The sequence below is a fragment of the Pseudopipra pipra genome, chromosome 11 (assembly GCF_036250125.1).
Source record: "Pseudopipra pipra isolate bDixPip1 chromosome 11, bDixPip1.hap1, whole genome shotgun sequence".
NCBI classification, from domain to species: domain Eukaryota; kingdom Metazoa; phylum Chordata; class Aves; order Passeriformes; family Pipridae; genus Pseudopipra; species Pseudopipra pipra.
In genome coordinates, this window is record NC_087559.1 from 12,691,108 (window position 1) to 13,826,725 (window position 1,135,618).

The 1,135,618-nt window shown below is 38.2% G+C and overlaps 14 protein-coding genes and 3 long non-coding RNA genes across 110 annotated transcripts; 11 read left to right on the plus strand and 6 right to left on the minus strand.

Annotated features, from left to right (window-relative positions):
• Nucleotides 1-17,017: 17,017 nt before the first annotated feature.
• On the minus strand, nt 17,018-108,474 carry SLMAP (sarcolemma associated protein). 45 transcript variants are annotated; one of them, XM_064667572.1, is made up of 25 exons: nt 108,390-108,466; nt 106,895-108,268; nt 75,629-75,782; nt 69,707-69,779; nt 68,463-68,499; nt 67,859-67,921; nt 66,371-66,466; nt 66,009-66,080; nt 65,211-65,351; nt 63,413-63,550; nt 62,198-62,366; nt 62,062-62,112; nt 61,470-61,520; nt 57,818-57,880; nt 51,930-51,986; nt 48,516-48,599; nt 48,190-48,249; nt 42,690-42,812; nt 41,820-41,894; nt 38,345-38,665; nt 37,669-37,786; nt 35,995-36,166; nt 34,434-34,568; nt 30,830-30,919; nt 17,018-17,817 (listed from the first exon to the last, which is right to left on the minus strand). In XM_064667572.1, exons 2-24 carry the CDS (start codon nt 107,090-107,092, stop codon nt 30,836-30,838), a joined length of 2,535 nt encoding a protein of 844 aa, XP_064523642.1. In that variant the 5' UTR covers nt 107,093-108,268; nt 108,390-108,466; the 3' UTR covers nt 17,018-17,817; nt 30,830-30,835. The 45 variants fall into 45 exon arrangements, with proteins under 45 accessions (XP_064523642.1, XP_064523644.1, XP_064523645.1 ...); XM_064667575.1 differs by lacking the exon at nt 17,018-17,817 and adding an exon at nt 27,873-29,802 and having other exon boundaries at nt 75,635-75,782; XM_064667571.1 differs by lacking the exon at nt 17,018-17,817 and adding an exon at nt 27,873-29,802.
• A 6,991-nt stretch (nt 108,475-115,465) lies between these two features.
• DENND6A (DENN domain containing 6A) lies at nt 115,466-138,341 on the plus strand. The gene is made up of 20 exons (XM_064667625.1): nt 115,466-115,786; nt 118,419-118,457; nt 118,552-118,594; nt 122,001-122,113; nt 123,117-123,197; nt 123,575-123,680; nt 124,798-124,877; nt 126,322-126,384; nt 127,038-127,093; nt 127,437-127,559; nt 127,734-127,829; nt 129,892-129,986; nt 131,632-131,697; nt 131,788-131,852; nt 132,483-132,572; nt 133,802-133,855; nt 133,940-134,049; nt 134,344-134,446; nt 135,920-135,994; nt 136,468-138,341. The coding sequence occupies exons 1-20, from the start codon at nt 115,481-115,483 to the stop codon at nt 136,597-136,599; spliced, it is 1,896 nt and encodes a 631-aa protein (XP_064523695.1). The 5' UTR covers nt 115,466-115,480; the 3' UTR covers nt 136,600-138,341.
• Nucleotides 138,342-141,107: 2,766 nt separating this feature from the next.
• Nucleotides 141,108-151,544, plus strand: ARF4 (ADP ribosylation factor 4). Its single transcript, XM_064667634.1, has 6 exons — nt 141,108-141,397; nt 147,316-147,396; nt 147,883-147,992; nt 149,226-149,297; nt 149,789-149,914; nt 150,590-151,544. The coding sequence occupies exons 1-6, from the start codon at nt 141,331-141,333 to the stop codon at nt 150,674-150,676; spliced, it is 543 nt and encodes a 180-aa protein (XP_064523704.1). The 5' UTR covers nt 141,108-141,330; the 3' UTR covers nt 150,677-151,544.
• Nucleotides 151,545-156,001: 4,457 nt separating this feature from the next.
• On the minus strand, nt 156,002-160,873 carry PDE12 (phosphodiesterase 12). Its single transcript, XM_064667624.1, has 3 exons — nt 159,365-160,873; nt 158,314-158,392; nt 156,002-157,623 (listed from the first exon to the last, which is right to left on the minus strand). The coding sequence occupies exons 1-3, from the start codon at nt 160,856-160,858 to the stop codon at nt 157,181-157,183; spliced, it is 2,016 nt and encodes a 671-aa protein (XP_064523694.1). The 5' UTR covers nt 160,859-160,873; the 3' UTR covers nt 156,002-157,180.
• Nucleotides 160,874-161,217: 344 nt separating this feature from the next.
• On the plus strand, nt 161,218-219,099 carry DNAH12 (dynein axonemal heavy chain 12). 6 transcript variants are annotated; one of them, XM_064667557.1, is made up of 74 exons: nt 161,218-161,474; nt 162,570-162,733; nt 162,948-163,038; nt 163,317-163,343; nt 164,284-164,473; nt 165,759-165,834; nt 166,578-166,736; nt 167,417-167,612; nt 168,019-168,207; nt 169,033-169,183; nt 169,279-169,370; nt 169,638-169,816; nt 171,072-171,207; nt 171,981-172,106; nt 172,341-172,475; nt 173,186-173,379; nt 174,381-174,615; nt 175,200-175,385; nt 175,777-175,977; nt 177,018-177,212; nt 177,428-177,549; nt 177,681-177,963; nt 178,542-178,661; nt 179,064-179,220; nt 179,445-179,617; nt 180,195-180,347; nt 180,755-180,994; nt 181,976-182,221; nt 182,502-182,621; nt 183,335-183,444; nt 184,236-184,419; nt 185,163-185,303; nt 186,244-186,327; nt 186,410-186,598; nt 187,205-187,324; nt 188,082-188,270; nt 188,958-189,109; nt 189,816-189,954; nt 190,042-190,208; nt 191,311-191,566; nt 192,234-192,533; nt 193,139-193,317; nt 194,971-195,163; nt 195,255-195,416; nt 196,762-196,956; nt 197,742-197,875; nt 198,123-198,285; nt 198,718-198,798; nt 199,039-199,215; nt 199,962-200,093; nt 200,488-200,577; nt 201,571-201,711; nt 201,846-202,087; nt 202,429-202,576; nt 203,423-203,568; nt 204,770-204,984; nt 205,920-206,112; nt 206,886-207,078; nt 207,919-208,091; nt 208,574-208,714; nt 209,197-209,355; nt 210,359-210,503; nt 210,737-210,887; nt 211,164-211,417; nt 211,928-212,068; nt 212,358-212,495; nt 213,320-213,553; nt 213,969-214,154; nt 214,674-214,777; nt 215,920-216,124; nt 216,319-216,456; nt 217,004-217,095; nt 217,333-217,400; nt 218,524-219,099. In XM_064667557.1, the coding sequence occupies exons 2-74, from the start codon at nt 162,570-162,572 to the stop codon at nt 218,712-218,714; spliced, it is 11,871 nt and encodes a 3,956-aa protein (XP_064523627.1). In that variant the 5' UTR covers nt 161,218-161,474; the 3' UTR covers nt 218,715-219,099. The 6 variants fall into 6 exon arrangements, 5 of the variants coding, with proteins under 5 accessions (XP_064523627.1, XP_064523630.1, XP_064523632.1 ...); XM_064667558.1 differs by lacking the exon at nt 161,218-161,474 and adding an exon at nt 161,809-161,904; XR_010433466.1 differs by lacking the exon at nt 215,920-216,124 and having other exon boundaries at nt 218,524-218,635.
• A 142-nt stretch (nt 219,100-219,241) lies between these two features.
• ASB14 (ankyrin repeat and SOCS box containing 14) lies at nt 219,242-236,505 on the plus strand. 3 transcript variants are annotated; one of them, XM_064667627.1, is made up of 12 exons: nt 219,242-219,836; nt 220,015-220,129; nt 220,241-220,299; nt 221,316-221,527; nt 222,045-222,096; nt 222,767-222,902; nt 223,000-223,158; nt 224,406-224,651; nt 225,911-226,082; nt 227,023-227,566; nt 228,429-228,582; nt 228,676-236,505. In XM_064667627.1, exons 4-12 carry the CDS (start codon nt 221,400-221,402, stop codon nt 228,867-228,869), a joined length of 1,785 nt encoding a protein of 594 aa, XP_064523697.1. In that variant the 5' UTR covers nt 219,242-219,836; nt 220,015-220,129; nt 220,241-220,299; nt 221,316-221,399; the 3' UTR covers nt 228,870-236,505. The 3 variants fall into 3 exon arrangements, with proteins under 3 accessions (XP_064523697.1, XP_064523698.1, XP_064523699.1); XM_064667628.1 differs by lacking the exons at nt 220,015-220,129; nt 220,241-220,299; XM_064667629.1 differs by lacking the exons at nt 219,242-219,836; nt 220,015-220,129; nt 220,241-220,299; ... (2 more) ...; nt 222,767-222,902; nt 223,000-223,158 and having other exon boundaries at nt 224,517-224,651; nt 225,911-225,987.
• On the minus strand, nt 229,773-256,365 carry APPL1 (adaptor protein, phosphotyrosine interacting with PH domain and leucine zipper 1). The gene is made up of 22 exons (XM_064667623.1): nt 256,216-256,365; nt 252,079-252,177; nt 251,512-251,571; nt 250,758-250,829; nt 249,862-249,949; nt 248,245-248,286; nt 247,692-247,750; nt 247,080-247,226; nt 245,949-246,031; nt 245,686-245,844; nt 244,713-244,901; nt 244,230-244,272; nt 243,598-243,654; nt 242,196-242,287; nt 241,491-241,673; nt 239,399-239,448; nt 238,845-239,019; nt 238,704-238,740; nt 237,104-237,250; nt 236,814-236,864; nt 236,376-236,465; nt 229,773-235,348 (listed from the first exon to the last, which is right to left on the minus strand). Exons 1-22 carry the CDS (start codon nt 256,267-256,269, stop codon nt 235,199-235,201), a joined length of 2,127 nt encoding a protein of 708 aa, XP_064523693.1. The 5' UTR covers nt 256,270-256,365; the 3' UTR covers nt 229,773-235,198.
• Nucleotides 250,753-255,799, plus strand: LOC135420322 (uncharacterized). Its single transcript, XR_010433468.1, has 2 exons — nt 250,753-250,839; nt 252,390-255,799. It is a non-coding gene; the product is annotated as an uncharacterized LOC135420322 (long non-coding RNA).
• Nucleotides 256,366-258,965: 2,600 nt separating the features above from the next.
• HESX1 (HESX homeobox 1) lies at nt 258,966-265,188 on the plus strand. Of its 3 annotated transcripts, none has more exons than XM_064667633.1 (6): nt 258,968-259,067; nt 261,668-261,803; nt 263,037-263,299; nt 263,406-263,611; nt 263,925-264,026; nt 264,940-265,188. In XM_064667633.1, the coding sequence occupies exons 3-6, from the start codon at nt 263,083-263,085 to the stop codon at nt 265,036-265,038; spliced, it is 624 nt and encodes a 207-aa protein (XP_064523703.1). In that variant the 5' UTR covers nt 258,968-259,067; nt 261,668-261,803; nt 263,037-263,082; the 3' UTR covers nt 265,039-265,188. The 3 variants fall into 3 exon arrangements, with proteins under 3 accessions (XP_064523702.1, XP_064523703.1, XP_064523701.1); XM_064667631.1 differs by having other exon boundaries at nt 258,988-259,067; nt 261,389-261,803; XM_064667632.1 differs by lacking the exon at nt 261,668-261,803 and having other exon boundaries at nt 258,966-259,067; nt 263,041-263,299.
• IL17RD (interleukin 17 receptor D) lies at nt 258,970-317,411 on the plus strand. 4 transcript variants are annotated; one of them, XM_064667621.1, is made up of 13 exons: nt 258,970-259,067; nt 298,410-298,467; nt 301,714-301,839; nt 302,772-302,890; nt 303,549-303,669; nt 304,158-304,202; nt 304,298-304,449; nt 305,217-305,282; nt 305,735-305,789; nt 306,734-306,844; nt 308,353-308,537; nt 310,901-311,834; nt 314,126-317,411. In XM_064667621.1, the coding sequence occupies exons 3-13, from the start codon at nt 301,812-301,814 to the stop codon at nt 314,239-314,241; spliced, it is 1,932 nt and encodes a 643-aa protein (XP_064523691.1). In that variant the 5' UTR covers nt 258,970-259,067; nt 298,410-298,467; nt 301,714-301,811; the 3' UTR covers nt 314,242-317,411. The 4 variants fall into 4 exon arrangements, with proteins under 4 accessions (XP_064523691.1, XP_064523692.1, XP_064523690.1 ...); XM_064667622.1 differs by lacking the exon at nt 258,970-259,067 and adding an exon at nt 271,216-271,324; XM_064667620.1 differs by lacking the exon at nt 258,970-259,067 and adding an exon at nt 275,314-275,598 and having other exon boundaries at nt 302,772-302,894; nt 303,553-303,669.
• A 4,210-nt stretch (nt 317,412-321,621) lies between these two features.
• Nucleotides 321,622-432,810, plus strand: ARHGEF3 (Rho guanine nucleotide exchange factor 3). 7 transcript variants are annotated; one of them, XR_010433486.1, is made up of 14 exons: nt 321,622-321,766; nt 333,567-333,662; nt 354,441-354,507; nt 376,315-376,377; nt 417,160-417,267; nt 423,667-423,837; nt 424,811-424,873; nt 425,243-425,339; nt 425,439-425,515; nt 426,414-426,671; nt 428,102-428,272; nt 429,465-429,651; nt 430,573-431,158; nt 432,559-432,810. XR_010433486.1 is itself a non-coding variant. In XM_064667652.1 (13 exons), exons 1-13 carry the CDS (start codon nt 321,732-321,734, stop codon nt 430,917-430,919), a joined length of 1,740 nt encoding a protein of 579 aa, XP_064523722.1. In that variant the 5' UTR covers nt 321,622-321,731; the 3' UTR covers nt 430,920-432,810. The 7 variants fall into 7 exon arrangements, 5 of the variants coding, with proteins under 5 accessions (XP_064523722.1, XP_064523723.1, XP_064523724.1 ...); XR_010433487.1 differs by having other exon boundaries at nt 432,593-432,810; XM_064667652.1 differs by having other exon boundaries at nt 430,573-432,810.
• Nucleotides 432,811-438,394: 5,584 nt separating this feature from the next.
• Nucleotides 438,395-485,389, plus strand: TASOR (transcription activation suppressor). 16 transcript variants are annotated; one of them, XR_010433471.1, is made up of 27 exons: nt 438,462-439,098; nt 445,592-445,737; nt 446,877-446,969; nt 447,730-447,802; nt 448,780-448,871; nt 449,214-449,372; nt 450,422-450,549; nt 451,158-451,240; nt 451,910-452,015; nt 452,411-452,514; nt 452,624-452,727; nt 452,963-453,035; nt 453,180-453,254; nt 454,202-454,918; nt 456,644-457,077; nt 458,001-458,139; nt 458,999-459,927; nt 460,638-460,760; nt 461,335-461,494; nt 462,063-462,171; nt 462,333-462,511; nt 462,595-462,753; nt 464,942-468,653; nt 469,890-475,035; nt 478,573-478,712; nt 479,309-479,363; nt 485,107-485,389. XR_010433471.1 is itself a non-coding variant. In XM_064667644.1 (23 exons), exons 1-23 carry the CDS (start codon nt 438,714-438,716, stop codon nt 463,179-463,181), a joined length of 4,503 nt encoding a protein of 1,500 aa, XP_064523714.1. In that variant the 5' UTR covers nt 438,462-438,713; the 3' UTR covers nt 463,182-463,389. The 16 variants fall into 16 exon arrangements, 12 of the variants coding, with proteins under 12 accessions (XP_064523715.1, XP_064523714.1, XP_064523712.1 ...); XR_010433470.1 differs by having other exon boundaries at nt 469,890-473,477; nt 474,816-478,712; XR_010433472.1 differs by having other exon boundaries at nt 464,942-465,889; nt 468,569-468,653; nt 469,890-478,712.
• On the minus strand, nt 464,246-488,485 carry CCDC66 (coiled-coil domain containing 66). Its single transcript, XM_064667649.1, has 20 exons — nt 488,396-488,485; nt 487,298-487,362; nt 485,096-485,118; nt 484,107-484,527; nt 483,128-483,263; nt 482,859-482,962; nt 481,797-481,912; nt 480,816-480,992; nt 479,890-480,021; nt 477,037-477,293; nt 476,587-476,671; nt 475,634-475,795; nt 474,104-474,251; nt 473,661-473,783; nt 471,902-472,380; nt 470,935-470,972; nt 470,393-470,679; nt 469,831-469,952; nt 465,785-465,868; nt 464,246-465,131 (listed from the first exon to the last, which is right to left on the minus strand). Exons 1-19 carry the CDS (start codon nt 488,404-488,406, stop codon nt 465,788-465,790), a joined length of 2,967 nt encoding a protein of 988 aa, XP_064523719.1. The 5' UTR covers nt 488,407-488,485; the 3' UTR covers nt 464,246-465,131; nt 465,785-465,787.
• Nucleotides 488,486-512,608: 24,123 nt separating this feature from the next.
• ERC2 (ELKS/RAB6-interacting/CAST family member 2) lies at nt 512,609-941,167 on the plus strand. Of its 14 annotated transcripts, XR_010433473.1 has the most exons (22): nt 512,610-512,916; nt 525,753-526,554; nt 567,815-567,838; nt 568,454-568,870; nt 602,407-602,481; nt 609,833-609,988; nt 612,979-613,146; nt 641,601-641,768; nt 665,612-665,749; nt 671,040-671,180; nt 671,732-671,872; nt 675,278-675,313; nt 680,285-680,314; nt 681,189-681,382; nt 686,415-686,426; nt 697,725-697,860; nt 733,018-733,178; nt 800,054-800,201; nt 815,688-815,822; nt 830,927-830,992; nt 882,480-882,670; nt 938,181-941,167. XR_010433473.1 is itself a non-coding variant. In XM_064667650.1 (21 exons), the coding sequence occupies exons 2-20, from the start codon at nt 525,898-525,900 to the stop codon at nt 830,951-830,953; spliced, it is 2,964 nt and encodes a 987-aa protein (XP_064523720.1). In that variant the 5' UTR covers nt 512,610-512,916; nt 525,753-525,897; the 3' UTR covers nt 830,954-830,992; nt 938,181-941,167. The 14 variants fall into 14 exon arrangements, 1 of the variants encoding a protein (XP_064523720.1); XR_010433483.1 differs by lacking the exon at nt 671,732-671,872 and having other exon boundaries at nt 512,609-512,916; XR_010433476.1 differs by lacking the exon at nt 680,285-680,314.
• On the minus strand, nt 679,549-680,456 carry LOC135420327 (uncharacterized). The gene is made up of 3 exons (XR_010433488.1): nt 680,272-680,456; nt 680,013-680,108; nt 679,549-679,791 (listed from the first exon to the last, which is right to left on the minus strand). It is a non-coding gene; the product is annotated as an uncharacterized LOC135420327 (long non-coding RNA).
• Nucleotides 941,168-955,905: 14,738 nt separating the features above from the next.
• On the plus strand, nt 955,906-970,530 carry WNT5A (Wnt family member 5A). Of its 3 annotated transcripts, none has more exons than XM_064667658.1 (5): nt 955,906-956,191; nt 959,407-959,540; nt 960,690-960,955; nt 965,705-965,997; nt 967,577-970,530. In XM_064667658.1, exons 1-5 carry the CDS (start codon nt 956,186-956,188, stop codon nt 968,033-968,035), a joined length of 1,158 nt encoding a protein of 385 aa, XP_064523728.1. In that variant the 5' UTR covers nt 955,906-956,185; the 3' UTR covers nt 968,036-970,530. The 3 variants fall into 3 exon arrangements, with proteins under 3 accessions (XP_064523728.1, XP_064523730.1, XP_064523729.1); XM_064667660.1 differs by lacking the exon at nt 955,906-956,191 and adding an exon at nt 958,575-958,884; XM_064667659.1 differs by lacking the exon at nt 955,906-956,191 and adding an exon at nt 958,914-959,018.
• A 56,414-nt stretch (nt 970,531-1,026,944) lies between these two features.
• Nucleotides 1,026,945-1,041,422, minus strand: LOC135420042 (uncharacterized). 2 transcript variants are annotated; one of them, XR_010433308.1, is made up of 5 exons: nt 1,041,183-1,041,422; nt 1,035,759-1,035,853; nt 1,035,501-1,035,587; nt 1,028,284-1,028,380; nt 1,026,945-1,027,106 (listed from the first exon to the last, which is right to left on the minus strand). It is a non-coding gene; the product is annotated as an uncharacterized LOC135420042 (long non-coding RNA). The 2 variants fall into 2 exon arrangements; XR_010433309.1 differs by lacking the exons at nt 1,026,945-1,027,106; nt 1,028,284-1,028,380 and adding an exon at nt 1,030,390-1,030,681.
• Between the last annotated feature and the right edge of the window lie 94,196 nt (nt 1,041,423-1,135,618).

The following is a 1,135,618-nucleotide window of genomic DNA, read 5'->3' on the forward strand; positions in this document are numbered from 1 at the left end:
TCTCCCCACTGATGGATGGGGCCTGGAAGGTGTCCCCATCTTGTGTCCACACACAGCCGCACTCGAGGCAGCAGTGACGAGCATCCCTTATTTAATAAACGGGTGATACCCAAACACAAAGTGAGACTAAGTCTGTGATATCTGGAGAGCCCTGGATGTGGTCTCTTCTAAAAATAAAGTGCAAGTTCCTCTGTCAGAAGAATATTGGACTTTGTCAGTGGGATGAATAATCTCATTCCATGGAAACACACTGGAAAAGTGCATCCTCATGTGGTATGTGCCACTCAGAAAGGACAGTGAGAAAAGGGAGACCAGCAAGGAGGATGATGGCTATGACACAGGAAACCCACCTTGTAGCGAAGGGCTTCAGGAGCCTGATCTGCTGCTGAGAAGTGGTCACGAGCTGCAGCACCTGCATGGAGAGAGCAATGTCAGAGGTGAGGGTTTCCCACTTCCTGGGGGAAAAGGACTCATGGCAGAAAGCTGCAGCTAAGCAGCCATGCAATAGAGAAATACATATTCAAATAGCAGCAACTTGACCTTGTGAACAACTAACTGTACCCTTAGCCATCTCTTAATGGTAGATCCTCCACCTCTCATATGGAAGAATCAGTGTCAGATGTTTCTCTAAAACACATGTAATTTAAATAAGAGCAGTTTAAGGTGGTTGCACCACCTTTTATATTGTACCTCATCCATTCATCCTATGAACAGTGATTCCAAGTTCTACTCCTAGTTTCTAATTCCTAGAAAGAATTAACATTTTAGTATCACTTCCATTTTTACAGCAACTAGAACTATCCGTATGTGACCACAGCAAAATATTTTAGACACAACAAATACAATATCTCTGTGTTTATCTGAAGAAAGGAAATCCTTTCTGTGGACTCCCCTTTGCTCCCTTGCTGAAATGACGACTCAGAAGTCTGCAGAATGCTGCAGCAGCGCACGAGGGTGTTTCTCTGGGGTGTGAAGCTGACCCTCCTCTATTACAGATAACAGCTTTATGGCACAGGCATTGTTCTGCTCTACCAGTGCCTGTTTTCACAAGGTTTTCAATGAATAGGATTTCAACTGCAAAAATACAGGCTGACATCAAGAAGGCAAATGACCTTTGTTCATGTAGTTACGCTTATTTTCCTCGTTAACATATAGGAATCCCTTTTTTTTGTTATCATGCTTTATTTAATTTTAATAGGCTTTTTTATTGTATTTAAAAATGTAGAGGAAAACAGAAAAAAAAAAATCCCATTGTTCTCTCTCATGTTTGTTTTCACTACAACTACTAAGAGGAAAAGCCCTTTACAAAAACAGGATACAGCAGACTCCTCTGCGCTGTGCACCCCCCGCACACTCGCACACTCCGGGCACGGCTGCAGTGCTAATCCAGAGTCCATGGAAAGTCATAAGTAAATGAAAAACATCAATGGGAGTTTTATTACCCACTTGAATGGGAGTAGCATTAAGGCCCTACTGAATAAACCCCACCTGCCTGGGCAGGTTCTGCTCCCCTCGGACAAACCGCCATATATGTACGGATATTTTTCTCTGTGACATCATTTACGGACAATAAGGGGCAGACAGGGATGTCTGCAGGGCAAACCCCACCACTGCAGGAAGGTGTTAAGCCAATGAGCCTCATGCCAAAAGCCACAGCATCCAGCATCCCTTCCCAGCAGTCCTAAGAAACAAATCACCAGGGCCCCATCTGTTGTCACCTACAACAGATGCTGCCTGGCCAGAGGAGGTGTCCCCAGATTCCCCACGGATCTCGCTGAGCAGCCACAGGCTGTCTCTAGGGTGCTCTCAGGAGTGGGGCTTCCCACTGCATTTCTACTAATGACTTTTCAGAGCTCCTCTCTTAACATCCCACAACCTCCTTTCCTCCCACTTGGATTATTGCTTCCCCTGCTGGGCTTTTGGCCAATCGGTGGAAGGGTCTCTGGCTGTGCCGGCAGCCCCCAGGAAAGGTGCTGGAGCAGAAGGACTCACAGGCTGCACTCACTGCAGAGCACACTCTCATGGGCTGTTGTTAAGAAGATAATAAAAACTGCTGTTTTCTTTCTCCCTACATGTTAGCATTTGGAAGTGTTCATGCTTCCAAAGAATAACACTGACTTGTTCTCTGTGATACGGAAGAATAAATCAACTGCAATTACTGGGAAATCTGCATTTCTGCAATCAAGAGCCTCATCTCTGGCCAGAAAGTACCTTGGGGGAATCGAGTTCTAGCGACTGGGAGGCCAGTAAAGAGCAATTTGAGCTGTTCTGACTCTGTAATATGGTGACTGCAGTTCCATTTGCCTGGTTAGAAACTACTGCTTAGCAGCCATCCACCTGGCAACCTCCTTCAGACACCACCTCAAGAGCATTTCAGTTAAAAAAAAAAAAAAGTCTCAAATTTTAGGGAAATATGTTTTCTGCTTTCTTTCTAAGGGAAAACATACAGCGCCGTAAGGGTTGAGTATATTCTTGCGGCGCGGGGAATGATACACTACTTTAGTTTTAATTTTAAAGCGTTGTGGTTCTACTTGGTTTTCTTTTAAGTAAGCGTAAGCCTTGTTTCTACACCAGAAATTATCATGACTTTTGATTCAGCTATGATTTCTGAACAAGAAGAATTGTTTCTATGACACAAAATGATTACATTTGATAACGTAAATATGATAAATGTTTATGCAAATCTTTAGGTAAGACTATACCACTTTATTACTGCAAAATAAACATTCTGATGCTGACACTGACAATATGCTGACACTGTGTCTTTGAACCAGAGAGTCTCTGCTATTGCTCAATAAAATGAAGAGCCAGGGAGACAACATAGACTTAACAGGCTATACCTGACACTACTTAGAATCAGATCACAGTGTTTTCAGTTCAAGGGAAAAAACCACACAATTTCCATTTATATCAAAATCTTTCATTGTTTAGAAACTCTACAACAATTTTTTCATTTATTGGTAAATAGCTGATCACACAGGAGGACAGGATTAAATAATGTGGCCATCATTCCTTCCTCATCAGGGAGAAATAAACCCACAGTATCCTCCCTTGCTGCATGCAAGCAGTTCAGTTACAAAACTATGCTGTTCCAAAACCCTCGGTTATCAGCCGACTGGATGTCCCAAAAGGCAAGAAATCACAGTTCCCCTGGCAGTGTCAGGACAAGCTCACTTTGAGCAATCCCTTTTCTGAAAGCGGATCGGGGACAGCCCTCCCGGTGCTCCCTCCATCCCACGGACCCTCACACCCTGCCATCGCCCTCCAGTCCCAGCCCCGGGGGTCCCGCCGGAGCCGAGGGCAGGTCCCACATGGTGCCCAACCACGCAGCCCCTCGCACCCACCTACCGTCCGCTGCTCCCCGCGGCCCCACCAAGCTGGTGGATGGATGGAACTGCCGGGCTTGGCTGAGAGCTGCTGCTGTCCCAGCAGCGGGAGGTCACCAGGCTGCTGGTCTGATCTTCAGTTCGCTTTCCATCTGAAAAGTTTAACTCCTTCACGCCCTGGAAGGCAAAATATCAGGAAATACTGTGGCGCTGTGCTTGTCCCTTGACAGGGACCCTGAGCACACCCTTGCCCCAGGCTGCTGAGAACAAGGACACCCACGTGAGGCAAACCAGGATGTGGGGGGTCGGCATGGACAGTTTTGCTCTGAGACTTCGGGGTGAGTGAGATGCAGAGAAGCCCTTGGTGAGATTTGCCTCTTAACGACTTACACCCATTAAGCCTCATCCTGAAGTCTCCCATATTCCCACACATTCCTGTGGCTGCCAAATCCCTGCCAGGGACCCCAGGGGCTTACACTTTGGAAGGGAAGGGGAAAACCTTTGACAGCACTTTTTTCCCTTTCTCACCAAGCCCCTGGGAAATTGAAGGGAGTGGAAATCAGTTCTGGCAGAGGAGAAACCCAGATCTGCAAGGGCGCACTGGGGAGCGGCCCTAAAACATCCCAGCCCCAGGCCTGCTGCCAGGAAGCCCCAGACAACCCTAGTCTGGCCATGCCCATGCCTGGGCACCCACCTACCTCCCTGCTTTGATCAGAGAAGGGTTCCTGGAGTTGGGATTTTGTGGTTCAGCTGCCAAGATGCCTGCGCAGGAGCAGAGGGAAGAAGATGCCCCTGTTTTGCCCTCGCAACCCACTGGGTTTCCAGCTCCCTGTGCATCAACCCTGGCCCCTGCACGTGGTACTACCATAATGCATAGGGCCAGCCACCAGGGACTCAAAATACTGCTATTTCCAGAAAGATGCATAAAATGCTTACATGATGATGTCAGTCCTGACCTCCATGTTCCTCCAGCGCTCCTCTGCTGCACCGACTGTTGAGCAATGGAAACACTTCCTGCATTTCAAGTGGCTGTGTTCTGTCCCCCCATCCCCAGCTGCAGGCTCACTCTCACCTTCAGCCACCACACTGTCCCCTGCAGCCTGTTCAGTGCTGGCAGATGGGAATTTTTAAGCTCCTGCCCCCCAGGAAACTAAGCTAAGTCTGGCTCTCTGCAAGGGTTCTTCAAACACCACTTGTTAGGTGTGAAATCATGACTCAAAACAAAACCCTGCTCTCGGAGCTGCTGCCACACGTGGGCTGCCCTCTCGCCCAGCTCTGGGAACAGGGCAGGTGTGAACACTTACCAGCCTCCTCTGAAGGAGGATGCGCCAGGTGGGGAGGCTGCAGGGACTCACCAGGAAGGCCCCACACGGCAGGGACAGGAGCATTTCATTTCAGGCAGCAGGGCCAAGCTGCACTGGAGGTTTTCTAATGGCCCTAATGCACCCAAGGGTTCTGCAGTGCCCTGTGGGCACAGTGCACGCTGTCTCGGGGACACTGGCACCCACTGTGCTGAGCCCACCTGCTGCCCACCCCTGCTCAGCCTCCACGTCCTCTCCAGTGCACCAGCCCGTGCATCCACAGGAATCCATACGGGTCCTCGCCACTGGTGACAAAGTGCTCAGAGCAAACAAACACTCCTGTAACTCATGGCTCTGACGCCAGCACGTCCCACCCTGCCCCCAGCATCTGGGCTCCACTTGTGAGCTCCCCAGGCACGAGCTTTGCTGAGACCCCTGAGTCAATCCAATGCATTTTAGCCTCATACAAATCAGATGACCCTCAGCCAGCCCCTCCAGAGTGGGTGCCCCATCAGAGCCTCTTCCTGTCCAGGTGATTCTCCAAGGACCACTGGTGCATGCCACAGCCAGCCCCCACCACGAGTTACACAAAAGGTGACTTTTCTCCCAAATAATAGGAGCCTGAGTGAGGGAGAGGGAGGGGAGAGGTGCCCCTCTGCCCCTTTTCCCCAGAGCAGGAGGCTCTGACTGCAGCATTGTAATTCCAGGTGAGGCACAGCATCCCTGGGGCTCCACCATCGACGGCGCATGAGATGGTGGCTGACACATAATCCCTGTGCAGACACCCTTACTGATAGGCTGCAGCAGCTTTTCATTCATCCCTGAGATCAGCAAAACCAGCATTTAAGATAATTTTCCAAACCTTGCTCTGGAGGGAGAGCAGCTTTGGGGCTTTTGATTTCAAGTATGAAAAGTGTAATTATGGATAATGATGCCTCTTGCTGCAGTGCAAGCAAGAAACCTTTCTGTGTTTCATGGCTGGTCCCTGTGCCCTAAAGTAAAAAAGGGTTTCTGCTTTCATTACAAAACATATTTGTATTTCAGCCTGAAAGACCTTCTCATCTGGGAGCTCTCTAGTGGCCAGCAGTCTCTCCTGCATCTGGTGTTACTTAGCCAGCAATTTTTCTTCTGCATTGCCTGGGGGCCAAAAGTACTCCCCAAAAGGCGAAACAAGGGTTAAAATTGTTTAGAGAACAAAACTCTGTTAGAACGTTTTATTGGAGTCCAGGGAAATTACTTTTAAAATACATACACATAATACTAGCAGCAATAATAGACTTTTCAAAAGTCCACTGTAAAAGTAATGGTATTTCAGACCGGAGCCAGTGTTTCAAACCCCTCTGTATGGAGATGACATCAGACACATGGCTTATGTTTCCACTTTCTGCAGTGTGAAAGAAAATACGCTGCTACGTACTTACCTTCAGCTGGTGGGTTTGCTAAACTTGGACAGTTTGGTTGGGTAACTGCTTGAACTCAGAAAGTTTCACTGTCAGGGAAAGCAAAAACTATTTGTTTGGGTTTTTTTAATTTATAGGCTTCTCAGCTTGTATCAAACCACTCTTCTCAGTCCTCACTGGGTTCTGCCACTATGATGCTTAAAGCCACTATTATCTTTAATTTATTATAAGGTGACAAATTAATATAGGACGTGTATGGTGAATGCAAGACCTGTCCCAGCAGGTGTCTCACATTGCAAAATTTTAGGCTCACCTGGTTGGCACCAACCTTCCACCTTCCCCTCTGGGTCTCTGAAGGATGGCAGTGCCAGGGCTGGGATGGGCAGTGTGAAGCACAGGGCAGCTCCAGCACTCAGACCAGCCTGGCCATAGCCCTTCCTGATGTCAGTTAAGCAGTTGCATTAAAGGTGACTTCTCAGCTGAAAACAGAGTGGTTGGGTTACCCCACGTGCATCTCCTGCGAGCAGAAGCCAGGGCTCCTGTTTTTCACCTGTCCATGAGCCGGAGCCTGGTGGTCTGTGGATATTTGTGGGGGCAGTTCAAGGAGGTGCACTCCCTGCTGATTTGGACCCCGCCCAGGATACAATGGGTCCAAGCACATTATACATCCCTTTTACTTAAGGATACTTGCTGTTGAAGGCATTTTCTGGCGGGAATGGGAACTCCTGAGGGCTGTTCCCTGTACAGAGACAGGCGGTGAGGAGGGGATCTGCTGGCATTCAGACTCTAAAGGTAGTCTGAGATTTCCACATCATCTTAAAAAAAGGGTAAAAAATATAAATGATAAGAACTATATCTGAGCAAACAGCCTTAATAGATGTTTCCTAATTCCTTAAGCTGCCTCCTATGTTTATAAACGAAAGAGAAACATCCAGAGGTTCCAAGTATGAGGTTTCATTTCTTTGTTAATCAGAAATGCCCTAAATACTTCTCAGTCTCTGTTTTCAGATGTTGCCTTCTCACAGAAATGACCATCTAAGGCATTAATCTTTTTTATTAAAAATACATCCTTTCATTTAAAAAAATACATTTGGTTTTCATTCTTATCACAGTCCTATGTTTTTCTTTTTTTGATATGGGTATAAGCATTTTTCTAAACTTAAAGAAACCCTTCTCAGAAGGGGGTGGAGATTTGAAATATTTTTAAGATGTAGTTCTCTTTGATTTCCAAAGAATCTGATTCAAGTGTTAGAAAGCTGCAGAAAATAATCCCAGTGAGAGGAATAACCAAGAGCCAGGTTATTCTTAAGCCTTCGAGACCCTTTCAAGTTGGTCTGAAAACCTCATTGTTAATCAAAATAATTGCGTGAGAACCAATCAGGAAATCCTGAAACACTCAGAACGAAAACTTGTCGTTACAAATTCACCATCATGGCTAAAAAACAGATTATCTCTGTCAAAAGCTGTGGGAAAGTTTGCTTTGTAGCAGTAGGGGCAGAAATAAATATTTGCCCAGTCTGTTTTGTTTATCCTAAAAACATATATACATGTGCAGAGTTTCAATTAAACACTATTTTCTTTTCCCCCCATGTGCACATCATTTGAACTGCCCATGTGAGGAGCTTTTAAAGCATCTCTCCCAGGAGTCAGGGAGGTGGCTCCAGGCCAGCACGTTACTCAGACCATTACACCATGGCAGGGCAGGTCGGATTGCTTTGAATTTTAAGCCTCATTTCTTTGGTCTCACCTCTGAGTCCATTTAAACACAGCTGACCTCTTGCTATAATTTAAAGCAGATGCACAAAGTGCCACTGAAAACATACCTGCAGATGTGTTGGTTTTGCTGGTAAACGCCGTGGCTTCCCAAGGCTGGGGCTCGCTGGGGAGCAGGTGCAGGGAGAAGGGGTTCATGTGTGGACAGGGTCCGTTTCACCAAGACAATTCCCCAAGTTACTGTACTTAAACCCTTTAAGAAATTGCATATTTTTTCAAGGAAGAGTGTTGCTGGGCATTTCTGAGCTGGTGGAAGAGCCTGACCCCACAAAGGGACAATAAGCAGAGACCTCCTCTGCAACTGGTGGCAGGGAACATCTCTGGCATTCAGTTATGCCAAGATATCCATTCCGTGTTGTCCCTCAAAACCCCAACTACTGCCCAGTGCTGTCAGTTCTTCTACCACGGATCCTATTCCCTGCTAAGAGGGTCCCTGGCCTCCAAGGGGGTCCTCCCCAGGGGTTCAGCATTTTCACCAATTCCAAGTCAAGTGACTGCTCAAGTTAGGGCCCAGCTTGCCTGGGGACATTGGGATAAAACAACAGTTCAAAGCACAGCTGTTTACTGCCCCACAGAGTCATGAGCCCCTCCAGTACTTAGCCCAGGAACCCTCTGTGCTCACACCACTTTTGCAGGGACACAGTCAGAGATACAGATGCAAAAGGTCTCTGGTCTGGGCTCTTTTGCAACAGCTGTTTGCAAAGTTAGTGGTGCACTTTGTTTTGAAAACTAGGTCCATACTTATAAACATGTCATTTAAAAATGCAGTTGTTAAAAAAAAAAGAAAACAAAAAGAAAAAAAAATCCAGCCCAGTGGTCGAACCCTCCTGATCCATTCCCCTGTGGCAACAGTGTTCAAACAGGTGAAAAGGGGAGAAAAACAAGGGCTGGGAAAAGAACGAATGGTCACCACACTTAAAAACACCTGCTGGAAGTGACTGCAAGAGAAAATACTTCGGAACATTCTGGAAAATACCTGAATGATGCCCATAACCCACTGCTGCTCCTGAGGGGGCTGGGGACCCCTGGGCACTTCACTCTGGGACCCCACCAGAGCGTCCACTGATCCCACTGGCATCACATGAAAGTGAAACAATCCTTTGTGACGCAGTAAGACTCTTTCAAAGTCTCTTCTTGCCTGAAACAACTCACAGCTAAACAAAAGTACAGCTTATTTTGTCCAGATTTAGCAAGTCTTAGATCTTCATCATCTCAGGAGATCAGGGTCTTGATGCTTCTCCCACTTGAGTCATTGGGAATGCTGCCACAGGCACCAGACGGCAACCAGATCCTATCCTACACGCTGCTCTGTCCAACTGACACCTTCTCATTTCCTAGCACCTATCACAGCAACAGATTTACCAGAGCTGAGACTGTTCCAAGCAGAGCAGTGGGAAAGACAACAGCCTTCTACAGCCGCACAAGCAGGTGATGATGCTCAGTCTCGATGGCTGCAGGTCCCTCCGAGCTCAACCCCCAATCTGCTGCTAAACAAACCCTGTGCCAGGACCCTGCAGTCGAGGATGAGCTGGAGGGGCCCCCTGGCCGGCTGGGGTCACCTGTCCCCAGGCCTCCAGCCCTGGACCTGAGGTTGGAGCTTCTCTTCCCTGGCCATGGGGCAGCAATGCAGGTGAGAGCTGTGTTTCAGGAATGAAAAATTCCGGCATTTTGCCCCAGCTCTGCTTCTCTCCCTCCAGGCCTTTGCAGTGCACTGAGGGGCTGGCTCTCCCCAAAGTGCTGTGTCTGGGACTGCACCTGAGTTTGCACATACTTCATGTGAAAAGATGACTGGTTTGACACGATGCTCTGTTTCAGAGTAACATCATGGAACACACATCATGTGTGCATCCCCTTGCAGGACCATCACTTCTAGTGTCTCGAGGTTGCCCTGTGCAGGGCCAGGAGTTGGACTCAATGATCCTTGTGGGCCCCTTCCAGCATGGGATATTCCTTGATTCTATGACTAGGAGCACTTCCAGACACCCACCCCGTTGTGCTGCAGCACCTCACTGCCATCTCAAGCCACTGCTGCAGCTGGTGACCTATCAAAGCCAAAGGACAGCTCCAACTGGCTATTTATGCCTCCACATACTCAGATAGGGGTCTGCCCCAGCAGAATGGGCAGAGTGGGCACCTTCAGCTTCCCAGCCCTTGGAAGACATGGAAAGGAAGTCAAAGACACTTTAAGAGAGGAAAAGAAAACAATGGGCAGCTATGCTGGGAGGGAAAGAGGCCAAGCAGCAGGATTATAGATGAATAACATGTGCAGTGTAATTAATCTAGATTAGTTTTCATTTTATAGCATTAGCAGCCCGCAGTCGCAGCATGCGGCGATCTGGTCCCACGAGTTCCCAGCCTTTGCAGGGCTGGGCCGGATCGCTCGGCTCTGGGAGAGCTCCAGGCACAGCATCAGCGTGCAGGAAGCAGCGCTGGTGACTCACCGGCTGCATGTTTGCTTGGAGACTAATGAACTAATACCCGGCACTCTGGCCCTTTCCACGGCCCCTTCCATTAATCTTCGGGTTAAAAAGTGCAGCAGTTGCTCAAGAGGGAAATTCCCACAGAGCAGAAGGATTTGTGCTGGGAGCCCCCTGTGCTGACCTCCTTGGCAGCCCTCACAGAGCCAAAAGTCCGACTCCTCCGCCCCGTCAGCCGTGCTCAGGAGCCGCTGGGATTTATGGCTCTTCCTCCCGCCTGCGCTGGGAGGGTGGCTGTCCCACAGCACATGATGGGGGTTCGGGCTGCAACTCCCGTCTCGGGGATGACATGCAGAAGCAGGGTCTGTCCCTGGTGCCAGGCAGCTCACAACGACATCTTTTTTCCCATAAAATACTCACCTTGGCATTTTTGGTCAGATTCCACTTTTTCAACAGCAAGTTGCCCATGAGAAGTGCTCTCAGCCCTCCTCACCGCCCTCCCAGCCTCCCTCCATCCAAACTCTGGAGATTCAGGGTTTCGCTTTCCCTAGATAACAAATTGCCACGTGCTGTCCCATTACAGGTACTACCCCTAAAGGGCCCTCGTAGCAGTTGTGCCTGGAGATGTAATGCAGCTTTTCCAGCCTCAAAAAACTGAAGCACAGTTGAAAATTGTTTCTGAAAATCCCTGAGACACAAGAGTCGCTCAGTGCCACAAACAGCAGGGGAGCCTGGGATCGTGGAGACAGGCTCTGGTGGTGAGTGATGTGCGACAGAACTTGATCTGTGCTTCCCTTTTCATCCGGGACAGTCTGTATTTAACATCGTATCGTCATGTGGAAAACTCCTAAATCATTCCAGGGATGGCAGAGACCTGCAACCACAGTCCTGGGGAATGGGACAAACAGTGCAATTGGGGACTGGGGGTCCAGTTACCACACAGCTACTTTACTCCATCCTTTGACTTTATTTTATATTTGTATTTCTTCAATGTAATAGAATACAACTTATTTTACATAATGTATACAAACTATATCACAGTGCTTTACAGAGCAAAGCATGAATTACATCGTGAAAACTGGGAGAAAAATGAAGAGGTCTTTTGCACTGCCAAAACCCCCTCTTTTCTCTCTATTCCAGGGGACCTCCCAGGACATCCTCAATTCTAGTGGGAAACTCCCACCTGGCTAATTACTGGCTCCAAGGTGAACATGACCCATCACCAATGCTCTCCCCGCTCTCCAGAGCAGGGGCAGGGCTGGTGTCTCACTGCCCCCACCCTTGTCTGCCTGAAGATTTGTCACATTTAACCCCCCTTGTTTTTATCTCCGTTTTCTCACAAACCAAGCAGCAGCTCTCTTTCATTTGAGCAACATAATTACTCCCAAAATAATTACTGCAAACTCAGGGAAACCCCCCATTATTCTTTTCTCCAAGGATGAGCTATCTTTTGCAGAGCACAAGGGTGGCCTCAGATAAACCACTGGGTTTGGCAATGCCATCTGCTGCATTTATGGGAGCAGTAAGCCCATCACAGCTCCACAGTAACAGAGCCGGGTGGGATGCAGACCTGTCTCCTCCAGTAGTCTCTTTGTAGCTGCTTTATGGACACAGCAAGGAAAAGCACTCACAGCCACCACTCAGGATGTTATAGGATGCTTTAAGTGACATTACATGGATGGCTGCCAGGTCTCCAAGACCTAGGAATGGGAGTACCAACATGGGGAAAAGGAAGGCTTTGGAGGCTGGAAGGGAGTGGGATGGTGGACAGCAGGAGCTGGGGGTCACACACGCAACAGGGACAAGGCAAGGACAGACAGAGGGAGACTGCCCTTACTGCCAAAATAAGAGTTTTCAGATGGATCCCCAAAGAGATCCTTGTAGGAATCCTGAACACAACACACACCTGTGAGGATACACGACCACACACAACAAAAGCAAGGTAGGTACTGGCCACGGCTCCCCCAGCGCCTGCACCACTGCAGATCATCCCAGAGTGAACAGGGCACTGCTGGAACAAAGGCTTTTAATGAGTAATAAGACTAACAAACCACCCATTTTCCATTCTCTAACCTAATGGACTAAATGTATAAATTCCCAGCATCTGTACAACAACATCATGTCCAGAAACTTCTCCAAATGTGGAAAGATCAGGATCCCTTTCTGCAAGAGTAAAATGGAACACACCCATGGCAGAACTGATGACAATGGGCAGAGAAAGAGCAAAGGCAGACGTGTAGGAGTAAGTTTCCCTACAACACTTAAAATAGAAACACAGGTCAAATATACATTTGATGAGTAGGAAAAAAGTGCTTAGTGGACAAGAAACCAGCTTTTCTAACTTCAGAGTCTACTTCCTCTCATAATCCCTTTCATTCCAGATCCACATCAATGAATCAGACTTTGACTTAAAAACTTTGCAGCAGGAGAATTAGCCAAATGCTTGAATTAAATATTGCTTTACAAAAACCTATTTCCTTTTCTTAACAGCAAATTTTCCAACTGGGAAAAGAGCTTGAGGCCCACATGCTTTCTCAGTTCAGAGAACTACAAGTTTTCCTCTTTTACATCCCATCCCTTATAATTTGGAAAAGATACAGACTTACACATCGAACTATTTTCCAGGAGAAACTCAGCAGGACATTTGCTTAACCAGGAGGAATTCTCTACATCTAAACCATCCTTGAATGGTCTCTTCATTTCTGACCACGCATCCTGCAGTCCTTGAAACCACTTCAAGTGTGACGGGTCTCTGCTGGCCCTGGTGGCTGTTGTTTGGTGTTCCAGGACTTCCTCCTGACCAGGACCTGGTGCATCTGCTGTGGCTCTCCCGGGCCCAGCAGCCAAGGCACAGACCTACCTTGGCTTGACTGCAAAGTCAAGTGCTACTGTGAGGTCATTCCAGCAGCAAATATTAAATATGTCAGACCCTGCCCCATAACTGCACTTATCAAGAAAGTCCCAAAACAACCCGACCAAAAAACCCCCACATCCCTCTCAATTTTATAACATATTGATATTATACAGTTACAACCTCTGGAGCACAGCAGCTGTGGCTTGTTGAGTACACATGAATCAAGCCTGAGCAATGGCCTCACTAACAAAATAAAGGCATTGCCAGATCACATGGGCCACACGGGCAGAGACAGGGGAAACCACAACTTACAATGCTTTCAAAAAGTGACTAAGACTTAGGGGATAGGATCAGGCCCTGCCTGAATAATTTTACCTTTAATCAATGGAGGTAAACGAGCTTTTATCTCTACCGATAAAGTCTGGACGCAATGCACGACTGAGAACAATGGGAACTGTAATCTCAAACACTAAAACAACAGAGTGTTTATTAAATTAATACTGGCTGGTCCACGTGAAGCTTCTCTTCCAGAGAAGGATATAACTATGATCAAAAAGCTTTTAAAGTCTGAATAGGGCTTAGGTGACTAGGTTTAGGTACCATTTTCTTAGTCCTCAGTCATCACACTTGGCTCAGCTTTGAGCTGCAACCATTTCTCAGGCCATGGAAAGGAGGTTGTATCTTCCCCACAAGCAAGCAGGAGACCATCATGTTTAACTAACAATGGAAGCTTTGCCTGTGGAAAATATCCTAATTTAAGTTTCCATATTGGTGGCATAACTGGAATATCTAAGTAATCGCGTGAGTGTTTTCTTGGACTAGTTTTAAGATTACTGCATAAAAGGAAACACTTTGAAGTTCTGGTAAAAATGAGAACTGGTAACTGGTGGCTTTATATCCTGCTGGGCCTTTCAGGGGCCATAGGCATATATTTAGAGCAGCAATTAAGTCAAGCTTTCCTGTTGTTCCCAAGAAAAGCATTTCTTGAGAATCCTTCCTTAACAAGAGAGAAAAAGGAGGCAGCTCTCCCTATTTTGCTCCTGACTTGTAGAAGGATGCTCTGCAAGTGCACAGGGAGTACATGTGGCCCAGGGCCCACTCCCACAAAGACACAGATGCCAACAAACCTGGAAGCACTGTGGACTTGCAGTGAGCCCACTGCTGTGGGCTGCAGACAAAAAGACATCTTCGTGCCTTCTCCACCACACTGGCACGCTCCTGCCTTGGGGAGATGTCCTGCACACCTCCTCCAGCGAGTTTCTCTGAACCTCTGCCTGGGGCTTTATGTTCTTGCAGGAACACAGGGCCATGGTAAAAGGCAAGATCACAACACAGACCCTCCTAAACTCCCCTGATGTTGAGGGCACTCTATCAACCAGCTTTTCCTGCACACAGGATCCATTCCTACCTGCCAGATGCTGCTGCCTCCATAAAGCAGTTAAGATGCATAAAGCAAACTTCATAGACAAGTTATTTTGGTGGGTAAACAAGTGCTAGTGGGCAAGACACCAAAAAAAGGGAAAAAAATCAAGAGTCTAGCATGGTGCCAGTTAGCTTAGATTATTCTTTTTGCTTTACCCCCCTCGCTTTAACTGGATCAGTACTTTTTAAAGCAATCTTGAGCACATCTTACTAATGAAAACATTATTTAATTCTACTGCAGCAAAATAGATTGCATGGCAAAGCTTAATTTCCTAGGATCCCACGCTCGTGGCACGCTCAAGTCACGCTGATTCCTGCTCTAGGTGTGCAATTGGAGATGTGTCAAGCTTTAAAGGACACTGAAGATCCTACTAAACAGCCCTTCTTCAGAAAGTGCTATACATAGATATAAGGAGCACTGAAATAGTCTGGAAAAAAACAGACTGTATCCTAAGGCAGTGATGCTTCAAACATGTGCTGAAGCCCATAAAAATAAGTTAAAGGCTGTGTTGACAGACAGGATGAAGGAAAAATCTGTTTCTGGGATTAGTAGCTACAAAAGGTCTTCCAGATTCTGGAGTAATCACAGGATGAAATTTCCAGATGGTTCACCAGGATCTTAGTAAGACCAGGAGGAAACACACATCCCTGAAGTTACCAGGCACAGCAAATCCTCTAGATAAATGGTATCTCAAGGGTACTCCTGAGAATCATCACATGAAGGTGGCACCCAAATCTTCTCAAAAAGAACCAGCCTCTCTAAATCTTCTCACCTTCCTGGAAGCGGGAGTAGTAAAAAATGCTTCTTTGTCAGCCAGAACAGCAGCCCTTAGCCCTGGGCAGACCCAGACCAATGGAGGGGCACACTGAGGATCTGTTTGGGGCACAGCTGTAACCCTGGACCCAGTGAGGAGCTGGTGTATGTTTGTGAGATGCCCCAAACCATCTCACAGACTTCCACTCTCACATCAGCTGGGCTCATCTGCTTTTATAAAGCTGCTGTTTTGAGATGAGGTGAAGACACTCGATAAGCTCCAAACAAAGCATGAAGGGCCATCAGGGAGCTGCAAAGACAGAACACCTTCAGATGTGGTCCTTCTCAGGTTTTAGTGTGAAACTCAGGCATTAGAGCAATGAAACCTGGCAGGAGCTATAAAAAGCAAGCTGGTGACCTCCTCCAAACCACCTTGGCAGCCCTGGAGCCCTTCACAAGGCCAGACCCTGGGCTGATGGGCTGGTCCAGGAATGCTCCCCCACTCTGGCTGATAGCCTGGCAGGGCTGTGAACAGCAATGGGAAAAGGCAACAACCAGATGAGAGAAATCAGGAATCTGACCCAAAAGTTTGCTGAGCCAGCCCTGGCTTAAAGCCAAGGAGAAGTGGCAACAGCCACTTCACAAGGAAGGTTTGGGAAATGTTGTTCTGCCCCTGGAATAATGCAACATTTGTCTTCATTTAAAGAGGAAGCAATTCAGAGAGGACAGAAGGTAGACAGGCTGGAGGACACTGGGACATGGCACCCCCCATTGTCCAGCAGTGCTGTAACACCAGCCTTTCCCATGGCACGAGGTCAGGTTTGAAACAAACTCACTGAAAACAACCACTAATGCTTGCTAAACACTTGTCCCTTTTTTTTAAGCAAACAAACCAACCCAAACAACTTTCAGTCTCTGTTCCTGCCTGACAGCACAGACGAGGTTGCTTCCTGACAGCGAGGAGAGGCACAGAGACATCCCTGCACCAAGGCAGGTGCTATGAAATGGGAAGTGTACATCTACTTTCCTCATGGCAATTCACAGCAGGAGCAACTTTTTTCAGTAAATATGGCACACAAAATCCAGGTGAGGAGAAAACAGGGTTTTCTCTCTCCAGCAGGCAGGTCGGTGTGTTGCTGCCAAGGTGCAGCTGGCAAAGAGGTGGGGCCTGCCAGTTCGTGATTTCCCATTCAGGTACCAAAGAGATGCAAGAACCCAGCCAGGCCAGTGCTCTTGGCTGCTCACAGGATGTCTTTAAAGGCTGAATGACAAGCTGTAGAGCAGATGTTCACCCTTGGCAGCAACTCAGCCATTCTGCAGTGCAGCATTTTGCTTTCTCAGCTCTGGCCAGAAAGGCTGCACAATCCCTCCATGCTGTGTGATGGAGAAGAGACTGAACCTGACTGGGGGGATACTTTCTAACAGACATCAGCAAACTCCTCTGGTAGGAAGCCGAGCGCTTTACTGGCAGTTCATCAGTGCCCTGAACATCCCCACTCTGGGTGACTAACACTGAGTCCCAGAAACCGTTACCGTCACCACACGGGTCAGGCATCATTTACAAAAGGCTTTTGGAGGAGTGCAAAAGCAGATTTCTGGAGGAAGCTGGAAGAGGACAAAAGAGCTGCCTGTGCTGCTCCTCGCATTCCCCAGCAGGCTGCAAGCACCAATTTTCACACAGTTCAAAAGAAAAAGAAAAAAAAAAAGTGAATAATTTTTGCTAATAAATTACAGTTTGAAATGGAGTAAAGATCACAGAGCTGACGTGCCTCAGGATATAGCGTCTCTCTTAAATATACACTTGAAGATGAAACACAAATGTCTCATAGGGACACTTCCTAAAATTTGCTCTCCCATAACTGTTTAAGGTTCCCGTTCTGCCATAAAAGATGATGTCACTGTTTATATAAATAAAGGCAATGGTGCTCAGCTCAAATCTGGGAAACCAGTCCCTTTCCTCTAAAAGTTGAGTAACCACATTAACTTTCTTACTAGGCTGGGGAGTGTAAGAACTGGCCAGGGTATAAATAGAAACACAGACAAAAAAAAGGTGCAAAACTGACCCAAAACACATACTTGACACAGATTTCTTTTGTTCTCGGAAGACTTGCTAAATTAAAAGTGATACAGCTCTCATTGTTCTCACTCTGTCCATATTAGGGAGATTAAACTCCTGCACAGGAGAGCTGCAACTGAAAAATACTGCCATTACACTGAGCACAAATAGCTTTTTCTTGAACACCGAGCATGCATGTGGCCTCCCCTCTCCCCCCAGCTTACATTTTATGAGATTTTGGACAGTCAGAGAAAACTCTCCTTCCATATGTTCAGGATGTTAAGATTTCAACCTCCTTGCAGCAGGAAAATAAAGTCATCTTCTTTGTAAAGCCACAGCACTGAGCACACACACAGCACCGAAACAGTAACGCATGAACTGAGCTCTGCCATGGCGGAAAACTGCAGGGATCCCGGAGCAGGTCTTGTTCCTGTCATGTCTGCAGATGCTCTGTTAAGGACTCCAGGGACAGAGAGCAATTACTAGAGTTTGTTTCTGCTTTCCAGGAGCAGTTCTGTTTAGGAGAGAATAGAAAGGGATTATTTTTACCTTGTAGTTTGGACTCAAAGGGTGTGAACTGAATGTTTCTTCCCACAGAGAGACACCGTGTAACAAGTACTGCAATGCTCTGTAACGGGCAGGGTTCATTCTCATCAGTGTCTGAAACCCCAAGGGCTAAGGAGGGTGACAGGCAGGGCCCAATTAGCAGCACAGGAGTAGGGATGGCTGCTTTTAGGCCACACACTGAGTCCAAAGGTTTTTTCCCTTTTGTTTTGGGGGGGCTTTGTTGGTTCGTGGGTTTTTTTGCTTTGAGTCTAGAAAGTTGACATCTGCTTCTGGTAAAATTAACAATTTATTTAACAGTAAATGTAGATTAAAACAGTACTGTGAACTGCATTGTCTGGATCTGCGGGACTGTAGGAAGTATTGATGAGGCATTTTCCACTGGCATGTGTTTAGAGAACAAAACATTTAAGTGAAGATAATTTTTTCCATATATATTATGTACATTATTATATACAAGTGAGAATTAGACAAAACAAAACTAGAACAAAGATTCTTTTAAGTTTTAAAAGGATCTTTGTCTCTCGTAGCCACAGGGATGGCCTAAGCCAATCTCCACGGATGAGGCAATGAATGAGGCGACAGATGCACCAAAGGCATCTCACTCGTAAGACACAGTTTAGCCAAGGCAATACTCAGACCCCGGAGGACGTGCTGGCACCAATGTCATTCCTGCTACAGCAGACAAGGTCCCCAGATCTTACCTTCTCCTGGTGCAGTCAGGGACAGCTCCACCCTCCACTGTGCCCTACAACAAGTCCTGGCCCCGGGACCAGCAGGGCTGCTGCCAGCACGGCTGTGCCCACCCTGCAGGGGCACTGTGCCTTCACAGCAGCACGTGCAGCTGCATTCTGCAAGGTGATGTCCACCAAACCTCGTCCCACAATGTTTCCTGCAGCCATGACTGCCAAGACCAAAGACTTTGCTTCCTGGAGACCTCAGTGACTAGAAGGGTGTCTCCAGTTAAAACCCTCTGGGCATGACTGGCAGCTACTTTACTGTTCACCTGCCCAAGGCTGCAAGCACAGCTCCAAGTCACCTCCCCTTTGTGAAAAGCAGGAGAAATCTTCTGCACTCAGGGATAGGGAAGTCCATGGACCTGGCTCTCATGTGGCAGTGGAAAATGCTGGCCCCACAAAGGTGAGAGGAAGCCTCTGGTCACAGCAGACCCACAGGTCAATGCCAGGAAGGGGATAAGAATGGAGCAGGCTTCCCATGAGGTTCAGGCATAGGGAAGGAAGGCAGATACTGTCTCTGAGGCCCTTCCCTTGCACAGTGTGTTAAACATTAAACAGCACCTTCCATCTCGCTGCACTCCAGGTCAGGCAGGGCAGCTCAGGAGCTGGGGACTCTCCACCACCACGCTGGCTCAGGGAGGCAGGCAGCAGACAGGAACAGAGGATGGGGATGATCCCTCAAGGCAGGAAAAGTACTTTTCTCCTCTGAGGTAAAACCCAGGAACGCCCCCATCCTTCCCAAACCTACTTTGCCCTTCCCTTTCTGATGCCCCCCCACCCTGTTCTTCTCCTTTGCATTGTGTGGGAACTTTCCCCAAAACATGCTGTTTTCCCCTCATTTCCTTCCTCTCAAGACACCTGGAACTTCCTCCTGCAGGCTCCTGCCACCCCTCACAGTGACACAGGCCAGGTCATGCTTCCCAGGCCACCAGCTCATTGTCCATGAAACCAAACCAAACAAACATGCAGCACGGGGCTGCTGGAGCAACACACTCAGAGCCAGTGCAGCTACAAGGGCTTTTAGGTACTGAAGATGACAAGTAATTTACTTCAGCAAAAACATATTTGAGGAAAAACAGAAGCAGCAACTACCAGCAAGGACTCCCTCCTGAAGGCTGTAGGGGAAGTATTTTGCATCACAAAATATATTTTGATATGTATTTGAAATCTGTGATTTGACATCTCAAGCTGTTAGTAAAAGCTCCTTGCTTAAAAGAGTAACTTTTGCATGCATTAAGCAATGCAGCATAGAAACAAAAGAAAAAACCCTTTCTGGCTTAAATGCCAATTTAAAAGTTATTGGGAGGCAGCTAGTACATTTGGGGAAGGTTTTTGAACACTCTTTAGCAAACTAAGATGCCTCAGCAGAGATCTGTGCACACAGCACATGCCACATCTCAACTCCAACTTTATCCTTCTAACACACTGGACTTTAAAAGCTTGAAATAGCTTTATCTGAACCTCTATGCCATTAAAACTGTATTCAGAAGCACAAAGCTTCATCCTGCTATAACAGAATGTAGAGATAAGTGGAGTTTCATGCAAAGCTCTGCTCCACTCGCTTGTTTCTGCTATAGTGTTCACCTGACTCCAGAAGCCACAGGAACACAGCTTCACTCACTGAGTGTGTGCTGGTAAAACAGAAGTTGCATAAATACACTTGATCACAGAATCATTGAACAGTTTGGGTTGGATGGGACCTTAAAGATCATCTCATTTCAACCCTCCTGCCACGGGCAGGGACACTTCCATTAGACCAGGTTGCTCAGAGCCCCCATCCAGGCTGGCCTCGAACACTTCCAGGGATGGGGCAGCCACAGCTTCCCTGGGCAACCTGTGCCAGTACCTTCACAGTGAAGAATTTCTTCCCAATATCCAATCTAACCCCACCCATTAGCATAAATGCTGGACTCCAGCTGAAAGCAAAGAAGGCAGGCCACAGTACACTGAGATGCAGGAGCCAGAGGCTGCTTTTCACTGATGGGTGTTCACAGCCCCCCCTCGTGGGTACTGCCAACTACCGGGCTCAGCTCTCCCACTCCGGACACTGGAGCAGGTATAACCACAAATCAACCCTACAACCCACTTCTCCAAACGCACCAGGATCCTTATCACAGCAAATATCTCGGCCTATGACTGCAGAGAAAACCACAGGAGTGTCAGCTGGAGGGAAGCAAGGCCATTGCATGTGTGTGCCTGGGTCTGCAGCCAGCGGCCTCTCAACCACGGGGCAGCAACAGCCACCAGCAGAGGAAAGAGGTCCACTTGACTCCAGCACCTGCAGTGCTGAGCTTGAGCTGCTTTTGAGCAGGTAAGCTACACCTACATTTGGACAGCCACAGACTTCTGAAGGACTGGCTTTCCCTTTCTCACATTTCAAGGATTTTTTTTTTTTATGGCTTTTCAGCTCCCATTCATCAGAAGCAGGAAGAGTGAGCTGGTGGTGTCCCTAACCAGCATTAACAGGATGTGACTCTGCCCTGAGTCATCATCCTCTTTCTCCTCAATTGGAGATGTCTGCTCACACCTGGATCACAGACACCTATTAACAGACTGCTTCCCCAGCTTGCTCTTCAGAGGCTGCAGGAAGCAATCTTCGTATCACACAGTTACAACTCTGTATTTTCAGACTATCTTCACAACCAGAAGGACCAAAGGACTCCATTACGTGCTCAAAATCTAAAGAATAATACAGCAGTTTCCTGATGAAGTATCTGAGCCAGCAGAATCTCAGCGAGGCCCTACTTACAGTCCAAGAAATTAAAATGTTAACCCACACAACTGCAGGATATTACCGAATACCCAATTACTGTTCTTTATTTTAGAATAAAAAAAACTTACCATGTTTTAATAATCTCCAGTGAAATGTATTTTATGGGAACTGGAAACAATTCACATTAAATGAACCGAATGAACACACCACTGTTACATGAGTCCACGTGCACAGGAGCAGAACTGAGGTACCTGAGCTGAGAATGATCTCTGCCAGTGCAGAGGTCTCATCTTCCATCTTGATAAACTTTACATCAAAGGCTTCCCTGATACATTTCCCTGCCCATCTAAGGACAGACATTCAGTAGCAGGGACATCCTGCAGACCCACATTCCAAGCAGATGCAACATCCTACACATCTGATAAAGCAATTCAGTTCTCACCAAAGAAACATCCCAGAAGTGCTCATTCTGATGGCATTATTCCAGTATTTGTTTTTTAATTACCAGGAGAAACATTAGCTTGGGGCAAATAATTTTTTACCACTCTCTCTAGATTTGAAATGAGAAACACCATGTAACACATTAAAGATTTTTTTGCTGTTTATCTACTAAGTCTCCTCCTGAACAGGGGTGTGGATGTGCTAAGGAACACCCTCACTCGCTGCAAAAGCAGCCTTCATGTGAAGTAATAATAAGAGAGACTGTTAATAATTTATTATTGGCTGGGACACAATTAGGGAATATATAAACATGGTACTACCCTGCAGGTGCACCATGGCAGCAACCTTAAATTTACTGATTAAAAAAATGGTGAGAGTCCTTTAAATCTCAAAGGACTGAAAACTAAGGAAGAATTACAGTTCAGAGAAGTCTGCAGGGGAAGGGCATACTATTGCTGCAACATGTAGCACAGACGCACCAACACCTGGCTAGCCCGAGGGTGTAAGTGCAATCAAAAATGACTGAAGTTGCTGCAGGCTACATCTTCAGTGACGTGCCATTGCAATAATTACGAAGTGGAAAAAAAAGTGCAATAAATGTGTCTCACAATGCCCAGCTACAGCTGGATTACAGCCAGGTTCTGCAACAGAAAAGCTGCCACTCAGCTGTGGCTGCTACACATACAACAAAAACACCACCTCGAGTATCACACCTAATGAGCCTGTAATCCTCATACTGAACCTTTACAAAGGCACAAACCTTATCACCCTTCTTCACCTTTAGGCTACTCAGATATAAACTCACTCAGTGTCTAAGGAAGAGCACTCTGCACTGCTATTTGGAAGACCAGAAGTCAAGGCAAAGTTACTGACATGTAAGGTGTTACCAACAGCACCCCGTGAAGAGCAGCACACGTATTTAACATTTTTTTTAGGCTGTTTCCCCCCCCTTCAAAACTCCCAAACATCTGCTGCATCTGGGAGAATGTTTTCATGTTAACTCCGACTTAAACTTTTAAACAGAGAAATCGCAGAGACAAGTTACGTGGGGTCTTACAGCAGGACTTACCACAGTCTGGAGTGCAACCATGTGCACTTAAACTGCACCCTGAGGTGGATCCAAACCACAGAGCAAACAGGGAGGAGGCTTCCCTTCCTCAAACTCGCTGAAAACTATGTAAGTGACTCAGTGAATGTCCTTCTGAGTCAGCACTGACACAGAGCCCCAGAATTCCATCTGGTTTACAGTACAGATAAAAGACCGTAGGATTGTTGGTTTTCTTAAAGGATGATCCCTGAATGATACTCTGAGGGTGTCTGGTCACTAAACCCCACTTAACTCTTGCACAAACCAAGGCTGAACTCCTGCCCCCTGATCCAGCCCTCCTCTTCCTGGGTTCACACCCACACCTGTCGCAGCCCGGCTTTACCACGTCACACAGAGCAGGGAAGGTCATGGGGCTGCAAATCCCATTCGTACAAAAAAAGCAGATAAATAGATTCCAATTTTAAAATAAGTTTTAATCAGTTCATTAATTAGTAACTTGTCTTCTACCGCAATAAAGCAGAGTGTAGCAGGTTCAGAAGTTGTGGAGTGCTGAAATTTGGAGTTAGGCTGAATGAAAGACTATGTACAATACACATCAGCTTTCTGTTGTGTTGTAAATTTATTCTCATATTTTTTACCATTTATTCATCCCAAAAAGACATATTGCATATTTGGAACATTTTTAAAGTAAGAGCCACTGTATTATTCAAGACAAGAAGTAGTTTTGTCACATCAAAACTGATGACATACTCAATAAAATTATTTTCCAGAGCAAGAACTCCTTACAAGAAATATAAATAGAATATAAACTTCATAAATGATCTAGCATGAAAAGATTAAAATAGTAAATCCATTTCATACTGAAGGCAGTACCTTACCACTCATAGTGTGTGTGTGGTGTTTCCAAAAAAAAAAACCAAACCATCATTTCCCAACAGAGGGTACTGAAACAAATATGGGCAAGTTTTGGTTAAGTTTATTCCAACAGAACAGAATGAATTGACCTCTTCAACCTTTAGTCTGAAGTTACTGAACTAATAGGATCAGGTAATAAAAAGTTACTTTTAGTTTAACCCAGGCTTTGGATTTGTTCATCGGACATGATGAAGAGATGACATGCTTGGAAGCACATTTGCATTTTCAATGTGTCACCTGACACAGTACAAGAATTCCACCTCCCTACCAACACCTCCCTCCGACAGCTGAGAATTATTTCACCCAGAATCTCGATCCCATCCCCACTCCCACGGCTGCCAAACGCCGGCGCTCACGATCCGTTCTGCCGCATGCAAGCGCAACCCCAGAACAGCCACGTCCACACATGCACATCCCTCGGAGCGTCACTGCCAACAGCCAGCACTGGGAATGAGGCTGAGCCAGGCCAGGCACACCGACAAATTCAGGGAACGATTTCGGATTTGCGATGCCTTGCAGAGGGAAGTGGCACTAACGGGCAAACAACACAATGGGGCTGAGGGGAGAGAGCAAAATATCCGATCTTGGGAAAAGGGCTGGCTTTGCTCCACCCTAAGATCTAAGCAAATCAGAGCAACCCATGGGAAGCAGTCAGCACAAAATTCAAGAATGTAGAATAATTCGGGCCTGTCGAAGCATTTCAAAAATAAAATTCCACTTTTCTAAGTTTACTAAAAGAAATGAGTTTATTGGTGTTGTTAAAGCAAGGCTTCTGTAAATCATGACATTCCAATAAAAGTGGTCACTACACTACCATCACTGTAACTAATAATGCAGATTACAGAACAGTTGACAGATTGCAAAAACTAAGTGAAGGAATTATTCTATGAATGTTTTCCCTACTGTGCTTCAGGGACCTGGTTTTGGCTCACTACTGTTCAACAGTGTATGATCAATAGTCTAAAAGAGCTTCAGTAATCATCCCTGTAAAAACCTGAAGGGAAAAAAAACCCTCTCAAGTGCTGAACAGTCATGGGAACACGCTGCTGCCTTGGAATGCTGCCTACAGTGATTTTTACCAAACAATATTGCAAGAAATACACTGATTTGATTCACAAGATGAAAATCCAGATGCTAGAAGTCTGTGAACCCCAAAATAAGCTCTGGTAGACACTCAACAGGGAATACCAGAACAGGATATAAAGCTTATTGTCTATTTATATGATGTCAGTAAGGTAATTACTGTAAGGACATTTCTGTTCTGGTATCTAGTCTTCAAAAACAGAACATTCAGAAAATTACATATTGTTTAAAAAGCTGACAACAAAAACTAGAGGGACGAAGAAATAAAAATTAAGAAATTCAATCCATTCATATAAAGTAAGATTGGAAGGTATGATCATGGCATGTCAAATCCCTAGATCAGGATGACATTTGCAGCAGAATATCCTCCAAAGAATATCCTCAGAGATATACTGAAGTCCAATTTTGGGGATACAAAGCAAGATGAACCCAAACACAAGGTTGGGTTTTGTTTTAGGGGTTTTTTGAGGGGACAGTAGCTGCTCACATAACTTACCTACAGAGGAGAGTGATCCTTTTTCTTAAGTCCTTAAAGCAAGAATTCTTTTTTTCTAACATATGCTTAACTTCTTGACACTCTGCTGCTGATGTTGAAAGCAGTGAAGTTTTATGATTGCAACATCCAGAAAAGTGATGAGTTCCCTTACCTTTCCAAATGGGAACTTGAGCCTCTAATGGCCCTTAACACCAACACCTGGGTTTCAATGGCTGATTCACCTCCTCCTGCTGGGAGCCTTTAGTCAGATACTGGTAGCAACCAGTTTTTAAAACAGTAGTGGGTGCAACCCTCTCTTCCAAGCAGAAGAACTTGGCTCTGTGGGCAAACCTCTGCTCACTTTCAGTAAATAGATACAAACTAAAATCCCAGGAAGGCCAAAAATCCCCATACTGCAGCCCAATTCCCCATCAGAGGAGAAAGAAGAATTCTGTGTCCATAAGCATGTGCAAAGAGGGATTGGGATAAGGAAATCAGCTGGATCTGGGGAACTCGATGCAGCTGTTTGCTGGAAGCAATCCCCCTTCAAACAGAGGCATACGCAAGAGAGAAGGAAAGAATATGGCTTGTAATTCTTTTATATGATCCATTGCTATTAAAAATGGAGACTCAAAGTCTTGAGACAGTTGCTAATGAAACACTAATGGTGGATGAACAGCCTGAGGGGAGGTGAAACCCAGCCAGCCCCAGTTGCAGAGCCAGTGCAAAAGACAGTGGCTTCCTAAAAGCCGTTGTGGTGACCTGGTGTTTTAAAGCACTCAGATGCTGCTGGTGGAATGAATTCGGCAGTGGTTTTGTCATGGAGAAGATTCAAGCTGAAGAAATTATTCTTGCAAGTGGTAGAACCCTATGGATTAAGGCAGGAGACATTCAAAATCTTATGTAAAGCACACTGAAATTCTGGAACAGGTAATATACTTCAGAAAAATAACTTAGGAATATACTCCAAAAATACATGCACAGGTGATTACCTTTGCTTCAACCATCAGTCATTTGATACTAAGTCTCGCTGTTTTATGAGAACACTTGGCAATATACTGTGCAGGCTCCCAATTCTCCATTTAGCACCAAAAAATCCAGAGATTCTGCAAGAAGGATGAGGCTAAGACTCTGGAAGAATGCGTTTAATTCAGCTACAAGGAACAGGAAAAACCACACTATATTTTTTTTTTTACATACTATATATTTTTAAATAAAAGGCCTGCTATTGTAGTCCCTGTGTAGGTAAAATTCTTTTAGAATTTAAAAAAGGTGCCTCAGTCAGGACACCAGGACAAACCTGAAGAAGTGTTCAGATATTCTATTACAGTAAATCTTCCAAATTGAACTAGCAACTGATAAAACAACTCTCTAACTTTTCTAGTATGAGGAACCTTTTTAAAACCTCAAACTTCAGTGCAAGCTCAGAGCACTTGTTTTACAAGTAGAGCATCTTACACCTGTGAAAAGCTGCTCGTTACAGTAACTCCAGGGCTTAGCTAATCAAGCCTCACAGAAGAAAGAACCTAAATTTGAATGTGAAAGAACACACATATCTACCATTTAAAAAAAGCAACGAAAAACCAGAAAGAATTGTGCAAGGAGTGCTTGCAAAATAACTCCACTTGCTGTTTTAGTATCAAAGCACTGAAGAAGAGCAGCTTCCCAGTTACCCAACCCTCCTCCAGGGATTTTCACAACGTAAGAGTGAACTGTGCATTTTAGCTCATTCCTCATCATTCTGAACATGCAATTGTCAAGAACTCCTGGGAAAGGCACTGTATTAGGGAACCACAGGTATACTTGTAAGCATAAACCCCCATGCAATGTGTACTATGTGTATATAAATATGCACACATGCACAGAATGAGATTAGAAATATTTCTGCCTTAATACAACCACGCTGGGTCTCAAGCTGCAGCTCTCTGATGCTCTAAAGATTTCTGAAAACTCAACATTAGTCTTCAATACATGAACAAACTTGTGTCCCAGGCAGCATTGCTGCAGTTCAGGTCCCTCCCAGCTGTTCCCAGGGAACTTGGCACCTTCCCTGCTGCCAGGCAGGAGGGACCCCTGCTCCACCAGGCTCCACTCCACCTCCTCACACCATGTCTACATGCAGGGTGGAGAGAAGAGAATCCACTGAAAAAGAAACAGTAGCTGAAAGAGGGACAAACAGAGTTTGAGATGCTGAATGAGTGAGGAGGCAGCATCAGGTCCCTTCCCCCAGCAGGGCTTTTTTCCTCTATTGCCCAGGACCTGCAGCCACTGCTCCTCCCATCTCACCACCCTGCCACAGGCACAGCCACCCTTCAGCTCTGAACACCTTTTTCCTCCCCCATGGAAATATGCTCCTAAGCCTTCCACGGCTCTCTCCTACCCCATTTCTTTCTGATAATCACAAACAGGAGAGGGATCAGCCAGACAAAAACTTAAAACCAGTGCAAATGTGAAATACAAAGTAAAAAAAAAAAGTCTTTTGCTTCTACTGGACATGCTGCACACATTGTGCCTATAACTGTGGCAGTATCTAGTGCAAAAGAAACTTAGCATGAATCTCTTGTTTTCAAATGACATTCAACTCAAACATGCATAGGGAGAGTAAAGTTATTTTATTAAATCATGCACATCACGTGTGTTAGTGCAAATAGTTTAATCTGTACTCCAGAAATTCTATTGTATTTTTATATCTTTACAAAATAGATTTAAAACAATTATTTACTTTAAAAAATGTAATTCTGAAGTTAAGCATTTCAGAACAATATTTGCAATAACCTATATACAAGAGGTACTAAGTACCACTGGCATACGAGTGTTCTGTGGTTGGGTGGCTTCCTGCAACTGAAAAGGATGAAATGAATGAACTAAATGACAATATTTATTTTCTACAAGTCACCTGTGGACTAATTTTTTCCAACTAATAATCCTCCCATTAGCAAATCCCATGTAACTTAAGATAGAACCTTTAATTAAAGGACAATGACCCTTAAAACCTCACAAAGTAAATTATATGCTAAATTTCTATTTAATTATTTAAACTATCTGTCGATTGCCATAACATCCTTTAAAGCCAATTGAATTGCTGAGATTACCTCCCTATTTTGAAGTTTCCTTTTACTTTACCATTCTTTAGCATATTATTTAAGTCTTTAATAAACTTTTTTGACAGAACTGTTGAGCTGAACAAGACAACTACAGTCTACATTTAATTCAGCACTAACTACAGTGATTCCCACCAAAAGTCAGCAAATAGCAATAGTTATAGTACTTAGATAAGGAAAATCAACTTTGTAATGGGGACCACTGCATCATACTTACAGCCATGTGATGAGGATGCACAAAATTTTACTACCAAATTAAAATCATCTTCACCTGACAATACTTCAGCAGGCATATGATTCCAATTTCGTAGTATTTTATGTATCTTAGATGTTTTCAGCTAATCACAGACATACTGTAGCAGTTCTCTTAATAAAGTTACGTCAACAAAAGCTTATCTAAAGAGCTTCTCCAGCTCAAGTCAGAGAGTATCAAACGACTGAAAAAATAAACTGATACATGTGATATGTGAGAAGGTATTCATACTTTTAAAGAACGTATCTCTTTAAATATATGAAATTTAATAAATTACATTCAAACTAAAGTTAACGTAAGTTGAATCACTGCACTATGTCCATCAAATGACCAAGTACTTGCTCCCAGAAACACCTCAGTTCACTCAAGAACACACACATGCTACACTCGCACTCGCGCACACTAAATACTTTAGGCTGGTCTTCACCATCAGTATCTCTATCTCTTTAAGGCTGGACATGAATTGTGTTTATTCCCCAAACCCATTAATAAAGCAATCCTTATCAAAGAAAAATATGCTTCCTTCGAAAGGCGTGGTAAGAGAAGTTTTCTTAAAGTCTTGTTCCCAACAGCTCAGTGACTAACAGCAAGGAAATGATATACTAGTTAAAAAAAAAAAAAGATCATACTGAAAGGCACTGAGCACACTGCATCTGTTTCCCAAGTATCTGCAAAGTTACTTGGCTTGGATGTCCAAATCAGAAATGTATTTTCCTCTTATTTCTGGCAATCAGATTCTAAAGTCAGTGTCCACAACCCTAGCCATTATAAATAATTTGGTACCAAGAAGCCTACTTTAGGCCACCATTATAGTATTCAGAACCCCAACATACTAATTTAAAACTTGCATGAAGTTGTAAGCAAAAATATTGCTCACAGTATGATGAATCACAATTTTATTCCCTCTTTATAGACAGATACATTTTATACAGTTTAAAGCAAATGACCCTACTGCTGTTCTCACGCAGAGCTGTGCTGTATTAAGAGGTAAAAAGGAAGAGAATTAATCTGTTTTCCCTCAGTATATGAATGTTGCCAGCTTCTAAAGGGAGGACGGTGTATGGATTCAACAACAGTTCTCATGGAGAAGCTCTGGTTAGGCCTGGGTACAGCACCACGGCTGTTACAGCAACCAAAGCTGCCATCACAGGCATCCAAGGCCATTGTCTCTGTGTGGAGAGAAAAAAGAAATCAATATCATATCTGTTCTAGTTCATACTGATCAGTTTACCTCGTGGTTCCTGAAAGTCTCGAGTACCTGTCGATAGGCATCACTACAATGTTACCCACGAGCCCTGCTGCAGGCTAGTCCTGACTTGGAGCATCACAGCAAACCGTGTTCTCTAGCACAGGGAACTCCACAGCTCTTCAGGACTGAGGATCAGCAGGAGAACGTTTGGCAGCTCCGAATTCCCAGGTTCCTTAGTGTAGGCACCTCAGAAATCTGCTCTTAAACATGCGAGGGCTTGAGGTGTTTGAAACATGGTTTGTGCCAAGTCATCACTAGACACAGGTTTATTCAGTACTGCATCTTTAACTTTGGCATGTTCAAATCCAGATCTGTGACGTTAGTTTGGAGCAGATCCTAACAACATCATTTTTAAACGGACTGTCACAACATTGCATGACAACAATGGCATTTCAAGAGGAGGACACACTGAGAGACATTAGAGAAAATGCAAGCTGAGAGTTCAGAATACAAACCAACCACCTATTTCTCATCTTTTTTTCCATCTTTCCATCAGCAATAGTGAGAGAAATTAAAGTGTTTAGAGCCAGAGTGGAATTTCTTAGTCCATAGATAGGAACCAAAGCTTGTTGACTTTTATTATTAGAGGCAAACTCTTCATTTTCCATAGTTAATCAAGCAATTAAGTTTTCTTACAAGCCCTAGCATCACAGCATTGTGCAAAAGGCAGCCCATTTGCTAAAGACAAACTGAGACCGAGTTAGAAGAGGCACATTCAGAACCAGTTAGGATGAAATTAATTGTTAGAATTAAAGAAATCACATAGATGTTAAATGATTAGTTGATCGCTCAGCTCATCGGTATCAACAGAATGGCATATTAAATGAAGGGTTTGCTTCAGGTAAAGAAATACCTGTGAGCATTTGAACCATGCAGAATTTCATACAGAAATGGCACAAACAGGTGAGAGGGACAAACATACATTGACTGAACAGTAGTGCTTGTACCTTTCGCTACCACAATGGGCCGTAACACCAATACAGGAAAGCCAGGATTAGGCCGATGAATACGGCTGGGACGGGTTGTAATATGGAAGGCTAAAGAAGGGAAGGGATATTAAAAATCACTTTGTGCTATAAAATCAATCAGGTAAAGATGATTTAGAGGGGGGGGGGAATAAGTCAGTAAGTTTTGTTTTAATTGAAATGTATTAAAGACATCTAACACATTACAGCATTATCTAATCTGGTATACAAAGTTAGTACACCATTCTACTCAAATGAACAGGGATGTTTAAAAATAAAGGGAAGTAAGCAGAAAATGTTCCAAGAAACCTCTTGTCACAACTTGGAATTTAGTACTTGAAAACAATACAAATCTTAAACTGATTTGCCTGTATCTTATTTATAGTTGGTTTTAGTTTTTCTAAGTGAGAGGAAATCCCAACTGGATTTCTTGAGGTAGATAGACTCACACCAGATTTTGAATTTTTCAGGTATTTCTTCATTCCTTGCTAGTTAGCCTTTCCCATTTTCCATCACCAGCCTCCAGGAAAAACAATCTTTTTCCTCCATTAGTGAGTCAATTAACTATGTCCACAGGCAAACCCAGTCGTTCAGACATTTCCGTGAGATTGTAACATGACTGTACAATCAACACTCAGTTACTATAAAGCAGAGAAGCACATTTCCATCAGAGATACCACAAAGCTCAGCATCTCTGCCAGGTCAGCAGCCTTGTGACCAAATGCAATTCTGAAAATGGATCAAATGCTGCAGCTGGGCCAAACTCCAGCTGACCAGCCTGCAGGGTTCCTTCAGCTTATGGCCTCCTTAGAACCAGCCACACGTTTTCTCAGCTATGTTCAATTAGCTGTAAACTACTGCACGGTCTGGATGGACAGCCTCTATCCATGATACGATAAATTAAAAGCAAAAATGGACCTAAACTTTTTTTAAGCTGTCCTTGGAAGACATCTGCTTTTTCTGTATCCTAGCCTACGTATTTGTGCACACACAAAGACATACAGGGGTAAGTTCAAACCATGCCAAATATTTTTAAAACTTTTTTTTGTGCTGAAGCTACCTTGGTTTTTGTTCAGTCAAATAAATAAACAAATAATAAGTTCATGATTGAATTTTCTAAAACATTGTGATTCATAACTCAAATCTCATCCTGTTATGAATTTGCAGAAGTCACTTAATCATAGAACCTCCAATATGGTTCAAAATACAGGAATATTAGAAGGCATTCTAGTCTCTGCCATTCAATCACTTTTTTTTTCAATCAAGGCAAATATTTAACAGAAAAATTATGTGTAACTATTGAAGTAATTTTCATGCAGGATTATTTTTGTGTCACTGGTGCCACAAATCACAGTGCCACCTTCCCACAGAAAGCATGTTGGCAGAAATAATCACAGCAGTGTTCACAAAAGTGCCAGAAGTTTAAATCAACCAGAGCAGCTGATGTTCTCAAACCATTAACATCATTAAATCCGTTGTATGAAGCGCATCAGGAAATAACCAGTGACCATAAGCATGCAAGCATAAGTAGTACACCACACTGCTAAGCGTGTCAAGAACACAACACTGCAAGTTTCTTAAAAGTAAAACTGAAGTATAAAAACTTTAAATTTAAATGATATCCCAAATGGAGTACAGAAGCTTTGTCTTTTCTAACATTTGTTAGTTCACTGAACAAGTCTATGGATTTATTTTTTTGGTAAATTAAACACATTTGTGGCTGCGGCATCTTGGCAAATGAAACCGGTGATAAATATCCACTGCATCCAATGGAATTGTCTCCAAATGATTAAATTTTTCCCCTCAAAAACTTATCAATATATAACAATTCTTCTTATTGTCAAGGAGCACTTAACTAGGTGCTTTAAAAAAATGTGCATCTTGTATTAGAATATGAAGATATGCAAACTCAGACACAGATGGGCTGCAAAAAGGAACAAATCCCACAGTGGGAATCCACTTTCTGTTCCTTGGAAATGAAGTAGCAGATAATGATTCCAGCAAAAGGGGACAATGGTACTTCAAAAATTTGACCTTGGAACTCAGCCCAGTATCCACAATGTTTGAAATAATCCCCAAGATGGACATGTTTTACATTACTGACGGGGAGCAATGTTTGCTCAACAGCGAGTTTGTCCTGCAAGCCCTTATATGGCTGGATGCTCTTCATCATACCCTGACCTCCAGGTTTCAACTGTCATAACTAATTTCTCCTCTGGAAGCAGATTTTGGCAACTGCTGTGATTCCTGATTTCATTTACTTACCTTTAATTCTTCCTAAAATTTCCTTTACCTTACAAGCATTTCCAATGTCATCAGGTGCAACAACTCCCTTCACAGTATGTCTTCCCTCTACTATCACCCTTTTCCACTGATCATTTTAATTCTGAGGTTAATGTTTTTAACAGAGCAGAAAATCTCACATTCAGTGTGTTCTCTTCTACTAAAATGGGGTGGGGTTTTTTGCTGGCTGTTTTTGACTTCTGCCTACTTAAGTAACTCAGTATTATCCGAGCACTGCAGAAGAGTTCTGAGCAAGAATCAGGTTCCAAGAGAATTATAACATTATAAAATCACATTTCTGAAAATATGGCTGAAAGAAGTGAGAAGGGCTTTGAATTCTTTACATCTTTGACAGCTCTGCGATGTTAGAGGTTTATATTGAGGAATTGATTATGGCAAAGGTATTCATACAAACTTTTGGGCATCTAGGAGTCAGCTGATTTTAGAGGATAGGGTACTGTAAAATTTCTTTGTAGTGAGAAAACCAGTTTTCTAAAAGGCTATTACAGAGCATTCATTATTCTCCTGTTTTGTACTGTCCACTATAGGAGTTATGGTGACCACAGAGGCAGCAAAGGAAGACAAGAAACCAGCCCTCCCAGGGTACCTAAAGATAACCCCCCTTATAGAGTGTCTGCCACACCCCTAACGTTTGGAGGATTTCAGAATCCCAGCATAAAAAAACCCAGTTGTCTCTAGCTGTAAACTCAGTTCTAATGACACAACCTCTCAAATTAATTGCAATAGAAAACAGTATTTTCATTAGTGAATAGAAAGGACAGTTCTACTGTACTGCTTAAAGCATGAGCCCATCAGGAATAACCAGTTAAGAAGAATGAGCAAGAGTAAGGAGGGAACACCCATCGTAATAAACACTAAGAAAACAAAAAGCATCTTGGAAAAGGTTGCTTAATTCATTTGGATACAGGTTTCTAAGCTTTTACCCCTGTATCATTTTTTGAAGTCAAAGAGTTTTCCTTAGTTCTGGTTCACTAGCATTTAAGTCATATGTTTTCAAGAGAGCAGATATCTCTAAGGACAATACCTAAACCTGTCACACGACTGTAAATTGAATTTTCAAGTGTAACTGTAACAGTGTAATGACCTGCAAATTTGCACAGTTAGGACCAGAATGGAATTTTGCATATATATATATATATATATGCATATATATATAAAATAGAGTACACAGCCTTTTTTTTTTAAAGTCCATCCTTTTCTATTTGACTCTTCCATATTCCTTCAATCAACAGGACTGTCAGTGCCATAATCTGACTTCCCCACACATTTTGTACAGACTTACGTTGTTTCCTTTTTCTTGTAGCAGCTTCAGGTTCTCTTTACACTGTTTGAGCTCTTCTGTGAGTGACTGCTTCTCCTGCTCAGCCACCTCATACTTTGCCTTCAGCTCTGAGAGCACAGTCTGTGTTCTTTCATACTAAAGACAAAGAGAGAACAGTCTGTGGACCCCTGGACACCCAACACATGCTGACATTTGCTCAGTGCACAGCTTCCTTTTCTGTCATCTGCCTGGAATAACTTGCCTTGCATCAGTACACTCTTTTTTCACAGAAGCAGTGTAGAGTTTAGATTTCCTTTTTTTTTCCTAAAAGAAGATTTTTGCCTGACTTGAAGGGCTAGGATTAGTAAAACCAAGGAAATACAAAGTAAATGCAAGGCCTTAATTCATGTCTTATACCAATTATTCATTATCATATTGGAAAGGACTGTAAAAACTAGGAAGATAAAACAAAAAACAGGGGAACAAGGAGTCCTTCACGTTTGAATAGTTGTCTTACATTTAGGCTGCAGCTGAAATCCCTACACCCAGCAAACAGGTGCAAAAATCAGCATTCTGTATGAAGGAAATCAAAACCTCTTCCCACAATGCAAACTCAAACATAAGGCAGGCATTAAAAATTATTATGCCTTGTACTGTCGTGCCATAACCCTCAGTGTGGGTCAATTACAAACAGTACTGGGTGAATGTGACACATGTACCTACAGGATGGACAGACTTTCCTTTTTCAAACCCACACTCCATTTTTTCTAGAGATCACAAACTTTCTAGTAGTCCTCCTGACAGGGACAGAATCAATGACTTTCAGTACTGGCATTTACCACAAATTTAGAAGATTAGGTATCTTTACAAATACATCTGATTACAAAAACACAGACTAACAGGACTGGGTTTTTGAAATTCTGAAAATTGTAAGGAATGTGACACGGATGAATTATCAAAGAAAAGTACTGTAAAAGAAACTAAGAGCAGTGATTGGAGAAACACTCAAAATGCTTCTAAGAGGAAGCAAGTGTTGGAAAATATGTCCTTCTTCCAGACAATCCTTAGATGCCAGGCAGATGAAATACATGCTCAAAATGCTGACCCTTATGCACTTGCAAGTCATCTTCAGCAGGCCAATGATCCAGGAAGATGAAAGGAGATCTTTGTAAAGAATGTATAGTTCCACTCATATAACTAGAAAGATCAGACTGACTCAAAAAGAATCAATTTTGACTCATAACAGCTAATAAAACTCTAGACCATGATGTTCAGAAGACTCTGAACAAGAATTTACCCATCTGAACACCTTAAAAGTAAATTCACTAGGGTAATGCATCAAAGTAAAGCTTAGGAAGGTCCCAATGAACACAGAAGTAATTTTACCTGAAATCTTCCTTTTTAAATCTAACTGCCAGTTTATATTTTCTTAGCTACCATTAAGTGCTTGCAATAAAATTATGAAAAAATTTCATTACTAGAAATCTTTTTTAGTACTAGAAAACCTTTGCTTTTCTTTTAGCTGAAAAGTCAGTCATTGGGCATTACATTCCCTCAAAATGGAAACAGTATTTTGTGTTACCTCTTTCTGAACATCTTTTGCTTGACTCTCAGCTTCACTGAGCTGAGTTTTCAGACTAGCTGCATCCCGTTGATGTTTTTCTCTCAAAGATCCCATCTGATTCTCAAGTTCCTTTCGAGACATTTCAAGAACACTTATATCGCTGGTCAGTGCTAAACTCTGTTTCTGAGAGCTGCAAAACAAAATCATATTGATTCCTTATGCATCTTAAACAAGCACTTTTCATCCTCAAAAGCTTCACACATTATTTTTGATGTGTAAATATCAGCTTAGAGCAGTAACAGAAGTACAGATCTTTGTCTCTTTGTACACAGTACTGACACAAAAGGCTGGCCACGATCTTGCTTTAAAATATATGTCCACAGTTTAGTGTGTATAACTAACCATAATTTATAATTTAAATAAGTTATAACTAATTTTATTTTCTTATTCTACATTTCATTACTCAAAGTATTTGCTATTATATACTCCAAAGTATTTTGAAACAAATTTGTAATAAGAAGTCTGTTCAAGGTTGTTCAAAGCATTTCACTTGTTTGCACATGTGCTTCTGCTTACTCCCCTTGCATAAGCTAATAGCTAGTATGTTCAACTGCTTAGTGCAATTGGGTAATAATCAGAGAGCTCAAAATTAGGCCATTAAACATCAGTGTAATAGCCAAGTAGTGTTAATTCATGCCTGTGCAAGAAAAAAAATAAGGAAGAGATCCTGCATATCTCCATTATGCAAATCCTGTCATTTCTCATCTGACCTTGTGTATGCAAAAAACAGAAATGAGGGCATAATGAACCAAAAAAGAAAGGTTTGAATACTGAAAAATAATACATTACTTCTTGAATGTTTACTGTGAAACATTTTCAATTTTCAATTAGATCTTACAACACTGAGGAAGCCACAAGGGAAAAGAGACCACACATATATCTAAGCATGATGGTAAAATTCAGATCCACAATAAAACAAAGTTGTTGTCCCATATTTAGTCTGTGAATTATATTCCAGTATCTAAAACTGAAAAAAAAAACCACCAAAAAAGGCAGATGAAGGGATAAGAGGGGAAGTTGTTTCCAAGCAGAAGATTTAGATGGCCTTGTGCAATGTCATGTTCTCAAACAGCAAAAGAAATACAGAACAATACAAATTCTCCTGCACTCTAAAACTCCTCCCAAAGGATATGATGCCACCTGTGATAAAAAAAGATTTATATTTTTCTCTTAAGGAAAAGGTGATCTAGAAGATGGTTTCTGCCCACCATTACTATTTATACTGTGACAGGCTATCACGAGACACCCAGCTGTTTGGAATCATTTTCCACCCTGAACACTAAGAAAATTTGAGGTTGGGAAATCCATGTAGTTTATTATCTTGTAAGTGGAAGGATAACTGTTAAGTCTAAATTCTTCCACAATGCATGCTTCCAAGCCCTTATTAAAAGCAGCAAAGTTGGGTTACCTTATGATGATAAAACATGACAAAAGCATTTGTAAAACAGAAAAACATAACTTGGGATAACAACTGACATGGAAGTGTTCAGCCCAATACTCTGATATAAATAAAATCTCAATGCATTTATTGAAACACCCTCAGACATGTAGTACCTCTCTTGTGAGGAAAGAACACCAACAAAACTCTTCAGTTACTATGGTACCTCCTAGACAAACCCACGGGGCCCTTACCTAGAGAGCTCCTTCTCTTGTCGCTGAAGTTCAGATGTAAGCAAAGTATTTTCCTTCCTTAGTTTAACACATTCAGCTTCCAGAGCAAGCCACTCTGCCTTCAGCTTTTCAAGTTCACCTGCAATAAATAAAACTTAATTCAATTGAATAAAATTATTTCATGACTGCATTGAGTAGCACAAGCTAATAAATTTTAAATTTAACATTTTTTATGTTAAAAATGAGATGGTATCAACAGTTTCATTAAGCCATAAAATACAGTTAATTGTCTTGAGTAAAGCTTTGCCAGAATTAAAAAGTCTGAAGCTCTCCCTTTATGGGCTTAAATTACAGAAGTTACACAAATCCTCTTGGAAATCTGCAGCAGTATGAGTCCCTCAACTGTAGAAGTTTTCCATCTTTTCAAAGTGGAATTATAGTTGGTCCTGATATCAAAGTACATGAGCTAATTTAGACAATTACTATTTAATGAAGCATGCAAAACAGCTTTTGTAACACTATAAGCCTTGGCACACATACATAAATATACATATTTGTGTATAAATATATATATATATATAGACAGAGTAAATGACTGCAAAGGGACAGACCAACAGTGATTTGAGTAACTGCCTTTCCCCAGAGTGAGAAGGCTGCTGTGTTAGCACTGGTCTGTGACATCCCTTCAAAGGAGTACCTTTTAAGCGAGTGGCCTCTTCCTTCTGCTGATCCTCACACTGCTGGCACCTGAGCTGAAAACTGGCTTGCAGGTCGACAATTTCTTTTTCATAATCCGAGGCATCTTTCCGCCACCGCTCGAGCTCCGCTCGCACCGTCTGCAGCTCTGCTTGCAAAGTGGAAATATCTGTGTCCCGTTCTGATGCTGCCTTTTCTGCTACTTGCTGAAGTGACAGGATCTCATTTTGAGCACTGACTAGTTCGTTTCGAGTGCTTGAAATCTCGTTCTCCTTCTCCTTACGAAGATTCTCAATTTCTTCTTGTAACCTTCGCAACTGGGCTGGAAAGCGACATTAACATTTGTATTTTTTAAAACTGTATTTAGAGAAAACCTAAAAAACATAACTCCCTTTCTCAGCTTGTGGATATTTAACAGGACTAAAGAAGCCCAATGCAATTGAAAAAATATATTGATCTTGTCAAATACTGTACTGACAGAGATATGTACGTGGGCCATGTAGCACAGAGCCAAAAGAAACAAAAATGATGTCTGAACAAAGCTTTCTTAGATAAAGCTGTGTTGTGTGTGTGATACTAAAGCAACTCTCCAAAATCTGAAGCAAGATTTAGATCCAACTTCATTGTAAGCAAAACAAGGATTATAGAACGAGGACATTGGGGCTTTCAGGAACAAGAGGAAAAGGAAGAAGGCTTCTCTGACAAGACAAACAGTTGCAAAGCTACACTGGAAATGTTTGCCTGTTCAGCAGTTAACTTGTGATGTCTATAAAAATTTGAGGCACAGGGTCTAAATTTTGACTCCATGCTTAACATGTACCAGAGGAAGTAAACATTATTTCTTTGCAAAAAGCCTTTTTCAAAGCACAAGATGAATTCTGAATGAAAGGGACAGCTGCTCCAAATATACTGAGTTGGAAAGTCCTTTAGCATTTACAGCTACTGTAAATGTGCAGCAGGCACGTACACAGTAGGCTATGTGACATTTCTGCATGAAGAAAACCTTATAGGTTATTCCCACCCAAAACTGTTTCATTACCAAAGACATCTCTGAGCACAACGATTTTTCATAAACACACATGCAAACAGAATCCAGTGCAAACAGTCGGACAAAAAAGTACAGAGGAAAAACTACAGTTAAAACCCTGACTGATAGGAGCAGAGTGTTTAATTTGCTGTGGTTTTGTTTTACTTTTTAAAGAACACGTATCAGAGTTCACATGTATTTCATTGATTTTAACATGCAAAAAAGCAATTATTAAATTAATAAAGAATTACTCTGAGAAGAAAAGGTAAAATTCTTCACAGGACCTGAAAACCTAATGTAAGATACTGTGGAGGGTCAGGATCATACATTTAAAGTTACATGTTTCAGAAGCAAAGGGCCAAATGAGGATAGTGGAAACTGTTATCCACTACAGGGTGGATAACAAGACTGAGTAACCCTCCTAGATTACTTGTATTTATTTCTGTCCTCTCAATCCATTACAGAAGATGACAGGGAGAATGTGAGTTTAGCTGTAAACTGATACAGCATCAAAGCTACTCAAGAGACACCTGCACCTTCATGACAATTATACTTGATATTTTTCAGTAGCTACATAGTAATATAGAAAGAATTCATATACCAGTACAATCTAGAAACTTTGCTGTTAGCTGATGTACAGCAAAGAAGAAAAACTCAGGTTTTTTTGCTTTCCTCTAAACTGAAGCAAGACATTTAGCTCATTAGAGAAACTAAAGCACCCATGAATTACCCAATTCCCCACTTTGGAGAAAAAGACAGCATGGGAAAAATATGATAGCTATTGTACTTTGCAATACATAAGAGCTGCTATAGACAAGAGTAAGTTAGATTCCACAGCAATTCTGTATGAGATGAAACAGTCCACCTCTTCCATAACACTTGCAGCATGATGGATTTTTAAATATATGTGTGCAACATGAGGCTTACTACCACCTCGTCTGTTTGAAAATAGTTTCTACAGGCTTGTACTGTAACAGAATAGCAAACAAAGTAGTGGATGATAACAACCTGACAGTAACACAACATCTGGTGTACCAACAGTTGCCTTTCCAAGTAGCCTTGGAAGCCCTGAGCCTACCTAAGTAATACCCTCTAAAACACAAAGAACTACGACTTGCTAATAAAGCAGGTTCCTGAGCAAAGGAATGCAAATTATATCTTCTTGATACTATTTTCTTTATCAAGCCAAGCTAAACTGCTTCTTGGTATTGGCAGCATTTCAAAGAAATGTGTTCTTTTCTTCCATCTGTGTTGCTGATGAATAACTGTCCCTTTAAATGTTCAGGCGTAAAAACAAGCGAAGTATGATGGAAAATCCAAAGATGCACAAGAATTTCTAAAGCTTGGTGGAGTTGTAGAAATAACTTACACATGAAAATTACTACTAAGAATCTTGGAATGGTTTCTGAAGCACTGGGTATAATTTGAAAGGACAATTAGAAGGAAAACTTCCATTACATCTCTCATTTATATAAGCCATTACCTCATCTAAATTGAATGTTTCACTTCTTTTATTTTTTTAAGTAAGGCATAACAAGTTACTTGAATTTCCTTGCTCTACCTATCTGTTCATATAACGAACTTCACATGTAGAGACACAATCTCAGTTGTTTCTGTGGCCCTTTCTCTTCTCCACGACAAACATAAAAAAGCCATGGCTGGGCTAGAACACTGATTCCATGAAAATACTTCAAGAAATGTTACTGCATGAAGCTGCCAGGTTTTTTTTTCCCCTCCCTACAGTTCACAGCAGTTGCCAAGGAAGAATCCTGACAACTTTTTCGAAATTGCGAGATGTGTCACACCCTAAATGTTTGGGAAGCAGCAAGGACACAATGAACATCAGAACAGTCTGAACTACAATGGAGAGAGGAGGAAACATTAGCAAGACCTCACTTGAGAAGGATCAGAGAACAAAAAAGTACTGAACCAACAAGAGGCATCTTGCAGTTAAGTTTGGCTCTGTCAAGGTCCTATCTCTGATTCTCTTTTTTGAGAGGAAAAAAAAGATTTATTTTTTCTGCATCAAAATAACTATCAAATTCTATTTTCTAACTTTTGTTACAGTATTTGTTACTTGGAGAGTTTTCATTACTAGCAGAATAATATTCAAAATTAAATTGCTCCTCTCATTCTGAAGACTAAACCTCCTCAGTGCTCTGAAGGTCATCACAGTAAGAAGCCCTACATAATTCAGAACTGAGGAAGATTGAAGAGAAATGAAGATGTATCTATTACAGATTACATCTTCTGCATTTTCTAAGTTACTATTAGAACCATAGGAACTGATAGGAAACATTTCACAATAAAATTCAAAGATACAGTGAAATAAATCAGATTTAAAACATACACTCAATTAACATTTTCCTTTATTAGTAATTATGATGCCACAGAAAGTCAAAGCTATATATTTCCCTAAAGGGTGGGGGGAGAAAAAATAAATTCCTACCTTGCAGAGCATTTATTTGCTTGTTAGACTCTTCGACTTGCACTCGATATGCTTTTCTCTCTTCTTCCAAGAGTGCTATAAACAAAAGTGAAAATGTGCCCCAGAGGTTTTGTTAGTAGCATGTATTTCAGCTGCGTAATTCATTTTAGTCACAACTTCCTCTTAAATGAAAAGATTAAACAAACATATTATTTCAGGAAGTTATCAAAGCTAGTAACTGTGTGAGTAGTTTAATAAAAGTTAATGTTAAGAAATCATTCCATTATTGTGGTAGTATTACAATTAATTGGAAATTAATGTAATCTGTTGCCTGCTCCGAAAACTCCGTGTGTGCTAAATGCAAACTGGTGTGGGAGGAGAAAAAAGAAAAAGCTGTAAATACATCCCATAAAGAACATTGAATAATATGCAACTCAACTGGACTATACTATTTCCTGTAAAAAACAACCCACAACTTTACTGAGGGTAATGATACAGCTACATAGCTGGGAGGATGATCTAAACACATCCCATTATGTGCATTATCTGACTGAAAAGCAGATTAATCGGTATCTGGCAATAAATATATTCCATAAGGATAAAATATACAGAGTTCAAGTATGTATTTGATACTATGAAAACATGTTGGTTTATCTTGAACTAAAAAAAATCAGAGCTGAATTGAACTGCATAGAGTTCAAAAAAACAAGCAAAAGAAAAAAGTTTGGGAAAAAAAGTGTAAAAGTTTCTGACATTCTGTGCAAGAGATGTGAATGCTATGAACCAGATTTATCTAACAGACAGTCAGCAAAACTGGACCCCCATTTAAGACTACCTGATAAATACAATTTTAATGAATACCCTACGCAACCAAGTTGATCTGGGTCTCACCTTGAAGTTCAAAGCATTTTTGTTTACTTGTCCTAGCTAGCTCTTGGGCTTCAATCAGCTCCTTGTGCAGTTGCTGAATTTCTTGCTTAGCCTCAGTCTCTGATTGTGCACCCTGCAATTCATCTGATAAAAGAACATTTTCTTTAAATCATAAATTTGAACAACAGTTTAATTTGCACTGCCACGTGGTGACTGGCAACTTTTTACTCAAATCTTCCAAAGTTAGTTAAAGTAAACTCAAAACTGGATTAGGTAAATATTAGCCAAAATATTAATATACTTAGAAAAGGAATAAAACATATGCGAACTTTGACACATTCATTACATATAACATGCAGTATAAAACCAAATGTAACAAACAAGAACTAGAGAGTTTTTGAAAACACTGTATAGCTTGGCAAGGATTTCTGGATTGACAAAACCGAGGGACAACAAGCACATGTTTACAACTTGTCTCCTTTTGAAGGAAGCCACTCTAAGCCTGTTCCTGAGCAATGACCCTGCATTCCCCCTTTCCCAAACACCCCCAGCCCAGCCTCCTGCTGAGGCTGCTAATGCCCATCAGCTGCAGGGATCAGGCAAAGAGCTGCTCTTAGAGGGTTTGCTGCTGCCACCCTCCCTCTGGGGACCAACGAGGAAAGGAAAAAATTAGGGAAGTTTTCTAAAACAAAGTTAAGAAAAAGAGGAGAAGTCCAGCCTCCTTATTTCGTTCTTAGTGAATACTAAAATAAATTTTGCCTTTACATTTATTTTCACTGTCTTAATTAGGTATATCTTTATTATGATCAGATATCTATGCATGTTATTTAAATAAAAACATTTGCTCTTCCCCTAAGTTTTGTATTAGCTAAAATGCACATTAAATGCCTCTTGCGTTTATAAGACATGACTTGCAGTCACAGACAAAGTAAATACCTTTATAGCTGAAGTTTTGGAGGAATTTAAAAGAGGAAAAATAAGTTACTTGTAACCAATAGCAGTGCCCTCTAAGGGACACACACTAGAAACTAAATGCAGGAACACTCCAGTCTGCAGGCATTTGCAGTGCCAGGAACTGCATCCAGGAAACCCTCATTCACTAGATTTTCCCTAAGCAGTGTCTGTGCAGAAACTGATCTTTCAACAGGCTCAAATAGCATTAATAAACTTTTTAGGTAAAGGGCTAAAACTTGATACAAAGCTTGTTTGGTGAGAAAGGTAAAGAAAGGTAATTGGTGAAAGAAGTCCAGCTGCATCTCATGGGAGAGGGAGGGAAAAAAAAGGTACAGGAGTTGCACAGCTACTTGGTTAATAAACATCTGCAACTAGAGACCATATGGATCTAAGATAAAGGCTTTGAATAAAATATTACTTTCATTGTCTGGACCCTTCACTAATAAGAAAAAAAATAAAAAGAAGCTACAGTTTAGTTCATCATTATACTTTTGACATTGACGTTTGACTATATATGCTACCAATAAAGGAACTATACATTTTTTCTTGTTCTCTTAATTAAAACACTTGTTTGTCAAATCATGCTTAAGTATTCATACTGCATCCCTCTAAATAAGGGGCTGTTTTTTTCTGTTCTCACAGTAATGAACTGGTGGGATTGAGTAGAGCTGAGGACACAAGTGTGCTTTTAGACTTTTTCAGAACAAAATTATGAGAGCAGAAAGAACAGAGAGCACCCCATATTTCATCCAAATACCTTGGTTTATAGTTTATTATTTCCAAATCCAAGTTTCTTTTTACTGAACATGTTTTGTTCTTAGCTTTTCATGGATAAAGACATGGGGCAATTAGACTTCCAACACTCCTTAATGAGACTTTTCAGAAGAAATGGATGAGGAAGCTGACAAATTATGCTCCAATCCCTCCTGATAAAGAAGCAGTGTCCCAAATCCAATAAAAGACACCCTAAATGAACTTGCTGGTGGACAGGATTTTCTAGTCATTGAAAGCACACATCATAAAAGACAGTACTGCTTCAAAGGAGACGAGAGGCTCAGTTTAAGGGACAACATTATCATTTGAGCAAAGGAACAACCAAGGTAAAAACTCTTTCCTACTCTAACCCAAAAGGGGAATTTTCATGTGCCTGACATGCTTCTAAATCAAAAGGTAATTTTAGTTTTGAAAAATAATTGTTAAGTGAGTAGGATTGCTCTATTTATAAATAACAAAACTACTAAATATCATCATGCTTAGAATCAGTTCCCTTAAGAAGCAAATTCACACCACAAAAACCTGGTTTGAGAGTGAGTGTAAAAGGCTGCAACTGAAAAGTATTTGATCAATTTTCAGAAGTGTTCAGCTTTGGACTAACCATTCTCAGAGAAGGTTAAAGAAGTTGTCATTAATTACAACGAGGTGCCAGAAAGAAATTAAATTTAAAAAAAAAAAAAGGTCAAATACAACAGTTTGAAAACCCTCATTCATTTATGTCAATACTAAAAATTTAGTATTTACAAACATGAAGATGTTAACCAAGCTCTGTTTCTGTTTGCCTTTACACTTTTGTTTTGATAACAGAGATGACACAGAACCACACATAGGCTGTGGTCTTAACTGATCCCCTATCTGTATGTGCCTGGCCTGTGGAAGCAACTTTATTAGCAGGCTGGTATTTCTCCAAGTCTGACAGTAGTTCACTTCCAGAATTTTGCAGGATTTCTCAGGTTATTCAGAAGACAATACTCGGGGTACTCCAGTGAAATCACACAAACCATTAAAACCCTGAGTTTTCTTTAGTTTTGTAAGATCCACATGGAGGAAACTATCATATATTTAAAGTAAAGTACCTGGCTACTGTAACACAAAACAACAGTTCCCAAACTTTCTGCATCAACAGACCACTGATGATTTTAAAAATTTCTTAGGTAAACTACCACTATTCAGCAAACCTTCAACTGAAAACACTTTCTACTAAGACTCCATGGATCAGTCTTGTAGTTACTATGAAAACACAGGGGCGTTGACAGGAACAAGACCAGCAACCTTCCAATGACATTTATTGCTTCTTTCCACCTGCTTAACATTCACCTGTCTTTAACTTTGCAATAAGTAGTCACAAACAGCCTGTTTAAAGAGAAGTGTCCAGGGAACTGTTATGAATGGCTCTTAAAGTCATTTACCTTGTGAGGAGAGAGGAAAGGGGAGAAGAAAAACCAACTAATCTGTGACAGCTTTCCCCCCTCCCCTCTTTGCCCGATTCTGACTTGTAGAAAGTTGAAACTAATCCTGAATGCACTCAAAATTTTTGATAGAAGACGTTTGGATTAAACTAGAGCAATTAGAAGTCTCATAATTTTCTTGTTCCATTGTTTTGTAAATTCCAACAAGACCGCTGCCTTTTCCAGCAGCTGTTTCCACGTCCCAAACAGCTGCCAGATCAGAAATGTTCTCACTCTTCCTTAATTATATGACAGCACAACAAGGCCACTTGAAAGCCTTTCTGTGGCAAGTAAGATCCTTTTTAGGGCAAAGTCAGGCACATGAAGTAGCTCTCTGAAAGAAACCTCAACGCTGTGGGGGTTTATAGGCTCTTCATAAAAATTAAAAAGGGCAAATGATTCATTGTACAGATATTTTGTAATGGTTTCATGAGAGCAAAATAGGAATGTCCATAAATAGCTTAAAGAGGGAACGAGTTATTCCAATTATTTCAGTTAATTCAATAGCAAAGCTCTCTATGCAAATAGGTATTTTTCTACTTATTCACTTAAAAATTCAGTAACAGTTATGGTTTAAATCTTCAACTGAGTAAAGACAGATAAAGCAATGAAAACATCTACATTAGCAAAAGACTGCTTCTATATTACTATAGAAAACTTGATTTTAGTCCTCTAAGTGTTCAATTAACCCTCCTTGCCAGTTTAGCACACCCTGGACAGAGCAAGTGTAACTACACCTGCCCTTGCTGTGACACGGGACTGTTGCAATGCAGGAAGCAGCAGGGTCACAGCTGCCTGATCCTGGTCTTGGGCTGTTCAATGAACCTTTCTGGCAGAACTTAACACTTGCCTTGCATAAAAGGAGAATTCAGGAATCCATGGGGTTTCAGCCTAAGGGGTCCACAAACTCCCTTTAATTTGTTTGCAGAAGATAACTAAGACAACGAGCCAGTTGGGACTAGTCTTCAGTTGCCATCTTAAAACTAAACCAATTGGAATTAAAATAAAACTTTGACATGAGCTGAATTCAGTTTCTCTACCATACAGTTTACACATGAAGGGTTGTTCCAGCTGTGAATTCAGTGCATGTGCCAATGCTTACAGAAAACCAATTCCTTAATATGTCTCCCATTCTGGACTTAAAGTTCTGATACTTAATGAATCTTCAACTGAATTTTCAACTACATTTTTTTTTCAAATAGAAGTTGCTGCCAACCTCAAATTTATAACTGAAAATAAGACTGTCAATCACTACAAACAACATTATCCAATTCTACCTTCTAGCATAGGAAGTCACAGAATATACTTGTTATTAATTGCAAGTATTAGAGCAAACCCCAAATGGAACACACTCAGTATCTCAAATACTCCTTTCTAAACTGCTTTGCTGAACTGATGCCTACTGGGAAAGATCAAACTCCATTTTATATCGCTGCCAAAAGCAAAAGTAATTTGTGCAATATTTGGAAGCCTTTCTGTTGTAAAATTAGGGAGTGTAAACAATTGCAGAAAAAAGCTCTTTTACAGGTCTCCCAAGTTCTGTTATGGTTTCCTGTCTTTTCGAATCACAAAGAACTGTGACATTCTTTTTACTTGTGATCACAACATGAGCATAATTTTACAAATCTTATCAAATATCTACCTGCACAAAAAGCATGGAATTAATTTTCAGTAGGCTAAATGTAACAACTAATTTATATGCCACATTTTCCAGCTCATGAATATGTAAATTTACCTTGTTAATTAAGTTTTAATCACAGGTCCTTAGTGCAAAGAAAAGTAAAAAAATTTAATTTTATAGCTATAAAGCTCAAAGCTACAGCTCAGCAATCATTCTAAATACAGCTACAATAGGAAATTCAATTCTTGATTGTGTCAAAAAGAAAAACCAAAGTCTTGTTTTGGTTAACCTGTCAGCTACAAACTAACAGCAGCATTTCTGACAGTGATGGAAGCTATGCAAGTAAAATTAGACAATGCTTAAAGCATATCAGTGATGGAAGAATCCCTCCTCCCCACAGCTATCAGCCCTAACTTAAGTGTATGCTGACTAATTCTCAACTCTACTTGAAGTCACGACATGTAAATTCCTAAAACAGTGTTGGTGAGTGCAGAGACTACCTTTATACACAGATTATTTCTATACTAACACTCAGAAGTGTGCTTTTATATTATATCACCCAAAGGAGTCATTATTGATACTTAAATTTAACTCTTCCATACTACATGATTAAAACCTTTGAATTTCAGCACTCTATTCAATGCACTTTTGATAAAAAACAGGTAGATAAAAAGATGACATATACAGATTATGCACCTAAAGTTACAAAAATAAGTTTGTTTACCTTTTAGAAGAGCTACTTTAGCAATAGGTTCATTTAGATCTTGGTCATCCATTTGAGCATCTAAAAAAAAAACCAACAAACAAACCCCAACCTTTCAGAGAGCAGGCAGACTGCAGACAGGTTTCATTCTTAACATGGAGAGAAGCTTTTATGTTCTTCTCAATTTACAAGAGTTAATTATGAAGCTGCAGAGTAGACAATACTGCTTTAAGCTTGTATCTGACTCTGCATAATACACCCCATTCTTGTAAGAAGATATTCATGATTAATTAAGTGATTTAATTCAAACTAATTATCTGTTACAGAAACCTCAGTTAAACTCTCACCTGTAGTGTCGTCGCTGCTTTTCTCCTTGCTGGGGCTGAGAGTGTCCGACAAATCGTTGGATTCTTTGACTCGTGCTTGATTCTCTGCAAGAGACAAGGAAAAGCAACTACAGTCAGTAAATGCTTTGTTCATAACTTCTCCTGTACACCCAAGTACAGCTAAATGTCAACAGAAAACCACCCAGTTCAAGAAACAGTTAAAAACCTGGTGGTAGCTAATTTCTTTGCAAGTCTGAGCTAAAATGGATTCCACATCCCTGGATCCTTAATCCACCCTCGCCTCTAATAGGGGATGCAACTGCCTCGTGCACAGCTTGAACTTGGGTTAACGCTGTGTTCCTGCCAGCTGGAACTGTGCAAAAGCTGATTCAACCAGAGAACAAATAAGAGAAGGAAATTAAAACAATGCAGACACTGTAGCAAGTCAGAAAGAAAGTGCTGTTAAGAATAAAACTGTGCTTCAGTATTTAGGACAAATAAAATAATAGCAACAAGTCTTGTACATACTGTACTGTTAAAAAGAAGTGTGGTGTGAACCATTAAAGAACCACAGAGATATAAAATAACACAGGAATTTCTAGAAAGAATTTTCAGCTCAAATTGTATTAAGAGAAAGCATGTCCTTTCCAATAAAAAAATAACTTCATGAAGTATCTGTTCACACATAATTCACCACATTATTACATGCAGCTTAGTGAAGCCACACAGTTATTTTTGGGTTTGTTTGCTGTTCCTTTTTTTACTTTCCCAGTTCTAGGTTTTCAAGGAGACATTTTCAAAAGATGAGAGGACTTAATCATACCAGTGCATCCTTTTCCCACACAGAACCATCCCTGACTCAAAATTTTTCTTAAATGATAATTCTGGTTTGGTTCTGATGGGTCCATTAAAGAATGACACACCAGCTCTGGTGTGGGCTAACCCAGAAGGTCTCTCAGTGAGGAACCAACATGCAGGTGAGGTTACACATAATGAAATCTTTCTAGGCTGACTGTTCAGAGCCTTGGTTTGACAGAATTGCTCCCCACTTGCAGATTAGAAGTAGTTTCCTCTGAGTCTCAAGTTCCAGGCAGAGATACATATTAAAAGGGGTCAGTGCAACATTCCCAGTACACAGACCCTACTTCTACCATACATGCAGAAAAGCATGGTGAACAAAAATCATTTCATCACATTTAGATAATGTACATGCAACAAAGAAGTACCAGGACACAGGAAGAAAGAAGGACATCAAGAAATAAATCAAGTGTGTTATACCAACAGAGTTAGTATATGAAAATAAATAAAAAACAAAGGAGACATAAGAAAGCTTTTTCAAATAACAAGAGAACAGAACTAAACTCCCCCCAAATGAAATAAGTTAAGTTGAAACTGAAGACAACCAATGTACCTACATGGGAAAATCAGCAAGATGACAAAACACAGATAGGTTAACAGGAAAAAAAAAGTTTTCTTCATCTAACATGAAAAATTCTCTATCTCTGTGTGCCAGAATAACATCCCCTTGTACACGAAACAGAAGGCAGCAAGTACAAACAAAGCAGCTGATGAAGAGCCAGACTCTTCTCATGCTAATGCAAACAAAATAACTGGAGAGGAGGAAGGGGAAAACACCTGTACAGTTAAAGCACATTAGGGGTTCAGACCTGGCAGCTATTCCAAACAACTCCCATGACTTTAACAGCCTTCAGAGTTCATAATGATTGGAGTAGTTAAAAACTTGTTGTTTTAGCAAATAATCACCCCCAAACATAAAGGATACTTCCCTATTTTTAGGAATAAGGTTTTTAACTAATATCTAAAGATGCTACAAATCAAGCATTTTACATGTATCACACAGAACCAAGCTCACAGCATTGTCACTAATAATTACTAAATCATTACTAAAAGTAATACATCCTTTTTAAAATATTAAGCAAAGGATAACCTAAAAGCCTCACCCATGTCAGTGATATGAGCAGCCACTCCAGAAGCGCTAAGCTGAACAAGATCTGTATCCAACTAACTTTACCATATCTGGGCATCCATGGAAACACAGCTTTCCTGCTCTGTGCAAAATGGGAGGAACTCTGCGAGCTCCAACCACGGAATTAATGCTCTCCCCCCACCTCCCCCTCATAATTCCCTCCCACCCACCCTCGGGTACACCGGTTTCTTCCTCCTCCCGCCCTCCTCCCTCTGGAACAAGGCACAGAAGATCAGGCACCAGAGGAAAGATGCATCTACATGTGAAACAGCAGAAGTCAAAAAGAGAAATGATTTAGAAACCTCCTTCCTATTCTGGAACCAGAGTCATAAGCACAAAACACCTTCCTGTACTATATTACTTCACAGCAGTTGTTCCTATTTCCCATAATAAAACTGAGCTGAATAAATATAGCAAAAGTGATGAAGTATATTAAAATGTGTTGACATCATACTTACTTGATGAGTTAGAATATATTACCCACTAAAAATAGCTCCCAGCTTTGCAATAAGTGGCATGCAAGTGTTACATTACAGTTATTGTATGCATTCTTTGCCAAATATGGCACCCTTTCTATAGCTTGCTCACGTACAGAAAGAAGTTAAAGGTGCAATTCCATGCACTAAAGGAAGATAAGAAATTAAAATGTCTCTAGAATACTGGAACTTCTAACATGCTCACACTTATTCAACAAAACAACACTTTGCAGAAGGACAGAGGGTAAAGAAATGAGTTAGTATGTCTAGACACCAATAAAATGCTACAAAAGAAGGAGCCAGCCTACAAGTCCAAACAATCTCATGTTATTGGACACATGGGAAATATTGACCTCCACACTTTGTAGCATTCCTGACTGGCACTGCAAGGTCAGGATGACTGTTCCTTGACAAGTCTTTTCTAATTAGCTCCTTTAATTTAACTTGCTTTATACATTAGAGAAGAGAGTTAGAGATGCACAGATATGTTTTACTTGGAAAAGGCACATTTAGGAGGTTAATGCTTATTTTACAGTTATGAGGGTCTAAGTTAGAAAATAGTCAAATTAAAATACAATTTTATTTAAAACTTAAAATGAGACCAAACATTATTTCTATTTAGCCCTGTAACAAAATCAAGATCCTGTTTGAAATTTATGCAAACATTAAAGTTTGAATTCAATTTACAAAAATTATTGTATTTTAATTTTTTTAAAAATGCATATTAAGGTCAGAACTCAGTCAATACTGAGATCAGCATTTCATGCACTCAATCTTCCAAAATTGTTTCAATCTTTTTACCCTGCAATAGTATTTGGAGCAGAGTTCAGCAAACAATTCACCTCCCTTTTATTGAATTTCTTCTCAAATGTGTATTTAATCAAAACTCAAACTGCTGGCTTAACACAGAACATGCACTGAGTGACATAAAAAGCATGCTTCAAAAACAGTGAAACAATCCAGAAGTCTAACCTTTCAAAAGCTTTGTTTCTTCCACTTTGGTTAGATGTCCTTCATCTATGATCTTGTCTGCCAAACAAAATAAGCGTTACTTTCCAAGCTCAAATTTAACAAGCTTTTCCCTGTACACATCTACGTAGAGCACATTCCATGACCAAATTAAAAGCTGATAATATTACTTCCTACTCAGGCTTGAACAAAAACTTGATTCTGGCACAGAAGAACGGAACAGAGCACACAAGCCTACCGGAACTTTGTGATACAGTGCATAATTACTTCTCCTTATTAACTTACATAATCCTTCAGTTCACTAATGAGAATTTAGGAAAATTAATTTTACGTACTTTTTAAAAACCTAAACCAAAAGTAATAGAATATGAATACGTTTCTCAGGTTCTAGTTATCATAAAAAGAATTCTAAGAGCTGGTTCCCTGAAATAGGTGTCCACCCAACACAGCAAAAATCTAGAAATACAGCACAGTAAAACAGCAATAGAGAAGGCCCCCCCCATTGACATCACAACTGCTTTAACACTGCCTGTGAAAGGTACACAGAAACAGCCTTTCTTAGATTAAATCTTTCAAGAGAGCTGCATAAACTTTCAAAAACTAGGAATGCATCACATTCAAGTTCACAAAAATTGAGTTTTTATATAAAATCTACTTTTGGAAACCCTATTCGTGTATGTCAGGTGCACAAAAACCTAAAAAGTTCAATTTGAGATTATATTGCTAACTTCATCCTAACTCCAGCTAGGACATGAAGGCAAACAGGAGGATCAAGGGAAGAACAGGTTTGAATTAATCAAAGACACTAAAAGAACTATTGTATCATTACTTAATTTCTTTTTTCAGATGAGATTTCATTATTGCAAATGACTTAAGAAGCAACTAGAAATGCCAACATACAAAATTATCGAGGGTCACATCTTGCAGATCACATTCTCAGTTTCTATGCAGTAGATCTTTCTATTTAGATCCTGTTGAAAGCTGTTAACACCCCCTGAGACATCAGGCTTGAAGCTGCTTCTGTCTTCCCTCTGTGCTTTCCCTGCCAGATCCCTGATAACCAGGCAGGGAACTGAGTTTGCTGCTTACTCCGTGTGCTGTTAACAGGTAACTGAGACATGGAGAAGACTGGATGAACAGCACATATAGGAGAGTTCAGATTCAGGAAGCTGGATGACAGTAAATCCTTTTCAAAATTTTAATTTAAAAAAAAAATAAACAAAATAGTGAGCTTTAGTCAGCATCTCCAGCTTCAAGCAGCTCTGAAGATTAGCCTGTCCCTGTACTCCTCCGATGGCATGCTGCTGTAACCATGACAATCTAAGGACAGATGCAGGACAGGATTTGTGAGGAGGCACTTTTTTCAACCCTAGATGGTAGACGAGCTTTCAGACAAAAAAAAAACAACACCTGAGATTTGAAGAAGGGTTTGCATGGCCAAAAGATTGCCCTATCTTCTTTCCTCCCCCATTGCCAGGTAAACCAGTCTAAAAGAGATGTTCCCTCCAACTACTTTTATCCACAAATATTGTCCGGCATTCCTGTAACATTTTACTAATACTGCTTCAGAAATACACTGAACAGCACACTGGATTTTTAGAATTGGCTTCAGGTCTCAAGCAACTGTAGGTGATAACTCATCATCCAAGTTCAGGACAGCCTCAAGTTCCTCAGAGCTGGAGAGAATGACTGTCCCCAGACCGAGGAAGGCACCATGGAGGGAATCAAGTTACTGCAGCCACAAGTCAGGAGTTTGAGTGATATCAGGAGCCCTCTTCCATTTCAAAATAAAATAAATCTAATCAAAAGTCTTCATATATGATTAGTCCAGGACTCATCTGAGGCTGAAAGTGTTGTGGAGAGGAAGGCAGCAAGAAAACAGCCGGGAATTCTGCCTATAGATCTGAAGAAAACAGCTGAATGCAAAATCCAAGTAGTGATCAACTGTTTGATCTGAAGGAGTAACATCTCATCTATGCTAGACTGCCAGCTTAAAATAGGCTTCTATAATCAGTTTACAGAGCAAAACTTAGCTTTATGAAGTGATGGATCTTGTAGTTTTCTGAATGTGGTAACTGCTAAATCCAGAATAGTTACAGCACAAAACAACAAAATGAATCTTTTCGAGGCAAATGTTTTCCAAACTGAAACTTTTGCAGCAGCTCTTTACACTCAGTTCCCATGGCTAAAAGAAACTATATTTTTTTTTCATTTCCACCATGGCTGTTTTCTAGTGTCCATTATAGATTTCACCATTTGTACACACAGTTTCTCCTTGACACTATTTCTTCAGCCAAGACCTTCAGCAGCAGCACCAGAGTCCCTTGCCCAGCATGCCCAGCATAGCCAGTACTTTTCACTTGGGGACTGACACCTCTCCTAACTTACAGAACACTGTGTTTAAAGAATGTTACCATCAGGGTGTTTTGAAGCCAACAAAAAATAGTTTATTTCAGTGTGCTGGCATGTATTTACATAATACACAGAAAATTAGATGCTGGTATCGCTGAACTACACAGAATCTTATTTTCCACTCTGCTACCATCCCAGTCACTAAAAACAGCAGAAGACAGACAACAATCAGAAAGTAAAAGATACAGACATGTCTTCTTTAAAACACCTCTTTCAAATCTCTGCATCTTTTCACATTGCTATTTCAGAAAACTTCACAAATGTGATTTATTTTTAAATGTTTTCCCTGAATCAAGACATGCAGTTTTGGCTACCAAAATATAAATTTGGGTGAGGATCCTATCCTTAATTTCTGGCACAAAAGAATTTTATCTGTCATGCTATCCAGTCACTACTTAACAAAGTCACAGAAAGTAGCAGAGAGATATATATAATAAATAAATGCTTTTACTGAAACAATCTGCTGTGAAATTAAGCTTTCAGTTCATCTTTCATGTTCCTTTTTGCTGATGAATGCAGTTCATAGGTAGCTTCCCCTTAGGTTTTTAGCCATTTCCTATCTTTTCAAATTAAGAACTCCCTTTTAGATTTGGGTTGCCTATCACTGCGTGCAATATAATAGCTAAGATCTGTTAACATTAAAATTACCACTTAAGTAACATGTTCCCAACACATTTAATGGTTTTGTACCAAAATAGTCTTCGAAGGAGGCCAGTTTTGAAAATCAAAATAAAAGTAAACTTGACCCTCAACACACAAATTTCCAATCATCTGAAAAAAGTGATACTAAAGAGCTTAAACTTTACTTGCCACATGCAGGTCAAATGGAAAAGTTAAAAATAACCATTCAATCCATCCAAAAACTAATAACAGCTTCTTAAACATCAGTTTGGTAAAAAGTAAAAACATTGACTTGCATTTCAAACCATAAATGCAAAAAATCACAAAATAAGGGGAAAAAAATAAGGACACAAGGAAGGGTTAGATTGGAGCAAAAGACAGGAAGCTAGCAGGGCAAATCTCACTTTTGTCTATACATCATCACCATTTTTGGTAATAATTCATATTATGAACTAATCAAAAAGAAGCACCATGACTTTTGCTGTCGGTATCGCTGATTTTCACCAGTGGTTATTGAAACAAGAAAAGCTATGGAATGAGCAACAAGTGAACTGGATGTAATGATCAGAAAGTAACACACTTCCCAGATCATTCAGAGCCAGATCTCATAATACTGTGCAGATGTTGCAAATCAGGACACGTTACTGAATGAAATTGTGAGCGTACTGCGCTTAAAAAAAAAAAATCAAAATAATTTAAAAATACCTTTAAAAACCTACAAAGCTGGATTTCACAAACAATACTACCAAAATCAAGCATTCAAGCTGCACTGCAACTAAGACTTCAGCGTCCTGTTATTTCTGCCCCATCAAAAATATTCCAGCTTTAGTACTTCAAGAGGTTTTAATTGCTCTGAACTGATGAGCACTTTCAACTGCCTTATACCTCCACAGCCACTGTTTGTATAGAATACCAGACTGCTTAAACAGCTCAGTTTTCTTCTTGTGCTGTCCTCCATACTCCAATTCCTCTGCTCAAGCGGGTTTTCCTCATTTCTCTGCTTGTGCTTTCCCCATGTAAGTGCTTTTCCCCCAGAACTATGGAGATGCACACTTTCCACGCAGTACAAGCACACCAACTCAGAACCTTCCCTTCTTGACCAACTGGATGGTTGTCTCAATTCTCCTTTTGTTTTTAGATTTCTCTTATGGTTTGCAGATCCTACAATTTCAGTTCCTCTGCTTCTATTACAAAACAGTAAGTCCTATATAACACAACTTTAATGAGTGACTCCTGTTTCTGGGATTTTTATTGTACTATTGTGTTTTAAGTAATAAACCTGCTCCTCTCTCTATACTTAATCCTTGGGGCAAAACTCCTACGTAGTACCACATGATGAACTATATATTCTTTCTTTATATTGCCAATTCTACACTTCAGTATTTGCTGCATACCTTAAAATTCAAGTTCCTGAAGATCTCTGGAACTATAAATTTTCTCGCCAGAAGTTCCTAACCCTCAATGCTACACAGAGCAAAGAACAGGAGTAAGACTGAAAGGCAGCATTTACATACAAAAGGAAAATAATAGATCCTGCAGTTTGCAGTTTTTAACCTCGTGATATTGTGAGGTCTGATAAAACATATTTGAATTTGGAAAAGGCAAACTTTCAACCCAAGTATGAATTGCTGATTTGGAATCTTTTTTTTTTCCTCTCAATGGGAAATTAAAAGCTTAGACTGTTGTAAAAAATGCAAAATCCTGAACCCTTTGAACTCATTCTTTTCAAAGTGAGGTGATGGAGGCCCTAAAGTGTTTTCACCCTGTAGCTTTCCATCTCTCAAGAACAGGTAGGGCATAAACACATGGAACTTTATTTTACTCTTATTACTGATTCAATCACATCCTAGAATCTTTTGATCCTGAGAATTACTTTTCCTTCTCAACAGTTACAAGATTGGTCATATTTAGTTTGCAGAAGTGATACTAATCCAAGTTCTGCTAAAATAGGTTAAGCTAACATCCAAACAATGAAAACAGGCAACCAATCTGTATTTGAACATCATTCAGTGTGCTCTTCATGTTCAGTCTAGACAAAAATAAAGATTACTTGAACATTTAACTTCATTTTTATGTACTGAATAAAGATGATTCATGTGTGATCTTCGCAGAATTTAGAATTATTTTAAACAGCAGCCTGACATAAGATAGCTACCAGCCGTTTTTAAAAATAAACAGTTTTCAAATAAAGTTTTAATTTTCTTAGACAAACACTGGCAGTATCACATCATTCAGTTTTTACCACTGCAACCCTTATCACCAGCAGTAAAGTCACACAAGTCTGCTTCACTTCCTCATCGAAATTTAAAAGGGAAGAGTCCCACAGACAATGTCAGAAAAAAGATACTCTCTTGTTTCTGCTTCTAAATGCTTCTCTCTGCTCAACTTTAGGTACATAATTTCTACAAACTCTTAAATAAAAAAATAATTCTTTATGCTACAAACCAGTTTTATTTGAAGTGTAACAGCACTTTTCTCTCTTTTTATTGATATGTGAAAAGGCATCATTGCCTTATCTCTGTCCTACAAGCTTGTGATGTATGTTTAAGCTGACAGAGTTAGGCTTTCAACTTAATTTGTACCAGGTGAAAAATTACACTCAGTCTTAAACACTGTGTTGCAACATCACCACCCTTTTGTTGGTCAGGGCACAATAATGGATTAACTGCTACAAAGAGATGATGTGACGATGGCTTTGCAAGAGCAAAGATACCCTCACTGCTCCTACAGACCCTGCTTGATATCACAGTGCCACAATTCTACAGAAAAATTAAATAGCAGTGACAATTCTGGTTTTCATCCACCTTTTCTGGGTTTTCTGTTGTTTTTAAAGCAAATGTGAACACTCTTGTACTCACTCTGACATTCTATGAACTGATGAATAAAAGTGCAGTCCCCTCCACTCTTTGAAAGAAAGTGCTCTAGTAGAGAAAGAAACACTTAAGTTTACACCTTCTTATCATTTTCAAATTGATGCAACAAAAAATTTGAAAGGCATATTAACAATATTTGTAATTGTGTATTCACAGTGAACTTTTGAAATCTGAGTTAATATGCAAGCAGACAAGACATGAAATTGAAATGGTGTCTGAGTGATACTAGGAAATAAGATTACTCTTTTGAACTGATCAGAAGGAAGTACTTCAATTGCCTTTTCAAAAGAAATGTGTATTTAACCTATATTCTTCAGCATTTTTATTAGCTTTAAAAGGGTATTTAAGTTTTTCATTAGTCTTCATGTTGATTCTTCATCTCTATTACCCACTTGAAATGAAAAATATTTATTTTAAAAGTGTTGTTGAATATCTTCCTTTACTTTTTAAACGATTTCACTGCACAATTTTTGAAAGGACTGTTCTACAGTAGAGATCCTAAAACTGGGCTCAATTTCCAGTTTACTCAAGTTGCTCCATGTGATTTTGTTCAGCTCCCAGCTCCATCATGTTCCTGCATCTCTTCAAGTGAAAAGTTGCCAACACTTCCTTCCTGGAGGATCTCAAAAACCATTTGACCAAGAGTCCAGCAGTCTGAAAATGCTGCTTTTAGTATAAACCTGCAGAATGTGGGCCATTCTAACCAAACTGTTCAATCACTAGCTCTGACATCAGCAGCTCAGCTGCAATACTGAGCTTTACTATACTTCAAAGTTATTCTAAAAAGTATTTATTTTCCATATTCAAACTTTTTTTCCCTTTATACACAATCCTCTAAGTGACTGTATACAAATTTCTCATACCTTTCTTATGTAATACATGGCTCACAAAATTTAAAGATGAAAGCCAGGTGTGGTGCAACTCACTGAGAAAAATACAACTCAGTTCTACACAACTGCTTTGAAACAACTCAGTTCTGCACAACTGTTATCAGGGGCTTGATTTATAAGCAAGTTCCTCTCTTCTGCACCAGCTTTTCCACATGTGCAGTGAGAGAAAACGAATGCCCAACCACCATCATCTGAGTACAGTTGGTTATAAAAAGTCTCTGCAAAGGCTATAACATAAGCTTCTAGTTCCTCTAGTCTGAATAGAGCTCTTGAATGCTGCTACAAAAAAAGTAGTGCAAACCCCTTGTTCTTGCCATGGCCAGGGAGTGTGTCTGTACACACACTCTGAGGCCTTGATCTGAAGTTTTGAGGGAGACAAAAGGAATCTTAAATAAAACATACTGATTTTACACGGTTTTACAATTTTTCTCTTTTGTTGTCAAAGTTGCTCAATCTGCATTATAATTTCAAAATTCTTAGCTCTTCTAAAAAAATGCAAGACTACTCAGCAAAAAAAAAAAAAAAACAACAAAAACAAAAAAACCCCAACCAACAGTAACTGTCTCCTGCTGCTTTTTAGAGAACAAAATCCAAAATCTGGCAGAGCAAATGACTGCCCATCTGTCATACAAGGGGGACGGGACCGGAAGATCCAGAAAGGCACAGACTGTCATGAAGAGAACACAGGGCAGAAAGCTGTAAAATGCCAGAGAAATGTGGAAGGACCAAGTATGGCAGAGATGCAGAAGAATGTGGTACAACTGGCAGAATAATGGAAGACTGTGCTAAAATATAGAATAACAAAATAGCATGGTATGTGCAGGACAAAAAAGGTGATAGACTGTATAAACACAGAAAGACAACTTGAATGAGCAGTTACATGTTGTCTGTATTAATAAAGACAAATAAATTGGCAAACAGCTTCCTAAAACTTCCAGGTTTAAGCACAAGTTCCACTGTTACTCATAGGACAGAGGAATCCATTTTGTCATCCATCCATGACATTGACTCTTATGCAATCCAATGTAAGTCAAAAAGGGATTGCTTCTTCAACTTTGACAAAAAAGTATCAGTAATACAAAAGATACTTGTTATAATCACATCATGATTTTTAAACGGGTAATTTTTAAATCTGAACTGGTAAGAAGTATCAGTATTAAAAAAACTAAGAGGACATTCCTACAAACTATTTTAAACCAAACACAAAGTGTTTCTTTAAAAAAATTATATCTAATATGATGTTATAAATTATTTCTCTATAAAATTATCTGTATTTGAGCTCAACAGTTTTTACTAAATGTTTCAAATTAGTTCTAGGCTACTGTTTTTCACAGTATTGCCTGTTTTTCTAATAACCTCCAACAACTTCACTTTCAACATCTTTTTATGGTTTACATGATTAGAATGAAGAATCCCAATCTTTATATTCCTCAGTTTTGCTTTGTAAAGATGTTAACTTTTGTGGGGTGGAAAGTTTTAAAAAAAATGAAAAAACAAAGGTAGATTTATTTCTTAACTAGTCTCACAACCATTAGAAGTATTAACAACCTAAAATTATGCATCAGCAAGATAGATCAATCCATATAAAAATCAAATCTCATGGCAGTCCAGAGAACTGGGAGCAGACGTTGAGTTAACTGCTTGCACTGTGTGCACCACAGCTAAGTGATCAAAATCCTGAGGCACTGAGGGATAACCAGTACTCTTACATTAAGAGGAGGTTTAGATAGAGCTCCTGTGGATGTTTAACAGACCTTTCCTCCTGCTCCAAATAACAACCATACAGTTATGTCATGATTAAACTTTTTATTTTGCTACTGGTGTCCCTAGTTAAAAACCTCTTAGTTTACAGATATGCATAGAGAGCTTTAAAACTGTGTTTCAAAAATACACACAGTAATCCTTCAACACTGTGAATATTAGTTAAAACTATGAGCTCTCTATATAGGTGCCTCAGCCTTTCAACTAACACTACCACCATTCCTCAGACTGTAAAAGAAAGTCACGTCAAGGAAAAAATAAAAATTGACACAGGAGGACAGATATATATCAGCCAATCAAACAATTTAGTGAATTTGGAATCAAACTGGAATACTCTTTACATGATATAGGCCATATTCTTACTGGATAACTTCATTCAAGAAAAGTTCAAGTGTACGTTAAGACACATGAGCTAAAATAGTTGGGTCTAACTGGTCTGTAAGAAACCCTGTCATTTAGTTCAATCTGTATTAATTCCTGTTTCACATAAAAACAATCTTGAGCATTAAAAAATTAGTTTCTACTATGTATTTTATATACTCACATTTTTCAAGTCAGTTATAAAAAAATAGGTTTAGCTGACTTTACTTACCATATCAAATTTACTAGAAAAATGGTGTATTGTCTGTGTGTTGCAAGAGAAAATAAATTCATGAGGAAAAGCAGTCAGTGAGTTTCCCACTTTCTTGTGTCACAAGCCTGATATGATTCAGTAAACTCCTACTGATTCCAGTGACAGCCCATCAAAAAAAAAAAAAAAGAAAAAGAAAAAGACGACTTCCAAGTTGTTTTGTTACATTTTATAGAACCTTCTAAAAACATCCAGACTGAAAGTCTAAGCAAAAAAATGCTGGTCAGTGGAGTGGACAAATTCAATTTAAGTTTTAAAGAAAATATTATTCAAAGCAAAACTTTCAAGAACATTTTGAATTTGTTCAACTTCAAACATCAACCATAAGACAAAAGGTAGCCTTAAGATACACTACCTTTCTCTGTGCTCCCATTAATTTTAGGTATGAAGTCGTCAACTTGTATGCCTAGGATCAAGAAAGGGTATTATTTTTGGAACCAAGCAAGATTTTGTTTTGGGTTTTGTTTCTTTATAAATACAGCATTGTGAAATGTATCTGGCTTTTCATGCTACCTCCTCCTTCTAAGTACCTAATCAAACAAAGCAGGCAAAGTGTGATGGCTTTTTCTGCACTACAGACCACATTCCTGATTGTTCAAACATATGAAAGGTTACTAACATCCAAAGAATGACTGCTTATTACATATATACATATATATATCCTTTTATATATATATACATATAAAAGGATTTAAAAATGTATAAGGATGTAAAACCCCTCCAAGCCCGATCTCGGCATGGGGCCCTGGGCAGGCATTGAACACCCGCAGCACCAGCGCCCTCTGCCGACCCCTGTCCCCTCTCCATGCCCGGGAGAACTCCCTACTGGGACAGCGGGGAAACACAACTCCTCTGCCAGACAGCGGCAATACGAGACTGTCATAGCAAAAGTTCATGAACAGAAAATCCGGAAACCAGCTTGAAACAAGAAACTTGATCACACCTACCTAAGCTGTTGTGTTCTTTAAGAGTTTTCTCCTGAAGGTGTTCTAACCGTACTGTAAACAGAAGTCCAAGAGAAAGATATTTCACAGATTAAAAGAAAAACAAATAACCAAAGTTTCTCCCCCGCTAGTGACTAACCTTGCAAAGCTGTCAGGCGCTCGTTGGTGAAGTCATTGTCGGCCTGCAAAGCTTCTATTTTTGCTTGAAGCTCTTGCTCCCTTTCTTCCATTTCATCTATTTTATGCTGCAATTCCTTTTTCTCAGCCAGTCCTTTCTGCTGGATTTCTTCTTGTCTTCCTTCTGCTACCTGCTCAAAAAAGGTGAAAAAAATCCCCAAACAAATCAAACTTAACACGTGAAAGAATATGTCTCCAAGAACTAAGAAACACCTGAAGTCTCCCAGCATCTCAAATCAATCACAACTCAAGAGGCCTTTTGAACTGAATGCACACTGACTGCACAGACCAACTTGATTGAAGCCACATCTTTTTCCTTGCTGGATCTCATGGTAAGTTTCAAAGACTCTTCTCCCTCAAAGCTGAGCAATAAGTTTCAGTTTTGACCCTTCAGCATCATCTTTAACTCATAACTGCTCTAAGACCGGCAACTGAACCTTTTAATTTGGAAAGAAAAATCTTCTGTCTGAGATGCTGAATTAGGACTCAAAGAACCCAAGAGTATTTATCCCAGACAAATGCAACAAGTATCTCATCTCTCCACAGACAGCACCACTACCTTCCTCCTCCACAGCTTCTACTTATCTAGATTGGAAACTCTTGAGGAACAGGATTTATCATGAAGTGTTTATTCTGTTCTCCAGCATAAAGGACCTTTAATTATATACATAGACATGTGGTTTAATTACAAACCTAACAGCATGTTCCTACCCCCTGGCAGCTGAGCCATATTATTACTACGTGGTGGGCTAGTTATGTTTGGAACTGCACAAAGAGGCAACACAAATTGCAAATTTATTTCTAATTCTAGTTTCCAATTCCACTATCCGTAAGATGTTTAAGTTGAAAGTTATTTGTCTATACAAAAGCAGCTGAATGTGAAGTTTTACACCTTACATAATTTTATCTTAAAATATATTTTGGCTTCAAAAATTTGGTAACTTTCAAAATGAACAGAAAGAAATCTTTTTAGCAAGTGACTTAACTTATGACAGCTTCAAATACATTAAAATCAAACAAAAAGAATATGTAAAAGATGATATGCATCTTTCTATCATTAACCTGTTGTTTAAAAAGCTTCTCAACCTTTTTTGATTACTACATTAGAAATGAAATTGTATTTCTTTGTTGCATTCATCACAGTTTCATCATATATCAGATTAAGTTCTGTCGTTACCTTTAGCTTGTCAGAAAGATCCTTAATTTCATTTACAGCTCCATTGTATTTATTAGCTAATTCCCTTAATTCTTCCTGAGTCCGCTCATTCATTTCTTTCAGGTGTGTACATTCATCTTCTGTATTACTTAAACTCCGCTGTAACACAGAATTATCATGCAATAAATAATGAAAAAGACACAATAAACTACCAAACACTAAAAATTATCTACTTTTTCCAAACAGTATATGTAACTAATCATGTTTAGCTGCTTCGTTCCTAGTCATTAAGGCTAAACAAACAGATCAGGTCTTGGCAAAAACATGATCTATACAAAACTAATGCTCTACTTAAAGAACAGATTATGAGAAAAACAAATTGGTTTGTGCATGTGGGAAAAAAACACCCAAACCAAATACCCCATAGTGGGCTATATAATTTTGAATAAAGAACTGAAAAGTGTGATCCCTCTCCACCATTCTCTTCCCTTTCATGATAAACTGAAAGTTCTATAACATTTTTTAATTCAATGTAATCAAGAGATCTCATCATACCTTTCACCCAGCAAAAGATGATTTAAGACATTATAACAGCCAAATGGCTCCAAGGAAGCATTCTAAATCTTTTTTGTACTTCATAATGTGGAAAAGCATCTAAACTAAGGTCCCCTTGCTCAAGAGGCAGCTGGGTCTCCAGGAGGCAAGGAATGCTCCTGAAGTTCAGTGACAGCAGCACAACTAAATGGTGTAGAGAGTTGCCTCCTCACAGCTCAAGGTTTGTTTCTTTGATCATCAACTCATTTTTGGTCTTTGGTGAGGGGGATTCATTTTGGGTTTAGGGTTTTTTGGAGAGTTAACAAGCTCTGACCTAGTTCTCCTTCACAACCAAAAGACCTTTAAACAAAAGTGCATTAAATACTACATTACATAATAATTATTAAAGAAAAACTCTCAACCAGGAGCCAATGACTTTCCTGTGTGGAGAGATAAGTATGTGGCAGGAAGCACTCAAGCAAACCTCTTACTCAAGTTAAATTATTATTTCTCCCTCATAAGTCAAAGTAAAGAGGAACAAGTAGAATAAATGTCAACACATTCTTCTCTTAGGATAGGATAGGAAAGGAAAGGAGAAGAAAGCTAAAAGTAAACATAAACTCCAGTCATTAACAAACCTGCCAAGAACTATTACAACATAAGAAGGTGTATTTAAGTAAAATCTCCTAAGGTTATTTACTACAGCATTGCATTCTCTAAAAACCATGAAGAGAATAGAGACTTTGTGCACTTAAGTCCTATGAGACTTCTTGATCTAAGGGAACATAGCAAATAATGATAAAGGAAAAAGAAAATAAAGGAAAAGATAGTGATGAAAGATATACAGGGGCAGAAATCTTATTTGAAGAAAGTGTCCATCACTTTGAATCATAAAAGCTCATTCTTAAGTGTACTTTGTACAAGTAGTTAAGTGTATGTTTCCATAAATTTTACAGTTTAAACAAGGTCTTACAGCATTTTTTTAAAGCATGTATGTTGTTTTCCCCTCACTTGTCTCCCACACATACTAACTTCTGTAAGACAGCTTCACGAATTTTGAAACCTGGCAGAAAAGGGAGGAGCTGCAATAATAGCTTCTCTAAATGTTTTAACAATTTTAGTATTGTCCAACAGGAGAAATAAACAGTACTACTTAATACCCTGCAAGTGTCAGGGTACAATAGATTCTGGCATACTACACATTAGGCAACAAAACAGGCATTTAAGTAGCAGCAGTTACAACTATTTCAGCATTTCCAAAAGACTGGAAATGAAACTTCCATACCTCCACTTCAGACAATTTTCTGACCACTTCGATTTTCTCCTGAAGGACCCGCCTCAGGGACTCTTTGGCTGTTGTCTCATAGTTGTGTTTGTCTTCCTGTAATGCTATAAGCTCTTTTCGTATACTGTCTTCTGTTTGATTCTGGAAATGTAAAATAATTCAAAGATAGAATGTAAATTAGTATTTTGCTGATTAAATATAACAGAGACCATGGTAAAGCTTGGTGTATTAAAAGTAGGTAGCAATTTCTGATAGATGGGAATATGCTGTCTACAATCAGTGATCAAAGATGCTTGACATAACTGGGTGTAAACCTTTTTTTTTAAGTGTATGTATAGCAGCACACATTCAATGGTCAGATTTAAATACAGGAAAATGATAGGGCTTTTATTGGACACTATCATGACAATGTCAAACATAGGAGGCCTACGAGATCCCACACAAAATACCTCAAATGAGACCTGCAGAAAAATTTCTTATAACGTAGGTAGTTGAGAGGAAATAGAAACAAAATAAAAATTAAAATTCAAGGCAGGCATAAGTGGCTTAAACAACAATCAAGGCAGTGCATATTTGTTTCTCTGAATATCAGACAGTACATGGACAATGAAAACAATAGCCACTGATTGAGATTCCATGAAATACAGAACAGAGCTACTCAGATTACCAAAACTGCACAGGTTCATTTTAGAAAGTTTATGTTCCAATTGCTTTCCTACAACCAACTAATTTCAAAAAACACGCCAAAAGAGGTATCTTTCAGAATTACTAACATTTAACTTTAGGTGAACTACTTACCTTTGAACAAGCCTGTAACTGATTTCCCATAACCTCTAGTCTTGATAGCAGCCTGTCTTCATCTATTAAAGCCTAGCAGAAAAGAAGCATCACCTTGGTATTAATATGTGCTTTATGTAGTGCCAGTAGAGTTCTGCTTTAAAGACCTGAATTCTGTTGGAGTATTCACTACTAATAGCTATTTCAAACTGGCACATAATCACTAAATTTATTAAACATTATCTTTTTCACAGTTTTAGAGAACCACCATAAAGTTTTTATTATTTCTCCTGCTTTCCCACCCCATTGTTTGTAAATTGGTAGCTAAAAATTTATATGTTACTGCATAATTCAGTCCATAGGAAAAGGATGCCTGCAGATACCTGCCAACTAGTATCTGAAGCCTCTTGTGTGACAGCAAGTAATCGCTGAAGGGTTGCCAGCTTCTGTTCCAACATTTGTTCCCGATGTAAGGCTTCCTGGGAAGAGAGCAGGGCACCAGTCAGTTCAGCTAGAACAACTCAGAAAATCAGAAGCAACAGAAGAGATCACAAAATACAAGAAAAAAAAAAGGAAATGTGACAAGCACTATCATATACTCAAAACCATAATAACCCCATTCCATTTTATCCATCCACACATTTATTTGGATAGTCTAATTAGAAAATGATATCCTGTAACCTCAGGTTCCTGAAAACCTTGATTTTTCATGCATCTGGTGCACATGCTGAGGACACACGGTTGTTCCTTCCAAGACTTGAAAACACTTTGTCTTTTGTCAATAATTTGAGTAACAAAACTGCAGACACCAAAAGGCAGCTTGGCAGCTCCCGTGGAATGAGCTGCTCATCCTCAAATCAGGTCGCAAAAGAAAAATGCCAAGCAAGAACTACTATTTCTGTTTGATTTTTGGTTTATGTCAGTGAGATAGAAGAGCATCTTCGTTAACAATTCCAGGATATGGAGAGTGAACAGACTGGGGAGTTGAGTATGTATTTGGCTTCCCAAGAAAGAGCATCTGCCTGAGCTGCTTCCTGCTATGTCAGCAAATACATATAAAGACAGTATCTATCTCAAAAGCCTCAGCATTTATGTGAACAAATAAAAATTGCCATTATCTAACAAAAACAGGCAAAATAAATCAGTAGAACTACATATAAATTAAACCTAGACAGAATTTACCAGTAAAAATGGTTTCTTATCTTTTGCAGAAAGCTGATTTTGTGATCCTTTCTAAATCGTGTACTTATATCTATTAGCACACCCTTTAATGTGTTGCCAGTTTGCAGTCTAACCCTTTTGTGACATGACATCTTTTGGGGAAAAAACACACCTACTAAAACTGACACAGAAGCAGGCACAGAAAGGCTGGTGATGCCAACGAGGAAGAAGAGCTGCCAGCACTGTTTCCAATGGACACGGGGTCAGAAATATTCACACTGAGTTTACATTCCCAGAAACAAACTAGTTCTTGACACATGAAATGACCTCTTGTGTTGCCTTTCTTGTGTTACTATGACTTTCCTACACATCCACAGCAATGGATGATAACAAAAATATCATGAGCAAAGGAAAATTGGGGACAGCAGGGTAGGAGAGAAGAAAGGCCAGGAAAAGCAAGTACGCAGCATTCATGAAGTTTCTATATAGGAAACTTCCATGTTTCCTCTAAAAAAGACATAGTTTATACTGCTCACGCAAAACCCTGAAAGTTTACACAAAACTACACCATGTGCAATTACATTGTTTTACATTGTTTCACTACAGAAAAGGTTTATGGTGTTCTTGTTTACAAAACACAGGCCCAAAGATAAAGCATAAGGTTTGTCTTGAACAACAATTAAACGAAATGCCTTTAAAAGAAAACCTACTTGTAGATACTGTGAAAGCTGAAACAATTCCTGAGAATACATACTGGGAGTGTTAGCAGCAACCTGAAAAAGAAGGTAAGTAAGAATCAGAATGCGTTTGGATTTCTCATTAAAGTCAAATAATGCAAAATTAATTTAAATCTAGCCATGAAGGCAAACTTACAATTATCTATTAATAGCATTTTCATTCATTTATTGTCCCATTACTATTTATGCTTTGTTTTATCATAGAACTTCCCAACTCTGGACTGAGGCCCCACCGTGTTTATGTCTTCACAAGTTCTTGAACCACCAACACACCAGTGAGTTTAAGGCTATTGTTACAATTGAGATTCAACTGACAAAAAAACCCGAGGGGCACAGAAGTGAAGCCATTCAACCCAAGGACAAACACAAACTGTGGGCTTCCAATTCAATGTCATCGCACACACGTGACAATCACACATCTCCTGTTGAGCTACCCCTTTATCATCCCCCTTTATAAGTATCTAAAAAAACATATCTAACTGTAACTGGACAGACTCCACCACTTCTTCATCTTTATAACAAGTCTGAAAACAGCATGTGGCTGAATAAGGCATAAACCAGTAAATTACTGAATTACCTTGTCAACAGGACTTGGTAATGGAGCATGGATAACACTAAAAAAAGATAAAGAAAGTGAACACAAAGTGCAGAATAGCAGTTCAAAAATCCAGGAGATCACTAGTTCTGTGCATTTAATCAAGATGCTTTGTATTTTTAAGTTCACTCTTCAGATAAAGTTGAAGAGTTAATACACAAACATGTAAAACCAGTTAATACTGTGCTGTGAGGCTTTTTCAAAGTTACAGAACTACATCAAATTATAAATACAGGAGCTATTCTAAAAGCTCTCTTTACCAACTTTTATTTCAGTATTCACATAAATTGATTCTTTAAAAATTAGTTTATTAGGATTTAAACCAATTTACACAAAACAATAAATATTAAGGGAGTGGATATACTATTCTCGTTTACAAATTCAACAAACTGAGTAAAATAATATTTGGTAAATTAACAGAATTTTGTACATTTTCACTAGAGTAAATGTTATACTTGCACATTTTCAGAAGAACTAAAAGTTTAACACTCTACATTTCTACTATTACTTATTAGGACATGAAATTATATGGAAATTTTCCCATAACAATTTATTTTTACTTATCTTCCCAGAAGACAAGACACCCTAAAGCTTCATGCAAGTGTTTCTGGATAGTAATGATAAAAGAATATTTAAATAAGCAATATAAAACATACAACTGTTGATAACGAAAGATGATTAAAATTATGTCATTTGTAATTGGCACTCAGAGCAAACAAAAAGTTTAAGGTTTTGGTTTCTACTACTCTGTGCAAATTTCTTCGAAGTGTGTTCACATGCACAGAAAACCCTGTCAATATTCAGCTGAGTTTCCATGAACTTCACTTTAGTAGAGTTTATGTGCATTTAAAGGAGCAAAAATAATAATCCCAACTAAAGAAAGAGGGAAGGAGAATTTTCTCACTTGCTTTCTTTTTTCCTATATTTTTCTCTTTCTAATACCCATTTCAGTAGACCAAACCACAAACAGTCAGAAAAGCTCAACTTCATAAGAAATTGTTCCTTCTTTTAGAAAACCTTTTTATTCTTCATAGTTAATTTCTAAAAGCTACAAGCATATGAGATTTCTTTTTCACAATGCCTGTAAAAGAACCATGCTCTCCTTGCACTTTCTTTGCACAGTCACGGGAAAATAAACTGTTCCTACACTGATTTTAAACATAATATCAATCAAATCCTCATTATACAGTAGTTGAGTTTTGCTATACATGAATATTTATTCTTACTCTGATCGCAATCGAGCTTCCATTCCATCTGGAAGGAACAGTTTGATTGTGGAGACTATACATCCATGGGTAACTGGAAAGAAACAAATACTAAGTCATCATGATTCACTACTATTGAATTGTAAATTCAATGGTTAATGTTATAGTAACAATCAAACCATGTTAAGAAACCCTGAGACAGGCAAAGGAGAAGAGGCACGAACACCTTCAAGCCCCAGTGCCTGGGTTTGCCTTCCTGAGTCTCCTCTGGAGACAGGAAACTCCAGCGTTACGAACTCCAAGGGGCTCTGCTGTGTGCTTAGTCCTGGCTGTGGAGCAGTTCCAATTCTTCCACGTGCAGAAGAAATACCTGAAACCTGTCTTTTCTATAGTAATTTTAAAAGTTAATGGTGTGTTTTGAACCTAAAACGAGGAAGGAGGAATGCATCTTACCTGAGCTAGGCAATGGGAATGCAGAGGTATAAACAAAATAATGAGCCACCTTTTTGACAAGGTTCCTACAAGCACATCCAGGGACAAAAGGCAACACACTCAACTTGTGTCACTGACACTCACTTCAACATCTGGAACTTGCCAAGTAGTTGTTATTTACAAACAAGGATCAAAAAGGAAATGCAGAGGAAGTGTGTAGGAACCACTGAGAAGTACATCCTCTCTAACACCATAAGCAGCATTATTCAAGACAAAACATCTCTATTTTGGGATACTTGTGCACATCTAATGCACAGCCCTAGATGGCCTCTCATTTCAGAAGAGGAAAACTTGTTTCTCAAGGACTAAATTCAAGATTCTTTGAACTCCAGAGAGATTCTAAGGAATAAGAGGAGGAAATGCAATATTTGATTTCTACATCAAGCTTTCTTCACAATGTTTCCCGAATATGTTACTGATACCAGTTTCAACGTCTTTGCAAACAGTTAAATTATGTCTGAGTTTTAGTTGGTTTTTTCCTTGTATGGTTCTATGAATTGGGAAGTAAAAATTATTTCTGGATACATGGAAAGATACATTGTACCCAAAATACCACCACAAGAGAGATACAAATGAGTATGTTGTCACCTATCATATACCACTATACCTCAAGCACCCATCAAGGTACAAAATAGCTGTTCTACTTTCACAGTTATTAATATCAGCAAAACAGTTAATCTAGCTTTGAAAAAAAGGGCAATGGGCATTTTAGGACATCGGTAATACTCTGGGGAAATGAGACAAGTCTTTGAGGAAGCTACCTCAATAGAATCTAAAAATACAGGAGAAATGATCCAACTAAGCCGAGTTGTTTTTAACCTTTATCCATAGCTAAAAGCTAATGCTTTGGAGACACATCCTCCTGGCTACAGCACCTTGTTTTTCCAAGCTGATCTGGTAAAGTATTACACTTATATGCCAGGGCAAAATAGATTAATCTGCAAGGTTTGGGCTCTTTATTTATAATGGAACAAATCCATTCTTGCAAAAACATTTAAAAATTACATTATACAAAGTAATATTAGCTGTAGCTAATATTACATGTTACAGGCTGTAGCCTGTAATACATAGCTTTCATAATGAAGAATCTTCAAGAGGAAATTAGTGATTTCAATAAGAAAACATTAGGGTATCTGAAATTAAATACCAACAGACACCTTTACCTTTGGGTCACATATCAGGTAGGTCTAATGTGAGATTACATAATTGTGAAGTTTTTCTGTCAACACCCAGACAGGGAAAAAAAAAAATCCCCTAAAAGCTGCAGGAGCTTTATTTGTGTAAAATATTACGATATAAAGAGCATTTAGCAAAAGACACTGACTGGGAGAAGGTACCAAGCATTTTGATAAGTTTATAAAATAAAAACAATAAGAAAGAAAAAAACGACCCAAACCCCGCAGTCTGACCTTTAGCTATCAGTTAATTGTAATTGCAAAAATAATGAGAAAGCCTAAGGGAAAGGGAAAGCGACACAGAAAACATGACTACAGCGCTGACTGCACAGGACAGCAGCAACCGTTTAAATTGAGGTCTATGCCAAGCCAAGGCAGCGAAGCAAGCTCTGGTTTCCCCACGGGACTGCGCCATCCCCGCTCCCCGCTCCCGGCTCCCGATCCCGCTCACCTCGGGGCTCCGCGGGGCCGCCGCTCCCGCCCGGCACAGCGCCCGCGCCGCCGCCAGGGGGCGCCACAGCGCCGGACACGCGGGGCCCGGCGGCGCCTCCCCGAGAACCGCCCAGGGCGGGAACCCCGGAACACAGGGACACCCCGGGACACAGGGACACCCCCCGGAACACAGGGACACCCCCCGGAACACAGGGACACCCCCCGGAACACAGGGACACCCATGGAACACAGGGACACCCCGGGACACAGGGACACCCCCGGGACACAGGGACACCCCCGGGACACAGGGACACCCCCGGGACACAGGGACACCCCGGAACACAGGGACACCCCCGGGACACAGGGACACCCCGGGACACAGGGACACCTCCCGGAACACAGGGACACCCCGGGACACAGGGACACCCCGGGACACAGGGACACCCCCGGGACACAGGGACACCCCCGGGACACAGGGACACCCCCGGAACACAGGGACACCCCGGGACACCCCCCGGGACACAGGGACACCCATGGAACACAGGGACACCCCCGGGACACAGGGACACCCCGGGACACAGGAACACCCCCGGGACACAGGAACACCCCCGGGACACAGGAACACCCCCGGGACACAGGAACACCCCCGGGACACAGGGACACCCATGGAACACAGGGACACCCCGGAACACAGGGACACCCCCGGGACACAGGGACACCCCCGGGACACAGGGACACCCCCCGGGACACAGGGACACCCCCCGGGACACAGGGACACCCCGGGACACAGGGACACCCCAGCACACAGGGACACCCCCGGAACACGGGGACACCCCCGGAACACGGGGACACCCCCGGAACACGGGGACACCCCCCGGACACAGGGACACCCCCCGGACACAGGGACACCCCCGGGACACAGGGACACCCCGGGACACAGGGACACCCCGGGACACAGGGACACCCCCGGGACACAGGGACACCCCCGGGACACAGGGACACCCCGGGACACAGGGACACCCCGGGACACAGGGACACCCCCCGGGACACAGGGACACCCCGGGACACAGGGACACCCCGGGACACAGGGACACCCCAGCACACGGGGACACCCCCGGCACACGGGGACACCCCCGGCACACGGGGACACCCCCGGCACACGGGGACACCCCGGCACACGGGGACACCTCGGCACACGGGGACACCCCGGCACACGGGGACACCCCTGGCACACGGGGACACCCCCGGCACACGGGGACACCCCCGGCCCACAGCCATGGAGGGACCCCCATCCTATAGCCATGGAGTGACCCGCAGCCCACAGTGACACCACCGCCCCATAGCCATGGAGTGACCCCCGGCCCACAGCCATGGAGTGAGTGACTTATGGCCATGGAGCGACCCCTGGCCCACAGCCATGGAGTGACCCCCATCCCACAGCCATGGAGTGACCCCCATCCCACAGCCATGGAGTGACCACCATTCCACAGCTATGGAGTGACCCCCATCCCACAGCCATGGAGTGACCCTCAGCCATGGAGTGACCGCCAGCCCACAGCCATGGAGTGACATCCCACTCCCCACGGAGTGAAACACCTGCCCCACATCCACAGCTCCCACCATGGAGTGACACCCTGCCCCACTCCCACCACGGACTTAAACCCTGCTCTTGCTCAATTTGCTGTACCACACTCCAGTCATGAGCTCTGCACCCCTCCGAAACATGGTGCTGTTCACCTCACCACTCCAAACCCTTCCAAGAGCTGCCTTGAACCCCAATGGATTATGCTGCACAGGGAGCACAGTGGGAACATAGAAAACATTTCTGTTTGTCTCAATTTTTGCTTCCTAGAGAAAGAATTCACAAGTGACGGGCTGGGTTTACTCTTCCCTCATTAGTGATGATAACAGCAGCCTTGGTAGCCACTATCGAGCCCCGAGGAGCCCCTCACACCCCTGAGGGTCTGTGCACCACCCCACAGAACACACTGGGCTCCTCACTGCACAGGCTCCCTCAAACACCCCATGATAGAAGAGATGTTCGAAAGAGTCCAAACCTGACTAGAAAAAAGTACATAAACTGTATTTGAACTAAATCATCTGGTATTATTTGACCCTGCTTTACAAGGCTGCTCCTCCTTTCCAGGCAGGGAAATACCACCAGTTAACTCTTGGAGTGCTCTGGTGCTGACTGGAAAAATTAACAAGTGCTAAAAGAGTATAAACCACACTAACACAGAGAAAAGTGCAGCAAGATGTTAATAGCTAAGTGCTGTTTTAAGGAGAGGGAAATGGCCAGGCCTCTGTGCTTGTCAGTAATACAACAAGTGGACAAATAAGGAAGCAGGAGGCATGGAAACACTTCTCCAGGGCCCACTATTGACTTTGGCTGCACAGCAGGAAGCTGAGGAATCAGTGCTCATACCTGATAACCTGAAAAATCACATACTGAACATGCCACTACTTTAATGAACCAAATCCAGATCACATTTGCAAGGAAATTATTTACTAAGATAGAGCCTGAGCAATAAAATAAATGTATTCTAGCAATATTGACACAATTCAGAATTTACATAGACAAGTACACTCTGCCTATCCTGTCATTACCTTATAATTACACCCAGCAGAATGCTGAAATGTCTTGTGCAAGTAAGGCATTATGTAAATAACAAAATGCAAAGTGGTTTTAAAGGGAATCACTAATTTAAAAACTACTTTCGTGTCTGTTTCATGACTAGATTAGATTAACAGGAACATCTAAGACTCCTGAAATGAACTGGTGAAAAAACTGTGTCTATATGCATTCCAGTGGCATTCATGGGTAAACACCCAAACTGTGATGCAGCTGTTTTGTGCCTCAGCATGATGATATGATCTCCCTTCACTGCTTGGGGGAGCACAGAGAGCGAGGAAAGCAAACCTGTATGCTCTTCCTCATTAGCAAGCTCAACACATTCATCAGTAACATGAGACAGCTCCCATGTTCAAAGCTTGAGAAAAGGACAAGGAAGGCTGCACAATCTGATCACTCATTACACAAATGACAGGTCACTGGGATGGTGTTTTGTAAAACCACTGGAAAGAACTACTACTGGCAAGAATTCATGGCAAGGATTTTGCTTACCATGAACTTTCCACAAACTTTCCCATAAACTAACTGCAAATAATTGCTGATAAAAACAAGTAAAATCTAATTTTTCTTCCAACTAAATCGTATAATTAAAATTGTTTTAGTCTAAATACACTTGAACAAATTCAGCTTCTCTGAGTGAGGGCAGCATCTCATCAAATTAACAGTTCCAGGTTCATCAGATGCAATGTATTCCTTTGATTTCTTCCATGTGTACTGCTAGTATTCATAAATATTTGCAATCACTTCTCATGGAAACATTTTAAGTAACTCTCAGACAATTTCAACTTGACGTCCTGGAGTTGAATCTTTGCAACATCATCTTTGAGAAAAGTGAAACAACGTGATGAGACCTTCACTACAATGAATCACTCAAAAATACTACAGCTCCAGAAGCTCTCCATGACAAAACATTTCACCATGACCATTGCTTAACAATGTTTTCTTTAACCTTCGTTAACCTTCCTCTGATACTTCAGAGTTGAGAACTATAACCTACTTGGCTAAAGACAAAATCATGAGTAACAGATGGAGCAGGCACTGTCTTCTTGTTTTGTTCACTTAATGCCCTTAAAAAAATTCTACTGTTGTAGTATGGATTGGTTTGTTGGGCTTTGGAGGGGTTACAATGGGAATACTATTTACTTTTAAACATTGAATTGCAATAAGATGTTCTAAATAAACACACTTGAAAAAACAGAAAATGATCCATACCCTTACCTTTCCGCGTGTTCTCCGTCACATCTACACCAAACTGGATGATGTCACCTGACATTATTTCACATGGTGGGCTTTCCTCAGATCCTCTACTCAGTCTCTGACTATTAATAAAGGTACCATTACTACTTTTAGTGTCTTGAAGATAGAACTGTAAAAACAAACAAAAAGAATAGTAAAATATCTGTGAAAATAAGACAACTATGATGAAATATAAGCTCAAGTAGAATTTTATTTGCTAGAAAATATAACCTGATCTCCCAGTATAGAAGAGAATAAATGTGTCAAACTCAAAACACCCTCCTCAGGATGCAACACCTTCCCATTATCAAGAAATATTTGTATTTGATTTCTAGCTGTTTAATATACGATTGAATTCTAGTAAATACATTATGGAAATAATTGCTACAAACTCTACTTGAACAACTGCCTGCACAGACAGGAACAGACACCATTAGCAACAATACCTTTTGTCACATATATGTAAGAATTTATATTTATGTTGGTCAACACACAAAAATTCTAACTGCTCATACATTTAAGGTAACAGTGTTCCACAACAAACTTGTTGTAGGGAAGATTAGCACTGAGGACATAAGGAAAAGCTTTATCAGAAGACAGAATTCAGGAATCATAAGACCATGGTGAAACTAAGGGAAAACAACAGGCTGCTTTTACCTCTCAGCCAACACTAGTTCATGCCACTAAGTTAATCTCAAGATTGCTGCATCAAGTGCCTTTGCAAATATCCATGTGTAGAGTTAATTAAATGTTAATAGCAACTTATTGAATCTGAAACTGCTTATGACACAAGACTTGCAGTCAAAACTGCTGCATCTCAGAACAGGCTACAAATGAGTCACCTGGCAGGAGACTGGAGTCTCTGGCTAAGACCTCATGAGCAGAGGGCATCAAAGAGGGGACTGGGATGTTACGAACTAGCCAGGTGGAACTACTGAAATGAGTCAGTCACAGCAGTTCAAGCTGACAACAGTTACTGCAGAAACTTGGTGGGATGGTAGAAATCCCTGGCTTCCTGCACTCATAAAGGATCTCATCAAGTCCCAAAGCAGGCATAAGGTTGGGGGAAGATATTGCCTTCAAAGAAATGAATGTATTCCCATGTTTTGCTTACAGAAGCAATTGACTCCTTTTTTTTTTTCAGGATTCCATGCAGAATGTGACATGCTTTTATTTGCCCCTATTATTGCACTCCTCAAAAAAAGTGATACATAACTCAAAACCATAGTGTCAAGGGAAAAGGTGGGTTTAGAATGCAGTGAGAGCCCAGCACCAGGGCTCTTCAGATCTTATACTGGAAAATGACACCAAGTATGTGAGACATCTTATATGCTTACCCCAAGTAGCATAAAGCAGCAGCCCTAACTGGAGAGCTTGAATTGCATTCTGTCCAGGACATGGGACTCAGTGCAGTAATCAAGGGGAATGCCAGCACAGGAAAGCTCAGATAGGTGTATGAAGTGACAGAATGAAAAGCAGTATGTGAAAGACTTTTTTTTTTTACCTCAACAGATATGCTTTAGATTTTAAATTGAAGGAAGAGAAAATAAAGATGAAGGTAAACGCAAATTAAGGATAACAAATTATGACTGCATTCACTGCATTAATAATCAGACCCACCCTACTCTAAGTAATACTCTCCATATTATGAAATACTATCTATTAATATAATAGTATATAATATAGCTTTTATAATAGTTATACATTTAAAAGCCAATCAAATTAATTAGCTTGTTAATTTAATAGTCTGAAAGGACTGAACCCTCTCATGATTCAGTGCACAGATAATTATTTTTTGCTTCCTGTTTGTTTTCAATTAGCCTTCTGCTTCATTTGAAAATTCTTCTGTTATGAAAAAGTGAGTCACAGGCAAGGAGAAACAAATACTGTGCTTATTTACTTTTCCCACCCTTTTCTTCCCTATGCATAATATCTGCCTTTTATCCCTCCCAACTTTTTGATTAACCACTGCCCCTTGCAAACACACTTCTGCAGAATCTGCAAACAGGGCACAGGCGAGACAGCACAAGGAAATAGGGGAGAGGGACCACAGGAAAAGAAGCGAAACACAGCATCTGCCACACAAAATTCACAAAATAGGAGCAGACACAAAATTCAAACTGCAAAATGAAATTCATAAACAAATGGCCACGGAAAATACAAATTACATGTCATATTATATAACTGGTGTCCAGTAAGTGCATACTACTGAACTGCATTATGTACATTTTAGGAAAGTGATAATCTTCAAGTCTTTTCATTCTGTTTGTAAATACTCTTCTTCCTGCATCTAGTAAAGAAATAAGTAATAGCAGCCACATGTTAATAGCTGATGTCTAAGGAAGGGGAAATGCACTGACTTCGAGTCTGGCATAAAAGATTCAATTCTCTTTAATGGAGCCACTGCTCAGCAACCCTCTGAGCTGGTCCCTTCCACACAGCGAATTCAAATGTTACTTCCATACCAGTTTTCACCAGTTCAAGTGATCTTTCTCAAAGGTCAGTCCCTCCATCACTTTTGCATAATTACCAAAGTTATCTTTAGGAAACAAAATCAAGTGCGAGCCCTAAACCAAACGTGTCCATACATGAACTGGCACGCTGGCCGTACACCGGTATGTGATGCACTGCTAATTATGCAGTACCCTCGGCGGGCTCTCCAACCCCCGACCCAACGCCTTTGCCGCAGCAGCTGTGTCACACAGCGCCGGCTGCGAAACCAGCACCATTTGTCCTTCCTGCTTCTCAGCGCAGCCCAGGCTCGGGCAGCAGTGCCAGCTCTCGGAGCAGGGATGAATCCTTCCCTTCCCAGCGCTCGCTGCCGAGCTGCTCCACCACCTCTTCACTTGGAGCGGCTCAGGCGTTTGTTTAGTCACCGCAAAGCAGTTTCGAGAGCTGACGCAAGTTACACGAGGAGGTGCTTCAGCCGGTACTGCTGGAAAAAAGGGCAGCGTGTACTGGCCTAATTATACCGGCTGTCATAAATCACACCTCGCTTCAGAGGAAAGTCCCAGCCTTTTTGTTCCTCATATTAACAACGAGTTCGACGCAGAGCAGAGAAGGTGGCTCACACACATTCAAAACAACTCAGCTTTTGAGGACTCTTAAAGGATTATCACATCCTTAATTCACACAGTAACTATATGTATCACTTGAGTGGGGGTTCCCAAAGTATTCAAGAAACTTACTCTCCGTTATCATAACACCTCAGACAAAAAGAGATATCCTAGCCGATACTTCCTCTTTAATAATTTATTCTTTACATCCCCTCTCACTTATACACCATTAATAAGCTCAGTTAATTGCGGACACCTTACCATGCTGCTTCTACAAAATTTCTGAAAACTTTATTCTAAAATAAAACTTGTAGTTCATCAGTACACTCAAACTTCTCCAGTACAGTCCATCCTTAGAAACTACACTGAGGAAGTTTCCTACTGATTTTTGTTTCCCTGCTTTGCAAGGAATTGTGTACTTATTTCACACATTTCATATTTATAACATTTCAAGGTACCATTCAGTTTTGCAAACTGAACAAAAAAGTACCTCCTCTGCTCTGACCTGTGGTGTATAAAATCACATTCCATTGCTTTCTAGGTCAATGACTCAGAGGAGTATCAACAACCTGCTAAATCACAGTCCACGTGTTATTTTCATGCAGTTAGATACCACTACATTTTCTCCCTGTAACAAATTCCTAATATTTCCTGATTAGTGAAATAAAAATTCTTCTGCAGGGGTCACAGACTACAAGGCATTAAAGTTAAGCTCATAAAATATATCAATTTTAAATGACATCAGGAAGCTGCCAATTGCTCCAGGAGGACAGATTTTAACCTTACTTATGAAATGTAGGTAAACTGTTTTCTTCAAAGAAATAAAAACAAATAACAACAACAAAGCCGATTCTGTTTCATGATTACTACTGTAACACCTTTGAGAGGGAGGCTGAAAAGAACTCCTTACTTAGCCTGACAAGTGAGAATCTCATGAGGTGTTCTGGTTCCCAAACCATATGCAGGCCTGATATAGGGTGAGACACTTCTGAAGGATCTCAGAGAAGACAAAAAACAGGCTCAGAGATGCACAGAAAATCTTGCAAAGAAAGTAGCACACTTTTTCAGTGATTTAATTACCTGGATTTAATTACAGTACAACAACAAGAACAAACAACTGACCAACTGTTTAATATTTGTAATATTTGTATCACTGTGTACAGCCATCCTTTGCCATTCTAAGGGCACGTTACTGCTACTCCATCTAACTCAGCTTGAAACTGCAGTTCAGGACATTCAGGGCAATTATGCTGAGAGTTACACTGAGGAGAATTACTGGAGAACTGAGTTTGTCTACAGAGATTTGAGATTCAGTATGTGAAGAGGAACCACTTCTACATCAAAAAATGCAGACACAAACCACAGCATACAGTCAAAGCTATTTCAGCCTTATTCCATAGCTGAATTAATAATTAATAAGTACCAAAATGTAGGCTATTGCCTTTTACAGAAAGTCAAACATTATTGTATTTTATTTATTGCATATATTTTCACTGCCTAGACAACTAATGCAGAAAGAGAATCCCAATTTCAGAACATCCTAGTTTACCATTCTTCTCCTCATCCCTTATTTCCTGTGTGAAAGTAGTAAACACAACTCCCATGTGCTTCAGGGTCCCATTAAACCTTTGAGGCTTTAGGGCATTGGCTTAAACCAGAAAGATTTAAATTAATTTGTCAAATTCTGAACTACAGCCACTAATAGATGGCAGCTTCACTTCTGCCATGGTTACTGCCACCAAGGGGCAGCAAGGCTGTCAGCCACAGCAGTTAGGCCATAAAATGCTGCAGTTAACGATGACAGATTCTTCCCCTGCTCACACTACATCATCACTGAACAATTAATGCAGGCATTATAAATGCACCCCCAGTATTAAAGCTAATACTCAAAAGCAGCAAGTAAACAGGGATCTAGAAACTGGAATACTTGCCCTGGAGTAATGCTTGAGCTCAGAATTTGACTAAGCAATAGCACAACTGTGTTCAATTACTCGTTTAATGCTGAGAACTCAACTAGGAAGAGAAGTACATTGAGCACAAGTCAGGCTGTGCAAAGCCAAAGACTTTAAAACAATACATACCAGGGTCAAACTAACATGGCCAACATCTGTCACACTTGCAGCTAGAAAGCTTTTCTCCCATACTGCTAAAAGATTATTTTATCTTCCTTGAAGTATTAACATGGAGTATTTTCTCAATTGGGGGGCAGCACTTCTGCTAACAGAGTACACTGTGCAAACCATACTGAATTCCAGGTCAGCCCTTTGGCTGTAAGATAGAGAAGTTCAAATGCTAAATTATCTCCAGATCCAATTGATTGAGTTCTTCATTCTGGTCTGCTTAGACAGATCCTGAATTCCATTCCTCTCACTTGCCCAACTCCACCCGCCTGTCAAGGAAGTAGAAGAATTTGTCTCCATAAGCAAGCATAATTCACAGGGTGGGGTACAGCAAGCAAAATTGCTTTTCTATTTAGTTTTCTGGTTCTTAAACACACAGATCTAATAGCTTTTCGCTTACTAAACTCCAGATCCTTCAACTTAGAAACAAAATGAGTTTATTAAGTTTAGAGATATTTTTAAAATTATTTAAGCTACCCGAGGCAGGCACACGCTATGAAACTAAAAGCAACCAGCTGTGAAGAAAGGGATTTTCCAGTCAGATTGAACGGAGTGAAGGAGTGGCAGTTGGCTATTCAGGGACCATAAGTATTAAATATCTCCAGAGTGAAGCAAAACTTGCTAGTAGTTTTCAGTAACATCTTTGAAAAAAATAAACTTAATCACTCTTTCTGTGCAGTAATGAAAAAGAGAAAAAAGTAACCTTCTTTGATATAGCACTGGACAAAAAAAAGTCACTCCAAGTTTTCAACTCAAAGTGTAAGCCTAATGTAAATCCAGCTACTCTGATGAAAAAAAGGTTAAAATCCTCAGCTACCCCCAGGAATTCAGTGCTATCCTTCCAAACCTGCCAGTAGCTCCAAGGGGCAGGAAGGAAAGGACAGCAGGGAATATGCTCTTCTGCTGACCAAGTTGTTCCGTGTCTGTTTACACCTTGAAGTTTTGTTGACTGCACTGCCAGGACAACCCTGCTGGTTGCTCATACCTGTTGTCAAGCAAAATAAACGGTGGCAGTAAAAGCAGTTTTGTGCCAGCATAACCAAGTCTGGGTATAAACACAGTTCGGCCTTTCCAGATGTATTTGAAGTGCTGTAAAATATTAATCCCTCTGCTGCTTGCCATGTCCTGGTCATTTAAGTGCTCTGAAGTTCACTACAGGCCCTGCCACTCAGCTTAACTTTTGTGTGAGCAGAGTCTGCAGACTTTGCCTGAAAAGGACACAGGGGCTACAACAGGGAAGATGGATGGATTTTTGGGGAGGAGGAGGAGGAAGAAGCACCTTAGGTAGGCAGGCAATGCCCAGCATGGAGAGGAAGCAACAGCTTCCTCAACTCCAACCCATAGTTCCTCACACCTTTCACAACCATTATACTATTCCAGACTGAGGTCTTCAATTTACCTGTGGTACTGGACAAAAGAAATGAGGCAGCTGAACCCACCACCATCCTGGTTATCTGCCTCTTACCCATCAGAGAGAGCAGCAAAGTTGGCTCAATGGTAGGGACAGCTGAACAACCCAGTGTGGTTTCAGAATTCCTATCATTTTCAGTTTGCCTAATTTGGTTGGTACATAACAATGACCCAGGCTAAAAATGAGCCTACTTCAGAAGCTGGTTCCTAAGCCATGTACTCCCACCTCCACAGCAGCAGCAGCAGTCAAGAAGAGAATGGCAGAGAGCAGGCTGTATTTACAATGTCAACCACCTGATTTCTGTCAACTGTTCTGTGTCAGAATCAGTACCTAAAGTACATAAGTACTTAAAATACAGTTCATAACCAGAACTTGAAGTTCTCTGCATTAGGAGACAGCTGTCAGAAACCATGATGATCTGCATCATCTTTGCTTTTATGAAATATATGCTTTTTCATAAATACATAGTTCTGGGCTCCTCAGTACTAGAGACAAGGAGCTCCTGGAATGAGCCTAGGGGAGGGCAACAAAGATGATTAAGGGACTGGAGCATCTCTCTTATGAGAAAAGGTTGAGGCAGCTGGTCCTGTCAAGCCTCAAGAAGAGACAAATGAGAGGAGATCTCATCAATGTCTGTCAGTGTCTGCAGGGAGGTGTCACAGAAGGGACCAGGCTCTGCTTGGGGCTGCCGAGCAATAGGACAAGAGGAAAGGGGCAGAAACCTCAACATGAGGAAGAACTTCTTTCCTGTGCAGTGACTGAGCACTGGAACAGATTGGCCAGAAAGGCTGTGGAGTCTCCCTCACTGAAGATATTCCAGAACCATCTGGACACAGTCCTGTGCCATGTGCTCCTGCTTGAGCAGGGAGATCGGACCAAATGCCCCACTGTGGTCCCTCCCAACCTGCCCCATTCTGGGATTCTGTAAAAATATAAGTAAACAAACTGCATTACAATTCCTGACTCCCCCAACAACCCCACGGACAGCACAGACCTGCATGAACATCACTAACCCACCTTCAGATTGCTTTTATTTACTTCAGCTCTAAAAGGAACTATCAACACTCCAAACATCTAAAACAAGAAAACTGGAAAAAATATAGTAGTATTATGATGATGGTAGTTTATATGGGAAAAAATCCTTCCTATGAGATAATCATATACCTTTATTAAAGTAATAGATCATACTGAAAACAACGTTTCTCCTCCAACTCATCCAAAACTTTGCACAACCAACATGAACAGAAACATTATCAAAAGGATGGTTGCCTTTCCTCACCTATTTGCCTTCACCCTCCTCTTGCAGAACTGGTGGCATTCAAATAACCTCACAAAGTATTTCCTAGAAACAAGACTTTCTGACTTAACTTGACAGTTGTGCAGTTAACACCTCCCAATAATCACATTCCACAATGGCAAAATGCAGTCAAAGACCCAATCACAGAAGAACAAGTCCTGGCCACCCCCTACTATGCAGTAAAGCCTCCTTCCTCAGCACTCTGTAGTAAGCACATTCATGTAGAAGGTTCATGCTGAAGGATGTGAGCTGAAGGAATCGCAGGCTTGATACATAATATTAATTCCTCTTCTACATAAAATTTTCTGCAGGAAGCACAAGGTGCAGAATGAAGAAGTTGAGAAAGGTACAAGTTGCTCACGAGTGCTGATCTATCCACAGGTTGCTCAAATAATCCAGAAAGGCATTCACTGTCAAAAGGAGCAGAATGACAAGATACTCGCCAAAAACCTCAAGATAAAATGTTTTACCACAAAATGTGACAACACCATACAAAAATAGATCCCTCTCTACACATCAATGTCACTACTTTTGATGCAAAAAGCTATTTTTAAAAAGAAGAGATGTAGAGGAAGAGTTCTAATTTACAAGTAATTTGGTTTATATATAGCTGACTGACTTGCTACAGTGAGACATCTGTCACCATAGTTACTAATTACTACTCTTTAGAATGACTCTTTTACTTGACTTTTGTCCTCACAGTTCGCAAGAATTTCTGAATATCAGCCTTCTGCTAGAAATTCTGGATGGTTTTGGGACAACTAGAAGAATTTTAAATTTATTCTCTTCACAGACGAATGAAAGTCTGTCCCTTCACATATGCCAGGCTTTAAAACTTCCTCTTGTACAGAAAACACAGAATAGATTAAGGACATTAACAGCCTCAGAAAAGGAAATGCAACTCCATTCTGAATATAGACAATGCAGAAAAGTTTCTTACAAAAAAAATCCCTCAACTCAGTACTAATTATATACTATTTTCTTGAGGAAAACAAAGGATATTTAATTTTCAGCCTACATGAAAATTCTCAAGTACTATTTTGATTCCATGTGAAATTCTCATCCTGAAAATGCTGAGATTTGATAAACTGCAATCAAGAAAAAGATTCCCAAGAAATGATTACTCACACATCACTCCAAGATGCTCAAACTGACTCAACAGAATACTAAAGCAATATAAAAAGTGACTTATTTTGTCTTGCTGCTGTCACAGATGACAATGTCTTACACAACACACAGACGTTGAAAAAAAACTTTCCTGCTCCATATTAAAAAGCTGACTCGTGCAATGGACTCATAAAACCAGTAAAAAGTAGATGAAGAACAGGTTTCTAGAAGGAAATTGAATCTTCTTGCAAAGTTTTGTGCTTTATTTCATTAAGGAAGCTCAGCCTCTCGTTACACCAGACATTTCTACAAGCCCTGTATCACATATCACTGTGACACCAGTGATCACTTTGTATCATTTACACCAACTTCTGTGTCCACATCAAACACTGACCCTGGGGAAAACACAGGGCCAAGGTGACTCTCTGAGGTTTCATTGAATGCTGCCGTGTTCTCTGTGTTAATCAACTACGGAAATACATTGCAACTTAATATGGCTTTAAAATAAAGAAACAAAACACCTTAATAGCCCATTATCCAGAAACTCAGGCTTCCTCAGGAGAATCACTTCTGAGTGTAAAGTATTGGTGAAATACTCATCAATCCCGTTGCCATTACAGGAATACTTGCCTACAAAACTAGACTGAGAGCTAAACACAGTTATTTACTGTCATAAATGTAATGAGAGTTTGGCAAAATGACACAGTCAAACTTTGCAATAAGGAAAGTAAACATGCTCTTGAAGTGTACAAAGTCCCAGAGACTGTGTTTGTAGGACACATGAGTCCAGAAAAAATAAATAAGCTGTGCAAAGAGCAGGTTCCCATATATAACCGTAATTTCTTTTCAAATACGTTTCTAAAGGTTTGAAATGTATCATTGCAATTTACTCTTGCCTTCAGGAGGCAAAAGCCCCCATAAATACCTGCACTAGGGAAAAATGCTAAGGCTATTCAGAAAACTAAAATTTTTATTCTTAAATTCACAATCAAAAAATAGTTAAACTTGATAGTTAACATTCTTTGGCCAACTTAATGAAGTGCAAGACCAAAATAAACTGTGGGTTTGTCTCTGACTATTGCAATGAAAATTATGGCATAAAAAGGAAGATTTGTCATGTCTGGAAAGAACTGTGCCCTAATTTAAAAGCACAAAGGTAAGGCAAAAATCTTTCCTGGTCTTTAAATTTTGACTGACCTTATGAAAACCTTGTATAAATAAAAACTAAAATCAAATATCTTCAACACCTACTAAAGAAACCCACTAAATTGTTTTTGTGGGAGAACACTGAAGAATAGGCAAAAATTGCACAAAAAGTAGAAGATAAAGGGAAAAAAATGTTTTAAAAATAAGAGGAAATCTTGAAATACTATCGGCATCTGTCCGTAAATACTCAGAAAGAAAAATGCAACACTAATATTATCCATTGTTTCTGCTTCCTCGAAAATCTTGAGCTGAGAAGATACCCAAGTGACTAACAGAAAATTAACTGAAATGGAAATTTTCCTAAAGAAAAATCGGGCTACTAAACTTCTATCAGCAAACAATTACATTTTTCATTTGCAAGCAAATTGAAGAGAAACCACAACGGAAGCCGAAATTACCAGATACTCCGCCAGGAGAGAAGATCTACTTCTATGAAAGCACAAGGAATGAGGCAGCTCGTTAGTTTGTCAGGAAACTCCAACTCCCAACATAACCCCAGACATCTCAAGGCAGGTGCAGAACTGCAAAAGCTGCTTAACTGTCTTGCTGCTCGCTGCTAAGTTTCTAAATTAGTTAATCATTACATCAAAGCTCCTCTGCTCCTGCCAAAGGAGAATCTCCTCTCATGTGTTGACTTTTCAACTGCTTAGAGAATAAAGGGAGAAGTTGTTTTCAAACTTTTCTCATTTCTACTCCTTTTACACCAGGCACTGTGTGTACCTACTGTCATTAATTCCATACTGCTGCTGGTTTACAGCAGACAAAACTCCCAGTGATCAGATAAAGTCAGATAAAGAAAAAAACCACATCAGATTTCACAGACACATCCAACTGCAATGCAACAGTGGTTTGGTATTGCCACAATAACACTACATAAAAACCCTAAAAATATCAAGAAGAAGTTGTCTCCCTTCCTTTTAACAAGGGACATTCTATCTGAAAGGACTTGTCTATTCTGACTACAGTATTTTTACTTTTTTTAAACAAAGATCTGCAGCAGGCCTAGTTAATTCAGCTCTCCTTTGCAAAAAGCAAAAATTTCTTGCTCTCTGACATCATCTGCTCCTGAACTATTTATTAACAGCTGACAGGTGTCACAAGGAAAATAATGTTCAGCACATTCCTAAATTACAGTTGAAGTGACCATACTGAGCTTAATGCTATGGTGATAAAAATTCAAGGCAGCCAATAAAGATGCAGAAGTACAAGTCCTGACTGAAAGGAACTGCCTAAGTACACATGACACTGCACTAATTTTAATCATGTCAAACTAGATATTTTTGTAACAGGTCCAAACCACAAATATTACCCAAATAGAGTGTAGTGAGAGTTCACTACACAGTTCCTCATATTGAAAACAAGGGGTCACCAGAGCAATATGCTCCTCCCTTGCTTTTCTGAAGACTTCTCTGTATCAAGTAAGGACCAAAACTTTTTTTTTTTTTTAAATACTAAATTTAATTTATTTTCATTCTGTGTTTTGAACTCCAGCATTCCACACAGAGAGCAAATGCAATTAACTGGAAACCAAACACCGAAAGAGAAGGGTGCGGCTCCATCCAAAGACGGAAAATTCATTTTCCAGCACAGAGGAGAAATTTGACAATTGGGAGTTTAATATTTGTACTCAAGGCACTGCCAAGCCATACCTCCAACAAAGTGAGAGCGAAAATAGGCTGGGAGGAGGCTGTATTTATTTGCAATGCATTCCTGGGTCAAGATTTTCAACGCAAGTAGTAATTAAATGCTGGTATTTATGAACAAAGGCTGATTTATTCTGGTGCTCATTTGAGATCCACAATTTTACAATTAAAAAAAGATGGATTTTTTAAGCTTAAGTTAAGAAATTCACATATGGAAATAGGTCTGCCAGCAACATGAGCTGGTTGTATGGGCTGGTTTTTGATAGGTAATCTTAAAGAATATTAATCAGCCATTTCTTTAGCTGTGTCCTACTGGCTTAAAAAAAAACAAAAACAGGGGCAGGTGCTGCAGCCTTCTCACAGGTTCCCAACGTCAGAAGAACCTTCTCAGAGGTTCCCAACACCAGAACAACCCCAGCAGAGAGGAATGGGCAGAGGGCAGGTGGGGCGTTCAAGGCTATGGTAATTACGGTTTCAAACAGTGACTCACGGCTCACGCTCATCTCAGTCCTGGGCAAAACTCCCATCCGTGGTATGTTGGACTCACAGATTAAAAGGGTTGCTAACACGGCAAAACTTGCCAAGGTAATTATTCCAGTAAAGCTTTCTACACAGACTATCCTACCTATTTTCCATCATATCCACAGAGTCATCAGGGATGTTACACTGCTAACACCTGTGCCCATCAATGGTTTTCTTCAGCCAAGCTAAAAAAACCCAAAAAACCAACAAATACATACAAATAAACAACAAATAATCCAAATCTCTTAAGATCTCTTTGTCAATAAAAAAGTACCCAGAACACATCAGTGCCCATGACCAATCTGCCAGTGAGCACGAGGAGCAGAGGTAAGGGAATCGCAAAGTCCTGCTGGTATCTCACACCCTCTCAGCTGAAAAGCCTGAGGGAGCAGTCGTCCACATCTCTGAAAGATATTATCAAACCTTGCTATTTTTTGGACTAAGTGTGCCATATTTCCCTCTAAAACACAGAAAACATTTTTAAAGTACAAAAACAACCTCTTTCCACCATCAGTATTCTCGATTGGCAGTTTAAGAAGAAACAGCCTTCACTAATGTTTTAATCCTTTAACTGCCATAAGGAAATTTTCCAAATGGCAGATCCTTTCAGGTATAAAAATCAGAGACAACTCCATCTATATGCAGATTTCGGGTCACAATGTCCAACTGACAAAACACAAGATAACATTTTTCTTCCCAAGTCAATATACATTTATAATGGCTAGAAACACACACTGAAATTTTTCACAGTTCACCTACCAGAGCAGAGTTATTAAGCTGCTGACACTGTGTACACTGAATCACTTGGTTGTTCTTTGTACTTCAGTATCATCACCATTCCCCTCTCTTTTTTTTTTTTTTTAACCAAGCAGTTAGGATAAGCTTGATAGCTTTTTATTCCAAATTTAAGTGGCTTCAATCCTGAAAAGCATATGCAAAATTACAGAAAGATGAGTAGTCCCACCTGACTAACAAACTCCTTGAGTGGAGGGTCATCAGGTGATTTTTCTCATAACTCACTTATAATGCTTTGAATTAGACAGAAAAGTGACAACTGTAGATAAAATATGATAAAAATATTCTACCTACCAAGAACCACAAAAGAGCAAATTAATCAAAGTGGTCTGAAGGACATGAATACTTTTTTTTTTTAAAACATCCACTCACTTAGAATTCAAGTCCGAACCCCACCAAAAGGTTACAAGTACCACTATCCCATAAAGAGGCCAAAGGCACATCTCAACCAGCACCAATGACAATCTCATAACATCATAAAAACGTTATACAATTAATCCATGGGGATTTTTTTATTTCCACATTAATATTTAAGGGTGGTAGTCCCTGCTATGGACTTATACAATCACGTTATGTTTTCTTTGTACAGCCCTGGTGTTATTCAGTTGTCACGGAACAAGTGATGCCATTCCACAGACCAGGGAACACACTGATACTGTAAAAAACACAACACAGCTAATCATTTGCAAGGAAGAATCCTTGAATGCCTTCCCTAAGCACGGCAATGCCTTTTCCTTTCGCTGAAAGCCGAGCTGCAGCCGGCAGAGGGCAATGCCACGATGCACACACTGCACACACTGCCCGGGCCGGGCACTGCAAAGCAACGCCACGAACAGCAGAGCACCAACTGCAGCTGAAGACTGTTTATATTATGAAGGAGTTTTTCTAACACCGAAATTTCCATTAATTATAGAACTAAACCCAAGTATTCTGTGGGTTGCCTAAACTATTAATTCCATCTTTACCGTCTGGGGCCTCCAACACAAGCTACTTCTGTGCTACAACATCCACATTAACAATTCTCCTACTTCTCAGATTTTAAAATTAGGTTTCTCAGCTGCAATGTTCCTGCTACTGTAATTATGCAAGTTACTGAAATACTACCCAGAATAACAAGCATATGTAAAAATCAGAATGCTGTCAAAGGCTTTTCCCATCTAATACAGAAACTGAACTTTCTAAACAATGGTAAAAAATATGTAGCTAGAAACTGGCCATACACTGCAAAAGAACTGGAATTAATATGTAAATCTTTTCCACGTCTAATCAGCATTTAAAATAAACTGCTGTTCTGAAAACAGTTAGGCTTTTTCTTAACAAAGATAGCCCTTTGTTGAAATGTATTCTTGACATTTAACATATTACATTCTGCTATAATTTATTATCTATGCTCTTAGAAGAACAAAAAACAAAGTCCAGAAACTAAAGCAACTCAGGAGAATGAGTCATTTACTAAAACAAAAAAAAACCAAGTACCAACAGAAGCACACACACTGGCAACTCAAAGCAAAAACGTTTAAAGAATTATTTCAAAATCTACAGTCCAAACAGAACATGGAAGAAAGCTCAGCAAGCTTGTCATTAAAAATGATGACATTTAATAATAGTGGCAATGCACTGGCACTGTGCATCAAATCAGTCCCATCTACACTGGTCCATCTACTCCACAGAAAAAGAGAATCTGTACTGTACATCACCAAAACAGATGAGCCCTCAAATTAAGTCCACATAAGATTCAAACTGCACTCCCAGTAAAAACACAGCCTTCCCACAAAAAACATGTTTGCTATTAAGTAATAAGCTTTGACATACCAAGAGGTTTGTCATACAAGCTTAAATTTAATACAGCTGTAGACAAGATTACACTTTGATTAAAGAAAAATCAGTGAGACTTTTACACTACCTATAATTACTCTACTATTACTATGAAGTTTTAATAAACTTTAATTAGGATTAGATGCTATCCATAGCTTGTTTCAAAGGGAAATAAGTTGGGCCACTGGGAATTGGCAGCATTAAGAGCAACATGGTTAAATACAAATTCAAAAGAAACATGTGTGTCCCCCATTGCTTCTTTCTTCTAAACTTCTCTGGAAAGAAGTTTTCTTCTGCAGACAAGTAGTATGCTCAGTTCCTAAGCAAATACCAGGCATATCAAACCCAGTAAATGATGCAGGTTGGCAGAATGTTTCATTGGATTATTAGAGCTTTGCACTATTTCAACCCTGTCATTAAAAAAAATAGAAAAAATCTTACACTTTCACTAGAAGAATTTTCAAGTGTGCACCAAAAAAAATGCTTCAAAAGTTTGTCCAGCCAGTCTTAAAACAATTGAGATGTTTTTGTTATAAGAAAAACAGAATACGAAATTTGTATATAGATCAGTAACAGCTCTCCTGATTGTTCATAAACAAACTCATGGGAATATCCACTGAAGCTACAAAATGCACCAGATACAGGAAGCAAGCAAAGGGCAAGGCCCCCTCCCAGGAAAGCACCTTTCCACACTGCTCCAGTGAGGAGGCAGGAATTAGTCTGTCTACCACGGACGTGGAGAGAAGTAAGCTAGTCCTTCTGCTACTTGATCTTAAAATTACCTCCTGCCTCTGTTGTCTGACAGTAGCTCCTTGGGGCTGAGGAAGAGGTTGTATTTTAGACATTGTTAAATGACAGACTGCAGCAGCTCTTGGAAGGTAACGCACACACAACCTCAGCTTTACAGCCCTCGGCTTTCCTGCACAGCACATTCCCTGACCACGCTACTCAGTATCTCCCATGTAGGTTGTCAGGGAAGTGTCAGGAGTCAGCTCCCTGCTTTCTCCTCTCTGCACTTTAACTGGTTTTCATCCCAACAAGTTCCCTCTTTTGCCCCAGGTCGGTGCTGGAGCAGTGACGTTTCACAGCACATCCAGCTGTGCAGGACACAGCTGTTCTGCTCTCCCTCACAGCTGCTCAAGAGTTGCACCACAGGACATCTCCAGCTTCCTCCCTGTTTATATGTTCTGGTTTCTTTTGGAATAGGAAAAAACCACACAGACACAGGGAGGAACTGAGTGTGGCCCGGTCCCCTCCCTGCACGCAACTGCAACACACGCAAAGCACACAAGTGACTGGAAGCAAATCAGAATATCCTGTATCAACACTTCAGCATTCAGCAAGGTACCTTAAAAACAATGGGGTGCTGCATTTCTGAACTTATATATAATTTCATTATTTAATTCTTAGTAAGTTCTCATGGGACAAAGTGTATTTTTTACTACGCTTTCTGATTTCAGGGCTTGATTCTCTGTCTCTTAAAATTAGATCAAGTCAGATAAAACAAACACGTTCTCTTAAAGACCAAGGTCCCTCATTTACCTTGTTACATTACACTTTTTACACTTAATTCAGAATTGACAACTTGAGCAGCTTATCCACCTACTGACTGCACAAACTGGATGGACTGACAACTTCCAGACTCAGCAGCTGAATGTCTCCAGACTTCCAATACCATCAACTCAGTGCCAAGGAGAATTAATTCAAAGCATGACACACTGTCATCAGCCACCACCCAGCAGCTTCTGCCACGTTTCTCAACCTCAGTGTTTCTTAACAGGCACATCAGGAACGTTGATGTTTTCTTCACTTCCCTTTGAAAGGTTTAACTTGAGAATTGAAGTACCAGAAACAGTAAACTAGTAAACAAAATTGTGTAAACCACATCAAAAGTTCAGAGTAACAAAACAGAGAAGAAAAATCCCAAGGCAATTCACACAGCTATTATTCTGAAAGAAAAAAACAACTGAATTTAAACCTTTATTCCTAACTACTCTATCAACACCTGTATATTTTGTATAAAATAATTTACAAAGAAATTCTTAAAATTTCAGAAAGTCCTTCTGGATTTTATCAGTCACTCATATATAGAATAACCAATGTGCAAATTATTAATCCAGTTTTCACTTACTACCTTACAAGAAACCTAATAATCATTTACACAAAGCAAGTCACTCATTATAGCCCATATAACTTACCTATAATATTCCATAAGTTACAATAGAAGTATTCTTGCACTGGGCCTTATGATAGACTGCAACGTATTTATTTCTTAGTCAGTTAGACAATACCAATTACAAAATTTCACTCAAGAACAGCTATCTTTTCATTTTTTCATTCCCCTCTTACTAAAGGTTTACCAAGTGTGTGTGATTTACAAACATTCCTCACTAGAAGCAGTATTATACAAAGTTTTATATAAAAGAGATGAAACTATTTTTCCTAAAATCTTTCACAGAAGATGACCTATCTTCCAACTGTAAGAGTAGTTCAATTAAAAAAAAAAAGTCTGCTCTAGAAATACCTACTTCACTACAAATGAAGCTCCTTCCAATGACCATTCTTGCATTGCTCATAACGATGGCTCTTCCAAACATGTTGAGACTATTTTGATAAAACTTAAACAAAGCTGGAAGAAGTAAGCATTTTTTAAAAACTAAATACTCAAACAGCAGAACACAGGAAATCAATAAAAAGCTTTGTTACCTTAAGTGATAACTTTAGCATTTACAATCATTTTTCAACAGCGGAGAACTGCTCTTCAGGCACCTGAGCTTAGTGGCACAATTCAGAAAGGAGAAGTAGTAGCAAGTAGTAGCAATACATGTTTCCTGTTTTTCTTTTTTTTTTCTTTTAAAAAAAGGGCAACTTGCAGTCTGAAGTGTGTAATCATGGTTTCAACTGTTCTTCAGTTTCAATATTCCCCTTGGCATTGCTTGATCCACTTGCAACACTGATCCCCTCGTCTCTACCTCATAGAATTCCCAGAGTAAACTCCAGTACCTTCACTGCTCATTGCTCTTCTCACCCGACCCTTTATCCCCAGTTCTGCACAGTGCTTTGTGCCTCAGTGCTGACAAGCAGCTCACCTTGACAGTTCTCCCACCAGACCATACAGATGTGCCTCCTGCCCCCCACAGCACCTGAGCACCTGCAGAGCCCCTTTCCACATGGCCACCAGGCTCAAATCAGAGCAACCGACCTCAACAACCGGCTCCTTGTTTTTAAAAGGAATGAGACACAGAAAAAAGTTTCTTCCAGCCTTTCATCACACTTCCCTTTCACCTAATTTTCCTCTCTCCGGTCCCTAAAACCACTTATGTCTGGGTGCTCCATCACCACGTGACACTTACTTCAAAGTCACATGGACAAAAGATAGGAGGAATGCAAGGTGCACTAAGAGGGAATGCTCCCACATGCTGTTCTTGCCTTGCAGAAAGGGACAGCAGCAAGGGGAAGGTGGCAGCTGGGATTACAGTGACTTCCAGCCTTACAGACTCGAGTGGGGAAGGGCTGTGCAAAAACAGTCAGGCAACTCTTCATAAAAACTTGGAATTCTTTTCCTCCCAAAGAGTGGAAGGAAGACAGCACCAACATTATAGAGCATAAGGGAGCTGAAGTCTAAAGTCTAGCCTAGCTTCAAGAGTGGCCCAAGTGTGAGAGTCAACGTGCGAAGGACAGGATAGATGAAGGACCAGTTATGCACAAGGGCTCACCTGACATGTGACAACTGGTTCAGAAATATTCTGTGCACACACAACCTTTTCTGCCACAGATTTCTTCTTATTTCTTCAGCTTTGTCAAACACCTTGCTTAGAATCGGTAATTTGCAGAACATTTTTTCGCCTTCTCAATAGGAAAAATAAAGGAAAACTGAATTCCACATTCTGAAGGATCGTATTTTCTAATGGTAATATATGAACATTACAAATGAAATGCAATGTTTATATTACATTTCCACGATCCACAAAGAAACACAATACACAGAGGCACTCGCTGCTACATAGGATTTAGGTCCCAGGAGGATCAGATAAATCAAACAAGGAACACCCCACTCTGATGCTGGGATTCATTGTGCTTTTTTGCTGCCTACTCCATTTCACTCTTCAATTAGCCTTCAATTAGTTCAATTAGATTACCTCTCTAATGCTGGTGAGAGCATCTTGCTCCAAAGTGTTATGTCCCACATTTTCAGAAACCCGTCATATATTTTGGATTTTGGACATTGGACTGGACATTGCAGAACAAGCTGACAAGATTTTGTTCCACGCTATTTGCTTCAGCAGTTTTGTCAAGAGAACCAGAAAGCACAAAGGAACACAGAAATTGGTGGTGAAAAAAGTACCTTTTGAATTGGAACAAACATCTGTCAAAGAATAGAACTGAAACCGAAAAGCATGATTTCTCTCTGAATTGCAGTTCTGAGTTTTGCAGAAAATAGCAAAGATTCCACATTCCAGCACAGTTTTCATAATGCAATTGCTCATTAGCACTGTGGGAAGACGCAAGACGTGCAGCCTGCTTGCTACAGGACATCTTTAACAATTCTTCCCAAACATAATATCAACATATCTGAAAAAAAAACCTGTTAACAGTATTTTATAAAGAAGAGTCATCCATGTCTATTCTCCAGAATTTGAAGCTCTAATACTTGAAAAAAACCAAACGACCCAAGTATTTAAATTATAATGTTCTCAAAACTTGTAAGTTTGGCCTCATACACTATTAGCATGTTAAACAAATATGTTAGTTATCATAATTCCGACATTTAAATGATAATACCCTTACTATGCCTAAAGTGTAGACAGGTATCTAAGTGTTTTACACTTGAAACAAGCTGCATTTAACTGAATTTACCACTTGTGATTATATAAAATAAATATACAAGACATTCCTCCCATCATAATTTTTCCTCAAGCAAGGTCATAGAGCTCTTTCTCAAGGCTTGTTTATCAAAGCAGATAAACTTTCTCCTTCTTAAGATGCCAGCAAACAACACTCATACTTCAAAGGCTGCATTAAAAAGGCAAGCTCTAGTACAGCTCATACTCTTTCAAATGCTCAGAAATACAATGCATCAGGGAAATAAGGAGCTCATCTGCACCAGCCTAAGCTCACACAGCATGTGCATAAACCAAAAAAAACCCTTGCTAAGATGTCAAAAAGGCCCTCAGACCTGCTCACAGACATCACTGAAAAATGTGCACTCCTGGCCAGCTGTATGTACAAATGCAGTGCATCTGACACCCATCTGATTTTGGGGTAATTTATCACTGGTGTTCTTCTCTTTCACTGAAATGAGACATTTCATCAAGAATTATTAAAAGTACTGACAGAAATTCTATTGCTTTAGAATAATTAATAAATAATACTAATAACAACTAATTTAGTACTGAACGAGTGCAATGAAGTTAAAAAAAAGACCATGAAAGGAACAATGATGGGGGGGGGGAGAAAAACAAAACAAACAACAACTGGAAGATGCTCCATCCCTGGAAGTGTTCAAGGCCAGGCTGGATGGGGCTCTGAGCAACCTGGAAGGTGTCCCTGCCCATGGCAGGGGGTTGGAAGGAAATAATCTTTAAGGTCCCTTTCAACTCAGGCCATTCTACGATTCTGTGATCAGCAGCAGGTTGGTCCTGTCCATTCACTGCATCATCTCCAGCTTTATGGAAAGGAAACCCCAGAGCAGGAATTATATGGGTCAAAAAATCATAACAGCAAAGAATGTCCACAAGTATAAGCAAGCACTTACTATTTCTTAAATCTTTCTATTGTGTGAAAAGTTTTGTTCTGGATAAGAAAGAAAAGTCTCCACTCAGCTTTGCTCACCTGTATAAAAACTGTCTGAGGCAATACTTAAAGCAGAACTGTATAACATACTTGCTAGACTTAATTTGAGGCACAACATCAGCAAGCAGATCCAGTCACTCAAATAATGTTACAAGATTACAGGTACCCTAATATTAGACTCAAAACTACATCTACATAAGAGGTTTTAAAGGATCTTACAAAGCAATTATTTTTGTAAATCTTTTGGAAATACAAAACAGCAATTATAAAAGGAGATGCGTACAACTATGAAACACACCAAAGAGAGGACAAGTTACAGATCTCAAAATAAAGAGCAGTCATCAAGATCCTTTAATATTAGTTTATAAAACTTAGATTGTCATCTAAAATTTATCCAGCAACACTTATCCTGGGAACGCTCAACATAAAGCTGTGTGGGAAAGCAACAAAGGAAAATGAGCACACTTGCATTTGATAACTAGACCAAAAAAACCCTCTTACCTGCACATCTGCATCCAAAATTGTTCAACTGCAGGCACATTTACACTGACCTGTGAAGCAGGCAAAATCCCAGAACAGGGTGACCTGAAGAGCCCCCAGGAATGCAATCTGGATGTCCCAGAGTGGCTCAGAGAAAGTAGGACAGCTGTGCTGGTGCACTGTTTTGCCAAACTAACCCTTCCCAAGCCCACTGTTGGAACATGGGGTCACAGAATGTCAACCTGCAGCTAAAATGTAGATCTGCATGGAATTTACCAGGAGGCAACATCCTGCAAAGGGATGGCTGTGCAATCCCTGCTGCTCTGGGGCGGTGAGGCAGCACGTGTACACAGATCCCAAAACAAACCAGGAGTTTGGAAAGAAAGGCTGTCCTTGTGTGCCCGTGCAATGCACTTGTTCAAGTACAAAAACCTCCAAAACCTCCCTTCTGTTTACATGGAAGTTAAAAGTTAGCCAAACACAGCATACGTACTTTCAACTTCCAAATGAACAGTCAGGTTCATAAACATAACTAAGGATCAGGATGACACTGTGGGCAAAGAGCATCAACAGACTGAGAACATTCACATGCCTTTCTATGGTATAGGTAACGTATTATTAGTATAAATAGCAGTTCTCCCTTTAATCACATAGCAAGCCCTCTGTTCATAGACCAAATCACTGGCCTTCACTGTCACAAACAGTACTTATATACCTACCAAAGCTCTGCTTAAACAGCACAACCAGGAACTTTACCTAATCTCAACCAGCTACAGGGATTCCAAAAACAAATATGCCCCCTCTATGACAATCTGTATTCCTGGCTTTCTCTAACAAGTGTTGGAATATGCAGTCTAGGAAAAGTCCTCAAAGAGGAAGACAGAAAAAAAAATTTCCCCTTTGAGTTCTTAAAAAGGAAGTAGTGGTTGACAGCTACAAGTGAAAGTGTTGTATTATTTCCACCCTTATGGAATTAGGGGTGGAACTAGGAACATTATTATGTCTTTCATTTAGTGCTTCTTTTCCTCCAGAAATTCTTTTAACATTTAGCTGACACATTTTGATGTAACTTTAAGTTACACTATAAAAGAAATACTCCAGATATTTCATAATACTCACTTCTATCTATACATACACACACTGAAACTTAGAACATAATTTAAGACGAACAACACAGGTTAACCCACCTAGGAAATATCTCTGACAGTGACCTCAGAAGCTTATTTGCTGGTAGGGGTTCATTTGCACCCAAAATCCTATCCCAAGTCCAAAAGTAACCTGAGCTGCTTAGACCTGCTGTAGAACTGCAGACTGGACTGGATGACCTCCTGAGGTTCACACCAACTTTAGTTCTTCCAACAGTTCATCCATATCATAGAATGTGCTTTTCTTGTTCACAGTATTGTAACTTCCCTCAAAGTAGATACCACCCTAACTACTCAACGACTCAGAATTCTAGAATCCACAGAAACAAAAGAAATTTCATTAAACTTATTCCTTGTCCTTTAAAAATATATGTTAATATTGACATAACCTTAAAAATCCTCTGGTATACAGCAAGAGGAATCCCTGTAATGATTGCAAGAAAACAACAAGGAGTTGCAATTACCTACAGAGACCAAAGACCTCCAAAAAATAACTTGGCTGCAGAAGGGATTCTTTCACAATCAGATATAAAAAGCAAAGCTTTTTTTTAATAAGAAAGTTAAAAACGTGAAGAATTACAAACAATTCATTATGCCTCCTGAAAGCTTTCATATCCTTCAAGCACTTGGAAACAGCACGTGTAAATGCAAACATCAGCAACACGAGAATAAAATCACAAGTAATACTACAGAAACTGATTTGCAATTCTATTGCCCATAAGTTCAGGCAACTATTACAGCTAACAACAACAACACCAAAATAAAAACGAGAGGATGACAGTTAATTGTACTGGGAGTTACTGGGAAAGGTCATCAGAAATTTAAAAGGCAAAAAGGTAGGCAGGTTAAAAGCCCAGCTTTGCAAAACCAAGAGATCTGACTTCTGGCTTCTAACCTACACAATTAAGCATTACACTTCAAGAAAAGCAATTAAAAACCCAGAAGGCAAGGCATAATGATCAAACTCGGTTGGGGTGCGGTTAAACCTCTTACAGAACATTAACAATATTGCATCAAACACTAAGTTTTAGAAAAACTTACGTTTAAACTTAATCTTGCTCAACTTCCAGAAAAGGAACAACTTTGGAAAAGTGCCAGGTAAGAGCAAAAACTGCCTATCAGATAAGGCTAATGGCATATACAAATAGCAGCAGCCAGTACCAAATGTCTTCAAAAGAACTTGCTGTACAAATATCTGGCCCATAACAGAGCTTTACATCTCGGATTTGAAACATAAGCATTTCTATTCCTTTCTATTTCTTCCTTTAAAAAGGTTATTACTCAATGCAGTTAACAAGCACCCACAGCTTTTGCATCTTAAGCCCTTGCATTAATTTTATTTTTATGGAAGAAATATTTCAACTGCAATTACGAAAATATACAGCACTAATAACTTTGTTCTTAGTTTTCTATTCAATAGCCTCTTAACACAAGAACAGAAGGTCACTTGTCTGCTCTTATATGGTTTATATATTATCTGATACCTTGCATGGTTCCTATATTGAACTTCCTGTCAACAATATTTCCAGCATATTTGAATTATTATGTGAAGACTAAAACTGAACAAGATGTTCCTATTGGGGACAAACTTGCTTAAATAGTAGCACAATACTGTCAATATTTTTGTATTTAGTTACAAGTTCTCACTATTTTACACTATTAGGACGTTTGCAATTGAGTCCATCTCACTGCCAATTCTTCACTCTCTCCCATGGTTGGTTAATGTTATTTTATAAACTAAAAGGTCTACCAATAGCAGCTATTTCCCTCCACTACACACCACAGTTCAACTATCAATACTGAAATGTTCCTTAGTTCTGCAAAGATACTATAAATTCCTCATGCCCTAAACTACCCTTGACTAATCCCAGTATTTTTTATGTTTATTTCTTATGTTAACTTTTTACAAAAGAAAAAAAGGTCAAACTACTGCTAGCAATTTCTGTGTTTTTCCACTCAACTACAGTGTTACTATAGGATTTTGGACTTTCTATTATAAGCCTGCTGGAAGTTCATCATTTATTTATACTTTCTCAGGACTGAAATAAACTAAGACATTGCTCAATCATACAAGTCTGGTACAATACAACACAGAAATTGTATCCAATTAATTGTCTGGCTCCACCACAGTGATTTTCCTTCTCATAAAGGAAACTCTTCTGGGCTGCTGGCAGACAGATATGTCTTCTTGCAGGGGATTAAGATGGTACAGTCCAATTTATCTCTCTGCCTGATGTTCCCACTCCTAAAGCAGACTGAAAAAACACTTGTCTATATTCAACCAAAATGTGACAATGCTGCAAAGCTTTCTTCCAACAATTCTGCCACAAGCAGAAACATTTCTGGAAAGCAACATTGGGAACGTTAATGCATTGACACAGCAAGATCTAACAAAACTCAGAGCCCTTGGATAATCCAAATTCTCTCGGCAAGTGAGCAACGTTAACAGGAAGCAAGTATTGATGTGAGTCAAAAGAAAATCCAGAGACAACAAACAATTGTATAATTTAGCAGCAATAGGCTGTAAAATTGGTGGCTATAGAGATGGAGACAGCATTCTTCCTTCCTATTCACTGGCCAGGTTCCACGAACAATAATCATTTTCACTTTACATTATCTATTAAAAGAAATTACAAAACCCAAAATGCAACAAAACAGCTGAGTCTTTAGCAGCACATTTTGCTGAATTCTAGCTAGATCAGATTCAAATCAACCCAACCAAAGCAGCCCACTGACACAGACACTCCTCACCCACATGGCCTTTACAGCATACATAAATTCAATTACTTTAATTAGATAAATAAGCAACAGAAACTGTTCAAATCCAGCAAGAAAAATGAGAAGGCAAAGCCAAATCAAAGTATTCCTCCAACGCAACGTAAATCCACCTGCAAATGACCAATGGATTGCTGCAACTAGCACAGGAAAAAGTAAATGTCAAGAACAACTTTGATTATATAAAATAGGAAAGCAAGGTTTTACATTTATAAGCCTGGGACAAGGACCATCCTATTAGAGATCTAAGGAAAACACATTTACTGGCCTTCATGCCTACTAAGTAACCTGATTCATTTGAGGTTTGTAAAAATTCATTGCAAATACAAAAGGGATTTTTATTTGTTTTTAAAACCTAATCAATGTGTTGGTGTTCCTGGCTCAGGATAGATGCATCATGACTGCAATGGATCAGCTCCAAGAATTACAGTATTAGCTCTGCAGCAGTGGCTCTAGATGGTATCTCTGCAGGGAAATCCTTGTCAGCACTGACTTACCTCTACTATAAATGGCCGCCCGCACTCCTACACCAGCTTCTAAAAGTATGGTGCTGAAGTTTGTCAAAAGTGAGACTCTCTACCCCATAACATTCTTATGATCACATCAGCATAAAATTAGATAGTTCACTCAGGGTGAAAAGCACTTACATAAAAATATTAACAGGTGTATGTAAGGGCTGCCTGACATCACCCTCTTACCAAAAGCATCCACACACTGGAGTTTCACCTCTGTGCCTTAGAGCAGATCCCAGGGTAGTCCCCCAGGGCACTTGGAACAAACATTCAATGTTTGGAAGATAAAGTGTCTCCACTGCAGACTGTAAGGACACAGCAACATCAAGAGTACTGAAAAATAAAACATCTGTTCATCTCTCAAAGGACAACAATCCTAACAGAAAGCTGAAAAGATGCAGTAGAGGAAAAAATAAATAACGGACATGGTATTTACCAAAATAAATGCTACTGATACATGAGAAATTAAACACCCCTTGCACAAACCAACACTAAATAGGCCCGAGTATCATAAAGAAATCTCCACTGGAAGCAGCGGGAAAAAAAAATCTCCCACAAAAATCCTGCAACTCTAAATACCATTTTTCATACCCCACTTAATTTTTAAGACAGATTTATTAAAATACTTCTGAACAAATAGGATATCCAGAGATGTTCTATAATTCTGGGCTATTGCCAAATTCTTGATATCCACAAAACATTCTATGTAATGTTAAGTGAAAAACATATTTCTTTTTTACACATTCTTTCTTCTTCCTTTCATGATCAATATACTTTTATCCTTAGTACAACACACCACAAAGAGATCATCCAGCGTTTCAACTCCTGTTTATTAATGTATTTCTTGCACTGGTGGTCCAGAATGAGATGCAGTATCCTAGATAGGGTCTAATAAGCTGGAAGGGGTTCTTCCTTTCCACATGCAGACTTCACATTTGTCCTTGTTCAGGCTCCTCTCTGCCCATTCCTCCAGCAAGGTCAGGTCCCTCTGGAGGGCAGCTGTGCCCTTGAGCATATCAACTCACTCCCCATCACACCAACAGATATGGTGTCACCTTCAAACACAACTAAACTTCACTGTGTCCCCCAGGTCATTGATAATAACATTGAACAGGACAGCTCATAGCACTGACCCTGTGGCATCCTGCTCGTCCCCAACACCCCATCCCATCCCCACCGTGGAGCCCCATCCCAAACCAGTTCTGTTTCACTCCTCAAGTTGCTCGTACACCCAGACTGCAGTGTCCAAACTCAGACAGGCCACTGTGGGGAAGAGCCAAGAGCCCTGCTAAAGGCAAGGTACAGTGTGCCCTGCTCTGTCCTGCCCACAAAATGAGTCATTTTATCACACAGTGCAATTGGACTCAGCAGGCCATGATTTACCCCTGTCAACTCTACACTGACTACTACCAGACCATCTTATTCATGTGCCCAGAAAAGTGTTCCACAACTTGTTCCATGATTTTCTCAGGGACTCAAAGCAAATTAGCCAGTCTGTAATTCCCTGGCTGTACCTTTGGGGTGATTGCTTTGAGGTGTTGGGTTTTGGGTTGGTTAGTTGTGTTTGGTTTGTTGAGGTTTGGGATTTTTTGGTTGGTTATCTTGTGTTGTTTGGAAGTTTTTTGTTTGGTGGAGGTTTTTTAGGGGGTGGGGAGGGTTGTTTGTGTTTGTTTTCTTTAAAGAGGGTGCTACCTGCAGGAAGTATTCTGTAACATTTTTATCTCACATATTGTAAGTCTAGAAGCCATAAAGCACAGCCTTCATAAATCTCCTTTACTATTATGTGGACTATGGCTTCCAATATACTAGTTAGTGTGTCTGTCACGAAGATACTATGAATGTGCTCAATTCAACTCATATCCACTTTGAATTAAACAAAAGCAGTAGTATTGGATACCATTAACAGAGAAACTTGTGACTATACATATTTTTTTTAAGTTATTAAAAACGACCAGTTACTTGGAGTCCTTTTGATCTAAGAAAATATTTTTCACACAGTTTCACAGAGCCTTTGGTAAACTGCAGCAATGAATTCCCTATAAAAGGTACTTATAATAGCAAGTCACAAGAACACTTTTCTGGGCACTGAATAATTCCAATTTTTGAAAGCCTGGATATCTGTTGGAAGCTTCACGTTTCTTCTAAAAGCTTCTACCACATCTGTCAGAAGCATTTCAGCCTGGGAGAAGTCACATACAAATTCTCCAGGGTTTTCCACTTGCTTATTTTTAAAAATGGAAACAAAACCGAAAAAAACCCAACAACTTTAAGACTATTTCAGTTTAGGAATTTGAAAGAGTTTCTTCCTATATGCAGTGATATAAGCTGAGCAAACAGATTTACATTTTCTGAACTATAGCCCACTTTTCCTTTTGCTTTGATTCACACTTTTGGGAACACTCCATGCTCAGCACAACATCTACTTCCTACATATCTAGTGACTCACTTTTTCAGGCATCTCTACAAACCCCAGATTGATTAACTTGTAATTACTAAAAAAAAATGAAATAAAAATTAATTCTAAGCATAATCTTCTAATGTTATCACTGTATGAAAAATTTACAAGAGGTTATTGTGCTCTACCTACAAACAAAAGCAAAAAGAGGCATTTCACTGGTTGTCTATAGAAGTATTACTAAGCACAGAAAAAGTCCAAGTACAGATAATCCCACCACCAACTCCTCCCACCTTCATCTTACACACATTTAAGCTCAGATATTATGTTAAAAACACTTTAAAAAGCAAATCCAAATTTAAATATCTGCTTTTAATTGCTATTTACTGGTGATCCTGAAAACCCATCCTACTTTCATCCTTAATAATGCTGGTGTTACATAGACATTATCTCCTTGGGCACATAACTTTTTCCATGCATAATTGAAGTGCCTTTATACAAAGTAAACATTGACATCTTTCAACTGTAAGTAAAATGTCATCTTCAACTTGGTCTACTTATGTGACACACTTCAAATTATGCCTACCTCTGCCTCAGAAAAAACAGTGTAGTTTCCTTACCACTGTTTACTTTGGGTTCTACCCCTCTTTACAGATTATGCCGATAAAATTGTTTACAGACCACGTAATAAACAGGATCACTCACATGATTCACTAAAATAAACTCCAAATCCTCAGAGAAAAAAAAAGACTATTGGAGTATAACTGAAAGGCAGCTCAAGAGGCAGCACAGACTGGACCGAGTGACTGGGAATGCCAGAAACTGGTATGGCCAAAGTCCACAACTAATGAAACTGCAGTTCCAGATCATTCACCAACCATTTTGAATTATTCTCTCTGCTACTAAATTAACATTTCAATGTCTTTTATCTTTCAAAAAACCCAGAATTGATAAAAGTCCTATATATAAGCTTCTAAAAAATGTTTACAAATACCGTGACAATTTGTGCAAGTTTAAATTTAGGTCATTGATAGGATAATGACAGTTTCCTAAATGAGATGTGCCTATTAGCAGTTCTGTAAACAATGATAAGGTATGTTCCTGCATGTAAATGTTCTGGCATAGTTTTATGGTTTTGTTTGTATTTTGAAAACACCACAGAATTCTTTAAAGTGGTTCTTGTGATTCAGGATCAAGCCTGTATTTATCAATATCTTCCACCTGGCTTTTCATAACAGCATTTGATATCCATTATCTCTAACAATGCATTTACCCCTCTCCTCCAGCTATCTCACAATTTATCATTCAGATACTCTACCAGATGAAAAACCAGACCATATTGCCAAGAAACATAGACAGAATCTGAAGTTCTCCACACTGCTGTACCAATGCTTTAAAAAACCTTTTACAGCACCACCACATCTAACATGCAACACTCACAGGATTGGATCCCTATCCATGATCCCAAACTCACTCTTCAGCTGACCACTATGGCTACAGATCTCCACCTGGGCAATTTTAGCAGACTCCCATCACATCTTCACATGGAATCTCAAGAACTATCACATATCATCCTCTTACTTCCTACTGCCAAGCTGCTACTTTAAAACAGACAGATAAAATGAATAAGCATATAAATGTTTGACCTATATTAGAAAAGCCAAAGCTAACTGAAATTTAAAAACAAACCAAAAAACCCACAGCTGATAGTCCTTGAAGCTTGTCTCTAAGTCAGCAGACACTCAGTGCTTTGCCAAGTTAACCATCTTAAATATGGCTGGACTATTTGTAAACATAATAGAGCTCGGAGGGGGGTGTCTTAAAATCTTTCTTAGTCATGAGAAATGTTAATAAAAAGCTATATGCACAACATTTCTAATTTAAAGACAGCACAATAAATTGGAGCATTTTACTTTGTTGAGTCAAAGGAAATGTTAAAAACTAAGCTTAAACTGAAAGTATTTCAAGCACCTAAGCTTTCAAGAGTCCAAGAATGCACATGACACACACAGCAGAGCCAAAGCAATATGCTTAATGAAACACTTCATACAGATAGCAGTTTGCACAATTACCTGCAGGTAACTTGAAAGCCATGCCATAACCCAGCCTTAAGAAATTAAATGCTTGTCTTGTCCCATCATGCCCAAGGATTGCATAACACGGGATAGTTAACAATGGAAGGTTTACGAACTTTGACTGCCTTGTACTGCTCCTCATGCTGTGTCATATTACTACAAAACCTGAATTACAGACCACATTATTCTTAAAATCCAGAGCTATACTGACTGCATTTCATAGAAGGGCATAGTGTGAAGTTAACAATCAGCTGATTTAGAGCACATAAAGTTCTAGGGTGTAACATGAATATATTCGGAAAAAAATACAGCGCTGAGGAACTGAAGTCTGCACTTTGTTCTTTTCTTGCTGGATATTTAAAATTAACTTGACAGTTATTAAGTAAAACAACTTTACTTGTCCCAGTTCAATCCCTAGTGGACAAAACACGCACTACAGAACCCCTCAATTTCACTTAACAAGATCGCCAGCCTTGGGAGAGGAACAGTGAAGGCAACACAGGATATATTTTAAAACCATTTTCACTATCAACGAGAAAATACACCTTGTATGCCACTTGTTACACTCCTGCTGCCAGCAACAAAAACTTCTAGCAGACCCAAACAAAATACTCTATAAAATTTCAATAGGACAAGTAGGAACAGTGAGCGTGCCAAACACAATGGGTTTTTTTAAATCCATTTTTTGACACTCCTCACAATGAGATTTATTTACACGCTCAAATAAAACGGTAATTTCTCAGCATTTGAACAAATGGTATTACACCATTATATTGATACAAGCCTGTGCCTTCACATTTCTATGACTCACCCGAAAATCACCTACTTCCAGCAATGAATAATACACCTGCAAGTTTTTCAGTACTTATCACCATTTTCAACTGTTAGTTTTACACACTTTTAATAATATTTAAAGTTTCTGCTTAGTCAGAAATCACCAACTTACCTGAAAAGTAATCATTTTAACACAAACCTTACTCCTTCCACGTGCAGCCGTATTTATCACCGCAAAACCAGGGTGATCCGCAGCCTAGAGGGACTTGCTGAAGCCAACGTGCAGCTCAGTACATTTTTAAAGAAAGAAAAACATCTTACCTTGCCTGTCTTGTGATCAAACCAGACAAGAGCATGGTTCCTGGAGAGCACCTTGCAGTCAAACGTGGCGTTGTTCTGGGCTGGCCGGCAGCGAGCCACGGAGCGGCCGATCTTGACGGGCTCGTCCAGGTAGACATGACGCTCCTGAAACGGATGAGAGTTCGGGCGGCAAGTGAAGATGGCCAAGGCTGAAGGCATCGAGGACAGATTGCTGGTTGCCACACCAACCAGAGACGAAGAGAGCCTCCTCTGATGCAGACTGTCCTCCACGATTTTTAACGCACCTCCGCAGCAACTTTATATTAAAGCAGGACAAATATTATCGTATGAGAGGCCTAACAACTCATTGTTTCAGTGTGTAAACTAATTCTGGCAATAATCCAGTGAAAAAGCCCCATTATGTCTTTAATAATATCAGCAGTGGCCCAAGAAAAGTCTAAAATGGACAACTTTCAATCCATCCTCCTCTGGAAGAATAGGAACAAGCATCTGATTCCTTCAGAGAGAAGCAAAGGCCCCTTGAAAGAAGGATATAATGTCTTAAATCCAAGTAGATGAGTCATACAAGTACTTTTGTTTGTAACCTCAACTGCCTTCTTTCCCCTCCCCTTCCGTAAACAACACTGACCAAAAGTCTGACCAATGCAACATGGAAGCAAGGAAAGGTTTAGGGAAGGGGTTGAAGGAGAAGAATTAGTGTCCTCTCTCACAGAGCACAGATCGGGAGCTGGAAGGTGAATACGAAGCCCTCAGTCCACAACAGGGATCTAGCTGCTTCACACGGCAATCCGCATTTCACCATCTTCGTGAATTAAACCACGGCAGAATAGGTGGTCCTCGATTTGGGATGGGGTGCGAGAGATACACTGTTTTCCTCCCCTGCACCAGATAAAGCCGAACTGGTCTACAGCGTCTGGCAGCCGCTCAGATAAGGAACTTGATAAGGCACGGAGAGGGCTCCCAACTCTCCTTCTCCCGGGGACAAACCAGCGCGTGGGAAGGGTCCTCGGGGCCGGCCTGCGAGGTGCGCTGACAGGTCGCTCCCCGGCGGTGGCTCTGGCGGCGGCAGGGCCGGCGTCCGTCCGTCCGTCCGTCCGTCCCTCGGCGGCGGCGGCGGTGCCGGGGCGGGCGGGCAGGGGCTGCCCCGGGCAGTGCCCGCCAGGAGCCCCCGGCGCGGCGGCGGCGGCTCCGCTCAGCCCCTCCGCAGGTGGCTGCGCATGAGGCGGGCCCGCTGCGCACCCCCGCGCTCTCCGCCCGCCCAGCGCCGCTCCGCTGCCCCGGTGGCGGGAGAGGCCTGGCGGCCGGGCCCGGGCGCTCCCGCTCGGTCGCTCCTGCCGCTCAGGCGGCCGCCGACCGCGGGAACTTTCCTCCGACCTGTGGGGCCGAAAACAAACCGGGTTAAGCGCGTCCCGCTCGGCGCGGCCCCGCGCGTCCCCCCAGCCCCGCTTGGCGCGGCCCCGCGGGCGGCTCGGGGCGCGCCCGCTCCCCCCCTTACCTTGCGCGCAGCCGCCGCCATAGCGCCTGGAGCCCTTCCCGGTGTGGCCGCGGCGCCGGGGCCGGGCGGGGCGGGGCCGGGGGCGGGCGGCGTGCGCACCGGCGCGCCCCGCGCATGCGCGCTGGGAGCGGTGAGGCTGCGGCACGCGCGGGCCCCGCCCCGCTCCGGGCACTGGGATCGGGAGTGGGGGGGGGAGCACGGGGGAAACGGTGGGATGAGCCGGGAAAGGGGAGCGGGAAAAGGGGAGAGGGGCTATTGCTGAAAGGGCACGGCTGGGACGTGTTAGCACGGGGGCAGGAGCTGAGGTGAGTGAGCCCCTCGGCCCCGTGCGGTCGCTTTCCCCTCGCCGTTCTCCTCGGCTGTGCCCTGGCCGGGAGGGAGGGAGCGAGCGGGGCCCGTCAGACCTTGTTTATAAGGGGGAGGGAATGGCCTGGAGTTGTGTCAGAGGAGGCTTATGTTGGATATCAGGGAAAGATTCTTCACCCAGAGTGTGGTTGGGCACTGAACAGGCTCCACTGGGAAGTGGTCACGGCCCTAAAGCTGCCAGAGCTCAAGGAGTGTTTGGACAACGCTCTCGGGCACGTGGTGGGATTTTTGGGGTGTCCTGTGCAGGGCTGAGGGTTGGACTCGATGATCCTTGTGGGCCCCTCCCAACTCAGGCTGTTCTGTGATTCTGTGAAATAAGGGAGCTCTGAGGAGACCCTGGGGTGACACGTTCTCAGCAGAGCTCGCATGAGAGGCTGCAGGAGTCTCCTGGACATCCTCCTGCTTTCCCCTTGTTCTTCTGCTCGTTTTATGATCCCGAGTTGAAATCCCTGGAAGCCGCAGTGTGGTTTGCCGTGTCCCGGGGCGGGAGGAACGCTGGCCGTGTTTGCCTTCTCTAGTTGCAGGTTGGTAGCTGGACCAGGGGGAGCTTTGGAGCGGTGGCTGCAGGAACAGGGACAGGACTGGGGTGGGGTCACTGGTGCAGTGTCTTCCCTCAGTAAGTCACGGAGCATCATCTATAATCATATTTATCCCCGTTTTCTAGAAGCCAAGGAAAGATGACTTTGTCAAGGTCGTTGGTGCTGAACGGGCCTCTCTGGTCCGAATTCATTTTTAATTCCGTCATTCCCTGTTGAGCAAACAAGTGGAAATTGTTGGATATAAGATAGATGTTGGGGTCGTGCCAGCGCTATAATTACCCTGTGACAAGGTGTTAGGATTAGGGACATGGGAGGGTTCTCTGATGGTAGAAAGAGCAGACGTGGAGGAGAGAAGTGGAGCAGGGCCAGGCAGCTCAGGGACGAGGGGGAAAGCAGCAGTCGAGGTAAGGCAGTGCTGTGTGTGACACAAGGCACAATGACTGTGGGTTTAGTTGTAGCACAGTAAAATCTCAGGGCTGTCTTAATTTTTCTCCCTTTCTTTTTGACTGCACTTTGATTTGGGGAAGGGAGATGTGATTTGTTACAGCCTCGTTTTCTTCTAGCAATCCAATGAGAAAAAGACAGCACAACCAGACTGGAGTGTCTGTGTTTGAAGCAAAAAAATGAAATCCGAAATCAAAGACAAGTCTGATTTTTGAACACACAAAAAAAAAGTCTGATGGGTGGAAGTTTTAGGACTGTTTATCCATAGTCTTAATTTTCCTGACAGGAGAGAACAAAAAAAATATCTGACACACCACTTCACAGCTTGCATCAGCTTGTTTACAAGATTATACTATTGTGATAAATATAATCCTAATTTACTAATTTTTTAAATAAATTAAAATTCAGTATGGCTGTTGCTTACAGCACACAAGCTTCCATAAGTAATCAAAGGGGAGAAGGAAAAGGATACAAAAAGAAAACGGAGAAAGAGAGAATAAATTAAAGTCCATTAGGAGTTATATTTGAGGGAGAGAGTTGCGAAAGTAAAAGTAATTGAGAGCACTTTGGAATTGCAAAGGTGTAAAAAGTGGGAACAAGGGGTACTACAGGTGTTATGAAGTGGTTATACAGGTGGTTATACAGGTGGAATGAAAAGAATGTTTATGAGATGTGTGTGCTTAATGGGGAAAGGAGTTTGAAAGTAAAATTAGAGATTAAGATCCATTACCATCTATAGGGCCTAAGAGAATAGAGTAAAAATAATTAACTGAGCACTGGATATCTTTTTCTGATGTTCTAAGTATTTGTAATTTTTAGATATTGTTATTGGGATTCAAATTCCATACTGTATTGTCTGTACAGTGTCTTTCCCAAGCCTTGCTGTGACCAGTAGAACAAACTAATACTCTGAGCATCTGTGTCCTTTAAACTGTAAGCCACTGGCATAGTTGGTATCCTGAACCCTTCTTCATGCCCTGGAGAAATCCCATTTTGACAGTCTCAAGGGGAAAGCAATGGTATGTGCCAGCTGCCTTTCTAGATCTTTTTGGAGCTGCCAAATGCCTCGTGTAACAACCGAGTTACTTTTCATCGAGGCCATTAATCTGAGCCCTCCTCTGCGTGAGTGCCAGCTCTCAGAGGAGCTGGATGGCTGTAGTTATCCCTCACACTTTTTAACTCCTATTTCAAATTGCCTAATGAGTTCAGAATTTGTCAAGGGCTGAGTCATAGACTAAGCTGAAAATACAGAGAGCGGCTGCATCCTGAAACGAGGGTACAAATTGCTGTATGAGTGTTTTATGAGGTGTTTGATGCTTACCAGAAAGTGTCCCTCTTAGAACTGTGGGAAGCAACAGGTGGACGAAGAGTTTGGTGTGAAGTGCTCTGCTGTGCTGTGCTCGGGGGAGGAGGAGGAGGATGTGTCAGCTCCTGCTTCGCTTCTGCAAACCACTGTCACAACCGAAGCAGGCAGAGCACCTCGCAGCCATGTTGGGTAAGGGCAGCAGGATCCCACGGAGGTGTCTGTCCTTTTTCTGGGCAGGAAGTCCATAAAAATGTTATGATAGCCATCATAGCTGAGGGCAGAAACAGCCCTCTCCATAGCCATCTTGGATAAGGGAAGGGGAAGGGAGGGGAGTGGCACATTCGTCCCCTAAAGAGCTGGTGTCTGGGTCAGGAGGACGGAACGCAGCAGAGGGAGTTTATGTGCATACCTGAAAAACATCTGGATTTTGGCTTGAGAGTGTTGAATCTTAATGACTCGATGAAAAATGAGATCTTTTGCTGCAGGAAGCCTGTGGTGAATTCTAAGCTGACTGTAACTGACTGAAAAAGAGAAACACTGAGCACAGTTATAGGGAACTCAGTGCCAGATTTCTGAGTACTGTGCAGTGATGGTATAACAGGCTACCAAAATAATTAATATATATCAGATTAAATTTTCAGAGGAGAGGTGTTGTGAACCAGTTGCTTAGTGGGAGATCCTGCCTCGAGGGATTGTTACATGTGGAATGACTGATGCATGCTGTGTAGCAAAAGTTCGGTTTCTAGTATAAAAATTAAGATGCAAAATGATAGTGTTTGTTAGACAGGTAAGGAGAAAGATGGAAATGCACAGGTTTCTGCTGAGTTCTCATCCCTGAAACTCATTCATAAGCAATTGACCAAATCAATTTTGTATTGGTTTTCAGAAATATAACAAATTCTATGTATTACTGCACTCTTTTAAGCCATACCACATTTTAAAATTACAATCTATGGAGGCATTTACTGCCACACGTGGAAATGTATATCAAAGTTTGAACTGTTATTTACATATTACTGTATCTTCTGCAAAACAAACTTGCCTGAGAAGTAGCTTCTGAAACATTCTGAATCAAGCTGAACTTGTCAAAAAGTAAGAAACTGTTTCAGAGAAGTTTTCTCCTGTGATTAAAAATTTTATTCTAACTGTCACCCCAGGTTTACTGAAGTGGTTACACTATTTTATTTTAGTTCTATTATCGGTCTTTAGTTTCAGACTTATTTTCTGTTCCTTATCTTTTAACTCTGACTGATTATGTAAAGAAGAATTACATTATCTTTCAGCATTAATTTTGAAAGTTTAATCCTCTCTTGTCAGGTAGATTTTCCATTTATCTCATTTTCTTTCAAATCCTTCCCTGCTCCTATCTCTAGTCTTGGTTAAGCTTATTAAAAGACACTTGTACCCATTATATAAATGAGTGTCTTACCAACATTACATTATGTTACATTAATGGAATATATGTAGTAAGCGTATACTGAATATACTATTCAATTTACATTATGCAATAAATATATTAATATGTTATGCAATTATATAAAATGTTTATTATACTATATATATCCTCTCTATTTGCATATACAATATATGTTTTATACTATGTTAATAATACATGTATTTGGAGTATATATATAAGTATAATGTAATATGTGTGCCATTAATACATTATTATGCTAACGTATAACTGATGTTACATACAATGTTTCTGAATTTCTGATGAAATTAGCTAAGTTGATATATCTGGCATTTTCACTGCTTTACTATTTGAGCAGAAAAGAGTCATCATGTAACCAGCCTTAATTGCTTTTCTATTAATATATCAAATAAAAAGTCAATATTAAAATTGACTTTTTGAAAAGTTTGATGTTTTCTGTGCCTGTTTGAAAAATAGAAAAGATGCTTTAAAAATAATTATGACAATTTTGGTGAGTGTTTATTTGTTTCAAATGAACCAGAGCTAATTTTCAAATACAAATGAAGTACCACTTTAAACTGAAATGTGGAGGCGGGTGGCGGAGGAGGGAAGGTGAGGTGAGCAGATGATGTTTATCCAGATCTTTGGTGGATGTGAGCAGTCTGCACAGTCACTCCCTGCTGATGGAAACAGGCCAGCCAGCAGCCAACACAACATTTGCTGCCACCTGATAGAAAGCATCCCACTGAGGGAGGCGGGATACAGCTCTGGAGATGGCAGCTGTAGGTGCAAGATAGAGGGTGGAAGAAAGCAAGACAGGCTCAAACACTGAAGCGTTTTGGCTCTTTGGAATCCAGCTGTCCCACCCAGGCCTATTTTCATTTTTATTCCAGCAACGGACATCACAGAGGATGCTTTCTCTAGAAGACTTTCTTTTCCAAACTGTGCCGAATATTTACATGAACAGATCACTGTATTTCTGCAAAACAAGGCAGAGTTCATGGAGATTTCTAAGGGCACATTCCATATGCAGAGCCCTGCTATTTCATGAGTCAGTATTGCAAGTTGTAGCTAAGCATTCTCATTTTGTAGATTCTGAGCTTTGAAGTCTATTTTATCCTCCACTGATACACTTCTTGCAGGAGAAAGCAGTCTCAGTTGTTTCTATGTTACAATACTTGAAATAAATGCAGAAATATTTTTATTCTATTTCTTAAACAACAGACATTCTTTCTCAACTGAGGAAGATAATCACATTTAATGAAAACTAAAATGGATTTGAAATGCCTAGGTGAAAATCTTCCTGAACTAGTGTTTCCCTGTTAATTGGGAATATCTCCAGTAGATGAGAATCCTCTTTTTTTCGGTGATTTTTTTATCAAAGACTGTGTCTCTATTCTCTTAACTTTATCCTGCCAAAAGATTATTTGTTAAACATCAAGTGGAATTAATTTACTTGTTCTTGTTTAATAAAATGAGCAGAGCATATAACTCTTACTAAGTTCTTATTATTTTACTTATATACATTTGTACTTTTTATTCACGTGAAAACTTACAAAGAGAGGCCAGCAAAAACTAAAAGGGCAGGCATGATAATAACAGCTAAAATTTTATTTTGGCCATGACAGCAAGAATGTAAACAAGGAAAAGTATAAAAATATAAACAAGGGAAGGCTTGTAAGAAGCAGAGAGATGGTATCTTTCCTTAAACTAAGTGATAAAGCTCTTGGCCGGGCCCTATTTCAGCTCTTAAATGGAAATAGTGAACGAAACACCACTGCAGAATCATTGTGCTGAATTTAACTTGATGAAGCTCAGTCTTAGTCATGTCTTTTTTTGAATAGTGACCTTTTACAGAACCCAGGAGTTAACTACTTGAAAAATGTGTGAGTCTCGTGTGGCATCATGATAAAATACCTGAAGCAGCTACAGACAGCGAGAGCCTTCCTGTACAGCCCTGCCCAGGCTGCACTGCAGAACCCCATTCCTATCTTACTATCTGACATCCACTTTGCCACTAATGGCTTCTGATAACTGAAGGCCGCTATATCTTAAATTATTACCACAATAATTTCGTGTATCATAATTTTGTCTGAGTTAAATGTTTGTTCCTCCTTTGTCTAGAAAATTACTCTAACGATCAAAGTGTACTTTAATTTCTAGCAGTTTGGTTTTGATAGATAAACAAATGATGTTAATGGGTCTTAAGGAAACAGTGCATCTAAAGAGTCATAAATTTTAAGTGTGTATAGATGTGGTATCTCAGTTTTAATATTTGCAACTCCTATCTGGAAGAAAACCTGGCCTGTAGTGATTCAGGCAAGGAGCACATCTGCATCTACTGCTGCCAAGACTGTGCTAGTAGCAGTCAACCAGAAGTCTGGTGTGAGTAACTAAATAATAACAGGTACGGTCAGGAGGAGGGGAGTGTTTTTGTCTAATAAAGTAGCTACTTAGCACTTTAAACTCTACAAAATGTTTCCTAATTAAATATAAATGGGAGATGGACAGTGCTAAAGGAGTATTTGAAAGCTCTTACATTATTAAATAAAGAGCTTGGATTTTGGCTAAGGCGCTAAGAGAGGTTTTAAGAGATTTGGATGCTTTTTTTATTTATCCCAATTTCCTGTGAGGGCGATGTCGTTCAGGCATCAGCCTGTGGGGTATTTCCACCTGACTCCTGAATGGTGTTCAGCGTTGTGTAGGATATGATGTAGCTATGCCTGTTAATTCCTTAGCGACCACCTCGTCCCCAGCCGGAGGCTGCCACTGACCTGCCGAGGAGGAATAGAAAACTGGGATCGTGCCCCTGCCTGCAGAGCTGCTCCCACAGCATAAAGTAGCAATGAAGTAGCTACTTTATTAAGCAAAACCATACTGTAATATGGGCTCTCGGGGGCGGGGTTGCTGTGTCTCAAGCCCCCCTGAAGCTGCACGGCCCTCCCGGGGCCCGTTCGGAGCTGCCGGGCCGGGCCGCTGGGGGGCGCTCCGCCCCTACCGCCCCCCCCCGCTCCCCGCAGGAATGGTTCGGCCGCCCCTCGGTGCCCGCTTGGCCCCGCCCACTCCGGGCGGCTCCGGGGGGGCGGGGCGGGGCGGTCACGTGGCTCCGCGCGGCGGGGCCGGGGTCGGGGCCATGTCGCGGCGGGAGCGGGGCCCGGACACCGACCCGGGTTCGGGCGGCGCCGGGGCGGCCGCGGAGGATGCGGCGCTGGCGGAGCCGGAGGGTCCCGAGCAGTGCCTGTCGCTGCTGCCCTGGGACCGCTTCTCGGCCTGGCTGCACTGCGTGTGTGTGGTGGGCTTCGACCTGGAGCTGGGCCAGGCCGTGGAGGTACGTGCGGGGCTCCGCGGCGGGCGGCGGCGGCGGGGCCCCGCCGGAATCGGGCGCTTCCTCTGGCCCCGGCGTTGCACAGGAGCAGGAAAAGCTTGATGGAAACGTGATTGTGCAGAGCCTCAGAGCGGGAAGCACCCTGGGGAACCGGCCCCGCTGTCCCGGGTGAGGCGGGTTGTGCTCGGACAGCAATTCCCACGGTGCCAGTTGTCCTGCCGGCGGGCCCTCGGGAATGGTTCTCATCGCGTGCCAAGATTTGTGTTAAGTACATCATCGGCTTTCTTTACATGCCACGAACGCTGATTTCCATGGCGTGTAGTTGTTAAAGATGTTTAAAGAGTGTGATGGTAACGGGGATGCGAGTGGTCTCCACAATTACCAGCGTTCACCGGCTCGTTGGCTGCGCGAACAGGTTCCCTACACGTTTGAATCGTTTTCCAGGAGCTCGAGCTGGATCCGGCCCGTGGCAATGACTCCCAGCTGTGCCCTCTGTGCAACAGGCAGAGACAGCTGGGACACTGCTTCGGGAATACACGGGGAGCACAGGCAGCTGGGATGCTGCTTCGGGAATACACAGGGAGCACAGGCAGCTGGGATGCTGCTTTGGGAATACACAGGGAGCACAGGGGGCACAGACAGCTGCGGCACTGCTTTGGGAATGCACAGGGGGCACAGACAGCTGCGGCACTGCTTTGGGAATGCTCAGGGAGCCCTCAGCGCTGGAAAATAAACAGCAGAGAAGAGTTATATTTCAGCTTGGTTTCACATCCTGTTTCACCCTGTTCACCATGTGACTTACTAGCAAGCTCTTGGTGCGCAGGGAAAGTGTCCTTTTCTTTCCTTCAGTCTTCTTAAAGGGGTGTTGGCATAAACGCATGGCACAGTGGCCTAAAATTCAGCCAAGCCAGCTATTGTAATATGTAAAATACATAACTGATACACATTGTTGGCTGCACGAGAAATGCAAATAAAACCCCAGCATACTGTGCTGATTATCTGAGCTCTCTTCCCTTGCTGTTATAAGGTGGTGTAGGCAACAAAGACAAGGGTTTCTGTATAACCCCTGACTTGGACAGATGATGTGCTTGGTGGCTGAGGGAAGCACAGCCTCTGGCCTGGCTGCAGACACTTCTGTTAACAGTCCCCTTAATTTAATTGACTGCATGCATAAAATGAAATTTAAAGTGTCTGCATAACTGAGGCCTGATTTATTTTTTTTTTTTCAGTATATAGCTGCAGGAAGAAGAATTAGCTTTCAGTTTAAGTTGAAATTCTGGGAAGATACACGGGCTAGTGAGGAAAAGGAGTATGAATTCAAGTCTGGTCTGTATGCCAGTCTTCTGACTAGACTGATGATTTCAGCATCATTCAGCTGCTGAAGGAGTTACATTTGGTGTACTGCTTAGCATAAGATAGCAAAGGAAAATATTAAGAGGTGGAAAGAAGATGGTGATAAGTTTGCTACATGCAGAATGCAGGTGTTCCACTTGTATGTCTAGCTTTCAGCTTTAGTTGCATGAACAATGTTTTGTGGCTGGACTTCGTTGGATAGGAGAGGCTGAGGGGAAAAGAAATGCATTGGAGGCTTTATGACCAGGGGACATAAACCTGCTTAGTCAGAGATCAGCCAGAGGGTCTATTTGTTGTTTTCTGTGGAGCAGGATAGTGTTATATTATCAGGAGATAAATTTACTTACATTTTGTAGAACAAGAGCTAACTGGATGTTAGTGGTATGGTAATATGAGGACTCTCAATGCAGCTACCATTGCTGCATTGAACTGCTCTTGGACTAGTTCCCACCTCTGGAAGCCCTGAAACCTGCTTTGAAATATAATCTTTGAATTTATGTTACATTTCATTTGCTTACAAGCTAGCCACCCATTTCAGTAGTTTTGGGGTGGTTTGGTTTTTTTTTGAGGAACTTCTTAGCTGAAATTTAAGTGTCTCAGGTTTGTCCTCTTTCCTGTATGTTCTTTTCTCACTTACTTGCATAATCACTGATTTTGTACATCCCTTTTTTTTTTTAGTGGTGGTGCTTCCGTTTCTTTCATTGTGTTGCATCATTTTTGATTTCTGTGTTGTAAAAACTTGTTACATGATTTATTTCCATAACTACTAAAGCTGTGACTTCGAGTGTAGTCCTTGACCTTGCACAGTTCCCAGCTGTTATTTGGGGCCAATGACATCCTCCAAGAGTTACTGTTAGTATAGAAGGTGTTTTGTGATTGAATTTTGATTACTCCAACCTAACTTTCCCATTACAACAGATTTCAGACAATAATATGTGTTGGCTTTCTATGGAATCATCTACTTCATTTTGCATGTACAACTTAAATCTAAAAGATGTCATCTTGCTCTCCTCTGAGACCTTTTGCACCAAAAATCTCAAGTACTCTGAATTTTTAAATGTATGTGTGTGGTCTTTAACTGGCGTTCAAAATACTTTGTAAAGATGGGTGATCAATTAACTTAAAAGCATATAAAATTAAGAATAGAGGCATGATATTAATAGCTTACAATTGAAAGTATTCTAAGGCAGGTATTTGAGTGTTGAATTGTAAAAATATTTAGTAGAAGCTTACTGCTTATACCCAGTTGATTTTCAAATAAAATAAATCTTTCTTCCTGTAGGTAATATATCCTCCACATTCCAAACTCACAGATAAAGAGGTAAGTCATGGTTGCTGTATAAGTATATAATTTGGTTTGAGTTTAGTAATTTCAGGAAATATAACAGCTCTCTTTTCTTTTCCCCACCCTTTAGAAAACCAATATTTGCTATTTGTCTTTTCCAGATTCTAATTCGGGTAAGTGCTTCCTTCACACTGTAGTCATCTCTTGTTGGACTAAGCTGTGTTAAAAAAGATAAAATTTGACAGTATGTATTCTGGGCTTTAGATCAAATCCTGATTTATATATCTTAATATTACAATACAGAAATGTTGCAGCTAAGGTTAAATATAAAGCTGTGACTGCATTGCAGTAAGGTCTGAGGATTCTTCTGCATTTTATGTAAGTGAAATATCGAGAATGTCAATGTGTAAGACCTTCTGGATGACACACTTGCAGATGGTTCAGAATACCTGGCAAGTAAAGAATGAACACCTTAATATCACTTTTTAAACAAAATAACAGTGTTGTCACTGTAGGGAGGAGAGTAGGCATGGAATTTGAAGGATTTAATAAAGCAGTTGGAAGGATACGGAACCCTCTTCTCATAAAGGACTAAGTGTGTATTTTCTAAGTTTACAACAGAGAAACTGACTTTTAAATTCAAAAGCAGGTAGAAAGAACAGTCGTGAAGGGAAAACCTGGGCTATCTTGTATCTTCTCCATTCTTGCTGCTTCTGCTGCTGTGTGTGGTCCTGCTTGCTAAATTATTATTTAATTTTCTGCATCTGCTGCCAAAGAGAAACTGGGGGCATGTGGCTGATGGGTTGGACCACCTGCAAAAAGATACTGCAGAAAGACAGACACTTCCTTTCCTGTTTATTTCTGGACAAAGTTAAAACCTGCAGTAACAGCCTTGAGCCTGTAACTGCTCTCACTCTGTGCCTGTGGATGCTCTGCAGCAGAACAGCTCTGGTGTCACATGGGGTGGTGCAGATGTGTGCTTGTAATGTGTGTGAGCTCTCTCCTATGTAATTTTACAAAATATCTTGGCTAATTTTTCTCCATTGTCTTAATGTCATTAAAGTTATTTTTTCTGTTCTTGCTATACTGTATGTAAATAGAGGAGGAGCTGCTTCTGCTATTGAAAGAGAAGATGAGTTAACTGTATCTTCTTATTACTCCCATTGTTAGCAGTCATAAATGCCTCTAACCTTCAAAAGATACATTGAAGGTACAAAATCATGTGTTAGGAATGAAGGTTAATTTTTTTTATTTTTAACTTTTTTTGTGTATTTTTTTTAAAATAAGAGTGTAGTAAAGTTGTTTTAGGCAGAATATTTGTAAGGAAGGTTTACTTTCAGCAGGAAAAAATCCCACGTTTTTACTTTTTTTAATGTTCCTATTAAGAACTATGGGTTCTTGATCATTCTTGATGGACTGAAGTTTCAAATGATGTAGAGGGATTACCTGAATGAAACCTGCCTTCCACAAATGAGCTGGAAGTGTATCCACCTGTTAGGATTTATTTTTTCATTGTAGGCCTTAACATAAAAGGAAAAACTTTATGTAATATAGCAGTAAAGGAAGTTATTAGCTTGCAGCTAAATTTGAGGTCAGCCTTCCTTAAATTTTCATAGCTCAAAAGATTAATTAAACTTTTTTCTTTTACAGCTACAAAGAGATAGTATTCCAGTACTTATGGCTATGAACTCAGGGGTGGAAATTGATTTAATCAGTTACTAGATCATAATACTTTTTGTGGTTTTGAGCTAAGTTTCCTAGTACAGTTATCTTTTACTTTCTCTGCATGGATAGTTGAAGAAAGAACAGACATTTGCCAGTCTTTTCTGGAAGAGCTTGTTAAATAGGAAGACATCCTATCCTGAATGATATTTCAATATATTAATGATTAAGGGTAATTAACTTTTAGGTCTTCTGTGTATAGGTTTTTATAATAGTTTGGGGTTTTTTTCTTTGCTATGGATGAGGGGAACTAGCTTTGAAAACCTGAAGCAAATATTTGGTGCTGTGTTACTGGCACGTGCTGTGCTTTTTCTTGTTATCATTGAATCCATATTGCTGAGCACTTGCTTTCATTACCTGTTTGAATTGGATGGTTGTCCCAGCACACCGTGTTTTGCTACTTTTGGTTTGTCTTGGCCCACTGAGAGTTTCCCACTGTGGCTTCAGGAGGTTCTGAGCCTCAGCCCTGGGCTCTCTGAGCGTGTCAGTGTTAAACCTGCCCAGCCGGTGCCTGCCCGAGGGTTGGAGTGTCTGTGAGGGCTCTCACACAACCTATGAGACTCAAGGAGAAGATGAAATCGAGCTTCTGTGTCTGATAAACAGTCCCCTGGAGAATGGGGCTCTGCCTTTCCTGTTCAGTCAGTTTGCACTGGCTGGGGTAAGACAGGACGGCTGAGAGGAGCTCAGATCATCAGTGGTGAGGTCATGATTTTTTTCCTGGAGGTCTTTGCAAATTATGTCCCAAACTTGTAAGAGCAGAGCAACCAAAGAAGTTATATTCAACATGGAGAAACAAATGTCTTTTGCCAGGAAGAAACTAGAAATTTACTACTATTAAAAGGAGCTATAAGTTTAGTAATATATTGATTCTTTTGTAGTGATTTACATGAACACTTATATTGTTACAGTGAAGATGGTCTGCCTGCCACAGGCTGGCCTTTCAGTTGACTGTGTTCATGTTAATACCACTGTGTTGCAGAGACACTTTTTACAGTCCCTTGCTAGCAAGAGTAATACACCTGTGTGTCCTTTAGGTTTTGACAGTCCCCTTATCACTATTCCTGTGAGCATTTTCTTCAGCTTACATAGCTTCTACCTGAACTAAAGATTTTTTGGAGCTTCTCCATTTGCAATGGAGAGAACACAACCACCAGAGTATCAGTGATACAAGTTCTGATTGTGCAGTTCCTATGCCACACCTGGAAAAAGCTTCTTTGATAAGTGATACAGACTTATTTTATTTTTATTTTCAGACTGCAAATAATCAATGTACTTTGGTACTTTCTTTAACAAATTAATTTTGGTAGAAATTAAGGGAAACTTCACTCCTTGGGGGTATTACTGGGAAGTCACACTCGGTTTCACTTGGTTTTCAGCAATTAGCTTTGCAACTTCCAAAATGATGAGTCCTAGACCTGCACATGAATTTGTAGGAGATCAGCATAATGCACTCTTATGGTGTGACTAATGTATGAATTGTTTGGTATCAAAAAAAAGTCAAAGCACAGCCATTCAACAGAGAAATGACATGTGCTTAAGATAATTGAAACTCTACAGGTAGACTAAGGAAATGGGTGATTACCAGTAGGAGAACAGCCTTTAGTTGAGCTGTTTAAGGACATGACAGTCCCTGTGAGGTAGAGTGACTTTTTTTGTCCTTGTTGCAGACAGAATATTTATTGTTGCCAAATATGCCAACTTGTTCACTTATGAAAGTATAAATATATAAATGGTCACAATAGCAGTGCAAGACAGATGAAGAGAAACTCTGATACCTCATTGACTGTAAACAAGTTCTCATGTTAAAGAAGGCTCAGACTCAGAATAGTGTTTGTTGTTTATCTCTTCCCCATGTAGGTTGTCTTGGGGACACACAGTTTTGTTTTAGATTTCGACGGTCTCCTGGAAGGAAAGTCTCATTTTGTTGTTTTCTGGACCAATTGGATAGAGATCTACCAGTTTACTTAAAGGTTGGAAATAAGAAAAAATGGAGTTAATTTCTTTTGGGTAATGTTAATTTGTGGGTCATTACCTTTAATGCTCGAAAAGCAAAATCTCTAAACTGGAAGTCCTGAAAGTCAAAGCTCAGAAAATATTTGCTGTAGGATATTAGTATAATTATCATAATAATAATAATAATATTAAGTTTCACTAGTTCTTTAAGTTTTATTAGTATGAATTTTGGACTGCAAGGAGAGTTAAACTGAAGACCGGACTTGTTTCATTATTGATTAGAAACCTGTAGATCAAACTGTAAAAACCATTATTGTTGTGGAAATCTGAAGTGCTTTGTAACTTAATTTAAAAAAAAATCCAACAAACTTGAGCTGTCTCTCTGTTTCCACACTTAATTTTTGGAAGGTTGGAGCAGTTACCTAAAAGAGACAGTGGCCAAAAAGTTGTTCTCCTCATATTCATAAGGAATATTGAGGCCTTTAGCTATGTTAGTGGGAGTCTGATTCTCAAACTCATCTGTTTATGAGTCAAATACTTTAATTCCTGTTTGTAGGAAGGATGAAGCTGGTGTTTTATCTTTGAAGTGTGAATGTACTTCCTTGATACTTCAAGAATCTTTAATAAAACTAATACATTGAAAGACTAGGTTATATCTTTTCAAGTCGGGGCTTTAAGGTTTTTAACTGCTAAAATCTTTTTAGTGCTGCTTTGAAGAATTATAAATGTTGATTTATTCCTCAGGAAGTTATTTCTATTTTTGTTTCATGGTGTGTCAGGAGAATGTAGATATAAAAATAGTAAAGCCAGAAAGCACAGCTGTTTTCACACACTGGTGTTTTCTCTTTGAAGTACTTACTAAAAAAATAATGCCAATAAACAGAGTAAGCGTTCTAGTTTATTGTATCTAATCAACTTTGGAGCTTGCAGGGAAATATGCTTTTGAACTGTATATTGAATGGCTTCAGAAAGGAGGAGAGTATCAGGTGGTTGTATTGTATTCTTTCCTTTCTTTTGCAGAAGGATTCAGCATATTACTATGGCTATGTGTATTTCAGACAAGTTCGTGACAAGTCATTAAAAAGGGGCTATTTCCAGAAGGTAATTCCAATTCTTTCAGGAAAACATTTATTTGGAAATTAATTATTTTTTGGTGATCTCAGAGGAACAGGAAAGGTATCTTGCTTTCTAAGTTAATTGTTGGTTTATAGTAAATTGGTCTAATTTCACAACGGCTATGCTACGTTCCAGCTCCACTGTCAGAACAGATGGTTTTCTCTGTGTGTTTAAAAACAAGAAGTTGGTAACTGTAGAGAGTTGTTTGTTTACAGTTGCCTGTAGTCAAAATTGTGGTTGGCTTGCATGTGTGGGAAAAGTCACACTTGATGTCCTCTGAGGGTAACCAGCAAAGCTGCCGTAGAACTGAGGGAAAACATTAACTTGAAATCCTATTCTTGTTTTGTTCCTCTTTATTCCAGTCTCTGGTCCTCATCAGCAAGCTGCCTTATGTCCATCTCTTCCGCACCATGCTTAAGCAAATAGCACCAGAGTATTTTGAAAAAAGTGAAGCTTTCCTGGAAGCAGGTAGTGGTCCTGTGATGTTCTAGAGGAACTCTTACACTGTCACATACTTTTTCTGGAGAAATAACAGGCAACACTATCATGTTCTAGTTTGTGGCTTTGTCTTCTTGCAGGGTAGAGGATTAAAATTTTAACAAACTTGCTTGATTTCTAGATCATTGAACAGAGCTAATCTAATTTTGCATCCTCTGTGGGAGAATTGAAGGTCCCTCCAAAAACACATCTAGGGTTGTGTGTGTATCAGGACCAGCTGTTGAGCACAAGTAGCTGATGCCAATCCTCAGTTTGTTCTTTTCACAAACTGAGTCCTTTCGGGCAGTCTGACAACTTTTGCTAAACAACTGTACAAATGTCATCTTGCTTGAGGCTTTTTTTTTTGTGTGTGTGATTTGTTTGTTTTGTTTTTTGACCAAATGGAAAAAGCAACAGAGCAGCACTGATAGCAGGTGCCTCAGCCTTACTGCAGAGCTGTAAGAGCCAGAGAGGGCCAAATGGAAAAGTTATTTGCTCTTTGCCTGGGAGTGCTGTGTTCTTTGTACAATGTTCATGTCTTTGTGCTTTCACTGGGCAGCAATTTGTGGAAACCATGAAGGAATTGTATTTTTTTAATCTTCTATTTTCTTGACAGGTTATATTATGAGCAAAATAAGCTCTGCAGAAAACTAGATTTAGGAGTAATACTCAGAATGGTTTGCAAGTTAATGCTGAAAAACTCTCTATCCAAGTTGTAAACTAGCTTTTCCCTTAAGTGCTTGTGTTCATCTATTCTGCAATAGCTAATGTACATAAAGGGGTGTGTTCTTTTTTAAGTTTCCCAATATGTACTTTCACGGTTTCTCATGTAAATTTCTTCAACCAATTGCAAGTCTCATTGCTACAAAAAAATGAAAGACCAGAGGATACTGTTTTCTTGAAATGACAAACTTTGTAGTTCTAATGGAATAATACATAAAGAACGTCTCAAAGGCTGTAGAACTTGTTTAGTGTGATCAAGAGACAAGTAGAACTGATGTGGACTATTAGCACTAATTTAAAATTGCAGTGTGCACAAAGGTGACTTTGTGATCATGGGTTATACATGATATCAACTGTTATAAAAGATACTTGTTTTTCCTTTCAGTTTGTAGCGATGTTGATCGTTGGCCACCACCAGTTCCAGGGAAAGTTCTGCAGTTGCCTATTATGGGTGTTATAATGAAGGTAAGTACTCCTGCACTTGTGCTTCTCTGAGGGTGTTTTCCCCACCTTTTACTGTCCAGGTCCTATTGTACTGTGCTTTGCTTTCAGTGTCTCAAGCTTCCAAACAGGAATAGATGTTTACTACACTCAGAGTGAAGGTCTGGGAGATCTTGATTAGGTGCTTTGACTGGGGAGAGGAGGGGAGGATCTTTTATCGTGCTTAGGTTAATATTTAATTTCTGTAGATATTAAAAAGCAGTATTTCAATACAACTACTAATTGTAGTGTGTATATTATCCCACTGGAATTTGCATTCTAGGAAACTGTAGTGCTAATTATATTTGTCAAATCAACCATAAAGTAACACTTGAAAATACTGAGAATTAAATTCCAGTCAAGCAAATTAAATATATTGATGAAAATCATTCTTCTTCTTGAAGGTTCACAAGTAAAAATCTTTTTTGGCCCACACACCAGCAATTAATTTCTTGTGCTGTTGATAATTTTCAATGAAAGTGTAATATGTCTGAAGGAAGCTATTAAAGGAGTTGTATCTAGTGCAGAGGGAAGAATGGTAGTGTTTAAATGGTGGCTAAGGAGTAGGCCTCTGGGAGCCATAGTGTCTTCATATGAAATGGAGTTAAATGGATTTGATGGAACTGGAGTTTACAACCAGAAGCACGTTCTGAGCAGATACTCTCAAGTTTATGGCAAGATGTGTGTGCATCACTGGGGAGAGGAAGGAGAAGTTTCTGAGGCTGTTCTGAAAACACAGGTCTAATAAAGCAGTGTTCTTGGGTGCTGGATGATGATGAGTGTCAGATATGTCTTGTTTGGGTATTGCCTGCATTTATGTCATCAGTAAATCTTACCTATGAGAGCTGACATTGCATTCCTAAACTGAATAAAGTCATAATTACTGTCCAGTGATACATCCCTCTTTTATTATGCTGCTTGGACAGTTTTAATTTTTCTGTATAAATTACATCCATATGTGCACATCAGCTTCCAGTATGATGAAATCTGTAGTTCTCGAGACTTACAGATGCAAACTAAAGTCGGAAAAATATACTTATGTTCAGACTATTTGGATTCTGCCTCACTCCCAACAAGATGTCTGATGTTTTAGGAGAAGATTTTTCTCTAAAAATAATTCTGTGCCATCTTAAAACCTCATGACCTTAGTCCAGACCATTCTTTTCAACATTTAAAAGTATTTTTATTGAAATTACAGTAATAGTTGTGACTAATGTTACCAAGAGTTTTTTCTTAACTGGAGTGTTATTTGCATATTCTGTTACTCAGTTTTCAATTGGAAATTCTGTAGGTGGAAGTTCTGTGGAGTAAATAAGCATCATACTGTAGTATATCCTCTTTAAATGTTACAACTTGTCTCTAAGTCAGCATTTGAAGTGTCTGCTGAATCTGATACAAGGGAAAATAAATCTTTCTTTTTCTTTCCAAGTTGCGGATCCCAACATATCGTGACAAGCCCGGAACAACACCGATAGTACAGAATATGCATCAGGTAGAGATTAGATACTGATATTGTACATAACCCCAGACAAAGCTAAAGATCTGCTTTCATTCTTTTACTTTAAACTTGCTCATAGAGATTGGTAGCAAGTCATCATATATTTGATAATATTGAAATCCACAATCTTTGAAACTTTGGAGGAGTCAAGAGTTGGATTCTTCATAGAAAAGATATTCTAAGCCAGTTACCCCAAGTAGGGAAGGAGGTCCAGGTCCTGGAAGAGGGTAGTTGGCTGATAAAATTACTGATTTGATCATCCTGTTAATGTTTGGGGGGGGGAATTGAGGATGAAAACAGAATTAAGAGTCTTTAGTCATAGAAGATGGTTATAAAACAAGTCCATCTGTGCCTTCATGTGCTGTGTAACTGGTGTTTGAAACAGCTTCAATATTTTATATCTTTTCTGGACTGAAAGTTACATGCCTATAAGTGGGTTTTGTGTGTGTCTTAGGCAAAATCCTGCTTTTAGCACACAAAAATAGTTACTTGTGGAGATAACATAGTATATACTGACTGCAATAGTAGAGTAGTGTAAATAATCAGGATATATACCATGTGCTGTCTGTAAGCATTTAAGGGAAACCATTTCATTTAATACCTAGGTATTCTGATGACTAAAAAACAAGCATTGCGATGTCTTTTAGGCAGATGCTCAGATCTCCATGGCTTTGCCGACTGTTCATGAAGTGGATCTTTTCAGGTAGGAGCTTGAACTGATTGATTCCTAGCTGTGAATTCCCACAAGTCAAAGTTTTTTGATGGTACTTTGACACATGTCTCACGGTTTGCAAGCCAACATTAGTCAGTATTGGTTTTAATATTCTTTTTCTGTAAAGTTAGCTAAAACACAGTTTGGACAGTATGCAGGCTGAAACTGCAGTAAATAAGCAAGTTCATTGAATGTTCCATTTTACAGAAGTATTTTATGTTTTTTAAATTACTATTAAGTGCTACTGCAAACTTCATTTTTATTCAGTTCTTAACTGGAAGAAATAGGTCTTTTATTATGTCAAGTGAATTAAAACACCTCCATCTGGTTTTAGGTGTTTCTGCCCGGTGTTCTTTCACATTCAGATGCTCTGGGAGCTGGTGCTGCTGGGAGAACCACTTGTTGTGATGGCACCATCACCATCAGAATCTTCAGAAACCGTGTTGGCCCTTGTTAGGTAAATTCAGTGGAGCTTCCAACTAATGACTAAGTGAGTCATGTAAGATTCCAGCCGAGTGGACCTTCATTTGATCAGTGTAATAAAGCATTGCAAATTTGAGATTTGCTTTTGTCTTTCATGAAATTTTGCACTGAATATATACAGACAGCTTATCCTCTTTCTGCCTTGCAGCTGCATTTCCCCCCTGAAGTACTGCAGTGATTTCAGGCCATACTTCACCATACACGACAGTGAATTCAAAGAGTACACGACTCGCACACAAGCTCCGTAAGTGAATCGAAGTCTGTTGTGAAGATGTTGCTCAAAGCCACTTGTAACCATAAATTTTGTGTTCAAATACTCCTTAACTATTCTTAACTTCTGTCATTATGTTTAGACTCCCTTTCTTAATAAGATTTATCTTGCAGAGTGCAGTTATTACCTGATTTAAGTTTTGACTCCAGTTAGATAGGACAAAGAAGTTATGAAACAATGCCATAATTAAACTACTCTTGAGCTTCATGAGATATTTGTCTACAGAATAAGTAAAACGGCAAATATGAAAACAATAAAAGTTTTTGCCTTTCTGCAAGAGTTTTTCTGTATAACACCAGCTCCAGACTATCTCTTTGGGAGATTTGGGTAATAGTTTTCATCTTTAATCAACTGCTAATCAAAGTGACTAATTCAACATCCATATGGCTGCTTTGTAGAGTTAATTCAGTGGTGTCCTAGTTGAGACAACTTAAAAATTAAATATCTCTTCACTGAATTTGTTAGAATAATACTGTAAATAATTCAGATATTAAGATTATTTTTAAGAGTGTGAACGTCCAAACCCACTGATGTTTAAAACTGCTTTAAGAACACATTTTCCTCTTTATTTTTTTTAAATTCTGCTCTTATTGTGAGAGCGTACACCTCCAATATTTCTTATTATATGTTATTTAAATGTAGCTTGATTAGATTCACTGATCTTTTTGTAAATAAATTTCTTCTAATGTCAGAACAGGCAGAGGTTGTTGGTTTGGATTTTTTGTTTTGTTTTTCTTACTGTATTTTTCCTCTAAACGGATGTATTGCCAGAGAGAGAGCAGTGGAAAAACACATAAACACAGGCAATATGTTTCAGATGGTGTTCCATGGGAATGGTTATGCAGTATGTAATTTAGTTTCTAAAAATAATTCCAAGAAGAATTTGGTTAAACTTCAGTTACCTATGTTTCAAAATTGCATCCTCTCCTCTGTAGCAAAATAGAAAGGTTGGTCAGTCTGTATGTTAGTATTTGAAACAGAGCTGGAATTGCTCTGGCTTTCTTATGGAAAACAAAAATTTGGAAAGGTAGGAAATAGGTTTTTTTAAGCAGTGGCTCTAAGAAGGGGAAGAATCCAGATGATGCAGATTCTGTGTATTTTATTACCTTTAGTGAGAGGTGAGCACGGGTCTGTTTTTCATCTCGATGTTTTGATTTTTTGTGTCTTTTCAGAAATTACTTTACAATCAGAATTGGTTCTGGTAAATATGACAAATTAAGGCTCCTAAAAGTGACCCAAGTAGCTTACCACGTCTCACTATTTTATTACCAGTAGTACTGAAAAAAGATTCCTCCTGATTTGCTACTAGTTTATGTTGGCCTGGAGAGTTATTATTTTAGTGTGTGTGTAAATGAAGGCCTTACTTGAACTCCTGATCTTTCAGCTTCCAGTTAGTAAAAGAACTTCTATTTGTGTGCATTGGTCCAAACTAATTCTGTGTGAAACTTGCATTTTGGTTCCCACAAAATAGGCATGAGAACATTTAATATTTCAGTTGGGCTAGACTTGACCCCTTAGTAGGGAGAAAGGAATGCCTATTTTTTGGGTTCTTTTATTCCTCATTTTCTTAGTGTTGATTCTTGTGACATGGCAATGAGAAAAACATAAGATAAAACATCATAAATTGATTTTTCAGACTAAAACAAAAGAATGTGTGAAATCTTTATATGAACACTGATCTTTATTGTTTTGGAAGAGAGATTGTAAATCACCTATGATGACCCGAGAAAATAATGAACATTTGCAAGTCGAAATGAATTTAAATACATCAAACAAGTTTAAGGGGATTATAGAGACAGCAAAAAACCAAAGTCAATTCAAATGAGTGGGGAAAACTATGAGTGGGGATTAAAATGTTTTGAGCTGAACATACTTGGACAAAAGGACTCAAAAGAAGTGATTTTTCTGGGCAAGGTGGAGTCAGTGACAAGCAAGAAAAGAAACTGATACAATTTGGTGCTTCTGTTGACCTTTTGTATTCATTAAGACAGAAGCTCTTGCTATCATATTTTAAACACTGTCCTTACTTTTCTAGGCCCTCTGTCATTCTAGGGGTGACAAATCCCTTTTTTGCTAAAACACTTCAGCACTGGCCTCACATTATCCGAATTGGAGATATTAAACTTCCAGGTAAAGTATAAATATCTTGTACAATCCTGTGCAATAGGATCTAACTGTGGGCTTATTTATTTACAAACATGTAAATTAGTCCCATTAATTTAGCTTAATCCTAACTAAATTGTCATAGGTGTAAATCTGTCACGTGAAATTAGACTCTTGAGTGCTCTATGTCTTGTCTTGTCAAATCTCATATATTAAATGCAAAAGGTGGTGATGGTCATTAGTAATAATGTTTTACCTTTCACACAGTCCTGATTTTGTCTCTCTGCCAATAAGGTATTAAAATGAGAGACATATTGCTGATGTTAATTTTAGTATGAGTAGAATGTAATAAATCAGTCACAGCCAGCACAGAATGTAAGACCCATGTGAAAACTAAGTTTGAATGTTACAATAACATAAAAAATTGTTTGTTGACAGTGTTTTGATAATATATTTCTAATCTGGCAGCATTCCAGTAATTATTAATTGTTCAAGTTGAATGATTTCCTTACATGATTGAGTAGAATTTTCATGTACTCTTTGGATAACCTGTCAGTCGCCAGCCTGTAGTAAAATACCACACTATTCTATTTATTGTATGAAATTCCTGGGAGTATCTGTCTGATGTGACAGCTTCACTCTTCTGTTCTGACAGTGGCAATGCATAAATATGCAGTTAAGATAAAACATCATAAAATTAATTTTTGTAAAATAACTTAAGTTGATTTCTGAATACAACAAATTATGTCTTCAATATAATTAGGCAAAGTTTTGCTTTACTTTAAAATATCGTGCCTGTCCACGGTCAGAATACCTGTAGGGGCTTGTCAGGGGTCTCAGGAGGAGTTACTTAGCTGCTGTGTAGTTCAAGTTTGGAAAATAGAATCTTAATTAAAAAATTAAACTCTGCAAAGCCATATACAGAGATTGCCTTCAAATTTGATATACAGTTTCAAGTATGAAATTCTAAAGTTTTGGTGCAGCTATGGGAAATGCTTAGTCAGAAACTTTTAGAGGTGCATCTGTCTGATCTGACTTTAAAAATTTATATTCTATTTCTTTAGGGACAAAGAGAGGGTTTCTGATTATTTTTTTGTTCTTTTTTTTTCCTTTTCCCCCCACTCTACAGTTTCAATAGCAATTTATACTGTTATCTCCTCTGAAGTCGAGCATCCAAACAGATTTAAGAGAAGGTTCTGCTGAGGCTGCAGGACTGTTAACAGGGTTTAGGGTCTTCTGGCTGGAGAAGGATAAATTGGAAAAACACAACAAAAGCCTTTACTTTGGCCCATAGTAAAGGAGACATAAACTGATTTAATTTCTTATGTACAATTTTTTTTTGATCAAGGTGCAAAAGGTTTGTTCCCAAAAGCATTTGCGTTAAGGGGAACAAAGGAAGATGGAATAAAAATATGAAATTAATGAAATGATAATTCACTACTGTATATCAGTAAGTTTATTTGGCTTCTGGGTTTAGAAGGTCATGCTTTTGGGGTTTTTTTTGTTTAGTTGATTTTTGGGTAGGTTTTTTTGTTGTTGTTATTTTCAACAAGGAAAAGTCTATGTGCTCCTGTTCATGTGTTTGCCAGACATTTCTGGATATATACTTGGATTCTTGTCAATGTTTCTAATGTTTCTTACAATATTAGATTGTCTTTATATGTTTTGGCAGGTGAAGTTCCAAAGCAGGTGAAAGTGAAGAAACTGAAGAACCTAAAAACTTTGGACTCCAAACCTGGTAATAACTTCAGAGTTAAATTACCAGTATTTTAATTTTAAAAAGCATACCCCGTTTCTCCTTTGGCTATAGGCTGCTTTTTTTCCTCAGGTGTTTATACCTCCTACAAGCCATACTTGAACAAAGATGAAGAAATCGTTAAACAGTTGCAAAAGGTAATACTGTAAATGTCTTCTTAAGGGTAACTGGGTTGTGTATTTTGTGTACTGTTGTACAGTGTTTTCATTTAAGGAAGCACTTTGTGTAACTGAAATGAAACTGGATTCCAGTTCCTTTGCCCCAGTTCGTAGCAGTATAGCTGGATATACACCCTCATTGTAGAAGGGCTGCTGGCTTGTTAGCAGCTTCCATAACAATATGTTAGGACTCAAAAAGTTAGCTTAATAATTTAGAGGATTGAAGGGATTATCAGTTCATCTGCTTTGGGTTTTCCACCCTCTGCCAGCCCCCTCCACCTCTAATCTCTTTGGTCTAGAAATCTCATGCATGAGGTTTGTAAGAATCAGAGCTTCCAAGTTTTAACTGCTTTGCAAATACTTGTTTATAGAAACTTTGCTTTCCTTGAATTTCTTTACATGAAAATAAAAAATCAACAATTGAAAAGATGAGTACAAAAGGACTTGAAGCTATTAATTTCCTTTCCTGGTTCAGGGTGGGAGGTGCCGTGTGTGGGATTATAGCAAATGAATACAGAAACACTGGAATAAGTATTGATAAAAAAGAAACCCACCACAACTACCTACAGGTTTTGGAGTAACAGACTGTGATTTTTCTTTTTTTTTAAGGGAGTACAACAGAAACGTCCAACAGAAGCACAGAGTGTGATTCTTCGGCGCTACTTTTTGGAATTGACAGAAAGTTTCATTATTCCATTAGTGAGTTCTTAGACTTATGGGGTTTTTACATAGGTAATATAGAATAGCTTTTTTGGTGTTACCCTGACTGACTAAGTCCAGTAACTATCCAGTAACTAGCAGTGTATCCCTGGGGTCAACACTGGGTCCAGTACTGCTCAACATCCTTCATTAGTGAGCTGGACAGTGGGGCACTGTGTACCCTCAGAACATGTTTTGTGAATGACCTGAGTGTTTCATCATTTTACAGCAGGCATGATCAGATCCAGTTTCTGTTTGGAAGAACTGGAATATCTCTAGAGACTTGTTTGTCCTTGGGTGTTCAAGATTAGAGGAGCTTTTCTTTAAAATTCATCTTTCTCTCCTGTTCTTTTGAGACCGAATGGACACATAGTGTGAATCTAAAACCTTTCCCTGGCTTCCTCCCTGCACCTTGTCACTTCAAGCGAGGAACCTAAAGCATGTTCTGTCATAAGTCTTAGTTTACAGGGTGAGATCACCCTTCACATTCTCTGCAACAGGAAAAGTATGTGGGGAGCTGACCTTTGTTTCTTCAAAAGATAGAACTAGACTTGTCATAATGTTATCGAAACTAATTATGTTCACAGATCAAAATGTATGGCCAAGTGCTTACAAACACTTGGAAATGTGTATCAGTTTGTGCAGATCTGCCTGTGTGAGCTGGTGAGGCAGAGCTGCCTCCTGTTGTTACACCTGATGCTTCAGCAGTGGCCCCTCTCCCTGTGGGTTGGACACGTTGGGGCTCTGGCCATGCCTGTGCCAAGCCTTGCTACAGCAGAGATGCCCACAGCATCTGTGGGTTAGTTCTAGAGCTAATGCTTGTATGAGAGACCCTGAAAATCACTTCCAAACACTTGATACAAACTGGGATTACACTTTGGAATAACCCATGATATGAAGGTACCTAGGGACTGTCACCAAAGAAAAGAGAGATTGTTTACTTGTGGTTGAAGTTCAGGATATAGATATTCCATGTACATGTTTGCTTCCTGTCCTCCTTTGCCCCGTGTCCTTCTTGAATCTTGCTGACATGAAGCTGGAGTTGGGAAATGCAATCAGTATTAGATAAGTTCCTCTTGTCTTCTTATGTGGTGAATATGCACAACCCCGCCCTGTACCAATACTCAGCAGAGAAAATGCTGTGGTCACAAGCAATAAGTAAACACACACGTGGTCTGTGTATCTTTAATACTGGTTATGCAAACAACCTTTCCTTTTCCTTTCCCCAGGAACGTTATGTGGCAAGCCTAATGCCTCTGCAGAAATGCATATCACCATGGAAGGTAAGGAAATATCATTTGAATGAGCTGGAAATTGGTGATTAGAGAAAAGTTATGGTATGCTAATTATTTTTTTCCTTTCCATAGAGTCCACCACAGCTGAGGCAGTTTAGCCAAGAAGACTTCATGAAGACACTGGAAAAAGCAGGACCACAGCTCACCTCAGGTTTAAAAGGAGACTGGATAGGACTTTACAGGTCATTTCTTTCAGCAGCATAAAAAATTATATAAATGAAAATAGATCAGTAATATGAATGCTCTTTTCCTGATCAAACTTATGATTAGTATTGATTTTAATAAGGCTTTCTTTTAGAATGTATGCTTTGATAGGAATTGATAGTGCTTAATGTACTTTACTCACTTAAATGTGTTTCTCTGTAACCTGTTAATGGTTTCCTAAATATAATTACTTCAAATTTGATGATGTCAAAAACAGTGTTACCAATTTGTACTTAAAATCTAAATTGTATTTTGCTTTGGTGTTTTACCAGGCATTTTTTGAAATCACCAAACTTCGATGGTTGGTTTAGGAGCCGGCAGAAAGAAATGACACAGAAGTTGGAGGCCCTTCATTTAGAAGCACTCTGTAATGAGGTTAGAAAAATGTGTGCTTATGATTATGTTTATCATCTTTTAATAAAAATATATTCTCTCACAAGTCAGTTTTACTCGTGTTTTCATAGGTTGAACATGAAAATGTTGACAGTTTAGTCTAGCAGAACATGATCTTGTTCACCAAGGACAAGGTAGAACTAACACAGCAAGAGAGAACAATACAAAATGCAGTTCACTTGTTACAACAACTGTCATCATTTGTAAAAACATATCTTTAGTACTTTTTTGTTTTGTTATGTATTTTAAAATTGAATACACACACACACACCCAAAAAAATAAAAAGCTTTTTCCTCTTATTTGATAATATTATTTCATTCAGCTTCTGTCTTTGGCATCTCACTTGACACTTTCAGTTGTGATATAGTTTGTAGCTTTGAAGGTATAAAACCAGTGAATACCACAGAAAGTTGGTGACTAATTAGATATGGTTAGTAAATAAGCCTAAAACTGATCCATAGTAATTGGAAGCTGAGAAGTGAAATCTTTTTGTTGATTTATAACAAAATGCCAAACAAATGTTCCTATGTTGTAAGATCCATTCTTTAATGAAGAACCTTCAAATTATATCAGTATAATTTGAGTTGGAACAGCTGCTAAAGAAATGAATTGCAAGAGGAGAAGACGTTGTACAGCTAGAGAGGGAATAGGAAGAACAAAAAAAAAGTAAGGCTATGCCACAGCTTGTAAACAAACAAAAAAATTGCTCTGATTATTTTTGAAAAGCCATTTGTTTTTATCCCTTGCCCTGTCAATTCCCAAACAGTACCTTGTAGCAAACCCAAACAGATTGTTCAAATAGAGCAGCCCAAATAATTTGCAGGGCAATAGCTAGGTCACTTATATAACTTAGATTCTATCCAATTATACTTGACATTAACTTAATCAAAGAAAAGGAAATGTGTCACAAATTTATTACTGATTCTGCTCCTCATTGCTTTTTCTTTTGATCCAAGTGTTAACATCTTTCTCTGTATGAGCAAATATCTTTGTTAGGTGAATAGTAAAGGGATAAGGGAACAGAACTTCCATAAGAAAACTCACTGATTGTAGATTGTATCTTACTGGCTGTGATCTCCTTTAATGCCCTGCCTTACACTACTTTTAATATTTCATTGTGCTGGCAGATCTGATTTGGTAATCATTCACTGCTATTTTACATTGTAGGTGCTCTTTTTCAAACTAAGCCTGTTGGGCAAGTTTTTTTTTTTTCCTGTAATTTATTTGTATTGTGTTCATGTGCAAGTTTGTTCTTAGGCCAAGTACTGGGCAAACATGCAAATAAAGCAGATTTTGTGAGTCACAGTAAAGACAGGACATAAGTAAAATGAGTTTAGCAAATGGCATGGGAATGAGAAAGAGACTTATTCTGAACAGTAGGTGTAAATTAATACTACTTTTGAAATTACATATGTTGCCATAAATATTTCAATGCTTAATTTTTCTTATTTTAGAACTTGGTTTTTTGGAGTCAGAAGCACACTGAAGTAGAAACGGTGGATCTTGTCTTGAAGTTAAAAAATAAACTGGTAAGTAACTGAATTGAACATGACTTAAATACCTAGAAGCACTATGTAGTTGTTTTTGCAAGGACTTAAATGAAAATATTCATCATGATCTAGGTAGCTTAAGGAATCAGACATTCAGGTTTTTAAAAGAAAAACAGTTAATTTGAGCCATGCCCGAAAAGTTAGTTGGCTCCCCGACATCATCCGGCCATGTTGGAAGCAATGTATTGCTGGTAATTAAAACTCATGGGAACTCTGTGACTGATCTGAATCCTCAGGGAGGAAGAAGTCCAAAAAACAAAAAAAAATTTGTTTTTTTTTCTTGAAAGCCAAAATCAGTGTTGCTCATGCTGTCGTGTGGTTGTTGAGGAAACCTGCTGTTGTCCAAAGCAAATGAGGAATCCATTTGCCAGATTTTCTAATATATCACTTTGATGTGTCTTAAGATGAAGTTGCACTTACAGTAGAAATCATGTTTTCTGGTACCTTTGCAGCTGCAGGCTAACAGAGAACATCTTCCTGTGAAAACCGACACCCTGAAGAAGCTGCAGACACACATCAATGACATCATATTAGCACTTCCAGATGACTTGCAGGACATCTTGCTCAAAACTGGCACAACATGATCTCTGCTGGGCTTTTTTGGTGCAGAAAACCAAAAGGCAAGTAGTCTCACAGAAGACAGTGGCTTACCAGGTTTGGACCACAGCTGTAAGCAGTACATTAACACTACAATGGACTGTACTAATAGTATAGCCCATTTTACTATTTTCACTGTTTTTTCCACTTAAATACCAATGCAACTAAAGGGATTCCTGTGTCTAATAATGTTTGAAATAAGTGCTCTTAAAGAATAATCTGTGGGCATATGAAGCTGTACCACAGTATAGGACCACAGTGCAGTGCTGGCATTGCAGAATGTTTTTCCATTGGTGCTGCTATACCCAATCCTGTTAACTCAGGGGTGAGCAATATTGATCCTGTACTGTCCTGTTGATGTAGTATCTGGTTATTCTTTCTTTCTTTTTTTCTTTTAGTTTTTATCTAGTGATAACTCCAACTGACATGTGTTTGGCCAGAATGCCTTATAGTTGAGGTATTTTCCTGGTAAATCATTGCTTTCAAAACTCTTTCAGGAACAACTGAAATAATCAGATCGCTTCTTAACTGTTTTCCTTTCTCCTTCTTACCATCTTTCCAAAATGATATTAATTTAGCATCTTGAAAGAAGAGAAGGCAGCTGAAAAAAATTTCCTGAAGGGAAGTCTCTTCTATTTAATTTCTGTTAATTAGGGTGCTCTTACATGCCTTAAATAAAGTAATTGTGTACTAATTCACGGTTTGAAACTGCTGACATCGAGGATTTCAAGTGGATCACTCGTGTAAATGTAAGCATGCAGTGTTCATCACAGGAATTCAACACAGTGGAGTTCTAATGAGAATTTTAAAATGAGTGGCTTCAGTAGAGTTGGCTGATACACAATCTGATTGAGTGGAGATCATAGGAGTTCAGCTCATTTTATAACTTTTAACTTCATTGGTTTTGGCTTACACCAGTCGGGTGTTTGAGGAGGTGGAGGGGCTGGAGGGAGAAGATGCTGCTTCAGCTGAGAAAAGCCTCTGGACAGGTCAGACTGTGGCAAGAAGCGACTGTAGCATGAAATTATTCTCAGTATATGCATATAGCAGACGTGCATAAAGAGTAATTTCCTCTTGCATATTAAGCAACAAGAATGTGATGTTTATCTTCTTGAACAAGTTTCAGTGGTATATAAGAACTCAGCTGCTCCACATGCAGTGTTGTACTTTGACCAGTTTCAAATAGAATAAACATAATATTATAGTGTACACACAGCATATACTTTTATATGACAAATGGATCACAGTTGTAAAAAAAAAACCACTCTGCTTTTAAGTGCTTGGATAGAATTTTTAAAAACTTATGACATAATCCTGCTATAAGAATGTGCTTTTCTATAACAAATATTTCATATCATCTTTCTAAAAATGTCTTATTTAGATATTAAGTGTCACAACGGTATTTTTATGAAAATAATGTATTTTAATACTGTTATGTTTTGTATACAATTAATCATGACCAAAAGTTTAATGTATCTATTATGCTACTTAAAATATACCACTTCAGCATTAATTGCTAACTTGCAAATTTTTTTTGCACACCCTGATGAACAGCATTTCTAATTCAGAAATTATGAAGTGGCCATTCATACCCTAAATTATCTTAAATATTTAACCTGGAGCACTGTGTACTTTCTTGGAACCATGTAAACTGGTAACAACTATGATAACTATCACATGACTGCAAATACGTATTTTTTTAAAGGAAAATAAAAGAGTTTGATTTTTATTTTTTTTTTCTTTGAAAGTTATGTGACTTAGATGGTGGGTGTGTTTGGGTTGGTTGGTTTTTCTCTTCTCCTAAGCAAAACTGTTCAGCTTGCAGAGACTGCTGTTTGATGAAGCTGTACCACTGAGGTGCCCAGAAATATGCAGTGTGATGGAGTGGTGTTGTGGTTTGATTCTGCATCAGGGTTGTAACGTGACAGAGCTGCAGCATCCTCAAGAAAGCACATGCAGGCATGGGCTTCCATGCAAAATTTATCCTCTCTTCAATTTGTGTCCTGTACACATCTGAGAGGCCCTTGAGAGACATGGTATGGGAAGTAGGCTGCAAGCAAAGCTCAGTTCAGGTTTCTTTACTGAAGTTGGTATTAGTTTCAATCCCTGAATAACTAGATGCTTACACAGAATTAGTGTCTTGTTCAAAAGAAAGGCAAAAAGAAAAGTTGTACTGGGTTGTTTGCTGTCTTCATCAGTGACTTGCAATGCTTTTAGTAATGGTGGTTCAAAAGGACTTTACCCTGCAAGTCAAGGCCAACAGGAACAGCCTTTCCTCATTGCAGGGGTCTGCTCTTGTCCTGGCTCCCTGCAGCCCTTGCACACTGACCATGCATGTTTTGACTAGGGATGCTTCAGCCATTCAGAGTGTTGCAGCAGGGAAATTCCATCAGCTGCAGAAAGCAGAACCAGCTTGGTGACTGGAATTTTCCCATCCCCATGTTTTGGTTTGGTTTTGTTTTTAACTCAGCGTGCTTAAAATCTAAGGAAAGGGCTTGTACTTACTCTAATTCATCTGACTCTTGACAGCTAAAGGACAGTGCACAAAACTACTCAGTTCGGTAATTTTGCCTCACTCTTCACCTGGTTACCTGGTTTTAAAAAAAAACTGCAAAAAAAAAAATATATATGTGTACATACAGAATACCTGGATGATTAGAAAGGGTCCCAGAAAAGAGGTAGCAGCTGTTCAGTAAAGAAATGCTAAAGATCAACATCCCAGCTAGGTCACAGAAAGAAGCTGGACTGCCTCAGTCAGTGTAACAGGAGAATAAACTGGGTGTGCATAATAAGCTTTGGGACTTCTCAAATTTCTTCTAAACAACATAAAAAGAACGCCAAGCACTAAAACATGAGGTAAAGTGCAGTCAAATACAGTAGAAGTGCAGCCAGACCTTTAACAATATTAACATCCATGGTCTGAATAGAGAACAATGAACGAACTAAAGTAATTGTAAATAATAATTCTGTTGTAAATAATAATTCTGTATGACTATATAGAGCAGCCACTTAATGTTAATGTTGAAATGCTGGTTATCACAATCACTTCTAAAGCAAGTGTTAGATTGTTCTCAAACAACTGAAATAATGAAAGGGATCTGTTAACAACTCAGATACAGTAAGAATAGGCCAAATTGAAGGTCTAGAAAGTAACTATTCTCAGCCAAGTTCAGTGAAGCTTAACTTTCCTAGCCAAAAAAAGTGTAAATACTGAGTGCTCTCACTGGACTCCTTCGATTCCCATTTCCCGATAGTTTTAATAGTTCATCGGTATCATCTTAGCATGTTAGGCACTAACGAGATTAAGGTATGATTTATTTGCAACTTGAATCTTAATTTACACCAGATTTTTGGTCCGGAAGAACATAATTTAGAACTTGCATAAGACTTTCAAAATGATACATAAGAAAAGCTGGGGGTGCTCCAAGGCCACGGTGGATGGGGCTTTGAGTGACCTGGTCTAGTGGAAGGTCATCCTGCCTATGGCAGGTGGGTTGGAATTAGATCATCTTTAAGGTCCCTTCCAACCCAAACCATTTTATGATTCTACAAAAAGAGCAGCCTAAGTTGGCTCACTCAGTAGCCTACTGTTAGGATCTGGTTCAGGATTGTCTTGATAAGGACAACTAAAGATATTTTTCTTTAAGGGCAGGTAAGTAAATGCCTTCTGTTCAAAAAATGTTGACTCTTATGTACCTAACATAGTTTCTAATTAACAGAGGTAGGCTGTAGCTCCCTTGAAAATTTTTATGGAATCGAACCAATCCTTCCTTGGGAGAGTCACTTAGGCATTAAAGGCAGCTCATCTAATGTTGCCCCAAATCAGTTACCACCATACTATGGGCTTTTTACAGTAGCTGAGAGAAGGTCTTACAGCTGGTTATGAAATAAAGAGCTTTCACCAAAGAGCACGTTTCGAATAGATGAGGGCTTGGGCAGGGCCTGGGCAGCCTGTGAGGACAAGGCCCCCTGTAGTGACCACGGTGTTAATCACAGCCATAGCATAGGCGTAGATATATATAATACAATAATAAACAGTAATAGTATAGTGGTGGATAACAATCTGTCTGTCACAGAGCTGCCTTTTCTTGGTTTGTTCCAGCTTGGTTTTTTTTACTGACGTGTCTCTGGGGTGCATTTGGGGGCTCTGTGAGGATAAGTTTTGCCCCGGCAGCCCCTCTGCTGTCTCCCCCCGGGCCGGCAGCGGAGCCCGTTGCCGTCCCTCCCTCAGCGCCGCGGGTCGTTGCCGGGGCCGGGGGTGCCCCCTCTCCCCGCGGGCGGGGCGGGGCCGGCACCCGCCCGGCGTGCCCAGCGTGCCCCGCGTGTCCCGGAAGTCGCGCGGAACGAGCGCGCTCGCCTACATCCCCCGGCGTGCCCCGCGGCGGCGGCCAACGCATGGCGGGGCAGTGGGCGGCGCGGAGCCTATCGGGAACTGTAGTCCGCGCCCCGCCCGGGCCGTGTGGCGGAGGGCGGTGCCGCGGCCGGGGGATGTGGCGAGCGTGACGTGATCGTGTCCGCGTTGGAGCCGGGGCGGCCGCGCCGAACGTGACGTGGCAGAGACCGAGCGAGGTCCCCGGTCACAGAGCACTCGCCGCCGCCGCCGGGCTCCCCGCGCGCGGAGGGATCCGTGCGCGCACACCGCCCGGGCCGCGCTCCCGCCCGCCCGCTCTCCTTCCCTCAGCGCTCCCCCGCCGCCGCCCAGCGCCGCCGGAGCCGCCATGGGCCTCACCATCTCCTCGCTCTTCTCCCGCCTCTTCGGCAAGAAGCAGATGCGCATCCTCATGGGTGAGGGGCTCCGCGGAGCCCGGCCCGGCCTCACCGGGCCCGCACGGCCGCGTCCCGCTGGCTGCGGGAGGGGAGGCCGCGGGTCAGGGTGGGGGGATCGCCTCGTCCCGGGCTGCGGGGCGGACACCGCGCTGTGCCCGTCCCGGGGACTCGGGGGTGGTGGGAGAGCAGCGGGGACGGGAGGGGGTGCGAATCGGGCTGTGTTTGCCGTTCTTTTCCCCGCAGTATTCCCATGTCCCCCCCCCGGCCCAGCCCCGCTCCTGCACCTGCGCTGGGCCGCGCGGAACAAAGATGGACCCGCGGCCGGGCAGGGCCGGTATCCTCGGGCCGGGGCCGAGCGAGCCCCGGCCGTGCCCTCCTGCCCCGGCACTGCGGCTCCTGAGCAGGATGTGACAAAGCCTGGGGTGTGCGACGCCGGGGGCGTAAGAACGGCCGCATAATGGCCGATTTTCGGCAGCTGTAGGGAGCTGTAGTGTCTGTATCCTGGCTCTTGGGAAAGGGCGTTTCAGTGTAGCATCTGTGCACGTTAATTCTCCCGTACCTCGTGTACAAACCCATAGAACCCTCTAGGTTGATCTTGCAGCGCTTGCTTATTTTTACTGTCTCCTCGTAGTTTTTTATTTGGCATATCCGTTTACTTTTTCCGTTCCCTTGACACGTACTGTGTAATAATTGGAGCCAGTGGCTCTCGGAGATTCTCACTTTCAGATTATGGTTCAAAAGGTCAAAGCCAACACATACTGCATTGGCATTTCCTCCTCCGCTTCGGCTCTTCCCTGCCCTCTTCCACCCACCTACCCACCCCTGCAAGCTTTATGTACAAACAGTTCTTAACCCCCAAATTTTTATCAAATTCTGTTACCAAACTGAATGGAATTTGGTTCATGGCCGTTGACTGAAGGAGCTTGTCCTAAGGAACTATATAAAGTGCTCCTTTGGATAAAGCCAGCTATGGGACTGGATTCTAACTGTGAAACTTCCTGGCACACACCCATCCTCAGTGCTGCCTGGGTATGCAGAGAGACACAGTAATGCAGGTTTTTTTAATTACAATTTTTCATGTTCTCCATCCATTTTGTGATGACAGAGTTCTTTACTGCATACACAGTATTTTTTATTGTATGTTATTTCATTGAAATTAGAGGCTCTCATCCATTGCAAAATAGCCTGCATAATTTCTGTCTTCGAGACAACTCAGTACATCTCTTGGTTTCAAGGAGGTGATTTGGCTGTCTTTGAGCAGCCAGACTCTTCATGTGACTCTTAATGAATGGAGCAAAGTCTCCAAATGAGCTTGACTGTAGGACGAGGCAGTTTCCGTGGTGTTTGTAGTTCTGTTGCGTTCTTCAAAACACTGAAGACAGGAAAGCAGTGTCACACAGATCAAAACAGCTTGCAAGGCTGTAGTTTCTTCACCGGTAGGTAATCAGGTCAAATTTGGGTTAGAGATGAGTTTGGGAGGTGCACTTTCTAGCAGTTGATTCAAATGAATCTTTTTTGTTTGTTTGTTTTAAGAATTTTGATTTTAAGGCATTATATTAAAATACAGAATTGGAGCATGGGACAGAACCGTATTTCTTAGGTAGCATAAGAGACTGAAACTTGTGGTATGTTGTGGTGTGTCATAGGACATAGACTGGGTGTTTAGAAGCAGAATATTTTACTGGATATGACATAATTTGTGTATATCTGTAACATGAAAAGCTCTTGATAGCATTCTGTGTCATATATCAGCACTTTGAGGAGAGATGTCTGAATGAATACTGGGACTGAGTTAAACTTTTCCTCCAGGTGAGTTTTCAGTGTATAGTTTGAAAATGAGCTGTGCAAGGCCAGTCATTTAAGTTTTCACATGTAAAATACCAATGAAGAAGTAACTTTATGGGGTGAGGTACTTAGGGGAAAAATATTATGAGTGAGTTGATAACCAACAGATGATTAATTTATAATTCTAACTTCCTTTTCACAGCTTTCTTCCGTTTCTGCAGAATCAAAGATAAATTAGAATTAGTTTAGCTCTTCAAACTGACTTTGTGTTACTGAGTTCTGCAGAACTTCAGTATTTCTCATCAGGGACCATTGCCACCAACAAACACTTTTTTTTTTGTTCTCCAACTACATCGATGATAGAAGGTGGACATTTAATGTTATACTGTTACTGAAACTTTGTTTTTTAAAAAAATGCACATGTGTAATTAAGTATTTTTCAAAATGGGAAGAAAAAATCAGGCATTTGGAGTGTAATGGGAGTAACACGAGGGAAAAGAAAGAGCTGCAGGATAGGATTGAATGACTGAAAGTCAGATTAGGCAACCAGGGCATTAAGAGTCCTAATCCTACACATACCTGGCTGTGAAACATTTCATTCATGGTTTCTTGTGCTTAAAAAAAAAAAAAGTTATTGATTCATTGTGCACTTTTCAGTATCATAATTTAGTGTTCTGTGTCTTGGTGTGGTTGTGCAAGTGTTCACTGACATAATACCTCCTCAGGAGCTTCAAGTGCAAAGGTAATTATTAAATCCATCAGAGGAAAAATGTCTGATTCTTTGGGAATTGTGTCACTGTACAGATCATAACCATTTAATTGTTTTTTTATTGGGGGGGGGTGTGTTTATTTCTCTGTTGGTTTGCCTGCTGTTGGCTTTCTGTAGTTGATATGAAGTTCTGTGCTGCGATAACAGAGGCAGCTTCATGCTCAGCCACCAGTGATCAAAGTTGGAAGTTGGAATATGATGTGGCTGGGAGGATGTTCCCCAGGACAAGCAAACTGGAAGCTTGAGATTTAGAAACACAACTGACAGGCTGTAAATAAAACACAGAGCAGTGAGGGGCTCAGAACCACAGTGATTTCAACAGCACCTGAAAGCATTATAGGTACTTTTTCTCCAGCTAGAGGAAAAGGATGTTTGACTCAGTTTAAAGATAAATGGTTGCAAGTACAAGTCTTTGCTTCCCATTTGTACTTTATTGTAATCTTTGCAGTATAACTGCTGGACATTGCACCCTGCATCGAACTTCTTACACCTTGACAGTGGTCAGGCAGTAGAATCAGTGAAAATGTAGAATAGGAAGTTTACTTTATCTGGGGATTTAAGATGTAGGTTTTAACCTTGATGAAGTTTATGGTGTGGAAGTAGCTCATAGATTTACATTTACTGTTCCAGTGCAAATGTAAACATGTTCATTCTTGGACTACTAAAAGCAGTAGTTACATTTCCTACCAGCTCAAAAGATTAAATGTGATTTAATGCTCTGAAATGTCTTGTTCTAAAAATGATGGTAAATTTCAAATTGGAGTAAGAAATATGAATGGAGACTGCTTCTTATGACTTGCTTGTTTAGACTTTATAGCATTTGTAGTTTGGCCAAAAGAGGCAGTTTTTGCAAATAGGGTCACAGTGACTTGCAGAAGTTTCCTTCCCTCAGTTCAGCTGCTGTCTCAAGTGTCAGAAGAAGAAAACACTTATCCACAACCCCGTAACTCAGCCTGGCTCAGTGCAAAGTCCAACAGCTTAATCAGGGCTGTGAGTAAGAGTGGATTTAAGCAAAGTCTCTGGGCTTTGTGCTTACATAGGTAGTGTAGCCTTCTGCCAGCACCACTGAAGTGTTGCTGCGTCCTGGCACAAGAGTAGAGTGGGTAACTGGGACAATATTTTTTTAATTGAGCAAGTAGTTTAAAATTCCTGACTAGTTTCTAATTTCTTAGCTCTGAATCATATCTCTAAACGGTTCTTGTTACCCTGTGTACATTCTTTGAAATGAGATTAGCTTTTTTCTTTATCTGTATAGTTAGTATAAACCCCAAATACACTCAAACCCTTTGTGTAGACAATGCCATCTTTCTTGCATTGCTGCTTTTAACAAATCTTGTCAGTGTTTGTTCTACTGGTAACTGGGGTTTTTCTTTGGTGGGTGGGAGCAATGAAAGAAGAGTTTTGAGTGGGTGTAACTTTAATTTGGTAGTTCATTAAACAGTCTTAATTTACTGGAAAATGATCACATGTTATGTACAGGCATTATGTTTTCTTATCAAGATCCAGGCATCCTACGAAGGCTTCCTTGAGGCCGTGCTGTGTAAAAATAGTGTTGGGCTTCAAGCCTCGTGCTATTAAAAACACTGGTTTGCAGCAGAGATGGAGTATCTGAGGGTTCCAGGGTTGGCTTAGAGGGTTTTCTAAGATGACCTGACACTTCACTGGTGTGGGGGAAGTGCTGGCATTTACAAGTTTCATGACTTGAAAGCTCTTGTGAAACCTCTGCTGCACCGTATCTTTTTTTGTTCATGGTTGTGTGTGGTTCTAAAAGAGACCAGCACTTAGACAATAGCAAACTTAAAACCATTAAATTTTAATCTGAACATTTGGGGAGTTTATTACCCCTCAAGGAGCTTTGGTTTTGGTGGTAGATTTCCCCCCCCCGCCCCTTTCCTTTCATGCTCTCATGACATTAACAATTAGAACAACTTTTTTTATTTTTTTAACATGCAGTGACATTGCCAAAGAAACTGCATTGGCATGTTTAATCCTCTGCACACTATCAGAATATAGGACAATTATAGATAGGTTTTTTTAATTAATTTGCTGTAACAGCAGTTTGTGTCTTGAGAAGGATGAGGCTTTTCAAAAGTTTGGTTTCATTCTGAATAAGTAGGTAATTTTGAATTCCATTTTTTTGCGATGCTAAGGAAACAGTTGTATTATTAATAGTCAAGTCATCAAACCACTTAAAGCTTAATATATTGCAGTTGCTAAGTAGGAAATTAACTCAGAACACTTAAGAATGTCTGTTATCCGTATCAAACAAGGATAAAATTTGGTTTCTTGTGAAAGTATTATTTAATTAATTCTTTGGTGGGGGCATGTTTTGGTTTGGGCAAAGTTTTACTGAATGCTTTAAGTTTCACAAACAGGCATTTTATTCAAACTGTTGCTGTGGTGTTTACTATGTGCTGTTTGTGTAGGTGCTTATGTGCTAGGTATTGCATTCTAATGTAAGGAATTGTATTTTGAGTTGCACTTAAGTGTTCTGAAATGCATAACAATAAGCCATTGGACAAACAGTTTTAGGGAACTACGGTGTATATGTTTGCAGTGTTGGTGATATGTCTCCAAAAATGTCTTTGAGGCTTCATTTTATTTTATTTTTTCAAGGGTGACAGATTTACCACATGGCTTACATTGAAAAGCAGCAAACATAAGTTTTGTTGTAGAAACAGAAAAGCAAATATAAGTGCAGAAGTTCTTTTGTAAAGATCAACAGTGGAGACTCCTAATGGAAGCATCCTGGAATAGAAGTGATATCTTGAAAAAGAGTTACAGCCCTTGGGGTACGGGCAGAGGGATGATGAGTTTCCTGGTGTATGTGGTTCTGTCAGTGCTAAAGAAATGTTTTAGCAAAGGGATGAGAGACTGGAATGAGGGACACAGAGGAGTCTTCCATGGACAGTGCCAGCTCCAATCGCTCCAGGTGCCTGTGGAACTGGCCTGAGCTGAAGATGGAGTAAGTGAGGCCTTCCCCAACTTGTGTGTGAAGTAGCAAATGTGTGATCAGTTAGACACGATGTGCTGCTTGTAGATGGTTGCTAGGCTTTTAAATTCTTCCTTATTTACACAGAAGAAACTTTTTAAGTGAATGATAAAGCTTAATTAAGTAACACAAATACTTAGGAAGGTGCCCAGAAACTCGTGAGCCTATGGGTTGTGAATGGAAGTGTTTTATTGAGCTTGTTCTGTCACTCAGTGCTGGGTAGAGGAGATGGGGAAAAACATAAAGTATTTTATCAACAAAGAGTTAAGAGTGTTTGAAAAGTTATTCTCAGAAAAAAACCCTAATACTGTGCATGTAAAATGGCATATTTTGAACTTAGCAGGTTGTAGGTAATACTGTGAACTAAATCAGTTTTTCTGTTCCTTCTAGTTGGTTTGGATGCTGCTGGTAAGACAACCATTCTTTATAAACTGAAACTAGGAGAAATTGTCACCACAATTCCCACTATCGGTAAGATCACCAATTCTTCTGTCTTCATTGTTGTTATTCTAAATTTATGTTGTAGAGGAAGGTTTCTGAAGAGTGTAGGGATTTGCTGTCTTTGCTGGAATGAAGAGAAACGTGGGCTGTCTGGCACTGCCATAAACGTAACATAACGTAACTGTCACACCAAAGATGCACGTAGACCAGAATCCTGTGCCTGACAGTGGCCAGCAGCAGATGCTCAGCAGTACAGGAATCAGTACTTCCCCTAAACACCCCAAACCTCACAGTTTGTGGCTGAAAGATTTGCTGAACCACCTGGATTTAAGTGATCTGAGTTTCTTTTCCCCCTTCAGTCAGTTTTCTTGTTATCTACCAATTCAGTTCTGTTAAGCTGTTTTATACATAATTGGGAGAAGTGTAACTTAGGAAGTGTCTATCTTTAACATGGTTAGAATTATATTTTAACACTAGCATTAACTATTTCTAACTACTTAACTCCTTCATTTTTAGGTTTTAATGTGGAGACGGTAGAATATAAAAACATTTGTTTCACAGTTTGGGATGTCGGTGGTCAAGATAAAATTAGACCTCTTTGGAGGCATTATTTCCAAAACACACAGGTAAGAGTTCTCAGATGACAATAGTTAAAGAGCTGTTTTGTGAAGCCTCATTGTCTTCTGTAGAATATATATGGAAAGTTGTTTTCTTTCTTTCAGAAAGGCTCTGCACTACCTCCTGCAAGTTCTGAGGGTACCCAGATTCTATTTCAGTTGAAGCTAGTTTGTTACCCTGAAGGCTTCAGGCCTAGTTGTGAGTGTAGCTGGCAAGGATCAAGTGCTTTAGGCTCTCCCAGTGTTCTGTAATGTGCCAGAGCAACTGGTTTGTTGTGAGGAACTCTTCAACTTTGCTGTATCCGTGCTTTGATTTGTTTGAACAGGCATTGGTTATGCATAAAACATATTACTGTTTAAAAACCCTTCTACATCCTCTTTTTTCGTAACCAGCCTTAAAATACACAGCTTTTACTGTACTAAATCAGTGTATTTAGTAAGCTGAATGTCTAAAATATGGTAAAAGATCTTGTTATCAGTTGATTAACAAATGTCATCTTCACATGGATGTGGTGACTGCTGTCAGTTTTGGTGACATAAATGTGATTTTTCCTTTGGTTCACAAGTGGTAAGGTAAGTTGCTTGTTAGTATCAGAAAACTTTTGGAGTGGGTTTGTTTTGGGGTTTTTTGTGTTGAATATAGAATTGTTTCCATGTAACTTGTGTGCAGCGTGATGCACGTAATTGGTGCAGAAAAACAGAGAGGTCTGGATTGACAAAAGGGACCTACCACTATACTGTTGTGAATAACTGTCCTATTACTAAATACTTCTTTTAAAAGATAATTCTCTTTCCTTGAAGAGAATGATAAAAGTAAGGTTTTCAGACTGAAATGTTAAGAGTAAATAGTGTGCATAAGGAGGACACTTGAATAACAGAGATGCCATTAGAAATACTGTTTGGTACAAACTTTTTTAAACAAATTCAGGCATTACTTTAAGGGTGTGGGATTTTTCAGTGAAATATGAGCTGGTGAAGCACTTGTGATTCTCAATACAATGAGTGACAAGGGAGGGGGGGAGCTGACTTATGAAATTTTGCTGTTTTTTTTTTTCCTAGCTTTATTTTGAAGTTGACTCTTTGGTAGTTGTCCTGACACACATCTTGTGTTGCTTAAACAGAAATTTCTGTCAAATTTTCTTACCTAAGAGAGGAGACAATCACAATATTCAACATGAGTATTTTGGGGGGTTTAAAATAGTACTGCACATTGGTTTTTCAAACCTTCTTAACTTCCTACAGGGCCTCATCTTTGTGGTAGACAGCAATGACAGAGAGAGAATCCAGGAAGCGGCAGAAGAGCTGCAGAAAATGGTAAATGTTGATATCTTCTGAAGTACCTTTGTTAGACTTACTTTGTCATATTTTTGGATGTTTGTCAGCTTCCCTAAAAGCTTTAGGATTTTAAAATTTTAGGGAGTTTATGTGGTGCATATTGTATTCACCTGGTAATTCTGGGTCACATAGTGCACTGAGTTGGAACTTCAGCTCTGTTCAGAACTACTAATGTGACAGAACCTTTCTTGCCTTCATAAAACCTAAATAAAAATGGAAAACCAGATTGGTGCTAGAGAATTTCAGAAGAAAGGTGTCCATAAATTTAAACTATTGAAAGATTTTTTCGTTAATCATAGAAGTTCTGTTGGGTGCTAGTTAAATTTCACTCCATACTTACTGGTGACTTCAGGAGCAAGAATGAAAATGTTTATAACCCTTAAATCAGTATTTAGATTTCTTTAGTGTTTGTCAAAGTAACCGAAGGACTGAGCTGAGGTAATTTAGTAACATGACTGTCTCTCTGTTAGCTTCAGGAGGATGAGCTGCGAGATGCAGTGCTGCTTCTGTTTGCAAACAAACAGGATCTGCCAAATGCCATGGCAATCAGTGAAATGACAGATAAACTAGGTCTTCAGTCTCTGCGTAACAGAACTGTAAGTGCTGAACTCTTTTCTTCCTCTATTATATATCATAAACACAAAGTTCAAGTTTTCACCTCTTTCTGTAGAAAGATGCAGCCATTAAACTTCATAGTGCATAGTTTAAGTCCTTGTTCTAAATAAGTGATTCAGAAGTATAATGCAGTGTGCACAGCTGTCACAGGTGTTTCATTTCTCACCTTTTTTCTGAAAACACACAAATACTCCAGTCTGTCACTGAAATACAGCTGTCCAACGTTTGACAAAGTATATGGTGGGCTTTCTCAGTATTTAGTATTCTGGGGGAGCAAATGCATTCTGCAGTCTCACCTCTGCAAAGATAGAAGGAAGTTAGGTATCTTCTGAGCTAGTTTTCAGCATATAAATCAAATGCATGTTCTGTGTTTGTTTTTTGATGCCTTAAAATGTGTTGTAGCATTTGGTAGGCAAACCCTTGAGATTCTGGGTAATGTCTGAACCCCATCTACTCTATATGTAATTTTCAAAACTTAAAAATACCATCTGTTCAATATTATGGCACAAAACAGTGTTTAAAAGAACACTATTTTAGTGCTAGCAGTATTATAAGAACACTAAAGAGGATGTATCTGAGTGTCACATACTGTCATAACTTTGCTTGCATTCTGTCAGTATTTACCTTGAACTGTTGTTTGTGTTCTGCATTAACAGTGGTATGTCCAGGCTACCTGTGCTACACAAGGAACTGGTCTGTATGAGGGACTTGACTGGCTGTCAAATGAACTCTCAAAACGCTAACTCCGACTGGATGACTCTTTCACCAGGGACATGTTTGATATAAGTGGTCTAGGCTTGTTACAACAAAATTAGTTTGCATCTTGGTTATTACAGTATCTGGAACTGATATTTGGGCAGGATATTACAGCGTTTCAACTTATTTTGTTGCCAATTATTGTTTACCGAGCTACATGTTGCAAAGGTAGCAATATGCTTGGGTAAAAATCTCCTTAACTTGGAAAAAGTGTATCTTCTGATTTTATTCCCCTTGTTAGCCTAAATGCCTGAATATAGTTATTGTGACATCTTTAAGATCTGTTTTGAATACTCTTTTTGAGCCCCAATAAATTAATGTTTTAATTTTTTTTCTCCCTGCTACTCTTAGTTTACTGATGCCCTGTTTCATTCCTCAGACAGTCTGCTGATTTAAAAATGTAGCATTCCGTATGTATTTATTTCTCTCCCTTGCCAAAAAGATTTCCTAATATTGCTTGTCCCAAGCCAAGGAAATGCTCTAAAACACTATACAAATCTACTGCACTGAGGAACATTTATTAATCCTTGGGTTCTGTCAGCCCAACTTGCCTTTGTGTGAATTGGATTTGATGGGTAGAATAGTTCTGTGCTGGTTGCGAAGAGCTCATGTTGAGGTTGTTTTTAATATTCAGCAGATTGTCTTCCTTTATATTGTATCTTTTTTTTTATGTTGCATGTTGCTTTTTGGTATCAGCCTGACTATTTTTGCCCAGTGTATAATAGTTCTGCTGAAGTTTTACTGTTTGTTGGTGAACATATCTTCATAAGGAAATTTTGGAAAATTCATCAAACTCAATGGATTAGTTTCTTCATAACCCACTTGGAATTATTCCTAATAAAATGATAAAATGTATAGTTCTGTGTATGCTCTTCTTGATTCCTGAAATAGTTAAATGCAAATTATCACTTATTCTTTTTCCATATACTGAGCTTTCCTGCAGATTGCATATGAACATCAGTCTCAGACTTTCACTTGTTTGGAGCTGTGTTTGGAGCAGGACATGGAAGGGGGGCAACCAAGTTGTATACAGTGCAGTAGAGTAGCTGTCATCGGGACTTACATAATTCTGTAAGTGTCTTTTGAAGTTGTAAATCTAAAATTTCTTTCAAGATGTCCAGATATGAAAATACTAACAGTTAAAAAATTGTAATAAAACAAATCCGAACTGCCTGAAAAGCACACACGTCTGTTTCGTGGTTGTATCCACATGTCAAAACCAGCGTGGGTTTAGCAGGAGAATCGCAGCTTGGGGGGTTCTGGCAGGAGAACCACAGCTTGGTGGCTGGCTGGGAAGGTAACTTGAGTGCTTTTACAGGGATTTACTTAATATTAATGCTGAGAATCTCCTCAGAAGATTATCTCTATGCAACTGCTACTGTCTGTTTTCCTATTTCTGCCCCCTTGTACCTATGTAGTTCAAAAGACTTCATATGTGTTTTGAGGCTGCTACTAATGGGTAGTTTAAAACCTATTTTTCTGTTGCCTGTCTGCTGTATGGAGACAGATACTGCTCAATCCTCTGACTGAAATGTGCTGTTCTATTGACTGGATGCCTTTAGGAACCCAGAGCATGATTCCGCTGCAGTTTCAGGCTTAGCACCTCTCAGTTTCCACCCAAGTCTTGTTACCCTTGCTACAAGAAATCCCAGTGACAAAGTCTGGTAAACACAGACTGGTTTAGGTTCAGAGCACCTTCCAGGGCAGCTTCTGCCTGGAAGTGAGGTTTGAGTTCCTAGGAAGTGTTTTTACTGTGAACACAACCAGGGAAAATTCCAGAGTTTTTGAATATGGTCATTAGCTGCCTTCAATGGATAACAGAAACTCGGGAGACAGTGTAAGGTGAGAAGGGTTCTGCCTGCATCTTTAATGAATTGGTGATTATTTATTAACCAAAGCTGATAGACCCATGCATTGGATCAGTAGCTGTTAATGTGCATATTTCTAGCAATGCAGCTCCTCGAATTAAAAGGAACACTTTGTTCAGAAGAGACAGCTTCTCCCTGATGCAGGTTGGTATTTGTGGTCCTGGTAGGTTACATGAAATAATGCTTGTTACAAAGTTAGAGGTAGACTTTAAATGAAGCAGAAGATACTTTAAAACAAATTAAGCATTTTACTGTGAAGGAAACACTCTTGCTTGGTAGAGATTTAATTACTTTTGTGAGTAAAGACGTTTAGGTGAGCTCAGTTGAGCCGCTGAAACTTTGCACATCACCTTGTCCAAATGTTTCTTTCCCATCCTTGAGAAGAATAGTATTGACAGGGGACTTGAGTAAGAAATTACATTCTTCATGCTGCTGTTGAACTTATGAATAAAGCTGAGCTGCCAAAACTGAAATGTTTCAGCCCTTTCCTCTTACTGGGTGGGAGTGAAAAGACTTGGAACAATTTTTTGGTATGCCAAGAATATGAGAAACAAGACAACTGCACGATTAATTTGAGGTGTTGAAAGACTCGATGCCTTAGCACATTGGGTATTTTTCCCCTTCTTTGTTTTGTACCATTTTTCTCCTCCCTTTTCCTTTTCTTCTTCCTTCTCTCAGTTGTACTTGGCATCATTGTTTGCTTTTCATGATACATAAAGGCATTTTACTGAAAGCTTGAGTTATATCCTTCAAAAACAGCAGTGATACAAGAGGTACTGATGTGTAAGAATTCAAGTACTAATTGTTACAGGTGCCTAAGAGCCTCTTTGTCTGAAATAATATGAGTTCCAAGTTGCCAGATCAGTCTGAAGGATCTGGCAGAACTCGGTTGATCCTGTAGGTATCAAATACACAGGTGTTATTTCACAATAACCAGAGCCTAAGAACTAGCCAAGCCTCTGTTACCTCCAGAAGATCAGTCTTTCAGTGCCCTTAGTTCTGTAATTTTCTTGTGAGTGACAAGTTTGTCCACTGCAGGAGCCAATGGGAAAGAAGAAACTCCTCCGTCCTGAGACAACAGCCAGGGAGGAGCAGCACCTTCAGTTGAATGCATCAGAGATGGGAAAGTTGAGTAGATTTTCCTTTTTCCTTAATGGATGGTCTGGGAAAGTAGAGTAACAAAAAACAACAAAACCAGAAACAAAAAACCCACACACAAATTTACAAAGATGTGAGAAGAATCCTACCCAGTTTTTTGATGTGAAGGATGAGGAGCATTCCAATTGCTGAATGAGGAACAAATACAAGTGGGTTTAGGTTTATGGAATAAAATTGAGAAAAGCTTGAATAGGGTTTCTGCAAATCTGGGTTCTGGATGGGATTTTGAGAGGAATAATTAATTGCTGGGCAAGGTCCAGATGTGTAGGGGGAGCTAAGATGGGAGTTAAAGTCACCATATGTGCAGTAGGAAGCACCATATGTTACCTTACACAGATGTAAACACAGATGGGAGCGTGGGGGCTCTGGGCCCAAGGTGTACCTAAGGGTTGCTTTCACCCCAAAAACTCACAGTTCTTTGGAATTGTGACTTTCCTAACCTAGACCCTAGTGCTGCCTTCTTATTCCAGAAAAGTCTGACTGGTTCCTGACATGTTGCTGCTGTTGGCAGTGAGACTGCTGCTGTATTTTACTAATCAAACAGGGAATAAGGGGACTGGAGAGTCTGCAGGACCAGCTCACAGGGCTGGGTTTTCTCCTGAACACAGTCAAAGAATATCTGCCATGTTCAAGAGCCATCGAATTTTCCAGGCCCATACATGTTTGTCCCTCACCACTTGCTTCCTGCAGATTCCAGCTTCCCTGTGCACCCTCTCCGTGCTCTGCAGGGAGACAGAGGCAGCAGCCCAAGTACCAGCACAGGGAGCAGGAGGGACTTGTCTTTCTCGGAAGGGAGGTAGAGAACCAGGCAAGTCTGTTCTCTGAGCAGCTCCATCTTCTGGTTCCAGGGACAAGCTACAGATTTTTAGTGGTTTGGCTTTGGAAAAGACAAAGTAACCCAGTTGTAAGGGATAGGTACTGAAAAAGGAGGAAAATCATGTTCTTTCAAGTTATAAGGGGTGCTCAGTTAAGCCATATAAGTAATATGATTTCATTTCCAAACTTCACAATTGCAACTTTACTATTCTAAGTGACTAAGACATTTCACTTGCCAGCCTACAAGCCTGCATTACTCAGTAGTTTGTTATTTTCCCCCTTTTTTTTTTCAGAGCTGGTAATTTGTAAAAGGCCTCTGACTCAGCTGTAGTACAGTCATTTTCAGTGTTTTCCCTGGTGTTGATACTGAATTTTTTTCTTGAACAGACCTTCCAATTAATTTTTCTGCCCTTTAAGATGCCATATGCTTGCAAATGTTACATCTTCAGGTGTAAGCTTTCCCTCATTTACTAAATTAGTAAAAATTCTTTGCCCAGGTTTACAGCCTCCATTCTGTTTGCTAGATTTTCTCCTCAATTCTGTGTCTTAAAGTTTAATTACGAATCACCAATACTTTTATTATCAGCTTTGTGGTTTAGAAGAGTACAGACAGTACCTTCAACTCATATGCAAGACTGAATTACACTTTTTAAGAACAGAAACTAATCAAGGACCCACCCAAAGTATTTAGGATCCAATTTTACAGGGTGAGTACTGTCTGCCACTCTTGCAATGATCTAACATCCTTCATTGCCACATTCCATTTTGCTTCCTTTTTTATCCAAAGGCTTTTAGCTACCATTTGGCTTAACTAGAACTCTGGCTTAGCAAAAATTGGAATCTGAGGGTTTACATATAAGTCTGGCAAAGCTGTTTGAATAAATGAGCTCCCTTTCATCGAGGTCTTGAGTTATGTTTTGTACCGGATCTGCTTAAGCAGGTGAAAGTCTTGATTCAAGCCTTGATGACCTATTCCCACCTCCAAACCTGTATCTTGTTCTTTGGGCACAAAAGGCTTTATGGTGAATCAGCTCAGGATATAACACCCCACTGAAATGATAATACAAGAGAATTAAAGCCCTGTATTTTTAGCTGGATCACTTCCCTTTTTCAGTTTGGTGTGGCATGAGTGAGAAGCCAGAATTCACAGGAGGTAGAGCAGGGTCAGTTAAGAGTTTGGGATGAGAGGAGGAGGGAAGGTTAACAGATGTTAACAAGCTTCTGCAAAGCACACCCTTCACAGCATAGCCAGTACTGTGGCAGGAGGCAGCACTAAGAACCCTCAGCAATGTGCTACTTGAAAGGGACTGCCTGATTTTAGTAGTCTATGAACAGCTGGGGGAATCCCAGTTACAACCTGCAGTCAACCAGAATGCAGTGGAGGTGACCAGTTGTGAAAGTAGAGGGTACACAGCTTTTATCAACCCAGACGAGCTTTTGACATAAAAAAAGTAGGAAAAAAAAAACCAGTGAGAGACAATCGACACAGGGAGCTTTATTAGGTGAAAGAGGAAGATCTAGTGAAATGGTTTCCAAATGCCCTTTGTTTCTTATGTACTAATGATGCAAAGCAAGAAGCTTGGTAAATGATTCAACCCTCTCCAACAAATTCAATGAAGGTATGGATAAATACATTTCCTCACATCCAAATTATCTCCTACAAAATAAGGAAAACTAGGCTATTTCTAGAAGGAAAAAATGCAGGTAATAACACTTAAAAATTCAGGCTGTCTTTGTATGCAAGAGAGGAGCAAAATAGAACCATTGTGTTAAAGGTTTGCAAGTCACTTTTGTTTCTTTTTCAAGATTTAGGCACAGACAGCTAGTGCACCACACTAACTCCTCTGGAAACAGATGATAGTGATGAAAAGCTCCCTCCCATCCAAAGCTGGTTGTCCTAAACTCTAGTATTTCTTTTCTTGCCAATGACTCAAAACAACAGAAGGAAGAGATGTTCCAAGTAGATGCCACCTCTACATGTAGTCCAGTTTCACTGGGTGCTAATTTTACCCTCAGTACCCACGTTACATGGGCAAGCAAAATGCTTCCATATCAATTATAAACTTGAATTTAACATGGTTGATTTGTTGTCAGAAAGTCTATTCACTGAAAATTAAGAACACATTTTCAGAAGGTATTAGGTACAAGTACATTTGTTCATGCCATTTACTAAAAAGTTGGGATACAGTAATGGTAAGTGAACGAGACAATTTCTGAACTTATTTTTTAAAAATTACAGTGAGGTTGAATCAACTAAATCCATTTGGGTTTGGGTTCTGTGTGTGGTTCTGAATTAAATAGGGTTCAATTGGTACACTGTATTACAAATCAGATTAAATTTCTATGTTTTTAATAAAATAATTCTTAATCCTTTAGAAACACCAATAAAAAGGTATGTGATAATCCAATTTTCAAAACCGTGTCTTAAATATATTTTTCCCATTAGCATATAAAAAAAGGGGAAACTTATCATGCAAATATTCTGAATGGTGTGATAATATTCAGTAGAACCATTAAACACATGAACTTTTCAGTAATAGTTTTGGCTTTCCTTTTAGTAGCATACAAGTCAGGGTGTAACCTCAGTTCCCCAGCAATACACTAAATTTCTGGTTTGAAAACCCTCAAAAGCACCGTGCCAGAGCTTTTTTATTTCCACTTTAAGTCACATATTAGTGCTATATGATCAGAAGGATGTGAAACACTTGGCAAAGCCTGGTGGGTTGTTACTTCTTCATGAGTTGGCAATGGAATGACTTGTTCAACCTCTAGAGCGTTTTTGTCAATGAAAATGTAGTCCAGGCATCCGTGAAAGCCACCAACATAGTTTGTATAAGCAGGTTCTCCACAAGCACTCAGCAGTTTGAAAGGGTGGCTCAGAGCCATACTGCACCTTTCTTCTTCCCCATTGGAGACCCAGTCCTCGTGATCTTCTGCAATGACACCGCTGCTGATAAAGCTGTAAGTTCCTGATGATGGTGTGCTATTAAAATCTCCACAGAATAGGACTGGGATACTGGGATACAGGTCACGTGTGACGTGCTTGATGTGGGACAAGGCTACAGCAATTTGGATGAGCCGGATGTTCCCACCTAAGAATAGAAAAAAGTATGATTTCAAATGCTGCACAACAGCATTGCAGCAATTTCCCAAGTTGCTCATTGAAGCATATATCAGTTATAGCTCTGAAACAGCAATTTTACATTTTAGAATAGTTTCCACAAATAAAGAAGCCTTTGAAGTTTGTGACTATGAAAGTTTTTGAGAGGCAGACAATGCTTTAATTTAAACTCAGATACAAAAGGACTCTGAACCTTAAACATCCATATTACAGCAGCTTTCCATTGCACAGCAACCATCCTAATAATGTTCCCAAAAGAAAACTTAAAGGAGGAGAATGTCTTCTAAAAGCTTCTGTAGCCCAACCTGGTTGCCCTCCTGGCAGTACCCCAGCAGAGCCCCTTCAGGTATAACAGGACTGGGAAGCCACGAGCACACACAAAGCCATCTCTGGTTTATGATCTGCTCTTTGGGTGAATTGTGTGTAACATGGCTTGCCTTTCTTTCAGCTGTATTCTGTTGACTCCCAGGCAGATCAGGAAAATACACAAACAGACCTAGGAGCCTGGCTTGATTCATCTAAAGAAGTAAGGCAGGAAACCCTCAGTTCCAGAAGAAAAGGTTATAGCTGCAAAAGAACGGTGGGAAATCTATCCTCCCAAGGAAGGGCAAAAACTCTTAAAAACCCAGTTATCCTACATGTGGGAACATGCCAAAATTACCTTTGGGGTGCCAGTATAGGTGGGTATTTGCTACACAAAGCTTCCGGGAAGGATCAGTTGTAGACTGAAGAACCGAAACCTTTGAGAGAAAAAGCAGTCTTTGGTGAGTCTTAAACTGAGAGGTTATATTTTAAAAAACAGCTTATGCCTTTATGACAATCCAGTTACTCATAACAAATAAACGTTAGGAGTTGTACTTTTCATTAAACTTCTATATAAAGTCTCAGTATCAATCAAAATATTACCACTACATCCAGGTATTTGATGAATATGCTTTTGACTGTGTCTGGTTTGGCCATATTTTTTCATAAGATGTTGTTAATGCTGTACCATTCTTAACTACTTATAAGTTCTATTCACCAATTCTCTCTGCAACAGAACTGGACCTAAACCTCTGGTTTTAGCAAGCAAACTGTAGCATTGCATAGTTGTTAAATTGAATTTAAATTTAGAGGTGATTTCAGTTATCACAGAAATCCTGTTAGTCCTACTCAGTCCATGAGTACAAAACTTTTACCACTGCATGCTTCTGAAGTTCCTGACACAGACCTGTATCTTACACATTTGTACTTGCACAATGGTTCTGCTGGAAGAGCCACTGGCATCAGGAAGCTCACAAACACATCCAACCTTAATTCTCTCCCTACTGTCAGTTTTTAAAGTGGCAATTAACTTATTTAAAATTGGTTTATAATAAAGTCTTGAAAAATATGTATTCTGACATATGAGAGTAAGTAGTGAAAAACTTGACAGCCAATACCACCAATCAGGAATCACTACCTGGCCCAGAATCTCAACAGCTGTCTTCACTTTCAAAGAAAATAATACCACCTTTTTTTTTACCAAATTTTGGTAATTCCATATATCCAGATCAGCAAAGGCTCAATGTTTTGCTCTCATTTCCTCTATGCATTACCCCAGAGAACACACCATAGTTCCAATGTTTCAGATTGTTAATCCCTAACCTCCCTTCTCCTTTGGTTTGAGTCTTAACAAACCTGGACAGAGGAGAAAGAGGAAAGAAAGGAAGAAGGCCTGTCAAAGGTGGTACCTGCAGCACAGACGACCTCTGCAGCACCTTCTCCTGCACCAGGGGGTACTTGGCCAGCTGATCGCACAGCTCCTTGTGCAGCGGCTCCGAGAGCAGGGCTTCGCTGAACGCAATGTCGTGCTGGCTGAGGAGGCTGAACTTGTCCCTGCGATAGAAGGTGGCCAGGCCTTCGTGCTGCTTCTCCTTAATCTTGAACAGCCCTTCGAGTCCAAAAGCATCCAGGGCCGGGGCCAAGCTGTCCACGAAGACAGACTTATCCACCTCTTGCAGGCAGATGATGTCGGCGCTGTATCCCGCCAGCTCCTTCTTGAGCAGGTTCTGGCGGTAGTCGATCTCCAGGGCGTAGGGAGCGCAGTAGGGGTAGAGCACGGTGCGGGAGAACTCCGTCTGGGCGTAGGTGTCGGCCAGGATGTTGTAGGACACGGCGCGGACCGAGCCCTGCCCGCAGACCTTCTTGGTGTAGAGGTGCCGGTTGTCGAAAGTGCAGGCGCCAGGCCCGGCCTCCACGGGGCCGCTGCTCTCCACCTCCCGTGCGGGCCCGTAGCGCTGCTCCCCGTCCCCGGGCGTGCAGCGCAGCTTCAGCCGCAGCCCCACCAGCGCGTTGGACGGCGTGAACACGCGCTCGCCCTCCGCCGCCTCCACCCAGGCCTCGCCCGGCGCGTCCCCGCCGCCCGCGGGGCGCTGCTCGCGGTACCAGCGGAACAGGCAGTGCTGCGGGGCCGCGAACTCGGCGCTCACCTTGGGGCACACGGGGAAGCCGGCGAGCAGCGAGCGCGGCAGGCGCAGCTCGGTGAGCGCGGGCGGGTTGCGCTCCACGCGGTACCGCGCGGCGCCGATGTGCAGCACGGCCCCGTCCTGCCAGGCGGCCGCGTTCGGCACCTCCTCGGCCACCGCCGCGCCGTCGCGGGAGAACAACCGCACGGCCGGCGCCGCCGCCGCCTCCCCGCCCTCCGCGCCCTCCTCCGCCCGCGCCTTCTTGCTCTTCTTGCCCGCCTTGCCGTGGCCCTTGGCGGCGTTGGTGGCGATCCGCGCCAGCGCCCGCCCCAGCGGCTCCCCTTGGTCGCGCTGCATGTGCCGGGCGCTGCCGTCGGGCAGCACGAACCGCAGGCTCAGTTTGGGCTCGGACGGCACGCAGCGCACCACGGCGCGCTCCATGGCGGCGGCGGCTCCACCACCGCCGCCGCCGGGCGGGGGCACGGCGGGGGAGCCGCGGAGGCTCCGGAGGGCGGAGCGGAGCCGGCGCCACATGGACCCGGCGGCGCTGCGGCTTCCGCGGGGCGCGGCCGGAACCGCCGCGAGGGGGCGGGGCCTACCGTCACGGCGCGCGCAGCGGGGCGGGGCCGGGCGGGAGGCGGGGGCCGTGAGGGCGGTGCTCGTGAGGGCGGTGCTGCCTCCCGGCGCCCCAGCCCGGTGCCCGCCCAGCGGTGTCCGGCCGGGAGTGTCCGCCCAACGATGCCCGCTCGCTCCGGGGCCCCGCGCCGCCCTGCCCGCCATTAACCCACCCGCACGGTGTGAGGGAGGCCGCCCGCAGAACCGCCGGGTTCCGCTCCCTCAGCAGCGAAGTCCCCTTCCCTTCACGGCCAACAGGTGTCCGAGACGGGGGCCGCTCTCCCTCGTAACGCCCCGGTGCAAACTTGTAAATCCTTTAACATCGAGGGTTTTGGTTTGTTCCCTGTTTGCGAGGAAACACTTCGTGTCTAGTTCGACGCCTCAAGCTGAACAGTCCCGGGTTGGGAAAGCCCGTGCCGGGAGGGTGCCCGGAACTTTGGAAAACGGACCTCACGTTCCCTCCCGCTGCTCCTCCAGTCGCTGCGCGCGGGGCTCTGCCCACACGGGCGCAAAATTAGGGTTTTAAAGACTCTTTGTCAAATACGGGCAAGTGGGTAGAAAATCTCTGGGATTTGTTCACATTTCCATTTATAGTTGTACAAAAAGCAGGAGCTTAGCAACAGCCACCTGATGCCTGAGGGTATTAATACTTTTACTTTCCCAGGCATTCGTGCTGTGATCTGGAACGCAGAGGGTTTTATCTGCGTGGTGCAGGCAGGGACCGGAGCACAGGGACTCGCCGACTCGCTCGGGCTGTGTCCGGCAGACCGGGACAGCCAAGGTAAGGCTTTTCCAAGTCTCTGCTTCTATTTATTTTTATTTTTTTTTTAATCACGAGAGGGATTGATCTCCTCGGCCAGGGAGAGCCCCGCCCGGCCTGGCCCTGCCGCCCGCCCTCGGCTCCGGGGTAACCGCGCTGCTGTCCCGAGCCGGGGCCCAGGGAGGGCTGAGGGCGGCGGGGACCCTCCGTGGGGCAGGGACAGCTTTGTGTCTTTTGGTGCGTCCACCACCGCCCGTTTTAGTGCGTTTCGAGGACATACTGCTGATTTAGGAGGTAGCTTTGGCTTTCTGCTCCTCTGTTAAACTGCGGTTCTGAGTTTGTGCATCCTGTTTCCAGGGGAACCGGACTGTCGGTCTTTTGGGATAGCCATACTTAAGCCGCTGTAGAAGGGTGGTCTTTTAGTTGAACCTGAGTCCAGTGGCACAACAAGGTTTGCTTTTTAATCTTTATTTCCTTTTTTTTTTTTTTATTTTATACAAGGTGATTATCAAGCTTTGGTTTCCAAGTACCTTTAACTGTGTAAACCCAATTAGCTGCTTCACACCTTCACCCCACCCCCAGACTAGGATTCTTATTTCAAACCTACACCTGTCTCCACTTTCCTGTTGCACAGCCCAGCTACCCACTGGTGTTAACCAAATTTCCCACCTTCTTAACTTGACTCCTATATCCACCCTCAGAACAGAAAATGTGCCTACATCAGGCAGGACCAGCCTGGGGCAGTCTGATGGGGGTTTAACCGGCCCCTTTCCTGGTGTCTTCTGTGTGCTGTACAGCTGATAAATAAGTACTGTCAGAGATTTGTACTAGAACTTTTCAATTTTATGCAATGTACTAATCTGAAGTTAATAAAACTGTAACATGTTTTTTTAGTACCTCAGGCTTTGTATGTGTGCACTTGTGTTGAACTTTGCCATCTGAGACTATACACCACTTGTCTGTTTTCCGAGAGCTAAACCATCATACCTTGACTGTGGAAATCCCTGAGTTGATGTAATTTTATATCTCATGTCCATTCAGCTTAATATAGGTGTCTGTTAAACTGCTTTCTGGACAGGACTGTATTGTAGAATCTTGGTTGTGTTATGGTTTTAGATGGAGCACTCAGATGAAGAACCTCCCAAGAAACGGACTTTGAGAACTTGGTTTTATCCTGCTGTTGTACCTTCCTCAGTCACAACTGATCTGTCACCATTACAGAAAAAACTGTTGACATACCGAAGGAGCCATGAGCAGCAAGAGATGATTGATCAGATACTGTGAGTTTCGTGTAATTCAAGATATTGAAATTCAAATGACTCATTGCACATTTGACACCTGACAAATAATAATGGTGTTTGTTTAATATAATTATAGCGAGATTTAGTGATCAAAGATCATCAAAACCCAGGTTGCATTGATTAAAATATTAAGATTATTTCTAATATGTTATTCATAGTTTTTCTGCACTTCTGATTCTATGTTTTACTTTAGAATTGATCGAGCTCTTAAAGTCTGTGACCAAACCATGGAAGAAACATCTCACAGAGATCCTGCACCTCCTATTCCAGAACTGCCTTCCACTGTGAGAAAGTATTTCTTTAATATTTTAAGTGTCACCTATTTAGTTCTTTGTTATTGGGGCACTTATTTTACTTCTCAGAATTTATGTAAAGATACTTATCTCAATCCTTAGTAGTTCATAAACATATTTATATACTCAGGTAGTCCCATTGAAATGACACTTACATACCTACAGAATAAAGTCTCTGTTTAGGAATAATATTTGTTATATTTTATATTTCTGATGTTTTTGTTTATATGTTCTGAATACATAACAATTTTCTGTTGCTTTTTATACAGGTGAACAATGAGGAAGACCAACAAAGAGTGAGTTAAATTCTTTTGTCTGCTTTTTTTGGAGTAGGAGAGTGAATGATCTCTGTTCAGAGGAGTTGAGCATGTTATATGGAATCAATGGTGGTTAAACAGGAAAAGGAATCGTGGTGGGGAAAAGAGGAATGGGAGCAAAATGGCAGTCTTATCTTGTGGTCCAGTAGAAGAAAAGTATTCTTCTGTTACAGAAAGCATGTCTATCAGTAATTAATTTAGCCTTAGTTGAAGGACATTACTTAAGAAAAAAATCTAACAGGCTACAGGATTATTCCAGTTGAGGTCATAGGTTGTACCTTAGCCTGTACAAAAACTAGTCTTTGACATCGTTCCCCTGATTTGAGGAACAGGCACTAATCCTGAAATTTGTGCATAGCTTTTAAAGTAAGATTTAGTCTCTGAGAGCAACTGGAAACCCAAATCAGTATTGAAATATTTATATTAAGTAGCTTAAGGTAACACCAATTTTTCCTAGCTTATGTTAGATAAACTCAATCTGTAGATGTAGAGATTCAGATCCCTTTTTTTTATAACAAAGCTGTCAGTCAAAAGCATAAATACCTTTTTCTTTGGCCAAGACCCACTCCCCTTGGGGGCGATGTTTGTCCACACTTTTTTGCCAGATAAATTTTTGTCCAAAGGACAATAACCTTAATCTTGAACTGCTTTATTGTCAGCCATAAACTTCAGCAGAGAACCGAGGAAAATGCCAGACTAACAAGTACATTATTTTGTATTTAAACATTGAGGCAGAGAGACCATTTTACCAGCCACAGGGTAGATTTCAGTGCATTAGTCAGTGAATACTGAGAAGATCAGATTAAGTCACCCGCCCTTATGGATAAAAAGCTGTGAATAAAAAGAGACTTTTGTCAAGCCTAACACAAAAATATTTACATAGCCAATTATTAGAGCTCTGACAATGTTGTCCTTTCAGGCAGATTACCTCTTCATGAAGCAACGTGTGCAGAGCAATCCCATGGTTCCCATCCAGCAGCAGTGGCTCAGGTCCATGCTCGCCTTGGTGCCACGGTCGCTTATGGAGGGCAAAGACAGAGAGCTGCTCACTCAAGAGCTTTTAGGGGAGATAGTAAGGGATTATGAAAAGAGCATGAAAAGATGTGTGTGTAAGTACCACAAATTACTCAGTACTTATATTAATGTTAGTATATGTAATACAAACTGTTCCACATTCTCTCACTGAAAATATTTTTTCTAGTTTGTTCTTTCAACCAGGCATGATCTTTGTAATTAACTACTGATTCATCTTTCTCTGCCTCATCAACTGTGTGTTGGCTGTAATGTTTAAGGCAGAGCTTGCTTATTTTATTCAGATCAGGAAAAAGTTAACCAGCTGAAGGTACAGTTCAGGCAGCTGTAGACTTCATGTCAGAAAGGTTGAGTGTCAATGACATTATTTCATTAAGTCTTTAACCTGTTTAGTTAATTTGCTGCAAGAATGTATCGCTGTTTGCTGCTAAAGTAGAAACTTTTTATGTACTAGTGATTCTTTCTCCCTCTTAAGGAACAGAAGCTTTTCTTAAGCTGTTCATTCACAAACACATCTGTGAGTTTTCTGATGGTAGTTTTGATGCATGAGGAAGCTTGCAATAAAAATCTGCAAAGATAATTACTCTTTTCAGATATCACTCATACAACTTACTTCAGTTTTAAAACCTTTTAAAAAGGTTAATGAACTGGAATTTTAAAAGTGTTTTCCCTTGAAATCATGTATTAATTTCTTTTTTTTTATTTACATTTATAGTATCCAAAGTCTGAAATTCAGCCAAATTTTGTCAATATTTTAGTGGATAGTGATATTTTTAAAAATACAGATTAAAAAATACATAATTTATCATGGGACTAACTTCTTTGTAATGTCGTCAGTTATAGTATATAGCTGTAATTTTGTTAAAAAAAGTTGCCATAAATTCTTGCAGTCATGGAATATCTCAGTTTGGAAGGGGCCCATAAGAATCAGAGTCGAACTCTGTGCTCCTTGCAGGACTACCTCAAACTAAACCAAACAACTAAGAGCACTGTTCAGATGCTCCTTGAACATCGTGGTGCCATGACCACTTCCCTGGGGAACCTGATCCCCTACTGACCATCCCTCAGCAAAGAAATTGCTAAAGAAAGTATTTAATTATTTAAACACGAATCTCTCTGAAAACCTTCATGAACAGGAGACAGAGTTGGAGTTATGCCACCTGAATCTGTACAGATATTTAGCAGAAGGAATGATTTTGAGTTACCTTAGGGAGAATGTTTTTTGAAGACTAGGGTGACACAGTTACCTCTTCATCCTCCTGTGTACTTGGCTCAACCTGGAGAAAGACCAAGGAAGTGCAGTGCCTGTTGAATATGGCATCATTTTCTTCTAAGGTTCATGTATTTATTTTTTTTTCTTAGTGCGAAGAGCTCTTATTAAACCAGATGTAGAAGGACTTGAAAAGGAAGAGGAGGCACCTTTGCCTTTGTTACCTCTGTGAGTGGACTAAGCTAGCAAATAACCTACTGGCAAAACACACTGAGTTGCATGAGTGAAATTCTTGTTGAGCTGCATGGACAGTTATGGCACAATATTAATTCTAGAGTCCCTTAATGTGGCAAATTTTCTATCTGAAGAGGATCCTGTGCTTCAGCATCTCTTATCTGAGATGCAGATTGCAGCTGCCTCTGGAATGGTGTGTGTGTGTACAGGGCAGTTCTGTGGCAGCCAGCAGCGTTGTACTGTACTCTGACATGCTGAAACTGCATGTGATGCCAAGGGCTCATGTGACTTTGGTGTTATGATATAAAACCTTGAGACCGAAGGCAAACCTATTATGCTCTCCCAAAACAGAAGAGGAATTCAGGTAGGCAGAGTATAAATACCTGAATTGTACAATTTTTCTGGAGCATCAGAATGTGTGCTCTCAAAGTATTGATGATAAAGGCTTCCTGATTGCAGGTGGTGAAGTCAGGAGTTTACATCTACAGAACTTTTGGAAGAGCAGGTGATCTGAAAATACCATGAGGATAAAACACGTTTGATCAGACAGTATCTTTATAACTTCCACCATGTCATAGTGAGGATGTGTGTGTGGCATTTAAGTAACTATTCAAGTTAGGGAATAAGCTTTTTAATACTACTTTTTATATATAAGAATATTTTATTCAAGTATTGCTTGAGCTCTTAATTTTTGTTTGTTCATTTGTTTTGGTTGGGTTTTGGTGGGTTTTTTTCAGAGGCCTGGATTTTTCTAGTTCGTGGCATAAGAGCTTTATCAAAGCAAGAAATCAAATCCTTTCCACCTTGCACACTGTCCACCCCACAATGAAAACTCTCCTGGATTTTGGTTATGCAGCATTCTCTTCCTTCCTTGTAGTGGATTTCTCTAGTTCCAGGTAAAGTCTGTTCTGCTGAATTATTAATCCACATAGGTTTTCGAAACTGGCAAAGATGACTTTGTTCAATTCTGTTATTTATCACAGGGGGGTTTATATAACAAATTTCTTTGTGTCATTTAATGTACTTTGAGTAAGTTACTTTATGTTATGACACGTGAATTTTCTCCTTTCTGTTACATGTTTTATTGGTGCTTAAGTTGCTGGTAGTATCAGCCCTTTAGATTTATATTTTGCCTTTGATTCTGTAAAGGTCTCCTCATTATTTACTTATTCCTAATGCTGTGATCCCCAGAGAAGTTACAGCATTTAAAAAAATCAACTTCTCATAGTAGTATTATCATGTGTAGGGAATTCTGTGTTAACTCTGAATATCAGATTTCTTCCTGGTTTTCATCAGTTGGATTTTATGTTTAGTCTTGGAACTTCAAATTTGCACTGTTTTCAAAAAGATAATTTTCACTATATTTTCCTCATTATTTTTTCTGGTAGCTCTTCTGTATGTCCTGGAGTTTGGGATATTTTTTTTACTTCCCATAGTTTACTAAAGGGATGCTTAGGTTCCCACTGTGCTTTCTGCTAAAAAAAGAATGGGTTTTTAATACAATATTGTTACTTTACTCCATGTTTATTTTTTTTTAAATTTTGTTTATAAAGTTGCCTGTAACTTTCTTTTCTAGATTGAAAGGACCAACTGACTATAGATCTTTTAGAACTGATGCATCTCTAAGCTGTTCTAAAGCAGAAGAGGACATAATGAGTACATGGTATCAAAGAGTTGTCGAACTCTTTTCTCAAAAGGAGGCCTTGGATGGTGTAAAGCTGGATCAGGTTGACTCTTTCTATAACTGTGTGTCTATACTTATGTCTAATCAGGTAAATAACTTTCCTTTCCATTGTAAACTTAATGGAATTAAACCACTAGTAACTTTGTAGAAAAATAATGGAACAATAGTCTAATCAAATCCTTGTCATTTAAAAAAAAGTCAGAGGAAAATGCTTTCCAGATATTTCATTTCTACTTAAAGCATGTCTTAGTAATAGACTTAATGTTGCAGCAATGCCTGGGCTTTACTGAAACGTTTACTTGTTCATTGGTTTACATCCTTCAAGGGCTGGGATAATACCCACTGGAGTTATTAGAACAAGTCACACTGTTTCAGTTATCCGTGAATCAGACCAGAAGTACTAAAATTAATGGAAATCCTGTCTTACTGCATGAATGGAACGTGGGATGGGCCTTTTTTCTGTCAACTAACAGGTGATCTATGTTATTACCTAGCTGAAAGAATTACTGGGAAGAACCACTGAAGCTTTTGTGAAACTTTTTGATCCTGAAGACAGAAGTCGTCTGCCTTTATTTAAGATGGACTTGACTCTTGAAGAAAATAATATTGAGTTTTATCCAAGCTTTAAAGACTTAGAAGAATCAATTTTGTTTGTAGTAGATTCTATAGGAGAGACTCTCCAGGTGTGCTTTTATCTTTATTTAAATATGTAATTGTTAAGTTGCTCAATATGTGAAAATATTAGTGATTTAAGAGTCTGACTACCATGGCAATGGGAGCAGAATGCAACTTGTGGTATTTATTTTCCACGAGCATTCTACAGGTCACATCATGAATCTTGATGCCCAGCAGCATTCCAGACTCTGAAACTCATTTTGTAATTCCTTGTTCATAAAAAATTGGTGCACGTCCCACTGATTGGTTTAGCCTGCTGTTTGGATCTGCAGTGATAATAACCTTAAGTATATGTGTGATGATTTACAGTCAATTAGCATTAATGTTAAAAATCCCCAGAGAAAGATAAGGAAAATTAGTGTTGATATTCCTTTTCTTTCTAAGAAAAAGAAAATCTTCAAATCTCTAAAAGCTAATACATACAATATTGATAGATTGATGTCTTGAGAACCTGTCTGTGACTCCAGAGAAGAGAGCCTTTCTGGGGGCTTTGGATGTATTCCTGGGAACTGAGTATTGTTCTTCAGTCATACATGATGGTACTTTCAGAGAAGTGTTTTGGGTTTGACTTTGTGTATTTGCAAATGTGATATAATTTAATTGTATGTAAGGTTGGATAGTTTATTTTTTTTCCCTTTTACACATTTCCTGTTCATCTTTTTTCATCAGGAAGAGTCATTCTACATGTGTAAGAAGCACCTTGGTCATGATTAGGGTCTCATACTTTTCTGGTAGTGTCTTCTGCAGATTGCAACTTACTTTTAATATATATATATATATATCCTTGCATTGCTTTTTGAAATGTAAGTAATCCAAACTTGCCCTTCCATTAGAACGTCCGAACGATCCGTTCTTGGCTGACAGGGGTCACTGCCACTGTGGATGCTGAGCTTCCTCATCACGTCGTGCAATGGGCCACATCCACCCTGAAAAAATCCATCAGAGACAACTTAGAAGGCCCAAAGGAACATTTTGAAAGCTACGGTGAGTGATAGAGGAGTGTGCAGGTAACTGTGTCACTTCTTTGTAATAACTTGCTGTCCTTTTAATAATATTGATACCTTGTAATTGAATTGTAGTTGAAAGGTATGGCTGGCTTGTAGATGGAACTGCAGAGGCACAAATAGAAAGATTTGAAGCAGAACAACACAGTTTTGATGAATATACTGCTGTAAGTTCTAATTCTACATTTTATATATATTTTTTGCTGTACATACAGCAATCATAAAAAGGGGAACAGAGAATAACAGGTGCTTAGCCTTTATCTAAAAGTAATGTGGACTGCCTACAAATGTACACTGTAAGTGATTTTTCCCCAAAAAAATCTGTGGTAAATAGAAGAAAATATTATTTATTTTCTTCAATGTCTAATACTTACTCATGTAGCCAAGTACTTAAACAACAGCTCTGAAGTGTAAAGCCTAATGTTTTTCTGAAGTTCATAGATGAATTCTTCACCCTCAAGAAGGAAATCATGAGTTTGCCAGAGACGTTTTATTTCCCTATGATCTATTTGAGTTGTGAGGATTTAAAGCAAGGTTTGGCTAATCGTGCAAACAGCTTTGGAAAAATGCTTCTGGACAAATTAGTTGCAAATTATAGAGAGGAAAATGAAAAGTAAGTAGAAATTTTCTACCTGTGGATGCTGTATGTTTTAAATACATAGTAGAAACATGTAGAAGAAATGTGAAGATACCATACTTCTGTTTAATGAAGACTCTTGGCTAAATAATGATCTCATGCCAGTTGCACCACCTGTTGGAATTTTCTAATGTTTTAGTCTCAAAAATGGGTAGGAGAACATACTAATAGACTTGGATCATGGAGGAGCTAAAAGATCAAAGGACTTCACTACTGTTCTGGATTTTTTAGTGTGAACTACAGTACTACTGCACTGTCAAAGGAAAGACTAGTTAGACTCTCTTATTTTGTGATAGATACTTCTGCAGGGCTGCTCTCAAGCCACACCTCCCCATTTATTACTCCATCCTCAGTGCAGAATCTGCCATTTCAACTTGTTGTATTTCACCCCACTGATCATAGTTAAATGCATCAATCTTTCTAGATCCCCTCTGCAGTGACTCTCATCCTTCTAGAGAGCCAGCAGCACCTTGCAGTTGTATGAGCAGCAAACTTGCTAATGGTCTATTCAACTCCTGCATCCAAATCATTGGTAAATATATTGGACTTCACTGGCCCCAAAAGTGTGCCCTGAGGAGCACTGCTGGTAACAGTTGCCAGCCATTTGTAGCCCCATTTACCACAACCCTTTGAGCTCTGCACTTTAGTCAGTTCTTCATCCAGCACACCATGAACCCACTCACCCCACAGCTGGATAACTTGTCTAGAAGGATTCTGTGAGGGACAGTATCAAAAGCCTTACTGAAATCAAGAAAAATTATATCCCCTGCCTTCCCTTCATCCTCTACAGGGGTGAACTTATCATAGGCTGTCAGTTAAGGGGGTTAATTTGCAGGTATGGGTTAAGTAAGGAGTAAACTCTTATGAAATTTTTTGGTCAAGTTTTATAGTGATTCCACATTACCAAAATCACAAAATATTTACTAGGAAAGTGTTTGTGTGTACACTAACGATACTTTTCTAAAGTTCATTTCCTAGTAACAGGAAACCAAAGCATTTATTGCAGAAGGATACCCCAAAACCCAAACAAAGCAATTATTGCAATTCAGTAGATAGTATTTTTCTAGACTGACTTGGTCATATTCCCTTTTAAGTTTCACAAATAAAGGAGTTTGTGTGTGGATAATACTTACAGAAGTAAATTGAACTTCTAATTCCATTAAAGCTGAACTTGAACCCAGTCAAACTAAAATCTTAAAATGTTGGTACTTTCTGTAAAACAAATCTACAGGATATGCAGTGAATTTGAAACAATTAAGGAACGTGCATTAAAAGTTCCTGAGACAACAGAAGAAATGGTGGAAACAATAGATTACACAAAGCAGGTCAAAACCAAAGACATTCCAGACCTGGTGCTAAGGGGCAAGGTAAGTGGCTATCCTTTTATTTTTAATCTTTTGTCAGACACGCTGACCTATACAAACAGAGAATTCATTCTGGAGTGCAGACATACAGTCATGCTGCATGTATGAATAATCTCAGTTTTATTTCAGACAGAAGTGAGAAGTCCAACTCATTCTTTGCCATATGCCTTTGCTTCTTATTCCTATTCCCATATGTTCTGCATGTCAGGGAGGAAATGTAGCTTTTAATAAATCATGGCAGATTGTAAAACACACAGTTTATTGTTTGTACCTGGAGACTTCAGGGCTGCTTAAAAATCTATTTGTGAAAATGTAACAGACAAGAATAAAGAGCATTTTATGTGTAAAAACAGTCATGATTTTGAAGCCATAAACCCCAATTTATTCTTTGAGCAGACTATAGGTGATGTTACAGTAGCAGCAGTTTGTGTATGTGAATATGTATCAGATTTTCTGTTATGCTAATGGGTCTATAAATATAACACGTTATGTTTATATCTGCAAAAATTATATTTTTTCTATTTTTAATAATTGGGATTTTTGCATGTAGACTTACAGACTACAGGAGTCATATTTAGAGAAACAAGCTCATGACAAGGCAGTGATTTGAATCATATCGTACATATATTTTGAATGTTAATATTGCTGAAGTAGCTCCAAATTCTGAAAGTTCATGAAATCTTGGTTTCTATTTTATCTTTGTAGGTAATATTGGCCTACTCTATATTTTAAACAGACCTATGATACCTAAAGCTTTATGAAATCTCTTTTAATAGGAGTGCTGTCGGCAAATGAGTTACTTCTTAGATGTTTTTTTGTTTGCTCCTGAAGACCTTGAACTAATTACAGAAGCTATATTATGGCCAAAGAAGATGAACCTCATTTTTAAAGAGCATGATGATGTAAGAACATTTTCTTAGTTGGTGGTATATTTTGACTTTTTAGACTTCTCACTCTACTTTAGCTATTTGTTTCCTCAGCAGACTAAATGTATATACACATATAACATACTAACTTAGACATGCATAAATAACATATTTCCAGATTTTTCTAACAAAGGAGGACTTTTTGTGGATAAAATTTAAACACCTTTGCAATGCTTTTTTTTCATTTAAAAAAAATCAATTGTTTTGTAGCTGATTGAACAATCTAAAAGTGTCAGAGAGCAAGAAGTACTGCAGAAGTGTGATAACCTGCGGGAGGAATTAGACAAACTGGCAGATTCTGTGGCAGAATTAGAAGAATATTCAGAGCTGGATTGCATGCAACAGGTTTGATTAGCAGTTTAAGAAGGGTAGAAATGTTTTGTGTGTTTAATACACTTTTGTATAAAGCATGGAATTCTAGCCATAGTGATATTATTTGCAAATAACTTGAGTGGAATTAGAATTTCCTTTCCTATTTTTGGTATATCAAGGAACTGAAGGAAAAAAATAGCAGTTCAGAAAGAGTGTTTGATAGCAGTTTTGTATCTTTTTTCTGTGAACCTCGAAACTTTTTTGTTCTGCTAATGAAGAGCAGACCACTGGCTCCAAAACTTTCTGAATTTCTATCAGTATTTTGTAGTTGCCAGAGCATGTCTTGCACTTTAATTGGATTATACTGCATTTGTGCTTAGTAAGCAATTTTGTTTCTTAAAAACAAAACACTTCAAAGCACAAAACAGAAATCCTCAGCTAATAAATCCCAGTTGCCCTTATGATATGTGAGGCCATAAAAAAGTGTGTGCCTACCTCCCAGAACAGTGAGTTTTAAAGCTCAAATATTTTGAAAATACTGTAAAATCGAATAATGAGAAAACCAACTTCACTTTTCATCATGTTCATCTGGATTCTTCATGGTTTATCTACTCAAGTATAAGTAGAAAAGTTTTTAACTTACATTTTCTAAAATTTTAATATGAAGGCTTATTATATTTTGATATCTTCTGTTCAGAGCATAGTTCAGTTCTCTCTCAAGTCATCCCATTATTTGATTTCAGTATGTGGCTGATGTGAAGACATTACAGAAAACCATACAGGACACTGAGGAAACAGTAGCTCTTATTAACAACGAAGAGGTTCTGCTCGGATGGAAGCCGAGTGACTTCCCAGTCCTCAACAATGTAAAAGCTGAGATAGAACCATATCAGAAACTCTTTAATCTTATACTGAAATGGCAGCGAACAGAAAAAAGGTAATTCAACTATAATGACAGAGAGTGAGGAAAAAAAAATACTCATGCTGGTCCTATTCATGTCCAACATAGAATATGGATTCATTTTCTTGCCAACGCATGTTTTTAGGAAGCCAAATATAATAGCAAGCTAACATACATAGCAGGTTTGTTGGTTTTAATTCAGCTAGAAAAAACATCAGGGTTTTTTTTTATTATTTTTTTTAAATGTAATCATGGAATCATAGAATCATAGGATGTTCTGAGTTGGAAGGGACTCACAAGAATCATGGAGTCCAGCTCCTGGCCCTGCACAGGATACCCCCAAGAATCACACCATGTGCCTGGTAGCAAAGGAGCATATCTCAGACTGGGTTCTAACTGTATTAGTTATTTTAGTGAAGCCTATAATAAGACATTTATTAGGAAGAAATTTATTAGGAAGAAAAATTTTAATGAGTTATGAGACGTTTTGTGTACCAGAAAAGGAAGAAGTTCAATTAGAAAGCTTATAAACTGTATGTAATGAAAACTGAGTTTAACATAACAGCTGCCCAAAATACTGTGTAGGAGGGCTCGAATGCATTGCTGTCTGGTGGCTACATCCTACCACAAAAACTGTATTCTGTATCTAAATTATGTGAGATTGTTTATCATTTCCTGCTCTCTTCAGAAGTTATAATGTGCTATAGCTAGAAAGTATGGGGGTTTTGAAAATACAAGACCCAGTGTGATTTTAAATGTCATATGTTGATCTCTATGCAGAGGTTAATTTAAATATTTCTCAGTTCTCAGTTTCAGTATGTGACTGACTTGAGAGAATTGCACAAATACACAGAAGAGTGTGATTGAGCCACCTTTAGTTGTGCATTAGAATTTTGCATAGAATGACAATAATTGGAAAGAAGATCTTTGCTTTAAATAACTATTACTGTACACCTTGTTTGTGTTGCAAAACCAAGTGTTAAATATTTGTGGGATGCATTTGTTATTCTATCTTCTAACCTTGTGTTTTTTCTCAGATGGATGGATGGTACCTTTTTGGAACTAAATGGGGAAAGCATGGAGGCTGAGCTTGATGAGTTTTATAGAGAGCTATATAAAGTGACAAAACTCTTCCAACAAAGGAAGAAAATGCCACAGGACAGGAAAAAGACACCACGACCCAAAGAAGAAGCGAAGACAGTAAAAGCAATAAAGGCTAATACAACTCTTACAATGTGTTCTTCAGTTCTGGAGCAGGTTAAAGAGTTTAAGGTAAGAAAAAGTGAGGGATGTTAATATCTGATGCTGAGGGACAAATGCTAAATTCAGTGCTCAGTACAGGTAGATGATGCAGTGTCAGAGACTATTATTAGAGAGAGAGAGAGAACACACACTGAATCACCATTTCCAGATTGTACTGTCCCATTCATTTTAATAAAATTGATTTGGTTTTTTTATGGTTTTAGGAATGTGAATTGTTAATGAGTGAACACATACAGGAGAAAAGTAATTTTGGGGTGCAAAGAAACATTTGAGGATGCAGTTGGAAATTTTGAAATGGGACTCTATGTTAATGCACATGCAAACAAAATTTACCATTATATAGCTGAAAAATTGTTCATTTTCTCTTTTCTTCTAAGGCTGTGCTTAAGAGTTGTATATTTCCTCTTCAGTAACTAATATAATTATTTAGAAATGGAATGGATAACTGAATGGAGCCATCTACACTTTTCAGAAAAAATTTTCATGTCATCAAGTACTACAGCAGAATTTTAAATGCACATCAGAGATTATTAAAAAGTTAAGAAATTATTCATATGACAGTTTTTACCTTATCGATGTCTTTTCTGAATTAGGAGAATATTCCCACTGTGACTGTCTTTTGTAACCCTGGCATGAGAGATCGTCACTGGGAGCGGATGTCAAATATAGTAGGATATGATTTAACCCCAGATGCTGGAACTACCCTGAGAAAAATTTTAAAGCAGAATCTAGGCCCTCATTTGGAAGAGTTTACAGCTATAAGTGTGGGTGCAAGCAAGGTAAGCACAGAGGTTTAATCATGACAAATATGATGTCTGGTCTCTTGGTGAATACTTTATGACTTACTAGAATTTTTTGTCTTTGCCCTTAGGCAGCAAAAGAGATTTGGTGAGACTTAAATGATTAGATAATCCATTAGATGATAAGATGTTAATGATGATTAGATGATAATGTGCAAGTAAACATTTGTATCTCGTGTTACATTGTTAGTATTTCCCAAGTGTCCTGCTTTCTGTGTGCTAGAAAATGATATACTGAGGAAAAGCAATAACAATTCACTTGTGCTGTTAGAGCAAAAGAGCTTATTCAGCTAGATAAACTTATATATTGAATTAATGAGTTGTAAAAACCAATTCAGTGACTACACCAAGCTATTTTCTTTTTAAATAGGAATTTTCCTTGGAGAAAGCAATGCATACCATGATGGAAGTCTGGGATTCAATTTCCTTCAATACAAATTTGTATCGTGAGACTGGTATTCACATTCTGTCTTCAGTGGATGAAATTCAGGCTCTTCTTGATGACCAGATTATGAAAACTCAGACAATGAGAGGATCACCTTTCATTAAACCATTTGACAAAGAAATCAGGGTACAATCAGTATTTTTTCAACCATTTTTATTTGTAGGATAACTACTGTGCAAGAGTGTACTATTTGTATTACAACTTTATTGTTTGAGTTGTGAATTAAATGCTGTCATTGATTTTCCAGCAAGAATACTGTGAATTTATGTGAGTCATACTTACCTTATTTCTGTTTTGGTATTCCTTTTTCCAGTCAGATCCAAGTGCAACCCAAAGAATGTGATTATTTTTTCACATCTTTTGCGAAATCACCATTTCCATTGGTGTCTTTAACCCTGCTTCTTAATAACTGGAAATTATGTTTCTCTTATTGTTAATAAGAACATTTAGTAATTTAGTTTTGGACTCAGTTTTTCCCTGAGCAAGGAAACTTCTTAATGGCTGGGAGAAGGTTTTTTAATCAGGCCTCAGAAAAATGATGGGAGCACTTTACATCTGGGTAAAGTCTTTGTGGTGCTAACACCATGACTAGTGACAGGAGAGAAGCTGCTGGGATTGCTTTGCAGATCTTTTTGGTTTATGTAGGAAATCTTCAGGCTCAAGCAGGTTCAGTGTACAAATGCAGTATTTACCCTTACAGATAGCAGGTACAAGGGTATCTGTTATTGTCCACTTTAGGGAAAGGATACTGGACTGGCTGAATCTCTCCTGTGATTTAATGTGGCCTTTCTGGTATTCTGGTGTCCCTGCTGTAATGCAGCTGCAAGAGCTCCTTGCTGTGAGGAGATGAAACAGAATTTGTCACTGGTAGCCTCCTGAGTATTGCTTGACCTTTGAGTTGCTAAAAGTTGATAGCACCAAAGTGATAACTGCATTTTAGAAAATTTGTTTCCAAGTAGGTGAAAGTGCTGAGTTCCTTTGGCTTTTGTATATGTGAAAGAACCTAAATACTCATAAATATTTTTCTTTTATTTAGTTTATTGTTAGATGATTATTTTTTCTCTTTGGGAGATAGAATACCCCAGTGTCTACCTTTCTTGAATTTATTGTCTCTAACATTATTTGCTTGGAAATATCAAGATAACATTCTTTAAATATTTCTTAAGGAATGGGAAAGTCGCTTAATTCAAATTCAGGAGAATATTGATGATTGGCTGAAGGTACAAGCACAGTGGCTTTATTTGGAACCCATTTTTTCCTCTGAGGATATTATGCAACAGATGCCAGAAGAGGGGCGACATTTCCAGACTGTGGATAGATTCTGGAGAGAGATTATGAAATTTTGTGCTGAAGACCCAAAGGTAAGGGAAATTCCCATTACTAACAGGAAACAGGAGCTTCTCTCACTTTTTCTTTTGGGTGGGGATGCTTTGTTTTCAGAATATATACAATGAACTACATTGTATATATTGCCTGTATATATTTCTAGGAACAAAGTCACATTGTTCTTTATTTGATTAACTTCTACTGTTTGAAGTATTTTATTGAACTGACAGTTTGCACGTGTTCGTTCCAGGTTCTTGTTGCTACTTCCTTGCCAGGGTTAACAGAGAAGCTTCAGACCAGTAATGAGCTTCTAGACAAAATCATGAAAGGGCTTAATGCTTACCTTGAGAAAAAACGTCTCTTCTTCCCCCGGTAGGATGAGTTTTGGCTGTTTAAAAAATACAAATACTGAATGTTTATTTTGTTGTGAATAAGGTCAGTCTGAGAAGTAGCTTGATGATACAGTTGTCTTTTTTCTTTTTTTTTTTTCTAATTTTTTTTAGCTTCTTTTTCTTGTCTAATGATGAAATGTTGGAGATCCTGTCAGAGACTAAGGATCCTCTCAGAGTTCAGCCTCACTTGAAGAAGTGTTTTGAAGGCATTGCTAAGCTGGATTTCCTTCGCAATTTGGATATTAAAGGAATGTGCAGTTCCGAAGGCGAGCGCGTCCAACTGATTTCAAACATTTCCACTTCTGAAGCTCGAGGTGCAGTGGAGAAGTGGTTAATTCAAGTAGAAGACATTATGCTGAAGACTATACGTGATGTTATTGACAAATCAAGAATGGTATGGGGTTTGTGACAATTAAATAACTGTAGCACCTCTCTTTATTTTATGACTGTCTCTTGGCTTTCTAAAATTCTTCCTCAGCACAGGAGTTAATGCAGTTACAGGGCCAGGACCGTGTTAATGTGACTTGTATTTATAGGCTGGTGACATGAGAAAGAGTTTAGTTTGAGTAAGAATCAACAGGATACAAATTCTTTTAAAAGTTTGACAGTAACACTGTTTATGGGATATATCCTGATGTAAATAATTTGGGTTTCTTTAGTTACAATTTACACTTGTAAGTGCTTTCTCCCTCCTAAAAGAAAATCACTAGACAGAATATGTTTCTTTGTATGAAGTTGACAAGTTGCAAATATTTATGTAATATGGAAAGATACTTGCAAGATTCTTTAAAATTACTGAATAACAAATTGCAAATCTAAGGGAGAAAAAGCATTTAAAAGTCTATTTGGATGCTGCAAATAGAAAAATAATATTTTTTTGGCAAAGAATATTAATAGGATCACCTTATATACTTCTGTATTACAATATATATTCACATATATATGTTTGTATACTGTATTTAACTCTTTCAGGCGTATCTGGAGACTGAGAGAAAACGGTGGGTTCTGGAGTGGCCTGGACAAGTAGTGTTGTGTGTGTCTCAGATGTACTGGACAAGTGAGGTACATGAAGTTCTTCGCAGTGGACCTGAGGTACTGTGTAATGCATACATTTTTTTAAATCTTGCTTAATGTTTCATTTTAGCTGATGTATTTTGCTTAATCAAGTATTTTTCTACAATCAAAATAAAATTTGAAAAATTACAAGTACATGAGTTTGACATATATGAATTTATGTACAGTGATTTATACCTTTCATTCAAGTACTTGCATCCTTCGTTCAAGTATTCTTGTTTAGAGCAAGCATAGATTAAAATGTAGCTTTGCAACATAAATGCATAACTGGGAATGAGAGAGAAGTTGATGCAAAAACATGACAATTGAAAAGAATAGATTAATAAGCAACCACTGTTAAAATATTTAGTCAACATGAAGAAATCTGGAACACTTGAAACTGTGGTGTAAACAGTTTCAAAATTACTTTTTCTCTCCTAGGGTTTAAAGGGTTATTATGATACACTTCAGCTTCAACTTAATGATATTGTAGAGCTGGTAAGAGGAAAACTGTCAAAGCAAACAAGGACTACACTGGGTGCCTTGGTTACTATTGATGTTCATGCTAGAGATGTCATCAAGGAAATGATTGAAAATGGTAATTATCTTTTAAAACACTTTTCTTCACATGTCTTTACACATAGTTAGTGAAAAATAGCTAACCAATCAGATTTTACTGCCTAAAACAGTACAGTATTAAGATGGGTTTTGGATATGAGCACCAACATTAATAATCTCAAAGCAGTTTTAAATTTAGCTGTAATAGAAGATCCAGTTATCTAAAATGTCTTTTATGACTGCTTTCAACTCTGTGTTCATCAGGTGTGCAGAGTGAGACAGACTTTCAGTGGCTTGCACAGCTCCGCTATTATTGGCAATCTGAGAACGTCCGTGTTTGCATCATCAACTGCAACGTCAAATACGCCTACGAGTACCTGGGGAACTCCCCCCGCCTCGTCATCACCCCCCTCACAGACCGGTGTTACCGCACCCTGGTAGGGCCTTCCAGCAGTGCCACTGAGACTGCTTTTATGTGCTGGAGTGTTCCTTCCACTGTTCATTACAGCCATGCTTTTAGGGCTGACAGCTGCTGTCAGACTCTGCTATTGCTGCTGAAATGAGGTTTTCAAAGATTTTCCTTCCTGTAGAATATTGGACGTGAAACTCACTCGTAACAACACATCTGGGCAGCCCACCAACCTGGCTGAAATATTTGTGGATTGTTCTGTTGTGAATGTGGTTTTCTTAAAATGCAAATAGAAAAAACACCCAGTATTCTATTGCTGTATGGATTATGAGAACACAGAGTACTTTTCTGATGTTCTGCTAGGTTGCTAACCTAAGTGAAGAAGGAACCGCTTGTGATGATATTGTTCCTAAGAGTAGTACAAGTTTGGTAACTTTTTAGTACCCTGACTCTAGGCAGAGGTGTTTATTATTGTATTGGTTTATCCTCAGCTAATCTGACAACTGAAAGTTACCAAAGTCATCTCAGATACAGCTTTTCTCACTATCATTTACTGCAGTTTCTTTGCTGGAGTATAATTTCCATAAACTCTTTCTGTGGTTTAGATTGGAGCCTTTTATTTAAACCTCGGTGGTGCGCCAGAGGGTCCAGCAGGGACAGGTAAAACAGAGACCACCAAAGATTTGGCTAAAGCCCTTGCTGTTCAGTGTGTTGTCTTCAACTGCTCTGATGGCCTTGATTACCTGGCAATGGGAAAGGTAAATAGAAAATAAATATAATTTGCATTTTATTTTTAGGATGAAAATTGTAGGGTCCCTACTTTGCAGAGACACTTAAATAAATGTGGCACCTGTGTCTGCCACCCTGGATGCTACATACTGGTCTCTACATTTTTTGTGCTTTATGAAATCCTGTTAAATTGCTAATTAAAACTTGAAAGAAACAAGAGTTCATAGGATTGGGATCTTCTGATTTAGCTTTCTTTAGAACCAAGAAAAAACTCTGTTCTTCAGTATATCACAGACCTATGATCTAAACAGGCTGAGATATTATCAAAATTGTTTGTTTTATGTGTGTAATTAAACTTACAACATGACACTCTTAGTTTCTTTTGAATCTTCTAAGGCTCTGTACCAATATTATTGCTCTCTTTCTTTCTTTGCAGTTTTTCAAGGGTTTGGCTTCATCAGGTGCCTGGGCATGTTTTGATGAATTCAATCGCATCGAACTGGAAGTGCTGTCTGTGGTGGCCCAGCAGATCCTGTGCATCCAGAGAGCCATCCAGACAAAACAAGAAACGTTTCTCTTTGAAGGAACTGAGCTGAAGCTTAACCCCAACTGTTTCATAGCTATTACTATGAATCCAGGTTATGCAGGACGTTCTGAACTTCCAGATAATCTGAAGGTAAAATAATAAAATGGATGCTTCTGCTTAAGAATGAACTTTCCAAAAAAATTGAGGGAACCTGTGTATTGCTGGTACTAATCCAGACTTGACCACCTGGAATATAAACATACACCTGTTATAAGATTTACACATACTGAGCCTGGGGTTTTTTCTTTCCTCCTGAGTACTTTGTTCTTTTTTAAGGATTTCAAAATATATTTAATTTTCTCATGTTTATTAGTGTTTTTCTTATTATTTTTCCAGGCCAAAGACAAGTGGCAGGCCGTGGATAGATTATAATGTTTGGGTACTAACTTTGTAAGATGGACAGGTATTTTGGGAAAAATGCTTTATGAAAATCTTATTTAAAAGGGGTGTTAGTGAGTGACACTTAATAGATGGAATGAATTTGCTTGGATTACCCGATGAAATAAGACCTTTGAGGTGATTGTTTTGACTCTAAGAGCTGTTTCACTGAGGAGGCTTGGCTGACTGAAAGCAGAGATAATGCAGCATGAGTACACCAACTGCAGTTTGCTTAAGGAAAGGAAGTGTATCCTCTCACCTGCCATGGACCATGTTTTCCTTCCTTACTGCTGTGCTGGGTGTATCCATGCAAGGGGCAAACTGCATTCTTGAGACACTGATGAGGGAAAAAACTGGGAGAGGCAGTGTCTTTTCTGGACTGGATTGTACATTGAGATGGATGTTGATGACAGATTAACTTTCTAGGGAGTCACAAGCTGCAAATATTGATAATTCTTCTATTTCATTGGTTCCCAAATGTTCTGCAGGCCACTGCTTTTTAATGTAACTATTTTGAATTATCTACAGTTTACTTCATCATACTAAGCATTACTTTGTTGAACATGCTGTTACTGTTTTCAGTTAGAAATGCTGTGATGGGGTTACTACTAATCCAACACCTGTAAAAGTTCTCAATTACTTCCCATTTCTCAATTACTTATTTTAAGATATTTCTTTGGGTATATATTTCAGGTTCTTTTCCGAACAGTAGCCATGATGGTTCCTAACTATGCTCTGATAGCAGAGATTTCACTCTATTCATATGGATTTTTGAATGCTAAGTCCTTGTCAGTGAAGATAGTCATGACCTACAGGCTCTGTTCAGAGCAGCTTTCCTCCCAGTACCACTATGACTATGGCATGAGAGCAGTCAAGGCTGTGTTGGTGGCTGCTGGGAATCTGAAGCTGAAATTTCCCACAGAAGATGAAGATATATTGGTGAGTTCCTGAGGGAATAATTCTTTAAGGAATTTTATAGATGCCCACAGCTGTGAGTTCTGAAGGCAGTTCCACCACGTCTTGCCCCATTGCTGATCCATGTTTCTTAATTTGTGAAATGAAGATAATAAAAGACACAAATGGCACAGTTGGGCTTAACTGCTTATCAAAGGCACCACTTAATGAATTAATCTGTTACATATTAGATTATTTTAATTGCTGAACAGTTTATTCTGTGTCTGTTAACAGGAACGGTAAAATGTATATTTGTTTCTTCTAGCTTCTTAGATCCATTAAAGATGTGAATGAGCCTAAATTTTTGTCCCATGATATACCTCTGTTCATGGGTATAACCAGTGATTTATTTCCTGGAATTAAGCTTCCTGAGGCAGACTACAATGTAAGTACTCTTGTAATTTTTCCTTGGTCATAATCATTGTTGGTTGGTTTTTGGTGATTTGGTTTTTAACCAAGTACAATTAATTTAGTGAGTTATTGCAAGATGAGAAAAATTGCTGAATATTTGCAATGAAACTCAGTACCAAAGAAAATTCTTTTATCTTTGCTGAATTTAATCCACATCTGAGTTCCCTTACATTCAGAGGGATTGTGTCCTACAGATTGGAAGCTGACCTGCAGATTTTCCAAATTTTAGGCTCTGACTGATTTCTTTCCTAATTTTTGGACATAATTTAATGAGATTAAACTTTCTGTTTGTATTTTATTTATAGCAATACTTAAAGCACAGCTCCTTTGTAGGAGGATTGTTGGGAAGAAGATGAGTATGTTGGAAAAGACAAAATGGATTAACTTTTAAGTTTCAAATAAATACTACAATCTTGATAAAAGTGTATTGTTCCAAAGCATACAACTGGTTTCCTGATGGTGATATGCCTTCAGCTCAAGATAAAAATTGTAGTTAAATCCTGTTCTAGCACATAAAGTACAGAAGTTACTTTTTTTCTCCAGGAAGTTTGCTATATTCTGACTAGTAGTATTGCAGTTATTAATTAATTTGAAACCCTTATTGATGAGCATAGACTGTTTTACTGTAGTCCAAGACAGTAATTTAAATTGTAGCAATGATAAGATTATGATCTGTTTTGATTTCAGGATTTTCTGGAATGTGCCAACGAATGTTGCATTCAACATAATGTCCAACCTGTAACAACTTTTATGGAGAAAATGATACAGACATATGAAATGATGATTGTTAGACATGGGTAAGTTCTCATCACTGTTTCACAAGCAGTATCTTTTGTAATTTTGACTTAGACTGTAGCAGTGTTTTATATGAAGTTATAAGAGGTTTTAAGGGTGGCAAAATGTTCCTGTTTGTATCGGAACAGTTGATCACTGATACTACTTTTAATGTCCCAAAATTCTTGTGCCTGTTTGTCTGGGGAATTGTACTCTTCTTGATATCAGAAGTAGCCTCACATGTGTAGTGATTTTAGGTATTGATATCAGTATGGACTTAGGATTGTAAATGTTTGTCTATATTAAAATATTAGTTATCAGATCTGTGCCATTTTATTCCAAGCTTTTATTACAGAATAACAACTGTGTGGAGAAAATATATACAATGTTACATTAGCCATATAGTGGTTAAAATTCAGCTCATTAATTAATCTTCTCTCTGAGACCTTCTTATAGTCACATCCCTCTGCTGGATGACTGCAGAAGTTTTCTGTTTGTGTTCTTCCAGTGTTAAAAACTCTGCCTACCTTGAAGTGAAACTCCAAAGTAATCTCATTCAGCAAATAATTGAACTAGTGTGGTCAAAAAATCTAGGTTTTAGAGGATAACATGCATACAGTGCATGTGCAGATAAACTGGTTTTGCTGAAATGATGTTTTGTATATACAAAGCAAATTTACTTGCTCTGATTTTTGAAAATTAGGTGAAAATTAGCTTTAAGCATATGTTTGATACCGTTGGCCTTCATGTGATCTGTAAAATTCTAAATCGGAAGACAAATTTATTAATAGCAGGGTTTTTTTCCATCTAACAGCTTCATGCTGGTAGGGGAACCTTTTTCTGGGAAGACCAAAGTTCTCCATGTGTTGGCAAATACACTGTCTCTTATGAAAAAGCGTGGTTATGGTGAAGAAGAAAAAGTGATTTATAGAACTATGAATCCAAAATCGATCACTATGGGTCAGCTTTTTGGGCAGTTTGATCCAATATCCCATGAGGTAATGTATGTTTAAAAGATAGTGTTTCCTGCATATGTCAGACCTCCATTATTCTGGATAGTAAACTGTTGAATTCGTGATTTCATGATTTTAAACACAGATGAGAACACAATTGTAAATTTTATTTTAACTAATACTTTTATGGCTTGTTTTTAATTAGTATATAGAAATGCTGTGCCAAGCATGTATGCAGTTATATAAGTTGAAATATGAAAAAAGAAAAGAACAGTGCCATTTCGAAGGTCATCATCCTAACATTGTTACATCCGTGCTAGGAAATCATATCAAACTTAGCTGTATTAATTTCTCTGTCTATTCTTAATCTGTATAATCAAAGTAATGCAAAAACTATGTAGAAAAATTTATGAACTCATGTGTGAAATTTAGGTTTGGAGAAGGAACAATATGGATAAGTGAATGTGAAATAGTAAAAATTAGGGTGACTGGGGAGAAACAGATGCAAGGCAGAGCAGAAGCACTTCTAAGTTTCAGTAAATTGAATTGCTGGTCTTTTTTGTTACAATATTTTTTTTCAAGTGGAAAAGACTCTCTTTTAAAATCTGCTGCTGTCGCAAGACCCCCAGAGAAACTGTTAAGTCGTGCGCTGCTCTCCGCAGAACAGGAGAGAAGAATGAAAAGGGAGGGCTGATGGAAAGCAAAGGGAAGGGGGTCTGTGACTGGAGGCTCAGGTTGGACTCTCTGTTCTCTGTCTCCCTTGCCATTCCCACGTCCACCCCCACCAGTGGACAGATGGTGTCGTCGCTACAACCTTCAGGGAGTTCGCCTTGTCCGAGACCCCCGATCGCAAGTGGGTGATCTTTGATGGCCCCATCGACACTCTGTGGATAGAAAGCATGAACACGGTGCTGGATGACAACAAAAAGGTATCAGCCAGTGCAAATCAAGGCCTAAATAAAACAATGTGACATTTTGAAAATATTCTTCTCCATGTAAAATTCCAAATAAAAAGTAAAGTGCGTGGCATTTGGAAAGAGCAAGGGCAAGGTGGCATTGGTGACAAGTTGTAAGCTTGGTGACAGGTCGTAAGCTTCTTTTTTTGGTGGTTTTTTGGTTGGGGTTTTATTTGTTTGTTTTGTTTTACTTTATTGGAACCATAGTCACAGAATCAGCTCATTGCTGAAAGGCATTGAACATATAGTATTTCCATAATGTCATATTGTGATTTTGTAACATAAATAATTAAAATTTAATTTTCAAAAATTACGATTACTTATATTCGGTGTAAATCCCGTAGTTTCTAAACCTGCACAAACTTAGACATACTTCAAGACAATCCCAACACACAAAGGGTTGTAATTTCAAAGTAATGGCTTCTGAAGTCAAAGTTGTAACCTTACAGCACTTTTATAAATGTGCCCTAGGAATCTCAAAGTGAATATAAAAATTGGAGAAAACGTTTTATCTTTAAGTTCTGGATGATAATGTGTCAAAATTCTCAAACTGGACTTTTATTTTAATTAGTAGGAGTAGTGGGTTTCCAGCTGGAATGCTCCAGTATTAGCAATAATAGCAGCAGATATCCTTTCTGCTTTATGCTTCCTGCCTTTTCTTTATCCTGTCATACACAAGATGGATTGTAATGAACCTCACTAGTAGGTTACTGTGAAGTACTGTGATTTAAGTAAAGAATTTAGCTGAAACTTTATTAAAATCTATTGCTACAAGTGAGATAACATTTTATGTGATTGATCTTACCCTTGGTTATACTTGGTTTCTCTGATTTTCATATAGAACTGTGATAGGGAACGTAATTTACAACTAGTTGTGTTTTTTTTATTTGCATGTGATTTTTTTTCTTTCAAGCTTTGTTTGATGAGTGGGGAAGTCATCCAAATGTCCCCTCAGATGACTCTTATTTTTGAAACAATGGATCTTTCCCAGGCATCAGTAAGTTTATTTTTAATGAAACTAATGAACAAAGTTCAGTATGTTAAATGTACAATAAAATGGCTGTACCATTTTCCCTTAGCCTGCTACAGTCAGTCGTTGTGGCATGATTTATTTGGAACCTTCTCAGCTGGGTTGGGAGCCTCTTGTTACCTCTTGGTTGAGTAAACTGCCTGAACCTCTGAACTCAAAGGACCATCAAGATCTTCTGCAGGGACTTTTTGGCTGGTTGATACCACCAGCATTAAAAGTCCGTCAGAAAAAGTGCAAGGTATTTTTTGCCATTTTTTCCTGCAGTAGCTGCTGACCATTCCCAGTTTGTTACCCTTGGTGGGGAGCGACTGCTCTCTCATGACAAGCACGGTCAGAATGAATAGCCAGCTCTTGGGACCAGTCTGGAAAGCTAAAATGAGAATGTCAGCTAAGACTTGTAACTTGATAGTGCTTTCAAAAGTAAAGTAAGTAATTAAAGCACTGAATAAAAAGTCTTCCCGAGAGAATTTTGTACATTCTTTTTCTTTAAAGATGTCATGTTGAATAGGGAAGTACTTTTTTAAGTGTTAGGGTAAATGTGTAGTTCCCTGTGAACTCAGTGTGACAGAGTGCTCATGTGTTGCTCTAGTTACTTCTCTGGGGTTTGTGTTGGTTTAAGATGTATGATTGTAGTTGTCACATGGACGTGGTTAATAAACTAAAGGTCTTGACATTTCAGGAATATTGGAGGGTAAATGATCTTTTGAGTAAAAGCCAGTGTATATCTTGCCTTCTAATATTTGTCCAGAAATAGCTAATGATCTAATTCTTTTAGTATTTTAGCTCCAAAAGATAAATTACCTGAGCATGTCAAGTCTAACACCCAGCCCTTTGAATCTCTTAGGAACTGGTACCTACAAGCAACACTAATGTTGTAGTAGCTCTCACACGGCTTTTTGAAATGTTGATTTGTCCAGCTGTGCAAGAAGATCCCACCAACAAAAACATCCGTGCCTGGATCATGGTTGGTTTTTTTAATCTAAAGAAAAATGTATATTTATTTCTGCAGGTGCCGGTTTTCAAAACAATTGTACTAATCAAAACCACTTTAATTTGGGAATAGGAAACTTGTGAAACAATTTCACTACCTCCTTGCTCTCTCTCCCCATACTCTGGAGGTGCCCAGATTAGACAGAAGTCTTACAAGTAACAAATATGATCCAAAATGTTACTATTTTTCCAATTAACTGGGATAGTGTTTCTGTTAAATGTGCTTTTTAACTAACCAAAGAATTAGCTAAAGCAAAGTGTCTTCTGTCCCTTAAGGGAAATAAAAGTTCATGTAACAATGATTGGTTTGGCTGTTTGAGCAAAATTTCCTTGGGAAGATTGTTTTTCTGACTGTTAAAATAGTTGGATCCTCTGTCTGACTCTGTATGATTGTTCTTAGAAAAAACTGAAGAAAACAGAATGTAAAGTAGTTATTTAAAATTGAATTAGAAAATTCCTAGATCTTGATTTTTGATTAGAACTCTTCTCAGGCTTTGTAATGTGACATAATGGCCTTTATTTTTTGTTGTATACATATCCTTGAATAAGACTTTTGTGTGCTCTGCCTTTATTCAGACTTCTAAATCTCTTTAGACCAAGGCTGTTCAAGGGCAATTTGTAACACCTCTCTGCTCAACAGTATTTTTCAGAATTAGATTTGTTAATCAGACTGTACAAGATTCATGCAATGTCAATTTTTTAGACAATTGGTAATCTTTTCACCCTTGCAGGGTTGCTTTGCTTTTGCCACAGTCTGGTCCATTGGTGGGACTTGTGATGGTGACAGCAGGATAATTTTTGATAATTTCTTGAGGGACACTTTGTCTGAGGAATCTACAACAGATACTGTACCAACCAGTGTGGGAAAATGGGAGTGTCCCTTTGAAGAGAAAGGCTTGGTCTATGACTACGTGTATGAGGTAGGATTGGCTGCTTCTGCATTTGCTAAAAAGATCCTTGCAGTGGGAATGGAAGGAAAATACAGCTTAGGTGGGTATTTTAACTTTACAAAGCTTCTTGGGTATTTTTTAGTGTGTTGGTGTTGGATTAAATCCCACGGTGCATTTTTCATTCCTTTCTCTCTTTCAAATATTAGTGTGCTGACCAATTTTTTTAAGGAAATAACAAGATGTGCATTTCAGTTATATTTGTAAAAGTGCCACATTATAGTTATTCTGTAGCTAAAGCAAAGTTGACAGCCTCAAATCTGCTTTCATATAGAAGGAATAATGGGGACTGTCCAGAGGGAAAGCAGGATATTAAGCCTGTAGGTAGTTTGCTTATGTTACAATTTTGTGTATAGTATCTATTAGAAATGTTCTTCTCTTGGTTTTTGTTGTAGTTTTCTGTGTGGGGTTGATTGTTTGGTTGGTTTTGCTGAATAAAACTTTTAAGAAAAGAAACGAGTCTTAAGTCTAGGTATGTACTTTAACACCTAAAAGTATTCTTTTGCTGAGGTAAAGCAAACTAGATGTATGAACTTCCAAAACACTGAACATTCACTAATCTATTAAAATTCATTATTTTAATTTTTCAAAAGTCAAGTAGTAGAGAAAACCCTTCATATATATAACACCAATCTATTTTACACCTGTGTTTCTTCCTAGCTGAAAGGCAAAGGAAGTTGGGTTCATTGGAATGCATTTATTGAACAAATTAGTCACAGTGATAAAAATGTGAAGATTCAAGATATTATAGTCCCAACTATGGACACAGTTCGATATACCTATTTGTTAGAGCTCTTCATTACCCATGGAAAGTGAGTTGCTTCAATACAAATTTCTGAAGTATTGGTCATGGGTAGAAATATCTCTTATTCTTTCCCTTGAATTGTTGTTTTTATCAAACTCTCGAAGTTTATTTGGCCTTTTAAAAATAGAAATTACTACAAACAATACAATTTGCCTTAAAGTCTGGTTTTGGTATTTTTATGAAACCTTATTATTTCATTTTAGTCTTCTCATTCTGATGATGTTGTTAGGACAGCCCAGAGAGGTTTTGTACCCTCTTTCTTCTTTGGTAAATAAATACATATTTTAATTTTTTTCCTTTGATTAATCATATAAAAATCAGTTATATTAGCCATGGTCAGGTCATGTAAGAGAGTGAAATAAAAAACAACCTCATGTTAAATTCAAAAGCTGAAAGCTTTATAAGTTTGGTCTAATGCAGAACCTATCAGGAGAAATTTAACTCCCATGTATGTTCATGTACTCCACCACCAGTAGAATGAGGGAATGAGAAAGGTTTCTTTCTCTTCTCATTTTCTTAATGGTGGAAGCAAATTAAAATTATGAAAAGGTTTAATGGATATGTTAAAACACTTCAGTTTCTTCTTTAGGCATGTCATGCTTGTAGAGTTAGAACAAAAAGAGCAAGTTAGTAAAACCTTTGACTTCTAATTACACTTAGTTTGCAATGTTAGGTTTCTGCAGTTCCTGTGCCTTCTTTCTCTCTCTGTGCAGACCACTGCTCCTAGTGGGACCAACAGGCACTGGGAAGTCTGTGTATGTCAAGGACAAGTTAATGAACAACTTGGAAAGGGAGCTCTACTTTCCCTTCTTCATTAACTTCTCAGCTCGAACCAGTGCCAACCAGACCCAGGTCAGTAGAACAGATAATTTAAGTTTCAAAAAGATTAAGTATGTGAATATTTAATCTATGGTTTTGATATTCCTGTCTGCATTCTAGAACATTATCATGGCCAGGCTGGACAAGAGGCGCAAAGGGGTCTTTGGCCCTCCAATGGGAAAAAAGTGCATTATTTTTGTAGATGACATGAACATGCCTGCTTTGGAGAAGTATGGGGCACAGCCTCCTATAGAACTTTTAAGACAGTTCTCTGACCATGGATTTTGGTAATTATTTGAAATACAATTGAAATTTTGTTGCTGCATTTGCTGTTATAATTATTTATTCTCTTGAATTTTATTTTCAAAACTTTTTTGTAGTGGTTTGTAAATGTTAGGATAGATTTAGTTTATATAAAAATACATTATTTAAAGTTGAAGCAACTTGTATATCCTGTCTAAGGACTTCTCATTTTAGGAAATTGATCGTGAATTTTGTTTTGAGTTTTTTAGAATGTTTTACTGCTGGCTTTCAGCAGCATTAGGATATATTAAATAAATTTTTCATTTACACCTTGTTTTTATTTTTTTCATGTCTGTGTTTTTAGTTGTTTTTATTTTTCCATTACAGTTTCTTGTTCTTTTCCTTTCTCTTGCTCCTTAGAGTGAGTTAGCAGTTTCCTATACATATATATAAGTGCAGTTTATATAAAATTTTTGATTTTAATCCTTACATTGGTTTTTCCTATCATCCATGATTCTATTAGTCATCAACTTTTTTTTTTCCACAAGATCTCAAAATATTTTTTTAAATTAAGAGTGAAATCAACTCTGGTAATAGGCATGAAATAAAATAAGCTGAAGGTCTTCCTTGCTCTTGAGGTTTTTGGCTTTTCTTAGATTGGAAAATTGGAGCAGGTGGTCTCCTGAGGTTCCTTCCAGTCTGGATTATTCTATCATTCCAGGCACTTCTCCGTTACTCTTGCAATTCCAGGCACTGCTCAGATATCTGTTACTCTCAAATAGAGATATTCTCTCTTGCCACATTACAGTTTTAATATTCATGTCAAAATTTCATATCAGGTTTTGTGTAACGCAGTTTAAACAAATAATCTTTCAGGCCAGCATTTGATATGTTGAGATTAACTGGCACACAGTTAAAGGGCTAGTTGTTCTTTGGTTTCTTGGTGAGGGAGGATTTTTTTTTTTAAATACAAAATATCTACAAATATCTGTAATATTACATAGTCCATGCTCTATTTTTAAAATATTTTTAATTACCTCTGTTATGCCTGCAGAGAGTGCTTCTGTAATATTGATGCATCTGAGCTGTGCCAAAGGTGTTATATCTGTACCTAAATGTCACATTGCATTGCATTTCATTTTGAAGGTATGATTTAAAGGACACCTCCAAAATCACCCTTGTGGACATCCAGTTACTGGCTGCCATGGGCCCTCCAGGTGGGGGCAGGAATCCCATCACTCCTCGGTTTTTGCGGCACTTCAACGTTTGCACCATTAATTCTTTCAGTGATGAAACAATGATCCGCATCTTCTCCACCGTGGTAGCTCTTTACCTAAAGACCAATGACTTCCCTTCTGACTTCTCCACAATTGGGAATCAAATTGTCACTGCCACTTTAGAGGTAAGAGGCAAATACAGTATAGGAAATTTCCTTCAATTTGTTCATTACAGTTCCTTTGGCTCTATAATAATTTAGTTGGCGAAGCAGAGATTTGAAGTATTTTGTTCATTATTCTTTTTAACACAGAACCTCATCTACCTTGACAAAGTTGTCTTAGTATTTATTATCGTAGTAACCTTCTGATTCTAGAATATGGTCTGAATTTGTGTTAAAGTGGGTTCTGTGATACTTGCACCACATAATGTCATGCAGGTTAGACTGGAATCTCTCTGAGGCCCCACAGGCACTGGAAGCTGTCACATGCAAAGTCAAAATGAAAGTATCAGTTGCAACCCTTCCAAAATTCCTTCTCAGAGAGACCAAGAATGAAGAAAACACCCTCTCCACTTTCCTGCTTCCTCTCTCAGTTTTTACATTAATGGTGGGCACCTCACAGCAGGCTGAGGAAGTCAGCATGAACATGCAGATTTTTTGGGTCTGACTCCAGTGTGCCAGAATGTCACAGAAGTGTTGTGAAATGGAGATCATCAGATTTCATTCAGATTTAAGTATGAAATGTATGTATTGGAGAGATAAAATTTTAGAAGACATTTAAGAACTATTATAATAACATAGTTGCTGTTCCTGTTTTGTTGATTTTGTTATTCTTTGTTGTTATTATCTGAAGGTGTACAAGAAAGCCATCAAAAATCTTTTGCCCACACCGGCCAAATCTCATTATACATTCAACCTGCGTGACTTTTCCCGTGTTATCCATGGCTGTTTGCTCATTAAGAAAAATTCCGTGGAAAACAAACGTGTCATGATTCGGCTGTTTGTCCACGAGGTGTTCCGCGTCTTCTATGACCGCCTGGTGGAAGATGAGGATAGAGCCTGGTTGTTCAATCTCGTGACAAATATTGTGAAAGAACACTTCAAAGAAACATTTGATTCAGTTTTTGCACACCTGAAGCAAGGAAAGGCACCTGTGAGTATCACATTTAACCTGTGGCAAAATGATTCCTTTTCTTACAAATTTAGGACTAGAAAGTTCCTCAATCACAGGTGAAATTTTGGATCGAATGTGCTTGGAAGTTTGATTCTCTTGGTACTCTTAAATGGACTTAAAGAGACCTGATTTACAGCAGAAAGAGACATTCTCTCTTTAAATTTAGCTTGTGACTGAGTTACTGTGTGGCAAACAGCATTCTGTGATTATGTCATATAATCATGTTATATTTTATGCCTTGTCTTCCTTTTTTCTCTTCTTCATTTTTTTTCTTCCCATTATTTCATTGGTATATAGAAGAAATGACTTTGTGGTCTTAGTTGCCCATTTCATAATATACATCTGTATAAATCTGATGTACTCTGAAGCTCATGATTATGAGATTGTTAGTGGCTATTTGAACCAATTGTTTCCCAAGAACAAATTAAGAATTTTGAGGTGGGTGTTTTCAATGAGTCAAAATATTCTGGAGTGCTTTTTCTTGTGTCTGGAGTGTTTGTCTAAATTCTCCTTTGTTTTCTAAAATTTCGATGAGGAATTAAATATTTAACTTCACTTCATAATTTGCTGCATATTTACCATAGGTAACAGAAGAAAACATGAGAAGTTTGTGTTTTGGTGACTACATGGTTCCAGAACTTGAGGGAGATGAAAGACTTTATATTGAGGTTCCAAGCATTGAGGAGTTTGGTGAAGTTGTGGAGCAGTGTCTGGATGAATATAATCAAACCCAGAAAACAAGAATGAACCTTGTTGTTTTCAGGTGTGTGTGGTCTGTATTATTAAGAGCTTTAAGGAGTAGTTGATTATTCAGTATATTCAATTTTGTGGACTGTGGTTTTTGGTACGTCTCCTCCCCTTAATGCATCCATAAAACTGTTTATGGTGTTACACCTTTTTGGATGAAAGTAAACTGATTTTTCTACCTGAAAAAAAAATAATTAGATAATTTTCTCCTAAGGAGGGGATTTGAATATTTTCTTTAGTTGTTACAGAAACATTGTGCACCGAATCAGGTGGGTGCTGCACTTCTGCTAGGCCTTTGTTACCAGTGAAGATGGATGTCAGCTTTGCTTGCAGCCACTGGCCTTTCATTTCCCAGAGACAAGGATTCCAGGAGCGGGATGTGGCACAGTCATGGCTGGCTGGCTGCTCTGTTGTTCTGCAGCACAGCCCTGCCCCACGTTTGGCATGTACCCAACTGGTGCTGCAGCTAATCCTGGGGAATTCTAGACTCTGCAGGCCCCTGTTGTCACCTTAACTTGTGATCAGGCAGAGCTACAACCAAGACAGATCAGGAGGTCACAAATCCTTTCTCCTCCCCATTGCTGGAGATTGCTGCCTCTTCCTGTTTGCCAGCGTGACTTGACATGCAGAGATACTTCATGAATGTGATTAGGATTAATTTAAACTCTTCTAATAGCAGCTTATTTTAGTCTAGGTCATTTTGTCAAGCTGGATTTTTAAGTACCTGTATATCCAGCTAGGCTGGGAGTTTGAAGAGCTGGCAGCCTCTGATCAGAGCCCAGTTCCTGAGTGTAGAAGCAATGTCCCAGTGACCTCACTGAATAGCAGCCAGGAGAACATGTTTGACTGTAGCCTTAGAGTTCAATCTCATGAATAACATCTGGATTTGATTCTTTATTTTTCTAACCAGTAAAAATAAACAAGAATTTATCTTTCTTGAAATGCTTGCAAGTGTTTTTCAAACCATTTTTAACTTCTGCTCAGTTTGCTTTAATTCCCCCATACCCTGTGCTTCAGCAGGTGATGTCCTGTAGACCTTCCTGCACATTCCCTGGTAACCTGTGCTTGTATTTCCACAAGGACTCTCAGTATGTGCAGGTCCTGCTTTCTGAAGTTGTTGTTCACATATAAGTTATAAACATATAACATATAACACATTTAAGTTATAAACATATAACATATAACACATATAACTTATATTCACATATAAGTTATAAACCACTGTCAGAGGGAGAGGGAAGGGAGATGTTTGTTGATGTAACCCATTTTCCCCCAGTGGTTACTTTAAAAAGATCTTTAAACTGTTATATTTCAAGAAAGTTAAAACTGGCAATACTGCTATGATTTTGAAGTAGAGAATTACTGATTTTTGTTTCCGTTGTTGCATTTATCCGTATGGTGTTCCTGTTCTTACCACTGCCTATTCCATTCAGTAATTTGTAGTAATTTAGCTAAGGACTGATATTTGTATAATAGAAAAATTGTTGGTTTTATTTTATTTTGTGGTGCTTAACCACTCTCTTTCTTCTTCTTCCTCTCTGCTTCCCCCCACCCCACATTAAGAAATTTCTTTTGGAGATGCTACTTCTTTATTTGTTTCACAGCTTTGTAGGTGCATAAATGTCAATGTGTTTGTGCCATTCTAGTAACAGGCACATTTCAAATGTAGGTACATGTTGGAACACCTGTCTCGGATAAGCCGTGTCCTGAAGCAGCCGGGGGGCAATGCCTTGTTGGTTGGAATGGGAGGGAGTGGCCGGCAGTCCTTGACTCGTCTGGCAGCATTCATGGCAAGAATGTGGGTTTTTCAACCGGAGATTTCTAAGACCTATGGTACAAATGAGTGGAGAGAAGATCTGAAAGTGAGTATTAATAACCTGTCTACATTTTCCCCTCAATTTTGGGGAAGGATGTTTTGGAGTGTACAATGTTTTACCTGTTGTGTGTTTTCAGAGACTTCTGAAGAGTGCAGGTGTAAAAGGCTTGAAAACTGTATTTCTGATCACAGATGCACAAATTAAAGAGGAAAGCTTTTTAGAAGATGTTGACAGTGTCCTCAACACTGGGGAGGTACCCAATCTTTTTGCAGCAGATGAAAAACAAGAAATTACAGAGGTATCTTTAGAAACTCTTTATTTCACCTCCCTTTTCAGCTGTTTTGTCAGTTTAGGGTGAAGCATGACTTTGGGATATTTGCACTTAATTCTGACTTCTTTTTGAGACCTTGGATAAATCGAGCAGTTGTTAGTAATCTTATGGAGTAGTTTATGCCAACCAATAACTTTAGTCTGCCCCGACATTCCGTTCACAAACCCATTAAGTTGTGCTTTTAGAGAACTTGGATTGTTCACTAATACCCTGTGGCCATACTTATTTTTGTAGTGTATTGTGCAGGAGAAAAATGTACATAATGTTTTCATTAGACAGTTAAGGGCAAAGACATTTTTATAAGAAAACATGGCCTGCCTTTGTCAGTGGACTCTTTGCTGATTAGGGCAGCAGGGCTCTCTTAGAATTTCATAGTCTTGACACTTCAACTCAGAGAGAAGTTGGGCAAAGGTGCTTCATGAAGTTAGGCTCAGAAGTAAAGATGCAATGTACTCAGGCAAATTTTTTTTAAAAATAGTTTTTATTAACATATTCAATGGATGTATTTAGAACTTGGTAGCTACCCATAACATGCCAGCAGTAGCAAAGCTGGTTTTTACTCATTTAAATCTGCTCCATCAAAATAATTCCACTTTAACTCTATTGTTATTAAACTAATTTTTGTCATTTATTTTAATCTTATGTAAAGTATACATGCCTCTGTGGAAGAGTAATTTGAGTTTTAGGGCTTTATATTCAGTGCTTCGAGGATTGTTAATTAATTGAGGATAATACTTCTATGAAGTAGATTTTAATTTCAAATATTCAGGTTTCTTCTTGTTTTGAGAGATTATTGTTTGTGGTAAATGAATTAACAGAGTATGTTTTGATGTTTAAACTTAAATCTTCCTCTCCAGTTAGGTAATTACAGATTATTTTAATATAATATTAAAGCTAAAAACATTATTTATCATTGAGAGCTTTGGGCTTTTATTTCATCAGGGAGCTAATTATGCATTTTGATTTTTCAGAATGTGTCTTAAACCTCAGTCTCATCTTAACCTGTCTTATCCATCTGAAACTCATCCTAGGATGGATTTTTTGGTTTTGCTCTGACCTATTCTCAGTTGCTCAAAGGCAGCAGATATGATCATTTCTAGAGTGAGTTGTCAGGGTCACAGATAAATAGCACAATCTATTCTCAAGGAGTATTTACTACTTGTTCTGGTTTTCTATTTTATTTTGCCTGTTTCATTTATAATAAAAGATTTCATTTCATGGTGATGCTGTCACTAACAGGATTGCTATAGGACTTCAGATGGCCTTAATGAGAAATGATAGAACATTTTTTGTGCTCTGCATTATCCCTAAGGGTGTTCGTGCAGTAGTTCAGACTGACAGTAAAGGTGAAGACTTCAGTCCCTTGGCCTTGTTTGCATATTTTGTGAACTTCTGCAAAGAAAACCTCCACATTGTGGTGGCGTTCAGCCCCATCGGAGACGCCTTCCGCAACCGGCTGAGGCAGTTCCCATCACTCATCAATTGCTGTACCATTGATTGGTTCCAGGTATGGGAAAATATTTGTATTGTTTCCTCAAAAAGCTGCTTCCACTTTCTAACACTCTGTATTTTTATGCCCATTAGACTTTCTTTTGTCTTCTTTGTAGAAGTGCTCCTTGTTTTTCAGAACTTTAAAATCGTAGGCATTTCCTGTAGTTTTTAGGGAGCTCCTTGATGTGTGATCTCAATGTTTCTGCAACTAAATAAACTTAGATTTTACTACTACAAATTTCTGAAGTAGTGAATAGTTGTAGTTTCATGATGGTAATTTGTCATTTTACTACATATTGTGTATGTTTTAAAGGGCTGGTGGAACCAGGGTGACTGTAAAATGATCTGAATTGCTGCTGCCTGTTAAGCAGATCATTCATTGTAGGAATGAGTAACAAATACAAATCCTACTCTTTATTTGTAGATCTATTATAGCAGAATAAAACTTGGAGAGTTCCTGTAGTTAGAGATCCTTACTGCAAGTAGTATTGCTCTCACTAAAGCACAGTCAGATCTAGAGCTTTGCTTAGTGCTGATGTCAATTGATTTTACAGAAATGATTGGATAGAATGACATTGTGTAGCTTTGAACTAGAACATCAGCCTGGAGATGCCAGAAAATATTGCATGGGTGGTGACCTTTTTGCCTGAGCTAACTCTTGTATCAGTTCATTATTCTTCAGACACAGCTGGGACTAGTGTGTCTCATTCTGGTGTTTTGAATGGTAAAAATTGATTTTTAAGTATGAAGACTGCCAACAGTTGAATTCTAAAAATTCTTTTCTCCTTACTTCTCCCTCAGCCATGGCCTGAAGATGCCCTTGAGCGTGTGGCCAGTAAGTTCTTAGAAACACTCGAGCTCACAGACACTGAGCGTCAGGGAGTTGTGCCCATCTGTAAATACTTTCACACTTCAGTTTTGGCACTGTCTGAAAGGTCAGTCTATTTCTTTTGAAAACAACCATTAATCAATAAAATAGTGGATAATTGAGTTTAATTACCACTCATTTCTAAATTAAAAGTTAACATAACTATCTGCCTGCATAAAGACATCATATAAAATTGTTGAAATTGTTTATTCTTGTTATTCAACAAACAGTTGTAACTGTAACTTTGCCAACAATAAACTAAAAAAGTAAATCAAAACTTAAAGTTACTCTTAGCTTTTTATTTTTTTTAATAGGTTCTTGCGAAGTCTGGGACGCCACAATTATGTTACTCCTACTTCTTATCTTGAGCTTATTGCTGCATTTCAGAGACTTCTTACTGAGAAACGAGACAGTGTGATGAAAGCCAAGAAAAAATATGTGAATGGACTAGAAAAACTAGCTTTTGCTGAGTTACAGGTGAGGTAGGACAAATATGGAACTGAAAATAGAAAATGTTTGTCAAGTGCAGGTCTTTTCCTGGGGGAGTCAGTCAAAAGATTTGGTTTAACTTCAGATTTTGTTTAACTCAATTTTCAACAGTGAAACTGTAAGAAATGTATTTTGCCTTTTCTTTCCTTGTGCTAGAAGCCATACATCTCTAAGCATATATTGCTAAGCAGTAAATGAACAGAGCTTCTCTTTCCTAGATGGTTAACAGGTGAACATAGTTCTTAGGATCAGATGTCGTAAGTATGAGGTAAAAATAAGTCTCAGAAATGTTTTGATTTGAAACTGTTACATTCTTCTGTCAGTAAATTAGACATTAGGTAAAATCTAGGTCTTACAGAAATTCCTGGAAATGGTACTTGACTTTTCTGAATCCTACCTGATTCTTTTGCATATGCATAGGTTGCTGAGATGAGACAAGAACTAGTTCAGCTGCAGCCCAAACTGGAAGAGGCTAAAGTGGAAAACGCAAAAATGATGAAGGTAGAGTTATACAAATAGAACTTTGTGGCTTTTAATGTAAGTATGTGTGTACTGATGTCACTGATATGTGACTTTCAGGAAGTAAAAGTTGAGGCTTTTAAGCTCAGTTCTTGTTTAAAAGAGTTTGCAGTATTGTGAAACTTGCCATTATTTATGCTTATATGCTTGGAACCAAAAGAAAATTATGTTCTTACTCTAAGATACAACATAAAGCCTACTCATATGGGTTTTTTTCCTCAGATAATAGAAGTAGAATCTGCAGAAGTAGAAGAAAAAAGAAAAGTTGTGAAAGTAGATGAAGAAATTGCTACAGAAAAAGCTGAAGAAGCTCAGGCATTGAAAAATGAATGTGAGAGTGACCTGGCACAGGCACTACCTGTCCTGGAGGCTGCAATTGGTGCTCTTGACACTTTGAAGGCAAGCTGACCTAAACTTCAGCATTTGAAAGTGTTATTTAACTCTTCCATTTATTTGGGAATGATTGCACTAAAATGAAAATAATTAAAGGGTTACATTTCCTCAATTTTGGCAAAGGGAAGGCCTTGTAGAGTCGTTGTTCAGCCCATTTCCTGTTATGTACTCAGACTATTGAACATTTAAAAAACTGTTTATTTGAAGAAAAGCCTGCTTTTGGGAAAAGTAACCAAAACCTGAGATGACCAACAGTGGTATCTGCTGAATTTCCTCTTTCAGCTGAGTTAGTGTTGACCACCAGTGTCACAACATTTGTTTGTGACTAAGAATTCTCTGGATCTTTGGTTTAAAGGTTTTGCCCTTGTCATGACTTACATAAGATCAGAAAGCTGTATTGTTGAGAAAGTCCTGCAGAAATTTAGTAAAGTAAGAGATATTTTAGTAGTAGTTTAGAAGAATACAAGATGTCTTAGATGGCACAGAAGTGTATCAAAAATATTCTGACATGGATGTTTTAAAACATAACTTTATGTAATCATAGGATAGGATGCATTGATGCATAGTGTACATTGATGGATATTGTTAATTTTATGCTAACACTGTCTCATCCTTTCTAAGAGTCCTCTATTACCAGTTACATTCATTGGTAATGGTGTTATAATTCCTCTTTTTTTCTCTCAGTTCATTTATTGAGTGGCGAGAAAGACATAATATTTGTTATAATTTTCTACATGTATTTTTTATTTTAGCCTTCTGATATAGCAGTTGTCAAAACAATGAAAAATCCTCCATCTGGTGTCAAACTTGTCATGGCTGCTGTCTGTGTCATAATGGGAAAAAAACCTGAGAAAATTCCAAATCCTTCAGGGGCTGGAGGCAAGGTAAAATGGCAGTTGGAAATAAAAATGTAATTCATGTTCTTCTCAACACTTGTCCAATAGACAGGATCCCCCAGGGTCCATTAAAGTAAAACTTTCAGAATTCCCTGTTTTCCAAATTTTGTAATGTGCCAAGAGAACACATTTAATTTGCTTAACTCTTGTATTGATAATAGATAACACATAACTTTCCAGAGACCCTGTTTACTTTTTGGCTTTAAGTATGATTTGAAGGAAATGTTTGAGCTGGGGGACTTTCTGCTTTATTATTTATTTCAAGCAGATACAAGGTCATCAGTATTAGATATCCATGAGTTTGAAATAAAAAAGGTTTGTAATTTTTTATTTGTGTGTATGTTTTAAAGCCTGAAAAGGTATTTCCTACTGTGTTCTGTAGATTTTGGATTACTGGACTGTGAGCCAGAAAATGCTTGGCAACATCAATTTCTTAAGGGAGCTGAAAAACTGTTCCGAGAGCCCTCTTCCGGTAAGGCTTTTCCAGGGATTTTTACTGTGTAAACACCTTCTTGCAGGGAAAAAAAAATTAGAAACTTCTATATTAGAGACCTCATTTGTCCAATCTAGTCAGCTTCTGTTGTCACCAGGGATCATTACAATGTGATAGGGTATCTCTGTAGGGTGGGTGTGGTCATGGCAAGTGAGCCAAACTTCCTCAGGGTGAGCCTTGTATGTGACATCTCAGAAGGCTCCCCAGGGTAGTGGGCACAGCACCAAGGCTGCCAGAGTTCAGGAGACACTGGGACAACGCTCTCAGGCACACGGTGGGATTTTTCATGTTGTCCTGTGCAGAGCCAAGAGATGGAATTAATGATCCTTGTGGGTCCCTTCCCATATTCTATGACTCTGTGAGTGGGAACAGTATATATGATAATTTCTCAAAATATTCTTCCAGCCTCTGGCACTTTAAATGAAGGACTTCCAAAGCTAGATGCAGTTTCTGTGTGTTTAGTAGCTTTCAGTGGATCTCTCTTGTGTAATTTCTCTAATCCTCTTAAGCTCATGTAAACTTTATGGACTACAAGATCTTTTTACAAAGCATTCCAGAAGTCTACTGGAAGTGGCATGGAAAGCTGTCTCCTTCTGTTTCTTCTGAACCTGCAAACAGTTGTGTCTTGAGAAAAAGATAGCAAATAATGAAATTAATGTATTTTATATGAGGGAGAGCATAAAATAAGGCTTCTATGTGACTGTAATGCTCTTAGCACTTAGGGAGCTGCCATATTGAAGATGTAGTAAAACCACAGTTATAAAGGCTAAGGACAGGATTAGGATGAAAACAGGAAAAAAACACAAATAGCAACAGGAAGACCAAAAGAAACGAATTAGCAGTGGTTTCTCCAACAGTTAATACTGAAAGATTCTTTCCTATTTCACTGTGTAGAGAAATGACCATCAGTCAGTTTGATTTCCAAGTGTCAGCCCCGAGGTTTTGCTGAGCTCTGCTGCTTTCCTCACCCAGGAAGCCGTCATGCAGAAGATTCGGTCGGAATACTTGACTAATCCCGAGTTTGATCCACAAGTGGTGGCCAAAGCTTCCTCGGCAGCGGAGGGTTTATGCAAATGGATTAAGGGAATGGAAGTGTATCACAGGGTGTCAAAGGTGTGTTTTTGATCCCAGTCCCTCTGTGCTGTGGAAGCCTCCTTTTGCTCGGTATGTTCACCCTAAGCATTGTATTTGATATTAAGTTACAAAAACATGCTCCAAGCATTTGTGTCTTTGTTGTAACTGAGTAGGAGATTGAACCCAAGAAGGAGCGTTTGAGAGTGGCCGAGGAGTCCTTGGCAGAGACAATGACACTCCTGAATCAGAAGAGGGCAGAACTTGCAGAAGTTGAAGGTCGTTTGGCTGCTTTGGAACAAACCTTCGCTGAGAAGACTGAAGAAAAGGCTCGTTTAGAATTCCAGGTTGATCTGTGTGCCAAAAAACTGGAACGAGCGGAGAAGTTGATTGGAGGCCTTGGTGGAGAGAAAACAAGGTCAGGTTAAAGTTCAAATGTCAGATTTAACAACCACTGTAGGAATAGAATTTGAATTTCCATTCTCTGAGCCTTTAATGCTGTATATCTGTCTGAGGACTGTAGTGCTTAAGAATGCTTGTGATCTTGAAATATTCCTAATTGTTTGTAATGTAAAAATATGGGCAGCAGCATCAGGAGAATTGTAGAAGAATTCCTCAACAGGAGAATAAAATACATAAATGAGGTTTTCATATTTTTACCTGAAGTTGAAGAATAACAACAAACAGTTGTTTTAACATCAATGTCATTAATGTGGAGGTTTCAGCACCATTTTTTTCTTTATATTCTGCTTATCATAGATGGGATAAAGCTGCAAAAGATCTTCAAGAGGAATATGATAATCTGACAGGTGATGTTCTGGTATCAGCTGGAGTAATAGCATATCTGGGAGCTTTTACTGCTGCATTTCGACAAGAATGTACCAAAGATTGGAGCAAACTGTGCCAGGTTAGAAGGTTATCTTAGATTTAAATAAGTGCTTGCTTTATTGCAGACTGCTGCAAAAGGCTTCAAAAATGCCTTGCCATTTATTTAACTTTAGCCTAGTAAACCTCATTAAGACCAATGGGATCAACTCTGCTGATCCAATATTGTTTGGATTTGAATTTAATTAAATCAGTGCATTTACACTTACAGTAGCATGTCAGAAGTCAGAGCACATCATGGACTTTGTAAGGCTTGATTCTTGCTTAAGTAAAATCTCAGTGTTTTCTGTATTTTGCTTTTAAATGAAAGAATTACATTTAAAGTGCAGTTATGTATAATGTAAAAGAATTTCTGTAACTTACACCATCACTTATTTGTGTGTTAATTAAATGGCTGATTATTCTGTTTACAAAGGGACAGTTCCAAACTAGTTATACAAATGCCATAATTCATAAATCAAGTGATTTGGAGTCACTTATTGTGACTTTAAACAGTAACAAATCAGCACAGGATTGCTGTAGTGATTTAATGAAAGATGCATTGAGATGATTTCCAGCTCTGTATGAATTTCTTAAGATAATACATTGTCAAAACTTTGCATAACAAAACACCCACATGTAAAATGTACCAAAAATTGGACAAATCAAGAGAGAGTAAATATTCAGTGGGGAAATGTAGTTAGTTATTGAAAACATGGTTTTATTTTTCCCAGGATTTTTGCTTATACATGACCTACTTTGGACTCATAAAAGGAAATGCACATTGTCACTTTGGACTGAAGTGGCATGTAATAAAAGATGTAAAGAAACACAGAATAAAGAGAAATAGGGTTTTCTCTTTTTTTTTCTTTTTTTTTCTCTTTTACAGGAGAAAAATATCCCTTGTTCTGAGGATTTCTCTTTGAGTCAGAATCTTGGTGACCCAATAAAAATCAGAGCCTGGAATATTGCTGGTTTGCCAACTGATGCCTTTTCTGTAGACAATGGGGTCATTGTTGAAAATTCAAGACGTTGGTAGGTGACAAAAAGGTTTCATTTTCAAATCCAAACAAGTTTCCCCTTTTTTAGAAAAAGAAAACTAAATATCTGGAGACAATCTGGCTTCCACAGAGCAATGCAATTGAAAACAGGAGTGAAATCTTTATGTCCCTCTCCTGTGAAATGTAAGAGGGATAACACTTGAGAGATTTGTGTATGTAGTTGAAAGCTTTCCTCTCACCAAATTTCTCATTCTTTACATGTTTAATGATAGGATTCAGGTTATGTACATAACCTGAAGGGTCCAGATCCCACAGTCATGTCAGGTTCTTACAGTTACAAGGTTATCAGATGAGAATTTTATCTTTTATAGGCATTTTTTTGGTGGGAAACTCACATCTATGTAGAAAGAATTCTTTTAGGACCTTTAACAACTTTTTTTTTTAATTCCTATTGAAATATTATTTCAAAGATGATATGTATTGCATTATATGAAAATTTGTGTTATCTGTCTGCAAATAATCTGCACTCAGTGAAAATATAAGAATATAGAATTTTCTGGTAATGTTCTTGTGATCTATGTTCACTTAAGAATTAGTCTTCATGACAGATTCAGATTGACAATGTGTAATTCCATATTTAGAATATTGCTTAGTTCTCTGAAGGTGCAGTTAGAGGAAGTGTTTGATATCTTTTATGCCTGACTAATTAAAATACATACATATAGATGAAAGCAGCAAATGCACATGTTGAACAAATTTACAAAATTTACAAATTCTACAAAATTAAATATTATCACCTTTCCCCACCCTGCTTACATTTCTAGTCTTACCAACATCTCAGGTTAAATTCCAAATAATTGTTCATTTTTATTTTTTTAAAGTGAAAAAACATATAGGAAGAAAATCAAAATCTGTTAAAATTAATAGATTCTAAATACTGAGAATTCCAGAGGAGAGGCAGAACAAGATTTTACAAGAATTCTGCATTATGTGTATTATATGTGTATTTTACAAAAAATGCTATAAATATTTTTTGCAACTTTTGAAACTATTTCTGCTATTACTTTTCAAATGATGATAAAACACCTGCACATCCATTTTACACCGATCTTTTAAAACAACATAATCAAAATTGTATCACTTCTTCCTCGACAGCCTGACACAGAAACGTGTGAAAGAGTTTGAAATTTTGAAAAACTCCTGCAAGCACTGAGAAACTTTCTCGTGTGTTCTAGGCCATTAATGATTGATCCTCAAGGGCAAGCAAATAAATGGGTCAAGAATTTTGAGAAGGAAAACCGTCTGAATGTTATCAAGATCAGCGACACGGATTATATGAGAACTGTGGAGAACTGCATCCAGTTTGGGACTCCACTGCTGATGGAAAACGTTGGAGAGGAACTAGACCCATCTCTTGAGCCTCTGCTGCTCAAACAGACCTTCAAACAAGGTAGAGCAACATTAATTTGGAACCCTGAAGTGTATTACATTCCTGTCCAGCTCGTAGTCTCTGGTACTGTCTGATGGTTTCCATGGTGCTCTCTGACTTAGCACTGCCTGTGGCAAGACAAGGGGAATTTCACAGCAGCCACAAGTTTTATTTTTTATTAGTTGTCATTCTCCTCTACCACAATAGTACTTTTATGTGAAAACCTCCACCTTGTCACTATAGGAGACTAAGTAAATTCTGCAAATGGAACATTGTCAATGAAATTGTTTTGCTTGTTCATTTTCATGTGCTTTAGGCTTATAGTAATATTTGCTAAATGCTGTACAAATCAAGAAAAACTGTCAAGGCCTTTTGCTTAAGGCACAATTCTCTTCTCTCTGACACTTGCTAAGTAGCTATGAATTTGATTTTCAACTGTTATTTTCCTCCTGTAAAATGACAGAAAAATGCAGATAAAAACAAATATGTTTTCCTTCCTTCTTATATAGTTTATCTTTACTGGTTTTCATGTTCATAATTTAAAAAAAAAGGAAAGTAAAGCTCAAACATTTTTTTCTCTTTTTTTTTTTTTTTTTTTGGTAGTTTCCTCTCCTTTTTTCAGGAAGGTAACCCAAGGAAAGAGTAGTCTGTAAGAATATAATATATGACAATAATTCCACAATTCTCTGTTACCATCCTAGTTTTATTTTGTATATGCAAATTGAAAGTACAGTAGTCATTGGATTGACTTGGTTTCACCTGCTAAGAGTAAAATGTGGCCCCATTGAATTTGCTGAGAATTTTTCAAATTATCAGATTTGTTTATTAATTTTTACCTTTCAGAAAATTTGTCACTGATAAGAAGTTTGCTTTTATTTAATGAAAAAAGTTGGAAGGGTTTTCTGTAAATAATTGGAGTAAAGCTTTTTATTTAGCATTTCTCCTCTTAATTTTAGGAGGCATGGAATGTATCAGGCTTGGTGAGTCCATTATTGAATATTCCAGTGATTTCAAGTTTTTTATTACCACAAAACTAAGAAATCCACATTATATGCCTGAACTTGCTACGAAAGTTTTATTACTGAATTTTATGATAACACCAGAGGGACTTGAAGACCAGTTGCTGGGTATTGTCGTGGCAGAGGAGAGGTAAGTCTCTCTGTATGGCAAGTGACTATTAAATTTTTTTATGTCATAATTCCAAGGATATGAGAGATTAATTTATTACATAGCAAAAGGAATGTTATGTGGTGTAAATGTTGCTCAGTAATAGCTTTAAAAAAACCCAGATTCTCATGTTTACTGTGGGGTAGGTAAATATAGCAGATGTGAAATCATTGGTTTTTCATGGCAATTGTCTCCTGAAATACTCCTTGAATATTAGAAAACTATGCAAACATTATTTGAAGTTCAAATCATTATTGTTGTTTTTGCAAAGCTGCCAGACAAGGATGCAGAGTTATGAATATTTCATTTTAAATTTGTATGAAATAAATGCAGAGTACCTCTGAAAGTGTTTATGGGTCACATTGGAACCCTCACAGAGATCCAGAGTAGTAGTATGGTGTTGTACAGACATGTCTGTGCAATTGGGCTAAATTCTGTTTGCTAAAAAATGTGTAAACTGGTTCTGGATATTCTATGGTGTTTTTTCAGGCAGCAGAGATATGATAAAGGAAAAGTAGGAGGGATTGTTGTTTGCAAAATGCTGGGACATTAAAGATTAGACATTGTTTCCAAAGACTGAATGGAAGTAAATCTTTATTCACAATCATAAATAGATGTTGAAGAGCAAAGTTTTATTTAAACTGAAGAGAATATTCACAATTACTTATTGCAGGAAGAGGGAGTAATTTTCATGGACTTCTTTTGCAGGAAGTGGAAGATGAGCATTGACTGATTTTGTGGTTTTTCTTCATTAGGCCAGATTTAGAAGAGGAAAGAAATGCTCTCATAGTTCAGTCTGCAGCCAATAAAAAGAGTCTAAAAGAAATTGAGAAGAAAATTTTAGAAACTTTACATTCATCTGAAGGGGATATTCTGGAAGATGAAACTGCCATCCAGGTCTTGGATTCTGCTAAAGTAATGTCTAATGAGATCACAAAAAAACAGCAGGTAAGGAGAGTGTATGTGTGCTTCCCTTAACTATACTTAGAAATTAAATGTTATATTTACAGCCGACAGAAGGATTCTGAGTTAGATGCACAGCACAAGGAGCAATTCTGTACTTGTGAAATGTGAAGAGCAATAAAATTGGATCTATTCTAGAATCTTCACTGGTCATTAATTTGAAATGTTTTAAAGCATCTGTGTCTGTCTGTAAGAACTGAGTGAAAAATATTAAATTCTGAAGTTAAGGTAACATATTAAGATAAAGGAACTAATTTTTAAAAGAAAAAAGTATTAAAGAAGACATTAGTAATCAGTAATTAGACTAATATAGCTATGCAAGATTCTTTTGTTATTCTTAATACATAAAATACCAGCTGAAGTCAGTGAGAGCTAAATAATATTGATGAGAGAAAACAGATTTTTTTCTGATAGCCAAATTTTGAAATACCTTTTTATATTCAAAGTATTTTTGCATAAAGCTGATTTATAGTAGAATAAGTACAATTTAAATACCTATTAAATGTATTTAAATACAGTGTTTAAATACAATCGGTCATATTTTTGAATATTGCAGATAGATTGATACTTTTGATGCATGGCAACTGTTATGCCTCCTTTGTTTTCATTATTGCCCCCTGTAGAACAGGTAAATGGATCAGGCAGTGGTGGGGCCAACCCAGCATGGGCATCACCTATTGACGGCGCCTTCTGCAACATGGAAGTTACCTTACTCTGGTGTTACAAAGTGCTACATAGAACTCTTTTAGTAATGTTATTAGGTAGTGATATCCCTGTACAAACAATATTAAAAGCTGTTCTCTGTCCCCTACTGTTGACATTTAGGTTGCAGAGAAGACCGAGCAGAAGATCGCCGAGTCGCGGGAGGCCTATCGGCCCGTGGCACAGCACTCGGCCGTGCTCTTCTTCACCATCGCAGACCTGGCCAACATCGACCCCATGTACCAGTACTCCCTGAGCTGGTTTGTCAACCTCTTCATCCACTCCATTCATGACAGGTAAAGAGAGTCTTCCTGGTGGAAAACGAAGTGTTTTCATTCTCATCTCTCCATTTGGAAACCATTTACCTCCGTAAACACAGGCTTTTGAGGCAAAATATGATTTGTTAATGAAGTAATTGCTGGTTTTAGTTACTGTTTAAGTGAATCATGGATGGTAAGCGTGTGCTGTATTTTTAAGAAGATGTATTTAACTATTTTTAAGGATGTACTCTGGCTCTGAACTAGTCTCCATTATGAACACTGAGTGCCACTACTTAACTGTGGCAAATTGATTTCAGCTCTTTATTTTGCTTGGGACTTTTAAAAGTGCTATCAGACATGAACTGTAGTTGAAATTTTGGGGAAACTGGCATCCAAATCCCTTGTGGAGCATGTGGATGTAAAATATATCCTGCACAGCCCTAAACAGATTGAGATTTCTTAACTCATTGCCCCTTTTTCAATCTGAAGTCTCAGTTTCTCCCTTCTTTTCTTTTTAGTAATAAATCCAAAATGTTGAAGAAGCGACTTCAGTACCTGAATGACCACTTCACGTACAATCTGTACTGCCAAGTGTGTCGCTCCCTGTTTGAGACTGACAAGCTGCTCTTCTCGTTTCTGCTCTGCTGCAACCTGCTCATGTAAGATCACTTTGGGATAGTCTCTTAGTAACAGAAACTAATGATGTATCATGGAAATGGTTAATTACATTAACCATTAATTACAGTGTGTATTGTCTGTACATGGACCGTTCTTCCTGGCCCAGTTTGTAAAGATACTCTATTCCCAGAACCCATTATTTTCTATAAAGCCTTTAAAAATGAGGAATAATTACACTCTTAAAAAACAAATAAGCAGATATTTGGAAAAATGCTTCACCAAAAGGGTTGTCAAGCCCTAGAATGGACTGCCCAGGGCAGTGGTGGAATCACCATCCCTGGAGGGATTTAAAAGCCATGTAGATGTGGCACTTGGGGACATGGGTTAGTGGTGGCTCGGCAGTGATGGAGTAGAAGCATTACTAAGTGGCAGTGAAGTGCAATTAATTTTAAACACCAGTTTATATTATTTAAAATTGTATCTCTATTACTGAATATATTTTTCTCCTTTTTTTTTAATATAGGGCTAATAATGAAATAGAACGTCAAGAGTTTATGTTCTTACTAACTGGGGGTGTGGGTCTCAAGAATGAGTATCCAAATCCAGCTCCATCCTGGCTGTCAGACAAGAGCTGGGATGAATTATGTCGTGCAAGTGAAATGCCAGCTATGAAAAGACTGAGGTATAGTAAAATATTGATGTGAATTGGCCTTAATTGGTTGTGACCAACACATATGTAACATGCTGAAAGAAATGTTTGCTATACATTTTTTCCAAATCAGTGCCAGAATCCCAACAGGGTAAAACCAGCCCCTTTTTTCACCATTATGTTTTCTTCACTTATTTCAGTCAGTCAGATCATTAATTATAATATTATTTCATTAAACTATTTTTCTAAACTGTTTGAGGCATTGCCTAAAGAAACTTTTCCTTTAAAATGTCTCTGTGGTAGAGAAACTGTTTTAAGGGATCAGTGAATGCCAGAGCAGAATTCCAGTGTAGTTCTGGGGAAGGAGTTTTTCTGGTAAAATCTGATCTTCTGAAATAAGTAGAATTTCACCCTGGGTTTAAATAGAATTTAACACTAAATTCTGGAGCCAACATGGTTGTACGAGTCTTGCATATAAATAGCTGAGTGCGAATATTTGGTGCATTTGGATCTGAGTGCAGAAACACTGCTCTGTTAAAAGAAATTATTTGAGGTGTTTGGTGTTTCAGTCCCTTTGGAGTTTAGTAACAATGTGTATAATGATCCAGCCTTTAAATAGTCTGAGAGTTGTCCATTGCAGAGGAGTTCTCTGCATGTGGTGTGAAGGAAAATACATTTGTTTCCTGATTGAATTTCCTGGTAATTTTCTTCAGTTAAAGTGTGGTGTTTTCCTGAAATCCTGGAGGCAGACAATTCACCCAGACCTATGAAGGTCCAAGCAGTGCTGTCCAGAGGAAGGGACAGAACTTATTGTCAACTTGGAACTTCTCATGTGGAGTCTGTTGGGAGCAGCATGGGGGGATTGGTGGGAAGAGCTTGTTTCACCATTCACCATGGAGCAGCTCAACTGTGGGATTATTTTTTGATGTAGATATGAAGTGGCATATATGACAATGCAACGTGATTGGCCTTTGATAAACATTTAAAAAAAAAAAATCCAGATTTTTACAGTAACTGTGGGTGGTTTTCTCTCTAGGAGTCATGTCTGTGAAAATATAGGTGAATGGCAAAAAATGTATGACAGCAAAGAGCCCCAAAGCTTTCCATTACCAGAAGAATTGAATAATACATTAACTGAATTACAAAAGATTATAGTTCTTCGGTGCTTAAGACCAGACAAGGTAAAATGATGTGTTATGGAGTGTTTGCAGACTGTTCCATGCTTTGTAGCATAGTTTGCAGTGGCTGTTACAATAATAAATCTGCTTTTCCTCATATTTTACTAAGAAAATCAATGCTATTCTTGTTTTTCAAGTGAGTAATACAAACACCACAAGCATCACCTGAGAATTTTTGTCTGACATTATTTTATCTGTGTTTATGTTAATGATTTGCATTTGCTTTTTTTTACTAGATTAGTCCAGCTATAACAACGTTTGTTACAGACAAACTGGGAAAGAAATTTGTAGAGCCACCACCTTTTGATCTATCAAAAAGTTACTTAGATTCAAATTCTACAATCCCCTTAATATTTGTGCTATCTCCAGGAGCAGATCCTATGTCTAGTAAGTATACACAGAAAGGGAAAACAGTAGTGTAGAACAGCTTTTCAGTTTGGAGACCTGAAATTCCCCTTCAATACCCAAGGAGATTTGCATACTTACTTTCTGCAAGTAGATTTGAATGTATCATGTCACACTAGTAAAATTCTGTGCTCCCTAAGCATGGGAATTTGTAAGTACCTGTAAACAAAATAGTAATAGAAGTTTTTAAATATATTATTTTCTACCATAACTTCTTTTTCATGAAGAAATGCTGAAATCTTGTGCTTCCTGTTCAAGGCCTCCTGAAGTTGGCAAATGACAGAGAGATGGTGGGAGACAAGTTTCAGTCCATCTCATTAGGCCAAGGCCAAGGACCTATAGCTACAAAAATGATTGAAACAGCAATGGAAGAAGGAACCTGGGTTTGTTTACAAAATTGTCATTTAGCTGTCTCCTGGATGCCAATGCTGGAGAAAATATGTGAGGAGCTTAACAGTGAAAAATGTCATCCAGACTTCAGACTTTGGCTTACAAGTTACCCTTCACCAAAGGTATGTGCATTGCCCAGGATTCTGTACTTGGGGAAAGGAAAAGTTGATGGCATTTTGAGGGAATATTTATATACCTGAATGAGCTGATGATAATGCAGAACTTCTCTGAAATACAATGAGGCTTTGAAGAAATAATTTAATCAATAAAGGACATTTAAAAATAATTATAAACATAATAATCTCAAATTTCCTTTATGATATTTTGATACCGTAATGTGTGATATTTTGTGTATTTTTGCTATCACCAAGTTTTTGGTTCACATAAATTTGAATATTTAATCTTGCATTTTATTTGTGATGTAATGAATACCTAGAAAACATTTTAAACTACAGGTTTGTTACTTACAGTAAGGCTTCTCTTAATACATTAAAGACAACAAGCTGTTGTTCTTTAAAATGTAATGTCTTGCAGATAATTGCTTATATAACAAACCCAGAGTAATAATATATTTTTAATATAACATCTATTCCACACTTTCTGAATGCAGTTTTGCTGGGTTTTACTTCTAGTTCCCAGTAACCATTCTGCAGAATGGAGTGAAGATGACAAATGAACCTCCGACTGGTCTCCGATTAAACCTGCTTCAGTCATTTCTCTCTGATCCTATTTCTGATCCTGTGTTCTTCTCTGGATGCCCTGGAAAGGAGCTGGTAATGTGCACATCTTTTGAAGTTTTTGGATTTGTTTTGTTTGTTTTTTTTTTTATTCACAGATATATTGATTTCTGTCCAGTGAATATTATAAGCTAAATTTTTTACTATGGTTGTCAGTTTAGGTTTTGCAATTATGAAGATGATTAGTTAAGAATTCCCTCTGCCAGGTAATTTCACGTGGCAGTATTTCAAATGTGGTGTTCTCTGTCCAGGTTATACACCAGCAGGAGCTACAGACTAGTTAATAACTGCTCAATAATGCTTTGTTCTTTTGCTTTTCTCAAAGGTATGGGAGAAACTGCTCTTTGGAGTTTGTTTTTTCCACGCTCTTGTTCAGGAGAGGAGGAAGTTTGGGCCTCTTGGTTGGAATATACCCTATGGATTTAATGAATCAGACTTGAGGATCAGTATCAGGCAGCTCCAGGTAAAATCATGGATTGCTCCCTGTAACTCTGACCTTGGGAAGCCCAGCTGGTGGTCAAAAGAAGCAATACAACAGAAGTTACATCAAATGTTCATAGATATTAATGACTTCAGCAAGGAATGTTAATCATATTATAAATATATTCAAAACTACAAATTAAATAAGAGATTTGTTCTTTGTGAGATTTATATTCCTATAGACATAAGGAATAATAAGTGTATATGAGTTTTATCAAAGTTAAAATGTCATATATAAGAGCTCACTGTGCTTTAGGTAGTACATGTCACCTGTTATGGTGCTTTGTAGGAAGAAATTTTCTTTTGTTAGTTAACAGAACCTCAGACTATTCTCCTTCTCCCAGATGAAATGGTGAACACTACTTGACCTTGAATCTTCTGTAGGCACTGTGTAGTAAAGTCAGGAGAGTTACAACTGAATTACAGAAGTTAATGAAAGAGATCAGAGGGTACTGAAGACTGGGAGAAAAATTAAGTGAAATCCACCTTTGTTTATGACACAGAAAAGTGTCCATCTAGTTTAGACTGGCAAAACCATCCACTTGTAAATAATTCAAGAATGACTTGGATGACTGAGTAATTTTGATATTCATAAGAGGCTTTTACTATTAACGCCTCTTTATTTTAAATAGTAATTTTTACCTGAAAAAAAAAAATTCACAATTTGAATTTCCAACACTTACAGAGAAAACTCCATAAAGTGCAGCTTTGCACTTGCTGTAGCTGCCAACCTTCTGGTCTATTAGGTCACACTGTTGTTCTGCAGATCTGGCAAGTCTCTAGAATCACCCATGTCTTGTGTTTCAGCTGTTCATCAATGAGTACAGCCACGTTCCTTTTGAGGCTGTCTCTTACCTGACTGGGGAGTGTAACTATGGAGGCCGAGTGACAGATGACTGGGACAGGCGTTTGCTGCTGACGATGCTGGATGACTTCTACAACCCAGACATCATTGAAAATCCTCGGTACACTTTCTCTCCCAGTGGCAACTATTATGCTCCACCAAAAGGCACATATGAGGAATACATTGAGTTTATTAAGGTAAAAAGTAGCAACAAGCTTTTGAAGTGTTCCAGTGATGAAACACTACGAAAGAAATACTTAAATGTTTCTCTGCCTTAGAAAGGTGGTTTTGCAGAACATTAAATGGTGTGCTCAGCTTCTTGCCTAACACCCCTGTATGATCCTTGCCATGATCCAGAATGTTTCTGAGAGGGAGTCAGTAAGTAGGCAGGAAGACCTATAGCATAGATAATCGAGAATTCCTTGGAAATGTCTTTTTGTATGAGAGGTGATGGCTCTATCACCAGCAACTGCCTGCAAATACCTGCTGCTAAGGTCCTTATCCACCTGCAGTTAAGTCAGTGGTAGTTTTTCACTCGACTTCTAAAGAAACCTTGGATCTGATTCCTAGTGTGCTGCTTTATCCATGCAGATGTTTATTATTTTGTCCTAGAGTCTTCCCTTTACTCAGCAACCAGAGATATTTGGCTTGCATGACAACGTGGATATTGCAAAAGATCTTCAGGAAACTAAGACCCTCTTTGAATCTCTGCTTTTAACACAAGGAGGAGGCACTCAGGGAACTTCTGGGGGAGGTGACAGCACCCTTTATGCAATTGCAGATGATATTCTCAGCAAGGTATTGTATTATACAAATGACTTTCATTTATCTTTTTTCAAAGCAGAAATTCCTTAACTACAATCTTAAATGTCCTGTTGGAAGAAAAACCTTCTGGGAAGAATTTAGTGCAATGTGCAAGTAAGAACTGGTGTGGCTGTAACAGACCCCAGCCATATTTCAGTTAAAAGAAGTTTTATTAAATAGGTAGAATACAGGAGAAAGAGAGAGAAAATAGAACAAAGTGAACTTGAAGAACAGTTGAGTCATTCATATGAACAGGTTTAAAATTAATAAATTGAATGGGATTCATAACTTTTCATGATAGTAAAAATTCTAAGTGGTTTTTAAAAGATGAAGATGAAAAAACCCTCTAATTTTTATTTGGATTGAATTACTGAATACTGTATTGATAGGATACTACTCAGAAAGTTTAGTGGTATTATTACTCTGCAAATATTTGCATTTGCGTGCCTTGAATGATGAAAACCATTGCATAATGATATGTGCAATGATTTTCAAATATGTTGTCATTTACAGCTTCCAAATGATTTTGACATTGAAAATTGCCTACTTAAATATCCTGTGAGATATGAAGAAAGTATGAACACTGTGCTGGTGCAAGAAATGGAAAGATTTAACCAGTAAGAATGTTCTATTTTATTATAATTCTATTTGCAGGAAAAATTTCCTGTGAATCATACACTGTAGGCTCTGTTGTGTGAAATATTTCATTTATTTTGTTCCCTTCTAATTGTCTGCAGTGCTATCTGCAGTCCAAGCACCATTGCTCCTTGTGGAAGGTCAGAGTGTAGGATGGCTGTCAGGAAAAATGATCTAGGGCAAAATGAACTGAAAGAGAAAAAATATATGATAGAAGAAGGGAGTGTGAGGAAACTCTGGGAAGAGAGAATGCAAACAATATTTTTATGTTCTTTTTTTTTTTAACTTCCCTTTCACCATCTTTATCTTCAATTATATTTTATTTTCCTCATGTTTCTGACCTGTAGGGTAAAGGGTTTAGAAACTGTAATACATGCACAGTTATAGTTTATGAAACCTTTTCCTTGATAGATGGAAATATTTCTGTATATTTCTTTATTGTCTCATATACTTCTGTTTGTGAAATTTCCTTTTCCCTCCCCTTTTTTTCTGATGCCTTTTTTCCCTAGACCTTATTTCCTCAATTACTCTCCTAGGACTACAAACCTAAAATCACTTTCGTTTTTCTGTTTGGTTCCCTGATCTCTTTTTTGACTTTGTTTCCTAATTTTCTTTCTTATCTTAGCCTGCCTCTCCATTCCTTCTTTCTGGTTTTTCTTTGTCCTCCTCCTTTTCTATTTGTCTCTTTTTTTTTCCTGCTCCATTTTCTCCCTAATTCTCTCTGGCCTTCAGTCTCCAAGTTATCCTTGTTGTAGACCCTACCTACCTCTTCTTTTGGAATCTAAACCTTTTTCCTTCATCTAGTATATGATGGATACATTTGGAGTTCCAAATTTATCCTCTTACCTAACAACACAGAGTATATCAGATATAACAAAGGAAGTTATTACTGTTCCTAGTCTTAAATAAATCTGCACAAATCCATGACTTGACAAATGTGGCTAATTGTGTATACGTGTGTGTATATATGTATGTATGTATGTGGTATGTGTATGTATGTATTAGGTGTACAAGTTCTAGAGATGATTCCATAGTCAATTTTTTTAAATTTCTTTCCATTGCCACTGTCATGTTTTACAAATTGTGCAAAACGTGTGACAAATGTTTTATTTTCTAATTGCAGTTTAATCCGAACTATCCGTATTACACTAATTAACCTGAAGAAAGCCATTAAAGGACTGGTTGTTATGGATGCTGAGCTGGAGGCTCTGTCTGGCAGTCTCCTTGTTGGAAAAGTTCCTGAGAAGTGGGCACAACATTCCTACCCAAGTCTAAAGCCATTAGGGAGCTACATTGTAGATTTGTTAGCAAGGCTGAAGTTCCTACAGGTGATGTACAAGAGGCAGGGCTGCCAATTAGTTAATCTGCTTTTTCATATCATTTGTCCTTTACATTAAAGGATTATTGGGAAAGGAGGGATAGGCTTTGTTTAGATTTTTCTGAGTACAGTTATGGAGAAAATTGTCAAAGAGTGTGGGATTTCTATTTCTGATTATTGAAAGTGTCACTTTTCTCCTTCCAGGATTGGTATGAATTAGGGAAGCCCCCTGTTTTTTGGCTTTCAGGATTCTATTTTACTCAAGCTTTCCTAACTGGAGCAATGCAAAACTATGCTAGGAAACACAGAATCCCTATTGACCTTCTGGGATATGAATTTCAGGTATGGAAAAGTTATAACTTAATATTTTATTAATCTCAGTCCTGATATTGTGGTGAGATGTAGTAAAGAAATCCTGACTGGAAGGTTCATTTTGCAACTAACTCACTGCAGTCTGAAGACATACATGTATTTCTTTGGTAAGGTTGGCATACCATATATATATATGTGTGTGTGTGTGTGTGTGTGTATATATATGATCAAATATACTATGTATATAATATATATTCATAATATAATATATAATATAACATCTGTAGAAGAGGTATATTCAAAGTAATGAAAAGTAATTCTGTCATTGGACCTGGACCTCCACTCAAGAAAACAGCCTATATGGTTCATATTTGTCTGTGTGATTCAAGCCTCATTTTATAACCTCAGTAAAGACAATTAACAAACCCACAGAAATCTGCTCTCTATGGTTTTGAATAAAAGTAGCACTGAAAGGAATTCTCAATTTGGATTGATCTGAAAATTGGCTGATGGCATAATACCTCAAAAAGCAAAGAGCAGGGGAAGTTTAATGACATGGAAAATTTACTTCTTGTAGGTTATTCCTCAGGATACTGCTGAGACTGCCCCAGAAGACGGTGTTTATATCAATGGATTATTTTTAGACGGAGCTCGCTGGGACAGGACAAAGTCAGTAGCCAAGTTTTTTCCTGTGGTTCTGGAAAGCTTTCTTAGATGCTCAAACAAGATTGGCTGAAATATTTGGAGTGATACTTTTCACGTTACTGAAATAACACGCCAAATTAAATACTCTCTCATTCATGGAATATGGGGAAGAAAAAGCCAACAACCTATCAAGCAACAACCAAAAAACACCCACCAAACCCCTCAAGCCACAAATAACTACTTGTTGCTTTCTCTCCCCAGGGGAATGTTGACTGAGCAGTATCCCAAAGTGCTCTTTGACGCCATGCCAATCATTTGGATAAAGCCAAGTGAGTATAATTTCTCTGATATGAGCTATTCAACAAGAAATTACAACAGTGGTTTCCTTTTTTACTGAAGATCAGTGTCCTCACCCAAATACCCAAATGTGCACAGAATTCACGTTCATCTGACCTGGGACTTTCCTGTCAAAAGTGGGGCCTGCTCCCTGGAGTTGGTCCCACCCTGTCTGAGCCCTGGGCCTGTCCCACTCCCCAGAGATATTTAGAATTATGAATTAGATGAAAAGACTAGTTAAATGAATTTTTTGTAAATATGTTCAGTTGCTCCCAATCTATTTTTCAACAAAAAGTTAATTTGGATAGGAAAGCACATGGTACTTGGATTCCTGGCTCTACTCAAGTTGAGGGGAACTTTCAACTGACTCACAGAGACTCAGTATTTTACCTCATGTGATTTAGCAAGGTTTGCTCAGGTTATTTTTAGCTGCTATGCCGACTGCCTCTCATGCTAGTAAGTAGTTTTTCACAACTCTTGTCTTCTTTGATCAGGAGTAAATCCCTGTTTTACTTACTCACATAATCACAACTTTCTACTGCAACTGTTAAAACTTAGATGTTGTCAGCAAATAGGCAGTCTTAAAAATTCCCACTTTTTCTGCCTGTGCTTTCTCTTGAGGTTGGATGAATCTGCTCAGACCTGCATGATTTTAGGCTTTGCACAAGTTCCATGTAAGCAGTCTGGGCATACAAAGAGTTCCTGCAGAGTTCTGTCCTTGGATCTCAGGTGACTTGAATTGCAGTTAGTTCTGTGGCAACTGGACCAGAATTCTTGTAGAGCTGTTAAAAGCTCATGTATAATCTATGGTTAAACTAGGTAACTATGCAGATTTTAATGTTTCTTTGAGTATTACAAAGCTGGTAGAATCACAGGAAGGCACTGAATCCTGAAAACAAATTGTGGATAAATTAGTTGCATTTAAAAACAAAAGAAACCACACAAGAGAATACAAAAAAAAGAAGTGGGATAATTTTATTCTGTTGCTACAAAACAATTTTGCATTTTTATTTAGCTTTAAAGATGTTACTGAAAATACTTAATATTTGCATGTAGATTATATTTGTATGAATAGATCTGCTGAATGTAATGGATTACTTTGGGGTTCTTTTGAAGCTCCAAAATCGGACATAAAGGAATCCAATGCCTATGTTTGCCCACTCTACAAGACAAGTGAGCGCAAAGGAGTCCTGTCTACCACTGGGCATTCCACCAACTTCGTCATTGCCTTGAGGCTCAACACAGACAAACCTGTCCAGCACTGGATCAAGAGAGGGGTTGCACTGCTCTGCCAGCTGGATGACTGACTCTGGGCACTCCAGATCCACACTCCACAGGATCCTGTTCTTTTTGTTGGCTTATACAGGAAGTGGAACACAGTGTGTAAAAGAAACACCTGGAGTTTTTTATATTAAGAGGGTTACAAATACTTTCTGATCCTCAATATTTTGTCTTAGTTAAATATGTGTTGTTATTATTAGTGTCTTTACAATCTATAAACAAACAACTAGGATTTTAGCCCTTGGTAATTTTATTATTGTGTGAACATCAGTTTTATGCCTTAGTTAAATATCACAAAATGGATCTTAATGGAATATGAAAGTAGTCTGCACTTTCTGAGAGAAACATTACAGGCAATAAAGTTGATTCTGCACATTTGTTTTCTTGAAAAATAAAAAAAAAATTACTCAAGCATTCTTTCTAGATTTCCTCCAGCAAGGAACTCTTTCCACCTTGCATTCAGATACATCATCATTTCTTTGTATGGATCCCTCTGTAAAATACAGTGGGAATAACTCCATCCTGCCATCACTATTACAACTGGGCATCTTATTCCCTCATTTCCCTTTGTTGGGTGTTACACCAGTGTAAGTCTGTCTTTCTGAAACTCCTTTTTCTTTTAAAAACTCTGTTTATTTCTCGTTTGCTTTTCTATTTATATTATTGTGAATTGTGACTAAGCAATCAGAAACATAATAATTTTAATAGCGTTTTGGCTTGATTTTATTTGCTCGTTTGTGTTTACTTTTACTGGTTTTGGTTTTTATGCTGTTTTACCCTTTTAAGTAAGCTCCTAACACTGTCTTCAGTTTTCTCTTTTAGAACAGCACTGAAGAATTTTCTTTTCATAATGTAACAGTTACTGCTATAGTTCTCAAATTCTCATTCCAAAAACATGAGAGTTTTTACGAGGAAACTGGACTTTTAAGTCCTTCTTTTGTTGATACCATTTGTCAGGTCAGATTATTAAACATTACTGGCCTGTGTGAAAGAAACATGGACAAAGTCCCAGCCTGTCTCATGATCGGGTATTTTTAGGGAGCTATTAATGGACATGGGCTCTACAGAGATCATTTGCAATCCTGAAAATATCACTTTCAACTTAATAATTACTTCTTCAAAGTGTGAGGTCTTCCCTCTTTCAGAAGGTGAGGAAAAACAGTATATTTTCTCAATTCAAAGGAAAATTAGTAGTCAATTTGTGAAAAAGAAGTAGTCTAGACTTAAAATGTTTCTGTCCTCACTGTGCCGTAGTATAATCCATTACTAACAGTCTGTATATGTTGCTAATAATATTTCTCTTCTTTGCTACATGTGCTGTTACAGAGCAAGGCCTTGCAATCACACATTAGGTGGATCAGGTAACAAATTAAATGCTGCAGGTTTGCTGTGAATTACTGCTGCCCAACTTTAGGATGTTTCTAGAATTACTCCAAACTTTGTAAGTGACATGTTGACAACTTCTTTAATTTTGCTGTGCTCATTCATTTTGCCAATTTGTTTATTTGCTTTCAGTTTTACTTATTTATTTTATTTTATTTTTTCCCTGTAGTTTTGAGGGTTTCTTTCAGCCCAGCTGTCTTGGAAGACAGAGGTGGATGTTTTGATAAGGTAAAACAGATGAGAGGTTTGAGCCTAACAGACCATCTGTGATTTTAACCTATAATAGCATGTAGCTGAATATACAGAAGGAGAGTGGGACTGCTTAACAGAGTACATCTACATCCATTATGCTATTTAGTGATCAGTTTGATCGTTAATGATTTTTTATTATTTCTTCTTAAATTTTAACATTTAGACTTAATATAGTTTTTGGGTTTTTTTTTTAAATAATGCTATTCTTAAGCTTTTGTGTGTTATTAACTCAATTGTGGTTACACCAGTGTGTTATTTCTGCTTGTATTTGGATATATACTGTTGCAGTACTTTGGATATGTCCCTTAAAAGTATCAGAGGCAAACAGGCATGCATGGATGGAGGCAGAATTGTGAGTTTTCTGTTGTAAAAGGCAATAGATTTGGTACATAAGGTGGTGAAGTTGGTGTTTTTCCAAGCATGTTTGATGTTGTTTCAGTTGGATGGCTGATGCACATAATAGCACAAATCTACAATACTTTCCTGACTACCAGATATTGCCCTAACAATGTCTTTGTTGAAACAGTTTGAACAAGAGCTATTATTAAAAAATTTCATGTCCTTCACTTGCCCTTCCCTTCCAGGCCTGCTGTGAACAAACAGGAAAAACATCCTGTGTTTTATTGCACATTTGTTTTCCCACTAAGGAAACATCAGAGCTTGATTGTGATGATATTTGAGTGTCTAAATGCCTTAAGAGGGAATGGCTGTTTATCTAAAAAGCAAAGTTTTGCCTATATTTGTTGCTTTCTAGGAAGCAACGCCAGAACAAGTAGCTATTCTGTATGTTCAGTCTGTGGAACAGAGAAAAAAGCTGGGACATGCTACAGGAGTAGAAAACCTTTACTCTGTTCTAAATAGAATAATTCTGCAGTGCAAACCTAAACCCTTGGGAAAAGGCTGAAGCTTGAGATGGAAGTTCCAATTTGTTTATTTTAAACTGTGTTCATTTCTCTTGATACTGTAACAGTGACTGCTGTTTGTTACTTCAGATTCAACCTGAAGATTTAACATCTGCTTCCAATTAAAAAGCAGTGTTTCCCTACACAAAGTGATCCAAGTTGTGCTGGTTTGCCATGTATAATTCTATGTATATGTTTGATGACAATTCTGATGAAGAAATCCCTACCCAACAAGCTATTCAGGAAAGCTTACAAGAGAGGCATAAAATTGAAACAAGTGGCTGTGCAACAGAGGCTGAAAGGTAATAAGTTATTGCTTCTATTTTGGGGTTTGGCATTATTGTAAGCATGTGGTAACCTTTCTTTCCTTTGTGACTCCCTACGTTGGGTTGCTCTGACCTTGTCTCATGGGTAGTGGAAACCATTGGTAGCTCACTTGGTCTGAGTTCTCCATGAAAAAGTATACCTGTTTCCTTGAAAATATGGGAATGTATGAACCTTTCAGATGATGTGTTACATCAATATCTAAAGGAGTACAAGGCTTTATAAAGAAGATAAGTAGGTGATGTAAAATTAGATTAATATGGTAGCTTCCCCTCATCTTAGTATTTAATTTTTTATGTGAAAAATTCAATATTTATGGTGTCAGGGGAAGACCAGCAAAAAACTGTTTTAATGTGATAAACCCTGACAAAATTCATGTAACTTAGAGAAATCTAACATGTAGTCTAGACTTGAGTATTTAAATTAAGGTATAATTATATCCTGAACTTCACATTAATTTTTACTTCTCACTCTGTTCTTGTTCTGTTTGTGCAGTTTCCAGTCTACTGCAAGTGAAGAACATGGAAAGATAATTGCAGCAATTCAGACAGTTAAGTACAAATACTCCACACTAAGCCTGTACTCCTGGGAATTGCTGAGCAATGCCTACATTTGAGGTGTTTGATCACCTGATTTAAGTGCAGTTTTTCCTTATATAGTCTTGGGAAGAATAAGACAACTAAAACCAGGACATCCAAACTAACTTACTAGATAGGATCATGCTAATGGGATGGGTTCAAGTGTCACCCTTTTCAGAAATTCCAGTGCTTCATCTCCTGAAATTAGGGGAAAATTCCAGGCCTTTCTTTTAAAATAAGCAGTTTTGAAGTATAAATTTATTAGTCAATTAATACTTGGTAACATTTTTCACTTTGCAAGATACCCAGATTAAAAAGCTTTCTCTACCTGAAGTGTTCCAATACTGTTCCTTAACTGCAAAACTTTAGTGTATTCCAATATGAGATGCAATATTGCTCGAGAGGATTGTACTTGACATATTTTAGTAATGTTATTGTAAGTTTTTTTCCATGATTAATTCAAAATGCTTTGTGAGTCAATGTTAATCATTGATTGTTGCATTCTTGTAAACTTTCCTCTGAGAAAAAATTGCTCTGACAAAACAGGTTGTTGAGATGAGATAAATGGCACTCAGTGTATTAATTGCCTGAATTTTGTCTTATGGTTAGTAATGGGATATGTGTCTGTCTTAAAACACCACAGGCCAAGAAGAGGCCTTGAAGAAGTTGGTGAAGCACAGTTCTGCCTTTGAAGAAGCAGATGAGCAAGGCTGGCTTCCTGTGCACGAAGCTGCAGCACAGCTAAATAAGAACATCCTTGAAATAACTATGAAAGGTACAGAGTCCTCCTGGTTTTCCACCAAAAAGATTTTACAAAAGTGAGTTTAATCAATCACCCATATTCAAATGTGTTCTGCTGTTCTGCATTTCAGCCTCCGATGCCGGTACGTGGGAACAGACCACTCTAAAAGGGGAAACACCTCTGCTGGTGGCAGTAAGGAACTGCTTTGTGGACAACGTCTGCTTGCTCCTGATCAATGGCTGCAATCCCAACGTTAAGAATGAAGAGGGAGATTCTCCTTTACTTATAGGTGAATACCTTATTTAGGGGTGGAGAGGTGAGGGAATTAGGTGAGATCATACTTACACATTTTAGGGTTTAATTTACTTATTATTAAAATATTTTGCTATAAGAAGGAAAAATTTTAATCTCAGCATTGAATGTGTCTGCCCTTGTCTGTTTTTCTTAGATGATATCAGGGCTTCAAATAAGTTGTCTGTTCCAAGTTAGGGTCTGTCACCACAGAGTTCTTTGCATTATTTATTAATTTAAGTTTTCCCATAAACATGGAAGTGGGAGAAGTAAAATATCTTTCCATGAAGTCTGATCCAATGTAGAGAGCTCCAGATGCCTACTGTCTTTCATTCCTCAGTTGCAAAGAGTTTGAAGTTCAGGTTGAACATACATTTTTTCCCCCAATGAATCAATTAGCTTTCTCCATGAAGTGCAGAGGGTCATCCTCTGCTTTCCTAGCCTACCAACCATCTATAGGACCCCCAGTTTATCCCTGTGAAATGGCTGAAGCTTCTAGTCAGGGGCACCTGCTTACAAAAGATGTAGAGAATTCCTAGACATTTTTGAAGTGCATCATCCCATAAGATGGGGATGTATGGGATTTATCTAAAGCTGCTGTGTAGGTTCCAGATAATGGCACATCACAGCTCATATCACAGGATGGTGTCAGGGTATTTCAAGCAGCTGTGGCATATGAAGCTTCTCAGCCTAATCTATCTTGATGAAGGACACTTGCTACCCTGCACAGCCTGGAAGATCAAAGAGAGAAGGAGGGAAAGGTGTTGCTTATTCATTCCATTCCCTGGAGCCAATGCAAATTTCTCTTTTAAGATCCTTACGGACTCAACAGTTCAGGCTTATTAAGCTAAGAAGGTATATGACACAATGATTTTAAACTTTGTTTCATATTGTAGTAACTGCTTATGAAGTTTAAATGGAGCTCTGCTGACAGCTCCTGGCTCCACCAAGGCCCTGGATGTGGCCTCCATCTAGTGGTAAGGAAAGCTGTGTTCTGTTCCATCACCAAACAGAGGATTACAGAGAGAGATTACCATAGCATGGTTTATTTTTATGGTTAGTGCTGTCCTGGAAGCAAAGAACAGACTTGTTGATAAATTAAACCTTTCAGTGTAGGGTGACGTTTCTCAGTGTATAAAGAGCACTGCAGGAACAGCTTTCCTGGGCTGCCACATTGCAGAAGCCACAGTGTGTGGAATAGCATTGAATAACATTCTGTCTGATGCTTTGCTTGTTGTGCTACAGCAATTAAACAGGATTCCTATGAGATTGCCTCCTTGTTGATAAGATCTGGTGCCAAAGTGGATTTGCAGTGTGTCCACAAGAGAACTGCTCTACACGAGGCAGCCAGACTGGGCAGGAAGGATCTGGTAGAGCTTCTCCTTCATTCCGGAGCGGATCCTGACCCTCGCAGTGGATATGGGCTCACACCTCTAGCACTGGCTGCACAGATGGGACACACAGAAATTATGGAGCTCTTACTGCAAAAAGGTAAGACTTTATAATATAGGATCTTACAGGGAGAGAAGGCTCAGGGTGTGGGTCTGTCATCAGGGTTATAAATGATGGAATGGAATAAAGAATGCGGAGCCAGATTCTCCTCAGTGATGCCCAATAACAGGACAAGAGGCAATGGGCACCAACTGAAACCTGGCAAATTCTGTCTTGGGAGGGTGGCTGAACACTGGGATAGATCACATGGATTTGTGGAATCTCCTTCCTTGGAGACACTAAACCCCTGACTGGATGCTGTCCTGGGCAGCCTGCTTGAGCACAGGGCTGGACTAGACATTCTCCAGAGATCCTTTCCAACCTCAACTACTCTGTGGTTCTGTTTTTAGTAACATGTAGCTTCAGTGATGGTGTTCTTCAAGTGAACAGAATTTGGGAGCCACACGTGCAGTACTGAAATGTTTAAAGCCCAAAGCGAGTCCTCGTCCCAGCAGAGGAAAGTATTCCTGAATGCAGAGGCAAAAAATTGTTCTTATCTCAGTACCCATATACATAGGCTAAAGTATTTAGTCTATTTACATACATTTTTATTAGTCTTCTGCAAGTTCTGTGATTGGATTAAAACTGATTATTGTAAGATATGCCTTTAGAAACAGCAGCAGAAATAACTCGCCTTACTAAAGAATATTAAGTGCTATCTGCACCAAGAGGGTTGTTGTGATGTAGTTAAGTAAAGGCCTGATAAAAATCACATTTTATAAGGTTAAAATAATATATTAATATTTTATTTCACAAATATTTTATATTTTTAATTGTTTTTAAATGCTCTATTGTTTTCTCATGTGGACAGGTCACCTTAGGGAAGGCCTGACAACATTTATTGTGGGGAATTTTACATGATGGTTCAGCAGCACTGGATTGCATGAACTTTTTGATTCTGAGTTATCTCATATTTACAGTTCTATCTGTCTTGTCTTTGTAAAGTAAAAGATTTGAAGAGCATTCTATGTAAGCCAAAAAGTAATTGTTTGGATGAATAAGAACCAAACCACTTGCTGGCCCAGTTCTAGCAGCAATTCTTACCATGTAATTGTATTCAAAGCACTTTGGACCATCTTGTTCCCAGGATTACATAAGCACATCTAAAATCAAGGATCCAGCATGAAGGTTTGTGCCCATATGGGTTCTATTAGGTGAAGAATAAAATTCCCAATACCCATCACTGGAGGGTTGGAGACATTCATTATGGCTGGGTGTGTACAGTGACTCCTCTGAAAATCCTCACTGCTTCTTTCCAGGTGCAGATGTTCTTTCACAGGCAATGGATTGTGCTTCTGTATTATTTGAAGCAGCAGGAGGAGGAAATCCAGATTCTGTGAGTCTTTTACTAGAATATGGGGCTGATGCCAATGTACCAAAGCACTCGGGTCATTTGCCAATCCACAGAGCTGCATATAGAGGACACTTTCTGTGAGTTAATATACTTAAAAATCAAGTAATAATGATACCAGAAATATTAATTTTGCTAATTCTATCTCATTCAAAGCAGGCAGCAAATCTGAAGTTTTGTACAAGGAATTGTTTTTGACTGTGTAAATATACCATTCTATGTCTGAATGTAAGAGACCAGTCAGTGTAAAATCACTTTATCCTAAACATTTTAATCCCTGTAGTATTTCCCTACTTGTCACAAGTAATAACACTGTCCAGGCTGATGTTGAGGTTCTTGGGATGTCCTCACTCTCTTTTGGTCTGTGTCTCATTTCCATCCTATCACAGCAAGGTGAATATACCAAATAGGCAAATAGAGTTAGGGAATAAGAGTTATCCTTATTTAAAAAAACCAGTAAGGTTACTGGAAGATATTTTAGCTAAAATCACAACCAGTAAGTGAGAAACAAGAATCTGAGGATTCTTAATTCCTATGGTAATATTTTAAATGTATTAAGTTACATTTAAACTTAAATGTATATATTACATTTTAGATTATATCTATTCATGTTAAAATATAGTATATTCTATTAATTACCCAATTCCTACAGGTTAAGCAATAATATTGTGCTCTTGACATTTAGGAAAAGCTTCTATTGAAAAGGAAACCTCTAGCAAGGAATGGGGTTGTTAATGAAATAAATATATATATATAAATGGAATATAGATTAATATTTTTATTCTATTATAGTATAATAGAATAATATTTTATGTATAGCAGGTGTTAAGTCAGTATCCATTGAAATTTAATTGTTAGCAATTCAAGTCAATACTTGTCAAGGTACTGATTTAGTAGATTAAGATGATTTTTACAGTCATGATGAATTCTGAAGTCCAGCAACACAGAGAAATTCCAAGATGAATTAAGTGAAGCAATATGTTTAAGAACCTGAGATTCTTCTTTTTTAAAATTTTTCAGAGCCCTAAAATATTTAGTTCCAGTTACTGATTTTGCTGCCATTAAAGAAAGTGGGATAAGTCCAGTTCACTCAGCAGCAGCAGGAGCACATCCACAGTGCCTCGAGTTTCTCCTCAAGTCTGGGTTTGATGCCAATTTTATGCTGGATCAGCGAGTTCGCAAAGGCTACGATGACCACCGCAAATCAGCCCTGTATTTCGCTGTGTCCAACGGGGATCTCTGTTCCACACGGCTGCTGCTGAACGCCGGAGCCCTGACAAACCAGGATCCCATCAACTGTCTGCAAATCGCCCTGAGGATGGGCAATTACGAGTTAATGAACCTGCTGCTCCGCCACGGGGCCAACGTGAATTACTTCTGCAGAGTGAACACCACGCACTTCCCCTCGGCGCTGCAGTACGCCCTGAAGGACGAGGTCATGCTGAGGATGCTGCTCAACTACGGGTACAACGTGCAGCGCTGCTTCGACTGCCCCGGGGGAAACCACTGCCACTCGCAGTATGTCACTGACGGCTGGACCTCCACTGTCATCAAAGACACGATGGTGAGTGCAGCACACGGCTCCGTGTGCTGTGCTGCTACCAGTGTCCCTCCTAAAACTGAATGAAAAGGGACGTAGTGCAGCGTCAGAAAAGGAAGCTTTGAAACTGTAAGGCAGTTTATACATAAAGATAGGAATAGACAGGGCTTTAAAATCAAATAGATGTTGCCATGAGGCCTGCTTCATGGCAGCAAATGATTGCAAACTGTATTTCTGATTTGTGAAAAAATAGCTTATGATATCTAATGATCACTATGGCATTGGTTTTCCAGAGCAGTCTTGTCCATGCTGTGAGAGCAGGGACTTGCAGGCTGGCTCCCTGCCTTGTCCTGTATGGTAACACCAACACTGGAAGGCTGTTCTAAACACCCTGGAGCTGGCAGGATAAGCACTGAGCAGCAGTTAACAAGCCTGGACCAACCTAAAGAGGCTCCTGGAGACACCCATCAGTGTCATTGAGTAGCAGTTTGTAAAGTCCATTTGAAACTAATAAACCCTTCTTTAACCTAAAGATAAAGGGCTGAGGGGTGCACTGGGCTGGTGGATCCCCCTGTTCAGCATGCTACGACAGGAGTCTAAATTCCCCTTAGGTATTTGTAGCACTTTTTTTTAAGCATTTAGGTACCAAATATACAGTTGCTTAAGTTTATTTTTGGATCTAGTACAAAATAACCATCTCAGATTTTCAGATTCTACTGGTGAGGCTTAACGCAAGCTGTGACAGCCTCTGAAGCCCCTTGAGTGACAGAACACTCGTTCTGCCTTGGCTTCTCCTCAAGTTATTCAGTTGCTCTTGTCCTGCATAGACAGAAATCATTTGCAGCAGTATTGAATAGTATCCCATTAAACATTCTCTTTCTCTCAGTTCTGTGAAGTGATAACCTTGTCCTGGCTGAAGCACGTGTCTGGGAAGGTAGTGCGAGTGATGTTAGACTACGTTGATCACGTCAAGATCTGCTGGAAGCTTGAAGCAGTTCTCAAAGAACAGAAACTCTGGCCAGACATCCATTTCATTTTAAGTAAGTATCTGTTTACATTTGAAATGAAAATAAGCTGTTTGGGGACTGGGGCCTTTTTGCTGGTAGTATTTTAATTTGCATTCTCATTTCTAGCAAATCCTCGCTCTCTGAAGCATCTCTGTCGTCTGAAGATCCGGGAATGCATGGGCCGGCTGCGGCTCCGCTGTCCTGTCTTCATGACCTTCCTTCCACTGCCAAACTGCCTGAAAGACTACATACTGTACAAGGAATATGACCTTTATGGACAGGAAAACTTCACAGGAATCTACAACCTCAGCTGTACATAAGTATTAGCTCTATATTTTGAAGGGAATGTTATCATGGATAAGACTGTTCTGCAGCTGCTTTTTTCTTTGGGGATTTTATCTCCTATGTGTATTAAGGAATGCCAGCATTCCCCTCTCACTCCCTGAAGAAACTGGGGAGAACCCCAAAATGTAAGTATTGGTGATCCCATTCTGTGTATCTCCTGGAATATGACCTACCTGAGAGTTGTGGCAACAGTATTTTAAATGCCTACTGTGACATGTTGAGGAAATGTAAAATGCAGGGCTGCAATCCTTGTGTTACTGCTCAGTTAAACCCTGTTGTATCAGATAACCCTACCCCCACTGCAGGGTTAAACCCAGGGTTTAGTAAAAGGTCAGGGATTTAACTAAAACCAGGAAGGGACGTAGTTCTTTTTTCTCTTGTACTTCCTCTTCTTTTGACAAGAAGTAGTTTTTATTTGTGAGGTTCTACAATGACCTTCTGCAGAGCAGCTCAAGTAGATTTTTTTTTTTTTGGTCACCCTATCAAGCAATCCCACATTCTAGGCAATGTAATGGGATTAAGCTACAGAAACCTCTGCTTATCCCAGCAGCTCGTGTGACATACCAGTGTTTCAACAGGGCAGCACTGCTGAAAGCTGTTAGTTCTGCAGCTCATGCTCAGGGGCTGGTACGTCTCATCCACCATGGACTTTGATTACTCTCTTTCTAGAACTAGGCTTTCCTTTTACCGTGCTGGCCAAAGCCACGCTTGCAATTTTTGGAGTTTCTCTCCATAGAGTTGCAGCTTAAGCTTTCGGAGCACTGTTATTTTAGGAAGTGTGACAGAAGTATTAGGAATACCTATAGCACGCCTGTTCTTTCTAGCAGTACTGCAAATGTCAGTTCATATTTTAGAAAAAAAAGAAGTTCATCAACACATTTGGCATTAGTAGTATTTATTCCTTCATTATCAAGTAAGCATATATTTTTTTTTTCTAGTTATACATGCATCTTTATCACGGAAGTTACAGAATTCAAAAGTCTGCTTTTCCCCAGAAAAATCTACAAACCTTATAAAATACAAATTTAACCATAATGTAGTTATGACCCATGGCTTTTTACATGGTGCTTATCATATAGTAACCTACTGAAGCCTGTGAAGGTGAGTCCAGTACCCAGGTTGGTGCTGTGCTGTTCCCATAACACCAGCTCTGCAGGGCCTGTCACTGTCCTGTGTGACAGCCCCCCCACAGGCACTGCACAGCCCCTGCCACAGCCCCACCACAGGCACTGCACAGCCCCTGCCACAGCCCCACCACAGGCACTGCACAGCCCCTGCCGCAGCCCCACCACAGGCACTGCACAGCCCCTGCCGCAGCCCCACCACAGGCACTGCACAGCCCCTGCCATGGCTCCTCCTCAGCTTCAGTCTTGGATTGTTGCAAAAATAAGTTATCAGCATTCCCGAGTATAACAACTTCCTCTGAGGTTATCTGGCAATATGTATGGAAATGGAGAGAACTGAGCTACACTTGATGACAGAGGGAGATAACTGCATGTTAGAGCTTTGTTTAATGGAAGGGAACATGTCCTGTCACCAGTAATGGTACTTCCTGAAAGTCAGTATTGTGAGAAATGCAGGAGGCTTTTGCATCAGTACAAGTCCCACCCAGAAAGTTATGAGAGTTAAGCTTTTATTTAATCTACAAAATGCTGACTGGAGCCCTGGCACAATAGGGTTACTGTCCACGTTTCCAAGATTAAGACACAACAATCAGAGTTGACATAAATATGCCACTGGTGGTTTTTAATACAGCTATTCAGGGAAAATGTGCAAGTCAGTCTCAAACATTGCAAAAATCACTTACACTTCACCAGAACAGGACCAATCCAGAACATCATTGTAAGAATTTGACCACTCCACTCTATTATAAAAATGACCAGAAAGATTGTACAAAGTCCTTGTCTTGCAATACAAAGTTCATTAGGAATACAAGTGAATTCACAATGACGCACTGACTTATTCTTGTCATGACAACTTAGATACCACTGTGGCAAAGGAAAAAAGAAAAGCAACTTAGTGCTTGATTAAAAAGAAAAGCCTTGGAGACTAATTACCTTGCAAGAATTTTTGTAATATAGATCAAGAGAAATAATAAAAAATATCAGCTTTTGCTGTCAGACTAGACAATATCTCTATTAAATTCACTAAGCAGTGGCAGGTTTTCTTTCTCTAGGTGACTTATTTCTGAAATAACAAGAGACTATATCGTTAACATAGTTCTCTCCATTGGCTCTTCCCAAATTCTGTGCAACTACTTAATCAGAATTTACCTTAAAACATAAACACAGTCACATTTACCTCTTTATATCAATGTACATAAATTATAGCTTCATAAATCACTTCAGCTGTTTCAGGATTTTCAGCTCTGAGTTTACATCCATATAAAGAGAAAATCTGACAACTTTATAAGGGGAAATGTTCCTTAACCCTGAAATATTACTTTACTGTTAGATAGTAAATTGTCTTGATACAATTTCAAACCTAAACAGATTAAGGAAGCAAGACTATGATATTCAAATGACTTTACATTACTTGCTTGTAACCACTTATATATGGTTAAGTTGTACATGACTTTGCCCTTGTGCTCTGCTTTAGACTTGGCCACATCTACCAGAGCCCACAGAGGAGTGCCAGGGATTATCTATAATGCAATAAAATGCACACCCACAAGCACACTTGATATGTTTTATATACATGCCATTACATACATAAAGAATGTATGTAGCTTGAAACAGCTGACAGCAAGACTTGCTTGTTCTGCAGCATGAAAACCTACAGAGTTACAAGGTTAACATCCCCTCACCTAAAGGCTAAAATTGTGGCAGGAACTATGAGGCTGCAATTAGCAACATAACAAGTTAATCCTGAACACCTCTGCCAATCAGTACCTGCACAAAGTCACTTCAAAGTCATGGACTTGAAAGAATGTTTTCAGGAGTAACTAAAATAATAGTAGATGCACATGAAGCAAACTACAGCTTCAGGTGGAAGTACTTGTAAGGTCAGCCTTTGAGTAAAAGGCAATAGGAAATAATAAACAGGAGAAATAAATTACAGGAGAGGAAATCAACCAGTAATTTAGTCACAATAATAAAATGCTCAGGTGGTGAAATCCTACCACAGCAGTTCCCAGCAGAACACAAGGTGTTCCCACTAAAAGTCATGTTCTCAAGGAAAATACTAAGCATTCTGATTTCTTTTTTTAATTAACAAAACTGTTTTCTAATGAAGTAATTCTAGACCTCATAGGAAGAAAAGGTACCAAATAGTTTTTTATTTTGGGAAGGAGACCATGGATAATAACTCAGCAACTATTTTTGCCTTGAGATAATTCTAATTACAGAGCTGTGTGATCCTTCCCTTGGGCAAAGCTCTCACCCCCCTGATAACTCAATGCACCATTCCCATCTGACTTCCTCCCCTCTGCTGACCTTCTTGCTCATTTTATACCAGTGAAACTCCCCTAAATAAGCAAAAAAACCAACCCCCTCATTTCATTCATGAAGATCAATCTGTTTTCTTTAACTACTCTCTTCAATCATGTCCCCTTCTAGTGGTTAAGATGAAAATCATCCAACACAAGTGCAATCACCTCACTCCTATGCTGTCTGTTTTAGAAAACTACATTTAACGGCAATGGGAAACTACATTTCAGGCAATGGAAAGCCTGAAAATCAAATGGAATAATTCCAATCATGTATTGCTGAATCTGAAAAATCCCATACGGTGGTGAATTCACCTGCCATTTTATTTGCCTTTCTTCCTCATCTTTGCAGATTTAGATCTAAAATTGTAATAGTAGGTTTCAAGAAAAAATACAGTAATTCCATTTTCTGACATTTCTTCAATAAGGCTAATGCAGAACAGGCTACACATCAGAAATGCTTTGTCATGAGACTGCTCATCTATTACCTGTCCTCCCTCTGGAGCCTGGGCTACTGCAGCTCAAGTGCTTAACACAATCCTTCCCTGACCAGATGAGGACTGGGTTCTAGACACTGGAGATCACTGATTTCATAGTCTTCCTGTGCTGTTTCTAAACTACTTCATCTTCAGCATGTACTTGAGAAAGATACACGTCATAGCAGCAATCTTGAGCTGCCCTGTGATATTATTTGATAGAAAACAGAAATATCAGTAAATAAAAACAAACAAAAACCCCAAACTAATGAAACATGAACCGGAATAATTTGGAGAGACAAACTGGCTGCACTGCACTCTCTCTAAGCCTTGATTTAGGCCCAAAATGGGAAAAATTTGGATTTGCAGCCTCTGTACATTTTTGTAGGAAAGAATTAATATAGTCTCTTAAGGATACTAGATATGAAATAAAAATGCCACTCTCTTAAAAGAAGCCTCAGACTGGTGTGGTCCATGTGACTGTGTGGTAGCCAAAGCTGGTCACAGGGCAATACCATTTGGCCTCACTGGGCAACAGCCAAAGCAGGTATTTCTGCAAGTGTCTGGCTGCTCTGGGGCTGAAAAATGCACTGGAACAGGGCCTGGGAATTAACTTGGGAGGGGAACCTGGAGGCTCTTTGCTGCTCAGCTTCCCCCTCAAGCCAGGGGTGCTGTGACCCCTGTACTGTCACAGGTACTGTGATACCTTCGGTGACTGCTCCAGCCCCTCCCTGGGCTGTGGTGCCACCAACATCTGCTGGGAGTGCTCCAACTCCTGCTTGTCTGCTCGTCCTGCTGCAAGGACAGGCACTGCTGCCCTTCTCTCCTGCCTCAGGAGTGATCAGTGAACTCCTGCACACACAGTCACAGCTCCAGCACCAAGAGCAGGAGGAGCTGCCTTAGCCAGTGCAGGGCACTCCAGTGTGCAAGGAGAGCCCTCTGTGCACCTACAGATGTGACCTGAGATTCCTCACTGACTCCATCAGCACTGAGCAGCTCCAGCTATGAAGGGCTGGGCCATCACCAGCTGCTGGGGAGATACTCTGAAAATTGCTTCCATTCCTGAACACCAGAAATGCCCTGCAATGAACTGTAAACCACTCATAACTGTTATATTATAACTTGGACTATAAGTATATTCTTCTCTCTCTACATATCCTGTTATCTTCATGCCACTATTAGAGAGCTATCTATCTTCTGTTCCACTGGATTTTAATATTTATAGTAATTAGTGCAAAAATAAATATTTCTCTTCAAACAACTTTTCTCTTCTGGATCAAAAGGTGAATGCACATCTAATACTATACAAAATAAATATTACACAGGGTATGGAATATGGAGTGCAGATTGCAAGCTGTAAACAGACACTGCTTTGAAAAATGCTTTCCAGGATTGACTCTGGGATGTAGGATTAGCATCATCTCTTACTCCAGAAATGGCAAATTCTGTTTGCAAAATTACTTTTTATAGAAAGACTTACAGAGCCTTAACTCCTTTGCAGTAGATGTAGTGTACTGGCATCAATGCATTTACACAGGCCGAAGATTTTTCAAATGATGGAATTCCAAATGTTCTTGCAACTCTAAGCATGTTTTATAAAAGTGAACTCAAAGGCTTACAGCTCTTTATTCCAAGTACTGGGGAAAAACCAAGAACATGGCACTTGTGCTACAAGGCTATATACATTACTTCTATAATTTGATGAGGAATGCTTTTCCTCATGCAGCAAAGTTCAACTGCATCTCATCAGCTCTTATCTAGGTCTGACAGTATCTTTTTCTCCTGTTGAAAGAAGTCTTTCAGCATTATATTCACTCCAAAGAGACCCCAATGCAATATCATACAGTGCAAAATGAAACAAAAACGATCCTTCTGTCTAGAACTATTGCACATCTCACTGATGTTAATAAGGATTTTTCTTTCTAAATCTAAGAACAGTTATGTGCAACAAATTGGGTAAAGCTTAGCACTGTCTTATATTCATTTCTGTTTCCAGCAAGGTGTTCTCCATAGTGCAGTGTATAGAATGAGTTTCATGTACTGCTGAAGCCCAAGGGGAGTTTTAAGTTTTGCTTCAAAAGCAGTTAATTGCACAGAGAAGTAAGTGGGAAAAAAACCCACATTTTTTTTCCATACTGCAGAGAAGCCTTGAGAAAACATAAATTTGTAATAAACATGGCAGCATCACCATGCTTCATCTGGCATACGGAAGAGAAATTATACTGATAGGAAAATGGAAATCACTTAACTGAGAAATAAAAATCAAGGCATAATAGGGTCTATATATTGAGAAGTCTTTTCTATAATACAACAGACCCACCACCTACATTTCACTTCTTGTAGAACTTGTGCCTTTTCACCAGATATATCCATGATTCCAATTTTAATGAAGTGGGCAGCCTTAGGCTTCGGATTCTCTCTTCTTCTTTCCATCTTCTCCTAAATCACTGTCTTCAGACTGGCTACTGCTCAGGACTACAAACTGTCCTTCTCCACTGCTCTGGTTGGATCTGCTGGAAGCAGCTATCAGCCGGCTCTGCTCCTCCAAGTCCTAATGTGAGGAGAGGGGTTGGGAAATCAGAACAAGAATATTACCCTTAAAGCCATCTGGAATTGACAGAAGGTACCATTATTATGATTTCTAAACTATCAATACTATCAGTGGACAGCTCTGTACAGAAGGAATGAAAAGACTGAATAGGAAACCAAAACATTCACCTTTCAGTAGCTGCAGTATTAGAACAGCTCCCAGGTTAACACAGCTGCACCTACAGCCCACAGGGCACAGCAGGCCAGAACAACCATCCTCAGCTACACTGAGAAAGGCAATGGAGCTGGGAAGGGGCTGCAGCACAAGTCTGGTGAGAAACACCTGAGGGAATTGGGGTTACTTAGCCTGGAGAAAAGGAGGCTCGGGTGGGACCTTCTCACTCTCTACAACTGCCTGAAAGGAGGGTGTAGCCAGGTGGAGACCAGTCTCTTCTCCCAAGTAACAAGCAATACAATAAGAGGAAATGGCCTTAAGTTGCACCAGGGGAGATTTAAATTGGATATTAGAGGAAATTTCTTCACCAAAAGCACTATCAAGCACTGGAACGAGCTGTCCAGGGCCATGCTGGAATCACCATCCCTGGAGGAGTTTAAAAGCCATGTAGATGTGGCACTGAGGTACATGGGTTAGTGGTGGCTTGGCAGTGCTGGGTTAATGGTTGGCCTTGGTGATCTTAAAGATCTTTTCCAACCTTAGTGATTCTGTGATTCTTGAGCCCATTTCCTCCCTGTGTGACTGAACCCTCGTCAGCAAATGAAACTATTTTGTGTCTGTGATAGGTGTTCCTTCAAGCACTGCTCTTAAGTATTCTCATAAAGATGTTTTGTCATGCATATCCTCAAGGAGCTCTTTTTAAAAACTACTATACAAAAATATACAAAATCTGCATAGGAAACACTTATGATAATTAACTTAATAATGCTCTATGAACCTGTACTGAAGAGTATGATAGTGGAGCATGGAGTAAAAACTGCAAAAGAAAGGAAATAGAAAAAACCTAATGTTAAGAAATAATGATGAAACTTGCCTTTTCAATTTGCTTTTGTTTATTCAGTTCTTTTTGTTGTTTCTCTTTGACTCTCTCTATTTCTTTCTGCTTTTCTGTTGCTTTTCGATCCTGAAGGGCAAAAATGTAAATAAAGTAAGTAACAACCTGAGACATTTGATACAGTACTGATTGCTATGAGCTTGCTCAAGACTGTGACATCACTGTTTCGATTATTCTTCTTTTAAAGGACTGGTATGGCTGCTAAAGGTAGCAAGCTAAATCCTATACTGAATATTGTCCCACAGTAGACATTGGTTAGTCTTTTTATTTGAGTTTAAATCCTAGAAACAAATCCCTTGCACTACACAATGGTATTAGTGCATCTGTAAGTATCTTGCAGAATGTGTTCTATTACACATATTAAATATGCCCTCTTCCTTCCATTCACAAGTATACAGAAGAGGAAAAGATTCTTACCAGTTCTGCATGAAAAGCTATCTGTTTGGCCAGTCCAACAGAGTCACAAATCTAAACACAAAACACATAGGAAATAATAAAAAAAGGCTAATCAAAATGCCTCTACAATTAAGCCAGCATCCCCAGTTAGATATAACAACACATTAAAGCACTTCCAGGTAGTTAAACTGAGAGGTTTAACTGTTTTTCAGTAAATTAACAAACAAGCCCTTAGACAGCTTGAATGTATCTAACATCTTGGAATCCATGTCAGATTCAAAACTGATACAAGTTATAACCATCAGCAATACCTTTTCCCCTTCATTATTTGATTCAAATATATAGCAGATGGAAGTCTGGCGGCTCTCAGCTCTCCCTCCTGAGGTTCTAAGCACAAATCCAAACAGGCGTTTATTCTCCTGGTGTGTAGCATAGAGAACTACACTGGGCAAAGGGAACTGCCAAGAGGATCAAATGTGGAGAGATTAAAACTGGGTCCAAATATTTTCCAGATGAGGTTTCACGTTAATTATCTTCAATATCATAAATGCACAATCACAGCACAAGAAGTTACAACCTGACCAAACATGTAACTACAGAACACAAACAGGAGATGAGACAGCAAAGGATTAAATTACTCAAAAGACAGGCAAACTTCTAAAAACATACTCCATGTAAGAAATGGGGACCACATTTGCAATGCAAGTCAGTCATCTTCCTAAATGTGGTACATTCCTTTTTTTATTTTCTTTTAATCATTCATACTAGTTACATTTGGGACTAAGCTTCCAATATTTAGTGCCAGGTAAAGGCACTACTTCCCCAAAACCTGCCAACAGCTCAGCTCTCCTGAACTATGCTGAATTAAACAAAACAAAACAAAAACAAAAACAACAACAACAACAAAAAAAAAAAAAAAAGGAATGAAAAACCCCAAACCAAACAAACCACATCCCCTCGTTACTTTGTTACATGAAAACTATTTTGCATTCCTATTCCTAAAAGAGAATGGACTTCAAATGTATCTTTTTAAGACTTACCAAAGGATAAATTTTAGAATTCTGAAAGCCCCTACTCCAGCTGTTATAAACTGATAGGATGAGTTTTTCCTAACCTTAGATGTTTGCATTTAGCACAGGGGATGTACCCTCAGTCGATGTATCTCACCTGTTAAAGATTACAGCTTTGGGGCACTTTTGAACTTAAAGTCACAAAGGTAAAGAAAGAAAAAAGTCCTACTTGAAACATCAAGATATTTTCGTGTCCTTAAAATTTCCTTTCATGGAAATTAAAGTAATTCAGAGCCTCCAAAAAAATGGAATGTTTTCAAAAATGTGAAGAAATTAAATGACAGACCATAAATTGTGCATAAAGAGGGGGAGGGGGAACAGTTTTGAAATATGAAAAATAAAGACTGCTATTACTGAAGAATTAAGCTGGCCTTATTTGATACCCTGACAAGAACTCCACTTATTCCTTTCAAGTGCATTTTTATAATGCATTAGAAAAAACAGAGAGCAAACCAGAAACCATTCAACACCCTCAGTGTAGTTATGCATTACAACCAAAAACCCCAAACAAAACAAAACAAAACAAAACACCAGACAAACCCTTTTGGGCTTCAGAACTAATGTGACTCCAACCTTTATGTTCTCTCTTTACTATTTTACCCTCTCAGATCACGGGGGGAAGGGGTTTCAAAAGCCAAATTAACCTACTGAAATCACTCTCCTTAAATCTGATTAGCAAGTGTTTTTCTCTCTATTTTTACATGTCTGCATTAGTCTCCTAATTTCAGTGGAAATTTGGCTGGAAATCTCATGCTATCAGTGATTTTTGCTATCATGTAATATTTTTAAAGTAGAAGAATTACATTGCTGGGTATTAATCTTAAAATGTAAAGTTACTTACTCGTAGTCTTGTAACTTGTGTCTGTGGATCAATTAACCTAAAAATTTGGTTTTAAAGACAAACCAGAAAGTAAATTTTACCAAAGTGAAAGAAGATCATTCTGTAAATAAACATGAGTAGAAGTCAGGAAGCAAAACTTACTTTAAACAGTCACAGGTGACTAACAAATGTGATTCTGTCATCCTGAAAACGTTATGGATGGCACGAGCTGCAAGGATTTGACGCATTGTTTCATAAACAACATCTGGGCTTTCATCAGACTTCACTTCCATGGAGCCAAGAAATCTTACAATAAATAACTGATGAAGAATTGAATCTAAGGAAAAAGAAAAGTATTGAAAAAAGCAAACTCCATTTTGGGTTTTCCCTTCAAAACCCAAGCTGGACTGCAGTCAGGGAAACTCCAAACTTCTAAAAAGAGGAGTGCTCATACTCAGCAATTAGAGGTACAGTAACCAAACAGCACACCACACATCTTCTCATTTGGTTTAATGAATACAAAAGATGCAATGAATTATTTTTACAACAGATTTTCAGACAGTATAATGATTTCGCTCGACTGGTCAAATACATTGCAATGTAACTAAGCATTCTAAAATTGGTGTTAAATTAGAAGAGAGAAACTAGAGATGAAAACAGAAAATTAATTTGAAATTCTATTTTTATTTTGCATTGAAATGAAACTGTTGTTTTACCTTCTGTTTCAGATTTTGAGCCTCCAGATTCACCAAAAGGATTTGTGCGTCTATTAAAAAATGAAAACATTAAACCAGGAGTCAGATTACAGGAACCACTCATGGATAATGTAGTAGTCTTATGCTGTGTCAAATACCAACATGTAATCATTTCAGAAACTTGTAATCTGGAGGAATATGAATCTGGAGTATGGTGAATCACCAGAACAGGCAATTTAATCAGGAGTGAGCCATAAACTGCTGTATTTGAGGGCCCACATTATGGAACAAATATCAGATATTGTTGTCCTGTTGCTGCCATAGAAAGTTTTGCTCACATGGTATTTTTTTTTTATATTTGAATTAAGCCCAAATCAAAACCTTGTTAATATTTGGAAAGGTGTAGGTTTAGGGGATGAAATTTCACAGAACAGCTTGAGGAAGCACAACCAAAAGCTGTGTCCTTTCAGAACTCTGTAGGAGCACCCACTTCTCATCACTGTCTCAAGGTGTTGAATTTCTTACTGAAGAGAAGTCACTGGGTTTGTTTCAAATGCAGCTTTCTGAAAACATCACTGGGGTTTTACTCCTAGAGGGTCAAGAGAAATGTGGCTATTTCTGGCTCTCAAAGACAGAATTGCCATCGGTTACAAAGAAAAGTGAAAATACTCTAGGCTTCCAAGTTTCATTTTTCAAAAGCACTAAAGTAATGCTGAAAAGAGCACAGGAAATGGGGACATTTTATTTATTGTAAAGAGGATATCATCCTTTTTCTTTGCCTAACTGATAGCTCAAAACCTATTGGCAAGGGTTCAATAAACTTCAAATTAGGTTTTATCTGGGAGTAATGAAGGTGTTACCTGTCAATAGTGTTCTAACCATAAATTCCAGAACTAAGAGAAAAAAACTGTTCTAAATAGAACTCTGAAGTCAACCTGGTGTTGCTACAATGTTTAGATAACATGGATTCAATCAAGAACCTTCCCATTAAATTAACTTGGGTAAATACACTAAAGGCAAAATCTTTCTATAAGGATCTTCTACCACTCAGACTTTTCTTGTCATTTAAGATTAAACTGCAATAGTAAAAGCAAAATCTCACAGGATCTCTCAAAAGGCAAAAATAAAATGTGAATACCTGTCATCAGTATTAGAAATGAAGGAAAGTATTTTTATTTTTTTAATAATTAATATTTCTAAAGTAGCATGTTGCCTATCTGTACCAACACTGCAGTGTTTCATTGAAAGTGGTGATTAATTGAAAATGCTGAGTACAACTCTATCATTTCTGCTATGAAAAACATGGTTTTCTAGAAAGAATTGTAACTGATGACATGAACATATAATTTTAACTCATGTCATTCAAGTTTCAAGTATTTTTCTAGGGGGCAGGGAATATAACACATTATAGTGACTAGAATCTCATTTCAGCTCTTTGGCTTTTTTTTGTTGTTGTTGTTAAGAGCAGCTGGATCTGCAAATACATTTTCTTAATATCTGAATTTTGTAGATATAGTTCCAGAAATGTAGTGCAGATTTACAGGTCTTAGGTTTGTAATAAATCTCCCACTCAAAAATAATTACAAGTGGAGAAACTGCATTTATGTTTTGGGATGAATTCTTAGATAATTTTAACTTGTCTGTCTATGAAATCACTCCAGAAGCCTAGATCATTTTCACTCACCTTTCAGGTTAAGAAGAGTGTCATCGTATGCCATCATCACCTGGAGGCAGGGCTACCAAATTTCTCTTGAGTTTCCAAGAGGAAATAACCCAAGCTGCTGGGTGAGCAAGCAATAGGAAAGGAAAATACTTTGTAAAACCGAAAGATTAAAATAAATCAATAAATAAAAGCATTGGCTGTTAAAGCAAGAAAAGCTGCTGCAAACCAGAAAACTACACCTTGACTCTAGTGCATGTAATTAAGCCTTTTTTAACAATTCCATTTAACAATTAAATGAATTGTTTTGCTTCACTGGCCACTGGACATTTTGTGACTTGAGTCAGGGAGAAGGTAATGTGTGTTTGGGAGCTGCAGTTTAAACATGGGTTTCTTGTTTTGAATTAGTAACATTAACTTCAGGAATTTTTTCCTTCTCTCTCCATTTCCTACCTGCTCGATTGCCCTGAAGACTTTGCTTGGCCAGGCAGATCTTCACTAACTGGAGATATTATGTCAAACTGTATAGGAGTGTCAGGGGCAACAAGTGAATCCAAGGAAAGTGCTGATAAAGCTGCTGAGTCAGATCCCAGTGACCCTGTGCTGCTGGTACGAGCTGCAGGAGGACGAGATTGTCTACAACAAAACCAAAACCATCAAAATGAGGGACAGTTAACCCACAGAGGAGATCGATGCAGTATTCTAGAACTTAGATGTAAAACAAAACAAAAACTAAAAACCTGAAGATCAGGGTACAGTAAACAAAAACAGAGTCTATGTTCCTATCAAATGTAAGTAAGTTAAAGTTACTACCTGCATTAATAATTGCATCAGATTGTTTTAACATTAATATATAATCAATACAATCTGAGGTCTGCTTCCAGGAGTCGAAAACTCTCCTTCTGAAACAAACCAGACATATGATATGATGCAACCACCAAAGCTGTCAGCCAGTGGCATGAGGACTGCTTGGACCAATGGATACTGAACAATGTTAGGAAGGTGAGTGTGGGAAATCCTCCTCGAGCCTATCAAAGATTTAGTTCTGAACACAGAAACTTCTGTGGGTTTGTTTGGGTATCTTTTTCCCCCTGGAACTTTATCCAGGCTTCTCTTTATAGATGTGCTCTTCCAATGACCCCTAGTTCATGAACTTACACAGCTGGCCTCATGCTCTCGTGCCTCTGCTGAAAGGAGGGAGATGGAGTGACAGCCTCCAGGGCTGACTGATTGACACGAGCAGCCATTTCCTGCAGGGCAGAGACAGGAAAAAATAACTGAAAACAGTTGTCTCAAAATAAGCTTTCAGATTTTAGTTTTATTTATATGCTGTTGACAGAAGTTATAAACTCAACCCTTTGCAAGAATCTTGCATTCCTAAATTTTCACTACACAGCTGCAGTACTTTTTTTCTAGCTTTTCTTGTAACACATATCCTGTTCTTAACTTCCTCAATTTAAGTGAATGCTCTTGCTTTACAATACTGTCACTGTTAATAAAAGCAATAGCAAAAATAGAGGGATAATAGAGAAAATGAGAGAAAACTCCCAATAATAAGCCTGGAAAAATAAGCAAATGTAGCCAGGGAAAAAAAAGAAAAATATCATTTGAGAAATGCAGCCCTCAACTGCAAACTAAACCCCATGAAGATTAAAAACTATCAATTAGGAACTACATAACAGTTATTTCAGCAAATGATGGACCATTTACAGTTGAATTCCATTTCAATCTTTCATTGAAATCACTAATTCTGATCAATATTTAATGCTGATGCCTTCACTTCCTGGGGTAGAGCCAGTAGAGAAAGTCCTTGAGGAAAGGATTTTTGGAGAGACAAAGTGCAGGAGACAACAACAAAGCAATATTTTGGGGAGTGTGTGACTCAGAAAATGAGAATGGCTATGAAGACATTGGGAAGTGAGGAGAAGGTGTGAACACACACACCCCTTCACTGATATGAGGGGACTGAACCCTTTATGCCAGGACTAAACAGAACCTCAGCTCTACCTTCAACAGAAATGTGCTCTACCTTCATCAGAAATGAGCTCTGAACTCCAACTGTACAGTACAGCTGTACAACTGTACAACTTCCCATCTGTACAGTGAACTTAGACAGCCAGGTACTTGTATTATCTAAAAAGTTATATTTAGTTTCGAAATCAAAACCTGGAGTGACACACTCCATTTCAGCCTGGAATATCAGGGGTTTTTTCTACAAAATTGTTATGCTTATAAGATTCATATTCATAAAATTGTCACTTCCCTCTAGTAGAAATTAAATGTATCCATTTGAACATTTGTGATACTATTTTTTTAAAGAGTGTCATATACAAATACAGGATCTTGAAGATGTCAAAAGGCTACACCAAATATAAAGGTCATGTATTTTTAATGCTTTCCATATAAGCATTTAGATGAAGGAGACAATGGACTCCATGCATTAATACCATGAAAAGCTTCACATTACACATGTAAGAAGTACTTGGCTTAATTCTATGCTATTAATTTTACATAATTACTTCTTAACATATTACTGATAACTATAAGTTTTAATAGTTACCTCAGGGTTTTCACTTAGATATATCTGTTTAGATATGTTGTTTATGGTGCATATCCACTGAAAAAGAGGGAGAAAAAAGAAAATAAATGAATTTGTCATGTTTTTTTAACAAACTTGATTAAATCCCTGAGTTGGCTAGTTACAGCACTTTTTCTACTTTCTTTGTAATCTCAGGGAGCCAAATATTCTGCACATCCAGCTTGCCATTAAATTAACTACCATCTGCATACTGCACCTTACCTTACACCTTTCTTACCTGAAAAAATTATTTCAGTCACCTTAAAGATCAAAACTAAAGAAAGCCTAACTCACAACTCTAAGTAATTAAAAAAAAAAAATCAGGATTCTCTGTACTTCATTATTCTGTTCTGCAGATGACATTGTTTCCTCAAGACATTACAAAGATTCAATCTGACTTTTGAGGAACTTGCCCATTTCTTGCATCTGCAAGCTACAATCTGTTTTCTCCCTCTGCTCTGGAAAACCACTGGCTCCTGTTTCTGGCTTTTCAACTTTTCCCTGAAGGAGAACACTAACTGGAATATATGCAGTGTTCAGCTGTGGTTTACAAATGCATTCCTTCTGCACACCAGAAACTCACTGGGCTGCATGTGAACCTCCTATGAGCTTACCTCTTCATAATCCTTTTTACTTTCTGCCTGTAAGATTGAAGACCTGAAAGAGGAGAATGGAAAAGATAATTCTGTCTATTTAAAATGCCTCATAAGTACATTCAGCAAGGAAACTACAATTTCATCTTTGTACACTGAAGAAGTTACAAAAAGCTGAAGATTCTGTGCTGAGTGGAGTCAGCATCTAATTGGGGAAGGGAGGGACCTATGCTTTCATTTAATTGAAAACAGAAAAAAACCAAAATGCAATAATACATGATTGTAAATTGATTATCATAATCTTATTCTGAAATACTACTCAGCTACATTATAGAACTTACAAACAAAAATCCAGACTTCATGAAGTTAAAACATCTCAGATTTTGCTTCTAAATATCCACAAAATATATCAAGCTATAATCTGGCCAGAGGCAGACCATCTTTCTTTTCTTAATTGGTGAGTCCAGCATTACTCACAGGTAGCAGCAGTGTCAGACCACTCACTTTTTGCCATCAAAAGATGTTATCTGGAAGCAGTACCGTCTGTCCTCACAGTCCACAGCCATCACAGAGCAGTTGTCTATGTCCATGACAAGTCCCCCAGCCACGTCCCCTCTGGCCTGGCTCATCAGATTTCCACCTTGGGTGAAGTAAAACTGTCTCTCCCAACTAGAAGATACCAGCCCTGTCTTACTAAAAGATAAAAAGAGGTCCAGTTAGAGGATTAGGAGCTCAGCTGAGCTGGAAGTCACTTGGAATAAACCATTCCCCATTTCATGTTTTAGGTCAGTGTTACAGCTAAATTAAGCTCTCTCCAACTGGTTGTTTTTTCATGCTAAACCTATTGCTGGGCAAAGAACATATAAAATAATAAGAATTGCTTTCTTAAATTACATGAAACAAATTATAATAAAAAGGCATAAGTACTTCAGTTTTGATGATCAGCTTTCACAGCACTGCTTTACACAATATGCATATTCAAATTCTATGCATTACCAACAGGACCTCTGAACTCTGCACTTACATTGCTAAGACTAAGTTTTGAAGAACTTTGTGTTAAGAACCAGTTTAGTCATTTAAGATACCTCCATTTTCCAAGTATTTTGTACCATTCAACAAGATTTCCAAAATTTTGCTTAGAGTTGAGAGATGGAATCTTGTTACTTTCCCATTAAAATGCAGGGAAATTATATTCTCATAAACTTAAGTTTTGATGTGAAAATTCAGGCAAGATTAGACTAAAATGGGAATAACTATGCTTTGTATCCAAATGACACTATGTCAGTGTAACAATGAATTTAATACTAATTAGGTGAAGAAGTCCAAAGAAAGAAACAGAGTAGCTCCTATGGGACTTAATTAACTAAGTATGTAAAATCAGCATAGCTAACATCAACAAAAAATTTCTTCAGCTTTTTTAGCTTTCCTTTCCCAAAATCAAATATTCTGGAATTTTTAATTGACAAGTTAGTCTTACTTTCTTGCATTGAGATAGCCAGCTTTCCGTGTCAGATTTCTATGAACAGGAAATTTTGTAGGATCAGGATCAGGCAAATACAGTGGATCACTCGCCACTTCCAAGTCCTCTATGGTTTGTTGCATGTTTTCTACTTCACAGTCCATTTCCCTGCGAACACTAAGATAAATAATGTGTTATTAACAAGGATAATTTATTAATAAGTAGAAACAGAAAAAATAATTGTCTTGGTGACAGTTCAAAATTCAACAAAAACAACTTACTTTTGTACACTTGTGCCAATATTGGTCAAAAATTCTTCCAGTTGCTCAGTAAGATTTTCTGAACCCATTTTAAAAAAGCTTATCTTTAAAAAAAAAGAGAATTTAGTAATTAATAAAACTACATTAACAATTGATGAAGTCATAGGAGCTTAAAGCTTCTCAGAGAAATGTATTTTCATCTCTCATTCCCAACAAAGTTAAATTGAGTTTAGCCATAAGAAATCTCAGAACAGGAAGCCACAGAGGATGGCCCTGCCCTTCCCATTCTTAGATCCAGCAAAAAGCTGCACCTGAACAATAGGTTGCACCACCTACTTTGTTGCACAAAACATGCAGAGCTTGGTTCTTAAATACAAGCTGCAAAGTCTGAAAAAGAAGCAACAGTCCTTGCCTTTGGAAAGCTTTCAGACAGGGTGAGAAGTTAATTTCTGCTCAGGTCACTGTGGCAGTGCCAGATGCTGGGAAGTTTGACTTCTAAAAAAACCCCCATATTTGATGACACACTTCTGAAAATACAAATTAAGTCTCTCCAAAGAACTTTATCATGGTTGTATTTTCTGTTGCACCTGTCCCCAAATAATAATGAACTTATTTATATAAAGCAAAAACAAGCCAGAATGCTTTTTAGCATTCCAGTTCTTCCACACCCTTGATTGAAAACGGCAGTGAGGTGACTTTTGATGATTAAGTCATTTTAGAATAGCTGCCATGGGAATGAGTTTAACTGAGGAGGTTCACTTCCATGGGGACTCTCCTGCATGAAAGCTCTAATCAGCTCTTCCCATTAGGAGAATCAAGTACACAGCAATGAAATTTAGGCAGTGTATCAAACTCAGCCATCTGGGGTTTGGGGTAGAATTAACCTTTATATTTGTTACCCAGACTTTCCTAAAAGATTCTCTGATGGGAGTGAGGGCATATCATGATGGGATTCATGATTAGTGCTGGCTGAAGACACTGTTCCTGGCAGCAGCTGTGGCACCTACAAGGAAGTGGATGGGGTAGGTCTTTTTCTCCATTTTCTTCCTTGGAGGACAGTACAAAATCTTGCAATGGATTTCAGTACATCAACCTTCATGAAGTACTTTTACATCTTCTTTGGGACTTACAGGTTTCAGAATCTGAAATTACCTGAGCTTGCATGTATCCTAGCAAGGGTTCCAGCAGAGAAATTTTCTTTTTGTACTGGAGAGTATTTAATGCACAGAAATAATGCATCATAGTCTGATGCTGTTTTTTCCTGGAAGTATATACATCTTCTGTAACTTCAGCCTTGATCTGAAGAGCCACAGACAGGGGAGGGGAAAAAAGTAATGTTTGAGACTTGGCATTGATCACATGCCTTCTGAACAGCTTTACAGACAGCACGGAAAAACAACAGTCATGTTCTACCCTCTATCACCAGCAACTGCATGTTTTACTCTGCAATTCTGCTTCTCTAATTTATAGATGAGATACATGAAAAACAAATACAGCATTCTTTTCTCCATGAAAAGTATGGTTATTTCTTTTCAAAAACAATTTGAATATGGCATCACAATTTTAGTCCTAAAGCATTATCAGTTTTACAAGACAGGTATGTGTTGGGGAAACCTGCTTTTCTGTCTAGGCTGCTAAAACATAAACTATCAAATGTCAGGTGGAATCTGCCATACACTGTCTTGCATCACAAATACATATAAGATTAAAATTATTTCTTATCTCCTCTAAAAATCTTTATATTAAGTATTTTCTTTTACAAACCTTTTCATTTTCCCTTCTTTTTGACAACCGACTGTATCTGGTAATGGCAGCATCGTGGTCTGCAATCAGGAGAGAATTTATGATCATTTTGATAAACTAATGACTTATGAAACAGAGCAGAAATCTTTTTATATCACTGTGTAAGACAGACAGATGATTGCAAACTTCTGTCATGTTAACACCTTCAGGAACTGTTCTTCCAAACCACTACAGGAGGTAAAGTTTGTTTATTTATCCAGTCCTGACTTTAGTAAGTGAGCTAGCACTTTACTATATTTAGTAATTTTGGTAGCATAACCCTACATTATTTAATAATCATATATACAGTTTAAGTATTGTAAAAAACACTGTCAATTTGCCTTAATGCTTCAGTGCACGAAGCAGGGATTTACAAGTGAACCAAGGACAGCTGAGTGCCTAAGTATCACTGAAACAAATTACACCTTAATTAGTCACCTTAAGCCTACAGGCTTAACTCCACTAGTTTTCTGAATAAGCAATCTACAATACTGTTGTCTAGTAATATCTATAAGATTAAGTATTTTACACTTACCATTGCTTGCAATTTGGAAAACTTCTTTCAGAGTTAATATCTCTACAAAACAACATACCACGATTTAAATGAGTTGTTATTAACATAACAGTCATATATTAAGGTTTCTCATGTAATGTTTAAGTACTGAGCAGTTGTAGTTAACACCTTGCACCACACTGAGTTACCAGCACAGGCACTATGGGACCAGGAAAGTCTGCTCCTACTCGGGGCCTGGGTGTCATTTCTGTGGCTGGCTGGCTCAAAAAAAATTCTGTAATAATGTAAAGAGGAGCTTCTTTTCAAAAGTCTGTGAAAGATGTTATCAACACAAATGAGTCACCAGTCTAAGTTCTGGTTTGAGCTGGGGAAGTGAAGCACAGGATATGAGAAGTATCCAACCCCAGAACACATTGTGATTCCTCCTCCCTAAAATGAACCATGTTCTAGCTGATTATTTAGTCTCCCCGTGTCAGGGAACTGAAAGCAGCACAGTATCTTACACCTGTTCTGATCCTGACTGTGGTTTGTGTCATATTACAACATAAACAAGCAGAAAGCTGTGTTCAACTTTATGGGAAAGCAAATACAAAAAAAAAGCATGGAAAAGCTGTACAGGAAATGCCTTTGAAGTCCAGAAGGAAGTATGGTGTCATTACACACTACACCAGCTGGTGGCAGAAAACTTCCAGTGGGAAAATCTATTCTGTGATTATTGCCTCAGGGATCCTGCTCAGTGAGGACTAACAGGGGATTTTTCCAGGTTCTGAGAAGCAATATTAGCCTTGGGATATTCATGATCCCTTGCTCAAAAAGCATAATCTGTTTAATCTATAATTTTGCAGCAAACTACTGCCAAAGAAGTATTTTCCAAGAGTCATAAATAGTTAGAAGACTTATGGAAATCTTGAAATTTTTATTTCGATTTAGACCTAAAACATTCATATGTCAGGTGTACCCTCTCTAGAATGTTCACAACAGGGATATTGAAGTTATTCTGGTTTTAACTCTTATAATTTGCATTTAAAGTCCCTTTGCCATACAATCTATTCACTTCATCATCTTGAGTAAAATCTATCATAATCACACACATACATTATTTTAAACCAGGCAGAATAAGACACGACTGTTGCAAAAATCAGAAGCTGGAAGTACCTTATGCCTGCACACAAGAAGTCACCTGTATTACCAGCAGGGTTGAAGAACCATGTCACTAATTCTTAATATAGTAAGTACTACAACCTTGGCACTTTGCCCTTTGAGTTTAGTCCAGCAATTACAGTGATGTCATGGTATTAAAATATACACAAGTATTTCCTGAAAATGCAAATTATCTGAAAATTATTCTTTCCTAATGTTTTCCAGTAGCTGCAAAATGGTCATCTTGGACAGAAGATAAGTGCTCCCATAATGTAAGTAATACTTTTATTGAAATAATAATAGTGTTAAGTTCTTCAACTGTAATACTCTCATGAATAGAAATAACTTACTTTTTTTTTAAATGGGGAGATGGATACTTTGAGAGCTGAAAAAATAAGTGGCGTATTCTATTTAGTGAAACAAGAGCTATGGAGATTAAATGCTACATTTTATTGTTGCTGCTGTAGATAAAAAGCAATATTTGGTCAAGTGCTCTACCTTTTAGATCCCTTTCTTTAAACTGGGTAATAGGAAACATCATTGCATCTGCAAGCTGAGTTGAAAGTACTGCATGGCAAGAGCTGAGCTGAAAAAGACAAGAAAAGAATGAAATCTTAGGAAAACAATGCTCAGACCAAATCCAATCATGCCAAAAATGACATGTACTTAAACTACATAACTTAAACATCATTTTGCACATTCCTTTTTTGCAGCTAATTTTTTTTAGTTTCCAGATCTCACCACTAGTTATCTACAGAAGACTAAACTTTAGAGTTTAGTTTTTATCCAAACTTTTCAAACCTTATTCCAAGTTACTGGATCATGTCTAAAGATGGCCTCACACATTCAGTTTATTTCTCCAGTTTCTCTCCAGCCACCTCACAGCCTGTCTTTCACAGTTTACAGAGGTAAAACAAAATATGTTCCTCCTCCCAAAATGCTGTTTAAGTAGGGTTAAAAGTGAGGAGCTGGATCACAGCAAACATCCTGATTCAGCTCTTAATGGTGCTCAGTTGTCTGTCCTAAGAGTCAGCCTTTAATACAGACACCAGGAGGCTCCTGCTGTCTGTACCTAAAATCAGTCAGGTACCAAAATCAGGCAATACAAATACCCTCATGAAAACAGTCACCAGCTGCCACTCTGCAATATTTTTGGCTGTATTTACAGTAAGCTGAACTCCATTCTTTCCCAACAAGGTATCCTCTTTTTGCTGAATTAATTCTTTATCTTCAGGTTACATAACTTTAAATAGATGCTGCAATATACAATTAAGTGTTACCTTGTTGACAAATGAATGCCATTTCTGTACCTACTGTCTTAAAAAAGGCTGGAAAAATGAAGCAAATTAAAGTCTATACATGACAACATCAGCAAAACAGATGGAAACACTTGCCTCATCAATCACTTTTGCAAATTGCTGCAGAGTGGAAGTCATGACTTCATCATCTCCCCCCAGTGGGAAACGCTGAGAAAAGGTAAAAAAAGTTATGTTGTTGGCAGTGTTTCCTGCCATTCACAAAACCATTAATCATGTGTATGAATATATTAGGTATTCCATTATCTTAAAACATTATACAGTTAAAATACACTGAAGTTGTTCACCTCATTAGGTGCAGAAGGAGGATAGGGAGCAGCAGCCTCCTAAAAGAAGTAAATTTCTTGGTTTTAATGAGCATCTCAGAAAAGGGGGTCCATCAGCAAAGCCACAAATAGGGAACCCTTCAAAAGTACAGGCTCCCAAGGAAAAAAGTAATGGATTCCATAGTCTTTGCTTTCAGAGATGGAATTATTCTCCCAGAGTAAATTACGGTTGTTAACTGGAAGTTGCTATGCAATCTCTTTGTGACTACTAAAATTAAAGCACCTAACAGTAAACAGGTTTATAAAATAAAATCAAAGCAAAACCACCCTAAGCAACCCCCAAAACACTGATTCAAAAGTAAAATATTTTAGAACTTATTAATATTCTTCATGTAAAAGGAATTAATTCCAGTAGATTCTTTTGGCAAAGGTTTGAACCACCAACCACAGCAATTCATTTTGTATGGACCAAACCTAAACACATTCTACATTGTGCTCTGGGAGATAAAAGACTACAAAAATACACAGTCCTGACCACATAAAGACAACAATGATTTACAAAGTACCTGTTTCTCATATTCCTTCAGAAGCTTTGAAGTCAGATGAGTTGCTGCACTTAATTCATTCTGATGAAGAAAAGGCAAAAAAGTAAAATCAGTACAAAAGTCAAGCAATTCAAGTATATACAAATTAAAAATACAGCCATAAACTCAATTGTTCAGAAACCCACACAGATTCTGTCTGGCATAAAAGTGCAGTTATTTATAGACAATGAATGAAACATGAACATAATGTGGGAAAAAAAATCTCCCACTTGGTACATACGATTACATACACCAAGATCATTTAGTGTGTATAACATTTTAGAAACACCTGGGAAATACAACAGAACTACTTGACCAGAAAACCTTTTTGTCATAAGAAATTCTGTTGCAAAAGAAAGCACAAGAATTTAGTCTTTACCACACCCTTATAGAAAAACAATCATTAATCCTTACTTTGTTTCGCTTCTACATTTAAAGAATGGGGAAGTTAAAAAAACCGTATTGCTTATAGTCATTTCAAAAAAAGAAAGAGACTTGAAATGTGGTTCAAAAGCTTTATAATGCATTCAAGAATTTCATGAACTCTACCTGTGCATCATATATTCTGTGCATGGCTTGAAATAACTGATTGATGTAATTGGATATTGCAGCAGCATCTTCTTCAAATACTCCCAGCAAAGAGCGGGTCTGTAACAATCAAACAGCCAAAATACCAACACAGCAAGTTAGAAAAGTAGCGTTTAAATGTAATGGAATTTCAGAATTAAGTAGCATTGCTTCAGGTTTCATTAATGAAAAGTTTATAAACCCTCCAACACTGTTTACAGGAATGATACCTGTTGCATGCCAAAGAATCTTATCCAAGCTCAGCCTCACTCCTACTGTCGGCCTCTCTCCAGGTTAATGCATTTTCAGAAAGGAAAGGACAAAGGGAGATGAACAACTGTGTTAAAAAGTTGAAACTGTGGGCAACTACTGGAACCACTATGGTACATCCCTAAGGAAAAGGGTAAAGATGAGTGGTATTAAACAGCATGCCAGGAATACAGGTTCCTTCTGCAGTGAGATCCAAATAAAGGCTGTGGTTTTCCCATATTGTCCAACCTGCACAAAGACAGTTGCTGGCTGTGCTTGGACCTGTAATTCACCTGTGCAATAACCACCAATTCTGTGACCAAAAGGTTGAGGAACTAAACCCCCACCAAACCAAACAATACAACCTACATCTGGTTGTCCTCAAGACAAGTGTTTTCACCACTGAAAGGGAGTGAAAAGATCTGTCCTTTTGTCCTTATCTCAGCTTGTCAGTCTGTTTGTTCCTTAGCTGGTGTCAGGCACAAGCCTGATGACTCTGTGTTCTACTGCACTGCCCACATCACTGAGGAAGGTGCTTAACAGCATCCACCTCAAAAATCAACCTCACTGTCCACCTATTAGACTTCAAAACACTGATCTCTATCTGTGAGCCCACCTATTCAGTTTTTCCACTCAGGTCAGTCCAAACCTCGCCCTTTGGCCAGAAGTAACCAGAGAGCGTGTCACAGTCCTTGCGCAAGCCAAGTGACACCCCTGCTCTCCCTGAGCTGGAATGACTGACTTGGGATGAGCAGGCAATCAGGTCACTCAGGTATAATTTGCCCTTTCAGCTTAAATGAGATGCTGACTCGGTGTCCTTGCATCCTTTTTGCACTTGGAAGCAAAGTTAGTCCTCACTACAAGGATATTGAATGGCTTCCTTCCACCAAGACAGAAAGCCCAGAGGGGGAAGAGCAGAAGATGTTCCTGTAACTCTGCACAGGCTCCACTGGCTTTTCCTATTCTAAAACATTGGTTGGGATGCTTGGATGTAGAAATAGGAGTATTGCTTGCAAGAGCCACAACAGAAACACTTTAGTAATGTTTTAGCAAAAAGACTGTGCTTTGGTTTTAGGTTTACATTAAAATTAATGCCCAGACAGAAGATTGAAAGAATCTTAAGTACGTAATTGGGGGTTTTCCCAAATTATGATTGTTAAACACTTGAAATTGGAAATTCTCTTAGTCTTCCCTAGGCTGAATAACTGTGGTTTCCTCAAAGAGGAGGGGAAGGAACTAATGGGGCCTGGGAAAAGAATAAAAGACTGGCAGACTTTAATGCTGGTTCTAGCTTATAAAACAAGTGGAAAAGGGAGATAGAGGAGGAAAGAGGTGGAGAAGAACTCAAATCTTTGCCAGGTGTGGCAATATGTGTCATCCTAACAGCCATGACTCTCCCATTAAAGGAGACAGACACGAAAGAATGCAAAAGAAAAAATTACATGGTACTGTAACCACTGAATTATATACTCATGACCTTTAAGCCTGACCACAAATAAACCTGAACTTGTAATTTAAGGGAATATCATGTAAGGTTTCGGGATTACACTTACTCTTTAAAACCAAACACTGAAGAAAAATGGTATTCTATGTTTTTTATGTTAAAAAACTGGCATTGTATGAAACTGATAGAAAGAAATTAACCCGAAACTATAAACAAATTATGGCAGACTATTGCTTAGCAGAAAATTAGAGGAATTGTTCACTCATGTTTTTAGTAAAACTTTGCCTCATTTTGCATGTTCTTTAGGATGCTTTCAAACTGTGTATATGAGCAGGGAAACAGAAAAGCACCAGCGAGAAGCTGCACAAAGAAACCACTTGGTTAGAAGTCAGTGAACTGTGAAGGCTTCTATGCCATGCAATGTACTACTCACAGGTGATACTGCAAGAGCCTGTGCTATCCAATCTCTTGGCTTTTTTGTTGTGCAATGCTTTGGGAATGCAAATCAGTCTGAGCAGAAACTCTCCCTAAATATACACTGAGTGTGTAATATATGTCCTGAGTTCTGACTTAAATTGCTCTGCTTTGCATAGCAAAAGACTATGTAAACTTGGCATTTGGTTTAGGCCTGACAACACAGTGGTTAGATTTTTATCCTGTGACAACAGGAAGTGAAAGGGGTTTGAAATTTTAGAAAAGGCCTTCCTTCCCTCAGACACAGAATAAGTTTGATGTTTATATACCTACAGTTGGTGTCTGGAATCTGTCTAAGCTCCGGGCCATAGTTCAGCACTAAACAATGACCTGGGCTGATGAGCTTTTTCATTATCACAGTAGGAATGCATCAGTCATGGCAACTCCTCAAGAGGAGAGTTCTGCTTTCTTCAAGCAACATTTGTTGTCATTTCCATTGCACTGATTTCAAAGTAAGAGAAATTAAGTAATGTAACAGAAATGGACTAATGTAACAGAAAGCTACAGAATCCTTGCTATGTTCTTCTAAGACATGGTTGCCAGAATTCACCTAAACCAGAAAATTATATTGGCAAATCCAATTGTTTAAGCACAACAAACTCATTGGGTTGAATTAGACTTTGCTAGTCTGTGTCACAAATAACCTCAAACTACTCTAGAATTTACAATTATGTTCCAATAAGAAACCTTTTTTGCACATGCTTCCCGAACGTCCTCAGATGATCCTAAGTTTATTTTACATTTGGCATTTCCTATAAATATGAATAGTTCTGACTTCCTTATACTAAGATTATCAAGAGATAATTATTTTTTTTTAATCACTATTGTTGTAACACTTTCAAAAATTTTTCCTCCTCATGAGATGACACCACGTTTAGCCAGAGGCCCCATGACAGGCCAGATCTCATCTCACATGTAGTATCTGAGCTATTTGGGGCACTGCTGTTCAGAAAGCAATGACTCCCTTTCTGCATGGCCTTCTAGTGCCTTCTCTAAGTCGTTCCTCCCCTTGGTTTAGAATTGTTAAAGTGACTGTCATTTTAGAGAGTTAAAATTCCCTATTAAGCAAGTGAAAGTTTTTCTTCCGATGGCCAAGGAATCAAAGCTACAGCACAGATGCTGTTACAATACAGGACGTCTTGCTCACTACGTAAACTGTGCATCAGAGCAAGGATCTTAATTTAAAAGGCTGCAATAAAGGAAAACACACTGTAAACTTTTTTTCCCCCACATCTAAGAAGAGCACTACAAGTACCTGCTGTTGTTGCTGCCAGCGAGAGAAACCCGTGCAATGGAATAAAGCCTTTCCTGCTTTAGAGAGCAATGCCACCGCACTACGGGGCATCTCTGACAAAGGTCAGGCACAGCAATGGCACGGAAGGATCGGGGCAATTAAAGGCCTTTGGGCTCCATGTGCTTCCCCCCTACTGTCAGCACAAACCACCGCCGCGACCCAACACCTCCTTTTCGCATGGATCTATTAAACCTTAACGCGGTTTTAGCGAAAGATAAAGATAACACAAATCGCCTTGAGAAGCGAAGACGGGATTTTGTCATCACGAGGTGTCCAAAATCACTGCCGAGCGCGAAGGCGGGGGCGGGGAGGTCCGGGGGCCGGCGCGGGCTGTGCCCTGCCCGCGATGCTGAAGCCCACGCAGTGCCCGGCCCATCACCGGCCCATCGCCCCCCGGCCCCCGGCCACCAGCGGGGACGGCCGGGACGGGCAGGACGAGCCCAGACCGCGGTCGCAGCCCCTGCGCGGGGCGGGAGCACAGGGAGGCACCGGCCGTGCGGGAGCGCTCCTGCCGCGCCGCCGGGAGCGTCCCCCGCGCCCGTCCGTCCGTCCGTGCGCCCGTCCGGGGCTCGCCGGGGGCCGGCAGCGCCGGGGGAGCAGCGCTGGGCCCGGGGCGCAGGGGCCGGGCCCGATCCGGCCCCCGCCGCGACCGTCTCACCTGCGGGCTGTCCTCCAGCGTCTCCTCGATGGGCAGTTTGTCGATGCCGGGCATGGCGACGGCCGGGCCGGGCTGAGGCTCCGCTCCCGCAGCAGCTCCGCTCCCCCCGCGGGCCCGCCCGGACCCGCCACGGCACCGCCACCCCCGCCCCGCGCGCCGGACGTCCCGCCCCCTGCCCTTCCCATTGGTCCTTCCGCCCGGCCTGCCCGCTTCTTATTGGCCGGCGAGGCCGTCTGTCTGTCCGCCCTCGCGCGGGGCCGTCCCGCAGCTCCCGCCCTCGCGCTCGGCTCCTCAGGGCTGAGGGACCGGGGGGTCCCGGGAGCGGCTCCAGGGGAGCGGAGGGAAGCGGAGCGGGGGTACCGGGGACGTGTCCCAGCTGAGGTGACAGCCCAGCCGTGCGGGTCAGGGCGCCAAGCGACTTGTGTGCAGTCCGGAGGCTGCTGCTCTCTCCTCACGGACGACCGCCTCGGGGGCCAACCCACAGCGCGGTGACGCCGTTGTGCCCCTGCCGTGATGGAGCAGCTTTGGCACTCTTTCACGGCACCTTTGGGAAGTCTCCGCTTATCCCTGCCGTGTGGGTGGGTCCCAGGTGCGGGCCGGTCTCTCGTACCGTGCCTGCGGTGAGAGGACCAGAGGAAAGGGCATTAAACTGAGACGAGGGAGATTCAGATTAGATACTAGAAAAAAAATTTCACTGTAGCGGTGCTGGGCTGGCTGTTGGACTGGATGATCTTAAAGGTCTCTTCAAACCTTGGTGATTTGATGATTCTGTATATCTCTCCACCCCTTGAAGAAGTATTTCTATCCCTATCAAGCTAGTTTTTTGTTACAAAGTGCTGAGGTTCCTGGTGTTGACCACCAAATTTTCCCCTTCAGAAGCCAGAGTTCAGTTCTGGCGGGCTCCCTGCTCTCTTAGACTGGATAAGTTTGGTGCTATAGGTTGGAGGCCAATTTTAAATGCTTAAAAACTATTGTGAGGGCTCGCTGGAGTTGAACCAGATCATTGGTTGAACTCACAAACTGGTTCAACTCTGAAATTACTTAGAATCATAGAATTGTAGAATTGCTAAGGTTGGGAAAGACTTCTAAGACAAAGTCCAACTATGAACCAGCACCTTTGTGTTCACCACCAAACCACGGCCCCAGTTGCCACATCCACACACCTTTTGAACACTTCCAGGGATGGTGATTCCACCACTTCCCTGGGCAGCCTGTGCCACTGCCTGACCGCCTTTTCCAAGAAGAAATTTTTCCCAGTATCCAACCTAAACTTCCCCTGCAAAGCTTGAGGCCGTTTCCTCTTGGCCTATTGCTTGTTACCTGGGAGAAGAGCCCAGCTCCCACCCGGCTACAACCCCCTTTCAGGTAGTTAGAGGGCAAGACTCGATAGACTTGATGATAATTTTTAGATATATTTATTATTACAGCTAGAAAAAAAAAGAGAGAAAAGAGGCTGTTTCCTTGATACTTTTGCCTTTTTGGGACCAGGTGAACTTAGTATAAAGCCAGATTAGAAAGTGCATGAAGTGCTTTCAACAGAGCAAATGATTAACAATTGTTTAGTTCTGCTATGGAGACGTTTCTTTATGTTGTACCAGATTGTGGTTTACCTTTAAAAGCAGATAAAGTCTGGTGTTAAATTACAAACAACTAAAGATTTTTGAGGTAAGTTTTTTGTTTGTTTGATAGTTTGGGTTTTTTTTGTGTGGGGTGTTTTGGTTTGGGGTTTGTTTGTTTGTTTGTTTTCCTGTAGGGAGTGGTGAAGAAATTTCCAAGTTAGTACCTTGTTCAGTCAATTCATTTACCAGCTCAGCTGTGACTCACCTGACCGAAGCAAGTCACGCTACTTCTCTCTTTCCTTGTCATATGAGGATAATAATTCAGAGTTATCTTACAAGGTATTATGAAAACAAAGTCTTGTATCTGTAATTATGTGACAGAGCATTGGCTCATGACCTGCTTTCTGGTGTTGAGATCAGTTAACTTGTGCCTAAGTTTTACAGCAGTCTCCTGTAAGAAATGCCTCTGTTTTGTGCTGTAAGATGCATTTCCCCAGCAGAATTCAGGAAGGTAATAACTTTAAATGGAATTGAGTTTAGTTAGCTTTGTATATTTGCAGCTGTAAGTGGCAGAGAAAAAAAAAAACAACATTTCTTAGCTGCTATCAGTAGAGAACAGCTCCTTGAGAATTAAATGTTTTGTGGAAGAGAAAACAATATCCTAACAAACATGCCCTTTAAATGCAGAAATGTGCTTTATTATCCCTGCTGGCATGTAGCATAGAAATGTGTCTTGTTTCTGTTGATCTTAGTAATTCAGTTTAATGATTTGGTTTAGTGGGTGGCCCTTCTAATAATTCTGAAGTGTACCAGGGCTTCTCAGCTTTTTTAATATGTCCTTTATGCTGACACATTCTGTGTGTTACTTGTTACTTTTCTTGTTCTTACCTTTTGTGCATGTTTTTCCAAATGATACAAGGTATCCAAAAGTTTTATTTGAGCTATGAATTTGACACCAACAGGTGAGATTTGATAGTAAGGAATTGAAGAATCCCTCTGAACCCTTTAATAAGTACATTTTTAGTGTTACACTGCTTTCAGCATTTTAGGCTTTTTCTTATCATGTGATTTATTTTTTGATTTGGGTTTTCTGATTTGTGGGACTGACGGGGGTTTTTTGTCCTTTCTGCAAAATATTTACTAAGAGGCCTTAAAAATGAGAGGAACTAACACTTGGCACTATATAAACAGGAAGAAAAGCAGCCAACAGCTCTTTAGAGTATTCCAGATGTGTGCCCTAATGGAGAGAACATTTTGCCTCTGCTGGAGGGTGAAAGGAGCTGTGTGGATAAGGTGGGCTTTAATTGCATGTTTCTCGCTGTTTAACACACTGTTTCTCAGACTTTTGCTCGTGGCACCCTTGGATTTACCTTGAATTTATCTGTCTTCACTTAATCTCCTTGGGTCAAAATAGCTTTTTGGCTTCAGCCAAAAAAATAGCTACTACTTTTTGGTCATGTTTTGTTAAAATTGGTGTTGCCATTTTTGCTTAAAAAAAGCCTTTGACTTATGAAGCTGATGTAGAATGTAGTGTGTGTTCATCATGTTCAAAACATATCTGAAAGGGAGCTTTGTACAGAACAACTTCTGAGGTGGTAAAACATTCATGCAGTGGGTTAAAGAAGCTGTGGGAAAGGTGAGATGAAAGGCAAATGTTTGGAGTGTGATAAGTAATCAAGAAAGATTATATATACTGTTTATACCTTTTCATAAAGCTGAAAATGTTGTCCAGTGAAAGGTGACCCGGCAGCTGAGTAGCAGTGGGGGGGAAGAGCAAAAGGCAGCAAGAGCAAGGGTTGGGGTTTCAGCCCAAAGCCCCCAAGAGCTCTCAGTGTGGTCTCTTGAGCTGCTGTAAACAGCCCTTAGAGGCTTCACATCGCTAAAGAACAAGAGCTTCATCTACTAAATGGATGAACTCCACTGTCCCTGGGCAAAAAAACCAGTGGTGCAAAGTCTGAAAGGGAGATTAGTTTGCTGCCTCATCAAGAATGTGATGCTGTAAGAGGATTGGATTTGCATATCCAAGGAGCAGTGAGTTCTCCTATAATTGATTAGTTAGGATTCTCAACTTAATGTTTGTTGTGTTGCTCTAATTGCCACTACAGAGGTATTTAGCTAAAGGTCTATAGGTAATTTCACATAGGTTGCAAGGCAAGTATTGATGAGCCAAAATAACAAAATGCAGTTTTGAAGTGAAGGCTCAAGGTCCATTTACAGTTACAGCAGGAATTCCTAGAAATTTAATCTGTAATACCAGGTATTCCTGAATCTAAAACTTGAAGTATTCTGTCCTGTGGAAAGTGTATCTTCATCCTAATTTCTTACAGAAAATTCTGTTGACTGTTTATCTTGATGACAAATAGTTTTACTCTATAGCTCAGCAAACTTCTCTTCAAAGAAACCCAGCAACTTTTGAATGAGAGACCTGCAGCCAGACTTTCCAGTCTGTCATCTCTACATATATGTTGTTTAAGAATCATAGAATGGGTGGGGTTGGGAGGGCCCTTTAGGGATCATCCAGTTCCAGTGCCCCTTTGGGACTTTTTTCACTCGATAAGGTCACTCGAAGCCCCATCTTGGGGGCTCATCTTGGACACTTGAAGGGATATAATGGAATTTTGGTATAATGCAGACTTCTTATCTCTAGAATAATTTGTCTTTTCATGTGACTTTTTGATAAACTTCTGCTCCTATATGCACTTGCAATCGTGAACTCTGTTTAAAAACAGGAGTGTTGAGATGTTTGTGACTGCATTGTGGTCTCCAGCTCTGATTCAATTCAACATTGAGCAATGAATATAATATGATTAATTTAGAGATAACATGGTTTCTTACTCCTATGACATTGCTGAAGGAATTTAACAGCTGAGAAGCCCAAACACTGGATGGCAGTGTTGGGTGATGTCCTGGCCTGTGCCAAGTGAATGAGTTAACTGGCTTTGACCTATTTTATGGAAATTCATTTTGAGAGCTACTAAGATCTCTTTTCCTTGAAAATTCATTAAAAAGCTCTGAAAGAATGTTTCCAACTGGGAGTTAAAAGCAGACTATCCTGAAGGATGGGGTTTTTTCCATCTTCCACAATCACAGAGAGACCAGAAATAGCTTATAAATACTGAGTTAACTTCATGGTTAGCTTTGGGAAGGTGTGTGGAAGATATGAGCTTCTCATAAATGTCTCTCTGACCACCACACATCCTTGTCTTTATTGATAGCTCTTGGTAGCTTCCTGAAGGGAACACCTGTGGGGGTATTTATGTCTTTGGGACGTGAAGGTGTGTTAATCTGAGTCTCAGCTGGGTGGCTCACTTTGATTTCATTCATATTTATCCAGGAGAAATCAATATTTTTTACATGTGTTTTGTGTCACTGTGTTGGTTTTTTAAGTTGTTTAAGAAAACTAGTGGGCTGTGTTTGAAAACTAGCTTTTTGTATTATAATCATTCAGAGGGTTTTTTTGTATTATTATTACCCACTGGTTTCTGGATTGAAGAGTGTCTCTCTATTGGTGATCATGCTTGTTACCTCTTTGGGACAGAGAAACCTGTAAGTAGCTCCAAGTTCAATACAGAAGGAGATGTATTGTTTTCTTTTTGACTTTATGTGTTTTGTAGGATTTAAAAAAGAAAATTAAAAGCTGGTGTTCCACTTAGAGACTGTAGAGGCAGAAAACTGATCTACCTATCCCTGCTATACAGGAGGCTTTGCATGGTCTCCTCAGGAACTCCTGGGCCTGATGTACAGGCTGAACACTCTGAACTGCTTTGTTGAGGCCAGAGTTGTTGGGCACAGCTGTACTGAGACATAAAGGGCTGTAAAGCCCTTGCTTAACTCTGCTTCCCAGTGACCTCTAGTTCACCAACTCCTCCAGCAAGCTGTGCTTTCATACCCAGGTCCTTCTGGCTTTTCTGTAAATCTCCCCTTGTGGTTGCTGGGCTGTCAAATGGTGGCTGGAGCTCAGCTTGCAGGTGGTCACTGCAGGTGGATTGGTGCCTCTTCAAGATCCAGTGACGTGTGCTGAGAAGTGCCCTCGGAAAGAGCACTCCTGGAATTGTCACTTTTGAAGAGTTTGGTTTGACAACAATCTTATTGCACAACACAAAATCAGGCCAGTAAGAAGGGGAAACTTTTGCATCCTGAAAGGAAAATATTGTTTTCATTTTTGCGTGTTATAAAGTAAAGCTTTGCCCAAAATAAAAAAAGGAGGAATTTCTGTAGAGAAGTTGTCCTGAACCAAAACCTGGTTTTGAGCATGTGACATGTAAATTGTGTGGCTGATGGCTGAGGCTGAATATAAAAATGTTATAGTCGTAGTTTCTCTACAATGGATGAGATCAGAATTCTGTTTGCAGACTTTGAGCCTTGTTAAAAAGCCTTTATCTCCTTTCTCCTCACTACTCATATATTTTTTTGTAATTTTAAGTGTTTGCTCTGTAGGATTTAAATATACTTCTACTGGATATAAACCTACAGGAAGGGAGGGACCTCTACCAGAGAAAGGGAATTTTTAAACCAGTAAATTTGAGTGTACTGCTTCCTTTACTTTAAGTTTTGCTTTTACGTTGCAAAGAATTATCAGGAACTGTCACATCTGGTATGTTTCAGAGAAGCTGCAACAAAGTTATTTTAATAAGAAAAATGAATGCATGAATTATTTAAAATAGTTGGTGCAACTGTTCCTATTAACTAATCCAGGCACTTGGAAGGCAATTACACTGAGCTTTGACAACATTGCCAACCCACTGCACAGTGCCTTATGCCAAAAGCTATTGTTGTTTCATTGACCACGTTCGCCATTACATATGCATATGAAAAAACAGAGGCATTTTCATCGGGATTACCCTAATAGCATTAAGAGATTATTTTTAAAATTTCCTTGGAAGGAAATTCACTTAAATGAGATTACTTATTACTTGACTGGTTTCCTATCATGCTGCTATGTTTAGGTAAGTGGAGTCCATTAGAGTATAAAGTTTTTTAAAAAACTGATTTTATACATTAATGATTTCAAATAAAAGAGAAGTACTATATTTGTGCACAGCTTCTTTTGAGAAAGTTAAGTCGATGCTCTGGTTAGGAGAGATAACACTTTTTGTCCCCCTTGGTGGCCCCCCTAGTGTCACCATTAGTTGCTAATTACTTGCAAACAAATAAACAATTAACTCCTCGTGCCTCTTGGTGGGAGAGTTTTCATTGACATGCTAAAACTTTCTAATAAAAGATTTTAATTAATGACGTTGCAAATCCAACCCCCTTGTCAACACAGCTATAAGGACTTGTGGAGAAATGCAAGTGCAGTGTCCCTGCTATGCTGGCTGAGGGGGAGAGCATGGCCGGGCCATCGCTGTGTGCTGCCAGTGCAGCAGCAGCGCCTCAGAACCTTCACAAAGTGTCTGGCTTTGTAGAAAATAAAAGCACACAGTGCTCGTTTTCAATCGAAAGTATTTTGGGACTGGAGCAGAAAAAAGATGCCATTCCAGCTGTGAAACCTCACAGACCCTGGGTGGATGCATGCACCAGCTTGGGTAAGTCAGTCTGGTTTGTAGTCTGTCAGGATCTTACTCTAAAAATATTTGCATGTTTATATTGGAAACCAGTAAATTGAAGCTCTCCTTTGCTTTCTTTTTCTAGTTTTAGGTGATGACAGTAATCCCCACCTGCAAATCCCTGTTGTTTGCTATGAAAATCCATTATTTCTTGCTAACAGTGATCCAGCGCAAGAGGAAAAAGTTTTGAAATGTGAAAAATATTTTTCAGTCACTGAAAGGCTGTCTTTCAAACGGGAATTGAGCTGGTACAGGGGTAGAAGACCCAGAACTGCATTCACTAGAAACCAGGTAGGGCTTTTCTCAGTATTTAACAAGTGAGTAACAATGGAGTTCAGTGAAATGTTGGTAGAAGCCTGAAACAGCTGCCTAATGCAGTGTGAGGTTCTTCTGCAGAGAGAAATGCAATCAGGAACTAGTGCCAATTAACAGGAGTGTTGCTAATTTCAGCAGAGCTGTGTTTATGCATGGAATCAGAGTTGTGCAAACCCTGCTTGGAAGTCTCCTGTTGAACAAACTAAACCTGTTTTTCTGTATTTCTTTTCTGTATTACTGCTATGAAAGTAGTGACAACTATTCAACAAGTGTGTTTTAAACTCCTCAGATTGAAGTCTTGGAAAATGTTTTTAAAATGAACTCCTACCCCGGCATTGACATTAGAGAAGAGCTAGCTCGCAAATTAGACTTAGATGAAGACAGGATCCAGGTAATTAAAAATGTATTTGAACTTTTCTGTAATTGCATTTATACGTACCCTCTGGTTATATAAATAAGTAGTTTGACAGCAGTAGCAATAATATTAATAATCTCAATATGAATCAATGTACTTATATGTAATATGCCCTCCATGATTTGTGAAATAGAAGCCATTTAATTCCTTCTGAAAGCTAAAACCTTATTCCATAGCATTGGTGAGGCAATAATCACTATAATACTTCCATGATATCTGCTCTGTTAATCTCTAGTTATCATGTATGTAACTTGATCATTTACTTCCATGTTTTAAAATCATGTTTATATGATGTTTATCACCATATTTGAAAAACAAATATGGAACAGATATTGAAATAATTTGTATAACTGTCTGAGACTGTCAGTAGAGCATAGATTTGTTAAGTCAGTGTTTGAACCTCTGTCTTCATCTGATCAAAACCAAGGTCTGCTCAGGAATATTGACTATTGATTTCCACATAGTCCAATATTATAAAAATATTGTAGACATTAGAAATTGGGCTTCACCTTGATGTTTATCGAGCTTTTGATGCAACTATTATATTGGGGTTGATGGGAAACTTGATGTCGCAAATGAAGACAGAATTCCAGATGTTTGAGATCCTCCAGGGTCTGACTATCACTGAAATTAATGCTAGTTTTTATATTAATTGCAGTGAAGCTGATCTTCACTTTGCAGTGAAGCTGGGGATGTTACTTTCTTTGTCTGTGCTCTTAGAATTCCAGCGAGTAGCTGCATGCCATCATCTGCAGATTTTAAATTTGCATTGAACTTTCAAAGAGCTGTCATCACACAAAATATTGTAATGCTGTGTGAATATATTTGTTTCAAACATTATTCTGCTTTCAGTGCTTTCTGAAAAGCCTGCCTTCTCTTTTCATTTTAGATCTGGTTCCAGAACCGTCGTGCAAAGCTGAAAAGATCACACAGAGAATCTCAGTTTCTAATGGTGAAAAATACTTTCACCTCCAGCCTGCTAGAGTAGAAAGAAGGATGGTTTGGTGTTACAGTACTACAACAGAGCACGGAGAATTATTAATAGCCTGTATTAAGTAATGGTATAGTAATTATGATTTTATGCCCAGATTTGAAAGTTTATTATAATTTTCATTCAAATAAACTGTAAATACTTGAAGTATTATTACAATCTACTTTTTGTGGAAAAAGTGAACTTTTCCTATATCTTTGAATAAGTATTTTCAGAGAAGTTGAGATATTTTTGCAGCTTAAAAAATACAAACCCTAGGTTGCACAAGATTTTCAGCTACTGTGAATTACTACAGCTTAACTGAAGATGATTTGACAAAGCTTCAAGGTTGTAGAAAAAGTCTGTTTAAAGGCTGAAATACACAATATGCAAAATAGATTTTGCTACCCAAAACAGACTATGTGTTACATAGGAGTTTAAATAGCTTATTTATAAAGAATATGATACCTTTTTCCAAAAATTATGTTCTTTATGAAAACTATCTCAAATGGAAGGGGTGATATTCAGCTGACTGTTCAGTTCGAACAATTGCCCACTTAAAAGAAGCTGAAAATTATAATCTTTTTATATAATTTCAATTAATTTAGGGTATTTGCCTATTTAATACTTCAACTTGGATATCTCCTCTCTTGTCAGTATAAGCATTCCAGTTATGGAAGTTGCCCTATTATCTTTTAATGACAGAATGTAGCATTTCACAGGATCAAATCAGTTGGGACCAGACCAGATATCCAGATCATTGCCATTAATTTTAGGGTGTGGGATTCATTTTTATCAAACATTACATGAAAGTTAATTATCCTCATATTTGATATTCAGCCTGAAGTCAAGGAGAGCCTTATACAAAACAACCCCCAACTCTTCATGGCCACAATGTAGGAAAACATTGTAAGTCCAGGTTTCTGCTGTTCTTTGTTCAGCAGAGCCCTGGGAACTTCCCTGAAGTGCTGAGGCCTTCAATGAGACTTCAGCCTGTATTTCTTACTAGACACAAATCCTACATTCTGTCATGAACAGACACAGTGTTGCTCTTCCTTTCTGCATGCTTTTATCCCTGATATCTGCTGTCCTGTGGAATGAAAGGTAAGTTTGAGAAAATGGGACAATAGAACAAATATCATTTTAGGTAATCTCATACAAGGAAAAGCTAAAGGGAAAAATGATCTGCCTTCAGTCCTTACTTAGTATTTTGGTTCATAGGTTGAACTATGGGAGTTCAGATAAAAACATTCCTATATTTTATGAAAAATATTGCTGAAAGGCTGCATTACTTTAGAACAGGTGGTGGCCATTTTATGTCTTTAACTTCACTGGCTCATTGCCTTCATTTTATATAGAATCCTTAAAATCTTGAATTGTTTGAATTCTCTGGGAAGTCTTAATATAAAAATAACAAACTTTTATCCAGTATTGAAATGTTAATTTTCTGTGCTTTGTGTTCCTAACTGAACTTCTGTTGTATCCTGCATTCCAAAATATTTGAGAGAACATTCACAAATAAAGCAATTCAAATTGAGCCAAACCCATTAGGAATAGTTCTTAGAGAAACTGAAATCTCAGTTCAGATACCTACCTCATCTGGTAAAGCCAATATTGGGAAGGCATTCTTCTGTTTTGTTTTTCTTCACACCTCAAAACATATACTGCCCATAGCTTAACCTTATTGCAGGTAATCTGAAACTATTGTCTACTTTACTGCTGGAAACAAGGTTTCCAGCAGCAACAGATTAGACTAATCTGTACAGATTGATGCCTAAGAACCTCAGTCTATTATCTGGCAAACAGCTCAATACATTTCATGTCTCCAATAATGGAACTGCTCTCAAGTGACGGAAGTCTGACAAAGCAATTCAAGAGAAGGAGTAGAATTGTAGCAGAATAATTATAGCAGCAGCCCTGGTATCCAGCTCTCAATCAGCAAATGTTACCAGCAGGGTGACTGGTTGGTGTGAGGTACTAAAGGTGTCCCACATAGTGCTGAGGGACAAAAAGTTTAAAAGCATCGCTGCATTATTTACTTCATCTTGGCTTAGCTTGTTCTTCCCAAGGTAAAGGCATTGGCAGATCAAAGGAGAACTTTTAACTTTACATTTCTACTTAAAAAGTAGAAATGATCGTTGTGTGAGGGGGAGCTGGGGCTGCTCAGCCTCTTCAGGGGTGTCAGGATCCCACCTGATTGCATTGCAAAAGGAGTTCATGTGGTCAAACAGGATTGTTGGTGAGGGAGGGGAATCCAGGGCTGCTGAAGAGCCTTCGGTTCGAGATTCCTTTGTGGGGAAACAGTGCCTTGACTTGTGTGACACGAGGGGAAAGAATTAGACAGAAAATGTGGAAGACTGGTCTTTCTATTTTGGGCACCCAAAGCTTATACTGGTGGGGCCAGCAGTATTTTCAGGAGAATCCCAGGAAGTGTGAAGTGCTGTGTTAGCATTGCACTGCAGCTTCTCTTTCTTAGATTGATTAGCAAACTGGAACACTATTCATGTGTGTGTTGAGTTTAGAAGAAGAAATAAATGGGATTTCTTCTAACATCTGTTTTTTTGCAGGATGCTGTTTATTAAGCAATGAGGTAAGAACATGATCAAAAATGATTATGATCAAAATGATTATGATCAAAATGATAACTTATGATCAAAAATGCTCAGGGATCCACAGCTTTGGTGTAGCTGTGGTGTAATTGCCAGTGACTTTCATATCCCTAAGTGTGTTTTACATTTGATCATATGGATGTGCTGTGGGGATGGTATTAGAGTGACAGAGTATGTAATGCATTGCCTGTGCCTTAATAAGAAAAAAACAAAAAGATAAAAAAGGAACAAAAAAGCAATGAAAGACTAGATTTTGCAAGTGTGTTTTGATCCACACTGTGAATTGGTGGGTGTGAAGTCCAGTGCCTTGAGCAAACAGAACGTCTGTGGATTCACACAGGCACCAGGAATGCTTTTCATATCAATTTTCTGGCTGGGAATGTTGGAAGGATCTGTATATGTGCCTGGTAAAACTAATACAATACCTAGATTCCAAGGGAAATGAATATTCCTTCTTTTTGGATTTATGTTCCAATGTTTTTTCCTTTCCTAGTTCCTAAACCAGTTTTCCTCTGCCACTGTGATGGCTTGAGAAGCCAATGAGTATAGTCTGTCACTCTTTTCCTTAATCTCGTGCAATTTGGAGCAAAAAGGACAAAAGTTAGCAGGTGGTATGAGATAGTCCTCTTCATTAAAAATTATCTATGTTATTAGTCTTGTTATTAATCTCTATAATATTTTGTGAATTTGCCATTTTTAAATTGCATATGTTTCAAACTCATTATCTCATTGTGACCTTTAAAAAAATAACCTCCATAACCTTGCACCAACTCAATTATTGTAACTTTTTTTCTCTAATCCTTTCTTGCTTTTTTAGCACCAAATTTTTATTTTACCAGTCCATGTCATTCATTTAACTCCTCCTATGGTTTTAAATGTCTGTCCACAATTTCTAGATTCTGTGGCAGTCTTTTGTCTGTGTATAACAAAATTAAGTTTTATATATTAAATGAATATATATCTTTTAATGATAGATTTCACACTTTTAATCTTTGGAATTGTATTGCATGGATCATAGTAATACTCCAAAATACTTTGGGATTCAGTTTCTATAAATGATGCCATATTAAGGAAATTAAGAAGATATCAGATGAGGTATTCTGCAGTAAAGATTGTTGGCTATTTATTTTGCTTTTTCATATTAAATCAGACTTTAAAGTCATAAATTTTGAAACAGTCTGTATTTAAACTGAAAGTGCTGGGCTGCTTCTGCCCTCTGGTGGTTGGAGTTAATAATTACAGTTCTACACGTTCATGGGATTTAATCCGGCATTCCCGAGCTGGGCTGTGGGCACAACAGGACCCTCCCACGGGGAATCACTGCCCCTTTGAACTGTACAGACTTTGTGTCTGAATTTAGATTCCAAGTGCATACACGTGCTTGATGTCAGGCCTGATTTGCAAAAGCTCCAAGTGTTCAGTAATGAACAGAACACAATGAAAATCAGTGGGTGCTTAATATTTTTGATGGTCTGAACATCCAGTCTTTTAAAATCTTGCCTCCAATATTTCTACATTTGAGAAAGGAGTTCTCAGGAAGAATTTATTCACAGAAAGGGCTGTTAGCCATTGGAATGGGCTGCCCAGGGAGGAAAAGTCACCATCCCTGGATGTGTTCAAGAAACAACTGGACGTGGAACTTCATGCCATGGTCTGGTTGACAAGGTGATATTCTGCTTGGCAAAATGGACTCAATCTTAGAGGTCTTTACAACCAAAATAATTCTGTGAAAGCATTTGGCAAAGTAGCCAGTAATTCTAAAAAAACACCCCTCATTATGGTGTAAAACTTAGAATGGCTTCTAGTATTACATCTACTGATATAACTGTTCTGAGATAATAAATACAGTGTTGTCAATGCAAATGTTTGCCAGGCAGAAACACTTATTGCCACCAGGATTTTCATTTATCATTGTTTTGTCATATTAGAAGGATAAGAAATCACTTTGTGCTCTTTAAATACTATGCATTTCTTAACGGTTTCTCTTGCATTTCAAAGCATTCAGTCCGACTAAAATGCTAAAAAATATTATAGTGGCCACCTTAATTTCCATCATGATTCAAATATTTGTAAGTTCCCAGGTAGATGTTTGGATTGAGACATACAGTGCAATGCAGTTCTCTCACTTCAGAGATGCATCTTATTCTGTGCTACAGGATGTGGTTATCTGACTATTTCTGCAAATTGCTCTAATTGGTTTTGGCAGAGAAAGGAAGTTACAGGGAAGCATTCTCAGGAGGCACCAGCTGAGGCTGGAGACTTTAAGACATAAGTTGGCTACATGTAAATTCCAGTTTAGGAGTGGCGTTTTCAGTGGTTGCTACTATTATAATCTAATTAGAAACAATAATTATCTCTTGTAACTTACCATATTAACAGGCTTTAACTCTCCATGGAAGTATTAACAAACCTTGTTCATTCCGGTCTTTTATTATCTGCATATTCATCTTATTCTTTCCAAAAATAAGCAGCTAACTCAATCCTGATATCCAACTGCTTCAAATTTGTGTTTTAAAATAATGTGCCAGACTCTAGATAAACAGAACCTTGAGTTTGTTTGTTTGAGAGGCAGGGCTGCCAGCAGCAATTGTCATTCCTAGCAGGGCCCTTCCTCTGGTGTTTTTTAAACCCAGTCTTGTAGAATTGCTGTGCGTTCTTTTGTAAATCTGTTATAAAATGTTTTAAAATTACGCCAGAATATTTTGGGGAATATCTCTCATAGAAACAAAAATTGCAATTCCCGTATGGCTCTAGCCTTGGTATTTTCTTTTGTGTGTGTATTTCCCTTGGTGGGAGTAGAATGAGGTGCTATTGACAAAGGGCTTTCCAATCTTCTTCCACAGTGCTTGCACAATACTAAGATTTTTTTTTTAAATTCTTCCAGCCATGTTCCTTTTGTTCTGCAACAGTATCTGTTACTAGTGTCTCCATACATTTTAATTGCAAAAATTTTCAAAGCATTTCCTTCAGCTTTAATTACCCTTAGCTTTTGGCCTCAAATAACAAATGATGTCATCATGAGGTGCTTGAGCAAATAGCTCTCCCTCAGTTAAATGGGAAAGGGTTTAAGGCAGGTTATGCTCAGCGAGGGGTCCCTTAGTGTGCTAGGATTAATTTTGCAGACATTGCCACAGTATGCTGCTGAATTGCAGAATAGACTGTTAAATCAGGTTTGGGTTGTTCCTCCACTCCTTCCCTCCCCCGTATTTTCCTGCAGAAGGAAAATGACAAGCTGGCTGGATGGAAAGAATTGTGCTGCAATAAGAAAGGGCTGAGGAGAACTAAAACTGAGAAACTTTTGTAAAGATGTTATTTTACTAGCATTTCTTGCATTTATTCAAACTGCACTGGGAGGTCTTGGTTTGCATTTTTCATAGCTGTTCAAGATGAAATCTCTATATTGCTGAAATGTATTATTTTAAAATTGAACATTAAAAGTTATTCAATTGTTGTTAGATAATAAAACATACATAACTTTAGGGATGCAGTTGTTGGTTCGGAATATTTCTAATTCAACAGAATTTTTATGGTAAAATGACTTATCCATGCAATTTTTAATTTTCTTTGTGTCATAAATCTACTTTTCTCTACAAGTGCAGTTTCACATTACACATAATCTGGGGTAACAGAAGGCTGCTGCTGAAAGATGCAGTCCTGACCTGCTCCATTTCTCAGAGGCGACTTGTGGCCACAGGGTGAGTCAATCCAATGTGCTTTTGGAGCAGGGAGGAGTGGGTGAGTTGAATAATCTCAGAGAACTTTCTGTTCCTTTATTATATTCATATGAATAAACATGCAAAACTAAACAGAAACACAGAAACTTGACATTTGACTGCAAAAATTCTCTGCCAGTAGAAGGCCTGTATACAATATAGGGAACTGTGTGGTCTGGGGAGTGGTAATATTATATGAACATTTGCATCCGTGCATCACTGATAAATTGTTAATTTGATGGTGATCAGAGGTAATTTTCATATAATGACTGTTTGGCCTATTTCAGTCATTTCCTTTTTGCCTTAACTTACTCCTACATCTGATGCTAACTTGAGACTTTAGGAATATAGGACTGAAACTTCTCTGGTCATTAAGTGCAATTTCCTGTAGAAGAGATTAAGTCATCCAGAAAGGTCACAAGACCACTCACTCTCTACTCTCTGAACTCTGCAAGCCTCAAAACATATCCAAATACCTGAAGACAGACTTGAGATTTTTAAGAAAGAAAGCTCAAACATGACAGTGTGACAAAAAGAAGTGAGCAGGAGAGAAACATTACTACCAGTACAGTAGAAGGGTTTCTGCAAGGTCTGGCTTAGTCAGCATTAAGGACTGGATACTCAGTTTAAGGACTTGTGGCAAAGCATCTGGATATAGAAGTGGTGGCTGCCAATGTCAAAGCAGAATTCGTGCATCTAATTTCACTTTCAAGTCCCATCTGGACACAGCAGCAGCTACTCCAGAAGTGCCAATAAATGTGTGGACACCACAGGGGGCAGTGGGCTGCCAGGACAGCTTGCTGTGTGCTCTTTGCCTTTCACCAGGGAGGAGCAGCCAGTGGGGTGGAATTGTTCTGGAGGCTGGCACCCACTGGTACTGCCTGCATGACCTTAGGAAGTAGAGTGTGTGTCTACAGAAAGCAGCAAATTAAATCCAAAGAATGCTACATGTAGGGGTCTCTTCCTGTCTTACTAAGGGGCAGAGTCTTTCCTGACCCCAAATCTAATTATTGGTTTAGCCCTGAGCATATGTGCAAGACATAAAAGCAGGCATCTTTGTGACTCAGTGCTTAAGTTTCCTTATCTATAAAATGGAACTGGTAATACAGATTTTGCTCTCAGAACTTTCTGTTTCGTGAATTTTTGCCACATTTCTCAAGGCCTAGTGATTTAATGGTTGCCTTGAACAAGATAATTATTTATAACAATTGATAGAGTTGATGCAAATTTCAATTCAGTTTTATGGCCTGGGATTGCTGTCTTATCAGCTGATAACCTTTCACTTGAGCCTAGCCAGATCATTTGAAACTATGGCATGATAAAATACAGGGGATTCCATCAGAACAGAATTTTGTGACCCCTGGCACCAGTGGGAATGTTCATGCCCTTGCTCAAAGTGTCCACATCCATTCCACACTTTCTACTTCCGTTCCTAAGGTTTGACACCAGAAGCTTTCTTGCTGTATCTTATGCTGGATGCTCATCTGGTAGATAAACCACCTCCACTGAAGTGAGACAACTTTGAATAACTGGGTGCTTTCAAAAGATCTGGTTTTCTGCCTTCAAGTATCTGTCAGATGAAGTTCCAGAAGACCCTCCCATTGAGGGTTTCTCTTCTGGGATCTCTTTTAGCACGCTGTTTGCTTGGCTCCCCATAGCTCATCCTCATTTCCCAACAGTGGGCGATGTCTGTCTGTAACAGGAGTGGGACATTGCAATAGCTGACTGTCTGACTTAGCTGAATATCCTCCAAGCCTGATGCATGCTTTCTGGCCCAAAAGTGAGCTGTTTTCATAATTTCTTCTGCAGTCAAGGTCAATCTCCCTTGCAGAGAGTTCAGTGCTAGAAATATGAACTGTGGATGGAGACACAACTTCCAAGTCTAAGAGGGAATTTTTGCGAAGCGATAGAAAGATTCGGCAGTGAATTTTTAACCATGTTATCAGAAGGTTTTTATTACATGAGTTTTTGGGTTTTTATAGGAGTTGCTGAGTTCTCACTTTCTCCTCCATTTCAGAACAGCTGCTCAGAAAAGGGAAGGGGAAAAAAAAGGTCTTTGGCTTTAAGCAAGAAGGGAGAGTAGCAACCAAAACCAGCTGTAGAATGCAGGATATTGATACCCATGACTTCTGGATATTATGCATTCTCTACTACTTGGAAAAAAGAGACTGTTGTGAAAAGGACAAAAGAGCCCACAGACAAGCAGAGTCCCCACAGCCACTTTTGCCCTTACATTAGCTCACAGCAGTTTGGAGAATCTAGCTAAAAACATGAACTCTGGTCGTTTGATTCCTGCCTCTCTGCTACTGTTTTCCACAAAAGATTTCGCTGGAAATTATTCTAAATGCATATGAAGCAATGAAATACTTCTGTATTCAGTCAGTTCCTTCACAGGACTAAGTTGGACGTGGCGGTATAGAGGAATTTTTTTTCAGATGTGTAATTTTGTTATTAGCACAAGCTGAACTATTGGGAAGGGGGCTCAATGCTGATTTTTTTCAGTCATCTTTGCTTTGTGCTATAACCATGCTGAAGTCACAAACCTGTTTTCAAAGGTAACTGTGGTTGAAAGAACTGTGATCCATCAACTTAACCAAGCAGTTTAAGAGAGTTTTGTTGTATAATTTTCACCAATAGTCACAAAGAATGAAAATCCTGTGATAAGTGTAAAACCAGTGCTAGTTAAAAATTACCAGCTGGTCATGTTTCCTTTCAACTGATTGGCTTAGTGGTGGTTTTACACACTATTTTAATCCAAACTGTAATGTCTTGTATAATACTGATGGGTGTGTCTGTTCCATTAAGATTATGGCTTTAATCACAGGATTAATCATAGCAATAGAATGTACTAAAATCAAAGTTTTAGAAAATAATTGGAGTTAAGTGATGTGTAAGAAGTGATGTATGATGAGGCCCTGGGCTACCTCATCTAAAACTGAAGTTAGGGCTACTTTGAGCAGACAGTTAGGCCTAGTGACCTCCTGAGGTCCCTTCCAAGCTGAACATCCTGTGGTTCTGTGCTTTGGAGGAGCCTTGGACTGCTCTGCCTCTTACGTGACTTTGAGAATTTCAGGCAGGGTGGTTATAATTGATGTGATTCATGGATATCTTGGAGGAGCTTGCATTTGAAATTTATTAGAAATGTGATTATTTTATTTTAAAGATAAGTGTTTTGGTCAAAACATATCAAAATTAACTCCAGTTAAAAAGCTGAAATCTTTATCACTACGTGTGACTTCCATTGCATTTTCTGCAATGATAGTATATTATTTCTCCAGCTTGTCTTCCTTAATTAAAGAGTAATTAAAGAGTGGCTGAAGGAGCTGGGGTTGTTTAGTCTGGAGAAGAGGGGGCTTAGCTGTGACCTTATCCCTCTCTACAACTACCTGAAAAGAGGTTGTAGCCAGGTGGGGGGCGGCCTCTTCTCACAGGTAATAAGTGACAGGGGGAGAGAATATAACCTTAAACTGTGCCAGGCGAGGTTTAGGTTGGACATTAGGAGGAATTACTTCACAGAAGTTGACATAGTGGTGTTGGGTCATAGGTTACACTTAATAATGTCAGGAGTGTTTTCCAATCTGATTGATTCTGTGATCCTGTAAAGCATGAAATATTGTTGAAGATCTGTGATTGGTCTTTGGCTTGTTGCCCTGGCCTTGTGAAGCACCTGGACTGTTCCCCTGTGGGTTTGTATCACTAAGCGACACCTCTCTTCCTTGCGGTGTAGCAAATGGATCAGCAATGCGGTTCCGCACCGCGGAACGAGGATGGGGAGCCGGGCAGGTACTGGCCGGACCCCGCTGTGTGCAGGAGGGTGGCTGCAGCGCGCCGCTGTCCCGGGGAGCCCCCGCGCCCCGAGGGCTCCCCGGGAAGAGCAGGAAAGGGAGGGGAAAAGTGCACAGGCGGGGAAAGCGGCCGGAGGGGGTCCCGCTCCCTCCCATTGTTGCCGTTTGCCGAGGCTGGAGCGGGGCGGGGGCGGCGGGGCCGGGGCTCGGGCGGACCCCCCGCCCCCGGCCGGGCGCGCATGCACAGACACTCGGGCACAGACACACACACGGACACGGCACGGACACACGGACGCGGGGCAGCACCGCCGCCCCCGCCCCGCCGGGCTCACTGGGACCATGGCACCGGGGCTGCCCCTCGGCTCCGTCCTCCTCGCCCTCGCTGCCTGGCTCGGGGGTCCCCGGCTCGCCGCGGCCACCGGAGCAGCGAGCGGCAGGAGGGGCCCGGCGGCCGATGCGTGCGGAGGGAGGGTGAGTAGAGCGAAGCGGAGCTGCTGCCGGTGCGGGGAAGGGGCTCTGCAAATTGCGGGGAGAAGCGGAGGTTCCGCGGCTCGGGCGCTGTCCCGGGCCGGGAGAGCCGCGGTGCGCCGGGGGAGGGAGGGAGCGAGCGGGCTGTGAGGGGACACTTCTGCAACTCATAACGCTGCCCGGGGCTCCGCATCTGGGAGTTAATTGCGGCCGGGAGAGAGGGTGGCATTGCCCGGGAAGGGATATTTATTGGTTTGTCGCCTGGGGCAGGGAGGCAGCTCGGAGCCGGCGAGTGTGAAGAAGTCACTCAACAGGTCCTTTACCACCAGCGCGCTCCCCTTCCCCGAGCCGACCTGCGCGGCGAGGAGGATAAAAGCGATCGCTGGGGCTTTGTTATTTTAATGATTCGAGGCCGGCTTGGGGTCTTAGCTCCGGGCCTGATCATTATACAGAGGATGTAGGAAATTTACGGGAGGGGGAAGGGGGAGGAAGGTGATAAACGTTTTGTTACTGGGCTTTGCCTTTTGTTCCTGTTTCTGGTGTGTTTTGCTGTCAGATTTTCCTCGATTGCTTTTTTTCCCCTTAAGTATCTTTTAATAACTTTTGAGTTGAGTGTTTTGGTTTGTTTCTTTTCTTTCTCCTGATATTACAGATTTAGTTGAAGCGTGGTGATCCGGGAACATTGGAGGGAACACAACTGACTTTCATTGCTTTTCCTTATTGTTAGACTGTCACTAAGGATTTTCTTGGTTTCAGATCAGGTCCTTTGAGAGCGTTGCTGCAACACACAGTTCAGAAGTTTGTAGGGCATAGTTTAGAAAGGAGAAAGCACCGGGAAATGTGTAAAAGAACGGTGTGGAAAAACAGAGTTCAGACCCTGATAAAGCTTAAGACCTAAATCTTTATGTTGGATGGAACTGTTAAAGGTTTAGACTCCCCTATTAGGCCTCTTTAACTGAGAATTGGGAATAAAATGTTTTGGCTCAGTATGTCTATTGTATGTTCCATCAGACGTGGGCAGGATGCTACACAGGCTTATAACGACCACTCTATATTTGTGTAGAGTTTTGCATCAGTTATTAAGTAAATTATCACTATTAAAAGTCATAGCACTTGATTAGTGTATTTTGACGTTTATAGAAATGTGCAGATGCAGTTTATTCTGGATTTATTTTTGCTTACATAATTGATGTAATTGTATGTATTAAACAGGAATGTGCCACAATATAGTTATTTTAATATAGTGATTTTGACTGGCTTTTAGATGAGTAAAACTTAACTCTTTCCAATTAGCATAACCCCCTTCTTTGTCTTTATTGCTCACAACAAATGTACCGTCTTAGCTTATAAAATATTTGTACTAGTTTCTGGTTTTATGGTATTTTCAGCTTCAAGTTCAGGCTTTCCTAGCCAATTAGTGAGATACCTTGTGTAATTGTGTAGCTGTAATTTCTTGGTCTGATTTTGTAACACCGCTCTTGTGAGTGATTGCCTCCATAACCCAGGCAGGGCAGCATTTATTAGAGTAATGATTGCAGGATGGTACCCATTGTCTCAGTTATGTGGTATTTATCTTGGGCTGCATGTAAGTTTTGAGTAGACTTGACATACTATTAAATGACTGATGGCCCCTCTAACACATTGTCTGCTCTGGAGCAGGGTTGCCTTTGAAGTAGTACCCTGTAGGAAGTAAAGAGACTATTTGCTCTATTAAAATTCCTTGGTATTTCCTCTGTTTAACCACAGGCCACTTCCCCTCTGCCACTCTAAACACTGCAGGGACACTGACTGATTGAAAAGACACAAACCCTAAGTAATTGTATCCTATTCAAATAGATATTCTTATTGCAGGTTATTTATAAGTAGTGTCTAATTAATGTATGCTAAGGGCAAGAATAAATGAAGTGGTTGAATTGAGGTAATTCTCAATGGCATAAACAATCTAAAAAAATATAATTTAACTTTTAATCGTTGTTTAAGGAGAAATAAAATGTAGGTAGCTGAGTGGTTGTATGTGCATTTAGATACACACACATTGGATATTTTCCTCTGTTAATTTTAAATGTGTGATGCACTTCCCCCTGATGAATCTTTTTTATAATATGTGTTGTTTTTGAAAATCTACATTCCGTTTTGCTGCATTTATACAATTAATGCTCATCTTCCTTTTACTCTTCAAAATACAGTTTTAAGTATCCTCAATATTTTGTGGCAGTAAAGGACTGACTGGATGAGAGCATATTACTGGACTACAGTTAAAAGAATGTGATGAGGAAATGTTTGTTCAGTTTATTCACAGCTCCTGAAATTGGTCCTAATAGATAACGTTTTCAAAGACTAAACTTTTAGATTTTTTTTTTTCTTTTACAACTTCTATTGTAAAATACATACCTGTATTAATGACCTTCTCTAGTAATACACCAGCACTGGAAGCTCAATGTGTGTCTGCAGCAGGAAAGCAATTAATACCTGGACAAGTAACTTAACATCACCATTACCAACAATTATCAGATTTCAGTGGGTCCAGGATCTTAGAATTTGCATTGACTTTGGTAAGGCTAGGATTTCTTTCATTGATGTTTAACAGCAATTTTGATGTATTCCAACACTTAAGGTTATTTCAGATTGAGGTAGAACATTTGCTTAAAGCAGAATAGCGTTGCAAAGTAGCTTTCCATATGGATGATCTTAGGACGTCATATGCATACCTTTATCCAGAAAAAATAAATCAGGGAAGGGCCTCTTTTAATCTAGAGTAAGTATGTCCACATGGGGAGCTATTCTGGAAAAGCAGTCTCTGAATTTTTCTCATCCTATAAACAAGCCATGAGGTGCACAGGGAAGACAGACGTGGGATCTGAGGATGATTTGAATATATTTCAGATTCATTTATTCAGCGTTAAACACATGAGCAACTTTACTCTCAAGTTGTTTTGTAGATTCTAATGGGACTACACACGAGTAATTTTTTTCATATGTTTAATTCCTCTGAAGTTCCTGGCACTGAACCGTGTTCAGTATAAAGCTTAAATTTAATGAGACTGTATGATGAGAAAGAATAAATAATACAGCATTTTGGGAAACCTTCCCCCCTCGTTAGCAGGGAGTTGTACCTTCATTTGCCTTTTTAAGCACAGCTGCTCAGACATACTGGGGGTCCCTGTTCCCATGCATTCTCCCCTGAAACTCTCCCTGTGTCACCTTCTGTGCTCTTTATTTAAGGAGCTTTCCACTTCCTTTTCTCTTTCATGGCAGAGCCTCTGTAGAGCCCCATTTCCTACCGTTCCACCATCAGGAGCTCTGTCTGGCTCATTATTCTTTAGGCTCATGCTGCTGTGTCCCTACATTTGTCTCCTCAAGCATCCCAAAGCAGACTCGTGCTCCTCTACAGCTGCTCTTTGCTAAGCACAGAGCTAGGTCTTACTCAAGTGCTTTTCCCAGTTAAATGCATGTTTTGGCAACTTTATTTAGGAGGAAGAATACCCTGTAACACAGTAAGAAATAATTTACCAAAGTTTAAATTCCTCCCTTTTATTTCTTATTATATTCCAACAGTTAAAAAAAATCAGATTTTCTCTTGCAGAATACTTAAAAATTTTAAGAGGCATTAAGCAGAACACAGACCTTAGATGGTGCATGGTGGAAGGTGTTAATGTTTGCCATAAGGGAGTTCTTTAATCTGTGGACAGTTCCAGAGTTGGTTGAAAGCTCTGCAGACCAGATGCCAGCAGTTCTGTATCTGCCATATTTTTGGGATTTTTAGAATCAATAGGTTTCTCTCCCCAGCATATAGAACAATGTAATAGCGTTTCAGAATTGATGAGATGTGTCACTTAAAGCTTAGTGCATTTCTCTGATTAAATATAAAGCAGCATGTTGAGTGCCAGGCTTTGCAAGCATGGTCAGCCATGCAGGTAGGCATCTGTATCACTTTTGTTTAGCTTAGAATTTGGCTTCAGGATCCTTCCAGGGTTTGTTGTTGAGTTTTTTTGAATTTCATTTATCAAGTAAGGTAGCAGAGAATGTGACCCTTTTTTTTACTCTGGTGTCAAAAAGCATTGATGGCCAATCTGCCTATTTAAGGGAATTTTAAAAAGCACAGAATAGCCTAAATATGTTGGTGTTAAATTAGCAGATGAATGTTTCTTTGGGAACTGTGAGGCTGTGCAGTTTAATGCTGTGTTCTCAGGATGAGCATTCAAAAAACTAGGGAAAAAAATTACTCAAAAACATGTGCCTGTTTTTGTAATTGAAACTAACTCTCAATATTAACAACAAAATTGTTGTTCCTTATGTGTTTGTATGAAACTGGAGATTTGAATACAGTGCTAATTCATCAGCTGTTCATGTGCAGTTGAAGTTTCTTAAGACTGTTACAGATTCGATGAATTTTGTCTCTAGAACGTGTTCCTTACTTTAGATGTTTAACTTCACTCCCTGTGTTACTTCCCCTAAGTAGAAGTGTAGTAACTGCTGTACTGAACTTGTTAATTTAAAATCTTGAGAGGCTTGTTTAAGAAAAGGTTCTGCCTTAACACATTAGTACTTTATAGTCCACTGGTGAAAGGATGTTAAGCAGTCGTGATTAGATAATACTGGCTTTTCTTTAGGTAATTATTTGGAAATGTTAATGTAATATGGATGTTACTTAATTAAAACTGCAACATTTAAAGGGTGTTTAATAAGGACCAGCTGTCTTTTCCAACAGATCAGTCTGAAGATGATGAAACAAAGCTTTGATGTGAACTTGCCTGCTTAATTCTGCTCAAAGGCTGAATTTTACCCATAAATTTAGCATGTGTTTTTAGAAGCAAACAAGATAAGAGGAGTGTGAAGTATTACTGCAAAGCTGTTAAGCCTGAATGCCATTTTTAGTTTTTAAAAGTCAAAAGTATTTTTCAAGTATTTTGCTTTGTTTTTCCATATACTGCTACCAGTATAATGAAGTGTATTTCAAATATATTTTTTTCTGAAAGATTTGGTTAATGCTGATGTTCCTATAGCATGTGTTGATTTTAGATTTAAAAATTAACATTATGCATTAGTATGTTACACCTAGAAAAAAAACAATAAAAGTTGTATCAGATACATAAATGCTTATTTGTTATATCCTTATCCCTATAGTAATTATGAAAAATCATTGTATACCAGTGCAAGTTACAGTAACTTGGTTAGATCAGTACATTAATGTGAGACTTTATTTAAGGGTCAAAATTTAGGTGCAGTCTTGAAAGAGGGTTTATCCTTTCATGTATAGAGTATTTTATAATTGTGGCACTGTCCAGCTGTTTGTCTTTCCCAGCTCTCCTCAACAGGAGTGGCACATCTTGACACTCAATATTTCTAGGTGATTTTTTTCATAAAGACTTGAACCAGATATATACTTACTAAAGTAGTGAATACAGGCTTATGCCTGCAATGGATAGACTCACTGCAGTATTCACACAACAGAAATACAGGTATTACCACTTTGGTTATCCAAACTTCTGCCAGCCAAGCCAGGGTATAAATGTGTATTTTAATATGCTTCCACCTGGTTTACTTAGTAAATTTTACTTTCAGCATCATATCTAAGACATCATTTCTGGATTTTAAAAAAAATTGGTGACCTCTATGGATGGCATATGATGACTCTTATCAAATGGGAGTACCTTATCAAATGGTATAAAAGTTTTGGTAGTGAGACAATAAATAAAAAGGAACAGCGAAAAGCACAGTTAAGAATTATTTCTTAAAGTTAAGTGGCTGTCCAGTTTTCTCTGAATCTATGTATATTGTGCTCTATCTTACCAGAAGACCATCAATAACCTCATTTCTAATCAGTACATACATTCTTACTGCCATATTTTCTTAAGTTCATAAATATTTTATAACTACAGGTTCTTAACTGTTTTGGGTTTTGCTTATCAGCAGTGTTTTACATCTGGCTGAAAAACAGTTTGAGCACAGACTTTTTTGTTTGACCATGTGTGTAGTAGATAAGGACCTGAGTTTTGGTTTTGGAAAGAGCTTGGAGTAACCAACTTGACAGTGAAGATGCATCTGATGACTCTGTTGTCAGTGTTTGAGGTTTTGCCAAGTCTTGTCGTAGCACCAATTTTCAGTGGGTTTCTGCTTGCCAAGCTTTCAGTCTCACAAATTGCTTCCTTTGCCACCAGCACTCAGAAAACAAGCTCTGTTCATGGTTCTCTTTGGTAGTTTGGGTCATCATACCTGTAGTAAGGGATAGCAAAAGGAAGTATCTGTATCCTAATTTGATATTGTGTTTAACGGTCACTCACACTTTTCCTCATCTCGGGGCTGTTGATCAGGATATGGAACATATGGAAAAATGTGATAGCAATCTGTCAAATACATGTTATGATCTTAGTTCATATTACCTCCTAAGTTAAAAGCTATAGGTGTGTGAGCATCCTTTACTGTTCTTATGGTTATGGATTTGGGCTTGGGCTGTTATTCATCAGGACAGTAAATTTGGGTTTGAGGGCACATCACTTGTGCTGCTCATTCCAATGTACCCAAATAAATGTGAGAGGTAGCTTTGTCCTAGGAGATTTCATGCTAGATCAGGTGTCACACCTCTTCTTGCAGGCCTGGAAGCATAACCTCTCAGATGTGTGTTCTGGTTAGTTCAAGAAGAACTCTAGAGTTGTGTGTCCATCTGATCTGAATCAAATTTGTTCTGCCTGGTGATCTGACAGTGTTACAGAGGTGCCTGTGAAGTGATGATCTCTGGGTTGACTGGAGCACCTTTTGTTGGCAGTGTGGGGCCTGCAGTCTTTGAGTCTCTACCTGGCCTTTTCCTGTTCCTTTACAATGTACAGAGCAGAGGGTGTGGCAGGAATGCCGAGGTCAGTGTAGTGTCTAAAAGGCCAATGCTGTTGAAATGTGTTCTTCTGTTTTCTGTAGCCTTTGTATTCTGATAATCTCACATTAAAAGTGTGAGCTCCTTTTGTGCTCAACCCTGGGTTGGCAGAACCAATAAGGGACAAATGAGGAGCGTGTGGAGTTCAAAGGGCTCCAACTAAATATGTGTATCAGGACATAAGTTGCTGTGAATGGTGGGTATTACACAACAACTGGACAACATCAATCTAAGTCTTGGGGCTGCTGTCTGAAGGAGATGACAGATCTGCAGTTCTACTTGGAGCTGCTCATTTTGGGCTTTCAGGTTTCCAAATCATTGATTTGTAATGATTGATCTATGTGATCCTTTACCTCAAAATTGTGTGTAGTAACATTTCCATACCCAGTGTAATACGGCACTGCTGGGTTTTCCTCATGGTTGGTGGGCACACTTGGATTTTAATTTCTGACCTTCCTTATGTTCTTCACTCTTATATCAGTGGGAGGGACTAGATATTTCTGATCTTACTTCTGACTACATTCAAATCCAACCAAGCAATCAATGACTTCCCTGACTTTTTTTGTGTACGGCTGTGGGAAAATTCCTGGTTGGCTGGCTATGAATTAATGAAAATCCTTAGAATGCCTCACTAATGATAGCTCCTGTGGCTTTAAAAATGCTATTCCCTTTTTTAATTTGAGGGAGGTCACAGAGGTTTACAGAAACTAAGAAAAGAAAACTTAACATCTGGTCGTGCTCTGCTGATGACTGCTTTTGTGTGAAGAAAAGTTATGGCGTCACCTCAGCATCAAACACATTCAAGGTGATCCTTTCTAAGAAGTCTTTGCAAGAACCTTCTTCACTCAAACTGTGTTTTCTAATTAACTTTGCTTTGTATTTTCAAATGGAGGATTTTAGTTCTCCATGGGAATCCCAAACTCACAATGTTGTTACTTAAAATACACTCTATCTTTATAAAATAAACTTATTTTCTTGATTTTTTATATATATACACCATGAAATGTTTCTATATGTTTACTGATATTTTCCTTTAAGAGTTATTGAACTCCAAGATTAAAACAAGCTACTGGGTTGGATTCTGGGGTTCATAAAAGGAAATTTGTTTTGTGTTTGCATATCCATAGTGAAGTTCAGTTTCATCTATTTGCATATAAAATTCCAAAGAGTAATCTAATTTGTGAAAGTCCTCATTTTCAAGTTTTAATTTTACAGGCTAAAAGAGAATGTTTGGCTTTTTTCCTCCCAAATAATGCAGGTTACAATTATGTGTGAAGTTAGTTTAGCTCATAGAAAGGCATAGTATGAGAATGCAAACAGTAAATCTTACAAGTTGTTAAATCTAGAAGTTATCAGCTGCTCAGTTAAACATATGTATTCCAGGTGTGACTGGCCTGGAATCTGAAAGCATTGAAGAATACAACTTTAGAGACTTTTAATAGTCACATTATCTTTTTATATTATGAAATGATGATTTAAACAAACTCTATGCAGGCCTCTGTTTGTCATCTGCTTGTGGAAAAAACACCCCAATCTGTTTTCCTTAAACTTGGAATACTAAGGGATTTGTTGAGTGGTTTTGTTTCTGGTTTTGCTGTGTTGTTCTGTCTGAAGAGCTAAAATCCTACCTGTTAAAATCAGTGGCAGCACTTTGACTTCCATTTTGATGGGATTTTCTTCCATACTCCAAGGGGTTTGATGCTTAGTGGTTGCCCAGCGCTGAACTGCTGTGACTGACTTCATGCAAAAGCTGGCACAAGCCTCTAATCTGGTGTTTCTGTGTGTATATGGGAATGTTGCTGCCTGCTAAACTAGAACAGGAGCTCACAGCACAGATCACTTCCCCAGTGCATCCCTTGTGGAGAGGATTTGGGTGCATCTTCTCAGCTCAGGGCAGTGCTCAGCCAGCCAGGCTGACTGGGAGCAGGACAGGTGGGCCCATGGGACATGGTCCTGGTGTTCCCAGCTCAGCCAGAGCAGAGCACTTGGCTGCCACGGCAGTTTCTCATCCTTAGGCTTTGCTGATAATTGCTGTCTTCAATCTCAGTGTTGCATAGATGTGTCCTGGAACAGCCCATGTAGGGTGTTCTCAGAGTAGGGAGTGCACTGTGAAGTTGCATCTTAATTTATCCCATAGGAATGACTTCCTTTACTAACAGGCCATTAGGGATAGATTTCCCCCCCTGCCCCCTCAAGTGTACAGTGTACCTTTGGATACAGCTGGCAAGCCAATGAAGAATTCCATCATTTTCCTCTGTCTGAGCTGTTAAGGTGCCAGTCTATATCTCATCTCAAAGCCCTTATAAATCCTGCCTGCACTGCTTCCTATTCCTCCTGTTCCTACAGGAATCAATGTTACCTTCCTGTCCAGGCTTGCCCCTAATTGTAGGCAGTAGTAACAAAATGAGGATGGAAGTTGGAACTGGTAAATTGTGCAATTTAGGCTGAGCATAAAGAGTGCTCTGTCTGGATGAACTTCAGATATGGTGTGGGAATGGGGCGTTGCTGAATTGGAAATCTTTTTAGCAAAGTTTTCAAGCTTGTGCTGGGCTTCCCCTCGAAGTCTGAGAGATATGGGGTATAAATGAGTGATTTAAGCTTCACCTTATGAGTGTGAGCAAAGCCTTAGAAGCTTGGAGTGGGATTCTGAAAATGAATGGAGTGCCCTAACTCCTATTAACTTTCAATGGGATTTGTTCTCTTTTGTGGCTCAGGGGTGTAGTTACTCAGTATTGACTCAGCAGTGAAGCTGGTTAGTGAAATTTTCACTCCCATCTGCTTTTCCTCCCACTTTGGTGTTGCTGTTTGCTCTTCCCTCCCCACCTGCTTTAATGCACCTATTTGTGAGCTGCATTGTAATTCACATTGTTAAAGCAGTTTGAATTGAAAGTATCCTGACTTTTCTTTTTCTTTTCACAACTGAGGTAACTTCAATGACATGGACAAAATGAGGTGCCCATGCAGTTATGTTAAGTATATGTTCAGAATTGGTGAATGACAGCATGGAGGAAGAGCCAGGGACTGCACAGGGGAATCAGGAAATCCCAAAGCTAATTTTGTGATTAGGTCAATGTTCCGTGTAACTATTCAGATGCTTTTAAAATTCCCACCCTTGAGGTGTGTTAATTTAGATACCTTTAAAAAAGTATGTCATCAAAAGAATTTGAGGTTGGTATACTGAGCATACATGAAACTTTAAGTTATTCAAGATTTTTCATGTGAACATTTTTTACAGTGAAATTTTCACAAGCAAGAAGATGATAATGTTTCAGAAATCACTTCAGTGTCTGTTGAAATGCAGCCAACTCTGTGGTGGAATACAGAGCTCAGGGTAACGTTATACAACCCTTCCTGCCAGGAAATGAAGAGTAGTGTATTCATTTGTAACCCAAGGGGGAACTTCACTGTACAGCCTATAGTTTGTGAAAGGAATTTGGACTGATTACCACTAAAATTACAGAATGACCCACTAGGTCTTATTAGCTCTGTTTCTTACCTTGCTCTGAAGACAGCATCTCCTGTTAGTACAGTGTCCAGGAGCAAATCTGTGTAGTTATTCAGTACAGTTAAGGATGTTTCCCCATTATAAAGAGCTTTGATTTTATTTACTCTGTCAGAATTTTATCTGAGGCCTCCTGATACTGCTTCACAAGCCACGTGGTAACAGCCCCAAAAGAAGAAAGGGCCAGACATTTAGCCTGATGCTTGAGTTATGAAAGAATATCTAAGGTTTTGCTTTTTCTGTTGTTATGAAATATTTAGCTAAGATACTTTTCAAAGAATCAGTAAATTATCTTTTTCATAGTTACAGCTTTGCTTTATTGTTTAATTTTATTTTTTTTTAGCAAATTGTGTTGTTGGTGTTTAATAATTATCTTTACCTTAGTTTACCTTCTGACAGGAGTAATAGCTTAACTACAAAAAGAGTTAAAATAAGAATCAAAAAGACAAAACAAACACCTAACTCAGCCTGGCCCTAACAGGTGAAAACTTATTTTTTCCATGCTTCTTCAGAACATCAATGGAAACAAAACCTTTATCTTTTATTCATTAGTTAGGAATAATGCAAGTTGGGATAGCTTAGGTTTCTCCATATAGTTGCATTTGCAGGAGTAATTCCCTAATCATGCCATTCGCTTTTGGGGTTCTCTTTCAATAAGGGCCACTGGCCGTGAAATGTCATGCAGAGTTTGAAAATGGGACATTCAGCTCACTAAAGAATGAGTTGCAAGGACAGAAGTTTCTTTTTATTACATTCTGGCAGTAGATGTAGGAATCAAAGGCACAATATGAGTGATGGAATAACAGCCCATACTGTCTAACAGTGCTGAGAGAGGTGGGTGAGGAGTGCTCAGTGTAACCACATCACCTTTGTTACATGTTTTAGTTATTGTTTATTGTATTCCACTCAATCCCAGAAGTTCCAGTGTGTAAACTCCAGTAGTTTATTTGCTCGTATGTGAGGAGCTGACCTGAGTTCCAGGTGTGATTCCCACTCTTCTCCCACCGTGGTCAGGTTTCCTTGCAACAGAGGAAATATTTGTTTCCATATTTATATTTTAGCATCACATCCAACTAATATTCCTGTTTTAAGTTATCATTTATATTGGAAGTGAAACTTGATGATCTTTGGATCTACTTCTCAATTTACTACAATAATATAATATTTTATATTTTCCTGTTCAGTGATTTAGGATTAGCTATTTATATGTTCAGCTTAATGTTGATTAAAAGAAGTCAAGTAGAAGTTTGTTAGAAACACAGATTCAGTTTAACTTTTTAATCTGTGCACTTAAATGCCATCTTAAAACTTTCATTGCATTCTGTTTTCTTAAATAAGGTGACTGCTAGAAGAAAACTTGTTCATTGTATTGACTTCCTGCATAGAGACACTTTTGTTCAAAGTGATTGCTTCCTGCAGAAAAGGATCAGTTAGTGTGTGTGTATCTTTAAAAATAAGAGGCTAAAAAATAGTATAAATGCTTTTTTGAGTATTTTGAAATTCAAAAGAAATTTTGTCATAATTTGATCAAAGTCACATAACCTGTGGCTCTGTTTTTGTTACACATGCTGATGGTCTGTGGATAACATTACATTTTTCCAGCATGAAACTGAACACTTCAAATCCCTAAAGCAGGCTCAAATTTATGGTTAATAAAAGAATTTATTGTACTGGATGTCATCTGTTATATCACTCTGGGAACAGAAACTGGCAGTGAGCAGACAGGAAATATTTCCATTTCAAATCGCTTCAGTCCATGGTCTGGGGCAAAGTGTCTGATTTCAGAGAAATCACCGTGGATATCGATGTAAAAGGAATATTAAGAAGAGCATAAGCCTTTTCAAAGATATTTTTTTGCTTCGTGGTGTTTTATGTAAAAATGCTGCTTGTTGGTGTCACATACTTTATTCCAGCATTGATCCCTTAACCTTTTCAAGGCAGAAGGAAGAGTGAGAATGTACTTTCAGGTGAGTATCTGTACATACCAGGTGAACAGCAGTTTGATGGGTTGCTGTACAGTGGCCAAACTACTTCAGAGTCTCAGACCTTTGTAATTGTAATTGCTTGGGTTTTTAAGAGTACCAGTTCCTATGTGTTGGTTGGGTTCTTCCAGCTTAATGGATTTCTTCAGGTTGTCTCCTCTTCAAATGTATCAGAAGGTGTGAGATCCATGGATTGTAACTTTACTAATGGAAACTTCAAGCAGTCAGATTGAAATATTGATATGTTTTTCATGTGTTAAGTAGTGCTTAAACAGCTCTACATGTTAAAGTATTTAAAGTGTTTAAAATAATCGTACATTTTAAATGGATATGTTTTTCTAGGGGACATTAAAACCAGTGGGAAAAAAACGTTTTAAATTTTTATCTTCATCATGTATTAACAGCCTAAAATACTCAATTTTTCATTTTCATATTGTGCATTGTTATAAAAGTTTGGAACCAATTGTGTATTTCCTTCTTTAAAAGATGTGTGGCACAAGCAAAAGTATTCCTTTTTTTACAGATGCTGCATGAGACTGATTAAAAAAAAATCAAGAGAAAAGTTAATATAAAAAACCTAAAATCACATTATATGATTAATTCACCTGATTAGACACCCTGTTTCTGAGAGATTCAGTATCTTGAACATCACTTTGTGGAAAGCTCAACGTTTTGCTGCTGTAAATGTACCTTTGTTCCTCCTTCAGTGTTTTCCATATTAGGTTTGAAAGGCTTTTTTCCCCCCTAAACATCAGTAGATTATAATTTAGGTTTCAAATGGTTCTTGTCAAATTTCTATCAGCACTTCTTACCAGTTACCCTGATTATACTATTAAAATAACTTAACCTCACACCTTATTACTAATCAAAACAACTCAAGCAAATAATCCACAAATTATAATGTGGAAAAGTGCATCTATTTTCTTTCATAGTCAAGCCTTAACTTCTGTGTATCAGCTCTGCACCAAGTAAGTTATTTAGCTGTATGGGATTTTTTCAGCTTTGCAGGAATAAAAATAGAAAACAAGCCTTAATAGGGCAAGATTTATTACTTAACTTGGGCAGTTTGGAAAAGTTTTATTATCTGAGGTGTAGGCTAAAAAATTCATTAATTAAATCTGTATGTAAAAATAAAGCACTCCCCTTTTAAAGGCAGGAAAAGTTTAAACTATGGAGTCGTAAAACTGATTAGTTACTCTGAGTATCACTGAAGGGCACGAACCAAAATCTGCATCTCGTTATGCTGTGTGGTGTGTTCCCTTGAACAGCTCATGTGTTTGATGCAGGATTCTAAAATGATTTGTTTTATTTCCATATTTTTATATTTTTATTGAGATGAGTGAGGTTTAGGATTTTAGGATCCTTTCAGGTTCCTCTCACGTGGAATGGGTCTGGATGTCATTGGTGCTGCCTGTGTGGAGAGCAGAGGGATTTCTTTAGAGCAGCACAGCAGTGGTATTTTTCCTGAGGCTAAATGCACTTTGTACCATTCCTGCATTTGTCAGAGAAGGCCATGACAGAACAGACCCATATGCCAAGCCTGCATTTGTACTTCAGGCATTTGATTTTAGGGTTCCTGTCATTTTTCCCACAGTATGATTTCCTATTATTATTTATTAGTGAGTATTGAAATTTTTCACTTCAAAGGAAGCTGATTGGACTGAAAATTTAAACCTTCTGAAGATGTAGATTTTCTTTGCATGGGTTGGTGGTTTTTTGATGTGAGTGTGTTGGTTTGTTTTTTTTTTAATTGGATAATCTAATTTTAACCAATAACACAGGAACAAAAAGTGCTCCAAGGTTCTAAGAACTTAAGAAATGGGTAAGGGCAATCCTTCATGAAAAAGATTTAGAATGAAAATATTGCAAGGGCTTAAATAGTAGTTAAGCAAATGGCACCAACGAAGTAATTTAAAGCCCAAGCAGGTTGTGGTACAGGTTGTGTCAGTGTTTTAACAGATATCACATTTCATGTCAAGTAGTGTATTAATTAGTATGAAAAGAGCAGTTATGAACTGGCTCTGTATGGTACAGATAGAATGTGTAACCTTTGCTTTGGCCAACTTTCAAAAGCACTTAACATGAAATCCTTAGGAAAAATGCATCTATTAAACTGTTTCACTTGTTCAAGTGTATTACAAAGTGTGATATCCATAGGGTGTGAGTTTTATTAGTGGAAACTGAGTGCAGTCAGGCTGGAGTTCCAGTACCATTTCAAACTTTAAATATCTCCTTTAAATATTGTATCTAGGTACCCTTTTTTAGTAGTTAAAGACCTCATGGGACTTGATAGCACATAATGCCTAAAGAGTTTGCCAGTACAGATATGCTTAAAACACACAAATTTCCCTGATTTTTTTTCCAATATTAAGGTTTAGCAATACTTAATGCTTTTTGAATCCAAGTACTGAGGAGACATGAGCACACAGGAAAATTTGAATGTATTCTGTCTTCTCTTAATCCTTTTTTTCACTGTGAAAAGCCTCGACAATCCTGATGGCAGAAACTCTTCTGTGTAAAGAGATGGTTGAATCCTGAGGTAAACTTTATTCAAGTCTGGCAGTTCTCAGAAACATTCTCAGGAATGTTTCCTCAGAAAACTGTCTTTTGGATGGTTTTATTTTGTTGTGTTCAAATTCCTGGTGTTGATCATCGTTTGATGGAGCTTTTCCTACTTGTCTGTAAGTGGGGAAGCTCCAGTTTGCTTACAGAGGGGGGCTGGTGTGGTTGGAATATTTTACTACTGTTTCTTCCAAGTATCTTCTGGGTGGACAAGAAGTGTTTGTGCAGCTTTGTGTATATTTCTGACACTTCCAAATGGAGTTTTTTGGCTGCAAATATGATGGCTGTACTCCATAGAGAGTACCCAGGAGTGTATAAATTCCCTGGCAACCAAAGCTTTAAATCTGCAGCCACCAAATGAATCTGCCTGTGTCTCTGAAGTTCAACCATGTGGATCATCAGCACAAGTAAGCACTGGACCTTCTAATCCTCACTGTTGAATGTGTTACTGCTTAAGCTGTGGAGTAATTTTTGTCTTCTCTGTGGACCTGGACTAGACAGAGACTCTAAGGAGGAGTTATTTCCTAAAAGTGTGTAGTTCAGCAGCAAGAATCTCTCTTTGCAGAGATTTTGAGGAGCTGGGAGTAACAATGCACAGCAGTGAAGGAACCAAAGCCCACCTTTAACACAGCCTTGTGTCTGCAGGAAGCAGCTTCTGCAGTTTGTCCACTGACTTAGGGAAGGGAGAAAGGGAGGAATACTTGATTGCTTCCTGGAGGGATTTGTGGGGAAAAGTAATTGATTTTATTTCCATAGTTGATGTGCAAGAACTTTTACTTCTAACCAGAAAGTATTTTCCATCGTTGTGTTTGACATAATGGCCTCTTCATTTTTCTGTTTGGTTGGTTGGTTTTTTTCCCATGGACTTTAAAAAAGTCTGGAACAGTTGTCGTGCTGGTGTGTTCTCACACTGCAGCAATCTGCCCCTCGCCTGTGAGGAGGGGGTTGTATAACATGGCTGTGTATGGAATAAATGTGGTTATTCCTCTTCTGTCCCTCCTGATAATGAACTTAATGCCAAAGGTACCTTCACGTTGCTACTGAGTAGCCCATCACCTTTGAAGGCCTTGCTTCTCGTTGCCCAAGGCTCTTTAAGTTCTGTAGCTCACAAGGATGGGAACTTTGGGAGGAGATGCTTGTGTTACTTTAAAGAAAGTTGGGTTTCTTTGCTTCATCTCCTGTAAAAGCACCTTCACATGAGGTATTAAAAATACTGTTGGGGGAATCGTGAAAGGTTCTTTAGAGCTAGAACATGGGGGTTTGGCAAGTAAATAATTGGTTATTCCTGGAATAGAACCATACAGCTTACAAATTCTCAGTCCTAAAAGCTCACAGATGAGTACAATTGTGCATTTCTAACTCCCTTAGAATAGGTTTTTACGTCCAAAATAATTGTGTTACTTCAGAGGGAGGGATTAAGATGGAAAAATCCCAAATTCTATCTACTTTAAAAGTTTTATAAGTTCTGTGGCGCTTTAATCAGTGGAGTTATTGCTAAATTAACCTGCCACCAGATCCTCCAGAACCAAAACTTTGGTCTACTTTTATGGATGTCCTACAAAACCGACGTATATTGGTATTCTTTACAGTCCTGATCTCCTGTGGATATGTAATACTTTCTGTAGTTGTGCCTGGATGTTTCATTTGTGTAAATGAGAATTAAAATTAGATTTCTAAGAATACTAATTTCTTATTTTCTGACTGCAAACTCTTAAAGAATTTCAGTGACTTCATCTCAAATAATACAGGAGAAGGATTAGGAAGGGGAGGGAAACATTGTGTGAATACACCAAAACAAAATAGATATGCTATGTCAAATTTTTCACATTCCAGCCTTTATGAGATGTTCTGCTTTAAAGATTTCCTTGCAAGCAGCTGTTCCTATCACTTTCAGAAGTTACAAATTGAATAAAGTCACCCTGTACTGCAAACAGAGTATCTCCAGTCTGCTTGTTCTAGGGCTGTTTACAGTGAAAATCTCCAACACTGCAGTAAATTTCAGATTAAATTTTTGTAGGTCTAACAGTTATGAATAAAACAGTTAATCCACATTTGGTGACAGCTTCCCTCAGAATTATTAGAGGTGGTTTTGTGTGTGCACTTTGGCATTCTATTGAGAAGTGAAGAGTAAAAAACACCCTTAAATAGTCAGAACTGTGAATTGTGTTCTGTCTGAAGCTTCAAACTGAGCCTGTGAAGTCAGTGCTAGTTAGTTTTACCGATTCTCTGTTTCTTTGGATGAAACCTGAAATCAAACAAAGAGCTCATGCTAGGAGTTTCCAGTTTGAAAGGTAGGAATCTGGCAGTAGAACGTTATTAGGGAACCATCTATGACTTTGGAAATAAGTTCCTTTAGTTGTTTTCCAGGTGCCATTGCATTTGCTCAGCTTTAAAGGCAAAGACTTTCTTTTTGGATTTGCCTGGCTTGGAATTACTGAGTCATTTAGGAGAAGCAACAAACTTTTATGTGCGTAAAATCTTGAAAGGTAAGATTTGTAACTCTGAAGTATTTTTCTCCTTTGCTTTCCTTTTCTCCTGGTGCTCTGTCCTCTGAAAGCTACATAATTTCTTAATATGGTAAGCAAAATGGATGAATGAACATATCCATACCTTTTATATACATATTAATATAAATAATACATATCCATTGTTCTCTCGTGCTTCAGTCACCTCCTGAAACCTTTTCTTGATTGTCTTTTAAATGTGTTTGAAGATTTTTGTGAGACAAAGACTGTGCCTTTCAGCTTATGACTCTGTGTGCACAGTCAATAAAATGAATGAAAATATATTGTTTAATTGTTTCATGGACAGGTTAGTTTAGAAGTGCTTGAGTATAAGTTAAAATTCAGTGCTTATGCAATTGTTGCTTTAAGTGTGAGGGACCCTGTAGGCTGACTGAGATTGTGGATAACTTCGCACCATAAAAAGAAATATATTCTTTAATTTGAGTTAAATAGTGAGCTTGTTGATTTTATGGTGTGCTGTGCACTATGTTAAGCAGTTAACATGCAGAAGAGTTTTAACTTCTCTTCCTGCATTATTTCAGATATATGTTATTCTGTTTGTTGTTTACAGCACAAGTCAGTCTTTCTCAAACTAGTTTGTCTTGGGTCCCTCTGCAAGAAACTTTGACATTTGCAGCCCCCTTCCTTCCCAGTCACAATCACCATTCCTGCACCTGTCTTGGCATTGCTTTTGCTCCCCCTCCCTTCCCAAACACCTCGTCTTTTCTTCCAACTCCCCTGCCAGGGGTCATATCCCACAGTTAAGAGAGCACTACTTTAACTAGAGACTTTTGGCTTTGGTCCAAATATCCTTAGACTAGCACATTTCCTAGTGCTTGTGGGAAGTGGGCTTTGTTTGAAAATATTTCTTCTGGTAACTTTGGGGGGCTTTTTCTTTGTTTTTAGAAGGCTTGTAATTTACCAAACATTATTTGCACAAGAAAGTTGGAAAGAACTAACTGTGACAATGCAAACAATGGAAAACTTCTCAGGCAAACTTGCAAACTGCAGAAGGGAAATTGGAGCTGGTGCTGCCCCTTCTTTGCCAGGCTTTGCTGCATTGAATTCCTGAGTTAGACCCAGAGATTTAAGATTTTCACGGTAGGCAGCAAACAGTATGGATTAAACTTGCTTCCATTGTTGTTAAGTTGTGCCTCTAAGAACTGTCTGTTCCTTAAAGTAACCCAGGTCCCACAGTTTCACTGAGCAGCTGCCTGGAGTCCTGTTGCATCTGAGGAGTTGTGCTGGAAATGCTCCTTGTAGTATTTCTCCTTACAGTGATTTCTTACTTCTCTGTCAGATGGACTAATTTAAATAGAAACTAAAATAGCCAGGAAGGGGGCGTAATAAAAAGGCATTTCTACTGGTTTGCTTTTGGGTTGGGTTGTGGGGTTTTTTTTGTTCAGATGGGATAGACTGCAGTTCGTGATCTTCACCTCAGAAATCCCAAAAGACCCCCCTGAAACTGGTATACAGGCACCCCTTTCAGGACCACCTCCTCCTCTGGTGGGATTTAAGGCAGCAGCTGTTCCATTCAATATCCTTTCATGATGGGAGGAACTCGAGAAAACCCTGTCTGGTTGAAATGGCAGAAGAATTGTTCAGACAAAATGTAATTACTGATGTGGGAAGTCAACCATTAAAAACATGAATAATGTCATCATTTTGTGAAAAATGAGATATTTAATGATCATAAAAGGTCAGGACAACTCTTATAGAAGTGGAATTTGTGCATGCAATGCAGGAACATATATATCTATATCTATATCTATCTTTCTACATTTATTTATATGAAAGGCAAATCTGAACAAAATTCATGGTTATACTAATCAATGACACCAAGAATATATTAATAACAGTACAAACCCACTCACTCAGGGTTTAGAATTCATTCTGCAGTCCATGGAGTACATACAAGTTGTGTAGCAAACATCAACATGGATAATGTATTTTGTTATATTCTCTTGGAAAAAATTTAAAATGCAGGCATATAAATAATACAGATAATTAATCTTTTTACTGATGGCTCTAGAAATGTAGAATATTTTAACTTGGTTGAAAGCATCAATAAAGCTGTAAAACAAAAAGAGCAGATGTCAAATATAAAGCTTTTGGTTTAATGAGCAATGAGTATGATAAACATTGATTATTCATCTTGATGTTAGAGTTCAAAAACAATTGTCCCTTCAGTTTGCCTCATGGGAGTGTGAAATTAGGACCATGTGTGTGTTGATTAGCAACATATGAAAGATGAATCATGATTACTGTTTTGCTCTGGTGCACAAGGCTGTGCTTGAGGGGGAGTGATTTCCTACCTCCTCTACCAGATCTCTGTAATTAGTGCATCTCTCTCTGTTCCTGGGAGTGATGTTCAAGTGGTTGCCTGACAGTGCCTCTTCACACACATAAATTGCCTTTCTTGAATGAAAGAGTGTTTGCTCAACAGAATTTGAATGTTGGAAGATATTTCAGTATTATTTGTGGAAACAGTAATTCATAGAACAATTGTGAAATCACCCATCCATTTCTATCACCAGTGCTGTCTCTGGCAGGAATTGTGAGGTATAAAAAGTGTGTGTTCTAGGTTAAAAGGAAGAGGGGAAACTGCAGTAAAAATCAAGCAGATTTATTATTTCATTCCATTGTATTTAATTTATGGCTTTGATGGCAGACATTAGTTAAATTTAACTTTTCTTGGAGGCACAATTAGTTCCTGTGGTTAAAAATTTGCTTTAAGTTCTATTTCTGGAAATGTAATCTTAACTTTGTTCCTCTCTGGCCTAGTGATGGGGAGAAAGAGTTGTCATAAGTGCTTTTCATTAGTGAGCTGTTACCGTAAGTGAGGGCTGGGTATTAGAAAAATATAAACAAACAAAATTAGAGGTTGACTTCATGTAATAGTCTTTGCCTTTTATTAATACTTGTGCTCTTTCATGTTGAAAGATGGATGTTTAAATAAAATGCAATGCCTGCACATGTCTTGAACGTCTAAATGAGTTACTCATTCTTCAGGAGATGATGTGTTTTAGTGTTACTCGGATCTGTGCTGATTTAAGATATCTTGGGATCTTAACCTTAACTATTCAGGCTGTGGATGTGGGTGGAGGAGCAGATCCAACACTGATCTCTGTGATTTGAGGTGTGTGATATGTGATGGAAATTCTTGCTGGCTTGCTTGCCCAACATAGATACAGGATTTGGATCTTAGCTTATTGTGTTTTCTGTGGAGTTCTGTGCTTTGAGCTCACATAATGTGAGATTTAATGTGGATAATGCTTTTCCCCCATCCCCCCCACTTTTTGACAAATAAGGTTATTTGTAATTTAATCTGTGTGCATTTTAACGTTGATTATCTGTTTAAAGATCAGTGGACTGTAGCTCTTCCTAGAAGATGTTTTGACTGTTTCCTTTCCTATGTATTCCTTCTCTGTCCATGTGTGTAGAAGTATGTGGACCACAGGGATTTTGTAGACAAAGCTGCAGGCAATGGAGACCTGCTTTCCAGTAAAGTTCAGAGTAAATTAAAAGCTTCATGTAAATTCAACAAATGTTAGTGGTTAATTAATGATAGAATCATAGAATGGTTTGGATTGGAAGGAACCTTCAAGATAATCTCCTTCCAACCCCCTTGTCATGGGCAGGGACAATTAACTGAGAATGTAGAGCCCTGAGGCCATAACGTTGTGTTTATGGATTTAAAGTAAGAAGCTCTAAACAAGTTCTCTTAGCTATAAGCCATTTAAAACAAGGGAATGCTTCCTGGAAGAATGTATTTTTTTAAAGTCACAGCAGTAAGTACTTGGAGGATTAATACTAAAGTTTAGCATGGTGAAATTGTCTGGTAGTTTACATGTTTTAACTTATAACTGCTATGACAACTGTCTGGTTCAACACTTTAAGGCAACCCTAATTCTCTCACTTCTTACTGCAGCCTTTCTGTGCCTTTTATACACCTGGGAGCCACTTTTTACAACCAATAAGTCTGATGTGCTCCTTAAGTTCAGCAGAGTTTGGCTTATGTTATATCTGCTTTTTGCATTACATTATTAATGACTGTGCTGTATTGATTTATACTTCTACTGTTGTGTAGTTTGTGATGTCACCATAATCCCAGTAGAAATGTAATTAAAGGTGTGGTGAAAAGTGTTGCCTTTTTTTTAACAGAGGATTTAAAAAACCCCATCTAATGAATTGAAATACTTATGCCATTTTTTCTGTGGGGTTTGGTAAAATTTATGTCTCTCAAAACTTCAGCTGTAGGACAAAAGGGGGACAAGTAAAAATGTGGTGGTTTATCTGCCTTTATTAATATGAAAGTTACTTTTTTGTAATTTTTTAATGAAATAGTCATGTCTTTGTTTTGATGTAGTAGTGAGTTAAATGACATCTCATAAAGTTTAGAGAAACAGAAAATGAGTCAGAATAGAACAGGTATTAATAAAAAAATTAAAAAAAAAAAAGACGCCTTCCTGTTTCAGGAAGCCTTTTTGTACAACAGCTGGTTCAGTGCCAAACTAAATCAGAGTTAAACAGATGAAAAGCCACCTAAGAAGAAAGTGAGATTACAAATTTAACTTCTAACAATACTATCAAGATCCGAGTTGTTTTCATTCTTTAGGTATTGTTTTACTTTTTTTCTTTCAGGGTAACACCTCATACCTTGTTTTTCTTAGTACCTCCCTGTTTCTGACTGTGAAGTGACACCCAGGGGGTGCTTGGGCATGATCCTGACAACATCTAGTTACTGCTGCAGTCCTTCTAGACTGTTGATTTTTGCTGTTCACATTGTAACAGTGAACCCAGATACAATTCCATGTAAATGGCTGGTATTTTTTTAAAGCTAATGGTAGATACGGTGTGATTTGCCTTTCATGGAATGATGCTCCTTCACAGGAATCAGCATTCCAGTTTTCAACTTTGTGTCTGGTTTGGGTTGAGAGTGATGCTACATTTTGTGTTTCAAAAACAATTCCAGTGCTTTTTTGAAGGGTAAGGTATTGCATCTCTGAAGTCCAAAGTCCTTTTGGAAAGGATGGAAGAGGCAGCAGACTCATCAGGCTGTGGATGTGTCTGGATTCTTCCCTGGCAGAGCAGTTCTCCAGTTGGTCTTCAGTTTGTGACACTCAGCGAGGATGGCAGGATCTGCTTTAATAGTATTTGATAATAGAAAAGGGTGTCTGAGGTAGCATAATGGATTTCTACAATGTGCACTCCTACTGGAAAAGTTCTGGAATATAATTATCTGAATTATTGCAGTTACAAATCCACTGTTTCATTTATTCTTATTTAACATTAAAAATTTATGAAGTTCTATCATCCTCCTGCTTGCAAAATAAAAATCTACGTAAGTTCTAGGTAGCTTGCTTTATTCATATTATTTTCTTGGTGTTTCTCTACAGGGCCTGTCATCAGTGACAAAGAACAATGGACTACTCAATATCACCTTTAAATATGACAGTAAGTTGAAAATCTGCACTGTATTCACAAAAATCAAGGACTCCTTCACAGCTGTCAATATATAGCAACATGTCTTTTAGAAATGGCTCTAAGAATAGCATAAGCTCTTCAGTATTGAAGAGCTTTAACATCTAGGTCTGTGTCTGCCAGGTCTGATAGATCTTCTCCTTCTTGTGTTTCACTGGTAATAAAGCTGTCTAAGAATTTGTAATAGTTCCACTTTCAGGTTGGCCTACGTCATCTGCTCAGTATTTGACTGGAAAATTATAGAAAATTATTTTATTCTGTGAAAGAATGTAGTCACTGAAAGGTTTAGTACACACAAACTCATAAGAAAGGATTATTTTGAGCTTTGTACATCTTTTCTCTGGTATGTAATTTTAGGTGAAAATGGAATGACGTGTGTCTTGAGGTAGAAAATGTGTAGATTTTATTTGCATACAGGTAACATAAAATACAAAAATGTGTCTTTGCAAGGGTTAATATTGAATATGAATATTGAAGGATGTTGAATGGCATCTCTCCATCCAGTCGAAGCCGTTGGAACTTTCCTTTAGCTACAATCTTAAAGGAGCAGGCCAGTGGAAAACTGCTGTGGGTGTTTTTAGTGGAGACAGATGGGTTTAGAGCTGTAGCAGATGTGCTCTGTTTTGCAGCTAAACTAAGAACAAAGTAATCTCTGGCATAATGACAGTGATAAGCAGGTTGCAGCAATAATACTTCAGACCTCTTCCAACATCTGCTGAATGACTGTATCTTATTGTTGAGGTTTTTTTCAAAGGTTTTTGTCATCTTTGTTGTCTTTGTCTAAGTAGGGACTATTGACTGCGTTAGGAATTTATCCTTATTTGGGCAGTTAATGGCCATCATCAATATTAACTCAATATACATTCAAGGTCTAAATTTACAGCAGTAATGTTTGTTTTAATGCCAGTACAAGTCACAGTTTGTTTTTTCTACTTACCCAAAGAAATTGCTTCAGATGCTGAGTGTAGGTGAAATTTCATCATTAAGAACATACATCAGGTAACCGAACAATAGGGATTTGTTTCGTTCTGATCATCCTTTTGTTCCTCTATTTTTATGTCCATTTCTGAGTTTGCAATCCTTCCCTGTGAATTATTTTTTAATCTAATTTGATCTTAGTATTTAAAATGAGCAACTGTGCCAGATTGTACAAGGGTTAGGTGGTCACTACAAAAGAGGTGGTGTGTTTTTTTTTTTTAATTGTGTAAAGAAAACCAGGAAATAATACCAGTCAGAACAGAGATCCCCACATTTAGTTAACACAATGAGTCTGTTTAATTCCCAGTATGGGTTGTGTTTTTTCCATTAATTCTGGCACCAGAAACTGTGTTTAACCAAAGAGAAGTATTAACTGAAAACTCTCCTGGCACTGAATGCTTCCTGGACAAAGAAGTTACTTGAGTTCTGCAGTACTAGGAAAAGAGTTTGCAGATATGAAGACTAAAGAGCTAACATGATATGGAAATACATACTTACTGTGAATAAGCCAGGCCAGCACAAAAGAGAATTTGGCTTGCTGGCTGTGATTTTTAAAGGCTTTTATTTTGCCACACTGCAACTCTAGCAAAGTGTGGTTTATGTTTTTAAAGTGATTGGTTAGACTGTTTATTCAGGTGAAACACAAATGTTTGTATTTTTTAGTATGTCACTTGTATTCAAGTAAAAGAAGTGGGTTCCTGGAAAGTGTGATTTTTTCCATGCTGTTTTCTTCCTAAATCTGCTGTTCTTTAAAAATGGGAATCAGTGACTTGCAGTTAAACTTCAGACATTTGTGCTATATTCCATTTTGGCAAATTGTCATTTGACCATAAAATTCTAGTAACCAGGATCCAAAATCTTGGGCTTGCTATTAATTAGATCCAGACATAGAAAAACCCAGTTACTTCAAACTTTCCATTGAAAGAGATCCTCTCTCCTCCTAACAGGAAGTTCATGCTGTCACTGAGTTCACTCATAGCAACAGAATTCTACAAACAGCAGTGGAAGTACCAACTGCCCAGCTTTTGTCAAAGGCAGTGTTGTGCAAACTGTTCTATTCTTGTGTCTGGGACAGTTATATAAAAGACCCCTTGCTGTGGTTATTCATAGTAAAAAGCCATTTTCTAAGTCTCCTTTACAGTTAATAATTTTTCTTTCCTTGCCTTTAAGATCACACCTCTGAATTAAATTCAAATTTCCTGTACTGGCATATCATAGCACTTGATTTTTCATGTTTCTTTTCTACAAGCTCTGCACAGACAAAACATAGCATATAGATTATCTCAGGTTTTTTAGAATTAATCATCAGTCAGTAACGTATATAGTCAACTTCTTCTGGATTTTGTTGGCTTCACTTGTTCAGAAGCAGAAAGTCCGTTTGTGCACACACACCTTCGTGTGTAGTGCGCTCCAGAACTATTGAATTCCCTGACTGCTACTTCTCTTCCTGCCACAAAATATGAGCCTGAGTATTGTAAGGCTTTAAAAGTAATAAAATTTGGGGTTATTTGTTTTCTTGTCAAGTTCAACAACAAAGTCGGGAATGTTTTTCTTATGTTTTGTTTCCTTAATGAAGGCTGAAGTTTTCTACAATCACATGTTTGTGGAGCTGTAACTTTAGGGAATACACTGTATTTTGTGATGATAACAAGACAAAAGCAGTCCTGACTGGATCCAGTGGCAGTAAAATGGTCTACAGGGGTGTGGCTACTGAATGGACGGCGGAGAGGAGATGGATTTAGGCTGCAGGTTCTCTGTGGTCAGGATCAGGCAATATCTTGGTTGAAAAGCACTTCTTGAGCACCAGTTCTCAAGCTTTATGTGGTCTGTTGTTCTCATATGTGCCTGATCATTGAACAGTATTCTCTTGCTCTGAGCACTGTACATGCACAAAATAATGTCAGTATTCTTTTGAACAATTATGAGAAAAAGCTGCTCTCTTTTGGGAGTCCCAACATGTGTCATGTGGTATGGGCTATACTGGGGGTGTAAACTGGGGATTTCCTTGGGAATCCTGTGAACTAGAGCTTTGCAACTGGTGAAAGTGGCTGTGCTCAAGGGTTCATAAAGTTTTGTGGGTTTTTGTATCTTGAGACACAAACTTCATCTAGATTCAGTATAAAGTACTTATATTTTAGAGAAAACAGTGCACTTGCACTTTGCTCAGTAGTGAAGAAATATTAGGAAATTTATGTCAGCTAGAATGTTTTTCTTAAAGTGTTTATTCCCCCATATTTTTAGACTGTACACCTTACCTGAACTCAGTGGGCAGACACGTGATCGGGGACGTGCAGAACATCACTATCAGTCAGTATGCCTGCCAGGAACAGGTTGCTGTGATGATACTTTGGACAGCAAATGCCATTGGTAAGTAGTAGAGGGAAAGGGGATTTTATTTTTTTGTTTGAAAGCATAGCATAAACTGAAATTAATTCATTTTTTATTTCTGTAGCATTTAGCTTACAAAAGCTGTGTGTGTGTCTTTGATAAATCTTTGTTCTGCCATATGTAATGCTGTTGAAAAGATGTAATTAGATGGAATAGTTAAGTCTTGAAGAGCAATGCAATGCCTTTGATACCTGAGCCACAAAACTGTCCCAGGGTAACACTGGCATTATCCTGGGACACTCACATCACTGTGACTGAGTTTAATCATGTAATGAAGTAATTCTGTGATGAGAAAATTGTAAAGACACTGTGCTGAGATGAGTTGTGTTCGAGTAACTTGAACAAAATGGGTGTAGTTCTGGCATCAGTTACAAATAACTGGAAGTATACACACACTGGAATAAATTCCATTCCATTTAGGTCAAGTTTTCTATTATCCCATACTGTACTAGAACTAAAGAAGTTGTAACAATCACTATCACTTTAATCTAGTAGTTTCAGAAATTATTGGAAAATGTTATAAAGGAATATTTCCATAATTTGCCAGGAAAAGGTTGTATTTCTTTGCTAACAATGGAAATGTGAAGTTACTATAAAGTATTCCTGAGGGTGAAGAAGGTAATGATAAGTTAAATTGCAGTGATAATTTGGAAGCCCCAGCTGAGCTGTGGGCCCCTCTGCTCTAAGCATTGCACAAGTATGTAGTAATTGCAGCCTTTGCCAAAGACTGAATTCTGGATAGGCAAGATAGAATATGCAGGAAGAAGTGACATATAACAATGGATATTAAATACAAGCAGTTCATATGACTGGTAAGTTTTATTTTTAAAGACAAATGAAATATACTCAATAAAATACCACATTATGCATTCTGAAATATTGATCTTCTTTAAATGCCCTGCTGTTTGTAGGGATTGAATACCTGAAAGGATTTCGAGTAATACTTGAGGAGTTAAAATCAGAGGGAAGACAATGCCAGCAGATGGTTTTAAAAGATCCAAAGCAGCTCAACCCCGGTTTTAAGCGAACAGTAAGTGCTTTGTTTCAAGAAAAATTTCATTGTTATTTGGTTGTGTGAGTAGTCTCGGAAGTGTTTATCATCATAGAATGGTTTGGGTTGGGAGGGACCTTAAAGCTCATCTCGTTCCAACCCCCTTGCTGTGGGTAGGGAACCTTCCACTATCCCAGGTTGCTCAGAGCCCCATCCAGCCTGGCCTTCAACACTTCCAGGGATGGGGCAGCCACGACTTCTCTGGGCAGTCTGTGCCAGGGCCTCATCACCATTGCAGTGAAGAATTTTTCCTAATATCCAATCTAAACCTACTCTCTTTCAGTTTGAAGCCATTCCCCCTTGTCCTGTCACTCCAGGCCCTTGTAAATAATCTCTCCCTCTCTCTCATTGGCTCCCTTCAGGTACTGGAAGGCTGCAATTAGGTCACCCCAAAGCCTTCCCTTCTCCAGGCTGAACACTCCCAGTTCTCTCAGCCTTTTCCTTGTAGCAAAGGTGCCCACATCCAACTCTGTATTGAGATTCCTTATGTCAAAGTGGAATGGAGGGGTAGATAAAGAATTCTTAGTGTATTAATTTCTGCTTTTGATTGCAAAACTCTTGGCTTGTTTAAAAAAAAAAACACTTTCAGTTATGATAGTTGATTTTGAAATATGTTGCAATCTTGTCTTTTTTGTAGGAAGTGGAATCCCAGCCCTTTGTAAATTTGAAGTTTGAAACAGATTACTTTGTAAAGATTGTTCCTTTTCCTTCCATTAAAAATGAAAGTAATTATCACCCATTTTTCTTCCGAACCAGATGTAAGTATTGCACGTGACTCAGTACTGCCCTTTGGGGTGAAATGTTGATATTTGTCCCGCTTAGGTTTGGTTTTTTCCCTTATAAGACTTTCTTAAGTATTTTCAAGTCTGTTTATTGATGCAGACCACAGTAACATTTGTAATAGTGCTCAGTGTACATATTTATTCTGAATAAATGTATTTAAGGCTAATTTCAACTTCCTTTCCTGATGTGCTGTGCCTAGTGTTATCCCTTTTGTCTCACTAAGGAATGCTACTTTCAAATTAGTGGAGCTGTGTTTCTCATATAAAGATGAGAAGGGACTTGAATTTGTAACAAAGAAGTTAAGTTTGCAAAATATATTTAGTCCAGGCATATAAGAGTCTGGGGGAAAAGTGGAGGTATTCAAACTGATGAACTCCTTAGTTTTGCCCATGTTTTTTTGTTTAAATAGCATAGCATAGCATATTGATACTGTATAATTAATAATTTTTCTGTATATTTGTAGCATGTGAATTGTTGCTACAGCCAGAAAACCTTGTCTGCAAACCTTGTAAGTAAAATGTAACACTTCTTGTATTCTCATCTTACAAAAAGTTACTGTACCTGAAGAGTCATTTTTCAATTCATGAATATCTCCTCTGACAGACTGGAAGCCAAGGAATGTGAATGTTACCCAGCAGGGTTTTAACATGCAAGTGTCCTTTGATCATGCACCTCACAGCTTCGGGTTTAGATATTACTTTCTTCACTACAAACTCAAGCATGAAGGGCCATTTAAGCAAAAGACCTGCAAACAGGTACGTGGCCAGCTCTTAAAAGCACCAAATCTATTAACAGATGTTCTTATAGAAGCATTATCAACTAAATATAAAATAGTATCAGTTTTAAAATTTTTAAACTATTTGGTATTATTTATGTAAATAATAATTGTTCTGTGATAGAACTCACCAATCAAAACCAATCCATATGGACCTGGATAATATAAGCAAATGGGGAGACACTGTTCTCTCTCTTGAAAACCCTACAACTTATTAGTACTTCAAATTGTTTTATTATTTTTTTATATGTATTATTTCCTACTTTTTAATTTCACCTTTGCACCAGATTTGACCACTTAGTAGATTACCCACCTAGAGCTGGTATCATGGGGCAGCTCTTGGGTTAGGCTGTGTGTGGAATTTCGGCTCTCTGTGGTTTGTGCAGCCCTGTGTCTGAGTCTTGTTATAGGAATTGCAACTTGCTGTGTTGTCTTCCTTAACTTTGGTTATTATCCAATGGCAAGTTTGTTCTCACTGGCCAACCTTTCATCCTGAATGTCTGAAAGCTGTGGAGCTTCAGGGCATAATGTAGAGTTCATGTATAAGGGTGGGTTTTTTTTAATAATTAATCATATTTTAGTCCCACGGGCAGAGATTGTACAGTTGAATGGAGAGACTTAGTTTTACTGGTTTAAGGTGTGTTAATACAAGGGGGCATTGCATATTTGTAGATCAATGTGAATGTATTGTTTGTTAGGCTTTAAAACTATGTGAATGGCTTGCAAAGTATTCTTTCTTTGATGTAGGAGCAAAACACAGACACTACAAGTTGTGTTCTCCAAAATGTATCTCCGGGGGATTATATAATTGAGGTAATATTTATAAATTGTCTTTTGTGCAACAGCTAAATGAGAATGATAATGGAAAAATCAACTAAAATTAAAGTATTCAAATCACATTCATAAAATTGGACTTCAGGCATCCCTACTGAAGTACCTTGGGCAAATAAATTTTTTAGACGGTTCTTGAACTTTCCATAACTTCACTTCCCTGAGTGTGTAGCAGTTTCATCTGTGCCTTAAATTGAAGTGTGGACCTGCATAATTCCTGGACTTTGATTTTTATAGTTTTTTAATTGTAATTTTGTGGTTTGGTCAGTTTTTATTATACCAGTTTGTGCTGGTCTTTAGTTTTAACTTGCTGAATAAGTTTCTTCACACTTGGTCATGAAAGCTTTTTTAGTTATTTGTATAGTTAGATATAGTTATAGTTTATAGAGTTATATTGCAGAAAATAAATAAAATTCCTCTTTTGCTTTTCCAAGCTGGTTGATGACACCAATACAACAAGGAAAACAATGCACTATGCGCTTAAACCAGGTATGAGTTCTGTCTTTTAAACAAGATATTATATTTAGCTTTATTAATTTAGACTCAGTTCTAATTATGTTGGAAATGTCTCTATTTGTTCTTTGTTTGCCATAATCAAGACTATTGAGGCAATTGTGCTGGGATTTTTTGACCTAATCAAAAGAGAGTGGCCATGCACACTTGTACATACACATGTGCATCTCTGCACGTTTGTATTTAGTGGAGTTTAGATCAGTACATCACTGGAAATCCTTGTGGGAAGGTGGCTTATGTTGTATATGTGGATATGAAGAATCATATCCTTAATTGCATACAATTGATATTGTATGCAGCATAACAGTGTGGAAATAATGTAAAGGAACTGTGAGAACAGCTCAAACACATCACCTGGCTGTGTCCTTCAACTCTGAAATCAAACCAAGCCATCTGGAAAACCTGTCAGGTGAATGCTCTGCATGCCAATGGATCAGACCTGTGTTTGAGAAGCTAAACAGGGATTTCAAGATGTAGCTGCAGATACAAAAAAGCCACAGATGGAAGCAATGGGCAAAATGGACTGAATCCTAGTGGGCATTGCTTAAGGTCATATCTGCAGGAAGACTGTTCTTTCCAAGTGGCTGGTTCAGCACCCTGGAACAAAACCCTGTCGGGTCCAAATGACCACTGCGTGTCTTATCAAAACTACACCTGATGTAAAGTTGTTCTGGGGAGGTGTGAGTTGATGAGCAGCTCTTGGTACTTGGGTTGGCCACACTAATGCTGTGGTGGGGGGGGCAACCAGCATAAAACCTATTTAAACTGGAGCAGAACATGGTGTTTGATCCTCCTGTATATTTGAGAATTACCTGATAATAGTGTACTGCAGCAGTTTTGCATTCCCAGTGTGAAGATTTGATTAGATAATTGTAATACAGCTAATTTGCATAGGAATAATTGTGCTTTATTTTCCCCAGTGCATTCTCCGTGGGCGGGACCGATCAGAGCCATTGCCATCACCGTCCCTTTAGTTGTTATTTCAGCATTTGCAACCCTTTTCACAGTGATGTGCCGCAAGAAACAGCAAGGTAGGAGGGGTTATTCAGTACAGGGTTTCATTTAAAGATACACTTTTGCAACCAAAATAGTCTTAATTGGTAGGCTAATTCTAGAAATACCTTTTTCTGAAGAGCTTTCTTTTCTTTTTCTCTGTCCTTCCTCCCCACAGCTTTTTTGTGTGTTGAAACCTGTAGCAAATTCTTAATCAGTGCTTGCTGGTAATTTGTTTTAAACATTCCAATTCATTCTCTTATTTCACTCAGAAATGTCTAATATTTATTTATTTTAAATCAGAAGGGAAGTAAAACCGTGTGATGCCAATACAGTTCAGAGTGCTGTCTGGAATATTACATATATCTATTATTCCAGATTCGCTCACTTTACTGGAAGTTGCCTTTACATTTCATCCTAAGCCATCTTCCTAAATTTACTCTTTCTAAGATTTGCCTGCAGATGTTTTTCTAACTTAGATTCCAGCCCTCCTTGCTGACTTCCCTCTCCTCTGTATCCAGGAGCTGGCAAGCAGCACTTGATACATTGAGATGTTAAAAATCCATCAGCATTATAGAATTTAGAGAATCATGTGGTTTCATGAATATGGAAAAAGAGATTACTTCTCCAAGCCTCACATATCTGTGTTATCCACCTGAATTTTGGCACTGAGATACAGTGCAAGTGCTATATGCCAGCTGGGTTAAATCCTTTTACCTTCTGCTCTTCTGTAGCTATCCCTTTGCTCACAGCTAGCACAGTTCCAACAAAAACCCCAGACAAATCACTGAGGATTTGTCTACAGAGAGAGTTGTTCCAGAATACTTATTCCTGATGAATTGTTCTAAATTAAATCCCTAGATGGATATTTGTATTTTGAAATTCTCATGCTTTATTCCAAATTAGCTTAATCAGCTGTAGAACTAGATTGAATTAGTCTGGCATAAGGCCAGACTTTTATGCTCCAGCATAAAAGCATCTATGCAAGGAAAGAAACACTAATAGCTGTTTTGATTTAAATTAATCATATCTTAATTCAAATTAATGTCAAATTAATGTCCAAACACATTGTATGTATGTATACACTAGAGAGATCCTGGATGATATTCTGAAGTGATCTGTGTTCCTGGAGTTTAATTTTCTTACCTGGCTTGTGTTGTGGTTTAGTTTTTTTTTTAAAACAAGAGACTTTGTTAGACAGGAAACTCTTGATGATACATCTTTATGGCTTATAATATTTGAACAGAGACGTGAAGACTGTTGAAGCTGGATAGAGGTGAAATAACCTCATTGTATTTGTAAAATCTTTCTTGAGTTTTTTGAGTGCTACAGAAATAACTTCACATTTCACTTTGAAAGTGTGTCCCACATGTACCAACTCATAAGCTGGATAAATAGACTGTGTGCAACTTTTCTTTCCCAGGATGGAAAGACAGATCTTCAGAAAAAAAGTCCTTACTGTATGCATTAGTAAAGAGCCTACAAAAGTTCTAAAAAGCCAAAACAAAACTTTATAGTGTGAACTCTCTTCTCTCTTCCAATTTAGAAAATATATATTCCCATCTAGATGAGGAGAGCTCAGAATCTTCAGCATATGCTGCAGGTCTCCATGTGGAAAGACTTCATCCCCGGCCAAAAGTGTTCATCTGCTATTCCAGTAAAGATTGCCAGAAACACATTAATGTCATCCAGTGCTTTGCTTATTTTCTTCAGGACTTTTGTGGCTGTGAGGTAAATTCAGCATTGCTTCTCTAAACAACTTTTCCTTAATTGAAACAGCATTCCCAAAACTGTGTGCTTGGAAATGAGGTATTTCGATCTCTCCTTTTCACAGAGATAACTTTTGTTATTTTGCTAAATATTGTCTGTATAAATTTTCTTTAATTGGGGAAATGAACAGATCATATACAGTGTAACAAAAAAAAAGGCAACAGAACGGTGGAAAATTAGGAAATGAGGATTCCAGGACCTTCGTTCAACCGTGTTTAGCTTGTTTTGTATTAAGTACTTTTTCTGTTTAGTAAGTCTTGCATCTTTATAGCCAGCAGCCACAGAGGTATTGCTGTCTACCTTATATACTTAAGTTTTCCTAAAATATGTAATTTAAAAGTAGTTGAATATGTAAAAACTCCTACTCATAGAGCAAAAACTGTAATTAGGATAAATTGTGGACATTATATATTCATTTTAATTGATTTTTATTTTTTTACTTCTATTAATGCTGTAAAATCAGTAACTCTTTTTCTTGGTTTTGATTGAAAGCTGTGAGAGATTCAAATTGTTACTTTGACTGACTAGGCTTAGGATCTCATACCAGTTTCTAAAATATAATCACCATGTGGCCGGTCTTTCACTTTTCAAATGGAAAAAGGCAGGGCAATCGTTAGTCTCTTTTGGCTGCATTTTTTCCTCCCCCACTGGGCTGTAAAGGGGATGAGCTGCAGCTGGGTTTCGTTGCAGCAAGTCTGCTCTCTGGTGCCCAAACACAGTAACACAACGGAGGCCTCACGTTTTTAGTGGGGTCACAATTTGTTCATCAGTTTAAAATAGTTCAAGTAAGGTGCTTTATGAATAACTTGCTTGAATCCCCCTTTAAGAGATGTACTTTAGCCCTGCCACACTGTGCCTCTTTGGACTAATGTTAAGGTGAGCTGTTACTGCTGTAACTATGAACCATGGAATAATTGGTCTCAGGCATAATTTAAAATTTATATAACAAAATATTGATGCCATCTACAAACAGAAATAATACATGTTGTTATTAAAGCTGTGGAGTTTAATATAAAAAGTGATACTCAATGCATAATGGAACAGTTACACAAGTATTTTTCAGATGGAATAGGAGTGTTTTCTCATAAAGGACAAAACCAGTGGCATTTAATAGCCATTTAAAATAATAACATGACCATAATAAAAATCCTTTCTCACAGGCAGCAGATCAGACCAGATTTTGAAGAATAAAAACAAAAACATACACAAAACTACCTGCATTGTACCTTTCTCAGAGTACCTCCCAAGAGCAGTAAAACGACTTCTCTCCCCCATGGATAGAACGGAATTGTCCAGTTGGAAGGAACCCACGATGACCATCCAGTCAGAAAATCTGTCAAAGTACAAAATAAAATGACTCTTAGGATAAAATTTGCAGAACTTATCAGATAAAGCTGCTGCTTTGTTGCTTCCTAAGTGGGAGGACTTGATAGTATAGGCACTAATTATGTTTCTATCTAGATATGAAAATTCTTGGCATCAGATTACATTAACATGCAAAAGGTGATAGATGAATGTGGCACTTAGGGGCATGGTTTAGTGGTAGACTTCACAGTGCTGGGTTAATTCTTGGACTTGATCTTAATGGTCTTTTTCAATCTAAACAATTCTGTCTGTTGTTTCCATTACATTCAGCACATTTTGGACCCAGATATACAATGGTTTCAGTTGTTTGAGGCAAGCACAATTGTTTATTGTGGATTGATAAAATCTAATTTGATCACATAAGTAAATTGTAATTTAGTGGATCTAGCCCTATTTTCTATGTTCTTTTTATTCCTCAAGAGAGATTGCTGTGTATCAAGTCCATAGTGCTTTTATATTTTAAGGTTTTGGTTTACTTTCAGCTACTTGGCTTTGCAGTTACATGTTGGTTCCATAAATTTGTATGTAACACTGGTATAATTAGGTATGTTTTTCTTTAAGTAATAAATGAGCAGCAAAATGGTTACATACAGTAACTAGCATTCTTTCTTTTTTTTTTTTTAATAAATAAAAGTTTTCCCACTTCCTGAGCCCAGGGAAATTTTCAGCCCACAAGCAAAGTTTAGGATGAGTGTGAGGCTGTGCTTATGTTGGTAAAGAGCTACTGACATTATTTATTTGACTGATTCCAGCTTGTCCACTGTCAATGTTGTGTTAATTATTACTTATTTTTCTTGTAAACCAGCATCAAGGACATCAAGTAGTTAAACTTACCAGTAATTCTCAATTGTCAGATTGAGAGGCTGACTCAGTGTAACTCATTTAAGTTTTATTAGCAAATATATGTAATAATCTAAAAATTAATATGAACCAAAAGGCCTTTTTTTTTCTTTTCCTAGGTGGCTCTAGATTTGTGGGAAGATCTAAAAAATTGTAAAGAAGATCAGAAGGAGTGGCTTGTTAAAAAAATAAATGAGTCCCAGTTTATCATCATTGTATGTTCCAAAGGAATGAAATACTTTGTTGAAAAAAAGACCTGGAAGCACAGAGGGGTAACCAAAGATGCAGGGAAGGGAGAACTCTTTCTGTTTGCTGTGTTGACTGTTGCAGAGAAGCTTCGTCAAGCAAAGCAGAATTCAGCTGACCTGTGCAAGTTCATTGCAGTCTACTTTGATTACTCCTGTGAAGGAGACATCCCTGCTATTCTGGATCTGAGCACAAAATACAAACTCATGGACAATCTGCCTCAGCTGTATTCACATTTACACTCCAGAGATCTCAGTGTACAGGACTCAGAGGTGTTTCCCGTTAACATTAGCAAAAGGAATTACTTCAGGAGCAAATCTGGGAGGTCCCTCTATGTTGCTATTTGCAACATGCATCAGTTCATTGATCAGGAACCAGATTGGTTTGAGAAACAATTTATTCCCTTCCCTCCACCTTCTTTACATTACTCGGAGCCTGTCATGGAAAAATTTGATTCAGGCTTGGTTTTAAATGACTTAGTGAATAAACAGGTGATGGATGGCGATTTTTACCTGAAAACAGATGTAAATATTATTTCAGCAGGGAATTCAGACTCTCACTGTATAATTCAGCACTTAAACCTTGGAGAAGATATAGAAACTCAGGACATTCAAGGTGGTGGCAGCTCTGTTCTTCAGCCACTGTTACACGTTGTTAAAGCTTCAAAAGACATGCCTCGAGATTCTGGAATCTACGATTCGTCTGTTCCTTCATCTGAATTATCTTTACCTTTAATGGAAGGACTATTGACAGACCAAATGGAAACATCTTCCATTACAGGAAGTGTTTCTTCATCGTCAGGTTTAGGTAAGATAGAGCAGTTTCAAAAATTATATTCAGTTACTGTGAGCATATTTCTACCATCTCAAAATAGGTAAGATAATATGTGAGGAGCAATATAGGAGGCTGCAGAGGAAGGTAAGCATTGTATAAAGATGGTAAAACAGCTTTTGGTAACGTTAGAAACATGAATCTTTTTCTTAACTTATAGTGTGTGGGGGAGTCTTAGCAAGGTAAGATTTCACTAAATTTCTATTAATAAATCACTTCTCATTAATTGACCTATTCTTGGAGAGAATTCTTTCTTCCAAGGACTCCTTGGCAGCTGGGATTCCAGCTGACAGCTGTGTGGTTTAATCAAGAGGGTGATATGGTGAAGCATTCTCACAGACAGCCATAAATCTAAACCTGACACCCTATTTTGCTCCAGCACATACTGAAACCTTGAGGGATATCATCTGTACTGTGATTAACTCAGGTTTCAGAATGACATCAGGCTTCTCATCAGATACAGGGCTGGGGGAATGGACAAATGGGTTTCACTGGAGGAATTTAGATGCTTGGAAGACGCTCTCCAAAATAGATACCCAGCTTAGAAGCCTCCAGTTAGAAGGTGTAAATTTTGCCTCAGGCTATATAAAAGCTGATCTGGCTTTACTTAGTTACAGCATATTGAACTGGCATCACAACTACATCAGTGTGGAATGTTCCAGCAATTGTGTTCGTATGATAAAAGTGCTCTTTGCTGAGATTTTCTTTAAGTGGCTACCACAGGTGAATATTCCATTTGGATGGTGGGATACTGTTCTGCTTTCTACAGTGAGTCTTGACAGTGAGCTAATTTATTAGACTTTTCTCTTGGCTAAATTAATTTTTTATTATTAATAAGGTAATTCATAACTAATGTTTGATGCCAGAATTATCTTGGAGGAAGAGAATGTAGATCTCAATCTACAGATGTAGTGTGTATATTTATAAGATAGATAGTCTGTAGGACAAAGTAGTTAAAACCGGAAAAAATTTTCAAGGGAAAAAAAATGAACAGATTTACTGATCTAATCACTTAAAACACAAATAGCCTTGTTTTCAAAACCCATACTGTATTCTTTAATTTCCTACAGTCTTCTAACTTAGCCTTCTCTGACATTTGTGGGATGGTGATCTCTGCAACGGTTCTAGTGTTGGATGACAGTAGGATGCTGGTTTAGAATGTATGGCCTCTCTGTAAGAATGCTTTGCCAGTGTTCCCCTCCTGATTCAATCACTGAACTGTCAGCTGGGTATCCCAGCTGCAAGGGGGCACTGGAAGAAAGAGCCAGTCTTTGCAGTAATTAATTCTCCAGTCACATACCTACTTGTTAACATGCTTCAGCTGTAGAGGTTAAACATTATAGCTCTGGCTGGGAGAGTTGGATCTTAACACTGATGTTCCAATGTCTTAATAAACCACAATAATTTCTTCCCTTTTCCCATTTACTGTCCCTATCCAAAAGCACCTCCTTGACTGACTCTCCCTCAAACCTCCCCTCTCCCAAATCAGATCCTAATTGGGTACAGGATGCAAAGGAGAGACAGTATCTAGAACTGAACATCATCTGCCTACTAGAGTGCAACCCATTAAATCTCTTTACTGTCCCAGACATAAAAAACATATATAGCCCTAATATTGATATGCCTGATAGTGGGAGGAATAAATAGAATTTTTTAGCTTTTGTTGTAAGAGATGGACATGGCCAAGTTATTACTCTGAATTCACACTACCATTTCTCTCCTGGCTACCTATTTTTTACCCATTGCTTTGTCAGAACAGACATCAATAGCTCTGTCATTGAGCATCTCAAAGTAGATCTTTCTTCTTTAAAGGACAGTTTTATTTAATCTTTGAAATTAAAATCATAAGTCACATTATTTTTAATGCTATTTACATAGTCACATAATTAGTAATACTTCCTGTCTTTCAGTGTAGGTCCTGTGCAGATTACTGATCTGCAGAGAAAAGATTCTCAAAGAGATCATCATATTGGGCATCCTCAACTGAAATTCAAACCAGTTTAATTTTGAGGAAGCACCAACAACCAAGGCTTTACCAGGTCCATTCACTAGTAAGGCCTTCCCTAAGATGTCCTGCCTGGGGAGAAAATGAGTATTGTTTCTTTAGATAAGGTGTTGCTGAGTGTGGTAGTTCAGCCTCTGGGATGTATGGCAGGATGGTCCAGAGGGTTTGCATAAGTTTTCTTTGCATTGTTTCTAAAATGTTGACCAAGTCCAAAATCAGTGTTTCAATTAACAAATCTCACTTCTTTTTTTTCCTTTTGTAGGGGAAGAAGAACCTCCTGTAATCACTGCTCCAAAGTTCTTAGTGCCTGGAATATGTAAGGCAGAACTTCATTGCCACATCCATACTGATGAACTGCAGGCAATTGCTCCTTTGTAATCCATTACCACGTTGTTATGCATTGCCACTTTATCAACAGCTCTGTTTGGGATTTAACTACCACACTGTCTCAGCACTAAACCTACTTGAAGGAAAAAATAGTTCCCTGAAGAAGATCTGTTATTCCATTTTTTGTGGCCAGTAAACTTTAATCTGTTGGTCTTTTTATAACAAGTCTTTCATGATTTGAAAAATGCAGCATGGAAAAATAGAAGTGAATACATTTCAAAATTATTCCTGTTATAATTTAAATGTCATGATATCACACTGTTTACAGATGCCATAATCATACTATTTTTTGCTAGAAATAATTTTGCAGCTGGACATAAAATAGCTTGGAACATTAAGTCTTAGTAAATTTTGTAGTCCAGCCTCTAGTTTTAAGTGCTGATGTACTTGGTGGCAGGAGTGTTGTAGTGAATGAAAGCAGGATTTTTTTCAGAAGTAAGATAAAATGCCAAAGGTGAGATCAAGAAATTCTCCATAGGAAGAAATTTTCTTTTAGAAATGTATGTGCTCCTTTCCTCAGTCTCCTCTTTCTCCCAGATGTTAATGTGTCTCAGTATTTAATTTCAGATGAATGCATGTCTTCCTATTCTGCATTAAGTTCCTGTCTCCCCTCCCCAGTCTGGCTGTGATGACTCACAAATAGCACCATTCTGAGGCTGAAGTATCATTTTTATAACAGAGAAAAATATAAGTCCTCCATATGCTGAGTGATACCATGGAAACAAAGTTTTCTATTTTCTTCCTGGAAAGGCTAATGGAAAGAATACTTTGAAGAGCAGATTTTATATGGAAGATATCATTCTGGATTTGCTCAGCCATGAGATGAGGATGCTTTATGGGGGGGTTCGTTTTATCCTTCAAGGACATGATGCTACAAAATCACCTGGGATAAAACAAGCCAAGACAAGCAGTTAACAGGCAGAAATACTTTGTTTTGAGCCAACCAGTAAACAGAAGCCTGTGAGTTACTTTGCAGTTCACAATACTTATCATTACTTAATGATTAAGACAGTGAAGTGTTGCTGGTGTTATATTAAGAAAAAAAGCAAAAACTACAATGGACATGTTTATTTACAGGCACAGAGCATGCATGTCCTGTTTTCTGCAGTGACCAGGTGGTTGTATCTTCATCCAAAATGTCCCTCCTGTTTCCCAAGAGCAACTTTTCCTAAGTAAAACACACCTATGTAACTGCAGTTCTAGGCACTATTATAATAAGCATGATAACAGCAAATAGGAAAGGACACCTCACCTCACCTCCTAATTTTGCTTATGGAGGCAGATTCTGTGTCATTTAACCCATATTCACATTCCACTAGCAGGAGGCTACTTTAGGGAGAACTAAGGGAGAATTCCAATACCTCAAATATTCTCTCAGTTTTGATAGAAGAGAATTAGACATTGCTAACTGTTACATTGTATTATCCATTTTAATAGTGTGAGCTAGAACTATTAAACAAGTGATGATTTTGGCTGAGTAGCTTTAAAGCTCCTGGGTTGTTTTCATGGGTTGTTTTTGTTTTTATTTGGTTGGGGTTTTTTTTGCATCAGTTTATATTTAATCATTTGAATTTCCAAATAAAAGCCTCTTGAGACTGTTGTCACAGGTGGAGTAAGAAAGTGCTGCATCAGTTATTTGAACATAACCATCGATGTCAGAACTTGGACGTGCTTTGCAATTGTAATATGGAATTCTGTGATCAATTAGATGTGTGTGTTGGATCTGGAGGGCCTTGTCCATTAATGTCATGTTCCTTACTCCTCCTGCTTTCTGAATGTCAGAGAACACAAACTGGAAAACCTCAAAACTTGCAATATCTAAGTAAGTTTAGGTAGCTTTACGTACACAGTGAACCATCTGCACCTTCAATGATGTTTTTTTTTTTAATGCTGTGCCTTGGGCTGTATGAAAGGCAACATTCTCTGTGTTTTCCCATTCTTTGAAGTTGAAAAATTCCTGGGTCAAACCAGGTAGAATCATTTAGAGGTAAATGCTCCTCCACTAAATCCAGCTATGAAGGATCTTGTTTTGGTGCAGTTCTTGTTGTTTTAGTAGAGGGAGAGTTTGGCTTGGTAAGCCAAGGCAGAAAGGTGCCACAGTTTGTGTGCTGAAGATCTGCTGTGCATTGAAATGCCAAAACTGCCATTTCTTTGTTAGCTGGTGAAGGTAATGCTGCTTTCAGCCATGGGAAGTCCCAGCTCACCTAGTGTTATTTTATGCTAAACTAAAGATTGGGGAGATTTCCATGTTCCATTAAATTCAGTAGCAGAATTGGTATTATGAAATGAAATGAAGTTTTCATTTTGAGCTCTTAAGAAAGCTGAGTTTTGAAAAGGGGCGAAGGCAGTTGCACAAAGAATAACTTGTCACTGATGTTTTTATTTTTATTTCTTCAGAATTTGCTGTACAATCCTTCAAATCTCATTTGTTCATTATAAAAGGTCTATGCAGATGACAGTCAAATGTGTTAGAGAAGGGGGGCCAGAAAAATTCCTTAATTCCTTCTTAGCTTAAGGTGGAAATGGTATATTGTATGTACTAAGAAGAAATAATTAATTGAAAATATAGATTAGGACAGCCCACACTTAAAATGTACAAAAGTGAGAGAAGTAATACTTAATCTGATCTAGTATAGTTTTTTTACAAAGCCACAGTTCTTAAAACAATTAGAAAAATATTTTGTATATTGAGATACTGGAAGGACATAGTACTGAATTGGCAAGAATTCTTTATTTTTCCTGTAATGAGAATAACAGCAAAAATCCTTGTAGAAGTTACTTTTTAAAAGACAAATATGTTAACACACATATTAAAGGTTAGCTTACTAGTATTTTCAAGCATTAGTAAACTCTAAACAGAATGTTTGTAGTGAAGGGATCCCCTTAATTTCTGCTAGACTGAAGTGTGTGGATATTGTTTGGATGTTTTATAATGTATTTTCTGGGAGGGTGGAAAAAACATTGGAAAACTGAAGGCTCAAGATATGGTGGTGTGTTCAGCATTTTGAATGATGAGTATTGTTGTTGCCATGATTTGTACCTGTAGATGAACACATCAACTGTTGAAAATAGGATGCAGCTGACCTTTGCAGAAATAAATTTTTTATTATACTATAATTTAGAAGTTAAATATAAAAATAAAATATTTTTGTTCAGTTTCATCCCTTGGACGTTTCTTAATAGTATAAGAAGAAATGGCTTAAAAGTGCAGTAGTTTAGTTCTGCACACTTTGAGTGCAGTTACACACAGCACACAGCCAACCAGACTTGCTAACTGCTGTTCATGCCCTACAGCTGGAAGGGAAACAGCTGTTTTGGGGGGTGTTTATTATAGCTAAGCAAGTGTAAAAAATTTTCTAAAACTTCTGTATTGGACAGACTGGATCTGATTTGATTTTATTTTTTAATAAAACTGCCTTAATGTGATTTTATGTAATTATTTTTCCTATGTCCTCTTAGAGTTCATTTCCAGCCTCAACAATTCTGTGATTCTAAGCATGTGAGTAGTGTTATTAATTCAAAGGAGGACTTGGTAAGTTATTTCTCTGTGTCTGAACTGGACTTCTTTGACATGCATTATCCATATGTATATTCTGCAGTCCTAATCTGTGTATCCTCTGCCTTGGAGCCCTGTACATGAACTCTGAGAGCTGTTGGCCAAAATTCTTACACCTTGAGGATGGGGAAGGATATGCTTTGAAATGAGGATGTGCATATGGATAATACATCTCAAAAGAGTTAAGGGAGGAAGCTCTCCTTTTGCTTTTTTTAATCTGGCATTTAAATATTATGGTGACTTGATGCTGAAATGATACACCCCTAAATAAAAAGAAAAACAAACCCACAAACCACACAACAACCAACACTTTGAGTTATAGTGAAAACTGTGTACTGCACACAATATCTGCATTCAAACTGTAACTGGTCAGCCCCAGATTATTTCTTAAAGGCTGTACTATAGATCACCTGAAGGAATTTTTCACTCTGTCAGCTCTAAATTATTTTACTTTACTTGCTGTCATCTGTTGCTGCTTCTCAGACTCGCAAAAACCAGAACAGTGACCAATTTATATATTTTATTACGAGATACAGTTTTGTTCTTTACTCTCTTAGAACTGATTTAATAAAGTGTGATTTACCTCAGATGTTATGGGCAGCTGCACTGTGGACAATGTTTTAAAATTTGTAGCAGTCTGTGGAAAAAGGGGAGATTGGTCATATTGTCCTGTTCATAAAGAGCAGAGGAAAAGGAAATATTCTTTTCTCGCTGTCAGATGTCACCTGGATGACAAGAATTGGTGCTTGCCCAAACCTACCTCAGCACTAAAAGCTCAGTTAGAGATTTTTGTGTTTTATTTGGACACAGGTACTGTGGGAGGCTGGAAGTTTGAAAATGTGAAGATATTAAAGATTTTGGGGAGGGAGGAAATTTTAGTTATATATAGTTAAATGTAATAACTTGGAATAGACATAATAGTTGTGATAGTAAAAATCCGTGGAAGAAGAAATCAATATCTGGAGAATTTTCTTCATCACTTAATAAAAGGACCTTATTTTTAATGTACAGGGAGCTGTAAAAATCAAACTTTTTTCCAGACTCTCCTGGGAAGGTCACAGGCCTTGACAATACATGGAAGACTGAACTAGTATGAGTGAGTGTATGGAATGCTGTCCTCTTGGGCTGCTGATTTAGTTGGAATTCTAACTATTTAGTCGCTACTGGTGTGCAAAAAGATCTACTTGAAGAGAGGCTTGTTGGTTATATGAGTCAGGTAAGTTTATTTCAGAATAGCCCATCAATTTGGCATTTTGTGTCCACGAGGGGAGTTGTGCATCTGTGGTTTCACATAATTCTAAACTGTAACACATCTGCTCCCTGAGCAAATTCTGTATTAACTCTTTGACTGTAAATCAACATCAAATTTTTCACAAAACTTGCTCTGAATTTCTATAATAGCCAGTCAGGTTTATGATGAGATTTTATTCAGAAATACTTGGCTATTTATAATCATAATCTAATTTTGCTAGGGAACACAGCATTTCTTACTAATAGACATGGAACCTGAGATTACACAAAGGGCCTGGGAGACTGTTATAATATTTTTTTTTCTATTTCAGAGTAAATAAACCTTTGGAGGCTTCACTCTTCCCTTTATTGGAATCTTGACTATTCCCAACAACTGCAAACCAACTGTAAACTTCATTACTTTTGACAGTACAGTAAAAATACAGATCAAAACTAAAAGTGGAAGTCAGCTTTTTCATGGCTGAGAAATTTTTATTTCTAGCCCAGTTACAGAGGATTAAACTTGTCAAAAGATTGGATGCCTTGCATAGCAAAAGGGAGAATGAAACACTTGGGGAACAGACTTGTTTTATTTATTTTTTACATAATTACTAAACTGTGCTTTAAAGAAAAAAAAGTTCCCAGAAGGATTTTTACATCAAGAAAACTAGTGCCAGGAGTATTTTCAGGGCAGGTAGCTACTACCCTATAAAAATAACCTATAGTGCAAGTTGTGGAACTATAGTCATGATTTAAAAGTTCTTTTTGGCAACATTTTCTAAGCCTTTTCAGAATGCTGTGGCCACACCCTTTTTAGTAATGCTTTATTTCTCAGGTGATTCAACCAATGTCAGTGGGTCTGGTTATGAAATCAGATACTAATAATGGGAGTGGGACACACATCAGAGCAGTTGTTTAGTGCGTCACAAGTCAGAATTTTTTTCCTCACAAGTGCACAACAGGTCATATAAAGGCCATAAGCAAGTGTTTTTGTCTTTGTGTTACATGAGAAATGGGAAGGAACTAGATAAGAAATAGGAAATGGATCCACTTCAGAACAGAGATGGGGCTGGTGGGAGCTGAAGGCAGAACACAGAGTTTCATGTCTTGAGCCATAATGGTGCTTCTTTCAGGGAATTTGGTTAGAGACATTATTACTGCAGCTTTTGCCATTTTGCAATAACTTATGTGATAGACCAGCAGGACACTGATTGATGTCCCAGAGTTCTGTGGCACCACTGCAGCAAGTCATCCACTGATGGAGCTGGGTGGGAAACAGAGGGTGGCACAGCAAGAACTGCAAGAGAAGGAAGAGGTAGGTTTGGGGCAGACATTAAACAATGTGTTTTATTTCCTCTCCAACACCCCCCAGGGACCTCTAAAGTGTGAGTTACCTTGGGGCAGACTCTGCAGGGGCCTGTTTCAGCCCCTTAGCACTCCTTGGTACTACTCCTCTGGAAGTGCATTGCTTGATGGGAACCTGGTTTGCAAGAATGACTCCTTTATAATTTTGATGAAAATCAGGAGTGATTTCATTGCTGTCAGTTACATCATACTTATTTCAAAATAATTAAAAGTGAGAATAGAATTAGACCTACTTGTCTTTAGCAATGTCTAATACAGGGGATGTACCCATAAAGGTCATGAGTCATCAACAGAAAGGAAACTGTCTGCTCTTTATTGTAGCTTTTGCAAACATGCCAAGGTGTGTTTAGGTGTTAGGAAGGAAATCACCATCTCTTTGCAGAACAGTTGGACAATGCTCAGCTACTGAGGGTGGAGTGGGAATAACAGTGACAGTGAATCAGGAAAGCAGGGCAGGATTTGTATTTCTAAACTTTACCCTCTACTACTTTACCCTGCTACTACTGCAAGAGATCTACCACCTACAATTTCATTTGACTTTGCATATGTTTAAAATTATGTCATTGTTAGTATTTATTATTGCACTGATCTAGTACATATAGGCTTTGGTCACGGAAAATAAGATTATTAGAGACAGTACAAATGCATACTAGATAGTCCCTGATATAAAGTGCTCATGATGTACTTGCTTCCACCTTCACATTGCTATTTTTTTTCCCTGATCAGTAGGACTTTTGAGTCTTATTTCCATACTATTTCTTTCGTCCAAAACACATGGTAACATGCTGTTACCCCCGTCCAGTATTTGTCACTACTTTCTCTAGGTCTTTGACCTAGTGGAACCCGCTCCTGGTCGCTTGCTGTTAATCTCGTTTGAGGTACTTCGCGTGTAGCTGATGCACTTGGCCATTTTTCGGTCGCTCTGACTTCTGAACTGTTCTGAACACCAACGAGGCTTCCAACACCTTCTCCAGGTAGGACACGAGGGATCCGAGGGAGGCCAGAGTGGCCAAGCCCGGAGCCCGGGTGGGCATTTTAGAAGGGACGCGGAGCGAAGGGGAAGGACAGGGCGCCCATCGGAAGAGTAGCCGGGAGCCGGGAATGAGGAGCCGGAGCGGGAGGGGAGGGGAGCTGGGCGGGGCTGGCGGCGCGGGGCGGGCGAACACTCCCACTCACACACACACACACGCACACACATCCCTCCCTCCGCCCGCCCTGACAGCGCCGGGAGCCCTGGAACCCCCGCGTCCTGCCCACCCTCCGCCGCCCTTTCTTGCCCTCGCCGGCGGCTCTGCCGGGTCCGGGCCGGGGCGGCAGCTCCGGGAGCCGCATGCCGGGGGCCGAGCAGGAGCAGGAGGGCGCAAGGTGAGTGCTGCCCCTCGGGGCTGGGCAGGTGGGCGCTGCCCGGCGAACCTGGAGCGGCTCGGCTGCTCCGGGATTAGCCGGGGGCGGCCGTGGCGGAGCTGACCTGGGGGACCGGCCGCGCCTTGCGGGACCCCGTACGGAGCGGGGGCGGTTCGGGAAGGGACTCCCGCCAGCTCCTGGTGCGGGGAACGGGACGCGCCCTCCTCCATCTCCTCTCGCCCTCGCCCCGCTCCGGCGATGCCTCGTGGAGGGGGAGGCACAGGGGGACCGCACCGCCCGAGCTTTGCCCCACCGGGGGCGGTCTGGGGAGGCGGGACCCGCGGGCTCCGCTCGGGACCCGCAGCCCTGCGAGGGGCCCCGGTGAGGCGGCACCGGGCGCTCGACCCGCTCCCTCTCGGGGCTCAACGGGCGATGTGCCTTTATTTGTTTGCGTTTTTGAAGAACTTTAAATGTTTGTTTAGTAGCAGATCTTAACACTAGTGCGGGTTTAGGAGGAAGGGCCGCGGTGCCGGGAGCTGCCGCCGCCTCTGAACCCCGCGGTGTTATCACGGACCAGCGCTGCCCCCGGTGCTTTTTGCCTCGGCGGGGCCCGGGGCCGCTCTCGGCCCTTCCCTCCTCCTCGGGGGAGGACGTGGGGGGGAGGTTCGAGCCGAAAGGAAAGTGGAAAAAAACAAACCCGGAGCGTAATGACTTACACTTGTGAAGCGCGGCACGGCAGCCTGTGAAGGGGCTGTAATGAGAGACAGCGCTGATTAGCGAGGCACGGACCGGCGAGCGCCCGGTTCGAGTAGTTGGTGCAGGTGAACTCGCGATGCCGGGTCAGTGTGTTACAGCTCATCCTGCGCTGTGCTTGGCACAAATCCTTGATTTACTGGGGAACCATTTACATTAATGCAGGAGCTCCAACTTTGGTAATGAATATCTCTGTTTTTCTTCATAGTTCTTCCATCTTGTGCATGTATAGATCTTCACGTATACCTTTTCCCTGTATGACTACACTCATTGATATAATTTCTAGTTAAATGTTATCCTTTAGTGCATTTTCAGTGAAAGGTCAGAGAAAATTTGTTCATCCTGAAACACTTGTCATAGTGTTAATTTGGTTGCATACTTGGTTCTTTAGCACATATAGAGGTCTATGAAGTGCAGCAAGTTAGGAGATGGATGTTGTATCTGTACAGAGTTGAACAGAAAGTTCAGAATAGAAGAAGACATAGGATTTGGAAACAAATGGAGTTAAAATATTTACTGCAGAACAAAAGGGTTTGCAGAATGTAGGTAGCAAAAAAAACCTGAGCTGCCCTGGGGCAAATGAAGTAAGGGAATGCACAGGAATAGCTTTGGCTTGTCCTTAGCTGGATTTAGCCCTTCTATTTAAAATTCTTCTATGTGTGACATGATGCCTGTTTTCAGTAAATATTTGTTACGCAGTTTCAGTAAACAAGAAACCATATTGTTTTGATCAGAAATCCTGTTCAATTCCCCATCGGAGTCGTGCGTATCAGTTCTCAGTGTGACGAGGCCTCGTGACCCGTGCAGACACTGTAACGTTCAGTATCATTCCCTGCACATTCTCCCAGACCTCCGCTCTGTTTTGAATAGCTCACTTCTTCTCAGGACTGCTTTTGTGTAGACAGTTGTTCTGGCGTCAGTCCAAGTTGTGGGAGTCGTATGTGCGCATGATTTGGAGGTGTATTATGTGGAGTTGCTTCCAGCAAGTGGCCAGCAAGGCCACATGGCCCTAAACAAAACTGTTTTGTTTTGCTGCTCATGAATTGCAGGGGGCAGTACCTGCTTCTGCTCGGGAGTTTATGTGTAATATCTTCATATTAACTCAGGAGCTAGTTTTTCCTCATGTTAAATCTTTTGCTTTAGGTGTTAAAGAAAATTAACCTGACCTCTTAAATTTTGTTGGTGTTAGAGTTTTATTTGTGTGTTTTCAGTGATTTAGGTTTTTGAACAATCTCTTTTGATGATATGTGTTTTCTGAATGTTTTTTGGGGAACCGTCTGCCCACTGCTACAAATGTTGTAATGAATGCAGTTAGAATCCTTTTGGAGTGCTTTATGTGTATGTATTGTACTGCAGATACCTATTACTCAGTGTATAAGTGTGAGGTGCATTAGGAGAAGTAATTTGTTAAGAGTTGCCACTTTCTTCCTGTGTAATATGTAGGGAAACTGGGAAATGATACGTTTGTGGAAGACTAAAAGGCCTAGGGTTCTATAAACCACACGTTGATTTGTTTTGTTTAACTGAAGTAGTCTCTATGTAAGTCCCTTTGGTTTTTTACCAAATTGTGCCTCTTAATTTGTGAGGGTGTGTTGTGGATTCCAGTTGTCCGGTTCATATGAAATCTGGAATTAAAAAATGGCTGCAGTCTTGCCCAAGTCTTTAGGAGACTATAGAATTACTGTTCTGTAGTAGGTAAAAAAATTGGAAAAGAAAGGACTTGGTGAATGTGCTCCAGTAACCTGTGATTAACACACACCTGTGCTTTGCTTTTGACTATAAGAGCTACAAAGTAGCTGTACTGAAATGAATGGTTCTGTAGCATGTGACTGTGGTGGTCTCCACCCCCAAATGTAACAGAAAGGATGTGCAAACAAACCAAATGTGTTCTCCCACCCAGTGTCTGCCAGGGTTGGACGTGCAGTGACTGCTGTCAAGTACTGAAATGTGGGCAATGATTAACTTGCAGGTGCTCAGCACAGCACAGGATCCAGCTGAAGGGGTTTGCTGGTGAATGGACCAGGCTGTTAATACCTAAACACAAGGGCATATGTACCTGTACATTTATTTACTTCCTAGTCACATGCTGTGAGTAGCTTGAGGATTTCAGATATGAGAAGGTGTTTGAAGTAACGTGTATCTCATACAGACCACTGTTGAGGGGCAGTACTTGAGGGCATGGCCAGGAGTGAAATCCAGCAATTCCCTCCAAAAAATTGTTTAAACTGGACAAGAAGCAGAAGTTTTATGTTCTTGACAATAAAATAAAGGGAATTTTTGCCTTTCATGTTAAATCTTTATGTATACAATCAGAAATGTAACTGGAAAGGTGCCCTATACTGTTGTTTTTATTTTTTCCCTTTCTGTATAGAGTTAATTACACCCATAGTCCTCCTAACACTGCAGTTGTAATCAATGTGTGGTACAACTTGTATTCAGAAAGGTTTACTGGCTTTTATACCACTGAAGCTTATATAAACTTGGAAAGTTGGCAGGAATTATCTGGACCTGTGTGGTTTCTGTAGAACAAGAACAGCTGCTGTGCTGGTATCATCTCTCAGACATTTTAGTTGTTAAATAGAAGTACAGCTTTCATTAGTTTATTTTAAACATTTCACCATTTTCCCCAAATAAATTTTTGGGTTTATAACTGGGAGAAGAATATGTCCATTACACTGTCTGTACTGTATCAGGAATCCTACTGATTTTATGTTAGATATAACAGTAGTGTTCCCTCAGAAAGTTTTGTCTGGACCATCACCTGAAGACCACAAGGAACTATTTGCTCAGCCTGTATTTTGGGGGTGACTGACTGCTTCTGCCTGTGTGTGGCCCTAACTGATGCATGCCCAGAGCAGGTGGCTGGGAGAGGTGAGAGATGTAGGGATGGCAGCACCACCACGTTTGCATTGACATGTGCTTATGATGGGGTACCCCAAGCCTGGTGTTCCCCTGGAGATAGTGAGGTTCTTATGTCAGTGTGAGCCCTAAAAAAACCTGACCTACAGAAATAGGTGCTGTCAAAAATAGCATTTGTTGATGCCCCACAGATAAGGAATTAATATCCTAGAAAAAACTCTCTCAAGTGAGTTGATTGCTGTGTGGAGGGGTGATCTTGCAAACTTTCCCATGTAAGTTTGGATTTTGACTGCACTTAGCAATTGCAGGTGAAAAACTGGAAAGGCTGAAAAGAAGATAATTTTAGGACAATAGATCTTTTTGTCTACCATTGAATGTATTAAATAACCAAGAAAATAAATGCCAAACCAACTTGAAACACTTCAATCATGTATTAAATTGTGCAGCACTCCTGAATGAAATAATCATGATTATTAAGACAGTGGGCTGAAAGGATCATCATTTTAATATTAAGGAGGAAATGTGACACCATTCCAGGCAGATACAATCTTGAACCTGCTGCTGTTCCCTGGCAGTGATTCTGAGAAAGGGGGAAATGGGTTGTGTTTGTCTCAACTGGGGTGGTATTTCTCTTGTGTTTCATTTGTTCTTAACGTATGGGGTTTTTCTGAGGATAAACTTCTTTATTCTGAGGGAGGCAGGAATATGTTGAAAGGATGAGAAGATATGAAGAAGTTGGGCAGTGGTTGCATTAATTTTACACTGGGTATGCATGCTGGATCTCGTTTTTCTTTTCTTTTTCTGAGTCTGCCATTACCTGAAAAAGACTTAATATCAGTGCTAGTTTCAGAAAACACATCTTTTTTATTTAGTAAATTATCCATTAAATTTGCTTAGCTTTGTATAGCCCTTTTAATATTCTTTACAGAAACAGCACAAATATTTATGGAAATAGTTTTCCTCTAGATAAAATCTAGATTTTAAAAAATCATGGAAAAATTCTTTGTGTTTATTGTTACAACTCTTGAATAACAACTTATTGTTGTTATTCAAATTCAGAAGTTTGAAGAGGATAGAGTTAAATGAATCTCAAATTGCTGGCTGTATGAGTCACTAAATTGGGAACATAAATACTCATATTCTTTGGAAAGAACCTCTCAACATTGTTTTCCTGCATAGTGTCAACTGCAAAACACAATACAGTATGTTTAGCTTACAAGTAGTTGTATTTGCATTTGAAATTGTAGTTTATGATAAAAGTCAGATAACTTTTTGCCCTTTTTTGCTTGTCCAACTGACTAAAGGCTAGCACTAAGTCTCTAGAAGAAGCTCCATTATGATACTCTTGTGTTTTGTGTGCTTGCTTTGTTGAAAAGAAATAAAAACTTGGAGAGAGAGAAAAGGGTAGAGAAAGGGCCAGTGCTGGAGAGCTCTCCTTGCACACTGATAAAAGGGATAGGTTGTTTTGTTTGCTGTCTGGTGCTGAAGCCAGATACTGGAAATAGGAACATCTGGATCTTTTAGTCCCGAGAGAAGCAGATTTGTCTCAGAATGACATATGTAATTTCAACATCACTGACGAAAAAATCCTTCATATCTGTTTCTTAAATGGAATATAGTACTTAGTGTTCTCTGTATTCTGCCTAAACAGTATATTCTCTTTAAAATGTTCTGTTCAAGTCTTTGGAAGTGTTTCATAATTTCAGGCTTTTTTCCCTAATCAGATAAGGGAGGTTTGTTTAGTTGTGTGTTGTTAAGACACAGAGTACTGAGGCATTAAATTTTTTTTTTTGCCTGATAAGTCAATCAACTTTCATCCCTAAGAGTGACATGTAAGCTCACAAACATTCCATACTGGGCCCTACACTGCTCAAGTTTGAGTTGAAACCATTAAAAGACCAAAAGCTTCTGGTAACTTTATAGATTGGTGAATTTGAGAATGGTGTCTCATAGCAGGCTGTATTTCTCCAGCATGGAGGATTGTTCCATGTCAGTGCTCTGGCTTCAGCCTGGAATGAACTGGTACTTATTTATTTATTTAACTGTTGTTTTTACCTTTTAACATCCTCTGTGCTGAGAATAAATACAACATTCATGCTATTTCAAAAATAAACATTGCCTTTTTTATATGGCTGGTTAGGCTGTCTCGCTGTCTATAGCAAGTGTGTGTGTGTGTGTGGGAGAGGGAGCTGAACTTGCCACTTGCTGTGAGACAGGATCATTACATTATTTTAAAGCTTCTTCTCTGTCATCTTGGAAAGTTCTGACAGACTCACCAAAATGTGCAACGTCTCTGAACTATTTCCTACAAATATTTTTGTATATGCACTCGTGTACAGTACCTATATAAAACTGAACTGCACTTCTGAAGAGGAGGCAAGGTGGCTGTTTCTAATAAGACGCCTTCAGAACAGGAATAAAAGCTCTCAAAAATATGTGTTTGAAAAGGTCCTCCAAACCCTCGTTCCTTAGTGCATCAGGTGCATTTTTAGAGAGGGTGAGTAATGATATGCCACGTGTTCATGGAGGTCAAAACTTACTTGAAATAACCATGGTGTGTGTGAAATGAAGTTTATGGTATGCTGGGCTTGGGTTGAAGTGGTTCTACAATGTGGAATTCTCAGCACTGGCTGCTGCTTTGAGTTGTAGTCAGGGGAAATATTCTTGAAGAGCTTCTTGAGTTCTCTCTGATTTCCCTGAAGTGTGCTGCAGGCAGTTGCAAAACAATTTGAAGGAAAGTTTGCTTTTAGAATTTATTGTTATGCAGTTAAATAATGAGGTTTTGTTTAAAGTTTAAATCTGCCCTTCAACAGCTGTTTGCCCAAGGCGGGAGCTGGTCTGGAGCTGAGTGCTATCAAGATGGGAGATACTGTGTGCTTGCTGACTTTGTGTGAGGAAATGTGACCTTTCAGAAAGAAATACAAGAGTAAATATGTTCATTCACTAGAAATTACAGATTTTTGTACAGCTAGTAAGGAAATGGGAAAGTGGCTCTTTAAGGATGTCACAATACATGTTTACTAATTGGTAATCTGTGTTCGGGTTTTGTGAGGATAAAGACATTTGTTTGAGAGAATGATGGCGTGTAACACTCAGTTTTTTCTTTGTAGCAGATGCACATTGCTCTAGTGATGCTATTGCCTTCTTTTTCATTAAAAGGAATAATGATTTCTGCATTGAAGGGTCTTAGGGTTCAGTAAACCTTTTTTCTGCAATTCTCTTATCAACTAAGTATAACAAGAGACTATTTCAACAATGCAAAGCATTTTAGTGAAGGTGAGGAGCTGTGGGAACATGTTTCATCAGAAGATATTAGTTATTTTTGCTTTAACTGTAGTGAAGCGAACAGCTGTTGAATGATACATTATTTTTTAACAACCACTACTGTGAATATCTTACTTGTCTAGAGATACGAATAGGGAGTGGAGGGAAAGGCAAAAAATATTTTTAGCCTGAGGATCAAAGTGTATCTACACTTTGTAACACAAGGGGAAGGGGGGAAAAAAAAAGGGAGGAGAAAATGGGCTTTCAGTAGGGAATCAGTTTTAACAAGATTGTTAGATATAAGTTACAGGCTGGTTTGAGCCCGTGAGCTGTTGTGAATTCAATACTTTTCTTGAACCTTCTCATTTTTTCTGTTCAAATGATCCTGCAGTGCTGTTCTCTGTAGGTTTTCAGAGTGCTGTGCTATACTAGATTCTTTACCCCCTGCTTTATTTTTGTCCATTTAAGGGCAATTGCAGAACTCCCAGAATTAAATAGCCATGAATAAAATACACTAAAATATAACCCACTTTTCAGTTGTTGAGCTAATGGCTTACCACTGCTAGACTTTTCTCTACCATTATGTGGTGTAAGAATCTACTCTATGGCAGATGAACTGATAATGCTTCAGATAATCAAAGTTACTGTTTTTAATGGAAGCATAAAAATGTATTTCTTTGTGGAGATAATAAGAGAATTTTGGGGTGCCTGCTTATTTCTGGGGACTCTAGTGTTGAATAAGCTGTACTTGGTCAGAGAAGATGAAGTGTGCTGTATTTGAGATGTCTCCTCAAAAGCAGCAAGAATGTTTCTCCCAGGCTGTTTCCTCAGTAAGATAGTGACAGTAGTGTTAATCATAGTTGCTATAAATAAGTCTTTGACATTGTTTTCCTATGTTTTTGTTCTGGAATTGCCTTTTGCCCACTTCCTGCTATTAGAGCACAGCACGATCTCTAGGACAGCACCTAATCCAAGTGCATGTCCCTTATCTGGAACAGGCTCAGTGTGCAGAGGCTGAGGAACATCTGAGGCAGAGCCTCTTAAATTAATATTCATTGACTTGTCTTGGCATCTGGCTTCAAGTTGTTAAGAGGGAAGCTGATAGATTTATTTTCCTCTTTCAGGTTTCATCATGTATCTTGCCTATGCCTTAAAGTTCAAGTCCAAACAAGAGCTGGATGGTGATATAGAAAGAGGCACCTGTGAACAGCATATTTTTTTTTTTTCTGAACCTTGTTCCTTTGCCTCTGAAATTGCATTTTATTTTCTAAGATGTTGTTATTTTATTACTGGAGGGTAATTTCTGAGGATAGTGGTAGCAGTCTGATTGTGTATAGAGATATATATATTTAAATATATGCAAAATTTTCCTTTGCTAATTTTAGCTTTAATTTTTGTGGTTTGCTTTGAATATAAGCAATATTTTTCAGAGAGTATAAGCCTTACAATACATTTTCTTTCCACAGCAGAACAATTCAGTTTTATTTTAGACCTACAGAAAACCTTTTTGTTCACTAGAAAATGTCCATAAAAATATTTTTGATGCTTGAAAAAATATATCCCCCGTGTACATCTTAAAATAGAAAAGTTTTTATTTAAAAAAAATTATTTATTCTTAAGCAAGGGTCTTAAGAGTCCCTGGCACACGAGTCAGGAGATAATCTACAGGCTGAGAATTTTTCATTGAGATTGCTTTCAAGGCAGGGAAATAGTGGTAATATTTCGTATCCATGGCTTTGGAGAGTGTTGACAGATACTGATTTTTCCGTTTGTCATTTGGAAACTAAAAAACTCGTGGTATTTTGACAAGGCCATAAAACTTGTCCATTGTGTGGGGATCAGCTGTTTAATTACCTGCTGCTCCTGGTAGAGAGTGAAGTAGGACCTGTGCAGACCTGCTGGCAGGAAGAGGATGACAGAAGAGTATCCCTGCAGCTCGTCTGACTCATTGCTGTCCAACCTTCGGAGTGGGAATGAGGATTGCTGCTGGATGGCGACCCCGAATGGACACCCGATCCCAGAGCCTTGAGATGCTGAGCTTCTCAATGGACAAGAAGGAAGGAGAAGGAGGGTTTGAAAGAAACTGGCTGATGTGGACAAAAGCCACCCAAGGTGCCAGGAGTTTATGCCCCAGCAGACAGCAATTCCGTGGTGGGTGTTGCTGGAGCATCGTTCGTTTATGGGTGTGGGAGGGAAGTTAGAGGGATGCTCCAATCGATCCCAAGGGAGTGTGCCCTTGGCTGCTGCCCTGTGGGGGACAGGAGAGGCGCTGTGGGGTTTGTCACTCCCAGCTCTTGGTGGTGGCTGAGGGCAGGGATCCTGTCCCACCTCTCCCACAGCCTGTCCCACCTCTCCTGCACACGGGTAAGGGAGGAGTGTGTTCAGGTCGTGGGTGTCTGGGCAGATCTCTCCCATCACTGGAAATGGAGCAGTGGAGGCTGCAAGAGCCGGTGTGTCTTGAAAGAATATGACTCCTGGTATCCAAAAGACCTGCTGGAGCTGAGGTTGTCGAGGAGAAGGAGTACAGTATGTTACTGACATTTTCAGATAGCAGGCTGGGAATGTGAGGGAGTTGATAAATTTGATAAGATGTATTCCTCTTTGTATTACATGATTTTGTTTTGCAGAACATCTGAGAACGTAAATTGGATTAATGCCATATTTAATCTATTTTCTGTTAAATCCATGTCAACCTTTATTTATTGTTCATAGAAAAGTTCATAACACAGTAACTTTTATCACTTCTGTCCCCTGCTTTTGCTCCAGTTTGAGTGTGGAAGTCTCAATGCAGAGATATGTATGGAGTGTTGGCTTAGATGTTTCCAAGGGTGGGGAGGGGAGTGCCAAAAACAGGTTTGTTTTTTTTAAAGTAATACCTTGCACAGTTGTACTGCTGTGGTACTGGCTCACAAGGGAACAGGGTAAGCTGTACCTTTTTTTTTTCTGGAATGGCAACCTTGTCATTTTGTAATTTGAATCTTTCAGCTTTCAACTCTGAGAATTAATGGGCGACTTTTAACCTTTCCCCTGAACCTTTGATCTTACTGGTACAGGTGACTGCAAGAGGAGGTAAAACTCTTGTTGCTATAACTTGTGTGATCATTGAAGCATCTGGGCTTTCCCCATGTTAGGAAATTGCTTCCTGCAAAAGGGGAACTTTGCCGAAGATGTTTAAGTATGGGCTCTTGCAATGTTGCTTCAAAATATATTTAAGAACAACTCCCCTCTTCCTGTGCTATTATAGACCAGAGAGGCAAATAATAATTTAGTTTTCAACACCTGCTGCTGCTTCTAGAATTACTAGGCTTTTGTGTAGATTTCTTGGGGGGGGGGCGGGTTGGTTTTGTTGTTTATTTGGTTTGGGCTTTTGTTTTGTGTTTGTTTGGTTTTAGTTTTTATTGTTGTTTTTTGTTACTGGCCCTTTTTTTCAACATGATCCAAACTGAGAATCAGGAGTAAATTTGAGGTCAGGCACTGATCCAAAAAGAAGTCAGATGGCTGAGTCTGTGTTCCTGCCCTCACAGAGGTGAGGCTTTTGTTGTTCTCCCATTCAGAATAGTTTTTTGGATCTTTAAAACAGGATTTCAAAAGCAAATTTGCTCAGAAATAAACTGTTCTATTATGAGGGATGTTAAAAAAGTGCAAGATTAAGAACCTGTCCTCGTAAATCCCTTCTGTTTCTTCTGAAGTGGCAGTTTCACATGCTCTGGTCACACAAACAAGATGTAAGGACCAAATTTTGTTTGCTGATTTTTGAGACTTCTGTCCAGTAGACATGCTTGCCAGGGATGTTTATCTACTCTTGCATGGACAGAATTTTGAAACCAAGATGGGCATTCTCTTCAGAGCACTTATTTTGTGAAGATTGGCCTTGTCTGCCTGCCACTGATGGGGCACGTGCCTTGTGCTCAGCCTTTCATGCTGTCCCTGAAATCTGTCAAGTTTGATTTTTGACCCAGGTTTCACACAGGTTAAACCAGCTTTTTAATGGTTCTTTGTACCTTCTTGAAAAAAAGCAAGAGATTATTATCTTGACAAGCACAGCCTCTTTTCTGGTTATGTTCTAGCAGGTATTAATTAATATACAGTTGAACCTGTTTTCTGTTAATCAATTAGGTCTTTGTGCTGATCATAATAGAAACCAGGTGTCAAATCAAGTTGAATAATATGACTTTGATGGCTAAAAATATTTTCCCCCCCCCTCTTTTAAATGAAAAGGGGAAAATAAAGCTGTAGGGCTAAGAAGTTTCATGTTAACATCGTGGATCCTGTTACAAAAAAATAATAGTGTTTCATGGTGGAATTAATTTGCTGTATGTAGAGTCTTCATTTGTTCTTGCCATGCAAGTCGTTTACTGGAAACATCTTTGACCATATAGACCTTTTGGAAGTGTTGGAACTTGGGAATTGCTATGGCCAGCATTGGAATATCTCTGTGCTGTTGTGAGAATGACTTCAACCATGAATGAATTGTTGTTTTCTGCAAAGCAGCAAAGTATGATCTCAAGTTATTAAAATATGCTGAAAAGCTTCTGTAAATCTTTACGTATCAGAAAGTGAAATTTTCTCCCCCATGTTATGTGGATCTTTCCATGGCAGTGCTGGCTGTGACTGCTGGTCTGAATTAACAGAACTGACACGATGCACAGCCTTGGATTCAGGCTTGCTGACATCAACTCTCTTGGCATTTATTCAAAAAAGTAAACAAAAGACAATCAGTGTTGAGTTTGGCATAACTAGCAAGTCCATAAAACTGCCAAAATCCTTCTCAGTGTATTCATCCAATTAATCCCATTGATGTAGGGCATTTACTTCAGGGAGTAAAACATACTGTGTTTGGTCTTAAAAGTTATTGTCTTAAAGTTTTGGTTTTCTAGTTAATTAGTAACCACAATCTTCACTTATATAGCATTTTTCTTGTTTTTTTGATGTTGTTCTTTTGTAGAAGAAACATGAATTCTGAAAGCTCAGCACTTACCATGAGTAGCCCTGCTGTAATAAACCAATGTACCAGAGGAGGAATGGAACAAGAAAAAGTTTGGTAAGCTTTACTTCTAATTTTCTAAGAGGTTAGTAGAGAGCAATATTGGGAAATGTAGTTGGAAAATTAAGTAAAATAATGATGCATTAGTTCTGCAGTATTTAACAACAGAGAAGGAAAAGGGGAAGTATTTTTTCATTGTGGTTTTGAGTTTTTAGCAGATGAGGTGGTACAGGGTGTCATGGGGGATGGGCAGTGGAAAAACTCCTGTTCACTTCAGCAGTGCACCAGTTGTACTCGTGGAATCTTTCACATATGGCAAATGTCTTAATCTCCCCATGCTGTTATGTGCAATGCTGGTACCAGTACCCTTCAGTGCTGTGCAGGCTCCTGAGATTTGTGCCCTGGGAGACATTAAAAAGCCAATAGTTCCCACTTTGTATACAAAAAAAACTTGCTCTCTACTGGAGGTAAAACCAGTTACACTGTTCAGTGGCAGATGTGGACAAATGCTTACACTTTATGACAATATTTTTGTGACAATTGCCACTGACCATGTGATTTTCAGCACCTAATTTGGTGTTTTCATGAAGGAAACAGGGTGTTGAGAAAGCTTTGAGACTGTTTCAGCCAGGTTAACAGGAGCCTTTTACTGAGAGCCTGCTGATTTTTACTTGCTGTTGTTCACTTGGTGTTTTTTATGTTATTTATTTACCACATAGAAAACAACCAAATAAAATGACAGGAAGCATGACACCCATATGGGAAAAGCTAACTTACATTGATTTTGTAGTATGAGAAATACTCTTGAAAAGCTAAATAATTAAAGAAATAGTAGCAAATGAGTATTTCCTGCTGGATGCTTGTCAGGAAATAATATAAAATCTTTTTTTTTTTTTTTTCTCCTGCTTTTATATAGGATTAAATTAACAGCATCATAGTACTGGAAAATAGTTTCTTTTAAACATCTCCCACTGTTCTACTACTATTTATGGAATGTCCTCTGTCCTCAACAAAATCTTTGCATGAAGGGGCAGGATGAGGAAGATTTGTGGGCTTCCCTCCTGACTCAGATATAATGAGGGATGGGGAATTTACACAAACTGTTTTTTTGATATCTTTTACTGGGTTTTTTATCCTGCTTGTGGTATTGAGCTGGGACCAGTTCTGTTTAATATTTTTATCACTGAATGTTTCTGTGATTTGATGAATATGATTTCATTTTTTTCATGGCATTTCTTTGGAATGCTTCATGGCAGTTCTCGGAATGTTAACTACAATAGTGCAACAGTACAGTTTGTGCTATGAAGTATTAGGGTACCATGAGTGGATGGTGTGATTTGGTACAAATGTGTAATTATTCTTAGGGAAAGTAGTGCAAAATAGCAGAATTTACTTGTTTGCTAATCTTTGATTTCCTTCAGCCATGTCTGTCCTGCTCCATTCCCCCACCCCAATTCTAGTCTATATTGTGTACACTAATCTCAGATTTCTTTGGCATACATCCAGTCATACCTGCTAACATTTTTAATCATTCCCTTCCTGTAGTTTTTCATTAAATTAGTCAGATGTTAGATTCCTTTTTCGGGAATTAAATTAATCTTTTTATTTAATATCCTGTGATGCTTAGGAGTTCTAATTATGAGATAAAACAGATTCCTCTTTTAAGACATTGTAAAATTACATTGGGATTTAAGGTTAAATAAATATTCACAATTCCAAATGCTCATCTGCAGGAGCAGACACCGTCTCCAAGTTTCTCCCTTTATCTGTCAGTGGTAGGCCAAGTTATTCAATGTGTCACTGAGATGCAGAGAATTGTTTCACACTGTAGGGTTAGTTTAATGCAATTTACTTGGAAATGAAGACTTCTAGAACCACTAGAGTACTTGCACTGACTGCTTGTATAGTCACCACTCTATGTTTGGATGTATGCTTGATAAATATTTTCAGTCAGTAAGAAAAATTTGAAATTAAAATTTTAAATTAGAGTCTTGCCTTGTAATGTGTGAGAGCTCATGGGAGTGCTAATCGGGGGCAGGAGAAACTTGGGCTGACTTGTCTTGACACTGAAGTGTTTATTACTGAAAGAGAAGTTGTTTGGTTTAAGGATATATTGAAATTTAACTCTTCTGCAGGCAGAGAGTAATATCACAGGTTTTGTGATATGCTTTTATATTTAAGTACTATGTATTAGGCTATAGCAGTGGTATAAAGAGACAGGTTATTACTTGGTGTAAATGGTGGGGCTTGTGCTGAATTGCATGGAGGTAAAAATATTTAAGCCAACTTTGGTGTGCTTTTGTACTTCCATGAATGTGTTTAAACCCCAAAAATATAACTTTCACTTTTGCTAATTCCTCTGCTTTGCAACCCAAAATCTTGTTTGTTCAAAAAGAGCATCATGTTTGCAGTCAGTGGTGTTTCAGTCGGGTTTTTTGAATTGAGAAGCTCAGTAGCAGTGTGATGCATGGCTGGTATCATGAATGCAAGATGGGCCTGACCTCTCAATTCTTTACTATCTCTGACTCAGATATTAGTTGGTGGGTGCAGTAAATACAATGGTAAAAATTTTATTTAGATTTATGTAAAATATATTTGAAGATTTCTAAAATATTGGGTTTTATTTGGTATTCTGGGGTTCTGGAGCTGAATGAACATTATTTTTCTCAGCCTAATAAAGTGCAAGGTTGCATTGTCTTATTGCATCATGTGTTTATTACTGCTTATTCATTGTCTGATTCTTGGAACGTTCTGATGGTTCTCAGTTTATTTTCATGAAAACGTGACTATTGGTAAGGACTGATGTTAGTCAGAGCAAGATTAGGAGTGTATACTATTAACAGTATGCAGTAACAGTGTAAAATATTTAATCAAGTCAAAAGCCTCCACAGAGAAAAGCCCTGAGCAAGACCTTATCAAGCATTTAAACATCACTTATGATGCATGTAAAAGCTTTGATGTTGTATAAGGCCCCCTAGAAACAGAGGGGAGAGTAAATAATTGACAGATTCCCAGTTACCCTGTTATAGCCATTTACCAAGTCTGCTACTCTGGTCCATCAGTGTTTTGTATCTGCATAGTTTGGTGCCCCTACCAGATAAAAAAAAAAAATCCCTGAATTCTCAAACTTGCAATGGTTCACTTTCTTCTGTTGCTTCCCCCCCCCCCTCCCCAACACACAAAATCAAGATTACAGCAGCAAAAAAATGCTGGCATCCTCACCAATGTGACTGCTGTAATTGTCTGATAACTGAGGGTAGCACTGCAGTTCATGTGGGAATCAAATTCAGCTGTTCTCCATGAGCAGGAACACTGAGGAATTCAGCTGATATTATGGATGTGGTGACCACTCACTGTCTGACCTGGTGTGGAATAGCACTGAACAAATAGAGGCTTGAGAGACTGGAAATTCTAGAAGCTCCTGATTTGGCAGATTCTCACTTTCTTAATGTTGAAAAGTGCAAGAAAGGAGCTGAAGATAAGGGAGCAAGTGGGAACTCTGTCAATTCATCCACATTTACTAGGAAAGGAGCTGGCTGGCACTTTGTTTTTCAAAACAAATGAGCAGAATTGGAAATTTTCCACATTTTGTTACTGTGTGGGGATTTATAACATGCTTCCTCTAGGCTGGATGAAATCTTGCTAGTCACTCCATTATGTTACTTAGGATTAAATACTTCCTAACTTAATCCTTTTAAAACTAATAATTGAAATTTGGGGGTCTGGGTGTCTCTCATGACAGAATATGTGGTGCCTTGGCTTTTCATTTCTGTCTCCAAATACTCTACCCTGTTGCTTGTGGAGTCCTCCTGTTCCTATGACAAAGTTGCCATCACTTTTAGACCAAATTTCTCTGAAAACCTCCATGTAATGAATAAATAAGTCTATAGATCTTTAAGTAAACAAGCATTGTTATATGTGAATTCCAGTGAATTCTGAATTTGTATTTATTACTTAAGCTGAGTTTGAGGACAAACTTCTTTAAATCTTTTTTGTTTGTTTTTGTCTTGTGCTGTAACAGAGAGTTGCTTTTTGTTTCAGCTTTCCTTTCCAGTCTGAGGTGGAAGTGCTTTTTTCATCTATAAAGGCACTAATCTTGACTGAGAGCAGTGGTGTGCAAATAACAACATGAAATATTTTACATGCTGTCTCTCCCATTTTGAAAGAGTTATTATCTCTTTCATTGGGAGTATGACTTACAGTCAAGTTTTTTGCACTATGCTTTAATAGAAGAATAACTTGCTTTTTGATAAATTTACTCGAGAGAAATTGGCAACTTGTCACTTATTTTTGGTGACTTTCTATTGAAGCTCCAGTGGGTACAGCAAGAAGGAAGACAAGCTTAGATACTGAACTTAGATATTACAAAAACTAATTGTAAAACAAGCTCCATAATTGCGTACATTGAAAGACAAAAGCTTACTGTCGTAGTGTGCACGTGTCTGGGGTGCCCATATATGGGTTATGTGAAAATTTTGGAAACTCTCTAGTACAGGAAAAGTAGTTATTTTGGGGTATTGTGCAACCTGTATTTGAAGCTTTTTTTTTTTTTAATTAATCTGTCTAAAAAACAAATAGAAACAACAGGGTCAACTGAGATACTTGAACCAACATGCCCGTGACTCCGAGTAAAAGCAAGATAGGAAAGCAGAGGTGAGCAGCTGAAAATCTGCATCTTCCTGGTGAGGTGCTGTGTAGATCTCACAAAGACACTTCTCTTAATGCCTGTGGTGTAATCACACAACCCTTCTTCCTTCATGAGGATCAGAACAGGGCAGCTAAATTGCTGCATGCTGTAGCTCAAGGACAGACAAGAGCTCAAGCTGCCTCCTAACTTGTGTGGGAAGTAAGGTTTCATGCCATAAATCACCATAATTCTGGGGCAGCTTTTGCCAGCTGCTGGTTGATGAAGGAAGAATTATGCGTCTGGAATTACTGTAAGAAGAGAAACGAGTTGCACAACTTTCCCTGTTTCTCTGTATCCTTGTTTAATCAGTAGAAATGAGTCATCCTGAAGAGCTGAATTAAACTGGTGCTTGTCAAGTGCAGTTTAACTGCAGATGTTTGTGATTACAAAAGGCAGATACATGTTTGGGGAATACAGGGTTACAGTGTGTGCAAAAAGGAAGGCCCATAAATTACAAATTAACACTTTAGATAGCTGGGTAAAATTAATCTTATTTGCAAGAGGCCTGAAATTAGTTGTTTTCTAGTAATATCTTATTACAAAGACAGAAAGTACTTTTCCTGGAAAGCTGAAGAATATTCAGTATAGTTAGCGTAACATAACAATTATGACTGACTAGTTTTAATAAAGCACACAAATATTTACAATGTAGATATATATATATAGAATATATGTTACCTAACTTTCCTGGTTTATTAATGTACTTATGCCCATAAAAGGAGTAGTAGAACTGAAAATTGTTACGAGGGAATCCCTTGCACTGGGACTTGCAGCCCGAGAACCAGTCCCTTAAAGGAAGTGGATAAAGATTCAGGAGAGCAATGCAGGACATGGAGAGGGTGACTCATCTCAGGTCCTGCAGCACACCCACGAACTGCCAGAGATGAGAATGTGCTGAAATGGTTAAAGCAAGCACAGTCACCAGTCGCTGACTTGCCTCATGCACTCATGAAATGGGCTTTGTAACTGAAGAAAATACGCCCCGGAGGCAAGTACAAGTTTAAACATATGTTTAATCATCATGTCTTACAAAACTAAGTATGCATTGCATTTCCTCATCCTGCATGGGATCAAAAAAACTCTTGAAGGCTGCCTTGAGAAAGAGGAAGCCGAGCGTTCAGGTTGCCCGCTGGCCGGAGCCCCACGAGGTGGCAGCGTTGGTCCGAGCGTGAGGCTGTTCCTGGGGTTCAGCTCGCTGGGGTCCCTCTCTCTGGTGTCAGGTTGTTCTCCTTCCCCCTTCCCACCTTGCCCTTTTTCTGGGCCCACATAAAGCAGTAGAAGCAGAGGTGAGAGTTACTGATTGTTGTTTCTAAAGCCATCTCACCAGGCTGAGGCTGCTGCTTGTGGGTAATATTTGGTGGGGATTTGCACAGAGTTTATTTCTTCTTTTCTTTTTGGTGAGGGATCATCACTCACCAGATTTCCTGGATAAAGCTGTCATCTCCGTTTTGTACATGTGATTACATTGTCTCTAGGTCATACTTAAAATAATTTCTGTTGATGTTAGGTCTCTCAAAACATTTGCTACATACTGATACATTTGCTATGTGTGACTCTGTTGTGCTCTACCTGCTTTTTTATTGTTACATGACTCTTTGTTACAGCTGTTAGCCTAGGGAGGGAGTTACAACAAATATTGCCAGAACAACTACTTGGTTCCAATTCGATGTCAAGAAATTTTTATCCAAGGAAAAGGTAATCCCATCTTTAGGCTGCCCTCAGTGGTATTTTGTTTATAAATGTGTGTTAATGAACAGACTGGTGATGTGGCTTTTATACTCTGATGTACCAGTAAATGGAATGTTCACAGGGAGTGTGTACATTTATTAAAGGATGAAGAATGTTTAAAAACTATAACTTTTAGTTACTTTGATGTAGGAAAGAAGTATAAAAATCTGTCAGTCCACCTGTCTTCAGAAGTATCTTCTTCCATTCTTCTGGATGGGCTGTATTGGTGAATCTAGAAAAGAAAAGTTATTAAAAAATTTCACTTTGGACTGTGGCAAGTCACTCTTTTGTCTGGAACAGGAATCACTGGAACTGAGAAGCTGAATCTGTATAGCTTTATTTAAAGAACCAGGCTTTCACATTTTGGTGTGTTAACATTTTTTAAAATTTATTTCTATTTTTCCCCTCTGTGAATGAGAGAAGTGCATCCTGTCAGGGTGATAAATAACACTGGTCATTAGGCTTGGATCACCAATGTTAATAACTAATACACTAGGGAAGGAGGACCCAGCATCCCTAACTCACGTTTTGATTGTTTGCAAGTTGAAGTTATATTATAGCAGATGAAAATGTCTCCTTCAGTGCAATCTTGCAAACATCAAATAAATGAGTTTGCATAGTTTAGAACAAGGACGAAATTTGTAATCTTAGTTTTTATTTGTTCTATAAAGCCTTATCTTCTCATTCAGATATGCAGCATCCAGCTGTATTTTCTTTTCCTTTTCTATTACCTTATGAAAAACCTACAATAATTGCAGAAAAAAATAAACATTTCTATTTGAAAAACACAAACAAGCAAAGTAAAGGAAAACAGTGCCTTTCACCCTTCATAGTTGTTGTGGCTTAACCCCTAACAAATAGTAATGATAATAGTAATTGTAATGGAAAGGACAGGGAGAAACAAGGGATGCACACTGCAGTTGCTCACCAGACACTGCAGTGATCAGCCCCCTCCAGCAAACTTTTATCCTACGTTATGGAATATCCCTGTGGCCAGTTCAGGGCACCTGCCCTGGCCATTTCCATCCCAGTTTCTCGTGCAGCTCCTCACTAGCAGAGCACGTGACACTGAGAAGTCCTTGGCTCAGGGTGAGCTCTCCTGAGCAACAACCAAAACATCTGTGTGTTATCAGCATCATTCCTGTACTGAATCCAAAACACAGCACTGTTCCAGCTACTCAAAGGAAAACTAATTCTGTCTCAGCTTCTCTCTTTGGGTCTCCCCAGTCCCAGTCTGTACAGAACAGTAAGATAAATGTGGCTCTATTTTGAAAGCTGTATAATGTGTTTCTATTCCACAGCTTAAAATGCAAATTGTATGTGACTAGATAGATGAAAAAAAAAAAATAGCTGCACTCAAGTTTTTTAAAACTGAGGTCTCTTTGCAATTTCGTTCACATTCAGAACCTATAGTTTATTATTTATTACTACAGCAGAACTAGAAGATCTGGTGAACTGTAGCTGGGTATGCTTAGGCATGTTTCCCTCTCTCTCATATCTGTTTTTTCTCTAACAACTTAATGCAGTGAGTGAGTCATGGTAAGTTAACTACAGATCAGTGAGAGATTTGTATTAAAGTGCAGACAGGGAAAGTGATGCTATGCTTTTATTGTATGTACCCTGATATATAGCACCTTTTCTGTCCCATTCATCAGATTTCTTAAGGTTTGGGGTTTTTTTTCTTCCCCTTGATTATCCTCTCATTTTTCTGAACTAGCAGCTGACCCAAGGAACTCTTTCATCTTTCTCCTCTGTGCTGTGTTGACATGGGGACACTCCATAGCAAAACAGAAAATAGGGGGAAATATCCACCAATCTCCATACTAATGAAAAAGAAACCGGGGAGAAAAAATAGGATTTAGAAGATTAAATTACTTTATCATTAAGCATTGAAATTTATTTGATAATCTGCTTGTTTATTATGACCGAAATAACAGAATAATAATAAACTCTTCCCACTTTTGCCTTTCACTCATAGAAAGTGATCTGGTGAAGTTTCTATGATGGTCCAGTTAATTCCCATTCAATTTTTGTAGGAAATAAAGCTATCTCAAATCCATTGTGCATCATATGGTTAATCCAGAGGTTAAATTATGGCTCCTTTAATGGTCTTAATATTCTGTTTCTTATTTAATCTACAACTCAGCTGGCACAAGGCAACGTTTGCCTGGTCACATCTTCTGTCACAGGGTACTGAATTGGTTCTTTTGCGTTTCATTTCAACAGAGATTTGAAATTAATCATGAAAAGTTCTCTTCATTCTGATTTGTGTTTCGTTATATTTGGAGGATGTTTTAAATTTATGTATAATATATATGTATATATATATATATATATCACCATTTACAGCATGATTGTAAAATAAAATAAAACTACTGGATGCAGGGAGAGGGGAATTTAAAGGGAAGGTTCCCATAGGTGTTACGTTGGATAGGCTGCTGAACATGTGTTCCTTCAGAATCTTTTCGTTCTGCGTTTACTGGAGTGGGAGAGTTGTGAGGAAACTGAGCTTCAGTTATCGCTTGCCATCAGGGTTTTGTATGTAAATGGGAGAGCACAGGATAATTCCCAGCGGGATCCCAGAGCGCGGGCAGGTGAGGGCAGTGCGGGGCTGTGCTTTGCCCAGCGGAGGGCGATGTTTGCCGCCGGTGACTGCACAGGGCTTTGCTGTAATAAATGCTTTAATTTGCTTTTAATTCCATTAAGCCTCAGCCAAGCTTCTCCCACTTGCTGGTGTTTGTCTCTTATTTTGTAGGACTTAATATTGCAATACTTAGTTTCTTGATAGTTTTTCAGTATCTAAATAATTTCTTTTCCTCTTTGAGGGTTGTGTCTGTCTGGTTTTGCTCGTAGTGTGTATGTGTGCCGTGCAGGTGTGACTGGAATTTCTGCCCAGCAGTGTCCTTCAGGTCTGTATGAGAGCTCTGCAGTTTCCTCCTGTCAGGCTGAGGAGGTTTTTCTCTTACAGCTCCCAAATAGCCTCTTTACAAGAAGACTGTGCAATGTCCCCTTGCTCTGCGCACTGTGTTTGCAAACACTGTATGTGGTAACTTTGTAGTCATAAACACAATAGTGATTCCTTCCATTCCTCTACCGATGTGCAGCTTCATGCCACTGAAGCAGCTGTCCCTGCCTCCCTGAGGAACACAGTTCATGATGTTGAGTCTCTTTGTTTTCTCACAAACAGTACAGGCAGGACGTGAGCATGTTTTTCTCTTACCATGCCCCTGCCTCAGGCCTTTCAGCAGCTGACTCCTACCTACAGAAACACCGAGTTGTCACAAAGGGCAGGTAGGAAGGTTGGCCGAGAGCTCTAGAACTGAGAAAAACTTGTTTTGGATTCTAGATCTCTGGTATCCTTATTTAAAGGAAATGGTTTTGTGTTAAGTTCCTGAGTATTATTTCCTTGTTCTTTTCAAATCAAGCTGTTTTAATCCGTGATTAAAATAATTTTTTTTTCCCCAGTGAGGAATCTGTGACTCTTTTGCCAAAGTATTGGTAGTCCCAGGAACTATCTAATCTATCCTAAAATCGCTGTTCAGTTAGGATTTTGTATCTGCTGGGTGAATAGATGGCGATAATTAGTAGTCTGGCGAAACAACAAGCTGTGTTTCCCCTGAGGAAACTGCTAAACTGTTTTCTCAGCCTAACCAAGAGGCTTAGGAATTGCTCAGGTAAACACAACTGTAGTGCTGCAGAGCAAGATTTGGGACCAGAATGGATGCCTGTTGTTTTTCTTTGTTACAGACTTAACGAAGTGGAAATTTTAACAAAGCACATTAATTTCTTTTGTTTACAGTGCTAACTTGCGTAGGAAGTTTTCCTTGTAGGAAAACAATTTCAGTTATACAAGTGCCTGTATTTATTTGAAAGTCAAATATCTAAAATCTCAGATTCTTCACACAGTACTTAGTAGATGTTTTTAGATTTCTGTAAGAATAGAAAAGGTTTTGTGTGAAGCTGTTGTAAAAGTGTAGTAACACCCCATTTTTATTATGTGCTAATGTTTATAGGTGTTGTAATTGGTGTGCAAAGAAAGGCACTCATTATATCAGAGCTTGCTCACAGTAAATGTCTTCTATGGTAATTTAATGCCTTAATATCCTTTTAGCAGTCAGTTACATCTCAAATGCACCATAGGGCAATCTTTTGTTTGCTAAGGCTTTTGCTTTCAATGAACTCCATTACAACTGTACTGCAACTGTTTATATTTTACTAAAGCAAAGATGTAACTGTTTTGATCAGGTTCCCACTTAAAGATAACTTCAAAATACTGTGATGCTTCTTTGCTGCACTTTTTCACAGTGCAGTTGAGTTTAGAGTGATCATCTTAAAGCTCTTTGTTTACATATCAGAAATTAATGTTTATTTCCTTGTGGGTAAGGTTTAACATTCAATATTTTTCACTTGCTAGTAATTTAAAATTTTTCTCTCTTGAGAAGAGCCACTTGATTTTATGAACCTTGAGGGAAAAAAAATTGCAATTTTCCCCTGAGTAGGGTTGTTGACTCTTTATGACAATGTAAAGAACAGACTTTTTTCCCCATTCCATAAATTTACTCAAAGAAAAAAAATTATGAGATGTTTTGAGTTTAAAACCCCAGCCAAATACCCTCTGCCCAACTTCTGTCTTTCTCAGTAGGACATCAAGGGCGTTTGCTGTGGTTTTCAAGGTACCCAGACAAATTTTTGCAGAAAGGTGTGTGTGTGTGTGTGGTTTGAAGAAAGCCTGGTTTCCTCAGGAAATGACATATGCCTGTGCTGTCGGTCTCTTACCAGTAACTTTTCAACTCATTGCCTAGTTTAATCTCTTCAAAAATTAAAAAAAAAAAAATCAGAGCAAATAAACTCCAGTTTTAACATAATTGGGTACGGGTTGAGATGAGAGCCCCGCTTAGTACCAGCATGGCGAGGAAGGCTCCCAGGGAGTGAAACCATTCACCTTCTCTGGGCAGGAGCCCAGCAGCAGAAGTGTTGCTCTGAACTGCCCACAGCCCTCCTGACAGAAGGATCACAGGGTGAGGGAGAGCTGGGGTGTGGGACTGAACTGCCCACGGCCCTCCTGACAGGGGGATCACAGGATGAGGAGAGCTGAGGCTGGGGCAGAGCTCAGGGGCTGCAGCCACAGGAAATGATCTTTAGCAGCGCTGCCCCCGGCGGGGGCTGCTCCGGAGGCGTGTGCGGGCAGAGGTGATGCCTCTGCTGTCACCGTGTGCACTCCAGAGTCAAATCCCTGTTCTTTACGTTCCGATGGCAATCATGAGGTCACATGCCGTGCCGGGTGTGAGTGCTGCTTCACCTAATTCTGGTACCACCCTGGTCTCTTGGGAATGAGAAAGCACCTTTTGTCATCAAGTCTTTACCTTGAACAAAGATCCCGTGCTGGATCATCAGACTTGCAAACTTGGTCTTCATTGCTGTGCCACTCCTCCCAAGGGACTTCCTATCACTGCATGTGCATTCTATCTCAGTTTAAGTTTGTCAAGGTTGGGAGATCTGCCTGTAGGGCTGTTAGATAACATTGTCAGGGAATCTTGCAGCATCCTGAAATCCTTGATGTGTTTAATGCAAAAGACCCCACTTTAGTTGGAGGTGGGGAGAGTATCAGATGAAGTGAACTCTTTTCATATCAACTGTTCATAGAATCACAGAACAGTGATAGAATAGTTTAATTTATGTTCCTATCACTGATGGCTCCAAACGGTAGTTCTGGTATCAATGACCATAGAGGAAACCATAAATACTTTTGCAGCATCATTAATCAAATCAACATCTGTTTGATTTCTTGCCTGGTGGTTTGACCCTCTTACTTCAGCTGCTGCAGTGACAAGGAATAGTGTCCTTGTGTTCTGGTGCTTTCTGTATTCAGACTGAAAAGGTCTGTTGTCTTGGTTTTGTGATTAGGGAGCTTTTAGTTTTTATCATGAAATATTGCAATGTATGTCTCTAATTAATACACCTCTTTGAAACCCACATATATTAACTAACATCAGCGAGAGTAAGAACAGAGGTAGGTGTGCCTAATTTAAAGGCATAGCATTAAAAAAATGTTTCGGAGGAAACATAATAGTGGAGAATGTCTAGAAAAAAACCAAAAACCTGGTGAAAATAAAGGAAAAATCTCTCTAGTTCTCCAAGTGCTCAATTCCTCCATTGGTGGCTCAACCCATCACCGGTGTGTTTTACAGCAAACTCACATTTTCTGTCTGATCCACTGGTCTCACTTCATATGTTAATGCCTGGTTTTGCAGGAATTGTAGTAATTAGGAAGGAAAGAAAAAGCATGTGTGTGTGTATGTGTGCATACATCCATTGAAATACACTTTATTTTTTATATATACATATATATGCATTTTGGAAAAAACTGGCTCCAGATCTCTCCTACCAATAAATGCACTTTTTAAGGAATGTGCTTTGACCTGGGACAAACAAAAAATATACACTCTTTCAGAGCCATCACTGTTATTTTTTAATTATAGGATTCTGTACTTGTAAAAGAATTATTTTAACAAAATTTCATGTATGGTCTTGTAAAATGGTTTTGGGCAGAAATTACTGTAGTTGGTGTATTTATATTGAAGAGCAACATTACTTGTTGCTGGCAGAAGAAGAGCTAAGTGAACATTTTCTGTTCTGAGTTGATATTTTGAATGGAGCTTTAATGGCACGATGGTTTCAACAGGTTTTACTCCATTGCATTCAGGGGTTTCTATAGTAATTACTATGGCAACAGTGATGCAGAAAATGTTCCCACGGGAACCCAGCTGTGAATAATAACTAACTGAAAACATTTTGCTTTTGCATCTCAGGTTAAATATCCCTTCAGTGAACGTGTGAGGGTTTTGCTTACTTAATAGGAAGTCATTCTCCTACATAAAACAGACATGTTGAAAGGAGTGTCTGGTTTCAGAATAGAAACACCTTTTAAATGTATTGCTGAAGTATCATCCCCAAGACCAATGAAGTGTTTTAAACATGAGGTGTAAAATTTGGCACCAGCTTCAAACGTTTCATGTTGTAAAGAAACTTCCAAAGCCAAATTTGTAGTACAAAATCTTCTGCTCAGGAATTATAACTTATTTTTTATTAACAGCATTATTCATTAGGTTTACATAACTCGTGGAGATAAAACTATCCTGATAACCTTCTGACCTCTCTGTGCAACAAAGGTCAGGATCACAAAAGTCACATGGTGGAGGTCAGTGTTTGTTGACTTCAGTGTCTATTTATAAATTGCCTTCAAAAACTCTTCTGATTTTTGCAGAAATATATTTGTCAGTGTTTGTATTAAATATCCTGATATCAGAGGGTACAATATTCGTTGAGGCTATTTGTTGTTAAATCTAGCTCTCCTTGTATGTGTAAACTGGCCTTTGTGCATATAGTTGCCTTGTTTGTATTTATTTCACTTTCATTCAGAACAAAGGGGAAACCAGTCCAGTGTTTATGATATGAATAAACTTTTAAACTTGAAAGCATTTTAGGGCTTGATTTGGTAGCTTTACTGTCATGGAATAAAAGAAAATGCTTATGGAGCCCAGGAGATTTGTGGCTACAAGGAAAACACCCAATGCGCCACATAAAAAAAGGGGAAACTAAAGCAATAAATATTAAAAAGACTCTGCTAATTCTTTTCAAGATCTAAAAAATTATGTTAAAGCTGAATAAGAAAATTGTGAAGAGCACTTTGTTAAATATGAGGAGAAAATACTTTTCTAAGCCCAGGGGTCTGGCAATTCTCTCAGTTATTTATTCAACTTAATAGGAATTACTGTGCAGATGGAAATGTGATGAAATGGAGGTGAAATCACTATTTGTTTCATTTGGGTGCCTGTGGTGTGCAACCTGCTGGTAAAGCAGGTAGAAGTCTTACAAGTGAAAATGTCTTTGTAAAAAGTTGTGTGATCTTCATGACTTGTTTGTATGTATCACATACTATTTTAAATTGTGATTCAGGGCCTCTTGTAGTTCATTTTGGTGCACATAACTTTAAAAAAAAATATACTGGCAGCTTACTAGATGTGGTAGAGGGCAGAACTAGTGTAGACACAAAACTGTGGTATAATTTGACTTTACTGGAGGGGTAGTCACAGCACACTGAAGTTAAGTCATGGGAATGACTGTGTACACTTGGAGAAGTTTAGTTTATTAGCTCTGGTGGTGACAGGCCTGTTACAATCCCATGATAAGATGTTCTGGAATGTCTACATAGAAATTGCAGGAGTGGTTCTTGTCACTCAGTATAAAACCCTTCATGCAAGAATAATCTTGCTCAGTGGAACAGCATTCTGAGTGTTACAGTGCTCTACAACCGATCATATTTAATAAAAGCAGATTTCCTTCCTTGACTGACTGGCTCAGTGCCAGATCCTTAAGAGTGAGGTGTGAAAGTATCACACAGCTCTCTTGTAAAGGTGTGCAGGAGTTTTATATTTTTCAACAAAGAGAAGCCTCTGAATTGACTACAGGCTTAATGGTATAATGATCCTGTATGACATCTTTGTTAGAAACCTACATTTTGGGCCTTTTCAGTTGAAATACAAACTATAGGGCAGAAAAATATGAAGTTGCAACCAAAGCATCAGGAACTAGCAGTATGGGAATTTAAAAATAGCACGTTGAATTGACTTGCCCCTAAGTCAATGTTACTTTTTTAAAATAGCGTTGCCTCATTATTCAGTGCTGATCTCCCTGAATGCCTGTTAGTGAACCACAGCTTCACAGGAGTTCATGTTTACCTTCAGAAAGAGCCAGATGAGGTGGATCCAAACAAAAAGGGTTTTCAGAAGCCACCCATTTCCTTTATCAAGAACATGATGTAATGGCACTTGGATGGATTTTGAGGGTTAGGAGGTTCTCTCCAGGCTAGCTGAAAATGCAGTTTGGTTGGATTTCACCAACAGCTATGAAATGCCTTGTCTGCTTTCTCTGGGTGAAGGTGCTTGTTACTGTCTAACCAGTGAGGGTCCAGTCTTGCTAAGCTCAGTGGATTTCCCAGCTTTTTGTTTGAAAACAAAATAGACTTGTTGTCTTTCCTTGAGTATTGTGCGGTTTTTGCCCCAGGCTTGCTTTTTCTCACCTCCTGATGGGGGCATTTAAGCCTTTACATCAGATCTTATTTTTCCCGTGGTCCAGAGGATCTTACCTGGCTGTGTCTGACCGTGGGGTGTAGATGAGCCATTTCTTTTGAATGACCAGTTCTCTCTGTAAAGAATTCAGTTTCTGTGATACAGAAGTGGGCGTGAGGTAATGACTAAGAATTAACAAACCTTATTGCTCTTTCTTCTTCCCAATATAACTGAAATGATAACAGTAATAATTTTATGCTGCATGGTCAAAGTAAGCCAGTGAACAATCTTTATAATCTCAGTTTTTACAATACTCATGAAATGGTGATATTTTGTTATAGAAACATAATACAGGAGGCTCTTCTCATCCTTCCCAGCAATCATGCAGCTGTACCTTTGTCAAACAGCAGACAAGTCTGGGTCCTCCTGTTGGCCAGTAGCCAGGAATTTCTCTTTCAGATGTGACCAGGGTTCATTGTGTCAAGAGGGGATGCTTTTATAGTGGTGTATATTGATGGAAGTTATTGCATTAGCCTGCAGTAACAGATGAAGAAATAAACGATTTTTTTTTTCATCTTTCACAAAACTAGTTTTAATTTTTACAGGAAAGCAATCAAATACAGAAATGAAAAAAATGCATTTTGTAGCTTCTTTGGGTTTTATTGGTGGTGGGATATTTGACAGTAGGTTGCACTGGTTCAGCAGTATAACTACACATGTTGTGAAGAAAGCATGGGAAAAGAGTAGGTGTGGGACAGCTCCCTGCTACATGTACCTGCTCAGCAATGCCTTTGTGTGTGCAGCCAGTCACGGGGCTGTTTTTCTTTCTTAATGTGTTTATGCCAGTTCATGATAGTAGGACAATAAAAGATTGTTAACACTCAGGAAATCAGCACAACAGCTAAAAATCAGTCATCTGGGTTTTTTTCTCGGTTGATATTTTAGTTTCTCTCAAGATACTGAGTGCTCAGTCATCAAGTGGCCTCCCCACCCCCAGTTATCTCGCAGTGAGAGCTTGAAGAGCTCCTGTCTGCAGGCCGGGGCCTTGGCAAACCAAACGTGCTCACAGTCTTTGAGTTACTTTGCCTTTAGCAAGAAAAGTGTATCAAGTAAGCTCTCTGTGTGAACCTAAATAGTTTCTGAGCCAAATTCTGTTGTGTTAGATTTGTTTTACGCTTCTGGAAAATAAATGAAATTTCCCACAATCTCCTTTTAGTGCCAAATCGCACAGGCCTAGTATAAAAGAGAAATAATATTTGGGATTTCAAGTGGACGAGTCAGTGCTTTTTATTAAATAAGTCAAAGCATGGGCTTTTTTTCTTCTTTTAAAATCAGTACCAAAGGTACATTAATTTATTATTATCTGTAATTTAAACTATCTAAGAGAATCAGTATTCAAAGCTATTGTTCAAAGCTAAAATTCTCTTATGTCTCAGGCTTCACCAGATAAATTACTTTGACATTTTCTTATATGTAATTTAGTTTTCTTGTAATGTAGTTTTCTTGTGTATAATTTGGTATCACAACTATCCCAGTGTATTAAAATAAATGTGCTTTTGTGAACTGTATCTTAGTGTACAATTTTGATAGGTTAGGCAGACGACATTACAAAGAACAGTTCTGAACAGTAAGTACTATTTATTATTTAACAGTATCTTTGTAAACTATTCACAGCTGTAGTAACAACCTTTATTTTTGCAGATTGAGAAAGATTTTTACTTAGCACAGTTTGTCTCTAAGTGGTCTGAGCTTTCCTTTTTTTATCTGAGTGAGTATTCATGTAGATTTGTGAAATGTGCTTTTATCTGAAAACGGATGTAGCAGCTGAGTATTTTAAACAAAACATGCACAGCTTGGATATGCATATCTAAAAAAATCCTCTTGTAGTCAGTGATTCTGTGTGCAGATAGACTGGAGGATCAAATGAAGATGTAAAAGTTACTTGAGTTTAATATAAACTGCCATAAATTGTTCATTTATCTCATCATCATGCTTCAAGGCAGATAATACACTTTTGTTAGTAAATGTAATAGAAGCTTTAAAACATTCAGCTCATGTTGTTGTTTTTAGATTCCTTTATACACTTACTGATTGTCATTATATAATTGACCTACAGCACAGTAGATGTTGCACAAAAAATCTCCATTAATTTATTCTAGAAGGCATGTTCATCTGGTGTCTAACAATTGTGTCTAAAGAAAGATTTCAATAAGGATATATTTGTCCAACAGATACTTTTATTATATATCCACAGTATGTGTGCGAGAGAACCTAAACAGAAAACCCTACACATGTTAAGGACAGAAGCATTTTACTCCCCGGGGTACAAAAGAGTAGTAGAAGCACCTTGATCAAAGCCAGTGCCACAGCTCAAAGGATATCACCAGTGTCAAAGTTCCTGCAGTAATCGAAGTTTTGTTCAGTAAAATTCTAAATTGCTCTTATCGAACAGCAGGATTACAGTAGGAAAGTAGCAGGTGAGCAAGTCGATATAGTTTGGTCATTCCCTGTAAACGTTTCAAGGGATCTAAGGAACATCGGAGCTACTGAGGCATGAAGATGCCATTTCCAGGGTTTGTGTTGCCAAGGCTGGAGCTTGAAGATCAAATGGAAGATAAACAGTTAAAACATCTGCTAATGAGGAGAAGGAGGAATTTCACACCCGGGCTGAATGTTGAGGATCGCCACGGGCCGCCTTTCCAAGGGACAGGTCTCTGCTTGCACTTCTCTCACACTGGAGGGACTTGGTTTCAGGCTTCTGTTTCCAAGGGAAACTTTCCATAGCGATCCCCAAACCAAGCTCAGCTGGCAGGTGTGGTGACCCCCTCCCTCCCACAGTGTTAAGAGTTCCTTTATAGCCCCACCTTCTAGTCTTTCATTCTTAAAACCGCGGTACTGAGGAGAAAATGTTTTGGAGTCTTTTAGCTGAAAGAGATCCATGCTAGGAAAAGTCAAGTGTTACAGATTACAGCTTTCAGACTATTGTTACAATAATTGTAGGGAGGAACTCCTCCTTTACCTCACACATTATTACGACCTTCCTTTTCTCAGCCGCGATCCAGCCTATGATAATGTATTTGGTGCATTTCACAAATGTTAATCACAGTGCTTGCAGTTAGAGGGACCATCCCTGTCTTGTACTTGACATTTGAAAAAGCCTTACTGTAGTACCTGAGTAATTTATCTTAGACGTAAGTGCCTCTAAAAGTCAGGTCTGCTCATCACTGTTAATGCCTATTAATCTGAGTCCTCTTTTTTTCTTTGTTTGAAAAATTCTACTTTACTCTATTTCTTTTTCAGTACAGTTCTCACTGATGTTGACAGATGGGAAGACCAAGAGATCAAAATAAGATAGTGAAGGACCAAATTGAAAATGGTAAATGAGGTCTTGCTTTTGGAAGAACTATGTTTTATTACTTGAGGTGCAGGGCCAGGAGTTGGACTTGATGATCCTTGTGGGTCCCTTCCATCTCAGCATATTCTGTGATTCCATGAAATTTATTGCTTATTCAACAAATTTATTGCTTATTACGGAGTTCTTAGTTCTCATTACAGAATGATTGTGGGGAGATAATTTTTAATGTAGTCTTCATTTCCCTTGAAACATTGTCTAAAATATCATAACACCTGCTATATTGAAGTTGAAATATCTGTTGTTCCCCCTATATTCAGCTTAACTAGTATAAAACTAGTGCAGTTCTTAATCAAATGCTAAAATAAATACCAGAACAACATTAAAATAGAAGATAAAAGTGCTGAAACATAAGTTTAAACAAACTTTTTGAGAAGGAGTACAACTTTCTGTAAAGCTCAGAGTATGTTTTTTGAAAATCTAATTGGTTCCAGTGTGAGATCGCCTGTGACTAAAAAACTGCAAAACACCATTGGGACAATTATCTGTGTAACTTTTGTTAATCACATTTTTCTCTTTTCATAATGCAGTTACTGTTCCAGTGAGGCTTTTATGTTAGAAATTCAGTTTCATAATATTTTAACTTGGAAAGCTGTATTAGGAGGATTTATTAGTGGGACAGTCTTTGATGTTAAAGTCTGTCATGTGTAGTGACTTCTGCTTTTTAATGACTTTATCAATACATTTCAATATTGATATTCTTTCTGGTTGGCAGGCTGATAGAGTGAAAAACTGAGAAGATTTACATCTCAACCTTTGATGTTACAAAAATTACTTAATTATTATGATTATAATTTTATCTTTTGCATTATGCTGGGATCAAAAAACATCTCCTCTGATCACAGCTCTACGATGTGTTTTAATGAACATAATAAGAAAAACGTCCATACAGCAAATATTTGACACGAAAATAGAGAAGACAGTAAGAAAACCAGTGAAAACTATTGCCATCCTGACTCTACAGAAAAGAAACTGGGGCATGGTATATTGGAGTCCTTCAAGAACTATAAGCAGCAGGAACGACTCGTGTTAGTTCAGTGCTTTAACTGCAAAATATCCGTCCTGTTATTGTTGGATGGTGAGGTTTGAAAAGCAGCCATTTAATTTGCGGGTTTTAACCAAGTTTTTGTGTCCCTGTTATTATTTGTGGTAGCTTCTGTAAGGTGTATAATTGCATGGTTGGGGTTGCAGTGTGCTCAGCACTTGGGTCCTGCTGCCAAACTCTTTGTTGGTTTGGTGAGCTCCAGCAGGTCAGTCGAGCTTTGATCTGACTTCATGTGTAAAATCTCAGCAATGTTTGCCTACCTTTGTGAAGTAATTTAAGATCCTACTGCTGAAAAGCAGTCATTAAGAGTGAAGTGGACAATGTTATGGTTCCTTTTCAGAAATAATTGTACAGTGATAATTACAGAGTAGGAGAAAGATTTTATTTTATTTTTTTTCTTTTTTTTGGAAGGAGTAAAAACAGAAGTTGGCTTCTAGTTTTTAGCGTCACACCAGAGTGTGGCTGATGTGCTTTGCAGTGGTGCTTTGCGTGGCTTCAGTGGCAGGATTAAAGGCTCTTTGTGTCCTCATCCAGTGCAGCTGCAGCCTGCACCATCCTGCATCACATGGCATAATTGCATCTTCACAGCTTGTTTGGGTCAGGGTTGTCTCTCCTTGTGGAAAATCAGTGGGAGTAATAAGTTGTTGACAGTCATCAAGTCAGTGCTCTCTGAAGGCCTGTAAGGCTGCCATGTCCCTTAGCTCTCAATCTGAATTAAAACCTGTAACTACACTGAAGACAGAAACCTGTCAGAGGTACAGCCAAGGAAATCTGAGGTGTCTTGCTGCTTGAAGCATGTTTGTATTTTTCTTTTCTCCCTCTATTGTCATTCTGCTGCTGATATAGAAAACAGGGCAGCTGAAAAGGTAAACACTTGTCTTTTCTCATCTTGCAGGCCAAAACAACAGCAACAGAACAATTTTTCCTTGTTTCCTTCCACCAAGGGCTGGAATTTCAGAGGGGTAAGTTTAGTATTGTTTTGTTCACACTATAACATTTTGTTGCAGTGTAACTTTGTAGTTAAAGCATGATCTGCAAGGACTAAAATCACGACTGAACAATTAGACTCGAACTTTTCATTTTGTGCCCTCCTAAAAGGCTTTCTAAAAAATACCAGCTTTTTTTTTTTTTAATGTGATTGGCTGTATTGTTATGAGGGGTGTGGGAGATAGTTTAAAGTACGTTAACCTACAGTACCACTTTTAAAAAAAAAAGGGTGTATCTGAAAATAAATAATGAAAACTGAACTGATACATATAGTTTCAATGCTGTTTTAGTGTAGTATATATATTTGTAAAGTTATCTTGTTGAAAGTTTGTATATGTGAAATACAGTTGGAGAATCATAACAAAAATTACATGAGTCCCTTCTACAAGGCAGAAGGGAATAGGTTTTATTTCTGTTTGGTTGGCTGAACAAGGAAATACAGAAGCATGTGGGTTCCCACAGTAACTGACTGAAAAGATACATCAAAAAGCAAAGCAAGTGACACTTAGAACCTTAATATTTGCTGGTGGTATCAGGAGCTTTTAGTCTTTTCTGCTTCAGGTTTCAGAGATCTGCTTCTTACATAGGTTAGATTGTTCAGAGAGGCATGTTGTCCCCTCTCTGTTCCCTATGACCTCTGAAACCTTGTACACCATTTGTTGGAAACCTTGGAAGTGGTGGTGTTCATTGGCAATGGTGTGTTTGCCACGTGTGTAAGTGCTGTAGCCTGGGATATAGTCTAGGAGAAGTTGTCACTGCATGTTGTATCTAAGTCATAGTAATCTTTTGGTTAAAGGAAAGGCTTTTCTGCCTTGCAAACTTCTTTTGGTATAATAAATAGTATATTACCATTACCTGTAATTTGGACTCAGGAGAGCATATAAATTTTCTCTGAGCTTCTTCCAACAAAGCATTTAAGTAGCCAGACATAAATGCTTTGCTGAAAGGGTAAATGGCATTGACAGGCTTACTGGTCTGTGCTGCTCAAAATATTTTTTACAGTATCTGGTAGTGACTCTTGCATTCTAATTCAGTGTTTTAAATAGAGCACACTATCATTTACTGTGATGGAAGAACCTGTATCAGTTTTTCACTTGGTCTGTTTGGATGCTGAAACCAACATAGGTGAGCACTGGAAAAGATGTCTCACTGTCTGTTGATGTTTGCAGTGTCTGAGCATTAACTCTATTCTGATGGATGGAAAAATTGTGTTATGAAAAGCCCAGTGAGCAGACTTAAAGTAACAAAGGTTTTCATAGAGGTGGTGAATGATAAAAGGTTAGCTTTGATGTCTTTGCTCCAACAAGACTAAAACCTTATTGGGTAAAAGAACTAAGTTAACGTTGACACTGGAGCAGAGCCACACTTGAGTATAACAAACACAACTCTAGAGCTGACTTACTCATAGCTATGTTCTTTTCAACTTCTATGCTATTTCTATAGTACATAATATAGAACGTCAGGAGACTATAATACAGGGTCATTTTAACAGTCACAAAAAATAAAAAGTAATCAAGTGATTAAGCACCAAATTGCAACACTGTGTTCATCTGCCTGTCCTCACTTTGCAGCTAGTTCACTGATTTTGAAGGTCTCTGCATCACGTTGATAAGGGCTCATGTTAAAGCATCTTTGAACATACACCAACGTAAACCTCAAAGGAAGATAAGGAAGGCCCAGATGCTACACATTTACCAAAGAAACTCCTCTGCACTTCTTTTCCTCTCCTTACTTAAATTTATCAGAAGCAGCTTATTTCCATCCTGAGCAGCTCTCTCAAGCCCCATGGTTAGAGATCATGTTGAATTCTCTCAATGGGGATTTTCAGTTAAGATGCTATCATGTGTTTCTACCAATGCTGTCATTTTTAGATAGTGGTAGCAGTTACTTCCAGAACTTTGAACAGTATTTAGGTATCACTGGGGAGAAGGGAGTTTCTTTTCTTTCTTTCTTTTTATTTTTATTTTTAAACTAAACAAATCAAATCTGGTTGAGATTGAATTAAGACTTACCAAGCAGTGCAGTCTTTCCACTATATGCTCTTCCTGTGCATACACAAGGCATCAGGTTAATTTGGGCTTTGAAGAGGTTTTACAGTCAGGTGTCCAGCAAATCAACTATTATGGAGGGATTTATAGGGGTATTTATAGTGAGGACTGTCATTTCAGAGGATCAAACAGAAAACCTGTGGAGGTAAGAATACCCCTCACTGGAGGGACAGTGCAATGGGAAGACCAAAACATAGGAAATCAGGTGTTGGGTGTGGTACTTAGAGTAGAAAAGGAATAAAGCAAAGGAAGATGGGTATAGGATGGGAGAAGGAAAGAGGAGGAATCTGCAAGTTGGAAAGAAGGGGTGGAGAAAGCAGAGAGCCATGGAAGATGAGTGAGAGAAAGAGAGTGGAAATGGATAAAATATACAAATGGAAGAAAGCTGGTGGAAATATGCAGAGGAGTCAGAAATTTTCTATAAAGCACTGCAGGTTTATCAGCTCAGCCTTTACAAGCATTGACCTGGGGTGATGAGGTGACATGTGGGTGGGGGAGCAATCTCTGGCCGGGGCTTGGTAAGGAGAAGAAACAAATACCTGGTGGGATGGGGCAATTCAGAGGCAGGTCAATAATGAATGTAAAGAAGGCAACACCACAGATCTTGGCACAGAGATCAGTATTAATCCCATTTTTGCTTTATCTTCTGGTTGCCATTAACTTTCACTCTTCTTCTCATTTCCATGCCACCCTTCCCTTAAAACCTTGGTACAGGTAAGTGGCTTTCCTCAGCACCACTGTCTGGTGCCTGTGCATGATTGGTGAATATGCTGCTCTTAGTGTCTGTGGAAATAGTGTGTGATGTTGCCATGTAGGGTGGCAAACAGTTTTAGTAATAAAGCATTCCATCAAACGAGGGTCACATTGGTACAGTCACCCACGCACAGTTAGAAGATGTCAGAATTAAAGTTTCTGTGGAGTTTTGCTAGGTATGATCCAGTCTTGAGTTACACACTTGGGTGCTATTTTTTTCCATAGTAAGAGCAGTCAGTCTTACAAATAAGGAAGTTCTGAATTCAAGAAGACTATGAAACTCTCAAGTGTTTAAGACTTCAGCTTCTTTATCCATCTCCCTTCCTGCTCCCTTAAAATGACCCACTTTCTGTTTTTGCCAGCAGGATAAACTTCTGGATTTAGATATGTGACTGGAAGTCTTTAAATGTTTGTTTTTCTATTGAAGCATTCAGATATGTTTGCAGAAGTAGTGGTGGTACATGTTGGTCCCAGTGTTGATATGCTGACACTGGAGATGACTATGAAGAAACTGCCAGACAATCAAAAGAAAAGCAGTTACCTGATTAGTGAAGATTATTGGGGCTGTAGGCAGAGCTGAAGAGGATGCTGGTTTTGTCTGTGCTTATCTCTGATATGTCTCTCCACTGTTCCACCAAGAGAGCATCATTTCCTGCATGCTTTAAACAAACATCTGAACCATTAAGATTATTTCTCTATTCCCCCCCTCCAACAAATTTGGCTGAAGAACTTCAGTGCTAAAAATAAATAGTGAAATCTAAACCAACATTTTAGATGATTTAAATAGTTTGAGGCATGTGTTTAGTGTGCAGTTGCCTGAAGATTGAAGATAATTTATTGCAACTAGGCTTCTTCCTATTTCCTCCTTTTTTGTTTTCTTTTTAGTTTTGCAAAAGCATTTAACTAACCAAGCTGCAGATGTGGTCACTTGTAGGAAAGGCTGATCTAATTTATGAGAAATCTGACATTAAAAAGTGTTAAACATGCTGAAGGTCGGTTTTAGATGTGTAAGTGGTTTCTTTGCTAGTTTTATTGCATGTGTGCTTGTGGCACAAAAGGTGTCTTTCATGCCAAATGGGAAGAATTCCACGCTTTTCACACAGTATTTACAAAGCAGAATATTTATTTTTGTGCAGACTGGTAGACTTCAGTTATTGCCTTCAGGGTGCAGGAATCTCAACAAGATAAAAATTGCTAAAAGAAAAGTTCTTTCCTAGCTTTAACTTGATGATTAATTACATAAATTACATAATCATGTGCTACTATAGAAAGCACTTCTGTACCTATCCTGGATTCTGACTGGATCTGTATCCACTGATACTCATTTGCTTAAGCAAAGATGTTACCTGTAACAAAAACTTATTAGAAGTAGTATCGACAGGCCTTTATTCATATTGTTGAAACCAAGTTATGCACTGCTGTCTCTAGATCAAATGTGCTTAAATACCATACATACTTAGTCTATCCAGTATGATTTTAGAACAAAAGTTATCATATACATTAAAAAGCACTTGTGGTTTTCTGTTATTTTAATATACTTTTATGCACAATTTAAATAGCTTCCTCACAGGAGGATGGTGACTGTGTCACTGACAACATATTTTTCTACACTTTGTGTAATCACAGCATAGCTGTGAGTGGAATAATTATACCTGTTATGACAACAGTCAGAAACTGGTTCCTTCCCATGCCATGGGCAGGGGGAGTCTGCTGCCCTCCCACAGCTGCTCTGCTGCTGCTGCTCCTCCCTTTACATCTGCAGAGTCCCTCTCTTTCTTCTAACCTCCTGCAGCAGGTTAAGGAGATACCAGGTGGATGCTTGACCTGTCTCATCCCTCTTTCTCTTTGAAAAGAAAAATTCCATGTTCCCTTTCTTACTTTCTAAGAGATGATGTATTACTGGGCATTGCTCGCTCCTTTTAGATCTCGTCCTCTGTCTCCTTTCAGTGGGTTCCAGCTCTTCTGTTCCAGAGTTCAGTTGCCTCAGCCCTTCCCTTTCACTGCCTGTCTGTGCTCAGCCTTGCTCTTAGTCAGCCTTTGGGGAGGTGCTGTTGTGCCGCTGTCCAGCATTGGCCTGTCTTGAACCAGAATGTTTCTATCCCTGATACTAAAAATAGTAAGAAGCGATTCTATAAGTCTGTTCTTGCAGTTCTTTCTCTGCAGCATTCCTGGAGCAGGGAAACTTTACTTCACTCTGTGATAGCAGCAATGTAAGGGGCAACAGGAGTGCTACAAATTTCCTTCAGTGATCCACAGTTCTGACTAGGGCTTATAAACTGGAGCAAGTAGACACTCTGGACACTGATTCTTGTTTGTAAAAGAGTCGGGTTTGATGTCTCTCTGCTTATTCTGTGGGCGGAGTTTTAAAAGGTTTAGCTTGTTATTGGTTTTGTTTTTGAACAAACCATTGGAACTGTTGTTGATTAGTCACAAGACTAATTTCTCTTGGAACAGCAAGGTTTATGTTGGCAAACAATAGAGATGCTATCAGAAATTCATTGTGTGGCATTTGCGTAACTGGATAGCAGTCAATTCCATCTGCAGTTCCAAAACACTTATCAGAATTGTTTATTCTTAATGTATACACTGAATTTAAAAAGCAGTGCAGAGTAACATTGCCTGTGAGATGATTTTGAAGAATTCCAATTTGTATTATTCCAAACTCATGTGTGACTCAGCGGGGTTTAATTACCATGGCTTCTGTCCACAGTGTGGGATGTCAGGTTAGTCTTGTCACGCCGGAATGTTTTATCTGAAATTCCAACAAAACACAGTTTGTTGATACGTTAGTTCTTAGGTCTGTAACAAATGTCCATATGTTTTTGTAGGATAAAGGAGTAGTGTAAATTGCAAGGTCCTTTGCATACAGTAGTACAGCAAAAATCATGAACATGTGCTGGAGAGACATCCGTGAGTTGTTTAGAGGTGAGTTACGAAGGAGAGTGATGCAGGCTGGCCTAAAGACTCCAATAGGGTTTTAATGGTTTGGGACATTTTGTGCATGTTTTATGAGCTGTTGTTGCTCATGCTATCTAGAGAGGGCTGTAATAGGAGTTTGCAGTGACTTCACTAACTCAGTTCAGTAGCTGTTTTATTAAACTTTCACTGCCTGTACACCTGAAGTCATCTGTGAGTTAAGTAACACGGCCATGATACCTGTCTACCTAGTTCACAGAGGTGCTTTCAAGTTAATTTAGTGCTAGTTATAGAAAAGACACTTTAGATTCTGTTTCTTGGGGCAAGAATTTCAAGTTGTGCTTTTACAGCAGCTAACACATTCTTGAAGAGACCTTCATAGATTTTTACACCTGCAAGATTCATGGTTTGTGTTGTAAAGGGTAGGTATTCTGCTTATTACAGCTCAATTATTCAGTTAATATTTTGAGTTTTTCTGATGATGAAAATAGTCAGATATCTCCCATTTGGAAGGATTTCTTATCATTTCATTTTATCTTTTCACAGAATTGATGTGTTTTTTTTTTTTTAAATACTTCATAGGGTCATTCTGTTAACGTTGTAGGGTTTTATTTTATGGATCTTTGTAAGTGCTTTGTAACAAGTTTATTTTTGTTCCGGGCGTGGTTTGTTATTTATAGTAGAAATATTCTGTATATGCTGTTAACCTGTCATGCCAGCTCTTTTGCACATACAAACAATACTGAGCTAGAGGCAGCATGTGATGAAGCAGATAGGTCCAATTGTCATTCTCTTAGGCTGAGTTGGATGTTCTGTTATATAGCAGATTTCCTGTCTTTAATCATAGACTGGGTGTTACCTTGTACTCCTGCTGTCATTTACTGTTCTTTTCTTTGTTCAGCAGCAGATGAACTTGACCCCAGTTCAATTTAACTCAAACCCAACTCTGCCCATTTCTTTGTATTTGTTTTCCCCCACCCCACCAGTGGCTGCTCTTCGAGAACACATGATGTGAATTTACTGTTTCCTATGACTTTGTTTCAGAAGCTTGTAGTAGTTAAGAGGGTGATGCTGTTGTCCAGCTGAATTTAATGCCACTCAGTCTGAGAAACCAGCATTGTAGAAGCAATTTTTAACTATATATTGGTGTTTTATTGATGCTATACTGTTTCAGATTCAGATGATCCACACTGCACACATGGACTTGAATTGCTGTTTTGTTTGCTTTTCTTCTTGAAAGCTAATGTTGTGGTTAGAATGTACACAGCAATTAAAAATTATGGCTATCTTTTAAACTCTGCCACAAATGCATAATAAGAATGATATGATGGTGTCCTCTATTTATTGCAGCCTGGAAACAAATTTTCTTATTACAGTAGCAGCCAGCAAAAGAGGTCTCCATTTTGCTAGATGTCATGTAAACATAATAATAAACTATTCTTTCTAGAAAGAATTTACAAACTAAACATATGTAAGAACATACTGTAACATTTGTTAAATAATGCTAAATTAAATTTTTTATAGTAGATTCAGATCTGTTGCAGCTCTTATATTTCATTCATGGTGACAGATTTTTGTAATTCCTGAGTTCTTGTACATGTTTTGAAATGGGCTATCCCATTCTGATTGAGGATGTATGGAGCACTGCACACAATATGATCCTAACATGATTTGGGGTAATGTTCTAAAGATCTGTAAAATGCACATTTAAAAATACTTATTACATTGGGTTTGGTGCAAAAATTGTACACTGGTGCTGTTTCTTTCTGGATTGTGGTTAGTTGTAAAGCTTTTCAGAGAGAGTTATATTTAGTGTTCTTAAAACACTCATAATGCACAATGAGAAAGCAGTTTTAATCTATGTGCCAGCAGACACTGCCAGTCCAAATCAGTCCAGTAGCCTTGTGAGAAGGTCGTGAAATGAGGGCAGTTATAGCAATCCTAAGAAGATTAGATTGCATGTCCTGACTGGAAGGATACTGGGAGGACATGAGAGGGGAACTGCAGCACTTCCTGAGGGTGCTCAGTTGGGCAGTGACTGCTGCAGTTTGGGGAGGCACTTGCTTCTGGACTACTACAATCCTAGAAGTAAAAATTAAAATTATTCTCAGTGTCTTCACAAAACCATGACAAACTTTTCCACATTCTAGGAAGCATTATCTTAGAATTCTCCATGTCATTATCTCTGGGATTATATGTGAGAAACCACAAGCCTATCAGTATAATAACACTTGAAATAATTGCACTCCTATATTTAATGCTGGCTGAGGTATTGACAAATTCTGGTAGCAGAGGATTAGGGTTTCCTGTAGGGGGTGAAAGATGGTTTAAGAAATAACTTAGATCTACTGACAAGTTGATAAAGAGAAAGTAAAGAATCCTTGAAAAAAAAATTGCAGGCTTATATATAGAATTTATATGTATTTCCTTTGAAAAATAGACTGTGTTCTGCTGGAAAAATCTGAAAAGAAGGTGGCTAGATTGGGGTTTAGCTCATCTTTAGGTAGGGAAGACAGGCCAACAGCATTTACATTACCCCAAAATGGAAATGCTTGAGTAATTTTTTTAAGTCTTGCCCTAAAATGTCTGCTTTCTGAAGGGTCTTTCAGTTAGCATTTTCTGTCTGCAGAGATGTCACAGCTCCTCTTCTCAAGGGAATTGGTGCCTCACTAGTATCAGTTTCACCTTTTATCTTCTTCCTCCGAGCTCAGCAGAAACGTTTTGCTCTGAAGAAAGATTGCACCACCTCACTAAGGGCTTGTTTTCTTTAAAAATGAAGTTTGAATTGCTGTGATCTTCCTACCCAAATTTACATTTGTCTTGACATTCTTGCCCACTGGAAGTAGGCAGCTGGCAAAAACAGCTCTGTGTTTGTAGATCTGAGCAAGTCACAAAAGATTGAACAAGATAGGGACAGATCAGGAGTGAAGTGTAAGGATGTGAATTAATTATCTGTGTGTGTATAGATATATACAGTTAAAATAATTTACAGGATATAAGATATTTAATAAAAAGTGGAATATTATTGCCAAATAATTTAATTAAAGGAGAAAGAAGATAGCTGTTTTTAAAATGAATTTTATTGTTTGCTCAGGCATAATATCTTAAATCTTCATATTTATTCACTCAACTTCTTAGTGCATTTCACACTGTTTTTCCTAATTTTTAAACTACGTTTTTAGACTGAATTAATCTTATGCTTTAACAGACTCTTCAGACACCTATAAATAATTTACAAGGTTTGAAGCCCTTCTTTTGGGGTGGAATTCAGCCTAAGTGACATGTGCAGATGAAGCTCTATTGGTTTAGAAGTGAAATGACTCAGCTGCATCCGCTCAAGAGCTGAACTAAGTGAAAATCCCAGATTGCCCTCATACCTTTTTCAGTGCTTAAACTCTTATCAAACAATACTCACGCTCCCTGCACCTGAAAGGTCTAATTCTGGTTTAACATAGAGAATGCAGTAAAAAGAGTTTGCAGGCTTTGCTAAATATATGGCTTGAACTTTGTATCTGTTAATGTAGAAAATATGACAAAAATGTGTTCATTGTACCGGGATGTTAAAATGAAACTGTTGACATTCAGCTGTTTTTCTTTGTCCAGTGTGGATACTTGCCTGAACTCCTCACACAATTATTACTTAAGTCCTAAACAAACACAGAAGTCTCTTTGCAATAGTAGTGGGAACATATTCAGTCATCTAATATGACTAATCAAGAAGTTTTCCCAAACCAAGAATGCAGGATCTTACACATGCATAGAAACTATTTTAGAAGGTAGAGCACTCAGGAAACTTTTCACTGTGTATTTACAGTGTGTGTACAAAGCATTAGAAAAGTTCCAGGATCTTACTTCTCCCTGTATTTGCACTTGTTCTTTACATTAGAGTCCACATATGCTTTAAAAAAGAACCAAATCTCATCTTTCTCTCAGTAGTTTCTTTTTGCTGGTTTCTGAGGATGGCTTGTATAAAAGCTGTCCAAAGCCTGAGTTTCAACCACTTGAGATGATTATGGATTCCATTTTTTGGGGTCAAGAAAATTAACTGAGTATATATCAAAGGGAAACGTACTAGAAAACACTGGTGACCCAGCTGGCAGTTTGAGAGACCCCACTGAAGACTCATTATTAGCAAGTCAGTCTCACTCAGTATTTCTTGTCTGCAGAATGATTTGTCATGCAAATATAAGAACTCTCAAGGAACTATTATATTTTGCAGTTTGGATTATGAATCTGGAACCTAATCCTGTCAGTTTATTGACCTCAAGTTCTCAGTCACACTGATGATCACACACCAGTGTGTGTGTCCCCCTTGCAGGAGGAGATCCGCAGGTTTGAAAACCCAAGTGAGCTGGGAAATTTTATGTCATTAAGGTAGGAACGGTCTTATTTCATATTTCTGAGGGAGCAATAACTTTAGGTTGAATGCTTTCTTGATGCTTAAGATACATAGCTTTCAAAACTCCAGTGAAACAAAGATTCACCAGGTTTCATAGGATGCAGCTGCTAAAGGCTTCCTTATCCAGATTGAGGAGAATCAACAAAAAGGGAGTTTCTCTCGTCAGTTATACTGAACTACCAGGGATAAAATCAAAGTCTGCACTTCCTTGACATCTTCTCACATCCAACTTTGGGTGCTCTGTCAAGCTCATCTCTGGTTCTTTATTCTGGGATGATTCCAAAACACTCTTTGCTGAATTCTTGCTATTACACTTTCTGTTAATTTAAGAATCCCTGCTTAGCAGATCCCCTAACTTTTCAAATACTAAAAGTTTTTTGTAAAATAAATATTTAAAAGCTCTATCCAGTATCTACCAGCTGTTTAGTTTGCTGAGACATCTACACTTGGAGATAGTTGTCTGCCCTTGAGTTTAAAGCCCATTGCTGCTGTTAAAGACTGAGAATTGCACAGGTAGGAGATGGACTGTGTTTCAGTTACTGAGTCTCAAAGTCCCCAAACACCAACCTTTTATTTTAAAAGCATATTAATGATATCTTTACCTTTAACTGGTGCCATTCCTCTGTTGGCAATTTGTAAACCTCTTTTGTCTGTTTAAAATATTATTGGGAGAAGTCTGTGGGAGCAAACCACAGCAGAGAGAGACAGGACAATACGGATCCCTCGGCTTCTGACACTTGTAGTCCGCTGCATGACAGGAAGCGAGAGCAAACTGTGTGGCTGCATGGGGAGGAGTTCCTGCCCAAAACTGAAGGAGAGACATAGGGACTCCTTTGTAACAAAGACTTTTCATAGTTACGTTGAATGTTAAGAAACCTCCTAAAATCTGAGTACAATCCAAAGTACCTCATGGTGTGGTGCTGCTTTTTTGTGCATTACCAGGTAAGCGTGAATCTGGGGTCGTGGAACTCTTTGTTGTTTGTGTGTGTTTAAGTTGAAATTGCACAGATGTTGCTTCCAAGCATGCCAGGATTTAAAACAGGGTATTGATTAAACCAAAATTTTGCTTAGCCAAGATTGTTTCCTTCTGTAAGGAAAGAAATTGGTCTAGGTAATACACTCGGATATTCCCAATGGGATGGAGGACGGTTTATTTTTCTCTCTGTGTTGGCAGTTTGTTGCTGCAGGATGGTGGGTTTAGGTGTTTTGGTTTTGTTTTTTTTTATCGTACATGTGTAATAATCATCTCTGCCTCTGTCTGCTAGCATAAAAATGAGGATTTTGGCTGATGCTAGGGGAGCACTTATAGCAATATGCATTAGTGTATCCATTGTCAAAGTGAAAGCTGCAACAGATCCTATTTCCAGTGTATTTACAGTGCAGAATGATTCTGCTCTGCAGCATGTGGGTGTGGTAACACCTGGAAAACTGGGTGCTGTTACAGACTCTGCACTTTGGAAAAATGTGCATAGAAAAGTATCAAAACTGATAACTGTAGAAAATACAGCCTTTGAAGGAAGTTTAAAAGATTTAGTGCATCTTGTGTATACAAAACCAAGACGTGATATGAGGTGTGAGTACATGTTTGTCTCTGAGTGTGTGGGAGCAGTTATAAAGTGGGCTGTTGTTCTCTGTATTTGCCAAGGGTAGCACAGGAATAAGGAGGCTTATTTCACAGCAAGGGAGATTCAGGTTAAATATTTTTGGGATAAATGCTTCCTGATTGTAATGTTAATTAAGCAGTAGAATGAAGTATAGAATTAAAATCTGTAATTTCAAACTTTGTGGCGTAAAAACTTTTCAGACCTGTTTTACATGTTGTAATGGTTAGCATATAGTTGTTCTTAATGATTTGTGTGGGTTTTGATTTCGGGCTGTTAATATGTGAATAAGAGTAGCACATTAGGACACAAGTGAACAGATCTCTAACTTTGCAGCCCCAGTCCCAGTTTATAGCATCCTTTCACTTGCTGGAGCACTAGAGAGCTTCCTCTCATTTAAGAAGCAAATCTGTGTCAAAATATTTGTGTCTACATTGACTGAAACTGCACTTTGAAGTTCTTAAAAACATGTGGTAAAGGTGGAGGCCTGAAGTGTGAGGCAAGTCAGGGATATGGAGACCTTAGGGCTCTCTGCACCTGCCTGAAAGGAGGTTGTTGCTGGGTGGGGGTTGGTCTCTTCTCCCAGGTAACAAGTGATAGGACAGGAGTAAACGGCCTCAAGTTGCACCAGGGCAGGTTTAGATTGGATATTAGGGAAAATTTCTTCACAGAATGGTTTGTCAAGCACTGGAAGGGGCTGCCAAGGGACTGGTGGAGTCACCATCCCTGGCGGGATTTAAAAGTCATGTAGATGTGGCACTGAGGGACATGGGGAACTGGTGGCCTTGGCAGTGCAGGGTTAATGGTTGGACTTGGTGATCTTAGAGGGTTTTTCCAACCAAAATTCTGTGACTGTGTTCAGAGGCCTGTATGCTCTTGGATTTGCTGTGGAGAATGAGGCTTAAGTATGCTGAACCTTAAGACTGGATTGTTAATGGGGATTATATACGTGTGTGTGTGTGTGTGTGTGTGTGAGGGTTTTTATGTTCCCTGTGGCAATTTTCAGTAGTGAAAGAGATGATCTGTGATAGGTTTATTGCACAGAATATTTTTAAGATGTTACCTGGTGTACTTTATGCAGTTCTGACTTAAATCATGTTTAAGAAAGGTATCAAAATTTCAGCAGGCTTGGAAAATTTATTAAGACTGTCAGATGAATGAAGAGCTAGTCAATGAATAAAATTAGTTTAATAGACATAATAAAATAGAATTCTCAAGTTTTATTAAATAACTTAAGACTGGGACTGGCTATTTTTAATTGCAACACTATTAAATTGGTGTGGTCTTTTTGGATGTAATTAATATGCATATTTGCTATGTGTATGTATTTTAGATAAATTTTCACTTGAAAATTTATAGCAGAAGAAAAATAGATGCCAGTTTCCATGGAACACATGGCAAATGCATGGTTGAAGTAAAATCACACAGATTGTTTAGCCTCTACTAATATTGCTGTGCTCACTTTGAAATCTTTCAAGTTGGGTGCAAAGTCCATCTCCTGTTGTATATGCTTTGTCCAAAATAGATATAGCAACATGCAGTTTCACTAAGAGTGGTATTGTTTTTACCTGCAGAAAAATGCATTTTGGGTGCAGCCATTTTCTCTGTTCTGTGTGATGCTGAAGAGCAGCACTTGAGGCACTTAGATCAAAAGCCACATGCAGGAACCTGTCTGTGGTTTAAAGGTACAGCAGCACAGTGGTGCTGAGGGCAGGAGACTGGGGGAAGGCAGAGCAGCAGTAGAGAATTAGAAAAGGTTGGAGTGACTGCAGTTTATGCACATGAGCCAGTTGAATGACACATGAAGACCTAGTTTATGGAGATTATTTCATTCTGCTGTATGTGGTTCTGGTGCTGTGCACAGCATCAGTGATCCAACCTCCCTTTTACAATGAGAAGCTTACTTGGATTTTTAAAAACAAACAATGAAAGCCACAAGCCTAAAAAAAAAAAAGAAATCGTGTCATTTGAATGAATCTGCTTTTCAAGTGAGAAAATTTCATTGTGGTTTTTGTTCCAAGAAAAAAGTCTTCCCTCTTACATACACAGATGCAGCAGTTTGGGCCTAGAACTGGTTGTTGACAGCTGTGATTAAATGATCAGCAGCAGCAAGTACAGGTTGTGTCTGTCCAGGTAGAAGAAGTCACCATGTGCAAGTGCACAAAACCTTTGAGGACAGAGTTAGAGCACTAAAACACCCCAACTTTGATTATTCTTGGTTTTGCAACTAGACCTGTAATAAACTCCCTCCACACCAACATACAAGGCTTGGAGCTGCAACTTCATCACTTCAGATGAAGTTGCCAAAGGCAAAGGAATCCAGGGATTATTTGCATGCTGACTGATTATGTTATCTGGGGGCATAAAGAACTGGATCTGACAGAACCCAGCTGAAAAGCTTTTGTGAGAAGAACAGAGGATGAATCCAAATAGTGTGTGGACTCTTTTGAATTGCATCTTAGTTTTTATTTATATCCTAGATGAATTTAGTATCGTTAGATATTGATTGTGTTAAATAAAAGCATAATTTACATAGCAGTCTTCAAGTTCTGAGAAAGGGTTGTATAACAGAGGTTGCTGTTCACTCATGTAACAAAAAACTCCAATGAAGTGAGAAATAAATGTAACTTATTTAGCTGTATTTGATTTGGACTTTATAGTAAACTGTGAGGAAGTTTCAGTGTATTTAACTCTGCTAGATTCCCATTACTGATCCTCTCCCCTGTCTTCCAAAAAGGGGAAGGAAGAAGGTTAAATAAAGACAGAATAAATACCAGTCCTCAAACAAAGCTCTGCTACTCCTTGTCCTTACAGCATCCCGTACATGCACACCCATTTCCTGTTGTTAATGTTAAACACATTGAATATAACTTTCATTTCATTGTTCATTTTCTATTACATTGACCGGAAAATCTCAAATCCATCACAATAAGCACTGCAGAACTCAGGCTTGCCGTGGTGAGAGGAGGGTGAGGAGGAGCTGCCATTTTGGCTGGCAGGGATGGGAAGGGTTCCTCAGAAGGGCTTAAACAGTTTCAGTGGCAAGATTTTAAGCACCACAGACGACCTCACCTCCCTTTCAGCTTTCTGCTGTGCTGTAACAGACTTAGAGCAGAGTCTGTTTTTTCATTTGTTTGTTTTCCTTGCAACATGAGGAACAAGCAAGTTCTGTTCCTAACACCAGTATCCAGGGCTCCTGCCAGCTGAACATGTGCCGGGTGGGAAGTCAGACCTTCCAAGCTGTGTCTCAGGCTCGGTGCAGACTCTGCTGTGGGGTCACCTCTGGCTGTTTCTCCCTTAAAAACAATAGAGTTAATGTTTAGATTTTTGTGTTGCTCTTGAGAAAACGAAACCTGGAATATCTCTGGTGTTCTGAACAGTAGAGGGCAGCGGAAAAATACACGGAAAACAGTTTTATTATAAAACTAAGGAATTTGTGATTGCAAGTTCCTTTTGCCAGTGTGACATAAAGAACTGTGATACTGAAATGCAGGGTAGCAGGTTCTGTTCTTTTAAAAACATTTAATGTTAGAATACAGTATTCTGAAATTAGGGTCCCAAAAAGTATAATAAGGCATCGTTCAGCTAAAACAAAAAGCATCATGCTTGGGAAAACTCTCTTTCAGATGGTTTTGTCTTCCCATGGAACTGTCAGTGGTACAGCCATGGAAGTGAAAGATGGAACAGGGAGACAACACTGCTTCTGGCATGAAGGTAAAGTGAAAGAGGGCTTTAAAAGATGATGGAAGATCCACCTCTCTCTGAAAGAGCTTAAACTCTAGGAAATGAATTATCACTCGTTTGTGCAATTGTAATTGGTTAGCTCAGAACCAAGGACCACACTGAACAGGAAATGAGGGGATTTCTTGCTGGGGATTGCAGAGATGTTTGTGTGATTAATATGATACCTTTCCCTGCTCTGTGGATTTCTTTCTAGAACTGTGCATTGTTTCTTTCATTCTACCTCACTTCTTTCATACCTTTTAATATCTGTTTTGTAATGTTTGTGCCTCATCACTGGACTCTGTCCTGACTTCAAGTCCTTCATACTCTCTGATATAACTGACTGGGAGCTTGATAACTTTGAGGACATTTGAATGTGATTTGAAATGGAAAACAGTGAAAACTTGAAACATATAACACAGAAGCAACAGCAGATGGAATTTTTAGAGTCACTAAAGGAATAAAGGTACTTTTCAAGAGGTACTGGCAAGAGGTACTTTTCAAGACTTTTTAAGAGAGAGATCAACATGTTAGTTGGATGGGTGTGGACACACTGACAAACTACGAAGTAAAAAAAGATGAGAATTCTAGTGTCTGAATATTCTTTTGAAATATTCTGTTGAACTTAGCAGCTTCTGTACAGGTTAGGGATTTAAGAATTAGAAGGGTGCACAGAAGTGCTCGTGCATATTTGTATGTACACATGTGGATGTTGCTGATAAAAAAGAGAATTTATAAACCAACTGGATTTTTTCTGTTTTAAAGGAATCTTGTATAAAACCAGTGTGAGTAGAAATTCAAATGGAAATCTGGATTATTGTTGTGATTTGGTGTCTTTCTATAAAGAAAATGATAGTGTGCTCCTGCCTTATTCACAGCTGCTTCAACACAGACTGTGATTCCTAGGGCCATCAACAGGCTTTTGATGTGAAGGTTCCTTGTAGATTTAAAGTGCTCTCAGCTGGCTAAGGAGATACTGATTGCTTTTTAAAATTAAAAGAAAAAAAATAATGTAATAGAGCTGCTTTTCATACAGACATAATCCACCCTTTGGATGGTGACTTGCACCTTTTCTGGCCTGTGATATTTGACTTTTTATTAAATATTTGGTCAGTTTTCTCTCCTCCTTCCACATTAATCCCTTTTGGATTTTATTTTTTACTCTACTTGATTTCTTCAATTTTTTTTTCTTTGATTGGTTTTGGTTTTTAACAGTCTGATAAAGACATTGTCCCTGATAAAAGTGTACCATAAGCCGGAGAGGAGCATAAAGCCCAGAACAGTGAATCCCTTCTTGCCTTTTCCTCAACAGTAAAAATGATTCAAAACTTTGTTAGCTGTGGTTTTCCCTTTTCTGTGTTATTGCAAATTACATGTGTGTGTGTGTATACTTATATATGCACGTGTATATATTTTTATATATTAGTGTATATATATGCACTTCTACCTATTTCCATTCATTCAGATCTTATAAGTCCATTATTTACAAAATTATTTTCTTCCAAGTAGCTATGCTGAAGTGTGTTCAGAGGTATGTTCTGAAAAGACTGTTTTTTAAATATTTTCATATGAAAGCAATCTGAAATACAAACTAATTGAATGGTTTCCAATTTTTCTGGGTTTTGAACTTTTTGTTTTGGGGGGTGGGGAAAATCTATTTCAGTAGATTGAATGGATCCTCATTTGTTAAATGGATTTCTGTACCATAAAAAAATCTGAAAAAGTAAGTAGTTTTGTGTTTGATTTTGAAATGAGTCTGTCTGTGACTTAGAAGGTCTAAGGGTATGATGTGCCTATGCAAATACATTGTCCTGAACTGTTATTTATTTTTATACCAGTCTGTGTGCAGACATATTTCTAAGCATGTAGAATGGATAATTTAACAAAAGTCAGCAATTCTTCTGAAAAGTGTTTCCTTCCCTGTCACAGGATGGGTTTTGTCCGGCTATTTTTGTGCATCTTTGCATTTCGTTTCCCAGTTGGTAAAATATAAATCTGTGGATTGATAAGTAAAACCCTGTGACGAAGAGGATGTTAATCCAGCCTTCCTATAACAATGTCTTATTGCTTTAATTCCTTTAATTAAATCACTGCTTTAATGTGTAATTGAATATTTTACCTTCTCATCTCCTGTGAGATAATTATGGAAAGCAACTCTTTCCTGCTATGTTAAGACCAGGAAGTCTCCTGTCTCTGTAACTATGGATGTAGCCACAGCCTTTCAGGCAACAGTATCACAAATTTTAGGATTCAAACTTGTGATAAGAGAAGTTTTCTCAGAGGTACCCGTTCAGATGCATGTAATGCACCTGTGTGGTCCCTCAGAAAACACAGACACATTTCTAATCAGAACATATACTTGCTACTTTTTTTCCTGCAGATGTGTCCCCCTTTCTTAAGATCTCTAACTACTGTGCAAAAAAGGGGAGTTATCAAAGTGTTTCAAACTTTCCTTTTTCCCCAGCAAGTCAAACAGCTTCATAATGTTTTTCAGTTTATTTGATTCGTGTATGTACAAATTCTGATAAAGCAATACTCTGCAGGTGGCATTTGTCCCTTGCTCATAGCCTGGTGGGAGCAATCCCAGATTTTGTGGTCAGTGTGCCCACGCAGTGCTGCAGGTTGGCATTCTCATGGAAGACACGAGCTCTGGAGGTGGTGAGTGAATGTGGCTGGGCTAAGGACACTGCACTGCCTTTTCCTGGGGGGTGTGACACACACAGGGCTCCATCACCCGCCTCTGCCTCTGGATTTGTCCTGGAGCTGTTCCACTGTGCTCAGGGGGCTTGGGAAAGGAATACACATGAAAGTGGTGAGATCACAGTGCAGGGAAGTTTGTATTGCTCCATGTGCCGTGTGATTTAAAACATCAAATGGAGAGCAACATTTAAGGGGTGATTTCCTGGAACGTGGGAGATTCAGAGGTCAGCTGCATTGTGCTATGGCAACTGAGACAGGACTTCTCCCTTTGGGGAAAAGCTCCTCTCAAAGAGCAGGGATTAATTTAATGAGCACCTCATGCTCCCTGCACAATATCTACTGCAGTCTTTGCCTCTAATCCACTTATTATGGGCAAAGAAATTTATCTCGTAGCTCAATTATTGGATTTTTTTTTTTTTTTGCCATGGTGTTCCCCCTCCCCCTTATACGATGGTAATAGCCCTTGAAACTCTCAGAGAATTTAAAACATTGATCTTGCCTGCAGTGGTTAATATTTAACAATTTCTGTATGAAATGACATATCTAATGTCTAATCACTGAGACAAACTTACAGAGAAGTTAAGAAGTGTAATATTGCAAGCTTAGAATAGTACAGTACATGTGTTTTTTGGTAGATTATTTGTGTGTGTGTGTGTATAACTTTTCAATAAATAGAAGATTTGAAATACAGTGAGGAGTGATCCTTTGATTAGCACAATGAAGTAAGAGGTAGAGCAGGAGATCCACTTTGTGCAGGCTGTCCCACACTTAATATGTAATTGCTTTTCTTAGACTTTCCCTGTCTTTTCATTGCTTTTGGTCTGTACATCACAGGTGATACTGATTTGTTCCTTGTGACTGTTTGGATATTTAGTTATATAACCACAGAGGTGGTCTCTAAATAAGATATGAGCATGTTAATTACTCCTAATTACATTTTGTGCAGAATAGCCTTGCCGTGGATGCTTGTCCTCATGGACACTGCTTTGTCCATGATACCTCTGTGTTTTGGACACGTTTGAATGTAGCAATTAGAAGCCCAGACATAGTGGTTGTGTAACTTGCCCTCTCCAGTAAAAGGGTTGTCCTGCCTCATTCAAGTTCACTTTAATCCTAATTGCCCAGTGAGCTTCTATTTCATATTATGTAATTTATAGTCTCAATCTGCTCTCATTAGAGTTGGCCTGTGTTGGAAATGCCGCCTTCTGTGTTAATCTGTAGCCATGTGACTGCAATAAGAGTCTTTTAATCAGTTATTTAACAAAAGAGCTGCCTATTTGTTGTGTGTGTGGTCATTTGTTACACTCCATTAGCAATGAAATTGAGTCTATTCCATTGTAGAAAGCATTTGTTATAGTTTCAAAATGCATAGGATTTATTTTAGGCAGAGAATTTTTTTTTTTTTCTAATTTGACCTGCCTGTAGAGTATTGGGAGCATATACTCTAATCAAGCACCAAACTTACCTTTTTCTCTCTCTTTTTTTAATTAATTACTATACCGATTTTGGAATTAACTTCTATTTTTTTTCCAATATTTTGTAGACTGAGGCTTAGGTCAGAACCATTTTTATACTTCTATCACTAAAGATATCAGACTAAAAGCAACACCAACTCAAGCTGTGAATGCAGTTTCATCCTGTCCATCTGTATACTAGCAGTATATCAGTTAGTATAGACTCAGGTCCACCAGATCCATGCACCATTTTAATTTATCCTTCTCTTGTAGAAATCTGTATTCCAAATCTAAACACTCTTCATTTTTATTTAACTTGTGACCACTGTGTGGGAGGGCTGGTACATTTTAGTTTAATAATTTCTTTTTTATGAAATAAAAACTCAGGGTAGACTTCAGTAGAATCAATATATATATTTATTTTTTTTTTTGAGTAAAACTAAAGGATGCACACATTTGTGTTCACAGAAGTCTAATTAGGTTTGAAAAATAGTCTGCAACACTTCACTGGGATCTTAGGAAATGCTACCCTTTGGGCAACGGACTGACCTGATAGATTTCATCCTTGTTTTGTGTTTTTCACAATGAATTCACACTGGCAAACCCTTGAATACTAATTCACATTAGTTTATTGTGTGGGGAAAAAACCCCAACCTTATAAGAGACTGATACAGGGTAAGCAAATATACTCAATATTATTTCAGATATTTCTGTTTGTTGTTCAGTGTGGTCTGGTCCAGAAATTTCTGTGTTCTAGTCAGTCCTTTAACTTATTGCTAAAAATCTGAACTGTAATGGTAAAAGGGATTTGATTGCAGTTAGTCCTAGGGTGAAGAATTACTTTTCATTAAACATTTCTCACTGGGTAATGTGGTGACAGAACTCATGGTCCAGTTTCTGGATAATAACGATGTTAAAACCCAGCTGTCACTGACTTTGAAATTATTGTCAAAAAAAACTGTGAGAAGTTACTTCCTGCATTTAAATATGATTACACAAGTCAAAGATCCGCTGAAGACCAGTGAGTAAATATAAATGGTTTCAACACCTACAGTTTAATTTAAAAAAACCATGAAATCAAAACATCTGGATTTTGTGATAAATATTCCTTATCCATGTTCATAAGAGAAACAGTTCTCAGAAACCTTATGCTTGACCCAGAAGATTCAGTAGGTGTTTCACTGGCTTGATGGAATAAAACCTCCAGGCTTCACAAGAGCTGGGAACATGGGTACTGTGGAGGGGAGACACAGTTTTTTTCTCTCTCTATTTTTTTAATAATTAAAAAATACCTGCATCGTGTGCAACTTGTGCCTGGTAGCTGAGCTTGCATCATCTCATAGTCTGGGAGCTCTGTATGGATCTGTGGGGGGGTTTTTTGCACTCTAAATTGCTCATCTTTGACTCCTGTAGACTGGAAACTGTGATGTGTGAATGCTTATCTCTGGCTGGCAGTGGAAGACAACACAGCTGGATAAATAAGAATCCTGTATTCTGTCACTTCTCTTGTTTCCTGAATCTTCTAGACCTGGTGGAAAATGCAGAGGTCTGCTAAATGGAATGTCATACTTATTGGAAGGGCATGAATATGAATCTTGTGGTGAAGCTGTGAAATGACACAAGGGAGGGTGTGCCATTTGCAAAACCAAAACCTGAATATAGAGCAGAAATGCAATCACTGACATGGATAGTGAAACCCAAATACATGCTAATGTAATTCCTGCAGTACATTTCACCTTTTATTCTCACTATATTGATTGTTTGGGAATAGTACTTGATTGCTGAATATGTTTTGAAAATCTTAAGGTTAACCTTTCAACACAAAATTCGAGTTTCTCCTCCTGACAGTCTCATTAGTTACAGAAGTTCCTATCAAGTGCTGAAGTACAATTTAAAACATGGAATAATTACTTATGCTTTTAATTTGAACTAAGTTTCTTAACTGAAGAAACTGAGCAGAAAAAGGAACAGCATTTAATTTACTAATGTGCTAGTAGGTAGCTTTTCAGCTTGTGAAAATAGAGTTTATACTCACATCCATGATAATTATAATAATGATGAGAGAAAATAATTAATTATATATACACACTTGTATTTATGTGTATGACTTCATTATGTGTACTTGTTTCAGGATCAAGCTAATGGTAGTTGGCATTATCAAAACTGAGCTTTTCATTTTGTTTTATAGAAAAAAAGAAAACAGAGTACTCAAGATGAAGATACAATCAGTATCTGCAGCCTGGATACAAGTGTGAGTAATTTCATTTTCTTTTTTGCCTTTCCTTCCCAACCCCTTAAACTAAAATATGGTTATTAGGGGTACTCTGAAATAAACCCATTTATCTTCTCAGCTGTATTGTTTTCATACATAGCATGAATAAGTTGTTCTGTTTATTATGAAAAAATTGAATTTGCTATATTACTGCTCTCATTTTCTGTGATAATACTTTTAAAAGAAAAACGAAAAGTTATAATGACAGTTTATTGTAAAGCAGCAAATCTCTTATTAGTAAATAATTATCAGGATAAAAGGGAATTTTGAATGCAGGACTTAAATCCAAACCTTTTATGCATTTGCATGGGTGTATGAGAAATTTTATCTCAGTTGCCAGTGGTGGTTAATGCTGCTGTTGTGAAACTGTGTCGTGTGATGATAAGATTGTAAGAGCTCTGTGTGTCACTGCTGAAGGGATGTGCACATCACATCCAGCTCTGCCACCCTATCACCCGCTTCAGATGCGAAGGCAACACCAGAAAACACGTTTTATAAAAGCCACACAATTTATAATGTGTATACTTTTCAGTACAAATATTCTGACTTGTGAATTTTTTAGTTGTTTCTGTAAGTAAAGGTGAAATATGGACTTGTTTTGTAACTTAAAAGAATGACTACAGTGACACTATAGTCATTTTTACCTTCTTTTTAAAAGTAAGCTATAAGGACGAAACTCTTCCTGTTGATTATAGTGGATGTTGAATCCAAGTTTTAATGAGGGTAATTATGCAGTAAACTGCAATGTGTGTTGTTTTTCATGTAAAGTTATACATAAAGGTACACTAGCAGTTATTTAAAATCCATGGAACTAAAATAGAGGTAGGAAAATGTACCATTCCTTCTGTTCAGTGTTTTCATCAGTATTTTCAGTGCTTTGTTTACAGTCAGCTGTTGAACCAGTTTTCCCTCTCTGTAGCCTCTCATGTAGTACAGACAGAAAAAGTTAAGTTTTAAAAAGCAGAGAATAAACACTGCTTGTTTTAACAGTTTTATTTATTAGCAGGTGTCAAAGCTAGTGCTGTGGTTTCTTTAGTGGTCAAATTTTCATTTTGGTTTGAAGTAGATGTGTTCTTTGAAGAAGCAATTACATTGAAGGGCTCACCTGCCTGGATGGCTGCAGACAAATGCAAGCTCTTGCAGGCACTTCAAGTGAGCTGGGTAGAATCCAGCACTGTTCTGGAAATCATAAACCCACAGTAGCCTGACCTCGTCTGTGAGCTAATACTTTAATGTTAGTTAATCCCATTAGACCTTACATTGGGCCCAACTTCAAAGGAATTGTGTTTCCTTTAAAGGAGTTTTAAAGGAATTGTTATTCTTCAGGGAAAATTCAAAATTGTTGACTATTTTTTATTATTATTATGGACTAATTGATAGCTTGTTAGATGCATTACTCTGATCTGGGATGGAAAATGCTGGGTTTAACAATTTTTATGAGAGTGTGTATTTTACTCTTCTTTAATTAAGACAGTTATGTCAAACTCTCTTGTGCAGAATCTGTTACCCTGCTGTAAAATTACTCGGATGAATATAGTTCTGTTTTGACCAGTAGCTAAAGATGTAAATACTGTTTGAAAGGTACAATTTCTGTTAATATAAGAAGAGGGTGATTTACCTCTGAATTTGGCCCACAGAAATACAGGCAGAAAGCACTGAGCAAAGTGAGGCTCATGAGTTACTGATAAGCAATAGATATGGCAATAACAATAATAATAATAATGTCCTTCATTTCCAGTTATAAAATACTACTTAAAATTTATAAAATGTTATTTCCTTGATACTGCTTTTCTGCATAACCATTATTATTGGCAAGGCAAGTGAACAGAAACATGAATCAGAGAAAAGATAAAACTATGAACTGAATGTTTCTGAACTGATCTCTGAGACAATGACATAAAACTACTGAATTTGGATTTTCATTACAAGATTTGTAAATCCTACTAAAGAGGGATCTTGTCAAACAGAGGTGTGGAGGGCTGGTAAGAAAACTGTTCCCACTGTCTTCAATGCAGAACTTCACTACTTAAATTTAAATGCATTTATTCTTAGAAAACAGTGGGGAGAGAAGGGGCGAGAAAGGAAACAGTGAAGTTTGAATCTTTCCTTATGGGGCTTCAGAATCACTCAGGTCAACAGGGTGGGGAATATCCCATGAAGATATAATGGGTATGCAGTGTATCTTGAAGAATGATCAGTTTATTTAAATGTACAATTTATATAAATACTAGTTGGTTTATGTTTTTTGCTTGAGGTGTCACCCCTTTTTTCTGATACCAGGCAGTGCTGATTATCTTATGGTGTATGGCCACAGACTGTACTGGCTCTTGTGTCTTTGGAACTTACTTTGCCCTGAACTCTTCCACATTATAATACTACAGTTTCTTGTTTAGCATGTGATAGATGCTGGCCCTCATCACTGACAAGAACTGCTGTTAAGGCTGCTTTGCCTCTGGCTGTGACAGAAGGCTTGAACTGTCATGGTGACTTGGAGAGGGAAGGTGCCTTTGGCTTGGAAAATGAGCCTGGCATGTGACTTGAGAACAACACCCTCAGGTTTTTTAGCTCTAGGTGATAGGTCAAGTGTGCCCATCAAAACTTGGTGCTGTTGACATTAAAACAAGTTGGGCAGGAAGAATAACCCATTTTCTCATGACTTGTGTTCCTGCCAATTAGATTATAATCTCCCTGGTAAAGGAGGACTATCACCTTCGTGAGCCTCCTGGACATGGCAAATAAACATTTGTTTTTCCTTTCACATCATATTTTGCTGATGGATAATGATAAAGGCAGTGCTGAGCATGCATCTAGATTAAATACTGATTGCCTCGTGTCATTAGAAAATACTGGAGGGTCTTTTAGCTACACTGTGGAATGTTGTAGCACAAAAGGGACTGTGGGAATCCAGCAGTCCATGGCTGAATACTCACCTGTAGAGGCATTTTATTCTCTACTTGTGCTTAAATGCTGTTTATACTGGGGAGAGATGTGTCTCTTGTTGACTTGGGTTTTGATTTTAGAGAGCCATAGTTGACATTCTAAGCAATTAGAGATTTTGTTACAGGGCAGAGATTTGGTTGTCTTTTGTTCTCATGTTTGTGAAGGCAAATTTCAAAAAAGAATCGGTTCATACTCACAGAAACCAACTGTGGTGGTGTTATGCAAATCTGCCTCTCCCTTCTGCCTTGCTCTCCATTCTTCATATACCAAATAACTTATGCCCAGGAACAGGGGTGGGGAGTGGGGCTGGTTTAAGGAAGAGGGGGATGTTGATGAGAAGTATCTAAAATAATCAAAAGTTTGGAACAGTTTCCATATAGAAAACAATCAAATATACTGAAACTTATATAAACTGAAATCAAATATACTGGGAAAAAAAATGGTGGGTGATTAGTTCTATATATCAATGTAAGGTTATTTATCCTCTTGTGATTAAGGGCACAAAATAAAACTGTTTGTAGGTTCCAACCAACCAAACAAACTAAAAGGGATGTCTCTTCACCTAGCATGTGGTGGCACAATTCTGGCACAGGGTGTTCTGGATACCAGAGGTTTTGCAGGAGTTCAAAAAGCAAATTGGGCAAAATCATGGAAGAAAAACCCGTCAAGATCTATTAGAGTGAGTGAAGGCATCCATCTGGAGAAACCCTTGAACTTGCATTCTTCTGAGTCTGGGAGAGGGAAGTACATGTGTATCACTAGGTGTTTACTCTGCTTTCACACCCTGCTCTGGACAGCTCTCTTTTATTATTGCTGAGAAATGGTGCTGGCCTGAGACCCATCCTTAGCCTGTCATGGCCATTCTAAGAAGACTTGCATTAGCCCAATACACACCTCCTTTTCTTCCAAGCAGTCTTGAAATGACTTAATGAGGGCTCTAGGCTTAATTGGAGCATGATGTAAATAACTAAGTGTTCAGGTTCCTTTGTCTAGTAACTCTCTTAAGTCCTTGAAAAGATGTGCCAAATTGTTTATATGCATATCTTCAGTGAAAGCATTTATTTTCCAGAGCAGTGGCTAAGAATATAAAAATTTGAATGCATGTGTTCCCTATTACAAATTTAGATTCTAACTGGGATAATTATATATCATTAAATTTTTACAGACAATAAATCTCTCAGGCTGTGCAATAAAATCGGTTGTTTTTTATTTAATAGCATATGTATGTAACAAATAAGTGTGTCAGGCTTTTGTGTGCAACACTCTGTCTAGTTTCCATGATTAGGTGAATGATGCTGGTTGGTTCTTCCAGCTCCTTTAGCTGCTGATGTAAAAAGCATGTGCTGCAGTCACTGGTGCACTGCTTCCCAGGCATCACCTCGGGGCTATGCCTCTTTTTTGTACTTGGCAATGGAAAGATCAAGCTGTCTTACTGTCTGAAGTTTCCAATTTGTGTAAATGTATCTGTTGGCCACCTTTGTCCAGGAGAGGGTGAGGGATAGCAAAGGAAGAGGGTATTAACTATTTAATGACTGGATTACTTCATAGCTTGGAAAGCAACATACATATGGGTCTCCTGCCAATTTACATCATCATGTATCTACAATCTTTTTATAAAAATGGGGTTTAAATTTTTTTCTCTGACAGACCATTGCTAGGCACACCTGTCTTTTCCATGGGAATCAGTCATACAGACAGAATTTCCTTTCACAGGAAATGCTGGTTGGAGCTTTGCTGACTCAGGACAAGGACTGGTAGCCTAAGCATGTTAAATGATCTTTGTATTTGTTTAGTGATCTGGACTGTTTTGATGCTTCAGGAGTTGATAAACTGGCTTATTAAACTGACTGGTTGCTCTTGGCTCATTTTATTGCCAGCTTAAAGAAGTGGATTTGCAAATCCCCTCAATGTCAAATAGTTTGTGATAACTTGTGGCAGATGTGACCAGCAGACTGTGAGGGCTGAGTGCGAGAACATACAAGGCCACTGCAGTCAGAAGCTTGTATTTAGAGGGAAAATGTGCATATTTTCTGATATGGCTTTGTTCATGTTGCCCTCATTTTGCATTAATTCAGTTAAGAGACTTCAGTCTATACAATTAAACTCAGCCAGTGGCGTGTTTCATGCTTGTGCTCTTAAAATGACATGTGCTAAGTTTCCATATGCATATTGATTTACAGATATTATATAATTAACATGGCTTAGACACACTTGAGATTTTATAGATATCCCTGTAAAGCTTGGGGAACTGGGACAGAGAAACTGAGACAGCTTGAAAGATCACAGAGGGCTAAGTACTTTCTTTGTACTTAAAACACCCTCCATGAGCTCTACTCTGTTTCTCGTTGCAGACACTGTCTCTCCTTAGTTAAATTCTGAGCAGCTTCTGGATTATTTCTGTCTGTGCTTTTGCTCCCTGTTGCTGCTATGAGTTTTGTTCTTTCCTCATACCCAGGCTTTGAAATGTGGGTCTTCAATCTGTGTAACCTTCATGTGAGCCTGGTGTGGTGCTCCTCAGTCAGGGACAGGGAGCCAGTTCTATAGATATATTCCATAACTATTAAATATAGTTAATCTATCACACTGAGCAAAGTGGTGATGGACACTGGGATATGGAGATTAGGCCATAGAGCTGTCAGCAGGTAGTTAAATTTTTAGTGGCTATTGCAAAAGGGGTAACTGCAAAATAGTTGAAATCTTGTAATGGTGATGATACCATGTGCTTCATAAGTCTGAACCTTATAAAATCATAAGTAACTCCAGAGGTATTCAGAGAAAATGCTGGTAAAAGCTAATACAAAACTTGGACTTTTCAGAATAAAATTATACTTACTTGAGCAAAATTCTGTTCAGAAAAAGAATCAGGGCTATGGTGTGCAGTTCTCCTCTGCAGTTGGTTGTATGCAAATTTGTTGTAAACCCATGGAAGTTGCTATTATTTTCATGTTATATTGAGGAGAAGGAACATACAACAAATACATGATGAACTAGACATATAAAACACTTCCATAAAGAAGATAAAATTTCAGAAGACTTATTTATTTTGGTTATGTAGAACAGTTATCTTTAATGAAAATAAAGCTCTTCCAAATGGTCACTTATTAATGAGTGAACTGGAGAAGTCCTACGGCTCATCTGTCAACTTGCAAGTTAATAAAGTACATCCCAGTATAAAATACAAACAAACAGTTACCTAGACTTAAACTACATTTGCATACACTAGATCAGAGTTCATTAATTTTGATTGCTTTTAGGGTGAAGTGATCGTTTCTTATGTATTTGAGAGTCAATATAACTGAAACATTATTTGACCTAATTAAACTTAATTATAAACTTAATAATATTTGTTTGCTAAGGTAGGGCGAGCTAGCTTTATAAGCTTAGAGAGGATTACTTCTACATCAGCTTATCAGAGTTGAGATAATTAAAATATATATTGTATCTGGGTCCTTTTATTTCTATAAACTGTAGTCTGTTGTGTGTTCATAGTATAAAAGGCCTTCAGCTTGCTCAGTAAGATGTATACAATATATCTGAATTATTCATGACTTCTAATATCACTGTATTGCATGGGTGGTCAGTGCTCCATCTGGACTCAGACTTCATTATGCAGTTCTTAATCCATTATTAATCCATCATATGATTGTCACAGACTAGGCACTGTCTGCTGTTGGTATTATTTGGAGTAATGTCATGTATCTGTTTTGTTATCATGCTCTGTTTTGTTATTCTCTTGCTATTTCTCATTAAACAAGGCCTACAAGTGCTCTATTGGAAAAATGTATAAAGTGCTGGTCATGCTGGACTGTTTTTTTACAGTTTAGCTCAGAGTATAACAATATCTTACTGTGACTCACCGGCATCTATTTATCTGCTCCTTTTTAAACTCGTGTCCAAGACATAATTTGATACAACATCCTTTCCTACAGTGCAGAGAATCCACTGACCTCAGGGAAATTGTTCCCTTTTATTACTTTCTTCTTTTCAGAAATCAGACATGGAAGAAAACATACTTTGACTAATCAACAAATATGACAAGTTCAGTTCAACTCTGCCCGTTTGCAAGACTATTAAGTGATCCTGTGTGTGTTAGGGTTCCAAAAGTGGGTTTTTTTCTTCCTGTACAGTGTTCAGATTGTCTTAGTAGTTCTAATGTGCTATGTATTTCATATAAAACAAGGTCTGTTTACAAACAAAAAAGAAAGAATATCTGAGAATACCTGTTATTTAAGTCAGATCTGTAACTGAAAAAGGACTGAAAAATTGGAGTCAGAGAAGGATAATGTGGTTTAGGAAGACAGGCTACAGTCATCTTGTCTTTGGTAAACTAATAAAGCTTTAGGAAAACAAATATTGTTGCCAGTGAGTCTCTGAAGTTATGTTTTATAGAAAAATAATGGTGTACATGAATAAGCAATGTTTATAATAATAATAATGTACATATATATTTACAAACTTAATATTCATTTATGCCAGCATGTTAAAAAAATTATCAACTAATTGAAAAAGAAAAATACTGGTCCTTCTGAATACCATGTTAAAGAAATTATATATTCTTTGTAATGAAATAAAAGCATGACCAGAATGAGCCCTGTGTTCTGGCAGAATTTCTGAAGCTGTTGCTGTTTCAGCAGTAGGTTTAACATAGGCAAAGTATCTTCAGACAAAATGAAGGGAGAGAGGGGCAGAGAGGCTTTCAGACATATGTATAGGGAGTTTATATAGAAGGTATAAATCACATCTGCAAATTGGGAAACAGGAGTTGCTTATGTCTGCACTAACACACAGAGATCTATCAGTGTTTGTACTTGGTTGGTGCTTTGGTGGCAGGATCCATAGCTCTGAGCTAGTTATCTGGATTTCCTGTATACTTCCGAGATTTAGATCTTGTTTTAGCAAGAACATGTAAAGGAGATCAGCTTGCCCTGTATCTTGCCTTGATACTCCTATGAAATGTGTTTTGCAGCAAAGGGAAGATACTACATAAGAGTCTGAAAGAAAAATACAGGTGCAGGTAGTTGGGACACATGTGCCTTGTGCAGAACGCATGGACTGGTCTGCTTCTGAGCTCCTGGTACAGCTGCAGGACTTCTTGAACCCTTTCCTAGCACTCTCTTGTCTAGTTCTTTTTCTCCTCTCCTTCAGCTTCTTGGCATGGATATCCTTTTGATTGGAGCAGATGAGACTATTTCAGTTGGAAGGGACTACAACGACCATCTCGTCCCACTGCCTGACCACTTCAGGACTGACCAAAAGTTAGCGCATGTTAAGGGCATTGTCCAAACACCTCTTGACAGGGTTGGGCATTGACCACCTCTCTAGGAAGCCTGTTCTCTTGTTTGACCACCCTCTCCATAAAGAAATGCTTCTTAATGTCCAGTCTAAATCACCCCTGGCACAGCTTTGAGCTATTCCCAAGCATCCTGTCCCTGAACCTCAAAGAAAAAGTGATCAGCACCTCCCTCCCTGCTTCCCCTCCTCAGGAAACTGTAGAGAGCAATGAGGTTGCCTCTAAGCCTCATCTTCTCCAAACTAGACAAGCCTAAAATCCTCAGCTGCTTCTCACGGGACATTCTTTTCACCCCTTTCATCAGCTTTTGACACATTCAAGCACCTGAACATCCTTCTTAAACTGTGGGGCCCGGAACCGCTCACAGTATCCAGGTGAGGCTGCACCAGTGCTGAATACAGCAGGATAATCACCTCTGTGGATGATAATTACCTCTGTGGATGATAATCACCTCCCACCTCTGTGTGAGGCTGTTTGATGCACTCCAGGATGGGGTTTGCCCTCCTCTGCCGGCTCCTGCTGTGCTGTTGCTGCTTTGTGCAGCTTTGTGCTGCTCTCCAGCCACTCCTCTCCCAGTCCTGCAGTGTCTGTGGTTCCAGTGCCGCTGGGCACAGCCAGGAATGGCAGAACTGATCCAGCTGAACCTTTGCCTGGTCCTGCTCCACAGGAGGTCAATGCACAATGGGGAGAGCTACTGAAACCACGTAGGGTATAAGGGAAGACCTTAAGGGGTTTCCTTCACCAAATTATGTAAACCTCTTGGTTTGGCTGACTTTGAAGTGGTCTAATAGTCTCGTTGAAATAACTGCTGGAAGTCAGAGGAACTATTTAAGTACTTGATGTTAGATAAGCCTGTTCAAGTGTACTGCACTGCAGTAGGAGCTGTAGACTTTAAATTCCATGCATTTTGTAAAATCTTTAAAGATTAGAAGATGCATTATTAAGAGATGTATCTCGTCTTCTCTGGAAAAGGAAGCACATCCACTTGCTATTTATGATCTTGACTAAAAATGGCAGAGTTGGACTAAACTAGTTATTGTACTGGTAAGACATGTAACATGTCTTAAGACACAGAGAGGAAAAAGCAGAAGCACAAATTCCAGAGCTAAGGATGACTGATATGTGTATAAAGATATAACAAGCAGTAAAAATGAAATAGAAATGCCTGAGTGAAAAAAACCCAACAGATAAATTCAATGTATTGTATAACCCCTTTCCTCTGCTTTGAGATTCTTTATTCGTGCAATTCTTGGCACTCTGCAGTCTCTGAGGGGGACGTAAAGCATGATTTTGTGGGGAACTTGTTGGTTCCTAAAAAGTGATTTTTCTTCTATTTTTTTTTCTGATGAGGCATATTCAGTGTTACTGTTCCAAAACTGAACATAACTGTGGAGCAAGAAAGATGTGATAAAACTCCTTCCAGAAATCGAGAGGCTTTTCAGATACTGCAAAGCTATCATTTGTACTTTTGCCTTTGGGTTTAGTTGTTGATCAAATCTTAAATTGTGACAAATTCTTGGGAGCTGTGGGAGACTTGTGGTACAAATCTGGAAACAGATTATTCCAGTTCCTGGTGGAGTTTGGTAAGGTGCCAATTTTTTCTTCCCTTGACTGTGAAAAGAGAAGAAAATGAACTAAGGTTTTGCCTCCAAATCAGAAATGTTTCACTGAAAAGATCTACTCACTTTGTATGTAGAGTGAAAAATATATGAGACAAAAGAGAACTTCAAGAAATACGAAGGTATTGTTATTTTTATGACATTCGCGCATAACGCTGGTAATGTCTCTGATTCAGTCAGAAGTAGATGTAAGTCTGTGTTGGATTTCAGAGCAATGGTTTGGCTAGTGCTGGGTTCAGTTCAGCCTGGCTGCTGGCTTAGTAACTGAGGGCCCTGGGAGGCCTTGCAGCTTGTACTGAGCTCTGAAGCAGGATATTGGACTGCTTGTGGCAGGTCCTTGTAAGCCCTCTTGGCCACCTCTGCACGAACTGCAGTCCAGCATGTCTTAAACTGCACTAGTTTTGTGCATGGTATATTAAAAATTATTTGTTAAAGTAATTTTCTTTAATATATTTTCAATCTTAGAACAGTCTTTATAGGCAGATGATGATTAGGAGGGCAGTATTGTCCATTTACTGTTTGTATCATGCTGCTGTGTAGCAATTTGATCAACTGAATGTAATTTTCTTGGCTGATGCTGTTTTTCTTTATGAAACTCCACCATAACAGAAAATGGCAATTGAAGTTTGAATGCAGTTTAAGTTACTTTTGGGTTACAGAAGCAGACTTGATGTTTGCTTATTTTCAGCATGGCAAACTTGGAGCATTTGTGAACTCAAGTGAGCCAGATGTTATTGACAGCTATGAGGCTGGATAGCCATTAAGCACTGTGTGTGCTGATTGGTTTGATGAAGATTTGCAGAGGAGATTTTCATAATTAAATTGAGTCAAGTAATGAGTTACTGTAATTTGGTTTATTTAGAGGTCAAAATAAAAACTGGTATTAGTTCTGTAGTGATGAATATTGTATAAGCCAATAAATTTTCTAAAATTGAGTTTTATACATCATTATTGGTAACTGTATTTTATACTGAGTCTATAATATGGACTGTGCAGACATAACTTCTAAGAAAAATGAAGGCTCCATGAAGCAGTGTGCTGAGTGTGGCCTTGACTCACAGAGTTGAGTTTTTCCAAGTTATGTTAAACTTTTGGTTGAAACCGTTTACTTACCTTTATTCCATTAAAGAGGGAAAGGATTCATTCTCAAACAATAACTGCTGGGAGGGTTGGACATAGTCCAGTGCTTACTGAAATCTCAAGTGGAAGTCAAGTCAGGATTTCATTGAATTAGCATGGCTGTATATTCAAGTCCATAAATTTCTACAATGCCAGCTACATTTTGGCTATACCTCTAGAAGTGACCAGCCATAACAGGAAATCAGGTTTGTATGTAGAGGCACCAGGATGCCTCTGTACATCAGAGCATTAAGATAGGCCTTGTGAGGGCCTTGTCCCATCCATCTCTCTCAGTGGTTGAATTAAATGATAACGAAGTTATCCATTACAGGTAGTTTTGCAAGGTTTTTTTAGAAGCTTCTGCTGTTTCTGCAAGCAATCCAGTCTGTGTCTATTGGTAGCAAGCTTTTCTAGTCACAAACCAGTTTAGGACATTGCCTTAGTCCATACATGAGCATTCAGATCAATGTAAGACCATAAAATCCACTGGACAGGTATGGGAAGGGGATTCTGTACTACACTTTTCACTGTAGCCAGAACTATTGATAACCACTTATTGCAGGTGATGCCTTTTGCTTAGGTAGATCAGAGGAGCTACTATTTGTTTCAGCAAATGCAAAGTTAAAGTAATTTTATCAGCATGTTGATCTGATTTTCATTAAATAACAGATATCTTCTGAAGAAACCTCTTATACCAGACTTTGTATTTTTTAAAACAAGCCACATCTTTGTAGGAAAATTATTATTGAATAACTTCTTGAGCAAGAAATTAGGAACAAGAAAAACAAAGGTAAGCTTGCTGTTAAAAATTTTTAGTGGGTACTTTCTAATTCTAGCCAGTGAAAGTAGTTTAAAAAAAGAGATAAGGAGTTTCACTCAGATATCTGTAGTGACATGGTCTACTTGGCTTGTATTTATTCCATCTTGAGCCTTAAGTTTTCTGTGTAACCTTCAGTGAACCATCAGACTTCTGTCCCGATCAGATTCTTGTCTGAAAAATGCAAGTAATGATGCGTGTTTGTTTTCCTAAGCTGCTGTGTGACCAAAATGCCGAAATTCCTGGGGCAGTGTTCTGCTCTGCCACTGCCCATGGCTGCAGCTGGAAGGGGGACATCCCAAGGCCACTCCCTGCAGAGCAGTGCAGGAAGGCATAAGCAGGTGAAGTGTTACACAGAGAAGTGTAACACGATTTTACAGAAAAGTTTCACTAGTTTTCTCTGGGCTAATGTTACAATGCCATGATAATCTTAGAAAATTATCTCTGCATAGCAGCGATTTCTCAATTGATTTGGTAGCTCTTAGGTCCTCTTATCTCTTAGGGAAGTGTTTTTATTATTATTTCTACCATTCCATCACCACTGTAGCTCTGTAATCAGGACATCTGAAGGGGATCTGCTCACAGCTGCTGACTCACTGCCTTGTTCCCTATGCCATGGTGGGAAAAGCAGCAAGGAGGGGAAAGCAAATAGAAGCTCAGCATGTGTTTGGAAGTGCTCTAAGAGCATTTTTTGAAAGAAAAAAAAAATTGTTATTTTTTACAAGTGTGTGAACATGTTTCTCAACAGGATATTAGTGTGTCAGCTCTACTGATGAACGAAAATGCAGAAAAAAGAGAATTAAAACTTGCAGAGCAGTAAGTTTGGTGGTTAAGCTATACCCACTAACATACAGGAGGCTGAGCAAGACTATTTTGTCACTTTAGACTTACAGGCAATGGGCCTATAATGCACCTGACATTACAGGATCCCACAGGTCTGCCTTACAAAAATTAGATTTTAGGGTTAGACTGAGAATTTTCAAGTTTATTTTGAGGACTGGACTATTTTTTACCACTGTTCTTAAGGAAACCACTACTGGAAGGCTTTGACTTTCTCTTAAGAAATGTTCAGACTTTCATCTGCTATTTTTGTATGTAGAATATATTATTTAAGCTGCATGTATTTGCTTTGCACTGGTGTTAGAGGTTGCCCTTTGAATTTTGTTTGCCCCTAAGAGCTTAATCCCTTCATGGAGGAGGGATTCTCTTGATTTATCTCAGTAATCTGGCTTCTTTAGTGAAGACTTGATAGAATTGGAAACTGAACTGCAATCTGGTTAAAGCTCTCCCTCCTGGAATGCCAGCAGTTCAGCTGCACTACTTAGGATTGTAGGCCTGCTTTTCCTAAAGGTGCTTAGGTAGTGATGGATGCATAAATCTGCACAGAACTATCAAAGTTGCTGAGGCATTTAATTTCCAAACAACTGTAGGTAACTTAATACATTTAAATATCTGTTGCTGTGTGCTGAATGGTTCTACTCGATTTTTTACCTCACTGTGAGAATGTAATTGACTTTTGATTTGATTTTCTAACAATGTAATTCAGAAGATGGCAATAGGCCACTAGTCTGGTTTTTCTTTAGCATATTGATTAAAAATACTTTATGAATTTTTGTGTGTTTCCTCTGAAAACTGTTATAATTTGAGATTTTTCCCTTCCAAATTACATTACTATACTGAATTATGTTTGTAAAGAAATGTAAATTTGTCATCCTTCTGTTTAGAACAAACTTGGTTTTAGTATGAACCTGATGTGGCACAGTACAACAGCATAAGTGACCTACCCACTTGAAAAAGTAGAATAAGGCATTATGGTGGTGTTGTGAATGTTAAGTTTATTCTGTACCAACTGCATATTACTGAAATAAATTTCCAATTTATAATGGTTTAGTTTTACAATTACATGGATAAATAACTGATTATTAAAGCTTTTAAGAATTCATATTACATAAAACAAGAAGGTGTTCCTGCTGATGTGCTGCAGGCTAAGTGGGTGCCCTGATAATTACAGAGTATCCAGAGCTCTACTGGAATAACAATTTAACTGTTAAAGCCCAAAGTTCTATTTCTGTGATTTTGCTTTTCTGTGTTATTTGTTAGTTCTTTAGCGAAATGTTAAAAACTTGCTTTGTGTTATTTGACCTTTTTTGAATACTCCATATTTCAAGAGATCTCGTGGACCTGACTGTAGTTTTGCATTACATGTAGGATAGTTGAGGCTTAAATATACAGCCTTGGTAAAGAAGTTTGTTGTTCTTTTCATAGCTGCTACTCTTCTGTGAACATTTGTGAAGAGCTCTGAAGGCAACTGAAACTAATTGCACACTTCCAGAACCCAACAATGGACAAAACAAATACAAACCCTTAGCTGGAGGGGGATAAGCTGGCAGTAAATTTCTACTTCCTGTGAAGTTAATGAAATTTCTTCCAGAAAATGCTGATTTCAGGAATGGTTATGAACCCCCTAACCCTTCCTGTTAATAATAACAGGAACCCTGATTGTGTGAAAATATTAACAAAGACAAGTTGCAAGTTTTAATAGGCATATATTCTTATTTATTACTTGTAGATGTCTTTGTATCAGATTTGTCAGCATCTAAATCAGATATTTTTCTCTAATATGTATCTGTTGTTGGATCTAAAGGTGGTCAGTGATGTGCACATGATGGGATGTAAACAGGATGAGACTTCACAAGGGATAAACTCTGTGACTGGATTTCTCATGAGAGCAGAAGCTTCTTTAGAAGTTTGCATTAGTGTTTGTTGTACTATTTACTAATTAATAACTAATTAAAGTTTTGAAAGTATTTATAGGTAGTACAGAGTAGTTGGATGAAGTTTTTGTTACCTCTTTTATGAAAGCTCCATAGTTGCTTCCTAATTAAGCCAAATGAGTCAACTTTGAGGCATAAAGAGGAGAGTTGTCAGAGCATTGTTGTATTAGAATAAGTTGTTTACATTATGTCATTTATTGCATGCATTGTGTTATTTCTGGGAGGTTTGTTGTTTCATATTCTGGTGTTTCTTGCTTACAGCTGAAGCATTTGAGTTGTGCTTCTTTTGTGACTTTTTTTTCTTTTGTACCATCACTTCTTAGAATAGCACAGTGACTTCCTGTGCACTGTGTGAAATCTGCTCTGAATTCAAGGAGCTCGTGTATTTTCATGTTTGAAGACATTTATGTTTTTAAACTAGAACCTCTTGCCAGAATAAGCAGCTTTTTATGCCCTTTTCTGCTCACATGAAATTTGTAACAGTTTATAGATAATGAGCTTGCTGTCCATGTCTGTGTGGAACTGGCCAAAGGAGTGATGTGGAGACTGAGTTTGGGGCTGCCTGAATTTACAAGACTATTTGTGGTTATGGCACATATTTCTCATGAACTTCATGTATCACCCACTCTGTGGCTTGTTTTCACTGCTTGTAAAATGCTGATGAGCTTATTTTTCCTTAGTGATACTAAGAAAATTTATTCATCAAATGTAAAGGAAGAGGGGAAATGTTATTGAAATGGAAACTACTATTCTGGTATTTATTAAGTAATTGGAATTGAGCTTGCTCTGGTTGCAGAGTTTCAGGACCTGCTGTGGTTGAGACAGTCTTTTGATGTAGGATATGTAGCTGTGAAAGAAGTTCCAAATACACTAATTGGTCAGAGACCTTTGGTCCCCATTTGTTGCCATTGTCATTCATCATTCCTCTAACCTTGGTTTTTTAATTCAGTGATTTTTTTTTTAAACTGTATCTTGGGTCATGGATTAGATGCATAACTGGCAGCTTTTACTTAACTCCTCAGGAAGTTAAGATGGTTTGCCTCAGGAAAAATAATTTTCTCTGTGGCATCCTGGCTGGGAGACTTTTTTTTACCTGTGTCTGGGGATAGGAAGAATGAACGTTCCTTTCCATTCAATATTGTTTCTGAAAGAATTTCTTTAGTAGCAATAATACAGCTATACTGTGATTTTTTTACTGTTGTCATCTGTCTTTTAATCATCTTTATTTACATTATGAGAAAACATAAATAATATCAACATATTAATAATTTTTCACCTATTAGTTAAGCAATGATGTATCTCTTGCAGGATATATTTTCTCACATTTGTCACTTCTTAGTGCTCTTTAAAAATAACTTCCTCTTTGCGGTGTTCACTGCTTTAAGTGTGCTAAAAAACCCTCTACAAATGAGAGATAGGGAGTAGGACATCTTAAAAAGCAGTTCTTAACATTAAACAGATCACAAAGTTTTAAATATACAAGTACTGGATGGATTTACTGGTAAAGCTTTCATCTTCTAGTTTCCTCTGAGAAGCAAAGAATTGGTGCATTCAGAAGCAGTTAGGGTTTTTTTTCTTTTAACTTGATGTGTGAGGTCATTCCAAAATGCAAACCTCTATACAAGTGAGAGAGGAAGGATTGATAAAACCTGTATAAAACAATTGCTGTGGTGTATATGTAGGTACAGCTACACTGCTAACGAAGCTTGAAGCTAGGATAAATTTTATTCTGCCTTGCATCAGTTCCTACTGCTTAAAAGTAACTCAAAAAAAGTGAGTTTAAATTTCCCATTGGGTAAAGAAATAGGAAATGGAAGTAGGAACAAGTCATTAATGGCAACATTAACAGCTTTTGTCTGTTAAAGGATTGGCAGAAAAGCTAAAGTGTTATAGCTCTTCCATGTGGAAGCTGCTATATGGAAAAAGTAGGTCTTTTCCTTGGGGATTAGCAGAGCTAATGAAGGAACCCTTTATTGTTCTCAGGTTACTGTCATTTCCTGATATGGAAACTGTTGGAGCCAGCCAAGTTTGCACTTGTGATTTTGGAGTGGCATCACCTGAAAACTACTTCAATGGTTTCTTTCTCCTTAATAGAATTATTATTGATAAGTATTTGAATTGACACTTATATATAGCAGAACTGACTCTGCATCTGTAGCCAAACTGATCAACAGCAACTCTGTGAAGCTGCAAAGAGGTGCAAGTTCCACTGTGAGCAGCAGTCACTGGCACTCTTAGGTTCTGGGAGCTATTTATGTGATAGAGCTGTAAATTTACAAAAGTAATTTGTGCTGATTTGTTAATATATATCACGTTTGTAGGAATCAGTTTCTGCTTTGCAAATACTCTGTCAGGGCAGAGAACCCAATGCTAGAAATATTCTTCTAAGATCTGCTGTTACTTCACAATAAAATAAATGGAAGGAAATGCTCCAAAAATAGCTGGGTATTTTTTTAGTCTATACTTCTCCAAAGATTGCTCTTTAAAATACAGAAGATAAATATCTGGCCTCATCTATGGGAAGGTGGCTTGTGCTGAGCACTAAGAGCTGATCAAGAAGAAAGGTTACAGAAATGACATTCCTGTCATGAGTCGATGAATCCAGAGAGTTGATGCATTCCTGACCTTGGCTTTCCAGCTGAATTAGTGGTTGAAATGCTGATTCAGTGTACTGAGAGGTTCCAGCTGAGACTGCTTGTAACAGCCGCAGGAATCATATGGCTTTAGATAAAATATTTAAAATAATTCTAAGACTGAAAACACTAAAAATGACAAAGGCTGTTGCTTATTAGCTGGTAACTGCTCTTACTGTAGCTGTTTGTTCAGGTAATGGCTTGGCATCGGACTGAGGGACCAGATGGCAACAGTGACTGCTGGAGGCACCCGCATGTCTTTGCTAGTTGGCAAATTCGGCTTTACTGTTTTACCTCTCCACATTTTGTAGCAATAAAAGAGTATTAAAGAAAGCAGCAGTGTTTTTGGATACTGCTTGCCATGCCTAATTGTGTGCTGCATTCAAGTGTGTGCTGGCTCCACTTCATTAATTAATTCCAGGCTGCCAATTACAGGAGGCAGCTGAAATATGAACCTTTTCTCTGTGTTGACACCTCCCCTCCCCCCATCAGGTGTGACAGCTAAAGCCGTGCGTGACTCAGTTGAACAGGAAGAAGTAACACTTTGAGATTTAATTAAGACAAGGTGTCTTTAAAGCTTTTTCCCCCATCCCCCTCATCCCCCAGTTATTTCCTGATACATTTTCGGGGCCAACTTTAGCAAGTTTAGGAAGGAACAGGTTTGAAAAACAGATGCATGCTTCCTGAAAAGGATCATTAAAAACTTCCACCCCGTCTCACAAACAAGACATAATCCTCACCCTATAAGAACTGAATACAGTAGAAAAGAAACTGTGGTCTTAGCTATTGGAATTTATTCACATATGGAAAAATATTTAACAAAATGATCATATAACAATCTTAAAAACTGTAAGCAAATTGTTACCTCTTTGGAGTGTTTCTTTACTATTCTTGTCATTTTTTTTCACTGGTGAATACTACAGGGGATATTGACTGTTATTTGATTTTGTTATTTTATTGTTATTTTCTTTAGTGTTATGTGAACTGTCCACTTACTTTGCAAGTGTTGGTCTCCTCACAAACACAGCTGTCACTAGTTACTAAAGAGGTCTAAAACAGTGGTCCTGAGACTATGGATGGCAAACAGCACTGTCTCTGAGATCACCTTAATGCTTCTTGTGGCCACACGAAATTTAGAAAACATTCCTAATTACAAGCCTGAAGTTATTGGTAAGCACAGCACTTGCTTAATATTGTTGTCCATAATCCCTAAAGTTTGGGGATTAGCAGTGTAAATCTGTGTAATTTTTCTTTGCAAAGAATGTCCAACTCTTGAGCCCCCTTACCAGTAAAATGGGCTTACAGAGATAACTGTTCATGGGTATGTTGTGGTCAGAAGGCAAAACTGGATTTGTGCTGTATGCTTCTCTAAGATTAGACAGAGGATGAGAAGCACTGGACAGTATTTCTGAGGTAATTCCTCTGCATGGTGTTTGGTGACATTTTCCTACTGAGTTAGGTTTGAAGTCCTAATGAAAGCTGCTCATCTCTAAATACCAGAGATGGAATCAGGACAGATTCATTAGGGTTAAAGATTTCCCTCTTTCTCTTTTCTCTTTTTGCAAGGAATATGTCCCTTTGTAGTAATTTGTTAATTGGATTTATTTCTGTTAACGTTATTTTTGAAAATTGGCAATATTCCACTCACAACTGCCTTTTCATAGTCTGGATAGAGAAGTAAAAATGGGCTGATGGGATTTTTTGATTTCATTGCACCTTACAAAGGCTGAGGGGATATTGCAGTTCTGACAGAAATGTTGGGTCAGAAGCTGATTAATTTAGAGGTTTTTTGCAGCTCAAATGTTGCAGATATTGAGATGTGACGGCAAGCAATGATTAAAAAAACCCAAACCTGAACAGTACAAACCAACCAACCTTCCCTCCCTGAGCTGTTGTATCTTGGGGAAATATCTCAGTCATAATTCCATTGCAGATACACTGTGGGTATCTAAATTTATAAGTCAGAACACATGAGAGTGCTAGCAGGGTAGGAGCAATTGTAAAATAAGTGTAAAACAAGTGTAGTGCAAGGCACAAGACTCTGCCTTACATAGGATCTATTGCCTGGTTATTGCATCTTTCCCATATGTGCAAGTAATATCAGTCTGGTGATTGAGTTTCATTGAGATCAGGGAGGCTGCTCATGTTCAAAAAGGTCTTTGTAGCTTCTTATTTCAGCTGTTTGGCTCATTCCTGTGCTGTGGTTAATACATCCTGCGCCACCATGTTTCAGTGCACATCTGCTGGCAGACAGCACGTACTGAAACAAATGGCACTTCCTGAGCTAACAAATAGATGGATTCTTGTGGTGAAACTGCAATCATTTGGGGAGGATAGATAGCCTTTATTTTAATAAAAATACCAGATCTAGAGGAAGCAATTATGAGCAGAAGCAGGTAGTCTCTAAATGTTTGTACAAAAACAAACCCACCGAATTCCAGAGGACAGTATGTAATAACATACCTGAGTTTCTGTCATAGCTGAGTTTCAGATATGAGGTGCATTCCAAACTTTATTGTACAGCTATGCTTTTATGAAGCTGTCCGTTCAGCCTTCCAGTTTTGATTCATCAGTCCAATGGCTGGACATTTCATAGGACTTATCATTTGTCTTTGTGGATTATCATTGCAACTCCCTTAGGTCGTCTTGAATATCCAGTCTGTGCTCTCTTCCCGTGTTCTGTTTTGTTTCAGGGAGGAATGGAGTCGGGAATTCAAGGAGAGCTGGCAGCACACTGAGCACACCTGTACCAGACAATGTGCTTCAAGTACGACATAAGGATTAACATTTTTCCTTCTGTTTTACTGCAACATATTCACATGCTCGCCCTCTGTTTGCTTTTTCTCCCACTTGTTTCACACTTGGCTTGTATTTTTCATTATTTAATTATACAGAATAAGACAAGTATATGGACACTGAAATGTTCCTAATTGATAATTATTAGTGGAAATCAAAATGAAGGCCCTGTATCTTGCAGCCTGGAAAACAAGGTTTTTTTTACTCCTGTTGCACCTTTTCCTCTTTCAGCTTTTATAGGTGACAGAATATTTTTGCTTCCAAAACCAAAGTCAGCAATTCTGAATGGCTGCAAGTTTGTTTTCTGTTTCTTTGCTTTTTCTTTCAGAAAATGGTTCTTTGTTAAAGTGCTTGAAAGCCCATTACCTATAGCTAATTTAGTTAGAAGAAGTGTTAATGTGATCTTGTTCTCTTCTATCCTGTAGTTGCCTAGAACTCATACACACACTCGTGATTTGAGAGCTGAAGAGTGAAATAAGATTCCTTGGGAGGAATTTTTTTTAATTCAAGATCATTTGCATCTCTGCCTAAACTGCTGCTTGTGATGTATTGCCACACATAAAATTCAGACACAAGAATTCATTGAATCTGACAATGCCATCTCTTCTAAAATTCTTTGGCTGTGTTCTTGAATGGCATCAAACTCACCTGAGAAGTAGGGACTTTTATATACCCTGTGTCTAATTTTGTATATTATTTGCATGTCATCATTAGTTTATGGGGGTTTTTTTCTATTTACAAAACTAAAACTCTCCTTCAGGATCCTGCCTACTATTGCATTTTGATTGTTGCAATGTATGCAGCCAAATGTTATTGCAAAAGCCATTTTCGTGGGTGATCACTTTGATCGTTCTATGCTGCTCTTTGCATTGCTCTAATGACTTCTATTTTGCATCAAACAGAAGCTACAAAGGCTTTTGAAAGGACAGATAAATTATTTATCCCAATCCCATGAATCATTCTGCCATTCAACCTGTTCACTCCTGTTCCTGTCTGGTCTAGAATAACAGCCTTCATTCTTAACTTGATTTTTTTTTTTTTTAAATCAGTGTGCTTTTCTCCCCCTCTACAGCCCCATTTTTTTAGAGGAATCCTTCCTGAAAGTTACATGTTGGTCAGAACAAACTTGACAGTTGTTAATCGTCTTGGGCTCTGAAAGCAATGCCTGCTTTTAGAAGTATATGGCTTTTCTATCCCACCCTGCTCCAGCTACACTTTGTTTAACATGCATCCTGAGAACAAAATCACTTTATGGCTGTGGGTTGATATTTAAGTCTCCTCATGTTGTTCTATAATCCCTTGTGTTAACACTTCACTATTTACTAGGGTCTTGAGAGTTCATGTTTTTGCAGGGATTTGAAGATACAATATTTGATATCCATGTAATTTAAGACCAATCTCCATTATATAATCAAATCAGAATGCTTGCTAAAACATCTTGGTTTTCTGTTCAGACAATTACTATGTTTTCAAGACTAATAGACACAGAAAGTATGTTCTGATGCAATTTTGAGTTGTTTCTTAGCTTTTAAAATAATAACCAATATTTTCTCTGTGATGGTTGGAATTACTTTCTGAACTATTGACTCTCCCTTCTATTTTGGGAACTAAGTTAACTGTGGTCATTAGGGACCTGTCCAAAATTCATAGTTCTTGGGAAATGGAACAGTTGTGGTGGATTGTGGTTGCAGATTTGATAATGGAGATCACATAAAAGCAGGATAAACTCCATCAGTGCCAGATACCAGTTTGTGGGTAACAACTTGACCAGGAGACAGCCTTCAGAAATTATAGCTGGCTTTCTTAAATCAGAAAAGTATTCAAGAAAAGTTTCTTATTTATATTTTTGTGTCAGTTAAAGCTTGTTATAGTAACTTTTGTACATATGGGCTTACATCATTATATTTACACTTGGGAAGATAGTTATTTTGTAACTGTGAATAAAAACTTTTTGTAACCCTAAGCAAAATATTCCTGGCAATGGCTTTTCAATTCCCTAATTCTTGATAAAGGGATATGAACAAAGCAGTTCTGTCCAATTGTAAACTGTTGCTGTCTGTTTGAAGATGTCACATCCCATTTCAACTGTCTTTTAAGGATTAGTCACATTGTTGCTTAATGCCACATCATCTTTAAGGTCATACATCTGCAATACAGTTGTAATGGGAGTAGGTCGGTTCTATCATTTGTTGATGCATTACCAATTTTTGCAAGGACACTTCTTTTTGAAGTTATACCATGGTTTTCCTCCCCTCTGTTAGTGGGAGGATGTGGGTAACAGAAAGATGATTTAGTTTTTTTGTGTGCATTTTTGTCTGATGTTTTTGTTCAGTGGGTCATAGGATATGGGAATTGAACAGCATTTCTAAGGATATTAACGGACCATGACAGTGGAATATTGTAATTTGGATAATCACTGTGATTATTTGGATTGTAAGGCATTGTGTGATCCCAAAATCTCTATTCAGGACCAAATGCAGAGGGTTCTGTGCCGGGTTCTCAGTCAGTATTGCAGTGTGAAAGAAGGCATCTCAGCTTGCTTTACTGTAGTTGAGATATTAGACTCTTGGTTTTGTTCATAAAGCACTTCATAGTCTTACTATTTTGCTTGACTTTCATCAGTCTTTCCCATGGATGTCTTCTAACCTGTGTCAAACAGTTTTTAGTTGCTCAGCTTGGAGTCTAGAAACACTCATGGCATCTCCTTGGCTGTGGTCTAGAAAAGGGTACATCCATGGTAATTTTCATGCTTCTTATTTCATTTTCCATAATTATTAGACTTTCATGAGATACACTATCTCTAAACTACTAGTGTTGCACAGAAATTTAATTTTATGTGATCTTAATTTGCAGATTTTGTATTTTAATACCTTTTGCAGTTAATGTATTGACTTATGTTGTGGTGGACAGTGCTGAGATAATAGCTGGATGTGATGATCTTGAAGGTCTTTTCCAAACTAAACAATTCTATGATTCTATGCTCAGGAGAACATGAAATCAGTCTCAAGGTTTGTGTTCTAAATATTTATTGAAGAAGCACAGATGTTCTCTTAATTGCAAGATATTCAGATTGGCAAAAATAACTGACTAGACAATGAGTTACAGTTGTTATGGAATTCAATAGGTGGGTTTGTTTTTAAAAATAAATAAATAAAGCTTCTGATCCAGAACGTTCATCCAAAAAAATGAAATGATGACAGTATTCTTTGGGTATGAGTTCATGAAACTAACTGAGCTAACAGTTTAGAGCTATTAGGAGGAGAAAAATCAGCCTTTTCCCTGTCCTGTCCTTATTTGTACCCCTGTACTTTTCCACCATTTATTTTCAGTGAGTTCTGGTGCTTTTCTCATGGCACAGTAACTTGTTCAGTTCACAAAAAGAGCAGACAAGAAACCTGGCAGAAGAAAGTGTTTTTGTGTTTTCGGGCTGCTGACTTATCTGTGTGATGAGTACTTGAGTTGGCATAAGGTGGAAGGGAAGGACTACACAGAGAGAGGAGGGTACAGTGCCAGTGAAAGAGCAGGAAAAGAGGGAAGAGGAGAAATTTGTGTAGAGAGGGAAATGAGTTTCATACTTTTACAAGTGGCAGACTGTCAATTCACATCAGCCATACTGTAAATTCCTATTCTTTGTTAGCACTTGGAGACTTTATTTGTATCTTGAGTACAGCACTTCCCAAAGTAGAATATGAATGAAGGGCAGAATGTGATTAACTTGGATAATTTCTCAGGACTGGGGAGAATCATAAAAACAGATAAATGTAGTAAACTGGGTCAAACTGAACACAAATGTATAACAAGGTTTGAAGTTTGTACAACTGGGTAAAGAGATGGTTAGGAAAACAAAACTCAAAAGGCCCAAGTATTTATGTTTTTTTTTGCTGGTTTTATTTCTTACCTGAAGAAGGACCTGTGTACCCGAAAGCTCTTCTTTTGTTGTTTGTTTCTTCTGGTTGTTTTGGGGGTTTTGTTTGCTTATTTGTGTTTATTGGGTTTGGTTTGATTGTTTTGATTTTTTTTTTCTTCCCCAGTTATATAATTTGGTCTAATAAACCATATTAACCCCAAAGTTTGCTTTACATGTTGCAGTTGGAAGGGATAGTTGAAAGAGCAAATAAGTGGCATTTGGCCTGTATTATGTGTGAGACCAGTTATAGAGCCAGTGGAAATTCCTGTTACTTTTGCATATAATAGAATCTTCTTCTTGCTTATATCTAAGCATACAGGAAAAAAATTACAAAATACTATCCACTCTGAGGATAAATATTGTGGAGTTGCTCATGTAATACAAATGTTATTATAATAAGATTTAATCAAAACAAAAAATAGACCACTACCGTGATGTCTTGGTAAACATTTTGCATTAGGGACAATGATTTCTCATAAAGAAATTTGTTACTTAATTTTCCAGTCAGCAGGAGTGCTCTGGAGAGAAACTCCTGCTCCCACACTGCCTGTAACTTAAACAAAATTATTTTAATTACATTTACTCTCATTTAAACATCATACAAGTGGTTCCAGTAATTGCCTCTCCCTAGAATGCTTTTCAATGAAAAGTTTAGGAAAGATCACTTTGGGTGATCATTTCACCCTCCAGAGAATTTAGGCAGCTGTTTAAAATCCACATTGATAGATCAGTCCAATCCTTTCCACCCCCTCTTTTCTGCTCTCCCCAGGGCTGTGGACTCGGAAAACCTCAACCAACTTCTAAGTGTGACTGCTGGAGGGTCATTTTAGCCAACCTCACCCCACCCAGTGCACTCCCTCAGCAGGGACCACCCTGTTGATAATTGGTGAGCACTGCTGGGTGTGCGAGAGAGGTGGAGGAGTGGGAATCCTTCCCGATTTCTCTAGGCCAGCCAGCAAACCAGTCACCAGAACAATTTTTATCTAGGAATCCGAGGCAGCTTGAAATGGCAGCTCTGCCATGGGCAGGGACACCTGCCACGAGACGAGTTTGCTCCAAGCCCTGCCAGCCTGGCACTGAACACTTCCAGGGATGGGGCAGCCACACCTTCTCTGGACAACCTGTGCCAGTGCTTCACCATCCTCACAGTAAAGAATTTCTTCCCAATGTCAAATCTTTTTCCAGTTTAAATAAGAGAATGGGTGCATATATATGAAAAATACTCCATAATGTGCGAACTACTCAGGAGTTTTTTTCCCCGTTGAAATGTGTGTGCAATATTTCTACTTAAGGCTTTTATTGTGCTTAAAATTTTCAGAAACTTCATATGCCAAGTACTCTTGGCACACTTAGGCGAAATTTTGTAGGAGATTCTGGTCCTCTGCAGCACACTTTGCATTAAATCTTTTACTCCCTCCATAAGCCTGGAGTAACTTAGCCAGACAGCAGAGCTAGTCCACTTAGGATGGCTCACAGACTACTGGATAACTTGATATCCTTACAGCAGTTCATCTGATCTGAAAACAGAGCAATGGACTCTTTATTGTTCTGAATGTAATTTTCTTAAAATCAGCTGGGAATATAACATATCTGAAGACTATAGTGATAGCACAGTTGGTTTGGTTGGGTTGGTTGGGGTTTTTGAAGCACTACACCTTTCCTTAAATTCTTGTCTAGTTGCTGGAAACTTGTCACACAGGCATATATTTCACCAGGAAAGTATCTATATGCAGAAGTGTGTCTTTCTATGTCATCAGAATGGACAGATCAAAAGGAAAAGCTCCCATAAATATGAATCACAGGAGAAATACAGTTAGTGCTTTTCTTTGGGCTTTGCTAGTTGTAATTAAGAAAATAAATAATTAGACTGAATTGTTCCAGCTAAGGCTTGGTTGCTTCTTAGGCATCAGTGTCAAACACAGACCACAAGAAGCCAAGGTCTGTTTGATATTGGGTGAGGGAGGAAAAGCAAAGACAAGTAGACAAACATTTGGAGTCTCTTACGTCTTGGTGTACCAGTATTTTACAAAAATATTTATTGTATTTATCAGATTGTATTTTTTTAACAGCTTGGCAAAACAGATTTTGACTTTTAAAAGGGAAAGCAGTCACAGTAGCATATCAGGAACAAGAAGGTAGTCAAGATCCAGGTGTAGACATCTCAAATATCACAGATTCTGCATTTCTGCCCAAGGCAGTTCAAAACTGTTGGCAAAAACTGTAACAAAACTAAAAAAACACCAACTCAAATCCTAAAAGCATCTATTTGTGAGTTTTCTTCTTTAGGTAGAGTTCAGCTTTAATTGATAATTTTCTGTTCCACTGAACTCCTTAAAGCCCTTGACTTCGATTGCTGAAGTTTCTTCGCTCCATTGGGCTTTTCCTAATTTTAATGTTTAGATTAAATGTTTCAGTTCCTTTTACTCTTGCTTAGTGTAATGGCTTCTTAACTGTTCTTTAAAAGGAAACAAGGTTTTTTTAGTTGTTTTTTATTCTTTTGCCATAGTATTCTGCATTTTAATTTTAAATTTACTCTGATCAAAGCTGTACGAATCTCAGAGATTAACATAAGATGAAGAAGAATTCTGGGCACGTATGAAGATGTTTTATAGGTTTGAGCCTGAGTATGTCAAAGGGCTTTGCTGTGCAGATGCTTTTGCAAGAGCTCCTTCCGTGTCAGGTTTTGAGTCTGGGAGGAAATGAACTGAAGGCATTGGTGTGAACACCATGACCACAGAGCAGCTCTGTCAGGGAACTTCAGTGCTGAACCAGGGCAGTGCTGGTACCTTTGATGAGCAGGGCTTTCCAGAGTTACCAAATAGTTTGCTTACTTCTCCATGACAGATGTCTGACTAAATGCTGCTGTTGGTCTGTGTAAATGAACACACACCCCCAAACTAAACCCACAAAAAAACTGTTCCAGAAATGGCAAAACTGATGCACTGGCCTGCTCTGCAGTCCAGTCACTAGCATTGTCTTATCTTAAATACTAGTTTATTTCTTGAAAGTAGCTTACAATTCAGATCTAATCTTTATAGTGTTAGTGTAGACTTGTAGTCTAACTAAAAGTTTTGGCAAGAGTTGGACTCACTGGCTCCACACTTACAAGATTCCTTAGTGGAATCACTGAAACCTTTGTTTCTCCAACTGTATAACTGGAGTTCTCTAGGGAGTCTTTCAGGCACAAGTTTATGAAGTGCCATTTGGCTCTGCTGGGTGTGTGTGCACGTGCACAATGCAGGGACTATTGACTATACTAAATTAAAGTAGAAATGAAATGTAAATGTAAATCAGTAGTGAGTCTATAAGATCTTTCAGAATGGACTCCAAGTGTTGTGTTTGATATGCAGTACAGAAGGGACTCAATACCATGGCTAAACTGTAATCATAATTCATTGTTTATAAATAACATAGCATTTTACAGACAAACTCAGTTCTCTGAAAGAGAGAATTGTTTGAAATTGTACCATTTGTTATTCCATCGGATAATTTGGACTCTGGGTCCAAATTTCAGTTCTAAAATTTTTATTAATACTCTGAGATGAAATGAACAAACATCCACAGAGTCCAGTGAATCCTGGTTTAGATGTCATTGAAGTCTATCTTAGGGGGCAAGATGCTCTGAAACTTACTGACATGGAAATCCTACCTATTAAGAATCATATTCCTTTTAGGACTAATTTTTCTCTTGTTTCTCAAGAACGCTTAGTCAAGCGTCAATTTCTCTCTTGGCATGTTTTTGTTTGGTTTGGTTTGGGGTTTTTTTTAATGTGTATAAACCAAAGTTCATTATTTCAGTGTCCAAACCAGTACACTCTTGTCCTGAGTGAAGTGCTGTTTATGCCATGAAGCATGTTACAGGATTAGATTGCTTTGAGGACAAGCCCTGAAGACATTTTGTCTGAATGATTTAAGTGAAGCTGACTTTTGAAATGGTGTTAGCATACACCTTCCTAAACAAACATACACAGATGGTGTTTGAAATCAAGGCTTCTTGGTCTTAAATGCAGCAGCTGCAGCATTCTTGGGGAGGTTCTTGACCATTTTATACAACCTGTGTGTAGAGGAGTTTTGATGTGCTTGAAATGGGAGAAGAGACTGTCCGACATAATCAGGTTGTGCTCAGAGGTATGTCATCTGAACAGCACACTGAAGAAGACCTGCAGAAATGAATGTATCTTCATGTCACTGAAGTAACTGTTCATACTTTCAGAAATCCTCAGGTAAGACAATTAGTCTCCAAATAAAATGCTACATTCTTTTCATATTTTTTGAAATATGGAAAGGAAGGGGCTGCTGCAAGAATTGATCTAACCTAACACCAGATCTCCACTGGTGGCCAGCAGGAGCTGCTTAGAGGAGAGTCCAGAAGAGAAATAGCCTGTCATGATGCTTCCCAAAATACTGTCCCAGTAGTCAAGAACTTGTGTCTGAGAACCTTTCTTAGTGGCAGCATCTTGTGACAGGTACTTCTACTATGTATAACACAAAAAATGTACATACTTTCCTTTGCTCTGAATCTGTCACCATCTGGTTTAATCTGATGAACCATTTTACCCCTCTTATTGAATACAGTGAAAAATCATTCCCTGTTTCCTTCCTCTGTCACTCGTGGTTTGTAGGTTTTGGAAGCCTGCACTAAACTCACTCTTTTCTGATATGTCTTGTCTGTTTAACTGTTTCTACATGAAAGCTGTTCAGTGCCTCTTGTCAACACTTTCAGTGTCAGTGAACCTTGTCCTGTCCTCCTGTGATGGGGATGAGGAGTGTGGTACTGCACACAACTCTCCAAATGTTCAAATGCCACGTTTTCTTCTAGAATCATTGAACATCTAGAAGAACTGGTAACTTCGTTCCAGTGATTTTGCTGGAATTGTTGGGTTGGGAAACTAGTGGGGTTTTATTTTATAGGCAGGCTACCACAGAATAGAAAGGTGTGGCAGGCAGCAGGATAGCATCCCTGGCTGTACTGCAGGTGCTCCTGAAAAGACATAGGAGGGTAAATGTGAGAGCTGTCATGTGCTTGGGATACTGGTGAAGTGAAAGGACAGTGTCCAAATGAGGATTATGTTTGCCATTTGACTAATCTCACTCTAAAGTCATTGTTATCTGATTAACAGCCTGTAGGAAAATAGCTGCTTGTAAAGCCCACATCCATCATAGGATCTGCCTTTAAAACCAGTTTATTTTTTCAAGCTCTATGAAGTTATTCTTGGTTGTGCTGTTTCCCTTTGGCTGAAAATATCCTTCCCTCCTCCCCCATCCAGCTTCCTACTCAGTTTCCTTTTCCTTGTCTCCCATATAGTGTCTGTCAGATTGATCCTGTGTTGCCGACAGGGCCCTTAACGCTTCCTCTCTCTTTTCAGGAAATTTTCACTACCTTTGTTCTAAGGTAGCCATCAAACAGAATTTGCCTGGCTGCACAGACACTGAAATGCCCTAGGAGACACTCGAGGCAAAGGTGTTTTTCCACTTTCTCAGCTCGTTACAATGAGGGGTGCGAGCAGGGGAGCTCTTTGGTGGAACAATGGCAACAAAAGTGTGGAACTTAAAAAACACAAGAAACAAACTCCAGCTTGCCAAACAGGAAATAAACAACAATATGGGTGAATGAAAAAAAAATGGGAAAAAATAATAATAGGGGAAAAAAAAAGGCGGAGGGAGGGGGAGGGAGGATGAAAGCAGAGACATTGTGGCACCACGACACGATGCAGGTTCCCTCTCTGATCAGCAGGAGCAGAGCCACCGCAGTCCAGTCTGTATTTGAGACAGGACCGCTCATTTGGGAGCGCTGTGCCCTTTGGGACCGCTGCCAGTCAGTCTGCGCTCCTGTCGGACCCTCGGCTGCCCGAAGAGCCGGGCAGTTCTGCAGCGGCCCTGCGAGGAGCGGGCAGGGAGGTCACAGCACCCTGTCCGTGGGTGTGCCCGCCGTCAGTGGCCGGGCAGCGGTGCCCGTTCCGCCGCAGCAGCTCCGCGGCCACTCCCGGGGGTGCGGGGGCTGCCCCGCCCCGGCCCGGCCCCCGCTCCGCCCCCGCTGCCGGCGCTGCCGCTGCCGCAGTCGCGCCCCGGAGCCGGAGCGGGTGATGCGCCCCGAGCCTCGGGCCGGGGCACCGCGGAGCCACAGCGCTGCCGGGGGCCGGGCAGGGCCGGCGCGGCCGCGGCTGCACCCCCTGTGCTCGCACAGAGCCGGCGGTGAGCCCCGAAAGCGCCCCTCCCGCCGCCACCATGGTGGCCAAGGATTATCCTTTCTACCTGTCCGTCAAGAGGGCGAATTGTGCCTTGGAAGTGCAGACCGTGCCCAGCCCAGCTAAAGAGACCGAGGTACTTGATCTACTGGTTACACAGTTGCAGCTTTATTTTTCTTTATATTGCTCCGAGGAAAAGTAATGTGCTTTGAGAACGGGCTGCGATGTGTATATTCGGTCAGGCGTCTTTTACCGCCTTCTCTAGGTATTGAATTTCTTTTTGGAATAAAGCAAGAAACGGAATTTAGGTTTTTGTCACCTATTACTTGAAGAAATTAAAATTAGTCTTTAAAGTAGCTAATTGCGAAATACCTGTTTTAATAAATGATTTATTTTTATTTTATTCATGAACTAACTATTACTTACAAAGTGTTAAGCTTATGCAGGAACTGGGAGGGAACCTGAAAAATGGTGTCTTAAAACATTAAGTGTCTTTTCCTCATCAGCAGTAAACAGGAAACTAATCCGATGCACAATTAGCTGAAAACTCTGCCATACCAGCAGGTTGACTACTCTGGTTCTTAAAAATCATGAAAACCTTTCAAGTGACATTAAAAATCTTATTCATTAACCCAGATGACATACTCATTTGCAAAATTCTCAGAAATGCTGAAATGTTTCGGGAGCAAATGTTTGTGAAAGGCTTAAATATTGGATACCTTAGCTTAATATTGCTTTGTGTTTGGGTGGACAGTGACCTTAAGGATTCTGAGTGCTCTTGAGGAAGGATAACATTTCTGTCTGGAAGATTTTATCACTTAAATATATAGCTTCTTTATTAGTCTTGTTTGCTGAGTAACTTGAAGACAGCTTACTAAATTGGGTGCATTTAATACATCTCCATCAAAGATTAATTACCTCCAGCAGTTGAATAGACCTAAGGTAAAAGTAACATAAGCCCGGTGACCTTATATTTAATCGTGATGCTTAAGCTAAGCTAAGAACTAACTAGATGATGCTGCACTTTTGTTTTTCAGTGTACCTTTACATAGAGAGATTTAATTATTGTAGTTAAGCAAAGTGGAATTTTTTTCAACTGTGTGTTTTTGAAAAGTAACACCCTCTGTGTGTGTGTACGGGTGAATCTACCTAAAACACAAGCTGTTAAGTACCAAATGTCTCTCTTAAGGGTACTCATTTTACTAATCGTAATACTAAAGAAACATATTTTTAGCCTTTACTGCATGAAGGGGTTTTTTTGTGAATGAATGGAATTATCAAATCTGAAGAGTTGGAGTGTCGCTCTGTTACTGTTGGAAAAGCAGCTTGATTATAGTCAAATTTCAAAGACTCTGTGAAAGCTGAGAGCATGAGGAAGTATTGAATAACAGATGTGATCAATCAACATTACAATGTGCAAACAGCTTGTGTTTTATACGAGTAAGAAAATGCACCCTGTGCTTTCAGGCTATTTTCCGAGAGGAAGATGGACTTCCAGCATTCTGAAAAATAAACTTTAAAACATTCTATTTGTTTTAGGAGGGTAGGACCACCCACCACTCCAAAAATTTGGTTAAGGAAGCAGAAATAAAAGCTACTAATTGGAAAAGGCATTATAAGGACCTGTTTCTTTGAAATCTGTCAATATGCGGGAGAAAAATCCACGTTTCTTAAGCTCTAACATTAAGCTGTTCTTCCAGCCTCTCGTATTTACAAGGCCATTAAAGCTGTTGGGCGCCTTCTACCACAGTTCCCTGTTACTACACCAGAACGCTTGCTGTGTGCGGTTTAGGGACTTCTGCCTTTGAAAATCGAGTTTCATCCTAATTATTAACATGTGAAGTTGGTCGATTTATTGAATAACCCAACTTGTGTGTAACTGTTGATATTTTTGGAGTAGAACAGATTTTCTGCTGTATAGATGTTTTGAGGAACAGCTTAGTGGCAGAAAAGAGAACCGAGGTTTTCTACTTCAGTTCTTTCTTTAAGCCACACCAGCTCCCTTGGCATAAACTCTGTAGAAGTAGCACAGTCACAAAACAATGATAAGAAATTTCTGAACACTAAAAATCTGTATTCTGATAAAATGCTAATGTTCCAGTCAAAGTACAGTTAATTTATTATAGTTCTAAGTGCAGTTTAAGGGCAACAAACACTGCAGTACCTCAGCAAAGACTATAAGAATACACAATGATGTATGTAAACAGTGATGTTTACATACATCATTGTATGTTCTACACAAAATCCTGTAGTACAATTCTAGGTGTAAATAATACAGAGCTGTTGGGCTCTTTCAGCTTTTCCATAATTCAGAAATAGAGACAGTTAATGAACCTTAAAATTTGCTTGCTCTAAATTTTAAGAAGCCCCACACCTTTCCTGCTAATAAACACTATTTGCTATTTCACTGGTTAAAGTAGCTCCCTTCTCACCCTTTCTAAAGCAAACCCTCAGCTGGTGGATGGGCAGCAGGTGAGAAAGAGCATTCACAGTCACAGACTGAGGTTTAAAGGCCTCAGTGTGAAGTCATGGAAGTAACTCTTGAATTCCTCAGAGTAAGGATGTCCTGTTGTGCTGTACAAGCACCAACACAGTGCCTGGGTTTAGGCTCCAAAAACCACAACGGTGGCACAGAATTGCTTTGCATCTCCGCTATGTTGCATATCTGCTTACAGCTCTTATACTGCAGAAATCTTAGACCTAGGAATCAGGGCTGTTTGCAGTTTGTCTTTTGGTGTCTCCTGATACCCTCACAGCACTGAGGTGCAAGAGGTCCGAACTGCCTGCTGCTCAGGACGGGGTTTGATTCCACATAGGGAGTGAGGGAAGGCTGATGCGAAGGGGAACCCATGGGCCCCTAGGCCATGGCACATCATTAACAGGAAAACCAGGCATGGAGCCAGACGAGAGGGGCCAAAAGATTATGAGATAAACTCCAAGTCATGAATTTTCTTTGATCTTCATAAATGTATGTATTTCACTGTAATGAAATATTAGCAAGTTGCAGTTTTGGCATATTTCAGGTAAGTTCATGTGTAGTGTAATTGGAAACATGTCAAACCTCTCCACTTGGAATTGCTGATCTGTTCTGCTTAATGGCAGCGTGAAACAAACAGCTTGCCTTTATTTTTTCATTCAGTAACTCGCCATATGATGTCTGTGGGTTAATTGGCAGTCCAGGTTAATATCCAGTTTGTTCCAGAATGGAAAAGGTCTTTCTTATACTGCCTGTACAAGCAGCTTCTAATGAGAGGAAATGCAGAATTTAATCAACCCTACATTAGTTGTCTGGGTTTTTCAGGGTTTGTGTTGCTTGTGTTAATTCACCTCAGTGTGAGGTTTTTCTGTTAATTGGCCTTCATTTCCTAACTTCTGATAGATATATTGATTTCTAGGTATTGCAAATCAGTGATCAGTCAAGATAGCTGGATGCAACTTGTTCTTGTGCTACTGACACTGCAGTGGTTCTGTCCTGCACGAGGCAAATAAAATCGATGGTGACTAATGAGAGCATCCAGTGTGCGGGAGGAGTCAGTCCTTGAGGAGCACATGATGGGATAACATGCTGCAGACTTCAGCTTTTGTCTTTGACTGGGAATACTTCACCACTTCCCTAAATGGCTTTTCATTGTACCCCAACTATCATTTTCAGGTTCTCTTCTTTGATGTGCTGTGATTAAAACAAAGTGTCCCTGGATTTTGCTTTATTTGCTTGGTGGTTTTGTGGAGACTGACAGAGGAGGAATAACAAACCTCCTCCTGCTCCCATCAGGGAACTTTAGGTGGTGGATGGAACCTAATGGATTTGAAGGAAAGTGGAATCACTGACACTCACAATTTATTAGATGATTAAGTTGCCTTTATGTATCAATTTACTTAAATTTCTTGATAAATTGTCCTTGAGATGCTGGCAGTTTTACTGGTGGGATGCCTCTCCCAGGTTTTAGGATGGACCTGTGCATATGATTGTAGTTACCTTTGTGCAACACTGAACTTACTGAGAACTGCTTTAGAGTCACTTACTTTGTTTTTCTTGACCATAGGCCTCAGTTCTAGAAGAGTCAATGTTCTAGAATTTGCCAATCAGAATATTTCTAAGATGCTATGAAGCAAAGGAAAATTCTCTGCTGTTTCAAGTATAAAAAAGGTGTCTTTTTAGTGCCAAAATCAATTGAGAATGTTTTAGACTTGTTTGACTCTGAAGGTACCAAAGCCTTGAGATGCCTGGCTTAATTTATTTTTAGGTTAAATGCTGTGTTAAAAACTCTGTTGTAACATAGGTTGTTTTTTCTATTTTAACCTTTTTTGTTTGGTTTGTTTTTTTTATCCTGCTGAAGGTTAAATACTGATAATATCCTGTGGAACAAAGCTTGAATGTGGGGTTTTTTTTATTAAACTCCGAGTTTTGGGGGCATTTATTAGAACTGTTTAATCTGAGGCCAATTTAACTAGTAGCAGACTAATAAAAATAATATTGTTGGGCTTCCTGCCATGACAAATGTTGACTTACCCTTATAAAGTTGACTAAAAACTAATAACATTTAAAGTATAGGCATATGGAAATATAGCCAGTTACATGAAGTCTGAAACAGAGTGGTTCTGTTTGCGTTTGTTGGCACTGCTTGTGAATTGGGTTTTAAAACAAAGGTTACTGTACTGCTTCAATTTATAATGTCCTCCATTTATTACACTGTTAACGCTTTTGAGACTAATTTAAAACATTTTGCCCTAATGAATGCTTCCATAACACAGAATGAATGCTCTGGGTATCTGTTTGTCGTGATTCATATCAAAAAAAGGAAAAAAAAAAAAACCAACCCGGCATATTTTTTATAAAATGTGAAGCAAGTTAGAAACCCCAAATCCGGAATTACTGCTGTAAATAGTTGTCTCAGCACTGAACTCCGGTAAAGGAGGATGTTTTTAAGAGGCATTGCTGATTTCAGCTTTGTATGTGTGTTGAGACAAGGTTAGTTTGAAGGTAAATCCTTTGAAGGGATAAATTCTAATATTCTAAAACGCCAGGTTCCTGTACCAGTTTTCACACAGCACTGATCTTCTGCATTGCCTTAAAAACCTCTGTAAATTCCTTTTTTCTGAGTTTGGTTTTAAATACAACCAGAAAAATGAACACAATATAGTCACAGTAGTGCTGCAGACACAAGTGTAATGACTCCTCGGGGAAATATTTTCCCTTGTTTGTCAGATTCAGCACCAGTTCTCTGACATGGAGACTGTTGTTGAAGTTGCTGATAAGAGGTGGGAGAGTCAGCTGGAAAAATAATCATACCAGCAGTGACCATCCATTTGCTGTTCACTGGGAGGAAACCAGTGGCTGAGTCAGGGGCAGAGAGTGAACGAATTTTGAAGTGAGGTACTGGAGCAAGTGAAGATCTTTTAAACGGCACCTCAACTACTATTCAGTGTGTGTTATCCAGGTCATTGGTTCTGATGTTCTTAGGGCAATATGAAGGGAATCTGGCCTCATTCTTTTTGTTTGCTTTTGTTCGTTTTGATAGAAAATGAAAACCAGTCTTTTGCTAGAGCAATTTAGCCATCAAAGTGGGATAATTAAGCTGTGGGTGGCCTTGTTGAATGATAATGTATCAAAAACTGATTGATATCATTAAATGGATTTAACTCTGACACTCTGCTTTGAACTTTGGGAAAATTCCATTCTTTACACATACAACTAAAAGAGAGTGTTTTTTTTTTTTTTTTCATTTTGCAGATGAAGAGCACCAAAGCATTAGTTTCTTCCCCTAAATAGGCTACTAGAAGCTTTCCTATCTGTGTAGTGTGTTATTGGATAAATATATCCAATTATTAGGTGCCAGTTTTGCTAAAGGAGGAATAAAAATAACATCAACTTAGCTGTCAGTACACTGCAACTAATCTAAGTGCCTGATTCTTCAGAGGATCTTCTGCTTTATCATGCTTCTGTGGCTGTTGAATGCTCAGCTTGCCCCAGGAGTGGGTGCTGTGTGCTAAGATTCAGGCTTTCATCTGGTAATTCTCGTGTACCAGAGCCAAAAATAATGATACAAAAGTTACCTTTTTGCCAAGATGCTGTCATTTTGGAATGACCGTATCACAGTTTAGAAAGCAACACGTCACTCAGTTATGCAAGGCAAAAAGACATTTTACTGAAAAGGGAGTTGGCAGATCTTACCTGGGCTCCTTGTAGTGCTGTAGTTGCAGCTCATTGCTGTATGAGTTTTCCAGCTGTCCCACAGCAGAAGACTAATTTTTTGGGTTCTACATTAAAAGATAGAGCTTTCCTTGCTTACTCAGTAGTCTAAACCATTGGGTTAGAGTTTAATATATAGAAGATACTACAATTGTGTGTGTGTGTGTGTGTGTGTGTGTGTGTGTGTGTGTGTATAAAATCCACAGAGTAAATTACAATAAAGAAGCAATCTTCATACCCAATTAGAGAAATGGTGAGGCATGGCATCTTTGAAACTTATCTGATAGCTTCCCATCTTAAATTGGGATTATGCCATTGCGATTAGTCTTTCTTCCTACTAATTTTTCAGAAAAGTATATTATAAAAACATACTCTCTCCAAAGGACACAGTAGTTGTTTGAAATGTCCACTCTGGTTTTCAGAACCATCCATATTTTGGACACAGATTTGCTGCTCTAATCAGTTTGTTCACAGTTTCAAGTTCTTTCTGAAGCTCATATATACATGGTATTTCCCGCTTAAATTTTTTCCTCTCTGAATTCAAATGTTACCGAAGTCATCTTGAGTTCAAATATACAGCTCCCTCCAAAAGCCATCTGCTCTTTGTTCTAGCCTAGTCAGGTATTAATTTGATTTCACTTGACTGTTCAGCCTTTGAAGTTTGTGCACTCATGTTTCCCTCAGCTTTATTTAGCCTTATATCAAATTTAAAGCCTTGTCAGATTAACGTTACTTGTTCACATATACCGGCTCCACATTTTGGAAACTCTGCCAAACTGTAGTCTGGATTTTTTTTTTTTTTTAAACTTCCCATACTGTTTTGGCAAGCCTTCATGAGTTTGAAAATGCAGTCAAACATGCAATAATTTCAAAACTTTGAAATAAGATTTTTTTTTAATACCAATAATGACGACTTTAAAAAGTCAGGCAAAATATTAGAACTCCTGAATTTTTTGTGTCATAACCACTTCCCAGTCTGGACAGGTGATGGTGTTGCAACTGGATGGAGCCACTAAATCCTCTCTCTCAATCCCCTCTGCTTCTAACTTTCCCTGAAGGGGCAGGAGAGAGCAAGAGGGAATGGGGAGTGATGACTTTTGGTAGCTCTGCACTCAGAGATGTGTGCCTGGAATGTGATGTTCATTCTGCCTGTGCAGTATGTCCTTACTGGAGCCTCCTCATGCGAGGCAGACACAATTCTGCATTTCCACATGCTGAGATTCATACCCCAAAGGATTGTGGGACTACTGATTAACTGGAACATCAGAGATTTTTCAGAGACAAATTAGTAAAGTAATGAATACATTCATGAGGAATTCCTAGGTGCAAAGGCAGTTTATTATTTTTAAGATAAATTAATAAAATTGAAGAGGCTTGGGAAGCAGCATCTGGAGAGCAGCTCCCTGATCTTATGGGACTGATGTGCAAGTGCAGATTCTATTCAGTGTCTCTGGGTAAAGCAGAACAGTTCACGCAGTCTTCTCTTTCTATTTGATCTGCTGACTGTGAAGAACAGAGTCCTTGGTGAGAAAAACAGCCCCCTGTTTAAAACTTGCACTTGACTGAGGAATTTTCCCCTGTCCAGATAGTTGGCCTCAGTAGCTTGTTCAGCTTCTCTGTGGTGCTGGTTTGGAGACGTGACGCAGCTTGAGGGTGAGGGTGTTGATGGAAGGGGAGGTGGAGACAGAATGATTTTAGACCATACAGCAGAAATCCTATGACTGTCTTACAGTTTCACTATTACTATCTAATGGTTTTAGAATTGCTCCAGTAGTGCTACATTTTCATTGCACAGGCAAAGCCTTACTTGTACAAACTTCATTTTTCCATGGTAGAAGAGGTGACTCAGTGCTGATGATCTTTGTTGTTAGACTTCTCTGAAGGAGATGACATCTGGAACACTTAAGATTTGATGAGTTTCCACTTCCAGCTCGGTATCTTAACCTATCAGACAGTTTCTAATATAAGGTGAAAATCATGTTAGAAATATTCAAAAAAAGCTTTTTTCATACTTAACAACTTATGATTAACAAGATTTACTTTAAGAGCTCCTTGGTAAAAAGTCACAGGCTTCTGAAATTATCCTAAATAATGCTGTTTAAGAGAATCCTGTGGTAATGCTATTTTCTTTCCGTAAAATTGAATTCTTAATTTCAACTATGTATTTAGCTGTTTGGAATTCTGGTCAGAATTTTCAGTGTGAAATCAGAACACCATATGTTGCATGAGAAGCTCAAGATGGAGTGCTGACACAGGAGGGGTAGGACTGCAGTTACCTAACTTGGCTTTGCCTACTGGGAGCAGAGCTGGCCTCTGGAGGCTCTAAAAGAGCTTAATGTTTTCTGATGGTGGCTGAAACTGGAGTTTGTTGTCTTAAACATCAGTTTCTGTTTTCAGTGAGGTTTTGCAGCATGAATGTTAGTAAAACTATACTGCCTTGGCATTTTTCTCCTTGAAATGGATGGGAGATGGACTCCCCAGCCTGTATAGATACTGGAGCTTGCCCTGACCCAGGTGCAGCACCTTGCACTTGATCCTGTTAAGCCTCAATTTTTTTTCATGAGTTTTGTCTTTATTCCTAGAACACACACACATTGCAGCAAAGCTGTGAGATACCAGAAAGGACACGGCAGTGAAGGAGGAGTAATCTTTTCTATTAATCCTAATCCTTCTCTCTCTTTCTTCTGAAAGTCCATACAACCTTGATTGCCAGGTTTTGCTTTCGAGCTGGGCTGTTGATGCCTAAGTACCCTTTGCTGCTCAGGTAGAGCTGCTGGCACAGGCACAGGCTGTGCTGCTGGCATGGCACTGCCCAGCTCTGGCTGGGGCGTCGTGTCCTTCCACTGCAGTGCAGCACAGTCCCGAACGAGCAGCTCTGCCATGGGATATTATCTGTGCACCAGCACTAGCATTCTGAATTATCATAAAAAACAAACAGCTGATGATGTGCCACCAGTTAGAGAAGAATTACAGTGGAATCTCATGCTGCTGGTGCTGCTGTAGATAAGTATGCTGGTGGTGCTGCAATGACGTAAAAAATACTCTTTCTAAAACCTGTCTCAAAGACGTGGTTGCTGAAAAGGAAGGGTTATGAATAACAGTGCAACGGTGAAGATAAGAATTTAACGTGATTTAGGCTGCTACAGTTCTTTAATGCCAGGTTTCATGTGTGATGGAATACATTATTTTTGCTAGAGGGTTAAACACTTTGTCGCTTATCTCAGCTGGCTTTTATGGATTTCCAGGTCTGCCTGCTGAGAAGTAAATTAAATGTGTAGCTGCTTCTCACCTTTCCTCTGTTGCTGCACTAATAGAAGAGAATTTTTCTTGCCAGTAATACAGATGGTGATCTTCGCTCCTGAGACTTATTTTTTGGTATTAGAAAGGTTGACAAATCTGCATTATTTCCGGAAGGATTTATATTTCTGAAGAAAAGGATAATAGGCATGCTTCATTTTCTTAAAGCTATGCCTAGGCAATTGGAGGCATAGCAAGCCTACACAAACCTTATAAGCATGGCTGAAAAAGAAAGATGAACTACTTTAGGATGTCCTTGAAATATGGTGTTGGATAGGTTTTTTAACTTCACTTGGAAGGTTTGGCTCTTTTTCTGTCAAAAGTTGCCTTTTGCATGTGCTGTTCAGAATCTTTTAAATGTCAGATGGAGGTTAGGAAGCCAAGGGTAACTGTTCTATTTTTATGTATTTATAACCACCTTTTTCTTGTGTTACGATTTCTGTTGATTTTTTTTTAAAATATATATCTGCAGGACAATTAGCATATTATTTTGAAGTAGTTATATATTACTTTAAGTGCTGTTGTGCTGTTGAAAGTATACATGAAAAGAAAAATATTTAATTAAATGCTATATGGTAGATTTTTGTTTCATTTTCATTTATATTTTATGCAAAAAATAAATATATATAAACATGCTACTTATGTGTTTGCTTGTATATGTATTTCTATAGGAATATGAATTCAAAGACAATGAGACTTAGAGATTTTTGTCTGAATTATATTTTCTGGAATAAAATACATTTAAATGAATAGAGTCACATGCTGACAGTGTCAGAGGCACAGAAATAAACAGACTTGTTTTTATTTGAAAGTATTCCTTTCAATGAGATTATCACGATGTGCATTAGCTGCAGAGCACTGCTGAAATTTTTTCTTTGAAGAATGAGTTAATATAATGAAATTATTTAATCTTTCTTTACCTTCCTCTCTCCCTCTGCTCCCAGCCATGCCAAGTCTCCATCATGACATTTTCCAGCTGTTTTAGGACCTCTATGTACCAGCCAAGAGCAATCTATCACTGTCAGTGCTTAAAGCTGCTGTTGTTTATTTACTGCCCTAATTATGGGCCAGGTTTGCAAACTGGCTTGTTAGAAATGCTTTCTTAGGAAAATCAGTAAAAGCTCAGCAATCTTTGTTTAATTTTACTCACACTCTCCCCATTTTTTTCCTTCCCTCTCTCTCCCCCTGCTACAGGAGCCCAGTAACAAACGGGTCAAGCCGCTTTCCAGAGTCACATCCCTGGCCAATCTCATTCCTCCTGTCCGTGCCACTCCACTGAAGCGCTTCAGCCAGACACTGCAGGTAATGGCAGCAGGTCCAACTCTGCTGAAAGGGGTATGTGGACACAGCCACAGTTTTTTTGGGTCCCTGGGAATGGGTGATGCACATACGCACACACCCCACTGTGATGTGCCAAACAAGTTCAGGGAGCTTGTGAATATCAAGTCACTCAGCTTCAAACTCACAACTCTCACCTCAGAAAACCACTTTTCTGTCCAGATGATTAATGCTTTTCAATTCCCAGTAAGAAAACTATTGCACCTGTAGCATATAAAAATGGTTTACTAAACGATTACAATTGCTTTTAAAATTTGATGAAGATAATGTTCCATGACACTTTTCTATTAATTTTGGTTGGTTTCTTTGAAAGTGTTATTTTTGGTATAGTTGGTCATGTAGGACTGCTAAATTTCCTTCTGTGTAGTGAACTTTGACCTTGCCTAAACAAAAGAGTTAGTTAACAACTGGAAATTTCCAAGTCGTTTTCCAAAGCTGCTGCTGAAAACTAGTAAAGGGTAAGCAAATTTTAAATGCAGTTTCTGTGTTACAGATTAGGTGCATAGTATTTACCATACTTAGAGAGTAATGGAACTTTAGTTTATAAAGCATTTGTGCCTTCAGACCTAGAGACTGCGAAATATTTGGGTGCTCAACTCCTAATGGCTCTGCCGAGTGCCAGCTGGGAGCTGCAGCACTGCTGTGGGTCTGGCCTAGAAAGCCAGACTGTTTCCTCTTTAAAACAGTTTATGTAAGTAAGCACGTATAAGATCTGAAGAACATTATTTAACAACCTTAATTTCTTTGAGAGGAAATTTAAAAATAACTTGAATGTATTAAAAATGTTCTAATCAAAATCAGCTAAACTAGAGCATTACTGAAGCTACCTGTTAAAGGAGGAAAGGAAAGAAATAAAACTTCAGAGCAGGGAGTCTTATGACAAATAAAAAGTCATGGGAAAGGACCCTATTTTTCTGTGGTGGTAATTATCTAGAAAACAGATATTACAAGGTTTTTCTAACATTGGTTTTCTTGTCTTCGGTTCCTCCGGTGTGTGAAGTGCAGACATTGGACAGAAAAGCCGCGTGTGCAGGGCTGGAGGAACAGCAGAATGTCTGCACAGCCCTCGGCCTGGGCTTGGGCCAGGTGGAGTCTGGCGTGACTCGAGCAGAGATGCCTGTATTCCCTGGGGTGTATAAATCTCCTCCATAGTCTACCTCCAGGAAAAATTGGCCCTGCTCTGAAAGGGCTGCATTAGTTCCAGTGGCGAGGAGTGTGGAAAGTGAATTAATTTTTGGCTAAACTGCAGCTGAGTGAGGCGCTTCCCTTTTCCCAGCCTTACACAGCTGTTGGCCTCATTGAGGTACCTGTGCTATTGTTCTGCAGTGAATGCCTCTGCCACTGTACACAGTTTCCAGTACAGTATTGTCTTTAATAAAGTCCTTTTAGACTATCCAAAACAACTGTCCTTTCATGTGTGTAGTAGCAGCTTCTTGAGATGAGAGCTGCATAAATGTGTTTCAGGGCAAATTTTGTCAAAAATAGGAGAGAAAATAGTGGCTTTGCAAGTCCTGCTGTTGCAAGCATTTCTGTCTTGCTCTGTTCATAATGACTATAAGAATATATTTTAATTAACTATCTGCTTCATTAAGCATATTAAACAGTGATGTTATTCATACCAACCCCTATAACTATGTGCTTGAAGGAGCTGTGTTGAGAAATCAGCTTGTGTATTCTCTAAATCCTGGGTCTGAATCCATTTCCAAGTGATGAATGCTGGTGATGTCCCTCAAGACTGCCTTCATAGCTGGCTGTAAATTGACTTCTTATCTGATTTTGTCAGTAACTATAGAACAGGGACAAAAAAGACTGACCTTGTGCTCAGGTATCCCACTTGGAATTATTTAGAAACATTCTGGGAAGCACATATAGCTATTTCACTTTATTATGTATTGACATAGCTGTCATTGTGTCTTATGAACAGTTTAGAGCAGGATTTCTTTTCATGGTGTAATTTCCTGTAAAAAAACGTAAAAAGTTGATTTTTCTTACTGGGTGAACTTTAATGTATCTTCACTATTATTTCAGTCAAAACCAGCGTCTCCTCTTGCATTGCTGCTTAGATCTTCCATGTCAGTAAAATGAAGTACTATCATCACCACAACAGGCCAAATAAATGACTTCTTCCCCTGGAAGAAAACAAAACAAAGCCAACAGAACATCTATCTAAAAAGATTATTCCAACAGCATCAGTAAAAGGAATTAGAAAGTTCTGAGATTCCTTTATGGCATTTCAAACAAACCTTCTTACACATTCTTCTGAATGGAAGATACATGTAAGAGGAAAACAGTTTATTATGGATAATTTTCCTTACCTCTGTAAATGTATCTTCCATTTTATATTAATGGACTTTCAGCATGCAGGTTGAAGACAAACATCTCTGTGTCTGGGATTCGTGTAGTATCTTTTAAGATATGTTCTTAGCAGCTTTTCATGTTTTGCATATTTTATTGATTATAGCAGTATCTGATTATTTTTGGGTATACTCAACTTTATTACAATTGTCCACTTATTTTCAATACTTTTTCCATAAGGATTCCAAGTAACAAACACATAAAGTTGTTTTGGTTTTCTTTCTGGACTTTTTTTTTTTGACTCTTTGTAGTTTTTTTGTTTCTGTCACATAGAGCACTGTCGAGTAGGTGACTAATACAGTGCTGTCAGCTTCATCTCTGACAGCCTGTCTGTGTATCTGCAGGGTGCCTCATACTAAGCAGGTATTCTTATTTGTTCATCCACCTGGGAAACCAGTTTATTTTATAGCTATATATTCAGTCTCTATCAAGACAGACTAATGATTGTGATGATCTGCTTGGTCTTATTCACAGCTGTGCTGTTCAGCTTAAAAGCTGAAAATAGGATCAGAAAAAGAACTCCAGCTGATGCTGAAGAGAGAAATGGAAGTCTGGCTGGCTTCCTCTGCAGCTTCAGTCTTCATCAGTGTGTCTTGAATTTAAGTAGGGAGTCCAAATTATTTTTATCTGTCTTAGGACACCGGAAATTTCTAACAATCCCAAAGAAGAAAACTCTTTTTAACATCAGTCCTGAATGCCGGGGCTTTGATCAGTAGTGCCCTTTTCACGGCACATGAAGCTCTTTGCTTTACTGCAGCTGAAATTAAGGTTTGCTAATTGCATCAATTAACATCAGGAACACATAGACCCTTCATAGCAACAGTCTTGTAACAGCCAGGGAAAGCTGTTGCCATCAGAGAAATACAGTAAACAAAATGAGGGGTTGTGTCTGGATTCTTCCCTGGCTCCTTTAGTTTTGGAGTTTTTGGAGTTCTATGAAAATTTTAATCACCACAGATGGCCATAATTTTTAAAGAGTGTCTGGGACATGTTTTTTAAGGAAGCCAGAAACTAGGAAAATATTTTTAAAAGACTGTAGATGTAGAAGGGCTGTTCTGACATTCCTGCAGTTCCTTCATGGGATTCTATCACATGACTGATTTTTCTTTTCTTTTTTTTCTTTTCCCTTCTTGGCAATTACCAACCAAAGACGCCATCAGAGTACTTGTTTTTAAAACTTTTTGGTGGAACTTCACTTTAGGGCTCTGTTCCATTAAATAAATACCCTCAGTCCTGTGCCCCTTACATTACTTTTCTCAAAGCACTGTGTGATATGAGTTTGCTGTTATGGCTGTGTGCCATTTTATAACATGATGCAAGACATTGTTAAAAGGTTTCAAAATCGAGGCATTTACTTTAAAAATCCATCTCTCTGGTGCTGTTCATTACAAGTGCTTTCTTCATTCAACATAAAAAAGGAGCTATCTCCTGGATGGGAATGCATGGAAAGGGGCATTCCACCTTGGGGCATGGAATGTTCTGCTTAGTTGCATTCTCCTGGTGATTTATGGATGCAATGCACCTGCCTCTTTTCCCTAATCTTCTTGTTTGCCTGTGAATATAACAGGTTCCATGATTCCTTGTTATAACAAGTGTAAATTAAGCATACAATTTCACAGGTGTTTTTGTATCTTCTTAACTCTTGAAGGAAGACTAGCACCTGACTTGCAGAGGTTTGGAAGGTTTGTGTGTGTGTGTTTATTTTTGAGGGGTTTGTCAATTCCAAGTGGGACACAGAATGGCTTCTTTTAAAAGGCATGGGTTTTATTTATATAATATGTCTTCTGCTATTGTAAAAACATACTGTTTTTATAGGCATTGTTTGCATTTTATGGGCTGTTATCTTTAGAGGAGTATTTTAAGTCTTATGCTTTGTATGTGGTGCTTTCAACCTGGAAATGAGGAGAATTTATTTTGTTTTAAATATTCTTACCCAAGGCAGTTGAAAGATGATTCTGTTATGTAAGGCACATTTTAAATAACAACAAAAGTGTAGAGTATTTCAACTATGTGAAATAGTTAAGGCATTTCAGAGGTAGGACCTCAAAAAGAAGCCTCTAATTTTAATGAAGGAAGAAAGAAATCTTTTCAAAATAGCAGAGTAAGAGCATGAAGTATCCATCCTTAGCCTGAACTCTTAAAAAGAGTCTACAGGCAAACAGAACTCTCAAGTCTCCCTTAAAATTGGCTTTATTGAATTTTAGGATCAGACCACATAGTAAATACAGAGATGCTGGTACCCATTGGTGGAGTTTAGAGGCTCCAGAAGTACTAATAAAGATTCCACAGTAGTAGAACCAATAGTGATTATTTCAGTTTGCTATCTGCTAGCACTGATTGTTAATATAGTTCTTCAGCTGCTGAGAAGTAAAGCAGGAGCAAATGGTGTGAAAAGAACCTGGCTTGTTCCTTGTCATAAACATTAATATCTGAATATTGACATAACTTTAAGGAACAGTTTGTTCTTCTCATTTCAGTCAGCTACCTATTTCACACCTTTCTATGTGGATTAGTTTCCTGATCCATACATCTGAAGAGGCAGGATGTAACCAGTTGAAAAGGTTTCTCCATGTATCAAAACCAGTTTGGTCAGTTAGAGCATTATGGCACTAATTATTTAATCCTCTTATGGACATATCTGTAGTGATGATACCTATCAAATCCGTGATGATTGACAGTTAAAAACCAAAAGTGATGCTTTCAGGTATTAAGACACTTATTAAGGTAAAAGAAAAGGTTTTGAAGGGGAATCTCCTTTATGAACCCTCTTTCTGCCCAATTGAGAAAAGTTTTTTTTTCTTAAACCTGTAATATGTCTTTGATATAATGCACACTTTCATCTGATATCCTCGAGGTGTAGGACCTATTGCTTTTCAGTAGACATCTTTGAACACTCCCACCCCTCAAAATAAGTTAAACCCAACAATTCTGTTGACTTTCAGTTGATGCACAAGACAAGTTTATCTGCCAGATTTTGCTGTCTTAGCTTTCCAGAGGTTCTATGTAACAATTCTTTCTTTCAAAATTAACCAAAAAAGTATTCATAGAGTTTACTCTCTAAAATTTGCATTGATTCTAAATTTTTAAGTATCAGGGATCTAATGAGGCAGATATGTGTAATGCATGAATAATTTCTGTTTACTGAATTGAAACTCTGATCAGTTATGTTAATTTAGTGTGTTGGACCATTCTGTTGCCCGTAACCAAAAAAAACCACAAACCAACAGAGTGCCGGTTTATGCGGTGCTTTATTCAGGGCCCGGGAACCTGCGGACTAACGTCCCAAGTCAGGATTCCGAAGACCCTCATTCTCAGTTCAGCTTTTATACACAAACAAGTTTACGTGCAGTTTCCACAGCAAAACAGTTACAGTTTCCACAGCAAACCAGGTACAGTTACAAACAAGCTCATACTTCATACTGATAACAATTAATAATCATCTACTCTAATCATAAATCTACTTAAGTTGTCTTACTCCTAGAAACTGTTTAACAGACCCTTACCACATCCAAGGTAACAAATCATTATATACATGCTTGACTAAATCCTTTGATTATTGTTTCCACTTCTTCAGCACAACACTCCATGCTCACAAACAAGGTTGCTAACTTACTACTTTGGAGTGTTGCTTTCTAGGCCTACTCTCTTATTAAGCCTTAGCCATTCTACGACCAATTGCTAAACTTCAGTTATTTTGCAACAATTCTGCATTGTCCCTGTAGTTCAGTCTTGTTGCATGGTATATGAATGCATTGCATAGGTTTTGAACATGTTGAGGGCAGGACATGGACATAGTTCACTGCAGGAATTGGAGGTACTGGCCTTCCATGAAGATGTATTAAAATAATTTTTCTTACATTCCCAGTACTAAAACTTCTGTGAAGTTCAAAGTAAAAACTAATATTAGATAATATATTTATTGCACTGAACTGTGTATATAAATTCCTTAGAAAACAAGAAAAGTGCAGCTGTTCTAACCATAAACCCAATCCCTCCCCGTATCCGCAGCGTTCCATCAGTTTCCGCAGTGACAGTCGCCCGGATCTGTTCAGTCCCCGGCCCTGGGCTCGGAATGTGCCCTCTGCCAGCACCAAACGGAGGGACAGCAAACTGTGGAGTGAGACCTTCGATGTGTGTGTCAATCACATGCTCACAGCCAAGGAAATCAAGCGGCAAGAGGTCTGTGTTGTTTTGTAACCGTAAGTTGCGTGTTCGAAAGTTGCCTGTAAAGTATGGAGTTGGGAATTCTAGTAGGTGTTGGGATGGCACTTGAAGCTTTCCTGCAATTAAATGGAATATCACCACTCCACTAGAAGAATTCCATCCCTAGTCTTTAGGACTCAACCTATATTAGATTAATATATTCTTCAAAAAAATCAGCTCATCATATTTCCTTCATAAATGTGAAGTGACTGAGATCTGTTGTCCTGTCAGGGGCTGCATGTGTGTCCCTGTTCTGTGTGACACTTTCTGTGGTCCTGGTTGATATTTTGGTGTTTCATGTTATCCAGCAGTGCTAGAGGAGCAGGAACAGGTATTCAGCAAGCAATGCATACACACAGAAATGCACCATCATTTCCCCTGTTGGAAAAGACTGTCTTTGAGGAAGTTTCCAGTGCTAGAAAGATGACATACTGATCAAAAGATGTCTTCCAAAACAAAAAGAGTATGTCAGTGGTTTTAATGTGTAGTACATGACAAAGTCTAAATAGTTCATATTGCAATCAACACAGAGCTCCTACAGAAGCAAGCTTTTTTTATTTTCAAAAGAAATTTTGGGTAGTATCAACAAAGCTTATAACAATCTCTGAGAATACTTCAGGCACTGAGTCATAAATCAAACAAAAGTAGTGCCAAGCATTTCTTGTGCAGATTTTAACAATGTACAAGAATTCATAGGAAATAACTTCTGTAATTGAGAACTTCAAAGGCAGCTTATTGAAAAATAAACTGTAGAAACTGTTTGCACAGTGTAGCAGTCATTGCTGTCTTGGGGCAGAAGCCAGGACTCTTGATACAGCCCAAATAAGTGAGCTGTATTCCAGGAACCAGCTACGTGGTATTAAGACATCTGGTCAAAATATAACATCAATTCAGTAAGTGGAGTATAGATTAAACAAAGATATTTAGAATACTTGTGTCTGTTTTACAGGCAATCTTTGAACTTTCCAAAGGAGAAGAAGACCTGATAGAAGATCTGAAGTTGGCAAAAAAGGTATGTTTATTAAAAAAACCCCAAACAACCCAAAACCACAAAACACAACAAACAGTATTAATTGGTTCATAACACTTTAAAAATAATTTTTGATTTTTATAATTGCTAAGACAGTAAGGGAGGGAAGAAACCCAAAGCTTATTTCTATCTTCCCATTCTTTCTGAAACACTTAAATGTGCTGCTTTCCCCACCCTCCTAAATATGAAATCGATAATTTTAATATATGGTTATGAAACTTCAAAATATTCTTAGCAGTTGGTCTGTATTCTTAGCACTTGGTCTGGTTTTACTTACAGGGAACTTGAAATACTAATTTTTCAACTACCAGTGATATATTAATTACAGAACTCCCTTTTTTTTCTTTTCAGGCTTATCATGACCCAATGCTTAAGCTTTCCATAATGACAGAGCAAGAGTTGAACCAAATTTTTGGAACACTGGACTCCCTAATTCCTCTACATGAAGGTAAAACTCAAACAGTCTTCGTCTGCATTGCTACTACACGTAGATTTAAAGTCACCTGGTTTATTAAGTGAGGTTTCTCTTCTTTTTTCTAATGATCAGATCTTCTTAGGCGACTTCAAGAAATCAGGAAACCTGATGGATCAACAGAACACGTTGGCCACATCCTTGTGGGTTGGGTAAGGCAGAGTTCATAATCAGTTTTGGGGCTTTAGCTTGGAGCTGTAACATAGTTTTTATCAGACAAATTCCTTTTCATATCTAGCATAACATGTCAAAAATATATTCTCAGAATTTTTTTAAAAGGTAGGGCAACTATTTAGAGATATAATGGAATATTTTCTGTTTTCAGGGATTTTCCATGAGAAGATTTAGACTAGGACGTTGTTTTTAAAGCTTTTGCTCTTCAGGAGACAAGCCATATTTAATATACTTTAAACAAAAATGGAGAGGCAGATTAGAGTTTGTCTTATGTAGGTCATTTTAGAATCTGCCCCCATTTGTATTCTGGTTTTCTTGAAAAGTCACATTGTATAAGGGCACCCTACAGTTACTTTTGAATGCCATTCTGTTCCAGTTGTCAAAGTTGTTTTGTATTTTTTTTTTCAGATTTAAGGCACAGTTTTGTTGTCTTAGTTTGGTTAAGGTTCTTGAGGGCAATATAGAAGTTTGACTGTAGAATTTTGCATATCTAAAAAAGGCCAGATTTGGGAGTACTCATTCCTAGGCTTTTATTCCCATTCACAATTAACATCAGGCCTCTGTATTCAACTATTGCCTGCATTAAGTAGTTCTCAGTCTTAAGCCCTTGATATTTTTAATGCTTTGAAATAGTATTGGAGATCTTTAGGCACTGAGAGATGAGGAAGTGCTTCTAAATTACTGAAATTTTGAACAAGGTCTGAGGACTCTTGTAAAACTTATATATGTTGGAAATGCTATCATCAATAAATTGTGGATAAATCTCCAGCTACAAGAGTCTCGCTGTGAATTTCTGAGATCCTGAATCACTTGAAACTTTCAGTAGAGCAAACTGGGCTTTGCTTCAGCTGCAGAATAATTTCTTCCTTTCCTCAGCTTCCATGCCTGAACTCCTATGACAGCTACTGCAGCAATCAAGTAGCAGCCAAAGCTTTACTGGATCACAAGAAGCAGGATCACAGAGTGCAAGATTTCCTGCAGCGCTGCTTGGAGTCTCCTTTCAGCCGCAAACTGGACCTTTGGAATTTCCTGGACATCCCAAGAAGCCGTTTGGTTAAATACCCATTACTGCTCCGAGAAATTCTGAGACACACACCAAATGATCATCCAGATCAGCAGCACCTTGAAGAAGCTGTGAGTTACTGTTGGGTTTGGGTTTTTTAGGAGATAAAGCACTTTTAGGTTATTAATGAATGCTACATAAAATACAAAAATGCAAATACTTAATATGTACACCTGAAAATAATACATGAAATATCTAGCACCACTCCCCCAGGTAAAACCTATTTCAATAGCAAAGTGATACTAAAAAACAGTGACAGGATGGAAGGTGTTTTACACAGGTCTTGTCTGATCCTTGTCCATTTTGTATTTACCCTTCAGTGTTGTTTTCCAGTCTAATCTAAGTGAAGTGAAGTGGAGATTTCTTTTCAGGTTTTAGATCACTCAGATAAGTTTTACTCCCTGGCTTGAGATCTCTGAATCTTTGAAGCAATTTGTGTCATAAATTGTGTATCTGCCAAGTTAAATTGGGAAACAAAAATGACTGTATGTGGTTGGCTCTTAACACTGTCCAAGGCTTATGAAGTATGTTTGTCTTCCTGGCTGGCCATCTGCTTTAAGCACCTTGGGCCAAGTTGATCCCTGATAAATCTGGGATCAGCAGATTTTTGAACTACCTCTTTGGGCCTGTGTGTCCCGACCCACCCCCCTGCTCCACCTCCAGTTATTTAATTGAATTTGATCCATCTGAGCAGCCTCTGATCACTGTTGGAGTTGAATAAAATCACCAGAACTCCACATCCATGTACCCAGTTAAGGAGCTGTATTTTAAGTTTCAAAAAAATTGATATCAAAGTCCTGAAGGACTGCACAGTATAAGGATGTTCAAGATAAGGAGAATATTTTTATAGAAAAGGCAAAGCTTTCCTTTTAACTTTTTTAAAGTAAAAAGGCAAGAAAATTATTACTTCAATAATAGAATTGTAGATATATGCACATAGTGGAATTGTAAAATACAATTAATTTACTGTGTTTCCAGAGGATAACTAATAATGAATAACAGCTGAGATTTTAGTGGTTTGGGCTAGTTGCATGTTTTGCAGGACAGGGATCTTGATAGTTCTGTTTCTTGTTCTCTGATGTGATGCAGCAGTTTTCAGAGAATTATTATCTATTTTAAGTAAACATTTTTAAGGTAGGTTGTTTGTCCTGTGTCATTTATTGGCACATTTCAGCTGGCAAAAATACATCTCTGATTATATTTCTTATATCTGTTTATCTTAATTCTGCCTATTTTGTTTTGTTATAAAGAGATAAATGCCAGATTTTTAAGTCATAGTGAGAAGCAATAATAAAGCCAAACTGAAGTGTCTTTGTACACTGTAGTCTGCTTAGTTCTGTTGTTACTATTAATACTTTTATAGACTGCTCTGCAAAAGGTAATGAAAAATATACTGAAAATTACAATGTATTTTCTTGTAGCTACCATTCAAATTATTAGGAGATAGCTGAGTATTGGACTGTCTAATTAAAGGTCCTGTGTTTGTATTGTCTTTCTGTAGATAAATATAATTCAGGGCATAGTGGCTGAAATCAACATAAAGACTGGGGAATCTGAATGCCAGTATTACAAAGAGAGACTTATTTATCTTGAAGAAGGCCAGAGGGATTCCTTGATTGATAATTCACGTGCTCTGTGTTGTCACGGTGAACTGAAGAACAACAGGGGAGTGGTAAGGAATAAAAATTTTATCATAAATAGCTTTTAAAGGTATCTTCATTTTGAATGACAGCTAAAAAAGCTGTGAGCATACACAGAGAAACTTCATGCTCTAATATCTAGGAAGTTGGTAAATATTAACTGTTAAATATAACGCTGATCATTAGTAGTTAAATATCTGTATAGTGTGATAATAAGCTTATATGTATCTCTGTCTCTTGTGGGGCCTAACAATATCCTGGATAAATAGTAAATCCGATAAAATTGGAATACTTGCAGGATTATGTGTCCTATAAAGAGATGCACAAGTTGTAAAAAAATTGGACTATTCATGGATATAAAATGAGGCATCTGTTGTGAAGATATAGAATGAAGATGGGCATTTTCAATATCAAAAGACTGCCAAGGCATGGGGAAATATTTCTGCTGTAATTACTATATAATTACATGAGCTGCTGGAAGATAGGACAGTGAGCTAAATGGATCTGAAGCTCTGTCTCTCTTAAACTTGCAAGCAGTGTGTTTATTTAGATTTTAGAAGCAAAGAACTTGTGGTTGGGAAGCAAATTTTGGCAATGAAAAACAAATTATTTCAGTGCCTGATATCAAGTGAAATGAATTTAAAATTTCAGCTTGTTTATTATTGGAAGCCACTGAAGATTGCAAAGTGTCAGGAGAAACATAATGTAAAGATGGTAACAGGTGACTTGTAACACCTAGGAGCAAAAGTAATTTTCTGAGCTTCAAAGAGTGAATATTTCCGGTGGTGAAGCTGGTTGTCAGCAGCATGTGAATTGTAAGAAGATCACTTTTAATTGTTCATTAAAAATATCTGGATGAGTAAGATTGCTTCTTTCTTATTAACAGAGGCAGTAGAGAAAAGTTAAAGTAAGTGTCAGAAAGAAGAATGTGTATAAGCATGCTGCTGCTGTAGAGACAGCTTTGAAATGCTGTGCACGATTCAAGGCCTCAGCTTGGAAAGGATTATGACATGAGAAACTGAGGACAGGAAAAATAATTCTAGAATTTTTTAAGTTGTTGTATGTACATACTTGTATGCTGTTGTGCCATGTAGTGGGAAGAATGGGATATTTATTTTAACTGTTGAAAGCTGAAGGTTATAACATGCTCGAGGCTAAATAAATCTGGTTTATTGACTTTCTAAAAAAAGGAATAATGCTTTATAATTTATTACTGTTTAACAGAAACTGCATGTCTTCCTCTTTGAAGAAGTGCTGGTGATTACACGAGCTATCACCCACAACGAGCAGCTCTGCTACCAGCTGTACCGGCAGCCAATTCCCATCAGGGAGCTCGTGCTGGAAGATTTGCAGGATGGAGAGGTTCGGTTGGGTGGATCCATCCGTGGTGCATTCAGCAACAATGAGAGAAGTATGACCACACCTTTTTTTATTGACTTATGTAGGATCATTATAACCTTAAGATACCTGCCAATGAGACATCAGAATGTTTTCTCTAAAATTCACATTATCCAGCATCTTGATTTTTGTTTCAAACTGGTTTATTATGTTGTGACTCATTTCTTTTAGATTCTTTCTTAAAGCTCACTGTATTGATAATTTCTCCACATACCTTCTTCTGTACTGAATGGAGAAGGGGAGAATATGCAGGCTGTAGTGACAAAACTGCAAAATTATAAGCAAGTGTATTTTGAAATCTTAAGCTTTAGCTATCATGCCTTTCCTTGTATTATGGAGGCATTGATTGCTATTCCAGCTGAAAGCTGGCAGATACTGTAGCACTCAGTGTCAAGACTGCAGCTATTCATGTTAATGTCCTTCTAATTAAGTTCATTATAAAGATGCTTGTTTTATTACAAGGGTCCTCTTGAACAAATTCACTTGGTATCATGGATCTCACTTACCTGATCAAGACTTCGAGGGATTTGTGTACATATCTGCTGTATTAGTGAAGTGAATGGAAAAGATGAGGCAGTCTCTGGCTGGTACAAGGAAATCTGCTTTGCAGAGAAGTAGAAAGAGAGGCTTGGAAGTGTGGGAAAAGCCTTGATCCTGCTGATTCCAATCGAGCTTTATGGATAGCTCGTGCATGGCAGAACCAAAATCATTTAATCCAGCAATATGAAATTATTAGATGAGCGTGTGGTGTTCTGGGATCTTGACCCACAAAACAAGGAGATACCCAGACTCTTCTCTTTGGTCTGACGTGGTATTGGCAGGAAAACACATTAAGGCAAATATTTTGCAGATTCTGTTACTTAAATATACGCTTTGATTATAAAATCCATTCAACCAAAGCATTCAAGGTTTTGACGTGTATTGTTTCTTTCAGTCAAAAACTTCTTTAGAGTCAGCTTCAAAAGCGGATCTCAAAGCCAGACTCACTCTCTCCAAGCCAATGACTCCTTCAACAAGCAGCAGTGGCTGAACTGTATCCGCCAGGCCAAGGAGAAGGCAGCGTGTGCGGGCAAGGCTGGCGGGCTGAACTCGGAAGCACATTTTGTGTTGTCACCAAACGGACGCAGAGTTGCCCCGGGAGAATCCAGCCTGGAGCAGATGGACCAGTCGGACTGTGAGTCAGACTGCAGCATGGACACCAGCGAGGTCAGCGGCGACTGCGAGCGCATGGAACAGACGAACTCTTGCGAACACGAGAAGCAAATAGAAACCAATGTTTGACAAAAACTTACAGTTCATGGAAGAAAATCTGTCTCTTACCTGTACAGTATTTGCATTCCATATATGGAACCGTTTGGAGAAGCACTTTTAGAATATTTTTTGTGACGATGTCAATGCAGTCCTTCTTGTATTCGTACCTGTGAGTGTAGTACTGTGACTGCCCATCTGTATAAGCTGGAATCTCTTGCAGCTCATGTCCTGTGATTATATTCCATAAACACCTAAGGTGGATGAAAGAGGTACTTGACCAGTTATTCTCAATGTCCTGCTGTAAACAGAATCTCTAAGCTACTGTTTATATATGCATTGCATAAATAACTTTTCCTGATTTTAAGTACTTTATTTGCCCCTTAGTGGGGCAGCTAAAGATGTGGACATAATATGGAGTTTCAGGATGGGGGGTTAAGATAATAAGTTTTCTTAAAGGCATGGAAGGAAAAAATAGTTTCTTGGAAAAAAAGAAAACTATCTTGCAGTAACCTGTCTGAACTCTTGTGATATTAAATCAACAAGAACTGTAAACAGCAGGCCATGGAACCAGGGACTCTTTAGGGATTAAGTTTTCAAAATGAAGCGCTGTCCTAAAATCCAGCAACCAGACTTACTAAAATCTGGACACTTCAGGTGGTCAGCACAGTGATGTGGTTTATTTGTCAAAGCATGTAATGCTAAAAGTAATCAACTGATAAAAAAATCCAACCAAACCTCTACAGCTAGCACTGAATTAAATGAAATGCTGAGAATACTGGGTATTTGTAAATAAACTGGTAGTTTGCTTTCAGTGCCATAAATATATTATCCCAAACAGGATAAGAATGGAAAAGAGCTTTTGCTTGTGAATAGGCCCTCTTCAGCATTTTGCACTCCACTGACCTCCACTGTTGGTTTTAAACACCACTAAACTAATGTTAAAACAATTAATTTTCTGTAAATGTCTGTTTACAATTACATGTAGTTGGTTTTTAAAACTAAGTGATGATTTTATATAAATGGTGCTCTACAAATACCCCATGGGATTATGTAGAGAAAGTTTAAACAAAAAGGGAATTGTTTTTCCTTTAGGATGTATTACATCCTTTTTCTTTTCCTCAAGTTCTGTTTTAAAAGTTTTTATTGCATTTAATCTCATGCTGTAATTGGAAATATTACTGTGTTTTCTGGTGGCTGATTTAATCTACTCATTGTAATGAGAAGCAGGTGAGTCACTTAAATGCAGTCTAAAACAGTTAAACATCCTGTTACTTTCAGGAATCCCTGGGTGATATTTTATTTCTTATTATAAGAAATAATGCCAGTGCTGTGTGGCAAGCTATGAAAATGATATATTAATAAATTTAAATGATTCTTGATATCACACAAGATAACCTGTGCAAAGTACTCGTCAAAACAAAAGTAGAAAAACTTAAGTTATTGCCAAAAATATTTTTCTTGTGTTCTACAAGTTTACAGAAAATGTATTATGTCAAGTATCTTACATATATATATGCTGATATGCATTACAGAAATCTGTGTGACAAGATGATAAACAATATAAACCAAGGTATTTTTATTTTTTAAAAAAATGGCATTTTTACCCTATAGAACATATTTCTGTATTTATAGTTTTTCAAAAAAAAATCAAATTTCTTTTCTGTTTCAGGCTTTGTAATTTATTTCAACTGCTTCATTTTTAGAACTGAATGAGTATGCCAGGGAAGACGGGAGAAAGAAAAATCTGCAAAAAAAAAAGGAATAGGAAAGCTGTTCAGGAAAATGTTGAAAAAGAGAAAAAAGCATGTAAAGTGTTCAGATAGAGAAGAAAGAATGAATGTGTGTATTGCCTTTTTTTTTTTTTTTAATAATGGCCTTAAACTTTTCTGGAAGCATTTCAAATAAATTACATTAAACCATTTTTTTATTTGGTTTGGTTGGTTGTGCAAGAAGACTGCAGAAAGATTTAAGTGGTACAGGCAGTGAGGCTTAATGTAAGTGACCAAGGCTTATCTTTTGGTTGCTATGGAAGTGTTTATATTTGGAAATAATTTGCCTGATACAAAGTAGTAACAAAAAAATGAGTTACTGTACTCAGTTCACTGCATTCCCCAAAGTTTTGTGTTAAATAATTAATTTAGTAAGTAGGTGGAACAAAGAACTAACATCTTGTCATCAGTTTCTCTCTCATAATTCCTTGGGGATCACATCTCTACTAAATAATTCCAAAATACTGAGTTGATTAATTCTGGGGTATGTAAAAAGCCACCAAGCAGCCAGTGAATCTCAGAAGATTAATTTACATTTGTTTACTATCATTTAGCCACCCACTTAACCTCATGTTCAGCATTCTGGAGTGCAAGTGATTTGTTCTGCTTTGTAGTTTACATGCACTTAGCTACTGATTGATCTAAGCTTAGTAATGTTGGGTTTTTCTCTTCGAATCATCTGAAGGATTAAGCTTTCCAACACTAATATAATTCTGGATTTGGTTAGCTTGTTTTAGTTCTAGCACTTTTTAAATGTTGCTGCTTTTGAAAGAATGACTTTTGATTGTGGCAGGAGGGGCTTGGGGTGGTGGAGGGGTAGGGTGGGCTTGGACAATAAAACGTACCAAAACAGGTGGGTAAAACATAAAATGATGAATGTGTAGTAAAGAGGAAAAGTAATGTACATAAATATGTCCAAGTGATCATCACAGTCAGTAATCCTGGTGTTGGCAGAGTCTGAGGGGTTGCAGCAGTGAAAAGACTGAGGTGTCAAGTGCTTCCAGGATCATCACCATGTGGGGATGGCAAAATGAGGAGAGGGATGCAGGTGATCCTCTAAATCTGAGCTATGAGCACTCTGGATCTCACATTCTGGGAGAAGAGTGAGTGCTAAGGTGTCCTGCTCTCAAGAGCAGGAAGTCAGTGGGAGATTTGTCCCTTTTTGACAAATCTTAGCAACTGTTTGCTCTTCTGTTCCTGATGAGGACAATCAATGTAGTCTTAGCTTATGGAAAGACCTGATGAACCAGAAGGTAAAAGCAGAGACTGTCTTGACTGAGAAAGAAAGGTAAGCAAAGAAGGCCTTGGAAGTCTTTGAACTGTATAGGTCCTCTGATAAAAAAAAATTTTACTGTCCGTGGCCTTTGTTTCCCTAGATTTGCTCTGCAGCACTGAATGAACAACACAAGGATGAGGACTTATCTCCTGGAACACAAAGGTCTGTTATGAGACACCAGCAGCAGTAAGTTTAAGGTCTCTCAAGCTCAGTCCCAGAGAATCAGTTGCCAGAATCTGGGTAAAGGATAGGCCAGCAATTGAACTCAAGGCAGAGAACGTATTTCTCCTATTTCAGCATGAGCCACCTGAACCAGGGACACTGCCTTAGGAGTGCCTCTGCAGGACTGGAGACCAGGTTTCTTGAGGTCTCACAAAATTTTTAGAATTTGAAAGCTACATCAGAACTTAAAGGTACCACTTTAATGGATTGCAGTTTTTGAAAAAGTTGATGTTTTATGGTGACGCTGCCTGGCACTTCAGGGACAAAGCTTGGTTGCCAGGATCTAACAGAGTCTGAAGCTGAGTTTCACATATATGGAAGATTTTTTTCCTTTGAAAAAGGGGTTCCAGATCCAGAATGGACAGTTCTTCTGTATTTAATGCTTACTCATGAATACTGATTTTAAAATACTGTAATCTGTTCTACAGGTTGATGGTGCCATCTAATGGAAATTATGATGTATTTTTAGAACTGATTTGATTACATTAAAATTAAAGTATTTTAAGATATTTAATGTATTAATCATGATAAAATGAATGTATTTTAAAAATACAAGTAGGTATTTTCAAACTTTCACCTGAGGATCACAAATTTGTTAAAGAAAAATGCACCAGGTAAATTTCTGCTACTAATCCCTGCTCTTACAGAGACAAGTCAATCCTACTGCCCCATTTTGTCTCACCTTTTAATATCATAGGCATATTTTCTCCATGGCTGGTAAATGATACTAAAGCTCTTTCCAAGTGTGTAAATTAGGTTTTGTTTCTGAATTTTCCAAAGGTGCCTCTCTTTGCATGGTCTTTGAAGAAAGATTAATGATACAGTTCTCCTATCTTTGATCTCCTGGCACCTGAAATTTAGTCAGCACAAAATTAGCATTTAAACATTTGAAGGAATGAGGTGTGTTTTGCATCACTAGAGCAATTTCTGGAAAGTAAAATAGTAATTTCTAGTTTTTTACATTAAACTGTAAGAATATGCTCAGATTGAGTAATTTTGCATTTCTAAATTTACTTTCATAAAGGAATACCGAGGTAATGTCTGGAGCAAGAACCCATGTTTGCTCCTTGAGCAAGGAGCCTTACACAAGCCTTCCTTAAAAATGTCCCATTTTGTGGCTGTTAATCTGATCTAAATCTGTAATACTAATGTGCTACATATGATCTGATTGCAGAATCAAAGGGGTCTGCAGCTGCTTAGTACTTGGGTGGGAAACCACTTGGTGCAAGCCAGGGAGTCGTGGTTGAATGCCTGGCAAGGATTAGAAACCACAGAAACCAGAAGCTTAGAGAGACAATAAGGTGGCAGATTTTATAACCTTTTTTACTTCAGAGTATTCAAGTAATCTCTTCCTATGATGTTTTTTCACTGTACCTTTGTTTTGTGAACTGGGATTCTTAGTACCTGTTTTATATCTATCAAGATTTAAAATGCATAGTGGTACAGTGATCTGGTATTGTTAAGTAATTTATCAAGTAATACTTAGTAGTTTTTGTGACATAAAGACTTATGTTAATTAATACAGAAAAAGAATTCTGTACAACTACAAAGACATAGGTTTTTAAAGCAAGTGGTAAATGAGCAAAACTTCGTGTGTTGCTTTGTCAATAAGCAAGACTTGCTACTTTCTTTGGTCCAAACACCAGCTGAACTAGTTGTATACTGAAGACATGCACAGCCCAGAAGTGATTTTAGCAGCTTTGCCAATTCAAACTTAATAAAGCAGGTTGACATATTTGGAAGTGTATAATGGATTAACACAGCTTTAAGTAGCACTAGATTGGTATTTTCATTTTTTTTCTTGTATATGGAAATTTTATTTGAACAAAGTAAAGCACAGCAAAATTATTCCAATAATATATCAACTCATCTGTAATATCCTCTTTACCACCACTGAACCCTCACAGAGGCAGGACATCACATTCTCAGGGAGACAGTCTTGATTTATCCATAGGATGAACACTGCATTTGTGGGGTTTATTACCTCTGGATAATAGAACACCATGTTTCTGCAGTCAGAGAAATATTTGGTGTTATGTTTCTGTAATTTATGTAAATTATGGTTACAGATACTAATTACCCTATTTAAAATTGCTGGCTCACCAAAGACTTCTAAGAACTAATAATTATTATCTTTTAACACCCTGGAAGCTACCACTAGCACTAGGGCATGTGTGAGCTAGTACGTTACTTATATTTTTTGACTTACAGGTAATCTAAAAAGAGATCAATTAAATAAAATGGCCAGGTTAAAATATATGGTTAAAATATATGTTCCTTGCATACCTTGCAAGCATGCAAACTTCACATTTTTAAGGTCAGTAGCTGCTTTTGAGGTGACAGTATAAATAGCTACAGTTACGAGGATTGAAGGTAATCGGTATAAGTAGGTAATTAATATATGCATTTGTTCAACAAGCACAGCACTAGTATACTTTTAGTAAAGAAAACTAACATTTTGTTACTTACTTGTAAAACTAAACATCTGGTATTCGTATTTCTTAGGCACTGCAAGAATGGGTTATTTTCAGCAGGCACTGTTCAATCCCGGTGCATTCCTCAGAGCTGCCAAAAAAACGTCTGTGCTTTGGCTGTCACATATTCACACCCCTCTTTTACCAGTGAGCCTTGCAGTGGCGGTGGCAGAGGGGAATAAATGTTAACCCTCTGATACGATACTCTCCTCCAGTACAAGTTAGCTGGTTATGAGACTATTGAAAAATCCTACTAAAGCATATTAAGAATTTTTTTGCCTGCCTTTCACTGTTAATGATGTATTTTTATTCATCAAAGGGGAAATTTTGTCATTTTCTCCAATGCCTTGGAAAGGAAACTTTAAACTTTAGAGGAAGAAGTGCGACCTGGCGCTGTGTGCAGTGTACTTTTTGTTCAGGGGGTGAGTTTGTCGAGGTATCTGTGCAAGGCCTGGGCTGCCTTTTGGGGCCAGGGAGCTGTGCTGAGCTCCAGTGAGCCCCTGAATGGGTCCTGGACCTAAAACTCTGTTATAGGTAAATAAACCAAATCAAAATTTAGCAGCAAAATTTATTGTAAGATTTATATAAAGTGCAGATAAGCAAATCAGCGTGCTGGGTGGCCTGGAGAGACCCCTGCTCTCCACCGGCCCACAAGCCCAATAAAAACAAACAGCAACTTTTATACTTTTCACTAACAAGTGACTATAGTCATAGTCACTTGTTAGCTCTTGATTGGGCTTGGGTTTGCGGGCTTTGTTCTGGTTGGTTCTGTTGCAGGCCCGTTCCAAGTGCCAGGGACTTTCCATTCAATAGTTTTAATTAGCCCAATGTCCTTGGAGCTGAATATGGGAAGGTATCCAGATGATCCAGATGTTCTCCTTGGCTCTTCTTTATCATCTCCATCCTTGACCCTCTGATCCTTGTTCTTTTCTTCCTTTTCTAATGAGTAACTTAGACAATATTTTTAGAAAAGCAGGATATCGTATACGTGCTCAGTAAAGCAGAATACTTTATCTTTGCCAACTTGGGAACTGCCAGTTGCAGGACAGTCAACTTATAATAATAACACAGCAGTTAACTATTCCGCAGCTTACAACTTCCTAGTCCCAACCAAGCATTAGCTATAATATACAGAAAATACAATATATATATTTTGACGAGTAAATTTTACCATTGCTTACTTATTACACCACTACCACGGGATCGGTTTGCTCTGGGGAGCCCGTTCCCTCCAGGGGATTATATCAGAGTTTCGAGATGCAACAAGAAGTAATAGTTAGTGCAGCAGAATGTAATATAGAAACTACCTATAGCTGAGCCAAGGGATTGAAAAGAACCAACAGAGTGAAGAAAATGAAGATGGGAACTGAGGCAGCCAGCCAAGAAACACCAAGTTATTCTATAACCAGGTGTATTGTCTTAAAGAAGCTCATAGGGCTTCTTGTGAGTGACTCATAAGTCACTTAGAACTTTATGGGCTCCAGAGAGGACCACTAAAGACCCCTCAGTGAAGCCCCTCAGAGACCCTGTATGGATTGTATATATGCTAATAAGTGTTGGGACATGTCATGAATATGTACCAGGTACCGGGCGGGGCTGGGCGGTGGGTGACAAGCGGTGCGAGAGCGCAGCGAGTACCGCGCGGGGCCGGTGAGCGGGAGGGCAGCTAGCACGGGAGGGCGGCCGGCGGGGAGCGGTGTGGGGGGTTAGAGGGCGGCCGGCGGGGAGCGGTGTGGGGGGTTAGAGGGCGGCCGGCGGGGAGCGGTGTGGGGGGCGTTAGAGGGCGGTGGGGGCGCGGAGCGGAGCCGGTGCCGCCCCATCCCAGAGATAGCAGCGCTTTCCGCACCCCTTTTTATAACGTGTGACGCGAGCGGATTGGCTGAGCCGGGCCGGCCGCGGCCCCGCCCCCGGTGCCTGTGCCGCCGCCATGTTGTGCGCCGGGGCGGGGGCGGCTCAGGGGCCGCCGTGAGGCGGGAGGGGGGAGAGCAGGGGCGGCGGGCGGTGCTGGTGCTGGCGCTGGGCAGGGGCGCTGTGCTGGGCAGAAGAGAAGGCGCGGGCTGCCGGGCTCGCTTCTCCGGAGGGAATGACGGATGCCGTGATCCCCAGTGGCGGCGAGATGGAGCGGGAGCAGCATCAGCGGACGGAGAAGACCAGCGCGGGCGTCCTCGGAGTGGGGAGTAACAGAGCGGGAGCCGCTGAGGACACCACACAAAATGGCGGACGCTCTGAGAGCAGTAGCGCTGGGGAGGCGCTGCTGGTGGCTTCTGCTGCTGCAGAGGACAAGGTCCCCACAAACCTCAGCATCACTGGCAGCAGCCAGCGCAGGAGCAGCATCTCGACGGCACATGAACAGAAGCAGCCGCCCAGCGGTGTGCTCGGGGGGCCGCCCCCTCTCCCTAAGCCCCCAGAAGACCACCAGCCTGTTAGGAGGAACTTTCAGATCCCCAGGAAGAAGAGAGAAAAGAAAGGTTGTTCCTTCCCTCCCCTTCCCTTCTCTCCCTCGCTCCCCTCCATCCGATCCATCAGGCAGGCTCCCAGGCACCTCACACGGCTGCATGCAAACCCTGCGGGTGTGGAGGAGGCTCTGCTGGCTCGCACTCGCGAGGCTGCTGCAGAGACGATTTTAATGTCAGGCTTTTACGTTCTTTCCCTACCCCTCCCTCTTTTCTTTCTGCCTTTCATTTTGTCACAAGAAGGAGGAAAAAAAATCAAACCCAAAACTCGGCTTGAATTTCAGACCGTTGCTTTAAAAGGAGGAGAAGCTCGATGCACTCAGGGTGGGCTGTGAGTTGATCACGACTCCGCTTCTGGAGGTGCAGTCCCATGCGGAGAAGATGGTTCTCTGGGACACGGACGTCGGAGAAGATGGTTCGCTTTTATCTTCCTTCTGACCTCCTCCCTGCAGGAGAGGAGTGTAATCCTGTGTAGGATAGAGTAACAAACAATGAGCAGAATTGTCCTTCATTGATGATACACAGAAGACTGTTCTTATCTGGTGAAAGTTCTTTGCAGGGGAGAAGGGAGCATCCCACGTTCTTGTGCTTCGCCTTGGAAGCATTCTGCTTCCAAGTGTCCAGGGGCGTTTTTTTGTTTGTTTGTTTCTGAGTAACTCTTCCTCTAAAAGCCAGTGGTAGATCTTGCTTTTCACAAGATTTCTGCTTAACTTTAATTTTGGTAAGTGAAGTTGAAGACACATCTAATTTCCTCACAAAAACTGATCTAATTTCTTTCCCTTTTGCAATGTGGGGTAGGTAACTTAGTCCATATCACAAAAATACTTGTTCGCATAGGCTTCTAGTTCTTCAGAGAAGAGTCTAACATCTTAACTTCTTGAAATGCTTTCTTCTGTAAGGAAGAGATGAAGGTAGGTTTATTTCATTATCCAGTCTTTCCTTCCATTATGTTCCCATTTTCTTTCGTTTCTTTTCCATTGCAACCCCGCTTGGGGTGGTACAAGGCTGGCAGAGATTCATTGTAGAAAGGACTGGGTTGATTGGAGGAAAAAGGTCCCTTATAAGTCATCTGACAGAAAAATATCTGAATATAACATGGTGCCTCGTGCACTTCTATGTGTCACACCCAAGTGTGGTTACATGTGAATACCTTTAAATATATCTCAAAAATGTTAAGTACTTAACTACTGACATTTGAAGTTCCAGTATGTAGGAAAACCTGCAAGATACCTTTTCAGTCATCTAATTCATTATTCGCTTATGCAGAGCCATCTCCTGCAGTGTGCAAAAGGTTGTAGGTATGTACTTCAGTCCTTGCACTTATGTGACTTCTAGTGTAGAAGAGGAAGACGTTCTCTGCCTTCAAAAACTGACTTGCTAATGTCAAGGTCATTTGAACCATTCTTAAGGCCTTACTCTTTGGTGCAATTGTCTTTTTTTCCCTTTCACCCTCCAGAAAAGTTCTTGGGCATTGTAATGGTTCTGATGACTTGAGGTTTTGGAAGTTCTCCCAGCAGACCTTTCTCCATTCAGTCCATGGTGCTTGTGGGCTTAGGGCTGCTGAGTGTTGGTCTCTCAGCGTGTGATCAGTAAGGTGCTGTGACAGCACCGTTGGTAGGCAGTGTCATAAATTGGGACCACAATGGATCAAAGTACCAATTAAAATTTATTAATTGCCCAGATCTAGCAAGCAGAATATGAGGAAATGCTGCGCTGGGCGACAGGGGAGTCACCGCTCCACCAACTGCCGCGCTAACATGCTAAGACAGTCTCTTTTTATATTCCTCCAGTTCCGTTTTCCGTGATGTGGCATTAGTACTCGGCGCATGCCCGGGCTGTTGCTAGGGGGTCTTTTCTGCCTCCTGGTGGGCGTCGAGGCTGAAGTAAGACGTCTTCCTCGGGTGTCCTCTTTCTGCCCTTTAGCTCTAGCAGCAATCGTCTTCCTTATATGGGCTGTTCTTTTAGTTCTTAGAGCATTTGGCAATCTTAAGGTATACCTTGCATAAGCATTTGCATAATTCTTTGCGGTTTAGCATTTGTCTTAGCTTAGCGGTTAAAGCAGAACATCCTGTTTGATAAAAAATATCATTCATCGTAGTCTATCACAGGCAGCACTAGCCGGAGTGGACTGCCAGCGTGGTCTTTGAGGACAACCAGGTTGCTATTGGGATTTGTGCTGTCATTTGAGAAATGGTGCAATTCAGTCAGTTCTGGAACTGAACTAGAAGCTCAGCAGTGCGTTGATCATCTGACACTGTAGGATATATGCTTTGTGCCAGTGTTCAAATATGTCTTCTTACATTGCAAAATAATCAGAAAATCATCAGTCCGTCTCAAAAGGTCTCTCTTGGCTGGATTCTGAAGTCCAGCATGAAACAATAGCTTCCTCCATACTTCCTTGCTGTGGAATTGTACTTATTTTGCTTTTTAAACTGCCACTTCTTTCTTGGGCATACCATCCTGAGAGATACCTTGATTATGAAAGCTTAGTTGTAATGTACAAAGTATACACAGGATGACTTTGTCATAGGTGTCTGGTTTTTTTTTGGTTTTGTTTTGTTTCTTTTTTTTCCTTATTTTTCTTACTTTTTTAAGAACCAAAATGTGTTTCAGGGACAATTTTTGATTGTGAAGCAAAGAAAAATTGAATCTGTAATGCAAAAAACCATAATTTTGAGATTCAGCTGCTTATTTAGCCTTTCTGAAGGGTCTCTCCTCTGGAGATTTAAGTAGGGACTGAAAGTCAATAGAAAGCCTTGCAATGTGGAGAAATGAATCTGGAGGAAACACAGTATTTAAAAAAAGCAACTGTAGTTACTTGTCACTGAGAATATTTTTCTGATTTCCTCATTCTGTTTCCCAGTGTAAGAATTCAGGAAACAAAACTGAAAGGTTGGCTGTGAGGTGACTTGTTAAAGATGTACCTTCATTTGTTTTCCTCCTTAGAACTGTCTTGAAGGTTTGTTTTCTTGGTACATGTGCCTCTCTTGAGTAGCTTATTTCTTTTGTTCATCTTCCTGCTTAGCTTGTTGTCCTGGCATCTTCAGAGGTTTTCAAGTCTGTTTGAAACTTCAGAGATTTTTAATAGGACTGGGAAAGCAAATTTTAAGGATAAAGCACAAGAAGAGCACTTTTAAGTGGCTGAACTCTGAGTTACAGTACCAGAAATCCTGCTGATGAGGCAACCAGTGACTTAAAGGGGGTTGCTTGTTGATTAAAGCTGGACATTTGTTTACACAGTCTGCCAGGATAACTGGCTGTTTCTCAGGCTGAGAAACAGGGGGGAAAACAGGTCTTGCTTTTATCCCTGAAAATCTCAGCAATACTTGCTTGGAGGTCCAGGTTGTCCCTTTTTCTACTTAATCATTTTGCCTTTTCTAATTTTCCATATCTTTGGTAGACAACATGTGTCTGCTGTTCGCTGCATGGGGACTTCAGTGAGTCCATGAACTTGATAACTATTTAGGTCTTTTGAGAGCAAAAGACATTTTGGGCTGAAAAAGTCATGAAGTTTATGGTCCATTTACACCACATAATTTTGGTCTTAGTCTTAAAAAATGAGCAAAAAAAAGAAGACTTAAAATGGTGCTTCTCAGTGGAGTTTGTGCAGCAAGAGCACTTGTATGTGAAGAATGCTAGCATTCTGCCAGCTTAGCTGATAAGAACATCAGTACTTCAGAACTTCAGAAGTACTTCACTTAAAAGTTGGTTCAGGATTTCTTAAGGAGGATGTCTCTGTCTTGTTCTGACTTAAAAGAAAACAACAAACTCATTAGCTCCAATCTCAGCTTTCTGAAGTTGAAGCATCAGACAGCTGTGAAGGAGAATCATAGCATGACATGCATCCAGACATCAGGTCCAGTACCTGTCCCTGGCTAGTTGGTACTCATTAACTCAGTTTCCACCAAAAAATACTTAACACAAGTTCCAATGCCCTGGGTAGAAGCTGAACAAACACGGTATTTACTTATTTTTACTTATGGAAAGCAAGCCAGCAAAACCCACAATAATTGACTTGTGTTGTAAGGATGCTGCAGGTTAGTCCTTACTTTATTGCTGTTTAATTAACACAGGTCAGTAAAGGTGCAGCACATCCCCCTCGGGTTTGTACAGCAAGCCTGCAAGATGCATATGTACACACTGCTGGTCTTTGATGTAGGACTGGAAATAAGCTCAGTGATTTCATCATTTGCCTGGTAGCAACAGGCTTTGGCGATGCTGAGAAGGTCTAGTTTAGTACTTTTCCTTTTTTACTTTTATTTTTGTCTTGCTTCTGAACTCCTTCCTTCAATAGCGGTACAGGCTGTGCTGTGGTGACATGAAGGTTTTAGAACATCGCTGCCCTTGAACACCACTGCTTAGGTGACAAACTAAAGAGCAGCGCCTTCCTACACCTCAGTGTTCCACGTTTTTATTAAGAACCTGATGTCTGCAGTGCCTCAAATTCTGGAAGAAAAAAACTGCAACAGTCTTTAAAAAACCTCTTTAATTTTCTGTATTCCATAATTTCAGGAATAGGTGGAGCCCTTCCATAAATCTGTTGAGAGCTAATTGGATAGTAGTTTATGTAGGTTCTTCCTAGCAGGAGAACGAGGACTTACTGCTTTGGGGCAAGTTTGAGCTCACTTGTCAGAGCTTTCCACAAAGCAGGAAATGTTTAAACACAAATGGGAACACAGTTGACAATTCTTGCACATATGACAGGATCTTAATTGGTGTAATACTGTGGCTCTTCCTAGATTTGGATCTGGGAAGAAGGTAAGACGTGTATGCTTTGCCGTTGCTCTTTCTTGCTGATCCTGTAGGGCTTTCTATTGCTGGGGCTCCACATGGAGGGCAGAGGCTGGTTTTCACTGAGCAAGTAACTCGGGGAAGGGCCTGGAAGGGAAATGCTGTTAAGAAAACAGGAGATTTGGACAAGCAGCTGGCAGAGATAACCTTCTGCCTTAAATGGTCCTTTTGAGGAGCTGACAGCGTGTGAAACTCAGATCTTTTTGACAGGGAGTTACTAAACCCTGGTGGTGTAGTGCCCAAGAGCTATTTGGGGATGGGTGGAACAGGAGGTGCTTTTCCAGCACGTGTACACACATAGTAGGCTTGTTTTCTGTTTTATTAGTAAGTATTTCTCTCTTCAGTACAAGTGCATTCAGCCTTAGTAATGCTAAGTTGAAAATTCCATACACTCTCAGTTTTCTTTCCCCCATACTGCTGTCAGCCTTTCAAGAATGAAGGTGGTGTTATTAAAAGGGATATTATAAAAGCATGATTTCCTAATCTCAGAACTTAGGCTCTTAAAAAATCACTCACTGTGCTGGTGTTGTTGGAATCATTGCTTGACTTTAGTTTGCCCATGTGGTATTACATCCTAAAGTGTGTGTATAAATGCAGCTTTACTAGATAACACGAAACAGTTTTCATTAGGAACATTTGTTTTATATAGAGGCTCATGCAGTAAATATTTCCTGCAAATGAGGAAAAGATTGCTATCTAAACTGCCCTATTATTTAATGAAATTGGAGAATATACTCTGAACATGTAACTAAATTTAATTTGCTGTTACAGTAATGGTAGATGGTCTTTTGTGAGATTAGTGCTATCGTAGTTCTTCCTAATGGAGCTATAGTAAAAATTCTGCACTTCTGGTGCGTGGTTTGCAGGTTACTCTGAGGAGAAAAAACACTTTTTTTGTGTTGTACTGGTTCAGATCCCCCAGAGATGTTATTTTCCCAACCACTGCTCTTAAAATCTGCGCTCATGTTCTCTGCTGGCCCACTCTGGGATTGTTCTTCTGATCAGTTTGTCACTTTGATACCCAAATATAGATAAAGGAACTTGGGGACATGAAAGATTCCCTGAGGGAATTCAGGCAAAGGTTTGCCCAGAAGGAGAATTTTTACAACAGCAGATAAAGGAAGGGCTTTCCTTTTGAAGCCATTATCATAAGGAATGAGATCATAAAGCATGAACACAGGCAGTGGGATTTTTAAATAATGGGAACTTACTTGTCTTCTTGAAGCAGTATTGAATTTATTCATATGTAGCTTCAGTTGCCATAAGCAAGCAAACACAAAACCCCATAATGGTTCTGAAGCGAGGCCAAGCTATGAAGCTCTCGTTGAGGTTTTTATTAGAACAATTTGTTCCTGCTTCTTAATTAAAAGAGCTAATTAGTTTAATTACAGTTCTTAAAGTTTAATTACAGTGTTTTGCAATACGTATTAGATGTTTTTCAAAGGGTAAATTCAGACTTGAGGTGCTTCCCTTATAAACTTCTGACAACTAGCAGCTGCTCCAGAGTAATGTTAAAAAAGCGTGAAGAAATGTGATTTTTTTTTTAAGATGCTATAATTCTAGGCAACTTAAAGATAAATTTTTCTAAAGTCCATCTTTTCCAATTGAATCACGAACCATTTGTCTTCATGCATAAACTGTCAATGAACTGGAGAATTTTGGATTTTTTTCCCACAGATATATTGGTGCTTATTATTTTATTTCTTCTCTTTTATAGCACTCTTTCAGCCAGTAGCTTCAGGTTCTCGAGAATTTGAAGATATTTTGAAGATTCTGCATTCATCTTACTTGGATGCAAGTTCAGTGTCCAATTTCCATTACGAGAGAGCCAGCTTAGTTCATAGTGAACTGTTGGAAAACGAAGTGAGTATACTTGTGGCTTCTCCTTAAGGTACCAGTCAAATGACAATATTTTTTCTGAATCTAGAGGCAAAGACCTGGAGATTATTTTCTACTTGTGTGCTTAATACTTAATTACAATTAATTATGAACTCACATCCCCACAAATATAAGCAGCTATTTTTCAGTCAAGTTTATTACTGCATAGATGTAAACTCTCGCCTGCCAGATACAGTTTTTCTTTTAGTCTTTTTTGAGTATTTGGCACCACTTCTCTCTATGTATTTTTAATTTTCAAAAATTTTCTTAAACTTTTATGTCTTTTTAATAACCTAGAAAGATGTCTTTTTTGCAAGGCTTGATGTTTCCTGTGAAACTTAAGATTAAAATATATGCCTGACACACTAAATTTTCATAGTCTCTGTAGTTTTGTTGTTTTCCAAGAAGTACTTTAACAAGTTGACTACTTGAAGTAGTAAGTGGAGCATCTTGGGTGAAGCACTTCTGTATCTTATCTGGTGTCTCTTAAATCCAGCCTTGGCTTGTTTTCATCACTCTGAAATCAGTTTTCATTCCCAGTGCCAAAAAGCTTCACAGATGAAGTAACTGAATATATAATTTATTTACTGTAATTACTATCTTGGAGCTTTAAAGTAAACTGAAGTATTTTTTGCTACTATAACATTAAATATTCATGGTTACAGCTAAAGAGTATTGCAGCTGGTAAAAACCACCTCAGTAGCATACGGGAGGTGCATCTGCAGAAGTACATGCACAGTGTAAGAGATAATCTGTCTCCTAAAAAAGAAGAAGTTGTATTTCCTGCAGTTTCAAAATATGATGTGGAAGGCATTGAGCTGGATGGTTCTAGCTAGTTCTGCTAACAAAGATAAAACAAAAATGTCACTGCACAGGTTTATTTGAAGAGTGTCTCTTTCTTAAAAAAAACAAAGAAATACTTGGGCAGATAAAGCCAATTATATTTCCCACAGATACAACGATTTTGAAATTTAATTTTAGCGTACTAGAGTGTCATTTGGATCATCTTACGATTATTTTTTGTACCCTCGGATCTGCTAACATAGATAGGGTCTTAAAACACTGAGCCTTGAGTGTGAAGGAGTGATCTGTCTTCCCGTGTTAAGAACTTTCTGTAATACCAGTTCAAAGAAAAACGCAGGGAGCTGAAATGTGATGGTCGCCTGGAAAAGGAGCTCTCTGAGAGCTACGCCTTCCTCTTGGTGAAGCCGTGGAAGGTAAGGATGAAATGCTTTCTCCTTTAGCAGTGAAGAGGTTTGGGGTTTTTTTAGTAGCTTTAATTTTTTAATTCCAGCCCTGGAAGGTGTAGAGAAATGGGAAAGGGATATAATATTTGAGGTAGCTGTAAAGTATCTTCTCTGGTTTAGGCTCTGTTTTATAAATAAAAGGATAGATTTTCTGGATGGCACGTGGATGTTTATTGGTTCTGTGTTTGGGGGTTTTTTTATAGAAGGAGGAATATTTTGTGTTTTCATTGTAGTTGGGTTTTGGTGGTTGCTTGGGGTTTTTTTCATCAACGAGGTAACCTGTAATATTAGAAAATGTGTGTTGTCTTCTGTGTCTCCTCTTTGATCATGTATTTTTAATCAGTGATTGAAAGGGCATTTCTCTGCTTTTTCTGCTGTTATAGAGCCAGGATTTCTTAAGCATTCACTCATTTGGCAGGTTTACTTCTGTTTTAAATATTAAAATTTTCTGTATTACAAGCAAGTAACTTTCATAAACAGTCTTTAAGGTATAGGGAGACTGTTGTTTTTCAAGATACAGGTGAGGCTGTGTAACTGCTTCATGCTCAGTGTTCGACTTGAACAGTTTGACAGTTTTATAAAGCAATTCAGACTAATCTTGCCTCTGTAAGGGTTGGAGTTATTTTTTAATATCAATCTAAATTCTGTAATTGTCATTTCTCACTGTTTGTTCTGTTCATATCCTGGCTTTCCTGATAGAGTTGCTTAAAAAAATGTCTGTTCTCTTTAGATCCAAAGCATATGTGAAAAGGGGCTGGAGGTTGGCAACTCCGAAATATCAATCCTCGGCAGCCCTTCCATGGGTAATTATCTTCTGCTTACAAGTGCTGATGTTGCTCAGTATCAGTTGGCAGATAATGTGAGACAGTTGTGTCAACTTTCAGTCCTTTTTGTGTCACTTACTGCAGGAATATCCCAGCCAGGTATTTTTAGCAAAGTAGACAGACATCAGAACATTATTTCATAACTCTGTTTTTGACTAGTTCGCTTAAATTCCCTTCCCAAAGGGAAGAACTAATTCTCATTTTGGCTTAAGTCAAGCCAATATACCACATCTTTCCAGTAAAACTGGGAGGCCAGAGAGCTAATGCAGTGTGTGTGGTTGTGTGCCTCTGTGTTTGTACATACACACCTGTGCATTCAGAAATACCCTGTGCACACAGTGGCTCAGTATTGATATAGATAGAACTGAAATTCTTGATTCCACAAATCCAACTGGAGCATAGATAGATTGGAGACTTCAAAGAGTTGTGAGGTGTTAAGAGTTTTAAAAGAGCAAGGCAGTAAGGTCCTTTCACAAAGCTTTTCACACAGAAAATTAGGAAATAATTGTCATCCTCTGTAAGAGTAACGTGATACAGAGACAACATGAATATTGAAGGCAGAACAGAGGCGAGGTGGAGGAGAACAAAGGGGTATGAGCGTATAATTTTTTGCTGGTGTAGCTGGTAAAGGTTCTGGAGCCAATTTACCAAAGCTGTTAAATACAGACTTGGAATGAGAGGAACCAAAGCAAAGAGTTCCTGAGTTCAGTTGTAGTTCTTTGATCTGAGGTAGTCAGCCAGACCAACAAAGGACAGTGTTTGAAGCCTTAAAATCTATGTAATAATTAAGTGTTGAAAAGCAAAAAATTATTTTACTTTTGCACTTGAGTGTCAGTTTTGTCTTTATTATTTGATGTACCTTGATTTTTAATCCCATGTAATGGTTTTTAAACCTCTAATATGTTTTAACATTCAGCATAATGTATTCTGTTGGGTCTTTTTTATACCTCTCTCAGGTGTATATATCTCCAAGTATGCTGATTTATTGCAGTCTAATCCTCTACAAGAAGGAGCAGCTGGAGATGTGATTGTTTTTAAAATAATAAAGGTAATTTTATCTTGCTCTTCTTGAAGGATTGTATTGCTTACTGATAACACACAGGTGGTTTTAACCCTAATTTTAATTTGCAAAATTATCTGCTTATAGAGAAACTAGAATCCTACCAGGCTTAAAATCCAGTGTTGACATTGGGTTTACATAATGCATAATAAATTTTTTGTAGAAGGAAAAAATGTATTTTCTTTGTAAGTATGAAAATAATATACTTCTATAATTTACTTTTTTAATGGCCTATTTTATTTTCCCTGCTCTTACTTCCTTTGATACTTCAAGCAATTTGCCAATTTTCAGGAAAAAGCTTCTGCTTACAGTTCTTCTGCTTTATTACAGGGAAAAATGAAAAGCATCTATGACCACATTGATATGAAAGCAATGGAATCAACTGTAAAGAGTGTGTTAGATCCAACCCCAAATCACGAGTGTCACATTTCAAAGAATGCACATAAAATAACCTCCTTGCTGTCTTATCGAGCCTATGACCGAACTCAGGTAAAGTTGAGCATGTGGTAGCTGCTTATATAGAAACTTCACAGAGAAAACTTCTGAAATGATCAAATCACTGCAAATACAACACTGAGCATGTCCTGTAGAGCTCCAGTGGGTGTGTGGAGAGGCCCACGGGTGCCTGTGTTAGAAAATCCAGAACAAGATGTCAGCCTCTCCTGTTTCCCTTGTGTGTACCTGAACCTGATGGAGAAGATCTCCTTCAGATTAGAGTGTAGGTGGAATGGGAAATAGCTAGGGAATGTACCTGGGAGCTGGAATGTAGGCTGGGGAAGAGAGGAGATAATATGTAGAGTTTGAAGTGTAAAAGTATAATTGGCTTGTGGTCATTAAGTGAGTCTCATAAAAGGGAAAATGTTGACTAGGAAAGAATAGTATTTTTTTTTCTTTCTTTCTTTCTTTCTTTTGTTTCTCTTATCAGATTCTCAGGTTTGGAGATGGTGAGGGAGGAGAGAATGGAATCAGTTCCAAGCATTTCTGTTCCTCCAGGTGTTCAGTCTCTATTACTGCAGTAATCTGGTGCAGTCAGATTATTCCACCATCTGTACATGCAGGATCCGTACTTGAAAGCATTCTCTTCAGTATTAACTTCTTTTGTCTTCTGTAAATGAGAGCTGGGCTAAAAAACGAATACATTTTTTCATTTCTCATTACAAACTTGCCTTAATTAACATTTAACATTAGAATTTTGTGACTGAACTAAGGATAGACTCCAAAACTCACTGCAAGGCTCACTTTCCTCAGTGAATTTTTTTTTTGTTTTTGTTAGTTGTCCCTTAGCTCATCAAGAATATACTTTCAAATAAATGGTGCAAAATCAGTTTTTCATTCTTGATTAGCTCCTGAAGTAGTGTTCATCTGTCAGTGGTTGATAAAGGAGGGAGAAGGTAAAAAAACTACCTTAATCGATTGTATTATAAAGTACAAAAAAGAACAGCATTTAAAAGCTTCCTTATTTTAGATACCAGCTTTTAAAGAAATTGACTGTTGGTCCAGCCTTCTAATTTAACATTGTGCTTGCTTTTTTTTCCTAGTACTATTTTTATGAATATGGCTTTGGTGAGATAAGGCGAAGACCAAGACATGTTTGTCCTCATGCTGTTGTTTCATTTACTTATAAAGGTGGCATGGCGCAAGGACCAAAATTCTCGTCCTCATCAAGGTAAGCCAGGAAATGAGTTTTGGAGCTGCATGCGACATGAAGAATTCATAGCTTTTGGCAGTAGCTTAGAAATGATTTTAATGAACAGTGCTGAAATGAATGGACATGTCACAGGGGCTTAGCATAATAAATACTTCTAATGCAAAGCAAGAAGTGGCAGAATTGGTTTTATGCAGCAGACTGTCCTGTGGGAAGCACTTCCGCTGGTTTTTTTCCACCTACTTGGCTTCTGCCAAGGTGGAATGCATGTATAGTGGGGGGTTTTTACCTAACTGAGGAAATTCATGGACATAAAAATGTTCACAACGTTATCTTGCTTGGTATTCTAAAATAATATTCTGTATATTTTGTCACTGAACTCTTCATTGGTATCTTACTGCTGGTGGAGAGAATATCTAAGTGGGCAGTTGATCACAGGTAGCATGTGATACCTGTGCTGATAGGAAGGCATGCAGATGTGGGAGCTCAACTGTGGGGTGCTGAAACCCATTATCAAGATACCTAAAATAGCACAGGATGCTGCAGTGTTGATTGCTTGAGGTTACAGAGTCAGTTACCAGTGGTACTGTTTCATTAGACTGATAAAGTATCCTTATTGTAAAATGGAGTGGCCAGAATTTTCTGTTACAACCCAGTCCTTCTGTCTGTCTTTTGCTTAGACCAAACACCTTCAACACAGATAGAAGAACAGGTAAGAATGAACTGCATTTTTTTGTTTTTATGATACAGACATGGAAAGTTTTGGATGTTTTTCCCCATGTGATTTTATGTTCAACCAACTTAGTTATGCTGACTGTGTACCTGAGTGTTATCCTGTACCATGCTGATTGCAGGCATCTCTTCCTGATACTGGATGGTGGAACAAACACCTTAATATGTATCTTCTTTTATCAGAACAAACCAGAAGTGAACAAAATCAAAATCTTTTTTCCCTCCTTTTCTACTTATAGTGTAGTAAGAACTGTTCTTCAGTTCCTGAATCTCCTGTTCAGTGGCATTTCAAATAATACAGTCCTCTGTCCTGCTTTTTTTTGAACCTCATTCAAGCCAAACTAATATGTATGAAAGTGGTTGGCAGTTAAGGTAAGGAAAGAGGATATCATTTCTCAGATGTTGGGATCAACGGGATATAGACAGGTGTAGGTAACATCCATCCTCTGGATGAACTGCTTAAGCAGTTCAAAACATGATAGGATTGAAATCACCCTGTTACCTTTTAACATTGTTGTCTGGTCTGGTATTAGTATAAAATTTTCCCTAAACTGGTTTTGGAAATTCAGCAGCCTCTTTGCTGCCATTTTCTTTCAGTCCCACTTAGCAAGTGGTTTCACTTAGTCTTTCTTTTTCCATCTTAATTTAGAGAAATCTGCTGTTACAGTATGGAGGGGACAGCTTTGGAATAAGGGCAAACTTGTGTGCCATGTTTCCTTAAAATCAGCAACATGTTCCTTCCCTCCATGCAAGCTGTGAGTATTGCCATTTAAACATTAAGTCTAAAATACTGTTGTGTTAAAACTCTTTCTACTGGATTTGGGATATATTCAGATGAAAATCTAAAATACTAAGTGCTTTATATATGTCAGACTAGACTGGAGTCATACATGTCCAGAGCTTCCTGGAGTTCAGGCACACAACTGTTAACATCTCTTTGCTGTTCAGTGTTTTGTTGTGATTTTTTCTTTTTCCATTGAAGTGACACACACTCCTTTGCAAGAGTAAACACCACTGGCATGAGATAGTCCAAAGAAATTATTTTTAAGAGCATGTGTTTAATAGTTTCAGGTCACTGAGGGTAGAACTATGGGAGGTAAAAAAAGAGGCCCTTATTTTTTTTCTCCCTCCCCCCACCCTTTTTCTCCAGCCCTGAGAAGCTTGAGGTTGAAAAGGTTGCCAGCATTGATGAGCTGAAGAAAAAAATTTCACCAGCTTTGTTCTTTAAAGAAACTTACCAAGTAGGAAAAGAAGGTAAATAGTTCTACCTTCATTTTTTTAAATTCAGAATTTTCAATTTTTCTGAACTACAGATTTGTTTCTTTTTTTCCTGCCTTCTCTTTTTCCCCTTGTGCTGTGTCAGTGTTGAAGGACGGCCTGTACTGTAGCCTGTATGAAGCTGTGGAGAAGTCCCGTTCTGGGAGTCACTTGGAGGGTTTACTTCAAAAACTAGAGAAAGAGAAACTTGTGAGTGCGACAGATTTGACTATTCCTGTTTTTAAAAATCATTTTACTAACTAGTAATTTGAGGCATACTAAAAGATCCATGATCTCACTGGAATTCCTTAGCTGGCATATCCTAAAATATTGTAGAAGGGCTTTTCTCTGCTCATGACAGAATTTATCTTACAGTCAGTAAGAGTATTTGTAGCGAGCAGACATCTCTGATGGAAGCAGTTTACTCTTTTTTGCCTGAAAACAGGTTCTTGTGAAACCACTTCTGGACAGAGGATTTCTTTTTCTCCTTTCTCCTTGGCAAATGATGTCCCCTTATGGTAAGCATACTCTGTGTTTTTTGGGTTTGAGTTGGTTTTGTTGTTTTGGTTTTTTTAGGGGGAGTGGGTTTATGAGTACTAGACTGTCTTTTGGTGCATAGTGGTGCTCTCCTTTGTAACTGTTTTTGGTTTGTTGTGTTCTAGACCAACAGGTTGGATGGTCCCGTGTGTTTCATGCATTATTTCTGTTTCCAGAGCCTAGAGGTGTAATTAGCTCAGGTAAGTTTGTTCACTGTTGAGAGTGTTCTGTACAGACTTATTTAAACATAGATTATATTCTTTTGAAGACCTTGTACTGGTTACAGGCAGTCACTGTAAACTAGGAGTAACAGTTTGTATTGATTATGGTCGTAGTGATGGTTTTCAAAAACATTTATTTCTTCACAAAAGGAAAAAGTTACAAGTGATATTGTCAAAACATCACTCTTTTCAGGCATTTAACTTTTACAAGGAAGTTCTTGTCCCAAGTCTTGGCAGCTTCCCAGAGTCTTAGCTTTGTATTTCTTATTTTAAAAAAAAACAACTTTACATTTTTCTTATTTAAGTAACAATTGTGAAAATTCCAGCAGTTACAGATTGGGTAAGGAGAGATAAGCTGACATTTAAAGTGTGTGCATGCCAGGTACTTAAAAATACTCTGTTCTTGGTGCAGTGACATCTCAAAGACTTGTGAGCTCCAGTTTCTGTCAAACACAAGGTTAATCACTGGTTTTAGTCTTCAGGGTGCTTAAATGATTGAATGGAGAAAAGTTTCAGTTTGTCATTGGAAGGGGGGAAGAGTGTGAATAAATAATTAAAAAAAGGGTACAACTTACAGCTTCCTTGAGGATGTGGTAAAAGGATCTAACTTCTTCTCAGGACGGGGGAATCCTGTTCAGTAGAGCAGTTTAATTTGGAAGTGATGACTGTATGTATCTAGGACACAGGTTACCACCAAATTCTGAAAATAAGCGGTTCATCATGACTGTGAGTGTGAGTAGGTTGACTTCTAAGTAGACTTTAAAGCTGGTTATGGCACAAAAGGACCCAAACTTCTCTGGCTTCTGAATCATTTCTCCACAGTCATTCCAAACTCTGTTTCACCCAATATGTATTAATAGAGAATATTGCTAACTAGTCATCAGTTATTGATAGCTTCATGATTTGATTTTAATTTTCTCCTACAGCAGCACGAAGAAGTGTTCCATTTGGAAATTCAGCTCCCATGGTTTCACATGAAAAAAAGGGAATCATTCCAGAATTCACAAGGTTTATTTCATCTCTACATTTTGCTTTAATCCAGGCTCGTAAAGAGATTAGTCCACCCTTCGATCTTGTTGTTGTTGTTGAAAAGTATATAAATGAGTATTTGAAAAAGCTCTTTCGTGGCACTCTAAAGGGTAGAGAATTTAAATTACGTGAGTATTCGACGCGGTTGGATGACAAAAGATATGTTTATCCTGCTCCAAGGTATAAAGCTCATATTGATGAATACTTGCAAAACTATATCTTTCGTTTTGGGACGTATCAGCTGCCTCTTTCTAGAGCTAAAGAACTGATTGAGAGGAATTTGAGACCTCAGCAGTTCAGTCCCATCTCAGACTATGAAGCCACAGAAGACTACTCAGATATTGCCAAGGCAAAATGCAGGAAAAGAATCCATGCAAAATATGAAGCCACTGCTGCCAAGCAAAAGCTGCTTCCTTCTGGAGATTATGATACTGAAAGACTCAAAGAACTTATTAACTTAATCCAGTGTAGGAAAAAAACTGCAGGTGGAGATTCTGACTCTGAAGACCCCAAAATTAGAAGTGGTCTGAAAAGAAAGCTGGAAAAAGAGTCTGAAAGTTTGCACAAATACTTAAAAAGGAGTGAATCTTCAGAGAATATTTGTCAGTATGACGGTAAGAAAGTCTTTGTTTAGAGTTCTTCTTTAAACATTGTAATTCAAAGCATATTTAATCTTCATAGATTGAATATTTTTTGCATGCTGTAGATATTTAATGCATGGTGGTTCATTTGAACATTGGCCTGAGATTTACCAATAGAGAGTAAGTTTATTTTTATGTAGTTTGCCTCTTTCTAGGAGACAACAGGAATTGTCATGCTTTTGTTCTGCCTCTTTGGGAAGAAGGCAGACTTCCCAAGAGTTTGCTTAGCTGTGGAACTGTCCCAAGACTTTCTAATACAGAGTGCTCAGCAGATTTGATATCATAATGTCTTTTGCAGAGTTTGACTTTAGGCTTTGCTGTAATTCCTTATGGCTCCAATACCCTATATAATACCTCAGAAGTTTGGATTGAAGGGAAGAAGCATAGTTAAGTTTTGAAATAGCCAGTAATGTGTGCAGTGGGACAAAGGAAACAATAGTATTAAGATTGAACTATGCTATACATTATCTACAGTCTAAACCTCAGATAATTATCACAGATATCATCTGACATAAGATCTGCCAGAAAAAAAAAAACCCTTTGATTTCTGTTTCCCTGACCCTTTTCCGAAGGCAATGATAGAAGCCTCCTGCAGAAGGGGGAAAACTGAGGAGGAGCGTTGCACAAAGAAGAGGAGTTTTACACCAAGCACCAGTCACTCTCATGTACATGACTCACTTTGGAAGATGAAGTGACTGATCTTAGAAATAAATTGCCCTCTTGAGAGGGACAAAAGATACGGGCATGTAGGGATGGAGGAGACAAAGGCTAGGCTTTATGCTTGGGATTCTTGCTTGGAATTCTGTGAACCTTAAGGATATTTTGACATTGATTATTCGTGTAAAATATGTGATTGCATTTCTGCCTGGTCATCAGAACAGCATCTGTTCATAAGTAAATTTTGACTTACCTCCCTCAAAGGTACCAAGCCAGCAACATCTGTCTATAGCTTGAATTCCATGGTTTTATATAACCCTGGAAGTCCATTTGTTTGTCTTGCAAAAAATCTTACCTAGATTTTGTGAGCTTCAGTATCTCAGCATGATTAGATTTTTATTAGTCAAACAGCACTTCACAATTCCATGTTTCCATATATGACAAGTGAATTAGAGATTATTCAGATATTTAAGTAGTTGCTTAGCCTGTTTTGTCCTGAGAAGAATAAATAGCTATGGTATTTACTCATCCAAGGGGATGAGTGCAAGAGTAATAAACCTGTTCTAAAGTTTTTTTCAGTATAAAGAGACACGGTACATTTTAGATCTATCCCTAATGTAATATAACTTAAGCATTAATTTACTCATCAGCTTCTGGAGCAACAGGGATAGGATGGGGAGAAGTAAATATTGTGCTCAAATGAATCTTTTTCTTTCAACAAGTGATGTGAATGTTATAAGGTTTCCATAAAATACCTAGATCACAGTATGTGACTTCTACTAAAACATAACATAGTGTGGTATTGAGTGACCTAGACAAAGGTAATTATTTAACTGGGAGAGTACAAGCTTTAGAAACTGCTCTTTTGTCAACATGTACCTGTTTAAGAGATTTTGTTAAAATAATGTATTTGTACAGTATAAATTGATGCTAAAGAGTGAGACTGGGGGTATGTGGCAGATGTTTTGGAGGGGTGTCTGGTTTTGGTTTAATTTTAAGACTTGGTAATGGATTACTTTTCCCTCCTTACCCTATTCCAAGGGGGCAGAACCTCGGATTCACTACACTCTGTTTTCTCAACTAATTCTGGTCTGGGTGGACACGGTGCTGACTTCAGGCAGCAAGATGGATCCAATTCTGCTGCTGCTGACCCACATAGCCTCATTAAAATACTTTTGGAAACACTAGCTCCTGGAGGACGCTTGGATTCCTCATTGGCACAGTCTATAAATCAAGATTTAGCATTAAGCACTGATGAAATGGAAGAGGATATGAGACAAAATTATGAATATGAATCCATTCCAGCTCAGGATCATGAGCTTCCTAATACTGCTCAGGCTGACAGTGTTAACTTCAAGGACCCTGAAAGCCTAGTGATTCTGGAACCTGATGTGCCATGTCTGCCCTACCCTGTCAGTGGTGATCTACGGCTTCCAGATAACGAAGTAGGCTTTGAAGACACACTACAGTTACAAGTAAGTGAAACTGCCAAGGTGCTGATAACAAATGTACTATTTTCATAAATAGTATGAGACTGAATGGAAAAAACATATTTTTTTACACAGGTAAACATAGATAAGTACTGACTTCTCTGTGAAGAAGCTTTCCTGTTTGGTAGGAACATATATGGAAATTTTCTTCACTCTTAAGTGTGTGTTCTGTTTCCTTATATCTGCTCTTTCTGCAATAAAATGGGAGCAGAGTTGAAGAATTTTGAGCACTTACCTGCATGCCCAGCTCCCTTTGTGTGCCTTCTTGGTGCAGTGGTGTACACGAGTTCCAGGCAGACTTCTGACAGCACACAACTGGCAGAACACCCTTTGCAGAAGACCCTTTTGCTCAGGGATCACAGGGCCCCAACTGCTTGCTCCAGCACATTACCCTACAGGAGTGTTCTGTGACCTCTGGTACTGGTATTTACACACATGGCTCAGTTTCTAAGTCATAGAGCAGGAAAGAGTTTGTCCTACCTGTAATCTCTGTGCTGTTGTGCTTCTAACCACCTGGAATGTGAGATGAAATAGGATTGTCTAAGGGCGCAGTACGAGTTGCAGGCAGTGCCTCAGCAATGCCAACATCTCGTGGCTTTAGTCAGGTATCAAGACAACAGCCTGAAAAGGGCTGGGGAGCAACCAGTTTTCCCCTTCTTTCCTCTTTGCCCCACCCGGCTTCTGTACTGTAAGGCACATGCTCAGGACTGCCTTAGTTTACTTCATGGTAGACCAGGAAAGTACCTCATGTAAACATTTCTGAGTTTGACTTTACTGATGGCAGAAGTGCCAATGTGCTGGTGAACTCAGGTGCATTCTTACTGGCAGCTGTTCAGAATGTAAAAAGCTTAATGGCTGGCAAAACCAAAAGAAATGGTTTTGAGCTGAGCATTTTGATTGTTTTTTAGGAAGCAAGTATTGGAAGCCTAAGTACCTTTGAAGACTGTAGTCCTAGTGCACCTATAGAACATGTGCATGGCAGTCAACATCCCAGCTCAGATAATACAGGAGAAGTTGGAATGCACTGGAAACTTATTCCAATTACAGGTAAGATGGGTTTAACTCCTCTATTCATACAAATAGTGAATGAAAACATATTCTAAAGGTTTGTATCCTTCATGGATCCCACTTTTGGGTCACACTGGTACACAAGCACTGCCTGTACAGTTGTTTCTGGTATTTGATTAATACAGAAATCTGCTGGAGGAAAACAAATACTGGTGGAGAATATTGGTTTGCCTACATAATGACATAATTTAGAAGTGCAAATGCTTTAAAAACAAGCAAAACTGTAGTTTTGAATGTGGATGGTGAAGAAACTGAGTGCTGCAGAAAGGATCTGAGGTTTGCGTTATGAGAGGCTTTCAGCACTCCTTGCAGCATCAGTGAAGCTGTGTCAGTAAGCACCATCAGGCTGATATCCTCCCTTTTTAAGCTAAAAAAAACTCGACTTCACAATTGTGAGATCAGCCTTGCAGCTTGCAGTCCAACTCCCCAAGGTCACATGTGGCTAAAATAAGCTTTTTGAAAGCGAGGATTATAACCTAGTAGCAAATGAAAATATTTCAATAATTTGTCACCCTGCATGATTTCTAATTTGATTTTTAATTTGTAATTGAGGCAGTTCCTGTTATGCTTAATCATGTTATCGCTAGGAAAATTCCTTGTATTCTGCTTTTTCAGCAAACTTTGACTGTATTGTTCCACTGTCTCAGGAGCTGTTAAATGTCCTGTGCTTCTGTACCTCAGCAGACTGTAACACTTGAGTCTTTGGATTTAAGTTGGTTGGTGTGGGAGACACAACAGTAATGCTGTTTTCAAGCTGTTTGGGAGGTTTTAGTGTATCAGTTGTGTGTGAGTTTCAAACATGAGGTGATGATGATGATGATGAACTCTTCCTATCTAGGTCTGAAATCACCAGAAGAGCCACTGGTGTGTTTGCCACCAACGGATGCCCTTCCTAATGACCCCCGGGTAATAAATAGACAGAGAAGTTCTGATGACCAGTTTCCGTACTCTCCATTTTCAGACACACAAAAGGGGACAGCAGAAGATGGACATAATACAGGACAAGTGGAGAAACCTGAAGATGAGTATGGGCTAGCGGACCAGCCTTTTTCAGCTAAGCATTCCATTAGTGCAGTAATAGAAACGACCCTGTTAGAAGAATATAATCTCTTTGCACGAAAGATTCAAGAAATTTTGCAGCAGAAGAACATTGCTTATGTTAGTGGGATGCCCACACCGGTCTTCTCTGCCCGAGAGAGGATGATGAGACTTTCTGAATACATATGTTTAAAGGCATCAGAGGTGTCTGTCCAAGAATATATAGAGACACTGAATGAAAAGTTGCACAGTGTCATTTTGGCTTCTTCCTGCTATAAGCACCCTCAACCCATTTATTCTAGTCCTGAACCCTCCGAAGTTGGGAGCAACACTGCAGCAAACCCTGTGCCCGACACACTGTCTGTGTGCAGGGATGCTGACACAGCGCTGTTACCAGAGCCACTGGGCAATAACCTGCTGGAAGACCTGCACTCCAGTGAGCAGCCTTCATCAAGCTTGCCCCTAGTGAAGGAGAAAATGGATCATGTGAACACTAAACCAGAGGATCAGACCTCTTCTAGTGGGGATCTGATGGAGCCACCAGAGAAGACACAGAAATCCCCCGAGAACCTAAGCATTTCAACTCAACCAGCTTTTTCTAATATTATAAGCCAGATAAAACCTGAAGTATTTACCAGCTTGGTCAAAATTATGAAAGATGTACGGAAAAATACTGTCAAATTTTATATTCATGAAGAGGAAGAAAGCGTTCTTTGCAGAGAAATCAAGGTAAATCTGTTTCAGTTCAGCCTCTCTATAGTGTCAGAATAGAGAGCCTTTCAAATTCAAATGTATGAAATTGGACTTACAAACATAAAGTAGTCTGACATTATTTCAGAAAAGGTTGAATTGTGAAAGTGAATTGTGAAAGTAGGCTGTCCTGTCCCATTTCTTGTTTGACCTTTTGAGGTAGTCTTGCTTATATTTAGCTTTTACATAAGTCTTTTTCTTGCAGTTGGAAAGCAGAACAGGCTGTAGGTTGGTTCTTTCTGAACATCCTGCCAGGGGGTGGCCTTACAGAGAAAAGATAATAAGGGAAAAAATGTGATAGCTTACCATTTTAGAAAGAATGTATGAAGAGTCACTGTGTGTGCCTTTGGGAGTTTTTCCCCTTCTCCTCTAGTTAATAGTACTGATAACTTTGGGAGATCACTGTTCTTCTGTAGTAAAATGGGTAAGTTGAAAGTGAAATAATAAAAACTTCTGGCTTTACGTGAAAGCTCAGGCTGTTTGGTAGACTGTCAGTTGGCCACGACTGACTTGGTGAAACAGCCAGTCTATGTGTTGCTGCATCCTTCTGGTTAATGTATGGGAGAGACAAGGAAGCCACTCCCTCTGAGATGCATCTGAGTGGAAAACTTACTTGCCATGGTCATCATCTGAGGATTGTTTTGACCAAACTATTCACTTTTTTCCCATCTTTTCTTTCTTGGTGGTAGGATTATCTTATAAAGTTGGGTAATACAGAGTGCCATCCAGAGCAGTTCCTTAAGAGAAGAGCTGATTTAGATAAACTCTTGATCATCATCCAAAATGAAGACATCGCCAACCTCATCCATAAGGTATGTCACACACAGGTAAATGTGTGCTATAAAAAGCTGTTGTTACTGGTGGGATGAGGTCACTTTGAGCCAGGCTGCTTTCTCTTGACAACACAGCATTTAAATAGTGCCTCGTGTTTAGTTGCTGTTTGAAGAAACAAAATGGTTGTGGTAAAAATGGTCTTGTTCATCATGTACTCACAGCTTCTTCCACCCCCACACACGTGCTAATGTGTATTTATTCTTAGTAGTTGTAAAGCTGTAGAGAGGCCTGAGTAGTTCTGCATCTAGTTCTGTGATGCTCTAATGACAGGTGAAGGCAGCTCTCAGATGACCTTTATATATTCCTGACAGCTGGGGCTTATGAACCAGTGTTGGACAGAAAGTGAAATTATTCCAAATGCTCAGCTTCCATTTGTCTAATTCCTGTTATGTTCCTGAGAGAGCACCTCCCCAGGCAAGAGAAAAATCAGTAATTCCTTGAAAATGTGTTTTGAAATTTGGTGTTTGGCATTAGTAAATCAGAAAGTTCTGTAGTTGGTTTTTTTGTATGACCTTTAGTATACATCTCTGATTTTCTAATGTTTTTAAACAGATCCCATGCCTAGTAACTTTGAAGAGGCTCTCCTGTGTCAGCTTTGCGGGAGTTGATAGTTTGGATGATGTGAAAAATTACACTTACAATGAACTGTTTGTGTCTGGTGGTTTTGTTGTGTCGGATGAATCTGTCCTTAATCCAGAGTCCATCACTACAGGTGGGTGTGATGCTTCCTGAAGCTTTAAAGCAGACTAAAAGCCTGACATTTCAGACCCTGAGAGGTGCTGTACTCACTGCAGTGAAGGTTCTGTGATGTTTTTTGAGAACTTCAGCTAATTCAGTATCTTTCTCACCTCAGTGGCCTTACTGAAGGACATTTGAACAGGGAGATTTTGTCTTAAGTTTGTATTACATTGTGTAGTTATGTACATGGAACCTTTTATTCCTTACTACTCAATCCACAAATATGGTAGGAAAAAATATTGAAAACCTAAATTTTTTCACTTTTTCTTTATTTGAAATTGAATAGTTAATGGAGTTACCATTTTTGGTAACACTATGTATGACTGAGATCAGCTTTTAAATACCACTGTTGGGCACCTGACCTACAGAAAAGCAGCTCAGTTTTGTGATACTGTTGTTGGCCAGTCTGCTCAGAAGAAAACCTGAATAGTTGTGTGACTGTGCTGTGATGGAAACAGAAAGCAGCTTTATGTATATACTGAAGCAGTATTTTCAGTTTGCATACCACAAAATTTAACTTCTATTAAATATTTCCATAACAGATAAACTAAAGCAATTCTTAGAGTTTCTGGAGGCTCTCAATACCCCAGATGGGAAATGGCAGTGGAAAGTCCACTGCAAAATACAAAAAAAACTGAAAGAGCTGGCGAGGTAAGTAATGTTCTTCAGTGCCACCTGTTAAAATGCTTCAACTTTTTCATTATGCTCTCCAAATCCCACCTCAGTACAACTTACTCTCATGTTTGTCTTCTAATATTTAGACTGACCTTAAATCGAGTATTTCTAACATTGAGCTTTTCCCCCCACTGTAGGATGAATGCCAATGCTCTGAGTCTGCTCACACTTCTGAATACCTATCAAAAGAAGCACTTGGTTGAGATTCTGTCTTACCATAACTGTGATTCTCAAACTCGAATTGCTCCAGACCTAGACTGTCTCATCAGGCTTCAGGCTCAAAACATACAACAGAGACATGTTGTCTTCTTAACAGGTAAAGCCCAAAGTTGTGAATACCTCTTTCCCTTTTTTGATAATAGGTGCTAAACATTAATACAAAATCTTTTATGTGTTTAGAAAAGAACCTCAAAACATTCTCGAGTTATGTTGATAATGGCATAGTGGTTGCTGCTGTCGATGACTTTATGGAGAATTTTAAAAGCCTCGTTGGGTATCACAACTCGGTTACGGAGCAGAGCTGCCTTCCTGCCTCCGGAGCTCACCAAAGACAATCAGGTAACGTTAAACTCACTTAAACTTCCATTGCCAAACTAGATGTGTGGGGTGGGAGGTCCTTTAGACAGTGTGCCTTGACTCTTGTCAATGAACACTGCAGCTGGCAAGGAAAACCCAACTCTCCAGCTACTCTTTTTCTGTTTTAAATGATGGGGGAAAGGCAGTTGGGATGGAGCCCCAGAGGAGATCTAAAATACAGAAGGTACAGGCTAACATGGTACTCGAGGCGCTAGACAGAGTAGTGTAACCATCTCTTCAGGAAAAGGATAAACTTTACTACCTACCTTTATCTACTTTTAGTAGATAAACTGTACTGAGATGTCAGTTTTTGTACTCCTTTTAATTGAATACTTACCTGCTGTGTAACTTTAGATGCTGTTTTGACATTGCCCCCTTTGGAGCTGGGAGTTGGGATTTCCCAACACTAAATATGAACACAATGTGCAGAATTGGAGTAACTGGACACTCCCCCAGAGGGTTAAGTGTGTGTGTTGAGTAAGTGAACACGAGTGGCAGAAGACCAAGACTTAAGTGCTATTGGACTTGCTGACCTGAAGTGTAACTTGCTGTGAGTAGTGTATGGCCTTTCTAACCCAAGTTTGTATTTCAATAGAATAGGACTTTCTCTCTTTTTTAATGTAGTTCTTGTAGAAAAGGATGAGAAGGATGAGGAGGACATGTCTCTGGATTCAGGGGATGAAATATCACAAATAGAAATCTGCAGTGATGCCTCTAAGTATGATACTCATGTGGAAGCTTTGCAGACAGAGGCCAAGGGCCCACATGGAGTAGATGCTAAAGAAAGCTGCTTATCAGTTACAGAGTTATCTCCCGAAGCACAAACTGGCCTGGTGGAAAAGACTCCTAAAAGTGACTTGGAAGAGAAACAGCCACTTACTCCAGGTTCTACAACATGCTCTGCTGAGGGAGAAAAACACAATTCAGTTGAACAAACTCCTTTCAGTAACTTCCCGGTTTATAGCAGACAATTAAACATGTCCCATCAATTCAGCCACTTAAATGTACTCACTCATCAGACTTTTCTGGGAACAACATATCCAATTTCTTCTGCAAATCAAAACCAAGAAGGGAGCAATTATTTTCTCTCTGCCTACAGTCAGAGCATGGATACAGAAAAGTCCTCATCACCTGGTGGCTGGGACAGCAGCTGTGATTCTTCCAGGCCATATTCAGAACAGAAATAAACACTTAAGTCTCTTTTTCTAAGTTGCTGTGGACTTCTCAGTTTCTAAAATGTTGGATTAACAATTTCTATTTTATTCTGGAGCAGAATGTTTCTTGTTCTTGTTATCTCAAATGTTTTCTTGTTCTATTTAAATTCCTGATGGCTTGTCCCTCTTGGAACCATCTGAAAGTTTAAATAAATATATATTTTTTAACGTTTACTGTACTTGAATTATCTTGTTTGTTGGCACTTTTAAGTTTCTACATTTGTATTTGACCTGTTACCTGGGCTTCAGTTTGAGGTCTGTTTTCACGTAAAATTGAATGTTTGCCTAAAATATGTGAAAGAGCCAGTTTTTTCTTTTTTTAACTGTAAGAGTATCCAAGTCACTTTTCTTTACATAAATATTAATGTATTTATTTGACATTGACAAAATTTTTGTATAATGTTTTTACATAGCTCTAAGGCAATGTAGTTATTTTCATGACTATATACTGGATTTTGGCTAAATACCTCAATTAGAGTAACCAATGGTGCAGTTCCATTACAAAAATTGAATAAACTCTTAATGCACAAGGGACTTGCTAACACCTTGCATTGTCTGTGGTATTTTTGTTGTTTGCAAAGTATGGGAGAAACACCCAAACTTGGCTTCATGCACAGAATTGTCAGTGTTATTGGGCACCATCAGTGTCCTTACAGCTTTTATCTGGCCATTGTAATTACTGTAATGAGAGGAGGACAAACCTGCCTTTAATGACTGTGGGAGTTCAATCTGCATTAGAAAACCTCGATCCTCTCCCACTTCAGCTTAATGATTCCTGGGGCTTTGAGGGGTGTTTTGGGTTTTGTTATTTGTTTTGTGAACAAGCATTGGCATAATTTGTTTCTTAATCCAGTCTTTTTTAATTTCACATCCGGTGAGTTGTAAACTCCCCCCTGTCCCCCCCCCCCCCCCCCCCCCTCTTAATTGCCTCATTTTGTGCATCATCTCTGACTCAGGTTTCTGGAAGGCAGCAGCTGTGGAGTCTCCAGACGACCCTTTTCGGACCCTTTGGAGTCGACCCTTTTACTGTACTGCTGGTTTTACAGAGACCCTTGTGTCTCTATTGCTTGTCTTCAGGTTGTCCAAAGTCCTGTGGGGGCTTTTCCTGGTTTGTAATTTGATTTCAGTGCTTTTGTGCAGAATGTCCTGTTTGGTACTAGAAGATAGTGTTTAAACTACATTTTTCTAAACTCACAAAATTAGTTGGGATAAAGATTATTGGTTAAAAAAGGGCAGCTTTTAAAAAATGAACAAACAAAAGCCATAGACTTTTCCCTAAACTTGAATCTTTCCCTCTGTTAAGACGTGACTGACTTACTTGTTCAAATTAAGAACAAACCAGTACCAGACTATAGTTGTTACCCTCCCCCAAAAGATGGCAAATAAATAACCATTTTAGAAAAAAGAACTCCCTTGTATTCACTGTATCAGCCTAAAAGGTGGCTGAATATTTAAGTACAGGCAGTATTTTACAGTTAAAAATACTAACAAAGACCACCCAAGCCATTCATACATCTTAATCTTTTTATTTATCAAAATACACACACTTGAGTTCTACAAAACCCCATGTAACAGTTTTCTTCTGTGTTTTGGTGGTTTATATTCACATCTTGAAGACCATTCTGAACAGACACACCACCATTAGTTTAATGTACCTTCAATATAAAAATGTGACCCTGTAATCTATCAAAATTCTCATAATTTAAATTTCATAAAAAAAGCTAGAGATGGTTCATAATTATTACAGTAGCAAAGTGCTGTGCATTTACATTTTAAGAACTCAGGACATTCACATGTACCTCTCAAAATGGCGGAATGAAGTTCTCTTGAGCTACAGTGGGAATCAGAGTGTTCTCCAACTCCTTCTGCTTCTGCAGGAGGCCCTGGAATACATCAAATACAAGGTGAGTGTTCTGTCCTCCTCACACAGCCTGAACTAATGATGTGTCACTGTTTCATACCTGAAAACAGTTTACCTGTTGAGGCTCAATACTTTTTAAGTACTCAACTTCAGAAAAAGCAGTACAAACTCTCTGTGCAGAGGGAACTTTGCAAAAGACTTGGAAGTGTGACTGGAGTGGAAGCCAGTCCAGTGAGTTTCCAGGGATGACCATGCAGAGGGAAAAAGGACTTCACTGTATATAACTGAAGCTCACTCCTTTGTGTACTGTCTCTGCATTCACATGTTCTACTGTATTCTTGTATGAAGCTGAACCCCAAACCTTGATGGGTATCAGCTTTTAGTCTCAACATAAGTGATACTTAAGATCAAGGGCAGCATTGCCATTTGTACCAGAGCAGTGTCAGACATTTCAGGATACATACATATATTTACTGTCAAAAGGTTCAGGGGTCCTGCTTTGCTAATGGCTCTTCTAAGTACTGAGGAAGGAAAAAATCCATAATAAAAAAACCTCCTGGAAGTGTACCCTTGTCTTTTAAGTACCACATGATACAGGTATGGCAAGTATGTTCATAAATTTAAAATGTCTTTTTACTGTCATTAACAAGATCATATATATTGATACATCTGGCATCTTGGTCTCCCTCTATTTTAGACCTGTCAGAAATAATTTGGTAGTAACGAACTTAAAAAAAATACTATTTTTCTCAGAGTTACAAGAGCTTTCTCAAAGATAAGGGTTACAGGCTGCTGGCACAGCTCAGCACAGACCTGATGCAAGGCAGTGGGTACTACAAGAATTTAGACATGTATTCCTGTGGCATGGAAGCAGAGCAGCCTGTTAGACTTAACTTGGGATCCTTGAAAGGCAGCAGGTGCCTACTTTCAATCCCTTGATGAATTGCTTCCTAATTAATCAACAGTATGTGCTATTATTGTTAATGGGTCAGTGCAGCTTTCGGTCCCTGTGTCAATAATTACTTCTAATAATTAGTTTCTTGCATTTAGTAGCACGTTACAAAAACAACTCATAAAATGAACTGCCCTAAATAAAGCAAGAGCTGAGAAACAAGTAACACTGAAAGCTGACAGTTCAATGTTTATCACTTGGTCTGCAGAGGTCATAGAAGGACCTGGAGCAGCACAGTAATGTGCAATATTTACGGAGGGATGAGCAGTGAGCTCTGTCCTCTCACAGCCCAGTGCTGGCCTTCGTGGGCTACAGGCTGCTGAAGTGCCTTTATTGCCTTAGGAACATTAAGGTGCTCTGGGATGTACTGACCTGGTGTGGGGGGTGTTCTCCTTTTTCTTAAACTTTGGCCCTTCTTTTTCACAAATAGTTCACTTTGCTGGGCTTATCCACCGATTTTCGATTTCAGTGAGGAAAATTAAGGCTGTTGCTTTTTCCTATTACTGCTGTCACCTGACATAGGCAGAGACTTGCTGTCTTGTAATGAATGCAGCAAGACACCCTCCCTTTGGCAGGGGAAGGCCTCCTGTTTTCCCTGGTGTCTTCAGTTCCTCTGGGCTGTTACTGCAACAGCCCAACTGTAATTATCCATCACTTGGGCTGGGTGTGGAGTGCAAGGGCTAAAGACTGGTCAAATATTCTGTGAATTTTCCCAGAAAAAGAATGCTAAAGAATGGTCAAATATGTTGTGAATATATATATATATATATATATATATACACATATGTATATATTCTGAAACTATCAATCCACTATATATATGTATATATAAATACAAAACTCAAGTCTAATCATCTTCTGAAACAAAACTCTGCTCGTTGTCTAAATTGTATTTCAGACAAAATACTGCCCTACTCATTCTATCTCAGTGAAATAAATGATGCAAAACAGGTGTCATCTGCAGGAGTACACAATACTTAGATATACAAATACACTGAAGTTCAACAGTTCATGTCCTAAATGCATTCTGCAGCTGGCAGGGTATTTAAAAAAGAACTCCACATGTTTTAAATTAACTCTCTTGCAGAACCAAGATCCACTGAAAGACTAACCTTACCATTACTTTTTAGCCACTGTTAAGACTTGAATATTTACTATGCATCAAAAATGTAAACCTCTTTAAATATCCGCACCTTTTGTTCACCTCAGCAAGCAGAAGGATCAAATTGTGCTTTGAATCTGGCTTCATCTTAATCAAAATGCCACTGGCAAATGAAGCCTGAATACAAAATACTTAACGACTGTAGGTATTTAACAAAAATGTTAATGAGCATTGGGGAAGACCAGATCCAGTCCAACCCATCTGAGAGCTGTTGGAAACAGGCAGCTTTTCACTGCTCTTGGGTCACAACTTTTCTTCCTCAGCTGGGGCATGTTATGACCCTTCCTTTGCACAAGGAATTTACCTGCAGCTGATACACCACCTGTGCGTGGCAGTGCTTCTGTCTTGCTAAAGCACAACAGGTAAGCCAGGTAATCAATAACTACTGTAATTTTGGTGTACTTCAGTCTGTCAGATTTTCTTTCCTTTAATTATTTATGAAATTTTCCTCCCTCAAGGAAGAGGAAAATAAATACTGCTGCTAGCAAGAAAGTACTTTTAGAATGGAGCCATTCAAAAAGCAAGGGAAGGGACTGACAGATGTTTATCTTCAGTGTTCTTCAAGAACCAAACCAGATCTAAAGTAAATGTGTTTTTTTGTCTTGCAGCCCTGTCAGACCATTTAGAAGCACAAAAGAGAACAGCTCCTGTTCGTGTCCAGACCTGCTGTGGGCCACACCTTGTTGCCAACAGGTGGAGTATCAAATTCACTGGTGTTTTAGTAACTCGATACCATTACCAGTAACTTACTACAAAGAGAACAGATACAAACACACACACAGGCTTTTGGCTCAGGAGTTCGTGTGTCTGTAGTATTAAACTAATTTTATTTTCAGAAAATCTGGCTGATTGACAAATCCTGAATTTTCTTTTTACATGCTAACAAATAGCTGTCTTGGAAGGATTTTATAAGTGTTTACACTTCCACTTTGCAAATATACAGGATTTTTCCAGGACTGACAACCCTTCTGCACCAGCCCCACTGCTCTGTTGAGCCTCACTCACACAGGAACTACAGAAGGGAAACTTCATTGACAAGGTTCTAGTGCTGTGTTAAAACCCTTTCTTTTGAAATTCATACACTCTTACTACAGACAACACTAACTATTGAAACAAAGCCATTTCTTTTGATTTCAGGTTTTCTCAGGCACTCCACTGTTTCATAGCTAATCTAAGAACTAAGGAGCCCATGGTGTGACTGTAAGGACTGTCCAAAAGTGGAAGGCAACATGAGAAAAGTAAACTTATTAAGAGGCAACAAAAGTAGAGGACAGGATCCAAAACATAAATTATATGATGGAAAATGAATTAAAGATTGTGATAAATAATTGAGATTCGTGAAACAAATGGGTGATTACATCAAAATAAAACAAACGGATTGTAAAACTTAATTACCCCCATAAAGAAATAAAACAGACCCTTACAAGGTCAAGGAGCCCTAAAACCTCCCTACTATCCTAAGAATAAAATATGGTAGAACTTTAAATCTTTAGGCGCCTGTTCGTCCAAGAATGCATGAATTATGACCGGTTGTAGAGATAACCATTTAGCTTTAGCTGTAAGAAAACTCATATATTAAATGCTTAGCAAAAACCTGTAAAATGTATATGTATATGATATAATTAATATGCATGAAGTAGCTAAGATAAATCCCAAATGTACACTGTAGTGTGTGTGCAGATTTGGGAAATTTGTCCCCATTTCTGTCACCCAGCCGGCTGCTTGCTTTTACCATATAATAAACTCTTATTCAAAAACTTATAGAAACTCGAGACTTTGTTTATCACAAAGATTATGATATATAATAGTTTTGCTATATTCATTTTTACTTAAGTATATATGCATGTTTATCCACTAAGTTGTTGCTTACCTGGCGTAATTTTGACAATCCTTTGAGAATTGCTTGTTGTCTCTCTCTAACTACATCAGGATTTAGAAGAGGATCTCTAACGTGATCTGAGCTAAAAATCTGTCGTGGCATTTGGTAAGAATCTAGAAGTAAATGTACATCAAATCAGTTAACAATACCCTTTATTAATTTTAATTTTGAAGCAGTAAGTTTTCACAGTTTGTGAAAATCAGGTTTTGGTTGCTATCAAGATTATAATCACCGTTTTTAAGTTAAACAACGCTTAGATTCCTAAAGCCCAATCTATATACAATAATGCCAGAAAAGTGCAATCATGCTTCATTAAAGGTAAACAGCCAAAAAAGAGAGATAAAATATTTTTTTGGTTGCTTTTTTGATTTTTTTTTTAAAACATTTGTTGTGGTTGCTTTGTTGGGTTAATAGAGAGTATCCTTTGGTTGCACAGCCTTTGTGTGCAGGGCTGTGACCCACGTGGATTACTACAAAATTCTGTAAAAACAGACATAAAATTGGATAAAACTGTAGCACTGTAACATCTCCTCTACACAAATCATTTCAGTACCATGGAACTGTCGATACTGTGGGTCATGTGTTGAAGGTCTGGTCACTGGTGCCTCTGGATCGAGATAATACACTTCGTTAGTTCGGACGTACGGGATAAACTGGGCCGAGGGAGGCCTTCCAGCCTCGGGCACTGGAGGGGGGGAGCTCCTCTGCTCAGCATCTGCCTTGGTGCTTTTCTCTCTTCTGCTACTGTTGTTATGCACCAGGAAATTAGAAGCATGGATCTGTCTCTGTTGTACTTGGAGTAATCTGTTCTTAACTGCCGGAACAGGCGGTGATTCGGATCTGTTTGAAACAACTGCAGTTGAGAAAAGCCCAAACAATACTTAAATGTAATTAAATTTTCTCAACTAGCAGAGGCAAGGAATCCTCAGAGGACAGGACTTTTTGTTCATTTACTATGCTTTTATAATTGCAGTCTGTCTGGTCATGTGTATTTTTAATAGTAGACAATTAGATACATCTAAAAAGTCAGGAAAGAAAAGCAAATGTATTTCACTATTAATGTATTAATTTTATTAATGCGGAATATTGACGTACCTTTCTTCATTCAAGTGATTCTTATAAAATTGTTCTTCCTAGGAGAAAGCAAAGTCAAAAGTAAAACCAAAAATCTCCATGTTTTTACATTAAAAGCTTTGATTTTTCAAAATGAGTTTGTTTAGAAATTCCAAAAGGACTATTTGACCTGGGTTCAGCAGAAAGGTATTTATCAAAGATTTGCATTAAAGAGACTTGTAGTGTCTATGAACTAAATTAAGCAGATTATAGGAAGATTTTCTTCCATTTTCTATGTCTTTGGCAGCTCTAAGCACTATCAAAAATACTATATAAATATTTCTATGTCCTTGGAAAGCTGCATTTATAAACTGAAAGGTTCAACGCAAGGCAATGATTATTAAAGGAGAGGTCCAGGTTTTTTCTGTTTGAAGGTGTTAGAAACTGAGGTGTTTATGCATACAGAGAGTGAGCAAGGGGGAGAGAGACAGAAGGCATGATAGTATTTGATAGTATTTTCTTTAAACAATTTTTTTTCCAGCCACAAGCTCTACTGATACATGCTTATTGCAAATGGAAAATGATTCCACTAAGAAGGATGCATTTCTGTGACAAGAGAGTACATCCTCAGTAATCCATATTCTCTGCAGAAGTAAACACTGTTTTCTGGAGCAGGTACTCCTATACCTCACCCACCACCACAACATAATGACTGCACACAAAAGAGCAGGTCAGTGCTGGCCTGCACTCTGCTTGCAATCAAGCTCCCTATTCACATAATGGATCAGTGGTAGTGAATAAGGAATCAACACTTTGGAGGACTGAAATAACAGTAAAATCTAATTCACAAAATTCAAATATATTCTGCTCATGATGAACAAAATAGGGTTTTTAACACAAAGGACAGCAGCAGGCAGATTTCAATGCTTCAGTTACAGAACTGAACTCCCACCAGGTAAAACTGTGGAACAAGAGTCTCACTGTTGTTAAAGCCCAAGCAGTTACCCACCTTCCTGACTCTGTGCCCCTTATTCCTCACAGCTGTTTCTTCCCGAGGTGAGGGAGACCTGTCCACACACCCCCCCTTCCTTGCCCAGAGGTGCCCGGGGGTGTTTCTTTCCATCAGCTGAAGCAGCTCCATTTGTCGCCTCACTTTGTTTTCTTCCCTTTGTTTTTGCAGTTGTTTAGGGTATCTTTCTGATGCTGGAATGTATCTTTTCCCAGGCTTGTTTATGTTCCAGTCAGGTCTTTTGCCGTATTTTTCTGAAGATTTAATTTGTCTTTCTTTTCTGGCATATTGGTCATATAGGTCACTGTAATTGCCACCAGTCTCTTTTCCTGATATTTTATTTTTATCTATATACTGCATTTCCTTCTGGTATTTTTTGCTGTTAGAGGTTTCTTTATATTCTATAGAAATATCAGGTGATTCGCAGTGCACAGTTCTTTCCTCAGCTGGCTCAGTGTATGCTGAAGTATTAAAGTAATCTAAAAAAAAAAAATAAATTGTATTGTAACTCTAAGCTATTCAAATTACTTGATTGACTTTTGTATGCATATCAATCTACGGTTATGATTTTATTCAAAAATGACTGTTACAGTTTTTTATAAAGCTTTTTTATTCTTTTTTTATGTGGAAGACAGATAGCACCATAGAAGCAAACCTAGTAAGGAAGGGGAAAACCCCAAAAGATTGGAGAACAAAATCAAGTCACTGTAAAAGAAAATGTATGTAAAATGAAACAACATTCTTTTAAAATGCAGAATTCTACTTCTGTCATGGTACCCAAAAGTAAAGAGCAAAACACAGCTTCTGTATAGTTTTCCAGCATGCCCATGGTTTGGTCATACTCACAGCACTACTGGGAATAATTAACTTTCCTAATCCTTGTTGTCCAATGGAAATGATTTGTTCTATTTTTAAATTATTAACAATCCAGCTTTTTTCTTTACTAAGAGGCATTCACAAAAACATTATTTAATTTGTAAACTGTCCAAATTCACAGTAAAATTTCTACCAGCACTGTCAAAACCAAAAATATTATGTTGGTGCTTTGGCAAGCAGGAATAAAATAAAGCTTGCACTTCCCAAGTGACAAGCTAATACAGTTCTACATACAAGGCATACATAAAATGACTGGAAGTTTCCACTGAATTTGCTCATTCACACCTCATCTAGAACATTTAAAAAATGCAGACTAAGTTTGAGCTGGGTTTTTTAACAATGTGATACAAAACCAAGAAGATGAAGACTGGAATATGTTCTGTCTAGATGGACCTACAATTCTCTCTGGGTATTTAGCAAGAATGTAAACATTTTCTAAACATTTGAATGTAAGCTCTCATTTTCTAATGAGTTTTCTAGTTCCAGAATTATTGACAATGAATCCGCCAATATATTCAAGGACACATTAGGAAAACCTCATCCCTGCTTGATACCAAACCATATTACATAAACCTGGGAACATTCACACTGAAGAATACTACAAATACATGTTTAAATGCCTTAATAAATTTGGGCCTACGTGGCTTGTGACTCTAAGTCAACCCTGTATTCCAGACTGCGTGATTTGAATCTGTAACCGGTAAGTACCAACTATACAAATATATAATTTCTTTCGAAGAATAAAGTGATACACTCTAATATACCAACATGCCTATGTCTGTGCAAGTATTTCCTTCTAGTTTTATTCCATTCTGGCTCACAGTGATGTCACAAATCTGCTGCCCCTGCCTTTGCTGAGGTACCTCAGAGCCATCGGTCGTACCTGTCTGTACAGCGGTGTCCTTCCGAGGAGAGACCTGCTGCTCACTGTGGCTCTGGACATCATCACAAAAATTGTTACTTTGATGTGAAATGCCAGAATGACAATTTTCACACTGTGTATCACCTAAAAAGTTGTAAGTAAAATTGTTCCATTTAGTGACATATGTTCAATTTAAACCATGCTGTTGAGTTACCCGACGATGGTGGTGTTTCTTTATGTAATACAGCACCTGACACTTACTCAAATACAATATTCACCACAGTAGTCTACATTTGTATTTGTCTGGAAGGTAAATAAATTGTACTGAAACTTGATTTGTGAAGGAGCCATTTCTGACCCAAATGCAGACAGAGAAACAAACCCAAAAAAACCCCAACCCAGAAACAACTTGCTTTCAAACCCCAAAGAACAGGCAAACTGAGTAGGAGAAGGCTTGTACTTGCCACCACCAGGATTGTTCTGAACTTTGGAAATGTCATGTGCCTTCTGAGCCACGTCTGGAATGTGCTGTTCTTGTTTTAATCTCTGGGCTGATTCCTGAGCTTTCTCCATTGTCTGATAGAGCTCTTTGGTTTTAAGAATTGCAAGTTCCTTAAAAAAAAAAAAAGGCAAATATGTGATCGTTTATTTTGAGAATAAAATTAATAGGATTATTTAATCCCCATGTAATCCTTGAGGTTTACATATATTGTTATTTTGGGAAAATATTTTTTTTTTCCCCAAAACTAAAAGTAGTTGAGTAAATGCAATATGTAACATATAATTTCTACGATTATTAAGGATAAATTCAGAACCTCTGCTGTACTATTGAAGGTTGTTCAATCCTAGCATAGAAAAGTGAGCATTTAGATCCTAAAAGTTATTTGGATAATTATTTCCTTTCTAATAAATTAATCTTTTTCTAGAAGCCATCTGATGTCAGCCGTTTGTGGCTTTCTGTATCATGTGGTTTAATGAAATGAAAGAAGCCTAAATAAAAGTAATAAACTCACCTTCCTCCTACTTCCACAGGAGACAGTAAAAACTCCCTAACAAATATGAGGGGGTTACAGTTTCCAGACTCAGTGGGTTCAACTGCAGGAGACAAGGCCAGGGAAAAATCTCATTTCCAAACTGTTATTCCCATCTTATCCCCACTTCCTACTGCATTTGCAGGTGGAAAGAAGAACAACTGGTGGTGTAACATGTTTTGAAGGAGCTGAGCAGTTACAGGCAAGGATGACTTTCCCTGTGTTTTACCAGTCCCTGGAATCAGGGATCCACATGTCTGCAGGTTTTGGAGCTGTTCCAAACAGGAAGCTAACTGTAATAGCTGCTACTGTGGCAAAAGGAAGAATGCTTTTCCAAAAGACGAAGCTTTTAACCTTCTACAGAGGTAAGAACATATACAAATGCAAAATTTGTACTTGCCAAAGGTCAGAAGGTACTTTTGGTTTAACTTTTATATGAGAGCAGTATGTAAAGTTCAGCAATAGCTACAGAGGGGAAAGCTGTAGAACATGAATGACTTTTAAAATTACTTTTCCTGACTATATTCTAAAAAGTCTTTAATTCAGACTGAAAGCACATTCAGTCAGATGAACTTCATGGTATTGAAGTACCTTAAAAGCATCGAGTTACCAATAACAATAATTGCATCACATACTCTATGATATTTTTTAATTTAAAATTTGCATTTTACAGTGGATGTTTCTGCATTATTTAGAACTACATTTCCCTTTTTGCTAGTTCTTATAATTTCTCTTCCTGAAAAGGCCCTTGTTCAGAAAAAGTAAGTTGCCTTATGCTTGTATGGTGTCATAAGTTTATCAGTTGAGGAAACAGATTTTGATTTCAAATGTCTAAATTTCAGAGAGTTTTCATTTTCAAAATGATGAAGTGACACAATTTTGAAGGTGAGGAACAAGAACCATTTTCCTCAAAGCTCAGTCATACTATGGACTATCTGCACTAAAGATAATGCAAAACCCCACCTCCTTTTGTTTTTGTTTCAGCATTTCTTCTTCAAACTGTTTCTGCAGTTGTTCTTTTTCTCGTGCCAGGCGCAGTTCTTCCTGTTGTTCCTCCCATTTTCTCTTCTCTTCCTCCAGTTGTTTCTTCTTCCGTTTTTCTTCCACCTGGGCCATTATTGCTTTCTAGCAGCACCAGAAAAAAAAGGAAAAATACCATGTTGAGGCATTATAAGCTATTTATTCATATACTTTCATATATGTGATAATAATTGGATTTGGACAAATGACAAAAATAAAAATCAAGACGATTTATTTCAAACACTTTTGGCTTTGTTTTTGGAAAACCACCAGCCCCACTGAGCATTTTGCAATACTGAGATACAAAAAGGAGCTTTTAATGTTTTAGAGAACACTTTTATTTTTCTTGTAGAGTAATGAAGGTCTGATTTTTACCTTATGTATGTACTGTCAGCCAGGAGTTTGATCTAGCAGAGTAACAGTTTGACCAGAACAGTCTTCTTAAATTTTTAACTGAGACTTCTTTACATGGTGCTAGAGACACCACCATGGAGATATACATTCAGTTAGAGAGCCACAGAGGTTATGTAAATGTCAGTAAAGTGCATAAAAAGCTAAAGCTTCATGGAGTGGGAATCTGTAAATATTAGTCTTCCCCACAACAGTGGAGACCAGGAAAATGCACACAAACCTACTGGAGCTCTAAAGACTGAACTGTACATTTTTGGAGGCAAGAATTCAGTTATAGAAAGGCAATCATCTCTTACAAATATTGAAAGGAGAATGTAGAGTCTGACTGAATGAAATACTGCAAACAACTGTACATGCAATCTAAAGCATAAAAGTCAAGTGCCTGCCTGGATTCTGGTATTAAATCTCATGCTTTATTCACGAGACATTACCTTTTATCCTTCCTTCTTATTAAAATAGTGTTAGACTTTAAAACAAAAGTCTACCTGATGTTCTAACTGTTTCTGCCGCCTCCTGTCTCTCTCTTCAATCTGTGCAGGGTCCAGGAGAGCCGTCATTGAACGGAGGAAACTAAGAACAAAGGAGCATGTAAATGTTTTTAATCATTGGAAAATAACCCTAAAGCCTTTCTTTGTTAGAATCAGTTAGATTTCATTTTCATATTGAGGTTATCCCATTGTATTAATTTATAATTATGGAATTAATTTTACTAAGGAACAAAGTAAGGTTGTTTGCAGTAAATGTTATTAATGAACAACGGAAGCACTTGAGTCTTTCACAAGTGAAACAACAGGTATTTCTGAAGAAAGCAAAAGCCAAATGAGTAAGATCCAAAGATCAGATTTAAAGAATTTTGGTTTTGTTTTTTAAATTTCTGAGGTGGTATCAGAAATGTACTGGCTGGGAAGATGATTATCCTTACACAGCTCACTCACCTGACTTTCTGACTCTGTTCCAAAGCACCATTTTTAGCAGCTTTTTCTGCATTTCCCACCTTTAAGGGCATGAGATTATTGCCTAAAGCTGCAGGTGAAAAAGGGTGAATAAAAGCAGTCAGCTCCTTAGGGTCAGGTGACAGGCAAAGACTTTCAGGCTGCTTTTTGTGCATTCCATTTAGGGGGTGTTGTGCATTAGCATTAAGGTGGTTCTTAAAAGAATCAAAATGCATTGCCCATCTGTCATGCTCTTCTGCCTAAATAAATATCAAGCAACAAAAAAAAGGAAAAGCACTCAATCACACTGTTTCTGTAAAGTGTGCTTCACAAAACAGACAATACACATTTTGTACAACAGGAACATTAGAAAAGCTCTGTTAGGGAGCTACAATACAGACAGCAGTTAATTCCTTAAATGGGAAAACAAGTCTGTCTGTTGCTTAAAATGCAAGTCTGATCAGGAATTATCCTGCTGATCCATATTTGGTCAGCAAAAACATCACTACTACATTTTCAGAAAAAAACAAACATCAAGATTTATAGAGTGAAAAAGTGTTGAAAAATAAAAAAGTAAAATAACATAAGGTCAGGCTTTTTGGTAGTGTTTTTTCAATTTACAGTACTATTCTGTCCCATGATTTTTCTAACAGGACTGGGCACTGCTTGTTAGAGAAGTCAGTACTGGCCCTGCCTTGCTCTCCTCCTGTTGTGTCATTATTCCTTCTCTACTAACAAGAGCGAGTGGCTTCTTTTAAACTGTCCTACATTTACACCCTCCATTTTAATTCTGGACAGTAGCAGAATCAATGTGCTTTGGGCAGAGATATTAATCTCCAGCTTCCAATTTTCAGCTAAACATGCCTATTATAAAATAAGCCTTCCTTCAAAAACCTCTTCCACCCCCAGCAGCCACTAGTGCCATCCCAGCAAAGTACCTGAAACTTCTGAAGAGGTGACACACTGGGTGTAAATCTCTCTTCTGTACTACCCAGGCTTATCTTTTTGGCTCAGTGTTGGCAATTGGGACATTCCAATATATCAGTAATAAAAGATTTTTACCCAAGGGGCTGTTGTTTTGCTACTGAGAAGGTTTTCACTTCTGACTGTAAGAACTGTTTCCCTGGAGGGACTGGAGAATGACTACCTAAAACTTGCATTCTGCAACAAAATACCTAAAATTATGTAATCTGATATAGTTTCTGGGAGTCCTTTCTTGAAACAAAAATTCCCTTGTGTCAGCTAAGTTTAACACCTATTTTAAAAGAAGCATGAAAATCATAGTCCAAATAATAAAGATCCAAGTTACTCTTCCTCCTGTCCCTCTGTGATATAGAAGCAGATCAGACAGTTGAAAAATCGACTTTATTCTTTTGAGGGTCTGTGCTGCAATATGCAAAAGAGTTCAGAGTATAAGACAGCACCTGAAAAAACAGGTGTTGAAGCAAAGGAGGTTAAGTGCCCATTAACCTCCTTTCAGACAGAGGCTGGGAGTGAAAGTACTGGGGAGTTACTGGTAACTGCACCCTCCTCCCACAGCACAGCTATCCATTAAAAACAAAGCACTAATGAAGGAACCTTCACAGCTGTGTTCCCTTCACAGCTGCAAAACTCAGTTTACAAAGGAAACCTGATCCCTTCAACAACTAAGAGGACGACAAGACTCGTGTTGCCTGTAGGTAGGTACACAACCCACCTGGGCACCAAGGGGTTCTTCGGGAGGGTGGGTAGGAAACTTCTATTCTAGTATTACAAGCTGTGGCATTAAAATGATGAATTGCTGTTTAGGAATGGTATAACTGCTGTAAAATGCTTCAGTTGGGAGTAAAAACTGTAGCCTTGTAATCCAGAAGGCCACAGGCTATGAAAATTCACATCCATCAAGTTTTGGTAACCAGGCTTCTTGTTCAGTGATAATACAAAACATCTCATGATGCGAAGACAGCTCATGTCTGGTGAAAGATAAAATCCTGGAGTTAAAGCTGTGGACAGTCATTTGGGATTCTAGCAGCAGTACAGTCTCACTGCATGTTTTTTTATTTCAAAAAACAACGTTTCTGGAAAAGTGTGTCAGTATGGGGCTGTATAAGAATGCAGAGCATTCCGCTGATCTTAAAAAAATCCATAAAGATAGTAACAGATAAAGGAAAGAAGTCAGCTTCCATATAAAGAAACTCCAGGGGTATTGACCCCATTGGCCAATATGGACAGTATTAAAAGTCTCTTCAGGTATTCCACCTGCAAAGCAATTACCTTGCCCACACTTTCCTTCTAGATCCAGTATTGGAGACCTACATTCAACAGCCTGGAAAAACCAAAGTGTAAACAAGGTAAGGCTATTTTCTTCAATACTTTCTGGAGAAATGTTTTTTAACTTTTTTAAGGTTTCATGAGAGTGTATATGTATTAAAATAATATTTCTAGAAACAGGATTTAAACAGCTGTGTGACACACTGCACTTGTCTATAACTTTCCTCCTGTTTTCTCACCTCTTGTAACCTATACAAAATTTCTTTTTATATAGGCATTGTCTCTACACCACCTTCCAAACTCTAGTGCTTTTGCATATGGTGGGAAAGAAAAAAAGAAAGCAAGCAATATCCCTGTCTTAATCTCTGCAGCAAACACTGTAACACCCCACCAGACACAGTCTGTTCTCTGCCACCGAAATACTGGAACAGCTACAGGCTGAATGTTCAGTAAGTCCATCCTTACAGTGAAAACATGGACAGGCTGCAGATAATGATGCCTTTGTTGCCACTTCACTAGGTCTGTGATTTCATCTTTTATTTCATAGAACAAACATGTAGAGAAAAACCTCTCTTATTCAAAAAAGTCCCTCTAAACCACAGATACCTTTGATAAATTAAGTTTTTCTTCTATTTTTCGTAGTTTAGCTTCTTCCTTCTGTTTGTCCAACTCTTCAAGCCACTTCTTCTGTTGCTCATGCTTCAAAGCACTGAAAGGTCGTTCCTGTGGCACAGCTTCCTGAAATCAGATAAGTGCTAGTCCCTTGTACAAAAAATTCAGTACCTTGTCTAGCCGTGTAATAAAGACTTGGCTTTCAGTTAGTAAGCTAAGTGGGCTTTTTTCTAGCACAGAAAAAGTAAGTTTGTAACTGCAGAAAGTATCTGACTGCTGTTAGAAAGATGCTAAATAAGCCAAACTTTGAACATTACTCTAACTTGAACCATCAGCTTGTCACTCTAGAAAACCTTACTTATATGTATTGTGAATAAAAATCCCTTCCTTCTTCCTATGGTTCACTGCTCAGTCTGTGTTCCAGGTAGTTTCAGCATCACAATCTAATTAGCAGTAATCTGTTTCAAGTAAATTACTTATCATCTTCATTCTTCTGCTTCTGCTTCTTAAGATGTCTGTATTATTTAACAAACTCCACTGGCACTGAGAAATTCCAGTGCCATCTGAAAAAAAACACTTTCAATCACTGCTTACTAGCCACAACCCAAAACCTACTTTTTGAACCTTCTGCCATTGATATTTTTTATTTTTGATAGGTTCCCACTTCTCTATTTTTTCAACACATACTTAAAAAGTAACTAATACTTCATGTCACACCTCTAGTACTGTTCTCCACATCAGCCTTGAAAATGCTCAGCCTTCAAAACATCAATATTTTGATAAACGTTCATTTAGACACAATTATTTAGAGAGAGCAGAAAGATCTAATGAATTCTTCTGGTTTAAAAGAACTACTGGAGACAAACATTTGTTGTCCATAAATAAGTAAAAAAAACCCTGCACGCAATTTAAGATCTTACCCTGAAAACAAATGCTGTGCAACTGCCAGCTGGAAAGTCAGAAGAACTGAAATCAGAAGACTGCCCAGCTGGAGCTCTTGAAACATTCAGTGGAACTTCATCAGCCTCTGTGGCTAAAGCAGCTGTACAGGCACAGTTTTCCTCAGTGGCATTGACTGAGTCAGCTGGAAACACTGTCTACAAAGAACATGATCATTTTTAAGACTTTAGTTAGCTTACCTGTTTGGTTTATATTAAATAGCCTTTAACATACAATAGACAAGTAAATTATACTCCTAGAAGCTGCTATTCATTAAAACTTCAGCCAAAACTTGTAACTAAGCCTCTCATATCCAGTACTTCTTAATTAATTTCTTAATGTTGATTGAAACTAATTCTTATGTGGCAGTTGTAACTTTGCTAAGAATGCTGAATATGCCACAAAAAAAAGGGCAATTTGCTTTTGCTGTAATAACTGACAGCAGATACAGCCCTAACTTCTGTTTAACAGCAATCAGTTTTACTGGAGAAGTTTCATCTGAGTATATTATATTTATCTAACACTGTTTTCAGAGTGACAGCTGACTTTTTAAAAGGCAGAAGAAAAGTCCTATTGCTGTGCTCATTATTATGTAAACAATCAAACTTACGTGAGAGCTCAAATGAACAATGTAAATAATTATGTAGCCAGGGATTACATTTGAGACTATTCCTCAAAACAGAACTAGAAAACATTTATATTTTTAGTCAGGAATCAAAACAGAAGGACGGGAACGAGTTGTTCATGCTACAAATATCTTAAGTTGCAAAGCTACAAACTGGAGCTACAGGTAAGTATGGAACAGGGAGCTGCAGCTTTTTATGCCAGGAAAGAGCTTAAAGTCACCACTGATATTGGATTCTACTGGATTTGTACAGAAAAGAAAACCTTGTATGAATTAGAAGTTAAATTGTTCTGCAGCAATGGAAACTGTGCTCTTCTGTGTTTATGGACAGCCTTACCTGACCTGGGTCAGCTGTTTCCACTTTTTCTTTATGGGTTTTATTATTGCCAGGTTCTGCCCAGAAATATTCTCCCTCTATTTCTTTCAGTTTCTTCTTCAGTGCTACCTGTTCATCTTAGAAAAAACCCAAAACCTCCAATAAGAGTTCCTAATACAAACATTTAGCAGTTAAAAAAAAAAAGGCATCAATGCATGTCTACCCTGCTATTTTGACTGTAAAATGGACTACAAGAGTTGTCACCATTGTCTGACCAACCAGTCCCAAACATGACTTTGCTCTTAAGAGAGTGGCAGCTGAGACTGCCCAGAGATGCAGATGTGACTGGGGAGTCCCTCTAGAAGAAGAAAACACCAAAGGCTTAACTATTTCCCAGCAAAAGAGGGAAAACTAACCAAGCATATAAATTCTCTCAATTTTATTCTATCAGTCTTGGACTACTAAAACATTATTAAAACCAGTGGAGCTATACATGGAAGCTACTGACAAATGCATAATTAAACCCTGAAACCAAATGGCCTAAATCCCAGCTGAAAACAAAACACAGCTTTTTATGTGAATCATAAAAAGTTTAGTTTTAAACATGTTAAGCATATTTAGTTTTCTACAGAGATTCTCCTTGCCTGCTGAGGGGGCAGGAGTGCAAACTGTTTCAAATTCAAATTGCACTTTGATACATTCAGTCCTGCTTGTACATTAGGCTGACACTTGTCCCATTAAAATCCAAGTGAATGTGTTGATGATAATGGCTATCAACTGCTGTCAGAATGTGACAAAACCATGGGGAAATAGCTCCTAAAATATGAAGTATAACAATGCATTTGTTTGAGATAATGTTTAATTGGTAAAGATGCATTTTTGCCAGAATTTATTGATAATCTTTGCATAAAATTTGGAAATTCAAGACTCTTAATCTGTCTTGGAGACTAATGAAATTATGTACTTTTCAATTTGTAGCAAATGCACTGATTATAAGTAAATTTAAAAGAGCATTAGGATTACCATTGGCATCCTGAGTGTAATAAAAACTGATCAAAAATATATTCTATATATCATAAATACCTAATTCCTTCTTCCACTGGATCTTTTTAAATTCCAGTAAGGCTTTCTCCCCTTCTCTTTCACCCAAGGTACTAAATATGTCAGCAGGTTTCCACGAATCCTTTCTAGAAAAAAGGAGGGAGAAATAAAAGCATTTTACCTAAAAAGCTAATCTGTTAATTTTAAAGGTAACTTTTAAATTTACAAACAATCTTAATGTTATTAAGAATCTTAATACAAGTCTTTACTGGGGACACAATTTTTGTAGACAGTAACACACATCTACCTACATAACTTTCTGTCCTGGCTGTGGATGTGCTTCTTGTTTCCTGCTCAAATCACAGTTCCCTTCATCTGGAACTGATGAAACTTCACAATCTTTCTGGAGTGATGCTACAATGTTTTCCTCTGATGCCTCATTAGTAGCTGTGGACAACATAAATATATAAAAAAATAAATATACTTATGACCACTAAACTTTCTTCAGCACTGAGAAAATACTTCAAGAACAGGAGAAAATTGCAAACTCCACTCTATTTAACAATAGTGTTTTCAGCCCTGCTCATATAGTTAAGACACATAAGTTAGAACTTCACAGGGTATTTTTAGAATGCCAGACTTTCAGTAAATGCTTATTCTTGGCTAAAGGCTCAGACTTTGGGACTCTACTTAATTGCAGTGTCTTATTCTTGGTGGCAAAGAGCTGACCCTCTCCACAGACCCACCAACAGGAGTAAGGGTGCAATGCAGGAAGAAACACAACAGTTCTTATGCTTCTGAGTAGAAGAACTGGGGAGGAAAAAAACCAACTACTCAGCTGTAATATTTGCAGTTAAGCAAAAAGATACATGTACATCTTTGGGCCAGAGGAAAATGGCAGCACTGCTCTTGAGACATACTGCAAGACCTGAACTCTTCACAAACCAGAAGGGCCTGTCTCTGAGGCAGTGATACAGTGCAATTCTTCGTTTTCTACCCCAATGTAAAATTTGCATGAAATATTGCCAAAACTGCTTGCTGGTTTGCTTTATGAGGTACTGGAATACTATCAAACAATCCCTAGTTTTTACTGTTAAAATTATCAAATGCTTGGTTCCCAACAGTAACAGAAAATTTCACATCCATAACAGCAAACAGTATTTTGTCCAAGACTATTAAATATAAGAGTAACATCTCTACAGCATGCAAATAAATTATCAACTCTGAGTTAAGCTTTTGCATTTTGCTCTGTTTCCATGAAATGAACTTATTCAACAGCTGGTATCTTACCCATTTCCTCTTGCTTTTCATTATGAGTCTCAGAGATGCTTCTAGTTCCTTCTTTAACAATCATCAAAATCTGTTGGAGCTGTTCTTGTGTTAAACACACCAAACTTGTCAAGTCTTCACCTGATACAGATGGGGTTTGAGGTTTCTGTTTAGCTTTTTTAACAACACTAGGATCCTCTGAATCAGGATATCTGTTTGTGCCATCTCTTTGGAAAATCAAAGAGGGACCTTTAGTTGTGGCTTCCTGTGACGAGTGTTTAGCAACTTGCAGTTTTTCACCTTTTGTCATTGATAAGCTTGATTCACTCCTTGGTTTTGCTACATTTTCCTGCTTGATACAAGCATTTTGTGTTGGCCTCAGGACATGCCCAGCGTGCCTTGTTCTCAATGCCTGTTTAGGTGCTCTGGCTTTATTCCCCATCTGTTAAAGCAAAAAGATTTCCCCATATATTAAATAAAGAAATAAAATTGTATTTATAACAAATGAAAACAAGATCGAAGCAACAAGTACAATAAGTGTCATTTTTCTTCCTTGGTGACACTTGTAATTATTTCCTATGTATTAGGGCCTTTTTCTGCTTTCTGCCCTTCCCTAATCCACTGCACTCCAGTTTACTCAGAGACAACCTATATGACCAAACTGGAACTTAAACACACTTCTGATCCCTATTTTATCAGAATTCCTTTAAGGTCTCTGAAAGTTCTGATTTATATGATTCCCTGTGCTGCTTTAACTTCTTGACCAAGTAAAATAAAGCATTTTTCAAAGGTAAAAATAGTCACAGAACTTTGAATTCATCCTTTTTAACTGCTATTGTGAACCTGAGAAATCACAGAATATCTCAAGTTATAAGGGACCCATAAGTACAAATTTCTCTTTCATAAATATAATTGATTACATGTATTTAGGTAGTTGAAATGAATTCTCAAATTTCTCTGTTAATGAACTAAATAGTTAATCTACGTATTCTAATAATTTTTCCACTTACCTTCATTGCAGGCTTTGATTTGTCTTTTGGGAAACAAACACAAACATATGAAAGAAGTATTTAATGACAACTTCTTCCTGAAAAACAAGCTTGAGAAATCAGTAAACTGGTATATTCATCTGGGTTTTGTAGGTCAGGGGAAAATACTTTGCCTGTAACATCTGCCCTGATTATTTTACTTTTTTTACTTGTTTCAGTATACACACTTTAAAAGCATGTTGGAAAAAAAAATCAGATATATTCCAGTAACTATTTCCAGTTTTATACAGATCTAATAAAATTATTGTGCCAGTCTGGCCCTCCCCTGTTATTCATTATTCCTCAGAGCCCTGTGGTAATGGCTTTATCTCTGGTAACATGATGTTATGTCTCCACTGCTGAGATGCCATCCATTATTGCTCCCCACATCTATGCCCTGAAACACTCTTAAGTCTTTTAACTCAAATCCTAGAGGATGTATAGAGGTATAGTGGTCTCAAAAATAATAGTAAGTACCATGTTCAGTATAATACTTAGGAATAAAGAATATCATAATAGAGGGAAAGTGGTACTTGAGAAATCCAGCACATATAGCTAATGCAAAGGGAGAGAAAGTAGTAGAGATACTATTTTACTGGGACACATCTATTGGAAATAAGGCTTCTTCAGCAGCATAATGCAGTTACTGCTCTGGCAGTGGCTGCTGAGCATTTCGCACTGGTAGCACCTGTACCTTTTTTTGGCATTAACAACTGAAGACACTGGAGAACTGTTGTTAAAGTCTCCAAAACAGCACTATTAATGGCTTCCAAGCTACATGACCATTTTAAAACTTGGGAGTATGCTGAACTGTTGTCCTGCAGGAACAGGCACTTAATCCTGAACCACCTTGGTAACGTTTCAGTAGTAGAGGTGTTCTGTGGCCGTTTTCATCTCTGGGTTCTCAAGCATTCAGCCCTCATCTGAGTAGGTAAAAGTCACTGTTTGACTTCTTTCTGACTATTAAGATATTAAATTGTGATTCTGTGTGGTATTCAAACCCAACTTCTCTGTAAAAAGGAGAAACACAAATAAGGTCTTTTCCCATCACAGTGGGGAGATGCATAATGTGGAACTCCAAAGTCCTGCTTATGTGTTATTTTCTTTGATTTTTTTTTTTCTGTGTAAGAGAGAAGCATCTGTCTCCAGCAGCAGCTTAAGCTACTGCAGAATAATCCTGCTTTAGTCCCTAAGACTGTGAGCAGTGTCTGTCAGTGCAGAAAACCGAAATTCAGAACTAATACAATCTGACGCAATTTTTGACATCATTCTGCTCAAGCAAGTGCTGTTGATATCAGTGCATAACCAAGTTAATTTGTGGAGAAGAGTGCTTGTTCAAGGCTAGTTCACAGTCCAAGGTAATGCTTTATCTTGGAGCACTCTGGAACATGCAGTGGCCCTATGCAGCCAATGCTGCTGCTGATGGTTGTAAAGAGCAAAAGCCGTAGCATTGCTGTTTCAGAGGTATTGCAGGGTTTATTACCAGTACACTGATGTTCCTTCCTGACTCAAAACACCACATAAAGCCTCATTAAACAGCTGTCTGGTAAATGCAGAAAATGAAATATAATTTAAAGGGCATTAAATGGAGAATTTCTGTATCCTGACGATGTAGAACAGCTACAGAAAGTAGCTGTAAAGCATCAAATGTATGTCTGACAAATCACAAAAATAGAATTTATTAACATTTAATCATGAACATATACTGGAAAAGTCTATTTCAGGTAGTAGTAATAAGATTTGGCCTAAATAAACTGCTTATTGAAAATTAAAAATGTCAGCTGCCAAATACTGAAGCTGGTTTCAAGTAAAAGATGACTGTAATGATGTAATTCTGTGTAAATTAAGCAGAGAGTTATTAGGCCTCTTTTTTCCCTGGTAAGTAATGTGATATAAAGTTAAAAAAATTATCCAATTATGCCAGTTGATACACAATAGCACTTTTATGAATAGAAGCAAGCCTACTGGCCACCTGTTCACAATGGACAAACTATTCAGAACTTCACTATCAACCTACTGTTCAGAATCAAAGTCCTGAGTAAAAAGACTTGTAAATAATAATGCACAAACATTCTTCCTGATCTGAAAAATATTTCAATAAAGCTGTGCTTTGTGTTGCTTGGATCTTAGGTTTAACTTCAAGAAGCTTTAAAGATTACTTGAGATAAATGATTAAAAAAATACCAGAAGCAGCTAAAATTAGCCTAGGCTTTCCATCCAGTACTTCAGTTTCAAGCTTCAGTCCATCACTGCAAAATGAAAGAGAGAATGGAATCTGAAATATTAAATAATCTGATAATGTAAGATCATTAACATTAATAACAAGGACAATTGGACTTCATTACAAGCCAGTATTTACTGCTGGTCCAGATGGTCTTTCACACCCCAAGCTTTGAATGTTTTGAGAAGTTACTTAATACAAAGAAATCAACGTGTCTTGAAGAGAGTATATTTTTACTGAAAAAACTGGATTTGGTGTTGCAAAGGTTGATGCTGAAGGTGCCACTCACATATATATATATAAATATATATAAATATAAATATAGTTATACAGAGCAATACGCCTGCCTCAAGAATTTCGTCATCCTACAACATGAACTGTGTGCTACAAAGACTCAACAAGTCTCCCACAACGCCAGCACCGACCACAAAGAGGGGCTGTGTTCTGGTAACAGCCCTTCATTGTGCTTCCATGCACAACAATCCACCTTTCCAAATGGAACAACCTTTATTAGAAGGGTTTATTAAAAGACAAAAGCGTGGCAGTGCTTAGGCAAAGTACACAAACACTCATTTTTCTTCCGTGCGTTGAGAAACCCTACTACGAAGATCAGTGTTCAAAATAACACTTATCTTCAAGCTTTCATTAAAAAAAAAAAAAATAAATAAAAAATAAACAATCCAGCGAGCACGGAACTTTCTCGGGAGCCCGGAGGGGTGTGACCGGAGCCGCTCCCCCGCAGCCGCGCCCGTCCCCATCTGTGCCGCACCCGGCGGGAGCGGAGGGTGCGCGCCCCCCTCGCACCGCCGAGCCGCGGTGTCCCCAGTGTCCCGTCCCCGATGTCCCGTCCCCCTCCACCGCTTCCCAGACCCCTTCCCGAGGCCCTCCCGTGGGACGGGCCGTCAGTCCCGGCTCTGTCCCGCTCCCGGTGCCCCGGCCACGCGGCACCGCCGCGCTGCGCTCCGCGGGGGCGGCCGGGCGAGCGGCGCTGGGGCCGTCCCTGCCCGGGCACCGGGAGCGCCTCCCGCCGCCAGCCCAGCCCAGCCCCGCTCCCTCCTTACCCCAGGTTCATGGCTGTGCCCGGCGGCCGCGGAGCCGCGCGGAGCTCCGCGCATCGCCCGCCCCGTCCCCGTCTCCGTCTCCGTGATCCGCGGCCGCGGCCCCGCTGAAGGAGCCGGGCGGCGATTGGGCTTCCCGAGGGCGGGATTTGCCAATGGGCTCCTGGAGCACTGCGGGGCGGTCGGGCCGGGAGCGCTGGGGGATGGAGTCCCGCACCCCTCCCGCGACTGGGAGCGCCCCGGGAATGGAGCTCCGCGCCCTCCTCCCGGGGGATGGAGTCCAGCACATCCCTCGCGGCCGGGAATCCCGGGGGATGGAGCTCCGCACATCCCCCGCCGGGGGTCCCGAGGGATGACGTCCCGCACACCCTCCGGCCCCGCCGGGGGTGCGCAGCAATCGCCGGGCGATTATCCCCGGGCTCGGGCCTGAGCTGCCTCCGGAGCGTGGGAGGGCGGCGGCTGCTCGCTCGCCTTTTAGTGCGTTTATTTATTTATTTCCTGGTGTGGCTTTGGCAAAGCGGACGAGGCAGGAGAGGGGGGCGACGCTGAAGGTGGGGGACGGAACGGCGTCTGGAGCCGGCGAGGGCTTCACCCGCCCGCCCGGTGTCCTGGAGCTGCGGGGGGAGCGGATCCCGTCAGGAGAGGAGGGAGAGCCGGGACTGAGGAGGGAAGGGTCGGCCGGGACAGCTGCCCGGTGTCCGGGCTGGCGCGGTGGGAGCGGAGGGCGGGGAGTCCCGCGTAGGACGCTTCCCATGCCTCCCTCCCTCCTGCCATTCCAGCGGGCGGTGGATCGGTGGATCGTGTCCCGCTCTCCGGGACTTGCTTTACTCTGGGCTGCCGGAGTGGTTTCTGCATCACGGTCCTGCTGAACTTTTGAGATCCGGCCCTTCGCCATCGCCACTGGTTTGATGGGTTTCCCAGACCGCGCTCCAGGTGCTGGTGGGTGTTCCTGGACCGATTCGATGCTCTTGAGCAGCGCTGTAGGAGCGGAATATTGAGCACTGTTGTTGTGTAGGTACAACTTCTGGAATAATGGAACGTGTAAACGTGCAAATGAAATGAATCTACATGTTGCCTCATTTTCAGGATAAAAATATCGAACTTATTTCAGGAGGATTTGCTTATGTTCAAGAGTATAGTCAGATTCCATAAAATGCTTCAGAGACCGTTTAGATATTTTACTATTCAAGATGGCATTTAAGCTTATGCTTAAAGCCAAATGCTTACTGAAATCCTTGATTTCAAAGGAGGTTAAGACCTTAAGGCTTGTCTCGAATAGTGTTGCTTCTAGACGTGGTTAATTTTGTCTGGACAAAGGTACTACAGATACAGGGGCAGATCCTCTGCGTGTTCTCCAGCTGTGCTTACTCCAGCTGACGGTGATAGAAGTGTTGCCCTTTGGAGATTACAAAGAAAACAAATAAACAATAATAAAAAAATAGACGGCGAGGCTGAGTTTAATGTGTACACAGAACCTCTGAACTGCTTTGTTTGTTCTATGAAATTAACGTGTCAGTCATCAGACAAAATTATATTTTCTGGGGGATTTTTTTACAAATATGGCTTCACAGCTTTTTGTTTGGTATTTATGGATTGATAGATGAGTTTAAAAGTCTTTGAAACATTAATTTAGGGACTAGAACAAGAGAGGAAAAGAAAGCCAGGAGTTTTCTCAGTAATGCACTGCATATGAAATCCTGTGAAGCACAGAACATACAAGATAGATTGTTGATAGCTGTTGCCATTTTTGGCTGCCTTATATCAGTGTCTCTAAGTCTCCCTGGGATGTCATCAGCAATAACCTCTGAAGATTACTTTGTCTATCTGATATAGTCTAGGTTCATCATTAATCCCAGGAATTAAAATTTGTTAACAGTGATTTAAACCAAAAGAACTCATGCTTATCAAAGTGTTGAACAGTGCTTTCCCAAACCAATATTGAAATCTGAATCTTAATCATTAGGAAGGACATTGTCTAATTTTTTTAAATGTTTTTGTGTCTGAAACAATCAGCTCTTCACTGTCATGGATCTCATATACCTGATTTCACCCCAGCTCTATGTATCTGGTCACAAGGTAATAAGACCTGTGAGATTTCATCCCCAGCTTCACAATGGATTTCCTAAATAAATAGATTTTCATTATACTTGCTGACTTTTAAATAATATACCAAACAGACCTGGCTTCTAATTTTTATCTGAGACAGCAGGTGGCAATGTACTTTCAAGCATCTCTTCCACACTTTGTCATAGGGAAAATCACCTTGTAAGGACTATAAAAGAAGTTTTACAGTCCATTTAGATTTCTTTTGATTTTAATATTTTCTAAATCATCAGTGCTTTGCTAGGCAAGAGATAAGTTCTTTCAAAAAACTGACAGTAGTTGATCAGTGGTTTCAGAACTTAGGGAAAAAACAGTGCTGCTGTGTTCTTTGTATGTGAGTTAGGACCATCTGGAAAACCTCCTCTACGAATATGGAACTGGATGCTTCAAAACTGGCAAGTCTTTCAGGCATTTGATAAAGTACTACACAAAGTAAAATTATTTGGGCAAATAAGCAGATTGTAACTTGTGTAAAAGGATTTCCTACACTGTAGAAAAATTATTAATTCCATTAATGCACACTTGGCTTTATGTTATCGTGAAGGCCAGATAACTTCTTTTTTACTTTCAAACTACCTTGGAAATATCATGTGTCATTCCCACGTTAAGAGGCAGAATTCTAAAAATATCCAAAGTCCCTTAACTGAGCTGCAGTTTCACAGGGAGCCCCTATGCAATATTTACATATTGTGAGAAGGACTGTAGCAAAGTATTTTTTTTTCAAAGCTGGAAAGGAGAATTATTCTCTCCCACAGCAGGCCAGTTACCCATCTCACACTGAGAGGACATCGTGCACTAATGCTGATAGTACAAATTTTAAGGCAGCCTAAAAATTGACATATTTTGTTAAATGAGCATGGAAATGTTACCTAGTGTACGTGCTGTAATTTAAAATGTTTTTTGAAAACCAGAAAAGGAGTCTCTGAAGACAAATCCTGTTCTGATACACTTATAAAAAATGCTTCTGTTTTTTTCACCCTTCAATATTTATTACTATTTTAAATCACGGGAACCTTTCCCCTTCAAGACAATTATTCTGTTTTATTTAAAGAGTTTTAACATAGGTTGTGTCAGGTAGTAAAACTGCAGCCTTAACTTGTGGTTTTATCTTCCCTGTATAATTTCATTGGCTATGAAATTAATTGCCTTTAACTGACATATGTCTTCGAAATACGTGACTATAGAATTTACATATTATCATTAGGTATTTGGGTATTTTGGACTTGAGGCTTTAGCCATGCATTCCAAACTCTATGTGGATAATAGATCTATTCATGTCAGTAGGCCTGATTTTATGGACTATATTCTAACTTGCCATGCTTCCATATTGTAATTAACTTTAATTGTTTTATTTATTGATTCTTCTCTGCAGAATTTGATGGGAATATTAGAATCCAACATAATGGGCATGATAGAAGTTGAAGTGAAATATATGAAGAAATCTAAAGATTATGTTTCCTGTTACTGCTTGTCCAAAAATACTATTTAAACTGCTTATGCCTTTAGAAAGGAGTAGAGAGGAGATAATACTTGTTTCTATAATGCAAGGACTGTTGGAGTGCCTACAAGAAAAGCATTACCAGGCTCTATTTCATTTCCTGATAATCACCAGCATTCCTATGTCCTTGATTTATCATCCTAGAGGACTGAATGAAAATGCTTTCAGGCTACATGCATCTCTCATAAGGATCATGAAACACTATCAAGCACTTCAATCACTCATTAATTAAAGTTTTTAACAATATAAGCAAGGTAAGAGGATGAGATTTCAGTGGGAGGTAGGTGTTGTGAAGCCCCCATCAGGTGTTTGTCTTGATCTCCAGACACATAAATGCCATTAATATCTAGTCATAAGTGACTTAAGAGAACAAGTCCTATTGATTTTTCAATCACTTACACACTTGTGAAAACCCCACTCAGAATTGTTAGACTTGTTTTCCAGGGGAATAAATGGATTGGCACAATGATTAAATTCAGCATTGCTGCTGATACTTTCTGAAAGCTGGAACAATGGGGGTTTGGCTTGGGTTTGTAAATGCATTTACACTACAAATGCAGCTGAGAGGGTCCCCCAAGAATACATTTCTTTGGAGCATGCATATGGAATATATCCAGGTTTGAGTCTGGCATTGTTGCTGCATGGGTGAGTGTCTTTTAAATAGCTGGATATACTGCTAGTATGGTTTGAGTCCATTAATTTCTAGTTTGTTAACTTAATTTTGGAGGAAGGGGTTCCCAAACCTTTTTGGAATAACATGGCTTTCCTAGAAAGTGTATCCTTTTACCCTACAGTGACAGACAGAATTCATTATCTGTCTACTTAATACCTGTATGTAGTTTCTCTGGCATCCCCAGCCATTGCAGATATAGTAAAGTAAATCAGGAATGTCCATAAGGTGTGTTTAATTTTTCTTAATGAAATTTAGTAGTTTGAGCTATAGAGAAACTGTGTGCACAGCTGAGCAAACAGCAAATGCCTGCCAAGTGCTCTACAGGTGAAGTGGAGATTACTGCTGAAGAAGAGTAGCTCCCAAATCTTGAAGATGTCTTACCTGCTACCACACAAGTTCAGACTCATACTTAGTTTTCAGGTCTTCTGAAGTTAAATGGGAAACCTAAACAGTTTTGGCCTTGCTTCCAAAACATTTTAGGTAACATAAATGGAAGTTTTTGGACTTGTTTTCTTGATTGCTCCCTGCAAAAGCAACATGATGAAAAGTAACTATCAACTGAATGCAATCAAATGCCAGCATGAGATGGTGTTAATCTTTCTCTGGCACACTTGACGATTAATGAAATGAACGTATGATCTGTGTGCCAAATAAACTCAGGGCTGAAATCAAACAAAACCTTTCTTTCAAGAAAATAATTTGCTTTTCGGTACTCCAACTGACACAGGAACAGCATGTTCTGATTTTCTATTATTCCAAACAGGAGCTTACGTGATGTCCATAAATTAGAGTCTATATCTGATGTCACAGATTCCTTCCTACTGAGAAGTTTTTAAACACTAGAATATTTCTAAAATATATTCCTCTGTGGCAGGGGAATTCAGTTCCTGAAACCTGCCTTTGTGGCCCAGAAATGTGTAGCCCATACATGCCATCTTTTGTTCTGAGTGTGGGGTATTGCACATTTCCTCCCTCCTTACTGATGGATTTAAAGGATAGTTATGCTTGAGGCTGAGTGCATAGGCATTGTCTTTGTAAAACCTCTTATGAGGAAGATTGATACTTTTATATTCTGGTATATACCCAGTGTAGACCACCAAGAAGCACATGAAGAATGTAAAGAAAGTATGTTCTTACTGCACGTGTGCTAGTGAACAGCATTGAATTGGGAAGAGAAACTCAGGAGTAAATAACCCAAATTTATGCCAATTGAAGCCTACAACAGCAGTCTTTTCCTTTTTTAACCTTCAGCTCCATCAGTTTGATTGGGCTACAGTGAGATCCATGGGTGGCAAAAATGGCTGTTGCTCCAGTGGGGTTACACTGTATCAGAATAGCAATAAATCTACTTTCCAAATGAAATAAACTCTTCCATTAGCTTCTTGGGCTTTACAGCATTTGCCAAAAGTATTTCTGAAGTATTTTCTATATTCAGGCATCTCATGCACACCTATGGATGGTGCATGCTCCATCATTTGTAGGAGTTTTCAGAGATTACATACTTAACTGGATTCTTCTTAAAGAGGCTACTGAAATAACAATTTTTTGAAGTGAGCCTTACTTCAAAAAGACAAGTGTACTTGCTGTGTATTTTTTGTCTGTACGTGGCACTCCCAAATTGCACAGAACTAGAGATGGTTCTGGTCACAGTCAGTTCCTGTCCTCTTTCCTCACGTGGCAGCCTTAGCTGAAAAAAATATCAAATCCATCACAAAACTTATTTCAGAGTTTGTGTGACTAAAAAGGGTTTATAAGTAGTGTTATGATAGAAGTGGCACAAAGTGTAGAAATAAACCTCATTGCATGGTAAGGCAAAAGGTTATCAAGCAAAGAATGGATTGTGATCTAAGTGAAGGACCTGATGGCTGCAGATTTTTACCAAGTTTTCTTTCTTCATTGTTACAAGCAAAGAAACAAAACCTCATGGTCTAATACTGTAATGCACAGTGACTGTCAAAACACAAAGGACTTGAATCATATTCCTTACAAATATATTCCCCATCAAATGTTGGGGAAGAATAAAGTTTGCATTAAAATAAAGGTATTTTCTGATAACGAGATCAGAATGTTAATTATGTAATGCTAATGTGTAGTGTCAAGTTTGGATTTTTAAGAAAAGTTAAATTACTAATTATCAGCTTATTAAGTGAGGATGGACCAGTGTTCCTTCTGAATGATTTATTGTGATTTTTTTTTTTCCCCTAAAAATATATTTTGATATAGTTTATATTAAAACACTATAAAAGCAAAGATTACCACTTAACATTTCATTTTTGTCAGGAAAGAATCTCCTGCAAAATACTTACAAATGAGTCTCTTCTGCAGTCTTGACTGAAATGCATTATGCAGAAATCTGACAACTGTTCAGTACAATTTGCAAGCTGCAGAAAATTCAAAATAGTCTTTGATGTCTAGGCAGAAATTCACTGTACAGCAGGGAGTTTAGGTTGGTTCTCTGCATTTTATCAGCCCATGTTGTGTTTAATTAAGACATGGCAAGCATCTCAGGATTAGCCTTTGACAGCTGAGAGTTTTTGCTTCAGGTTAATAAGCCTGCTTTTTTTTTCTCCTCTCCCATTTTCCCCCTTCATAAAATTCCAGTAGGTTGTCAAATCTTCTAATACTTTTCTTGAAGGAGCCTTCTTTTGGATAGAGATATCATATTGGCACTGGTGTGTTCCTCAGCTTCATGCCGAGTAACTGTCCCATGTGAACTGACTGGATTTTACTACATAGCAGAAGCATTTAATGTAATAAAATTCATATCTGACAGCAGGTATAAAATAAATGTTGGATGTGAGGACTGCAGAAACTGTCCTCACAAGAAATCAGTCAATATGGATTGGAACATACACTAATGAAAACTAAATGAAAAACAACAAAAACCTTAGCAAGAACAGCAGAAAATAATAACCAAAACAATTGAAAGAGTAATGATGTTTATTTGCACTTGTTATCAAATATTGATGATTATTATAAACCAAGAAGAAACTGTAGTTAAGCAAACACTAATAAAGTGAAATAATATTATACTTTAATGATTAAAAGTGTCATCTTAAAGAAACAAAAAGTGTGGAGAGAAGAGGGAGGAAATGAAGTCCTGGGCATACCAAAAATGGATCAAGAGAGTGATTTTTTCTGAGAGAAGGCACTGAAACAATCAAACCAGCTGCAGAAATAAAAAAAAGAAAATTATAGCTTTAGCAAATGAATGTGAGTAATTATATTTCCATCACTTTGTATTATATTGTTTGTCTTCTTGGGGTAAGATTTAACTTATTCAAAGTCTGAACTCTTCTGACTGCTAGAACTTGGACGAAGGGACTAGTCAGAAGAACCCCTGAGGGAAAGGAAAAGCTTGTGTTCACATTGTAATGGATCATATCTGAAAAGTGAAAGGTATGTACTGAGCTCCTGGGGCTTCTCGTCCTCAGTTTTTAAACCCAAATTTTCAGGGATTTTAGAGCACTGAGTTGCATAGCTCCCTCAACTTGGGAAATGAGGAAAGGTAGGAAGATGGTTATTTTTTTGCAGAAAGTAAATGGAGACCTGTAGCATCAGAAACATAATACAACAGTAATAAACAAACATCCTGAATAGCAGCATTAGCTAGAAATTGTTGGAGAAATAAGCTATGAGTTGATTTGTCCCTTCAAATAAGACGTAAAAAAACAGGAGAGAGGATGATTGTCATTTATCTTGCTTTAAGATAACTATATTAATTTATATCAATGGATATCCTATATGTCCATTTATTGTAACCTGGGAAGTGTTACAGGAGACTGAATGTTTTGTGTACTTTTCTAATGGTTTCTGATTGAGGGGAAACTGTAGAAATGCTACACATTAAAATAATCAGCAAGGGCATAGTAAATACAAATATTACACTATATTTTAACATGACTTAGGAAAACAATTAATATACCATTGTGGTATTAAGGGAATATGCGATCATTTTGGGCATTTAGAAGTTTTGTTAAGGTGAACAATCTAGATCACAGCACTTCTGTGTGATAAGGGAAGAGAAGCACATCCACGGGCCAGAGGCTAACACAAACAAGCAGACATCTCTAGAACTGTTTTCAAGATGCTTTTGTATTTTTGCTACTCTGATTAGCAGAAATCTTGAGTATCAGCAGACTGAATATAAAGGTGTTCGTGCTGAAGGATAAATAGTAGCATTTTCTACCAAATTCCCTAATCTCCTCTTTTCTGCACTGTAAACTATCATTTTCATAGGCATTTCCGTATTTCTTGTCCTTCCCCTTATCAGTATCTGGTTTCTTCCCAAAATTTCACATTCTCTTTTCCTTCACCCCTGAACTGTACATTTAATTGGATTCATGCTTATGTTTGGTGGGGGTGGAGGGAGCGATAAATTGTTGCAAACATCACCCTCTGCATTATCTGGAGTAAGAAGAATATGAGGGAAGAGGTCACATGTCTAGTTAGCACAATTTTCTCTTTCCTCCCATGGGTTTTTGTTTGGCTGATTACTTATTTCTTTATAGTTGTTGCTGAGAGTATTTAACCCAAAATGTAAAAGTAAAACAAAATATGATTGTCCTTTTCCTTACTCTTTTTGTTAGTTCCAGTAATTGTATTAAGAATTGTGTTTGGCAAGTAGAATTTTATAGGCATATGTGATGGTGAACTCAGTTAGTACAATATCATAAATGCTCCTAAATGGAAAGTTTTATTACAGTTTTGTCTTCTCTCCTTCAGAATGTCACAATTGTACTTATGGTTGGCAGTAGGTGAAACTTCATAGACTTCTGTAGATTTATAAACTGTGCCCTAAGAGTCCAATTTCCAGAAATTCCTAGAATTTCTTTCATATTTTGTGCAGTACTTTGTAAATCTTTGACTAACTAAATGATGAAGAAAAAAAGTCAACCAAAGCAGTAATTGCAGGTTCAGTGCTGAGTAAAAGAAATAATTGCAGATATTGATTTGACTTAAAAAACATCAACTACACTGAATCCCCTCTGCTAAATGTAACAATAAAAAGACTGTTAGAATTGGAAATGTTTTGCTTTTATCCTTATGCTTTGTTTTTAACCTGTCCAAGCCATTGCTGAAGCAGAAAATGCAGCATAATGGATGGAGATTTAACAAAAAAGAAAAGGATGACCTATGCTGATGTAATGTTTTCTGTCATCTTTTGTGTGAGTCTCCCATTTTGTCAAGTTTTCTAAACAAAACTCTTTAATTGTAATGTGTTTCTTAAACGAAGTTGGGCTTGAACATGGATATATTTCAAAATAATTTCACTAATTCTCAACAAATGTTACTTGCTGAGTATTATCATTTTCATTTGTGCTTTAGAATTTCTGAAGATGTAAATTAATTTAGATGTAGTCCTTATCAGTCTTTGAAGAGAATGTTAATTATATCTGGCAATAATTGTTTTGCAGAAAACTGGGAAATCAGCCTGGATCTCTTGAATGGTTTATGATTCAATCCCACTTCATGAGTAAGCTTTGCCAACTGTTTTGTTTTTACCATGAAAGCTTTATATATGTGGGGGTGTGTGTATACACACACACATATTAAATATATATGTATGGAGTTCTTGTAAGTCTGCTTACACAAAAATGTAAGTATACACTGTATTTCTTTTCTGATAGTACTGTTGAATTAGATAAGGTTGAATAGAAACAGATTGGGACACTGGTAATTCAGGATATGCTTTTTGAATAGGCAAAGGAGCTTTTTTAAGAAAAGGAGATTAAAATGTTGTGCCATAGCTTTCAAAAATGTTCTGTGCTTCAAAGAAAAATACACTTATCTAGCTGCTACAAGATGAGACTGAACTTGGTGATGACAAGTGTGACAACAAATCATCCTGTTGCTCACTGGAGCTCCAGTCAGTCTCGTGTTCCCTCTGCAGTGGTTTTTTTGTCCTGCTGCAGTGCCACTGTACATCTGATAGTGCTGCTGTATTGTACTCTGGCACAAATGAAATCTGCCAGCTATTATTGCAGTAGCTACAAGTAATTGCTTCATACTTGCACAAATCTTTACAGGTTATAAAAAATTAGCAATTTCTGAAAGGGTGTTGTGTAATGTTACGTCGTACCTAGTTTTTTTTAATTACAACATAGGTAATTCAGAAGCATACATTACTGGATCATAATCATAAGAATGAGCCAGTTTCTGTCACTTTTATGTACACTAAGTAGAAAATAACTTGGGTTTAAAGGGATTATTGCCACACTAATGAAAGTTTCAGGAAAGGAATGTGTATCAGGAAAGCTGCAAGTGAAGAGGCTGCAACACTGACAGTGATGACTATTTATGTTTCTAACAGTGATTAAAAATATTTCCCCTGAAATTCTGTGTAGTTATTCTTAGCCAGTTGTATGTTTGTGAGTGCTTTTTGACTTATATTTTGGGAGTTAAAATACAGAGCTAGATACTATGTCTAGCAGAGCTATATGATATGCTACCACTATCCTGTGAGAAATGCCCAAATGGAATTTCCAAAGATAGCCTGTGAAGCAGCCCCGTGGCCAGGAGCTGAAACACATTGATTGCTACTCCTGAATAATCAGGGTGTAACCTTTCCCCTCCCTACTTCACTTTTTCATTTGCAAAATTGAGCAGTATTAATAAACTATTTGAGTGGGTTTTTCTCCAAATATGTTAGATTATGCTCTAAGTGGCATCTCCCTTGCATAGCCTGTACACTGCTCCTGTTTCCAGTAACACAGAAAAATGCAGTTTCATCTCATCTCTATGGCTACGTGGCGTTATGCAACATGACTTTTGAAAAATTGTAAGAGATGGGCTTCTTTTTTCTTTAAATTTTTTTTTTCAAGGTAAATAAATTCGTTCAGTCTCAGGGAGAAGCAAAATACTGAAAATAACAGTATTAGAAAGGCCAAAGGGTTCTTTGTGTGTATGATATATAATATTTCAGAAATTATTTAACTAATTGGCAAATTGAAGGACCGAAGCTTTGCACAAAAGCTACTTTGAAAGGGATTCCTTACTGAGGCCTTGTTGTATATACTTCACCCTTACAGTATAGAAGGGGTTGTTGTCTGTATGATCTCTATATATACATAGAAATATATATAGAGAAAATATATAGAAGGGACCTGTTGTCTGTATGTCTTTTTTCACTTCCATTTCTTTCCTAAAAAAGGAGTTACTGTGTTTTCTTCTTTCATGGTAAGGAAATGAACAACAGCATAGAACACTTAAGATCTTCCTGAATGACCTTTGTATACTTTGAAGTTTGAATAAGCCAAATAACACCACCATGCAATTGAACTAAACTTTTAAGGCCACTCAAAATGTCATGGAGATCATAAGATGCCTACACATTTGATTCTTGGTTTGGTGAATGAAAAGAAGATGATGACTGTGACACTCAGAACTATTTTTCATGGGAGCAAAATTTAAAAAAAAAGGGAGAAAAATAGGGGCAGTGGGACTGCTGACTGCCTAAAGGGCAGAAGTTGCTGAGTAATTAATTAGCAACTGATTCCAAGCTTAAAATCCATTTCATGGGTGTTTTAGAAATGGAGCTATTTTTTTCTTTGTAATAAGTATGATATGGATTGTGGCAATGAAGAGTTTCTATTCCCTCCTTCCATCTGTGTTCTACATCCATCTGTCATACTTTATCCCTGTTTAGATTGAAAATGTGCTGGATTCGTGCAGTGTTTGTATTTACAAACTAAACAACCCATAGGCTGCATGGGACAGAAGGTGTGAGAGCTGCTGGTGTCACCACTTGGCAGTAGGACCTCGGTGACAAGAAAGAGGCCATTTCTGTTTCTGGAGTTGTTAAATCCTGGCATCCAGTGCTTATCACAAAATAACTAAGGAAACAAAGCACATTTGCACTCTACTGTCCTAAGGACACAGCACTCCTGAATAATAACAGATCATCCAAAGGACAGCTGGAAACAACTGGCATCTGAGTGACCAGAATGATAACACTTCCTTAAATACAACACTCAGGCTCATCAATAAATAGATTTTTTTTTTCCTCAGATAACAAAGCCAAATATCTGCTACTGTATATACATGTTCTGTAGTCTTTGCTGAATCTTTCATTTGATCCAAACTGGATTTTTTACTAAAATTACACGAGCATTTATTTTAGATTTAAAAGCGCTATTCCAGTCTGCTGTAAATTTATCCAGTTAACTGTATGACAGCACTTTGGAGATAAGAACTGTTCCTTTTTCCTTGAGAGATATGTATTTCATATAAACAGTAATTTACATATATACTTACTCAAATTATGACTAACAGGCAGGTTGAAACTGCAGATGAATAAATTGGGAAATTTAAAATTAGCTCAGAAGTATCCTTACTGTATTCCTATAAAGTATGATTGTATCAGTAGAGCAGCAGAGGGCAACATGGCCATGACATGAATCTGCACTCTGAAATGGCACTTTTCTTGGTTTTGATTTTTTTGAGTTTTGGTTTTCAGTATCTGAACTTTTCAACTAGAAGTACTGTAGCCTGATATTATTAGACATTGAAACATAGAATCATTTAGGTTAGAAAAGACCTTTTAAATCATTGAGTCCGACCATTAACCCATCACAGCCAAGCCCACCAGTAACCCACATTCCTCAGTGCCACATCCACATGGCTTTTAAATCCCTCCAGGGGTGGCAACTCCACCCCTTCCTTGTGTAGAAGGGCTTGACAGCCCTTTCAGTGAAGAAAATTTCCCCTGATATCCAATCTAAACCTCCCCTGGTGCAACTTGTGGCTGTGTCCTCTTATCCTGTCACTTGTTACCTGGGAGAAGAGACCGACCCCCACCATCCATGGGTGGCTCAGGGGTGTGAGGGTGGCTCTCTCACACAACAAAACCAGCTTTTTTTTTTTTCACCATGGTAAAGTGAAGAGGCTCTTTGGCTATGTTAAAGGATTCAGTGGAGACTTTTCCCCTTCGTTCACTGCTATTCTTTTCTGTGTGCCAGTACAAATGATTTATGCTGTGACACGTGGAGCTGGACTAAGAACTGATCTGACTTAAAATTTTGTCTAGTGGAAAAAACAGGGAGAAGAAATGGGAGAGTGTGTGTGTGTAATTTTCAGTGGATCACCTTCTTCATTTTCACTGTGTAACCAGGCAAATAGCTGTGTTGTCATCATGGTGCAGCACCATATATGAATCAGTAGGTCACTGAGTAGATGGATAGCAAAGAATGCTAAACTGTCAATGCTCCTAAAGTCATAATACATATCAGAAATATCAGATTATGTCCTCATTTCTGTCTTTGTAGTAGAGATTCTTTTTCCTAGTAACAGTGATACTCTGGAAATGTCCCATAAAGCAGGCAGAGCAAAGAGCAGCTTATGTGAGTGCTGGCAGATTAGGGCCTGCACCAAAACTTGATCTGCAGCATTACTGCACCTTATATGAAGAAGCAGTTCCTCAAAAGAAGTAGCAACTTCCATGCAGATTCTGTTGTCAGATGACAAAAGGCTATGGTATGGATGTTTGAAAAAAAAAAAAAGAAATTCAACTGGAAAAGATACTTTGACTTCAGGAAAAAGCTACATACTTATAATCTATTTATTTAGGAATAAATTAAATTGTTCCTGTTCACTGGCATGATGAAACTTATTATTTTCTTAAGAGAGTTCCCCTTATAAAATAATATGCAATTTTTTTGTGTAGTAAATGAAGTCTCAGTGTGTTTCGCACTTCATTTGAGCCATCATAAACTGTCACGTTAATTCCAGAGCACAATATTTTTATTTACTTATTTTAAAATTTGTATTACTTTTATCATGACAAAATAAGCAATCTCCAGCCATGCTATTCATCTAATCAGAATAGCATGTGAAGTTAATTTCCAGTGGGCTCTTTGTGAAGCACGTTTATTCCCCCCTAACGACCTGCATTCAGCACAGAACTTCCACCACCATCACTTCCACCAAAAGTACCACCTTATGACAAATAAATGTTTGAGATTTGCTTAGTCTATTTTTTTATAAGAGAAAATGTACCACAGCATATAAAAATGGAAATTATGTTTCAGAAAATTTAAAATTTTTGGATAGCTTCCCTTCAAAATCAGAGCATGAGAAGAATGTGTCTTATGAAAAGGGGAGACAAAATGTTGAGAGATTGAGTATTTTAAATGAATGAATCCTCAGTTTATGTTTCTGTAATCTAGAATAGCACTGATAGTGCTAGAATAGCTAGGATACAGTTAATCTAGTTTTTGAGCATAGGAACTGTGCAACCTTGGGGATACTGATCCACCTTGAGTTCTACTATAAGAAGAAAAGAGCAATCTTAGGGATAATACTGTACCCTATTCCATAAAAACTGACTGCCAGAGGTGATTGGTATAGGGATCATCCCTGTACTTAAAGTGCTGACCATTGCCAGAACTGGACTAATAAAAAGTATTTTATCAGCAACTCAGTAGCTTTCACTTGTTCATCCAGTATCTAGTCCATAACCACAACCATAATTCAATTGCAATATGGAGTTCTTTTATTCTACAAATAAAAATTCTGATTATTGCAGTACTTTATTCTGATCTTTCCCTCACTTCTCTCATTCATTTCTCCCTTAGTTGATTTTGTTCTACTTGCTTGGGTCTTAGTCATTTCCACGCCTCTGAAAGTGTTCTACTTTCCAAGCTGATGTGCAAAAACCATCTCTAAGAAGCACGCTAATTATATGGATGGGTTTGGTGACCACAGCTTAAATTTCAAATAGCAATATGCAGCTCTTGAATATTTCTGTTCTATATAAGAGCTACATGATTTTGGAACCTCTCAATTCGAGTTTCAGTAGCATACAGGATTTGTCTTTTAATAACTTAGTGTAGGAGAACTGCAGTACCCCAACCGTCTGCTTTATGCTGAACTCTCTGAAGCAGCCAATTTTGTCTTTCAGAACGTGGCTGCTGCACATGCTGGGTGCTGATTACAAGTATTATCTTAAGAGAATCACTTCTCAATATTTAAGAAAATTACTCTTCTTTTAAAGGCATGCTTTTGTGCTTTTATACTCCTGCTGGCTCATCTCACCAGGAGGGAACTGAAAAATACTCTCATTCAGTTCCATGGCTGTCTTTGCTGCTGCTTTGTGTTTAGCAAACAAACTGGGAGGAAAAAGAGGACTACAAATAATCAACAACCTGCAGCTTCTCAAGAAGCAAAGAAAGTAGCTTGGCAACAAAAAGAAAACCTGTGCTATAGTGCAACCAGAGTGGTTTGTCCGTGTAACAAGACGGGAGCAGTGTCTGAGAAGGGCCTGAAACAGATTCAAAGGTTCAGAGCCTTTGGGCACCTGATCTGCTTTACACAGAGCTCATGAAAATCAAATGCAAGTAGGAGCCCCGCAAGAAAGAGTGTAACCAGAATACTTGCTGTCAGGTAGTCTTCCTTCCCTACTCACCTTTTGTGTCAGTAGGTGTGACACAAAAGTTCAATGAGTGTGTGCAAGAGCCAGTATTAGAGGTCTGGAAGATCGAGTGGGTTTGTGCGCACACAACCTGAGCTCACCTTACACTCCTGAGTGCCTGCTGCTGTACCAAACTAAATCCTTTTTAAGCCTGATCTTCTTTCTTCACTTCTGTTCCTTATAATACATTGTGAATCACCATAATCTCTGCTCTGCAACGATACCACAGAAGTGAAGTGCTATTTCCCTCAGCTAATATAATTGTAAACTACTATAAATCAAATAACTGTCAACTCCCAAAATACTTCATTTTCCCTAGTTATGCTCCCATGTTCCCATCTTTTTTTCTCATTAAATACCACAAAGTAGTTTTGCTCAGATTACCTGTTATTTCTAAATTAACCCTTCTATCTGTCAAGCACAGGCCATATGGCATTTTAGGATCCTAAAATTGCAGCTGTACCTTAACACCAAACCCATGAATCCAATTAGCTGCATGAAAGAAGCAGACAAAATATTTCCAGAGAGATAAGGCTTGTGCAGGGAGGCAATATGTTTTCTTAGACCAATTGCTGTAGCTGCAAAATATTTCTACTAATTTTCATATGTCCTCCACGGCTGCCTGGTCAAGGCATTAAAAAAATTAATGCAGGAAATAAAAATATATTTTTGAAAATCCAAAGTGCATCTAAATAAGGAGCAGAGAAATGTAGGTACAAATAAGATACAGAGAAATGTTATTTAAAATACTGCTGCTGTTACTGCTGCCTCCTGTTTTATCCCAATATCTCTCTGGTTCCTCATTCATATTAAAGATGGTCATATACAGCTCTCATACAACAGTAGTAGCACAGTCTGCTCAAGGATCAGGAAATCATGCGCTCTATTGTACTCTGATATTTCATGGTTTATAAAAATCTTTTTAATTGAGCTATACTCAAGTGATTAATGCACTTATCCTCCCCTTCACAGTGGCTGCTGCTGCTGTAACATATGGTTTGGTGTCTGCCTTGTGCTGTACATATTTGCTTTCCAACTGCCCTGAAGATTTCAGAATAAATTCAGTACTGCGTGGCAAAATACTCCTTTACTCAACATGAAAGATCTCGTGGCTCAGAGTCTGTAGTTCACTGGTATATAGGTGTTTTATATCCTGAACGAGCAAAAAATGGAAGTTAGGTTTTCCATTTTTTTTTTTCTCTTACCTTCTCTGGGGCTGATAAATTTATATTGCTATTTCTTCCTCCAGCTAGTAATGTAACTAAAGAATTTTATCAATACTTCTATTTGTTTCTATTGCCTGATTTTTTCTGGGAGTTCTGAATCTGCTTCTCGACATTTCTATATGACTTCAGAATACATAATGGTTTTCTTCTGCTTTTTTCACATCTGCCACAAGAATACTCAATACTAATGGATTGACAGGAACATACATGTTTCTTCATCCTTAAAGGTGAGTGAAGGGTAAAGCAAAAACTGTTTATAGGCTTCATTTTTTTTCCTCTGTTTTCTGGTTTGTAATTTTTCAGCTGCTTCAAATAAGTTTTCTTCCCAAGATTATGTCTAAATGATAAAGAAGAAAAAGTATGTGGAAAATAAAGTTACTAAGGTATATTTAATCCATAATCACAACTGATTGGAAACAAAATTGTTATTTATTTCTACCAGGCTGAAAGTCCTTTTTTTTTTTTTTTTTTTAATTTGACTCTTCCAATAAAGTCAAGTAAACAATGAGAAAGTTCACAAAAACAGATAAAGGAAATTAGTAATAGTCACACGTATGGATTTTTTTTTTCACTGTAGACAATACTTTATCAAGTATTTAGAAGTGATAACAGGAAAAAAATCCTTGAATTTGCAAGGCCTATATTATCAGAGCCACCTTCTCCCTCATTGCACAGTCACACCTCAGGCATAGTCATGCTCCCAAACTGCATATGCTGAGTTTTGCAGTCCACTAGAAATAGAAGTGCCAGACTGGCAAGGAGGAATTCCTGTACATTTCCAGCCATTTTGTACCTCTTTGCAGGGAAATGTTACATAATGTCCAGTCAAAAATTAAAAATATTTTTCTCTCTCTATTTTAACTTTTGAGCCTTCTCATTTTTAATTTTTTTTTCTATATAATTAATAAATTCAAAGTAATCAGTTGAATTTAATGTAGACCTCCATTACTGCTATATACATAAATTCTTCTGTTACAATATGGGGTTGTGTTTCTATCACTGAAGTCAAAGATTGATCTTAGTCAGAAAGATAATCAACGGATTGGAATAGGATGGAAAAGTGGGATTGGAGCAATGAAGGAAGTAGAAACTCTTGGGGGAAGAATGCAAGAAAGGCAATACCAAGTTGATTCCTGGATCTAAAGGCCCCGAAATGCCCACTTCTTCTGCAATCATCAATGCTAAAGGGGGCTTTTATTTAAGGCACATTTCAGGTTCTGAGGGGAACTTTTTCATTAGATGCTTCTGGAGTCAGAGAACCAACCAGATGGAGAGAATTTCACCTACAGTTACGTTCATGCCAGTGAGTTAAACAGGTTCAAGAAGCACTTCTTGGCACGGGAATTTAACTGTTCAATTGTTAGAACAGCACCTACCATGTTTTGGAATAGATGACTCCCTCTCTCCCAGTTCTCAGAAGCTGGCATAAGTTTGCTCGTGTTCCCAATAGGAAATCTACCTGGGAATAGCCTAATTTGGCAGCTGAGAGAGCCCAGAGGCATGAACCAAGATGATGCTAAGCCACTTCTCCTTTAGAGGAGAGAGCTGTTCTTTAAAAATTTAATGACCTGCTAACATTCATCTAGTTTACAGGGCTGGTTCTAAAGGATAAAAATAAATGCAAAAAAGACCATTACCTCTTTTTAGTTCTAAAGTTGGTAAGATAAGGGGACATAACCTTCTGAAGTCAGATCCTCAAATGGTTACCAAGTTTTGCTCAAATGTGGGAGAAATCCTGATATTTGGTGAAGTCAGGGTAGTAGATAATTGTCACAGAAATACTGATAAAGGGATATTTTCAAACCTATATTTAACCTTTCTTCAATTTTAAAGACCAGCCCATAAATGAAATATTCAGAATGGCTTGTGCCATTAGTTATTCTGTGTCACAGCACTGGCAAGAATCTCTATTACAAAATGGAAATCCAGTGGTTATGAGACCTTTTTGTAAGTAATCCCTACAAAATGGGTCAACAAAAGTCTACTTCAGTGAAGATTCTAGAGTATATTACAACTGTCTGGTTACTGAAATGTAGGATTCCTTAATATTTAGCCTCAGGTTGTATATCAAGCAAAAACTACATTGGTAAAGATAGAAATCTAACCTTCTTGTGTTCTCTAGATGGTTTTTTTTACATAGTATAACTACAAACATGAACCACAAAAGCAGGAAAAGTGTTTTTTTCTTAAAGGGAAAGTTCTTTTTTATTTTTTTTCTGGGACTTTGTAGTGAAGAATATTTCAAGACTGTGATAATCTGAGCCATTGTATCATAGATTTTTTTTTACTGGGGAGCTTGTGGAGTTTTTTTCATATTTTCGTGCAAAAATACCAAGGAGGAGTACAAGTATATGTGTAAAAATACCTATAAACCCACCTGCTAAATTATCTAAAGCAAGTTATAAAATAAATCCAATTTAATTCCCCAGAAATGCATACTTTGTGTCATCCTATGAAGTGGACATAAAGTGCTACCCTCTCAAAACAGTAGTTCTATAAATTATCTTCAGTGTGTCTACGTAGAGTAACAGATGGAAGATTATCAAGTCTTCTTATTATAAGCATAACAGTTGTGGGAACCTCACACCTTCCATGTAATGTCAGTTATTAGCTAATTAACAGTATTGTGAGCTGGATTGGCCATCCATGGTCAGGTGTATTTTACTTCTTGCTATTCTATTGAACACTCAGTTCTTCAACAGAATCCACGAGCACAAAAGCAGGGAAGCATCTGCAGGTTCACTGTCAGTTTTGAAGCAGTCATACAGGGTTACTGGTTTTAATTATTTTCACACTGTTCCTTAATTTATTTGATCTAGTGTGGAGCTATTCATTGTAGAAATTTGATTCCATTTTGGGACTGTTCCAGTGGATCGAGTTTCTAGCTCCACCAATCTTAGGTACTTTGGGTCCTCCCCAAGTCCTTCAGGTGTGACTGTGATTAAGGCAGGAACTCAGGCTTCAGTACTCAGCTGTTTAAAATTAGAGGAGACTATGTGGCCAATAAAAGGCTCCCTTACTAAGCAACTGCTCTTTAGCTCTGCTGAGAAAAGGTACTGCAGTAGGGGTGAACAGTCCTACAACCCTAATTTTGTTTGTAGCTACCAACTTCACTGTAGAGGTTGAGATTGTGAGTAGGGAAGGAGATCCCAGTTTCCTGCAACTGCAGAATTGAGAGGAGAACCTGAGTTGCCTTCAGATGAAGTGCCTCATGTTGATGCTTGTAAGTAAAAGTTTTAGTACCTAGATTTAATTTTCAGGAATAAGGTAGGCATTGGAAAGCTTAATCCTTACTGAAAAGTCAGTTGGACTTTAGCTCTGACATGTCTAAACTCATTTAGATGCTGGTTAATTTTTTTTAAGGGTTTAGTAGTCAGTGCTCATTTATCAGCAGCTCCAGTCATTTATCAGTCAGTGAGTATATTCACATGTGCAATAGAGGTAGCAATAATGCTTTGTTTTCAGAAAGCAGATTCAACCAGGAAAATAAAGGACTGCTAATAAAATTTTAGGTCTTAAAATATTAAACCTAATTGAAGATGCTTAAGCTTTAGTTTTTTTCTTTCCAGCCGTTATCAGCTGGGAAGAACTTGCACTATGAAAGTAACTTTCTGGTTTGATCCTTTATGGGAATCAAGTATTAATAAAGAGCACCAACATCTATCATGACTTTCTTTTCCAAAGAATAAACACATTCACTAAACCATTTATTTGATGATTATTTATAGAATTCTATCTGGGCAATAGCTTGTAATAGTAAGTTCTGCTGGGCAATTATAATGAACTTTAAAAGTGCTTGTGAATGCAATAAACAGCTAAATTTTACCAAGGGCATTACTGTTGCATCTGTTTGCTTTGTGCTGCAACATAGTGTAAAAGGAATTACTAATTCTGTTTCTTGATAAGAATCTAATCTAACCTAACATTATCTTACATATTTCTGGGTTTAACCATCAAAACAGAGGGAGTGACCTGCATGATCCTGTCTTATTTCTGTTTCAGAAGCTCCCATATTTCTAGTAATATTCATGTCTTTGTGTTGTTTCTATTCTTGCTGTATATTTGTGAGTAATTCAGGTTTCCATACAGTTGTATAATACCAGAATTGTCACAATTTTTTAGCATTTAGGTTTAGTTAGAAAGTAGACTGTTACATTGTGTTCTTGACTTGGCTTTTGTGATAGAAAAAGAAAGCTGAAGGCAACTCTGCCACTAGGGAAGCACAGAGAAATACATCAGAACAGGTTCAATGAATAAAGATAAAATGCATTTTCCTGGGTTTTTAAACACACACCTGCAGTTGCTTGCTAGCAATTATGCAGCAGTGACTGAGCTCCATTTCTATTTGTATTCATATTTTTTAAAAAAGTTAAGCACTAAACAGCACACATCTTCTCTGCTGCTGCTTAAGTGTTACTACCAAAGGTAAGAAGAGAAGAAAGAGTTGGGAAGGATAAAGGGAGGCACAGGGGCTGAAGACAATAAGTAACATTATATGCCATTTTCAATTATTTATACTTAGAGTAACTAAACAGAGAAGTTATTATAAGTACGTTTTATACTTTTCTGTTTCCAAAATCACTATAGTATAAACCAAGGAAAATAACAGACTTGAAAATATATATTTCATATATACTTTACTTGTTTAGGGCCTAATTTAGGCTCATTGAAATAAAAAAGAATTTAGTCATTAATTCCAGTGGGGTTTTCACAGCTCCTGATGTGAAAGGAGAAAGAAGTATGAATATACTGCATTTTTAAGGTGGAAAACATACAAGAAAGCTTTTCAGAAAACAAATAAACCAAAGTATGCTAGCCAAAAATCTATTTGAAGATAAAAACTGTTGAAAAGTGTAAATCTTAGATATAGCATCAAGTGGCACTTTATAATATAAATACTGGTTTAAGTTTTACAACAGCCTGCTTTCCTCTAACAGTTGGCTGAAAGATATGTTTAGTAGTTAATAAGAACCTCTTACAAAAAAAAAAACCAAACCAGGAACAAAGTGGTAGTTTGCTCATGTGATCTGACTCTTTGTGCTTAGTGGCTCCCACCTGCATCATGGCACCAAGGACAACACAGATGGTCCTGTGATTAGACTGAAATGAGAACTTTCATCAGCTACAGAGAAGTCAGCCTTAAATACCTACTGTTGTTATCATCCTACCCTTTGGATTCCAGCATTCTCTTGAATGTAAAGAATGAGTATTTTTGAAGGGTTTGGACTATGTGACCCTGAGGTTCTTTGCATGGATGTTGTTTCTTCTAATACAATAAGTAGATAAGCTGTAAAATTCTGATCACTTTTTTCCTCTTCACTTGAGCTGCACATTTTCCTCACAACTCTTTTTGAGTACAATTCAGCAAAATATTTCTTCCCCACAAAGCTCTGCACCAAATGGTCTTGTCCATAGTGGGTATATTCTGTTCTTTGGCACTAGTAACACTGACAGTCCCCCTGCAGATGGTCTGCTGCTCCAAGATGGTCCATGATTAATTCTGCTATAAAGTTTATTGAATGATAGCAAGCTTAATTCATTGCAATATTATTGCGGCCTTATGGTAACTCTCTGCTGTCTTCCCACAGTGATTATTTCTTGGAAAGAGGATTCTTAGGCTACTGGTCTTCTGTCAGAGTGCTCCTGGCTTTTGCCAGCTCTCACAAGGCCCTTAATCTTTGCCAGTGAATGAGTCACAAAACAGAAAAAGCAGAACCTGATGTTCCTTGTCTTTTCACATAGACAGGGATGGTGTGACATGTTTTTTAGAAAAGTGTCAGCAACTGACACCACTTAGAACAAAAGTCCTGTCATCATTAACAGTACTGAGATAGAATTGGATGTAGCAATGTTGAGACAGGTCTGTAAGATATTCTCATTGCACACTAAATCCAAATTAAGCACCAAACTTCTAAAAATGGACACTTCTTGTGCTTTGAAGCATTCAGTGTAGTGACCCATATTTTATAGTGTTTATCCATTTCATTAAGATGCAGTCTTGCTAGCTCTTCAAGAATACTCTTGTATTTGCTTTTCAGATCAAGTGAAATTATTTGTACACAAAACCATTCCCTTCTTGTCAATTTCTCCAGGAACAGATTTTCTCTGTCCGTATTTTTCATGGTTTTGTAACTATTTTAACAGAAATGTCTTCAAGTAAATATGCAGATTTAAAAGCAACTGAAGTTTGCTTTTTAATCATGGTTTATCCCATTACTTTGGACTTGGAAAATAAGTGTTTGCCCTCTATTGCAATTATAGCTGAGGTAGATACTGTAAGAGTGTGTCCCTTTCTTGGGGAAATACAAACTTGCTATACTTCTGCTTCGAATGGCATTCTAGCATCTCTGAATATATATTCATGACAGCCAACTCTTTCAACTGGCTTTGGATAATTCAAATACAGCAATGAAGGGATTATGTTAATTTTAACTGTGATTGGTTGAAATCAATTTGATTTTACATAGGTTTTAGTAGTAATTCTGTGAAAGTTGTTCTTATCAATAATATTTAATAGTGGCATTTATAGGTGCATATGTGGGTAAGATGGAAATAAAATACAGATTACAGCGAAACAACTACAGATCTCAAGTGCTTCCTGAAATTATTATTATGGCAATGAGAGTAAGAAGAGGTAGATAAAATAGATTTTTGAAATTCTGTGTAGGGGAAGGTGTGAAGGTGCATTGAAGCTAAGGACTGTGATCACTTATAATCGTATACAGAGAAATTAAATTTAAAAAATGAGGGGAAAAATAGAATAGGAACAAAACCTCAGTTCTTAGGATGAGAAGCCTGTGATGTTTTATAGAATCTTCTCTTGCTCCCCTTAATACAAAAGAAATAAAATCTCAGGAACAATTGTTAAGGCAGTTTTCTGATGGAAAAGGCTCTCCAGCTTTGCATGGCTTTTTATTCCCCCCCCGCATACTGTTTTTTAAAAAATACGAATGAATATGTATGTCATTTTCATTTCTTTTACACTTAAGTCAAAACAGAGATTTAGCTTTCTTTTTTTCTTCTGTGTATTCATGTACATACGGTAATGGATTTTTAGGCATCATGTTCCTAAGCACCTGACTTCGAACATTTCTGGCCTTCAGGGAACGGGGACAAGAAAGCAAATTTGCCTCTGCAGTTTTGCGCAGACATAGGTGTATTTTTAGGCTATTTCACAATGAGTAACACACTTCCAGACGTTTGCTGGGTGGGGACTGGAACCCACGGGTTCGCAATGAATGGACAGAGACAAATGCTCTGAGAAATCACGGGCTGGCAGTGTGTGTGCTGCTGCTGCTGCTGCCCCCGGCGGCAGGACGAGCCGGTGGAGCCCCAGCTCCTCGGGAATGCTGGGAATGTTGAGTCAGGGACTGGCAACCCAGACAGCCAGGATCGCAGCTGACTGAGGGAGACTCGCTGAGGGACAGAAAGACGAGGGACAGGAGCACACAAGCCTCCCCCGACTGCAGCAGGTTCCCCCTTTTCCTCCCCTCGGAGGTGCTCGGTGGCTCCGGCTCTCCCTGCTGCCTCCTTCCTCCGCGCAGTGGGATGTCAGCTAAACGTGATGTTGTAAAATCCATGTGAGGACGAAAGACAGATGCAATGATTTGAAAGGTGAGAAGCTTAAGCAAGAATATGGCTGTAATACATGACTGTAAATTATTTGTGATTAAGGAAATTGCTGTGTATTGCTTTTTACAACTACCTGGTAGCTGAATCTGGAAATGAATTTGCAGAAAAGGCTTTTTATATTGCTTTAGAAATACATTGTAATAAATGGGACCAAGTGCACATCTTATTCTGGTAACAGAGTGCCTCTCCCTACAGAATCGTCAACCAGAAATCTCTCTTGCAATTTCTATTAAAAGCAGCCATAGGAGTCTCTTTTTTTTATTTTTTTTATTTTTTGGTGCCCAGTGTTTAAAAATATTATTGTTGTTGTTAAAGTTTTCTAGAATAGAACCGATGAGCTTTGTAAATTTTTAGCTTTATACCTAAATACTGGATAATGTTTGGTGTTTTAAAAACCATGTCAGGAAAAAGGTGAGAGATTTCTGTTCCCTTCTAGTGGCTGGCAAATGGAAAGAGAAACTAACAGAATATTATTTTTCAGTTATATAATTAGTGAATACTTACCAAGGTCCCTCATTTATGGTGCTGTGTTGTTTAATTTTTTTTTAAAAAAAGATCATTTTAGGCTGGACAAGAGTGGTGGATATGATGCATATGATAAAATCCACGCATATATTCATCAAGGATAAATACATATTTTTTCTGGGAGCACTAGAGTAGTAACGTGATGGAGAAGGATTTTTTTTTTTTATTAGTGTATGATTGATTTCTAGGCGGCTACCTGCTAAGCCTTGTGATGGATGGATGGGAATGTACTCCCTTAGCGGCGAATTGCTGTTTCCCTGTTGATGGACACGCCAGCCGACCACTGGCATTGGCAGATACGTGCTCGTTGCACATAAGCACGGCCAATAAGTGCAGCCAAGAGGAGGGCAAATCCTACTTGCCAGGGTTAGTTTTCTGGTTGGCTTTTTAAACCAGCGGTTTCACTTGACTATTTGTTTGTTTGGCATTTGTTTTTATGTCCGATTCCCGTGCCCGCATCCTCCGGGTGCGTCTCCAGGGCGGCCGCTCCGTACGCGGCCCCTTCCCGGAGCCGCACCGGGCGCAGGCCCTGCTCGGCTCCCCCTCCTCCGGAGGGCGGGGAAGGGAGGGAGGTCCCCCCTCCATCCAGTCGCTTCTCCCCTGGCACTCCCTTTCCCTGTGGCCAAGTGGAGGACGGAGCAGATCCCCCGTCTCGCCCTGCCCTGAGGGGAGATGCTAAGGAGATGCGCTACCGCCCTCCTCCCGGCTCAGGGAATCGCGGAGCTCCACGGCGTGGATTCAGGGCCCTTTTCCAGCCGCGGGGGCATTGGGGACCTGGGACCCTCCTCCCATCCTCGCTGCTCGCCAGCGAGAGGGGAGAAAGCCCGACCACCTTCCCGGCCCAGCTCCCCCGCAGGCGGCTGTGTCACCGCAGCGCGTCCCTACAGGGAGCTCTAAAGCAATTCCGCTGCCAGGGGGACTTCCTTGGATCCTCCCCACTGCTGGCTCCAGCTCCGCCGGTGCCGACCCTCGCCGCCCCGCCCTGCCCTGCCCTGCCCCGCTCCCTTGGCCACGGGCGGGCGGGGATGGCGAGCGCTCCTGCAGCGCAGGGGAGGAAAACACCAGCGATAGAAACTGCCGGCAAAGCAAGCCGGGGCTCTCGCAGCCCCAGTCCTACCACAGGCTCATCTGCTTGAGCAGGGTGTCTTCCCGTTTCTTCCTTTCCCTGAATACGAGGAGGAAAAGGTCCCTTTTTAGGGTCTGTCTTTACACACGGAGTGTGTGTAATGGTAAATTATTCCAGTTCCCTTAAGGAATATGTTTCTGAGGGAAAAGCTCTGTTACAGTTTCTCGATGGAAGAAACTTAGAGAAACTTGGTTTTGTGAGTGATGTGTTAAGGGCCGTGTGTGAAAGGAACTCCAGATTTCAGTGGTTTAAAGGAAAATAATTCCATTACTGTTACTTTTGTTTGAAAGTTCTGTATAAATACAGCTTTCAAAGGCATCGAGGTGAGTTAGCATTTTCACTTTTCCTACAGAAATCTAGGGGAAGGAGAGGCTTTCTGTCCTGTGAGTGAAGGGAACATAATTTCTCCCTCCAAAGAATCTTGGTCCCTCCGATTTATGGCTGCCCAGCTCAGGTTGAAACGAGATGTTTAAACTATGGAGGAACCTTGTGCATAGGTCTTACAAGCACACCTAGGGCGGGGTAGACCTTGCAGTTAAGAACTGAGAAATATCTTATTTTGTGTTTGAGTGACTTACTGTACTCATTATCCTTTTTCTTGTGGTCTGGCTGCATTTGGAAGAGACCCATCTTGTCACCTCTCTTATTCCTCTATTAAACTCCGCCGACCCACTGGTAGTCAAATTCTGATGGATGATAGTGTAAGGTAGAATTGCCTTTGCCAGGTCCCCCTCCTGTTCCTTGACTGCTCTGAAGGCTGTAGCAAGGTGTGGGCCATATTCTTAGCAGCCAAATATGAAGTGAACACATTCAACCATCTTAGAGTGTCAAATATGTGTGATATTTAGAGAGTTAGCTATTCAGCATGCGTGTTTTTGTGAAAAAATGCTCAAGGTGATTTTTTTATTTTTTTGCCTTGGAAAGATGATTCCTGCAGACCTTTGAAGGATGACTAACAAAAAAGAGTGGGTTTTTCACCCCTCAAAGAGAGTGAGGCAATCAGCCTGTGTATCACTTCCAAAGACAACATATGCTCTCCCACCTGTATCTCTTATGGTGCTTATTATATTTTTATCTGCTATGATGCACTTGTTACCCTCTCTGTTTAATTTAGTTTGTAATGTCTAAGAGATAGATTGTTAGTCAGATCCACCCAGAAATATTACTGTGATACTAATTTTAATTTTTTTTTTAATTTTTATAATATGACTGCTCTTTTATCTGTGAGATTGTTCAGTTTAGGATTGCTTTAAAATATTTTTGTGATTTAAATTTCACTTTTTGAGTGATCATATGCACTCAGCAATGATGAGTTTGCCTCAACTTATTTTGCAACACTACTGCTAGTTTATATTTTCTATAAAGTCTTGGAAAAAGGGTAAGAGTTACTTTTAAAGCAGAATGAATTTACAATTTCTTTTTAAGGGTCATAGTTGGTCAGGGGAAAATAGCGCTGCTTCTTCTGAGTGATACTTTCACATTATGAAAATGCAAAGTCATTAGCAAAAGCATCAGTTAAATATTTTTTCTGGAGCATTTTGTTTTTAATTAGTCACTTTTTAAAAATGTAATGCATTTTATAAAGAAACAGTCTTTGCAGTCTTTTGAAATCAAGTGAGATGGATTTTATGTTGGTTTGTTATTGCTTGTATGCCAGATGTGGAAAAAACCCAACTACTTCCTTATTTCTTTTGAAAATGGCTGTGGACTACTTCTGGAGGTCCAAGAAAGTTTATAAGCGTGGATGTCCAGTGAATGTTTGCATAAGAAAATGTAAATGTCTGATTAATTAACATTGCTGGTGTAGTATTTGTGTTGTTGCTTTCTTGGTTGTTGATCTCAGAGAGTTTTATGACTCATTAGTGATAGAGGTTTCTCCATGCCCGACTTAAGAATGTCTGAAATACACAGGTTTTGTTTTGGAGAAATTGCAACAATTAGGAACACCAACCTCATCTCCTTTCAGAGACAGCTTGTCAGGTGCTGAGCTCTGTCAAAAGAGAGAACAGTAGCAAAGATGTTTTAACATTTCTCTGGATAAGGCTCTATTACTGTCACACCTTTTTTATTCACAGAAATGTGGATTTCTAATTCCTGCATGGTATTAGAAATGTAGACTTTGCCATGGACAGTTTACACGTTTGGAAAGTTGTGTATCACTACAATCCCTTTACTTTGTAATGAGAATGAGGGAGAATGGTAGTGTCAGAATTTCTGTGCTTTTAGGAAAGCAGAAGGAATGTGTCTAAGGATTTGAGGTATACATCAGAGTTTCAAGTTGTGATTGGATGTGTGGGAGTCTTTGACATTTGGGATGTTTAGCAAAGCCGAAGGTTTTCTGTGAAGTTTTAAGATTAGGTTCCTGAAAGGGGTTACCTGCTCTCTAGGCTGTCTTTTCTAGGCTGTCTTTTCTAGACTATCTTAGAAACTCATTCTAAGACAATCTTGCAGATTGGAAATGCTTTGGGCTAGTTAACGTGTGGCTTCTTTCATGACCAATGTACTTTTTGTTTAGTTCAAATGCCCCATTTTCAGCAGATACTCTTGGGGGTTTTTTTAAGTGTCTCACTGCCTGTCCTGCTCATTATCCTGTCCCCCTGACTGAAGCCACAGTAGAGATGTAGAATCTAGCAGCCAAATTCTGCTAGCCAAATGTTGAGTTATATTTTAGAATTAAATCACTTAAATAATATCTTAATTTTTTTGGGAAATGCCATGGGACAATGAAAGGAGTAAAAAGGTTGGTGAGATTGGTATATATACATATATACCAATATGTATATACATATATATATATGTATATGTGAATACATATTGTATAGGTATGTGTGAAAATGATGTGCTGTAATTTCTGGGATAACTGCAGAGCTGAGATGGGAAGTCACAAAAGAAAGCATTGTCTATAATGATTGCTTAGCTGGATTTAATGTGCAATTTGTTTTGAAGGAAGTGAAAGAGATGTAACAAAATTCTCTGCCATTTCTGAATTTAGTCCAACAGATCATGTTGCACAGAGCATTGGTAATATGTGGGACAGTTTCCCTCCAAGTAAATAGCTTGGATCACTTGGGATGAATGCTGACTTATTCCCATTCTTAATGGAGGTTTACTGTGTCCATACTTTTGGTTACCCCATTTGGCATCCACTTGGGTTGTCCCATTGCAAAACATAACAAATTGAATGGACTTGGAGACCACAGTGCTTGAATTCTCAGGAACTGATATTTCTTTATTGAATATGAGTTGAATCCTGTTGGATATTGTGCTGATGCTTCTTCAGTTTTCACTATTGTTATCTAAGCACTTTTCATGGTCAGTAAAATTAATTTGCTGGTAATCTGCTATGATATATATTTCATTATCTCTGGTATGTGCAATGTCTGAATCATTTAATTACTTTATAAAAAGGCACAGGCCTGTTATTTCTGTGACAGTGTGGACTTTGACTTAAGCAGTTTTCTGTAGTGTACTCGTTTCCTCAGAATATATTGTCATTTAAATACAGTTCTTACGGTTTTGGTCTTCGTACAATTCTGATTAGTGGACAAATACGACATGGTAAAACACAGTTCTTTTTGTTGATCTCTGTCAAATAATAGAGCAAGAAATGGGTACTCTCAGGGGCTTCTCTGGAAGACACTTTGCTGTGTAAAGCATGTTTATTTTTGATGGCTAAATATTGGCAGTCATGATGTGCTTCGGTTTTCATTTATAGACCTCATTTGAAATCTGCTCAGACAATTTGTTTTTCCTTAAGGAAAGTAGTTACAATAACATCTGTCATCAACATCAAATGTTCACGTCAGATGCCTGTGAGGACTTATAAATTGCACTTGTGCACTGTTGTGGTTGTGCTTTGCTAAGATGGGTTCAGTGTCAGCACAAAGCTGGAGGGTTGGGCTGTTATGAAGTTGTTAATAGCCAACAACCGAGCGGTTGGGGAACTCTTCAAGATTTTGTGTGAATAAATAAATAAATAAATAAAAAGGTAATTCCTGAAGTGCAGTGCCTTCTAATGGTTCCAGGGTGCTGATAATATGATGAATTGAGGGCTAATCTGCTAAATCACTTGGATCAGTTACAGAGCCTGTAAGTTCCTTGGAGAACTTTGATCTAATGTGGCTGAAGCACAGCCAGATTCTTTCTCTGGCGTGATACTGAAGCATGTGCATACTCTTATCCTAGTGAAGGCTTCAAAGCATGCTGGATGCACAAATATATACTTTTTGTTTTACAGTTTGAGTATGCATATTAATACCCTTGAATGAAATAAATGTAGGATGCATAGTGGATGTTTATGCTTGCTGAATATCCCAATGTAAAGTATTCTAAGAAACTGCTGGGGGCTATACAGGTAGTCTTAATGCTGGATTCTATTACTATCGTGTTGCTTTCTTGTAAGAATGGAAGCTTTGTAGAGAAAAAGAAAAAATATTGCTTTATCCTGCAAATATGTAAGCCTGTGTTTAATAACATTCATGTGAGTAGCCTTAGTGAGTTCAATTGAAAATACTCCACTGTGTGGGAGTATGGCTGATCATTTCCAAGATAGGCTTAAGAGCTTTAAATGCATCTTAAAATGAAAAGTATGACATTAATGTAGAAGGTAGAATATTTTTAAACGTGCTTAATGTGAAAACAGCCAAATTTACAGGGCTAAGTATAAAGTCAGTCAATTTCCTTTCACGTTATTTTCAGTTCTGAAGTTTTTTTCGGAAACAAATAATTGCAGTCTTTAATGTGCATTTGTTTAGGTCTGTGTTATCAGGTGAACAGTTTTGTGTTTCGAAGACTGTTGGTAGAAATGCTGTCAATGTAGATTAACAATGGAAAGAACAAGACTGGGCTTGCAGTTTTTTCTAGAAGACTTTTAGGTTTTCTTAACTTATGCTTATTTTTAAGCTCTAATGTCTCAAAGATAATTCAGTCTATAAAAAAGACAGTGTTTCTGTAAACTGTTAAATAGTCATTCAAGTTAGGTAAATGTTGGCAAAACAAAGCATAATGGTGCTACTCGTTAGGTATAATTTTAAGTAATCCTGAAGAGTGTTGTATACTTTTACATTTTAGTATTTTTTTCTCAAAGGAGACTATTTTAGTAAAAATTTAAGACGTGGGGTTTTTTGTTTGTTTGTTTGTTTTTGTTGTTGTTCTTCAGTAGTCATTAAACGGGAAGTACTGTTTGTCTGGCTAGCTATGTGCCTTAGAATAATCCTCCACGAAATACAGGAGTTTGTAAATGCAGGCTTGCATTGATAAATGAGATTTCTTATCGAGGAAGAAATAAAGAGGAAAGTGATTAACAACTGCGGGATGGAAGGCACAATGAGTACTGACTAGGAGACAGAATTTAGCACACGAAAGACACCTGCATGCTTGCAAGAACTAAAATGTTAGGAAGCCTTTCTCTGGGAAAACAAAAGCTTGCCAAGACTTTAGCAATATCTGTGTACCCTGAGAAGGTCATTACGGTGCAGGGAAGTTGAGAAAACTAATAAAACTGAAGAGGTGCAAGCAGTGGTTTGGAATGTACGTGTTTCTGTCCCTTATTGCTTGTGATTCACACCATCCGCTCTCCCACCCACCAATAAAAAATAGGATCTCGAAGTTGCAGAGAGCAGATGGCCAACAAAACAATGACACAGTGAGCGTGGGACTGGGAACTTTGGTCACGTAAAACTAAGGGGTTTTACCCTGCAGCTCTGAAACGGGATACCACTGCTAATGCCGGTGTTTAAGACTTGAAAGAAAGGATGCTGATAAACATCCCTTCTTCTGTTGAGTGACCATTAAACCAGAATGAACTCTGAGAGTGAGATACGCTCTGCACTGGAAGGCAATTTGTTGTGCAGGCTGTACTTGATTGTATTTGCCCAGATTTGGCAGATAGGATACCCTATAGCTTTTTCCTAAACGGTGTGTTCTCTGTTCAATTAAAATTAGATGTGATGATTCTGCCATTACTTGGCTATAGAAGCCTTTTTTTCTTAAGGTTCTATTTTCAGGTCTTTAATATTTTACACAACATGAGAAAAATAAAATGAAACGAGTCTGAAATTTATCACCTCCCTTAAGCATCTTAGAAACCCCAGAGAGACTTTCTTTTGTCATATGCAGGAGTGCAGGAAAAATTTCTTTTAATGGAAGTGTTAGGGATAAAATATTAAGAATTAGAGTTTGAACATCAAAGAGAGACCTAACTTAGAAGTTACAAAATAATGGAGGTGTCAGTTGGTGGAGTTTAAATATTACTAATATATTTAAAGCTCATTTCTAATTATTATCATGTTTTAAAAAAGTTTTAAGACAATTACAATGTCTCCAACATTGTAATAAAAAGAGAAAAAGAATTAAAAGAAAGGTCCCTCTTTTGCACATTAGCCTTATTTTAAACCCGTGAAACTTGTATAAAAGAGTTAAAAAGGTATTTTTGAATCTTCACTTAAGTACGTTCGGAAGTAACATAATTGACAATCCCGATAATTTTGTCACAACTGCTTGCTTTTCAAGATTTTTAATACTGCATTTTGAGCAAATATTTCAATTGCTGGAGTTTTCTGATTGCATGACAAGTATTAATTGCTGTCACTGCACCTGACAATACTAGAATGCCTGACAACTTTATTTTCCATATATGTCATTAGATGCATATTGAGCAGCCATTCCCGTTTATTCCTTCATATGCAATTTCTTCTGTATGAAACAGAAACGAAAGGCAGGCAGGTCTGATGAACTGTTTCTATGAGGTGATAAATGCCAGTTCTTTCATTTAGCATTGATGGGAGTTCAGGGACATGACCAGCTTGCATGATCAAAACCAAGTTTATTTGCAGCTACATATGTACTATTTTTATATGAAACTACAAGAGAAAGGAGATAAATGAATGCCTGTTGACTAGTAAAAATAAAGTTATTGTGCAGACTGTAGTAAAACATTTACATTAGCAATGCAGATTCAGGGCAGTCTAAGGAACCTAAATGAAAATGTTGTTGCTTTTAAAGTTCTCATGTGTATTTTGTTTTTCAAACTTCTGAGAAATAGTAGAGTAGTAGGAAGAAATGGGTGATTTTTCTTCTTAGGATTAAAAAAAGGAGGGGGATAAGTAATTTGGTCAGTCTGATATGTCTGGTAAGTAGGAGAAGAGAGTACTTTGCCCTTTTAATAAAAACAATGCTGGTCTTGTACTACCCCCATATGAACCAGCATTTTGTTTGTCATCTCTTTGTTACTTTTTAAAAGAAGAGATGCTGTGCTGCTCAGATTAATGGAGATAGGAAGGATACTCTACAATAGATTTCAGTTCTCTGTATCTAGTTTGCATCAGCTTGCTGGGTTTTTTTGTTTGTGTGTTTGTTTTTCTTTTACATCAGCACAGATAACAGAAAACATGCATATAAAAGAATATGCAACAAATCCTCCTCTGAGGATTTGTTGAGCCACTGTTAAAGCAGTTGAAAGCCCAGGTGTGTTAGAAATATAGTAGTGACTCTTGGTCACTACTTTTAATACCCACGTCCCTGGACTTTGTTGTACAGAAATGTTTTTTGTTGTGATAAAAGTATTTAAATGATTCCTTTATTTTAATATCATCTTTATTGTTTGCTAGCACATATGTTTATGGAACAGATCTTTTTCTGTGAGTCTCCTTTTCATGGTGTCTCAAAACACAGTCCTGGTGGAGACATACGATCATTATCTTCCACATCATCTTTTATTTCTTCTATTTTGTTGCTTTTGGTTTATATCTGGGGAGTTGTGTAGTACTAAACAGTTTTAGACAGTTTGGAATCAGATTGATAATTGCTGCACTTAGCTGTCACTGCATATTATTTGGGGAGGTTAGCTGGAAAGAAGGGGTTCCCTTAAAGCTTTTGGTACTATTACTAATGTTTGAGCTCTTGACTGAATGTTAATATTGGCAAGTAGTTGTGGAAAGCTGTTAAGGATTTGGCTAATATCCAAACTCCCTGCTGACTAGGTGATTCAGGCTGGAGGAGGACGCACTAAAAGTCCAACTCATCCCTGAGCATGTAAGAGTGTGTAAACAGTGAAAACCAGGACTTAGGGGGTTCTGTGTAGACAGTATTTCAAGGGAACCTGTAATTATGTAAAATGTAGAAGCAATGATTTGGAAAGTAAATTAAGTGAGACAGACTTTCTATTAGCATCATATTAGAATCCTGTGGTTTAAGTCTCTATAAAAATAGGTAGTTAAAAATCAAACAAAATGCATTGTCAGAGACTTAAGCGATGTGGGTAATGTGAAGCCATGATATTACTGTCTGCACAGTGCAGAGATTTTGAAACTCAAAAGAACCTTTTATAGGAAAATGCATGTAGTGGGGCTGTAGTCTGTCCCTACTGGACTGAACGAATATGGGTGACTTTTTATCTGAGAAGTTTTTTAGGGGATGTGATCTTTGAGTTGTATTGGAGCTCTTTAGTGCTGGCTACTGCAACATCTGCAGCTTCCAGGCTTCTATCGAGGGTTGATCTCCTTAATTGTGGGCATACTGTTCTTGTCTGGGGTGAAAAATTATTGCTTGAGAGTATTCTTCCCCCTCCCTCAAATTAAAATAGCAATATAAAATCGATTTAGTTGTCAAGATTGAGTGGGCAGGTGAGATACAGATGATTCTAAGTTCAACTAGAATGGCTCTGTTGGGTGGTTCTACGGGAAGATGAGAGAAGGGATCTCCTCTCTCCTGTTCTGTAGGCAGTAGATGATGATCTGTGTGGCAATTGTTGAGGCCCTGAGGCTGATATTGCTTCTTCATGTCTCCAGTTCCTGATGTGTTGAGACACACAGTAAATCCTCCTGAAGCAAGGAAGGCTCTGTGTATAAGCATTAAAGAGTAGAAAATGATGTAGGTGCCTTTCCCCCCTCTTGCAGACAGCAATGGTATATGGCTTCTACTGTGTCTGAGATTTTCACAGCCATAAAGGAAATCTCAAGGTTTATCCATAAGATGTATATGCTTTGAAAAAGCCTACTTTCATGAGCTTGCCTTTTTCTGAGATGTTTGCACGAAAGCCAGTCTGTGAGCCATCCTGAGTAGGTCATTAAGTAAGAAAACCAAGCATACTGTCATTGTGTTTGCCCTTTCTACATAGAGGTCTCTGTTTTGATTATAATATTTCTAAGGGAAAAATAAAAGCAATAATTGGAAATGGTGTGGAAGTAATAACATTTCTTTGGTGGAGTTTTGCTTCTCTGTTTCTGTTGCTTTCAGAATTTTCACAAGCTTATGAAAGTTACTATGTTAAATTAGTATTTGAATGTTACTATTAAAGAAATTCAGGGAGAAGTTAGCCTGCCTTTGGATAAGGAACAATGATTTTCTTCTTTTGTAGGGCTCAATGGTAAGCATTGGAGGGCTAAGCAAGATGAAATTGTTCTCTGATTTGAGATGAGAACTTCTGAAACTTCACATAAGTAGAGAAAAGAAAGACCACAATGAATAAGTTCTAAAAGGCAAAACAAGTACCTAAAAATACATATCAGAGACAAACAGAAGGCTAAGTAGGTTATTAAGTAACTCTAAGCAAGAAACATAAATTACTTATCAGACTGTGGCAATGACAAGGAAAACCACTATGGGTATGATGTAAGGATATCCTGTACCTCTGTTTCAGATGCATGCTGGTAATTCAAATGAAACAAAAACGCTTAAGACTGTGCTGGCTCTTAAACTTGATGAAAACACAACATATACTAAGCAATTCTTAGAGCTCATGTAAGTCCTGGGATAATGAGGGGTCAGTGGAGAACTCGACATGCTTCTTGTTTGCTGACATCATTAGAGTCCGTAGTGTTTTATACTCATATTATTGGTGAGGATTTAATAGACTAGAGCTTCTTAATAAATATGACAATTAATTATCCTACTGCCTGCCCCTGCATCAACACTTCTCACAGCAGATGTAGAACAGATGTTTTAAAACACTGGGAATAATGTATCTATCATAATGAGAATGCCTTGAGGGAATGGTTAAAAATTACTGGATTTGACTGAATTCCAACTTCTGTTTTTTTCTGAAGACACCTTTGAAATAAATGGTGCTAGATCTGGTTGATGACCACCAATTTAATACCACAAATTTATTGAAATAGTTGTATTTATCAAAAAAAAAAAATCAAGATGCCTGCCTAATCCCAAAGTCCTATTGTATGCTTATTTTTATCCTTCAGAAAGTTAATAAACTTACTCAAAACTTGCTAAATGTATAATAATGTATTATGTATAATAATATAATATTGAAGAATTTTAAAATTGGTCCACAGCATTGGTCCACATCTATGTGTTGTTTGGTTAAATAAATTACAAGGCTAGTTCTATCAAGGTAATGGAAAAAAAAAGAAAGCAAATTGTATTTCACAAGAACTCCTTTTCTAAATGAAAACCTAGATTATTGTCATAGAGGCTTTTCCTGAGAAGCTTATTAACAACAAATACTGGCATGTTAGTACTTCATTAAACAAATGATACTGTGTCATAATACATTCTAATTGTTTGTAAGGAAATATTCTCTCAAATTAACGCAGTTTTATTGTTAATTTTTCTTACTAAAATATGTTTTTACTGGTTACAGCTGAACTATTAGAAACAGTTTCCTTCATCTTTTTTCCTATCCTAAAGCCTCTTTGTTAATCCAAACAGAAATTAAAATCTCTGTTTATTTCCTTGTTCTGTCTAATATTATGAGAGAATGCACAAAACTGCTGAATTTCTGCTTTTATGCTGTCTTTTGAAAATGTAATATCTTAATTCTTTGGGTAGTTTTTTATGTCAACAGTACCTATCTTTTTTTCCTTCGTATAAACTTCACATGGTCAGTCATTTAAGTCCATTAATATATCAGCTAAGGCATGTTTTTGGGCCCATGTTGTTCATGGCAACATAGAGTAACTCAAAATTCTGTTAAACTAACTCAAAATTTTCTAGCAAGAAAGAAACGAAGGGTTTTCTTCCGATTGAAATTAGTTTGAAAATGCATTTTTAACTAGTCACCTTAAATACTAAAGGTATAGTAGATTTTATTTTTGAAGTTATTACTCTAGGGAGTGAGTTACCTTATTGTATGACATGTGACGATTACTTGCAAACTTATTTTCTGAGATGAAAGCTTAATTTTATAATTTATTTTTTTTTTTTAAATCCCCAGGTCTGTCTTTGGAGGACAAAAGAGATTTTTGCCTACTGGAAGAATGCAGTGAAACTGCCAATATTTCTAGCTGGAATTATAAGTTTAATATTCAACTTTAGTGTTACTAATTTCTTACTAAACAGTACCTCAAAGTAGAAGAAAAATGTATGGAAGTGCAAGAACAATCAGCAACTTGGAAGGAAGTCCCTCCAGGTCTCCCCGTTTGCCCAGGTCCCCCCGCCTGGGTCACAGGAGAACAAGCAGCGGGGGAGGAGGAGGAGCAGGGAAGACGTTGTCGATGGAGAACATCCAGTCCCTTAATGCAGCCTATGCAACATCTGGACCAATGTACCTGAGTGACCACGAAGGTGTAGCTTCTACTACTTTCCCAAAGGGCACAATGACTCTTGGAAGGGCTACAAATCGAGCTGTGTACGGGGGTCGAGTCACAGCGATGGGGAGCAGCCCCAACATTGCGTCGGCTGGACTTTCGCACACGGACGTCCTTTCTTACACGGATCAGCACGGGGGGCTGACCACATCTTCACACCACCACCACCATCAGGTTCCTTCTATGCTGAGACAGGTTAGAGATAGCACCGTGTTAGACCTGCAGGCTCAGCTTAAGGATCTGCAGAGGGAGAATGACCTTCTCAGAAAAGAACTGGACATTAAGGACAGCAAGCTGGGGTCCTCTATGAATAGCATCAAAACTTTCTGGAGTCCTGAGCTGAAGAAAGAAAGAGTGTTGAGGAAAGAAGAAGCAGCCAGAATGTCAGTTCTTAAAGAACAAATGAGAGTTTCCCATGAAGAAAATCAGGTAAGTAATTAGGAAGGTTTCTTTCTGTTGGTTTACAACTAAGCACTTGATGTTTTGCTTATGGTTCTTTATCCTGTGCTGGAACAAGTTTGACGTTTGCCATAAGAATTGTATGTCTTGATCTGGCTGCTTCTGGCTGCTAAACAGTAGGACAGCACACTAATAAGAATCCAAATGCAGATTATAATTTCCCCATGCAGCATTCTTTTACATTTTAGCTGAAGAGAATGACCTCTCTCTTATTTTTGACACTTTCTCTGTGCTTTTTTTCCTTTTTTTGCAACAACAGCCTAAATATACTTGGCAACCTTTTTCTGAAGAGGTAAATGAGCCACCTTTGCAAAAGTATAAATAAGCATCTAGAGGCATATTTTGTATGAGCTACACAGGGATTTAACAGTTTTAAAGTTAAAAGAAGGTAAATACCCATATGCAACTTTCTGTATTTCTGCATTACAGAATGAAGTTGAAGTTGTGTTTTCAGTAACACTTCAGAGACCTGTGTCTTATTTACAAGATGCTCCTTTTCTATGTATTTAAATTATTTCTGTTCACAACATAACATTATATTTCTGAAGTTAAGTATTTTAATCTGGATGGATCAACCTATAAAGCTAAGCTTTGAGAATCTATGCTATATCACAAAGCAATACCAACCAGTGGCACATAATAGATAAAAAAAATTCTCATATTCCTGTCTCCACACACTTTTTGGCTGCTGGTCTCATTTTAAAGCTGCTCCTTTTGAGACCATCTGTTAACTTTCTCCAGACAAAAACACAATCCTGTGTTTCTCTCACTTCCAGATTCCAAATCTAAACTTCTTTGCTGGCAGGCAGCAACAAGTGAAATTTTGAATTTACTTCCAAGTTTGTGATCATTAGTGCTTCTCAGCAAACTTTCCACCTTTTAGGCATGTCATGAACCCAAATCTCGACAGAACTAACAACTGTTACCAGTTACATCAGTGGGAGACTGGGTCACAGTCAGAATTCAGTACAGTGAATTAACTTACTACTTTCTTCTATAACTTCTGTATCTGGACTGACAGTAATAGTTACTGAGTATTTATTTATAGTAGGTGCACAAGGATGCTGCTAGAACCAAGATTATCAAAAAGGTGTTTGATGGAGATTTTGCTATTCAAAAGCATTATTGGCTAGATATTATAATTGTGATAGTGTCACCTCAGTAGGAGGAATATTCTAATACACTCTGTTCTGGTAACCTTTCTTAAAGAAATGTCACATTAATATCTTATATTGACATTTGGAATCTGAAGCTGGTATTTAGAGGTTTTGTCATCTGCCAAAGTGGTTATGCCTTTTTTCTTTTTTTTCCTAAAAGCTGTTTTTCCTCATCTTGAGGGGGAAGTAAGTTAGTAAGTCTGTTAGGAGTTCTCCTATTCATTAATTCATTTATCAGAAGATTATACCTTACTGACAAATACTCTTATTTTCTTGTAACTGCAAACCTGACAAAAAGAATGTATTTTACCCTATGTGTATATTTAATATGCATCCTTATAGCCCAGTATTCCATTGCTAACAATGTCCTAAAGTTCACAGAATAGACCTAGTATGCAGTGATATCACCACTAGTACTTTTTATGATCCAACTAGAGTTTTTGTGCTTAATAACTCTCAATGGACTTTGAATTAAGCCAGGTACTTTTGGACCTGTTTAAAGTGCCAGTGTCCACAGTCTCTTAGAGCAGTGAATCCCACAGCTTAACATATCTGTGAAGTTGTGTCTGAAACTTCTTTTCATTTGGTTTTGCACTAGATTTTAGCTGCTTCTGCTACGATTTGCTTTTCCTTGTACAGGAGGAAGAATTAAATAATTGATGTCTTGTGCCAGTCTCAGTGCCACTTAATGATTTCACAGGGAACCATCATCACATCCCTCCCTCATCTCTTTTCCAGATGGGGGAATCTTAGCATGTGTGATAGTTCCATTTGTGCAACGGTGACATTGTTTTTCAGACCTATTATATGAGTCTTTTTTGAGGTGAGGAGACCAGAATAGCTTATGTTTTTGATAATACAGGTGTAAGATGAGTTGTGTTGATGTTGTAGCATGTGCCCTTTTATTCTGTATGTTTCTCTCAAAAATTCACAACACTTAAACGGTCTTTTCTAGTTTTGGAGGACTTATTTATTTATTCCTACTGAGTACTGAGCTAGTATTTTAAAGGAAATATTTAGTATAGCTGAAGAATCTCACCACTGGTTGTCATCAGTTTAGATCCCAGCTTGTTATGCATAAAGGTAGGATTATTTTCACTTGTGTTTACCTTTTATCTCCCTGAATTTCATCTGCCAACCTTTGACTATTTGCTCAGCCTTATAAAATCCTTCTTTGCATTTGGTTTTTGTCTCTCCTGCCCTGAATAACATAATGTGATGAGGAAAATTAGTCATCTTAGTGTTCACCCTGTTCTTTGGGTTACTCAGAATGTGTCAGTCAGCACAAAGCCCAGCCACAGGTTCCAGCAAAACTCCACAGGGACCTTCTCTTGGTTTTATGAGTTGACTGTGTGTTTCTGCTATTTCCTCTCTCGTAATAAAATATTTATGTTTAAAAGGACCTATCCTCTTATCTAATTGCTGCTTACTTTTCTTGTAAGCATTTGGAGAGGAGCCTTTCTGAAGGGATGGCTTAGGAAGCCCAAGAGGGCTGTGTCAGCTGCTTTGTTAGTCTTACTTATCCACATGGCTATCAGTTCTTTCAAACAACTAATTTAATATTTAAATTATCAAAAAACTATAATTTTAAAGACAAAAAAAGGGAAGTGATGTACTCTATCACACATATACTAAAAGTGATTGATTTGTCTTGTGGGTCTGAGGATTACTGGCTTATAAAACTTTCTTAAGAATGGAGGTTTTTCCCTGAAAACTGAAACACTAAAAACTATTTTCACATTGGCTGTGCTTGATGGAATTGACACTGATTGGGGCCTTTAGTTTCTTAGCAAACTTTGAGAACTTCCAGGAGATTGAAGAAGAGCAAATCTATCTGCCTGCCAAAAAAAAGTTCAGTGAGGGGATAATAAGTGAATTATAAGTTTGATATTTTTATTGTGGTTTCTGTAAAAATCTTGTGAAACCCAAAGAAAATGGTTCATAAACTGTATTAATTATTTGTATTGTTTTAAAAAAATCATTAGCTATTTCCAAATATAGGGGAAAAATTTTAAAAAAAAAAGACTAACACCCAATATGGATTTGTCAAAAATAATGTCAAACAAGACTGATTTTCTTGCATGACAGAAAAACACACCTTATGCATAAGGGAAAAAACAATAGTAACATACTGGTGTTAGAAAAACTTTTTCTGTTGTTTCAGGAGATATTCATTAGTGAGCTATTATAATTGCTGTTACAGGGAGAGCTATGTGATTGGAAGCTTGTGTCAAAGTGTAATTATCAATGATTCATGGTGAAATTGGAAGGATGCCTGGCAGGATCTGGTAGGGATCTGTCATGTGCTCTGAATGATGGATATGTATTACGCATCCAGGCAATGTCAAGCTGGGAAGGCTTAAAAACATGCTGGAAAACAGGATCATAAATGGAAACAAATTTGGCAAATAGGTGAAATGGTTTCAAATCATAGGATGTGTTTCAACGTGGAAATCGATAAAAACTGAACCTTTTGGAAGCAAAGAGAGACCCATGAAGAAGTTTATGGACAGTAACTTGGACATTCCTGATTTTCTTTTGAAGCTTATTTTGCTTCTGAAAGTGTTCACTTTGAGCACCTGTTCTTTGATATTACAACCCAAACTTAGTTGTCTCTCTGTTCTTCTTATTCTTTGTGACCTATTTTCTCACAGCACAATTAGTATTACTCTATATATGGATTGATAGACATAGGGGCAGGAAGTACCTTACATGTTTTTCAGTGTTTAAAGTGATTCTTCATCTTGGAATCATCCATTTGCAGTGTCTCAATCAGAGCTTTTGCATGTTTTTTTCCCCCCAGGTAGATAGTTATTCTCTCTAATGTGGCTTGAATGTATCATATAGAAGAGTTAGTGTAGAAAGTTTCAATGGGGAGCAGAAGGCTCTGAGGTGGAAAGCGCTGGGAGGTCACGTTGTTCAGCAGGATTATTTTCCAGGATTGTTGCCTGTCTGTCAAAAAAGGAGGGAGAACTAATTTATGGGTTTGGATGAGCTGGATTGAAGACAACATATTCACATTTAGTGGTTGATATGCTGCTGTTTTGACATTGCAGAAACTGAATTAGATTTACTGTGGTATTAAAAAAAAAAACCACTAAGCTTGGTTGCACAAAATAAAGCCCTTTTTACCTCCTTAAAGATGTCATCATTTAATACTACATAATTAGTACAAAATGGACCACTGCATGCAATGAATAGTGGCTCTTTTTCAGTCTTGATATGGTTATATATTGGAAATAAGTGGTAAGCTTGATGCCTTTTTTTTTCCCTTACAGAAAACCAGGTAATTTTATTGAAATTAATGTGTTCTTTGAAAACATATTATAAATTTTGATCTTCTTTTAAAGTTTAGTTCCTGTCCTGATATTGCAGGAATTTACTTCCCATTAATGAGATGAAGAGGAAGGATAAAAAGGATAGTGAGCAGTTCCTCTGAGAATTTTTAATACAAAATCGTTTCTTGAAATAATTTTTATCTATCTGTAGGATATGAATAGTTAAGACGCTGCAATTACCAGAATAGAGCTGATAAAATAATCAGTAGATAAGGGAATGTGTATTCATGAATCCAGAACTGTGAGTAGCTGCTCGATGTTATTTCACGTGCTCTTCATTTTCACTTTGATTAATGACAAGTATCTAAATAGAATAGTAAAAGAAAGTGTGCTAAGAAATATTCTGAAATGATGTTTCCCTTCTTTGTACTAATTAAACTGTTTTCCTAGTAAAGCCTTGATTATCCTAAAGTATACATCATTAAAAAACTCCAAAATCTTATTTTGAGATATTTTGTTTATGCCCACTGAAATTCCTAAGGTTTCATCCTAGTGGAATGTGCCAACAATTGGGTATTTAGTCTGAGTTCCCAGATAGGTGTTTTCTTCCTTAATATCTGTCAAAGTATGCACTTGATTACCAGTTGGAAAGGTGGCCTCCCATTGTTCCTAAGTACCAGATATGGTCAGAGGAGTTTTTTGGGTATAAATACCTTTCAACCTGTCTCATCGTGCAAGGGTGTGAAACACCACAAATTGTGAAGCTTATTGTGAACATTAATGAAGTAAAGGTTATACACAGAAGGTAAAGCTAGTAATCTGAGGGATGGAAATGTTCTGCTCACATTTTACAGTGCTACCTGAGGTATGTCATCACATTAATAACCTAATAAGAATAACAAAAAAATATTAAAAATTGGCTGTTTTTTATAGTAAATATGTCTCTCTTCAAGAATAAATAATAAATTTAAATACTTTCAACTGAAGGTTTTCATATAGAATTTGCAACCAATGAAAGTCTCTTTTAAGGTATTTTAGGGTGGTTCTGTAAAGCCAGTAGGCTCAGCACATCTATTCACCTTATTTTCTGTTTTTCACTGTACTGTTGTTTCCTGCTTTCTTCATCTTTTTTTTTTTTTAAATATTTGTCTTGATCTGCATGCATACTTGTCAATTTTAACTTTGTTTTGAATGTTTTCACTGTTTTCTTCATTTAAATTCATGTTCATTGATGGCAATTTCGGTAAGTGCAAAATATTTCTTATTTACTTTTTAAATGTAACAAAGTGCTTAAGCTTTTAACCACATGAGATAGATCAAATATTCGTTATCTGAATATGAAGTACAATAAAATCAGTAGATTTTTTTTTTTTAACATATATTGGAAGTAAGTGTGTTTGTATGAAATGGAAGAGGCTGAAATAGTAGGAATGTTCTGCTGAGGAGTGATGGTACAGAGTTGGTGAGGAGTGACTGAGCCAAAGAAGGGGGTGTGTTGCCTTTTGTGCTGCTGCTCCTGAGGGTGAGGAAAGGCTCCCAGCTCCGTGATGGGGAGGAGAGGGATAAGAGGATGGACATAATACTGTAGATAACCACGGAAATTTTGAGGAAGTAATAACCCAGAAGTGTTTAAGGGTCAATGTAGTTAGTTTTAACTTTTTATTTCTTTCTGTGGGATTTTTATATCTGAAGAAGCTTGGTAAGTACTGAGCTAGAAAAAGAATAATAGAAATATGTCCCTGTAAGTGTGGAAGTACTTTTTTAATCTTGACTGAATCTTTTTGCTGGTGTTCTGGTTTAGATAGTAATGCACATACATACATTACATAGTAGAAACTAATAGTTTAAGCTGTATGAAAACTATATTGCACATTAATGGTGATTTGGAAAGGATAGTAATATAGTAAGTTATATTCTTTTCTGAATTTTTGAGATATAAAGAGATCTGAGGAAAGTAAACATAGATTTTATGTTAGTTTTTTCAGTATTTGAAAAAGATAAAGGGCATGAATTGTAGTCTCTAGGATGCACTGGTGTAACTGTCAGCTGAAGGAACACTATTATTGTATTTAAAACAAAAGGTACTTTATTCACCATGTTGGAAAGGAAAAGTTGTTGAATACTGCAGAATACTTAATTTTAAATGCAGGATGTAGGTCATTCTCAATGGTGTCAGTGCCCAAGTGCTACCATGAAATTTCATTTGCATCTTGAAGTCTTAGAATGAGTGTCAAATAGTGAGTGGCAGTGAGTGTTTTTTAGAAAAAAGCATAAACAAGACCAGTCATATTTTGAGAAGAGGTGGATTGACTGTAGCAGAAACAGCATTGCAATAAAAGGTGATTAGAACTGTGTAATACTCTGGGACTCGGAACTGTGATCTCCTCAGCTTTGAACATATTCACCTCCTTAGCTAATGTTTGATGGTACATCCCTGAAACACTACAAAAACTGTTTCTGCTGTGGATTGTTTGTCCTGTAATGTGGTGATCATTTGCTGCAAATAACTTCAAACTGCAGTATTACATGGGCAGTTCTCTGACAGGCTGTAGGTTTATCAGTTGATACTTCAGCTGAATTTGGTAACTTTGTCCCGTTTGTTAAATTTCCCTTGCAATGTTCTGTGTTCCGCAGTCTGATGTGCTCTGAGCACTGTTCTGCTGTTCAGCAGTGATGGTTGTGTTGCTGTGTGGGTAAAACCCTTTGCATGGAAATCGAGATTCTGACAGGGTCTCAGGGATGACCACTTCAAAAATGTGTAGATCTGGCAGGGAATTAGTTGGGATAAAACTAGCTTTAAGTTATCCTTAAAAAAGGTGTTCCTTTAGTACATACCAAGAAGTCACACCTCAAGTATGGCAGCTGCTGCTTTTTACTGCCTCCTGCCTTAAGTTAGGGATCAATCCAGAGCAGGCATCCTAGTAGGGGACTTAATGCTGTCAGAATGACATAGAGGAAATGGGGAGAGAGGTAATCATATTGTACATAAACCTTTTGGAGTTTTGTTTGGGTGGTATTGGATACATCACATAAATAGTAAACTGTTTGACAATGCAGGAATTTGTTTTGAAAGCAAGGCTTACAAAGCATAAATAAAGTCTCCTGAAGAAGGTAACTAAACATTTAATCTCATGAATAATAGAGTTTCTCACAAATATCATAGATAATAGATCAAACATTCTCCTTGGTGATGGAGCCTGCAGTTTATGTGGTGTTTTTTAAAAATACATTTCTCTGTTAGCTTCTGTAAACTGGTTTTCTCCCTGCCTTTAAACCTTGAGGTTCTTCAGTTAATCTGAAAAAAATGCTGGAAATGACTCTTCAGAATTTTCCATCATCTAAAGTGAGGAGAGAAAGGGGAGGAAGTACTGAAAAAAATGAGTCATTCCTTTCTCATTTTACATTTTTAGACTTTAGTAGTAAAATTTTAGACATTTTATTTCCATCCAGCCCTTTCATCTTGTGTTTTCTGGGAGTTGTCCTCAAATTATCTACCAGGCAGTCGATAATGCCATATTCCATTAGCCAGCAATATGGAACTCCATCCTCTAGGCTATTTCTGCAAAACACAACCCTTTTGACTGCGCTGTAAAGCATTATATTTATTTATTTTATATATATATATATATAATTTAGAGATAAACTTGCATGATACTTCCTAACCTTTCTCTTTTCTGTTATGTTTCTGAATCCCTAAGATGCATTTCAGATTGTCGTGTCAGGATAAGGACAGTGTTGTGGTGGTTACTTAAATGGAGTCAATGACCAGCAGGTTTCTTCTGAATTTTTACATGTCAGGGAGTTGTGCTTGGTTAATGTCATGCAGGGTCAGATTTTGACTTCACCTGTCGCTTGCTCTGTTCAAGGTGTCTGGCATTCCCTGCTATGGAACTGTGCATTTTCCTGGTGACAGTTGGAAAAGCTGTCAGTCAGAAGATGTTATTTGCTTCTTGAGTTTATTGCTGGAATATGTGTCAGTTGACTTAGTAAAGAAACTAGCATTGAGGAGCCCTTGGTATATTTTATAGAGGATAACTTTGGTTCAAATTGGATTGCCTGTGGCAGGAGCAAATAAATCTGTTGAAATTAGTCATTTCAGAATATTTGGCCTGTGGGGTGGGGAAATCATATTTTCTTTTTGGATTTCCTTAAGCATCTGCCACAATATAGTTATTGCTCTTACTCCTGGTGTTGGAAGATGAAATGAAAAGCTAACAAAACACATGTTAAAAGAAGGCAGTACATTTCATGTGAAGCTCTCTTTGTACCCTGAAGGGAAAGGAATAAATGATGTTTTTGCCAAAAGGAAAATCCTGAGGCAAATCAGTCTAAGTATTTCAGTGCTGGGGACTTGGAGAACGCTGAGGTCTTGTAAGGTAATCTGTATTCCAGTTCCATCTATAATTGAATGAGAGTGTGGGGTCTCTAGCACATGACATTTAAGTAGAAGAAAAGCAAAGGTCAGCAGAAACTGGAGAAAAAGCATCTCACATGTTGGGATGCAGCTCCAGAGGAGCAGCAAGCCCTAAAGCAAGGTCTGCATTTTGAACATACTTAATTTTCCATTTAATTTACTACAGCATTAATTGTACAGAGTACAAGTCTCACTACAAAACCTACATTTGAATTAAAAAAAAAATCACAGAGGCAGGAGTTGTGCTTTGAAAATTAGATCTTTGCTATATATTTTGGTTTAAAGTGTGTATTAAATGATGTTGTATGGCTCTTTCAATTTGTAGGTATAAAGTCTAAAAGAATAGTCCTGTTAATGTGAACTTTGTCTTCTGTGTGATATTAACTCCAGGTACCTGGTTACTGGCAAAGCTCTTAATTTAGTGAAGAAATGCCTAAATATCATGGTATAGTATTCCTGCTGGATACATTAGAAGGTGGAGGTGAACTACTGGGTTATATTTGAATCTTTTTATACCAAAGCATTAATACAATGTTTCAATGCAAACTTGAAAAACCACTGTTTGCAATCAGCAGGTCTGTAATAAAAGCTGGTCTACTGATGTGTATATGTAATTATGCACATATATATGCATAAAAAAATAAACATAGGTTGGGATAGTAAGAATGTTTTGCATTCAGTGACCATATTAAATTTCTTCTCTATGTGACAGAAACTAAGCTGTATCTTGGGAGAAATCAAAATTCCCAATTGCCCTTTATTTGACAGCTAAAATTTTATTTTTTCCCATAGGAAAATGTACCTACTTGTCAGCACAACTCTCTGGACTATGCAGTATGTGTTACCTATATATTTTGGTTTATACTGAGTTTGATGTTAACATAAATACATCTAGGTACACATTATATTGTCTTATTTATTTTTATATATATTGAAAAAAACCCTAAAATGAACCCCAAATCCTTTTCTATTTCTGATGGTTAATACTGCCATGAAAATTCCAATATACAAAATACAATTACACTGGAATGATACTACAGTATTCTGGAAGTCTGAAGTTCTTCCTAAAAAAATTTGTGTTCAGAAGGATATTGGGTTGTATTCTGGTGTAAATTTTGCTAGCAAATCAGATTGGGCGTAATTTTTAATAATTGGTTTAAACCCACTGCTTTTCACATCACCACCCTCTTGGGGATAAAATTTATTTGTTTTAATTTTATATTGTTATTTTAGTATGTTTATTCTATTTATAACATATAACTCATATATTCTTAGTTTGGCTGAAATATGGAAATGAATGAGCTGCATAATTGCATAACTGTGTATGAATGATCTAGTACCTTCCTTCCACTTGAGAGATATTTTTGTCTTCAGATTCCCTAGTGCAGTGAAGGAAGGAAGGAAGGAAGGAGTGAGCTATAGAGTAGAAAACACAAAAGTTGCTTAAGAAAGCAAAACCAGTCATTCTTCATCCTGTTCAGGCAGTTCATCCCCTGAAGAGGGAGAACTGTCAGAATGAGAACTGGAGCAATTAGACAAGAATATTTGTGATGGGCTTTTCCAGCTGAATAGAACTGTGTTATCCAGACTCCAGGACTGCACAACTGACAAGCAGTGCCAGACGGGCAAAGGGCAGGAAAAATGATTTCCAGGTAACCTTTCTAGAGAAGAGCTTGCTTTCCTAAAGAGGTATATAGGTGTAACCATAAAAGATGAATTGAAGGCACCCAGTGATTCTGTGTTCAATGGGTAGGACATCATCCTTTTCAGAATTCAGGTCTTGTATCAAGCAGTGCTTCACTGTGTAGGGAAGTGGTGCCTCAGTGGCTAAATCAAATAGCAGAAGGCAGGTGATGCAAATTTACAAGTAAACAAAATTATCTTTAGGAATATATTTTTCATACTTTTTTCAACTAGAAAGTTTTTGGGTTTTTTTTTTCCATGTCGGAGTGGTCTCAGAAGAAATTGGTAGCTTGATCCAGTTGGAAACTGTATTTGAAAACCTATGGTTCCAAAATTTTGCTAGGTGTTCATTTCCCAGAAGTGTCCGCTTGAGTTGTTTCCAAATAAGTGAGGTAGAACCTACTCTTTATTTGATATCCTTGAATTAAGTTTTTGAAATAACTTGGGGGTAAAATATATTAAGAAAAACCTGGTGCCATATTTATTAACAATGTTGCATTATTAATACTTCAGATATTTTAACACATCTCAATTAACCCCCCCCCTCAAAACAGCAGAGAAGTAGTTTGGAAATAGGAAGACATCTTTGCCTTACAACAAATTGGTCCCCACTTGTATTATTTTGTATGCCTTTCCCTCTTCTCCCTCTTTCCCCCCTTAACCCCCCAAACTTATCTGCTAGTACTGGAGAATAGCATTCTTATCTAGCTGGTTGGATTATTTTGGGGTTACTTTTCCAGTTCTATTGTAGGTGTTAGATAACTGAAAATTTGTGAAACTCAGCATTGCACATATGCACTTTTGAAAGGTCCCACTGTGTGTGGAATTTCTATCTTTACATTTTGATGAAGGTTTACTCTTAATAGGGCGTTCTTTTCTGTTTTGGACATGAATTAAGAATAGGTGATTTACCCTTTAGAGCTTTTTTTAGAGTGTGTTTCACTTGGATTTAATTTACGTCAAATTCTCCTCCTTGTGAGTTGTGACTGTATTTCCCCACTATCTTAATCTCCCAGCCTGAAAGTTTGTGCTTTAATGGTTTAATGTCTTCTGACCTTTGCCATCTCATTCTTTTTCTGCAGGACTTTGGATCTGAGTGGGAGGGGTCACTGAGGGTCACTTTATTTTTGTGCCAGCCAGCAATTGCTCACATACTTCTGTTACTCTCCCTAGGTTTTCATTAGAATTCCTATCCCAGCATAATGTGCTACATTAGAGAAAAAATACTTGAGGGTTTTTTTTTTTCCCCCATGGATTAATTTTCCAGCTGGATCACTTCCCTGGCTGCTCACATCTCCTCCTGTGCTGGTGTAAAGCAGGGAGAGAGGTGAAGCACAGGAGATGGAGGTGGATCTCAAATTCTGGCAGCAGCAGCTCGGGTTGGGCTGCTGAGCCTCTGTGCTGGTGAGGCCTGACTGCCTTTGGAACTGCAGAAATTTCTGGAAAGGTGTCTTGAATATCTGTATTGTACTGCTGTCTTTGTTTCAGACATGCATTAGTATTAAATTAATATTTAGAGTACTTTGGGTATTTTGTACTTGCACACTTACTTCATGAGAAAATGTTGAATACTGATGATATTGTGACTGCTGTGAACAGCAACATTTGCCACTGAATTATGTTCTCTTTGGGAGGTCAGTAGTGCATTTTAGCTCTGATATAGTCTTTGGTGTTTGCTCTGGGCACCTTATTTTTGAATGTCCATAAATATATTTGTTGTTTTAATTCTATCTTTATATAATCTGAAAGATGGGGGGGGGGGTTTGAGTGACTTAATTAAGATCAATGTGTCCCTACTACTGTGGGAATATATGTCTGTTTTTTAAATCCTGATTTAATAGTGTTTACAACAAATTTAATTCTTTCAGCTTTGAAGGCTTATTTCTTCCTCATACATTTTTTCCTAGACTTAGTAATCATCTATGTGCAGAAAAAAAACCAATTTTTAATGCAAAAACTGTCATAAATCTATTTTGTTATGAATTTCCTTTCATTTTATTGATTAATTCATTTTTACCAGATGGTACAAAATTCTGGAAAACACATAAGGGGCTTGCTGCTGTTTTTGTTTTTAATTCAGCTTACAAAAGGCTACTGGCAGGATTATGTGTGATCAAGAAGAGTGAGTCAATTTGTATGAACTCCTTATTTGTACCATTTACACATCTCACACATTCAGTACTATCCTGCTCTCTTCTGTTGTGCTGCTCAGCTTTGACTATGCATTTTCTTTGCCTCCTAAATTTAAAGTCTGCAGTGTCTTGAGGTAGTAATTCTGCACTCCAGAGCTGGCTGCTCACCTCCTTTGTCCAGGTTCAAAAGGATAAGTACCTTTACTCTTCATTAATGCTTTCCAGTTCCCCACATACTTGCCCTTCTCTTTTCCCATCTTACTGTGCTCCATGAGTAAGTACATGAGTGTTGTACTGCAGAATCATCAGTTTAAGTGAAACAAGCAGTCATTTGGGAACGTGGTTGTGGACGTAATGGAGGACTTTGTCATAATTGCTAATCCATTATAATGAACATAATAATTGGGGAAGTGTTCAGATTTAAAGGTGGTACTTTTTTCCTCCATTGGCAGGCTCTTGTCTAAACTAAATGGGTTCATGCTGCTTTCTTCACAGTTCAGGGAAGAGGAACATCCCTTTCTTGATGATCTGCAGCAAGTCCTTCTTCTGAGATAGAGTAAATTTACCTTCTCTAATAAATGAATATGAGAAAGTAGATATCTGTGCAAGTTGCTTAACTTGCTGCCTTTATAGCATGAATTTTCAGATGTGTACAGATTATTTAAATGCTGAAATCAGGCTTCACTTTTTTGGATGAAAAAACTTAAAATCTGCAGCTATAGTTGGGGAAATTCTGGAAAAGCTAAACCACTAATAATTAAAGTCAATAAAAAAAGCAACACCCTGCCAACAGTCCGAAGGACAATGATTGTTATATAAAATAGTCGTGGCTTGAAATGTTCCTTTCTTTGTTTAGAGTTCGAAGAAGTGTAGCCATTTCAGACTCTAAACAATATGCACCCGATAAACTTTTCTTTTTAAAATTATTCTGAAACTATGAAACTTTATGCTTTAGATATGAAGCAAGAAACTCCAAACAAAACCAGTGAAGTGGTAGTTTCCTTTTTAGATTATGAAGTGGTTCTGTCTTTGGGCGTGAATCTTGCATTTCCTACAGGTATTACAGGGGAATAGAGAAGGTGGGTATTCTTGTCACCTGCAGAGGCAAGCAATGAACTTCAGATCAATACATTTGCAACTGTTAGATACCTAAAAACAGTGCAGACCATACAAAAAAGAGAACTTCATAATTTAGGATGGTTAACAACTAATAGGTTGTTTAGAACAAAAAAAGTCACTTTTTTTTGATTTTTTGTTACATGTTAGCCCTTGTGTGTCACACAATTTAGACCAACATGTGTCACAACTTCTGCTACTCTGTAGGTAAAACACTGGGTGAATTACAACTCCAGGTTATTTCAGAAAGGACATTTCCTATGATACCAAATTTGGATGAAGCTTTATTTCAGATAAGCTGTTAGTTTCTTTTGTATCAAGACATTATTCTGAAATATTTACTTATGCTTCCATGAACATGTGTAAAACAAAGAAGACAAATAGGAATCCAGGAGAACCCAACAGTGGCTTTGACAGTTTACATAGTAATGCTCAGCAATTCTAGTATCACTTTTCATAGCGTGCCAGGGAAGGTAACTGTACACACTTCTGCAGGTCACAATGCCATTTACCAAGTTGCCATATAAGAACCTCAAGGAAAACAGAACAGTTTATGATAAATGCTATGACAAAGAATAACTGTGCATGTGCACATTTGCAGTACTGGCATTTTTAAATTCTGCCTACCCACAACCACACTGTTAAACTTTGCATTTCAAATTGATAAACCTTGTATATGAAGTAACTCTGCTGATCTGTCTATATGTAACTGAGATGGTATAGCTTTTTCTTTTGATGTCTTTGCATTTTCTGCTGTTTTTCTTATGGATCCTTTTGCTTCAGCAGTCTGTTCTTTCTATCTAACTCTCTAGTATCTAAGCAATGGGATAAGTGAGTCTGAACAGAGTCTTCCAGGTTTTGGTAGTGCTATTCTATTTTAGTTCACGTTTTCCTTTAAGCTGGGCAAAACTGAATGACACAGCAAACTAAAAAGGCCTTAGTAATGTTTCCTGTTGAAAGTAGAGTATTCTTTGTACACAATCTTTAAAATAATTTAGCTGTGCTGTACTAAGTGTTTAAGAAACAAATGTTTTTCTAGAAGTATCTGTATTTCTGAGAAGACAGTTGTGGTACCTTAATTTCAGAAGCAAAAAAAACCCCCTATGCAGTAGCTAAAGAAGTTCGTGCTCTGTGAGGTATGGGCATCTGGAAATACTCACTGGAGAAATATGCTGCTTTTGGTTTTAGTCTCGTGGATCTAGTGTAAATCTTTGTTTAGAAACCCTATTGGCAAAGGTTTCATGGCTTCTAAGCATATGAATTTCATCCCTGCATCGGTTTTGAATGTGGATCTCTGCAATCAAGTCACTTAATTTGCCTTCATCAGTCACAGAAAAGTATTTTTATACTTTAGTGACTGAGGCTTTGATTTTTGTAGTGTGAAATACGACATCAGCTTTCCATCAGCTCAGATTTTGATTCTCACTATTTTAGTTGCATGGTTTCTTGCTGTGCTCTAAGGGATTTCATGATTAAATATTAGCAAAACTGAAGCCAAATCTGACCTTTAAGACTACTATAAATTTTATTAAATAAACAGTCCCATTTGTCTTTTGCTAATATTACCCTGAATTTAAAAGTTCAAAATTTAACTTTTTATAGTCCATGATTACTAAAATATAAACCTGGAGGTTTCATATCCATAGGACATAAGAACAGTGTGCCTAAAGCAGTTCAAGAAATACTTTCTTTGGTGTATCTGATGCCTTACTGTTCATTTAGTTTGCCCTTTTTTTCAGTTATAGCTGATGATCTGGAATCATTCTGTTGAGTAAATCAGTGCCTTCAAAGTGAAGCTGTGAAAAGATTCACTTTCAGGCCCCCTTTCTTTGGTGTCTGTTCTAGTTCCTAATTCTGTGCACTTGGCAGTGACCTGAATCAATTTGTAAATTTTTTTAAAAAATGATCTCTAATGATAATTCTGATCCAGTAATAAAATTAAGTAAAGGTGGTGAGCACTGATGCCATCTGCTAGGGGAAAACCAGATTATGAGCCAAAGAACCCAACCAGTTCTCAGGGTTGAAAAGGGGGAAAAGGTTCTGTTGAGAAATCACACTAATCAGAATCACAGGCTCAGTTTGGAATAGGTGTGGAAGTCTGGCTATTAAATAGCTGTACTTCATAGGTAATGTTCCTATTTGGCATCAGAGCTATAGGCTAAGTATTAATTTCAACCTAGATGGCATTTGACCTTCTTTTAGTCCTCTGTCCAGCCTATGGACATATTGATGGATACAGTGCTTGATAAGCTGTGTCTGCCACTTATCCAAGTTGTTACGTAAATCTAATTAGCCAGGTTATCTTAGAACAGTTGTAGATTTACTCTGAGTTGTGGGCTATCTCTTTTCTTCAAGGAGCACAGGAAGACTACATTAATTTTGCTGTAACCTCAAAAGCTTATGTGGATTTTTGTTCATTTTTAATTTTGATTAAAAAAACTCCCTTAATGTTGAACGAGTAGATTGCTCTCCCTTCAGAACTTGGGGTCAATAAGTTTCTCATCCTCAGCTAAGAGGAACCCAGACCTGAAGGAAATTGCAGTTAAAAGGTGAACTACCTTGCAAGAACTGAATGTGACAGAATTATATTTATTAAAATGCCTGTTAACAGAAGTGCTAAGAGAATTTGCATTTAGGAGTGCATAATGCATAGCTGGTGGAGTAATTAACAACTGGAAGATGCAATATGCATCAGTAATTTGTTTTTTAATGACTTTGATCATTATCAGACCTACCTTTTCATAGAATAGGTAAAGAAGCTGTGAAAAAAGGATTTAATGCTCTAAAAATACATATTAATGTTTAGGCTTGTGTTCAGACAAACAGTTCCATGCTATCCCCCCTGTTTAGCTCTATCAAAAGCATGCATTTTGGAAAATGTTTCATTATCTCTGATTCTTTGCTTTGAGGATACTGTTTATAGTCTGCTATTTTAGTTGAGCATTGCCTGTGCTAAAAAACAGTGTTTATTTATGCTTTTAGTTACCTAAGCCTCCAAATGTTCACTAGCACAGATACAGTGGACTCTGAATTCCTTGGCAACTATTAATATGAAATCTGTACTTGCATTTTGGTACTTGAGCTACACTCAAGTTAGGCTGGATTTTTTTCTGACTTACACCTTGTGCCTGATTTTTACATGGATCAAGAGTAAAATATATTAAAAGCAATGTTAACCCCCCCCGAGCTACCTTCATATTTCCTCATATCTTCTATTTCATATGAAATCTTAATGCAAAATATAAAGACAGGTTACTTGTAGGACACGTGATAGAAGCCAAAATTTCCAAAGGAATTGAGGTAAGCACAGTAACTCGTAGGTGTATTCTAATTTTTAGGCACTCAATGGTTTTCTATGTATTTCTTTGTTCTTGTGTGTAGAATTCATAATCAGTAGCTGATAAGGGATCAGGAGTTCCCTTCCTACTGTCAGCAGAATACATCTGCAGTAGATTAATTTTAGTTTCTGTTATTATGTTCTTTCTGGTCCCATGAAATTTGCCTTCTTGGTTGCACAGTGACAAAGCTGTACTGTAATGACTTCTAGGTATCTCCTCTTTCCTTTTAACATCTGTAATTATGAATAGCCCCATAAAAGAATTGTAATTTTTCATAATATGCTCATATATTTGTGTCCTTAACAGCAACATAAGAAGTACACCTGTTCTCTCAGTGATGAGTATGGAATGTGCTGTTACTGTATAATCTCTGACAGATACAGGTCAGACTTGCCTGTGTAGTAGGGGGAATTTTTACCATATGGCTGTGATTATAAACTGTGACAAAGGATGTCTTGCACTGTTTTCCTCTTCCCATGTATGCATGATAGGACCCTCAGGACCTAACACACTCAAAGCTGACAAAAATTTGAGGGGAGAGACAACCTTCTCTTTTAGGATAAAAGCTGCAGTGTACCTTTTGCCAGAAATGTTTCCTTATGAGCTTTTGTAGCTCAGCAGTGCAAAATATGTTCAATTCCTCTCTTTCCAATCAGGCTGAAGACCCAGCTGCTGGAAACCTATTTGATCCAGTTTTCCTGGCTGCAGGAAGTTGTTGTTGTCTGGGAATCTGGACAGTATATTTAGTGAGAAGTGTCAACACATGAATGGGTATAATTTAAAACATTTAGTTGAATTACCAATTTATGGCCACTTGTTTCTAACAGAAGCTCAAGAAGTAAGTAATATTGGAAACTTTTTCCATAAATGAAACTACCATTACCCTTTATGGCATTTTCTTTAGACAATGAAACACAACGGTTTAAAACGGGTGGCAACAACAGAGCATCTATTGAAATTTTCAGTAGGCTGATAGGAAAGGAATGTTTAACTTTAATGCTTTCAAATCAGATAAAGGCTATTTTTGTTTGACTAACTTTTTAGTTATGCCTGAGCATAACTAACTTTCCTCAATTAGAATTCCATCAATATTAATAAATAAATGTACAAATATCTGGAATATTTGCTGCTGGTGTAGCATATTGGATGCCTTTTCACAGCCTTTACAGCACCTGTGTTACTATTCATGGTGAGCCACTATGTTTTGTAACCTGAAACATGAATATGCTAATAAAGAATGAGTGACATATTATTTGCAATGAAGTGAACCAAAATAATAAGATATGTCTTCTGACACTTCTCAGAATACCACAGAAACATGGAATCACTTTTCAGAAGTCTATTTGTTGAAATCCAGACTTACATTGACTGTTTTGACTCTTAGATATCTATACTGCTCTTTGCTTCCATTAGACGGTTGGCAGCCTTTGGCAATTCCAGCATCCTTCTTTGTGAGACTAAAAATATCCTGACACACAAAAGTACTTTGAAGACTGACTCCTGCTTCCTTTATTGGGGAAACCAGCAATCTGAGTAGCTTGGGTTTTTTTGTTTGGTCCCCCCCACCTTGTGCACGTTTTTTCTGTGAACTGTTATGAGATGGAAGATCTTGTTTAGTTGAAACGTCAAAGATTTTCAAATTTTATGTAAGAATGCTAAGTAGAGTTTTTTAAAATTTGCATGATTTTTCTGAGGAAACTTTGAATTAATGAACTAAAGCAAAATCCGTAGAGTTACAAAGTATAACACCTCAGTATTTTCTGGTTGTTAAATTAACAGAAAAGGATTTAAAACTCTTTCTTTGTTAGCACAACTTCCTAACTGTGCATATAGCAATAAAGCTTTATACACGATGAGAATAAACTAACATAGAAAATTTGAAACAACAGGAGAAACCGAAATTGTCTATGTTTATATATAGTACATTCATCAATAGCATAACTGGAAAACAAAAATATTTCTGAAGTGCAATCAAAATATTGTTTATAAAAAACCACAAAACAAAACCACAAACTATGGGGAGAGTAAATTTTATATCCCAGTGTTTGCAACAGAGGAATTTCTTGGCCTACTTCATGGCAGAGGCTGAAATAAAAAACTATTCAAACAAGTCCTCTTTTATTTATTTATTTATTTTTTTAAAATCTGCCGTTAGTGTTTGGTCAGTGGAGAAATGGGATAATAAGCATTAGAAGGGAGGAAAAATGTAGCTGGCACACAGAAACAGCCAGAACTACTTTCAGGATTTGGTACAAACTCAGTGTTTTTCCTTGGGTCTGAGGTGTTTGTCCCACACGTACAGGCCACTTCTCTCTTGTATTATCAGATTTTACCAAATCTATCTCTTGGCAAATCAGTGATCAGATTCCTGAAGAGTTGAACTCAAACTGCTACAACCACGTTGTATTGACTTTTTAATGTGGATTAGATGGGAAGCTCTGCAGTTTGTTCCATGAAATGCTGCTTCCAGGTGAATGTAGCTCCACATCTGGCCTCGGCAGTGCAGGGAGAGCCAGTGGAGGGGGCACGTGCTGATGAAAGAAACTTGATCCTAAATGCCTGGTTTGGACTTCCAGAGAGATGCCAAGAAAGAATTGTCTTGATTAATGCCAACCTCAGGTGTACTGGAGACACAAGCAAACTCTAGGCTGGCCTCAGGGGAATATTAATTAGCACTAGCACACCTACTGTTCTGTCTTGAGAACTTAATTGCTTTAGCCCAGATGAGAACAGTGATTCATAAAACAGAATTTAATGACTGTATTAGAAAAAGGGTTGTGAATGTGAACATAAATTAATCCCTGGGGTAATTCCCTCTATAACATGAAATAGGGAATGTTTCTGCAAATTTAGCTTTATATCTCACATACTAGTTTAACTTTCTCTTTACCAAATATTAATGCAGATTTATTTCTTAACACATACATAACTGACTTCTTCCAACATATTAGGCTAATATTGGAGCGTTCATTTGACCGTTTCATTAGGTGGAGAAAGAGGTGTGTATTTGATGGGTCGAATCCCATGGTCCCAACTAGTTTCTGTGGGGTGAGGTCATGTCTACCACTAAGAAATTTTATTACCTGAACTTTTGTCGCCTCTTCAGCTGCCAGCTTTGCTGTGCTGCTGGGGCACGTTCGTGCTTGGCTGCTTGTGCTGGTGCCTCTCCTGGCTGAGAGACACCAGGCTGGCCAAGGCTCTGTGCGTGGTGGGGAAGAGCCCAGAGCTCACAGCTGCTGACAGGGCTGGATCCCTGGAGCGTGGCCAGGGCGGCGTTTCGCCAGCAGCTGAATGTCAGCTGAGGGCTCGTGTCATTTGTGAAGGTGGTTTCAGTGCAAGGACTGGATTTTTCCTGCTTCGTTTTTGAGGTGTTGTGGAGGCCTGGCAAAAAGAAGGCAGTAGCTTGCTGCAAAAATTTGCAGTATGTGACCCGTCTAAAATCCAAAAGATATTAAGTGATCATTTTGAGGTTGCCTTACTTTTAAAAATGTTCATAACATAATTACAGGAACATTCATTTGTAAAAATTGAATTAAGAAATGAAATAGTTTCCTTAGGTATTCTGTGCTGTATTTTAGGTGCATGCCTATAATTGAATTTACTATGCCCTGAGGCTGTTTGTGTCATTCTTACAGTGCACTGAAATCTGAGGCATAAATGCATGTATGGTTGAGGAATAACGTGTCTGTCATTACTGAATGAATGTCTGTTGAGAGATGAGGGCTATGGCTTAAAAATATTGATGGACGATAAATACATTCTAGTAAAAATGAGAGTGAGTTGAAAAATTTTGAACGTGAGATTTTGGTAATTTCTAAATATCTGTTGTACTTTGTTAAAGGAGAAAACCCCAAATCTTATAGCTGATAGGATGGTAAGTTCTGAGTACATCTGGAATGGGAACATAGTCTTGATAGTAAATATGTTAAGAAAGCAGGGGTGTGTGAAGGGCTTGTCCCTTCCTTGAACTGGAGTGGATGCTACTCAAACAATGCCACTGTTGACATAAGCAATGTATTTTGATACATCTTTTCTTGAGATAGAGAAGAATGTTCTTTTTAAAATTAGTTTGTGCAAGCTCTGAAGGGAGTTTGTGAAAAATGCCTAAGGAAATTGGGAGCAGATCTGGCTAAATTTAGCTGTTGAATTTGTGCCGTGAATTTCTTTTAAGGTCTTGCAAAATCCCATCCTAAATTATAAGTTTTGCAAAAGTGATGCAATATATACTCTATAGCACTTCCCCTTACGCTGCTACGTGTTCATAACAGGGAAGTAACCAGGAGGAGGAAAGCTGGTAATTCATTCATGTTGTATATCTGTAGTGCCTTGTTCACTTGCTATTAAAATAATAATGAGAAAATATGACCCAGCTCTCCTTTGATGAATAAAAATTAAAACTTTCTGGAAAATAGTATATAAAAAATGCAATTTCTTAATAACACTTTTCCTCTAAATATGTTCTTAAAAGCTTTTCTACTGGTATCCTTTGTATTGGTGTTCTGAGTCATCCTATAGAAACAATTCTGCAGGACTTCTTATTTCCTGTCTAGATATTTATAAACACTCTGTTTCTTTATATATAAAGGACTTTCCATACAGCAAGGAAGCATATTGATATTGTTATGTTAAAATGTGGAAATCTAATATAATAATATTTCAGTGTAGTATAGTGCCAATGGCATATCTGGAAAGCTTATTCTTTGTCAACAGTCCAATTCATAAAAAAATATACTGGAAGCCATATGTTTTAGTTCTGTCTAAATGTGAAATATGATAGATGATACCATGTCAGTGTTATAACAATTAGATCAATGAATGTCTGAAAACCTTTTTCCTCCTGGAAATAATACCATATTCGCTCATCAGGCACCTAAAATTCCTTTCCTGATGAGAATATTTTGCCCTTTTTTTAATATATACATGCCAACTTTTTATTAAAATGCAGTTATTAAAATTTTATTAAAATGCAGGTTATGCACAAAAAACGGGGAAGAAATAGTAAGAGTGCCTCAGAAGTGAGAAATTGAGGTGTCTATTAAATTATGGTATTTACAGCATGTTGTAAAATAGATGCAATAAGAGCTAACTATGCAGGCTCTATAAGGGTGAAGTGGCTGGAGAGTTAAATGCTCCTTTAGCTTCTACTTAACAGATTATGACCTGATTCATCTTTCTCTGTGGCAAAATTGAAATGGAACATTTTCAACGTCTGGTGCCAATTTTCATTGTGCCAAATCAAACTACCTCCAGTCCTTTGCTTTCCAGCAAAACTACCATCTGCTGCACAAAGAAATGGGAAGGCTTGAAGTCCTGCAATTAAAATTGGCATTTGAACAACAGTACTCCGTTATTTTTATTGAATGTTTATTTACTTAACAAAGTGGTGTTCAGATTTACCAATCAGTGCCCCATTGTGATATAAAGCCCAGGGGAAAAGACAGCTGCTAAGAAATATTTAGATTTTCTTGGGCAGATTTGGAGACAAAATATTTTTGGCAAGTTTAAGATTTTTATTTTTTTTTTTGTCACGTTTTTTGCTGCATTTTTGATTCAGTGACAGCACCATCAACCTCCAGTGTGTGATTCACAAAAGTTTGTTACTTTTTGGTTTCTCTGTATATTTTCCCCGTATTTTCTCTTTTGAGAGTCATACAGGGTATTCTGGATGTATGCAGGTGTAAAAAATTGTCTCTCCATTTTGTTTGTGCTCAGACTTGTTATCTTGACTATTTGCATATTCACTGCTCTCTGGTCCCACCTTCCTTCCCCTGTTGTGTCTTTTTAATGCCTCTTTCTAGGTCCCTGTATTTCCCACTAGGCTTTTTATTTCTCAGTGAGCTTCCACCTGCAAGTCCACCCTTTTGGTAATACCTCTTTTTATCATCTCTTTTTCCCACCTTATGTGCCTTTTTCCACCTAATGACATTTTTCTGGTTTCAGCTCCTTACCATTTTTTTTTCTCAGTGCTTTCTCCCAGCTCTCATTGTGCTTTTTGCCTCACAGATGTTCCACGTGGGTTTTGTGCCTGAGGCTGCCTATTCAGTTGGAGAATATGCCTTTGTACAGATATGAGCAAATATTAGGGCTTGCTTAAATGAGTTTTAACTATTGTTTCTGGTGGCATCATCTCCTTTCTATTGCCATGACTTCCTCTGTGAATTACAGTGTAAGAGTGTTTGCAAAAACAAACTTCTGGAAGTGAAGGAATGTAAAGTGTTTGATAATATGACTCCTGGTTTCTCTTGTCTTAATTTTGGTTTTGCTGACTTAATATTTCACTATACATTTGTTTGAGGGAGGAAGAGGAGGAGTATCATGTCCTTGAAATGACAGTAGAGGTAGGCTGTGTTTCATATGCAGTTTAAAAATAATTATTATGAGCCAACAGAAGTGTGTTACTGAATGTTGAGAGAAATAGTAGGACAGCAGAAAGAGAAAATATGAAACAGATGTACCGTATGTTACTGTGTGCTTGTTTTCTATAATAAAACCATGAGGCATGCAAGAATAAAAAGGTAAATTTTATTTCTTTTTGCAAGAGTTGGGGAAAGCCCCAAATTTATGTTTAAGAATCATTCAGAGGAACTGTCTTTAGGTTTGAGCATAAAGTTTACTGTATCATAACAACTGATCATTTTTTTCCACTTTTTACTGTGTGCCTTCTGGCAGTTGGGAAGGGCCTAAAGGAAGTAATTAATATTATTTTTTTTTAAAGGTTGTGGTGATGGTTGATCAACCTCCCCATCTCTTGACTTCATGGAAATCCTTTACGTTTCCATGGATTTTTGGAAAAACACCCCCAAAACAAAAAACCAAAACCAACCCAAAATGCCACAAAACCCCCTAGAATATCAGTAACAGGTTTTTTTCTATATATTCATAGCATTTTAATGCTCTAGTTTGAGACTAAACCTGTTCCCTGTTACCATTGCCATCACTGCTTTATGAGATGCCTCTTGAAAAGAGTGCTTGTGATAGCTCCTTTTTAGCCAGTTTTCTGGTTGATAAAGAAAAGTTGATTAAAATGAAGGCACTATGGATTTCTATGGAAATTGCTAGGCTCTCTGAGAGTCTGAGTATGAAAATAAGAGTCTTCTGTGAAGTCTTGAGGACACTTTCCCCTTGGGAAAGAAAGAAAAGGTCCACAGTTTTCTCTCTGTACAGCACTACAGCTCCTGGAAAGCTCCACAGAAAAGAGACTTTAGTCTTGAATTATTCAATAGGGTTTAGCTTTTTGTGTTTTAGCAATTGCAAATGTGTTGAAATAGCAGATTAGAAACATATTAAGTGATGTCACCATAATAATATAACTTTCTTATTCTGTCACCTACAGTAATTTGTTAAACACCCACATTACCTTTATGTATAAAATAACTTGTTCAATATGTGCCTCTCAGTCTCATATGTGCAAGATACTACACTTCTATTTTTATTGAAATAATATTAGAAGAACTTCACTTGATGCTGATGTTGTAACTGCATGTGAATATCCCAATGTGCAGAGTGATCTTGAAGTTCCCTCAAGCTTCCTTTAGCTTGATGAAGAGAACTTCACTTTGAAATGAAATAAAAATTATCTTTGAAATGTGCAGACTTAATATGGGATAGTAGAATTGGTGCCACTATAACTCTAAGAATTTCCTATATAGCCAAGTAGATTCAGTGGAATCTTATGAGTGAATAAGGACGTAGAACCTTATTCAGACTGGCAAAACTTCATACCCATCAAAGACATACTCTTTGTGTTGTTTTCAGTACAATTTATTTCTGTATCATTTTTGACTTTCTGCTAAAAGCAATGAAATTAGAGTCAAATTCAACTTCAGATTTTTGAATATATGCAGTTTGAATGAAGTGTTACTGTAGGTGTTCTATGGTACCTCCAGGTCAGAGATAATTTTTATAGCAAATGAGTAAAAGGGAGCCCATCTTTTCTGTTAAGAGCATTTACCAGAAAGTGGAGTTTTAGTCTCTTGAATAGACTAAAATGCCAGTCTTTGATATGCATGTTTTAATGGGTAAAAATGAGGCCATTATAGTAACCCCCTCAGGAGCTACAAGAGGTCCTACATTTGTATGTAAGGAGTTCTGAATTTTGATGAGCTTAAAAGATTTTCATTTTATGTGCTTTTTCTTTTTTTTATACATGCACCCATTCCAGTGTCTTGCTGCTGTGCTGATTGGCACAATAAAATAAATAGAAAAAAAAAAGCCAACCTAGTTTTTAATATTGATTTAATTTCTTGTATCTCTCCTGGACCAATTTATGAGTGCAGCTGAAGTTTCTGCTCTGATCCTTGCTTTTCTTTGGATTCTTGTGCTTTTTGACTTTTGTAGCCAAGTATAAAACTTGTGATGGCTTCTCTTGCCTGCTAGTTCCTATTATTACCTAACAGCGAGTTGAGAGCCTGTGGTTTTCCTAGTTCATCAAAGGTTACTGGTTGTTCTAGTTATTTAAACTGTTATTTGCTAGGCAAGCAACTAAGAACTCTCATCTAGGAAAGAAAGCAAGAAAAACCTGTATAGTGTTTTGTTTTTGTTTTTCCCCTTAATAGAGGTTTTTTTGCTTGTTTTTGTTTTTCCTTCACAAAGCTGTTCAGTGACATTGCTGTGGTGTAAATGTTTCAAGAAAGGATTGTTACACCATCGAGGAATCCAGCCTTTCCACTCAGCTGAGCAGAAGAATTTTATTTATAAAATATTTAAAAATACTTTGTTTTGAAGGATCCTGATTTGGGATTTACCTTTTTGGGATTTACCTTTTTGGGGATTACCTTTGGGGATTCTTGAGACTTCACAGGCCTCCTGTCAATCTCACTGGCTTGCTCCTGAGAAAGATAATGCACTCCATCTATAGAAAGGGAGGCTTCAGATATTTTTACTTAAAAACTATTTCTTCATACTTGTAATGCTGAGTTAAGATTCCCTTTTCTCTGATGATGAAGTGGTCAGGAGCAGCATAAAGGAAAAATACAGTCTGTGTGCAGAAAGTATGCCTGAAAGACCTATGACACATGCTTAGCTTTTCAATCAGGATTGTATTGTTGTTGTTGTTATTATTATGACAAAAGCAATGTTCTGTGGCAAAAATCCCATAAAATATGGAACCCCCTGATTAACTCCATACACCTACAATTATTTTTCTATCAGATTGAATGTAGGAGTAACTGTAATTCTCTCAGTCATTAGAGTCCAGATCTGATAAAAACAAATTTGTTCATGCTTATTTGTATGATATTATTCAATCCCCTTTGTTCGTGTTTGTGTATGCCAAGGAGTCCCTGATTCCTTGATACAGTCACAGATGTGTGTGTGGGGTTTTTTTTAAATTTTTTTTTAATTTTTTTTTTTTTTTAGCTGTGTAAGATATTCTCTCCCTCACTAAGTCAGTCATGCAATTGCAATATTTTCTATAAAAGTACAGGGGAAAAAAAAGCAATTCAGTTGTGTTTCAACTACATTTAAACTCTAGTCCTCTCTGTCTGTAAGTTTAAAAGAAGAATTACCTGTGTGGACTGTATTCCAAACCCCTTGCTGGTCCCAATAAGAAAGGAGTCATCATACTAATAACACAACGTCATCAATGAACGGTGACATCTTCTGGGCATGTACATCAGTTGGTGTTCCAGACATTCTTTCATGCTGGTTCTCTCAACCATCTCCAGATCAAGGGAAAAAGTGCCAGAAGGAGCCATGCTTACAGTGAAACTAAATTAATTGTTGGCAAACTTGGAGCAGATACTCTTGTTCACAGGCAGGTTGTGTTAATTCACTTCATAAAAGTTGTTCAAACACTAAAAAATTTTGATGTCTAAACAAGACATCAATTATAGGCATAATATCAAAACTGGCAAGGAGATTAGTTACAGGCTATTTTAAGAGACAATGCATTTGGGTTTAATAAAGATAATGTTTTATTAAGGAAAACAAAACTGTTGAGGTGTACCATCTGATCAGGACTATTCTGACTTTATAGACAAAGCTTCCTGTAAATGGCTACCAGTTATCTTGAAAAGCACTTAAAATCCAAGGCACCGGATGTCAAGTACCAGAAACAGTTTGGTTTTACTGTATAAGTTTGAATTCAGAAAATAATATTCTGTTCAGAGGAATGAAGACTGTCAAAAAGGTTGTAAAGTTTAAAATCAAAAGTCTGAAAGTGCTTACTTTTCTGTAACTTTTAAGCAACATTGAATATGCTTATTTATGTCAAGTAAATTTTGATTTGGCTGTTTCCCAATGAGGAGTAAGAGCCAACAAAACCATCAGTGTGCTGAAAAGTCTAATTAGTTGAAGCTATTTCAAATATTTGCATTATTTCTGCTGAAATAAAATTTGAATAGTGGCTGGTGAAAGTGTGCTATATTTGGGTAATATTTATAACAGGCTACAGTGCATTGATTTATTTATTGAATGGTTTTATCAGATGCTTGCAGTGAATCAGGCTTCAGGACAGAAAAATGTATCTGTGCATCAGTAATAACATAGCCTTCTGGTATTTTGTCTCATACAATTGAATTTTAATACAATAAAAGCTGTGAGCATACTTGTTTTTGTAGGTAGGTATGTAGTTATCAATTTTTTGTCATTGGGATAACTTTCAGCAGTTTCATTTTGAACAAACTTAGAAAAGAGGATTTAGTATAGAAGAATACACAAATGAAGTTGCACAAGTCTGAGTAGAGATGCCTGATTATTTGGCTTTATTCTAAAATTCTTGGTTAGACTTAGCAAATTTAGCTAAAGAGAGGTCTAACACCAGGTCCTGGTGATGTGTCACACTACCTAAGTAAGAAGGTAGTTTTTGCCCTGAACTCACAAAGACTGTAGCATTTTCATTCTAGAGATTATTAGGGGTAAAAAAAAAGGTGATAAAAGATTCTACAGAACACAATGTTAATGTCAAGTCTATTTGATTACAAAAGCAATTAAATGTTTAATTTCCTTTGTTTTCTGAAGTGCCTGGAGCCATTTTCTCTGGATTCTGTTTAGTGGTATTTAAAAATAAATGATCCAGCTGGCCGAAGGCTTTTCACTTGGCAGGTAAATGGTGTTACTCTCCAAGGAGGAGATATTTTGCATTTCATCATTCCTGGAATTTATTTTTATGGTCCAGCTTGATTAAACCTCTTGTGGCACTGGAAGAAACAGAAGAAAAGGTTTTAAAGCACGAAAACTGTTACTGACTAGTTGGAGTTTAGGACTATGCAAATTTAACTTCTCTTTCCCCCCCTTCTCAAATATTCCTTGTGCTAAACACAATCCAGAGCAATCACAGGACAGTTGGTTAGAGATAGACATTTATTATTTAATTATTTTCTTTGGCAGTTAACTTGCTTGTTGTGGTTTAAGCCCAGGTGGCAGCTGAGCACCTCACAGTCACTGTGCCTGTGCCACCCCTTCCCTCACAGTGACCACAGCATCTCCTGTTACCCTTTCCAAAGGATTTTTTGGACCAGTGGATAATGTGGGTATCCTGCTCTGGGTTTGTCTCAGAAATAGCTATTTCCCCAGTGCAAGTATAAATAATCAAAATAGATTACACTGCAACACGTCGACAGCTTCTGTGATTTGAGGGAACTGAGAGATGGAAAGGAATAGGACTAAACCAAAGACATGGTTACATTTTTAGTGCTACTAAAAAGGTTTTGACATATGAATGTGCATACAAGGAAAATGTGTGGGTTTAGGAATGGACAGCCTTTATCTTTTAAAGTAATCAATATTTAAAAAAGTGCTCTGGATACTTTTCTAGATTTTGCTTTGTCAATAAATATGCATTATGACGAACAGAGGAAAATGGAATGGTTATTCACAACATCATACCCAGATACTTGATTCTTATTGAATATGGATAACACTCAGGATTTCTACAAGCTCTGTTTATCAAAGGAAAAAAAAATCCTCTAATCCTCTCTAAAAAGTATATTATGTTTTACTAAGGTTTTTGGCAGTAGAAATGGCAGAGTGCTATTTTAAGGTACACTTCTCTATAAAGGGTTTTTTTGCTCAAAGTTTGAGTACCAGTGGCCTAGACTTTTTTTCTCTTAATAGATAAAATTCAATATCTGGGACTGAACTTGTTTCCAATACAACTGGGAATGTAAAAGGGAGGGTCAGTGCAGCAGGTGAATCATGGAGCTGATCAAGGTTATTTCAGTAAGGAGAGAGTTTGGAGAGGTAAAACCCCTCCAGTGAGTACCTTTGACATGGCTTGAATAGATTCAATGTGCTGGGTTTTTTGTTAGAAGTGATACTAAGTGGTTCATTATTCAACTGAATTTTGAATTATGGGTAAAGCTGTATTAAATAAATGTGAAATAGGCCTTTGAGCTAAGGCTCTTTGGTTCACTGCTGCAGACATCAATGAGGCCAGTATGTCACGTTTGTGAGTACAATTGCTGTTTTAAAACTGTAGTCTTTCTTCTCGGGTTGTTTTTTTTTAATGGAATAAGGTAAATTAATGATAAAGCAGAGGAATTGCAGCAGGAAGAGAAGGGAAAAAGTTGTAGAATTTATATCCTGTTTTGTCTGAGATAATGGCTTAAGACTTGACAAAAGTAGAGTGTTCATTGACCACCTCTGTTCATTTCTCTTGTTATTGAACATCTCTGTATCAGATACAGAATTGATCAGAGGAAAAAAATAAAGCCTGCAATGCACTTTTTACTGCCAGCCTTCTGGTGGATGTTCCTATTAGGGATAAAAGGTGGTGTAATGCCTTTGAAGCTCCATTTTATTCTCAGTTCCAGGATTTCTAATCTTTTTCCTGAACTCCATGATCAGACTTTTTGATGCCTAGTCTTCTTCCCCTCTGTGTCTTTGAACACACTGTCTGGCTATTATGTTTTTTGGACCTCTGCCTCATTGGCTGACAGTTCCATACCACTAATTGCGGCATCATTCCTTGAAGAAAAGACCTTAATTTTTTCTTGTGTAGAAATAACTTCTGATAAATCTGCATGGGATGGCTTCCTGTTGTTGGTATCAACTTCATTTTCTCCCTGTAGAGTAAATTGGAAATGAGTAAATTAGCCTGTCAAGATGTTAGACCATACTTACAGAATTCAACCTGCTTGTTTTCCTGTTTTTCAGTTGAAGAAACCAATGCCAATCTTCTTCAGAAATATTAATTGTATTACATTAAATGGCTTAAGATGCAGACTTTTTATTTATTTGTGGTAACTGATGTAAGTTCTTATGGTAGACTGTGCCCTCTAGAACTTGCTTTGGATGGGGCTTTCTGGTCTGCTGAGTAGCATAAAGGTTTAGTCCAGAGAGTTCTGGTGCAGATTTTACACCTCAAGGAGCATCTACATTACTGTACATATCCTCAAAGGTGATGTAAGTGCATTTGCTTTTTTATAGGTTGAGTGAGAAGGCTCACTGGAAATTGCAGGAGCTGTAGCATGTGAAAGAGTGGAGAGCAATTCCCCTGTGATTAATCCTTTGCTGCTACAAGTGATCTCATCTGTACAACATCAGAATGTTTCAGGGCATGACCTCTTCCAATTCTTAGTGTATTTAGATGCCCTGAAATTAGGGAACAATAGTTCAACTTTTTGTTACTTCTGGCAGTAGTGCAGTTATTTGAAATATCATCAGCATTAATTTTTCTGTGCAATTAGTGTATTAATGAATTCTGTGCTTAAAAACCGGTTCCAGAATTATGGAATATACTATTTCTGTTACTAGGAATGTGTTGTGAAAATATCACCTTACAGAGTGATTATTTTCTTGTTTATTAGAGGGAATTTCAAATGGAAGGCTTGGAATCAGCTCTGTTGGATTTGACTTGAGAATAGTAAGGGCTGCTGATAACAACAGCTGGGTTAAGAAAGGACATTATGAAGAGTAATTTGGAATATGAAAAAAAGACTGCTTGCTTGTGACACTCTTCCTTCAGTGGTAGTGCCTGGTTTTATTGCCATACAGGATCTGGGGTGGGGAGGGGAGCACTTATGATTTCAGCTGATTTCCATCTCCTTTTCACTTAAAGATCAACAAACAGTGACCAGAGCAGGAATGGAATGAAGCTTTATCTCCCTTAGCATTTATATATAATGGGATACAAATGTGTATCCCATTACCTTTGATTATTTATATCTTTAATATTGTCTTCGGTTTATCAGATTATATGTTTTTCCCTAGAATTCTCCTAAAATTCTACTATTGAGTCTGAATGATGTGTAACATTAGAATAATTTATCTTACAATAATTAGGTGATATGAGAACATGAAGTTCAGTACTGAACCCAGGTAGTCTGGCTTCTGAGGGATTAACTGCAGCAGTGTGTGAGTTATGAGCTTGCTAGTTAATTGTCAGTATTTTATGAAAGTCAGGGTAGAAGTTCTCATCAGTGTTGTGAAACAGAATTCCAAAACCACTGTAATCCTTCAGAAGAAGGAAAATTTTTCTTTTCCTTGAGAAACATCTTCTATGGGAACACCTGTCTCACTAAATAATGATTGCCAGTGCAGTTTTTGAACACATGTATAGCAGAAACATCAAAACTGGTAAATCCTTGCAACACCACAAAGTAAGCATAATAAAGGATCAGGAAGGTTTCTGTTTAAATCAAGCGTTCTAAGGGAAATTGGTAATTAGATGCGTTCAGTCATAAAGTTGAGTTCACTTTTATATAGGTATTTTTATGTTAAAACTGAGTAGCAGAGCAAAGGAGCCTGTGTTTCTCAGATATTTATAATTGTGACCTGATGTTTTGCGTTCAGCTGCTGATCCCAGTGGAGCTCCTCTCTCTAAAGGTTATACTCTGAAAAAGGCATGGTTTGAATTCCCCAAACAGGGATATTGTTGCATGTGCACAGTGGCTCCCTGCAAAGAAATGGCAATGCATCCCATCACTTTGGGCTTTTGTGACGTGAATTTAGTGACTTTTTTTAAGTACTGAATCCTAAGTTGCTTTGTCCATCAGACTGTGGAAGACCTTCCAGGCACACTGGAGTGCAGTATGTTTTGCTGACACTTACTGTACATTTAAATCGTTTCTGATGTGGCTATAAGGGGTTTGTAAATCATTCCATCATGTTGGAAAACAGTTTATTTTGCTAATTTTTGTTTTATTTTCACTAGTCATCACATCTGTGCACATGCTCGGGTTAGTGACAGCCCCTGACCCACAAAACACTGTTCTAGTTCAAGATTTTGCTGCTACGTGAGTTCTACTGATACTACAGTGTTATCTGAGAAACAGTAGGGTTAAAGGAAAGCTGCAATTGAAAAATATGTGTTAAGCAAAGCAAACAAGATATAAAAGTGAGAACTTGTTGCAAATGCAGAGGAAAATCTGGAGAAAATGGGAGTTATGGAAAAGAATACAGAAATCAGAGGTAGATTAAAGAAAAACAATGGTTTAGAGTCAGTTCATATGGTTCATGTGCTCCATCTCTTGTGTGCTGTTCAAGAGTAAGGTAAAATCATCGTGTTTAAGATGCATCTGAGCACGAATTGGAAAGTAGAAGGATTCAAGATGATATAATTGCTTAAAAAGGTTGAAGAGCCCATATGTTTTATTAAATTACTGACAGAAGCTGATGTTAGCTGAGCAGGATGCTCGGAGTGTTTTGGATGACAACAGGAGTATTGATTCTGTACTTTCACTTTCTTTTATACAGAATAGAACAAATCCTCTCTGGTCATACAGTGCAAAACCTGAGGATTAAGGGAGGATATGTTAAAGGGGATATTCATTCTGATCACAAATCTGTACTTAAACTGCAGTGAGTTTACATTGTATAGCCAACAGATGTGTAAGCATGTGATGTGGGGAAAAATAAACCCCAGCAGTTACAACTAAATAAGCATTTTGTACTTCAAGGTGGCTCTAAAATCCCTTCCCCACCCCTATATCTTGTGGTGTCTTTATGCTCAGTGTGGGGTGATTGAAAGGAAATCAATAGCAGAGGTGTGCTTATGGAGCTTTGTATGGCTTTTTTGTGAATATAAGGCTTGGAGTACAGAGCAGATCCTCAAATTGCTTTCCTTTTTCCTACCTTAATCATTGTTTTCTTTTGTGTCTGGTTGAAAAGTTGGTTGCAGAGCTTTAATAATTCCTTTTTTCCCCCAATATCTGTATATATGGAATATTCTTACAGCATGCTTACTTAAAGCAGTGTGAAAAATAAGGAAAAAAACCAGTAAACTGTTGGAGAGAAGTAGATAGTGCTAACAGTTTCAGATTCAGCACTGTGGAATGCATTTGGCCTGAAATGACCCTAGTACCTGTTTATTTAATTGGAGTTGGCAACAATGGGCTCCTTGGAGGCTTCTGGGCACTTCTTGAGTTTGAACACCACTAAATAGCAGACCAGCATATGGGTACACTACTATTTCAGTAATTAAGATATGCAATGTACCTGGGGGAAAAAGAATCCAGCAGCATGCAAGGAAAGAAAAGGGCGGGGTATAAAAAAAATCAAGTAGTTTAAAAAGGAAAAAGGAGTTTACTGCATATGGTTGCTCCCTGTAGTGGCTTAACAGTGGATCTGTAGTCTTAGCTGAGAAATTTCTTTCCACTTTTGGATTAGTACCAAAATTATGCTATTCATTTCTTATATGTTTTTCTGTAGAAAAACTGGTTTTATAATTGTGGTTAATGAATGTAAGTTAGTAGCTCTTAAAACTTGAAATCTAAAATACTTAACTGCTTATTAAAAGTTAAGTATTTTGTACAGTATGGAGTGTTGAGTGGTGATGAGGAAGACATAAAGATTTAACTCTACTTTGATGTTTGTAGCTGCACTATAATTGTAATTGCTCCTTAGGAATGCAGGCTGGCCCATATTTAAACAGGCAAGTGGCAAAGGTCGTATCTGACTGTTGGTGGTTGCAGTGGGGTTGGATTCAGCACTGACTGAGCAGTGGTGGTGTAACCAGGGCAATGAAAACATTTCTCGCTTAGAAATACTGTGGTTCTGTGTCAGAACTTGGAACAGAGAGCCAAGGTCAGCTTGATTTGTTGGTAAGTGCTAACTGTAAGTCAGGGATTAGAAAGTTTTTGAAAAACTTGTGGGGATCAGAAAACCTCAACACACTTCCTTCGTCCCCCCACACCAAACAATATATGTAGGCTTGGAAACAACAGCAACTGTTTTTGTTTAGTGAGGATAATTCAGCCTGTAAGTTAAGCTTTTAAACTTAAGAATTAAACAGAGTTCCAGGCTAGTAATGCTTTGATTTAAATTTGAACAGTACTGTAGTTTAGGGATCCCCGGCCTTCATTTAAGTGATTCTCGAGAGGATACTGGAGTTTGCACTTGGGGTGCTCCAAATTAGAGGGATTTTAGATTCAGTTGTGTCTTGTGTTTGCTTTTTAATGATTATCATTTGGAAGACAATCCAGTTTCAGATTTAGGGTTGGATTTTTCAGTTTGTACAGATACTATTTTGTATTAAATATTGAGGAACAAATGTTTAGATTTTTATTTACCTTTATATATACATATATATATATACAGAAACATCTTGAAGTATGTATAAGTATAAATTGAATGTGTATATGTGTGGTGTTGTCTGTGTGTCCTCCCACTGCAGTTTAATTATGAGGGGGAAATTGTGATCTCTTGTAAGAAAATATCGGATTTAGGCCGTTAATTTTATTTTTCCTGAATTACAACTTTTAAGTCTTAGATAGTCTATTTATTTTATGTATGTGGCTATAGTTTTTCCTTTGCATTTTTGTGCTTTTTAATATTTTTTTGCAGGATGAGGGTTTAGTGCCATCTTGTGGGAAAACTTAATAGCTGCAGATTTTTTGTGTCCTGGACTCATTTAGGCTATGAATGAGAAGATACTCTTATGAAATCTGACAAGTATAAATCTAGTTTTAACAAAGTTCATTGTGAAACCAAAGTCTTCCAACTTGTGAAAGCGTATATTTTTGGACCTTTCTGAACCCTTAATGATTTCTCTTTCCTTCATATTTGCATTTCTTCAGTAACTCAGGAAGAAATGTCTTTCCAGATGGTCATCTTGCTTTGTGATGCATCATTTTATTCTGTTGGATCTAACTGAAAATTATTTTGATTGGAACCACTGAAATCTCTGTATTGATTTTTTTCTCTTCCCCTTAGCTGTAGCAGAACACTTAGTTGTGAAGCTCCTTTTCAAATTGTTTCAATGGGAAATGATTATGTATTATGGTTAATCAACTCACAGTACAGTAGTGAAAAAGAATTGGAAGCTGAAGAGTGCTCTTTTATGTATTTTGCTGATTAAAATAGAGCAGGGAGAGGTTGAAATTGGAACTTGATTTATCACTGTATTTCTGGCTTACTAAAAGCTGTGCTTGAGATTGTCCCGTGAATAACTTCTATTCGTATCCTTTGTCTAGTGGCTGCATTAAAAAAAATATAGTTAGAAAATTACAAAATGAAAAGGTGGCAAGTATAAGAAGGTCATATCAGATGTTAAGATGTCCCACTCCCACAGCTTTCAGTGATGCTCTGCATTTGTCTCTTACATCAGTGAAGATTTCCTGCGTAGAAACTTCAAGCACCTGGTTCACACATGAATTAAATAGGAGTATTTGCAATACAGTGCTGAGGTTTTGACTGGTCTTCTAACTTGCCTGTTCTTTGTCTTTCAGTGTAGTGTAAAATAATCACTGGAATCTCTTATGGAGAAGCTGATGAGCTCTATGAAGCTGTGAGATTTCCCTGTATTACTTCTTAGATAGAATATGCAAAATGTTAGCTTTTAGACTATGTGTATGAAGGTCCTCTGAAAAACACATACTGTATACTATGGGAATAATTGTGTTCATATTTCTAATGTAGTTCACATCATTCTGTGTTTTGTGTGTTGCTGCTTTCTGACACCATCTCTGTTCCAGTCTGTTATGACATTAATATTGGAAACACTATAGCCCAGTTCGCACTTTTTTTTTTTAATCTAGGAAAAGGATTCTTTCTATTTTCATTTGTGTTCAAGGTAATAGAGGGCTCTCTGCCAGAAGCAGAAACTCTATAGCAAAAGTGACAAGCACATAAAGGGAGGGGCTGAAGATCAAATACCACAAGTTTTTCAGTGCTTGAAGTGTGACTTTGTTTACTCTCAGTGCTCTCCTTTTGTAAGTAATTTCTTGACTCAGTGCCTGAAAAAGAATTCCTTTAATGTAGCTAGACCTCAGTTTCTGAGAAATAAGAAAGTAATAGGCCTGCTTAGCATCCAAGATTTTTTCTGTGCTATTACTTTGACTGAATCAGCAAGCTGGACAATAAGTTCTACTGTACAAAAAGAGAGAGGAAGGTTCTTGCCTATATGGAGATACATTTTTGTTCAATGACCTCAAGTGTTTAGGCAGTACTTGATTTTTCACCAAAACATTTGTGCAAGGTGACCCAGAGAAGCTGACTGAATAGTAGTGAAGTCTGATAGTTCAGATTAGATGTGATGTCTGTAAGAAATGGAGATTTAGATGTATATGACAAGATTTCTTGTTTAACTTGCAAAGTGTGGTGTGAGGGGCAAGCTTAGGGGAGTGACAGAGCGGCTTGGTGGGCACTTGATTAATAAGAAAGGAGGAAGAAGTAAGAAAGGATCAAGAAACTGAAGAAGGGGCATCACTTATTATGATGCTTGTTTTCTGGAGCAACTGTATTGAGGCCCTGCTTCCCAGGAAGTGGCTGGGGATGACCTGCTCATGGGACAGAGAGAGTAAATCCTCTGTTTTACTTTGCCTCTGTTCATGACCTTTGCTTTTGTTTTATTAAACTGCCTTTACGTTGACCCATGAGGTTTATTTCATTCTATTCCCTGGTCCTGCTGAGGAGGGGAGTGATAGAGCAGCTTGGTGGGCTCCTGGCTTCCAGCCCAGGCCAGCCCACCACGTGTCTGCACTGAGAAATGCAGATTTAAGTGTTCGTGACAGGATTCCTTCTTTAACTTGCAAAGCATGGTAGTAAAGCCAAGCTTTATAGAGTTTGACAAGGCACCAAATTTAAAAGCATAAAAAAAAAGACAGTAAGGCAAGTCAGTAGACAAGAATTCTCCCTTTTCAAATACAGGGTTGTATCAGCACATGATGCTGTGCAGTTCTCTCACATCTGTTCCATGCTCAGAATTTTTAATGCTGAAAATGCATCGTGTGGTCAGAATCTCTTGTGATTCCTCACAAATTACATCGGTCTTCTCCTTTCACCTTTTTCTATCATTCCTGTCTTATTCAAGCAAAATCCTTGTCCACTGATCCTTAGTGGTGTAGTTTGGATGCCAGAATTTCAAATTACATTAGACAGATGAGAAAATGCATAAGAGAATCCGTTTCTTAATTTATGTTGATGAAGAACATACCTCCAATCCCCTTTTTGGCTTCCCCTCCCCCCCGTACAGAAGAAAATAAAGATTTGCATGTTTTTTAGTTATAAGTCTAATACTTGTTGCAGTAGCACAACTGAAGTTAATGTACAAATTGACTTAGATGCAGCTCATAAGAAAGCTTTAAGTGGTCTGTTTCCTTTCGGTGATAGAACTTCAGATGGTGAAGAATTAAAATGGAACAGTGACAGATTACAGAAAAAATAATGAAGCTTGATTTTTGAAAATGTATGGTCCGTAGTATAATTTACTGTGATACTTCTCCAGATGTATTATTCAGTTATAGTTGTAGCTTTCTACAATATACACAGTAGAATTTTATTTCTACAGTCTTCTGAATTGTATGTTTGCCACTGTCAAGAGACTAGTAGGCTGTATCAGCTGATTCAGCCCTGTAAATTCTGTATTTTTTGGAGTGGGAAGGAAATGGGAGAATCAGGAGCTAAACTCCAGTAGACTGGATTCTTCAAAATGTTCATTGCTTTTGGTGGCGGTGTGATGGTGGGAAGTATGAGAAGCTGTGCACTTCTGTAGGTGGAGTAACAGTTTTAAATCTGTGAGTCTCTTTGGGATTTCGTTTTCCTCCACTGTTCATCATACCTAAGGCTTTAGGATCCTTATATGCTCTGGCCGAAAGCACGCTCTGACAGGATAGTTCTCAGCAGGCAGTTCTTTTGGGACCAGTTAGTTGGCATAGATTAGAGGAAATTCCTCATGTAGAACATGAGTCAAAATCCGGGAAGGGCCATTAATTATCTTCTTCTCCTAGTTTTGTTTCAGTTTACGGGGCAATCCACAGTTCCATGGATTACATGGACTTGGACTATAGAGAAGGACTGAAAAAGTTCTGAGAGAACTATTTATATATTGCCAAGAAATTGGCATGGAAATATTTGTGGTCAACTGGTCTGTTTTTAATAGAAATTATAAAAAATATGAGAGATCTTTCATGATTTTTTTCGTCTAAATCGTGTAAAGTTTTCTGTCTGCGTAGTGACAGCAGTGACAGATATTCACAGCACTCCTACATTCCTCCCTCTTGCAGTTCATTATACAATTTCTCTCCACCCTCACAACATTTGTTCTTTGCTTTACTTAGCTAGCTGCAGATACAAAAGTCTGTGCCAGCACGAGTCTAAATCTGGTCTACCATGTTCTTTCTCTTGAAGGTGTGCAAAACCAGACTCTTTTATATCACAGTAACAGTAGTCTGCCACAGTTGAGGCTGTTAGTTTTACATCATGACTGAGAAGCAGCCACAACTATTGTTATGCTTGGTGGTTCTGGGGAGAACCCAAGAACACCCTGCGTAGGCTGCTGTGGGGCAGAAGAGGAAGTTGTCTCGCTTATCTTAACCAGAATTGCTGCTTGAGTTCTGATTTCCAATTATTTTTATGTTGATCCAGCAGTTTTGATTTTTACAACTTGCATTTAGGATTGTGTGTTAGCAACATCTATATCAAGTTTACTTTTATTTGTGTGTTACAGCATTGTAAATATTTTAGAATTAGTTTCCCTTTGCTTAGCTAGATTTTTATAGACATTTGATGTACAGAGACCAAGTGACTTTGGGAAAACATTTACTTGTAAATAGTTTTTAGCATCAAGTAATAAGTATTGTCTAATTTAGCATTAGAAGGATGTATCTCAAATAATTGTTCAGATCAGAGAAAACAATTCTTTTGACTATTTCTAGACTACTTGATGAATGTTGCTGTTGCTTAGCAGTTGTAGCATAATAGTAGAGAGAAGGTTCTTGGCCAGGTGAAAGAACAGAGTGATTTTGTGGATGATTATGATTAGATTTATTGCTAATATGTTACCTAAATATTACCAGTGCAGTATCTAAATTACAACTCTATTATAATGGATTACAGTGTAATCTGAACATGGTCCCTCCTGTTGAATCACAAGCTTCATTGAGACCTTCTTGCTTTCTGAATTTCTCAGAAAAGTCTTGGTGCGTCTTGGTCCACATAACCTTGGTTTTGGTCAATAGTCTGTGTCCAAGGAGTGTATCAAGTAAGCAGGTTCAGCCAGAAAAATTCAGGTTTACAGACTTTGGACTTGAAGAATTCACAACTAAAATCAGCAAAGCACCTGTGTAGCTACTTTAGGATTTTACCTCTGTTTTGGTCTGGATCTTAGTGCTGTTACTCACCCATTCCTTTGGGCTACTCTGCAGGCATTCTTGCCAGGGAGGGGATCCACCTGCAAGCTGCCTGTGACCTCGGGACACAGTTTGCCCAGTTGGCCCAGTCTTCAGCAGCATTTTACACTGTTTTGCAGGCTGATGTGCACCAAAGTCAGCTGCAAACATCTCAGCTCCTCTGTGTTTGGAATGTATTAACGATGTGAGCATCCAGGCAGTTCCTCCTGCAATATTCACCTGGTGTGCTTTCTCTCAGGACCAACCACATTGCACAAGAGGTGGCAGAAAGGGAGAGGGCCTGTGTGTATGTGTGTGGGTGCAGGATACAAGCAAAGACCTGTCTATCTTTTGTCACTGTCACAGTAGTGAAATAATTTTGGAATGCAGAAGATGTCAGCCAGTCTTGGGGTCATAAACACTTGGTATATTAGTAGATTCCAAGTGGGAAAGCTGCTACATCTAGAGGAGTTGTAAATTTATTGGCAGCTTTTAAGTTTATATGGATAATAAAAAAGATGATGAGGTTAAGAAAAGGTAAGAATTGCCATTAAATAAAAGCAGGGCCATAAATGAGTGCCTACATTTGTATGCTCTTAACTGAGAGTGCCTAATAAGATGCAAATACTAAGAATTAAGATCTGGACATTTATTAAAACAGTGCTTATTTAATGACTGAATTGGTTCAGAGTGTCTGACTGTATGGAATTCTAGCAGTTGGCAATGCTTTTTTCCATTTGAAATAACTGACAAACATGATTTCAAAAGGTTGTTTTCTTAAGGTTTTGCATTTTTTGTTTAGTTTAAATGGTTGTTACAAACTGACAAATTTACCTGCAATTGTGTAAAACATGACGGTAATATCAAATGAAATGTTTTGTTGTTTGTTTGTCTGGTTTTTGTTGTTGTTTTTGTTGTCTTTGTTTTTCGAATGTGGAGTTGCAGAATATTGATTAAAGCAAATATGTCTCATGACATACATTTATGTCCCCTAATTCCTGCAATTAAATGTTTTCTGGTACAGACTGTGTGATTTTTCAGGAATCCATATTTCTAAAAACTCTGTGTGCTGTGTAGGCAGTGAATAGAGGGGAAAAAATGAGAAAGAAAACAAATTGTCACATAAAGATATAATCTGAAATGAACATCATAAACCACAGTAATTGAGGATAATTATCGATGTTCCAACCTTAATGTGGGCAAAATCAATTTTTATTTTGATCCATGTTGAGTAGGGAATGCAAGACTTACCTCCTGTACAGAGAAAGACCCCTGTGCTCAGATGTAGAACAGACATTTTAGGACAAGTTACTGTGTTTTGAAAAAACCTAGAGGTGAAAAAGAACAGTAATGTCAAATAGGAATGTTACTATCCACCGTGGGGCAAATTATTTTTAATGTATTTTTCTTTGTCACATCTGTTGAGTAAAGTCTGTCTATAAGTTTATATATTTGAGTACTGTGAAGTTGCTGTTGCCTTTCTGTATAACTCAATAAAAGTCTTTTTTTTTCTGTTGAAGATACTTTTTGTTGAATTCAGTTCTTTCTGTTGAATCTCCTTTGCTTGCATCTGACCTTTATTTATGTTGATTTTGCTTCATTTTTTCATTTACCATGCTGTTCAGTTTTTGGATGCCAGAAGAACCAAGGTTTGTCCACTCTTTGCAGTCAATTTGTTTTTCAAAATTCAGTATTGTTTAGTGTGGTTTTTTTTTTTTTTTGCTTGTTGAGATACAGTAATCCTGTTTACTAAACATGTTCATAGCTTAAGCTGCCAAAAAGAAAAAAAATGAAACCAATCAGCCCCTTCCTAAAGCCCCTTCAATTATAGTGAGTGCTTTGATTGACTTCCTAAACAGCAGTACTGTTGAGTACCATGAAGAGCAGAATTATCTTTAGTCTATGAAGTAATTTAGAAAACATGGAATACTGAGTCTTTCAGCTTTGTAGGTACATATTGACTGTACTAATGGATATGTCACTGCCTAGTGTTTGGGTTTATTGGTTTGCCTTTCGTTGCTATTTTTCTCTGTAGCTGACATTATTTTGTGTCTGTGTTATGTTGTCTTTTTTTCCTAGAAGCACTTGAAAGATATCATTATGGATATTGTCACCTGCATCTGATATTTTATGAGGTCATTTGATATACTTTCATCACTAATTCTAATGACTTTTTGTAAGAGCGTACAACAAAAGTTTAATCCAAGACTAATTCTACCTTCAGATCCTATATTGATTCTTCTTCTTTGTTTTCTTTGTTGCAGCATCTGCAGTTGACAATCCAGGCACTTCAAGATGAGCTTAGAACCCAGAGAGACCTTAACCATCTTCTGCAGCAAGAAAGTGGAAACAGAGGGGCTGAGCATTTTACCATTGAGCTCACAGAGGAGAATTTTCGAAGGCTTCAAGCAGAACATGATAGACAAGCTAAAGAGCTCTTCCTGTTGAGGAAAACTCTGGAAGAAATGGAGCTTAGGATTGAAACACAAAAACAAACGTTAAATGCCAGAGATGAATCAATAAAAAAGCTTCTGGAAATGTTGCAAAGTAAAGGTTTGCCGTCTAAAGGAATGGAAGAAGACAATGAGAGAACTCGAAGGATGGCAGAGGCTGAATCTCAGGTTAATCATTTAGAAGTGATTTTAGATCAGAAGGAGAAGGAAAACATGCATCTTAGAGAGGTAATGAAAAACTGTTTGTTTAAAATATTTATTTGTTAAAAATAGCTGAAGTACTTGTTGCAGTTTTAGATATATAGAGTATTGAAGTGTTTTCTTTTTGTGCTCTAATTTTCTTGTGAAAAAGATAGTATGCATTTCTTTTACATATCTAATAAATACACAGCAGGACTGTATGACATTTGAAAGCAAGTATAGGAAATTATGGAAAAGAAATAAATGTATTTGGGGTTTACTGTCTCTCTGTTGCTGTGCAAAGTTTTTGTATCCTTTTATTTTCACAAACTGGTGTTTGGCCAATGAAGACTAGACCTGTTGAAGAGGGAAGTGACACTTGCTGCTCCTGTAAACCGAAGAGTCATGAGTGCACACTACCTTTGTGTTTGATTTTTATACCTCTGTTGTTTGAAATGAGTGTTTTAAATGATTTGCCTTCCATATAAACAAAGGCTTCTGCCTATGTTTGTTTCTAAAGTATTTTTGTGTGGTGATACTCAAACTTTTTAAGTAAATATATGGTAATGTTGCCACATTAAAACTATGGGCTGATGGCTGTGCTTTGAGAGAACCTACCTGCACCAGCTGCCCACATCACTTGTAGATGCATTTTTGGGACTGGATTTGGGATGATTGAATTAGTACAACTGAAAGAAAATCTGGCTTGGTGTCAAGCCCATCTGCCCCTTGGCATCCCAGCAGTGTTACCATGTGAGCAGTGTCAGGCAAACCAGACAGGGTGAGTCTCCCTCACAAACACCCTGTTGTTTTCTGCTGAGAAGGGTGAAAATTGCAGGGAGGTGGTGTACAGGCTGCCCACAGCAGGGGAAATCAGGATAAACAGGTGTGTTTCCTTAGAAACTCAGCAACAGTGTAGTCCCATTGAACTTCCAGTCTAGTAAAAACACCAATTTGCCCGACAGATCAAAGTGTGAATGAAATTAGTGCAAAAACAGAGAAAACTATTGTTGGCCCTTGTGTATGACTAAACCTATAAATGTTAGAGATTAAGAACAGCTATTTACATCTACAGAATGTTGTCAAAATACTTTCTTTGCTGTTATATTTAGCTTGTGGTCTTCCCCAACCTAGAATATGTGTTGAGGACTCAGTAGTATCTGCTGCACATCTCAAGATGAAAAATTAGAAAATTTTGCAAGGCACACTGATGCATTTCAGTCAAGTTTTCTCATGAAGAAAGAAATCCTTGGATCCTGAATCTTTTCACAGGCAAAATTTTAATTAAAAACTGATGCTACCCATTCATGGATTCTGAAAGGAGTTGCATAAGGAGTTAATGTTGCTGAGTTGGTGATGAGAGAGAATTGTTGAACAAGTTCTATAAACTAGCAGACAAGTTTCTGGATTTAGATCTGCTGTTCTCAGAGTATTGCATACAGTCTGTTTCAAAGGTGGATGATTATGTGGTTGTATTTCATCTGTTGCAGCACTATCACTGAAGTTTTTGAATCCTTGGCTAGTCCAAGGAATGCTGAAGGGATATCTTATTGCTTCTTGTAGACTGTGCATGTTTCTCCTGTTTTTATACTGAATTACCTTGATGTTTCACAGTTCCACCTGGGTTGTCCTCATGGGCTGAGGAAAAAGTTGTGTCTCCCTCAGTTTTCATGAGGATATAGAGGTTGTCTTTTGTCTGGAGTACTGGATGAGGTTTTCTGGAGTTTCTGCTGGTGACATGCTGATATGCCTTAGTAACTGGTCAAGGTTTAAAAATTTACTAGGTCAGTTGTCTGGAATGTGTCTCAGCCAATTTGGCAGGAACTATCTAGTGTTTTGGAGCTTTTGGCTCACAATTTCCTTGTTATTCTAAGAATTCAAGGCTTTGGGTGAGGTCTGTCTCTCCAACTCTCTTCCTGTTGTGCATGGCATTTATAGGGGTTTATTTTTATATTTTTTTAAATTTCTGCATATTTGAAGTTTGTTGTAGGGAGCTTGGATGTATGATGTGTAGGCTATATGAACTCTTTAGAAACAAAATGTTTGGTAGGTGCCTATTTGTTTATCTGCGACTCTGGATCTGATTGATCAAGTGGGCTCTTGGAAAATGTTCTGAGGTTCAAATTTTGTCTTTTGCTTCCTCGTTATGGAAAGTTGTCTGCATGCTTTGAACCAATATCAGACATTATGTATTGTTAAAAATATTACATATTTGTTAAAGGTCCAAGTAGATCAACTTTTGATCTTTATGTGTAGCTTGGCAAGTCTTTGTTGTTCTGCAGTGCTCATTTGAATTGTTGTCACTGCTTGTAGTCTTCATCCTGCACAATACAGTTGTTCAGCATGAGAAACCAGGAGTTATTGTGTTGAATCTTCTGCAGTAGTCTCCCCAGTGGACTGATATTTTTATTTTCTTAACTGGTGTTTGTAAGTTTTCACCCTAACTGTGTAAATGACTCTGCAGAGTTAATGGATTTTTTTTTTTTGTTCTCCTAAGAATGCTTTAAAAGTAAATCCGAACTTAGATACATTTTTACTGAAATTAATTCATCAATTGTTTAGTGGTCACTCAAATTGTGTTAATCTTTCTATATCTCTAACAAAATATTTGTCATTTTAGAACATCATTTAAAATATTCTGCTTTTCTTATTTTTACAGGTTGGATTATAGAGCTCAAGTGTTGATTATATTTCTGAGAAACTAGTATATTGTCACATGTTTAATTCAAAACCAGAAACAAGTATTCAGGATTTGATCAGTTTTGCTATTTTATTTTCTGACACTGCACTTGAAACTGTCTGCACCTGAGGAGGTTCAGGCGACATTGGGAGTAATGGAAGGGGTGGTTAAACATGACCTTTCTTCTTATCCTTAAGTCTCTATCACTTTGTCAGTCATGAAACATTTCTCATATTAGTTTTCTGCCCATTTCACACAAGCATGCATGTTACCAGAAAGCAATATCCTACTGTTCTGGTTCAAAATGATTGGCTGAATATCCAAGAATCATGCAGAAATTTCTCTTTTTTAAGCCGCTGATTGTTTCTATTTTCCCCCCTGTTTCTGGCCATAGCAGAATTTCGTAATATAGCTGCCTTCAAAGATCTGGAATTTCTCCAGGCCTTAGATTATATTTCTTAGAGCAAGTACAGGCAAGAGTCATGCAATTGGCTAGTGTAACCAGAGGCAGAGAAATAACTCCAGAAAATAAAACAACCCATTTTTTTAAATTTTGTTTTTATATTTTTAGCAGATATGTACTGACTTTGGTGTGTTAACTTCCTGGCCTTCAAAGATTGTACCTGTCTGCATCTGTAAACTTTGTTTCACAGAGGCAGACTTTTGGTGACAGGTTTACTCAAGTTGTGTGTTTGAAGGTCTTGGCAAATGTGAGGCTTATTATCCAGGAGGAGGAGACTAAAGCTGAAGTTGGAATCCCGCTCTTTTACAGGAAGAGCAAAGAATGTCAGTGTCAGTAAGGTTCATTAAAATGTTGGGAAATAAGCTATGCAAAAAATAGGGTTAGATTTCTTTCCATGTTTCAAGGAATTTAAAACCTGGGCAATAAGCTTCCACAAGGAGAGCTGAACTTAGTTCCCGATTCCCAAAGCAAGAGAGAACAAATAGAACTCTGCACAGCAAAAAGTGTGAGCATGTGTTTCTGCTCCAGTTTTGGAGATGCAGCCTCTTGGGGAGAGAATGTTGAGCTCTTTTTCATTGTTTCTGGGAACTTCTGCCCAGTTTGCTCTCAGTTTTCCATCACTGAGTTAGACTGAATCCTATGTCTGTGACTAACTAACCTCGCTCAAATATTTATCAAACCCCCAAATGATTAGCATTTGCCTTGATAAGGAAATAATGTATCCTGTAAGGAATGAAGGGGTCTTTGCAAATAGACTTAAGAAAAAGGACATTCTTGGTCTGGTAGTCTCCCAGTAAGTATGTTGGTGGTTGAAAATCTGCCTTGTAGCCATAATGACATACCATGGCATCCTTCATATTCAGAATTAAATAATCACGGAGATCACTAAATATACATTCCTGTCAGAAAACACAAGATGGCTGCCTTAAAGTTCTTAAATTGGTTATCACATGTCTCTTCTAGAATTTTAAATAAACATTTGTTTCTCTATAACTTTGGGAGAACTGTAGGTAATATGGGGATTTTATCATGTGGAAATCTAGCACAGATGTTTGGTATTACTTTTTTTTAAACATAGTGACCACACATTATTTACCCTAAGTACCATTAAGTATTTTTTTATTATTGCTATTAAAAACTTGCCTTAGGCGAAGTCCCACTAAATCTCTAGTGAAGTCAAATGTTAAAATTCCAGCAAGTATTTTATTATATATACATACACGTATATTACACATGCCCTCTCTGTACAACATGCAATTTCACTAAAACAAATTCTGAGATCATATAGGATTTTATATACACATTTTAACTCTTATCTTGCATGTATTCTTAAAATAATGTTGTTGCCCATGGTTTAAAGCTACAGCTTTTTTATATTTAGTAGAAAGAAGAACAACACAGCTTCTTTATTATAATTTAAAATGTGCTTCTAAACTTTCAAGGGTTTTTTAAAACTTTGCTCTATCTTTGAACTCAGCTTGGTCAAATAATGAAGGCTGCTGATAGGATTTGAACTGCCATCATGAATTAGTTATTGCATGTTTTTAAAGTTATTAATGGAGCAAAGTTCCTTCTTCCACTGTGAATAGAACAGATGCCTTGCAGACTTTTGGTGTTTACTGTAAATGTCTTACACTGGAGCCAGTAGTAATTTACTAAGGAAATGCTTTATCGACACCAAACGTTTCTTCCCTGAAGTTGGTTATACAGATTAACAACCATTCTGGACTGAGCCTTTTTATTAGGTTCATTAGTGCCTCTTTCCCTTTATTTCTCCTGGCTCAACTCAAAATATTAATCTTATCAGTTGCTATAAAGACAGTTGCTTTCTAGCAAAATATCAATAGTATTATGTGTTTTTAAGGTGACCCCTAAAGTATACAGAAGGACTTTGCAGTGTTGGCAGTCACTGCAGACATGAGAAAGTAGACAATCTGATTATGCTCTAGGGAACAGTTGTTACTTCTAACACAGCCCACTCAGATTTTGCTATGCCCCATGATACTCTTGCCAGGACACTTGATTGCAATAGATTTTATAAGTCTATGAAGGATTAGAAAACTTTGTTCATTTAGAAATCAGTTTCTTTACAAACAGGATTGACTTCCATGACAATATCACCCGTAGTTTGGAGTCTAGAGTATGACAAAGCTGTCAGTTTGAAACAGACACCTCTCCTAGTAGCAACTAAAGGAATTATTTTAGGAAGAGGGAGAAAAATCCGTTTCAGGAGTAAGCTGGATTTTCTGTACCTTTCCATGTGTGCAGGTGATAAATGTTGATCCTGCCAGCATTCCTGGAAAGTGCATCCTTGAATCGCTGTAAATTAATATTGTCCCCAGATGTGAAAATACTGTCTTTGCAGGGCTCCTTGCTCAGTTCACACATTTGCTACTTTTTGGCCGCATGTAAAGATTTTACAGACAAGCCAATAATGAAACAGAGAAAAATGATCAGTTATCTATGGTAGGTTTTATTTTCTTTCCTCTGCTCTGTTCTGTAAACATGCTACTACTCATCTCTGTGCCAATAACTTCATTATTCTATAATGGAACTAATTTCTTCTAGCTCCATCTTGTCCTTTGTCATATGAATGACAATAGCCTAAGTATGTGACTCATAGCTCTGACATGTTGGTGTCAGAGCTGAATTTCCAGGGAAGGGGAGAGGTGGTTACCCTTGAATTCCAATGTATACTTCTCTGATTTAGACTCTCTCCCAAGTGGAAGATGTACCCAGAGAGTAGTTAAGCCATGGGAATAGATTGCCCAGAGTTGTTGAGGAACCCTCTTGAGCCGAAGGGATACAAGATACAGATCTTAAATCCCACAGAATTTATGCTCATAGTGCAGTTTATTATGCTTAAAAGCACTTTTGAAAGTCATTTGGTCATATTATGTGTTATCTTCAAAATTTATTTTAGAATTATTTTCTTTCAGTAATTCTGTTCCCATTAGACAGTCCATGACTAAGACTTCTTAGAACAGTAATTAGAAAAAGAAAAGACTTGTCAGGTGCTGTAAACTGGCATCTCTTATTGCCTCCTGTATCATCTCACAAGAAAACCTCAGAACTCAGAGCAAAATGAAGATTTTGTAAAATTAATAGATTGAAGGACACTCCTTTATTCCTGAGCAGAGTAAGATTAGTGAAGTCCATTTTGTAATATTCAGGGCTAATCTTCTGAAATCTAAACCAAAGCTGCTACTTCCAGCACATCACGTTTTGTAGCTGAGCTGAGATCACAGGGTCACAGAATATGCTGAGTTGGAAGGGACCCACAGGGAACATCGAGTCCAACCCTCAGCCCTGCACAGGACCAGCCCCAAGGGTCACACCATGAGCCTGAGAGGATTATCCAGATGCTCCTTGAGCTCTGGCAGCCTCGGTGCTGTGCCCACTGCCCTGGGGAGCTGTTCAGTGCCCAGCCACCAACCTGAACCTCCCCTGACAGAACTCCAGGCCACTCCCTCAGGTCCTGTCGCTGGTCACTCCTTTGTCTTGGGAAACACACACAGCCTTTTACCTGCACTGGAAACCCACGGACTGTAGTCATATGAGCTGGAGTTCCAGAGCACTGCGACAGGCTTGTCTCCTGCCAGAGCCTGTATACACTTGTGTGTGTATGTACATGTTTTTTTCCTTGGCATGGATGTAAAGAACTGAAAAAAAGAGTGTTTTGTCATCTAAAAAACACACCCTCCTCCTCCCCCCTCCCCAGTCTTCTAAAAAAAGCCCCATTTTTTGTCTGCTAAGCCTTTTCCTTGTACAAATCTCAAGAACGTGGGTTTTGCCTTTGTATATGCTGGCCTATTTTAGCAGTAAAAGTGGAAGTGTTATATAGGCAGTAGAATATAGCTAATAATGTAAACTCTTTCTAAAGTTTCACCTGAAACTCAGTTTGATGAAGGGAAAATGTAATGTTAAATTAAACCATTTAGTGAACAGATGTGAAATTTTTGTTAAAACAAAATTGACCCCTTTCTTCAGAAAGAGCAGCATATAACCTTTGATCTGAGGGAACTGGAATTTAGGTAGTCACTAATTAGCTGATCAATTTTATAGGTAACTTTTTTTTGTTGACAGCTTGAGTCTGATATTCCAACATGATTATAGGGCATTGATGTAATTATCAATATGTTTATTTCCAAATACAAATTTGATAATGGCTGTAAGTGTATCCCATCTCACGATATAGATTTAGTTAAAATATTTAGCACAAAATGTGCCCTGGGAGGCATATCCACCAAAAATGTGGATGTGTTTAAAAGAACTGAGGACAAAATTCTGTTTGTTTTTGTTTGAGTTTGGTTTTTTTTTTTTTCCCCCGGAGTCAAATGAGGTCAGTGGGATTGAGTGATTTAAGGTGAATAGGATTAGATTTGAAAAAATAAATGAATCCAGACTTGGTTACTGCTCGGCTACACTGTTGGAAGGAACCAGTTCACTGCAGCTTTTCTGTAGATGGAGCCAACATCTTCACCTGCTTGGCTTATCTCCATTTAGCAACACATGTCATCACATCCTTACGTAAAAGCGTTTTGGTGGCTCTTCAGATGATCTTCCTTCTCCCTGAAATGTAAACATTTCCTCATGGCTGGGCTTCGCGAACGAAGATTTGGGATATAAACATTTACAAAACAAACAAACAAAACAATGCAGATGTTTTAGAGCTGTTTCTGTACAATGACTATATTTAGAATAGTTACTGGTTCTATGTGGTTTTGTGACTGTCACTTCTAAGATTAAGGACAATATTAATATAGGCAGCATATTTATATAATGGGGACTACCTACTCTTACACATCTGTGGGGTTTGGGCCCTTGCTTGGTCCTTTCGCTTTCATACAGAAGAGATGAGTTATATTCCTGCTGGACTTTTAATAACACTTCATAGTACTTGTTGAAGGAAATGGATATATAAAAATGATATGTGACCCAGGGAAGTGGGAATCAGACATGTTTCCCTAATCACTGAAAGAGAAGTTCATATGCAACACCCTGTTATAGACTGTATAGAATGATCAATTTTTTGGGGTGTAGAAAGATAAAACTATAGTGTTTCCTACTCTGCAGGCTCAGGATTTGTAAGGGGCATGTTCTTTATTGCTCTGCTTTTCACACAATTCACTTGAATATATATTCTTTTAAAGTACACAGTTTGTGTTCTCTCCTAAGACCCTGTGATATTGGAACATTTGGTACAAGTTCCACTGATATAATTAACAAAAAAGAGAAATAATGTAATAACTGACATGGAGAAAAATGCTTTATCAGCTAATGGCTATATTTGGTAATTGCAAACAGATTCTTAGTGGTGTGCCACTGACTTCTGGCTACTGGATCCTCCATTCACAAACTTCTTATGCTGCCGTTGCTCTGCTATGTTGTCTGACTCTTAATTCACTTCAAACATGTATTTCTTATGAAAGAGTTCCAAATGGAGCTAGTAAAGGGACATTTACTGAAGGCAATGTGATTCACATGCCATTCTCCTTAAAATCTGCATTTGCAGAATGCATTATTTTAACCTGCTAATAGATAATTAACAGCTCAATGGATATTTCTTTAGTTGCACTGCTTTAATTGGCTTTGGCTCTTGAAATATTTTTTTTTTCCCCGAGTATGTTTATTTACAAAAATATTTGGATCTTTGGTTTTAGATTTATAACAATGAATATATCTAAAATATGTTTTCTTTAGCTCATTATTTGACTCAAAAATAAACATCGGAAAAAATATTCCATTAATGCATGATCTTTAGAAGGAGAACTTGAGTAATTTTTCAGTTCATGGTATCTTCTCAGCAAGTTCCTGAAAATACTCAGTTAATTAAATTTCTGCTTTTTCATGATCAGCTGAAGTTTCACAAGGTTTATCAGCTGAAGCAGTGGTCCTCAGATGCTGAACAAGAAATAGTATATTGATTACTAGGTATCTGAAAGTGTGGGGAAAAATATGTGGCCCTAAATATTTCCTAAAAATCAGCCGGTATGTAACTTGATCCATTCGCATCCTTCACGTAAAGCACGTGGGTTGTTTTGAGCGCTAGATGGCCCTGTTGAACGAGGATTGCTTTTCAGCCTTGTTTTCGCAGATGATCGTGCCCTATTTATTGTTTTTCATCGTTCATTTGACACCAGTAGAATTTAAAGTCGATGCAAAGGCAATTTCTCATAGATTTTGTAGTAATCTGTAATCTGATTGCAGTTCAGAATAGCTACATCTAAGGATCAAAGCAAGGAGACTAGAAAGGATGCTGCAGCTTCCCGCAGAGAATGTGGGTTCGGAAATGCAGCCTAAAGGTTTTAGTGGAATTTGGTCCCAGTGTGTTAGTCAAGATCTGTACTTTAATTTACAAAAGTGAAAAAGCCAACTAAGATGCCGTTTTCCTCTTTTGAATGGGTTGGAGTTTCACTATATCTGCTTTCACACCACACACCTCTGCACTGACACGGTGGGACTGGGAGGTGGATGGTGGAGGGTGTGTCCAGTCATGCTGATGTGCCCTACTGCGTAATATGTAGCTTAATCAGAAGGTTTTTTTGTTTCTGTATTGGCATGGTGATGTATAACCATGTGGAGAAGACAAAGACAGCACATCTGTAGCTGCCTTCACATCACATAGTTTCTGATGCATTTTGGACATGAAAGCCAGCATCTCACAGCCTGAGGCACCTGTGACACACCCCCATGGCTCCAGCATTCCTTGTTTCAGAAATTTGGTGAAGAAGCCACCATTCAACAGGGTAAAGATTTTAGTGAGAAAACATTGTTCTTCTACATCTTAAGACTTGTGGGCAATGCCACTGTTAGTGATTTTTTTCTGTCCTGAATGTGAGCAATTAAGCTTTTTTCTATTTACATTTTCTTAAGTGATTGTGGAAGTGTCAGATAGGTGAGAACACCCAATACAGTGCCTGCTCAGTTGTTGCTTTTGTTGTCTGTCATTTATTAAACATCTGTTTTGATGAAGAATTACAGCATCCTTAGGAAATTGCTGTACTGATAACTCCCTAAGATGTAGCTTTTATTCTTTTTTTTTTTTTTTTCTGGCCTCACCTAGATGATGCCTGTGCAGGTTTTTGTAGCTTGAACAAATAACATAATTGTGAACAAACGTGTGTTGGAGAATTTTTCTGATTTTGTAGTGCAGTTGCTGTAAACAAATTTATCCCATTGTAGAGCGTTCTAACAAAGCAAGTAGAATCTATATCCTGTTTAAAAGTGTACCTTCCTAGCACAGGAGGAAGGATTTTTATTGCAGATGATTGTTATCCCAATAAAAAGTTGCTCTGTTTCAGAGCATTGATGGACTGAACACCTGCGTGTTTCAGAGTCAGAACAATCAGTTTGTTCTCAATTATTCCTGACCTGCTTGGAGAGAGTAATTTTCAGCTCTCAACTTGAAAATGGCATATTTTCACATAGGAGTACATCTGGCAGAGAAAAGATTTTCTGCTGATAACAAATCTCAGAAACCATTATCAAAATAATGTTACCTTTCAGCCTTTCAACAGTATTGTGAGTGTTTGCAGAGGTCTTGGCAGTGCTCACATCCCATCTGCATCGTTAAGGCACAAGATGATTGGCCAGAAAAAGGAAATCTTAGCGAGAGATTAGGAACAGATAAGCACAGTCCCTCAAGGCAAAAAAAAGAAAATGTTCGTTTTAACACCAACTCAGATGATAGAATTTATCAAAACAATAGTGGACTTCAGGATGGTAAGACAGAGCTTGTGGAAGAATTCCAAATCAGGGCTACTTTGATAGTTTGGTTCTGCTGTGCCCTTCAGCAGGAGGGGTTTCTCATCTCTGTCACATGTATCTGGAAGCCTGGTGCCACATGCAAACTTGTTCTTTATTATCTTTTTCTTTTTTTTTTTTTTCTGAATGACTTTCATTCCAGTAAAGTATAAAAGATACTGGTTTAAATATTCAGAAAACTTGGGTGTTTTTTATGTGATGGCAAAAATAGAGTTAAAAACTTTCGTCAAAACTTTCTCTGCTTTTATTCCTTGTGAAACAAAGCTGAGTATTCCCAGTGTATGACTCTGTGGTGGTTGAGCTTCACAGGAATCTTTCATGCAGTTTAACATTGTGGAGCTTTAAGTAATGTCAAATGTATTTGAGTATTTCCTGCAATCCCTTCCTGCTAGAATCTTTGTGGAGCATGACAGTGATAAACTCCATAAATCAGGGGAAGTGTAGGCTGTGCAATTGCAAAGGCCAGTGAGCAGGGTTTGGAACTGGTGTGCACATCATCATGGGATATTTGTGAAACACTTACCAGTTATTTACAAAATGCTGACAGTCTTGGCAGAAACTCTCCAGGGAAGAGCAGCAGAAGAGCTGACAATATATTTAGTTTGCCAGCTGTGGGGTTTATCCGTCTGTGGATTCCTTGCAAACAAGAATATCAAAGAGTTCTTGGGTTTATGGCTGGTCAGAGATCTCTAAGGGACGGTTTTCTGAGTCAGTGCTCAGGTTAACTAATACCTGCATTCCTCCCATTTCAGTTATTGTGGCCAAAGCAGCAGTTCAGGGAACATCTCCTGCATTGCCATGTCCTTTGGATTTCCACAGCACTTTCAACTGACTGTAGAGGTCATGTTCAATGATCTCTTAAATCAGCTTGCTTGTCTCTGCAGGAGAGGTCCATTAGACACCTGTCTTCCTACTTCGTGGGTAGTAGCATGCTTTTTGGATAGATATTTACTATAGAAAAGTCAAATTTAGGCAACTTAGAGCACAAAAGAATTTACAAAGAAAGCTTGTTATGTCAGATTGAAAAAGGTTTTGTACATGATTTGAATAATTGCATTTGCCATTATGACAGCTAAGTTTATTTGACTGTATTCCCTCCAGGTCAAAATTATTTATTGTAAACTTGGCAGTCATTAGTGTTTCTGGTCTTACACAGACTGCTGTAGCTTGAGGTTGCAGTGACTCACAGATTTATGGAAGACCTGCAAGAATTCTTTATCCACAGGAACATCCTCCCCTCCTTTTTCAGAGCTAAGTTAAATATTCCAGATCTAATGTACTGAAGTTCTTTGTCTCCCATCCCTTATCCATTTCACTTTGAAAGTGGAATTACTTTAGCAATAACAATATCGGGCAGTATCAGGGTGAAAGAATTGAGACTTTTCTGTGAGACTCTTTTGCCCCAGTTTGGTGCTCTACTGTGTATCATCATGAGGTGATCATGATGAAGCCATACTCTAGATTTTTGCCCAAGCTAAGTTTCAGAATTCCACACTTAATGAGGTTATATACTAACCTGTATTTCTTTGGAGACATATTGGAATAATGAAAAAACTATGTGGCACTTTTTTAGAAGAGCCTTTTATTTGACAGTTTGAAGCCCTCCTTCACCAACCTCTGAGTCCTCAGGACAGACTTAAAAATTTTACTGTCTCTGAATTAATTTCTGTGAATTATCTGCCTCTGAACATATTCACAACTTTTCTTTCCAAAAATGTTACATCCTGCTTGAGATTCACTGAGGGGGAAACACTCACAAGGACAAGTAACTGGAAAAAGTAAAGATTAGCAGCCTGTCTGTCCTGGATTTCTTTGAGATGTTTTTTGACCCTTTATATATTCTACTTCCCACCCTGCTCCACTCTCATCTATACTCAGAAAGATGGGCAGTAGTTCTTGCCTTGTTCTTCCACCTTTTATACTGCGAGTGTAGCAAGGATGCATGTGCAGAGTAAGTAGCAGCTGTTAAACCTCTGCTACAGGTATATAAAGCACATGAGCAACTTTGTGTGGCTGTCTGGCTACACAACTCAGACTTCAGTTATTTCCCAACCCCCTGTCCAAACAGCAATTACTTGGCAATGACAGCTACATAGCTATATAAATACCCATGCTTCTGTCATGTGCTTTTTCCAAATGCAAGAGTAACTTATCTTTAGTGATGCAATAAAATTTATAGAAATGTCAGGAAGAAGAAAATGGTGTGTTTTCTGGAAAGTAATTCTCCATAGGGCCTATTTTGTATTTAGAAGTAAAATTTAACTGTCTGTATTTTGCACTAATTGTCTTTTGTGTGCCTTCAGAGCTCTAGGTGTCTAAGTTACACCTTCCAGCCTTAAGATTTGAAGCACTATACGTCCTGATTCTGCATGTAAAAATAAACCCAAATTAAAAAGTTGTCATTTACTGTGAAGGAGAGTCAATACATATATAGAGCATATTGAAACTGTGTGGATTCTCTTATAGAATGCCTGGCAGCTGTGGAGATATACTTCAGAAAATATTTTTCCTAATGTTTCATTGAGTGAACAGTCAATCAAAGTTTGCTAACAGAAGGAAATATCCTTAAAAGTTTTCTTCATATTCTCAGTTGTATTAAAAAAATGGATTTATGCACTCCATTACCTGAACAAAATAATCTGTATTGGGATTGTTCAGTGTGATGACAGAACTGGAAATTGTTATTAACACTGGCAGGTATTAAGTATGAGACACTTTGTATTTCTCCTTGCTTGCAAGTTCCTGAAGGACACAAGATTTTAGATGTCACATTCAGAGACAGAGTCTCACCGAACCTGGAAAACAGTGAGAGAAAAAATCAGGAAATAGACCTGTAAAGAGCAGAGTTCTTTGGGATTTTCGGGAAGTGGTTTGAAATTTCTCGAAAAGAAACCGAGTTAATGTTTGATCGTGAGGGAAGGAGTGAAAATAATGAGGCATCGTTAATTTTTCATAATTGCCAACGCTACAGGTGATAACTAGAGGCAGTTGCTTTGTTTTGAAGACACCCTTCAAAAGCCTTTAGCTATCTTTGTACCATAACAGGCAAGCAGAAATATAGTGTGCTGATATATAAATCTGTTGATCTTGTCTAATTTAATATATTGAGACATCAAGTCTATCTGTTGTAGGTTTTTTTGGTTTGTTTTTTTTGTTTGTTTGTTTGGGGTTAAATGAGCAAGTAATTTCTTTAACTTTTTTGTGAAAGAAGGTTCTGTCCAGCATGTTTTAAGTGTTAAGATAAGATAGCACTGGATTAAAGGATGGTCTTAAACTCTGTTTTTTGTGGCACATGAGGTTTTGTTACAGTATAGGCTATGATTTATTTATTTATTTTATTTTATTTTTTAGTGGACCAAATGTTCATGTACTATTGCTTAATAGTGAGACAAAAGATAAATATAGAGGAAAGGCAAAAATATCAGAAGGTAACTGAGAAAAGTCTTATTTATACTGCAGCTTGGTGAGTGGCATGTGAAAACTACAAGTTCTTTTGACTTTTGGACTGCATGGACATTATCATAGTAGGGAAGCATAAGAAGAATACCTTTGGAGCTAAGTAGTTAATACTGAGGATATTTTGGGGATTTATGCTGGATTTTTTTTTCATCTCTGTTTTTTCTCCTTCCAAGATAGTGGAAAGTTGTTTTTGTGCTTTTACTCAAACATTTACTGTGTGCTAGACAGTGAAGGAAAATACGATTTGACAAGAACTTAGATGTGAAAGTACTCACTAAACGTGAAACTTCTGCTAAAAAGCTTTAAAGGATTTTCAGTTGTGTTTGTAATTTAATTAGAGAAATTTTCTATCAATTGTAGAATATATCAAGTTGGAAGGGAACCATAAGCATCAAGACTAACTCCTTGCTTTTTGCAACTCTGCCTAACACTAAGCATAACATATTACTGAGTGTTGTCTGGATTCTCCCTGAACTCTGGCAGGGTTGGTGCTGCGCCCACTCCCCTGGGGACCCTGTTGCAGTGCCCCACCACCCTATCAGTGAAGAACTCAGAAATTATAAAGCATGAAGTCTGGTTGTCTGTAGAACCTCTGCTGTTTTTGTCTTTACAGAATATATGCTGTGTCTCCACAAGATTCATAATGTAAAATAATAGAGAGCGCTCACTTGTTTCATACTGGCATTAGGTAGTCAATCAGTGGGGTTTTTTTGGCAGAACTCCTGTGTCATTTGCTCTAAAAACTGGAAGAATGTGTACTGAACGAAGCAGGATAAGAAAAGAAATACTGTTATTATAGATTAAAGGGGTTATATGTGCTTTCAGGTATGATGTCTCTGGCTGGCTCTGCCACTGCATTTCTCTTTGTTGCTGGCCCAGTTATTTCAGGCAGAGCTTTAGCAAATATCTGCTTATTTGTTTCTGATGTTCTGGGTTATCCTTCTGATCCTGAGAATTCTGTAAATGCTAAGTGTTTAGAATATCAGATGAAGTAATTAGTAAGTCACAGCTAATGTGGGGAGGGAATCAGTCACCCCTTGATTGGGGCATTTCACACTTTGTATGTGTGAACAGCGCATATATGAGAATGCTGTGAAATCAAAACATTTTTGTAGGAAATTCTGTTAGGAATCTGGGAAGGCTGAAATGCCACATAAATAGTGGAGAGTAAATATGTAACTTTTCAGAAAAAAAATTCAAAATATAAGACCAGTGTACACTTTAATTATGTTACAAAAGTCATGAAACTTTTAAGGGGCTGCTCAGGAGCTGGTTTTTATTTTGTTTTGGAGAGAGAAATACAAAGATCTGTAATATGTTTAAGGCATATTGTACTGGAGATAATACAGTGGTTTTACAGAACTATTTCTGTAGTCCATTAGGCTGTACTATTGCTCTTTCATAATTCCTATTACTACAATGCATTGTTTAGTTCATGAACACCATGTTTAGTCAATAAACAAACATCCAGAGCATGTGGAAAGTTCATTTTCTAGAGGTTTTGGAAAAATCTAATTATATGAGATAATGTAGTGTTACAGTAATGCAAAAGCTAAAGTATAAAATACGTTTACTTGTAACCTGAGCACTGCCCAGACTACTTTCTGTTAAACGTTTTCTGTTGGAAATTACTGGCATTAAAATCTCAGCATCCTTTCTGATGAAGGAAAACCCTTTGGATGATGCTGTTCTTGTTATGATTTTACTTAATGTCTTGAAAAATTTAATTTCATAACTTAGAATATTGAAGATTCTTTGTTTTCATGTAATATTACCAGTGAAGTGGTCTGAGAAGTAGAAGAGAGATGTACTTGTTCCAGATTTTGCTTGGCTTCTTTGAATAGGCTCTGCTGGTATTTTGGGATATTTAGCATTTAATGGCGTATGATCTTTAATTTCCTTATGGTTGGTCTTGCAGGACACAAAGTAAAATTTGAGAAATGAATTTTAGAAGATAAAGACAGCACCAGATGTGTTCAGGGCCTGGACCTTTGAAGCCCAGTGAGCTTTATATGTATTAACGCGAAAGTGCAGCATTTATGCTTAGATAACGTGCAAAACCAGCTGCAAAAACTGAGGGGAGAGTTGTCTGTGCCACTGGATTTTTAGTCCTCAGAGCTCTATTAAAATGGTAAATACTTTTAAAATAGCAGCTTGGGATTTTCCAGAGTGACTGGGCTGAAAACTCACCGGCTTTCCAACAGTTTGACAGAAGTTCTGCATTCATGGAAATGTTGTGTTTCCCAGAGGAATGTTTGAAGATTTTCAGTCTTAGCAAAGGTAGTCAGTCACGTGCCTTTTAGTGCTTGAGAATGGAAGGAGCAGGCACGACACACTCTGAACATCTTTATTAAAATGAATTCCGAGAGGAAGACTAAGAGTGTTCTGTAATTCAGATGTACTTTGGTTTTGAGTAAGACACTTTGTATCTTAGTGCTGACAGTATTAGAGGCACTCCTGAACACATGCAGAAAGGAAGTGATAAACACTTGCAGTTCCTTCCACTGTTGCAAGGAAGTTTTCATGTAAATGTTTTATTCTGAGTATGTGTGAGAGACTGAAATTTAATTGCAACTAAACCTGTGAGAGACTTACTTTATAAATATCCTTTATCAATATTCTCATTGACAGCCATGAGAATGTTCAAATCATTTAGTTCACATTTGAGTTCCTCAGGTTCTGAAGGGTCACAGGTCTTTGTGACCTGTAGGAGAAGCCCATGAGGTTATTTGTATAAATTGTGTTATCTGTAAAATAATTTGCCTACTCTTTCCATTTACTGCTGCTGTGTCTGAGTTGTTCTTCCTCTGTTGTTTAGGCCTGACACTGAGACATTGTCTCTTCTCACTCAAGCTTGAAAGTTCTGGTCTACTGTCACCTTAATCCATATTTAATGACCTTACAGAGCTAATCTAATATTAGGAGTTCAGAGCCTGCTTTTTCTTTAGCTGATATCTGTAGATAAAGTAAACTTTTACAATTTAGATGGGTACAGGTAAATAATGATTAACAACCAATTACGGATATAAACATCTATATTTAGGTGTTGGTAATTGAGCATAACCATGCTGATGTTCATTTAAACCCTGTGCCTAGAACATTTGGTGTGCAGCTATTGGAAACATATATAACTAAGTATCAGGAAAAAACCTACCTCATGAGTAAGGCTAGAGAATGTTCAGGAATTTCAGGTAAAAATAATTCATATGAATTGTAATTATTGAAAGGAAAAAAACCAAACTCAGCAGTGAACCCCCCCATCCCCTGAAATTCAGAGGCAATGCATAAGCAAAACCCAAAAGTGTTAAACCTTATCTTTAATTCTAACTTTTAAAGTATTTTTTTTATTGTGAGTAAATCATTACAAACTAATTAACAACCAGATAATCTATGATAATTGAGTTGGATTTCCAAGAACTGTTTCTGTTGTAACAGCAATTTTGTAGCATTGATACTGCTCAAAAAAATAGGAGATAAAGATATTGAGATTCAATTCTCCTTCCTATAGACAGGAAAGAGAAACAATGTTAAGGGAAATTTTGAGCCATGTTCAGTTCTGTTTCCTGAGCCAGAGAACCCTCATTGACTTGATCATTTCTCATCTTGTGAAACAATCACTGATTAATTCAAAAGAACCCCATAAAATGGTACTTATTCTGTATATAGGGATTGTTCTGTATGCATACATCTGCAGATGGGGAGATCATCAGGGTGTAGCAGAAGAACTAAAGGGGGGCCTTCAGGTTGGCCCATTTCTTCCGGTGAACCACAGAAGTCCTACAAGCCTTTCTGTGGTAAGTTTGCTGTAGTGAATGAATCATTTGTCAGTCACATTCGTATTTATGTTTGTGATCACAGAGCTAACAATTTGTGCATGTATCTGGGAACATTTTGTTTTTCTAATTTTTCAATTAAATTTACTTTATCATTGTATTTTAATTTCTCTGTTTATCTTTTGTTTTAAGGGGTTGGATAATGATATCAGCTACAAATCAATTTAGGGTTCTTTTTCCCTTTTCCTGTCTTGCAGATACTAAACATCTGCTAGGAAATGCGTTGCATAGAAGGTTCAGAAAAAGAAATGGATGATCCCAGCTGGAAAGACTAAATTGAGGCAGGTAATGATGCAGTTCCTTGGCTTGTAATTCTGCCCATTTAATATGAGGACTGTATAGTAGCTGCTTCTTAGAATGCTGCATGATATGTATGAATGAAGTAATCACAATCATTTTACCCAACTGCTCTGTAAAAAAAAATATAAATTAAACCACCATTGTACTGTTCTTTCTCTTAGATCATCATCCAGTGTGCCGCCGTTCTGCTCTTAGAGAACATGAACTGTAGGAGGATCAGAAGAAACCTGCAGAAAGAAGGATTACACTGCATTCGTTTTTTTCCCATAAAAATGTTTCCTCATGTTGTAAATTGTTCTAAAGAAAATGCTGTCATCCAAAAGTGCAATAAGATGAAGAGCTTACAATAAAAGTATATAAAACGTAGTTATTTTTAAGTATGTTTTTATTACAAGTGCAAAGAAACTTTGTTACATTTTTCATAGAAAGATACACTTCCAAAACTTACAGAGATATGGGGTGGGGAGGACTTGAGCAGTGAGAGAGATAAGTGCTAGTAGGAGATCTAACTTATAATGATGTTTTATTGTTGGCATGTTTGCTACTAAATGAAAATGTTACATCCATTTCCTTTTTATTACCTCCAAATATAGTAAGATCCTCATAGTATGTTTTTTCATTCTGTTTTGCTTAACAGACCTGTGTGTGATTTAATCTGCAGTGGCTTTGCTGCAGAGTGATGTCATTAACTAGTATTGCACTTCTGCTGATGTAAATAAGGAAAGAGTCAAACCATTGGTTCGGAGAGACCTACTGACCACAGAAGTTCAGCCTTGAAATTCAGCCTTCTGAAAAACAGCCCACAGCAATATCCAGAGAGAAAATGAGTAATGCATGTAAAGGGAGCTTTTAGCATGCTGAGGTACTGACTGTGGACCTGTCACTGAGGAGATTTCTGTTAGGTAGGGGTTGATGCCAAGGATTTCTGACATTTGTGGGATAAGTCCATCAATTGGCAGGATATGTGAAGAAGTGATTTTGAAAATGGAGGCTATGTGGTAAGACATAGGGGTCTAGAAAATCTGCTAGATTCTACTGTGAGAGTCCATAGAGAGCTGTAAATAACTAGATAGTATTTAACCAAGAAGCAGTGGAGTAAGTAAACTATGAAATAAATTGTTTCTGTAACATGTTAACAGAGTTATGTACTTGGCAAGGTTCCACGAGGTAATTTTTTATATTCTCTAGGTTTCAGTTCTTACTCTACACAGTTTTTGTTGTCTTTGTACAGTTAGCCTACGTCTTATAGCTTTTAACCCTTAAACTATTTAGAACTCTTTGTTTTGAATTATCTTATGCCAAAATGTCTTTATGTCCAAGCTTTGTTATCTGATGTCAGCAGAGCTTGGCTAATAGTTGTTATCAGCCTCCTGCTATATTTCAATGAAGGAAAATCTGTAAATTCACAGAATTGCTAGGTCACTTAGTAGATTTTTTTTTTTTTGTCATTTAGTGGCAATGTTGTACAGTCTGTACTCACCAAGAGCTTCTAAATATAGATTAAGCAGCTAATTAAAAATATGGAACATATGAATGTTGTTTATACCTAGACCGAAGATTTGGCATGTTCAGTGAGTACTATGCACTTACACCAGCAACAGATTCACGCTCCCTAGTGATCTACAGAAGACCTAGACCAAATTCCCCACGGGTTTGGGAAGGCATAGGAGGTAAACTACCACATTTGAAAGAATTGTTAGCACTGAACTCGTCTAAGCCTATAGAAACTTAAGAGATATGAAATAAATGTGAAATGTAACATCCCAGGCAGTATTAAGGTGAAGAAAGGTTGTAGGAAATGAACCTGAGAGAACTGACTCCATTAGGCTGCTGTGTTTGCTTTGTGGTGTGAAGGTAGCATGGAAAAGAATAGTCAGTGTGAGTTATGGAATCCCTAAAGAGGAGTGTCAGCATTAACAGGTGCCTAACTCCTAACAGAGAAGTATCAGAAAAGGAGTGGATGATGGATGGATAAAGCATAAGCATATTCAAGTGAGAGGTGAGACCTCAATGCACCCTCAGTGTGTAGAAATTTTCTGTTACCTTGATAATCAATGAGTTATTAATGTTAATGTTGTAATAGCTGGGCTTAAGACAAAATGATGAAATAAAATAATTTCATTCTCTAAAATATAGTGGTCTTTAAAGTGGTGACTTGGCAGTGAGTAATGTAAAGGAACTATTGAGTGAAATTTTGTTTCATCTCTGTTGTCCTTTTTACTTGTTTAGCACTTTTTGCTCAGCTATTTCAAATAGCTTTACAAATATGTCATTAACATGTCAGTGAGATGTGTTATATTTTGAAAGTAATTTGTAACAAAAAGGCAGAAAAAGGGGGGTTCTGCTTTGTTATCATGCATATCATAATCTGTGTGTAAGCACACAGACTAAAGTTTTCTCTGTTTTCTATTTGAGTTTTAGGTCATAGAATATTATAAAAGAATCAATTTGGTATATGCTTATCTACAAATTTTTATTATGCAAATTTTATCAACAGTATAGGCTGTGAAGTGTTAATGCATTTATTAAGTGCTAAATAGAGATCAGAAATTTTTCAGATTTGCTTTTCTTGTTATGACTAAGGATTCTTAGCAACATATTGTGTTTTCCCAAGATAATTGCTCTTTTGAAGTGAAACTCTACAAATCAAATCTCCATAGTAACACTGTGGATTCTTCTGCCAACCTGTGCTGTTGCAAATTTCCTTGTCAAACCGAAGGTAGTTTCACAGTTATACAAAGCTAGTATTTTTCATGTAATTAGAGTGTAGAAATAAGACCAACAGTTTTATTGATCATTTTGCTTATAGCACCGTGTATTGTATATTTTCTCATTTACACTGCAGGTATTTTACAGTTTTGACTCATTTGTGGGGGGTAAAAAATGTTCTGAAGCAGAATTTTAGCTAGAAGTTGTACTACATAACGTGCTTAGTGTAAGACAAACATTGAACAAACAGCTCATTGACTTAGACAACTTTAACAAGATTCTTTTAGCATGTTGAGAATTCTGTTTCTATTCTACAAATCTCTGTTCACTAATGAGATAACTGACATTTACCTGTCATGGCAATCACAAACAAAATGACCTAATTGAATCAAAAGTGGCATAAAAATACTTGCTTCAGCTCAGAAATATTTCCATAAAAATTAGTTAGAAGTGTTTATCTAACTCATAAATAAAAAACTTGAATCAGCTATCACGTAAAGATGTATATTGCAATTATAATGATTCTGTGGCTAAGTTCTTTTGATGCTGGCCAGTAATCCTAAAACGACTTGCTTACTTTCTCAGTTCACAATGAATCTCAGTTTTGTGGTAAGGGGAAGCCATCTAGGGCATCCTTTCACTGTCATAGAGACCTTTAAAGGAGGTGCTGCTCTCTGTACCCATGGGTGAGAGCAAGAATGGAACAACCTACACAGATGTTGCAGTGTGATTTAGTGTAGCACAGCTTAGCCTCCCGTGGTGCCAGACTTCCCTGAGTCCGGTGGGAAGCAGTGCCGTGCATCCACTGTGCTGCTCAGAGGCTGTTGAAGCTGAGGGGAAGCACTGTGTGTGCTTTTCTCATAGCAGAAGGAGGCAGCACTGTGGATTCTAAAAAACTGGCTTCTGATTTCTGCTGTCAAATCAGGTGTCCCTAATGGACTGTCCATAAATTGTCTTTCACTGTCCCGAGAAGGAAACGGTATTTGAGTGGGACTGACTGGGTTGATGATGTAGCTCCGTATGAAACACTGGATGTGTGTACCAACCTGCCTTCACACCTTAAAATGAGAAGTAGATTTAATGGATGATCAAAATGCTGTTGCAGTGACTCAGTGGCAGGATGTACCAGGTATGGGTACATCCTTAGGTGTGGGAAATGTCTGTATTTTTACTCATAAAATGGGTGTGGTTAGTGATGAGCTGCAGGTTTCTGAGGGGAGTGGTAGTGCTGTGCAGACTGGCACAACTGTCCAGTAGGCACAAGGAAGAGACTGAATAAATTGTTCTGGTTTCCTACATATAGTGGGAAGTTTACCCCTTTTGATGATTAAAAGAGCTCATTTTGTGGAATAACAACTGGGGTTGTGATGTTGTGCTGTTGTACTTAACATTGCCTGAAACGTATACAGGTATACAAACATCCATGTAGATGTCTACTTAATAATGCTTGTGATCAATATCTGCAAATCCTGCAAGGGGGAAGGTATGTACTGTGAGTGTGTAATAAACTGTGTGGAAAATGACTTCAGATTACTAAATCATGTCGTAGCTGGATCTAGTCAATGTTAAGTGGTGACTCCGTATTTGGAAAGCATTTTTGTCTTGATTTATAGAAAGATCTTATTGAACTGGACTGGAAGTCCAAAGGAAAAAAGTCTAAGCTGAGTCTTTTCCAGGCTGTAACCCATCTGCTTTTTACATATTCTTCAGTTCATCTGAGGGACAGAGATCTCATGAATATAGAAATGCAGCCAACTGATGAGAAGAAACAAATCTATAAGGAACAGAGCAGTTAATAGGATAGAGGCACAAACTATGATCAGGACTTTACTGGTGTGTAAACGTAATTGTTATTTCTTTCCACTAGTTTGCATTTAAGAAGAGTCATCAGCTAATTTTATCATACTTTTCTGATTCCACAGACAACGTTTTGAAGAAATTATTGAACAAAATATGTCCTAATAATGTTGTCACTTACAAGTCTTTGTACCTAGATGGTGGTGCTGTTCTTGCAGTCATTTTGACATCTTTGATTTGATCTTTCACATCAGAATCTTACATGTTTCACTCTAAGATTGTACTATACTTGAAAAGTCTACTTTCAGACCAATCAATTTATTTCTGATCTGATTCTTTTAAAGCTAATTGTAGTAAACTCCATTGTTGCAGTTCTTTACTTTGTAGCCAAATACTTTGCATATTAGGAAGTTGGATATTTGGGTATAAAGCATTGCAGTAGCAAGAGTAGTAAAAAATGTTACTTTTTGCCAATTTTTCTCCAAGAAGACTTTTTTTTAAGGTGGTTGTAAGAAGAGGTATAGTTTAATGGACATGAGGGTTGGATTAAACCACAGAATTCTGGACTGGACATAAGCATTACAGTGTTCTGTGTTCCACATAAAAGAGAAAATGAGGTCTTTAGAGGAAGTGTAGCCTGGGTAAGAGAAGAAGAGAGCATTAAACCTTTCTTCTTCATAAAGATTTCCTAAAACAAAGTTACTCTGAGAAGCCTTGAGCTGATTCTGCCACTATTTTGAAACAAAGATTACATAAAGTGTTCAAAGTATCAGTAATTCCAAGTTTTTGAGTTTGGAAACATAGATGTAGAAATCAGATAATATACAGTGTGTAATTTTTCTCTCAGTATATTAAAGCACTTTTATTTGTTGAAACTGTACCTGCTGTATTCAGGTCTTCTGCAAATCTGGCTCCAAAGTTACCAAAACAAAACAAACACTATACTGATACTGAGGTAAGTTCAGTGCCTGGAAATGTGAAAAATGGGAAGCATGGGTAATTGTGGTTTGTCATTGCTACAGCTTCTCTTTCTAACATGGTGGGATTTTTTTAAATCATGTAGTAATGTCTCCTGTACAGAATTAAGTATCCTACATCATCACGTAGTTTTTCTCCATTTGTCTGTTTTAAAGTCTTATTCTGTGTGAACATCATCACATGGATTCCCAAAGTTTGGAAAATTCTCCTTTAGGGTCTTTTTTTAAGCACAACAGACAATAGCAGTAATTTCAGTGGAGATTCTTTTGATTTATGTCTCTAGAGAAAACTAAGCATTTAGATATTTATGATATCTGTTTTTTCAGCCTTTATTTTAAGTACTGATGCACAGGGAAGTAGTTTGTAAACTGGGCCTTAGCCCCTGGGCTTTAGGTATTCATGTCAGCATATAAACACAGAGAGCTCACAGCTGTATGAGGAAGTGGTGTCTTGCTCCTTATATTGCCCTGACATAAATTATTTTATTCCTTCTTCTGATTTTCCCTTTCTTTAAGAAAATAAAATCTATGATGGGAAGTGGTGTTGTTTTGAAGAGACTATCATACATTTCTCACTCTGTCATAATTTTGATACAGATAAGGATCTGTAGCATCTTTTATGCAGTGAGAAAACGTTTTCTTTTTTTCTGATCGTATTTTCAGCTAGGGAGTGTTTTTGTTCTGATAAAAAGGGAAGAGGAAATATGAACAGATGGATTCAAGTTACCAAGCAACACATTGTTTCCCAGGCAATGGAAAAAGAACTGGAACAGGTGCTAAGTGGATTTTCTCCCTCTTGGTGTTTTTCTTTTTTTTTTTTTTTCTAACTTTAAAAAATTATTGTGAGCTGATGTATGAGCTTCAGTTTAACAGACTCTTGACAAACTTCATAGAATGATAAATATTCAGCTGGCTAATGACAACTACCTATGCAGGTGGTTTACTGTGTGACTTGAATGGTTCTTTTCTGTAGTTGTGGCAGCACGTGGTGTAGCAGCAAGGCTGTTGTGGATGTTGGTGTTGTTTGCCTCACTCCAATATTCTCATATACAATCAACTCTATTTTTCTGATTTTTAATATATTCCTGTAATGATGGGTTCGGGCTCTTCTGCAGAATATGAGTTTCAGAGTGAAATGAGTGTTCTACATTCTCAGATGTTTAGACATTACTCCTTACCTCTTTCCTACTGAGAAATTCTGACTTGGTTGGCATATCTCAAACGACAGGCAGAGCTGTGTTGAATTGGTGGATGCTCTGAATTTCAGTTTCTGGCAGATCAAAAAATAATTTTTCCTTTTCTTTTGTTTTGTTTGTTTGTTTGTTTTGTTTTAGTGGGGTTCTTTTGGCAAGCATAAAATTCAGCTTTAGGTTAAAGAGCATTTTACTTTAAATTTAACAGTTGCCTTCTAATTGTTTGTTTTGAATAAGATCAAAGTCAATGGAAAATAAAAGCTATTTCAAATATTTTTTTTCCCAAACATTTAAGGTAAGAGTGAAAAATTCTGAAGATAGCTGTTTCAATGCTTCTTACAAGTTCTTTCTTAAAAAAACCCAAACCAAAATGCCTACCTGTCAAAGCACACCCAGCACCCAAACTGTGAGAAAAATTGTCCATCTTTTATGTATATTAGGACTCTCATGTCCCTCTCTGTCATATATTTGCATAACCTGACAGCCATACAGAACACTAGGGAATGTAAGCATGAAATTTCTGTGAATATCAAGGGGAGATAATTTTGTTAACTGAGAGCTTTGACATTCAGTTACGTGACAATGTGATGACTGTAATCTTTATAATTATGTCATAAAATAATATGTAATTTTTCATCTCCAGCTCCTTGCCTCTGGGCCTGCTCTCAGTCCTTCCATTCACCACCCAGCCTGTGCTGATATTGGGCGTTGCCCCAACCCAGGGGCAGGACCTTGCCCTTGGTCTTATTGCAATTTGAGGTTCACATGAGTGCACTCCTTCCTCTGGAACACCCCATCCCTCAGGAGCACCACCTGCACCACGGAGCTTGGTGCCATCTGCAAACTTGTTGAAGGTGCACTCGATCCTGCTCTCTGTCATTGATCAAAATATTCAATAGTATTGGTCTCAACATGGACCCCTGAGGGACACCACAAATATCACCACAAAACTTTGTTTGCATTTAAAAAAAAAAGCTACTAAAAACCTAAGGAACTTACGCATTCAAAGTCTTATTAACTCTTAACGTTTTTTGGCTTTGCTGATTAAGGCCTGATGTTTGAATATTAAATAGCCTAAACCAGCAGTAATTTTAAATGCATGTAAGTAAAACCCACCCATATTTAGAAAAGCACTTCCTGAACTGAAAATCAAAACCATAAATTATTTTAGCTAGTGATTTTACTGAGTCCATGTGAAGAGAAAAGACACCATAAGGGATACAAAAAAAGATAGGTAATAAGAAAGCGGTGTATCTGTTGATAGCAAGTATGGATATTAGTAGATACATCTATGAAACTATGCTTTTCAAAGTTAAAAAAGTCCTGTGCTAATCAGTTTGAAGTATTACTGCAATGTGGGGATGTGCATCACATAGGGAATGTTTTGTGCAGTGATTGATACTTTATATTTTGAGTTGATGCAAGGATTGATCCTTGCTAAGTTTATAATAAGGATTTCTACCAAAAAAGTGAACAGCATGTTTGAAGTTCTGTGTATATTAACACCAGCTAATGCATTCTGTAGTAAACTTAGGAGATCTGTCCAGCAAGTGTGTGAAACGTGTGGTACTTCTGGCTCGGATTTGTCGAGTGTGACTCTGGTTTTGGCAGTGCTTTTTTTCTTCCATTTAGGAACAAAACTCTTAATTTAAGAGTTTAAATTGTTTTTTCATCTGCATTCAGGCTGAAGAGGAGCACTGGTGCAGACTAGGAATTACAAAAAATAGCTCTGGGTGTGTGTGCAGGTTGGGAAGTGGGGAGGGCACTAAGCAGGATATCACTCTTTGTCTTTTTGCTTTTTCTAGAACAGAACTCTTCTGTTTCAGCTTGTTTAAGGGAAGTAGCTGGAGGTTAATTACATGAATATGGGGAGAACTACTGGAAAACTGTTTTCCTCTACTTAGGTGAACTGACCTATAGAACTACCACAAGCACTATATGTTGACACTGCTGGAAACATCCTGTCTCACAGTACTGTACAAATTTAAATGTTGTTTTGGCTTTTTTTTTATTATTTATGAAGAGTGGAGCTGGCCCACAGCAGCATCTCTTGTGTGTTCTGGATCTTAGGATCGTATTTGGGAATCTTTGCTGTGACTTTACCCTTTTAAGCTTTGCCTGTATGCTTTTGATGGCAGGAGCTAGGGAAGTCTATTCTTAGTTACACCCTAAGGTGGAATTCCATTATTACTCCACGGTTAGTGCTACACTTACTGTAAAACTGATGTGATATTGCTTTGTTTTTTAACCTTACCAAAAATTTCTTTGTCTGTTCAGGCTTCTAAATGGGAAGGAAGGAGTGGAAATAAATCACGGGTTTGCTGGATAAGGGTTTTTTAAACACTATGGATTGCACTAAAGATTTGTTATAATAAGGATTTTATGTTATAAGAATTTGAAGATGTGATTTTCATAAAACAGTCTTCTAAAATAAAAAATGCCGCACCCAGAAACAAAAGCCCAAAAATCTTGGTTTATACCTCCCGACAATGTTTCATTCACGTGTCTTACTGCAAATTAAGTGACTCCTTTTAGTGCAGCTGGGTTATTAATAAATGTCTATTTAAACATTTAGTTTTAAAAAAATTGGCATGCTTTTCCATGAAGTTTTAAAGCTTCATATGCACTGCACAGTTTTTTAACCAGGATGTTTCCAGAGTATATATGCTTTGCAGAAGTGTAAGCAGCAACTGGAACTTCTATTTTCTGATCCTAATCAACTCCCCTTGAAAGCAAATATATTGGTTCCTTTACTTGCATGCACTCAGGGGGTTTGTTATGGGTTCTTAAATAAAATTAGGATGGTGAAAAGGAGAAAACTAAAGTTTCTTTTTCTGACGATGTGTGAAGCAGTAACTTTTCCCTTTTTCTAATTTTGGAGAGGTAATTTTGGTAAGAGGAAAAGAGATCAATGATACTGGGCAAAAAAAAGAAACGGTCCTCTAGACATTTTGTTCCTTCTAAAAAGAAAGGAAATAAATTTTCAAGAATTCTGGTGAAAGTGGACTTTCAGTAGCTCCTTTCAGGAAACATTCTGTGTGCTTTCAATTACAAACTAAATTGTCCCACATGCATTTCAAGCTCCATATACAAATCGCCTTTTCACTTGAAACTTTTTCTTTGTGGTCTCTTGCCAGAGGACACTTCCAGTATGACAACACACGTGGTTGCTTAAGGTGTTTTTGACATACAAGTCAAAGAAAAGCTGAGTTTCTTAATGCTCAGATTGTTTTTCCTTATAGTCTGTCTTCAGGCATGTTGGTGAAACGTGTTGTAAGACCTTCTTACATGCATGAATTCAGGAATAAATGGTAGTGCGATCATTGTAAAGGAATTTTTTGGCTAGTGATTCAATGGGGTGGCTTTAATATGTGTAAAAACTCCTGCTTTCTCCCTCCTACCCTTTTTTACACCTCCAAGTTTTTTAATGTAGGCCAGGAGCAGTGTCAGAGTCATTGTTCAACAGTAACACTGAGGCCAATGAGATTATTGCTGGACTTGTCCACAGGGATGGACTGTTGATCTTTCTTTTATAGTTTGGTTGTGGTACCTAGTTCACACAGCTCCTTCTGTATTCATCAAAACTCATATTTGCCTGTTTATTTAAAATAGTAATAAATGGAGAGAGAACCAGGCATGTGTCTGAGTATTTTGCTTAACTGTGAGAACTTTAAATACACCTAATTTACAGAGGAATTCTCTGTAGTGCAGAGCTTGTATAGCTATCAGCTCTTTATAATTTTTCATTTCGTGTCCTTGTATCCACATTTTCGTTTCTTCAAACTGTAAAATTCGCTGGGATTTGACAAAATTTCTTTAACAGGTTCTCACGGAATTCAAATACCTGTGTTAGTGAGTTTTTAAAAGACAATCAATGGCAAGATGATTTTTTGAATTCTTTCCAGTAACAGGGCTTCTTTTTCCTACACACTGGAGCCAGACATAGAAATTTTGTGTTATCAGTTTATGGTCTCCAGAAAGATAAAGGGTTTGATCAGGATTTCTTAAATCTCCTTTCATCTAAATTTCTATGGGACCATTTTGGCTGGGGGTAGATGTGAAGAGTTAGAAAACAGAAAAAAGCGGATTAATTCCTATATGTTACATTTTTCTAGTATTCTGGCTAAATAGAATTTGATCAGTCTTTTTGATATTTTTGGCTAAAGAAACACTACTGTTTAGACACTTTAGGTAAGTGGCTGTGCTTTTACTTAAATGGTTGATTGAAATATTAATATAATGCTGATTTAAATTTTAAAGTTCAGACGAGCTGATCGTGTAGAAGCAATCCCAAGGCTTTCTTTTCCAGGAGAATGGAACTGGTCTGCTTTGAGGTGTTTGAGAGAACCAGCAGCTCCTATGCCATTGCTTACTGTGATTTACAGACTTGAACATTTTGCCTGTGAATGCAGAAATCTACATTTTCTGATCCAATGGTTTCTCATGCCCGTTTTTAGGTTCCCTTAGGTGGAGTTGATGTCATCTTTAGTTGTATAGTTCCTGCCACCTTCAATCATTTATCTTTTCTTCTTCCAGTGGTTATTTGATTCTAATGGTTGTGTTCGTATTATGTCTTTATTTTTTAGAAATCTTGAGTTTTGTGTTAATTTTTAAGAGTCTTCTAGTTTATGGTTTCATTTTCCTTCTTCTTTTTAATCAGGAGAGGCTTATCAGCTGAAATGCACACACTCATACCCTCTCTAAATTGCCTATTTTTCTGAAATAGTTCTTTTCTTTTTAGCACTTTGTGCCCTGCTATTTTAGGCAGTTTTATGTAAAGGTAAGATCTTGAACTACGTCAGCTGCATTGTTATAGCCTTTTATTTTAGCCCAGTCTCATCTAACCAGAACAGCACATATCACTGATGTCTTAAGAATCTTAATGAAATACATCAGAAACAGAGTAAAAGGAGTATCAGCTTGCAGCACCCTGACTTTCCTGCAGCCAGGTGGTGAAGTGTCTTTTAATAAAGCTGGGATAAAAACACAGTTTTGTTTGGGTAATTAGTATTAGATTCAGATTAGGCTATATAGTTCAGATTTTCAATAATGCCCAAACCTTACATTTTATCAGTTTCTGAACAACAAAACAGAACATCTCTTCCACCAGTATTTTAGGATTATACAATGTTAACTGTCACCTTTTTTTAGTTTGTTTGTTTGTTTGCTTTTTTGGTGTTTAAATTAGTGCTAAAATTGTGTGCTGAAGTTACTTTTGAGGCCAGTACAAGATGCTAATCTAATACTGTGGAAGGAGAAAGCAATGGCCAAGTTTGGGTTGAGGCTCATTTTAGTCTAAAAGCAAAGAATGTTAAAGTAAATTTAATGTGAAGAAGAAGATCTGATTACCTGTCGACTTTGTGTGGGTGTGTTGATCACCTTGACAACTAAGCATCACCATGAAATACTATATGTGGGCATTTGGTTACACAGAATTATAATAATTTGCATGTGCAAAATGGTTACTTAAAATTACTATTAATTGCAGATGTTATATAGGAATATAATGAAAGTGTAATTTTATAAATGAGTGCATCTCTTAGAGATTATTAGTGTAGATTTGGTGGTTGCAAAGGTGATGACACAAATACTTTTTCATGGATATAAGTATCATGAGTTCCAATCAATAAAATTCAGGTTAAAAGAAACTATCTCTGATACTTTTTTTGTTTGGTTATTTTTTTTTTTTGTTTGTGGGGTTTTTTTGTGTGTGTTTTTTTTTCTTTGTATTTTTTACATTTTTATTAGGCTCCCTGGACTTTTTATTAAAAGAAATTGAAAAAGAGAAAACAGGATCATTCCAAAAATGATGTAATGGATAAAAATCTGTTTTCCTTAGGCTATGAGGACTTCATGAAATCTTCAGAATATCTCTTGCTTAGCTGTTCAGGCAAATTTGAAACCCTCCGGATGACCTCAGAAAATGATCAGTGTAAGGTATCGTGCACATTAAGGGTATCCTTAAATTAGTACCCCAGAAGTAGATCCCTGAATCAGGTACCCCAAAAGAAAAAGCACATAGAACAACATAAATTCAAGGACTGAGCCTTGTGGGAGCCTCCAAACGTTTGAATCTGATTGGAAGAAAACCCACACAAAATAATAAAATGGGAGTAAGTTTCTGATCTTCTCCAGAATCCTAAAGTCTGCTTCATTTTACCATCAGGGATAGAGAAGAAAAGCTTTTAAGTCAGCCAGCATCAGATTGATTCATAAAGCAAACAGGAAAAGTATTATGAGGGAAGGCTTCATGCTCTGATAGACATCTCGGAATACGCATCTTTGGCAGTCTATTCATCTTTGGCTAAGGGGGTGGAAACTCTGGTTTGTCTCCCTGGGTAGTGTGTGGAATCCTGTTTATATTCCAGCTCAGTTTATGTGGCCTTGGGGAGCAAAGTCTGGTCTTAGAATTAGCTGTAATTTTTGCTGATCAGATAGTGGTATGACTGGCCAACTATTTTTCCATGACTTTCGTAGAACTGTATGAAAAATCCATGGCATACTCTTATTTTTTAAAACATTGGTGTAGTGAAGGTACTTGTTTCATCTAAGACTAACAGCTGGTGGTGATTGAGAGATTCCTTGCATAGGTGATGTGTGAAGGTTTCTTTCTTTTTAGAATGTAGAGAGTTAGTTGTATTAAAAAAATAAAAACAAGGAAAAAGAGCCAATCAGAGATACTTTTTCATAAATGCCAAAGCATTTTGAAAGTGCATAAAAGCAAAATTAGAAGTTCACTGTTGTTATCTGTTAGAGGTAGTTTAAATATACATATATATGCCTGCAATATATTTAACCTTATAAAAAAGCATGCAGACTTATTTAGCTTTAGGTATAGTAACTTGTCTCTTTCAGTTATTTTAATATATAAGGCCACACATTTTTTGAATCTATTTTATAAAGATGTTTATTAGCAGTAGATTTTAGTTTAATAACATACAGTAAATCACTCCTACTACTTAGTCTTTAAGAGCAATTGTGTCTCAGTCATGGATAAGCAATATGTTTGTTGCTAAGCAGAACAAGAAACTGATTGATAGTTTGTGATACAAAAAATTGTGACTTTTAAACTTGTGGGTTATAGGGTAGGCAGGATCTAGAAATATGCTCGAGTAGGCTGAGGGAGGACAGGGTAATATATGTGCACAATCCATAGTTGATTATATTTTTGGTAGTCTATCGATTGTCAGATTGTATGTGGTTTGCTTCATTACAAAAAGGTGGTTTGAGAGATGGGAATAAAGATAATTAGGACTCACAGTGTTATGTTTTTTTATGATTTCCACCCTGCTGCCTCACCCCTCCCCTTCACCTGAATTTGTGAGGATGAGCTGGGAGAGGCATAATTTGGAACACAATAGCTCAGGTTCTGAACCCAGCTAGTGCCTTTGTGGTGAATGACCTTGGCTTCTTGGCCTCAGGCAGAAATATATTTTTCACAGTTATAAGGTTGGTTCAAGGGTGTGTGTTGAGCACCGGGGTAGGAAAAAGTGAGAGATAAAGACATTGAGGATGGCAGTCCTGACTTTGGAGCAGAAGGACTCCAAAAGAATAGAAAGTGGACTATATCTGTCCTGTTTTAGTTTTTTTAATAATAAACTTTTCAGATGGTTTATGGGTGGGGAATAAGCATCCCCAAATTCTCAAATGTCAATGTTTTGTTACACCTTTACATTTTTCTGTGTAGTTATGTGACTTTTTAATTGAGATATATTATGCCAAGATACAACTCTGGTGTTTTATGAGATGAGTGCTGCTGTCTTCATACTCTTCAGTTTTTTTAAAATTATTATTATTTTTATAAAGACGGGTAAATATTAGTTCTGTTAACTGTCTGTCTTAACTACTGCAATCCATTTGTCTTTTGCCTGTGCATTAAGATGCATAAAAACCAGCATGAAAATGTGAAAACTGAAATGTAATTGCTACTGTAGAGGGTGCTGCGTCAACCCACTATATAATTATTATCCTTAAAATGTCAAATTTGAATATAATGTCTTTAGATTGCTTATTTCAGGTATCAGAGGAAAAACTAAGAAGAAAATACAGCAGAAGATTTAACACTTAACAGTGTTTGAATTAGTAATGCAACTGGATTAAGTTTTGGTGTTTTAGCAGCGACAGCAGCCTTGTACTGGGACTAAGAAAGGACTCGCTGGCTCATCAGGGGCGACGTTAATTATTGATGGGGGTCCAGGAACGGCGCATGTGCTGTCAGAGTTCACTGTAACATCAGACAGGGACTGCACTGATGCCAGAGGGATTATAGCCAGGGAAGCACCTGTAGCGTTAGGAGCTGCGTACTTCTAACCATCAGACTTTGATTTTGTTGAAATGAATTCGTGTGAGGATTAAAATAATGGAAAGATGAGTCGTCAAGCTTATTTCTATCGTGTCCCCCCACAGGAATTGCACAGAAGAACCCAACTCCAGCCTGAGCCAGCAAAGACGAAGGCTCTTCAAACAGTTATCGAAATGAAGGTATGGTCTTTGCATGTTTGCCCATGTGTTATTTCTGTAGCATGAAGTCATGTACTGGGGATGGCTGGAATAGAGTTCATTTTCCTCATAACAGCCTGTATGGTGCTGTTTTGAATTTCAGATGGGAACAGTGTTGATAACATGCTGATGTTTTAGCTGTTGCTCATCAGTGCTTGCACAGAGTCAAAGCTTTCTCAGTTTCTCACTCTGCTCCTGCCCCAGCAAGTAGGTTGGGAGTGGACAAGCTGGGGACAGCTGACCTAAATTGACCAAAGGGGCATTCCATGCCATCAGATGTCATGCCCAGCCATGAAACTGAGGGGAGGACATTCAGAGTTATGGCATTTGTCTTCCCAAATAACTGCTGTTTGTGATGAAGCCCAGCTTTCCTGGAAATAGCCGGGCATCTGCCTGCCGGTGGGAAGGAGTGAATGAATTCCATGTTTTGCTTTGCTGGCCTGCACAGCTTTGCTTTACCTATTAAACTGGCTTTATCTCAACCAATGAGTTTTCTCATTCTTTTGCCCTTTTCTCCCTCCCCTCTCCCACTGAGGGGGATTGAATGAGCAGCTGTGTGACACTTAGCTGCCTGCCAGGGTTGATTTATGACTTTTACTATTAGATCATTAAATGCTTCCTTTACCTTGTCAATTTATATTGTTGTGAAGCTAGAAAAAATGAATATTTATTTTTCCCTGTCTTTTTTCTTATTAAAATGGATTAAAAAAATAAAATCAAGTGTAGCATTGCTGAATAATGAGAACTGACTATAGCTTTTCAAAAAGACTTGGGGGTGTGTCTGTGTGTTTCAGGAGATCCAAAGTAGATGGAATAAACTGAAATATAAGTCTAAGGCAAATTGTCCAAGGCTAATGTAAAGTGTTTTTCTTCTTGATCTTTAAAACAATTCTTCTATTGCTGGTTATTAAGCCATAATTTTACAGTTAATCTAAGGAAAACATTCATTGCATCAGCAGATATGACAAAATTTGATGAAACAGCTATCTTAGTCCTGAATATAGTTTCCTCTTTTTGATGTATAATATTACTAAAGTGTTATAGTTTTTTTCCCCACAAGAACAAAATATAAAAATTATAATTTAAAAAGTGAAAACTGATATTTTTGCATAATTCTATGAGTCTGGAATGTAACAAAAATACCATGAGACTTGAGATAATTTGTGAGTTGGCAATGCTGCCTGAAATATGTTAATGATGGTCTTTCCTTTCAGTCTTAAAAGGAAGTGCAAATTAAGGGCCTCATTTTGCCAGTGACTTCTGTTATGAGCAAATGAGTTCAGCATGTCTGAACATTGTGGTAAACATACAGTTAAAACAACAGTAGGACTTTATAAATACAGTATCTGTCTTTTAACAGATAAAAATTAGTTTGGATTATATGAGTAACAAAGAAGGTACATTGATATCAGTATTTCATCTTCTGATGTATATTTGCCTTGGACATTATTCTAGTTTAGAAGTCTTTGTATGGTATCTAAAATGTGTGTTTTTGCATCAACTTGTTACCCTGAGTAAATGGGTAAGTAGGATACCGGCTGAGAAACCTGTTTCTTTCTATTAATATTCGGTTAACATATTCATTATTATTAATAATTATAAATCTAAAAGTTTTGGGATACAAAAATAACGTGTTAGAATAATTCATAATCTTTCATGTGGGTTATTAACAGTGTAATCTTCCTGTACCAAAACTCTCTGAAAAGAACAGGGGTGGAGGGTACACGCCACACGAATGGCACATGTGATGACTGTAGTTGCAGCCACTCCTGACAGTGTCTGTCCCTGAAGACAGTAAAGTGTTCTCTGTTTTCTGTCTGTCTCCCAGGAGAGGTGGGTGTGGTGTGGTGTTGTGTTGCTCTGCTTTTTAAAAATCTGATCTTTGTAGTGAGGGCTTTCATTTCTCATGAGTGAGACTGCAGTCATGTTGCTGGAGCACTGGTGCAGAGCTGCTTTTTGGCTACGAGGCACGCAGTTCTTTCTTTTCCTATGAACACTCTCTCCTTTGGGGTTGCCCTGTCTAAAATAGGCCTAATATTGAAAAGAAAAAGGGTCAAATGTAAGATGTTGAAAGCCACATGATTAAACAGCAGTTTTCATTACAAGTTCCAGATTTGGAATGTTTTCAAGTAAATTTAAATTGTCTTAATCCAGACAGCATTTGTTTCGAAAAAAAATGTGGAACATTTGTTTTGAATGATCAAGCATTGAAACAGTCATTTCCCTACAGTGTTGAGGGTAGAAGGAGGGAGAGGATTAGCCTGTAATATGGCAATCTGAGGCATACACTCCCCGATGCAGAGGCTCCAAGCAGGATATATTTCTCTTCATTGCACCCAACCCCTTCCACCCCCTTGCCCATTAGCTTTTGTCTGAGTCCCCTCCATGGCTTTCCCAGGCTCTGTCAGGGTGCAACTTTTCCTCCTTCATAAATCCTTCTATCCCTTCCTGTGGTTTTCTTCTGGCCCTTGCCACTGCTGAATGCTTTCTGTCCCTTTCCTAGTCTGTACACCCTTTCATCCAATGAAATTATACCCGGTTCTCCTACCTCTAATTTCTCGTGTGGTTTTTTTATTTGTCCTGAACATCTTTTTTTTTTTTTTTCCTGCACTACCTTTCCTGTCCTGTAATGCTCTTCATTTATCTCTGAAGCTCTGCAAGTAGTTGTCTTTTCTTAAAGCAATTGCATTTTCTGCTTAACTGTTGTCTCCTTGGCCAGTGTCTGTCTTCGGTCTTCTCATGTAAAAAAACCCAAAGGGCAAACAAAAGAAGGTGGAAAATTTAAATCCTATGGCTTGACTCCTGTTTTTCCTGCTTTATTTATACCTTTCCAGATATTTCTTGTCTTTTCAGAGGTATTGCACTGGCCTTTCTTTCCCAGCTTTCTGATTTTGCTTCTTAGACGTGTTCACTTCCAGATGTCCCATGTCTTTTTCTCTGTTGTTTCCCCTTACATTCTTTACTCTGTTCTCTTGTCTGCAACAGATCTTCTCCAGAAACCCTTCCTTCTTCTGAAAAGCAATGTCCCAAAACCAAAGGAGGGGCAGGATGCTTCCCTTTCCCACATACATGCTCCTGTTCCCTCAAGCTGGTCTAGTTTTGTTGCAGTGGTTGCTTCTGACTTTGTGACTGAAGATACATGTTTTGAACTGAAATAGGATAGATCTAAATTGGACATAAGGAAAAAAGAATTTTATGATGAGTGTGGTGAGATCCTGGCACAGGTTGCCCAGAGAAGCTGTGGCTGCCCCGTCCCTGGAAGTGTTCAAGACCAGGTTGGATGGGGCTTTGAGAAACCTGGTCTAGTGGAAGGTGTCCCTTCCCATGGCAGGAGGGTCAGACTAGGTCATCTTTAAAGGCTGCTTCCAACCTGAACCATTATATATTGCTATGATCTCATTCAGACGGTTCTGGGCTTAGAACAGTGATAGTACTTGAGAGAGAAAATTAGAAATTAATTGCCTACAGGTATGTCATAAAGCTCATCTTAAATGTAGAATATCGACCATCCCAAAATATATGGAATCTAGCAATTAGAATGATAAACTCTTTAAAAATGGTAAGCTGTAGAGTAAATGAAAATATTTGTGGTTTACCTCACTTGCAGAAAGAGCCATCTTTGTGTATTGATCCAGCTGTGATATTTCAGGTATGGGTTGTTATTTGTGTTTGCAGTGCAACATACTCTTATTGTTAAGATTGCATGAGCTTTCACTTCCCTTATCTTCAAAGATAAACCTGAATAATCTCTGCATTAAATTGACAAAGTTAAAAAATGCATAGAGTAAGAGTAGTCGTGTATGGTCTGTTGACAGCAAGTGTACATAAGTGCATTTACATTTAAGTTTTATTAAATGTGAGGTTTCAAATATTTCTTTCTGATTGCTTGTTCAATGTCCTACAAGAAAATTTTTTCACAGACATACTAAATTTATCAGGTGTCTCAAATGATGAACAGTAGCACTTGTTACTTTTCCTTTCAGAGTAAGACGACCTGGAATGCTGCGTTATATAGAGTTGGACTCAATGATCCTTGTGGGTCCCTCCCAAATCAGAATATTCTGGGATTATTTACAAATGTTTCACCCTTTTCCCACCTCTCAGTGTTCAGGAAATGTACTATAGGAAATTCATTTGTAGATTTAGTCACTTTTCTTTTGTGAAATATTATTTTCTTCAATATCAGGACAAATGCCAGTTGTTTCACATTTGGATTTCTGCTAGGTCCAGCATAGAAGTAGCCCTAACCTTTCTCACAGAGTACCTGCAACACTGTTCTAATAAAGGACATGAGGAAGAAGTGTGGATTACTGCTGGAAGGAGGGGACAGATTAGGGCGAGTACCCTGATCTCTATCATAAATCCTGCTAATATAATCTTATGTCTTTTAACAGATTTAGAGGGCCTGAGTGGAAAAATCTGCACAAATGTTGCATTGTTGTGGAACTCAGAAGATGTTTATTAGTACCATTTAATACTAAGCTGCTTCCTTAATATTATTGCAAAGGAATCTTTGTGATTCAACACAGACCCATGTAGTTTTTTTCAGAATGTTGCTAATGTGGATAAATCTTGGAGGTCTGAAGGAAATACTGCATCTGTTCCTATTTCACTTTCTGAAAGCTTGCCAGACCCTGTGCCACAACAAGAGCTGGTTGAAAGTTTTCCAATTGAAGTTTTCTGTGGGAAAATGCTGATTCAGCTGAATCAGAGGATTTTATGGGAATGTGCTTGTTCTGTCAAAACTTTTAGCGAATGCAAAGCCTTAACTTTCTATCCGTCCTTGCAAGTGAGCCCAACTCCCTTGTGGCAGTACCCATTGGAGCTCTAGGCTCTCTGTTAGCTTTGACCTGCAAGGTTCCTCACCTTCTAGTAGTTGTCCAGACAGGAAAACTGTCAGGTTTCCTGCGCAAGCCAGCATGCATAAGGGAACAGTAGATCCTTGAGCAGTCTGGGATTGAAGGTGATGTCTGTCTTCTCTTCTGTCTTGTCAACACTAATGTCATTGATAGATTATTCTGAAACAGATTTTATGGTCTTCAAAATTTGTGAAATTTCTGGCTTCTGTTTCAATAAAAGGTTAATACAAAACTGACAGTGACAATTTTTCCCTGTAAAAACTATTAAAAACTAGTTTTTACACATGCAATCATAATATACAGAGAGCGATTAAAAGTAAACTTCTCCTTGGAGATTTCAAACTTGTGATGAAGTAGAAGTACAGAAAATGCTTACACAAGTTATGTTAGATATTTCTCATAAAGCCTAAATGTTATTCTGTGATGTATAAACCTTCTAAAGAGTGCAATGGGCTGTGCTATAAATTGTTTCTACCACATTATATTTGCAAACACATAAAATACACATGCAGGACAAAAAGGCAGACTCTTATAGACTTAGCTGGGGAGATTTGATAAAGGCTACTCCCAGATGTCATGTCGTAACAGGTCATGTAAGTATTAATATCTTTCATTGCAAAACCATTCTAAAGTGCAGTGAAGCTTGGGTTTTGCTTTTATCTTCAAAAATAGGAGTAAAATATTTCTAAAATGAAATCTGATGGACCAAGCAGAATTGACTGTAGTATCTGTGAGAGCTACAATTGCTTTGTGTTGTGCATAAGTCTTGATAGCTTTTAAAATTCTTATTTTATCTTTTCTTATAGTATTTTTATTTTTGTGCAATTTCTCTGAATAATAAGGTTTAATAGAATTCTTTCCTTTTCTTTTTCCCTTCCATCTCAATAATTTTTTACTTCCTTATTGTAAAATTAAATTTAAAAATATGTAGATTTTTTTAAACAACAGTTTAATATAAAGTGTTTGTTTTCTGTCATGTGAAGGAGCTGATCCCTTAAAAACATTATTTGGTTTTCATGATCATTCATACAGCCTTTGTGATATGAGTAATGCTGATTCTATGGACAAACAATAACAGTTTTAGGATTCTGCTATTAGAAATCTGTGATGTTAGTAATGTTAGTCTCAGATACTAAGTAAATTAAGTTACATTTTACCTGCAACTTGAAAAGTTGATATTTAAAAAAACCAAGTCCATAATTATAGTAGATATAGGTATATAGTCTAACAGCTGGTTGGATGCCCTCCAGAATGGGAAGGGGTGTGGAGGTATACTGTGGTGGTGGGGTGTGTGATTTTCTTTCTGTTTTGTTGCTTTGTTTGTTTTATTTTGTGTTTTGTTTTGTTTGGTTGGTTTTTTAAATGTGCATCCCTAGTCGCTCCTTTGTGTTTTTTAATTGGTTTTTGGTGGAATACTCTGTTTCTTTGAACATACCCATCAAGAAAGAAAAATATGGAAATACGGCTGATTAAGATTGTCAACAGTATTTTCAATATCAGATATCTTCCAGATAGAAAAGCAGCTAGTGAGGTAAAAGATAAAACCCAACAAGTTTCACGTTCCAAGAATTTTTTTTGTCTGTTTCCTTTGCATTTTGGCACTTTTTTATCATTTGTCTGGACCTTCCTTTCTGAAAGGGGATGCAGTTAATCTGGAAATTTGTAAGAGGCATGAAACGGCTTCGTATTCTGTATTGCCCTCCAAGTGCATTACTTTGCCTGGATGGTAAGTTTTCTCTCATGGAATGTAGCTCTCCTCAACTTCTGCTTCAAATTCCTTTGTCTCAAGATTCCTCACTGAAATGTTTGACATCTTTTTGCATCACTGAGCTTTTGTCTGGATTAAATGATGCTCTTCACACAGAAACCACAGAGGATTTGCATAGTAGTACAACCCATGAAAACTGGTACATCAGCATGGTGCACTGTATGTGGGGCAAGTATATGAGGAAACAACCTTTCTTCCTCTTGAGAACAGTCAGAGCTCCAGAGAAACAGGGAAACTGAGCCTCAGGCTGGGTCACAATGAATGACCTGTTCTCCTGCAGGGATTGTGTACAGGCCTCTCTAGGCTAAACTTTGTGTTTAAGAGCTTGGAAGAACAGCCAGGCCTAGATGGTCAGCAATGATAACAGGGTATGTTATCACATATATGTGGAAAAATAGGGCATCTCCCATTCTCCTTTCACCCCGTGTAGGAATGAAGGTGGAATTTTGACCACAATCCTCTGCAGATTGTGCAACAGAACATAGCATTGCACCTTTCCTGGTTGTGAAGGAGATCTGAATTCTGCATTTCTTTAAGCCAAAATAAATAGAAATACTCTTGGTTTATGGCAGTGTCTGCATTCTCTGTTTGTACCACCTATTTCTGCCGTTTTACTATTTGATATTCATGCAAGCACAGATATACTTCCGTTATCCTTTAATATATGTTTCATATAATTTTCAATGCTCTCTTTTTTGTAACTTAGGATACAAAAATAGCTTCACTTGAGCGCAATATAAGAGACCTTGAAGATGAAATACAGATGTTAAAGACAAACGGAGTTCTGAATACAGAGGACCGAGAAGAAGAAATCAAACAAATAGAAGTTTACAAGAGTCACTCAAAGTTCATGAAAAATAAGGTAAGATCTATTTATGTGAGAGATTAAGAGTGTTTAAATAATGGAAAGAAAAGTTTTAACTTGACTGTTTTCAACACAAGCAGCTCTCTGTATGTCTTCTTTTGGTAAATCTCAACTGTGCAATAATCAGGAGTGAAGTGTTTTTGGATAAATAAAAATGTGTTTATATTTTGACTTAAGAATAGGTAAGGAAGAGCTTTTTTTTTTTGAGTTTTGACAGTAGTTTTGCAGTAAGGATAATAGAGGAAAAAGGATGATGGTTTTCTGGAAATGCTAGTATCTGAGGAATTGAAATTGTGGGAGGTGACAGAGTTGTAAATTGAGAAGGAAGAGAAAGGAACTAGAGTTTCAGGAAAGGAGATGGAGCAAGATTGTATTGGGCAATGTTGAAAAAGCGGTGACGGGCAAACTACACATATGAAATATGTGGGATAGTGGGAAGGTTGGATCAGAGGTCAGACTCAGAGTTTTTCGATGCTATGGCACTTATACCCAGACTTGCAGGTTCTCTTCCTTGTACTCTTTAAAAAGTACAAAAACATTTTTGCCTTTGACTTTTGTTGTACTGAGATCAGGAGGTCTCATTGAATCGTGACTGTTGGTCTTCCACATCACTTTAGATATAGCAAAGTGAAAACATTGGCATATCTGCTAGAGACAACAATCTATTTCATGTCCTCTTTACTTTCCCCCCCAAAAGATAATGCAAAACTTTAAAAAAGTGTATATACCCAGGTCTAAAAATTTCTTTAGAAGTTATGTAGTTTCTTGTCATCCCTTTGTGTTTTTGAGACTTAATCTTTTTAAATTGGAATGTTACTGCCTTTTGATAATTATATTTATTTTGATAAAACACCAACCAAAAGCGTATTTATTCAACGCATTTGCGTATTGTGTGTGTTTGGTTTGTGGTTTTTTGAGGGGCTTTTTTTGAGTGTTCTAACACATTTTTAAAATCCTGACAATTTGTAGGTCTTGTAGCCAGAACTTTATACTAAACAGATTCTGTTTCTAAAACACAAAGAGCATACCTGCAATGAAAATGAAGCCTTTTTTCTTTCTTTTTTATTATTATTTCTCAGGGTGTGGGTTGTGTCAAGGAATAAAGTGAGAAGAGTTTCTAGAAGAGATTAAGCATCTGTGATGTTCACATGCATCTCATGTAAAGCATGTGATGTAATTCAGATTGGCTGCAGATCTACTTCTTGTCTTTGTATCTTGTAGACAGATTTTCCCATTGTTCATTTTGTATATGTTTTGTCTCAGTTGCCATCTTTGCTTCCAAGGGATGGAGGAAGGTGCTTTGCTTTCAGGAGTTTTCTCTAGCGGCTTATTAGCTGCAGTCTTTCCTCACATCTGTTTTTTCTATCCTCCTTTTCTTATTTTGATACTTTCAGACTCTGAAGATGATTTCTTTTAGTGCCAGGACAGATCTTGATTTTATACACAGTGGCTCAGGGGTGACTATCCCAGCCCCTTAAGCAGCTAGACAAACGTGTTGGGATTTATAAAGAGAAATAAGGAATAAATACATTAAGATATGCATATGGACTGTAGTTGGAAGAAACATATTTTAAATTTAATTTTTAAGGATACACTAAAACAAAATAGAAATATTTTGATCAGCAGTAAATATTTCCAGTGCCATACAGTATTGAATTTGTAAATTATTTTAGTATGTGGATCTTTGGGACATGGTTGCTTTGAATCAGCCCATGGATACATATTCTTTTCTTTTCCTGGTGATTTTTGAATCACTCTCCATCTACCACTTAACATGCAACTGCTGGGAGAGAATGGAAAAGAGCTCTTCCAGCACATCTCTGGTTTTTGCAGAATTGAAAAGAGCTCTTCCAGCACATCTCTGGTTTTTGCAGAATTGAAGCTTGAATTTTAAAGAAAACTATCTAGGTCTTAAAGTCATCAAGAAAACTTTCCAAATATAAAGGAAGTGTGATTTCCCTGAGTTACGCATATGCAGTGAGGTGTTTTATTACAAATAATCCTCATGAGATGATGGATCTGCATTAATCTGGTGACCAGTGTTATTTCACAAGAATTCACAGTCCTTTAGCATCACTCTGTATATTGTCCAGTGCTTTGTTCTGATTCCTGTCATGAATCCACCACAACTTTGTGTCATGTGGCTGCTCCTCCCGTTTATCACTGTGGAAAGGAAAAAATAATCACAGTTCCATGACATTTACTGATGAACCTTAAATTCACTTAAATTCAGAAGCTCTGTCTTAGTGACTGTGTTTCTACTGTTTCCTCTAGGATAAGCTTTTAAAATCTCTCAGCCCTTTCAATCTGTGGAATTTTTTATAATGTTTTCCCCAGACTTCTCTTAAGTTAATCACTTTGGCTTGGCTTTTCTAGTACCTGAGAATTCCATGTGAACTGCCAGAGAGCAAAATAGGAGGTGTGGGGATGGTGGGCAGCAACACATTTGCAAGAAGAGTAAGGTTAAAATTCCACTTTTCTGTTTTCCTCTCCTTACTAAGATGCCTGTTTTTCTTTATCAGGCTCCTAAAAAAAATCTTGATTCATTCTGGCTAATGATAAGTCACGGGAATCATGCTGTTGGAAGGATTGAATTTATACTTTTATGAACACTTTTTTTCCTATACATTTTTGCTGTCCTGCCAGACTTGCCTCACCTGGGATAAATGCTTTTGAACTTAAGTGAGGTCCATAGTGAATTTACAGGCCAAATCATCATGTATAATCTTTAAGAGTTTCCTTTTAACTTCTGCAACAGCAGGGCAATCATTCTCAAAACAAAGTACATTAAATTACAAGAAGCACAGTTGAAGTTGTGAGTGTAAAAAGTCTGAATCTTAATCCTCCTCCAGAATTCACAGCTGTCTGATTTGTCATATCATGGTCATTTTTGTCATATCATGGTCATTCACACCTCTCTGATTTCAAGTGGAACTATGAATTGGAAATGGAATTAATGATTCAACCATTTTCTTTCCCCACTGTAGATTGATCAACTGAAACAAGAACTCTCAAAGAAAGAATCAGAACTTCTTGCCTTACAAACTAAGCTTGAAACCCTTAGCAATCAGAATTCAGATTGCAAGCAACACATTGAAGTGCTTAAAGAGTCCCTTACTGCCAAAGAACAGAGAGCTGCCATACTTCAGACAGAGGTATTGTATCTTCTAATCATGAAAAGCAATAGCAATATTTAGTTCTTAGCACATGTCAATTGATGGTGTGTTTGAGTCAACTCTGTGTAGAAGGCAAGTTGTTTTAAGAATAATAAATAACTTTAAATACCAGTATATTTGATGTGTATATAATTTTGGCAGTACACCAGCTCTCATTCTAGAATTTTTTAGAAGCATGTTTGTATCTAATTTTCATTGGCTTCAGTGAGGGGAGCTGGATCTTAATGACTTGATTGTTGTGATATCATACCCTGTTTCTTCATCTATTAGTTGGCTGAGTTTTCTTTTTGGTTGCTCTGGTTGATGCATCTTTTCTACTGTGTATTTCTATTCTGAAGGGTGAAACTACAGATGCATTTTTAAGGGATCTTTTGAAGGGTGCATGTTATTAATCTATGATTAATCTATGATTAATCTATGATTATTGTTTAAAGTGCGATCAACATTTATTTTAAAATATGAATAATTTCAGTCTTTAAAAAAAGACCAGTGCATTAATTATGTATGTATCTAAAAAGTCAGGTCATAAAAATATGAGCAATGGAACTCACAGTTGAGATGGTTGTCACATCTGAGGGAATGCATTAATCCAGTGTTTAAAATGTTTCCTGTGGTTTTAAAAAACTTCTTAGACTTGGAGCGCCTAACAGTGCTGATTGGATTGATTCCTGTTAGAACATTTAGATTTTAAATGTGTGTACCCCTTTCAAGAAACAAATTTAGCCATACAGTGCAAATAGTTTCTGTTCAGAGAAGTATATTATTTAAAGTATACAGGAATCTTATAGAATGTTTCAAATTTCTTACTAGCAAATCTCTAGGAGAAGAAAAAGGGCTTCAACTTATCATTCTCATGGAAGCAGGAAATAAGTATTTCCTGCTTCTGATTATCCCTTTGTGCTGTATGTCTTGTCCTCTGTACATTTAGAAGATATAGATGAAATTTTGGAATTTCCAGCTTGTGTTTAATGGGTCAGCCAGCATGTGTGTATAATACAAAATAATCATAATAGAAGCAGGATAAAAACTCCAGCAATTTTGGTGGTCTCAATCTAGCATTTGAGTAGTAAAGATTACATATTTTAAATCTCAGGCTCTGCAAATCTATTTTGTGAGGTTTGTATGACCTGTCACGCTGCTGAGGATGGAGATGAATTCCATTGGCTCTCTACTAATGTGATTTCCTAATTATCAGCCTGGTATGTGCAGTCCTGGCGGAGAACCAGTTGGTTTCTGACAGGTATCTAATTCCTTTTCCTCCCAATTTCTGCACAAGGCAGCTGAGCTTGAACCTTGCACATGAAGCAATTTAAGTTTAAAATTAGCTGTGATTACCTGTTGGTGTGCGGGTGACAGTCAGTTGTGTTGTGTCTGCTCCTTGTTTGTCTCTCAGGGAAACCAAATGAAAAATTAACGTAAAAGTGATCAGAGAGACAGCTTGATAGAAGAAATGCTCTATAATAGCAGAGAATTGATCCCTTTTGTTTGGCCTAATGCATTATTTGTGATGTGATTGTGATAGTTCATACAAATGATAAGAGATTCTTCCAGCTTTCAAATAAAATATTAAAATATCTGTGTAGGTATAGGGTTAGTGGAAGAGCTGTTCAGTTTGAGCTTTATTCAGTGGAAGATACTAGTTCATGGTTTTGATTATTTATTTTAATTAACACTTTATTTCTGTATAATCCAAAGCATTCTGATGAAAAGCCTTGGTTTGTTTCTGAGTGAAATAACACTGTAAGCTAAGAGGGTCATGGCAGATAAGACACTTAAAAATGAAGCAAAGAACCTCATAAATGCCCTCCCAGTATATCTTGGTTCTAGACAACTAAGGATGTCTCTACAAAGATTTGCTAAATCAATTGAACCTGAATTTGTTTGACTGAATCTTCAGAACTAGTGGGTTTTATTTCATGTACATTATTGTCAACCTTTGGAATTTACATTACCTCATAAATTGATGAAGCTCTGAAACACTGCAAACTATTTTATATTCTCCAGAGACCATTTAGGTGGGTTTTATTTTCTGCTTTGTGTAGGGTGTAGGTAATGATTTTATCAGACAACAGTTTTCTGAGTTTATTTTCTCTTTTTAAGATATCTTTGTAAAGGGAATTGGGAAGAGTTGGTGAATTATGTCCACCTCTTATGGGAAGTAATTGTAGTTCAATTTGCTGTAACTGTGTATTCGTGTACAAGAAATTTGGCAGAAGAGTTGCATTAATGTAATTTTTTTTTTCCTGAACAATCATGTGAAAATGAAGGCCTCTGAGTATTACATGAATACCAGACCTCATTTTGGATTATGGTACATCTTGAGATGCCTTAGAAGCAACATTTGAAAACAAGTTCCAGTTATACACATGTATTGATGCAGCCACTATTGCAAATAATTTATCAAATAATATTGTTCTAATAACAGATTTAAAATGGGAAATAACTTCACTTACCTCAAAATTTCTTCTCTTTACTTTTGAAAAGACAGCATTACAGGGTGTGCTCTTAACATGCACTGTTTACCTATGAAGAGGAGACTTTAAACAACCTGTGTTAAACTTTAAATTATACCAGCAATTTACTGGATCTCAAAATACTTTAATAATGTTCATACTTTGGGAGATATTAATTACATCTCTCTTTTAATCCATTTAAGATGCACTGAAAGTTTTATTACTGTCTTGTACTTTATGGTGGGGATGTAGCACATCTCAAATCTGCTGAAGATGATCTTTTATGGTATGTAGGAAGAAAAGAAGTGCACTGTGTATCCATTAGTTTCTCAAGCCAAAATGGGACTATTGTTTGTTATATTAAAGCCTCAAGGTTTTTGTAGGGATGTCACAAGCTGTACAAGTAGAATGTTATGTATTAGGGGTTAGAAATAAAGAGGGGTTTCTGGAGTAAATTGATACTGAGGCTCACAAAAGATACGTGGTCAGTTTGAACATACTTATTACCTCTTCTGGATATATTTTGAATTAAGAGCTCCTTAAAATTACTGACCTATCCAATCTTATTTCCTGGAATAGAGTCTCACAGCAGTTTTCAGCTAGGCAGAAGAAATATAACCAAACACAGAATTTGTCACAAATTGCTGTGTAACAGCTTTCTTTAACAGTCTTCTGAACAAGTGACAGATCTCTGTGTCCAAGCAACTTCACAGACCAGAAAATAAGATTCTTCAAGTCTGATGTGCGTGTTCTAATGATGTTCTATTGTTAAATATTTGTAAGACCTTCAGGGTTTTGGCACATTCCTTATCTCCCTGATGTATGCTCGGGAGCTTTTCTGCTTAAAAATGATTGCCAGGATGTCTTTTCTCCACAAACTATTATGCTACAAGAGGATGTGCAGTTGGAGACAGAGTCTGGAGAAAGAATCTATTGGAGGAAGAGTCTGTTAAACTGTGGAGAAATGTGCTGGAGCTCTGAGGAGCACAAAAGCTGGACAGCAGCTGAATTTGTAGATTGCTACTCCTGTAGGCCAACACTCCTGTTTCCTGTCAATATTTAGAGAAAAACACAAAGAACACATCTTTAACATAAGTGACAAGAAGACCTCAGTAAAAATTAATTACTAAGGCGATAGACTGCTCTTTGGATGCCATAAGTATTTTAGAGCTGAGTTTGTTCCTAGTGTTAGTGAGTGTGAGATGGTTGAAAATAGGCTGTTTGTACTGATTGAGCCTTTTCTGATTCAGGATGAAAATGCGTCCTTTTTTCTCTTGTTTCTTTTGTCTGCCTTATTTGCCCTTCATATATTTTGACTGACTAGGTGGCCAATATGTGGCAATATGAATTAAGTAATTGTTTGTTTCTTTTCTTGTATGCTTCACTCTACATTTCAATTAATAAATTCATGCCTTCAGGCTGCTTTCTCCTGTTGCAACCTGTATAAACTAAATGTGATTCAGCAAGATGGGAAAATTCAAAATGATGCCTTAGAGTATAATTTTCCTGAACTCCTTTTATACCAGCTCTTAGTTTTATGGGGAGCCTTTTTGTTAGTGACTTGCAAATATCAACTTCATATAACTCATCAATGCCTGTCTTCAGCACTCAGAAATGTCTTTCAAAAGGATCTTTCATGTTTTCATTTAATCTTTAGTTTGGAGAACTCCAGGGTATAGAGGGAATGTCTGTATCTCATATGAATCTTCTGAAAACATTATGTTTGGTTACGTGTGAGTGACTGAATGTGGACTAATTCCTAGTATCACTGGAGACCTTCAGTGTTTTGTGTCTGGCATATATATTAAGCTGTGTTACATTAAATAACAAAACAAGAAGAAGTCAAAAGCTTCTCTAATGAAGCCCATAGATTTCCTGCAGAAAATACAATCCCTGCAGCAAACAACCATGATAGAATAGAGGGACTTTCTATGCACTAAACTCAGGGTCATTCTTACCAGAGACCTGGAAATGAGCAACTGTCTGTTATGTGGTGATCAAGGATGTGGCCTGCCAGTGTAGATGGTTAAGGAATAAAACTGATGCTTTGCCAGCTGGGCTCTCTGTGAGACCTGGGTTTTAAGCCGATTAAGCCAAGGCCTAGGCTGTGCTGTGGTAGCAATCTAGCAAATGATTTTAGACATAGCAGGTCTCATTCTCTGCAACTGAGAACTGGGAAAAGATTTTGTTTGCTTAGAGCAACTGAATCTTCTGTCTCCAGGCTTCAGATCTTACCTAAAGGGAGGGCAGTGGCTTGCAGCAGCATATGGGAAAGCAGCTGCAGGGAGATGCAGGGCAAATGGCAGCCCTCCAGCAGGTGGAAGTCATTATGGAAAGAATTTTGTACTGTACAAGCTATTGTTGGTCATTCCCAGATGAGTAAAGCTAATATAACGTTTTGGCCTGCATTAACCCACGCTCCTTTCTTTCTGCATGTCCACATTGTCTATTTGCAGAATAGATAGTTTTGGTAGAATTTTATACTGTCCTAAAACATGTTCATAACTTGCCTGGAAGTGTTTCTTTCTGGAGGTGAAAGTAAGCATCAAAGGGCAGTTCTAATCCCGAGCAGAGTAAGGTATTCATAGTTGCAATGTCAACTTCCTGCCTAAATAGGATTACTTTGTAATCACCTTGTTGTAATTAAATTAGCTAGGTAAATCCTGTAATAAAAGAAACCCTCCACAGGACCTCAGTTACTTCATAGAAAGCCTTTTATTATTATTTAGCTTAATGTTACTCAGCAGGTTATCTTCAGGTTTTGGAGACAGCAGCTGCATATGATGCAACAGGATGTGATTCATAGAATCATATAAAGGTTGAGGTTGGAAGGGAGCTCTGAAGGTCATCTGGTCCAACTCCCCCTGATCAAGCAGGGCCACCTAGAGCCAGTTGTCCAGGACCATATCCAGATGTCTTTTGAATCTCTGAAGGATGGAGACTCTACAATCTCTCCAGGCCACATGGGCCAGTGTGAGTGCTCCCCCTATTCAGGTTTCAGTTTGTGCCCATTGTGTCTTGTGCTGTCACTAGGCACCACTGAAAAGTCTGGCTGCATCTTTACATCCTCCCTTCAGATATTTATACACAGTAATAGGATGCCCCCTTCACTTTTCCAGGCTAAACAGTCCCAGCTCTCTCAGGCTTTTGTCATATAAGAGATGCTCCAATTCTTTAATAAAGCCCTTAATTAATCCCTTAGTTCCTTTATGGCCCTTCACTGCAGTCTGCCCAGAACTGGACGTGGCCTGAGCAGTGATGAATAGAGGAGAAGGATCACCTCCCAAAACCTGCTGGCAACACCCTTCCTAATGCAGCCCCAGATGCTGCTACTCTTTTGCTGCAAGGGCACATTGCTGGTGTTCCCCAGGGTGACCACCAGGACCACGAGATCCTTTTCTGCAAAGCTGTTTCCCAGCTGGGTGGACCCCAGCATTTACAGGTGCATCGTGTCATTCCTCTCCAGGTGCAGTTTCCTTTCCCTGAACTGCAGGAGGTTCCTGTCAGCACGTTTCTCCAGCTTGTTGAAATCCCTCTGAACAGCAGCACGACCCTCTGGTGTATCAGCTGCTCTTTCCATTTTTTTTTACCATCAGCACACCTGCTAAGGCTACACACTACCCCAGATCACTAATGGAGAAGCTGAACAGGACTGGATGCAGTAGTGACCCCTGGGGTGCAATACTGGTTCTACTGGAGTCCCTTGATTCTACTTGATAGTCTTCCAACTACCTACATGATTCTCACAAGTGAGATCTAATAGGGCATGAGGCTTAGAAGTAATCTGTTGGTATTAATTATAGTTTCTTGGAGTTCATGTATCCCTGGAAGTTCACTGATTTCATTTTATTTCTTGGCAAATTCTAAGTGTTACTCAGTAGAATAGATCATTTTTTTGGTAGAATTTCATGTTTGGAATTTTCATGATGTCTTAGCAAAAAGAGCTCAGAAAATATTACTGCTTTAAAAGTATAGTTTTGGTCTGAGGTCTGTCTTACACAGTTGGTTTCAACAGCCAGAAATGAAGTGTAAGCAGAGTTATAATGGTTCTTAATCTCTGCAGAATACTGACTATTGAGAGGCACAATTAGCAGATAGATTTAGATGATTGTTTTACATATGTTATAGCAGATCATCAGAAATAAGAAGGCACTTGGATTTTTTTAAATATTGGATCAGGTTTCAGGTGCAATGGTACTTTGTGACATAATGTGAGAAAAGTTAAAAGCAAGAGTAAATAAGCCTAGATGTAAACACAATGCGCTTTTTGCACAGTGTTTCTGTTGTCTCGGTGAGGTGTTTTATTTTGTTTTAAATATGTTTATTTGACTTAAAAAGCTATTATTTGAAGTTTTTATTGACAGTTGAAACAGAAAGATATAATCCTGTGCAGCAGTAACTATGATGGTGGCCAGAGTTGGGAGGTCTGAAAATGGTTTATTGCCAGTAGAAAAAATGTTTGGAACCGGTCCTTAGAAGTTCACCACCTCTGCTACGTGCATTTCATTTTGTTCCATTTTTAAGGTTATATATGATAATAGTGCCAAACTACGCAAACTTTTCCTACCCTAATGTATATATGCTTTGTTTTGATTATCTCTTTATTAATGATGTGAAAACCCTGAGGTGAGATAAAAATGAGCCAATGTCAGGCTATTCCAGCTACAGAACACTGAAAATGTCACTGTGCTCCACAGAGAGTTGTTAAAAAGAATATGAGACTTGTTGAGGTTTTCCTTGCTGTGTGAAAAAGCTATAGGTGTTAATTTTTAAATGAAACCTTGTATTGTTACTGCGGAGGGAAAGAGTTTAAACAGTGTGAATGATCCTTTCTGATGATTTAAAAAGATTAAACACTTCATTTGTCTACTCTACAAAGTGGTAGACAGTACAGTTTGGTACTATATTTGTGCATATTTGCAGTGACTGGTGCTCAACTACTGCTCTTACCATCGGGGGGAAAAAAACTTACAGAAATTGATGCAAATAAATTCATTTCAGCTGGGTAGCTCAGTGGAGAAAAACATTCATTTCATAGGCAATTCTGACACAAACATACTTTAGCACTTTATTAGTTAGTGTATCATTGCTTTAGATAACACACCTGCAAACTGGCAGGTGTGCTGTTTGAAGGGTAATGAACTGTGAAATAAGTAAATGTCTACAAAGAAGTTTTGTAAATTGTGAGCGTAGTCCTGTCAGTGGAGAAAAGGGGTCAGAAAAATAGGTGAAGTCTGTGCTGTAACTGTATACTGATGTGTTCAGCATACACATATTAATCTAGAAAACCTTTAAAAAATGAAGAGAAAAGGCGATTATAGCAGGTATTTATTGCAATCTGTTTTTTTGTTTAAACAAATCTGTTTATAGAGAAGGGCTGTGAAATGATTGACTTTTTGGCAGTTCTTAGTTTGCATAAAGAGCAAATAAAAGTAGACAGCACAAAATACTTGGAACAAGACTAAAAAAAGCCTTAGTTTTCTTTCTATTACAATGTTGATATTTGATATTGCTTGAAATGTAAGCCTGCTTTTAATTTTACAACAACAATGGTACGACTAGGGTTATTTCACTCTCACATTTTTATTTTTCTAAGTCAGAGTTTTACTTTGAAATTGCATTCTTCTATTGTTTTGTGATTTTTTCTTATTTAAGATCAGGCTGGGCCAGATCTTTCAGTGTGGTCTGTTTGCTGTGTTGCCCGTGTATTGTTCTGTGAGATTTGCTCTGCGTGCGAAGTAAAGATCACCCAGAAAGCACTGCTCTGGAGGCTTGGCTGCCACGTGCTCTCCCTGTCATCCTGCAGCTGTTCACTGTTTTCTTGACAGTGTGTTGCATATTTCTAATGGAGCTTTCTCTCAGGTGGAGTTTGCCAGCCACTTTCTATGCAGTGTTCACATTTGGTGGGCCCTTGAGATGGTTTATAATAGGAGAGAGGACACGCTGGCAAAGCAGTGAAGTCAAAGAGTTAAACTGCAAGAACACTTAGGTCAGCAAAATGCTGTATCTAAACAGAAGTAAACTGTGAAGCAAAGGTGTGGGGGTTTTTTGTTTTGTTGTTTTTTTTTTTTCTTTTGATGTCTATCTGTTTATCGGAAGTTTTCAAGACTTGGCTGTTCAAAGGCACATCAAACAGCATGGTCTGAGTTCAGTGTTCTCCTTCCCCTGAGCAGGACATTGGACTTGTGACCTCGTGAAAACCATTGCAGTGACTTTATGGTACTGCAAATGAAGCTCTCTCCAATACCTGATAAGTGTTACACTCACAATCCCCACCCCCCTCGACTGAATTAGTTCTTAATTAATGCTTTAAATATTCTGACTTTCTTTTGGGGATTCCATTATTTTTCTTTCATAAAAGATTGAAGTGGAATTGCCTATAGGCAAAGTGGCTGACAGAGTGGAGAATTTCATTTGCAGGGCCTGTAGAAAGTAGTGCCGAGAGGCAGGAAAACAAAGATAAAAAGAAAATGGGAAAGTACAAAGAACGAGCTGTATACTCAATGTGTAAAGACTTTATGCAAGTTATTTGGGACAAATAGTCTAATGAATGCTAGATTTATCTTACTGTCAAAACACTTCTTATTTTCATCTATTTTTATTGAATTAAAGTGATAGATAACTGTAGTCCCCCCTTCCCCCCATCCTCAGTTCTTAGTTTTAAAGAAAATTACCTTGTTGTCATTTAAAACAATATTCAATATTACAGCTTTAATGGGCTTTTATAACCGAGCAAAATTTACTCTGATAAGATAAATTTAACTTCAATTAGGCTTGATTCTGGTGGATGGAAATGATTAGAAAAATATTAGTACTGTTATCTACTAATTTAAGTGCTTTGCCTCAACTGGAGATGTTTGAAGAGGAATTTTGATAGGATTGCTTCAGAAATTATTCTTTGTATACATTAACTGTTGCTGATGTTGTGGTTAATCTAAAGGGGCCTAGTTATGATCCCGGTGTATTGGCACTGCACACAAAGAAGTGCAAAGGAAAACCCACTTCAAAACATTAAAATTTCACCAGGTAGTTGCAAACCCAAAGGGAACACAAAAATGTTGTAATTAGCAAATAACCAGTACGGTAAACATAACCCCCCAGTCTGAGACAGTTAATGATATTTTCACATATTACTGTAATAATGAAGTATGATGAGAAGTTATTGAAATAGTTTTGCATGTTTTGGGGTTTTCTGCTTAAGAGATGGCTGGGGAGAAAGGGCTGGAGCCACTTGGAGGAAGACAAGAATTAAATCATCTGAATGAAGGGAGTTGGGAGGCTATGGTTTGGTGAATAAGCCTGGAATGGCCTTGAGGGCAAAGGCAAATGACTCTCATGTTTAAACATACACAAAAATGAAAGCGGAAAAGGGAAATGGCTCTTGTTTTGTGTCTGCTGTCTTGGGTTAAAAATGAAGGAAGATAGCAAATCACGAGTGAGGCTGATCCTTGTGCAGGGCACGTACAGGTGGGTAGAAGTTTGCTGTGCAGTGCAGGGATATAATGTGGGACAGTTCAGCTTTTGTGCTGGGACTAAAGCCAGGACTGCAAACTCTGTCTGTTTTAAATTAGTGATTCCGTTTGGGAGTTGCCTTGTTCAGTGAAGAGATACCCTCTTCCTAACACAGATGACAGAGCTCTGAGCTCAACACTGCTCTTAACCTGTGGTAGGTGCAAAGATACATTCTTGCCCTGCCTCTATCTCTGCTGAGGAAAAAATCAGGCTCCCAACAGAAGCAGAGTTTAACATAGGGGATATGGCCCATTTGAAATCAAAAAGCTTCTGCAGCTCATCCAGAAATCTTCAGAGATGCTTATGCTGACAGTAGACATCATACGGCTTTTTGATTCTTTTTTTGTTTGTTTGTTTGTTTTCTTCCTTTCCCCCCTTGTTTAACTTTTTTAAGGAAAGAAATCTCTAGTTGTTGGTATCACAGTGGAAAATGAAAGTGAGCATCTGAGTTTCTGAAAGATTTCTGGATTTCTCAGGTGACTTGCTAATATTTAGAGACATTTAAATAAGATCAGCTAAGGCATACAGAACTGAACATACACTTCATGGCCCAAGTGATAGCATAATAAAACTACATAATACTTTACAGTTCTCTAGTACCTTCCATAATTAAAATCATTAAGTAATGCAGTCTGTGAGAATTTTTGAAAGATTTGTCATTGTTATAGGTAAAAAGGATTTACAAATTGTCTCCTGCAAAAGAAACAGCAGATACATTTTCTCCTAAATAATTTAATTCTGTCATTATTTGATGTATTTTCCACTAGCTGATGTGGTAAACTTAATGAAATTCCAGTTTTGTGGCTTCCAGTTTTGTTTTCTGTTAAAGTCAAAGCTACTTTTTTATTTTATAAATTGAATGAAATAGAAACCCAGACACAAATGTACTGTTTCATTTAGACAAGCAAAGGATAATACATGTGTGGCAAAAGCTGTCTTTCTGAAGTAGATTTGGTACTTCACAACTCTGCCACGGTAAGTCATGGCAGTTAAGTTGTGTAGCCTTAAGGCTTTAGTAAATAAAAATCCTTGAGGACTGTAGGCTGGCACAGACATGTGGGAACAATCATCTGAGTTTCAAGCTGTTGCAGGGAGGAACTGCAGTTGTGCACAGAGAGCCATGAAAACAGTGGTCTGACACTTAAAAAGAAGCTGGGCTAAACAGCTACTGTGCATGATAGCACCTAGTTAAAAAAAGATATTGATGTCCTTAGAGCAAAAATTTTTAAAGATATGTAGTTAATGAGATGGCTGTGAATTTGATTTAATTAAAATGCAAAATGTTCTCAAAGGCAGGATGCTAATTAATGTTGGCTGGACTCGACTAGGTAAAAAGTGCTTGTAACAAAGTTCTGGAATCATCTGTCTCCTTTGAAAAGTGCTCTTTTTAGATCTTTGGTCTTGGAAGTGGTTAATGATCTTAGTCAACAAACTGAACAGTTTACTGTGGCACAGTTCTCCATTTTTTTTTTTTTTTCCTGTGATTATTTAAATATGGCACTATAACCTAAATCTTAGCTCTTCAAAGAAATCCTTCACATTTGTATTTCCTGTACAGGATCATATACCTTCCCCCTGCTAGCATTAGTTGCATTATTTCTATGCAATAAAATTTGTAATCAGGTAATATTTGTTAAAGAAGTAATAGCATTAAGCTGCATTAGTTAAGTTGAATCTGTATTACTGCCTTTGGTTATTATCTGTTGTGTGAAATATAAAGAAGAAAGGCTTTGAGTTGTTTTCTCTTTGCTTCTCCCTTGAATGTGTTCTCTTTCTCACACAGAAGATCCATTTACTCCTATGATTCTCAATGTTAATTTCCATATTTTTGAGAAGGAACTGTGAGATGTAAAAAGTAATGACAATGCCAAGGTTTGCTGATCTCATTACAGACACTGTATATTGTGGGTTTCTGGCTCCTAAATGACTATACTTTTCCTACCTGTGTCCATTTTACCAGCTGTAACTGTTTAAAGGCTGCATATGTATCCTGATGAATTTCCCCTGTAAACTCTTTGCCACGGATCTGTCTCTGTTTTTCAAAGGTTCTTGCCTAACAATAACTGTGAATGTTTTTAGTTTTACAGGAGGAATTGTGTAAGCAGTACCAGATTACAAGAAACTAAATTTACAAAAGTGGAAAAAAATTCATTTTAAAAGTGCAAAAAAAATATTTCAGGAGGACAGGAGAGGACTTTTTTGTCAAGGATTAAGAATAATCTAAATCTAAAGAAGAAACTGAGGCATTCTACAAAATCAGCAGGAAATGAGTGAAAAAGGAGTGTGAAACTGTGGGGAGAGGTTGCAGAAGATGCTGTTACATAAGAGCTGTAGGATAGAAACATCTCTGCTAATGTACAGTGCTGCTTAAAGATTGTCTGAATCAGCAGAGTTCTACTATGCTTGCTGTCAGAAATGTGTCTAAATATCATAAAACTGAGACCTAACAAGATAAAATCAGGGAGTTAGAAGTCAAGTATTCAGAGAGTTTTGAAAATGTTGGTACTTGTGTCAAGTTGGATTGAGAAGTTGATCAGAAGATAGAATGAAATGGATAAGGATGCTTTGGTTTTTGTTTCTGTAGTGATTATTTGGCTGCCTAATTTAACATAAAGGGTCAGACTGGATTTGTACAGGCAAATCTTGATTCTGACATTTTGTAATGTGTGGGGTTGATTTTTTTCCCCACACTGATTAATAATTTTTTTTTTTAAAAAAGGTTGTTTTTGTAGGTATTGGTATAGGGCTTATGAATCATTATTGCCTTTGCTGGATTCCCTTCTACTTCTGCCTTTCAGTGGAAGTAAGTTTGATGCAAGCAAGGTGCATGTCAGGTACAATTACTGGGGCTGGCTCGAAATAGGCTGAAACAATTCTGCAAATACTGCTTTTATGAGGACTCTTTTCTTTTTCATGTTCTTTTGTTTTTGTTTTTCAAATTCTTCCTCAGGTCAAACAAGCCTAACAGCTGTTTATTGTCTTTAAAGTCTGCTTTCTTCCAGCTGCCCCACATTGTGAGATCAGACACAAGATCAGTACAGGGTAGGAAAGACTGAAGAGTGTGTAAATAAAAACAGTTCGAGTTCACATTCACTGCGTGCTTACTTTCCACTTTAAGCTGTTTAAACACTTGAAGTTCCAAGAAAATACTTAACATACTTTCCATTAGTTAATTACTTTTACACTGTATCACTCTCTCATTGTTCTGAGCACTGCAGGGGCAACACCAAATTGGATTCTGGAATAGATTATAGTATTCATAAATACTGTAATCTCTTCGTATAATACATGATTAAAATCAATATCTCTTATATCTGCCCATTTCTATATATTCCTAATCTTTTACATAAATAATATTTTCCTGTTTTCTAAATATATGTACTGGCTGTGGTTGAATTTAAAACATTTTCAGAGCAAGATCAGAGAAAGTGACTTCTTATTCCGAAATATTTACAGTGTTTTTCAGTAGTAAATTTAGAGGAGCATTGCAGTTGAAATACTCTCCGTGAAGGGACACTAATGTTGCCTTAAAACTTCAGAGAAATAATCAAGTGACAAGAAGAAAAATTTTAGTAGAAATTGCTACCAATAGGAATTGTGAAGAGTCTTCTTTTTTTGCTCTCTGCAAGAAGTGTTCACGGTGCCTGTGTGCTGTGTCCAGTCCAGCAGAAGTGATTCTTTGGTCAGTTGCTTGCATGGAGGATGGATTACTGCTGGAAAGATTTCTACTGGAGGTTCATCTTTTATCTTTAAATTTAGATAAATAGCAAAATCATGTAAAAATAAGCAGAGTCCTCACTGGGCAAGGAAGGAAACTGTAGAGGAAAGAGCACTGGTATATTTGAGCTTCAGGTTACACTTCACTGATGTTTTACATGTTTTGGAACTCTAAAACAGAACAGGTATTTTTGTGTCATGGTATAGTTCAACATTCTTTTCTGTCTTTGCATATTTATAGCTAAATTTCTCTGCTTTATGTCAGGAGCAGTAAGGCTCCTGAGATTAGAAAGTATGGAAGTAAAGAATGGAAATCTCAATTCTCTGCAATACCTAGTCAGTTCCACGTGACTTGAGTTGCAATAAAGTAATCTTTTCCCTTACTATGAATTTATTTATTTTTTGAGTGAAGTGTAAATTTCATTTTACTCTTTTAGGTAGAAGAAATTCTATTTTCTTCGTTAATAGACACATGTAATTACTAAGATATTTCACTGTGGAGCTGTTTAATCTTTCCACATAGCTGATAAAAGAGAAAATTGCTTTTCTCTTGCTGAATAATTTATTTATTTTTATTTTAGGCCAGTTTTATGTTTCCTGTGACGAAGGTCCTGGCTGACCTTTCAGTATAAGGATTGGTTTGCTTCCTTGTTTATTTTGAAATGCTGCCAGAAATTGGGCAGGAGGAAGAGAAGTTGCCTTTATTTTATCCCATTTTAGGATTTTATGCATGATTTCATAACGTTGTGGTAAATACAATAGTATATATTTAATACAGCTTGTAGGTTTATGTTTGCAACAGACTGGAAACAATTGAGAGTACTTTTCTTAAGCATAACCATAAACATAATGAAGCTTATCCTGCCAAGTGTCAGGCCACAAATAAAGACAGACACATGTGTGGTCAACCTGCCCTCCATTTCTAGGAAAAGTGCCATTGGACCAAATACACTAATTTTAAATCAGGCAGGAAATCTTTGCCAGACTTGACCTAGTCTCATATATGCTGGGGACTCGTGGTTGTTGCCCAGCCCTGCAGCTGTGTTGGCTTGTGAGCCAAGCAAAAGTTCAGCTGGATTTGCATAGAGGTGCCAGTGGCCTCTGTTACCTTTTTCTCTTCCAGCAGGATTCTGTGATCCAGCAGTCTGCCAGCAGGCTGGTCTACTTTGTGCCATCTCCTGTCATAAATGCTGAAGCAATCTGTCACATACCTAGTGAGAGGATAAGCTTAAATGATGTATGTTTTTCCTGGACAAAAAGGGTTTAAAATAGATGCAAATGTTTTGGTACCATGCATTTTTATAAATGATCAGCTTTGCATGACTTGAAATCAGCTCCATTCCATGAAGTTAAATAAAAAGGAGTGATATAGGGGGTGAGAGCATATACAGGGGGTGGGAGCAGGCACAAGTGACATAGGAGGAATAAGGTACCCTGTCTGAGCATGGAAGTTTAGGGCTAAGAAAGCCAAAGCCCATCTGGGCTCGAATATAGCAAGAGAGGTGAAGGGCAACAAGAAAGATTTCTAGAGGCACATCAATAGCAGATTAGGGGGAATCTGGGCTCACTGATGAATGGGAGTGGAGATCTGATCCTAAAGGAGATGGAGAATGCCTTCTTCACTTTGATCATTACTGGTAAGACTAGCCTTCAGCAATCCCAGGTCTCTGAAACCAATGCTAAAGTCCAGGTAAACTTATCTTTGATGGAGGGGGAGCAGGTCAGGGAATATTTAAAGAAACTGGACACATAAAAGTCATTTGGCCTTGCTGGAAAGCACCTACAAGTGCTGCTGGCATTGTGTGAGTTACCTTTGGGAAGTCGTGGTAGTAAGGAGAGCTTTCTGGCAACTGAAGAAAGCCACTCTTGTTCTTAACTCTATGAAAGGCAAGAAGGAGGATTCAAGGGGGCTGGTATCCTCACATTGATCCTTGGGGAGGTCATACTAAGGAAGGAATAATCCTGGAAGCCATTTCCAAATGTATGACAGACAAGGAAGGGGGTTCCTCCAGTTAGCTGGCTTTGTTTTCTGCTACTTTAGCTGTTGTGAGAATTTCATGTTCTGATGCACAACCAAAAGGATGATTTCTAGAACATGAGTTCAGAGTGGCAATGTGTTTTTAATTCCAGTAGTTACTATTAGTCATATCAATACATAAGTCCAAGAATTATTATCCACTTACAGTTCTAAGATAAACAGTTTGATTTTGATGTGGTACTTAACAGTTCAGTGTATTTAAAAAAATGCATAGTAGTCTGCCAGTAAAAAAGAGAACCTTTCTATCCAACGAAAATCTTTATGTCAACCACAGAACAAAAATTATTGGGAAAATTATTTCAATGATTATATCTTATTTATATCCAGGACGATTGATGCAGTTTGTATGATTTGAAGACGAGGGTGTGTTTTTCAAACTTTGTCTTGGCCAGTTGCAGGATTACTGGTAGATGGATTTTCTTTATGCTTTTGTGTTTTTTTGTTTGCTTCTGTGGGAACAGTGAGCAGCTGCTCAAAGAAAACATGAAAAGAAACCATGCCAGCAGTTTAAGTTGTTCTCATAGCACCTTGTTCCTCCTCTTTGTGAACGAGAAAGACATCCAGGGCATGGTTATGTGGTTCTCTGCTTCCAGCTCCAGTTACTGTTCTAAACCCCATAGCCATCTTGTAGGGAACAGGAAAAAAGACATGGCATATTTTGAAGTTCAGGGCCTCCCTTTATTTATTTAATTATTTTTTTTGCTGGCTGAAAAGTGTCTGCAGTCACATGCACGTGGGGGTTGGCCAAATGGGTAACAATCATAACAGAATTCAGATCCGTTATGTTGGATTTTCCCCAACTAGGAAAGAGTTCTTGCATGGTTGTTATAGTTTCATAGGCTTAAAATGTAGTGGCAATAGTTAATGCAAAATTTTAAAGTATAAACAGTCATCATTTAAAATGTCAAATGCAGCAGCTGAGAGAGAACTCGGGATGGCAGCTGTGACGTGCCATATTGATAAATCAGAATAATAAATTCAAGACATATGTTATGATTTCAGTAATGCAATCCAGATTATGTATTAGAGGGTAACAGTTGTGCATTTTGAGTGCTAGAAGTTTACTTTGCCTTTGACCTGATGCCTTGACATACACTAAAGGTACACTGTTGCTGTATTGTGATAAATCATATTTGTGCTCAAGTGGTACCAACAACCTGAGTTTCTATTCAAATGAGACATTGGAGTTTGATTTGCAGTGTAAAACTAGAAAGATTCTCATTCCATAAGAATTCCATTTTCTTTTCTTTGTTGCATAAGATGCAGAAGGAACTTTAAGATATTGAAATTTGAGTGGGGAGGAGGTACTTGCTGTGGTCAAGTCTTAAAGTGAGTGTGAGAGCATTTTTACACAAGTGATGAGAACCTCCTGGACATGATTGACTTAAATTAGCTTGATTGGTTTTTATCAATTGCAGCTGGACTATTTAGCATAAAAATGCAAAACATCCAAAAATCATTTGCCTTGCAGTGTAGTACAAAGATGGTTTTAGTTAGTCTTTAAGATGTTTCAAATGTTTATTCTACACAGATTCTCTGAGAATGGATCCAGAACATATCTAGTTACAGAGAATTAGTATAGATATTGTAAACGTCGAGAAAATTAATTAAGGAAAATATGCTGCTTTATGAATTACGTATTTAGGATTTTGTTTTTTCTTTTCCTTTAACTGTGTTAGTAAATTAAACAGTTCAAAGATATTTGGTGTAGTGTCATAATCAGGCACCTGGCTTTAAAAGCTGGAAGAGAAAGACTAGAGCTTCTGTGTGATGTACAATAGTCTGACTTGCTCTCTCAACCAGTGACGTGCTTGAGAGAAATCCTGAATAAATTTCTTTCTAAATAAGACAAGTAAATTTTAGGCCAGTGTTGAGGATTGCAACCCAGTGTTAAAAAATGGACCAGGGAAAGGCTGCTACTGTTATTTAAAGGCTATATTCTGTATATTGGGTTTTGATATATGATGCCATCTGAATTTCCTTTTTGTAGGACTGTACTCTTTGCAAACTGACAATCCTGTCTTTGTTTCATAGGTTTCTCTTTTTCAGTGGCTTAATGACTTATATAGATGTGACCTCGAGGCTAATTAAGTGCTTCTTTTTATTCCTTGGATGCTTAATGTTATCTCATTCACAGGAAAAATATTCATATATAAAACTTGCATTATTTGCTGTCATCAATTGTAGCCAGAAATTATGTTGAAGAAGAACCCTTAGTGTTATGCCAAGCAATAGATTATATTGAAGAGTGAGATTACTTGAAGTCACTCTTTTGTACACTTTTAAAGGTTTTTGATACAGGATGCCTGCATTAGGGTCAAAGCCTTTTTTTATTCCTTAAATTCATTTAGTCATACATGTTCCTAAAATAATGATGCCAGCTTAGATCTGTATACAGAGTTTTGGAATTAAGATGTTAAAAATGGAAACTCAGCCAGGTGTGGGCACACTTAATGATACAATTTCAGTGGCTGAAAAAATTAAATATTTATATACCCATGTATATAAAATATATAATTTTGTACTTATATGTAAATAAACACAAGAAAGTATGGCGACTATTTTATTTTATCCCTGTGCTATCAGTTTCATTCTTTGTTGACATTAAAAATCACGTCTATATACATAATTCAGCAAAAAACTTTTTTACTCCTCTGTTAGGTCTTGCAATCCAGTACAGAGATGAATGAGGGTAGAGGGTTATATTTCTTCTTGCATAAATAATACAAGGGTTTAGAAAGTTTCAGTTACAGAGGCACTTAATTGCATCTGCACAATTTACAGACAGCCTGCAGAGGTATTACTGGGGGTATAATATATGCAGGAAGAACAAAGGCTGACTTTCCTGTCCTAGATTTAATTTTCAGGAATGATTGGCCTAAAAATCTCCTGTTTTTTGCAGAGTGAAATCAAAGAGGATAATACACCTCTGTATTCAAAGATATGCTGTTGTAATGCAGTGTTAAGGTAGATGTATATTTAATAAATTCATTAAATTGTCTGTAGTTGCTGTTATTTGCTACTGGCTCTTCACTTCTTAAAAAACTTCCTTGCTAAAGGGGTACTTAGAAATTAAATTGTTTAAGGCAGCTTGATAGCTACAGAGAGAAATATTAGCAGTTCTTTAGCATGTCTTTTATAACTTACTGGGTGGGAGTTTTCTGGGGTGTTGTTTTTGGTTTTGTTTTTTTTTGCTTTTCTTCTGCTTGAGATGGTATTGTAATACTCTTATATTTTGATAAATATAATTAAATTTGCATAGTGCAGGGTCCTATATAGTCAATCTATGCTAAACTTCAATTAAGATTGTTTTTGTGTGCTGGCATTGTCTTCTTTCTTGAAATCTATCTTTATTTTCCCAATCTTTTGAGGAGATTGAAAAAAGGAGCAGAATTTCACCCATGTGCAGAATTATCTATGTCTGGGAAAAAGATTACTTTCAGAATGCTTTCCAGGAAAAGAAAAACAGATGAGGAATGGTACTTGCTTTATTTATTTATTTACTTTTAGAATTTTCTTAAAGGGCAGATTTATAAGGCTCCATGTTAATGTCAACTGTCAGAGATTGGGAAGTGAATTTTCATACTCAGGTTTCATTTCCATGACTAGTAAATCTGCTTTCATGTAGCCTCTACTTCTCTCTTAAATTATTTATACCCTCATTTTTTTAGCAGTAATATTTCGTTTATACACGAATATGCATAGACATCTCTATATATGCACTAAATATTTATATATAGGCTAAAAAGAATGTACATGAAATATATATACTATATACACTAAAAAGAATATTAAGAATGATTAAGTAGTAAACATTTTTTTAAATGAATGTTTCTTCCATGTTTTCTATGGCATGTTAACAAAATCGTTTCCACAGTTGTTTATATCTTTATATTTAAGGATAACCTCAGTTGAAAGGGTTGAAATCCTAGAAGATTCAATCCTAGAAGTATTTCAAAGACATACTTTCAAGTACAGAAACTTTCAACAGAAGTCTTTTGAACACAATCAGTTGGAAAAGCAGGAATTCTTGTGATATTTTTGGAACAAAATCCGAAGTTTGCAATTTCATTGGTAACGTAGGATTTAGAATTGAATTTTACTACTCCCATCTCCAGACTGCATAGCAAGCTTGAAACAAATAGTAAAAATTCGTTTATGTCTAAAGTAAAAACATACCTTATTCTGACAATCTCCCTTTGGACTTGCTATAAAAGATTATTTGTCTGGTATGGAAAAAACCCTTTTCATTTAGCCATTTTTAGAGGGCCACTGTGCATCCGTTTCGGTTATGAAATCAACTAAATTAGGCTAAGGCAGTATCTTTCCTTGAGAAGACTGCTAATCTTTAAACAACAAATACACATAATGTCTCATTTAACTGAATCTCAGTAGGGGTTTCCTTGCCACATCGTGTTCAGATATTTTAGGTGGGAGATGCTTCAGCCCAAGAGTGGTAGAATTGGTAAAATATTGGCTAAGAGAGGAACAGTGTAGAGAGCAGGACAAGGAAGGACCAGGTTGGGGATAATTATTGTTGAAGCATCTCAAGGCTTGGTATTGTGATGAGGCTTATTTAGTATTTCCATCGCTCAGCTTGTGCCAGACTTTGGGAGCACGCACATGGAAGTGCACAGATTGGAGTCACAAGTGGAGCTGAGATTTGAATGATCCTGAATTCTGAAGTGAGAAAAATGAATGAGATGTGGTAATACAAAAGGCAGGGTTATGCCCCTGAGAACAAAAAAACCTACAACTTCTGTAATGTAAAGCTCGAGGTTGAGGCAGTAATAGTGTGTTAGAGTTTTACTGTTAGCCACCAATAAAACATGGCTGTGGAAAATCTGATCCTAGAATGTATCAGGAGAGAAATTTCTGTTACAGATGGGCAATATTTTTATGTCCTCTGTGAGATCTCATGTGAAATGCAGTCACACAGGTTCAAGAAAGATTAATTTAGGATAGCAGAAGTGAAGAGGAGGGTGAGAGGGATAATCAGGAAAGTGAAAGAACCTTGTAATGGTGCAAAAAAGGCTCAAATCTATCTTTGCATTGTGGTTTCATGTGCAGGGATTGTTGCAGTCAATTAATTTTGCTTATCACTGTAGTGAACTGGTGACATTCCTTCTTCTGTTGGCTGTGATATATTCACTAAGGAGTAGTAATTTCCAACTCTGAGATGAATGATTGTTTACATGGGGTAATCTGACCAGATTCTAAAACATTTCTAAAAAATTATTTTAATTTTTACAAAACAGACTTGTCAGTCAGTGCTCAGAATCTTGTAGCTTATATGCTGTTTCATCATTTGGTATTATTTACATGTCACAGTCTGGTGGTTCAACAATTTGAGTTCAGAAAATTTTAGAGGTGAGTTTTTTAATTAGAGTAAGTAGTTCTAAGAAGTAGTTAGAGGTTTATTCACACTCTAAAAAAATGCAGCAGTTTTCAGAGAAAGGGCTATAACTTGGTTTCTGGAAGAATGTGGACAGGAGAGATACAAGAGCCAAACTGGCATTTTTCTTGGAGAAAATGGTGTGTTGTATTTAAAATAAGCAATATATGTTTAGCTTGTAGTTTTAATCTTCTCTGTTTACAGTGTTCTTATGAATAAAAGAAAAATATTGCCCAAGCTGTTTTATGTTGCTCTTTTTATGAGCTGGCCGTAGATTCTGGAAGATAAGGTTGTAGTCAAACTAATTCCAGCTGGAGCTATTGATGTGTAGGAATGTCTGATAAACAAGTGGGTGACACAAACAGGTGTTCCAGTTGCAGAACAGGGTGAATCATCAGATTGTCTTCCAAGAGATGGGTCTCAGTCAAACCATGAGTTTGAGAGGGAGGCCAAGGATACAGCTCACCCCTCCGAGTGTGACACAGGCTCTCTAGCTCAGCTGGAGACAGATTTCACCTACAGGCACCTCCTTTGTTTGAATGTTCTGAGTGCATTACAAACCTAAATATGCTTTTTGAAAATCACACATTCACTGCTGTGTCAACTATTTGTAATAAGTGACTCCTACTAGTAAAAAAAAATTAAACCGAGAAATCACAGTTTATGTAAAAAGTCTATTTTGACCATATATAAAGCTAATGGTTATTTACTGATGATTCTTACACTGTTATGGAATTTTACATATTTATTTTTCATGAAGCAGTTAAATGCATTGGCATGACTTTAAAAAAGAACATTGTGGCCTATTTTATTTTACTTTCTATTAATCTGTTGCAGTATAATAAAATTTGAATGTTTTTGGAGACAGAAATTTCAAAAGTTAAAAGCTTCCAAGATGGATAGTTTTGTAAATTGGTTTTTAGTATTTTGAATTTATAACTATCATTATGTTGCTAAATAACATTGACTCTGGAATAACTGACTTCCTTTTGCAGTAATTCAAAAGTATTATGACAGCTATAGCTTTATAGTGAGCATAAAAATCAGTGAGGTAAGTTCAATGAGGTAAGGTTAGTGTTGGAAGTTTTATTAACAAAAACTCTGAGTATTGGCACATGAGTTATAATTCCCATGCGTTTTCCAAAATTTGCTTGAACTAAACTGAATATGAAATTCTGAACTTTGGGCTAGTTGCTTTAAACGACCTAATTTTAGTGGTAGGAGTAGGCAAAGATATAAATTTGAATAAAACAGCTGTTAGGCAGTTGGCTGCATTGATAAACTACACATGATCAGAATTCCTTGTGGCATGTGATGTTCCACAAGGACAAGCTTCATACTGCCTGAGGGAGCCATTTATATCTTGGTAACAATCTGGTTCAGCCGAAACCTTTTCTAGTGTAGTCTGACAGTCACTTTATCAATTTTCTCTTTTAAAGAGCAACATAATCTGGACTGGTGCATAAAAAAGAATGTAAGAAAAATAAAGAGAGATTAGTCGAGATGGTGGCTGGCAAAGCTGTCAGGGATGGAGGCTGGCAGGTTTATGAAACCTGGAGGTGCCATCTTTCAAGAATTGAGTAAGGTGCATTTGAGGCATCACACAGTCAGGTGCTTCTCCCACCCTCGTACAGAAGGACTGCAAGAGCTTGTGACGGGGATTCTATAAGGGAAATGGTCTGAGTTTGTTCTCCTGATGTGAACAGGCAACACTGTCCTGTGTTTGTGAAACACCTCATGTTGTTCACTGGCTGTTCTCCTGGACTGCAATGTACTCAACTGCTCTTAACGCCTCTCCTTGTGTCAGTAAAATAGATTATCCTTTAAAGAATATGAAGCCTCTAAACTGTCATCTGAATTAAAATGTAAACTAGAGCAACCATAGTACTCACAGTAGTAGAGGAATGAGAATGTTGTCGAAATAATGCTTGAAAGTGAAATGAAATGCTTTTCACTTTGCAAAGTGAAGTGCCAGCTAACTCACTGAAGTTTCAGTTTGGAAAAGAATGTAAAGCATATCAATTTTGACAAAATTCAGGTTTCTATAGCTTCAAAATGTGGACATGTTCTGCTTTTTCTGCCTTGAATTTTACATACATGAGGTGTTTTTGAAATAAATTAATGTATTATACTATGGATTGATAGGTCCAGCCATTGCTTTGAAAAATATAATGTTTATTACATCAGACTGAAAAATGAGGGACAAATATGAGGTTTTTTTTTTTTTTTTTATTAGCTCTGAAGTGGAGAGTACGGTAGAGACACATGATATCCTTTCTGTACTTGTAGCTCAGTTCTCATATTTGCAAAAGGGCCCATGTGACAATATGCTCTGTGCAGTAACAACTAAGTACTCCTGTGCGGAAAATTGGAGTGACAGATCTTTTATTTTTGGTTTAAATTGGTTTTCATAATAATAACTTCAAATATTACATTTCCCCAGATATATGGGCATGTATAAATACAGGCACTAAGATCTTCAATAGAAATCTGTTATTTTTATTAACAGAAGCTTTTCCAGCAAAGGTGGCTGCATAATACACTAAGAGAGCAAATAACAGCACAGAAAGTGTCAGCAGCCCTGTGGAGCCTGTAGTGGTCACCAGGAAAGGGGGGAATGATGATACAAAAGGGGAGAAGATGGAATTTTGGTACAGTGGCAGAATTTGGCTGCAGCGTGTGCTGGAACAGAGGGAGGCTGACAGTGGGTTGCAGTTTTGCCTTCTCATCACTCCAGGTGTGGTACTACAGTACACTTAGTATTTCAGTGGTAAGTTCAGAGTCAGTTTTAAAGAAATACAGTAAAATATTTGCTTTAAATGGATGTATTTATGATGGTAAAATAAGTAATTCTTAACAGTGAAACACAGTAGTGCTTCTTCATGTTTTACTTCCTCATGGAACTCCATAGCATTAAACCCACTTTTATGAGTGATATATATAACATGGCATATAAGTTAAACAGTTAACAGAAAGGAACTTCAAGAAATAGTCACTACTGGAGCTGGTAGTGAGTGGCGGGTGATGACATGAAGATTAATAAAGTTTGACTTTGAATTTGGCAATTTTTACCACTTACATGAACTTTTTTTTCCTAAAGTATAACCCATTTTTAAGTTTTTGCAGTATGTTGTATATTTCCAGAGCAAGTGACAGAGTTTATTGTGTTAAATAGTTGAAATAAGTAGTTGCTGAGGAAAAAGAAGTTAGACAAAATTAAAAAGCAATTTACTTGGGAAGAGGTCTTTGAAACATTCGATGTGTTAGCTATCAGATCTGTTTTTGCTTTATTTTTCTGGAAAATGATGATGTTCTTCAGACTGCCAAGTTTTACTAGTAAATATACTGCCAAAGCTTGAGAAAAATAAGTCAAGGACTCTTAAAATTACATAGTGTTGAGTGAAAAGCCAAAGAGAGGGGTTTTGTGTACCAGAAATCCTTATCCTTTCAAATATAAAATATATATATCTGATGGTGTAAAATGACCCATATTTAATTTCCTTTCAGATCATATTTAAAATGCCTTAAATGTAAAAGGAGTAACCAAATTGCAGAAATTTCTCATAGTGTACTGGCATGCTCCATCTGACTACCTCATTGTTTCATTATTTTGGAGATATGATTACACAGAACCATTTCCAGGGAAGAGATAATTTCTAATTTTGGCCAATTCATCCTGGCTACAAATGAAGTAGTATATTTTGCTTCTTTTTGTCCACGAGATGAGGAACTGATTTAACAGCTTTTTGGTTTTAAACATCTGGAGGTTCATATTTGACTTATGAAATGATGTCATACGTGCTTAGTGCAGAGCAGATAGGATAAGGTCGCCTGCAGTTCAGGCTGAGGTAGTTTTATTTCATATTATGGGGAATGCAAAAGTCTTGTTTCATGATTACTAGAGGCAGACAGAAGAATTCAGGGAAGGAGAAAATGACTGACATAACTGACGCTCTCTTAAACCTCCACATTGCATTCCCATGGATAGAAAATAAATCTGTACACCCAAGACCACACACAGCGCAGGTTCCCTATTCACTCTCCCAGACTGGCACTGGCTCAGAGTTCTGCCTCTGAAAACTCACGTAGAGCACTGCTTTCAAAATGGCTCCTTGCTGTCAATGGTAGTTTGGGGGATGATGTACCTATTCTATCAAAATACGTGAACTTCATTATGTAGGTGGATTTCTGAATTAAAGTGCTCTGCTGTAACAGTCTGAAGGTGAGGAGATATAAGAAAATAGGTATGTATTTGGCAGATGCTTTTCTGCCACCGAAGGCTGTGCTGGACATGCTGAACTCCTTCTGTCCCAGTGGTTGTAGCTGTCCTTGTGTGAACTGGGGTTGATAGGATTGAGATTCTCTGGCTGAGATTCTCAGTGCAATTGAAACTGCACTTCAGTCATGCTTTAAAGCTTTTATTTGAAGCTACCAAGGCTAGAATTGAATTTTTAAATGAAAACCAAGGTAGTCTTATATTAAGAACAGTCTCTGATAGGGACTGGAGTTCTAGGCAGAAGTTATACCACTTATATCTGAATATATTCAGACCTGAAGTCCATATGCAACTTCTGGAAGAATGCAATTCACCTCAAACATATTAGTTAACTGTTGGAAAGTTACCACGGAGCTGAAAAAACTGATCTAAAGTGTGAACTATTTACATGAAGGTGTGTGGAGTAATCTATTTATAACATTAACAAGAAAACAGTCTGTTTCTGCATTTAGAGTCAGTCCAGACAATTCTGAAATACTGGGTACCTGGTGCTCTGTGGCACAGTCAAGGTTGCAACCCTTGAACTAACTTAAAAGTTTTCATGTGGATGACCTGAATGCTAACCAGTGAAAGGAATAATGGGCTCTGCTGCAGTTCCACATGTGTTTCTTTTTGGTGTGAAAGAAAACCACCATACACTTTCTCTTGTCCCTCCAGTGTGAATTTGTGTCTTTGTGTAAGGAATAGAAATAATGTATTGGTTGTGCTATGAGCTGGCTGGTGGTGAGAGAAAAAGCAGAAAGGTTTAGTTATATGGTGCTGTTTAATTGTGTGAAGGCAAGATTGGGGCCTGAGAAACTGGAGTGGACAGGGCTCTGCTCCTGTTTCCCACACAGGTTGTCACTCAGAGTGGGAATTCAGAGCCATTTACTCATCCTCTCAATCCTCCTTCTTGTGCTCCCGAGTTTGAATGCCTAAAATCCCCATTTCCAAGTTGAATGTAGTGATGTAATGATGGCTGGGTGTGTGCAAAGAAGTTTGTGAAGAAGAGTGAGAATTGTCTGCTCAGCCCTTTGACTGGGGACTGGATGGGTAGGGAAGAGAAGATTATTGACTCAGCAGCCACCCGGCTCAGCCGAGCCCAGCAGAGCTGTATCAGCACATGTGTTATCCCAGTCACTGGGGAACGGTATCAATGCTTTGTTTATCCATCTAATCACCTTCAACTCCCCTTGACTTGAAGCATTAAAGCTTCTGCCTCGTGGCAGTTGGAAAATGAGACTTGCAGAGCCTGACTGAAGAGAAGCGCTCTCGGAGCTCCCGCTGCAATGTTATGACGAGCTCCTCAGCTGCAGCTTAAAGGCCCAACAGAGATTTTTGTGATTTGACTTAAGGGATTGCTTTCAGACACGAAGCAAATAAGTGATTAAATATAAAGAAGACGTGGTAATGAGTTTCAGATGAGGTCTTTAATGTTTAATAAAAGAGGTCTGAAAGTTTGCTGCTACTACTATTTCTTGGTTTCCAATTCAAAAAGTCATCTTTGGATCCCATACTGCACACTGCTTACAAACTGAGAGATCCTATTACTGTAATATTGTAAAAAATAGTCTTAAAAATAAAATAAATCCAGTAGAGTATAAATCTTTTTTCCAGTGTATAGAAAGGCAATGAGCCATTTTAAGAGCAGGAAAAACATGCATTTTGAGATCCAATAGATCATCTAAATTAGTCCCAAACCAAGCTTTAAAATGGTATTGCAAAGACTTTTGCTTTGAATAAATTTAGCATTACAAAACTCAGAATGTAAATAAATATAGATCTGCTGATTGTTTTGTACTTTGCTAATATTCTGATTAACTAGGGGGAAAATGGCTTACTAGATAAGACCTTTGAAATAAATAAGACCCTTCACTTAAAAATGTGAAGCCAACATTTATGCCCTTTCAGTTGCTACTATCTAGCTTTTTATTATGAATTAACCTTATGAATTTCTAGGTAATGAAAACTTTAAGCTCTTATTCTTTATTTTCTACCGTTTGTGTGTTTAAAATTTGGATTATTGAATCTAAAATTTTTCACTTGCCCGACTTCCTGCAGCTCTCTTGTATATGGAGAATTATTCTAGGTTGCCACATCGTATATTTTCAACCCAAACCTTGTCTTCCCAGTGGTGTACCTTGGAGCTAAAACAAGCCTGTGAGTCCACTTAATGTGAACACCTCATGGTTCAGAGCTGCAGAAGAAGCCTCTGTTCAAGGAAACCTGTCTTTGTAATAATAAATGATTTATCTTAGTTCTCTACTTTGCAAGATGTTTAATAGTGCTGACCCAGTTTCCTGGGTATACAATGGTTTCTTGTGTTATTTTATTTACGAATGAGCTTTGAGTAATATGATGCTCACATAGAAAAGAAAAAGTGTCCTTTGGTTTTGAGAAACTTTACATAAAACCTGTTCTTTGCTCCCAAAATCCCCCCATTATTTTATACTGAGAGCTGCTCAACAATTCATTTGTAACTGCTTTTCTGAACCAGAATGTGGAAGCAGGTATGATTTAGTGGAATTCCTGAAGGGACCAATACATGTAAGGTGTGATTCCTGCAGTACTGATGGTTAAATCCAAACATATTCTGTTTCTTTAATGAATTGTCTGCTATTTTATTACTGTTAGAATTGCATTAAGAGAACAATAAAATTGCGTGCTTGAGCATTTACACAGCAAGAAATGAGAATATCAAGAGTGCTTACACTCTCTGGGCTTGTTAGAATTCTTTGGATTTTTTTTCTTTTTAGTGTTTCTAAAGAAAAAAACCCTCCAGTTATGTATATAGAACATTTTGCTTAGGAAAATTGCTGGAATACCCCTTATTTTGTTTGTCAGGGATTTGTGCTTACTACAGAGAAGTACAGTCAGATCTGTTTGTTAAGAGACTTGTGCAATTCACACTGGAGAAAAGTGTAACAAGTAAAAGAGTCTCTTAGTCTGAGATGAATTTGGAAAATCGACATAGAAAAAAAATAATGCACTTCTTAAGTGAAGGAAAAAAAGAGAATTAGAACTAAAACTAAAACCTAAATATGTTTGATTTACTTACTGTAGGTTGATGCCTTGCGGTTACGACTGGAAGAAAAAGAAACCTTTCTGAATAAAAAAACAAAACAACTTCAAGACCTCACAGAAGAGAAAGGAACCCTTGCTGGAGAAATTCGAGATATGAAAGACATGTTGGAAGTAAAAGAAAGAAAAATTAATGTCCTTCAAAAAAAGGTAAGATCACTGATGAAAGGATACGTTGTAAAACTTTTGAGACACATTTAAAGGGAATACATTTATTTCTTATAAGGTATTACTTTTAATATGTTAAAAAAATGCAGGAAATCTGTAGTAGTCAAGTAGTTCTCTAGTATAAAATGTGTTACTGTTATCCATGGAAACATTTTTATAGTATTATATCTTATTTATATTATATCACAAAAATATTAGGTGCTGAAGTTGTCACAAAATTGTTGGAGTTAAATGAAAGTCCTAAAAATCCTGATAAAACTTCTTGTTCCTCAACGTGAGGGATTCAGTTATCCTTATGAACACTGATTGTGGGCCTGCTAAAAGATCTGGATACTCTGTTTTTAGCCTAATGACTTTTTTTTTTTTTTTTTAATGGGAGGTGGGGGGTGTTGGAAAGAGGAGGAGAGTGGGGAAGGAACCTAAATTAAGTCAGTTTTCTGTTTTTCCTGTGAGCTAAAGACATTAAGAAGGGTGGCTCCCTCCAAAGAGTCAAGTAGTCGTATTTCTAATTTTCCACAAATTTAACTAACTGCATTTGCTCTCTTTGGGAAGTTGGGTTCAGTCATTATAGTTTCCACCTGGGGGAGCGGAGAGGGAATTTCCTGTGAAGGCAGCTCTGCAAGGGTTGTGAATACAGTAGTAGGGCATTTATTTCCCTGTCCTTTTTCTCACACTCACAAAAACATTTATGCTACCAGGTATGTTCTGTGTGTCCTGTGTGTCACTCTTTACCATGTGTAGATGCCCTTGTGAACATACAGATAAGTGGAGAAAAAGTTCCTGGCATCAAATATATTTTACTATTACTTCTGCCCTCCTTTTACAGCCACTCAAAGAATGTCTGCTCCTCCTTACTCTATTATTATGTAGGTAGTTCATGTTACTGTGGTTTTCCTCCAGGATTCATGTAGGGTTCACATGGTCTAGCTGTGCTTCTGTCTGCAATTGCTTAAGTGCAGAATTAAAAAAAGCCAAGGCCTTATTTTCCAGAAACTGAGAAGACTGCTTTTTCAGGCCTGGGAAATAAAGCCTATCAAAACTGGGATATAAGTACCCATCCACTTTAATCCTATTTCTGAATATTTGCCTTTTTAACAATGTTTATGATGTAAAAGATAGAAAACTTCAGGGCTTTTATCCTGTGCTGAATGCTGACTAGTTTTGGACATTGCTTGAGCATTTTGAAGAACAGAATGTGTCTTTTCTCTTTGTTCGTATTCTAAAAAAAACCCCAAGCCCTGAACAACCCAACAATTTACAATTTCTCTTGTACTTAGATCTTGAGGAAATGGATCAGTATGGGGAATGTGAGGATCAATAGGGAATCAGTGATAAAAATTTTGTGATGAATAACCAATCACAGAGCTATCAGCACTGTCAGTCATGTCTGTGTGCTCAGAAATATGCAGCATGACATATTTTGTTCTGGTTTTAATACATTATGGCTATTTTATTAGGGCATTCAGATGGTCCTGCCACTTTGGCACCTGCCTCTTAATGGAAATAATCACTCTCAAGCTGCACCCTCTCTCCTCACTAGATCATAGAGTAAAACATGTTATAGCCTCATTAACTCTAGTGTACAATGAGATAAATAAATCCTGCTAACAACTAGGTGCAAAATCAGAGTTAGTAGTAAACTGATTCTTTAAAACTGGAAGTAGCAAGTGCTTCCCGTTCTTTGTGAGTTTTATCTAGATCTTAGATTCTTCTGACTGTAATAATATCATGCTTGTCTCAGTTTTCTTCTTTCTGTGTAGGGCTAAATTATACATCCTTGTATTTTTATTTACTTTTGATATGAGGATTTATGAATAACCAGTTATGTTAGTGCCTTTAGTTATTGGTGCAAGATAGATGGCTACATCTCTCTCCACTCAGCCTGAAGTACTTCAGTCAGCCTAAAATAATATTTGTTTTAATGGTTGTATTGAAGTAATTGAAGAAAGAAGAATTTGTATATATAGTGCTTGGTAATATTTCTGTCAGTAATAACCTGAAACTGAGGAGGAAGGAATATGTAGGTTGGAAATATGCAATTTCTAGTCTTTCTCTTACGTACCTAACTGTTATCTGCTGTGTGAAAAAAAATACAAAGGAAACCAAACCAAACTCTGAAAAGCTCCCTTTCGAAACTGGAGCTGTTCCTTCTCCTTTCTGGATAGCTGTTACACTTGGAGGGCAGGACAGGTTCTGTTGATGGCTCTCTACCAAAGGTGTGGAAGAAACAAAACCAAAACAGCAGTGGTGAGTCCCACAGGATGGCGAGGAACACACACAGGGCAGTACGTTGCAGAAAAAAGTTAGATAAAGGGCATTGTCCTCCCATGCAGTGGTTTTGGTGTAATTTTTGACCAAATTGAAAAACTGCTACACTATTTAATATAATTTGCAGGCTTAAGGGAGGCCCAGCTCTGGAACAGCATGTGTTTAGAGGATTTGGATCAAGGTAGATTGGCATGGAGTAATAATAAACTTATGTCAATGTCAGAGGTGCAATATTACTTAATATTTCTTTTCTTTTAGAATCTTTGGCACCACTTTTCCATTTTAGTGCCAGTAAAGTTGGGTATGCTGTTTTAATAGCCTTGTTTAACCTGGCAAGGCTAGTCTTACACCTCATATCTGTCAGTTTAGCATGCAGAGGGGCAGACCTCAGAAATCTTTATGTATTTCGTAGCGGAATGTGTAAGTTCTATGAATATGGTCGAGTTGAAGGCTGAAGGGCAAAAGTGCTGAATGTGGTGATGATTCTTTCATGTCCCTTTTTGTTCACAAATTCTCTCTTTTGTGTAGTTGCTATAACTGGTACATTTTGTCCTTCAGGAATCTATAGGTATGCAAAACCACCAGTTATGTGCTCTGAAGTGTGAGTCTGGGTGTTGAAAACAGTAGCTGCTGAGACAAGAGCAGTGCAGAGGATGTAGACCTGGATCATATTAGGACAACAGCTTGTGGAAATTCTTTTGTGAGGACTGTCATAAAAGAACACCAGCTAAAGGGGGCTAATATAATATTCTACTTTGACTTGCAACATAACTTTTTATGTAAAATGTTACAGTTTCCATCTTTAATAGTTTAGGCTTTGTGATTGATGAAGTGCTACATGACTGAGGGCCCTCACCTACCAGCTAATTAGCATTTGTAGGAAGTGTCATAAAGTCTTAGTTCTCATGTAATAATTGGAATCTGTACTTGGAGTGGCTGGACTGTTCACATGAGGTGATATTGTCCAGTTGGTGTTAAAGTAAAATGTGTTGTACAATTAATTGTATGCATTACTGCGAGCTGTCTTCTGAAAAAGAGAACATTTACCCATGGTCAGACTAGGAGTGTACTGGGTAAACAAGGGAGTCCTGCCCTTGTGCTGAGAAGTTTGCATCAGTATTATTGCTTGATGCAGGAATCCTGGCTAAGAACACCACTGAAACTTGAACTGCTGAATCCAGAATGGTCTGGGAAGACCCCAGAGACCATTTTCTTTTGTTTGATCTCAACAAATAGAAAGTGCAAGCATATTGCTGATAGAAGATGCCTTTGGATTTTTTTTCGTGGTTTAGTCAGTTGGAAGCATGTTTTTGTATTTCTAGAAAGGGATCATGACATGACGAAGGAAATTTTTATTAACTTTGTCAAATTCTGTCAGAACATTGTAAATAGACTGTTATGTGAGCTGAGGTTTTGCAATCACCAAATCAGAGTTCTATTGTAGTTTTGGAATCAGATGACAGATTCTGAACTAGTTGTTCTGTAAAACAGACCAGTGTTCTGACTGTAGATTTAGAGCATTAAAAAAAAATTAGAGAGTCCTTCTGGTGTAACATGGAAGTTTTGGTGCTGCAAAGCTGCTATGGTGACTGTTGACTTGTGTATTACTTTAAGAGACGTATCTTCTAATATTATATGTCCATTTTAATAGTACAGCGTTCAGTGTGCTGAGAATTATTAAACTGTACTTTGGCTTCTTGTGCTTGCAGCTTTGCCAAATCATGGTGTGTTATTCAGATAAGGCAGTCTGAATAAATATAGCCAATTGCTCATCTAGGGTGGTGGTGTGACTGATCCCAATACATTATCACAAAAATGGATCCTGAAGGATTCTGCACAATAAAATGCAGCCTTGGGACCCTTCAACTTTGCACGTGGTACATGTTGAGACTATTTGATATGTATAAACCTCCCACTTAAACCTAACCAGGCCTGCTGTTGGGAAGCTCTCAACCTGTTCACAAAGACACTGAGAACAGTGCCATTAAGATTAGAGGCAGTGCTTATTTTCACTTTTCTTCATCTTCTTTAATTTCCCATTGTTTGCAACATGTTCCCTTCTCAATATGAAGGGAAGCATCTATTCCTTGGGATGGCCTTCACTTGTCAGAAAATATTACAAGAAGAAAGACACATGTAGTCTTTCATGAAGTATGATCAAACTGCAGTTGGTCAAACTACTCTGATTTCTGTACTAGTAATGTATATCTCTGAATAGGGAACAAAGAAACGTGTTTGTTTGCATGTTTGAAAATCTTAACTGTAATTTAAAATCCTAAAAGTTAAAAGTATTAATTTGTCTGCCTTTGCCATCTGTGGAAAACTGAACATTTTGGATATCTCTTTTAATTCATTTGGGAGCTATGGGGTAAGAGACTATTAGTGAAAGTGAAAAAAGTGATTGTTATTTGAAAAAATAGGTTGAAATAAGAAATAAGTGCTTTGAAGAGATGCTGTAATATATGTGTGTATGTTTGTGTAGCTTAGTATGATACTATTGCTACATATATTATTAACAAATACATTAAGTTATTAACCAATACATTAAACTTTATAAATGTAGTTATATGTACAGAAAGGAATCACTCAGTTGTAAGATCTAAAGAATGATGTAGTATAATATAGAGATGAGAGATGAAATAAACCCACTATTTTGGGAAATAACAAATATGTGTAGATTACTTGTATTTAGAATTTTAAAGACAAATCCTGAAGTCTAAATAGTGTAAGTTATTCTAGATCAAGTTATTCTGGCTACTGTTGAGAGGGTTCCTCACACACAGCTCAGATGAAGAGAATAGAACAGCACACAGAAGTGCTCTTAAAACCAGTGCCATTTGCAAAGTGGGACTGAGCTTAATGAGGTCCTTACATAAGGGTTTCACACTGCTAGTGTGACACCAGTGCTACTGGCAAGGAAGGAAGCTGCCCTTCGGCTCTGAAATGTCAATACTAATTAACAGAGTTATCTTTAAATAAGACATTAAGTTTTATTCACGCCGAGAAAGCAGACAACTCGCATGCTGGGAATTTTAAGCTGTCTGAAGAGTATTTTCTTTTTAATAGAGTTGGAGGAAATTCCTTTTGAAGTGTGAAAGAGCTAAATTATGTATAGTGTGACTGGGGAAAAAAGAAAGTAAAAGTTGTCATACTTTGAGGTGCAATAGACCATAAAGGAATTATTTAGGGAAATGGATGACGACTTATGTATCTGAAAAAGAGTGAGGGAGAATCAGAATTGTTTAAGAGAAGATACACGGTTTTCTTCGAAATACTCTTCCAAGACATGTCATAGAAGACTACTGATTGGAGTTAAAAATTATAAGGAAGAGTTTTATAGGAGTAATTGGGAATAATTTTACACAGAGAGGTATCTTGCTGTCATGAGTTAAATTGAATTTTTAGCTGCTGGCTGATAGGGGAGTGTATTTGTGTGATCCACTGTTTTTGGACCTGCATCTTTGAGTGGCAGTGGGACTATTTGCCCCCTGTCTTACAGCCGTTTACTGCTGAATCCTTGACAACTCATTTAAATAACACAAAATCACGTGTTCCAGGAAGTAGCCCATGGAACAAAGTATTGCACAAACCCAGAAGGCTCCTATGTCTTATTTACATGCTAGTCTTTTTCCTGAAAGCTCTTTCAAGCTCCACTCTCCAGGTGACTGATTTTGACAAGGAGGAAGGAGGTTGGGTGGCTTTTCACCTGTGACTGACACAGGCATTGACAAGGGGGATTCAGAGGGACAGGCTGATCTCAAATCATAGTTTTATGAAATGTTCCTTAGGAAAATAAATTAATCAGCTTGTTAATTATATGTAGTAAAACCCATCAGAAGACAATTTTAAATCTTGAGTGATTCAGAAATGGTACATTTTATGTATGATTTCAACTGAGAGATGGATGTTTTTGTCATAGTCTGATGCATGAAATATTTAGCAATATAGTGACTGAATAACTTATTAATCTGATAAACCATCCTTATCTTATCCTGAAATAAGACAGTAGATCCCACTGCTCTTGTTCATCTCCTTGCTAGGATAGGCAGTTACACTTGATCAGCAACTTGACCTAATGTATATCCAAGTTTGTTATATCTGGAAATAACAAAGAAACATTTCCCAATAAATATAAAAGGTAGGCTTATGCATTAGCAGTTGTTTTGTACCAATTTTTTAGTATATTAAATTTCTACTCTTTTCTGGCATAGAATCAAACACCTTAATTTATGCATTGCTGGAGCTCCTTGATGTTGGCAGTTGTGCTTTCCTGGTGGTATTCCATTGCTTGTCTGTCTGACTGAGCAGTCTGTGACTAGAGACTCTAATACCTTAGTAAATTGGATATTTTATCACTTTTGGAAAAGCATCACCTCTCACCTTTGAGTGGAGCTCTTATTGGCTTTATGAAAGCATGAAGTTCAAAGACTTCAGAGTATGCATGCAGATAAGTTTAATGGTAACAATAAATGAGAGTTGTTATCTTCATACTTCTCCCTTCATATTATTGTTACCAGATGTAACCAGAGGTAGTGGTGCCAATTTGGTCAGATTGCTTTGATAATTTTCTTGTTGCCAAGTAGTATGTATTTCTTGGTGGGAGAATCAGTGGTGGTATGTTTGAATATGAGTAGAATAAATCCAAATTTAGAATGGAATCTGAATCTAATTCACTTCCTTCTAGCACACCTGACTTTAATTTTTAACGCCTAGCCAGGCACAGTGCTAAGATCAAAGTGAAATAAAGAGAACGGGGTAAAGCAGTTCTTGGAAAGTAAAAAGAAAAAATGGCATAACAGTGTGTAATCTGTTATATATGAAAGAAATATTGGGCTCATTTGCCATTCACTTAGGAATAAATCTGCAGTAAATTTGCCAAAGGTAATTATGTCAGCTTAAACCCTTACTTATCAGGGAGAAAAATCAGGCCCACTTATATTTATTGCCTAAGAGATGCCTTATATTTGACAGCAGAAATCTCCATTCATGTCCCCAGACAGGCATAGAGTCCTTATGGCTCTGTGCTTAACCCCATGCCAAAGTGAAGTTAAATGCTTTTAACCCCATGCCATGGGAACTTCTACACTCTGCTCTCTGTAGTACTGCTGCTGATCTTGGCTGAGAAGCTGCCAAAGGTCCCCATGAATAGAGTGTTCATCTTAAAGCAGCTGCCTGTTGATAGACAGGATTGGGTGGGTGTTAAAGCACATTTTATATGTGCGTGAAATACCTGCTGTGTCTCATCCCAAAATCTTAATCTATGGTTAAGTCTGAATTTTTGTTGTGGCTGTCATGGGAACCATAAAGAGTTTGATTTTTAAAAACAGAACTCCATGACTTTTGAGAGTTTCAGATTCTTTGCATGTTGGGAGGTGGATGTGATAGTAAGCAGCTGGACAAATGTGAGGAACTTCAAAGTATACAAATAGAATATAGTAATAGAAAACAGGGGTTTGCTTATTTAGTTGCAGAAAAGATCATCCCTGTGAACTGTTTGTGGGAGCTCATCTTCTAAGTTGTGTCAGATTTACAAAACATGGTTTCTTGCATGACATTTTATGTGCTCAGCAATTCTCACTGTTTGCCCGCTATAATTGCTGCTAATTTTTATATACTGTCATTTTATGATGTTTAATATAATTCCTCCTCAACCTTGAAATGTTTGAATTGCAACACCTTCCATGAGTCCTTGTACATCATTGCAACTTTGGGTAGAGGGAGAAGAAGATACACCTCATAGACAGCTGCAGGTGGGGTGACAAATGAACCTGTTCATACCATCATCCATGGGAATTGCCTTCCCTTGGCAAGGCAGGAGCATTTCTCCTTCTTGGGCATGTTGTAGTGCTGACAGCAATGTTTAATGCTGACAAACATGTCTTCTTATTGAGACCTGTGCTACAATTCATGCTGTTGGACGTATTTCTAAGTAAGGGCTAAGTCTGGGTTTTTTTTGGGAGGGCATAGGGGTGGGGGAGGATGGGCAGTGCTGCAGCCACTGGTTGTCACTGTGGCCTAAGTGTTCTGCTGCAAAACCCATTAAAAAGCCCCAAACCCACAAAAAGGCTCAGGAACAAGAATAAGATTTGCTTGGTTTTGATTTTAGACAATGCCTGTCATAGACTACCTGAATAACAATCACAAACTACCTGATTAACTTTTGGTACTAGTGCTAAAATAAAAATTCCCTGAGTAGAGCAGTAGAAAATCATATCTGTATATACTTAGTTCTGGAATAAGCTCTTTGCCGTGTTTGAGAGTTCTGTAGCATTGAACTTGGAATCATTCAATCATTTAAAACATCCAGACTATTAGTAGTATCTATCATCTTCTGAATGGGAAACACTGAGAATGGAAGTACTGTCAGACTGTTGTAGTTTCATTGTTAAGCAATGCTCCATTTTTTTAAAAGAATTTTACAGTTAAAGTTAAGTGCATGTTCTTGAGGAGAAAACCTGAAAAAAATTGAGTTTTTTAATAATTCTAATGCTTGCAGAACTATGGAGATGAGCAGTAAATCTGTGTGATATACTGATATAGCCATCATCTCTTCAAAGTGTTCTTAACTGCAAACTCCTAACTCCCTGCTCTGCTGAGGGTTTTATCTCTTGTCTGTCAAACAGGAGGGCACATGTTTCAGGTACTGAACATGGAGCTAAAAGGGCTTAACACCAAGGGAGAGAAAACTGCATCTGACAGTTGCTGAAACTTCTCAGTGTCCAGCAAAGAAATATCCATCAGAGAAAAAATATTACACGTGTGTTCCCAGCTCTAGTGCAGAATGAGTGTCAGAGTCACTGACATTGTGATAGCAGCTTACCTCCAAATGCATCTTCAGGATTTTCCTAGAGTTGCCAAAGGGACAATGACTGTTCTTCATAGATCCTTTCATCAAAGCTTTTACAATAAATAAAGAAAAAATGAAAAAAACCAAATGAATAAGGATGGCTAAATTGATTAGTAAATCCTAGGCATCAAAGACTAATGGAAAACTTGGTTGTACTTTATAATAATTTTCCTTTATTTTTGTATAGTTGATGATATTAAAGTGAGGCTAAGTTATACATACAAACCTGCTGGATTTTAGGAGATACATGATAAAGGAAATTCAGTGATTTTTTTTTTTTTTTAAAAAGGACATTTTTCTTACCAAAACCAAACTATCTTAAACACAAAACTGTATTAGGTTACAGATTACTTCCTATTCAGACATTTATATAAAACATTGCTGTCTTACCTTTGCTGCTATAGAAAATCTAAACTGTTCAGCAGATGTTGATTAAAGACATCCAAGTTGCTGCGTTTAACATTTCAGTTTAAGTTTAGTGGTGCTTTGATAGTTTATATGTAGAAAGACTGTTTGGCCTGCAGTAACTAATGGTGAAACTCAATATGTGCATTGTCTTTCGTGCAGCTATAGTGCGAATATTAAATTACATCTCATAGTAACAAGAATCTCAGTTCTCTGATGAACATTTTGAACACTTCAACTCTTAATGGGTATAAACCTATGTACATTGACCATATGTCAATTTAGAATGGTTAAGAAAAGACATCTTTAAAGAGAGGGGGCAGGGATATATGTTATCCTTCTGCAAAGCTTTTCTTTCATGTAAATGCATTCCACTGTCCATTATATATCAATATAGATGATTTCTGTGACCAGGGAGCTCAAAGGAAACTTTCCAATAGAAAGGATATTATTATTTCTGATTAATTGCTGTCTAACCACTTAAGCTTCACTGCTGTGGGGTTTTTTTCCCCTATTTTTTACCACTGGTACTTAAGGAAACTCATTTAAAATAATGCCATGTGAAACTGTATTCTCCATTACAAGCTTTTGAATGCACTTTCTAGAGACAGGCTGCTCTTACAGTAGAAATCAACATAGCTGTATTGAATTCATATAACCATCCATTAGTTATAGTAGTAAGGAGGCAGGACTGTTAGTTTTACTTTCAATGTAACATTTTTTGCTATTACAGAATTTTTTTATTTTTTCATTTAAAATTAATTTCAGCTTTTAGGGCTTCCCTTCTCCTCTTCAGCCTTATTTTTAAAATACGGTAAAGTTTAATGTTTTTCCTCTGTTGATTTTGATAAGTATTACATTATTAATTAGAATACTTTACTGGAAACCTGGGAAATAAGAGAATATTGGATATCTCAAAAAATTTGTAAGGCTGGGGAAAGAGTGCTGTAATTAAGGATTAAATAGGTCTGAGCAGTTTTAAAGCACCATACTGGCACATTTGTCCCTTCAGGTGTGAAATATCTGTGATTTACGAGTTCTGTGTAATTAATTTATCATTTAGAATTGAGAGCACTACACTTCTCTGAAAGCCTTTGAATAAAAAAAATATACTGAGAGTTCTCTGTGTTCTGAAACAATCAAATAAAACTGACATTAACTCAAGTGAATTATCTATCCATATTTTTGAAGTCTTTATACCAAATATGTTTAATATTTTCACACAGTTCTGTGTTAAAAGGATGTTGTGAACCTGTTCTTATAAGGAGATATGCAATCACTGTTGTAATGTAATTTGTGACCAGAGTCTTCTGACAAAATTAGTTGTAGCTGCAGGTAGGCATTTCCTATATCATAATTGTATATGGTCGGAGTTACATTGTCCCGTGGAAGACTGTGATGTTTAAATGTGCATTTATTTTGCTTTTGTCTAGACTCTTGTATCTTTTATAACTTTCCATTGGAATCAAAACTACAGGAGTTGCTTAAATGGGAGATGTATTGAGTTTCACATTCAAACCTTACAAAGCATGTTAAATATCTCTTTAAACTTTCCAGGAAAGGAAATAAAGGTATTCTTTTCTTTCACTCAAGCTGGTGATTTAAAGAGTAATCTTAAGCCATCAGTAAAAATATAGAGTGGTGTTGGTAAAAACAAAACAGATATTTGGAAAATATTGCAGTGCATATATACATAAATTAAAAATGTATGAAAAATAGGCAAGAAAAACTGGTAGACTACAAATTATGGTAGAGTTTAAATTTGCTGGATTGGCCTACATAGAAGTATATGGTATTTCAGTGAAGTGGTGACTTTCTAGACTTACAATATTTTATTGTAAACCGTAGTTCTGGATTGATTAGGAAACAAAATTAATCTAAGACAGCAAGAATGAAAGTGAAAAAATACCCTAGGTAATAAAAAAATTAATTACATTGATTGGACTTGATTTAAGAGTTATCGAAAAGGATAAATGAGCTATAGTTGAGGGGTGCTTATTTGGAGTGGAAAAGCAGACTTTTATCTCAGATATAACCTTCTTCGTTGTTTTCATTTAGAAAATATTCTTCAGTGTTTCAATTAGGGAAAAAACAAACCAACCCTCACCACCTTTAAATACAGATGGGGAAAAGAAGTGATGACTAGCCCAAAGAAGAAATTTGGAGTGTTAATGCCAGGAGGCTGAAGGGAGTGATAAATACAGTTTATAGAGTATTTGAAATGGGATGTGGTAGTGAAAATTGCCAATATTCTATCCTCAGAAATAATGGCTAGTGGAACAATAGATGATAACTGCTCTCTTAATGACTTCTGTGTTATACCACCTGAAAAATAATGTTTGAATTCAGATATCTCATGGTCAGAAGAATGATGTAAATGTAAAAGTGGTAAACAAAAATAATAGTTAGAAACCTGTGGGGTTCAGGTATCTGTCTAAAGCTAATAGAGTTTAGTTTTTTATTTTAACATTCTGAAGGTATAAATATCCCAAATGAAGATAAATTATTTTAGACAGTGTAAAACTTAGAAAATGAGTAGCATGAAATCAGACTGACAAGGTCATCTATTAAATGACTGGATAGCCTTCAAATGGGAAAGGAAATTCAATTACCATAGGCTTTTCATTGGGTGTAACATAGGCAGTCCTGGAAAGGATCTGAGAGCATTATAGTATGTTCCACTGCCCACAAGCAGGATTTGAAGGAGATTCTTAGAGTGAATGAAAACATTGCTTTTTCTCTAGAGATTAAGTCAGGCTTCCAGCCTCTCCACATCACAACCTGCTCATCCTTTTCACTTTGAAATGAAGTCCAGTTAGAAGATTTCTGCCTGTTATTCAGAACTGGAGGTTATGGCTCTTTTCACTAATTAAAAAGAAATATTTTTTTCTGAATTTCTGTTTGCCTATCTTAATATTTTTCCAAAGTATGTAAAATTACCATATTTCTCTTTAATGACCACATTGATTCTAATAAGATATTATACAGGGAAATATTTTTTATTAAAAATAAGGTAACATGCTTTTTAGCACCTTTCTTGTGATACATTGGATATGCAAACCTAAATCTGTCTTTGGAACAGACTGGTAAGCTATCTTACAGTTTATGTTGTTTTTACATTTCTATATATGTTTCCCTTCATGGATCTGTGTATTTTAAAGCCATGTGCACAACATACACCTCTTGTGCTACTTCACATTCCTGTTGTCCAGTGTATTGATTTCTCCATGCTCCTTGCTCTGGAAGACTTCCTATCCTACTGCCTAATTGGCTCTTACTCTCTTCCTGCAGCCCCCTGAGGTGCCTATTCTTACTCCATTTCCTTTGTAGCTTCCCTTTTCAGTATTCCCTGTTGCCCAACACTTGTCTATACAACTTGTCTGCTGCCTCTCTCTTCCCACCATCTGTTAACTTTTTTTATGAGATGTACTGTAACTTTTCAATCTGGGCAGAGGCACCCAAGTCTTCTCAATTGATACAGATATAATAGGAATGACAAGATACAAACTAAAAGGTAAATCACTGTTCACATTCAATGATATGTATTAAAAGTATAAGAATGCCAAAGCAGCTTTTTTCTACATATGAGTTTACATGACAGTATATTAGTATGTACTTCTCTGACTTGTACAGGACAAAGTGTAACAATTTTCCATGCCAAGTCTTGAGAAATTCTTGTGTAAGCTCACATAGCCTGATTTATATGCATCTACCCCAAATAGTACAAAACTGGCCATGAGTGACAAAAAAATCACTAGATGTTTTCAAATACCTGAGAAGTAGGACTGAGCAGAAAGGTATGATTTTTCATGGTTAACTTTGAGAAGTACTTCAGGTCATGTTTTCAGATGCTCTCAATGTGCAATTGGGCCAGACTTGAAAACAAGGTCAGTAATCAGCCATTACCCCGAAACTCATAAAGTACTGTGAGATGTAGGAATTCAAACCCAACCAACCCAGCTTGAAAATCTGGCCCTTGTATATACAGACAGCTGTTCTAAGAAGAATTAGCTTGTTAAGAATGAACTTCTACCTCTTTGTGTCATTACTGGAATTATGTGTTAGTCTATTTTGTATTTCTCTATTTACTGTCTGGAAAATACCTGTTGCATTTTGAATTACATCACAATAAATACATATAATGAGAGCAAAAACTTTTCAATGGACATCTCACAAGACTGTGAGTCCTGCTTAGAGGAGTCCAAGAGTCAAGCTGTTTTGTTCAGAGAATTTATTGGCCCCTGAGGAGAAGGAGACAGAGACTGAGTATTTCCAGATACACAAGTGGATATTATCATCCCAGGCTTCTTTTGGCTGGCTTCCTGGGGAAGGTTAATTTTAGCATTAAGTTCCAGCTCTTTCTCAGCTGGAGTCTGGCAACAGAAGCCAAGCTTTCAGTCCAGGAGCTCCCTTCTGTGTGACAGCCTTCTCCTCTCTTGGCTCCATTTGCCCACTGACCTGCTTTTATAGCCCTGTAAAAGTATCAGCTGACTTGAGGGCAGATCTCTTCCCTAAGCAGCCCTGGGGGAGTTTTCTTCTCCTCTCTGTGTGAAAACTCAGTGCACACATCTTCTTCCTTAATGCTTGTTGATTCCTCTGAATCCTTCCCATACCTGTACCTTTGAATCCCGTATTATGGAAGGAATCTAGAATTTCACAGTAAGTAAAAATGGATGAAATATTTCCTTCAGTGACTGCACAATAAAACAAATATATATGCTTGTTTGGGAAGAAGAAGAAGAAAATATACTTAGCACTTTTGATCTCCAATTTTAGTTGCATTTGCCTCTGTTTATTGATGCAATAAGATGCTCTCAGTTTCTACATGTACATTAGTATAGTAGGCTGATGTTTACAATTATGGAATAAAGACAATTATATTAAAGTCACAGATATAACAGCGCTTTATTGCAGGTACTGACCTGCAATGTCAGTATTGAGAGAATATGACTGTGTATTTCCAGTAAATGATACACCTTTCCCCCTAGTGATCGAGGGGGAAAGACGATAGGTTCTGTTCCTTTAAATATATTTTTTCCTCTCTCCAAAATTCTAGGGCAAATGTATTTTTTCTTTAGGTAAACTTTACCATCTTTTTGGAATTTTTTTTATATACTGTAATAATACTTTGTGCTTCTGTACTGTACTGTTTTCCCTGAGATTTTGCTAATCCTCAGTTGATACTCCATGCTTTTAACAAACTGAATCACATGGAATATATGATGACATGGGAAATACTTGCATATAATTCGTGTAGATCTTTTGATTCTACCACAGACTTATTTGCTTTCCTCAGCCCACTTCAGTAAAGTTTAATTACTGTGTAACATCTGTTCAGAAGTTTGATATCAACGTAAATTTCATGTCTTCATTAATCATATCCTTTTTTGTGTTCGCAGCTTTATGACTCTACTGTGGTGAATGTGTTGAGTAGACTATGAAATGGGTGGATAGACAGAGTGAACATATGGGACTAAACTGTTCAGTAGCAAGAATGTCTTCTGGATCTTAAAATATCCCTGTATTCCTATATTACTTTCTCCTTAGGACAGAGATTTGTTGTAAGAAAATGTGCCAAAGCATTTATAGTAATTTGCAATATAAAAGCAAGTATTAGTCTTGTTCAGGTGGCAGAGGAAGCCTCCAGCTTCCTGTTTCTGTGACAGCCAAGAGAGGTGCAAGGGCTGAAATTTCATTTATAAAAAGTGGGCTTCAGGTACTGCAAATCTGAAAAGATCTTATTTCTTTTTGGGTTACTGTATCTGTGGTGTATGAGAGAATTTTGAAAACAGTTGATTTAGTTATCAACTAATAGGAAAAAGAAATGTAAGAAATGCATTTTCCTATTGTTGTATGGAGTTCTGATAAAGTCTTGGCATTCAAGTTCAATATATCACTCAGTCATACTACAGACCTTATAAAATACAAAAATAGAAATAAAAGTATGTTTTCCCTTTTCAGAATAAAAATTGAATAATGGCCCAATTAATACTATTCCATAGAATCATATTCATATAATTATCTATGTTGGAAGAAACCCTTAATATCATCAAATCCAACTGTTAATCTAGATATCAAAATTACACATGCAATTTCCAGCCTTATTTTTTTCTTTAAAATGAAAGAAAAAAATCAAATCAATGTTGAAATCCACACTGAAAAATAAGTGTCTGAATTTTCCTTAATATCTTTGCAGTTTGAGAGAAAAAGGTATGAAAGATACTGACACAGAGTAAGCTCTGTCTTTATGTTAGTCTGCCATGACTAACAATTCAAACAGAAAGCACAGCATCTGCAAGCCAAAGGATACCTTGTCCTGGTTATTCTGCTCTCTGGTCATGGAGGCCTCGATGGTGCTTGTGCACGATTCAGCACGAAACAGAAGAACTGATAGAGTTCTGCTGACAGATTTGGGAGTTTGTTGATGAAATAGCCACTTCTGGGGCTGCCTTCTGCTTCTAGTTTCTGTCCCCATGGTTGCTGGGATTTGTGTATCCATTTGATATTTTTTTCTGGGCAGTCTTCAGTTGACTGTCTCTTGTTTAGATGATGATATTAATTTTTTGCAGTTGAGGCATTTGATGAATAGCGGTGGAAGTGACTGAGATACTTCAGACTTCCATTTTCAAAACCAAATGTACACTGAGTTTGAAATTTAGTTCTCTGTCTGTATTTTAGGTTTGTTCATACAAAAAAAGTTGTATATATCTTGAAATAGAACAAAATTTAATCCCAAGAAGACTTGAATACACCATTTCTCACTCCTTAGAAATGTCTTTTGGCCTGGTTATTACTAGTTATGTAATGTTGATCTTCTGATCAAATCTAAGTATAACTGCCTTTTGCTTTTTCTTTTGTGGTTGATTCTGCTGCCCGTGTTTGTTAATTACTTCATCAAAGATTTTATACCTTTCCCTTCTTGTCTCCTGTTCTCTTTGCTTCACTTCATTCTTTGAAAATCTCCATCTCCAGATATCAGCATCTCTGTAAACTCTTGTTTTTGTTTGTCTTGTATTTTCTTTATATTTGTTTGCTTCTGCAGCTTTAGTGTTCAGTAGTAAGAGCATGTTTTATTCATTCCAAGTCCTGTTTTTTATATTCTGGTCTTTGTGTATTTGTTATAATTTCCAGTTATCTCTTTGAGGTGTGATACCATCTTTGCCTCTCATCTTGCATGGCCTCTTTCTCTCTAATGAAAAATTACAGAGAAATCTTAAGGTATTTCTCTTCCTTACTCAGTCACATAAGGAGGTAGCCACACATGCTGCATAACTTATTTCTTTTGAAGAGGGTAATGTGTGCTATTGGTAATCCATCTCGTGGCTTGTAGACACTTATATGATTTTGCATATCCAGCTTCATAAATTATTGCTTGTGAATAAACAAAATGACTTGCCTCATTTCTGCATTATTTTGTACCAGGTGCACACACAGAATATGCATCTCCCTTGTACCAGATTGTTTTTCTGTTAAATTTGTAGGTATGTTCATTTGCAGTATTTGATTAAATTTGATTATTTAATATGTTGGTGACAGTTTTTGCAGCTTAAAAGGACATTTGAGATAAATATGTGAGTGAATAGCTTTTATAAAATCTTGGATAGTCCTGGAATACCAAACAGGAAGCAAGTACCTCTTTTCTCTAGTGCAGAATTTCAGCTGAATTCACAGTGCTCGTTTTTTTGAAGGCAATTTATTCTAGCAACTGTCTTTGCAAAGTCTTGCCTAACAAAATGAGTCATACTTGGTGTGTCATCCCAAGACATGACAGTTGCTCTTTATGAAATGGGACACTTGACTTACTTGACTTACTACTGCCTATCACAGGGGACAGTGTAAATCTGTGACAGTGTTAATACTGGATAATAGCAGCATTTTGTAAGTATAGAGAAAGTTATGTCTTAGGCAGGCTGCTGGTTTGTGTTTTATTGGAGCTATTTGATTCTAAATTGTTTTTAAATATTTATGTTAATATAATAAATATTATAATATTACCAACAAAATGTGATGAAAAATTGAGATAAATTGACTTCATTGAGAAGAAGTTGGTATCAAAAAATCCTGCAATTTTATTTGTGAAATAATGTAGTATTTTACACTGCAGTATTTCTGTGAAGACACCAATTAGAATTTGAAGCCTTATTTTGCTTAAACACTGTGTAAACTAACATCCTCCTGGTCCAGAGCACTTGCTAGTTCATTAGAGACAGGTTGCATGTGAAGATTGGTAACTTCAAACAAAGGAAAAGGGAAGATGATGCCTCTGCACTGGATAAAACAGACACCACCATGTGGTTAATAATGTAAATGAATATCTAGAATATATATACAGTATATTCATTTATGTATATATGATATAGGTATAAAAATAACGATCAACCATACAAGTAAGTTTTCAAACCCCAGTATTAATCTGATGATCTGGGTGATTCCAGCAGAAAAAACCCCAATTTTATAGAAGCAGAAAATGTTCTGTATTGAAGTGCTGCAGCTTTGGAAGGAAACAGCGTAAGTGTATATCATCAGAAATACTCAGATTACCTTTTCTTTTTTTCCAGTTTCTTATTCTGATCTTATGTATTTTTTTGTTTTTTAATCTTGTCAAGTAGAGCAAGATTCTGAAGGATTATTTCCTGCTTGGATTAGGTGCGTTGGGAAGGTAGCAATAGGGTGATTACTGGCTCATGCCACTGCTCTATTGCTCCTGTCATCAGGTTCATGTGAGGGCTGATGTCTGAAGCAGCATTTGCTTCATTAGCTCCTTTGTGACAGTCACTGTGCAGCTGCATTTTGGTACTTTGAAGTGTAGTCCTGAAGTCAGTTTGAGGTAAAAACTCTTTAGACAGATCAGTCTTTTTGTGTGAAAACCTTACAGACCTATTGAACTGGAGAATGCTTTCTCCTTATCCGTGGTTGGAAATGTTGTTTTGCATAACCTGAAGGACTGTGTACTTTTTATGGGCAGCTTTAAAGGCACTTTTACTGTCTGTGGTTTAGTAATCCACTGTCGTGTTGGCAGTGTAGGGTTGAGCTGGCCATATGCCTTGAGCCATCTAAAATCTCTGGTGTTTAAGTCTTGTGGGGCAAAATAACATGAGAATATAGGGCTAAAAGATGCTATTGAGCCACGAGGTGTGTTGTAATCTGAAGTAAGTACAATACTGCTGTATTACTTCAATTTGGAAAAAATAAATTTGCAAGGTAGTAACAGGAAGGCGCAAAGGAAATATTTTAAATTGAGAACATATTGTGCAACAGACAACTATAGGTAAGAAGTGTTATTCTATTTAGACATAATCAAGCATTTTAGTGGATATTGGAACTGCTAATGGAATCCAAGAGTTTTTTATCATGTCATTATAAGATTAAAAGCTTTTTTCCAGTTACATTAGTAAAGCCAAAGATTAGAAGATCAGTACATACCTTATACTTTAATAAATATGCTTAATTGCAAGCAGCAATCCTTCATTTTATAATTTTATATTGTAGTATAATTTTTAATATAACATTAATTTTTAGAATCTAAAAGTATTGGGTTTTGACTTTTGAAAAAAATATTCCTAATTTATGCTTGTCTGTCTACCTACTTAAAAGGAGGAAAATCAAAGTGCAAGTTTAGGGGACTGGATGAGGAACCATTTCTGGGGCAGCCTCTTTCAAAACAAAATATAATTCTGCAATGCCAAGCTGTAGAAGCAGAAATTGTCCTTCAATGGACTCATTTTGTTAGTTGAAATGCTGCTTATACTGAAAAATGTACTTAGGTCATATTATGATTCTAAGTGTAAAGCTTCTCCCTCCCACCCCATAGGCTGAAACTTCAAATAGCTCCTGTAAAGCCTGTTAATTTTAAAATACTTTGACTGACTTGCTATTTATTAACTGTACATCATTTGGTAAAAAATCCTGGCTAAAAATCTATAGTGCTTTTCAAAAACTATACTTCTATATTGAGCTTTCAGGTAATAATAGTTTTACAGGCATGGTAGGGAAAAATGGTTTCATTTTTTTCTGTGAGTCCTTCATTACAAATTACACACACACACATCCACACGGAACTGAGCGGAGATGTTGGGATGTCTGTAGACACATCTATTTTACTGAGTCACTACCAAAGCTCATTTCATCTTCTGGGGTATCCTGAGACATTTCTGAAAAGGACCATGTGAGCCAGAACATTTGCCATGAGGCTTACTAATAAAAATAAATTGTGTGTAAGTAGCCATTTAGAGTTTATACATTTGAACTATCCCTAACTGTTTTTTTCTGATTTGATTAATAGTTACATTACTTTTGTCTTTTCTTATCTATGTCTGTGAGGCAGCAGCTAAAGTCTGAGAATGAGTACTGAGTTTTAAAGTAGTCATAGATAATGCTCATGTTGGGTGAATGTTGTGGTTTATTAAATCTCTTTTTCTTGTAGTGCCATTATTGTTTCAGTAGAATGTAACAGTATTTGGGAAATTGTTCAGTAGAATTTTTTTTCTTAAAATACTAAGATCTTTTTTAGGAAGTAATGAAAAGATACATACAAAGGTTCTGTTTTCTCCTCTGGATTTTAATTTTACATTTGAGTTAAACTAATCTTATTGATCTACTTCACTAGAACAGACATGACCTGTGTTTTAATATGACACAGAACTCAAAGACTTCTGCCTAGAGAAATTTAGACTAGAGAAAAATGATTTTTAGGATTAAAAACTAGTGTTAAAAAATACTTAGTCTGAGTTATTTAAAACTCAGATACAGAGCAGAGAGGAAAATACATGCAGCTAAGTTTAAGTATATGGCTTTATGGTTTCACTAGCTAGGCCTAAGAAGTCTTGGCTAAGTTCTCTCTTATGGGGTCTTAGACTCTCTTATACTTTAATGCATATCTCTGAAGGCAAATTGTTGTAGTGTGGAACATTTTCTGTGATTATATAATTTTCATGCAAGTATAGTACCTTAATTTTGATAATGAAAGGCATTTTCCTTTGAGAACTTGGTTTACTGTGAATTTTAAAGCCTGTCTGCGGGTGAGATTTATTTTAATCCCTTGAGTATTTAATAAGCATTCCTGAGACTGTCGCCAAAAGGTGACAAGATTAGCACTTGAGGTTTATTGACAGGATGTCTCATAGGAAAGACATTTATCTGTAAGGATATTGTTTTAAAAGGAAGAATAAAGTCTGGCTTAAGCTCTGGGAATATACACACTTTCTGAAATGCAGAAAGAATGGAGCAGTTTCTTTTCATCATGGCACAGGGACACAGCAGTTTGCAGAGGTAAGAAATCCATGTTGAGAAAACTTCGCAGTAACCAGCTTCCTATCTGAAGAAAAATGTAAGTGCTTGAGGATTAAGAAAGTCTTAACAGTCCCTGTCATAAGTTGAATTCAGGCATGCTCAAAAGTCATTACTCAACAATAGCATTGTATCCTTACACATGTACTTCTACCCAAATATATATCTGTTGGAGAATGACAGAGGTTACTAGAGGGTTTGTTGTTCTTTCTTGGTTTAAAAAACCCAGGAAGAACTAAATCATATCTTATATTCCAAGATTTTAGCATGTGAGACTGCTCAATCTCTTTGTCTCCTGTAACATCTTTGAGAGAACTCTGTGATTAACTGGTCATAAAGTCTTGTCTGTATTAGCAGGGCTTTGCTGCTCCTGTGCCCATCCCAACAAATACTCTGTGGTACTGAGTCTACTTTCACATACCCCAGTGTGGTCCTGTTCCCTTCAAAGTATTTCCTTCAGGTTTATATACCAGAAATAGAAGAATAATCAGATCCTTTCCTCTTACTTTATCTGTGGACTATGCATTGAACAACTTATTTTAAAGCAGTTGTGATTCAATGGGGATGTTTTTAATTTGCTGCCTGTTCTCTTTACCTCTGAGGAAAGAATTTTGTAAATGCTGAATAATTTTAGAACATGTTTTCTTGGTTAAGGGTTGGATCATATTTTAAATTAGTTTTAAGAGGAAGGAAATCGTGTAAATGCTGTGGAATTCAGATAAGCACTGTGCATAGGAAATAAGTACTTTAATTTAGGGTGCCTAGAATTGGTAGGTCAAGCTGATGATAATAAAGGACCAGATCTTAGCTTTGTTTCAAAGAACATGTAATCAATATTCACTCTCCTGTTTTATTTCTCTTTTACTTGAGAATTTGTTTTTGTGAAGCTGAAATGTGCAATTGCTTAAGTATTCCACAGGGTGTCATGAGGTAGTTGTTGGAATCATTAATACTTGGATGAAGTAAAGAAAGAAACGTAGTGTGCAGTCCTCTGAATGCCAGCTAATGTAATTTTAGATGTGACTAATACACATGCCATAAAATAAAAAGTTCTTAACTCATTAACACATGTATCATATTTCTGTATCTGTATAAAATATACACACGAAGAAAAATATTACAAGAGGTCATTTACAAGAGTGAGCTCTTCTGTGTCAGGTCTTCCCAAAGAACCCTTTCTATATATTCCTTAGTATTTTATAGTTTACACAGCAAGTGGAATCTTTGGCTCATAGCAGCAATCTGACATACAAAACTATTTATATAAAAAAAGAAAAAAAGAGAAAGAAAAAGAAAAAAAGGTATAATACTTGTATTTGCTGTACTGTAAAGAATTTCTAATTGGAATGTTGTCCTCCAAATTTACTTACAAATTTAATTTTAATTTTTATTTAAGTTCTTTTCAAATTTAAATTTATTTAAACACACTTCATGCAGTGCACACAGCTGTACTGTGGATTTTCTGACCTGTTAATTATAGATATATATGATGTCAAAACTTAACTTCAGAGTTTTTTCCTGCACACGTATAATGTAGTAGGAGGAGAATTTTTAGCAAGGTGTGCCCCAAATTAGTGTGTTTGATTATGGTGGGAGATTTTTGGATTTGAAGATCAAATTTTTATTAGCATAACTGTTGACCTCTGCAGAGCTACACACAATAAATTCAACTTCAGGTTTGTAAAGAAATCTTTAAATACAGTTTAACAGTAACTATAAGACATCCTTCTTCTGTTAAAATCTGAGTTGTAAATGGAAATGATATTGGCTATGAGAAAAAAAATCGTTATGAAATGAACAGCAAAACATCATTTCAGTAGGAAGAGAACGCGATCCAAAGTGGAAAATCACTAATGAAAGTAAGATTCTGAATCTTTATTGACAGTAATAATTTGTCTGATTTTGTCTACATATTTAAAACTAGTTTTGAACAGATGACACTGTATGGATTTTGGTATATTTTCTCATATTATATAAAGTGGCATACTAAAATGATAGACTAGTTAATTTTCTTGTTACTATTTATTTGTGCAAAATCTTGGGTTTGTGCCAGTGGCATAATAGTGAGTGGCATTGAGAGTGTAGGACGAAGGGAGTTTGATTCTTCTGACAGACAGTTAATGACATTTTACACCTATGACATAACACGTGTCCTCTCTGCATTATGCCCAGGAGGTCACAGTGCCTCACAGCCATAGGAAGGGATTGGCATGATAATCAGCAACTGAGTGCTTTTATTTGAGTTTACTTCCCAAATCCACATCATCATGTGGACAACGTTTTGTGCAAAACCTTTCTGATTTAACCCTTTCTGATTTAACCACTATAAGTCACGACCAGTGTGTTTGTATGTACCTTGGCAAGAGGCTTAAATACTTTCTAGAGGAAGAACCTGACATGTCTAAAGCAATTAAAACATCCAAAATAGAGTGGCATACTTTAAAACTTCATGGAGATGTAGAAAGTGAATGGAAATGGTGGCTCTTGAGGTTTTTAGTTTGGTTTTGTTTGTTTGTTTCTGGTTTTGGCTTTTTTGAAGTATAAACACCCTGATCTCTGTCCGTGTGAGTTTTCTTCACAGCAGGGCATCATGGAAGAAGAGGTTTTTAGATAGGCAGGTTATCATCTTTCCTCTTCCTCAGTTTAAGGCTCACTCGACTCGCTTTGCCTCGCCCTTTCTTTATCCTTCTTATTGAGCTAGAATAATCTAAAGGGGTAATTCCAGGCATACTTTGAATTACTGAGATAATGCAATACCTTAAACTAAAGTGATTAATATCAGAAAATACTTAAATAATAAAATACCTGACTGCATTAAGATTTTTCCTATAATTTATTAAAAAATTATACTTGTTTAGCAAAGGAAAACAAAATAGACAGACGCAAAAAAACTATTGATATTATAGCAGGTACAAACTTGGGAGTATCATATGTGTGATATGTATACACTCAGCACCCAAGTTCCTCTTGGAATGTTAAGACAAAGTTGATGAATATTATAATCTGTTTTTATTTTCAGATTGAAAATCTACAGGAGCAACTTAGGGACAAAGACAAACAACTAACAAATCTAAAAGACAGAGTGAAGTCGTTGCAAACGGATTCCAGTAACACAGACACAGCACTGGCAACCTTAGAAGAAGCTCTATCAGAAAAGGTAATGTTTTGTCATGAACAGCATCATGTGCTGCTCTTGTGGGGGAACTGTGGGCAGAAAGTGTCTTTTTAAGTCGGTCTGGCACCTGTCACAAAACCTATGGGCCTTGTCAGGAGAGCAGGTGGCTCTGCTCTGGGAGGATGAGCAGGGAGGGGCTGCTGGCTGATGAGTGGACACAGGACTCAGGGAAAGTAGTATCCTTTTAAATGCTCAGGGAGAAATGGCCCAGGACAAGGGAAGATTTTCACTTAGTCAATGAGATGAGTGGTTGTTCCCTGAAAGAACTGAAAATTGGACACCTGACTTAAAGAAGGTAGAAGTCTGGATATTTTTCTGTCTTTATGATCTTGATTATCCTGTTCTTTTGTCCATTAAGCAGGGCCTAAGTGAAGAGCCAAGGGGAATTGGCTGTACTAGTTGTTACCTTGGCTTGCTGTTAGCAAGTTTCCTACACTTCATTTGTAAGGGAAACTTTGTTTCATAAAAAAAAATAATTGAGAATGACTTTTTTCCCCCCTTTACAAACTGTATGCCTTTAATTTGAAAATACCTAGCAGAAGGGATAAATCTGGACTGTTTAAATTAGTGCCAACATTCCTACCAGTTTCAATGAGGTCAGGTTTCTTCTTTCAGTTAACTTTGAATGTGAGTTAATGCAAGTGAATTTATATGCCCCAAAAATTAGTACAAGTATCCACATTTTGCAGCTCACAGATCTTAATATATACCACTTAAATATGAACAGGTGAGTGTGACTAATTAAAGTAATATGTGCCATTCTGCAGTGTGTATGAAGGTATTTATGACTGTATATGACCTTAAACTCCACTGTGGTGTTGGCACTAACACATGCAATGTTAATGTAGGATTTTTGATTTCTTGTGTGTTTAATTGCCTTACTAGCATTTGCTTGGTCAACAACAGTGAAAAAAGTTGGCATAAGTATGGCTTCCTATGGGTAAGCACACAGCACTTATACAGGGAAGTTACACGTGTTTTTGTAATCTTTCACTGCTGCTCTGGACACACTGCTCATCCATTTCACAGCATATTAATAAAAAATGACACAAAGCACTTGTTAATCTGTTTTTCCTCGGTGTAAACTATCTTTTCTGCATTAGTCACTTTCCCAAAATGCCCACAGAGGCAGCTGAGAGTTTTATTAAAACAGTCCTTTAGCCCTTGTGCTACAGTTGTCAGCATGGAAAGCAGAGTGACTGTCACACTGCAGACTTGCCAGTTATCCTGTGCAACTGAGCATGAAGTCGATTGTCAAAAGCCAAAGAAAACCTTGCATCCCATTTTCTGCTTCAGCAGTATCTGCAGCACTTCAGAGAAAATGCACTTATGTGATATTTCTTAGCTGGAATAATTTGCTAAGTTGCAATCTGTCTCCAATTTTAATGTTTCTCTGCTGAAAATATTAAACTAATGAGAGTTTGCCAGAGTTTGTAATAGAGGTAGCTAGTGTGGAACTATTGGATAGATTATAATTGTCTTCTGACTGCCACAAATACAAAAGATTGAACCTAACCCTAAATTAATTAACACTAATTAGTTTTTAAGTCCATTTTATATCAGTACCATTATAAAATAAGTTGAAATAAATGTTAGCTAATAAATACATGTAAAAGCATTTATAATTTTGAAGAAGTTTTCTGTATATCTGAAAATATTCTATTGTTGTCAGACATACAAACTGTGAAATTTTCCTAAACTCAGGATTTTTGAATGTTGTATTTAGTATAGTTCCAGAGTTTGTTTTAAAGTTATCCTATGGAATTTCTCTGTGTATATGATAACTTGACATGTGACAACACTAGAGACCCTGATGGTGTGGAAATTTTGTGTCAAGCTTTATTTGATACCTGAAATAAAGATTCAAGTCCAATAAATGATGCTATTTTTAATGTTTTAGAAAAATTTAGTGAACTTAGATCCTTCTCTGAAATGTATTTTTGTAATTCATGTCTGCTTCATTTGGAATTGCAGTTTGGAATGGATATACACGAACAGACACTTTTTGAAAGAATCAGTGTGATTAGTGGTTTTTCCAAGTGGAATTGATTGGAACTCACATGGGGTCCCTGAGGTTGAATTCTGTACAAAGTAGTCACTTTGCTTACATGCAGTCAGCTGGGAATGGCATCATTCCTGGGGTGTGTGCAGGCTGATCTGACATGTTTACAATGAATGCCATGGGATGTTTTCCTCTGCCACGGAGATTTCTGACTTTTTACAGCTGATGAAGGTGATGGAATCATTTGTAAACCAATGCTTTTGAGAGGTGTGGAAGCTGAGTTGTGCTGTGGTTTCTGGTGACTGTTTCAATCAGTTGTGGAGAGATTGTTGGTTATAAAAGTTGTGTTGCTGTATATAAAGGGAAGTACTCTATATGTAACTGGTATGCTTATCATTCTATATTGCTCTGTTAATCTAAGGAAAAGATACACAGAGTTATTTAAATAATAGACCTTTTCTACAAATGAGCTTTTGAACTTCTGATGTGTGACCACTGTGTCTGTGACACTGCAGTTAGAATTAAGATTAGCTTTTGAAAAACAGGGTACTTGATCTTAGAGCCTGAGGAGAAAGTTCCCAAGGTAAAGACATCTATATCTCTGTGTGATTTTGATTGTTTATTGTACAGAGAAATCACCCACAATTTCTTTTCCACTGTAAATCTCTTGAAGGCCACACTTTGAAAAGCAGGTTTTCTGATGTTAAGTGTGATTTCTGGGATGTACTGACACATTGAAAGAAGCCAGTAGGCATGTCCTAGAAGTTCCCAATGGACTATTATACCTGGCTTTCTTCTGTCTTCTGGCAGCTAAATACTGTGACGGTGTATGTTTTCATATGTGTCTCATTCCTTTTTGTGTCCAGCTTTCCAATCCATCCTAGCTGCTCCCAGTAACTTTCTTATCCCTATTCCCATTTACAGTAGCATTCTTAAGACCTGCAGACTTTATCAAGAGTTATTAACTATTTCCACTGGAAATACTGGTAGAAATATGAAATAGATGTTTGTCCAAATGGAACAAAACAAGAACTCCTAATGAATTTCTTATTAACAAGCACATGAATATAAGTACGTTTATCAATTTAATATGTGCTGCTGCTGTTAAGAAAGGATGATGCTTTCATTTAAGAAAACCTGAATTCCATGGAAATACGTTTGAGGGTTTTGTTTGGTTTTTTTTTTTTCCTAGAAATTGTATCAAAGCTACTTTGCAACTATATAATTTTGTTTTATACTCATGATTTTATACTCAGATTAGGCTCAGTTTTTGGTTTTATCTTAATTCTTTGTCAATTCAATAGGTTTTGGAATTTTAATTTAAAAATAATGAATAAGATACTTCTAGAGCATCATGGGAAGCTCTTTTAAAATAGAAATAAAATTTATTTATACCACTTTAGTTAACCACAATCCACTGAAATCTAATTGAATTGCTTTTCTTGGTTTCTTTTGGAAGAAAAACAAATTATGATCATATGATATGAATGAATTATGAAGCTTTTTTAAAGTCCAAAACTCAAATGTTTGAGCATTTATGTTTTTCCTGCATTGTTCTTGAAAATACACAGATTGAGATTTTAGCTCTGAATTAGAAGATATGTCCCCTTATTCTTTCTGAAAATAGATTTTTTTCCAAGTATTTGTCTCTGATTTCCTTTTTCTTTTGTAGTTAGTGATTAGGTATCTTGGTAACACTTAATGAGAAATTAATGTAGACATCATAAAACAACATCAAATTTTCCTGAAATGGACTCCTTTTAATCTTTGTATTTTTGTGACAGTATTGCTGGTATAATTTATCCTCTTGTTAGGAATCAGAAACAAATCACCTTCAGTCACATTTGAGTTCATTTTAGAATTAAATTGCAAAACTTATTTGTTCAATTATTTATTTTTAAGTTCAGAGCCTCTCCTAAGCACTGAAAATTCTTAAAAATATAAAGGTTACATCGCAATTAAAAAAAAGAAGTTTGAAAATCAGACTATGCAAAAGTGCTATCAGCTTCCTTGATGTTATAACAAGAAACTTTTCAAAGAATATCTCAGCTCTTGGACTGGCCCAAAGCAGCTCAAGAGGTTGCTTTCATGAAGCTGATATTTATAAAGTTGGTCCTACTGTAGCAGCACACAGCAGATAAGCAGTGGAGTATGTCTGATAATAGAGCTATATGCTGGGGCAATTCAGTTCCTGCTTCTGTGATAAAGTGCAAATAGATTAGACCTGTGAGGTCCCAGATTAGTGCACGAGGAAAGCTCGCCAATGCAAATAAGACTGAAACAAGAACACATTGTTGGGATTTCTGCTAGTTAGCTGTTAATCAAGTAAAACATGGTATATTAGGGCCTTTTAACACGTTTTTGACATTTAGCCTTATGCAGCTGACAGATAAATTAGTCTTCTTTTGTGATTGACTGGGAAAAAAAAGTTATACTGTTCATTAAAAAGATTAAATAGTGTTATGTTTAATTCATTGTAGATGAAAAAATCGTTTGGGTAAATAAATCTTCAAGAAGCAATTGCTGTAGAACTGAGTCTGCATATAACTAGGTGGAATCTGAATGGTTATTAAACTATTCAACTTAGTGGTGGCTGGCATTTTAATGTTAATATTCAAGAGATTAAAATTTTTTATTATTTGTTGTTAGGAATAAACTTGAAGTTATTTAGTGTTCCATAGAACCAGAGAAAGGTTTGGGTTGGAAGGGACCTTAAAGATCATCTAGTTCCAGCACCTTTGCCATGGGCAGGGACACCTTCCACTAGACAGGGTTGCTACAGACCTCAGATCATCTTCATGGCCCTCTTCAGGGCTCTCTCCAACATGTCCATGTCCTTGTGGTGAGGGTCCCAGAGCTGGATGCAGTTCTTCTCCCAGTGGAGTCCCACCAGAGCAGGGCAGATGTGCAGAATCCCCTCCCTTGACCTGCTGCCCAGGCTGCTTTTGATGCAGCCCAGGACACGGTTGGAAAATGCATTACTGAGTTGAATATCTTTCTGTATCCATCACAAAACTAAACATATTCGCATCAGTGTAGATCTTCAGTGAAGTTTCTGTGGTGTGTTACTCTTATCAAGTGTTTAAAACCTTGGACTTCCGATTTTGAAATCCAGAGAAATCTGGCATTGAGTTCAATACCATTAACTCAATCATCCTCTGCTTCTGAAGGTTGTTTTTGCTAACTGCTACATAATGCAAAGAAATTTTATTCTGTCTTTTCTTAAAATGATTTCCAACTTTTCTATTTTGCAACTCTTTCCCTTTTTAGGAAAGAATAATAGAGCGTCTGAAGGAGCAAAGGGATCGAGATGACAGAGAAAGACTTGAAGAAATTGAATCTTATAAAAAAGAAAACAAAGACCTGAAGGAGAAAGTTAATGCTTTACAAGCTGAACTGACAGAAAAAGAGGTCAGTCTTTTCATAAAATCTCTGCTCTTCTGTCTATGTCATTATGATGAAAGAAAGTGCATTAGGATTGCTCTTGAATCATTTTGAGTTCTGAAATTCTGCCACCTCAGTGGTCAGCTTCTGAACTGCTGTTTTCTTAAGCGTTCTTCACGGTCCTCATTTGTACATAAAGGATTGCTTCAGGTTTTACACAGTTGTGTGTCATTGTCTCTACTTTGTCCTTTACCTAAGCCTCCATTGGGCTCAAATATTCCACTGCTGCTCCTGTTTCTGTTTGTCAGTTAGAGCAATAAATTTCAAAGTGTTTGTACCTCCAGACCAGAACACCAGCTTGTCTGTATAATGAATGTTTCTGTGTTTCACTGCATTCTATCCCCTCTGGTTCCAGTTGGTTGTGTTCACAAAATGGTGTCTTTTGCTATCAATGCTTATCTTTGCGTCAACTTTTTGGGGAAGGGGAGGGGGAACAGGATCCAAGTGATTGCTAAGTTGGCAATAAGTTAGTGTCCTGGTGACTAGGAATTAACTTTTTACTCTTGGTCGTTTTTCAGTCTAGTTTAATCGATCTCAAAGAACATGCATCTTCATTGGCATCAGCAGGGCTGAAAAGAGACTCCAAACTTAAGTCTTTAGAAATAGCCATAGAACAAAAGAAAGAAGAGTGTAGTAAGTTGGAAGCACAGTTGAAAAAGGTAAGTTCCATCTTAAAACAAACAATCAGCAGAACAAAAATCAGCATCGCATACCCTCATTTTGAAATTATGATCTTATTTACTCTTCTGGAGTAAATCTAAAATCTAATCATCTTATGCTGTTTGCTGATGCTTGCATCAAATACTGCTTTTTCTCACGAGGTTTGTACCAAAGCCACTAGTGAGCCTCAGAAATTGTCCTGAATGCCTCTATGAGGGAATTCTGAGACTCTGCAGCACATAGTTGTACTGGGAGCAGGACATTGGAGGGAAAGTAGGAGGGCAGAAAGAAATTGTCAAACCAGTAATTTGTGTATGTGAATTTATACCACTTTTAGAAGTGAACTGAAATGTTTGTGGTATGGGAAAAAAATTAAAGGCTTGTCCAAGAAGTGCTGTACTTCCTAGTCCAAAAAATTCAGCTTCCAGAATGGAAACTCTAGCTAGGTTTTATTTTGATGTCTTTTTGGCTTTCTTGGTGAACACATGTTTGTGATAATTAAGCAAAATAATGCAAAGTCTATCTCAGCTGGCAATTCAGTATTTCTACTCAGCAAGTAGTGGAAGCAAGCATTTAAAGGAAAACATGCAAGTCCTGCATTTTATTACATGGTTTTATTTAAATTGCTGTGTTAAACTAGTTTTTGCTTAAATGATTTGCAGTTTGTTGATACCATTGTTTCTTTGACCTTTGTGTTGTTTGGTAGTGTCTGCTCTCATTGTTTGAACACCAATCTCATTATGTATTTGATGGTTTAGGCATTACCTTTGCCTTCTGCAATTCATGACTAAGTGTATGTCAAATGTTATTTTTTTAATATTGATATAATGTTTCATTTTCTAGAAAATAATATTTGTTCTGTGAATGTTACCACTGTTAGGATAATATTCTTGACACTCTTTTTACCCAGGTTGTTTAATCACTGTTCCGTGATTGAACATTGTTTCAATAGCCTGACCTGTGAAGAAGGTACTGCAAAGTATAAAGGATACCAGAGTGCAAACCTTATACTTCTACTATTTTTTAATTCACAATGAATATGTACAATTAGGTGCCTGCATTAGATGTTTAGTTGTGGAGAGGAAGGGAAACTTTTTCAATAAACATATACAAGCAGCCTATACAAATGGAAACACAAGTATTTTAAATGTCTGAGAGCTTATAAGTGCTACTGATGTCAGAATTAAAATATCCAAAGAAAAGGTTTCTCTGGAAGTCATTTAGTTTGGTTTTGTTTGTTAGAAAATAAGTTTGCTTACTTTACACTTCACTACAAAATATACTTCATTACAATCTGAAATATCTTATTTTCTTAATTTAAAGAAAAATAGTTAAAAGAACCCTGAAAGCACAGATCACTTAAAAAAACCTCATCGAAATCCTCTTGAAGGACTTGAAATTCTAAGTCAATCTTTTATGACTGTACATATAAACACATCATAGAGTCATGGAAAAATAAGCCCTTATAAAAGTCAGAGAGTGTCTGGGACGTCTTTCGTATAAAAAGGGAGTATGTTCCCTGTGAATAAATACAAAGGATTATTAAATGAAAGCTGAAAACATAATAGTTTTATTATATCATAAATACAGCATAAAGCCCCAATGGAAATTCACTCAACATTTGTAGGAGACCAGGTATTTCCACAATAAAATGGAGTTACAACCTTCTTTCTGGGCATGTTTAATTGAACAGAAACAGTGACTGTTAATGATAGTAGACTCCAAACAGTAATTTTCAATTCACATTTTCTCTAATGAAATACTTTATGTTCAAACCTGTAAATATCCTGTGTTAAAAGTAATTGGTCCCCAGAAAACCACCTTCCCCATGTTTTCACTCCTTAGGAAACTAACTGAAACAGAAATCAGGGTTACCCTTGCACATGTCTGAGTTAGAGCAGGAGGGGACATCAACATAGCTGGGAGTAAATTAACCTGTGTGTCCCATAAGTGTGCTTGGGTAGGAACATTAACCACTACAGGAGCTGGAAGGACCAGGCACATTTTATATCTCTCTTTAAAAGTGACTCCAAGGGGCTGTCTCGTTGAAAAAAGTTGAATGTAGTTTACTCCTCTCTAAAAATATCGTAGAGAAGGTACTTTCCGTTATGGGACTGCAAAATAATTGTAGTACAATGTTGATTTATATGTCTTAATAGGTTATACTAATAAATATAAGGATAGAATTCTGTGCACACTTGCTAGGAGTTAGTTTTCCACGAGCACTGATGGTAGAAGTGCTAGGTCTGAAAGAAAACACGCACAAGAGGCAAGTCCAAACTAAATCTGTAAATAAAAAAACAACTTTTAGAGTTTCTCTTCCCTGATTTCCCCTGCTTTCTGCTTTTTGGAGACAAAAATATTCATTTATTGATAATAAAGATGGTTTTGATTGGGTCTGATCAGATCCAAATATTTTTCAGTATTGCATAACTGGATTGTTTGCATTTCAGCTAGAGAAAATATGCTGATTCTAAACCACTGGTTTACACAGTAAGCATATTTCAAAAATAATAAATAAGATACTTGTAAAATGTAATTCTTCCTGTGACTGTGCTACATTTTGGTATACAAATCAACGTTTAAAATTATAGACATGCTTATTAAACTTTTTGTGACAAAGATTGTGGATTGAAATTCATATAATGAAAAAAAACAATAAATCATAAATACCAGAGAATGGTCAATGCTTTTTCCCCAAAATTCCACAGATTTTTGTTGACTTACTTTGTATTGCTACTAGTGAAAGAACAGCAGGAATTACCTAATAGGTAGTGAAGTGTTTTATATATATATGTGTATATATAATCTTTATTATCCACTCTAGAATTTCCTCCTTTTGTTGTTTTTCATTATCTTAAATTTACTTGCTTACTGACATATTTGCAGTTGCCTAAAGTACTTTTTGCCAAGCTGTAGTGTTCGAAAGTCATTCTGCATAGAAAATTCAGTCTTGTGTTAAACAAAAGGAAAGTAATAAATTTAATGATACAATTTAATTAATCTTTTATTATTACCGTCTTTGAAGCTTTGGTGATAAATTGCAGCCTCAGCCAAAAGCACTTCTCGTGATTCATTGCTTGAGACCAGCACTTAATGTATCATCAAAAGTGGACACCTTTCTTTATTTCATGGGTTATTTAACTTGAGAAAGGGAAAGTAACACAAACCTTAAATTTCTTACTCCAGCTATTCTTTTTTAGGAGCCAAAGTCAACATTTATGTTTCCCCAGTGCCTCTCACTTTCACCAAGGAATGTTTAGAATCTTAAATTTCTATTTTTTTTTTTTTAATGACAAGTTCTTCTGTGCAAATGCACTGGTTTTGTTGAGCTAATGCTGTTTTCCTGGATCTTTCCTTCTTTTCCTGTCTGTGCTTCACTCCCTACCAACTTTGCAATGTAGCAAGCTGAGCAGTTGTTCAATCAGATGTACAATCCAGTAAGTCCTTTTTTAAAATGCCCGCTGTAACATATGAAAGCATGAGGATCCATCCCCTTACTGTGTTGTGCTCTTCCTCTGTGGAGCTTTGCAGAACACTTCTGATGCTCACTATGCTATATTCATTGTATCCAAGTAAATGAACTTTGTGGACTTTAAGGCCGTTTTAAGAATATGAAATGCCTTAAATAGGTACATGCTGTGTTTCTGAGAAAGCAAACACTCTAGCCTTTAGGTCCTCAACTTTTCCATTAGAAAAAGCATGCAGATTTTATTTATTTTGGTTTTGGTTTTTGCTTTGCTTTTGAATTCCTCTTTCTGCAGTACTTTATTTGATCCTTCAAACTTAAATAACTCCTAATGTGTTCAGTTTTATCTTCAGTGACTGAGTTGATTAGGTTAATAACAGCATCTAGGAAATGACTGGTACTATTTCCAAAAGTCCATATGACTAAAACAGATCAGCTCTACTCATGAAAGACTGTATACATTCAGCATATATATTTTAGGAACATGGAAACTTTGTATTTAAGCAAAGAAAATGCTGAAATATAAAATGATTAATGCAATGGGCAGTTTTTGCAAAAGCACAGTATTGTTTTGGCTTGTTTAGCATAAATATTCTTGCCAATGTGTGCTTTAATTGCATAATATCTCCCATTCTGACTTGACTGTGCTCCTTTTCAATTTGAGGAAGAGCAGCAACAAACATTCTCTCTGCAAAGAACAGTTTCCATTTTTTTGGCAGAGACTGTTACATTTAATGTGCTCTGAGCATCACAGGGCAGAAAAAATGATGTCACTGTAATAGCAATTTACAGGCTATAGTTTACATAGTAATCATAGTCAGAATTACCATGTAATTGGGATAGTACATCTAGAGGAAATGGGTTTGTAGCTGAAGTAATGTGATAGTGTGCATTAGAGAAGGCATTGCCATCACTGAAGTCAATGGGAGTCCTGCCATCAGTGTCAGTGGATCAGGATTCCGCCTTTGGACTCTGTCATGGGTAGGTTTTGTAGCTTCTAACCGTGCAATGGATATGTCATGGCTTACATATGGGGAAAGAGAGTCCCACAGAATGTGCTGTGTTTACTTTTAAAGTTATTGGTTAGCTGGTTTTAGAATTCAGTCATAAATTGTAGCGTAAGTAGCATCAAACCTGGTATTGTCACCTCTCCCCTCCAGCACACTGCTGGTGACAGAGCTTGTCCCTTGGAATAATAAACCCCTTCTTCTCTGTATCATCTTGGTTCACCTTTGTGGTAGTTATGTTTCTATTCATATCATTTGCACTCCTACTCTGCTTGTCTTTTCCAGATTTTAGCTTGATTTTCATAAGTGCTTGCCAGTCATTACCTCAGTATTAGCAACTCTGCTGTATAGAATTTGTTTATTCCCTCCTAGTCTGTTTGTCTGCAGTATTCCAAAGTCAGTCCTTTTCTTAAATTCTTTTCCACTGCCTTTACATGCTTAATTTTCCAAAGGACAGCCTGTTGGCAGTTCCAAAATAATGGATGCTAGATCCTTTTCCTTTGGCACCAGGCAGCAATCATAGTATATTGACAAGATGATTTTGTTAAATAAATTTTTCTTGCTCGTCTTCTTTCTTCTCCTACTTTTATATATATATATATATATATATAAATCTACTTTTAACAATGTGAATAGCAATGATTCTCTTCTCACCCCAAACCAACCAAGGCCTTGAAATGAAATCATGATTTGACTGAAGTGAATGGCAGCATTTTCTTTGTGTTCCACAAGGCCAAGATTTCACCTTTGTCTTTGAGATAGTGTGATAGCAGTTACTTGATACCTTTTTTTTTTGTACTCAAAATCATTGATACTTTATTTAACAGAATGTTTTATTGACTTTTTTTTTTTTGCTTGAGAATCATAGTTCTAAAAAACTTAGATATCAATGTAATCTGAAAATACTGAAGTTTTCATGCTCATTTATTTACATGTGTCAGAGCAATAGCAGCCAATCACTGAGTGGACTTTTAGCCCATGCACTAATATAGCATTTTTTTGGTGGTTGAATGCGTTTTTTGTGCTGTGTCATACAGGTATCAACTCCAAGACCTTCATTTTTTGCTGAATCTAATGTTTCTTAAATACAGCAATGGCTAGAAGTGTTTTATTCTTATATACAATTGTGTACCAAAGAGGAGAGGATACTAAAGGGGTATAAATCCTGCATACTCTATAGCAAATGATTTCCAGTTTGTTCACCTGTAAGAGGGAATAGCAGTGGACATTTCTTCATGTTTTGAAAGATGAACTTTTTGAAATACCTAATGAAATGTTGTGTAAAATTGATTATAAGAAATTACATTATTGCCTTTGGACTGTAATGAAAATATAATGCTGTACTTTAAAGTTCAGGTGAACCTTTTTCTGAATTATTAAAGACTAAATTTTCCTAAATCCTTCACCAGAGCAATGTCAGATTAAAATTCAGAGTACCTGCAGAATCCTCTCTAAATTACCTACAGTAATCCCTGAAGTTAAATAAAGTCCCCATGAATTTTAAGGAGACAAAAAAATTAAGGTGACAGCAATCTATTTTTTTATTTGTTTATCACTTAAAGTAATAAAATTTGAAGGATCTTACAAAGTAATTTCTTGCATGTAAATTCTGCTATTCATTTTTTTTTTTAAATCAAGTATTTGGTTAATTTCTGTGTATGTTTGTCTGAAGCTTTAAAAATTAAACATTATATCTATCCATCCATTTCTGTTATGCAGAACAATGCATGTATGACTGTACCATAAGATTTTAATAGACTAAATAATTCATGTTGCATGTCTGTGCCACCCTGTTATGGTGTTTCTGTAGGAAATTTGTGGTTTACATAAGGAAATGTTACTTTACTTCTGAAGTATTTGTAGTATTTATTAAGCAAATATCAGAACAGATACATAATTATTGTAAAAATCTGTGAAATCCTAATGGTAGAGTACTATGCTATTTTTATTGAATTGTAAAAATAACATACAATAATGCAGTCACAAGATGGACAGAAAAGAAAACATAAACAAGTGGGCTAGTTTGCAAGTAACCTAATCTGCACACACAGGAATTATCATTCGCAGATACAGATTTAGAAAGCTCAAAGGTACACATGGACCAGTCACTCTTACTCATACAAGCCCAGTAAAAACAGAAAATGTGTTCTTTCCAAGAAAACAGAGAACTTAGGGAGAAAAGTGGGACAGAAATAAAAAAAAGAAAAAGGTATAGAAGAGAGGACAGCAGTAATAGGCAGAGACTTTCTGATTCATGTGATAATCTTGTAGCTTTTGGCTGCACGTCCCACAAATATGGGATGGCAGGAGTACCACAGAAAACATAAGAATTGAAAACACTTGTGCAACTTAATGTTGATTTCCTTACCATGCTGGTGAGCAAAGATTAAATGGCTAAACTCAGGAATAAAAGTATATCTATTATTCCAAGTGATGATTTACTTATCAGCAGTGCAGCAGGTAATTTGGTCAGCACATTTCTGAGCTGCTGTGTGACAGGAATCTTCTGTGGTGGTAGAACATTTGGCACCTTTGCATTAGTGACACTTTTGTGTTCTTGCCCAATTATGTATTTTCCTCATAGAAAAAAAAAAGGCTTCTCTCTTCTCCATTGCTTCTTGCCCTGGGTTAAGACAAGGGTAGAGTGTATGGGGAAAAAAGGTTTGGGCTGAAGCTGAGAGTTCCTTTATGCTAAAGTGAAGACTGCTTAGAGGAAGGAAGGTGAGTAATTTTCTTCTTTATGAAATGATGGAAGCAAGGCTGGTAAATTGGTTAATTGTAGGCTAAAATAGAGGGAAGGGAAAGAAAGGTGGCAGGGAGGAATATGAAAGAGTGATAGCCAGTAGAGGGGAACTGTGAAATTCTGGATTTACCCTTAGGAAAGCAGGAGAAATCTGAACAATAGGGAACAACACGCTTTTTGCACAAGTTTCTTAGTATCTTAACAGTGGGAGTTGGGTTGTATTTTTTTTTCTAGAGTGAATTTACCATTGTCAACCTATAGAATTATTTTTATTCCTTGGAAATTAACACAGTGATAAAGCAGTGTGTAATATAATAGCACTGATGGATAATTGAAGTGCTTTGCCGCTGGAAATTGGTGTAATCTCTCAAATAATTGGCCCTGAGTCTGAGTCTTACAGTGACTTCAAAAATTACAAAGTTAGTTGAAAGTAAATTTCTTGATACAGTTAACAGCTAGTATAAAATAAATCCAAGTTTATTGTTAAAGCAGGAAGATTACGAGGCTGAAAAGGAATCTGTTCCTAGCATCTCATCTGAACTGTTGAATCAAGATACTCCTTGAATGTCACCTTTAAACCAGCTCTGTGTTAGAAAAGTCCTGCATTCAGGACTGGAGCATGTATTATTATCCAAAACAGAATTTGAAGAGCAAGGCCAGTAGGTTTAGTAGCTCCTCATGTCATTCCCTTGGCTTCTCCTGGAAATGAAATATTCCTCTGAATAAAAATCTCAAGCAGGATAAATAAAACTTCAAATCTACTATCTTTTTCTTATTATCCTCATGCTTAAATGATATGTTACATGCAACCCCCCTAAGTTTCTTCCCTAGTAATTTCAATTTATTTGTTGTATTTATGGTAAACTCAGACTTGTTTTTTATTTATACAGAAAATTTTATCCATTGCAAAGAATACGAACCTTCTAATATCTGTAGTTTATATTAATTCTTTCCTAAACATGCATGTTTCATTTTGATCTGCATTTCTTTCATTGCTTGCTTGCATTGTCTATTCCCTGAAATTAAGAAGAATAAGTAAGTCCACGTCTTCTCTGCGTAATAAGATAGTTGGAGGACCTTCAGTTTCTAAATATCATGAGTTTCTGTAAAAATCCTGTATGTTATCTGAATTTTCTATGTTTAATGTGCACTGCCTTAAACTACTTGTTTTTTCCTTGCCTGCTCTTTCAAGATGCCAATTAGGAATAATGGGAAGCAAGGGGTAGGCTAAGCATTGCAGTGCATTGTTGTTTCCATCTGTCTGTGATTATTCCAGCCAACAGTTTAAAGCACTTGGTGCCAGATCCTGCTCCCATTGAAGTTAATTGGTTTTTTGCCATGAGGTTTGGTGGGAGCTGGACTGGGCTCTGCACTCTTGTTGTGTTCCTTGCGTTCTCTCTTGTCTGTGACACCGCCACCCATCCATGCATGTGTTTGCCAGGTTTGTGCTGTTTTCACCGATGGGCTTGTTCCTCTGATGTTTCAGGTTAAGTATTAATGATGAGACAAAAAGGATTATTGGGTAAAAATGTCTGCTGAAAGCAGCTTTTTTAGTTTGTCGGTTTGCCTTTTAAAAACAGCACTGCATTAAAACAATTTCTTTCTTTTAAAGTCTTTGTATCAAACTGCATTTGAGACATCTGGCGATACAGATATATACAATATGTATATATGTATCTGTTTTTTTGTATATATACATAGACAAATTGTGTATGTATATATATGGGGAAAGAGAATATGATTTGTTAAGAAGTTGCCTATATATTTAAAACACTTTAAGAGCTTACTGTGAATTGAATGAATTACAAGGTGATTTTTTTAATTTGAAAAAAACCCCCTTAAAATATAGTCACTTTAATATGTAAAAAAAAAAAACCCTTAGTAAATCCCCTCCCCCTTCAGGATGATAGAATTTGACTAAGAAGATATTTTAATTTCTTTTTATAATGCTTCTGTAGAAAAGAGTGTCATTGGACAGAAATACCCATAATCCTTTTTAATGAAAACTTGAACTCCGAGACTGAAGAAGGGAAGCTCTTAAAGCTATTGAAATTATTGTCATCCTTATTTTTTTTTTTTGAAATATTATTCTGAAGGCTCATGAGGCTGAAGAGGAGGCACGGATGAACCCGGAATTTGCAGACAGAATCAAACAGCTTGACAAAGAGGCATCGTACTATAGAGAAGAATGTGGCAAAGCTCAGGCTGAGGTTGACAGACTTCTAGAAATACTCAAGGAAGTAGAGAATGAGAAGAATGACAAAGATAAGAAAATTGCTGAGTTAGAAAGGTAATGTTTGTATTGTCTTACACTGAGTAGCATTTTTGCTTAATTGATCTTCATTTCAGAGCAGAGTCTGTTTTTTAACAGAATATTTGTTATGCCTTGTAAAATTGAATCAGAAATGAAAAAAAAAACCAAAACAGGCTACTTGATAACTTCATCTCCTGTCTGCTGCCTTTGGAACAATTTAAGGTTTCCATTTTTTAATACTCTTCATAAAAGGAACACATGTAGGAAAAGTCATGTGCAATTTACAGGGACAACAACCCTCCCAGAAAACCATGTTGGGGAGCAATCCTGTCTTTCTGGTAACTGGTGAATCAAAACTGTCCCCACACGTTTCTTCACTGTGAACATCATCACTAATTCTAAGAGGTCCTGAAAAGTATTGGTGAGTATTTCTAACCTGTCTCATGACTATTTAATAATAGTTGTAACTATTTCTCAGTGTTCCTGTAGTCTTTGACTGCTTCTAAAGAATATTTTCTGATGTCAACCAGGCGGTAATTGTCTTATTTCTGAGGAGGTTGTACAGTCTTTCCTTAATGGAGACAGGTGGGTTTTGGGATCAGTTGTCTCACACCCTTTGTAATTAAATAATTCTTGGAGCCTTCTCCCACGTGGTTTGCTGCTATTTATTTATGAGCCTCTGATTTCTTTGTTCCCTTCCTCTACTTAGCCACTCTTACTTAAATGAAAGAAGGAGGTTTGTTTTTTTTTTTCCCAAATGCTTTATATAATTGTTTTATTGTGATAAAGCCAGAAGAAAAGTGTTTCATGGTTCCAAAAGAGAAGTTTAACTGATCTCATTGTTGTGATCATTGCTATAGTTCCAGTCAAGACAAAGGACTGCTCTGTCTCAATAAGAAGTATTACCAGCAAAGAGGGGAAGATCTGTGGGAAATGTTAGTTACCTTGGAGGGTGGAAAACAGCCAGCTTGGAAAGAAAGAGGTGTAGAACACCTTTTACTGACAGTGACTTAAAAACCTTCACAGTTATCTGCTGCCAAAACTTATTTTTCTCTGCAGACATTTGGCAAAGTTTAATAATGGTTAATTGTCATGAAAATGGAGACCTCAAATTTAAAGTGAAAAAAAGATTTGTACTCAAATTAGAACTGATTGTTTACAGGAGGACAGCTTCAGTTTGCAGTTGCCTCTCTCACCACATCAGGAAGCATTTGGAATGCTCTAGTTTTTGCACCTATTTTAATGTATTCTTAAAGAAATAGTAACTAATCTCCTTGCACTATAAAACCTACTGAATTAATTGTGTGACACTCGCCTCATTAGTAGGCATGCTAAACTTTTATTCAAGATAATTTTAAGACATTTATTAAGTAACAATCATGTGTTGAATTTTTGAATATTAAAGTGCTAATTAAAAGATGATCATGATTAAGTGCTGAAGCTTGAATATTTTATGGAAAAAGAGATAAATAATTGATAGAGACTTATTTGAATTAAATTGAGAATTGATTAAAAAGGAATAATTACAAAGAAACAAGGAACCAAGGGATCCAGAGATATTGCTACGGCACTGTCAGCATACAACTTGTTCTTATTGTCTGAGAACCCTGTAATAGGTTATGCAATGGACAGAACTTTCTATTTTTGTACTCTTTTTGGTTTTTTAAAAAATTCTGTGTACTCTTACCAGTGAAATTTTGGGACACCAATTTCTAGTCTGTTGCTGTTTTATCAGGGTGTTGATCCTGACATAGCTTTTCAGAAAATAATGTGGTACTGCTGAGTGGACACAGACTTTTTGAAGAGGATACACTGTACTAACAATGTGATGAAGTAGTTAAACCTTGCTATGAACCTTTAAGTACTTCTGTAATGCTTGCAGTATGATATCTGTGCAATGACCAGCTAAAGAGAGGAGCAGTATGTTGGAATTTTGGGACTCATCACGCTCTCAGATTTCTTTTTGAATTCTGTTATCTTTACTGCAGTTTCTCAGTTGATTTTACTTATGAGCAGCTTTCAAGATTAATTCCAAATTCCTGTACACATAGTGTATATATAAGGTAATTATTGTAAACTAGGAAAAGAAAAAAGAATTAACGTAAAAATTATCTATTGTTGATTTCAGTGAGAAGTTACTGCCATTACTTGCTAATGGAGTCTTAAAGCTGCTTTCCAACATGCCTAACCAGGGTCTTAAACTTGTTGATTGGTTGACTAAGGCTGGCAATTTGCTGGCAGTATGAAGGTGTAACAGGGAAATATTTTTTGCAAGTGAGTATCAAACCTCTCTTACTAATCAGGTTCACTTTAGGTTTCTCTAAAATGTAATTGATTTTCTCTCTCTCCTTATTTTGTAAAACCATTGCCAAAAGAGCTGTATTTAACTGCGGCACCTGTTGGTATCCCCAGAGAATGAACTTTGATGTTCAAATTCCCCTTTCTAGGGGTTTAGGTGGAGTGTAAATTGCTGTAATATTTTATGAAGAGCTGCCACTTTTTTCTTCTTGTAATGACTGTTTGATTGGCTCGTTATTGAAGGGAAGAGGTGGAGCCAAAGCTCAGTTTACCTGGTTTGTGGGAATAAAACATTGCAAAAATGACTGCGACTTTAACAAATTCAAAGATGTTCTTTCCTTCTTGTCCCACTAGAAATATCTGCTTCGAGATATGGGCAGTTAAATTTATAAGGGTTTGCTATTTGGCAGATGAACATTATTAATAATTATGGAGCAGCCTTCATATGAATGGTAATTTTTTTGGTTTTAATGTGATTTTCTTGGCTCAGAAACTGTCACACTCCTCAGTTGCATCACTGCAGATTCATATTATTGCTCATATATAAAAACACGTGGGTCTGTTTCCTAAATTACTCTCTCTATATTAATTTTGTCTTTTCCAGTTTTTTATTATTACATAGGACAACCAGTTCCTTCTTTTATACTCAAGCTGTTTGATAATTTCTATTACATTTTTCATGATTTATCTGTTTATAATTAAAAAAGGTTAAAATTAAATGCAAGATATTGCATTCAGTGTGTAATGTACTTCTGTTAAACTTAGCTTGATGTTTTTCTTTGGTTTTCTTGGTGAAGAAATGTAGTGTGGGTGGTTTTTTTTTTTGTTTTAATGATGCAAATGAAACTGGATATGATAGTGATAAGCTTAAATTTTAATGCAAAGGGCCTAGCCAAGGAGAGGGAGCTGAAGCTGAACTGTCAGGGCTGAAGGAGTATGTTGTTTAAAGCTTTTATTATTGGTGTTAGTATGGGAAGTATATTTATGAAATATGATAGGGAGTTTGAATTGTGAAATTAAGTGAAATACAATAGCATAAAGTGGATGTTGGTGAAGTTGGGACCAGTAAGACTGCCTGCTGTAAACTAAGGATAATCCTTGGAACAGTTTAGGAAGAGAAAGACTGGGTGAATTTGCTTATTGCTGTGTCATTATGAGTCATCTAAATAATGATGCAGACGTCTAAATAATGAGGAGTGAATCCTGATATGTCAGAATAAGTGTCTTCAGTGAGGATAGGAAGGTATTAATGTCATAAGGTGCTAGCAAGGCTCCATGTGGAACACTGCTGTGCACTTCCCATCAGTCATATTCAGGGAAGTTGAATTAAAACTGGAAACCAGTGCGGAGAGGGCTGGTGAGATAATGACAGGAATGGAGTGCTCGTGTCACAGGAGGGATGTAAACAACAGTGGTTTATTTCTCTGGAAAAACAAAGGCTCAGAAGGGAAGTTTGTTCCCTATAAATATATGAAAGGGTAAGCACTGCAGTGAAAGAGTGTGACTTCAGTAAAAGAGCACTGGCACGTAATACAATATAAATTACCCATTAGTAAATTTAGACTGAAAAGAGAAATAAAGTGATGACAACATGGTGTAACTTGAAAAATCTTAGATCTGCTTTTCTCCAGTGATATGTTAGATAGTGGTCATTTGCTTGATTGAGTGTAGCTTCTCAGCAAAGACTGCAATAATATGAAAGCCCATTAAAAAGATTGTACTAGCTATGAGATAAAACTTGTTTGTTTTTAAACAAGAGGTTTGTTTTTTGTTATCTACTTCTCATATGCAGTGGTAAGTTTAGGGTAATAACATTATAGACATGCATTTAAGCTCTTGGGCTGTTCAGACTTCAATTAATTAATTTTGAATTGATTTGGATTTGAATTCTGATGAAGATAAGTCCACACAGCACTGACAATTCATAGCATAAGTGACAAAACACCAGCATATGGAATAATTCCTTTTTTAAAAAAGGACTTTTAGGGCTTTAAAAAAATGTTCCCTATCCTAAGTGCACAAAAAGCTGTACATTAGTGACAGATCTAAGGACTAGTCTAGCTGGGTGGGGATGTTTTTGTCTTACTTATTTGAAAGGGCATGTTAGGTATTTTTTAACAAATAAGTTATCAAACATCAGAATATTTTCAGTGCTGAAGTATTAGTCTGATTCTTCATACTGAATTAAAAATTTGCTGTCAGCATTAGGAGGGGCTGCATTTCTGGGGGCGTGGGTGTCAAATCTCTGTCTTTGATTATTAGGTACAGTGCTTCGTGAACTTCTGAATGGTATCTTTGAACAAGCTGCCAAATTGTTCAGCTGCTTTGGCTTCCATGGGAAGGTTTGATGAATGAGGGTCACTAAGCCTGTGTTAGTTCAAATAAAAGACTTTTTGGTATATGATGAGACATTTGTGTTGAAGCAAATGCTATCAATACTCACCCAATTTATTTTTTCTGTTTGGTGTGTGCATGCATTTGGATGGTTATAAATATGGATGGCTTTCCACCATTCACAAATGACAAGATGCTATTTTACTTTAAAATTTCTGTTCTCTTCAGTGCACAGCAAGGATATAGCTCTTCAGAAATTTTATTTTACTTCTTGCTTTTCCTTCCCTTTCTTTTTTTTTTTTTAATTATCTGCTAATATAACATCTGCTTGTTATATTTTTAAAGAACTAATGTGTTCCTCCCTTTATTCTCTTTTGCTGTCTTCCTCCCTATCTGTTTTTCTCCAAACTGCTGCTTTCATCCCTACTCCAACCAGCTTGACTTCCAGGTCAGTATTTTCTGCTCTCCTACTTAATGCTCCTTCCACAATGAAGGTTTTCATTGATGCTTCATTTATTTGGCAATTTTGATTTCAGAGAAATAACTTCTGTTTGTATTATGTTGTCTTTATTCTGCTTGTCCCTTCTGTGAAGTTTTTGGTCATTCCATTTCTAGATCAGAAACTTTACAGTAAGTGAATGCTTTTCTCAAAAGTCTGTAAGAAAAAAATGTTAATTAACAACATATTCATATGTTGTTTTGTATGAAGATTTTTTTCTTTCAGTTTTGCTTTTATTATCTTTGTTTTGGGAGCTCAACACCGGGAGTAACATTTTTGATAGATAACCCACCCAGTATGAAGTGTATTGACCAATAACAGAGAGATTTTATACCTCAGATCAGAGACTTATTCTTAATACTTTGACATCACCCCTTTTACTGTTATTGCAAAGGAGGAGTTGCAGTGGCTGTGAAGGTTTTAGCTGTTTGTGCTGGCCAGATTCTGGTGTCTGTATGTGTATGTTTTATATGCTGTGTTTGGATACAGCCTCACCTAGTCAGACTCCTGTTTCTCTTTCTTCCAGGTTTTAGATTAGTTTAGCTGGTGTTTGTGCTTACACACTGTTGGAGTAAATTTTTCAAGTATTACTACGTGGCCTATGGTGCTTGTCGAAAGTAAAAATTGATCTAGTTGACATTTTTTTCTCTTATTAGGCCTTGATATTAATTTTCTTTCTCATGCTTATGAATGGGTGTAAATTTTAAGATAGCAAAGTCTTAAAACGTGTACTTGGTATTTTAGAAACTAGTAACTGTATATTGTTTGGATGATGGAGTCATCATTATCAAAGTTAAAGGAGGGTATATACTGCAAAAACTTTGCAGATGTATTTCAGCTTCCTCTGTGTTGCATTTGCCAACATGGTTCCAGGTTGCCATGCAGCACATTTGACTTGAATCATGACAGATGTCCAATCTGCCTTTATGATACGTTCAGTTAGGAAGTTTTCATATTTTTTCCTCTCAATGTATGCTTTTAGCACAGTGTTTTCTATTCATATAGGAGGAGAGCCTGGGAGAACTTGGGAGAGTTTTGGTTTCTTAATCTCAAAACTGAGCATAGTTCACATTTCATGGTTCAGAAAAGTCAGAAGTTTCTGACATGGATGTCTTTGAACTGTATGGCAAAAGATGGTTCATTATGAAAAGACTGACAAGACAAGAGGTTTTTTTTCCCTGCTGTGCCTTGATGCACATCACAACTGCAAGTTTCTTTTCAGATGAAAAAAATTTGTTTTGGAAATTTGAGGCTTATCGACTGAAGTAATGAATTGGATGAACACCTTTTTTTTTATTGTCTATCTACTACAAGCACATTTTGATCTGCTTGAATGGATAGTTATTACACCTGGATTATGAAAATACTTCAACAGGTTTTTCGGAATGTTTATTTCTTCCAGAATTTAATTAAATGCATTTACCCTGGAGTTGGCTATGATGAAATTATTGTCTGAATGTAACCACTCTGCATTTCAGAGCATACCCAACATTGATGGAAAAATCTCTCTAGCCTGAGAGAGCTTAAAGAAAGGTATTATGCTATGTGGTTGTCATTATGGTTGATTTCACTGGAATTCAATGATTGGTATGCAGAAACATTTGTTCAGCAGTTGGAGGTGCAATTTCTGTTATGTTTTATTGACCTAAAAAACCAGCTGACCTTGTTGAAGCAAACTGTCCTCATAACCCTGCCAACTTTCATCCCTAGAGTCCTGGATAAGTTGTAGCGTATGATTAGAGTTTATTGTGGGAATTCAGTGAAGTGTTAAGTTTTCTCAGCTTGAATCTTCATTAAGGTCAAAGCATAATTTAAGAGACAGATCTATTAATTTCTGTAATTTCTGCTGATCAGTATGTTCTTAGCTGTTATTTTATTTGTCCATATTTATATGAGGTTATGATGATTAGAAAAATGCTGGATCCATTTTACTAACATGGTGGGCTGTTAATACTGGTGACAGACAAGAAAATCCAATACATTGGCATAATCCTGCCCTGTGCACCTGCCTATACAAAACAAGAGTATTCTGAGCACAACAGGCAGTACAAGACATCCCCTCACCCCCTGCCTTTAGGTTACATCAGGTTATACACTCCCCAAGCCTGTCCACCTGCAGATAAAGAGGAGATGGATATTTTTTCCATCTGTAATATACTGACCAGTGCTAGAAAGTTTCCCACCAACCTCTGATGTTGGCCTTCCTAATTGTTTCCGTGGGAGGCTGGGGCTCAGTGACATGTGTAAGGCAAGGTTTAAGGGAGTTTTAAATTTAACTTACGAGCCGTCCACAGTTTTGTCAAATGTCAGTTTGATGGTTCCAAGGGCAGAGTGATATGTTGTTCAAAGATAATTTCCCTGGAGAAATTGAGATAGTGTACTACTGAAAACTGAGAGAATCTGTGATATACATTACTCTTCTGAGAGACTGGTTATTCTGAGTGAGAAACATAGTTGTCACATTGGATAACAGGCAGATTGTTGACATGTCTTTCTGCTATAGTCTGTTTGCTATGTGTACAGAACCAGCATTTTAGCATTTAAACATTTTGAAAGAGATGACAATTTGAGTAGGGATTATTTAGATTTATCTGATTATGTGAGTGGTTTTGAATTTTTGAATTCATAGTTAGATTTTTAAATTTAATTTTATTTAAGAAATAGTAAAGTAGAAATTTTATTTCCTCAAAATTCTATTTTCTTAAGAAAAAAGTTTAAATTAATAATGTATTATGAAATAAGCAGAAATCATAGTGATTAAAAATAAAAAGATACAAACAGGATCCTGGGACAAGATGATGTGTCATTGTTCATTTTCATCCCACTCACTACTGAGTCTGCTCAGTTCTATACTTTCCCTTTCAGTTTGCTTAAAGGCATGCAGAGGTTAAAATAATAGAAATGGATTATTTAAATAAGGAAGGATATTTTGTAATTTCTCAGTGATTTGATTTTTTTGGGATTTGATTTGGAGTGTAAATACTCTACTGAAGCAAATGGATATACAGGATGAACTGGATGTAAAAAGAGCCCTGTCTCTCTGAAGGAAAAATATCCACTTTGGATTGGGTTGGATGTGACACCACAACTCTGGGGAAGAGAGAACACAAGGAACTGGTACTCTTTCCATTTCATGATTAGTGGTTTCAAGACACAGTAATATTTCTTATGCTTCTCCAGACCTGCTGCCTCCACTAGTTTTCCCCGGGGGGAAGGTCCACGGAGCATATTCCTTTACCTCTTGAACGTGTGAATAAAGCAGCCCCAGAGCGCTCTGGGGAGTTGGTGCCTGCCTGGGTGCAGTGCTGTCAGGATTCCCTGTGTGCAGTGCAGGGGTGTGTGAGTGAAGAATCATTGTGAGATAGCACAGCTCGCCCTCAAAAAGCTGTGACTGAAAAGAGACAGGGGAACTAAATTTAGGAATTGGGCTGTTGGTGGGACCACTTCTCCCACTTTCCCATTGTTTCCTTTCACAATGCAGGAGCGACATGCCTGGGCAACATGATTGTGACTGGATTGAAGTGCTCTGATCTGAATTTATAATAAGGGGAAGTTAGTATGTCTAAACAAGAAATCATACAGAGTGTACCTGATTTATTTGGAGGTCTGAAGAAGTTACTGCAAAAGCATGGAAAGCTTGATTTATGTATTGAATGATAATGGCTGGATTGATCCTGAGAACTTCTAGGGTGAGCCAGGAGTTGCAGTCAAAAGATTTGATTCAGAAGGAAATTGCAATGAATCATGGAGTGCTGCAGAGGAGGTGTGATCCTGATTGCTGTCAGGCTGAGCTGGACATGCTGCGGAGCAGTTGGATGCAGAGAAAAACTGGACAGAGTCAGGAGGTGGTGGGGCATTTTTGCATTTTTTTTTTTGTTTGTTTGTGTGGGGATGTTTTATTTGTTTTGTTGGCTTTTTAAAGAAAAAAAGCTTGCCTGGATTACAGCTGGAAAGGACTTGATGGACCAGTAGCAGGATTGCAACTCCTTAGTTGCATATTTCAGGCAACAGACTATTTCCAGTTGCTGGTTACAGTTATTGCTAATGGTCTCAATTAATAAAATAGCTGAGCAAGCAATTGCCATATTAAATCAGATCAAATATCCTTCTCATCTAGTGCCCTGTCATCAACAGTATTTTATTTTATTTTTTTTTAAAAAGAACATCAGAAGAAAATACCCAACCATCCTGGGTGTACAAGAGAGATGTGTGACAGATGAGTCTTCTGGTATGAATTTCACACATGTTCATGTAAAGTGTCATCCAGTAAGAATGTGCTGAGGAAGACAGTAGTGCAATGCACTGTGTTGGAGTTTCAGTGGTTGCAGTGCAGATAAGTGTTGAAACAAAGTGACATGAACCATAGTTTGGAACAGGATTTTAGTACGTCTTTTTCATTCATGCATTATCCTCACGTGGATATTTCGAGCATCTCTCCAGGGCTTTGGAGGGAACTGTGTCAGACTAAACACTTCTTAAATAAAGATTTTGGAAAATTTCCCAGATTGTGTGTTAGGTAAACCCTTCCTCCCACATTTTTGTCTTTGAGGTGAGAAATGTTTCAGTGACTTCTGTGACACTTGCTTTATTTCTACCAGGCAGAGTTGCTGGACAATAATACTGTTTTGTGGTGCATCTGGGGGCAAAATTGTTGTCACACTGAAGCACTGTCATATCAGTCCTAGGAGATCTGAAAGTAGCCTTCAAACAGTTGAAATACTAAGATTTAAAGTGTGGGGCTGGGGGAAGAAGAATTAAAAAAAAAGATTATTTGACTTTGTGGCTTTTTAATTATTATTATTATTAACGCAGCAATAGGATCGATTTCTGGTTTTTTGAGACCTATAGATCTCTGTGGGCTGCAAGCCTGCTCCCTTGAGTAAAACTGAAATAGCTATGTAATCTATTAGTAACAGAGTTGGGAATATACTAAAATTCCTTTTTCTTTACTGGTAATTCGCTGTGTTCTGGGTTGGTGTGACGTGGCACGTTTGCCAGTTGTGGGTCTCACAGAAAAAAAAAATCAGTGTGTACAGTGGTGAGATGCAGTTTTGCATTCAGTAGATTTCATTTTTGCAAGGAAAAAGGCAAAATGCTTATAAAATGTTATTACTTTATATTTTAATGAATTTTAATCTTGTTTTATTTCTGGTTGTTATGATTATTACTCCCTGCCTTTTTATATCAGGGCATAAAGCTAGATGAATGATTTGGCCTGGAATGTACAAGCAGTCTAGCTTCTGAACTTCATCCACATCATTAAAAAAAGCATCAGTCCAAATATAATTTTTTGCCATCAAGAAAGAAAGGATGAAAGTTATTTTGAAGCTGAACTCTGTTAGACATGCTGGATATGTCAAAGTAATTGATTTCTTAATGGTTGGGATATTTGCTTTTATGTTATTTAAGATATTCTTTAGTTTGTTCTCATTGTGATAATTGTATTAGAAAAAGAAAAAGAAAGTAAAAAAGAATAAGGAAACATTCCAAATCTTAAAAGATATTTTGAATACTAACAATTCTTTAGGTTATAGGATCTGGATTTTAAAAAAACCCAACATGAAAGTTTTAAGTGCAAATGACTGCACAGAAAGACACTGCTTAGTTTTTTATTAGCATATTATAAAACTTATAGGGACTAGAGTCTAACTTATTAAATCAATTGAACAGTGAAACACGAGGGCTTTCTTTTAGAAAAATTGCTGTTGTTTGAGGTGTGTTATGTTTTCTTTGTAATATGAAAATTTCAGCCTATCACAGGTATAGGTTTTATTATCATGATAATACCTATTTTCTCCAGACAAATCCATCTATGGGTTGTAGGTGAATAAACAGTGTCCTTGCATATTTGTGTCAGGAATGTCTCTGTCAATAACATTCTTAACATCTCTTGTGATGTTTATAGTTTGCTAGAGTCTGACCCCTCTTTGTTTTTCAGGTTTATAGATGGGTAACAGCAAATACATTTGTATTCCATGAAAATGCCAGAAAAAATGATTAGCTTTTCTCATCTTAATAAAATGCTAGCTTATGGATTTCAATGGAATTAGATCTGAATTTTGAAGAATTACCCTTAGCTGGTTTAGTTGTGACTCAATAAAGCACCTACATGTACTGTCACTTTTGAGACAGTGAGAAAACTATGAATAGTTTTCCAGAGTCTTACTGAAGTAATGTAGTTCAGAATGGACATTCACATGGTTAGGATTTACAGGATCAGGTCTTCTGCATGACTAGCTACTGAGATCCAGAGTGCCTAGTAAAATGTTAAGATTTGTTTCCTTACTCACATACGTGAATTCTTTTTAAAGGTGTGGACTATCTGTAAAGGAGAAAGAGATGATATGTTAAAAAAAAAAGATATTTTTTTCAAATAATGACAATGGTAATATTCTACCCAGTGCATGCCTAGAAGAATAGGTGAAGATGTTTTTTTATTTACGTGTGTGAGATTAAATTTTAAAATGTATTTTTGAGACTTTCCTATTTTATATAAATTACTTGTTTTGGATAAATTGTATATCATAAAATAGTTTGGTTTGATTAGTTTGGTTTGGGGTTGGTATCTTTTAATTTGCTTGTTTCCCTGAAAACATTCTTTGCACTCTGATTTTTTTTTTTTATAACTTGTTGAGGAGCACAGGTTCCTAGAATACTGGAGAAGTTTTTGATTGACTTTCAGACAGCTGGTCCCATTGCAATGCTGTTTAAAGTGATGAAAATTATTGCAGAGACATATTCCTTTAGAAAACATTGCAGATTTTGCTCTTGGGTGTATTTTGCATGTCTGCATTTTTTGGATGCTTTGAGGAAAAAAAAAATCTTTATGAAATAGAGTGAAGGCTATACTAAGCATGTAACACTTATTTTTGGCTGCCATTATCAACTTTTTGGCCAAGGTCCCCAGGTGGCTAATTAAAGCTGGGTATTTAATGAAATAGTGTGATTTTCTATAGCTATCAGAGATGAAAGCATTGGAGTTTAGACAACACATACTACTGTAAAATGAAATCTGAAAGATACATATATGCAGAAACTTAGTGTTAATATTTCTCTTAAGAAGTTGGACTGAAGGAATTAAATGTCCTGTAGTTAGACCTATGAGATCTAGTTGTGTGCCACTCCAGAAGAACAAGAAAAAAACCACAAACATGGTTAAGTGAATCATTTCAGTTATTTTCATACTAGCAAGAACTAAATGCTGCTACTGTTTTGCTATTTATCTTTCTGCCGATCAAAGGTCTGGGTCTCCAGGACAATGATCTATTTCCTAAAAAGACATTTCAGTTAAAAAATGGAATAGAATGAGCAGCCAGTGCAATTGATGTAAGGCCATCTTGCTGCTTGCACAGTGAGATTTACTGGCTCCAGGCTCCTTGGGCCTTCTTCGTAAGAGAGAAAGCTACAGGGCTGTTGAAGAATTTTTTGGTCTTTTCCCTTTCCCTGCCTTGCTCAGATCTAAATATTTAACAGTCATAGATGATGGCTCTTCAGCAGCATGAGGAGTCAGAGCTGCTATGTTCTAGTGATTCCAGTGTTGGCATTCTAAGGCCACTTTCTGGAAAAATCGTTGGATGCTGAGGAAAACAGAGGTAGACCTTGCTGTGGTTTAGACACCTGATTATAAGTCTAATGCCCAGCTGAGGTGGAAATTAATGGCTGTGGACTTGAGAAAGATTATCAAAAATTATCCCAGATCAGCAAGATTCAGGAAGAGGAACAGGAAATTATGACTTTTTTGTGATTTTTTTTTTTTTTTACTGGGGTAGCATATCTAAGGTGAATGTATTTTCAGTTAAGAGAAATGGCTTGATCTAGGTTAAAAAAATTAATAAGCTCAATTTTAGCAGTAGTAAGGCAGCTTCTAGAGGAGTGTGTTACTTTATACAATCTTTTTTCTCTTCTTTAGGAGTGCAATAATGTCTTATGTACTAATATAATGAAATTTTATTTAGACTTCTTTCTTATACCTGGTATTCATCTCTTTATTAACTTCCAGTATTATTGTCATCATTATTGTGTGCTGGATACTTCTCTGATATTGAATTATCAAATGAGTTAGAAGATGCCCATAATATCCTTCAGTTTGCAGTTCTGGAACAGAAGAGAACTTGTTTCCTTTTTTAGTTGGTGGTTTAGGGTTTTTTAAGTTTTTTAAGTTTATTTTTATTTTGACTATTCAAGCTGTGCTTATATTCTAGCTCTATTCTAGCTCTGTTTCGAAGACATCTTAGTTTCACTCTGAATTCTTTTTTAGTCCTAAGCTGTTAGATGTTCTGTGACAATTGCTGACTGTCTATAGCCATAGGAACACAAACAAATTTAAATTTGTTATCTGCAAAAAGGGTCATTAACCCTGCTTTTTAATGTTTGGCCATAATTAAACATCTTGCAAAGAGTTAGTCATCTACACTGCTTTTTAGTTTGCTTTTTTACTTCTTAAATGTTACGAGCTCAGAACATAATTTCTTTAAGCCAAACGTAATGTTGGCACCACTCTGGACTTGGGTGCTTCAGAACTAGTTTGTAGCCTGGCTTTCTAGTTCCATGAAGTTTTTAAAATCACCAATGCAGCACAGTATTGATAATAACTAGGTTGAGGTGACTGTAATGTCTAGCTCAGTGGTTAAAGAATTTAGCTCACTAAAAGATAATAGATGCCCAACTCAGAATGAACTGTAACAGTGTGGAAGGTCGGAGAGCTGAGGGTTTCATCTTTCTGCTTTGGGGCAATTACACTATCAGAGAATAATTCTGCATATGCTTTAGTACCACAAGATTATTAACTTGTGATGGTAACATCAATTCTACTGACCAGACCCTTGCAGCATACATTTCAGATTTTCAAGACGTATGTCTTAAGCAGTAATCTTTTATTTATTTTATTCTGTCTAATGAATTTTGTGGTCTTAGAGTTTTAAATTTAAACAGTGCAGCAGAACACATGAAACTAATTCCACATGATAAAGAGTAATGTAGACTCAACTCTGCATATCAGCATAGCTACTAGTAAAGTATGTGGATATTCTATATCCTATATGGTCATGGCATATGATATTTTGTGCTGATTGGGTACTGTTCCCAAATATTTTTCTATTTCTTATGCATATTTTTTACTTACCCTAATCTTCTATTTTATTCAAAAGCATTTTAGAAACAGAGCCACATGAAAACATACCAGAGCAAGCAACTCAAAAATTCTACTGGATCAGGGATTGTATTTGATATTTGCTGTTTAAAAAAAAAAAAAAAAAAAAAAAGAGTTAGTAAGGAATATGTGCTTGCATTTATTTGCTGCACTGAATTCCCCCTGTACATTTAATGCATGCCTAAAAGAAAACTTCTCAGCTAGGCTTTTTAACTGTAGCATTTTCTTTTCATTTCCATAGGTATGTAGCCAGTTGTGGAATAAAGAGAGTCTACGACAGAGCTTTCTTTTATTTCCTTCTTTTCAAGATTTTGCATATCACAGGCACCAGATGTTTTCCTTTGCAGCTTTACCATGTTCTACTTTTCAGTGTGGCATTAGACAGAAGCTGAAATGGGAAGTTGTCTGAGGGAGGGGTGATGAAAGAAGCAGTTAGCATTGGCATAAAATTGAACTTCTTACAGAGATTAAATATAAATGAATTTATCATTTACTCAACATGAGATTGGAAACCAATTTATATTTTAACAGCACAAAGTCATATTGCACCACCAAAATTTCTGCCAAATACCACATTTATATATAAAGTTGTGAAAGTAATTTTTTCTAGTATTCATTTTGGTTTTATGCTGGTTAAGTCTGTGTTTACAATTATGAAACAGACTCAGGAGAGAGCTGTTTTTCACTTGGAATTGTACAGAGCATCTAGTGTATATTTGAACTAGTTGTATGCACTTTTATTGTTTTAGGCAACTTGAAGTTACTTTTTTTTAGTTATAATAGGTGAGATTTTCTGTTATGTGCTGTACTTCTAAACTTGTATATGAAGTGCCTTCTAAGAATTTTTAATACCATGGAACATTTATTGATTACAAATTAATTGTTAATTTTTCAGTATAAATAAGTGGTGAAAAAAACACTGGTATGACAAAGAAATCAGTGATAGAAGGAAATATAAAATGACCTAGTTTTTTTAGGATAATAAAATCTGTGCAAGAAATACATTCTGTAACTTTTTTTCCACTGCTGCTGATGTGGAAGCAATGGAGAGATTTTCAGTGATCCTTTTGGGCATTCAATAATATTCTCTTCATTTGCCAAAATAGGATTAGTGAGTAGATCTTATTAGGAATTTGCACGTGACTTAATTTTTTATAGATAAAAGGGAGAAAATTCCTCAAAGTCAAAGAAAATCAAGAAAATAATATGTAAGAATCTAAGCAGGTAGAAAGCATTACTGCAAGGATATTTTTTCATTAACTGCCAGGCACAATTTACTTACCTTCTTCCTTAAAAAGATGTATGCTCAGTATCAGAAATGCCTCTGGTAACTTATTAAATAAGATCCACAGCAAAAGATAATCAAATACCGAAACAATTTTTTGAAATTTAGTACAGTATTAAAAATAGAAAACTAATGGTGGCAAAGATTGTTTCATTTTCATTAGGAATGGCTCATAAATCTGTTTGTTGATAATCTTTTGTAGAAAGAAGTCTCATTACTAAAAATGGTAGAAATGTTTTTGTCAAGTACAAAGCTATTTGTAAAGGCATACTTTATTCTTCATGGCATATTTATGACCTGACCTTCTACCCCATCACACTTTAATCCTCCAAACCACTGTATTTGTAGTAGTCCAGGTTTTAAAAAGTAGAATTTCACAACATACATTAGTCATCACCTTTACCTCCTGCTTCCTTTGAAATTAATGCTACTTAAAGGACCCCTTCAAATTGTTCCTGAATGCACTGAGTGTGTAAGGATTGTTGGATAATCTCCCTCTTACAACAATTTTTCTGGGTAATCTCCCTCTTACAAGAGTTTTTCTGCATAGAACTCAGACCATGTATGAGTATTTGTGAGCAAATGATAAAAAGGGAAAAATCTTCTAAGTGCAAATAATTGCATTACCACTGCACAAACTTAAAGCTGTTTTGATTTGCCATCTTGAAAACCAAATGAAGTCTTATTGTTACATCTGATACTTGGAATACTTGTGTCCGTTGGAGATGTTCTGTGTCATAGTCACAAAGTTAATTTCTATTGAAAAAGAAGTGATTGTCATTAACTCTAATGGGTATATGTGTGCAATTCTTAGACATATGAAGGATCAAAACAAGAAGGTTGCCAATCTGAAGCACAATCAGCAACTGGAGAAAAAAAAGAATGCACAGCTGTTGGAAGAAGTTCGTAGGCGAGAGGACAATATGACTGACAACTCTCAACATTTACAAGTGAGTTTATTTTTCAATTGTGTTTTAAAAGCATCAAAGATAGTACACTTCTGTTTCACTGTGTCTACCAGGATGCATAATAAATCTCTCCCACAAAGAGCTGCATGTGTGTAGCAACAAAAGCTTGTGAAGTATTTGATCTGACAATATGATATAAGAGAATTAAATTTCAGTGTTGAGCAGCTACTTGTAATTACTGTAGTTCAGTAAAAGGAATATATTAAGCTTATTTTTTCAGTAATATTTTGGAAATCTCTGAGTGATGTGATGACTAGAGAATAGAAGCCATTCCCAAGAACTTTGATTTAACTCTATACTTGGGGCTTTCTAATCTTGTGGTGAGAATGCATCTACCAAAGGGAAGAAGCGTGGCTGAATGGCTTGAATGTGGAAAGAAAACTCCTTGTCTGGTGTATAGCTCTTATGTTCCGTTCACTTCCTATAAAACATTTACACACTAAGAACAGTTTATGAAAACCAGTTAACCAAGAACTGTTATTTCTTGTTACTATGCCTTAAAGTTTCAATATTTTAATACTATATCCTTCAACACATTATTTTCAAGATATGAATCTGATAAGTAGATGGTTGACTGGTTGAAAAGCCAAACAAATTGTAGAGCTCCTGTCAATTAGCCTTGGTATAGAAAGGAATTTTTAAAAATATGTTTTTACGAAAACGTTTCCTCCCTTATGGAGTTGTGTAAAGAGTAACAGGAGTGATCTAAGGATTTAAATGAGGCGGGATTTTTGGGGAGACACATGATGTGAGATATATGATATACTTTGAAAACCAGATTTCTAGGAGTACTATGCATCTGCTGATTAAAAATAATAATAATTGCTCTTTCAATTAATGTTTAATCTTAGTAAACTGTAGGGATCTGATCCCCTTTCCTTGTTGCTGTTTATAATACCTTACTGTGTTTAGTGGAAACACCCTATGTTTATAGGCATCTATAACACATAGTGCTTGTGTCTACAGTGTACTTGTTACATTTGTGAATGATGTATTGAGCTGTTACGGGAAAAGTATATCCTAAAATTCTCTGGCCTGATGTAATGACTGTATTTGTTGGCTGGCTGTGATAAGCTGGCTGTTGGCTGGCTGTGATAAGCTCAGCTGAGAATTGAAGAGCAGTCAGGCTGGTCAAATTACATTTACTCCAGCCAAGTCTCGATCCCTTTTGCAGAAGTACTGGAAAAGATGTAATAAGGAAGTGAGTGGGATTGTCCACGGACCATTCAGGGAGTTACTCTGGGCAAACTGAAGCGCCATCCATTTTGTGCAGCTCAGGTAGGGGCTGAAGTTCTACCCATTCAGCTGCCCACTTGCTTTCTGATAGGTTTGAAGAAGTTCAGAAGTCTGTAGTTTCTTTGAAGCTTCAGTAGTATGTAACAGTTCCCGAGGCTTGTAGCACCAGGTATATTTGTGAGCTTTTCACCATCTTTTCAGATAAAAGCCATTCAAAGCTGGTTCATGTCCCAGCTTCAGTACTTGCAGGTCAGGTTTGAGTCTCTGATGGCCCCATCTCACAGCACTCCAGGCACTGCTGTGGCGGAGAATGCCCTGGGATGCCTGGGGAGGGAATTCACTTTGGTCTCCCTCAGCTATCACCTATAATTGTGAGTGATGCTTCAGGTGTGGTTTTGGGGGGTTATTTGGATCACTGTAAAATTGGAAACATCAGGGAACCAGACTTCACATTAATTCTTGGGAATGAAGAATAGTTGCGAGGTTTTCTGGCTTTTCCTAACACAAATCAAGGGCAGACCCGTGCGAGTCTTGCCAGACGTAATGGTCATATATTAGGTAAAGCATCACAGCAGGAGAGCTGGACCTTGAACACTTTATCATGAAATTTTTTGAGAATAGTGTATCTACATGCCTTCATTTTTCTTTTTTTTTTCTGTCTTAAAAATGATAAGCCTTTTTGAGAAACACTGAGCTAAGAAATATACAGGTATCATGTCATAAATTTGTGTGTAATTCTTCAAGTCTCTTTGTAGGATCTTGAAATGTTAAAGGTGTGAGACTTGTTTATTTTCTGAGATGCATTTTTCTTGATTCTTGTGTGGAACATCTTTCTTCCAGTAGCACTGTTACCTCAATAGAATTGGGAAAGGAAATATTTGCATAACATGGAGAACTTAAGTGCATTTGGTTTAGAATCTGATTTTCAGACCTGCTTTAATAACAACAACAAAATCCTTTTGTTTCTCTGGAGTAAACAAAAGAAGGTTCATGTAATAATATTACTATATGTCTCGTCACATAGCCTCAAAGGAAATGAAATATACACTTCTGATTATAGTTTTCATAAATGTAATTTATCAATTCAATAAGTAATCTAAGTCCAGAAACACTTCTTTGTGGAAATTTTTTGCAATGTCCAATGCATACAGGTCACAAAAAAAGTGCAGGGATGAGCCTGAAACAAAGTTAAAAAGTTTAATACCCTATTCTACTCTAATCTATTCAGCTTGTGGGTGTTTCCACCTTTTCTTCCAGTTTATCTTCTGGCAAAGTTTTTGACTCTTCTGTTGTTTTAAATGTTTGGATAATTTGTCACAATTCTCTTTTAAGTAGCTTGGATTTTCTTTGGGTGGAAATCCACATGCAGAAAAGAGATATTTCACTAACAACATTGTTTTTGAGTGAGACAATGTGTAGTTCTCATTGATTTCAGGCAGCTTGATCAATGCTCTGTGCCTGCAGTACTGCGAAACAGATTGTGTACATATGTACGTTTTCCAGGTGTAAATATCTCACTTTTTAAACAGAGTCTAGCTTTTCAGTCGTCGTTTGTCACTGGATGTGCAAGAGTTCTAGTTTTCTAATAGCTTTGTACTGGCTGGAAATTTAGTCTTAGGTAATGAATAAAACATGATCAGGAGAAAGTCCCATCAAAGGAGAGAGAAAAGCTGGCTAGTTAATATTACTGCTTTCTGATTCTTGCCATGTGAATGTCTGTGATATCTTACTCACTGAAAATAGCTCCCAAGAGATTTCATAGCTAGTCAGTGTGAATCCTTAACCTTGGATTTGTTTCTTTGTGTGCTTCACCATATAATTTTCAACTCCATAATAGTTCTAGAAATACAAAACATACTGAAGACATTGCACATTACTATATGTTATTTCTGTGACTTTTAAAATAAGATAGCATGGCCTAAACAATGGGCATACCTGACATTACTATGAATTTACTATGATTTTTCCTTTGATGCAGTGTATTTCCTACTGCATCGTTTCAAACACTTTGAAACTATAGTATCAATAAAAAGAAAAAGCTAGGGAATGAGATGAAGTCTTGCAAATAAAAATGAACAGGGCAGTTTAATCAGTTCAGAGACACAGGAAGCAGCCATGAGTGCTATGCAGACAGGCATTAGTGCATGGAGCTGACACAAGGCAGGAGAGAATTCATTACATAAACACTTTGTACGTAAAGCTTTGTATTATTAGTGCTGAAATACATATGCAGTGTCAAAACACAACCTTTTAAGAGGTTAAAAATCATGAGCTATTGTATTAAAAGGGAATTCTGGTTTAAGCATCCATCCTAAGGTGGACCTATACCTCTCTGGAAGGCTTTAATAATTCTCAGTGTTTAGGGGATTCTGTAGGTTTCGATCTTTAGAAGGCTGGTAATTTTGGGGGGGTAGATAGTGCTAAGAGAGGGATTTTGCCTATTTACACCATTCCTGCCTCATTTCCACAATGGGCATGTATGAATTGCAAGTGGTGGTCTGGCTTTGATGTGCAGAATTGCTCCCTACCTCTGGGCAGGGGATAAGGGGAACAAGGTGACTGTCCTTGATTTCCTGTTCTTAATATCACGAGCAATCAGAACACACAGATGAGATATGATGTAGATGGATTTTTGAAATACGTTCAGGGACAAGAGAAGGGATAAAACATGGCCTGCAATGCTTGTGAAGATCTTCCCTCTTGCTAAGATTTCTGCTATCAGATTTGAATATCTTGAAACAAAAGCTGGTTTGTTTGCAAGTCTGCATAAGAGTCAGCTGCAACAAGTCTTTTGGTCTTTGTGTAAGACGATAAAGAATTGTAAGATTTTGGAACTAGTTCAGTGACAAATTCAGAGGATGGGGTAAGCTACAGCTAGAATGAAGCTCTCCCCTTAAGGTTCCCATGAACACCTGTTTGTGGAAGATGCAGAATAGAGACTAATTATGGTTTTAGTGACTTAGAAACTTATTTTACCATAAATTTTCTACAATTAAAGCAGTAATTCATGCCAGTTTTCTCTAACATATTTACATAATTCTTTTCAATTTATTGCTTGAAAACTAGCCTATGGTATTTTATGCTTCTGGGTTCAAACTGTCGGTTCCTTGGGGACTGTAGAATTTTGTGTCTGAGTGGTTAAGCTTAATTTGGTCAATTTGTGAGAAAATTAGCATTCATGTACATATCAGATAGTTTCACCCTGATAAAGCAGGAGTTATGTACTAGTAGATGGAGAGAACCCAGCACAGTAGATTGCACAATTATGTCTGTTAGTGATATGTCCATGGGTACTTCCTTTGGCATTTCTCTGCCTCTCTAATTATAGGTGGATTTTGCCAAGATAGAGTGTAGCTAATAGCTACAACATCAAAAATATCCAGCCTTTAGCAAAATATATAGCATATTATGAGCTTCACACAGTTCAGAGACCTTTTTTTCTCTTGTGCATATCTAGGAAAAAGGCAGAAATTGCGTTTTCTTAAAGTGGTCATTTTTATGTACCTGAACATAAACTTTAATAGACATTTTGAAAAAGCAGAACTTAACAAAACTGCCTTTTCTGTACTCATTGATAACCAATCTATCAAAAAAATCTTTGAGCAGAGACTTGGGCAGCAGGTAATAGGAAAAAAAAAAGTAAACCTTTGATGCTGTAGTGCTATATATTAAAAAATTATTACCAGATTAAAAGTGCGTACTTAAAAAATTCAAAATAATCAATTCAAACACATGTAAGACTATTGAAGACACAGCTAGTGTACTTATCTTCAGATTTTCAACATAATATAAATATAAATTCAGACTGTAAACATGGATGGACAGTTAGGAATTTTCCTTCCTTGGCCTGTGGAAGTTCCATAAGCTGTGGATAAATTCCACATGTGTTGCTGAAACGTGTGTTGAACTTCAGCCAGTAGTTTAAGATTATGTTGAAGAAAATATTTCTAAAAGGTTTCAGATGAAGAAAAGTATTTGACAATCTGCAGAGGGCAGGAGGGTTGATTGGTAGGTCTGAGGATCAATACCAGAAGTGTTTTTTTAATTTGGGGATTTACTTTGACATTTGTTTTCATTGTGCAGTGTAATCCCCAGAAGCCAAAACTACTCTTGTTATAAAATGTCCCTGTAGACAATCTGTGAAAATCCCACTTGAAGATCAGTTTCTACAAGACTCAGTCTCTTAAATTTTTCTTTTCTTTGTCATAATTGGTGGGTTGACAGGATTGTTGCAGTGTTCTGTGCTCTAATATGAAAAAAAGATTCTAGTGGGTGAAACATTATCAACACAACTGTTATATGTAGTTGTCATGTCCTTTCTTTTGACTAGAGTGTTACATTATATGAATAAGTATAAAATAACATAATTTTTATTCCTAGACTATCCCAGTTATTAGTTTTGGATTTTTAGGCAAGTACACAGTATAATAGAATGTTATGTATAATTGTTAATACTACTTTTGCACTATTACAAGGACTTTTAGGGCATCCCATATTAGAAAGTCTGAATACTGACTTTCTCATCTTTTTCCACTTCTAACTGTTAAGTCAGAAAATTGATGTTTTTCAGTGTTGTCTAGGTAATGTTAATTCACTGGCTTCAGTTACCAAGAATAAAATCTAGACTTCTTGACTTGCAGTTTTTTAGAGATCTATGAACTGCGACTATTGAAAAGTTTTTTATGTTCCAAATAAATCAGTTATTGCTACTATGTGCTTTAATAAGTTTATTTTTTTAGTTGAAAAGGGCATATATGGCAAGGCACTGGAAGAAAAAGATCTTGTTAGAAAAAGCAAAACTGCAACAATAGGAAACAGGAAAAATTTAATGTGATACACCTTTTTTTTCTCCCCCTCAATATTTATGTAATAACTCACACATGCGGGACTCCTGTCGTCTCCAGGGGGCAATCACATTCAACATGCATCAAAAGAAATAGTTCACTTAAACCAACTCTCCCTACCCAGCAATAATTACCACAGGTTTACACTGAGATATAGTTGCAAAAGGTTAGTCAGTAGGGCATCTGCAAATCAAGTTATATGTCAACTCTACATCAATAACCTCATTATAATAGATGTTAGTATTTCAGCACATGACTGTCCAATATAGCATTCCACATATAGTTCATTTTTAACTTTTACATTGACTTATAGCTCATCTAATATTTTACTAACTTATGTATTTAAACACTCTATATTACATAAATTATAATCAATGACAAAAGCAATGATTTAGATTGAAATTCTGCAAAGTGAAATTGCAATAAAATGTCTGACCCTATTTGTGTAGCTGTCTTCAATGTAAGATGAATAGAGGATGTTTAACCCTGTAATATAAAAGAAGTATAATGGAAATTCATATTAGCAGTAGATTTTCCAAGCTAGGTGCTGCTTAATAATGTTACCTATACTTTTTTATTTTTGGCTTTTGCAAATGAAAGCTGTTTTCCTATATATAAAGTAGGAAAAAAGTAAATATGTTCTAAAAATACAGCTGATTACCTGAATTCTGCACAAACTCTCTCCATATACTTTCTCATATTTGTAGTTTATTCATGAACTATAACATTATTTTGCTGAAAGCTTGATAGGCTGGATGAAAATATAAAAAAGTTTTCAAAACCTTCTCGTGGTCTGCATGAAGCTCTGATTTTTAGCTTCATAATTTGGTCTTGTATTTACGTGGTTTGTAACCAGTGCTGCTGCTGTTTGTCACTCTCCATAGATCATTCTGAATAGCTTGCACGTCTGTTACTAATACATCTGGTCAGCAACAAAAGTTCTGCTTGAGTAAGTCTAAGTAGAATTATTTTGGTTGGTTGCTAATAAGCCGGATTTATACCATTTATACTTATCTTTCATTATGACTGTTCTGTAATAGCCTTATACACTGTTACTTACAGATTACCCTGTGTAAAGACTGGAAAGAGCAGGGAGGTGAAGCACCTTCATATATAATCCTGTCTAGAACACTCCTTCCTTGGAAATTATTCTTATTTATTGTAAATGCACCTCTGCTTTGAGGAGCTTTCATGAGAGAGTTTTCGTTAGAAAATTTGGAGTCCAAATTTCTTTGTAAGTTTAAAAAAAAATGATAAAAAAATTGAGTGTTCAGTTAAGACACTCCACATTTGACAAAGCATGCTTTATTAGTAGATCTCAGGGTATCTTAAAGAATAGAAGTGTAACCAATATATGGAAAGAAACTGAGGCACGAGAAATAAAGGTTGTGTACAAGGTGTTCCAGGTGGTTGATGACACCATTAAGGAGCATAGGTTTAGTCTATCCTATATACCCTTTATTGCCTGAACTCTTAACTCAGAAGATTTTCAAGTGGTTTTTTACTCATGATACTGAAAATGTTGCTAATGAATTGTTACTGATTGAGGTACTTAGTGCAGGTGAATTTGATATGATTTTTGGTCCAGTGAGCAATCAAAAGATTGTGTTTAGCATGTGAAAGACAAGGAAAATTACATACCTTATTAATTATTTTGCAATGACTAGGCAGTTTTACTACTCTTTCTCACCTACTTAGTGGATGGTGAATAATAGCTGCATATGAAGAAATAGAAGAGAGTACTCCTATTTGCAGTTCAGGTTTCTTTTACAGAGATGCAGCTGTTTTTTTAAGCAGGATTGTCAAGATAATCAGATAATTCAACAACAAACAACACTGGAGTGCAGTACATTAAATTTTATAGAAGGCTCTTCTTTCAAGTTACAGCAAGGGTGTACATAAAAGGCATTTCTTTGATCCTTTAATTATGTTTGTATTTTTCCATTCCTGCTTTTCCTTGGGAAAGTCTGTTTAGCTTTCCACATCTGACAAATGTAGGGAAATCCTTCCCTACAAATACTTTGGAGAAAGCTTGACAGGTTAGGGATGTTGTTGAAGTCCCAATGTTTTCAGTAAATAAATGTATTAATACAATTGGAGGTTTTTTCCATGACACCTGTCATAATTGTAAATAGGGGAAAATGAATTTATTTTAAAATATTAGTTTGATGTAGGTGAACTATAAAAACGTTAACTTTGAATCTGAAACCCAAAACTATGCCCAGAATGCAGATTTTTTCGTATTGCCTTGAGTTATTCTTTGTATTTCTGTGGATATTTTAGCAACATGAATTAGAAATGCATTTGTTCTTTAGTGGAGTGAATTTTTATTAAGCAGTATTATTTGGCATCAGCTAGTCACTCTTCTTTTCACAGTTGCATATTGGCATAATGAAAGCAGCATTTTACACCTACTCTTTAGCTGTCACATACCTTTGTCATATTGAGAAGTACCATAATTTAGCCATCTAGAAGTTATGACAAAGATAAAAGCCAGGTGTTTGTGATCCCCTCCTCCTCTTTGTTTTTTTAAACTTCAAAGGGACATTATAACAATGCGAGCAGTGTGTCACATGAGTGCTGTAGTCTCTTCATTTTGAAGAAAGAATTTCGTGTTTTCCTGCATGTGGGGTGAATTCCTGGCTCTAGTAAAGTTAATGGGATTTTTGCCACTGCCTTGTCAGACAAAGATTTCTCACATGAAGAGAAAATAATTAAAAAACCCCCGTTCAGACAAAAAATAAACTTAAAAGGTCATTGAGAAAGCAGGTCTCAAGTACAAATGGAAACAGTCCATTGTCATTCATCATTTACATCTGATCTGTTGATGTGAATTGTAATTTGTGAGAAAGTCCTTCTGCAGTCAGCTGTAAGGTTTGTCAAAATTGGCTTTTCTGTCTGGGTGTTCTTTTATAAGAACATTTGGCTGCCAAGTCCTAGCAAATGTAATTATTTCTCTTAATACAGACATTAGAAAAGACTGCTCAAAGGCTGCTGTCTGGTTCTCGTGCTTTCAGCATAGGCCTTGATACGTGATGGCTTTGTTAACCTTTTTCTTATGAAACTGATAAACTCTAAAATAATTAGTGCTATAAGCAGGATAACTGGTAACTTGAAGTCCTCCTTTGTCTCTTTTTTCTAACTGTGAAATAAGTGTATCATGAGAACACCAGAAAGCTATCATATAAAACTTCACCTAATAGCTTCCTACATAGAAACCTTGGCTGTGAATACCTTCGTTGGATACCTGGATGAAGGGATGCCAAATCCATTCTGGTGGATATGAATTATTGGCCATGCTTAGCTGCCCGACATAAGCTCACTTGTGTATTGTTGGTTCTCTAGGATGCTCTGTTACAATTTTCAACTGCAAATTTCATTCTTTCCTTACCTAATTGAAATGTGTCTGAAGTACCTGATAAATTAAAACACGAGCTATGTAGTAGACAGTCAGGTGAAATAATATATCTCACATCCTGAAGATGTTTCTTAAAAGCTAAAAGAGAAAGTTTTGTGTAATTGTTCTCCTGGACGATTCCACAAATTGTGATTTCCCTGTTCTTTGTACCTTGAAAAGCCAGGACATAATAACGTACATTTGAAGACACTTGAAGAACATTTATTTCTAGAGCTTCCCAGTGCAGAATTATCCTGCAATGGCACTGTCCTGGTCATAGTAAGAGCAGGAGGGACCAAATGCATTTTGGTACTCGTGCTGATCATGATAATGAGGAGGCTGCAACTGAATTTAGAGGGGATCTGGGAGGGAGGACTGGGAATGGGAGTAGACATGGGCTGAGCTGGGACCCAGGGCCTGAGGCAGGAGTGGGAAAGGTGGGGGCTGGCACAGGGACTGGCTGGGAGCTGGGTCAGGATCATGGCAGGGATGCAGCTCAGGGGCTGCAGCTTGTGCTGGGGAGTTGATGTCTGAAGCTGCTGCTGAGAATCCCCCTGGCACACATGGACAGAGGAATCTCTGAGGAGCCTGGGCTGGGCAGGAGGGCAGCTGCTGAGGGATCAGAGCCCTGTGGAGGGGGGACACAGGCACCCCATTGCTCACTGCCAGGTCACAGGGAAGGGCAGCTGCTCCTCAGGGACCCAGCACGAGGCCACCCAGGCATGTGATCAAAACGTGGGGTGGAAGGGCTGGGTGCTGACAGCAAGGTCTGTCCACAGTCCCAGCCAGGACTAGTGGTGGACTGGGACCAAGGACCATTGGGATACCCAGTCAGGAGGAACAGGAGATGGGGCCAGAGGCTGCCATGTAACCACCAGGTCCCTTCAAGAGATGAAATGCTGACAACGGAGGGCTGACCTCCAGCTGGGGAACAGGGATGTAGGTGGTAAACCTACACCTGTATCAGGTACACTGTGTCCTTCACCTTACTCTTGATTTGACCTAGTTATTTCATACAGAAACCTAAAAAAAACCCCAAATAAAGAGTAGGAATACATCAGTCTGTAAGGGGGAACTGGAGCCTCTGTACATCCTTTGCTCTTTCTCCACTCCTACTATTTTAGCCTAGCAGTGACTGCCAGAAATATCCTGTACTGCTGAGGTGCATCTCAACTGAGAACATCACTCAAATACAAAGCAAAAGCCTCAAGATCAAAAAGGGAACATTTTACGTATAAATAATGATTTAATTTAAAATAGTTGAGTAGTATTCATTCAATTTAACCATTTTAAGTATTTGAAGTGTTACTATGTGGTATATTTATTTTCCTTATCTTTTACAATGAAGAGCTATTGGGTTAGTATTGCTAAATGCAATTTCTGAGAAAGGAATAAGAAATTTAAGTGGGTAGTCTTGAAATTTGTTGGGTGCACATGTATTAAATTATCCTCCATGGGTTTTACCACATGTGCAGTGACTGTTCATTTGTTCTCTAACCCAGATATAGATAAAGCAAATATAAACCTGTCTCTTCCAGCAATGTTCTGAAGATTCTGGTGTCTCTGATAGGGTCTGTGTTTTGTTTTGTTGTGCTTTTTCTTAATTTTTTTTCTTTTTTCCCCTCATATTTATTGTTCCCAAGACTAGTTCTTAAGAAATAGTATAAAACAGCTGGCCAGATGTTTCAAGTAGTGATTGAAAGTCAGTAAATTGGGCAAAATGTAACGATAGTATTTGTGCCTTAAAAGAAAGTGTAATCAGTAATAAATTCAGTGAGCTAGTAAATTTTTTTCAGAATGTTAGGATGCTGTAAAATAGCTCAGTATTTACGTGAAAATTTGAGATATTTAGCACAGAATATGTATTCCCAAAGAAAAACAAACATTTCCACTACCTTTTTGATGTAATTGAACAAAATTTAGTTCATAATATGAATATGTGAACTTATACACACTAGTATGAATCCAGAACACCATGAATTTATTTCAGTTTAAGAATTATGTAGACTGCTTCCATAAGTGTAGAAGGGGGTATGTGTTTTCTGTGAAGTGTCTCTACTTCATAAAATTAATATTTGAAATATGAACAAATGGAAGTTTGCTTAAGAGAACATGAATTTTCTGAGGCTTTTAGTCGTAGTCATACTCAGCATCCATATTGCTGTTACATGTCAAAAAGTGTTTAAAAAAGACAGTCAAAGAAGTAAAACCTTTTACAGGCATCATGAAGGCTATTTAAACACAATTATATTGGCTCAGAGGAAATGGATACCTCCTATCAAAAACTGCTTTAAGATGGCCAAACAGAAACCAGCGCAGTTAAACAGCAAGATAAAGGAAGCTATCAAAAAAAAACCAACACCAAAAAACCAAAAAACTTTTCCAAAACTGAAATTTGTCGAGTTGAAAAAACCAGGATCATAAACCCCAGCAAGTAAAAAAAGCAGGTAGGCCCTGAAGTGCATGAAGCACAATAAGGAGTAAGTCATGAAATGGACTCACAGTAGTAATTTCCCAATGTGTCAGAAGATGGAAGCCTGCCAGGGAATCTATAGAGCCAAAGATAATCAAGGCATATAAAGAGAGCTTTCAAAAAATAGGGTCATGAGGTCAAAAAAAATGAAAGAATTTTCTTTTTCCTGTATTCACAGTAGAGGAACTTGGGTTGGTTCTGCTTATAGAAATACTTTTTATGGACAAAGTATTGGAAGATGTATCTCAGAGTGCGGTGATAGCAGAAGGGGTTACCCAACAGTTACTAAAATTAAAAATACCATCACCAGAGGATCAGCAGATCAAAGTATAATTCAGGTTGAAAGATACCATCGAGTTCAACTTCTTCCTAAAAGTAGAGTGAACTTGCAGTCAGGCCAAATTCCTCTCAGTGCCAAGCAGTTTTCATTCTGAACTTCTTGGAAGTTAAAGGTGAAATATGTGAATTTCTAACTTGCTTAAGGACTGGAGGGTGACTAATGTGACATCTGTTTCTAAAAAGAGTTCCATGTAACTTTTGGAAAACTACCTCCACATATGATATCTATATTGGATAAATCAACAGAAATTGTTTTTATAAGAAGTAGAATTAGAGGGCACATGGCCAACTAATTTCCCAACGTAGTATGTTGGTAAAGAGGCAAAGTGCTTTTCCTAAAAATTAAGTAATTCAGAAGTCCCTTAATCTGTGTTGCGACTGTTCACTGTGTTTTTAAAATTCCTTAAAAAGAGTAAATATTTTAAAGAAATTCAGCAGCATCTACTTGAAGACCAAGGGTTGTTTCTTTGATTGTGCCTCCCTGCGAACTCATAGGACACTGGATAGTATATAAAACAAACTCCATAAGAGTAATTTAAAACAAAAGATGACAAACTGTCATAGAATAAGAAAGCCATTAAGATATGAAGCTATGTAATCATGTTACTAAATGCAGTACTGATGGCTAAAAGCTTAAATGTTGCAGGGAAGTGTGTAGTGAAAAAGGTTATGCAGAACAGAAATGAAAAGTTTGGCAAACTCAGGCTGATTTATGATGGTAGGAGGAACTCTGCGGGTTTGCATGGTTTTGACCCTAAACCTGCAAAAATATGTTGGATTTGGCAATGTTTCACTTGGAGTTTTTGGCTTCCTTCAAGCCCAGAAGTCAAAGCAACATTTGGGACATGAACCAAAGCCAAGGAAAAGGTTTGGATGAACCATACATACCATAACAGCCAAGTTTCACACAACTCTAATTTTCGTAATGGTTTTCCCCTTTCTTTGTTTCTTTACACTTTTTTCCAGACCTGCTTTTCTATTTCTGAATCTTAATGGATAGGGGTCCCTATACCCAGTAAAAGCCTTTTTACTGTGTGTGCATGAGGAGATGAGAACGGAGAGCTCAGAAGTTTTGTCTCTCATTTTTGTATTAGAGTGGAATTTGAACAGAAATGTTGCAGATACCATCTGAAATGATGAGATGTCTTCATGCCCATTTTGGAAATGCTTTATTTTGTCTTTCTGGTGGAAGTGATAACGTTGGATGCTTAGCCTTCCTTGTGTGTGTGTCAGATTACAAAATGACATAAGACATCGAGAACACTGAACAGTTCAAGAAAAGGATATAGTTTGGCTTCTTTCTATCACCTATTAACAAGTATCTCTTAAATCTGCTAATGTAAATAGCAATTTCCATGAAGGCAGATGCGCCTGTGCAGTAAATGGTGCGTGTTCTGCATCTCATTTGGATCTCGTGAAACTGCGGGATACGATATGTTCAAGCTGCTGATCTGAGAAAGTGTCTCAAATCCATAGTCTTTGTGTGCACATCAGACACTATACATATGGCAAATGATAAACATACCATATGGGATTTGGGAAGCTGAGACTATCAAATTCCTATCCCATTATTTTTTCTTACATTGTATGGTAAAATCAAAAACATATTATTCTTCACATTATTAAGGGGTTATGTTTGTGGCCCCATTTATTAGGTTACAAAACTGATCATGCTTTACGCTTTCCTTTCACCTAAAAATTTTCCTGGTTACACTCAGGTTGTCATTTAAAAAAAAAAAATAGGGGGTGGGTAGTGCTTGTGAAATTTGCAGAGTCTGGCCAATTTTTGAATTACAGAGTTCTGAAAACTTTGCCTGTAACCTTAGCCAAATATTACAGCTTGAAGCAGCTGAGCTTAAGGTTCAGTTTTAAAACTTAGTTTTCCAGAATTTTATTGTATGTATTGTGAAGGTATTATCTGGAAAGAATAGTTTCAGTCCTGACAGTATTGTGACTATATATGCAGTTTCATGATAGTTTTATTTTCTATGTTGGTTTAGTGGACTGGAATAACTTAGTATCCTCAGCCAAACTGCTTAGATTTTTATGTAAAAATTATAAATTTTGGATTTCCTTCTCCACTTACTTTCAGATGACAATTATTTTCATTTTCAAAGGAGATTGGAATTACTTACTCTATTGAAGAGTGACCCAAAATTGAAATTAGGTACTTTGTTGAAGAAATGTGAATTTGCACTAGGTTCATGATTCATCTTTGAACTCTTCTATTTCTTGAGCAACCATTTATCTTCAGTTCATCAAACAGAAAGTGATAAGGCAGCTACTATAGTAACCTATGGTAATAGGAACCTGTGGCAGGGACTAGGAAACAAAGCTCCTTGAAAAAGTCAGGAATTTAGGGGAGGGAGAAGAGAGATTTTCTTACTCTGATGTCTCTCTGTTAGATTTTTCAAGGGAAGATTAGATTTTTGCCAAAAGATCTGTGTGCAGTTTGTAAGCAGTAGGAACAGGGCTGGGAAATGCTTCTTACATGTGGAATGTATAGCTATTTCTTTACATGAAGATGCTGCAGGTTTTCCTTCTAGACATGTCATGTTAATGCTGAAGAATATGCGGAAAAAATTATATTCTGCCCTTATTTTCTGTTCTTCACAGCAGCTTTCTCTCCAGCAGAGAGAAGGTTCTGTCTGCACGTGGCCTTTATGTAGATTTAGAAGCACGTGAAAGGCTTCTGCACTCTCATACTGACACTTCTGACAGTTTGGCCCCGTTAACAGACATTTCATCAGTGAGAGGGCTCCCTGAAAACTGTACAGGAAAGAAGAGTCAGACATGTAATACTGTAGTCTTGGGGGATGTGGGATAAAAGTTTCTGAAGAGAGGTAGAATACTAGAAATACGAGGGAGTTATATGAAGTATCAGGCTACCAACATAAAGACTCTTAAAATTAATTACTTTTTCACTTACAGAAATTCTTCCTGTTAACAGTGCCAGTGTCTGTTTCTTTGGAAAGCACTAGTTAGGGCCCCAATACAAACCTCTAACTTTTGATAGTGGGCTTAACTTTGTGCAGGGTGCTTAGCTAGGAAAGTTAGGGCTGAATATAAGAAACAGAAATGACATCAAGAATCAAAATTTCCACTTCATACATGATGACCTGATTTCATCAGTTGAGCTGAGATTGAAGAACATTGACTGTAAACTGTACTTTTTCTCATTGTATACTCATTAGTAAAAGGTACAATTATGTTAGAAAGGAGGTTGTCTATAGGGTGGGTGACACCATATACCAGAGCTGACTGGATTCCTTAATCTGAAAGCCTGTGGGCCAAAAAATGATGGATGGGAGTCACAAGACTTACACCTTGGAAAATCAAAAGTAGAAGTAGAAGATGGACTCTTGACTTTGTTTACCAAGTAGGAAATGACTCTATCTCTGGGGGCTCTGTGGGTGAATCTGCTTTACCCCTGGAGCTGGCACATAAATCAATCTCATCATTTTAGCTGGTTCTTTTCCTTCCCAGCCAGGGATTCAGATTACCCAGCTGTATCCCTACTGCAAAGCACTGTTATCAGTTGTGTAATGAAACCCTATCATGAGAACTTTATTTGACCCATCCACTATATATGTGGCTCAAGAGTCACAGTCTGGAGACCCATTTCACATGCAGCTAAAATGTGGCTTAGGATAAAAAAAGATAAGCATGTATAAATCTCTTAGACAGTAAAAAAAAAATCAAAATTCCAACTCGAACAAGCAAACTCTTATAACTAAAAAATTAAGCATCTCCTGCTCTTAGTGAGAATGAATTTGGACCTGAAGTTTAACTGAGCTTAGCTTGAATCCTGTTAAATTTATCCCATAAAAATGAAAGAACAACTCACTGACTTCATTGGCCCTTTACTTATACACAACTGCAATAATAAGAAATTAATTTTTGAATATCTGCAAAATATGTTTACAGGAAGAATTAGCTGGTGAGAAAACAAGCAGAAGTAAAACTGATCTAGAAGGAATGGTAGGCTTTTACAGTATTTTGGGGGAATCTGCCCCAACAGAATCATCGAGAATTTTTTCATAGGCTGTAAGAAAGGTAAAATTAATGTTTTAATGAACTATAGTTCCCAGAATGACCCCAGGACTGCAAAGATGATCCATTTCTTTCTGCAGGATCCTAAAATTGATACTGGTTGAAGGCAGTGAAATTATCAGGCAAAAGCTGAAAATGTGAAAAGGAACTTGAACACCCAGTGAATGGTGCTCCTGGGCTGCGGTACTGCCCTGTCTCAGAACTCTGAGACATTCAATGCACACGTAATATTTAAGCAAGGAGGATGTGCTTTAACTGCTGCAAGGCTACACAGAGTCAATTGCTCAGTTACTTCAGACTTAGGTAGTAGAAGATTAATATAATAAATTTAAGACCCCTGGTTTACAACCTTTTGCATACTACCAGTTAGCTCTGTACTTTCTAAAACACTATGGAAATATGTACAAGAGTGTTTTAGAATAGCTGGAACTGCAGGAAAAAGCCAAAAGTATTATGCTTGGATCTTTTTAAGAGTCTGTGAAAGAAATTTAGTTTTTATAGAGCTTTTTAATTTTTTTTTTTTTTTTTAAATCTTAAGTCTGAACAAAAGCCTTAAACTTTTGTACCTGGAGAAAAATTAGTATAATTTTCTCTGTTCTCCTCCACCCCCTCACCTCCCCATATACTACAACACCACATCCTGAACATGAAAACAACTTCACTGATTGCCTGTAAAAGCCCAGAGTAAACTCTAGACATCAAGGCCCATAATACAGCCAGCTGGGGTCTTACTTTCCAAGGAAAAAATCCAAAATGGCAGCTCAGATGACTTTGTTTCATGAGTCATCTGAACTGTGGTACGGCGTCTTTGGAGAAAAATGGTTTCCTGAGATTTTCATGTGATCATTACAGTTGAGTAAGTAATAATGTTTGTAATGATATGGCATATATACATTTTAAATTCCAGTGTTGTCAAGGAAAAATGTGCATTGCATTAGTGTAACATATTGTGATTTACAGTAGGGCACTTCTGTCCACATTACTGAATACCAGAGGACCAAGAGTGTCTGTCGGTTCTTATCTATCTACTCACAGCTGTATTTAAGCAACTAATACCCATTTCTATAAACAACTTGATTTATGGACAAAGTTGGCCACTGAGAAGTAAAGTTTTCCTGAAGGGTAGGAGACATGTCATTCTTCTTCGGTTTAGTGGGGAGATCACGAACGTCCGGCTCCTGTCGTGCCTTTTGGTGTTCAGTATTAACCATTTTACTCTCCATACTTGTGAGTCCTTTTAAATGTATAATATATTTTTTCCTAAATATTTATTTTATTTTTATGAAACAGGGAAGTGCTTTTAGTCCTTCTATTCTAGTTACTATAGTTAACTCTTTGATACGCTTTCTTGATTTTAAGTAGAAACATAAAGGAATTTAACTTACAGTTATTTTTCTATTTTGGAACCTCAGTTGATTAAGAGCTAGAGTTGTCTTGGCAAGAATGTTTCCTTCGCTCCATGCAAAAGAATGACTGAAAATTTTCTTCCAGATGAATGAATCTTTCTGTGTTTTTCTAAGCACTTTTTAACCTGGGTGTTTTTGGGTTTGTTTGTGGGGGGTTTATTTATTTATTTTTAAATCTGATTCCATGTAAGGTCATGCATTACATTTCTAATGCTCACACATTTCTAATGGGTGACCTGTGTGACATACCTGAGTGGTTTTTAAGGTATTTCCCCAGAATGACTAGTAGACTCCAAGCTATGCACAGCAGTAACTTTAATTCATGTCTGCAGTTTTTGTGATTGGTCCCCACAACTTGGGTGCTCATTCTGTGATTCTTCTTCACAGCTACCCTCTGTGGGTATTAGTATAATAACTCTGCCTTCCTGATGAATTGAGAATGAATTGGTTGCAGCAGTGTTTTCAAAGAAGGAATCATCAGCCTTGGCACCATCCCTGCCCTCCTTTCATGCAACTAAACTCGTTAATCTTTGCAGCGTAAGAACTGGAAATATGAGATACATCTACTTCATTTTTTTTGTCCTGGTCAGCAGAAAAAAAACCAACAACTTAAAGCAAAATAATACAAGAATTGGTGCATGAAAAAATAAGATTAGGCAGAGTGTTTTTTCTCAGTATACTGTCTCAGGTTTATCAGTGGGTGGCTTTAGGGACCTTTTGAGCTGGAAATAGCATATATATTGTCATGTTTAGAAGCCATAGAACTTAATAAAGCATTTAAAACTTCTAGAAAGTCATTTTGGGTCTGAGAATCACCCTAGATCCTTGAGCTATGCAGCTTAAAATGTCATGTTAAGAGTTTTTCCTTTTATGTGGTTTTTAAGCCTGTTGCCTAGTCATGTCCTTAGGTGCCCATAGTTCTTTAGCTGTGAGAAATGGCAAACAACTATTTGTTCACCTTCTCTATAGCATTTATGCTCTCCTGCTTCTTTTTCAATAGTGCATTTTCCAAGCTGAAAAGTCCTGCTTGAAATCCTGCCTTTCCTCTTTGCAGATAGCTTTAAGTTGTTTGTCTTTTTTAACTGGGAGAATAGATTCTTTTCAAATTATTTTTGGCACATGTGGAACATTTTGTCTAGCAATTGATTGGTTCACGTTATGCTACAAATAAGATAAATAAGTTTTATATAAATTTTAAATCAAAATATTCTAGAAAACAGGTCCAGAAGGGATGCAATGGTGTCTTTTAGTGCATTCATAGTCCAAAGTGAGTGTCAATTATACCACTGTTGTTTCTGAGAGAAGTTTGTCTAGCTTGCTTTAGTGACATACATAATAACCTTGTTCATAATTCATAGTCCACAGGTATTAAAAGATTTCTCTATTATCTTAACTTAGTCTGTTTTTCTGTAGTTTCAGGCAGTTATTTCTTCTCTTATCCACATTGGACATAGTGAACTCACTTTTTTCCTCTCATTCTTTCTGATGGCCTGTAACCGTGAATGCATATCATGTTCCTTAGTTTTCTCTTCTTGAAGTTGATAGACCCTAATTCTCTCAGTCTTACCACAGAGGTTATGTTTTCTAGTTTTCTTATTGTCCTTGTTGCTTTTCTTTGTAGTCTTTCCAGTTTGTTCACATCTTTGAGTGGATAAAATTGGATCCAGTTCTCCTGCTGAGATCTTGCCAGCGCCAAAGAAAACAAAAGGATTACTACTATATATACATCTCTTCATAGTGTGTTTTTTGCAACAACATGACACTATTGACTTGTCACCTTAGTGTCTTGATCCTTTTCTTTAGTAGAAAAAGACAACTTCTTAATCAGTTATTTCTCTTCCTGGATTTGTGGAGTTGATTAATTCTTCTGAAGTGTATGACCTTGCTTTTCTCCCTATTAAATAGCATGATTTTTTCCCTGCTCAGTTCTCAAGTTTGGCAAGATATCTTAATGCTGTGTTTTTTGTGTTTTTGTACTGATTCTTTCTGCAAATTTTTAATCTTATTCTTTGGAGTTATTAAAGAATTGAATATCATATGACTGCAAAATTCCATTTTTTAAGCATCCTTCTAGTTTAACAGTGAAGTTTTGGTGGCTCATCACAGTTTCCCAAGTAGTTTGGCATCCATGTTATGTTACTTTCATTTGGCTTATATTTGTCTTTAGCTTGGTTATGTGAGTATCTTGAGATTTCTTACCTAATATGACTGCTACTCTTGTTCTTCAATAAAGCCAATTGCTCTGTCATATGAGGACATTAAACAGATACAGCTTTTTGAGAAGTTTTTGAGGTGCTGATTCTTATAGGTGCCTAAAAAGAGTCTGAAGCAGATTACTTGGTCCAGTAAGTCTCAGAGTCAAAACTGACTTATCCATAATTCTCTGGTCTTCCTTTTTTTTCTGTTAAGATCAAAATTATATTTGTCATTCCTTAGTTTTTTGGTATCACAGTTGTTCCCCAAGAGTTCTCAAAAGCCCTTTTGTTTTCAACAGTTCTGAGATTTTATCTGCCATTTCTATTCCTTGGGCAATATCTGGCTAATAAGAAAACATCCCAGTGTTAATTTTACTTGCTATTTGATCAGCACTACTCTTGAGTAAAAGGTGATGTAAAAGAGCATCAGCCTTTTGGTGGTCTTGGCATAATCATTTAATAAATTTACAGATGTGTAAGAGAGAATAAGCTTAATAGAGGCAAGCCTCATTTAGTATAGCTTTAGTAATTTTGTTGGTATGTGAGTTTATTCATGACATCCTTTTAAAAGTTTGCAAATAAAAGGGATAATGCTGTCTCATCTAGTACAAAATGCTTGGACATTAAAAGGCAATAGGATATTAGAGAATCCATTTCATAATTATGATGGTTAAAGATCCCAGTGGGGTTTGATATCTACCAGCATCCAGTAATTTTAGCAAAGACAGGTGGTAAAGGATGGGGGAAATATAGTTGTAGCCTCAGGCAGATACTCAGCTCATGCAGCTGTTTCATGCATTCTGGCAACATGACTCAGTCAAAATCAAATAACATTCCTTATGCCAATATTTCTTACCTGCATATGAAACCAGTTGTCTTTCATTTTGCAAAAACATGATAATTCAAAGAGCATTAAAAAAATGTACTGTTTCTCACACAGAATTTATATCTTGCAGCTGCACACTAATCCAAGTGAAATGGCGTAGAGTTTCACTTTATCAGCCAATCATAACTTTAAACTGTTTTTACAATTCATCGTACAGGTTTTAAAGCCAGATTTAAGTCTGTATATGAAAAATAGTCTACTTGATGTATGAAACCATAGATTAGTCAATATGTATTTAAAGAAGTACTTCAGTAATAGCAGAAGAATGACTTCAGAGAATTTACGGACTAAACGCTGAATGATACACATGGAATGTAAATGTAACGCCGTCAGTACATTTGGGACTATATGTGAAAGGAGGAGCTGAAAAATATTGTAGAATCATTGAATATGCTGAGTTGGAAGGGACCCATCAGGATCATTGAGTCCAACTCCTGGCCCTGTGCAGGACACCAAAGAATGACTCCATGTGCCTGAGAGCATTGTCCAAATGCTTAGTTTATTAGCTAAAATAATCTCTGATCCCGGTACTCTTTTACAGCTGGCATATTTAGATTATTAGTCTATTCTATATCACAGAATCATAGAATCATTTAGGTTGGAAAAGACCTCTAAGATGACAGAGTCCAACTGTTAACCCAGCACTGCCACTAATTTAAAATTTTGTCTTTCACGCCCATATTGTTTTAACATATTTTTGGTTGTTCTTCGTCAATGTTTTTGTTCTGTACAGGCTCAGAGAAAGTGATAAACTACTTAATATGTGAAAAGGTTTTTTTGTATTCTTAGAGGGTTTTGGTACTGCAGAAATTATGTACAGTAGAAGTTACAGCAGTGATTGCTTGAGTGACTGTCATGACCTCCATTTACACAACACATTTAAATATACTCACACTTAGGAACACTCTCTTGCACTATGTTGCTAATAAACTCTAAGTATTACTTAGAAAAGACAGTTCCCAGGAATAAAAAACTGTTCAAGTTTTATACCTATTCCATCCTTTAAAATTCTGTTTATTGTGCCAGATACATTTTGTAGTTGATGCCAGTTATTTGTCTATTTTTGCTGTCATCAAGCTGTTAAACATTACTATTCAGCTTTTTTTTTGGTATGAAAAACTCCTTTCCTATTTCAACTTTGTTTTTTAGATGTAATTTCCTGCTATAACAATATTTTCTGGAAAAAAAATCAAGAATACCTAAATACCTTAAACAGGTTTTACAAGTTAGCAATTCTGCTGTAATTAGGCTTCAGGCTACCTCTGGCTCCATGGATTTAAAACTATCAGAGTTTACTGTTTTGTGAAAAATATGTTTTACTTTGTTTGGACATGCTTGTCATAAGTTTCTCAGTATATCATTATACTTTAAAACCTCCCACTGGCAGCGTCTGGAAGGAAAAAATATAGTGTAAACTATAGAAGACCTAATGGCAGCTTCCTGCCAACGTTCATTCTTGAATCAACAGTGTTTGTTTTTGTTTTTGCTTTTGTGAAAATATGTCACAATCTAGTCTTTCATATAAGTTTGCTATTTTTTATCAACCTATTAAAGCATATATCCACATCTTCTACTTTCCCTTATTTTTTCTCCTTTTCATTCCATGATATCTGTGTTTCTGGTCATACCACCAGTGAGTGTTTGCACACATAAATTATACACCTAAAACCACTCATCACTAGAAAATTTATTACTTCTAATATCTTTCTCATGAACAGTTGTGTTTATTTCTGAGTTGACTTCTCTGGTAAAGACAGCAATGCTCTTAGCTTTGGTTCAGTTCTTTGTTTTTTCAAGACTTTAGATATTACAGTGTATATAGGACCATGTGGGCTTTTAACCATAAGCCTGCACCGGGAATATTTAAATGGGTTTAGTTTATAAATGCAACTCTGAGTAAAAAATAATAGTAGATTGCTATCTGTATTAACTATACTACTTCTACTCTGCTGAAGCAGGGGGCAGTACATGGGAGCAGAATGAATCCTCCTGTCAGAGCATATAGTTGGCTTTTTTTTTTTCCCTTTGAAACCCTGTTGGGAGAAGGCAGGGAGCAGGAGGAAGGTTGCTGTCCTTTAAGATAAGGAACTTGAGTTTTCTTTCCTCTGTCCAGGAAACTTATGTTACTTGGTTTGGTAAATCTTTTATCTTCTGGGTCTTCTTTTGGCAGTTTAACTACTAACTTTACTTAATTAAAGGAGAGACAGATACCACAGATACTTGGAAAAGTAGATGCTCTTCTTTCCTCTTTAAAAAAAAAAAAACAAAAAAACCAAAACAAACCAAAACCCACAAAACTTCTTTAAGCATTCTTTGCCAGTATTTTGGCATGTTTTTGAATATGAAATACCTGCTGATTTGTAGTATTAGAAAAACATAGTAAGTTAATAGTAGTTATTATTTATATTATCTCATGTTAGTGCACATTTATAGCAGTGAGGGTTACTCTTCTGTGATGGTTAATTTTCCCTCCTCTGGAGGGAGAATGTTGTATAACATTACATGAAGTACCATGAAAGATTAAACTATATTCATAATGCAATACAGTAGGATACCAGTTATTCAAACAACTTGTATCACACTACATTTGTCTGGGTGACTCATGGGTTTGTGTTATGAGGAGTCACTGTCAGACAGGAAGACATGTACAGCAGGGAAGTTTGGATAACCAGGATCATACTGTGAGTATTTGGGTTTTTTGTTGACCAAATCCATTATATGTAGAAAGGCTATATTTCTCTTTTTGTTCATTTATAGAAACCCTCTGTAAGATTATGCTATCACATGAATTTACTGAACAGATGTTGTATTATAAGCCATTACTTTTGATCTTGTCATGAGCAGTAGATATTAGATAAGTGGCACCAGCAAAAAAAAAGACTCCAGACTGAAAAAGCCAACTTAGAACAAGAGAATTGTTGAGCTCTACTTTTGAATAATAATTTTATTTACTCATTGTAAACACTGTTTCTTAAAAGGAAAAAACAAGTAAACCCTTAAGTTTTAAGTGTCCAGCTCTCTTCCTATATAAGAAAATATTCAAAACGTGTATTTGCTAACCTTGAAGTGCTATTTTTCTCAGTATCCCTTATACCAATCAAGAGGAAGAAAAATCCAATTTTCTGTAAAAAATGCCTGCTGTTGTCTAAACTGCATTGCCTGAATGAATGAGAATTATTGAAATCTCCTGTAGTTTCTTTTGCTTTGTAGGTGTTTGCTGTGGAATTAATCTTAGAGAGGAGAAGGAATTTAGTTGTCATTTATGTGTGTGCTCACTGAAGTGATTTTGGAGGTCTTATGTATGCACCAAGAAACTGGAGAAATTAGATATTTGGAAATGGAAATTGGTGGTCTTCCAGGCTATATTGGATCTAAAAGTGCTAAATCCTTTAATAAATAAACCTTGATTCAGACTGGAATGTCTTGGCTTGATCTTAAAGGTGATATTATGAGGGACTTCTAGCTGTTGACTAGCCTCAAAGATAATTATCTACACATTCCAATCTTGTTCTGCCATCAGCAGTGTCTGAGGCCTAAATGGAGCAAGTGTTATTTCCACTAGAAATATATTATATTTAGACTATCCTTGTTCCCAAAGATTTTAAAAAAATATTTGTATCTGACTGGAAATACAAAGAATAAAATAAATAACTAAATGATCTCCTTAGAGTCCTGTCAGCTTAACACAGGAGTCATAATTTCGGTCATTGTAGATAGTTTTCTAACTGTGACATTGTGTGTTGTAAGCACAGTTATATTGTTGGTGTTACTACTTTTGCTGGGCTGTAGATGAAAGAATAAGTTTTTCTTTGTGGAATATTTTGGAGGGGACGTCTCTTAAAACATCAGTACAATGTAAATTTTATTTACTGTATCATGTACTGGCTCTAATTTGAGACACTGAATAGCCCATCTGAAACAGGATATATGCTATTTAAGCATTAGAGGGTCATGTTCCAGTGTCAGGCATCTTGAAATGGGTGGAAATGCTCTTCTGCCTTAAAAAATCAACACCTTAATTCATAGTACATAGCTGTTAATACATGATAAATCTAAGAATATTTTGTTTGTTTTGCAAGTTCTGCTTGCACAAGTGATTATATAAATTTGCTTCTTTTAAGGACTGCTGGGTACGGTAGAGACTTCTGTAATGAAGTATATCTGTGGGACAAAAACTGTACAAAGAAAAAGAAAGCAAGCCTAATTTATAAATACTGTTTAAATATGTATTTTTGTGAACATGCTCTAATACAGTTTTAAAGTATCCTCGCTTGTGGCATTGTGTGTTCCATGGATGTGGACGCCAGATCTTAAAAAATACTTCAAACGTACAACTTGATGTACAACAAATGTACAACACAGTCATCTGCATTCGCTGAAACCAAGCCTGTCTTTGAAGAGAGGCATTTAAGAATAATAAAAGATATGTCCCAGTGAGAGTTATTATACAGAATATGGACAGTGGCAAGAGAGTTAGTTTACATGAAAGGTCAAACAGATCCAAAATAAAGTTCTCATTGAGGCCAGTTTAATCCTTCCATCCATAAGTTTTGTTAAGTCCTGACACTTAGCCCATATATTTTGCCTCAAAATAGAGTGAATAATATCAACTTGTAGTTCTGCATGTTTTCTGTTTATACTCTCCTGCCTGTTGCCTCATGTGGGAAGAGGCTTGAGAGACTCAGAAGGAAAACAAAACTCTTAGCTGAGGAGTAAAAGGCAGCTTGTGTTAGTTAAAGATTCTGACACTACTTTTCCTTTTTTCATCTGGTGAGAAATATTATCGGTCTCATCAAACTTTGTCTAATGTATTTAGCTTGCAAAAATATTTATACCTGTATAAAAGGCCTTTATAAAGCCCATTGCTTCAGTATCTAAATAATGTCCATACAAGAACAGTTAAGTAGTAAAATCTTCGGTAAATTCCATAGAGCAATTATTATGGTTCAGGCCAAGGCTTTATAGTTTAATTTTTCTTAATTTTCTTATTATAAACTGATTATTGCTTTATTGATAGGGAAAATTTCTTCATACTGCCTAAATAGAATTCCTGTATCCACTGAGGCTGCCTTTCATAAGGATTCCTTTTTTAATGTAATGTGAAGTGCAATTTAGGAAGCACAAAAGCTCTACCTGAATATTGACAGTTGCTGTTCTTCAGGAGGAATTCCTGCTGACAAATTCTGGGTCGATATTTTTGCTCCATCGTGTGACCATTCCTGGCTTATCATGTGTTAATAATGGAGTCCAGTTGTCAGACATTTTGTTGTCCCCTGGAGGCCTCCCTTGACTGTCCTATGGGTTCCCCTATCCTGGAAAGACTCATAAGCACTACAGTTCTCTTCCTATTGACTGGTCTCTTCCTGAAGTGGCCCTCCAAAGCAGATTTTAATTATTTTATTTATTATTGTGCTAGTGGTAAGCTTGTGTTGCTCATGTTCATTCCATGTCTGAAACAATTAATCAGCTGTTTGTAGTCCTGTTCCATATGCTCTCCAGTACTTCCCCCATGGCTCTGAAGAAATTTGAGTGATGATGTAACTACCAATTGTTATACCAAGTGTTGCAAATTTTCTTATTAAGAGTGATTTGCAGGTGGGTGTGCCAGAGCTAAAACTTGGCTCTTCCATGACAGATATAGTTGACTTTTCTTAAGATTATTTATGTAATTCATATTGCACTATATACAATATGAAATAATATTAGTTTTTAAGTAGGTAGCACATCCATGCTACTGGGACTTTTGTAGGTGTGCCAAGCCAATAAAATATTACATAAATAACTTTATACTAAAAATGCCATAGAGTTAAGTAAACAGGGAAATACTATCTGCAGTAAGAGAAGATATGTCTTCCTTGGGCATTCAGTACTCACAAGAACACTATGTTAAAAGTCACAGAATTAAAGATGGTATCAAATTTCTTTGGTGCAGAAGCTATACCTTATCTGTTACGTGAATCTTTATTTATCTTGCTGCTAATTAATATTATTTAGCTTGGTTCAAACCTTGATAAGAAATTGTATTTTCTGAGATTTCTCACATAAAAATATCCAAGTTTTTTCATACAATAACATTTTCACTCTAATAAATCTTACTTGCTGTTTCACAATATGTAAGCACATTGTAGGGTGTGGAAAAGCTTTTATGTGCATAAACTACCTGTTTGCAGAAAGGCTTTACACACACCACATGAATCCCTGCTGCTTTTGGATATATTCTAAGGGAGAAGCATTTCTAACTTTAATAATATATTGAGATTATGGATTAAAAGCAGTGGGGAAGTAGCTTTGTGCAGTGTAACCTAACTAGTGTGCTAAGAATCAGCTTTTGGCAAGAAAACTCCCAGTTTGCCCTCTCTCCCTGAAGTTGACCTGGTGGATGAAATAGTAGATGTGTGTATGATTCTAGGCATGCCTTCTCCAAAGATCAACATTTGTACACACTTTAGTCACCTTTTATACGCAGTGCTATTGACATTAACCAGAGAGGCCAGGCTGACAGCGCTGTGCTTTAACACCAGCTAAAGAGTTGCTCTGCTCTACTCGCATGGTTTATCTAAAAAGACTCAACACTGAAATCACACAGGGTAATTGTTTTCAGTCTATAAGAGTTCTCTTCCAGATACAATATCCTGTAGGACAATTGAGTGTCCTACCGAAATCCACATATGTTCACTAGCTAATTCAATTACTTTTCTTTTCTGAAAACATTAGCTTGAGCTCTGTAATTTATCAATACTTTATGTCTAAATTTGCTTTCACTTGCACAGCTATAGAACACCTTTCTTGCTCCTTTTGTAATTAGGGTTGGACAGTAGCAAACAAGAGTAAGAGCAGAGCCAAGACCATCAACTGTTTAGAAAAATCAAAGCCTTGCTCAAATGAAGCTCAGTGGAAAAGGAGAGAAAACGAATCAGATATGTCAATGAAATAACTAATTTTCAAACTAAATGCAAAAATAAAAAGATGCCTTCTTTTTTTTCTTGTAAAAGTGGACTTGCACAATTGTTCAGGTGCTTGGTCTTGCTTCCATCACAGTGCATATCTGGATGACTTCTAGAATTGAATGGGAACAATAATGAGTTAGGCCTTGCCACCATGAAGTTTACCTTGGAAAAAGAACATTTGTTGATGGATTCTTGCAGCACTTTGACTACTGTATCTTTATTGACATGGTCTAGGGGCTGGTGGTTTTTTTCTTTATTTTATATAGCATTGCAAAATTGGAATGTGACATTAATTACTTCACCATATAACAGTATTTTGCTATTAATGAAAGAGTTTTTATTTGGAGTAAAACATTCCAGCTGCATCTGTGAGGAGTATTCTGCTCTCTTGCCCATCCTTTTCAGGTTTGCTGAAGGTTGCATTCATATTTTGACACTGGGTTGTCATACAGAGTTTTTTAGTTGAAGCTAATTGAGAGAACTATAATTGGGGACCAGTTGCGTTTCACAAAATGAAGTGTTTAAATAGATGACAGTATTCCTAGAACTGCAGTGGAAACATCATTTTATACTTGACAATAGCCTTTTTTTTCATCTGTCTAGAAACATGGCCCTGAGGTTACTGTTCTTTATACCATCATTTTTGTTTGTTTTAATTAAAACTATATATATAAAAATACTTTTGGTGTTGCTTTTGGTTGTTGGTTTGGTTTGTTGTTTTAAACTGATTGTTTTTCTATTTAAATGATTATGTCCAGTATTTTCCAAAATTGTCTAATGATGTATTTCAGTTATAGGTGAAATCACAATATTAATTGGAAAAGCAGATAATGTATCCAAGAATTATATTGTTTTGGTCCTATATCTTATTGAATTACTGAGTTTTAGAATAAAAGAAGATTAATGTTCTAACTGGCAGTACCAAGACAGTTAACCATTTGAATACATCTCCCAGAACTCTCTTGCAAAATCTTAAATTACCTTTATAAAGAACACAACATTAGTAGACCTTCCACTCAGCATATATATATTTCTTTTAATCTATCAGAATCCACTAAATTCTACAGTAATTTTATGTAGAGATGGATATATGTCTCTGTTATAACACCATGCTTATATACATTAACGTGACTGCTTTCCACCATGTGACAGCCAGCAAGAAAATACTAAGGAAACTAAAGTACTTGCTCTCCCTAACTGTGGCCCCTGCAAGTCTTGATAGGAAATATGCTCTGTCTGTGCTGTGTCTCTTCTTTATCTGAATAAAACTAAACCTCGTGTACTCTTAACGCAGCTCTGAGCAGGAGGATTAAAATATTTTAAATCCTACTTTTTGTAATAAAGTAATCTCGGTAAGGATTTTGATTTCAAAGTCTGCAGCATGGCATCCTGTTTAGTGATGGTGCTGTTGTGTCCCTGTGGAGATCCAAGCCCTTCCACATGGACTGCTGTTTCAGTGAGCCTGGTAGTTTGTGTTAGACTGCCACAGCATTGCTGGTTGATGTCACTGGGCCCTATTTGCCTTGGCCTTCATGGGTTTTGAAAAACCAACCTGGAATTTATAAATATTCTGCTTAATATTCTGTCAAACCTTTCTCTATTGATGTTTATTTTAAAGCTTTTATACATTCTAGAGTATGGTTACTTTTTTCCTCTCTAACAGTATCCAAAGTTGTGAGACACAACATGTGTCTAATTTCTTTGTTTGGAAAAGTCCAGGAGCATCAGCCTCCATAACTATACTGGTTTTCTTAGACCTGTTTCCTGGGTTTAAAAATCTGTGATGGAAGAAGTCAGAGGTGAAGAATTTGTCTATGGATGACAAATGGGATGGGAAGAGAGTAGAAGGGAGGGTGACAAAGAGTTTATTTCCATGTCTTGCAAAGCTCAGTATGACACTTTGCTACGTCTGTTTGCTTTTGTGAGAAACACCTTTGTAAGAAACTGTTGAGGCAGTTGGACACTGGAGAAATTCCATTAGCAACAGAAAGGAGCGAGGTATTTACAAACCATATTGCAGGACAGTGTTGGCAATTTTAAAAGCACTAGGTCCACATGACTGGTGTTGGACCTCCTGTAGGTGTGTAATTGAATTAGTCATGAGATAAAGTGGTTCTCTGGTACAGGATCCTGGGATGCCTGGCACTCCCCCTCCACTGTGCAAGGCATAGGCAATCCATTACTGTAAAAAGCTGAAGTCTGCAGCCTGAGAGTCAAAAGAGCTGGTAAGTGGATATTTGTGTGTACAAATTCAGGCTTTTATCTGTTTTCCCTCATCTCTGTGAATGTGTTTTCTATGCCCTCTTAGGGACAGAATAAATTCATAGGAAAGCCACAAAGGGAAAGTTTAAGGATTGTAGCCTTTCGGTTTTTTGCAATCTCATGCTTAATCTTCGGGGAAAACCCAAATATTATTTTTATTAAGTTAATCTTCACAAAACTGGAGATAACAGAAATTTATATACTGTGTAACTTGGAGGGGGGAAAAAAAAGAAGCAAAAAAAAAAAGCATTTCCTTAGCAAATGGAAAAGAAAATAAAGTACCTTTGAACACAACTAGATGGATTCTTACACTGACTGACTTATCAAAATGCATCCATCTGTACTGAATTAATGTAATAGTTTGTTAAACTTCTAAAAAATGTCTATAATGCTTAATATTTTAATATTAAAGTAGAAGAATAAGTAAATAGAAGGAATTATTTATTTTCTTATGTAGAATTCATAAATGATCTCTGTGTACTAACACAAAATTAGGTTATAGATTAAAGTGTGGGTATGGAGTTTTTGTATAGCAACTGATACTTGAAAAAGTCAGTTAGGGAAATCCAAAATTCTTACATTTATCACCAGGATTGTTGCTAAAATGAAGTACCAACCCTCTAAAGATAGTAGTACTAACAATATTAACCTTGACTGCTGGAAAGTTGCCAGCTCTTCGTCATCCTGCAGAAATATATCATACTTGAACTGAGAAAACATGCAATTGTCCCTCCCCCTCCTCATTCCCACAAACTGGAACAGTATTATGTTAGCCTGAGTTGTGCTGAGCCGGATCCAATCTGGAATTAAGAATGCTCCAGGGCATTTTTAATAAACTGTCATTCATTTGAACTCTAACCTCCTTTAATTTGCAGAATCTGGTAACGCAGATGTACACTTCAGCCACATTTACTTCTTTTCTTATCATGGTGTGAAATGCTGCTGATAGCACTTGAAAATGTGAAGCTGCTGAACAAATAGAAAAGTGCTCATTTAAAATAGACTCAAAACTAAGAAATAATTAAAAAATAGTTTAGTTTGCTGGGTTTCTGCCCATTCTGAAATGTAAACTTGATTCTGGTGCAGATTTTAATGAAATCCTCAAAGTGCTGAGGTCAGTTAAGCTTTCTGAAAGTATGAAATAAATAATGGCTTTTATTAGAAAGTGCAAAGGATAAACTGGGGCTGTTGCCTTGTGAAGGGGAAGAAAACCCAGTTAATGCTTTCCAAGCAGAGAGCACTCCTGTGCGTTCACTGGGGTTTGCACAGAAAACTCTGCCAAAATGTGTGTTCTTCTGAATTCAAAACTTGAGGACTTCATGATTAGAAGCAGTTGGACTGAGAGATACAGCTGGAAAAAGTGACTGGGCTTCCAGTTGGGAACAGCCTGGACGGGTGGGATCTGCCCTGGGCCCCCCACCAGGCGGAGCTGCTCGGCAGGGAAGGAAACCGTGGGGGTTGGGGTGGGTTATGGACCAAACTCCCAAAAAATAGGCGAAAACCGGCCACTCTGGTGGCTTCTCTGGATTTCTGTGCCAATAAACGTCCTAAGGATGCAGGTGTGGTGATTAAGAGTTAGGTGCTGTGGGCTTCAGTTTGGGAGGATGAGCAGGATGAGATGTTACGGGTAACTTTATCTCGATCCCGTGGACAATATAAGAAAAGCATGTAAACATGTTGCCTGGTCATTAATGAACTGGTATTTCAGTAGGGGGCTCAGTTCAGTATCTGGAGAGTGGAAAAACTGAAACTGGAAGGCAGGACCATACAGCAGTGCTTGGTAGAGGAAAGGGCCCCTGGACACACACCAGTCCTTAGATGAAGTGCCCTGAGTGCAGCAAATGAGGTAGTTGCTGCAGGTCAGAAAGGTAAAATTTTCCCCTTTCATACAGTAGGACTGAGAGGTAGTAAATCAACATGGAACTTTTTTTTTTTTTTTTGCTATTTTTTCAGTTGTCAAAGAAGAGAACCTTTGCTTACATTATGAATTTGGTTCATGTTTTACAATGGTTTTTTTCACCTCTAGACTTATCTAGGTAATACTACCTTCAGCGTTTAAAGTTAATTTTTCATTGTAACACATGTGCTACAGCTATATAATTAACAAGCTGAGATGATTGTGTGTGCAACTTCAGTGTTCACTGATTTACACTTGATAGTTGCCAATTTAAAAAAATAAAATCAGTTTTTGTGCACATGCCTGCCAGTTGAATTCTGCTCTAGGTGTTGGTGGGACAGTTAATTAGGAAAACGTGCAACTATGAACTTGGGTCATATTCCAAAAAATGAAAGAAGAACTAGCTGGCAAATACTGTGTTGAAAGTGTAAATGGAAGTATAACTTTCAAGTCTACACGTGTTAACGATTTGTGGTTTGAAAAAGTTTTCATATTTAAGTTTTTAAAGTTTTTTTTCTCCTCTCTTTTAAACTTTGATCTCTTTTGTCTAGTAATATGAGTGTGTTATTAATAGACATTAACAAATCCACAGCTTTGTTTTCTACAAGTCTTTAATTCTCTTAAATGTTTTGAAATGTAAATGATGTGATATATCAGAACTTAGGTGAGGATTCAGTCAATCGTCAGTTTGGGTGCTAAATTCAGCTGAACCTGGAAAAGGAGTGCAGTGATACCAAAGATATGGAAGTGCTACTATTCTGTCTTTTTACATTCTCATCTGCCAAACAAATCTGCAAGTGTGGAGTGACTTGGTGTTTACAGATACTGTCTCAAAGCTGGAGTCTGTATGAATGAATGACTTTGCAGTCTTGAATCCTTACTACGGTTTCCATTAATGTATGCTGCCTGGAATTAACTAATAGACTGGAGGCTCTGTGGAAACTAGATACAGTTTTTAAAAGATACAAGGACAAGCCTAAGAAATAGCCCCAGAAAACAGATAGAAATATCATATTATATTTTAGTAGTTGAGGCTTGTCCTTATTGGAGGCAGCATGGGTTTATGTTCTTGTACTAAAGCAGAAGATATGAAGCACCTGGTGTTATATTAGAAACTGAATCATTTTTAAAGAAATATGATCTGTCTCTCTCCTGGTTTGTTAATTTTTTTCCTCTGGGATTTAAGTGCAAATGAAGTTTTTTTTTTTCCCCTTTATTTCCCTCAAGTATATTTTCTCTTTGCTGCTTCTACTGTGAAAGTTCACTAGCTAGTAATTTTAAAAGGATATCTTTCTTCATGGTTTACTTTAGTGGAATCTTACAGCTGCAGAGACTCTACTGCATGATATTACACTCCTTGTTATTTCATTTATACCACCCTTATACTAGTTCTAATTTCTGAGTGGAAGGTTGAACATAAATAGTTTCAGTGCTATTGGTGATTCTGATTCTGCATTCATGAAATACAGATTCTTATGCACCCCAGGGTATCAGATGTGTTCTAGTATTCCATTGATCTTATTAGTGCTTGTAAAGATGGTGTAGAAGGAAGTAATCAGTGTATCATTTGCAAACAGGTTGTGAATCCTCATTATAATTCAATGACAACTGTGTTATTTATTTGGCTTGATTAAAACTGTTGTATAGGAGGCAATGATTATTCAAACTGAAACAAAAACATGTGGCTTATAAACACAGATAACATGCTAGTAGGCTTTAGATAACAACAATTAAGCTTGAACTTGGGAGAAGTAGCCACACTGATTATATGAGTGCAGTGGAATTTTGTCAGACTCTTCAATACACAGCAAAATTGAACCCTTTTCAATGACTTGCATAATGTGGATGAATAGAATATATCCTCTTTACCATTTTATTTTATTTAGAAGTTCTTTCTGAAGTGTTTTCTAGTTTATATAGTTATATATTGTTATAGTTATCCTTGCATTTTAAAGGAAGGGAAATAATCAGAAATAATGGTTTTCATAATAATAAAACGTTAATATTTGGACAAAGGAGGTGACAAAGAAAATACAGGAAATAGGACATTAATTATTTAAATCATTCTATCTCATTAAAGAAAATTGTGTTGTTTACTTGCAGCTCTTAATGTAAACTGTATCATTTGAAGAGGGGGAAATCCTACTGGCCTCCTAATTACTGCAGGTTATTTGTAGCTCTCTGGTCCTGTGAATAATGTAGTGGTTTACTCCACTTACCCCACAAGCAAAGGTTCTGCTGCCAGGCAGGTGTACAGGTGTCATTGTATAGTCTCCATTCTTTAGTGTGTTCTTTAAATAATGTGATAGATCATGTCATACACCTTTTTTTTTTTTTAATTCTGAATTTTGTTTTCTCCAAAGACAAAATTTTTTTGAATTCCTGCAATAAGCAATTTATCCTGCATCCAGTTAACATTTACTCATGCTAAGGAGAGAGTGGGATCACCTTAACTTTTCCTGCATTTCATGCTTTGGAGATTCTCACAGTTGTCACGAGGAAAATAACTTTATTATTAGAGCAGTAACAGACCTTTAAAGTTCAGAATCTTAGAATACTTTAGTCAGAAGGGACCACTAGAGGCAATGCAGCCTAAACCTCTACTCAGAGCAAGACTAACTTCAAAGTTCAGTCATATTCTCCAGGCTTCATTCAATCAAGATCTGAAAATACCCAAGGACTAGAGAGTTTACAGCTTCCTTGGGCAACCTGTTCTGCATAGAAGAGTGTGCATTTTTTGATGGAAAATACATGGATTGTCCTGGACACTTTTATAGTAAATATGTATCTATATCATTATCTAAAATTTCTGACATCGATGTTATGCTGAGATACCACTACCCTGAATTTAAATAATACAAATGTTGCAGGAAATATTTATAAATTGTGTCTTTATGTGGCAGTGGCCCAGGTTAAATAGGTTTCTGGTAATCTGTGTTAGTCTGTTAATCTGTTAATTAATCTGTTAATCTTCTCTTTATAAATATTGTTTATTAACCAATAGATGAATGGAAACATTAAAAATTTTTTGGTATTGAAAGACCACTCTTGTTTCTTTTAATTTAAAACACTTAAGATAGGAAGAGATTTGAACAGCCATTTACATAAAATAATTCCTTCAGTGTGTTTTTTCCCCTGTATTTATGTAGATTTAAGATTTACTTCTTGTAAAGAATATAGAACTTAAAAAGTCCTCTCTCTCAGGTAGAAGAGCTGATGAATGCACTGGAAAAGACTAGACAAGAGTTAGATTCTACCAAAGCCCGTCTTGCCTCAACACAGCAGTCTTTGGCTGAAAAAGAAGCACATCTGGCCAACCTGAGAATAGAGCGAAGGAAACAGCTTGAAGAAATTCTAGAAATGAAGTAAGTACATTGATTTCTCTAATTTCCAGAAAAAAATGAAATTACTGCTTTTGCTGTAAGAGAAGGTTGTATGTTTTTGTGTGTGTGTGTGGTTTTTTTTTCTTCTCTGCATATATTTAAGTCTCAATATAGGACTAGGAATCTAAGACTGTTAAATTCCTTTTAATGCATGGAAATGCAAAAGGCTTTTTTTTAGAAGTACTCAACAATTTACATGAGATGAATTTTTGAAAGTTGTCATTTGCTACATGCAAATAAAAATACCAGCACTGTGTAAATTCTGTGAGAAATCGAGGATCTAAAGCCCTATCTCTCAGTGGGAATTCTATGCTGGAACTTCTGCTAGTGTCAAATTAGAGGAAAGGGGCTTATTAACTTTATATTGATGGTGCAAAGTTTATTGCATTGAATAATTGGTTAAACCTCCCCCCAAATGAACAAAAAGCTGTTTGCATACACTTTATCACTATATATATGTGTACAGAATGAAAAAGGAAGATACACATATAGTTTAACTTCCTCTGCACAATAAAGGTAAATATCTGTAATTGTGGGACATTAAAGCTCTGATATGATCTTTAAAATTGGCAAAAAGAGTGAACCTGGTAATGACTTGGCTGGGCTGGTAAGTGTGTAGTTAACATTTAGCAAAGAAAATTCACAGTTGCCATTTTGAAACCATTTTCTTGAGGGAGGAAACCATAACGTAACTGCACCTAGATTGTTATAGTTATCTTTGCATTTTAAAGGAAGGGAAATAATCAGAAATAATGGTTTTCATAACATTATTTTAAATAAAAGAAAGTGGAAATGGAGTCATATGCTTACTAGAGTTTTATAGAAATTTTTAGGAATAACTGTCATGTAATACAGGTGCAGAAATACTGCAGTGGAAGCACAAATGTTTCCAGTGTTATCTAAAGAATTTCTGGTTCTGACTTTAATGAGGTCTATAGCTACACAGAAGAATGGAATCACATGTGAATTAGAGCAGTATGTGATATTATTTTCTGTAATAGATACATTATTTTAGTTTTCTGATGTTCTGTTATATGTACATATTCATTCTCCTGTCATAACTCAGGTGCTCAGTGCCAGTCATCTATTTTCTGTATAGTGCTTTGGTCTGTTTCCTCAAGTCTATGTTTGTTTTTTGTCCTAGTCATAGAATTTATTTTTTGAAATCATAATTCACAAATATTGAGCAACACAGAGGAAAAAAACTTTAGTTCTGATAATGTGACTTTTTCAATTAAGTGCACAGAACTGTTGGAGATGGAATCAGAGAGAACTTCTATTTTGTGTTGTGAGATGGAAAGAACAGAATATGGCTATGAGATGTCGGGATGGTTTTGCTGGTCTAGGAGATAGAAAATAGAGTTAATGAACTAAAAAATCCTATATAAAACCACAATTTTAATAAACAGAGAGAACAAATAGATTAATTACAGAAATTGATGTGATCATATTTGCTTTTCTTTTTACTGCCTCTTTAACAACATGAGTACTCTATCAAAAAGCACAGAATGGACAGACTTGTTTTTCTGAGCTCTGTGTATAGAAAGGGCTACATGACTGCTCTGAAGTATAAATTAAATGTAAATACTATTATCAGATTATTTAATAAGATATGCTAAACAACATAAAATGATAGATACACATGTATCCATTAGATACATAATTTTTTAGGTGCATAAATTAATAGATACAGTGGTTGATGAGAAGCTCAGCATGACCCAACAATGTGCATTTGCAGCCCAGAAAGCCAGTTGTATCCTGGGCTGTGTCAAAAGAAGGGCTGGAGCACCTCTGCTATGGACACAGGCTGGGAGAGTTGGAGTTGTTCACCCTGGAGAGGAGAAGGCTCCAGGGGAACTTAGAGCACCTTCCAGGGCCTGAAGATGGTACAAGAGAGCTGGAGAGGAACTTTTTACAAGGACATGGAGTGATAGGACAGAGGGAAATGGCTTTAGAATGAAAGAGAGTAGATTTAGGTTGGATATTAGGAAGAAATTCTTCCCTGAGGGTGGTGAGGCCCTGGCACAGGTTGCCCAAAGAAGCTGTGGCTGCCCCACTCCTGGAAGTGTCCAAGGCAAGGTTGGATGGGGCTTGGAGCAATCTAGGATAGTGGAAGGTGTCCCTGCCCGTGGCAGGGGGCTTGGAAAAAGATGATCTTTAAGGTCTCTTCCAACCCAAACTGTTCTATGATTCTATTAGTAAACATCTTTTAGAAATAATTCAGATATTACTTTACAGTAGTTTAATTTTTCAAAGTGCTCACTGAAATAAGTGAAGGACAAACAAACTTCATGAAACTGCTGCATTATACCAGAATATACTCAATATTGCTTTTTTAAAAAGGGACCAAGGTCTTCTCAAAACCAGATCGTAGAAGCTAACGAAGACCCAGCCATCCAAAGACAGAATAATGATAATTCTGTGTTCTAATAATATACTAAAAGAGTGTCTTATCTCTGACATTTTAAGATAATTTATTAATTGGAAGCATTGACCATAATTTCTATTTATCATTTTTTAAAAAAGCAGTATTGAGTGATTACAGTTTTTGGCTGCTAGCTTCCAGTTAAATAGGCATGAACTGAGTGTTTAAGAACATTCATGATGATTTCCTATGCTTGTATTAAGTTCAAGTTCCAACCATAACTCTGCATTCTAGGCCCATCTGGCTGACATTGTCATGATCCATCTTAATTTACTGGCCCCAGTTTTAGATAACTTCTTCAGTTGTCATTACATGTTCCCATATGCATTCCTTTATTTAAGTAAGTTTAGAATAAAAATGGATAGCAGCTTAATCTTGTTCATATTTGCTTGATCTTTTTGAACTGGAAACTAGCAAAGTACCCTTTAAATGAAAGGTAGTTTGATAACATCAGCTTCTTCTTAACTCGATGCCAATTTGTGAAAAAATGACATTTGTTTTAAATAGAAAGTAGTACATTTGGAGGAGTTGCATTTGCATGTTACTTTCTGAATATATGTGTGGGGTTTTTTTCCAAATGTCTATTAGAAATATTACTATATTAGTTCTGGAGGAAATATTTTTGTTATGGTCGTATTTTTTTAGCAGTGCACTCATAACTCATCCTGACATTAGTGGAAGTTACGTGTACATGTTAACAGGAAAATGCAACATGTGTTCGAATCCATCATTTTGCCTAATTGTCTTATTGCTTTGTGCTCTTTCTGTCTCTGAACACAAGAAAAAAATCAAGGGACTTTTTATTTTTTTAATAAGTGATAGTTTAAAAATATCTGTATTGCATAATGTGACAAAAGGCATGTTAGTGGTTTTTTAAGAAAAAAAAAGTATTTATCATCCATAAAAATATTTCAGTTGGCCCGAACTTAAAATTTGGTAGTTACAAATATATCCCAAGTCTACTTTTTCCAGACATTGTTTTTGTTTTCTGAGAGTCCACAAGTAGGAGCACAGCCTACTGAGAACTTCACAAGGCTTGCCTAGAAAAGCTTATTCATTTTGTAATATGAAGAGCTTGAGGGCAGGAGAAGTTTTTGTGCTGTGATGTAGTGGAGGTTTTTTCAGATGTTTCTGAAATGCCATATTTGTGGAGCATACTTTCATGACCACAGGCTGTCCACAATGCTTTCCTACAGATCTCCTTTCCTATGTGGTGGTTCCTTTCAAAACTCATAAACCTGCTTGTAACAAAATTAGGTAGGTGTATAGACAGATAAATGAGTATTTATATAATGTTAAAATTGCTTTATACGTATGTATGTGAACTAAATGTCTGCCCTCATGGAAAGTGGGTTTTACTCTATGGGACTTATCATCATTTTAGAAATGGTCAAAATTATTTTCCCTTTGGAAGATATAAAGTTTGACCTTTCTTTCTTAAAGTCTAATGGCATGTGAAGGAAAAGATATAAAAATTATTGTCACCCTTTTTGTTAGTTCAAGTTTTAAATTATATGCATTTTATCTTTGAGCTGCAACCACTAAAGTTAAAAACAAAACAAAAAAACCCAACACCCCCTCAGCCCTGCCCCCATCTTTGTTATCAAAACTTGGGGTTTCCTTGGCTGAAAATCCTTAAGTGAACTTTCTGTGCTGTTTATTTACTGTTTAAATACAAGATTAAAAGAAAAAGATATTTCAATGGATGTGCATTAATTTGATAATCTTTCAGTGACTTAAGTTACCTGTGATGAACACTACACTTAGTGAATGACCATGTAATTAATCCCCAGAAAGACTGAACTTCATATTTTAACTTGAAGATCTGAGAATTTTTCTTTTTGAGATTCAACTGTTGATTACTGAGTGTTTTCTTCAGCTGTCAACTAAGTACACTCAGTGCTCTGAAGCTTTCAGAGTATCCTGAATGAAATTCTCGCCAAGAGTTTGAAAGGCAATTTCCTTGCCTTTAATAGAGTTCATGCCATCACATGTGGGTATTGTTAAATCAGTTTTGTTGGAAGTGACTCTGCCCTGAAATTCATTGCAAATTTCCAGAAGAAAATGTATTTTCCCTTTTGTGGAATAAATCAGATTACTTAATAATGAAGCATTAAAGATCTTATAGTAAAATAATCAGCTACTAGTCTTTTTAGTCTATACCAAGAATAGAACTTGGCTGTGCTGTCCAAAAATATATATTTTAAACTGGGTTTTGCAGTATACAGTGACAGGTTAAAATTAAACATCCCTTCCTTTGTTTAAGTATGTTCACCATTTTTTCACTGAAAATGATAGATGAATATTGCTTATCTCTGATTTTCAGTAGGTTTATTCATTTAGCAGCACCTGTGTATAGTGAGGGATGAAATATTTGTGGGAAGAAGGGGATAAAATGTTTTTTTCCACAAGACATTCAGTCCCACCCACTGCCACTCTGTGCAGAAGTGGACACACACTGTACTTTTATCTGCTGGGTTAGTGGTTCAGCTGCTCTGCCAGACAAGGAGAGGGCACTTGCCTTTGCCACTAGATGCCAGTCTTGGGTGCAAGACCATGGTGTGAAGCTGCTTGATTCAAAAAATTGAGTAAGAGCAGCTTCACAGGGCAAGGAGGAAGCTTCTCCTGTTGGGAGGAGATCGTGCCTGGTCCATTTGTCTGTCACCTGGTCTGACTGGTCCCCTCCTGGCTTGTAGTGCAAGAACTTCAGGCATGGAATAGCATACAAAAGTCTCCATATCGGCTTTCGAGGATGTTGCAGGGTTGAAGAGGGTCTTTGAATGGATTCTGGATGTCAGGGATCACAGCCTAAGGGAAAGACTGTGTAAAATGTAAAAAAAAAAAAGGAAAACTAAAGAGTAGGAGTTTGTAGGGAAGTCAAAATGCTTTATGAAGTACTAGTGGCAGAAGTATAAGAAAGTTTACCATTCATCTGGTTTTCTGCAGACATACCCCTTTTTTCCATCAATAAATTTTACTGGAGTAGAAGTTGGGGATTTCACATCTGTGTAGCAGCTCAGCAGGAGTTGCTGCTCTGACAAGGGTTGTTGGATGTCCAGAGAATCTAGACGTGTTTCCAGCACCTGGACAAATCAGCTCATGTCCCTGCCTTACATTCTTCTATTACTATTTCCATCCATCACCCTCTGAACCTGACACTTGGGGAGGGGAAAGGGAGAGGAACTCAACATGTTTTCCTTTATTTATGTCCTAATTGCTCCACCCTAAGAGGTTCTGCCACCTACAGGATAGTGGTTTCTTGCTCATTGCTGTGGGTACAGCAATGGTGAGAAGGGCTTCTGAAATCTGTGTGAGTAGTAAATCCAGTGCATCTGGAATGTTTCAGGGTAATTATGTATGCAGTTCACCTGCTCAGGGCAAACACAGGCAAGAAGCATGATGCTCGTTGACGGGGAAAATCCCTGCTGGAATTGCAGGGACTCTGCTTGCATGGAGCCATGAAGTTAATTTCCTTTTTTTGGGTTCTTCCATACAGCAGCAAGGCTGAGGAAAGCAATATAGCAAGGTAGGAGGAATTGGCAAGGTGATTTAAAGTTGGAACTGCTCTTTGAAATGCGTGGAACTCACTCTTTAAAACCACTTAAAAGGAGAGCTTCCCTGCAGACCCTGCCTGCTCCCTGTGTTACAGTCAGGCAGTGCTTTCCCCTGCCCTCTGTCTTTGCAGAAAGGACAGCAAGGACCATCGTTTCTCTTGCCTACAGGGGAAACTGAGGCGTTTAACTAAAAGGTGGGGACTAAGTTGCTTAGTTTACGCTCCTTTTTTAAATGCTAGTATATTCTAAAAGGAGCCAGCACCTACCTTGGGGATAGTTCTAGGTTAAATCAGTAGTGGATACCTGACATTAAAGAAGTCTATTTGAATTGAAGTTTATGTAAACAGACCAGGGTCAAATTTCTTAGATTATTAATAATGTATTCTTTTGAAAGAAGGATAATTTTAATTTTTTTTTTTTTTACTTTTCCAGCTCTAATACAGCCTATTTTTGGAGAAAGGTGTCTATGATAATTTCTCTAACAAGGATTCTTTAACTCAATAGATTAGATAACAGAATAGTGTATAAAAAGCTCTGAAGAAAAAATAATTTTCAGAAAGCAGTTTACTATTTTTTCATAATTTTATTAGAAAGATTATTTAGACTTGTTTCAGCTGTGGTAATGTATACTATAAACGTGTTCAGATAGCAAGTTGATTGTCTCAAGAACTGTACCATTTCAAATGCAGAACACTAGACTGTTTTTTAGTAACCTGTGGACTGCTTCCATTTAATTGTAGGATTCATGCTGAGAGTGTAGAGAGTCATATCCCAAGTTAAATACAAACAAAACAGCAGGATGTTGATACAACTGTGACTTCCACAGGAAGTAGTTAGAATGGTAATGTGGTCTCCTTCTAACTTGGGTGGAAAGTCTCTTGTGACTTCTTTTGCCCCACAGACCTGTAACACAGCATGCCTTGACTAACATTTTTGACACCAACTTGCAAACATCATAAAGATTAGAGAAAGCCAAATGAAGGCTTTGTTCTCTGGAACAGAAGCTTTCTTGACTAAAATGAAAAGATGTTTTTCTTTTGTAAACAACGAAGGGGCAAAAAGCAATAAAATGTTTCTCTCTGTGAGAATAGGGGTGAGCTGTTTACTTGGGAAAGTGCTTCTCTTAAAGACATATGAGTGTCACCAAGTTCCTACCCCCTTCAGAGTTTTGTATGTTCAGATTAAAGGATAGTATGCTTTGATTTTATTTTATAAGATTCATAATGTTTGAAATCTTATCAGCGTGGGAAGCAAGCGTGCCATTTCTTTTCTTCATTTTGTTCAGTCATAATTGGCTTTCAAAATAGATTGTCACCTGCTTCTGCAGGTGAGTAAGATCAATTTAGGATTTCTGCAAACCATGATATGAGAGGCTGTGTTTGGTCTGCTTTTGTATGGGTATCCAAGCAAAGGCAGTTGGAGCCTCTCCTGTGTTTCCTGTCCGCTTTAGAGAGTGAGAGTGCAGTAACAACCTTTTCAGAATGTTTCACTCGCAGGAAGACACCGTCTTCCTCTCTCTTATGGAAAGGCAGCAGTGCTTCTTATGTCACAAAGGCATTGTCTGAAGGCAAACCAGGAAGAGTTCAACCATATTCCTGACAACACATAGTAGGGTTATAGTAGTTTAGCATATTTGCTGGGCTAGAAAATGAGTCTAGTTTGTTTTCTTCATTTCATAAGCATTTTGGCTTAATCATCATGCACTTCCATAAACAGTGTTCCCAAGAAACTATAGAAATTTAATCTCCTGACTCTCTGGTTGTACAAGTGATCTTCCAGGTTCCTAAGATCCATATGGTTTGAGGCACCTGCCAGACAGAAGGAGACTGATGATAATTCCCACTCTGTATCCTAGTAGTGCACTTTGCTTTCCAATTTTGTTGCCATTGTTCTTCACCCATTGTGGTACCTGACCTCAGTAAAAAATAAGAGTCAATGCTCCACAAACATTTTATGTTGGAAATTCTACAATACTTATTAGGGGTTTAGTGCTTTCCACAGAACCTGAATGGTAGAGAGATCAAGAGGGAACCCTGCAGCTGCTTTATGAGGGAGATACTTAAAGGCTTTTGACTCTGGGGAGGGTAAGGCAGGGGGAGGATATGTTTGAAGTTTGAAGAATCTCAAAGGAAGGTATAAACTGAATGTAGAGCTGTTGTTTGCCAGATCTCTCAGCATGAAGAACATCAGGCACTTGCTCTAGTTAATCAGTGATCGATTCGAAAGAAAGAAGTGCTCCTTTATGGAGTGGTTGGTTGGTGACCTTCTGGAACTTGCTTCCACAGAGGTATCAGCTGATTCAAGAAGGGGTTAGACAAATTCATGGACAAGAGGTCCATAAATGGCTACTTCTTTATATATCTTTTGGCTCTTGTTATTGACCAGTGTTCCTAACATTTATTTTCTATCTGAAGTATCAGCTCTTTCCTGCCACATTGCACCCTTACACCAAAACACACATAGTTAATGATCAGATGATTTCTAAACTATTTTTATTTATTTATTTATTAAGAACTGGTTATAAGTCAACTAGTACACTGTGGAAAGATCAATGGCCATGCTTTGAATAGCATCTTCTGTTGCCCTACAGTGTGTAAGTGGATTTACAAGATGATATAAGTGACAAACTAATTGATTTAAAGTGCAGGTTAAAAGTGAGATATGACAGTTACATGACATTCTCTGGTGATTGAACCACATAGAAGACAGACAGGATTAACAGTGCTTCAGGTTTACAGGTGTCTCTAACTGCTTGAAGAACTTGGAGATACAGAGTTTTCTAGTCTTTTGTAATGTGAATCAAAATTTGAAGAAACAATTACAGTTGAAAATCATTACCTTTACTTCTCCTCTCTTTCCTTTTTTTCTTTTATCAATCTCTTTAAATTAAAATGCTCTTCTGTTTTTCAATTTATAAATGTGTTAGGGGTTAAAATAAGCAAGTCTAATCTATAATATGTATTGATATGTAGAATTATAAATTCATGAGAGATGGAATAGTATTTAGAAAGGGACAGTGATGAAAAGGACAGTATATAAAACTGAGATGGAACTGTGAGTTAGTATTCAGTGAAACATGGACAATGGCAAAAGGATGAGGGCTGAAAAAACCTGAAGAATGAAAATTCAAGTTTGAAATCTTACAAAGAAAAGGTATGGTTTAAAATGAAGTTTGTAATTTTTATCTAAAGGTAACTTACTGGGCAGTTTAGCAATCTTAACTTTTTAGGTAAAGAAGAAAAAGCATATATGCTGTCTACTAAGTATAAAACACTTTTTGTCTGTTTTCTATTGCACAATTTCTTTTGTTTTTAGTGTAAGAAAATACAAGAAATAAAAACGTTTTACTGACAGAACAACAAATATAGGAAGAATCTATATTGTGAAATTACTGATCTTGCCAAAGCTATATAAACACTCTGTTTTAAATCTACCTTAAAAATGCTTTTATTAGCTAAAAAATTAGTGATGATAAAAATTATGAAATAGCATGGCATTTGTTTTGAAGTTCAGCCAGCATGGGAATGTAGAGGCCTCCACCTCTGATAATACACTCCAAAGAGCAAGTGGCTCTAAAGTCAGAAAGGAAGGAGTAGGAGGCTGAAAGTAAAAAAAAAAAAAAAAAAAAGTTAGGCTTCTGTTTCATGGATTTTTTTTCAGGCTGACTGAATTACGCCCTTGTCTACTGAAACCCTCTTAGTGTAATTCCCATTGGCCTCTGTGACACCTAGGGCAATGCTGATCAACTGCAGGCTCCCATGTTCCTAACCTCAGCCAGCTTAATATGATTCTAGCAGATGTTTCTGCATTTTAAACCTCAAAATATGATGGGTCATGTTTTTTTTTTTTTTCTCCTCCTTTTTCCAGTGGCAAATCTTGCATACTTGAGACCCAGGCCATGCAATTCAAGGTTAGGAATTATGAGCTGAGGGTCTCCCCGGTGGGATAATGCTGAACTTAATGTAAACTTGGATTTTTGAAAATGGAGAACCAAAGAAATTTAAAGGTTTGGGTCATTTAAACTAAATTAGTGGATTATTTTTTAATATGTATAAAACCCATAAAATATAAAATGTGCTTAGAAATGTATATGTGATGTTTTCTGTTAGAAGGAAAAGGTCTTATAAAGTCAGGAGAGAACAGAGTCAGAAGCAATCAAACAGGAACAGTTTTCTTATTGGCAGAAGGGAAAGGTTTGGTTACCTTTCTCTGCCTTCCCATTAATCCTTAGGTGCTGTGAAGTAAATCCACTGCTGCCTTCTTCCTGTGCTTCCTCATTCCTCCCCATGTTCCCAAGAAAACAAGTACTTTTCTGTGTGCTGTGGAAAAATACATCTAAATTCCTATTGTTTAGTTTCCTCTGGTTGAGTTCTCCTGTGTGTAATAAGGTGCAAAGTGTGCTTCAAGTTTTGCAGTCTCATGTCCAAGAGCATTCCTTACTGGTCTCTCGTGTGCATTCTCTCATGCTTTGTAAGGTGTGAGCTCACAGGGCAGCCCTTCTGCCTGAAAGGACATAAGTAGCACTTATTCTTTTTTCTAACCAATATAATGGCACCTGTAAGAATTTATTCTCCTACAGTTCTGTACCTCTGTCTTGAAATGAGTCAAAGAGGTTGTCTTTTGGAGAGGGAGACACACTTGTCCTGGTGTATGCCCTCCCACTGAACTGTGTATAGATTACGGATTTAGAGTGTGATCCTGACAAGGCTGATCAATCCCCTTTATTAATAATGTGCCAGGTATAATGGACTCCCATTCTTCATTGGCCATCAATCGTAACTATAATAAACAGGATAATAATAAAAACATGTGTTTTGTTATCGCTGTCAGCACTGTCTAAACAATGTGAATGTGGAAACATTGTAATAAAAAGAGAATTCTTCAAATATAATTGGTAAAACACGGCAGAGCACACAAAAATGTGCTAAAGCACCAAATTCCTAAGGAACAGCACCTCTCCTTTCAATACCACATTGCTGTTTAGCAGAGACTAACAGATCATGAATTATGTGATGACAGTGGAAATTAGGATGAGCTCATCACAATCACTTTTCTCTGATTGTGAACAAAGTTGGCTATATCCACACTGTTGTGCAGTGTACCAGGGTACCTTAGCAAAGCAAAGACCCATCTGAGAAGGTACATTATATAAGTCTGTGCTACGTCTTATAGTCAAACTGTTGTGTTCAGGATAAACATCACCTTAAAAGGACACCTTGGCTTGCTCCCTTAGGGTGAAGTGGCTTCAACTCAATAGATAAACTTTTCAAGGCGAAACAAAAGCTTGGTGACAGCACAGACTTAGGCAGAATATTTCTAGTGAAAGATTTTTTCAGTTGTTGGTAAGTAGATATGTTACATTTGTAGAGAAGCTTGCGTAATCCTAATAGGATTGCTATGCTTATTGTGTTGAATCTTAGTATTTTAAAGTATATTGGGGGATGCAAGTGAAAGGTTTGGTATATTTTTTTCCCTCATATTTAGTAGTGATTTTTCTCAAAACCCATCCAGATTTAGTTTTGTAAATGTGTAGATACTAATGAAAGAACTGTGATTTATTGGTTTAGATTAAAAACGTAAAAATACTTTTTTGTGGTTAAACACTTCACATTTTGTTACAACTCCTCCCTCAAACATATAGTTTATCATTGTTGCATTCAGCTCTGACCAAAATTAGGCCACACAGACTTCTGATGATCACCATATTGCTAGAATAATTCTCATTATAATGAATTATTCTTTTTTGCTTCCCAACAAATTTATCTTTCATTCTTTGAAGACTACCTTCCATGGTTCTAATCTTCTAGGTGGGAGGGAAAATGTAGCTTGGTCTAACAGAGACAGTCACTGAATGTGCTACTGTATTCTTTTGGTTTTCAACCTCCTTGACCTTTATTATGTTAGGGAACAGAGATAGGTACTGAGGAGAAAATGTCAAAGGAAGGGTTTATAGCAGTGAGGGGGCTTCGTGGTAGTTATGTTCAGCTGTCTCCAGGTTATTGCAAGTTGTGTCCCAAAGGCTGGTTAGGAAGGAGTGATGCAATTGATAGAAGAGCTCTTACATTAAACTGAACTTTTACAGGCCTCCTTCCTTCCCCCTGCTCCCTTCCCACTAAAAGATTCAAAATACAGAATTTTCTTGTCTCTCTTTAGGAGATTTACTGTTTGATAACTTATGAGTATTTTTTGTGAGCTGGACAACTTCATCCAGGTCTTGTATGACTATCCTGAGAAACACTTTTTAGTTTTCTGTGAGGTCTGTAAACAAAAGGTAAGCAGTTCATGGCTGTGAAGTTTAGGGCAGGAGCTGGTGTTGGGATAGTGTGAATTCAGTAGCAAATAGTAGAGATTATTACATAACACCTAAAGAACAGAAGCCCAAGAAGCGTGGTAGATCATCATCTGACATCCAGCTACCTGATACCCTCTTAGCAGAGTGGAAAATACTCTGACATTCATGAGCATAAAGAAAGGGACTTTTTACCTAATGAAATATGTTTAAATCTGCAACAGGCATGAAAGAAACTTGACTGCTTTCTAGTTTTGTTTTGGGTGCCTGTTACCCTCCTTGCTCACCTGGATTATTTTGTCAACAACTGAAAGAAACCTGGTGAAATGAAAACAGAATATTTTCTGGTTCTTGTGGCTATGCATACATGTGTACCGAGCTACTGTACTGCTACTGTACTGTACTACTACACTACTGCCCCTCCCTGTCTTAAAAAAATAGTACAAAGATCCAGTCAGGATGAAAATTACCTATAGGATTTTTACAGTTGTATTAAGAAATGGAATTTATATTTTTTGTCTCAGAATAATCTCTCTTCAACACTTCAATAGTGGGATATTTTGTTTAATCTGATGTAGGTTTTTGGTAGTACCTACTTTAAAAATGGATCTAATTAACAGATGAATTTAGGAAATCCCTACTGTAATTTGGCAACTAATGAATGGGGAATATCGGTATATGACAAGCAACTTTCACTTAAGGTTAATGTACCTATTACCTCATTAGAAATGCAACTTTACACTCTTCAAATAAAACCTTTTTGAATTTAAGATATGTATTTGACAAAGGACTGGCTGAACTTACATGAAATAGGCTTTGTGAAATTATGCTACCTTTATTGGTACTGACTAGCTTTATAAATGTTTACCTTAATTATGTTTTATTGTGATTAAAAAAGATTGCAGATACTCTGCCTTTTTTTGTAAAGTGAGCTGTTGGAGCCTTTTCTGTTAAAGATGGGGGTAGGATATGGAGAATAGTCCAGCTCCAGAGAGGAGGCCCCTCACAGGCCATATGAATCCACTTACATGTAAATTGCTTGTCTATATGAATTAAGGTGAAGGTTATGAAAGAACTGCATTTCTGTGTTTATTGTAGGATTTTTGACAGTCTCTTTCCTCTTTCAAGTAAATTTGGCTTAAGTCCACAGTCAGTACAGTTTTAAGTAAACTCCTCTTTTGTTACATTAACAAGGTTATAACATCACTGAGGCAGATTTCCAGCTGCATGAATTGAGGCCTGAACATGCAGACTGAGGGGATAATTAAAACCTTAGGGTGGGAGAGTTAAACTACCAACTAAAATTGGATAAAAGGCTAATTGTCCATGGCAACATAATACATGTTTCTAAATACCTGTGAAATAAAGATAAATATTCGTGGTCTTTTAATTCCTTTATGAATGCTCAGTTCAGGTTTTTTTTTTAGGGCATAACAAAAATAAAGAGAAAGTAAATAGAGAACCGAAGAATTATTTCCCAGATATTGTTGTGCTTTAGTTATTAACTGAAAAACAGAATTCTTTTGAAGACTTCAGTGATTTTCTGCCTGCCTTTACAATTCAGGAAGCATTTTTGTGTAGGAAGTATGAGCCTCACTGTGTGATATGGTATATTGGAATGGACTGGTTAGTGCTTTGTCAAAATTTGTCATATCTCTTTTTCCTTCCTCCTTTTTTTCATTTTTGAGAGTGGAGTTACATACCTTTGGTGACCTTCAAGAAGATGACATAGAGTCAGGCAAGATGATACATTACCACAAAGTTAAAAAAACAAAATGGGTTGTAATGGCAGCTTGTACTGAACTAAATGAATTGTGAAGGCCCATTTGTTATTCATTAGGAGAAGCAGAGCAGATTACTGTTCTGCCTTCATAGGGAGCCTTTAAACTTAAGGTCATTTTACACTAGTACCCTTGTGGCATGGACAGCATTTAATACATTTTTAACAGCTTTTACATTTCCATGGTTTGCAGCAGTGCTTGTTGAATCATTTCTCTAATGAAGGTGTTTTAAACTAGTTTAGAGTTACTTTGGGGGAAAAAACAGGAAAAAAAAGAAATAATTGGGTTGATGAAGTGACTTTATATACTAAAGAGCTAAGCATGCAGAACATATTGCTATAAAGTAATGCATGCTGATTCCCACTGCTACAGAAGTACATCCCTGGGGAACTGTGCTTTTTTGTTGTTGTTGGTTTTATGCGTGTGTGTGTTTTAAAATGTAAATAGAATGAAAGTTGTGTTTTTCACAGCGCTCATTCCTTTGGGGAAGTAAGGTCTGAGGACAGAAATTTAGGAATATTTTTTGTGCTATTTCTGGGTTGCTCAGGAGTCTGATGAAGAACATTCAACATTTTGGCATATTTTGGTGAAGTGTGCATACTGACTCTCTTGTTGAAAGTGAGCATCTAAGGAACCCATCATAAAATGAACGTGGAGTGGAGGGTAGAGTTTCACTGATCAAAATAAAAATTGGTTATTTCAGTGCCTCTCAAATGGTTCAGTGGTGCTGTGGAAAGTCAAGGCAGAAAGGTAGGTACCAATATGGAACAATCTGAGAATAATTTTTTAAAAAGCGCTGAATGAATCTAAAATTCTGTTAGCTTAAAGAATGATTTGTACCTCTAAAGAAAGGTTTTACCCCAGTTAAAGGAAGCAATCATTTCACAAGCTAATGTTTTAATGTAGATTATAGTCTTTCATATGTCTTCAAATTTCATACCTTCAGTCCACATTGTTGTGGATTTAGCTGTCAAAAGCCAAATTACAGTGCCTTTACTTTTGTTCAGAAGGTATTAGAACACAAACGATGTACTGAGTTTCAAGAATTGTTTAAAAATAAACTTAGTTAACAAAATACTAATTTAAATGTATGATGGTGTTTCTCCCCACAGCCAGTCCACTCTTTATTTTCTTTTTCTTGTATAGCAGATTAGCAGCATTTGTTTTTTACTTCATTGCCAATGGCTTTCACTGCAGATTTTTCTATTGATTTTACTGGAAGCCTACTTTTATGGGAAACAGCTTCTTTCCTACCTTGCATTTTTTTTAAAAGCAGTTTTTGAGATAGTATAAGTGTATCTGTGGTGGTTTATTTTCTTTGATTCTATGCAAGTCAGCCCTAGGACTGATCTAATGCACTGGGCACACTGACAGTTTTACCTGTGGTTCATAATACACTGTCTGTATTTGCTGTGGCACAAAAGAGACGTGGTGTGGTAGGATTTGTGAGAATCTGCTGTTGGTTAGAGCTTTGCAGTGTGCCTGCTTCCATCTATGCTCCATGAGTCTAAAGCTCTGTAAATAATCAAATTTGACTAAATAGTTATTAGGTATTACAAAAATAACTTGAGAGACATATTGAAAGGCTAGATACATGCTAATCCACAGACAAAATCTAGTAGTGGTAGGGGTTTTTTTCTGTGTTATTCTGTCATCATAAAGCAAGCAGGGAGTTTCTGTAAAGAGAGTGTAAGGAAAACAGATCGATTTGGAAAACACTGTATTGTTGTAAATCTGGCAAAACTAAGAGGAAGAAAATCTCCTTCAGTTATATTCCTTCAGGTGACTGAACCTTAGACTGATAAGAATAGTGGCAGATTAAATGAACAGCAGGTAAAAGATTCATGTTGAGAGCTGACATCCTGCCTCATAAAGGAAAGAACAGATTTCTGTACCAAGTGATTTTTTTGACACTGATCATTGTGGTTGGAGCATGTTTCATAGATGGGAAGGACCAAAAATACTTCTAACACAGAATTTGTGTGAAAGCAAACGTAAATGCATACAGAATATATTTGATGTGTTCTAATCCAAATGCTGCTACATCACTTGTTTCTTGATCAGGTGAATCAGAAAGCAGTCACGCTGAGGTCTCAAAACAGAAGCAGGCATGGAAAATAAAGAGTATATTGGCAGTCTTCTGTTTTTATAGGCAAGAATTTATAGCACTCAAGGTAAAGAACAGCAGTTTCCAGGAGCCAAAGGAGCTTGCACTTGGCTTCTAGACTCCTACTTGCTAAATCTGCGGAAAGCCTGAGGAAACTCCTGTAGTTCCCTAAGTTAAGGAAGCAATAGTGGGACAGGAGCAGAGCTTAAATGAACTGCACAGTAATGTACTGTGTATTCTTTCTGAAGTGCTAATGTATTAAACTTTGTAGGCAGGTGGTAGTAACAATCAAAAGTCTGTTGTTAAAGTCTAGAAAATGAAAGTGATGACATTAAAGAAACAGATCATATGCCTTGGTCCTTTAAGAGGGACAAGCTTTGGCAAAACAAAAGGAAATATTCTCCAGGGAGAACGAAGTATCTGTTGTCTGAAATCTGGCACAAGCTAGTTTTTCTTCCATTGGAAGACAGGGGAAATGCCTATTCAATTTGAAAGCACTGGAGGGTTTAAGGTGTATGCCCTTCAGAGATTTTAACAGTGTGACCGGCTCCCTTAGAGTCACAGCTGGGAGAGACTGGGGTTAGCGTGTTTTCTTAGGGACAATAATAGAGGTGCCAGCTGTTGTCAGGAACTATCATGTCAGTAACATGTGGTGAATAAATGTGGTTGATAACTATTACATTAAAATTTCTAGTATCAGAGATCATTTTTTTCTCATTAGTGGAAATGAACGATCTGATCTTCAGCTAGTTTATAACTAGAATTTAGATCTTGTAAGAGAACAAAACGAGCTGACGGATTTCAGTGGTGAAAAGCTTCTGGTTAAATGAAGTGAGCTGCAAGAAGCAATAGTCATGACACAGTTGGGCAGAGACAGATGTGCAGATGAATAACCAAAATTAATAACAGGCACCCTTAAAGGGCTGGTTAATCTGCCAGTAGAGAGTCTGTCTCTTTTCTACCCACTAGTACATCAGCTCATAAAAAATACAAATGAGCCCAATAGCAGCAAGAGCCTTAAGATCTGCTTCCTCATTAGTGAAACTTCAGAGAAGTGTTTCCTATGGGTCCATATCTTTTTCTACCTTTTAAGAAAAGTTGTTAGCAGGACTATGTAGACTGAGTTCTTGGGGCAAGGGAGAGAAAGCAGTGGAATGAATCTATAAAAGGAAGAGTTTATCTTGGATTACTTTGGCAAACAGTATATTTAAGGGTTTTAATGGGGAAAAATGCATTAATATATTTGATAAGATTTTTTTTTTGTGTGGTGTAGACAAACTATCTTGTGTGGATTATATTTTTATTCATGTTGTAGCCCACTGAGAGCAGGACTGTTAGTAGATTATATGTGATGTTCTGGGCATTCTTAGCTCTTAGGGTAGCAAATTATTCTGTTTTGCACAACTGGGACCAACCTAAGGAAAAGATCCAAGGATGGCTTTTCCTGACATTATGGAAAAGTTCATGAACTGTAAGTTGTATGTGTAGTGTTGAAAGATAAAGTTACAAATTCAGAGTGGGAGAAAATGCCATTTTCAGAAGCTGAAAATAGAAAGGGTAGAGCAAGCTGGGGGAAAAGCCTGACCAGCCTCAGCTTTAGAACGATTCTTTCTGCTGTGGTTGTGTAAAAGCTGGAAAAAAAAAAGTGAGGTGGACAAGTAGAAAGAAGAGAAGAGGTCAGTGGTCAAGAGGTACACTAGGGTTTGTTCAGCTGTAATGATAACTGGAACTGATAAATTTAGTTAAGGGGGGGTTCTAGTACTGAAAAAACAGAGGATGTAAACAACTTTGTTCCCTCTGTCTTCCTTCTGAAACTACCGAGTGAAAGCTAGGGCTCGCTTCAAGCACTCTCTCACAATTTATCTTCTCTTTGACCTTCTGTTTGGATATATTGCCTAATATATAGCAATTACCTCAAAGCTATTTGTAGTCATCTTTGGGGATCATGTGTCTAGTTATGTGAGCCTCTTTTTTTTCAAAGTTGGAAAAAAAATTGTTCCAGGCAAAACAACCAAAAACCAGAATTGTAGAACTGGTTGCACATGTGTTTAGTGTAATGAAATTTATGCCTAATTCTTTCCCTAATGCTACATAATAGATCATGATGATCTTACTCCTGTACAATGTAATCTTCTCCTGTGTATCTGGGTTATCTGACTGTTACACTATTGTTCAAACTAATTTGGGTGCTTCTTTCTCTCCTTTTCTCCTCTCCCTCATAAACAGTAATCATGTAGAATGACGTGTTTCTGTATTTCTTTTAATGACCTAGTTTATGCTTATCAGCAGCTCTTACAGAGGTATTCATGTTCTTTCCCAAGGTGATACACTCTGCCTCTTCACAAGTTCTTTGACTAAGTATTTATCCACACTCATGTTTGGAAGAAAGGGCCTCCAAGCACTAAAGATCCAGATAACAACAGCAATAGGGAGCAATGACACACATTTGAAGTTCTTACAGTGATGTACTGACTTGTAAACCTGTATGATTCACTTCAGATTTTTGTTGATTCGGTTTTAGAAGAACTTCATCTATTTTTCTGTCTGTCTACATCTATGAAACACATACATGCACACACATACATTTGGTGTTTGTTTCTCAGTGATGTGAGAGACCCTTTAACCCCCTGCTGCTGTCTAATAGGTTCAGGAATTACTGCTTTTAAAAGCACTTATTGACCCGATGGAGTCAGGAAAATCACATACTTTTAAAATCCAAGGTCTTCCATGTCAGGAATATTGTTCATTAGCAAAATTGTTCATTTATCTAAATTTATACTTAGCCTGTGTTTAAGTACTTCCTATAGGTCTCTAATTACCATTTGACATGCCAATTCTACACAGATAGAGTGTCAAGAGATTCTGAAGCTTTCCTCCCTCTTGGGAACCTCAGAGACCAAGAAACATATTAGCTATTTAGAGCAAAAGTAGTTGTATCATTTCACAAACTTTACAATATTTGTAGAATTATATATATTATTCCTATTTAAAGGATAAAAGTATTTGTGTTTCCTTACCTGGCTTCTCTACACAACAAATTTGTTAGCTGGCAACTTCATCCAGAGTTTGTTTATGTTTGACACAGTAGGGATGGCCTGCACTTTCTCAATCATCTGCTGTATTTGCATAACCTTGCAGAGTTAATGGCTGCCATTCTAACAAATTAAGCTGGTTTCCTATGTCTTTAATGGATTAAGTCCTCTTAGACAAGTTATGCTTTATTTTATTCCATGAACAGTGTTTGCTAAGAGTCCTAAATAATACATTCATTTGTGTTATTCTATTGTTGTTTGACTTGAATGGTAAAAAACATATATGTGATGAATACTTAACAAATGGGGAACAAACTGAGTTTTTTATCCATATAAAGACAGATTACAAAGATCATCAATGCTTAATAGAAGAAAAAAAATTAAAGTTATGCTTTAATTACTTCAAATATTTGAAAATATTTTTTCTGTGAGAATAGTCATAGTTTAAGTTTTTATTGCATTATACTAGAATTCTACTCAGTTTCTGATTCCTGCCATGATTTAAAAAAAGTCCATAATTTACACTATGTACTCCAGGTGTAGCAGAAACATTGCAGCATATGGTACATGTGATAAATGAGTTCCCTAAGAACTGCAACATACATTGGAATTGTCAATATGTGTAAACAGGTTAGAGGCAAAATATCTGAATGGAATGTATGATAATGTTATAAATTCCTGATAAAGCCATGTTTTGCAACTAAAGCGGTATTTAAAAATAACAATTTGTGCAAATCAAACAGCATTGAATCTGAGGCAATATCACCTACCTGTTTATAGAGTAGTATTTTGATAATTTATAAATGATCCATAGTGGACATATTCTTGAAGCCTTCTGGTGTGGTAGAGAGGTAGTGCTTCTGTAGTTTTTACTCTACATATAACTGGAGGTATAAAGCTACTTTTAATGTGAATGAAACTTTTTACTGAAGTTTTTTTTTCAGCATGAGAATTAGGCAATAAATTAATTTCAGACTGTGCATTTCCTACTTCAGTGCCTGTGCATTTCTCCAGAAATGCACCTAGGTGTTGAGAATACAAATATGCATCTCTGTTCATCACACTGGAGTTCATTTAGATAAATTTTAACTCTGTGAAGTACATATATAGTGTATGTGATATTTGGGTTAGAACAGTATAGCTAAGTGCAGAGGAATTGAATTGTTCCTGGCTACCAGACCTTTGTTCAGTTCAGTAGACCACACATACACTGCACTATGATTTTTATTTTTTTTTTTGTAGCATGTCAGATCTCTGGCAGCGTTCCTAAATTCTGTATGTTTTGCGTGCATGGGCTTATAAGCTAAAGCTCTTCTTTGTAAGCAAATCTGAAAATTCTGTTTCTTCCATATAAGTCCTAAGTATGAGATCTCTCCATGGAGTATAGAGTAAAACAATGCTATTTGTGAGATATGACATAACAACAAAATATTAAACAGGAGCTTAATTCTCCCCATCCTCCTCTGGACCACGACAGTGGGCCTCCTACTGGGAAATACAATGATCTATTATAAAAATGACAGCCCCACCTAGGGAGACAACAGCCCAATTCAAAGAGGAGAGCCAAAAGCGCCTCCACTACCACCACCAGCAATTGAGATCAGCTGGTGCACTAACAATCCCTTGATTTAAACATCTGGTGGCAGGACTTTCTCAGTGGAGGTCTGTTGACTGTGGAATTCTCTTACACAGACACATACATGGTTTAACAAAGCCAAAGTTTTTTTATCCTCAGGGTACAGTGTCAGGCTATTTCCTTTCCCAGGCAGAAGCATTTGCTGATGGTTCCACTGGCATCCAGTGCTTCATTACAAGGATTGTCCTTGAGGGATACACCAGTGATGCCCGAGGATGCTCCACAGTGTCAGTTGGTGTTCTTTACCAGCTCTTCACAACTAGTAGAGCCCTTGAGGGAGTGAGTGTTAGAACATCTCTTATTCTTCCATGGGAATTAATCACTTTTGCACATAATCTGTGTTTTACAGAGAGGTGCACAGGGCAGGTAATCAGGAAGTCAGGATATATGTGCTCTCCTGTTCTGCATCCTAGAACCTGTGTTCAACTACCCAATTTCTCTGGGTGCTTCTTTAATTAATCTCCCAAAAATGCAATTTCATTTTTGTTTTGCAGGTGTAATTTTGCAATGCTTTTTGCTAGCTATATCACACCTGTAAAATATGTCTGTGTTAAAGAAAACATTTCCAAACCACTTGAGGTTACTGTAAAAGAATAACCAAGCTACTAGAAGCAGTCAGCTTGCAGTGACAAAGAGAAGACAGTGAATTTATTTTGCAGCTGTGACCTGTTGTCATGCCTTATGGAGGAGGGATTGCTGTTCTCCGAAGTTATCTCTGGACACTAATGTTCTTTTTTCCTAAAGGTTGAGTGGTTTTTTTTTTGTTTCGTTTTTTTTTTTTTTTTCTAGAATCAGGTGAAACCTGTAATCTCCATTATTTATTTTTGTACTACTCCACATATTTCAAATTATAAGCTCCTAAATTAAACATAACATGACTTATTTCATGTCATGGTTTATTTCAGCATGTTAGGAAATTAAGACCACACAGAGGAAACAATATTCAACACAGATATGTGAATGAATAAAACTGTGAAGGGGAAGTTAATGGATATCCATGGGGTTATGATGTAGCACGACAGAGGAGTGTAACACCATACTAGTACTATAATGTAGGTACAAAGCAGTACAATTCCTCCTCCCTGCCCCCAAATCTACTTTGCTAAGTAAACATAAGAAAGAAGTTTAGCTGAAGATAAAAAGTGTGTATGACTTTTGAGTGCTTTTCAACCATGTTTTAGCTGCTTATCTCCCTGATGAAAATTTGTTGGGAAGCTTATGATAAGGAGATGCAGCTACTCTTAAAATGTCTGTGAAAGTTTAAGTGTAACTGCAGTCCAGAATGGTGCTTTGCTTTGGCTTTCACTGTGAAACTGCAAAAGGAAAAGCTTAAGTGAGGAAAATTAGAAATGTTTTCCGTGCTGTTTTCTGTTTATTGTTAGAGGCAAGCATTTTTAGTAGCCCAGTACTGAAAGTATAGTGCCTTAAGTTGTTTTTTTCCCCTCTTTATGTTCTCCTGATGTGCATATTAATGTAATAGAAAAATTGACTCTTGTGTTAGAACCAGCTTTGGTCTAAAGACTGTGGTAGAAAGTACATGGAAGTAACTTTCCCATATCTCTGTCAGCTGTTTATGAATGGGAATAGCAGGGGCAGGACACCAGTGCATTTAGAGACAGGTTCCTTGATGTTATGATTAAATTAAGACTTCTATTAGTTATTAATTTTGGCAGGCAAGTTAAAAAATAGCTTGGTTATCAACTATTCATGCAGTTTTATGTTTAGTTTCATTAATTATTTTTATGTACTTTATGTAGCTAAGTTTACAAACATTCTTCTCAGTGTAACTACTAGCTTATATAGGAATAAATAAATATGCTTTTGTATGTTGGTGTAGAGGGAAATGTCATTTGGCAATACTGCAGAATATGTGTTGTTGCTGTTTGTGGAAGTTAAATATTTAAAAGATACAGGTGAATTTCATCCTAACATTCTTCAGTATAGCCTTCACTTAGATTTTTTGACATTTGCTTTACTTTCATACTAGACTGCACATCACTATACCTTACTTTTAATTCTCTTTTGGCTTTTTCTTTGAATTCAGTTCTCTGTTTTCAAACAAAGGGAGCAGTGCAGAGTAAAATTAATGGTGTTTGTATATTTAGTGTGTAGAAGGACATTTATTTCTTACTTTATGTGAGCGATTATGTTGATTGTTTAGGATATTTAAGATAATACTCCATTTATTTCTGGAATAAAAGAAGTCCAGACTTAAAAAAGGGGATAGAAATTTGTTTTATTAACTTACACTGATAGCTTACACTTGTAGAATACATGCAAGTAAAAAAAACCCAATGCAAATAGTAGAATCCAAAATATTCTTGAAGTCATATTATCAAACTTAACTAATACCCACTCTTATATAAAATAAACACCAAGCTTCACCACCTTCCCTCAGGCATAGTTAAGGAGTATTGGAATGTTGTTCCAAAATGGCACGTGTCTTTGCAGTTCTAATATCATCATTATCCAATAGATGCTATCCCACAAGTGGGAAAACAAAAATGTATTCCAGAGCCTTTTCTGCTCTCTACATGTGTGGTAAAAAATTTCCATGCACCACATGTCTCTTTACTATATCTATATGGTGTCTGCCAAAATAAATATTTTATTCCATTTATTTTTAGTTGGTATTGCACAGGTCCTCCTAAGATTAAACAGTCAAAGGTCAAATAAGTTGAGATGAACTATAGTTTTAAAATAGTTGTGCTGCTCATAATTATGTGTATAGAGGTTTTCAGATATATACACATATACCTACATACATATATAGATACACATACATATTTGATTAAAAGCCGAGGATGTTTGCTCAGCAGAGAAGCAAAACCATCATTATCTGATTGTACATGGAATCCAGTGGCTGCTAATCAAACCCGGGGCTGCATCTGGTTAAACATACTTGGCATGGACTTGTTACAATTAGAGGTTTTGCCATGTCAAGGGAATCTTTCACTCAAAGCAGCGACCCATATTGTACTGAACAAACACATGAGTTTTTAATTGAGAACAATAGCTTAACAAACCACTTCCCAGGACCACTGAAAGAAAAAAAATGTGCCTGTGGCAATTCTGGCACTGAATTGTGTTTATTTGAATCCATTTATTCCAAGCCGGGGTTCAATATACCAAGCAAATAAAAAAAAATTAAAGTCAACATGGAAAACAAAATTAAAGTGAGAAAAGTATAGTATGCTGAAATGTAATGCCAATCTGTAACTGAAATTCTTGTAATTTAGCAGATCTGTGTGTATATGCTTGTGCCCTCTGCTCTCATAACTCTTAAACCTGAAGATCTGCACTTAAATTATTTTGTTTCATAGCATATGAATTTCACAATGTGTATAGCTACAATGTAATATGTATTTACACTATAAAGTGAGCATTGAATATAGCTTTTGTTACACAGAATTTATGCTACATCTGTATTTCACAATACAACTTGATATAAATTATTGTATATTTAGAAATAGCTGGAAATGGTAACAAGAGTGTAATAAACATTGAAGAACAAAATGCTTAGTTTGGGAGGTTAGGTGTTACACACACTAACCAGCACCCCAAATTTTTAACTAGTACATATGGTATTCTAAATTCGATAGTATCTAAAGTCTGTATTTGATGCTTTAAGTTAGACCAAGGTAAAGGACTGAAAAAGAACAGGAAAAATTTGACACAGTATTTATAATACTGGAATAAAGACTAGAATATTTTAGTTCTATCCTCTGGTTTTCTACAGGTTTCTTAAGATTTTGAAGTCACAGTTTAAGAATAATTTTTCAACCCGAGGTTTCCAATAGAAAGGTATTATCATCTGCTGATTACATGCAGCTGTAGGTAAATTTGGGTACTCAAAAAAACAAGCATCTAGATTGGTAGAGACTTTTAAAGGTTCTAATGCTGATTTTTTTTTTTAGGTTTGTCATCTTTACAATTGGTCTTATACTCAAACCTTTAATTTTTTGTCTACTCTGTCAACCTGCTGGTTCAGTTTCTGATTCATGATTGGAGTGAGCCAACTTTGAACCAGCTGGGGACACAAAGGTAAAAGGAGAAAGCAGGGAGGAGAGTGACAGGGAAAGGTGGCTTGGACTGGGAGAGGTGTGTGCTGTAGTCATTGTGGACACAGTAACTGTATGATCCAGCTTGGAAAATGGTTAGTGACGTGTTGAACATGTCTCATAAAAATGCCACAGGCTTCAAGTGATGTGGAAAGTCTGAAAGTGTGCTTGCTTATGAAGTAGAGGAGCAGAATTTTATGAGTTAACTGTTCTGGAAATGCAATGGAAAGTTTGTAAAGAAGAATGCATGGATAGAGACAGTGGAGTACCTATAGTTGTGGGAACTTCTGTCTCAGAGATAACATGCTTAGAAAGTTCTGCTGGTCAGGAATTGATTATAAGAGTGATACATAATTCCAGAACTTGTTGTTCTGAGCAGAAATTTGAGGCCATTTTACCTGGAAGCAGTATGGTCCAATCTGTTGAAGTTCTTCATCACTAAATGCGGTTTTAGGGGAGTTATTAACAGATAAGTAATGTTATTGAGCTTGAATACTGTAGAAACTTGTCCTTATGGTTCTTTTTTGTTTTGTAAAGCATGTTTCTTCTGGCAGACCCTATTTTACATCAGATATTGCATCCAGGGGGACAAACTCTACTCTGAGGTGCATCAAACAGAATAATCAGCTGCTCAAAAGAGAGCATTATCCCATTGTATCCATCACTGGTGCAGCCTCACCTGGAGTACTGTGAGCAGTGCTGGGACCCCCAATTTAAGAAGGACATTAAGGTTCTGGAATGCATTTAGAGGAGATCAGCAAAGCTGATGAAAGGGCTGGAAGGTATATCTTGTGAGGACAGCCTAAGGACTGTGGGCCTTCTAGTTTGGAAAAAAGGAGGCTGAGGGGTGATCCCGTTCTCTATAGCTCCTCAGGCAGGGAAATGAGGAGGGAGGTGCTGATCTCTTCTGCGGGAGGTCCAGTGGTAGGACATGTGAGAATGGTTCAAAGCTGCACCAGGGGACATTCAGACTGGACATTAGGAAGCATTTCTTTATGGAGAGGGTGGTCAAACACTAGAACAGGCTTCCTACAGAGGTGGTCAATGCCCCATTGCTGTCATTGTTTAAGAGGACAATGTCCTTAATAACATGCAATAACTTTTAATCACGCAATTGGACTACATGGTCATTGTAGGTTCCTTCCAACTGAACTATTTCATTTTATTCCTACCATATTTTGCAAGAAGCATTTCTGTCCTCCTGTGGGTAACTTAAAATTGGAATAAACACCCTATTTTATAATCAGCTGGCATGATGGAAAGAAATGCAGTTGTTCACTCGCTAGCATTTTTGCAGCATTGGGCTCCAGCACTGCACAGAGCTTTGAGCATTTAGAGCTATGGTGTTACTTTTGTTAAAAGAATGGAAAACATTGCTTTCTTATATTGTAATCGATATGGATGTGTTTGGGATCTTGCATTGCAAATGCAGTCTTATTTTTAGTAAGATTCTGTGTTAGGATAGTTTTAATGCTGCTGCTGCTGTCTACATTAGACCCTACTGTAAATAGTGTTGCTTGAACTTTGCCTTGGGTGATTGACAACGAAAGGTACTTGAACTAGAGAATGTGGGTTTTTTGCCCTGTGAGTATGAGACCTCAGTAATATGGAATGTGTAACCTAATAAGTAAATTACTGGGTGTTTGAACTTTTGATATTCTTGGTTTATTCTTATTATTGTAATATTAATAATAAGATAATCTTGAAGCATGAATTCATTCAAGTAATATAAAGTTTGTGCTATCCTGCTGCTTGCAAGCTATCACAGTAAGTCACTGCAGCTTAGAGTTTTCTTATTGATTTCCTGAAGACTTATTTCATCACTAGAATCTCCTTCTGCCCATAGTATAGTTTTTAATTATGATTTCTTTATACATTTGTCCCAGAATAAATTCCAACTTGCTGACAGCACAGCCTTGTACTAACAGAGTAGTAGAACTAAAATATTATTATGATAAAACTGCCAAAATGAAATAGAGGGACACACTGAATCTGTTTTTTTTGGTTTTGTTTTTTTTTTTAAAGGCTTTTCTTAACCATGTTGGTTTTTTGTTTATTTTGAATGTGGCATGGTTTTAAGTTAGTCTGAAATGCAGTAGTCAATAGGTTTTAAGTTAAACTTTGTACTATAATCTCAGTGGATGGAGTGAAAACACTGGTAAGTCTTCCATGATTGATTTAACCCTCCTGTGTGTCTTAGCCTCCATTCACACACCCTGTTCTGGCTGCTGCTGAGTCTGGTTCAGCACTGAGGTTTCACTGCTACAGGTGACAGTCCTCCTTTAATCTCTTTGTACTTGTATTTGCTTCTTTCCCTGGTTCTGTCAGAATGATCAAAGTTATGTTAAGGTCTTTAATAATGTTGAATGATTTTTCTAGACCAGATTGTTTTGATACAAACAGATTTACAACAACATTTGTAGTTTTACTATCAAATCTGAGGGGGTGGGGATGTTCTCTCACATGATACTTATGAGAAGTTATGCAGTTAAGATTTAGAAGGATGGAAGTTGGGCATCTCCATTTTGCAGAATCTTTGGTGATGTGGCAAGTGAGACTGGTGGTGAAAGTCAGCAGGGGATAGGGATTTGTTTGTGATATGTTAGTCTGTTTGTGCTCATGTGAATGTTTGAAATGAAGTTTATGGTTAGAGTGACACTGATTTTTTCAGCTCATGGTTTTGTATTTGCTGAATACTGACTATTCAAAACACAATGAGGGCAACCATCAGCAGTACAGATGGACTCATCTTTTCCTCCTATATGCAGAACAGGGTTAGAAGATGGTTAAGATTTTAGATAGATTGGCCAGAGGAAGGATGCACATGCTATGAAGGGGAGAAATTGATAATTTTTAGATCATTATTTGTTTGTAGGAATACTTTGAGCCAAAGTGAATATCAGAGTCTGTGTACTGAAGGCCATGTTTGCAGTGTACATTAGATAGTTGTAGACATTAAAATCGGAGAAATTAGGAGCTGGAGAGCTACTCCACTGAATCTTGCAGTGTGAGGCATGTAGAGGATGGAGTCAAATTTATATAGATAGTTATAGAAAACAGTAATTCCTTGGATACAGTGTTAGGGTTTAGAAAAGCAGTAGCTGGAGGGCTACTCTCATCAAATAAGCTTGCTTAACTTCATAAGCTATGATGGGATAACAAACCTACAAGGGGTAGAAACTCCATTTCACAAAGAGGTTTAATGTTCTTACTGATCACCCACATGGGCATTTCTCATTTGTAGCAAATTAGAAAAATTATGCTGTTATGGCATCACTTGTTATATTTTACATGTCTTGTTTTTGACATGGCTTGTGTCTGCAAGCACAACTGCTGCACACAAAACAAGCTTCCTTTCTAAAACACTGTTTCTTCACTGCTCTTCATTGCTCAAAGCAACTTCCTTTGATTGCTTATTGTTATATGCAGCACATATTTGCTGCAGTGTTGTTTTCTAACAAAGAGAAATGCAAATAAAACCAGTATGTTTTTAATAGCTAATATCTGGTATTATAGGAAAGGCTCAATAAATAGTTAAACATTTGCAATCTGCTGTTTCAGAGTAGCAGCTGTATTTCATTTAAGGTAGATAGTAGAAAAAAAAAGTCACCTTTTCAGTGATTGCAGATGAAAGGTTTATTCTGGGTAAATGATTTCTTTGCTGAAATCAGTGCTACCCATTCTGGAAGTTCTGGAGTGGCTTATGTAATCTCCTGAAAAACATTAGGAACACTGTCATGGTCTGCTCCAGTACAGTATGAAAACATCTCAGCAGAAGGTCTTCGCATCTGATACACCTTTGTTAAAAAAGAATTAGGCATTCCAACATTCCGTGACTCTTGGAGCAATCTGTTTGCTTTACTAGTTGTTTTGACATACTTTGAACCAGGATCTCTTCCTATTGTGTAGGCTCTTAATATTTTCTTTCGCTTATTGCTGCTAGTGTATGTGAAAATTAACTCATTTGCCCAGGTGGATATTTTTTTTGAAAGCTTCTACTTGTAACTGGTGTTTTCCCATTAGTTTCTTGATTGAAATGGGCATATTACAGCTCCACCAGCTGTTAATCTTCATTCTGCCCTATTAACAAATTGTTCAAGTATATTAGCTCGCATGATAAAGAAATGAAGAGAAAAAGGGTAGTATCATGGCCACTATGTGGGCAAAATTAGTTCTGTTGTTAGTTCTGTCTCGACAGTTTGTGAGAAAATTGTATAATCATTGTTTTTGATTTTCAAAATAAATACAAAAATATGCTCTCCTACATGTGATCACTCCATGTTATTGAAGTAATGAACTTCAGAGAGCTCATTACTTGCTTTGTGAGTGATACTCTTTTTTTTTTTCCCCACACTAACTTGCAGTAAATCAGCTCATAATGCTGGCGACAACAGAATAAAGAGACTTCCCAGATCCCCAGGATATGACTTCCTCATTTACTGTAACCCAGTGTCTTTCTTGTTTCTTTTGGCATCGTCACAGAAGACTTACCTTTTTTTCAGGTAGCACTTCCTTGGTCCATCCACATTCTTCTAACTTGCTTAAATGCAATAAATATGGAAGCACCTCCCTCTGGTTTCCTACTGGAGACTTTGTCAGTGCAAGTTAGTGCAAGCTGAAGTGAGCCAGGGTGCTTTGCATTGATTCTTCATGCCTCAGTGAATATTAGCCTTGTAGCTGAGATAAAATTATGTAGCTTTTCTATTCAATTGCAAGGAAAATTTTCCTCTTTCAAATGATGGTTGGTTCTTAAGGCCACTAGCCATTTTTGGCAGCTTTATCTCGTGAATTGTAGTCCATTCAAACATTAAGATAGAGGGGTTTCGAAGTATCAATAAAAACATTAGCATCCTTGAAAACTGCAGATTGGAGATTATTTTTACTTTTATTCAGGCAGGATGGTGTCTCTAGCGAAATTGCAGTGCATGTCAATTTGATAATATATGGTGATGTGTGGAAAAATTTCACTGTAGTCTTGTTACTTCGTATGCACAGATGAGCTTTTCCTTGGGCTGTTGAGAGCGGGTCATTCATCACATCTTCTAATGGAAGTCATATGCTGTGGAAATGTACTTTAGCTATTCCTATCTGGAAGAAATAAATATACATTGAAAGGGGCAGTTATCATTTGGCGATAACAGAATATAAAGGAGCTTTCAGTCATTCTGGAAAGAGTCATAGGCTTTGCTCTAGTTTAGAGAATAAATTTTTTAGAGTCCTTTCAGCTGCATTAATTAAAATTCATCTGAACTTGGTAAAGGAAGAACCGAAAAGGAAGATTCCTGGTGATAAGTATGCATTACAATCAGTGATATGTTTTTATGTAGTCATTTAATGGTGCATCATAGAAAGGGTAGTAGACTTCATAATAGAAAAGCAAATGATTAAGCAACATATAAAGCAGCTATTGTGGAGGAAGAACATATATCTGAATTACTGTAATACACAACACTGAAGCACAGTGTTTTGTTTTAAAAAAGAGATTTCAATTCTGCTAAGACTGATTCTACAGTATTCCTTGTATTAAGAAAACATAAAAAAAAATAAACCAAACTGTTTTAGATAACTACAGGTATTGTCATGTAATCTAGAAAGTTTAATAGGAGCTAAAGCGTGACTTTGAATTAATGCCATGTAAAGGTAATTATTTAATCTTGGTAAAAATCTTAAATATATATTAGTGGGTATTTTAAAGTAATTTTTTATTTCTTGTCTTTTTGTGAGCTGTATTAGTTTTAAAGTGAGGGTTTTCTTTAAGCTGAGAAAATATATATTTATCCCTCAGTTAGCAGTATGTACAGTTAGATGACCTAGAATGTGAGACTTAATGGAACATAGCTGGAGGTTATGGTTAAACTCACTTTTATTATAGCCATTTTATACACTGCTAGGACGATTTAATTAGCTAATAAGCAAAGGAAGTTATTTCAACCCTCATCTGTTAAGAGGTTGAAAGAATCAGATGGTCCATATGGCTGCATTTAAGCTTCCTGTTGTGTTTTTTTTTTTCACAGTTCAGATATCTTCTTTGTATTAATCTGGGGGATCAAATAAGCCAGACATGCCTTAACTGGCACCAACAACAAAGACAAACGCCTTGTAGCTGTGAGACCTCATGAAAGCCAGACTTTGGTCTCTTTGACCTTTTTAATACCATTTACACGTCTACAGAGTCTATTAGCGACATTTTTCTTAAGGTGGAATTACTCACCTTTGAGCTCAGTATAAACTGAGAACCAAAGATTAGATATTTCATATGACACAAAGTAGATGATGATAATAACACAGGTTTTATTGGATGCATGATGCTTACATTGCATTAAAGGAAACAAACTATTGCAGAATATGCATGGTTCCTGTTTCTTTTGGAATTTTATTTCACTTAAGATAATCACTAAAAATAACTTACTGTAATGGATAAATAGCTCTATAAAGCAATCTTCCATTCAGGAAATTACTCATTACATGTAATTTTCGTGTTCAAAAAGAGATGGAGGTCTATCCTATAACAATACAAATAACAAGTCTACCACACAATCTGAATTCCAGCACATTTAGTAGTCTAAATAATCACTGTTCAGCTAAGTAATAAGTTATTAAAAAAAAAAAGGGGGAAGCAATATGCCTGTAGATTTCCTACATGAAGAGGATGTTGACTACCTTGACATATGTTCCCTGGAAGAACAAATATTCTTTCAGCTACTTTATAGCTTGGCACACAACTAAAATTCAGTTGTCTAACTTTTTGAATAAATATTTATGAAGGGTGCCCTGCACAGTTTCATAGTGAATCAAGAAATATTGGCACTTGAACTGATGTAAATCTAAGGAGGACCAGAGACATTTCTTTTGATCTCTGTCTTACTAAAACCCTGTAAAAATGACCAGAACCTGATAGCATAGTCTCATCCCATAGAGGCTGAGCTGCTGAAGAAGTCCTGTAGGACATGCTTTTGCTGAAAGGCACGGTCACAGGTTCTGAGCATGGCACTTTGCAGTTTTTCAATATGGCCTTTGAATTGACTGTGGAAATATATTTCTTGTAAGGAAGTTGTGAAAGTTAATTTATCCCCTGGAAAGTTTTGATGAACCAGGAAGTTTCAGCATAGCACTGCAGCCAGATTTTTTACCCTCCCCTTATGATATTTTAAAATATTTTAGAAAAGTAAATAAATAAGTGCATTTTGCCTTTCATATCCACGTATTCATGAAACAGAAGCAGTAGGTTTTGCTGTAGCATGATCTACAGCTTTTCTTTAAAATGTGTGTAAGCTAGTAGAGAAATCTGTGTTTATCTGTGTTTGGTAGTTAAGAAATCAGCATTTCTTTGTTCTAGCATTCTCTGTCTGACTTGGGAAACGTTAATGTTTGCAGTGTATCCTGTAGTTATATTAGAACCACAGACGATAGGCAGAAAAATTCAAGCTGCATCAATCCCACTCCAGTGAAAATAAAGTAATGCCCTGAGTTCTCTGTTACAATTTTGTATGTGAAAGGCATATCCTGTTACATCTATTGAACATTGTGCAGGCGAATTTTGTTATCCAATCCTTGCCTATTGTCTCATTTATTAAGTTGCACTTTTGTGAACAAAACCATGGGAATCCTTGCTTCCGATGTCAAAGCGCGTTGACTGACATGTCTTAGTGATCTCGAGGGTAATCCTTAATCGTAGCATTGCAGTAATACAGGATGGAGGTCAAATGGAGTGATGACCTGCAATTTTTCAGCAGCAGAAGGCCAATACAAGCTTGCTGTAGTGGAAAATGAGTTGTAAAGTGCAAGCAAACTCAGCAACAGGCAGGAATCAAAATTATTTTAGTAAAAGCGTCAGTGTGTGACCAAATTTTATTAATCAAATAAGCTTTCACATTTATAGCTAGGGAATTGTTTTGCAGTTTGTCCAGTGATGGGAGGAAGGGGTTTCTTCTCAAAAGAAGCAAGAATTTTTTTTTGTTTCACTCACTTGTTTCTCTCATTTCCATCATTGTAGCAGAAAGAAGGTGGTACTTCATCTGCCTGGAAAATGTTGTAACCTGTTAACTGGCAGTCAGTGTCTTCTTCTACAGCTGTTACAATAATGATCTGAAAAGAAAAAAGGAATACCAGTGTTTATGGGACACCTGGGGAAAACTGGGCTCCAATCCCTCTACCAGTGGATTAAAAGAAAAAATTAAAACATTTAACCTTAATTCTTCAGTTACTCTAATTGTTTTACTTTCATGGAAAATATTTATTTCCTTTTATCTGGGTTGAGTTTCAGTTTTTGTCCAGGCTTCTTCTGGACTCAGATATTGGGAAAACAGAGGAATACTGAGACACTGAGTTCTGTTTCTGATACAAGGTGTTGTCTGTGCATTGCTTCTCTCATTATGTGGTTTTGTCACTGAACTGCACCTTTGTATTGAGTTCCGTCTTAAACTTAAAAAGAGAATTTAGTCCTGTTGTTGGAAACCTCTCTGTTCTAGGGGTCTGTATATGTGTGCAAACCTGCAGCCCCAAATCCATGAGAACTGGATTTCCTGGGATCTTTTCTGAACTTTTAATTGAGGAAAAAAGCATACTGTGTTCAATAATAGTGATCTCCCTCATAGTTCAACACAAAGCCTGAACTGCAATCTTGAGAACATCAACAGATATTCAGGGTTGACATATGTACGGTTTAGGTCTGTGGTATGTTGTGTGTTTGTGGGGGGAAGCATGAGGTTGTAATTAAAGTTTTACATTGTACTGTGTGGAAAGATTAATGTGTTTGTCTGTAATGTGTTTCTTCATCACTGGGAGACGGGGGAAGTTCTTAATAATGATGACAAGCCTGTCACTGAAAATATGCCATTTGGGCACTGGCATGAAATTAAGTATTGTCCCATAATTTGTCATATCCTGAGTTTGCCTTCTGAGTGATGCATTTATTCATCTTTTCTTTTTTCTTTTAACATGGAATTTTTATTAAGAAATTTGACACCAAAGAAAAGAAAGACTAGTATTCTATTCTTTCAATTTCAATTCTTGTAACTGAAATTTATAATAGAATATTAATTTTAAGACTGCATGAATAAGGGATGTCCTTTAAGATGTTTGATCAGACCCTGCTCCCTGTTTCCTGAATATCAGATGTTAAAAACAGAAAACAACATGCAAATATTATATATATTTTTTTTTTTTTATGAATCCTGAAATTTAGGTTCCAAAAGATAATTTTCAGGATGTGTTTATCATGCTAAACAACTGTGCTTGACTTTTTGCTTACGGGCAGTACTCTGAAAATCAGGCTGGAAGAACTATGGAAACCTGCAAGGCATATCATGACTAAGTTGGAATACTGCTGCTGTTCAAATGGCTAGAACAAGCTAAAGTAGTCACACATTACTAAACTGAGGCAGCAATAATTATATAACAAAGTATGCTGAATATAATTTTGCAGGGTTTTTGACTGGACATATTTAGTTTACTTAGGAAGTGGAGTAAATGCTGAGGAAAGGGCAGGTAGTGGAAAGTGTCTCATGGCCATAGCAGGTTGAAACAAGATGGTCTTTAAGGTCTCTTCCAATCAAAACCATTCTGTGGCTCTAAGATAATTCTATGATTTTAGAATGTTAGAAAATGAAAGGAGAAGAAAAATATTAGGATGAGCAAATTCTTAGTGATTTGTATGGACAATAGAAATACCAATTATGTAGATGAATCAGTGAGGAAATAGTGGAGAGAAAAAAAGATTAGTACTGAGGTGCTGGAAAAGAATTAGGAGAGTCAGTACTAAAAAGACAACAGAAAGTTGAACTTTCCAGGAGTCATAGGCCCTAGATTAGATTTGGGAGATGGGTGCAAAGTTGAAATTAGTCTTCTATCTCCACCCCAACTGTCTTTCTCCCTCTCATATGATTCCCACGTACTACTATTCCTTCATAGTCTCCTAACACCTTGGTATTCTCCTTACACTCTGCATGATGGATTTATATTGTACCCTCTGGAGATGAATATGTCTTTTTTTTTTGTAAGGATGTTTGTATTTCAACTGGCAATATCCAGAAGGATGGATGCCTGGGAAAGCCAATGATAAGGGTAAAAAGACTTTGTTAAAAATGATAATGGAATTACATAAAGCGATATATGTACAAATGTGGCAGTGAGAGCAGAGTACAAATAATTTAGCAGTAAATTTCTGTGTTTAATTATAGACAGATTCAGACCAGATTTTTTTCTTCCCAGGCATGCCTATCATAGGAGAGATAGCACTGTAGAGGCTTAAAAAAAAAAGAAAAGGAAGAAGTTTCTCATAAGTTTTGCTGAATTAGTGACCAAACAATGCTTTAATATACCAGACCTCTCTCTGAGTAAGAAATATTGCAATAAGTTATAAACTTAGTTCAGCTCTGAATTATGCATTGTGTACTTAGGCCATACTAGACCTATAGTATGTTTATCTGTTGACTTCCACTAAGATTTAGGGTCTATTTTGACTTAATAACTTGCTTTATTTTGTTTGACATATATTTTATGTCTTCCATGTGCATGGATACATAAGATACACAATCGTGGGTGAGGGTCTTGAGAGAAAGTGCAGCACTATAAGTACTAATAATAGTGGTTGTTACATAAAAAATATCCCATCCCTGGTTTTTTTGGTGTTTTGTCACTCCTTAACTGGTGTAGAAACCAGAAGAAAAATGAAGTTATCTCATTATGCTTTTATTATATTAAAAAAATTTTAAAAGCTGTCACTGTATTCTGCTGGCGTGCAGATATTTCATTTTACAAAGTGTACTGCTGATTGGCATCCTGTTCTACACATCAGTTTGTGCTTCTACTATTAAAAGAGATTAGTGAACAAGTCTGTGAGCATATAGAGTGCTCTTAAGTTATGATTTATGATATGATGCAGCTCAAGTTGCACTTATTTGATATTAGAGACTGTGAGAATATATATATTTTAGAAAGCAAAAAGTTTTCAGCAGTTTGATCTTAGCTGTTAGAGAAAGATTAAAGCTACACTAGTGTCTCTAGAAATTATTTGACTTCTGCATTCTGCTTTTTTAGCTTTTCCACATTTGGCTTCCTTTTACTTCATGGTTTATAAAGGAAGTCAAGGGCAAACTGCTGTTGTTATGGACCCCTCCTGTTTCAGCGCACTGCTGAAGCTAATCATTGCTTTCTTGGAGATGTATATAGGAAGATTAAATAAAAAACAATCTGGACTTTTAGTAGGGGAAGTGTAATCCTCTGAGTTTATTAAGGTTTTAAATGAGGTGACAGGGCAATCCTTGCCATTTTGTCAAAGATGATAGAGGAATAAACAAAAAGAAAGAAAATTCCAGAAACAAGTCCAAATCAAGGAAGTAATTTATCTGAAGCCAACTTTCAATTCAGTGGAGTTCATAGGGAAAATTGGGAATCTTGTGTTGTCTTGCTTTGGTCCTGCTTTTCTGTTATGTTGTGCCCCTCCAGAAGTGCTGGTGAGATTCTATGTGGGGAAACTGATTTTAAAGAGTTAGTGTGGGTGTGCTTTGGTTGGTTGGTTTATTTGAAAATCTGGCTGCTTTCCTGTCCTACATCACAGATGAGCAGCCCTGAATGTAGGGCTGTGAATATGGAATTGTGGGAGATCTGACTGGAGGTGTGTTTGTCCACCTGGTTCCTTTTTATAGAGTCCATGGGCATCACTGAAAACAGTGCAGTGCCTTTTGGGACCATCAATCCCAGGTCAATTGAATACTATAGCATAAAATACTTTGTTCCACAGGATAAATTTCATTTTGTACAGAACAAGCTGTGGGTTGCTATGGGGTTGAACTGTTGCTAAAATGGACATTAGCAACAAAAAGGGCTTATGAGCAGGTGCTTCTGTAGGGTGGGGTGTTTTCTATTGAGATGGTTGGCATGATAATGAATAATTCAGCCCAACCTTCTCCTGTGAAACTTTGGTAAATGCATTCTGGTGTAGAAGACAGATGTGAGTGATTTGACTCAATTTTAATAGAAAGCTGTTAGGAAGGTTGACAGGAGTGCAGTGTCAGAACACACATTGACTGAGGGTGATCTTCCTGTTCTACAGAGTAATGCAAGTTTGAATTCTAGGAACTCTGGAATTCTAGAAACTGCAGCAATACATCACTATCTGAAACAATTAACCTTGTCAGGTCTTGTTAGCTGGGATGGAGCACTGAGATGATGTAGCTGGAATCCTCCTACTTCGGAGTTAATTTGTGTGAGGTCATGGCTACACACAAGCCCTTTGAGCCAGAAAACATAATGTGAAGCAAGATAGACTTCACTGCCATTCCTGTCTTTGCCTGATTTTTCAACTGTGGATTTTGGTTTCCAAAGTTGATTTCACCTTTATATTCCTACGCTTTTAATATTGTATGTCATTGTAGCTTTTGAAAGGCTAAGGAAAAAGCATATCTGGAGAACAAGCTATTAAAACACTGAACTATTTGTGGAGACTTTGCAATGGAAATATCATTTATCATCCTAAGCAGTGATTTCCAGATCAAGCTGAGGGTGATGTTCCAGGCAATGTAACATGATTATTCCTTCCTTAGGAGCTAGACAATATATCCTTTAAAAAAAATGATTATATATTGATGACTGAAAAGGAAAGCTTGACAAACTGCAGTGAAAATAACATCCCCGCTGGAGAAAGTTTGTTTGATAAAATTATGACCTCCTACTATAAATTTGCTATTGCACTTTTTCCATGTTTTTCGATCACTGGAAAAAAAATTCTGTGATCAAAATAAATCTGACGCGTTGAAAATAGAAAGTCTTCCTACCCTGATATTTAAAACCGTGGCTTTTGTGATTTCAGGATTTCCTCCAGTATTTTATCATGGTTTGTTTTTCATATACAAAATTAACTTTGAACCACTGTTTCTCCAATACAAAATACCGAGTTATAGATAATGTTCTAGAACATATATTTGCATATGTATTTCCATAAAACAAGATAATATTTTTAATACTATAATACTATAATTAAGGATTGTTCAGAGATAACAAGAAAAGTGTCCTCAGTAAGGGTAAAAGTCAGTCCCATGCATAAGTAATAGGTTACTTTTACAGAGGAAATATGTTGTCAAACAAACAACTATTGCAGATGCCCAGGGGATTTGCCTTGTCTGAAAGGTGCAGCACTGACATATCTTTGATTTGCTTGATTCTCCCATTGTGTTGCAATCCTCTAAAAAAGAAATTATAGAAAATTGCTTAAGAAATATTTGTAAGTAAATACTAAGTAAATACTTTTTAAATTTTCCATGGAACCAAACTATGATCTACCCCTGCCAATGTTTAAGTTTTATTTGATTTTTAGAATACAAGTGATTTTTAGAATGTCACATACATTTGTAACCACTGACAGAATCAAAGCTTATGGATGTTCCCAAATGAGAGCTGTAAACTTCATTATTACTACAGAACATGATGCTTACTATGACTTTCAGAAGAAAAACCAAAATTCAGTGTTATTTCATGATACTAGTAGAGGAAGCTTTGAAATATCTGTTGGAGATGATGTTATAAAAGTTGAAAGTACTAAAGCACAGACCTACCATGTATAGTTTTTCAAGAGGAAAGGCCTTTTGCTAGGTGAACAGGAACATTATTTATTGACAATATATGTCTGCACAGTAAGGGATAATAAATCCACATAGAAAAGCAGCCACAAAATAATTTTACTATTACAGTTGGTGTCCTGGGCTAGATTAATCCCTGTTTTTTTTTCTGGTAGATCAGTAGAACGGCACTAGGGATTCATTTATCGCTTATGAAAACACCCATTCCTCAGCTGTAACTCCCAAAGCCATCACCTTCCCTTCTATCAGAATATAGCCAAATGTTGTGTATCTATGTATATATATGCTGATTTTGTGTGCCTTTTGGCAAAAGTTACCATAACATACCATTGCTCATTCCAGATGTTGTAAAAAAATAGAATGCTGAAACTAGAACTCCAAACAATGAAGAACTTGCACATTGGACATTTTTGCATCCCTTGAAATCTGAATGCCTTAAATTTCAATCAGTCCATCTGTAGAGGGGTTTGTGAAAACTAGATTTCCTAAGTTCTTTAAGGAAGGCAAATTTTTTGCAGTTGCATAATGTTTAGTGCATAATGTTTAGTATTTCTGGTCTTGCTGTATGAGGAGCCAGCACTGACTTCTAATGGATAGATGACATGTGCCAGGTAAAAGCTGGATAAGTCACAGAAACACCTAGAAGCATGAAGAAAATGCTATCCGAGTTATTTACCTCATCCTTGTGAAAATTTTTACTCAGTATATTTTGGATTTAGGAGTAGAAGGAAAACCTTTTCATGCCATGTTCTAGAAGTATTATCAGCACTAGATTTTGTGATTCATACCTTGGGTCACCTGTCATGAGCAAGTTCCTATACGAGATCTACCACTAGGTATAAAAGAGATATTCATGAATCTTGTAGCCTTCTCTTCTTTCCTCTGAAGCATTACTCAGACTCTCAGGAATGTTTGGTAGAAAAGCTGAAAACAAGGTGTGTCACTGTGTTGAAAGCACGTGAGTTTCCAGCACCCTGGTTGGTGAAGGGTTGAGATATTATTAACAATATATTCTATTTGCCACAGATAGGTTACTACTTACTAGGATATATTCTTCAGAAAGACCATTGAGTTTCTATCTGTATCTTTAAATGCTTAAATACCATTTTCCCCCCCCGATTTGCCTTTAAATAACTTTAAATCCCAAGTGATTTGTAGAATCTAGAACAGAGGCAAGAGGCACATCATTATCTTGTGCCTGGTGCTGCAACTGTACTGGGCAGTTGGTACTGGATATGTTAGTACCAGACTAGTCAGTACTGGCCATGAAAACGTGAAGCTGTGTTCTGGAGAAATCCGTAAGAATGCTGGGAGCAGGTAAAGAGATCAAAGGTGTATGACAATTTTCAGTCATTGTGTCCACAGGCACATAGCAGCTCTCTTTTTAACCCTGTAGCATATTATGTTAACAGTTCATCTTTCTCTGAAAGCCTGGCCCTGCTTGCAGTTAACAAAGATTCATTACCTCCACTCTGGCATTCCATGTCTGCACGGTAAGAGGTGCTGAGTTATCTTCCAGTTTTCATCATCTACCTTCAAATGTGCTTAATGCATTGCCTGTTGACAATAATTGTTTCCTTGAGAGCCTAGATTTCTTTTGCATATGTCAACAAGGATAGGAGAACACAGAAGTATAAAACTGTATCATCTTATGCAATGTCAAATTCTCCAAATAGCATTCACTTATGCAGTAATATCACAGATGAGAGATCTTATGCACCCTCTGAGAAAGTATTTTTGTAATTGCAACATGGAGAGAAAGTATATTCATTTTTGCATCTTAACTGGTATCAGTACAAAATTTTGTTTTGGTGTAGTAAGAGAATAATAATGAAACTGCCTTAAATTTTAGTTCACATGGAATAATTTAAAGATATATATATATGTTAATGGAGACTAGTTATCTCATGGACAGCTTGAAGGAGTTAATTGAAATTCTAAGTACTTAGCAGGCCAGTTAGACAAATCTGTATTGTAAAAGCTGAGAGCTGCAGAGGAATATTTGATGTTACTACTAAGAATTTTTTAATGTTATGCCACAGTTCTTTGCTACTTAGTATATTAGGGAGGAATTTATAAACAAATAACAATGAGGCACTGAATTTTTTGAAAGTAGTTTTTCCGGAATGAATGACTATCATAATTCTAGATCTTTTAAATTAAGAAACAACCTCCCCCACTAATATTTAATTGAGAGAAAATTAGGATAGTAACTAAGTTTTTGTTAGTTCACATACTTTTTTTTTTTTTTTTTTTTTTTGTTCTCTGGCTGTGTTTTGCAAAGTTCAGCAGTCGAGCATGACTTAAAAAACAGGAAAGTTCCCTTAGGGACACTTTGGGGATTAGAGACATACTATAGTAGAAAATGTAAACATGATAGAGCAAAGAGCAAGGTCATGCAGAGCGCTGTCTGTTAGCAGAAGATCTTAAAATTGATTCACTGCTCCTCTATAAATTCTCTCTGCAGAGAAATAATGATCTCTGACATATAGACTGGGTGATCATTCTTGCAGGAAGGTTTTGCATAGTGTACAGTTGCTTAAGAAGACTAGAAAGATGACACTTTCAAATAATCAGTTGTGTTATTCCAGTCTGGAATTAATGGTCTTAGTGTAAAGGCTTGTTAGACTTAAAAACTATCAAGATGAAGTGAATTACTGTAACCTGAAGAAGTTTCTAAATTTGCTAGGATTATGGGCTTATTTTGTGCTTTAAAGAAGGACATAAAGTGAAGCCCAGGTGAGGACTAGTGCAGTATAATTGATCTAAGGTACTAATAAATCCCAAACTCCCTGAACTCAACTTTTAGCCACAACATCAAAAGTCACCATTTATTTTTAATATAAAATTGGTTTGGTTTAAGTGTGTTGCTTTTTAGAGAAGTCAGGCATCATCAGTGTGAAGTGTGCATGTTTTTCACCTCTTGTAAATCATTATTACTATGACTTTATCTTGGATTATATTTCCAATCCTGTCTCCCTACCTTTTTGAAAGTGATGCTGAGCTTGTCTCCTGTAGGCAGCACAGATGAGTCCCTCTGGTGGACAGGTTCTTATGAGGGCCTGAATTAACATCTCCTGTGGAAAAGGCAGAAGTGCCATGTCTGCCTGCTGATGTTGAGGTTTGCCACTGGAAGTATGAAGGGTTACAAAGGATTTTAATTTTCTAAAGTATCCTTTACTTAACATGCTACATCACTCCATTTTTGGAGTACTAGGCTTTTAAACAGGACAGATTTGTTCTGTTTAAAAGTCTGGGAAGTACTTTTTTTGAAGATGCGCTTTTTAGTCAAGGAACAGAATAGAGATATTGGAATGCTAAAACAACTAATAGTTGCTCTTATCTGAAGATTAAATAAGATTGTGGGGAACATGAAGGATGTTACAAAATATTTGTGACCCTTTCCCAACTCCTACAACCACAAATGGGTGGGATTTAAAGGACAATCTTACAGGTAAGAATCTTGTGGTTCCTGACCAGCAAAGCACTTCAGCACTTACTCAACTGCAGCATGGGGGCAGTTCTGCTGAATCCACATCTGATTTGCTTGTGAGAAAGCACATGTTTAAATGCTTTTGTGAAGAGGAGCAGACCAGTCTGTGGCTTTTAGAACTTGACCCAATTAGTCAAGAAAAATGTTCTTAAAGGGATTCTGTAGACTTGCAGTATAATCCCTAATGGTGATTGCAGGTTTTTGAGTGTGTTTTTCTACACTCTTGACCCAATGAACTGTTAGAATCGCTTGTTTCTCTTATGACTTGTATATATTTGTATCTCTTTTACAGAGTTTCTCACTTTTCTTTCCTTATAAACTGTGTGTTCAGTAATTTGGAAAATTTGTTTTGCTAGTTGTAACTCAGTGGCACTGTATGGAAAATGAGTACTTTGGTTATTTTTCTGAAGTTCCCACTTGCTTAAAAAACATAAGCATAAATATAGTACTATGTATATATCTGATACCAGACAGTTTTCTGAATCAATATGACCAGAAAATGATTGAAAAAGTAATTGCAGTTGTGGATGTTTAATTTCTTTCTATTAGAATTACTGCTTTTAAAATGCTCATTTGAAGTGGAACTGCCACTAGTCCAACTTTTGTAATAGAGATTGCATTTTATCTAGGGCATTTTTGCTTTATTTGTTCTCTATTATTAAAGTAGATTATGCAAATATGTACTTGGTTGCTGCATTATACATGTTTAACTCATAGCCCAGAATCAATAGATTTGAAAGAAAATATTGTATATATTGAATATTATCTATAAAGCAAACCTGAAGATTTAGTAAGCTTTGGAGCTTCTGTAAGGCTAAAGAGAGCCCTGCCATTAGATCAGGCATGAGATCAGTAATGAGGAACTTTTATTTTGGATGATTTTACATTGCAGACTAATTAGCTGCACACATGCCATTCAATTACAATTTTTCTATACAGCTTTACACGATCAGCTTTGAAGAAAAATAAGTTGGGTTCTTGATGTCTTTGGAGAAAGAATTTGGAGAACAGTAGTATAAATAGATGAAGAAAATGTCTGATGCTCTTTACCATTTTGCCTAGTCTTCCTTTTTCCCTGTTATCTAAACCCTGTTTTTCTGAGACATGTACCTGATCACGTTGGCTCTAAGCCAAATGAATTTGTTTCCTTTTCCCTGCTTGCTTAAGTAACAAGACTGGTTGTCTCCTGAACTCCCTTTTGCTCTGTGCTTCAGTCTCCTTCCCTTCTAAGTCATTCCATATGTTTATTGTATGTGTCAAATTGTTCAAACTGTTATTTCTAGATTGTTTTATTTAAGATTTATTTTTAAACTGGCAAATACAAATTCAGGGAGCCTGCCTCTGTGTGGACCAGTGTTGACACCCTGTGGCTAACTAGATTAAATCACAGATGAGAATTTAATAGGGATATCCTATGGGACATCTCCCAGACTTTACTGCTGGAATACAGTAATCTCATAACTGAGCTGTGTATTAACTGTGCAGCAGGTTTCTGCTCTCATTTCCTCAAGGGAATGTGTGAAAATAGTAAAATAATATATTGAATAACGACTGAATTTTATGGCTACTTTCCCTTATCCTGATTCAGTTCCTTTTAACTGCTTCTATGCTACAGGAAGAACTGGATGCCAAGTATACAAAAGCATTATGTGATGTGTGGTGAAGGTGTCTTTTAAACAGTCATAAAATCAGTGTTCTATTCATTGACCATTCCAAACATTCAGTTGCAAAATCTTTAAGTCTTTTTTACTGCTGTTGTGGACATGGCATTTCTCTGGAAATTGTTGGTATATAATTTATTTTATATCTTAAGGTCTGTCTTTACATTAAGTGCAGTGCTTCAACTTTAAAACAAAGCAGTAAATTCAGAGTAGCACCACTGAATGTAGAAACTTTAATCGACTGGGAGTAAGGTGTACTTTAAGCACTGATAAAAATGTGGACTTTTAATAACATCCATTTGACTTTTACTATAGATTTAGGGCATCATGGGAAAATATAAAGCCTTGATATTATTTTGTTTCTGTTAGTTAGCTGTGCAGTGATGGCATAAAAAAAGGTCATGTACTACTCAAAGTACTTTTTTATCATTCTTTAAGGAAACTCCTGAAGTGAGGCCAAGGAATAAAGCAAATCTCAGAATAACTTCCCCATTCATGAAGTCAAAGCCTGAATTTTTGCCAGTACGGTTTGTGTGTTCATCAAGTAGTCAGGAATAGGAAACCATACCCTCTTCAGGCACTCAAAAATGATGGTCCTGATGGCATAACCTGGACTGGTTTGCATTGAGAAGTGCAGTTTTTTGCACAAGTAAGGAGACATTTCTTGATAATTTTTCTACTCCCTTCATTCTTGTTCCCCTTTTTTCCCCCCTGCTTCCATGCATTCACACTTCCACAGGGAATACTCTCACACCAGCAGCTCTCTTAAGCTGCCCAGCACGAAGGAAGGGTAAGAGGGAATCTTTCAAGTGAGCAGGTGCCAAGCCATTTCAGACTTTGTAGATCAAAACTAACACTTTCAGTTCACCCAGAAGTTGGCAGGCAGCCAGTGCAGGTCATGGAGTATTGGTGTAAAGATCTCTGTCTAAAATACACGATTTACTAAATGAATTGCTGCCTTTTGCATTAGCTCAGATTTCCCCTTGCATCAGCTCTAGAGTTGCCTTGTGTTGAGCACATTGCAGTAATTAGCCCAAGAGGGCACTTTAGATTAAATTCTTACCTAATTTTACACCCTCTGTAGTGCCAGTCATCTCAGTCAGTGTATATGGTATGTAAATCAAAGAGTAATGCCATTAGTTGTTGACACCTGGCACCATTTTGAGCTGCATTTTCTCTATAACTGTACTAACTAGAAGCCTTCCCCTCTTCCTTTAATAAATCCTATGTCAGCTGTTTGTGGACATTGTACCCACTGATGCTACATGACTTATGTCATCCATTAGGGATAATTATTAGATCTATTAAAGCTTCCATGATTTCAATTTTTCATTGATTTAAAGGAATACTAAAAAAATGAAAAATGTGTTTTCTTGGGTTAACTGAGGGGGTTTGCAGCAGCGTATTTTTTGAAAATAACTTGTTGAGCCTTTTTTCCCCCCTTATCACTTGATGAGTAATTCACTGTACCAGTCCTTGAGGTAAAAATAGTTTAATATGGTCCATTTGATATTTCTCCTTTAATTTTAACTCTCAAGACTGGGCAGAAAGCTGCCCCTGTGTAGGGCTGTTTGGGTCTCCATCACCCCCCAAATGATCCTCCCACTTTAAATAACACCACAGTCAAAAAGTCTCTGTCATTTCAAATTTATGCAACCTTTGCTGCTTTCCCTGTACTGAAGATTTTTCTTATGGTTTTGAGGGAGAACAGGTCTGCCTTGTGAGCTTTCCACCCTATCTCCCTTTAACCTCTCAAATCTCTTTGCCTGGTTTCAAGTTTCATTACATATACTTTGACCAGCTCTACTTGTTGCCAGTTTTAGACTTTTGCATTCCAGTTATTATATTCACTTGGGAATAAAAGCTTGGTGTGCTATAAATTTACTTTTCTTTTACGAGAAACAGAATATAGTTCTTTGGAAGTTAATCTATTGTCCCCATTCGTCTGATAACCTTTGGGCTGGTTTTTTCTTTGAGAAAGTGAGTGAAAACATATTTCAGTGTTCTTGCAACGAAGTATTTTAGCATAAGACACCAAAGTGTAGGGATTTACTCTATTTTAATATATTCTTACATGCAAAGACCTCTAAGACATAGCATTTAGAAATTTTTAGACAATGGACAACTAATTTAACCAAAATGCAGTGTGGATTCTCTGTTATGGGGAAATGTATTTCTTTTCTCTTTAAGTGTGTTACTCTTCATAATCCTTCATAAAACTTGAAAGTGTCAGTCATCTAGATAATTGAAAACATATAATAAACTTAAGACTTATATAGTTGTTAAATTAGCTACTAAGTACATTTAAAGACAAAAATGTATAGCAAAAATGTTTTTTCCCAAGTCTTTTTTGCTTCTAATTATGCACTAAGGAAAAAAAGAATTATTTTACAGTTAGTGAGGTTAAAATATTCTCTTCTGTTTAGTCTTTCATCTCGAGTTTTGAGAAGATGAACTACCATGTTTATCATACTTATTTTGACCTTAACCTTTTTTTAATGAAAGAGTCCTAAAATGTCCCAGCTGGCATGTCTCCCACTGTTGTGAAAAAAAAGAAGAAAGAAAACTTTGAGTAGTTCTTCCTGTGCAGTAGTTGTAGCAGGATGAATAAAACCTTATAATGTATTAAGCAGAGGGTCAGTAATCTGTTATTTGGAGATGGAATTCGAGCCATGTCTTGCCTCAGTTTGTTATGAAACTTATGAAGAAACAGGGTGGAGAAAAAAAAGTCAGAAAATATGTTAATAAGTATACAAAAGCGTTAAAATATGCTTCTTTATTTTTATTATTTTGAATCACTAAATACAATCCCAACACTCAGCATAACATCTTAACATCTTTAAATATAAGGTAGTTTTGCTCAGTGCAAGGTTTATGTACCAGACCATTAAGTCTGAACTAGGACATTCCCTGTGTTTTCAGTGGAATTTACAAAATGTGGACCAGCTGGAGATCTGATTTAAGGAGCGTTATGTAAACCTTTGTACCTCACCTATAAAAGCACACTGAAATGACAGGTGAGAATTAGCTCTGAGAATATGTTCTCATACTATTACCAAAGGGGCATCACTTCATAAAAATCAGCAGATTCTGTTTTGGTGCAAAAGTAATGAACTACAGAGATTCTTTTTTCTTTTTTAATTAGCTTATTTTTTTTTTTCACAAGTGTGTCTTGCATCAAATGTAAAGGAGATGAGATATAGTTATCTTACTGTCTATGTCAGATGTCTGTTAGTGAACATTGTCTGAGAGAGTGCTTCTGAATGGAGAACACCTTGCTCCGGATCGCTTCCACACAGATGTGGGAACCACTGTAAGGCTTCCCAGATAACAGTAGTATTTGGTCAGGGTCAAAGATGAGAGATAATTCAGTGCCTTTGGGTCTTGTTCTAGTGAAGAGTGTTCTGTTCTGATACTCAGGACTTGAATTATATGCTTTTACTTTTTGGCAGTTTCTGCAATTATAGCAGAGTAAATAACACTTTTTTCCCTTTGGAACAAAGGAAGACTCAAGCAGACATACACTGTAGCTTGTGAAAAAGGTTTAGATGAGTAAGTTTTTGGAACTCCTTGTAGGAGTACTTCACCCAAAAGCTGTTAGTAGCTACACATGCTAGCTGTGTATAAAACCTGCTGATTGTGTTATATGCAGAAATAGAATTTTATCTAGATAAAATGTTCTTAGAGTTCTCGAGTGTTTTTCCTGACTCCATTAAAATTATCCACGCTTTATAGTGAATATGACTGCTAATTAGTGCACCATAAAGTTCTCGAAAGCCGTACTTGAAAGCCATACATCTTAGCAAGTCCATGCCCTTGTGCATTGATGTAGCACGTTGATGTTAACGTGGACTTCACTCAACGCGTTCAAAATCCATGGGTAGTTCTTTTTGTGATGTCAATATTTCAGCTGTTCATCTCTGTTATCTCAGCTTTTCTGACTTTTCATTCAAAGCCTAAGTATGAGAGAAGGTGATAATGTTGTTTGTTTTTTTTTAATAGGACTGAAGTCCTTTAATTTCTGTGGCACTCTTGAAGCTACATTCAGTTGTGTCAATGGCATGGAAGGAGCTGTGACTTTTGTCACTCCTGTGGCATGAGCCTGCTAAGCCTATTTTGACCTGATACACTCCTGGATCAGAGGGCCAGAGAGTTCTGAGCAGGAGAGAGATTCAAGACTTGTACCTTAGCTAGTTCATTATTCTTAGTAAAAATCATAAATGTTGATGGGGTGAGATTGGCACATTTGTTCTTTATGAATGATCTGAAGTAATTACAGGTTAATATTCCAGAAACCTGTATTTTGTTAAAAAGGTGTCAGGTAGCATTATTTTTTAATCCAGTGTCTTCTAAATAAGAAAAAAATAAATGAATGAGATACAAAAAGTGTTTGCTTTAAAAGCTGTCAATGTCCTGGTAACTTGAAAATAAAAAAATCTCATAGACTATTAAAGAAATATAGCATATTGAAGTATTAGAAGTTCATTATCATATAAGTAGATATTTTTCTTTTTGGGATACTATTGCATAAGGGATAGGTAGTGGTAAAATGATGTTTAAAAGCTTGATTATGGTGGCATTATGTAACAGTAACTTTTCAACACAGTTATAGTGTTTCAATTTGCAAATTTTACATAGTAAAACAAAAAAAATCAGTCTAGCAAGCTGCAGACTTTTAAAGACTTTAAATCTGCCAAATTATAGCCACTTATTTTTGCCTGACATATTTTCAGTTTAGACCCACATAGGAGCTGCCAAACTTGTTTCTTTTCATTACCTGTTCTATGTCTGGCTTGAAGTTTAGATTTTAGAAAATGGAAAAAAGCTGTTTGTGAAATCACAAGGCTCTTGAGCTCTTAGTTTCCTCTTAGTATCAACGTTTATTTATTTAGGTTTGGGCTGGGTTTCAAAAGATTGAAATTGGAAACAGAGAAGGTGACTCTGAATACCATTTATCTGTATGTAAGCGAACATTCAATGTACATTTAATTTAAAAAATTGCTGTTTCCTACGAGAGGGAGATATTTTTCACATTGTTAAAACATTTTTAGAGGTCACTAGGTGGTCATGTCACCAGCAGGGAGTTTTTGTTTGGCAGGCTGCATTAGCAGTTAGTAACAAATGCCTCCCATGATTCTGCGTTCAAAAGGAGTTGCTTTGCAAGTAACAAATACTTACAACCTGAGAACTGAAGTATAAAAAGTAGTGACAGGGGAAAATGTTTGGAAATGTAAAACAGCATCTTTAGTGGCCAAATTGGAGTGTTTAGGGAGTTGAAGATTACATATCTACTTTATACTTGAGCTTGGAGTTTACAGAAGCATTAATATTTTCACTACTGCAGTTGTGAATCTCATCATTTCTAAAGAACTATAAATTTGCAGCTTACAGAAGTCCTTGGTTTGGGTTGTAATTAACACTTTCAATGTAATTGTCATCAGATCCTTCATCCTTGCTTTAAATTTTGTTCCCTTTGTGGATTTGCATATTTTATGAATGCCTATAAATTTTCTGACTTAATTTTCCTCAGATTTAAAACGTTTTAAACAGTAAGAAGGAATAAAACTGAATAACACCAAATGTGTGCAGAAAGTTTGGCCAAATATACGCTGGGAGAGAATGGAAGCCATGTTTGAGAGATTTGTAGTCACTTACCATGTTGTCTTTGTTGATTGAGATATGGTGTGTAAACATTTACTAGTGACATTAGTATTTGGAAAGTAAAAGTACTGTGAGTTGGACTGAAGATACCAATTTGTTATGTATGTAGTACAGTCCATTTTCAGACAGATGTTATTGGTAGCTGAAACAGTGATTTTTTTTTCCTTTAACCATTGAGTTCACTTTTTCCTGATGAATATAATACAGACATTCTGGTTATTCCAGTGTCTAATTTAGGCCCATGTCATCCCACCATGCAAAAGAAATCAGGGAAGGACTCTAGAAGATGATAATGCTCATGGTGAGGCTGATCTGAAGCAACCACTTGACTTTCTTAGGACTGCATTGATTCACACCTAAGCTCTGACCCTGACATTGCCAAATTGACCCTGGTCCACGGCCAAAATTCCACAATCCCTAGGCTTTCTGCAGTCAGATGCCCTTGACAGGCTGGCTGTATTTTTCATTTAAACTGATCAAATCCAAACTGAGGCCTTCTCTGTAGGAGAGTATCTGTTGTTGGGCACAGGGCCCTCCCAGTTTCATATGAGGTGTAACTTCTATGGAGAGTCTGCAAGGGATGAACAAAGCCAGGGATGAACAAAGCCAGAACAAGGATGAATTGGACGCATGTGGTCTTTTGCTTTGGCACCTCAAAATACATGTTTTCTTTAAATAGAGCTTTGCACTTCTCAAAGAGAGTCTCTTGTTGATGGACAGTGCTGAAAGCATGAGAATGGAGAATACCTCTGAAGTATGGCAGGGTAAGATCTGTGTGTAATCCCATCAACTCACCTTTATACTTAACTTTCACGGGAAGGAAACTCTAGAATATGAGATCGAAGAGAATTGCTGTGCCTTCTGATCCTGAGACCTTGTTAAAACCAGGCCTCCAATCTGGATGAGCTGAGGAATAATGTGCGCCAGCTGTGCAGTCTAGATGTAGCACAGGGAACCAAGAGTCTTTGACAAAGAAAGGTGCTTGGAAAGGCACATTAGTCCAATCAATACCACATGGTGACCTTGTGAGGACTGGAGTCCTTGGGGTCCCTTTTTGGTATTAGACTTGGACCAAATCTAGCAGCTGGATTTTGTTTGCTCTAGAGGGTTGCTGTGGTTTAGTTAGCTATACTATTTCTTGTCTGTATTGAATAGGAAAAGACCAGGCCTGGAATTCTCAATATCTCTATTTTATTGTCCTCAGAAGACACATTCTGATAATTTTTCTGGGGATTCCTGGCAGGAGCAATATGAAACTTAATCCTTACCTCAGGCTCTGCTGAACTAGATTAGCTCATGCATTGCTATGGTTAGAGCTAGAGAGGTGCAGATGAGAGTTATCCCAAGTCTGTGGGCTGGTGGTATATCAAGCAAGGAGCAAAGGACTTCTGATTCTCATGTGTGAGTGTTACCTGGTTGCTCTAAAACCTGCCAGCAAGCTCTCTTGCTTTATGTTTTAGTCTGACATTCTGCTCTGTCAGGAGATGTTGACCTGAGAGGTATGGTTATGTTTATCTTCTTTACTGTGGGCTATAATCATGCAATACCTGGAAGCTGTGAATTCTTGCTGGGTAGTGACGCAGTCTATGGCTAATGAGATTTACTTAAAATATTTTCTTGACTAAGATTTACTAAAAAGTGATCTTAGCTGATTGGAATAAGCAATATTTACCCAGTCCAAGAGTTTCATGACCCTTTGTAGGGTTCTCACCATTTCAGTTTCTGTACAAAAGGGATCTGTGGGATATTTTGAATGTTTTTCAAAAACTTCATTTTTATTTAATTATTAGGCTGAAGTTACAGCTTTTTAAAAAATACATAGACACATATTGTCCCATGTACAGTGTGAAATAAATTGCAATTTGTTGGGATTGTATTTTTATGTTAAAGAACAGAGTTTTAAGTAGCCTACCTTGAAGCTGATAACTAAAAATTGATCTATGAGTTGGTAAACGTTGGTAAATGCTGTTTGTTCTTTTGGTAGCTGACATACATCTGCTTCTCTCCTCTCCTGCAGCAGGTGAGGTTTTGCTGCTGGAATACATTATTGTAAGGTGATTAGTATTAGATTCATCTTTAGAAAATGAATGCCACAGCTTTTTAACTAGCAAATTTTATCAACATCTTTAAAAATTTGCCAGTGAGGTGCAGGAGCCATTATCAGTAATCATTTCTTTGCTGACTTGGAAATAGTCATAGTTGTCGAGGCTCTATTCTATTACTTAAAAAACTGAGGCCTCTCTCAACAGTACAAGCATATGCTTAGGTCCTTTGAGGAATTTAAGCTGTTTTTGGAAAGGAGTTGGGGGCACAGTCCATCTCCCTGTTCAAGAATTGGTCATTTTTAAGTACAACATTGAACTTTGGGTACTGTTTTCAGCTGGTTTTGATTGTGCTCTGATTTATTCATTTTACTGTACTGTGACTTAGTGGTTCAGTTACCAGGTAATGGTATAAATTTAATGATGAGGTGTTGCACAGAATAAACTGCACAGATAAGCTTTGCCAGGTAGGTTTTAGATTTATCCAGTTTGTCCATCTGTCTGTGTGTCAGCTGTCTGGGACTGGAGATGCTGGGGGGTGTGGGGCAGAGATTTTAAGCCAATCCTGACTAAGGGACAAGGCTGGTACAACTGCAGGATGCAGAAGTACTGTGTGTCCTGAGATTAAGTGGAAGTGGCAGCAGTACCTGCTAAGACAGAAGACAGGTGGTAACAGCCCAGGGTTGTGAACAGGAAGGATGTCAAGTTGGATCACTCCGTGGAACGTTACTCCTTAAGAGATTTTCAGCTGCAAAAATGTTGGCAACTAATGACTTAGATTACATTTGAATGGAAAGACTTAAAAAATTACTCTCAATTTATCACTCCAGATCCATCAAAATTTCACTGGCTAGCACCACAGGATTTGATTATAACCAGTGATAGTTATTATAACTGTTGAAAAAAATTAGGAAATACCTATTTGCAGTTCCTCCTTTTGTTGTAGTGTGCATGTGCCTTATCCACTCTATTGATTGCAGAGAAGAACAAGTAATTTTCTCTGTTATATGAGTGGCTGAGACAGTGACTTCTTAGAAAACTTATTTTGGAGGTATCATCAACATATGTGAAAATATGTTCCCATACCCTGCATTGATTTACTTTTCACGTAGGTAGTCAGAGCTGATATGATAAGTTCCTTGTTTTTCAGGTCTCTTGCTTCAAGCTACTCTGCTTCCTGTAAATGTGAACTGAATACGTCAGCCTTTATAAACATCATATGTACTCTGTTCCTCCCAAACAATTGAAGCTGTTAGTAATTGTTCATTACAAAGTAACTTCCACTAATGTTAAGAAGCATGGAAGTAATTTGGGGAGAAACATACTTTGTTCTTTTGTACTTGAGTAATGCGACTCTGCCTTAAGGATAAGCTTAAGTCAGCCTTTACTGTGGAACCATGAGCAGTATATTCACATAGTAGGTTTAAAATGAGCAGAAAACCCAAATCAATTATGTCTTTGCCAGGTCTTTAATACTTGAATGTAGTTTTAATTTTTTTAAATATTGTATTTATTAGATTTTTACACTCTGTTTCCTACTTTTAAAAATATCTGAATCCTTCATTAACTAAAACATTGTTTTCTACTGTTAAATCACAGGGTTTGTTAATGAATACAATAATAGATTTTATGGCTTACTCAGAAAAAAAAAGGCAGACATAGATAAAATTTCTTAGCACCTGATCCTTACCTGAATTTTTCATTTTGCTTAATCTTCTAGTCCAGAAAGGGTAATGTTGCATTCTCTCTTTCTGCATCTTTCTGACAAGTTTTTGTGTTACTTTTTTATTTGGGGAAATATTGTTCTAGCCAGCTAACGTGGCTCTCCTACACTTTAAAATAATTTCTAGAGTATTTCACATCTTTGTTGTATTTTGAGCTCATGCATTTTCTTTTGTGTTGGACAGCAATTTAACAGCATAGGTACCTGCAGAGTTGAGTTATAGTGACCGATTTGTTCCCTTTTGTGCAACAGGAAAAAAAATGCTACACCTGCTTTGTGTGTAGACTTTGATTTGGTTAGTTCTGGCTTCTTTGAGCAGCTGAGGTGCTGTTATTTCTTACCACCTGTACTGAATCTCTGCTAATTGCACAAATTAACAGCTGTTGTTTCATTTCTCACAGCAATGGCACTTAGTTCTACTAGCATTCCTCCTTCTAGAGACAGATCTTCTTAAAATGGATCCCATTCTTTGTGTGAGTCACAAGGCCACCCGGATAGCAATGTAAGAGAGCATTTTCCTTAGCAACTCCTTCTTAGGCTCATTCTGTCACGATTCTTTCCAGATGTGCTGTTGATTCAGGTAATGTTCAAAATCCTGCTTAGAAACATCTTATTTTTCTGTTGTCTTGGGTTCCAGAGCTCATCCAAGGTTGCAGTAAATGTACAATGTTGTACATAGTTAAAAGAAAAATCAAATCAACCATGGACATGCAGAGGCCCCAGAATGTGTCCTCTATTTGATTCTAAGGAAGTTTTTTTTGTTTGAGTTGGCTGGTGGTTATTTTTCCAAAAGCACTATTGATTTTCATTAGATGTACAGTCCATGTCTTAGGTTTTGGAACAAATTTATAGGTTTTCACTGTACTAATCTTTATTGATTCTATCATGCTTTTAAACATACCTCTTGTAGGACTATCCTAGGGGAAACCTGGTTGTATGAATTTACTATATGACCTGTATCAAGCATTTTCCAGTTTTTAGTGTTGAAACCTGCATTGCTTTTTCTTTTTTTGCCTTTAGTTTAAATTTTGTAGGATAAAGTTTTTCATAATTGTTGAATGTCAGATTTGAAAAAGAGATTTGAAAGTTGAAATGATTTACATTCTGCATGATGCTTCTAAGTTGTGCTTTTATTTTTCCACTGTAATGTTAATTTAAATTATATGCTTCTGTTAAAATTCAAGTGTACTATCATAGCTTCACTTCCTCTTTGCCCAGAAGTGTCATTTATCCTGTTCCAAGCATTAGGATTTCCAGTGATAATCCATTTTGATCCTTTCAATTCCTTCTGATTGTGTTTCTTTAATTGAATATTTTATCCTCTGCTTTTGTAACATGCAGTACAGGTTTAAGTAACTAGGCTGTCAAATACTAAGCCTTCTGTAGTTCTGTTGACTTCTTTAAAGTTCTTAAATTTTGGTAAGACCATAAACATGACTTCACCCAGTGTTCTGCAACAGATCTGTATATTTTGCTAAGATACAGCCATGAAAAGTTTGCAAAATAACATCTAGGCAGTATTTTTGAGTTGTATTTTTGCAAGTATTTTGATTTTTTTTTCATTATTGATGGGTTTTCAGATTATTCCTCTGTGTTTTCTCATGCCCTACCTTTGCTCACCGGACTCAACGTTGTTTCTAGAAGAAAAGTGATTTGTGTCCTCCAAATTAGAGAAATACAGTGAGGAGGGGAACTTGCAGAACTTGCAGATACAATGAGGTGGGAGGAAAACATTTCCAACTCCTGTAGTTCTCCATAAGATAAAAGCAGAAAGACTGAGAAGAAACATGCTGCATTCCTCATCAGAAAGAAAATATTTGAAAATATGCACAAGACCACTATAGACGGTCTAGTTACTCCCATGTCACTTTGAAGATCAGAGCAGTGCATGCATTGCTGGCATAGATGTGTCTGACTGGGGGGTAAACTCAGCTTTGTGCATCTGGATGGATCTTAGATCCTATGGTTGATGGAGAATGACTGAATGGCTACACACATAAGTCTGATGTCTTGTGACAGGGCCACAGCTTGGTCATAGCTTGGACATGGATCTATATTTTTTTGCCCCTAAGTATTCCTGAAAGATGAGGGAAAGGCTAGGAATGCCTCAGCAGAAATAAAAGATCTTGATATAACTCCTCCCCTGCAGACGTGTCCCTTTTCCAGCTGCCTCAGTGACTCTGTCCAGTTCCCACTGGTTCCTCAAAAGTCCTGTCTGTCCCTGCCACACCTGCTTCTAATCTGGGTGTCTGTGCCAGCTGCTGCCCCCCAGCTCCCTGCTGTGGCATCTTTCTCTGTTCCACCTTGAAGGTTTGGTAGCTGCTTCAGAAAAAGCCTTAATAAATACCCTCTTTTCCCAAGAAGGGTCATGACCAGTTGCCTTCTGACACAGACCTGGCTGGACAGCTTGAGCATGGAGTGTTCTAGCTATGGAAAGAGCTGATAGTTAAATCATTGACAAGAAAGGAAAACCAGTTTGGTTCACCTACCCAACTAACAGTAAGAGTCATATGGTCTTTTATTTCTAGTTTACTGATTTTAATAGTTTAAAAAGTATCATCAAATACTGATTTTCAGTAGTCACTGTAGTACTACAGATTAAGTAATTTTATTATCCAGTTTTGTAGTAAAATTTGACCTAATTTGGACTTAGCACAAAAGCAAACATATTTTTGCCCTAAATAAAAGTCCTTCAATTTTAGAGGTTTTGCTAAAGACTGTCAGAAATATTATTCAAATCAATAGAGAACTTTGTGTGTTAGTCCTGTTTGTCTAGTACCATGTGTAAGAAGTTAATTGTTTATCAAGACTAAACATGCTACAATTAATTGTGGAACTTCCTTAAAAGTATCTAAGTACTGTTATTTCTACTGTGATTATTCCTTCTTGTCATTCAGACCTCTTGCTGTGCTCCATACCTTCTCTCTGATACTATTCAGGGATATACTTTATGCCTCTTGTCTGCTTCGAGAAAGTCAGAACAAATTGTTGTTCACTGTGAGCCAATGCAGATTATTTTAGAGCTCTAAGACTGTACATATGCATTTTTTTTAAATGTTTCCTTAGTCTGAAACAAATTTTGAAACAGTTAACCCACCAAAGAAGATCAATGAGCAAACTTCTTTATGCAAAGTTGAATCATATGACGGTCTTCATGCTTCTGGCAATGCTTGTGAATAGCTCCATTAGCAGGGAAGTCATATAATTAAATAACATCATGTGGTATCCTATCTCCTTCTTTCCCAATCTTTTAAGATACTAATTAGAGAAATATTCATGTGCTGCTGCCTAATTTCCCCTTTCCTTCCATGTAAAATATCTTGTGCCTGCTCTGGGCTTTCATTGTCTTTACTGATACTTCTCTATTTTACAGTTATTAATTTCATATGCTGTATTTTGGAGGTGCAGTATTTTATTAAAAAGGAAGTTTGTTTTTTTTCACTAAAATGATGGTGGTGGTATTTGAATAAATATTCTCTGATAAAATGGCCTTAGACACTTAGGTTTCTAGACATCCCACACCTAAAGGAATGGTGGCCTGCTAGTTTGAGAAGAAATATCTTCTTTAATGAGATGCTTAACTACTTTTTTTGATATAATGAAATTGTCAGGAACAGTATGTTTAAGTTTATTCTGTACCTAGGAATACCTTATCAACTAGGCAAGTTTAACAAAAACATATTTTTAACAAATAAACATAGTGAATTGTAATAATTTGTAGGATTTCCTGTACCTATCAAATTAAGCTATGTAACTTTTAACACATACAGTGTAGCAATAAGTAATGGATGTCATCATGTTAATAATGGTAATGATGTTTCTGACTTCACAGATCTAAATTAAAATAGTTGAAATGTTAAAACTGTCAGCCTGTTTGGGATATGTGCATGTGTTGGGTGTGTGTTTCTTTGTTCAAAGCTCGAAGGAGTTTCTTAAAGTTAACGTAGAGAGTTGTACTCTGACATATATTTGTGACTAGTGGAAATGATATGATGCTGGTTTACACTGGTCTGACACCGTATTTAGTAAGTGAACATTTAAACTGTGCCCTCATATCAGTCATCAAATATGAATTACACGCTGCCAAGAGAGTGCATTTTGTTAATCATAAGTATTCAGGCAGTTTTATTTATCAGAATTGCCTTCTAATATACTGTAAAGATCAAGGCATACATTCTAATACATACTCATACTGGTTTCTATGTTTTAATTCTAAGTAGAGTTAATAACTCTTTATGATATGTTTTCAGGTTCAGTTGATCTACATTGGATTTATGAGCTTTGTTATACATGTTGTTCAAAGGCCAGCTTTTGTAGCATTATGGAAATTAGAAGGAGGACCTTAAGTTACTTTTTTCAAAATCAGATCAATCTTTTTCTTAAATTTCCAATGGAAAGGGAGAAAATAGATTTTTATACATTTTTATTTGTGTGGATAATTTTGTTGATCAGCATTTATTAAAAGCTGAAAGAAAACTCCACTCATTCTTTATCATAACCATCTACTTTGTAACTAATGGTTATTTGGAATATATTGTCAACTCAAAATTAAGGACAGATTACAATTAACAAAAACTAATAAATGAAAAGGTTGGGTTTTTTTAATATTCTCTTTCTGCATCTCAGTTTTGTATGTCTTTAACTCAATTACTTTGAATTCCTTGTAAATTCATTAAAGCAGGAGTAACTCTTAATAGTAACTTTTTTTCCAAGCTTAAACCTTTATTTGGCAGTTCAAAAACATTACCAAGAACTATATTCTAAAGATCAAACCATTCCTCCTGCAAAGTACTTTTATCTTTGTCTTCTATAAACACAAAAAGCGGTGTTGAAGGATGAGGGGGCTGACAATGACAGATTACCTATAGTTTTGTTTTCCTGTTTAACTTAGGTGGACCCTGTGCAGTGCCATGTTGTGCTGTAACACAATCCCATGCATTCACATCCCATTGTTCTTCTTCCCAGCAGTTCCCATTTCTGCACCACGTCGGGCTATCTCATAAAACAGGCAGAGGTATTTTAACCAAGTATGGGTGTCACTGCTATGGAGAATCGTGGTGAACAGTGGAAGTCAGTTCTAGTAAAAAGCTGCAAAACCCAGGAATAATTGTCATCTCCTAACTTATTCTGCTGTGCTTTGCAGGACTGTGATTTTTTTTTTCCTCTGCATTTCTCACACAGTCTGAAGCTTGTTACATCTCCTCGTGTGTGAGCAGTGCTGCCTGTTTGAATGAAATGAGAGTGCAGTGGTCATTGAAGCATGATCTATGAAACTATGATGTAATTACTTTCTCAGTGTCTTTTCTGAGGGATCTGTTTTACTTATCTGTCATTTTAAAAACATAAATTATCAAGACATCAGAAGTGCAATGTTATAGAGCTTGAAAAAGTTTCAAGAATTCAAAGGGCAGTTGAGTCCCTACTTCTTGCTTGAAAATTAGCCCCAAAAGTTGGGCGTGAAGTTCCTTCTTTGCCTTTTAAAATCTGGATTATTTTTGTTTGCTTAACAAGAGACCTCTATGCACATAGCAAATTGATGTTAAGGAGGAAAAAAGAGAATAATTTGCAATTGCCAATGTAAAGACAGTACAGTTACTGGGAGATGTAAGTAGAGGTGTGATTGTGGGAATAATGAACTGTGGCTGATAAACTGGAGGAAAAGGACAAATTGGTAAGGAAGCTGCATTTTCAAGAAACTCTTACATGGTTATTCAGAATCAGGTCCTCTCTTCTCCTTATTTCTATTTACTCTGAAATTTCACATTAGGGACAGATGCATCTTCCTGTTTCTTCTTGATTGTAGCCTAATGAAGATATACATGTAATTCAGGTGTAATATAGAGACTGTTTGTTTGTCTCACATGGTGTAAGCATTGACATTTCATCCTCACACCTGTTTCCAGCAGAAGACTTGATCAGACGGAAAATTTAAGGTTTGATACTCAGATAATATGAGGAAAAGTGCCTGGTGGGGTCAGAGTGGTGGACTGGGGTGTGTAAGAGCAGGCCCCCCCTCTTTGTGTCCCACACTTAAGGGGGCAGTCCCCTCTGCTCCTTGGTGTGTTTGGGCTGTGGAGCATCAGTAGTTCTTTGTGTTTGCTGTTAAGGGAACCAGGACAACCCCTATTTCATGCTGTTTTTTTTCTTCTGGAAGTATTTCAGAAGAGTTTGTTCTTTGAATGCAGTGCAAAATAAATATTCATTCAAAAGAAGTAAGCTATAAATATCCTTTTGTGAAGCAAATGGACAGATAAATTTTCTGTCAACCTCAAACATACAATTTTAGGATAATCTTTGAAAATCAATAGTGACTGAATTTACATGTCTGTGTCACAGTACTAGCTTAGACTTACAACTCTGTTGTTGAATATACAGATTTTAAATTTCATGTGTATGATCACTATGCCTTTTTTTAAAGAAAAAGCTTTAAAATACCAATAATATTCTGAAGTTTATTTTCTGAGATGCATACACATCCATAATGGATTAACAGCATGTTTTAACAAACCATTTATTTGCTTTAGGAGTGACAGAGAGAAGCTGTTTCAAACAGGATCTCTCATCACCGTCTATCTCTAGTCACCTCCTACTGAACCTAAGGTTGAATACTGGGGGTCATGAGGGAAAGAAAACAATAATTAAAGGGAAAAAGTTGATTGAGCTGTTTTTTTTTCTCCTGCAGTATGATTAGCATGTAAGAAGCTGGTTGAGTACTCTACTGTATATCATTAGTTCAAACATTTCTGACTTGATTTAACTTTAATAGTGACTTTTTAAGTTGCATTTCTGTATTTTGTGGAGAACAGCTTAAGTAGTAAAGGCAGTAAAAGTTCTTCTTAGAAGGTCTTGTTTCTATAAATCTTAATCTTGGAATTCTGTTAGATTACAATTGGACTGTTTCTAAGAAATCACTCCACCTCCCAGAAAGTTGTCATGAGTTCTTTTATTAAAGCTCAAAAAATTATTCTTAGACTAACAGAGGTGGGGAGTAAGGCAGGAGTGTTTACAGAGCTCACTTCTAAATTGACTGTGATAAGTGGCAATGCAATGTATTATGATTAGAGGTTTCTGGGAGACTCTTTAAGAAGGTTAACTGCAAGGCAGCTCTCAAAAGAAAGCATTTATCTTAGTGGTCATCCTGCAGTGTTTTATACTACTGAGATTTTTTTAGTGGGTGGTTGGAACCATTTTTTTGTGTTTTATTAGCTGTATCTTGAATGCCTCCTACAAGCTGAATGACAGCTTAGGGTTATTAAATCTGTTCTTAGTACATTTTTTTATCCTTAGTTAATCTTGACTAAATATATGCTAGTGAGCAACCCTTTTTTCTGAGTTGTTGCCCATATTTGTTAAAGAAATTATTCCATTTGACATTTGTTTAGGCTGAAGTTTGATAAAATACTGTATACAATATACTTTTTCAGTTTGGCATTCAACGGAGACTTTCATGGATTTATTTCTTCTTGCATTATCTTATCTTCCCTTCTAGTATGCTAAGACTTCCTTTTCATATTAAGTAATTTTTTTCACTCTAGGACAGATGCTTTCACAAATGCATACTCTGTGTCTGTATTGCTAGAGATCCATAAGATTGCATTTTTCAGGTGTTAGGTAATGTTTATAATTGAGTTGCTTTGATATCATCTACTTTCTCTAATCCTACCTATGGTACTTTTCTTTAATTCAGATTGTTCCTTAGCACTACTTCCAGTGACTTCACTAAAACATTTATTTAATTTTTTTGTTTGTCTAAAAGCCATCTCTGTTGTCAGATTAATAGTTGATCAATCCTCCAAGGAAAGGCATGTCTGTATTTCACTATCACTGAGGAATGGCCTACACAGTCTAAAGTTATTCTTATGTGCAATTGTTATAATGGAATCTTTCACAGGAAACTGTATTGTTCTTTCTTACTGCAGATTTAGAAACTTAAATGTGAAAGGTCTTTCCTTCAGATTGTAGGAAGGTTGGCAAGCATATGATGGAAGCAGATAAAGCATGGCATTAACTCCAAGGACTACTGTCTTGAGACAGAATAAATCTTTTTTAAAACATTGAACCGTTGGGTTGCTGGTAAAGTTGTGTCTTGCAGTAAGATCAACTATACTCAGGTCATTTCTAAGAGATATTTGCCTGAAATGCTCAAAAAGGCTTCCACTGTCAGTGGCCATCTTTCCTCAGCCTCTGGCACTCAGTTGCTATTGATACTTAGCCTGCCATTATCATTATACCTTGGCTTGATATTAGGAGGGAAAACAACACAGCTTTCTTCTTCAATTTATGGACATTATTTCTTGTTCTGTGTGAGTGAATATAGAAAAAAAACATCTATTATAATTTGACACAGCATTTTATGTTCTCTTTATGCTGTTGCCACTCATAGACTATTGTAGTTTTTCCCAACGTTTTCTTGTCAGTCATTTCTCTAACTGCTTCTTTCCACATTTTTCTTGGAGTGTTGGATTCATTATTTCAGTTCTTTCATGTAGATCAAAAGACTGACTTTTGCCTTGCAATCTATTTTTGTTTATACTTCTCAGTGTGATATTTGCCTTATTCACAACAGATCCTTAATATGGAGTTTCTCCTTAGTTTTCTAGACAGCATCTTTGGTTTGTAATGACATTTTTATTCCTCTCTTCATAGCACTTGAAAATCCTCCCATTCTCAAGCCTCATTGAAATGTAATAAGTAGATTTTCTAGTCCATCATTCATGTAGTTAATGAAAACATTGCACGGACTGGAATCCTGAATGGTTTTGCATAGAATACAACTTGTGTAAATAAATTAATTCCTGCCCATTAGGAAGGGAGTGTTTCTTTTGTCTATTATTTTGTATTTTAGTCTGAAGTGACATTAAGTATAGCAAAATATTTGTGCACATTTTCTTGGTACTTCTTACTGGTAACATTAGGATCTTAAGCCCAGCTCTCAGCTGTGGCTGTTCCATTCACTGTCTCTGTATTAAGGAGACTTGCATGAGGGAGTAGATTGCTGTGGTTGCTGTCAGTCTTTGCCATGGAGAGAAGTTTAATTTCATCAGTTTTGCTTTTTCAGGGAAAAGTTCTCCCTCTCCTCTTTAGAAAGAGCAACATATTATAGTGGAGGATATATAAGTTGAAAATTCTAGGAATGACTTTATGTAGTTCTGAGGAAAATGTACAGAATAATTAACAATGTGGAGCAAATGCTTTTAGGTTTAATTATGTATTTTTTAGTCTGAGAGTTTACTTAATTTTACCCTGTAAAGTTAGAGTGATTTTTTTTTTTGGTGTTAAAAGTACTACGCTGTTATTTGTATAAAAGATTAGTTTGCCAAAAAAAGAGAGGAAAAACTACTAATAGCAAAAGGGATTACTCTTTATAAATATTACTGTTAAAGAATGTCATTTAATCCACTGCTCTAATAAATTATTTTAAAATGTATTTTATTGCCATAATTTATTAAACAATAAGGAGACATTTTGGCTGCAAATAATGATAACATCTCTATAGAACTGTATTTGGATAGTAATTTTTTTTCCCTGACACAGTAGATAATTAGAAATTATAAATTATGCTTACACTCTTAGGCATGTTAGCTGGAGAATATGTTGGACTGTGTGTTGTTCTTGGTGCCAGTTCAGGTCTTGATTTTCAAAAATTCTTGCACTGAAACACATGATGAGTTTAATTTTCTAGCAGCAAAGTGGAAGTGTATTACCCACCTGAGAGATTTAGAGGAAAACCTTGCCACCAGTTCACATTTTTGAATAAAGTTTACATCATGTTTGTGAAAAAATCATTGTCAAGCTGCTTTGCTGGCATCTTAACCATATTGCTAATGGTCAGATAATGTCATTTCAAATGTTTCCTGCAAAACCGGTGATGTTATTTTTTTAGCAGGGTCATTGGATAGCTAAAATAAATTGCTGCTGTTCATGGTTTTGTTCTTCCATAGGAAACTTGAAGTGTGATGACAGGGTATCTTGGCAATGTGGGTAAGATGTGGGTAGATGTGGGTAAACTCATGTGCAATGTGTGATAACTGGGATATGATAATCTAGAGTTTCGGGTCTGTCCTGATCAGCAGTTTCATAAATGCTTGGATCCCTTCACTTACAATGCCTTACTAGCACGGGCAAGGTATTTTTCAACTTCTGTATTCCAGAGACTTAGTGGAGGCTGGGTGCTAGCCCATGCAGAAGTAAAGGACAACACTTCAGTTTGCTTAGGTGCTCTGTCACAACATCTTTGTCTTGTACTCTGAAAAATGTTAATAAGAACTGTTGGGTTTCTCTGTCTTCCTGCTGTACAGAAGTAGTTTAATAAGGATGTAAGCAACCAACGTGTGTCGTTTGGTAAGAGTCCACAGTCCTGCTTTGCTGAACTCCTGCTAACCCAACTGCCTGGTTAAATGCCACTGGATTATATATTTGAGGTTATTCCTGTTCAGATTATCCATGCTAATAGACACAGCTAATGTGCCGACATATCCCAGGAGTGTGTCTGTGCAGACAGGTGCAGGCTTGCTCTGCCCGCGCTCTGCAGGCTGTGTGTGAGCCAGCTCCAGTCTGGAAGCCATCAGCACATTGTGTGGCACGGTGCCCAAGCTAAAACACCTTGTCTCTTAGATAAATGAGGCTTTACAGCTTCTGAGCTGAAGCTGGCTCACGTTTGGGTGGCTTCAAGAGTGCTGGCAGTGTGAGTCTGTAGTGATGTATTCGTCATTCCACGTTGCCCTGGAAGGATTTGAGTAGAAATCCCCGTCCTTGCACTCTCGCATAGTTTTCTCTCGACGTGCACAGGTTTAAAGCCTCTCAGCTCCACTTAAATTAACTATAAAGATAAGAATTAAGAAATATATTGGCAATAATTTCGTGGGGGCCAGTTCAAACCCATGTGTGCTGTGGGTTTGATTCAAATCTCAGAGTGTCTCAGAGGAGCACTTGTGGTGTCATATGACAGCAGCTATTTCACATGACTATGAACCGTTATTTCCTGGAAGTGTTTGATATGAGTCGTTATTTCCTGGAATTAAGTGTTTGGTTGCATGTTTTCCCAAGATAGGAAAATCCCCATCAGCTGAGAAGGTGCATGCTTGGCTCTGCAGAATTTTGTGCGTTTGGGACTGCAGAATCCAGAGTGCAGATTTTTCAAAGCCCGTTGGCTGGCTCTCCTGTCCCATGGAAGGTTTCACCTCATCTGCTACTTTAAAGTAGAGAGGTAGAGAGTGTTGCACAGTTGAGCAGTTGTGACCACAGAATTGTGTGATCATTTTGACTGGCAATACAAAAAATATGGATGCAAGTGAATACTGTTATCAGATGTTGAAATGATACCAAAGAATTTGATACCAAATATCATTTATTTGATAATAAATGATACCAAAGAAGTTCTGACTCTTCTTACTCACTAGTCAGGTTTGTGTTTTTGCTGCCAATTTTTGAGGCAGAGGAGAAGCAAACCTCAGAGAGGTAAAACTTCAGAACAGCTTCACAGAGTTTTCAACTTAATTTAAACCTTTCATTCTATTTTTGGCTTTTTACAGCTCTAATATGTGTTACTCATAATTAAATAACTATATATAATTAAAACCCTCACAGATGGCAAGTATTTAGTGTGAAATTTGCTATTAGAGAGCAGACATTATATTGAGTCTGGCTGGCATGGAGTTCTGACATAGCTTGAGTGAATCTAACTATATTTTAAAACCTTGGAATTTCTGAGATGTATATTTCTTTACCTATGTTCATTGTGAGTGATTTGAGTTTGTGATGACTTGTTTACCTTCAGATACTAAATAAGTATATCTCTGCAATGATTATTATGGTATAAACAGATTTATTTATATTTTGCTGTTTACCTATTTTACAGCAATGACTACCATTATTTAAAGATTAGTATTTAATCCCACTGGTGTTAATTACAGACAGGGCAAATCTTTTCCCTGCATATCCTCAAAACCAGAGGAACGTTATGAAACCTATTTTCAATAATGTCCAAAATAATAACAAAGTTGTTGCCTGATGCAAGTTAAAAGTTAGAAAATGTTTCTTGATGCAAGACCACTGGAACACTGTCAGCACTTCTGACTAACCTTTCTCAGTAATTTTAATACAGAGTGCTATCAGAAGACTGTGGGGGAGCCAACCTAATCTTATTTGATTTGGAAGAACATATTTTATGTATATATAAAACATGCTGTTTCTGTTTCTTTGGCTTTAAAGTAACAGAATTCCTGTTGTTTCTGCCAGAGAATTTAGGTTAGGACATCTGACATCTGTGAGGGTGGTGAGGCCCTGGCACATGTTGCCCAGAGAAACTGTGGCTGCCCCATCCCTGGAAGTGTTCAAGGCCAGCTTGGATGGGGCTCTAAGCAACCTGGTCTAGTGGAAGGTGCCCCTGATATTTTTTATGTTTAATACTGGTTATTTAAAATAATTCATACCTATAATTTCAATTAGACTGTTGGAGTCTTATGGCATTTTCTTTTAAACATCATTTAACTGTGATTAGAATGAAGAGGACAGAATAATGAATGAGACTGTTAGAGTGTATGAATAAAATGCAACTGTTTACCTAAAATTGATCCGTGTCGCATAACTTGGAGTAAAATAGATGGGTTGTTTTTCTTTGACTCCATCAGAAATATTGTCCTATAAATATTTACATTAATACATTAGGAACTTTAAAATAAAAGTGAAACAGCTTTCTTGACATTTTTGCTGGCAAGCAAAGGACTGTGAGAATTCCAAACTTTTAACTCACCTTGACTGTATGAAGTTCATGAGCTGTATTCATACATTTATTAGCAGTTGGAGCCTAAAGTTAATTTATGATTCATTTATCCATGTTTATTTTTTAATGATTGATCTTATATAGTTCTGGAAAAAAGGCATAGGCCATAACATATTCTGTTCTAAAAGCTATTTGATGCCTAAAGGTATTATATGCTTTTTCTTGGCTGATAAGTCATAATCTGTCATTGAATGCATTGCAGAAGGTCAATATATCTCTTTTATTTATGAAATTAAAGGACAGATTATGGCCTTGCCAGCACGAGCACTTTAGAGTATAAGATACTGCAGGATCTGTGCATGTTGTAAAAATTGCCCTTGTCATATATCCTCACAAACTATTTATGCTGTGCCCCTGATATTCCCTGTGTAATCCTGTATGTTCCTGAGTGCTGTAAGATTCCGGTTGCTTTGTGAAGACTGAAGGGTCAAGATTGCAAAGGAAAAAATTTCTCATGAGCAAATAGATCAAGAAACTTATTTTCTAGATGTTCTATTTTACTTCTAGAAATATATTTTTGTGGTGACACCATGAAAAATAATAAATCCATAGGAAAACATTTAAATAAATATGAGGAAGATGTCCAGATATTTCTGCACTGAGGTTTCTAGGGTACAAAATTAACAGGATATTATAAACATATATCTGTTTTATTTGTTTTCATGATTTGTATAAATCACAAAAGATTTCTATAAGATGCTCTAGAATTTGGGAAAGTGGATTTAAAAAAATAAATATCAAAGATTTTTAAAAGCAAGAAGTTTCACAGAAATATTGTTAGATATATTGTAGTAAAATAGACTGAGATAAATATTTTATGAAGTAAATAATGGAAAATCTATAAAGAGAACTTCTTCGGCTAATCTGTTTATTTCATGATTTTGTTAGACTTGACAAGGTTTGCTATTTAGAGTGTTCAGAAGGTAGTTGATTGTTCTCCTAGAGACTGAAAGAAACATCTCACATGGTGAGATACAGTAGTATATGTTCTGTTTTAATGAGAATGTAACAATTTTAATTTTATTCTATTTTATCAGACAGGAAGCTTTGCTTGCTGCAATTAGTGAAAAAGATGCAAATATTGCCTTGCTTGAGCTGTCTGCTTCAAAGAAAAAGAAGACTCAAGATGAAGTAATGGCTCTTAAACGAGAGAAGGACAGATTAGTACATCAGTTAAAACAGCAGGTGGGCAGACATTAATTTTCATACTTTCATGGCAACAGAAAATTGGCATTATTTTCATTTGTACCATTTTATTCTGACCTCATGTTGGAAGTGTTCAAGCCAGGTCTGACATGTGACAACAGTTACAAAAGGTAGGAAGTGTTCAATGTAAGTGTTTATTGCTTTTCTGTAGTTGTTAGGTATTTAGCTGCATGTTTGCTTGGCTCATATTATATGCAGTCAATACATTTTCTCTTTTCCCTCATATTGTTTCCAGCCTTCTTAATTGTGTGAGAGAGGAGAGCAGATGCTCTTTGCATAAAGCAAGATCTGTCTGTTCTGTTGACTCTTTTTAACCTCCTTCTGTTCAGTTATTTGCTTATCTGTTGTCAAATAATTGTGTTTTCAGAAGGTTTCTGAGAGGTTATCTGGAAGTCATGATTATCCTTAAAATAAATTCTCAAATGACGAAAAGTCACCCTGTCTTCAACACCATAAGTTACTTGAGGTTTGAATAAAAAACACATAGTTAAAAAAACTCTAGAAATAGGTATCATGGCAAGCAAATTTATGTTCTGCTTTATTAATGAGGAAAATAACCATACTAGACACAGTACACTTGTGCCAAACACAGTGCATAGGTTTCTTCTCTGCCTAGTTAAAATGTTTAAAACTGTGCATAGTGTGCAGTGGCTACTCCTCCTGATTTTTAGGAGATCTGTGGTCATACACAGAAGAGGTACTGTAGGCAAGGGGGCAAAGGCTGTTCAGACAACCTGGATACTGAAGATCTGTGTGTATCATGTATGTTGTCACCTTTCCTCTTTCAGAATAGGTGAAAAAGATGAGAAAGTTGTTTTTTTTCAGACCATGTCTGCAGGTGTTGTATGTAATGTTTTCCGTTGTGGGACATTACAGAATTCTGTGATTGTTGCTTGAGGAGGAGGAGAATACAGTCAGCAAAATCACTGAGGTCTCCTTAGCCTGTCACAGTAACCACCCTGCTGTCAGGCATTGTGCCACCCTACAACTGAGCATGCTGTGTTAATGATATTTGGGACATATTGCACAGTCAATGTTATGATTCTTTATCCTCAGTCCTGCATCACATGCTGTAGCACTCCATGCACTCAGTGACAGAAAGCTGAGGGAAACCCCTGCTGCTGTGCTAAATTCCCAATAGCTCTGATCTCATGTGTCTTAATTATTACAGCTTTTTCCCACAGGTTTAAAAAAATAGGAAACAGCCCCTGAGCATCAGTTCCTCATCCAATCCTGATGCTGACTTCAGCACAGATATTCCAGCTAGGTACCTGTGTTCCAGCCACGATGCAGTCATGTCTCAGGTCAGGCAGCTGACCAGGAGACATTTCACTCAAAATTTATATGCTGAGTAGGCAGATGTGCTTCATGCTTTTTAACACTTCATCCGCTTGTGCTGCACCAGAGCAGGTGAGGTTAAGTTCCAAATAATTTTAGGGTTTTTTGATTTCGTTTGCTTTGGAAAAGAGAAGACAGTTACTTTCTTTTTTACATATCTTCTTTTTTCACCTTCACCTCATGTTACTGAAGAGTAAATGAATACACCACTTTACCATGTTCATGGATATTACCTGTCATGGATATTTTTAAAATGTTTATCAGACACTTGGGCAACTGTTTTGTTGTTGTTTTGGGGTTTGTTTGGCTTTGTACCTTTAAGGTACTGCTGAAGAGTGATCAAAACATTCATAACTTTCTTCAGACAGAGTTAAGGAACAGCAGAAGAAGATTGCTATAGAGACATTGTTTTGGGTAACTTCAGTTAGAATTGTAACCAAATACTTCAAATACCTCAATTATTTATAGTGATAAAGATCTTCAGTAAAGCTATTTAACTAGATTAAATTGATGCCAAAATAATCTCCCTGTTATCTCAGACACTACAAAAAAAGAGACACCAGGAACAGGAATGTGGTTTAACTAGGTCACCACTTTATTACACTTACGAATTATCTGATAATAGAGGTTGTAGACATCACTCATACTTCTTTAATCCCTTTGGGAAGAACCACTGTCAACCCCCAAAGCTTTTACATGTGCATCCAACACAAAGGCTTGTTAGTGCAATTCTTCCTTGCTGTGATTGTGCTCGGCCAGGGGGGAAGTGACAGATTCCACACTGTGTGATGTATCCACCCAGTTCCTCAGTTTCTTTGAGATATGCTGACTCTCATCTATTTCTGATGCACTAGAATTCAGTGAATGATCAACTGCAGTATCAATTTTTTTTGCATTCCACAGCTGTTATACTGCTAAGAGACAAAAAAAGAAAGCCTTATTTCTCCATCCTAATGTGATCAACAAAGGAGAAATATTTATAAATATTAGATGACTCACTAGATAATTGTAAACATTAGACCCCTAAATCCATCCCTGTTTTATACTGTAGGAGGAATTTTTGCTTTGAGAGGCAAAATAAGATGATAAAAATCTATATTCCTCTTATATATATCCACAGTGTGTTGCAGACAAGCTCTTCCTTTCTCCATTGGCATCTGCAATTGAGACATTTATTCTGATACACGTGTAACCCAGAGGAAATCCCATTATTGGTTTGCACATCAAATAATGTGTCTCCTGAACGTAAAAGTTACTGTTATATCTGTTCTTTTCAAAGATTGGTCATTTCAGTAAAGAAGCAATAATTTGAAATTAGGCTTTAGTGAGAAAGAGCTGTGCCACTTGAAATAGAACGTATTATTCCAATCAAGTTTATTCTGTGATTTTTATAAACAAGTGTATCACTGCATCATCATATGTCAGATGGATTTGCTTTTTGATTTTGTTTGCAGCTTGGGGAGTTTCTGTCTCAGAAACTCTGAGTCACTGTTTCTGCTGCTGTCCCTTTCAGTGGCATCCTAGACTTTGTTGATAAACTTCAGTTCCATATTTTTCGCAATTTCAAATGTTGCTGTACTGTGGACCATTGCAATAGGAAATACCTACAAAAGCACATTATATACCAAGCCTAGGATGCTGCTTTACTACTATTATTGAAGTGGTGGCTTCAGTGTCCAAGGTAGGATTGCTGTAGCTTGCAAAGTCCCCTGCTGATACAAAAAAGTAAGTACAAAGGGATTTCCTTGAGAGCTACAAAGGCTGTTACTTGAGAGAGAGAAGGACAGGTATGTATGTGAATTTATCAGAATCCAAGACTTCTGATTATATCCATGAAACACCCAGGAATATCCTCTTTGAGGACTAAGAAGGGAAGTCAGTGTCTTCCCCTGGAAAATACTGTTGATGGAAGTATATTTCCCAGAATCAGAATGAGAAACATGAATACTTTTCCTTGATACTCAGTGCCCAGGAGAGAGCCAACTACTGCTCTTTCCCCTGACTCTGATGAGATGAGATAGGGTTGCAATATAAGAAAAGGGTTATGGAATTTTAGTGGATGTAGTTTGTAACACAGGTGCTTACCTAGTTGGAACATCAAAATGCCTTCAAATTCATGTACTTCCTGCTCAGAAAGGTCTGACTCACCCGAGGTCATTGTAGGCATCAAAAGAGATAGGGCACAGTGTGTAATGATGTCTTAAATGTTCAGGAGGTCAGTTCTGTTAAACTCAATGAAGTAACCCAAAGTATTGAGGTTCCTCATAGAATTTGGGTGTTGGATGAAGGGCAGGAGGATTCTGTCTCTGCACTTTGATGTATCACAGACTCGTCTGAGATCGACTGGCCAAATGCACATAGAGCTGCTCCTGCCACAGACTTGCATTGAGAAAAACTCCTCTGGACCATCATAGTCCATTCTGTATTTCAACTGGAAGCTTCTTGGCTGTCCAAAAGCTTCCTTAGGGTTGCTTCAGAAGTATGTTAGCATTGTGCCACAGGCCATGAGCTTGAAAAATTCCATGAAAGGAAGAAAAGTACCAAGAGTTTTTCAATATCTAGGAGTAACAGGCTATTTTCTGAACAGGCCCCATTCTGGCAAAGATAAAACAAATACAGTGTACTGCCTGCTTAGGCATGAATATTCATCTTAGTGTATCCATGACATAAACTTGATGCTATTTAATGTCTTTTATTTTTCATGTGGGTTGTCTTGCACCAGTGCAATGAGTTATTACTCAGTTTGGAGGCCAAGTATTTACTTCCCAAGGGTATACTCCACCCCCCACCCCAACCCTGGCCCCCCAGCTCAAAAATACACCTTTATCCTTTTCTTTTTAATTAATCGATTTTTTTTAAAATGTCAGTGCTTTTCACATTGACAAAGGTACTGATCTCCACTGCTCAGCAGTGCCTGCAGACTGACAAAAGGCAGCCTAAGAGTAATCTAAACTGAAATAGAACGAAACCAGAAATAGAATGTGTTCAAAAAAAGAAAGTTTAAAAAAAGTCTCAATTGCAAATTTCAGGCTTTTTTCCCTTTTTTTTTTTTTATATAGTTTGTGGCTTAGATAATGCTCCTAGCACCAAATATGTCATTGAATTCCCTTATTCAATTTTTCTGCTTTAGTTTTCTGGCCTTTGGGATTATCAGACACATTGTAAACTACTATCAGGACATTGATTTTGAAGAAATTTGTTACAATTTTTGCACTGCAAAAGAAAAAAGAGTTATCTTAGAGAAAGGAAATATAGAGCCTTTGTAAGGAAATGAGAACTTCTAGGATTTATTTTAAATAAAGCTATAGATAGACATATGTCTAAAGATTAAAATGTTATTTATGTGAATGAGTTGAGCCATATTTTTATGGATTGTGACTGTGTGAGTGTAAGTAAAACTTCTGTTATTTCTAAGCTGGAAGAAGATAATTGTTTTTATCTCAAGTGCTGGCTTACTTTTGCAGGTTTCTCACATTATATTTTGATAACCTAGGAAAATTATTTCTATCACAGTGTATCCAGCTGTAACATTAGTAGTAATAATACTGACCTCTGTGTTGCAAACACATTCCCATAAGAAACAAACATATTTAATTGTCATGATTTAAATACAATTTAGCAGCTGCAATCTGTCAGTTAAATATTTATCGTTTACTGCTTTAAATAAATGGCAAGCATAGTAATGCACTCCCAGCAAAGCAACCACTGGAATTGCTTTGATTCATACACCAAATGGTGTGTTTTGAGAGCCGTAGAACTTTGTAGTAGGCTTTTAAGAAGCTTTCAGAAATACAGCATTAAACAAAATCACCATGTAGGCTTGGCTGAGTGATTACATAATATGTATAATCACCCTGGCCAAGATTCCTTTTGAGAATTCTGAGACAGCTATTTTTAGAGAAATTTGTATAGTGATGCAATTCTTCATGAAATAATTAGCTTAAAGCCCATTTTTAGAACGTCTCAAGAGATTTTGGTAAGAGCAGAAGACACTGCTAAGTTACTGTTTCATTCTGAACTTGGATACTGCGAGCAAATTTCCCAGTTGTCTCTTTTCACTTTTAGGATAGAGAGCCAAAAATGTAAGTGGAGTTGGCCAAAGTGCAAGGTCTTCTAACTCCTTGAGAGCATTTTATTTTTCTTCTCAAAACATGAAATTAGAAACCTTTCCAGCATTTTCAGGACTGCAGGTGTACAGAATACTCTGGCCAGAGGCAAAGCTGGTGTTTGGCAGTCTTCTCCAGTCTGTTAGTTCACTGCTCCATATTTCATCATATGAATATATTGCTAGTGAAACAAAAAGGGTGAGAAACAATCCAGGAATTTAAAAAATGCATGTAAGCACAGTTTCTCAGCAAACTAACAACTCACAATATTTTCTCCTGCCTGCAATATGCAGAACTATTTCTTGCCAGTTACCATGTAAATATTTTAAAGAACTCTTTCAGCAGCAAAGGAATAAAATGGAATAGAAGGGCAAAATGTTGCATTACATATACTGTTCTAGTTAGGTACATCAGAAATAGTGCTACTGTGATATTATGGTGCTGATATCAAAGCTTCAAGAATAACAAAACACCCCACATTGTATTTTCCCTGATAGATTGATTCAGCTGTATTGCACTGTGTATTTTATGATATTGAAAGTGTTTATATTACCGTATGAGAAAAAGGATATGATAAGAAGTTGTTGTGATTTGTGATTGTTCTGGCAGCCCAAAACATTGTTCTGCAACACTGTGAATTAATTAATTATATTTAAGCTCTCTATATGTTTAACAAGGGTGGGAACAAAAGTCTTGCAATGCTTTCTTATGGTGTCTGTAGACATTATCATCTGTAGCACTTGGGATCAGTAGCACTGTCCTGCTATTGTGTTAGTTCCTAATCATTATTGTTTAAATTTCTGATGTTGTTTTAAACCAAGTTAATCTTTTTAATTGCTTTGAATTTTACAGATGGCAGTATTATAGGAACACATTGTTATTCTTGTTGTTATTATTATTATTTACACATATCTACTTCAGAATGCTTTATGGTAGAGTTGAATCTAAGTATTACTGCACAGGAAATATAACCTGTGGTGTGAAGCCATTCACTTCAGACAGAATTGACTACTGTGCTGCTCAATTTTCTCCTCTTCTGTTTATACTGTTTATTATCACTCATAATACTGGTCTTGCTCAAGCTTTAAGTGACTTTGTACACAAGAGTAATCTGAGACCCTTAAGTTTTAGCTTTATTTTTGTTATGCTTATGCTGCTCAAGTTCTTTGTTTATTTTGGACAGGTAAGAAAAGATGTTCTAATAACTTCATATATTGAACTCATATGAAGATAATCGGTCTGGTAATTTTTTCTTTGAAAGTTCTCAGAAATCATAGTAAAATGGCTAATACTCTCTGATTTTAAATGTGGCTGTTTGGATCCCATTTATGTCAATACAAGCAGCCCATGCATTCAATGGCCTTACTATCTTAAAAATCCTTACTATCTTAAAAATCTAATCTTCTATCGATTAGAAATATAATAATATTACATTATATAATAGATATAATTAGGAATATTTATGCATGTCTTAACATTGGGGTTTATTGTCTTAATTTTTAACCTGAGTTTTGAATCTGTATTTTTGAATGTGAGTCATTACAGTCTTTACAACTGAATTACATCTTGATTTTGCCAAGTACAAGCAGCTTAGATATAAACCCAGTGCAGACAATCACTCACTGTAGGGGTGAAAGGGCAGAATGGCACTTCCTATAGCTTAATGCAGCAGGCTCCATATGGCAAAGGTAGGAAAGAGAATGTGTGTGTGTGTAGCTAACAGTCCTTTCCTAAACAAACTATTGATTCAGAAGACATATTCTGTCTTGGAAAAATACCGAAAATGTTGGCAGTGCTCACGTAGCACTTTTCATGTATTCTGAGTAAGATTTGACAATTTATGCTATAACAGTTGAAGGACCAGAGTCATAGTTAGATATGGCATAACTTTTTCCTCCTTACGCTCTCAGGAATCCAAATTCTTTTGGATGGTATTTTCACACAAATATTTTCCAATAAGAGGGGCTTTTTTTGCCTTATAGCTTATAGCAGTCAGCCCCTGAAGGCACCACAGGCTTGGTACATAAATCCTTTCCTGCTTTAAAATCCATTTCTGTTTGAAAAACGCTCTGAAGAGAGGACATTCTTGAAGAATCTGTATCAGAGCTTAAGCATGGCCATGTCTCATGGCAGCCTTTTCCACTGGTGATAATCTCATTGCAAACTTATCCTAGAACTTCTCAATAGCTATATTGTCATAATGCCCTTTGTTCAGACAAATGGTTGAACTCCACTGAGACTGAAAATCTTAGATGGAAGAAGTGGGTAATGCAGATATCAAATAATGTGTATATTAACACTGGAACTTTTTAAATTTTGGATCTGGCTTACTTGGTAGGTAAAAATGGGTATTGAGTATCTCAAATAAGGACAGTGATTATCTCCATTATAATAGTTTTGCTCCAGGAGACATTTTTGAAACAAATCCTTAAGTTCTACTACAATGTACCCCATGATATTAAGACTAAATATAGTTGAACACTTGATCTCAAATATGGTACTAAGTAACCAGTTATTAAAAAAAAATATCGTAAGTATTGGGTGTCAGATTTTTCTGCTGCTGTAATGGTGGATAAAGCTTGTAACTTCTACAAACTAGCATAAAAAGGAAATTAGTTTTAAGTAAAGTGTCTCTATAGAGCATATCAAGACAGTGGTGTGGTGTTATCTCCATTTCAGTCTATATTCCTATATACTATCCATGTGTTGAAATTTATGTTCTATTTATCAATTTTTATTGCATGCAATGGAAGAAATGTAGTATTTGCAACTTAAGATATATTTTGTATATGATACAAATGAGAGGCTTGGTACTGAAATTGCAAAAATTGCAGCTGAAATGCTGAAATGCTAAAAAATGCTAAAAAACCAATCAGTGCTGCTAGCCTGAGATTTGCAGTTTCAAAGGTTTTATTTAGCTGCTGAAGTTTCTGATTCATGTCTGGTTTAAAATAATTATTATGGGGAAGTATCTTTTTAATGAGTTATTTCCTGTTGTAAAAGGGAAAAAAAGAGAACTTGACTTCTTCCGTTGCTTGTCTGCATTTAGTGGGACCTGGCCTGAGATGTCCTCAGGCAGCTACTGTTTCAGAGCTTTAATTATGCTTTTTAACTCACTTCTTTGTGTCTATGTTCTTACATACTTCTGTGTAATTACCAAGTTTAGTAGTAGGACTGAGACAAATACCTTTAGCATGACTTTAGCCTGTGCATTACTGAGTATGCTGTATTATTAAAGATATTTCCTGCGCTTCAAGCCATACTTTTAGTTCACAGAACTTTGACATGCTTGAAAAACACAAACTCTAAATGCAGAAAATGCAGCTAAAAAGTCACGGGCCATGTTCATATCAACATAAGTTTGTTTAATCACAAGTGTCAGGAAAGTTGAAATTTGGCCTTAGTGCTTTAGAAAGGTGTCTTGGCACTTGGAACTGCTGCCTGTCTCCGTCTGCCAAGTGTCCAATATCCCTGCTGGTGTGTTTGTGAGACTATTGTCCCTCAGCTGGTGAAGAGGGAGACTTACTGTGAGCTTTAACTTCTTACAGGGTAAGTCAGGTACATTTTGTAATCTTGCAAAGCAACAGGTGTAATGGTTGTTCTTATCAGTTAGTATTCTAATTAAAAAAAATTGAAATATCTGTAAAGCTTCTGTGCTCATGTTCAACACTAAATTATCAGATCCAAGTCTTTGAAAAGATCTACATTGGAAACTGCCTTGCACTGCTGCACTAGAGTCAGAGTGTCTAATTTGACAAGCAATTGATTTTCTGTTTCACCTGTGAGGAATGTTGGATTTAATGAAAACTTGGAAAATACTCAGTACCATTTCTGAATCTGTAACATGGATGTAATCAGAACAATTGACCTTCAGCCTCTGTCCTGTGAGGGCAGACAGAGGCTGAAGGTCAATTGTTCTGATTACATCCATGTTACAGATGATAAGAACTGTGAGATTTTAATGTAAAAACATCATGTGAATTAAGTTTAGTATATAACTAAATATAGATGTGAAAAAGAAAAAATTATATACTTTCTCAGCATAAAACCTTTACTGTGTTCCTTATATCGTGTGGAACAGTCTTATCATTAATGTGGTAAAAAATAAAAAGAGTTAAATGCCAAGTAGCCAAACTTTTCTCCAGTAAGTTGTCATGCACACTTTCAGCCTGTATGCGTCCTGTCTCTCACACTTTCCAAGACAAGTCATACATTATAACAGGAAAAGAAAAACATGCTTATTAGCCCATTTGAAATTTTAGCAGGGAAAAATTTGTGTTCTTCAATGGAGGCAGGAAACAAAGCAGCAAACCCCATATTAAAATGTAGTTAAGAGTAAGAATGTAAGACTAGATTACATTACAGGGATGTTATAAAAAGAAAAAACCTAATTAAAGCACTCAGTAAAACATAAGTCTACCCCATAGTGATGCATTTCAACACCCATACAGTTATGATTATGATAGTTATTTAGCATTTGAAGTTCCTGCTTAGTTAACATACTGTAATGTTTTCAGTTACTGATGAGTACTTGCAAACTTAGAGTCTTCATTACTTCATTTTTTTTCTATTGGAATTTTCTTGGTGTCTAAAACCTCACTGCATAAGCAACAAAAAAGCCTGAAATGAATATTACTGTATGTTTCTAAACACTGAAGACAAAAGTACGATTTATTATGGAAATAATTAGCATGATGTTGTTATTATCATGCTGTTAAAAGTAGTCTGGATAATTAGGGTAAAGTAATACAATCTCTAGAATACTCTAAAATATACTGAAGTCCACTTCTTCCATGCAACTTTGATATTGGCAAAAGATCCTTCAGAGCAATAACTGATTAACAGATCTTTTGGCTTGTGGAAAAACAACACTTCTGTCAAAACCATACTTGGTGGGTATGTTTTAACAATTTGTCTCAAGAAGTGTGCTCCCATTAAAAAGAGAGCAGTCTCAAGGTTTGGCTTTTTAACAATAACAGCCTTAGAATATTCCTTTCTACTTCAGCTAGGTAATTAGTGAACCAGTGCCCCAAAATCCCTAAGTATATCAAGAAGTTAAAAAAAATTTAAACTGGAACTTTGTGGAGGAATCTCTCTTAAGTCTCTTCTCTAGGTGGCAAATTAATCTCACTATTTGGCTTATTATCAAATCACTTATGTGGGGTGCAGGTATCTCTATAAACTCGAGATGCAGCAGTAGAAATTATAAGAAATTCTTCCCTTGTCTTCTGATGATAACAGTTTTCAAAGAATGTGTAAAAATATTGTTCTAACATGAAAACTGATTTTATTTGTAGAGAGTAAGTACAGAGCTGACTTAGTTGGCAAACATTTTGTTAACTCTCAGTTAATGGAATTCAAGCCTGAAGCACTGGATTCATACTGGAAAACCAATTGCAGTTTCACATGTTTTCATTAAATCCAGGTTAACTCACTAAATTTATGCAACTTCTGGATAAACTTGTTGAACTATAGTGTTTCACTATATGTGAAACACACAGTTTTTTAGACAATTACCTTTTTATGTTTTCTAAGATATTTTCTTAGGAGAAAAAAAAGCTCAGATAAAATAATTTATTATTAAAAATCATGACTGTTAGAACTAAAGCCTGCCACATGAAGTTCTCAGAGTGTTTTGTGGAAAGAGTAGAGTGTTTATTTTCAGACAGTGAAATTGCAAGACACAGACTTTCTGTGTCATTGAACAGAAGAGGCAATTGCAAAATCAATTGCAGAAGGTGGGGATCCAGATTTTAAATTCTGCGCTTTAACAATTAGACCTCAGGATAGCTCCAGGATAGCTTGCAGGCCTCCTTCTCCCTCCGTTATGTAGGGAAAAATCCTACTCTACTGAAAGTGAATATTCTAGAAATATTTCAAATTCCATTTAGTGAAGAGAGATTGAGAAGAAAATCCAAAGGAAAGTAATAGCTATTGAATTGTATTACACCTATATCCCAGAGCAACAGATCTTACTATTTTTCCTCATTTGAACCTCGTTCATGAGAGTTTTGTTGTTAACTTGATCCAGATGACAGATCAAAGCATAGTTCCCTATTGCCACCTTGCTAAAATATTTTTTAAAAGACAGTTTTAATATTATAGTTTTACAGTTACAGATTGCTGTTAAGCTATTTAGTCTGTTACCAGTCAATCAAAGACTTTCATTTCACTTCGGTATATCCTTACTTAAACTCAACAGAATTTTAGGAGGACAAGAAATATCTGTCAGTTTTCTTACAGTGCTAGATCATAAATTCTTTGGTAAGTGGGTTAAAAATTCAGTTACACATACCATTCATGACCTTGACAGCTTAGCAAATAGTGATATTGAATGATCAAAGACGACTGTTTCAAACCCTAAGGGTTAATATACCTGTGCACCTACATTTAAGCTACTTTTAATTCCTTGATCATTCCTTTATTTCAAAATGGATGCAGTATTTATTGAATGTAGTCAATAAATTTAAAGGAGAAAAATCTGAGGACATTGTTTAAGCTTGAACTAATAAGGCTATACATGGTCTGTAGGAGATGCAGTTAATTAATTGTTGCATTTTACAAGTTAACATGTTTTTCTTCTCTAGTATAAATCAAAATTAAAACCTGCTCCTTCTCAGGTGTGGGCCTGTTGTTCACCAGGCATTTTCAAAAAAAAAAAATCGTTGTCAGAGGTGTAGCTATGTAAATTCTGGGAAACCCTGTTTTCGAGTTTGAAAGGAAAATGTGAATAAAAGTTTGACCTATAACTATTTCAGATTAGGAGTGCGGGGTGGCAGGTGATGCACATTAGATACTGTGCAGTTTAAATGCATGTACGATCATCACTCTAATTTTCATTAATTGTGTATTTTGAGAACCCAGTTTCCAGACCATCCAGAAAAGTCATATGGAATATTAGATATTGTTGTGCTTTCAAAAGTAATATAAGAAAAGATGCTGGATGTTCTTGAATAGGAAATTTTCAGGTATGCCAGGGATGTTGCAGGAAATGATGACATTGCCAAGTCAGTACGTGGTATTTTCCCCTGACAGACAGTACTGAGGCAGTCCCTGAATGTGTTGATGTAGACCCAGACCATGGGGATTTACTATCTGTCTGATAAAGCACCTTTCTGTGTGTCTATGTATGTGCTTGTATGTAGGTGTAGGGGTGTGAAGTCCTGGGGTCCTGAACAAATTCCAATGTGGTTAATTAATTTCTTCCTCAAATAAAAATATAACTGGCATTTCAAAGCCTACTAAAGATTAAAAGTTAGCAAGGGGAGCAAACAGAAGTAATGTTACAGATTTTTGTTTAGGAGGATGTGAAAAGGATTGTATTGTTCCTCAGAACGGTTTTATTTTTGTTCTTCTTCCAGAAATCCTCCTGTGCATCCTCTTCAAAAGTCCTGCTTTTAAAAGTTTGAAATCATACCATGTTTGTACTTCTTAGGTCAAAGCTAAGCATGCCTGGAAAATGCAGTTCAGTGTGGAAGTACAGTGCTCTGGCAGTAGCTGAAGCAAAGGCAAACAGAACCTCAAAATCGTTTTTGTTATCATTGTGAAGAGCTAACAAATAAAACCAAAAAGCTTTAAAAAATAATATTTTGGGAAGTATTTAGAATAATTTTAAGAAATTAACGACAGTCACAAGTCATGTAAAAGTTTGGATGGTTCGATGGTCACTTGGGTGGAAAAGAAGTTCTCATTTCACATTTCTCATATATTTTGCTTCCAGAACAGACAGACTAAAGGAGGGCTACTAGAGCATTAACATTTCTTTGTGCACATTTTACTGCAATCTGGCATCCAAAAGGAAGAAACATTAGAAGTAGTTTATTTATATTTCAGCACCAAATTAGAAAGATGACATCATTCATTTACAGTTCTTATCCCATGACACGTCTAATCCCCAACACCTCATTACAGAGGACACTTTTAGGATTGCATATATCATCTTGTTTAACTTTTGCATTCTTTTATGGAATACAGTTGAAAGGTAGGAAATTTAAGGCTGTTCATTGATAAGAAAATAAACTAATAAAATGTTAGGAGCTTCCCTAAAGAGGCAGGGTATTACAGTGTTTACAGTAAGTGGCTTATTATTTGTCTATTAATCCTCCATCTTTTCCACTCTTTTGTTCAAAAGGCCTTCCTCTTTCGAGCTAAAGACAAAAAGACCAGCTATGATGGTTCAGGTTGAGATGGTCTTTTTAGAAATACTGGTAGAAAGTCATAGCTGAAATTCATACAGCTGTATGCTTCCATCTTCTTGTTTGGGGGGGAGAAAACGAATTGTGCAGATTCCTCTTGCTCTGTAGCACACTGAGAACATGTTGTTCCAGTGCTATGGAGATGCTCAGAAATTCCGATGGTGCACATCTGATCTGTGATTTTTTTCTGTATCTTGTTGTTGTGGATGCCTTAAGGATTTGGTTTTGGGTTGGTTGGTTTGTTTCTACTTGAACTGAGTACAGATCCCCTCCTGTAAAGTAGTATTCTATGATCCCTCTAATGGACGTCACATGAAGTGCTTGAGAAGCATTGTGACAACTGGAAAAAAATTAATTGCTGAAAAGACACATTTCCTGTGATTCTGTGATTAATAGTTTTCCTTGCATTAGATTTAGTTAAGTTCAAATATTATGTAATATGAATATTTAGTTTGCCTTTTTTTTTCCCAAATACCTTTTCAACTTTAGCAAAAAACATTAAAATTGGGAAATTTACTAGCACTTGCTGAGTTTTACATTTCTATTAAAATATACCTACCAGTGAAATTTTCCAAACAGAGATTTGATATAGGATTGTTCTCATAGGAAAATCAAATTACAGTAATCCTGGAAGTAAATTTACCAGATACTAGCTATGGGACACTAGGTATCTCATGGGCACTTTGAATTGAGAGCCAGTTAGACCTGTTAATAAAGGAACATACCCAAACAAATGAGTTGTATTTAAATTAATCTGCTTAAGAATCATTAGTTTGAGCAAAGTCCTGGGCTAGTGTATTTAACCAGCATCCTCATCCGGGTTTCTGTACATTGTGCATGACATTAAGTGTGTTAAGATTGCTATCTTTCCTTCAGTTAACTGTGTGATAATAATTGTATATGTCTCCAGTTGATTATTTTTATTTTGGAAGAGGTTTTTGAGAGATGACAGCATTTTCTTCTGGGCTTCGTTAGTGCAAAATTAAGTAAAACTTGATTGCAGTTTAATAGGTTTGCCTGTGACAGTCTTCAGTCCTACTAACACAGAAAAATAAGGACTGTATCCACTGGTATCAGACAATTGGTAGTAAGATATTTTTGGTGTTATGAGCAAGGTTTGAATTATTCCGGTCCATGTATTTCATGGTATGGAATAATTGTAACAGTGATAAAGAGCAGCGATGTATCTTGTTATCTCATGGTGACATAGATTTTATTATCTGTACACAACTGTAGCTGAAGTGTTGATCTCTTTTTCAAGATCTGTATCTAAGACTTACTTGCATTCAGTAATGTGTCATTTCTCTGAGTGCCTGTGTGTCTATCAGTTAGTTTTCAGATTCATTTTCCTTACAGTTTAGCAGGGCGCTCCTGGTGTACAGTTAAAATAAGTAAGCCAAAGTAGAACTTCTAGCATAACTGTTTATGATTGTTGTATACAAGCTAACTGTAAATGTTTGAAGTACACTTAATATTCCTTTCAGCGAGATTTAAAATGTTAATTGCTAAGACATAATATTAGACTGCAAAAAATTGGAAACTGTTCTAAATAAATTTAGAAAAGCTGAATGTTTTTCATGCTTCAGATGCAACATCCTTGATCGTTTACTTTTCTGAATTTTTTATGCAATTCTACAGATGTAAAAGCTGAAATAGAGGATGTATTCACATACTTTATTTTTCTATTTCTGTTCCCTTTTCTTTGTGAGCCAGCAGTCTGGACTTTTAAAAAAAAGGAGAGCCAAGATCTTCCTAAAACTCTGACTCCCGTTAGAATAATATGTTCCAATATGTAATACAGTTGTCTTACTTTACATCTTAAACAGACACAAAACAGAATGAAACTGATGGCAGATAACTATGATGATGACCATCACCACTACCACCACCATCACCACCACCACCATCATCGATCTCCTGGGAGGCCACAACACTCCAACCACAGACCCTCTCCAGATCAGGTTGGTCACCTCGTTTTTCACTTTTCGGTTTTATAATTTTGTTATTTTGCTCTCTCAAGATAAAATAAATTTTCCAAAGAATTAATAAGCAAGTGATGTGTTCTTTGAACTGAAACTATTTATTTATTTATTCTGGTATTTATTTACATCCCTGAAATAGTTGGAAATTTTGGCTTTTTGTCTGGTGCCTTATTTATCTGCACTAGGAAAAACAGTCTATATACACAAGTAACTAATTTTCAGATGGAGAACCCTGAAGAAAAATTAAGCATTCCTTTTATATGAAAAGTCATTGTTTGATACTAAAATAGGTTATAAGTTCATAATGTCTGGGTAGAAGTAAAAGGGAAAAACGTTGATGAAGTTATAATGGGAATGTATGATAGACTACTTAATTGGGAATAGGAAGCAAAGAAGCTAAAGATGCTTTTTTTTTTAGAATGACCAATAGAATTGTACTGAAGACAGAAACTGGTAGGTATGAGCAAACTCAATTTCTTGGATAGCAACTCAAAAATAAAAAACAACCCCAAAACCTGAACAACACAACACAGAATCGTTTGAATTCTTGGAACATTCTAAGAACAATTTTCCTGTCAGAAAGGGGAGAAGGGTATTAAGGACTTGCTGTCTTGGTTTAGTTCTGTTTCTGATTAACAAAGATAAGTTGGCTGAGTTTATAAAAGAAGGAAAAGTTATCTGGAAATGTCTGTGAATTAAAAAAAGTTTTGACTTTATGCAAGGAATAGAATGAAAAAACAGAATGAAGAGAAGTGAAAAAACAGGTAACAACCACTGCAGTGTTACTGAAAGCCAGACACTGGTTTCAACTACTTCAAGAAATCTGAACCTGTGAAAAAAACTTGAGGGACAAGACGATATAAGAGAACAAATATTTAGTCAAGAAGGTGCTTTTCAATGCATGGTAACAGGTTAATCAGGGAAAAGAATGGATAAGAAGCATCACGAAAGTCTGTATCAGAACATCTTCAAGAACATAAAGGCATTATATGAATGATGGAAATAGGTACATGATTAAAGATAGAGCACATGCAATACTAGCTATTTTACTAGTACTCTCAGTTTTACTCGGAATTATTTAGGATTATACTGAACAATCTCATGCAGGATATAGGAGATCCTTGGAGCCTTAAGGAAGGCAAAGCTCTTCTCATCTTTATAAATAAAACATATGGGGATTTATGAATCGCTTTATTTTAGACCCTGGAAAGTTATGGAACAAATTATTTTTAATCATTGAATCAATAGAAAGCCAGTAATCTCTTTATTGCTCATTTTCAGTAGCTTGATGTGTGTATCAGACTGTGTGACCTTATCTGTCTGTCCATCTCAGTGGATATCAGCCCACTTTATACTTGCTTGGTCCTTACCCTGTTTTCATCATCATCAACTGGTGCTTCCTATCCTAGACCAGATAAACTATTTCTTTGCCTTACATTCTTTAAGATAGGAGGTAATTTATCACTACTCACTTTATTCTTGCACTTTTCCCAGGTGACGGTTTTGGACCACTCTCTAAAACAGAATGCAGGTCTAGCATTCCCATCCTCTATTTATTATGCTTCTATTTGTCAAGGAGAGTTATGTCAAGCAAATGTAATTTCCTTTGATAAGGTTTTGTGGCTAAGGAAGAAAGTGGTAGCTACGACATACTTTAAATTCATAATGCCTTTGACACTGTCGCACCATATATTTGTAATATACAAATAAATACATAATTTTGTAATATAATTAACAAGTAATGTGAAATGAATTACAGTAATAAAAGCTCTAACTGTAAAAAATATTTTTATTTAAATAATTATGAAATCATCATGATATGGGTGAACAGCTGATACAAACAATGTGCCACAGACAAATTTTCTGTTGCTCGTTGTCAGACAGGGGGGCCAGTTACAGAAGAATTCCAAAGAGATCTGTCCTTTATTTGCTTCCATGGAGTATTGTTTTAGAGGTTATTTCAGTGATGAAATAGAATAACCATTAATATTGTTGATCTTGAATCAAGCTGTAAGAAGCTCTAAGCATAGCAGAGGCAGTCAAACTCTCAAAAAGTTCCTCCAGTCATGATAAACTGGAGAAAATCTAGAATCAGTAATTTGAAATTTGGTAAAGACAAGTCCCTTTACAAGGGAGAAGTCACATGCACTGATGAGGTAATAGCATGGAAAAAGGAATCTAAACTGTACAGTGGAATACCATTGCAATGAATTTGGATCTAATTCTGGGATAGGTATAATGCTGGAAAAGAAGCAGGAAGCAATTATTTTGTTCCTTTGAGCACTGGTGAGACCTCATCTGAAAAGCTGTATACAGTTTTGATCACCATGCTTTAAGGAACACAGACAAATTAGAAAGGGACAAAAGGAGAGCAACAAGAATGATAGGAGTTTTAGAGAACATGACCTGTGAGGAAGGCTTAAAGAACATGGTTTGTTTAGTCTAGAAAGAACCAAAAGGGAGACATAAGTCTTCTAATACATAAAATGTTGTTATAAAGGAGACGATGATCAATTGTATTCCAGTGCCCAGTGGAGAAAGAGTAGGAGCAGTAAATTTAATTTTGCCAAGAATAACTAGGTTAGTTATTAAAAAGAAAACTTTTTCACTTTGAGTCTAATGAATCTGTAAGTGGAAACAAACTGTGGACATTCTTTCATATACATGTAATGGAAGGTCTTTTCTTGAAGATTTTTAAGAACAGGTTAGATGAATATAGCTTTATTTCACCTCGTGTTGGACTTGGAATAGGTGTTCTCCTGAAGTACTCCCTAAGTTTCCACAGACTCTGTGAACAATTAGCCCAGCATATGTTTACTTGCAAAGCAAGCAAATAGGAGATCCATAGCAAAATCCCTGCTGAAATAACCTTTGAGAACAGCACAGACAAAGATAATCATGAGTGAACTTTGGTCGTTGCTTTATCTTACATTTTTTAATCATGAGTTTTATTTTTTCTTCCCTTTCTGTGTTGTATTTACCATTCTGTATGACATTCATTTGTGCAGCTACTTGAGTTCCATGTGCTGTAGAAACCTGCATTTCCCATTCAGTATTACACACAAAATCTAGATATGTGGGGTTTGATGGCTATAAACCAACATGTGGCTTAAAAGAACAGAATAAACTGAAAAGAATAATAACCTTGCAGATCATCTGAGGAGATGTTTAATTTTGTAAGGTGACCAGGAAGTTGTGCACTTTGTAACATAAATACCAGTTAATTTAGTGAATGCTAGGGAGGAGTTTTGAAAGTTTTCTCACAACTGCTGGAGAGGTATAGTTGAACATACAGTGTTAATCTTGAAACTTTTCTAATTTCTATAGATAATACTGAGTTTTCTAATTTGCATGCTACATTTCTATAGAGAAATAGCTTCATGTTGTTATATATGTCTGTAAAAGTATGTACATGTGCGCTGGAGGACATGTTTGTAACAAAGAACAAGATATTTCTGTACTCCTTTTAAAGAGAATGGTGTACCTCCAGTTTCTCAGAAGAAATATATACACACATCCTGCTTGAAATAAGCCTACTTTTTAGGAGGAGCTGTCATGTTCAGGTATTGACATTTCTTTTAAAGATCATGGTTTTGTTATAATTGTTACTTGATTTCATATCCTGCCATGGGCAGCATGTGGCAGCATGGCTCTAGAGTAGTAAAGGAGTAGGTTCTCTGACTTCTCTTGAAGGAACCAGTTGAACACCTTTTTTTCAGATGTAATGGATGTGTTTAGGTCTTCTGGCTGCTGCTAGGGAGCAAAATCAAGTTTCCAGTCCTTTCTTGCCTTTATTCTCTCTTTTTGCTCTTCTGTTTAGGGAGAGGCATAGATTGGTGACCTTTTTTGCCCTTGTATGTCCTTGTTTTACCTAATCTCTGGTGAAGCTGTAAGAAAACTTCTCGAACAGTAGGAAGATTCTAACTCTCCTCTGCCCATACACATGGTCATGTTACAGTGAGTCATGATGTGATCCCTGGTTATGTTGGTGTATCTGATTTTATTATGTGAATAAATATATGGAGATTGAGTGCTGCCATGCTATTGGCATTGCAGTAGTAACCATTTTTAGTAGTCTTTAAAAACCTCAGAAGAAAAGATAATTTTGCAGCTTTGCACAAAAACCAATTTATTGTCTTCAGTTTTAGCTTGAGAGTTGGCAATCTCTCTTAAATTCCACCTGGAAACATTTTGGCAGTCAGTGTGTATCCTGAAGTGTGGGTGTAATACTCCTAGCATGAAAATGAGCTTAATAAGCATTCTATACTAGCTTCAGTTTCCAAGGAGTTGTAATATGCAGCACCTTGTAGACTGCATTACAGTAATCTAATCTGGATCGTTGTATCCAAGATCTATTTGGAACAAAAAACCCCCATGGCTAAATAAATTTGAACTTCCAGATTTAGAAACTGTCCTGTCCTGTAGCTTAGATTTCATCACAAAACCTACTGTCCAGCTCCATGTTTCTCATGTTTCTCACCTCCACATACTTACTGTTTTTCCTCAAAACCTTTTTGTCTTGGCCTCAGTTTACCCACATCATCATTCGGTTTTCTTCCTTGTATGGAAAATATCTTGAAGGAAGTGCCTGTCTGTGTCACACAAGTGACTGGGTGCTCTTGAAGCAAATTGCTGTAACTGTTGGAAGTTGTTAGGAATCAGCACATTTGTATTCCCTGCCACAGCTGCCTTCCTGCCCTGCAGCCCTTCTGTCAGCTTTGTCCTTTTAATATCAGAACAGGACTGCACATTACTAACCAACAGGGAATTCTGCCTTGCTAACCACCAGTCTGGTCAAACTGAGACATCTCCTTCCCTTTGTGTTCTAATCTCAGAAGCCTCTCTGCCTCTTCCTGTTCGTTTCCTCTTCTGAGTTTCAGGCTCTAGTCCCCCATATTCACTTACTAATAATTTCTGTAAGCATTTGACATTCCTGCTCAAAATCCTTACAGTCCTTAACTTACTGGCACATATGACAGATCTCTAGCTTGGGGATGTTCTCCACATAATGAATAGCATTCCTTTGCCAACACCCAGGACTTTCTTCAAATTCAGGAGAACTTTGCCATGTGGTTGAAGGTCTTAAGTACAGTTCCTTCCTTACGACATAGTAAAAAACTATAATTGATTATTTCAATTAGAAGCAGTCTCTCTACGTGAAAAAGGGACTTAATAAGAAGTGTAGGCAATCTATGACATGTATGTGGCTTGGATATACTTAAGTTGGTCTGATGGCTTTCTTGATAGGAAATTAGACTGTTTGAGAACTTGATTCTGCATCCACACAGTGGAAGACTGAAAGTATTCCAAAGAATTCCAAAGAATTTTTGTACTTTAAGACTTTATTGCCAGACCTGATTATTATAAGAACTATCCAATCTTCTTACTTCCCATTGTACTTGGGGTTTTTAAAGACATAAAATGTACCGTGTTTCTAATCTCCTAAGAGTTTCCTGAGTTCCCAAGCTGTAGTGGATTCAAAGCTGAATGCTTTACTCTATGGTCACCAGGGCTACAAATATATTCTAATTTTGTTTTATGATGAGAGATTATGTTCTCATAAAAAAGAATCTGATTTTTAGAAAAATGTCACTATCACAGGGTGTGCCATAAGGCTTTAGGAGCTGCCTGTTTTCCAAAAAGTTGGCCCTATTCTTAGAAGCTGTAATTGGGGATGGAATGTCACATGGTGTCTAAGCATGTAAAAAGATGTCCTTTTACATCTTTTAATCCTGTGTGGCTACATAGAGATTTTGTTCCTACTTAAAACATTTTTTATGGCCCTTCTACAAGGTAGTGGTGTTTAGAAGTAGTTTGACACTAACTCGACAGCAAGTTTTCTATTACTTTGAGATCTCAGCAAGGAGGCCTAAAAGGTGGTTCGAGGTCTCTAAAGCAAAAGTCCTCCTTATCAGGACAGTGATGGGACAGGACTGTCACAAAGCCAACTGTTACAGAGCTGTCTTAGTATTACATGCGTGTCATTTTGAAACGGGCTTTTTGAAAGTATGCTGGTAAGCTCATTCATTTGAGAAACGAAATCACATGCAGTGATGCATGAAACTTGACAACAAACTGACTGTTGCCAAGTAGTTTTAGTATGCCACTACCAACTAACTTTTTGAAGACGACCATATGCTCTCAAAAAATGTGTTTATTCTTTTGTAAAGTGGTGACTGGTCTTGGCAGTGGGTCTTTGTTCATCAGCTGGAACTGCTAAATGGCCTCGGAGTTGCTGAAAGATGGTATGTGAAAAACTCTGAACAGGTCAGATGGTATTTTGTTTGAGGTAGATGACTTTGAAATCAGAATCACAGGACAGTCAAGCAACAATTATTATTTTAGTGTCTGGATCCTGATCTACAAATCACTGTATTGATCCGTATGTAATTGTGGAGAAGGCAGAGCATGCTACTTTGTGTATTTTGGCAGCTCTGGCTGTTAGCATAATGCCTTATATTCTGTGTCCACACTGGAAAATTGCCAACCTCAAACTCCTGAATAGGCCTCAGGAATATTGAAATTGAGATTTTTCCCTCAAAAAAACCCAAACAATAAAGAAACAACAAAACAACACAAAACCAAACAGCACAACCTAAAATCCGGACAAACATAAACCGAAACCGATTATTTTAGCTAATGCAAGTAACCATGGTTATTTGAAAAGCATACAATTCTTCAAACTCCTTGTGTCTGTGAGTAGAAAGTTCAATCAGAGCAGAAGTTTAGTACCTGGAAAACTGAAATATCTTGTTTGGGAATTTTCTACATCATTGAAACTTTGTCTTTCAAGAAAGAAGGAAAAAAAAAAAAGCAGGGGAAAACCCAAAGCAGCAGTGACATTGTCGTATAGAGTGACATGATATAGCTGTGTAATGCAGTAAATTGGAAATGTTGGCTTCCTCCCTGACCCAGATTTTGTTTAATATTCTGTGTGTTTCTTTATCCTGTGTGTTTACACATTGTATTTGGGCAGGTGTGAGCTTGCTCTTGTCTGTTCACTGAATGTATGTGAACTTGTTCTGCTGGTGCCTCAAGCTGCAAGGAAATATGCAATTGCATTAGCACAGAGCTGAGCCTGCACTAAGCTCATTGGAGTCACATGGATTTATTTAATTTAGGAATTTGGGCAGGGCAAGGTTTGCTTGTCAGTACATTCAGTATAAACAATCCCAGGCATATCCACTGTAAATAACTAGTATTGTGCTGAATTAATTAAATTTTCGAGAACTCAGGAGTGCAGTGCAAATTAGTCATATAAATGCTTTCACATTTTTAAGTATTTCCTCTGATTTTTCATCTTTGCTACACGTGTTATTCTTCTGGAACAAAGAACTTGTGATTCACGTCACCCGTTGTACAGACTTGTTGAACTGAATGCAGTAAAATCCTATTTATATCATGGCCACCTTTAAAATATCAATTTTCCAATTAAATTGTATGCAGTTATCATAGCTATAGGGTTTATTATAAACTTGCTACTGAATGGCAAATTGTTCTCTTCTAATGAGGATGTAATTTCTGTCTAAGCGTTTCCTAAAAGTCAGAAAGTGTTATCGTGTCATTATTTCAGTAGGTACAGAGAATTTTTCCTGCCTCTGACATCTGTCTAAGTATTTCTGTCTACTTTACCCTCAAAAGAAAACTGAAATAGTCTTCCACAGAGACTTGCCCACATTTTGAAGTTAATATGATTGATTTCAAACCTAAGGATTACTTTAAGCTACATAGTACTTGTGATGGAACAAAAGAAGGAGCCCTGAAATCCAGAAGAATCTGCTCTGGATTTGAATTTATCTTTCAGGGATACTCTAGTTCTGGATTTTGGTATGCTGCCATTTTGCAGTTACCAACATTGTACGCTACTCAAAATTTCTCATTGACAGTAAAAGCCAATAGAAATTTGTAATATTTGTTAATTCTTTTGTTATTCCTCCTAATTGTAATTATATTATAGGCAGATTAATTTTCATCTACCTTTTAATTATGCTAAATTTGTAATTTACTAAAATACCAGCTGAACCTGACCTGTATTAAAAGCAAGAAGTGGAAAATAGGTTTTGTCGTCTATGATGCTCCAGGAGATGGATTTTCTATATTGAAAAGTTATACCTCTCCTTTGCTTATAGAAATGAATTTATTTTATGTTTTGAGGTTTAATGAATGTGATATAAATGTATACACACTGCTCAGTGTGTATATTTATATATATCTATATTTATATGTTAGATTTGCAGTCTTTTCCACATATGGAAGAATTTTTCGAGATCATGTTTAGCTACAGAAACCTCTCCCCCTCACTTCCCCTGAATGTGTGTGTTATAATATACAACACATATAGAGGTTTACATTTATCTTATATTTCTTAGTAGAAAAATTATCTGCCACCATCATAGTCTAAAATAGGTCTTTAGACCAGCTGAAAGAGCCAAAAATGCATTTCTGGGAGACAGTAACTTGATAACAAAAGTTGCATATCTGGCACTGGTTACTTAAGTGAGATAACATGTCACAGGCTTTCACTACAAAGGGGACCATAAATTTTTGCATTGCAAATCTGATTTCACGGACCACTTCTTGTAAGAAGCATTGAGTTTCCGCTTCATCTAGTGATAAAACTTCAGAATGCATGAGTATCTGGTGAAACATCTCACTCCTGTTAATGCTGGTCTGGGTGTTGTAAAGTAAATGGTCAGAAACAACCTTTTGCTTACCCCCATCTCCAGTATTTCTGATTGATTTTAACCTTACTGTATACAAATAGAACAAATGGTGAGATGGGCTTTATGGTCATTTTCATAGCTGGGTGATACATGGTTACTTGTGACCCTTTCTGTTATGGATAGCTATGAAAATAGACCTCTGACATAGATACATATTGCTGGAGCAATTTTTAAGATTTATTCAACTTTTTGAATATACAAATGAAACATAAAGACCTTCTAAAGCTCTATGCACCAAAGACTTAAATGAATCCACTGTTAATCTTTCTGCTTTCTGGTTATAGGCTCAGTTCTTCAAATCGTTCATGCACAAAACTCTTCTGTAGTCAGTTGTTCTGCGTATGGAGAATTTGGAAGATTAGTCCTCAGCTGTGTTTGCTCCTAGAAAATGAGCAGCAGATAAAAATCTCTCTAAGCTCCGAGATATTCTGATTTTAGACTAAGTCCTTGATTTGAATGAAATGTCGTTGCTTAGCAGGTAGATTTCTTTGTAACAATGGGAAAATAATATTTGTAAGTGCAAGTATTTGCTGTAAGTAGGACAATTTCACAATTCAGAGCCAGAAGTTACATGTTTAATGACCCATTAGTAGCCATAGATAACAAGGAGAGTAATGTAAATCAGTCATCAGAAAGTTAGTTGAAGAGATGAGCAGGTTATCGGTAGATTTATTTAACCCAAGTTAAGACATTAATTCTTAGCATGCAGCACATGAAAGGGAAATGTGATGAGCCTTGTCAGGAAGGGTCTTCTACTGTGGGAAGAGAGCCAGAAAAGCTTAACTCATCAAGTGTTTAATGTTGCCTGTGTTGCAAAAGCTCTTGGCTAAAAGGAGATTAGGACTTTTTTTTTAATTTTTAATTTCTTTTTTTTGAAAGAATGGATTTTAAAAAGATACTGGCATGCCACAAAACTGAGGGGAATTGTGCTGTAACCAAATTTTATACATGTTTTTATGAGCTGACCTCGTAGAAATGCATTTTTCGCAGTCTTTGAGTGCACCTATGTTGGGATTTTAGTTCTGATCAGGAATGAAGATTTGAATCAAATCCTCCTCATCATTCCCACTTCCTGCACTATGGTTCATATCCAGAAATGATGTTGGAGTGGGCACTCCAAATTCCTTTTTAATTGAACTTAAATGAAAGATACATTCCAGGAGGTCCTCCAACACAGAGAAAATGCTAAAAGGAATTCAGTCTTGGAGATAAGGCAAAATTAATCCAGAATACCCCCCAGGATGGGTGTATTGTACAGAGGCCGACCCTCAGTACCAATTGTATCGGCTACAGATCTGTTGCTGTTCCAACACGCTGCTAAATACAACCTCCTGCAACTATTCCATGTTCACCAGTAGTCCAGAGTATGTCAAGTGCAGAATGGTTGTGAATAGACTGATCATTCCTGGCATCTGACTCTTAAAATTCTGTAGATTACCTAATCACGTAGACCATGATTAGAGTTATCCTCTCTTTCTAACCCGCTGTGTAATGTAGCCCCTGTTATCTGAAAGCCATGGTCTCAAATTTGCTCCTAAAACTGATGAGCCTTTATGGAATTGATGGCTGAGAAATGTGCCTGCAAAACCTGCATTGAGATACACTGCAATAATAAAACAGAAGATGTCTTTATACAAGCCTTCTACAACTGTGAGTAGTGTTTTCTGAGCGCTATTCTTTAAATTCCTCATTTTGCTACTTTGAAGCCAGTTTTGAGGTTTTAATGTTAGGTTTTGTGGTGATTGGACCAGAACAGTAAATGATATTTAGTAATAGTATTTAGCAGACACTTATTTTTAAGATGGTAAGCAAATATGAGAAGTAGCAGCACAGAAAACAAAAAAAAGGGCTAGGAAAGGATGAAATAAAATCAATGAATTTATAATCTATTAATAGCCTATGTACAAAGGCTTTGATAGTATTTGAGATTATACCACTGTGCTATATATGTCCAAATTAGATACTTGGATGTCAGACCTAAAAATTCAGAGCATTCAATATTTTAAGCACTTTAAATTCATAATAATTTTATAATAATCGTGAATGCTAATTTATCAATTCAAGTGCTATCTCTTTTTTCCTTTTTTGCCTGTCGGGAATTGAGATTTTGCTTTGCAGTTTTTGTCATTGAATTGCTATTCTTGACCCTATAAACGAATGAAAGATCCAAGTTTAAAAGGCAGTTAATGTACACAAACATTAATCAAAAATTGCTTGATTACAGTTTATTGTTTGAAAGAACCGTAGATTAATGATTCTGTAGGATACACACTGATATGAAAAACTAAGCATACTTCTGGAAGGCTCTGATCCAATATTAATACATGATAGGGCATAACTGCAGCTTTTATTTTGTTTCACAGTGTCACAAGAATGGAAAAATAAGTAATGAACTTCATTTTCTCAGAACTTCAGTGAAGAATGCTGTGTTCCCATCATTATCTATTTGCATTGAGGCACCAAACCTTAGCTTCCTGATGAACTTTTATTCGTGAGCCCAGTTAAAGATACAATCCTGATTCTTATGTGCTTTTTATCCAGTGCTTTTGGGTAGCTGTCCATACAGAAATATCTGTACCACCAGTAAATACCCACTCCTCAAAGTGCAATGGTCAGCAGAATGACAGAGATAGTTGAGGCTCATCTCACAGCTTTACCCCAGGTGAGGGCTTGGAAACAGCCTGTCTGCATAGCAGGAATAGTAAGTGGTCAATGAGTTCTTTTACTGTCCCTTAGAGAACTTGCATCTGTACCTTCTGGCTTGTGTTAAATTAAGAAGTGACAGCACATATCATGAAATTACAGTTCTTTGGTTTAATCCTATTGTTTTACTGAAAAAGAGGGTTGACATTCTCCAATATCTGTAGGAATTTTACTTTTCTCCTGAACTATCATCAAGCACCAAGTATATTTAGGTCAGTGCATCAATATATGACACAATTAACCAAACATACTAGATAGTAAAACATATAATTATTAAACATTGGGCTTTTTTTGATGGGGATGCTAAGTGAGTGAGCTCTGCTTAGGTTAGTGTAAGTCTGTTCATCAAGTAACTTGTGTCAGGAATTGAAAATGAGATAGGAACAGATTTTCTGGGGTAGGTGCAAATCAAGTCAAAATACTACATAGATACAGGTTTTTAAAACAAGACAGTATGCTGAGACTGGGTTTGGGGTTGTTCTTAGTATCAAAAATTTAAAATCCAGTGGTGGTTTTGTTTGTTGGTTTTTATTTTTTATTCAATTGTATGTTAAAAAAGATCACCGTGTTCAATTTTGTGAACTTGCTGATCAATAAAATTGGAAAATATGTAATAAATTTTTTGCATAAGGAATAAGATCATGGCACACACATTCTCATTGCAACAGATGTGAGGAAAAAATTACGGAAGAGGATTTTTATTAATTGTAGCTGTTGAAGTTGAAGTGGACCATGATCATAATCTGGACCTGACCACACAATAATTCCTTCATTAAATCTATCCTTTTAAAATTTATTTTGGGTACAAGTAGCCATGTCTTTTAGGAAGTGTTTAAGTCTTCATACAAAATCTTCAAGTCACCCAGAACTGATGTGTTACTGAAAAATATGTACCATATTTGCAGTGTAACTGTATCCTCTGATTCCAGAGAAAAGAGCTGTCATCTTTTCTATGTATTAGTTAATAATGATCAGACAACCTTTTAATGTTTTATATGTGATCAGTTACGTTGAGTCTCTTTTGTTTCTCACTGCCAAGTTTATTTTTCAATAATTTTCTAGCTGTTTCCTGATGTGGTTACAGTCTTTCAGATATTCACAAGAGTGTGACATGAGCACCAGATGTGTAATTCAGTTTATGGTCTTATGCTACTGTGTAGAGATACAGCAAACTTTGTGATTTTTGTTTCTCTGCCTGTATTTTTCCTGGTAAATTGAAGATTGTATCACATGTCACTTCTACCATGATCTGTAAAGCCCTTTTTGAGATCCTTGATTTCAGATTCCCATCTTCTAAGCTTGCTCTGTATGTTTTCCAATGATGATACTGTATTCATGCTTTCAGGCATATGTTTATGTGGCTGATAACCTTTATTCAGCTCATCCTAAATATGTTCAGTTTTCCAAGCAGTCTTGGTCAGGCTTTTCTTTCAGATCATGGAAATATGGAACAAGTTTGGGATTAGAAAGATATCTGCAGGTCCCCCCTTCCTTCCCCAGCAAACATTCATTCTGTATAGAGCTAATTTGTCTGACACTGTGTCACGTGGCACATAATGAAATGTCTTACAGAAATCTCAGCATATTATTTCAAAGCACTTACCTTATCAAAAAGAGTCTCTATGTAATTGGAACAGATAGAAAATTCTTTTGACAGGACCAGTACTCAATAAAGCAATGTTGATTGACAGTAACTGAGCTCCAGCTTTTAATTTATTGGTTATTGTATATCGGGATCAGTGTCAAACTATATGGTCTTTAATTTTCCATAAAACTCTGTACAAATATTTGACAATATTTGATTTTTCAGCTCTTCTAGAATTCTGCCAAAAAGAGATCACACAAATAATTGAAGTGAAAATGAATGTCTGCCTGTTAGAGGAATTACAATGCACTAGCAGCAAACCAGCTGTGTGTAGTTAGGAGGAGTCATTTGGAAACATACCGAGTTGCCCATTTTGTTGATTTGTGCTGTTTTTAAGGATGTCACCAAAGATTAACCTAATGCATTCTGTTAGTGAAATAGGATCAAACTACTCAGTGGAAAAGAAATCCTTCGGTCTTTCTTCAACCTTTACTCTGGCAAAACTCTTGTCAACTTGAAAGTCAGTTCAATTAGTGTTACTAGGCCTGAGCAAGAGTGGCTCCTGTAGAATTCAGAGGGAATGACTTGTGTTTTCAGTGAGGCAAACCCAGCCCACTGGAAGTTTTACAGAACCTGTCCCTTTGTTTCAGAAAATAAATAAGAATATTCAGGCCTCGCTGTGTCTTTGCTTTGTGTGGTGTGTTTGTGCAGACCTTATAACTGAGATGTGTTCCAAGTTAATTGTAAAAAATTTACCCACATTTCTTCTGTGTTAAATGATAGCTAAGTTTATAGTGGACTGTCAGATTTCTTTACTTAATTCAGCAACATGCAAGACATCTATCTTAACATCTGGTTTTTAATAACAGTTGACATCTGGGAGCTCTTTTTTATTCCAAGAATGGACTAGGAACAGTAGTGATACTGGCAGTGTATATTTTCAGGCTAAAATTCCTGTCCATTCCAATCATAATTAATTACCATTCATTTTATTTAGTTTTTAGATTTAATTAAGTGCCAGCAATATGTTACACCAGCTAACTTTCAAGGCTCCAAAACTATAGAATGTATTTTTTTTCATGTTTCTAAAATATTAATGGGTGAATCTAGAATATATGATTTTATTTGGTTTCGAAATGCTGAGTTCAATGAAAAAACACTGTGTTGTGCACCTCTATGTCCTAGAAGCTGAGTATCACATAATTTGGCACAATAGAGCTGTATATAGAGATAGCTCTGGACATACACATCTCTGTGTGTATAGATAAAGAATCATGGTAAAATTGTAATCTTCAGTAAATGTATCCTGGGAAGAACATTTCACTCTTCTGATTTAGTTCATGCTTTTTATTTTGTTCTTATTAACTTCAAGTTTATAAAAAATGTGAAGAAAGACCTTCTGCTTTCAGCTTATCTGCCATAAAATAGCCCCTTTTAAAAACAATTTCATGAAATTTTTGTGTTTGCAATTAATTTTATTCATTATTAAAACTCTAAATGAATGAGTAATGTTAATGGTTCAAAAATGGAAAAAAGAAAAGCTATCTAATAGTATTCACCAATGTGCAGTGTTTAACATTTCTTTAAAAGATGGAGTTAATTGATAGCATGATGGAAAAGTGTGCCTTGCTAATGACAGAATTTTGTTGTTCAGGAGTTTTGTATCTTTTAACGAATCAGAATTTAAGGCAGTTTGATTATACTAATTACTTTGCTTACTTACAAGGTTTGATCTTTGCTGTCAATGTTGTTTAGAATTGCGTGCAAATAAAAAATAGATAATCTTTTAATATTTAATCTTATAATCTACTTCCTACACACTCTTTTAACTAGGATGGAAAAATATGTACGTCACTGTTGTTGTTTTTTTGGTTGCTATAGATGCGGATTCTTGTATATGTAACACAAGCTTGTTCACTTGTTTTCACTGGCTTATGTTGAAAAAAAAAAAGAAGTCACGTTTTTAACAGCCAAGAAAATTGTATTTTGTGTGCACCAAAGTAACTAACCTTTCCTTCTTTCATTCCAATGCCAACACCTTCTCTGTGCATCTCCTACCATCTGGCACGCAGGATGATGAGGAGGGTATATGGGCATAGCCGTTCCTATAAACCAAAGTTCCAGTTTTGTTTTGAGGGGTGAGAAACTCTCTTTTCTATCTTTTTTCAATTTTTATGTTTTATTTTAAACTGCGTGGAGCTGTGTGTTTTTTGACAAGTGTGTTTGTGAACCCACACGTGTGTTTGTGAAGATGTTTTCTCATATGCAATGAAAAATGAGAAACTGTGTCTAATGGTTTGGTGGTCTAGTGGTTTAGTTTTTTCATAACTTACTGTGGCTAAAGGTGTAAGTAGGTACAAAGCTTTAAAAGAAGTCTATTTGTATCTGTTTGTATCTGTCTAAACAATTTTCTTTTTTCAGTAGTAGGTAGGTAAGAATTTCTTTAAACTAGTATTAATCTGCTCAACAATCATCTCAATAATCCCTGTAAGAACACTGTAATATTATTGCAGAACGTGTATGACACTTAAGAAAGTTTGCCACAGATTAAGCATGGAATCTCACTGGAATAGAATTTATAATATGCATGGAAAAATGAGACTACCTCTTAAGCTGAAATATTTTAATGAAATTTTAAAATAAGCAGCAGATTCTTAGCAAGGAAAGTATAATCTCTCTATGCAATTCATATTCTGTGCCTGAAACAGTATGATGGAATAGCAACCATGCAATAGTTTGGTTGTGATAGTTAAGACTACAAAGTGCAGCTCCTTTTGTTTGTCTCTCAGTTATGAGTAAATACTGTATTGTCATGGTGAGTCACTTATTGATGGATGCATATCCAGTTCTTTGGTGCTTGCCTTTGAAGCTGGAGGGAATTTGCAGCTCATGATCGCCGTGGCCTCAACATTGCTGAGCCATCAGGCTCGGTGGTTTTCTCCTGGAAAATGTTGCTCACTGCTTCTCAGAGGAACATTTTTATTTGCTGCAATGGGCCTGTTCAAAGGAGCAAAATCTACTCTTATAAGTAAAGATTATTGTATTATTAAAGCTTCCATACTTTATATTGCTTTGACCCCTGTCACCCCAAGTCAAAGACTTGTATGATTTGCTTCCAGCTGTGTTATAAGCCATGTTGTAAGTCCATTGTTCTATTTGATATGAATAAAATCTTCAAAATATTTTTTGTTCTTATATGTTTAGTTTTCAGAATAGTTGTGAAATGCAAAATTAGTGCAATCCATAATGAATAATTTGAATTTCCTTTTTAAAAAAATGTAAAAATTTAAAATTCCATTACAGAGAACTTTAAGATTCAGTAATTTTAAAATAAAATAATGGACACTATGATACCATTAACATTTAAAAGAAAGCAACCTTGGTTTATCAGAGTATAATTATAAATCTTTCTGGATTTTATGCTTTCTGATTCAGTCCTAAATGGCGTGCTGGTACCGGTTGTATGTGTAGGTAACCTCTGTATTTATGGACACACATGTTGCATGTGGTAACAGTAGAAAGGATGTGACTCATATTCTAAATTTTTTCTAGTTTCTTTCTTCTTTCCTGAAAATAAGCAGCCTGAGAAAGAATTTGGAGCTGTTCTTTTACACACAAAATGTAAAAATTTAAGAACAGACATTCCTCTTTCATGCTTTTGTGCAAATGCCAACATAGTTTATCTTCTATTGTCATATATCAGACTTTTGACAAATAACTTGTTTGCTGCTTCTTTTCAGGGGGAGGATCTCGGCAAAGGTAGTTTAACAAATAGCTGGTAGCAGGCACAGCCAGTCCTGCAGACTGAACTCATAAGTAGACCTGTCCTCATGGGTAGAATAGCCATGACTCTGGTGGAACTGCTACCCTAAGGTGGAAGTTCATGTCACAGACCTCCTTCCCTATGGGAAAAAAAATAATTTAGGTCACAGACCTATAGACCTTTCTGAAAACACGTGGGAATACTAAATTTCCTCATATTCACTGTTAAGAGCTGTAAGTATATCTTACAAAAGATATACTTAGAAAAAATAATGGATAGATGTCTCTATTGTGCACAGGCTTGAGAGCAAACAGATTGATTTGGCTATGTGAGCACAGGAGTTTGCATTCTTCACTCTCTTTAAAAAGTTGTAAGTTAAAAATCATGGAAGTCCCTTTAAACTTGACTGCTTCAGTGTTCAAATGCTGCACAGGAGTAACATGAAATGATGGTGGAGATGTAGAGTGGCAGGGCAAGGATGTGTTGTGAGGTTATAGAGAGCTAGTTACTCATTAAGAATCAGACAAGGTGTTCAGGAAAATCTCACTGGCCAGCCAATTTAGGAGCAAATGTAGCTGCATGGCTTGAGTGTTGTTAGAAACAGGATCTCTTTCGCTCTCCTCACACTTACAGCGGGGAAAAAAAAGAAAGAAAATCGGAGGTGATGATAAGTTTTAAGAATAAAGCCTATACAGCACTCTGTCACGAGTAACTGAAGCCATGTGACCTTCAGCAAATATGTTTTGTGACACAGCTGGGAGTGCAGGTAGAACACAAGTGCTTGTTTTCCCTTTCCAGTTCCGAGCACTGAAGTGCAGCAGACACTGGAAACCCAGTTGGGACTTTGCCACAAGCTGTCTGTGTGTGCCTGTAAGAGAAATCAACACAAAACCTGTTGGGACAGTATTTGTTTGTACAGTACTGTAGACTTTGTTCTTTGTCAGGTGTGAAGTAAATTGGATGTTTGAAAAGATGCTTAGGAGTGTTTGGGCAAATTTATTGTCTGTTATATCCTTAGAACAGGGTTACCTTCACACCTGAAACAAAGAACGACTGAAGCTTGTGCCTGGCAGCAAATGATGTCTGAAAATGGAATCATAAGGCTAGTCTGCTAAATTTGGATTTAGGAGCAGAACATAAAGTCAGTAATTTTAAAATTTTGCCTCGTAAGACACTCTGGGGGCATCAGTGTCATTCAGTAAAAAACTCCTTCAAAGCAGAAATTTCTACAGCCTGGGCAAAAGAATATTGCTCAGGCAAATATTCACTGTTCACTTCTAACTATTGCATGTGTTTTATATGCTTCAGGGAGGAGGAGGCTGTTTTAAAACAAATGTGGTGCCTGGCTTTGTCTTTGCTGAGATGTGGAAACAGTTCTCTTTCAAGATGGCCTTACTAATAGCAGTATAAAGCACACAAAATTTGGCCATGTTGCTATATAAGGATATGTTAAAAGACATTAACTATTAGCTATTGTTCTGCTTTTTGTTTTCATTGTTTCAAGTCTTGATTTTTGTACATAATTTGTATTTTTTTTTATGTTTGGATGTTCTGTTTAGCCTGTGTTGGAAAAAACATGCTAACTTTGAAATGAGCCTCAGTAGCATGGAAAAATAAGGAGCATGACTGTTTGCAGTGTTCATTTTAATTTTCTCATAGAGTGTATGAATACTAGCTCTATGCTTAATTAGCTAAATGGGTGTTGCTGCATTGACTGGAGCCCCGGGGCATTCTGGATTTGTGAATTTTTAGGCATGATTGTTTTACTGCAACTTAGTTTTTACTGAACAAAAGGAGGAACCTCCCAAGGAATGTTTGTTTTGCAAACCATGGACAGATTTGTGACTAGTCTTCATTCCTGTTAAAATACTTCTATTCATAAGAGAAGACATTTATAGATTTTATTTTGATTGTGAAATTTTATATTAGTTAAAAAGTTACTTTTCTTTTCTTGTTAAAGATGTCATTACTACTGCTAGTATTTTAAGGTATTAATTGCCCACTACAGAAGACAGAGAGTTTTCATTAAAAGTAGGATTTTGTTTAGCTGTGTGTATTTGGTTATTTTTTATTGATTACACACTGGAAATATGTGAATCACTTGACAAGTATAAAACTCTTTCTGTGTTTCCTATGAAATGGATGATCAATAAAGATCATCAGCATTGTTCCTTTGAGAAAGAAAAAAAAGAATCTTTGTTACAACACTGCTATGGCCAAATTACATGAGAGTCATGGGCAGAAGTTGAAATCCTGGGCCCACTGAAGTCAGTGAAAGCCCTGTTATTTATTTCAGTCCTGTTCAGTTTTGACTGAGAGCAGTTTCTTTCTTCTGATTGTTCACATTCATAGTAGAAAAACCTCTGTTCATATAGACCTATGTATTCTCAAAACTATTTGTATGAACTAGATGTCTTTTAGTTTACCCTGACAGGCATTTATCTCATGTCATACCTGGTATATATGAGACACCAAACCACGCTCGTGTCTGGCTGTAGAACTGCATTGGATAAATTCAGCAGTTTTTTTGTCTGTCACTTGTATTTTAGCTGTGAGAGTCAGGCCATTCTGCCTGAACTTAGGCCTCAGATTCTTCACTGCAGCTGCAGGAGGTGTTAAAAAAAAATTGGAAAATGTAGCTGATGAACTGAACTTCAAAGCTTTTGATGTAGTCAGTCTGAAGACAACAATCACAGGGCCTAAAATCATCAGTCATACTCTTTTATAATCTTCCATAGTAAAAATAAATAACATACCAGAGCAATTTTTAACACCCTAGAAAGTTAGAAAAGGCAGAATGTGTTTTCACAGCTAATCTTAGTTTCAAAATTATATAGTTGCTCTGAGTATTTAATCACTGATTTAACAGCTAAGCTGAAGTCTTGAAAAAATAGTGAAAATCTGCTCTAAAGATATGAATTCAGTGATGAATTGCATTGTGTTGGATTGCACTTCTACAAATACTTGTGGGAATATGTGAAATTGCTATTATTTTATTTGATTTGAAAACAGTTTCAAAGAGTTGGTTGTAAATGTAAGAATATGCGAATATGGGACTGCCTGCACAGCATTCTGCTTGGAAGGTTTGGATTTGCTTGGAAGCTGAAGTGCCACCTGACCTAAGCAAAGGTCATATGACCTGAACTTTTGAATGTAAGATTTTACAATTGAATACTAAAATAGGAAAACACCGATTTTGAATAAATGAAATTTATATAAATTGCTTTGGAAAGCTTATGAAAACATACAAGAGGAAATGTTCATTAGAGTACAGAAAATATGTACCTAACTAAAATTTTCTAGTATCTAGTATCTATTTTTAATATTCTCTTAGTTACAATGCTATAATGCCACTTCCAAAAAAAAAAAAAAGAAAAAAATTAAGAAAACCTCCCTGTGCTGACCTACTTAACATCAATGAAATAGCAGTTGTCATTGCATTTGTCACTTGATTTCCTCAAGGGAAAGCTCTGATAGGTGATGACTGTCATAGGTATCCAGTCCTACCAGCCACAAAGCCTAGAGCCACTTTGGAGTCACATCCCTGTCTCTTACGCTTTTTGCTGTTCTGGCAGTGGTTTCTGTTGCAGGTTTTCAGATCACACACGTGCAATAATGGAAGCAGTTCATCTGGGTGTGGTGATTAGAGCTCAGACTGAGCTCAGTGAGGTGCAAAGAAACAAAAAGCAAAAGTATTTGGCTGTTTCAGCAGGTGTATAGTGCTTGTATAGTCATTTCCTTTTCTGCCAAAGAAAAGGTATTGGACAGGATGTGATTGTCTTGAGTGGTAGCCTTGAATCAGTGGCCGAATCAAGATAATTTATAAATAATTCTATAACAGTAAAATACAGAAATCTAAGAAAAATATTTATTCATGTGATTTAATTAAGTCCAGTATCCAGCATCTTGGGAATGCTGTTTTGACATTATTAAGCTATTTGTATACTTGTGCTCTGGTAGCAAATATTAATGTAATGGATTAGAAATATTTAAGAAATGCCTGTTGATGTTTCTCATTTTGTTATACTGTCCCACTCTAATTAATCATTTGTTTTGGCATCAATACTCATTTGCTTAAAAAATCTGTTGTGCTTATTGCTCAAGAGACCACCAGAAGAGAGCAGCTTCAGCTGTTGTGATGGAGTATCCCCTCATATCACAAATGGCAGAGCCTTGCTGCTTCATTTTGGTTCAGTTTTGATCTTTGCTTTATAGACATTTAGCTGGTGAAAATATTTACAGGCCTGTGTTCCAGAAGAGCAGTGATGATTTCACTGGTTCCCTCCTGGAGCCTTTCTGAACATCTGGCTGGCCAGATCATCTGCTCTTCTTCAGCCTGGCTCTGAGTTCTACCGACGTGAGCCAAGCTATAGTTAAACAGTTTATGTCCTGGCTTTACTTTAAAACGGATGTTTTTGACTAAAATGAGCAAGCTACTCACTTGAGCAGCGTTACTGGAAGATTGGAAGAGGTAATGGTCTTGTAAGAGAGAGGGATAAGCAGCTGGAATCCTTCAACAGCATACCTGAATGTAGATGAGGGTGTCTGTCCACAGCCTTGGGCAGAGCTCAGCAAACAGCTGTGCCAGCTGATGATGTTATTGCCACCCACCATTATCTACTTACTACTATTTTTCTGCTGGAGATTGTTACCCTCCCAGATCTATCAACAGAGGAAATCAATCCCTTATTGGCTCCAAGCAAACTGAGCCAGGTTAGCATAAATAGTGCTGAGTGCCCATTCATCAGGCCAGCCTGTTCATCGTTGGGTCCTGTGGATAAGAGAGCACATGGATTAGTGGTAACACCCAGCTGATGGCTGGTGAAGAGCAGCTAGTGGCACTAACATCTTCAAGAGGAAAAGGTTAGTCTGAAAGAGAATTATATCCATAAGTTAAAAACAAAAAGACCCTTACTGAACTGGCTTTATCTTCAAAGGTTCTAGCACCAATTTAGGTAATCAGGTTATTAAAATAATTTAAATTCGTTCCGTGCAGTTTTCTTGTTTAACTAATCAGAATCAGAACCTCTTTGTTCATTTTGCAGATAGACATATTTCTACCAGATGCAAGCATGGAGATCAGTAATAAATGATATTTTCCATGGATCTGTAATTTTGGATAGTAAATCTGTGTTAAATTTTAGGAAAATCAGTTCTTCTGACTGTTTTTTTGGTTGGGATCTTTTGATAGATCTTCCAACAAGCTTTTTCTGAGCCAATGATATTTATAAGATGATTAATTTTATCACACGTGGTTCTAGGACCTTGAAATGCATTAGGTGATAAATCAAACAAAGCTGAAAGCTTACAAATGGCTGCTGTTCCCTGGCGTGGCTGAGGCCTAAATCTGTGTTTGTTGGAGCCATCAGAGCAGCACAGCACAGTCATGTTTGTGTCATGTTTTCCATCTGCTGACCTGGAGCATGTGTGCTTATCATGAGGGTTCATTTTAGTTCTAAGAATATGGATAGGGTCGAATGTAAACACTGAGGTAAGTTTTTAATGACTTAGGAATTCTATTAGACAGGATGATTTTGATTATGGCACTTAGAAGCTTTAGGTCTGACTTAGGTTGGTTCTGTAGCCCAATAGGAATTTATACCTGTGTAAGTAATAACAGATCCTAACATTCTGGTTGAATTAAATTGTGTTCAAGCCTTTTGCATGGAAAGTGCTCTAAGATTGCCTTTACATTTTTTAAAGTAATTGAGTATCATGTCCTACCTGCATTAATTGTAGGGCGAAAAAATGATAAAGGTGAACAGCTTTACTCCTTTTGCAAAATGTTTTTGGTTTTTGGTTTGTTTTTTTTTAATAGCTCCTGATCCAATGTTGTGCTCGCCTTCCATGTCAAAATACCCTTTCTTTCCCTCTTGAAAGCAGCATAGCTTCTAAGAATGTGTTTTAAGACAAACTGAGTGAGAAAACCCTGCCTCAGTTACAGAAAAAAGATACTCTACAGAGAAAAAATATGAGCTCTCTATTTGACTGCTGTTAGCACCAGGACAAAATGAATACTGTCAACTGCACTTTTACCAATGTACTCTGTTTTTCCTTGAGGATTGATAGGTTTAAATGTACTGATTCTCTCCTTGAGTCTGTCTGTCAAACTTTGATCTGATGTTGAAGTGTTCAAAAGCTGCATGAGTTGCAGGGTTTCAGCAAACTTGATCTTACAGGTTTAACCTAAATATTGTTTCCATTTTGAAGTCTGTCATATGGGTGTACCACAAAGAGTGTTTGGTTTTAGCCCTGATGTCTTGAGTGGTGGTATGCAGCAAGTAACAGAATACTTGGAATAAAGAAAAATCCTGAAATGAATCCCTCCAGCTATGGGCAGGTTGAGAGTGAGAGAGACAGGATGTAAAGTAAAACCAGTATGTCTCCCTTTGATCAAAGGATAGATTCCCAACCACCACCCAGCAGGTGATTAACACATAAGTACATTTTCCCCTCAATGGGTGGATGGGACAAAGCTGAGTATCTGCTTAGCACCCATAAAGCAAACTTCAGTTAATAGACTGATGTTAGAGATATTTCAAATGCTGTCTTTGTGCATCCAGATTCATATGCTACATGATCTGATACACACAAGTGCTACTAAACTGTCTTAGAATATGAATGTCTCTAAAGGAAGAATTGCTAAGCACCTTATGAAACTGCATTTTTAATATCGGGGGAAAAAAGGCTTTTCCACATGATGGTTACATATTTTTCCCTTGTGTATCCTTTCTGTTTTTGGAGAAATTCATTAATAGACAGCTGTACTATGAGTTTGGAGTATGGTGAAACAGTCCTGCAGGGTGTGGTGGTACATGGTTTTACACATAAAAGCTGCTCAGAGACAGACTGGACCAGCTGGAAGTTCTGTAAGCCACAGACTGTGTTTGCCTCAAAAGTAATGACAGGGGCTGTTTCAATTCTTTTTCTAGAACTATAACACTGGGTTTAGAAATCTTTATTTTCTCGTGGTTTCATCATATTTTATTTATCACATGTCAGATACATGTTTGTTGAAGAGGAAGAACACAGAACACGAAATTTCCAGTCCTGAAGAATTTCCAGTGTAGTAAGACACTGGTGTCAGTAAAATCTGTCTTGGTCCCATTGACGTTTTTGAGGACAAAATTTCACACCAGAACTTTTGGGGAGAATGTCAGCTATGTTGGTCTCATTTTCATGATTTTGACTCACTTTCCAGTACAAATCGTAATACAACAACCAAAATCTAAATATAAGACACCTCTGCTGTATTTCACTACTAGTAGGATAGAAAAATCTCATCAATGAATGACTTTATAATAAGTAGCCTCACTTGAGTTGCCTGATGAAACATAATCTTAAGAAAAATTTTATTAAGAATTAATTGTAGCACAAATGCTTTTTTATGTGAAAGGTAATCAAACCATCTTTCTCAATAAGCAGGATCTACCACATATCCTCATTCTGAACAATGTATTTCACAAAATGGAAAGCAGTAAGCTAATTACTAAGCTAACTAATTTTTTTCATGATTTTATTATGTGAGATCAAATGTAGATATGCATATGACACAGATGATTTTTTTCTAGGATCCTGCAAACAATAATTAAAGTATTTATCCCATTACCCAAGAACACTACATTCTTTTAATATCACGACTGAATTTTTGAAACACAAACATGCATTGCCAGATTCTAAAAACAACATGGAATAAATAAATCTTAATCAAGAGAGACGCAAACGTTCCAGAAATAAAGTGCGGATGTGGTATTCTGGAAAATAAAGCTCCCAAATCTATAAAAGCTGTATTGGGTATTGCCTTTGTTGCAAGACTGCACTGTGGTTGCTCCAAATTGTGTGCTTTGCTATTGGTATTATAATGCAATTTTAGCAAGCTTCTGTATAAGAAAAATATTGTTTATCAGCCAATCACTTTTCCTTAGATCAAAAAGCAGTAGCTGGAATATAAAACCTCCAAGTCTGCAGGAGAGGTGTTTGACAAATTAATGTAATTTAATAAGATGGAATAACATTGATTTAAAATGTTATTTATATACTGTTTTTCTATATATTTTTCCCACAAATGGTGGGTACAGAGTGCAGAGTTTGCAAGAACCATAATATACTGTTGTCGAAAGTTTCAAAGATTAATGATCAGGTATTTCCAACAGTGTTGTTTTTAAATGATTACAGATAAAGGCTTTGTAGCAAGGGAAAACCAGGTGCTGGGATGCAGAACGATTCATTCTGTGTATTTGGAGGCTTTTTGTGTAGTAGAAAAACTGCTTTCTTCTCCAGTGCCTAGTTTTATATTGCTTTATGATTTTAGCTAATGACTCCGTCTTTTGTGGCGTTCTGCTCTAAGTCATGTCGTGATGCAGCTCAACAAAGCAGCGCCGAGTCTCCTGATGTGCAGCGCTGGCTGCCAATCACTCGGTGCCTGAGCAGAACGGCCCGGTCCCGAATGTCCTGGGGGTGAATTCTTGTTTGCATTTCCTTTACAGAAAGCCTGCGGTTGTTATTGCACCTGCTGGTGTTCGGTGTCACTGACCTCTCACCTAATGCGCGATCAGGTGCTCTTTTTTAACAGGCAATCTGGCGTTCAGCCCACTTAAATTAGGTTCATTTGTCATGTACTCCTACCTGCCAGCCAGCAAACTGGGGAAAAAGAGGTCAAAGTAGGGATTTTTCAAATGTAAATGTTTCCTGCAAGTTGCTGTTGGAACTTAGACCTGTCATTCAAAAGGCGTGTTGCTGCCTGCCTGCTTGCTTAGCAAACTAATTGTCTTTTACAAGTACTTGCCTTTCTCAGTGTCTTTGCAAGTTTTGTCTGGGGTTGTTGCATGCATATTCTTATTGCCAAGTATTGTTGCAAGCGATAAATAAATCACTTGGCTATATTTAAAGCATATTTTGCCCAGATGCTGCTTTGAAATACTGGATTAAAATAGAAAAAAAAATAGTTTTAAACCACTTACAGGAAGTGGGATCATGCAAAAGGCTGGTTTTGTTTCCGAGTATCTTGTTATGAGTGCTTTTTTATCTGGGATGTATTCAAATGTATATTACCATGTGATATTTAATCTACATTTTAAATTTTTTAAATTTCATCCCCTTTTATTTTGGTTTGGTTTTGCTTTTTTTGTTTGGTTGGTTTGGTTTTGTTTGGTTTTGTTTTGGGTTTTTTTTGCTAATTTAGTCACATGAGTCATTGTATGAGTAATATAGTAAGATATAGATTCTGGTAGTAGATGATGTTACTTCTTTTAAAATTTAATTAACATCCTGGAGAATTGTGTGGATCCTGTAAAATTACTTAATGTTTCAATGCCCGTGACAACACTACAGCTTGTATAAGGGAGTGATCCTTGAATCAAGGTTATTGCTGCAAGACAAAGCTATCCCCAGTAACTGAAACAGAGCAAGATGTGGTGGCAGGAAATTTGCTTTCTGCCTTGTAGAATAGTAATTTTAGTTTTGTCATTCTTATAAAGGAACTGAAAATTCATCAAATAACTGTATACAGTTCCACTTGGGTCAAAATTTAGCAATGCTGGCTAAATAATGTGCTGTCTTTTTCTTCTGCTTTTTCATTCCCACTCTTAGTAATGGGGAGGGAAGATTTGGATTGGTGAGATGGGAGTGAGAAGGAAGAGATTGGTTATGAAGCTGGGAATTGGCTTTCTGGGGCTGCAGATTGAGAATAAGAGACTTCTTCAAACCTGTGATGGTTGTATGTGATTCAGAGGCAGATAGAGCTGCTGTCCTGCGTGTGTTTTCAGGCAGGGGGAAGTAGGAAGCAGCTGAAGAACCTGGCTGGTTTCAGCACCAGGGTGGAGTGCAGTTTGTTTTGGCAGGATTGAACTTCAACTTTCAACTGCAGTGAAAAGGTGAAAGGCAAAACAGGTTATTTGAGTTATGTCCAATGGAATTGGTAGGTACGTGGTGTGCTCAGAGTTAGCTTTAGTGATAGAATTAGGATATGGGGAAACAACAAAGGACTGAGAAATATAAAAATAGTTGTAATTGCTTTACACTCTTCAGGTTATTCTTTGGTTGATCTTCTCCATCATTCTTTTTAGGTTCCCTTTGTTTCTATTTTGTCTTATTTCCCTTTTCTCATATCTTTACACCTTAATCTTTGGATGTTCTCACCTGAAAACACAATTTATTTACTATGTCTTTGCTGTAGTTCATAATCTGAATTCCTACCCCAGATCCAACAAATTTTCTCCCACTTAAAATCCTGGCTATTGGAATCCTCAGATATCTGGTTAATAATTAGAGGAAATATGTCTACAATAGATAATCTACCTTTTACTTCTGTTTACTTGCTTTCATAATCTGACTTTTCTAATAGTATGGTTCAATCAATTTGCTAGGATTCCCCAAATAGTCAAACTACCTCAAACTGTAATTCACTTCTTCAGGCACATAAAATGAGCAGCACACAGCTGAAACCTCAAAGCAAGAAAGTAGAGGTAAGTGATGTCTAGAAAACAAAGGAAGAGTAAATTTTCTTTCTACCTTTGTTTTACCTGTGTATACCAAAACATCTTTTGTTTTGATGATGTTTATTTTAGGCTGTGAATGTGAAAGCGCCTTTAGAAAATGGCCTCCAGAATAGAAAACAATTGTTTTATTTATTGCTAAAGATAATAATTAACATATATAAATGTTTGCTACTCTAGATGAGTCACTACACCATAGTTTTAATACAAAATAAACTGCCTGGGATTTAGTATGGATGGAGATGTAGCATACATATCATCCTGCCAGCCCACAGAAGAACCTTCTGATAGAGTCTTCCCAGTGAGTAAGGCAATTTATATTAGTTACACTGCTGCAATAAAGTGTATCCAAAAACTGTTTAAGGAGTATGAAATAGTCACAGTTGACACAGTGAGGTAAATCTGATCTTCAGTCATATACAGAACAGAATATAGAAAAAAAACCACAATAAACTATTAAATCAATAGTATTGTTTGTTTCAGATGCTTTTATTTGCTTTTTTGATCGAGCAATATCACATAAGCAGTGAGAAAACTTTTCTTCTTTCTTTGTGTCTTTTTGTCTGTTCTTGCAGAAGCCCTACTGCCGTGGGGAAAGACTAAAAAATTGTTCTTTTCTTCTCCAAAGCTAGTTGAAACTACACTGGAAAAAAACATTTTATCTGATTTTTCTTCTTGTCAGATATCTAAATTAAACAAGACAGTTAAGCAGGCTGCATTTAGGTTTTGAATCTGGGTTTTTTTAAGAATTGTCCATTAATGGATGAAGAATTCGGACATATATAATGGATTTAGAAATATGTATATACAATGCAGTTAGATATAGAATATAAAATATAATAAAATATATAATGATGTCAGAGATTCCTTGAACTGCTGTTCTGAAATAAAGAACAAGTATTGGGTTCATATTACATATAATATTACATATAGAATCATATATATTGTATTACATTTCAATTTTGAATTGGGGAAACCACTATTTTTTTTACTCTACTGGAGTCAGTATTTCTTGAATCTCTCTGATTAAGGAGACAGTCAAAATAATTGAAGTAGAAAATCATGCAGGGCCAGTCACTTTTAAAGAAACTTTCACTTTTATTGCTTAATGAGTTTTTAAATTAAATCCCCACCACCCCCAACTTTTCAGGGTTAATACTCTCTCTTCTGTTTTCCAGTTGGTCTGAGGTCGAATAAAGAGTTTGAAAAGTCCTCCCAGAATTTCACAAATTCTAAATAATTTTCAGGAGCTAAGGAGAAGTCAGGAAAGGTGTAGAAATTTAGATGGAAGATAAAGTCAGTTCCTTGTTCCCTCAGTGTGGATGGATCGTCATCAACACTGTGCTTTACATTTAGAAGAGCCAGGGATTTGCCTGCCACTCTTTTCTGCTGGTGTTTCCACTCTGCAAGGACAGTTAAGGGCTGGTAGCTGGCAGACTTTCAAGTCCACTCCAAATGTAGCTTATTCATAGTAATCCATCTTCTCCCTCCGAACAAACAGATGCATCATGATTTCTGTTTGTCTGTTTTCCAGTAGAATACGAAGGATTTTAAAGCTTCTAAAGCTTTTAAAGAGAGTCTGTTAATATGGAGTGTACTGTGTAAATTTACTCCTATGAAATCAGGAATGACTCAAGATTTTGGGTGTGTGGAAGAGAAAGAATTTTAGATCCTTATTGCCAATTTCCAAGGCAACTGCTGAAGTCAGTCCTGAGCACTTGTTCTCACTTTAGCAATTTCTGGCAGAGACAATGTTGTATTGTATAGGGCAGCTTGTATGATATCCAAAACAGGACAAAAATTTGGAAACAGTGGGAGAATTTGACATTTACTAATCTGTAGGGTGTGCACATAGATTAAATAACTTTATGATGTGAACATCTCTGTGCTTTAGAGTCAATAATCAAAGGCTTTACAGATTTAACAGAAAGAATTCCATTTTAAAACAAAATTAACGTCATAAAAAAATCTGAAAATGAAACTGGTAAGGCTTACATGTCCAAATCCTTTTCTGTACCCTTTTCTGAACACAAAGCCCAGTACATACACGCAGATTGAAAAAGTGAACCAAATGTAAATCAAGATTCAGTATGTTTGTGCACATATTTTTGCACCTGTATTTGAAAATATTGATTTCCCTAAATTACTGTGACTCAGCACATTTACATTTATTATCATGTTGTTTTACAAAATGTCATTGACAACAGATGAATGGATCTCATACTTAAAGGTACCAAGAAATAATATACCCTTTTGATAGCTGCATTTTTGTCATTTGAAATCGAGGAAATTTCCCTTTTCTTCCAGTTTTCTTAGAATTCTACACTATTTGCATTACTGTGGTGTGAGAGGTGGATCATGGTAAAGAATATGACCAAAATGCCCATACACCATCAAAGAATTCCCAATGCTAAAAAATGTGAGAGGGTTTGATTCACCAGATTTAAGGTGCCTTTATGTCCGGGCAGAAATCAAGTCTACCAGATTCCAGATCAGGGCTGTAGTGTTTTCCCAAGGGTTTGCCACTTAGTAAAAAGGTGGCTTGTTGTGCAGAAGTCTTAAAAGTATAAACTCAGCTATTTTGGTTTTGTGGTTAGGACAGTGTTGTTTATTGAGTTTCCAGGTAGGAATCTGGTAGGTTATCTAGCACTCAATAAATTACAGTATGGCCATTGAGCTAAAAAAAAAAATCAAGATGCCTACAGTGTCATCGTGGGTAATTGATCAACTACTCAATCTGCTTATTTAAAACAATATCATAAAAATGATGACATGCCTTCTGGCATAATTTCCTGGTTCTATAAGGGCGTATTTTAATTTGCTATTCCTGTTTAAAACAACCTCAAGGAAAGCTCATTTATTGCCTTGTCATATATGCTACGTGTTTTTGGTTTATTTTTGTGTTTGTAGGCACACTGTAAGCCTGAATTTTAAATATATTTTGCTGATTAAATGAATAATTTCCTAATTATTTTAGATTCTGAATGCTTGAAAATTTGACATGCATTGAAACATAAATATATATCAATGTTTGGGGCTGAGAGAATACATGTCATGGCTCTTTCTCTAGTGAATAAAATATATTTTTAATGGACTATTTTATAAACCTGACATATTCAAGGAAGTCCAAATCTAAATTCCTTTGGCCAGTTGGCTTGACTCTCCTTCCAGGGATTGAGCAGTTGTGCCAATTTTTTTTATTCATCTTTATTTACACAGAGTGACTGGAAGCTTTCAGAGTCAATCATTCCAATCACTCATACCTGACCTGAACCCACATGAATGTCAATCCATCTGGCATTTACCCATCCCATTTCATTTGCATATTTAGCTGTATGGTTTGTGTATTTCTCGTAGGCATAGTCGAATAGTGTTTATTATTTTGTGAGCCCAGCTTGAGCAGTGGTGTCCTCCATGAGGCAGTGAGAGAAGGAAGGGGTTACAAAGGACACACTGAGGAGCAATGCTCAGCTGCTGTTCCTGCAGGGTCTCAGCAGAACACGTGTGTGCTGGGGTGTGAATGTGCCTTTAACTCGCTGTGTGGTGTGAGGGCCAACCTGATGAGGTAGAGCATGCCAGTTTTCCTTCCCAAAGGATCTAGTTGTTCATATTGGCAGGAAGTTTTACTTACCAAAGTGGTTAGCAACTGGCAAAGTGAGCACATCCAGGTCTGAGGTATTCCTTACACACATTTCTTCATGGGAATTTCTTGTGTTAACAAAGGTACAGTATGCACCGTGCTTAATATTCTGTTTTATTTATCGAGGCAAAGAAACAACTGTATGAGTAAGGTCAATATACAGTAAAGTTATTTTAGGTTGAAGGTCAATATGTTGGTCCTTGTGGTTTGTTGTTTAAATCTTTAGAGATTTTATGTATTAGCAGCTATTTCCTCAAAGCAATAGGAATGATGTGAAATCCTAGAAGGATTTTCACTTTTCACTTTCCCTATCTTCCTTTGAGAGGAGAATGGTTCTCATCCTCCTAAAATTAGTTCATTCCTTAGTTGGAAAGTTTATATAACATTTGCAGACTTCAGTATTTTGCATGTATTAGAGAAAATGTGTGACTATGTTTTAAAAGGTACACAGATTTCATTCATATAAAAACTGAATAAAATTAGATTAATTGAAGTGTTATGTTTATGAAAATTTTGCTCTCTTCTCATCTGCACCAAATAAAAAGCTACAGAAGGTCCTTGTTTAAGTGAGCAAGTCCAAGGAATTTTTCACCTCATGGACATGATGTATGAGTGCACTGTCCTACCATTGAGGTGATTCCTTTTCACTACTGTATTTGATTTAGAGCATTATTTTTGTTGAAATTACTATGTTTTAAATCTTTTGCCTAAAGGAACATGTTTCTCCAAATAATTCACTGAACAAGAAAAATTAATTTCTACATTTATTAAAAAAAAACCTAAGCCCACAAAATTGTTGTCAGTCAAAGCAAAGAAATGTCCCACACCAAATATCAGTTTAAATGTAGGAAAAAACAATTAGTTTATTTAAAAAGTAATTTTTTGTTAATATTGTTGTCAACATCAAGACACATCTCCCTTTGTCCTGAAGGTTTTTGATGGGGCAGTGATGTACATAGTAGTTTGTGATCATTGTGACAGCCTGGCTGCTGAAAGACCATCCCTGTGGTTATCTGGAGGAGATCAAGGTGCATCAAGTGTAGAACAAGGCCTTGTTTTGGCTCACAGCTCCCCTGGAAAAGGGAGCACCAGAGTTTGAAAGAATGTTACTGCTAAATCCATCCTTTCACCTTGATTACAAGCTTCCCTGTATGTGAAGTTTAACGGGAGATGAGTTATTTCCACAATAAGGCTCCTGTGTTAGCAGGTTTTAAGGCTTGCTACGTGTTCTGCTATCACTGTTTTCTCAGTAGGATGACAGCAGCTGTTCTTTGATTGAAACATGAAGAAAGATGTGTTGAAGTTTGATAAGCATCACTGCTAAAGCAGCTTTACCTCCCAATTAGCTGGTCTTTGTAATATGGCTTGTAATAAGGGATGCTGAAATTGAGCTTTGTACTTGATTTAATTTAAAATCTTGCAAGTTATGTAAATCCAAAGAAATTTTTCTTCGTGTAGCTCTGCTTCTTGAGACAAAATGCACTCATGTCATTATAAAATAAAAGGCATAAATAATAAGAGGACATCATTTGACCCTTCGTAGTAGTTCAGTGGGACTTTTTTCTTGTCATTCCTGATGATATGCCTTTTTGATGATTTATCAGGTTTTTGTTGTTTTGTGTTGTTTGTTTTTTTTTTTTCCTGAAGTGACTTGTGGTTGGCCAGCAATAGTTTCTTTTATCTTCATTTCCAAAGCTACATTGAGCAGCAGATTAATTCTCAAATACCTTGGTTCGGCTTTTGGAGTTGCTGCCAAATAGACCTTCTTTAAGAGACCATTTCATACTTTGTGATACTTGTAATGAACAATTACTTATAACAACTTTGCTTTTGTGTTCTGCACAATGAAAAGTAAGCCTTACTGATGCAAAATACTAATGAAGGTAAGGAACATGAAAATTTACAGGAAACTTTTTAAATGCTTTGAAGTGCAGTAGGCAAATAATCTCTTGGTGATATGATCCCAAGTGCTTTGGCAGATACTGAAGATTTTTAGAATTTAAGTAGGGTTAAAGAAATGCTCAGATCTGGTTTCTTCTGATCTCATTTGATTTTTGGTTATGTACAATGATGAATGGCATTCTTTTAAAAACGGAGTACTGCTTCTGGTGTCTGCTTGGTATTTTAAACTTACAATACGCTCAAATAAGCATTTTCTGATATGTGCAGAAGCCGGTTTTTGAATTTGGTGAACCACTTGACTTCTGTATTGTTACAAAACTGTAACTGTGCCTATTTGTGTACATGAAGGTACCTTTGACCATTACCCCAAGCGTATTTTTAGCTCTCAGAATCATTAACTCATACATTTTCTGTAGCCTGAGATTAAATACTCTCAGGACTAAAACTTTGAACAACGCGTATTTCTTAAGATGATAACAATTCAAATCCAACCGTATCTTACAGGAGGCTCCTCTTATAGTATTTATACAAACTTTATGCATTGCATAAAACTGAATGGAAAATCTCAAGAGCATGCTCATTTTATGCATCAGGAATCATTTAAGCAACAGGATTTCAAACAGGGAATTCTTTGTGGACTTTGATCCAAATACATACTACATATGAGATCTTTCAAATATACAAATAGGAGTTAATTTAATTAAAGCTTATTCACTGATAGGAGGACTGTTCTTGATCACTTGTAAAATTTTTATGAAAGAAATACTAATGATGAGAATTTTAAAAAAAGGTGAAGGCACCGATAACCCACTCAATAGGAAAAAATGCTGCACAGAAAACTAACATGAAAGTTCACATTCCAGAAAATATTAATAAATAAAACGTTTCTTTCCCTGCTTCCTCCTACCTCTTCCTGTGCCCTGTTGAAGAGACCTGGTGTTTTGCACAAGGTAGATGTGATGATTTACGATAATAGGAGCAATAGTTGTAATTTTGCTACCTCTAATCATAGTAGGAGTAATAGTAGAAGCTTTTCTTCTCTAAAAGATGCTCATTTCTACTAAGGTTTGAAGTGAAGAGTTTCTGGGTTAGTGTGATAGAGCACTTTGTTTTGAGAATGTACTCGTTGTGACACTTTACAGGGACATGTCTATTTTGCTCTGTGAGTAGCTGCCCAGAGCAAACTACAAATCTGAAATAAGCCTTCTAATGTGGGCCCTCCTTTCTGTTCCTTCCTGGGGCTCACAGACCCTGCCATCTAGAAAGAACTTGGCAGTGTGCAGAGGCTCTAGGGGGGATGAAAAAGGGGAGTGAATTAGAGCCCCCCTAGTGGGAAAATTTTGAGAAGTGTTTGGTGAAACACTGTGAGATCATTCTAGGAAAATAAAGCATTTACAATAAACTTAGAGGACATGAAGAAGTTATGCTTTATTTTAAATCTACTATTTTATGTAGCTCGTTTCGGAAAAGATCCAGTGTCAGTTCCAACCAATTAGTCTAATGAAAAGCAATTAGACTGTCCCTGTTTGCAAGGAGAATTTTCAGACTCTTTTTTTTCTTCTGTGTTGTTTTTAAGGAGAGAGACTCTAAAGTATTTTGGCATAGCTACACTCACTGTATCCATTATCACTCTTTCTTTTCTCTTACATATTAGTGAATGTAAACCAAGACATTTTTAGCCTCCCTGGTTTTCATTCAGTTTTTCAAACAAAGTGGTAGTGACTAAAACAGCTCTATCAGCCTCTCAAGGAGGCCAATTTAAGCATTGGCAACTTGCCATAAACATAAAAATACTATTTATTTATTTATTTAGTTACGAGGTGGGGGGCTAAGATGGGACAAGTGCCCCTTTTTTGTTTTCTTAAACAAAAATAAAATTTCCCCTAACTTGAATCCTCTTCAATAATAAATAATTCTTTTTCAAATATGTAATTTAATTAAATATTAGCAATAATTGAAAGTGTTGAAAGGAGATTGTTAGGTCGAGTTCCCTAAATCCATTGTAAGATATGAAAGCAAATCTCAGGGTTTTTAATTACATTGTATTTATATCCCCTTTATTTTGTTTGCAGATTTTAGTCTAAACAACAATTCACATTATTATTGATAGTTAGCATTCACATCCTGTTTTAAGAAATGGCTGCTTTGTTTGCTATTTCTAAAGTTGAGCCAGTGTTAGAACTTAAGGCTGAAATTCCATTTTGAAATTTTGTGTATGTACCTTTGACTCTGTCACCCGGTTTAGGTCCATGATCCTGCTTTGTTTTGAGGTGTGATGCAAGTCTTGATAGGTCTGTTTCTAAGCCCTTATTGCATTTATATCTGGGCAGCATTTTCTGGTGAGACTTCACTTCATGGGGATAAAGTAATTCATCTCAATTTCTGAAAACAGTTTGCAAAATTCCCACCTGATTTCTGGGTCCAGCCCATCAGCTGCATATTTGGATTGACACCTGGTAATCATTTTGCCCTACTGTGAATTAAGAGACTGGCACCTCAGCTGGTCTCTGGTTTTTATTTTCCAAGCTGTAAATACCAGTGGTGCTTTTTTAAAAAATGATTCTCAGTAGCATTGATATCACATTCATTTACTTCCCCTCTATTTGCTTTTTCCCTGCTCAAAAATATTTGTGTCTTAAACTATGAAAATAAAAGTCAGTGAAATCAAAAAGGCGTATGTTCATGTTAGTGGGATCATCTATGATGTTCATCTTTTAGCATAATTTTTAAGCAGTATGGTGCTTCCTTTGAAACACAAATCAGGGATTTTTGATGATTTAACAAAGTGCACAGTATGGAGGAGTGACTGATAAAAAACATAGAAGCAGATGTGAGTTAGAATATGAGAAACCTTATGTATCATGAATAAGTTATTACAGGGATCCTTAGAGGAAAGTGATACACTGTTGATTTTAAGTGTTAGAAATAGCATCCTGCTGTATCTTATACTTGCAGAATTGATAGAGCTGCACAGACTGTGCACACTGTGAATTGGTCCCTATTCTTATGGAATAAGTAAGACATTTTTAAGTATTACCCAGACCCCCTTTTCTGAGGTGCCATGGGTACTGCACTATTCTGGTAGGATCAATCTTACTAAATAGAGCTGACATTTCAGTAGGTTTCTTGGAGCAAGAAACAGCTTACTGTATGGTTTTTTTATACTCCTTAAAATAATGACTACAGAAAATTCACCCTAGGTGGAGTGAATGATAACAGTTCATTCTTCCATCATGGTATTAGTTTCTGGCTTCTTATTGGAACAGGAATTTATCTAATTTTCAATCTTAATGCTCACAAATTGTGATTCTGTAATGCAGATGAATCTTGACTATTCATAGACTTTCTCCTTCCTCTGTCATGCTAATTTTAGTTCTAGATTTTAGTACGACATTGATTTAGATTATTGACTTGCCATATCTCAAAAAAACCATAACCCACAAAACCCCAAAACTGTTCAAAATTAATGCAGGATTTCAAGGATGAAGATGAAATTGTGGAGATGAAATTGTGACATTCTACAAGTTGTCTAGAGGTGTTCCTCAGTTTTCAAAGCTGTGCTGCTCCTGGTGGTGATGGTCAAACATTCAGATATAGCTTAATACAGCTGCAAGGTATTACATTCTGTTAGTTAGTTATTCCTCTGGCCCAGGGCTGAAGCTGGGGTTAGCATTTTGAGCTAGAAGTAGGCATATAGATAGGCTTTTGGGGAAGATGGTTTCTGGGGATGCTTATGCTTATATACCTCCAGCAGCCCACTCCCTGACAGGAAATCATTATAGTGTTTCCAAATTACTTCTAGAATTGCATTCTAGAGGACACAATGTCTGTACTGTGGGGACTAGAAGAGTCACAGATAAGAAGAAAGGTTTGATGTTTCCTAGAGAGTCAAAAGTTGCTGCTTGTATAGCAGCACCAGGGCTGCACACTGCTCTAAAGAATGCATGAGTGTCTAATATGCATGAGATGAGAGAGACATATCCTGATTGCTGCTGTTCTGGCTTTACCATGAAGAATTCAAGCCAGCTCCTTTTTATTCCAATATATTGCTTTGCCCATTGTTAAATCATTATGATAACACTGCTCCTAACAAAATAAATGTAAGGTTGTGTGCTGTCATATTAGGAGTGTCACTATTTTCAGCTTGTCTTCAAATTACCACATTTTTCACGAAAGTAGAGCTCTTTAGTTTCAAAGCTAACTTAGGTAGTCATTTTCTTGAGATTCTGCCTCACTTGAAAGTCTCCATTGTGTTTTTTGCTGGAGTCAGTATGCTTTAATTTTTTTTCCTAAACTATTCAATCACATTGCTAGCTTTATTTAACTTTTGTTGATTCTACTCAAAATGAGGTGTGGCTTGAAGTGTCTTGGTTCAAATATACTTCATCTAAAGGGTGCATAGGCACTCGTCTGGATGACAGATGTTACAAAGATAAACTACTGTCATATGCCCTAATATTGTTTCTGAGGATGATTTATCAAGTGATTAGCAGAGCTGTCAGAATTAGCTTATATTTAGTTCCTAGTCTAGAAAGCTTTTTTTTTTTTTTAAGCCACTGACTTGTCTCTTTAATTCTGAAATTGTAACCTCTACTAGTTCGTGTGGGGAGACAACGTAGGGGTCTGTGCTTCCCAGGAGATAGTTTTTGAGGCATAAATGCCTTACCTTTAAAGAATAGTAATGAGAAAAATGTCAAGGAAAAGGATTTTCTGAAGTAAAATTTGAAAAAGAATCCATTACAGAGGACATTATGAAATAATACTTTAGGTTGCATTGTGCTTTAGATGTATTTTCTTGGAAATACTTGCTTTTTAGTGAGTAAAGATGTGGTTGGCCACTTGATTGGTTTATACTGTTTTATGTGGAAATAGCCTGCATTAAAATAAAGTATTAAGTGGATTCCTGATTAGAAGTTTGTCTTGGAAATACAATGTTTTCTGTATTACTGTCAGTAATTACTTGGACACATGATCAGTGTTAATGCATGAAGATGAGTGTTGTAGTTTCAGATCTGTATTTGTTAATTTAAAAGAAAAATTGACACAATTTAAAGAAAATAATTTGCAGCTCTCGATATCGTGTTTTAGTTTTTCAACCCTATATACTTGTTCTGTAGATTTTTAGAGCCAAAACTAAACAGCAATCTGTGAACAAAAATAGATTTATTTTTTTTTTTTTTTTTACTTTTTGAAATGCGTTTTGTTGCTGGGTTTCCGTGCAAACATGAAAATGTTAAAGGTTTAACTTGAGAGGCTCAGAGAAGCTTTGGAAATGGAATGAATCCCTCTTCCTTCTAATGACACATTATAAAGGTGGTTTAATCTTACACTGTGAGTGAGTGTTCTACTGGCAGGTTCTCATGTGAACAGATTAGACATCCATCTGAGACAGTTTTATCGTATTGATTCATTCCCTTGGAAGAATGCAGGCTTTTACTTATTTTAGAGATGATTCCAAGTGGCTTGTGGAGATTACATCTTGCATGTGAATTTTAGCTGGGATTATGTGACACGGGAGTGACAACTTTAAATAGGCCTAGTTCAGGTGGTACTGCAGGAAAGGAGTGGCTCAGCCTAATAGGAAAAGCTAAAATATACACACACAGCAAGCAGATCCAGGGAGTTCCATACATAATGTACTTGAATAGTGCACGTGTGCATACAAAGTAATATAAAAAAACTACTGCTGATTTATGTTCTCAGAGAATAGGCAGATGTATAGAAACCATCCTTATGTCTGGGCACTTCACAACCAAATGGCAGCTCAGAAAGGCATGTTCATTGATGGACAAAAGGGAATAAATATCTTCTCAGCCAGACTTGACTGATACTCTGTAGTGCTGTTACACTTTATCCCATCCAGACAGACTTCAGGGATAAATCAAAATTTCACATAAAGCTTAGCAATTAATATTTTGAACAATTTTTCAACTATATCTTATCACAAATAGATTTTTACTTATTTTAAGTTTGCCAGTTCCTTTGATTTCTGTGTTATGAAGCTAGAAAAATGTAGAAGACAGGCTATTGATAAAGGAAGTTAAAGCTCTTCTTTAGGTAACAGGTTCAAGTTAATAATTATTGCAAAATTGCTATAATCAAATAGCCTTATAACTGGATAATATTGAAGGCAGCAATTATGCATGAAAAAGCAGAGATAGAACAGTGTATATGGAAAGTGCAAAATATTGAAAAGGTTTTTTTATCATCTGTGAAAGCTGGTGCGGCTGTGAAGGATGCTCCTGCCCTTTCCTTGACTCCTGGCCCCTTTTTACCATTATTAGTAAACTCAAGCTCAACCTGCAGAGCTGCTGAACAGTAACCCTCACCAAAAAAATAAAAAGATTGCTTTGTTGAATCAGCGAGTTTATCCATCTCACCAGTTGCCAAATGAATATTCAAGCCAAAAAAGGTCAATTATGAGAACTGCCTATCTGTGACAGGGAGGTGGGAGGCTCAGGGAGAGGGGGCATAGGGAGGCAGGATGTCCCCTTTTAGCAGGAGAGCAGATAAACTGAAGGCAATTGTAAAATTATATCCATTGGCATCCCTTGAAATATTTGTAGTTGCTGCATGTTTATTCTGTTTTAGGAATATGCTGCTGAACCAAAAAATAGTCCAAGGAATTTGAACTACTAATGTGTTCAACCAATATGGGATTTTTTGTTTCCTTAAAACACTACATAAAGTCTTTGCATTTTACCTCCATAACCAGTTCTTTAAAGGTCAAATACAAATTCACCCTGTCATGTCTTTACTGATTCAGCATAACAAAAATGGAGTTTTCCCATCATTGCCAACTGTAAATCATACAGACTATTCTTTCTTTGGGCAGATTTCAGTTGTCATTTCTTATATATAGCACTTGAAAAATTATTTCTAACCAGAAGTTGAACTTCAGTAACAAAGTGCCTATTCATTAGACATGATATTTCCTGGATATCAGAAGGGTATCTGCAATAGCCTTTTATCAAAGGAAAGATAAGATTCCTTCTTTCCCTGTGACTGAGCCAACCCCAGCAAGGAGCAAATAGGGGAGTTCTGTAAGAGAGTTTTGTATCCTGTTCCAGGTAGTTAAGTCAATTGCTTTTCAGTTGGCATTAAGAAAATATTTCTTTCAGTTGCAGATTAATCCCTGGCAACAGATGCCTTTATGTAGAAATGCATTAAATATTTTAAAGTTCAAATGTGTTAAAGATGCTTACAATTGAATTAGGATTGGATTTAAATATGCATTATTTTAAACACATAGAAAGTTTTCCGTTTGTCACAACTAGACAATCATAAATATGTACAGCCTTTTCAGGGACAACTGAGCAACACAATGACTGAAGTCAAAGTAGTTGGAAATAGAATTAGTTCTAGATAATGGGCCATACCAAATGTAGAAAAGAGGATTTGAAACTTAAACAAACCAAAAATATATAAATAAATGACAGCCATTGGTCTGCTGTAATTTACATTCCAAAAGGTGACCTACACTTTAAAGCCTGGCTCCTCCAGAGCTCAATAAAAACAATGGAAGTCACAGTAAACTCCCTGGTTTGCCTTGACAATCCCCTAACATGGAAGATAAAAAGGCATCTGAGATGAGAAGCACTTCATTATGACACTGAATTTTATAGGTCTTCCGAATAACAGATAGGCTTTTAGAAAAAAAAGCATTTTACACGGGTTTCTTTATTTATTGATTCTTTTCTCTTAATGTGGCAGAATTAAGTCTGACTTGAGAAGTTTAAAAATAATCTTGAAAATTGCAGTTAAGTTGCTTTGCTTAGATATATGAGCCCCACACCCAGCTCATGGTATTTGGCAGGTCTGTAGGCATGAATTTTGCATGAGATTATTCCATTTGTTCTTACAAGAGAATAGCCAAATGGTTTTGGGTTTTGTTTTTTCTTTTTAAGGTGGTTTGATTTAGGCATTATTTGCTTATTAATGAATCTTTCTCTGACGCTGATGTTAAAATTATTTAATGTATATTGCATGTATGAATACGTTTTAATGGGGAGTATCTGAAAAGAACCTGATAGAGACAGAATTTTTTTGGGGAAAAAAAATCCCAATATAAAAGTCAGCAAAAATAAGTGAACTTCATGCATAGCATGCTGGGCCCAGGAGGATTAGGAGCATGAGAAGGCACATTCTGTTAGTCAGGGATCAGTTGCCAGTGAAAATAGTGGAAGGTTGCACGTGGAGCTGTTGTATCTGGTGTGGATTGCAGTGTGTGCACAACCACATCAAATGCACTTACATGGCACAAAGCATCTTCTATATCTTCTATATCTTCTATCCCACCGCATATTTTTCAGGTCTTTCTTTGCACTCTGTTGCACTGTCTCCTTCAAGGCACTTAAGGATTCTGTAATACTTTCAGGATAAAAATCAGTGTATACTTACCTTGCAAATACGTGAATGGGTTGTAGTTAAGTCTGGATAGAGTCTTATCTGGGTTGACTTAAATCTCATTTTTTATCCTTAAGATGTCCCTCATGACAGTTTATACTTTTAGGCGCCATCTACATTCACCTCCACTCCGTGTGTAAATAACACTCTTCATTGCCTCTGAATGTAGTAACAGTGCAAAGATGTCTTAAGTAGCATAAGTGGCTTTAATCATAATATTGGGGGATAAAAGAGGAAGAACTCTCAGCAGCACATGTTAAAATGTGGATGTAGAGGGGGTGTTCACTTACATTTCCTTTCACATTTCTGGTTGCAAGGTGCAGTCAGCACAAATTCTACTTCACTGTGGTTGGGCGGTCAAAGATTAAATGCTGCTTCATTTTTTTCCCTCTAGATTTTCCACTGTCTCTTCTAAAATCTGCCATTCAACCCTACTGTTATTATACTGAAGTTTATTTGGTACACTGTTTCATTATTTGGATATTTGTATTATTAGCAAATTTAAGTTAGTCTGCCATAGATTCTATAGTATAGAGTCATAGAATGGTTTGGGTTGGAAGGGACCTTCAAAGGTCTTGTCATTGTCCCTCTGCCACAAGCAGGGACATTATCTCCCCACCACCACCATCCTTCTCTTCAGTTACAATGTGCTCATTTAAAAGCCTCAGGATTCCCCCTAGGGGGACAGTGCAGTAAGCAAACAAGCTTGCATGTTGTTTCACATTATTATGTTATTGTTATTTCTTCTATATTGTTTCATATTCCCTATACATTAATTTGGTTCTTTTGTTATTAATATCACTTGCCTTTCATTAATTTAATTTTACCAGTGGTGAGCAGGTTAGAAAAAATAAATAAATGGAAAGGAGGATCACTTCCAGGATAGGTCAAATTTGAGGCCTTTGGGCCTTGATCTGTCACTTGAAAAAAACTCCAACAGAGCACCAAAACCACCACCCTATAATTCTGTGAAGACATTACAGTCTATTAAGCTAACAATGTAAATATTTATTTAAAGAATAGTTTTTTAAAAAACTTGTCAGTGACCCAGTGTTATAAATAATCAAGGCTGGATTAATTTAAAAACTGTATCCAGCCATAGGTCATAAGAAGTTTATGTGAGGAATGCAAAGCCCTGGTCTCAGGCACTTGCACTGTGGAGCTTACAAGTGGCAGGATCCAGCTCTCACAAAGTTTTGACTGGATTTCGTCATATACACAGTTGGGGAGTGCTTCAAAAGAATTAACATTAGCACTTTAGTTGGGATTGTGTTGCATGTGCCAAAATGTCTTCCTGTTTTCAACATTTTTCCTCACTTAATTTGGCAGTAGGAAGACGTACGGGGCACGCTGTAGGGATGTTGCTAACCAGAAGGGGTGAAATTAGGAGAAAGGAGTGGCTGGCCTTACTTTAATGTTTGAATTATAGCTGGTCTGATTAAATTAAGTATAAAACTACTGTTCTAAAACAAGAACTTGCTCTGTAGGATAGGGTGAGTCTGACTCCATGTCTGCTGGGAACGTCACTGGCAAAGTGCCCAGGAGGGAATGGATTGAAATGTTCTGTCTCTCCTGGAGGGCTGCTGAAATGGGCCCTATCTTAGAGCAGTTAGGCCAGTGTCCCTCCCAAGCTTTAGAAAACCTGGCTGCATTTGTTCTTTAACAAGAAGGGGCACTGGTTTTGTACATCTCAATCCCAGTTTCACAAACACAAAGTCTCTCCTGAAAAATGAAGTGTCCTGCCCTGCTGTCTCCAGTCAGAGTACTAACCATTAGTTAGCTAAAAGTGAGTTATGCAGTCACGTGTGTGTATAAAGACAGTTACATTCTGTGGAGAAATAGGATGATGTGTGCTTTTCAATGCAGACATGCAGTAGCATTTGAGCTCCTTCTGAAGGGAATGTAAACTTTTTTTTTCTCTAATAGCGTCTACTAAGTCCTTATATATTATGTATTATTTTTCTCACAGTTGTATTTGATGGAGAACTTGGAAGACAGGGTGCTAGGAATATGAATTCTTTCAAATCCTCTCTTAAAGAGCAAATCAAAGAAGACTATCTACCCCTTTTCTCTCTATCCCCAAAAAGCGATTTATTTATGGGAAAACAAACACGTCAGTGTTCCACTGTGGACTGTATCACCACTTGATGTTTTATGTGCCTCAATTGTTGTGTTTTCAGATTGTAAGCCCCAAGGGGCAGGGACCATGTCTTCTTTTGTTTGTACAGCACTGAGCCTACTGTCAGCACTCTATAAATAAGAAGTAATTATAGTGTTATGCACCCATGTATTTTGAAAACTTGGATCTGCTTCTGTTGAAATCCAAGGAAATTTTTCCCGTCTTACTTCAGGGACAAAGGATAACAGACTGTATTAGCCAGTTGAATTTGTTTTACATTGAGGGAGGGTGTTTATGTGAGGAAAATAGACTAAAAACTATAATGCATCCTTTTCAACCAAGGTGCTTTATTATATGGAGCTGTATTTTGATTATGTTAAATGAATATATAGGAGGTGTTATGAATTAAAAATACTGTTTCAAAAGATGATAACCAGTTTTCCAAAGCTAATGACTTAGCTTATTAACGCGATAGTAAAATAAGAAATGAAACTGCTACCAACTATGGAAAATTGTAATTAGAATGGAAAATTCCATCATTCTGCTCAGTAGACACAAAGGTTTTTCTGAGTGCAGAGAATACTAGAACTAGAATGGGAAACCTGTTTTGAGCTACCTTGTAATCTGAAAGGCACACCATTTTTTTAATATATGTGAAACATACTTTAATGCTGAGACCTTGTGTGTTAAGGTTCTGCCTGAAGTGAAGTTTTACGGCCAATTTATAAGGTCTTGCAAACAGGAGTTTACAGTGGAAACAGTGACTCTTACCTTAATTGTAGCAATGTCAATAGCATTGCTGTAATGAGCATCTGGCTACATTCCATGTGTTGACCACACCAATGGGTTTTGTGCATCATAAAAGAAGTGTTTCCCCTCCATATTTGATTTTCCACATGTCAATCCCTCCTACGCGCTCCAACCCTCTCAGTTTATTGGAATCCCAACATGTGAGCTGTGTGAGTGAGGGAGATGGGTGTTTGCTCCCGTGACAAAGACATGCAGGCCCCATGCTTTTTCAGCTGCATGACTTGCCCTTGTCACTTCCCCACTGCCATCCAAGTCACAGTGGATGCACGTGGCCGATCATCCTGTCAGTTGTGTGCAGCATTTTAGGGTATGGATTTGGAGAGAGGAAGCAGCACCATGCTGTAAATGCATGAGATCTTGCAGCAGGAGAGCATGAGATGAGGCCAAAAGAATGAATTTTGTGTTTAGCACATGAGACTTGGCAGATATAGTTACTGGCACGTGTTTGGGAGCAGCTTGCATGTGCATTTGTACAAGGGAAAAACGATGCATTTAAAAATGTTACCAAAACCAAACTGCGTAATTTTAAATGAATGCTGAGCAATTCCAGCTCTAAGTCACTTCGTTATTTTTTTAATCAAAATAAGAATTGAATTAATGCCCCTCCTAAAGTAGGTAAATAATTTGTAATAAAATGTATTTTGCATGAAGTACAAATAAAATGTCTTTTTGTATGAAGCAAGTGTTGCCCAGATGTGCATGTAAGGTTTCACAGCAGTACATACAGCTGCTCTTGTTCTTCAAAGGTATGTTCTCCTATTACTTGAACTTTTAATGGGTGATCTAATCGCTTCCAATATCAATGGCTCTTCCATCTCCACCAAGGTGAGATGCTATGAATATCCAAGCTGTTTAATGCAACGACAAACTTACCACTTTTAACTTTTTGGGGACCTGGTGCACTTATTCTAGGAACAGAGACAATTAATAGTGAGCTGTCTTTGTTACAGACCTATATATCTGTATTCTAATATACACAACTTGGCTTTTTCCTGAGCATAAAAGAAAGTGTTGTAGCTACTTGCTGTCCTGGCCTGGTTTTGTCAGCATTCAGTCCACGTGGCTTATTAGGTCACAGCATCAGAGTTTCTCGAGCTGTGCTTTAATTTCTCCTCTGTCGGTCCTGTGTTAGTTTTTCTGCTCCTCTGTCACATCTGTGCACTCAAAACACCAGTCACTGAAACACCTCTCCTTTTGTCCAATATGCACATTTGCATTTTTTGCATATTTTGAAGTAAGAAAACTTTCCTAGATCCACTGTCTGAAATGTACAACAATATTCAGGATTGTCAGCTTTGGGAATATATTGCTCAAGCACCTTTTATTAACTTGTGTGGCAGGTTTTCATAGGAAGCTCTTGAACTGTTTAAAAAACTTGATGCTGACATGCCTGAAGATATGTATTACAGTTGTGTTATATATGTAGAGGTCCCTATTTTTTATGCTATGAGCATATCAGCTTTGGCCCCAAGAATCTGGTAAAGTTAGTACAAAATGTGTCATGAATATCTTATAACAACATTTTTAACCTAATTAGATTTCTAAATGGTAGTCTTTGGGTCCTTAGGAATTCATTGTGCATCAAAATATTGCTGTAGTTTTGTTCTCAAGGAACATTCCTTCTTTTCTATCATCATATTTGCTTGCTTTCTGTAGAAAATCTGTTATTAATGCAATAGAAAAAATAAAGTCTCAGTTTGGAGGATGAAAGTTGGTCAGTAAACTTAGTCTTTGAAGTGCTCAGAAAAGCATGTAATAAACTGGAATACATTAGGCTTGTCTCAGTTTGAGTTTCACATCTCCAATATCAGTTTGACTCCCTACATTTAGATCCAGTATTCCAGGGCACAATGTCGTTCCTCCCTTGGCTGCATCAGGACATCCAACCTTTATTGCTGATATAGTCTTGTTTCTCCAACAACTTTGCACTTTCTCTCATGTTTCCTCCAGGTGAGGTGGAGCTATGTACAAATCTATAAACTCAGCACCATGTCTCCCTTTGAATCACTAATAATTATCCTTAAAGGATAATTGTTGGACAGAAGAGGGACAAGGGATGAGCAAAGGTGATAAATATTCAAATCAGAGCTGATAAATATTCAAATCTACCTCTTCATCTCACCTTTATTTGTTTCTTTATAATTTTATCATAGGTTGGGAAAAATCTGGACAAAAGGGATGTAAGTCCTTGAATGGATAATAGGTACTTGTAATAGAAATCACTAATTCTGAATGTTATGATCTGTGTGATTTTGAATTTTCACTTTTACCACATCGCAGGACATGTCACAAAGTGGGAAATGTGCACTCGAGGAAGTTCATTGAAAGCAATTCTGTAAAATAGCAGTTCTTGGACATTCTTGTGCAGACCTTTTGGAGGGGGCATTTTGTTAGGATTGTGACAGGCTTTGGAAAGCTGGGAAAGCTTTACAGCCTTTACAGCTTTACACCTTTACAGCCACTGCATTCTCTTGCTCTGAAGTGGGTTATTTCCCACCTTCCTTAGAAAGTTTCAATTATTACTTTTGACTGCATGAGGCAAAGACATACTTAATGTGAATGTCTCTTCCAAAAGCCATAATTACCCAATATACTTCACTTTTTTTTTTTGTATGCACATGTAGAAGTAGTATTATTATTTCTAGAAGTATAAATTACTAGGAGTGATATGTAGTTTTGCTGTTTAGGCTGCTTGCCTCTGAAAGATAGTTTCTTTGCTTTTCTTGTTTATAGGAAGATGATCTTTAGTTTCTGTGTTGTAGGCACACTAAATGTTTGCTCCCAACAGTAGATGTCAGTCCTTATCTAATAGACCTTGGAGTACTAATTTTTGAAATGTCAGAGGAATACCATAATTGTAGCTGTCATTTTTACAGACAGGGTGAATAGTTCCTCTCAGTGAAGGTAACTGCTCAGTGAAAAATGTGGAGACAGGAAGGGACTATTGAAGCAAGAGGCTGAACTCAGTCAGCTCAGATCCCCAACTTAATGAGTGTTCCTTGGCTTTGTTGTGTGCACTCTAAGTATGTACTGTGTAGTCATAGCAGAACTATTAATGTGAGCATGTTGTTTAGTCCTGGATTGTTTTGTGCCTCCTGTAGTGATGTCTCCCACAAAGTATTTGATGTGGGAAAAGCTTCCAGAATTTAGGAGTGGAATTTTTTATTTTTTTTTCGTTGCTGTGCCTGCCTCATAACTGCTCATAATGGCTCTGAGAATAGAGGGAGCTAACCAGGCATGGCAAGAGTACAAGTGATTGAGAATGCTAGTGCCTGAAAGTGTTCAAGAGATCTTAGCTGAGCATTTGCTTTGTAAACCAACCTGTGATTCTTGCTTTTCCTTTCACCCTGTATTTATAAAGAGAAAAAAAATATTCCAAGCCAATCAAAAGCAAAAGATGAAAAAAATTATGATGTACATCTAACATGCATGATATTGACTTATAAGATGCTTCTTTTGTTTAGAGAGAATTAAAACATACAATATTGTTGCGTATAGGACTCTTATTTTCCTTTTTTAAGCATCTCCGTGGTACTGTATGGATGATGTTTGGATTCTTACTATAATGTACCTCAGTCAGGTATTGTTGTTTTCTACTTAAAGGTCTTAGGCATAGCAGTTCAAAGTTGAGTTATTTATTTATTTGCTTGTTTTCCTTGATGTACTCAGAGAAGATAAGTATCCAAAGAATCAAAGACTTAAAAGATGCTTATTCTCACAGCCAAAGTTTTGGAGTCTTTGAGGATATATCTGTTGGAACAACAATAAAGAAGTTTTATTTTATTAGAGCCAAAATATTTTTCAAATGTTGGTAATTAAATTGAGTCCCTAAAGATATTAATATCAAGGGTGGATATTTCAGTATTAGGAGATGCTGGCTTGCAAGATTCATAATTAGTAGTGTGGTTCAAAATTATCACCTTTAACCTATAAACTGTCATCATCTAATCATAAGCCAGAGATCCATACATAACCAGGGCATGCCGGTGGCCTTTTTGTACTTTACTGTATAATAAGTATCTTCAGTGTATTATGAGCATTGCTATAGTTTACTATTGACCTGTTAATAGCAAGCAAAGATTTAATGTATTTAATAATTTCTGGTATTTTGTCACATCAGTCAGACATCCATACTTTTATTCCATTTTGTTCTTAACTCTTCAAGTTGTTTCCTCATGTGTGTATTCTGGTCATTTGACACACAGCAGCCAGAAACTAGGGAGTAAGTTGGGATCTGCTTGTACTTGAAATAATTTTTGATGGTTCCATTTTGTCTTATTTGGTCTCATTAGGAAAAAAAGAAAGAAAGGATGATACCTGTGTTTCTTTGGTTTATTTTTTACCTCTTCTCAGTAAGTGTATAGGTCAAACAACAGATGAAAGAAGCAATATTTTTATTAGTTCTGAATAAATGAATATAATCTAGAAGATTCTATTTTTATGGTGACATGCTCTCTCAGCTTTTCTCACTTTGACATTCTGTTACCCCTTTTGGCCCACATCTGCATATGGATAACATTTTTAAAAATAATTTTTTTTCCATCTTTACTTTTGCCAGTTAACTTATTGACTATATGGGACAAGCTGAGTAAGTTGTCAAGACCTTTCAGAGCAAAGATAGTGAGAATATGCTGGGAGGTCAACTTGAAAAATGTCTTGAATGAGTCATGGCTAATAAGAATAATTTTAACAAAGTAAGGCTATTAAAATGAAGGACAAGAACAAATTTATAACAAAGGAAGTCACAGGGATAGGAGACTTTCCCAGTGATGTTTTGCAACGTGAGAGCAGGAACAGAGAAACTGGAAATTAGAAATACACTGTTGCAGGAAGCAGAATTAAAAGGAGTCTAATGAGTGAAGGAAGAGTATAAATCATACAAAACTATCAGTCATGTCAGTAGAGGATAAGAGAGAAATTTGTATCAGGCAAGAGAATCAAACATCAAAAAATTTGCTGTGGATTCTGTCATTCTGAAACCTTCATTTAGGGCATATTGTTCTAGCTAAACAAAAAATTCTGGATGTGTTGAAGGAATCCCTTGAAGGCATATTATGCACGATATCGTGGAGGGACTTTGGCTTTATCAGTTGCTTTCTCATGGCTTTAAGCATGAGGGTAATTATACACAAAGGACCTGGAGAAATGTAAAGAATTTTATTATAAAATAGGGTCAATTGAACTTGCTCACCACCTGCACATTTTTGTCCTCCAGGATCAAAACTTTTCTTTGGAAGCTCATGCACAAATGCATACTCATTTTTCATAGCTTTTAATACCAAATATAAGGGAGTTGTGATTAATCCTACAGTTGTGTGTAGTTCTAATTTCAGTTATCAGCTAATCTGAAAGTTTTGGAATACTATGTTTAAATCACTGCTGCAGTCCTTTTTTTGTCTTAAAAAGTTATAAACCTAAGAGAAAAACAGATTGTGTGTGTGATACGGGAGAAAGAGCAGAGGAGTGAGGAGAAAACACCATTGCCCAGTTACAGCTTTACAGTGGGAGGTAAATAAGGCAGTGTCTGATATCCTGACTTCCAAAAGGAAAAGCAGGAGCAGTGATGAAAGCCCAACAGCCACATTTTGATCTGATCTCCCATACTTGGCGAATAGGATAAGGTATCTGCACAGGCATGACTGTGGAGAAAGTGATTGAAGTGCAGCCTTCTTTTCTTCAGGTAGACCTCTGCACAAATTTTGTAGCATAATTTCTATTCCAGAATTAAAAAATAGTTGAATGCATTCCTAGTCAGTAGGAGATCAGTTGGTGGAATGAAAGGCCTTTCATGCTGTAATATTTCAGTTGGTGTCTACCAGTGCTGGGGAGGTAATTATCACTGTTACTGTTTTCCAAGTTGACAACAAAGGGGGTCGAAAATGCTTTTTCTGTCTGATAATGTGCTTAACTAGCTTTCAATGAAGTTGTATATTATGGTTCATTGCCCTTGAATTTTTTTGAGGACCTAAAGCGACTGCTTTAGTGACTAGCAGTAATGTATCAGTGCAGATCAGCAGCAGATAATTTAGTCTGATCTTGTTTGATTTTATGGGTCTCCTAAAAACTTTGTTTCCACATACCTACCAGCTTAACAGACAGACATATGATTTCAAGCTGCTAAACTTCAAGGACTGTTGTAGAAGGGGCAAGAATGCATGGTGGAGGAAAAAAGGGTGGAATTAATGCTGGGAAAGAATTTGACTCTGGCTTATACTCTGTTGCCTTTCATTTTTAGACATGTCTACACTGAATATTATACATTTCTGCATCTGTTTGTGGTACAAAAAGACAAAAATGAAATGACTAAATTTTAATAAATAAAAATGTTTTCAGATGTATGTAGTTCTCCATGTTCCTCTAAGAGGAAAAGAGAAAGTTCTTTACAATTCTAAATATAGCTTAACATCTATAGCAAAGGGATTCTTGAAGTAAATGTCTTATGCTTAAACACTTTACAAAAATTGAATTCAGACGCGGAAATTAATAGGCTAGAAGTTAAGGGAAATGCAATATGCTAACCAAGTTATCCTCCATACACCATCCTCCTTGGGAACCGACAATTTTGAATTTTATGTGAGGCATTAATTTAATGAGGTTGAATTTTCATAGCTTCCCATAAAATAAAATATACAGTATCTCAGCAAAAGAACAGTCATTCCCAGAAGCCCAAGGAAGATAAAATGTGTTTGTGTTTCTATGAATGATCTTTGCCCTAAAAAATAAGGTGACAGCTTTGCTGAGTTCAACAGACATTATAGACAACCTTTTTTTTTGGTCAGCAAATAAATCTCATTTTAAAGTATCTTATATTTTAATGCTATAATTATATGTTGATAACTGACAAATATTTATATTTCAAATATCTGTTATTACTGTCATTTCTTCTACTTGATTGTTTTTCTCCTCCTATAGTAAAAATTAACATTCAATAAGTAAATAATAGCAAGTGACCATTACTTTAATTTTAGGCAGGATTGAGTCAAATTTAATGGTGGGGTGTATGTAGAAGGAGCCAAGCTACTCTAACAGAGACCTCTCTGGTATTAACCAGGGATCACAGGGTCTCACTTTTATGTGCCTGAGAGCCTGATGTATTTATGGAGTGTAGGATAGTGGATAGTTTCCTTTTAGTTTTTTTTACAGTTAGACAAGGTATTACTGGTATGATCAGGTATTTCCTATATGCAGAGTAGGAAATACTGCTAATACAGTTAATAATCCAGCTAACAGAAGAAAAAAAAATGAAAAGGAAATGTTTTAAGGGCCCTCATGGCACACTGTAGTATTAAACACGTGGCAGCCCATGGCCTCAAAATAAAATCTTACAATTTGAGTGTGATGTCACTGGTCAATTATTTGACTGTGGTAGCACTACTGATAGTGATATCACACCTATGAAAACTGGAACTCCTCCAGCTGGGTTTGAAGGTGTGATCCACAATCCATCAATGTCGACTAAAAGTCAACCATTACCTTTTACATCAAACCATAAAAGTCAGTTTTACCATCTCTGCCCAAGCATAAGGGTGTTGTTCAAGGCAGCCTATTCTTTTTAGGTTTTATGTATATAGTTTATGCATTATGTTCCTCTGAGAGGCCTTTGATTGTATCTTTAATCATAATATCGGGTGTTAATTGCTGCCGCTAATGTGTTCTCTTTTTAATAAATTTAAACTTCCCGAAGTAACTTGCAAGGAGAAGCAATTATATTTCATTTTGAGAAACTGAATTATGAAGACCTGTACATAAGCCCCTAATTTCATTGTGAACACTAATATTTTACAAAATTTTAAAAGAAAAAAAAGAAAAATTATTATGATAGATTTAAATATATTTAATCAGCTGTCAATACGGTAGCTTGAAAGTGTTATATATCCTTTTTTCTTCTATTGAATATATGCATACAGTAATTTTTTATTTCTATTATGCTTAATAAGGACATCAAAATTATATAAATATATGAAAATGTATATCAGTGTGTGAAAAATAAAAACATAAAGTTATATTAATGCAATTTTTATTAAGAACTTTTACAATATTTATTAAGTTGTTCTGCTGAGGTTTTAATAGAGTTTTACAGCTACTTTAACATAATTATCAACCAAGATTTTCCACATCTTTTTATTTTATAATTGCAAATTGCAGCACTTCAGAATTTCCTTTCTGACAGCAAAAGGAAAGAAATTAAATAAGTCATTACAATAAAGCAGTAGTATGGGGTTTATTTATCTGCATTATATATTCCCAGTTTACAGACCTGCTTATAGAGGTTCTCTGACTTTTCCCATAAAGAAATCCTTTCTTTTAGCTGATAATTTTATAAAATTACTTGGGACACTTGCCAAGTGAGTATCTGTCTGAAGAGTTTATACTCTGCACAAATGGTTCCAGGTGTTTAGCTGAAAAGTCTCAGCTATTTCCAACACAGAGAATACAGGAAAAAAAAAAAAAACAACAAGGTAGTAAACAATACGAGTGACAACTTGTTTGAAAAGATTTACTGATCCACTTTCTTCAAGATGGTCTCCTGAGTTTTAGCAGTTGAACAGTATTCATTTAATGGATGTGCTTTTCGTTTTCCAAGAAAATGTTAAATTCGGTTACATTAGAAGAATCCCTCTTTCCATGAGATTCTTAGGCAACGTACCTCAGAAGAAAAAAAAAGGGCAACTCAGATGTGGGGTAGGATAGAGCTGAGGTGCCTGTGCACACAGGTGGGAATGGTTTGTGGCTCAGGAGACAAGGATAGGAATGGGGACTGCTAAACTCTGCAGAAGGGGGTTGTGAGGTGGGGATTGGAGGGCAGGGTGGAGGCTGGAGTACACAGAGAAGAATGAATGGAAGATGGAGGGAATATTAGAACTGGCTGAGCAAAATCCCTGATGGTAGGGGAAGAGAGTCCAGAGGGATGAGGATAACTGCAAGTCGGCCAAGTAGTGGGTGCTGATAGGTAAATGAAGGCAGTAATGTCATAATAAAGGATGCCCTAGAAAAGCCTGAATGAAGGAATTGTTTTGTTTTGACATTAGTTTTTGAACAGCGTTCAGTCAAGCAGCTTGAAGATCAGATGTATGAAACATCCTGGCCAGCTGGTTGTGGATGAGGGCCTGGCATTCACTCTGTACTGACTGAGGCAGGAGTCCTGGGGAGAAACAAAATATGCAGCGTTAAGGACTGTGTCATAACTAATACCTAATAAGGTGCAAAATTCAAGCTGAACAGATAACCTCAATCCTGGAACTTTGTACGCTTTGCTTGTTTCAGCTTGTAAGCTGATAATGTTGTTATACCCAAGCAGTTTTTTCTGTGTGCAGAATACACATAAAGTAGATTTTATGCAAGATAAAAAAATGTGATGGATGTCTAGGCTTTAATCATGTTATGTGGTTTAACATTAAAGTGGGTGACAGAAAGATCAACTTCTCAATATCTTTTCAATCAATAAAATATTTGCTTTTTCATCCCTGCAAGAGGCTGAATATGCAGGAAGAGATTTGCTAAGTAACAAAAGCTGTAATATGAATTTCAGTGTTTGATTCTCAATGTGTATACCTGTACCAGTCAGCTTGTAATATTTTTAATGATTATTTTGTAATCAATTGCATTATTCTGCTATGACAGCTTTCTTGAGTGAGCTACAGAGCCTGAAAACTTTTACTACAATGCCTAAGTGTCTCAACATTGATAAGTAGTTCTATCACTTTTTTTTTTCATCTACAAGATAAAATCTTGAACTCAAAAAAGCAAAGTAAATAAAATAAATAGGGTAAATGAGACAACTGTGTTCTTTTGTGAAGAGAAACAGTAACAAAGGATAAATCAGAAAGTCGAGGATGATGTGTTGCAATTGAACCTTGGTACATATGACAGTTCTCTGTTTAGGATTTTCTCATAAAGATTCAAGGTAGAAAAACTTAAAGGTGGAATAGAGTTCTGCCAGAATATTTGACTTGTCCTGTAGGGAGTGTTTTGAGGCAATGGAAGTATCTGATTTATCTAAATATGTAGAATTTATTGTCCAAGGAGATGAGGTCCATGCGTCAGCAGTGTTTACAAAATAATAGTTGTCAGACTCCATGATGGGTTTTTTATTTGACAGGATCTGGTCAGTAAGTTAGTATTTAGAGTAAACATGAAATGGAATTAAATTCAAGAAAACTGTTTTGTGAGTCTGGTGCAGAAGTCTGAAGTCTGTAGTAACCAGGAACCACAGCTTGTCTTGCTGAAAGTTAGAGAGTACCTGGTTATTCAGAAAACTGATACTGATATACTTGCCCTTGTTTTGGGAAATTATCTGTGTGTTAGTTATTTTCATGTCATCCGTGCAGAATTATGTACTAAAAGAGGTATATAATTGTAATGCATTGCAAGCTATTTCATAACAAGTCTTGAAAGTATGTTTGTAGTATTCTTTTTTTCTGAATAAGGAGATAAGCACTTATCCTAGTGTAGGAAACCAAATGTTTATCTTAATGACCAGATATAACTCTGGAGTTATAATCAGCAGGTATGTCTCTCTGGATTTCAACAGAGGTTGAGGAAATCTTAAGCAATGTGTTCTTCTTCCCAGACTCTGGAGCACCTGTTATTGAGACAAAGGCTATGTAAATCTGTCTAAATCTTATATTGTTAAATCCTGCAGTTGTTCGTGCCACTAGAATTCTTTTCAAAGCTCTATGCACAGATTAGATGCTGCATAAGCAGCAATACCACCTGGAAGTACTGTTAAGGACAGTCACTGAGGGGCAGAAAAATCAGTAATGGTGAGTTTGGATTCTATAGAAAGAATTAAGTAGTGATTTTTTTTTACTGGATTTTTAAAAATCTGTGTTTCCAAGGGGAGTTTTCATTTAATTTTTAAAGTATTCTTAAGGATTTAAACGTGAAGATCTGTTTAAATAAAGAAGGCTTTTAGTGGAAGAATAAAAAAAATAATCTAATACCACCTAAAAAAGGCTTCAAAGTCAGTCTGTCATGTTCTTTCTGGCAATGAAGCTCTCACATTATCTTTTTAATGTTGAAATCAGTTCAAGTCAGTGAAATTTCTTTAATGAACTTTAGGGCACATCTTCAAAGGAACCTGCAATTGAACCTGTGGAAAGGCCAATGCCTTTGAACTGTGGAAAAGAAGTTTATCCTAGATTAGCTTGATCTTTTAGTTTACTCTGCCTTCTAATCTAGTAAGAAAGATCTAAGCTTTAAGAATGCCCCTGAACTGCAGTGACAACCTAAAAGTAGTGTATTGTTAGCGATAAATTCATTGCTTCCCTTAGGTATTGGCATTTTAAATTTGGAAGGATAGCTAAGTTGTTTATTTTGTGCTGTGAACATGACCATTCTGTGTCTCCCTGAGCACTATATTTTCTTTAGTTTTGTTACTACCTTATAAATTGAAAATTTAACTTCGTTTTTGTTTTCATTCTCCCTCTAACATTTCACTGTACTTCCATCCGGTTCAGTCTTTCATCACTCAAATGTGGAACAATGTACCTTCAAATGTGAAAGAAATAACAAAATCTGGAACAAATTACCAAGTGATGGAGAAGGGAAATGCAAAGCTGTATGGAAATAAGTACATTAATGCATAGGCTCTGATGCACATGAGTCTGTTTTGAAGGACACTTCATTTTTAGTTTGAACTTCTGCTTTTAAATTTCACTGTAATATGATATAACATTTGCTTGGGTGAGTACTTAAGGAACTTTCAGTGCTGACAGTATTCTTTTCTATAGAAATTCCATTGGATTTCGGATTTTGTACTCTTTCCAGGTTACAATAAGAAAAACATGGAAGAGATTTTTAATAGAAAAACAACACTCAGTGGTTTGCAGCTGGCAATCACAATGCCTCTACTGCTGCTTTTATTTTATTAAGTGGAACAGGTCAATTCGGTATCAGAGCTCATTGTGTTCCTTCTCTGGTCGAAGTGAACACACATTTAGCAAAAAATTAAATGACCACTAGTTTCTTCCTTTCATTCCATGAAATGTCTTTTAAAAGCCCTCTCATTTTTTGTAATCAAGTAGGACAAGAAGGGTTATCACTCAGCTGGGCAATGGAAAATAAACCATTTGTCTGTAGTACTGACTTCCCCAGTGACATTATTGGATGCCTACTTTTAATTATGGATTAAGAAGAATTAACAGTATGCACAAAGTGCAGAAAGGCAGAGTTAGGTAGAAAAATCTCGTTCAGGTGAAATAAATTGTATTTATAAAACTGGATTTTTGAAAGGGGAAGTATTGAAGAGAATAATAAAACATAATTGAAGGAACAGAGAATAAGTGAAAATTATATGTTTATCCAGCATTAAAGATATATAGCATTATGCTGTATTTTCTTCTATTGTGTTTTATTTTGAGTTTAAATCCTTGACCTTTTAAGGTCAATGGGAATTTCAACACTGACTTGATTGGCACTATTTCACCCTTCATCTCTGAGAAGCAGTTTCTGCTTTTTATTATTATTTCAAAATGGTATCCTTCCTTTTCTTCTCTCACTCCAGTTTCCTAAGGATTTATAATCTTTTGCATCAAAAGGAAATTTTTCCTTGATACATACTGTATAGTTGAAATCAAGTACCAGGCAACGAGCTTGCTGTTCTAATGGGCTGATTCCAGCAGAGCAGACGTTTTGAATCTGGACTTTCTTAGTTATTGAGGGTACAGGATTTTGACTGCTTTTATCCTTTTATTGGTGAATGCACTAAAGTGCATGCAGACAGAGAATGTTAAAGTGGCAGTCAGATAAACTTGTTAAAGCAGTGGGAGTTTTTCCTTTCTTTCTACGTGACTTTATCATCACAGTGGAGTTAAAAGGCAATTAGCCCTTCAGCTCTTTTCTGGCCAGTTTATTGGCATTTTACACACAACTGTTGAATAGACAGTGCCATATTAAAAATTCCAATGAAGCTGGCCTGGGGATAACAGACTCTAAATTTCTGGTTAATATAGGTTTCCTTGAGAGGGACTATTGCCAAAAAACTCAAGTGAAATTATCTAAAAACAGTACCTACGCTGAATGTACTCATAGTTGATGGAAAATTGTAGTAGTCTTGCTACATGCTGTGTTACATTTCCAGGGAAATATTTTTATAAAGAGTGTTTGATGAAAAAGTTTATTCCTTTAGTAATAACAGGCTACCCACTGTGTTACTTAAGGCAATGAACATAGTGAGTAGAATGAGACATTTTCATCATCATAACAACAATCATACCTGCTTTGCATTTCTGTAATTTTCATCTGAGGTCATTAAAACACTTTACAAACATGGATTACTTATTTCTATCAGTATAGGAGAAGAAGAGGGGGACAGATTGTTATGACAAAGTTTTGACCAAATTTAGTCCAAATGTATTTTGGTTTTAATTTGTTTTTTTCATGGCTTTTTTGTTTGTTTGCTTAGAATTGTGAAGAAAATATCGTGGGAGTTTCTTCTCATTTCAGTGTCAGTAGAAAAGGAAAGTTTTTGATTGACCTGAGACTATTATTGTCTCTTAACGATTCATTCATTGCTTCTATGAAAAAATTTATTTACTTGAATTTTGTAGCTGATTTTAATTTACTGATGTTAGAATGAGAAATCCATTGAGGTCTATGTGTGGGATGGAGAACCAGATGGTGAAAACTAAGAGTAGATCTGACATTTTTGACCTGACCATATGCAGTGCTCAAACCTCTCCAAGTCACCTGACTGTGACATCAACAAAAAGTCTCCTTGGAAGTCCATTTGATTTTTTGATCTGATTCATTTAAAAGTAGGGAAGGAAAGCTGGCATGTTTAAAGAATCAAAGCCCTATTTTTAACTATGTTTTAGTTTGCATGGCAGCTCCAGAGGGCACTCAGATTTTGTTCAGAGGCTGAGTGATGGGTTTATGCTCCAGTGTGCCTTAACAATAAACAAAGCAAACCAAAATGCCTTCATTTTCTCAGGTGTATGTTAGCAGCATTTCTTTCCATGCACATTAGAAGTGATCCCCAATAAAACCAGGTTTATTTTAAGTGGTGTATACCTGTATTTCGACTGTCTCTCTTAGCAGCTCAAACTTTGCTTCTGCTGCTCACAAACCATCATTAAAGTTGTCTGTAACTTTTGTCTTTTAATACAGCAAATACATATTGCAAGTCAACAAAATGGCTTCATTAAATGGGTACTGAAGTGTAAATTGAAAGTTTGGAAGTTAGAAAGTGCCAGATTCAAAGTAGCTCATATAGTTTTTATTTTGGTGCCCTTTTGGGTAAATGTTACAGCACTTTTCAGTTATACAGCCATTTACTGCCTTTTCTGCAGCACCTCACTGCTATTCCATGCTTGCTTCCTATTATACTAAATTTATTCTTGAGTTGCATATTAAATGGAACAGCAACTGTGGGAGAGACAAGCAGTTCTGTTATTGGTTAACTTAGCTCTATCCATTCTCTTGGTTCAGATTTCTTATATGCTAAAAAATTGTGTAGACCAAAATATAGTGATTGTGTGAACTTCTGTTAGTTCAGTCATGATCTATCTGAGATGTAGAGAGCACTCTCAGCAACTTCAGAGCAGTGAAGACTCTGCCACTGTGGTAGTTAAAGTATCTGCTCATCAGGAGCAAAACCAGTGGTGAAGCACCAGGTGTGGTTCTGAGTTTTAGGGCAGCTGTAACAGTTTTCTGGGCTACCACGAAAAAAGTAATTTTTTCACATCTACAAAGTGAGCAAAATAAAATGTACAATATTACTTTTTAGAGATGTGTCAAATGTAACATATTGAAGCCTATACAACTGTTTAAAAACTGAAAAGGACTATAAAATCCAAAGAACTTTACACAAGTAAGCCTAATGCATTAGAGCAAATGACCAAGACATCTGCAACAAAGACTTTTGAAACTGTGCCCAGTATCTGTGCACCATCTTTTCTCACACAGATGATAATGCTCTTCTCAAATCACGAAGAAAATGCTGAAAGCAGTTTGTTAGTGTTCTAGAGAGATCTGTATATGGTGATGAGCAGCACAGAGAAGCCCGGGCAAGTTTCAGGGAGATGCTTAGCAAAAGCAGCATTTTAAAACTTTGGTAGTATTGAAAGCAACTGCACTCTGCAAGGAACATTTGTCCTGTGAACAGAATGACACAGACCCTGGAGTGAAAAATGTGTGATCATTAGTTAGAAATGGCCATAATTTATAGACAGCAGGGGGCAGAATTAAGGTTGCAAGGACAGCTATAAACCTGGCATTTCCAAGCATCTGAAGGGCTATTTGTGTTCAAACTCAAACACATATGTAAATTTCAATATTTGAATGGTATAGAATTTGTTGCAAATAATATTTTATTTGTGGAAAAAATACGTTACAGTGCACTTGGAAAATAAGTGTGATTGCTCATTTATTACAAGAGTGAATTTATCTAAAAGCTAATTTTAATTAGTTTCAGCTAATGTTCAAGAATTATTGTTTATGCATAAATTGGTCCAGCTTTCTAAAGGGAAAACATCAAACAAATCCTTCTTTGAAAGTTAGACCTCTCTTTCTTACTTTCTGAACTGCAGAAAATACTGCAGATAACTGCAGCTTTTTATTTCCGACCTGACCTTCCACGTTCTGAAACTAATTTGCCATACTGCTTCTCAAAGTCTGCTCAAGGACTTCCTTTAGCAGAGTAATGTGGTTCTTATTAAGTACATCCTATAAGACCCAGGAGGATTGCATGCAAAGAAAATAAGACGGAAACACAAATGAATTTCCATCCTCCAGTCAGATATATGATATTGATGACCAGGATGGATATGAAAGATATTGTAAAGAAGACAAAGGAAAAGAATTAAAGCAAATGTCTGACAAATTGGCTGCCTTCATATGCAAGGATGACAAGTGGTCTATACAGCTGAGTAGAAGGCGTGTAGGCATCAAGCCAAATCGTTATATAGTCAACAAGTCTCTTTGAATCACATGGTTCTGTGTAACCCCTATTTTAAATAAGGCCTCACTTTAAATTACATCATCATGAACGACTTAAAAGCCATGAAGTTTTATGTGAAAACCGATAGTTTCTCTTAACTCCAAATGTTGTTTTTCGCTGGTGTGATTTTTATATTTTTCCAAGAATAATGAGATGTTCTATTAAAGTGAAACTTCTTTAGGAGATAATTTCCCTAATTTTTAATTAGATGCACAAAATATAAATAATTGTGAAAATAGCAGCTTTAATTTCAAAGCAGTTTCTTCCTTTAGTTAATTGTTTTTCTGTAACATGACAATATAATGTCACACTAGCATAATTTGATGGAATAATGCATTGACATAGCTTCAATATACTGTGATCTCTGCAACTTGTGATGTTCTCATTCTAATGTAGATAAATATAGATTTCAGAGGTTCACGAGGCGCTTGGTTGATGAGGAATATTTACCCTCTCTATGCAACTCAGTGTAAGTGTAATTAAGTGAATGGGCTCTGGAATTATCAGTATTTTTAATTTCATTCTTCAGCAAGGTGCAGAATTTAGGTAATCAGGATTCTAATATGATTTTCCTATTAATCTGTTTTAAACCATGAAATCTGATATTTTCACCATGACTAATCCATGAAATTTGTCAACTTTGTCTGTGATTTACACAAGGTCTATTTATAAAGAGAACTTGTCTGAGTCCTAAGGCATGGAATATTATTTCCCAGCATGCTTTTAGTGTCTTTTTACTAACAAGTATAAACAAAATGTGCTCATTGACTATATTATTATTTCAAGATCAGGAGGAATGTTGAAGAGTATATTCCCCATAGCAGTGTATATTAGTCTTAAGCCATTAAGAAGAAAATTGTCTATCATATCAGAGTTGGTAAGAATGGTTGTGATCATAAAGTTTACCTAAAATAATTGGATAACTTGCTTGTAGATTAAAAACATATGTGATTCTTGTATGTCTTTATGCTGAGGCTTTAGAATTAATTGCTGTCAGCATAAACCAGGCCAAACAAAAATAGATTTGCATCAATTCTTTGTAATAGGAGGGGAAAAAAAAGCTTGAATGACAGTGAGGATAACTCTGTTTTGTATTTGGGGGGAAATGGCTGCACAATGTTCACATGAGGGAGTGCAATTTACTATATATGGGAAAGAATAAAGATCCCTTATGTAAATGTAATAACAGGCAAGTAATACCTTCAAAAGGAAAGAAAAAAAGACTCTTGTGTACAGAAACTTCGTCTACTCCAGCTGTCCTCTCTCGCTTGTGGGGGGGAGATGTTTGGGGAAAGGCCAAAAGACGGATATTCACAAAGCATCCAATTTTTACCTCAGCACAATGTCTTAATCAGCTTTTACAGAGCTGCTCTGCTCTGTACCAAACATGCTATAAATGTGCAGCACATCCGTACATGTAAATAAGTCACACTCCCTGTGGTGATGAGAACAAGATGACTGCAGATTTCAATAACAGCACAACGCTGCAGGTAATAGAAAAGCAGCATTGCCTCGTTGTTTTTCAGCTGAGCAGGGGGCTAGAGCAGGAGCTGCTGAATGCTATGGCTGTCTATCCATCATTCCAAATTCCTGATCGTACCTTTTTTATCAAAGATCTCCAGAAATCATAAAAGTTAAGATCACAGATGGGCAACTTGTTGCAAGATCTGTAGACTGGAGCTCAATAGCAAAAACTTGTTCTGCTCTGTAATCTGGTCTTTCTCCAGCAGAAATGACCCTAAATCTATTTACATGTCCACCAAATTGTCAAAATACAGATATCATCTGGCATGGTTCCTCACAGTTGTGTGATGTGAAATGTCCACTTTGTGGTCAGATTAAAGGTGAGTTTCTGATCATGGCTGGAGAAAGGCCAGGGAATACCATGCCCTCAGGTGTCTGCTGCAAATGTTCTTATGTGGTTGCCCAAGCCATGGCAGGGGAACTCTGTGCCTTTGGGCTTCTGGTTGGTCTTTTCTCTGTCCTGCTTCCTTAATCTCTCTGTACCTCATGTTTGTGAAGGCACAACTGCCTTTTAAACTGATTTCTGAATGAAAACAGTTCACTGGATGGTTGATATCTGGAGAAGTGATGAAGTATAAACAAATGCCTGTGAGGTTCCAGAAAGTATAAAGCCATCCCTGATGACAAAGTGAATTCCAAACAGCTACTTACTATTCTTCATGTTGTGATTAGTCTGATGGGGTATTTCTTCCTGCAAACTGCAATTCTCCTGTGGAGCTTCTTGCTACATGATGCTGTGAGTGCCAAAGTTTTTACTGGTTTAAAAAAAACATTTGATGGATTCATGGGGGAGGGAAGGGGGTGGGAAATCTGTCAGGGGCAATATTAAATACTGAGGTACTATTTGCAATGTATAAAATCTGTGCTGTGGAGGTTGCTTAAGCTGGGAGACTGCCCCACCACAGGAGAAGGGGTACTGTGTGAAGGGACCTGAGGTGTGCTCCAGTGTTCTCTAGATCTCTACCAGGCCTCCAGCAGTCACTGCACCACTCAGCAATTCTTGTTTCACAATGTGCTGAGAGTCTAGGGGAACTGTGACCTCTACTCCAGGCTGAAATCTGACCTCAGAATTATAATTTATTTCAAATTTACTGAAGTATTTAGTCCAAAAGGATATTTTATGGAGGACAGAGAAGAACATGGGAAAGACGTGAATGTTTTACACACAATATTTTGCACTTCCCCAGCTAAAAAGCAATTAAATAAATTTTCTTCTAATTGCTCATAGCATAAGATGGAAAATAAGTGGAATCTCAGCCTTTTAAAAGATATTTTGAAAATAGTGTGAGTGAAAAATATATGTTCAGAATTAGAGTCTGATTTAATAAAATCCTATTGAATTTAGAAATCAAAATTTTATATTGATCATCTTTAATATCTCAATATGTCTCTTTACAAATGCAACTGTTTACAACCTTGAAATTTGTCTAATGCTGCTGCTATATGGAATTTTTGAATAACTAATGGGGTTACATGGGTTCTGTTACTCATTCTGGGTATCCTGGATATATATTTGGAGCTAATATTTTTATGTATATTTAATGTAATATACATAGAATTGCTCAGGGCAGAATTAAAGCTGTGTCCAACTATGAAAGCTCTTTGCTTTATCTGTTTACTGAATCATTAAGCAAATACTACTGTGTTTCCTGCATTTAGGCTCTTAAAATTATTGTCTTTATGTTAGAAATAATTCTGTTCTACACGATTAACGTGACGTGTTCGTATAAGACAAAATGGTCTTCAGTGTAAATTAGGCCTACAGAATTTACCTCAATGTGTGTTGCTTATGAGATTTCTTCAGCAGGGCCTTTTCCTAAGGCATACATTTATCAGCTGAAATCTTGATTGTTTTGCCTGTATTATGTCACTCACGTCTGGCAAGAACAGCATCCTGCTGTTTGTGAAGCTGACCTCCTGCTGCTATTTAGCCACTTGTAGGATTCTATCCCAATTCCTCTAATCCACTGTGTTTCAATAGCACCATATTTGGGCTCCTTCACAGATTCTTTTGCTGCTCTGTTTGGGATGCTCTATGAGCTGAATTAGAATTTTAACGTTCCGTTCAAAACAGAAGGAACCTTTTTGTTAAATGAGAACATAAGGAATAATCTCCTCCGCTCCCTTGGACAGAATTTCTACACATGCACTAAATTATTTTCCTTCAAACTTTTGTCCAGAAGTTTGGGGCACTATTTCAATATATTGGCTTACTTTGTATAAATCAGATCCAATTTGAGGTTTAATGTTGCAGTAAGGCCTGCTACCACCTTAAGTTGTTTCTTTCCTGCTGTAACTCCTCATTCAGAGTTCAGTGCTCCTTGTTTCCATTATGTCAAGGGTTTACTGAAATCTTTTCAAGCTCCTTGTGCAAGTCAGGCCTAATTAAAGCAGAGAACTGAAAGGACTCCAAAAATGGTGTTAGAAGTGACACCAAAGCACAAAGTGCAGTGTAGGTATTTTTGCCATACTTACAAGAAGTCAGCAAAGATTTGCATTTGTATTTTTCCAGCAGCTATTTTCTGATCCCCACATAAAAAAAGGTTTAGAGAAAACAACTTAAAGCTTGACTGGTATATATATGTATACACATCTATATCTATATGTGTTGTCTGTCCCTTTACTTCACAGCTGAGCCTATTAACTTTGCAAGATCTATTTGTAGCTAAGATAGCAATTGGAAAAAAATGGGATAGCAAAACATGATCCTTTTTAACACAGAGCTTCTAGGCTTACACTTGCCTTAAGAATTGTTCTTTAGAGAATGGGATTTAGTTTATTGAAAATTAAAAAAATGTGGTTAAATCATAATTTTAATTTTATTCTATAAAAAGGAAGAAGTTCCTTGGACACACTCTAATACTGCTTGAGTCTTTGTTGTACAGTTTAAAAAAAATCTTCCGTGCAGTATATATAACCCTAAGTGTATAAAGAGAAAAAAGACATCATGAAGGTGAAACATATTTCAACAACTTCACAAAATGTCTCTCACTTGTACCAAACTTCCCATTCTGGAAAATTCAGAATGTTTTTTAGAGTTCTGTCGTCTGAAGTTCCCTCAAGGTGCTGGATCATCATCGGCAGGAGCCACTGTGCCAAGACCTGATGAGAAACACCATCCCATGGATGGGGTTAGGGTTGCAAGAGGAAGCTGGAAAAGACAACAGCTACAGCAGGGGAAGGAAAAAGGCTTCAGAAAGTGAAGGTGAAACAGGGAGAGGCGTAGTAAGGTATGGGAAGAGGCAGAGGAAACCATACTGAAGAAAGAAATGGGACAAAGAAAATGTATTATATGACCTCCTTTCTTGCATTTAGAAAGGAATATGTATATATGATTTGTTCACAAATGTGTTAACATTTTTAATGATGGCAACATATAGGAAAGACGCTTAAAAACTTTTATCAAGGGATTTATTCTAATACAAAATGAAGAGGTTTGTAAGTGATCCATCTATGCAGTATCAGTGTGAAGACTTGTGGTTCTGCTGCTCCTTCTCTGTTTGTACTTTAAAATTAATTGAAAGCCTCATTGTTTTGTTTAAACTGTGAAAGCTTCCAAGGTCAATGAGTGAGGTAATTGACCTGCCTGTTGTAGGACAAAAATATGTATGTTAAATTGCATAATTAGTTTTAATTACATAATTATGGTGTTTAATGTGGGGGGGTCAAAGGTTACTATTACATTTAGAAGTCATGGCAAGAAACACAAAAATAAGCAACATAGTTTAATTCTGTGTTTCTTTGCGTTTTAAAAAAAGGGTTCACTGTGATCTATCCTTGACCTTGGATATTTGATGATTATAACAAATAATATATTGCTGTTACACTTTTTGGAATCATAGAGACACCTTTGTAAATGACTAAGTGACTTTACCAAAGACTTCATTTAGGTTTAGAGTACACAAAAGTTAATCAACAGTGGGAACTCAACTGACAGCAATTTAATCTGATTGGGTAAGGTAATTACATGATTACCAGGAGTGTTTATATATGGAGAAGGATATTTTTATTGGAAAAAACCCTAATTGCTTTCTTACCAAGAAGAGAAAAAAACAAACAAATTTGTTGTAGCAGGTTAAGAGGACATCCTTCATTCCTTGAAACAGCTTCTTTTCATATCTTAGTGACAAAATGAGCTCATAATTCTTTGAAAATTTGTACCGGGATTATGTTATGAGTTCCTCTGTATCTGAACTTGAAATAATGCCATCAATATCTTGTTTTGTTTAAGCAGCTCATTGATTATATATCTATTGTGGGATAGCCTAAAGATGTCACAATGGTTGTAATTCATTATCTCTTTTACTGTGTGTAAACACTGTTGCTTAAATACAGGTTGATTTCAGCAAACTGAAACTGAAAGGTCCATTATACTAATGGATATTTCTGTGAAGGAGGGCAGTATTTGTTTTTCCATGATGGTAAAAAAAAAAAAAGGGAGACACAATGTAAAAGATAGGGAGATAAAAGACGGTCTTCCTACATGTTAGAAGAAAAAGTATCACTTTAGGTTCTCTGAGTGGTCTTTCAGAATATGCTTTTTCATTCTGTTGACAATGAACGGAGTTCTGGGAGATGTATCTTCATTAACAAACATTAACCTCTGTGCTTACCTCCCTGAAGTGCACTGCAGAGTAGAATCCCATTTGGCTAATAAATACTGGCTTGCTCCAAAGCCTGTTGAAGTTATGGGCCAGGCCTGGCCTTGGCACTTCGTAGATTGGTGTTAGATGCCAAAAAAAAGAAATTGAAACTTATAACTTCATATCTCATCAGTAACTATTGAACATATTCTGCCAATGGAAATGGGACAAAATCCTCCAAAGTCTGACTTCTAAGGAATTGAAAGTTAATGAACTAGATGTTATATAAGAAATTAATGATTTTTTGAAATTAAATATAACTTTATGGGAAGAAGTTCTCTGACATATTCCATGTTATAAAAATAGCTTGTTCTTCCTTGTGCTAGTTTTTACCTAATAAGTGCTTTAGAAAATATTACAATTTTGAATTGTTTTTCTAAACCAGATGATCCAGTCACTGTTGGAGGCACATAGCCACGGCAAAATCTCATGCTGTACATTGATCACCTGTCCAACCTTTGCCTAGAGTGTGATCCCCAGTTCCTTCAAGAGATCCATCTTTACCTGTCTATAAAGAAGAAGAGGAGGAGGGAGACATCTGGGATATTCAAGTATCAAAGTTTAACACCAGAGCAGGTTGAATCTTGATTTATATTATTCTCTATGTATGTTGCTAGTATTGACTTGGATATTTGGCTGAAGATTTTTTTCAGTAATTATATAGTATGCTCTAAAGTTTTACCAGCATTATTGTTTAAACTGCGTGTGCATTTGTCACAGTTCCGTGGTGTGAATCCAAAGTCGCTCTGCTGTTAAGGCAGGCAGCTAATAATGAACATGCCTGGCAGTCTGTACCTCTCTCTTGAACATATGCTGGCCACAGAGACTAAAATGGCTTGTTTCAAACTGTTCAGTGTACTGTAGTTGTAGCATTCCGTGTTTAGCACACAACTAAATCCAGGTCCCCAGCAGATGCACTCAGTTTCATTCACTGGTTAAACTCACTTTTTACTCTTCCTCTTCCATTTCCAAGAGGACTTTGATATCCCCAAAAAGCCAAGGTTTCGCTTACTGTCCTAAGGACTGCCCCTTTAGGAGTCTAGCACAGCCCACACACAAACCTGGAATATGTCCAACTTGTTCTTTGAGCAGAATGTGAACCTCTGACCTCCTGGGCCTCCGGCAAGAGTGCTGCCTACTGAGCCACCAATACCCAGGCCATCAATAAGTTTTAAATGCCAGTTGCAGACTTCACAGAGATAATGACTTCAGTGTGTAAAGGTTTTGTTGTGGAGGCTGCAGTCTCACATATGGCGTGACAGAGTAAATATGCTAAAACCATAGAGAGCTGTTGCATAACTTGCCTTGATATAACAGTTTTTGTAATATTTTTCAAGGCATGGAATATTATTTAAAGGGACCCTGTTATGTAGGCTTAGGCCCAAAATGAAGCTATTATGAAAAGAATGTTTAGCAAAACCAGAAATATGTCCATGAAATTGTTGGAGTGGGAATTTCAGGGTAACCCTGCTTGGATTTAAAGTCGCCTGCATGACATTGCACTGTTGTGCTAGGGAATGAGAACCAGCAAATGAAAATACCATTAAGTGAGAATCAGAAACTGAGAAGAATAAAGATGTTTGAAGGCTTTTACTATTATTGCAACTTCTTGAAGATCTTACTGCATCCTGAGAAAGATGAGGTGAAAAAGCTCATTCCAATGTAGTGATTCAAAGCACTATTATTGACACAGGTAAAAACATGTATTTGCATTCTGATAGTACTTTTAACCTGATCACAAGTAAGTTCTTGTATTCTGTGTACTTATAAAGGAAAATAAGCTTTCAGGTTTTTGGCCAATTTCAGTTTTATTGATGTTCTCTATTTAAAATTTAGCATTAAAAGCATGCAATAGATAAGTTGATGTTTGCAATACTCAAATTGATAAATGTGATTATGCAAAAGGTTATTTATGGACTTGTATCAGGAAGGAAAACATGGTCACATTCAAGCTAAGACTTACATTATGGAAAGGCTGTTAGATAAATTGCATGAACCTTCTATGGAGCAAAGGCCAGAACCCAGGACTCCTTTTCCCAGCTGAGTCCCCAGATCACTAGGCTACAGACTCTTGCTCCCTCTTGTGTTCTTTCTCTGGCCCACTGAATCTTGAATTATTTTCTGTACAATGATAGCTCTTCAATAGGAGAACATTGATATATCCCTACCTTTGTCCCAGCATTTACCACAGCCTGCAGCCGACTGACTGGAACATCCCACTAAAAGACATTGCTCTGAGTCCTAGACCAAAGAAGGAAAGGGACCTGGGGATTTGAGTCCTGGGATGGATAGTGCTGCTGCTAGACTGTGAATGACTGTTCATGTACCATTTTAGAAAGAAATAGCACCTGAGGAATTCTGTAGGAAACCCACCTGGTTGGTGTTTATTAGGCTGGCTTAGGCTGGCTTTGAGAGCACCTGGTGGATCAAACTCCTCAGATCACCTGTGCAGGGGTGGGTTTCATTCCTAGCTCCCTGTCAGGCTTAAACATAACTGAGCTGTGAGATGCTCTGCCCTGGCCGGGCCAGTAAACTCTGGCCATCACAGAGATGCAGCTGCTGAGTCTGGCCCATCTTGCCATCAAAAATTGTATTGTCTTTAGAGAATAGACATCTCCAGGATGAGGTAAGGGCCTTCAGGATCACCATTTTGGCTAGACATGCCTAAATTCTCCTCATGACCCATTTTGAATTCCCATATTTTTAGGCTTGTAATTAGTTTATTTTAATTTAACAACTCCTTTGAATGTAGAACTGAGAGATTTTTATGAATCTGTTTTTCAAACATAAGTTAAGTTTTAAAGAATGTGTTGTAATTAAACAAGATGACAGGAAGAATTTGTGGTTCAAAAGTGCTTTTGACAGTGTGTTTTGAAGCTTTAAAAAGTGAAATTGCTTTAAATGTGTTAATGCTGCTCAGGCAATTGTGTAGAGCAGTGTCTATTAGATCTCATCTCAGGAATAGTTAACTAAAATAACTGCATTGCAGATCTCAGGAATAGTTAACTAAATTAACTGCATTGCAGTTATAACACAAATATTTGTCAAAATTGCTGACTTAATTCCTAGATTCTTTTTTTTTTTTTTTTTTTTTTTTTTTTTGCCACATGTGTGTTTTTTATGAAGTCCTGCAATGCAGGTCCTTATTCATGCAAATGCATTTATCTGCCTCAGTGGAATATTCTGGTGAGTAAGCCAATGTCTGAGATCAACTAGGATGAGTCTGGTTTTCTTTCTAATAGAAATGCTAATTTTCAAAATGACATCTGTGAATTATTTTTAGTCTGAAGAGCTACAGACAGCATAAAAATAGAACAGTGGATTTTCTTGGCAATTCTTCTATTATTGTTTCTACCTGTTTAAAACACTGGAGGAATAATGTGCTTCATTACACGTTGCTTTTCTGGCAGTAGATGTATCACCTAGTTTGGTATCCAAATGTCAACTATTGCTGCTTTGTAATATGGTGAATTGGAGTGATGGAGGTGGGAATAGAAACTTATATTTGTGACAGGCTGCTGGTTTTTAAAGACAAGTCTTTTTCTGCCTCTTTAGTGTCATTGCAATGAAGGTTTATATATAGTAGGATAGCACTCAGAAGTAGAAGGATGCAATCTGTGTCCTAGTTGTTGATTGAGTAGGTTTAGGTGCAGTTCATTTGGCAGCAGTTGTGTTTCCGTGCACATTCCCTGTCTCATAATCTGGCTTTAGAAGGACTACCATTTGCACAATTTAACATTATCTCTCCTTCCACAGTGAACAGAAGTTAAGTTGATAAAGATTTTAAATCAACATCATATTAATGATTTTGTGTGCATGGGCACCTACTTGTGTAGGGAACTTCTTAGCACCGTGTTGAATTAATTGCTTTAAAGTGTTTGTTAATATGTTAAAGCAGGTCCTTAGATACCAGTGTGATGAATTTGGGCTAAATAACTAAGAAACCACTGTAGTAACCCACGTAATGGCAGAGAAGGATGGAGAATACTGAATGAAAACCAGAATGGAAAAATTGAGTAGGACAGTGGAGAAAACAAACATTTCTACAGAAAACTATGACTTGATAGAGTGGTAAACTTGGGAGGTGAGTAAAGGTCTCCAAAAATGAATAAATTTTGTAGAAGTATGGATAAACCATATTACATGATTCTAGCAGATTTGAATCAGTGTAATTTGGGAAGGCCTGCATGAGGTAGTTACAGTAATTAAAAGTTGTGATCAATAGGAATCTTGATGGAGTCAGATAATAGTCAAACATGAGCCCAGCTATAGCAGGCTTGTAGTTCAAATCACATGAAAATTGCTATTTCATTTGGGAACAGCATATTTTCAAGATTACAGATTGGAAGGGTAAAAGTAAATCACAATAAATATGACTCATATGTTAGTTAAAGGCCTTATCCTCCCAGCTGTAAAAATTGTCAACTTCATTGTCAGTTAGGAAAAAAAAAAGAAAAATTATGAATGCTGTTGTGTTTTCCCTCAATCAATTTTAAATTAAAACATTTTAAATTTTATTATATATTTTGTTATTTTTTTTATAGAAGAGGTTCATTGATGGTTGATTAGTAGCAATGATTCCCCAGCCTCAAATCATTTGGTATCTTGAACAGGAAAAGATCACATGGCAGAGTCTTGCTGTCTCCTCTTTAGTGTTGCTGGAAAGAAAAAAGCTTGTTTACAAGTGTCTGAATTTTTTTATATTTGCTCTTGGAAATACTGAAGCTAATAGAGAAATTTTCAAGTTGGCAGTGTTTTTGATAGAAACGGTTGCTTTATCAAACCTCTCTCATGTCAAGGGTAGTTTAAAGAAATTTCCTTTAGAAAACTTTAATTTCAAATAGCAAATAACTAATTTATTGGAAATGGAACTGCTCAACAAGAAACCGTGAGAGAAATCTGCATTACAATACCCAGAGCCTAATAGTTAGGGCATTATCCTTTAAGACATGCGACTTTGGTTCAATTTCCTTTTCTGAATCCAGCTGAATAGAGACTTAAATCCAGCTGAATATCTAATGCATCCAAGGCAACTGTCTTTACCACTGGACTATTGTCTGTAATAGGTTGGGTATCTCTGCTTTTGTGAAAATTGTGAAAGGATTTGTCCTAATACTAACAAGACCTTTCTGAAATCTTCAGAATTCTTACAGGCTAGGAAAGAACCTTTGTGCTTAGCTTTATTTGTAACCCCCAGGCTCTGAAGAAATGCCTGTAATAATCATTATTTTATATATTCATACCAGGCAACATTTTTTAATCTGGACTCTAAACCAAATCTCAATCTCAGACTCCATATAGAACTGTCTTTCCATGCCTCTGGTTATTCCTGTCAGCTGTCTCAGGTTTTTCTGTTTTTCCTATATCCATACTTTTAACAGTTCAACCAAACCTGCCCAGAAGTAGTACTGGGGATATAACAGCAATGAATACAATGGCATTTTTCAATATAGTCTTCTCTCTGTGTTTTTGCACACTACACTTTATTATGACAAGCTGAACTCAGTGGTGATCACTGTGGAAGATGCTTCTAGTTGAAATGTCCACTTACTGAAAAAAATATTCCCAAACCTCTGGAAAGTAATTTGACAGTGGTTGAGATATTGTTTTGTAGTATGCAGTCAGTGATGGATTCCATGAAACTAGAGGAATCAGGATTGTTTCGTGGCCTGTGTAGGTATTCTTCTGGGATTACCAAAAGGGATCAGTTACCTTGGTAATGTGTCCACCAATATTTATTGTGTCTATTCCTTTGCACAGGCTAACAAACATTCATCACGTGGGAATGTTGGTCATGATCAACTTGAGCTGAATTTAAATTGATGACCTAAAGGTTAAAGTCTCTGTATCCCATTACCTCTCCCTTGGGCTGTCCAACCTCCCTACAACTGGGTTAAACACCATTTTTAATATATCAGTGTCTTTGGATGAAGAGCAGTCTTTAGGAGTGCTGATCTGTTAAATACCATTGATGGCCTGGTTTTTTTTTAAAAAAGAAAACCTACAAAACCCCTCAAACAAACAAAAAAACCCCAACTAAATTCAATATGACTTTTGCAGCTTGTCAATACTTGCTGAAGAAGGTTCTGAACAAGTATTCAGTTGCTGGACTAATAACTTCACCAGCCTGTTAGATAGCTTTAATCCAGTCATATGGGAACATAATGCAGTGTAGCAGCCCAGTGAAACATGAAACTATGAGAACAGCTGAATAAATTTAAACACATTTTTGAACATTCTAACCTTTGTCATAAAAATCTGATAATGTAGAAGAAAAACTAATAACACTTCCTTTTGGTTTTGTTATTCTGTACAGTAGTTGAGAAGACAACATTTCTTGTGGCTGCTGACTTGAAAGAAGTAGTGACAATTTCTAAGAGTACTTTTTGCCCCATACGAAGTCTAGTCTTTCCCACTCATTAAGGAATGAATCTGGTTTCTGTTTTATTCAATACTGTATATACATCTCACCCATAAATATTTAAACTAAGTAAATATAGAATCTTAAACATGGAATATGCTTTCATTCTGAACTGGTGGCTGTGGGGGAAGGTAAGAATATTTTATTCAAAGATCAGTGGTCCCTTTGGAAGAGAGAAAAAAAGTGTTTGGTGCTTGCTGTAGGGCAGCAAACATTTTACCAGATTATACCTATATTGTTATAAAGTTCAGACTATAAAGGATCTTTAGGAAAGGGTTTGCAGATACTTAAAAAACACATGGCTAGTATTCAGCCCCTATATCTGGGGCTAATTTAATTCTTCTTCTCCATTCAAAGTGCCTCACTCCTGCCTACAAATGCAGAACAGATTCCCTGGTAATTTTCTTTCTTGGAAGTACCGTCATTTTATTCCTAACAGGGAATAGCATGAAATGGAAATACATTTATGACTCTACTTTAAAAACAAACACCAAACAAAATAAAAGCAGGGATAATATGAAAGATAGTTCCATAACAAATTGATGCAGAAAAATGCAGAAATTTGAAGCATATTGAAAAATACACAACTGATATTTTCACCAGGAAGATTTCCTTCAGCAAACCGATTTTTGGAAACTGTGTAATGTGGCATACCTAGAGTACTTAATTAATTTTGGCCAAACTGGTAATGCAAATTCATGGTTTTAATTTGATCCATGCGAGCAAAGTTCAATCCATGTGTAGGTATGCAGCAGGCCTAGATCCTACTCTTAAGAGGGTTGTAAAAATAAAGTTTTATTAAACTGAATACGATGGATAGTGGACATTTGTGCTTTACAATGTTATGACTGTGTGACTCCTATGTGTATCCCTCACTCTTCATTCATATATATTGTACACTTTAAAATGCTGAGGGATACTGAAGGTTGCATCCTAAGGCAGAGTCCTGCTTAGTCTTTCTTGAGAAAAGACAAGCTCTTGGTTATGTTTTGGAGTCTATGGTTCAAGGTGTAGCTTTTATAGGTAGCTGAGGAGTTGGACCAGCCTCTTCAGTAAAGTCTGAAACCTTTTCTGGGTAATACCTTGTTAAAATGTAAAATAAGCTTTGATTATAAAAGGTGTCTTCTATGAACAAAGAAAGTTATAAATATAACACTTTGCACTTAGAAGGCAAAATCAGATCAAACCTCAAAACAGAAATGGAAAGTAGATAATATTTTATTATGCATCATAGATATATTTAATTCACTGATCAAAATGCATCTCCTTTGTTGATTTTGATGAGGTCACAGAAGTGATTTAAAGAAAAAAAATGCTCCCTTTATTTTAATTTATTTTTAGGTGTAGACCAAGTACCTGAACTGGACCAGTGGTACAGACTAAATGTAGCTCAATTTTGTATTGCTTCTCTTTTTTTAGGTGACAGAAACAGGAGAGTAGAACAGTATTTTTCACAAGATTCAGTGGCTGTTGTTGACCTTTTTATGTTAAACGTATGCTCATGGAAATCAATGGCAAAAGCTTTATTGATTTCTAAAAGAAAGATTGGGATATGTTGGTTTTGCCTTCTGTAATTAGCATAATAAAGACTTTTTTTGGTGTGGAGTTTTTTAAACAACTTGGTTTGGAGCTACCCTTTCAAGCTCTGGTGGTTGAAGTGTTATAGTAATGAATCCTCAATTCAAAGATGATTTCTTAGGAGTGTGGCTTTGTTCTACTGTGCAGACTGATGGATACAGGGAGGACAAAACCTTTTTTTGGTCTTAGATCAATACTGTCATGAGCATGCAAATACTTGTGTATGTTGCCACAGCTCCCATAGAAGCACCATTCACACATTGGTTCTTTTTCCCCACTTTGATTATCTGTACTGGCCCACAAATTCAGTCTGTGTTGGCACAGAGCCCTGGAAAATCAAGACAGACAGAAACTGTCCTGTCATGTCTCTCTGTGCTTTTATTTTCCAACTCTTCAAACTGTCTGTCTGAAATTCTCCTCCTCAGCTATGTGGTTACTCTAAGTACTTCAATTTACTAAATTTGTTAAGTGAATCTAGGCCTCTGAGCTCCAAAGTACCATTTTCATATGAACATAAACATTTTTTTTTTCTCTTTGTGGGCATCTTAACTCTGCTGTGCAGAATAAAGTACAGTCCCTTTGTCTGTAGTTGTAATGTACTTCATCAGTTTCCAGAAGACAATAACTTGCTTTATTCCCATTTTATAAGGATTAATTATACTCAGAGAAAGCGCTCAAATAGCAAACAGAAAAGGAAACCAGATGTTGCAGAGTTATTTAACCAGTGTTATTTGCAGACAAATATTTAAGCTATGTGATTTAATTTTTCGTGGAACCTTTAGAAGCTGGCTAGTGAGTGAATAAAACATCCAAAGTATACGTGAAAATATATTTTACCTGATGGTATCATTTTTTCACCTAACTAATACAGGTAAATACTTTATCAGTTCTTGGCAACAAATTTGCAAAAGTATTTGATTAGAACAGGAACAATCCCCAAGGCATATTGTGTACAGAGTCATAATTTATAAATAGGCTTTTGTTGCACAAGGCGCAGTTGCACATTTCCAGCAGTTTCAGTTTTCTGTGCACTAATGAAATGGTACAGTGATAAACCTTTGTGCAAATTTGTTTTTCTTATAGATGCAGAATCCAAAATGATGAATGTTTAGAACAAGCAAGTGAATTCATCATCTGAACACAAATATTTAATTGTGTTTCAACAAGAGCAAGCTTCACTTCTGGAAACGGTGTTTTGCCAAACAGACGAGGGCAATTTCTCTTATAGCAATGGTTTGTATAGGCAGTTAAAGGCATATTTAAAAGTTAGCATATGTTCCTAAAACTGATCTGTCTGTTTTAACTAATTTTCATGCCATTTAGAACCTATAAGATTTGTAAGACCTAGTTCTAAAGTATAGAAGCTTCCTGTTCTAGGCATTATAGGACGAACAAGAATATCAGTTTCATAATTTCTACATTCTTGACATCCAAGAAATTCTGAACCATGGTATCTCCCCAAATTTGTCTTTCAGCTTTCTTCTTGAACACCTAGAGCTTGTCTTCTGTCAGCCACTCCCGTCAATGTCCCTCATGTCATTAATAGAAATTATCTAAATGACAAATGTTGCAATATTCCAGTTGCTAATATCTCAACACTTGCATCAAATTCAACTTTGGCTTCCTAATGCAAGGAAGCACCTTATCCTTGTTTTCCCAGATTTGCTCTTTTAATATTTTGCATCCAGCATTTCAATGTCTCCTTTCTTAGAGCCTCTAGTGGTTCTTCATCCTCCTATGTAGTATTTCTGCTGTGATCTCCTTTCTCTTTACAGCCTTTTCCAGCTGCAATATTCCTTCCAGGCTTTCAGGTTCATTTGATATATTTACAAGCCTATCTCCAGCCCCTTTTCCCTTCTTTCCTCATTAGTAACCTGCAGGGTCTTCAAGCTCTTTTTTTCCAGACTTAAAAGCTGACTTTCCCAGGTTACATCATTTGCTCCTGCCTCTTCTGCCTTTTCCTACTGATCTCCAGTGGCACAAAGCTTCTGTAACAGTTGTGTTACAGGAACTTTCACTGTTCTCTTCTGACCTTACAATTTCCTGTTATTTGGTCTGTGAAAGTGCTCGACCTGATGGACTTTGCACTGAGCATAATCAGGAAAAAGAAATTATGTAGTTTCTGTCATCAGAGATGATAATAATCTGTTCCTGTTTTTATAATACCATTTCCTGTTTATGGGAACCCATTATAGCTGACAGGTTATTGCAGAGGCATCATTCTTAAATGTGCATGCATCTTAAGAAGTTTGTGCATTTTTTTTTTTTAGTATATTCAACGATTGTTTGCTTTATGTAACTATTTCTCCTGTCTAAAAGTAACTTGCAGAAAGTGATGATAAATGTTAAATGGTTCTTGTAAAACTCAGTCTCGAAATTTAGTAGTACTCTGATGTTTTCATTAGATCCCAGCACTGAGGAATGTCCGGCTTTCATCAGAACAGGGTTCTTTAGTTCCGTAAAAGTCTAAATACCCTGCCCTTGGGAGATATCTTACTGTCACCTGCTCCTGAATTGAAAATTATGTGTTCAGCCAAAAGTTGGGTGTGTTTTTCTGGTTTGTAAGACAGGAATCTTTTTTTTTTCTTTAACAGACATCTTTGATATGGGACAGAATCCCTTCAATTTGAAATAAATCAAAGCCTGAGAACCTATTAAACAACCCTTGAATTTAAATATATCCAGTTCTAGATAACCAGAAAATGTTCCTTCCTGCCCTCATTCATTCTTTCTCTATTAAAGATGTGTAGATTTTCAGACAAACATTTCTGTTGGCTACTTCATGAGCTTCTAATCACTGGTACTTTTGTTTTTGTTGAATAAAAGTGTAGTGCTAGATAAATTTATTTAGAAAACATTCTGAGTATGAATATCTAAAAATATTTATCTTAAATAACAGAGGTACAGCCATCAAAGTCAGTAAGTTAATGTCATTCAGCATAAAATAGAATTAAAGGGAGAATGTTTCTTGTCTTACCTGAACATTTAACAGAAGCAATTTAATTCATAATGTCAGAAACCCCTTAAAACTGTATGGAGCAAATACAGCCTTGATTTACTTATGTGTAGATAAGAACTGTTGTCACATTCACCAAGCTGCATTTGGCTTATGCCTGAACATGAACCTTTTTTTTTTTTAATAATGCCCTCTTTATCTAGAAGATGTATAAGATGTAGGGCCAAATCAGATTTTGCTTGAAAAGAATGAAGGAATGCATAAATAAATGCATTAGTACCTAGTTGAACCATATTGTTTTGAATTCTGTAGGGGTTTTTTTAAAATAATAATCGAGAATATTAGCAGGCAAGCTCTTCCAGTAGATATGGTTCTTCAGGGTGGAAAAGGAACATGAGGCAAATATTGTGAGATTAGAAAAAAAACAACTTTGAAAAGAACCAGAGACAGAAAGGAGGAAACAAATCTTAAGATGTTTTACATTTATTTTCTTAATCCTTGTACAGCCAAGACACCCCAAAACAAAAACCCTACAGAAAGCTTATGGAAGCTTGAGGTGTATTGTAACTCTGATAATCTTGCAGTATACATCTTAAAACAGAAAAAGAATGTGTGCAGGTATTTTTTAATATCTTGGAATATTCTGTCCAGGAACCTGTGGAATCACAACAGTTGGTGTCTTACCCAGATTTTTCTCATCACTGATGGCAAGGCACAACACAGCACTACACATCCATGTCCTCCTCAGCTCCACTGAAAGAAAAAGCTCCCAGGCCCTCTCTACTAAATCTGGCCTCTTGAATGCATTTCTGGTATGTCATACACGGCATTACGTCGAGCTCTGACTTTCCTTGGTATCTCCAGTAGTTATGCATTCTGTCTCCAGGTCTGTTCTCTGCTGGCAGTGTAGTTGATTCCATGGTATGGGCTCTTATAGCTGTGGCCTCATAGGCTGCGCTGAGGAATTTCTTAAACATGTGCCATTTACTTGTGACGTGTGAAAATTACAGATAGACGGAGAAAAATGCTTCTCTGCTGTCCCTTTTGTTGCTTTCTTCGCCGTGTTTCAGAGTCATTTGGGCTCTCAGTCTTCCCAGTGGCACAGTCCTCTTTTATTTTTCTGTCTTCCATTTGGCTGGGGAGCATTTATCTATTCAGAAACAGCTTGTAACACTTTTTCCGCTTCTTTTCTTCCCCCATTTTTTTTTTTTCACTTCTAACACTGTAAATACTTCATTGCTTAGTCTTTGTTTTTAAAACAAGAAATAATTCTGTTTTCAATATATGCTGCCCTACTGGCATAGGGCTGTGCATTATCAGTGGCTTTTTGATGCAGCAGCAGAAACCTAAACATTAGGTGACTCTTCCTCATATTAGAAAAATACCAATTAAAGAATGATGATCGAGGAAGACCTAATTAACAGAGGGCTCATATGTAACTAAGATGTATTACAGATTTATCTTTCTGCCTTCCCTCCCCATTCAGATTGCAAACATAGATATAAAACTTAAATTGTCACAAGGTGCAAAGTGATCTGCAGAGTGAGTTGTGTGTCCAGGCTAAGAATATCCATGGATTTGATAGCCACAGCATAACATAATACTCTGTAATTCTGGACAGAGATGAAGAGCATTCCTACTTGCCTGGTTAGCAGAGCTGCTGTGAAACCACGTCTTCATGTCTTTGAACATGAAGTATAAGGAAAAATCCTATTTAAAGGATTTTTACCCTAGTCTTGATCAATTATTTGCTACAGTAGCTCAGAAATGAGAAAGTATAAGAAAAATATATCTACTTTATCCCATGTTCAAAATACTGATCAGATAATGAACAAATAAGTATAACTTATTTTTTTCTTTATATATTATGAATTTATAAAGTCGAAAACTGTGAGGAAAATGATTAATACTAAAATGTATATGACATCTATTTCTGTGACTACTATGGAGTTTACCTACAAAAATAGCAGGTCTCAAATGATTATGTGTTAGGCTGCTTTTCATATAAAAGAAGTGTCTACTCAACCCACCTATGGACCAAGAGATCATTTCATTGTATATGATGCAAATATATATAGTATTTATGACCCTAAAATTGTAAAATCATGGGTTTGAATATGTAAATAAGGTTTGTATGTTTGTGTGTGTAGTAAGCAAGGGTGATTTGTATTTGTGTGTTTGTATTTGTGTGTATACAGACATGTTCATTTTATTAAGCAAGCTTAGGCACTACTGTGCAAAGATCTGTCAAAACTTGTTTCTGGGTTCCAATCCTGTTTACAGCCTCTGGGCCTTATTTAAATGTAAATAACAAAGTGGGGGGGATTGGGGCTGGGGGGGGAGGGAAAAGATCTCCACTAGAATTCCTTATTCAGAGCATTTTTCACACAGATTTAGTAATCTGGTAAACTTATTCCCATAATGGGCAGCAGTGAACAGGAAATAGCTGATATGTCTGCTACCAGTTTGACAACTGTTGTTTTATTGAATCATGGTGTCTAGATGTCTAATCCAGAACTTGCCCTGTAATGATTTTTGTAAGATATTCAAATTTCCTAGGATTTAATTTTTTTCCCCAGTGTTGACTGTATTTATTTACTTTTTTTTTTTATCTATATGTCTCTATTTTTCTGGTTTTGCTTTCTGTTATTTATTCAGAACTTCAGCACCTCTCCTTATTCTTGTATTGAGAGATTGAGTATTCCTATAGAGAACTTATAGAGTCCATTTTATACATATACACCCATATAGGAATCTTTCTGATCACTGAAGCCTTGTATCTTATAGATAATATTATACTCCTCATGACCTGACTATAAAATCAAGGTTTAAATGGTAGCTACAATTTGAATTTGGTAACAGTGTCTAAGAGTATGAAATGAGGTACTAGTGAAAGATACTATCTGCTCTTCTTCCAGACAATTATTACTCTGGAACACTCAGGTTCTTTAAAAGCAAAGTCATGGAGTCATTTTCTATGTACTGTTGTTATACTTCTAGTAAATTCAGGTTATGAAGATACTAGGAAAGGCTGACACATTGGTAAGTAGACTGGTGATAGTGGTAGGAGGACTTACATACTCTAAATACTTGCATGTGCTGTAGGTCTACCAGTTTGTAAGAACACAAAAATTCCTTCTATTTGAGTAACTGTTTGGTACTGTGTCATTTTAAGCAAAATTTTCAGTAATGAGTATTTATTCAATACAGGATGTGCAGAAATGTTTGATCAGGCAGACCTAAGCCATTTAACTTGCATATCTTAAATACGAGTAGGTAATAAAAAATGGATCTCAATAATACCCCAAAGAGGGTTTATTTTATATGACGTTATCCTCCATTGTACATAAGGTTTAATATGAGCCTGTAACGAGGATCCAGAGATTGCAAATCTTTTAATAAAGAAATATGAATGGAGCTTTAAAGGGCTCTCTAGAGTCTGGATCATCAATTAATTAGAATCAGCAATGAAAAACTTGATGTATAATTGTTACATATTACATTTATAAAGGTGTTCGATATAGAATATTCATGTATGAAATGCATTTATTTGTATATAATGTTGAGTTTCCATTTAGCTTATGTGTATTTTAAGGTTTGGGAGTAATACAGAGTATAGTAATTGAGATTGGCTGAGGTTGCAAAATTACTTGGTTACACTTACTGAATTATTAAATCCATTCACAACATAACTTAGGAGTATACAGTTAAAAACATTGTGCATAATCAGCCTCTAAAAAATATTTGGCATCTTAAATGTATATGAAACAAGGAATGAATTATTGAAGCACTGAAACAATGCCAATCACAAAGCCATCTAAATCCTTCCCTGCTTTTGTGTCATTCACAGGAAAAGCACTTATTATCTGTTTTCAATTTATAGTCTGTATTTCTGCTCCATATCCTCAGTTTGAAAACAAAAGATCTGGAAATACCTAGTGGCAAATCCGAAGTTTCTTGAAGCTAAGAAACTAATTTTTTTAGTTTGTCATAAATCAATTAGTAATGATTAATATTATAGTATGAAACTAAGCATTAAGAGAATATCTAAATTACAGAATACAGGAAATTAGCTGGTACAGGAGTTGCATTCTTTCTTTCTGGGTAAAAGTGCACAGCATAAATATCAAAGCTCAGTCATGTGTGCCCTGTCAAATACAGCAACAGCTCTGCTCTGCTCTGGAGATGGAGCTGCTGAACAGTGAGCAAAGAGCTACATGGCATTCTTCTGAAAGCTTTTAACTTAGCACTACCACAGGATACATAGTTAATAACAAAAACAGCTGCATAGGCATTCTGGGATGCCATAATTAAACTGATAAATCTGCAGTGACATATATCTGTGATAGATCTGCCATTAGTGGATTTTTTTCTTCAATGATCATCGGTATATCTGTAGCATCTGGCTAAGGAATAAAGCTCCATGCTTAAAATCCACTTGGCTTTTTTTTTTTTTTATGAAAGTAAAAAAGAACTGTATTTTGGTTTAGTACTTTGTTAGGAAAATATTTTCAAAAAGAAAAATCGGTAGTTTTCCCTACCTTTTTGGTAAACTGAATAGTTTTACAGCAAAATCTGTGACCAGTTTTACTTTTGTTGTCACCAATCCACTTAGCACACAGAAACAAGTTTTTTTTTGTAGAAAAATTACTACTGGGTACATGACCTACTAAATCATTGTTGGAAAAACCACTGAATTCGTAGTATTATGGTTTGGATATGAGTGTGATATCTTTTCTTTTGGCTCTACAATTCAGCTTTCATTTGAATGGATATAAAAAGCTCTGAAACAAGAACCAGGTCCCTTATTAGATATTCTATGCATTATTACCAGATAATTTTCAGATGTCAGCTAAATTTCCCAGTTCCTGTACAACTGTGAACAAATGGATGCAGACTGTGCTGTTTTGGGGAGCGTTTGGGGGGCAGAGAGGGCTGTGTTCAGTATATGCAAGATTCAGTTCCTACTGAACACTCCAAAAACTCTTTCCTTGAGAAGTATTGAACTGCTGCCTGCAGATCAGAGGGTCACGTTCATATCTTGTGTCCTGGAAGCTGTCCAGCTTCCTAACAGACACTCATAAATTCAAGAAGCCTGTTCTGATTTTGAGACCAGTTGGAAATTGCAGTAGCAAATGAGAGTTTGGACCAGTTCATGGTATGCAAGGAGCAAATACAAATTAATTTGAGATTACATTAGTTAACCAAAAAACATTGGAAATGTTCCTTACTTAAGATTGTCCACAGTGATGATTAATTTTCCCCAATAAGGATGATGGCTTTTGCTGGTAGGTTCAACCAGTGTTAATATCTGCTTTTTGGTTATGGGATTTTTTGGTTTGGTTTGGTTTGGTTTTGGGTTTTTGTCGGGGTTTGTTAGCACTTTATCCTGTTGCAAAGATAACTAGCAATTAATTGTAACATGGTAACAACAGTAGTAAATTACTATAGAAGTATTCTCTAAAATTTATTTTAGCAGATGTTTATATCTAGATTGTAGACCATACAGGTTAGTTCTTTTCCTAGTTGAGGTATAGGCAGATGGATGACTAGAGGTGGGCTTTTATTGTAACATTTCCGTTCTTTAATGATAAATCAGTGCTGCTTTTGGAGAGGGTTTTTGAGCACATCATTCTGAGAGATAATTGCTTGTTCCTTATTGTCCTGGGTCAATATGGTCTATATTTTACAAATCTTCATCATTGGTGGTTATTCCAAACTATTTTCACTTTCTCCTTGTTATGATATGTAACAAATTAAGAAACTAAATGCCTTAGGCTTGATGGAAATCTGTAATAAGTCATCATACATGCATAAATGCTATGATCATGGTTCAGAAACCCTGCGGAAATTTTGGCCTGAAGTATTTTGGAAAATGTTTCCGAAATCTGCTGTGCTCTTTTCTTCTTCCAGATTAGTGGTTTCTCTCAGAGTGCAGGTTAACTTCCTAATTTTTTTTCCAGTTCTACGCTAAATTACTGATGTGTTTCAAAATTCACCGTGCATGAAGGCAAAGCTTTTATTATTTCTGTAAAAAGATAACCAACAACTAAGCTATGCAGTTGCAAACACAATAGTTTCATTCTTGTTTCCAAAAACAGTCCCCCATACAAAAAATGGTATTGTGCCAGTTTCAGAAACTCTGATGTGACTTGCAAATCGTAGACTCCAGGGGAGCAGGGCTGCAAGGGGAGCAGGGCTCCTGCACTCCTGACCCTGGGCTGGAATTTGGGAGCTCAGGTGGTGCCTGCTCTGAGCTGTCATACTTGGGCTGCATCTCTGCTGGTCCCTGCACAGCTGGACCCGTCCCTGCCCTGTGCCCTGGCTCAGCTGTACTAGTGACAGTCTGTCTCTCCTCTCTCCTTCTGAGCATTATCAGCATTGCTGCAAGTGTAGGGTTTTCTCAGGCTGTTGCTTTCAGGAAAAGCTGGACAGTTGCTGCAGCTGGCTTTTGCCCATGGAGCGGCAGCAGCAGCAGGAAAATGCAAGTTTTGCTTCCCCTTGCCAGGACCCCCTTGGTGTGAGGCAGGTCTGTGTGTCCTGCTGTTCCTCCTGGGATCACACCAGCCCCCGGGTCAAGTGTCCCACGTGAATGTCAGGAAAATAACACCAGCGAAATGATGGAAAGCTAATCATCTGGTTTGCCTGTACTTCTGAGAGATTGCTTTGTAAGCAGTGTGACATCTTGCTGTGGGTGTTAAAATACTTGTGACATTCTGTAAGTGAAGGGTTCTATGTGGGTAACACCATGACTAAAATGTTGTATCTAAGCACTGCCCCTGACTGCATGCACAAGTGCCTCTGTGTGGCTTTCAAACCCTTGTAGAAAAGTGCCTGGGCTCACAGATAAGAGAGGTCTGCTTCCTTTCTGTATCTGTTACTAGTTTGGGCTTCAGTATCATATAGTGTATAAAAATTATCTTTATATGGGGATAATTAGGAACATTTTTGTTGAAAAATCAAAATTTGTTTCGAAAAAATGTTTTGAAGGATGCAATACAGTGTGCAAATTCAGGTCAGACTTGGTGAACAGATGTGCACTTTCTTTGAAAAAGTGGGTTTAAAAAAGTTTTAAACATTTGTCTATTCTATAGATGGGGCAAATTAGAATGAATTCATAGACAAGCACAGCAGGATTTTTACCACAGTGTTGAACCTTGTGTGCACAAAACAGCATATACTTTTGCATGTTTTCTTTTATAATATGTCTAACTTTACTGCATGTTTGTATTAATTTACATACGTTTCATATACATATGGTCTGTCATTTAATTCTCCGCTGCGTCATTACACAAGAATGCCAAAGCTGATTCTAATTGTTCAGCAAACTGAAGGAATTTAGGGAGGTTGCCCAGAAATTCGACGTTACTTAAATAAAATACACATGTATTTTAAACCTTTTAACAGACACGTTCTGTGCCATATCCCCTTTACTAATATTAAAATAAGACTTATCAGCACAAGCTGCATAAGGTTGTGCTGCTGGAGCCAAATCCTGGGATCAGCATCCAGGCCACGAGCCTGCAATCAGTTACACTTATGTTGAACTTCATGCACATTTGTCATTCTTTTGAAATCAGCAGGATTATTCACCTCCATAAGACAAGTATGTGTGGAACTGATTTTATGAGCAGACCCTCCATTTTTATTGGCTTCGTTATGAAAGCAGGAAGAGAAAAAAAGTCTGCATTGGTACCACAGAATTTAGCTCTTAGGGATCATACTGGAGACAAAGTTGTGGTACTCGGGCTGCTGGTGTCACTGGAGGAGAAAAGGATCACGCAGACGACACGCATGGTCGGTGGTGGAAGGCGTGTTCTGGGGGATAAAAGAGATTATGGAGAACAAGAGAGCAGAAGGTTATTCCATTGGTTCCCTGGCTGAGCTGAACCTTTTGAGGTCCTGTGAAAAATCACAAGCACATCATGAAATGGTAGGAATGGTAGGGAAACAGTAGAATAAGTGTAGGGGGAAGGATTAGAAGTTTTTCTTTTTGGTTTGTAAGTTCATAACATCTGCATGTAGTAAATATTTTGATCCCAGAGTTTCCCAAGCAGTTTAGTTCAACCTGCCAAAGGATATTTTTTTGGCTCATCCTAAATGATAATGTTAATATCATGTAGGAAACATTTTATCTTTCCTAGACACTGATTTTTTACATCACTCCTGGAAGTGCTGTATGCAGTTTGCAGTCTCATGTGCAGTAGTTGTAGAATTTTTTGATATCTGGGCCAGTATTTAGCAACAGAATTTTAAGTGCAGATGCGAGTATTGTGTTAATGATCTGATTTCCTTTGATTCTTGAGGAATTTTTTTTTTTTTGCATATTTGGGATTGAGTCTTTTGATAATAAATGCATGTCATCCCTTCACTGCCCAAATAAACATCACATAACAGCTATGAGGAGGTTAGACAGGCTAAATGAAATCTTGTTACATTCGATGAACGCAACTGCTGCAGGTAATTAACGCTTTTCATTTTGAAGAGTGAGTTCAAGCACCTGAGGGAATTTGGAACAATATTTTATGTTTTATTCCAACTAGTAATGTAGAAAGGAAATTAAATAAGACTAATTTTATTTTCCATTTTTGCTGTCTCTCTTCTCTCTCTGTTCTTTCTATTGTTGAAAAACTATTGTCATTTATGTCATTAAAACACAGAATTATTGCCCCCAGACTTTCAGTGAACCACAGCTTTTGACCTTTTTTGTCAAAAGCTTTGAATACAAAGCTACATTGGGAACATTTGTAGCCTGTGGACCATGACAGTACTGTAGACTTCTCTCCTGTCCTGACAGAAGAGAGTGCCAGAGGGTGTGATCACATAGTGACTACATTATTTTCTGGCAATTGTGGTACAAATTTCCTCGCTTTTGGTTTTTCTGCCTCCTCTCAAGTGCACAGTCATCCTTCAAACCTATTATACCACCTTCTGAATGCTGTAGTTTTGTCCCTTAGGCTACATAATCCATTGTTTAAAATGTTTACCAGTCCTGTACAGATATTACATTAAGCATTGCAGCTTAACGTGGAATGTGTGGATAGTTGAATCTGCATTTAAGAAACATCTTGACTTCCTTGCTGTGTAGTAGTTTATTACATTGAATGGGAAAGAAAGTTAAAAATTAACCTTTTCTAGTATAAAAAGTGCTAATTTTCAGTGAAGACTTATGAATATTAAAAGAAATACTGAATACTAAGCATGTGAAAAATTCAAGATGTCTTCACTTGAAATGTGCCATAAACTCTTTTATTTTTCCAGCTGATTAAAATAAGCACTTTTCAGCCATGCACACCAGCTGCTGCATCTGTAAGGAAACCAAGTACTTTCCCACAGTACATGCTGTATATTTCATTCTTACAGCATTTTATTTTGACAGGTAATCTTCATTCTTCTGCACATGAAAACAAAGTTTAGAGAAGTAAAAAGTAAAGGCAGTATGTTTCACAATTTCTGTGAATTTAAATACAGCCATGTTTTTGTTGATAAATACCAGCACATGTAAAAGCTCTCTTTCTAAATACGTGTAGCATGTAGCATGAAATCTCAAGTTTGGACCAAATTTCTTTCTTCTCTGTACAACTGACATTTCCTCTGTCTTGCTCTTGGGAGTGTATGGGGGAAGCAGGGTGGCAGTGGAAGGGAATTCTGCTTTTTTTTTCTTAGGCTAATTTTCTCAGTGAAACTTGATCTGTCTTGGTTACATTTATGAGACTGTGCGCAGGGACGGGGCAATGTGATGTGAATGCAAAAATCGTACATTTTCAATACAATTCATTAGATTACTCTGCAACTTATATACAAAAAAAAACCCCAAACAACCCAAATCCTTTCATAACTGAGCTTTCTAAGCATTACCGTAATTGTAAGCATATACTTATTCTAAATAGTTTTCCCTCAGAGAATAAACAGGTACATTTTTTTGAATCCACAGTCAAGTCCACTTAAAGGTGCAAGGAACAGAAATTGTGCTTGCAATTCAACTAGTATTTTGAAATTATTCTGGCAGAAGAGAGGCTGCCTTTCAGAAAACTGTTTTCTATACACTTCCCCCTCCTGTCCCCCCTTTTCTATAATAGGACAATACACTTCTTTCAGCTGAGCCTCGAAGTTCTTGAATATCCTGAAAATCAAAATCAGGATTAATGCTTGAAATGTATGCATGTATCACAGAAAGTTTAACCTGTGACCTACAGAGCTGCTGTTTCTGGTCCCTCCAGATCCCAGGAAACAATGTTAGGCACATCGGGCCACAAGTGATTAAACAGGAATGCAGGCTACTCTGCCTTAGGTAAAACCAAAGAGCTACAGTAATGTCCAAAATACTATGTAGCAAAAAGGATGAAGAGTAGCAACAGGCATTGAGGACATGGTTTAATACCATTTCTTCTAAATTTGCAGCAATTTTACTGGATGACCTTAGTGTTTGAAACGTCTACAGCTATTAATAATTAGAATATCTGTTTCCCTATTATACTGTTATGTTTTATACAAGAGTTGTTAGTAGCATATGCAGTGTATGGTTTTGCCTTTTTTACGTGGCTACGGACTTTGTAGCCTGTGACAAACTAGCTGCGTTATAAAAGGCATTCTGTGACGTCATTTTTTACTCTTGTCGATTCTGTTAGGCCTGTATCTCAATAAGGGGCTGCCTGCTGGTTGCTGAATGCTCCACGTGCAGACTGGAATACTCCATAACTGCAGGCAGCAAGTTTAGGCACCTTGCTGCACAATGTTGCCTCAGGTCATATTTTTGTGACTCCGAAAACTAGCTTTACTAGTGCTGGTAACACAGGTGACTGTTCAGCTGCCTGGGAAAAGCATCCCAACATAAAGTAGTAGTTAGGGGAAATGGCACAAATTTCCTTAAGGCTGTGTGGTGGGATGCAGATCTCTGGCTGAGGATGCACTTCAAAGCCCAGGGATGAGCGATGGTTCCTCAGTGCTGAAAAGTGTGATGGAAAAAGGGAGTAGGAGCATTATGTTATTGGCTCCTGACACTAATTCTGAGCAAAGCACTTATGGGGAGTCAGATTTATGGCAATATTTCAGTAGAAAAGGTACCTTGTTTCCACTTAAGTCCATCTTGTTCTCCTAATTTAATACACTTATGATAAGGAGAGGTACGAAATTTTTCTTTTATTTTGGTAGTTGACATCTTATATCTATTTTATTTTTGTTGTGATTGCTGGGATAATGGCACAAAAAGCCATTGTATAAGAGGAATAGAATCCTGATTGTGTTTATGAATTTACCTCTAGATTCTTTGTAATACAAGGGAGTGTATATTCTGTCATCATTAAGGTGATTCTGTCATCCTTCATTTTAGCAAAAATAAACTATAAACAATTACAATATATATCAAAATGGTAAACAAAAAACCAATAATGAAAGCCAATTAATTATTTATCATGTTATAAACTAGATTAATAGGCTGAAATGTTGTTTTTAAATTCTTGACATAATTGAAATCAGTATCTATACAAATTGCCAAAATAAAATACAAGGATGGCAGATTCATAATATGAGCAAAAGAACATTTTTGAGCACATTAGATTCAAAAACATTGGAAACTATTCATCTGATTTAACTGTAATCTTTTGCCAAAAACATTAATGCAATACCTTTGAAGAGTAATTGGTATAAAGAATATCCTCAAAGAGGAGCACTTCCACATGCCTAGGCTTTATTTTGCCCTCATTAAGCTTTATTCTGAGTTAAATATTTCCTGCCTATATCATAAGGATTATTCTTGTTCTGCAAACATCTTAACCTTTTAGTTTTGTCACATTACTCTCTCTGATGCCTTTACCAGATGCAAATCAATTAATGACAATCAAAGAGGATTTTTAAGCCCTTTAATGTTTTCAAGTTTGTCTTTCTCCTTTGTTTGATCAGACAGGTTGGAAGCTCACTCTAGTCTGCCTGTTCATCAGGTGACAGGCAAATTTATTAAGCATTAATTGCTTTCAGGCTGCATAGGAACCAATATGTACAGTACAACTGAAGTTCAACACAACCATGAATTAAGGACTGATGAATGCTAAGGGAAGGAGCCTTGGGCAGGACTGTCATCTACATTACTTTTAGTCCCAGCTTTGACTGAAGGACACATGTAAGGAAATTCTCCTAGTTTAGCATCATTCATTCCTTTACATGTGACCCTCTCTTACAGCCTTTCTCTGCAACTTTGAATCGATGCTTTTTTTGAGTTAGGCATTAGCTGTACCTGCATCACAATGAATCCCTGGCCATTAGCTGGTCTAATTGGATGAAACCAAGGCTAGTTGTTTTTATTAAATTGTGTCATAGTCAAATGAGCTGATGCCATTGTCTACGAAATGGATTTATTTGCTCATGAGCTCAAGATCAACCAGATCCTTGGAAGTCAAGATGAAGTCATGAAATGGAAGATATATTAAAAATAAAGTCTAGACTTACTATCTCTCTCTCTTCTCACTCTCCCTCTCTTCCTCTCTCCCCCAACATCCTCTTTTCCCCACCCCCATTATCTCATGAACTTTGCTTCTCACCATAAATTTGTCTGATACTGACATTTCCAAGATAGTAAGTCTAGACTTTTGGAAACTCTGGAGACTAATGAAAAAGTCACCGAGGTGGTTCTTAAGTGTCTTGGGCAGTGTTCCCAGGGCATCTTTGACAATCAGTATTACTTTCACATTTCCACTCCACAGTTAGAGGTCTTCTCCATTAGCTTCTGCCTGAGGCTAACCCTGTGGACAAGCCAATGTTTATGGTAGGGATTTTGTGGGTGTATGATCCAGTAGGATGTTTCATTAACTTCTCATGGCCTCTCAGTCATAACAATTCTTAAGGACCTTTGCTTTTGCCTTTTTTTTTTTTTTTTTTTTTTTTTTTAGCTAAAGCTTCCTGCTGCTGAGGAGATAATATGAGATAATACTGGTCCCACAAACCTTGGTGAAGGACATTGGCTGTTTTTGCCTGGTATTAAGCAGTCACTAGCAGCAGATATTGCATGGTCTCTGCACATGCCATACGACTTCTGCTGTGAAAGCAGCTTTACCTCTTGCTATCTGGGGCACCTGAGTTGTGTTTGGAGACTCTTGTGCAGCCATAATGAAGGTTTTCAGCTGGTAATTAGCAGAATTTTGGTTGGTTTTTAGTTTACTTGTTTCATTACAGCTTATAAAGTGATGACAAAAGCCAAAGGAGGAGAATCGCACTTCAAAAGAAATCTATTTTGGTAAGACAAGAGCACAAGGACCACAAGAAGGGGTCAGGCTGCTAGCAGACACCCACAGTCCTCTGTGCAAGCTCATTAAAAATATCTCCCTTGTTAACGACTTTTATCACTTACTGCTAATGAGCCTGGAAGAGATAGAGCTTTGAGGGATGTCATATGTTTTCTAAAAGAGTTTTGTCTGAGAGTTGGTGGTTTTGAAATTTATAGCAGAGGATCTCAAAGCCTTGGCTAGGTTCCCCTTTTTCACAAATATTGTAATGCTTTGTGATAAAACAGTGTCTGGAGATGAAGATTCGAAGAGGTCAATTCTTCTAGGTGTCAGGTGTTTTTTGCCAACAAAAGAATGTGCTTTTTGGGACAAGAAGAAATGCTACTCACTACAGATCTCAGCATGGTGAATGTCATATTTCCATTTGTGAACTTTAATTGATTATATAAATAAGAATTATTGTAATAATGACTATTTACATCCATCCTGAAAACTTCTAATTCCCACCGACTACATGTTTAGGAGTATGAAATCAGGTAATGTAAAAATTTCTTCTTTTCAAAACCCTCCAGCTCAAATGGTTTAACAAAATTTTCAACACTGTATTTTTTTCCCTGCTGCTGTGTGTCCACTATATATTGCCTATATTATACATAGTAGACTTATTTGTATTTATAAAGATGTTATAGAGGTGTATTTGAATGTCATTCTGTAATGCAGTTAATGTTTACTGTTTCCTAAGTGCCTGACTGCCCACCAGCCTGCTGGCACAAACCCTGTGTCTGCACAGCACCTCTTGGTGCTCTTTGAGCTGAGTAGACCCTGAGAAACCCCACTGACATCAGTGGCTCTCACCCAGATATCATGTGAAAGTTCTTTTCTGCTTGGTGGATTCTACCTGTGCTGTCTTGCCCCAAAGTCTGCTTGTTTGCTGCTTATATTTTGCCTGTGTGAAGTGCTGCTGTACAGGGTATATAATTTAACCCTGTTCATCTCAGTTCCCCACTTCTCTGTCCCTTCAATGTTAAAGAAACAGCCCTCCCCCTAAAAGAATAGATTTCCAAATTCTGTGCATAATTAAGCACACAACTAATCGAACTAGTCCATCTTTTTAGTGCACAAATTGAACAACTAGGCTATTCCATGAAAGAAGAAAGCATACCATCTGAGGTATGGTTACCAACACAGCCCTACGTACGTACCATCAGAAAGCATCAAACATCTTACATTTAGAATTGGTGAGAAAGTCTTAAATTCATTTGCAGATTAGTGGCCTGCTCATCACTTGGATTCAGCTGTTCCAGTCACATCAGCACAGCCATGCTCACTTACATTTCCCTACTGTCAGACTTGTATTTGCTTTTAGCCCAGTCAGCACTAAGGAACCTGTGCAAAAGCTTCGGTGCATCTGTCTCTGTGTCAGTTTTCAACCAGTCTTTTCAGATGCACCAGTTCCTCTTGTATCTGCTGTGCCCATGTGTTTCTTTGACCTTTCTTGGGAGGTTGACAAATGTGTTTTTAAGCACCCGTAAGTGAATTGTAATATATGCTAAAATTATATTTCTTGCAGTATTTCTGCCAAAGTGAACTACAGTGGATGGCTCGCGTCCACATTACGTTGGAATGTGCGTGCTCATAAAATTTTACACTGGACCTTTGACGTTTTGCCAACATTCATTTGCTATCACATCACCATCATTTCCTACTTTAAGCTTATTAGTACCAAGTGCATATACAAGCATAGCTGAATACTGCTTAGAATATTGTGTGTTTAGAGGGGAAGGGAAGATGAAGTCAGAAAGTCTGGATGAAGATCTACTTAAGCAGCATAGTAATGCTTGAGTTTTATTCCTGCCTTAGACAGCTGTATGAGATGGGTGAAAAAAATCTATAAGCAAACTTTCTGGTATTTGCATTCTAAGAGCTTATCTCTCATTAAGTTGAGGAAAATTTTTACCAATACCAAATGAGAGCTATTATATCTTCATTGATATGTACATGAGCTGCAGTCCAGGAAATTACAGGTCAGAGACACCTCTGTTGTCTGAAGAATACAATGAATGGAGCTGTTTTCATGAAATTTTTTATTTAAACCAGTGTTTCTTCCTTCAAATAGAATTATAATTAGAGAATGCAAAGGAGTATTGTCAAGGTAAACTGTGTGGCTCCTACTTGTTATTAACATCTTGGGTTTCTGCAGGAGTAGAAAGTGCCAAAATCTGTATTGATTTAAATATTTAGTTCAGTTGCACATTTTTATTTCATTTTGGCAATTATGCATTACCTACCCTGGTCTTTTTGTTCATCATTCTGTTGTATTCAGGATCACAGGACAGGTTGGGGGCTGGCAATAAGAAATAATTTAAATTATTATTTGTGTTATTTTTAAAATGTTAAAGCATTTCTACCCCAGTTGACTTTCCAAAATATCGTTCACTTCTTTCTATTTCCTTTTCTTAAGGTACAAACCTATATTCTGAGCCCTATTAAGTGATGCTGTATTTAAAAGAAGTTATTACTACTAGACCTGATCTAGATGTGCGATGTGGGAAAGCTGCCATCCACCTACACGTTCATACCAACAAAGCTCTCTACATACACAGGGACCTTCAGCTGGCAGAAAGATCAGATGGTCTTTTCTAGAAATGTCCATCCTTGTTGTCAAGGTGACTTTTGAAGGAGATGAATTTTTAAGCCTTTAATGGGAAGATATTCTCACTTGTCGGTGGTATTTTGGAAAGAGAGAAATGCATTCTGAGAGCAAAGCATATAAGGTTAGGAGGAGAGAAAAAAGTTCCTATTAGTTTGCAATAAAAAAGGAAAATATAGAGATAAGATAAATTTAAGAGGGAATATGAGAAATATAAGAGGGAATAAAAGATGAATGGATGACCCCAAAAGCTTCTGATTATTAAGTTGTCCAAATTTTTGTACTTTACCTGACCCATCTAGATTTTTATACTGATTTTCTGTATTACATCTCGATGAGCTCATGCTATAAGAAACAGAAGTACTTGAAAGAAAATGAACAAACAAGTCTGGTCTTTATTAGCAAAAGAAAACAAAGGACTAAAGCAAAATTAATCCCCTTTGTAACCGTATAAAGTTAAGAGGCACAGCGTTATGAGACAAACAGCAGAACAATTACATCTGAAGTCTGTAATAAGATTTATAGCATTATATTTGAAGGAACTTAAAACCATATTTATGAATGTTTTGCATTTTATATGAATCTTATTAAAAGATATAATTTTCCAGGATTTCTCTACCTTAGGACTAAAACCTATAGAAAAGGATAACTTTCTGCATTTCAGACTGTTCAAGATTTCCTTCTAACCACCTTGTTGCTGGGCTTTGCTACTTAATTACATTTATTTTGTGCCATCTAGTCACTGTCTGCTTAAAAGATAACATGTCGGATGTTTCATGAGAAAGTACACATTTCTTATAAAATGTTCTGTTGTTGACCTACCTCTGAAAAGAGAAATGCTTCTTATAGTGGTCTTGAGTAGTTTGGATATTTGACTAACAGGTTTGTAAGACAGAACAGATTGAATGCATGAAAAAACTGATTGTAAGAAAAAAAAGCAGAGTGATGTTGTTTTTTGGAAACTCATGAGACTCATGATATATCCCTTACAGCATCTTATTTAGGCAGAAGTTTTCCCCCCACTTTGCTTCTGGAAGGCACAGACCTCACCCCTCCCTGTGGGTTCTTCCTGTGGTAAATAGGCCATGGACAAACAAATGCCATTTATTGCCACAGAGTTGAGGTGTTTGCATTTTCCCTCTTCCTGATTTTCTTACTACAAAAAGCCTCAATGGAATTTTATCCAGAACTGAGAACAGCATGACTAAAAGTCAGGCATGGGTAGGTTTTGGAATACTGCAACATGAGGGAGGATATGAGTCCTCTAAAGCTCATGCAGCCTAAAGCCAGCCCTGGGCCTTGACCAGGAATTGTGCAAGTGCAGTGGATATCTGCTTTCCTCAGTGCCTTTTAGTAAATAAATAAAATCACTCTTGGCTGGTTTGAGAATGAGATAAATTCAGGATAGGAATACCATCTGCATTATGTGTTTTATTATATGGGTGGGTAACAGTAAATATTATGTAACTATTAAGTTTTGGATAAAAAAGCAATGCCTTGCTATCCCCTTGATAGGCCCTTATCCCCTGAGGTGCTGAACACTCATTTTCCATAGTAATAGCTCAGGCCATTAATTTCATCAAATGATTGCATCAGATAATACACTTTAGTTTGCGTAGCTTAAAACTAGTAATCCTAAGAGATTAATAAGGTTATAAATGTAACTAGAATTAGTCAATTTTCATCAAGAGAAAGGATTATCATGTTAATACTTTTATTATTGTCGTCAGTCAATCAAAAGAATATACAAGGCAGAACTTAGTTCGAAGCGATGTAGCAACATTTCAGCATTTCAAAACCTCCCTATTTCCAGAAATTCTACATTGCAATTGTGACTGTACAAAACAGAATGAATAATTTATGTCCAGTGCATTAATTCTTTGCTCTTTGCTTCTTAAAACAAGGTACAGTTAAAAATAGACAATAAGATCAGATATAACACACGAGTAAATTTATTTGAACTGGTCATTTAACATGTAATTAATCTACAAAGAATTCCTGATGATGGACCTCTTGGACTTCCATTTTGAAAAAAAGCAATTAGTAGAGATCCAAGACAATTTTTTTCTGCCTTTTCTCTTTATATTGTTTTGTTTTGTCAGAATAAATTTGTGTACCTATCCTTGAAGTAAAGCATTGACTCTCTGCCTTCCAGAGATCTTTAATCTTGCTCTAAACAGAAAATTAATTGTATTCTGTTTAATCTTCCTAGGAATGCAGCTTTCCAGATCAGTTTTTGTCCACATGGAACCATGGACAATAGAAACTAAAAAGTATATGTATTAGTTCATGCATTCCATCTTCCTACTCCCTAAGCAGCATCTTCTGCTGTCATGCTCCTGAAGCTATTGATTTTGGATAACACATAACCTTCAAAAACAGATTTTCAGTGTCTGCAAGGCTAGGATTGAAATAAGGAAATTTGTCTTCCAGTTAGGCCTGAGTTTTTAGCTGGAGTGGATTCTGAGTCACTAATTTATGCTAATTTAAGGATCTACATTTCTTTGGGGTGGAACATCACTGCAGGGAGCAAGGCCCTATAGTCCAATAGTTCTAGCTATGAGTGGGCCATTATTCTACTGTAGGAGCTGTGTCACCTCTTTGATGCTGCTTTCAGTCTTTATTTGTCTTATCCATTTAGAATGCTTTTCAGTATGCTTGTACAGCCATTCCAAAGGCTACTTATTATACAAATTTATGATAACTATAGAGTTAGTTACAGATCTCTCCTCCCTTTGGAAGAAATTTTTCTCTTCATCTCATATCCCACTGAAGAGTGAAGATCTGGAAAGGCCCACATTGGCACTGACACATATTGTGCTTTTGACTTTAAGATAAATGAAAAGCAAACAAACATGTCTTTGTCTGACAAGTTTTGTCTTGGGCACACCCACCAATCCCTCATCAGCCAAGATAAATTGCTTCAGAGGGAGGACTTCCATGTACACAGAAGGAATGCAGAAATTCTTTCTATTTTGTACATTCTTGGCGTCTTTCCTTTGTTATCAATTTAATGTCCTCTTTGTGTTTTGAAGCTCTGCTTGGGAAAGGAGGTTATAAATATTAAAGTTCTGCACAAATTCTTAACAGTGATTTGGGATTTTTTTTTGTTTTGTCTTAAATATTCTTTGTTTCTGCTATTTTTAGCTCAAAGCTATACTTCCTCATCCAAGCAGTGTATTTTTAGCCAGTTCAAATAGTTGAAAATGCTGTTATTAATTGGACAGAGATTACTTTTGGCTTTCTTCTTTTCCAATTCTCTTGTAATATTGCCAGCACTGAGAAACACACACTTAGAATGGATTTTTCAAATATTATATGAAAGATACAGAATTTATGTTTTGAAAGTGCTTTAATGAATCCCCTGCCATAAACAGCAAGAGTTTTTAAGTGCTGGATATGTGTGTCTTAAGTTGAACTTCATGGAGAAACATCCGAAGACTTTGTTCATAATTGCATAGGACTTTGTAATTAAAATTTTAATATGATCAGGCTGTGGTTGATACAATTTCTGTATCACTGTAGACAATGCAAATATGTTGCTGGCATGACTGGAATTAGATGAGAATTTCCATTTTCCCTCTCATAAACATTTACAGTAGTTAGTGACACATACCAGAAAGGCCAGGATTTCAACATTTAACCAGGGACAAATATATATATATATATAATATTGAACCTCTAACTGTGGACCCCATTTTTTAGCTCAGGTCCCCTTTTGCACTGTTCAAGAAAAAAAATTATGTGGAAAAGCTCCACATAAACTTCTCCACAATTCCTGTATTTTGTTTGCCTGGATTGTAAATAAACAGACACTTTTCCTTCATATGTGTGGGTAATGTACAGCTCCCTCTGTCATTTCCCAGGATCACCTGAAGCTCCATAGGGGAACAGTGGGAAAGGATATGGAGTAAGTAATAAAAAGAAACAGTCCAAGTGCAAAGCAAAAGAAAAAAGAATACTTTCTATAATTGGAAGGTCCATAAATTACTGTAGCCCTGGGGTCAAATATTTGTGTGTGGAACTGCTGGACCATTTAAGCAGCTACTCATTAAAACCATGTAAATGCTCAAACAATCAAGCTATCATTTTACACTGATACTTTTACCTCCTCCCAGGGAGGGAAACCAAAGGCACAGTGATAAGGATACCGTAAGGTAGATTCCCACATACATAGCACTTCTCCACAAAACATTTCCTTAAAGGCATACTGGCAGGTGAGCTTTGCAGAAGCCAGGCATCATATCTCAATGTTAGGACCTGCTCTAAAACTGATGGAAAAAGCCTGTAAGAAATGCAGAAAATTTCCCTGCCAGCTGCTCCATTTTTTTGTATTTTGCCTGTAGTGTACCAGGAGCAGTGTGGGTTTCCCCTCTGAAGTGAGCAGCAAGGTCAGCAAATATCACAGGGGATCCTGCAGAGTCACAAAGCCATCCTCAGGGGTGATGGGTGCTCCTGCACTACCTCTGCACTTCAGTCTCCCACCTTTCAGTTTCTCAGGCACAGGGAGGAGGGAAGGATTTGCTCAGCAATGGTAGTTTGCTCATAGTTTAATTAATCCTCAACTGCATTCACTTTTTGGCAGCCTTCCAGTGGAGTTCAGCAAGGATGGTGGATATCACTCGTGCCTGTACCTGCCTTCTTCCTCTTCCAGAACCGGGGAAGTTTCTCTGCAGGTCCAGGAGCAGCAGTGACATCCATCAGTGTCCTCTGTGCTTTGGCACAGAGGGGCCTTCAGGTATAATGTGCAGGCTGCCTTTGTTTAACGTGCTGGGCTAAGCCCTGCTTTTCTTCTAATGCAGTCTTCTCTCTTTAATTGCTCAGGATGTTTTATGTCTTCTATCTTGGCCTTTCTCCATCTCTGTATTTAAATCAGTTTTTCAATTTTCCCTGTGCTTTTTCCTTCCAATTTTTGATTGCAACTATTATGATCAGCTGCTACTTTGTCCTTGTCTCTGATCCTTTCACCACCCTGCTGAGGTGAGGTCCCTCATTCTTCAGCCTCACGTGATGTGAGTGGGTGAGCAGTGAGCAGATGACAGAATTAATTTGCAGGTGTCTCCCTCCTTTTGCTTTTGACATCCTGTCATTTGCCATGTCCTTATGTCTAGGGGGTTATTTCTCAGTGTTGTGCAATCTTTTTCTAGGTTAGCATTGAGCAATCTTAATTATTTCAGAGACAGTCTTTATATAAGGAGGTATTTGTTGAGGAAAAAGACTTTCAAATGTATTTCCTTTAAAAACATTTGAATACTGTAAAATGGAAAAGGCAGGGTAGTAGTGGCATAATTTTAAAGCATGCTACAGCTGCTCTAAGCCAGGAGAACGGAGTAGTTTGCAACAGAACAGAAATGTAGAACTTGAAAAAGTAAAGATAACAACAGTAAGATTCATTGCTGTGTGTTCTTTTTTAGTCTTAGGAAATGACATATATGGACGGTTTGGTCTGCTGTGCACACAGTTCCCTCCTGGTGAGGTGAAACATGTCTGTCTGCAGTAGTGTGGGGTAGTTGACTTGTACGTGAACTTCTTATTTACTCTTTCCTTTGTTTACAAAAACTGGGATGAGTTACTACAAAGAGTGTTCAGAGTACCCCCATGTGCATCCCTTGTAAGTCTTGTTGTGCCTGGTGAGCACCTCTCATCCATACCACGAACTCATTTTCCAGAGGGGAAAGGGTAAAGGAAAGCTAACCTGTGCAATAATGGAGTCAGGTATGAGTGAAGAATTGTAAACATATATAAAGTGCACACTTAAATCTAATAATATTTATTTGATTGCTGTTTAATTTCCCTTTCAACATTGTAGTGTGCTTTTAATTATTCTTTTTTTTTTAATTATGTTGGGTGATCTTCCCAAAAAATCATTGTTCTTAATCATTGATATTCTGCCTCATTTTGGGAGAAGAATGTAAGTAAAAATGTCCAGAACTGTAGGTCTTGTGAAAGGTCCTTTGTCTTTAAGCACTACAAATATTATTTCCTTGGAATACTTCAGTTATGCCTAGCCTTAAGGGAAATCATCTTTCTCTTTAAGGCTTTTTTTTTTCATTATTTTAAACATTTCCGAGAATGACAAGTGAGATTAGGTGAACACAGTACACATTTGGGGCAAGGAAGGATGAATAAGAAATTTAAATGACATGAACACCAATATTCCTTTTTATGACCTTCTTGCTGTATGTTGTTGTATGATTACAAAGGGCAAGTATTGCTAACAACTCATTAGAGGGAGACCCCATTTTCTTTAACTGTGGCCTTAAATGCATAAAACTTGTAGTAAAATAAATGTGTGCACATCTGTGATGTAATAACAAAAGGAAGTAACAGCTGGAAACAAAATTCTAATTCTTCAGTGCTCACTCTGAATGATAGTTGATTTTTATGTTCAATATTACAGTTCATAACTGGCAGGGAAATAAGGATTGTTTCCAAACTGAATTATTAAAAAGCCAGAAATATTTGTCTTGATTTTTTTTTTTTTGGTCTTAAGCTTTCAGGCACTATGATGAAACTGTTGCTGCAAATGATGAATAGCATCTAGAATTTAATATGGTTGCATGCCACATTTCGTGACTAAATGGATTGGTGATAATTTATTCTTCATAAATGAAATGAATGTTCAGACTCCTTTCAGTGGTTGCATGTTCTCACGAACTTTAGTGGGAATTATTGGTACTATGACCTTTAAAAATTAGGGCAAAGACAATGTTGTGCAATGCTGTTTGTGGAGTGGTTTGCAGACAGATGTGCAAAATTCTGTTCTGGCACGACTAGAAATCACCAGGAAACTCCATCCACTCCCAGCATCTTTGGGGGAAGATTGTCTCTTATCTACAAATTTGTTTCCAAACATCCCAGGCTGTTTAAACTGTATTTCACAGGTTGTACTTCTGAGGCTTTTACAACAAAGCTGGCATCCTTTCCATGAATTTGAAAAAGTTTAAACACATTTGTGTTGTTGCTTGGTTTGCTTTTTAAACTAACTCTCTGATAAATCACCCTTTTAATATTAACCTAAAGATGGGCCAAGCCAAGCTGAACAAGCTGAGTTAACTTTGAGTTGGGACAAAGCATTTAACCAACTGGAGAAGGTGACAGAGTGAATGCTTAAGCCAACCTGTCTAATAAGGGAGTCTGTCACAGTTCTCTCTGTCACAGAAGGCTCTTTTACATGCTCTATTTATAATGTCCTGTTGCCATTTTATTGTGCCTTTAACAGCTATGCAAGGGTGATTAAAAACAGTCCCCAAGTTTCCTGTGTCACTTTTCACTCATCATCACTGCTCTGAATGGTAACAGTTTAAACCTTTCCATGCCCATTAGCTAATGCCTGTTAAGAACATAACGTTGGCCTCTTTCTTTTTATTGCAAGCTTCATGAATCTGTATTATTAATTTTTCATTGTCAGGCTTATGGGAACTATCCAAATCTGGAAATTTAAATAACAATTAATCTTCCTTGTTTTCTGGTCTTTGAATTCCTCTGCACAAAACTGTACTTGACACAGCATTACTCTAGAATTAGTTTCACTGCCTTTGCCTAGCAACACAAATACTTTTTACACTCTCCAGGTTCCTCCTGTTAACTTCTAAAGCTGATTGTTGTCACCGGCATATCTTTGTTTGCTATTTATTTGTAACTAGGTGTCACGGCTCTGGACAGGCTCCCCGGGCTGGATGCTCCCCAAGCTCTGTCTGTAGGTCCCACCAGGCTGGAGCTGTGCTTGCTCAGTCTTCCTGACTTTGAGCAGAGCCCAGGACTGCCTTTGGCTCGAGGCTCCCAAGTGCCTTCAAAAGACACGCTCTCCTAATTGCTCAGACCTGCTCTCTGCTGCTTAGGCCTGCGTTCAGGCCGGATCTCAGGGAAGATCCTCGTGCTTTCACAAAACTCAAATATTTGCACTGTTCTTCTTCGGACCGAGATGGAAATTTTCACTCTGAACTTTTGACACTGCACAAAACATACTGAGTCCAAAACAAAGAAACATCTTTATGTCCTTGCGTGATTTCCTTCTTGCGTTAGGAACACAACTTTTAGAGGGGGGTACGGTCCCTCTTTGCAGCCTGTTTCTTGCTGCCAGCCAACTCCCCTTCACCTTTGCCATTACGCAGTAAGGAGGGTTTATTCTTTGGCCCAAAGCCTATGCCTTTGTTCATCTCTCTCCTGCTTTTTGCATCATCTGTCTTCTTGACCCACCCTATCTTCACGGATTTAAAAACAGTGTTTAATACTGTGCTCCCTTCGGATTGCCCCAGGAGGGTGGTTCTGCCTTCTCAGGCAATCCTTTGCAAACTTGCTGCCCAGCTCAGCACATTCTTGAAGTGTTAGCAACATCTTTGCTTGTTCTGTAGTTTCTCTGGAACAGAAGGTGTCAGAGGACAGTGTCCTCATCAGATTTATTTGGTATGTGAAATGGAGGGCAAAGAGTGAGGACATGAGGGCACAGCACAGTTTTGACACTGCCTGTCCTAGGCTTGGTGGCAGCCAGGATCGCTGTTCTTCCCTGTAGCATCTGTCCTGTGTGTCCCTTCCTGACTCACCAGCCCACCATGGCAGCTGCTCCCCAGCTCTGCACCCCAGTGATCGTGTTCTGCTCAGGCATGGGAGCAGCACTTGAGCTGTCTGGCTGTGTAGAGCACTGCAGACCTTGGGATGGGCCAAGCTCCAGCATCTTACTGGATGTGTGGGGCATTCTGGCAGTGTACAGAGTGACTCAGAAGGAAAAAAAGTGGCAGCAGGTAAGTCAGTGCTGGTTGCTCAGCAGAGACTTATGCACTTACAACCACACCTCAGATTTGTCATTTAAGAGCTACTGCCAACACATTCTGCACCCAAATGATGCTGGCTGTGGTGGGAGCCCCTGAGCTCCAACCTGATTTCCCTGTCTGTACGTCCTCCTCTTGCTGCCTGCCCAGTCACAGCCCCAGAGATTTTCACCTGTCCCACCCACTCACACGCAGAGGATTTTCAAACGAGGACAAGTGGAACAAACCTGTGAACAGAGCCCACGCTCAGCTGTCTGCAAGGGGCTGGTGCTTATGGGGGTCCTCAGTGGAAATATTCCCTTGAGAGAGTCAATTCCTTTCAGGACTGTAAATTAAATGTTACCATGCAATGTCCTGTGAGGGGGTGTGTTTGTCTTTGTGGTAGTTTTGCATAATATACGAGTAATTCCTTGTTTTGTTGAATTTTAACAATGTGTTGTGTCTATTCACAAATGTGAGGTTAACTGTTTGTTCTTTCTGTGGACAAAAAGAAGGCATTTGACTGGAGATCACTTTTTAGTGCACATGCCTCAGCTACACACACAGTTGTGAATCAGTTACAGTCTGCATTGGGAAATATATTGTGAATATAATTGGCTTGGTGGAATGAAACATTTACAATGAATAATAGAAAGATACTAAAGAGTTTATATTAAAAAAATTATTAAAAGCAGGAAAGGACATGACCTTCTTATGTCAGTGGTGGTTTTTGTTATTATAGGAATGAGAGGCTTCATTCCTGGAAGTGCTAGACTGTTTTTTGTTGGCTAAATGTGTCCTTCATAGTAGTCTGTTTGTCATCCCAACTTTTTCGTGAAAATGGAATTCAGATTTCTAGCCAAAAACATAATATTCTTTACTTTGCATTGAGGTTATGTAACAGATGGTGAGCTAAAATGTGCTCGGTGTTTCAAAATGATTTGATGACTCATAAAACTGAAAAACACTTTTTCCTCAGATCAGGTTTTGATTCTATCTAGGGATGAGTAAAACTATTAAATTAGAGAAAACTCCATCTGAAATATTAAGCAAGTATTTGAATCATGAAAATCTGTTGGGATTTTTATTAATTCATTTGCCCGTGGCTTGTCTTGTAGTAGGAAGTACTTGAGATCTCACGGGAGAAAAATCTGTAATTCTTGAAATGTTTAAGGAATAGCTATAATTTAGTCAACATTGAAACTGCAAACAAAACCTTCAAGTTCTCTGAGAGTTCAACTGTTATGTTTTAACTGGAACCAACATAAAGTATTTCTCTTTAAAACTGCTGTTTTCTCATATATTTGGAATCAGTGGGAGCCAGATGCCTTTGGAAATACTTTAGAGGGTCTGTTGGGAAATTGAGTGTCTAGTTCATTGTGTCTGTTCATTTGGTGTCTGTCCCTAAAACTCGTGTGATGGACAAACTTCAAAGGTGCGTGTCCGATAGTGGAAGTTTCACACCATGGACATTCCCGGTTCCTGCTGATACAATCCACTGTTTTCTTGGACGTTCTAGTAGGTGCCCTTAGCTACTTCTGCACCTCTGTTGGAAGTAGGATAATGTCACTGACATTAATTAGGTCTCAGCAATGCACATTTGGTCCAAACACTCCCGGGCCATTGCTCAGCCTGACCCCTTTTAAGAAGCAAGGCTGGTCACAATACTCTGCTTGGAACACATGACATTTTCTTGGGTTAGGAGGGAAAAAGAACCGTGTTTGTGGTCTTAGCACACATTAATGTATTTGTGAGATTTGAGTAAATCTCAGTACCCACAGAACTTCTGAATCAAAGGGGCAGCAGACAGTTCTCTGATGGGGCGCTCAGGGGATTGGCAAAGGAGATGGCCACCAGCCAGCTTTTGAGTTCAGGTTAAGGATTTTCATTCAGAACAAACTCTATTTATCCAGGCCTAAGAGAAAAACTCCATTATTGTACCTTACTACTCAGCTGTGGATATATTTCTAAGTTAACATACACATTACTATAGAAGAAAGCAGGAAACGCAGAACACTTGTATCTTACAAGTACACAAAAGTATATTATGTATACAAAGAATATACAATTTCGAAAGGGCTCTTAGGCCTGCTTGTGATGTTTACATAGAGACTTAGGGTTGCCATTCTAGGTGTATTGGCAATATTTGCCTGAAAAAGAAATGTCAATCGTTGGATTTTCTTCTTCTTTTTCTTTTCTTTTTTTTTTTTTTTAAGTTATATTTTCACTCTGTCTATCTAGTAGCACAAAGCTTGTTTTTCTACAAGTTGCTCTGTTCTCAAAGACGATAGGTAGATGTTAGAGTTCCAGCTTTTCTTCCTGGTATTCCATGTGTGGCTCTATTTGCATTCTCTCAGCTCATGTTTTCTCAGATGCAGAAAATTATGTAATTAGTTGTGGGGTCTCATACCATCGTTTCAGAGATGTTTCCCATTTAAATTAAAGGCCTGTTCTTCTACCCAATCAGTAATTGTCTAGATCTTTTAAGATCTCCTTCAGCTTGATTTAATTGTTAAACATTAATTTAGTGGGAAAAAGGCTTCAAAGGGGAAAAAAAGAACTGCTGGAGGGGCAAAATATTAATAGGTGCTTAAAAGCAAAACAGTAATTCTTCCCTTTCTAAGCTTGCAGCCCTTCAGGCCTAGTGGAAAAGAAACAATTGACTGTATTACAGGATTATATAGGTTTCATTGACTTAAAATGAACTGAAAGCAGCTGTAGGGAGATTTACCTCAAGTCTTTATTATTAGCCATATGAGGCAGAAAGAAAAACAATGTTTTGTTTGAGGCAGAAAGTACAATTTTCAATGGTGGTTTAGAAAAGGTTAGATAAAGAGAGCATTGCTTTTCAATAGGGAAAAGGTGAATAGAAAAATTCTGTTTTGCCAGCATTATATATCATATGAAAGATTTCAGCTAGCAGAAAAAGAGCCTATCTTGTACTTGTAGGGTCTTTGTTTTGTTTCATTTCTGGTGGATAATCTTGGAGTTTAGTACATTTGATATCTCTTTTACTTACTAATGACTGTAATGCTTCACTCCTTTGAATACTTCTACCATGCAAATGGAGATAAAGAACAAAAAATGTTGTTTTTTTACAAAGAAAAATCCTTCTAAAATACACTGGTACAGGTTTTTCTCTAAGTTTTCTGCCCTTGGTTGTTAAAAATTCTAATTAAGAAAGAACTGAAGGGTTTTTAGAAAAAAAGTTGAGAATGTAAAGTCAGAATCTATTCTAAAGATCCAGAATATTTCCTTACTGTGAAATGTTAAAAATATTTAGGACTGTTTTACCTACCATAGACTTTTTTTTTAAAACATACCTATCATTAAAATGCATTTAACAATAGTTGTTTTATAAACTGTCTATACTCAATTATTTTTGTAATTCAGGATGTTGCTTTAATTCCAGTGATGTGCTGAGAATGGGAACTGCTCACTCTCAGATGAAAGTACAACATTGTGCCACGGTGTTGGGGGATAGGGAATCTGTAACCATACACAACATGCATAAAAACTGATGCCTGATATTTCAGAAAATATAAAACTTTCCGTTGTATTAGGATTTCTGATACAAGTTTCTTATTTCTTATAGCTTACCTTTGTCTAAGGTCACATGTATTTTGTTAGGTGGTGGTACTGAGTAGGTTCTGAAATACATAATAGACTTTTTCTTCCTTCGTGTTGTTCAAGTGAAATGCTTTTATATAAATGTATCCTCAGCAGTATTCCTTATGATGCAGGATGGATGGAATTTTGTGATCCTGAACATTATATTAGCTGTATATTTGGCATTGCAGCAGCAACATTGCAGCAGAGCCAAATGTGATTTAGAGATACAAATTATAAGTAAGTACAAAAAAATTGTATGGACATTGAAGAAAAGCTGGAATTAAAATCTTGCCGATATTCCAAATATTTTCTTAACCTACAGACCAGCTGCTCTTTAGTCTGGTTTTGATTGGATCAAAAATGAAGCATTCTGGTATGAGGCTGGACAACTCTGTGCAGCTATGGGTGGTTATGCACCCACTTACCCTTAAAGTTCCTTCTTCAAAGGAGAGTCTACAAAGAAAGATGTGGCTGATTCTGTCTGAGCAATGTGGCTTTGAAGTGCATATTGTTGCATTCTGGTACTATGTGTATGCAGAGGTGGAGTTTTCCCATGTTTAAGAGTTGTCTTACACTCTCACATTCAATTAATATTTTTATGCCATGTTTAATGCTACTCTTTTCAGTAGGGCAATATCTTTTTGAGGTATTATAAATAGTTACTTTTAGAACCTGCAGCACTATCATCTTAATTGTCTGTTTTGAGTTTGATATATTTATGGAAGAGACGCTCTCAACTCTAACATTCACGGAGCCAACATGCCATTGAACTACCATTTTTTTTCTCTTCAATTCATAGAATCATAGAATGGTTTGGGTCAGAAGGGACCTTAAAGTTCATCTCATTCCAGCCCCCCTGTCATGGGCAGGGACACCTTCCACTAGACCAGATTGCTCAAAGCCCCATCCAGCCTGGCCTTGAACCACTTCCAGAGATGGTGTGTCTTTCTAATTCTTTTACAAATCCTTCCCTAGTTACCTTTCTACAGCTGCAGAGCAGCTATTGCAAACCATGACTTCAAACTGGTAGACCTCATTTTTGGATCTTAAATTAGAGAAAGGCTGAATACTTTGTGAAAGTAAAATATTTTACTTTTTTTTTTTTTTTTTAAATTTGTCATCCATTCATGCTTTTAAAAGGTAAGCCATGGTTCCTAATCAGCTTAAATTCAGGTAACACCATACATATTTCTCAACCTAAAGAAACTGAAAATGGTGTAGCAGTACAGAAGAAAGCATAGCATTTACATTCTGCTTTGATCTGTAAGTTGTAAGGGACTTCTCTAGGTTTAGTAGCTGCTTTTTTGGCTTTTACAATTGAGAAAATCTTGATACAGAGAGATTAAGCAACTTGCCCAAGGTCTCAAAAGGAACCACTGACACAATCAGAGCTGAGCACTGAACTCCTGTCTTGTTCACAGCAGGATCACAAGCTGGGAAGGTACACTTGTTCTGGCCTTCAGAGGAGTTTCTTCCTGGAATGTCTCTTGTTTGCTTCTTCCTTATCTCCCACAATTTCCAGTAGGTTCCTCCTCCCTTATGCTATTAGCAGACACTCCTTATTATCAGTGTTGCCTTCTAATAAGAAGTCCAAGTACCTGCACTGTGTGTGCACAGGAAGTGGATGCTTTCATTCAGGTTGATGTGTTTCATGCTCAAAAGTATTCACTTCTAATTGAAACCTCCAAAAGATAAGAGTTCAACGAGGGAATCTGATGTATTTGCTGTAGACGTGTTGTCAGACCGACTAAATACCATCCCATACACTGGTGGGGGTGGGAAGAGGAGAGTGGATACAAGTGACCTGAAACACACCTGAACTGTTTGCACAACGACCTCCATAATTACTGGATATGTGCATGCATTTACAGTGCTGTAATTGCATGTCTGATGTACTTTTAGTTACGTATTCATCTGTTAATCTGCTGAACAGAAATATTGAACAAAATAAACCATTCCTAATGAGCAATTTTATTTGACGTGCATACTCGCAAAAAGAAAACCAACCTGTATTTATTGTGAGTTTGGGTTAGTGTTCCTGAAAAAGTGGATGCTGTTTGTAGGACAGGAGTAACCTCCCTTCTGGGATGTGACTTCCAATTATTTGTGTATAGGATGAACAGAACGTTCTGCTTCCTTGGGCAATGTTCTCTGTTCAGAATTGTGAGGGACACGTTCATTGTGTTGTTAGTGATCAACAGGAGTTATGAATTATTGAAAGTTAGCACACCTTCCAGGCATTTCAGGGCAGTAACCTGTAACAAGAAGAGGCACATTTCCCTAAATGAATACATTTTCATTCAGCGGGTTATTCACTTAGCCAGCATTAAATGTAATCCTGTTTGAATCTCATGGCCACCTCCTACTCTTTTCCTGTCAGTCTTCATCTCCTGCAAAATCATGAATTCAGCCTTCAAAAGAATAGTAGTTTGGCTAATTCACTGTGCAGTTTTCTGTAAGAAATACAAGAGGGATTCTGTAGAATTAATGCAAAATAGCTCAAGGTCAATAGCTCCTAATATTTACATCATAATTAAAGTATTCTCTTTTTCATTTTCTTTCCTCTCCTCCTTTTTTTGCTTTTCTTCTTTCCTTTATTTATTTTTCCTTCTCCTTCTTTTTTCTTTATTTCCTCTTTCTTTTTTTCCCTCCTTTTTCTTTTCTTTTTCAGATGGAAAGGTGTTTGTCTCAGTAATATAGCATCATCACCTCTTTTTATGCTGATTTCATTTTCAGACAAGGCAGATGACACTGCTGGCCATTGCGATTTGCTGCACACCAGCTTTGCAGAATATAATGGAGTGGGACAGTATTCTTTTTGATGTGGTTAATCTCTGTTGTACTTGTGCCTCTCCTGAAAACTGCACTGTGTCAGAGAGTCTTTTGTAGCCAATGGTGACAGGAAAATCAACAGAGAGAGGTTGCTCCATTAACCTCTGAAGTAATGAAGTTGCATTTCAGGCAGTCAACACTCACGCTACCAATTTATTATCATTTAAGAGGAAGTGAAACTACTTCAGGCCACTCTGGTGTCCACATTTTGATAAATACACAGAGTGCTAATGTTGTAATGCTAACAATCAGCCTCGAAGGGACCTCTAATGGCATAGGATGCTGTGGCTTTGTGTCTTCTTGCTCTTGCAGAATGATCAGCCTTCACAGAATCAACACCAAGGAAACAGGCTAAGCCTATTTATTCCCATACCGAATATGCAGGTGTAGTTTTGCTGGTAGTGCCAGCTGTATCTGTCCACATATGAAATGCTGAAAGTAGATAGGTCATTTGATAACAAATTTGTGTAAACTTTCAAGGGAACTGACTTTAGATCTCCAGATTTGCTTTCGTTTAATTCAGGTTTCCCAATGGATACACATTGTTAAGGGGATTACTTTCCATCTTAGGAACGGACATAACCAAAATCTTGGGAACACGGTTAAACCTTCAATTTGTTAAAATCTTGCAGGATTGTCTGACCTTATAAGATTTTCAGGACCAGTAGTGAAATCCTGTGAGAACAGCTTTCTGAGGAAGCAATAACACTAGTCTCCCCCGCCTCAGCAGTAAAACAGGCTTGTAAAAGAAAACATTGCAAAGCTGGCATGACCATACCCCCATTCTTCCCGAGTTCTGCTCCTAGGCATGGTCTTTGGCACATATTTTTTCCTGCTAAGGGTAGTGTAATTTACATGTCTGGCTTTCCATAAGTAGTGAAAACACTTTTTATATATAAAAAATCCAGGTGGTTTCATAGCCATATCATACATTCCTTTTCTCCCAGGGTGACATAAGTAGTTATTTATCCACAGTATTTCAGAGACACAGAATCAAGGTGGTCAGTTAAGTGCAGCATGTTTCTGCTGGTGCCTTGCTGAATTTCTGATGTATTTTTGTTTGTGCTGTGGGCCCAGTTTTGGTCTCTGAGTGTTTGCTTCCTGGGACTATTTGACATAGCTCCACTGAGATAAATTGAAAGACTCTGTCTTCTGTGGGCTTTAGATGGATCCTTTTAGTGTCTTTTGTCTGGGAAGAGAAAGCACTCAGTAAACCAGGGGGAATGTTACCTGCATTGTATAAAAGAATATTGTTTATGAACAGAACACTCAGCCATGGCCTCGTGCCCACCGTGCACGATGACTGTTTTCTTGCCTCTCCTGTCAATAGCCTGAACTATCTTCTCTCCCTCTGAACTGTAACTCTTCTTGCGAGGAAGCACGTTCTCTGGCCTGCTTCCTTTGTCTTGCCATTTCCTTGCTTGGCCTTTCCTTGAGCAGTGGTTGCCGGACTATGTGTCCAGTGGCCGCTGGTGTGGAGCTCTGCCAGGGTGGGGCCAGTGGCTGTGGCCAGTGTAGTGTGTCCCCACCAGCCCCATCCCCAGCAGAGTGTCCCCAGGGCTGTGTCAGTGCTGCAGGGCTTGGAACAGTGATCTGTGCTCGGCTGTTTGCCAGAATGAGGACCACAAGCATCTCCCACATGTGCCACAAAACTGCACCGAGCAATGCAGACTGCGAAGCTTCATGAATTTTCTCCCACTCCCTCTCTCCCCACCCCCATGACACAGTTTTCTCTTTACTGAGACAACAGGTGTCTCAAAACTCTCCCTTTTGTCTTTAGGCAGACAGGTTTGGGAAGGGCCCCCTGCCAGGTTAGAGCACAAGGTCTCTTTTGAGCACTCGACTTGACACACAGGGGTTGGTTTTTCAGCTGCTTGGGGCTGGAAGGGGATGGGAGCTCTGCCCCAGCTGCCACAGGGATGGACCTGGAGGGACACACACACTGCTGCCAGGGAGCGTGGCAAGGGTTATGGAGCTCCACAGCATTCCAGGAAAATGTTTTGAATATTGTGGGAACAGGCCATGGAACCTCTGCCACCTGCGCAGCCGGTGCCGGCTGCAGAACACTCAAGCTGCCCGAGGTCTTCAGTTCCTGCAAGGGCATGTGGCAGAGGAATGGGAAAAGCTGTCAAGAATTCCATAGCAATGCTGAAGCCAGAGAAACACGGGCAACCCTCTGTGGGTTAGTACTGTTCCAATGCTCTCTGCCCTCTCAACCCCTTCCTTACTTGTTATTCCCAGCATTCCTAAAGCAAACGAAAGGCACAGTGTGTGTGGACAGAGAAGAGAGATGGAGTCTGTGTTGTTTGGTATTGCAGAAAGATGTTCTTGGCACCGTTATCAGATTTTCAGGTGGTGAAGATGTTTTCATTTAACACAGAATTAGTTTATATTTTGTACGCGTTTTCAAAAAGGTGAGATAAGATTAGGCAATTCTGAATTATAATTTGTAAATCTACAATTTGTTATTAGTTTGTGTTCGAATTCTTTTTTTTGTGATTTAAATACACAGCTCACTGATCTTAGCTTCTTCCCTTCTATGTTTAGCCAAAGTGAGCTGCTGAAGAATGTGAAATATATTATTTTATTGGCACTGACTCACAACTGAGTCAGTGAACTTTTTTGCACTTAAAACTAAAATTGGATTCTAGCTTTCAAAAATTTATGACAATTGCTCCTTCTTGTGGCTTGAATGTTGACATATAATTAATTTAGGATTTCTTCTTGAGATTTCCTGTCTAGGTTTGTACCTGTCACAAAAATATCCTTGCAAGTTTATCTAACAGCTGGAACACCATGAGAGTCGATTGAAATTTAGCAGAGATTTACTGGGGCCAACAGGAAGTGCTCAGAGCAGGATGGCATAAATATGCAGAAAGAGCTCTTTTATTTCAGCTGTTTTAAAGGGTCCCAGCACAGGCTGATAGTGGCGTAATCCTGAAAAATGCTGACACTGTGTCAGCCAGCAACACCAGCACAGCAAAGGATTCCACAAGCATGGATTGGCACTTTGTTGAATTATGCACAGAATGGAGCTATGTCTGTTGCCTTCCCTCCATCCCAGCTGCCCTGCAGGTTTTAGCTCATTCTTCTGAGAAACCAGATATATTTACTGGAAATTTCCCATGAAATGGTTTTGCAATCTATTTTGTTCCTCTGCAGGATTGAAGGAATTCTGGAAATCCAAAATCTAGGTTGCAGTGATTTGAGGGATTGAGCAGATGAAATTTCCTTTAGATAAATGTAAAATGAAGCACATGGGAGGCAAGCAACCCCAAAACTCCATACTTAATTTTTGGATGTAAATTAGCTATTGCTCTTCAGGATGGAGATTTTGGAATTATTGTGCATAGTTCTCCAAAAATTTAGCTTTATTTGCAGCAGTGGTAAAAACAGGAAACAATATAATAAATACTTGGAAAAAAAAATAGCTATTTAAACACAAAGCCATTTTTAACCCCTGTACCTGTTCAAGGCTTGCCCACATCTTTGTTATTACATGCATTTCTGATAAGCCACTGAGAAAGAACAGAGAGGCTAAAAAAAAAAAAAAAAAGGAGATTTTAAATTGTTTCTACATAAAGAGAAGCTTCAGTTTGGAAAAGAGGTAGAAATATGAGAATTCTCTAAAATCATAAATAGTCTGAAGGGTGTGAAGATGAAATGAGTGGTAAATTTTCCTGCAATAATGGACTCAGAGTGAAATGAGCTGGCAGTGGTTCTATATATAATAAGAGCAATACTGACTGAAATATCATGTAATTGTTGCCCACACTTGCCATGCCAACTGCAGGGACCACAAGGATAAATGAAACTGGAACGGTGCTAAATGGTTTGTGGATGGTGTTGGTCTACTGAGGATTATTAAATGCAATGTTCTGGATTTAGCAGGAACCCAGAGCTCTCAGGGGCACCTGCATTGCCTGAAGGGGGAATTCCCTATTTCCTTCTGCATAGGGACAGGGGAAAGTGTGAGTTGTTCTTGATCCACACTTTGAAATTTGGAAGACAGATCAATTATAATTGGAACAAGCTCCATTTTCTATGAGCCTACAAAACATTTTGTGATCATTATCACAACAGTGCCTAATGGTGGAATGAAAAATTAGATTTCGTTTAATGAAATTAAAGATTCCAAAACATTCTATTGGCAAAAAAATCTGCAAAGGACATGGGTGATCCTCCTCTTTCAACTCTTCTACATCCTGTGTTCATGATTGTCTGGAATGGGAGATTGAGAGGAGAAAGAAAATGATCACAGAGACATAGGTGTTCTCTAACCAAAAAAAGTACTACTCAGTGTAAATTGTGATTAGTGAGAAACTGTGGTGATTATTTTTGTTCAGAAATTTCCTAGACTTGTATTGCTAAACAGTTTAGTTGTGATGCATCAAGCTCTTTTATAATAGCATTGAGTAGAAAACCTTGCTGTTGTAGTGTTATATGATTTTATAGTAGAGTTCATATTTTTAGTTCTTTATGTTTACCTGTCATTTGACACTTGCATGGAAGGTCTGAGTATCTCCTTTGGAAATCTTGCCTCTAATCTAAGCCTCTGATCTCTCCAACTCTTACACACAGGCTGCTTTTGAGTTTCAAAGTGATTATAAACATGGTGTTTGAAGATTGGGGGAGCAATGTTTTGCTCAAACACTGGCTTATTGCTGTTTTATTGTTTCCCTTTATGCAATAGTCATTATCATTGGTATGCTGATACCTGTGGGTCTTCAATATGCATGGCATATTATATGTGTGCCCTTAGTTAAATGAAAGCCTGTAAGATCCCTTTCAGGATAAACTCTTAAGCCTTCTCTTAGTATTAGGTGCACTTTTAAGTCTCGTTTAGAGTAAAAATTAAAGAATTAAAACATATGCTTATATACTTACCAGAACTGGTCCCTAAGTCTTCCCTATCGTGCACTGAGAAATGCGTGGGCAGAGCCATAATTGTGGAGAAGCTCATAATATTGGGGCCTAAATTATAAAAATTATTGCATAACTAGACCACACAAGTTAGATTTCAAAATGCTGCGTGTTACTTGGATGGGTATTTAAAAAATAAGTAGCTGTGGAGCGTGTATGGTCATGTTCACAGTGCCACACACAGTCATTGTAATGCTTTAGCAGTTCAAAGGGTTTTAAGGAGATCCAGCATTGGTCTTCAAATAGACCAAACCTGCTAATACTGGTTCATATCAAACCAGGTAAAATAAAAAATATAGTTAGGATCATTTGAAAGGGAAGAAGATGAAAGTATATCTCATGTACTGTAAAACAGGTTTTTTGTATACTACAGAACTCTGACTATCCTTTGGCATATTGGGGTTTTTTTATATTATTATTACTACAATAACCATACCTCATAATATCCTCCACAGCACAATCAGTATTTAAATATAACTGATAGGATAAATTTAAAGAGTACAGGGCTATTAACTAGCAGAACAAACTAATGAAATGGCATGTTAATGGTTTGTCTAAATTGTGAATTATAGGTGGAAACATGCAGCTGTTGGTACAGATATTCAGATCCACAGAGCAAGACTGAAGCTCTTTAGTTTATTTTCAGCTGTAGAAGATCTGAGGTGATTGGGAAAGCAGGCACAAGCCATTAGATGCATCTTTATTAAATTCCATGTTTGGTTAAGTAAAAATAATCCCAGCAAACTTTTGCTAACTTACTGGAGTTATCTGCCCTAAGGACATTATGCTATGTCCAGCACTTCTAAGAAGTCTTGTCCTTTCTAGCCAAGAATCCACCCTTTTCCTTAGGGGAGAAATAGGCACACACACATCAAGTACCTCAAACCTGCACTCAGCCCTTGCCACCTCTCTTCTGCCTGACTCCATCCAGCCTTTGGGCACATCAAAAGAAGGAGTACAGCCCTTGTGTGCCTCCTCGTTGGCTGGAATGCTTTTGGATTAAACTTCCTCACCACAACCACCAAATTTATTAGTATTTACTCTGGTACAACATCTAGTAACCAATATGCTTCTAACAACAGTGTGGTAGCAGCCACAGTAACTAGAGTTATCCAAGCACAACAGCCAGCCAATTTTAGCTATTAAATATTGACTGACTCTGGTAGGATGCATGAGGTAAAACACAAATCATCCTTGCTACAACCAGTCAAATATGTGTGAGATCTTAAGAATTTCCTTCTAGTCCCAAACTATCAGCAAATCTCAAAAGATGGCAGAAAAAAAAATAACTCCTACAAATTCTAGAAATTTCCCTCATGCAGAGAAAAGCCACAGCTATGACCTTGCTTGGCTCAGGCAAACTCCTAAGAACAGAAAAGAAATGCTCCTTCACCACTGGTGGCCAAAGAAAGAATCTGCTTTGCCCTTTTGTCCCTCCAAAAGGAGTGGCCAGTCATTTCTGTGGATCAGCAAGTTGAAACTTCTGCCTGAGCAAAAACCCCTGAAAAACACAGGGGAGGGCACCAGGGAAAAAGAACAAAAGATTGCCAACCTCTTCCCTCCTTCAGCTGTGACCTGTCTTTATCATTCTCTGCACATTTAACCTCTTACATAAGCTTTAGCTCATCCGGGGATGAGGGCAGAGCCAACACGTAACAGGCTCAAGAGAGAGACAAATGTTTCAGATACACAAGTGTTCAGCCAACTCATTATTTGCTCCGTATCTACAGACTGGTAACTCCTGGCAGTGATGAATCTGCAGGGATTTACAAAACGTGGGACCACAATGCAGTTTTGAAAGGCAAACAGAGCTTTCAGAGCTGAGGGATCACAAGCATCCCATCGATGTGCAATAGAAACCTTGTACTGTTCCCTGAAAAAGTGTGGTCCTTAGGGAAATGGGTGGGTGTATTCTGCATATTAGAATTTAGAACTTAAATCTACCCCTCAGTTATATCTGTAATATCTCCTTTCATTAATTTAATTAATCTCTCTTTTCCATTTATCAATCCAGTTTTTAAATTCTGAATTAAATATATGTTTTATCTTTAAGAAATGAAAAAAATTAGAACACTGGGGAGTGTTGATTTAAATAAGTGGATGCTTATAAGTGAAACCTATCCCAGCAAAGATATTAGTGGGTTCATTTCTTCTCATTTCATTTTGCAGTGAATTTCTAGCAAAAAAGATTTTTCTCTCTGGTGAAAATTTTCTCTTCTAAGAGAAAACAGCATCTTGAGGTTTCCTTTCTTTTTATTTTTTTTTAATTAAACAAAACATGCAGCAAGTGGCAATTAAATGTCAGTTAACAAAATGCAAAAATACGCCCACCCTCCCTCTGCTAAAAATAAATAGTTTGAAAAGTAATTTCACATCCCTGACAATGACGACTGTGTTTATGACATATTTCTGGTGCCATATTCCACTCTCCTATCGCTGCCAGCTTGCGTCCAGTATTTAGAAATAAAACAGAAACACATTGAACTTGCTGAACTAGATGTTGCCACACTGCAGCTCTAATGGGCTTAGTGACCACAACCTACAGGGGCCAGAATGTGTCAACAGCAAAAGGGCCAACCTCAATCACTGTCTGTGCTTTTACAAAGTTGTTACATGTTTAATTCTTTGCAGCTTAGTTCTCCCGCTGTTTTGGCTGCTCCAAACCAGGGCTCATATATTGCAGCAGCCTTCTCTGCCTCGTATAATGCCACGAAGGTCCCAGCAGGAGACCTTTCAGTGGAGCAGACAAGCCACAGGCGAGGGCAAACAGGGCATCACAACTTCCTAATAAGATGACTTATTAGACTGGGGGCTTGACACAGCTTTTATTTAACCACTTCTTTCCCCAGCCAGCGGGAACACGAGCTGTCTGTGCGCTGGCAGCGCAGCGAGCGGGGCGTGGGTTCGCAGCCAGCGCTGCCGCCTGCGCTCATCCCCGTCTCCAGGGGTCCGATGCCAGCTTTATCACCACGCCGATGCGGTGATTTCGCCCTCAGTGCCAGGTTTGCAGGGACACGGGTTTCTGCGGGCTGTCCCCCGCGGCGGGGCCGGCAGTGCGCGGGTTAAGCGCGGCCGTGCCGGCGGTTTCCTGCCCGCACTTGCCGTGTCCCGAGGCGGTGCCGCCGCCGGGAGCCGGGAGAGCCGCGCCGGGCCAGGTGGCGGGCAGGCAACACCGTGTTATTAAGCAGCAGAGATCGCAAAAACCTTGATCTTCAAAAAAAAAGAAATAGGCCCCTAATTAGTCCCGGGCACGAGAATAAATGGCATTCCGCATCAGCCAGGGTGGAAAAGGCACCTTCCAATTTCATCCAGTGTTGTCTGTTATTGACAGCTTTCCGGATCGCATTGGGAACGTTGTTGTTTGAGCCACTTTACTCAATTCTTCTTCTTTCCTTGTCACTTCAGTTCCATTTAAATAACAAAAAAAAGAAGTTGCCATGGTCTCACGTGCTGCATCCTAAGGAAGTCATAAATGTCTTGACAAAGAACCCCGTGCCCTGTGCTGCTGAGTCACGGCAGCCTCCTTGAGCGGACTGAGGGTCTCCTGGAATCTACAGTAATTCTTCCATCATCTTCAATCCGCTCCAGCTCAGCCCATGGCAGACTGCTGCACTGAAACCATCCTTAACATTCCCTGTAACCCTCTTTGTAATTCAGCGTCAAAGTGACAGATTGAAGGATATGTGCTGAGTTTTCTCATATTTCTGAAGAGCTTTGATTTGGACTAGACTTGTTTTATGAAAAGAAAAAGGTTATAAGAAAAAAAATAGCTGTCTTTCAACTCATATAGCACTTGTCTAATTTTGATTTATAAACATTCCCAGTAGAGAATGCATCCTTGTCCAAATAGTCTCAAGGTTCATAAACTTCATCTAATTTTATGATATAATTGTACAGTAGTTTTCAAGGACTCTTACTCTCTAGAGGGCTTGAATCCATATGATTTTATTCATCCCAATGGTATCTGCTTTTATCCCTAACTAAGATTAACAATTCTGGCATTATAGCAATATGGAAAGTTCATCACATTCGTGCAGTGATTCTACCACCAGCTGCAGATCCTTCTGAAGTTTACTGTGTAGTGAATTTAAAACATAAATAGCAACAAATGGGATAAATAATTTCTTTGCCAGAAATGGAGCAAAGTTAATTTTGTCTTTATAAATAACTTTTTATGCTGATGGGTTTTTGAGAACCTTTCAATATTTAATTAAATCACAGAGTTTCTGGATCTTTCTTTTGAATATGTTTTACTCATGTATTTACCATTTTTAAGCTTTTTAGTAAGTAACTATAAATTATTGAAAAAACGAAAAGAAAAATGGGTTTACTTTTAAAATGTAGCTGAGACGATATTTTCTAGCATCTAAGAAATAAACCTCACAATTGCCTATTAAAAATTAAGAGTTATCATTACCAGGGATATTTCACATTATTATAAAAGAGAGATTTGTTATTAGGATTTTGTAAACTAGGTTTGAACTCCTTATTTTCTGAAAGGACCAGTGCATTAAGAGTAGAGCAGGACACCTTTTGCCTGGGTGTACCTGGATGTTGTCAGACAGTTGCAGATCTCCCAGGTAACATTTCCTTAAGTGGAGTTTTTAAGAATGACTAAAATTTGTTCTTCTCCAAGCAGGGTGTTTACTTTCTGTGTCCAGTGTTCTCCAGATAATGTGCAGTGCTGCACTCACCTTTCAAATCAAGAAACTTCCTCGAGCATTACTTTAACCTGTGGGCTTTATTGATTTGAGATGTAAAAAACTGCACGCCAAAACTTTGGTTATTATAAGTAGTTCTAAACAAGAAAGACTAACATCAGTTTTGACAACAAACAAAACCAGTTTTTGTTCTATCGGTTATGTTTAAAAGATTCCAATTTCAAACCAAACACAACTTGTGGTTATTCTGTCAGATATTTATATAGCCACTGGGGCGCCATAGTTATGCACCGCATACATCATTGTATTTTTAAAATGTACTTAATGAACATTTTTTCTTTTCTGGTAACTACTTCATTGCCTTAAATGAATGCATTCCAATAGAATTTGTAACAAATGAGCACTTTGTGTTTGCATTAATGCCAAACACGTTTAACAAATTTTTAACAAGGAACACTGGCAAAAAGCCAAACTCCTAGAGGGACACTGAAGGAATGCTATAAATTTAAACTAGATTTTACCTTTTCACTCAGCTCAACAAGTGTCTTAGGTGTCTTTGGCATCTCAGCATTGGAAGTTTTGTACATAGGTTGGATACAACTTTATGTCTTAATTGTTTCTCTTCTTGGCCCTCCTCACGGGAGGTTTTCCTATCGATGTAACAGGCTTTAACAGGTTACTGTATTCTTTAGAAAGTGAGAGGTGGGTTTTCATTCTTTCCACAAGAGTTCAGCCAGGAGGAAGTAGCAAAAATGGTATTTATTGTTGGGGCTGTAATGACAGAGAGGTTCAAATAGCACATATTATGCCATTGTCATATCCTGTGTTAAGGGAACTCCGCAGTGGCAAGCACTCCAGCAGATCTGTGCTACCCAGTATTGTTTCTTGTGCTGAGTTGCAAATATCTGGGCTGTGATCGTGTCTGCGACTGCACTTCAGGGGCAGGGAAAAGCAGCCCACAGTGCTCCCACTGGTCCAAGCTCTGGGCTCACACAGAAGCCACAAGCAGATTTTTGGCCGAATCAAACTTCTGGGGGGTTTTTCAGTTGTTAAGTTATGCCCACATGGTACATGTCAATACAGACCTTGGGAATCACCTAGTCTGTAATACATGTTCGTATTAAAAGTGTTATAAGTAGCTCCACAAACCACATGCTTGCTCTTTACTTGTAACTTAATATATTAATTTAATTTTTACTATGTTATTTCAGTTTTAATCAAATGCAGGAACTGAAAAATAATAATACTTAGCACTCATCCAAGACTCTTAAGGCACATTACAAACATTAAGCCTTGCAAATTCCTGTGAGGAGCCTGATGTTATGCCTGCTGTAGCAAAGAGAAAGTTAGGCACAGAAAAATAATATGATTTTTGCTTAGTCACAGAATAAGCTGGTGGCAGGGACAGAATTTAGAGTGGTATGTGCCAAGGCTTTGTTTTAGTTAATGGAGTCATTCTTTTCATGGTTTTGCACAGATAAAGGTAAAAATGGAGAATACATTTTTTTTCCTTCATGCCATTTAGATTTTGTTGTTGCAAGAGGCACAGGCGAGTCCCAGGAGGTCACTTGAGAAAGACCTTATGAGTTATAGCCTTATTTTTTAAATACTACTTTTCAGTCTAGTTACTTGTTTCCAGAAAATGAAATAATTTCCCATCATTTGTTGGTACTCTGATTGCAGTAATGATGAATGAGTCTGGAGAAGGAAACTGAGGAATTCATCCTGACAGCTTTTTAAAAGATGTCACATTACAGTACAGATGCCTTGTCTTGGATTAAGGAGCAGAAATAACCCTAATAGGTTTTCATTAATGATATCCTTCTCTACTAACATTTGGTCAGATACCAATTCCCTGTAATAAAGTGGCTATTCCCTCTCTTTCTGACTCACTAATTACCATATCAGTTGTTGGCCTTTTATGTAGGTACCATGTGTAACAGGTTAGGAGAGGGCAATTTAAGCCTATGTGAATGGGTATCTGTTTTTGTATCTGGGTGCTTGTTGCAAACATTTGGAAAGCATATGGTGCATAATGGACATTAACCCAGATGTCAAAAATAGCCTGCATTTTACTACTGTTATTAAACAGTTTCCCCTTTAACCCCTTTGTGTTTACCCACTCTCTCCAGCTTGTTTCTGCAAATCACTGCTGAGAGGAAAGGATTGGAAGTAAAAAGTACTAATCAGGCAGGTGTCTTTATCCAAAGGAAAAACAATCTGAACAAATATTTGTGGGCTACTACACTTTTATATCTTCACATCCTTCTGCTGTTTTCATTGACTGGTATCTAATGGACTGACAGAGGTGCCAAACTCATAAGACATTAATTTCAGCTGGAGCACTGCTGAATTCAGGCCCAATGTATGTTACCAAACTTTATTTCTGTTTTAGAGGTTCAGTGACTTGTCCCAAGTACAGCATTGAAGAAACAAATATAAATTTAATTTACTCAACCTCAGTTGGTATTTGACAGCAATATCCTTTTATATATTTATTTGGCTTACTTGAGAAATACTTTGCATTTCCTACCTGTGGTGAACAAGTTTTTGTTACACTTCCAATACATGTATGGTTTCCTGATGAATGGGTGGGTTGATTAAGTGGGTGAGGTTTATTTGGGGCATTTCATTCTATAGCAAAATCCAAATGAAAATCTGGGGAGCAACCTGGAGGGAGGGTGCACTTTGTGTTTTTTGCTCTTCCTCAGATTGGACAATTTGTTCTGGGTTCTTATTTTTCCAAGCATAAAAGAGTGTTAATTGCAAAGGAACTTCAGCTTGTAAAATAGCAACTATATTGAAGATTTGCTGTGGTTACGTTTTAGTGAGCCTGTTTTAAAAATCTAGGCATTATTGTGCTACAGTTTGTGGAATGTCCTCTCCTTGTTAATTTACACGTGCTCTTCCTCTGCCTGCGTATCTCTTTGAATGATGATTAGGAAATTCTCGGCACCCAAAAGAATGGGAGCTATGCACAGTTCACAAAACGTAATGCATGCTCTGACTTACAGTTTTCATAAAAAGTTTGCAAAGATTTTATGTGCCAGAACTAGTAACATGATCTACTTTAGGAACTCCCTGGCTTTCCAGCTCTGCAGAAGTCATTTTTTAGACCATTCAAGGGCCAGATCCAAAACTTGTTAAAGTCAGTGGGAACCTTTCCACATTTCAGTGGGCTTTGGATTAGTCCCTAAGTGTTTTAACCAGAAGAATTGTACCAACCCCTCACTGAAAAAGCAGAACTATTCACCTAAGTTTGTATGATATAAACTGTTACATGTACTTTCGTGCATATATATGAACTTGAAAATAAGGATTTAAAATAATTTTTGAGTTTATTCTGTAAGCAGTGTTTCACTTTACTCACAGAATAATTTTCTCTTACAAATATTAGATTCTAGAATTTAAAGGGGCTTTTTAGTCAACTAGTTCTATTTGGAAAAACATAAGTTTTCAGCTGTATACAAAAGCATAAGCATTGTATGGCAATTTCTTTTCATACAATTGGATGTTTTGGAAACTTCTAAGGTTACATAAATGGAAGGGCAATAACAGAGAATCCCATACATAATGCATTTCAGATTTTCTAGAAACAGTCAGTGGATAAATGAACAACTGCCCTGTAAGGGAATCATTTAATTCCTCCCACTCATCTGATATATAGATAACGTGAATAAGACTAATTCACTGCTCTCTGCTCACAAAGTTGCTTGCAGCTCAACTGGTATAACAATGAAGATCATTCAGGTCTCACTCTGTAGCCGCTCACAACCAGACACAGGTCTGTAGAAGGCAGGAAGGCTCTTCCCACTGACTGACTTGGGCTGACACCCATTACCTCTCACAGTCCTCCAGGTTTTGGCCATGCCAAGCCTGTGATTAGTGGGAGTGTGGCTGAAAAACTCATATCAGACTGTTCTGAATTGTAACTTCTGTAAATCTGAGCTTCTTGTATCCATGAAACCTTTCTCTGCTGTGAGGGAAGTTAAATAAGTACTTAAGAACTTAAAGTGAACTTAAAGTGCTTAAAATATAATGACAAAACGGTGCTTCAGTTTTGGAGAGTTGCTCGAGGTACAGCATATTCCCACCTAACATGGAAATAAATGCATGACTCCTTTGGCTGCCACATAAAAATATTTAGTTTTATTAATAGCATTACTCCTTCAAAGCTACTGTGCCTATAGACAAGATCAAAAAACCCATTGTTTACATACTCACGAGCACAATAGAATTTTACATCTTAGGAATTTAAAATATTTCCCATTTAGGGGGAATCTTGTCATACAAATCAGCAATAAAACTAATTGTGCCCCTATGAACTTAGTAAGTGGGTTCAAATTGAATTTAAATGCATTACTTAATCCTTAGTCCCTAGAAAAGCAATATACCCACTCATGTCAATGAGAATCTTGGTCAGGTGAGAAGTAGAATGTTCTGGATGCTTCAATCATGTTGTTAATTGGAATATTTTGTTCCCTTGTTACAGTTGTCAGAGGAACTAGCGAAAAAGGAAGAAAAAACTGTAGCACTGGAAGGTAACAATGATAATCTATTGCATTGGATCTCCAAACATGACCATGATATCCTGGAGAAGATCACAGATGCAGAAAATGAATGCTAAGGTTGATATCTAATGAAATGCTGCATTAATTGGCATTTTCTCCATTATTTCTTGTAGTCTATTGTGAAATTAGATACTTTGGAAAATAATGAAGGAGACTCAAGCAGAAATTATAAGAGCTTCATTTCTGTTTTTAACGGGTCTTGTGAGTTATTCTGTTTTCACAAAGAAACCATCTGTTCAGAATATGATTGTTTAATGAAGTTCAGTTAAATAGGTTATTTAACTAATTTTTGGTAAATTAATATTGATTTTAATAAGTAATTCAGATTCTCTTAGATGTGGTATCTGCATTTGCTGATTTTACTTAGTCTATTCTAAAGTATCACTTCTATTGCACTAGATTATCAAAGAGGTATTAGTAAAATGCTATATAAGGGTGTTGGCATTAACCTTACCCCCAGTTAGATGTGGGCTTTTCCAAAAAGTAAAAACAAGCCTTTACCCTCCTCTGTTTTCTTATATCTACTGATAAAATAATATCAATTAAAAAACCAAAACCAAACCAAACAAAAAACAAATATTGATAATATAACCGGTATTAAGCTCTGGGCCAGGTTGGAAATGAAATCAATTTTTGGTACTAATAACTGATGAAAAAGATTAGCTTTATGAAAATATGGTGTGTGTCTCTGACAATGCATAGGACATCTAATTTGAACATAAATATATGATTATATACAAGATGTATCTATTCCGGGATGGTAAAAGCTTGAGGCGTATATAAATACATATGTATGTATATATATGGACATGTACACAAGGATGTATCAACCTTTTACCATCCAAATGCATACATGTTTTCAATGATAAAAGCTGGGACTCTTAAAAAACAAACAAACAAAAAACAAAAATAAAGATAAGATTGCTGTGAATACAGTATATGCACTAGGTCTCCTGTAAATGTGGAACTGTTTGTTATTGTTCTCTACATTGAAAAACAGTCTCCAACATGGACCCCAATGAATCTTAGATGTTAAAGAAAATACCAATGAACAAATAGCACTTAAAGGCTGTTTGTGTCAACAAAATGTGTCTAGTAAAATAAATTTAAAGCACATGCAAGGAAAAATAAAAATGTGAAGTCATTACATTCAGTGAGAGACTATTAACTGACAGTCAGATCTCTACAACTTCTCAAGGAGAAGTTCCTTCTGACTCCACGAACATTTTCAGTCAGTCTGGCAAACATGTGCAAAAATGTTTGGCTGTTTTGTTGAGGCATCTTTTTGTCCATGGAAGAAATGCTTCCATGCTGATGGCAGTGGGAAGAGAATATCTGCATTTTTAAAGGACAAACAATAAATTTAAGCATGGGTGGCCTTAATCCTTAGTAGTTTTTCTTTGCTGCTGTAAAAAAAAAAAATAAATCTCAATGGATACTCCTAAAGTCTTGCACTGAATTTAGAAAAATTATTTTTTGAACCTGTGGTGCGATTAACTCCTACATGAGCCATACATAGTAACCCCTTTAAAATTATTATCTAGAGATGATATTTTATTTACTTGTACCATGATTCTTGGTGCAATCAAAGAGCAATTTATTCGAGCAGGAGCCCTGCTGGATGTTACTGTCTTCAGTAAATAGAGTAAAATGTATAGAATTAGCATAGCGTAGATAATCCCAATTTCATTCATGTTTAAAAAGTTTGTCCTTTAACTATCAATGGCATTTTAGATCTTTGTTTTTGAAACAGCAAAGCTTTGAGGAGTATATTTAGCACATATGACAAATGTTGCACTCGGAAACTCAGACAACAAAACTGGTTTCTCATGACAAATTTGTTGTCGCAGTAGGGGACAATCGTCTGTGTCTCTTACAATCAGGTCTTTACCTTAACTCTGCAACCGAATACTTGAAGTAGGATGTAAACTAGGGGGAAAATAGGGTCACAGATACAAAGCTGTATAGTTAGATATTTATATGTACGTGCCAATTTTGTCACAGGTATTATTTTAGGGGCATTTTTGCTCCACTCATGTTGGTAAGAGTATTGATCTAAACTTTTATCAGGGCCTAAAAGTTAGCCCCTTAAAGAGGAAAATTTTGTCTAACATTGCTTTTTTTCCTTTCTTGCTTATTTTTTTTTTCTTTATTTTCATTTCATGTGATACTCTATGATATTTGGAGAAAATCTTTCATATACTAAAATAGAATCTCGGGGTTTACAATAAACACTGTGATGTTGGGAAGTATTTTATTTCAGCAATGTTTGGTAGATTTTTTTTTTCCCCCTCTAAGTGTAATGAAGCAAACCAACTTTTGGTTAGCATTTAAGATAATGATTATTATTTTAATGTGAGATCAGTCTTGTACTGCACATTCTTTCTTTCATCTAAATGTACAGTATGAATTTTGTATTTAATGAATTTTGTGTATCCAGTATGCACGTACCTGCACATTGACTTTCATTTGAAAGTGGGTTTCAATTTACTTTTTAAACAGTGTTTATGAAAAGACCTCAGATGTGTTGACACAAACTATATCCGCAATGTTTTTTTTTGTGTGTGTAGGGTGACGTTTGAATGTGATGTTCTGCAGCAATGGGTCAGTATTCCCTATTTACCTTAGATCCTCATTTGATAGTGCTTCTTGTAATAATTTTTTCAAGTGAGTGGCATGTTCTGGATTGTGATATTGATATATGGTTAAGGACATTGATATGAAACTAAGGAATTCCTAGAAATTACCAGTGGGCATGTATTAGACAGTCATTGTAATTTAATGTCTAGTAGAAGTGTAAAGTACCAAGGTATTTAGAGTTCATAACATTGTTATCATGTGTATGGGAAGTATTTAGTGTTGATCAGCTTGTTTATATTCATCAAATAAACTTTGTTTCTTTCTGAAATCAGTGTTGTGTCATTAAAAGTAGGTTTAATGACTGTAAGAAAATGTGTGAGAGATGTTTTCCACATGGTAAATCTATCACACTCCTTATTTCTCTAATTGCTACCATTCAAAGTAATTTATCTTCCTGTTGTTACTATCACATAAACTGTTTAAGAAAGCATAAAAAGGAGAATGTCTCCTAGGCTCCACTCCCAGAAATGCTTATGAGCAACTTTACTAAAGTGAAGAATCATTTTCTGGATTGGGCTCTTAGAGAGCAATATGCTTTTGAGTGCGTTTCTAAAACATAATATTCTTGTGTGACCCTGCGTAATTGCATAGAAAATTACATTTTGTTTATGTACTTTACTGACCAAAAGCCATAAGGTGTGAAATTCTCTGCACAGTCAGCTCCTTTTTCAGCTGCCTGGTAAGTGGTTCCCCGTTTCCATTATGTTCACTTTTTTTAGAAAAGGAACTTTTGTTGACCAGGAATTTCTTACCTCATAGAAGAACTCCCTGGACCAGCTCAGGGCACACACAGCAGGAGAATAAAAGGTAAGTTAAGTATGCATTTTACTTAGGTTATTTAAAAACACACAGTCTCTTAGTTTTAAGCTCTGTTTCTTTACCTATAAATTAGTTTTCTTGGTAAGAGAGTACTATGTACTAACACAAGATATTAAGTTTCACTTCTAACTACAGCTAAATATACATTTATTGTGTATTCTACTTACGCCTGCTTAGCTTTGAGCTGCAATACCATAAATTGAGTAGTAGTTGCTTCTAGCTCCTTTCTAGACCTGCAGAGTTTTTCAGAGGGGTCTTGTTCTGTATTTAGGTAGTGTCTGTATTAGGGGACTCTCCATCCCACTGGAGACAAACATTTTTGATTCTATTTTCCGTGTTGATCAGTTCCTGCTTTAAAGGCAGCTTCCATGTGGTGAAGGGGACAGTATGTGCCAATATGTCATACTGAGGTTATAGAGGGGACAACAGTGGGTTTGGGGAAATTCTCAAAGGCTCTTAAGCCTCTTTTTCTGTAAGATGGTTTTCAGCAAGGATCTTTCCTCTGTAAAAGGGGGCTGTGAGGGGCCCAGGGGAAGGGACTGGACCAGCATGTTTGTGTCTGCTGGGGTGGGGAGCTCCCCAGAGGGCAACTGGGTGCGAGATCATATCACCTAATGTTGAAGTTTGAGTTTGTAGTCAAGAGCTCCTCTAGCCCTGAGAGAGCCTGAATAAGGACCAAGCTGAGGTTGAGGTTTCTTCCTCAGAGAGTCTGTTTGTTCACGCCAGGCTTGAGCCAAAGCAGCTCAAGGTTTGAGCAAGCAGGAGATTAAGCAGTGGGGGACATTCAGGGGATGGAGCTATGTGTTGGCTTGCGTTTCAAGCCAACGTGTCATTCTAGACACATTCTGAGAGCCCCAAACAGCTCTGTGCCAGTGTGAGTTGGATAAAGCCAATTTCAGAACACCTACTACAGTTGTTCACACTGTGCTCCAGGTCCAGGATTTGGTCCTGGAAGAGCCACACTAATCAATGCACACTGGGTCCCACCCCACGTAGAAAGTACAGAGCAAAGGGGCAAAGAAGAGTGTAACTATGTGTCACCTGTTGATGTTGCTTCTCCAAAACATGGAACTTTTAATAACCAAAGTATTAAATCATTCGAAATAAAGCCAAGTCAGCTCTAAATAAGTAATGCATTTCCCATTATGAAGTCAGTGGGAGCTCTGCACGTCGCCAGGGCATGATTTGACCCACATATGAAAAGTACAGCTGATGGGGGGCTGCTGTGCAGATTTTCCTCCTGTGAGATTACAGTGATGTTATTTCATGCTCCTAGCTTTTCAAACAAGATATCTCTGTTTCAAATGCATCTTCTCAAACAAGAGGCAACCTCTGCCTTCATAAGGAATAGCCCAGGGCACATCATTACAGCTTTTGTATGGCCTGGAGGCACTGATGCAGGAGAAGCCCACCCTTAATGGATGCAGTTGCAGAATCAAGGACTGATTTTGTTTGGGTTTGCATTCCTTCCACTCCTTGCTCTTGAAAATGACTTTTTCTTCAGAATAAGACAATTCTAACCCCAGATCTCCACAGATGCAGGGGAAGAGCAGGCACAATGCCAGTGCATCCTAAAGACAGTGCATGTGTCCCTTTGAAAAGAACACTTGAATTTGTGTTACAGACAGTTATATATTCCCATGAAGCTGCAAGTCTCACGACAGATACAAGAACTTTGAACTCACCCAGTTTCCAATGGAGGCGAGTGTCCAACTTTACAAAGGCTGTGCTTTTGGTACTCACCCCAGCGAGGCCAGGAGACAGCAGATGTTCTGGCAGCTGCAGCCTGCCTTGTGCTCAGGGAGCTAGGGCTGGAGGAGAGCAGCCAAGCTCCCTCCAGATGGAGCAGACAGGGAAGAGGCGAGTGGGAGGCTGCACAAGTAAGTTAGATAGCTCCAGACAGCAAAGGACTGATGATGTGTGGCTCCATGTCACCTAACCAACCTCAGAGAGGCTGCAAAAGAGAAATAAGCACCAACCCAGAGCTAACCTGAGCTCAGTAAGAAGCCTTCTTGTCGTGGGAAAATCAATAGGGAGGAAATATCTGTGCAGAATGCATGATAATGTAGCATGGTAACTACTTTTTATTTGAATGTAATTTGGACAAATGCATTACTCATAAGTGAGTTATCCAGGGCTTGCCAAATATGTGGTTAAACAGTTATTATAGCAAATTACACCATCATCTAAACACCTCTGTTTTGGCTCTTAGTTGTCTTCTTTTGCAATGAGGTTTCTTTTTTTTTTTTTTTTTTGCTTGATTACTGTTGTCTAATAATGCTGTATTTACTGTTTTGGTTACCATAGAAATAAATAATGGCACAAACAACAACATGCCTACAAGAGAATAAGAGCATTTTCTGAATTTCACAAGGAGAACACTCTTGTTAATGAAGACCTATGTGGTTGCGTAGTTCTTAACGTAGCTCTCGTGTCTATTGATTTGTGTCCTCATATGCATTTTATTATGGGCTTTATATTTCATTTTAAACTTCCAAAAATAAAGAAAAACAGCTGAGGTACATTTTTTTTTAAAATGGCCAGATTTTGGTTAGAGGTTAACACAGGCCAAAAGAGAACTCAGCTCTGCCCTCGAGCCCTTGCAGTCCTGTTTTGTTTTGTTTTAATAAAAAGATCGTTATTACAATCCAGCGAGGGTCACAGAAGCGCGGTCATTACAGACCAGCCGTACTCCTTGTGCAGCTCTCCTGCCCTCTGCACCTTCTCCAGCCTTAGATCAATCAAACCTGTGAAGGCAGGACTGTTGTCAGTCATGATAAGTGTGTGCATTAAGGGGCTAATCCAAACTTTACTGAAGTGACCTGAAAGACCATTGATTAAAAGTAACTTTCTGCTCATAACCCACTTGCTTCTTTCTGGAGCAGAAGTGTACATTTAGAGGAGCATGGGGCCAAATGTTTCATCTATATATCAAAACTTCAGCTAAATGTAATTCAAATGAACAAACTGATTTTTTGAATGCTTTGTTGATAAGAAAATATATCTTGGGTTTCATTACTGAAGTTAATTTACAATGTGTTTTGTTTATAGTTGTCCTGACTGTGTTTCTGGGCCAGCACTCAACTCCTACCAACTCTTAACACAGTGTTTCATTATAGTGTCTTTACATTATGATCACTTATTTCATTGTATTTGTTACAATTGAATAAGTACCACTCAGTCCATGGGGTAGTTTACTATTGCTAAAGATAGATCTGCTATTGCCTCAAGGAGTAAAATGCATATTTAGGAGTCTGTTTTCTAAAACAAAATAAATTCTGAGCAATCTTGCAGTTGGTGTTACTACAGGGAAAAGAAGAGGCAAAACAACCCCCATAATAATTAACTCTTGGGTCTGTCCAGGTAGCCGGTTTCTAGAGGATTTTTTTCCAATTCTGATGCCATTCAACATGTCAGAGTTGTTCACACTGAGGTTAAACAACCAGTCTCCGTATCTGAAAGCTGAAGGTTGTAAATCTCCCTTGTGAATGTTGCCTATGACAGGGAAGGAAAGACTTGCGTAATTACCACTTGTACTTCCTCAGAGAACACGAGCTCAAGTCTAAAGCAAGGAGTTTGGTCAATAAAACATCAAGGTCTGAAAACTACAGGAAAAGACCTGTCCAGCTCATATGATAAGTGGGTTTTTCTTGGTTAAAAGAAAATTAATATTTCAGTGGAAGCCTCTTCAGACCTGATTAATTTGCAGATATTCTTAATTTTTCTTCAAGATTACCAATAGTTATTGCAATTCATAGCTAAATCAACTGAAATATCTTACAGTCTTCCTTCTATGTGAAGCATAGTGCATTGGATATAGTTATTCTGCTAAAATACAGAGAACCATTTACTGTAAATGTTAAGATGGTCATCAGTGTCTTTGAACCAGGTTACAAATTTAAAATCAGAGAGCAGGAGTAGCACCTTGTTCCCACGCTACTGAAGTCAGAAGGAATTACTTTCAGTCCTTCTCCAGGCAGTGAGGGATATCAGTGCTTAGCACTTTGGGCTATAATTGGCCAGATAGCTTATGGAAGAACACAACTACTCACGTGAGCAAATTTTTACAGGACTTAGAGCCTTAAATCAATTATTAATGCTTTTTGGCTAATGTGAATACTCGTGGTCACACTGGTACCTTTTCATAGCAATCTTTGTCCACATCTGTTCTCTACTTACATCACAGGGAATGATTTCAGTTAAAATGTTTATGCATTGCTGCTGTTCTGTTTGCTCGTCTCCATTGCAGCTTTTTCTACTTCCTGCAGTGCTTTGCACGTTTTTTAGCTCTAAATTCCCTCACGCAGAAGTGCCATATGCAGTCTTTAAAAACTTCTTTTTGAAGGAACCCTGTGATTCTTCAGCTGCTTTGCCGTCTTCTGTAAGGGTGCACAGAGAACTCTGCACAAGGTAGGAGGCACTTAAAGTAAGACTGTCTGAAACTAAGCACATACTGCAGACTTGGATTACCTATGGGTCCTGTGCAATAGGAAAATGCTCTACTTCCTTTGATTGCTGTGGGATTTGAATATAATCAGCATCTGGCATGATAGAGACTGAAATACAAAAAAAAACCCTTATAAAATTTTCCTGATATACATTAGGTTGTCATCATCAGTGTCCCAAGGAATCAGGCAAACCAAGAAATGTTAAAATAGGTTGTTGAGAAATGTTGTTTTTTCAGAGTTCACCTGCCTAGTTTGGCTCAATGACTGTTTTTCCCTCTCAGTTTTGAAATTCCAGATACAAATGGTGATGCACAAACATTCGTTAAACTCTGAGGGATTAGTGAAAAATTGCATTGAAGGAGCATTTCCTACTGGTTTGTTGGACCTTGCCACCATAGCAAGTTCAGAAAAGAATTTAGATTACTTACCAATACAGATATTAAATTGCAGTCTGAAAATAAATTAGATATTTGAATTGAGTAATTCAAACAGAGTAATTCAAATAGAGTAATTCAAACTGAGTAATTAAAATAGAAAGGAATGGTGCCTTGATGTGTGGTAGCCTAGTACTTCCAGGAAGGTCAAACACCAGAGGAATGGGACAAATTTAAAAAATCAGATGTTTTTTATTTTTCTAAATTTCTTCTTATTTGCATATTCAAAACATTTCAAAGTCACTGCCTTAAACTATGTTACAAACAAAATGGCAATTGAAGAGATAGTTTTGATGTGATGCACATCTTACTTGCACCGCAGGAATGAAGATGAAAAGGACACTTCTTTTGAGTGCCACATCTTAGTAAGTTCTGCAATTATGCTTTGCAGACAATATTAACAATTCTTATTAAATACAGGATATCATCTTAAAATGAATACCAGACTTTTAGGAAGGGCTTTGTAACAAACATTTCAAAAATCTGATTTTACTTTGAATTAGCTTTCAAAATCCAGTCCAGATATATGTAAAGAATATAGAACATAAATATATTTTCTAAAGTACTACAGTATGTGAAATTTATAAATTGTTACATGCTTTGCTAATGCAGCTGGGTGAAGCTTAGTCTCAGATCAGATAGAATCTTTTAGATAAATCATTTATGACTAGATGACTTCTTATCCAAAAGTCAAATATGTGATCATTTACAGAGGTCACTGGCTGTATTCTGCTCTGTGTTCCATAATCAGCTGAAATAAACCCCAGGAGTCCCTCCTGGATGTATACTCACAGGGTCACAGTATAATAAAATACTGCTCAAATTGTATTTCAGACAAGGAATGCTTTCCCCAAAACTACTCCAGTCTCAGGGACAGGACTGTCAATATGCATTGCAGTGCAAATGGCAAGTATAAAGTCCAGCATTTGGAAGGGGAGCGCCCTGGCTGCTTAGTGGCAAAAAGCCCTGCTGTGACACACATTTAACTATTTAAGTGACTTTTACAATGTATATTCTATACTCCTTTTTTACAGAGTCAAGCTGGGACTTACAACTAAAGTACCTTTTTGACACAGAGGAGAGGTACAAGGCAAATACTGAAAACCTTGGGAATGTTTTCTGAACGAATACAAGCTGGTGTTATGGGATGGTGAAGAAATGCTATCAGATTCTGTGGAAATAGAGAATATCCTCAAAATATCCCAGCTATGATAATGCAGCATCACAATAACTTCAGACCATATTGTCAAAAACAAACAATCAAACAAAAAAGTCACAGGATGATGGAACTGCATGAAAATGCATTTCTGCCTGAAAAGCAGATAGGGTATTAGCCATGGGCTAGTGTTGGATCAATCAATACATCCACCTCCGTGCTGGGTAAGTTCCCCTGTAAGCCTCAGATGATCTGGAAGGAAGTGTTTTATGAAAATATTAGCAAAACAACTGATTAAATAAGGAAAAAATGCAAAATTGGCACCCTGTAATAAAGACAATTAGATAAACAAAAGTGCAATGACTATTATCAAGCAATCAAGTGGCTACTCCTGTAGCTGTTCCTTTGCTTGGCTGCTTTGTTAAAAGTGATATCATGGAGTCACCACTATGCTTTGAATTATAGGTTATTACTGGCTGGGTGGAAGAAATGCTGCGCCCAGGACAGATGCCAGCGAGGCAGGGCTGGGCAATTACCACCGCTGCTCACAGCAGCACAGGCACTAATGACTACCTGTCATGCTCTCCCAGAAGCAAAAATACAGCTACTTGATGAAAATGCTTACAGTGTTCTGTACTATTATAAAGAGCAGATCATCTTCCATCTCGGTGGGACTGTCAGCTCCAATAGCACAGTACACTGCTCAGATGGTTTCTCTCTGCCTTTGACTGAAGAAGCAGAACAAGAGGAGTCACACACACATGGATGTGTATGATGGACTCTGATACCAGAACTCAGAGTCTGGGGTGCAGCATAGGCCTCACTGCAGGAGCCCTCATCCACTTTATTGCCAGGTCCTGCCTGGAAGCACAGTACACTTTCCACCACAGTCGTCCTTGTTTCTTCCAATATTATACTATAAGCATGTTGTGTCAGGTCACTCCAAGTGTCGCTCTACACAGGCTCTAAACAGCAGAAGAGAATGAGAGGTGGTCCATGACAAATCAAGTTTCAATTTTTCAAGTTATTGATTTTAGCAGGAGAAGCACTTGCCGTAAGTGCCATGTGCCATTACACCTATTCCATATAGAATCCTAATATGTACTCCTCCACCTGGGCCATGGCTGTGCTATCACTGTACCCTTGTGTTCTCCACTGTGGGCAAACACTCACACTGTCAGTGCCATTCTGAATAGCCTTCATAATTTTCATTTAAATTCAGGAAGATAATGTAGAGCTAAAACGGTACCTCAATCATTCCATGGAGAAATGAAGGCAGTAGTATCACTGGGGCAACAAGGTTTGCCTAATCAAGTACTTCAAATGAAGAGTTCAAAACTAATCTCAACGGTAAATATCTTTTAGAGTGAGTTTTAAAACAATGCCGTATTCTAAATAAACAGGCAAGAATCAAGGTCAATTGACAGACTATTATGGACCTTGGAAGATAGGGTTAATTTTATCAGATGTGTTGCTCATGGTGCCTAGATTACTAGCTATCTTCAGAAATATATTGACTTTAAGCACTCATGGATAAATATACATTGGCTTAGATGTTATGACATATCTTTAGTCCTAAGGAAATGATGAATTAGCTAAGTAGTCTTTAAGATAAATGTCATATAGGGGCTAACCAAGCTCCTTCCTCTCACTCTTAAACACACTTTACTGATGACATGTGTGTGTACATATTCCAAAGAAATCCTTACAGATATTTCAGGTGAGATCTTCAGACAACATCCACCTCCATTCCTCCTTGAGCTGTGTAGAATCTGAGGATCTAATATTGCTACAGTTATGAACCCAAGCCTAATCTTCTAATCTTCTCAGATGGAAGCAGAGCTGTTCAGGAGTGGGTGTGATCCCAGGCAAGGACACATGGTTGAGACCCATGTCAGGAGTGGATGTCAGAGTGGTCCATGCTTATGGGAAATCTGTGGTGCCTCTTCATACCCATTCATGATCTGCTCTTTCACCATCATTGAAACCTCACGAGAGTCCCAGTTACCTGCAGTTCCTGAGTATGGCACCATGAGCATCACACCACCACCATGAAAATATGCCAGGCAGAAAATGGGATTTAAAAGTTCCATAAGGTAGAAGTACTACCTTGTAAGGAGGATGATGATGTACCACCCAGCACAGTATGTGCAGCCCCAAACCACGTCTCGGACTGCCTGAGGTGTGTTGCAGTGTCAACAGAGAGCAACAGCAGTCTGCTTATGGGGTGTCTGTTCAAAGAGCAGAGACCCCCACAGTGGGATCCTTCATCTCTACAGCTGCTGCTGGACTGCTCCTCCCTCCCTTTGCTGCTGCACTTGGGAACCTGAAGCACAGCCATAAGGCAGAGATCTGCCAGCGAGAGTGGGACTGCTAAATGACTGTGAGAGGTAAGGGATACAGGTGGGCTGTGGAAAAGAGCCTTGTGCTGTCCTTTCCCCACTGTCTCCTGTGCTGACCCCTGCTGCAGCTGTGGCCTTCCATGCCCCACCTATTCTGCAGCTCTCTGAGGCAGAACTGGGACACTGCGCTGGTCTGTAGTGTGACAAAGCTCCCTGCCTGGTCATCTCTGGAAAATGAAGTCTCTGTGTGCCTTTGTGTGTGCATATTGGGGAGAGTTATGCTCAGGGCACTCAGAAGAAACATGTAAGAGCTCTCCAGAGTTTATGGGAGGTGCCTTTGGCCTCAGAGACAGAAGGAACTGGTAGCATTAGGAGAGGGTAAGTACTCTGTTGTTAAGGAGTGGTGGTGGGATTGTTTATTTTTCCTCCCATAAACTTTTTTTTAAGGTCCTAATGGAAACAAAGCAAAGTATTATTCCTCTAAAAGCACTATTCTTTAAGTAAACCAGACTCACTACTTGAAACATTCCAATGACATATGGTGGCAGCAGATCGGACGGGCGAGGTATCACTGAGATAAAGACCCACACACACAGGCAAAGGTACAAGGTGTGAGGAGAGGGACATGTGCCCCAGACACAGGCAGGACAGAGGAGAAAACAGCCAACACTTGTGGGGGCATAAACTTATCCCTTCAATAATTACCTTCAACAACCTTACTATTCCAGAGGCAAAAACTAAAAAACGTCAGAGCCCTTTCACGGTCTCTATAACTGCAGAGGTCTAGGCAGCTTTCACATGTTCTGTTGGCTGTAGAGGAGTCATGTCCTCCTTGAACACCTCCTTCAGACACCTGCACTGGCATCAGTACCTGAACCTCAGCTCACTGAGCTCAGTGTGCCAGAGCCAGGGCTGGGCACAAGCTGCTGCCCATGGCACCAGTCTCCCAGAACAGTAAAATAATCGTTGCTGTGGGGCACCAAAACTCAGCCTCCCCTGCTCTTGTGAGAGGGCATTTTTTGACCATCTTGCACCTGGTGAGCTCACAGCAGTCAAGCCCCATGCTCCAACAGATGTGCACTTAGTTGGCATCCTGACTGAATAGCTTTTAGAGTTACTTCTCTTTTCTGGAAAGGATTTTCTCATCTCTCTATTTTCCTCCATGACCCAGCACACATGCATGTTGTACCTGGGCTGTAGTTTCTGCAGTGGCAGTGAGGTTTCTTAGACCTCAGCAGAAGGGAATGAAAAGAACCCACCTGTATTTTGCACATGAAAGACTAGAAATGAGTCCACAGCTGTCTTTCTCCAGCTGATAATGCAGACAAATGGGGGCTATTTGCTATGCAGTTCATTACTAGTAACAACAAATTGGTATAGTTATCATCAATTTAAATATAAAGTAGTATAATTTTTTCTACAGGCTTTGCAGGTTTGTAGGTTGGTGTATTCACCAGAATTTGTAACACTTCATTACCCTGTAAACTTTCCTCTCTCGCCTGCTGCCTCTTATTTGCATCTCACTGCATCTAAAATATGTCTTCATCTGGTAGACATGAATGCTAATCTAGACTCCATTTCTTCCTCTCTAGTGGTTTACTGCTGCTTCCAAATATCCTGGTTTCTTTCAACATCATGAATTTGGGATCTGGGAGATGGGAAGGGAATGGGGTGGGGATACATCCATACATGGACAGACATCCATACTCTTTTCTTTGTCTTCTAGTCTCTTATCTTGTCAAACTCTCTTCAGCAGAGTTCAGGCAAGCTAGAAATATAAAATTATTATTTAAAAAGAGAGTTTCCCTTGCTATTTCTTGCTTCTAGTGGCTAAGGAGTAGGAAAATAACAATTATTGCAGGATTTGGCATAAATCATCATCTTTGACATTTCTTTTGTAGTTTAGCCATCTTTTGGATTACAGGGTGGTCTGTAGAAAAACAGCTACGGCATGCTTTAGGGAAAAAAAATCCCTAGGAAAGTCCATATATGATTTCAAGGCAGTTACACCTAAATCCCTTGGAGCTTAAAAGGTCATCCCTGGAGTAGATGAGCTGGTGGGCAGAGTGCAGGTGACATGTTCAAAGTGACACAACATATTTGCTCTGTCAAATGTTCATTGTGGTTTGACCCTCATCTGAAAAAGCCTATATGCAGATACACTATGGGCACTAATACCAAAACAGCTGCAGATGGGCTGTGCCTTCACAATGGCTCAGTGTGGTACCTGTCAGAATTCCTGTTATATATTCAAATTCCATAATAAATAGACATATAGGAAAACACCTTCTTTCCTCGAAAGTTCTGCTTCCCAAACAGGTTCCTCATGACAAAACCCCATGCCTGTTGGCCCCTGACTGCACAGCTGCCATTGGCCAAGGTGGAAAGATATAAATCACACAGCACCACACGTTACAGTGAACACAGGTAAGCAAGGGTTTGATGTGACCACTCCTTTGTTAAAATGCATTACTCTGCAGAAAAATGGCAGAAAGATGTCAAAACGACCAGAAATAATTTATTTCTGTCCTCCAGAGAATTGCAGAGAGACCTGACCTAAATCTCTAAAACCCTGCAGTGCTGCTTTTCGGGGTTCTGCTGTTTGGGCATTCAACGATGTTGTTACACATCCCATGACATTACTCTGAGCATTTATATTTTTCTCCAGAAAACACTTTGATGTTGGCAGATCAATGTTACCTTAAGAGCTCTGTCGCTAACAAACCTGGAAAACAAAAGCTTAGGCAGCACGAATGCCTCTAACATTGTCAATACTTCTCCCTCCTGCCCCCTCTAGCTTCACCCAGCTGTTTTAAATAGTGAGGAGAAATTAAAATTCTTAAAGCCTTGCAGGATGTTTGGATTTCTGCCCTTTATTTCCACTTCCATGCGCCATAGCTTGAAAATTTGCCCGATTTAAAAATTCCCTGTTCAATTTTCTTTTTAAAAGCAACGTCTAGGAATCCCGGGAAGGAAAATTATCTGGTGTTGGCTTCGCCCACTGCCAAACTACCGCTCACAACCCTGCCCGTATGGATCGTCCTGGGCTTGGTGTTTTCCTGTGCCCGATGACATTATGCAATTACACGATGATAAACATCATTCGGGAATACAAATGCGAGAGGTAAACAGCTCGGGGCTCTTTATTAGTTTATTCCAGGCGATCTTTCTTGTTTTACTGCGCAGCTCCTCCCCTTTTTACAGTTTTCTGCTATTCTTTACTAATTCTAGTGATTTGAGAAATGACCTTTAACCTACGCAGTTTGCAGACTCCTAAAGGGGATAATTGAAATGCCACAGTAAACCAAAGGCAATAAAATATTATTTACTAGGCATAAAACTAAGGTTGGTCTTCTTAAAGGAACGAACAGCCCCCTTATTCCTCCCCCCTCCTCGGACCTGGTGCTACACCTAATTTATAAATTCCTCACCAGGCGTCCCGAGGAATGAACAGCAGCCCGGGCAGCGAGGATGCCTAATGGAAGGGCTCTTTGGGACATTAGGGAGTAAAGAAACCTGCCGGGAGCGATGCTGCGGCCGTCGGGGCGGTCAGGTGCCGGCGGGAGCCGCAGTGTCCCGGGCTGATCTCCTGCCCACTGTGGGGCGAGGGGGGCTCCGCGCTGCCCTGACGCCCCCGCCGCCTCCTCCCGCTCCCTGCCTGCGCCCCGAACTGCCTCCGCTCGGCTCCCAGCGCCGGGGCCCCTCTCGGCGGCCCCTCCAGCGCTGCTCCCTCCCGGGGAGGCGACGGGCGCCGCCGGGCTCGGCGGGGAGCGGCGCCCCGGGCAGAGCAACGGAGGGGGCGGCCCGGGGGGCCCTGGGCAGAGGGGGGAGCGTGGGGGCCTGGTGGGGCAGCTGGCCCGTTCGGCGGAGGCTACGCTTACCTGGCGGGCAGCGCCCTGTCGGGGCGGACGAGCTCTTGGCCCGGGAGCAGGTGGGCAGGGGATCGTGCCGACCGGGATGTGCCTTTTCGCCCCATCGGGCTCCTGAAGGGATTTTATTTGCACTAGAATGGTTTTGAAGGAGTGAATGCTTTTATTGATAGCGGGGCTGCTCTCGCAGCTTGGTTGGATTTCCCAGGGCTGCTTTGATAATGTGCCCCCTCCCCCGAATCCCCTCGTGGACCCTCAGTTGCAGGCGGATACAGGGGAAACACTGCGGAGTTACGGCACGGCTGGGGGAAGGCTCCCATTTCCTGTGCTTGGGTGCACACGAGACGGGAGGGGTGCAATAAAAACCCTTTTGGCTGAGGACTGCAGAGCGAGAAAAGAGCGAGGAGGTGCAAAGGGTCCGCGAAGCCTCCCTCGCCTGTAGCTCTCATTGGGCCTTAACTGATTGAACTCAAACAGTTTTGTCAACAACTTGCTAAATTTACAGCGGCAGAAAAGCCGCTGCAGAAAGAGGAACGCGAGCCGTCGAGCTCGCTCCGTCCCCCCGCGTTTGGCAGGCGGCACACGCGGCTCGGAGCATGCGATAAACAGGACTTGTCAAAGAGCCGCCCGGCAGGAATGCTGGGGCAGCCCCTCGGCGCGGCCATGTGCGCCGCACATTGCACGCACATGTGTGCGGGGGGAGCCCCGCGGGGCTCTCCCGGCAGATCCCCGCGTGTGCCTATGCGCCCCCCCCCCCCCCCCCCCCAAATCCCAGGATAACCAGCCGGCGGTGCTGGTGGGGGCTGTACACCCCCCCACGCATCCCCCCGGTGGGGTGGGCACAGGGGGCACCGCTTTGCACGAACTCTGCGTTCGCGGGGTGTCACGCCGAGCTTGACCAACGAGAATGGTGCGGCGATGGGGGCTCAGCCCCGCCGACGGGATGGGATGGGACGGGACGGGACGGGGGCGCGCACCACGGGCGCTCGCCGCGGGGCTGCGCGGGGTCCCGCTCGCTGCCGTACAGCTTTAAAATCCAGCCCCGACTGCAATAGGCCGGGCTAGGGCGCATGCGCTGCCCAGAAAGTTTTCCAGCTGCCGTTGGCTCTCTAACTTTTTTTTCTTCTTTTCCTCTTTTTTTTTTTTTTTTTTTTTTTTTTTTCTTTCGCAGTTTTAAGCAGCGGGGTGAAGAGGAGCGGGGAGAGACGCGGGGGGGAGCGGGGCCGGCTGCTGTAGCGGGCGGGGGCAGAGCCCCGTGGAGGAAGGGTCGGCTGCCGCGACGCCGCCTGCCCCGGCTCGCTCTCCCGGCTTGTTCTCCCAGCTCTTCTCCCGCGTATCCCGCTCCCCGGCGCTGGGCGCCTCTGGCACCGATGGATTGGGGGAGCCGCAGCTCCTGAAGCCCGGACTGCTCCCCTCCCCCTGCCCCTGCTCGCCTTGCAGGATCAGTCGCCCCGTAAGACAGACACACGCGTGCACAGCCCCCCTCCCCCTTCCCGCTTGTGCAGAAACTTCTTTTTTTGTTGGGCTTTTTCTTCTCAGTGTAAAATGGAGGGAGCCGGCCCCGGGATGGCTCTGCAGCCGCGGACCCCCGGCTCCGCACCGCTCAGCCTTTAAGCAAGTGAAGGGGGGCGGGCAGGGGGAACCCTGCACCCGCTCGGCACCACTCGTCCCCCTCGCCCGGGCCGGTCCGAGCTGCGGAGGGGGCGGTCGGCGGCCCGAGCGCCGGCGGAGCCGGGTGGGAGCGCGGGGAGCCCCGCGGCGGCACCACCTGGGCTGGTGGGACGGATCGTCGCCCGCGGCGCTTTCGCTGCCGCTTGTGAAGATTTTTATTTGCTTCCGCACAATCACGCCCACGGGCGCTGTGTGCGTGTGTGTTGGGTTGGCTTTTTTTTTTTCTTGGCTTTTTTTTTTTGGATTTTTTTTTTTTACCTCCTTCTTCTTCTGCTGGTGGAAAGCCCTAATTACTGCGATTGCTGATGGACCTTGGAAAGAAGGCTGCACTGGTGCCCCGCTCCGCAGTCGGACACGCTCAGCTTGCGCCGGACAGGGCGGCCGCTCGCCCGCCGCCCCCCGCCAGCTCCGCGGGCCCCCGCGCTCCCCCGGCCGCGGCTCGGGACGATACCGCCCGGCTCCTGCGAGCCAGGATTTTACTTTCGCCTCGCCGTTTCTCCTGCTCCGCTTGGATTACTTGGCTGCTCCCGCTCGCTGATCCCGCGCGATGGAGGTGAGTCCGCGCGGGGCGCGGGGGGTCCGCGCCTCGGGGCCCGCGGGCGCGCAGGGTGGGCTGCGCCTCGGCGGGGCGAGGGGCCCCGGCGCGGGACGGCCTCTCCTCCCCTCCCCGGCTACCGCCGGGCGCTCCCACCTCTCCGCTCTCACCCACCGCGGAGAGCGCTGCTCCCCACTTGGGAAAAGCTCCCGTATTTTCTGCTTTTTCCTTCTCCTTTTAAATTTCCCCCCGAAGAGAGGCTGCCCGCCGCAGGGACACTTGCGAGGCTCGCTCTGCCCGCCGCGTCCCGGCGCATCTTTCTGGCAGCGGCTCCTAACGCGAGTTTAAAGACATCTTTCCAAACTTCCCAAACTTTTTCGAGGAGAATCGCTATGGAGGAACCCAACGTCGGCGCTAATGGTGGCCTGTACCTTTAAGGAGAGCTGGCGGGGGGCCAGCGGAGGACCTGGAGTCAGCCCCCCCTCTTTAATTTTATTCTCAGTTTCTGGAGATTATCACTCTGCATCTGCAGCGGGTCCCGCCTGGGTCAGCGCGGAGGAGCGCGACTCCTCAGGGTCCCCTTGGCGCTGCGAGGACTCCATGTTGGAAAGGCTGTTGGCTTTTTGTTGTTTGTTTGTTTTTAATTGTCAATTGTATGGTAAATGGGCTGCGCTCGGAGGGTCACAGGGAGTTCAGCGGAGCCGAGGAGCGAGGCTATCCCGGGGCGCCGAGGGAAGGACACTGTGTGCCTTCACCCCCGGGAAAACACCCCCTCTGCGCCTCCGGTGGGGAGAGCTGGGCCGGGACCCGACCAGTGCTTTTTCCTGCAAACGTGAGACCTGGTCTCGCCCCTCCAAATGGCTGTGAAGCCGCAGCGGGGAGCAGGGGGCGGCCGGGGGGGTCCCCGCGGAGCCGCTGCGCCTCCCGCGGTTTACAGCCCCCCGGAGCCGAGCTCTGGATGCCGCCTGCCCGCTGGTAGTGCTCCTAGAAAACCAGATGCCTTCGCAGGCTTTCCAGACACCCCGTGTAAAACAGGATCAGAGGCGATCCCGCGGTGCAGGATCTGTAAAAGCCTCTCTTTTCATCTCGGCAAGGAGCGCGGGCTCCGCATGGGGTGCGTTAAATACCAAAACCCGCGGCCAATCTCCGCGGCCCTACAAAGTTGAACACGGTGCCTCACACTCCCGATCTCCAGCGCTCCGTGCTGCTGGGCAGTCTGCCTTTTTTTTTTTTTTTTTAACTGTTGGCTTTTTTGTGTGTGTTGTTTCTGGTGGCAGCTTGTCAGCCGCTCGGTGCAGAAGGGCCGGGCTGGAGGGGCCGGGCCCCTGCCCGCGGCCCCGGGCGCAGGTGCCTCCTCCGCTTCGCTACTCAGCGCGGCGGCTAGAGGACGAGGAGGGCGATTGCGGCGATGATGAGGCGCGGGAGGTGCCGTCGGAAGGGCAGAAGTCGCCCGGCCCCGTCGCCTCCCGGGGCTGCGGCGAGCGCGGCCGCCCCCTGTTGGGAGTGGGACGCCACAGCTCCCCGGGGGCCGCCGCGACGGCCAAGCCCAGGGGAGCACCAGGGCCCTTTGAAAGGGCAGTGCCCTTTGGCCCCGCCGTCCGGGTATTGCAGCTCCCGGTGCTGTCCCGGTCACCAGCTCCCTCCGCGGCCGCCCGCCCCGCCGAGGCAGCTCGGCGCGTCCGGGCCGGGCAGCTGCACAGCTCTTGGGGTCCCGCATGGGCACCAGCGTCTCCAACCTCCTCGGGGCTCGGGCAGTTCCACGGCGTTTCTTTGTTACTGTCATTATTCTAAGAACCTAAAAGATGTAAAAAAGCCCAACACGTTGTGGGCTGTTGGATGTCGCTGCTTGCCCCGCGCACACCTCGTCCCTCGCTCAATACTCCCTCGGCTTTCGCACCTTTCCCGGGACTGAGCCCCTCTGAGGCGGGCGGGCTCTTTCTGCTGCGGGAGACCGGCCCCCATTTACGCCCCCCCATCCATTTACCCACCCCAAGTTGAGGTGGGGGGCTCAACTCCCCCGCGCAGAAGATGTTTAACCCGCACGGCGCGGGGAGGCTTCGCCCCCGGGCTGCAGCCCCGGCGCATGTGGGTCCCCACGCTGTGGCAGCTTCCCCGCGTGTGCTCGGGCAGGTTCCGTGTCCGGCCCCGCCGCCAGCGCTCCGCTCCTCCCGGCCCTTCGCAAACAGAAATAAATTAGAATTAAGAGCACCTTCAATTCAGCGTTAAGGGCCTTTGGAGAATGAATAGGGAATAGGGAGCCCCCAAGTGTCGAAATGTCCTTTTTTTTTTTTTTTTTTTTTTTTTTTTTCCTTCCCCCCCCCTCCTCCTTCCGAGGGGAGGGGAAATAAACCCCGGGAATGGCTGTGGGTAGCGAGTGAGAGAGTCCCGTGTGAGGACCAGACGGTGATCGCGGGACCTGTCGGGGGAAGCGTTTGACTTCCAAGACGGCAGCCCGGTTGTTGCGGGGGCCGGGTCGGGACGCGGAGCCGCTCCTTGTCGCTCCTGGTACCTCCCCGGGCCAGTACCTGCCCCGGCGGGGCCCCGGGGCTGCCGTCGGGGCAGTCACCGCGGCGCCAGCGCGGAGCTCGGGGCTGCCTCGGCGATCGCGGCGAGCGGGAGCCCGGAGGCTGCGGCGAGATGGTTTAGGGGACGGCGGGGAGCTCCCTCCACGGCCGGCGGGGAAGGGCGAGGACCGGCCGCATCGTCCCCGGGTGGGAGCCGTCGGGACCCCCGCGGAACCGACCCCTCGAGGCACCGGCCTCTCCCCTCCCTCTTGCGCTCGCTTTGCAAACCTGAAGCCGCCTTTAGCCAGCCGTGAGCTGGCCTCGGCACGGGGAGCGATGGGGTAATGCCCGGCCCGGGCCCCGCGCGTCGCCTGTGGCCCCGGGGCAGCGGGGATGGGGTCCCCCGTGTCCGGGGCCCCTGTTCCGTCCCGTCCGGTGCCGTCCCGCCGCGGGCGGGGTGCGGGAGCGGCGGGGCCGGGGCAGAGGGACGGGCGGACGCCCCGGGAAGGCGGTGTCCGCGGGCGGGGTGGGGGTGCGGGGGTGGGTTTTGCCCGGTGGAGCGGGAGCCGCGACGTGCCTGAGTCTGGCACCAGAACCTCGGCGGGGAGAAGGGCCGGCGAGGCAGAGTCAAGTTAAAAGGGGCCCGGAGACTTCCGTTGTTTAAACTTGAATGTTCGAAAATGGTCTGAGGAGCAATAAACAATCTGATCCTTTTTCTCCCCCCTCTAGAAATCCAGTGCAGTATTAATCCACGGAGGTGCAGTGGGGACAGTTGGCAGTACAATGGCTTCTCAGTACCTCGTAGTGGCTCTGGCCGTTTTCTCTTCTTTTACCCAGGTTGTAATAGAAGCCAGCTCTTGGTGGTAAGCATCTCCTATCGACTTGATTTTAAAAGGGGGTGTCAAGATTTGCTTGCTTAAATGTATATGTGCTTCTTACGTACTTTGTTTCTGAGGGAGTACCGCTGGAGCGAGGCAGCTGGGGAGTGGTGTGCTCGGTGTAGTACGTTGTGTAGTAAAATGAACGGGTCTGTCGAATAAGGGTAAATGTGCACCATCTCGTCTTGTACAATACAGTTTTGAGAATGCTGAATGGTAGATTCTCTGTGGATTTTATCATCTTTAAATTACTAGAATTGTGTCTCTTTTAAAAGAGCCATTTTAAGTCACTTAGAAATTTTGCATGTATAAGAGAGAATGCTGATTTACAAGTAAAAACTTTTATTAAAGTTTAGGCTTGAAGTTTTCTGTAACTCAAATGTTTACAAATATATTTTGTTACAGAGAAGTACATTTAAATTTCTGCTTTGGCAATTGTATAGTGTTTAATGTTGAGAGTTCTTGAAATAGGTGTTTCTCTGCTGTTTCAAGTGATCCTTTGTGGATTAATGGCCACTTTTTAATTGAAATGTATCATGTGAAGAGCACTTTCAGAATTAAGAAAACAAAGTTGATTTTGTTTACAGTGAATGTACTTGCCTGTATTGTTGTGTTGTCATTCGGAAGAAGCTAGAAGTGGTCTGTAGCAAGTTTCTAACTCCTGGCTTGCTAAAAGTTTCCCTATTTTTTATAGCAGAAGAGATTGAAAAGTCCGGATTTAAATGTAAAATATGTGTTAAAACAAATTGGGGTTTGGGGGACTTTTTTAATTTTTGCTTTATTTATTTTCCTGGCCTTGCAATTGTTTGGAGCTTCTGTTATTTTTTACTATGCCAACTTAAGCTGGTAAAAGGCTACCTAGATGCAAGTGTTCCAAGTCTGTGTCTTACTTCAGTCTTTAATATATGGTGATAACCACATGGATGGGAACTAATAACTTCTGTCCTGTCCTTAAAACAAAAGTTTCATATTTAAGTGTTTGTTTAGGGTTTTTTTCTCACTTATTAGCAAAACCAGGAGTTGTATACTAATGTATAAGACACAGTTCTGTTTGGGATTTATGGATTTTTAAAAAAAATATTTTATTTTATTTTAGAGTCTTCTGTTTATTAATGCAAATCTTTCTTTATGCAGGTCTTTAGGGATGAATCCCATGAACCCCATGAACCCTGTTCAGATGTCAGAGGTGTATATAATAGGAGCCCAGCCACTATGTAGCCAGCTAGCAGGGCTTTCCCAAGGACAGAAGAAACTCTGCCAATTGTATCAGGACCATATGCAGTTCATTGGAGAGGGCGCAAAGACGGGCATTAAGGAGTGCCAGTATCAGTTCAGACATAGAAGATGGAATTGCAGCACTGTGGACAACAACTCTGTTTTTGGCAGAGTCATGCAGATAGGTAGGAAGCAACATCTTTATGATTAAACTCTTGTCTAAGGATATGTATGGCACACACTGTTCTGCACTTGAAGCTCTTGCCAGGTTCTTACTGAGTACTGTATACAATCAAGTGTTTTTAAAAGTTGGCAAAGGAGTTGGATTATTTTTAGCTGGAGGTGATTTCCCACCACTGTCCAGCCATGTGTCTTGGAAAACAAAGTAGGAATATATATTTGCATATGGGAATAGAGGAGAAAGGAGAATGAGGCCCTGAAATCTCTTTTTTACTGAACCTGAGAGAAAACGAAGGCAACCTAAGAGAATTAAAACCAGCAGCGTCTTGTAAAATTAAAGATGTCCATGTCTAGTTCCAAAGTTAGCGGCTGCATAATAAATCGCTCTTGGTCCAGAGGTTAACTGAAAATTGCTGCTCTGTCGATTAGTGTTTATAGGCAATTCCTCCTTGCTTATTTCCAGATATGGGTTTTTTTTTCTCTTTTTAAAGAAAACAGATTTATTTTTAAGGTACTGTAGCAGGGCAATTTTTATGAAAGCAGTTCTGTCAGGGCAAAATGTGTGATTGTCTTTATAACTCACCTTTAACGTAATCACGCTGCTGGAAAGAGAGACAGATTCCTGTTTAACATCTTATCACAATTAGGTGGACACCCAACTCTTTCCCTATCAGCTCCTCTTTGAAAAGGGCTTCTCCAGTGCTCACGTGCTGCCTGCCTTTCCCGGCATTTAAGGACCTCATCGTATTTTAAAGGCCTTGGCAAAATTTTAACCAGTGCTGTTGAGCTGAGTCCATGGTGAAACTTCCCTCTGACTTTCTCAAGTCAGATTGCAATCAACTGAAAAACGCCTATTTTCTGGGTGATACCTGTGATCTTTTAAGTAGTGATCAGTACACTGACAAACTCAGCAGTGCTTTTTAGTTGAAGCTGTGAAGTGAAGCTTTTATGTCAGTGTTTTTCTGTGCTGCTTTAAACAAAAAAGTTTTAAAATGGATCTCAGTCTAGGTTTTATCTGTAAATGGGCTGACTCCAGTTAAAGTTGAAGGAATATATCAATTCACATTTGGTCTCAATTTTTGTTAAAAGAAGTTTTTATTTGGAGATTGTCAGACAAATAGAAAAAAATCTATTGCATGAAAGTATCGAATTGGAACAGCTGATTTTAGATAAACAACCTTCCCTAGGCTTTTTGCAAGCACAGTATTAACCCCCCATAGAGTTTGTTTTTTTACCTTACCCGAGCAGAAGTCTAAAAACACATGTAACATGAAAGAAAGCTTTTTCAGTACACCTCTCTGTTCTAGTAATCTAACAAATGTCAGAAAAATAATCCATTTAAAATTTAGGCCTTCATCCTTCAACCCTTATTTATTATCCAAGCAAGTGAAAATTAACTCAGGGGGACTATTGGAGTGAAGAAGTATACAGGATTGGGCTCATGATTGGGCTCATGATTTGTGGTGTCTGTCTCTGGAATAGTTGTTTCTGCCCGCCCCAAGTATGACAGGTCTATTTAAAGGTAGTTTCTTTCAAGTTAAATAACTTTGCCGCACCCTTCTGATGAATATGACTGTATTAGCTGATGTCTACACAGCAATTCATCATGTAATTAAGCCACTTATTCTAATTGCAGATGGAAGCAAGGTTAATAGCCATATTCAAGAATTAGAGTGTAAAGAGTGTGTTCACTGAGAGCAAGGAAGGTGGTGTGGGTGACATTTGTATTATTTCATGCTGACCCTCAGTAATGACCAGTTGGTGTTCCTCTGAGGAGAAGGAAGAGTGGGCACTTTCAGAGCCTAATTCAATTTATTTCAGCCTGCCATACCCTGGCATGTCAGGGACTGTCAGACACTCCTTACTCCCACCAGTGTGCAAGGTGACAGTCAGGGTCTGAATGCAGATTGTTTGGAAGGGCTTTGCCATCTGCTGTTGGCAGTGCCCCAGAGAGCACCCGGGCACAGCACTGCCCCACAGCACAGCCATGGCCCCATGTGTCAATGGACAGTCTTTCTTCCAGGATTTACCATGCACAGTTAGCTAAAGCTGTACAAATAAACCTAGCATTGGGTTTGGAAACTTGCTCTGTGGCTTATTGAACTGTAAAATTTTAGGGCTTGTGTTCTGCACTGCTCTCCTTGGCTGCTGGTTCCCAGGTCAGGCCGTGGCCCTCCCTGCCTTCCTCACCTTGCCCCATCTCGTGCCCATCAGCCCTGGGCAGGCTGTACTTGGGCTTTGCACACAGAAAATAAAATGACTGGGTCCTCCCCCAGCAGCTCTGTGTACTTGGGGTCCAGTTTATTCTGCCTTTAGCCTGATGTTGAATGCTTTTAAAGTGCAAGACAAAGAATGTTTTGTGTCTTCTGTTCAGGTATATAAAAAAAAAGTTGTTCTGTTCTTGCAGACTTATTCAGATCAAGTGTAAAGCTCAGCTCCTTGCTCTGTGGGTGGCTTCCTACAGTGTGTGTATATTGAACAGTTCCATTTCTATGTTTTATATATATGGGAGAGAGGGGACTTGAACGTGTTTGGAATGTGTGTTTCCTTGCCATGGCTACAATAGAGAGAAATCCTGGACTGTGGGAAAAGACAGATATGTTTGACAGTGAAGGAAAGCACAGTTGTGCCTGAAGACCAAAAAAAAAAAGTCAGAGTAACTCATCCATGTGAAACCATCACTCTTAGTGTGTTCCTGGGTCGATGACTTGAGGCAGTGTTGGCTTGAAATCTACTTCAGCAGCTGATGCTATTTTATAATTTACCTTAATGTTCAAGGAGGGAAATTGGGGGTAACTCTCCTTTCTGTACCCCAGCCTTTCTTTCTCCTTCCCACTAAGAGTAAGTTCTTTGAGATTTGTTCCAAATTAATAATGAAAATTAGTCAAAAATAGTCAGCTTTATGAGTTAAAATCCTGCAATAGGTGACATAGTTAACCATGTGAAAGCGTGAGCTGATGAAACATGGAAAAGAACAAAAATGGAACTGAAGAGGCGAGTCCTGTGGTCCAAAGTGGACCACGTTTCTTTCCTCTCAAACTAGTGGAAATTTTGCTTGAGGAATTAATCCAAAAATATGTGTTACAGAGCAAAGGGGAACATTAAAATCTGTATGAGGTTCCCCCTGCTATAGTTTGCAGTAAATGCAAGGGCTAAGTCACTGCATAAAGCCAATTATTTTTAACTGAAAAGGCTACTCCTGTAACCCTTTATACCCGTAATTTGTGTAAATACTTCCATGAACAGGTGGCTGTGAGAATAGATCATTTTAAGTAAAGTAGAAAAGTGCTTCTCATCTTCCTTAAATCTCATCTTTCCCAACATAAGATTTCTGATTTTTCCCATTTAAAACCAGCATCTATTACTAAAATAATCCAGTGGATGACAGCTGTTATATTAACAAAGCTGCTCTGACCATGGTGTCATCTTGATAATAAATATGGACCAAACTGAAAATTATTTATGTTTTATAAGTGCTTGAAAGCTCCTACTAGATTTGACCTGTCATGGTACATCTTGTACAAAGAGTTTTTGCCTCAAAATGTTGCTGGCTGAATATACATGACTTGCCCAAAACGTAGGCTCTTAAAGCCCTAATTTTACAAAGGCCAATGCTGTTCCTTGAGAAAAATCATGTAAAATCAGAATTAAAGCTAACTTGATTTATTGATTGGACAAAACATTAGGAATAAAACTTAACTTATAAACAGAAAAAAAAATATTTGGTCTATTCTCAGTCATTCTGGGAATCTTTCTTGAAAAGACCCATTGGGATGCTTTCTCTTAAGAAGAAAAGCAAACCTCAGGTGTGCTCTTTGGTGCAAGTTCTGTGTTTGTTTGTCTGAAAGCTTTGCTAGTTGTAGTAACTTGTGGCAGCCTTGGAAAAGTGATTGGGAAAGTCAGACTTTAAATAAGATGGGACTAGATACTGTCAGTAGGATGGTACGTGGCCATGTCTTACGTTGTGGGTATTGTAACTTTTTCATCCGAAAGTTTGAAACTTGAGGTTTTCCATTTCCATTTAAGGGCACCAGATGCAGGAGAAAACCTTCAAGGCTGCCTTGTGCCAAAGGCTTTTGCTTCCCTGTAATTTGTAAAGATGATTGTCCATGGACTCACTTGCCATATTCGCATGAGCTCAAGTGGTGGATACTAAACAGCACAGGTTGTCGTTAGTTTTAAATAGTCTCCTACAGAAGTGTCTGGCTAATGTGTAGGGTGGAAAGTTGTGCGTTGCTCTGCTGCACGTTTCTTTTGATACCAGGAGGCTTTGTAAAACGCTTGAACTTTAAATAAATTGGAACAAGTGGGTGAAGTGCATCAATCATGTTTGAGAAGTAGTAATTTAAGAACCAGACTTTTAAAAGTTGTATTTAACATCTCTTTCTTCTGAAAGACAGGAAGCTTATTTCCCTTCCCGCCCCTCACATGCAGGCATGGCCTCTTTGGCCCTGCTGGCATTGTGCTCCAGCCCTGGTCCACCTCCTTTCTGCCCTCTCATCCAGGCTTTCACCAACATGAATAACAAGTGAATTCTGCTCTTCACAAACGCTGTGTGTGCTCTAATGGGTTGGTTTTGCTTGGTTCTTTCAGAGTGGAGACATTTTGGGGGGCTTGGTTCAGGGTTACTCTACCTTTTAGTAGGCATATTAGTTTTTGGTGGCTCCTGGAGAGCCTTTGTCCTCCCAGCTCCTCAGTGGGCAGGGAGTGGTGTGCGTGGGCTCTCCCCTAACACCACTTGTCTCTCTGCGCAGGCAGCCGGGAGACGGCGTTCACCTACGCGGTGAGCGCGGCCGGCGTGGTCAATGCCATGAGCCGCGCCTGCCGGGAGGGAGAGCTCTCCTCCTGTGGCTGCAGCCGAGCTGCACGGCCCAAGGACTTGCCCCGGGACTGGCTTTGGGGTGGCTGCGGGGATAACATCGAGTACGGATACCGCTTTGCCAAGGAGTTCGTGGACGCCCGGGAGCGTGAGAGAGTTTACCAGCGAGGCTCCTACGAGAGCGCCCGGATCATGATGAACCTGCACAACAACGAGGCCGGGAGAAGGGTAAGTGACTGCAGAACAGTCTCCCTCCTCTCTCCTCCGTGTCCCTCCTTTTCGGGAAAGATGTGCCTCAGTGAGGCACAGACCGACCACCATGGCTTGTCTTTGTTTTGATGCACGGAACAAGAAGACGGCAAATACAGGGTGTGGGTGGGTGGGGAATACAGGAATTTGTGTTGCTTCTGGTTGTCTGACAGTCCTATTGCCTTCCTCATGGGGGAGGCCGGAACCAAAGCTTGTTGTGTTTCCCTCTGTATTGTTTCATGAAAAGTGCCCTGCTCGCTGTGGATTCTCTGTAGAACAGAATTTTATTAGTTGGTATTTCCAACCAGGACAGTGTGTGTTGGAAGGAGGAGGGATGTGCTGGGCTTCCCAGGCTGGAATCGTGCCGCAGGACTGTTCTGACCTTTTTTCTTTCCCTGCTTTAAGAGGATGTAAAAGAGCTTCTCGATGCGATTAGGAAACATGGTCTTCTGTGGTTGAACATGTCTTTATGGTTTCTTTAATCTCAAAAATGCCTCAAATGAATGGGTGTAAACTTTTCTTTTTTTTTAATACTCTCAATGTGAAGAGCCAAAATCATTATTTTCCTAGAGCTTGAAGTGCCAGCAATAGTCGGCTGGAGACTTTACACTTGTGTTCTAAGGTGAAGGAGGATGAAAGATAATTGAAAATTAATAGTATTTAAATGTAAGAGGAAGGTGTCTGGAAGCAATGGACAGGCCAATTACTATTAGCAAGAAGAAAAATTACACTTTCACAGTTGCTTACGGAGACTCGAGCAGTTTTTTCCTTCCTCAGCCTCATCTTTGCAGTGCCATTTGGCAGCGCTAAAACTCTCTGTAACTGCTGGGTGGAAGTTGTCTACAGTATCATCTAATGTGTCAGACCCCAGGATTTTTGGGGCAGTGTCAACACTGACTCTTATTTCTATTTGTACAGGGCAAATGACTAAGGTTTCGCTGCCAAAGCTTTGTAAAGAGGATATTGCTATGTAGCTCTGTCTTCCACCCATAGGTGTTTGGGGGTTTCTTCTTGGATGAAGTCTCTCTTCCAGAGCAGTATTTGGGATAGGAGGAGGATGCCGAGCCAAGAGTAGACAATCAGCTGCAGCTGAGCCAGGAGAAAGAGGAATCTTAACTCTTTCCCTAATTGCAGCCTCAAGCAGAGATCAATAGGGAGAGTAACTCAGATAGAAAATAAAGGGATGTTTTACATTTCTCAATGAAACAGCAAAATCCTTTGCTGGCGTGAGAGCAAATTCCTAAAATTTGAGCGCAGCCTGACTGATGCTGCTGTCTGGGCTGTGTGTGTGCTGTTGTGGCTGTCTCAGTTGTGGGGAGAGGCTGGTGAGAGTGCTCCCCTCCTCCTCCCGGCTGTTTGGGGTGGTGGAGGTGCACATGTATCAGCTCACTTGCTCTTCCTTCCCAGTGTATTGGAGGAGGGGGAGAGAATGTTAAGGTGAATACAATGGAAGGGCCAGTGGGAATACGACAGAGGGCAGGAAATGAGGGAAATAAATGCTTTCACAGCCACGCTAGTCTTTCATCATCATTTTTGCTTCTCTCCCTGACTCCTCCAGACGGTGTACAACCTGGCTGACGTGGCCTGCAAGTGCCACGGCGTCTCCGGTTCCTGTAGCCTGAAGACCTGTTGGCTGCAGCTCGCGGATTTCCGCAAGGTAGGCGATGCCCTGAAGGAGAAATACGACAGCGCCGCCGCCATGAAACTCAACAGCCGGGGCAAGCTGGTGCAGGTGAACAGCCGCTTCAACGCCCCCACCATCCACGACCTGGTGTACATCGACCCCAGCCCCGACTACTGCGTGCGCAACGAGAGCACCGGCTCCCTGGGCACCCAGGGCCGCCTGTGCAATAAGACCTCGGAGGGCATGGACGGCTGCGAACTCATGTGCTGCGGCCGGGGGTACGACCAGTTCAAGACGGTGCAGAGAGAGCGCTGCCACTGCAAGTTCCACTGGTGCTGCTACGTGAAATGCAAGTTGTGCACAGAGATCGTGGACCAGTTTGTGTGCAAATAGGGGGACAGGACGAGGTGGGAGGAGCTGCAGCCGCCTGCCAGCGAGGGGCGCGGGCCCCTCTCCCTTTCCACAGGACTATCTCCACTTTTTATTTATAGAGTCCAACGAGTTGTTGTCTTCTTTTAAGAAAAGTAAAAAAAAAAAAGAAAAAAAAGGGCGGGGGAAGGGAAAAAAAAAAAAGAAAAAAGAAAAATATAAAGGTTGCAAAGAGAAGTGCCTGGAAACCCTCTCTGTGTCCATCCCAGAACTGTGTTAGGCTTATATTTTTGGCAATAATGGGTGAGAATCTGAGAATATTTATTTTACAAAGTTAAAAAATTGACTTTTCTTACAAACAATAGAGTAGTTTGAGGGGAAAATCCGACATATTCTGATTTAGTCCCATGGAACGTAATACATGTGCAGTAGGCAGAGCAACCATGTAATGTGCTTGGGATGCTAGAACAATCCTTATGGATGTGAGGAACACGCAGGCCTGTCCATGACTTTTAGTTTCAGACACTAGAAGTTGCTAGAATAGGGTATATAAAGCTGTTCAGTGCATGTAGGGCTCTGTAAATAAGGGGTATATCCAGCATGAAGTGCTGTGTTGGTTGCATGTCTGACTGTTCCCGCAGTGTCACCGGAGGGCAAAGAGCAAAGAATCAGAAAGGCTTTAACTGCGCTATCCCTGAGTCACAGGGGCTGGTTCCAAAACCTACCAAGACTGGGAAAAAAAAAGAAAAAAAAAGAAAAAAATCTGCCTTGGTGAGTAACGAACATATTCTTCAAGGCAGAGTTTGGCCTCGTTAGGTGATTTGGAGTGTCTCCTCTGACAGAGCAGCACTTCCCTACTGCTGAGTGTGGAGCAGCCCGGGGCAGGCTGTGTGGAGCACTGTAGCTGGGCAAGGGGAGCTGCACTGCTTACAAACAGCTTTGGTTTCCCAGCCTGGAAAGCCCATGGAAAGTAGAGTTCCCCAAATTTGAAAATGCCTTAAAATGGTGTAATAGCTGGCTGTCTTTCAAAACACAGCTTGACAAATAACTCCTCTAATTTTATGTGAGAAAATAAATCGTTAGATATCCGCTCTTGGAATGATTGATTTTTATTTTTTTCGCAGATTTTGGGAACGCTTTCACTCAAGGATACAATAGTTTCATATTTTAATAACATTAACTGACTATTATAGTTCAATGAAACATTGCAGCAATACCAAATTTATCATCCTATGTCTTTAATACACATGCTTTAGATAATATATTGCAGATATACACTACAACTGTTCAGACTATACTTGAGCAGTTACATATATATGGGAGAACTGTGGTCTGCTGGTGTCTGATACTTCAAAGCTTTTTGTACATATATATTTTAATGATTTAGAAAATAATAAAACATCTAAAATTACAGGGGCAGTTCATCCCTCATTTTCAGATCTCTTCAGGTTTTTAGATTGATTCCAAGCTTTTGGTGGTTTTGGTTTTGTTATTTTGGGATGGTTTTTTGTTTGTTTGTTTTGGTTTTGGTTTGGTTTTTGTTTGTTTTTGTTTTTCATTGTTGTTTTGTGTTTGGCTTTGTTTTGTTTTGTTTTTTTTTTTTTTAAACTTTTATCATTCAAAAGTTCTAAGGAGAATCCCGAAGAAGTCAGCCTCTTCCCAACTTTAGGACTTTCCTGGGTGGTTGGTAGAGGCAGCACCCTGCACCTGAGTCATTACTGGTCTGGAGATCGCTTCTATTCCACTCTCATGTTAAGGGCATTATTGATTATTGGTGAAAGGAGACACCTTCCAACTCCAAAATGTGCTGCATTTAGCCCTTGCTTTTCAGTTTTTGAACTGAAAAATTGTTATTTGTCAAACAATATGCGTTCCCCCCTATTCTGTGTACTTACACAGGGTTTCATCTTTGGTTCAGATGCCTCTTTTCAACTCAGTCCCATTCAACAAGTTAAAGAAAATAGTTTTGCAGATACCAAGTGAGGAAAATCTTTCACTTTAGCCTAGTTGTACTAAAGCCTTGCCTTTTCACAAGCCTTTAAGCTGTATCATTAAATTCATCTTGATCATTTATCAGCTTCTTAATGGCGCTTTATTGCTCTTAATTTATTGTACAAGGACATATTTACCCCTCATCTTCAGATGTTTGCAAAGAGTATCTTTAAAGTAAGAGAAATAAATAAAGCACTAATTCATTGAATATGTCACTTTGGTTTTTATTGTACAAAAATCATGATCTTGTTTTTCATTTGCTGAATCACCTCATGTTCCTTTCTAGTGACTTTTGTCTGAGCAGAACTGAATCTCATGATCCTAGCTATTAAAACACTATTTAATGTAAAATATTTTACTTGTCATTCAGATATGTAAATCTTCTATGTCCTTTCCTCTGTTCTGTACATTTAATGTACATATTTCTGTCTCGTGTGATTTGTATATTTCACTGGTTTAAAACAAAAAAAAAGGATTATGCCATAATTGAAGATAGACTATAAAAATAAAACTTTGGTTGTATATTGGGAAGTGGTTTTAATTATCTTTCAGAGGAGGGTTTGTTAAAACAATGAAGAGAGTTGATTTTTAAATTTACTACATGGTAAAACAGCGAAGTGTTTGTTCGCCAAACATACAAAGTACATCTTGAAGTTTTATTTCTGTATTAAGAAGACTTACAGATCTAACTACTATTTAAGAGGAAAAAAACCCAACACACCAAAAAACAAATCACAAGTGCCTGTGACTCTGAACTAGAAAGCATTTTAGAGATGGGTAAGTACTAAATTAGCTGTGAATAGAGACCTGGGTTAATGGTACGTATGTGCGTGGTTCCAGGACTGCCGGCAGTGATTACGGGACAGTGGGACCTGGTCCCGTGAACAGCTTCCTCCAGCAGTCCAGTGATGGCAGCAAGATCCTCATGTGAGCAAAGGTTTCCAACAGGAAAAGTTTCCAGGACTGGGTTTTGTGCGATCTGGGTTGTGTGTGGGGTGGTTTCCCCCGCATCAGTCTGACTGAGCTGAGCTGCAAGGTGAAATGGAGCGTGTATGGACGGAAGAATCCTTAAAAAATGCCAAGGCAAAGTACAATGAAGTGTCAATGAAGTATTCATAGGAAGGAGGTAAAGCAGAAAACAAAAATGAATGTAAAAACAAAGCTTTCTGTTTTGAGAATGGCTCGTCTTTGAACTGATTTCTTTAGTCATGATTTTTTTTCTGTTATGGGTAACTTGATGAATTAGTGGCCTTTCTTTACCTCTCTCCTGCTTTTCTTTTTTTTTTTTTCTTTTTTTTTTTTTTTTTTGCTCAAGGATAACCTTCTAACATATCGAAACTCCTTCTGGCTGCCAAGAATGTATTATCCCACAAACCAGTAGACCAACATCGTGTGTTTAAAATAGCGATTCTGGGCAAATGCAACGTTCTGTGGTCCTATTACTGACATCTGGTTCAGTTTTCCTTCACTTGTATATTGACCAGTATTCTTTATTGCAAAAACACAGCCCCTATTTAGGAAAGTCAGCATTTTTTTTGGACTGGATTGTATTCAAGCTCTTCCCAATAACACAAAAGTTACCAAAAAACTTCTTTATTGGCAGCAGTAAATAATCTGTATTCAAAATAGTCATTATGGGCTCAGATACAAGAGGGTTGTTTTTAATTTGCACCAAAGTTTATGTTTAATTTTGTGAAAAATGCTGTTTCAGAATCTTGGTTTTTTAGTAATATCTTCGAATCTGTGTGTTTGGTTATGGCTTTGCCAATACTGAGATTCACTCTGTTTTTGCAAAATATTGAAGCCCCCCTGGGTGTTACTGGCAAGTGCACCAGGAATAGGCAAGAGACTGACGGAAGTGAATGGCATCTTCGAGTCAGGCACTGCATTCAGGATGCAAGCTAAAATCCTGCCTTTCTGAAGGATGTGTTTGATAGAATGGTCTTACAAAGATGGCAAAAACTTGTAGGAATTGGTACTGAAGCTGTCATTTGGGTAGGAAGTTGTGAGGAATAATATCTAAACCATTGTAATATTCATTGTCAAAGTGTGGTTTTGGTGAATCAGGAAAGACTTCTAGGTTTTGCTTCTGGACTATATGGTAGAGGAAACTGAAAACAAAAGGGAAAAAATGCAGCTCTTTTAAAAATAAGTATATTCATATACAGCTTATGTATGTACTTGCTGACTGTGGTAGTCTTAAAATTGTTTATCTATTATTGAAGTCAGTTTGGGAGGCAGGCCAGATCTGTTCTTTTCCTTTTCAAACTGTTTAAAATCCTCAATGGAAAAAAAAAAAAAAAGAAAAAAGAACTTTATTCCCTGCTCCAACGTCTGATATGTCTGTTTATGTTGCAGTGGGATAAAGGATCCACATAGGAGTGCAGTGAGGGGTTTGTACGTTAAATTTTGTTTTTTTAAAAGGTGTGATTAAAAAATCCAATCTGCCTCATACTCTGCTCTTCTATGAGATTGCATGTGTGCATTTGTATATACTCTGCTGGTATTTTCCAATTGTGTTGGCCAAATTCTGCTTTTAGTTATGGTTAGGCATCTCTCCTGACTCTGGTGGTGTCATATGAGCCTGACATTTTTCGCCCAGACGTGAAGGCCCCCGTGCTCAAAGAGAATGCATATGAAATATATCAGCCTTTCTTCTGCTGGCTGGTTATTTAAACATGGGTAACTGAATTATTGTGAAACAAATTCTGGGACTGCAGCTGCAAAAGCAGTAATACAGTATATTCGTAGTGATGTTTCTACGCCATACCTCCTAATTTCCCAGTTGATTTCCACTGCAGACAGAAAGTCTAGAATGCATGTGGTATGTTCCTCATCATGTATTTTATAAATGTAAAATAATGATTTGTCAATTACTGTTTCTATTATAGAGATAAAATGAGATATTTCGGGCTCTCCTGATTTGTTGAAAGCCTCTTACCTTTGGCTGCGTTGAGCACTGCTGGCTCGGAGGGGCACTGATGTGAAGCTGCTTTTGGGAACGTCTCAGAAACCTGGGCTGTGCAGTGTGAATATGGTACACTGTGTGCCTTTGTAGCCAGTGTTGGTTTACTGTGTGTTGTCTTACGTTGTGCTGTCTTTCTCAGCAGTCCTGCTTTCTCAAATGGCAATTGAACAGCAGCAGTCAAAATACTCAGCTGACGGGGAACCTCTGGGCACTCCATGGGCAGTTATTCAAACACTTTCTGAACTGGTTTGACCCATTGCTGATTTATTCCAGATCCATTGTGAGGAATTTAAAAAATGCAAACTGTAGAGTAGAGTTCATGGCATGGCTCACAGTTCTTTTTGGTTTTGTTCTGTTTTCATAAAGCAGTCCATACCAAAGATCCATATTTTTTGAAGATTTTTTTTTTTGTTAAGTCCTTCTCTAGGACACTCTGAACAAAGGAAACAGTCCCCACAATACAAAGTGATAATTTCTGTGCAGTTCCTCTGGTGACTGGCAGGACCTAAGTGACAGGTTCCATGGCAAGGACCACTTCCAGGAACCACCCATCACTCAGGGTGTCCTCCTGCTTCTCACCTGGGACTTGTTAGCAGAGTGCAGCAGTTGCAGCTTATTAGTCTCAGCAGCACTGGCTGCTGCTTTTTGCCTCTTCTTTCGCCCAGGGGAGCAAGCTCACCTCCTGGTAGGTTTTCCTGTTATTTTTCATACAGAAAATTGCAACTTTGCACAGCTTTTCTCAAGTGTGGACTGGGATCTATTTTCCATGAGTGTTGATTTCAGAAGAGCTAATGCTTGGTAGGCAAATAGTGCTGGGGCTTCTCAAGTATCTCTTTGCTTTGTAAATCTGCAACCTTGGAGGAGTAAAGGGTAATCCCTGAGCAAACTTGAACTGGACATTACCTGGGGCAGGGAGGTTGAGGTCATTAATGTTATAAAATACCGTTCAGTTGTATTTTTGTGCTTTTCTTTGGAGAAAAGGATTCACAGCATGAGAAAGAAAGTTGTTATTCAGTGAGATACAAAGTAGTAAACACTTGAAGAAAATGGGGAAAAGATCAAGTTATGGTGTGCAAAAAACTTTGTTAGCAAGTCTTCATTGGTGTTGATTGCCATTCATAAAAAATTGAGAATATGTGTATTTCTGCGTTTATGCTTTCTGGATGAAAGTTTTCCCTTGATAATACTTTCATCTTATAGTATGTTGTTGGATAAAGGGCCTGTAAGTAAATCAAGTTTGAGGACTTAATCAACTAGAAGTGAAACTGTAACCTAAGAAACAGCTCCCAGTCTACTATCGTTGAATTTTGCCAACTTGTACATATGAATTATATGGAATGCTTGTTACTTATGACCTCTGGCAATCCTCAGTAAGTGTAATGACATGTTTGTACCTGCAAATGGGTGATAAGACTTTTTTAAAAGTTTGTAACAAAGTATTACGATTTACACTGCATTTTTTATATATGGATTGTTTTGTTTTTTTTTTTGCTACAGTTTTTTGATATATATGAGAATCCAAATAGCTGATCAAAATTATGGGAGAGGGTGCAATGTCTTGGCATAAGCAACAGCTGTACACAGCCTAGGGAATGTGAGCTGGAAGTTTATTCATCTTGATGTTGTCTCTTGTAAAGAGCCAGTATGTACAGATCCTGCATAACAGATGCTTTGGAAAAGAATGATAGGAGGACTTCATGAATGGAGGACATAAGTAATTCATAGCAAGTACAAGGTCTGATGTAGTGGTGTTGCCTTTGCCATGTCATTTGCATGCAATATACATTTCTGTGTGAGCATGTTAAAGTCTAAGATCTTTACTCAAATGTAAGGACTTTATTAGAGCAGATTAAAAGCAGAATAAGCTCTAATGAAGCCAGATGTAATAGGAATCGAATATGTCCCTTGTTCTTACATGGGAGTGGATTTTGCTGTTACCTTGTTAAGATTCAAACTGTGTCTTCAGGATTTGGCTGACTGAAATGATAGATTAGTCATTGTGGAGGATTTTATGGATAATACATCACTTTTTTTTTTGTTAAGGGATGATAGATGCCTTTTCTGGAGGGCATTTTTATCATAGAATCTGCTTTAATTTGTAATATAGTTTCTGATCCTCTCTGTGGTTAGAGAATATGTGGAAACATCTATGCCTTGTGTAGACTGTCATCTCTCATGTCTTGTTGTCCTCCTTGGTGGTGTATATTTTGAATATTTTAAGTTACTATGGCTTTGCTATTTTAAAGTCTGACTCTTGAAAGTAGAGATCTTGTCAGCCCCCTGGCTTGTGGACCTTATTGTAGGAGATCTGTTGCCAAGTTTAGTGGAACCACTTAGCATAAGTAAGAGTGGCAAAATTTAAACATCTATGTGAGGAGCCAGCTTGACTGTACATTTAAAAAAATCTAGGCAAGCAAGATTAGGAAAAGATGTGCTTTCTTCATCTTATTCTCATGGAAAACTAAAGACATCTATCCTCCATCTCCATGCCTAGGTGAACTTCTGGAAGGAATAAAAGACCAGTGTCAAATGGTAGCCAACTTTTTCCCTCTACATCATGATCCTAATGTACTTTTGTTATACTTTGAGATCCTAAGGCTATGTTGATCTGCTACATGATTATATAATGCTCCAGGACACCTGTGTAAATAGCAAACAGAGAGGCTTTTTATAGATACTAGATCTTAGATAAGTGACTCTAAGAAGTAATATAGGATCCCAGCTGTAACCTCCTGCTATACATACCATGTATTTTTGGTTGTTTATTATAAGAAGTACAGAAGCTGTTCCTTGTAACATAATTTTTTTAAGGCTTGCATGTGTAAATATTAAATTTGCAAATATTAGATGGAGAAGCATTAGAGAAACCACTAAATGAATAGCTTCACATTCCTCATGGCTTATTCTGATGCCGATTTCCTTAAATGTTTCTCCGCTAACATTCAAATCTGTGTGCTGTTTAAGCCTCAGAGAGGAACTATGCAATCCCTCAGCCCTGGCCCTCTCTGGGTGTAGATCTCAACCAGCGATCTTTAATGGTAACAGATGTTTGCTGGAATCCTCCTCAGGGCGCTGATGTTCTGGGTCAGGAGCTTGTGGTGTTAATCAAAGCACCCTGTCCATCAGTGCAAGCTGAGGACCTGGCCCTCCACAGGGACCACGTTTTCCAGGGAGGTGATTCTGGTGTAGCAGTGCCCAGGGATAAAACTGGTAGGGACTCTGCTCTTTCAGCTCTATTCCATGGTAGGAATGTCCTGGTACAATTAACCTGCCTTGTGTTAATGAGAATAGACTAGAATCTGGAGGAGGAGAAGTTTTGGGTTTTGTTAGTTTTTTTAATAAATCGGATATCTTGGGAGAAGCAAACCTCTTCCAGTGGTCCTTCATAGGTACACTCCGGACTGCTGAAGCATTACAGTTCTCAGATTCCTGAAAAATGTCCCTGAAATCTACAGAAAAGTATATTGAATAGACCTCTCCATAGTTCCTTGGAGTGGTAAGGAACTACAGGGGCGTGAGCAAACTGTTGTTTACCAGTATTTATTGAGGGAGGTTGGTTTACATTATTGCTTTTTAATCACTTAATAGGGCACCTATTAAGAATGAATCACGGGTTTTCTTCCGAAAATAGGGTGAGGAAAATTGAGGCGAGAATACAAAAATGTGGATGTGGCAATAGTGGCATGATACTGTTCCTGTTTGCACAGTGTTAGCAGAGGATTCTGCAACCACGTAGCTGTAATTAATAGTATGTGTGTGGCTTGCAGCCGACTGACCCATGACTTCCCATGGATTCAAGGTTTCCTTTTCCAGCCATTTCTTGCAATACAGTGAAGAGTAAATAAGTCTTGTGGGACATTTTAGTCAAGCACCTCAATTAACAAGAAAGTGCAGAGCAAATTCAGTGGCGTTGATGAAACTTCTGTTATAAATAAGCTGTGTACAAAGAAGTAATTTAGGTTCCAGCTGCTTTGAATTTCTGTGTACATTTCTTAAACCATCCATAAGTAAACTAGTTATGATCTCATTATTACTCAAACTGATGTTGGTGATGATATACCTTTTATATTGTAAGGACAAAAATGCAATAATATCAAAAGTGCTTAGTTAGGACACAAAAACACATTACACAGTGTGGCTTATAGAACTTGAAGTACCAAACTCATCAACATATTAGAGTAAGTACCAATTAATTAATCCAAGAAGATTTTTTAGTGATTGTTAAATTTTTTCCCCCAGTACTCAGACCAATTTGTCATGTTGGTGTTTATTAATTTAACATTTGATCTGAAAAAAATTCCCCAAACTTCAAAGTTCAGCTTGTTCTTTAAGAGCAATCCAAAAATATGTTTCTTCAGGCCCCAGGCATTTCTGAAGTAGCTGAAGTTAAACAAAAACCATTTCTCTCAAACTCTGCAAATGTTCTAAAAGCTTTAAAGTGGCTCCTCACAGGGAGCCGGAGCAGAGAGGGAACCCCTGGGTTATTTTTGTTGCTGTGCAGTGGCACATGGCTTCCTGGCGGAAAGCTCCAGAATTATCGCTTTTCTGTGTGTTTGTGTATGGTTTTCCTTCCTCTTTTCACCTCTGTCACTGAGCTCCTCTCTACCCCTGTGCCCTGATTCCCCATTGAGAAAGTCTGGAGAAGGTAAAGGTTAGATCATCCTTCCAGCAGGGATAAACTGAATTCATGTCTGAATGAGAAGATGACTCACATCACATGTGAGTTTTTCCTAAGCTCCATGTTGCAAGGGATGAAGGAGGACTTTCTTCCCTTGTGCATCATCACACTGGAGTCTGATTGAAGTATTTCCTTGGTGTGTTTCCCTTTCATAAACTGTGTTTTTGCAGTAAAACAGAGTTGGTAAACCAGTCTGTATTTTGCTGGTTCCTTTTGCTGTTATAACAGCATCCCTGAGGTTACGAGTGCCGTTGAAAACTCTTCACTGGAGTAATTTTGGTGTGGTCTTAATTCATTTTCCCAAGCAAAGACTGGTATTCACATAAGATGACAACATGGCTAATCCGTTTTAAGTGCAGGCTCTGAACATATAGAGGCATTTCTAAGGGAATTGCTTCATTATTCTGAGGAGCTCCAACCCAAGCTAGTAATTCTGCATCCAGTTCAGTTAATATTTGTGTTTGCTTAAAGGCTTTCCATTTACAGTTTGCTTCTGGAGATTTCTGCCCAGTGCATCCTGCCCTGTGAGAAGCCCTTTCAGCTCAATTTCAAGAACTAGAGCTCTTTTCAGGGCTTGGTTGTCATGAAATGCACCTCGCAGTGGGGAGTCAAATTAACTTCTCCGAGACAATTGCATTGTATGTTAAAATACGTGCTGCTGCCCTTACATCATACGATAGCTAGTCGTGCCACGTCACAGAGAGGAGTTTGACATATGTTGCAAAATAAAAGTTGCCAGTCATGGACACTATTTTGGATGTTTTCATCTCCAGCAGTGCTGACATGATCTCTACCAGCAGATCGTCTCCCGCTGAGAGCATAACACAAACACCGCCAACACCCTGGTTCCAGATGTGCTTCGTGGCATGGAACCAGTGACAAATGATGCTATTTCCATCTTGCATGATAATGGACAGCAAAGAGGGCACCTTGATATCCCCAAATATCAACATACTATTAAACTTTTTGTATCAACGTCATTAAGGGACGGGGTTGCTTTCTGTCGCTAGGCATCTGCTTTATGCCAGATGTGGCCTTTCTGGGACCCCTGGTAGGACCCAAACTCTGCCTCACCCACCTCTAAAAAGCCCTAAGCAGCCCCTGAAATTGTGTGCTCGTGGCTTTGGTTTGTGTAAGCAGTTGTCCTGGTGAGCAGGAGGAGACCCACAGCCCCTCCATCCACACTGTCCTCCTGCTCTGCCCCAGAGCCATTGTCCCTTCCTGGGAGCTGGGCTGGGAGGGCCAAGGTCCAGCAACACGTGCTCAGGATGAGTTGAGCAGTGAGGTGCAGAGTGGGGCATCATGCTGGTGTCATGTAATAACACTGGTATGTTTTGTACCACAAGCTTTTAGCCATCTGCTGGTATAACACCCACTATTATGTGGAGCCATGGAGCTCCAACAAACAGCAGGTATTGCTGCAGGCATAGCTTTGCCCAAAGATGCTCTCTGGCATGCACTCACTCTCCTTTACACCTGTCAATGAAACAGGAGAATGCTTAAACTTACCATTTTTTGCACTTGGATGGTGAAACTTGGGTCATGTGGGATGTGAAGGGCCATGCATTAGCTGTTAAAGGTCTCTTAAAGTGAGCCAATTCTGCTCAGGAAAAGTAATTTTGGTCCTTGGAAAGTAGTGAGCAAAGTGGTATATCCTGAATGCTATTTATTAGTGCATTCTTGAGCTCTCTCTTATCTTGTCTCTTTTGGAGATCTCTCTTGAAATGGTCAACAAGCTGAGTTAGTGTGGCCACGGCCTCTCCTTGAGTCAAATGAGTTGTGCTCTCACTGAAATATAAGTGAATATAATGGAGGCTGTAGTAGTGACTGCAGGTTTGAGCATTCAGCCTCCTTGTTCATATATTGCTGTGGAAAAACTCTACTGTGGTATTAATACCTTTGTCTTGTACTCACAAGAGAAGTAAATGAGCTTTATTTGGATTTTCTATGGAAGAAACAGCAGTGCTGTTTCACTTGTGGCATTTGAATTAGCTTTTCAGAGCTTATTTGACTGCCTGCTGCTTTTGAGACGGGCAATAGAGCCAATCGGGTTTTGTGTGGTGAATATTTTACAGTAGTAAGAAACAGGTAATTAGAAGGGAAAATATTTAAAATAGCTATATGTCTTAATATCAGTTCAGGTTGGCACTTGTGCATGCAGCCTCTCTTTTCTTTTTCTTGGTCATTAATCATTATTAGTGGATATATGTCAGAATTTATAGTTAGATTCAGCTCTTACTGTGTTTCTCATTTCTTGATAAGTTTTGTGCTTTGGAGCTCTACGAAAAAAATCAATCTTCTTTGTGTTTTATTTTCATGGTGTAACAAAGTGACTTGTGGCAGTAGATAATTGAATTTCCAGTCTGGTTTCCAGTGGGAGGTTGAAATACTACATTGGATAATGTATTAGTGATGATGCTTTATCTGCTATAGACACCATGTGAAAAAAAATGGACAAAGGCTTCACATCTGAAAATCTTTGATGCTGTATGAGATAATGTGGCTATGAACCAGCCATCCAGTTATAACTTGGATCTCCTTTGGGCTCAGCGGAAGAAAAGTAAAAAGTAAAAAGAAAAACACAATAGAACAAAATAGATTAAAATAGACAGACAAGTTTACAGGTTATGAGTAGTTTAATCAGGAAATCACACTGTGAAGGCTTTTCTCCTTTTTCCTACTGTTGGTAGCAAAGGAACAGAACACCCCATATTGGGGAGAGAAATTTGCTGTCATTGGGCAAATACTTCTGAAAAAGCTCAGGGGATGTCACCACTCAAACTTTCTGTGCTTGGTTATTTCACTTTGAAAAGACAGTAATTCTGGTATAAACCTGATGAAAGCTGGGCTGCAGCTGGGGAGGTTTGAATTGTCACCCAGGCACTCGCCCCCAGGTTGGTGTTCCCCTTGGCTGCACATGGCATGCACGGTGTCCTAAAAGCAACCCAACCCCTCATCACACATGAATGTTCGGGCACCAAGGATGGAGAGTCGAGTGAATCCACAAGATTGTTAAGACATGGCTTTGCAGCTCATGTAAAATCTTGCCAGTTGTCTGGAAAAAATGTTACAGTGGGTAGGCTGTAAATGCAACTGTATTTTTACCTACTCTTATTTTTTTAGAAATCTGATTTCAAAACTAAATATTTAGTAGAACTCAAGCTGACTTCATGGCTGTGTCTTCTTTTCTTCCTCTCTGCGTGGTATTCCATGCATGGTTTACTGAGTGCTGCAATTTTGATTTTTCTCTTCATCACAAGTCTAATGGGTGAATGGTGATAAGTTTGTAGCTTTGGAGAGATTTTCTTGGCAGTTTCAGTCTATATTTCTGACAGGAAATCATTTTCTCCCTTGAATTATGATTGCTGGGTTACATGAGTGCAGTCTAACCACTGCTCAACTGCTGTTTGTCTGCTGTCTTTCTGGTCTTAGAGAAGGCCAAACTGCCCCAATGCAAAACATAAAATTAGATGAATGCTGCAGGAAGGGAATAACAACATCATTTTCTGTGATCTCTTGCGATTTTATTTTACCACTTCTTATCTGAAAAGCATCTTCAATTCCACTTGGAGTCAAGAATTAAATTTGTTTAGAGACAGTTCTTCCCATATATGGAAAACAAATGGAACTGACTTCATTTGTGTGTTGTTTTTTTTTTTAGTGGAAGATCACTGTGTTCTGCTACAGATGTTTGCAAATGAGCAAATGAGTGGAATATGTGGAGCTTGTCTTAGATCTACAGAAATCTGCCCCATATCTTGGCCTGTATCATTTGGCTAAACCTTGTGTAGTCCACATCAAATGCACAGTCTTGACCTTTCAAGGCCATAAACCTTGTGTTTGGTGTGGTGTTCATCTGTGAATTGCTGTGGGTCCTACTTGTTCCTGAAAATTGATAAATTTAACTCTTAATAATGGAGGCGAATCCAGTGTTTGGAGCCAAATGATTCAATGTAAAATATTGTTGCAGTTGAAATTTATAAAAGCAAACAGGATCCTTTATTTTAATAATGAATGGCCCTGTAGGCAGACAGAGAGCAAACCCCATCCATTACTGCAGAGTTATGCCCACAGTTTTACTGTCAGCACCTCAGGCCCTCACTAAGGCCCTGAGTGATGCAGTCAGCAGTGAGCAGACAGCTCTGCAGGGCATCTCCTCTCTAGGTGTAGTAGGAGTTTGCAAAGCTGGTGAGAGAAACAACTGAAGAGGAGCAAATGGAGAAAATTGTGAACTGAAAGTAGCAGAAGTCTCGCCTAACCAGTGCCAGACCCAAAGCAGATCTACCACTTCTATCCTAACTTTCTTCCCAATACTGTGTAATGAAAATCTTCGTGGCACTGGTGTGAGTAATGGCTGAGGAATGGGAGGGAAGAGGGGCTCAGCCCTGCCACTGCTGAAGCCCAGAGAAGCTCTGTCACCGCCTTCTGCGGCTCCTCACCGCAGAGAGCTACAGCTGTCAACTTCGATGCTCTGTTGAACTTGCTAACGTAATTGTAAAGATCATCTTGAAGTAATTTGATTTTTGTCTTCGTAAAGTCACGCAAGTGTTGCTGATTTGTGTACTTGCTGTGTTTATTTTTGTTGCAAGTTCAGTTCTAGTCCATTTAATTAGGAGGCCAGAGGGTCATCTCCCCTCTCCCTGTGCCAAGCCATCAGTAATTCCCAACGCGAAGCGCAGTCGCCTTCAGCAGCAGGGCACGAGCTGTGCCCTTCCTCAGTGGGTGCTGGAGGTGATGGGCCCCTGTGCACCAGTGCCAGAATCCCTAACCAGCCCCTCTGGTGACAGTGGCCAGAGCAGAGCGTAAATCTCTGTTGCAGGGTCCCTGCTGTCACCTGGGAGATGTAAGACCATGTTAATGCAAACAAATCTTGTTAATTCTCATGAAACACATGCAGTTATAGCCCTGTTAACAGCACAGTATTAATTAACTGAGTGGTGCTTGGATTAGGTGCTTATATAATTTCCCTAACATGTGTTCATAACCCATAGCAACACAGAACATGTTGTGCTCCAGAAAAACTGTGAATGAGAACCAAAGCGTGTCTTGTAGATTTTCTTTCCTTAAGAAAGGAAAGAAATGAGACACTTAGTCCAGTGGTGTCTGATCCCTGTCCCTAATTGTTTTGAAGCCCTGCCCAGTGATGCAGCCTGCATTTTCCCTGGGAATAGAAGAGGTCAGCAGGCTGAAGGAATTTAATACATGAGATCTGGAATATACCTCTAACTCTTCCAGCTAACGTGCTTTTTAAAGGCTGCCAGTCTCAGGTTTCCGTGTGAACAGAGAGGATGGATGGTATAAAGTGGAGGAAAAGAAACGCACAGAAGGCTGAGTCAGAGTAGTAAAGGTATACATTAATAACCAACTTAAACCCAGTTATTTCTGGCTCACACACAAGCAATACAAGCTCTAGTCCTATTTGCTGTTCTTGAATTAGACTTGCCTTTGCTTGGGAACTTCTTACTTAACAAAGTAGGGAGGTTGATTTTTATCAAATGAAAAAAGCTTTTGTAAAACACTGTTCTAACATAGAAATGATTATTGTAAATGCTCTCATGACACTGGAATTTTCTTTAATGATAACAATTTTCAGCACAATGGGATGCAGTATGTTAATGTGGGTTTTACAAGCATTCAGAGTTTCCAAAAACCCCTAGGAGAGCATCAGGTCATGCAGATGGCGTTTCTCAGACTGTTAAGAGAAGTCCACAGCACAACCCAGGGAATGGGGTCAGTACTCAGAATAATGTGATTGTAGCAGTGAGGTGCTTCACTAAGGCTGATTAGGAGAAAGTGGGAAATTAAACTGCAGGTAGAGAGTAGGAACCCCCCAGTGCTGCCCTGCAAGGCTTTGGTGGCTGGGAGCTGCTGCATCGTGCTTTGCTCAGGTGGGTGCAGCAGCTGAGTGCCCCGTGGTGCAGAAGATGAAGCTTCCCCAACCCTACTGACCCGGTTTGGGGAAAGGATTCCTGGTAATCTAAGAGAAGACTATTTGTGCTACCTCACAACACAACCCTGACCTCTTTGGCTTTTGGACATTGGTTATTAAGCAAAAGAGAGGCAGCAGAGAAGTTATTTCAGACCTGCATGGATGACTGGCTAAATCCCTATTGCCTGCCATTAATCTAAGCATGGGTCTACAGGAGTTGGAAGTCTGTGGGCACTGTCAGCAATCCTGTCCATATTATGTTATGATCTTAATAGAAAAAAAGAGAGTACATGAGGATGTTAAAGGCATACTGAGGCTGCAAGGGGGAGGATGTGACTGCTGTGGATCAGGGACAGTGTTGTACAGGAGGGCTCTGCACTGAAAGGCTCTCCTGAGTCTTGAAAGCAAACCTGCAACGCCACCTCCATCTGAGGGTGCCTGGGGGAAAGTGTGTATCTGTCTGTACGCCTGTGGTTAATTTTAGACTATGTATCTGCAAGGCTGGGAGGTCACCACCAAAAGGTTACCATTTTCCATGTGTTAGTACCTAAAATCATCAATGAAGACACCTCTCAGCGGCTCCCTAGGTCCCATGCCAACGAGAGAACAACTGGCTCAGCTTGGTAAGTAGATGATGAGATCAAATATGCAGAGTCCATTGCATTGTCCTAAATGATGTCTATGAGAAAGTGCCAGTTTGCAGTATAAAAGCAAAGACTTTGGGGAGTGCTGCAGAAATGTTTGCTTGTGGACAATGAGTAATTTGGTAGAAAGCATAGTATCATATGAACCTCTCAATTTAATCAAAATTATTTCTTAAGCTGTTGTCCTGAAGAAGTCCCAGTTTCTGAGTTGAACCAATACCGCCTTATTTTGCTACAGTGGCTACTCACTCTGTGTGGAAATTTTACTTAAGTGATTATTCATTTACTGACATTCTGAATGCATTGAAAAAAACTGTAAAACCAGTACAATTAAATAAGTAATAAAAATCAGAGATAACAAATATTCTTTCTGAATTGGGATGTGTTTGCAAAACACCTTGTTGGCATATTTCTGTTCTGATTTCTTGGTAGTCAGAACCACTGGTAGAGTTGCATCCTTCAATATTACTTAAATACTTCAGAACTACTACTACACTTTTTTTTTTTTTTTTTTTTTTTTTTTTTTTTAAACCAAACCAGCTGTGGTTTGGGATTGGCTTTAGGACCTGGTAGGATGTTGTTGCAAACTCTGTCATTCCCTTGAGCCTGATCCTGCTGTTGACACACACTCAATGTTAGCAATGTTACATGGGAAGAAAGAGAAATCTGGTCTTTCTCAAAAGATAGTTACCTATGAATGATGTAGATGTTGTTAAATATTTCTGTGCTGTGACAGATCAGGTTTAAAAGAAAACCTTTACAACCCTTTTTTTTCATCACTGAATTTGAACAAGATGCAATCTGTGGACCAAGTAGTGTGAATAGGACCCTGCCTACTTGTGTATGCTTTTGAGAAGCACAAAGGCTCGTAGCAACGTGGATAAGAATTATTTTATGCACAATGCCTTTTCAGTCTGACTTCTGTTATACAGAGGTATTTGAACTCACAGGGTACTAAGAGAAAACACATGGTCAGCTGAAACATGAGAGAGCCTTTTAAGCAGCGTGTCTTTCAAGTCTGCAGCCATTCCCCGTTGGCCTGGGAGCTGCCGGCTCGCAGGCGAGGGCGAGGGCCAGGCCTCCACCGTTGGCTGGAAAGCCACCAAAACCCCGGCCCGCTGGGCTACTGGGAGGCATGGCTCTTCTGAGTCAGGGGGAAAGGAGAGCTGGAGGAAGTGGTGGACTTCCAAAGGTGCCATCTTTGGGAAGGGGTTGGGCTGGATCACCTCAGGTTTCGACGGCGCAGTTGCAAAAGTACTGTCCTGGCTGAATTCCAGCTTAATTAAGGCAGAATGGGAAGAGCTGATGGCTCTCTGTGTCTCCCACCTACCTTCTGCTTTCTTTGGTAGAAATAACCAGTGAAGGGAACATGTTTTCTTTCCCAATGTGGAAACCTCAGTTTAGGGTGGAGGTGCTTTTCTTTGACTTCATGGGTGACTTTGATGATGTGCCAAGCTTGAAAAAAATTTTCCTACTATACTATATGTCTTAGATCTGATGAGAAAAAATGATTTTCTTAAATTGCATGGGATGTTTGTGGGATCTGATCCCTAGGTAATAGCATGAGGTTTTAGGGCTCTGAATGTCTTATTAGTTTTACATAACCTTTTGCTCTTTTTTATGATACCACATCTCCCAAATTTTTCATCCTTCTCCCACTTATGTTCATATGCCTTGTGCTGTCAACACCGACCCCCTCCATTTGTGAGAGCATCTTCCCATTTTTGCAGTAAACAAACACCTACTTTTTCTTTCTTCAGAAACTGTCTTTATAATAAATACTTCTTTAAGACTTTTGTTGGTAAATCAATCAGATCTGTACAAACTTGATGCTAGGCTTTTAAGAATCTGAGGGTTATCTGTTATGTGCTATGCTGTTAGTACTCTTAAAGACCTAAAAATATATTAATGTAGAACTATAACACAATTCAGTACTAGTGTCTACACAACAAAGAGCAGAGCATATTATAACTTATTTGGGACACAATGTCCCAGTCACAGTACATTTTGTGGTGTGGTCAATCTATACTTTCCTTGGGGAAGGAAATAAATGTGAACTATGTACTGTACAGAGCTGAGCATGTTGCTTGTATTGGATAAATTGCTAAACAATATAACTGCTTCTCCAGCATTAATGATCAGAGCCATCCCTAATTATGCTACTGCCTTGGGCAAAGAATTTTTGTAGTGTTGAGTCTCCAGCTTGAAAGCCCACACTATCCTCATCCTACTGTGGCCAGGCTACTGCCCGACATCATGATAACAGCACACCTCATTCAAGGCTGCTGAAGTCACTTACAGGTGTAGAGGTTTCTGTTGAGGGCAGAAAGATGTATTAGCCCTAATTTTGAAGTGATTACATCTGAGCATGAGAAATCTTTTTGTTTCCATTTCACTTAGCAAAATGCAATCAATTCCATATTTTCCGTGAAACAATACACTAGATGACATCACAAAATCAGCCTAATGCCTGCAGTCCCGGGCAGATTTGGTTGGAGACAGATTTTCCATGTAGCCATTCTGTGCAGCCTCAGGACAGAACTGAAATTCCCAGCTCTTTTGAAGGCAGAGAATAAATAACTTTAAATTTCTCCCATTGAATTTCGACATGTTTCTTTTATTGCAGAACTTGGATTTTCATGCCCTTATTTGAATTGTACATTAAAATCTGTTACTTGCCAGCATCCCACCCACATGTAGTACTACGTCTCATGGAAGTCATCACTTAGTTGGAAATGTGTGCACCATATGCATACTCTCAACTCCAAAAGTAGCACCCAAGGGTTTTTTAAACTCAGCCCATAATCTTCAGACACTGTAAGAAAAATATAAAAGATAAAAGAAAATATTTTAAGATGCTATAAAATCTTTTAGAAACTATTTTAAACCTCTCTCTGTTATAAGGAATCTGAGGAACATTTATTTTTCTCCTCAAACAGGAGAAAAGATAGGAGACTGTCCAAAAACTTTTGCAAGCATTTTTATTGCATGGCAGGAATAGGAAATGGGAAGCTTTGTGGGAAACAGGGGGAATGTTGTTTGTTTTCCCAGCTAGAGAGATCTTAAAGTTTGGAATCCTTATGAATAACATATACATTGACATACTTCTGGTTGGACAATGTTAAAATACAGGTGGTGTGGAAGCTCCTAGTTGCACATTGATATTGTAACTATGCCTTTTAAAAAAATACTGCATATAATGCTTCTGCCTTTGCTTAATAGAGAAGGGTTCACTAGTTGCACATAACATTTCTGTATATAAGTCACCTGCTTTGGGACCTGCCATAGCCTGTTTTCCTTTGACAGAGAGGAAGGGAAGCTGTCCTGGAAAAATGACTTTCCTATTCTGACAGTTTGAGTTAAATGGGAGTTTGTTATTCTTTTGAAAATTACTTAAATATTACAAAGCGGGCCAAGGTAAAAAGGACATTTATAAAAGGAGTTCAGAAACAAGAAGAGGCAACATGAGTCTCAAATGTCTGCATTGTGGATAGTTCTGGTTGGGTAACATTTTATATCCTGTTGGCTCTGTTCTGTGTGACTACGCAGGGTAAAAGGCAAGGGAAAGTAATGTTAAACAAAGTTCACTTTATTTTGATAGTTGGGTGTGCATCTTTTGTTTGAAGCAAAAGATCAAAATGTAATGCCATCACCATATCAACCTGTTCAGCTCTTTGTGTTGCTACTTAAAAAAAATCCCAAAACAAACTCACAAAAAAAAAAAAAAAAGAAAAAAGAAGAAAAAAAAGAGAAAAGAGGAATGCACTCCAGGAGATGGCAGAAACTTGGGTCAGTGCTAAAAAAAAGTCAGCACATTTTGGTAACTCATGGCCTCAGAAGTAGCTGGTGCCAACCATACTGATGACGTGGGCTCGGCTTACTGCTCACAGCTCGTGCTCTGGAGAGGATCCTAGTCTTTACTGAAGCAGTTTTCTCTCCTCATTTTAGCTCACTGTATTTGTTTATGTGTTTTTGCTGTTCCAGGCAATAGCTCATTATTTAATCAGGAAACCTTTTTTTTCATTTTGTTTTTGTTTTGTTTATTTGTTTAAGGGCACACTCACATGTGTCCTTCATCAGCTTGAAACTGAGGAAGGGCAGTTTCTTCTTTTTTTAAAGTTTCATAAATGATTTTGGTGACTCTTTAGCAACCTCACTGGTGACAGCCACCTGCACACTCAGTAACTTGATCAGTTTTCAAGTAAGAATTTCCAGGTAGTTGTTAATTAAACCCCCTTAATGACCAGATCTTGTCTGAAACTTATTTATACAAAGAGCTCATCTCATAGACAGCTATTACAATTCAATTATTACATATATTCAAATATAGCCAAATGCTCTTAAAAACTCAGAACACATGTAAATGCAGATGTTCAGATCCCAGGCTAAGGGTTCAGAAGGATTTGTTCCTACAAGAAGATTGCTCCATAGCTGCTTCTATAGCTCCCACACGTCTCCTCCTGCTGCTCTGGTACCCATTACTGGCAGATACAGTGTGGGGAAGAAATCTCTGGATGGGTAGGGTTTCCTGTTGTCCAGGTTTCAGCTGGGATAGAGTCAATTTTCTTCCTAGTAGTACTGGTGCAGTGCTGTGATTTGGATTTAGGATAAGAGTAATGTTGATAACACACTGATGGTTTTGGTTTCTGAGCAGTGTTTATACCAATCAAGAACTTCTCAGTTTCTCATGCCGTGACAGTGAGTGGACTGCGGGGGCACAAGAAGTTGGGAGGAGACACAGCAGGGACAGCTGGCCCCAACTGGCCAAAGGGATATTCCAGGCCATATGGCATCATGCTCTGTGTACCATAGAATCATTTAGGTGGGAATAAACCTTTAAGTCCAACTATTAACCCAGTACTACCCAGTCCACCACTAGACCATGTCCCTCAGTGCCACACCTACCTGTCTTTTAAATCCCTCCAGGGATGGCGACTCCACCACTGCCCTGGGCAGCCTTTTCCAGCAGCTTGACAGATCTTTGGATGAGGAAATTTTCACTAAATCCAATTAGGGGATAAAACATCCCCTGGGGCAACTTGAGGCCTTTTCCTCTTGTCCTATTACCTGTTACTTGGGAGAAGAGACTGACCACTGCTTTGCTACAACCTCCTCCTTTCAAGTAGTTGAGTCTAGAGGGAGGTGACTGGGTCAGCTGCTCCTGCTGCCTCCACTGTGCCCCTTGGCAGGGTCACTGCTCTTCAGTCCCTCTGCCACCCTCCTGGGAGACTTTATGCTGGAGGAAAATTACAAAATGCAGTCCTAATACCTCTCAGAAGCTGATAGATAACTTTGAATTTAAAAAAAAAACACAGTGGATTTTTCTTATTAATAGATGGATGCCTTTTATGAGGTCTATGTTGAAATATTGATTTTTGGAATTCCTACTACAGAAGTTACTGGTTGCTCCACTTACTGCTCTTATGTTTTGTGACAGCATGAGAGTTTTGTTTCCAAAATTGTTACTGGCTTGTATCTGGAAAGGCAGACAGGAAACAATAGTTTGCTCATCTAGTTCTAAATTTAGTGTATTATTAAAATAGCAGTTATGATTTTCCAACTTAAATTTAACTTAGGTCAAATCCTGAAACCTTCACATGAAGAAGAAAACATGATGTGCAGTAAGGACAACTGTGCCAGAACAAGAGACACCAGCTCCCAGCAGGCCGAGGAGCATCCTTGGATACCTCCTGGGGAACATTGAGCTTTGCATAGCTCCCACAGAAGGAAAAGGGAGCTGTGTTTCCTCAGAATTGCCTACATCAAGGCCTCTGTTTCTGCTGATTAAACAAACACTTATAGTAGCAGGATGTGAGATTATAGAGGCTCATTTAAAGATATACTATCAACACTGTATATTACAAAATTTAGGATGTACATTTCTTATGCAAACAAATTCTAAAACTGTGTTTCAGTCTCCCAGTAAGTCGGTTTTCTTATTTAGAAGGTAAATTACTGAAACATGATTTACACTCAGTTTATGCAGTTTGCTTAATCATTTTTAAATTGAAATGTACTTGAGCCTCTAAGCAATCCATAGAGGCTTCCTTGCCCTGATGTTATTACCAGCTGTCTACATTTTATGGGCATTTTGTTCTATCTCAGTAGAGGAAATCCTGAGAGTGCACTCTGCCGAATTTTGTGTATTGACCCAAAGGTCTTGATCTTGTTTTTTATGGTGAACTTTACCTTAATTTGTATAATTGATGTGGGTTTGGGCTACACTAACACTTGATATTGGCCAGAGACATTTATGACGTGAGGAGCACACTAATCTTCCTGCCAGTTGCCCTGATGTGAACCCTAAGAGTCACTGCAGCCCTTGCAGGGCTCCTGACTCAGTTACAGGTGAGCTGCACTTGACTCGGTAGAATCAAGTCAACACTTGTGTGCACAAATGGTGTAGACTTGAGAGTCTCTGCTCGTAACTGCTTTGGGTCTTGTTTTAGCTTCTCTAAACTATAGCAAGAGTTCTCAGCAGCTCCAGGGTGTGTTTCAGCAGGTGAGAACCTCTTTACACAAGGAGGTGCCCTTTTTCTTGGAACAGAGCAAGTACAGGGGCCCAACAGTGTTGTATCAGGACATCTGGTACCAACACGGCACGCTGACAGACATCTGGATACACAGTCTCCTCAAGGCCTGATGTAGAATTGAGAGGTAAATCATGGGTCTTGAGCTCAGTGCTGACCAATTCCACTTCTTGAGCAACAGAGAATGCAAATCTATCACAGTAAGCTCCAGGCCCAGGGACTGGGCTCTGCCCAAGTCTGTACCGTGGCTATCACGCTGTGGGCTCCACTTAGGCTGGTGCCTTGTTCTTCTGGAGCCATGGGACATTAGGGAATTTATTGGAAGCATGTTTGGTCCTTGGTTATTTCTGTAAGAAAATAGCACAGTCACAGATGAGTGAAATATCTGATGTCTGCTCAGGCTCCTGTTGAGAAATAGCATATTACAACTGACAATTCAAATACAGGAATTTGGAGGAAATGTACAAGGAAATACATATAATATATCAAATTATGTATGTCATCCATGGGGAAAATTTCTTAAGCATTTAAGTCTATACTTACTGCATTGCTTTATTTAAAAAAAGAAAAAAATGGCTTTTCCCTATGCTGTATTTGGAGCAGTTGTCTCTTTTTGGCATCTCCTGATGTGTGCACTCCTTATTTCAGCAGAGAATTAACCTGATTCAGAAGCAGGGTTCATACTTTGTGCATTCCTGTTCTATTGGAACTGATTTATGCTTTTAACACTGTATTTATTCCTACCTTATTTACATAATTCGAATTTTTCAATAATATTTTTATTGCAGAAAGAAAGTGAGAAATTGAATGTTTTGGCCAAATTAGCCTACTTCATGGTAATTTGGCCGGCATGTTAATTTTCTCAGTTTGATCTGAAATAGCAATTACATCATGATGAAAGTCAAGCATAGGTTTTGTCTATACACTGCATATGTTTATTAGCATGTTTGGTGTGTGTGGGATAAATATTACTTTAACTTGATTTATTATTTATGGCACAGCTCTTTTTGACTGTGTATGCACATATGTATATGCGTATAAACACACATGCATGTTATGTTATATAAAAGATGGCAGTGTGTGGTAGTAAATACATTTCTTGGCATGAACTTGGAATGTCAGCAGTAGTCATGAGTAGCAAATTTAATTCTTGCCAAGGTAACATAAGAAGATAAGCAAATATTTAACATTGTATATAGTTGTTTTATGGGCTGCAATCTGTATAACCTGTTCTCTTTATTTTGCTTTTGTTGGGAGAGAGATAACTTTTTCTTCAAATTAAAAATCTGAATTAAAATTCTGTGTACCCAGGGGAAGCTGTCACCTGATGACTGGTCTTTTTCCTGAGAAAATCCTTCCTGTTAGTGATGGAAATTAGCTCAACTGAGGACAAAGAAAAATAGGGACAGAGTTTCTCTTCTGCTTCCTTGGGTCATATCAAAGTCCAAGCCTGTAAATACTTATGTATGTATTTAACTTTGGTACTTTGAGTACTCTTAATTATTCAAATGAAATTCCTCGTGGCAGAGTAGTTAATCATGGGAAAAAATGTTTGCAGGTTTGGGTCCCAAGGCTGTTTTTCCTCTTCATCTGCACCATTTCAACTTTCTTTGTATTCTCCTGTAGTTGTCATGTGTGGGAGTAGTATGCAATGATCAGGTTATACCACAGCTTACAAACCAATAGCAAAATATATCTGTATGTTTTCTTCTGACTCTCTGTTGTCAATCTAAATATTTCTTTTAATTCAACTGCTTTAAAACATTGGTTAAAAGTACAGGAGAATGGTAGAAATCCTGTTTGTAAACTGCAGGATGGGGAAATTCATCAGGGGAGAATGAAATGCAACATGTTACCATGATGAATTGGGTGGTTTAATTCTTTGTTTGTAAACTCTCATTTAACTCTACTGCACTGTCAGATATTCCTTAGGAAAAAATGTTAATGCTGATTTAATATGCATGTAGGACTCAGAATCTTGCAAGCCATTTTTGATGTTCAGGTGGAGCATTTACAGGTATGCTTAACGCAAATATTAAATCCAGGCTCATCTAAAGATGGTCTATTAAAGAAACCAAAATGAAATATGGATAAAATAGTAACATTTGCTCTGTTAAATATGGCAAATAGTGTACTCTCAATTTAGATACTTGTGTTTCACATTTTTATTTATTTTTTTTTTATTTTAACTGGTGCTCTAAGTTAAATTAAGTGCTTATATTCTTCTTGCAGCATGTTGCACTGCAAGTTATTTTGTGTGTCGTTGTGGTAGGTAGCACAGTGCTAGAGCAAATGGGCTGCCATTTCAAATCAGCTTCTAAGTGCTTTTTAATATCTCTGGGAGATGAAGGGAAAAATGAGGATTTTGTGATTTTCATTCTGATTTACAGACTGTATTTGTGTAGAATTTATTAAATACTTCAGTTTAATAGTGAGTTTGTTCTGTCAGCTATTTATTTGGAGAATTGCTGAGAAATGTTGCACATGCCTTTTGGGTTATTTTAAATGGACAGATTTGCTTTAAAAGAGGTTTTAATCTTTATCACATCTGTGGTGGATTTACTACACTTCCTGTAAAATGTTTTCTAAGGTAATGAATATAACATTAACAAAGTCTACTTTTTGTGTGTCAGTCAACATGACTTGATTTTTTTCCCCTCTTTATCCATTGGTGTTTTGGGTGTTTTTTTAGTTTTTTTCCTAAAAATGTTTAGACTTCAATGTATTTTAAAAAGTAAACTAGACAAGAAATATTTTAAGTGAACCATCAAAGGTGCTTGGATAGTAATATAAATTATAGTATTTGTTAAATTTTCATTGAAGCATACATTTAACTTTCTAGAGAAGTTTTTAAAATCAAAGAAAAGAAAAATGGGTATGTGCATTATTGTCTGTAGTTTAGAGTAGCCTTCTACTTTGTATTCTGCCTATGTTTGTATCTTTTCCAAGACTATATTTTTTGTATCTTTATTTTATAAATGCAAGGAAGAATATATGCAAATAATATTGCATGGCGTATGTTTTGCTAAATATTCTTATCATCCACCCATCTGGATAGTTTTTAAGGGAGAGTTCAGATTGTATATTCTTTATATGCAGTTCGTCGTACTGGAGTGAAATATTGCTCTTTTGCACTTGTCCAGGTTCGTGGTGACCTGAGTTTTCTGCCATTACTTTCCCATCTGGAAATTCAATACACCTTCCCATGGGCTGCCTCTTCCCCCACTGAGCAGCTCTGAAAGGTGCTGGTGGGGGGACTGCCTGTCTTCCTGTTGCTGCAGGATGGCATGCTGTGATTTAAATAATCGATCCTTGAAACTGGGACCTTTCCTTTTTGGTAATAGATTATTCCTAAATGAACCTTAATGAGAGTGCTGGCAGGTAGTTAACAGCAGCAAAGGCAGTCATTCTGAGTATATGTCAGAGCCATAAAACTTAGGAAAGTAAAATATAATGAGGTTTTTTGTCTTATCTGCAAGGTGAAAAGGATAGGAATAGAAATGAATGGATTTGAGGACCTCATGGACTACTGTTTATTTCTTTGATAAATGTCACAGCCTGTGCCAAATGCCAGTGGAGCAGTCATTTTTCCTGGAAATTTAAGCAGCTGTTTCATCTGACCCGTAAACCTGAGCTTGGATTTAGCCAAACCTCCTACGTCCACCAGTTCCAGTGTTTAACAAGTGTTGTGAATCCAGTTCCAGAACTGTTTACTTTGCATGTTTGCTGTTAAACTTCTGCTGTTTTTTTCCCCTTGTGTCAGGCACAACCATCATCTGCAGTTACCCATGATAACACTCCAAAATATCACCATGAGAGACAGAATAATCCCCCTGCCTTCAGTGGGACTTGTATCTTCCTGTACTCAGAGTTAGACCCTGACATGGCATTTTGGTGCACAGGAGGTGGAGGGGAGGCAAGTGCTCACCTGGGACTGGGGCAGGGGCACTGCAGGGCAGTGGGAGTGGAGCCCTGGCCTGAGACTGCCTGGGAAACCTCCTCTTGCCCTGCCAGAGCAGTAGCTCTGGGTCTGCCATGGCCAGATGTGAACAGCCCAGGTTGTATCCTAATCCAGACACCTGACAAACACCCTGCAACCCACTCTGTCACACCCAGGGTTTTTTGGCCAGTCAAACTGCAGTGGCAGCAAGTCAGCGCTCTGCACGTACTGCAAAGCTCTGCCTGGAGCTTGGCTCAGTTTTGTACTTGTTAAAGCCTTCTCAGAGGGTGTTTTGGGTTGAATTTTTCTTGGGACTTGGAGTAATATGGGAGTGAAGACAAGATGGCTCAAACAGGGCAGTGACAAATGCAAAAAGAAGCAGTGAAAAATGAGGAGACAAGGATCTTAAGGAAAAATCATAATAAACATTACATAGAGGCTACCCACTTATGCCAGCTCAGCTTTCGGGGTGTTTTTCTAGACTCTTTTAATATATAGCATAGGCTTTCCTTCAGTTAGGAAAAACATTAAAAACATATTAATCATCCTTAAACAAAAAACCATGTGTTTGAATGACAGGGGAAAAGCACGCAACATCAAAGTAGATGTTTCTGAATTTTGAATCCTCCCTCCATGCCCTTCTCCCGAATTCCTAAAATTTACAAAACTTCTCTGAGATCCCCAGGCCTGACAGTGGTGCCTGTGAGCCACTGCACTGGCACCAGATGGGCACCAGGCCACCTGCAGGGTCAGGGGATGGATTTGGTACCCTGGGTGTTTGCAAGGTGATGCCCCCACTCCTTATCGTCTTTATCTAAATAATAGAGATTCAGCTCAGAGTCCTTGTGAAGAGGACTGTGTTTTCTCTTGTAGCAGATGAAATGGAGTAGCTGTGCTTTCAGAATGAAGTAGCAGTATGACCTTTAGCTTGCCTTTTATGTGGGGAGTTGTTTGTCATCCACTGCAGCAGCATTCAGTGACGGAAGGGACAAGAATGCGGCAGGGTAATGGGAACAAACCTATTTGCATGCAACTTGTGGGTATCTAAACAAGCTGAATTGGGGCTGTAAATGTAGAGCAGTTGCTGTATGCACCCAAGCTGCTCTTGTTCACCAGGCACTGACAGGTCTCTGTTTATGCAACATTAAAGGAAATCAGGATTAGAAACCCAGTGCTTTCAGCACTGTAAAAAATGTGAGTGGTCCCTATTCCAACACGCTGCCTGGCTAAGGCTTTGCACAGTGGCCTGTGTTAACTGTAACACCCCGATTTAGAAAGACTTAAACATGCATTTTATCTGGCCTCTCTTAGAAAACATGTGGGCAATTTAAACAGCTGCTTTACGGGGTTTGTGAGCCGGACGTACTGTCTGAACTAGCTTCCCATCATAGTCACAGTGAAGAGAGGAGAAGAAAAAGCAAACTGGAAGGAAAAAAAAGGGATTTCAGGATAGAAATTTGTGCATATTTACTGTTATGTGCATATCAAGAGAGTGCCCCTCATGTCACAATAATAGCCTCAAATTTGAGAATACTCAATAAATAATGCACTTAGGAAAAATGAGGAGGCCAATGTCAGAGGAACATGAGTTGAGCGTAAAAGAAAACACATTTTAAGAATTTCTTCTCACTTTAGTTATTATCATCTGGTTGATATAATATTTTTCTGAGAGAAAATTTTTGAGAAAAGGACCTCAGAGCTAGTTTAAGGTGAATATTTGACTTGATTGGAATGAGAAATTAATATGTGAAATGAACAACTAGGTGCTGTGTTCAGCAAGAAGGAGAGTCAGTTTAATAAAACATCAGAGCACATAAATGAGGCTATGGGGGTCACTTTTCACTTGGTGGGAGCTTTCCACCTGTGCACGAATCACAGCAGCCCCCGGAGATTCTCACCTCTTCCCAAAGGTAAGAGGGTGCACCATGGCAGCTTTGTGGCAGTTTATGAGCAATTGTTAGAGAACATGGGTCAAAAAGCTGTATTTCACTGTGGGAGCAGAAGTTGTGAGCAGATGGGGGAGGGAATTCCCCAGCCTTGAACCACCTTTGAGATAGTCCAATCTCTGGGAGCTTCCCATTGGTGTGGAAGGGCCCTCTGTGCCAGGCAACCAACTGCTGCAGAATATATTGCTTTTTCCATGGTGCTCTTTTGGTAGAGATCAAAGAAATCAGCACCCAGTCCTCCCCCAGTACTACAGATCCTCAGGCCACTGTGCAGAGCAAACATCCCCTTTCTCGGTTTCAATTTTCTCGGAGACACGGAACTATTCTTAGAAGTCCTCTTTCTGGTCTCATTATCTACTTTGTCTATCTTGTATTGTAGCACTTTATTTTCCTTGAGCAACATATTAAACATGCCAACATATCCAGCACAGCTAATTTGCAGACCAGCAAACTTGTTTTCAGCACCTTCTAATCTCTTAGAAAAAGACTCTGCTTTATTTTCCATAGCAGAGCCAGTCTGTGAGGACTCGCGTCTTTCATGGATCAAACTCTGTTCTGAAGCACTACTGGTTTCACATCTGATATACCCATCTGCCACACAGGACTTGCAAAAATGGATACAATTCCCTTTACTGTAGGCTGCTGGACTGCTTGGGTGGTGTTGGAAGTTTGATGAAAACAGAAGTCCTGCTTACCCCTTCCTCAAGTGTCACCTCAGCAATTGTAAGAAATTTCCGAGAGGTGCAGCCAAGCAGCCAGAGAGAAGTGACTGCATGGTCTGACTGTCTCTCCCTTCCCTATGAGCTAAAGGGGAGGAAGAAGTGACCCTTGGGCTTGTGTTTTTAAAAGTATAATAGTTTAAAAAAGGATCTAGATACGTTAATGGAGGCCTAGTCCTTCAGGTCTGGTCCACCCTCCAGCTCTGGATGTCCTTATGCCACCTTATGACTGGAAGTTAGGAGGATGAGTGTTGGAGGTAGTGCCACTGCCCACTTTTCTACAATTATATCTTCGGGTGAGACCTGTCCTTGTGTTTTAGAGATTGCTGTCAGAGCTGGGTGAATCTTTGATCTGATTCAGTACTGACACCCTTATATGAAGAGTTTGAGTCTTGTTTAAAGAGGTAAGCAAGTCTCTGTTGAAAACTTAGAGAGGCCACTCACACTATCTGAAATAGTTTACCATCCTCCTGGCTATGTGTTGTAGAAGACCTCAGAGACTGGAGAGCACCAGGAACTCAAAGTCTGTGCTGCAGGGCACAGTGCATGCACCTATAGGTCTAAAAATTCCTGTAATGCATCCATTATTATCTGCTGCTCCTCTCATCTTGTTCAGCCCCTGAAGAAAAAGACAAATCCTCTTTTCTCTCTATGCTAATTGGAATGAGGAAGGAGATAGCTGGTAAAACCTACTGATAAGATTTAGACAGAGGTGTCAACAATTCCCAAGATGATGTGGAACATAAAATGTAAAGCTTTTCCCAGAAGAGAAATTTCTAGCCACACTGCTAATTCTGCAAGACAAATGCAAGAGAAGCACTTGCTGTTTACTCTCTCAAATAAACTTCAAACGCAGGGCAGACCTCCTTTACTCCCTGGGCGTAGGCAGGGACATTGCTGTGATGTCAAATTTGTCCAGCGCTGCTCTAGCATGTTTTACTTTCTAGTTTGTGGCTTGTCATTTGTTATGCAGTTTCCCTGTTCCCAGACCTTCCACACAGCACATTGCTAATGAGCTCGTTTTTCCTGCAGATAGGTATTGATAACTGCTGGGCAGGCAGCAGGCTGCCCTTTATGGTGACGCCTCCTCCCAATAAAACTCTAATGGCAGCAGATGTATTGCAGAATCAAATGGGATCAATATGTTCTGCTCAGACAGAAGACAGTTAGGCTTACTCTGAGTAAAGCAGAGGTGAATTCCAAAAGAGATGTTCCAGGTCTCGTATAATGGGGATTATGAGACCACTGAGCCATATAAGATATTTTAAAGCCTATTCAGCAAGCTTGCTGGCAAGCCTGCTGCATAATCAGCTATCAAATGGCCAGTGGTGTGGAGTCCGTCCTGATAACTTCCCTGTTTACTGTGATACTGAATACAGGAGTATCCACAAGAGCTTTGGAGAGTGCTACAGGAACAGTCCTCTGCCCACCCTGCCTATGTGGGCATCACCTTTCCTGTGGCAGTCCTGTCAAAATCAGAAACTGCCACAAGTGGCTCATTTTCCGTGAGTGATGAGGCTTTGAAAGGAAGATATAAAAAGAGTTAATGGAAGCAGGGGGATGTTTCTGAGTCAGTTGGCCATGTAAAGTTTGAGTGGGGCTTCCCAAACATAACTTCCAATATTTGAGTTAAGTGAATTAACAAGGAGCTATTGAAGCAATGAGCAATGAGCGCTGGATATTTGGCTGCCACGATGTGGTTTTGATCATAAGCACGTTGGAAGGACTGTACGAATTTCCTTTCTGTACTAAAAATCCTAAAATCCCCAATTTGTGTTTTGATTGGGTTTTTTTTTCAACTTGTTAGATAAACTACAACTACCTTTTTTTTTATTTGCATTGATTTTACTCATCCTCTCAGCACTCTTTTCCTGTGACATGATCTAATCCTATCCATTTTCCTGATGGTAAATGAAAACATCTTGGGAATGCAATGTGGGCACAGGCACAAACTTTAAAAGCCAGGAGTGATCAAAGACAGCACTGGCTAACCACTGAACAATTTCTAATTAGCTTTCAGCTATCTTTATAAGAGAGCAAACTGAATGATAAGGAGTAATTATTCATACAAAGGCCACATAATTTAGACAAATAACTTGTAAAGCACAATGATCAAGCTGCATTGCAATCTCTTTTTTAATTAGAATTCATATTTGGGATTGGGGGGGGGCAGGATTCTTCTCACTTAAAAAAGGGAGAAGATGTAAGGTATAGGAATTAGAGAGTAAAAAACATAATAATTCACCTGGTTATCTAGACAAATCCTAGCCAAACATGGCATTCTTCCCTTGCTACATCATTGAGAAGAACTAGCCTTGCCACACTGAAGCTTGAATATCTTTCCCTGTCTCAAAGGAGACATGCAAAATATTCGAGATGGTTTCACCCTGTGTTGCATTATGTGAAGCAAGTGTTGCACAGTTAATTTGCTTTCAGCATATATTATAAAAGCCACTAGAACTCCAAGTTTAGTGCAGAATTTAACCATCTCTTTTCCCAGGATATTAGCATATATTTGCTTGGGTGGTATTTAATTTGTTTTTTTCTTTCTGGGGTTTTAAAGATTTCTGGGTCCTTCCTGATATTTGTAGCACTTCCTAATTAATGTGTCATGCATATTTAGTCAATGTGCTGTGTAATCCCTTTAAAGATATTCATAAAGATGTTAAATAAAATTGGTTCTAGCATTTATCCAGCCATCACTCTCTCTCTGCCTTTATAAAGACATTTATGACAACAGAATCCACTGCATTTTTTTCTCTCACTTAAAATTCTGATGCTGTATCAGTCTTGGAGTTTTCTAATGGAATTTTCTCCAAATTACAATCAAGAGCCTGATATCAAGAATCTGGACTTTTGTATATAATTGAATTCTTTAAAATCTAACTGAATTTATGTCATTTGGTTTTGTCAGCTTGTATAAGGTATAATCAATTTCCCCACTTACAGATTTGGTGGCTGCTGCTTATTTATTATGCATCATCGTGGCAAAGCTCTTCATTATCTATTTCAGCTGATTGTTTCACTGCTTTCTAAATGCAGATTTATTGCACCATACTTGCATCTTTCCCTCCCTTTCAATGATTAGCCATAGCTTTGCTTTCCTGCTCCTCCCACAACTTCTTGCCAATTCCCGCTCTGCTTAATATTTGAAAAATACTCAGTTGTTACTCAGAATTCAAGGGAAACTGAAACATTTTTTTGTTTAGTAATTATTAGTTCTCAATATTAATACACCAGGCTTGGAAAAAGAATAATATCATATTAAAAACTATTAATGTGTTAATGTGAAATGAACCTCAGAAAGGAATAATTAATTCCATATTTTAATGAGATCAGTTAATTTTGTTTCTGAAATTGATCCGATTTGGTTTAGCATTCAATGATAGATATGGAATCAGTCTTTTATTTATGGTGTTCCTGAGAACACTCACTGCAAGTAAATTATTTTAACGATTTTTTTTTTTATCAGTACAATCTCACTTTTTAAAGGCTCTTCATGAATGCAATATGATGAAAAATCATGGGAAAACAGAGTGGTGTTTGAGGATGCAAGTACAGTTTAGATGAACAGTGAAAACACTTGTAGCGCAGGCTGGGTTTTCACTATGTTAAGGGAACCAGGGACTTTACATAAACTCCAACTAGCACAGAATGTGGCTGCCAGGTTTCTTATGAAAAGGAGATGACAGGAGCACATTCGATTTATTTTGAAAATGTATTGGCTGCCAGTCAAATACCATACTGGTTTTGAAATTGCTTGCCTTGTTTGTAAGGTGTTACACAGTCCCAGCCTATCTCTTTGACAGTCTTTGTCCTCCCATTCCTGGTCAATCTCTGTGATTTACTCAGTTCCAAGAGTCCTCTAAAGACCAAGGACTTTAATTTCTCACTGACAGTTTCTTATACAGAAGTTATTAAGATTGTCCCTGATTTTTTCTGGGGCCCTGACTCAGAGAATGTCACCGACCCAATGGAGCAGTCACTGTGATTTGAAGCTGGGCACACTGCTAAGTACCTTGCTGAACTAAGCTCTCAGTATGACATTGTCTTCAGTAGTTTTGCAATTCACAGAGTAAGAGAAGAATCAGGCTTTTCCTTGTTTAAAAGTTAAATCCAAAGTGGTAACTTCTTTTTCCAGTTTAGTTTTTCTGATGCATTGAGTGTACTTTAAAAAAAACCCACCCCAAAACCACCAGAAAAAGACCCAAAACCGCTGAGGGTTAGTTTTCTGTGCCAGTCATTGTGCAATATTTTCATGACAGCTGGTAGAAACACATTTTTTTGTCTCATGTAAAAGGCTTCAACTGATTTTTTTTTTTCTTTCAATTACTATGCAGGAAATCTTTACAATTTATGACAGGTTTTTATTTTTTAAAAAATTAACGTCAGATATGCTTGTGAATTTGTTTCCCCACCAATTTTTTTTTTCTCCTTTTGTTGTTTTCTGTTTTTTTCCATTGCTCTCCTTTTTTGCCTGCACTTTCTATAAAGTTCTCCAATCATGATTTTACATGTCAAAAATGCCTTTTTCTGCCTTCCCACTCACACATATTGAGGAACATTCCAAACTTTTGATAAATTAGAGTGGTAGTGTTGTAATGCTCCACATTTTACCATGTTTCTTTAGCTTTAGAAAAACATTTGAACTCTTTGGAGTGTGCAGTTCTTAGCCTGACAGAGTGACATCAGAGGAGAGGGGAAGGAGAAGAGAAAAAACAGAGAAAAGAACCAATATTCTTTCTCAAGGACATGCATCTATAGATCAGCTTTATTTTTTTTTTCCTTGAAGAAACTTTCCTCTAAAAAGACAAAAATCACCTTGCTGTCTCCACTAAACAGGTGGTGGATAGAAGTAGAAATTTTGGATTTATTTTTACAGCCAGTTTATGTTTATTTTCTCCAAGTCACTAAGGAACTTGATTTATTCTTTTTTTTTTTCCCCACAAGGGTATCATCTTTCCTGCTGTTGTTTAATGTTTTACAGTTTAATTAAGTTCATTCCATAATTTGAAAACCACAAATAGGAGTTTTTTCAAACTCAAATAAGATGGTAGTTTAGGATCAAATAAGCCACCACTAGTGCCACCCACTGCCACCCACTGCTGTGACCTAAACGGGGCTTGCAACCTGTACACCTGCAGTGCCCCAGCTGCTGAACGATGCCTCTGTTAGGTCTTTATTTCCAGATTTTTGAACTTGTTAAATGATTTTCTGAAGAGGCAGATTTTCAACAATACCAGCTTAAAAAAAACCCCAAAACTTATAAAGGGAGCTGATTGTTTGCCAACCCTTGTATAGGCAGGTACTGTGCAGAAAGTTTTTTAAAGTTGTGCTACCAATGAAATACATGGGAAAGTAAAAATAAATGTTTTCTGCATATTCCTGCCTTTTGCATGCACAATGTAGTTCTACAACAGTAATAATAATGAATCCCTGCTTTCCTTTTTGCCTGACCACCAAAAATGCTTTTTCTCCCTGGGGAGACAGACCAAGATACTTAGCCAAGGGTGTGTTTTATTTCTCTCAGTACTTCTGCTGCTCTTTTTTCTTAAACCAATGTGGTGTATACTCATAATTTTTTATAAAGCACGAAGTACGTATAAACATAGCCGTGCATAGCTGCAGTTCTGCAAAGCCAGGTTTCTTTCCAGTAGCTTCTGTTCCCTTCCCTCCTGCTCTTACTTTTTATTTTTTAATTTTTGTTGGACAGATGGTCCTGGCTTTTATTCTTCTTTCAACACTGCACAGTAAAGCTTCTGTCCAGTTCTGTCCAGCTTTTGTTTAAGGTGTGTGAATGAGTTTCATGCTGATACTAAAGAGTGAATTAATGGTGCTGACTTCTCTACAGAACCATGTCAATACCTCTTATTTCTTGTTGGCAGTTATCCCTTCCATGTTATGCTTACTCCTTCACTGAGGAGCAGTAATTCTGCTGATTTACTAAGCTTGGTGATGTGCACAAATGAAGGCAAAGATGAGGTACTGCAGAGCATTTCTACTTGTGGTCAAACTGGGATATTCAGATCTCTTCTGGGCAAAACTGGAGTGCTTTGGGGGTAAAACAAACAAGCAACTTTTTGTTGTAGTTTTGTTTATTTGGATCAGAATTTGGCATGTTTTCCTTTTGGGTCGTGTTTCATTTGAACTTGCAAAAAGAGGGGTGGATCAGGGGGAATTATCTGAAATAAACCTGGCTTTGGCCAATTTCTAGATGAAAAGCAAGTGAATGACGTTCTGCATCAGCAAGTTTTCATATTATTTTCTTTTAGGTTTGTCAAGTGCTTACACCTTTTTTCCTCAAATTTACTCTTTGAATCCTGTCTTGCCTTAAACCCACCTCAACTGTTATATGCCTGGCAATATCCCAAAGACAGCAGCAACCTCTCCTGTGGTGGGATTCCAGGATGAGAAAATTAAAAAAAAAAATCCAAACATGCAAAGAAAGTATTACTGTTTTTTGCAAGCAAGTAACCAGTATTTACAAACAGAGGAAAAAGCCTTATAAAATACTCTCCAGCTGCTAATGCTTTTGCTCCCTTTTTGGGAGCTTAATACGTAATAATGATCCTTTTCTGCACAGACTTCCTTTGATATTCAGACACCATTGCAATGAACTGTTCCTTTCTCAGAAAGAAAAGCTGTAGCACCAGATGGGAGCGAATAAACACAAATATATACAACAAAGGCAGCCCTGAGCTTGATGTAAACTTTGCTAGCAACAAGCAGGAAGAACACGCATACAATGTACTAGAAATCAGTACAACTATAGAAACACCATTAGAGGGAGCTCTGTTACTTAGGCCAATAGTTTATACCCGATGGACTGGTAAAAAAGTTGCAGATTTGATTAAAAAATAAAATAGCTTTGGCTCTAAGCACAGCCATCAAGAGAGCACTCTGAATATGAGTATCTTTCTTGCTCAAAGAGCACGTTGGTTTCAGCCTATTTATTTAGGCTGCTCCATATAATAGTAGCTGTAAAAGCTCTAAAACTGACAGTCCTGATTTTCCCTGTTCTCTCCTCTCTCCATCTTCCTCAAAATACTGAGATATTGACCTTAAAGTAATTATTTCTTTAGTCTTTTGAACATGTGCTGCTTGTCCCCTTTTATTTTTTTGTGCATAATCTAGACATATGTGTATAGTAAATTTGAGCATAGGAAAATGTGGGGCCTGGGATTGGAAAATGTATTCCATAATGTTATCTCTATAGACAGCAGAGCTGAAAGGAAACAAAAATGTATCTTCCAATGAGCTAGTATTAACAAATACTGATGATATGTCAAAATAGTATAAAGGAAATGAGGAAATATTACTATTCTCTTAATACATTTATATCCAGTTTAGAGTGTATGAGGTGTAACTCTGCAATTAATGTGGTATTTTTTAAATCACTTATTTTTTCTTTCTTGTCTGAATCCTCTAAATACTTCAAATAGTTTATTAATTGGTTAAATACTAGTCATGTGGTCCTTGAATAATTATTCCAGTAGTTTCTTACCTGCAGTAGATTTGACTAGAATTCCCCACTTTTGCTCTATACAGTACTTAATTCTTTTTCTTGAAGAAGATTTTGGGTTTTGGCTGTCACTTTTCCTCCCTTCTCATTTGATGATGCTTAAACCAAACTTTGCAGAAGGGGAGAATTCTAAAATAACTTCCATTTTTGTTTTGTAAAAATAACCCAGCAAAGGGACCTAGCTTGGGTCGCTACCAAAGAACAGGTTGTAGTGAATGTTAATCTCTTATTGCAGATAATGGTGCATCCACGCAGCAATTCAGTGTCAGGCACAAACTCTTGGGAAAGCAGCTTTACTGGCTCTGCTGTTAACACACCAACTGCTATCTCTCAGGGAGTTTGCTTATGAAGATATCCCGAGAGGGGATCATTATCAATATTTTAAATTCTTGGTCCTAGAAAACCAATAAATTTCATCTGTCTGAAAGCAGAAGACACAAGAAATAAGTAAACACAGGAAAAGAAAACTGGGCTCTGGCTCCTCTGTCCAACGAGAGGAGCTCCCTTGTCTCTGTGCAGAGCAAAAGCCGCAGCGCTGGGGCTCGGCTGGAGAGCGAGGCTGTGCCGAGCACAGAGCACGATCCAGGGCAGTGTTTGTGGAGCAGCTGCATTGCTTGCCGAGCACAGATCATGATCCAGGGCAGTGTTTGTGGAGCAGCCAGCTCTGCTAAGTGCTGAGTGCTGGGCTGAGGGGGAGCACTCATTGCCCTCCTCGGTGACTCTGCACGTCAGTGTCATACATCCCAAACCAGGACATTTATTGGCTTTGAGCACTTGATATGAATAAGTGAACCAGTTTATACAATGGTGTAGCCCCTGACTGGTTGCCACAATTGTAATATTCCTTGGATTCCTAAATAAATATGGACTGAAAGAAGAATACCAGCCATATCCGAGCAAACAGCCATTAGCACTGGTTTTCTTTTCCTCCTCTTGTGTGGCCTCTCTCCTTACACTTGTAGTAGCTTGTCAGCACTTTCTTTAAAGGTAACACAAAGCCCCCTGAATCTCCCAAACAATGAAAAATGAATTACCATAATGTATAATAAATAAGAATCGCCTCTTAAATCAGTCAGTGGCTATGTTAAAGGAGTCCCAGAGCCTTTTGCATTTCCAGAGCTGCTGTGTGTTAGGTCACACTGTTCTCAGGAAAGATGACCAGGGCAGAGGGGAAGGGGGATTTCTTAATTTTTTATTTTTTTTTTTAAATCGTAAGGAGGTAGAACAGCAGCATTCAGAGTCACAAGGACCAACTCGGGAACTCAGGAATAACAGACAAAGCTGTGAAATAAATTTTAATAGTAAAGAGTAGTGTTTAAAGTTAATTAGTCTAGACAACCTGGTGGCAACACACTAACACCTTGGCTCACACTGAGGAGTGCCTAGCCTGGGAATGTGTATTTCCACTGATATGAAGCCCTTCTCTCTGCTTTTTTTTTTTTCTTCTTTTTTGGTCTCTTCCCAAAAATCTGTGGGACTATCTCTGAAGCCAGAACCCATGCAGTGGTGAGATAGCCAAGATCTGGTCCTTACGAGAAACTGAAATATTTCTTCCTGAAAGTCAAAGGAGACATGAAATCTGAGTGCTGACAAATGTGGGCAATATTGGGAAAAATGTTGAAGGAGAATAAGAAATTAGTTAATAACACTGTTATTTACTTTGCCTGAATTTCCTCACCCTCTCTGGCAAACCTCTTTTGCATCAGAAAAGAAGCTGGGCAATTTGAGACTTCAGTCACTAATGGCAAATACAGCAGAATAGTAGTGACAGTGCTTTCCTGCACTTATTGTGGAGAAGCACTGATTGCAGGCAATTGTATTGATCCATCCAGCCACTCATTTCACTTCATTGGAAAAAGAATTAATTCTGACAGGCTTTGGCAAGAACTCATTAGTCTGTAGCTTAATACTTAATAAACTGTCATCTCTCCTGTAACAATGTAGGACCAATTGCCAGACAGCCTGGGGATGCAAGGAAAATCCAAAGACTTATTTTTCTCAGAAATTAGATTGATAAAAGACCAGATGATACAGGAGCAAATGAATGGAAATGCTTACATGAAATAAGAAAGCAGATCACCTACCTGCAAAATGGAAAGAAAAATTCTCAAAAAAAGAGAAAAATAGAGAGCAAGACTGGAATTTAAACCTATATTAGAAATTCATTATTTTGCTGTGGCAAAAAGCATTAGCCACTGCTGATTGGTCTTGGGACATAACCTTCAAAGTTCTGTAAAGTGTGGTTATTCCTGGTGGTTTCAATGGTATGATTTCTTTTACTCTAGACCAGTAGTTTTTAAATGTTCTTAGCAGGTTAATTATCAAGATTTTGTGAATGTGAGGAAAAAAGCAATCTGCATAGAAAAAGCCATATATGCAACACTCTACTTTGCTAAATGATTGATTGGCTTCTTTACCTCCATCTCTCTGCTTTCAGATGCTGAGGTCAACCACTACTTTGAACAATAGTTTCTCAGGCTATGATAAATGCTTTGACTACAGCATGATCTTTCTAATAATTTCTCTTGTGTTTTCAGATGTCATTATATGATATTACATGATATTATATTATATTTTATATGTTCTCCCAGTAAAGCTCTTGACTTTAAATTAAAAAGCCATCTAAAAAAAAAAAAAAAAGAAATGCCCTATGCTCCTCTGTATCTATGGTATTTACTGTCCCAGATGTTCTGGACTTTCTGTGTCTACTCTTAATTTGTGAAGTGTTTAAGTCTTTGGAGGATGGTAATCATCACCGCTTTGACTCCAGGTAAAACTATAGGAAAGATGGCCATAGGTGGTACATGAAGTCAGCTGGTACGTGCAGTGTGGTGAGATCAGTGAGAGTTAATGTCTGAAGCAACATTTATCTGTGGGATAGCATGGATTGTCTATGCTAGAAAAGATTTGGCAGTTTGCTATTCTGGCAAACTTTCCTAGTGTAGCCACAGCTTATACTGGCAAGCTAGTGTTTTGTCTGTATGTAGTTTATACCAGTTCCCTGAATGAAATGTGCTATACTGGCAGACTCCTTCCCCCTCCCACCCACGTACAGCAGCATCTACTTTGGCATTCAGTACATAGCAGCAGTTTTGACTCTAGATCTATTAGTGTACGAAAGTGAAATGGATCGTGCTCCTTGGTAAAAAGGGGGCTGAAAGTGTGGAAGAGTTGGCTAGAAATTTGTCTTTGCACTGCAGATATATGGAAGAATTGTAATCCTGTGTGTGTTTGGTAAGATGATTTACCAATGCCACTGGTGCAAGGCTTGTACCTGCAGTGGTTTGCCACTACACATTCCAGGTGGAGAGCCCGGAGGCATTTCTTCTCTGTGTTGCACAAGATTGGTGGGTGAGAAACTGCAGCCATTGATCAGTTTACTCTTACAAATAACCCTATTTTCCCTTACAAAAAACCCCCCTCTTTTCCTGAGGGGATGTGGAGTTTGAAATGCTGATGGGACAGAAGCCCTTGTCTCTGTTATCTCTTTTTATGGTTCTCTTTGAAGGGGAGAATTTCCCTGCTTGTGGCTGAGATAACAGGGAGATGCTAAGTGGTGGGATTTTTCACAGCACTTGACCATATGCAATAAAAGGTCACTTTGGACACACATCCCAGTGAACTTGGAAACATCAGAGTCTTGCTGGTTTAATGTGGAAATCAAAGTGTTTCAATAGCTCACCCAGTACAGCTATTACCTCCTAATTGCTTTTTTCTTCATTTGCCCCCAGCCTCTTAAAAGAAGTGTCTTACTACTTAAAGTTTAGAAAACTGTAAGTAGGTGGAGTGGAATTGATTCTTGCCTGTCTCTAACAGGAGAACAAAGGTTCACAGGTGAGGGCTGTGGGGACCAGGCCCCAAACACCAAGTTTTCCATGAGATGAGCAGAAGAACCTCTGGACATTTTAGGTCAGACTTTCACATGGACTCCAGGCAGAACTGGAGAAAGACTCATGAGAGAGGCACTGGGAGTATTCAACAGTTTTTTTTTTTTTTTTTTTTTTTTTTTGTTTTTTTTTTTTTTTTTTTTTTGTTTTGTTTTGTTGTTTGTTTTTGTTTTTGTTTTTTTATTTTAAATTAATATTTTTTATTTCCCTGTGTGCCAGCTGAGAGACTACTGCAGCCTGGAGACTGTTAGATGCATCCCAGTACAGCTGTTCTTATGTTCCTGTATAGATGGAGTTAAATCAGCACAGAATTCAAATGTATAGAGCCAGAATATATCCATCTTGTAATGTTCCTACCATTAGCAGTAGTTTATTCTTTGCAGAAACACTCAGAAATTAAGGTTTCTATCCAGGTACCTCCTTGATAAAGAATGTTTGGCACAGTTAAAATTTTCAGGTTTTGAGTAATATATTGTTAGGAACTGGAGATAGCAGCACACAATAAATTCTTGTTTTGGTTTTGGCTGGGCACCCAAAGCCAGCTGACTGAGGCTCAGTAAAAGGAAGTTTGGCATTGCTGCTATTTGGGAGATTGGCTAATGCAAGGATTTCAAATATAAAAAACAAATCAGAAGTATTTCATCTTCATAAGGTGGTCCCTAGGCTCAGTCCTGCAGTCTTTGCTCATGCAAAACCAACTCCTCGTACAGCTTATTCACATTAGGAGGAAAATCTCATGATTGGCCATTTGCTTGTGAGGATTATGAGCATTTCTCTGGCTGCTGGCCTCCCCTCCCTGGATTGGAGTCACAACAAATTGGTCAACATGGAGGCACAGAGAGCTCAGGGCTACTTGGGGAACCACGGGAGAAGCAAAATCTTCTCCCAAAATCCTCCCAGCCTTTGTGCACATACAACCCTCTGCTCCAGTCCGTGTCCCTGTGCCAGGCTGGCTGTCAGCAGGCCAGTCATTTGTCAGATTCACCCTGCAGTTTCTGTTGCTTCATTGTTTTATTTATATTTATTTATAACTCTGCCTCTTTTCTTTGTCCTGCCTTCTCCCTCTCCCCTCCACTCCTTATTTTGTCTGGTTTTGTGTTCTTCTCAGTCAGATCAGGACTGGGCTGTGCTGATGAGGCTGCGCAGTGCCCAGGGTGGTGCTGGGCAGGAGGTGGCAGAGTCCTGGGGACTCATGTCCCACACGAGCCAGGGCAGCTGCATTTTAGCTCTTGGCTTGATGCTCCCCCACCCCAGGGAAGGCAATGGGGCCAGAGCCTTCCCTGCCCCTTGGAGCACAGCCTTGAGTGTGTGTTGCTCATGGTCCAACCTCGACCTGTGGGGAAAGGGCAGGAACTTTAAAGCCCTTTCCAATGTTGGTCAGCCCGATATCGTGTCCAAATGGACACGATATTCCAAAACTTTTGTGCTGGGTGGCCATGGTGATGCCACATGGCCAGGCAGCCCAGAGCGTGGGCGGCCGTGTCAGGGCCCACGGGCAAACAAAACCCGGTTTCCATTTCGTCAGCACAAATCGTATCGCTTCTTTCTTCCCGTGCCTCCAAAAATGCGGTTTGCCTTAGTTTGGAGGATACCTCGCCCTCAGCAAGTAAATAAACGCCAACTAAAATAAAAAGGAAGCACAAAACAATAACGAGGCTGCCACGCGCCGGCAGTCGGAGCCTCGGGAGGCTGGATGGGGGAGCGGAGCGTGAGGGCTGAAGTCTCATTTAGATCTCTTCGAGTTTTCAAATTGCTTGCAAATTTACCCAAACACCTGAAAACTTAGTAATAGTTTTTCTTCTCACCTACCTTACCTACCATTTCTTGAAAATGTTTAAGGACTTTTTTTCCCCCTCCCTGTTAATTTGTAAATGGATATATCATAAAAAGAAATATACCTTACCATTGAAGGACAGGACATTTATTGGCAGAAATTTCTCACGAATAGTTGGGTTTTTTTCCTAAATAATGTATTGCTGCTAAAATAAGCTACAGAAAATAAGAATTGATTACTTTTTTAAGTACATCGTTAAATACTTAAGTCCTAAGTAAACTGAAGGAGATTTCACTATAAATGGAAAGAGTCTAAAAACAATTTTAAAGGGACTTTATGTGTGAAGAAGGACGTAGCCTTTGCACTAGCCACACCACCTACACACTTGTTAGGAGAAAAAAACTTATGCAGCACATTGCTTACCTGTGTTTGAATAACTTGTTTCATATGTTTTCCCATCAAGATGGTGGTGGGTTAAACACTTAATTTATTTTTGCTGTGTACTCTTGTTCTCTCTGATGTTTCATGCCAAACTGCTGTGGTAAAAAGAAGTCAAATATATTAAAGACGTATATTTTAATTAAAAATATTAGAAGAAACATATTAGTGTTCCTTTTTTATTAATAACAGATTGTTGGCCAACTAGGCAGCAAAGTTATTTATTTGGAAGATATGTTATGCTGTGGAGTAATAATATACAAGTAGGACATTGCATATGATAAGTGGTTGTGTTGGCAAACTGCTTCACTTCACTCCTGTTACAGGAGCACTGGTCGGATTCTCTCTTAGTCTCTAAACTGGCACTGCCCTAACAACACAGATCCTGAAATCACAGCTATCAATAGCACCACATTTGGTATGAGCAGAAAGGAGTCACTTCTGTGATGAACTAATTTGGGGCTGCTATCTGTGGTCAGAAGAAAATAAGGTAATGACGCATTGCATGTGCCAGGTTTTTTGTAGGGTTGAACTAAGAGCTTAATTCCGTAAAAGTTATTTTTTTCTTTTAACTTCTTAATAGCTTAAATGACTAAACCATGCAAGAAAAGTAATGAGTCTGGTCACAATAGTATCAGAGAGAATAATAGTAAAAGAAGTGTTACCAATACAACCTAACCTATTCTTATAATTTTCTTCCCTTCTTCCTCATCTTTATCAGTGTGTTTTAAGTAAACCTGACACATTTATATATGTGAAACAGATGCAAAATGAAGCAGTTTTGTCTTCAGTTATGACCATGTTTTTTCAATCATGGACATGATTTATGGAAATGTTCTTTGCTGTAAAAAATTTCTTATAAAATCCAAACCACATTAATTATAAATCTGAGATTCAATTTCTTTTGATACTTTGGGGAGTGTGGGGAAGTAAATTTTAATGCAAATAAACAGTTTCTTTAAAAAATCAGTATTCATTAAATGTTGAGATGAAACCAGCACAACACTTCTCAGTGAAACTACTAGAGAATTCAATTAGATGCTGAGAAAATTAGCTCTCTTTTTAGAATAATATTATATGTCTCAGATTTATATCTGCTATGGTATATTTGGCACTCCTGGGGCCAAGCAAACTGTGAAAAGCTATTGATGTTGGCTTCTTGGCTGGTCAGCCTGTTCAGGGTTGAGCTCAGTTTACTGTGGAATAAACTCTAAACATTTCAGAGTTCAGAAGAGTTGTGCAGAGGTGCAGGAACTGCCTGAGACTGAGCGATATCACCAGTAGAGACCAGGAGAATTTGTAAGGTCAGCAGCTGTAGAGAGTATTTTTCCCCTGGACAGGGCCAAACTATATAATATCCACAGCACTGCCAACTATGACGACTTCATCACATCTCGTGCAAGGCTTGGGGTTTTTCTTCACACCTCAGCTCTTGAAGCATGCACAAATCTCAGTTAAATAGTGGGTTTCTAGGCCTTGTGATTACAAACAGAATTTTGGAAATGTTAACCCTAGGGGCTGAACACCCAGAAAGCAAGTAAAACATATTTTGCTTAAATCTCACTTTAAAACCGTTCTCCTGATTTTGGGGGTCTCATTCATAACTCTGGCTGTGTAGATCTGGTTATGCTGAATACCAGGAATCTAATTCAGCTTTAAAGAGTAAAACCCTCCTGATAGAAGGTCTCTGTGGTGTTCTGGTGGTCTGTGGTGAGCTGCTACTTCTCTCCTCTTCCTATTGCCACATGCTATATTTCATTAAAAGACAGCTAAAAACACTTGATGTGCTTTTGCTGTATTCCTGTTGCTTATAAGCAACTGCAGTGCCTTAAGCATTATTGAACAGCATTGTGGGAATTGAATTCACATGCTCATCTTCTCCCTAACCATTCCGTTGACTATGGAATATTCTCTGAACTTGTGTTTCATACAATGAAGTATTTTTAAGGTATCTGTGTAAAGATAATTTCCAGCATCAGCATCATGACATTAAAACTTCTCTTTAAAATGCAAAAAGAAGTGACTTTTGCCCAGTCTTTCAGATGTAGGCAGTGGCAGGGAGAGCTGCTGGGAGAGCTGGGAGAATAGCTTGTGTTCAAATTAGCTTTTTATGAAAGTTGTTTCCCTACCTAGCTGGGCTCTGTTGGAGATTGGGTCTGCACATTACAGCTTCTGTGTAGCTGAAAACTCTGATAGCCACAGAAGTGTTGGGGAGGACAAGGGAGGTTTGGAATCCTGATATCTGTGTAAAACAAAAGCAGCATTAGAGAGTCTACAATTGAACCTCCAATAAACCAATTTTGAAAGCCCTGGCTTCCCCTATGCCCCTCCTACCTGTCTTCCTTTGATAGGAACAGGAGGTAGGAGCTTCCCAGGAGTGTAAAAATGTCTGGTCTGGAAAACATGAAAGAAGAAAGCCTGTATGTTTATTTTGCACGCCATAGATTTTAAGGCCAGAAAGCCTTTTCTTTTTTTCTAATTAGAGGACAATGTCTTGTTAAAAAGTATATGTTCTGAGGCTTCAAAGAGGAAAAAACCAAAGCAAATCCTCCTCTTGACCTATAAATACAGTTTGAAAAGCTACAAGAATTCATTGAAGTTTACTGTGATAACTTGATTTTGGCCTCAGTCTAGAAGATTTGGGCACTTTGGGAATTGTAGGAATCCTGAGTCTCACTGGTAAGCTGTGAGAGGAGAAGTATGAAAGCGTGGTGCAACGCTGATAGGGCGGTATGCAGCATTCCTGGGCATCAGCAGTGTCAAAGAGTGGGGTTTATCGCTGCTGTTTCGTTCTCCTCCATCAGTAAACACAATCTCTCCACTCCCTGAAGTGAAATCAAACCGCTGCAAAACAACTCGTGAGTAACCAGGGTAAAATTTCCACTGAATTAATCATATATCTGGTCCAAAATATTTAAGATATAAACAAAACAGGATAGAATAAGACCAGCCAGGCGTGTAAACATTTCCAAAGTGGTTGTTTTCCAGATAGTTTTTGAGCCACAACTGGCAAAAAACAAGGTGGTTGCACAAAGCTAGCTTTGAAAGAAATGGGTTGTCATCAGTTTACACCAGCTGAGGGTATGATCCCACATATTTTGTGACTGTCTGTTTCAAACATATCCAAATGCCCTTGGAGAATATTTTTCCATCGGAAAAAAAAAAGGGGCAAAAACATATCTGTGAAAAAGTCAAGCAAAGTTTAATAGATGTTCTAATGCAAATAATACTATTTTTAAATAAAAGGAAGAAACTTAAAATCTACATCCAGTGTCCTTATCTGGATTTCCAGTATGTGTATGAGAACAATAATTTTTATGACAGTTTTCATTTTCCTCCTTGAAAGAGTAGTAAAAATAAGAAGGACAAGTACTAATAAATCAGATGAAAACCAGAGCTGTTGAAGAAGCTAAAGTCACAGTGATTTGGGAGAGATTAAAACTCCAGACATTTCAGATGTTGTTCAAAATCATTATGATACACAGTGCAAAATGTGGGGAGGCAGCAGTTCACACAGCGAAAGGTAAAGTGAATGACAAGATACAGTAGAGTAGGTCAACAGTGAAATATCCTAAATCCAAACTTGGGGTGCATGAACAAGTTATGAAATGGTGAAAACAATCTCTTTACATCCAAAATCCAGTATGCAGACTCTCTTTGGGAAGTTTGAACTGTATTGTTGCACAGCACTGTTTTCTCCTGTTGTGTGAAATGAACTCAGGCTGAAGTCCCAAAGTCATTTATGCTTCACACACAGTCACCTGAGTTCTATTAAAATAATAAGCTTCAGATCAGAGGCTAGGAATGCCATTTATTGCTCTCCTACAATACCTGGAGGAAGAAAGTGCATTTAATATGTTAGACTTACAGGTTCTTCCTCAAGGCACATATTAAGTATGGTAGAATGCAAACTGTATTCATATTTATAGAGGTATTTGTGAGAATGGCTAGAATCCATAGTTCCTACAAAGTCTTTGCCTGACACAGTTCCTGCAAAGGCTTTGCCTGATAAAAGGGCTTAGAGTCTTTTCTATGAGAGTCAATAATGATCTGAACTCTGGGTGAAGGGAACATATTGAAGGTTATAGAGCTATATTTCACAGAAGTGACTCTGAAGTATTTGAAGCGAGAAGGTTAGAATGCATCTTTTCCTGGCTGTATTTTTCTTACTAGGGCATAAGCCATTTTTTTTTGTTTTATTACATGCACTCTGCCTGTGGTCCTGCAGGCCAGATAGGGGTTGATTCTTGTGAAGCACAATTTGTGGTCAAAGCAAAGAATCAGCAAGAGCATCTTTTGGATTAAGCACATTTTGAAAGAGTTTAAACAGTATCAAACGACAGTTTCTCATTTATTGCTGAAGCCTTGGAATTTCAGATGAGATGATAGGGCTGAACTGAAAATGTATCTCAAAAGTCATTCTCTCTCCCAGGTAGCCTGGGGTTTTTAAAGTGGTGCATCATATAATCTGTGAAAATTTCCAAACCAAGCAATTTTTCACAGTGTTTCTCTAGCCTAGTAGTATGTTCTTGCTGATGGAAGATACAAGTGCTCCTTGTATGACCTCTATGACCTGCTGGTATGGGTGCTGGATACCAAAAGCAAGTCCTTGCTTGGCCTTGGTTGAGAGCCAGGACCTACAAGGCAGTCTTCTGCATGTCTGGCACACATCCTTAGCTACCAGACTATTTGTTATTTCTGGATGTGTCCCTGATTTTCATTTTGTAGCTGTCCTGCTTTCTATTAACTAACTCTTTGCTAGGCAGGGAGGAAAGCAAGAAGAGTTGGACACTCCAACCCTTGGTTTTGTCACTCCCTTGGTACATTAGTTAGAGAAACTCCTAAACTCTGGTTTATGAAGTTCCAGATAGCAAAGCTGTAAAGCTCCAGCTGCCAAGATCAGGAATTTGTCTTCTCTCTGTTAACTTCAAAACACCCTGTTGCAGACACAGGACTGAACAGCTTTGTGTAGTTTAGCCCCCAGCTGTTTCCTCTTGGCGAGGTGATGGTATTGCTTGCTTCCTGCTGGAGGTTGTCCATATTATATAAATATATATCTTGGGAAGTAAGTCCTTAAATGCCACTAGCAGAAGTTAGTCCAGATTGATTGTCCACTTCCTTGTGGCTACAGGAGTGGGTGGTGACTGATTTTTAGGCCGATCTTGGAGCCTGGACTGGGTCCTGTCTCCGAGGCAATTATCTGGAGATGTTTTGCCAGCTTTGTACTTCAAAAGGTAGCACTTTGAAGTTTCATTAATTCTCATTTCATAATATCATACCTCGTTAGTGCATGCCTAATTAGTTCCTGCTCTGTAAGCTGATGCTTTAAACATTTAAAAATTCATGCTTTTTTTTTTGTACAACAATTAGCAAGTCAGTTTAATTTGATATTGTGCATTTTATCAGTTCCCATGGTGTAACAGTCGGTGTAACCTGAAATTTTATTACAAATCCGTGAACTTTTAAAATGTTCCTTCTAGTTGGTTCTCTGTTCATTTCCTATGGGCAAAATAATGTGTGGTAAATAACAAGCATTTGAGTAAACGTAATGTGCTTGAGGGAGCTGATGCAGTTTTCTATGATGGTATTAAAGATACCTCTGCCAAGTCATATTCAGTTCCACAGGACTAGTCAGCTGTCTCTGGAGGTAGGGATTGAAGCACAGGAGTGGCTGCCTCTTGGGTGGGGCGCCTTTTCACCACAAAGCACAGACTGTGCCAGTTGGAGTCCCTCAATAGGTCTGCTCAGCCAGGAGGGCTGCCTGGGAATAGGATATTGTGTGCAACCCTTGTCCTCAGCTCGAGCAGAGCAGAAGGCACCAATCACCAATCACTCTCCTTGTATTTATTTTCACAAAAGACACAGTCTAGCTTGCTCATATAAGTACTGATAAAAAGGTTGAGGCTAGCAAGTTATGCTTTAAGTGACCAGTACAGAGTACTTATATATAGGATGATTCTTTTTTTTTCTAGAGTAGCCAAAGGCTGTCCTTAACTTTATGAAAGACCTCAACAGCAGGTGGGAGCAGACAGCAGGTGAAGATTCATATCTCCCTGCAGAGGCCAAGAGCTGTCAGCAGAGCTTTCCCAACATTACCCCTAAATGAATATTCTATGCAAATAGTACTGTTGCTTCCACCAAAGCTTAAGTCATGTATCTGGCACACTACCTGCAGATGACAATGACTTGTTTATTTTATTAGATCATGTGCTACTCTTCCAAACTCAAATAAATTATTCATTTCTAAAGAATGTCAACAGTTAATGAGTGTTGAACAGTTCACAAATGCTCAGTGCTCTCTGGAGGGTTGGATCTGTTATTACTGCAAACTGGTACATTTATTCATGTATATAACATATACAATGAGGGCTATTTCTGCATCTTTCACTTTAGTAATGCTTTTCCTTCGAGCTGGCAAGGGTAAAGTATATACCAATTAGCATGGCCAATGATAAACTTAGTCATATGCACTGCAAAATTGTTTACTATATTATTTAGGGAAGAGAAGTAATTACAGTCCAGACTTGGTCTGGATGGTAAGATTGCTTCAAGATTGTTTTGTTCACTTCTAAAATTTGGATAATGGATGAAATAGAATAAATCAGACAAGAACACTCAAAAAAGATTTTAGGTACTGTTTAGTTTTGTATTTTCTCTTAGTTTCTTATACACTAATTGGACTGTGAGTGTTATTTCACCAGATTGCTTCTAATTATGTTTGTTTGGATAGCAAATTATCATTCTGCAGAAATATTTGCTTTTATGTTCTGAAATATGGCTCATTTGAACTGTGAAAACTATGCATGTTTTTTTTTTCTCAATAATGAGGTGAATTTGCCATGCCTTCAAAGTGGTTAAAATTACCTAATAAGGAGATGAGAACAAAGATAATATTTCTGAAGTTATGAAGCAGTTGTCTGAACAGAGAAAGCTATCCCAAGTTTTTCAGCAGCTCTTCTAGAAAAGCTACACAAAAGATGAGGTTCTACTCTCTTAAAGGCAGAGTAGTTACATATTTCTGCATTTTTGTATTTGTTTCCATCCAATTTCCAAATGTCCAGAGACAAGTATCTCTGCATCATTGCTGTTACTGGGGGAAGGGGAAAGCCTAAGTCAAAGCAGAAGACTTGAAATTTGCCAGCAGCTCCCTGTGAATCTAGCAGAACTTGAAGTGACCAGCAAGGTTTATATTCCTCATATATATATTTCATATTCTATGACAGAGCCAATCAGTATCAAACTGTACACACCCGTCTGAGTAATGTGTTCTTTCAAAGAACTCAAGTGCCAGCTGAGTGTGAACCAGGAACTTCTCAGGACAAGTTTTGTCCTTTTCTTTCCGAAGATGTTAGGTCTGCACAGAAGCAATGGATTTATGTTGCCTGACTCCAAAACCTCAACAGTCAAGAGACACCACAGTGACAATCTCACACAGGGATGTGATTTGTCATTGATTTTACATCACCATTACCAAAGCCACAGATGATGGAATAATAAAATTATCCACACATTTCTATATTTTGTCCCTCTGCCAAGTTGTAGGCAAGGTCTGGCTCTGTGTAGTTCAACTTGACTGCACGTACAGTCCTCATGGTGGCCAGGCGTGGCAAGGCATGTTTGCTTACATTCACTGGCCTGTGGATGAGCGTGTTTTTTTACCACCACATTAGCAAATGTAAATTAGTCACTTTCCAGAAGTCAGCTTTTACTCAAGGCAGAAAAGGAGAGCTCTGTCTGCTTGAAATACACTCTTATTAATCACTAATATCATGTATCTAAGCATGGAAAGTGTTTGTAAACTGAGCAAAATTCTTTAATGTCCATCATGAAGACAGAAAATACTAAGTGACACTGTTGTTACTTCATATGTGCCTATTGTGAGCTCAGTCATTGTTCTTTACGTGTTCTACCATGTACAAAATGCTTGTATGAAGCCACTGGGAAACCAGAAAAAGAACAAAAAACCCGAAAAAGTAATGCTAAAAAAATATATTTAACTACCAAAGAAATTTACTGCCAGCTTATGTTCTTGAATATTCAGGAACTATCTGCGTTAAATACCATTTTGGGTGTATTTTCCTCCCTTATTTTGAATAATTTTTCCAGCATATATATAAAGCAAAGCAAATTCTTAAAGTATACCTTTTCTCCTTAACCAAAATCTCTCCTACATGAGACACTGTTGTCACCAAAGGGTCACCAAACAGAGGGTTTTGGTAGGAAAACTGAGAAATGTTCCAAAGCTGAGAAAATTCGCTAATGTCAGTGTGGTCAGACTGAAGTTTTGATAAGTTTTTATCTGCTATCTGTTCAAGGCTGGATTGTTTAAGTTTTCCCTTAAGCATCTTTCCCTGAAAAGCACTTCTAAGACAAGTACAGGTGAATTGGATAGTCTTGTAGCCTCAAGGTTATATTCACTTAGTAGTTTCAGTGAGGGTTTTATATATTGTATGTAACATTGAACAAGAAATATTATGATTGGTATTTTCTCTAGTATTGCTAAAAGAGTTGTGTGGCAATGAAGAACATTCACACTAGTACTTTTGGAAGACTCTGGTCTTACTCCTGTCTCTTATTCAAGACGTTCTTGTTATAGAAATGGGTTCATCACAGACTAAGGAAGATGTGTAGCTGAAACACAAATCCAGTTCTTCCCTGTGCCCATGGCACAGCCATGTTTCAGCCAGCACAACTCAGTCTTTAAGAAGAAGTGTTTTCCAGTGGCAGGAGCAGATGGTGTGGGAGCTCTCAGTGCCACTTTGGGAGAGTTGCACTGGCTAATGCAGAAGGTGCTAAGAGCAGCTCTCTGTAGGAGAGAAACCAAAGTGCCAAAGTCTGGCTGAGGACTTGCTTACCCAGCCAGGTCAGCAGTGTGGGGAGATCTCCTGGCAACAGCACAGCACAGCAGCAACCAATATGCCCAACATCTGCTGTGTTTCTGTGAATTCATGACAAACCAAAGTACTGCAAAAATGAAAAACAAAAAGATGACACAGATATCTGATGTGCTGGGTGATGCTTCCACCACAGAGGCTGACAGCTACCTCAGACAGCCTTAAAGTAAGACCATTAGGCAAAGAGGGAAGGTCATCTTTCCAGAGAAACTATATTTAGTAAAAAATAAGAAAAAAAATATGTTAAATTATTAGCTGCAGTCCACTGCAGGATGTTTTCTGAAGCTCCAGGCACTATATTGGTGATCCAAGTTTTGTCCTGGTCTCTACTCTTGTAGAGTAGAGAAATAAATCAGTGAATCAATGCATAAGTTACTTCAGTCTTTGTTGCACTTCAGCAGGTGTACATCAGATTCTTATGAATTTCATCCTGCGTACAGGGGCAATGAAGAAATATTAGGGATGACTCATCACTTCTTTAACAAGAAAGTCTATCAAAGGTGGCCAGTGGTCTGCAGAGTTCTGTACTGAAAAGATTAAGTGGTGTCCACTTCACTGTTGCCTCTTTGCAAGCCACAGAGGGAAATCTGAACATCAGTTTACTGATGGACAAAAGGTCAAACCGAAGATAGCCTTGTATGTCCTTGTGCCAGCTGCAAAACGTATGTTAGTGAAAATTCTGTCTCAGAGCCCAAGCTCAAGTGTGCAGCTGCTTTTTTGTGAGCAATGAAAATGTTACAGGAGCCCTGGTTTAATTGAGCTCTGTCTTCCACCTACCGCTCGAACACTGCATTACTGACAGCAATAACAAATTTTGAATGCTATTAGTGTTGAAGAGGGAGGAAGATCTAAATATTAAGTGGCTGCCTGAGACACTACTGTAGTTAAGAATTAATTTAGAAAGAACAGATGCCCTGAAAAGAAAAATGTATCTCTCTCAATTGAGGTGTTAAGAGGATTAAGGATTAAATAAGCACAAGATCAGAGGCTAGACTAGGGCCAAAATAAACAAATCTATTTAGTCAGGTATAATAAGAGGAGATCAGAAGAAATGAGAGGAATTAGAAGACAGTAATGATGAAGGTGACTCACAGAGAATATTCAAGATACAGAGGTCACAGACAAGAGTTTCTAAACCACAAACCAGAATTGTTAAATCAAAAACAGATGACATGCAAAAAACCAGGCCATGATAGCCAGATGGTGAAATTCTGTTAAGAACTGTCTGAGGATAAAAAAACCCTGTTAAATAATATTATTTCGACAGGGGACAGAGAACCATGACATGAAGAGCTGAGACAAAGTTTGCAGTCAAAAAGTCAAGAATAGAAAAGCTCTAGGTGCTAATCAAGGTGCTAATGCATTTTTCCCATTTTGAGTGTCAGTACTGGGGGTGACTTATTCCAAGTGGAAACATGGAAGTCTTTGTATTAATACTCTTTCCATTACCAAGTGAAAATAATGGGAAGACTTGTATAACATCATACAACTTTCTTTTGTTCTCTGGAATCAAAATCAACTTTGGCAGCTTTTAGAGAAGGTTTTCAGAGAGGTCAGTGCTCCCCAAAATGTGGGGTTTTTCCCCCCTCAGAATAATGAGTAGCTTTATACAGTCTGTGTGAACTGGCCTCAGAGGCACTTTCTAACATTTCACACAAATTTATGATATTTGCCAATCTCTTCACAAACAGTGGGTTTTCCACTTTCAAAAAAGAGGACTATAAGATGAAAAGCTATATTTACTATCTTCCATCATCATAAAAGTGGAATTACCCATCCTATGCAACCCAAAGCAGCATGTGTCAAAAAGGAAGTTCTGCTCCTGTCACTCCTTACGTTGTTTACCACAGTCATTCAGACTGTGCCAGACATCCATATTTCAGCAACCTTTGTTTTCCCATGGTTGTTGCTCCCTTCCTCATTAGGACTGGAACAGTTACTAATAGAGCCAGCATACCAGGCTCTCTTTAGGGACTTGGGCACTCTAAATTGTAGGTCCCAAAAAATTCCTCTGCAGTTAGTACATCAGTTTGATTGGGTTCCTACATATTTTCTAACTGTAAATATCTCTAAACACCTAAATAGCCCTAGAACCCTAAATATCTGCTTTTGAACATGGCAAGACCTGATCTAATAGAAAAGGGAATTACACACAATGGAGAAAAGCAGCGCTGAGGAAACCCCTGGGAAAGGAGGTAAGGAGAAGTCCTTCTACCATTTGCCCAGAATTGAAGATTAAATCAGCTAAACTGAGTTTAAGTTCCCATAAAGTGTAGAGGATGCAGTCTGCATTGCCCATGTTGCAGATGAGCACTATGCTGGAGGTGGTGTAGGTTTTTGACATTCCCTCCTTGCTTAAGATGTGAGGCAGTGACAGCTGGTCCATGATGATGGTCCGTCAGTCACAGCCAGCAAGTCTTGCTGCAGTGGGAGGAATAGGCTGGGGGAGATCTCCAAGAGATGGGTGGTCCAGGCACCACAGAGCAGGAATCCCTGCAGACATCCTAAGATAAGTATCTGACTTATGAGTCAGAACCCAAAGATACCAGGATTAACAAACTTGAAAGCAAAAGACTTAGCCAGACAAAGCTTGTATATAATCCAATGTATACATAAATGCCTCTTACACTGCCCAGCCAGTGAGCCAAAGTGCTTGGAAGGGGCTTCTTAGTGGGAAGCCACTATTTCTGGTGGTTCTGAGAGATGAGTTAGAAGGCATGGTGTCTAGTTTCTTGCTTGTGAAACTTCACTAGCCATTTTGAACACGTGTTTTTACCTCAAGTAAAACCAAATTTCAGTGAAACATGAAAATCCTTGTTCCCTTCCACTGTACAGTCATGGCACAGGTGAGGGAGGCAGTGGAGCTGATGTGAAGTATCTGTGCATTCATGTGTAATTATAAAATACACATGCAGTCAGTGTGCAATCACAGGCCTAACAATGGTGTCCACTGCTAGCAGTTAGTGCAAGACCATAACTTCACACAAGTAATATCCTGCATTTAGTAGCATCTTTTCAGATAGAACTTTTTTCTTCTTTGTTTGTAACACTCAGATATACCCATGAGTTCAATTTCTTGTTAATAATGCAGCATGTTAGATGATTTGGATAATTCTAATAAACAGTTAAAAAAAACCTCCCACAGATCTCCTTTGTGAGATATGGATTATTTTCTTCTTCCTCAGATGGGGAAAGAAAAGCCCATCCCCTTATCAAAGTGAGAAATGAAATAGCAATGAAGGATATACTGGATAGTGGGCTTTTTTTTTTCCTCAGACAATTATTTGTATTCAACTTCTTTCCTGAGTTAAAGGCTTATTTATTTTTTCAGCTACCAGCAAGCACTACTTTGCTAATTACAGCCATTTCACGGTTACTTGTACCACTTCATCTCCCATGGAGACATGTCTGTGGGATCATGAAAATTTTCTAATGATAAGTGAGAATTTGCTGTTCTATTCAGAGCCTACACTGCTGCCCTTTGCTAAGGAATACCACCACAAGTACTGAACATATACCATTTTGTTATCTACAGCAAGAGTATGTCTGTAAGAAGATATTGCATATTATGATAATCCTGGGAATCAGGATTTTTCTGGTGCTACATTATATGCTAATTAATTATTTCTAACACTTGGCACAAAACAGCAAAAAAATCTTAAAATCAGCATATCTGATTTGTAGCCACCTGAAGGTGTAACTAATATTAACACAATATTATGGTTCAAGCAAGGTGGGGAAAAAATAAATTCATAGCTGAACCACATTAGGGGAAAAAAATTCACATTTAATATACCACCCACAAGGAAGCCAGAAGCCATGTTTGCTATTGTTAAAAAAACCCCAAAAAACACCCTCCAGCCTTTTTGGTGCTGTGGATCAGATCCAAGGGATAACATCATATTGTCACACTCTGAGTGAGTGAAATCATGTTAGCAAGCGCTTTTATCTGTGTTGGTGACACCTAACAGATATTTCCCAGGGCACTGACAGGTCACAGTCTCATTAGGGTAGCTGCTTTCCTGTAAAACTGTGATTCTTAACCATCTGTAGAGAAATTAGTTTTGCTGATCCCTCTGCTGGTGTTGGGTCACACGTGTCATCGGACCTGATCGGCCATTCAGAAGCTGGGTCCTGTGGTGGCAGATGTAACTCATTAATTGTGGTGTAGGAGCAAAGCATTGCAAACCACAGAGAGGGCACCAAGGGGCTGGAAGCAGGGCATTTTGTCATGAGAAGCCAAATGGGCAAAAATAACACTAGGAGGAGAAGAGCTTCCAAATAAAAGGGAAGAGAAAGGAAATTAAAAAAAGAATCAGTGAAGAAAATCCTGATCCTGTGATAGAATCTGTGCTGTTCTCTACTTTCTGTCCTTTGGAAGGGTAATTGCAGTATTGAGATGAGGTTGTGACTGCATGGTGCATCCTGACACTTAACTGTGGTCCCAGGACATTTCTAGAAAAGCTGCATAAACCCCCAAACAATCTTGCAGTAGTGCTTATTGGCAGAGAAGAGGATCAGTGATGGTATTTCTGTCAAGAGACAGGTATAGAGCCTTAGCAATGCATTTGACAGGTGTGCTGAGGATGGCAACTGTCATCCTGCTGCAGACACAGACTGAGCAGGAATGGAGAGGAGAAGGGAAGCCTGAAAAGTTGCTGTCTGGCAGGTAAATGCTGCTTGTAGGCATTTAAGTAAAAAGCTATATTCTAGCTTTCCTTCACTATGGTGTGCTCTCATTTCAGGGGTAAGAGCCCTTGTCTCTGCTAAGATGTAAACTCTTGGGCATAACTGTTAAAATGGGTCTCTTTTTGAACTTAATGGAGCTGCTTCCACACTTCAGACTAAGCTGGCAGGATTGGAGGCCTGATGGTGTGACAAATAGCAAAGGACCCCTGAAGGGCTGGGGAGGCCAGATTCCAGCTCTCATCAGATGGCACCTCATTGATGCACAGACACAGAGCAGGGTTTGCTCTAATTTTGTAATTTCTCCAGCACAGCTCATGTCTCCTGCTGTCCCCAAAAATAAAATTAAAAAAAAAAAAAAACAAACGAGGAGAAAACAATAGCAAATCATGTCTCGTACTGTGTTCGGGAAGTGCCAAGCAGCTTGTGGAGGCTGCTGCAAAAAACTAACAAATGATAGCGATGTGAAGTTAATGAAGATCAGGACACTTGGCGGTGGAGGTTTCTGGGCTGCAGAAGGGAGGGGGGCTCTCAGGAGGTCCCGATAAGCATTAGCAGTTTTGGATGCTCAGCCAAAACTTTTGCGGTTTGCCTGTTAGAACTGAATCTCTTTTTTTGTTCAGCCGTTACTTTATACTGTGCGGTCTGGCTTGCAGTTGTACAACAGCATTTAAAATATACAACATGCTGTGAGACAGAATGCAGCTACCTTGTCAAAGATGCCAGCGTTAAATTACAAAGAGTCTAGTATGCTCCATACATAGGATATAGCCATTTTGCCTGGAAAAGTACAGATAGCCAACCTCTGGTATTGTTCAGCTTGGGATGCAGCAGCTGCCTTGAGTACGGTAAGGGAGGGGGAGGAAAGGAAAGGAAAGGGAGGTGGATGGTCCCAGTTGGGTTCATGAGCAGTCTGGCCTCGGAGAAAGAAAGAGAGAAGTAGTTGGTGACTTTTCTTCGAATGAGTAAAATGGAAAGTGAAGTAGTTGTATAATATCTCCACGGTGCTCATCACGGGAAAGTGTGATGACAGGTTGTTTGCAGGGTGAATGTAGCAGAGGCAGTGATTACGGTTTCTGAAGTGAAACAGTAAAGAAACTACATTTACATGTGGGGTTTGACTTTCTGTCATTTTTTTAAAATTTGATGAAATTGATTTCTTCTTGAACATTATTGGCTTTAAGAGAAAAAATATAGAGTAGGGCATTTGAACAACAACATTGATGGGACAGATTATAATCTTTGGTGCTCTTCTTAGTGGTTCATTCTGTATTAGTGAAAGAAGTTTCATATTCTTAAAGGAGGTGGAACTAATGCTGCAGCTACCCCAGAAGCTGCGTGACAATTACAGAGGAGAGATTAAAACGATCTCATAAGAGGAAAAAAAAAAGACACTAGATTAACTTTGAACCTGGGAGTTTCCCACACTGCAAATCAAGTGCATTGTCAGACAAAGCACAGGTGTACACCACATGCACAGGTTAAAATCTAGTCCCAAGTGCTGTGATGACAGTTCTGTGTTCATAATGTATATATCCCAAAGTGTACTTGTGTGTCTGTTGTAAATTCAAGTAGGACAGATAAAGGGGAATTTCTCTCAAAGTTATAATATTGTAAATACAGGTTTGCTCTATTGGTATCAAAGAAACTATTAATATGTGAATTTGTCCTTATTTTCCTTGTAATAGTAGTTTTGTAGACACCAATATGTAAATACTGATGTGTCTGTCCCACTTTAAGACATAGAGAAGGATTATCTTCAGGCTTTGCTGTGGTCTGATGAGAGCAGAGGGAATTCTCTGCAGGAGCAGGTCTGATCTGTGCTGTGCTAAGGATATAAAAGGGCCAAAATCCCCTTGGTGGTTTCACAGCTTCCTAATTGACACAATGCAGCATAAATAGAAGAGATGAGTTAAAATATATCAGGAGTTTGAAGAACAAAAGCAACATAAAGACATTTATGTGACATTGCTAAAATAAAATCGGGTTTGCATCAGAAACTTGCAGAAACTAATTTTTTCCCACCTGATACCACAGTAGGCGTTTCAGCAAATTTTTGTGTGTAGCACAGAAGTTGGAAGTAGCACGTGCTTTTGGTAATTTTTAAAAATCAGTGAGTTTTTTGGTTGCAGTTTTGTGGAAAACCCCCCCAGTTTGGTCTCTGTGGCCCAGCTTTAGCAGGGCCCACATAAAGCTTGGCACATAATCAAACTTTAGGGGCTGAAGCCTTTGGGGATGTGGGGTGTAGGGGATTGAGCCCTTCAGAAAAAACCACTGGTGCCTGTGTTTGTGAGACCCACCACCTTGGATACTGAAAAGAAAGGGGAAAATTTAAAGAAGGAGAAGAGATGTTATGCAAACTCTATAAATGAATCACTTGGTTGTTTTTATTCATAGCGTGCACCTAGAAGCTCTGAGTCAGCTTCAGGCCAGCACTAGGCACTATATTCCACACATAAGAAATAAGGTGATTGCTGTCATCAGGCTCATACTGGCTGAGAAAGGTTTGCCAAATTGTTCTGCCATAGGAATGCTCTTGTTGGCCAGACTGGAATTTCATAAAGAACCAAACGCAGGTTTTGCATCAGCTCCAGTTAGTTCAGGCAACAATAATACCAAAACAGGAAATAAAAAATGAAAAAGAAAGATAGTGACTCTTGTGCTTTAGGCATCTTTGGAATTAATTAAAATACATAAAAGTGTTAGCAATGAGCTGTGTCAACTTTGCTAAAAGCCTGATCAATATTTACATAATTCATGCATCCTGCTGAGTGAGAAGCTGGCAGTCAGAATAGCATCACTTCTGCATAATACTACTGCAACAGGAAAAGGAAAATATTTTCTACATCCTGAATCAGTTATTTAAGGCCTCTCTACCTCCTTGGGAGTATGACAGAATCGATCAGCCAAGCTGAACAGCACTGGCATTGCAAACATTTATTCATACCATCTGGTACAGAGTCAACTCCAAGTAACAAAGGATTTTATTTTCCCACAAAGGCTGAAGGTTACATAAATGTTACCCACATTCTTGTGGCATCCCAACATGTTATTCTCACGTGCTGTAGAGAGATTGACAATTCCCAGACCAGAACAAGACAGGCAGCCACGAAGATTCCTGCAGCACAATTGCTTACTAATACCACTAAATGTACATTTTAGACCCCTTGAAGAGCCTATTGCACAGATAATATACATGGTCTAACATGACAGAGAACATCTCCAGTGGTTAAATCCAAGGGTAGTAGGGTTGGATTTTTTTTTACTTATCTGGGATGACCACTAACTTGAACTCACTTATGGCTCTATTTCATTCAGCTGCTCATAAATTAGCCTGGCATCCTGAACTCATGAAATAAATACATATTTGATGCTTCACCAGTGTATAGGCAGTCACATTGCTGCTTTTTTTGCCAAATATTCAGATGCCCACATGAAACTTGTTATTCTTCGTCATAACTATAAATATCCTCTGAATGAATTTTAATACTTACATGTTTTGTAAGGGATTGTGAAAAAAGAAAGGTTTAAGAAGTACAGACAGTCCTTCAGAAAGTTTAATGATGTGGGGTAACTTGTAAAAAAAAAATGTATTTTTCATACTTCCATTTCAGAATCTGGTGCACCTTATTTACAGCCTTACAATTAAGCATTTATATGAAACAACTTCAGGCTTTTAGAGCACAAAGATAAACTGAGATCTGAAAAGTAGCACGTTTGCTCACCTGCTCCTGGTCTCTCCTATGTATGAGGTGCTCTCATTCCCCAGCTCCTCCAGCAACTCCCACTCTATGCAAGGGACCACATCCTGCAGGCACAAAGCTGCCAAGGACATTTTATATTTAAGCATTCAGAAAAGTAGACCTGGTCAGAATTGCTTTTTTTCCTGAAGGACACATTAAAGGAAAATAAAAACAAAAACAGGAGAGGGAGGGAATTCACATACTCTTTGGAGGAAAAGAAAACACAGGTAGAAAACTTTTAAAAACGGGAATTTGATGTGTTTGACATGAAAAATGGAAGATTTGTTTCTCCATTGGGCAATTCATACATCTGTTTTCATGTTGTTCTATTCAGCCTGTATTTTCCGTGTAAAACTTAGCGTCTGCTTGTTGCTTCCTGAGATATGTGAGACATTCTAAGTCTCTCTAAATGTAGTACTTCAAATAGAATGTTATATTGGCTGCTCTGCTTTGACAGGAGAAGAATTTTAGCTGTGAGGCTCATAGGAACACTATGATATGGGGCACTTTATTCCCTCATTCTAAACATGAATCAGGAATGTAACATATACCACTGATGGGGTTTTTTTCCACAAATTAAAAAAAAAAATATCAATTCAGTTCCTTATGAAGCTACTGATATCACCTGATGGTAGTAACAGAGAAAATGGGAAAATCAGGATGAGCTAGTAAAAACTTTCCAATAATCCTTTAAAGCTCTTCCTTTTAAAGCTGAGCTGTGGCCACATGAGAGCCTTCTATTCAAAACTGCTTTTAAGCCTCTATGGAAATTTCCATTCTGAAACATCAGGCCGAACTCAATTCTTGCTGGATTCAGATGAAGCAAGATCTGTCTCTTTTGGAAAAACTATTAATGTCTAAATTATGTGGCAGTATTAAGTGTTATCTCTTAGAAAACAACTTAGGAAGTCCCAAAGTTAGATACTGTCAGAAGCTGCAAGGGTTTGTGGAGGAAGAAATCACTGTATACCTCCCCTGTTTGTTTATTTCTTTCCCTTAGCCAGGCAAAACATTATGTTAGGTGTGTGTCTCACCCACAAGCAGAAGCATGTTTAAGAGTTTGGACTTCATAATTGACCACAGCTTTCTAGGTAAAACCTGGATGGCACGGGACACTCTGTTCCTAGTAAGGGTAAAGGAGACTTTAACTTTTCTATCGTAACAACTTTATCTCAATATAAAACCTCTGACTGTCTCCTGAACATTGTATTATTTAGTCATTTAAATAACGCAGATGGCAAAAGAAGACCTAATTTGTCCTTATCTGACTGATTCCCAGTCACCTCGGAAAAGAAGCTGTCAAACAGAAAGCCAAATCCTGTGACACCTACACAACAGAAGAAAGCAATGGGAATGTTCGCTGGGAGATCAAATAAGGACTCGAGTGTTTGATTTCTATTGCAAGAATAGTGCACAATTTCCAGATGTTTATGACTTTGAAGAAAAGCTGGTTGAGAGATAAGGATCTCAAAAGAGCTCACATTGAGTGCTGAGTGCTGTGCATGTGAGACGTGCGATACTTCAACTTCTGATCCATATAATGAAGGAGACATTCGTTTAAGGCACCAGACAAGACTGTCTGATGGCCATGCAATTCAGAAGTGTCTTAATGGCATAGTTTCAGACTTCTGCAAAGCTAAATAAGAAAAAAGGCCCATAAAGCCGCAGCCCTTTGCACAACTATTATGAGACAGCTTGGTCAAAACATTAACATTCTTGACCATATTCCCATCTTACCCTTCAGGACACTGCCAAGGTCCTACCAACACACATTTCATGAAAAAGTATATTTAGTTCATAATCATGTACTGAACAAGCTGAAAAAACACCATTCTGATAATTTAAATTATTTTCTTAAGAGGCTGTAAATAGACAGCTTAAGGTGTTCTGGTATAAGGGAAGACAGTATTGGAGAGTCATTATTGCTTTCAATGTTTATATTTCCATAAAAAGAGAAAGGTGAAGTGTTTTCAGGGTTGGGATAAGAATGGTAAAGAAAAGAAGTGTTTCAAAACAAAATCAACCTTTTTGTGTAAACAGACGTCATTTTACCTGAACAGACAAACCCAGGAAATTAATAATTTATCCTTTAGACTATTATGACCGTTTCTTTTAATTCTTATTTGCCATATAGATGAAAGGTAGGAATGTTGTATTTCCCTGGTACCTGAGCTCTAAACTAGAGGTGTCTCCCTTCCTAGGTGGAGGGTTCAGAGACAACACTGCAGAACTAAACTGGAGGACCTGATGTTTCAGAATATTTGACTTTTATGTCTGGAGTTTGATAACATCAGTTAATTATGAAGGAATCTTTTATCGTTTCTCAATCTGGTTGACCTCAAATCATGCAGTTGGGCAAGAAAAGAGCAGTTCTCATGGTCTGAAATTAGAAAGAAAATTAGTAATGAGACAGAGATTACTATCGGAGAGAAACATTTGCAGTTAAACTAAACTACTTCATGAACTCGTGTTTAAGTACCATGAAATGTAGTGTATTGATTATTAATCAGGCCCTTGAAATAGGCCCACAAAATAGATTTTAAAGAATATATCCTTTCTTCTCCTAGCAATGTTAAGTCTATTATTAAAGTGAGAGCAGCCTCACTGAAGTACATGGAGGCCCATAACCTACCTAGTTCACTAGGATTGCAAGGGCCAGGGACTAAGAAGACAGTATAAGACAGGTTGAAGCTCGTTGAATTTTTAATGTGATTTTAACACTTTCATTGACCAGACTATACAGATAATATTTTAAAATATTTCACTTCTTCTCTGCCTGTAAATCTACAGTTTAAAACAGACATGTCCTTATTCAAAGCTTCTCTAAGGAAGAGGCTCGTGTGTTAAACATTTATGTCTCACTGTTAGCTTTAAAAATTACTCATCTTTAATAAAGTTACCACAAACTACACGATTTATTTTTGCACAACAGGAGTCTATATTTTTTCCCTCTCCAGAAAATATACAAAAGCAGGTGACTAAATTTCCTGAGAACAATCTATTTTAAATGTTTCCTTGTCTTAAGGTATACTTAGAAATTTTAAATGCTCATAAGAAAAACTTTTTATTAAGTCAGGTTTCAGTAGTACATTTTATTTTCACCTGTAGTGTTAAATGTTCTCTAAATCTACATGTTATTTTATTTTATGTCTGTGCTAATTATGTATTTTTTTCAGATTAGGAAAAAAATTCCAAATAACAGTTGAGAAATAGAGCATGCAGTAATGTTTTTCAAGTAGTTTGTTCAATGGTTACAGTTCATAAGGAATGCTTAAATACATGGTTATGTGACTTAATTTAATTTCATAATTATTGTAAACAATGGATACTGTAAACAGAGCACAATATCTGAAAGGACTCCAGTGGACATTGCAGAAAAATGCTGTCCAGTCTATTTTAAAAGCATGAAAAAGGAAAGTGTAATACATTTCCAAGTGTTTTCTTGGGTTGTTTTCTTGTTGGTTTGGTTTGGGTTTTTTTGGGTGAGTTTTTAGGGTTTTCATTTAAAGATTCTGGATTGTAAAATTTGGATTAGAGAAAGAGAGGTTTGGTTAACGAAACAATAAAATCTTTTTAATCCATATTCCTAGATGAAATCATAGTTTTACAAAGAACCCTTTTTCCTAGTGAAGTTCACAAATTAGATTTTGTTACTGGTTATGTTACCATTTTTGGCAAACTGGAGTTTTACGAGCTTTTTTGGCTGAGCAGCCCTGTAAATCTGAAATAGCTTTGCCCTCCATGCATACAACCATGAAATGACACAAAATATTGACAGAAGTGAGCCCCTTTTCCAGGAGAGCTCCCCAGCAGGTGGGTGGCACGGCGGCCTTGGCGGCAGATCCCAGGCAGCCTGGGATCAAACAGGATGCTGCACGGCTTCTGCACCCACCCACAGCTCCCAGCTCTGGGGGTTTTGTTGGGATTTGAAGGTATTTAACACCCCGCGGTCACTCCCGTCAGGCACGGTGGGCTCAGATCGCCCTGCCTGGGGGGACCATTAGGTTAACGGTTGGACTCCGTGATCTTGGAGGTCTTTCCCAACCTAAATGATTCTATGACTCCAGGCTCTTGCTTCCTATCCAACTCTGAGAAGTACTTCCACTACCTGACAGAGCCATTTTTACCTCTTAGGCCTCTTTCTGATTTATGAATTTAGATGCACTTGTAGCTTTAGAATGGAGGGATGGATGTACTTGATCCGACTGGAGTGCCAGGGTTTGCCCTGTATTCCTGTCACTCTGTTAGAACCCTGCTCTCTGTGGTTTCATTCATTGGTGTGATTTCCTCCATCATATTGCTACTGCTGGGAAGTCTGTTGGTTTTTGATTCCTTTTACTCTCATGAAGAAACAAATCATTGGGTCTAAATCAGGAAATTCCCACACAGATTTTCAGAACCGAAGAACCAGTGGATGGGGTGGGAGAAGGAGAAAGCAAAAGGCAGATGAAAATTTACTTCATCTCCTTTTTCTGGGAAGATGCCACAAATGCAGACATGCATTTCTACGTAGCAGATTTGAAAGTGTTGTGTAACTCATGTTCAAAATAGTAATTGAAATGTATAGTGTTTATTACATTCCCATATGTTTGTAATCGAGGTATGACTTGTGGATGGGAAGCAAAAAGCTATAATTTGCTGCTTAGCATCAGAGCTGTTGCACATTCATTTAAATCGCTTTATTTATCTTCTTCCCCATAAAGAACCTTCCATACTGTAAATTTAGTGAATGGTTAATGGCCCAAAAGTATGGGGTTCATTACAAAATGAAGTATTTATTGCAGTGTTAATTAAATAAAAGCATTGTAATCTTTCCAAATTGAACAATTATGCTCATTTGAACATTTTAAACAGAAAATCTTTTATATACTAATTGAGTTGCGTAATGAAAAGCACGTGTAATGGAAATTTTAATCAAAACAAATACTGAAATAATTTGAACACTTTTTACAATATAAAAGGTCTACCTCAGTTTTTATTAGGAATATTATAACAGCCAGATTAGTTTCAGGACTCGTGACCTTTGAGTGCGGTATATTATTTCTGAGCTGATAGGCCACCCTCACATACCAGTTGGCTAACCCCTTAAACATCAAAGTTACTGCTTGGCTACCAGCCTCAAACCATGACAGACTGGCTGCAAGCCCAACACTTGACAGCCTGGCGCTAGGCCTGCAGCCTGAGCTGACAGCCCTTTCTGCAAGGGGCTGATGAATGATTTCTGGCAACTGGTGCCGCGCTCTGACTGACTGGGAGAAGAGCGTTCAATCAGAAAAATGTGCTCCGAAGCTCGGCAGGTCTGCAGGAGGTGGCACTGTGCCGAACGCCCGCATCAGCGGCGTGTTCACACCCGATTCTTTATTTATTTATTAAATTGCGCCCGGCGAGCCCGGAATATTTGTAACTGCAATTATATTTCAAATAGCTCAGCCACCTAACATCTAGGTCTTATTCCAAATTCAAGGCTATTGTTTTGCTTCTCTCTGTTTCCTGTTCCGAGCTCGTGCTGGCTTTGTTTTATCGTTTGCAGACAAAAGCTGAATAATGTGTACTCCTTTGTGAGCCCGAAGAAAATTCCTGAAAGATGAAATTGCATGCCACAGAATTTTTTCTATTCAGAGGAAGGCATGTAACCCAGTCTTTTTTACTGGGAGTTTTCTTGTTTATGGATTGACACTTCCTACATTCTATTCCCATTTAACAACTTTGTATTATTAAATTGAGGAAAAAGGGAAGGAAACGTTTAGATCCTTTTCTTTGCTTGATGCAATTGCAAGGGGAGCGGTCCATTAGTTGACATGAAGATTTTGCTAGGATTATTGAGAGATTTAAGGATAAATCTCCAGAAAAAATCCCATGTAATTAAAAGGTATCAGCATTAAGCTGACAGTATATTGATGAGAATGCTTTGGAAGCAAATTCCTACTCACTTTATCCTTAAAGTGAACAATTATTTATAGGAATATGTAATGGTAATCCCTTACAATGACTGAACATTTAGGTTTCTGTAATAAAGTGGACCTATTTGAATAGAAGTGGAAAAAATGCAGTTTATTAGGCAAAGAAGCTATATTTTACATCTAAACTTCAGCAAAACCATGGACATGAAATACATGTATAGTAAGGGATTTTAATGGAGATAAAAGCATATCTAAAATGTAAAATCTTCAAAAGTAGTGAAAGTACCTGTGATGGTTATGTTTTTTGTCTGGTGAACGTTGACAGAGGTACCAGTTTCTACAGGATAAAGGATGTTATTCCTTTACTCTTACTGGTAACAGGAAAGCCTATGTGCATTAGCAATTTTTCCTGTTACACAATACGTTTTTGTAGCTGTTTGAATGACAGGTTGGACATTAATGTGGATGGGCATTCATATGATACTGGTAAAGAGGGGTGATTGCCAAGACGTTGTGACACTGATATTTCTAGATCGCTGCTAATGGGATATGACAAACCCTAGTGATGAGCCAGCTATGGCAGTCTTTTATATTTCAAAAGCCATTTTCATCCCTTCTCCCAGAAAGTCTGAATGAATTAGGAGAGGAACCTCTTGCAGTGAAAACTTGTTCTTGTTTTTCTTACATTAGTTTGGAATGGATGTCCTGCTGTTCAGAGAAGAGAGTTAGTGCAAGTAGGAGGGAATTTAGCTCTAAACTTCCTGAAATTATCCCATCATGATCTAGCAAGCTAGATTAAAAAAAAAAAGAAGCTACAAATGAGGAACAAATATGCAGAACAAGATATAAGCAGATCAGAAAACCTATTTTTATGCATGGGGTGATTAATGCAATGACCAAGGATAGTGTTGAAAATATGACCATGTTATTATTTATTATATATACCCTTTATCACCTAAGCCACTGCAGAAAAGATTCTTCTCTCCTGGTTTACAGAGAGAACATTTCCATCCCAAAGAGATTTGATTGTTTAAAAATCCAGATCAGCAAAACTAAAATGACTTCACGGAATAGTTTAACTTAATATTCAGACTTTAATTCCTAACTAAGACATCTGAGTTTCTCTAAAGAGAATAGAAAGGAGAGGGGGTTTTTGTTGCCTTTTTTTTTTTTTTTTTTTTTTTTTTTTAAGGCTGGGAAACCATTTGCAGTCTTATTGTAACCATCTGTGGGAAACATCAAGACAAATGAACTCAAGTTAGAAGGAGCAGCAGACAAAACATCACTGTGTGCACCCACCAAAAAGCACGTTTGAGAGTTCAGCAGCTCGTGGTTCAATCGAGGGCACTGGGAACAGGGAGTATCTTGCAGCCTTTAGGCAGGGCTCTGGGCAGCCTTCAGGGAGGGGAAAGAGCAGAAAGCAGAGAAGTTTAGTTTTTACTGCTGAGGGTCTCCAAGGCATGAAGAGAAGAACATTGCTCCTGGAAGAACTGTCTTTCTTCTCTGAGTAAAAGCTATCACTCCACAGGCTCTGACCTCCTGCAGGACAGCACCCACCTGACATGGTGCAGATGTCCTGTCTTCTCCAAAGTCTTGGGGATGAAAATAGCAGGTAGTTGCACCGAGGCTGAAAATCTGATCAGATCAATACACTACAAAAAATAAAAGAAAGAATAAATTTTGCCTGTAAATGAAAATATTAGCTCTTATACTGCTAATAACTACTACAAGAAGGACTGGGAGCTGCATTTCCAAGGCCTGTCCATGAACTGTGGCAGCAGCTCCCACAGATGAGACCTGCGCAGGGTTTGTTGCCTGCTCCCCTTGCCCCCACCCCACTGAGACAGGGTTCATGCTTGGGGACCCACCAGCTCCCTCCTCTGTCTGACCATCAGGGTTGGCAGCGGGTTTGAACTTGCTGGAGCGTTTCCTCCTGTCCTTCCATGATTATTCACAAGCAGTGTTTTATTAAGAATGAAGAGGTAGCCCTGATATTCCTATTCCCTGCTCTTTACTGGCTCTGCAGGAAGGCAGTGGGATAAAGAGGGGAAGAAAGAAAGTACCTTATCTGCTAAACTGTTATTTAAATTGTTCCTAAAGTTGATAAAGAGCTGAGATACTGCAGGGAGTTTCACAGTGTTAATAACTCATGGCTGTAAGCAGAGCTATATTCAGTTAGAGAACAGCGACAGAAATCTCTCCACAAAAGCCAAAGTCCAGCAAGATACAGGAAGGAGGAACAAGGATTACAACATATATCTCAAACATATTAGCAGGTGTTGAAGGAAACTGAAATTTGCCTACTTCCAGGGGTTATTTCAGGATTATGAAAAAGTGACATAAAGAAGGGCTGTTCTCCTTGCAATTGCCTCAAATTAATAATTTTAATCTCATTCTTACATGGTGTCTCATGTTACTTCAGATCAGGAGGTAGATCTCCCAATTAGTCCCACTAGTCAGTGTGCTTCCAGAGTACAAATTCCTGGGAGTTGTTCTCCACAACGCCTCCCGGGCTGCTGCCATCACTAAGAGCCCAGGCCACAGAGCTGTCCCAGAGCTTTTTCTTCCCCCAGAAAAGCAGCCAAGGTTGATTTTGGCCCCACATGGTGAAATCCACTGTGCCTGCACTGTGACTTGCTGCCCTGGATAGAGCAGTGAACATGCCAGTGCAGAAGGGGCAGAAGCCACAGTCCTGCTGAGCTGGCCCTCGGCAGCTTCAGGCACAAGGGCTCAGATGTGCACACGTCTGCTCAGCTGCTGGGGAGGGAGCAGAGCCTCAGAGGCCATGCTCTCATCTTTTATTCCTTTTATAAGACAAAGGTGTTAGTTTTTGATATCATTTAGGGACCTGCCACAGAACTATTGTTTCAGTTTACCCACCCACCGTCCCCAACAAGAAAACCCCTCTGCAAGCATTTCTGTTTCAAATACAACATTAAAGCAAAGAATGGGAAGTATCAGCTCTCTACTGGTGTCACCACAATTTCTAGGTTTTACCATTTATTGGAGTTAAAATAATTAAGCTGAGTATTTCCAGTCTCAGTCAGGATTAGGATCTTCACTGAGCTATGTACAGATTGAAAGATCAGGTTGTATCTTAGACAGCCCTTTTTTAAAGTACATGAAAGAAGTGAGTTAAAGAGGAAGGAGACTGACAGTGTTACCAGAAGTCAAGCACTGGGACCTGAATAGTGGTTTGGCTTATGGGTGGCAGAATAAATCTCCTGCTTTGTCAGAGCTTTCTAATGTGATTTTTATTCATCAGTCAGTTTGGTATGACTCATTAAAGACATTTAACGGTTCATTCTCCTTGATTTTAGTGAAAGACAGGTATTCCTGAAAGTCCCACAAGTCATACATCTACATATTTAGGTAACCAGATCTGGCTAAAAAAACATATTAACATTAAATGGATAAAATATTTTCACCACAGAAAAACTTGAGGTTAAAAAAGATTGGAAAATAGTAAGTGTTTTTTTTTTTGTAATTGCAATAATGAGAATTAGCTTTAAATACCTACAGTGGACCAAAGGGACAGGGTTCCTGGTACTGAACTGTTAATCACTAATTTAGTCAAAATGGGCCAAATTCTATGGCCATTACTCAGGCAAAACTCCTGTGAAAAATCAGCATAAGATTTGCCAGGGTAAAGATTTGAATGTACAGTGGGTATTGCTTAGTCTTCTATCATTTGTTAGATCAGCAAACTTCTCTCATCACGCAGTGTGCACACAGGATATAATTTAGACCACCTACAGAACAGCTTGTCTGATTCCTAACTGCAAGCCATTAAAAACTAGAATGTAAATATGATATTTGAGCCAGTAGTGTCATCAACATAGCACGGATCTGTGCTTGGAAATCAGAGGAGTCTCTTGCCTGACTGGATTTCACAACCACTGCTTGTTTATGAATTGTTTTCTCGAGACTCTAAAGTTAAAAAGACCCTGAGCTGGTAACACACTGCTGATTAAGGACTATAATTAGATTAGAATATGGCCTGGCTTTGGTTTAGTTGCAAAAGCACAGACAGAGAAAAATTTTTCTCACCCTGATGCTGCTATACACGAAGAGCAACTTCTCTGACTTCAACTCCTTGTTTCTGCAGAAGAGTGGGACACTGTGCCCCACATGAAAGGTTATTTTTAATTAGTGCCAGAACAGGGCTTCAGGAACTAAATAAACTTTGAGACCCCATTCTCTCAGGAGCCATAGACTTGCATGCTAGGCCTTCAGAGCTAAATAATCCAAGTGGTGGAAGTGTAACAAAAAACACTCCAGGAGCTGGAGGGACCCGAATGGCCAGAGATCTGAAGCAACCTGTGTGTGAGGACACCAGGGAAGGTGATAACGTGGGAGCCTGGATGGCAATTAATGCCCCACGTCATCTGCACCCGCTGCCAGCACTGCCTGGGCTGTTCTCATCCTTCAGTGGACGTTGTGTACACTGCTCTTATGGCACTCTTGGTAATTTTAAGCACTCAAGAGCCATAGACATTTATAGTGCATGGAATTTCAGTGGTGTTTATATTTCCATGTGAAAACCATGGATATGATGACTTAGTCATTTATGTAACATTAGGGGATAGATGAAGATGGGAATCCTGGCCTCTTTCCATTCTAAAACATGCCTTACGTTTGTAACATTATACCATTTTGTTCAGATGTATTTTTGCTGCACTGACGAATATGTGATTAATGGGGTTTTATCATAAAAATTCTGTACACAACTAAAAATTACATGCAATTATATGTGCAGAAACAAAGAAAAAAATATTTGGGTTGGAGTGCACACATTTGATTTGGCCACATTACTGGTTATATGCAACCCAACTGGGTAGATTTTCTTACAAAAACAAAGTAATTAAATAACACTAATCATACTTTTGCATGCAGACTGTGTGACATAATGTGGCTTATTAATGAGAACAACAAAGAACAGTAGAATTAAATGTATCCCTGGTGTAACTCAGTTGCTAAAAATCAACATTACCACTGGGACTAATTTGGTCTAAAATGGATTGTTTCCCAGAGGCTGCTGCTATGTGAAAACTTCTTATCTTGGAGAAAAAAGGAACAGTGACCTCACGTTACATTTGCTTTCTTTTCCAATTGCATATTTCTGGTGGTTTCAGTGTGATTGTAAAGGTGAAAATGGGGACATGATTTGATCCCACCAGGTAAATAAGTACCACAATTTAACATCCTCCTGGGAATAGGTTGAATCTGCCACTTTTCAAAGAGCTTTCAAGCAACATAGCTATACAATATTAGCCTAACTTAAATATTTCCTAAGGTTGTATTAAATTGGTGAACCTCAGATGGAAAATTCCATGTTATCTGAAGAAAAATTAATTTCTAGAATCTTCAGTTGTACCTGGCAGGATGAAATTACCAGACATAATTTTTAAAACAACCTTTCTTTCAGAATTCAGAGGCAACAGACAGATACAGATGACCTGATTGTGGTCAGGCGCCAAACTCTGCAGGTACAGGGCAAATGGAAAAATACCCCTGATGCCTTCAGGAGCATCACCTGAAACATACTGTTAAGCTAGTTGTGAAATACTCACTGAGCAAGTTGTTGTTAGTGATTATCAATTATAAACTTGGTAAATTCAACCTGTTTTTCTTCTAAAAGTGTTGCTGTAATTAAAGTCTAATCCGACAGTCACTGTCGCTGTATAAATAATTTAATTTGCTTCTGAACAGAAAAGCAATTCCAGTGGTTCAGAATTTATACAAGTGCTCCATGTTGATAAATTTTCATGTGTGTGTGATACAGGAAAAATAAATATAGGGAAGTAATCTAATTCAGCTTTAAGTTTCTAAGAAGTAATTGGAGGCAACAGTGAATAAAAATAAATTTTAAATTATGAAGCATAGGTTGATGGTTTCTACTTAAAAATTTTAAAGCTAAATTTGTGCATGGGAGGATTAATATAGAACGATAACACTGCACTGTCCTGAAGGCCAGAGGTTGAAAAAGAATAATACATCAATGTTATACTGAGATGTAATACTCTATACCCTAATTTTTTTTTGGTGCAGAATAATATGTTTTTCTTGGATAGAAGAATTCTATGTCAGCTCTTAACCATTTACAGTTTCTTCTGGCATCCAGACTTGGGAAGCTAACATTTATCTGGTTGGGCTATTAGCACCTTACAGCCCAGTCTGAAACTTTCTCTAGTCCCTCTACTAAATAAACTTAACAAAGGGTCTAGGAATCATAGTTTTCTCTTTACAGATGCCCTTTAACCTCCATGACTGTTCCTAGCCATATATTTATTTACATAAAACACAGTACTTCTGTGAAACACTAGGCTACTTACCTCCACAATCATTTCCTGCAGTGGGGAGGAAAAAAAAAAAGCAAGCTTGTCAATATGCTTCAGTTTTCATTTGCCTCAATGTAATCATCCTCTGTGATTTAAAAGGTGGGAATGTGTTGATCTTGAGTGCATCACTGCTTTAAAGGAACGATAATGTACACACAGCCAGCTCTGGGTGCACGGATTGGAATGAAGTTAATTTTAATCTAAAAGGAATTTAGCGAGCACTGAACAGCTTGATTTACAACATAGCTATGAATCCTGATAATAATTGGGATGGTGTTTTAGAGAGGCTAAAGTAGCAGCTGGCTTGGCTGACTATTGACCTATATTACAGTTTTCTTCAGTGTAAAATCTAGTTTGAAAGTGTCCTGTATAGCGTTTGGACACAACAGGACTTTTAATGGATGCCCCCATCCCCATCCCCCATTAAAATCAAGATAAGAGGACATTTGTCAGACTCCAGCATCCCTTCCTAATGGGTCAGGCATTATGTGATCCTATTTAAGACTACCTAGAGATTAGAAAAGGGTTTGAAACACAAACGAGGTTTAAAACCAAATTTTCACGAACAGCTTGGTGTTCTTGTTGCTTTTACTTCAGCTTACTTGGTTTGAGTCTCCTCTCTCCCATGACCAGTGCCCACCTGTTCTTGGCCTTCCTGCAGAAGCTCAGAGGCCACCACGTGTGAGGGGCTCCAGGGAATGTCAGTGACCATCCAGTTCTCCTCTGCAGGAGCCGTTGCTTTCTCCCATTTTGTGGTGGGAGGGGATGTCCTTGGGAGAGGTACAATGATCCTGGCCAGGGAAGGACAGCAAACTGCAGCTGCAGTGTCTTAGTGCCTGCTGGCACCGTGCTGGTGCACTGTGAGTCCTGGCCATAAACATCTGCTCCAACACTCCGTGTGACATCCAAGTGCTGTTCAGTGACGTGGTTAAGACACTATGTTTTGAATTCCAGAATGCCTCTCTCTTCACTTTAAGGAAATACAATCCCACAGATAATTATTTCACTGCTGAAGGATGGATTTTCAGGCGCGGTACCTTCCCTTTTAAAAAAATCTATGTGTGTTTTATCTAAACCACCAGAAATCATAATAACTACCCTCCTTCCCCCCCTTTTTTTACACATAAATTTGCTATCATTCCTTCTCATACTTGAATGTTCTCCCACCTGTCCTCAATTTAATCCATGAATGTAAGCACATAAATCTTTGTGACATTTTGGCAGAAAGTACCTATTTTCAGATGACTCCTTTAGGAAACTCTGAATCCAGGTGTTTGTTTTTTGCATAAAGTGTTGCAAAAGGGGAATTTTAATGTGACCATACAACCAAAAAATTGGTTACATTTGAAATTCTGCAAAAGGATGGGTTAGCATGCATGTAAACTTTGTGTGTCTTTCCACACCCTGAGTTATACTCTGAGAGCTAAATGATAATTACTGTGCCATCTGTAAAGGGAAGGAATATGGGATTTTAGTGCTACAAGAATGTGATTACACAAATTTTGTTATGTGTAAAGAACATGCACTGGATATTTAAATGTCCTTTATCACTTTTGACACATAAGGATGAAAAGTGAAACGCTGGTCGCAAAACACATTTTTGGGATGAAGTGAAAAAAGAAAAAAAAAAAGGGATATAGTTGGCAATTTTTCTTTGGCCAGATGGTTTCTAAACAAAGATCAGAATCTATTTGAAAGTCTGATGATAAGATCCAAACTGAATAGTTTTGACGTAAGGACTGCGTGGTCTGAAATTTGAAAAGCCTTTTACCTTTAGTTACTATGGGACCTATAGAAACCCTGCCTTTATTTGAGGATGTATGCTGAACTGAAACAGAGGTGCTCACTCTTCTCTTTCTACCAGATACTGTATAGGGAACAGATTTCTTATTTACTAAGTGCTGTTCTCCCCCTTCTTTAGGAAAAAAAAATAATCTTGCTTTTTTAAGGTCACTCAAATTTGTCACCAAACTGAAAATACCCCTCCATTAATTGATATTAAAAAAAAATTTCTTTGTACCTAAGCACGTCAGAATAGATATCTTAATAAGAAAATACAAAAAAGTCATTTCTTTCTAAGTTGATGGGAATTCCACAGTCTTTTACTTCTCTCCCAAAGGTGAGATGAGCAAGTAGTGGTGCTTTGGCTATTAATGGACAAATAACTGACTTCGAGAAACATTGAAAAGCAAGGTGAGAAGGGAAGAAAACATCACCAAAAAAAATGTAAAAAAGAAAACAAGAAGAAACTCTGACAGGAAATCAGGTGACTTCTCTTCCTCTGATATAAAATCTTAGTACATCTTTTTCTCTAAAAAAATCCTATAGTGCAGCAGATCCACATCTCTCACACACCTTTTTCCCTTGAGAGAGGATGGAGGGAAGGACCACACAGGACACTATATCTCTCAGCTCACTCTCCTGGCAGGCAGTCCGATGGGGTGCAGATAAGGGCAGTACAGGGACTTAGCCGGAGGATAAGAGCACTCATTGTTCCAAAGCTGATATTCCCCACTACAGCAGACGATTTTTCCCCCCCTTTAAATCCTATAATCACTTATATTTCGCAGAACAACAAAAAAACCTTTCTCTTCTTGCTTCTAATGGACTAATCCCGCAGAAAGGCTTTGCTCTGAATTCATACTTTTCTATAGGGCCACAATCTCTTTTCCAGTGAAAAGGTTAATTCAAAGGTCCTTTGACCAGGCCGGGCGGCCGGGAGCGCTCCCGAGGTGGCAGCACAATTGCCGGCACAGGAGGGGAGTGGCAGCTGCGGCTCCCGCGTCTCGCACCCGCTCCCCGGTGCCCTCATAGTTTCTGGAGTTGACTACGACTCTGGGAGCCAAGATAAGACACTGCTGTAAGGAAGATTGATGCATGGATTGTGCTGCGTGAGACCGCAGCGTTCAGCTGCCGCCAGCACCAGCATCGATCTCTCGGGGTTTGCTGATGCAAAGGGGAGGGAGAGGCTGCGGTTGGGGGTCTCAGATGGGACACCTGATGTACCTGCTGGCACCTTTGTGGTTCACTCTTGCATGACACCCTTAAAGGTGAGCAAAACCAGCCCCTTGCACTCTGTCTCCTCAGTGTACCTTCGCTGAGAGGGAAAGCTGAAATTTGGATGGACCCGTGGAGTTGGCTGTTGTTGCTGCTGCTCTTTTGGCATCATCAGAACAATCCCTTTAAAATCCCAACTTCCCATGAACTTACCCATTCTGATCTGAATTTCGGGTGCAGGGATTCCCGCTGGCCACCCTAATCTCCCGCCTGGGCAAAGGATTCTTTTCATGCTGATGGCACAAAGGACTTTGTGGCAAGTTTTGCACAGCATGCGCAAATGAACCAATCTTCTGTTTGCAAGCGGGAGGAGAGTTTTCTTTCTTTCTTTCTTTTTAAAGTATTCAGTTCATAGTGGTTTGTTCCCTTTACTCACTCAAGCTATCCCAGGGTAGAGAACGAGTTTCCTGCCAATAATTGAAGCATATTCTACTTTGGAGGGGGGAAATAGCATTACTGTTTAGAAACAGCACTTTACATTTGCTCTAGAAATCCAGAACAGTTTACAGAGAAACATTATTCTGCTGACAAAAACAATTTATAAGGTGAAGGTATGCACCAGGTTCTATGGGACTTGTCCACAAATGTCTGAGGGCAGATTGTTTTGTGAAGGCTTATGCTGTGCAATTCTTTGTTGCTGAATACCAGTACCAGCTATAGGACATATTCTCAAATAAAAAGAAATGTTAGTTGTTGCTATCTAAAGTAAAGATAAACTGAACAAGAGGCATTAAAATTAAAAGAGAACAAGGAAAAAAATGGCAAAACCCCAATTATGTTCTTCTAACAGAATGGTATATATATCTGATGCCCAAAAGGGATTGTCTTCTAAGGGAGCTGATCCGACATCTCCTTTGACACCTGAGCAATGGCGTTTTCCAGTCTCCCATCAGCAGGACTGTCTGCATCTATCAGGCAGTAAATCCAGCATAGACACTCTTTTCTTGGATGTTCTCCTTTTATAAACATTGATCTCATGACAGCAATGATAGAGGGAACTGTGGGGTTTCAATGTTCGTGAGTAAATGATTGAAATCACACAGGTCTCAGTGGCAAGTTCCACTTTTCCTGAGTAGAAGTGTCAGTGAATTCAGGGGTCTGAGCATTTTCTTGGTGAATGTCCTGCTGTTTCCTTCTTTCCTTTCATTAGAAAGACTCTTTTATAGTCAATGCTGAAATGCTAATTGGTGAAGGAGAAAATCCCCAGATTTTTCACAAAAACATTTCATTTTGCATCAATTATTAAAAATTTCAGAAGTGCTTAATAGAAGAGGGGACACAGTTTGCACAAATGTATTTTTATTCTCCCTAGTGCTTAGCAGCTCCAGCTTTTATTTCCCCTAAAAAGGGCAAAAGTTAGATTTTTAATTTTTAAGATCCTATAACTGTGTAATACTCATAGGCTGTTTGAGCATAAAACCTCACGACTGCAATTCAGTTTCTATCTTTTTAAGTGCTTTAGTAACTTAAACAGTAGTAGTGGTGAGACTAGATGTATAAAGTAAGCAATTACAGTAGAGTCAGTATTTCTCATACCAAAAGAAAATTAGCATGGTAATTAAATTCGTGTCTACTTTGTTTTGCAGCTGTATTTTTGCTAATCTAATAATCTTGGAAGGTTATAATTACTCGTCTTTTAAGAGGCATCTGCTATCTGGCATGGTGTGGCTTGCACAACCAATATTTGTTTTATTATAATCAGTACCTGTGCAGTCATTTTGGAGTGCAAAGCAGAAAGAACTGAGGTCAGCTGATCATCACCTTGATGGGCTTTGAGTACAACTTATTCTTGTGTCTCCTGCAGTTGTCTTCTCCTTATTAATCAGAATTTATTCCTGTCTTTAGTAATAACATTAGCAGGTGAACAACTTTATTGCAGGAGAATGACATCTTTTTGCATGTCTCCTGATTTTGCATATTTATTTACAACAGTGAATTATCTGGTGCAGTAGAACTAGTGCAGTGTATTATCTGGTGAAGAAGAAAGCATTGTGCATTTAGGATTTTCTGTACATACATTCTCACAGTAGTTTTCTTAGGGAAAACCTATTGGGTCATATCTCCCTTTACTCAAACAGATGATACAATCTCATACATTTACTAAATCAGCAAACCTCAGAGGAGATAGTGTGGCTAATTAAACATATTATTGAGAAAGGAGTGGTTGTGAGGACCTAACCCTGACCCTACCCCTGCATTTCAGACCCAGAATCTCTCTGGATTAGAGATATATATTTTTTTTTTATCTGAGATCAGTGCAAATGGTATAGTATTTTGTGACTTAAAAAGCAACTGAGTGGGCAGGTGGGTATGTCCAACCCTGTCAGCCACCCTGCAAGTGCCTGTGCTCACACCTGAACAGAGTCACACAGATATGCTGTGGTCGTTTCTGACCCGAGCTTGGTGGGGCCCACCATTTCTCTTATATTACATTGGTGAGAAAAAATGACAGATGAACTTCCACTGCTCTGCAATGAGCAGTTCTGTGTAAAAGTGACCTCTACAGCTGAGGCGAGTTAAGTTTTCAGTCAGTTTGCTTTACAAAAATAAAATTAAAAAAAATCTAGATGGGTCAACAAAAGCTAGCCAGAAATAATTCCTCTAAAAAAAGAAATTAAACTCTAAACACTTCAGTTGGAAGGAAACTTGTCTGGTCCCAAAGAAAGAATTTTATGCAACTTAAGTCTTGCTTGTTTTGGGGTAGATGAAAATTCAGTTTCCAACAGCTGCTCACTCCCATTATTTTCCTGTTTTTCCAGCAAATTTTTGTCATTCTTCAAAGATGTAAAAAAAACCCCCCAACCAATCAACTAACCAACAACATCAAACCCCAAGGTTAATAGTCTGGTTGTCAAGTCCACTTCAAACACCCACTGCCAGCAGATGTTACCACCTACAGAACTCACTTGTAATCTTGGCTGCTGGACTGCATATCTAGTCTTGAGCACATACTTATCTAGAAGCTTGTTGTATTTTACTGGACAAGAGCAGATGTGCTGGGATTGCAGGTCCAATGTGCTGGGGGGGGGATGTAGCCCCGTCTCTGTGCCTGAAACGACGAGCACAGGTAGCAAAAGCAGCTGATGAATATCACTGAGAAGTGATATTCCAGTGCCAGATATGTCTGGAAGTGACTCAGCTGAAGCCATTCAGATCATTTCAGATTTATATGTACCAAAGGAGTGAAAGTTGATATCTCAGTTATTGATAATCATAGAATGGTTTGGGTTGGAAGAGACCGGAAAGATCATCTAGTTCAAAAACCTCATTTGTTTCTCTGCTTCTACAACATTCACTGTAGGAGGGGAAAAGCTTGGAATTTCTAAGATGTAGTTCGGGAATTAAAACTCCAACAGTGTGATACACAGTATTATACCCATTTATGCTGTATAAGTAAATATCCCAAAATTATTTTTTTTTAGATTTTGCTCTGTTACTGAAACCAAAAGCATTTGTGCTTCCAAAATGGTCCTCAGAGAGTTTCTTTGCATTTACTGAAACTTTCAGATTGGCAGGGAGCCATTGGACAACTTACTGAAAGTCACTGAAAGCTAGAAGCAGTGTGAGAGTTCGACTTGGAAGCAAAATTTCACAGATATTACAGGACCAGTTCAGATTTCACTTACACAGGAGCATGAGGACAACAATAGAAATACACTTGATTAGAAAATAAATATATGGTTCCAGAAAGATCCCTATTACCACTTCTATACTTCTATACCACTTCTATAATTCTTATACAACTTCTATAATTCTTCCAGAGGAAAAAATCCTTAAAAGGAAAAAAAAAATAATAATTCTGCTAGCTGTTGAGTAAAGCTGTGTTGAGGAGCACAGCCAGAGTGCAAACACCTAGCTATGGGATTTGGGTTGGAATAGGTTAAGGCTGAAAGTATTAACTAAAACTACCAAGAAGTTCTTTTTTTGGTTCACAGATTTTTTTACATTATGCAGTCTATTTGTCTAAAATTACTTGCCATTTTTTCAAAATATTATTTTGGTTTTTGAATAGCACACAAGCAATTCACCGTAAGGGTTCACTATTCAAATGTCAGAAGCCTCGGCTGGTTGGCTTCTGAAGCAATGTGGGAATGTTTCTGGTTGCTAATCGTGTGATTTATGTAAACCAATGAATTGCAAATTGCAAACATAACAATGGAGAATTAGTGCTATCTTTGAAAGTCTGACTCATCCTTGTAGGCCCCAAGTTCTCCACTTAGGAGTGGTGACAATAACATGGAGTACACTGGAAGGATAGATGCTTTTATGCTGAGCTGCCATGGGGACTGGGGATTGGGATGATGTCTTTGGTGAGAGCTGTAGGAAGAGCTCTGCTGAACTGCAGCAGTAGCAGATGACATTTGTTTAAGCTGAAGCTTTAAATTCAGCCCAGGTTGCTTCTTCATGGCAGCTGTGTTTTGTCCCATGGTCTCCTGAATTTGTCTTAGAGCATCAAAGTTGCTTTGCACTTTTACTGGGTCTTAGCAGAAAAAGGTGCATGTTTGCTGTTTTGATTAAAGGAAAGGAACCAAAGGAAGGGTTTATGCTCACTCACTTGGTTAGATCATTATCCCCGTGTTGAGCTGGGAAGCAGGCAAGAGGTGGCTTTGAGAGCAGCAGCTGCCCAGCAGCAGACCTTGCAAGTGAAATTAAGTAATGCTGGACCATGCTGGAACATCGATTTCCAAGGACACATATGAATATTTGGGCTCTTTTAAGATATTTTATAGCAATAACTGACCCGCTGCTGAAGCACATGGAAGTAGTTGTGGGCAAGTAGTTGGGTAGGACATAGGGAAGCAGATGGAAAGGGGAAAGTGCCACTAATTAGGCTGAAGTATTGGTAGTTTTGTCTTTAGTTCTTAGAGAAAAAGGTGTCTATGTCAACAAAGGAAATGGACAAGCAGAACTCCGTATTGGCATGCTGAGATGCACAGGATCACATAAAGGGCAATCAGTACAAAGAATGTGTTTGAGAAATAGTTGTGCTACAACTGATGACACAGGTTTAGTATTAGGATGACTGGATAAAGGATTTGGTGGACTTGGGGAAAAATGTTTTTTAAGTACAGTCTGGTCTGCATCTCTGACTCTTATATATTCCATATTCCAGATCCCAGAGGTGTGTTCACAGTGCCTGCCCAAAGCCTGCAGAGGGGCAGGCACACAGTGCATAGCAGCTTTCCTGGCAAGCATTTGCTTGTAATACTCTGGTTTGGCTGTAGGATGGGAGTTGCTGTGTCTCTGTTAGACTAAGCACATCATATTTGCTTTGTCACCAGCATTTTGTGTGGGGAAGACTGTGTGCTAGGGTGCCTTTTGGCAGGGTGTGGGGAAGAACAGCTGTACAGCCAATAATTGATTCCATAATTGCTCTTACCTAGACCAAAACTAAGACAAATCTTAGATGGAAAAACAGTGCTGCCAATGCTGTGATCAGCTGTCTGAGAAGCCAGAAAATGCTAATGAAAATAGGTTCAGCAACAAGAAGGAGCTTAGCAGACCTGAACCCCACCATTACAAGTGCAAAGGAGCCTTTTAAAAGTTAATTTTCCAAAACACAGGTATGCTTAGTTTCCCTGCAAAAATTAGCAAATTCTCCATTCTGACTGAAGAAGTGGGATTTTTAAACTGTGTGTTATCAGCACAGTGTAAAGAAAACATATGGCAAAAGCTCCTTTCAGTGAGCTGAATATGCAGTTGATGGTGAGTTGAAGATCCTGAGCTCAACTGTCCAAATGAGTACTGTGGGCTTAGCTATGCCAGTTCTCTTACGAGATTCTTTAAATAACTGCATAAATAAAGTAGCTAACATATTTTCTCAATGCCTTTGGGTATCCACTCTGGATTTTAATTTTCTGCCTCATAGAAAATGCTGTTTGTGTATTACAGTGGTGAAACATCATCAAAATATCTTTACATGATACATAGAAAGGAAACCATAGAGCAGAACAGAGCAAACCGTCAGTAACCGCAATACCAACTGTACAGCCTTTCATGGCAGAGCTACTTGCCAGTAACGATGCCTTGCATGTATAATTGCAAGTTTCTAAAAGTATTACTGGCTTTCAGTGGGAATTACTGCAGAAATGATCCACAACACTCTTTCTGTATTTCATTTGCAGCAGTTTCGCAGGCTTTGCCCTCTCTCTTCGCTGTGAAATCAGAGGAAACTGCGCTGAAAAAAATGGCATAACTCATATCCTGACACTGAATGCTGATGTTTGTAATGGCACCTTCAACAGGCTGATTAAAGTGCTGATTCTGAACAAGTGGCATGAAAAAAGTATATATATGCACTATATAATATATAGCAAGCAATACATAGTGTATTGTATTATATATATATTAAAAATATATTATCCACGTGTGTATTTGCAATCCCTCACCATTGCTCACTGGCTGCCAGGTGCACAAAGCTGCTATTTAAGTGGCTGCTGGCTACTGTGGAAAGAGTAGAGGCAGAAAAGTAACTGTGATTTTATGAAGAGATTATGAAACATTTTTGCCTACAAGTAGAAGGTGCATATTTACTCTGACTGTCTGCCCTGTAAGTCAGCTTGTCCTTGGCAAGAATTAAGAAAGCTCAGTAAACATCCGTTACCTTTTAAATTAATGTCTATTTAGTGCACTTCAAATAAGCAAGCTTGTGAAACCATGGGTTTGGTTTTGGCCTTTCTTGGCCACTTAAATGGATATTATTTACTTATTTAAAGGAATTCAAAGTACTGTAAACAAAGAGGTGGTTTCTTCTCTGACAGTATTAGTTTAAATGCGGAGTAAGTCTCAGTTTCACTGATGTTCTTTCCTCTTGTCAATAGTATAGATAAGCACAGATCCCATCTTTGCATGCTCTAATCCATGAAGTATCGTTAATTCATTATCTGGTGGACTAATGAGCAACAGACATTTAGTTCTCGTTCACTGCTACTTCATGCTCATACTGTGTTTCCCAGAAGCAAGCCACTTTATTCTAAACTAGAGTTCTGGAATTTATTATTTTTTCTTCTTGTTTCTCATGACCGCAACTATTTTTTCACAAGCAGCCCCATTTCTTTAGTTTTTGCCAGCTATGGAGAAATGATGATGGGGGGAAAATAAATCACAAATATGACAATGGCAGTAGCTGGCACAAATGTCCTTTTCCAGAGCACTGCATCTAACTCTTGAATTTCTTGCAAATTGCAGACATAATAGCTTATTGGAACAGGTCACAGGAAAATTGACTATCTAGTAAAAGATGATAGATGCCGTAAAACAGTCATGGCAGTAGCAAAATGACTACTACTGGTGTTGGAACACAATGGTAGCAACCATAGTGCTGTTGTCTGTACTTTGTAGTGCTAAATCAGCACAACAAAAGCTTTGGTCCTTAACTTCCATTTCTTTCATACCCTTTCTATTTAAAGTGATTTTTTTACAAAAAAAAATATAATGGGTTTGTTCTTTGCAAGGGCTAACCAGGTGAGGGCAAACACCCCCCCATTTCCTCTCACCACGTGTGGCATAATCACTTGTGGATAAGGCAACTCACCCGAACTCAGAGCCCCGGGTGCTCCCCAAAGATGGACAGGAGGAGGGGGTGTCTGGGGGTGGACATGCCCTTTCACCACCCACTGTGAGGGCTGCGCTGCTGGGGCCAGATATGACACCCCTGTGCTGCCCTGCTAGCTCAGGGGCTGAGCATCATCAACCTCTTTCTCCAGAACACCTCTTTTTTACCCAATGAAAGGTATTAACCGAGTTAATAACATGATAGCTCACTGCAAGAAAGCTTAAAATTCAGTGTTGGGAATTTGTTATCACACCTAATTTTATTTTTGCATTCCCCTTAGATACAGTATGACTGACATTTTTGTGGTGCAGAGTTTTACCTGTTCTGTAGTGCTTCACACTTTTTTTTTATTAAGATGTATGATTTGGGCTGAATAAATATTTCCTTTGCCTTTACTATCAATTGTTTTTAGAGTAGCTCATTTAAAATAAATTTGTAAAAATGAAATCTCCTTAATGAAACAAAGAGGACAGGACACACATTAAGATTCATGTCTGCCCGCATCAAAACCAAAAAATCTAGTCATAGTTGTGCACCAACTCAAATCCTGAGAGACTTCAGGTTCAGTTTTGACTGATACTGTCACAGAACACAGAGCTGGAATCACATCCTTGTGCCTCCCATGGAACAGCTGGGTTTCACCATCTCAAAGGGAGGGAACAGAGTGAGCATCTGATCCTGAGAGCTTTTCTCCAGGGAGATTCCCATCGCACCTGTGAGAGAATTAAGCTAAAGAAGTCAACTGCATGGTTCACATTTTTATTGATTTTTTTGCTAAGGAAAGCGGGCGGATATCTATAAAACATGTCTAGGCTTAATCTAGTTGGCCACTGGATGTCACTGATGGCCTCAGAAATACAATGGTAGTATGTAAAAAAAAATACATGAACAGGTATTAAAAGTAAACCCTGTACATCATTGTACATTTGAAGGGGAAATGAACAGTGTCTCATCAGCTTTGAAAGATGTTACTACTGGAGATTCCCAGTGTAAATGTGTGCAAAGCTTTCTCACTGTGGTGAGAATGTTTATTCCTATAGTAACAGAAAAAAATACCTACTGTTTCCATAAGCTGGAGCAGAACCTGATTATGATCACAGATAGACAAACTGGTGAGAGTTGAATTGTATCTGAAACTCACCTAGGTCAAGGTCAAACCTTCTAGAGTGTTTAAAATACATTAAATATTTTCTTCTTATTTAGTTCTCTTTTCCCCCCTTGTATAGCCCCTCCTTTAACTCTAAATGGGAACTGCCAATCTGTTAAAAACAAAACACATTTGAGTGGTTATTGAGCCAGCCTGAAGCAGGAGGTACGAAAAGCCTTTTTTTTTTTTTTTTGGCTTGGCAGTTTGTGTAACTCAGAAAATCCTCTGGCTTTTGGGTGCTCACACACAATGAAAGGAACTCTGGCATTTGGGGATATTTACTAGTTGTCACTACCTTTAACTAATATATCCTAAACTGGCAGGAAAGAAAATTGCCTTTGTTTTGGTAGATGAAAATATGATAGTGTCCAATGCCTTCATCCTCTGGGGTGGTGAGAACAAACTGCCCACTAAATCAAGCTCAGACTTGTGCTCTGTAGAGTGGTTTCACAATTGCTAAACATCTGCTGGGCCTGTTGGTAACTAAAACACATTTCTGGAAAGAGCAAATATGGTTGTTATTTCCCTGCATTTTCTTGAGATAAAAGTTAAATGAGGTTGCACGAAACTGAGAGCTGAGCTTCTCTTGGAGTACCTCAGCAAAAAGAAGTGACAATTGCTAATGGTGACTAATTGAAAAATAAGATTGTTAAACATTTGAACACATCCAGAAGACACAGCAGCCATAGGCTGAGCTGAGTTCCTAGCAATACTAGAAAGACAAGGCTAATGCACTCTGAAGAGTTAGAAGTCTGTTGAAACCAAAAATTCAGGGGTTAATTTTCATACTAAGCTCACATTTAGAAAAACATGAAACAGATGTTCATATCAAAATCTGGTATTTTTCCGTAAGAGCCAAACATGAAAAAGAAGTGAAGTTAAAGCATGCATGCTAATAGCTCCTTTCAAATAGTTTAGTCTTTTTCAAATGCATAGATGTTCAGAAAATCTCAGTCTAAGCAATTCTGGGTAACGTAAAAAAAGTCTCTGCTGGCTTAAGCTAACAGAGTAGCTGCTTTATCTCAACAGGAAAGAACTTTTCTCTTGGGGTCCTCTGTCTCACCATCAAATTCTTGCGCTAAATTAACTATTAATCTGTGTGTACATATGTCTATATATAAGGATAACACATGGCAAACAGGCAACCTGCACAGGGAGATACTGACCACACCAAGGCTGCTCCCAGAATGAAGGATCCAAAGCATAGTTAGAATGGCCCTTTGCCAGGTCCCTCTCTGATCAAAGCTACAGCGATAGTCAGACGTGACACCATAAATGAGAAATGTAGCACAAATAATACAGAATCAATGATGTATTGTACTTAGCATTTTCCCAGCAATTTGCTGTATTAGTGCTTTGGCCATCTGACACCTGGGCAGCTCCTGGATCGTGGCAGGCTCTGCAGCTGCTGTGTTTGCTGCAGCTCACCAGACTTTGGATGTAACTCCAGTGGCTGTGTGTGTGAATCCCTGTCTGTTAGTCCAGCTGAATTCCAGATAGACACTGTTGCTATTTTTGTAAATCTAGATAATACCTAGAAGTACAAAAAAATGCATAATTATTTTGGGTAAAGTCAGCTTCACTGACACTAGCTGCTTTGTGAATGATACTGAAGATATTGCTTGTGCAGGCATGTTTTTGACAGTCTGCTCAGAACAGCTCTAGTTTAATCTAAGTGCACTTTGGCACTTCTACTGGCTGCAATTCCTTATCCAGAACATTTTTTTCAGCTGTGTTGACTGGCTCTTTCAGAGATTGTTGACATTTTCACTCTGTTTTCTTCTCCCTACTTCTCCCTCCCTGATCTTTAGGTTTCCTTCCAGCTACTCAAGGCTATGCAGACCTAGCTCCATGAAGGATTTACCTCTGCCCCAACAGGCAGAGGTCCATCAAGAGCTACCTTCTGTCTCTCCTGTCACTGATAGCAAGGGGATCATGCCCTACACACCTCATATTTCTGTGCCTGCCACTCCACAGGACTGGCCAGTTTTTGGTACCCTTTTCTGCACCTTTTCTGGTTTTACTATTTTTGAAATGTAGGATGCCAAGACTGTACCCGATATTCAAAATACAGGTACAGGGTGGTTCTCAGTTTTGTTTTTCTTTCCTAATAGTTCCTTATGGTCTTGTTTGCTGTGCACTAATATTCTCTTAAACACATCTATTATGGTTCCAGACCTCATTCCTTGGGAGTGCTGGTAAATATTTCAGTGCCTCCCTTTTGGTCTGTGTCAGGCTGTGTGTTCATTGCCATTTTAGCATCCAGCCACCCAGTGCCATACAATGCTTCTGCAAATATTTTTATTATCTTTCAGAACCTGGTATCAGCAGCAAATGTTGCTGGTTTATTTGTTATTCCTTTTCCAATTTATGGTGGTTGCAAAGCCAATTTTCATTACTTAGGGCCTTAAAAAAATCTCTGACATTTTGTATAAGAAATGCAGGAGGTTTGCAGAATCTATTTTTTATGCTTTGGTAGTAAAAAATCTGGCAGATTTAAGTCAACCTCTCTGGCATGATAATTTTATGTACTCCAGAGTAGGGTCAGTGAACCATTCAGGATCCCTTATGTGAGCATAAGGGAAATGCCCATATCTATCCCAAAACACTACTACTGCACTGTATCATTGCAATGACAGGTGAAATGGGAGTGGGAAGGAGCACATCTTCCCATGGTTATGAAGCCATTGTGTTTATAAGTGACTCAGTCACTAACTCAAGAGCTGTGCCAGGAAATTCTTTTGATATGTTACGAAGGCACTGTTTCAAAAATTGTGGCAGGAGCAGCCAAGGAAACGTGCAGGTGAGTTCACATTTGCTGCAGAGGTGTTATCCAAGCCTGAAGGAGATAACAGCTGCAGTGTGGGCATTTGTTAAGCCTAGAGAGAGAGGCCATGCATAGGTGCAGGAAGCAGTGAAGTGACAGGATGCGTGCACACACAAATTGGGAAAATGATAATAGTTGGGCAGTGGGGAAGGAGAAGGGGCCAGGTACAGTCTTTGGAAGGACTAGGCTGACTTTGAGAGCAGCTTCATTTGTTTCATACTGTTAATTGATATTGCTAGCATAGGACTAAAGCACATCTCACTTCCATGTTTTGCTATAGAAGCTGAGACTAAAGCAACTAATTAGCTATTTATAAAAGGTTTTTTCCTACTGAAAAGAAAAGAATAAAAAAACCCCTAACAGCTGATGCTCTCTGACACCAGCTAATACTCTTTTAAGAGACCTATTAATCTTATGGCAGAACTGTCCAAAGATAGCTGAGCTTGCTTTGGAAGAGTAAAGCTGAGTACCAGAAACACAACTGTGTTGGAACAGCCATTGATCTGGCTGGAGCACCTCTGCATGTCCCTGTGTTTCCTTCTATACACATATTGCTATTCCTAATATCCTGAATCAAGTATCAAGCCAGGGTTTTAATCTAAATAAGACCGCTAATAAGAACAATAATAATAAGCATGTTATATGTCCCAGTCTTGGATTTAGGCCAGGCTTCCACTAAAAACTACAATATCAGTTGATGAGTATTATCCCTTGTTGTGTCAGCAAAAGTCCCTGCTGTGGACTTAGTTATGACAGAACTCTGTATTCACCAGGGTAGCTTATTTCACCCATGTTACGCAGCAAAAGCTCAGTTTTGCCAGAATAAACATGTCTAAGCCAAGTGCATGGACAGTGCTCTAGAAATAGCTACACTGGGACAGCGCTCTGCTATGGCCCAGGTTTAGGCACAGGGAGACTGGGGGATCCTGCCCTAACACAGATAAGACTACAAGGCATAAGTTCAGACAGTGAGAGACTGGGAAATGTCCCAATTCCTAATGTTACTGTCTCCTAGCCTTAGTAGCAATGAGCTATTGGCAACTTGAGACAAGCTGCCTCATGCAGAGGAGCTACAGGCCAAGGGAAGCTAACTGCTTCTGTCGTGTTTAATTTGACCACTTAAACAGTTAATCCCTTTGCAATGTCATTTTTTGGCATAGATACCACATCTGTCTATTTCTGAAAAGATCTCTTTACTAATACAGCTTTTTAGTATATGAAACAGTTTGCATCAGATTACAGTGCCTTAGCAGTAGCAGACACTATCTGTAGGCGTGCACACAGACAGACACACGGACATATGCACCCACACATTCAGGTTTCCTCTAAACATCTCTGCTCTGTCCTACCTCCTGTTTCTCTGTGATGCCTGGTTTTCCCTCTTTGCTCCACATCAGAAACAAAACAGAACATGCCCCAGGCAAGTTGTATTCCTGTGCGCTAAGGCTTTACGTACAAGATCCAAGGTGTAACAGATTATCTTTCTTTGATATTTTTTATTTGCTCAGCTTTTTTACCTTCTGCTTCACTGACTGTGTTGCTGCCTTATACAAGCATGTTTAACATAGGCTCTGCTTTGCTTTGAGCCAATCCTTACTTGCAGATACTGGACTTACTAGAGAGAGCAGTGAAGTGCCACAAAGATGAGAAAGAGATTGGAGCACCTCTCATAGGAGGAAAGGCTGAATAGTATCATCAGTGATAAATCACCATCACTATACCATCAATAAATATCTGAAGGTGTAGAAAAGAAAGAACCAGCCTCCTTTCAGTGGTGCCCAGTGACAGGACAAGAGGCAATGGGCACAAACCGAGCACAGGAGGGTCTGTCAGAACATCAGGAAACATTTTTGTTGTCAGGTTGATCGAGCACTAGCACTGGTGGACATGAGAGGTTGTAAAGTCTCCATCCTTTGAGGAATTCAAAAGCCACCTGGACATGGTTTGAGGTAACTGGCTCTCAGTCGTCCTGCTCGAGCAGGGGGATTGGATGAGGTGACCTCCAAGCTCCCTTCCAATCCCAACCATCTTGTGATCCTGTGAAATAGCACAGCAGGTTAGTTCTTGTATTAGGTTCACCAGAAGATTAGTTTAAGAAATGAGTTTTTCTCTTCATTTTGTAGGAAGTTTGTGACAACTGCAGGGCACAGTGAAATAATTTAAACTTCTGATGTAACAGACACTGCAGTAGACACTATATAAGAAAGTGACTTTCATAATATCAACATGCACAATCCTGATGCTGAAGAAGCAGCATCTGTGAGTAGAAAGAACAGCAGTGGATTTCTGTTCCTTGATTCTACTATTTATTCCTTCATGAAAGTGATGAAATGTCAGCTGTTTTTCCATGTGTGAAAAGATCTTGCACAGAGGACTCATGTCTAAGAACACGCACGTGGTGATTTTACAGCAAAAATAATGTTGGTTTGCAATGCCTAGATACACAGTGTTTTTATTGGGGCTGAGAGAGTTTTAAAAAAAAACAGCTGAGAAGACACACATGGGTGTCTTTTTTCTCTCTTTGTTTCTAAAGAATTTAATTGGATTTTAATCCATTCGGAAGTAAGCACAGAAAAAGGGAAAGGGAGAAGAATGTAGACAAAGAGGGGAATGAAAATTGAGCATAATTTAAATAGGAAAACTGAGTTTCACCTGCACCTTGGAGTTATTGTGAAAAGACTTGTCTTTCCAAGAAACTCTTTTTTTTTTTTTCCTTTTAAGTACATACAAGTGGTGGGCCATGGGAAGGTTATGGAGTAACAGAGTATTTAGAGTCGGCTGAACAGACATTTAATTTGGAGCCTGCCAGATACCCTTCTGGCAACTTAATATTAAGGTTTTTATATACTGCGTGGTGTATCTTGTTCCCTGGGTCAAATTTGGGTGCATTCTTTTGGTGGAATGCATTCTATGGCAGCTGAGACATATTATTCTCTGGCTATGTCTTGTGGAAGTAAAAGAAGTGGGCAAGAAAGATGTTTTGAGACAAAATCTGAATGGAGATACCGGATTTTAGACAGCGAGTACAGAAACTTGCTTTCAAGGAAGTTAGAGAAGAAAACTTAAGAGCAAAATCTGCGAGGCAGGAAAAAATGTTATTTTATTGTTATTAAAGTGTTATTATAACATAGAAGAGTTATTAAACTGACAACAGTTGGTTTACTTTCTAAAAGAGCATATGTAAAATTTCCATTATATTTTGTGTCCCCAACTGCAATGCTACACTATTTAAGTATTTATATGTATTTTATAAATGATTTATATTTGATATATAATTTACTAGTCTATGTTTATTCATTGTTTGGGATCTAGTAAGTAAAAGAGAAGTTCTTTCTAGATCGACATCAGTTATTTTATTCTGGACTCCTTAATACGTTAGCTGTGTATTCTGATTCCAGTGACTTAATGTTTTCTTTTAAATACTGAATAAAAACCCTCTAGGGAAGCTATTTAGAAATACATGACTTATTCAGTGTGAGGTATCTGCAGATGACTGATTAAAAAAAAAACTTCACAGACTAAGGAAAACTTTGGACTAAGGAAGAATTTTAAAATAATTTCATTTCTGTACATACAATGACAAAACCTTTAGAAGGTTTTAGATGTCAGTGCAAATGTTTGTATGTGAAGCTAACTTAGTCTTTACTACACATTTGTTTCATAAATTAGAAAAAAGATCTAAGGTACACATTCAGCTCATCTGGTTTGTAACAGAAACCATAACTATGGTGGATAGGGTACAAAGATGAGCTCATTCAAGAATTCTTCTGAAAGAGTAATTTATCATTTAGGTAATTTTAAAGGTTCCTCATGTCATTGCAATAGTGGTAGAAGCAGGCTTGTAAAAGATGTTTTTTCTAATCACCTCATAAGCTGATGCTTAAAATCAAGATTTCACTAATGACAGACTTTCCATCTTGTAAATACTGGGTAAAAATTTTCAGTATAAAAGTCTGTACTGAAATGCAAATAAAAAATTGTCTCTTCTTCCACTAAACAAGGATGACTTCCAGTATCATTAGCAATTGTTCCCAAAGAAGATTCTGTTTTGGATTATATTATATATACAATGGGAATTTATTTGAGGTTTCCCAAGTTTACTGGTTCCATTCCCATGAGTTAGCAGACAGTAGATCAAGTGCTTTACAGTCAACTATTCCCATGGCAAATATCCACCAGTGTCCCTTTCATCTGATGCAATGGCATAGTGCCCATTCTTCTGCTTCATCACTCTCTTTCAGTGCATACAGTGTTCCAGGAAAGGGCCATATCATGTATTAGACTATGTGGGAGACATTAAGCCTAATCTTTAAAACCTTATGGTTCTGTTTCGTTTTTTGCTGACCACTGGAAACAATTACAGCACAGACAACACATGAGAATGTCTGACAGCTTCTTCAGTCCCTTTGCACTCAATCACTTGGTGAGCCTTTAGGTTTTTGCTTAATATAAACAGTCCAAAGCCTATGTTTGCATCAATATCCTGAAAGTGAGCAAGAGCCAGGCAACAGGTGGTCAAGGTGACTGTCATTAGATATCTGTCAAATAGGTAAAACATACTTTTAAACAGACATTTTCTCATTTCTTATTTTCTGCCATGCAGTACATTAACAGCCACTGATACCTATTCATCTGAATTTTTTTGTGCTTGCCATTGCTGAAAGCTCGTAGCCTTCATGATGATTATAGTTATCACATCTTTATAAACATGACTAGTAAAGTTTACTTGCTGCTGGGAAAACTTTTCATTATCTTGGCTTTCACCTAACAGTTTTTGAAATGAGATTTGGGCCTCCACAGAAAGGAGAAAAATAGATGGAATTGGTGACTTAATATGCAGTACATTCAACAGACACCACACAGTTAATTCAAGGGAAGCAGAATCTCTACAGAAGGTGCCTTCACCGGAACACAAAAGTTGGATTCAGGAATGTACAAATGCCATAAGGAAGTCTTGTCTGTTCAAAGAAGTCAGGAGCTTCTGAAGGACAGTTTGAAGATGAAAGTCAAGAGGCTGTGGAAGTGAGACATGACAGTTGAGCAGTATGAAAGAGGATTAACAAAACTCAGCTAGTCAGGAAGCCAAAGCTGAGGGAGAGGCTATAAGACCTTCAGATCTCCAGACAGATGTTTCTTCATTTTTCTCAATGAAAAAGGGTAAGAAACTATAGCAGCATGCTGGTTGGTGACCAAATATATCAAAACTAATGAAGATGCAGGGATGGAGATAAAATCTTTAAAGTTGAGCATACAGTGAACAGATATACTAAAATTCTATCTAAAATAAGACATAGAAAAGACTCATGTCTAACTGCTTTCATAAGTCGCAATCTGTGTGTGACTTTTCCATGATGTTTCTCATGTCCTGGGTCTTGGGGATGCTTTACATCTTGTCAGACTGGCAGGACAGAATCAAGTGAGACCAGCTGTGTGATGGCTGAACAGGATAAACGCTGAACAGAAAAAAGTTTCCAGGTTAATTAAAAGGGATAGTTGTAAATGCATGTAAATTGTGCTCTTCAAAGGTTTGGTCTCTGTTTATTTTTTAATAAACAACCTAAGATGTCCCTGCTTGCTGAGACTGTTGTAAGCATCATTGTTCTGAAGTGGCATGAAATTCAAAGACAGCTCAGACGTTCTGCAGACATTATTACTGATGGCTCTGCTTTAGGCTTTGACCCCATATATATTTCATGCAATAGTTCTGTCCCACTCTAATTGACATACAAGAAGGCAAAAGCAAAGAAACATTAAAACCCCTGAATTTCTTAAATTATAAAAAAATATTGGATTTCATTGGAACTTTTTGTTCAAAGGTACTTTGGTTTTCATGTTCCCTGAATCAAAGAAAATTTCATCGGATGCACTTTAAAAGAATTAGTTTAATCAGACTGTATTCTGTACCTTTGATCTGGTGTGCCTGTGTCTGCTTTCTTGAAATACCTCATATGTAGAGGCCTTTTGATGATTTGAGAGTTTTACTTGAAATAACAAACATATACAACTAAATTAATGTGAAGTCCTGTTCTCTTTGAGCATGGACATTGAATGAGACAAAGAAAAGGTCTGAATGTTTGTAAATAGTATTTCCAGAAGGATTCAGAAAACCAGCACCTTGCTAGAACTTGCCCAAGACTGTCCTTATATTATTCCTTTATAGAAATAGCAGAATCTTGCAAAAATAAGCAGGAATGTTCATCGAGTCTCTTAGCACTCCTTTCTGTGTAAGGTTCCAGGTAGTCCTATTACACTCAGCAGAGGCACTTATTTAATGTATAACTCTGCCCAAAAATGAAGTAAAGAGAATAAAATAAGGCTGGCCAAGCTGTATAAGTAATCTAATGTTTCTTCTGACTATGTGAATGATGATCCATTCTTGGCTTACGAATAATATAAATATACATTCTTCAGAGGAGAGATGAAGGATTGACGTGGATTTTTCAAGGATTTTTTGTTTAAAGAGGACATCTTGTTGAAAGCGGAGGACATAAATTACAGTGGGTAGGTGTGCATTCTGTTTCTATTATTCAAATGCCTGAATAGTGATTGCTGTTGGTAGGAAAAAAGAGATGGCAACTCCTCAGGCACTGAATTCATATGCTGTTTATAATTATCTATACACTGCAGTGATTGACCTGCTGATAAATCCTTTTTCTCTCAAGTTTACCCTGACCCAAGTGGGATCCAGCACTGCCCCTTCCCCAAACTCTGTCACACACCCAGCTGTCTCTCTGCTTTAGAAATAGAATCTGAGTCCTACTGCTGAAGTCTTTGTTGTGTGGTTTTTTTCTATATCTCTGGGCTGTTCAGTCAGTTATGGTGCAATTATTTTATAATTTAGATATTGTAAAAACTGTACTGAGCAATGCAAATCAGAAGTCAATTCAATGTCTTTTATTGCTGTTATTTCTTTACTTCTTTTGGAAGTTCCTTGCATTTAGGAAGCTGGGATGTTTCCTCTTCTGTTCCTTGCAAGGCTTCTCCTTCAGAGCCTGGTATCACTCCTTACTTTGAGGCTGTGCTTCCTACTTCACTTTTGTCTCCTGTCATACTGCTCTCTGTTTCTCTTCCTTTTTCTTCTCTTTTTTTTTTTTTTTTTAAGATGGTGAGAGATTCTTTCATTCTGAACAGCCTCAGCTCCACAGTGAAAGGATCAAAGCTTCCCACTTTGCTTCGTCTCCCTTTGCTCCTTTGCCTCCCCTCACTTTCTTACCACCCTTCTGCTCTTTCAGAGTTCAGAGATGAAATAAAATTGCTTTGTCCAAAGTGGAGCAATCTCTTTGCATAAGGAAATTCCCTTCAAATGGATGATTAACAAAGTTGAATGGCTCTCAAGTATTAATCCTATGCCAAGCATCAGAACTTCTTCTGTCACCACCTTTAGGTTTTAATTCAAAGTAAAAACAAATACAAATGAGACAGTAATAAAGTCCTAGTCTCTGAGAGGAACATTTGATCTAACATGAATATAATATGAAACCAAATGCTTAAATTATATATGGAAAGACACATTGAATCATAAGGCATGTGACATTTTTGAGCCCTGTGAATCTTTTCACTTGCATCTTTCCTGCATGTTTGTGTATAATTTACTGCCTTTTTTTCCCTGGAGTATGGAAGTGGGATAGCATATTTTACCAAAGAGGGATCGTAACAGAAAACATAACTGCATTTACGTGGGATTTCCAGTAAGAATTCAGACATTCCTTGGCTAATAAACTTATTTACCACAAGTGGTAACGTGCAGGTGTGCATTCTTAAACAAGCAAACATCGGTTTAAAATGAGTTACACAAACCCCGTGAACACAAGATGAATCTTGCATACTGTGAACTTTCATATTGCTTTCTTTTATTGTTTTGTGTATCTCCATGAGTGGAAAGAAATTTAATTAAAATAATAAAGAAGCATTGCAATAAAAGAAACTCTCATAGTAGTGGCTCTTTTGCCACCTTATTGTGCCTGAGAGAAAAGGTTCTCCAAGAAGATGATCTGATACATAGCCAGCCTTACTGGTGGTTGTTTGTCTGCTGTGCCCAAACTGTCTTTTTCATTTGTACTTTCTTTTGTTTGGCTTTTTAGAAAGAGGTGCGTGTCTTTTGATACCTATTTTTGGATGCCATCTGACTGGAGACCAAAGCCAACCCTACATTTACCTGGCTCAGACACCACACCCTGAGAAACCCAGTGATGACAGCTAACACAAAGAAGACCACACTGCAGCTAGGGTGTTGGGGAGAAGGCAAACAGGCTTTCACAGCTCCACCCTCCTTTTGCTGCCTCATCACTTCTGGACATGCTGGCAGCAATGCCATGTATGCCACGGTCTGCCACGGCAGCATCTTCCACTTGTAATTCCATTTTCTGTTTAAGACCATGTAACATCCTGGGTTAACAGCATGCATGAAAGTCAACAGGAAAGGAAGTAATGGATAAACTCCTCACAGAGGGTAGTGAACAATCATAAATGCAGGTCTGCTTCCAGACCCCAAGGTTAAATCCCAGCTTGGCATTCCTTGGTCACCAGTGGGAGATCTGACACATGTTAGGGGAAAATAAGGGGAAGGTTTTAAATGCTTGTGTGAGATTTCAGTTCTCTGGAACCTGTTTATCTAAACCAAAGGAAACATTATCTTCACTGACTTGTGCGTGACTTATTTCCCATGCACACCATACATTAGTAAAGCATGGGTTTAGATTTGTTGACATTTAATAAAAGCTAAACACTCCAGGGGAAAATAAATAGTTTTTTTTCTATAGCCATAGCTGGATTTCCTTTTGGTTGGAATCTTAGCTGGGTGCTCCTAGCATTTATATTCAATTACAATCAAACACAGCCAAGAAAATGAAAGTCAAGGAACAGGTTTGTATCTGTATATGGAGACCGTCATTCCATCATATTCTCACATGCATTACAAGAAGTAAATATATTCCTAATAATTTTACTCATATTAAAGTCTTTAGGAAACCTGGCAAATATATAGATTTGCATGAGTAATCAGAACAGTCATTTGGAGGTTTAGAAATGGAATCATTGACTTAATCCATATGTTTTAGCTTGGATCTCTGAAATGTGTCATGCTTGCTCTGAGATGAAAATAGAGCAGTTCTAAGAAAATCAACTGTAAAAAATACAGCTTTTTTAGACTTTAAACTGTCTGATAATAAAATATTAAACAAAATATGTTTATTAGCAATCTTTGAAAGACAAAGTGTTTATAGTGAGGTTAAGCTAATGCTATTCTCTTGGAATTTTATTTTGCATTTTATAAAATATGACATAACTTTTTAAATCTAATTCTACAAAATTACTGGTGGGAGAAAGTCTTCATGCTGGCACCATCACTCTACCTGTATTTGTATTCAGCATTGTAAAGGTTTAGGAAAATGACACCTAAGAAGGCTGAAATACTCATTAGCAAGTCCTTCCACAGCTTTCAGGTCTAGCCAAACAGAGGTGTTAAAACACATTTTCACCTAAGAGCATTCTGACTGATCACTTAAATGGCATCAGGAGGCATCAGACAGGGAATGACAGTATTATAAAGTATGACTTTAAAAGTAGCATTTTATGAGCATTTCGTACAATATATACATATGTGCACACACATATATAAACTTTTCACATTTAGTGTTAATTTTGGAAACACCAGGTAGAAAATGTCTCCCCCTTTAAATGATTTATAAGGTTCATGTGCCAAATAATCTTTAAAGTATGTGTAATAAACTGAAAATGTGTGTTACATTTCACTTGAGCTACAGGGCTCTTACTAGGAACTTGAGTTCCTACTGGTACTTCTTGCTTTACCAAAACTTGAGAACTTATCTCGGACTTGTGTTTTATTTTGATCACAAGTTTATTCCTTTCCATTATCCTGTGATCTGCTGCAAACAACAACTCTACTTACCACTGCTAAAATAGCCTTGCTCTTACATGAAAGGACAGTGCTGGTAGTGAACTGGAAATGAAAGGTTCGTTCTAGTAATAAGAAAACCTTTTTCTTAGAACCACTTTTTTTCCTACTGTCTCACAATGATGGAAAGATCAAACACTGTCTTAAACAGAGTAGTTCTATACTTCAGCAAAAAAATGCTTCTTTATAATGTGGAACCTAAAAGGAAAAAAAAAGTCTGTTGTTCAACAGTCTCTCTGTACATGATTTGGCTTCTTCTCTCATCTCTGTGCATAATGAACTCCAAATCTGTGTCCTATTACTTTGTAGCTTCACATGTAGCCTCCCCCACACGTGTTCCCACCAGCAGACCATTTAAGTCCTAGGATAATAGCAGATCCATGGTGCTAGTACATGTTTCCCTGGGATTTGGAAAAAGCCTTTAAATAGATTTTTATTGGTTTTAAAGAACAAGGTTATTTTGTGTTAATAATGGACCTGCATTAGGCTTTAGATAATTGCTTTATGTAACTTAAAGTTTTGCCTTTCAGCTAAATAAACACTGTATGTGTTCACAGGTGTATTGTCCTCAAGGGCATTCTGCTTTTCAGGGTGGCAGCTGCTGCCAAGGTGTTGCTGATACAGCTTTGTGTATAATTTATTGGAAACAGGTGCTGGCTTATGATGAAGATAGACAGGAAACTAAAGCAGACAACATGTTTAACCACCATTAAAAAAGCTCAGGTTCAGAAAGACAACGTGTCTGAGATGTTTGGTTGATGTTGCCAGCATCTTAGGGGGAGTTTACAAGCTCCCAGAAATCTCCATAAGGAACAGATTGTCCAGGAACTGCAGGAATTGCATTCTAACGAGCATTGCATGCGACGGCGCCAGTGTTCATTGATTACACAGATCCTGTCATTTGTAACTAACAAAAATTATGGAATGTGTTCCCGAGCTGATGCTAAAAATTACTCTGAAATGAGACTGACATCTTGAACTCTGGGGCTGAGGGTGCTGTGTGGTACATAACACTCTGACGTGCACAGGTACGCTGGGACAGTCGCATGTTTGCAGGATTCTACAATTTGACTCCCACATTTTAATGTTTGGGGACTGTAAGGAATAACTGGTAAGCACTAATATGTCAAAGCACAATGGAAATCTGATTCAAATTAACAGATGCTCCAGAGGAGAGTTCCTCTGCCACCAGTAACCCACCCCAGACCTCTGTAATGCACAGGGCAGATGAGCTGAGTGGCTGCCACGTTATGGGAGCTGCTGCTGCAGCCCATCAGCACAGCACAGTGGGGGAGCAGCAGAGCAGAGATCAGATCCAGCACACATGGGAATAGGTGGAAAGCCTTCTTGTGACCTCAGTGGTCTTTGGATTAGATCCCAGGAGAAAAAAAAGAACTTCTTTATTTTCCATGGCCAAGTTAAACCATTAAAATTACTTAAACGTTGCTTTTTCCTCCCCCCATCTTACTTCCCTTTGCTTTTATTGTAGCTTTAAACATTTTTTTTTTTTAAATAAGAAACTTTCAATAGGAGTTCATGAGGATGTTTATTCATGGACAGCAGTTTGCATATTTTAGCAAGTAATCTCCAGTTTAATCTCTAGTCTCTATAAGATACATATGTAGTAAATATGCATACTAAATATTTTTAAAAGAAGTTGTTAAAGTGTGTGCACAGTTCTTAAACCTCAAACCTTAAATATCTCAATGATTTACATTTAAAAAAATACCCAAAGGCATCAGACCACATTATGGACTAGTAGCCTGCCAAATTTCATTTTTTTGGAAATGTTCGAGTTACAATATATGAGTGTAAAAAGGCAACTGAAACAACAAAATTTGGTCGAGAAAATATTGACCCCAGGCCGAGACCTTGTATGCCAAAAATGTTGACAAAGCTTTATACCAAACCTAGCAGACATGTCATGTTTAATACTGGCACTATATGGAAAAAAATTTGGCAATTTAATGCCTATATTAATTTGAAAAACTTTTATGCAGTGCATATAAGCTTTTACATTACCATTCCTAATTTATACCAGCCTTCCTTTTTCTTTCTCAAAGGATAAATGAACTACAGTAGTGGGGAGAGAGAGGCATGGAGAGAAATCCCCTGAACATACAAACCAGTGAAGCCATTTGCTGTACCCCACCTAAATCCTCATACCTGACTTGGAGTGATCACCCCTTCCATCTGATGGATAATTCCGTTTTCATGCCATTTACATTTCTGGATTATTTTTTCACATAAATTTTTCATAGGAAAGCAAATAGCTGAAATGAAAATAAATCTGTTAAAAGAAATATATGTAGAAAATCTTTATTTATACTGAAACCTCTTAAAATAAATATTCCTTTAACAAACTTGTGTAAAGAATGATAATGTTTCATACTCTACCAAGTGTTGAAATACAATGCCACAAAACAAGTGGAGAAATTTGATGATTGATTATTAGGCTTCTTAAGCAAATAATGGTGCACTAGTTAATGATAATTCTTTGTGATGGGAGTTTATCAATGCTCCGTAAGGAAATAAATGAATGGCAGGAGTTAACCAACAAATTATTATGAGGAACGTGGTGGTTTAAGCTCATCCACTGTTACAGATCAGATTAAACCATGTTGGTCAAGCTGTAAGTGCAGTGTGGACAAGGGGTGGGCAATGCCCTCTGAGGTTATGCTGTGGTCACACCTCTTGTGGTCAGCAGGAAGAAGAGCTGTGGAGCTGAGTTGTGACCACATGTGAGCAAGTTACGCCCTTGTGTGATCACACAATGGCTAAAAAGGCCCCTGAGTGATTACTGAACAAGCAAAGCCAAACAAGCCTGACAGGATCAACATCATGGCAGGACAGTCCTTTTCCCAGGGTTGGCTTCAATAATTTTGAGACACTCATTTCCAGTTGCACACCCAGATTGTGTTCTAGGTAGATAATGGAAATTATTAAAAAGGGATAATTAAATATTTCGTTATGGCCAATGGCTGTTCTAGGACACATAGAACCCACCTGGCATGGCACATCTGCTGACCTGGGTCCTGCTGGTTCCAAATCAAAGCTATTTGATGGGAGTATCTTCCAAGGTTATGAAAACTCAACCTGCAGTCCATCTTAAATCAGAAAGGAAACTTGTTAACATTGTCTACCAGGACTGTTTATCCTTCACCTGAAAAGGTTTGTGACCTGAAGCAGTGGGTGACTGTGTTTGGTTAGAGGCCTACACAACCTGTGCTGTGATAACCCCTCCACACATCTTCACGGGCTTCCTTATGTGCTGCTGAGACCACACTCAGATGGAATTATTTGGGTGTGTATCAGGAGGCCTCCCTGCTTCTTGGTGTAATTACGATGGGTGACTCATTCAACATGGTTGAATAAATGGTTATAAACAGTTCCAAATGAGCAATTAGTAATTAATAACTAACTGAAATTAACTTTTCAACAATCTCAGTAGACATCTGTGAAGATTTTGGTAACTGATTTTGAAGTGGTACCCCTAGCAGATGCCATTTTCCAGTACTGTCAGACTTGAAAGTTTTGAATGAGGTATTTTATTTAGCATCAGGTTAGATGCATCATATAAAAAATATAAAGAAATCAAAGTGAAAACAGAACACTTCAGCTTTGACAAAGTAAAATGATTCTGCAAACATGAGTTGAGTTATTTTTCTCTGACATCTTCCTTCATTGAACGTTTGGAAATTTTGGAGCACTGTTCCAGTTTGGAACAATGCCATATTTCAAGACCTTGCATGAGATAGACCTCCTGTGTTTGACACAGCTCTAATTTGCATCTTTTTCTACTATGAATGGGAAAAAACCCAAAGAGTAAACAATTATGCCCCTGCTTCCCTCACTGAGCCTTGTCAAAAGTGAGCTCCACTCAAGCGATAACTGCAGTAAACTTGTGCTTTCTTCCAATCATTCATATTTTCATACTCAATAAACAAAATATTCATGCTCTATGCACCCTTCTTATGCCACTAGTATGTAGAATTCAAAGCTTACTCGTCTTCAGTCCCAGTAGAACAACTGAAGGCAGTTCCTTTTTCCTTCTTCCACCTCCTTTGTTGAACAAGAGAGTAAATGTAAAAAGAAAAAAATAAAGAAAATTCAGAAATAGTGATACAAAAGATAGGATTGAGGCTATATAAAGTCAGTGCAGAAGGTAAAGTTTTTTGATTACTTTGGACAGGGACAGAGGAGTGTGGCAGAAACACGAGAATGGTGATTTGAGTTTTCTTGCTGGAAATGTGCAACATCCTCCTCCTCCTCAGACCTGGTGGAATTCATGCCAATGGTCACAAAGCTTGACTGTGACTAACATTTGAAGACCCTGCTGAAGAGTGAGAAAATAGTTATGCCTGGCAATGAATGGAAAAGTCAGTCACCCCCCAGTCATACATTGGAAACCTGACAGCAAACAAAGAGCAGGCTCTGGGCGACACAAAGCAAGAGGTATGGACTTCAGACTTCCTGGAATTTAAATAATGTTACTGAATAATACATGTTTATCTTAGAGATCACTCTTAATTTGCTTGCTTTGAAGCTTTTTGTTCTATTTGTTGCCCTGCACTGCTACAAAAGCCAGCAGCATCTCTCAGAATCATGGGTGGCTTTTTTGATGTGTCAAGACAGGAGAAGTACTGGGAGAGAGTGTTGCTTCATGGAGTGGGTAATGCTGTGGAGAAGATGAATGGTAATGAACAAATGAGAAGCAGACAAAAAGTACCAACCAGCATCTTGTCTCTCTTCACGGGCACTGGGGACACAAAGAGATCTTTAATAATGGTAGAGGTGCCCTAAATAAATAATTTCATTTACCTCACTCGTAAACATGGACCTTGCCATTTTCCTTGAAACAGTTCAGGTATCTTGGAGGTGACTGCTTCTCTTTTGTGGTTGAGATCTGCAAATGAAGTGCTTCAAAAACTCCTGCTGTATTTGTGACTCAGTTCAGGAAAGGGACCTTGGATTCTGAGGATCAAAAGCAGAGAGAGAAGAAAACTTCATTAAAAGCTGTATTTCTAATTAAAATTCTAATCACTATTAAGATTTATATATTTTAAAAATAAAGGCTTGTAGAAAGAAAAATGTGTGGCCTTCTCCATTATGGTAGAAATACTGAAATCCACCTATCCAACCTCATATCTCTTCGTTGCCATGGAAATCATAAAATGCTGCCTTTATATTTCAAGAGAAAAAAGGCATTTTGCACTGTGCAGTGAAGCATGAACAATATTTACTACTGGATTTGTATGTAAACAGTAACTAGTTACATGTTTACAACAGCTCATTTGCCTCAACATGTCTGCAATGTGAAACTCGTGAATTATGCATATCACTGGTGCCAGCAGTCTTAAAAAGTGATTAAATTCTGAAATTTATGACTCTAGAAACGTGTCTGTCCCTAGAAGACCTGCAGAAGAGGCTTAAATCTAAAGAAGATTTCAGGAGATCAGATCTACTGGATTAAATGATTCTGCACCAAATTCAGTGACTGTATAAACAATGCAAATCTTTTTTGAAGGCAATAGTCATTACACATGCTTATTCCATAGCTCAGTTTACTTCTCAGGGCTTAAGATGCTTGAAGAGGAATTCACATTTACACAAACACTGTTGTTGCTCTTCATTTTAATGACTTACTTTCATGAATTCAAACACATCACAGGTATCTTGGTACCTAATTAGAATAATTTACTCTTTTGCATAATAACCAAAACACACTTTTAAAAAGAATTAAAAATGAAGGAATTTTTATCTGTTTAGGACAGGGTTAAATGAATGTCATACGTGTTTGACACAATCCTAACAATCTTCCTAGGCCTCCCTTATTGGCATTCTAGATTGTAAATATAAAAGTACCTTTAATTTTTGGGTACATACCAGCTCAGTTTTGAGCTAAGAAGGATGATGCCATTCCATAGGTCCCAGTCCATCTTGTCCATACAGAAGTTACAGCATGAACTCCATGAGTGCTCACTTATCTAGGAGTCAAAAACATCAGACTTTTCAGAGGATCAACCCTGATTAACACACTTTGTTTTAAGTGCTTATGAGACTTATGAAACAGAATAATTTGTTAGAAATGTGACAAAATAAATTGTCTAATGCTACATCTGCTACCTACAGCATGGGAGAGGATGGACAGTTCTGTATCATCCTCTTTGAGATCATACCAATGAGTTTAACTTATGATATCTTTTTGTTATCTTATTTTCTTGATAAAGGTTTGGCCATCCTTACCAAAAAAAGAGGGCAGAAGAGAATGGAAGAAGGTCACTGATTCCTGATCCATCCACTTTTCAGGCAGATTTACCTCTTTCTTGTTCCATCACAACAGAGGTGTGAATTATTTATGCTGCTTTTTTGTTCAAGTAGGAACAGTAAGACCAAGTCTATGTACATCTGGTCTGTAGCAAATAAAGCATAACTCCTTGCAATCAAGTCTTTGATGCTTTGAATCCAAAAACAGTGGAGCAGAAGGTGGTGTAAGAGTCCATAGAGGTAGTGCTGAGAGTTGGAGCTTCAGCATTTCTGACATACAGAAACATCACCAGCACATCAGGCACTTGCAATCATCTTACACTGAGAACATGTCCAAGGAAGTTTAGAGCTGTACCAACTGCCCTTAATATGATTCCTAACTCTTGATTCCTGCTGACAATAAAGCTACACACTTCTTGTCCTTTTTGTTGGCTAAGATATTTCTGGTAAAAAAATTATATTCAGTATTCAGAAGAGGTCCCTTCTATCTGGAAAATTGTTTTTGGGCAGAGTCCACAGAAGTGCCAAAAGCTGCATCTCTGTTGTCTCATCTGGAGATACACTGGATTCTTTCTGGTCGATTTGAAAATAGCAGAGAGAGGACCAACCTGAAGTTACACCGCAGAAATAAAATTCTCCAGGGACTATTCTGCTGACAGATCTATTTCGAAATACTGCAAATCCTGGCTTTGTCCCATCGCTCTCCAAAAGCTAAGCAGAGCAGATGTCCTGAAGTGGCTAAGCAGCATGATGACTCCCCTACACCACAGGATCACCAGATGTCCTCTGCAGGCAGCCTAAAGATTGCTTCTCAGTGCCGGGCCACAGGAAAGAGCTGAGGATCTGGCACGGCTTTAGAAATTATTTCCCTCATAAGTGTATCCTGTGGTTTTTCTTTTCTCCAAAAACAGAGTTGTTTGAAAATAAAGCCTTTAAAATATCCAGGCAGAGATGAGTGTCCAGCCTGCCTTTTATTTCAACAATCTCCAGGCCTGGTTGCTCTACAACACCAAAATTTTGGTTCCTAAACTGTAAGGATTCAGTTTTCTCTTGGTTGTCTGACCCAAAAATGCCATTAATTCCAGTTAAAAGTGCAAAGACCTTGGAGAAGAAAGACAATACCTCTAAGCAACATAGTACTGAAAAAAGAAAAGAGGGTGGGGAATAAGCCTCAAAGGGGTTCCAAAACAAAGTGAAAAGGAATTGAGACAATGAGACCATAAGATGCTACCCTTGTGGGACAGTATGAAAGGGTGAAGAAACTTAGTTCAATCCCAACAGATGTTACTCCAAAAACTCCAAGAACCCTTGTTATACCGGGGCTGATGGGTCTGGACCTTTCTGTCAGGACATCACTGCTGCCCAACCCTCCTGCTTTCCAGCCTGGGCTGGTCCAGACCCACACTCACCTTATGGAGATCAGCTGAGCAGTTCCCTTCCCAAACATTGTTCCATTACATCCAACTTCACTGTTACGTTAAAGCAAACAAACACAACCTGGGAAAATAACAAAATCTATGAAACTGTGACTGAGAAGACAAAAAGTTCAAAATTAGATCTGATTTTCCACAATGAAGTTTCCAAAGGCCTGACTGCTGACAGAAAAAATTACCCACTCATCTTCTCCCATCTTTATTTGGAATGGATTTGACAATTGGGGTGATATTCCTTTGCCACAACAAGCCTTCTGTTAAGCATTTTACAGGCACTCAATGGATTCTGGCAAAATGCTCACTTTTTGTGCAGTTTGTCTGGAGAAGACACTTCCATTTTATCAGATGATGCTGTAAACTGAGATGAGAAAACAATTTAGTCTTGATTTTTCTTTTGGTTTTCTGACTCAAGAAAATAGTGAATCTGCACATGGGATGAACAGAATCTAAACAGAGAGAAATGCTTGAAAATTTACATCAATGCTAGGAAATAGTTCTAAATATACATAGTTAAATACATGTCTATATACACAGCAGTATTTTTGTTTTATTGTATAAAAATCTTCATTTGCGTAAGTTGCTGCATGAAAGATTCATATACATGTGTCACCACAAAGTTCAAGGACAAGGGACTGTGCATCCCATGCTGACTGCTGAAGTAGGAAAAAGCAGGGGGGTAAAACCCCCCAGGGTTCCTCAGGCAGCCCACCATACCTGCATTCTGTGCACACAAACCCAACACACAAGTGTATAACTTTGGAGCAGAAATTTGTTTATGGCAGAGATGAGCACAGCCAGTATGATCCAGGTCACCTCACTGGATGCTTTCTGGACCCCCAGGTGCATGCAGTGCCATGGGGCATTGCTTTCAAGCCAGTATTCTTTCACAACATCCATTTCCTCAGAAACACTGGAAAATGGTTACTGCTATGGAACACAACCCTCAGAGTTTAAAAAAAAAAAGAACAGGTTTTTCATACAAGCAGGAGATTCCAATTGTCTTGACCTAAGAGACCCAATGACACCAAAGTGGGCACCACCTCCACCTTACAAGTGGTGCAGCAATTGAGTGGCTGGTCCTGTCAAAAGGGGAGCAATTAGTTTTTCACTTAATTAGATTTAAACTGTAATTACAGTTTAAATTTTGCATTCTTTTAAAGCAAAAGGTGCTTCTAAATATAGTTCTGATACATAGGATCATCACAGGAACAGTATGACTGGTAATACTTTTTTTTTTTTTTACAGACAGCAGACACATTCTTTGTGTAATAACAGGGTAATATGTATAAATAAGTGTAGTTCTGCATATGATATTGAGGAGGTGAAAACAAACCTTTTTCCTCTACATGATTGGAGTTTGCATAGGCATCTGAATGAAAGAAAAACTTCCAGCAATCAGAGATGTTCCTTTTTCCTTTACTTTACTTGATCCACCCAAGAAGGAATATAGAATAAAAAAAGTCTTAACACAGTTGCCACTTTGAAATTTTCCAGTACTTTAATTAAGTTCCAAAGTCTGGCAAAATTAGTCAAAATTTCCCTATGAAAATAAGTCAGGCTTAACCTTCAAGGCAGTTTCCCTGGGTTGTTAATGCAGCTCGTACCCAAGGCTGGGTTAAGTAGTGAGGTAAGACTAGATGTGCTTCTCTCCCTTTTCAAGTAGGTGGAAAGACTCATGATCTTCAGAAGGCTTTGACTCAAACTCATAATTCTAAATTTAGGCTCACTTGTAATTGTCCCTTTTCCTCCACTAACTGCTCCATAATATTTTTCTTGTTTGTTGTTGTTTTTGTAATCAGAAGAGACAGAAAGAAGTATTATAGTCCTTCTTATGTATATTCATGCTTAGTCCAGGAGAAACCCTTTTTTACCACCTTTTGGATAAGACTATGTAATTTCATTATAAGAATGAGAAGAAGATCAGAGGCAAACAAAATCTGAAATAAAGCTGCAGAGGGGACTCACTAGCTGATGTAAAAGGAGAGGAAAGACTGACACAAAGCAGATAAGATGAAAGAGAACAGAAATGATGGCATAAAGAAAAACAGGTCAAAATTCAGAATGTAATTTCATTGGTTAGAATATTATTGAAGTCAACAGTCTTGCACTACATTTAAATTAGCAGAAACAGGGGCAGAATCTGACTGAGACTGGCACACTAAATGGTTAGTCTAGCCCTAAACTGTATCTTCTGAGAAGTTTTAAGGACTAATCCCTCTTGGTTTTTTCCATTCTTATTCAGGAGCAAGAGCTGAGCCGAGAGATCAGGAACTGGTGAACCCTGCAGAATCTAGTGGGAACATTTTTGTGGGAATGGCTACTATTCCCAGAGCTCTCCTTTCTTAAATGTTCTCTTTTAAGAACAATGCTTGAAAAAGACTGATGTCCTAAGAGACGAACTGACCTTTTGATTTTCTTTGATGCAACTTTAAAGGTGAGATCTGCATTCCTCAGTGTGAGGACAGTAGTCCAGTCCAGGTGGGTGATTTGGCAGCACTAAGCTGAATATGAAGGCTTTAGTTCTTGGCTGCACCTGCATCCTTACAGCCAGTGCTCTGTACAGGGAAACTACTCAGATGGGTTTGGCACATGTAAGAAGTAAGAAAGCCCAAGTGAGTGGAGATTCCACAGATAAACTACATTGTCTACAAAGGGAAGGCCTTTGGCATGCTAGATAATGTTTGAGATTAATTAACAGTTTGTTTAATAAAGCTGCAGCCAGACATCTTTAATCCAAACACCTTTGTAGAGCACATTTACACGCAGAGCTGTGGGCAATTACCAAAAGTGTTATTGCATAATAAGAAAACAAAACTCATTTATAAAATAATATGCATGTGTTAATACATGAACAAAAAGAATAATATACACTTACATATAACATAAAAATAACTGTACAAGCCAGACACTTGTGACAAGATCTCCTGGACACTTAAAAAGCACGATAAACATCTGTTTTTTATCTGAATGCCAAACCTTAAAAAACACACTCTCTTGTTATAAGTCCAGCTCCTTATTTTAACTAAATTACCAGGTGTTTATAAAATATAATTGTCTTGTGAATCTACAGTAAACAGGAGAGATACAAACCCCAGTAAACTGAGAATGCAGGCTTCAACTGTCAGGATGTCATTGGTAAGCTTCAAACTGCTGTGTTGGTGAGCATTGGTGCAGTGACAGATCTATATTGACCATCTGAATAAAAAGTGAATGAGCTTAGGAGAACAAGTAGAATTGCCAAACAACTCATGTTTAAACACAGGAAAAAAAGACAATGGAAAGGAAAAAAAAAAAAAGAGGAGTTTTAGTGGGGGGGTGTCTTATTTTGCTTTATTATTCTTCTTAGTGTGTCTTTGCTGGAACACAATAGAATAAATGCTCTGGACTGTAAAATAACACCATTTGCACAGAATGGATTAAATTCAATCAGAACATCTTTTCTGATCATTTCATTACATATGAGCAATGTTTGTGATTATGTCTCTCTTTTTTGGCAGAAAACACCAAAATATACCATGGCATTGCTGCACAATATGGAAAACCTTCTCTCACTTGTATAGATGTATAAATACATGTATCAAATTAAACAACGGTATCATAAATTAGCAATGAAAAAAAATGTAGAAATATGATAAAGAAAGCTAAGGAAATATATGATGCTAAGAAAAATAAGAAATGTTTTCAGGTGTACGCTTCTCCCCTGCAATTCCTTAAAATACTATGAACACATTACTGAATTCTTTAAATCAACAGTGTTATTAATATTATAGATAAGACATAAAAGATACATATTGTGCACAGACACGTGTAGACACACACACAGACTCTACTGTTTAGTAGTTGAGGAGAAAAAATGTGGCCCAATGATAATAAATTCCCTTGAATCACATTGCCCAGGACTGTTATAATCTTTTTATTAGAGATGAATATTTTTATATGAAAGAGCCCATGTGCTGTAAATCCAACCATTGTTAGAGAACAGTAGAAATATGCACTGCTGCCAGAAGCTAAAGAGTGGAAGCAGAAGGATCCCATTAATTACAGGTCAGTTATTCTGGCATCAGTCCTAAGCAAAGTAATGGAAAAGCTGATAAGGGCTTCAATTAGTACAAAATTAAAGGATGAGATCATAATTGGTGCCAGTCAAGATGTCTATATGGACAAATAAGTCTTGCCAAACATTTTGATTAAGGCAACTACACAGGTATTAGATTTGCATAAGGCATTTGACTTAGTACCTCAGTGTAGCACTGAATAAAGCACATGCCAGCTCCCTGCCTGATAATGTCCTGGTGTGAAGCCAGGCTAACCATTGTCAGGTAAAGCAAATGAGAAAGGAGACCAGAAACAGTCTACCATCAGAGGACCATGGCAGAAAACAGCAAGAGACAGGAAATCCTGAATGCAGTGGCAAAGGCCCCTAAATTCAATAAGCAGAGTTTTTCATATAAAGTTTGTAAAGAAACCAAAACCTAGGAAAATTCTGCAGAGCTTCAAGTAGAACATGTATTATGAGACACATACTTAAAATCTGGATGGAGATCAGTGTCCAAATATCTGAGGTTCAGTCCAGAAAAATGGACAGGTTCAGTTCCATTGCAGACAGAGCATTTGGGAGATTTGTGGCAAAATATATAGGCTGATTCCTGAAAGTTGCAACAGGAGATCTGAATCATAGTGCATTCCAAGTCCTACTAAACAACTAAGTCTAGTCCCAACAGATTTTGTGTACGTTCATCACAACACAGATGCTTTCATGTCTCGAGTCTCTTGGGAACACTGTGTGTTTTGTCTGCTTTGTTTCTTAATGATTTGCAAACTTTTAAAACTTGTCTGTGTTGCTACTTTGCTTGTGGGTTCAAGAAAAGACAAGAATCCATAAACCTTTGATCCACACGCTACAAATGCACTAGGAAAAAAGAGAAGAAAAGAAAAGAAAACACAGTGCTGTCAACAGGAAGATATAAGGGTTGGTTTGTATGAACGGGGATAATTGGTTCCAAGAAATGTGATATGGAAATTTTTTTGGTTTTTCCTTTCTGGAAAAATATATTTTTTATGAGAACAATTTTTATGTAAAGTATTTCAGAGAACATTTTATATCAGATTAAACCCCAAAGATACTTTTTCTGGTCATGCTACAAAACAAAGAAAGGATGTTGAGTTTCACGGTCAGCTGCAGGAAAGAAAATTGTTATTGGTGCATTTATTAGCTATAGCTTTAATAGTCTAAAAGATTATTAGATCTCTTTACAACTACATTTTCAAGTATCACATTTCAGAAAGTATGGGCTATGAGATTTGTACATCTCCCTTTAAGAAACTCAGCCTGCCAGTGAGAGAAACAGAAGAGTTACATTCAGAGGTATCTCTATGGTACTAGAGAAGTTTACCCAGCAGAACATGCTGCTGTGTGACAGACAGCTGCCAAACTGGCTGGTCCAGCTCAAAGGCAGTAAGAGGCTCTCTGGGGATGGCAATTTCCCTTCACCTCATCTAGATGGCTGTGAATTGAATCCTAAATAAAAGCTGGGCTCCTGGTCCAAGCCAGTTGTCTTGGCTCCCTCTATAGTCCAAGGACAGAAATAAGCACTTCTAAAAGGCAACTGACCCCATGAATATCAGTCTGTCTTTGCTGGAGTGACATGTCTTGATCCCCAACGGCTCTAGAAGGAACCTTGATGGGAAGCTTAGCCTGGAACTCAAAGTTTCAACAGCCAATGCCAGGTGAGGTGAATTATACTGAGTGGTACAGCTGATACATATATTTAAAGCCAAAATACAACTGTGCCCATTAATTTAGTCACTTGGGTCAAGTTTCAAAAATCCAGATAAGCACTTGAGATTTGACTCAGGCTTTATAAATATCCATTTCATATTTGAGTCGAATGTAGCTATAAACTGAAATGTGAGAACCTTACATATATATTTGGGAGGTGTGTTATGAAAATCACTAGCTGAGAGGGCAGAATGAAGGGGGTGCTTTATAGCTTTCCCTCCCTCAAGGGAGGCATGGAGCAAGCTTGCATTTTGCCTACAACCCTTTCCAAGAAAATGGGAGGATGGTTGTTCTCAGTATTTCAGTTTTGGTGCAGGGTCTGTGCAAGCTATAATTCGAAAGTAATTGTGGTAATTGCTGAAACTACAAAGTTAATGCACACAGCCTTAATTTTGTTCACATAAATCTGTGCCAGTAATGGCACCATCCATCATTTTCTGTTAAAACAGGAACAGGTGTTAATCTCCACTCAGCAATGGGTGCAACGCGAGTGAGCAATAAGCAAAGTGCCAAAAAAGAAAAATCACTGTCAAAGCTCTGTCACAGAAAAATAATTTCTAGTAATATCTCTGTAATTGGACTCAACTAAAGAGTGAAAAATGATTTGACTTTTCAGTGACAGGGATTGTTAATGAACCCAATTTTTCTCTTCCACCTTGATTAGCTTTCCGTAGGAAGATTCATTTTAGCTCTGTACGATGTAGCTTGGGGTAATAGACACCCAGCTGCTGTAATCTTGTCAGTCCTCCCACTCGCAGAAAAGTAATCTTTTTTTTTTTCTTTTCAGATAGGCTGCTGAAGTATTACTGGGTTTTCAAACATAATGGAAAACAGCGCAGAATAGAATTTAATACAGCTTTAACATCAATTTTGCTATTTCCCTAGTTTTAACAGCAGCCCTATAGGATTTTAAAATCCCTTGCACATCCTGTACTCCCAGGCACATAAGGGCTCCTCCCAGGGTTCTGGATGTTACCCCTGAGATACCCTTAGCACTACAATGTTGCATCTTCTGCTCTCTGCTATACAATGCTACTTTCCAGAGCAAGAAGCTAGCTAAAATCTCCCATGGGTTGATTGTGCAAACTAGTTCATTCAGTAGTACTCATATCAACAGGGCTCATTTTAAGCATGTAGCAAAGCATTTCCCATATGCAATCAGACTGTTGTACTGCACTGTTTGTTCCACTATGTATTTGAGAGAGTTCTAGAGGTAATTCCACTTGGAAAGGTTTTGCCTAAGTAAATGAGTGCACTGGTGCTGCCCAATGCTCACACCTTTTTTTACCAAAAGCATGTCTGTAACTGTGCCCAGCCAAGAGGCATTTTGATTAAAGCAGCCCATGATCCTGATCTTGTCTGTCCTGTAGCACACACTGCAGCAGCACTGGGGAAAGAACAGGGTTGACTGCATGCTCTGCCTCTTGCTCTGGGTCATGAGGGTACTCCTGACTGGAGAAGCTGAGTCAGGAGAATGCAAGTACAATACATGCCCAGTTGGAAAGGTGAGGTGAAACAATGAGAAGACTTTCAGAAAAAGCCTCAAGGTGCAGCAGGTGAGTCAGCTTTTGGGTAGCTTCACACTTCTGAGAAGCTGGCCCTAGAGGACCTGGTCAGAAAACTCCAGAACAGCATGATAAGAAAGACCAGAACATTTTTGCATTAACATTTCCATTCACCATAAGTGCTTTACAATGGAAGGTCTATTTTTTTCTGTTTTACAAAAGGGGGAATTGAGGTACAGAGAAAGGATATGAATATATTTATATAATATTGACTACATTCCTCAATTTGCAAAGAATTGCCTCCTGATATTGCTGTTGTGTTTTCTAAAGAGGATCAAAGTAAACAGAACTTCCAACTCAATGGCTATTCTAGAATCAAAAAATAAATTATTGCAAGGCATAAAAATGAGCTGAAACATTAATAATGCTGGAGACTGAAAGCTGCAAGACATTGTGGCTTACAGCCACTGAAATATTCTATATTGGATGTTCTTCACCGTTGTATTATGTTGCAATGTTAAACATATTTAATTAGTTATATGGTATAAAAATAAAATAAGATTACTTAGAGTGATGAAACATTTTATATTGTAATGTATTTCTTCCTAAAAAGGAATGACATGAACATGTAGCTTTTTCTCCATTGACATTTTTGTTTATATAAGCACATTTCTGCAAAATGCTTCATCTGTGAAACACTTTTTTTCATAGAAAAAGCTCCAGTTTAAGCTTTGTCTTAAATCTTGTACGTGTTGATATTATATTGGGTGATTTCTATGTTCTGGAATCACTGTTATGTCCAGTGACATCAGCATAGACCATGTCATTATTTAAGGGTTCACTGCTCAACCACATGTTTAGCTTTCTGGGTTGAAGGGTTGGAGAAATTTATTCATGTTGCTAACAGAGGATGAATGGAGATTTGGGCTGTCGAAGCACAAGTGCTGTTTGGAAAAGTTGTGCTGTTCACATTATACACAAAACTTTCTGATATACAGAGATATGGACGAATTGCTGTGTATACAACTGAAATAAATACAGCACATTTAAATATTGTGTTTTCTATATATGCCTGTCCAAATGAGACCTTGTAAGAGAAAAGTCCAGGTAGTGATCACACGCAAATGCTTTAACCAAGCAGGGCGCTCTGCAGAACGGATTTTGCCTTAAATGGCAAAAGGAAGATGAGTATTAACAGAGGAGATATAATTTAACTGAAGCTGCTGAAGTACAGACTAGGTCACATATTTGCCATCAGCAACTTCAATGTTTGAAGACATATACAGTGATGGAGAAACAGGAGGGGGAAACGCCCCTGGCTCAAGCACAGCTGGCAGTGCCCCGGGAATGAGCCAACGCTCCCTCACACACAAAGGTCCCAGTGCTGGAGAGTGCAGGGCTAAAAGTTGGCAGCTACTTATCAGCAAATGAGCTAGAGGCAAAAGATATCTAAGCATTGAATCACATTTTCTTAATTCTCAAAATACAGACTGCTGGTGCATACAGCCCTCTTGGACAGTCACAAAGGAACTATTTGGACTTTATCACTGCAGGATAAAAGAGGTGACACAGTTACAATGATGACAGTAAAAAAAAAAAAAATCAAAAATATAGCATATAGTTTGGGAAATGTAAGAAAGAAAAAAGAAAGTGTTGAGATGGAAATACATTTTTTGAAACATAAGTGAGTTAATAACTAAACCCAGTCCTCTCCATTTGTATTAATGCATAACTAGTCCTACCTGGGGAGTGTCTTCAAGACATCTGGGGATACAGTTTGACATATTATTAGCAAAGAACCTGTTGACATACAAAAGGTATGTTCTACATGTTTCAAATACTGAGAATTATGTGCATTGAGAAATAGAGCCAGTTTGAAACTGCCACTTAAAAGCAAGCTCAGTGTAGCATTCCTGCTGGTGGGGAGGGATGTTGCTGCTTCAGTTTCAGAGAAACAGTGCCAGTGTGGAACAGCTGGCATGTCTGACCTTCATGCATGGCCTCCCTTTGATTTCAATGGATTTGGGATCAGCTGCAGAGAGGACATGGATGTGGTCAATGGATCTGCCTCATTTGAAATTTCAGGCTTTGCAAGAGAAGAGCAGTTAAGCAGTGCACACACAAACTTCAGCAGGAAATGAAACTTCTTGCAACACAGAGAAAAAAAAATGTGCATAGGTTGTATTTTTCATATGAATATAATCAGATATTGTAGATATTCCTTCACCTTTCCAGCTGATCCTTACAAATTAATCAATGAATGAAAGCTTTCCCAAGTGACCCTGGTTTGGTTCATTTTGGTTTATATAAGTAATTAATTTATTTTTCAAAAAACTCTGAACTGAAAAATCAACATACATCTTTCATTTATCAGACATCTGATTTAAAACCTAATATTAGTACTGGAGATTTCAAAAGGAGAACTAAAACATAATGTTTCTTATTTTGTTTGAGAAAATCATTAAATGCAAAAACTGTAAATCACAGAGATGGCCCTAGAGCTGACAAACAGACAAACCACAGGAAATTTAAATGTAAATTCCACATTCCTTGTCAAGAAAAGAAACCTAAAAGAAAAGATAAGAAGCAGGGGTCATTGTTCATTTTTCCCAATGCTCTATTATATAAATGCCCATTTGCCAGGTAGTAGAAGGGTGCATTTAAAGCATATTATGTTATGCACTCAACTTTTACCTTCATAATGTTTTTCCTTAAAAAGTTATAAAATGCCTGAAATTTTAACTGTATGGTTCCCAATTTGCATATTTTTTCATATGGCTTTGAACTGCTGAATTCATTGTTCCAAATATTACCTCTTTTTAAATAATACACAGGTAGATTAAATAAAAAAAATTGTGTGTGGAATGTGAGCCCTCATTATACAAAATGTTCCTCTCCTGCTGGCTTTAGAGATAACTTTCCAAACATAAATTGCTTCAGTAATTAGTTTTCCTGAATATATTACATATCATTGCACAAATGTGTGGGGAGCATTTGTTGTATGAAGCAGAGAAGACATATACAGGGTGTCCTAGGATTGACAGAACTGCTTAATCCAATGTAAAAATAAAACCCAGCACCAGAGTAATTTTTTATGATTATGAAGCTTTTTGACTTATGTATGTTTCAATGCTGTCTTTGTTTTGTAGTGCTCTTCAAGTCATCTTTAAATTAAAAGAATTAAACATAAGCTGTGTATTTCTTCATGCTGCAGTGGCTTAGCTCTTCAAATGGGTAGTTCTAACCCAGCAATTACAACAGTATTGACTATCCTTTATATGTTCTTAGGACATAAATGCAATTTTAGTTGATTTCTTCTGTTACCATTTGCAGCTCTTTGGCGGACATGAAACTTATAAAATTAACAACAACATTCTCTACATTATGGTCTGATCAATTATCAAATGCACATGCCCTAGACGTGGAAGCCTTTTTTTCTTTTTGTTTTGATCACTGCACTTGGCCCTAGCTTATTGTTGTGAAAAAGAAATCAATAAAGTGAGGGAGAATTACAGATAATTTGGTGATACAAAGAAGGAGAAGGTCACTAGATTTGGAAATTTGGCATGGGAAATGGAATAATATTGAGAACCCTTATTTAGCCCTCTGGAGTCAAATGATGATCCCATGGAAATCCACAGTAACTCTTCCACAGCCTTATGTGGGGCCTGGATTTCATCTTCAACAGCCAGGAATACCCCTACAGCAAATATTTTCATCTGTGACGATAGAAAAGGAAAAAACAATACAAGTATTCCTAACATACAGAGTGAATGGATTAAAGTAATTAAATCCTTCAGAATATAATAAAATCCTGCCTTTTTATTTTTAAAAATAATGCAATCATGTGTTGATATATGCAGCTAAGACATTTCTTCCCTTTTTTTCTTTTTTTAAATATTACGTGATGACATCAGCTAAGGCTGCATCACTTCTCAGGGATTTTGTGCAGAATCCTAATGTTTACACTAACAGCGTAATTTAAGAAAGTATATTATGTAAATCCTTGAATCTCCTAGGGTCTAGGAATGAAATGTAATGCTAATTTGATTTAGTAATTTGTTCTCTCTCCCCAGAAACACACAATTGCTGCTTTTGAAAGACTTTTTTCTTTTTCCATCACGCTAGGACTAAATTGAAAGCTGAGTCGGCAGCAAAGCCCAGGCTGGGAACATAGAGGAGCTCTGCTACTCAGGCTCTTACCAGCCAGAACACAGAGTGCCGGGAGATTTATTTCTGAAAACGGAATGTTCATTATCTCTTTTTTTTTCCCCCTTACAAGAAATGGAAACAAAATAAGTCTTCTTGAAATTCCCTAATAGTAATCTAAACGTGAAATGTGAGCTGAAAATAACGTGCCTCTGTGTGTGTGTGTCTAGAAGAGAGAGGCCTTGTAGCTCTGTGCGTGTCTGTCTGCAGGAGAGGAGGCAGGAGGTTGTGTATGTGTGTCTGTGTACAGTAGTGTAGAAATAGTTCATCAAATGAGTGGTTTCCTGTCCTGATCTGTAGATTTTCTTTCTTCCACGAAAGGAAGTCAGATAATTGATCTGACTTCCATCAGCACATAAAAGAGATTGCCGGCAATTTGTTTTCCGAAGGGCTGCTTAAGTACATGGTGATGTGGCAAGCAGAAAAGATCACCCACGACTTCTGCAGCAGTCACAGATGCATGGTGGGCACACCCAGAGGACCAACACATTCCGTCATTTGCAAAGTATGACTTTCCTTTCTTTCTCTCTCTCTTTCTCCCTCTTTCTTCTCCTTTAAGGATACACGATGTCCCTCCAGGTTCTGCAGTCTGGGTTTGATTAAATAATTATAAACTTCAAGCAGCAGATCTATCATTTACATTCCTGAACATGCCAACATGTGCCTTTTGTGGGGATGCCAACCAATACCAAAGCTTCAGTCATTATTGTCATTGAAAATACAGTGGTTCAATGTTTGTGCTATTTCCTGGATTTTGGCAATATAATGTTGCCCAGCAATTTGCTGTTAGTGCCAACAGCACTAAAGAACTTCATAATAAATCCTTTCTATATTTACTCAGTCCACCACTGTGTCACTGAAATTAGCATTTTACGATCTTATGCTCCAAGGAACCTATTTTCTCTCTTTTAACTCCATGCTATTATGAATCCCAACAGAAAATCCTTCAAAGCATGGTTTGCTTCAGCTTTTCTGTATAACGATTGCTGTCAGTCATGTTTGTTTTCTGAAAGGATGTGGAGCTTGCAGCTTCATGGTAGATGATAGCAGAGATAAACCAAACTAACAAACAAGACAGAGTGTTTAATTTAGAGATGTTACAGAGATTCCTTTAAAATGTCAGATGCCTTCATGCAGGCTTAAGTGCAGAAGACACAATTAACAGAGAAAGATACCATAAAAAAGTTACAGGACCAGATCCTCTGAGGTCCAGATGGGCCAATTCCGCTCATCTGAGTGACAGGCAGAGTGAAGACAGGGGATTTGACTTCTCTGAATGAAAATATCATGCTAATGGAAGAAAACAATAACAAGTGTAGGGGCCTTAGAAAATGACTGTTCTCAGGGGTACTTCAGCCAATGCATCACGGAAACCATGGGACCAGTGGGGCTGAAATACTGTTGCAACTGAGTAATCCAGCCCTTTGCTTAAAATGGTGTGGAAGAGAATGAAACAGTGCCTTTTGTACTGAAATCCTCAGAGGGATTCTCCTGTGAACCCTGAGTTTAGGATCCTGTCTAGGTGGTCAATATGGGGCCAAATTCCATTCATTTACCAAAGGATGGTGACACTGCAAGCTCTACCCACTGGGAAAAGAAAGAGATATGCTCAAAGAAAGGGAGCAGCTAGTACTAAAAGGATTGAGGGAAGAATGAGAAGCAAGGATTTTCTAGGAATAGGAAGAACAGGTTTGATAGAAGGGAGAGAGAGCAGAGGGCAAAAGTTTTTGCTTTTGCAGTGAGAAATGCTTCCTGGAAAGAGAAGGATGACTAGAGAAGAGGAGGCTTGGGAAGAGACTCACCAAGAGACCCACTGTAGTTGTATGTGTTGTTGCTGAAATAGGCAGAGGTTAGAATTCTTTGACTAATAGGACAAGCATCACTGCTATCCTCTCATAACCCCCAAAAAGCTCAAAAGATTTTGTTGCATATTCTGTCATATGGCAAATCCACCAAAAAAACCCCTCATACCCCAGCGGATTATTTTGGAAACGTGCACGTGTGCGCGCGTGGTCACAAGGCCGGGGAGGAAACTGCTCTGTAATCTCAGCCCTCGCGGCAAAGGCAGCTCCCACAGCACCAAGTGATGTGGGTGCACACAAGCTGAGTTACAACTTCCACAGACACAACCCATGGTTACGAAAATCTCACGGCAGAAGCCATTTAACCCATCCTGTCCTGGCCCCTCACAGACCTACGAGTGCCTTGGCTGCACCAGCGAGAGCCTCGGGGCCCTGGGTGGACTCACCGGGAGAGGAGAGTCCCAGGCAGTTTCATTAATCCCAGGGCACTTTTAATAACAAGGATATCTGCAAGGAAAATAAGATACTCCATGGCAAAAAAAAAAAAGTATCTGATTGACAAGATAAAACCAGGAGTTATTTGACTTAGTAGCTCCAGTCCCTGCCCCCCCATCGTTCCCATCCCTCGGGCAAGCCCCAGGGATTGCAGTGGTCCAGCAGCCACTTGAGGACACTCTCACTGCTCCAGCAAAGCAGAGCCCTGGGCAGCACAGGAACGGGAATATGCAACTCAGCCGAGAGGCTGCTAACCTGGAAAAAAACTGATCTTCAGGTCAGACTGAGACCAATTCTGTAAGCAACTTCCTAGCATAATCTACATTTTTCTTCCCACGTGGCCGGTGATAAAGCAGTAGTTTTTTACATTGAGCTGTACACTCTTGTAGTCAGCCTCCTATTAAGCTGTTTGTTTAAGCGTGATAATGAGAGACCCATTTGATTATGGAGAGAAAATATTTCAGCCAGTTGAGTTGTTAAGGCAGTAATCCAGCTTTTACTTTCTTCTAGAGTTTTATCATATTCATGTAGCAGTACTGTTTTTTATAAGTTTAGTTTAAGCCCCCACAGGTGATGGAAGGGTATGGAAAACATTAATAAACACAGAAAGCAAAAATGTTCATGCCATGCTGCTTGCATAGCTGGCTGTGCAGCTATATGTCAAATATCATACATGCATTAAGTGAAAACCTTGGACCAGGCACACAAAAGTGCCCAGTTTCTGCCTTTGCTGGGTCTTCTACCCCAGGTAGAGGAATTCAAACTTCCAGAAACTCTGGGAACTCAGCATATAAAACAGTAAAATGAAAATAAAAATAATCCAAAAAACCAAAACCACCCTGTTTTTCTGTTTCTGCCTTTTCTACCCTCGATGTGCTGTTCAAATTCTTTCCTGGGTTAGATCTCTTGAGCTCTGTGTGTCCCTGCTAGAATTCACATGGAAAGGCATTTCTGTTACCATTATAAAACACATCAATCTCGGGAGTAAAGAAATCTCTTCTGGCGTGACACACTGTTGTGGCTGAATTCTGCTTACAGAGGGATGTGTTGGCTCCTTCCTGGCGGCGCTGAGGACACAGGTACGGAAAGTGGGAGCACTGGCTGGTCCATCTGGTCAGAGGTGACCCGGGTGAACGGGCTGGTGTGGTTTCCAGCTCATCAGAGCAGCTCCGCTGAACTACACGATGAGCCTACACATTTTACGAGTTTTAACAGTAAGTGGAGACTGAGCCCTAATTCTGTAGACTTGTGGTGTGACCAGAAACCACCTCTTTTTCTGCTTCTGATTTTTCCTCAGTAGTAAGGAAAACTGAGCTACAAGAACAATATTTCACCAACAATTTCTTCTAAAAGTATTCTAATAAAAACATCCTGAAACTAGCATTCATCTACTTTTTTTATAGGTTTTTTTTTTTTTTTGTTCTGAGTTTTAAGATGGTGGTTTAAAAAAGTGGTTTTAATCTTAAATTAAAGAGCACGAAACAGAGTAAAAATTATTACTGAAAATAAAAAAAAAGTTTTGTTGTGTCATTTATGATTAAACTACTACTCAGTTATAGTAATCCTTCCCTTAATTTGTCACTAAATGACAGGGAAAACATCTATAAAGCAGGTTTTGGGCTTGTAAAAACCTGAATATAAGCAACTAGAAAAATAAAAATATATGGAGACTTTTCATATCCTCTGAGATACTGGGGAATACAGCAGATATCAACATTGTTTTAATTTATTTTGTCTGCTTCCATCTTTGCTCACTGCACTGTTGGCTTGTTGTGATGCTGGATTTGTTGTTTTATACCTCTGTCTATGAAGGTCACTTCTCTACTTATGTTTTCACTTATGGGACCTCATTCATTTCACTAAACACTACTGCAAGGATGATGGAAAGGCCTGTTGAAAGAAATGAAATCCCTATGATATTAGTGTTGCAGTGACTATTCTCACACTGCAGCCACTGGGAGGAAGTTTTCTGGAGGTGGTTTTGGCCACTGCTCCTCAACTGACATGTTTGGTAGAGTGGCAATAATACAGGTTGAGTTGTTCCAAAAGACTTTTGTTAACGGTGTCCAAATACACTTTTAAGTGATGTTCTCCTTCCTACACACAGAGCAAAGCACTTTGGGTGTGCTAAAAAGGAACCAATGACACCAACAGACATTATCAAAAGCAAACACAAAAGGAAACAATGGCACCAATAGACATTATCTATTTTAGGCTTTGGGAATTGGATCTTTCTCACACCATTCTCCACAACATGACATCCAGATGTCATGTTGTCACCACACGTCTTGAGCTTAGGATGGTGCAATCCTGATTTGGAGTCCACTCACATGGCTCATCCCATGACCCAAGGACAGCTGGGCAGAAGAGTGTTGCCTGTTTCTTAACTATAACCCCTTTATGTACCTATCTGCACTAATCTAACCATAGTGCCAATCACTATATCCCTATTTTCCACTTCCACAGCCTCCTGAATCCCTGTGTTTATGCTGTCCTATTGAACACGGTCTGATTCTCCAAGTTTCTTCCTTCAAAATGTTCCTTTAGAAGTATAATCTATAGACAGGCTCTAAGAAATGAATTAGGCAACTGTTGTTATGCGACTTTAGTCATTCTCTTAGAACTGTCTGTATCTTACCTGGGATATTCAGAGACAGAAAACAATGCAAATTCTTTTCCATATGCATCCCTGCCCTTAGCCATGTAGTCAGCTCCCACCTGAAACTGGAGCAGAAATGCATTTGAGGCCCTGAATTGTGCCTTTCTGGTTGTTCTTTTGCTTCACTGATACTTTTAAAAAAAGATTTAAAATAAATACAAGATTAAACAGGACTTCTTTCCTTAGTGTCTGCTTGACACCAGGAATTCTGCCATGATTATCATTAAATAATATTGCTGCAAGCAAAAAATTACATTGTGCCAACCAAATAAAAACAAAACAAGCCCTTTCAATCCCTGAGAGTTCCAAACTCATATGCTCACATTTCAAGAAAGTATTATAAAAAACCTGGTTTGCTGTTTGGGTGGGGTCTTTGCTGGCGCTTTGTCAGGCCATACCCATGGGATTCTGCCATGCTTGCTGTTTTTTTCAATCAGGTAAAGAGAAGAAAAATTATGTGGAAGTCAACAGCAAAGGACAACAAAATAATCAAACTCCTTTCCATCATTAACCTTCATAAAAAAAGACAAATAGATGCAACAGCAAAGCAGCAGTAAGAGAAATAGAGCACAAAATATCACATGCAAGAATGTACACAATCTCTATTTGAAGATTCAGTCCTTTGATGGATGCAGTATGCAGCCTTTGAGGGGGCAAGTGGAGGAAAAGTACAAGTTATGCTTCAATTCTCTGTTTCACAGGAGAACATCCGTTTCACCATTTGGTTCCGTACTTTCATTGATTTACCTGAAACACTAGTTTTCTACCTTTATCTTTCAAGTGTGTCAGTGAGTACACCAGGAGAGATTACAGATGTGTCACTGTAACCCTCTTTAAGGTACCCAGGACTACAATAAAGTGGTAGGTGTGGATTCCCTCGCCGTGTAATTCTGGAAACATTTTCTTCTGGGTCCACCACTTTGACTGGAAGAGTCTACTGCCTTCAAGTACTTGTGGTCACTTGGCTGTTAGCACTTGCTGTAAGCATTATCAAGGGCTTTCTAAGCTGTTTCTACATGGGTGAGATGATTTTTCAAAGACTTTCTACATAGACTGTTTCAATGTACCTGCCTTATTTTAGGACTGTAAGAATTCTAAGGCTGAAAAAGTACATTAGCTCCCAAAGTACAGTCACCTGAGACTGCAACAATATATGTCTTGCACAGGAGGGCCTGCAGAGTGTTTATTTGTATAGCCCATCCACTGTGGACTGCAGTGGTTTATTAATGCCCAGAAGAAACTCCAAAAAGTAAGGTAAATCACAAAAATTACAATGAACTTCATTAAGAAAGCAATCAACAATACTTACCAAAGACTTACCTCCTCATGATAGCAGAGAGCTTTCTAAATGCATACCCAGGATCTTTTCAGAAATGGCTTTCATAGCATGTCAGAGAAGAGTTGTTTTTGAAACTAAAATCCCAAATGTTCAGCGTTGCCAGCCTGGCACGGAGGGAAAAATTTCCCTGCAAGACCCAAAGAGGAGGCTGGTTTATGCCACTGCCAAAGGCACCAGTCAGGTATTGGGGAGTCTTGTGTGCCTGACTTGCTGGCAGTGACTGATTTCCAGCAAGCCCCAAAACATTTCTGAGAAGCCACACAACTCATGAAGACGCCTGCAGGTGATCAGGGTCAGCACCATTTGCCCATGACCCCTGAGGTGAGCAGGGCACAGTGCCAGCACATTTCAGCAAGGAGCTGACACCTGACCCTGCACCAGCCCAGCTGAGGAGGAGGAACTGCTCTCCAGCAGGCAGCCACGTAGGTAGGCAGGGCTGAAATAAACTGTGCTGCAGTAATTTGGGATGACAGGGGAGACATTGCAGGTTATTACATCTAGCACACGTTGGAGCTTTGTTTTGTCTAACTTATGCAATATTCTGGGGCTCAATACTCTCGCCCCAAAGTCTAGGAGGAGGCACAGGGGGAGAAGAAAAGGTAGCAAGGAGGAACAAAACCACTACTATATTCACACTGGCCCAACACAGAGACCAGGCCACATTTGGGACTGATTTAGAAAACTATTTGGCAGCATCTGTGGAAAAACTGAAGATCAAATGACACCTTTCTCTAATCTAGGTGATTTCTGCAAGTTAAGTATGAAGCATCCCAATGAGGCACAGTGATAACCTTTCTACTTGTCGAGCTCACATGGTCTCCATTTGATGTGTGTGGATGTGCATGTATACATCCATATCTAATACTTATCAGTTGGGCCTCAAAAAAGGCCCTTGGCAGTACAGCCTCAAAAATTTCACAGTGGAGATGGAAATCCTGCTTAGAATAATGCCAGCCTGTAGCAGTAGCTTGGCCATTTTAGTTACTGTTGGAGACCCATTAGTGCTAGACCATGAAATCACTCTGTCCCCATAAGCACCTGAAAAATAATTGGGTTAAAATATAGATATCGGCTTTGACACCTGGGTTAGAGGTAAAGCATCACTAAGCTCTTCTGCAGGACTGAGCAGAAGAACATCAATGGAAGAGACAATTCCCCAAGATCATTCCTCAAAGGCCATTCCTGCCTCCTGTTGTCACAACTTTCAGTAAATGAATATTCTCAGAGACAATTGTTCTGATATGAAAAGGACACAGGACAGAGAGGTATTGCTGTCCCATTACAGGACAGAACTGTAGCCTGTGTGTTTTTATTAGAGCTGAGAGTTTAAGAAAAGAGCCCTGTAATGTGGATGTCCCCCTGGTGAGTTTATGCATGCTCCCACAGCTCTAATAAAAACATACGATGAAGGTAAATTAGGGCAGACGACTGCTTCTGTCAACACTGAGCAAACAGCATCTTTACGGTTTATGTGTGACTTAGAATTCAAGAATGCAGACTTTGTTTTTCATTGATGGGCTTGTTAAAGAAAATTCTTTGATAGTTCCAGAGGAAAAAGAAATTATATAGAAATGTGAAGAGATTAAAGCAAAGAAAGAACCTTGACATCAGACAGGAGCTTGTTTGATTAGGTCACTCTATAGACAAGAAATAATTAAAAATAAAGAAGACAGATGGAGGATGTCAGGTGCTTAAAACAACATCTCCAGTCTACCAGTGCTAGTATTGATGTGAGCCAAGACTTCAGGCTTCACAGATGTCGAACATGTCTTTTGGCTGAGGACCTCAGCAGGATGAGGAGAGGCACCAGACTTTAGTATGAGCAGAATGGAGACTGTACAAGTCTGACAGCAATGAAGAACATTTGCTGCTATTAACAAGCAGAGAAGGATCTCTGCTGACACAGTTCTGGGGCAGGCAGACAAGCTTGTCTCTAGTCTGGTTCCCTTTTACTCCTCACCAGCTGCTGATTGCTCAGTCTGCCTTTGCATTAATGAAGTGGTTATTTGCCTTAAGGAGCAACTTGTTGGAGTCCCAGGGGAGCTGCTCCCGCCTGCCTGGTGGCTGCAGTGCCGATGCCAGCAGCAGGGCAGGTGGTGGCAGATCAAAAAGAAAAACTCCCACAGAGCTTCTGGGGATTTCCTCACTAATATGCTGATACATACATTAGCTGACTGACTGACACTGCCTAAATATTTGTCCTCTACTGGTATGTTTGGCCATGATTTTACAGCAACTTTGGTGGTTTGTGATTTAGCCCACTTTATGCATGAGCTGCTTTGACTTTTGCTTGCTGCCCATCTGCTAACCACCACTGCAGGATTACAAGGGTTGACATCAGGCCATTTCACCTGAGTTTTCTCCTTCTCAGTGAGAAACAAATGAGTTTTCACCTCTTACCTAAGTGCTGCAGTCAGTAACGGAACATTAATGGACTTTGACAGAAATTAAGGAAGTCTGCACTCCTGTATTTACCTTGCACAACACTACATATTAGTCCAGAAGCAGGAAGGAGTTCTCAGAGCCTTCACATCTCTCCACAAGGTATTTGCATGTTTGCTAAATTCCTACTGAACAGAGAAGCCTGGAAATGATACAAATAAGCTACTGTTCCCCAGCCAGCAGCAGGTTCAGATACAGCCAGCGCTGAGGGCTGCTCCTTAAAAGACTAAGACAGACCAAGATTGTTAGAGGGAAACAAACCAGAAATATCTGCCTTTTCACTGTAGTCACTCAAAAACTTGATGCTTAACCAGGAAAGACAGATAGGTACCATGACTGTTCAGGTGATCCCAGAAACACACATCATCCCCAATCTCCATTTGTCCTCCTACACAAACTGAAATAAGTAACTTCCTTTTTTTAAAGTCAACTCAATTGGATCATGCATGGTGTTTAAGTGCAGTGATAAATACATATGGTTTAGGAATTCAATTATATCTAAGTTCTTCTCTAATAAAGCTAGAACAGCTGGTTGCCAGATCCTCAGAGAGCTTCAACTGTGTCAGGAGCATCCAGCATATTTTAAAACCATCTCTTGACCCTACAGAGGAGGTCAATGTTTCTCCTGGCAGCCCACTAGTTATTTTTTAAGTGTCTTGATTTTTTTCTGTGGCGTAATGCAATTTTACTCATTATCACTACAGATGTCAGACCAAGACAAGCAAGATTACAGCAGTAGCTGGAGCATATGGTTGAGTCATATGAATAATAATCATAAATCCTTTTTGACATTGGCCCATTATTACATCCTGATCATGTCCCCTTGGAATCTCGTTTGGTGTAATGTTTAAGTCATTATAAGGTATCTCTGGAGGTCTAGATTTATAGAGCTCTCTATTGGAGAAACACAGTATTAGCAGTATGTTTATACAAACATAAAACACATGAATATATATACCAATATATCTACATGGAGACATACAGGAGAGGCAATTAACGACTGGCAGTCACTAAAAGAAATGTTTCTGATGACATCTTAAAATCACAGTGTAAGTCAGGATGACAGTGATGTTGCCTGCACTGATGTTGTTAAAAGAAAACAAAGTATATGCATGTAAAGAAAAGCAGCCTCCAGCATCCCACACCCCAGATGTAACAGGGGCTCCCTAAAACTGAGGCTTTTTGATTAAGAAAGAGAGGGTCTTCACTGAGATAGCGTGTAATGGGCAGTCCAAATATTTGCAGGCTAAATCTAACACAAATATATTCACTGAGCATCATCAGCTAGTACCATTAACTCAAATGCGTTGAAAATTACTTCATTTTTGGTAAAGGACATTTCCTAAATCACAGTAGATTTCTTTTCACCAATGCCCACCACCCACCTGTCCCTTCTCTATTTGAAGGCCCCATTAGCTGTGAGCCTGTCTCACCCAGTGTCTGGGCTCATACCCAGCCAACCCTTGGAGGTGCACCTCATTTGAGAAGGACCCTTTTGTTGTTTCAAGTACAAAAGTGATAAACAAACAAACAAACAAAAGAATCTACACATGAAAATACAACAAAAGTCAATCTCCAGGCCTGACCAGCTGTCTTGACTGGAAGACAAACCAACTTGGTACAGCTGTGATCATTAAACACAACAAGGCAAAGACCTGATGAAATGCTTCAACATATTTGTATTGAAAAAACAGCCCTGATCTTGAATTAAGTGTAGGAGTGTTATGTTTTTCCTTTCTTTTTTTTTTTTTTTTTGGTAAATGGAATAGTACTTATTATTGGGAATTGATTCCCAAGAGTCAGCATGCTCCATTATTTTTTTTTCTTGCAAATAAACGAAATATTTTAGTATTTGCCAATTAACAGAGCTTTTGAAACCACTTCCTATTTGAAGAAATGACACAGATTGCAATATACAGAAGTTATCCAAGAGGATACTTAAGACAGATGCACCAGGGATGACATCTCTCCTGTCATCAGTAGAAATGATACAGAGCATATTGCTAAGTTATCCAGCAATTTCCAAAGAACCCTCTTTAATGCACAATAAGAAACAGATCTTGGTTGTCTTTTCATGGATGTCAGACTTAAACAAAAACATGGAATGCACTTGCAACCATTGGTGTGAAAGGGTACTTTCAAGTACAGACCTATTAACTGAAACATTCTGCTATAAGATATCAAAAGACTGCCTATTTGCCACAAACTTCACAAAGTTATACTCATTTTTCTTAGTGGCAGTAAGTGGTTTTAATGCAAGTAATGGAATTTAAAACCAGAAAGTCCTTATTACAATTCCGAGTGCCCTTTGTCCTTTGATAATGAACACCATATTAGTGTCTTGAAGAAAAACCAAAACCTTAAAACAGGATATGTTATTGCAGCATTTTGAACTAAGTGACCAAAACTTTACTACTGGAAGTTGATTGTACTTAATTGCATATAGACAACACTGTAAAACCAAGTTCCAAACTCCCAGTTATGCCAGCAGTAAGAATAAAATGAAGATGGACTAACATATCACAAATTAGAAAAATATGCCAAAAAAGGGATAACCTTTGTAAAAAAAAAAAAGAGATGTGTGATATTTGGCATAAAGCTATTTTCTTTGCTGCACTAGAAAAAGACAATAGGGGAAGGAAGGGAGGCAATAGGGGAAGTCAAGGCCAGGCAAAGCAGGGGAGTGATAGGCATGAAATGCATCCAAGGGGCTGCTGGAACTCAATGTGTTCCAACTTTAATTATTCTAACCATAAAACTTACTCGGTTAAAAAATGAAAGCAAAATCTTAAAACTAAAAAAATATTTCATCTGCAAATGCTGAAAAGGGAAATTCCATTTTTTTTTGATATGGGTAAAATTGATTATCATAGTAAAACAGGGCAGTATTTATTTGTACAGGATGTATAGTGTTTAAAGAAACACAAAAAAACATTTGCATCTGAATTGTAACATGAAGGCTTAAAGCATATTTTCTAAGTAAACAAGCTCTGTGATACAGAAAAAAAAGAAGGGTAAAAAATTTTCCTTGCCACCAAATCAATGCATGAGGGGTACTCCTTGGATCAGAAATGTCAGTTAAATTATGTCTCTATTTGCAATTGATTTAGACCAGAGATGGCTGGTCCTTCTCCATTATATATATATACATATATGCATGGTTTACAAGATTTTAGTGAAATATTCTTTCTCCACAAAGTTGCTTGATAAATCTCAGAAGTCTGAATCAAGGTTTTTCAAGAAAAATACTCTGAAATGAACAAATTTTCACTGTTTTTTTTTTTTTTTTAATCTCAGAATGTTTTGAAAAAATGATTTATAACCTCAGTTTTTCAGGCAGGGATTTGTATTTCTTAATTTTTAGCTTCTGGAAGGTCAGTAGAAGCATAGAGTGTACAAAACTACTGATGCTCGCACGACACAGTGACCATGATTGCTCACCCTCCTTGGCAGGGATGAAAAGATGTTGCACAAGTATCAAAAGTGAAAAGAAAGACATGAACCTGGATTCCACTAGTCACTTCAGAAGTCTTTGGACTACTTTTAAGGGGTCCACAAAAGATGATAAAGTGGAGCAAATCCATTATCTGCTGCTGTGGACCCCTTAAAAGAAGTCCAAAGGCTTCAGAGCTGTTGTGGACCCATCAAGTTCTCCAGCCCAGCTGCTGAGTTCAGGACCCTCAATGACCTCTCGACACTGCTCTGCTCTGGGCCATACAGGCACATCAGCCACTACAGGGTTTCTTCTGGTGATGTAAAATGCTGTCAGGAGTGGTTAAGGTGCATCCACGGTGAATGAAAAGAAAGAAAAGGTTTTTAATCAGCTGAGTCCTTCTTCTCCTTAATTAAAAATGAACAGACCGTACTTACTGTATGATCAGATTGCTATTACTGACATAACACAAACTAGTGAGGAACTAAACTGGCTTATAAGAGCAAATATGTTGCAAAATTATATGGCTAAAGTTTGAGACACCTTTTACAAGTCTAGAATAAACATACCTTTTTTTCCCCCAGAATTTTGATTTAACGTAAAACTTTGAAAATGCTGTGGCTTCATTGCAGATCAGAATGAGTTAATATTTGTTAAGAATTTGGCATTTTGAATACTAAGCATTAAAAAAAAAGAAACTGTGAATACTGATTAGCTTAAGAAACGGAAAATGTGAATAGTGACCAACTCAAACTAGTTTCAGATGAAAAGTCTGAGGTAGGATTATTCTTGAAAGTATATTCTCCTTTATTTTGTCTTCACTTACAAATCAGGCAAGTAAAAGGCTATTCAGTCCATCTATTTCCAGATTATTGCAGTGTTGCATCATTTTACCAAATAGGAAAACTTCCCCTCACTTATTTTTTACTGCTCTCCTGATTGAATTCATCCCCAAAACATCCATTGCCCAACAAGCTGTCTACCAAAGGCTGCCAGAGGTGCACAGAGGGATTGGAATGAAGCTGAAATTCTGCTGTAGCACAAAAAAACGCCTTGCAGGGAGTGTTGCCATGGTCTTTGCCACTGTTTTCTAAAGGACTAAAGTTGCTAAGGAGAAACAGAGTGATTTTGGGAACAAAATTGCATTTAATGGTGATGAAGTCTCATTTGAATGCTCCCTAGATCATATTTAAGTTTCCCATCAGCAATACCCTGCTGTGGAGGATGACAGAGTGACGGGGAATAAATGTCACAGTTTCCTCAGGTTATCTGTGTGACATTGGAGTCAAGTCAAAGGAGGCTGCTGAGCCAGAAACACACACACACACACAGGAGGAAAAAAAAATCTCATCTGGGAAGTGGAAGCTCACCTGGTGCTGTGTGAGTCAGTCAGGTTATTCCACCAAAGCATAAACTTTGCATCAGAGATGGATTGAAACCGCACCCATTTCTGGCTCCAGCAGGGGAGAGCAGTGGCAGAGGTGCAGGGGATCTTTGGGAAGTGCAGGCAGAAGGTACAGGCAGGAAGGAAACTCTCCCCAGCCGAAGGTGATGGTGGGGCCACTTGCCTGCACCAGATGGTCAGGATCAAAGTGGGCAGAAGGGCCCTGCTCTGCCCCAGCAGGCAGATACTGCTGTGGTTTGAGGGTGTTCTCTCCAAGTCACTGTAACCAGTTGCTACTACGGTTGTCAGAAGAAGCAGTGCTTGGAGGTGAACCTTTTGCATAAAAGTGAATGGTAAATTATGGGTGACAATCTGGAAGAAATGGACATAAGAGGAAGAAGCAAGAAGCCAAGCTATTACATCATCTGCAACCCCAGAAATGAGAAGAGAATTGGATGCAGCTTGCCATTAATGACCAAAGCTGTTATGTGTTTAACAAAATGATATTTAGTGGAAGATAATATTCTTCTACCACCATCTGAATTTCTGAAAACAACGTGTAAATCTCTGAAGATTTACAATTAAGTGACAAAGCAACGTTCTTCTATGAATTAAAAGGTGTCTTTAATTCTTCTAGCAATATGATGCCATCTTACCATGATGAGATTTTAGGTGTTTGTATGATTTTCGGTATTATTCCTAATGGAGGATGTGCACAGGCACTCTGAAAAGATTTTAGTATGTATAAGCAATGGACAATAGCATTGCCTGTAGGAACTAATATTTCTTTAAAAGCAGTTGAAATATTTATTGCTAATCAGCTGTATATGGCTTTATACTGACTTGAAGGACAAGCCAACTTTGCACAGACACCAGTAAGGGTATGAGACAGCTTTCTTGTCATCAGCAAAATGATATACAGCAAACTATTGGATAATTCAAATAGAACTGCTCAGAGATCACCTTTACAAAATATGAAACAGAACCCTGAGTCTTTCTTTGATGTTAAGGTTTTACAGAGCAACAATAATGTGCTCTGGATGAAGAAGGACATTGCTTTGATAAAATATATGATATTCAGTCCTACATACCTTTTCAGCCATGTAGCACTGCATTCTCTTTACAAGACTGTGTTTTTAGTGCTATAGACACTTCAGAAGAGCAAAAATGTGATGCATAATAAAGTTGTGACACACAGAAGAGTAGTAAAAGACTAGTCCATATTTCCTGGCCCCAGCCAACTGACAGGGTTAAAAAGGTTAATACCCTGACACAGGACACCAGTGGCTACTGTTATATGGGGAAATCTTTTATTTTTTATGTTACTTGTCATAAGAAAAGGTAAAGAATACCTGAAAGCTCTTTAAATCAAGCCCAACATCCTCAAATAAACAACTCAAAAAAATCCAGGTCTAATTGAATTATTAATTATTTTTCTGTGTAGTTTAAAGCTCAATGCTGATTGGAATAATCTTCTAAAGAGACTATAAGATATTCTTGTACATTTGACATGATGGTAATATGTTATACTACTGACTTTCTTTCAGTGCAGTTGGAGATAGTGGATTTGTTTTTATGCACACTGTTTGGGGAATATGATTTCTTGCATACTCCCTTTTCTACTTTTTAATTAAAAAAAAAGTTGTAAAATTTTCAGAAATTCTTAAGAAGTTCAGATTTAAATTAAGAATATACAATAAAAGCAAACATTTATATTTATGGTCCTAACTTCCACTTAATTCAATGGGATTTAGGTGCATAAACAATTTTAAAAATCTAGAAGGGACTTTCATTTATGTAATCATAAAAACTTCAAATTATTTACACAGAAAGTAGCTTTATAACTTCTCTTTTTTCAACATTATATAATATTAACTTTGCATAAACTGTGAAAGTTCCTAGTTAGCACGATTTGGTCTTTGTATGGAATATTTAGTGAAATTTTCACTAGAAGTTATGAGCATTTGGCTTCAGAGACACAGCATTTACAAGGATTCTTTTCAAAGAGAAATTCCAGCCATGGGTCTGGTAATGATATAGTCTTTATCTCCAAAAAAACAGACTAAGAATATTTATGCTTGAGGAAAAGACCTGCCTGTGTAAAAGAATGTTCAGCTTTTCTGTATTCACATTTATAGGATCTCTTGCAAGACACTCTGGAATATTTTATTAGAGCTGGAAATAGAGCCATCAGAGCTGAGTTTGCTTAACCCCTCCTCACTTCAGAAACATCATTTGTCATTATACCTATCCACAGAATTCTAGAAAGGGCTTTTTAAAATCTTGTGTTGTTTTTGTTTGAGGTTTTTTGTTTGGTTTTGTTTTGGTTTTAATCAGTCTTAAGGTACCTGCATTATCGGAAGAAAAACATTTACATTTTGACAGCATTTTACAGAAAGAGGCATTTTTAACTCCTAATTCAGGCCTGTATTTACAAGGGAAAATCTTTTCTCTCTCATATATTGACATGGTAAGAACTTCTAATGAGTGTTCTTGCACCTATTTTATATTTAATTGCAAACCTTCACATTATGACAGAGATCACAGTTATGTGAGTAACAACAGGTTGTGCAGATATGGCATAATGCTTTCCAGAAGGCTCTGCAGCTCTCTGGACATCATCTAACCCTGACAAAGAGATGCTCATGACAAGGGGAATAACTACCTCTCTGGTCATTTACTATTCATGAGCTGCATTGTTTCTTTCTCCAATAATAAAGCAATAATTGCCAATCATTATTTTACCCTTCCCACAAGGGTTTTTGGGAGAAAAATCTCTAAAAAGTAGAATTATGAAGAATCTAATCCACAACTGCAAAGAATTGCAAAGAAAGTGGCCCTAGCAGGAGACAAAATAATCATCAGCAAATTCCCAACGTTCCCTGGGGGCAGGAGGCTCAGAGGAGCTGGGGTGGGAGGGGGGCGATTGATGAGATTCCTGCATGGAACGGGACCCTCTGGCCGGACCCAGCAGGCTGAGCAGGCTCTGCCCGACTGTTCCCAGAGCTGGGCTGGCCCGGGGGGCAGAGGAGCCCTGTTTGCACAACACTTTATCTTAGTTAAGAAATCTGCCAGATCCAAGATCTCAGGGTCCGTGGCAAAGATAATCCTCAGACCAAATAAGCGACCACGGCTAATTGAGATTTGACAATGCAGCGTTATTCACTTCAAGTATAAATTATAAACATGGTATATTTATTCTGACTTGTACCTTTAGCATAGTTCAAGATATTGAGATCCTGGGAGCAGCTTCTGTGTGACCGAGCTAACCATAGTACGGTCCTTGTTAATGATGCGTAAACCAACCTGAAGAAAAATCAAGAACTGCTTAAGCTTTAAGCTGACACTGCAGCCAAGCCAAATATTTTCAGCAATACGTAGCTACATTGCTGCTCTGATTATTTTTTTTTATTTTCTCTTTTTCCATGCTATGTGTTTCTGTTTCTGCAGGTCACCCAGCTCTAAGGCCAGTTTCCATTCCATAAGTCGAGGTGAAACAGCAGGTTGGGTAGGAAGGGGTCTATCTGTTGTGCTCTCTGCCAGATACTTGGGGTTTTCTTCCTGCTGCTGTTAATATTTGGTTTGTCTTTGCCTGCTTCTCTTCAATCTAATTTTAAAGTCACAGAGAGCATAAATCTGAGGTTGAATGGTTTTAGTATGGAAAAGTACAGAATTAATTTTGTTAAAGTTCATTTACTTTTGATGGTAGTCATTCAAGGAAATGTATTTCAAATAACAGGCTATTTTTATCAAATACTATTTTGGCTGTTTTTACTAGATGAAAGCAAGGAATATAAAGTATCTAAAGCACATTTTCTTAAATAAAAGCTGCAGTAAATTCTAACAAAAACTAGATCTAGCAACAATTACTCACTCTTTCCTCCAGTACCAGAAGTTCATGAGGATCTTATTCCCCTATTCAATACATTTTGTCTCTCTTGGGCCTGAGAGACCCTATTATCTAAATATGTTGTGGATGGGAGTAGGAATAGTGCTTCTGCAGGCTTGCAAGCATCATTCTGATTTGTGGGGAGAGGAGGACAACAAACCCCTCTTCCAAAAATAGATTTTGGATGTTTCAGCTACCTGGTTTTATCCAGTCTCTTTAAATCTAAATGATCAAAAGAGAGAAGAAGTAGGGAAATAGGGAGCAGACTACTCCAGACTTGGTAGAAAGGGCAAAGCTTCTGCATTAGTAAAAGAGAATTCTAAAAGCAGAAAACTGTAAAAAGGGTTTAAAAATAAGCTGTCCCCTGCTTGCTGGAGTTTGGCATAGCAAAGGCAGGAGTGGTAGATGGAGATGTTTTTAAAACCACATTTCATATGATAACAGTTAAAAACAATCCATGTAAGTTTTATAGTAAATTTCATTCAGGTGAAAATCCCTAGCTCATTACCAGTGCCTCTGGAATTAGTCATTGTCCCAGCAAATTAGCAAGGGAAGGTGAGATGGAGACTCACCCCCAGTGGTGTGGTGCACGTGACCCTGTGCAGCACGTGGGAGCAGGGCTGACATGAGGAACTCCAGGGTTTGGAGACTAAGGAGCTGACTCCAGAAACTGAATTTTTACTATGTCAAAGTGACCCTGAGTGTATGTATTTAACAGCCAGAGAAGCCAAAGCAAGCAAATTGAAGAGTTAATGCGAAGTCAGATGTAAAGGGAGCAGCAATGTACCATTACAGCTATCCAGGCTCCCTGCAGATTATTGCCACACAGAGAAATTATGTCTTGTGGTTTCCTGACATGTTCTTTAGTGCATGATCAGGCTCCAAACGACTCTGGCCACATGATGTCAAAAGCAAATCTTCTAAAATACACTGTGACCTCAAAAAGGGTATTGGTGCCTGAGGAACCCACCAGCCTGGTGCATACAGGCATAGTAGGGCACACTGGAAAACAACATGATCTGCAAATTCAGGGACTCTCTCAGGTCTCCATCACAGACTATCTCCTCCCAGGTTTCCTCAGCTTGGGAGTCCTGAGCCCTTGTACAGGCTGGACTGAGACCAGCTCATCCTGCTGGTGGTGGAGGAGAAAAAAGGTTGCACGAAGTGCTGACATGTGCTTCCTCTCCTCTTTCTCCCTGTATTTCTGGCATCTTCAGTAAGACTGAAGATATAATGTTATATAATGGAGTGGGAAAGAGTATTTTTACAATTTTCATCTCATCAGGAAGGTTTCATATTGACCTTTTTTTGTTTTATAGACTAGTTGGAATAAGCTACAGTTGTGGAAGACACAATGTCAGTGTAGTGTATGGAGAGCCCTTGTCTTCCCAGCAGATAGGAGCTGTGAGTCTCCTCTGGAGCTGCTGGCAGGTGTGGCCAACCCAAACCCCCCTCCTTCCAAATCCTCACTCCAAAACACACAGGGAATGCCCCTGCCACTCACTCAGCAACAGCATCATGGGCTGTGGATCAGACCATTCTCCTGAAGGCAATCACAGAGATTTCTCCACCAGAAGGTGATGTTGCAATCACTCCCCAGTGTACCCAGTGACACACCCCAGGGCCTGCACTGAGACCACTGGGCTGGACTGAGCTCCCAGGAGAAGAGGAGGCAGTGCACCCTGAAATTAATGGATTTGAGTTGTGGGGTTTTTTTCTCTTCCTTTTTGGTACAGATATTTTCTTAGGGGGATATTGTGATCACACCTGCATTGAGGGGACATGAGAATGTAGTGCAGAAAAAATAGAAAATGACAGAGGCTGAGACATCCTTGGCTCTTTCTGGCAGTGTTACTGCTCCATTCCCTCAACAGGTTCCCTTGCAGAAGCTCCTTGGTACTGATTGTGCTCTCTGGAAATACAGTTGTCTAAAGCAAGACTGTGGTATTTACCCATGTCCCAGCACTGAGGTCATTGTGCAAATCCACTTGTTAAAAAAAAAAAAGAAAGAAAGAGAAAAAAAAAAGCCAGACATTTGGTTTCAGAGCTTCACAGCCACTCCAAGGCTCCAGGTTTGACCTGCAGGATTCTAAATGTACACTTTTTTTTAATCTATCTTTAATAAGAGTGCAAATTACCTCTGAAAGCAGCAGATACATTGGTGCTTAGAATGATATCTCCAGGCAGGGCCAAGCTACCTGGGAGGAGAGCAGGAACCTGGACTGTACAGCCTTGCCATGGTACAAAATGAGATAGAAGGATAAGGAAATAGATTGCATAAATTTATAATCTCTAATATGCTGGGGCTGTTATAAGAAATCTCACAGAAAAATGAAGAAATCATTAAACTGTTATGAAACAGTTCTGGACTTGGTATGTGTGGACTTCATTTGTTACTGTCCAGTTGAAATGTGAAGAAAATCACTTCTGCAAAATTAATATGTAAAAAAAATAGTGTAGTTTCAGTTTTATTAATGTTACTAGAAAAACCAAAGCCTGCTCCTGATATAACACCCATGTAACTACTACCATAGCGGAAAAAAAAGTTGTCCTAGAATGCTGTTATTTGCCTTGCCAGCTGTAAGCCCTGTTTTTTGTGGGCTGGCACTTTTCATATGTGTGATTTCTTTTTAATTATCATGCCAAGAATAATATTTCTTCCATTATATAACACGCTCTTGCCCAGGGAAGGAAGAACTCTTTGTTACATGTATATTTACTTTCTCACACATGCTGAAAACATTTAGGCTCAGCAAAATTCCTAGGACAGTGCTTCAGAGGATATGTATTCTGAAATCTAGTTTGTTTTGTGGTTCTTACTGGGGAGGGACACACATCAGTGGAAGAATAAAGCAAGTTACAAGGCACTACCTGAAAAATACAAATAGATGGTTCAAAACACAGCCTCATACCAGCTACTGTGAAAAAATCTAACTCTACTCCAGCCAAAACCAGAACATAAACAAAATTCAGGGGAAGTTTAAAGAGGATTAAATGCAAATTCCTCTGTAGAAATGGAGCTTGCATGTATGAGAACTTAAAAACCATCAAAACTAGACCTTGGCTAGTTATCCCTGTCTGATATTTCATATGACAGTCATAGTCCTTCTTGTTAGCAAACTATTTCCAGTTTAACCTCAGCATTTTTTACAAAAGCACTTACTTAAAAATCCCCTGAGAGCTCAATGAAAGTGCAACTCACCCGAGGGACTGCTGGAAAGCTGTTGGCAATGGGCAATATTTCAGATCACCTGTGTGTGATAATTACTGTCCACCTGACCCTTCCCAGACTAGGCAGCACCTAATTCACTTACAGGATACAAGAGAATTAGACAGAGAATTGCAGTGTAAATATTGCACCTATAACATATTTGCAGCCTTTTTTCTTCTTATCCCTATGACCACAAATAATAATTTCTAAATCCCTTTTATGAAAGTTTAAAGGAAGTAAACAAAGTGGTGCAAATACCAAAATAAGCCAACAGAATTATTCAAATCCCTTCTCCAGGAGTATTCACCCTACTTTATCCAGAGTCTACTAAGAGAAAAACATACTTTAAACAACATAATCCATACTGGAAATTAGAGAATAAGCCATCCAGGAGAGATCCCCCCCGGGAGACACAGATGTTAAAGCCACGGGTGACCTCTGGGCAGTGCAATGCCTGTTGCAGCAAACATTTAGAAAAGAGTGTCCTCAGTACCTCTCTGTGCCTGTGGGTGTCACTTGCTGAAGGTGACGCAGCAGCCTCTCCAGGAGCAACAGCAGGACTCGGGGTGTCAGGCTTGGACCCACGTGCATCGTTCAAGGACATCAACAAGTGCAGAGCAAGCCCTGCCTAAAGCAGCTCCTGCCGTGCTGGGTTAGCCACAGTTATTCCTTGGATTATCTCTAATGGCCCTGCTGCTCCATGCACTGGACACACGGGATGTTCACTTGCCCACAAAATTCTGGGTACCTGAATGCTCCTCCCTTCCTTCCCAAAAGGGAGTTTCTGCCACATGTCCTCCTCCTCCTCAGAGCAACTGATCACTTTGAAAGCTATTCTCATTTTAATAGTTAGCATAATATATAGTTTTAAGCAATCTTTTTGTTTGTTTGTTTGTTTGTTTTATTTTAAGGCTCAGTCAGGAAACTCTGAAATAAGAAGAGTTAAACATTTTTGATTCTAATAAAATTTGAAACTAGTACATCTTCCATAGTACCTATAAAAGTAAGCAGACATTAGAAGGAGTTTAAAATCCTTTAAAGATATAATTTCTTGTCATAATCTTATACATTTCAGCAGTGATCCAAAAGGACTAGAAAAAACAAGTGGCAAGATAATACTACAACATAAAATAAAAACACAAATTAATATCAGGAAACTACAGACTATTCCATCTGAGACTGTGGGGGAAGTCTCTGAAACTATTTTAAATTACTTCAGGTTTTTTTTTTATGGGAAATGCTTGAATGTTGACATTGAAAGCAAGTTTTGCAAATTCTCAAATACAGAATCTACAAGAAGAGTAAATAAAGAAAAATGTTGTGAGATTAGAATCAACAACAAATCCCCCAGACTTTTGATCTTTAACATAAAATGACTAATGGATAAGAAAGTGACTTTTAGTTTAGATAACAAGAGCCAGCTCCTTGAATCAAATAAATGTACAAAAGAAAAACCAGAGCCCTGTTCCTAGTCCATGAGAGGCAACAATAAAACTCTTCTGATTGCAAAGGAGAAGAAATGAACTCTTGAAGTAGACAACTGCAGGAAAGCAAAGGACTCTCAGACAAGGAAAAAAATCCATAATTTGACTCATTGCTGTCAAAAGGCAGAGAATTGAGAGAAATGGGAACTGACAATATTGCCTGAAGAAAAATCACAAGTGTTCTAATGGGGCTTAAGTAGCAAGAGGAGAGTCACTTCCTAAACTGCCAAAAAGATATTCAATATAAACAATTCAATCACTCACTCAGAAATTCAGTCAATCCATGCTGCAATTTTGGGACCTAACAGTGAATTAAAAGACTGGCCCACTTGAGCAGAGTGCTTATGTTAATCACATGGATGATTATATGCACCTCCCTTGGCTTAGCTTCATTGTTCAAAGCAATATTTTTTTTCCAAGAAAATAATCCTTACTTCCTTCTGCCTTTGTTCATGGCATCTTTCTGTTGCCAAAACCGGCATGGACTCATGGATTTTTAAAGACAAAAAGAGCCATTACAACACAGACCATACATTTCATACAGTGGCTCATGCCTCTGGGACAGCATTTTGTAGATTGAACCTAAACTTGTCTTTTAGAAAGTTATCCAAATTTGAACTAACAGCGGTAGAAAACCTACTACATCCTTTGGCAGTCTGTTTCAAATGCCAATTGTTACTATTCCATTCTCATGATTCTTATATTTGCAAAGAATATTTATAAATAATAAAAAGATAATTTTATTGTTTTATCCTTGCATCTAAGACAGCATAAGGCCTGATTATTGGCAGCAAGAGCACCTCTTCCTATTAGCGTGCTAAACCTGAGGTTACGGGTCTGAGAAACTTCTTCACAGAGATAAATGAACACCTGAGAAAACACAGGCTTGTTAAAAAATGAAGGTGAGGTGTATGGCTCTACTATGTGGCCCTGTGCCAACAATATGAAAAAGCAACTCCCAGCACCTGCATGTGCATGTACAGGTTTTGATTTTAGCAGATAAGTGAGGGTGCATGCCACCTATTAAAGTGCTGGAGAAAAGCTTTGATCCCATTGACAGCATCTATATATGTGTGTGCATGTGCATATAGGTGCACCTATAATATATATTAAAAGGTATTTTAATTATTCATGTAGGAGACTTTTTTAAGATGCCATTTTGTTTCCTCCAGATTTTTGTGTTTATCATTTAGTAATACCTGGGATGACTGAGAAGTTGAGAAAGAGGAAGGGCCTGTGTTTTGTAATTTTATATGCTTTATTGAGCAGAGCACCTGGAATGAAGTGCTTGCTCTATCAAAATCAATGCCAAAACCTCCACCCATTTCAGCAGGGCCAAAATTTCAAACCCAAGTCAAAAGGTCATCTTAGGTGCTGAAAGGTAAACATCTGCTCGGGTAGGAAAGAAAGTTCCCTCATTGTTGGCTCAAATGCAGAGACAAGACAAGGCAAGACACAGCAGATGAGGCTAAAAGCAGGGTGAAAGTCTGCTTGTCACTCTTAAAAATATAACTGTTATGAACAATGTCCAAGGTCTGAATATGTGGTTATAAGATATAACAGAATCCCTAAAGAATTATTTTTTAAATATAAAGATTTATGTTAATTGGACAAATGGACCTGAAGGACTTCATTGCCTCCAACAGAGTTTCACCTCCAAAGCTCCTGACCTGCTGCATTCTGGCCCCAGACCCACTGGACCTGTCCCCAGAGGCTGTCAGTGGACTTACCCCTCTTGCACTGTGGCATATGAAACAGATACTTTTTCTATTTTACTTTCCCTTCTATGCTAAGAAGATTGGGGGCAAGGAGAAAGTTTCTATCAGTCTCAGCAAAACTTGGCCTCTTTCAGTTCCTGCTACTACAGATGCCTAAATGCTCAAAGCTCTGTTGCACCCATGAATGGTTAGAGTGCTGCTCCCTGCTGATCACTCTAACCCAAGAACCAACTGAGCTCATTCCTTCAGTGAGTTGTGCCCTCTAAGACCTTTTACTTGCCTCCTCTTCCTGCTTGTTCCTGCCTGGAGCCTGCTTAGGGGCAGGAACAGAGTAATTTATCTGGGAACAGCTCAGCCAAATGCCCCAGCCAGCACCAGAGGATGGCAAAACTGCAACTCAGAAATTGCTCCTGGGTAATCTCTTTTATTTCCTTGTTAGTTAGGTGTCAGTCTACTACACTAAATTTCTGAAAGCTTCAGTCATTTAATTTTTAAGTGTCTCAAGCAGGAAGGCTTCCACAATGCTTTCTCACACTCCTAGCTCTTACGCTGTGTTCCAGAAGTGCTAATGCAGTCACTCATTTTCAAACAATCTGCCAGAGCAGCAGAAAATCAGAATTCCTTGCCAGGGAAGCCTTAACACGTCGGGTAAGAAGGAGAAATATTTTCTTCTTAGGGGTATGACCCTTTTTTTATTTCCTGCAGTTAATCGTGGGTATTAACAAACTGTATCTACAAGTAGATACAGGAAAGGCAAGAAATAGTCAGCTTTTTCTGCATATCCTACTGCTTCAGGTACTTAGGCTCTAATTAAGGCAGTGAAGGAAGGTAGCATATGCTTCTCTTTGTAAATTTAGTCCCCCATGTCCAATAAACTCTGAATTGTTAGAGTGGGAATAGTCCTGGTGAGGCTCCTCCCACTGGAACACCTCTGAACTACTCCCTTTGATCTGACCAGGCAACAGTGATGTTCTCTTACCCCATTCCTGCCTCTTGCAGATTTGTTTTGCACAGGTACTCCAGCACGTGGCACTTGTTTTCACTACTTTTAAATAGGATTTTGCACCTCTGTGGTTTTGAGCTTGAAGAAAGATAAGGGAAGAACTGTCATCTGAAAGCGGTTCGAACTACTGTTTTGTTCCACTTGAAAGTTGACTCTTCCCACAAATAAAGGACCATATAGGTCTCACTCAATACATATTCAAGACTAGTGTATAATAGGAGTAAGAGAGTGCATTTCAGAGTTGGAATATTTCAGACTTGGAATATCTCGGTATATAATTTCCTGCTTCTGTGCTTTGAACTAGCATGTTTTTAAAACCAGAAATTCCAGGTACATAGAAACCAAAGGAACTCTTTCCTCCTTGTCCTTTTAAAGATACTCCTTTTTCCTATGCACTTCAATTATTTCTTTCTACAGTTTCTTTAATTATCCCTTGAAAGAATTGATTTTGCAACTCTAAGTGGACATTTTTTATAATCCTTTCAATATGTTTATTTCTCTTTGGGTGAAATACGGTAGTTTCCTATTAAGTTCCTACCTTCTTCTAATTTCCTAGGATGTGCATTATGTTATTTTGCTTTTGTGTTTTTGAAGGTTGGAAAATTTTGTGTAGGTCAATTTTATCAATCTTCTGCATATAAGGAAGAACAACAATTAGATCACCAAAATGTCTCCCCTTCCCTAGTGAGAATAACCTTATTTTCCTCATCCACTACTCACTACATAAATCTTACTGTTTCGCGAGTGCCAAGGATTTTAACATTTGATACAGAGATTTAGATCTCATCACAAAGTCATGTGGAAAAATTGGGTTTGTAGATAGCAGCAAGAACATCAAAACTCAACTAAGCAGCACACAATTCTCTGGCAACAACTGGTAACTTTTGCTCGTAAACCAGAATTACTCATTGTCACTATCTTGAATTTCCCGGAAATATCACAAAGAGATTTTTGAGGTAAACCAAATTAAACTGCGATTGGATTGTAGTTTGAAAAGTATCACACTAATTTGCAACAGGGGTTACCATGTTTATTGCCTCTCTGTGGCTTCCAGATTAAATGTGGGCAATGAGATTTACATTGAGCTTCCTAAGTTTGTTGCAGTTTTTCTCTGTGAATCTAAGGTGCTAACTTTAATAAAATTCTAATCATTACAGAGAGATATAAATCTAAGGAAATTAGCAAATACGCCAAAGGAAAAAGGATAGTTTGATGATCCAAATTTGAGGTAAGCAAAGCAGTATTCAGCATTGCTTTGAGAAAGACAATGAAATCAGGAGAAAGAGACCTTGAAGAATTAGAAAAGGGAAATTCAGGATGAAATTTTTCTGGTCTGAAAGGATTTATTTTTCTCTTCCACTGCCCAGCTGAAAAGAGGAGTGAGAGGACACATTTGGCATCCCTTACCAGCAGTTACTATAACATTTGCCTGAGTGTCCTGGCTATGTTTAAGTACATCTTACATGGAGGGATTGTCCTTAACTCCTTCCCAAGCTTGTAGAATAGGAGCTGGTTGGTACAAAAGCCGTGTAGCTGCATTGGCCTGGCACTGATCCCAGGCTCATCAACCCTGCTGTTTGCACTTCCCAAGTGGGTTAAATTTATATTAATATGCTGCAGAAAGAGACTGCTAGCAGAAGTATTTGCTGATGCAGCCTTCAGAAATGGCCACTGACCATTGAAGATTAACGATGTACTCACAGGTATTTCCACCAGCTCATGCACCCCACCAAAAAGGATGGACTGTGCAATCTCTGTCATGGATTGTACAAGATTTAACTATGACTAACTTGAAAATTTATGTGCATACTTATTTTTAAATATATTTTATCAGATCAGCTGTCCAGTAAGTTAATGACACAGTAATGTTTCTGACATGACTTCATGCACCATGGCTGGGAAAACAACAACAAGAAGACTTAAGAGGCTAGAAAATGTCAGAACTATGAACATGTCCTTATTTACTGACTCTGTACAAAACTCTTGGATTCACTCTGTACCTAGCCTGGAGGTGAATTCTTCCTGCAGATCAATACAATGTAATCATCATTTCCTTATGTGGGATTCACTCATATTGACATATTCCTTTGATAGATGCACATGTATTACCATGTATATTTTATCTGCCGTGGGTATTGGTTTTATCTACCATGACAGCATCCACAAACTAAAGTCAGCTGATGTGTTAATTCTTTTCTAACTTGCTTTGACTACAGTTAAAGGATTTTCACTTGTCTGAATGTTTCCTTATTTTTCCAAGGCTCCCCATTATACTTGTGAAAGGTTCTTGTTTGCAATGTCCCTGTGCTCTCAGATGGGCTTTAAAAACAGAATAGCAACAGCCACTTTGCAGACTGCATGTACTTTCCTCAAGATAAGCAACAGTGAGTGTAGAATTACAATTCTTCTAAAGCTTTTGTAGTGTACAAATAGTGCACTGGGGGAACACAAAGCTCCCCATTCACATTTATTACCCTCTCTGTGTCATTTCTCACTTACCAGGGCACTTCTTGGTGCATTTTGACAAGCTCTGTGGATTTAAGCATTTTTAAAAATTCATTCATCTGCAAAGCAGCAGTTTATCTCTTATTTTCATTCTCTCAATTTGAATTTTCATTAATCTCTCATTTTTCTAGGTTAATGCTTATATTCAGAGGCAAAAATACCAAGGTTTGTTTGATGAGTTAAATAGTCTCACTGCATGACAGATTTGTTTGATGAAAGTCACCTTCCTTCCTGCCCATGCAATACTTTTCCATATTCAGGAAACATTTTTAAGAGGAGACAGTATTGAGGTAATTCTGCCCCTGCTTAAATCCCGTGACACCCATATCCGAAACTTAATACATGGAGAGCTGAAAATAAGAGCTCTTTAAAAGCCTTGGAGTTAGGAATGACACACAGGCAGCATTTAGCCTTTTTGCTTGAATTTTGTCCTTCTCCCAGCAGATGCAGCAAACAATTCTTTACTCTCAGCAATGAAGTGAATGATATAGCAATGCAAGTATGTGTCACACTTTTTCATTCTTTCTTTTCTCTTGGTGAGAAAACAGACAGTAACCCTGACACATGTGAATAGAAAGCTTTACTTTTGACCTGGACAGACAATAGTCTGCCAGATAGTTGGGATACAAATATCAAGGAAGAGTGAAAAAAGGCAGATATACATGAAATCCTGGCTGCATTGAAGTGGATGGGAATTTTGCCATTGATTTGAACAGAGACAGGATTTCATTGCAAAAGCATTGTTTAGCTGTAAAAGTTGTCACTGTTAAGTCTGTACACCCTCATGCAATCAGCCCCAAACTCCTGAGGAAAGGATTTGTAATTTTTCATATTGCCCAAATATTTTTTTTCAACAGCTGACCCTTTCTCTTAAACACAACCTTTTCTCCAAGACATGTACTGAATGCTTTTGTTGATTTTAACATGACTTTTAGCAACTTTCCCACATTCCAGCAAAGCCTACTTGAGCTATTTGCTTCCACTCAATTCCTCTTCTTGTTCTTCACATTTTTGTTAAAAATCACTGTGATCACAAATAAGGTTAACTCAAAATAATACAGAACTGGGTTGAACTGTGGCACTTTCTGGCCTCCTGATAGCAGCAATACCTTATCATCTGCTTTTGTTCTCGGCAATATATTTAGATAAACTACTTATCTGCTGCTGCTATCTTTATTATACCACACACTTTCTTTACAAACAAAGGTGTGGATGTTACGGGAACTTTTATGTGCCTGTTTCATTGGGGAATCTTCTTGCTTGCTATCTATATGGTCAGTGCATCTGTCTACCCTCAGGCCTGACTTTTGGAGAGGTAATGATGTAGTTCAAAGAGGAAAAAGAAAAGAAAGTAAAGGGAAAATATTTTATATTATGCCTAATATAAAATATTCAATGATGTAACTAGCAATAAGGTAATGTCATGTGACTTACACAAGCCATTATAATGAGTTCACAGAGGAAAATGCTATTACATTATTTAGGACTGTATATTATCTGCTAAAAAGTAAATAAATCACCCAAACCAAGCAAAAACCACCTTTGACAAAATACCAAATGTACAAGTAGAATATGAGTACAGTGGCAGTGAGGAGAGCGTGACTGTGGGTAGAAGCTGCAGGTCAGATCATGTGTGGGGCAGGTCACAGGGTGTCTCACCTACAACAGGCACTGCTCTCCCCGCAGGAGAGGGGGACCTGGGAGGGTTTCCCATTAGAGCCTGACACGGAAAACTCTCATCCACAGAAAGATTTACATGGAAATGCTACTCATTTGCCCTGCTCTGCCACTGAGACAGCACACAGCAGCAGAATAAGTGATTAGCTGAAATAAGGAAGAAAACCTCTTTGCTCCCTGTTTCCTGAAGGCAGGATGGGTATGGTGCTTTTATAGCTGCAGCAACGAGCGTGGAGGCAACAGCCAAGCTCAGTCTAATGCACTGAGGGTAGCTTTGTGGATATTCTCCACCTCAGTACCTTGAATAAACCCCAGCAGCAGTCAGATTTTGGCCCTACCTGAATTTCTAGGTGCAGCCTTTTGCTGTACCCTCACACCATGGCAGTGGTTTGACCATGCAGAGACTGAAGCTCCTACTGAAGGCTGAGAATCACCTCTGCACAGATGTCAGAAAAAGCTGGTGGTACCTGCCAGGTCCCATTTACTGCAGTGGGAGAGGAGAAAGAGCTCAAGGGCTCCTCGTCCCGTGGCTCTGGTGAGCAGGAGCTCTGCCTTCCCCAGGCTGTCCCTGCAGCCCCTTGTGCTGCCCCAGCTCCTCTGAAGTGCAGGGGTGCAGTGTCTGACCAGCCTGATGCTGTGGCTGGAAGTTGAAGGTGGTTTTGCCAGTAAGACAATCTCTTCCTAGCTGTTTCCAAGAGAAACCTATACTGAGAACAAGTCACACGAGTTTAATAAACACATTTTTAAGTACAGTTAACACTTTTACTGAAAATCTTCCAGTGATCCCAGCCCCTGATGGAAGTCTCTTTGGGGGTACACCTACAGCTGTCAGATTTGACATATGAAATCAAGTTAATGTGCTTCAAATTAAATTTGAGGAGAAAGAGCATAAAAATTGAACACAATTGGTTTAGAATAAAATGGCTACTTTGTAGTTCTTGACCCTTTTATTTATTGTAAATATTTGTCTTGCCTTGGAGTAATTTTTATTTTGAATATCTGTAATTAATGACATGGTTCATTAGTTGCAGGGAAGCTAATGCAGCTCTGCTATACAGTAGTTCACATAATTGTGGGAGGTAACTCATTCCACATGCTTGCAAATTGTAATTTCAAAATATTTTCCTAATGTTCTCAAATAGAAATATTTCTAAGTGTAAATCAAAATCTACCTATACCCAAGAAACATTAACAGAACATAGTTTAAGCATAACATGCCAAGAAGTATTATTTTTGGCTGTAACATAATTGGTATCACATGCTGTTGCTATTTTATATACTCTTTTACTTTTTGCCTTAACTTTTATTATTTTATATGGGCACAGATATTACCTGAGGATGACTTTGCATGACAAGATATAGGTGTATGCTAGGTACTGGAATTTCAGCCATTTAGTTTTCTTGTTTCAAGCTGATGCAAATATATGAAGCAGTTAAAGAAACTAATGTAATCCCCTTACACTTAGCAGAATAATTTTAACATGGCACTTTAAAAATCAATTTACATAGGAAAATAAAGCATAATATCTGGAATAAGACTGAATCTGGAAAAAATGAACACAGTGAATACTCCTATAAATCTCACATTTATGTAGAGATATTTGACTTAAAGTATTTAATCACTTTTGTCCCCCTTACCTGTGAGATCTTCAGAAGCCTGATAACTTGCAATCTGTATCCCAGTGGCTGTGTGGGTCTTTACTCAGTCTTTATGGTGAATCAGACATGCCTCTTCCACCCTGTAAAAGTCTTCATATGTGTGCCCACTTGAGAATTATTCCTTCCAGCCTATGGAAGATCCTCAACATTGTGTGTCCAAGCTAAAATGCAACTAAGAAATCCCAATAGTGAAACAGGATCAAGAGATTATTCCTATTCTGTCCTGCAGCTATTTAATGCAGGAGCCTGGGGGGAGAGTAGATATGTCACAACTAAGAATGTGAACTATTTCCCTATATTCACTCTGAACAACATTACAGAGATGTAATGATATTGAGGTGCTGATAGTGAGCATTAGCAGGTTCATAGGTGCACAAGAAGGAACTTGTCATGCATTTATTCTTAAAAAAACAGCTTTAAAAGACTTTCAGGATATACTTCCAGGTAGTAAAAGTCTCTCTAGAACTGAAACAGAAGGAGTTGCTTCCAACCTTGCTAAGTAAATAAAGTCATTATGTGACCAGATCAGCTTATGCTTGAATCTTCCATGACTGTGCAATAAATGCATTAACAGCCCAGACTGACTCAAGATTGAATATCAGTGCTTGCTATACCTTGAATACTTACCATATATGTAAGTTCCACTTAACATATATGAACTCCATACGGTCAGGTTCAGGTCTAAATCTAAATAAAGTCTATAGCAGCCTATCAGTTGATCTGAACAGTGTTAGAGTCAAGAAAATTTCTGACTGCTGGCAGTGTGTTAAGTCCTGATGTCGGGTGTGTTCCTGGCTGTGTCCCAAGTCCAGAGATGGGGACAACCTGGTCTCCTTGGGATGGAGCCGAGGCAGATGGGTCAGGCAAGGATCCAGGCATTTGAGTTTTCATGGTCTGGGCAAGTGGGGGACAAATACAGATTACCACTTCAGGGGTTACCTGGTGGTCACTGGAGGAAAAAGTAAAGTTACAGACCTGGAAAAGTAACAATATCTTTAAATACTCTGAACACACAATCTATACACACAGCTGCAAATCTGGTTTCATTTTGGAAAACTTCAGAGAAAATTCTAATTGTAGGTGTGGTTGATTATCATAAGCAGGTGTATTATGCAGACAACACCATTTTTCAGGAAACAGGACTGGGATAAAAACTATGAATAAGTATGAAGTATTTTTCCACTTGAAGAAAAAAACATATTCAATTATTTTGTTGTTTTCAGGTTTGAGCTATATATCAAAAAGACTGAATTGCCTTATTTAACACTGAGGATCTGTAGCCTTCTTTCCTGTGGAGCTCTGTTCCTACTGACTTGGGTTTTGCCATCCTCTTTGTGTCACAAGGGAGGGAGTTAATTGCATATCCTGGGAAACACCCCCAGATTTTTGCCCTGCATCAGCAAAGCCATGAAAAGATGATATATTCAGGTGGTTCTAAAAAGTCACTTTGGCTAATTGTAAAATTTAGGGTTACGACAATAATGTCCAACAACAACATAATCTAAAAAATCCAGTTTGAAATGCAGTTATGTGACTATTTCTAGTCAATATTGGCAAATTAGATGGGTTTGAAGGAAAAAAAATTGTTTATATCACTTGTAACAATGTGATATATTGGTTATGAAATCTTAGGTATAAAATTTAAGAGCTTCCATGCCAACTTAGTATGGACCTCCTACACAGCTTGTAAACCACAGTCTTTTTTTCCTTTTTTACCTAGTTTCAGTGTAATCCAGCAACCTCTTATATTATGTTATGGCAATCTGTAATTCCAACAGAGGTAGTGAAGTTAATTCATAAAGAACTTTGGCAAGTAACCTCCACAAATATATTTTACACGATAGTTTTGTCTTCTGAAACTCTTTTAGAACGTCTAACAGCAACAACAACAGCAAAAAAAGCCATTTTGTGTGCACTTACATGAGCAGTTTTTGGAGATCAGATATGCTTCTGCTGATGTGACTTCCCCACTCGCTTGGATGGTCTTCACTCCATGAAGCTGTGGAGGAACCTGTGGCCTTTATGATCCTGAAATCGTGATTCAGAAGCCCCAGTAAAATCATTGGAGCTGTTGATGGGTGATTCTTGGAATGTCAGATGCTTTACAGCAAGTATGTCATTTTACAGACTTTCTGCTGCTGAGCACGTGGCTTCCTAATGCAAATGCAGAGTAAGTTTTTCAAAAATGAATGATATAGTTTTACTAATTACCAGTGTTCTGTTTCTGGAAAGTCATATATTTCATCTTCTACAATGCTTGATAAATGGAGTACTTGATTCAGTAGAAGACTTATTTTTTGCAATTACAATGGAATTTATTTGTCCTACATTCGCCTGAAAACATTTTTAGGTATTCTAAATACTACTATTTGTTAAAAATAATAACACCCCCCCTCCTTATTTGCCCTCATCAATGGAGATGGAAAGACAGTATTAACAATGAAGGAAAGAAAAGAATATCTAGATTATGTCTAATTCACCATGATTTGTGGTTGCAACCAAACTCCTTTGATATCAGAAAAACAAGTTGTTCTACTTATGTCAATTTATTTTGGATTGGGACTTTTATTCCTTAGAAGGGGAGTGCTTAATGATGGTGTTTCCCAACTTGTTTATATCAAAGGGTTTTTACAACTTCTCACATTTGATTCGGCAGTGTTGAAGTTAATGAAATTTTGTCCTTGGGTGCTACAAAAGCTGATTGAATGGTTACCATTACAGGTGTCAGTATAAACCTAAAGATATTTCATAAGTAGTAAGAGGGATTTTGGACTTTTATCCTAAGTCATGTATAAAATAATATCTGAAATCCAGGGAGAGCACTGATAAACTGTTGGAAAAAGAGAGAGATATTTTGCTTTTTCTGATGGAAGCCACTGTGCAGAACATCCAAAAAGTTTTCTTCTTTTTATCCATATTTATGAAGGAAATTCTCCATTTTAAACTTCCTGGTAGAATCCAACCATTTGAGCTAATTTTAATTTCAGAATGGATTAGGCCTGAAAACTCAGCTGGCTACACCAAGAGAACAGATATCCTTGTATTTCCTCCACACGCCCCCAATTTTGGACATATTGAACATAAAGCAAGACAGGCAGACAGTCATATTTACTTATAGCAGAGACATTGCCAAGTTTATAGAACAACCTTTATCAAAAGTGGTTTTGTCCGGCATATTTCTCTTCCAGATACATTTTGGATTTTCATTTCTTTTCATATTCCCTTAGATACTTTGTTGATTTTTCTGTCTTGGCAACATAGTCTATCATTATATCTTGCTTTAAAATGTGTTGAGTGATTAGAGAGGAGTCGGGGCAAAAATAGCAACAGCTGCAACTGCCTGTGCCTGACCGAAAATACCGAACCCTGTGCGTCTTCGGGCACGTTGAGCTTGTGAGGCCACCCTACAGCAGTGTCCATCTGGACTCAGACCCACCAAAATGCTGTACAACAGTGACAACAGGACATCAGACAAATTAGGTCTTCCATCTCTTCCTTATTCATTTATCTTGGGACAAAAAGTATCTATTTACTTACCCTGGGTAAAATATAGGTGACAGGTTCAGGTCTTTCGTCTTTCTAGATTCTTCCTCTAAGCTTCTATTCTCAATTAGAAAATAAAATAAAATAAAATAATTTTTAAAAAACCATTAATAGCTAACTCCCTCTGTATCTTATGTAACTCCTTGTAGCTTATGTATCTGCCACCCTTCTTCAGGTTTTGTTTTAGTCTTTCAGAGCAGAGACAGTGCAGAATTTCTGCAGAATAAGCCATCATCTAGCAACTTACTCTTACACCCACATCACAATAATTAATAAACTAATAAACAGCTAGTAGTCTGCACTCTAGTGGTGCTTTCACTGTTTTTATTCGTTGGAGGCCTTTTCACTGAAAAAAAAATCCCAATTGAGCTTTACTATGAGGTACAGGAGGCATTTATCACATGTGCATAACCTACCAGTCATAACTTCATTCCCACTCTCATGCTCCCAGCCTATTACCTACTCTGCTTTAAATGCATTTGCTGACCAAGTTTGTTTTATTCATCGTTTTGTGTCTCTTTCTCATAATGGAATTCCTGTCATGGTCTGTCTACAGATTTTCAGAATAAAAGCAAACCAACTACCATATTTTCTTGTGGATGAAGCTTTGTGTCTTGGCCAAAAGCCATTTATAGAAGGAATACATCAGTTGGAGGCCTTCCTTTCCAGTCTAAATGAGAAATTGCTCCTTATGTTGTCTTTCATCTTTTAAATATGTCCCAATCTGATCTGAGCAGCTGTCTATGTGAGATTTATTCCTCTGCTTGTTCACTGATGTTCTCGTCTACGCTAATCAGTCTTCCTTTGTACATCTTGGGCATTATCTTCTTAATCAAGTTTATTTTCAGGCCCCATTTCTTGGCTTTCATGGTCCAGTTCCTCCATTAATTCTTGTATATTGAGTTTTTAGACCAGCATGATATCTGACAATCTGATTTACTTTATTTTTATTTTTTTTGTGACGCTGGGTGCTCATTTCTCTCATCCTTGACGTTCCTTTTACAAAATTGCTATAGAATATCTGCAAACAGCTTTAGAACAGTAGAATCACATAGTTTAATTTCTCTCTCTCTCCTTATAAATACACACACACACACACATATATATAAATAAGCCTACACAATTTAAACATGTGGTGGATGTTTCACATTACTATGTGCTTCCCGGAGACACAAAACAGTGTAACATTTTTACGTGCTTAAGCTTTTCAAAGCTCTGACTTTTGAGTTTTTCTCCAGCCAAGCAGCTATGTTCCTGCAGTTCATGAATGCCATACAGAATAATAGTTAGGTCTCTACTGGTGCTCCAGTAACTCATTAATCATTTGAGTATTATCCATTACAAAGCACCCAGAACAACAGCCCGTCTGTTTTCATTGTTCAACCAAGTCACTATAGTGTGACAATTCCTGTAGGAACTATCTTCCTACATTTCTGAAAGGATCCAACCCCACTGAGCTTAACATCTTCCAGTCCAAGGTACCAGTGGAACAGTTTGGAGTCCACCACAACTTCCAGCATTAGGGTTTATAGAAAATACCTGTAATGATCACACAAGGAAAGTCACTAAGACACCACAGGTACTCCCCAAAGTAACAGGCAACTACTTCATTCACTCACCTGCAGGCCTAAGGGTGGCTAAACAACCATTCCTCCTCGTGTCTCATCCAAAGCTGAAAGGATTTCAACCAAAGAATTGAGACTCTGGCTTGCCTTGTTTCATCCTCCTTCCAGTATAATTTTTATCATTATAGAAATGCTCTTCCTCTTGTCTACCTGCTCTCTCCCAAACAACATTTATGTGGGATTTTAGGTAGGGGAGAGGATGGGAAAGTTCCAGAGCAGTTAACTCTGTCCTCCCCCCTGCCTCAGCTTCACACCCAGATGTCCTCTTCTTGCAGTGTGATCAAAGACTTTCCTACTAAAGGGATGCAGGCTGTAGCATGGTAAGCTTACACCTTCTTCATACAGGGCTGAATCCTTGTTGCTAAAATGTCCAGTTTCTGAGGACAGGCATTCCCCGCTGAGCAGCTCCCTGGCAGCACTATGTGACAGTACAGGCTCACTGACCAGCTCCTCTCAGGCCACCATTTACTGCTTTCTCTGTACTTCTGTCTTCATTCAGGCACTCAGCCTCTTTCCCCAGATGCTTTAATTCAATGGAAATTGTGAGGGAAATTTGTCTCCATGCCCAGGACCCACCAAGGTCCCATAAACCATTTCAATTTTATTACATAATCCTGATTATTGAGTGTTTTGCCGCTTACCTATAGTTTGCCAGGGTTTTGGTCCAAACACAAGGCTTAAATAGTGCATCAGACCTTGGAATGGAAATGAGCTTCTCCCTTTCTTGACTGAAAGTCCTGACTGCTGCCACTAACACTTGTCACCCCCCACACATAAATGTGCATTTCATAAAAAATTCTCATCTTCTAGCAAAAAGCATGCAAGTCACTGCTTTTAGAAGAGTACAGAACTACATGGCACTATAACAGAGACCTCCAAAGTATCTTTAAAAAAAAAAAAAGTGAACAGGCTTTTTGAAAGCCAAGTGGCAGCTACAAGCCAAACACAGTGGGTGGCTTTCACCTATTCTGCTCTACTGCCACAGCAGGATTTATGGCAGATTCCCTTCACGGTTGCAGCTCAAGGTGCTGTTCTTCACTTCCAGAGTCTGGGAGCTGTGTGCTTTGACATTACCAGCCTGTCTTTTCCTTTGATCTGTGACTGCAGATCAGAAAGGGTACACAAATCACAAGGGTGTCTGTCTGAGATTAGCTGAAGGCACACCCCCCATCAGGGCACTGTGTTTTACCTGAACCAACAGCACAATGGCCAAAGCCTGGCCCACGCCCACTTGCTTCTCTTATGGGGAAAACAAAGTGTAAGGGACCTTGTTTGGCTCCGTTGAACAGCACAGGGCAAACAGATGGTAATGCTGACATTCGATTGTATTTTATTGTGGGCTTGCTTTGATAATGTTCAATTACACACGTGTGAAAAATAAATAAAACCACATAAGCACGTGTCCTTTACAGCTCTGGTCAGTTTGTGTCAGGCCCGTTGTTTATTTTTTTTTTTTTTTATTTTTTAATTAAAGATGCTTAGGCATTTAATAGTTTGAGACAGAAAGAGGTTCCTCAGTTGGCTTGTGTTCAGGCTCATTTGTATTCAAATCCACATTTTGGAACAAAGAGTCCAAAGTGAGCACATATTGAAGTCAAATGATCCATCAGTCACTGAGCATGGCTCTGGAACACATTGTGCACACAGAACGGAGCTGGGGGAGCACTGAGCTCCAAGGGGGTAAAGCCCCTTGCTAAGTTTGGCTCTGCTCCAGGAGGCATTTATGTATGTACTTAATTTTTAGCAAAAAAAGCTCTTCTACCAAAGCTGATGGAGCTGTATAGGAATCTGAGCAAACCTTCTGGTTTAGTGCATGTTGGAGCAAGGCCATTGACTGTTACACTGCAATATGAAGGGGGAAACTTACTGAACTGAGAAAGCATTTTCTTTTAGGAAAGTGTCTCATTCCTCATCTGCTTTTCCCAATCTTAACAATCAGGCAGATCTGAATTATATTTCCCTATTCAAACGTGCTGCTCTTTATATACACTTAAAACTTTATGTAGCTTTACAGTTCTCAGGTAAGGAAAAAAAAAAGAGTACAGGTAGTTAGCAAAAAGACAACGTTTTCCATCCTAATAAACATTGAATTCAAAACTACACACTTTAAGCGGAACAGAAACTGCTCATTTTGTTTCATAATGTGAGTTCAAAACAAACATGTTTGCATTTTAGTTATTTTGGTTTGGTTTGATTTTTTTAGAATAAGGTTTTTTTTTTCTCCCCCAAGGAAAAAAATTTTCCACGGAAAGCAAAAGGTTACAACAAAACCATACTAGAATTTTTTTGTCCAAAAATGTTGCCCACAACTTCATACAATTTAACAGCTACCCATACTGTTGTACAACTGCCATCATTTATTTCTGTGGCACAGTATTTCCTCAAAATCTATTGTGTCTTTTATGTGTAATGCACATAAATTATTTTTTAAGCAGTAATGCATTGTGACAATTGCCGAAATACAAGCATGTGTAATATGCCATGACATTTACAAAGACTACAATCGCTTCTTAGAGAGGTACTGTAATTGTTTTTCAGAACTAAACAGGAAATAAAAAGCCGAAGTCTACAGTGCATTATACATAATTGGCCAATCATCAAAATGACCAAGTAAGTTCAGGACTCAGCCTGTGTGTTAAACACAGCGAAGGAAGTGGCATATATTAACTAAGCTTCTGTATTTTATTTTCATTTCAAACCATATTACTAGAGCTGTGAGAGCTTGGGAAAAAAGAGTGGCCTGGCAGTACACACTTCTCTAAGAAGCTCTTCAAGCTGTAGAGCCTTGGGAGAACTTCAATAAAGCCCCTTGCTTTTCCTTTTCCATATGCCTCCAACTTTGGTTCAACAAGTCCTTATTTGCTGTGCCAAAAACTTAAGCAGGCATTTTCAAATGAACAGTTTAAAACATAATAATTGAAAGTTATATAGCACATCTCATCCCAAAGGATCCTGAAGCACTTTAAAAAGCTATCAGACTAACTCCATACTGTCTCACAGCAGCCAGATTTCTCCTGCCTTCAGCTGCAGCTCTCCCCGTGCAAAGGCAGTCGGAACTGGGCCCTGCAACCAGTGAGGAAAGATGGAGGTATGAGAAAGTAGCTGAAGCTGTAGCTGGTGAGTGAAACCAAGCACATTGCTCCCTGCAGGACACCACTGTGCATCACACAGCTCTGACAGCAGTGCAAAAATTTGTCACTGAAGAAATGCTGTGCAGACACTGCCCATCAACTGCCTGACACTGCTCATTTCAGGAGCTGCTGAGAGTTCAACAGAGAGTTGAATAAAAGCGTTTGCATCAATCTCAGCAACTCTTCAATGCACTTCTCTCTGAATCAGCAGAAGGTGTGTGTGCCTGTTTATCAGCTCCAGATTTTATCCAGAAATGTTGCTACAGCTTCTATCTGATTTTCCCAATTCATTACTTACTGTCTGCAGCACTAGCTGAAATGAGATTAGACCTCCTTCCCTTCTGAATGTGTTCAGTAATTTAGAGGATTTATTCTCTTTTTTTTGGTCTCTCTGTAGAGATCCAAGCTCTATTGATATTTTACACTACTTTCAGTGGCCAAAATCTAATGTTAGAAAATCAGGATTAGAGTTCCAAAAATATCCAAGCCCTGTAGCAATTTTTCCATGCTTGGTGTAATGTTTGTTCCTAACACAGATTGATTTGTTACTATGAAAAAAATCAAAGGGTGTTTCCCATAACAGCTAACTCTCTAAGTGTATATAATTTATATATACAGTTTATTAAACTATTTTACATACAACTAAAATATAAACAATTCTGAGGTCAAAGGTTATCAGGGCATCTGACAGTTTGTGTTTAAATATTTATGGAAATTGTCACAAAGAACAAGCACTTACCCAAAATCTTTCTGTACCTTTTAAACTACCCAGACAAGATTTAAATATTCACATCCTTCCTTAACAACCAGGGATTAAGCCCATGGCAAACTCCCCCACCTTCTATCCCTTACAGAGCTCCAATTACCATCAAAACACATAAACTCCAAAATTCATAGAAAAGAATGTATTTTGCAAAATCACCTCAACATCAATCAGCACACTGAGGCTTTTCTAGTAAGGAATGACATTAACAAAGGATTTACAGACACCTGCCTCCTCTCTTTAGAGTGAAAGGGGATGCCTTTGCTCATTTTAACTACAAAAGTATGATACTGGAAAGTCATTCTAAATAGTCCAAAGATAGTCTAGATTGTCCAAAGCTGTTTGGAGCTTCCTAAATCAAAACTAGTGTCTTTTTAAGTTCAGTCTGGAGCTAATACCTGTAGATTACAAAGCAGCAGGACCTTGTGCTATTACACCGGCATCTATTAAATAGGCGACATCCTTCTTTATCAGTCTGTTCAGCTGGAGTTCTGGTCTAATCAAGGCTGCACTGCAGCCACCTTATCTGCAAGTGGCAAAGACTCCTGGTCCACATCAGAAAGAGACAAGCTTTTTTCTGTGCACAAATCTGCCCCAAAGAAGAATCCTGACTAAGCATCTTAAAAAAGGTAGAAAACACCAGGCTGGCTACACCATCTCTTCTCTTCCCCAAATCCTCCACCCCATTCCTTCCATCTGCAGCTATACTTTCATTTATATTAGGAACAGGTTTCAGCCCATAAAGGTCCCCCTCTGACCTCAGACTTACCCCACACTGAACTAGGCACAAGGCACTGCTGGCTGAATTGGACACAGTGTTGTTTTAAAGCTGGGTGGCATTAGCCAACTGCAAACCTTTCAGACTTTACCTCCTAATTAAGGGCTTCACTACGCTGGGAAATTTACCAGCATAGTTATAGTGGCTTAATTATAACTGTTATAATTATGATATAAATATAACTCTCTATTTCAACATTCATATAAGACTATGAGTGCTTATCTCTGGTTTAGTTTATGTCACTATGAAAGCTGTTTAAGGAGAAAAAGATATCTTTACTTCATACTAAATATAACCAAAAGGGGAGTTATACTGGCCAGACTGGTGTAATTACAACTGATAAAATTATCCCGGTACAACCAAGCCAACAAATGTTCCCCTGCACACAGCAGAGTCACGTACATGTTAAGAGGATGAAAAAGCAGCAGGAAGCTCATGGAGTCCCACCTGACAGCCTCCTTGGGAAGGAAATGCCCTTCAGCACTTACTGAGATTGTGCAGAAGGGGATGAAGACCGACAATTGAGAGAATACTTAAATTTCAGTGGGTGACACAGGTAGTACCAGCTACAAACACTCTGACTTGGCAGCTATACTTGTGCAAAGTGCCAGCATTCAATCAGAACTGATCAAGAGCTCTACTCACTTCTCAGTGAAATAGTAGCACTTGTAATAGCTGACCAGCACTGGCTCAGAGCAGGGAAGAATGCCAGCTGCCCAGTGCTCCTTGGGGACCCTTGTGGAAAAATATAAGCTTATGTGGTTTACTTAGGAAGCAGCGCTAATATTTGACTTCCTCAAATTAGGAAGCAACTACAGTGTGAACCTGGCATCTCTAATATTTGTTTCTTTCACTAATAAGTTCCTGACATTTCAGATCCTTATGTACTGACGTGACCCTCCACGTGCAATTAGTGTTGCTCTGCATTTTGACAGAGGTTCACAGGAACTGGATTTTTTTGCGTTCATTGAATATTGAAAAACTTACGAGACTACTGATTCCAATTTTTAAAGAAACATGTTTAAGCCAACATTTCACTGGGCATTATCCATTATTTTTCTCAACAGAAAAATAATCAGAAATAATTCCATCTATCCTTCAAAGACAATTTTGAAGAATACACATTCTTCTTTATAACAAACTGATAACACTAACAATATACAATACCTTTTAAGCCTTTCACAATAAAGAGAAAAAAGGTATGACTTGCTGTCAATTATTTAGCTTAAGCTCTGGATGTTTCACTTTATTCAAATAGATCTCACCTTATAGAGAACTGTCAGAAAATTGGCTAGACTGTGTTTTCTCAGCAGTGAGCTTTCTGAATCACTTTAAGAGTTCTGTTCAAAAGCCATTTGCTTATATTTGCATGATCTCAGTTGCTCTTGATTGTTCAAATTTACAAACTCCAGCCTAAAAAAAATGAATTTCGACCAGACAGAAACCAATTCCACCTGGAACAGGGATACAGGGCCCATGGCATGGGTGAAGATAGAATGACATACAGCTAACTTTGGAAATCCAGGAAATAATCTCCTGAAAACTCAAGAAGATTTACGCCTTTCTAATCCAATCATAATTCACTTCTACAAAACATGGAATGAAATCCCCAGAGAATCATCCAAGGAAATTCTTTGAGCAGACATATGGGGAAATTCCTCAGTAAAGGTAAGAGGTCATATATTAACCTGAGACAACTGAATAAAGGAATAGTGATAGTCTCCAATCCTTATAAGAATTGTCATTTTCTGAGAGCAGTATAGGTGAAAAAGGGTGAAAACACAGCAACACAGATATACACAGCATTTCTTCTTGAAATTCTATTAACCAATAGGTTAAATTCACTGCAGTTAAATTCACAGGAGTGCAGATTTTAAGAAGATCCAGGAGGCTAACACATGATTTCTGCTAAGAAAAACAGAAACCCAGAAACAACAAGGTTTCAGTCACCAGTGGCCACTTCAAACATGCAATGCTTGCAGTGCAATACAGAATCAGGTCCAAATGTACTCTTATTTCTTGCTAAAATTGCTCTAAGTAGGTGTCATTGGTCCTTTCCAGCAAACTCAGTAGAAACAGAAGGAAAAACAGCATTTTGTTACAGTCAAGCTTCAAGATAAACCCAATGTCTTTTCTTTCCCTGAAACTCAAGGAAAGATGAATAGACAAGTAAAACTTAAAGCACTGTACTCTATATTCCATTCAAGAACGTAATTTTAAAGTGCACTATGGACTTCAATTACCTTTAAATAGTCCTGCCAAGCCACTTCAAGTAGGGCACAAGTGCTAAAAAGCACGTTATGTGAATGTATAAACAGGAACTGAAGCTAATTCTCTCCAACAAATCCTTAAAAAACACCAAGTGAAAGCAAAGAGAAATGAAAAAAAAATAGTGTCATTTGAGGCTTCTCAATAGATGTTCTTTCCTAATTCTATCCCCCAGCCCATACATTCGGCCCTTTAGAGGCAGACCATGTAGGGAGGACAGATGGAATGAAGTGTAAGGGGCCTGTTTGTACAATGCATGGATAGGGGGAGTGCTGCCACACTCTTCAAATTCATCAGGAGACAAGGATTTACATTCTCTGTTGAAGGCTGGACCAGGAGATTCAAAAGAGTTATGCTGTCACTTGAGAAGCCAGCTTGAAATACATGTGGCCCATAATATTCCATGAGTTATTGCACTCCAGTGCATAGGTATAGACTAGGTTAAGAGGGTGTAATCAGAACCAGAAAGTAAGGATGTTCCAGGATGACATGTTGCTTATCAATATCTGCTTGAGTAAAATAATGCTCTTTATGACATAAGTATTTTCCAGAACTCTAATGCATACAAGTACATATATACATACACACACACACTGTCCCTACAGGACTGTCAAAGTAATCTTTCTGATTCTAATGGTACAGATTCCAAACTCCAGAAAGATTCCTTGAGCTCTTTTTCGATCTGATGCTAGGGTTTGGTGGTTTGTTGGGTGTTTTAGGATTGTTTTTCAAAGCTCATGGAAAAAAAAGCAAGTAGGAATAGAAACACAGAATGGAAGGATTTAAAAGGACCTAGAGCCCTATAAGCAGAAAAGATCCATCATGATAAAACCATGGAGAAGAAACAGATGTGGAGTCCAGCAGTCTCTAAAGACTGGAACAAAGAGTGATGGGTCAATTTTATATCCATTTGCTTTCTCTTTTCTCCTTCATGAATACTGTGATTGTGCTTCTTCAGTGATTATTCAGCCATTAAAAAAACCCAAAACCTGATCTACTGAGATGTTAAAGCATTGTCTGTTTGATAAGTGCCTGTTTTTTTCATTTATATGAGTTGCAAATGTCTTCCAGAAGACAGTGCTGGTAATAGAAATTTATGTTTCTAGAAGTTTAGTAACAAATGGGCCAGGAGGCTTATTGGGAGTATTTTGCAGTGTTTCACAGTTACTTACTTACGTTAAGGCTTTAAGAATAGTTTAATACTCTATTCTTCCAGAAAGCAGACTTTTTAGCATATTACACTTCAGGTTTTACAGGCACCATTCAAGATTTCTCTCTTGGAGAAAATGGGATATCTGATAAGCATAATAAACATGACATAGTTTAAGAAGTGTTTTTCGAATGAGCTTCTTTATTTATAGCACTGACCTTGAAATAACAGATACTTTAGATGAAGGGCTTTATGTGCTCCAGCTAAAGTTCACTGAAGATATGGAAAAGATACCTATACCACTGTTATTTCTATTAAAAAAATGGGTAAGACTAGTAGCATTTGCAAGACATGTGAGATTTTACACTTGATTTCTTATTCTGTGTTGATTTAAGTGATCAGCCTACCTCCTCTCAGGACACTGCAGTCTAATAGACTGAACATGAAGCTGCCAGGTAAGATTCTTTGGAGCCATATCTTCCCATTGCTTGCACACAACTGACTGAACAGCTGAGCTCCACAATTTTATATCCTGATTTGATCAATGCAGCATTCCTGGGGCAAAGTATTTACAGCCAGGTCAAGCACCAGACTACTCTTACTTCCTGAATGAAACACAAATGCAAAATCTCAAAGGATTCACATCCTGAGCTCTCTGCATTTCCATCTCCCAAACCATAAAAGAAGGACAATACAGGAAAAGAATTCAAGAGGAAATCTCTGCTGAACCAAGACCAAACCTCGCTCAGTGGGAAACATGTCTTTTTGTTTTCCTATTATTCAGAATTTATTCAGAATCAACTTCCCTCTCTGTTTCCTTGTCTTCAACTGCTTCATCTTTCAGTCTGTGCTGCCCTTCCTTGTGATCACTCCTAAGCAGCAAATGTAGCTTCTGATCACAAACAAATATGCATCAAGTTGTCTTTTCTGCAAGTTGGCACTGAGGCATTGCCTCCAGTAATGTGTGGTTGTGCCCTTCTGCATAAAAATGGCTTTATACTAAAGCCACGAAAATGCTGTCCAAACAAAATTTCATTTCACTCTCTAAAACCTGAAAAGCTGAATCTTATATGCCCTCCCTCCCTGTTCATAGCCAGCTTTACCAGTAGGTCTACATAAAAGGAAGAATATAAGAAAGTAGCATGAATATTTCTATTGATGGCTGCAACAGGAGAGAAGGAAAAACGTGTCATTCTTCCCTTTCAAGAAATCATAATCTTTCCTCTACATATGCCATGTTACAAGGGACTTTTCTTGTGTGAGACTGAGGCAAAAGCTGCAGAGGCAGGGAAAGTGGTACAAAGCATAGAGGGGTTTTTCCTGTTTATTTTACCCAGAGTATTTAATTTTTTTACATTAGGGTATCCTCCACTAATCTTAAATCTGTCAGATGCTAACAAAGATAAGGTTGCTGTATTTGGAAAGGAATGGGCAGGACAAATTTCCAGGTTTTCTGCCATGAGTATCAGAACGATAAAGCCTTCTTCTCTCAAGTGAAACAGTTAAGAAATTCATGGTTTATCCTAATCTGAAACAGCATTGCCTAGAGGTCCCAAATGCAGAGCTGAAAATATGCAACAATCTTTGGTGTATTAGGAGTTGTAGATCATTTACATGCTTGGCAAGGCAGTTTAAGATCATTGTTTACTGTTAAGAAGTTCTCAAGTGTTTATTGAAAAATATGTTAAATGTGAAACTTTTAAGTATCTTCTATTAGAAAAAATCTTCAAGATAGACAGATGCAAATACATAATGACTGCCATATGTCAAAAGGATTTCATGGTTAAAAAATGGACTTAAACAATGTCCCTCTGAGTTCTCATAAACCCAGGTTTTTAAAGTTTTTTTCTTTTAAATAAGATCTGGAGGTTTTCTGCCAAGAAAAGTTTTATCAGTGGAAAATAAAAATTCTTGACCTTCCTATATCTCACAGAATATTTATCTTCCTACAGAGATCTCTGCTTATATCATTACTAGTAGACCTAAAGGATATTAACTAGATATATCCCTTATTGAGTCCATACTTGTAAGAATTCAAGTGTATCACATTAACTTTGTGTTTTAAGGAGAATTCAAAATACTCTTTGTTTACTGTTTCTCCAGAGGATAGATTTCCTGGGAGTTCTGGAAATTCTCTGGGTTTAGACTTTGAAAGACTGAAGAAGAAAAAGCAGGAGTAATGTCTACTGTAAACCAAAATGCCTTTCTGAAACCCACAAAGATCTGCTGATGGGAAATCACAAGTCTCCATTAGCATCTTTATCACTAGGTTACATGTCCTGCTTTTTAAAGTTTGTTAGAGGTAATGCAATTACAAATTAATTGTGGTTCTGTTTTGGTTTTGATGCTTAGAAACTAGCTATGTAAATAGATTTTTTTTCCCTATTACTTCACTGACATCTGTAGACATGAAACAGATGTACCTAAGCAGCTTCATTAACTATAAAAGATAATAAAATATTGTCAGGAACTTGGGATTCTATCTTAATTATCGTGGATATCACAGTAATGTCACAAAGGAAATGTTAGAAGATTCCAGGAATGCAGCTGCCTGCTTATAAATTAGTTTGGGGTTTTTTTTCCCCACAAACTACATGGGCAAATGAAAAATAATCTTCTGTTTTCCAGCTAAACCAAACTGACCAGTGCCAAGTCACTAACAAAGAAACAAAACAAAACAATTCTGTATTTCCTGTTTCAGGAGTCATCTGCACATTTGCATGTCTGCCTGAAGCATTCTCGATTAGTTCAGCTATCCCAGCTAGTCCCAACTAGCTTTCCCTATTAAACATTTAGCACTCTGCCTAAGACACTTAAATGGCTGATTTAAAACACTTTTTGCTACGAACTGAAATCTGATCTTCTCTTTCTCCTGGAAGTGAAATACCCAGCGTGTTAATGCTGCAAACTAAATCCTAACATAGTCAAACAAACCCAGCATTAACCACTTGAACTTCTGCTGTTAAGGTTCAAATTTGACTCAGAATTGTCAAGTGTAACCTTCTCTTACAAGGCTGCTTTAAACACATATAAGTGCAGTTCAAGACCACATCTGGAATGGAAAAGCCAGGTTTCCAGTTTGATCTTACAGGGGCCCTACTAGCTGTCAACTCCTTATAACCTTTCGATAAAAGAATTCAAGTAAGAGATAACCAGACTCTGCACTACTTGAATGAACTAGAACTCAACTCTTCAAAAGCATCTTGAATTTTGCAGCACTGTGACATGACAAACTGGAAATTCCGTCTCAATTCCACTTAATATAATGATAACAAAGGACTTACAATGAATAATGAAAATATCACAGGGAACACAGTTGCTTTCATGCCACTTATTTTGATACTGCATTGATTTTTTTTAATACTATTTTGTCAATTTTGTGAGAATTACCCAAAAATCTTGTCATAGTCAAGACGCCCCATATGCTGCCAGAAAGTGTTAGCAGCAGAGCAGAGAAAAAAAAAATGTGAGCTTTTGACACAGGGTGAGGTGTTAGAGGGTAGAGTGACACAAACAAAATTACCTGGTTATTTCTGCCACAAGGATGAGCAATCGAATCTGCTACAACTGTTGAGAGGGAAATTATCTTCTTAAGGTTTCAACCTCTTATCACTTGGATGGCTGAATCAATCCACAGCTCAGCTGGCTACTCTTAAGTAAGGCACCATCAGACTCAGGAGAAAATAATTGAAAAATGTAGTTACCACCCCTTAATTACTTTTTTTATGTTTAACTAAAGGTGCCTTTTTAAAAATTACAGAACTAAAGGAAGCCTCAGTAATTAGATATTTAACATATGCATACATGGGCATGCAATGCTTTCACAATGAAAGAGCATGACTTATTTACTCTCATTTCAGTTTCAACAGGATCTCATTCTGCAAGCAAAGTTTCACATCCTTAAAACTGACCATAAAGCAGCCATCTGGCACTGAACAAATGTTCTGCAAGGGATACATTTGTTTTAAAATATATTGCATAGATTTTGTTAATGCTACTTACTGAAGGGTTATACAGCTTTGTTTTACCATTTTTAACTTGGATCCAAAGCAACCATAATGCAGAAGTGCCTCTTGTTCCCACTCTAATCCAAAGAAAATCAATGGGTTCTTCCTAGATTAACACTGAGCTTTGAAATTCTTCAAAGCATCTGCTAGGCAGAACTGTGGACTATAATTTGTACTGAAGTGCAAACAATAAAATAACATTTGCTTAGTTGACCACAGTTACCATGGGAAGAAGGAAAAGAAGACAGGAAGAGTTGGAAACATATCCTTCCACTCAGAGAATCACAAGAATAGACTATGACTTGGGATATCCAAGTTATAACATCCAGTTCCAAAAAGTGTTCTTGGGAAGAAACATAAGATTGACTGTTGAAGAGGACATAAATCCTCCCAAGGAATTATAGCAAGAATATTATTATATTAGAAGAAATATGATCTGAGACTAAGGGCCAAACGGTAAAGAGAGAAGAAAATTGACTTCAGACTGGATTGTGATAAACTCCAGTGAGATATTCTGAAGATGCTGTATATGGGAACAATTTCTCTCTCAGTAGATACATGGGAGCTGGACCTGTCAGAGAGAATACATTGCTGTACACCAAATAAATAGCAAGTCATCTAAATACATACTAAAATCCTTCAGACTCATGGGGAAGAATTTGAACAAGTAGGAAAAAAGCCCATATTATTGGGAGTATCTTGGGCAGTTCAGGGAAAAGAATAATCAAGTAGGAAAATTAAATAAAAATATTTTCCATGGTTGAAAGGTTTTGATGCGCTCTTCCACAGAAAACTTTCCAATTTACATTAAACTCACATGAGTTAGAATTTCTCAGGCACACAAAGTCCCAAGATATAAAAGTCCTTGGAGGCCATAAAAGGCTCAGGAAACACGTGGAAATAACTGGAGACTTCTAGCCACAAACCTTCTGAGCCAAAGCTCTATCTTGCCTTGTGAACCCAAAGGGCTAAACAGACCAGTGCCTTGTTTAGGGGCTCCTGCTATCGGAAAACTGAAACAGTTTCTTGAAGCCATTTAGGCAATGAAACAATTACTGCTGCTTTTAATATCTTCTTGCCCTGGGCAACCACCTGTGTCACTGAGTGTACATATTGCAGAGCTGGCCCTGGCAGCCAAACACAGTGGGTCAGGCAGTCTCAGTGACACAAAAACAATGAGAGGAGATAGCACAGCTGCAGAAACCTGCCTGAGGCTCTCTGGCTTACAGGATTTTAAAGGAGAGTTTGCCGCACTGACAGTTATGGACAGTTTTCCCACACAAAGCCATTAGAAAATGGTGTGTCCTTGGCCAGCCCCGAGCCCCCAAACAGCTTTCACTTTATCAAGATTAAAGGAAGACGAGGCAGCTGGGGCTAATAAGTTGCAAATCAATGCCATTAGCAAAGAGAGTAAAGAAGGAAAAAAGATCCAAGCCTTGCAGAAGCTAAAGCTTTCAGCTCTGCCTCTCGCTGTGTACAAACTGACTGTACAGTTTGTCCTGGTTCTTCTCGGATTTGTCCTCAGATTCAGGGAGTTAAAAAATACAGAAGATGTCTGAATTTCCTCTTTATTAAACATGTATGTAGTTTACATATATGCAGCTGTATGTATACACATTTTGCTTTTGACTACACTGGACTTTGCATCAGACCTTGCATAATAGTTTTAGGATTCAAGAAGAGTAGCGCCTATGATTAGTGAGTTTATGGAATTTAATTTCACTTTCTATGACCTACCACGGGTATGGACAGCACTGACCTACTTCATGGTATGGTACCTTCACACCTTCTCAGTGTTTCAGAGCTAATGATGACAAACAGACTGGTAAACTCAGCAGCAGTCAGGAACATTCCTATGCGTTAGCATGGGATCAGCTTTTCTGTAAAACTGTTTCAACCAGCTCTGGGCATGTTTTCAGCCCATGTCAGCAAACTCTGTCCCATAGAACTCATAATCATTGTTTCTGTGCTCTGACACAGGCTGTTGGCATTGCAGCCTCTTCACTTTGGAGAAGTGATTTTACTGGTGCATCCACAGACCACTGAGCCAGTTGGCCTCATGTTCATTTCTCCTGAACTACTGGCTTTACCAACCTGGATTCACGCTGCATGAGGAACTTCTAAAGGAATAAACACAAAATTAAAAAGGTGCCTTTGTTAGCAGAGAAACGGCAACTCATTAAAATGTTTTTACAGTTGTTTAACGACTTATTTGGATTATTCTGTTTCACAAAGTAACTTGTTTGTGTACACCAATGCATTCTGCCTTTATAACTCTGTCTTAATGAATGAAAATGAACTGTCACATTTCCCTGAGCAATATTCATTTACATACACATATTTTAATCTCTTTCACAACATTAATTTAGTCCGTTATAATCTCCCTTGTCACTCCTTTGCTCCTTTCTAATTTAAAATCTGCCCAATTCTTTCAAAAATTAGCAATGAATTATTATTATGCATTTTCATCTATGTTCTATAGAAATAAATCTTCTCCTTTAATGCATTTCCTTTCTTTGTAAGCAATGATGATTTATACATCAGACAGATGTATACAGAGCTTTTGAATAGCTCTAATGAGAAAGATTTTTATTTCCACTTTCTACTAACAAGGAAAAATCACCTGGATTGTGTGGCTTATAAACATTTCCCCACTTAAGTAGCACTGCAAAAGAACAAGCATCAGACATACAAAAGCATTATGAGGCTGTGGTGTTGTGCATTCTGGAAACTCAGAGGGAAAATCAGGAACTAAAATACTTTATTTATAAAGTATTGACTTGAGTTTTTGAGAGAATGATGGAGGGTAAGGGGGAATGGAGCTCAGAGAAAAACCAAGCAAAGAATGGCAGGATATCTGTGTGGGTCCAAGTGGAGAAAATGCCTTGAATTCCCAATTAGCTCAGTAAACAGCTTAGCTCATGTCACTAAGACAACAGATTGACTGAATGTCAGCTGGAAAATTATTCCACAGTGAGTGATTTTCAGACCAACAAGCAAGGACAGAGAAGACTGTAGGAAAAACTCCTAAAAAAAAATAAGGTGAGGAAAAAAAAATTAAGAGTCCAGACAAAGACCTGTATGGTTTCAGAATCAGAGGAAGTACCAGTGCATTTGAACCCATTAAAGCATTGAAGTGGAAATTTTATTTTACTAGTTCTTCCTCTTACAAGCTGGATAGTATTCCTTAAAACAAAGCCCCTCTCAGTGGCCTTGCTCCCTATTCCCAGCTAAAATCTGCTTAGCGTTTATCTAAGGCTAAAAAGCATATTTACTCCCAACCAGGAAACAGCAATCTTCAAGCACCAGATTTAGAACAGTGGCATTTTATTTTGCATTTAATGTATTATATTGTTAGGAGGCCATGTTATTTTTATAGCATTCTACTTCATATAAAACTCCAACGATAAACTGAAAGA

Bases quoted from the DNA above. Each gene is read 5' to 3' on its own strand.
- SLMAP (XM_064667570.1), bottom strand. From the start codon at position 107,092: ATGCCTTCAGCCTTGGCCATCTTCACTTGCCGCCCGAACTCTCATCCG. The intron at 62,367-63,412 runs GTAACGACAGAA...TTTTTTGAGCAG, and splicing joins ATCTTTCTGACAAGCTAAAG to GTAGCAGAAGGAAGACAAGA. The intron at 51,987-57,817 runs GTGAGTACAAGA...TTTGTTTGGCAG, and splicing joins TCAGTTCATAGAATGTCAGA to ACAAGATCATAGATGAAGGA.
- DENND6A (XM_064667625.1), top strand. From the start codon at position 115,481: ATGGTTCGGCCGCCCCTCGGTGCCCGCTTGGCCCCGCCCACTCCGGGC. The intron at 118,595-122,000 runs GTAAGTGCTTCC...TTCCCCATGTAG, and splicing joins TTTTCCAGATTCTAATTCGG to GTTGTCTTGGGGACACACAG. The intron at 126,385-127,037 runs GTAGAGATTAGA...GATGTCTTTTAG, and splicing joins TAGTACAGAATATGCATCAG to GCAGATGCTCAGATCTCCAT.
- ARF4 (XM_064667634.1), top strand. From the start codon at position 141,331: ATGGGCCTCACCATCTCCTCGCTCTTCTCCCGCCTCTTCGGCAAGAAG. The intron at 141,398-147,315 runs GTGAGGGGCTCC...TGTTCCTTCTAG, and splicing joins GCAGATGCGCATCCTCATGG to TTGGTTTGGATGCTGCTGGT. The intron at 147,397-147,882 runs GTAAGATCACCA...CTTCATTTTTAG, and splicing joins CACCACAATTCCCACTATCG to GTTTTAATGTGGAGACGGTA.
- PDE12 (XM_064667624.1), bottom strand. From the start codon at position 160,858: ATGGCGGGCAGGGCGGCGCGGGGCCCCGGAGCGAGCGGGCATCGTTGG. The intron at 158,393-159,364 runs GTACCACCTTTG...TTTCTCTCAAAG, and splicing joins AGAGGTCGTCTGTGCTGCAG to GTTTCGGTTCTTCAGTCTAC. The intron at 157,624-158,313 runs GTAATTTTGGCA...TTCTATTCTTAG, and splicing joins CCTATACTGGCACCCCAAAG to GTGGGAACATCCGGCTCATC.
- DNAH12 (XM_064667557.1), top strand. From the start codon at position 162,570: ATGGAGCACTCAGATGAAGAACCTCCCAAGAAACGGACTTTGAGAACT. The intron at 175,386-175,776 runs GTAAGCACAGAG...CTTTTTAAATAG, and splicing joins TAAGTGTGGGTGCAAGCAAG to GAATTTTCCTTGGAGAAAGC. The intron at 189,110-189,815 runs GTGAGTTGCTTC...CTCTCTGTGCAG, and splicing joins CTCTTCATTACCCATGGAAA to ACCACTGCTCCTAGTGGGAC.
- ASB14 (XM_064667627.1), top strand. From the start codon at position 221,400: ATGTATAATTCTATGTATATGTTTGATGACAATTCTGATGAAGAAATC. The intron at 221,528-222,044 runs GTAATAAGTTAT...CTGTTTGTGCAG, and splicing joins TGTGCAACAGAGGCTGAAAG to TTTCCAGTCTACTGCAAGTG. The intron at 224,652-225,910 runs GTAAGACTTTAT...GCTTCTTTCCAG, and splicing joins GGAGCTCTTACTGCAAAAAG to GTGCAGATGTTCTTTCACAG.
- APPL1 (XM_064667623.1), bottom strand. From the start codon at position 256,269: ATGCCCGGCATCGACAAACTGCCCATCGAGGAGACGCTGGAGGACAGC. The intron at 248,287-249,861 runs GTAGAGCACTTG...GTTGTTTTGTAG, and splicing joins TAAAGAAAGGGATCTAAAAG to AGATATTAACTCTGAAAGAA. The intron at 238,741-238,844 runs GTAAGTTTTGCT...CCAAATTTTTAG, and splicing joins GTCACCTGTGACTGTTTAAA to GTTAATTGATCCACAGACAC.
- HESX1 (XM_064667632.1), top strand. From the start codon at position 263,083: ATGCTGGCTGAGGGGGAGAGCATGGCCGGGCCATCGCTGTGTGCTGCC. The intron at 263,300-263,405 runs GTAAGTCAGTCT...TTCTTTTTCTAG, and splicing joins GGATGCATGCACCAGCTTGG to TTTTAGGTGATGACAGTAAT. The intron at 263,612-263,924 runs GTAGGGCTTTTC...TAAACTCCTCAG, and splicing joins CTGCATTCACTAGAAACCAG to ATTGAAGTCTTGGAAAATGT.
- IL17RD (XM_064667620.1), top strand. From the start codon at position 275,467: ATGGCACCGGGGCTGCCCCTCGGCTCCGTCCTCCTCGCCCTCGCTGCC. The intron at 298,468-301,713 runs GTAAGTTGAAAA...CCATATTTTTAG, and splicing joins TATCACCTTTAAATATGACA to ACTGTACACCTTACCTGAAC. The intron at 303,670-304,157 runs GTAAGTATTGCA...GTATATTTGTAG, and splicing joins ATTTTTCTTCCGAACCAGAT to CATGTGAATTGTTGCTACAG.
- ARHGEF3 (XM_064667652.1), top strand. From the start codon at position 321,732: ATGCCGGGGGCCGAGCAGGAGCAGGAGGGCGCAAG. The intron at 321,767-333,566 runs GTGAGTGCTGCC...GTTCTTTTGTAG, and splicing joins CAGGAGCAGGAGGGCGCAAG to AAGAAACATGAATTCTGAAA. The intron at 424,874-425,242 runs GTATGTTTATTA...TTTTCTTTTCAG, and splicing joins ATCTGAAGTTGGCAAAAAAG to GCTTATCATGACCCAATGCT.
- TASOR (XM_064667636.1), top strand. From the start codon at position 438,714: ATGACGGATGCCGTGATCCCCAGTGGCGGCGAGATGGAGCGGGAGCAG. The intron at 453,255-454,201 runs GTAAGTTTGTTC...TTTCTCCTACAG, and splicing joins TAGAGGTGTAATTAGCTCAG to CAGCACGAAGAAGTGTTCCA. The intron at 461,495-462,062 runs GTGGGTGTGATG...TTTCCATAACAG, and splicing joins TCCAGAGTCCATCACTACAG to ATAAACTAAAGCAATTCTTA.
- CCDC66 (XM_064667649.1), bottom strand. The intron at 470,973-471,901 runs GTGGGTAACTGC...GCTTTCTCCTAG, and splicing joins AGGGGCACAGAGTCAGGAAG to GAAGAACAATTTTATAAGAA. The intron at 470,680-470,934 runs GTACGTCAATAT...TGTTTCAAACAG, and splicing joins AATCACTTGAATGAAGAAAG to ATCCGAATCACCGCCTGTTC.
- ERC2 (XM_064667650.1), top strand. From the start codon at position 525,898: ATGTATGGAAGTGCAAGAACAATCAGCAACTTGGAAGGAAGTCCCTCC. The intron at 613,147-641,600 runs GTATTGTATCTT...TACTTACTGTAG, and splicing joins CTGCCATACTTCAGACAGAG to GTTGATGCCTTGCGGTTACG. The intron at 680,315-681,188 runs GTAGGCTAAGCA...ATTATTCTGAAG, and splicing joins GGAATAATGGGAAGCAAGGG to GCTCATGAGGCTGAAGAGGA.
- WNT5A (XM_064667658.1), top strand. The intron at 960,956-965,704 runs GTAGGAAGCAAC...CTCTCTGCGCAG, and splicing joins TGGCAGAGTCATGCAGATAG to GCAGCCGGGAGACGGCGTTC. The intron at 965,998-967,576 runs GTAAGTGACTGC...TGACTCCTCCAG, and splicing joins ACAACGAGGCCGGGAGAAGG to ACGGTGTACAACCTGGCTGA.